This window comes from Elephas maximus, chromosome X (genome assembly GCF_024166365.1).
Source record: "Elephas maximus indicus isolate mEleMax1 chromosome X, mEleMax1 primary haplotype, whole genome shotgun sequence".
NCBI lineage: Eukaryota > Metazoa > Chordata > Mammalia > Proboscidea > Elephantidae > Elephas > Elephas maximus.
The window spans coordinates 7,207,129-8,341,060 of record NC_064846.1 but is presented as its reverse complement, the minus strand read 5'-3'; the positions used below and the strand labels follow the sequence as shown (position 1 = coordinate 8,341,060).

General features: G+C 41.8%; 1 protein-coding gene across 1 annotated transcript; it reads left to right on the top strand.

Moving 5' to 3' along the window:
* Nucleotides 1-298,045: 298,045 nt before the first annotated feature.
* Nucleotides 298,046-886,948, top strand: AFF2 (ALF transcription elongation factor 2). Its single transcript, XM_049871652.1, has 21 exons — nucleotides 298,046-298,315; nucleotides 472,549-472,669; nucleotides 488,504-489,364; nucleotides 642,349-642,393; nucleotides 688,120-688,206; nucleotides 695,688-695,724; nucleotides 696,035-696,068; nucleotides 749,435-749,531; nucleotides 775,012-775,049; nucleotides 827,792-827,951; nucleotides 830,789-831,802; nucleotides 832,685-832,806; nucleotides 843,603-843,825; nucleotides 853,255-853,544; nucleotides 854,114-854,177; nucleotides 865,841-865,977; nucleotides 871,883-871,954; nucleotides 872,474-872,567; nucleotides 875,265-875,317; nucleotides 880,242-880,432; nucleotides 885,737-886,948. The coding sequence occupies exons 1-21, from the start codon at nucleotides 298,269-298,271 to the stop codon at nucleotides 885,856-885,858; spliced, it is 3,909 nt and encodes a 1,302-aa protein (XP_049727609.1). The 5' UTR covers nucleotides 298,046-298,268; the 3' UTR covers nucleotides 885,859-886,948.
* Nucleotides 886,949-1,133,932: the final 246,984 nt, after the last annotated feature.

Here is a 1,133,932-nt window from a genome sequence, read left to right as displayed (position 1 = left end):
TTGGGCAGCATTTTGGATTGCTCCAGTTCTGTGTGGGCAGTTACATTGGGTGCTAAACAGGGTTGTACAGATTCAAAGGGGAAAAACAACTTGGGGGGTGGTACAGGCATTTCCTGCCCTCTAACTAAAATAATATAAAAGCACAGACACAGCATTAATAGGAAGCAGTAACAGATAAGCAGACGTAGGGAACAGTATACAATGCATAAATAACCTGCCAATAGATAAGAAAAAAGTAAAGAAATGAAACCTAAGGAGAAAAAAGAACAAATCCAGTGGTGGAGGCCCTGTCCATTAGTGGTAATTAAGATGGGCTCCTTTGCAGGAAGGAGTAGGGTATTTTGCTACTCAAAGTGTGGTCTGCAGACCAGGCACATGGACATCACATGGAGCCTGTTAGAAATGCAGAATCGCAGGCTCTGCCGCAGACCTTGTGAGTCCCCACCTGCACTTTTTACAGCTCGAAGATGATTTGTTTGCACATTAAACTTTGAGAGGCATGGGGGCAGAAGGATGATGTAAGGTCTCTCTCATGTTTGCTGCTCCATGTTTGTGTTTTTCTCTAGGAGGAAATTCCTTGCTTTGAGGGAAAAATATCCCTCTCGTGTGGTGAATTTGGAGCCCAACCTTGGGAAAAGCATGGAAACGCATTGCTGTCTCCTTCTCTGGTCCTGAAGGTTCCTGGGTGGCACAAATGATCTGCACTTGACTGCTAACCTAAAGGTTGATGGTTCAAACCCACCCAGTGAAACTAAAGAAGAAAGGCCTAACAATCTGTTTCCCTAAAGATCACAGCCAAGCAAACCCTATGGAGCAGTTCTACTCTGTAACACATGGGGTCTCCCTGAGTTGGAATGGACTCAGTGGCAACAGGTTTAGTTTGGTTTTATTTTTTCTCTGGTCCTGAGAGTGAAGAAAACCAAGCAACAGCTTGTTGTTGTTTTTGCTAGGTGCTGTTGAGTCGATTCCAACTCAGGGCGACTCCATGTGACAGAGTAGAACTGCCCCATAGGGTTTCCTAGACTGTTTTAATCTTTACAGGAGCAGATTGTCAGGTCTTTTCTCCTGCACAGTAGCTGAAAGGTTTGAACCAGACCTTTCGGTTAGCGGCCAGGTGCTAAACCATTACTCCACCAGAGCTCTTTTTAAGCAACAGCTAGGCCTATTCTATTTCCAAGACTCTACATGCTACTTGGAATAGGAACGCGAAGATCATCATTACCCTCATTCTCCACGGACATCGATGGGCAGCCTGCTCTGTGGAGGTGACAGTTCCTTGACTGTGACAGTTTTGCTCATTATTGAACAGTACTGAGAAACATCCCTAAATTGGCTTTCAACTTGGGGTAGGTGAGGAACTGCTGGGAGGAGGTAAGTGAAGTTGGTAGAGATTCATTCTGACAGGATAGGTATTAAGACTAAACACTTGTGTGATGGTGTGGGAGCCCAGAGCAATGGCTGTAATTGAAAGCCTGAATCTCCCTTTTGTAATACAAGTTGACAGTGAAGGCCCCATAGTTGACAGTATTTTAAAGTTGTTTTCAGCATATAGCAGGGCTTTCTCTTATGGTAAAGACCCCAATAGGAAGCATTTTGTTTTTATTCAGCACACTATCGACAAGCGGGATATTTCTGGCTTCTTCATCATGGAACTGAATAAAAATGCCAGCTGCATTGTTTGGGTTCTGAGGGTGGTAAGTGGTATATTTCAGCTACAAAAAAGAAAGAAAGAAAAAAGATGTACTGACAGCAAAAACAAAATTCAAGGAATAGCTACTCCCATGTGGTGAGAACAGAGCTGATTTTGTGTACACAGCCATTGTTACATGGAGAGAGCTCCTAAACAGTGTCTACAAATAACAGCTGAACTTTGAAAACTCAACAAAATAGTAAAGTTCATTGACAGTCTTGCTAAGTCTGTCACCCCCAGCTACTCAGCTGAGGTTGCAGTTACTGAAGAATACCTCATGGGACAAGGGTTTCTATATTGTGAAGAGCAGCAATATCATCCAGTGGGATTCCAGAAACACAGGGTGGGTGAAGTGAGTCCATTATTTCACACCTTCTAAAGAGCGGGGGCTTCTTTATAGGCCCACTCACCTTTGCCCATGGGTAGCAGATGGGGAGCAATGAGTCTTTTCTCAGTGCCCCATAAGTGACATTAATAGGAGCTGTAAGCAAGAAATAAGTATGAAAAATTAAAAATATGTAGGTTTTGTTTGCCCTGCACATTATTTGCTGTCTAATATTGTGCCATGACTTTTGTATCAAGCTCCATGTCCTTGTAAAAATGGTATGGGGGAGGCGTCTGATCTCCTCTAACTTCAACAGCCCAAAGCTGATTCCTATGAAGCAGAGGTCAGACATATCTTCTCTCTCCAATCTTTTCACCAATTCCTACACCAGCCGTCCCTCCACGACACTCTCTACTCCTTTGCTGGGTTTGATAATTCTTGCAATAGCCACACAGAACTCAAAGACAATACTCATGATTGTGGGGTTTATTAGGGAAGTACCAGGTTACAATTCAGGATCAGGAACAGCTCAGGATACAGTTCTTTGGTCCGGACAACTTGGCTGTACCCACAGGCAGGCCTCTCTCCTTGGCCCTTGCCTTCTTGGCCCTTGCTTCCTCAGGCCCCTCGGCCCTCTTAGGCTTCTTGGGCTGACCCAGTCTCTGCCCAGCTCGGGCAAGTATTACAAAGCTCTTTAGCTCCACTAATAAGTGTCCAGAGGAACTCCACTCTGCCAGTAACCGTCAGCCCTAAGGTGCTTAGCTCTCTAGCTCTATAGGTTGCCAAGCCTAGCTCTGCTGACAAGTGCTCAGAGGCACCGCACTCTGCCAGCAAGCCTGCTGCCCAAAGGCACTCAGCTCTCTTGCTCCATGGGCCATAGAGCCCACTGAGCAATCTCCTGCTGGTCTCCTGGTTCTGCTGCTGCCAGTTCTCTGTTGTGCTTGCCACTGCTTCTTGCTGTTTTGCGCCATCTCTGGTGTTACACCTCTCTCTCATCTCTGTCTCCTGGGTCTAGGAGGTTCTCAGTACAGGGACCCTGAGTTCAAAGTACATGTTCCGCTTCTGGCTCTTCTTTCTTGGTGGTAGTGAGGTCCCCCTTTCTGCCTCTGGGATGGCTCATTTTAAGGCAGCAGGATGGCAAAACTGACCAATCCCCTAGTTAGGGTTCCATATACTTTATTTGGTTCTACCCCCACAAGGGTGGCTTAGTGGTTAAGTGCTATGGCTGCTAACCAAAGGGGTTGGCAGTTTGAATCCACCGGGCGCTCCTTGGAAACTCTATGGGGCAGTTCTACTCTGTCCTATAGGGTCGCTATGAGTCAGAACCGACTCGACGGCATTGGGTTTGGTTTTTGGTTTTACCCCCACAAGGGGGTAGGAAGCATCAAAAGAAGATGGAAGTAATACACAGAGCCATTGTACCAAAAAGAATTGGTCAATGTTCAGCCATTTCAAGAGGTAGCATATGATCAGGAACCAATGGCACTGAAGGATCAGGTCCAAGCTGCACTGAAGACATTGGTGAAAAACAAGGCTGCACAAATTGACTGAATACCAATTGAGATGTTTCAACAAATGTATATAGTGCCAGACATTCTCAAATGAAGCATTGCATTGGGCAAATCTGCTGCAAAGGACCTCTTCAAAGTGTTGAAGAGCAAAGATGTCACCTTGAGGACTAAGGTGCTCCTAACCCAAGCCATGGTATTTTCAATCGCATCATACACATGCAAAAGCTGGACAATGAGGAAGGAAGACCAAAGAAGAATCGAAGCCTTTGAATTGTGGTGTTGATGAAGAATATTGAATATACCATGGACTGCCAAAAGGATGAACAAATCTGTCTTGGAAGAAGTACAGCCAGAATGTTCCTTAGAAGCAAGGATGACTAGACTGTGTCTTACACATTTTGGACATGTTGTCAGGAGAAATCAGTCCCTGGAGAAGGACATCATGCTTGGTAAACTACAGGACCAACAAAAAAGAGGAAGAACCTCAAAGAGACAGACTGACACAGTGGCTACAAGAATGGACTCAAGCATAACACCAGTTGTGGGCATGGCGCAGGACCGGGCAGTGTTTCATTCTGTTGTGCATAGGGTCACTATGAATCGGAACCAACTCAACGGCACCTAACAACAACAACACCATTCCCACAAGGGTGCCATGTACCTTATTTGCATTGTTAGCAAGCTGTCCAGTCCCCTTGATGAGCCACAAGCACCTTATTTGCATAGTCCCACCCAATCATTTGGTGGGAGTTACAAGAGCATGGTGAGAAAGGCCATATAAAAGCAATCCATCACACCACAGTCCTTGAATGGAAACAGCAAGTTACTTTGGATTTAATTGTTATAATTTATTGCTTTTTCTCCTTTCAGCTGCTGACTGTAAATTTTTGTTGAGAAACACAAAATTGCTTCCTGTTCTTTGACACATAAAGGGCTTTTCCCCCTAGTTATGCTCACAATTTTATGTTGAATGACCTTTGCATCTGTAGCTTGGTTTTATGATTTAAAAACTACTTTGCCTGACAGACAATTTTGGAAATGATTTTTTTTAACCTAATGCAAATACCTGTGCCCAAAGCATAATGTTGGTTCCTCTCTTTATATCGTCTGTTAGCCTTACCAGCATCATGCTGCCTACAAATCAATTCATTTTCTCTGGATGAGAAGTGCAAGTCCTGTGGAAGCTTCTACTTGAAAACATACCTTTGTCTCTACCAACTTTTATTTCTAACAGGGAATTCATGTAAAATCACAGTTGGAAAAGGAAAGCAGTCAGTTCCTTGTTTAGATAAATGGCTTGGTTCTGATCTATAACAAATTCAGTTTGAGTGGGGGAGAAGAATTTTTGTACTAATTATTGTGTGGTTGTATCTGAAACTTTAACCTTTTTCTCCTTTTCTGTTGTGTGGGAAGAAAAGTAAGAACCATACGTAAGGACCACCACATTGGTATATGTAGCCCCCACTGGCTTTTGATTGTGGAAACACAGGCCAAGGCCTGAGCATCTTGACTCAGTTGAACGGATGGAAAGCATGAAGACTCACCCTCATCAGCAGGTTAGAATTTGGCAACTTAAGTTTATGAGATTTAATATGCATATGAATAAATAATAAGGAGGAAAAAACTATTTATCTCCATCAAAGTTTAATTTTTTTTCTTTCACGAAAACGCAATAAAAGCAAAATTAAAAGAACGATTTTATTTCCTCATAAGTACTAATGAAGTAGGGCAAAATGGCCCTGGACTTGGAACTGTAGCTGGTAAATCCCATTTAAGGTTGTATCAGCCATAACCCTTCAGCGAGCCAATTTCCTGTTGTAATCCATGGGGGATTCACCCACTTCTGGAGGAGAAGGTCAAGTCCTGGAGAAACTTCTGCTTTAAATTCATTCACTTCTCTCCCCTTTTTTATGGCGCATAGATTACAATGATCAGTTATTTATTACAGCTAGAGCCATTTAAGAGAAAACAGACTGGCAGATGATAAAGAATGACCATTGTCCAACTGTGAAGTTAGCGAGGCTATCGCAAAGCCTGGCAAAAGCACAGTGATAACCTGTGTACAGACTCATGGGAGTTTTGCATTTGTTTCTTTGTATATTATACACCTACATGGGGAGGAAAATATGAAAATAAGGAGACAGAACAGACATTAAGGGGTTGAAAACATTTTCACAGCAGTATCTTGTCAGCTTTCCAGTCTCCCCTGGCCTCTCAAGATCCAAACGCTCACAGCTGGTGCCTATTTTGATGCCAAATGACTGGCATGGCTGAAATTGGAAGTCACCATGTCTCCCTGTATCAATTTAGTCTCCTCATTGCCTCATGTAAGTTTGGGTTTTAAGGAGGATTTTTTGTTTTGAGGCGTGGCCTTTTTGGGCTTAAGTGTAGGTCAGTGGATGTGTGGGTGAGAAGTAAAGCCAACTGAAAATCCTGCTACATGCCTGCCTTCAGTTGTCGACTAGGGATGTGCCAAAGCAATTGGCAGAAGTTCAGCCTCTTCCAAACAAGTGAAGCCTACCAATCCAGGAGCCAAGGGCGGCAAAGGAAATCTGCGCTTGCTTTCTCCCCAAATTGGCCCATTGGGTTTGGGTCACCCATCCTTAATAGGAATCATTTGCTGGGTGCTCATGACACCCACTGGAAAAGAGTAGGTCAGAATTAAGGTTCTTGAGAGACACTAGGAGAACAAGAGAGTAACTATGGCAATGTCCACAGAGTGGCTGAGGTATATGGGGACAAGAGTGGAGGTGTATCTGTCTGAGAAAAGATGTTCTGAGTGTCTGTACTTCATAGTTTGGATGGTGTGGATGGAAATGTAAAATGATTTAGAGGATTTCCAAATTGCATGTTCATGCATGTGTGTGTGTGAGTGTGCACACATGTGAAAGACATCAGTGTTTGTGTGTATCTCATCATGTACTTACGTACTTATGACATCACCTTTTGGAGAGAAATGTTTTTTGCAGCTATCTGATGGAGTTTGAAGGTTAAGTCCAGTCCAGTTTCTGAGTCTATCCATCTGAGTAGGGCCAAAAGATCCTTGGGGTTACTGGACTCTGGCATTAGTATCATTTCTGTTGACCTTGTGTCTTAGTCATCTGGTGCTGCCATAACAGAAATACCACAAGTGGATGGCTTCAACAAAGAGAAATTTATTCTTTCACTGTCTAATAGGCTACAACTCCAAATTCAGGGCGTCAGCTCCAGGTGAACCCTTTCTCTCTCTATTGGCTTTGGAGGAAGGTCCTTGTTATCAGTCTTCCCTTGATCTGGGAGCATCTCAACACAGGAACCTCAGGCCCAAAGGATGTGCTCTGTTCCCAGAGCTGCTTGCTTGGTGGTATGAGGTTCCCACTCTCTGCTAGCTTCCCTTTTCTTTTATCTCTTGAGAGATAAAAGGTGGTGCAGGCCACACCCCAGGGAAACTCCCTTTACATTGGATGAGGGATGTGACCTGGGTAAGGGTGGTGTTACAATCCCACCCTAATCCTCTTAATATAAAACTACAATCACAAAATGGAGGACAACTACATAATACTGGGAATCATGGCCTAACCAAGTTAATACATACATTTTGGGGGGGATGTAATTCCATCCATGACACCTTGAATCCAGTGCGTGTGGTGGTGTTCCATGTTTCTTCATGGGCTCATCAAATCTTAGCCTTCCTTCCCACTTCCATCATATTGGTTTAGTCTGTATGCTTGAGTTCACATTTTAGCTCTAAGTTCCCTATGGGACTGTGTTTTTAATGAATTCCTGTCCACTTGGCTGGGTTCTTATACCCAGATATTGACTCCTTCTTGCATGAAACCCTGCTTACTGAGCTCCTTTATTAAACATAGAACATTGGACTGCTTGTTGTTCTAACAAATACCCTACAGTTGGATCATTCTCTGTAATCCTGGTTGGACCTAGTGCAGGCTTCTTTCCTCCCCTCACCTGAACATGTTGAAGAAGTCCCAGAGATTTTTTTTGTAATATGATAATTAGCATTCAAGAGTTCATACTTTGCCAAGAAGAGAACATTTTTGGTTTAGAATACTTCGAAATGTCAAGGTAAATGAAAGTATTAAATAACTACTAATCTTAGTGTGTTTTAATAAAGTATAACCTAGTCAGTTGCAGTTACCTCCATGTTTTTAATAATTTATTTTATTGTTGTTCAGAATATACACATCAGAGCATACACCAATTCAACAGCCTCTACATGTACAAATCAGTGACACTGATGACATTCTTCAAGTTGTGCGACCATTCTCACCCTCCTTTTCTGAGTTGTTCCTCCCCCATTAACATAAACTCACTGCCTCCTAAGTTTCATATCTAGTGTTTCGAGTTGCTGTTGTCAATTTGATCCCATACAGATCCCACAGTGCTCAAAGCAGACATTCTTTACTAGTTAAGCTAAACTACTGTTTGATTTTAAGAAGGCTTCAGGGGATATTTTTGGCTTAAGGTTTAAAGATTATCTCATGGCAATTGTTTCAGGAGTTTACCCAGCCTTAATGGCTCCAGAAAATCTGGATTCCATGAGAACTTGAAATTTTGCTCTGCATTTTCCCCCTTTTCATCAGGGATTCTAATCACTAGTCTAATGATTACTATTCCTAGTTCTGAATCTGACTTGTCAATGACAGAAGATAGACCATTTATTAGCCAGTCCTCTTTTTAAATATGTTACATTAACTATTGCAATGTTTACAAGCAATATTTGTCAGAAATATGCAAACGTAAGGTATGCATTTTATTTAAATCTTATAATTAATGGAATAGAACCAGTAGGAAACATTGGTTTTATGTAAACCAAAATATAAGTTTTTAGGGCTATCTAAGATGGTATGCTTCAGAAATATACAGATCAGGGGACAGGATGGATAGGTAAAGGAGGAGTGGCTTAATTAAGATGAATTACTTTATTATAAGTTAGTACATTTCCCCATTATTTCTCTGTTTTTGAGGTCTTCATATTTATCAGTATATGAAACATAGTAATTTTATAAGCAAACCAAATTATACATAATACCTACTACCACTGCTAAACCAAGAAGGTAATTTTCATCTGCACATGGTACTAAACTTTGTATTATGTAATTTCCATTTTCCCCAGATTGTAACTTTTTGCCAATAATTGCCAAAACCTTACAGCAGGACTTAAATAGATTTTCTAAATACCCAGGAGAAGGGAAGAGGAGGGGCCCTACTTTTCAAGGCTGCCAGATTTGATTCCTTGATCTCTCCTTTGGCATAGACGAGAGGCTCAGAGCCCACTAACACATTCGGGCTGTCTGTGGAACATTTTGTATGCAGACCTTGCAATAAAACTCGTGCATTATCTATGCATAGTTTTGAATTTTTAATACATGTTGTTGATTAAGAGAAGCTAAAATTAAGATTAAGGAGCCCTGGTGGCACAACGGTTAAGTGCTTGACTGTTAACTGAAAGATTGGTGGTTCGAACCCACCCAGCTGCTCTGCAGGAGAAAGACCTGGTGACCTGCTTCTGTAAAGATTATAGCCAAGAAAACCCTATGGAACAGAGTTGGAATCGGTTTGACGACACCCAACAGTAACAACAACAAAATTCAGATTCAGAGAGGCTAAAATCACAAGCCAACACATGTCCCTGAATGTAGAATGATACATGCGAGGTCACTACTCCATGTACTGGGCTGGGCTCAATTAAATGTCAGGCCAGGCTTAGGTATGTTGTACAAGAACAAGGGAATCTGGAGTGCATTCCATTGTGATAAAATCATACTGTGGAAAGTTTCGTGCTGAGGCAAATTTGGGATATTTTTGTTTGCCTTTTACTTAGCAGAAGGAACCTAATCTGGCAATGCATGCTTGTAATGTTATTAGGATTATGGTTGTACCGTTAGCAAAGAAATTAAAATGTAAAGTTGAAACCCTTATGAAAAAGAAGATATATTTGGCCGTTTTGAAATTTCTAGAGTCCCTGGGTGGTACAGTTGATTAAGCGCTGGACTACTAACTGAAAGGTTAGAGGTTTGAGTCCACCCAGAGGCACCTTGGAAGAAAGACTTGTCAAACTGCTTCCAAAAAATCAGCCATTGAAAGCCCTATGGAGCACAGTTCTACTCTGACACACATGGGGTCACCGTGAGTCAGAGTCAACTGGATGGCAACTGGTTTGGTTTGGTTTTGATTTTTGAAATATCTGGGAGCTATCTGACAGGCTTTGAGGTATCTCACATATTTTTAAAAATGATATTGTCAGAACAAGATATTATATATGTATGTGTTTGTGTCCATGTATATATATATATGTGTGTGTGTGTGTGTTAAATGAATATAATTTTGCCACATGTTGTTGATGTTGTTAGGTGCCATCGAGTCGGTCCCAACTAATAGTAACCCTATGCGCGACAGAACGAAACACTGCCCTGTCCTGCGCCATCCTTACAATCGTTGTTATGCTTGAGCTCATTGTTGCAGCCACTGTGTCAATCCACCTCGTTGAGGGTCTTCCTCTTTTCCGCTGACCCTGTACTCTGCCAAGCATGATGTCCTTCTCCAGGGACTGATCCCTCCTGACAACATGTCCAAAGTATGTAAGACGCAGTCTCACCATCCTTGCTTCTAAGGAGCGTTCTGGTTGTACTTTTTCCAAGACTGATTGTTTGTTCTTTTGGCAGTCCATGGTACATTTGCCAACACCACAATTCAAAGGCATCAATTCTTCTTCCGTCTTCCTTATTCATTGTCCAGCTTTTGCATGCATATCAGGTGACTGAAAATACCATGGCTTGGGCCAGGTGCACCTTAGTCTTCAGGGTGACATCTTTGCTCTACAACACTTTGAAGAGGTCCTTTGCAGCAGATTTACCCAATGCAATGCATCTTTTGATTTCTTGACTGCTGCTTCCATGGCTGTTGATTGTGGATCCAAGTAAAATGAAATCCTTCAATCTTTTCTCCGTTTATCAGGATGTTGCTCATTGGTCCAGTTGTGAGGATTTTTGTTTTCTTTATGTGGAGGTGCAACCCAAACCAAAGGCTGTGGTCTTTGATCTTCATTAGTAAGTGCTTCAAGTCCTCTTCACTTTCAGCAGGCAAGGTTGTGTCATCTGTATAATGCAGGTTGTTAATGAGTCTTCCTCCAATCCTGATGTGCCATTCTTCATATAGTCAAGCTTCACATATTATATGCTCAGCATACAGATTGAACAGGTATGGTAAAATGAAAGAATCCCAACACACACCTTTCCGGATTTTAAACCATGCACTATCCCCTTGTTCTGTTTGAATGGCTGCCTCTTGATCTATGTACAGGCTCCTCATGAGCATGATTAAGTGTTCTGGAATTCCCATTACCCCCAACTGTCTGTCAGTTCACTGTACTGTTGGGACTTCCGTGTTGCTGTGGTGCTGGAAGCTGTGTCACTGGTATTCAAAATACCAGCAGGGTGACCCATGGCAGACAGGTTTCAGCTGGCCTTCCAGACTAAGACAGACTAGGAAGAAGGACTCAGTGGTCTACTTTTGAAAAGATTTAGCCAGTGAAACCTTATGAATAGCAGTGGAACATTTTGCCACATACTGAAGATTTAAAGTGGTTTAGAACCAATTCGTTGCTTAGCTCCAAATTTAGCATGTTCTGGTTAAGGGTTTCTAGCAGTTGTGAGATGTTGGTGCTTCTAGCCTCAGACTGAGGGTTTGACTCCCAGCTCTGCTCCCTACCAGCTGTATAACCTTTGTTAAGTTTCTTAATCTCTTTTTGCCTCAGTTTCTTATCTGTGAAAAACGGTGCCTTTAGAAACAACTAGCTGTGATTTTTATGAGAATGAAATGAATTAATGTGTATGAAGTCTTCAGAAGAATTCTTGGCACATCGGAAATAGTAATGAGCAGTCAAAACCAGACCAAACTGGTTGCCATTGTGCTCCATAGGGTTCTTGATGACCGAGTTTTTGAAAGTAGATCACCAGGTCTTTCTTCTAGGGTGCCTCTGGGTGCACTCCAACCACCAGCCTTTCAGTTGGTAGCCAAGCGAGGTAAATGTTTGCACCACCCTGGGATTCCTAATGAGTGGTAGCTATTATTATTATTACTACTTCGTGTTTAAGCTTCTGGATCGTTTTAGTTGAAGAATTTTCTGAGATTGTGAGTCAATTGAAAAAAAACCATAATCATTTGCAGATACTTATCTATAAAACCAAAAACCTGTTGCCATCCAGTCAATTCCAACTCACAATGACCCTTTAGGACAGAGCAGAACTGCCCCCATAGAGTTTCCAAGGAGTGCCTGGTGGATTCGAACTGCTGACCTTTGGTTAGCTCTCAACCACTGCGCCACCAGGGCTCCTTACTTACCTAAATGAATCATAATTTTCCTGATCCTAGGTAACCGAAGAAAGCCAAGAAATAAATTACACATTGAAGGAGATAATAGTGCAATTGACAGGCATGACCCCAGATTTCAAAACTTCGTGTTTATCAAGACAGTTTTATTCATCTCACGAATTGATTTGATAGTAAGTAAATGGTCATACATTTGAACTCATAAAAGAAACATGGACTAATGAAACCCTGCTTTCATCTGTTCTATAGGTTAAGATTCTGTGGAAGATTATGTTTGGAAAAACCAAAAAAAAAAAAGAACACACTGCTAAGAAAAGGTTTGAAGCTCACTAATCTAGAGAAAATAGTTTCTTTCACAGCAGCAATAACGACTTTGATAACATTATGTTTACAAAGTGCTGTGTTACCTAGGATAGCATCTGTTGTAACAGCCCAGTGAAATAGGTAGGGTGGCAATTATTCCATGAGTTGGAATCGACTCGACGGCAACGTCTTTGGTTTTCTTTGGTACGCTACCAATGAGGAAACAAAAGCTCAAATAGGCAACATGACTTATTCACAGTCACAAGGCTGTTGTGGCCCAAAGCCAGCATTCCAATTCAATTCTTGAGTCTGGGTTCTTTGCTAGACCTGCCTTGTAGCCAACTTGCCTAAATACGCCTGTTCTGAAGCCAGGAACCCTTTGTCCTGGGTGCTCCTGAGGCAGCACCCAGGCCTCCCTACCTTCTGACAGGAGTGAGATTCCTAGTGCACCCTGGGTTCCAGTCACCCAGCGCAGTGAACTGGGAGGTGCCACACTGGGCTTGAATGGTAGTTGTGAGCCTAAAACACAAAAGTTCAGTAGGCCTTTAGCTGTCTAATGAGGGTTCCTGTCATTTATCACCAGTAGAGAGCACTGTAAGATTAGAATTAATAGCTGTGGGTTTTGCATGAAGGAAGGATTGTTTGTATCATGACTGTCTTACAAAGGCAGAGTTAAAATGACTGATTTTAAGCAAGCATGACCTGCTCTTGTAATAGTGGATCATTTCCATCAGTTGACTCTTTAGAGAGCAGTCATTCAAAACTTGCATTTAAATGTAATAGCAATATTAAAAGAAGGGGACATTGCTTGCTCGCTGAAGTTGAGTTGCAAAAGGTAGAATTGGGAATCAGAACTTCGGCTTGTCTGCTTTCTCCTTGCACACCTTGCTTCTGAATACTGCTGGAGTCTTTGTGACACAGCGCGCCTCTTGCTCCCAGCCCTTGTGTTTCCTGTGGCACCCCATGCATGCCTAATGGGCTCAAGCATCATTTGCTAAGAAATATTATAAGACCTCATTCAGATCTCCTTTGCTTGGGATTTGTGGCTGCTGGGTTTTCTACAAACATTTTTCTGTTTGCAAATGTAAAATCGAGCTTCATTTCATAGGGAGCCTTCAGTGTATTCATATAGTTTAGAGACAGGCAGTAAATACAAATCAGTGCCCACCGTCGATGGGCTGAAGTATCGGCATTAGTCACAACCTGATTAGAGTATTTTACTTCTCTAAACACTCAGATATATCCCACGAGGACTTTCATGCTGTGGAAAGCTTTGAAATGGATCTGGCTTAAAGGTAGATGTATTTACACTTCATCTGTTTTCTATCATTTTTCTTACCATTTTGCCTGTTCTCCAAACTAGCTGTATTTAAACAAATTCTTCCCCCACAGCCATTTTCTTCTCTGATTCCACCCCACCGTGAAGGCTCAATGCGAAATTGGCGATAGCATGACTGATCATTTAGCTGACAGCATAATCATGAGTGCGGGCTAGAAACTTCGCTTCCCAATCCCGTCCGTCCGAGGAGAAGCTGGAACATCGAGGTATTCAAATATAAGCATCTCAAACAAAAGCTGAGGTAAACACGAGCGCTATAATGGTCGAATAAGTCTTGTCCCCCCCTGATAAATATGCTTCCGTCTTTAGTTTTATTTCAATATTCCGGTTTTCTTCTAAATAGGATACTTATTGTCAAAAGCCCTGTCCCTTGACCCCCTCCTCTATCACAGCGATAGAAAGAATGCCTCCCTTTTCCCGTTTGCCAAGACAGCCTGGGTGGGCTACTTCCTCTCGTTCCTAGGTTTCTTGCTTTCCTGAATGCGGGAAGGACATGTCTGTAGTCGCACTTGCATATTGGATGAGCCCCATTCAGAAAACAATCACAACCAGGTTTCTGTTTATACAGATGCCTTTAGGCTGACTAAGGAGTCCCTGGGTGGCACAAAGGGTTAAGTGATTAACTGATAACGGAAAGGTTGGCGACCGGAGTCCACCCAGAAGCACCTTGGAAAAAAGGCCTGGTGATCTACTCCTGAAAAATCAGCCATTGAAAAGCCTATGAAGTGCAGTTCTACTCTGACACACATGGGGTCACCATGAGTCAGAACTGACGTCACAGCAACTGGTAAGACTGACTTACTGTTACAGTCAGAAGTTAAGTAGCTAACCGTGAGGAGCTGAGGATTTCGAATTTTGAAGAGGAAGAGTGTGGAGAAGCTATGAAGATTGGGTCTTGAAGATTGGGTCCCCCCAAATGTAGGTTCTATCATTTTATCTCCCTAAAGTTGCTCTATCTACACTTCCCGCAGTACACTGAGCCACTCTACCCATTGTTGCTATTGAATGTGGATTCCATTTTATATATAACTAAGATTTTCATGGCCTCTTCCCAGAGGGCGTTCAACTTAAGGTGTTTTATTTTTATTTTGCCTTTCAGGTAAGGGTTGGTATTTGAAGGCTACTGCCAAACTTAATATACTGACAGTGACCACGTGCAGAAAATACAGGATACATTTACGTAGGAAATATTACTGTGAACATACCCGTATCAGACCACCACCCATGTGTCAGTTCATTGTACTGTGGCAGCTTGTGTATTACTAGGATGCTGGAAGCTATGCCACAGGTATTTCAAATACCAGCAGGGTTACCCATGCTGGACAGGTTTCAGCTGAGCTTCCAGACTAAGGCAGACTAGGAAGAAAAGCCTGGATATCTACTTCAGAAAATTAGCCAATGAAAAGCTGACATATCACAACAGGATACTGTCCTATGTAGTGCTGGAAGATGAGTCCCCTAGGTTGGAAGGCACTACACAATAGATGCAACAATGGAGTCAAACACACTAACAATCATGAGGATGGCGCGGGAACGGGCAACGTTCTGTTCTATTACCCCTACGGTTGCCATGAGTCAGAATCGACTCGAAGGCAGCTAACAACGTATACATCAGAAGAATGTCTAATGAAAATGTTTCAAAGCACTTGTGTGAGATATCAAACGAGACAATGGATTTGAGTGCCCGTTTTACAGTCTAGAATGCCAGTGCCGCAAGATAGTGTTTTCATAATTATCTTTTCAATCTCACACATTTTGAATTACTTGTGGCTGACGATGTTATGTATAGGTGAGTGTATCTGAAGTGAGGGTGCGCTGCAGAAGTTAACTGATAAACCGAGATGGAAAATACTAGGCACTCCCATTCGGCTTCGTGAAGAAAGAGGATAAGGAAGCCCGGCAAGTACCACGATAGGCTGTTAACAGCCCTTTATCATTCACCTTTCCTCTTGTTCAGTCTCTCATCAATTGCTTACCGTTTTTGTTTTACATTTGGCTTATTGTATCATTTTTATAGTTGAGCTTCTAAATAATAGATACCCATGCCAAAAAGCATATGAAGAGAAACTTATCAGAAGCTTCCACCATTGAGCAAAAACTGTCAGATTTGAGGTGTGGCTTGTTTCTTTTATGCAGTTTTGGCTCTCTGCAGCCCAGCCTTGTCCCCCAAGAACTTGTGGTTGCTGTTTTTCTCAGTATTTCCTTATTTCAGGTTCCAGTGATGCACATGTGTGGGGCTTTAAAAAATCCTTCTTTTGCCTTATCTTCTTAACATATGCCTTAAACTCCTAGTCTGCAGGAGCAATAGAGAGGACTTGCATCAACTCAAATTTTCTTTTTTTCCTTTCTTCTCTGGAAGGTCTTGTATTACATGGTAATAGAAAACTAGAAGGTTTGGAAGCAGAACATGACATATGGGCCTCCAGCCGGCATGAGACCCTCTCTATACAGTACATAGCATGGAATTTGGCATAACACACCTTGGACCAGGCCCAGTGGTATTCAGTTACTGCCAGTGCTAGAAACACTTTGGTGAATCAGAAACTCAGTACCACCAAGCAGTTCCATGGGCCTAACCCCAAGGATGGTGTAACAGTGGGGATTTAATGTATTATATGGAAAGGAAAATAGAGAGAAAAAAATACATATAGGAATGTAGAGAATGATCTTGTCTACCTCTACTCCCACCCAGTGGTGGGAAAGGCATCGTCTAGTCCTTCATATTTGTAGACTACTATTTATATTTGCTTCAATGGCTGGAGTCCCTGGGTGGAGCAAATGGTTAATGCACTCGACAGCTAACCAAAATGTTGGTGGGCTGAGTCCACTCAAAGGTGCCTCAGAAGAAAGGCCTGGCAATCTATTTCTGAAAAATCAGCCATCGAAAACCCTATGGAGCTGTTCTACTCTGACACATATGAGAGTGCCATGAGTGGGAGTCGACTCCAGGGCAACTCTCTTTTTTCAATGACTGTATGATTTTTGGAGCCCTGGTGGCACAGTGGTTAAGCGCTTGACTGCTAACCAAAAGGTCGGCCACTCAAATCCACCAGCTGCTCCCTGGAAACCCTATGGGGGCAGTTCTACTCTGTCCTATAGGGTCGGAATTGACTTTATCAGTCAGAATCGACTCAACGGCAATGGGTTTTTGTTTTTTAATTTTTAATATGATTTTCATTGCCCACTGAAAATTGACTTCAGAAAGACTTTGTTTCATCATTTCACTATCACAAGCAGGAGCCACACAGTTGATATTCAGTAAGTATTCAAGTATCCATGGTAGCAACGAATGAATGCACCTGTCAAGATGAAAACATGGATTTCCAAATTAGCTTCATTCTGTTGGCCTCTCATTTACCCTTGGTACATATAAAGAACTTCTTGCCTTTGAAAAATCAGTCTTATGCAATATTGTTACTGGTTCTCATTTTAAAATCTTTGATTCCTATATTAAATGAGAAAATGTATACCGAGTGCGTAGCACAGTTCTTAGTACATTGTAGGCAGGCACTGTTAAAATGAAAGCTTGTAAAAATAATACGACTCATGCTGGTAGGTTAATGCATTAAATAAAATGAGGGGAAAAAAAGGTCCCTGATTATGGCACCTAAAAACTATACTGTAAAAGAGGAATTGTAGGAATACAGATTCCCTTACACGATTGAGACAAATAGGTGAAACAGAAGAAAACCGGAGAAGAACAAGAAAGAAAAGAAGAATTGGTTCAACCTCTTTGCTGTTGTTGTTGTGCTTAGGTGACCAGTTATTAAAATTTCATCTCATTTTGGACAAAAATAAAATCATCCTTCATAATTTTTTTTGACATTTAAAAATTGTGGCAACATATAAATTGTGGCAAAATATGCATGTCATTTTAAAGTGAACAATTTAGTGGCATCTAGTACCTTCACCATGTTATGTGCCCATCACTGTTGTCTAGTTCCATATCCGTTAAGCAGTTGCTCCTCAGTTCCCCCTCTCCTAGTGCCTGACAACCACTAACCTCCATTCTGTCTCCATGGATTTGCCTGTTCTAGCCATTTCATATAAACAAATCATTTGTGTCTGGCTTCTTTGTACTATTTTCTCAAGGATCATCCACGTGGTAGCATATATCAGAACTTTGTTTTTTTATGGGTGAATAATATCTCATTGTATGGATATACCATATTTTATTTATCCATTCATCAGTTGGTGGACATTTGGATTCTTCCCACCTTTAGCAGTTGTGAATAATGTTGCTTTGAACATTGCTGTACAAGTTTTTTGTGAAAGTGTGTTTTCATTTCTCTTGGGTTTATACCTAGGAGTGGAATTGCACGGTCATATGGTGATTTTTTGTTTAGCTGATTGAGAAACCACCAAACTGTTTTCCACAGTGGCTGCACCGTTTTACATTCCCACCAGCAGTATATGAGGGCTCCAATTTCTCTACATCCTCACCAACACTTATTTTCCATTTTTTTATTATAGCCACCCTGTGTGGTATAATTCTTTCTTTTTTTTTCTAAATGTTCTCTTGTATACCTGCATCAGAAGTGTTCAGTATTGTACCAGGCACACATGAGTATGAGGCATACCGTTAGTGCCAGCTGAGGGCCAAATAGTGAAGGAACACTGGTTGGCTTTTGTGCTTCTACCCCCCTTTTAACAGGCCAACAAAGCTTCAGAAGTTCCCAGCATTAGCCAATGGGCATGTGTTTAGTTTTATTTATTTTATTTTTTGGGGGGGGGGTGGTAAGACAGAGAGCCGTAGTAGTTCAGCGGTAGAATTCTCACCTTCCATGCAGGAGACCTGGGGTTCAATTACCAGCCAATGTACCTCATAAGCAGCTACCACCGCCTGTCAGTGGAGGCTTGTGTGCTGCTACGACACTGAACAGGTTTCAGAGGAACGTCTAGACTAATATGGACTAGGAAGAAAGGCCTGGCAATCTACTTCTGAAAATCAGCCAGGGAAAATCCTATGGATCACAACAGCCCAATCTCATTGTGCATGGGGTTGCCATGAGTTGGGGCAATTCAATAGCCACTAACAACAGCAGATAGTAGGCTTGTCATGAGTGTCTCTCATAGACAGTGGTCATGACCTCACAGTCTGTCAACTGGTTAAATAAGCAATGCTCAGGATGAACAAGGTTCACATCATACAGCCTGTGAAAAGGCGGCTATCAGTCAAATGTCAGGAGAGCAGTCAGCTGTTCATTCAATGACAATTGGCCAAGGGCTTGCTTTGCACTGGGCAAGCCACTGCCAGTTGAATGTGTGCTGGATCCTGCCATCGAGGAGCTCATGTTAGAGTTGCTTTGACAGACAGCAGGGCTAGTGTTATGGGAATTCACATTAGCTCCTGATGGGGCAACTTTGTGACTAGTGGAGACTGCGTGCGATGGCTGGCTAGGCATACGGATACAGTCTGTGCTCCTGAGAAAAGCAAAATGAACTGAGCAATTCTTGCTGTAAACCTGTACCTCAGACACAAAGGCTTTGATCCCTCATTTCTCACCCATAGACCTGGCTGCCCAATACAGTTGCCACTAGCTACATGTGGCCTTTGAACACCTGAAATGTGGATGGTGCAACTGAGGAACTGAATTTTTTATTTTAATTAATTTTGACCGATTTACATTTAAAAAATGATAGTTATTCAGGTATTGGAAAATTTGAAGTATTTTTGGAAAAACTTGGGTATGGTATTTACATCGTCAGTGGTAAATGTTGTCAAAATTTAAATCTAGATAAAGTATTTTCGACGAACATTTACTGTCCAAATTGGGATGTGCTGCACATACCAGGTTTTGGACACTTAGTAGGAAGAAAGAATGTAAATTGTCTCCTTCATAATTTTTTTATATTGATTATATGTTGAAGTGATATTATTTTGGATATATTGTGTTACATAAAATATAATATTAAAATTAATTTCCCATTTCCTTTTGATTCCCTGGTTGGCAAAAATGGTTAACACACTTGACTGCTAACTGAAAGGTTGGTGGTTTGAGTCCATCCAAAGGCACCTTGGAAGAAAGGCCTGGTGATCCACTTTCAAACAATCAGGTATAGAAACCCCTAAGGAGCACAGTTGTACTCTGACCCACAGGGCGTCACCGTGACTTGGCATCAACTATAATGCAACTGGTTGGGTTTTTCGTTAGTTTGTTTTTCTTTTACTTTTTACAAATGTGGCTACGAGAAAATTTAAAATTACCTTTGTGACTTCTATTGTGTTTCTATTAGACGATACTGTTCAATCAGTTGCCTTTGAGTTGATTCTGACTCATGGTGACCCCATGTGTGTCAGAGTAGAACTGCGATTCACAGAGTTTCCAATGGCTGATTTTTCAGAAGTAGATCACCAGGCCTATCTTTCAAAGTGCCTGTGGGTGGACTTGACCATCCAACATTTTGGTTAGCAGCTGAGTGTTAACCATTTGTACCACCCATGGTCTTTATTCCAAACCCACTCGTGTTAAATAGGATTAGATAGCCCTTTGGAATCTCATCCTCTTTTGTCATAACTCCCAAGTATCACCTTACCAAGCTTCTCAAGGCTGATTTCAAGCAAAGCTACAAAGAAGTGAAATGACTTCTGAGGCCTTCTCACCACGTTGTTACAAAGTGCAGCATCTCCCTTTCAGTCCTTTTCAGTGCCCAGGCTCACTTATAAGTCCAGTGCACTCAACTCATGCTCCTCAGGCCTTGCTTGAGTGACAAAGCCATCTAGTAGAGCCATTCGCACTAAAATGATCTTCGTTTAGTGTGTTCTTCTTTTCAGGGATATTTTTTGCATTTTAAAATATGTTGTCTAGAGAGAGCAACGGTCAACTCAAAAGGGATGAATTTAGGGTGGGATTGTGTACACTTTTGGAAACCCTGGTGGCATAGTGGTTAAGTGCTATAGCTACTGACCAAAAGGTTGGCAGTTTGAATCCACCAGGCGCTCCTTGGAAACTCTCTGGGGCAGTTCTACTCTGTCCTGTAGGGTCTTTATGAGTCAGAATTGACTCGATGGCAACGGGTTTGATTTTTGGTTTTTTGATTTGTGGACGCTTTGGCCTCTAAACTTGAGAGGCCTACCGGGAGGTCTCTACCAGAAGGACCTTCCTGATCCTGTTTCCCAATTACATACAAAACAAAGAAAAACAAACAAGCCTCCCAGATTGTCTCCCTGTCCCCACCTTCTCCCTGTGGGTAAGTAGCCATTGATAGAAAAATGATCATCTCTTTTAGATGAATTTATCTAAGTATGATATTTATGGCCAATCAGAGGCAAGATTTGAAACGAATGTGCTTTAATGTATTTCTATGTTCTAGAAATGAGAATGACGAGCATTCCCCTTTTGTTAGACTGCCAGCTCTTCAACAAATCTCAGCAAAGCACAACCTGTTAGCATGAGGAATCCCAGGGAAGGTGATGGTGTATTTTGTACTCTTTGCAAGTAGATTTATGGTTGGAAGAACTGGAAGACCATCATAACTAGAGACCTACAGCATGGACCCTGTCTCCGTATTTTATTAGGGAATGCTCAGTGGGTGATTATGTTGTTGTTGTCGGTTGCCGTCAAGTCAACTCTGACTAATAGTGGCCTTACGTATAGCAGAAGGAAACATTTCCTGGTCCTGTACCATCATGCACAAGTGCTGGTATGTTTGAGCCCATTGTTGCAACCACTGTGTCAATCTATCTCATGGAGGGTTTCCCTCATTTTCACTCATCCTCCACTTTACCAAACATGATGGCTTTTTCTAGCAATGTGATCATAGATACAACAACATGGATATCGTTCCTCCCAACGTAAGCATGAAAGAGTAATCTGATTATGTTGGTGAATTTCTCTTAGGGAAAACTCTCTTTGAACAGAAGACCAAGCTTCTGCATTTTCTGTGAGGGTAGACAAAAAACGGAAGAATTTAGCTTTCTCTTCTTTGGGCTGAAATGGAGGGACCCCTTCTAACTGGAAAGAGAGGAAAACAGGCTTGGGACATTGCACCTATCAAGAATGCAAGACTGAGATTTTGGCATCCTCTCCAGAGTGTTTTTCTATCGCCCTGTTGCCAGTGGAGAACTTGAGACAGAATAGGGTTAAGCAGCTTTCCGGTGTTCCATAGTAAATTGGCAGTTGAATTGGGATCAGAATCTAGGTCTCCAGACCTTGGGGATTTCTCCATTAGCTCAGATCATGTACGGCTCAGCAGTTTCTTTCACAAGATCCTCATGACATGACACATGCCATCAGTCTTATTTTATAACAGATGTTCTGAGGGTGGAGCAGATGGGCTCTCCCTTCACCCTCCCAGCCCTTGACTCCAGAGAGTCAGATCATGTCGGAGATGGCACTCGCAGCCCTCTTTCCCCAGGGGTATACCACCCCTTCTGCTTGTCCCTTCTTGTGTGTTCATCTTTCCATGCTCAATAAAACACTCTTTTTACTGTTTCCTTTTGTTATGAGGCAATATACTTTCCCCTAAAGTCTTTTCTGTCAGTTGTGGTCTTGTTGTCCTTGCCCCTCTTGAATTTTTGTAGAAGACAGCATTGTCTGGTCAGTGGGGAGAACACTGGACTCTGAGATGGGAGGCTGAGTTCCACATTCCATCGTGGCTCTGGATGTAGTGGATGCCCTGTCACAAGTTGCTTTCCACCTTTGTGTCATGTACATTTGGGACTAACTCCGGTTCCCTGCATGACTTGGATGGACACCACTTGATGATCCACTGTCCTAGAGCACTAGGAAATTTAGAGAAAAAAGAACAAGGCTTCACCTACCAGTTCCATATGCTCCAGCGGCTGTTTCCACCATTGCTTACTCTCTGCAGCACCATTTTTGTTCTTGAATGTCAATCTTTCTACATTTTTCTTCTTGAATGTCTTGAAATGGCCTGCTGACTTCCATTTCATTTCTTCCTATCTAACCAGCGAACTTTTGTGTTTGTCTTGAGGCAGCCCATGTGAGGTGTGTATGTGTGTGTTTGCATGTGCACATGTGCACATGTGTGTTTGCATGCACGTGTATTTGTGCCCTTCTACTTTTACCCATTTCAGGAGATTGTGTTTAATGGCAAAACATTGGCTTTATAGTTAGAGATGCTTTTGACTCCCCATTTTGGCATTCATATGCTGTGTGACTCGGGGTAGGTCATTTATCCTCTAGGTCCTGTATAGACACTCAGGATATGGCTGGTATTGGGGAGGCACTGGAAGAACCAAGCTGTGTTGGGGAACCATGAAAGCCAAAGAGAGGAAAGAAGGTTCCTCACTGGTGAATCATTGTCTTCAGGAAGGAATTACTACCCACCCACCCCCACACCTGCCTGAAAGTGGGTACTCCTGAGTGGATTGAGCAGCCAGTTTACATGTGAATTTGTCCCATTCTGGAAAATCTTCTAAGAGAAACTTGTCAGCTTTTCTTTCGATACTGTAGACAAACTACCTCATTTACATTTTAATGCAACATAAATGGAGGGAGATAATGGCCATTTGCTTCTGACCACAGCCAGAGTCATTCACGTTTTTGGAATTTTGCTGTGTTATTACTAACAAAACAACCTGATAATTAATGCGGATGTACATTCCTATGTTGGACTGAGCTGATATAATCCAAATGAGAAAGGAGAATTATAAACGGAAGGATTGTCATTTTCCTGACGAATCTATCCCTAAGCCCTCCTGTGCCCCTTTGTCTCAATATATTGCAACACTTTTACCTGCAGCCAGTAACTGGCCTCATTTCTACCCTCTTCTGTCCTAACTTGGGATCCAGTTGCCTTTCACTCTCTGCTTATCTCTGAGGAAGTACGGAATGGAGGTGAAGAGTGCTGATTCTCCTTGGACATAACCTTGAAGTTGGACCCTAGAGGGTCCTAGGAATTTTCCAATTATTTATTCCAGTGTTAACATGTTTTATGATCTCCCTGGGCTCTTCTCTGATCACACTAACTCTGGTTAGGAGATTGGATTGAGTGACCTCTCATTAAGTGAATACCATTGCCCTTGGTTTCTTAATTTGGCCACTAGCCAGTATCTGTCCCTCTCTACCTTTGGGTCTGAAGTCTGTCACCTTTGGGTCTGAAGCCGATTCTTGGATTATTCCAAGTGAGAAAGCCTCATTTAAAACAATTTGAAGAGATCAATCAGTTTTAAAGACTTCATCTTATTTGGTCATTGCTTCATCTTCTTTCCAAAGTCTTTTTTTTTTTTTTAATCCTGGTGTAATGGCAGTGAACCTTTGTTGGAATGTTGTCCCTGCTGAATGTACAACCACCCAAAAATATAGTGATTTTTATATGATCCCAAAACTAGAGGAAATCTCATGAGGTCGTTGAACACAGTCCCTACTTTCAAGAGCTCTCCCTAAATTCTCCATGCTAGATGATGCTCACTAGGAGAGGAAGATTCTATAATATCATTTAATAGGCTAATCCAACAATGTCTGGACAGTTGTACAGCAGACTCCCCTAAGACCTTGCTTACGTATCTTTGTTGCATTGGGAATTATGTGCAGTTCTTGCTCTCCAAAGTTGAGATAACAGAACACCAGCCAATATTGTACTCACAGTGCCTCAGATGTGAGGACTGCGACATCTGTCACCAGAGTTGATTCAGTCACTCTGGCTGAGTGGGAGGCTGTCCTTTTCCTCCCTCACTGCGCTGGGCTCAGCTAAAGTGGACAACCTTCCTGGATACTTACAATGTTATGGTAATTGGTTGCAATGCCAAGCATCGGCCCGTGAGCTTGAGTTCACAAGAGCCTTATTATACTGCATTAGACTATGCAAGTAGTTTCAATTCTCATAAGCACCAGAAGGGCTGCGTAATGATGCGGTCCTGCTTCTGTTGCCTCCTGTGGAATGCATCTTATGTACAGTTTTCTAATGATGCTGCAGGGACTTGTTACTCCATTAGGTCCTTTGGCACCTTCTAATATTTTTACTGACTTAGGACATGCCTCAGTGCCCCCACAAAGAAGGGTTAGCATTGGTTTCCATGGGCTAGACTGCTCAATGGGTAAGTTAATACCCAGGTCAATTTCATTCTGGGTCTTTGTTAATTCCCATGACTTTCCAGTTCCTGTGTAAGTGTCACCACAAGGAGAGACTCGGGTAAGTCCTGCACATTACTGGGGGTGTAAAGGAAATAAAGAGGTGGTGGTTCCAACCTCGGCCTTGTATCATTGGGTCCATGCTTACTTCTGAAGCCTCTTGTCTCCTCCCTTTCTGCACTCTGGCCACGTAGGCCCTGTATGCACCAGGGTTCTTCCCATCGCAGGCTTTCCCCCCCTGTTGTTTTCCAGTTGCCCTGTTTTTGAAGCTCTTTCTCCTTATTATTCAGCAACCCCCTCATTGGCCTGGCTCCGCAGTCCCAAGTTAAAAGTCACCTCCTCAGGGGCACGAATGTTATGCTGGTTAAATATGATAAAATGCTGAGGTAAAGAAGTTTAGTGTATCTGCAAAGAGTCCCTCGGTGGCACAATTGGTTAAGTGTTCAACTACTAATCTAAATGTTGGTGGTTTGAATCCACAAAGAGGTGCCTTGGAAAAAAAGCCCTGTGGATCTGCTTCTGAAAGATCACAGCCATTGAAAACACTGTAGAGCACAGTTCTACTCTGCACACAGCTGGATCGCCATGAGTCAGAATAGACTCGATGCAACTGGTTTGGTTTTGGTTTTTCCCCAGCTATCTCTTGTTGAAAATTGTCATAGGCTGCATTCTCAATCCACGCTTACCGAGTCTTTCTGCAGCTGTTTTAGGCCCAGGTGTCTTCTGTCTCTACGCTCAGATATCCCAGCTTCTCTTTGAGTCTGCAAGTGCAGAGACTACCAGAATCTATTGGTAGATAAATGTTTGTTTTCAGTTATGAATGAGGTTATATCAGAGCATTTTAGCTGAAAACATGGAGTCATTAGTCAAGTGCTTTTTCAGCCTCAGCAGTGAATTGATGTGAAATTTGAACACGCTTCTTAGCTTCTTGACTTTTTAATTTCTGCTGCAAAATGATAATGCTTCTTGGTTTCTCACTGAAACCTCAGGGTGCCAAGTATTAACTAAAGAGAAATAGCAATAACTGGTACACTCTCAATTCATACTCTCTAAGTTTACTGTATCACTGAAGATGTTACCAACAAAAATAAACCCCACCCCCTCAGACACCCTTTTAGCTCGCTAATGAAGTCACTCCTGAGGTTCACCTTTCACCCAAAGATTAGACAGGCTCATAAAACAAAATGAGACTAAAGGGGCACACCAGCCCATGGCCAAGGACTAGAAGGCAGGAGGGGACAGGAAAGCTGGTAATAGGGAACCCAAGGTCGAGAAGGGAGAGTATTGACATGTCGTGACGTTGGTAACCAACATCACAAAATAATATGTGTACTAACTGTTTAATGAGAAGCTAGTTTGTTCTGTAAGCCTTCATCTAAAGTACAATAATAATTAAAATAAAATAAAATAAAATAAACCCTGGGCCTATGCCATGCTATCCACCATGGTGGATTCTTTGGAGAGCTGGGATGCTAGGGAGGGAACTGATGGAGACTCATTATAAAGTATTGCCTTTTCAGATGGAAAAAAGAGCTCTCCCTACTTCAGAATAACATCTTGCCTTTTAACACTGGGTAAGTTACTGATTTATGGAGTAGCTCTTGACAACATTGAGGCCTAAAATTCTCTTCACATCATGGTTACCAGCAGCCTGAACTTTTTCCCAACCCTAGTCTTAGGAACTTTGACTCCAAAGGACCATCTCATACTTCTCCAAAGAGAAACACATATTTCATGCTGTGCTGCCAGGACATTTTGAAATGAAATAGTATAATTTCAGATCACCTGTCTGGGAAAATATCCACTTGAGTAACAATCAAATCTTTCTAAATATATGGTCTTTCTTACTGAATTGAAATTTAGAACTGTCTTTTTTTTAGGGGGGGTGCTTGTGTCTGGGACCCTAAATGAATGATCTTTGTTCAAAACTGTCTCCATATTATCTTCCTTTGTCTCTCACCCCAAGCTAGTTGACTTCATGATGTAGTTTTCCCTGGTTTTTATATCTCAGTCCCTGAAGCCAAGAAGGTCCCTTGTACTATCTTAGATGTGGTAGATTGCCTTACTGTATCATGGGCTATTTTGCCAAAATAGGCTTCAATCCTATAGGAAGAAAAACAATTACTAATTGAAGGTCAGCATGTAAGCACTAAAGAGGAATGGGGAACTCTACATGACCACTACAAAACATAGAGCTGAGTGTTGGTCCGTCAGTAGAAAGAAGGCAAAAGTGTGATCCGTTGTCTGAGTTAAGCTAAGTAAGTTTGATCTGGTAACACTTAGGTTGGCAGATAGATGTCCCCCAACTAGGTGAAGCATGCTTCTCCACTGGAGAAACAACATTCTTTTTTTTTTTTTTTAGTTCTTATTGTGCTTTAAGTGAAAGTTTACAAATCAAGTCAGTCTCTCATACAAAAATTTATATACACCTTGCTATATGCTCCTAATTGCTCTCCCCCAATGAGACAGCACAGTCCTTCTCTCCACTGTCTATTTTTGTGTCCATTCAGACAGCTTCTGTCCCCCTCTGCCTTCTCATCTCCCCTCTAAATAGGAGCTGCCCACATAGTCTCATGTGTCTACCTGAGCCAAGAAGCTCACTCCCCACCACTATCATTTTCTGTCTTATAGTCCAGTCCAATCCCTGTCTGAAGAGTTGGCTTTGGGAATGGTTCCTGTCTTGGGCTAACAGAAGGTCTGGGGACCATGACCTCTGGGGTCCTTCTAGTCTCAGTCAGACCATTAAGTCTGGTCTTTTGACAAGAATTTGAGGTCTGCATCCCACTGCTCTCCTGCTCCCTCAGGGGTTCTCTGTTGTGTTCCCTGTCAGGGCAGTCATCAGTGGTAGCTGGGTACTATCTAGCTCTTCTGATCTCAGGCTTTATGTGGCCCTTTCTGTCTCTTGGGCTCATAATTACCTTGTGTCTTTGGTGTTCTTCATTCTCCTTTGCTCCAGGTGGGTTGAGACCAATTGATGCATCTTAGATGGCCGCTTGCTAGCGTTTAAGACCCCAGACGCCACTCTCCAAAGTGGGAAGCAGAATGTTTTGTTAATAAATTTTATTATGCCAATTGACTTAGATGTCCCCTGACACCATGGTCCCCAAACCCCTACCCCTGCTTTGCTGGCCTTTGAAGCATTCAGTTTATTCAGGAAACTTCTTTGCTTTTGGTTTAGTCCAGTTGTGCTGACCTCTCCTGTATTGTGTGTTGTCTTTCCCTTCACCTAAAATAGTTCTTATCTACTATCTAATTAACGAATGCCCCTCTCCCTCCCTCTCTCCCGCCTCTCGTAACCACAAAAGAATGTTTTCTTCTCAGTTTAAACTATTTCTCCAGTTCTTATAATAGTGGTTGCATACAATATTTGTTCTTTTGCAACTGGCTAATTTCACTCAGCATAATGCTTCCCAGATTCCTCCACGTTTTGAAATGTTTCACGGATTCACCATTGTTCTTTATCGATGTGTAGTATTCCATCATGGGAATATACCATAATTGATTTATGCATTCATCCGTCGATGGGCACCTTGGTTGCTTCCATCTTTTTGCTATTGTAAACAGTGCTGCAATGAACATGGGTGTGCATATATCTGCTTGTGTAAAGGCTATTTCTCTAGGATATATTCCAAGGAGTGGGATTGCTACATCATATGGTAGTTCTATTTCTAGCTTTTGGAAAAAAAAAATTTGGAGGAAGCACCAAATGGATTTCCAAAGTGGTTGTACCATTTGACATTCCCACCAGCAGTGTAGAAGTGTTCCAATCTCTCCACAGCCTCTCCAACATTTATTATTTTGTGTTTTTTGGGTTAATGCTAGTCTTGTTGGGGTGAGATGGAATCTCATTGTAGTTTTGATCTGCATTTCTCTAACAGCTAATGATCATGAGCATTTCCTCATGTATCTGTTAGCTGCCTGAATGTCTTCTTTAGTGAAGTGCCTTTTCATATCCCTTGCCCATTTTTAATGGAGTTATTTGTCTTTTTGTAGCTGAGTTTTTGCAGATTCATGTAGATTTTAGAGATTAGACGTTGATCGGAAATGTCATAGCTAAAAGCTTTTTCCCAATGTGTAGGTAACTTATTACTGTTTTGGTGAAGTCTGTGGATGAGCATAGGTGTTTGACTTTTAGGAGCTCCCACTTATTTAATTTCTCTTCTGGTGTTTGTGCATTAGAAACAATATTCTTTAGTGTTGAATCACTACTCTAGCTCCAGCATCCAGCACAGTGCCTGAAACATAGTAAACCAAACCAGTTGCCATTGACTCAGCCCGGACTCATGGCAACCCCATGTGTGTCAGAGTAAAACTGTACTCCATAAAGTTTTCAATGGCTGACTTTTTGGAAGTAGATTGCCAGGCCTTTCTTCTGAGGTGCCTCTGGGTAGACCTGAACCTCCAACTTTTTGGTTAGCAGTTGAGTGTGTTAACTGTTTGTACCACCCAGGGACTCCCTGGAACATAGTAAGCGTTCAATAAATACTCAAGGAATTAATGAACAAATCAGTCTTCAAATTTATTTGTAGCTCTGGCTGTGCCTTTAACTTCACTGTTGAAAGTTCTTTAGCACAAAAGAATTCCCTTTGTAGGAAGTTAGTGACTAAAATGTGTTGGTCTTTCAGTCAATGATTAAAAGTGATTAGCACATAGTAGGTGTTCAATAAATATTTTTTAATTGCAGCTTTTAATGAAGATTCTTATTGCTGCTCTACAACTTCTAAGGACTCCCCACCACCCCAAGGAAGAATCTAATGATATTACACCCAAAGGAAGAAAGTCTCTGAATGCATTTAGTAAACAGTATATTATGGATTGGATTGGCACTCCCACGTCAATGATAAAAAAATTGGGGTGCACATGCAAATTATGCAGAATTATATTTGGGTGCAGACCAGGGTATTGAAGAGTTGTGTATGTCTTAAATATTGCACGCTTTTAAAGAACTATCTATGTGCTCAAATTCACAACAGCAACTTGAAAGTTTAGATAGGAAGCTTAGTGGGCAGTGAGTTTATGTTAATGAGGGTTGAACAGTTTGGAAAAGGAGGGTGAGAATGGTCATAGAACTTGAAGAATGTAATCAATGTCACTAAATGGTACATGTAGAAACTGTTGAATTGGTATATGTATTGCTGTGTATATTTTCCCAACAGCAACAACAAAAATAAACTATTAAAAAAAAATAATAATTATGGTGGGCCAAAAGAAAAGAAGTGAATGGAGAAATGTTCTCTTTTGGAAGGAAATATTAACAGTATAAACAGCATTTTCAGCATAAGAGCCACAGCCTTCAAGGTGTTCTTTACATACATACCTCCTGGCCTCAACTTTTGTCCCCCACAGTCCACTCACCACACAGGGGCTAAAGTGATACTTTTAAAAATCGCAAGTCAGTCCCTTGCTCAGAACCCTCCACTGATTTCGTATTTCACTCAGAATAAGAGCCTAAGTGCTTACGATGGCCCTCAGAGCCCAGCATGTTCTGGCCCCTGCAACTTTGCTCCCCATGTCTGTATCCTTCTCCCCGTTAATCCCTCTGCTCCAGCCACAGACCTTCTTCCACTTCTCTGGCTACGCTGAGCTCATTCCCACCGGAGGGCCTTTGCACATGCCCACTAGACTGCAACTGCTGCCAGGGCACAGACTGATGTTTTCCTCACTGGGGTATATGTATCCTCAGGCACAGAGCTCAACAAATATTTGCTGAGCAAATGGGCTCATATTCTAGTATGATCCCTTGGGTTCACCCTTAGAAATGCCACTCAGTACATATCTTTCAGCTTTAACAGAGTGGTCAGCAAATCTAATTTCTCTGATAATTGATTAAATGTTTCCACCAGATCAAAAACTACTAGCCAGCAATGATTTATAACTTCTGAGCTAAAACCAAATGAAAGTGAACGTTCACTTAACTGACCTTGGATAATTTCATCCCTGTTTGTAAACTTGGATGGGACCCAGTAATTCCTTTTCAGTAGTCAATAAACCTGCTGCAGTGAGGTATAAACACATGAATGCAACAGAGTGATTGCTCTTATAAGCCAGTAGATAGCTGTGGATTTGGTGTTGGCTTATTTAGCAGGTTTTTGTTTTATTTTGTAACCTATGATTATGCTCATCTGTAACTATGAGAAAGAATCAATATGACATTGGATTGGTTTTGGATGGGATGAGGGGCGACTGGGGAAATAAGAAAAGGTCATACACAAATGCAGTTACTTCATGGGAAAGAACTACAAACAGGTAAATACAGGCTGACAAAGTGCAATTGAATCACTCCCGCATTCACTTGGTATTCGGTAGTATTTATAGCATAGCTTAACAAAACCCTTCTGAGGCCTAAGAAAATAGTCCCGTTGGACCATACACTAATGAGACAACGTCTGCCAGTTGAGGAGGACCAGTGTATTCTAAGGAATGGCAAGTTTATTGTAAACTAAAAATAACAAGAAGCATGGAGTGTTGGACAGACCTTGTTATCGCAAATGACAGTGGGTACTGTGCTTGGGTGCTTCCCGGCTTTTTCTTTAAAAAGAGTGAGGCTGTCATTGGGGATGTGGTCTTCCGGAGGAGGCAGTGTCTCTATTACTGTACATTTGCCGTCAGAGCCCTTCCTTTGTTCACCTCTGGATATGTCAGGTGTATTACTGCAATGCTTTACATCACAACTCATCGGTTTATTTCAGTTGTTGGCTCTTGATTAGTGTTAAAGGTGGAATTACAAACACTGGTTGGATATAAGATCATGACAATATCTTTAATTAATGGCTTGCCTTGGCAAACAGAAACACTGGACACTAGGAGAACTATATTATATGTTACTCTTCAGCTTACAGGGCTCTGTTAGACATTTTCCCAGAGAAACCAGTTCTATTTTTAGGCTTCATTTCTGTTTATTTGCATTTGGCCCTTAATAATTTCTCTCTCTCTCTCTCTCTCTATATATATGGAACCCTGGTGGTGCAGTGGTTAAGTGATACAGCTGCTAACCAAAAGGTTAGCAGTTCAAATCCAACAGCCACTCCTTGGAAACCCTGTGGGGCAGTTCCACTCGGTTCCATAGGGTACCCATAGTCGGAATCAACTTGACAGCAATGTATCTTTGTATGTATCTTTGAAACTGTAGCATACAGTGGGAAGATAATTCTGGAATCTAAAAGAATTTGAATCTTACTCCTTCACTTTTTAGGTAAGTTATTTAACTTTTTGAGCTTAATTCTATAAATCTTTAAAATGGAGAATGATATTATCTACAAGATAATATAGACAATCATATCCATATGATTGTTGTGAGGATTATATGAAGTGAGAATGAAATATTTCTTTATTATACAAAATGTTTTAAAAATCCGTTGCCATCGAGTTGATTCCGACTCATACCAACCCTATAGGACAGCTGTCCTATATAGGCTCTTGATAATTTTTGTTTTAATATATGATGTGCATGATATGGGTGATGTAACTTTTCTTATGTTTTTATACGTTCACATAAATACACAGACACACATGCCTCTCCTTTGTTTTCACCCTGCCTCTTCAAACTCAACTAACCCACCTACATGTGCCATCCTAAAACTGTGGAAAAGATTAGAAGAATCTAGAAATTCCAGCCATCATCTAGGTCATCATCATCCTGTTCACTCTCCATTTGATCTGGACCTGCCAGTCTTTGTTTTTCTCTTCTTCATTCCATACCCTGCCTCCAGACCCTTTTCAGGCTACCCTTTTTTGGCCTTGACACTCTTCCTTCTGGATCCTCTTAGACTTCCATGGATCAAGGCTTTCACATAGGTTCTAGGGTCTGTGGGTTCTCTTGGTTTTGGTATATCTGTTGCCTGGTCAAATCAGATACTGGGCATACAAATACACTGAATTCCTGGTATGAAAAAAATAAAAGGAATGGTACCGTACTAGTCTTCTATTGCTGTATAACAAATTACCACAAACTTACTGGCTTAAAGCAATGCTAATCCATCATCTAACAGCTTCTGTAGATCAGAAGTCCTTGCCTGCTTTACCGAGTTGTCTGCTCAGGGTCTCGCCAGGCTTAAGGTGTAAGCCAGGACTGCTTTCTCATCTGGAGGCTTGACTACGGAAGGATCCACTTCCAAGCTACCTCAGGTTGTTGGCACAATTAAGTTCTTGTGATTGTAGAATTCATGGCAACGTGCTTCTTCAATGGAGAGCGAGCGAGAGAGAAAGAGTCTCTGCTGTTCTGAGTCTCTGATGTTTCTGGGGAGACTTACACTTTCTTTTAAAGGGGTCACCTGATTAGGTCAGGCCCACCAGGATACTCTTCCTTTTGATTAATTCAGAATCAACTGATTAGGGGCCTTAATTACATCTGAAAAATCCCTTAACCTTTGTCATCTAAGGTAACAATCACAGAAGTGATATGCCATCACCATTGTCATATTTAGATACAGGCCCTACCCACACTCAGGAAGAGGAGATTATACAGTGGCACAGGTCATTGGGGATTATTTTAGAATTCTACCTACCACAGAGTACCAAATGCTATGTTATTGCTACTCTGTCCTACTTTGGGTAGAAAATTAGGAGCAAGGTTTTTTAGAATTTTAAGACACTATCATTGCATAAGGAGTCCTGATGGCACAATGGTTAAGTGCTCAGCTGCTAACAGAAAGGTCAGCGGTTCAAACCCACCAGTGACTCCGTGGGAGAAAGCTGTAGCAGTCTGCATCTATAAAGATTACAGTCTTGGAAACCCTATGGGACAGTTCTACTCTGTCCTATAGGGTCGCTATGAATCGGAATCAACTCGATGGCAACAGGTTTCTCATGGCATAAATACAAAGGGGGAGGAAAAACTCTCGAATGAATGTTTTGAGGAGAGATCATCCAAACTGTTGTGCTTGAAAATACAATGCAAGTCATAAGAAATAAATGGAGCAGTGCACATGATCAAATCTAAAAGGTTGGACCTCACATCTTGTTTTGGATCACAGTTTGCTTTGCAGCTCTCTGTTCTTCCTGGTCATCTCATTTTGTCATTTGGAATGGAGACAGTCTGCTTTAAAGGTAAACTCATGTTGTCATAAGTGTGCCTTACTGAAGCAAAAAGATGGACTCCTATGGGAAGTGAACAGATTTAAGCAGGCAGCCACAGTAAAGACATACTTTTGAAATGCCTTTTTGAATTTTCTGCTTTGAAGTCTAGATAAAAGGGACAGACCATATCTAGAGAGTCCACTGAACTTTGGCCGGGCATCTAGCAGGTGCCAAACCCCATGGAGCCTGGGCACGGAAGCCTCAAAGATGCACAAAAGAGACTTCCTATCTTGAGGAGCTCCCAGTTTACTGGGACATCTAGATACATGCTTAGGAGTATCAGGGCACGTGGGATCCCAGGCCTAGAAGTGGGTGGAGAGCACCCACTTCCGCTGCAAAGCTGAGCAAAGGTTTCTCAGCAGATGAGCCAGATCATGAAAGAAGCGTAGGTGCTTTCTTTGCACACAAGAAGGCTGGGACAGAAAGGACATTCTAGTAAAAGGGAACAGCATGTGCAAAGGAGTGAAGACCTAAGGGCCTTTGGGGGCAGTGTGAAGAAGTCAGTGGCGGGGGGGCACAGGACGAGCCTGGGGGGCGGAGAGCTGAGGTGAGAGAGCTCAATGCAGGCCACACATGGGAAGACATGGCCTACCGTGTGAGTGCTACTGGGGTTGAGCAACCTGATCAGACCAGATGATGATCTTACATGGTCGGCCACCAAAGGCTCCTGGAAGCCATATTGGCTCATGTAAATAGCATGGTGCAAGCAGTGCCAAAGAACCCTCTATGGAGAGCATGTGACACCTGGGGCTTTCTTCCCTAAAGCCAATCAGTGCAGACCTGTGAAGCTGCTAATGCTGCTTTTGTTCACCATCCGGTTTCAATGGAAATCATGCATATCCTCAATCCTGAATAACCAACATTGACACTTTTATAAAATTGGAGTGTATGGGAAATAAAAAAAGCATTTTGTTTTTCTTCATTTCATACCCAATGAAGACCAAAAAAAACAGTTATCTTTTTGAATTTATAATAGTCTTTCAGCATGAATGTGTCTGCTTTTATATTAATGTGAAATATATGAAATTGACGAACGGGGCTGAAAGAACAAGCAAGTCTTCTAAAAAAAAAAGTCTTCTAGGTGCCTCTTAATTCACACAAAGTGGTTTCAGTTACAAAGCCTACCGCAAGGGGCTCTGAGGGCCATGCTCGGAGTGTGTGACGCCTGGCTGGGTGTGTGTGGGTCCGAATGATGCTTACCCCATAACCTGTCATCCCCAGCCATGAGGAGGGGTTTGTACTGATCTGGCCAATTTTCTCTTCCTGTTGTGACCAAGAGCACCATTTGCCATATGGATTGCTGGGGTGAGTGGACAGTGCATGGCTATGACATACAACAGAGTGAAGTTAACTGACCCATGTGGGAATTGAGCTGATAGCATTCATAGAAGGTTTTCAGAATTGCATGTCATATAAACTATACAATTAAGCCAAAGGTTATATAAACAGATCCAACCCAATTGACTTTGCGGGGAAAAAGCAGTACTCATTCTGATTTCTAATCCTCATCAATTTTTTAGACAGATGCCTGGGGTTAGGGGTTAGTTTGAAAAGCCTTAGTTTGAAAATGACAAGACCCTTCTATGCAGTCCATGAAGGACTTCCGTCCTTATCACTTGCTAGTAAGAATATACTATTGGCCCTGGGCAGGCAGCTTTACATGTCAAGAGGTTGAGAGTAAAGGGCTGAATATCCTCTAAGTCAGAGTCTCCAAATCTCAAGATCCTCAGTGCGATTGACCTTGATCCCCAGCGCCTCTGCTGAAGAAAATACTGGCTTTAAAGAGCTCCTTGAATTTCTTGAAGCACGAAATTCCTCTCCAGGTTGAAAGTTCCTTTCCATTTCTGTGCTTCAAGTCCATGGAAGTATAAGGAGTATAGGAATCAAAGTTAAACATGCTGTCTCACATGAAGTTCAAGTTCCACGTTTTGCTACAAAAAAGAAGTCAAGCACCTACCAATGTGGCCTTGCAGTTACCTCAAGCATTTTCCTAGCCACACTCCTACGATGAGTGCTGATAAAACCGTCAGTACCGTTGTGAGGGTCTCTGTGGTGCCAGCCTCTACCCTTCTCCCTCCACCTTTTCCTCCTCCCTTCATCTTCTTCTTCCTCCCTCTTCTCATTCTCCTCCTCTGCCCAGCCCTGACATGCAGGGGTATGGACCGGAGTTGAAATTCACTTATTCTTCCATTTCTAGAAAGGTTTTTCCTCCTTTCCTTCTCTCCATTGTCTGAATCTAGCTCCGTTTTTACAGTCGGGCTCCCACCTGCTTTCAGCAGAATGTCCTTGGGATCTTCTGCTGGGGGAGCACGGATCTCTTGCCTTCTAGCTAGTACTTAGAGGCAGATGATGTAAACTGCGTGCGTGATAGATAGAGCTAGGAAAGGTGAGGCATGCCTTTTGGTTGAAAATGTTCATATCATGGAATAATTGGAAAACTTGAGAGGTGAATGCTTGTATCTCTCTCTCTAATATAAATATGCATATGTAATGTCTGGATCTATAATTTTAATAGCAAGTGGATGGGATGCGACTCCCCACTCCCCCAACTCCATACCTCATTTTGGAGCCGAGTCTCTTCACACTGCAGTATTCGTTTTGATAACCATGCGGAGACAGATGGCATTTTGTCCGCCTTCCAGAACAGAGGAATACTTTGCCGAGCTATAGCTGGTATAATGAGAAGCCGTGTAAGTTGAAGATGAGGTAAAACTGGAGCATCTGTCGGTCCTCGTGTGCCAGATTGGAGATGCGGCAGACAAACTAATATTTTCAACAAAAAGTTGAAGCGAGTATGGATTTGTGACCAAAATGATTGCATTTGCTAACAATGCCGTAGCAGATGTCCTAGAGTTCATGCTTGCTTTTTATTACTGCTCTGTGAGTGTTTTTGGAAGCGAGACCTACCGGCACAGCTTGTATGGAGCATGTTTGTTATAAAATTTTATTTTACAGAAAACAATGAGATGGAAAATTTGTAGCTAATCTGGTACTTTCCTACTCTATCATGTTTCTTTACTTATTATTTGGGGAAAGATTCTATTCTTGTTTGATTTATGGTGGAGCTTTCTAGCCTAATGAAAGACCATCATGATAATTGGAAGGAGAAAATGAAAACCTCGAGGTAATGTTCATTATCTAATATTCTGTTTTCAGTGAGGACCATGGGAAGCTGCACCTTAACCTATTCGGTGCCCTCCTTTTCATGCATTGTGTCTTAGGTTTTTTTTTTTTTGTTTTGTTACTCGAGGGTCCTTTTTTAAAGCCTTTCATTAGGATTGCTAATTAGAAAAGAAACAGGAGAAACACAGTTTGTCTGCTCGCATGGTTCTTTCATAGTTAGATTTATAGTGGACATTTCCTCAAGAAAACAATTGCATTAGATCTCGATGACTTCAGGCCTTTACATATGGTGATGAATGTGTTTCTAAGTGCACTTGGGCCTTTTTGGCCTCAGTGGTATGTAAGGCAATGCTAACGGGACTCACCCTGAACCAGCTTCCATGACGTGCACAGGAGATGAAGGACAATTACTCTGGGTTTCAGTGGAATGGGAAATAACAGTATAATCTGATTGCCTTATAACAGATTCCTTATTGGGAGAAGGCAATTATTTTCAAAGGTTGATGAATGTTAATAAAAGGTTACACGTGGTAGTCAAAATGTTATAGCATGGAGTTTAGAGATGAGAAGAGAGTCCAATTACATCCGAGACTATTTCCCGTTACAGGGGCTGTTAGGATCATTCCTGTGCCATATCTCGTAAGTGAATTGTCTTCAAGGACAAGTGTTCTTGTCTCCCTCCAACTCAAGGACTCTTGGGCAACATATGGTTTCGTTTCTGGCATTCCTCCTTCTGCTTTCCTTCAAGGTCCTAAATGATAAATGGGATTGTTCTATTTCCTAGCAGTTTGTTGTGTTGGAATCTTTGGGTTAAATGAAAAACAATAGCATAGTTTGGGGTTGGCCTGAATGGTTTGCTCAGCAGTTGTTTTGTTGAGTGCTAAACCACACTACCTGCAGATCTTAGTTTGAATCGAAAATGTTATGATATAGTAACACACAAGTGTGTTAAGATAGATATGCATGTAATTAAATGAACACGTCTATGCTGATAGAAGAAAAATAACCCATTCGTTTTTATTCCCATTGACTTAAGGCCAATCTTATCTTCCATCCTTATTTTGCCTGCTTTCTCAGTGCTTTCTTTTAATCTCAAAGAGGACCAACTAATGTTTTTAAAAGCAATGAATCTATTATCAATAATCATCAGATAAATCAAATGTTATGAATGACATATTCAAAATATTAGGTCTCTGGGACTTTTCAACTGTTGTAAACTTTGTTTTTTATTGACAATGCATTGAAGAAAAGTTTGATGTTGTTTTAACTGTCACGGTGCACAGAATTTCCTTTTGCTATCCTGGATCTGATCAGATGTCCTTGCTTACGAACCTTCCAAAGCCCGAGGAGAAATGTCCTTCTGAGCCCACTCTAGCTCCCACTGCTCTTCCACACCCCCATTCTCTCCCATACACCTGCACACTGAGCTTCCACTCTTGAAACCCAAGTCACACCCAGGTGTCCTCGGGCTTCCACACCTTTGGCACGTGCTACAGTCTCTGAGTCAAATGCCCTTTCTACCCCCTGCCCTCAAATTCCTCCTTTAATTGTCCCTATCAGACATGACACTCATATTCTGGCACTGAAATTCTTGAAATTACCAAATAACTATCCCATAAAAATAACTTGTATAAGCTATTCTACAAGCTCAGGGAGGAAATATGCCTATTTGTTGCCAGTTGTCTTTAAGTCAAATCTGACTTGTGGCGACCTTATAACAGAATGAAACATTGCCCTGTCCTGTGCCATCCTCACAATGATTGCCATGTTTGAGCCCATTGTTGCAGCCACTGTGCCAATCCGTCTTGTTTAGGGTCTTCTTCTTTTTCACTGACCCTCTACTTTACCATGCATGATGTCCTTCTCCAAGGTATGGTCCCTCCTGATAACATGTCCAAAGTACAGGAGACAAAGTCTTTTCAGCCTCACTTCTAAGGAGCGTTCTGGCTGTACTTCTTCCAAGACAGAGTTGTTCATTCTTCTGGCAACCCATGGCATATTCAATATTTTTCACCAACATCACAATTCAAATGTGTCATTTTTTTCTTCTGTCTTCCTTTTTCATTATCCAGCTTTCATATGCATATGTTGCTGTTCTTAGGTGCTGTCGAGTCTGTTCCAACTCATAGAAAACCTATGTACAACAGAACAAAATACTGCCTCATCCTGTGCCATTCTCACAATTGTTGTAATGCTTGAGCCCATCGTTGTGGCCACTGTGTCAGTCCATCTCAATGAGGGTCTTCCTTTCTTTCATTTACCCTCTACTTTACTGAGCATGATGTCCTTCTCCAGGGACTAGTCCCTCCTGATGACATGTCCAAAGTATGTGAGATGAAGTCTTGCCATCCTTGCCACTAAAGAGATTCTGGCTGTACTTCTTCCAAAAAGTACATTTTTTTTGGTTGCGGTTGTTCTTTGGGCAGTCCATGGTATATTTAGTTCATGGCATATTCAACATTCTTCGCCAACCCGGCAATTCAAAGGTGTCAATTCTTCTTTAACTTTCCTTATTCATTGTCCAGCTTTCACATGTATATTAGGTGACTGAATACACCATGGCTTAGGTAAGGCGCACCTTAGTCCTTAAGGTACCGTCTTTGTTTTTAACACTCTAAAGAGGTCTTTTGCAGCAGATTTGTCCAATACAATACATCATTCGATTTCCTGACTGCTGCTTCTGTGGGCGCTGATTGTGGACCCAAGTAAAATGAAATTCTTGACAACTTCAATCTTTTCTCCGTTAATCATGATGTTGCTTATTGGTCCAGTTGTGAGGATTTTTCTCTTCTTTATGTTGAGGTGTAATCCATACTGAAGGCGGTGATCTTTGACCTTCATCAGTAAGTGCTTCAAGTCCTCTTCACTTTCAGCAAGCAAGGTTGTGTCATCTGCATAACGCAGGTTGTTGATGAGTCTTCCTCCAATGCTGATGCCCTGTTCTTCTTCATATAGTCCAGCTTCTTGGATTATTTGCTCAGTATATAGATTGAATAGGTATGCTGAAAGGATACAACCATGACACACACCTTTCCTGATTTTAAACCAGGCAATATCCCCTTGTTCTGTCCAAACAACTGCGTCTTGGTCTAAGTACAGGTTCCTCAGGAGCACAATTAAGTGTTCTGGAATTCCCATTCTCTGCAATGCTATCCATAATTTGTTATGATCCACACAGCCGAATGCTTTGCATAGTCAATGAAATACAAAACAAACAAATGAAAGCTCCTTGCCATCGAATCGAATCCAACTTATGGCAACCCTATGGGACAGAGTAGAACTGCCCCATAGGGTTTCCAAGGAGCAGCTGGTGGAGTCAAACTGCCGATCTTTTTGTTCATAGCTGAACTCTTAACCACTGTGTCACCAGAGCTTCAGTGAAACACAAGTAAACACCTTTCTGGCATTCTCTGCTTTCAGTCAGGATCCATCTGACATCAGCAATGATATCCCTGGTTCCATGTCCTCTTCTTAATTCAGCTTGAATTTCTGAATTGAACAAACCATCAATTATGCAAGTTCAAGTTGAAACTGAAAGAAAATTAGAAGAAGTCCACAAGAGCCGGAGTATGACCTTGAATTTATCCCACCTGAATTTAGAGATCGTCTCAGGAATAGATTTGATACATTGAACACTAATGATTGGAGACCACATGAGTTGTGAAATGATATCAAGGACATCATACATGAAGAAAGCAAGAGGTCATTAAGAAGACAGAAAAGAAAGAAAAGACCAAAATGGATCTCAGAAGAGACTCTGAAACTTGTTCTTGGAAGTCGAGCAGCTAAAGCAAAAGGAAGAAATGAAGTAAAAGAATGGAACAGAAGATTTCAAAGGGTGACTCGAGAAGACAAAGTAAAGTATTATAATGACACGTGCAAAGAGCTGGAGATGGAAAACCAAAAGGGAAGAACACACTCGGCATTTCTCAAGCTGAAAGAACTGAAGAAAAAATTCAAGCCTCGGGTTGCAATAGTGAAGGATTCCATGGAGAAAATATTAAACGATGCAGGAAGCATCAAAAGAAGGTGGAAGGAATACACAGAGTCACTGTACCAAAAAAGAATTGGTCGATGTTCAATCATTTCAGGAGGTAGCATATGACCAAGAAACAATGGTACTGAAAGAAGAACTCCAAGCTGCAGTGAAGACATTGGCAAAAAACAAAGCTCCAGGAATTGATGGAATATCAATTGAGATGTTTCAACAAATGGATGCAGTGATGAGAGTGCTCACTCACTGATGCCAAAAAAATTGGAAGACAGCTGCCTGAGCAACCAACTGGAAGAGATCCATATTGATGCCTATTCCAAAGAAAAGTGATGCAACAGATTGCGGAAATTATGGAACATGCATGTGAAACAAACAAACAAAAAAAAACCTATTGCTGTAGAGTCAATTCCGACTTATAGCAACCCTATAGGCAGAGTCAAACTGCCCTATAGGGTTTCCAAGATTTCCTTTTGGTTGGCAGCCAAACTCTTAACCACTGTGCCACCAGGACTCCACATGCATATGAGGTGGTTGAAAATATCATGGCTTGGGTTAGGCACACATGAGTCATCAACTATCCCTCTCATTTTTTCCAGTAATTACTGAAACTCCCAACTGCTCATTAGTGGGAAATCCAGTATCTCCTCTTGACACCGTTTCCCAGAACCCCACCCCATTTGCAGGAACTCTAGGAGTTCCTACTGTTCAGAGAGAATGGGCATCCTGGCTTCTACACCTAATTAGAGGGAAAATTGGAAGCCAAGTTCACTCTTGCTATTGCCACACATGAATGCTTTTGAAAATTGGTAACATTCAATGGTTTCAAGACATTTCTCCTGCACTTCTTACAATGGAGGAAAGAAAAACATATGTTTAATCTCCGTGGGTCATCTCTCTATCCTTCAATTTCAAGAAAAGGAAATTCCTAATTACGAAATATTTGTACCTTTATAAAACCAAGCCAGTACATTTGTATACCAACTGCCATCGAGTCAATTCCGGCTCCTAGTGACCCTATAGGACGGAGTAGAGCTGCCTCATGTGGTTTCTAAGGCTGTAATCTTTACAGAAGCAGACTGCCACATCTTTCTCCCATGGAACAGCTGGTGGGTTCAAACCACCAACATTTTGGTTAGCAGCTGAGTGCCTAACCACTGCACAACCAGGGATCCTTACATTTGTATAACTCTTTCAAAATATATTCATATGATATTAGCAAAGCAGATGGAGTCATCTCATGTTATAAATGAAAAAATTGAGGCTTAGAGAAGTTAAGCATCATGCTTTAGGTTACAAAGTTATCTTTGACTCCGCCTCTCCTCCAGGTTTCTGCTTCTGCATTTTGTGTCTCATTTGTTCTCTCTAGCTTGTGCCTGGCTTCCATCTTCCCAGCGAAGCTTGAGCCTACACTATGTGCTCTCCCTGCTTGGAGCTACCTGAAAGGTGCATCCCATTGGCCAGCCCTGACCACTGGGCCCAGGAAAGAGGCAGAGAGGGAAGAATTTAGACAATTTTTAGACCAATGTCTATGACCGTTCATGCTGTTATCCAATAAGCATCATTTTTCTCTTTTGCCCAGTTTTACTCTAATTGGTTATCTTAGCCCAAGATACAAAAATGATTATAAACTGTTTTCCATTATATGGAAATGGGACTGTGCAACTAGGAGGTGCAGTGACTTTTCTATGTCCCTGTGGACAATTGCTGTGCTCTGGAACTCACCTTTAGAATGACTTTTGCCATCGTGCCACTTATTAAGTAAGTAAAATATGCTAGTTTAAAGTAAGAAATCAGAGGACAATTTGTGGGAGAAGTTGCATTCGAGATGGGAAGAGGGAAGGTTGTACTAAATGTATATTCTATCAGGGTCAACGTGCAGGCACCGTTTCTTATTATATAAACAAGTGACTTAGACACAAAGATGATCAGTGAAAACAAGTGCAGCCTCATTTCATCTTCTGATAATTTAATACTGTGCATAACAGTAAACTCAGATCCTGCAGTATTGCTTGTGCAAGATCAGGGCTGGCTTGGCAAATGGACAAAAGAAGGGTAAATTAAATTCAAGGCTGAAAGGCATTATTTGAATTTTTTTGGTCAAAATGAGTGTATTCACACAAAAAAAGTAACCTGAGGGAGTCAGAAAATTTGCACATCTGTGACTTGGCAAAACCAAATGGCTGTTCCCTCAAAGCAACTTAACTTGGAAAAGGCTCACTTAACAATAAGGCCAGGATGCTCCAAGGACACTGTAAAGGCTGGGGTGTTTCCCATAAAATGGGTAGCAGATCCCAGAGTTATGTACTAAGTTATGGCTGAGTCTTTTTCCTGCTGGAACAGTTGAGGTAACTATGCTAAATCCTATTTTTAATGATATGCTTTGTTAGTTTTCATTGAAACAAATTGGTCTGTTATATTTGAAACAAAGAAGTAAAAGGTGTTTTCAATAATAACAAAATATGTATTATGCAAATCTGTAGATTTGCATTTCAGAATACCAAATCATGTGAATCTAAACAATCTGTGCCAATCAATGGAGAACCATAGAGGGAAAATGGAAAAAAGGGGGAAAAATGATTGCAGACATATTTCCATGTCAAGAAAATGGACATTTTTTTTATGGGTCATATGGTAGTCCAATGTGTGGCTGTGTTCATCTGACCAGTCACCTGTTGCTGTGCATTTGGGTTTCTTCTAGTTTTTCACTATTATAGCGCTACGGTAAACAATCTTATGGCTTCTGTTCTGTGCGTATATTTTGTGATTGTTTCTTTAAGGTTGAACTTGTTCATCTTCGCTAATCTGCTAGGTGAGCAATGATATCTCATTGTGGTTTTCCTTTTTGATGTTTAAATTACTGAGGCTAAATATACTTTCACAAGTGCATTGCCATTTGCTTTGCTTTTTTTAGTTTATAAGATGTCCTTTGCCATTTTTTTCTGTCACAGCACTTTCTCTTTTGAACTTTTTGGTTGTAAGAGCTCATTGCATATTGGGAATATGGTCCTTTCTCTTATATATGGTTGAAAAATTTTCCCCCAGTTTGTCATATTTCTTGAAACTTTGAGGTAACATTTTACCATATGCAGACTTTTAACTTTTAGTTTTTGGATTTTTGAATTTTCCAGACTTTTAAATTATGGTTTTTGGTTCTTGTGACATGTTAGGCATTTCTCATCCCAAGGTTTTAAGAAAAGCTCAACCAAATTATCTTCTATAATGCCTATGGTATTGCTTTTTAGTCTTATATCTTTGATCTATTTGAACTGAATTCTGATATAGAGTCAGATAGAATTTCAACTAGTAATGTAGATTTGGATTTCATCCCCTGTACAAACTTTAGTGTTGATTAGGGTTGATGTTTTTTTTAAATCTTGATTTTTTTTTTTACCCAATTGCTATCCAGTTGACCAAATACCATTTATTAAATAAGAATTTATCTATTCCCAAATGATTTTCATCACACACTAAATTTCCACATATATTAGTTTCTATTTCTAAACTCCATTTAATGGAATACTAGGATTTCATTTAAGAGGCTATGTGCTGCCTAGAGGGAAAAGCGTGACTTTGAGACCAGACACACTCGAGCATGCTTAGATCATTTTGAGGAGAATTTACGTATTTTGAGCACCTACTATGTGCCGGTACTTTACATGAAGCTCTATCATCTCCAAGTTGTTTGACCTTTACTGAAGCAATGAACTTCTCTATCTTCACTCTGAAGTGTGGACTGTATAAATACACTTTAGGATTTTCATGAGCCTCAAATAAAATATTTTCCTTTGCAGAGTAGTGCAGGATATAAAACCATGCAAAGCGGTCTTAATCAATGGGAAAAATTATGATTGTTCCATGACCTTTAAAACTATTTGTCAAAGCATTATAAACTCCCTTACTGCCAGTTATAAATGTACAAGGAGGTAAAATAAAATTATAAAACTCATATTTATTTAAGTACACTACAATGTAAAACATTATAGACATTGAGAATTAAGTGTTTTAATTCTTCACAAATCAAAACATATCAAGAGTAGTTTGAACAGTGCTTGCTGCCACCTTGTTTTCTAACTTACAATATGGAATGAGCATCTTTTCTGTGCCTGAGCACATTGTCATACTCTTCTAAGTTTGGATCTGTTAGTAATATTTTATCCTTTGCATTTTCAGTGTTGTGAAATATATGAGAGAGTCCTTTTAATGTGAAGTTTTTTTTTTTGCCAGTGTCGTTTCTTCTGTGCCACCTTCATCCTTTTTGTCATAACAACTGTCTTCATTTACGTTGCTAAATTTGCCTTCGCCAAGTCCCTCTGACTGCGATTTAGAGTCTTTCAGATGGTGAAAGTGTTAACCTTCCCATGGTCAACTATTTCTTCTATAACTCTGTTTATGTTTGATTCAAATTTTACTTCCAGCTTTATCACTTTGTGTTTCTTTGCTTTGCTATCATTTTGGTTGGCCAATTCCCTTTTTTGGTTATCCATTTTTGTAAAATGTTCTGTATATTTATTCCTAGAACATAAGGAGGCAACACACTGTACACTTTGCTGTCTGTGCATGAACTGAAAAACAGGTGCTCAGCGACCAATCACCAGCAGACTTTACAAAAAGCGATGGAATTGGTCACTGACTGTGATCTGCATCGGTTATTTGCATAGTGATCCTGGTCTGAAGAGCTAGCAGTGAACTTTGTTCTTAATGCAATCACTCATAGTTAATATACTGCAATGACTAAAATTTGAACCGTGTTGTTGGGAGACGTGTTGTTTTACTAAACTGTAGTAACTGAAATTTGTGCAGTAATGGAACTGTGCAAAGTGAGGACTGTCTATAAAGTACAAAGTACAGTGCTTGACACATAGTAGGTGCTCATAAAAAGTAAAGCCTCTTATTACTTCTTTTCTCTTCAAATAGATCTAAAGAGGTCTACATAAATGCTAGCATTGATAATTGGGGTTAGTCATTGAGTTCATCCTTAGAGTAAATGACATGAAGTTGCGTTATTTGAGGCGGTCAACCACTTCCTACAAGATGTTGTGTGATTATACTGCCCACAACATACGTTCCATCTTTCATACTATGAATGATTGCTGCACCCTGGTGGCACAGTGGTTAAGCGCTTGGCTGCTAACCCAAAGGTCAGCAGCTCCACGGGAGAAAGATGTGCCACTCTGCTTCTGTAAAGATTTACAGCCTTGCAAACTCTACAGGGCAGCTCTACTCTCTCCTACAGAGTCGCTATGAGTCGGAATCAACTCAACAGCAATGAGTTTACTGCACCCTGAGTGCAGTTTTTTCCTCCAGCTACTCCTAACCTTCCTACTCCCTGTCTCATAATGTTTTCCCACCCCAGCTTGGGCCATTAGTAATACCTGTAATCTACTTTTCAGGATGATTTCTGTTACCCATCCCGATAGTTTTTGACATGACCCAAACCTTTATTGGGGCCCCTATCTAGCATTTCCAACTGTTATTTATAAATATGTGAGTTTTAAAATTAAATGTTCTCCCTCAAAACATTAAGTGTTCCCAGATCACACGCACATTGTTAATGGAACAGGGGTTTTCTCAATGGGAGCAGGGCCAGGTAGATGACCAAGCAAAAAAGTTCATTACTAGGGAGGATGCTTTGAAATAGTAAAATGATATTAGATTTGAATTATTCATTGGCTCTAGGGGACTAGGAAGTTGAATTTATGTGTGCCGTTCCGTCTTTTTGCTAGCCCCTTAGGACAGACACACCACTGCAGTGCCACTTCTTCCCCCATGGGTCTTCATTTCGTATGTGAAACCACTCAGAAATACCGATTGCAGGCATGTCAGTTCTAGGTCATAGCTTATCTTCCACAGAAAGGTAGTAGAGCACCCTTTTGTCATTATTTAGTGAGATGCCAGTTGCTGTTAAGTTAAACTTGTTAGAAACAATAGTAGTTCTCTGGCATGATGACTCTCATGACCATCTGTTAGGGTGGCACTGTGCCCACCCATAGGATGGTATGCCAGTTTCAACAGGGCACAGGTGCCAGCCAAACATAGGTTTAGAAGGATAGCCTGCAAGAACTCAGCAAGGAGATCCTCCAAGTGGTTAGTGATGCCAAATTAGACCCACATGCTTCATTACAAGGGCTCACATCTGTTGATGCTTGTGGGCATTATATTGTCAATTAAGGCTTTCTTTTTCTGTTTCTTTATTCATTCCGACTCTTGGACTGGAAATACAGAAAATCAGGAGCAAAACTAGTCCTTGGCCAGAAAAACAAGCAAGAGTTCCCATGTTGTCCCCTGATGTCTGTCGTCTGCATCCCCAAACTTTATTATAAATGATGTGGAAACTGCAAGACACCTGACACTAGCCCATGAGGCTCTCTGTTTTTTAAAGATAACATTTCTCAAACAACTAACCAATTCCATCCCTGACTATCAGCAACACTAGGAATTTATCTGCTGGAGCCAGAGGTTGTAATTCTAGGTAAGTGTGTGCCTTATGTATGATCTGTTATTTCTTTATGGAAGGATTATTTTCAACCAAGAATAAGACCACAACGGGTCATTCATTATCCACTGTTCTCTTTCAGGTCTGGGCTGCCATGTATGGCGTGACTCCAAAATAGTCTTATTACACCTTTGTGTGTTTCAAACTACATTACTGTTAGGTACATGAGGCGTGAGGGAAATACAGCTCTCCGTGCCATGTAGAAAGATAGAAAGAGCTTGAAATGTAGATCTTGGTAACTTAGGAGCATGGTCAGGGCTGGAGTGGGAGGGCTTTTCTGGCTGTACGATGGAGACTGTGGCAGTAGGTAAGAATCTGTCCTTTAACAGATGGAATTTCAAGGTCTCCATCAACTACTTTTCTCCCCTCCAAATGTTTGTGCAGCCAGATTGCAGATAAATTCATAAAACCAAAACCCAGTGCTGTCAAGTTGATTCCAACTCATAGCGACCCTATAGGACAGAGTAGAACTGCCCCCACAGAGTTTCCAAGGAGCGCCTGGCGGATTCGAACTGCCGACCCTTTGGTTAGCAGCTGTAGCACTTAACCACTTTGCCACCAGTGTTTCCAAATTCATAAAAAAATTAATGAAAAGAACCTAGAGGATTTTGGAATATAATCCTAACCTTTTGTGCTTGCTAGCTTGAAATGCCGTATTTGTCCTCCCCCACCATGTTGCCTTGCTACCTCTGTCAGAAGTAGAGATCAGGATTCGGCACACTATTTCATCCCAGTGTATTGTTTCCTCATGGCATTGAACCCTCCATCTATTCATCGTAATCATGGGGTAGATTAGAAGTAACCTAAGCAGGATACAGCTCACGGAGGCCCAGAAATTAGAGCATGGAAATAGCATGAAGGGATGTGGGTGGTGGGGGAGGAGGAAGAGACTAGACTGGCAATCACACAGGCTTTGGAGTCACGCAGACCTGGGTTTGAATCCCAGCTCTACAACTAGCTCTTATAACTACTAAAAAAACAAAAAAAAAACAACACTGCTATTGAGTTCATTCTGACTCATAGTGACCCTATAGGACAGAGTAGAACTCTCCCATAGGGTTTCCAAGGAGCACCTGGTGGATTTGAACTGCTGACCTTTTGGTTAGCAGCCATAGCATTAACCACTGTTCCACTAGGGCTCCCTATAACTACTACTAGCTCCTATTACCAATTGTGTGACCTTGAGCAAACCATTGAAACTCTCTGGTCCTTAGTTTCCTCATCTGTAAGATAAAGACAATAACCCTTCCGTATGTAATGTACCTGGCACATGGTGGCATTCAACATGTGGTAGTTATTATGGCTATTGTTATTATGGTATTCAGCCAAGGAAAGGAAGGGGTGGAGAAGGAGTGATTTTATGTTCTCAGCATAGAGCCTGAGAAAGGCCCACTGGGTGCTTCTTCAGAATGATTTGGGAAATCTGTTGTTGATTTCCTATTGCCTTCTTCAGAGTGTCCATCAGTCTCCCCTGGCCTTGCATCCCACCACAATGCCCCTCAGCATGCATGGCTATCTCCCTTCTCTGCAGAATTACCCTTCCTCTCGTTTGTGTTGTATTTTACACATAGAAATACATATATGTGTGTATGTATGTGTGCATGTGTGTGTATATATACAGTAAAACCTGCAAAAGCTAGAACTTGTGTAAGGTGGAAACCTGTCAGAAAAGGAAAACACAGATATTTTCCATTAACTGAGGGTGATAGAAAAGTGTTCAGACTGCACCCTTTCAAAGGTGGAAAACTTGCGAGACCCAGCAAAACAAGGCAATCTCGTTGAGTTCCGGCTCTCACAGATTTCACTGTATATGCAGGTATGCATACAGATATACAGATACGGATATGTCATCTTTATACTGGATATTAAGGAAACTGGGATGAATACACATGTACCCACCCCATAGCTTCAGAAGTAAAAATTACAAACACACCACTAAAGTTTCCTGTGTACCACTCCCGTTCCTATTGTGCCCCCTTTCTCCCCACAGGGGTATACAGTGCTCTGGATTTTCTTTTGATCACATCTCTTGCTTTCTGTTAAAATTTTATCACATAGTGTGAATCCTTAAACAATATATTGTTAATGCTGTTGAGCATTATATGAATGGTGTCATACTGCCTGTTTCTTTTTTCTTCTGCAAGTTGTTTTTTTCACTCAGGAGTATGTTTTTGTAATCCGTCCACGTCTATGCATATAGCTGCCATTCATCCACTCTCATTGATGTATAGTATCTCATGGAACGTAACAATTTGTTCATCTATTTTTCTTTTGATGGGTATTTGGATTGTTTCCCACCTTTTTTGCTACTAATGAGCATTCTTCAATGTATCTCTTAATGTACATAGGCAAGAGATTACTTGTACAGGCAGCGTCCTGATTATGAGTGCATTCCATTTCTAAGTCGCTTTTTAAAATTTCACATCAACAATCTTTGTCTTTGAACTGGAGCATTAACTTCATTTACATTTAATGTAATTGGTGACATGGTGGGTTCAAACCTACTTTTTTAAATATCTTCAATTAATCTTGAGTGTTTTATTTATTTTTCTTTACATTTATTGCTCGCTTTTGGAGTAATTACATGCGTTTTCATTTCACCCCTCCTTCATTATAACATGCGTACTTAATTTCTATTCGTTAAGTTTTAATACATATACTTAAATAATAATAATGAATAACTTTACCCTTCTCCTAGAGGGGACAGGAAACTTAGCACATTTTTACTCCTTCCCCCCCCATTACCTATTAATTAATTAGCACATTTTTATTCCATTTCCCCCTCCCTATTATCATCACATATTTTATTTCTATCTAGTTTTTTAAGGCAACAGTTTTGTACAATGATCATTTACATTTGCCCACACATTTACTAATCCTTTTTTTTTTAAAATCCTACTTGCATCTCAGACCTTTTATCTGCCATCACTTTCCTTCTGTATGAAGTATATCTTTTAGAATTTCGTCTAGCAAGGCTATGTTGGTGGCAAATTCTATTATTTTTATTTTAAAATCTCTTTATTTCCCCTTCATTCTTGAAATAGATTTGTTTTCTATGTATAGCATTTTTTTGTCTTTTTTCACGTTAAAGTTTCCATTCCACTGTTCTCTAGCTTCCCTCGTTGGTGTTGAGAAACCATCTGTTAGTCCGCCATTTCTTTGAAATTCTGTCTTTTTTCTCTAGCGTCTTTAAAGGTTTTCTCTTTTCCTATGATGTGTCTGGATATAAATTTATCTTTGTTTTTCCTACTTAGCAGTCCTTGTGCTTCTGGAAAATGTGGATTAGGTTTTTTAATCAGATTTAGAAAATTCTCAGCCATTATATTTCTTCAAATATTGCTTCTCTTCCATTCTCTCTAGCTTTTCCCTTTGGGACTCTGATTAGACTTACGTTAAACCTGCTCATACTATACTCCATATCTCTTAGTCTTTCTTTCATATTTGCAGTTCTTCAGTGCTCTATTCTGGATAATTTCTTCAGATTGATATTAGTTCACCAGTTCTGTCTTCAGCTATATTTAATCCATTACTTAAACCATTATCGAGATTTAATTTCAGTGGTTATATTTATTTTTATTTCTGGCTTTATTTTTAATTCTCAAATCTTTGTGTTCATTGTTGATAATCTCTTGTTTTCAGTTCACATTTCGTTTCTCTTATGTCCCTGAAGATCCAGTTTATTCCGCATTCTGTTTCTTATCAATAATACCTAAAATCCTTAAAGGTTTAAATTTGTTCTGTCTTATTTCTCCGTGTCTTGACCATGGTAACTTGTTTCCTTGTGTATTTGGTGATTATTGTTGTGTGCTTCTATTTGGCTAAACTGAATCTGTGAGACTCCTGTAGTCCTGGGTTAAGGATGCTTTATTCATAGATGATTTATTTGCTTTTGCTGGGCAACAGGGGTGCTACCATAATGGAATAACTTCTAGGAGTAACTGTAATTTAACTTCTAGGCTTCGTGTTTCCCAACCGTGCTGGCTGAATAAATTCAATTCCCAGTCCCTTCTAAGACAGATCTCTGGAAACAAATTCTCAGGGTGGGTGTGTGGTGGGGACTCCTACTGCTATTACTGTTATTATTAATTTCTTCCCATCTGGTGCTGTGGTGAAGAAAGGTTTCCTTGTGGGCTTGCTCTGATGGCTGACAGATTTTGTACCTGGCTTATCTTTCACTGATGATGTAGTGCTTTCAGGACGGCCAGATTTAAGTAGCAGGCCTCAGGTGCAGCTTCTACGTTTGCCTAGGCCCAAGGATTAGGATTTCATTTCCAGTTTCCAAACTCTAGGTTATTGGCATGAATATTTTCACCCTTGGCTGTCTTTGATTTTAAGTTTGCTGATTGCTCTGGTTTCAGCTTGCTCCTCCTCCTTCACCCTCCTTCTCCCCCTTCCCCCACTGTACTCAACTCCTCTACCTTCCACTTCAAATTTACCTTACTTTCTTGTGAGCTCAGCAATGAATTTTGAAGCAGATTGCTGTAATTTATCCATTTAGGTATTTTGAAGTAGGAGGGTTATTTAGAATATGTTGTTTACGATGTTGCTGGAACAAAAATTTTAGAATATTTTGTTCACAATGTTTCTCTTAATTTCTAAGTCACAAACTACAGTGCCTTTTTTCTTGTATGTCAACATCTCTTCTTGATCTTATCTCTGCCTATCAGTAAACCAGTCGCCATGGAGTTAATTCCAACTCATGGTGACCCCATGTATTTCCAGAGTACAACTGCACTCCATAGGGTTTTCATGGCTGTGACCTTTTGGAAGCAGATTGCCAGATTTTCTTCCAAGGCATCTCTGGGTGGATTCAAATCACCAAACTTCCGGTTAGTATCCGAGTGTTTTACTTTTTCTGCCACCAGGGCTGCCTACCTCCTCTCAAACCTGATCCTATCATCTCTCCCCTAATTCTATTTTTCATCTTCAACCTTTCTTCTTCCCTCTGTATCCAAATACCCTTGGGTCAAGAAAATCTTCCCATAGCCTTAGTGCCTCTCAGCCTGTAGGTTCTATTGCTCTAATTCCTTTACCTAATTAATTAAACAAGTATTATTTTTGGAAATTGTCCATGGACCAGGAACTATGCTGGGTTTTAGGTGGTGTTGAACAAGACGGTTAAGGTCCCTACCAAAACCGGAACTCAAACCTGACTCCAAAGTCTAGGATCTTTCCACTACAGCACACTTCATGTTTTAAGAATTGTCAAAGCTGTATACTAACTTAAGTAAAAAAAAAAAAAAAAAAAAGCCCTCCAGTTGATTCTGGCTCATAGCAACCCTATAGGACAGAGTAGAACTGCCCCATAGGGTTACCAAGGAGCAGCTGGTGGATTTGAACTGCCAACTTTTTGGTTAGCAGCTGAGCTCTTAACCACTGTTCCACCAGGGCTTCAACTTAAGTAGCAAACATTTAGTCAATAGAAGAAAGGCTGGGTGATCTACTTTGGAAAATCAGCCAATGAAAACCCTGTGGATCACAGTGGCCCAATAATTCACAACCAATCATGGTGATGGCACAGGACCAGGCAACATTTTGTTCCACTGTGCCTGGGATAACCATGAGTTAGGGGCCAACCCCTCATCGGCAGCTAACAACAAACTGTGTGCCAGATAATGTGCTGGGTGCTTTGACACAACCATAAAAAAAAGAAGGTGAAAGAAGATCCTCACAGGGGATTACAGTGAACAATTAAACAAAGGAGATGCCCAGGGTGCTATAATTGTCTGGAATGCGATCTAGTCTAGAGGAAGGGGGATGTCAGAAAAGGCTTCCCCAAGGAAGTAACAAACCCATTTCAAAAGTGGTCTACCTTCTCTGTTTGCTCTTCCTTCCCACTGGTTCTGCTTCTGTCTTGTTGCTAAAATACTATCTTAAGGATTATTAATGCCCCCAAATGACAAAATCCCATGGCTTTTTTCTACTCATCTTTCTAAACTTCCCTGTAGCAGATACCAACCCTACCCCTCTTTTGAAGCCTTGAAATATTTGGGTTTCTCTCTCACTTGAGATATAGGTAGTTGGCCAGTTCTATAGGATAGGCCTTTCTCTGCAGCATCTTTCGTATCCTCTTTTGTCTGTCGCAGGACACAGCCCTAGTTCAGGACCTCTTAAGCCCTTGACTAAATTATTGCAACACTCTTGGCCCAGGTTTTCCATTAGAATCACCTGAGGTGCTTTTAAAGCTGTTATTGCCCAGGGTTCACCCCAAGGTTTCTGATTCAGTGAGTCTGGTAGGGGGCTTTTGTGCATTAGCTTTTTTTTTAAAAAAAAAAAGCTCCCCAGGTCGTTTTAATAGGCAGCCAAGGTTGTGATCTATTGCTCTAATCTAGTGGTTCTCACACTTTAGAATGCAGCAGACCCCCCTGGAGGACTTGTTAAAAAAAGAGTGCTGGGCCTCACCTCCAGAGTTTCCAATTCACTAAGTCTGCAGCAGGCCTGAGAATTGGCATTTCTACCATGCTCCCAGGTGATGATGATGTTGCAGGTCCAGGGACCACTGCCCTAATTCTATAGCCACTGCTGAATTTTCCTAAATAGATCTCTTAATATCACTCCTTTGTTATAAAACCTTCAAGAGGTCTCTATTATCTATCAAAATAAGTACAAACCACTCATCACTGCCTTCAAGACTCTTTATAATCTGTTCCTAGATTCCCAATCCATCTCTATTTTCCATTGCTGTCCTTACGTACCAACAAAACGGGACTTCTGGCTCTTCTTTAAACAGACCCAGTACTCTCTTGCCTTCATATATCATATGTTTAGGCAAATAATGTGTGAATTCTATGTTTGTTTGCCAACCACGTCCTCCCCCCCGTGAGGTATTTTCATAATTGCTGCTATGCCAGTTTTTTGATATATGTTGCTGTAAAAAATTAGCATAGCATTGCTTATGGAAATACCTTGTGGGGGGAGGGTACATTTGGCAAACAAAGGTAGAAGTCGTGTATTATTTGCATAAAAATATGGTATTTGGTCATATTGTTTTCTAGCTGATACTCTTATTCTCAAGTGTTCACCTGTTGAAATTCCATTCTCCCTTGAAAGTTTATCTCATATACCTCCCTCTATGATATTTCTTTTACCCCTTTCCTCAATTCCCAACAGGGTTCGAACCAGTTCTTCCTGGTTTAGTCATGGCTGACGAAGTGAAACACGAATGGACACAAATTTTGAAAACGTGGGTGAACCAGAATGATACCTAGAATGGGAAAGATTACAGGTTGAAACCCTGCTAAAAACTTAAATATCCCTCTTAGAAAATAAGGGCAATGTGCATGTTGCATAGCAGCCAAACCTCTTGACTGTCAGAGTTGGAAACAGCAGTGCCCTGCTCAAAGATGGCAGCCAACCACACCATTTTGAATGTGTGTCGCTCTCCGCAGTCCTGGCAATAATCCAATCTCCTGAATCAGGCTCCTAAAAGGGCTCACTACGCCTCCTCTGAGTCCCCTATTCCAGGGCTTTGATTGTAATTTTTCCTGTTCTGGTTCACCCAAATTGTAAAAATTAGGGTCTGTTCCAATTTTGGTCCATCAGCCATGACTGAACTGGTCCAAACTGATTTGAAGCCCTGATTCCCAATACTCACTCACTCATTCCCTCAGTATCATGAATTTTCCTGTTCCCCAACTGGATCTCCCAAAGATCTTAGTAGTATGATGGAGTCTTCCCACCATGATTTGCTTCATATGATACTTATATTTCTTCACGTTTAACCCCACTAACCTGTCAAAGTAAAAACTGTAAGTGCTTTGAGGGCAAGGAATGCATTGTATTTATCTTTTAATCCCCTATAGCTTGGCTACTCAAGGTGTGGTCCGTGGCCCAGCGGCACTGACATCACATGGGTGTTCATTTAAAAAACAAAGAAAACCAGTTGTCATTGAGTTGACTCTGACTCATGGGAACCCCATATGTTTCAGAGTAGAACTATGCCCCGCCATGTTTTTGATGGGTTATTTTTCAGAAGTAGATCATTGGCTCCTTATTGTGAGGTGCCTCTCAGTGGACAGAAACCTACAACCTTTTGGTTAGTACCCCAACATTGAACTTTGCACCCCCCAGGGATACTGGGTGCTCATTAAGCATTGCTGTTGAGTCAATTCCAACTCATAGCAACCCAACAGGACAGGGTAGAACTGCACCATAAAGTTCCCAAGGCTGTTATCTTTATGGAAGCAGACAGCTACATCTTTCTCCCACAGAGCAGCTGGTGGGTTTGAACCTCTGACTTTTCAGTTACCAGCCAAGCACTTAACCGCTGTACCACCAGGACTCCTGGATGCTCATTAGGGATATAAAATCTCAGGCCCACTCCAGAACTATTGAATGGGAACCTTCCTTTAAAAGGTCTGCAGGGGATTCATGAGCAACTTCAAGTTCAAAAAGCATGGCTCTGCAGGACCTAGAACAGTGCTTGGTACACAGCGATTTGTTGACTTGATGACCTAGAATAGAAAGCACAGCAGAATAAATCAGTGTTTTCTACCACCTCTCTCAGGGATGCAGCTCATCAAATTGCTTCCTGCATCTCTTTGCAATAAACAACAGGATTCATTGAGTCAAGAGCACAGGATCAGGGGCACTGGGGAGATATCAGAGAAGTAGGAACTATTCTCTGGAGTAATTTGTAGTCTAACTTGGCACACTAGACGGGCTCACTGAGAGGATAATCTCAGTTTGGGGTGACTATAACAGCCTGGTTACAAATCCTTTCTGCGGAAGGGTGCAAAGCGTCCACCATCTGTGGGCCATAGCCCAATGAGGACTGCTCAGTTCCCTGAATGTTCCTGTCTCTCCTTACAGAGTTTTGGGCATCTCTCCTCTTGGAAAGCTTACCTTTTTATTCTGAATACTTAGAGAGAACTATTCATCAGGATGAGCACTGCCTGGTGCTGTTAGACACCCCAGCATAAGGACTGCTCTGAATTTGTACACGTCGACCCAGGGAATCAGGATTATCTGCCAGACATTTTATTGCCCATATTTGATGATACAATGTGTTTGGGTACATGGTCCATTCCTGGCTTTCACTGATAGGAATAAAATGATCACATAATCATTGTTTTTAAAACATTTATTTCAAACTTCATTCTGCAAAGGATTTGAGGGGGCTTACAACATTAACATATACATGGACCAGACTCAGGGAAAATATCAATCAAAATAAAGAAATTTAAAACTGTCCAAAGAATAACACTAATACATAGATTTGAAAAGACTAACAGAATTGATATAGTAGAATTTCAAATTTGGGTCTGAGCTTCCTGACAGCTAAAGTGAAAAGGGAGACATGATCAATTCAACCAGTGTTTTTTTTTTTGTTTGTTTGTTTTGTTTTTCAAACTTAAGTAATGAACAGTCTTTTTAAAGGAAAAGTAAATGACTACCAAACTCCTGTTGGCCTAAATTTTTTTTTATTATAATATTACCTGTTTATGCAAAAACAATAAAAGTGAGTACAAACTTCTCACGCTTATGTTGATATACAAATATCCGACTAAAAATAAAACAAGATACAAACAAAGCTACAAAATCAACGACATCCAAAACCATTCTATTAGTTTAATGGGCGGATGATAATGTTTTGCTGAAACTAAATCTTGAACCATAGGCCTAATGGAGGAAAGATCTATTTGCTTTATTTTTCACTTGTGATAGGCTTGATTTTTTTTTTTAATTTTGTTTTGCATGATGGACCATCATTTGGGTTGTCACTGTTATCATGGAACTGTGTTCCTCTTCTCCGTAGCTCTTCTCTATTGGTCTTTTCTAAATAGTTGTAAAATAGATGAAGGCAAAATGTGTGTGGAAATCTAAACCAAATATGAGACTTCAATAACAATTTGTGCTTGTTGACAGTATAGTCCTAGGAAAATACAGTCAGACTCTTCTGCAGCCAGGGGCATTTAGGGGAAAACTTAAGACATACTGAAATAATTGTGACTCACCTCAACAAAACAAGCGCTTGGAGGTTAGGCCTGTGGAAATCGTATTCCTTCATTCATTTAGGCATTCCTCTATCTCCTCATCCCTGTTATCGACAAAAAATGCATTAAGTACCCAATTAGTGGGGCTCCAGAGATGAATAAATGAGAACAGATAAGCTTCAAGTATTAGATATGTGGTTTTGTTATCAATATGGCCAGTTGGAATAGTGAAAAAATAAGCTAGGTAGTTTTTTGATGCACAAACAACTACAATTTAATGCATGAATTGATCTTTTTCCCCTGTTGAGATGCTTGGCCTTGTATAGTCACCAAAATAGCATTCATTGGGTTGCTGTTTTCATTTTTCCTTTTTAAGATGTCTCCCATAACTGTTTTCCCAATGTCATGGGTCTTTATCTCAATATTAGCAGAGATATTTCCAGCTTTCATTGCCTGACATCCCCAAGTGTCTTCAATTAACTCACGGAACGTTGTGACGGTTTTTACAATTTTCATGCTATAGAACTAATTTTCAATGGCTGTATTTCTTAAATAACCACACAACATTTTTTGAGAGAGGAGATAAGTAGGGCATCAAATAAAATAACAAGATAAGGCATTGTACTCCAAAAGGTCTCCAAATAACTCATGTTATCTTTTGAGAGTCAGCTCCCATCTGTGATTTTTCTAGGCACGCACACACACACACACACACACACACATGCACTTTCTCTCCGGGGTTAAAAAAAAAAAAAATCACAGCCTGACCCTGTCTGAAAACCATGAACATGTTACTCTAAATTCAATAATATTCCAGCTTTTGAAAAAAATAATAAGAGATCACTTCTTTGTTGTTAATCACTTGCCCTACTTAATTCATTCATTATACTCTGAAGCTCTGAGATTAAGCCCCCAGGCTGGAGAGCTTCATATGAATCCTTTCTTTTTTTATCTATTCCAAGTTAGATTAAGTCTAGGTCCTGTTTAATGAGGTGCCACTTGCTGGGTTTTCATGCAGAAAGAATTCCTCATCCTCAGTGGTATGTATCTACCAAATAAATTATCATTTTTTTTTTTTAATTTCTGACTACTGCTTCCTATAGGAAAGACTGTCATTATGAGCTCCCTGGGATCTGGGCAGCTGGATTGCTCTGATTTGGAATTTTTTTTTTCTTTCTTCAAAGCCTTATCTTGTTTTTCATTATATTTAAGGGGTGTGAGATTATGAAGCGATTTCCCGGCAGTGCTAAGTGCCATGCCATGAGGAACACGGGGAAAGATACTAAGGATGTAAGAGTCAAGTGATGGGGTTAGAGTTCTCCATGCTGCAGGCCATTTGTACCCGCTTTGTGATAATCCGCTTAAAAATGAGCAAGATGACATCATGTTTCTGCCCAGTCTCCAAAATGCATTGTATTGTAGTATGTGTGCATGTGCGTGTGTGTATGTGTGTGTGTGTGTGTTGGGGGGAGTTGCTTTTTCTTGTTTTGAATTTTTCATGCATGGTTGGACACACAGAGACAATAATTGGATTTCCCTTTAAGTGCTGCTCTTTCCTGAGCTTCCCAGTTCTGGACTCCAAATGCCGACATGGTAGTGTTCACAATGTGTGGACTACATTCTGTCAAAGACAGTTTTAACAAGGCTTAGCTGGAAGCCCTGGTGGTGCAGTGGTTAAGCACTCGGCTGCAAACTGAAAGGCCTTTGGTTCAAACCCACCAGCTGCTCCATGGCAGAAAGATGTGGTAGTCTGCTTCCATAAAGATTATAGCCCTGAAACCCCCACGGGGCTATTCTTCTCTGTCCTGTATGGTTGCTATGAGTCTGAATCAACTTCACGGCAACAGGTTTTGTTTTATGTGGTCCCGTCTGAGAGTTGTCATCCTGGCACTACTGAAGTGCTCACTGCTGCTGCTGAGATAACACCACTGCTTCCTCAGGGCCTGTTTGGCTAGCCTGGGACTCAGCATCCCCATAGTAAGGCTAGGAGATAGGGAGACAGGAAAAAGGATGCAGGAAAACATACAGAGCAAGAGGGTGGGAGGTGGAGGTAGAAGGCAGGAGAGGAGGTTCCTGTGGAAGGTGCTATGATGCCAGTAATGCTCACACTTTGCCCCCAGTGGCATCATTCCTGGGCTGTTCTAGACAATCTGGAGCTTCAAGACTGCTTATGGAGCAAAGTAGTGTGCTTGGTGAGAATCTACTAGTAATGAAGCTAGCATCTTGGGTGACATCATATGGGCCATTTGGCTTTGTATAGATAGAGGAAAGATACTTTCCATACACTCTTACTGCCACTGTTGTTGTTAGCTGTTGGCAAGTCAGCCCCTGCCTCATGGTGGCCGCATGTGTTACCGAGTAAAACTGCTCCATAGGCTTTTCTTGGCTGTAATCTTTATGGACACAGTTTGCCAGGCCTTTCTTCCACAGTGCCGCTAAATGGGTTTGAACCACCAAACTTTGGGTTAGCAACCAAGCACAAATGACTTGCACTAGCAGGCTCCTCCTTAGTGCCACTAGTCACCAATAAAGAAAACCATGACAGTGTAGATGGCAGAGTGCAGCCTACCACCCACCAACTGCAAATCAAATGCAGCAGCATGTTATATATGATTAAAACATTATTCTCACAAAAAAATAAATAAATTGTAAAATAACAGGTAGATTTTACCAGGCTTAATATTCTGCTTCTTTAGAGCTCTGTTCTAGCAGTGGCATTCTAGAACAGTACTTTGCATACTTTTTCATGTCATGGAACAATTAAAATGTGGTAATGTCTCCCCAGCCTCCTTGGGTAGCCTGTGAGGCTGTACGTGAAGAGACAGGCCTAGGGCTCCCATTGTCTAGGTCCCACCCAACTACCATGAGGGCTGAAGGGCTCAATACAAGGGTCCCCTTATAACCCACTAGTTGGGTAGGCTCTGTTCTAGAGCATTTCAACAACACCAGGTTCTACCACTTCATTTTGAAACCTCCTGAAGGAATTACCCTGCCATAAACATTTATCTATTTAACTTCCTGGGTATATATGCATGTGTGTGTGTGTGTGCGTGTGTGTGTGTGTGTCTGTTTTGGTGAATGCATGTTCATTTTTCTTTTAAATAGTTTCTATTTTAACCTTCTACTCCCAAAACCTAGTCATGAGGTTTATTGCTCCTAGGAAAAGGGCAAAACCTTCCCAAAACAAAGAGGTTGTTGATTAGCTTTAAGTCTCAAAATGGACTATTTTGATACCATAGAAATATCACTGTCTTGAAAGCCCAACTTTGTTGAGAGAGAGGATGATTTCCGAAGTCCTTTTAGCTCTAACTTAACATATCAGAAACTGGGCATAGCTGACTAGATCACGGAGGTTTATGATAGTCGTAAGAGAGAAGGAACTGGGGATATGAGAAAGGAAGGAGAAGTCCTGTTCCTTCTGGGCCTGGTGGGTAGGGAAAGCAGAGAGGAGAGTGAAGAACCGAGGTGCCAGGGTCTTTGTTTTCCTTTTCTTTTGGGACTCAGGTTAGAGTAAGGACATTACTTTAGAAGTATCCAGGCTGGTATGAAGGAGCCTGAGAATGCTGGGAGATAAGGGACAAGCTTCCGTCGCCATAGCCTGGGGAGGCTTCAGGCCACATCCAGCATCCTGCAGAACTAATAGCACAGCACTGGCCCAGGAAGGCAGCACTCATGCATCCCCATGGCCTGTATAAGCCGGAAGATTCACATACCTGGGCGAGGGGATGAAGAGATGCTGAGAATGCCTGGAGTTGGAACAAAATTGGCCTTGTGTATGGGGACTTTGGAAACCCTGGTGGCGTACTGGTTAAGTGCTACACCTGCTAACCAAAAGGTCAGCAGTTCGAATCCGCCAGGCGCTCCTTGGAAACCCTACGGGGCAGTTCTACTTTGCCTTATAGGGTCGCTATGAGTCGGAATTGATTCAACAGCAGCGGGATTGGTTTTTTTGGTTTTATGGGGACTTCAAGTCTGAAGAAAAATGGTTAAGACAAAGGACTCTAGTATTGGATATCAGCTTGTAACCCTGAAAGGCCATAGGGAATCCATAGTAGCTTAGATGTTACCAGTCCAGGGAGCAAAGTAGAGTACCTGCTCTTCTAGAGACACCAAGGACCCTTGGTTACTGCTACCACAAGCATGGCAGACAGACTTTAAGGTGGTCCCCCATGACCCACAAATCCTGGTGTTCACAACCTTGTGTAATCCCCTCCACTGAGTGTAGGCAGGACCTGTGTCTTGCCTCTAAACAATGGAATATGGCAAAGGTGATAGGTTATCATTTTCATGATTTCATTAGGTTATATGGCAAAAGTGATGGGATGTGACACCCATGATAATGTCGCATTGTATAAGACTCCATCTTTCTAGCAGACTCTCTCTAGAGTCTCCTACTCTCCATTGCTGGCTTGGAAGAAGCAAGCTGTCATGAATCCTACTGCTGCAAAAAAATGAATTCTGCCAATAATCTCAGTGATCTTGGAAGCAGATCCTTCCCCAGTTGAGCCTCCAGATGAGAATACAGTTCTGACCAACACCTTGATTTTGGCCTTGTGAAACCGTGAGCAGAGGACCCAGCTAAGCCATGCCCAGATTTCCTACCCACAGAAACTGTGGGATAGTAAATGTGTGCTGTTTTAAGCCACTAAAGTAGTGGTCATTTGTTACACAACATAGAAAACAAATACGCACAAGGTCACATAAGCCTTAGCCTCCTTATACCTGTACACTATCTTGAAGAAGAGGAGAGGAAGAGGAAGTCTGAAAAACGAGTGTTTACCCAAGAGAGACTGAGTTTAAAAAAAAAAAAAAAAAGACTGTCTAAATCAGAAGGGAGTGGATAGGGCTGAGTTTACGTGACTACAAAAAATATAGTTTTTCCTGATATCTGAGAAGGTGAGGGTGGGCAGTCTCATGAGGAAGTTTGGATAAACTACAGAGAAATAAGTATATCTGAGCCCAGGGGGAGTAAATTATTGACATTCACACACATGGACACAAATCCTTCAGCCACAGTATTATGGTTATCTTGGAATTTATGTATGAAGTAATTTGGGCAATTTCAATGCTTCTTGGACCCAGAGTGTTCATGTCTATGATGCTTCCTTACTGTAACCTGATGTTAAATTGAGATCAACTTGTGAACATCAAGGAGGATGAGATAGATTAAAGAACCTTTTAGCATCCAGTTTCTTTGAACACGTTCAATAAAAAGAATAAAGCCCAGTGTCTGTGGCTTTTGTTTGTGGGGTTGGAACTGCTCAGTATAATGATCCCTCATTTGGAAAATGTATCTTCATTTATAAGAAGCTTTAAGATATAGACCCATTGCCGTTGAGTCGATCCTGATGCATAGCGACCCTGTAGGACAGAGTAGAACTTTCCCATAGGGTTTTCAAGGCTGTAATCTTTATGGAAGCAGACTGCCACATCTTTCTCCTACAGAGTGGCTGGTGGGTTTCAACTGCTGTCCTTTCGGTTAGCAGCTGACTGCTTAACCACTGCACCACCAGGGCTCTTTTAAGATACACAGAGGGAGCATTAAAATGGCCTAGTTGATTAATTACACTTGGATGGAGTTCAGACTGGTTCATGGCAATGCGTCTGGGAAGCAGTGCCCAGTGACAGAGTTCAGCTGTCCTTCAGCAGCCATGTGGCTGGTGTTGACAGTGTGAAGAGAAGGCTTTGCCCTATGACAGGAAGCCAGCATAGATCACACACAGAGTCCAAGAGACTATTCACTTGGGGTTCAATGAGTGGACTCAGTTCTCCAAAAAGGGAGGCACTGATGGAATTGTTTTAAGTCTGGCAAGATGGAGGGTGGCACAGTGTCTGTGTTCCAACCAGCTCTACCAGAGCAAATCCTTCTAGAAGTAACACCCCCCATGACTTTTCAGCAGAGTTGGTGCCAGATTCTGTGCTTCTCTGACACCTTGCTCAGTGTGGGCAGGACCCAGTGTATTCCCATCATGTGTACCTGAGGACAGATTAGTCTGTAGACTCCAAAAGTGTTGATCCAGGATTCCAGTGAGTTCTGAGCTAAGGAAATGTTGCTGGGCCAGGAGAGGCTAGAAGGAAACAAAAGGCCTTATTGTTGTTTTCCCATGAATAGGGATGAGGATGGGTTGAAGGGATTCCTTCTTAGAGGGTGAAGTCTTGGCAGTGGCTACACAGGCATCTGGCAACTCCATGGGGTTGGCAAACTGTGGGTCCAACCCAGGCCTTTAAGTACTACAACACCTACAGAGCAAGGGTGGAGGGTAAATCAAAGCCACCGGGTAGCATTGTGAGGTTTTTCCTCCTTCCAGTTCATTTTTAGCCAAATTAAATAATCAACCGCAAAGTTGATTATCCTCAGTTATGCACAAATCACTAAGAAAGAAGGTATGAAGCACAATAGACATGGCTTGAGTGATGCCAATGTCCTCTAAAATAGTTCTTTGAAAGACAAAATGACCACTCTTGAGAGAGTGTGACGATACGGATTCGCTTCCTTTAACAAATGTAAAACTACCATGGATTGATTATATTTTTAAATGAAAAGGTGTAAGTTGGCGGAGGATGGGCATGGAGATAGGAGAAGGTGGAAGAAAGAAGTACTTATGTCCATATGTCTGTGTCCGTGTCTGTGTGTGTGTGAGTGTGTGTTTTCTTGAAACAGATATGGCAGTTTGGCTACCATCCCATCCATATATTATATTTCCGAGAGTTTCAGCAATCTGCTTTTTCAAAGCGAAGAGCAAATGCTTTGCATCGCTCTGTATCTGGTGGCAGTGTGCGGGAGGCCTGCTTCCTACCGGCTACTTGAGAGAAGAGAACAGTAAGATGTCAGTTCCATAGTGGGATGTTATCAAATATTTTGAACTGTAATCTTGTAATTACTATTAATGTTGCATTAAAAGATTATTTAATGAAGGAGATCATGCCGGGAACAAGCATTATAATGGCTCCAAGCAGCCTGCCTCCCACATACCTGGAAAAACTCCCTACTGTTGTGGAAAGTGAAGACGAGCCTGGTGTGCCAGTTCTAAACAATAGGCTTCACATTCGATTTGTTAAGACCTGTTGCTTTTGGCAGACACACTCACGCTCACATATACACACACTCAGACACACACACACACATACGCACCCTCAGAGACATGAATAAAAAATTGATACCAGTAGCTTAAGACAAGTTGGACTGAATTTTCTAGCTTCAATTGCAGTATTTGATCTGAGATGGTGGGAGAAAGACTTCAAGTGGAGCAACTCTGTGGAGTCTATTTTCAAGTGCACTTGATCTAGGAAAAAATTTCCTCTGCCTACTTCCCACTAATTTTTAGGCTTTCTTTTCTTTTAGAGCCAGGATTTCAGAGGTTTGTGCCTAATTCTGGAATGAAAGCTATGTCTGTGCAGGGAAATCGGGTGTCCGAGCTGGGGGATTACCTGATTTGCAAACTGTGTGGAGGTGCACAGAAATTGGTCCCGTTTGGTGCAAAATGACTTTTTAGGAGACATATGTGATTTGTGTGCTTCATAATTCCTGTTTGGGAAACTCACCTGAACATTCATTTCACCTGTGCAGGTTGAGAAACAGAATTCCTACAGAGCAAGCTGGGAGTTTGGTGGCTGTTAAACAAGCCTTCTGTAGCAGTCAGGGTTCTCCAGATAAATAGAACCAATAGGACGTGTGTGTGTGTGTGTGCGCGTGCGCGCACACGTGTGTATGTAAAGAGACCAGTTTTGAGGAATTGGCTTACGCCATCATGAAGACTGGCAAGTCCAAAATCCATAGGCAGGTGGGCAGGCTGTAAATTCTTCTGTGGGAAACCTCAGTTTTGCATGCAAGGCCTTACAGTTGATTGGCTGAGGCCTACCCACATCATTGAGGGTAATCTCCTCTACTTTACCTAATGTCAATTGATTGTACGTGTTAATAACATCTACAGAATACCTTCATAGCAACACCTACGTTATTATTTGATTAAATATTTGGGTATTATAGCCTAGCTAAGTTGAAACATAATCATTGCACCCTCCAAACACCAAGAACTCACCTGTAGTCACCAAGCACCAAGGAATAGGGACTATCCCTTATTGAATACATAATGTGTTCCAGGCACTATGCTCAATGCTATACACACATCTATCTAGTATAGGGTTTCTCAGCCTTGGTTGTATTGTCATTTGGGCTGGATAACTCTGTGCTGGGGGTTGTCCTGTGCACTGTAGGATGTTTAGCAATATCCTTGGCCTCTACCTACTAGATGCCAGTACCCCCCAAGCTTAGTTGTGGTGACCAAAACGTCCCCAAACATTTCCAAATGCCCTCTGGGGGGCAACATCATCCCTGGTTGAGAACCACTGCTCTAGTGTGATCCTCCAGTTCTGTATGGTAGGTACTATTATTATCCCCCGTTACACAGATGTGGAAACTGAAGCTGTAAGAGGTACTGACTCACCCAAGGTTGCACAGCCAACGCTCCTTCCCCTCTGCCAATGTCTCCAGTCTGTTGCTGTTAGGTGCCATCAAGTTGGTTCTGACTCATAGTGACCCTACATACAACAGAACAAAACACTGCCTGGTCCTATGCCATCCTTGTAATCATAGTTATGCTTGAACCCATTGTTGCATCCACTGTGTCAATCCAACTTACTGAGACTTTCCTCTTTTTTGCTGACCCTTTGCTTTACCAAGCAAGATGTCCTTCTCGAGAGACTGGTCCCTCCTGATAATACATCCAAAGTATATGACAAGAAGTGTCGCCATCCTTGCTTCCAAGGAGCATTCTGGTTGTACTTCTTCCAAGACAGATTTGTTCGTTGTTTTGGCAGTCCATGGTATACTCAATATTCTTCGCCAACACCATGATTCAAAAGTGTCAGTTCTTCTTCAGTCTTCCTTATTTGTTGTCCAGCTTTCACATGCATATGATGTGATTGAAAATACCATGGCTTGGGTCAGGCGCACCTTAGTCTTCAAGGTGACATCTTTGCTCTTCAACACTTTGAAGAGGTCCTTTGCAGTAGATTTGCCCAATGCAATGTGTCTTTTGATTTCTTGACTGCTGCTTCCATGGCTGTTGATTGTGGATCCAAGTAAAATGAAATCCTTGACAACTTCAATCTTTTCTCCATTTATCATGATGTTGCTCATTGGCCCAGTTTTGAGGATTTTTGTTTTCTTTATGTTGAGGTGCAGTCCATACTGAAGGCTGTGATCTTTGATCTTCATCAGTAAGTGCTTCAAGTCCTCTTCACTTTCAGCAAGCAAGGTTGTGTCATCTGCATAACACAGGTTGTTAATGTATCTTCCTCCAATCTTGATGTCCCATTCTTTTTCATATAGTCCAGCTTCTCGGATTATTTGCTCAGCATACAGATTGAATAGGTATGGTGAAAGAATACAACACTGACGCACACGTTTCCTGACTTTAAACCACTCAGTATCCCCTGTTAGGTAATGAGAACAGTAGAGTGGGCATGAGCATCAGCTTTGGGCCACCAGGCAAATGGGTCACGTCACATGTTGAGGCCTGACCCTCTGTCCAATGGAGTGGAACTACCAAGGTAAGGTGACTGTGGCTTTAAAGGGATAGCAGTATATTCATTCCATCCCAGGAATTATGGCTGGAAGCCTGATGACCTTCCCTGGGATCTTTTGCTTCATATTCAGCAGTGGCCATACTCATCATCACAGGAATGGAAGAAAGTTCAGATTTTGAGGATTACTTCCTTTCTAGAGCTAGGCCTCACTAACTTTCTGGATGTCTGTGATTCACCTAGAGCCAAATAGAAAGAAGTAAAATGGTAGGAGAGCTGGGTTCTAATCCTGTGTGACTTTGGGCAAGTCCCTGCCTCCCTCTGAGCCTCAGTTTGTCATGTATACAAGGAGAGGGTTAGACTTGATCGTCTCAAAAGGCCATTTCAGCTCTAAACCTCTTACAAGAGGGTTTAGCCAGTATTAACTGTGGCATGCACTACGTCCCCTTGGGACTCAGTGTTACTGATTTAATAGCTATGAATTGGGTGGATGGCTTGGGAAGGCTATAAACAGCGTTTAAGGAATACCCTCCTTCTGCAGAATTAAGAGGATCAAGGCACAGCAAAGTTCTGAGGGGAAATGCACGTAGAGGAAAATTCCTTGTCATTGCTTGTTTTTCCAGGTTTTAAAAACCACTACCGTTGACCTGGGGAAATGCCACCAATTTGGCATCATAAAAAGAGTATAAAGACTTTTGTTCACAGTACTATTGCTTTTATTAGGTTGCTGGGGGAGAGAACAGCAGAGCATTCCTTATTATATATCTTCAGGTCAGAATTTTATTGCTTTTGGCCAAAGGCCATTGCAAGACTTACAGAGCAAAGGGTAGATACAATGTGATTTTTAAAAGAAATTATAAACATCAAAACAAGAACAAAGTTACAGCAAGTTTCTGAGTGTAAGAATTGGCAACATTTTAGCATTGTTTTCAGAAAAGAATCATCAACCTCTGATGTTTTAACTAGACTCTACACAAGTTTATGTTTCAGTATTTGAAGAATCCAATGCAAATAGACCCTTGAGTTACATACCTGTAAAACACAATGAGTGGTTAACATAAAATCCCAAACTTTTGGGTTATTTCCAGAAAGAGAAGACTTTTTGCATAACCATGAGCTCCACCCATGTGGACAGGTTTCCCAGGATAGGAGATTCTGGTCCATCCTCCACATTAGCTGCACAGTTGAAACACCTAGGGAGCATTAGACAATACTGATATCTGGGCCTTACTACCTGAGATGGTGATTAAATTGGTCTGGGGTGTGGCCTGGGCATTGCAGTTCTTTTCAATTTCTCCGAGTGATTCTAATGAGCAGCCATCGTAATGAACCACACTATGAAGTCTTGATTCCTTTTCATTATTCCCCAACCACCTCGGAAATTATATGTGAAATCATAACAGTTCCAGCCATATAGTAAAGTACTCAGTCAGTGTGTGTTCAATCTCCACCTATAAGGAATATGCCTCCAGAAGAACCAGCCCATCAAAGGGAATGTTGATCAAAGATCTGTTCACACAGAGCCTCTTTTGCCTCACTTCTCACCTCAACATCAGTTCCATATATCCAGTTGCCAATGGACGCCCTCTTGCAGATGTATGGGGACCTCATATTTCATAAGTCTGGGCCTGGACTTGTGCTTTCCCCCCACCAAACCCTATTTGTCTTCCTCAGTTCTCTATCTAGGCAGTGAAAGACACCATCATCCAATCAGACTCATCTTCTGCCTCAAACCCCACATCCATTCAGCCAGAGCCTTTTTAATCCTACATTAGAAATATCTCTTTCATCTTCCTCCTCTCCCATCCTTTCTTCTCCATCATCACCATCACTGCTTTAATATAGACACCTTTCAACTCTTGTTAACAGAGTCCCAGGAAATCTCAACTCGGACTGTACGATAGAATAATACGGAGGAACTCTTTTAAAAAATCCTGATGTCTGAGATCATCTCCACACATTGGCTTCAAATGGACTGGGGTGGGGTTGGTACATACACATTCTTTTTAAAAGCTCACTGGTTTCTAATTCTCAGAATTGAGAATTTCTGGATTGTGTGAACTTCTCTTAATAGCCTCACTGCCTCTAAACATGTGCAATATGCTACCTGTTGACATAATGGCTCCCCATCATTTGTAGGATAAAGTCCAACTCCTTTGCAAGGCATTGCTGGTTCTTGAAGATCTGCCCCCAACCAACTCTTCTGCTCTATCCCTTACCATTTCACTTGTGAACTCTACTCCGTGGACTTGCATGCCACCACTGATCTTGCATTAATGGCTCTGTCTTCTTGGATCCCCAATGCATGTTTCTTAACCTTTGGTCTAGCACTGATTATATTGTAAAAAAAAAAAACAAAAAAACAAAAAAACCCAGTGCCGTCGAGTCGATTCCGACTCATAGCGACCCTATAGGACAGAGTAGAACTGCCCCATAGAGTTTCCAAGGAGTGCCTGGCGGATTTGAACTGCCGACCTTTTGGTCAGCAGCCGTAGCACTTAACCACTACGCCACCAGGGTTTCTGATCATATTGTAGAGTAATTAAAATTGCTTAAGTGTTTGTTTCTCCACCTCTCCCCACTCCCACTGGATTGTGACCTCTTTAACGACAGCAACCCTGTCATATTCATCTTATATCCCCAGTGCCTGGGTTACTGTTTTGTACATTGTAGAGATTCAACAAATTGGTTAAACTAATAGACCACTGCCAGCTTTTACCCTGTAAATCTAAGAGAATAAAATGAATTGGCACAACACACATTTTTTATAAAACTTGTTCTTCCTATTGTGAGGCTACAAGCAACATAAATTTGATACCTAGCTCTCAGGGGAAATGGCACTTTCGTTAGGGATTTCATTATGGTCCCACGAATAAGATTATGATGTGAGTCCAAAGTGGCCCAATTCGTGTTGCCACGGTGGTGGGGAGGTGATGGTAAATACGAGAGTGGCTTTAGGATACTAGTTTGTAATGCTTCCAAGTGTGCACTGTTTATTATCTCAGCCTCAGTCCTTTGTTCTGACGGAATTTGGGCCACCGAATTACACTATGGAAGAGTTTTAGAGGAAGATCAATTAAGTGGTCCCCTTTGGTGCAGTACAATTTCGGTCTGGTTCCTATGGCTTTAGTGACTGTGGCCTTTACTGTCTTAGTGTGTCATTTCCAGGAAAGTGCCTTGTCAAAATAAATACCCAGTGGCAATCAATTGACTGATAATATAGAGCCCATTTTCCCCCAAATTGCCAATTTCCCCCTTACCCCAATCATCAATCTTCTTTTTGGATAATTAATGTCGAAAGATGATTTCTTAAGTGAATCATACCATTTGGAGATACACACACACACTCACACACATGCACACACATAGGTAGGTAGATAGGTAGATAGATAGACAGATAGACAGACACAGACAGACAGACAGATAGACGGATCGATGGATCGATGGATCAATGGATGGATAGTTACTTTAAGGTCTAAGGTGTGCCTGACCCAAGCCATGGTCTTTTCAATCACCTCATAAGCATGTGAAAGCTGGACAATGAATAAGGAGAAGAATTGGTACCTTTGAATTATGGTGTTGGTGACGAATATTGAATATACCATGGACTTCCAGAAGAACGAAGAATGAACAAGTCTGTCTTGAAAGGCGTATAGCCAGAAAGCTTCTTAGAAGTGAGGATGGTAAGACTTCATCTCATGCACTTCAGACATGTTGTCAGAAGGGACCAGTCCCTGGAGAAGGACATCATGCTTGGTAAAGCAGAGGATCAGTAAAAAAGAGAAAGACTGTCAATGAGACGGATTGACACAGTGACTGCAACAATGGGCTCAAGCATATCAATGATCGTGAGGATGGCGCAGGACCAGGCAATGTTTTGTTCTGTTGCACATAGGGTGGCTATGAGTTGGAACTGACTCGATGGCACCTAACGACAACAATAAGAACAACAACAATACACACACACACATATATAATAGGCTCCTAAGTGGATATGTTTTACATATATTTACACCACGCCTTGTTTCACAAAGGAATTCAGGCAACTTATAAGAGGACAAATTACACACAAATTAAGGAAAAATTCCAGGGTTATAAAAGGTATAAGCTGTTATAAAATACTAGTAAACACAGAGACAGTGGTTTTTGGGGGCAGTTGAGGGAGGGAAAATACTGGTCAAGAAAGCTTTTGGAAATTTGGTGTTAGATTGTTATCCTAGATCTTATGGAATGAAAGTATGCTATACCATTTTAGAAAATATTTACTAACATGGAAAATTATTTGCTACTTTTTATTCCATATTTTATTGGTTTTTGCATTGAGAATGTCAAAAAGGATCATCAGCAGTATCCGTTCAGGGTTTTTCTAGGGCCCTATAGGGTCACTATTTTTTTTTTTATAGGGTCACTATTAGTCGGAATCGACTCGACGGCACTGGGTTTTTCTTTTTATCATCAAGTAACAAGTTGCAATACTACCCACTGCTACTTTGGGAGGACAGACCAGGGCCCAGAGCTACCTCAGTTTTTTAAAAATGATAGAAAATAGAAGGAAAATACATATAACCAAGGAGAAAAGATAAAAGCCACTGGGAATATCCAACGCAGTATATAAACTGAATAACAAAAGCAGGCCGAAGACTTAAAGTTTATTACGTGCACACAACAGCCATTCAGAATTCGTATGGGATAATGAAATACCCTGTAATTTGATTTCAAGATGAAGTATGCCATGAAGGTGAAGGTTGAATAGAAGCAGGGCTGAAATATGCCCTTGCTTCACCCCTTGGTCAAAGAACTGGAAATTCCTACCTTTGCTTCCTCATTGGTGCCACTGCGAACCTGCCGAAGCAGAACTAAGAGATGCCTGTCAGTGACGATGTGAGGCCATTTGGCCAGAGCTGATTTCTCCTGACAGAGCCAAAGGATGCAGTAAAATCCACAAATGCAGCAGAAAAGTCTTTAATAGGCTTTGTATACTTCGTTGTATAAGAAGACAAAGAGTTGTTTTATTGTGTATAAAATTCCATGTGCACTGAGCACAAGTCATGCTAAACTAAATACCTTGAACATCTAGTTAAAAAGAGTTTTAAAAGTCTGTTACCAGACTTTTAGATCAGGGGAATGTTATAGATGTAGTCTATCTGGTCTGCACAGTGTTTGAAATTTATTCATTCTACAAATATTTATTGAATAGCTATTAATTGTTACTCTGTGCCGGGCACTGTTCTAGGCATTGGGGGAACAGCAGTGTACAAAACAGGTAAAAATCTGTGTTCTCTTGGAGTTGACATTCTAGTGGGGAAGTGAGATAGCAACCAAATAAATACCTAATATAGTATGTCTGCTGCTTGGAAACTCTACGGGGCAGTTCTACTCCGTCCTATAGGGTCACTATGAGTCGGAATCGACTTGAGGGCACTGGGTTTTGGGCTGATGTTAAGTGCTGAGGGCTAGAGAATGTTCTGTGCGGGGGGGGGGGCTAGGGTCAGGTGGGGAATATTATTTAATATAGGGTGATCAGGGAAGTCCTCCCTAATAAGTGATAATAACTACTATTGCCATCTGTGAGCAGAACCTGAAGGAAGGGAGGAGGGATCAAGTCGTGTGGCTGTTTGGGGAAAGAGTGTCCCAGGTACAGGGAATGGAAATGAGAAGAGCAAAGGTCTTGAAGGGGGAGCAGAGTGCGCCAGGAGGAAAGTTACAGTAGAGGAGGACGGAGTGGTAGCAGGTGATGGGAGTAGGGGGCACATTGTGTGGTTCAGTGTAGTTCATGGTGAGGACTTTGGATTTTACTGTGAGCAGAATGGCATGCCATGGTCTCTTACGGTATCCTTGGACTGAAGATGGAGAAAGAAACACTGGATGGAAGTTCAGTTAAGAGAGTTCCTGACTGGTGGAGCCACTACATCCAAAGCAATGATTAATGGATCAATTCAAATTCGGAAGGAGGTCTCCAAGTAGCATGCCACACAGCTCTGCACTTGACGTACAGTCAGATTCAATGCTTTCCTTTGACTTGGGTGAATAATCGTGATTATATTAGTAATAGCTAGTACTTAAGTGGAAACTCTGGTAGCATAGTGGTTAAGTGCTACGGCTGCTAACCAAAGGGTTGGCAGGTTGAATCCGCCAGGTGCTCCTTGGAAACTCTATGGGGAAGTTCTACGCTGTCCTATAGGGTCGCTATGAGTTGGAATTGACTCGACAGCATTGGGTTTTTTTGGTAGTACTTAAGTAGCACTTGCTATGAGCCAAGCACAGTTCCAATTGCTTTACATATATTCACTCATTCTCACAACAGCTTCATGAGTAAGTATTATTATTATTATCACTTCCCAGATAAGGCAACAGAGGAAGAGAGGTGAAATAAAGTACCTAAGGAAAAAAAATTTTTTTTTTTTAAGGTCACAAGGCTAGCAAGATGGTGGGCTGATTCCAGAGACTGTCCTCTTAATCATCAGAAGACATGCTCACCAAATTTTCAGATGAAACAAAACTGGAGTAAGTGACAGTATGTTAGCTGGCAGAATCAAGGTTCCACATTGTTTTTATGAGCAAGGACAATGGCTCCAAACGAACAGAGATGGGTAAATGTGAACTCTGCATTGAGTTCATCAGCTATAGGGATCCAATTGTAAATAATGGGTGATTATCAGCGCTTGATGAAGTGTCTCTCTTAAAATACCTATAAAAATACTTGAGAGAAGAGAACTCACAATACAGAACATTAGGGCTGATGGCAAGCCTATTGCCAAAATCATGGGAGAATTTTCACCAACTGCAAAGTCATTGGCACTGGACTCGATAATACATTCTACAGTTCAGTCTGCACCATACAACTGGATAGAGAACTCGCCTTCCTGCTATCTCCTCACTGGTTCAGCAATGCGAGGTTGCCCTAGTGAAGAAACTGGGTCATTGTCCCTCTACCGCATGGCACACCTTTCTAATGTAGCTAAAATACTGTTTTCTCCTGAGCCCTTTTGTATAGCTCCTCTTAGTCCAGTTAACAAAAGGGCTGAAGGGAAAACAGTATGTAACTCCCCATAAATAACCGGACAGGAGGTGTGCATGTGTGTGTTGGTGGGTGGGGTGGTAAGTGCAAGTGGTAATTTGCATCCTGGGAAGAATGTTGTTGTTAGTTGGTATTAAGTCAGCTCCAATTCATGGTGACCTTATGTATAGCAGAACAAAATGTTGCCTGGTCCTGTGCCATCTTCACGATCATTGGTATGTTTGAGTTCATTGTTGTGGCTATTGTGTTGATTCATCTCATGCAGGGTTTCCCTCATTTTCGCTGGCTATCTACTTCACCAAACATGGTGTCCTTTTCTAGCAGCTGACCTTTCCTGATGGAAGTGAATGGAAGAAATGATGAAGTAAAAGAGCTGGGAAGAATAGGCTTCACTAATATACTATTCTAGGCCAGCGTCTTTAAAACTGTGGGCTGGGCTCATTATTGAGATGTGAAATAAATTTGGTTGTCACGTCCAACTTTTTAAAAAATAAAATCAGAAAAGAAGATATTGGAGTGCATCTCACGTAGTAAAGGTAGTATAGTTGTACAAAACTTGTATTCAGTGATGTGTGTGTGTGTCCTAGATCATAATGTAAAATGTCTTTCACGTGTGGGGTATGGTCAACAACTTTGAAAGCCACTGCTCTGGTAGTGGTGTGGGAAAAAGATAGGAAGAGGCCAGGTTGAGTAGACACAGGAGCCTGCTGTTGGTCTTGCACTTCATCTGTTCAGAATATCAGAGAGCCAGTGAGGGAAGAAGATCCCATTCAGGCCAGAGGAGTCACACCAGACCAGCATTGCTTAAACTGGAGGATGGTACTAAGACAAAGCCAGGAACAAAGTTCATCTGTTCATAGCTCTCAGACAACTAGAAAATAAAAAAGAATGTATAAATTAAATATAAACAAAATGGCAAAACCAATAAACTCAATAGATAACAGTGATGTGGTAGATGATTTTTGCTAACACTAAATATTTACTGGTGAGTTTAGTAGTTGTTGTTGCTGTGTGCTGTTGAGTCGATTCTGACTCACAGCAACCTTATAGGACAGAGTAGAACTGCCCCATAGGGTTTCCAAGGTGCAGCTGGTGGATTTGAAGTGCCGACCTTTTGGTTAGCAGCCTGAGCTCTTAACCACTTCGCTACCAGGGCTCCAAATACATATTTTGTGTTTTATATTCCAGTTGCAGACTTCCTTCCTTCCTTCCTTCCTTCCTTCCTTCCTTCCTTCCTTCCTTCCTTCCTTCCTTCCTTCCTTCCTTCCTTCCTTCCTTCCTTCCTTCCTTCCTTCCTTCCTTCCTTCCTTCCTTCCTTCCTTCCTTCCTTCCTTCCTTCCTTCCTTCCTTCCTTCCTTCCTTCCTTCCTTCCTTCCTTCCTTCCTTCCTTCCCTCCCTCCCTCCCTCCCTCCTTCCTTCCCCCTTCCTTCCCCCTTCCTTCCCCCCTTCCTTCCCCCCTTCCTTCCACCCTTCTTTTCCCCCTTCTTTCCCCCCTTCTTTCCGCCTCCGTTTTTTGCATAAGGAGCCCTGATGATGCAACAGTTAAGCCCTCAGCTGTTAAACAAAAGATTGGTGGTTTGAAGCTACCCAGCATCTCCTCGGAAGAAAGGCTGCTCCCATAAACAATACAGCTTAGAAAACCCTATGGGAGCAGTTGTACTGTCACATGGGGTCGCTATGAGTCAAAAATTGACTCGACGGCACCTAATGACAACAACAACATCATCATCATTGGGTCCTGGTCATTTATTATTGTTACTTTTCCTTTTTAACAGGGAACTAGATTTTAAGTAGCAGTCCCTAGGTGGTTCAAAGGGTTAAGTGCTCAACTACTAGCCGAAAGCGTGGTAGTTCAAACCCACTCAGAGGCGCCTGGGAAGATAGGGCTCATGATCTGCTTCTAAAAGATCATAGCCTTGAAAACCCTATGAAGCAGTTCTACTCTGCACACGTGGGGTTGCCATGAGTTGGAACTGACTCGAGAGCAATTAACAGCAACAGATTTTAGGTAATCATTGATTCATTTGATGAGAAATCAAATACAATATTCTTAAATATAATATTAAAATAATGAAAATAGCATTTAAAGAAAATTCACCTTGACATATTTAAACTACAGCTACTACAAGTTGGTAGTACCTACATTTGCAATGTGAGTTGGTCCCGCCCACTGTGCTGCAGGTTCTTTGGGACTCACTGTGCCCATAGGACCAAAGCCACATGGAGTCTCTGTCCTCCCACCCCTTTCCTCTCTTTGAATTACTCTGTTCTCTTGGTCCTCCATCACAGTATTTGGCTTTCACTTGGCACCAAAAGTCTTGTACAAAAATGCAGTTGTGAGTTCTGACAATATATACTAGTACTTTGCTATGAGGTGGCTACCCAGATGAAATGGATTCTTTTGGATTATCATTAAAATTAAAATACAAAATTAAATAAGGATTATGAAACTCCAGGACCCCTGAGAATTTGTCCCTTGACTCTAGTTCGAGAAACATTGAGTTATACAGTTCATATGTTTCTAATGAAAAGATGCTATTATTTCCTCAAGGGAAGCAAAGTATTTCATGATGGTGAGGGATTTATTAATTTATTTTTGTATGTGTGTGCATTAGGTGAAAGTTGACAGAGCAAATTAGTTTCCTTTTCACTAGTTTGTACATGAAGTGTTCCAAGCCCTTGGTTTCATTCCCCACAATGTGTCAGCACTCTCCCCATTTCCTCACTGGGTTCCCTGTTGCCTTTTGCCCTGATTTTCTACGACTTCCTGCCTTCCTATCTTTGCTTTTGGGCAGACATTGCCCTTTTGATCTCGTATAATTGATTGTAATAAGGAGTACATTCCTCTCAGGTGTTGCTTTTTTATCTTATGGGCTTGTCTGTTGTTTGGCTGGGAGGTGGTCTCCAGGAATGGCTTCTGTTCCAGGTCAGAAGGGTGTGTCTTAGGGCCATAGTCTCGGGGGTTCCTCCAGTCTATGTTAGATCATTAAGTCTGGCCTCTGTTGTGAATGTGATTTTTTGTTCTGCATTTTTTCCCGCTCTGTCCAGGACCCTCTGTTGTGATCCCAGTCAGAGCAGTTGGTAGTGATAGCTGGGCACTGTCTAGTTCTTCTGGCCTCGGGGTCGTGTAGGCTGTGGTTCACGTAGTCTATTCGTCCTTTGGGCTAATTGCTCCCTTGAGTCTTTGGTTTTCTTCACTTTCCTTTGCTCCGGACAGGAAGAAACCAAGAGTTGTATCTTAGATGGCTGCTCACAGGCTTTTAAGACCCTAGGTGCTACTCACCAAAGTAGGATGCAGAACACTGTCTTTATGAACTATGTTGTGCCAGTTGACATAGATGTTCCCCAAGTCTATGGTCCTTTGTCTTCTAGCCTAGGAACTTCATCTCACGAGGTGTTTGTTTATGTCTAAGAGGTTTCCCTGACTATAACCCTTGTGTGCTCTATATGAGCTGCACCTAAAGTCATGTATGTAGAAATATCCACCACTAAACCTGTATTTGCTGGTGGATGTGTTCCCTTACACCCTCCCACACCTCTTGGCGTATCTACCTACCTATTTATCGATTTGTAAATTATTGTTTGTTAATACTATAGTTGCAGCATTATATAAGCTATAGTTTCTATTTAGTTACTGTAAAAGAATAGTTGCCGTTTATTCTTGTGTTCCTCTCAGTGCCCTTTCTTGCCTTGATCATGTCATGCTGACTTCCCCCATATTATGTGTTGCCTTTGCCTTCCACAGTGAAGAATTTTAAAAGAAGTTTCCCCTGTGGTTCTCCTCAGTGTGCATAGCTTTCCCACAGCAAAAACAAGGCTAAATGTCATATAGCACGTTCTCATTGTATTACGAGCTCATCGAGAGTGACTTTGCATGGGGCAAAGGCAACATAGTTCAAGCAGATGCCATTTTGGTGCACTAGGCTTGGCTCCAGTAGAGAATGTGAAGAACCTAGAAAGGGGGCTGCTGAGTACAAGTCTTTCAGGGTGGCATCTGGTGTGACACTGTGTTTAAGAGCACAGGCTAAAAAAAGAAATAAACAAGGAAAGAAAGGGAAAAGGAAAGAAAGAGAAAGATAGATGCAGACTGCAGAGTCAAAAATCTGGATAAATATCCTGGCTCCACATCCTAGGATGGTCTCTGTCATTTTCTCATTAGCCTGAGACACTTAAAATATTTCTAATTGGCACCAGTGTGACTGTAAACACAAAAGCCAGCATGGGCGCTGAAATCACAAGGCAGTGCCCAGTTATAAGGTAGTCTAGTCATCCAGATGGCTTCTGAAATGCTTACAGCTGATATCAATTTTTTAAACCGCTCGATTGAAATTAAAACCCTGCCTTTCAAGCAATCTAATGGAACACACAGGACCCCGAGAATATGACAGTCGACCTTAGTTTAAGAAACAGTGCCCTAGATTAAGCTTGCAAGACCAAGGAAGTTGAGTGACATGGTCGAGCTGTAGCTGAAAGGGTTTAGCCAACCCCAAAATGAATAAAGAGTGGGCCAGGGGTGGTCCCAACACTTTGTGGAAAACTTGAGTCAGAAGAGATCTTGCTTTGTATGAGGATAAGATAGCTGACCAAAGAAACAATACAGGACCTAAGAAAACAATATATCGAAACAAGCCTGAGACAGAGTATGCATTACAGCCTGGCTTCTCACGCTGTCTTATGCATGCATTGGAATCACCTGGAGAGGCTGAAAACGTCCTGTGGCTGGGCCCCACCTCAGAGATTCTGATCAAATTGGTATGGAGTGTGGAGTCCCAGGGTGATGCAAATGGTTTCAAGTCCATTCAGGGGTGCCTTGGAAGAAAGGCCTAGCAATCTACTTCTGAAAAATCAGCCACTGAAAACCTGTGGAGCACAGTTCTACTCTGACACACGTGGGGTTGCCATGAGTTGGAATTGACTTGATGCCAGCTAGTAACTGGTATCTCAAACTTGGCTATGCATTTGAATCACTTCAAGAGACTTAAAAAGTACTGATGGCTGGGCCCCACCTCCAGAGATACAGATCCAGCTGGTATGGAGTGTGGCCTGGGCATCAGGATTTTTAAAAGCTCTCCAGGTTATTGTTAACGTGCAGCCAAGTTTGAGAAACTCTGCATTAGAAACAGCATCCAGAGGTGGGTGAAAAGAGAAGTGATGAAAGGTCTAGAAAACACGCCTTTTAAGTGGCAGCTGAAAAAAATTCAGGTTATTTAGCCCAGATAAAGAGGGGTGTGTGTGTGTCTGGTCCCTGTGTTCATGAATATTATGGCAGAGAGTAGACTAAGTCTGATTGTTGTAGAAGATAAAGGTAGGGCTGGAAGATGGAAGCTACAGATTAATCTGATTTAAGCTCTTCAGTTTAGCACAAGGAGACGCTCTCTGGCCCACTGGGTGGTTCAATAGAGGAAAGAGCCGCAGGAAGGCGTGGTGAACTCTCCATGATTCCGAGTTTGCACGCCAAGGCAGTGATGCTCTGCTGGCTAGGTTTCAGAGGGTTTTATGCAAAGGACAGGAGGTTGGCTTGGCTGACCTCTGAGGTCCTTTCTGAGGGGCAGGGATCTTGGTATCCCGGATTGAATCCCAGCGTCTTCCCTAACAATGTTGGACTGTGTATCTGGTAGTTTATTCTTCAAAAAAAGCTTTAGCAATGGGAGACTAGAGATAACCAAAAAAGACCTCATTATCTGACTAGGGTTTTAATTATATGATGACTTTCTTTCCTTTTAAATTTGAATAGTACATCATTTTTATGCAGTTGATTAAATAATAAACCTACCTTCTTACCCTTATTTGTGATTGCATTCATAAGCCATGAATAATTAGAAATAATATTTGAAACAAAGGCCTTCTGGGCTTATCTCATGAAAAAAATAATTAAACCGTAATGAAATTTCATAAGAATAATCAGCCCCACACTCCACCCCCAAAGACCACACACACGTACATACATACACATGCACAACATTATGTTAAACAAAACTAGGAGGATTGGGGTAGGTGTTTTGTTCTTCCCTGTGAGGCATGTGTCTGAGCACTATGCTGGATTCTCTTTATCCCTGTCAGATTCACCCTCAATTTGTGTTGACCAAGTGGCCACATGTCAGCCCTCTCAACAGAGGCAATGTAGGGAAGAGATAATGGGATGGGGGTCAGAGAGGACTGGGGTTGAGTCCTGGAGCTGCCACTCCTTAGCTGCTATGACCTCAGGTAAATTACTTATCCCCTCTGAATCATAGCAATGATAATACTGACCTCACAGGGCCGTGGCCATGATTATTCACACCTGTCAAGTGCCTAGTGCAGTGCTGGGCACATTTAAGAGCTCAATAACTGTATTGCTATGGGGCCCTGGTGGTGCAGTGGTTAAGAGCTATGGCTGCTAACCAAAAGGATAGCAGTTCAAATCTACCAGCTGCTCCTTGGAAACCGTATGTGGCAGTTTTACCCCGTCTTATGGGGTTGCTATGAGTTGGAATCGACTTGACAGCAATGGGTTTGGTTTGGGTGTTATTGCTATGGAGCCCTGGAGGCACAGTGCTTAAGTGCTACGGCCGGTAACAGAAAGGTCGGCAGTTTGAATCCACCGGGCACTCCTTGGAAACTCTATGGGGCAGTTCCACCCTGTCCTATAGGGTCGCTATGAGTCAGAATCAGCTCTACGGCAACAGGTTTTTGGTTTATTATTGCTGTACTGACAATATGATTTATATAATGGTTAAACACTTGGATACTAATGGAAAGGTTGGAGATTTGAGTCCACCCAAAGGCACCTCAGGAGAAAGGCCTGGCAATTCACTTCTGAAAAATGAGCCATTAAAAATCCTATGGAGTACGGTTCTACTGTGAAGCACATGGGGTCGCCATGAGTCAAAATCAACTCAATGGCAACTGGTTTTAACTCACAGGCAACTCTTAAGTATAAATGGGTAAGTGGGTAATACTGAATAAGCTGCGGCCCCTCCCTAAACAACGTGGGATACGCAGATGACACAACCTTGCTTGCTGAAAGTGAAAAGGACTATACAACTGGTAATCTGTACATGAAGATCCGGGTTCACAGTCCCTTATCTGCAATTCTGAAATCCAATACACACTGAAAACGACATTTAAAAAAAATTTCTTGCAAACTTGTTTGGTAGCAAAACTTGACCTAAACTGACTGTGAGGCTATTATGGTCTTAACTTACCTCATCTGAGTATTCATCTACTTCACTGCAGAGAAGTTACTGGCTTGATTATGGAGTGCTGCCCCAGACCCCAGTGGGTACATTACATCATATACAGTATACACATTGAATTACATTTCTGAGATCCAAACAATTCTGATTTCTGAAAGACACTGGGCTCCAGGAGTTTGGGATGAGGATTCATGGCCCTGTTGTTGGAAACATCCATACTGAAGTTACACGTGGATTAATGTAGCATTTGTGAGCTGGGCTAGTAAACTAGTTGATGAGTGGGTCATGGACTCATCAGTGGCTTTTGGAACAGAGCCCTCTGTAAGTTAGCCTCTACCTCTAATACCCTCTGTGATTGCGGGTGTTATTTGAAGAAGCTCCTGCTAGGATACAGGTTAAGGACAAGGAAACCTAACTGGAACAGCTGCAAACGATGCAATCTAATTTCCATAAATAAAGTTAAAATGAGACATTTGGGAAAGTTGGGAGTGTAGGTTTCATTCTCAGCTCCTTGAAGGACTTTTACATTTCCCTTTCTCTACGGCAGCGTGGGTCTCCGAGTAGAAGCAGCTCAGTGGTGTGCAGACAGAAGCAGCCACAAGGCCGTCCTTTAGCCTGGCAGCCACAGGTATCCCTCAACCAATCTACAACCAAGTTTTGGGGCCTCTCAAATCCTTCGCCTTGGACCAGGATAAGTTGCTGTTATAGGTTGCTACAACCCAACAGCTTCTACCTTAGAGGTGCACTTCTGCTTTGCAGCTTTAAGGGTGAGTATTGGGCTGACCCTTAAGGAAGTAGTGGAACTTTGGGTGAGTGCAGGTGGGCAGGGCGTGGAAGGAGAGGCAGTACGAAGGTGAAGACGGGCAGAAGCATCTCCCTGATGAGCCACCAATCCCCGAAAAACAACAGAATGAGGTATTTTCCACCGCAATTGGTCTTTCCACCCAAATATTGGTGTTATTTTGCTTTGGCTTTTCTCTTATTTCTCCCATGAGATTTGGTCCTTCTCACTCTGTGCTTCAGAGGACAGGATGGAGGAGACTTAATGATGTGGAGGAAAACGCAATAGAATCAGAGTGAAAATTGAATATGATTTCTTGTGGTGCCCAAACAAGAACCAATATTACCAAGTTCATTCTGCTACATTCTTTCTAACTTTATAAAGCATAAAAGGAGCTGACTTGTATTCAGTGCTGCCCACATGCCAGGCACACAGTTCTTGGCACTTAATTTATTTACTCCTAACGACAACCTGGAGTGTTGCAGCAGTGTTTTTTTTTTAACAGCTTTATTGAGATAAAATTTGCATACTATAAAATTCACCCATTTAAAGTGTACAATTCAATGGTTTTTAGCATATTCACATATATGTGCAACAATCACCACAACCAATTTTAGAACAGTTCATCACCCCAAACAGAAACTATGTGCCCAGTAAGCAATAACTTCGCATTCCCTCCAATCCCTCACTAGCCTAGGAAACTCTCGTTATTAGTTGCAGGGTGACCCATGATGGACAAGTTTCAACACAGCTTCCAGACTAAGATACAGACTAGGAAGAAAGGCCTGGAGATCTCCTTCCAAAAGTCAGCCAATGAAATCTTATGGGTCACAACAGAACACTGATACAGTGCAGGAAGATGAGCCCCCTAGGTTGGAAGGCTAACTCATAGCGACCTCACGTACGATAGAACAAAATGTTGCTTATTCCTGTGCCATCTTCCTGATCATTGGTATGCTCAAATCCATTGTTATGGTCATTGTGTAGTGCCTTCCAACCTAGGGGGCTCATCTTCCTGCACTGTATCAGTGTTCTGTTGTGACCCATAAGATTTCATTGGCTGACTTTTGGAAGGAGATCTCCAGGCCTTTCTTCCTAGTCTGTATCTTAGTCTGGAAGCTGTGTTGAAACTTGTCCATCATGGGTCACCCTGCTGGTATTTGAAATATCAGTGGCATAGCTTCCAGCATCATAGCAACATGTAAGCCACCACATTATAGTAAACTGACAAATGGGTGACTGTCTAGGCAACTAGTAATCTGTTTCTATGCATTTGCTTATTCTCGATATCTCACGTAAGTGGAATCATGTATTTTGTGACTGGCTTATTTCACTTAGCGTAATGTTTTCAAGGTTCATCCAGGTTGTAGCATGTATCAGTACTTCAATCCTTTTTATGGTTGAATAATATTCCATTGTATGGATATTTGGGTTAGTTCCACTTTTTGGCTATTATCCGTAGTGCTGCTATAATTCCTATACAGGTTTTTGTGTTAGCATAGGTTATTTCTTTTGGGTACAGACCTAGGAGTGGAAGATGCAGTATTTTTATTATCCCATTTTATAGGGGAGGGAACTGAAGCACTGAAGGCAGAAGGGGTGGAGCTGGGATTCAACCCAGGAAATATGGTGCTGGAGCCCACACTCCCTTCAAACACGAGGTTACCACAGAGGCAGCGCGTCGAGTGGCTGAGTATAGTGGTTTTAGAATCACACTGATGTGGATTCAAATCCTGGATGCCCCCACATAATTGCTGTGTGACCTTGGGCAAGTCATTAATCTCCAGGAGCCTCAGTTTCCTTTTTCTGTAAAATGGCAATGGCTTTACAGCTACATCAATGGGTTACCGTTATCAAAAGGACTAAAGGAAATATTACGTGTGAACTGCTGAGCACAGAGTTTGCCTGGATCACAGTGCTCAGTAGGTTTTGGCTATTATCATTATTAGCCTCTCCTGCACTACCTAGGACAGTGCTGATAAAGCCTAGCAGGAATTAATGTTAACAGTGACGTCTGTGGTACATGAGTTGTCATCCGGTGAGTGGCAGAGCCAACGGAGAGTAATATAAGTCATTGCGATAATCCCTGAACCTTTTGATGTACAGGGCACTATGCCAGGGACTCCAGAAATCTCCCTGAATCCTCACACTGGGCTGGAGGCTGAAGAGATGAGGAGGTTGGTTCAAGGTCACAGAGCTTGTAGGTGGTAATGCCAAGATTCGAACCCAGATCTGTTTGGGAGCAGAGCTTGTGTTTGTAATGAGCCCCTTTGCTTCCTCTAGGGAAAATGGGGTGTGCAGAAAGATGGCTCATTGGTATGGTATAAAGCTAATGACAAGATAATTTTCACTGCAATTATTCACTTGGTTTCCTCCTCTGGTCACCTTATTACAAAGAAATATGGCTGACACTTCCATTCCATGTACTATGATTTTGAGAGAAGGGGAGGGAAAGAAAAGGAATTCCTTTTTCTCAGACAATCAGGTTTATTCTTGCTCCCATAGAGCTCATAGTTTCACTTAACCAAGGAAAAAAAAAAAGAAAAATGCTAACCGTGAGCCAACTTAAGGAAGCAGCAACTGGGAGCTGCTAAGATACGTTTCTCTGAATTACCAAGTGTTATGTGTAAGGGGAAAATGGGTTTATTGAAATGCAAAAATATACAGTACATGTTATGCTAAAAAGTGCCTATGGTGTAATTTAAATTTAAGTATGCTACCAAAAAGAAAAAAATCAGAAGTGGGGTAGGCTCGCTTTTTCTAACTTACGATTGAGTCTACCCTTAATACTCTAATTACAGTGATTATGCAATCATTGTTTAAAGGGCTCAGGATTTTAATGTGCCTGATGTCATAACATAGTGCAGACCTTAGAAAACATGCTTGTGAATGAGACAAGGCCAAGAATTGTTGCAATTCAGGTGTGTGCAAGTTTCTTCATTTTATTAAGATGGCCTTGACAGAGACCATGGAAAATGATAATTTGTATCATCTGCTCAGTTGTTTTGGCATGCTCTGTTATGAACGTGAGCTTCACCAAGCCCTCAAGAAGAAGAGGATTTAAGGTTATTGTGTTTTCTTAGATGAGGGTCCAGAGACAGTCTCAGTGGATTCCAAGACTCTCAGAAAATAAAGGTGATGTTTATTTAGTACTTCCCTGTACCAGACACTGCGCTAGGCATTTCCACCTCATGTTAGCTCAATGAATCTTCTGATCAACTGTTTGCAGTCAGTATCATTAACTCTGGCTTTATAGATAAGGAAACGGTGACTCCAAGTACCCTTTGGAGAGACAGATACTGTCCTTTGGAACCCTGGGCAGCCTTCTTCCCACCACCCTCATTCCACGCTTGCTCCCTCCTCAACTGTTCCAGAATTCTCAGGTCTTGAACACACTTAGCTCTTTTTTAATTCCCCGTTTCACACCTGTGGTTTCCTCTGCCTGGAAGACTTTTCCTTTTCTCATCTTGCACAGATCCTTCCAGTCTCAGTTAAAATGACCCTTTCCAGAGAAATCTTCCCTGATTCCTCAGATGGGGTTAGGCCCATCCTCAATCTGCTTCCAGAAAAGCCCATATTCCATATTCCTTCCCACTCCTTTGAAGACTCATAATTATTCAAGTGTTTGGATGGTTCCTTGGTTAGTGGTTAGTTTCCCACTAGCCTTTAAACTCCAGCTGGGTGGGGGATTTTGTCTGCCTTTACTTCGCTATGTCTTCTGTACCTAGTTCACTGCCTGGCACATAGTAAAACCCAAAAAACCCACTGCTGTCGAGTGGATTCCAATTCATAGTGACCCTGTAGGACAGAGTAGATCTGCCCCATAGGGTTTTCAAAGCTGTAATCTTTATGGAAGCAGGCTGCCACATCTTTCTCCCACAGAGCAGCTGGTGGGTTCAAACCGTCAACCTTTCAGTTAGTAGCCAAGCACTTACCCGCTGCGCTACCAGGGCTTCTTAGACACACAGTCCCGTTGCCGTTGAGTCAATTCCGACTCATAGCAACCCTGTAGGACAGAGTAGAACTGCCCCAAGGGGTTTCCAAGGAGCAGTTGATAGATTCGAACTGCCAATCTCTTGGCTAGCAGCCAAGCTCTTAACCAGTGTGCCACTAGGCATGTAGTAGGTGCTCAATAAACATTAACTGATGAACTGTTTGAGAAGGAATCGCTAACTTGCCCATGACCACACAGCTGGCATCTGCAACCACCAGGAAGAGCAATTAGTGAATTCATGATTCACCCTTCTGTTTATACTCCAGCAAACAAGCTAATAGTTTAAGGATTAGGTTCTGCCTGACCAGAAATGTAAGCGTCAGTATTGGCTGAGTCAGGCTTTCTGCTAAGAGGCGTAAGGCATGAGAAATTGAAATCAAGTTTACTTTTTAAATGGTTACTCAAAGAAGATAGTTATAGTGGTTTAGAGCATGGCCTTTGGAGTCAGACTGTCTGGGTTGAATTGAAACCTGGCATTTACTTGATATCTAACCTTAGGCAAATTACCTCATTGTACCTCAGTTTGCTCATCTGTAAAACGGGGAGAGTAATAATAGTATCTATTCTCACAGGAGAGTTGTGAGAATAAAATGAGTTAATACGAGCAAAATGCCTAGAAACATGCCTGGCACATAGTAAGTGCTATATAAGAGTTTCCTATTATTGTTGTTTTATTATTATTATGACAAACCATATGATTGAAACAAATAATTAGCTTGGAGAATAAAACAGCTTAAAACTACTGGTGCTAGGCTTTTCTAGGGCTAAAATCAGGAGATGGCTGCTGATCACTCTCATGGTGACCAGCTAACCAGGGGTTGGACCTATTACCTGTTTTTGTATATAAAGTTTTATTGGAACACAGCCATGCTCATCTGTTTATATGTTGTCTACGGCTGCTTCCCACTACAACAGCAGAGTTGAATAGTTGTGACAGAGACTGCATGACCTTCAAAGCCTGAAATATTGCCATCCGGCCCTTTACTGAAGAAGTTTACCAACCCCTGTAGTAGGCCTATCCTCCAGCACTTGAGTCCCAACCTCACAGAAACAACAAAACAACTACCCAGGTTTCTGTTTAGAATCCTGAGAAGGGCGCCAGAGAGCTGAGTCAAGTCCTCAGTCTTCAACTGTCAAAAGGTCCTAATGTCCCTCAGTGCCTTTGCCTGCATCCATTGCTATAACCACATATTCATTTATTTAAAATATATTTTATGGAGCCCTCCTTATGTGCCAGTCACAAGATGGGGGGCAGAAACAAGATGGGAGGCAGAGACAAGATGGGGGCGGAGACAAGATGGAGGACAGAATGTGCAGACAAGATTGACCGTGGAGTTAGATGGAGGACAGAGCCAAGATGGAAGGTGGGTATAAAATGGAGGGCAGAGCCAAGGTGGAAGATAGAGGGTGGATACAAAATGGAAGGTGGACACAAGATGGAAGCTGGGTATATGATGAAGGGTGGATATAAGATGGAGCCCTAATGGCACAGTGGTTGAGTGCTCAGCTGGTAACCAAAAGGTCAGCAGTTTGAATCTACTAGCCATTCCTTGGAAACCCTATGAGGCAGTTCTAATCTGCCATACAGAGTCAGAATGGACTCAACAGCAATGGTTTTTTTTTTTTTTCTTTTTTGGGCAGTATAAGATGGAGGGTGGCGACAAGACGAAGGGTGGGTATTAGATGCAGGGTGGAGATACGAGACTGTTAGAAGATGTAGCGTGGAGACAAGAAGGAGGGTGGAAACAAGAAGGAGGGTGGAGAGAAGGAGAGGATATAATGTGGAGGATGCGTATAAGATAGAGGGTGGAGCCAAGGTGAAGGATAGAAAGTGGAGACAAGATGGAGAGTGGAAACAAGAAGGACGATGGAGACAAGATGGAGAGTAGAAACAAGATGGAGGATGGAGACAAGATGGGGGTGGAGACAAGACGGAGGGTGGAGACAAGACGGAGGGTGGAGACAAGACGGAGGGTGGAGACAAGACGGAGGGTGGAGACAAGACGGAGGGTGGAGACAAGACGGAGGGTGGAGACAAGACGGAGGGTTGTAAGAAGATGGAAGGTGGGTATAAAATGGAGGGCAGAGCCAAGGTGGAGTGTGGGCGTTAAACGGAGGGCAGTCACAAGATGGAGGGTAGAGTTAAGACGGGGGCGGGGGCGGGGGCGGGGGCGGGGGCGGGGGCGGGGGCGGGGGCGGGGGCGGGGGCGGGGGCGGGGGCGGGGGCGGGGGCGGGGGCGGGGGCGGGGGCGGGGGGGGCGGTCGGAGTTCGCTCTTTTGGTACACAGACCAATAGATCATCCAGTGCCACCTTGAGATGCCGTCTTTGGCTACATTATATTCCGCAGAAGTGATATTAAAGACCTCACTGTTTGTGAGACGCAAAACCACAATGTTCTTTGCCTGAGAACCCAGCTATTGTTCAGCCTTCCTTAGGCTGGGAGACCCCAGGTTGCCATGAGTCAGAACTGATTTGACAGCAGTGAATTTGGTTTTTTGGTTTACTCTGTGAGGGAGATTGGAGGGGAGCAATAGTGGGTTTGGGGAGAACAGGGGACTACAGGTGAGAGTCCTGGGGAGAAATGGTGGGGGACCTGGCTAATGTGTTGGTGGGAAAAAAAAATGTGTTGGTGGGGGAGGTGGTGAAACTCAAAGGGGGAAAGCAGCTGTGAAGATGCCATGGGAGAAGGGAAACCTATGAATGAAATTTTAGAAATGGGGCATCTGATACATTTATTTGATGCCAGAAAGGGCTGGCTGCAGACAAAAAGCAGGGAATCACGGTCCCAGAACAGAGGACTTCTGGTAATTATTGTTTCTCACTCGTGGTCTGTGCCTGTCAGAGCTCACAGGCAAGGGGCCGATCTTTGAACCCCACTTTCCCCTGAACTCTCCGGGAGCAGATGTGTTTCCAAATGTCAGTCCCGTCTGTACTGGGTAACAACCTTTTCCTCTTTGTGTTTTGTTTTTTGCAAAGCTGACCCCAGGACCTCGCTCCACGTCGTTTTCTAACCTCCTGCCCTGACCTCCCTGGGGCTGCCCCCTGGAGAGGCCCAGGAAGCCTCAGCTGGGCAGAGAGGCGCGTTTGATTAGAGGAAAGCCCAGCACAAAACACCTTCTCTTCCATCTGCGGCAAGGGGTATCCGCTCACTTGCAAGGAAGGACAATCAAGAAACCTCCCCTTTGTCCTTTGTTTGCAAAGGTAACTCAGTGACAGTGTTCTGTTCCCCTGAAAAGAGACTGCAGCCTGCCATCACTATATGTAATTCAAAGTGCAGTCTTTACAACCCTAATTCCCATCATAATCAAGTTGGATTTAAAGTGAGTGGACGTAGATGCGGCTTTGAACCCCCACCATATCAGAGCATGGTTCACAACTGGAGGAATCCCTGGGTGGTACAAATGGTTAAGCTTCTTGGAAGAAAGGCCTGGTGATCTACTTCTGAAAACTCAGCCATTGAAACTCCTGTGGAAGGCAGTCCTACTCCGAAACATATGGGGCCAGCGTGAGTCAGAATTGACTCGATGGCAACTGATGGTAGTCTGTGGGATGCTTTGGCTACGCACGTGCTGCTAATTTGTGTGGTGAGTTTTCAATGGTTGCTTTTTCACTGCCCCACCACATTCAGCATTTCTCTTGGCTTAAAGGCCCATCACCCCATTTTTATATTCCTAAACAGCCCAAAGCCTGAATTATTAGGTGGGAGAACCAGAATTTACTTTAGGGAATAGTTTGTTTATCCATTCACAGTCATCCTCCACCCGATTGCTGGAGGGACTGCTTTAGGTATACCCAGGCCAATAAGCCCCAGGTTTTAAGATGAGCTGTGTCAACAAAGACCTTTCTTCTTTCAAGGCAGATAAAGTGAACAGTTGATTCTCTCTGTTTGGGAATGTCTTTGAGAGAGCAGCTAAGAAACAAAATGCTATCATATTTGGATAAACATTAAAAATCCTAGAACACCTCTCCCAAGGGTGTTCCTTACACCTCCTGATTTTGTCTTTCCCCAGAGTGTTGAGCCGGGGACTTGAAATGGGTTGCTGGAGTCACCTGCAAGCAGCCTCTCCAGGGTAAATCTCGCCTCGGCCTCTTCAGCCAAACCAATTCCCTTATCCCATACCTGTATGTGGCAGTTGAGGTGATGAGGGAGGCCGGGCCATCTGGCAGGCTCGATGTAAAAGGGCTGCAACACCAGCACTGGGCAATAGCACCATGGCCATAGTTGCCACCAGCATCATCGAGAGGCTTTTGCACTTTTGGAAAGGCTTTCCCATGAACTGTGGCTTTCTTTCAAGGACCGTTCGAAGATGCTTCCTCCAAAATGGGATATCCAGGCTGCTTCTGCCTGCACCAAACCAAAAACCCAAACCCAGTGCCGTCGAGTCGATTCCAATTCAGCGGCCCTACAGGTCAGAGTAAAACTGCCCATAGAGTTTCCAAGGAGCGCCTGGTGGATTCGAACTGCCGACCCTTTAGTTAGCAGCCGTAGCACTTAACCACTACGCCACCAGGGTTTCCTCTGCCTGCACAGTTTTTTTAATAAATCTAATCTAATTTCATATTTCCTAAACCCACTAACCCCTGACTCTGAGAAAACTCTAGGAGCCCTGATTTCCCGCACTCCGGTGTTTGCTGCTCAGCAAACAAGATTGTTCTTGTGATTAGCCTTGAATTCCTTTTAGATTTATCTAAGTATCTGTGTCTCATTTGTTTGAATTTAGATGTGTCTCTCAGGAAGCAGATTTTCTTCTGCTTTATTCCTTTGGTTGTTGTCGTTGTTCCCGCGGTAAGCTTTACAGGAAGACATATCAATTGCAGGGCTATGTTCGTGTTGAATGGAATGAAAGCACAGAATACCATCATGCTCAGGCAGTCCATGATTTGAGCTTACACCTGCAGATTTCTTATAACCTTAATTGCGATCCTTTACGTGTTTCATCTTTTACCACTTTTCAGATGAAGTTGTCAACGCAGTTAAGACTTCCAGGGCCTTGACCATTGGAAAATCCCATTGCCCATCAAGAGACTGACAGATGACATCATTTACTTAAAGAGCAGGATGAGTGTTAGCTTTCCAGTCAATGTACTTACAATCCCCACTTGCCTTTTCACTGTTAATTTTAGGGATTATCTTAGTTAGCATTCTGCCAGTCTTCACTAGAGAAATAAATGTCCTTCATCAAAGAGGAAGCGTGCACTAAAGTAGAAACTGCTGGGGAGCTGTCAGGTTTCTAAGGACCAGGGAAACAAGAATTCAAATCCTTGCTAAAGCAAGGTGTTCTGATCTATTTGCCACAAAATCTCTCCTCACTGTTTCCTCTTAGCCCAATCTTGTTGTATATCCCCGAGCCGAATGCCTTATTGCTATATGTGCGGTTAAGAGTTACTTTACCTCAAGCTGTTTGGCCTTTGTCCCTGGCCTCTGTGAAATAACTCTTACAGGAGCTGGGCTACACTGGCCACACCTGAGGGTTCGTATTAATGAGTAGGAGCTAGTCTGGGAGTTCACTTGGTAACCAATAATGAGTGTGTGGATGGGCTCGATGATGCTTCCCAAGGGAGAGAATCCTGGATGGAGAGCTTCCCGGGGAACAGGGACAGATTAACCAGTAAGCAAGGTATGTGCACAATTCACATGGGTTTCACCATGTCTTTGATTTCACAGGTGAAATTGTGCACTACAGGTTAGTAAGTAAGCGTAAGTAAGCCCGTGCGTACCTTGCTTATTGGGTAATCTGTCCCAGCTGGGGAGGGATGTGCCCTCCACTTTGGGGACCTTTCCAAACCTCCCCTGAGTACCTCTTCATGTTGCTCCTCAATTCCTTCTGAGTTATATCCTGTTATCCCTGTCTGCTCATATCCTGTACTTCTGAGTTGTATCCGTTATCCTACTAAACCACATAACTAAGTATGGTCTGTGAGTTCTGTGTGACATTGCAGCAAATTACTGAAGTTCATAGAGAAATAGAGAAAGTGCCTTGGGGAAGGGAGCAGCTGGTGTCAGAAACAATGGAGAAGTTGGAAAGCAGAGATATACTTGATCTCTGCCTCCTAAGAACCAGCTTACTGATGATTCTTATTCACAAAATTATTCGCTTACTATGAGTAAGAAAAAAAAGTTGCCATTGAGTTGCCCCCGACTCATGGCGACCCCATGTGTGTCAGAGCGGAGCTGTGCTCCATAGGGTTTTCAGTGGCTGATTTTTGAGAAGCAGATTGCCAGGCCTTTCTGCTGAGGCACCTCTGGGTAGATTCAAATGGCCTATCTTTCGGTAAGTAGGTGAGCACTTAACTGTACACCACCCAAGGACTGCTATAAGAAATCCACTTTTTTAGTGAACATGTGCCCTGGCAGGGACGGAGGACCTGGCCTGACTATAGCTGTGGGGGACTCTGCAGGGCTGAGTTTAGTGGTAGGAGTGTGTCTTGCCCAGAGCATCTGGGACTGGAGAAATCAAGGAAATATGCAGCCTGTTGGAGGTAAGGGTGGCTGAGGTCAGTAACAGCAAAGAAGAGAGGAAACAGGCCATCACAAGAAGAGAGAGGTTTAGGTGTTACTGTGGAGACAGAGAAGAAGGGAGCTGGGGAGAGGAGGGTCAGAGGCCATGGGTTGAGGGCTAAGTGAGTGGGTGGGTGGGCCTGGGAAAATTTACTTGTGGTGGGGGTGGGGACTGTGACTTGCGTCTGGCTTTTTTATTTGCTTTCCTTGTCATGGGCATGGAAGAACCAATCACATTTCCAACCATGATCACTGACCCTGATCAACTGTATCCTAGACCGGGCAAGCACATGCCTTCCTCCAGTGGTGAGCCATCTTTTGTACATAGGGAGTCATTCTGGAAAATAAAAATATTTATGGCCTCATGTTTCTGTGTTTCCCTATTTACAATCAAAAGCTGCGTGAAGCCTCAAGGCAAAAATGCAAATGCTTACAATTTAGCTTACCTACTATATTCTACTTGGATCACAATCAACATCCATGGAAACAGCAGTCAAGAAATCAAACATATCGCATTGGGCAAATCTGCAAAAGGCCTCTTCAAAGAATAAAAACGTGAAGATGTCACTCTGAGGACTAAGGTGCACCTGACGCAAACCATAGTATTTTCAATCCCCTCATATGCGTGGGAAAGCTGGATGACGAATAAGGCAGACCGAAGAAGAATTGATGCATTTGAATTATGGTGTTGGTGAAGAATATAGAATATACCATGGACTGCCAGAAGAACAAACAAATCTGTCTTGGAAGAAGTGCAGTCAGAATGCTCCTTGCAAGTGAGAATGGCGAGACTTTGTTTCATGTACTTTGGACATGTTATCAAGAGAGACTAGTGCTTTGAGAAGGACATTGTGCTTGATCAGTGAAAAAGAGGAATACCCTCAACGAGATGGATTGATGCATGTGGCTGCAAGAATGGTCTCAGGCATAACGATTGTGAGGATGGTGCAGGACTGGGCAGTGTTTCGTTCTATCGTACATAGGGTGGCTATGACTCGGAACTGGCTCAATGGCACCTAACCACAACAACAGCATAGTTAGTTCGCTGTTCGCATGCAGGTGAGAATAGGTGGGAAACCGAATTTAATGTGAAATAGTAACAGTAGAGAAAATTGGGTGCAGGTTACACAGGAACTCTCTATACTTTCCTTGCAACTTTTCTGTAAATTTGAAACTGTTCTAAAAGAAAATGTTTATTTCAAAAAAACAAGAAAGGTTCTGGAGTCAGATTGACCTAGGGCTAGATCCTGGCTGTGCCACTTAGTAGCTCTGTGAACTTGGATAAGGCATCAATTCTCACTGGGCCTCCATTTCCTCATTCCTAACATGGAATACAAATAAAATCTACCTGAGAAGATTTTTGTGAGAAACGTCATGAGGCAGGTGGGATATCAAATATTAAGTATGTGATTGTGTTAGAAAGCACTCAATGAGTGACAGCCAACCAGCCAACCAACCAGTTTCTGTCCGGTCAATTCCAACTCGTGGCAACCCCATTTGTGTTACAGTAGAACTATGCTCCGTGAGGTTCTTAATGTCTGATTTTTTGGAAGTAGATCACCAGGGCTTGCTTTCAAGGTGCCTATGGGTGGGCTTGAACCTCCAGTTTTTTGGTTAGCAGCCAAACATGTTAACCATTTGCACCATGTAGGGGCTCCAATGTATAGCAATTTTGGTTAACAGTCATGTGGGCTTCCATTCCCCGCCAGGGAGGAAGGCTGGTGGGGTTCCTGGGGCAGGGCAGAAGAGATCAGTAAACCACAGAAAGGAGTCGGAGCTGGAAAAAGGGACAGCCAAGAGCACCTACCAGGAGCCAGAGTATGGAAGTAGGAAATGGAAATGCAATGGAGACCAGAATGGGAAGCACATGTCCAAGGATCCCTCAATCCAGAGGCTGAGCTCTTGTCCAAGTCTCACCTTTAGTTTCTCCCCATGGTACATGACACAGAAAAGCCAGTTGTGTTAGCGGATCACAGGCGGGGTGGGGCGAAGCCTGTGAGACCAGCTCCTTAAAGCAACACTGTCATTGTCTCAATTGGTATTTCCTCACCTGCTCCCTCTTTCATTATTCTTTGATCTTTTCGTCTGATTTAATCTTATGCCAGCCTTTCTAGCAGGATGAAAATAAACTCATGGCTTAAAGATTTGAAGATATGCTGCTTATCAATATTATTTGAAAGGAAGCGTCATTGACAATATATCATCCAGTTCCATCTTGGGCAATAGTAGCCAGGTTCTCAAAGTATATGGAGGCCAGACTCCAAATTTGCATGTACAGAGTTACTCTTGGAAAATGAGCTCTACCAGGCTCTGCTTCATTAATTTTGTGGTGCTTACTTCATTAAGTAATTTAGTTTTCACTCCATTAGTTTGCCCAGAATCTCTTTAACTTTTTCTATGCCAGGAGCAATTCTTCTTTCACATCTATATGCTGAAAATACATGCTTGTGCGTCCCCTCCCCCTTGGTCTCTTTCTTCTGCAGTCTCATATGTATACCACACTTGATTTTCCAACTTGCTAATTATCCATGGGAAATATTTGATCCCAGTGTTTGTTCTTAGTACTCCCAAGACAGTCTTCTGTCTGCCCCCACCCCAGGCTTTAGTTTTTGTGCTCAGGGGCAGAACCTAAAAGAAAAAAAAGCCCAAATCTGTTGCCCTTGAGTTGACTCTGACTCATAGTGACCCTATAGGACAGAGTGGAACTGCCCCAAAGGGTTTCCAGGGAGCGCCTGGTGGATTCAAACAGCCGACCTTTTGGTTAGCAGCCATAGCCCTTAACTACCGCACCACCAGGGCTCCAACCTAAATTGTTTCAGCTTTGAGATCAAGGTCAATATCCTTCAGTTAGAGGTTTCTGGGACCTTTGAATCTAGATATTGATCTCCTCCAAGAAAGGAATTATATTGCTCTTTTGAATTCATATTGTGCCTGTCCGTAATAATAATGACCTGTGCACCAGGCACTAAATACTAGCAGGGAAACCCCATCACAAAATTGAAGCTCAGTTTGTCATGGGGAATGGGAATCAGAAGGTGGAACTCCTTGAAGATGACAGTGCAGACTCTGAGCTTTTCTAGAAAATGTATGGTGCTGGATATAGCTAAAAGAAAATCAAAATAAGGCAAAGCTGGTTTTACAAATTTAGCTCTGCATACCTGTATGAACTCACCCTGTGGGACAATATGTAGTCACTCTATGGAAAACATGCTGGCGTTACAGCTCTCAGGGGATTCAAGTTTCCTAGGAGCATTACGGCACAGCAGGTGATGTTCTTTAAGCGCCCAGCAGAGGCATGGGGAAGCTCAAGCCCCTACTTTGGTGGGCCTTCATAATTTCGACTTGATTGTGTATTCTTTGTCAGCTTTTTTGAAAGGATGTTTTCTGGTGTTACCCACAGCTGAAATCAAATGTTCAACTTAGTGCAAGTTTTCCATAAAATACCATGTATTTTTTTTTATTAACTTTTATTGAGCTTCAAGTGAATGTTTACAAATCAAGTCAGACTGTCACATATAAGTTTATATACACCTTACTCCGTACTCCCACTTGCTCTCCCCCTAATGAGTCAGCCCTTCCAGTCTCTCCTTTCGTGACAATTTTGCCAGCTTCCAACTCTCTCTATCCTCCCATCCCCCCTCCAGACAGGAGATGCCAACACAGTCTCAAGTGTCCACCTGATATAATTAGCTCACTCTTCATCAGCATCTCTCTCCTACCCACTGTCCAGTACCTTCCATGTCTGATGAGTTGTCTTCGAGGATGGTTCCTGTCCTGTGCCAACAGAAGGTTTGGGGACCATGACCGCCGGGATTCCTCTAGTCTCAGTCAGACCATTAAGTATGGTCTTTTTGTGAGAATTTGGGGTCTGCATCCCACTGATCTCCTGCTCCCTCAGGGGTTCTCTGTTGTGCTCCCTGTCAAGGTAGTCATCGATTGTGGCCGGGCACCAACTAGTTCTTCTGGTCTCAGGATGATGTAGGTCTCTGGTTCATGTGGCCTTTCTATCTCTTGGGCTCATAGTTATCGTGTGACCTTGGTGTTCTTCATTCTCCTTTGATCCAGGTGGGTTGAGACCAATTGATGTATCTTTTTTTTTTTTTTTGCTTTGCTTTAATTTTTATTTATTTATTATTAACTTTTATTGAGCTTCAAGTGAACGTTTACAAATCAAGTCAGTCTGTCACATATAAGTTTACATACATCTTACTCCGTACTCCCACTTGCTCTCTCCCTAATGAGTCAGCCCACTTCCTCCTTCCAGTCTCTCCTTTCATGACAATTTTGCCAGTTTCTAACCCTTTCTACCCTCCCATCTCCCCTCCAGACAGGAGATGCCAACACAGTCTCAAGTGTCCACCTGATACAAGTAGCTCACTCTTCATCAGCATCTCTCTCCTACCCACTGTCCAGTACCTTCCATGTCTGATGAGTTGTCTTTGAGGATGGTTCCTGTCCTGTGCCAACAGAAGGTTTGGGGACCATGACTACCGGGATTCCTCTAGTCTCAGTCAGACCATTAAGTATGGTCTTTTTATGAGAATTTGGGGTCTGCATCCCACTGATGTCCTGCTCCCTCAGGGGTTCTCTGTTGTGCTCCCTGTCAGGGCAGTCATCGATTGTGGCCGGGCACCAACTAGTTCTTCTGGTCTCAGGATGATGTAGGTCTCTAAAATACCATGTATTTTAAGAGATTGCTACAGGAAGCCTCAAATATCAGACTGGGTGGACGATTCGAATGACCCAGCAGGGTCTTCCCCTTTGTGAAATAGCCCACTGTAATGTGTGTTCCTCAGTAGGGGTAGTGTCTTATTTTTTGAAACTCCCAATACGTAGGGGGTACTCAGTAAAATTTTGTAGACTAAGTGGAGCTATCGTACCGTGAAATTTGGTGCACGTTATATCCAAACCCAGACCCAGTGCCGTCGAGTCGATTCCGACTCATAGTGACCCTATAGGACAGAGTGGAACTGCCCCACAGAGTTTCCAATGAGCGCCTGGAAGATTTGAACTGCCGACCCTTTGGTTCGCAACCGTAGCACTTAACCACTACACCACCAGGGTTTCTGCATGTTGTATAGGTTGTAAAAATGTGGCTATTCAAAGGTTTAGGAGAATTTGAATCCTGGCTAAAGACAGAATAAAGGGAGAATAAGTAGCAACGTGATAAATTTCCTTCCTGGACAAGCGAGCAAGCCTGTGCCGAGGCCAGCCTCTCAGTCAGTGCTGGCCGCCGCATTTCCTAGGTAAGCTGGATAATCACAAGTCAGGCATTCATAAGAAAGTCAGGCTCGTCCCATTTTTCTTTGGTTTAAGACATTTCATAAGGCTGGAGTACCTAATTAAACAATGATTAGCTTTCAGACTAGAAATATATTCAGCAACACAGTGAATTAATTAAACACAACAAATTAATTTGATCCTTTTTTCCCTGCTGTGGCTAATATTTGACATTTGGTGCATGTGTTGTAAAATTATCAACTTCAAGTTGTTACACAAAATGAAAGGGCTGTTTTCCTTCTCTTTTTAACAATGTTTTTTTAAACAAATACACCAGAACTTTTCGCTCTAAATGAGCATTTTCTTTCTAATTGAGCATTATCTTTCAGCCTAGTTGCCTTCATAAAAAACATACTTATTCCAAATATGTCGCAATTGGTCAAACCATTTTTGAAGCTGTTCATTCATTCATTCATTCTTTGTTAAATGCCTGCTTTGTGCCAGCCACTCTGCTAGGTACTGGAGACAGTGGCGAACAAGGTCTGGCCTCTGACTTTGCACAGCTTTCTATCTATTTTCGTATAGCTGCTCCCAGAGACAGTTGCAGTCCACATAAGAAAACCAATCCCTTTACTTTGTTTCACATTTTATTTCTCTTGCAAAATACCATCCATTAGTCTGATGCTGACCTGATTCATTCTACGTTGACCTTAATTATTTTTAGCAAAATAAGCAAAGACCAAACAAGAGAAACTATCGCCTTAGTATCCTTGCCTCTGGCCACTAGCCTCCCTCCTCTGGATTGCCCTCACTGGTCTCCCTGCCCACACCTTTAACCTCTACCATGCAAAACCTTCAGAGGCTCCCCATTGCCTTAAAGCTAAAAAGCTACCTTTCCAGTCTTATTGCTTGCCCCCACCTTCTTCCTTTCATGCTTAGTGATCTAGACTGCCTCTTTACTGAGCTGATTCATTGTCTGCAGCCTTGCAGATCAGTGTCCTTTACACCTGAAAGACAGCTTGGCTAGGTCTAAATTCTTAGGTCACCAATATGCTCCATCAAAACCCTGATGACATCGCTCCTTTGTCTTTTGACTGTTGTTGGTAGCTGCCATCAAGTTGGCCCCTGATGCATGGTAACCCCATGTACAACAGGATCAGACCTTTGTGATCCATAAGGTTTTTTTCAATGGTTGATTTTCAGAAGTAGATCGCTAGGCCTTTCTTCCTAGTCAATCTTAGTCTGGAAGCTCTAGTGCAACCTGTTCAGCATCATAGCAATACATAAGCCTCCGCTGACAGATGGGTGGGGACTGCGCTGGAAGTGCATTGGCTGGGATCTGATCCCAAGTCTCCTGCATGAAAGGCGAGGCTTTTGATAATTTAAAAGAACAAAGCATGAATAATTCGATTTGAGTTTTTGTTTGTTTGCTGCTTGGTTGCTAACAAGATTCTTTTTATTAATAATTTACCAGGGTATATCTGAGTATATATTGATCTTTGGTCATTTTGTCTGCAACATGAAACATGGTGAGCTCCCCAATGTCCAATCTCAGAACTTTTTCCCGAACTGGAAACTTTCCTTCTATCATACTTTTGAAGATTGTTCCTAACCTATTTGCTCATTTACTTCTTCAGAAATACCTGGTAACGGTAGGTAGGATATATGACTTACCTTCCTTAATGATTATTTTTTTCCCTAATCTCCACCAAGCATTTTCTAGATGTTTTTCAATTTATTTCTTTGCTTTAAGTTTTTAGCATTTTGTGGTATCAAGACTATTTATTACTTCTGACTCATGTTTTCATCTTGACTCTTGTTTTTTGGTTAGGTTGTACCATGGGAGGCTGACATGGAGAATTGTATAAATTCCTAAATGAATTATGGAAAAAACTTGTTTCTTTATTTTCACTTTGGCTGCAGAAGAGTCTCTTTTTCTGGCCATTTAGTAGCTGTATTAACAGTGCTTCAGGAGCTGGGTTTTCTGGTGATCTCATTCATCTCTCTTCCTGGAAGACATATATATAAGCATAATAACATATATATATATAAACAAAAACAAATGCTGAATTTGGGGATTTTTTTAGCATATTTTAAAACCACCTGTAAGTACTTGATGCATTAGTTATAACCTGAATAAAATCGAAGAAACTAAACCCACTGTCATCGAGTAGATTCTAACGCATAGCAGCCCTATAGGACAGAGTAGAACTGCCCCATAGGGATTCCAAGGCTGTAATGTTCACGGAAGCAGGCTGCCATCTGCAGAGCAGGCTGATGAGTTAGACCACTGACCTTTTGGTTAGCAGACGAACACTTAATCACTGCACCACCAACGCTCCTCATAACCTGGATAGGACTCCCATATTCTATAATTATGTTGCTAGTCCTTCCAAATTTTAGCAATTTATGTTGATATTGCCTCTGGATATAAAATACTTAGCTAAAACTCATTTTTTTTTTCTTCTCCATGTCCTGGCATTTTCTTCTCTCTGTGAATGATGCTATTTTTACCATGCTTCTTAGCAAATTTCATATCTTAGGCAGTTTTGCTAATAGCCCAATTAAAACACTATGTAAAATGTTGATCATTTAATCTTATTTTTTCTCAAAGTGAAAATAACACTTTTGTTTTTCTTATCACAAAAGTAATGCATATTCATTGTATAAAACCCACTTGTTCTAAAAGAAATTCATAGAAGGGAGAAATGATATAAAATAGATGATGAGGGTTTGACTTGTATGGGGAAATTGATGGAACTAAGTTATATTGCCTGTGAAAGCAGTCGTTAGGCAGGTAGGCACTGTTTTTATTCATCTTACGAAATTGTTAGGATAATGTTCAAGCTCCTAGAATAAGGAGAAAAATCTTTTGCCCAAAAATTCTCAGAAACTGCTAGATACTTAGAAAATACAATTATGTAATGCTCAAGCATTGTCCATTAAAAAAATCAGATGCTATCCATGTTTCTAACTAACTGGGATGCGTGCATGTTTATGACAGAGGGAGCATCTAATGGGGTTGGACAGACTGGAGTTCCAGACTCCAAAATACAGGTGATGAATTGCAAATTCCTCCGCTTGATCCCTATGGGTTATGGTTTCTTCCTTAAAAGCTATATTCCAATGATATATAGTGGCTGGTAATAGCATCCAGCTCCAACCTTGGAAGTCCTTTTGGGACTTTGTAAAGCTTATGGTTTTTCTTTGTATCCTTTTTTTTTATTATTTTATTGTGCTTTAAGTGAACATTTACAAATCAAGTCAGTCTCTCATACAAAAATTTATATACACCTTGCTATATACTTCTAATTGCTTTCCCCCTAATGAGACAGCACACTAATTCCCTCCACTCTCTCTTTCCGTGTCCATTCCGCCAGATTCTGACCCCCTCTGCCAACTCATCTCCCCTCCAGACAGGAGATACCAACATACTCTTATGTGTCTAATTCATCCAAGAAGTTCATTCTTCACCAGCATCATTTTATATCGCATTGTCCAGTCCAATCCCTGTCTGAAGAGTAGGGTTTGAGAATGGTTCCTGTCATGGGCTAACAGAAGGTCTGCGGACCATGACCTCTGGGCTCCTTCTAGTCTCAGTCAGGCCATTAAGCCTGGTCTTTTTACGAGAATTTAAGGTCTGCATCCCACTGCTCTCCTGCTCCCTAAGGGGTTCACTGCTGTGTTCCCTGCCTGTCAGGGCAGTCATCAGTTACAGCTGGGCACCATCTAGTTCTTCTGGTCTCAGGCTGATGTATCTCTGGTTTATGTGGCCCTTTCTGTCTCTTAGGCTCATAATTACCTTGTGTCTTTGGTGTTCTTCATTCACCTTTGCTCCAAATAGGTTGAGACCAACTGATGCATCTTAGATGGCCACTTGCTAACGTTTAAGACCCCAGACACCACTCTCCAAAGTGGGATGCAGAATGTTTTCTTAATAGATTTTATTATGCCAATTGACGTAGACATCCCCTGAGACCATGGTCCCCAAACCCCTGCCCCTGCTACACTGGCCTTCAAAGCATTCAGTTTATTCAGGAAACTTCTTTGCTTTTGGTTTAGTCCAGTTGTGCTGACCTCTCCTGTATCGTGTGTTGTCTTTGCCTTCACCTAAAGTAGTTCTTATCTACTATCTAATTAGTGAAAACCCCTCTCCTTCCCTCCTTCCCTCCCTCCCTCCTCTCCTAACCATCAAAGAATATATTCTTCTCTGTTTAAACTATTTCTCGAGTTCTTATAATACTGGTCTTATACAATATTTGTCTCTTTGCAACTGACTAATTTCACTCAGCATAATGCCTTCCAGATTCCTCCATGTTATGAAATGATTCACGGTTTCATCGTTGTTCTTTATCGATGCATAGTATTCCATTGTGTGAATATACCATAATTTATTTATCCATTCATTCGTTCATGGGCATCTTGGTTTCTTCCATCTTTTTGCTATTGTAAACAGTGCTGCAGTGAACATGGGCGTGCATATATTTGTTCGTGTAAAGGCTCTTATTTCTCTAGGATATATTTCAAGGAATGGGATTTCTGGGTTGTATGGTAGTTCTATTTCTAGATTTTTAAGGAAGTGCCAAATCAGTTTCCAAAGTGGTTGTACCGTTTTCCATTCCCACCAGCACTGTATAAGTGTTCCAGTCCCTCTACAACCTCTTCAATATTTATTATCTTGTGTTTTTTGGATTAATGGCAGCCTTGTTGGGGTGAGATGAAATCTCATTGTAGTTTTGATCTGCATTTCTCTAATGGCTAATGATCATGAGCATTTCCTCATGTATCTGTTAGCTACCTGAATGTCTTCTTTAGTGAAGTGCCTGTTCATATCCTTTGCCCATTTTTTAATTGGGTTATTTGTCTGTTTGTTGTTGAGTTTTTGCAGTATCATGTAGATTTTAGAAATTAGACACTGATAGAAAATGTCATAACTGAAAAACTTTTTCCCAGTCTGTAGGTAATCTTTTCAATCTTTTGGTGAAGTCTTTGGATGAGCATAGGTGTTTGATTTTTAGGAGCTCCCAGTTATCTAGTTTCTTTTCTGGTGTTTTTGCATTGTTAGTAATGATTTGTATACTGTTTATGACATGTGTTAGGGCTCCTAACATTCCTATTTTTTATTCCATAATTTTTATAGTTTTATACTTTATATTTAGGTCTTTGATCCATTTTGAGTTAGTTTTTGTGCATGGTGTGAGGTATGGGTCTTGAAATTTCATTTTTTTGCAGGTGGATATCCAGTTATGCCAGCACCACTTGTTAAAAAGACTGTCTTTTACCCATTTAACTGATTTTGGGCCTTTGTCAAATATCAACTGCTCATATGTGGATGGATTAATGTCTGGATTCTCAATTCTGTTCCATTGGTCCATGTATCTGTTGTTGTATCAGTACCAGGCTGTTTTGACTGCTGTAGTGGTATAATAGGTTCTAAAATCAGGTACAGTGAGGCCTCACACTTTGTTCTTCTTTTTCAGTAATGCTTTACTTATCTGGCACCTCTTTCCCTTCCATATGACGTTGATGATTTGTTTCTCCATCTCATTAAAAAAATGTCATTGGAATTTGGATCGGAATTGCATTGTATCAATAGATCACTTTTGGTAGAATAGACATTTTTACAATGTTAAGTCTTCCTATCCGTGAGCAAGGTATGTTTTTCCACTTATGTAGGTCTCATTTGGTGTGTTGCTGAAGTGTTTTGTAGTTTTCTTTATATAAGTCTTTTACATCTCTGGTAAGATTCATTCCTAAGTATTTTATCTTCTTGGGGGCTACTGTAAATGGTATTGATTTGGTGATTTCCTCTTTGTTGTTCTTTTTGTCGGTGTAGAGGAATCCAACTGATTTTTGTATGTTTATCTTGTATCCTGATACTCTGCTGAACTCTTCTATCAGTTTTCTTGAGAATTCTTTAGGGATTTCCGTGTATAAGATGATGACATCTGCAAATAGAGATACTTTTACTTTTTCCTTGCCAATCTGGATGACCTTTATTTTTTTATCTAGCCTAATTGCTCTGGCTAGGACCTCCAGCACAATGTTGGATAAGAGCAGTGATAAAGAGCATCCTTGTCTTGTTCCCAATCTCAAGGGGAATGCTTTCAGGCTCTCTCCATTTAGGATGATGTTGGCTATTGGTTTGTATAAATGCCCTTTATTATGTTGAGGAATTTTCTTTCTATTCCTATTTTGCTGAGAGTTCTTATCATGAGTGGGTGTTGAACATTGTCAAATGCCTTTTCTGCATCAATTGATAAAATCATGTGATTCTTGTCTTTTATTTATATGATGTATTACATTATTTGTTTTTCTAATATTGAAGCATCCCTGCATACCTGGTATGAATCCCACTTGGTCATGGTGATTTACTTTTTTGATATGTTGTTGAATTCTATTGTGTAGAATTTTGTTGAGGATTTTTGCATCTATGTTCATGAGGGATATAGGTCTGTAATTTTCTTTTTTTGTGGTGTCCGACAGCATTGGGTTTTTACCTGATTTTTATGTTGGGTATGCTGGCTTCATAGAATGAGTTTGGGAGTATTCCGTCCTATTCTGTGCTCTGAAATACCTGTAGTAGTAACCGTGTTAACTCTTCTCTGAAAGCTTGGTAGAACTCTGCAGTGAAGCCATCTGGGCAAGGGCTTTTTTTTGTTGGGAGTTTTTCGATTACCTTTTCAATCTCTTCTTTTGTTATGGGTCTATTTACCTGTTCTACCTCTGTTTGTGTTAGTTTAGGTAGGTAGTGTGTTTCTAGGAATTCATCCATTTCTTCTAGGTTTTCAAATTTGTTTGAGTACAGTTTTCATAGTAATCTGATATGATTCTTTTAATTTCAGTTGGGTCTGTTGTAATATCGCCCATCTCATTTCTTATTCGGGTTATTTGCTTCCTCTCCTGTTTTTCTTTTGTCAGTTTTGGCCAGTGGTTTATCAATTTTGTTAATTTTTTCAAAGAACCAGCTTTTGGTCTTGTCAATTGTTTCAATTGTTTTTCTGTTTTCTGTTTCATTTAATTCTGCTCTAATTTTTGTTATTTGCTTTCTTCTGGTGCCTGACGGTTTCTTTTGTTGCTGTTTTTCTATTTGTTCAATTTGTAGGAATAATTTTTTTATTTTGACCCTTTCTTCTTTTCGTATGTGTGCATTTATTGATATAAATTGACCTCTGAGCACTGCTTTCACTGTGTCCCGAAGGTTCTGATAGGAAGTGTTTTCATTCTCATTGGATTCTATGAATTTCTTTATTCCACCTTTAATGTCTTCTATAGTCCAATCTTTTTTGAGCAGGGTATTGTTCAGTTTCCAAGTGTTTGATTTCTTTTCCTTGCTCTTCCTGTTATTGATTTCCACTTTTATGGCCTTATGGTCAGAGAAGGTGCTTTGTAATATTTCAGTGTTTTGGATTTTGCTAAGATTTGCTTTATGACCGAATATGTGGTCTATTCTAGAGAATGTTCCAGGTGCACTAGAAAAGAAAGCGTACTTGACTGCTGTTTGGTGGAGTGTTCAGTATATGTCTGTAAGGTCGAGTTGGTTGATTGTGGCATTTAGATCTTCCTTGTCTATGTTGAGCTTCTTTCTGGATGTCTTGTCCTTCACTGAAAGTGGTGTGTTAAAGTCTCCTATGATAACTGTGGAGCTGTCTATCCCACTTTTCAATGCTGTTAGAGATTTTTTTTTTATGTATCTTGCAACCCTGTCATTGGGTGCATAAATATTTAATATCGTTATATCCTCTTGGTATATTGTCCCTTTAGTCATTATATAGTGCCCTTCCTTATCCTTTGTGGTGGATTTAACTTTAAAGCCTATATTGTCCAAAATTAATATTGCCACTCCTGCTCCTTTTTGATTGTTGTTTGCTTGCTATGTTTTTTTCCGTCTTTTGAGTTCGTATCCTTTTCTTTTAAAAGAATAATTCCCATATTCTTCTCTGTTGTTGTTAGGTGCCATTGAGTCAGTTCCGACTCACTGCGACCCTATGTATGACAGAACGAAACACTACCCGGTCTTGTGCCATCTTCACAATCATTGCTATGTTTGAGACCATTGTTGTGGCCACTGTGTTAGTCCCTCTCTTTTTCCCTGACCCTCTACTAAGCATGTCCTTCTCCAGGGACAGGTCCCTCCTGATAACATGTCCAAAGTGAGACTGAGTTTGTCTTACTGTGGAGGCTTGCCTGTTACTGTGGTGCTGGAAGCTATGCTACCAATATTTCAAATACCAGCAGGGTGGCTCATGGTGGACAGGTTTCAGCAGAGCTTCCAGGTTAAGACAGACTAAGAAGGAGACCTGGCGATCTACTTCTAAAAAAGAAAGGCCTGTGAAAACCTCGTTAATATTCTTCTCTAAAGGACTGTTATTTGGAGCAGCAATTTGTTAGATAATTAAGCTCTTTCAGAAATAAATGTGTATGTATGCAGGTATAGATGTGAATGCAATTGTGAATATACATATATATATATAACAAGTATTTTCAAGAAAAACGCAAACTTCCTTTTGCGTAGTTAAATAATATCTTAGCACTAAATATCTTAGTGACTGATGAAACCATTCTGATTTTCATGTATATGGATATCTTAAGTTACCTGTTTATCTTAAGTTACCTGTTTATCCATCATTTTCAGAGAACATGTCATTCACCACGGCAAGGTTGTTTCTACATTCCTTCATTCCTTTACTCATCCATTCATTTATTGAGAACATATTATGTTTCAGGCACTGTACTAGCTTCTGGGGAAACAAAGGCAAAAAGGAGGGAAAGGACTGTGCTCTCTGCAAACTAAAAATACTCTAGTGGAGGTCATAGATAATTACAACACAATGTGATAAGTACAAGGACAGAGATGACTCCAGGGTGTCAGTGTAGCACATATTAGGGACAGCTAACTCAGAATGAGAGAGTAGAATGTAAAATGGATTTTTAACAAGAGCCATCATTTGGTGAATTTCTATCATGACAGAGGTTCCATGCTGAGTGCTGAGTATCCAAGGAGAACATGACCTCAAGGAACTCATGATTAAATTGATGAGAAGAGCATTTAGATGTTTAAGGAGTACTGAATAATGAATATAGGGCTGTTACAGGGTAGTAGAGGTCCCTGGGTGTGGAAGTGGTTTGTGCTCATCTACTAACCTAAAGGTTGGTGGTTCAAACCCACCCAGTGGCACCGCAGAAGAAAGGCCTGGTGATTTGATTCCATAAAAACTACAGCCAAGAAAACCCTATGGAGCAGTTCTATTCTGTAACGCATGGGTTGTCATAAGTCAGGATCAACTCAATGGCAAGAGGTTTGGTTTTGGATTTGGCGGGGTAGTAGTAGGAAATAAAGGTGAAGAGTAGTCTAGGGCCACATTGTAGACGGCCTTGAATGCTATGCTAAGAGTTCTTAGACTTTATTCAAAGTGTTGTGTAGTAGGGGCCATTGAAGGTTTTTGAGAAGGGATGAATGTTGATGTATAGCTTCACTGCTATAACATAAACTTGATGAGTCAAAGGACTGTGCCTCTCTGTTTATCACCGTTGGCCTAGAGCCTTGCACAGTACTTAGCACATAGTATATGCTCAATAAATATTTGCTGAGTAACTGCCTACATACAAAGCAGTATCTTTGGAAGATGTCTCTGGCTGTTGTTAATAGCATGTATTGGGCAAAAGACTAAAGCCAGGACAACCAGTTTGGCTGCTGTTGAGTGAGGTAATGAAGACCTGGACTACAGTGGGAGCATCGGGAATAGAATGAGGAAATGATTGCAAAGAAGAAATGGATAGTTCCTGATGACTGGATAGATTAATGGCCAAGGGGAATGGAGGAAACAAGGATTATTCTAAGATTTCTAGAGGATAACAGAAAAGTGCCATTGGCAGAAATGGGGAGTGGGGGATCTAGCAGGGAAGCTAATTTTGGGAGAAAGATTATAAGTATGGGCTTTAAATATGTGAAGACATAGTCCAGCGGTTTCCAAGTAATCTCCAGTACACTAGGTATGGAGATTACAGGCAACTTGTTTCATCTGTTCTCATGCCACACAGTGGCTGTGTCCAAGCCATGAGTGATAGGAGTGGCCCTAATGTCAGGGCCATAGCATTCTCTGGCAGAAAGACCACAGTATCCTTTCAAGATTGAAGCTTTTTGAATCTGGGGCAAACTAATCAATTGAATGAAATAGCAAATGACTCCCACAGCAGCTCTTAAGTTTAACAACAATAATAAATCATGCAGGATTTTGAAAAATACCTAGCTATTGAAATACTATCTTTTGAAATTCAGTACTGCAATTTCAAGGTCCAGGTCCATCAGCTAGCATAATGAGGAGGAAAAAAGCTAGGTATTTCCTTATTGAGTGCAGGCAGTAGAATGCTGTTTAAAAAACAGACAATAAAATAAAAAGACAATAGCAATTTGCTAAGCCAATATGTCATAACTTTGATGATGCAAAAAGTGAAGTGGAGTGTAGTGAATTTGAGGTCAACTTTTCAAACAAGTCATCAAGGGGAAAATAAGAAAAGTGCCAAAGAGCTAAATATGCATGAAGCTCCTATTGAAGTTTAATGGAAAAATGGGGCTCTTGTCAGCTAGCTGAGTACTTAATAACGTTAACACCACTACAAACAAGTTGTGGTTTATTGCTTCAATTTCCTACGTACCGGCAAGAGAATTAACAAGACTGATGCATTAAGATCTTAGATTTCAGTCAAATTAGGTGACTAAGAGGGTGATGAAAAAACACTTGTTCTCGAAGGGAACACAACTCTATCAGGAACTTGTTACATCCTGCATCAAGGTCATTGGCTGAGCTGCTGATTTAACAGTTACACTGAGAAGGAAACTCCTTAATCAGTCATTTTGGTACAAGAGAGATTATGTGCTGGGTGATTTGAAGTAATCATATGCAGAGGTAGGAAGTACAGGTATATCTCTGCATGTGTGTGTATGCATTCGGAGAGATGAATAAAATACAGTGCCTCTGTGAATAGCCCTGTTTCACTTAGGATGTAAGTTACTATCAAATAAGACTTGTTGAAGGTGAACACACTTTAGTTTTCCCTCAGATTTATATCGAGAATCTCCAAGCCATTAAATAACTTATCTGGAATCTCATGGTCAAATAGAAGCCTCCACCTTCAAGCTCTTTCTTGACCCCAGTATAAGTCACATCAGCCAATGACAATTGCCAGTGCTATCTTCAAGCATCTACCTTTTCTGGCTTGTAAACTGGACAGAGACAAGAGATCGGGCATTTACAAAATTGAGCGTACATATACATGGCCACTTTAGAAAAGGGTTGCTAGGGACAAAAAGGTAAAAAGAGTAGGCTGATTGATGAAGGGTTCAAGATGTTGTTGAGGAAGCACAGCAGAAACTTTTGCTTCTTAAGGGAGAAATATTCTTCTTGTCTACTCGAATCCACTGAAATTCACCTAGTAATAGTACATGGAGGCAAAAGACAAACTGACTGTCCCTGTCCAAATATTAAGTTTCTGCTATTAAGAAATGGGAAGGAGCCCTGGTGGCGCAGTAGTTAAGCACTCAGCTGCTAACCAAAAGGTTAACAGTTGGAACCTACCAGCTGCTCCATGGGAGAAAGATATAGCAGTCTCCTTTCATAAAGATGACAGCCTAGGAAATCTTATGGGGCAGTTCTACTATGTCCTAATAGGGTCGCTCTGACTCCAAATGGACTCGATGGCAACGGGTAATGGGTAGAAATGCAAGGCCTTCCTTGCTTTGCAAGTCGATATTTCCCCCCATAAGATTTACCTGGTTTGATTCTTCTGTTCGTGTAGAAGTTATGAATTCATCGGATCATAGATCGTTAAACCTTAAAGGCAAGTGGTTTAAGTATTTTGGCAGCAGAATTCTTTTAAAAACTAAAACTGTGTGAAAGCCCACTGGATCTATGGATGCAAACAGAGGTGCTTTGGTAAAAGTGAGGAAGGAAGCTGGACCCATCACCTGTGTCCCCAACTCTGCAGCAGCCATACCTACATCACCGTAGAGGGGCCCTAGAACAACAAGTGTATTTAGAAAACACACCAATTTCACAGATGATAAAACTAAGGCTCAGAGTAGTGAAATCACTTGGCCAAAGTCACACGACCAACAAGGCAGAGGTAGCATTTAGCACTAGAACCTAGGTCACCTAAGTTGGGCTAGAGTCGAGATGTAAATAGCCACTTGCTGGATGGTGAAAAGGTGGCTTAGCTCTTAGGGCATGGCAAACTATCAGTTTGTGGCAACTTGCAGAAATAATTAACACAAAGGGGAAAGTTGCTTGGATTTCCCTCCTATTAAATAGGGGGTTGAGAAATAAAAGGCAAAACAGCTTTTGTCTCGTGCTTGGTAGCTCTGAATTCTGTGGAGGAAAGGAAAAGTTTAGGCACAGTGGTTAGGAGGGCTTCTTACAGAATCATCGACTAGAATGCATCAAGTACAAAAGGGAGGTGTAATAATAGAAAAGTAGTTATACACCTAAGTCCTGAAATGTAGTATTATATCCATCCTAAGAGGTAATCACTCCTGTCATTACTAAGCTCTGCCATCGCTCATTCTAGCGTGATCAACGGCTGCACACTCAATCCCATCACAGGCGGATCTCGCTTCAGAACCCTGAACTCTTACGGCTCAGCTGGGGTTCAGCTGGAGGAGAGAAATCGCCACCCTGGCAGTTTTTCATTGACCTTTAGGTATTGGTTATGGGCCTCCTTAATTGAAATAAATGATTTTTTTCATTAGTGCTTTATGGAGCCATTTAAAATTATAATCTTTCCTGTCCGAGAATTAGTTTAATATGATCCACTATGATTACCTCTAATTGGATTTAATTTAGATTGAAATGTTTGAGCTCATATGATGGATAGGGCTCTGTTGCATTTTGTGTGTGTGTGTGTGTGTTCTCTGTCAATTTTCAAGAGATTGATTTTTCTTCCTATTGACTGCTGCAATCGTATGTTACTAAACCCTGGGCTAGCAAAACACCCGGAATGTTATTTTACTCCAAAGATAGTTTGTCCTTGTTGGAAGTTGTAGTTAAAGAACATGCAGTGTTCAAAAATTCTATCTTGTGAAGGAACAAAATAAAGGCCGACTATTTTCTTCTCTCCTGCCCCACACCCTCACCCCTGAGGATACATTGCAGTTTTCACAGCAAAGCGTATTTTTGCATCTATACAGCTCTATAATGCTCTTGAGGTGTGGTTTGGCATCCCTAGTGTGCATAGTGAAGAAACCTCTTTTAACAGGCCAAGTGATAAATGGCATAAACATTTAATTGGGGGAATAGTCTTGGAAAACATATTTCAGGGCACTTCACAATGGATTTGAAAGGCCTCCTGGTTGGGAAACAGCAGGGTGTGATGGTTGCCATCATGAGAGCCCACTCCTGGTACCTGGCAGCAGTGTTTGCTTTCTGCTTGCTTATATGTCCTGCTGAGTAGTTTTGGGCCTGTGTCTTGCTGCTTCCTTCCTCTATTAGGGCTATAAAATGACTTAGTTTTGCCATAATAAGGTGACTAAAACATTTTGGTGCTTTTCCAAGCACGTATTTTGAAAGCCGTTTCTGCGGTGACAGTGTGTCTTCAGAGCTCAGCGTCTCACTGGGGGCCTGGCGCATGCAGCTCACTAATGCACTGGCTTGGTTCCGTTTCTAACAGGATGTACCAGTTAAAAGCCTGCTCCCACCTCAGGCTTGTTGGGTCTAAAACCTTACTGGCTCAGAGGAGCCATATTTTAGTGATTAAGACTTCAGCTGGATTACCCCTGACTCGGCTGCTGTGGATGGACTTGGTTATCACAGGGTGCAGATTTTAGGCTTGCTATTGAAAACCACAGAGATGAGTTATCAAAACTGCTCCCTGTAAAAATGGAAGCATTGTGTACCGAGGAAACATATGCATAAAACTCAGGAAGGGAGGGGGGAGCAAATCTGGTTCCAAAACAAATGGGTATAATGCCCCTTGCCTGTGGTTTCTAGCCAATCTTTCCTAGCATTCTGGGAGCTAGAATTCACAGTCCTGGGAATCTATTAAAAGAAATTTCAGAATACTGTAAGATTGAAAAAGTAAGGAATTAGGGAGAAATAGTGCTACCTGTTTGGAACCAGACCATTTACTATTACTTCATTCACTGTGATTTTGCTCCATCTGGAAACATCTGGGAAATCCTGGTGGCATAGTGGTTAAGAGTTCAGCTGCTAACCAAAAGATTGGCAGTTCAAATCCACCAGGCACTCCTTGGAAACCCTATGGGGCAGTTCTACTCTGTCCTCTAGGCTCCCTGTGAGTTGGAATCGACTTGATGGCAATGGGCTTGATTTTCTTCTTTGGAAACATCTGAGCACAGGGGTAATGGAGAACTTGTCTTGACTGGAGAACAAGCAAGATGCTTATAACACAGCTGAGAAGATGGTCTTGAAAACCCAGAAGTGAGAGTTGGAAATTGGTAATTCTTCTTTATCCAACATAAGCTGATCCCCTTGGAAGAACTTAGCCTCAGGATGAGAGCTTGATTGTAACCAAAAACATAGTCAATTCCGACTCATAGCAATCCTATAGGACAGAGTAAAGCTGCCCCATAGTGTTCCCAAGTAGTGGCTGGTGGATTCAAACTGCTGAACTTTTGGTGAGCAGCCGAGCTCTTTCTAATTTATTATGGGATTGTGATCTCCTTGTTTAAGGATATACCAGAAACATCAAGGCAGATACTATTGTTGTCAAGAGGGGTAGGTGATCCCCATCCATTCTCAGGAGAAAGTCCAATTTTCATTTTCTTCTGTGAGATGAAGTATATATATAAAAAATTCAACATCTATCAAAGAACCTATGGAAGCTTCTGTTTAGTCTACAGCCAAGGGCAGGATTTAATGTAAAAGATAAAGATATATCTTTGGGGACTATATACTTTAGTAAAGCAGCCCCTGATTGGAATAAATGAGGGGGAAGCTGATGAGAATGGTATTTGAATAGTAAAGAGGAACTCATACAACAAATAAACAGTTTCCTGAATGATCAGGACACTTATTTGTTCATATAAATCCAAACCAGGCTGTGAGCCTCGGATTTCCAACTCTTCTGTATGTGAGATGTCCTATCACTTATTTCAGGGATCCCTGGTGGTACAGTGGTTAAGTGCTTTGCTGTTCAAACCCACCAGCCACTCCATGGAGGAAAGATGTGGCAACCTGCTCCTGTAAAGATTTATAGCCTTGGAAACCCTGTGGGACAGTTCTACTCTGCCCTATAGTGTCGCTATGAGTTGGAATCAACTGGATGACAATGGGTTTTTTTTCTTAGTCATTTATTTCAAGAACTTCCCATCCCAGCTCCATGTCTCTGAAATAAAAGTGGTGAATGACATACATTTGTTGTATTTATGATTAAAGTGAATGCAAATTATTTTCAGGGTGGGGGAATAGAATTTCATAATGCCGCTTAAGATAATTGGAGGCACTCTGAGGTGTCACAAAACCAATATTGGGAAACTGAACTAAATTTAACTTCCGTTAAATTTGGTTTAAAGGGTTGGTAACTTTCAAATTTGTAATAAGTATGTTTAGAAATCATGAGGGCAAACTTCCTTTGGGTTTTACCAGTTTCACCTTGTACCACAGCTCTTCCAACACAGTGGCCTTCTGCTTTGGGGTGGGGACTGAGAAATCCCATCAGGAACTTCAGATTCTTATCTATTCTTTTTGATGCAAAAGATGTCTCAGACTCAGAGAAATTTTATGGTCCAGATTTTTAAATACTAGAATCCATTTTAGCACTCACATTTGGAGATTGTGTGCATCTATATGGATGACACAAGAAGCAATCTGGGATTGTTGATTGTTAGTACAGCTAGCCAATGATAGCACAGCTGCTAACCCACCGTTTGTTTTTGGAGAGGGTGAAAAGAGGGTGGAAACAGCTAGTGGAGGTTGTTACTGTGTTTTCTTTGTTGTTGTTATTGTAGTTATTGTAAGTACTATAAAAATAATATATATACGAAAAATTATAATAACAGATTTAAAATAACAGTCTCCCCTCTTCCACTCTCAGAGAAGTTGCTTTTAACTATTTTTAATGATTCTAGTAGGTGGCACCGTAATGCTAAATAGTCTAGTGCTCCTTCTTGATTTGTCAATTTTTAGGTGGTGCCTATTGACTGTATTTTCTGTTGCTGATAGAAGAGAAATTTAGCAAACTACACTGTCTTGCATATCTCTTCTTCCCTCAACTTTTTGATTTTGTTAGGTATAATATTTTAAAATTCCTTCTGGTTACTTTATTTCCTAACTTTAAACAATATACTTCCAGTTCTATTTCTTGTTTTGCCAAAATTTTATACTATTTTTTACTAGCTACTTGGAAACTCCCCCACATGTCTGTCAGTTTGTTGTACTGTGGGGCTTGTGTGTTGCTGTGATGCTGGAAGCTATGCCACTGGTATTCAAATACCACCAGGGTCACCCATGGTGGACAGCTTTCAGCTGAGCTTCCAGACTAAGACAGACTAGGAAGAGGGACCCGGCAGTCTACTTCTGAAAAGCATTAGCCACTGAAAACCTTATGAATAGCAGCGGAATACTGTCTGATATAGTGCCGGAAGATGAGCCCCCCCAGGTTGGAAGGCACTCAAAAGACAACTGGGGAAGAGCTGCCTCTTCAAAGTAGAGTCGACCTTAATGACGTGGATGGAGTAAAGCTTTCGGGACCTTCATTTGCTGATGTGGCATGACTCAAAATGAGAAGAAACAGCTGCAAACATCCATTAATAATCAGAACATGGAATGTACAAAGTGTGAATCTAGGAAAATTGGAAATCATCAAAAATGAAATGGAATGCATAAACATTGATATCCTAGACATTAGTGAACTGAAACTGACTGGTGTTGGTCATTTTGAATCAGACAATTATATGGTCTACTATGCCGGGAATATCAACTTGAAGAGGAACGGTGTTGCATTCATTGACAAAAAGAACATTTCAAGATCTATCCTGAAGTACAGTGCTGTCAGTAATAGGATAATATCCATACGCCTACAAGGAAGACCAGTTAATATGATTACTAGTCAAATTTACCCACCAATCACTAAGGCCAAAGATGAAGAAATTGAAGATTTTTACCAACTTCTGCAGTCTGAAATTGATCAAACATGCAACTAGGATGTACTGATAATTACTGGTGATTGGAATGGGAAAGTTGGAAACGAAGAAGGATCGGTAGTTGGAAAATATGGCCTTGGCGATTGAAACGATGCCTGAGATCACATGATAGGATTTTCCAAGACCAACACCTTCTTCATTGCAGATACCTTTTTTCATCAACATAAACAGCCACTATATACATGGACCTCACCGGGTGGAATACAGAGGAATCAAATCAACTACATCTGTGGAAAGACACTATGGAAAAGCTCAATATCATCAGTCAGAACAAGACCAGAGGCCAACTGTGGATCAGGCCATCAGTTACTCATACCCAAGTTCAAGTTGAAACTGAAGAAAATTAGAACAAGTCCACGAGAGTCAAAGTACAACCTTGGGTACATCCCATGTGAATTTAGAGGCCATCTCAAGAATAGATTTGACACGTTGAACACTAATGACCAAAGACCAGACGAGTTGTAGCATGACATCAAGGACATCATACACGAAGAAAGCATGAGGTCATTAAAAAGACAGGAGAGAAAGAAAAGACCAAAACGATGTCAGAAGAGACTCTGAAGCTTGCCCTTGCATGTCGAGTATCTAAAGCAAAAGGAAAAAAATGAAGAAGTAAAAGAGCTGAACGGAAGATTTCAAAGGGCGGCTTGAAAAGACAAAGTAAAGTATTATGATGATATGTGCAAAGACTTGGACATAGAAAACCAAAAGAGAAGAACGTGCTCAACATTTCTGAAGCTGAAAGAACTGAGGAAAAAATTCAAGCCTCAAGTTTCAATATTGAAGGATTCTACGGGGAAAATATTAAATGACACAGGAAGCGTCAAAGAAAGATGGAAGGAATATACAGAGTTACTATACCAAAAAGAATTGATCGACATTCAACCATTTCAGGAGGTAACATATGATCAGAAACCGATGGTACTGAAGGAAGAAGTACAAGCTGCTCTGAAGGCATTGGCAAAAAACAAGGCTCCGGGAATTGACTGAATACCAAATAAGATGATTCAATAAACAGATGCAGTGCTGGAAGTGCTCACTCATCTATGCCAAGAAATTTGGAAGACAGCTACCTGGCCAACCTACTGGAAAAGATCCATGTTTATGCCTATTCCCAAGAAGGGTAATCAAACCAAATGCAAAAATTATGAAACAATATCATTAATATCACATGCAAGCAAAATTTTGCTGAAGATCATTCAAAAGCAGGTGCAACAGTAAATCGACAGGGAACTGTCAGAAATTCAAGACGGATTTAGAAGAGAGCGTGGAACCAGGGATATCACTGCTGATGTCAGATGGATCCTGATTGAAAGCACAGAATACCAGAAAGGTGTCTACCTGTGTTTTACTGACTATGCAAAAGCATCCGACTGTGTGGATCATAACAAATTATGGATAACATTGTGGAGAATGGGAATTCTAGAACACTTAATCATGCTTAGGAGGAATCTGTACATAGATCAAGAGGCAGTCGTTTGAACAGAACTAGGGGATACTAAAAAAAAAAATACTGCGTGGTTTAAAATCAGGAAAGGTGTGTGTCAGGATTGTATCCTTTCTCCATACCTATTCAGTCTGTATGCTGAGCAAATAATCTGGGAAGCTGAACTCTATGAAGAAGAACGGGGCATCAGGATTGGAGGAAGACTCATTAACAACCTGTGTTATGCAGATGACACAACCTTGCTTGCTGAAAGTGAAGAGGACTTGAAGCACTTACTGATGAAGATCAAAGACCACAGCCTTCAGTATGGATTGCACCTCAGCATAAAGAAAACAAAAATCCTCACAACTGGACCAATAAGGAATATCATGATAAACAGAGAGGAGACTGAGGTTGTCAAGGATTTATTTTACTTGGATCCACAAACACCCATGGAAGCTGCAGTCAAGAAATCAAATGACATACTTCATTGGGCAAATCTGCTGCAAAAGACCTCTTTAAAGTGTTAAAAAGCAAAGATGTCACTTTAAGGACTAAGGTGTGCCTGACCCAAGTCATGGTGTTTTCAATCACCTCATGTGCATGGGAAAGCTAGACAATGAATAAAGAAGACCGAAGAATTGAAAGGCTTTGAATTGTGGCGCTGGCGAAAAATTTTGAATATACCATGGCCTGCAAAAGAATGTACAAATATGTCCTGGAAGAAGTACAACCAGAATGCTTCTTACAAACAGGGATCCAAACCAAACCCAGTGCCATCGAGTCGATTCTGACTCACAGCAACCCTATAGGACAGAGTAGAACTGCCCCGTAGAGTTTGAAACAGGGATGGGGAGGCTATATCTCACATACTTTGGACGTGTTATTAGCAGGGACCAGTCCCTGGAGAAGGACATCATGCTTGGTAAAGTAGAGGGTCAGCAAAAAAGAGGAAGACCCTCAGAGAGATGGATCGACACAGTGGCTGCAACAATGGGTTCCAGCATAGCAACAATTGTGAGCATGGCACAGTACTGGGCAGTGTTTCATTCTGCTGGACATAGGGCTGCTATGAGTTGGAACCGACTCCACGGCACCTAACAACAACAACACAACAAGTTGTAAACTAAGGAAACTAGCACATCCACACTTACCTTCATTTCTTCTTCTCCCCCTTGGCCTCTGACTGTTGTCTCATATGTTATTACTTTTATGTTGTTATGGTTTATAACATTTACAATTTATTCTGTAAGTACTAAGTTCAACCATATGAAATTACCGTTTTGTAGGTCAAAAGTAGTCAAATATTATGAAATTTTATGTGGTTTGATCTAATTACATTTTCTGTACTTTTTCTTTAGATTGATTCTTAAAATGGGAAACAAAAAACAACCTTTGTAATATTAGATATATATATATATATATTATTCATGACAGAACAAAGTAGTATCATTGGGTCCATGGTTTTAAATACCATTTAATGACTCCCAAATATAAGTTCCAGCCTCTCCCCGGAAATGCAGACTCATATCTAACTACCTACTTACACACCTGTGTATGTCTAAGTGCCATCTTGAAGTTAACCTGTCCAAAACAGAACTCTTTATTTCTAGCCTACAAAAACATCGCCCCGTGTCTTTCTGGTAAAGGACACCACTACCAATCAATTGCTCAAGCTCCAAACCTGGGGGTCATCTCAGATTCCTATCTGACTTTCACCCCTACCCACACCCCTACACAGTATGATGTATTGCTTGCTCCTCCAAAATATATCCTGAATTTATCAATTCTAAACACCTTTAATACTCCCACCCTCATCCGAGCCACCATCATCGCTTATACTGTAGCGACAGTCACCTAACTGGTCTCCCTGTTTCTGTTCTTGTTTTCCTACGTGGACTTCGTTCTCCAGAGAGTAGCTGAGTGATCTTAAAGCGTGAATCAAGATTCTTCTGTCCCCTCCTACTCTACCCACTCCCATGCCCAGCTTAAAACCCTCCAATGATGTCCTGTTGTATTTAGAATAATTTTTTTTCTCATGGCCTGCAAGGCCCTACTTAATATAGCCCCTCACTCCCTCTCTGGCTGGCTCTTTTGTATCATTCAGGTCTCAGCTCAAATATCACCTCCTTGCCTGACCACCCAACCTCAAATAGTACACACAGCCCCGCTGCTAGTCACTTGGCCAGTTTTATTTTCTTCATAACACTTAGAACAAGCTGAAAATTTCTTGTTTACTTATTTGCTTGCTTATCTGCCTTCCACCATTTGAATGATAGCTTCAGAAGGACAGAATATCTTTCTGGTTTTGTTCAGTCCTATCACCTGACCACCTAGAATAGTATCTGCTGCTCAATAAGTATTTATTAACAAATCTAATTCATAGGAAAGCAAATGTAATCCTAGGTCATTAAGAGGCATCAAGATCCAATGGATTCTTCTTTATTATACTCTGTAAATTTTTCAAAAAATGCCACATTTTAGTTTGGTTCATATTTGAACCATAGTTTTTTTTTGTTTTATGAGGCTTTTTTTTTAAACCAGAGTTCTAATACCCTCCTTCCCTCCCTCCTTTCTTTCCTGTTTTCTTTCTTTCGTCCTTTCTTTCTCACAGAAGAGACATTTGCCTTCTTTTTGTCATAAAAAACCTCAGTTCTTACACATACAGTTGATGTGATATAATTTGTTTTCTTCTTGAATTTTCAAGCATCCTTCTAACTTCCTGTCTGGATTTGGACCAATTGCTTTCTATCATTCTGGGATACTTTTTCATTCTCGCTTTGGTTAGTTCTCCTGTTTCCTGGATCCCATGACTTTCTCTTTCTTGAATTTACCTTCTATTTTTCTAGCATACATTCTTGAATTTTTCTTTACCCTAAAAAATAAATGGAAATTAAAACCTCCGGGTCTTTATATAGGAAGCCTCAGCCTATAGATGGTATTTAAATTTATGATATTGGATTATCCCACCTAGGAAGTAAGTAGAGATAGAAGAGGAAGGACCAAGGACTAAGTCCTGGGTCATTTCAATATTTAGTGTTTGGAGATAAAGAACCAGCAAATGTGGGAAGAAGACTAAGAAGGAATGGCTAGTGATGGAGAAGAGAAACCACCATGAATTGAGGTAGCCTAGATGCCAAGTGATTTTCTCTTTATCCTTCGTGAACTGAAATTTCAACTGAGTCAGTATGGGTTATTTTTTTAAACTCCTGTTTGGCATTCGGGACCTTTTTTTTTTTTTTTTTAAAGTTTTATTGTGGTGAAGTATATATAACAAAACACTTGCCATTTCAACTATTTTTAAGTGCACAATTCAGTGACATTAATTATGTTCACCATGTTGTGCAAACATCACTGCTTCCAAATTTGTTCATCAACCTGAGGGCCCTTTTTATTTAAAGACTTCTGTCTTTCATCATCTACTGAAATTTTTCTACTATTATATCCTCTATTTCTTTCTCTTGGAAGAAGTACAGCCAGAATGCTCCCTAGAATCAAGGATGGTGAGACTTCATCTTACATATTTTGGATGTGTTATCAGGAGGGACCAGGCCCTGGAGAAGGATGTCACCCTTGGTAAAGTAGAGGGTCAGCGAAAAAGAGGAAGACCCTCAATGAGGTGGATTGACACAGTGGCTGCAACAATTGGCTCAAGCATAGCAACAATTGTGAGGGTGGTGCAGGACCAGCAGTGTTTCATTCTGTTGTACATGGGATTGCTATGAGTTGGAACCAACCTGATGGCACTTAACAACAACAATACTATTTCTTTCATTCTAGAATTCCTATTAGATCAGTGTTGGAACTTCTGGATCTATACTCCATATTTCTTTTCTTTTCTCTCCCTTGTATTTTCCATCTGTTGTATTAAGCTGTCAAATTTTTTTTATTTAGCCATTATATGTTTTTAATTCTGAATTTTTTTTTAAATTTCCAAACTCTTTCTTACTCTATAATTGCTTATTTTTCATTGGAGATTGTTCTTGACTTCTAGTCTATTTCCAGCATTATCTGTTTCCTCTGGGGTCAATTGTTTTGTTTATTTCTCTTTCATGCTATTGGTTTGCTCAAACATCTGGTGACCTTTGTTTGACCATTTATATTTATGAATGAAAAACTATATTGATTACTACCGTAGCAGACATGTGTTTCCTTTGCAGTTGTATGTATACATTTCTCCAACAGGCTTCTTTCTCTCTGGATTAGGAACATTTACTGTAGTTTCTGTGGAAGTGGATTCGTCCTGTCAATCAGCAGGCTTCTCTGTAGGGTGTCTTAGTGTGAAATACATAGGCTGGCTCAGGACTCTTCAATGTCAGTGCTAAAGTAAGGAGGTCTTTACTTTGGGGATAGAATATTTCAGACTTTATTCTTTGAAGGAGAAGATTTAGCATATTTCATTCCTTGGTGGAGATGTGTTTTCTTTTTTTTCCCCTTGGGATGAGGTCCATCATTACCCTACTGTGTGCCTTGCCTCTTCATCTAGCTGCACCACCCATACTATTGGTCTTCCACAGGCAAATATTCTACTCTATTTAGGAAACAGTTCTTGGAATTCCAGCTAGGAAAAAATATTGTAGCCAGTTACTGTGTATGCATGGGGAAGGTGGAGGGGACAATTGGCCCTGTTACCCAGTTACAGATCTCCAATGTGACCATCCTGATTTGTGCCCCACAGCCCATTTTTGCTCTTAGTACCTGCTGACCCTGAGCTTGGAGCCTCTCAGGAGCTCTGCCAAATAAACTATCACCTACCTCCCTTCAGCCTTCTCCCATATATAGTTTGAATGGCACCAGGGTGCTTGGTCCTAACTAATACACTATGCTGCTTCCCAATATATCTTTACTGTGGTTTGAATGGATCTTTGCAGACCAGGGAAGTCAACATGTGTCCTCAATCAGCCATTTGGAACCGGAAATCCTGAGGCTATTTTCCAACTTCAAACTCTAACTACAGTGCTTGCCAGTTTATTTAATTAATCAAATGTTTAGTGGATTAAATAGCTAGAGACCATACACTCTTTTCAACACACTGTCCTTAGCCTCCAGAAATGGATCCTACCACATGCTTTCCTTTGTTTCCTTTAGCTGGTGGATGGACATAGAGGCTAGGGCAGTAATGCTATGTAAAGCATTACTGGTCTGTGCTTTACATAGGGAGGATCCCTGGTGGCGCAGTGCTTAAAACTATCAGACTTAAACTGACCGAAACCACCAGCAGCTCTGTAGGAGAGAGATGTGGCAGTCTCCTTCTGTAAACATTTACAGCCTTGGAAACCCTATGGGGTCACTATGAGTCAGAATTGACTGTATGGCAGTGGGTTGGGTTTTTTAGGGCTTACAGAAAGTATTTCATTTAGTTTTCTTAACAGCCTTGTGAGGTGGATAACATGCACATTTTACAGGTAAGGAAACAGAGGCTGGAAGAATATAGGAACTAGCCCAGGGCCATATGCATTGTTAGTGTCAGATCTGGGGTTGGGTTCTAAGTCTATTTTACTTCAAATCTATACATTTACCATGACCCCAAGCTGCCTCCTGAGTCCTTTGCCATTGCCCTCTGCCATAGGGAAGAATTCTTGACAACTCAAGTGTAATCTTTGTAGGCATTCCAAATTAAAATTTTGATGTGGCATGTCTGAGAAGTGTTGCAGTTAGAGGTTTTAATTGGTGATTTTCTAGGTTTCTAAGTATTTTATGCGGGTCTTTGAACCGGTTCATTCAGGTTTGAACCCCTGCTGAGAATGTGCCTTTCTAACAAGTTCCCTGCTGAGAATTTGCATTTCCACCCCGGATATAAAATGAATCAGAATCTACAGTTTAACAAATCCCTGGGTAATTCTTATGTATAACTTCCTGGGAGCTTGTTAGAAAGGCACATTCTCAGCAGGAAACTTCTTAGAAATGCAAATTCTCAGCAGAGATTCAAATCAGAACAAAGGGGTTTGAAGCTCTGATTTTATGATCTTTTTTCATTGTATGTAAACACATGTTGCTTTTCAGATCTTATGAAAATTTTCTCAGTGGGGAGACGAATATCATGTGACCTATATTTCTATTTTAAGTTTAATTATACCCAGTAAAGATCCTGCTGGAGGCGGGCAGTTGCATTAGTAATTTTTGTTGTACATGGTTTGGGTTTACATCCTAGTCAGTTGCTCATTTTTTCCAATCAGGTAGCTTTGACAGAATAGAAGAACAGCTATCCGCAAGGAGGTTGACCATCTCTGCCCAGCTATAAACAGCTAAACCCTGCAGGCACCAGCTCAGCTGTGGAGCCAGGCCACACCAGGTAAGCAAAGATCTCAACAGATCAGGAGAAGTGTGCTGGAGGCCACCAAAACGCAGGCTGGCTGTAGCAGGATAGGCCCTCAAGCCAGGACCACAGGGGGCAGCTGGTCAGTCTTCCTCTTCATTTTGCAGCCCCATCTCCACTGACTGCTACCACACCACACTCAGCTCCACATGCTGGGACACATAGAAGACAGGACAGGCATTACAGTCACAACAGGGTCCACTCCTAGCTCCTGGAAAAAATGTGCTTTTGGGTTCTTGGGATGGTGCTTCTGGCTGTTTCATTAGTAACGTTCAACCACCGACCTTAAGCTCTGTGCCTCACTTTCCTACCCCACTTTCCCTCTCTGTAGCACATTTGCCCAGGTGGTTGGGGCCTGCAGAGCTTCTGCATGGTGCCCTTGTCTATATCTGGATCACCTTGTAATGAACACGCTCAACTGCCCACTCCTTGTCGTGGTCTGATACTTACTCTTGTGCCAGAGCACCGCAGGCCTGGTTCTGTTTAAGCCCATTGGACTTTTCCACAACAAATATTTATTCAGTTCATACTTCCTGCCAGGCACTACCCAGAGTCAAAGTCAGATCAGGTCTAGGGTGAGGTGGATGAGATACTCTCCCGGAACACAAAATTGAAGAGGATTTTTATCCCCCCAAAGAAAAACCGTCCATAATCAAGATAAACAGCATTTTAATGCAGTATTTTAAAAAATCAAAATTAATGCAAAAAAATCCATAATGATCACTATACCAAAGACAGGATTCAACGGGGCCAGAACTGGGGAGGAAGGAAGGGTCTGATCCTGTCCAAGTGTTTTCTAGGAATTTTAAACAAGGGCAAGAAAAATCCCCACAGTTTTCTGTTTTGCTTTGTAACACTTCAAATGAGAGAGGAGTCGAAAGGTGCTTTCAAAAGATTTTACATGTGAACCCTGGTGATACAATGGTTAACCGCTTGGCTGCTAACCAAACAGTGGGTGGTTTGAACCCACTAGCACCCTGCAGGAGAAAAGAGCTGGCATTCTGCTCCCATAAAGACACCAGCCTGGGAAACCCCATGGGGCAGTTCTACTCTATCTCATGGGGTCACTATGAGTTGTAATCGACTCGATGGCATACTGCAACAACAACATAAATGCAAACTGTGACCGTGTGACTCTCATCATTCATCTAAGGAATGACTGCCTGGTTGGATTGACATTTGAAACAAGTCTGCTCGCTTCAAATCACAAGGGATTTACTAATGTGACCGTTTTTCTCAGTAGCCATGCAGAAAACAATGAGATGGCTCACACAGGCCCAAAGTGTTACTTTAAGCAGCAAGAATGCAATCTGCTCTTGGGGAGCATTCGGTTCACCTTTCTGTCCCTTCTTTCTTTTCTTAATTACCATTTACTTGCAACACATACATAGAGGGGAGCACAGTGCCCAGCTCCCAGTTGCAGTCAGGGAGATGCCATTGACCATCCCATACTGAGAGCAGATAAGATGGCAATTGCGTTTTACAAGCAATTAGAGAAACTTATAGGTTTCCACACGCTCTTTGACTTGGCATCTTGGTAGAATCGAAAAGATTTTAATGTTAGTGCTGAAAGATGGTAAAAATCATGTCTTGTGATGTAGAAAATGGAAGCTTCTTCCAAAGCTGCATTAATGAACCTCTTTCCCTAAACTTCATTAAGCCAACTGTGGATGCCGTTCAGTTGCAGCCTGTCTCACAGTTATTAGAAAATGGTGTCAAAGCAGCAAGGATTTAAAATTTACAAGTTAGGACTTAGTGTTCAACTCAGGCCTTTGAACTACTCTGAAGATATCTTCTAATTTAATTCAAGGCATGTGCAAATTCAACGAGCTCCATGTCTCCTGTCTTGGGGTACATTGCAGGTAGTCTAGGAAGAGAAAAGAGACCTGAAGACATTCCGTTTGTATAAATACAGTGCGGTACAGGTGTCCCTGGCTCCTAGAGACGTTGGATTCCTGTGAATGAACAAACCATGGCAGGAATTTTCGCCAAGCCTAGAAAATGACAGAATAGACAATAAGGAAATAGAAAAAGATCTAAAGTTAATGGAAGGAAATTAAAATCAGCATTACATTGGGGAATGCGTTGCATGGAGTGTGTTTGGCGTAAAAGTACAAATAAAGCTCTTACCCTAAGTGAAGTGAAATCCCTGGATGGTGCAAATCGTTGATGTTCTTGGCTACTCACCGAAAGTTTGGCAACTCAAGTCCACTCAGAGATGCCTCCGAAGAAAAGCCTGTGATCTGCTTCTGAAAAATCAGCCACTGAAAACCCTATGGAGTGCAGTTCTACTCTGACACACATGATGTTGTCATGAGTCAGAATTAACTCGACAGCAATTGGTTGGTGCTTAACTGGGGTAGCTCAAGTCTGCAGAAGCATGACATTGCCTAGGAAAGTTAAGAAGATGCGGACAAGAGTCAATCATTTCACTTTACATCGATTCCAGTTTTAAGGAGGCCACTTCCAAAGGTGGTATTTTCTGTTTTTCTGCCCAAATATAGGAAAGAAATGAACATGCCAAATAGCCATTCAGACAATTCTATTTTGTACAGTGCTTTACAGTTGACAAAGCTGCTGACCTCCCGTTGTCTCATGTAATGCTCTGGGACAGAGGCCGAGTGGCAGGAGAGCAGCATGGTGAAGAGCGCACAGGCTCTGGCGTCAGCTAGGCAGGGGTTTGAGTTCCCTCTCTACCTCGTGCTAGCTCTGGGCCCTTGAGAAAAGCACCTGACCTGGCTGAACCTCCATTTCTTCACTTGTCCAAAGGGAAACAAAATACCTACCTTGTAAGGGTGGTTGAGAAGAGTGAAGCAGGGAAGGCGAGCAAGTGCCTGAGGCTGCCCCTGGCTCAGAGTAAGTCCCCAGCAAACATTAGCTGGTGTTGTTGTTAATACTCGAAGGACCCCTGTTACTTAGACATTACTCTTTTGGATGTACAGAGTAAAAAACCAAGACTCATAAAATGAAATGATAAGCCCAGGTAGTAGAGCAAGAGTTTTGAACTATATTCTTCTGACACAAACTCTAGAGCACATACCCCCACCATACCACAGTTGGTATAGTAAGCTGGTGTATTTGTTTTCTATGGCACTGGAACAAAATACCTTGAGAAGGGTGAGGTAGAGCGTGGCAGGAAGGAAGCTACACCCCCTCCCCCCCACTTACCAGCAGTGCCGGTCCTCCCATTGATTCTTGTGGATGTTTGGGATGTTGGCAATGGCAGAGCTTTGGGTGAAGGTCTATAGGGTTTTCTGTTCTTTCAAAGTAGACTGGGCACTGATCAAGTCTGGCAGTCACTGCTCTGGGAAATGAAAGTTGGAGCTTCAATAGAAGCACTCCTCGTTGACTGGGCACTAGCCAAATGCAGCTCCATGGCTGTCTGCAGAGATGACTTAGAGAAGCAGGTTCCACACGTGCTTGGGGAATATTATCTTGGATTGGTCAGGGCAATGACTGCTGTGGTGTCTGTAAAAGGAGCAAGCCTGAAATTCACCAGTATATCAGGGCTGTTGCCTTCAGAATGGCATCCTTGGGACTCAGTCTTTCACCAAGGTACTGAGGACCACAATGGACAAGGGGGTTAGTATGATGCAAATTGTGAGGCAGCTCCCAACAGGCAGCTCAAGTTGAACTCTCCAAGTTTATCTTGCTTACATTGAAGAGGATTTGTCCTAGGCTGCTTCAGTGTCAAGATAAGAGCCACAGTGGTATAAATCTTGATTAAGTTAGAGCAGAAAAAAGGAATAGACGGTTAAAGATCAGAAAGTGCCACTTGCAGAAGGACCAGACTTTTTAGCCCACACTAAACCTCTCCTCGCCTGCCCCCATACTCCACTCTCGTAGCATGGACCTGTTTGAGAGTCCTCCCTGAAGGTACCAGTTTCTGTTCCCAAACAGAAGCAAATTTCATAGTTTTCTAGCAGGTCCTTCATCACACTACATTTATATTCCCAAGTCAGGGGCATCACAAGGCCAGCTAAGAAATCTCTTTTTTTGATGCAGTTTTTCTATTACAAAGGTAATAAATATTCATTATAGAAAACTAGGAAAATATAGAAAAATTGAGGTAATTGGAGAAATCACATAATCTGACCTCTGAAAGTTGATTATTGATAGTTTTAGCATTTTCCTTTCAGTTATTTTTTATGCATAGTGATTTTTCTGTGCATACCTATATATGCATATGAATATATATCTATGTGTGTGTGTTGTGTCTATACACTATAAAAAACACATGCACATATATATATAATTAAGGATGTCTCCAATTTTGTACTCTGAGATTTTTTACTTGAAATTCTTTGTTCTCATCTTTTTTGATCCATCAGCTTCTGTGCCTAGAGCCCTGGTGGTGTAGTGGTTACGAGCTACAGTGTGCTATGGCTGCTTACCAAAACGTCAGCAGTTCGAATCCACCAGGCACTCCTTGGAAACCCTGTGGAGCAGTTCTACTCTGTCCTATAGGGTCGATATGAATTGGAATTGACTCGATGGCAGTGGGTTCATTTGTTGGTTGGTGGCATCAGCGCACACAGTCAACCACTTCCTCTTTCTTGAAACACTGAATTCCCTTGGATTCTCTGTCATCACTCTCTGAGTTTTCCTGTACTTCATTTCCCATTTGTCAACATAGCCTCCTTTACCTGACCACTAAATGTTGGAATTCCGCAGAACTACGGCCTGGCCCCTTTTCTGACTTTGCATTCGTGCTCTAGATGACTTTTCCATTGCCATGACTTCAAGTACCACTTAGATGCAAAAAGCTCCCAAATTTCTATCTATAGCCCAAGCCTCTTCTTTGGATCTAGGTTCGTTAGTCCAGCTGTCTACCTGACATCTCTACTAGAATGTTTCATGAACATCTCAAGCTCAATAGCTCAAGCTCAATACCTGCCTCCTCCAGTCTTGCCCATTTCAGCAAATGATACTATTCTTCATTCAGCTGCTCAATCCAAAATCTAAGGAGTCACCCTGATACCTTCCTTTCCCTTACCTCTCACATCCAATCTACCAACATGTCCCACCTATCCCACCCCATATCACATCTTGGATTCACCCACTTGTTTATATCTCCATTGCTATTCCATGGGCTTAGCCAGTATACTCTTTTACCTGGATATGACAACAGCCTCCTAATTCTTGCCCCCTTCCAACGCATTCTCTACACAGCATTCATAATCATCTTTTTAAAAGACAAATCATATTACATGATAAAAATTCTTAAATAGTTCCCCATTGACTGATTCAATGAATTACAATGGAATATTTTACACCTATAAAAATAGATGGGGAACGCAGTCATGCAATGAAATGGAAAAATCACCTAGAAAAATTAAGTGAAAAAAAATCAGTATATAGAGTAATATGTATAGTATGTAACTTTTGGCATAAGAAAAGGAAACAAAAGTAGAATATATATTTACATCTGCATAAATACTCTGAAATGATTCATAAAAAACTAGTTACCCGTGGATGGTAGGGGAAAATATGTGGTGGATAGGTACAAGGTGGGAGCAAGACTTGTCAGAGCAAATATTTTCATTCAGTTAATCAAAAATGCCCTGTATTCTTCTTTCTCAGGAACTTTGCATTTCCTTTCCTCTTGGCCTTGACTGTCATTTCTCCTGGTCTTCACATTGTCAACTCATTTTCATTCTGTATTCATTGCTGTTGAGTCAGTTCCAACGAATAGTGACCCTATAGGACAGAGTAGAAGTTCCCCATAGGGTTTCCAAGGTGCAGCTGGTAGACTTGAACTGCCAAACTTTTGGTTAGCAGCCAAGCTCTTACTCCACTGCACCACCAGGGCTCCAAAGTCTCTGTTAAAATGTCACCTCAGAGTTACCTTTTCTGGCCATTTCATCTTGGTAGGTTCACCCCACCCTGTCTCTTATTCTTAACCATTGCACCTTGGTTCCTTCCATCATAGTACTTCTTACCATTTGTTATTGTTTAGTTTAAATAGATTACTTATTTTGCTGCTTGCCAACTATTTCCTCCATAACAGAGTAAACTTCAGGAGGATAAGAACAATTTATATCTTACCACTGTACAACTAACCTCTACCCAGTGCTTGCTGCATAGTAGGTGCTCGATAAGTGTTTGCTGACAGTGTGTGACTGTGGATGCTTATGTCATAAGCATTTACCCACATAATCAGAAACTTTTCATAGTATCTTTGTAATAGTTGCACAATATTCCAACCAGAGGATATATCATGGTTAATGTAACCGTTTTCATATTATTTGATGTTTAAGTTGTCATTAAAATAATGTATAAAAGTGTGTTCAACCTCAACAATGTCAGCATGGCATATTATCATGTTTAAAATTTTTTGTTAATATGACAGGTTGGAAAATGGTTTCTTTGAAAATTTTAGTTTGTATTTCTTTGATTACTGATAAGGTGTTACATTTCCCCCCCATATTAGTCACTCGGAGTTCTTCTTTTATGGATTGTCCTTAACATCTTTGGAATTGTGCCCTTCTCCTTTACCAAAGCTGTTGTTTTAAATCAGAGTCTTAGCATTTCTAGCCTGGATTGCTTCAATACCCTCCCTATTGACCTTGGGTCTCCAGCCTTTCTACTCTCCAACATATCTTTTCTCCTGCAGCCAGAGTGTTTTTTTCTAAAGTGTGTATTTGCTCCCAGTATTGCTGGCTTACAACTCTTGGATCTCCATTGCCTAGAAGATAAAGAGTAAGTTCTGCCATGCTATGGTCCATAGATAAAACTTCAGTGGCTTCAGCTGAAAGTCTCACCCCCATTCAACATGCAAATACACATCATGTCTCTATGTCTGCTTCAGTTGTCTCTCTTTCTGGAATGCCTTTCCATCCCATCTCCTGTCCAGCTGGGGAACATCTACTCATCTTTCAAGACCGAGTCAAGGGTCACTTCTTCCGTGAAACTTGATTCCCCAGTCTTGGTAAAATCAACCACTACCTTCGTTGTATTCTACTTATACCTCGTTCAGACTTCTATCACAGCAACTATAACACTTGGTTGTGCTGTTCTTTCTTGTGTTTGTATCACTATAAATTTCAAGCAGAACTTTCCTTATAAGCTTGATGTTCCCTGGTACCTAACATGTTTCTTGTGAAATATAGTCTGTATCCAGTGAACGTTTTTGGAAAGCATTTTCCCCACTTACTTGTTAGAGTATTAGTATTACACTTATGGATTTGTGTGAATGATTTGTATGTTAAAGATAGTAATCCTTTTTAAAATTTATTATGAGTATTTTTATCAGTTTACAAATAGCCATTGAAGTTTGATTATTGGTTGGTTGAATGATTTTTTAATAGGAGTTTTTAATCTGTGTAAAGTCAAATTCACGAATGTTCAAAATGATTTCTTCCATTATTTTAAATTTAGAAATTCTGTTCCCATGAGAAAAAAGAGATCTGATAAATATTTATTTCTGTTTTCTTCTAGTTTTATGGTTTGATTTTTTAAACATTTAACTTAATAATTCATGTAGAATTTACTTCATAGTGTATAATAAGAATTTCATTCATTTTTCCATTAGAGAGTTAACCACTTGTCAATACCATTTATCAATAATTCATTTCTTCCCCTTTGAGATATGTCCTTTATCATATATTAGTTTTATATACATAGTAAGATCGGCATGGGGGATATGCATGATTTCATCAATTTATATGTCTATGTTTGTTCCAGTATCCTAGCAATTAATAGCTGTAGATTTATAACGTGTATTTTGAATGCAGTTGAGTATAAATAAAAATTTTAATATATGATAGAGCTAATTCCCCTTCATTACTCTTGTCTTTCAGAGTTGCCTATGCAATTATCTTCCATTTGTTTTTCCAACTGCATCTTAGAATTATTTTGTCAAGTCCCCAAAAGAATCCTGTTAGAATTCAACTAAAATTATAAATTATTTAAGAGAGAACTGATTTCTCTTTACCACAATCAGCTTTCTAATTCAGACACATGGTGTGTCTCCCTACGTATTCAAATCTTTTTTTTTTCTCATATCTCTCAGTGAAGTTTTATAGCTCTCTTATTGTCGGTCTCACATGGTTCTAATTAAGGCTACTCCTAGGCATTTTGGATTTCATTCAGAAAATTTCTCTGATGTGACTGAAAATGCCCATGAAGCCCACTGAAAAATCTAAACCAGGATATTGGGGCCCATATTTTCTTGGCCATGTGGTCTAATGGTAATTCAGGCCATATAATGTAGTGGTTAAGGGTGTGAGCTTTGGTGTCTAGACAGATCTGGTTCTGAATCCTGGTTCTGTCACATATTAGTTATGTGACCTTGGGCAGGTATAGTAACTCCCTGTCTCAGTCACCACATCTACAAAACAGAGATGCTAATAGCACCTCCTCTCTAGTGACTTGGTGAGGAATATGCAGGATAATGGAAGTAAAAGCCTAGACTGGTGCTTGGCACGTAATAAGTGCTAAAGAAATGTGAGTGATGTTGATGGTGCTGATGAAAGTGATAGTAATTGGACATAACAGAGAGAAATTGGAAACAGAACTCTCCTGAAAAGCTCGGATTGTCAAAAGCATAGCAAAGTGAACAAGAACAAAAAAAAGAAAGAAAGAAAATATCCAAAGGAGAATGAAAGAGGAAGAGGAAAGCAGACAAAGAAAAGGTGCTTATGGTAGGAGTTCCAAGGCTGGCTCTCCTGGTCTGAGGAGTATGGAGGAAGGCCGCCTTATTGTTGGCACCAGCTACAAGGTGGGGCAACCTCTGGAGACTGAGCAGAGGGGACAGGAAGCCAATGACATGCTGAGTAGAGTCCTTCTTCCCATGGCCACTTCTCTGTCTACCTACCTGAGGCCTGGGCCCAGGGCAGGGAGAGAAACTAACCTGGGAACCGCTGTGTTGGAGGGCTCTAGCCCTGGTGCCCCTGGGGGCCCCTGGAACCAAATTTTATACTTGCAGGAGATGCTTGTTCTGGTTGGTGTAGATCAAGAAGTGCAGCTGAATAACTCTTTGAGAGCAGCCATGAAGGGGAGGCCCTTGAAAAGAGATGGAAAGGCATCTAATAACCCAACCCCTTTAGCTAGAGGGGGATGGGTTTGGCTTATTATTATTAATCATAGCAAGTATTATTTGAGAATGTTGGTGGTATTTAACTGAAAGGCCAGGATCACTTCTTAAATATGGATGTGCATGGAATGGGGCGTTAGAGAGGATGGAAGGGAGGGAGAGAGGGAAAGAGAAGAGAGGGATTGGTACCTGTGTGTGAATGTGTACACAAATGTAAGCTCAACTGAGCCACAAGCATGGTTGAGTTTGAGTTTTAATCTGTAGGTGTCTACATGGTCAATTTCAAGGACAAAACCTTCCTTCTTCACTGTGCGTAACATTGTTTTAGGACAAATAGAACTAACACCCTTAATTTAACACAAAGTACACCGAAGAAGCTGAAGGGTGAGGAGCCCTATGAAGAGAATATGAGGAAATTGTCCTATTGCCTAGTGTTTCCTGCTCTAACTCCTTTATATGCCCAAGAATGTCCTCCAGGTGCAATTCAGCTTTTACAGTGGATCTTAGCCGAAAGGCTAAGAAACGATCTTCCATGAAGCTGTTAGATAAAAGGTCCATTATTAGAGAGGAATTCATGGGGATCATGGTATCCTATAACGTTTGTGTTGGAAAAGCCCTTTGGAACCAACTAAATTAAAGGCTTCATTTGTTAGATAGAGCCACTGAGGCCCAGAAGAGGAAAATGACTCACGTACAGTCATGTGGTGAGTTGATTGGTAAAGCCACAACTGAAATTCAGGTCTTCTGACTCACAGTGCCCTTTATTTCCACCATGACATAGGGTCTGCCTATTTGGTCTGCCTATTTTTGGAGTACCCCTTGGACATTGGTCTCTTGGCACTTACTTATCCTTTGCCCTGAGACCTTCCAGTGCGTGTAGGACATGTGTTATAAACCTACCAATTTAATCTTCCTTCTTTGGGGTTAGGGTGATGGGAAGGAAGTACAGCCCACATATGGAGTGGGACGGAATACTTTCCAGAAGCTAAATTGCCTTTAATCTTTTTTTCTTCCCTTTAGTGGTATTTCTGAAAAGGTTTAAAAAAATTTTTTAAAGCATTTTCATATCATAGCATGGCATATCTGAGTGGGGCCTTCTAGATGGTCTATGCCAGCTCCACTCCCTATCTGGGCTTCCCTCGGGATGTTGAGCACATCTCCGATGTTACTTATCTCACTGTGTGGTAATTAGTTGCATCTACAGCATCTACAGAACTACAGCATTCTCTGTCTCCACTTTAATTGTGATTTCCTCCAGGGTAAGGACTTTAGGACTAAGCCAGAGTCCCTATCCCCAGAACAGAGCAGGGACTCTGGAAATATCTATGGACTGAATGTGAGGAGCAGAGAGAGCATGAAGGGAAAAGCCCAGGTTGTAGTCTCTGGGCTTGTACATTTGCTTTGCTGCCTTGGGCCAGTCAGTGACCCCCTCTCAGCCTCAGTCTCCTCCTTTGGATAAGGTGGTAACATTAGTGCCACCGCCTCCCAGAGGAATGTGAGGATAAATGAGAGCATGATTACCGAAGCTCTTTGTGAACTGAAAAGGGCTATAGAAAAAGCAAGCATACGAGAATCATGGTTAACATTCACTGAATGCTCACTGTGGGCCAGAAGCACATTAAATCCACACAATAGCTCTATGAATAAAGGGTTATGCTACTGAGGTACAGAGAGGTTAGACAACTGGAGCAGGATCACACAGTTAGTAAGTGGTTATGATACTATAAACTAGAGAGAGGACAGAACTTGCTCTAGTGGCAAAGACGGGACTAAGACCTAAGTCCCTTGACTTCTGGTCCAGTGCCCTTTCCACTGAAGCAATCCTGGAGCATGGTTCTGCTGCTCTGAATATGTCCTTTCACCTGTGGGGAGGTACAGAATGTAGAAATGAAAAGTGCTCCTTAAAGCTGGAGGGCTGCAAATGGTGGGTCAGTTTTCAAAATGAGTCACTGAGGGGCCTGTGGGAAGCTCGAGCATTCCAGGTGGGCGGTGAAAGCCGATGAGCACAGACCAACTTGGGTGCAGGAACAAATGACACATTTCAATCTCTTCTTTGTTTCTACCCCTAACAATTGATATCTATATCCTATTTATTTTTAATGCCAACCTGATAAAAAGTTGTTTTAAAATGTGATATGATACAAAGGTAGCTTGGCCAGCAGTAAACACCCTTGTAATGCAATCTGACATTACTAATAAACAGCCAGTAGTGTGGAGTGTATTAACTGGCCTTTGTGTATGAAGCTACAACCTTTTTGCTGTTCCTGAAAACAACCTCCAATGCTCAGTGCTAACCCAGAGACCCTTTACACACCAAGTAGTAAGTCCACACTCTGCGTACATTTCTGGGCCAATTACTGTGTGTGTGTGCATGTGTGTGTGAGTGTGAGTGGTGAGGATAAAAGGAATGAGCCTTCAAATTATGTAATAATAAAATGATATTTATTACAGCACTAATAACGATAATGATGATAATAATAGCACTTACTGAGGCTTTCCAGTTTTCAAAGCCCACACATACTATTTTAAATAGCTATATTATTTTTCTGATCACATACATGGTTGCGCCTTTAATAAATCATCACACCTGTAGAAACATACAATATAGACAGTGGTCATCCTCATAACCCCACACTGCTGGAGGTAGCTGTCTCTGTTAGCTGTTTATTTCCTGCAGACCTTGTTCTCAGCACAGCACATAATATATTGTTGTTAGGTGCCATCCAGTCAGTTCCAACTCATAGCGACTCTATGCACAACAGAACGAAACACTGCCCAGTCCTGAGCCATCCTTACAATCGTTGTTATGCTTGAGCCCATTGTTGCAGCCACTGTGTCAATCCACCTTTTTGAGGGTCTTCCTCTTTTCCGCTGACCCTGTACTCTGCCAAGCATGATGTCCTTCTCCAGGGACTGATCCCTCCTGACAACATGTCCAAAGTATGTAAGACACAGTGTCGCCATCCTTGCTTCTAAGGAGCATTCTGGCCACATTTCCTCCAAGACAGATTTCTTTGTTCTTTTGGCAGTCCATGGTATATTCAATATTCTTCTCCAACACCACAATTCAAAGGCGTCAACTCTTCTTCGGTCTTCCATATTCATTGTCCAGCTTTCACATGCATAGGATGCGATTGAAAATACCATGGCTTGGGTCAGGCGCACCTTAGTCTTCAGGGTGACATTTTTGCTCTTCAACACTTTAAAGAGGTCCTTTGCAGCAGATTTGCCTAAAGAGCTGGAGATGGAAAACCAAAAGGGAAGAACACGCTTGGCGTTTCTCAAGCTGAAAGAACTGAAGAAAAAAATCAAGCCTCGAGTTGCAATAGTGAAGGATTCTATGGGGAAAATATTAAACAACGCAGGAAGCATCAAAAGAAGATGGAAGGAAAACACAGAGTCATTATACCAAAAAGAATTAGTCAATGTTCAACCATTTCAAGAGGTAGCATATGATCAGGAACTAATGGTACTGAAGGAAAAAGTCCAAGCTGCTCTGAAGGCATTGGTGAAAAACAAGTCTCCAGGAATTGATGGAATTTCAATTGAGATGTTTCAACAAACAGATGCAGCGCTGGAGCTGCTCACTAATCTGTGCCAAGAAATATGGAAGACAGCTTCCTGGCCAACTGACTGAAAGAGATCCGTATTTATGCCTATTCCCAAGAAAGGTGATCCAGCCGAATATGGAAATTATAGAACAATATTGTTAACATCACACACAAGCAAAATTTTGCTGAAGATCATTCAAAAATGGCTACAGCAGTATATTGACAGGGAACTGCCAGAAATTCAGGCTGGTTTCAGAAGAGGATGTGAAACCAGGGATATCGTTGCTGATGTCAGGTGGATCCTGGCTGAAAGCAGAGAATACCAGAAGGATGTTAGAAGGATGTTTACCTGTGTTTTATTGACTATGCAAAGGCATTCAGCTGTGAGGATCAAAACAAATTATGGATAACACTGCAAAGGATGGGAATTCCAGAACACTTAATTGTGCTCACGAGGAACCTGGACATAGGTAAAGTGCATATATATAGTCCGTTTATTTTCCAAAAAAAAAAAAGTTTTGCAAGATAAGTTTTACTTATCTTAATAGGTCTTATGGCTTTCCATCCCCATACCCTGAGCTCTATCTCAGTCTTTTTAATGGATACATGGTATTCCATTGAGCATACACTCCTTAATCCTTATAACAGGGGTCAACAAGTTACGGCTTTTCTTAGTCATCTAGTGCTACTCTAACAGAAATACTACAAGTGGATGATTTTAACAAAGAAAAATTTCTTCTCTCACAGTCTAATAGGCTAGAAGTCCAAATTCCAGGGTATCAGTTCCAGGGGAAGGCTTTTTCTCTTTGTTGGCTCTGGAGGAAGGTCCTTGTCATCAGTCTTCCCCTGGTCTAGGAGCTTCTCAGGCATAGGCACCCTGGATCTAAAGGACAGGCTCTGCTCCTGGTGCTGCTTTCTTGGTGATATGAGGTCCCCAACTGCTTGCTTCCCTTTCTATCTCTTGTAAGATAAAAGGTAGCACAGGCTACACTCCAGGGAAACTCCTTTTATATTGGATCAGGGATGTGACCTGGGTAAGGGTGTTAACAGCGCCACCCTGGTCCTTTTACCATAAAATTACAATCACAAAATGGAGGACAACCACACAATATTGGGAATCGTGGCCTAACCAAGTTGACACATATTTTTGGGGGACACAATTCTATCCATGACATGGCCCATCAACTAAATGCAGCCCACCACCTATTTTTGGAAATGAAGTTTTATTGGAACACAACCATGCCTATTTACTTCTGTATTGTCTATGGATGCTATTATACCACCAGCACAGAAGTGAGTAGTTGCGATGGAGGCCATGTGACCTGCAAAACTGAAAATACCTACTATCTGGTCCTTTACGGGAGAAGTTTGTTGACCCTGCCGTATAACAGTCACCTGAATTAGACGAGGCAAGTATTGCCTTATTTAGATACGTCTGTGTTTCTGTGTGCTCATGTATGTATGTGTCCCATATATCTCATGCTATATAAAAAAAAAAATTTTTTTTATATGGTATTCTTGTTCCTGAAATATCATGTGTCAATTAAATCATATTTTTTCAATGCCCTCAATTTGCTAATTGAAGAAGTATTATATCAAGTGGTTTGTCCAACTTAAGAGTCCTTCTGTAAAGTGAAAAAAAAATTCAGTTGCTCTTGAGTTGATTCTGATTGATAGTGACCTGATGTGAGTCAGACTAGAACTGCGCTCCATAAGGGTTTCTGTGGCTGATTTTTCGCATGTAGATCACCAAGCCTTTCTTCCAAGATGCCTGTGGGTGGATTCAAACTGCCAACCTTTGGTTAGCAGGTGAACACGTTAACCATTTGTACCACCTTGGGATTCTATAAAATGGATGGGCACCACCTAATTTATCTGTTTTGTACAGTATTTTGGCTAAAAGAAGCAGCCCTATTCATCTAAAACACATTTGCACACATCACACACATTCACACATGCACTCACATACACAGACACACACTCAGGGTCACATATTCACTCACACACATTCACACACTCATGCACTCACATACCCTCACACTCACACACGTGACATCATGTCAAGTGATGTAAAGTGACTGTGCCAGCATCGTTGGCTGACTTGCGGTGATGTTGAGTTTCTAGTTCATCTCGTTCCAGGAGGTGTTCCCAGATTTCACTTTGTACTGAAGGAAGGACAGGTTTAAGAAGAGGTTGGGACGTAAGGGGGTTCTGATGGGTCTACGAGCCTGAGGCTAGGGAACACATACAGTGGAGAGTACAGTGGGACAGAAGGCCAAGTTGGAGGTGGAATGCCCAGATACAGCGGGAGCAGGGGGAAAAGATCAGCCTGATGGAGAGGCCTGATCCCAGAACCAGTAGCTTGTTCTCTACATACTTCCTGAGCCTCAATTTTCTCATCCCTAGGGAATCTATCTGCACGCAGGAGCAGAATGGAGTGTTTAAGAGACTTCACTTGGGAGCAGAATCCCCCTGGAAATCTTGTAAAAAATGCAGATCTCAAGTCTGAAGGTTTGAAGAGGGGTCTGAGATTCTGCATTTCTAAGGAACTACCCGAGTCCTTGGGTGGTGCAAACTGATTAATGTGCTTGGCTGTTAGCCAAAAGGTCGGTGGTTCTAGTCTGTCCAGAGGTGCCTTGGAAGAAAGAACTGGTGATCAGCTTTTGAAAAATCAGCCATTGGGAACTTTATGGAACACAGTTCTTCTTTGACACACATGCGGTGTCCATGAGTTGCAGTCGACGTGAGGGCAAGTGGTTAAGGAGTTGTCAGGTGATGCCAGAGCTGCTTGTCCTGGGGCCACACTTTAAAGAGCAAAGCCTAGTGCCTCCCTATGGAGATATAGCTCTTCTCACTGTAAACGCTTCTCCTTGAGTTTAGAACACTGGCCATCAGGGTGTCTGTGCCTAGCTATGGGTCTCACAGAATTCAATTAAGTTAATCCTGTGCCTTGTCATCATTTTCACACATGTCGTTTGAATCAGTAATAAGTTGCCCCTGCTTTGCCAGTTAATTGCTTTTAGTGCTTATTATATTAATTTCTGTGATGCCAGTTTCATATTGTTAATTGTTACTTTTCTGAAAGATAATGTAGGCAATTTCTTTGGTTCTTTTGCTAACCATTCACTTAACAAACGTGTATTAAATGCCCACTACGGGCCAGGCACTGTCCTGGGCACTCAGGCTAGAACAATTAACAAAACAGACAGAAGTGCCTGTCCTCAGGGCACTTACACTCTGTTGGAGTGACAGGCAAGAAACAAATAAGCAAGAACACCGAACAGTGTGTCAGATGATAAGTTACAATAAAAAAAAAAAAAGTTACAATGGAGACAAGTAAATCCAGGCAGATAAATTAGGAGAGCTGGGGACGAGGAGGTGCTCTTTTCTGTAGGCTGACCAGGGAAGACCTCACAGATAAGGTGGAATTAGAGCCCCAAGGAAAACAAGAGAGCATGCCAGGTAGCTGTTTTGGGAACGAGCATCCTAGGCAGAGAGAGAAGCAAGTACAAAGGCCCTGGGGCAGGGACCTGCCTAGTCTGTTTGCAGAATAGCCAGGAGGTGAGTGTGAGAGAGAGGAGAGAAGTCATGGGGGGGCCATGCTGAGGAGGGCCTTAGAGAGCTTTGTAAGGACCTTCGGCTTTTACTTTTGTGAGATGGGTGCCATGGCAGGGTTTTAAGCAGAAGACTTTTTACAAGATCACTCTCAATTCTGTATTAAGAATAAAGGCAGGAGGTGGAGGTGGAGGGGATTAGCGATGGAACAAAGACACCAGTCAGGAAGCTGCAAATAGTTGCTTTACAGTATTTTATGACATAAGTAAGGATTTAACCACAGACAGGGTTACTGGGTTGAACTCTGTCCAAAGAATTGCCAATAAGGATATTAATTAAAAACAGCAAGCACTCACTGAGGACGTACTCTCTTCCAGGCACTCTGATGCCTCACATAGTGTGAGTTTGTTAGATCCTCACCGTAACCCTATCTAGGAGGTCAATGCCGTTTTCAGAGAAGGAAACTGAGGCTCAGAGAGGTTAAGCCACTTACTCAAGGTTACACAGCAAATAAAGGGCAGAATCAGGGTTTAAGCCCAGATCTCCAATTCCACAATGCTATCCTTCCTACCATGAACAGAAAAGGGTTACAGGTAAAGAAAAATGAAAACTACTCTCAATTCTGTAACTGAACTTATGTCACTTCTCTTTATTAAAAAATTATGTTATACCATGGCTTTATGACCCACTTTTATGATGCAGGGCTGCAAAATAACATGATGAGTACAACCCAGGCTGGGAAATTGGGTTCAGTTCATCAGATGCCTCCTCCGGCAAAGAAGAAATGGAGTCTGTTCTAAGCTGAGCAATCAGCTTTTCTAGGCTTTTCGAGACAAACTCATTTGTGTGCTTCTGTTTCTCTAGTTCAGGTAATTTCATCCACTTCTTTGTGAAAAGGAAATGGGCCAATCTCCGCCTCTAGACACTGCTGATTAGTGATGCTAGAGGCCATTCCATACGCTTGGCTGTGTCAGGCAACTCACCTCTAAAATGGCATTAAGGAAAAAAGGCAAACCAAGGCTTATGTTGCTGTTCAAGTCTGATATTAGAGTACTTTCACAGTGGCTCCTATGCTCATGGAATTTGCTGCTACTTTTTCAGGACTCTACAGTGTACCTGCTGCATCTTGGGAGTTCAACTTAGTGACCAGAAGGAATAGCTGCTGCTGTAATTTTTAAGATCCTACCAAGTTTGAAAGGCTGGGGTAACTTAACCAGGGAAAAGCTCTCTTATTTCTGGGTCCATCCAATCCAACGAGATTACTTTCCACCCCTTCCCTGCTTTCCTGAACATGTGTGCGTGCTTGTGTGTGTGTGTGTGTGCGTGTGTGTGCGTGTGCACGTGGGCATGTGTATGTGTGTATGCACAAACACACACACGCGCACACACACACACACACACACAGGAAAGGCTGCAAGCTGTCTTTATAGACTTTCTATTGCTTCAGAAGCCACTTCCTGGCCTGCGCTTTCATCTGAAATCTCGGTCTGACATCTCGGCCGTGAAGGCAGTTATTTCTGTTGGTCTCTGGTGAGAGATAGGCAACGTCCTGCCTCTGAAGCTTGGTTCCGTGGGTTGGGTCGCCATGCTGCCCTCCACCCCCACCCCAGTCTGCTCCTCACCCTACATCCAAAAAAGAAGGTGAAACTCTGCAGCACAGACTTAATGGTATCTTTCCGAAGACTGAAAATCCTCTCTATTTATTGCCAATGATTAGGGGTCCCCCAGATGCATGTGTATTTTCCTGCAAATGCTCAGAGGCACATGACTGGGCCTTAACCAAATAAAAGAGCTAAAGGTGTTCCCTCTGGGCCAAACCTGGAAGGCCTTTATCTTTAAGATAGCAAGCAAACCTTAGGGCTTTGCCTCTAACTGCCTTGTGACCACAGGCAAGTCCCTTCAGCTCTTGGAGCCTCGGTGTTCTTGTTTGCAAATGAGGGAAGTGGCACTTCCTTCATTTCCACTTGGTGTTGGCCCTCCTTGGCTCCAGTGTGGGTCCTCTGGTTTAGCGGTGAGTCAGCTTCACACCCTGCCTTAAGCACTGTCTTCAGATAACGGGGAAGGAGGAAGTGGCAGGTGAGAACAGAGGGCTGATGGGCCACATTCTGCCCGCTAACCCCATGGGAATTCTTGGGTGCACCCCAAGTCCTTTGACTATAACACAGGCTCCCCTGAGACCTTCTAGAACCACTGAGGGACCAGTATTTATGGAGAAGCATGCCTCAAGTAGCGTGACGGCAGCACCCCACAGGCAAAGCTGGGTGATCACTCTATAGAATGGGCATCTCAGGTAAAAGGATTCTGTATTGTTACTATGCTCATTTTTACAGATAAAGAAATTGAGACCCAGAAAGTTGAGGGGACTTGCTCACGGACACATAGTAACATTCTATACTGCTGGGCAGTGATTTCTACTTCATAAAAACATTTTACAATTCACAATCTTATCCAAGCCTTCCACCAGTTTGTGAGGTAGGCAGGGGAAATGTTACTATGCCCATTTTACAGATAAAGAAACCAAGACCCAGAGAGTTGAAGGAATTTCCTCTTGGATGCATAGAAACTTAGTCCCCGAGACAGGCTTTCCTCATCATAAACTCAGTGCTTTTATGGCTAGATATGTCTATAGATTTGAAATAGGAAGTGGTTTCTTTCCCTTCATAATGCATGTAGGAGCAATTATCAGAGCTGAAAATCTTCTCTGTCTACATGTGGTCCTTGATGATCTCATGACTTTAAATACCATCTACACACCAATTCCCAAATATATATCTTCATCCTGGTCTCTTGTGAACTCCAGACTCATCTATCCAACTGTCTACTAGCATCTCCACTGAAGCTGCTAGGAGACATTCCAAATTTGGCATGCCCATGACCCAAACTGAAATCCTGATCCCCCACTCCAGTCCTGAACTGGCTCCACTTCCAGTCTTTTCCATCGTAGTTAATGGCAACTCCAGTCTTCCAGGAGTCATCTTTGATACCTCTCCTTCTCTCACACCTACATCCAGCCCATCAGCAAGCCCCGTTGGCTCTACCTTCAAAATATAGTCCACAAGCTGACCATTTCATTACCTCTGTCTATCAGCCTGGTCTGAGCCGCCATCCTCTCTCACTGATATTGCTGCAATAACCTCCTATTAATCCCACTGCTTCCTGCTTCTGTCCTCCCTCCCTCTATACTTCAGAGGAAAAGTCATCACAGTTGCCTCTGAGGCTTTGCATGATCCAGCCACCCTATCACTTCTCAGATCTTCTCTCCTATTTCTCTCCCTTGGCTACACTGCCCACTGATCTGTCCCTGGAACATACCAGGTGTGATGGTTAATTTTTTGTGTCAGTTTGGCTAGGTTATGGCTCCCAGTTGTTTGGCCAAATACTAGTCTAGTTGCTATTATGGAGTAGTTACATGTCATTAAATCATTTGACCTCAAGTAAAGCAGATTACATTCCATAATGTAATAACCATTTTTTTAATGTAATAACCTTACATCTAATATAATCATCTTCCATAATGTGATCTAATGTATTATAACCAATTGGTCAGTTGAAGGCCTTAAGAGCAAAAACGAAGTTTCCCTAGAGTGTGTTCTGCCTTCACGCTAGGAATAGAAACATTGGCAGGACTCTCACCTTACTCTTTACATCACCTGATCTATGGACCTTAGAACACAAGCCAACAGGACTCTAGAGCCTGTTGCATGACCTGCAGATTTTGGATTTGCCAGCCCTCACAACTGTATGAGCCAATTCCTTGAAGTAAATCTCTCTTTCTCCCTCTTTCTCTCTCTCTCTGTGTATATATCTGTATCTGTGTGTGTGTATGTATCACTGGTTCTATTTCCCCAGAGAACCCTGACTAAGACACCAGGCATGATCCTCCCACAAGACCTTTGTCTTAGCTGGTCTCTCTGCCTGGAACAATTACACTATTCACCCACATGTCTTCATGGCTATCTCCTGCATCTCCTTTAATTCTTTGCTTACATCTTGCCTTCTCAGAGAGGTCCACAGCGATCACCCTATTTATAATGCAACCCATACCTCCCAGGCCCTTACTGTGCCCTATTTTTTCCTTAGTACTTATAACCTTCTAACATACTATAGAATTAACTTATTGTTTAGTTAATGTCTATCTCCCCTACCCCATTAATGTGTAAGATCCATGAGCAGAGATTTACTTAAAACAGTGTCTTCATAAGTGGGTGCTCAAGGCTTTTTGTTGGATGAATATTTGTTAAACGAAGAGAGTTGGACAGAGACAGTGGAAAAAGCCAGTGAATGTCAGGATGAGGAACTAAGGCGGCTAAGTCATGTTATTCATTTTTACACTTGCCCTGTTGCATTGTAATTTATGGGTTTGCACACCTAAGTGAATCAAGGTTAGGGTAATGATTAGGGACAGTGTTAGGGGTTGCCCCTCAAGGGCAGGGACCTTGTATGTTTCCTCTTTGAAACTCTAGCTTCTAGCATAGTTATTACGGCACAGTGAGCACTGGCGAAAACGTTTAGGGAGTACACGAAGGAGTGATGGATGATCCCATGAACACAAAGGGTCATTATTAACTAAATATCGAAATGGTGGTGAGAGAGGGAGTAAATAATCTTAATGAGGACAATAGTAAACTGCATGTCCTAAATATTTTACACATATTAACTCATTTAATTCTCATGTAGCCCTCTGAGGTATGTATGTATTATTATCCTCATTTCTCCAATGAGGAAACGGGAATGTTGTAAAGTTAAGTAGCTCGACCATGACCACGCAGCTAGTCAAGTTTATGGCTAGGATTTGAACCCAGGAAGTCTGATCCAGAATCTATGCTCTTAAGCCCCACGCTATACCAAATCTAGAATTACAGGTTATTATAGAAAATAATTTAGAGTATTTTCATATGCTGACCCTTGGATAGAAGATTAAAGAGAGGGTAAAACTATTAGAATTCAGTATTTTCTACTGTTTCTGATCCATTTATTGAACCAGACTTTTAGATTACCTTCTTGACTAGTGTTTGACAAGTCATAATATATTATTCCACTTGCTATTTTTTTAAACTCACTGTAATTTATAGGTTTGTATACCTAAGTGGGAAGCAGTGGTAGTTCAGTGGTAGAATTCTTGCCTTCCATGTGGGAGACAGGTTCGATTCCCAGCCAATGCATATTATGCGCAGTTCACTGCCCATCTGTCAGTAGAGGTTTGGTGTTGCTGTGACGTTGAACAGGTTTCAGCAGAGCTTCCAAGCTAAGGTGGGACCAGGAAGAAAGGCCTGGCACTCTACTATCAAAAATCAGCCAACAAAAACTCTATGGATCAGAATGGTGTGATCTGAAGTCATTCATGGGTATGGCACAGGACCAGGCAGTGTTTTGTTCTATTGTACATGGGACCTCCATGTGTTGGGGGTTGACTCCATGGCAGCTGACAATATACGTAAGTTAGTCAAGGTTAGGGTCATGATTAGGAATAAAGTTAGGGGTTGTTCTTCAAGTACAGAGACCTCATAGTCTTCATCTTTGAAATGCTAGCTTTTAGCATAGAGGAGGTACTGTTCAACTAGGGATGCAAAAATAAAAGACATTGCTTAATGTGTTCTACTGAAAATATTGTGGTGGGACCACGGATTGGGTTGACTTTGACCTAGGCTAGAAGACCATCTATCAAGGGACAGGAACAGAAAATATACAATCTTGGGAATTGCTTTGACACCCAAAGACTAAAACAGTGTGAAATTGCCCTCTAACAAGATAAGCAAATATTTATGCCAAGCAAGTGGACATTAATGTTGTTTTCATTTTTGTTGTTCTTTGAACATCCTGGGGAGGCAGGCTAAGAAAATTTATATACATCCTTTCAAGGCCTTTTAAAAACACATCACTATAATTAGAATGATGAAGAGACTTAGAACTGTTCGATGTTGTTATATTTAGATTGCATGATTTAATGTATAGGATTTTAAAGCTATGTTCCTATTATAGTGTTCCTTTCAGTTAGTAAGCACATTAAAAGTACGGTGAAAATTGACTCAATAAGATCACATTATACATACTCAGCTGCACGTCCCCATTGATAAAAGTACAATGAAGAGGGTCTGTTGTGGCTTTATGGGAATCTGTCTTGGTGGCTCATTTGAATAAGTGTATTCTTAGACAAATTAACACTTTGTTAGATATATAAAGACAACAGTAAACTAAAGGTCCGGTAGGTTGCAACCTAAGTATTCTGTTACAGTCTCTGTCTTTGCACCCATCTTTATTCCAATATAATTAAGTGATTCTGACATGGGGTGTTCTGTGCTTCAAGTTGGCAAATGAACATTATCCTTGGCTAGTAGTTCCCAAAACTTGCTCTCGTTTTGCTCTCCAAGGGAAGGCACTAGACCTATGCTCATATTCTGCTACCTTGGCAAATGTATTTCTGTGATGTATAGTCCCTGAAGAAGAGGTAGTCATCCAGGGGATTTTGGGGAGGGACAGTGGCATCGTTCAGTACCATTCTACAACCATTTACAGAATTCCTGCTCTGTGTCAGGCCCGGTGCTGGGTCCTGGGGACATAGAGATGAGGGAGTCACAGCGGTGGCCCAATTTGCAGCATTCCCTTTGACATTGACATAGTGCTTAATAGCTTTAGCATCCAATGGGAAGCTGATTTGTCACTGTGGAAGGAAAGCTTTTGTTTGCTTTCAGGAGGAAGGCATCATCAAGGTGTGCTGATTCGTTTGCCTGACATTTTCCCTTTTGCATTTTCACTAGGGAACAACGGCTTTCAGTGCACACATCAGACGGGTTGGCAGTTTGTAATGTGGGTGATTACAATTTTTCCGAAGAAATGTGGGGATGACAACAGCTGTAAATAAAGGCTTAACAATTCATAATTAATTTAGCTACAAACGTTAGTAATGTCACTTGTAAATATATCATTGACTTGGAAATGGAAACGACTTATTGAATTTTCTAGTTCATTCTCTATCAATGCAAAATTATCTCCTCCTGTATTTTCTTAATTGTTTAAGCCAATCAGTCATGTTTATTAATGACTTGATACATTACTAAATTAAGATTTGGGGCCCGCAGAGGGAAAATGTATACGTATATTCAAGCGTTAGAGTAGATTACATCCTTTAGAGGGGATTATGTTCCGGCCAATTCAGAAAAAAAGAAAGAAGACTTCAAATTTTAAGAGGTGATGTTGAGCTTAATGCAAATGCTAACAAGCAAATTATAGTTATTAATAGGCTTTACATCTGAGGAAAATGAAAATAATTAATATTTAGCCACACCCCATTGCAATATTTTTGTTCCTTTTAGTATTGTAACCATTTTGGGTACCGTGTACCTTGGGATTTTTCTAAAACATCCTGGAAGAAATGCAAAGATTGACTGTTTTAGCAGAAGATGACTCTTAATCCTAGTACCCCTGCTTTTTTCCAAGACACAGTTAAGTCCAGCTCTTTATCATGTTCTTACTGCTGTGAACCCCAACACCCTACATTATTACCAAGAAACACAATGCTGTAGTGTCCTTGTCACTAATATACTGTGTGTGTGTGTTTCTCTCTCCCATTTGAAGTTCTATTTTCCTATTTGACTACATTTCCCCCTTCTCAAACTGGTGCTCAAGGTAGAAAAATGACTTGTGAGCAAATTAAGCAACTGTTATTACAAACCTCTGAAGAACTAGGCCAACAACTATAGTCCCATGGGACAACTTAGCCAATTGGCGTAACATAGTTCATAAAGAAAATATTCTACACCCTCAGTTTGGTGAGTAGAGTCCGGGGTCTTAAAAGCTTACCAGTGGCCATCTAAGATACATCTATTGGTCTCTACTCATCTGGAGCAAAACAAAATGAAGGAAACGAAAGACAAGTAAGAAACTAGCCCACAGAACTAATAGCCCACATGAGCCTCTTCTACCTGAGACCAGAAAAACTAGATGGTGCCTGGCTACCACTACCAACCGCTCTGACCAAGGACACAACAGAAGGTCCTGGATAGAATGGGAGAAGAATGTAGAACGAAATTCAAATTCCTAAAAAAAGGCCAGACCTACTGGACTGATAGGGACTAGAGGAACCCCAGAGACTATCACCCTAAAATACCCTTTGAACTTGGAATTGAAACTGTTTGCCCTTTCAGCCAAATAATAGATTGGCTTATAAAATGAACAATATCACCTGTGAATAATGTGCTCCCATAAACAATCAACTATATGAGAACAGTCAACATTTACGTAAAAGCAAAGATGAGAAAGCAAGGAGGGGAAGGGAAGCTAGATCAATGGAAACAGAACAGAACAAACTGGAAATAGTGAGAATACTGACTCATTGTGAAAATTGTAACCAATGTCACGGAACAATTTGTATAAAAATTGTTAAATGGGAAAATAGGAACCCAATTTGCTGTGTAAACTTTCACCTAAAATACAATGAAATATTAAAAAAAAAAGGCTAGACCAACAAAGAAATGAATACAGAAGCAACAACTGAACTTAAGTACAATAGAAAAATAGAAAACAGGAATCGTGGCGCATGTAGTTTTAAAACATGGGATATTGTCTAATATCCCAAATCATTTGGCATTTATATATGGCTTTGTTTTCTCGAACTCTTTGAGCACAAAGAGCATTTTGATCATTACTCTGTAATTTAGTTTCAAGTTCTGCGTGAGATTTCAACATTATATCAAGACCTCCTTTACATTGGGGAACTGGACACTTAACGAAGGCTGCGCTTTCAACACCACTGACTCATGAGAAAATATGGAGGAGGCCAAGGACAATGCCAGTCTAACCAGCTGTACCTCCCAACTTCACTGGGATCAGTAGTTTAAAATCATATCTAGTTATTTATGTTCATTGCTTTGAACTATGACTAAGGAAGACGCAGTTTTTTTCCTTTCTTGAGTTTGGAGAATAGGAACTTCTTATCCTCGCATTCAGAGTCAGGACTACGAAATTTTTACTTAACTTCATTCATCTGACACCTGTATCTCTTTCCTTTCCTGCTAAAAATTCCAGTGACATGGAAGGGGTGTATGGGGTCCTGGAGGAGTTTATTAGAATGGGAGAGACTGGAGTCCATTTCAATGTTGATGGAAAAGAACCAGAGGAAATTCAAGACAAAGGAAAGAAAGGGATAATCAATAGTTTAAGATTCATGATGAAGTGGGAAGAGGGACACTTCATCCGTAGTATCACTAGACGGCAAGTAGGATTCTAGAATACTGTTTCAGGAATCATGTGACATCTTTGTCATTTGGATGTCCCCCTCCTCCCCCCGGATTCTGTGCGAATGTAGCCTTGCCCCTATGTTGCTTTTGTCATGACCATTTAACTCTTTAGTTACTATTGGTTTAAAGGTTTAGCAGCCACTTTTTTTGCCTCTGGACCTCGTAGGTGGTACCCTATTCTGGTTCTAATGCATTTAGCATCAAGGTGGGTCCTTTCTGAAATGCATGAAGTTCAGCAGTCTGGAGTTGGAGCCTCATTGTTGTGTAGGTTGAACATTCTATTAGGTGATGCTTCCTGGATATGTTAGTTTTGTAAACTTTTTCCTTTATTCCCTTTTCTGTAAGTTAAGGCTTGCAAGCATAATTATGGCTTTCCTGGGTGATAGTTAGGGAGCCCTAATGGGTTTGTTTTGGTTTTTCTGTGTCGTATTTGGAAAACTAGAGGTTCCCTGTGTAACCTAATAGAAAAGTGTCTGCAATAAATTATTTAGTTCTTATTGGCATATTGTCATGCCACTGATCAGTGGCTCGCCTTATTGGTGGCTTGTATTACCAGATCATATATCTCAAAATCCATATTACCAACCAAACATTTAAAAACACAGTCAGCAAGCGTGCATTCCAATACTGAAAACACATGCCATCAGGAAAATTTTTGGTAACAAAAGGTTTATGGCTTAAGATGGGTGTCATATGTTGGTTTCCTACTGCCCATGGCAGTGGCACACTTAGGGATAAAGCTGCTTGGATTGCTAGACCAATGTTCTTTTCCCACACCATGCTGTTGTTGAACACAGTGTTGTTTTTTTTTTTTTAATTATCTTCATTATTTTTTAATTGCTGATTACTGATTTTCTCTGCACTCAGTACATGCCGTCTAAAAGCTGGTTCTTGCATATGTAATCAATCTGAGGGACAGAGTCTTCCCTGCCCAGATGTCCAAAGCAGCCCTCTCCTCCCACTCTCCCTGTCCACATCCCTTCCACTACTCAGTTCTACTGTCTTCTAACACTTGTTACCATTTGAAATGATCTTGTTCAGTTGTTTACTTGTTTCGGATCTGATTCCTCCACCAGGCTTGGAGCCCCATAAGGATGTGAAATTTCTGTTCTGGTCACCACAATATCTCAAGGTCCTAGAACAGTGCCTGACACAAAATAGGCTTTGGATAAGGTCATACCAGGAGTCTGTAAGATTTTACTACTTGTCCTTTTTAGAAAGAATAGAATTTTTAATAACACCACTCTTTAAATGGAGTATTTATAATAGAGTGGTACATGTTTACTTACTCATTTTTTAATCAAATATTTGCTGAATTACCGCTGTGGGCCAAGCACTGGGCTAGGTGTTTAGAGTACAATAAAAATAAGACAAGGTCACTGCCTTCAAGGAGCTCATAGTCTACTAAGGTAGGAGCTATGTAAACAAATATGGAAACATGGGGCAAAAAATGCTATAATAGAAGTCTATATAAATCAGTGGTTCTCATCCCCAGCTTCACTGGAATCATGCAGGGAACTTTTGAAAATACCTGAAAAATGCCAAACACAAAGTGTCATATATTTTATTATTCTATTTATATGAAATGCCTGTAATAGGGAAATCTGTAGAGACAGAAAGTAGATTAGTGGTTGCCAGGGGCTTAGAGGGCAGAGGAATGGGGAGTGACAGTGCATGTGTGGTTTCTTTTTGAGATGATGAACATGTTCTGGAATTAGACAGTGGTGATGGTTTTATATATCCATGAAAATACTAAACACCATCAAATTGTACACTTTAAATGGGCGAATTGCATAGCATTCGAATTCTATCTCAATAAGGCAGTTACACACACACAAAAAAATGCGGATGCCTGGCTCCCATTCCTAGAGATTCTGGTTTCATTGGCCTGTGGCGTATCATGGGCATTGGAATTTTAGAAGCTTCTCTGGGGACTCTAACATGCAGCCCAGGGTGAGAATCATTGGCCTACATGCAGTGGTGGATCAGAGGAGGGAATGGTCAACCCTGCCCTGGTGGATGGGAGATGCTGTAGTTAGGGCTTGAATGATAAGCAGGTCACTTGACCTCTCAGAGGTGTTACTAAGACTTGACTCTAAATACAGGATAGAAAAAAAAAACAACAAATTTCAGCCACCTATCTTATTAAACACTAAGTTGCCTATGATCCCAAGCCATCCAAAATTTGATACATCCACTGCATTTTATCAACCCCCTTGCCAAATTTCAAAATGTTTACTACATCAGGGTCAGAGAACATATTTAATCAGAGTCTATATTGACTGCATAATGAGGAAGAATACAATCCCATATTCCATATATGAAGATAAGAAATCTCACCTGCTTGACCACCTAAAAGCCTTTTTGACAATGCTGCTGCTGAAACGGATTAATGCCTAGATATTGGCAAAGTCTTAGTACGTGGTATGACATAGAGGAACCTTGAACACATTATGCTGAGTGAAATAAGTCAGACCCAAAAGGTCAAATATTATATAGTCCTACTTATATGAAGGAGGGATCAGTCCCTGGAGAAGGACATCATGCTTGGCAGAGTACGGGGTCAGTGGAAAAGAGGAAGACCCTCAACAAGGTGGGCTGACACAGTGGCTGCAACAACGAGCTCAAGCATAACAACGATTGTAAGGATGGCTCAGGACCGGGCAGTGTTTTGTTCTGTCGTGCATAGGTCATTATGAGTTGGAACCGACTCGACGGCACCTAACAACAACAACAACTTATATGAAATATCTGAAATAGACAAATGCATAGAGACAGAAATAGCTTAGTGGTTACCAGGGATTGCGAGCTCACAGACTCAACCAGCAGTAGATCAACGCTTCCAAACCTCTGTGCCTATCAGCATGACCTGGATCCTTGTTCAAAACACAGATCCCTGGCCCTACCACTAGAAAATTGAGTTCAGCAGGCCGGTGGTGGGGCCCTGGAATCTGAATTTTTACATGGTCCCCAAACCAAACCTGTTGCCGTCCAGTCGATTCTGACTCACAGTGACCCTATAGGACAGAGTAGAACTGTCCCATAGGGTTTCCAAGGCTGTAATCTTTATGGAAGCAGACTGCCACATCTGTCTTGCACAGCAGCTGGTGCCTTCCAACCTTTCGGTTAGCAGCTCAGTGCTTAGCCACTGTACCACCAGGGCTCCTTTACCTGGTCCCACCCAGGTGCAAATGGTCCTCAGCTCACACTCTGAGAAATCCTGTGGTAGAGATGACCATGAGGAAATAATAGTACTAGTGACAAAATCTACAAAGTAGTATTTCATAAATATAAAACATTTTCATTACATTTTATTTTCTTTTTATGACCTTATGAGGTAGATGGGGCAGATGTTGTTTTTCCCATCTTACAAATGAGTACACTGAGGTTCTGAGACATTAAACAATTTGCCCAAAGCTGTACTATGGTAGGTAATAGAGTGAGGACTGAAACTCAATTCTTTCTTTTCTTAGATGGCCATTCTTTCTAGTAAACCAAGAAACACACACTGGAATAGTTTGGTAATATGGGGCCATTCAGTGTAAGGGTAAGTGGTCATGCAAACTTTAGTACTCTATGGGCAGTGTACAATAATCGATGCTCAGAAATGACCTAGCCTCATCAAGAAAACGGCCTTCAATGCAGTGTTACTCTATTACAGGATTACACTTTGAGGACAAAGACACGTCTGACCGAAGCCATATACATTTTCAATCACCTCATATGCATGTGAAAGCTGGACAATGAATACGGAAGACATAAGAAGAATTGATGCCTTTGAATTATGGTGTTGGTGAAGAATATTGAATATACCGTGGACTGTCAGAAGAATGAACAAGTCTGTCTTGGAGGAAATACAGCCAGAGTGTTCCTTGGAAGTGAGGATGGCAAGACTTCACCTCACATAATTTGGACATGTTATCAGGAAGGATCGGTCCCTGGAGAAGGACATCCTGTTTGATAAAGTGGAGGGTCAGCTAAAAAGAGGAAGACCCTCAATGAGATGGATTGACACAGTGGCTGCAACAATGGCCTCAAGCATAACAATGATTGTGAGGATGGTGCAGAACTGGGCAGTGTTTCGTTCTGTTGTCCGTAGGGTTGCTATGAGTCAGAACTGACTCAACGGCACCTAACAACAATAACAGCTGTTACAGTAGAAGACAATAGAATGTATTGTGGAAAGATTTTTTTTTTTTTTTTAGTTATAACATTTTAAAATTTAAGACACTTCAAGGGCTTACCTTTCTTTGCTTGGAGCTCTCATACAGAGTAAACCAGTGGATCATTTATTCATTTATTCAGTAAATATGTCACATAATTGAGGTATTACTAGTACAATATGACTACAATCTTGAATTTGTAACTCTTTGAAAATGTTTCTCAGTTTTGTACATATTATTTTATCCTCATAAGATTTTGTCATTATTATAAAGTATATCTACATATTATACAGCTTTATATTTTCATCTTTCCACATGCAAACTCAATAACAAGCCTATACCCAGTATTCAACAATTCCTTATTAAATCAGTTCTCTCTAGTACTCACTGTTTTCTTTTGCCTACTTCATTTACCACTATTTTTAGAATGTGAGTCACCCATTCAGATGTTCACCTTCTTTTGATACCCAGTTTTTCATTACTGATCTTCATACCTTCACTCTGTTTGAATGGGATCCCATAAGGTCTCTTTATGGATACTAACTGGCTCCTTAATTTTTCTCACAGAATATGAACTGAAAGGCTTGGTATGGAACATTTTGAGACTGTACCACCACATGAACTGGTGGGTTGGAGCTAGCCCCAATTACTTTCTTTTGCCTTCTTAAACTTGTAGCACGAAAACATGAACCTATCAAATAATTCTGTATTGACCACGTTCAGCTCTCCTTTCTTTGGTGGCAAGCTACCTCTGACCGTCAATCTCAAGGGTCATGGCAAAGGTCCCCATTGGCAGACCTACACCCTGTAAAGGGAACCATGCAATGAACAGGGAACTGGCTCCGGAACTTTCTAGATCAACCCTATAATTTCGTAATAACAAACTCCCAAATCCTCCAGATTTTCCCTTCCTTTTCTCTTGCCTTTACTCCTGTGGACTGATTTCTTTTAGCATTGTCTTCCCTTGCAAACAATAGTTAAGAATTGTGACTAGTCCATCTTCCACCTGTGCAACCTGTACAGACACTTCTTCACTTGAGTACCCATGTTTATAGCTTTATGCTCTGTTTCACCAATTTGGGCCCCTGCTTCTTAAGTCTACTCTTTGTATATCTGGAATCCATGCAGCCTTTCTTCTGCTGCTCTTGCCGATGTGATATAATACCTCAGCTGCAACTGGTGTGGTTGGCCCTGCCTGGGCTTGACCAAAGGAGCCCTCAACGTGGGCCAAAATGGAAAACTCCTAAGCCCTGTAGTATAGGTTAAAAAAAAAAAAAGGTGAAACTTGCCTCAGTGCTGGGACAGCAAGAATTTCAAAGATCCAGCACAGTCATTGGGCTGGGTGATGAGGCTTTCTGAATAGTGAAATTATTGGTGCTGCAGTGGTTAAGTGATATGGCTGCTAACCAAAAGGTCAGCAGTTCAAATCCACCACGTCTCCTTGGAAACCCTCTGAGGAAGTTCTACTCTCTCCTCTAGGGTTGCTATGAGTCAGAATCGACTGGACAGCAATGGATTTTTTTTTATATGTAGTAAAGGGGCCCTGGTGGCACAGTGGTTAAGAGCTTGGCTGCTAACCAAAAGGTTGGCAGTTTGAATCCACTCAGCCGCTCCTTGGAAACCATATGGGGCTGTTCTACTCTGTCCTATAGGGTTGCTATGAGTCAGAATCGACTCCATGGCAATGGGTTTTCTTTTTTTAGTGTGTAGTAAGAAGGAGCCCTGGTGGTGCAGTGGTTAAGTGCTTGGCTACTAACCAAAAGGTTGGCAGTTTGAACCCACCAGCTGCTCCACAGGAGAAAGATGTGGTAGTCTGCTTCCATAAAGATTACAGCCCCGGAACCTCTACGGGACAGTTCTACACTGTCTTATTGGGTTACTATGAGTTGTAATCCACTTGACAGCACTGGGGTTATGTATAGTAGGAGTTGTCTCTGGGTGCTGAGTGATGGGAATGTAAAAGAAAGCAAGCTCAAAGTTCTCAACTCTTCCAACCTGGTGGACATCTCTTTCTGCATGGAATGCCTATACTCCAGAACTCAGGGCATGCCTCTGAGAGATGCAAGGGAGGCTGGGGCAGCTGAGCCCATCCCTGCATGCTTATCTCATTTGATTCTTTGCACTACTAATTTGAGAATAAATCAAAGTAAAAGTGACCTTAAACCTAGACCAGACTTCATGGCTTGGTCTTGTGTAACTGTAATCAACTGCTCCTTTTCTATCTCCACTGATCTGTAGACCCTATCAGCATGTCTACAGTCCACACAGAGAGGAAGGGGCTCTGAGGGAATCTTTGCCTCCTTGGTTCACATTCATCTCCCGCCCCCCTTCCCCTGCCGTTTCTCTTGCCATGGAATGAAATCATTCATTCTTTCAAGAAACCTTTTTTTCAGCACCCACTATGTGCCAGGTACTGTCCTGGGCCCTGAGGATGAGCAGTAAACAAACAAGGCGAAAAACCTGCCCTCATGAAGCTATGGGAAACCCTGGTGGTGCTGTGGTTAAGAGCTTCGGCTGCTAGCCAAAAGGTTGGCAGTTCAAATCCACCAGGCGCTCCTTGGAAACCCTATGGGGCAGTTCTACTCTGTCCTTTAGGGTCACTGAGCTGGAATCGACTCAACGGCACTGGGTTTGGTGGATTATGAAGCTATGAGTGGAACATGGTCAGAAAAGGCAGGATCTTTCCTTTTTTGATCACATAGCACCTATTTTTAATGATCAGAGACTGAGTTTCCATTAATTAGGAGATCTTAGGAAACCCCTTACCAACAGTACCATCTATGGAAAGAGAGGCTTCAGATAGAGATGAGAACAGTTATCAGGGTTTCTCAACCTCAGCACTATTGCCATTTTGGGCCCAATGGTTCTTTGTTATGGGGGAACTGCCCTGTGCTTTGTAGGATGCCAGTAGCAAAAATCTGTCTTGACAGTCTGTCCTCCGTGATAAACTATCTTAGGTGAGAACTACTGAACTACAGAAATAAAGGATGCCATAGGTTATATACACATCTGAGGATGGAGGGTAAATGTTTCGCCCCTCTCCCTACATACATATCTCAGCTGAGGCCTCCAGTCCTCTGTGTGATGTGAGACAAGCATACCTCCTCTCCTGTGTGCCTTCCTCCCCTTGTTGACCACTGTGAAGAGCCTGAAATCCACGTCCTTTCATGCATAATACATGCCCTTCTTTGTATTCAGCCTTGTTTCTTACACTAAAATTACATCCTGTTTCTTTTCTCTCAGAGCCCCACAGGCTGTGTCTTGAGCTTCCTGTGTTCTTATATTATTTTGTATTACCTGTTCCGAGATGTGCTTTCCCCTGTTGGTGTGATTTTAATTAGTCCTTCCAGGCTTCCTTTAACCTCCCTCATCTTCCTTCCCTCCCGCACTGCTTCCCCTTGGTGAAGACTCTTACTTCTGCCCTTCTCTTTGCCTCTTCTTTCTGGAACTGGGCCCATCTCTACTGGCTTTGCTATTCCCCTTGTCTTTTGCCTTGTTCTCCATTAGCTTCTTGGAGGCCCCCATTCTCTACCTGCTCTACCTCCATCCCACTGTCCCCTTCTACGGAGCCTAACCAACCATCTCTTCTGAAGTAGAAAAGCTTCAGCCCTCCATTCCGGGCCCCATTGCTCTTTTCCTGGCCCTTCTGGTCCCCCCTCTGCCCCCGCCAGCTTCTTTCTTTGTTTCCATTCTGCTAATCTGAGCTTATATCAAACTCCTTTACATTCTGGGATTTTAGTTAACGACAAATATGTCCCTAGGGTTCATGCCAGTTGGATGAGTAATCAGAGTCCCAACACATGATCTCTGTGCAGCTTCTGAAACAGCTCCTCACACCAAATCCTCTCTTAGTGTAGAAGAGGTTTCTTATCTTCTCTCCTTCTCTAGCTTCTTCTCTGCCTGTAGCTCTTGTGGAGGCTAAGGAGAGGCACCATTATCTGCTTCCTTTTTACTTCCTTCTTCCTCTTTTCCATTCTTCTTTTTCTCTTCCCTCTACCCTACTTCCATTCTTCATATTTTTCGTTCTTTTCTTTCTGATTATCAAAGTCAGTTTAATCCTGTTGGATAAATCAAGCAGGTGGTGTTAGCTCCATTGAACAGATGAATAGATGAGGAACTGAGCCACAAAGAGGTTAAGTGACAATGTTCAGGCACATTACTGCCAGAGCCGAGATTAGAAGTGAAGGCCCCATCTCTTATCCTGTGTCTTTTTCACTGGTCTAAATCATATTAACTTCAAAAGGCACATCAGGAATAGCAGTAGTAGACATTACGAATTCTGTGAAATGCTGTGTTTCTATCTTTAGAAGAATTAGGTCCAATAATGGAGGAGGAATTCAGATGTGTTGCCTCTAATGAGCGTGTGGCGTGGTGTTCAACATCATTAGTCCTTTTTCTCCATATTTCTCGTTTGTTCTTATGTACTTAAGCAGGAAACAGTAACTACATATGTAGTTATAAGTACTCATATGTACTTAAATAGGAAACAGTAGCTACAAATTTATAGCACTTTAAATTTATAAAGTCCTTGTATAGCCATCATTTCATTTGAATCCTCAAAACCACCTTGCAAGGAGTATATCATTAACCCCATTATACAGATCATGAAACTGAGGCTCAGAAAGCTTTAACAGTTTAAGATACTCAGCTAAGAAATGGTAGAGCTGTGACTTAGAGCCTTTCCTTCCAATTCCAAAACTCATGCTCTTTCAATTTTAGCATTCCGGTTCACACATGAAGGGATTGCATTTCTGAAACCCATCTAACTCAGTTTATGAATGTTTATTAAGAATAGAAATGCATCAAATTTTCAAACAAGGTAAAGGCAAATCAGCAATATTATGTTTAGTCATTGATATGAAGTGAAGCTGCTTGCAAAATTCTAATTAATTACAAGTAATTGATCTTTTTCATAACTGGGCTTTGTGGGATCTTATTATCTTATAAATAGCACCAAAATAGAAGACTTAAGGTTTAGTAGAATAATAGAACAAGTTGATTTAGTCCCCAGTTGAGCACAGTGAACCCAGGCCTGCCTCTGGCTGCTCACTCACAGTGCCCTAGACAGGTTCTGGGGGACCAGATGGGGCTCTGGAGAGCTTCGTGTGAGCCTCTGGCATTTTCAGCATTGGGGGTTTGATCAGGATTTCTGTAATGAAGTTAGAAGCCAATCAGATCTGAGAGGAAATTATATAGCTCTTTGAAAACTCAAACCTTATTTCTATTAACCACTGGAATAGATTTCAGTACCAAGTCAAAACGCCAAATTCCTGAATCTGTGTGCGGGGAGATGTGGTTCCCTCTAACCCGGGGTCCCTAATCTTGGGTCCATGGATGGACTGTAGGGGGCATGTGAGTGCCCTGAAAGTCGGATGCCACACTGAGAGGATATGTGCATATGTGCGTGTTTCTGGATAGAGGTTTTCTAACTTTCATGAGTTTCACAAACGAAGCAGAGCTGCCTAGGAAAGGAGTGAGCCCACCCAGAGAGAATAGGGACAGAGGAAGGTCCCAAGCAAACCTAGGAAATCAACCAACTGGAAGATATCAGACCATGTCATAAAATGGTTTTCAAATCAGTGTCACATGAATCACAGATGATGTGACTGGATTTCATGATGGGGCGGGGGCGATGTGATTATTTGGCATGGGGCCTACGGATGCACCGTATGAGGTTCATGTCGTTCTAAGTTGCCACTGAGTCAGCTCTGACTCATGGCAACCTTGTATGTAATAGAACGAAATGTCGCCCAATTCTGCACTATCCTCAAAATCGTTGGTATACTTGAGCCCTTAGTTGCAGCTACCGTGTCAATCCATCTCATGGAGAGTTTCCCTGGTTTTTGCTGACCATTTACTTTACCAAATAGGATGTTTTTTTTTTCTAGTGATTGATCTTTCTTGATGATGTGTCCAAAGTAAGTGAGCCAAAGTCTCACCATCCTTACTTGTAAGGAGCATTCTGGTTGTATTGCTTCTAAGACTAATTTCTTTGTTTTTCTGGCAGTCCATGGTATATTCGATATTCTTCACCAATAATACTACAGTTCAAATTCATCAGTTCTTCTTTTTCATTGTCCAGCTTTCATATGCATATGAGGTGATTGAAAATAACATGGCTTGGGTCAGGCTCACCTTAGTCATCAAAGTGACAAAAAAAAAAACAAAACCCGCTGCCGTCAAGTCGATTCTGACTCATAGGGACCCTATAGGACAGAGTAGAACTGCCCCATAGGGTTTCCAAGGAGCTGCTGGTGGATTCAAACTGCTGACCTTTTGGTTAGCAGCCAAGTTGTTAACTACTGCGCCACCAGGGCTCCATCAAAGTGACATTTTTGCTTTTTAATGAGGTCCATAAACTTCCTGAAATTGGATTTGAAATTTTGAATGAACATATTTCTGGGGAGAGGAGTTGTAGTTGTCAAAAGACTCTTAGAGAGGGCCCTTGAAGCCCCCCATGGTTAAGAACCATTCATGAAGCTTTCAACTTCTGGCAATGACAGTGATTCAGATTCCTTCCTATGTCCTAATGTCATCTTTGTATAATCTCTTTTCCCTCTCTGTCTTTTTTTATTTGGCAAAGCAGTGTGCTAAATGCAGAATAATGCAGTCCGCTCTGAATATGTGGGAGTTAAAAGGGGTGATTCCTAGGGAATTAATCCAAGAAGACTCCCCAGAAGAGGCCCCTTTTGAAGTGAGGTCTAGTGGGTCTGCCCAGCACTTGAGACCTGAACTGGCTGCCACGCAGGAAGAAGGCTGTTTGGGCAGAGAGGCCATGGACAGGAATGCTGGGGCTGACCACATAACTCAGTATCAAGTTCACATAGAAGACAAGGGATTTCCCCTTTGATTGTGTAAGATACGATAAATAAGGAAGGCCATTGCCAGACGGAACACTTCATGGGCTATTTATCACTATAAAGCAGGCAAGAGGAATTTACTGACCTGGTGGGTTAATCAGAATTCTGAGCAACGGCTTCATTACATAATCCAATGCGCAAGATTTATACACCCCTGTCTTCATTAACAATATAAATATGTCTTTAAAACAACATCTTGGAATTGAATACAGAATCATAATAAGTTTCTTCCCTCGCTGAACTGGTAGGAATTAATTCTCACCTAGTTTTGTGGATGGCACTTAGCCTTCTGTGGTCCCCAGTATCAACCATGAGGCATGAGTCACTGGGCTATAGTTCACACCTTGGCAATGGTGGAAAATCTCCAAGAATAGACTGGATCTGTGACAGGACTACCTCAGAATAATCTGGAATTTCAATGGTGCTCTTGAGCGTCCCACTTCATTCCCAAGAAAAGCTGGAGGCTATTGCAGGTGGGCCCATATTTGTGTAACAGCCGTGCTTCTGTAAATCAGTATGTAAAATACACACACATGCACATATAAATGAAGTTTTCAGTTAGTATGATGTGGTCACTGTTGCGCAACAAGTGTCTGTAAAGTGAAACACCTTTTTGTAATGTGAATATCACCACTTATTTTTTAAGCACGGATTTTAGTGTACTGAATTTGCTTAAACTGAAACCTATCGATATGTGAACCCAGGGAAACACTAATTACTGTCTTTATGTGCTCAGGCTGATTGGGTCAATGTTTTTACTGGGTCTGTCTAATTCTTTTCAGTTGGGAGCATATGACCCTGTTATGTGAATAATAAAATTATTATTAAACTAATAAAAAATGAAAATTGAGCATACCAGAAAAGATTAGTATTATAATCAAATAAGACTTGCAACAAAAGTTACTGTGAGACATGTCCAATGATTTGTGTGGTAATTGGGCCAAAAGATTAAGTGGTTTCTGTAAATGGTTGTAATTAGCATGACTCCTGCAGGCCAATCAAACATTTCTAGGGACAATAGTTGTTAAAGAGCAGTGTTAAAGAAGACTGACCTATGGCCTCATCAAGAGCCCCTAGATCCATGACTCATGGAGACTCAAACCTTTCCTTCCTTCAGCTGGTTCATGCCCGTAGCCCAGCTCTCCAGGAGTTCCTGATGGACAGAGATTTATTGTGTCAGACCAAACCAGGTTCGTTGTACTTACCTTGGAGCAGTGGTTCCTCAGCTTGAGCATCAGCAGAATGCCCTGGAAGACTCGTTAAAACAGATTGTTGGGCCCCACTTCCACAGTTTCTGATTCAGTAGGTCTGGGGGAAGGGGAGAGATGGTAAATTTGCATTTTTAACAAGTTCACTGCTGATACTGCTCTTTGAGAACCAGTGGTTTAGAGGAAGGGTACTGCTGCTGGAGCCTCAGGTTACAAATGGCTAATCAAGAGAAGCCCAAGCAGTGACCGTATTTAACCTCCAGCATGGGGAGAGAATTGCATGTGGTGGTGGGTGATCTGTAGGGTCTGATGAAACCACTCACTGTTTCTCCCTACAGGGCCTTACTTGCATTCATTGAATCCTTTGTTTGTAAAAAAGTATTTACTCAGCCTTTGCTAGGAAAAAGCACCAAACTAGGTATTAGAGATACAAAGCTGAATCAGACATGAGTACTGCAGTTGAGAAGCTTCTAGTCTGTCTAGAGGGTATGATGAGACCTACACAACAAGGATGATCTAGGTGAACAATTCCAGGTACATACAGAGATGTAACTACTCATCCAATTACATTCCCCTGGTTCATCCAGCTCCCACTCTCCCCAGTCACTTAACACCTCTTGTCCCATTTTCAGTCCCAACCTGAAGACCTTCCTTTTTACTTCACTGAGAACACTGAAGCAATCAAAAGAGAACTTCTGCAAGATCTCACGACCACATTTTAACAGCTACCATTTATCTGGCCTTCTCTCCCGTCACACTTAGTGAACTGGCTCTGCTCTTGCCACTTGCCACTCCAATGGTGCCCCAAATCCCATCTCTTGCAGCTCTGGAACTTCTCTCCCGCAAGTCCCCCCTCTCTCACCTTCCTCCTCAGTTTTTCTCACACTACTGGATCTTTCCTATCAGCATAGAAACATGCTATAACATCTCTCATTGTCAGGGGCGGAATACCCAATAAGCAAGGTAAGCAGGGGCTTACTTGTGCTTGCTTACTAACATGTAGTGAGCAATTTCACATGGATTTCACTATCCCACATCAAAGTAAAACCCGTATGAAATTGTTCACTAAATTGTTCACTAAATTGTTCACCACAGATTAATAAATAAGCACAAGTCAGCCCATGCTTACCTTGTTTACTGAGTCATCTGCCCCTGTCAGGGACGGTAAATTTGAAAACAGGCTTCGATTCTGTAGGAAGGTGCTGTGGGATTGGGAAAGAGACAGATCCCAGCCATACTTAGAAGCAGAATCTTTGATGTGTTGAAAAAAATGTGAAATTGTTTGCTACAGATCAGTGAGTAAGCATAAGTAAGCTCATGCTTACCTTACTTACTGGATACTCCTCACCTGCCATCACTAAAAAACCTCCCCTTGACCCTACATCCTTCTTTAGCTACTGCCCATCGCTCTGCTCCCCTTTACTGCAAAAGCGCCCCAGAGAGTTATCTATACTTGTTCTCTCCACTTCTACCCCTCCCATTTGCCATCGAACCCACTGCAGTCAGGTCTTAATGCCCCAAAACTTCTCTTGTCAGGGCCACCGATGACTCCTGTGATGCCAAATCCAGTGGTGGTTGGCAGTCCTCATCGAGCAGCAGCATTTTGCACATTTGATCCCTTCCTCCTTCTTCAAACATGTTCTTCACTTGGCTTTCAGGGCACCACCCTCTTTGAGTTTTACTCTTCTCTTACTGGCCATTAACTTTTCAGTCTTTGTTCCTGATTCATCTTTCTGACCGCTAAACATCAGAGTGCCCCAGAACTTAGTCCTTGGCCATTTCCTCTTTTCTATTTATGTATACTTCCTAGGTGATCTCATCTGGCTCCCATAGCTTTAAGTACTTTGAATATACTGATGACTCCAAAGTTACTCTAATGAATGTGGTACTTCAGACTGTGATCAATGCTCTGAAGGAAAGATACTGTGAGACCACAGAGCAGGGATTCCTGTCCAAATCAAGAACCCAAATCCAAAACCACTGCCTTCGAGTCAGTTCCGACTCATAGCGACCCTATAGGACAGAACAGAACTGCCCCACAGGGTTTCCAAAGAGCGGCTGGTGGATTCGAACTGTCAACCTTTTGGTTAGCATCCATAGCTCTTAACCACTGCCCCACGAGGGCCCAGAATCTAGGAAAATTGGAAGCCGTAAAAATTAAATGGAATGTGTAAGATGAAATGGACTGGTATTGGCCATTTTGAATCAGACGATCATATGGTCTACTATGCCAGGAATGGCAAATTGAAGAAGAATGGCATTGCATTCATTGTCAAAAATAACATTTCAAGATCTATCCTGAAACTTTCACTTAAAGCACAATAAAAAGAAGAAAAAAAAAGCCTAAAAAAAAGATCTGTCTTAAACTAAAACGCTGTCAGTGATAGGATAATATCCATATGCCTACAAGGAAGACTAGTTAATATGACTATTATTCAAATTTACATGCCAACCACTAAAGCCAAAGATGGGGAAATTGAAGATTTTTACCAAGTTCTGCAGTCTGAAATTGATCAAACATGCAATCAAGATGCATTGATAATTATTGGTGATTGGAATTCAAAAGCTGGAAACAAATAAGAAAGATCAGTAGTTGGAAAATATAGCCTTGATGATAGAAACAACATTGGAGATCGCATGGTAGAATTTTGCAAGACTAATAACTTAGTCATTGCAGATACCTTTTTTCGAAAACATGAATGGCAATTATATACATGGATTTCATTGGATGGAAAACTTAGGACTCAAATAGACTACATCTGTGGAAAGAGATAATGGAAAGGCTCAATATCATCTGTCAGAACTAGGCCAGGGTACGACTGTGGAACAGACCATCAATTGCTAATATGCAAGTTCAAACTGAAGCTGAAGAAAATTAAAACAAGTCCACAAAAGACAAAATACTACCTTGAGTATATCCCGCCTGACTTTGGAGACAATCTCAAGGAGATTTGACCCATTGAACACTAATGACCAGAGGCCAGACAAGTTGTGGGATGACATCAAGGACATCATGCATAAAGAAAGCCGAAGATCATTAAAAAGACAGGGAAGAAAGAAAAGACCAAAATGGATGACAGAAGAGACTCTGAAACTTGTTCTTGAAGGTGGAGTAGCTAAAGCTAATGGAAGAAATGATGAAGTACAAGAGCTGAACAAGAGATTTCAACAGGCAACTCGAGAAGACAAAGTATTATAATGAAATATGCAAAGACCTGGAGATAGAAAACCAAAAAGGAAGAACACATCAGCATTTCTCAAGCTGAAAGAACTGAAGAAAAATTTCAAGCCTCGAGTTGCAATATAGAAGGATTCTATGGGCAAAAATACTGAACAATACAGGAAGCACCCAAAGAAGATGGAAGGAATACAGAGAGTCACTGTACCAAAAAGAATTGGTTGACATTCAGCCATTTCAGGAGGTAGGGTATGATCAAGAACCAATGGTATTGAAGGAAGAAGTCCAAGCTGGACTGAAGGCATTGGCAAAAAACAAGGCTGCTGGAATTGACAGAGTATCAATTAAGATGTTTCGAAAAACAGATGCAGTGCTGGAGGTGCTCACTCACCTATGCCAAGAAATTTGAAAGACAGCTACTTGGCCAACAGGCTGGAAGACAGCCATATTTATGCCCATTCCAAAGATAGATGATCCAACAGAATGTGGAAATTATCAAACAATATCATTAATATCACATGTAAGTAAAATTTTGCCAAAGATCATTCAAAAACAGTTGCAGCAGTACTTCGACAGGGAACTGCCAGAAATTCAAGCTGGATTTAGAAGAGGATGTGGAACCAGGGATATCATTGCTGGTGTCAGATGGATCCTGACTGAAAGCAGAGAATACCAGAAGGATGTTTACCTGTGTGTTATTGACTATGAAAAGGTATTCAACTGTGTGGATCATAAGAAATTATGGATAACATTGCAAATAATGGGAATTCCAGAACACTTGATCATGCTCTTGAGGAACCTGTACATAGACCAGGAGGCAGTTGTTCGGACAGAACAAGAGGATACTGATTGGTTTAAAGTCAGGAAAGGTGTGCGTCAGGGTTGTATTCTTTCATCATACCTATTCAGTCCGTGTGCTGAACAAATAATCTGAGAAGCTGGACTATATGAAGAAGAACAGGGCATCAGGATTGGAGGAAGATTCAGTAACAACCTGCATTATGTAGATGACACAACCTTGCTTGCTGAAAGCAAGGAGGACTTGAAGCACTTACTGATGAAGATCAAAGACTATAGCCTTCAGTATGGATTATACCTCAACACAAAGAAAACAAAAATCGTCACAAATGGACCACTAAGCAACATCATGATAAATGGAGAAAAGATTGACGTAGTCAAGGATTTCATTTTACTTGGATCCACGATCAACACCCATGGAAGCAGCAGTCAGGAAATCAAATGAGAAATTGCATCGGACAAATCTGCTACAAAAGATCTCTTTAAAAGTGTTGAAAAGCAAAGACTTTAAGGACTAAGGTGTGCCTGACCCGAGCGACAATATTTTCAGTCACCTCATATGTATATGAAAGCTGGACAATGAATAAAGAAGACTGAAGAAGAACTGATGGCTTTGATTTATGGTATTCGCAAAAAATATTGAATACACTGTAGACTACCAGAAGAATGAACAAGTCGGTCTTGGAAGAAATAAAGCCAGAATGCTTCTTGAAAGAGAGAATGGCGCGACTTAGTCTCATGTATTTTGGACATGTTATCAGGAGGGACCTAGAGAAGGACATCATGCTTGGTAAAGTAGAGCGCCAACGAAAAAAGAGGAAGACCCTCGACTAGATGGATTCACACAGCAGCTACAACAATGGGCTCAATCATAGCAAGGGTTGTGAGTGTAGCGCAGGACTGGGCAGTGTTTTGTTCTGTTGTATATAGGGTCGTTATGATTCGTAAACTGACTCGATGGCACCTAACAACAACATTGGTCTGTAATTTTCTTCCTTTTTCTTTTTCTATATCAGGTAGTTCCACTGCCTTTTCTTCTACCAGAAGGTGATCTGATTCTTTGTTTTGGTCACTTGCTGAACCATATTGTCCTGCTTTTTTATATGTTTTGATGTTGTCTGCTGTCTCGGAGACCTGAATGTATTATTTTCTTTATTCATTGTATGTTCATTTGTTTTCATCCTCCTCCTTTTGTTATGTCAGGGTAGGTGGGCCAGACATGTTTTGCTGCTTGCAACTCCATGGGCACAATAGCTCTCATCACCTTGTCTATGTGGGCAGGGTAGCAGCAGGTGGGGCAAGACTACTTCGCTGTACATTGGTTTGGCAAGGTGGCTAAGAGTTGATTGGGCAGGTGCTATCTGCCTCCTGATGTTGATCCAGTGGTATGGGAGTGATTACAGCCCTTCGCCAGATAGGCAGAGGTGTCAGACAGGGAGTGGTATAGGCTCGGTTCCCAGTGTTCAGCAGCTGGTTGAGTGGAAGGAGAGAAGAGGCAGTGCAGACCATTGCAAGATGGCAAGGGCTGGCAGGAAGCGGGGGTGGGGATGGTGTACAGGGCTAGGTGGGGGGAAGAAAGAAAAGAGAGAGGAAAAAAAAAGGTAGCCAATGAGTGGGGATGGGGCAGACCTCGGGGCCAGCTGGAAGGTTGGGGAGGTGGCTTTGGGGTTGGCGGAATGTATAAAGCAGCAGGCCAGTGGCTCTCCAGCTGCGGCAGTGTGGCATGGCCCAGCAGGAATGGGGTGAGGTGGTGTACAGGGCTAGGTGGGAGAAAAAAAGGGAAAAAAAAAAAAGAAAAAATGGTATGGCAGGAGCCAGTGGGTGAGGGCAGGTAGGGGTGGGGGTAGGACCCAGGGCAGTGGCAGGGTGGTATCTCCCTACATGTGGTGGTGCGGCATGGCCCTGTGGGAAGGAGTAGAGGTGGTGCGTGGGGCTAGATGAGAAGGAGAAAGAAAAGGAAGAAAGGGAAAAAGCTGCAGCAGGAGCCTGCAAGTGCAGTAGGGCAGACTTAGGCTGGCAGCAGGTCAGTGGCTCTCTAGCCAAGGTGGTACAGTGTGGCCCTGAGAGAAGGGGCAGAGGTGGGATATGGGGCTAGGTGGGAGGGAGAAAGAAAAGGAGGAAAAGGGAAAAATGGCATGGTGGGTGGGACTTGGGCTGGCAGCAGGCTGGTGGCTCTCTAGCTAAGGCAATGCAGCATGACCTGGTGGGAAGGAGTAGAGGTGGGGTTTGGGGTTCTGTGGGAGAGAGAAAGAAAAGTAAGAAAGGGAAAAAAAGTGAGGCAGCAGGAACTGGTGGGTGGGGGCGGAGGAGACACGGGATGGCGGTGGAACGGTAGTTCTCTACCTGAGGCAGTATGGCATGGCCCAGTTGGAAGAGGTAGAGGTGACATACGGGGCTAGGTGTGAGGGAGGAAGAAAAGGAAAAAAGGGAAAAGAAAAAAAAATGGCATGGTGGATGCTAGCAGGTGGGAGCGGGGTGGACCTGGGTAACAGTGGGCTGGTAGCTCTCTAGCAGAGTGGCGTGGTGTGTCCTGTGGGGAAGAGGTAAGGGTGGCGTATGGGGCTAGGTGGGACTGGGAACGAAAAAAATAGCACGACAGGAGCCAGTGGGTGGAGGTGGGGTTGACCTTGGGTTACGGCAGGCTGGTAGCTCTCTAGCCGAGTGGCCTGTGGGGAAGGGATGAGGATGACATACAAGGCTAGGTGGGAAGGAGAAAGAAAAGGAATAAAGGAAAAAATGGTACAGCAGGAGCTGGTAGGTAGGCATGGGGCCAATCTGGGGTGATCACAGGCCTGAAGCCCTCTGCTCAGGCAGGCAGTGTGGTGTGGCTTGTCAGGAAGGGGCAGGGGTGGCATACAGGGCAGAAAGGTAAGTGGTGGGAATGTGTGTTTCTCTGGTTACCAGGTGTTCTGTCTCCTATTGGGAGCTCTGTGAAGTTGCCTTCCCATACTCCCTGTCCGGGGTCATTGCTGACTCTGCTCTAAGATGACGATGCTGTGTCATGTTAGTTGGCGGGGGACCTCCACTTCGTATTTCTCCTCATTCTCTGTTTTCTTCTTCAATTTGGTGTTTCTCTAGTTCTTTATCCCTTCATTTGATGCTTAGGGTTCCGGGATTGACGTTTGTATCTGTTTTGCTTAGTTTTTTGGGTCTTTGCTGCAGAGGGACAGCATGATCGCATCTGTATTGGGTGCCGTGTTGGCTTTGCCTCAAAGATTCTCTTCTTTTAGGGGATATTTGAGAAGCTCCTTGGGAGCAAGGACCATGTACAAGTCACCTTGATATTTTCTACAGTTCCTAGAACACATAGTAGAACCACAATAAATAGTAATTGAATAAGAAATCATTTTTACTTATTTTTATTAGCTAAAGTCATTTTTTAAAGTCATAGTTTACATTAGGGTTTACTGTTTGTGTCGTACAGTTGTATGGGTTTTGACAAATGTGAAGTATCATTTATCTACCATTATAGTATCATGCAGAATGGTTTCACTGCCCTAAAAGTTCCCTGGGTTCCACCTGTTCGCCTGGACCCCTGGCAACCACTGATCTTTTTAGTGTCTGTAGTTTAGCCTTTTTCCAGAATGTCATATAGTTGGAGTCATATGGTATATAGCCTTTTCACATTGGCTTCTTTCACTTAGAAGTGTGTATCTGATGTTCCTCCATGTATTCTGTGGCTTGATAGCTCATTTCTTTTTTATCATAGAATAATACTCCATTGTATGGCTGTATCACAGTTTGTTCACCTATCGAAGGACATCTTGGTTGCTTCCAGTTTTTGGCAATTGTGATTAAAGCTTATATGCACATTCACGTGCAGGTTTTGATGTAAACATGTTTGTATACTTTTTTTTTAAAGCACTATTTTTTTAATGCAAAAATTGGGTCTTTCCCAGCTAAATTTTGACCACAGTCAGGAAGGTAATGGCTGATCCTCATCTAGAGGCTCAGAGAATAGTGCCACCTTCTATCTTCCCCAAAGGCTTTTGTGAAGCTAAGTCTTAAGTATGCTGAGTTCTTAGAAGAAAGGTATCATATATGTGCAAAGTATTATCATATATACACTAGGTACTTTTTTTAGCCAAGATGAATTTTAAGACCAAAATAGAGTTTTTTCAAGTACTAGTTAATAAATATAAATGAATATAATAAAACATATCTGCCTCACAGGAGAGTTGAAAGAGGTAATTGATGCTTGTAAAGTTCCTTGAAGTCTTAGAATGAAAGAGTCTAGAATTTGCAAGGTATGATTACCATCCTTTTTATAAATGTTATAATTAATATGCACAGATATTTTTCAATTGAAATGCTTGGCTGGGACTTGTTTAAAATGAAAAAAAAACTTTAAAATGAATATTTTGGGGGTAGCCTCTATTTCCTCTAGAATTCTGACTCAGGTGGGCACCAATTGAAATAGGCACTAGTCTGACCCTGGTACATTCTGCCACCTAAATTTAAAATTTTAGGCATCTGCCTTGCTTTTGTGGAAGGGAAAACTTAAATAACCTTGTGCTACCATCTACTCAGGCTTGAAAGAAATCAGGAGCCAAAGAAAAGGGAGGACAGATTTTCTTCTATGTCCAACTCCGTTACCTCAGATCGCTTGATGTTCTCTGTGACATTTGCTTTAAAAATTTTCTTCCAGCTTCATTAAACTGTCTTTGATACGTAGCAACTAAAAATTCCCCGTTGTCTAGATTTTCACATTCCCGACTGGTTGGGGTCAGAGCTGGAGGGAGTGGAGGGATAAGTGAGGGAGTGGGCCAGGATGCGAGTGGGCGGTGGGGAGGGGTGAGTGGTGCAGCAAGGCAAGGGAAGTGACCAGTGGTCTGTACACAGCAAAGACTTTTGGGAAACATAATTACATTCATCTGCGGTGAGAGTAGATACAATGAGTTCAGATGAAGAAAGAATGCCCCACTTAGGTACATACTGTTCAGGACGGAGAACAACATGCCTCTGTGCCTCCGCCCAGGCTCTCCTGGTCAGGGTGTACTAGGGAAACAACACTGAAATGGCTGGGGTTTTTTGTAGTTCAAAAACACTTGAATACTGTTCACTCTAAAAACCTTTTAACTTTGTTATCAACTTGAAATTTGTATAATAAAATGTTGGCGGGGTGGGGGGAGAGAAAAAAGAAATACCTCCTTACTCCTATTCTACTATCACCTCTCTTGCCTCAGGCATAAAACACGCAGAATCAGAACTCCCCAGATCTAATCACATTGTAAGTTACATGTTCTAGAATGTTCTCTGCCTTTCCAAAGTGAAATTAGGCATTTCTCCTCCACCACCTAAGGAGGTGACAATAAGGTTACCTGAGCTGAGCTATGGAAATAGGAAAGGTGGTGATGACAAACCCTTACACACAGACGTTAACACTCAAGTAGCCAGAAGTGGAGGTCCTGGGTGACACAAACGGTTTGCCCTCCGCTACTAACCTAAAGGTTGGCAGTTCAGACCCACCCAGTGGGGCCGTGGAAGAAAGCCCTGATGATCTGCTTCTGTAAAAGATAACAGCCAAGAAAACCCAATGCAGCAATTCTACTCTGTAACACATGGCGTCGCCATGAGTCAGAATCGCTTCAACAGCAACAGATTTTTTGTTTCTTTTTTTTTGGCCAGAGGTGACCTGAGGTTTTCTTCTTTGGAGGTGGCTGAAAGGGAGAGGAGACAAGGTGGGGAAGGGAGGGAACAGGTGACAGTAAAAAAAAAAAAGAGGTGGTCTTCAATTATGTCGTGTACCCAGGAGGTTCTTAAAAATGTGGGTTCACTGTTAAACCAGGGAACTAACCGAATCTACGAGGATTGTTGCAGTATTGGGGGTTATGTTTGCTGAACCGCAAACTGGGACACATACTCTGAGACTGCAACTGCCTGGAAAATCCAGGATGTGGGGGAGATCCCGGGCTCCCGTTCACGGCTCCCTCTGAACTCCTTACAGCGGAAGGCAAGCATTCCTGACCAAGTTCTAGGCAGGTTAGCCCTGAATCTCATTTATGTTAAGGGACAATTGGCATTTTGAATTGAAGTCCTGGGGCTGAAAGTACATGTGCATAATGTAAATATCTTAATTATCATTCATTACGCATCTTCGGAGGTACATTATTATACGTAATTATGCCTGTGCCTCTGATGAGGTATGGCTCTACCTACAGCAACCACATTTCCCAAATCCCAAACCGAGAAACATGGTCTGACAAGGAGATTGGATTTTTTTTTTTTTTAATTGGGACTGTCCTGGAAGAGCTCAGATGTCCCAGGCTGTATCTGTGCCCAGTGCCCGAGCACTGTTTTAACTAAATAAATACTCAGGGACTTTCAGCTAGACTGAAGTCCGATGGTCCCTAAAGTGGAGACCGACCAAGTGGGCCTGTTCTTCAGAGGGAAAAGGTCAGAAGGAGGTCATGACTGGGAGCCATTTGGTTGTGTATCTGTTGGAGCTGGAAGGAGGGAGGGAGGCTGGTAGCAGAAGCTTTAGGAACAAGAGAACGCAAGGGCTCCATTTGGCAGGGGCAGAGGGAGAGGGAGGGAAGGAGAAAGAGAAACCAGCATTAGTCCAGCTTGGGCTGGGGCTCGGGCCGGGGCCTACCGTCTGCAGGCATGCAGGCATACTGCTGATGCATCACAGGGTCTGCTGGGAAGGAACAGAACGAGCCCAAAGGAGAAATTTTCTAGACAGTGTGGTATTCCCAGAAGCCTTTCTACCCCTGGCTCCAGGTTCTCCACAGTGATATGAGCATCCATCTTGGGCCCTGAGTGTGAGGCTGTACAAGGAAGTACATGAAACAAGCTTGTGTGGGGATTCCTGATGATGATAGAGCTGATAGGGGTTTCCCTCCAGTACCCCGAAAGAGGGTCCCTGTATCAGGAAACTGCACCATCTTCACCTCCCACCCCCACACGCAAGGGCCGTATTCAGTTGTACTTTGCTAATTTTCATCTGTTCCTAGCAAACCTGCCTTCTCCTAAAATGAAATGGGACTCTTAACTTAACCAAGAGGCCACCGCCTTCGCCTCTTGACTATGCCCATTGTAGAGGTCTGGACTTGTTAGCAGAATCCCTGGGTGGTGCAAACAACTAAATACTCAGCTCCTAACCAAAAGGTTGGAGGTTCAAACCCACCCAGAGATGCTTGGAAGAAAGTCCTGGCAATTAACTTCCAGAAGATCACAACCAGTTCTACTCTGCACACAAGTGTTCGCCATAGGTCGAAATCGACTTCACGGCAACTGATTTGATTTGTGCGTCTCAGGCCAGGAACGCAAAGGCTGAGTGGGGAAATGCCCCTGGGATGTTGATGAGGAGGAAGACAACAGGGATGGCCACTGGTACCCCTCCTTGGCCCACCTGGATGTAGTCTGTGTCCCAGGGCTGCACTAGCTATTGGTCAGGCACTATCTCATTTCCTCCTCACATCCAACCTATGAGGTAGCTCCTATCATTACCTCCACTTCATAGACAAGGAAACAGAGTCTCAAAGAGTGGCAGGGCCAGAGGGAGACACCAGTTCTGCATGACTCAAAGCTGGTGCTCCTAATCACCCCCCAACCCCGGCCTCCTGTCTGCTTGCAGGATATAAACAAGTGATCCTGGACTTATTCATTAAATCCCAGGATGCTGAAAGGAAAGGACAACTCCATCCCAGCACACCTTGTACACATCCTGAGACTGGAAGGAGGCACTTAGAACAAATTAAAGGCAGTGGGACGCCTTGCCACAGGGAACAAACATACTACTTTAAGAAAAAATAGTGTCAAGTTGTAGAGCCTAAAAACTTTTGTTTGAGAAGGTCCCTAGATGCCTGAGCAGCCTGTAGGGTAGAAATGGGGTCCACAAGCCATTCTGAAAGCTAAACAAACGAAAATGCTCCCAACGCAACAGAGAACTTACATCTACTTAAGACTGCGCGAGCAGTCAAAGCCACAGGTACTCTGACTTGGGGCTAGGATTCTGTCAGCTTGGTGCATGTGGTAGCCTTGGTCATTGCACACTGACAAGAAACTGGTTTTGAGTTACTTGACCCTTTGATTAATTAAAAAAGGGGGAAGCATAATTGTTACTTCATAAATGCAGATGGTAACAAAAGTTATTCAAATAAATAAATGCACGTTGATGTGATGAAATACATCCAAATGTGTGGGCCCTGGTGAGGAAAACCTGAAAAAGTGTGCCCTTGGTGGCAGTTATTGGTTTAGATCATGTCATGAATGATGGCAAAGTCTAAGAATTTTTGAGCAAACCCTAACCTTTGCTGGAGGGAACTGCTAGTCTAGCTGTAGAATTCTCACCTCCCATGCAGGAGACTCGGGTTCGATTCCCAGCCAATGCAATTCATGCACAGCAACCACAGTGGTGGCTTGTGTGTTTCTATGATGCTAAACACGTTCCAGCAGAGCTTCCAGACCAAGACAGACTAGGAAGAAAGGCCTGTGATCTACTTCCAAACATCAGCCAATAAAAACCCTGTGGATCACAGTGGTCTAAATATGTAACCAATCATGGGGATGGCGTAGGACAAGGTAGCGTCTTTGTTCCACTGTGTATGGGATTACCATGAGTCAGGGCCAACTTGACGGCAGCTAACAACCACCTTTGGGGGCCTACTTCAAGGAGACCAGTGACCATGCTTATTCATGGTTTATCACTTGGGGCTACTGGGCTGCCTGGGTCACTGGAATGACCTATCTTATGTAAAAGCTCAGAATTAAAGAAATCTGTCATCTCGTACCACCAAGATAACTCCAAAAACCGGTAACATTCATAAATAGGACACACATGCACAATAAATCTATGGCTTGGGCAATATTCCTGCACCAAAATATATCACTCTTGCCTCTGAACCTACTTATTGTCATCTGCTGGATTTTGCTCCAATGCTGAGATCTATTGGGGGTAGAAATCCCAAGCATAGCAACAGTGTCCAAGCAGAAGCAGCAGTCAAATGTCCTTAACTAGCAGAGGAAAGTCCTGAGTGATGCAAATCAAGCTCAGAGCTGAATCAGAAGTGGGTGCAATTGTAGCAGGCAGGACTGGGGGCAGGAGTGGCACAGAGGAGCAGGCAGACTATGTCTTTTGGATTTTCTGTACAAGACCTATGAAAATGAAGTGCTTCCTGGCAGTCCAGTTGCATGCGCCTCAGTTAACTAGGAGAGAACCACTGGCAGAAAGCTTAGTGGCAGAAAATAGGGCCTGATTTTCCTTAGATTGCTTACCATATGCCAGAGAGTATTCTAAGCATACATTATAATCATTAAGTTTTATTAAGAGATAAATTTATGCAAATTTACTTATTCAAATTTATCCACCAACCACTAAGGCCAAAGATGAAGAAATAGAAGACTTTTACCAACTTCTGCAGTCTGAAAATTATCAGATATGTGATTGAGATGCATTGATAATTACTGGTGATTGGAATGTGAAAGTTGAGAACAAAAAGGATCAGTAGTTGGAAAATATGGACTTGATGATAGAAATGATGTCAGAGATCACATGACGGAATTTTGCAAGACTAATGATTTACTCATTGCAAATATCTTTTTTCTACAACATAAATGGAGACTATACACATGGACCTTTCCAGATGGAATACACAGGAATCAAATAAACTACATCTGTGGAAAGAAACAATGGAGAAGCTCAATATCCTCAGTTAGAACAAGGCCAGGGGCCAACTGTTGAAGAGATTATCAATTTCTCATATGCAAGTTTAAGTTGAACCTGAAGAAAATTAAAACAAGTCCACAAGAGCCAAAGTATAACCTTGAGTATATCACATCCTGAATTTAGAGATCATTTGAAGAATAGATTTGGCGCATTGAACACTAATAACTGAAGACCAGAGGAGTTGTGGGATGACATCAAGGACATTATACATGAAGAAAGCAAAAGGCCGTTAAAAAGATAGGAAGAAAAGAACAAAATGGATGTCAAAAGAGACTCTGAAAGTTGTTCTCGAGCATAGAGTAGCTAAAGCAAAAGCAAGAAATGATGAAGTAAAAGAGCTGAACAGAAGATTTCAAAGGGTGACTTAAGAAGACAAAGTAAAGTATTAAAACGAAATGTGCAAAGACCTGGAGTGAGAAAGAAAGAAAAGGAAGAACAGCTCAGCATTTCTCAAGCTGAAAGAACTGAAGAAAAAATTCAAGCCTTGAGGTGCAATATTAAAGGACTCTACGGGCAAAATCCCCCACGTGCCTGTCAGTTTGTCCTACTGTGGGGGCTTGAGTATTGCTGTGATGCTGGAAGCTATGCCACCTGTATTCAGATTCTAGCAGGGTCACCCATAGACGACACGTTTCAGCTGAGCTTCCAGACTAAGACAGACTAGGAAGGAGGACCCGGCGGTCTACTTCTGAAAAGAGTTAGCCAGCAAAAACCTTATGAATAGCAGTGGAACATTGTCTGACATAGGGCCGGAAGATGAGCCCCCCAGGTTGGAAGGCACTCAAGAGATGACTGGGGAAGAGCTGCCTCCTCAAAATAAGAGTCGACCTTAATGACGTGGATGGAGTTGAGCTTTCGAGAACTTCATTTGTTGATGTGGCACGACTCAAAATGAGAAGAAACAGCTGCAAACATCCATTAATAATCAGAACATGGAATGTATGAAGTACAAAAACCTAGTGCGAACCTAGGAAAATTGGAAATCATCAAAAATGAAATGGAATGCATAAACATCGATATCCTAGACATTAGTGAGCCGAAATGGACTGTTATTGGTCATTTTGAATCAGACAATCATATGGTCTACTATGCCGGAAATGACAACTTGAAAAGGAACGGTGTTGCATGCATTGACAAAAAGAACATTTCAAGATCTATCCTGAAGTACAACACTGTCAGTGATAGGATAATATCTATACGCCTACAAGGAAGATCAGTTAATACAACTATTACTTATATTTACGCACCAACGACTAGGGCCAAAGATGAAGAAATAGATTTTTATTAGCTGCTGTAGTCTGAAATTGATCGAACGTGTAATCAGGATGCATTGAGAATTACTGGTGATTGGAATGCAAAAGTTGGAAACAAAGAAGAAGGCACAGTAGTTGGAAAATATGGCCTTGGTGAAAGAAACAGTGCCGGAGATCGAATGATAGAATTTTGCAAGACCAACAACTTCTTCATTGCAGATACCTTCTTTCACCAACATAAACGGCGACTATACACATGGACCTCGCCAGATGGAACACACTGGAATCAAATTAACTACATCTGTGGAAAGAGATGATGGAAAAGCTCAATATCATCAGTCAGAACCTGCATCCGGTGTCCCAGCAGGTGCAGGTTCCCCCACAGCTTTGCTGCAGCAGCAGCAGGTAAGTCTGTAGCACTCGCATAGCCATCTGAAAGTCGATTCCTATGGCAACAAACAGAATCTGAAGCAGCTCCCACGCTGGGCAAAAGAACAATGGGAAGACAGCAACCCAGAAAGTGAAAATCAGACGAGAGGGAATTGCAAGGCCAGTCAGTTAAGCTCAGCTTGAGTGGCTAATGCTGATACCGGAATAAACTGCTGATGTTGATAATGGACCAGCTCTCTCCGTGATAGGGCTTGTTTACATCAGCGGAGAGGCAACTCTTGCTTTGTTGAAGCCTGTGTTTGTGACACCATTGAACAGTCAAAGAATCTACTCCTTCTCCACCAGGAGCTCCTCAGTGCCAAGCACCCAAAAAAAGCACTTCCTTTTGCTTTGCTCTTGGTTCTGGGCAAAAGAAAGGGGCTCCAAAAGGGGTCTGGAGGGCCAGAGGCTTGAGGTGGAATGGACGTGGAGGTAATTTCATCCAACCCTTCATTTCTCCAGTAGGGAAACTGAGACCTCAGAGGTGGCTGGCTGCAGGGCCCTCAGATGGAAACAGGAAGACCAGGAGTAGAACCTGGGTCTCCTGCCTCTCCTGCCCAAAGAACTGGCTGATATTTGGAATCTGAAATGCAGACGTCAACACATTCCTGTGTATTGCAGCTACATTCATTGAAAGAGCCTTACATTGGCAAGGGAGCTCAGGCAGGAATTTCCTTCCTTACTATTCATTTTTGCAAATCTTCAGTTTGTAGCCAAATATTTGGCTACCTTCCTTCTTAGGAAATAAAAAAAAAAAAGTCCTCTATACCTCAGTGTTCCCAAGAAATAGTTTAAACAATTAGGTTGTGAGCATTATCTTGTTTTATCTTTGTTCCAGCCATTATAATTTATATTCTGCTTGAAAGTAGTTAAAACTGCTCTTCAATGTGTTTTAAGAGAATGAGGTGTATCTGTTACAACTTTTTTTTATCTCTCATTTACTAATGAATTGCTAAACCCAACCACTGTGTAGCACGTTTTTAACCTTTTTAACTAACACTGTGTAAATCTGGCCATTGAAGTTACTAAACAACAATGTCATTTCTTCCAGGTTTGCCAGCTGATGAGGCACCCAAACAAAAAAACCTCCTAGAACTTGGATGGGGCAGTGGTGAGAGTGAGCTTTTCCCCTCATTAGCTTCTAGATATCTAAACCTGTTTGCACAGAGCTTGGCACTTTTATAATGTTTCCAGGTATAGTATGGCATCACCACTGCCAAGGGGTACAGTCGTACCCTATGTATTGTACTCTTGAGGAAATGTGGACCAAAAAGAGGTTAAATGTAATGGTTACAAACATGTGATTCGGAATCAGCCCAGAGTTCAAGCCCCAGTTCTACTACTTCCTAGTTTTGTGACCATGACTTCTGAGATTGTGACTTTAGAACAAATTAAAGGCAGTGGTACTCCGACTTATTAGGTGGCTGGGTGGTACAAACAGCTAAGCACTTGACCACTAGCCAGAAGCTTGGAGTTCAAACCCATTCAGATGTAACTCATAAGAAAGGACTGGTGATCTGCTTCTGAAAGATCGTAGCCAAGAAAAACCTGTGGAGCAGCTCTACTCTACACACGTGGGGTCACCATGAGTCATAATCACCTCAGCGGTAACTAACAACAATACTCCCTGTCATAGGGAACAAATGTTCTTTTTTTTTTTAACCTCAAAGTGTAGAGCCTGCAAAGATATTGGTTGGAGAAGGGTCTAATCAGCCCCTGGATACCTAAAAGAGAACCACCCAACTTCGCCATCCTCAGCTTTCTCCTTGAGAAAATGGGGAAACGATAGGCCCTGCCTCACAGTTGAAGGGGAAATGAGTGAACGCAGGCAGTGCTCAGCAGAGGTGTGCTCAATAAATGTTAGCAATTATTTCCTTGGGGGAGCCGGGGAAGTTTCTACCACTTATTCTCTATGATACAGGAAGAAACGTGAAATATTTATTTTGAAGCCACGAAGGATGTTAGATAAAAATACAGAAATGCCACTTGTTAGTGCTGACACACGCACTCTCTATGTTAAGCCTACTTAAAGTCAATTTCTCCATCAAAAATTCCGCTGTGAGAGAATTTTTTTCTCAGCCAAATGCCGTCCTGTTTTCAATGTAACTAGTATGTTTTATTATTGCTACATTATTTCCCACTGAAATATTTTTCCTCCCGAGCATGTGATGTCATTTATAGCTACTGGCACAAACATTTTTTCCATATTTTGTCAATTAAGCATGTCATAGCATTGAATATTTACAGTCTCGTATGGTTCACTGAACTACTTGGAGGGAAAAGGGAAATAATGACATGGGGAAGAAAATAAGAGATGATACTTTCAGCACCAAGGGTAGGTGGATTCCTACCCTGTTGATTGCATTAATGAATATAAAGCATAATTATGAGGCTTGTAATGAACATACTGATAACTTTGGTAAGCATTTCAAAGAACAAATTAATATTTAAATACTTAATATCTGGAACGCACACTTGCACTCATGCTTGCCAACTCTCTCATAGCAGACAAGCGTTGCCTTAGGAAGCAGATGGTACAACATGCTTGTGGAAGGTAAAAGAGCTTACAGCCAAAACCTAGGTGTGATGGTTCATTTTATGTGTCAACATGGTTAGGCCATGGTGCCCAGTTGTTTGTTCAAAAGCTAATCTAGGCATTGCTGTGAAGGTATTTTGCTGTGTGATTAACAATTACCATCAGTTGACCTTAAGCTAAGCAGATTATCCTCCATAATGTGGGTGGGCCTCATTCAATCACTTAAAGGCTTTAAGAGCCAAAAAACAAAACGAACAACAACAAAACCCTGAGGTTTCCCAGAGTTGAAAGATTTCACCTTAAGACTGTAACATAGATCTCCTCCCAGAGTTTCCAGCCTTTCACCTGCCCTATGGATTTTGGACTTGCCAGCTCCCACAATTACAGGAGCCAATTTCTTAAAAGACACTTCTCTCTCTCTCAGTCCCTCTCTCTCTATATATATACATGTATACACTCACACACACAAACATCGATATCCTAGGCATTAGTGAGCTGAAATGGACCAGTATTGGCCATTTTGAATTAGAGAATCATATAGTCTACTATGCTGGGGATGACAACTTGAAGAGGAATGGTGTTGCATTCATTGTGAAAAAGAACATTCCAAAATCTATCCTGAAATACAACGCTGTCAGTGATAGGATAATATCCATACGCCTACAAGGAAGACCAGTTAATACGACTCTCATTCAAATGTACACACCAGCCACTAGGGCCAAAGATGAAGAAATAGAAGATTTTTATTAGCTGCTGCAGTCTGAAATCGATCGAACATGCAATCAAGATGCATTGATAATTACTGGCGATTGGAATGCGAAAGTTGGAAACGAAGAAGGCTCAGTAGTTGGAAAATATGGCCTTGGTGAAAGAAACAATGCCGGAGATCGAATGATAGAATTTTGCAAGACCAACGACTTCTTCATTGCAAATACCTTCTTTCACCGACATAAATGGCAACTATACACATGGACCTCGCCAGATGGAACACACCGGAATCAAATTAACTACATCTGTGGAAAGAGATGATGGAAAAGCTCAATATCATCAGTCAGAACAAGGCCAGGGGCCGACTGTGGAACAGACCGTCAGTTGCTCATATGCCAGTTCAAGCTGAAACTGATGAAAATCAGAGCAAGTCCACAGGAGCCAAAATATGACCTTGAGTATATCCCGCCTGAATTTAGAGACCATCTCAAGAATAGATTTGACGCATTGAACACTAGTGACCGAAGACCAGACGAGTCGTGGAATGACATCAAGGACATCATCCATGAAGAAAGCAAGAGGTCACTGAAAAGACAGGAAAGAAAGAAAAGACCAAGATGGATGTCAGAGGAGACTCTGAAACTTGCTCTTGAGCGTTGAGCAGCTAAAGCAAAAGGAAGAATTGATGAAGTAAAAGAACTGAACAGAAGATTTCAGAGGGCCTCTCGAGAAGACAAAGTATTATAATGACATGTGCAAAGAGCTGGAGATGGAAAACCAAAAGGGAAGAACACGCTCAGCATTTCTCAAACTGAAACAACTGAAGAAAAAATTCAAGCCTCTAGTTCCAATAGTGAAGGATTCCATGAGGAAAATATTAAATGATGCAGGAAGCATCAAAAGAAGATGGAAGGAATACACAGAGTCATTACACCAAGAAGAATTAGTCGATATTCAACCATTTCAAGAGGTGGCATATGATCAGGAACTGATGGTACTGAAGGAAGAAGTCCAAGCTGCTCTGAAGGCACTGGCGAAAAACAAGGCTCCAGGAATTGATGGACTATCAATTGAGATGTTTCAACAAACAGATGCAGCGCTAGAGGTGCTCACTCCTCTATGCCAAGAAATATGGAAGACAGCTTCCTGGCCAACTGACTGAAAGAGATCCATATTTATGCCTATCCGCAAGAAAGGTGATCCAACCGAATGTGGAAATTATAGAACAATGTCATTAATATCACACACAAGCAAAATTTTGCTAAAGATCATTCAAAAATGGCTACAGCAGTATATTGACAGGGAACTGCCAGAAATTCAGGCTGGTTTCAGAAGAGGACATGGAACCAGGGATATCATTGCTGATGTCAGATGGATCCTGGCTGAAAGCAGATAATACCAGAAGGATGTTTACCTGTGTTTTATTGACTATGCAAAGGCATTCAACTGTGTGGATCATAACAAATTATGGATAACATTGGGAAGAATGGGAATTCAGGAACACTTAATTGTTTTTATTTTATTTTTTTTAATTGTGCTCATGAGGAACCTTACATAGATCAAGAGGCAGTTGTTCGGACAGAACAAGGGGGTACTGATTGTTTTAAAGTCAGGAAAGGTGTGCGTCAGGGTTGTATTCTTTCACCATACCTATTTAATCTGTATGCTGAACAAATAATACAAGAAGCTGGACTATATGAAGAAGAACAGGGCATCAGGATTGGAGGAAGACTCATTAACACCCTGCATTACGCAGATGACACAACCTTGCTTGCGGAAAGTGAAGAGGACTTGAAGCACTTACTGATGAAGATCAAAGACCACAGCCTTCAGTATGGATTACACCTCAACATAAAGAAAACAAAAATCCTCACAACTGGACCAATGAGCAACATCATGATAAACGGAGAAAAGATGGAAGTTGTGAAGGATTTCATTTTACTTGGATCCACAATCAACAGCCATGGAAGCAGCAGTCAAGAAATCAAAAGACACATTGCATTGGGCAAATCTGCTGCAAAGGACCTCTTCAAAGTGTTGAAGTGCAAAGATGTCACCCTGAGGACTAAGGTGCACCTGACCCAAGCCATGGTATTTTCAATCACATCATATGCATGTGAAAGCTGGACAATGAATAAGGAAGACTGAAGAAGAATTGACGCCTTTGAATTGTGGCATTGGTGAAGAATATTGAATATACCATGGACCGCCAAAAGAACAAACAAATCTGTCTTAGAAGAAGTACAACCAGAATGCTCCTTAGAAGGAAGGATGGGGGCACTGCGTCTTACATACTTTGGAAATGTTTTCAGGAAGGATCAGTCCCTGTAGAAGGACATCATGCTTGGCAGAGTACAGGGTCAGCGGAAAAGAGGAAGACCCTCGACGAGGTGGATTGACACAGTGGCTGCAACAACGAGCTCAAGCATAACAACGATTGTAAGGATGGCTCAGGACCGGGCGGTGTTTCGTTCTGTTGTACATAGGGTTGCTATGAGTCGGAATTGACTCGACGACACCTAACAACAGCAACAACACACACACACACGTGTATCATATATTGAAGCCATGAATAGACGTAGATGTAGATATCCTGTTGGTTCTGTTTCTCTAGAGAATTCTGACTAATACCCTCGGTAATACAGTGGCAAAGTCATTCATGTTGGTCAGACTGGTGTGGTAACATGAGTAAGACAGACATCCTTATTGGGGTAGAAGCGCCATCACAGATGCTTTGGTCCTTTCAGCTGAGGCAGAGAATTGTAGTACTTTCATATTTGTGTACCCTTCTATCTCTTTGATTCACTGAGTGAGGGGCAGAGCTGCTACACCACCCATCCAGAATGCTTGCCCCTTGGGTGACAGAAAAGCTGGTGTTTTCAAACAGGGATCAGGCATTAGACACCAGAGTACAGTCCGGAGGTCAGGAATCTAAGTGACAAGGCATAAAATAAGGGGAAAGGAAAGTGTCAGGAGCCAGGGCAGGCGTAAGAGCCCGAATCCTAAACTAGGTTAAGCTGAAGGTGTCAGTGGTCAAAGTGGCAAGAAGTGAACTTTAGCCAGAGGTCTCCCAGATTCTCCCTGCAGATTCAGGGACTAGTTCTGGGATGGGCAGTGTGGAGCTGGAAGAAACAGCAGAATATGGGGAAAAGATCACAGAGTCTCCAGTCACGATGCCTGGACTCACAATCCTCTGTTCAAGTTATTCTGGCAATTTATTGTTCTAGAATGTATTGGATATTTATTTACAGTGTGTCAGGTGCTGAACCAGGTGTTAGAGACACAAAGGAACCGTGGTCTAGAGGGAGAGGGAAGACTATAAAGAGAGAAACTACAGGAGAGAGAATTATGTTACAGCTATCAACAGTGTGTTGTAGGGACTTCCATGGAAGATAATGGTGGACTAGGTTATTCAGATAGGAGCAGTGGTGGTACAGTGGTTAAGCGCTCAGCTGGTAACCAAAATGTAGGTGGTTTGAACCCACCAGCCGCTCTGCGTGAGAAAGATGTGGCAGTCTGCTTCTGTAAAGATTACAGCCTTGGAAACCCTATGGGGGCAGTTCTACTCTGCCCTATAGGATTGCTATAGTCAGAATTGATTCCATGGCAACGGGTAAGGTTATTCAGAACAGCTCCCCTGATGAAAATGCAGAATGCTGGATGAGAAATATGTTTAAATGCCTCCAAAGCAGGAAAGAAGTAACAGGCTACTAGAGTACCACCAGGTCAAGATCTAAGGAGTCATGGCCTCATCTACCCTGAGACCAGAAGAACTAGATGGTACTTGGCTACCACTACTGGTTATTCTAATCAGGGCCACAATAGATAGATCCTGATAGAAAAGGAGAAAAATGTGGAGCAGAACCTCAAATTTCTAAAAAAAAAAACTAACAGTAACAACAACAACAACAAAAACCTACTGGGCTTGTAGAGACTGGAGGACTCCCTGAGACTGTTGCCCTGAGATAGTCTTCAAACTTTGAACCAAAACTAATCCCTGAGGTCACCTTGTAGCTAAATAATGAATTGGGCAAAAAATAATGAATATCACCCATAAGTACTAAAAAAATTGCTCCTCTAAAAAATCACCTATATGAGACCAAGTGGTCAACAATTACTTTAAAACACAGATGAGAATATAAGGGGGCAGGGAAACTAGATTAATAGAAATGGAAGAACCATGACAGAAATAATGAGAATGTTCATGCATTGTGAGGATTGTAAACAAAGTCACTGAACAACTTGTGCAAGAATTGTTGTATGGGAACCTAAATTGCTGTGTAAACCTTCACCAAAAACACAATAAAATATTACTAAATAAACAAATGAATAAAATAAAAATAAAATTAAGGGGAATGAGAACTGAGGTGTTTTGCCAATCTAGGAAAATTTGTCTTTTGGTTGTAACTTCACAGGGTTAGACAGGGCAGAAGTAAAAGCCCAAGGCCTGCCCTAGAAGAGAGACTTAAAAAGACTGTCCTCAAATTAAACTTGAACTCCGAAGGACTGTACTCTCATAGGGAGTAGGCCACAAAAGTTCTTCCCCCCAGGGCTGGACAAGAGCAACCTTGGCAGAAATAAAAGAAAAAAAAAAAAAAAAGGAAGGAAGGAAGAAAGAAACCTGTCCCTGAGAATTGTGGCCACGGGCCTGTCAGCACATGGGATTGTAGCCTGAGTTTGCATTGCCCATGGTGTCAAAGACATACCAAGCTATGTACTTAACTAAAGGTGGTCCTGGGCTGGTAATGCCCCCAAGCTCCTGGCAGATGCAAATACAAATCTTTCTGGAAGAAACCACCTTCATCTTCTGCCCAAAAAATGCCCACAAATAATTCTTGCAGGACAATGAGCAGTAGTACACTGCTATTTCAAATGAAAGAAAAATAGGGAAATATTTAAATGATACAACAAATTTGACCTAATAAACCAAAAACCAAGCCCAGTGCTGTCGAGTGGACTGCGACCCATAGCAACCCTATACGACAGAGTAGAACTGCCCCATAGAGTTTCCAAGGAGCGCCTGGCGGATTTGAACAGCCGACCCTTTGGTTAGCAGCCGTAGCACTTAACCGCTATACCACCAGGGTTCCCAATTTGACCTAATAGATACATATAAAGCATTAAAATCCACAATTATAGAATATATATTCTTTTCAAGCACATAATGAACATTTTAAAACTTTGACAACACTTAGGACCAAAAGAAAGTCTAAACATATTTCAAAGTATTGTAACCAGCTTACTGACCCCAATGCAATAAGTAGAAATCAATAAGAGAAATAGAACTAAAATAGCCCTATGTGTTTGGCCTTTATATTTTTTCATCACTTAACTTTAATCAAAGAGTGTAAACATTTAAAATCTGGTACAATCTTTACACTCTTTTGGAATTTTTTTATTTGTCCATTTTTTCCTTTGAGTTACAACATAGATACTGTAATGTGTAAAGTGTACTAATCTTTGACATTTGGCTTTTGGTTTTTTTATTTTTTAAAGTAATATATAATAAAATTGACTTTTTTTGGTGTTTAGTTTTATGAATTTGACTCCATGTATGGATTCATGTAACCACCATCCCTTCAAGAAACAGGATTGTTTCAACACCCCGTCCCAAAGCCCAGGCAGCCACTGGTTCATTCTCCATCACTATACTTATAGTTTTCTCTTTTATGAGAATGTCATAAAAATGGAGTCATATAGTATGCAGCCTTTCGAGATTGGCTTTTTTCACTTGGCCTGATTGTCTTGAGATCCATCTAAGTTGTTGTGTGTACCAATTCCTTTTTACTGTTGAGCAGTATTCCATGGTACGCACATACCACGGTTTGTTTAACCACTTACCAGTTGAAAGACATCTTGGTTTTACTTTCAGTTCGGGATGTTATGAATGGAGTTGCTATAAGCATTTCATATACAGGTTTTTGTGTGGATATGTTTTCATTTCTCTGGGGTAAATGCCCACAAATGCAATTGTTGGGTTGTTTTTGGTTAGCTGCACAGTCACCATAACAATTAACTCAAACGTATCAGTAATCATGAAGATGATGCAGGACTGGCAACGTTTGGGGCTGTTATACACAGGGCTGCCATGGGGCAGTCAGCTTGGGGGCAAACTAGCAACAACTAGTACCTGTTTTGTGTATGTATGGTTTTGTAAGAAACTGCTACACTGTTTTCCAGAATGGCTGTACCATTTTACATTCCCACCAGCAATGTATAAGTGATCCGGTTGTTCCACATCCTTACCAGCACTTAGTATTTTCAACATTTTTTAAAAAGCATTTTAAAGTAATACAGAAATTATTTTACAGATAGTACAAAAGCTTCCTGTATACCCCTCAGCCAGCTCCTGCTAATGTTAACATCTTATATAATTGTGGTACATTTATCGAAAATAAGAAATGAACATCAGTATAACACTCTAAACTACTAACCTCATTTGGATTTCAGCAGTTTTTCTACTAAGGGCCTTTTTCCATCACAGGATCCAATCCAGGGGACCATGTTGCATTTAGTAATCATGTCTTCTTGTTGTTGTTATGTGCCGTCAAGTCAATTCCAACTCACGGCCACCCCATGTGACAGAGTAGAACTGCCTCGTAGGGTTTTCTAGACTGTAATCCTTAACGAAATAAAATTGCCAGATCTTTCTCCCTCAGAGTTGATGAGTGACTTTGAACCACCAGCCTCTCAGTTAGCAGCCGAGTGCTTAACCACTGCACCATCAGGGCTCCTTCATGTCTCCTTAAACCAAACCAAACCCATTCCCGTCAAGTGGATTCCAACTCATAGAAACCCTATAGGACAGAGTAGAACTGCCCCATAGGGTTCCCAGGGAGTGGCAGATGAGTTCGAACTGCTGACCTTTTGGTTAGCAGACATAGCTCTTAACCTCTGCACCACCAGGGCTCCTTAGTCTCCTCCAATCTGTGATAGTTCCCCATTCTTTTCTTGTCCTATGTGACCTTGACAGTATGAAAAGTACTAGTCAGTTATTCTGTAGAATGTCTCTCAATGTGGGTTTCCCTGATGTTTGCTCATGATTAAACTGGGGTTATGGATATTTCATCATATGTGAGGAGGTGCATGATATCAACATGAGTTACCACTGGTGATATTGCCTGCCAGGTTTCTCCAGTGTAAAGCTACTATTTTTTCCTTTCCGTATTCTAGTCCTTAGATATCAGTCATTAACATCACAGAGGCAGGATTTACAAGACATAGGAAAATCACATCAGATGACAAAATTGTGGACGATCACACAATACTGGAAACCATGGCCTAGCCAAATTGAGACATATAGTTTTGGGGGGACACAATTCAACCCATGACAGTGACCCTATAGGACAGGGTAGAACTGCTGCGTTGGGCTTCTGAACTGTAATCTTTATGGATGCAGAGTGCCACATCTTTCTCCAGTGCAGCCGCTGGTGGGTTCAAATCACCAACTTTTTGGTTAGCAGCCTAGTACTTAACCACTGCACCACCAGGGCTCCTTGTTCCATCTCTATAGTTTTGCTTTCTTTTTCAAGAATGTCATATAAATAGAATCATACAATATGTAGCCATTCTATCTGGCTTCTTTCACTTAGCAAAATGCATTTAAGATTTATGTATGTTGTTGTGTGAATTAATAGCTCATTATATCATTGTACAGCTGAGCCACAGTTCATTCATCCATTCTCCTATTGATGGACATCTTGGTTGCTTCCAGTTTGGGGCAATTATGAATAAATCTGGTATAAGCATCTACATACAGGTTTTTCTGTGAACATGGTATGTCTTTTCATTTATTTACGTCTTTGATTCCTTTCATCAGCATTTTATAGTTTTCAGAATACAGATCCTATGTTTTGTTAAATTCATACCTAAGTATAAAAATGATCAGGGGATGGAGGTGGGGGTTGCAATTTCTAGTAGGGTAGTCAAAGTAAGATCCAGTGATAAGGTCATATTTGAGCAAAGACCTGAATGACAGGAAGGAGTTTGTCATAACGATATCTGAGAGAAGAGCATTCCCGGTAGAGGGAACAGCCAGTGTAAAAGCTCTAAGGCAGGAACATTCTAGGCATAGGAGTAGTCAGGAGGCTAGTTGACCGCGGTAAGGCAGATGAAGTACGAGTTGTAGGAGAGTCAGAGACAGAATGGAAGGGCAAGCCCTTAGAAGGCCTTGCAGATCCGGCCTTACCAGGACTTTGACTTTTGTCTTGAATGAAATGGGGAAGAACCTGTACAGAGGGGAGCCAAGATCTGACTTTGATTTAAGAGGATCTCTTTGGCCGCTGTGTTGAGAGTAGACTGTAAGGGCGCAAGGACAGAAGAACTGAGACCAGTTTCAGAGGCCATATTGTACTGGCTGGGTTCTGAACAATTGGTCCACTCAATAAGTAAGCATTGAACAATGGTGAAGGCTGTTGTGAAGGTCATCAGTAGATCCCACCTAAATGCAGGCAATGGTCTGAAATGTCCTAACTGTGAAACCAAATTCGGAAAAGAAAAACGCATTGCAAAGGCATGAGTAAACCATCTAATTACAAGTGTTAAAGCCTAGTTTGTATTCAGTTTAAAACACCGAAGGTGCAAACAGCAGTGTGCGGGAAGCCCAGGGTGCAATGGGACTCACCCTCTTTGTTTGGATGAATAGCAGAGTCTCTATTGTCTGCCATGGGACTCCGCAGGAATAGTTACTGGCACATCTACTAGCTTTGCAAAAGTTATCAGGACTCAGTGTTAGAAATTAGGCAGTCTGATTCAGCTGAAATCATACTGCACAGTAGGTGTACTCCTTGAGAAAACCAAAACTTGGATTACATGGAATAGGCCATGTTTGGTGAAGAAAAGCAGAATTCTATTTAGCTTTGTTTCTGCTAGTCAGCTGATGATATGTGATCTCAAATCACATTTGATGTGTGCATTCGTAAATGCTTGTCATGGGGCCTGATATAATTAAATGGGTTTTCAAGTGTTTTTCGAGGTACATTTCCCCTCCATCCTCAGAGCACTATGGCTGTTATATCGTAGATCCTCATTAGGCAAAGGCTTACAAATCTTCAGTGACTTCATAAGGATGGATTATAAAATTAAATCAGGGTTTTTAATATGGAAACTTATGAGCTGTAATTTTATTAGGGCATATTTTTCTTCTTCCTACTGCTCATATCTGCAAATAGCATATATTCTTTATATAATCCCAGTACTAGTTATAGGCTGTTTACTTATTTTAAAAAGTAATTTAGACTGGAATGGATAACTCTGCCTTAATGGATATAAAATGGATTGAAGTTATTCCTTTGATTAGTTAATAATTTGTGTGTGTGTGTGTGTGTTGGAATTACCCATAAGATGACGTGTAACCTAATGGAAGCCTTCTGAAATGATGTATGGATTTTCTAGGTTGTTATAGATTCACTGGGTAACAGCGTCTTAGAGGTAGAAGGATACTTAGCTGTTATCTAGTCCTATATCTTCCAGAAGAGGGAATTCTTTCTGTAGACTCCCTAAGAATTGGCCATCAAGCCTCTGCTTGGATAGCTTCATCAGTGAGGAGTTCACTACATTTTGGAATAACCCACTCTTAACAAATGTGTCTCCTTGGCACTTCGACCTACTGGTCCCACTGTGATAAATCAGAGTTAGTCCATTCCGCCTTCCACTTGGAAAAGAACCAAACCAGTTGCCTTTACATTGACTGACTCAAGGAGATCCTGTGTGTTTCAGTATAGAACTGTAATCCACAGGGTTTTCTATGGCTGATATTTTGGAAGTAGAGCACTAAGCCTTTCTTCTGAGGCACCCCTGGGCAGGTTCCAACTGCCAGCCTTTTTTTTTTGTTAGTAGATGAGCACTTAACCAGGGTCTCTGTCCTCTTCCACCTGAGAATCCTTCAAATACTTGAGGCCCTCCCCTTCCACTAAACTGGTAGCCTTCCTCTGGATGTGCATATGTTAAAGTTTCCTCCTCACTATTGACATCCTTGGAGCCCTGGTGGCACAGTGGTTAAGAGCTCAGCTGCTAACCAAAAGGTCACCAGTTTGAATCCACCAGCAGCTCCTTAGAAACCCTATGGGGCAGTTCTACTCTGTCCAATAGGGCTGTTTTGAGATATAATCTACTCGTCGGCAACGGGTTATTGACATCCTTGGCTTTGAATAGCAGACACTTTGGCATCTCGGCTGGACCTTTCCTGGAGGCTCCTTAGGTTTCTGTCTCAGAACTCCATTTGGCTTAATAAGAAAAAAAGTCCATACTGTTTCTGGGTCTGTGAAAGCTAGAAGGCGGGGAGGGAATTCAACAATCTGGAAGCCAGATTGGCTCAGCATCTCGCAGGAAGCCAAAGAATGCACATGCAGTCAAACCTTTGAGTCACCCTACAGAGCCCCTCGGCCAAGTATATTTGCTGGAATTTTCTCAAACCTCACCGCCCATTCTGTCTCCCCATACTGGAGCTTACTAATTGCTAGCAGTCATATTTGATAGTAGTTAATTAGACAACTAAATATCTGAGCCCACAAATATTTAGGCCAGGGTTACCTCAGACTTCTCAGGGGCTGAACTGGATCAATTAATCAACTATTTGATCTGCTCTTCAGTGACACACCATCAGGAACAAATGCTAATTTACTTGGATTGGGTTCATTAATAATGTCTAACTTTTATTTATTGTTTATTGTGTGCAAGAGAGTGTGTTTGGTATTAGGACATTTCATCCTCATGAAAACTTTATTAGGGAAGTATTATCATCCACGTTTTACAGATGGAAAAAAAGAAGGTTCAGAGAGGTCAAGTGACTTGTCCTGTGTCACACAGTGGAGATGGGATTCAAATCAAATTTTGTCTGACTGCCAAAGCCCAAGCTCTTGATGGTTACATTATTGTGTAATGATCTATGGAATGCAGCCCTAAACTGGCGACAACAGGCTTGGGGCCCATCATGCAAATCTGGAGGCCAAGGGCATGCTACACACAGTGAGGCTGGTGGTGGAGAGTTCTGGTGGGTCAGAGGCCATTCCAACAGAGTTGATGTCAGCTCACCGTGGAATATCTCTATACGTTCACCCTCACTGTCATTATCCAGGATCTGTTGGGGCCTTCTTTTCATTCCTCCTCCACTCTTGAATCTCATCCTACACACACACACACCCTACACACACACACACACACACACACACCCCATCTCCAAGGTGTCAAATATCAGATGGTACAAACAAAAAAAAAAATTTTTTTTTTGGTCCATCCTAATATGTGACTAAGCAAAGACTAGAGCACACATACACATGCCCTAGAACCTTCTTCTTCACTCTGGTGACAAGTTCTTATGTCATGGGAGACATACAGATGCATGCTTCTGCCTTTGCTATCTAACCTTGCTGAATGACAAAAACAGCAGGGGTTTCAGGTCAAGGAAACTCCAGGGCAAGCAGGTGGGGGAGATATGTTAGATCAGATATGACTTTGGAGACCTTCAGCCAATTGCAGCTCTGTGTTGGGCTAATTCTATAGTTGTGTGATGAAGACCATCAGTTAAGAATTTGAATATTGCACCCACTTTGCATAAGAATGTACCCTTAATATGCAGAGTGGGGGCAATGTTTCCATCTGAAGTAAAGCCACCTAGCAAGCTCCTTAACCAGGTCAATGAGGTTCTTTGGTTTCCTAACACAAAAACGTTACACTGAATAATAATGTTAGCTTCTTGGTAGCAGTAAAAGAGATAAGGGTGTATGTGTATGCATGTATGTGTGTGCATGCTAGTGTTACAGTAAACTTCAGGATAAGAAGATAACCAGATTACTGTGATAAAATTCTAGTCTCTGTTGACTGTAAACTGATATATTAAATAATGCTTTCCAATTTTCAGTTATAATGTCGGAAAGAGATAAACTCATTCTTTTATCAACAGCAGTACAGAACGTAAAACTATTGGAATAGCAATAAAAACTACTTGGCATTAATGAAGAAAGTACTTTTTAAAGGAAATAATAGGTGTTTGGACTCGATCACCAAAGTTCTGTTTCAGAGAGTTAAAGGTTATATTTGCAATTGACCCCCTGTGGAGAAGTGTCTTCAAGGATTTGGTCTCCTGATGTTCAAAGTGAACAGAGGGAGACGTGGAGATACGAGGGATGTAATGAAGCAGGAAAACCAAACACCAAACCCGTTGCCATTGGGCCAATTCTGACTCATAGTGACCCTATAGGACAGAGGAGAACAGCCCCAGAGGGTTTCCAAGGAACACCTGGTAGATTGAAACTGCTGACCTTTTGGTTAGCAGCCATTAACCACTGCGCCACCAGGGCTCCAAAGAAGCAGAGCAATATGAAAATGATAAATCAAGTGGAGCAGTTGTAATTAATTTAGCAAATAGCACATAATTTAGCTTGAATGTCCACTCTGCATAGTGGCTATCTACAGGCAGCTGATTATGAACGTGCAGTGGAACATAATTAAAACTTTACCCTAGTGTTCTTGAAAAATGGTAAAGTGCTCGTTTGGGGGTATCCATCCAGAATGGATTAGCATTAGTACTCCATTCTTATAACAGGCAGAAGAGGCAAATGTGTTATAAATAATACATGTTGTGCTGATGTGTAGTCAAGTCGATTTTGACTCATAGTGACCTTATAGGACAGAATAGAACTGCCACGTAGGGTTTCTAAGGCTGTAATCTTTACAGAAGCACACTGCCACATCTTTCTCCTGTAGAATGGTTGGTGGGTTTGAACTGCCAACCTTTCAGTTAGCAGCCAAGCACTTAACCACTGTACCACCAGGGCTCCTTAAAAATAATACATACATTCATATATACATACATATATATATATAGAGAGAGAGAGAGAGATATACATTTGGGCCCTGGTGGCACAGTGGTTAAGCAGTTGGCTGATAACCAAAAGGTTGGCAGCTCGAATCCACGAAGTGCTCCTTGGAAACCCTATGGGGAAGTTCTACTGTGTCCTATAGGGTGTTTATGAGTTGGAATTGACCCAACAGCGACAAGTTTGTTATGGGTTTTATATATTTTTTTTTATGTATGTGTGTGTATGTATGTATTTATATCCCCCTGTTCTGTCCGAACAACTGCCTCTTGATCTATGTAAAGGTTCCTCCTGACCACAATTAAGTGTTCTGGAATTCCCATTCTTTGCAATGTTATCCATAACTTGTTAGGATCCACACAGTCGAATGCCTTTGTATAGTCAATAAAACACAGGTAAACATCCTTCTGGTATTCTCTGCTTTCAGCCAGGATCCATCTGACATCAGCAATGATATCCCTGGTTCCGTGTCCTCTTGTGAAACTGGCCTGAATTTCTGGCAGTTCCATGTCCATATACTGCTGCAGCTGTTTTTAAATGATCTGCAGCAAAATTTTGCTTGCGTGTGGTATTAATGATATTGTTCTATAATTTCCACATTCGGTTGGCTCACCTTTCTTGGGAATAGGCATAAATATGGATCTGTTCCAGTCAGTTGGCCAGGAAGCTGTCTTCCATATTTCTTGGCATAGACAAGTGAGCACCTCCAGCACTGCATCCGTTTGTTCAAACATCTCAATTGATATTCCGTCAATTCCTGGAGCCTTGTTTTTTGCCAATGCCTTCAGAGCAACTTGGACTTCTTCCTTCAGTACCATTGGTTCCTGATCATATGCCACCTCTTGAAATGGTTGAACATCAACTAATTCTTTTTGGTATAATGACTCTGTGTATTCCTTCTATCTTCTTTTGATGCTTCCTGTGTCGTTTAAGTTTTCCCCATAGAATCCTTCACTATTGCAACTCGAGGCTTGAATTTTTTTCTTCAGTTCTTTCAGCTTGAGAAACACCGAGTGTGTTCTTCCCTTTTGATTTTCCATCTCCAGCTCTTTGCATATGTCATTATAATACTTTGCTTTGTCTTCTTGAGAGGCCCTTTGAAATCTTCCGTTCAGTTCTTTTACTTCATCAATTCTTCCTTTTGGTTTAGCTGCTTGATGTTCGAGAGCAAGTTTCGGAGTCTCCTCTGACATCCATCTTGGAGATATATATATATATATATATATATATGTATACACCCCCCCCAAAAAAACACACAGACAAAATCCGTTGTCGTTGAGTCAGTTCCAACTCATAGTGACCCTATAGGACAGAGTAGAACTGCCCTATAGGGTTTGCAAAGAGCTCCTAGTGGATTCAAACTGCCAATCTTTGGGTTAGCAGCTGTAGCGCTTAACCACCACACCACCAGGGTTTTTGTATATATATATATCTGGGTGGTTTATATATGTATACACACACATATACAATACATATAAAAATATATGTACATATACAGAATATATAAAAATATATACATATATGTATATACATTATATATTTATATTGGTATATATATTTAGTGGGGGACTACCTTTGTTCTATAAGGCAAGCAAAAACAATAATGTCCTACAAAAGCACTATATTTTTTGAAAATCTCTTCATTAAAGAAAGATTTCAACCAGCTGCACGTCAAGGGTAGTGTATGTGCAGGACAGACTTCAGAAATTTCAATGCAGAAGAGTCTCTGAGTGGTGCAGTTAAGTGCTAGGCTACTAACCAAAATGTTGGAGGTTCAAGTTCAGCCAGAGGTGCCTCAGAAGAAAGGCTTGGTAATCTGCTTCTGAAAAACAGCCATTGAAAACCCTATGAGGCACGGCACTTCTACTGTGACACACATGGAGTCACCATGAATCAGAATCTATTACGTGGCAACTGGTATAACTCTAAGAAGCCCTGTCTGTACCCACCACATCTGCTGCCCAATATACCCCTCAGGGTTAGGTGGGAAGGGTGGGTGGTATCTTCAGAGTGATCACAGACCCCTTCCCTGAGCTTCATCTGATCCACAGTTCTCATGTCACCATGGGATAAAGACATAGGCTCTAGAGTCAGACAGTCCAGGTTCAAATATCAGCCCCTATACTTGCTAACTGGCTCCACCCCTGAGTACCAATTTAACAGGCAAATTGGAGGGGCTGTTGCATTTTCTTTAGTCACGTTTCTTACAGGGAAGTCACTTGGTGAATTCCATGATTTGATGTCAAACTCACTGCTACTACCCTATTATATTTGGGACTCTTTATTTTTTATGTTTTCATCAAAAGCAAAAGAGACTTCTCGAAGCATGACATTCTTGTATTCACATCCCCCGGATGTCTAGCTCTCCACTGTGAACCGACTGCTCATCGTGAGGTCTGGCCGGTTGACCTTCACAGTCTTGTGGAAACCAGAATAAAAATGTTTTCTGGGAGCTCTTTTTTCTAAATATTATTTTTGACAAGTGCTGGATATTTTAACTGATCTTTGACTTAAACCCAGGCAGCCTTATCTTTTATGTCCTCCTTTGCTCTTGTGGATGGGGTAGGGCAATTATTCTGCAAAGAATGTCAAAACACAGCAAATGGTTTAGAATCACTCTGTTTATATCCCTTAGAGTAAGAGGGGAAAGGTCTTGGGAGAGAATTAATAATGCCCCATAGCTGCTTGCAAGGGACATCAAACAAATTGATAGTAATCTTGTTTTTACTGCAAGATAGACCTGAAATTCATAAAGAGGAACGAAAGCCACAGAGAAAGGCTGGGACCAAATGGAGAAGGCATTCTGTATGGGTCTGGGCTGTTCATTAGTGTAGGATGGGAATTCAGAGACAAGATAGGTGGTCAGGGGACTCATTGGAGAAATGTGTGGATGGATGAAATGAAGGTGTGGGAATCCATAGCCAGCAGCAGTAGAGATTTGCTTTTGTTCACACTGAGAAATTACTCCCACCAATTTTGAACCTCACTGGCTTCCATCTGCATCTCAAGGACTTTATCTCTTTCTTATCTCAGGTCACTGGGGTATCAATGGGACACATCGTCACTTCATGGCACCAACATGTGTAGCAGGAAAGAGGAAGTTGCCCTTCAATAAAATTAGAACATGCCAATATTTTCTCAGAATAAAATCCCAATTTTCATTTTTAATGTGTTCAGGTAAAGTTGCAGAAGATGCAGGGTCTGTTTGCTTCTCTTGGATCAGTAGGGGTCCTTGACTATTATTTCCAGGGCTTCATTGGAGCCCTTCTCCACCTCCTGGCCTCCCAAAGAACCCAATCTGTACCCAGGGAGCCATAGTTCACTTATAAAGTACCACATAAAAAGAAGGCTTGGCCTCAAGGGCAGAAAGTGAAGTGAATCTCCCTGCAGTTTGATGCAGAAATTTTAGGTAAGAAAATCGTTCTCATTTCCAACCAAAACTAGCACCTAGAGAGGGGCAGCAATTTCTGGGTAAGGCGTCAGTGTGTTCAGTGATAGAGCTCTCGCTTTCCGTGTAGGAGACCTGCGTTCGGTCCCCGGCCAGTGCACCTTATACACAGCCACCACCCGTCTGTCAGTGGAGGCGTGTGTGTTGCTATGATGCTAAACAGGTTTCAGTGGAGCTTCCAGACTGAGATGGACTAGGAAGAAAGGTCTGGCGATTTACTTCCAAAAGTCAGCCAATGAAAATCCTGTGCATCACAATAGCCTGAGCCTGTTGTGCATGGGGTCACCATGAGTCAGGGGCTGACTTTAGGGCAGCTAACAACAACAACAAGGCAGGGTGCCTGGGTTGCTTGACCTAGCTCCACCACTAACTCATGTGTGACCATGAGCAGGCGGGCCTCAGTTTTTCTATCACTAACACAAACAGGTTGAACCAACTGAAATCGAAGGACCTTTCTTGCTCTAAAGTCATAGTGCTTTCCACACACTATGCAGCTGGTGACCCAGCACAGCTTTGGGATCCATTCTATGCCTGGGCTCTTTCCCTCACTTCTATAGTACAAATTTCCCTTTTCTCCCAGCCTCAGCCCTTGGCCTTTCTCAGCATTTTGCTTTGCCTCTTTGTTTTTTTTCCTGACCCCTCTTCTTCCCTTTCCACTCACCTGTAGGGATGGTAAAGTCCCTATAAGGAGGCTTGATGGTACAGTGGTTAAGTGCTCAGCTGCTAACCAAAAGGTTGGTAGTTCGAACCCAACAGCTGCTCCCACAGGAGAAAGATATGGCCATCTGCTTCTGTAAAGATTGCAGTCTTGGGAATCTTATGGGGCAGTTCTACTCCGTCCTATGGGGTTGCTATGAGCCAGAGTTGATTGCAATGGGTAAGGTCCCTATGGGCTGTCTTCAATGTTCAGGTGGCATTTTGCTGTAACAAGGTTACTGATCTCTGTTCTTTAGACAGAGCAGACTTATTTTAAATCAAATTTTAGAAAATTTTCAGGAGGCTCTTAATATCACCCAGGGCCTCAGGGACAATCCCGAAGATCCTACAGTAACCCTGTTTTTAATCTGGTGCTCAGGGACCCATTCCCTGGCCTGCTGGCATCATGTCCGCACTCCCCCAATCTCATTGTTCCCCAGCCCAGGAATTTTCCCAGGGCTAGAAATAGGGTCTGCTTGTACAGCACCCTCCTCTGAAAATGAGATGCTCTGACGCCAAGAGGGTAGATGTTTCTTGGCCCAGAAGCGGCCACCTCGGGAGCCACTTGACATAGTCATGGTGGGCATTTCCACAGCTGGCACTCACAGCCTTTTGGGGGCCACTTACATGAACACCTTGTAATTCTCTCTTTCTCATGGAACAAATGGAACTCTGTCTTAGTTTCCTAGGGCTGCCATAATGAGGTGCCACAAAGTAGGTGACTTTAAAGAATAGAAGCTTATTTTCTCACAGCTCTGGAGGCTGGGAGTCTGAATTCAGGGTGTCAGCGTGAGCATGCTCTCTCTCTGTCAGCTTTAGAGGCAGATTCTTCCTTGTTTCTTTCCGCTACTGTTGGCCTTGGGCATTTCTTGGTGTTCCTTGGCTTGTAGGCAGGTCCTCACGTGCTGTCTTCCTCCTGAGTGCGATTCTGGTTCCACATCTGTCTTTTTGTAAGATGCCACTTGGGAGGGATTAGGATTAGGACCCACCCTACTCTGGAATGACTTCTTTTAAAGGATAACATCTGCAAAGAGAAACTCTATTTCCCCAAACAAGGTCACCTTCACAAGTGCAGGGATTAGGACTTCAACATATCTTTTTGGGAGACACAATTCCATCCATAGCAAGTTCTGATTTTGTTTTCATAATTTGCATAGCAGACTTTTGTAGCCTTTAATGTATTCAAAAATCACAAAATATCCCCTCCCCTCCAGCCTGGGACAAGGGGAATTTAATAAAAGTTAACTTCTATATGACATCAAGGACATCATACAAGAAGAAAGAGGTCATTAAAAAGAGAGGACAGAAAGAAAAGACCAAAATGGATGTCAGAGGAGACTCTGAAACTTGTTCTTGAACGCTGAGTAGGTAAAGCAAAAGGAAGAAATAATGAAGTAAAAAAGCTGAATAGAAGATTTCAAAGGGTGGCTCGAGAAGACAAAGTAAAGTATTATAATGAAATGTGCAAAGACCTGGAGTTAGAAAACCAAAAGCGAAGAACAAGCTTGGCACTTTTCAGGCTGAAATAACGGAAGAAAAAATTCAGGCCTCAAGTTGTGATAGTGAAGGATTCTATGGGCAAAATATTGAACGACACAGGAGCATCAGAAGAAGATGGAAGGAATACACAGAGTCACTGTGGCAAAAAGAATTGGCTGATGTTCAACCATTTCAGGAGGTAGCATATGATCAAGAACCAGTGGTACTGAAGGAAGAAGTCCAAGCTGCTTTGAAGGCATTGGCGAAAAACAAGGCTCCAGGAATTGATAGAATACCAATCGAGATGTTTCAACAAATGAATGCAGCACTGGAAGTGCTCACTCGTCTATGCCAAGAAATTTGGAAGACAGCTACTGGCCAACTGACTGGAAGAGATCCATATTGATGCCTATTCCCAAGAAAGGTGATCCAACCAAATGTGGAAATTATCAAACAGTATCATTAATATCACACACAATTAAAATTTTGCTGAAGATCATTCAAAAGCCATTGCAGCAGTACATCAGCAGGGAACTGCCAGAAATTCAAGCCAGATTCAGAAGAGGACAATTTAGAAGAGGATGTGGAACCAGGGATATCATTGCTGATGTCAGATGGACCCTGGTTGAAAGCAGAGAATGCCAGAAAGATGTTTACCTGTGTTTTATTGACTACGCAAAGGCATTCGACTGTGTGGATCATAACAAGTTATGGATAACATTGCAAAGAATGGGAATTCCAGAACACTTAATTGTGATCATGAGGAACCTGTACATAGACGAAGAGGCACTCATTTAAACAGAAGGGGATACTGCGTGGTTTAAAATCAGGAAAGGTGTGTGTCAGGGTTGTATCTTTTCACCATACTTATTCAGTCTGTATGCTGAGCAAATAATCTGAGAAGCCAGACTATATGAAGAAGAATGGGGCATCGAGATTGGAGGAAGACTCATTAACAACCTGCATTATACAAATGACACACAACCTTGCTTGCTAAAATTGAAGAGGGCTTGAAGCACTTACTGATGAAGATCAAAGACCAAAGCCTTCAGTATGGATTATACCTCAACATAAATCAAAAATCCTCACAGCTGGACCAGTAAGCAACATCATGATCAACAGAGAAAAGATTGAAGTTGTTAAGGATTTCGTTGTACTTGGATCCACAATCAACACCCATGGAAGCAACAGTCAAGAAATCAAAAGACACGTTGCATTGAGCAAATCTGCTGGAAAAGACCTCTTTAAAGTGTCAAAGAGCAAAGATGTCACCTTGAAGACTAAGGTGTGCCTGACCCAATCCATGGTATTTTCAATCCTTCATATGCATATGAAAGCTGGACAATGAATAAGGAAGACCAAGGAGAATTGATGCCTTTGAATTTTGGTGTTGGCAAAGAATGTTGAATATACCATGAACTTTCAAAAGAACATAGAAATCTGTCTTAGAAGGACAGCCAGAATGCTCCTTAGAAGCAAGGATGGCAAAACTACATCTCACATACTTTAGGCATGTTATTAGGAAGGTCCAGTCCCTGGAGAAGGACATCATGCTTCGTAAAGTGGAAGGTCAGCAAAAAAGAGGAAGATCCTTGATGATATGGATTGACACAGTGGCTGCAACAATGGGCTCAAGCATAACGACAATTGCAAGGATGGCGCAGGACCAGGCAGCATTTAGTTCTGTTGTACATAGGGTCGCTATGAATTGGAACCTAACTCGACAGCACCTAACAACAACAACAACAACCTCTATTTGCCAGCAACTCACTCCCTCCTCAAGGCAACTCCATGGGATAGACACTATTACCGTAACCCCTATTCTGCAGCTGAGGAAATTGATGTTAAAAGGAAGATATTATACAATTTGCCTAAGCATATGCAGCTAAGCAAGTGGTTGAGCTGGTGTCAAACCCACGTATCTGGGCAAAAGCAGGCGTCCTTAACTGGTAGCCATCCTCACATTTGCTTCCCCACAGTTCCACAACTAGTCACTGGTGGGTCTGGACCCAGAACCCTTGTCTGTCAAGGATCAGAGGTATATGTCCAGCCACCACGTCCTGCTGGGGCAATGGTGAGGCTGAGGAGGGCTCATACTGTGCCTTCTCTCTTGTGGTTCTGTTGTTATGATAACTGAAGTGAGGAGGGGGGATTCCCTAAACACAATCAACAGTTGTAGATTGTCAGGCTTTGGGGCATTACTTCATAAAAGAGAAATCCAAAACTAAACACATACCATGAGAATTATACAACTGCCAAGGTAAAATGCCAAGGTAATTGTGATACCTAAAATTTGGACTTGAAGCAGGAACTAATAAGGGGAAAAACCCTCAGAAAAATAGACTTTCAGCATTCATACAATAAACTATCTAATAAACTTGGCAATTGTCATAATATTTGGTTTCATTGAGAACACAGCCTGTTAGCAACAGGGAATAACTTAATCTGTTAATTAAATACAAAATTCCATTCTCATAAAAACATAATAATTAGCCATTTCTTACCTTAGAATATCTGCTTCAGCAAATACTAGAATTTCTCAAGACAGGAAATAAGGGGATTCTTATGTCTATGATGGTTACCATTGCTTTGCCACTGTAGATATGCAAGTTCAACACTCAGAAAACTCTTTTTTTTCCCCCTTCTAGACACTTCTCCTGCAATTAGGGTATACTACTACCTGGCGATGAATAAAGAAGAACTGACACGTTTGAATTGTGGTGTTGGAGAGGAAAATTGAATATACTATGGACTACCAAAAGAACTTGACAGCACTGGGTTTTTGTTTTTACCAAAAGAACAAACAAGTCTGTCTTGGAAGAAGTATAGCCAGAATGCTCCTTAGAAGCAAGGATTGCAAGACTGCATCTCACATACTTTGGACGTGTTGTCAGGAGGGACCAGTCCCTGGAGAAGGACATCGTGCTTGGTAAAGTAGAGGGTCAGTAAAAAAGAGGAAGACCGTCAACGAGATGGATTGACACAGTGGCTACAACAATGGGATCAAGCATAACAATTGTGAGGATGGCGCAGGACCGGGCAGTGTTTCCTTCTGTTGTATATATATAGGGTTGCTATGAGTAGGAACCGACTTGGCGGCACCTAACAGCAATAACAACAGTACCCAGAGACGATGGATGACTCGGTTAAATTCATGTTGCTTCAAACTACAAAAAATTCATGTATTGTAAGTGAGGACCCTGCTGTGAATTTCTACTGTTTTAACCCAACAAACTCCTCCCACTCCAAAAAAAAAAAACTAATTTTAACTCTTAAAGGAACAAAACAATTGACCATTAATTGGTAAGGTACATAGTGGGAAGGTAATTGTAGAGAACAAGACCGAAGAGACACACATTCCATGATGCGGACAATTACAAACATCTGTGCAGGTAGGAGAGTACAGTGGTTATGCACCCAAGGACCCAGACAGACCTGGCTCCACAGTTTGCTCTTTTTGTTTGTTGGGCTGAGGAACCATGGGCCAGTTAACGTCTTGAAGTTTCCTTCCCTTGTCTAAAGTTAATTACATGCACATGTCATAGAACCACTGTGAAGATTAAGAGAGATGCTATGAATGAGGGTCTTGGACTGCCCTGCTTCAGTCACTGAGCTACCTAGAGTTTTCCACAAGAGTCTGGCTCCCTCTCAACCCTCTCAGACCTTGTAGTCCCCTTCATTCTGCCAGAAACACACCCTACCATGCCCATCCATTTCTCCTGGCTCACTCCTAAGTGTCTTCTAGGTGTGCATTCAGACATGACCTTCCTTAAGAAGTCTTCCTTATTGTTAATTGTGTTAAGCGTGACAATGGCTTGGTGGTCATACTCAAAAAAATAGGTCCTCGTAGTTACAGTTGCATAGTACAGTATTTATAGGTTAAAATGACATGACGTCGGTGATTTGCTTTGAAATAGTTCAGGAAAAAATTAGAGGAAGGGAATAAATGAAACAAGGATGGCAAGATGTTGCTAACTGTTGAAGCTGAGAGATAGGTATCTGTGAAATTTGTTGCCTTCGAGTTGATATGAACTCCTGGCGACCCCATGTGTTATAGGGAACTGCTCCATAGAGTTTTCTTTTTTTTTTTTTTTAATCTTTATGGAAGCAGATTGCCAATCCTTTCTTTCATGGCTTTGCTGGGTGGGTTCAAACCGCCAACCTTTAGGTTAATGATCAGATGCAAACCATTTGAACCTTACTTTTGTGTATATTTGAAATATTCCATAAAAAAATAAACAAATCTTCCCTGACTCCCCACCCCGCAAGATGACTTAGATGCTTCTCCTATATACGTCTCACCATTAACTGCTATGCTAATTATCTGCTTCCTGGACAATCTCCACTGTGAGTCCATGAAGGTGAGGACAGGGACCTGGGTAGTATTTATTTGTGTATCACCATGCCTGGCACAAAATGTACAAATGTAAAAGGATCACTAGGAACAAATGACTTATTGAGCCGAATGTACATAATTGTTGGGAATGCCTCTTTCACATTTTGAAGCCTCTGAGGGGGAGGAGCTTGTTGTCAGAAACTGATCCTTCTCTCCTATTCCAGCCATGGGCTTTTTGGGCTAATTAAAGAGAAAAGCCATTGTAACACATCCCTTGCTAAGAATCTACAACTCTGCATCACTAAAAATTATCACTAGTTGTCTTTAATTAGAAGGAGGTGATTTTCCACTGGACTCAAAGAATGCAACAGCCACCTTCTCCCAAGAGTTTTTAGCTGCAACCTTGATTGAACAGATGTATACATAACGCTTCCTTAACAGCTTCCCACTATGGCTGGGCTTGTGAAAACATCATTTTCTAAATAAATATAAAGAAGCCTTTGAATATAGATTTAAGGCACGTTTATGACAACATTGGTGGTGCTGCCCCCAAGTCTCCCAAAAGTTCACTTGCCTGGTACTGTTATACTAACATTTGTTTAGAATGTATGGTATTTCTGAAGATCAAAATCCTAAACTGTCAAAACTCCATAGCACTAGTCTGACCATCTTTGAAGCACTGGGGCCTTTCCTCGTCAAGCAATTAGAAGTAAGATAGCCATTCATCCGACAAATATTTGTTACAGTCTCACCATGTGCATCAGGCCCTGTTCAGATGTGGGGAATCCAGCAGAGGACAAACCACACAAACATCCCTGCCTTCAGAGTTTGCATTTTAGATAGTCTTACTATTCCCGTTTTAATGACGCAAACAACCAGCATTGGGAGCTATCAGTGAGAGTTATCTGTTGATACACTCTTGTTGTGTTGTTAGGTGCTGTCAAGTCAGTTCTGACTCGTAGCGACCCTGTGCACCACAGAACGAAACACTGCCCGGTCCTGTGCCATACTCATAATCATCATTATGCTCGAACCCAGCGTTGCAGCTACTGTGTCAGTCCATCTGGTTGAGGGTCATCCTCTTTTTCGCTGACCCTCCACTTTATGAAGCATGATGTCCTTCTCCAGGGACTGGTTCTTCCTGATAACATGTCTAAAGTATGTGAGATGTAGTTTCGCCATCCTTGCTCCGATGGAGCATTCTGGCTGTACTTCTTCCGAGACACATTTGTTTTGTTTTTCTGGAAGTCCATGGTATATTCAATATTCTTAGTCAACACCATAATTTGAAGGCGTCAGTTCTTCTTTGGTCTTCCTTATTCATTGTCCAGCTTTCGTATGCATATGAAGCAATTAAAAATACCATGGATTGGGTCAGGCGCACCTTAGTCTTCAAGGTGACATCTTTGCTTTTCAACACTTTAAAGAGGTCTTTTGCAGCAGATTTGCCCAATGCAATGTGTCGTTTGATTTCTTGACTGTTGCTTCCATGGCTGTTGATTGTGGATCCAAGTAAAATTGAAATCCTTCACAACTTCAATCTTTTCTCCATTGATCATGATGTTGCTTATTGGTCCAGCTGTGAGGATTTCTTTTTTCACTATGTTGATACACTACACTGCTCCTTTCCCACCTGTTAGTCAAGATCTAGGAGTCCCTGGGTGGTACAAATGGTTAAGTGCTCGGCTACTAACCAAAATTTGACAGTTTGACCCTACCCAGAGGCACCTCAGAAGGAAGGCCTGGTGATCTGCTTCCGAAAGGTCACAGCCTTGAAACCCCTATGGGCTGCAGTTCTACTCTGACATACATGTGGTTGCCGTGAGTCAGAGTAGACTAGTGGTAGCTGGAAAGCCAAGGACCTTGCCTTAACCATCCTCCTCTCTCCCTCCTACATCATCAGTTTCCTCCTCTCTACTAGACCATAATCACCAACATACACACCCTGGTGTCGTAGTGGCTAAGAGCTTGGCTGCTAACCAAAAGTTTGACAGTTCAAATCCACCAGCCACTCCTTGAAAACCCTATGGGGCAGTTCTACTCTGTCCTATACAGTTGCTATGAGTTGGAACTGACTTGAAGGCACCTAACAACAACAACACGCATGCATAATTTCTCCCAATTAAAACAGAGATACTCTCAACTCCACATCTCCACATTCCTCTCTAGCTGCCATCCCATTTCTTTGCCCTTCCTGAAAGTTTCCTATACTCACTGTCTCTACCTTTTCTCCTCCTTAGTAGTCACTTTCTCTCCTCTCATTTTCTCTGGAACTTGTTCATATCAGGTATTTTCTTCCATCAGGATGGCGTTTGTCAAGGCCACCTATGACTACCACTGTGTTAAATCCAATGGTCAACTCCAAGTCCTTACCTTGTTTGACCTGTGAGAAGCAGTTGATTGGTAGATCAATTCTTTGTCTCTGAGACACCATACACTTCTGGGCTTCTTCTTCCCTTACTAGCCATTTCTTCTCAGTCTTCTTTGCTGGCTCCCACTCTTTTCCCCCAACCCTTTGTCTCTTCTCCATCTATATTCACCCCATGGTGCTGTCATCAAATCACATGGCTTTAAATACTAACCATATGCCAATGACTCCCAAATGGCTATCTCTGGTCCAGACATCTCTGAACTCTAGACTCATATATCCACGTGTCTACTTCACACCTCTTCTTTGGTGTCTGCTAGGCGTCTCACACTTCATTCACATAAGCCAAAATGACCTCTTGATCCTTCACCCCCCAAATGTGCTCCTTCAGAAGTGGTCTCCATCTCAGTAAATGGCAACTCCATCCTCCCATTTTCCGAGGCCAAAAAACCTTAACTCCTCTCTTTCTCTTACTCCACATCATGTCCTCTAGAAAATCCTGTAAGCTTTACCTTCAAAATATATCCAGAACTTGACCATTTCTCCCAACCTGTACTGCTCTCATCTTGGTCCAAGCCACCATCATCTCTTGCCTGAATTATTATTAATGCAAGAGCCTCTTAAATGGTCTCTCTGCCTCTAGCCTTGTCTTCTACAGTATTTCTCTTCATACCAGCCAGAATGATTCTGTTAAAATATAAGCCAGGTCATTTTGTTCCCTTCCTCAGAGCCCTACAGTGGCTTCCCATCTCCTCAGAGTAAAAGTCAAGTCCCTATAGTCACCTATAAGGCCCCCTATACTGGTTGTTCTTCTGCCTGAAATACTGTTTGAATTCACCCAGAGGTCTCTCAGAACCTGTCAATCTACTTCCGAAAGATCAGAGCTGTAGAAACTCTGTAGAGCACAGTTCTACTGTGACACACATGGGTCATCATGAGCCAGAATCAACTCAACAGCAACTGTTCCTGGTAGATATCTATATGGCTTACTCCTGCCACACCTTATAGTCTTTGCTCAAATGTCATCTTCTCAGTAAGACCTTTAAAATGACAGCCCTCCTGTCCCCCACGCTTCCTAATACCCCATTTCATTTTTATCCATAGTACTTATCATCATTTAACATATTATATATTTTACTTTCTTATTTGTTGTCCATACCCTTAACACTTAACACACACACACACACACGCACATACACTAGGAATGTAACCACCAAGAGAATCAGGAATTTTTGTCTGTTTAATTTATTGCTTAATCCCCTGTACATAGAACAATGCCGGGCACATGATAGGCACTCAGAAACTAGTTATTGATTGCTTGAATGAATGAACGAACACTTATCCTTGGCCAGGCACAGGACATACAACAATCAAGATATAATCCTCGCCCCAAGAAGCTCACAATATAGAGAGGAGAGATAAGATGTTAACAGAACTTGTATTCAGTATGTTAATTGCAATACTCAGAATTTATGCCAAGAGAGCTATGGGAACACATGGTAGATACTCAATAAATGCTTGTTAAATGTCGAATGAATGATTTCCAGTTAGGGCTATTAATAACAGCAGAAATATTTCTCTTGTGTCACCAACACCCTCCTAATGACTCTTGTCCTTTTCAGCTCCCTGGGGAAGGATATGAAGTAAAAGTGGTCCTGTTGATAGAACAGTGTCCAGCTCTACCCTGCAAAACCTAAAGCATTGATCTTCGTGACTTGTTAAAATCACAAAGCAAAAATAGAACTTAATTGAAGTAAAAGGCAAAACAATGCCACGATAAATAGTCCCCAAGAGAATTGCACCAAAACTTATTACTCTGGATTAAGATATTGGCGTAGTGGTTAAGTGCTACGGCTGCTAACCAAAAGGTCGGCAGTTCGAATCTGCCAGGTGCTCCTTGGAAACTCTATGGGGCAGTTCTACTCTGTCCTATAAAGTCACTATGAGTCGGAATCAACTCGACGGCACTGGGGTTTTTTTTATTAAGATTTCAATCACAAAGTCCTTTGAGTCAATATTTGCTGATTGTGTATTTCTTTTAGCCAAAGGTGAGTCTATTTGAGGAGAAAAGGGAAAATAACAAAAACATGAATTGCTGAAATGGAACCTTCCCCTGCTGCTAAAACTTTGCACTGAAGCTGTGTCTGACAACAAAGCAATAGATTGAAAAATGAAAAAAGTGAGTCAACCAATTGTTCTATCCACATGACACATATTCTTTGACTTCTTTCCCCACTGAATTGATATTGTGTACGTGTGGTTTGAAGGGTAGAAAATGGGACAGTGGAGAGTAAGGGTATTACAAGAGGCATTTGGTTTCCGATCCTTCTCTCTTTCCCATATCTTGCTTTTCCTGGGTGGCAGGGGGCTGGGGAGTCAGCATAAATTTTTCTACAGCTATCCCTAACATGGTTTACATATTGGGGTCCCAAATATCTGTTTTACCTTTTCTCACATCCAGCAAATGGCATACCTTGAATCTGCAATAGAAGCAGACAGAGTCATCACAGGGGCCACTGGTAGTTGGTATTGTATAATAGGTGGGCTCACTTAAGCAGAGGACAGAGGATGAGAAACGAATAGGGCCATGGCTGGACACTTGGGAACCCCTACATTGAAGGGGCCTGTGAGAGACAATGTTAGGGGAGTAGTCAGAGAATTTGGGAGAGTGGTCCATTACAGGAGTCAAGGGATGAAAGGGTTTACAATGGAACTCAGCAGTATCATGTGCCTCTGAGAGGACAAATAAGATGAGGTTGGAGGAGTGGCCATTGGATTGAGAAGCCATTCAAGACTTCTGTGAGAGCAGTGTCAGCGGTGTGATGGGAGCAGAACCAGACAACAGTCAGCTGAGGTAAGACTGGGTGTGGAGACAGGGGATACAAGGTGTCTAGGGAAATCTTTCAAGAAGGAGAAAGATAGGGTTAGAGTGAAAAGGTTAAAGGAGAGTGTCGTTTATTCACTAGAAGATGGGGGAGACTTAAGCCTTTTTATACTAACTGAGGGGAAGGAGCCAGTGGAGACAGACGAGTTGAGGATATGGGAGAGAGACTGGCTGCCTGATGGAGCAAGGTCCCTGTGGAGGTGATGGGAGCCAGAGAGAAGGTAAAGGGATACAGCCTAAATAGAAGGTGGGACTATGCCTCCCCTCAAATGGGAGGCAGAAGGAAGGGATGGCCAGGCAGATGGGGGTGTGGAGAGGACATTAAGGATATTTCCATCTATTAGCATTGTCTCTATGAGATTGAAAGCAAAGGCAATTCATAGAAGGATTAAGGCTGGCCACTTGAAAGAGCCCCATGTGGTTACCAGGAGCTGACTGACTTCCTTTCCTATAATACTTAATGAGGGAACAAAGACTGGTCTCAAGAGTCTTTAATTTTTATCTATTTCAATTGACTCCATTGGGCTCATATTTTTTGATCCTGTAACTCTTCACTCCAACCACTCACACTTGAATTTAAACTTTGAATTCCATTTGTGTAATTAATAAATATAATTGTAATGATAAAAATAACAGTAAATCCAGTGAGCACTCCAATTGTAATAATCTTTAAAGTACAGTGTCTGAGGCATCTAAAGTTCAGTACCTTAGAGAGTTAATTAAGTCAAGTTAATTGGAAAAGATCTAGTCTCCAGATAGGAAACATGGTTGATTATCTTGTTTATGCTTAAACAGTAACAGAGATCATTACAAGACATTTTAGAACATTATTGATTGATATGAAATTTCTTAATTAATTTTGATTGACAATATCTCTTGCTGCTTGATTTTTTCCTCCCTTTGGAATCTCAGCGCAATTGATCTATTCAAATTACGGTGATTTAGCAAATGGGTTTATTTGTAATAAATTCAGTTGTAACATACAAAAAACCCTGGCTTTTGGCATTTTATGAATTGCAACTCTGCAAACCAGCACTTTCACACATATGTGTAGCATGTGGCCAAGGGCAGACTAGGAAGATGGAAATTTCTGGGAGCAGTAGAAGTGCCAATCCACAGTTTGGAAAGGACCTTTCATCCCCCATTGATCTCCATCAGCTCCCATCCACTCCCAAGCCACTTCAAGTAAACATACACTCCAGGTAAAAACGATACGCTTGCTTGGCCAATGAAACTTCAAGCAAAGTCTTCTAACCCCTTTTTCCAACCACTTTGCAATCTTCAAGCCCCTGCTATGTAGAAATGCTGAAGCCACTGCTGGCAGCTCTGCTTAAGGCAGACATTTCTAACGAGATCTGGGACAGGTTGCCTTGTCACTGGGAGACTAAGCAAGAGAGAGCACCTGCTTGGGAGGCCATAGAGGGAAATTCTATGTTGGATAGGAGTTTAGACTAATATGATCTTCCAGGTATATTTAACTATAACCCGTTAACCCATTGACATCGAGTCAATTCTGACTCATAGCAACCCTATAGGACAGAGTAGAACTGTCCCATAGGGTTTCCAAGGAGCGGCTGGTAGATTTGAACTGCCAACCTTCTGTTTGGCAGCCAAAAGTTTAACCACTGTGTCACCAGGGCTCCATATTTAACTACAGAGTTTTTAATTCCAAGATCTCCAATAAGGTTGAACCCTCAAGAATTACCAAAGTGACCTGGAAATCATCCATGTTTTAATCCACCTACCTACCTACCTACCTACCCACCCACCCACCCTACCTACCCACCCTACATACCTACCTACTTACCATCTATCTATCGATCTCTCTATGTATCTATCTAGGTCCCTAGGTGGCGCAAATGATTTGCACTCCATTACTAACTTAAAGATTGACAGTTCGAACCCACCCAGCGGTGCTGTGAAAGAAAGGCTTGGCAATTTGCTTTCATAAAGATTGTTGTTACTGTGTTTGAGCCCACTGTTGCAGCCACTCTGTCAATCCATCTCATTGAGGGCCTTCCTCTTTTTCGCTGACCCTCTACTTTACCAAGCATGATGTCCTTCTTAAGGGACTGAGCCCTCCTGACAACACGTCCAAAGTATGGGAGACATATCTCGCCATCCTTGATTCCACAGAGCATTCTGGTTGTACCTCTTCTAAGACAGGTGTGTTCATTCTTTTGGCAGTCGGTATATTCAATATTCTGTGCCAACACCATAATTCAAAGGCATCAATTCTTATTTGGTTTTGCTTACTCATTGTCCAGCTTTCACATGTATATGAGGCAACTGAAAATACCATGGCTTGGATCAGGTGCACCTTAGTCCTCAAAGTGACATCTTTGCTTTTTAACACTTCTAAGAGGTCCTTTGCAGCAGATTTGTCCAACACAACACAAAGTTTGATTTCTTCACTGCTACTTCCAATAAGCAACATCATGATAAATGGACAAAATATTGAAGTTGCAAAGAATTTCGTTTTACTTGGATCCACAATCAACACCCAGGGAAGCAGCAGTCATAAACATTACAGCCTTAAAAAAAAACCCTAGGGAGCTGTTCTACTCTGTAACACATAGTGTTCCCATGAGTCGGGATCGAATTGCTGGCAAGAGGTTTGGGTTTTTGTTGTTGTTGGTATATATCTATCTGTCTCTGTATCTATCTGCCTGACAGTCTATCTCTACCTCTGTATCTATTTGTCTACCTATCTGTCCATCTGTCTATGTCTATATATCACTGAGATCTCAGTGGCATATTACAATTAAGATTCCTGGTCACCTAGACCCCTCTTTTTCCTTACTGATGTTGTTCTTGGGTGCCGTCGAGTCGGTTCTGACTCATAACGACCCTATGTACAACAGAACGAAACGCTGCCTGGTCCTGCGCGATCCTTACAATCATTGTTATGCTTGAGCTCATTGTTGCTGCCACTGTGTCAATCCACTTCGTTGACGGTCTTCCTCTTTTCCGCTGACCCTGTACTCTGCCAAGCATGATGTCCTTCTCCAGGGACTGATCCCTCCTGACAACATGTCCAAAGTATGTAAGATGTAGTCTCGCCATCCTTGCTTCTAAGGAGCTTTCTGGTTGTACTTCTAAGACAGATTTGTTCATTCTTTTGAGAGTCCATGGTATATTCAACATTCTTTGCCAACTCTACAATTCAAAGGCGTCGGTTCTTCTTCGGTTTTCCATATTCATTGTCCAGCTTTCACATGCATATAATGCGATTAAAAATACCAAGGCTTGGGTCAGGCGCACATTAGTCTTCAAGGTGACATCTTTGCTCTTCAACACTTTAGAGAGGTCCTTTGCAGCAGATTTCCCCAACGCACTGCTTCCATGGGTGTTGATTGTGGATCCAAGTAAAACAAAATCCTTGACAACTTCAATCTTTTCTCTGTTTATCATGATGTTGCTCATTGATCCAGCTGTGACGGTTTTTGTGTTATTTATGTTGAGATGCAAGCCATACTGAAGGCTGTGGTCTTTCATCTTCATCAGTAAGCACTTCAAGTCCTCTTCACTTTCAGCAAGCAAGGTTCTGTCATCTGCATGTTGCACGTTGTTAATGAGTCTTCCTCCAATCCTGATGCCCTGTTTTTCTTCATATAGTCCAGCTTCTCGGATTACTTGCTCAGCATACAGATTGAATAGGCATGGTGAAAGAATACAACTCTGACGCACCTTTCCTGACTTTAAACCGAACAGTATCCCCTTGTTCTGTCCAAACAACTGCCTCTTGATCTATGTAAAGGTTCCTCATGAGCACAGTTAAGTGTTCCTGAATTCCCATTCTTCCCAATGTTATCCATAGTTTGTTATGATCCACACAGTTGAATGCCTTTGCATAGTCGATAAAACACAGGTAAACATCCTTCTGGTATTATCTGCTTTCAGCCAGGATCCACTTGACATCAGCAATGATATCCCTGGTTCCACGTCCTCTTCTGAAACCGGCCTGAATTTCTGGCAGTTCCCTGTCGCTACACTGACAATAATGCATAAAGCAGCTGTGTTTAAAAGAAACCTTCAAATGTTCCCCACCTCACCACTGGCACAGCTGTACGGGAAACTGCTGTAAGTGTGCATGTTTTACGTTGGGACAGTATAATGAATTTTCCCCTAATACTTAAGCAATTAGCTAAGCGTTAGTTTTTACTTAGATTCTTTTCCTTGTTATAATTCTTTCTTACATGTTTATATCCCTTTAGAGTTTACAACATGCTTTGATGTATATCCTCTCACATTAACAAGTTCCCTGGCAGTTTCTCTGTGCCAGGCACTTTCCACACTCATTTAGCCCTCCCAGTAGCCCTAGGCAGCAGGGCCTGGGAATCTCGGTTTGTGGACCTCTCAGTTTCCGTGGGCTGTTGTAACACAAACACCACAAGTGGGTGGCTTACAAACACCACAAGTGGGTGGCTTTCAAGAACAGAAATCTGTGTTCTCATAGTTCTAGAGGCTAAAAGTCCTAATCAGGGTCTCAACCATGTTGATTCCTTCTGTGGGTCTCTCTCCTAGTTTCTGGTGGCTGCCATCAATCCTTGGCATTCCTTTGCTGCAGATGAATCTCCCTCTGTTGTCACACGGCATCTGCCTTGTGTGTCTGTCTCTCTGTGTCTGTGCTTCCCTTTATAAGGTGACTACTCAGAAGGGAATAGGTTTAGGACCCACCTACTCTGACCTGACCTCATGTTAACTGATAAGATCTTCAAAGAGGATCTTTCCAAACAAGGGCACATTTACGGGTACAGGGATTAGGACTTCAGCATATTTGGGGGTGGGACACAGTTTAATCTATAATAGTAGACAAGCAAACTGTTGCTCACCTCGGTGCCTCATGTATTCTCATGTAATTAGGAAGTTGAGCTGGGCTTCTAACTCTGGTCTGGCTGACCTGGAGGCCATGCTCTGTGGCATCTGAACCACACCTTCTCTTTCTGCCTGTTTTACCCCCACTTCTTAAAAACCTGTGGTCCCTTTTGGTTCAAAAGTTTTATTGCTAGTCATTATGGGGGGGTAGTCATACCCTACAAGAAAGAAGTGGTAAATAATGACAATGATAATACCGACAACCAAAAACCAAACGAAACCTGTGGCAGTCGAGTCAATTCTGACTCATAGAGACCCTTTGAGTTGGAATACCAACAACAGCCAGATAGTAATTGCTAGTGTTTATTGAGCTAAACTGATTGTATGCTTTAGATTTTAATCTGGGTCCTTTTGATTCCTTATCTCAGTGAATCCCCACATCATACTCATGTTGCACTTGAACCTTACTCAGTCCTGAGAAGTTGGCAGGGCTAATGTCGTTCTTCACTTTACAATAAGTCCACAAAACTCCGCCAGGCCTCCGTGTTAAGGAATTTGTCTCAGGCCACTCTGCTAGTGAGAGATAGGATGGACACTAGAATTTCAGGTCTTCTATCTTCCAGTTGAAAACCCTGGTGGTGTAATGATTAAGAGCTATGGCTGCTAACCAAAAGGTCAGCAGTTCGAATCCACCAGGTGCTCCTTGGAAACTGTATGGGATGGTTCTACTCTCTCTCATAGGGTCACTATGAGTTGGAATCAACTTGATGGCAATGGGTTTTGGTTTTGGTATCCTCCGGTCAGGTACTCTTATTCTCTCTACTACACCTCACAAACACTAGCACTTGGCCACTATGCACCCCAAATGATACTTTCCACATTTCTTTTATCATTTCGCTCCACCTCCTCACAGCAGATTCTCATACTGCAGTAAAATTAATGATTGTGTCCTTCTTTAGTGCTTCTCTATTCAAATTGCTTTATGCCCTGAGGATAGGCAAGTGATGGCCTCTCTGTGCATCTGTGTCTCTTTTTCATTTCATTTTATTCCTGACAACAAATAGAACTTCTAATGGGGATAGATAAGATTCTGACTCATTCAGCTGCAAGGCAAGAGTGACTCAGTGGGATGAATGTGTTCTCAGGGAAGTCTAGAGAAGTGATCTTAGGGAAGAAAAGAGCATGAACTAAGAAAACAATATCTCTCCCCAGAGTGAGTGACAGTGTTAACACCCCAGAGCATATAGTCCATTTCATCCAAAGTTCTGGAAGGCAGCTGTTTACTGTGATTCCCTTGTCTAAGAGGAAACATAGTCTAATGGCAAAAGCATAGGGAACAGGATAACTGGGTTCTATACCCAGCTCTACCACTTACTAGCTATGTGAACTTGGGCAGGTCACTTCCCTTCCCCTATGCCTAAGTCTCTTCATTTGTAAAAGGAGAATACTTAAATGAATAATTTCTTTTATAAGGATCAGCACAAAGCTGGTTCCTATGAGGCGAAGGTTGAAGATGTCCCAAACATCCACCTTTTCCAAATTGCTGTACCACTCCATCACCTCTAACACGAACTACTCCCTCTCCCCTCATACTCTCCCTCCCATCTTTGGGTTCCGTAATTTGCTGCAACATCTCACAGAACTCACAAACTCTGTCAAGGAAATGGCTCACATGGTTGTGGGGGCCGGCAAGTGCCAAATCCGTGAGTCAGGCGTAGGCTTCTCCCGACCCATATGGCTGCAGGGGCTGATGAACCCAAACTGGCAGTTCAGACCACAGGCTGCAGGCTCACGAGGTTGAGGAAGATGGCCAATCAAGTCAGATGATAGGCCACTGGTCCAAGGGACTACAAAGGCTGGCAAATCCCAGAATCAGCAAGTCAGACAGCAGGCCTTTGGCTCAAGTCCCAAGAATTAGAGGTTAGACGATCACAAATCTTTCAGATGCAGAGAGCGAGAGCCTCGCTAGGGCATCCACATATATAGCTTAGATGCAGGCCATACCCTACAGAAGGGCATTACTTTAGTAAGGGTGGAACTTGAGTCACCTCCTCCTGCAAGGCTGTGACCCAAGACACACCCCACACCAATCCTGCCTCATCAACATGTAGAGATAAGGATCCACAACACATAAAATGGAGGACAACCACATAGTACTGGGAATCATGACCTGACCAAGTTGACACATAACCTCAGCCTTCACAGGCTCCATGTACCTTATTTGCATAGCCCCAACCCAATCACTGTGTGAGTCCCAAAGGCCATGGCTAGAAGGGCCACATTAAGTAATTCATTGCACCGCAATGTTGCACTAATCATCTCTAAATGCCTTCCTGCTTCAAAAATAATGATAGCTAAGGTTTGTGGAGGGCCTTATGAACCGCTTCTATGACCCTCATCTCATTTTGTCATCATTTCATGCTGGTGAGATGGATATGTGTCCTTCCCCATCTTACAGAAGAAGGAGAGTCCAGGGCTCAAGAGATTAGGTGACTAGTCCAAGGTCATACAGCTAAAAATGATGAAGTTAGGAATCAAACTCATCTCGCTTTGATTCTGAACATCTTTTCACTATACCACATCAACATTTGTTTACTCTATATTTGTACAATTGTGCTAAACATTTCTTTGGATCTTATTGATTCATGTCACAATCCTAACAGTAGATTCAGCTGTGTGTCTAGATTTTCTTCTTCTAAATAGCTAATGACTGCCCTAATTTTCTGACTTTAAAGGTAAAGCAGATAATGCTATAATTTTGTAGGAGAATAACTTTTTAGATAGTGCCAATATGTTGTTGTTGTTAGGTGCCGTCGAGTCAGTTCCGACTCATAGCGACCCTATGCACAACAAAACGAAACACTGCCCGGTCCTGAGCCATCCTTACAATCGTTGCTATGCTTGAGCTCATTGTTGCAGCTACTGTGTCAGTCTACCTCGTTGAGGGTCTTCTTCTTTTCCTCTGACCCTGTACTCTGCCAAGCATGATGTCCTTCTCCAGGGACTGATCCCTCCTGACAACATGTCCAAAGTATGTAAGATGCAGTCTCGCCATCCTTGCTTCTAAGGAGCATCCTGGTTGTACTTCTTCTAAGACAGATTCGTTGTTTTTGGCAGTCCATGGTATAGTCAATATTCTTCGCCAACACCGCAATTCAAAGGCATCAATTCTTCTTTGGTCTTCCTTATTCATTGTCCAGCTTTCACATGCATACGATGTGATTGAAAATACCATGGCTTGGGTCAGGCACACCTTAATCTTCAAGGTGACATCTTTACTTTTCAACACGTTAAAGAGATTTTTTGCAGCAGATTTACCCAATGCAATGCGTCTTTTGATTTCTTGACTGCTGCTTCCGTGGCTGTTGATTGTGGATCCAAGTAAAATGAAATCCTTGACAACTTCAATTTTTTCTCCATTTATCATGATGTTGCTCATTGGTCCAGTTGTGAGGATTTTTGTTTCCTTTATGTTGAGGTGTAATCCATATTGACGGCTGGGGTCTTTGATCTTCATCAGTAAGTGCTTCAAGTCCTCTTCACTTTCCGCAAGCAAGGTTGTGTCATCTGCATAATGCGGGTTGTTACTGAGTCTTCCTCCAATCCTGATGCCCTGTTCTTCTTCATATAATCCAGCTTCTCAGATTATTTGTTCAGCATACGGACTAAATAAGTATGGTGAAAGAATACAACCCTGACGCACACATTTCCTGACTTTAAACCAATCAGTATCCCCTTGTTCTGTCCGAACAACTGCCTCTTGATCTATGTAAAGTTTCCTCATGAGCACAATGAAGTGTTCTGGAATTCCCATTCTTCACAGTGTTATCCATAGTTTGTTATGATCCACACAGTCGAATGCCTTTGCATAGTCAATAAATCCTTCTGGTATTCTCTGCTTTCAGCCAGGATCCATCTGACATCAACAATGATATCTTTGGTTCCACGTCCTCTTCTGAAACCAGCCTGAGTTTCTGGCAGTTCCCTGTCAATATACTGCTGCAGCCGTTTTTGAATGATCTTCAGCAAATTTTGCTTGTGTGTGATATTAATGATATTGTTTTATAATTTCCACATTCGGTTGGATCACCTTTCTTGGGAATAGGCATAAATATGGATCTCTTCCAGTCAGTTGGCCAGGAAGCTGTCTTCCATATGTCTTGGCACAGATGAGTGAGCAGCTCCAGGACTGCATCTGTTTGTTGAAACATCTCAATTGATAGTCCATAAATTCCTGGAACCTTGTTTTTCGCCAATGCCTTCAGAGCAGCTTGGTCTTCTTCCTTCAGTACCATTGGTTCCTGATCATATGCCACCTCTTGAAATGGTTGAACATCGACTAATTCTTTTTGGTGGAATGACTTTGTATTCCTTCCATCTTCTTTTGATGCTTTCTGTATTGTTTACTATTTTCCCCATAGAATCCTGCACTATTGCAACTTGAGGCTTGAATTCTTTCTTCAGTTCTTCCAGCTTGAGAAACGCCGAGCGTGTTCTTCCCTTTTGGTTTTCCATCTCCAGCTCTTTGCACATGTCGCTATAATACTTTGTCTTCTCGAGATTCTCTTTGAAATCTTCAGTTCTTTTACTTCATCAGTTCTTCCTTTTGCCAATATAGAAAGTAAATAATCTCCTGAATAGTTTATATTTACAAACATTTCCCTATATTTAGGGCTTAAGCTTGCTCAGAACCAAAATAAATCCCAAAAAGAATTCTTCCTCCTGCAAGGCCAGCCAAGAACTTATTTCTCACCCTCTCACAACCTCTGCTTTCCACACACAAGTCTGAGCTAGAGACTCTGACTGATCTGTGGTCAGTCAGCCACACCTGTGTCAGGGCCCTGGGGATGCACATCTGGCTAGGAAAACACCCAGATGGATGGCAGTCTGAGTTTCTGAAGGGTACTCCATCTTCTCAAAAGCAGGAAATGGATAAGCCATTCACTTTTGTTATTACTTGGTGGGAACTTTCAGGATCTATGGGTTCCAATGGTCCTGTTGCATTTAATTTAACAAACATGCACTGATCTAGAAGGCAAGCTCTGTGCTATATGTGGAAAAGAAGAAATATGAATAAAGACAGAGATGATTCTCAGCCGTAAGGAGTTTGGATCCTAGTGGGGAAGACAGGCACATCAGACATCTCCGCACAGGAAGGAGTAAGTAATTCATGAAAATATGAACCATGAATGGGCTAGGGAAGCCCACAGTACAGGATAAAATAAAAATGACTTGCAGGGTGGTAGGGGTGGATTTGATGATTAGGTGATCAAGGAAGGCTTCCTAGAGGAAGTGGCACTTGAGGTGTTACTTGAAGGAAGGGTATGATTGCAACAGATGGAGACTGGAAGAAGCAGTATCCCAGGCTGAAAGAACAGCATACCCAAAAGTCACAGAGGCATGGGTGTGTTTACTGAGATCTAGATTGAATTCCATGCTTTTTTTCTGTAGGCAGTAGGGAGGTGTTACAGGCTTTTGAGCTGGAGATAGATGTGATCTGTCTGGAGTTTAACAAAGAAAACTCATGTAGTGGTATGGATGGATGACTAGGGGAATGTGGGAAATACTATAAAAAGCGAGTGTAATTATGCAGTTATGAGATGAAAGTTAGTGACAATGGAAATGAAGACTTGAATGCACGTTTTGAGTGCCTTTACCCTCAAGAGGGAGAATGAGATCATTTGGATGTGGGGGTGATGGAAAAAGACACATCTAGGATGGCTTTCAGGTTTGGAGTTTTGGGAACTGAATCAGTGGCTCACTCCCGCTAAGAGTAATAATAATCATGATACAAAAACACCTAAATGACACTTGCTATGGGTCAGACCCTGTTCAAAGCGCCCTAGATATTGTTGTTGTTAGGTGCTGTCCAGTCAGTTTCAACTCATAGCGACTCTACATACAAGAGAATGAAATTACCGAGTCCTGCGCCATCCTCACAATGGTTGCCATACTTGAGTTCATTGTTGCAGCTACTGTGTCAGTCCGTCTCATGGAGGGCCTTCCTCTTTTTCACTGACCCTCTACTTTACCAAGTATGATTCCTTCTCCAGGGACTGATCCCTCCTGAAACATGTCCAAAGTATGTGAGACGTAGTCTTCCCATCCTTGCTTCTAAGGAGCATTCTGGTTGTACTTCTTCCAAGACAGATTTGTTTGTTCTTTTGGCAGTCCATGGTATAGTCAATATTCTTCACCAACAGCACAATTCAAAGGCGTCAACTCTTCTTCGGTCTTCCTTATTCATTGTCCAGCTTTCACATGCATATGATGTGATTGAAAATAGCATGGCTTGCGTCAGGCACACCTTAGTCTTCAGGGTGACATCTTTGCTCTTCAACACTTTGAAGAGGTCCTTTGCAGCAGATTTGCCCACTGCAATGCATCTTTTGATTTCTTGACTGCTGCTTCCATGGCTGTTGATTGTGGATCCAAGTAAAATGAAATCCTTGACAACTTCAATCTTTTCTCCGTTTATCATGATGTTGCTCATTGGTCTAGTTGTGAGGATCTTTATTTTCTTTATGTTGAGGTATAATCCATACTGAAAGCTGTGGTCTTTGATCTTCATCAGTAAGTGCTTCAAGTCCTTTTCACTTTTGGCAAGCAAGGTTGTGTCATCTGCATAACGCAGGTTGTTAATGAGTCTTCCTCCAATCCTGATGCCTTGTTCTTCATTAGTCCAGCTTCTCAGATTATTTGCTCAGCATACGGACTGAATAAGTATGGTGAAAGGATACAACACTGACATACACCTTTCCTGACTATAAATCACGCAGTATCCCCTTGTTCTGCTTGAACAGGTTTCCTCATGAGCACAATTAAGTGTTCCTGAATTCCCACTCTTTGCAATGTTATCTATAGTCTGTTACGATCCACACAGTCGAATGCCTTTGCATAGTCAATAAAACACAGATAAACATCCTTCTGGTATCCTCTGCCTTCAGCCAGAATCCATCTGATATCAGCAGTGATATCCTTGGTTCCGCTCCCTCTTCTGAATCCGACCTGAATTTCTGGCAGTTCCCTGTCAATATACTACCACAGCCACTTTTGAATGATCTTCAGCAAAATTTTGCTTGCATGTGATATTAATGATATTGTTCAATAATTTCCACATTCAGTTGGATCGCCTTTCTTGGGAATAGGCATCAATATGTATCTCTTCCAGTCGGTTGGCTCTACATAGTGTTCTACGTAGATTAACTCATTTCATCCTTACAACAACCTGTGTGAGGTACAGACTGTTATTATCCCCGCATTACACATGAAAAAACTGAGGTGCCACTAGAATATGAGTGTGCCTGTTACCACACAGCCTATACGCAAACATAATACCTCATAACTATTTTAATGTACATATTTTTATTGTTAGTAAGAAAAAATAGCTTCCCTGTGTTTATCGGCCATTTAAAATGTATACTACCTCTTGTTTGCTCATTTCCTCGTTGGGATTTTTTTTTCAATATTGGAAAACTATTTGCATATGAGAAATACTAGGCATTTATTAAAACCAAAACCAGACCTCTAGCTCGTGGCGACCCCATGTGTTACAGAGCACAACTGCTGAACAGGGTTTTCTTGGCTGTAATCTTTATGGAAGCAGATTGCCAGGCCTTTCTTCCATGGCCCTGTTGGATGGATTCGAACTGCCTATCTTTTGGTTAGTAGTGGAGAGCAAACCATTTGCACTACTGTCTGGTGCTGTGCTGCTTTCTTGGTGGTATGAGGCCCCCAATTCTCTGCTTGCTTCCCTTTCCTTTTTATCTCTTGAGAGATAAAAGGTGGTGCAGCCTACATCCAGGGAAATTCCCTTTACATTGGATCAGGGATGTGACCTTAGTAAGGGTGTTACAATCCCACCCTAATCCTCTTTAACATAAAATTAGAAGCACAAAATGGAAGACAACCACAGAGTACTGGGAATCATGGCCTAACTAAGTTAATACACACATTTTTTGGTGAACATAATCCAATCCATGGCAACCACCCAGGGATCTCTAGGCCTTTATTACATATATTAATTTATATTAGGTTGGATCACATGAAATTGCCAGTAATTAACCATTTTTGACCTGCAAAAATAGTAGTTTCATTTGGCTCAATCTAATGCATTCATTCCATTAGTCATAATAATAACTGATATCTATTTACTATTTAGTATGTGCAAGGCACTCTGTTTTATTTACATATATTATCTCATTTAATTCTTATAACTACTCTAGGAGGTATGTGCTCTAATCTCCATTTTACATATGAGCAATCTGAAGGACAGAGAGATTAGGTAGCTTGCTGAAGTTCACAGAGCTAGTTGGTAGGCAGGACTCAAACCTGGATCTGTTTGATTCAAAATTCTCTGGTCTTAATCTCTGCGCTATGCTGTCTTGCATGCTTATTCTTCTAGATAACTTTTTTTTTATTGTACTTCAAATGAAGGTTTACAGAACAAACTACTTTCTCATTAAGCAATTAGTACACGTATTGTTTTATGACATTGGTTAACAACCCCATGACATGTCAGCACTCTCCCTTCTCAACCTTGGGTTCCCTATTACCAGTTTTCCTGTCCCCTCCTGCCTTCTAGTCCTTGCCGCTGGGCTGGTGTGCCCATGTAGTCTCATTTTGTTTTGTACGCCTGTCTAATCTTTGGCTGACAGGAGTGACTTTATTACTGAGCGGAAAGGGTGTCTGGGGGCCATACTCTCAGGGTTTCTTCAGTCTCTGTCAGGCCAGCAAGTCTTTTTTTGTGTGTGTGTGAGTTAGAATTTTGTTCTACATTTTGCTCTAGCTCTGTCTGGGACCCTCTATTGTGATCCCTGAGAGCAGTCAGTAGCGGTAGCCTGGCACCATTTCGTTGTACCGGACTCAGTCTGGTGGAGGCCATGGTAGATGTGGTCCATTAGTCCTGTGGATTGATCTTTCCCTTGTATCTTTAGTTTTCTTCATTCTTCCTTGCTCCCGAAGGGGTGAGACCAGTGGAGTATCCTAGATGGCCATTCACAGGCTTTTAAGACCCCAGACGCTACTCACCAAAGTAGAATGTAGAACATACTTTTTATAAACCATGTTATGCCAGTTGAGCTAGATGTTCCCCGAGACCATGGTCCCCACAGCCCTCAGCCCAGCAGTTCCGTCCCTCAGGGAGTTTGGATGTGTCTACAGAGCTTTCACGACCTTGCCATGTACAAGTTGTCTTCTAGATAACTTTTGAGAAACAAGTTCCTCAAAAAAATCCTGGTGGAATTTTAATTGAGATAACATAAAATTTAATATCTTTACACCATGGAGTGTTTCTACTCAAGAGCAAAGTATGCCTCTCCATTGATTCAAGTAGTCTTCACTCTTTTAGCAGATCTTTATAGATTTATTCATAAGGATTACTCAAAATGATAATTCTAAAGCTTCATCACTACGGTTACCCTTTGGATTTTTATCTTTTGTGTTGCTCACATGGTTTTTTTCTTTGTGTACAGAAAAGCTATTGCTTTTGGTACATTAACTTTGTAGTTATCCGGGTTACTGAACTCTAAGTCTCTCTTGAATCTGTTCCCTCCTCTCCATCAGCAGACCTCCATCGTCTCTCATTGGGATGACCACAGCAGCTTTCTACCTGGTCTCCTTGCCCCTGGCTTGCACACTGCCATCATGTGATCTTTCCAAAGTCCGCACCTGCTCATGCTTCTTGCTTTAAACCCTAAGTTGAGCCCCAGTGCCTCAGGACACATTGATACCTCTTTGCAAGACATAGAAGTTTCTTCGTGGCCCACCCTCGTCCGCCTACCTTTGCAACTGTGTCTCTTGCTACTCACCCACCTGGTATTGTAGCCAGATCAACTATTAACATTTCTCCTAATGCAAAGTGAACACTCGTGCCCTTGCTTCCCTTCCTAACTCTACTTCTGCCTGGTGAACTGTCCTTCAGATCTCAGTTCCTCAGCTTTCCTTGGAAGCCTTCCTTAAGTGGCCTGGCAGCTTCAGCATGCCTTTCTCTGTGCTGCCACACTATAACGTTTATACTCTCCCATTGTTGCACTTAACCATGCACGATTGTAATTGTTTCTTGTTCCTCTGCATGGATTAATGGGTAAGGTGAACTTCCAAACTAGACAGACCTGGGTCCATATTCCCATGCACCACCAGCTGTCTGTATGACCTTGTTGTCATTGTTGTTAGCTGCCTTCAAGTTGGCCCTGATTCATACTGACCCCACGCACAGTGGAACAAAATGCTACCTGGTCTTGCACCATCCCCATAATTGGTTTCAGATAGCACCATTGTATTCCATAGGGATTTCACTGACTGATTTTTGGAGATAGATTGCCAGGCCTTTCTTCCCACTGTGTTTTAGTCTGGAAGCTCCACTGAAACCAATTCAGCATCATAGCAACATGCAAGCCTCCACTGACAGACGGGTGGTGGCTGGGCATGAGGTGCATCATCTGAGAATCCAACAAGGTCTCCTTGGAAAGGGTGTGCTATCCCTTGAGGATAACAATAAACACTTTACAGGGCAATTATGAGGATTAGTTAGGACGACATGTTCAAAGTTCATAGCCCAGTACCAGGCACACAGTAGATGCTCAGTATTTTTTTTAAGTCGACAGTGCAGAAGATGAGAAGAGGGTAGACTAACCAGATGGCATGGGCTTCAGGGGTAGAGGGGTTGCTAAGAAAGGTGCTGGGAAGTTACACTGGGAAGCTGGGAGGGACCAAACTTACCTTTTGGTCCTGAGGTGTGAGGGCTATGGGAAAGCAAGCAGCCTCCAAGGCAGAGTGTTGGTAGAAGATGACATTCTGAAGTAGAAGCAGGCTTCTGTTAAGGCGAGGGACGCTGCAGATGCATCGTTTAAGGTGTCCACTGGGCCGTGGTGTGAGGTACCTAGGAATCCTCAACCCTCCTCCCACAGAGACAAAGTTGACCCAACAGACGGAGGGCAAAAGTGAAGTCTATGGTAGTGAGTGTTAGCAGGAAGGCCAGGTGTGGAGAAATGCAGAGGCCAGTCAATGTTGGATGTGAAAGAGTTTTATTTCACTAGCTGCTCAGGGTTCTTTGACAGTCCAGGGACCTGAAACTGTCTGAGGATTTCTTCAGCATCTAGTAGAGAAAATGGTTCCCAAAGTCCTTCTTCATGCTGTAACTTTCCCTAGACCCTCTTTCTGATGATGTGTTTCCAACCCCAATGATTGACACTTCTCTAATCACGTTGGACTGCTTTCTCCTTGGAAAACTCTGTATGGTTTTGGTCATCAGGCAGCTGCTTTGCAGTGAGGCTGGGAAAACAGCTTCACTCTCTTCTGTTATGGTCTAGTGCCTTCATCTATCTTCCTGGGAAGGCCTTTTATGAGGATTTGGCGTGTATCTTAATTCTGGTGTCATAATGTCTGGAGCCAAGGCAGACCTGGATATGGTGGGGTGTTGATGATTTCCTGGCCAACGGTTTTCTTTTTGTTTGTGTAGCTTTACCATCTTGTTCTATGAATCTTTGCTCCATTAAGGGAAGAAATGAAAGAAAGAGAGAGAGAAGAGGAGGAGGACAAAAGGAAGATGAATAAGGAGGGAAGGATGAAGGAAGAGAGGAGGAGAGGATGAACAATTGACTGTGCCATTTTTTAAAAAGAGATCAACCAGTAAAAGTGTAGATGTTGGGGGCAGGTGGATCTGTAGGGCTGGTTATTTGATCTTTCCGAGCTCAGTTTCCTCATCTGTAAAATGAAGATGGTATCATTTCATGAGTATGAACAAACATATAAACAGATGTGGTTTTGTTTTTCTTCTTCATCTTGTTATAAAGAATTTTTTTTTTTTGAAAAGCAAAAACTACCCCAGAAGTTGTGTGGTTGGATGTTCAACTGATTCAGGACTCACCCAGACCTCGACTGGAGTCCTGCCTCGTGTGTGGTCAAGGAACTCACTTTGACTTTCTGAGCCTCGGTAGTGCAGGGAGTGCTAAACTTCTTACATTGAATTAAGGTCAATATGATGTGCACATGAAGTGCATCATGCAGTTTCTGCAATATAAGAGGCCCTCAATAATTGTTAGCTATTGTTATCATCATCATTGTTTTATGAAAGCTGACCGAGGTCAGGGTTGTGATTTTTGTAATATGTAGTAGACATGTTTGCTTTTCCAGTCTTGGTGTCAATATCGGAAACAAATATATATTAGATGCTTTTTTCTGTTCAGATGAGCATCTTGTTATTTCAGTTATTAATTAAATGTTGAATAGCCTTGAGTAATGGAAATAAAAGCTATGGAGTGATTTCAATTGTTACATTTAGTCATCATCTGTCAGGACATACAACATACTATATTTAGAAAGTCCCTTGAAGTTCTTTGTCCTCAAAGATATGACTCCTCTGAGCATCACAGGGAACAGGTAGAGTGTGCCACACACGTCATAAAGTGGTTGTTATCTATTTTTAGTCCCTACATTGAAGAGTTTTCTTTCTTCCCTTTTATATGTATATGTGTGATGACTGGGTTGTTGAAAGAAGCGAGCTCGAGGATGGAAATGGGCTAGGTCTCTTCCTCTTTGTTATTTAGAAAATGATTCAACTTTCCATTTTGTAAGTATCTTAGGGTCACCTTTAGTCATTATGACTCATTTTTCTGTTTTTGTATAGACCTGAAAACTGAAACATGTGGGATTTTCAATGTGTGTTTTCTTAATAGTAGAAATGACTAAAACTTAACTAAAAAAAAAAAATCAAAGGCCTTTGTATCTAAGTATATTGGTTTTTAGGGTGTCACTTAAAAACGGGGGAAAAAAAAACCTTTCCCTCTTTTATAAAAAAAAGTAGTAGCAATTCGCTCTCCTCTAATAATGCCAAGGGGGTGAAATAATTATTTCAGTTATTTTAAAAGATGGATGGGCTTAATTTTTCACATCCTGAATTGTTAACAAAAGAACAATAACAAGAAATATTTCAGTAGGCAGACATGCACACACACCTGGGACCAATTAAATATTTTTCCTTCTTCTTTATCAGAACACTAGGGCTCCTCTCTTCCATAGTAGACCTACATTCTCCAATTTTGAGTTTTTTTTAAATGCTATTTTAACAAACCAAATTCACTGATAATATTTGGGGATTTATTTAGATAAAAGAAATCACTAGTTCTAATTGTAGTAATAATACCTCATCACATTTCTATTGATTTTACAGATTTCAAATGGCTTGCATACACTGTTTCATTTGATCCTCACACTGAGTAACAGTCTTGTGAGGTAAACTGACCTGGTGGTATTACCAGATCAGGAGTATTTAGGATCATATGCTAGAAACAGAGCCAGGCTTAAGTCCAGGTCACCTGACTGCCTAACTGTTATAGATTGAACTGAGTCCTCCCAAAACATGTATTAAAGTCCTGACCATCTATATCTGTGGATTTGATCCTGTTTGGAAATAGAGTTTTTCTTTTGTTATGTCAATGAGGCCATACCAGTGTATGGTCGGTCCTAAACCTAATCACTTCTGAGTTCTAAAAAGAGTAAAATAGACACAGACATGCACACTGAGGAATCTTTTGTTACAGCAGCATTAGGAAACTAAGACACTAACCCAGTGCTCTCCTAACTGCACTGCTCTACTATTTGGGCACTCTTGTTTCCTTTCCACTCCTTTAAAATGGTGGGAGGAAACATGATTTTCTTTTTCTGGGGTGTAATTGGATAAATTACACTAAAAACCATGACATGTTACCAACACCAAGAATCAAAGGGCATATGTAGATACTGACAAAAATATCTTTAAGCAACGGCATGTTGTTTTGTGATTGGAATCTATACCACAAATGGCTGGTGGGTTGGCATCTTACGTGTACTTTCCAGGCATTCTGTTGTGGGCGGGCATATTTTCTCCCATAACTAATCCCTCTTCTGTTGAGGACTACCAACAACTCTTCATTCCTAGGGGGAAGGGAGACTACTAGAAGTTAGACATTTTTGGAAAATGTCTTCAGGTATTTGATTCTTTCGTAATATGGATCTGGATATTACAAGAGCTGGGATTGGATCCATGTTTACATGTGGTTCTTGGGGCTGGTTGATTCTGGAGGGCACTTACAGGGATTTTACAGTTAGAGAGGAACCATCAGAAGGCGTTTCCTTTTAATTAAAGCTGGAGTATAGATTTTTCTTTGGGAGATGGCCTGGATCAGTGCTTCGTAGGTCAAATCCCCATTACATTCATGATCACAGGACTTGCAGAAAGCTCCTGAATAAATAGTGGCATTGAATGTAATGAGCATTTATTGAGCACTTACTCCATGCAAAGCCCTTTACTGGATACTGTGGTGGACACAGAGAGGTGCCAAACATGGTCCTTACCCTCCAGGGGATCTCAGTCTAGTTGTTCAATTAAAATAATATTGATAACCTATGTGCCTGGCATTGTAAAGGCACCAGTGCTGTGAGGGAGGAGAAGGGGATGGAAGGGGAGGAGATGTAGGAGGATGGGGTAGCAGAAGAAGGAGGAGAAAACTTCACAGGAGGTGCTTGAAGTCTACTGGGGGGAGAGGCACCCAGATACTCTGCTTTTTCTCCTGTTACTGTGGAAGAACTGTGCAGTAGGCCCCATCCCCTCTCACTTAACTAAGGACTTGCTCTAAAAGCAGTCCCTGGGTGGTACAAATGGTTAACTGTGCCTGGTTACTAACTGAAAGGTTGGTGGTTTGAGGCCACTCAGAGGTGCTTAAAAGAAAAGCTTGGTGATCTACTTCCAAAAAATTCAGCCATTGAAAACCCTATGTAGCACAATTTTAATCTGACACACATGAAGTCCTCACGAGTCTGAGTCAACTCCACTGAGGTAAAGCTGCCTCCGGAGAGTGGCCCAGGGGAAGAATCTCTCTCTTGCACCTCTGAACATTGTTGTATCTTTAGGTGATACCTAAAATTGCTGCAGCATCTTGTTCCAAGTCTGAGGATGAAGTCATTCCTAAAGATGACAGAGTAGAGATGGAGATTACTTGGATGATATCGTTGAGCCATTGATGACCCAACTCTGGAGCCCACTTTACCTCTGGACTTCCTGTTATATTAAATCATAAATTACCTTATTCTTTAAACCATTTTGAGTTGGAGTTTTTACTACATGTAGCTGAAAGCATCCTGATTCCCTGTTTATTTCAAGAATGTATTATTCTCCCAAATTATTTTTTGAGTTTACTTGCTTTATCTTTATCTATCTTAATGTAAATTCTATAAGACTTTGTCTATCTTGTCCAATGCAGTAACTTTAAAACCAAAAACAGTGTCCAGCTCATAGCAGATACTCAATAAATATTTGTTGAGTTGGATGAATGAATGAGTGAATGAATGAAGTGAGGTTGGCAATGAGTCTTAGCTTTAATCACATTTTATACTCCCAGCTATGTGCCCTCACAGGAAGGAGCCAAATGTTCTTCTGGTATTTTTGTGATTGCAATGCTGAGCCACTGCCATCACAGACCTTTCTCTGCTCCACTCAGTGCCAGCGACCCACTGTTTCCATCCTGTCAACAAGGCCAGGATGCTCAGAGGACTACATGTGCAAGCCCAAAGGTTGCACTGTCCTGTCTCCATATGTGGTACTAATTTATGGGCTATCTAACAGTTAAAGAAGGTAGACCTCTTGGTGGGGAAAAGAAAAGAAACGTTTTCTTTGGAGAGTAACTTTTTGGCTACTAAGGATGCTTTGTTCCTCACATCCCATCTGTCACCATGTTCTGACATTTCCCCGAACAGAACATCATCTGCGTTTGCCCTCTTCTCTTTATTCCCTGAGTTGGCTCATTTCTGGAGTTATCTAATGTCCTCAGCACATTCAGAAATGTTCTCCAACAACCTATTCTCCATCTCTGGCCAGTTTCATCCTTAATTTCCCATGTCAATGATTGCTTTCTACCAAAGAGCTTTTAGTGGCTCCCTGGGGTACTGGGGGTTAAGGCTACATTTGTTTCCTCTCAGCTTAAAAAAAAAATGTGACTGGATACCCTGGAGATAATAATTGGGGACTTACAGTATCAGTGCTAGTCCCAAAACAAAACCAAATCCACTGCCGTCGAGTTGATTCTGACTCATAGCGACCCTATAGGACAGAGTAGAACTGCCCGATAGAGTTTCCAAGGAGCATCTGGCGGATTTGAACTGCCGACCTCTTGGTTAGCAGCCGTAGCACTTAACCACTATGCCACCAGGGTTTCCTCAGTGCTAGTACCAGTTTTTTTTTTTTTTTTTTAGTAACAGTAGCCAGTTCCTGCTAGAAGATTAGCAAAGCATAGGGTCACTCTGGAACTGGAGAATATCACCTAGTTATGGACCCAATTCATTCATTCATCATTATTTATTGAGCTCTTACTATGTGCCAGACACTGTGATCAAGGCTGGGGATAAAGAAAAGAATAAGACACAGTCCTTGCCCTTGAGGGGCTCACTGTCTAGTAGAGGAGACAGACACCTAAACTGATGTTTACAGCACAGTGTGAGGAGGATAAGCATTGGGTATTAAAAGTGCCCTTAGAAGGGCCATCTACCCCACTCATGGAGACTCAAGGAGGTGTACAGAGGAGGTAAATCCTATGGTACGCTCTCAAGGATTAGTGCAAATTTGCCAAGTTTTGGTAGTGTATTGATGGAGGGTGTTCCAGAAAGAGAGAACAGCATTTATAAAAGCCTAAAGGCAAAAAAGTACATGACACATTCAAGGAACTAAGAAAATCAGTGTGGCTGATTAAAGAGCTGTAAGAGTAGGGTTGGCAGAGTGGTATGAGATGAAGCAAGAGAGGTAAGAAGCAACAAAGTTAAATTTTACCTGAGCCCCTTGTTAAAGAAATCCCTAACTTTTTTGTGTATTACAGAGAAGGCTTACTACAGACAACTGACCAAGACTGACTTATCTCCCCAGTCTTTCTCTCTTCAAGTGCCCACCCTTAACTCCGTCTCTGCCTCCACAACTCCATCTCTCAGGATCCTTGTGGACTTATCATCCCAGTAGCCAATTCCCCCTAACTTCCTTTTAAAAGGCTTTCAGTTCTCCGCATCAGCAGAGTAGGAGCGGATCTCTCTCACCACAGCCATATTGCAGTACCACTTCCCTTCTTTCGCTTAGTCCTTTCCCCTCCCTTCCTTACAATCCTTTTTGAATAAAACTCAGCTTTGCCTCTTTTAACAGTTTGGTGCAATTTTTTTTCTTTGACAGAAGAAACCAGTGCATGAGGTATGTTTAATATATTAAAGGTATGTTCAAGAATTTAGACTTTGCCTCCAGAGAAGTGGGTAGGCATTGATGAGTTTTCATCAGAGAAATAGCATGGTCAGATTTGCATTTCAGAAATGTCACTATGGCTTCAGTATGGAAAATGGATTGGAGAGGATTCTAGAGTAGAGAACGCAGGTAGGAGGCTGGTGTAGTAGCTTAGATGAGAAATGACAGTGCTTTGGTCTAGGATGTTAATGGAGGACATGGACGACATTGAACATATGTGGAATATATTTTGGAGGCATAGTTTACGGGAATTGGTGACTAGTTATTTGCTGGGGAGCTGAAGGAGAGAAGTCCACATAAGGATGTGGGTAGGCAGGGATTTCTTAAACAAGAAACCTCATTAGCACCGTAAAACAGAAGATTCATAAAGTGGGCTTCATTAAAATTAAGAATTTCTGTTCATAAAAAAGATACCATTCCGAGAGTGAAAAGGCAAGCCACATACTAGAAGATGTTTACTTATACATATTGGACAAAGAAATAATATCTCAAATATATAAAGAAATGATGCACATCAAGAAAAAAAAAAAGGCAACCGAATTTAAAATCTGAGTAAAAGATTTGAATAGTCACTTTACGAAAGATTTCCAAATGGCCAATAGGTGTATGAAAAGGTGCTCAACGTCATTAGTTATTAAGGAAATTCATATTAAAACCACAATGAGATGCTATTACACACCTACCAAAATGGCTAAAACTGTAAATTGGTACAACCACTTTGGAAAACTGTGGTAACACCTACTAAAGCTAAATATATACGTATCCTGTGACTCAGTGGTTCCACTTCTGGGTAGATACATGAGATAAATGAGTAGTTATGTCTACCAAAAGACATGTATAAAAATGGTAATATCATTGTTATTCATAACAGCCCAAACTGGAAACAACCCAGATGTTCATCAGTGGTAGAATGGGTGAATAAATCCTGGCATATTCATACAATGGAATTCTACAGAGCAATAAAAAAAGAGCAGAGAACAAACTACGGACATAGACAATGACATGGATGAATCTCATAAATATAATGATGGTGAAAGACATAAAAGTACCTACAATATGATTCCATTTATGCAAGTAGGGAAAACTAGTTAATGGTGATAGAAACAGGGCTTTGAACTGGTTTGTTCTGGTTCAAACCATTGCTGAGTATTTGGATTTCTAACAAGTTACCTGCTGAGACTTTGCATTTTAACCCCAGATATACTGAATCATAATCTACATTTTAACAAGATCCCCAGTTGATTATTATGTATAACTTCCTGAAAACAAGTTAGAAATGCAAATTCTCAGCAGGGAACTTGTTAGAAAAGCAAATTCTCAGCTGGGGTTCAAAACAGAATGAACCATTCAAAGCCCTGGATAAAAGTCAGAATAGTGGTTATCTCTGGAAGCAAGTACTGACTGGGGAGGAGAACTAAGGAACCTTTTCGGGGCTAAGAATATTCCATATCTTGACCTGGGTAGGGGTAAGCTAGGGAGATATATATATATATATATAAAGAAAAATCCTCACAACTGGACCAAAAAGCAACATCACAATAAATGGAGAAAATATTGAAGCTGTCAAGGATTTCATTTTACTTGGATCCACAATTAACACCTGTGGAATCAAACAAAGTATTGCATTGGGCAAATCTGCTGCCAAAGACCTCTTTAAAATGTTAAAAAGTAAAGATGCTACTTTAAGATGTTTTCAATCACCTCATATGCATGTGAAAGTTAGACAATGAATAAGGAAGACAGAAAAAGAATTGATTCTTTTGAATTATGGTGTTGGCGAAGAATAGTGAATATACCATGGACTGCCAGAAGAACAAACATCTGTCTTGGAATAAGTACAGCCAGAATGCTCCTCAGAAGCAAGAATGGCAAGACTTCATCTCACATACTTTGGACATGTTATCATGTCCCTGAAGAAGGACATCATGCTTGGTAGAGTAGATAGTCAGCAAAAAAGAGGAAAACCCTCAACGAGATGGATTGATACAGTGGCTGCAACAATGAGCTCAAGCATAAAAACGATTGTGAGGATGGCGCAGGACCCAGCATTGTTTCATTCTGTTGCGCATAGGGTTGCTGTGAGTCGGAACTGACTCGACAGCACCTAACCACAAGCACTTTACCAAGCAAGATGTCCTTCTCCAGGGACTGATCCCTCCTGATAACATGGCCAAAGTATGTGAGACCTAATCTTGCCATGCTTGCTTCTAAGGAGCGTTCTGGTTGTACTTCTCCCAAGACAGATTTGTTTGTTCTTTTGGCAGTCCGTGGTATGTGCAGTATCCTTCACCAACAACAGAATTCAAACCTAACAACAAGTATATATATATATCCACAATAATAACCTGTCAAGTCGATTCCAACTCATAGTGATCCTCTAGGACAGAGTAGAACTGCCCCATAGGGTTTCCAAGGAGTGGCTGGTGAATTGGAACTGCCGACATTTTGGTTAGCAGCCATGGCTCTTAAATACTGCGCCACTAGGGTTTCCACAACATATATGTTGGGGTGGCTGTAAGCGTTGAAGGGAGAGGATGAGATCAAGTTTGGACATACTAAGTGCCTAAAAACACTTAGATATATTGGACTGAAGCTTGGGAGAGGGACCTAGACTGGCTTCTTCCACTAGTGCCTGTTTTCCATGCACAAGTCTATATTGTGGCCATAAAATAAGAGCATGGCGCCCATAAGATTCAGAATCATGAGTAATTAGTAGCCGTAATCTTTGCTTTTAGGAACCCTTTTACAAAAAATAGTGTGGGGTTTTAATGAACAAGATTGGTGAAAATTAGTTGATGAAGGGTTTTAAATGTTAATCTGAAGATTTGGGAATTGATTCAAGATGTAGTGAGAAGCCATTATGGGCTCTGAAGCCTGGGAGGAGTATACTCAAAATGCTGCTTAAAGCAGATTATTCTGGTAGCTGTGTGCAGCATGCCTTGGAGCAGGCCAAGGCTGGGAAAGGACAAACAGGAGGTCAGCTGCAGTCATCAGACTGAAGGTCATGAAGGCCTGGCCAGAGGACTGCCATTGGCAATGAAGTGGAGAAGACACATGGCTGAAAAACTGTAAGGAAAGAATCAACAGGACTTGTAGGCTGATGATGTAGGGATGTGATGGAGAGAGAAAAATAAAAAGTCTATCTCCAGTGGAAATGACACAAATTTGTTGCTGTTGTTAGGTGCCATTGTGTCCATTCTGAATCATAGTGACCCTATGCACAACAGAAGGAACACACTTCCGGGTCCTGCGCCACCCTCACCACCGTTGCTATGCTTGAGCCCATTGTTGCAGCCACTGTGTTAGTCCACCTCGTTGAGGGTCTTCCTCTTTTTCGTTGACCCTGTACTCTGCCAGGGACTGATCGCTCCTGACAACATGCACAAAGTATGTGAGACGCCTGACAACATGTCCAAAATATGTGAGATGCAGTCTCGCCATCCTTGCTTCCAAGGAGCATTCTGGTTGTACTCCTTCCAAGACAGACTTGTTCGTTCCTTTGGCAGTCTGTGGTATACTCAATATTCTTGGCCAACTCCACAATTCAAAGGCGTCAGTTCTTCTTCCGTCTTCCTTATTCGCTGTCCAGCTTTCACATGCATATGATGTGATTGAAAACACCATGGCTTGGGTCAGGCGCACCTTTGTCTTCAAGGCTTTTTAACACTTTAAAGAAGTCTTTTGCAGCAGATTTGCCCAATGTGATGCATCATTTAATTTATCGACTGCTGTTTCCATGGGCATTGATTGTGGATCCAAGTAAAATGAATTCCTTGGCAACCTCAGTCTCCTCTCCATTTGTCATGATGTTGCCTATTGGTCCACTTGTGAGGATTTTTGTTTTCTTTAGGTTGAGGTGTAATCCATACTGAAGGCTGTGGTCTTTGATCTTCATTAGTAAGTGCTTCAAGTCCTCTTCACTTTCAGCAAGCAAGGTTGTGTCACCTGCATAACGCAGGTTGTTAATGAGTCTTCCTCCAATCCTGATGCCTGGGTCTGATTCATATAGTCCATCTTCTCGGATTATTTGCTCATCATACAGATTGAATAGGTATGGTGAAAGGATACAACCCTGATGTACATGTTTCCTGACTTTAAACCAATCAGTATCCCCTTGTTCTGTTTGAACGACTGCCTCTTGATCCATGTACAGAGTCCTCATGAGCACGACTAACTGTTCCAGAATTCCCATTCTCCGCAATGTTATCCATAATTTGTTATGATCCACACAGTTGAATGGCTTAGCATAGTCAATAAAACACAGGTAAACATCCTTCTGGTATTCTCTGCTTTCAGCCAGGATTCATCTGACATCAGCAATAGTATCCCTGGTTCCATGTCCTCTTCTAAATCCAGCTTGAATTTCTGACAGTTCCCTGTTGATGTACTGCTGCAGCTACTTTTAAATGATCTTCAGCAAAATTTTGCTTGCATTTGATATTAATGATATTTTTCAATAATTTCCACATTCAGTTGGATCACGTTTCTTGGGAGTAGGCATATATATAGATCACTTCCAGTCATTTGGCCAGGTAGCTCTCTTGCAAATTTCTTGGCATAGATGAGTGAGCACTTCCAGTGCCGCATCCATTTGTTAAAACATCTCAGTTGGTATTCTGTCAATTCCCGGAGCCTTGTTTTTCACCGATGCCTTTTTTTTTTTTTTTCTTCAGTGCAGCCTGGACTTCTTCCTTCAGTACTTTCGGTTCCTAATCATATGTTACCTCCTGAAATGGTTGAACATTGACCAATTCTTTTTGGTATAGTGACTCTGTGTATTCCTTCCATCTTCTTTTGATGCTTCCTGTGTCATATAATATTTTCCCTGTAGAATCCTTCACTATTGCACCTTGAGGCTTGATTTTTTTCTTCAGTTCTTTCAGCTTGAGGAATGCTGAGCGTGTTCTTCCCTTTTTGTTTTCTATCTCCAGTTAATTGCACATGTCATCATAATACTTTACTTTGTCTTCTTGATCCACCTTTTAGCTCTTATACTTCATCATATTTTCCTTTAGGTACTGGATGTTCAAGAGCAAGTTTCAGAATCTCTTGTGACATCCATTTTGGTCTTTTCTTTCTCTCCTGTCTCTTTAACGACCTCTTGCTTTCTTGATGTATGATGTCCTTGATGTCATTCCACAACTCCTCTGATCTTTGGTCATTAGTGTTCAATGTGTGAAATCTATTCTTGAGATGGTCTCTAAATTCAGGTGGGATATACTCAAGGTTGTACTTTGGCTCTCGTGGCCTTGTTCTAATTTTCTTCAGTTTCAACTTGAACTTGCATGTGAGTAATTGATGGTTGGATCTGCAGTTGGCCCCTGGCCTTGTTCTGACTGATGATATTGAGTTTTCCATTGTCTCTTTCTACAGATGTAGAATTTGTAGACTTATTCAAACCAGCACTTGAACGTATTTCGTAATTACTAAGCGCATTTAAAGGGATAACGTGTGTAAAGTGGTTAGCACAATGCCTGACACATGCTAAGTATTCAATTAAGTTAGCTGCTATTTTTGTATCCTCAGCTGCTCACTGTTGGAGAAATTCATGCAACCACATGGGTTGGTTCCACTTTAAATTCATGGTTACCAACCTCAGGTGGGTCTTTGACACAGCTTCACTTGCTGTACCCACTGTTTCAAAAGTTTTCCACCCTTCTCCAGCACCTTGCCCCACTTCACTCCTTCACTCCCAGCAGATGACTTACCTTCTCACCTTACAAAGAAAATAGACACCACTAAAAAACAGTCTCCTTCAATAGTTGACCACCCAATCCGTGTGTTTGACTGCTTCCGCCCATCTTTTCCTCCTCACCTGCTGTTACTATGGAGGAATGTGCCATACTGAGGACCAGTACCTTGGAGAAAACCACCTCCTGCCTCCCTAAGAACTTTAGAAGACTTAGAGTCAACACACTTGTCTCTTTAACCTTTTCATCTATAGGGTAGAGGAAGTGAATGCAAGGGCTCTTACTTTCCTGGGTTCATATACTGGCTGTGTTGCTGACCAGCTGTGGGGACCTGGGCAAGCCTCTCTGTCATCATTTCCTCAACTGTGAAATGGGGACAATAAAATACCCAGTTTATAATGTTACTGCAAACATTCAATGAGATCACTCATGAAAAGTACTTAGCCAGTGCCTGTTAGCTGGTGATATTATCTATTATCCCTCAATTCTTTCCTTTAGCATTTAAGTACTCTGAAGTGTCTTTCATGTTTAGAGAAATCCCTTGTGGATCTCACATGCTCTTCCAATTTCTGTCACTCAGGTGTTCTTTCAGTTTCCTTGAACACACTGCAAACTCTCTCCTCCAGGCGTTGTTTGTGGCTCCAAGAATACGCTTTCCTCCATCTCTGTGCAAGTTAATTCCAGTAGGCAGTATAGCATAGTGGAGATGAGGTAGCTGCAGCTGCAGCTTGGTGAATTACCGAAATTTTTCATCTGTCTCAGTTTCTCCAAATGTACAATGAAGATAAATGGCTTCTGTGGGGATGAAAGATTGGAGGTTGGAGTCCACCCAGAGGTGCCTTGGAAGAAAGGCCTGGAGATCCATTTCTGAAAAATCAGCCATTGTAAACCCTATAGAGCACAGTTCTACTATGACACACATCGGGTCACCATGAGTCAAGGTCGATTCAATGGAAACTGGTTAAATGAGTGAGATCATGTAAAGCTCTGACACAGAGCAAGTGCCCAGTAAATAGGTGTCCTTATTATTCCTTCTTCTGGATCCAGTGTCGCTGTTCCGTCCTCAGAGAGGCTCTGTCTGAAGCTGGCTGCCCCGACCTGGTTAGGTCTCCCTGGTAGATGTGCCCAAGGCCCCCCCTACATGTCTTCATCTCTGTGATCACAACTGTAATTTTGCCTAACTCTGGAGTTAGTGCTCTGCTCGTCCCAGGGCACAGTTCTCTGGTAGTTAAACACAGTGTTTCAATATTATGTGTCACTAAATGAAGGAGTACATGCCCCACACACTGCTAAGCACAGTGTTTCACCCAGGTATCACTATAGTGAGTCATTCACACGCCTAGCTCTGCCAAACACAGTGTCAACATATGTCACTACAGGAAGTAGGACACACATCACACACTAGTGAACACAGTCTTTCAGTACATATCATTACACTAAGGAGGGTGGGTTTTACTGGGAAGGTGGGCATGCCCTGCACACCACTAAGCCTCGCACGGTGTTTCACACAGATGTCACTAGGGTGAGTTATTCAAGCACCTAGCTCTATTAAACACAGTGCCAACATGTCACTAGAGAGTGTATTACATGCACCGCAGAGCACAAAACATAGTGTTTCACACAGGTATCACTAGCATGCACCTAGCTCTGTTAAGTACAGAGCCTCAACATATATCATTCCACAGAGTAGTATACGAACGATACATTGCTAAGCAGGGTACCGCCCAGATAGTACCACACTTAGGAACAGACACCCCTAGGTCTGTGAAACACAGAATTTCAACACATATAATTAAACAAAAGAGTACATGCGCCGTGCACTGCTGAGCACAGTATTTCACACAGGGTTCAGTCTCCTCAATACTCACTTAGCTCTATTACACAGAGCATCCTTTTCTGGTGTATTTGTGATAGCAGGAGTGGGTCCGAGTCCATTCCTGAGGCAGGCACCTGGGCACTGTTTCTCTCTTGTTCCTTCTCGCGGGTCCCATCTCCACTTCATGTCCAAGCCCGCAATTCCCGTAGGGTCCTTTCCATAATCCAAAGCAGGAACACACACACAAAAGCTTTCACAGGACGCTAGTCTCCTTGTTGGTTCACTCCAGTACTTAGTAATGGTTTACTTGTCCTTGGGCTGGAGGCTGGTGTGCACGCAACCTCCAGAGAGTGCTCCACCACCGGATCTCCTCTGTGGGGGTCTTCACCCAACTATAGGGAGGGTACAGACCTACGCAGAGGGGCTAGATATGCTCTCAGAAGAATCCATCCCTTCCCTCCCCCAGGACCACAATGATTTCCCACAGTCCCTATCCCAAACCCAGGTCTAGTTTAGAATAACTCCTGGGATGGAGGGTGGGGGCTTCAGAAGGACCCCCAGAGTGGGCTTTGGCACTTCAGTTCAGGTCCCCTCTGAGTCTCCTGGCCACCAGAGTGAAGGGCTTGCTTACACGCCTCTTCCTTCCACGTGATCCGATGGATAATTATTGGAAAGAGATATGAACATATAGACAGACAGGGCTGTCTACATCCTGATCAAGGAAGAGAAACATTTCGTGACTCAATGCCATCAGCAAGGCTGACCCAGGATGGCACTGGAAGTGGCATTTTGCTCTATTATGCAGAGCTGCATCGGTTCCCCTTTGTTCATTTCAATGCTTTCAGACTGTGCCCAGGGGCCTGTAGATGCATAAGAAATGGGAGCCATTACAGGGCTGTTTACCTCTTAATGGCCACCACTTAGCTACACAAACACCTGGCAGAAGCTTTGAAATGCATGGATTTCCTTCCTTGTGCCTTATTTGAGCTTGGTCACTTCGCTGCTCAGGGTCCATCTTGAGGATGTAGTATCCTCTTGTCTAACCACCGGGGTAGGAGGTACTTACTGGTGGGACAGCAGGGGCCTACTCTGGAGGTTACCTTTATAAGATTACTTGAATGGTAACATCTTTCCTCGCACCTAGACAGAAGCTCCATGTTTGTCCCCTTAGTCTAGTGCCTGGACTATGTGTAGGTACTCAGTGACTACGTAGTCAATGAATGAATATTCTGGAAGTGTGCCCACATGTTTTTAGAGTTGATAAATGATGAAATAATTCAAAGAGCTGAAGTGGCAGGGCTGGGAGGGGGATGGGGGTGCAACGTGCGCAGACAGAACAGTCAGGGATCTAGGTATTAAGGGATGCTGGTTAGGAGGTGAGTTAGTGTAGCATTACTTTTGCCAGTTACCATTGGTCCAGGTGAGGAGGGCAAGTCTAGAGGCCCAGCACTCTAGACTTGAGCAACAGCACTGAGAAGTGGCAGCTTTCCCAGGGATCAGGCAGATGCCAGGAGAAACAGGTAAGTTCCCCAAGCCTAAGGCAGCACCCTGGTGCAAGAAAAGTCCTGGTGAACATAGAGGCTTGTTTCTGCGTATCAGAACCAAGGCTCAGGGCAGCTGGGTAGCAGAGGTCACCAGTTTACATGTCCAGAATCCGGATCCTAAGCACAAAAGTATGGGGTCTGAGTGGCAGGCCAGGGACTAGCAGCAAAATTTGAGTCAATATCATTTTAAGGTAGAGGGTGTGCATCCTTGCATCCTCGTTTAATCTACAGATTAATTGCCTTCAGAAGGAGAGGCTACTGACCAGCACAGAAAATATAGTTATCACCAGAGAGCTTTAAAAGAGTGAAAAAGGAAATTAGTTAATATTGTGAATGGTGATTAAACAACCAAGCTCAGACAATTTTATTTTAAGACCAATAGTTGGTCTATGTGCAAGAACTGGGCTCCAAGTGTTGGCAGGATGGAACCCCCAAATGGGCCCAGGAAACTCACTTGGCTATGGGAAAGTTTACAAAGGAAGGGCAGTGTGCAAGGCAGCTCCTGACACCACAATCTGATGGGATTCTGACCTCCTGGGCACAGTCCTTCATTCCCATTCATGTCCCTTTGCTTTTGCTCTTCTCTTTCCTTCCTGTTTCCGGTCAATTCCATTTTATTATTATTAAACAGGTAACATATGAGTACAGTTTTTTTTTTTTTAATGTAGGATTCTGACATTTCCAAGCTCAAGACCGGCATGTTTTCTAAGAAGTCTTTCTGACCCTGACCCCATTCTGATGTTTTAATCTGTGCCTTCTTGGAACTTCTCATTCTGGTTGTTTTTTTTTTGTGTGTGTGTGTCATTACCATGACCTCAATTACTACCACTTTGTAAACTTTGTAGAGTTTCATCTGTGCACATTGCAAGCTTTTCAAGGACAGAGCCTATTGCATTGGTAAATCTCATTGTCATTCATTGAAATCACCTGTTGAGTACTAGTTTGTACTACCTAACCAAACCCATTGCCTTTGAGTCCATTCTGACTCATAGCCACCCTACGGGACAGAGTAGAACTGCCCTATAGGGTTTCCAAGGCTGTAATCTTTATGGAAGCAGATTGCCATTTCTTTCTCCTCCTGAGGGGCTGGTGGGTTCAAACTGCTGACCTTTTGGTTAGCAGCCGAGTGCTTTAACCACTTAACCCTTAACCAGGGCTTCTTTGTCTGTACTGGGTGCTCATCTAATCTACAGATTAATTGCCTTTAGAAGGAGAAGCTACTGACCAGCACAGAAAATATAGTTATTGTAAGAGAGCTTTAAAAGAAAAAAAGAATGAAAGAAGAAAGTAGTTAATATTGTGAATGGTGATCAAGCAACCAAGCTCAGTCCAGTTTTAAGACTAATAGTTGGTCTAGCCAAACTGGTTTGGCCTTTTGCCAAATCTTTTTTGCACAGCCTCAGAATCAGCCTTCTGATACTTCTCCTACTGACAGGGAAGGTAGATGTTCTTGCTAAAGGTCATCAGCTTTGCAGGCTGCTGTGCTTTATTGCTCCTAACCTGGGAGAATTCCCTTTAACAGGTTCAATTTTCATAAAGTCTTTTCTGCTCTTCGGAGCAGCCATAATTTAATGCCCCCAATTAATTGAGGGAGAGAAAATTTCATACATAGTTAACTATGCCTTCAATCAGGTTTTGGTGCCCAGAAAATAAGTCCCCAATGGACATTTGCCCCTGCAAGTCACGCTGCACCGAGAAATTGGTGCCTGTGCGGAGATTGTTTCTCCTTCAAATGTTCGAGTTCAGCAACGGTAACAGTTGGCCGCGTGGAGAGTGTTTCCAAGAAAAAGGATGCTCAGTGCTTCTCTAGGGTATCCACCAGAGAAATGGAAGTGACTTTAACTTCCTCCAGGTAGATGAGTCAATGGTTATATTATCTACTCGCCAATCCATGTTAAATGAGTGAGGGTCCCCAAGAAGTTATACATTCTCTTCCAATTGATTGTTACCATGTGGTGGAAGCAGTGACTCAACCCAGTGGCTGACAGGACATCACCAATTATGGATTGTTCAGCTATGGCAGCCCACCTGATATACTCCTCTAAGCCCCTGGAAAGAAATATTTTTAAAAGGTCCTTATAGATTTCTGCCTGGGATGGACACTGTGGAAGACAGAGTCCTGGTTGGGAGTTAGGAGGTCGGGGCTCTGGGCCCAGGCACTGATTCCTGTGTGAACTTACACATGTCTCAGTCCCCAAATCTCGCCTGTTTCCCCCACTCCTGGACTCTGATCGCTGCCCCCATCACTGTACACTGCAACCGTGGAGCTACTCTGGCACTATTTACCCTCACCCATAGCCCCTAACTGGTCTTCCTTGTAGGCGTATGGGTATTATCCTATCAGTTACAGCGTTGTACTTCAGCATAGATCTTGAAACATTCTTTTTGACAATGAATGCAACACCATTCCTCTTCAAGTTGTCATTCCCAGCCTAGTAGACTATATGATTGTCTGATTCAAAATGGCCAATACCAGTCCATTTCAGCTCACTAATGCCTAGGATATCAAGGTTTATGCGTTCCATTTCATTTTTGACGATTTCCAAGTTTCCTAGATTCATACTCCGTACATTCCAGGTTCCGATTATTAATGGATGTCCGCAGCTGTTTCTTCTCATTTTGAGTCGCGCCACATCAGCAAATGAAGGTCTCGAAAGCTTTATTCCATGCACGTCATTAAGGTCAACTCTACTTTGAGGAGGGAGCTCTTCCCCGGTCATCTTTTGAGTGCCTTCCTACCTGGGGAGCTCATCTTCCAGCACTATATCAGACAGCGTTCCACTGCTATTCGTAAGGTTTTCACTGGCTAATGCTTTTCGCAAGTAGACTGCCGGGTCCTTCCTCCTAGTCTGTCTTAGTCTGGAAGCTCAGCTGAAACCTGTCCTCCATGGGTGACTGGTATCTGAATATCGGTGGTGTAGCTTCTAGCATCACAACAACATGCAAGCCCCCACAGTATGATAAACTGACAGACACTTGGGAAGACCGAAGAAGAATTGACACCTTTGAATTGTGGTGTTGGCGAAGAATATTGAATATACCATGGACTGCCAAAAGAACAAACAAATCTGCCTTGGAAGAAGTGCAGCCAGAATGCTCCTTAGAAGCAAGGATGGCGAGGCTGCATCTTACATACTTTGAACATGTTGTCAGGAGGAATCATTCCCTGGAGAAGGACATCATGCTTGGCAGAGTACAGAGTCAGTGGAAAAGAGGAAGACCCTCAACGAGGTGGATTGACACAGTGGCTGCAACAACGAGCTCAAGCATAACAACGATTGTAAGGATGGCTCAGAACTGGGCAGTGTTTTGTTCTGTTGTGCATTGAGTCGCGATGAGTCAGAACCGACTTGACGGCACCTAACAACAGCAACAACATAGCCCCTAAGGTCAAGCATCTGGGAAAGTTGAGCCTAAAGTGGCTTCAGGTTGATCATGCTTTGTGGCCTATTTCTTCAGTCACCAAGGGGTATAACCCAGGTGGCCCTTGCATGCTCTAGGTGCTCACTACTCAAAGTGTGGTCCTTGGAGGAGCAGCCAGCATCTCCTGGGAGTTTGTCAGAAATGAGGATCTTGAGCTTCAGCCCAGACCTGCTGAGTCAGAATCTGTATTTCAACAAGACCCCAGGTGAGTCACATGCTCATTAAAGCATGAGAAGCTTTGGTCTAGTTTATGCTTACCCTCTGCTCTGTACCTGCCTGGCTCTCTTGTGCTCTTCCTAATCCTTGAACTGTTCAGGCCAGAGAAGAATGTTCCTGCTACTTAAGGGTCTTTGAGAGCTTTGGAAAAAGAAAGCTGCTTTCTTATTTTGTCATGTTTAATGCCAAAACTGCAATAAGAAGATATGATGTTGTTAATAACTCATACAACTCAACGACTAAAATACGACCCAATTAAAAAATGGAAAAGGATCTCCAAAGAAGGTATACAAATGGCCAACAAACACATGAAAAGATGCTCAACATCAGTAGTCATTAGGGAAATGTGCATCGAAACCACAACGAGATACCACTTTATACCCACTAGGATGGCTGTAATAAAAATAAACGCCTTGTCATTGAGTCGATTCCGACTCATAGCAACCCTATAGGACAGAGTAGAACTGCCTCATAGGGTTTCCAAGGAGTGGCTGGTGGATTCAAACTGTCTACATTTTTTCAGTTAGCAGCTGAGCTCTTACCCACTGCGCCACCAGGGCTTTTAATAAAAATAAGGGGGGAGGGATAAATTTCAGCAAGGAGGTGGAGAAATCAGAACCTTCATCCATTGCTGGTGGGAATGTAAAGTACATCCGCTGTGGAAAACAGTTTGGTGGTTCCTCAAAAAGTTAAACCTAAAAATTACCATATGACCCAGCAATTTCACTCCTAGGTATATACCCAGAAGAAGTGAAGGCAAGAATTCAAAGAGAAACCTGTATACCAATGCTCATTGCAGCACTGTTCACAATAGTCAAAAGGTGGAAACACCCAAATGTCTACCAACTTATGAGTGGATAAATAAAATGTACCGTTGGTGTAGTGGTTAAGTGCTACAGCTGCTAACGAAAAGGTTGGCAGTTCAAATACACCAGGCATTCCTTAGGCAACTCTATGGAGCAGTTCTACTCTGTCCTATAGGGTCACTATGAGTTGGAATCAACTCGATGGCAATGACTTTGTGTGTGTGTGTGTGTTTTTTTTTTCCGTGCAATGGAACATTTTTCAGCAAGAAAAGGGAATAAAGCTCTGATACATGTTACAATATAGATGAACCTTGGGAACATTATGGTGAGTGAAAGAAGCCAGACACAAAAGGCCACATACTGTATGATCCCACTTATATAAAATGGCCAGAACGGCAAATCTATGAAGCCAGGAAGCAGATTAGTGGTTGCTGGTTGCTGGGAGAAGGAAGGAATGGGGTGTGACTGCTTAATGGGTATGGGGTTTCCTTTAGGAGTGATGAAAAACTGGAACTAGAGAATGATGATGGTTCCACAAAGTTGTAAATGTTCTAAATGCCACTGAATTGTACACTTAAAAAACAAACAAACCAAAATCAAGATTCATAGGAATTGTTTGCTAAAAATATGGATTCCAGTTGCCTCTTTTGTAAATCTGGTGAGCACAAGGTCAGGAGTGGGGCCTTTATTTTTAACAAGTGGTCAAGAAAATTTGGTGGTCAGACCAGTTTAGAAAACATTGCTCTAATGGCTTTTGCTAAGGACTCTTCCACATCTCTACTACTTGACTCCTTCGCTGTTCACATTACTCACTTGTGTGTTCATGTGGCAAGCACTATGTACATGAATAAATGTCCCAGACACCCCCCTGGGGAGGCAAAGAGGGCTAGCCTAGACAGCCCTTGCCCTAGTGGAATTTACACCTAGTGCTTTGGGTATGGAGGAGCCTTTGTGGCAGAGTGGGTTAAGTACTTGGCTGCTGAATGAAAAGGTGAGTGGTTCGAACTCACCACCTGCTCCACGGGAGGAAGATGTGGCAGTTTGCTTCTATGAACGTTTACAGCCTTGGAAACCCTATGGGGGCAGTTCTACTCTGTCCTCTAGGTCACTATGAGTTGGAATCGACTCAACAGCAATGCGTTTGTTTGTTTTGCTTTGAGTATAGGTAATGCTTCGGAATGCCTTTTAAATTTTAATCCACATTGTGTCATACAACCAAATAAAATACTCTAAAGAGATGGCCTGGGACTTCTACAAAGTAAAATCTTTTTGAGAAGGAAAAGGGGCATCAGGATATCAAAGTGTGGCTTCTAACCAAATTACCCTCCTTAGGTCTAATCTGGCAGGGCCCACGACCAGCTTCACCACTCCTTTGGGTTAAATTAGTAACCAAGAGACTTGATGGTCTTCGGGAGTGTAATAACATGGAAGACTGTATGCTGAAACCTCACTTATGAGGCAGCTCTAGTCCACGGCAACACAGAAGTTTACATGCATGGCGACTGAGGAGACAGCCTTCCTAACTCAGCAGCAGGAGGGGCCTCACAGCAGATGCCTCTCTTGGCACTCAGATAGTGCTTCTCACACTATCACTCACTGTCACAAAGCCTTGAAATTTCTGAGATTGGCCCTGAAAAAAGAACTGAAACCACTATATAATGGTGCGATTGAAATTTCCAAATTGCCAAGCTAATTAATACTTAAGGTTTGGAGACAAATTGTGTGAAAGGATGCTGATGTTTTGGGATGTAATTTAAAAAAAGAAGAGAGAGGAAAAAAAAGAGAGAATATTCTCAATCAATAGTAAAAACCAGAAAAAAATTTTTTTTCCATCAAGTCAATTCTGAGTCTGAGCGCTACAGAATAGAGCTGTGCTCCTTAAGGTTTGCCATGGCTGTGACCTTTTGGAAGTAGATCATCAGGTCTTGCTTGTGAGGCACCTCCGGGTAAACTTGAACTGCCAACCTTTTAGTTAGTAGCCCTTTGACAGAAGGAACATACTGGTAACTCTGCTAGGTGGGGGCCTGCCAGAGTGCATGGACCAGACGCAGCAGGGCTTCCAGGGGGCGAGGAGAGCCAACGGCCCTGCGCTGTGACTGTGACTGTGTGCAGGAGAGACAGGTACATTTTCAGTGCAAGGGGATTTTGACCAGGCCAAGCATCTGTGGAAAGCTGGAGGCATCCACGTAAGTCTGGACCTGGGTATGTCTCTATTTGCCTTTCCTGGAACATAGTGTGCCAAGGAAGTAGACTTGCTGCTTTCCACTGAGGACTCCTGGCTTCTCTTCATCACTTCTCACCACCCTTTTTGCCATTTAGTTGCTGTAAATATCCTAGGAGGTATTGTTTGTGGGGGATTTAATAAATATTTCAAGCTAAATTTGGTGGGTGGAGGATTGTAACAAGTTGGCCTTGGTTAAGGGGCAGGGAAGCTTCTCTTTTTTTTTTTTAAGGTAAAGGCTGCCCTGACTCTTAGAACCCTATGAAGTAAGAGCACCTGTTTTCCTCCTTAGAGGAAATGCTTTTAAAAATCAAAACCTCACCTTGATTCCTAAGAGGTCGCAGGTTCTTGGATGGTTGTGAAATAAGCATTGTTTTTAGGACAGAAATGTGCCTGCTAAAAATCACAGAATAAAAAGGCACCTCTCTGACTACTGAATACTTGGGTGTGGGCTGTTATATGTGACAAGCTAGAATCCAAGGACAGGGGTCTCTACTCCCTCTTCCCTTTTGGGCTGTAGGATATAACAGTGTTGGGAAGTTTGCTGGGTGTATTATACCTGCCACCATCAAGGGGACAATGCGTGTCCTGGGTGTAGCCAACACCTGAGAGCTAACCTCAAAGGTGACTTAGAATTTAGATTGATTAATATTAGTTTAGATTTTATGTTATAGAATCCTTGATTTTCTAGAACTGGGAAAATTAAAGATGGACAAACCCCATGATGCTTTATTCCTGGAGTTGAATGTTTATATAGGTCCTTTAAATCTAGTTTAAGTTCATTAAGCACTGCTTGTGTGTACATTATTTTTTCCTCTTTAGAATGTAAAATTGGAAGAACTGGTAATACAGCCATGAGATATTGTAAGTAATCTAGTGATGAGAAAAACAGAGACATATTGCTTATTTCTCACTTTCTTCTCGTGTTACTGAATGCCCTTCCCTCCTCTAGTTGTTTCCTCGTGATTTTGTGCCACAGTTTAACACCACACATGTCCTAATTCCGCGAGATGGTTTGCCGAGTATCTCTAGGCACAGAGAACAGAGCTGAAATGACAGGTATCTTTAGGCGTGGTTAACTCCTGACCAGCCGGGCACAGAGATGTGGCAAAGCGGCAGAGGACACGGGCTTTGGAGGGAGTGGAAGATACCCGCTGAGCACCTGCTCTTTGTCACTTAGGCCCAGTGTGAACTTGGACTCTGGTTTCCTCATCTGTAAAATGAGCTCCCAGGTTCTTAGATGGTTGTGAAATAAATGCTGTTTTTAGGATAGATAGAAATGTGATTGCTAAAAATCGCAATAAAAAGGCACCTCTCTGACTACTGAATACTTGGGCGGTGGGCTGTTATACGTGACAAGCTAGGATTTAAGGTCAAGGGGTCTCTCTTCCCTCCTCTCTTTTGGGCTGTAGGATATCCCAGTATAATGGGAACAACAGCTACCACTTCCAATAAGCAAAGGATTGGTCTGAGTCCTCACACACACACACATATACACACACACACACACATATTTGTGTGTGTGTGTGTGTGTGTATATATATATATACACACACATATATATATGAACTCCTTTAATCATCAAAACAACCCTAGTAACCCATAATTACTGTTCTTATTCCCATTCTATAGGGGGAAGAAACAGAAACACAAAGAAATTAAGTAACTTGCTCAAGTTCACAAGTTATTTAATCTCCCTGAGCCTTAGTTTCCGCATCTGTAAAATGGGAGTAAGAGCTACCAGTTAATACGTGCTCCAAATTATTCTGAGTTTTTTACATACATGAGTTCCTTTAATCATCAAAACAACCCTCTGCCATAGTTGTCGTTATTGTTATTATTTCCATTTTATAGGGGAAGAAACAGAAGCACAAAGAAGTTGAGTAACTTGCCCAAGTTAAATAGTTATTTAATCTCCCCGAGCCTCTGATTCCTTACCTGTAAAATGTGATAATGATAGTACTGGATTTATAAGATCATCATGAAGATAAAATAGGTTAAAGAGGTAAATGCATTTATAACAATTCTTGCAATGGTATAAACTCTCTAGATTTTGGTTTTATTATTTTTAAGGCAATTGTCACTTTCTGAAATCATCTTATGTATGTGTTTACTTGTTTGTTTTTAGTCTCTCTCACTAGGCTATGAGTCCCGTGAGACCAGGGTCTCTGTCTGACTTCTTCCCTGCTATAACAATGGCTGTATATAGAAAGTAGTAAATAATTATTTTATGAATGAATGCATGACTGAGTTAATGACTTCTACAATTATCTGTCAAGGAAAATGAAAAATTTGCCACATTTCCATTTATTTCCTTCAAGATAACTAGTTCCCACAGAGCAGTGACTTAGTTTGCTACAAATTTAATGGCCCTACATTCTCCAAAGGAAACTTCCCTACTTTTTAACAAAACTGAAACAACATGGTCTCCATTTCCGATTGTACTTGACTAAACCACGTATTAATCTAATATATAGACTGGTACAAACGTAAATTTGTAGTTTAATATTATCTGAATCACAGCTGAGACTGCTCTAGATTGGGACCATGAGTCGAGATTACCTTCTTGGGCAGGGGAAGAGGTTAGGAGCATGGAAGAATGGTTAGAGATTGGTTTATATTTGGGACACAGTCATATTGGGTATATGAGTCCAAAAGGGAAAGCAAAATTAGGAGATCAACTCATGACAAGAAAGGCCAGGGAGTTTGGCCCAGGCACCAAGATTTGGGGAATATGTCTGACTAAGGAGGGACTGGGCAGCTGATTGGTGAGGACCAAGCAGTTTACTGGCAATTAGGGGCAGACATGCAGTTGCTGGTATGAACTGGAGTACCAACCAGAGGATATGTCACTTCAATACTCAAAACCCTCCAGCTTCTTCCATCGCACTCAGAGTAATATCCAAAATCCTCAACAGGTCTTGGGCAGTGTTTCCCTAACTATCCTGATGATGAGTCACCCAGAGTTTTTGTTAAAAGCTTTCAGTATCAAGCTAGAAGACAACACTTCCCCCTACCCCATATTGTTGTCTTTTTCTACCAATCCTTGGGTCATTTTCCATAGTTTTTTTTTTTCTTCCTCTTCTTTTTGATAATTTTTGCTCCTGGCTCACTGTCAGTTTCTCCAATACTATTCCTAGCTTTAATTATTAATAATTTCATTACCAATGTAGATTATTCTTCTATCTCTTCTCCAGCGACCCTGTTCTCCATCCCATTGGTCTGTCACTCTCATGGCCATACCCTAGCTCTTGTCATTGCAAAGCCTACAACCTCAGTTTCATGCCTCCTATTCTCTCTAAGCACCTCCTATCTTCCCAGCTCACTCGCTCTAGTATCCCATCTCCAACAATCCTTTGACCTTAGTAGACCCTGCTATACATTTATCATACCAACTTTTCACTGTCTCTTGCCATCGGGATATCCTGTTTTCCTCAATTCCATGGCTAAAGATTATAATTGCTTTCTGCTTATGTCCTCAACCCTTTTGTTCTCCTCTCACTTTACTTAGCACAACCACAACCTTAATTAAATCCAACTCTCTACCTACTCTTCACCTGTACCTGTGCAGCCATGCATGACTGGAAAAAAACAAAAACCACACAACTATGCTGGCTGGTCTCATTTACATTTATGACCATGAACCTCAAGTGGACCCTTAATGTTATCAGCAATTATACAACATCTTCTGGATCCAAATACTCACCCCCCACTCTCCCAGATGACTATTTCACACCTTCTCACTTGTCAAGCTTCCAACTCCTCCTCTTGATTTTCATTTTCAGTTGATAAACATGCTTCCGATTCACTGAGAAAATGGAAGCAATCAAAACAGTTTCCTCAGACTCCGCCACCACATCTACCCACAGATCAGCATCTGTACGCATGTACTCTGTCTTCCCTCCTGTTAAACTGATGAACTGTTTGTGCTAACTATAGTGGTCAATTCTTAGTTTTCATCTCACTGGACCTAGCAACAGCTTTTTGACACAGCTGACCATTCCCTCCTTCTGGAGCCACATTCTTCACTTAACAGTCAGGACACTGCAAACTCTTAACTTTCCTTCTACATCACTGGCTGCTCCTTCTCAACTTCCTTTGATGGTTCCTTCTCACTTCACCAATCTCTAAACATTAGAGATGCACAGATTCCATCCTTGGACCTCTGCTCTATCTACACTCATTTCCTTGGCGATCTCATCCAGTCTCATGGCTTTAGATACCATCTACATGCTGACAACTCCCAAGTTTATGTATCCAACTCAGACTTGAATAAACAGTCTAACACTCAACATCACCACTTGAACATCTAAAAGACATCTCAAACTTAGCATATCCAAACATGAAGACCTATTTTTTACCCACTCACCACCTGTTGCCTTCTCCATCTTATCAATGGTTACTCCATCTTTCCAGTTCCCAAAACCCTGGAGTGATCCTTGACTCTTTTCACACTACACACCCAGAATCTGGCCAATTCAACCACCTCCACTGCTACCACTCTAGTTTAACTGCCATTAACTCTCACCTGGATTACTCAAAAGCCTCTTGGATCTGTGGGTTTATATTTTCAATTCAATTTAGAAAATTTTTGGCTATTATTTTTTTTTTCCTGTACTTAACTGCCCCCTCTCCTTTGGAGACTCCAATTAGAATGCAAACCACCCATGTCCTCAGCACTATCAATTCCACTTATGAGGTTTTTTTCCCCCCTTAGCATGTATCAATATCTAATGTACAATATCATTTTTTTAATTTAGGATAGTTATTGTCTGTCTTCCCCTATTAGAATGTAAGCCCCATTGAGACAGAATTTATTGTGTTTTATTTTCATATATGTATCCCTAGTGTCTACAACAGTGCCTTCCATGTAGTAGATATTCAGACTATTGGATCAGAACTTCCAGTGTAAAATCTGGTCATTTGTGTATTTAACATGGGCCCAAGGTGTCACTGCCTTATATCAGGGAAGTTGGAGGAGCTCTGGCCTAATAAAACCATATACTACCTGGCCTATCCTTATCTCCCTGACCTAATGTTCTCTACTCTCTGCACTGCTCATATTGCTCTACCACACTGGTCTTTTTGTGGTTCTTGTAACATGCCAAAAATCTTCCAATCCCAGGACCTTTGCACTCGCTATTCCCCCTGCCTGGAATGCTCTTTGTATGACTTGCTCCCTCAATTTATTCAGGATAATGCTCAGATGTAACCCCCTCTGGAAGGTGTTTCCTTTCCCTCCCCCCCCTTCATTCTCAATCACCTTACCTTGCTTTATTGTTCTTCATAACATGTGTTACTACCTGGAATTAAGAGATACGTTTATTTCGTCTGTCAAGGCTACAATGTAATGGTAATAATAGCTAATGCTTACTACCTGCCAGCCACTATTATAAGTACTTTGCATGTAATAATTATTTCAGTCTTCTCAACAACCCCAAAATAGGTACTGCCACCATACTCATTGTATAGATATGGAAAACTGAGAGGTTAAATAGCTAGCTCAAAGCCGCACCACTAGTAAGTAGCAGAGCCTAGGAAACCTGACCCCTGAGTTTGCCTCTTCTTAGGCACCCTGAAAATAAGGATTTTTGTCTGTTTTCTTTGTCATTGTATCTCCATGGCTTGTAACAGTGCTGGATGCATAGTAGATGCTAAATAAATAATAGTCCTTTCGGCTTAAGCCCAGATTCTAGAGAATTGTCGTTGTTGTTGTTAGGTGCCATCAAGTCAATTCCAACTCATAGCCACCCTATGTACAACAGAACGAAACACTGCCCGGCCCTGAGCCATCCTCACAATTGTTGTTATGTTTGAGCTCATTGTTGCAACCACTGTGTCAGTCCATCTCCTTGAGGGTCTTCCTCTTTTCCGCTGACCCTGTACCTTACCAAGCATACGTCCTTCTCCAGGGACTGATCCCTCCTCACAACATGTCCAAAGTATGTAAGATGCAGTCTCCCCATCCTTGCTTCTAGGAGCATGCTGATTGTACTTCTTCTGAGACAGATCTGTTCGTTCTTTTGTCAGTCCATGGTATATTCAATGTTCTTCGCCAACACCACAATTCAAAGGTGTCAGTTCTTCTTCAGTCTTCTTTATTCATTGTCCAGCTTTCACGTGCATATGATGCGATTGAAAATACCATGGCTTGGGTCAGACGCACCTTAGGCTTCAAGGTGACATCTTTACTTGTCAACACTTTACAGAGGTTTTTTTTGGAGTAGATTTGCCCAACGCGATATGTCATTTGATTTCTTGACTGCTACTTCCATGGGCATTGATTGTGGATACAAATAAGATGAAATCCTTGACAATTTCAATTTTTTAATTTTTTTTTCCATTTATCATGATGTTTCTTATTGGTCCTATTGGTCCCGTTGTGAGGATTTTTGTTTTCTTTATGTTGGGGTGTAATCCATACTGAAGGCTGTGGTCTTTGATCTTCATCAGTAAGTGCTTCAAATCCTCTTCACTTTCAGCAAGCAAGGTTGTATCATCTGAATAACGCAGGTTGTTAATAAGTCTTCCTCCAGTCCTGATGCCGTATTCTTCTTCATATAGTCCAGCTTCTCGGATTATTTGCTCAGCATACAGATTGAATAGGTATGGTGAAAGGATACAACCCTCAAACACAACTTCCCTGACTTTAATCCACTCAGTATCCTCTTGTTCTATTTGTACATTGCCTCTTGGTCCATGTACAGGTTCCTCATGAGCACAGTTAAATGTTCCAGAGTTCCCATTCTTTGCAACGTTATCCATACTTTGTTATGATCCGCACAGTTGAGTGCCTTTCATAGTCAATAGAGAATTAGGATACCAATATTGGAGTCGGTCTCAGGGGCAGGACATGGCAGGATACAGATATAGAGATTAATTTATATACCATGTAGTCCACTGGTTTTCAAACTCTGTTTTTTTTTTTTTTTTTTAGTGGTTGAATGCCTTTGTCCCAAAAAAAAAAATCTCCTGTGGAAACCTGCTATAGCAAGCATGCCACACGGGGGCTGCTCTGGTGGGAGTGGACTGTGTCAACCCTGAGCACTCACTGCCCTCAGGGGACTTCTGACCAAATTGCAGTGCCTCACTTTGCAGAAGAGACATTTGAGTCTATAAAGCAGCTCAAACACACTCTACATCCTCTGTGTGCCCAGCAGTAGACTTGGTCTCAGCTCAGAGAAGAGGGCTGAATCTCAGCTCAGAAATCAGGGGCTCCAGCTGGAAGCCTAGAGGCCTCGAGGGCAGGGGACCAGGCTGGGCCTTCAAGCAAGGAAGTTAGAAAGGTGCCCGTCACAACCACACTTAGGTGTGCCTGGGGAGGCTCGACCTCATCGCTATCAGGATGATGACCCAAGCTGCTGCTGCCTTCTCAGTCTTAATAACTCAGCACTTTCAATGAAAAGGTTGAGGCTGAGTTCGAGTGAGACAAAGCCCTGCAGTTAAAGTTCTCTGATTGTATAGATTTCTCTTGCCTTCCTTCTAAAGCACAGAAACTGTTGAAAACACTATAAATCACTCCCAAGTGCCTCCGTTCAAATATTATTTCAGTATGCAAATTATAGTCATAAAGCATAATGAAGAACATTTGAATATCAAGTACAAAAGTCACCAGATAAATATAAAATAGGAGTCAATGAATGTGGTCAATGTTTTATTTTATAAATGCAATTTGCCTCCTAAGCCTATAAAGAGCTTCTGGCCAATATCTGGAGGGGCCATTTGAATTCCATGGCCAGGAATTTCATGGCCGTAATTATGAAAGTGGCAAGAAAATATATATATGTATATTTTATATATCTTCTTGCCACTTATGTATGTATGTATATATATATATATATATAGTTTTCTAGATTTCCTCACCCCACCCCAATTTGAAGCAGGTAGTCTGGGGCTCGGTGATTCCTTGCCTCAGGGATGTTTACAGGTTGGAAATCAGAAACCTGACCTGGGATCACCTTGCTGGAAGGACTAAGAAGAACTCAGAAGGGAATAGCTGCAAGAGGCATGCAAGCAAGCTGAATGTTAGGCTGTCTTGGTAGTCATGGAGCCCTGGTGGTGCAGTGGTTAAACACTTGGCTGCTAACCAAGAGGTAGGTGGTTTGAACCCACCAGCTGCTCCATGGGAGAAAGATGTGACAGTCTGCTTCCATAAGGATTTACAGCCTTGGAAACCCTATGGGGCAGTTCTATTCTACCCTAAAGAGTTGCTATGAGTCGGAATAGACTCGAAGGCAGTGGGTTTGGTTTTTGGTTTTGGTTTGGTAAAGTCACAGAGCCATAGTTCTGTAGGGCTCGTGGGGACTGGGCAATATGTGTTCCAGGAAGTACCAGTGTCATGACCTGGAGTTCTCTTCAGTGCTTTGGTGTTACCTAAATCCCCAGGATTTTGGTATAATCTTAGATGTAACATCCCCAAGAATCACTGAGGTTGAATAGCCTACTCTTCCAGGTGGATGGGATCTCAAATGGGGGCAATTGTGGTTCAGTGGTAGAGTTCTTGCCTTCCATGAGGGAGACTCAGGTTCCATTTGCAGCCAATGCACCTTGTGTGCAGTCACCAGCCATCTGTCAGTTGAGACTTGTGTGTTGCTGTCATACTGAACAGATTTCAGCAGAGCGTCCAGACTAAGATGGACTAGGAAAAAAGGCCTGGAGATCTACTTCTAAAAATCAGCCAGTGATAACCCTGTGGATCACAACGGTCTGATCTGGTGCAAGAACAGGAAGTGTTTTGCTTTGTTGTGCATGAAGTCAGCATGAGTGGGGGGCCAACTTGACGGCAGCTAACATCAACAACAGGATATCACATGTGAAATTCAAATGGTTTAAGAAGTATATAAAAATACCATCTAGGTTTCCAGTGGCAGTATCTGGGGAAGGGGTTACTGGTGCCACGTCCAGCCACGAAGTTGGCAAGAAGAAATGTCTGAAACAGCCCAGGAAGCAGGCCAAGGAAATGATCAAGGAAGATCAGGCTTTCAAGTAGAAACAAAAAGAGGAGCAGAAGAAACTCAAGGAGCTAAAAGCTAAGTAAGGTGTCAAGAAAGGGCTTCCTGGCCACAGGTGAAATGAAGAAATCTGGCAAAAAGTAAGCTATTCTTTGTGACTAAGGTAATAGTGACCCTTGATTCCATGCCTGTTTAAACATCAAGATTCGCTGCTATAACGTCTGTTGCCGCCTAGAGCTAGAATGAAGTGCTGTCTTGAAGTCTGTCATACATTTAAGAATAATCTTCTGTAAAAAGAAGAAACAGCCTTACAATGGTTCATTTTCCCTTGAGTTCTTCTCACTCAGCCATTCCAATATTTGCTGTGAGGTCAGAGTAAACCCCATCTAGAATCCTTCCTGAGTCTGCTCTTCAGTCTTTGTTATACTCCAAATTCTGTACCACCTGGAATTAAACCAACTCATTTGGAGAAAAAAAAAATCTTTCTTGTATGCAAACAACCCAAACCAGTATCCAGTCCCAAGCATAATGGAAAAAGTCCTTCTTTCTTAGCTCCATTCTTTGCTTTTCTTCCCTTCTTTCACTTTTTCAGTTACATCATGAGGATTAATAAAGTCCAATGTCTCAGAGTTCTGAATAAAAAGGAGAAAGAAGATGAGAGAAGCAGGTCTCAGACTGAGGAGCACCAGCATTTAAAGGTTGGGTGAGGTAAAGGCATGAGATCACCTGGCGAGTTTCATGTTCACCATGTCCTAAGACTAGATACAAGATATATTGACATATTAGTTCCTTGCTAGAGGTCAGGAGTTTCTCCTGTCATTTTGTAGGGAACTCCAACCCACTCCGACCCCACCAACATTCTTAGAAGCTTTAACTCTGGTGATAGACATACCATGCATTAGTCAGAATGACCACTTCTGATATGTCTCAGGAGATAGTACTCTTCCATGATTTAAGAGTAAAAGGAGCAACAAAAACAAGCTGGGTCTCAGTTTTCTCACCTATGAAATGGAGAGAGTTTGGGCCCTCATTGTCTTTTTTCTCTGATGTATCTAAAATGTATCATAATGAGTATTTTTAGTAAGGATTGCCACTTAAACACATGTCATTTTCAAGTAATGCAGATCATGTTTGTTAGGGGAGGACTGGACAATGCCAAGTGCCTGCACCCTCATTTCCCTGCCTCAGAGTTTTCCTCCAACCCACCCACTATGTCGCCACAACAATATTTCTAAAAATACAAATGTAATCAAGTCATTCCCCTAATTAAAAGTGTTGTGAGTCACCAATGCCTTCAGAAAAAAAAAAGTCCCCTGCCATGATCAAGGCAGCAAGATATCAGAAGAAACCAGGGCCTTTGAGATCAGACAAACATGGCTGTTAACTTGCTTTATGGACTTAGGCAAGTTATTGCACCTTTCTGATCTTTAGTTTGTACATCTATAAAATATGGATAATAGTTCCTAACTTATAGGGCAACAGTTATCACTCTTTAGTGTGCATTAGAATCCCCTGGACAGTTTGTTAAAACAGAGTATTGGGCCCCACCCCCAGAGCTTCTGAGTTAGTAGGTCTGGGGATGGGCTCAAGAATCTGAATTTCTAACATGTTCCCAAACCCACCACCATGGAGTCCTTTCTGACTCACAGAGACCCTGTAAGACAGAGTAGAACTGCCCCATAGGGTTTTCAAGGCTGTAAATCTTTATGGAAGCAGACAACCACACTTGTCTCCTGTGGAGTGCCTGGTGGGTTCAAACCACTGAACTTTTGGTTAGCAGCCGAGCGCTTTAACCACTGCATCACCAGGATTTTATTTTACTTGGATCCACAATCAATGCCCATAAACACTGTGGATAAGTCAAGAAATCAAAGCGACATATTGCATTGGGCAAATCTGCTGGAAAAGACCTCTTTCAAGTATTAAAAAGCAAAGATATTATCTTAAGGACCGAGATATGCCTGTCCCACCAAAAAAAAAAAAAAAAAAAAACCTGTTGTGGCTGAGTGGATTCTGACTCACAGTGACCCTATAGGGCAAAGTAGAACTGCCCTATAGGGTTTCAAGGAGCAGCTGGTGGATTCAAAATGCTGACCTTTTGGTTAGCAGCTGGACTCCTAAGCACTGTGCCACCAGGGCCCCATGGTATTTTGAATTGCCTCATAGGCATGTGGAGCCCTGGTAGCACAGTGGTTAAGAGCTCAGCTGCTAACCAAAAAGTCAGCAGTTCGAATCCACCAGCTACTCTTTGAAAACCCTATAGGGCAGTTGTACTCTGTCCTATAGGGTCGCTATGAGGCAATGGGATGGGTCATATGCATGTGAAATCTGGACAATGAATAAGGAAGACCAAAGAAGAATTGTGGTGTTGGCAAAGAATATTGAATATACCATGGACTACCAGAAGAACAAACAAATCCATCTTGGAGGAAGTACAACCAGAATGCTCCTTAGAAGCAAGGATGGCAAGACTTTGTCTCACATACTTTGGACATGTTATCAGGAGGGATCAGTCCCTGGAGAAGGACATCATGCTTGGTAAAGTAGAGGGTCAGCGAAAAAGAGGAAGACACTCAATGAGATGGACTGACACAGTGGCTGCAACATTGGGCTCAAACACAGCAATGATTGTGAGGATGGTCCAGAACTGGGAAGTATTTTGTTTCATTGTACATAGAGTCACTACGTGTCAGAACTGACTCAATGACACCTAACAACAAGTTCTCAGAGGATACTGATGCTGCTGGTCCCAGGGCCACACTTGGAGAACCACTGTTATAGGGCATTGTGAGGACTAGAGATGATGCATGTCAACAGCCTCCCTGCTATGCCCCTGAATAAATGGAAGTTGCTGGTCTTGCTTCCATGTCCCTCCACTGCTTGGTCTCTACTTCTCCAGGTTCATTGCCCTCCACCAGGCTGCACACATCCTATGTGTCAACCCCAGCAAACCAATCTCTTTTCCCTGAACCTTCTGTGCAGCTCTTGCCCTGAGGGCCTTTGCCTGTGCTTCTCTTTCTTTCTAGAATGTCCCTGCCCCTCCTGCCACCCACAGCACATCTCAGAACTGCCTTCTCTTCAAGCCAGCTCAAATGCCCAGGAATTTTCTCATTGGCCAGTGGAACAGGAATGAGAGGCAGAGTTTCCAGAAACAGAAGTGAGAGAGTTTGTCACATTCAAAGAACTATAACATCACACTCTGGCTGGGCCACATGAGGCGGCGCTGATGTTGAACAGCAGCTAAGGCTGAAGATGTATACTAAACCCAGATCGCAAAGGGCCTTATAGCCCACATTAGAAGTCTGGGCTTTCCCCAAGAGCACAGCAGGAACAACTGAAAGATTTTAAATGGGAGAGTTACATGGATATCTTCTTGTTTTTGGCTATGGTATGGGGATGGAGGAGAGGCGGCATGACTAGAGGCAGGGGGGGCATATTCTAGATGAGCTATGATGGATATACCTGTCAGAGCTCCTTTGTATCCTTTTTTATATCCCAGCTTTTAATCCATGGGTGGAAGGATGGAGTTAATTATTAATGGTGATGTCATTAATAGCTGAAAGAGAATTCCCATGGTTTTACAGAACCCCAGATACTTGTAGCTCCCAATTTAACAACCCTACTCTCAAATTAATTTCAGACGAATAGTTTGATGAGTGAACACAACTGCCTCTGCAGAAGACAAGTCAAAAGTGACCTGCCCTTGAAAAGACGTTCACCGACTCTTTGAGTTAATGAGTGACCAAGAATGTTGTCACTTGTGGCTTTGATAGGGAAAGAACATAATCTATGTGTTTCAGTTTTCTTAATTAAAAAAATTGAAAACCAAAGCCTATTTACCTACAGAGTGCTTCAGAATCCCGAACGGGTCTGTCGCATACATTCAAATCACAGTGTGGGAAAAGGCACACACACGAGGGTATGGCCCAGTCATGGGGCTGCTCCTCCCTGAGGGAAGGCTCCGGTCTCTGAAGAATGGCTGCATCCTCTTCCTGCCATGTTGTTGACTGTTAACACCTGGCCTCTCTGTGCCAGAAGAAGAAACTTTATTAAAATATTTTGGCACTTCTGCTTTTAGGAGAACTAGGAAGCCATGAAGCATGAAAACAGGGCACAAAAATGAAACACAGCCTGAGGATGGTTATGAAATTTTTTCAAACCCCCCAAAAGTTTCACTTCAGTTTGCATTTAGGTTTTGGTGGGAGTCTACAGGATTTCCTTCACTTAAACCAGTGGATCCATGTCTGTTTTCTGACTACCTACTTCTTGGTGAAATTGACCTCCCTGCCAGCCTCCTCCAAGAAGACTTAGGCAATTCTGCCAAGATCAGGCAGTGGAAACTTCTAGATGCAGATCGACCTTTCCTACCCACTGTCGCTGTCCTAAAAAGGTGAAATGTGAATGTTGACTCATATACTTCTGAGCAAATGCTCTGTGAGCTGAACCAACACTGGGAGATCACGACTGTATCCTAAAAAGAACCTCAGGCAAAAGTCAGTTTGTCTCATAATATGGTTATTTATTGTGTTGGGTGTTTGTGTTTTCCCCACTAGCACAAAAGCCTCTGTAAGGAAGAATTCTGATTAACCTTTTCTGCTCTTCTCTTCCCACCTCTCTTTGCCCAACAAACACACAGTGCCTCACAGGTCTTCAGAAAATGAATTGAAACAGAAAGTGTCTTATACTCATGTTTGTGAGACTGAACTGTGCTGGCCTTTCACAATGGACCAACCTGCATTTGGTAGCAAGTGGAAGGCAATGCACTAAGGGCTGGTTGGGCAGCTCACCCTTCTGGTGGGCTAACACTGAAGCTCCAGGAAGACTTCCCAAAGCACAGACCTTGAGGCCAGCCCAGTCAGGAGGCTTCCAAAGAGCAAAATCATACCTTTTTCCTCTAAAATTTTCTTTTCATTTAATTGGCAAAAAAAATCCGGAGTTACTATTTTTCTTTCTTCGGACAATGAGAAACACAGCAGTCGTGCTGTCCATTTATAAATGTATTGCCAATGAAATGTCCTGATGCTGAATTGTTGTACCTTTTGTGCATTCCTGAATCCCATTTATGAAGTCGATTCATCTAAAAAACAAGTTGCCCCTGCCACTCCTTCATTCCTGTTGAACTGACAGGTGACACATGAGTTCCTGGACACATCCACGGAAGACCTGGAAACATAGAATGTTCCAGGGTTGTCAATGATGCTGGGAAACCATTCTGCCACAGCCAGTGGGGACCAGCAAAAGAAGCCATGGATACTGCCATTCTGGTAAGCTGCTGGCAGCTGAAATGCACACTGCATTCTGTTGTCCTCTCCATTTCTAAGAAAGAAGTTATAATTATGAAAGGGCAAACCACAACAACATTTGGACGCAGAGATAACTGTATCTTCGATGAGAATCCATGCTGTCTGAAAGGGGCTGGGAGCCTGGGTAGATGAAGAGGTCCTAGAGATTTCCATTCAACAACACGTTCAGAAGTTTGAGCTTGACATATCCCTGGAAAGGCAGCATGAGTCATTTTAATCTTCTCCATTTATTTTTGCTCTGGATACCAGAGGCTACTTGTAAAAACTAACACAGCAACAGATATCTGAATCCAAAGGCTGAGAAATTGTCTACCTACCAGCTGCCGTGGAGTCGATTCCCACTCCTAGCGACCCTGTAGGACAGGGTAGAACTGCCCCATAGAGTTTCCAAGGACCGCCTGGTGGATTCGAACTGCTGACCCTTTGGTTAGCAGCCATAGCACTTAACCACTACGCCACCAGAGTTTCCAATTGCCCACCTAGGTCTGAGCTAATGGTTCCTATTCAGACTGGGTCTCTTTCATATGATCATTTATCCAAGCAGGCTGTCTTCCAGCCTGGCTCTATGACTTGCTGATGGCTTTGTTTCTGAGGCACTTAGTCCTCTGGCAACTGGCAGATGCCCAGTCTTTTGGCTAAATCGGTGGCCTTCTCCATGTGGAGGCATATCTAGGGAAAGTAGCGCCTATGGGAAACACTGAAATTGCACCCCTGCAGAGGCATGATGAGTGCCCAGGGACAATCTCTAAGTTGTTCCCTCCATAATTGCAAGATGAATACTGGTTGATAGCTGCTAAGCATCAACAGAAATTCCTTCCCTCCTCTTGTCTCAGTCAAGCGCCTTCCAGATTTGCGGCGCCTCAGAATATTCCACACCTCATCTGGTGCCCTCTTGGACTTGTACCCAGGGGCAAGTGCCCCCTCCACCCTTCTCGCTACACCTCTGCACCCTTATCCAAATTTCTGACACCCATCTTTTAGATCACTGTACCATAGTATCAGCTCAAAAACACAAGACAAGCTTGTTAATCTTTCACTTAACACATTATGGCACTACATGAAAATTACAACAGCACCTTCCTTGCTTTCACTGATGGAAACTGGTCTATGATGTACTCAAAGTCATTTTTTTTTTAGTTTCTTCTCTTTCTACACTCAGCAGAGCAAGATCACACAGTCTGCCTTGACCCATGGAGGCTCTCAAATACAAAAGTATTGGCTTTAACTCGCTGAATGATCTCTCACAGCTGGCAATGAAACCGTGATGGTTGATAGAAAATGCTTGGTGGAGGCCGCCACCTCCACCCTACCCTTCAAGTGGCACCCAAGCCATGTGCGGTACCTGCCATGCCTTAGATCCACCTCTGTTTCCATGGTATCCTTGACCTTTTCCATTAGATAACTAGTGTTACTGGAATGTTTGGTGCTTTTACGCAAACAAGTATCTACAAACTACCCCATGGAGTCTCCCTTGAACTCTAATGCTGACTTACTATCTTGCTTCTCTGTCACTTTTCACATTTGCTGGGTGGCCATTATACTACCACTGATGCCATTTTATTCATCTCCTCTCCACCTTTGCTTCTCCACCTTTGCTTCTCCACATGTAGTTATCCTCCTTACTGTCCTTGCACTTATTTGGAGTCCTGGCCTATGACAGTTAATGGACATGTAGGGGTTGGATAGCCCCTGAATGGCCCAGAAACATCCAGGCTGTCCTTTACAATTGGAACATTTAAGTTATCATTCAAACAAAACAAAGCAAGCAAACAAAAAACTAGATATGGTCATGTTAATACAAGAACATAATCATAAGCAGGATTTTCCAAATTTCTAGAGAAAATCGATTCTGCCTGCTTCTGATGCATCTAAAATATTCAAGTAGATGTAGATCATGTTTGTTAGAGGAGAAATGAAGTGGAATTGGACCACAGCATTTCCTGAATCCAGACAACCGAAATCTGCTCAAAAGTGTAAAAAACTAGGTGACACAAATGTATTCCCTCTTGAAAGGCTTTTGCTGTATAATTTCTGTGTGGGAGAAAAAAAAAAAGGATAGATGACAGTTAATAGGTTTTTTTTTTTTTGTAAATGGAAACAGCATTCAGAGTATGCCTGGGGAGAAATTGTCTATGGTGATCATATTTCTGAATAAAAACAGGATTTCCTTTGTGGTTTAATTCAGTGAGCAATAATGGGAAAACATTATGTACTCAGAAACACTCCTTTTTAATATGTGATCCTTTGGACAGAGTGGACTGAAGTTCACTTTTGTCTAGCAAATTTCTTCATAATTTTTTAGATAATCCTTGTCACTGCCATTCCTTTGACCATTATCCTTAACTTTGTCTTATTAGGCCCCCATTCTTCTTAATCCTGTTCTGCTTGTCATCACCCCAGATAACCCCTCCTTCAAGAAGTTCATTTGTGGCTCATGTCCTGATCTTTATCTCAAAGCAGAAACTCCATAAACTACCTTGGTAATAATCCTTTCCATATGTAGAATGCTTTTCACTTTATAAAGATGTTCATCTTTTTACTGATCTTCACAAGAGGTTATTTTTCTTCCCATTTTACAGATGCAAATATTGAAGTTCAGTGGGGTAGCCATTAATGCTGTTCACCAAATATTTCTGCTTCTGGCCCTTCCCACACTCATGATATGATGTCTTTTCCTGGGCTCTTCATGGGTGGGTGGAGACAGATGACTAGTACCAGTGAGTGGTTAGTAGAAGTGATAAGCATCAATTCGGGGTTAAACATTTGATTTTCAGTGTGATACCCTCCTGAGTTCTCTTTTCCCTCTGCCACAGTAACTGGCAATGCTCATGACAGTGGCTGCTAAGTGACTGCAATGGGCGTGGAGCAAGAGCGATTGAGATTTGGGGGTTGTAAATTAATGTCGTCATCCCAACTGCTACACTCAGTCAGAAATATAACCTGGACTCTACTGAAAGCCTCCTCATCCATCCCATTTTCCACAACACTGGTGTTTCCCAAAATGTCTTCCAGTGAACAGAGTTAAACAGATTTCTGTGCACTGGTTTGCCCAAGCCTCTAAAGGCTAAGGTACACTGTGAATCTCGAGGAGGCAGATGGATTATGCGAGAGTTTCCAAATTTATTTGACCAGAAAAACAATTATTTATTCATTTGCATAAGAACTTGTGGAATTAGCATTCCACAGAACACACTTTCAGAAACGTTGTACTAGACCCCTGGGCTTCTGTTCATGTACATTTTTTCATCTTCCTGGAGTCAAGAGCTTGGGCTACAGATATGGTTGGAGAAGTTAGGTGGAGGTCTAAAAGGAGATCTGGGTTAGATTAAAAATCACTTACCAGCAAGATCAGCCTTGGGGAATATCAAAAAGAGCAAGAACAGGACAAACTGTGAGCACAAGCCCAGTACCTGCAGTGAAAAGGGAGAGAAGGAGAGTAGCTTCAAGAAAGGTACACACAGTGAACAGTCAAAGAGCCTCCAAAGGATGAGTTTGGTGGAAGAACCCATAGGTGAGGCAGAATGCCTATCAGGTGGTGTGTGTGGGAAGGACAAGGCCAGAGACTTAGCCTTAAAACGGCTAACATAACAATTATGGAAACACACAGTTAGAGAGCTTACTAAGTGCTAGATACTTTGATAAACACTTTACACATTTTGTCACTTAATCCTGTAGGAATTATTAATATCCCATTTCACAGACAAGGAACTTAACCAGGGTAAGCTACACAAACATTGAGAGAGCAAGTCAGTAGGAGCCTTAAATGCATATTTGTAAGTGAAAAAACCACCTTGGCTTGGGTTAGGCCCACCTTAGTCTTCAATGGTGTTTTCAATTGCTTCATATGCATGCGAAAGCTGGATGATGAATAAGGAAGATTGAAGAAGAATTGATGCCTTTAAATTGTGGTGTTGGTGAAGAATATTGCATATACCATGGGCTGCCAAAAGAACAAACAAATCTGTCTTAGAAGAAGTACAACCATAACGCTCCTTAGCAGCAAGGATGGCAAGATTAGGTCTCACATACTTTGGACATGTTATCAGGAAGGATCAGTTCCTGGAGAAGGACATCATGCTTGGTAAAGAAGTTGTTGTTGTTAGGTGCTGTCGAGTCAGTTCCGACTCATAGCGACCCTATGCACAACAGAACGAAACACTGCCCGGTCCTGCACCATCCTTACAATCATTGTTATGCTTGAGCTCATTGTTGCAGCCACTGTGTCAGTCCACCTTGTTGACGGTCTTCCTCTTTTCCGCTGACCCTGTACTCTGCCAAGCATGATGTCCTTCTCCAGGGACTGATCCCTCCTGACAACATGTCCAAAGTATGTGAGACACAGTGTCGCCATCCTTGCTTCTAAGGAGCGTTCTGGCCACATTTCCTCCAAGACAGATTTCTTTGTTCTTTTGGCAGTCCATGGTATATTCAATATTCTTCTCCGACACCACAATTCAAAGGCGTCAACTCTTCTTTGGTCCTCCTTATTCATTGTCCAGCTTTCACATGCATATGATGTGATTGAAAATACCATGGCTTGGGTCAGGCGCACCTTTAGTCTTCAGGGTGATATCTTTGCCGTTCAACACTTTGAAGAGGTCCTTTGCAGCGGATTTGCCCAATGCAACGTGTCTTTTGATTTCTTGACTGCTGCTTCCATGGCTGTTGATTGTGGATCCAAGTAAAATGAAATCCTTGACGACTTCCATCTTTTCTCCGTTTATCATGATGTTGCTCATTGGTTCAGTTGTGAGGATTTTTGTTTTCTTTATGTTGAGGTGTAATCCATACTGAAGGCTGTCGATTTGATCTTCATTAGTAAGTGCTTCAAATCCTCTTCACTTTCAGCAAGCAAGGTTGTGTCATCTGCATAATGCAGGTTGTTAATGAGTCTTCCTCCAATCCTGATGCCCCATCCTTCTTCATATAGTCCAGCTTCTCATATTATTTGCTCAGCATACAGATTGAATAGGTGTGGTGAAAGAAAACAACCCTGACGCACACCTTTCCTGACTTTAAACCAATCACTATCCCCTTGTCCTGTCCGAACAACTGCCTCACAAGCACAGTGAAGTGTCCTGGAATTCCCATTCTTTGCAATGTTATCCATAATTTGTTACGATTCATGCAGTGGAATGCCTTTGCATAGTCAATAAAACACAGGTAAACATCCTTCTGGTATTCCCTGCTTTCAGCCAGGATCCATCTGACATCAGCAATGATATCCCTGGTTCCACGTCCTCTTCTGAAACCGGCCTGAATTTTTGGTAGTTCTCTGTCGATATACTGCTGCAGCCGTTTTTGAATGATCTTCAGCAAAATTTTACTTGCGTGTGATATTAACGATATTGTTTGATAATTTCAGCATTCAGTTGGATCAGCTTTCTTGGGAACAGGAATAAATATGGATCTCTTCCAGTTGGTTGGCCAGGTAGCTGTCTTCCAAATTTCTTGGCATAGACGAGTGAGCAGTACAGGGTCAGCAAAAAAGAGGAAGAGCCTCAATGGGATGGACTGACACAGTGGTTGCAACAATGGGCTCATACATAACAAGGATTGTGAAGATGGCGCAGGACCAGGCAGTGTTTCATTCTATTGTACATAGGGTCGCTATGAGTTGAAACTGACTCAACAGCACCTAATATAATAACAACGACAGCAAAAAAGAAAAACAGTCTTAAAAAGCTACATACAGTATGAGTCCAGCTATATGACACTCTGGAAAAGGCAAAACTATAAGAGACAGTGAAAAAAATCAGTGGTTGCCAGAGGCTCAGAGGGGAGGAGGGAAGGGCGATAGGTGGTGCACAGGGCATTTTTAGTGCAGTGAAACTCTTCTGTATGATATTGTAATTATAGATACATGACATTATGTATTTGTCAAAACCTACAGGACTGTACAACACAATGAATGAACCCTATTATTAACTATGTGCTTCAGCTAATAATAATGTATCAATATTGGTTTATCAACTGTAACAATGTAACACACGAATACCAGGTGTTCAAATTAGGAGAAGCAGTGTGCAAGGGGGAGAGAGCATATATGGGAACACTCTGTACTTCCTGCACATTCTTTCTGTCAACTTAAAGCTGCTCTAAAAAATAAGGTATGTTTAAAAAATCAAAAAGAGAACAAATCAGTGTTTGCATTCTTATCAGTTTGTTTAAACACCATATTTTTAGCCACTGTGCACTACTGCCTCCCCATAGTGCCTGAAGCCCAGTTCTTACTAAAGATACTTGCCGCTACCTTGGCTTTTCTCTTTACTGGCCTAATTAGTGGAATTCAAGTGTATTAGCAAGGGAGAATTTAGAGCAGCAGACCTACAGGCTGTAATACAGGAGATGTTCACGTTTGGGTAACACGTTGTTCTATCTCTTTTCTCAAAAGTCAGTTTTATAGATAAATTGCCTCTCAAAATGGCAACAGGTAGTCAATAAAAATACTTTCAGAACACCTTGATGAATAGATTCACTTTCTAATTGAGGATGACATTGTTTTGATCTCAAGAGGAAACTCCGCAGTGTGGTTGATGAGAGAAACAGAAACTGGTCGCAGTCTGATCTCTAGTCTACGGATGGTTTTTGGTCATTTGTTGCTGGAACTATCCACTTTAAATTGCTAGGCCTCTAAAAGGAGGTTGTTGTTATTAGTTGCCACTGAGTCAATTCTGACTCATGGTGACCCCACATGGACAGAGTAGAACAGGATTTTCAAGGCTGTGGTCTTTTGAAAACAGATTGCCAGGCCTGTCTTCTGAGGTGCTTCTGGGTGGATCCGAACCACCCAGCAGTCAGTTACTAGTTGAACACTGCTATAAGGTTGGATTTGGATCATTTCCCTTCTCTCCCCTACATTTAGTTTCTGTGATTAGGTCCTTAGAGATGAAGACATGTGTAATAAACTCTAAAACTAAAGGGCCTCTGATTCATCTAGTATCACTAAGTAGAGATGACTCAGTGTATTGATTATCTCGAGTGGCTGCTGACAATTTTCCCTTTCACTAGGAGTCATCCAGATCCAGAGTTAGTGGTGAGAAACCATCTTAGACTTTTTGATGCTCAGACTTTGTTTGCTGTGGTTTGGTAAGCTTTTTTTTTTTTTTTTTTGGTTGTCTATACAGGGCTTAAAACCAAACTATAAACAAAGGCATTGATTGATTCAGTGAGCTGAATCACATGGTGTTTAATTATGAACTACTTGGAGATGTTAAAAATGCATGCCATTTGGTATTCGTGGTGGTACTGGTTTAGAAGTCATTAAGAAACAGCATGCCTAGCTTAGATAATTAATATTTGGCTTGAAAAATAAAAACATTACAATTATGAACAGCATCACCCATGGTCAGTTATCTACCAAATTCTTCAAGTAAATTCCCCAATCCAAATGGATTTAATATGAAATGAGTCATTCATTCATTCATCCAACACGCCTTTGTTATTATTAACTACTATCGACCTGATGGCAATGGGTTTGGTTCTGGTTTTGGTACTGGGTGCCAGGAATAGTCAAGAATATAGAGATGAACAAGTCTTTTCCCTGTCCTCAAAGATCTTATAATCTAGTAGAGATGTTAGTACCTCTGCACAGAAAACATCCTTGGCTACAAGCCATATTAGAAACTGAGTGGTGCAAATAAAGTATGAAAGTAATTCAAGGAAGAGATAGCTTCCTTTCAGCTAGGGAATGAGGGAAAGCTTCACAGAATATCTAGAATTTTGAGAAACAATAATAGACAGGGAAGGCATGATCAAAATCTAAAAGGCATGAAATATCAGGTACATTCAGCAACTGAAACAAATATATTGTAACAACTACCAATGCATGTTATAAGTGCCTTTCAAACTCTATTCTTCATGTGAATCACCTGAGGATCTTGTTAAAATGCAGATTCTGTTTTGGTAGGTCTAGGGTGGGGTATGAGTTTCTGCATGTCTAACAAGCTCCCAGGTGATGCCCATACCATGGGTCCACAGAACACATTTTGAGTAGCAAGATTGTATGGCACTGGACTAGGAGTCAAAGACCAATGTCAACAATGAAGGCTACAGGATTTTATAAGAAGGTGAGGTCAGTGAGCACTGGGGTGATTGGAGAAAGTTTCTTAGAAGAAGTAAAACTAGAACAAGGTTGTGAAAGAGTAGAGGGCTCAGTCAAACATGTTGCAGGTGGCAGAGATTCTAGGTAGGTAAAATATGGTGAAGAAATGTACAGAGGTAGGAAAGTATATGATACATGTAAGCAACAATGAAACAGACCAGCCTGTCTAGAGTGAAGGCTCTGGGGAAGGGATTAGTGAGCTATGATGCTAAAAGCAAAAGCTTATGGCCAGATCATGAAGGGCCTTGATAGTCAGACTAAGTTGCTTGGGCATCATCTTGCATGCAGGCTTGGCATCATGGGGGTACAAATTGAAAAGTCAGTAAAAAACATGGAAGTATCACCCCCTCCCTAAGCCAAGTACCCACAGTGCTAGGCCTGCCTCAAGGGAGCAATTTTCTACTTTGTACAGAGCTGCCATATAGGCGCTTGACAAGGAAGGCTGGGAAAGTGAGTGTCTGGCTTATGTTGGCTTCTACAGAGGATATATTTACTGATGTTTAGATATACTACAAACCAGAAGGAAACATCCAGAGCCAGTTAGACCAAAAGGACTGGAGGTTAGGAGAAAGGTCTGGCTGAAGACTGAAGTTTGGAAGGTAATCATCAATGCCTTGGGGGATGATAAAATTGCCCAGGAAGAAGTCTAGAGCAGAGGTTCTCAACATTTTCTGCGGGGTCATGGTCTTTGAAATTCGATGAAAGTAGTAGACCCTTTCACGCAAATGAATGCACTGATGTACATATAAACATAACTTGGCATAAACTTGTAGAGGTTTTCTGGAACTCTCTGAAGCTTGTCCATTTGTCCCTAAGTTTAGAAACACTGATTCTAAAGAAGAAACGAAAAGAAGTAGAAGTACAAAGCCTTGGAAGAGGAAGCGGCAAAGAAAAACAAGGAATCCTCAGTGAGGTAAGAGGAGAACCTAAGTATTTCAGCACAGGATCGCCTGAGCCAAGGGAAAAGAGAATTTCTGGAAGGAGAAAGAGTACATCAGCATTATCAAAGGCTGCACTTAGGTCAAGGGGGGAAGAACACATTGAATCTGGTAATATCAAGATTGATGTGCAAGAGAGAAAATTCTGTGGTGCGTTGGGCATATAAATCCCACTAAGAGAACTAAGGAGTAAGTAGGCAATGAGGAAGCAGAGTTTGGAGAGAAAGAAGAATTTTTTAAAAAGTAATGGTGCCAAAGATAGGTAAGGTGGAGAGGAATTCTAGGATGAACAGGAAGAAAGTTGAGGAAGGTCATGTTGGTAAATTAGATTGTGAGGTTGTCTATGGGGGGGGGTGCTGTACAGTTGGCAGCTTGAGAAAATGTTGGAATTGCTGTTGTGAATATAGGGAGTCCATGAGAAATGAAATCAAGATCTACAATTAATAAAAAAAATTGATATAATATTGGTGACAAAATATGTGTGCTTTTGAGGTGATAGTACTTCTCTGTGCCAAGTGTTACCCAAGGATTGACCATCTATACCTGACATGGTCAATCACAGGGCTAAATTTCTGGGACAAATTGCTGTGCACATCTGCTGAAAACTGTCATCTTCTCATTATGTTACTGTAAGCTTGTTTCCTGTAAACAACTTTCCAAGGGTGGTTACTTAGCCCATCAAGCCATATTCTTCCCGTGGAAAGGCAGTGCTATCCATAGAGCCGACCCATTGGAGAGGCAGCCCTTCGACAATGAAATAATTTAAATACTACATCTATTGTACCTAATTTACCTAATTGAAATTACTATACACGCATGCATATGGGGTACAATTTCATATTAAAATTTGAATGCAAATCATAGGTACCAGAGAGCCAGTAAGCAGGAATTTAGAATATGCAGTGGCTATTGGCATACGATCCGGTGTAATAAGAGTCCAGATGGGAGCATACTGAATGCAGGCGGACTTCGGTTTCCTTTGCTCCCTGGCTAAAGGTAGAAAGGTTCTGACGGGGGAGTCACATGGATCAGGAGGGATAGAGACTGATCCAGGGTAACACGATGAGCACCAAATACATTTTGCAGACCAAATATAGGTTCGTTGTACCTGCCAAGATCCTGAATGGGTTTGTAAAGTTTAAAAAAAAAAAAAAAACTGTCTCCAGTGCAGACAGCCCCCAAATCATCCCTTTCACTTCTGTGAGCTCTGCTGTATGGCTCCCAGCAAGATAACATGCATACAGCACCTAGCACAGGGCCGAGTGCACACAGTAGGTGCTCAGGAAGGGCGGGACCCCTTTCTCCTCCATAATTGGTGATTGCAGGGAGGAAGTGCTGCTGTTTTGATAGCAATCTGCTGAATCCAGGCTTAGCAATTAAGGTTTCTAGCCTCAGTAAAACTTAAATTTCATTTTAATTCATAAATAGTGAGATTTTTGAGACTCCGCATGAATTTTCTCGACATTTGTCCACATTACAAAAATGCAACACCAGATGACACATTTTGGCACTGAATTTCATCTCCATTTGAGAGACAGAGAATTGTAATGGGGAGTTGGCAGAGGTGTATATCTGCATTTCTTGCTGGTTGTAGCATTCTCTTCCCCTTTGAAGCTTGAAAAGTCATTGCTTCTCCTAAACTGCGAAAAAATGGCCAGACTCTCCAAGATGCCAATGTTTTACCATCTTCAACTCAGCCAGAACCTAAGACCACACTAATTAGTCATCTATGGCATTCTAACAAAATAACCAAGCTATTAAAAAAAGTTGCTGTCGAGTTGACTCGAACTCGTGTGTCGGAGAAGAACCATGTTCCATAGGCTTTTCAATGACTGCTTTTTCAGAAGTAGATCACCAGGCCTTCCTTCCCAGGTGCCTCTGGGTGGACTTGAACCACCAATCGTTTGGTTAGCAGCCAAGTGCTTAAGCATTTGCACCACCTGGGGACTCTTAACCCAGCTATGAAAACAAACAAACAAAACAAAACAAAAAACAAACTCATTGCCATTGAGTTGATTCTGGCTCAAAAAGACCCTATAGGACAGAGTAGAACTGCCTCATAGAATTTCCAAGGAGTGGCTGGTGGATTCTAACTGCTGACCTTTTAGTTAGCAGGTGAGATCGTAACCACCATGCCACCAGGGCTCCAACCAAACTATAAAAAAAAAAAAAATTTTTTTTTATACACCTGGAAAAATAGGGTGGCATTCCATCAATCACTCAGCTATTAACAGGCAGGTATGTACAACACTGTATCCATCAAAAAATATTTGCTAAATACCTGATTGCCTTTCTAGGGTTATTCTAAGGAGAAGGACATAGAACCGCATCCTTCAAAGAAAAGGTCATGCATGGAACCTTGGAGGTCACAAAATGCCACCCAATTTCAATGGAGCCTACATACAGAAACACACTCAGCAACATGTGGCTGTCCAGTCAAACAGATGATGGGTACAATTTCCTCAGTTCCCATCTTCCCTCTTCTTTGGTGTCTAAAATCAATCAACCACTATGTATTTTTTGTTTGTTTTTTTTTTTAATTAACTTTTATTGTGCTTTAAGTGAAAGTTTACAAATCACGTCAGTGTCTCATGCAAAAATTTATATACACCTTGCTGTATACTCCTAATTGCTCTCCCCATAATGAGACAGCACACTCCTTCTCTCCGCCCTGTATTCCCGGTGTCCATTCAGCCAGCTCCTGTCTTCCTCTGCCCTCTCATCTCCCCTCCAGACAGGAGATGCCCACATAGTCTCATGTGTCTACTTGATCCAAGAAGCTCACTCCTCACCAGTATCATTTTCTATCCCATAATCCAGTCTAATCCCTGTCTGAAGAGTTGGCTTTGGGAATGGTTCCTGTCTTGGGCTAACAGAAGGTCTGGGGGCCATGACCACCAGGGTCCTTCTAGTGTCAGTCAGACCATTAAGTCTGGGCTTTTTAGGAGAATTTGGGGTCTGCATCCCACTGCTTTCCTGCTCCCTCAGGGGTTCTCTGTTGTGTTCCCTGTCAGGGCAGCCATCTGTTGTGGCTGGTCACCATCTAATCAACCACTATATTTTGAGGGCCTACTATGTGCAGAGCCTCATGCTTATATCTGTGGTCATCTACCCAACTGGCTGGACTCAGGAGGACCACACTATGACCTTTGCTACAATGTACCCCCTTTCAGCAGGATTGCCTCTGTCTCTGATGAAGCATCAAGGGGTGGCAATTGGGACATGTGTTTAGTGTTTTCTTTGATTGAAAGACAAACATATAAGGAAGCGGAATCTTGCCATGAAAAAACCCAATATTCATGTTAAAACATTCCATGTGGAGTTGAGTGACTTTTTGTGGAGTAAGTTTCTGTTCCGAGGGTAAACTCCATGATAGAGCATTCGAAGACGGGGATGGGAACTAATATTCCAGGAGCTTCTCCTCTACCTCTGCTTTGAATGATGTGGCCGAATGATGATTTTGAGATATTATCTTCTCTCCCCCACCCCAAGGTACACGTAGTTTACTGTACCCCTATCTTTCTCCTTCATTGCCACAGGGAAAGGATGCTGCCATTGAAATGAAACGGAAATGAGAGTCAAATTCTTGGCTTCTGAAGTTCAAGTGCAGAGGTCTAAGAGGTCTAGGCTTGGAACCAGCTGGAATCATGCCCTCGTCACCCACTCACTGGATAAATACTCTCTGAGAGGGAGTGTAGTATTACGATCAGAGTACGACCTTTGGAGGAAGACCATATATGTTCAAATCCTAAATCCATCGTATATCAGCTGTGTGACTTCGGACAAGTCCCTTAACCTCTCTGTGCCTCAGTTGCTCCATATTCAAAATTGTTTTTTTACTTCATTGAGTTATTCTGAGGGTTAAGTTTACAAATTCTTTAGAACAGTGTCTGGCATGAAGTAACAGCGATCGCCATATAAATGTTAGGTGCCCATGGATGGTGCAACCGGTTAACTTGCTCGAATGTGAATGGAAAGTTTAGAGATTCAAGTCCATCCAGAGTTGCCTCAGAAGAAAAGCCTGGTGATCTTCTTCTGAAAAGCCAGCCCTTAAAACCTCTGTGGAGCACAGTTTTACTTCTGACATACATGGTGTCACCACGAGAGGGAGTCAACTGGACCAAAAAAAAAAAAAAAAAACTGGACAGCAACTGTTTTTATTTAATTTTTTTAATATAAATATTTGTTGTTGTTGTTAGTGGTAGAGGGGTTAATGGGCAGATTAGAGGGTTAGCAAAAGGGTATGTCCTTGAGAAGCAGCAGACAGCTCCAGCTCTGAGGTGGGGGAGGGTAAGATTATGGGAATCGCAGGAAGGCTCTGGAGTTTCGAGAACACATGTGGTTTGTACAGCACTTTGCAGGCAGCAGACTGGGCAGTAGTGAGCTTCATAGAGGTTCCCCCTGCTCCGAGCCCAGAATGGCTCGGGAGCACTTGACTAGAAATGCAGGGGACGTCCCTCTGCTGAAGGTGCCAAGAGAACCTCCCAGTCTGGCTCATCCCAGAGTGGCAAAGAAGAGCAGTTGGTTGGGTTCCCATGCACCTGAGGTGGGGTTGAGAGAGAGCTAGGGTGGGTGGGAACCCCCAAGCAGGGAGTAGCAACTTGCATGAGTGCCAACATGGGAAGAAGGTGTTATGTCTGCTGATGACCAGATGTACTTCACCCTGGAGCCCCAAGAAGGCAGGGAGGGAGCCCCTGAACTGACTCATAAGAAGTATCTGCCACATAGCAAAACGGGAACCAAAAAAAAAGGAATGAAGTTGAGTTATAGAAAAATCAGTCACACACTTTGCATATCTGTGTTTAAGGCCTGTGATTTACACCTGGTACACATGTTGAGTTCTTTTAATCACGACAAAACTCTGCAGTAGTTATTATCGTCCTCGCTTTATAGATGAGGAATGGGAAGCAGAGGGACGTTAAGTAACTTACCCAAGGTTGCAAGGCTTGGAAGTGGCCAAGCTAGAATTCCAACCAGGTCTCTGGGTCCAAAGACCACACTTGGTCTTCCCATTCTGGCACCCTGCTTTGGGAGAGTTTGGAAGGACTGTGCAGGTCTAGATTCCAATAAATCAGGGCTCAGCTGGTCTTAGGAGTCCCTGGATGGCACAGATGGTTAAGCACTCAGGTGCTAACCAAAAAGTTGACTGCAACCCCCCCAGAGGCAACTCAGAAGAAAGGCCTGGTGATCTTCCAGAAGATCACAGCTGTGAAAACCCTATGGAGCAGTTCTACTCTTCACATGTGGGGTCGCCATGAGTCAGAATCGACGCCATGGCAGCTGGGTTTGTTTTGTTTGTAAGTCGGTCTTAGTCAAATGATGTAAAGCATTGTGTGTATCTTCTGCTGCACCTCCTCCTCCGCCCAGACCTTGAACAGCCCCATTCAGTGGGAACCACCCAGCCGGGGCAATCACCTCAGGCCTGCTAGCCTTTCAAAGCTGACCTGGCAGTTTTCCCAGAGCAAAACAAGGCCAGGTCATTTCATTGCCAGGAAAGAAGCTAGATAACACTCATTCTAGCGATTTTCACATGGTGTTATTTCTTTCTGTATGAAATAAATATGTTAGGCATCAGACCATCAGTGACACGAAATCTCCAAGAACATCTTGGATACTGTTTTTGAAAGAAGGCTTAATCCAAAGATTGGTGTGTCATTGGAACAAAGATACCTTAAACCCTTAAGCCTGGAATTGTTTTGGCAGCTAAGCCCTGTGCCTCCATCTGATTCAAACAGACAGTTCCTTTAATTGATTTATATCTTTATAGGCTCTTTGGCCACACCTCTGACTCACCTTTAAGGTTGTGCCTTCTTGGCTATCGGTTTATACTGGCAATCTTATATTTTAAAGCAAATACAAATGATAGCTCAAAATGTGAATTAAAAGAGCTCCCAAATTGGACAGAAAAAGCTTCAAACGAATGCACTGATCTGGAAACAAAGGAAATACCAGTTGCAACATCCAACGTGATAATTAGAGGCTGTGCTAAAATGGCACCCCGGAGTGGCAGGGCAAGCATTGGAAAGCACGGCTGCATTGCTTGGTATTGAAAAGGCCCCTGGTAGAGAGCCATTATCCGAGTCAAGTTTAAGTTTACCTTATTTTCATCAAGCTTTATACAGCTCTCTAAGCCACAGAATTTAAACACTTTGTAGAAGCACACATAATACAACATGGTGTGCTTTTATTTATAAAAATCTACCCTACTTATCTGAAGAATAATGAATCTTATTTCCTTTCTATGTTTGGAATTCTGGCTGGAGCTTATTTTAATCTTCACTGACTTACCTTTAAACAGTATCTCATTTGAATGCTTTCATTTCCTAATGCTAATATTACAGCTTTCGTTGGCGCTTTAGGTTTCACTTCGCTTCTTAGTAGAGTATGTCATTTTTTAGGTATAAATGACCATAGGTAAAATAATGCAATGGGGTTTGGATTCACAGACCAATGTGTGTGTGTGTGTTTTCTGTAGATGATAAGCCTGTCCCCGCAGGGATGGCAGCCCACAACCGAGCAGGCCTAGTTCTCTCCTCCTGAGCACAGCATCATAGAGGCAACTTCTGATTATCTACCTATGCATCATCCTCTTTATGAATTGTAAGTTTTCAATGAATTATGAATTGTAACGCCTCTCCCAACCCCATTCAACATTATCCCAGACCGTCTCCCTCCATAGACTGGAATTGTTCACATTCTCATTTGCTGGGAATCCGGACTACTGTCGAAAATGTAAAACACAGGAAAGTAGGCTACATCAGAAGACAAGATGGTCTAAGCTAAGACACAGTACATTGCCAACGCCAGATAGAGATGGCGGTGACTTTGGACTTCTTGGATGTCTTGAGTTATCTGGACTGCAATTCCCTTCCACTGTTATGGGTTATCAAGGGTTGGCTGCAATTTCTATTTGATATTGAATCATGTACGTATGAGCAGACTTAAGCCAACAAGCATGTATATCTGCCATATGGAGCTGTTAAAGAAATTACCCAATGTTGGTGAAAGAGGGAAAATCAGAGGCCTAGCTTGCTGGAGCAGTAGAAATAATGTCAAGATGAAAGACCACAGGATAGCAAAGCTGACCTCCATTTTCTTATTTTTCCCATGCTACTCATTGTTCTGACTGTTCTTTGAAATAAAAATGACGGTCAGATATAGAGATTTGGGTGAATGTATTAAAAGTTGCATCCTAGAGGGCAAAGCAAGAGAAAAATCAAATGCATTTTCTCTTTTTTTTAAATAATGAAGTGAACCTGTATATTTCAGAAAAATATGCATACGAAGGTGTTACGTGCTGTCTAACAAATTTTTTAGATCTTAAAAGGATTTTTTTAGAACTAAAAGTCGTGGTATATAAAGTTATACAGACTTAAAATGCAACAGGGGCATATGTTCATCCTAGAGAACTTAGAGAAAGTAAGCTAAACTTTGGTTAGATTGATTTTGCTTTTTCACTCAGGGGCTATTTTGACAGTTCATAAAAAAGCATTCTCAGTAAATAATTTTGTATTATTGGAGGAGGATGAAGAAAGAAGTCTAGCAATGGAGTTTGTTTATTCCCATCTAGGTTTCATATGACTTTTGATGACTACATGAGTGAAATAGCAGAAGTTTTCGTATTATCTGTTGATCTTTTCTTTTATAGGTAAATAGCATTGTGATTGTACTGTTGGTCAATCAGCTCTTGCTTTTGATCATGCTCTAGATGAACTGTCCAGTTTATGTCAAACTGGAAAAGAGTAGAAGCCAGCACAGGAATGACAAAATGTCTTCTTTACTGACAGAAACAGTGGGCCAAGACATTTGATGTTGGGTTCATTCCTTTGAAATATTGTTCACAGGTGGGCCCCAGGTTTGAGACATCAGATTTATTTAGTACATCAGGACAAGTAAACCAGTCAGAAGCACATCATTGCAGAAACTTGAACCACAGGTGGTCCAGCAAACAGCCAGAAAAACTGGAAAGAGAAGTGCATGAAGATTCAGGAAACCTTGAGCCAAGTCCTTCCTCTTTAACTAAAAAGCCAGGGGACTTTGGAAAAGTCACTTCTCTACTCTGAGCCCGTGTTTTTAATCTATAAAATAAGAACAATAATGTATCTCCTGTTTTCTGGGAGGATCAAAGGAAAGAAGTTTGCAAACTATAAAATGCCAGAGAATTGTACTGGATTCTTATTATTGACAAAGGATATTTCTATTCTCCTAAAAGAACAAAGGAACTGTTGGTTGTTCATCTTTATGTCATGTATAATATGTGATTTCTTGTTGTTTAGTAACTATAGAATGTTTACATTCTACTAGGATGCCAGCTGGCAGAGTTTACAGTGAAGTCAAAACAGATAAATAAGAAGATGGATCATATCAGAAGGAATAGTGGGAGGATGCTTAGTGTTATATGTTATATAATATAAATAAATAAATAAATATGTTATATAATATAAATGGTTATACCTAAATCAATTTCTATACCTATTTTTTTCAGTTAGGAATTTATGAAAAGTGGTTTGGTTTCTCTGAGCTTCTAAATGCTATTTGGATGCACTGTTGCTCCCCAATCCAAATACCCTAGTTTTGAAAGCCTGTAAGCCATTAATAGCCTTCACAATTCAGTGCCGAGAAAGTGCAGAGTGTGCTCTAGGTATTATCAGTTGGTGACACTCAGGAAGGAACCAACTCATTTTCTGTACTCATTTTTTTCTCACTGACACAATGTCACAGTGACATTCTCAGTCTCTTAATCACTCAGGTCAGACAATGTCACTGTCTCTAAGCACTGAGCAAGCAGCAGAGCCTTCCAGTTATATAGGCTGTGCTTTTACATGCAAACTCTCCATGTTGCCATTGGACACACCACACTATCTTTCCAACCACCCACTCACATGGGTATAACTTTGTACCCCCTCCTTAAGTCACATTAGGTATAAGTACAACAGAATGGTCAAAATGAGCAAAACTATGAAACACCGTATCTTGGTTATAGTGAGTAGTCTTAAAGTGTTAGTGACAATTGTTATTTAGGAATCATTTGGTGGCGTAGTGGTTAAGTGCTACAGCTGCTAACCAAAGGGTCGGCAGTTTGAATCTGCCAGGCGTTCCTTGGAAACTCTATGGGGCAGTTCTGCTCTGTCCTATAGGGTTGCTATGAGTTGGAATCCACTTGACGGCACTGGTTTTCCTTTGGGTTTAGGAATCATTTGGACTGGAGGTAGCCTTGGTTGGTATCTTTTCTACAACAGTTAGTGGCAACTATTTTGGAACCTTTAACAAATACTGTTGTTTGGCAAATCCAACAGTCATCTCCAACTCCCTCCTCTGTTAAATCCGTATCCTGCCTGTAATTGCTGGACAGCCAGTTATTTATACCTAGATGTAACTCTGTGACCTAACTCTGGACAATGAGACATAAGGGAAAGTCTACTGGGAGGCTTGGGGGAATCCTTTTGGTTTCTCACTAACAGGGGCACATGTGGCTCCCCCTTTTCTTTCTTGTTGCTAAAATGGAGACATAATGTCATAAGCTAGAGCAACCTTCTTCTGGCCATGAGGTGAAAACACCCTACACCATCCTATGTTGTTGTTAGGTGCTGTCGAGTTGGTTCTCACCCATAGTGACCCTATGCACAACAGAACGAAACACTGCCTGGTCCTGCGCCATCCTTACAATTGTTGTTACGCTTGAGCTCATTGTTGCAGCCACTGTGTCAGTCCATCTCCTTGAGGGTCTTCCTCTTTTCCGCTGACCCTGTACTCTGCCAAGCATGACGTCCTTCTCCAGGGACTGATCCCTCCTGACAACATGTCCAAAGTATGTAAGACACAGTCACCCCATCCTTGCTTCTAAGAAGCATTCTGGTTGTACTTCTTCCAAGACAGATTTGTTCATTCTTTTGATGGTCCATGGTATATTCAATATTCTTCGCGAACACCACAATTCAAAGGCGTCAAATCTTCTTTGGTCTTCCTTATTCATTGTCCAGCTTTCACATGCATATGATGTGATTGAAAATACCATGGCTTGGGTCAGGCGCACCTTAGTCTTCAGGGTGACATCTTTGCTCTTCAACACTTTGAAGAGGTCCTTTTCAGCAGATTTACCCAGTGCAGTACGTCTTTTGATTTCGTCACTGCTGCTTCCATGGGTGTTGATTGCGGATCCAAGTAAAATGAAATCCTTGACAATTTCAAACTTTTCTCCATTTATCATGATGTTCCTTATTGGTCCAGTTGTGAGGATTTTTGTTTTCTTTATGTTGAGGTACAGTCCATACTGAAGGCATCTCCAGCTCTTTGCACGTCTTTGATCTTCATCAGTAAGTGCTTCAAGTCCTTTTCACTTTCAGCAAGCAAGGTTGTGTCATCTGCATAATGCAGGTTGTTAATGAGTCTTCCTCCAATCCTGATGCCCCGTTCTTCTTCATATAATCCAGCTTCTCGGATTATTTGCTCAGCATACACATTGAATAGGTATGGTGAAAGGATTCAACCCTGACTCACACCTTTCCTAACTTTAAACCAATCAGTATCCCCTAGTACTGTCCGAACAACCGCCTCTTGATCTATGGAAAGGTTCCCACGAGCACAATTAAGTGTTCTGGAATTCCCATTCTTCCCAATGTTATCCATAGTTTGTTATGATCCACACAGTTGAATGCCTTTGCATAGTCTATAAAACACAGGTAAACATCCTTCTGGTATTCTCTGCTTTCAGCCAGGATCCATCTGACATCAGCAATGATATCCCTGGTTGCACATCCTCTTCTGAAATCGGCCTGAATTTCTGAGAGTTCCCTGTCAGTATACTGCTGCCACTGTTTTTGAATGATCTTCAGCAAAATTTTCCTTGCGCGTGATGTTAATGATATTGTTCTATAATTTCCACATTCAGTTGGATTACCTTTCTTGGGAATAGGCATCAGTATGGATCTCTTCCAGTCAGTTGGTCAGGAAGCTGTCTTCCATATTTCTTGGCACAGACGAGTGAGCACCTCCTGCGCTGCATCTGTTTTTTTGAAACATCTCAATTGATATTCCATCAATTCCTGGAGCCTTGTTTTCTGCCAGTGCCTTCCGAGCAGCTTGGACTTCTTCCTTCAGTACCATCGGTTCCTGATCATATGCTACCTCTTGAAATGGTTGAACGTTGACTAATTCTTTTTGGTATAATGACTCTGTGTATTCCTTCTATCTTCTTTTGATGCTTCCTGCGTTGTTTAATATTTTCCCCATAGAATTCTTCACTATTGCAACTCAAGGCTTGAATTTTTTCTTCAGTTCTTTCAGCTTGAGAAATGCCAAGCGTGTTCTTCCCTTTTGGTTTTCCATCTCCAGCTCTTTGCACATGTCATTATAATAATTTGTCTTCTTGAGCCGCCCTTTGAAATCTTCTGTTCAGTTCTTTTACTTCATCAATTCTTCCTTTTGCTTTAGCTGCTCAACGCTCAAGAGCAAATTTCAGAGTCTCGTCTCACATTCATCTTGGTCTTTTCTTTCTTTCCTGTCTTTTCAGTGACCTCTTGCATTCTTCATGGATGATGTCCTTGATGTCATGCCACAACTCGTCTGATCTTCGGTCACTAGTGTTTAATGCATCAAATCTGTTCTTGAGATGGTGTCTAAATTCAGGTGGGATATACTCAAGGTCATATTTTGGCTCTCATGGACTTGCTCTGATTTTCTTCAGTTTCAGCTTGGACTTGCATATGAGCAATTGATGGTCCGTTCCACAGCTGGCCCCTGGCCTTGTTCTGATTGATGACATTGAGCTTTTCCATTGTCTCTTTCCACAGATATAGTCAGTTTGATTTCTGTGTGTTCCATCTGGCGAGGTCCATGTGTATAAAAAAAAAAAAAAAATAGTCACCATTTATGTTGGTTAAAGAAGGTATTTGCAATGAAGAAGTCGTTGGTCTTGCAAAATTTTATCATTCGATCTCTGGCATTGTTTCTATCACCAAGGCCATATTTTCCAACTACTGCTCCTTCTTCTTTGTTTCCAACTTTCGCATTCCAATTACCAGTAATTATCAATGCATCTTGATTGCGTGTTCGATCAATTTCAGACTGCAGCAGCTGATAAAAATCTTCTATTTTTTCATCTTTGGTCCTAGTGGTTGGTGTGTAAATTTGAATAACAGTTGTATTAACTCTTCTTCTTTGTAGGTGTATGGATATTATCCTATCACTGACACTGTTGTAATTTAGGATATATCTTGAAATGTTCTTTTTGATGATGAATGCAACACCATTCTTCTTCAAGTTGTCATTCCCAGCATAGTAGACTGTATGATTGTCTGATTCAAAATGGCCAACACCAGTCCATTTCAGCTCAGTAATGCCTAAGATATTGGTCTTTATGTGTTCCATTTCATTTTTGATGGTTTCCAGTTTTCCTAGATTCATACTTCATACATTCCAGGTTCTTATTATTAATGCATGTTTGCAGCTGTTTATTCTCATTTTTAGTTGGGCTACATCAGCAAAGAAGGTCCCGAAAGCTTTACTCCATCCACGTCACTAAGGTCGACCCTACTTTGAGGAGACAGCTCTTCTCCAGTCATTTTTTGAGTGCCTTCCAACCTGGGGGGCTCATCTTCCAGCACTATATCAGATAATGTTCTGCTGCTATTCATAAGGTTTTCACTGGCTAATGCTTTTCAGAAGTAGACTGCCAGGTCCTCCTTCTTCTTACTCTGTCTTAGTCTGGAAGCTCAGCTGAAACCTGTCCTCCGTGGGTGACTGTGCTGGTACCTGAATACCAGTGGCATAGCTTCCAGCATCACAGCAACATGCAAGCCCCCACAGTATGACAAACTGACAGACATGTGGGGGACCCCATCCTATAACTACCAGAAAAAGAGAGAAAAATAAAGGAAGTTGAAAACTTTAACTGTAGCAGAGTAGAGGGATGGCAAAAGCCTGAATTATTGAGAACATTGTTGAGCTATTGGCCCAGCTATGAGACTGCCTTGCTTCCCACCTTATTTTAAGTTTACAGTAAATATTCTTGTATTTTCAGACAATATTTTTCAGACATTAGTTACTTGCAGTCAAAAGCACTCCCAAAGAATATAAAACACAAACCTATGTGACAGTTTCAGGAAGGTAAAGAGCAATTTTCAGCATAAATTTTCATTAATTTTACCCCTTGGATTGCCAAAGAAGCTTCATCAGTGTATTTTGGAAAGGTCTCACAGCAAAATTTTTCCATGAAATCTCAGTTTTTTATCCAAGATTTGAATTGTTCATTGACAAGAGGCAGTTGTCCCCCCCCCAATTCAATTTCTTATATACTTTATTCTCCACTGAATTATGGCAACCTTGCTGTTGTTTATTACTTTCCACAAAAAGTAATAAAGTTATTATTTTCCAAGTTGGAAGGAAAAAAATCCTTAAATTTCTTCTTTAAAAATAAACATAAACAGACAGCAGGTAGCTGATAAATATGGCGGCAGCATAAATACCTGCCTCCCAATATATCCTACCAAAATGATACAAAAAAAATGGGAGGAACAAGTGAATCTACACGAAAACCATATCCTCAAAATAACACCAGTTCCCAGAAGATGATCTCTTACACTCCTGGCCCATGCCTGCCCTTCTGTAAGCCTCTGTGACAAGCCACAGCAGACAAGGAAAAACTTCAAGGAAGACAGAGCAAGGAAGCTAGCAAAAGGTGTGAGATTTATTTTAAATTTGCTGCCAGAAAGACTAAGTCCACTCTAACTCTGAAAATACTAGAAAAATGTATCTAGGCAAATCAGAGCATGAACTACAAGGAGGGAACTTCAAATTATGCATGATTTAAAAGGGCAAGCTTCTTTTAAACAGGCAGGCATGATTTAAGAGAAGCAGTCTTCAAAACAGGTAGCTTTTTTTTGGATGGGGGAGATAAAAGACAAGAAGGAAGGGCAAAGTGTCCTTTGGCAATTGGATAGTGAAGAGGAATAGAGGAAAAGGAGGAAGGTTTAGGGTCCTGTAAGACAAAAGAGAATCACAAAATCTAAGAACTTCCAACCCCATCAGCACCAAAGAGAGCTATTAGGCAAAATCAGAAAATAAAATATCATACATACACACTGAGGATAATCCCCTCCTCCCCCAAAAAGAAATAAAACAAAACCTGACGTATATAAAAAAAAAACAACTGTAAGTCAATACACCAAATAGAATTAGATAAAAGCAAACAAGCTCTTAAAGCTATAAAAACCTACCTTGAATCAGAAAACAAAAGCAAAAATTAGAAATGAACATTATAGGGGGAGAAATAAAAGGAGAGCTGAATGAACTCTGAAGAGGAATTTATCTCATAAAAGAAAAATAAATTACAGGGCCTAAAGGAGGCATGGAAACCCTGGTGTCGTAGTGGTTAAGAGCTATGGCTGCTTACCAATAGGTCAGCAGTTGGAATCCACCAGGTGTTCCTTGGGAAACCCTATGGGGCAGTTCTACTCTGTCCTATAGGGTTGCTATGAGTCGGAATCAACTCAACAGCGGTGGGGGAAAAAATGGAAAGGAGGCATAATGGTTTGGAATGAAAATTTAATAAGGAGTGTTGAAAGAAGGCAGAAGAAAAAACGAGAATAAAAATGGCATAAAAAAATAAAAGGGTCAGAGAGAAGGTAGTAGAAATGGAAGAGAGGCAAAGAAGCAATAATGTTTGTATTCTTAAAGTCTCTGAGGAAGAAAAACAAAACACTGAATCAGATCTAATATTTAAAACTATACTCCAAGAAAACTTTCAAGAAATAGGAAAAGACCTGAATCTATGAATCCACCCGAGAATACCTAGGAAAATAAGCCCAGAATGATCAACTCCAAGACATGACCTGGTAAAACAACTAGATTACAAAAGTAAAAATAAAATCTTTAAGGCCTCCAGGCAAATGATCAATTGACTTACAAAATAATTAGACTGGCGTAGATTTTTAAAAAAACCAACACACAAAGCAGGGCAACAATGCAGCAGAAAAAAAAACAAAACAAAAAAATTCAATGAAAGAGGACGAACCAAGGATTATTTATCCATTCAAAACTTACAATTTTGTTATGTTCTATTCTTATTTTCATTCAGTTCAAAATAGTTTTAAAATTTTTCCTGAGACTGCCTTTTTTTGACCTATATGTTGTTTAGAAGTGTACTGTTGATATTCCAAATACTTGGGTTTTTTTTTTCAGCTATTATTGATTTCTGTTTTAATACCATTATACACCAAGAACATACTTTTATGATTTATATTCTTTTAAATGTGTTAAGATTTGTGGTCTATCATGGTGAATGATCCATGTATGCTTGAAAAGAATGTACATTCTGCTTTTGCTAAGTGGAGGGTTCCATAAATATCAATTAAGTAAATTTGGTTGATAGCATTGTTCAGATCATCTATATGTTTATTGCTTTTCTGCCTACTTGTATCAATTACTGGGACAGGAGTGTTGCATCTCGCACTATAATTGTGGATTTCTCTATTTTTCCTTTCAAATTGATCAGTATTTTTGCCTCATTTATCTTGAAGCTCTGTTGTTAGGTGCATACATATTTAAGAGTGTTACATCTTTTTGAGAAATTGACCCTTTATCATTTGTAATGCCCTTTTTACCCCTGATGATATCCCTTTTTCTGAAGCCTACTTTGTCTGAAATTAATATAGCTTCCTTTTTGTTAGAATATGCAGGGTTATAGTTCTCCATCTTTTTACTTTTAACCTATCCATTTATTTGTATTTAAAGTGCATTTCCTGTAGACATAAGGATGCATTTTAGTGCTAAAAGCCACAATCCACAATGAAGATCTATCACTTCTGAATATCTATGCACCAAATAAGACAGCAACTATTTTTATGAATCAAAAACTACAGGAGCTGATACAAATAACAAGAGAGATTAATGAACCACTCTCAGTACAAAACAGATCCAAAAAATAAGCAAGGCGATAGGAGATCTAAACAATATAATGAGTAGGATAGATTTCACGGATATATATTGGCCCCCTTATAATAGGAAATAATTCTTCTCGACCAACCACGGCACAGGCATGAAACTGATCCATACTGTTAGAGACAGAAAGGAATGGACTAGAGAATAGAATAAGAGTAGATCTAATTAATAAATCAAAATTAAGTTTTTTCCCTTGAAAATTATCATCATAGTGAAACCACTAAGTAACTTAATAAAGAAAAAAAAAGAAGAAAGTAAAACTACAGAAAACAAGAAATGACAAGAGGGAAGAAATTTAAATAAAACCTAAGAGACTATTTTGCAGACCTCTACGTAAATATATTCAAAAACTTAGATGAAATGGACAACTTCTTATAAAAATCCAGATCACCAAAATTGAGCCCATCTGGTTTAGAAAGCTTAAGCAGACCAATTTCCATAGTAAGACTAGAGAAAGCTTTATAAGCTTTAAGAAGTTACTCCCAAAAAACAAAACAAGTAAAAAAATAAATAAATAAAATAAAACACCAGGCCCAGATGGTTTCACAGGGGAATGCTATCAAATCTTCAAATACCAGATTGTCCCAAAGCTCATTAAATTATTCCTGAACATTGAAAAGGAGAGAAAACTTCCTAACTCCTTTTGTGAAGGAAGTATAGCATGGATACTTAAATCAGTTGAAACAATACTAAGAAGTTAAACCACAGAACATATCAATCATGAATATCAATGCAAAAAAAATACTAAATAAAATATTAGAAACAGAACCCAATACCATGTTAAGAAAATAATACACTATGACCATGTGAGATTTATCCCAGGCATATAAGGTTGGTTCGATGATAGGACATCCATTAATATCACACACTATATTAACAGATCTAAGGAAAGAATCATATGGTTTTCTCCACAGGTGCTGATAAAAACCCCTGACAAAATTCAATACCCATTCATGATAAAATTACTGAAGAAAATAGTAACTGAGGGATACTTCGTTAACATGATTATGTACATATGAATGTGTATGGATATATAAATATATATACATTCCTAACCCTGAAGCCAGTTTTTTATTTATGTGGAATCACTAGAGACTTTTCCACTAAGATCAGGAACAATAGAAAGATGCCCACTATTTCCACTATCCGACATTGTATGAGAAGTATTAGTCAAAGCAATTGTTGTTATGCGCTGTCAAGTTGGTTCCAAATCATAGCGACCTTATGCACGGCAGACTGAAACGCTGTCCGGTCCTGTGCCATCCTCACAATCATTGCTATGCAGCCACTGTGTCAATCTATCTCATTGAGGGTCTTCCTTTTTTTTGCTGACCCTCTAATTTACCAAGCATGCCGTCCTTCTCCAGGGACTGGTTTTTCCTGATAACATGCCCAAAATATGGGAGCAGTCTTGCCATCCTTGCTTCTAAGTTGCATTCTGGCTGTACTTCTTCCAAGACAGATCTGTTCATTCTTCTGGCAGTCCATTCAATATTCTTTGCCAACACTGTAATTCAAAGGCGTCAGTTTTTCTTTGGTGTTCCTTATTCATTGTCCAGGTTTTGCATGCATATGAGGCGATTGAAAATACCATGGCTTAGGTCAGGCACCCCTTAATCCTCAAAGTGACATCTTTGCCTTTTAACACTTTAAAGATTTTCCTAATTTGCAGCAGACTTACCCAGTGCAATATGTCATTTGATTTCCTGACTGCTGCTTCCATGGGCGTTGATCGTGGATGAAGGTAAAATGAAATCCTTGACAATGTCAATCTTTTCTCCATTTATCATCATGTTGTTTATTGGTCCAGTTGTGAGGATTTTTGTTTTCTTTCTGTTGAGGTTTAATCCATACGGAAGGCTGTGGTCTTTGATCTTCATCAGGAATTGCTTCAAGTCCTCTTCACTTTCAGCAAGCAAGGTTGTGTCATCTGCATAATGCAGGTTGTTAATGAGTCTTCCTCCAATCCTGATGCCCCGTTCTTCTTCATATAGTCCAGCTTCTCGTATTATTTGTTCAGCATACAGATTAAATAGGTATGGTGAAAGAATACAACCCCGATGCACACCTTTCCTGACTTTAAACCAATCAGTATCCCCTTGTTCTGACCGAACAACTGCCTCTTGATGTATGTAAATATTCGTCATGAGCACAGTTAAGTGTTCTGGAATTCCCATTCATAGCAATGTTATCCATAATTTCTTATGATCCATGCAGTCAAATGCCTTTGTATAGTCAATAAAACACAGGTAAACATCTTTCTGATATTCTCTGCTTTCAGCCAAGGTCCATCTGACATCAGCAAATGATATCCCTGGTTCCAGGTCCTTTTCTGAATTGTCATCTTCTGAATCTGGCTTGAATTTCTGGCAGTTCTCTGTTGATGTACTGCTGCAAATGCTTTTAAATGATCTTCAGCAGATTTTTACTTGCCTGTGATACTAATGTAGTTAGACAAGCAAAATCAAATAGAAGCACTAAAATGGGAAAGAAGTAAAACTATACTTGAAAATGGTAAGACAGTATACCTGACAAACCCCAGATGATCAATAATAAAACTAACTCAAGCAATAAAATAGCTCACTAAAGTATCAGGATTAAATTATACTCAAAATTCAGTAGCTTACATATATGGAAACAATAGACAGAGGACATAATGGTAAAGAAAATCCAAGTTACAGTAGAAACACAGACAATTTGATTTGATACTTAGGAATACATTTAATAGGAAATATGCAAAACCTCTATGAGGATAATCTTAGAACATTCCTGAAAGACAGGAAAGTAGACTTTAGCAAATGGAAAGCTATCCACTGTCTTAGATATGGTGACTTCACACCTTGAAGATGAAATTCGGAGAATAGAAAGACATAACTAAATGCTATGTGGAATCCTGGAACAGGAAAAGGGCAATAGGAGGAAAGTGGTAAAATTTGATTAATTTCTATGGTTTAGTTACTGGTATTGTATCAATATTTCTTGGTTTGAATCATTTTAGCATGGTTATGTAATATGCTAATATTAGGGGAAGTTTGGTGAAGGGTATATGTCAACTGCCTGTACTATTTTTGCAACTGTTCTGTATGTCTAAAATTATTTTTTAAATAAAAAGTTTTAAAAAAGAAGAAGAAAAAAAGCAAAAAACAGCTGCCCTACTGAAGGTACCACTCTAATGGGAAAAACAGAAAATACAGAATAAACGTTGTCATAAAAAGTAAAAAATAAATAAGTGAGCCTAACGCCCCAGAAAATATAGTGAAAACCTGGGGTAATGCACAGCCTTAAGCCTTCTCTAGGGTAAACTTAAATGTCTTCGCCTTCATAGATTCTGTGTGTGGACCTGAGCTACTGCAGTGGTTCTCCTATGAATCCTTGCTGAGTTTTTAATGTTAATATGAAATATAGAGCCCTAAACAGTTTGAACTGGAGTCCTGGTTATGAGCTCGGCTGCTAACCAAAAGGTCAGCAGTTTAAATCCACCAGCTGCTTCTTTGAAACCCTATGGGGCAGTTCTACTCTGTCCTATAAGGTTGCTATGAGTTGGAATTGACCTGATGGCAACAGGTTAAACAATTTGAATTAGGTGTAACAAGGACATTGTCCTTGGCTTCCCCCACCCCTTAGAATTCCTTTTGATGGAATTGTCTCTGAAATAGGTTGTCCTCTCCATCTCTTCCCAGGAATGTGTCTCACTGAGATTTCTACTCTTTTACATCTCTTAGAGAAGAGAAGGCAGTGGGGATAAGACCTGGCCTTTGCTTCTGAGAAGACCCTAGCCCAATCAGAGCACAGAATTGACCATTTTTAATATTAAATTTTATTTTATTTTTTTTTAATTAAAAAGGTAACACAAGAGCATTATTTTACAAAAATTGGAAAGTGCAACAAAGTGGAGAGGAAAACAAATCACGCCAATCTCACATCCCAGCCCTCCCACTAGAGACAACTGCTATTAACTTTTTGGTGTATTTGCTTCCAGTCCTCTTCCTGTGCATCTGTTTTATGTAATCCAGGGTCATACTATTTATGTAATTGTGTATCATAGATTTTCCCTTCAAAACAAAGGATTTTTCTTTCAGGTTATCACAAACCTTTTGTGTTATGGATTGAATTGTGTGCCCCAAAAAGATATATTGAAGTTCTAACCCCTGGTAATTGTGAACGTGACTGTGTTTGGCAATAGGATCTTTGTTTGAGAGTATTATTAGTTAACATGAGATCACACCAGAGTAGGGTGGGTCTGAATCCCATCCAAGTAGTGTCTTATAAAAGAGGAGTAGAGACACGGAGAGTTAGACAGAAGAAAGATAGCGATATGACTACACAAGCAAAGGGAAGCCAAGGAACACCAAGGTTTGCCTGAAACTGCTAGAAGCTAGGAGAGAGGCATGGAACTGTTTCTCTCTCAGAGCCCTCAGAAGGAGTCAATATGGCTTACACCCTGATTTGGACTTCTAGCCTCCAGAACTATGAGATAATAAATTTCCATTCTTTAAAGACATCTACTTTGTGGTATTTTTTATGGTGGCCTGAAGAAATGAAAACACTTTCATAAATACAACTATAATGACTGTGTATTTCTCCATGTGCCTATTGGCACAATACCATCGCCACCCCTGTTTTTGGATATTTCAGTTGGAAAACTGGCTCCTTAAGGAGGACGCCAACTATTGGTAAGCTTTATGGAGAGACAGTGTAATGGAGAGGAATGAGCACTGGGCTTGTAGCAGGAGACTTGGGTTCAAATTTTGGCTCTGTTCCTTATAAAGCTTTAAATTTTATTCTACTTTTTTTTTCTGAGCATTTTTGTCCTCTGCCAAATGCCATAACTGATCCATTATCCTCAAGCTTCCTCCCAGCTCTAATATTCTATAAGAATTTGATCTTCTTTTAGGTTTTCAGCAATTTCCAAAATATTGTATGTTGATATATTAATATTAATATATACATGTTGCTGTATTGATGTTCATATAGGTTGTGCTTATATATAGTTCAAAACACAAACAAATGCTACCTACATAGCTTTTGTTTTGCCAGTAGACACACTCACTGGCACCTGGGAACTCTTAAAAAAAAAAAGCAAGGTTCTATAGATTATCACTGTTATTATAGAAACCCCCTGTTTATATATCACAATAACCTGGGTACTCTTAACCTCATTGATTGTTTGCTGGTTGAAGTTCTGCTTATGATCTAAAAGGAATGCTGGGCCCTTTACTGATGAACTTATTGTGAGAAGTTTGTTCCTTATTTTATGGTTTTCCTACAAGTCTCATGAAGATTATGAACTTCTTGTCCCTATAAACTTCCTTGATGCTTGTCTAGACTTAGAAATTTTTAATCGTAAACAAAATTCTTGCAGAAAGGTTCTATCACCTTTGTTTCTGTGAAATTCTAGAAAGAAGATGGATGGAAATATGCATTTTTCCTCTACAGATAAGATCTGTACACTTTGGTGAGTGCTATGCAGGGGTTCCAAACGGCTACTTGGAGGCCTATTAACAGGAGTGAATGAATCTGAAAAAAACACTCTCTTACAGTAACGTGCTTTTGGTTGAAGGCAAATACTCTAACCAAAATTGTGTCATGTGAAAATGGAAGGAAAAATACCAGGTAACACATCCGTTCTTCACTAGCTCTTGAATATGAGATCAAAAAATTTTCATCCACACCACATTGCCTCTGATACATTGGAGGGTGGTAAGCAAAAGCTTTGCCTGCCTCGGAGATAGAATATGGTTGACATTTGGCGTAGGCTAAACATTTGCCCAAATACAATCCAGCAAATCAGAATGCGGAGGGAAGAATCTTATCCTAACAGAAACTGGAGGGCTTTGGAGAAACAGAAGGCTACATGTAGGCCCTACACTGGCAGGATTTTCATAGCCCACATACGCTATGTAAATTACACCATGTTGGAGAAGAAATGCATTATTAATGAGGTTAATGGAAAACAAAAGTACAACCAGAGCATTCCTCCCCAGAGCCAGTGGTCTTATTTTTGGTTTTATTCTTTTGTTGAGGACTGCTTTGGCACCTTAAACTCAATAGAGCCAGTATCATTCATTTCAGGAAGGCCCACTTTAAATAAGGTGAATTGCATATATTTCCTAAGTTAAGCTTACCATTTTCTTCTTTCAAGCAGTAATGGGAAGAAGCATCTACATAAGAGTTAGGACCTTTTTCCAGATTAATTAACACTTTTGATGACTATTGATTAGAGATTAATCTTCAAAAGGTATTAACCCCTAACAACACTCTTACAGACTCTTAGATGGAAATATGCCTTTTTCTCCTACAGATAAGATTTTCCTGAATTAATAAGTCAAATAACGGGAAGTATTTTATGACATTGCAACTCAAAATGGTGCAAGATGCAATGGCTGAAGATTTAAGGACTGTGTGATTTCAGTATTCAGCTGACATTGGGAAATGATCTGGTTATGGTTCTGACCCTGATAGAGACAGCCGTATGACCTTGGTGAGCAACTTAGGCCTCTGCTGGACTAGAGATAGCTAGCCCAGGACCAGGAGATGTTTCCTTCTGTAATATATAAGGCTGCTGTGAGTAGGAGCCAACTGAATATCACCTAACAACAACTGGGCTAGAGATGATCTATAAAGTCCCTGAGAATGATCTACCAGGATATATATTGTATTCTATGGTGTATAAAACAAAATGCTAGCAGAAAAAAAGCCTATCTTGGGTATCATCTGGATAAATTTAAGTAATAAAATGGCATGATCTAATAAGTAGGGTTACAAAATATGGCCAGTTGACATCAGAAAATGTCACTGAGGCTCCAGTGTGACATCTTCAAGTGCAGCTTGGTGAGGGATACAGCCCTCTTACCAGCTGTAGTCTCTTGGAGGACTGCAGAAGAACTTTGGACTGGAGTACACCTTTAAATTGGATCTCTCATAGCAAACTAGACCATTGGATGTAGATGGGCAGGCACATGGTAGGTCATTGGCAGTGGATCCAGAGGCATCTAACTCCTTGAGGCACTTGCAGGGTCAGGGAATAAAGAGCCTAAGTGGGGCCATTGAGTAAGTGTGGGAAGACCTTCCACAGCTGCATAACTGCTACTGTCTAGGCCGACTCCACATCTCTTCGTGGTCATCCTGCCTTGGTTAAATTGCTGTGAAAAGGAGGAAGGAACAACTACCAAGTGGCAGGGCAGCACAGTCTCTTTCAAGCAGGAAGGGGGCAATTCCCAGGTGGTCAGGTCATTGGGCAGAAAGTACGAGATGCAAAAGGCCTCTGTCCTCCCTCCCCACCATGGAACACCACGGTCTAATTGTACCTCTGATGATCATCCTTGAGCTGGAGCTTCAAAGCTTTCTATAATAATTCAGAGCCTGAGGGCCTTAGCAAAACATTCCACTTTCTGAAAATAGAAATAAGAAGCGAAATGTTTACTTTATACAGTTGTTTCATTTCTAATGATATCACTATTAATTTGATTGTTGGCAACGTATTGGAAAAATAAAGGTTTCACATGATGCTAAGAACCAGGAAACTTTAAACAAAGTCAATTTAAAAACCTTTCAATGTTTCGATATGAAAATCAGTGAACTGAACTCCCTCCCCAAAGTGATTGCTAAGTTAAAAAAAAAAAGTTTGTTATTTACCTCCCAGGTACTTAATAAGTGTTATTTAAAAAGCATCAAAACTTGTAACTTATTAACCAGGCATTGGAGCCCATGGCACGTATGCACTTTGGTGGGGGGTGGGGAGCACACAACTAAATAGAGAAAATAATAGCTAAGAAAAACCCTATAAACGTAGCTAGTGCACTTAGCACTGCCGATCTCACCTGATGGAGAAACTTCTAAGACACCAGCTCTAGGGATAATGAGAGCGTGCATTTACACGGGGCCTTTTACCCTTTACAAAGCACTTTCACATACATTAGGTTTCTTCACTGGCCACTGGGAAAATGCTTGCCTTCCCTCTGGAATGCAGCCCTTGAATCCTTTGGCATGGGCTCTGGGAAGACTCTTGGCAGCCACACAGCTGAATGGGTTTCTAAGAGCAGCCCATGGCCGGGGCTCTGAGCTCCAGAAAGTAGCTTTCTCAATCACCGGATCAGAAGTGGAGACAATTGATCTGAACAATGGAGACAGCCATTCACTTTACCTTCTTCATCATTATCAATTACGAATCTGCCTTTGGCCATGGACTGGGGATTGTATAAAGGGGTTTTAAATCAGGGACCCATAGAATGTCAGAGCTGGAGTATTTCCAACCCCAAAGAAAAAATTTTTTTTTTTTTTTTTATTTACAGACAAAGCAATGGAGCCCTCAAGAAGTTAGGACAGAGGGCCATGGATTTGCAGTTCTGTAGCAGCACAGTCTTATTGTACAGATGAGAATTCCCCACCGGTGCCTTACAGTCCACCACCATGAGCTCCCCTATGGTCTGCTAGGGAGGTTTCTTAGCCCTAGATCTCTAATCTCCAGAAAAAGACACATCTGAGTCTCCTTGAATGATGAAGCAAGAATTGCTCCACCATATTCTTGCTTCCTGTTGCCTATCAGACTGACTTTCTTTAATAGAAGGGCATGGCTCTGCCAACTGCCTTCCCCCAATTGAGCTACAGTTGAGATCGGGGAAATTGCACCATGAAAATTTTTTTTAATCCAACAGTTAACTGATGCCACTGCAGCCCCAAACCCCCAGGGTGCTAAAGTGTATGAGGGTGGTCCTGGGACTGTAACTGGTAAGGTGGTAAGTAGAAAGAGCACTGGGCTTGGTGCCTGGATGATTGTGCCCCAGCCTCAGCTGTCCCACCATGTGACTTGGGAAAGTCACTCAACCTCGCTTTTCCTCAACTGTCAGGTGGAGATGATGCTCCCAACCTTGTTTACCTCCCAGGGCAACAGTGAGATGAAGCCCTTGGTGAATGCAAGATGGAAGCAGTATTGCAGCATGTATTAGTGCAGCAAACAGACTTGGGGACAAAGCCTGGCTGTGGCACTGATGAGCACTGTGACTTGGGGCAAGTACTCAGCCTTTTCTAGCCTTGGTTTCCTTCTGCAAAAAAAGGGATAATAATGGTACGTATCTCAGAGATTCATGGTAAGGAGTAAACGAAATAAGATTTTAAGGCTCTTAGCACACAGTGTGAGATGTAATAAGGGCTCAATCAATGTTATCTGTTTTTATTATTATGCTAAACATGGAGTCACTGGGTGGTACAAACAGGCTGGCTACTAACAGAGATTGTTGGTTCAAATCCACCTAGAGGTGCCTCAAAAGAAAGGCATGGTGATCTGCTTCCGAAAAATCAGCCATTGAAAACCAAATGGAGCCCAGTTCTACTCTGGCACATGCAGGGTCACCAGGAGTCAGAATTAACTGGAGGGCAACTGACTGGTGTTTGAAGTACCATATAAAATAAAAATATCATCACCTTTCAAGTACCATAAACCTAATTAACCAGATGATTGGCATAAGGTTATATGGTGTTTAATATTTAGGACCCAGTTGGAACCCACAGGCAGGTTAAGCACTCAGTTAAAAAAAAACAAACCAAAACCAAACCCAGTGCCATTGAGTCGATTCCCACTCATAGCGACCCTATCGGACAGAATAGAGCTGCCCCCATAGAGTTTCCAAGGAACGCCTGGTGGATTCGAACTGCGGACCCTTTGGCTAGCAGCCGTAGCACTTAGCCACTACTCCACCAGGGCTTCCAAGCACTCAGTTACTAACCAAAATATTGGCAGTTTGAATGCACCGGCCACTCCTTGGGAGAAAGATGTGACAGTCTGCTTCCATAAATCTTATATACAGCCTTGGAAACCCTAGGAAGCCCTAGTGGCCTAGTGGTTAAGTGCTACAGCTGCTAACCAAAGGGTCAGAAGTTCGAATCTGCCAGGTGCTCCTTGGAAACTCTGTGGGCATTTCTACTCTGTCCTATAGGGTCACTATGAGTCGGAATCCACTCAGCACCACTGGGTTTGTTTGGTTTTTTTTTTTTTGGAAACCCTATGGGGTAGTTCTATAGGGTTGCTATGAGTTAGAGTCAACTTGACGGCAATGTTTTTTTTTTTTAAGTGCCATAAACCTAATCAACTAGTTGATTGACATAAGGTTATATGGTGTTTGATATTTAGGACCCAGTTGGAACCCAGAGACAGCGATTTGGGAAGATCTGTGAAATGGAATCATTTTCTACAATAACCACAAAACCCAAGGATAGGGACTTTCAATCACTGGGGTCCAAAGTACAAAGTGAGAGAGCCAGGAGTTGTGGGAAAAAAAAATGACACGTGTCTATTCACAAGGCTCATGCTAGGTTCAGATAATTGTCCTAGGCTTCACAAACAGATCCTGACCTGATTTGAAATCAGCTCCTCAGATTCCTAGCTTATGCTGCGAACCTTCGCAGAGGTTGGCTGGAGAGGCTCCAATAGGGACCACTACTTGTCAGACACTGTGTGAAGCTTTGCTGACACAGACCCAGCCTCTGCCCTCAGGAGGCTTACAGTTTCTGGGGCCACCTACCATGATACAAGTAAGTACAGATATTCTGAGATTAGGAAAGATGGAAATGCTCCTTCGATAAGGATTGTTCCATATATGTAGCCCACGTGTGGAGACTGCCCCAAGTTCAGAGAGTCACCTTGGCCCATTCCAAACTCATGGCAGTACCAGGCTGCTCTGCCAGAGGAGGACTCATGTTGATGGAAGTGAGTGTCTTCCAATGGAGCCCATGGACTTTTCTCCACCAGCAGCTGAGCTGGAACCACTATCACAACTTCCTCCTAGAAAGGAAGTTAGCCTGACTACACGCCAGGTCAGAAACCAATGCTTACTATTTAAAGTGGATATCTGAGGGGTGATACAGGATGACACATGTATCACACATCATCAGTGTGTCCATTTCCTGGAACCAATGTGCAGAGTGAAACTTATTGAAATTAATCTTACTTTTAGACACTACCAGAACCTTCGTGGCAATACCTTTACAACGACTATAAGAATGGAGGATTTCAAATTCTTCAAAATGAAGATTGGAGACTGCAAATTAAACTCCTTTGAAGTAATTCCTGTCCATGGGTGGCACAAATAGTTAAGCACTCAACTACTAGCTAAACGGTTAGTGGTTCCAACCCACCCAGAGGCACCTCAGAAGACAGGTCTGGTGATCTGCTGCTGAAAATTCACAGCCTTGGAAACCCTGTGGAGCAGTTCAACTCTGCACACAAGGGGTGGCGAAGAGGGGGCAACCAAAAACAATGAAAGTAATTCAAGTCAAAAACCTCACTTTAGAAAATCTGAGAATCAACATTTCTATAAACTCAAGCATATTTAAAAAAAAATGAAAGACTTCTAGTTTCACCTTGATAGATTGAGTCATGAGTCTCAGTTTTGTCTCTGTCTTGTCTGGAAAAGTGGCTTTCCCTTGGAGAAGTGAAAATCCTAGTAGGTCCTTTTGGGTTGGGGTTTTGCGAATGGGGGAGACTGGTGAGGGTCAAAAGAGGGACAGTCAGAAAGAATGGGAGAAGCCAACAGAGAAAGGAAGGTCAAAGGGCAAGAAGACCAAGTTTGCTGTTTCTCAAATATTGGGTGAGGTGGGGGAGGGAGGAGAGCCCTGCCAGGTCAGCCAAAGCCAGGACAACAGGCTGGCCCAGAGGGGCCTTCCACCTTAGCTAAACCACCCAGAGAGTGGGAATGGAGGGAAGCAACCGGACCTCAAGGGGCTAGGTGGCCAAACTGCCAGGATGCCAAGGGCAGTCTGCTCTGTCTCCAGATCGTCTTCCTCCTTCCTCTTCCTACTGCCTTCCCTGCAAACTGCTTTAGTTGCCCCCTGCCAGCTTTGGGAGCAGGACACTTGGCTTGAGCACAGCGTGCCTGCCCACATATCTGAATGTTCACTGAAGAGTGCCCAGGCTCCTGCACCCATCAGAGTTAGGGATGCACTGGAGGACGAGGGAGGAAGGTCACCCGGATCAGAGAAGGCAGAGTTCCTGCCCTGTCCAGTAGCTGATCCTCAGACCAGGAGTGAGTGTGCTAGGCCTGGCCTCTTCCCTGCTGGTTCCCTGCTGGCGGAGGGTGGCCACTGGGAGATGGGTGCCTCCTCCACCCTACCCAGCCTGTCCAGTCGGTTTTGAGCTCCTGAAGAGAAAGCCCCTGCCCCTCTCTGGAAGCAGCAGCCTGCACCACTTGTCTCTTCTCTCCTTCCCGCAGGCACTTCTGTTCCGAGTGCTGCCTCTTGCTGGCTCCTTCTGCTTCTGTTAGGTCCTCCTGCTGACTGGGAAGAAAGTGTACCAGTGGGGCCATGGGGGTCTGCAACTCTTAAAGGAGCAGCATGATTTCTGCTGGAATTTTGTTTACCTAGCATATTATTTTTGTCTTTCCCTGATCAATAGGATCTCCTGAGAAAAGTGAAGCAAGATACAAAGTGACCCTACTCACCGTTTAAATGTTAATTGTTGATGTGCTGATTTGCCTCTAAGGATTTTCAAGCAGACCAAGCGCTAACTAACCCTGGCGACAATCAGTGTTAGCAATCAAATCCAACTCCAGGAACATTTACTGAGGGTGGAAAGGTTGGGGGCATGGATCTGAGTAAGGCAGTTTCTGTCATCTTAAGGGTGTACAGTCTAGCAGTGAAGACTGGGACTCCACCAATAAACAGGGCACAGAGAGCATTTGATATCCTCAGCACCATTTTGCCTTGGTCATCACGTCTCTGACCAGAGGGAGCTAACAAGTAGCCAAATGGACAAGCCAATTGGAAATGGAGCCTTCCCTCAGTTGTCCATTGGTTGATTGTCAGTCAATCAAACCATATTTGTTGAGGACTTGGCCTTATGCAAAATCGATAAAGGGTTGAACAAATCCCAGTGCATGCTGGAGTTCCAGGTCTTAGTACCTTGTTTCTATCTTAGTGATGTATTTTTTTCCATACAAAGTGAAACAGACTAAATCTTGGGCCCCTTTAAAGCCCACATTCTGAGTCTGGAGTTGCAGCACCTTCTTTGGGGTCCAGCCCTGGATGTGTTTCCTAGGTTCTAGGTTCTAATCTGGGTTCCCCTGTACAGGAATTGTCAGATCTCCAGCAAATTACCCAGTCTCTGTGCCTCGGTTTCTTCGGGGAGGGGAAGGGGGGCATTTAAAGGAAAACTATGTGGGTGAATTTGAGAATATGAACTAAAATTCAAGAAGCATATTCCCATAGAAGGAGAAGGCCAGAGAGACAGGAGCCGGGGGCCTCTGGGTCAAGTCTGTCATTTTACCAACGGGGAAACTGAGGCCCACAAAAGTGAATGGCTCAGAGTCACACAGCCACTGACGGTTATAACTGACCCCCTGCCGTGTCAGTGCTGCCCACTCTGCTCTAGGATTTCAGTAATGCATCCCCATTATTCCGGATGAATCCTGAAATGAAGAAGGCAAACCAGATGTCTGTGACCCCAGCGCACTCTTGCTCCTGAACCGCCCGAAACGGATATCCGGGCCCTTCGGATGCCCCTTTCTGGACAGCAGCGGCAGGGAAGCTTTTCCCTGCAGGGCAGTGGCTAAGGGGACCCACAGCTTCCTGGAACAGAATCAATGCTGAATTCAGGGAAGGAGGAGGCTCCGTTAAGTTAGGCACCTGGAGAGAGGCAGATTCTCCAGCCAAAAGGGCGACAGGCAGCCTAAGGAGCACACATTGAATGGTCTTCCCATTTCTCAGAGGAGGAAAGTACGGAGGCTGCTGCCTAAGGCACGTTGTGGCTGTGCAAGGAAGGTGACATTGGATCTCAGTTTCCCAGTGTTTTAATCCCGAACCCAAGGAGCTCACACGGGCGGTCTTCGTGCCTGCACTGGCAGCCCGCTGTAGCCAGCGCCGCCAACTTGCGGGCCTACTGAGTGCGGGCGCGCCCGGGGCGGCACTGCGGCAAGCCTGGGCGGCCCGAGGCGGGCACGCGGCGCGCGGGGACGGTGAAGGTGACCGCTGCCTCCTCCCTGGGCCCGCTGGCTCTGCGCTGCGGGCCCAAGGGATGCTCGGGCCGCAAAAGTTTGCTCGGGTGCTTGGGCCCCGAAGAATGTCCCCGGGCGGGGCTTTGCGCCGGGCAGCGGGGGGCTGCCATCCCCGCCCCGTGCACTTTATGTCCTGTCTTCTGGTTCCAAACAATAACTCCCCAGTGGTGGGGTGCAGGGTTCAGAGGGGGGTCCCCTTCCCGCAGCCCGCGTGCCTGCTCCGCAAGCCCCCGCCGGCCTCCCCGCAGCTGCCCCTGGGTCCGGCGCCCGGGCTGGGTGCCCGGCTGGGCGGCCGGTGCCACCAGCTGATTGTGACAGAGGGGGTCCCGGGCTGCGCGGGTGGGCGGGCCGAGCCCCTGCCAGATCCGGGGATGATAACGTGCCAGCTCCATGTCGCGGCTTCGGGCTGCCCAGGCTCCGCCCCCGTGAGTGTGTAAGTGTGTGATGCTGCCGCGGCCGCTGCCGCCTGTGCAGCCGCCGCCGCCGCCGCCGCCGCCGCCGCCGCCGCCGCCGCCCGGGCAGCTGCGCCGCTGCCCCGTTCCCTGCCGCCCGCCGCGCCGAGCCCGAGCCCGCCAGGCGGCCGGCCCGGGCGGCTGAGCCCGCAGTGCGTGTGGCTGCCGCGCCGGGCGCTGGAGCCGCAGAGCGAGCCCCCGCGAAGGTCCAGCACCGTCCGCCCGCCCGCGCCGCCCAGAGCGGAGCAGCCGGCCCGCGGGCGCCCGCCGATGCGGCCCGGGCGCTGGTAGGCGGCAGGAGGGCCGAAGCCGGAGTCGCGCAGCCGCTGCGCCAGGCACGCCGCACCGCCGCGATGGATCTATTCGACTTTTTCCGGGACTGGGACTTGGAGCAGCAGTGGTAGGTGGGATTTGTGCATTCCCGGGCGCCGCGCTCCCCGGCGGGCTCGGGCTGGCCGCCTTTGTTACGCAGAGCCGGGCTGTCGGGGGACGCCTGAACGTCCTCCCGCTCGCTCCCGGCCACCTTGGCTCGGTCGCGGAGACCCTCCGTCGGGGCCGGGCGGGGAGGGAGGGCGCGGGTCCCGAGAGCGTCGCTGCCCCTCCGAGTCCGAATAGTTGCGTTTTGCCCAAATGGCATTCCAAACCGCCCGACCGGGCCTGGGGTGCTTCCCGAGCGGCTTGCCGAGGCTGCCCGCCCCAGGGGCCCCAACTTTCCCAGAGCCCAGACAGTGATGACATGCGGGCCCCCCGCTGGCTCTGGTCCGCCCCCCCTCCGCCACCACCTCCATCCCCGCGCCGCGCGTCACGCACCTTCCCTCTACCGGTTCAGCCCAAGTGTCCCCACTCGGGCGCGCGGCGCGGCTCTGGGGCCACCGCGCGGGGACCCGGTTCAGGCCGAGCTCGGCGCTCGCCTTGCCAGGCGGAGGGTGTTTGAAGTTGGCCCCCCAAAGTCGGACGTAAAGGCACATTGAATTCTCGGCTGGACCCTTGTCCACTCCCACTGGGAGGCAGCCGTAGGTTTGTGTCAGGACCACGCAGCCCGGATGCAAAGGTTTAGTCAGCTCCTGTAAAAATACCGTGAACTTGTCGCCAAGCGATTTTTGAAAGATGGTGCAGAGGTGACTGGGAAGCTGGGAAGTTGTTACTCTCGGCGTGCTGTATGTGCGCGCGGGCATAAATACTGATATACATGTCTATTAACTTTTTAAAAACTTCACCTTCTACTACAAACGTCGCAATTGTTTATTTGTCATAACCTTTTAAGGTATCAATATTTTCCACTGCCTTTTTTTTTTTTTTAGATGCAGGGATGGCGCGGCGGTGGCGACTTAGAATTGCACTCTTGGTTAGTGCCTTTTTAAATGTAGTTAAGGTAATCTACAGTACTGACCAATAGTGCGAAATCTTTTGCAATGTTAAACTACTAGCGGCCGTTGCCTATGAATGCTGTATATTTTTACAAGGATTTCCTTTGTTTATCTGATATTTTAGGCAAGTTCCTTCTTTTAAAAAAGGGTCATACGCTTAGCCAATAGCTTCATTATGCCAGTCATGACTTCTTTAGCCGCAAATCCAAGATAATGAGAACTTAAATACATTTTATTTTACAGCCATTCCAGGTAAATCCTTTGAAACCACAAATTACTCTGTATCAATATGAATCTGTAAGACAGTTTTGATCCCAGGCAGGGTTTTATCAGCTCTGCCAAAAAACGTCGCGTTTTTAAAAAATAACCAAGATGTTGTTACTTAAAGGTAACAATCACAATGAGATTACTGTTCAGTTAAATATTATGCTTTTGCGCACAGCCTTTGCTTCTCTGTTTTGCCGACAATTGAAAACCACAGCGTTACGATTTGCATACAATTTTCCTAATATATGGTGTGGGTAACATCATTAATTTAACAAACATTGTTATAGCTGATTTCGTGGGTGTAGTTCAAGTGTTAAACATATACCAAGGTATTAGGCTTTTAAAAAAAGCATGTTTATTACATTATTTGCATTTCAGTGTAATCTTAGGCACATGTCGTTGCATATTTAAAGCAGGTGGGCTCTTGTAGGTTTCATTTATTTTTTCACAAAGGTGCACCCCCACCTCCCTTTTAGAGGCAACCTTTTTTTTTTTTTTTTTAGGGAAAAGGCCAACCTTTTTTTTCCTCCTCCAGATCCCTAGCTATGCCACATCATTTAAGAAGCATGTAGACCTGGATACTCTGTAAATATTACGTGAATAAGGATGAATTAGTATAACACATCTGCATAAAGAAGCTAGCCTTTTCCCTCTGTGCACATGCTCCAGGAAAATTTCTCCTTCTTATCGTGATGGCCAAGCTTCCTTATACATCTGTGTTTATAAACCTTTGCAATGCCGTTGTGCTCCTGTGTTGTGTACACCCCCACAGAGGAAAGGGACAGAAATGTGACATTAGCAGATGAACTAAAAAACTTGACATTGTCTCAAATGGAAATCTGTACCTTTCCAAACTCTCTTTACACATCCAGAGCCTGCCAGTTTCATGTTCATTACGTGTTACTTTCCCCTCCTTGGGAGTAGCTGCTTAGAGTGATGGCACCCTCTCCCTCCCCAGGAGGAAAAGGCACCAGCAAAGTTAAGGATCTCATTTACAGTGGACTATTTTTACCATTCACTTGTGGAGCAGAAAGCTATGAGCTATCGCCACTGCAACCCGAGATGTCTGACAATCAACAGATGAGGGCGACTTAAAAACAAACTCATTTTCCTAGAAAATGATGGATAAAGCCTTTCCCCACACAGGCATATGTGTTATTTGTAAACACTTGACTATAGTAAACAAGAAGTGTGTGCTCATTTATAAACACACACAGATGAACCCACGCGGAGAGTGTGAGGTATACATGACGCTGCAGCGTGCATGTATGTGCGGGGCATGGGGGGGGGGCTTGCATGCTTAAGAGAACATATCACTGGATTCCACAAACTGCCAGAATATCTTTATGGGTCATGTTCTGGACTCCATTAAAGGGCCAAAGCTCAAGTTCTTTAAGATTCCTGGCTGAATTGAGCAATGCTCACCTGAGTTTGAATTTAATATGAACCATTCTGTGACAGGCAAGGAAGGCACAGATGTCTGTGTGCACCCAAGACACCACTTGCTCTTACAAAAAAGACAGATCATGAAAACGAAATCAGCCTGCATCTCTTAAATCATTCCATAGGCTTGCCCCTGATAACCAAGTAATGAACTCGGGAGGTGTCTGATGATCACGTGGCTAGATTTGGACTTGTTTACCAGCAATGGGGATGCCGGGGGAATACAAACAAATTCCAGGGGCCTCCAAGGTGTGCAGCCGTTCAGTCTAGCAAGCACCCTCTTTCAGTATTGATGAGGAATTGCTTTGTGGCAGGTGTTGTGAGGGGATGTACTCAGCATCTTTTTATTATTAAAAGAACGAAGGACAGAGACAATACAGAAACGGACGTATTCTTAAACAAATAAAATTAACAGAACACCACCAACGTTAGGCAAATCCAAATGTGAAAAAGCCTGGTGTAAATTGTAGTGACGCGAAGGCCGGCATCCGTGGTTTGTAGTTTTTATGTGCTGTCGCACAAGTAGCCTAATTAGAGGCGAGATTGCAAACGGGCAGTCAGACAGGAAGAGACTTCAACTCGGTAAACCGTTATATAAATAGAAAGTTCAAAGGTCCATGTGGGGCTGTCCAGGCTGAGAGGGGGCCATGTGCCGGCCAGGCTTCTCCCTGTCGGGTGCAGGCAATCCCCGGGGCCTGCCCCAGCGGCCCCCACTTTCCCCAGTTTTCCTCGACCTTGGGGGGCCAGGGAAGGCCTGCTTTCCAGACAAAAGTGAAGTGTTTCCCACGCACTGCAGCAGCCCCGCCGCCCCCTGCTGCCTGCGCGCACAGGTCTGCGGAGACCTTGTTAGCTGCAATCCTCTGGAAGCACAGACCCCACTGTTTATGGATGGGAAGGTGTGGGAGGGAGAGGGAAGGCAAGCTTCGCCACCCTGGGGCTACTAGGACCGAGGGGGAGCCCAAAGGGGAGCACATCCTGTTTTGGCGAGGACCCACAGCTTCCCAAGGTTTCTCCTTCTCTAGCTCTATCCATTAATCTTTTCCCTTCTGCCCCTGTTTGTCATCCTTAGAAGGAGGGCCATCTCTGGTCCGGCTTCTTTGCTAGTACAATGGGCATTCTCCAATGTGCTTGAGCGTTCATTCAGCAAACCATCTTGGGTTGAGTTTCTCAAGGGCATGTACGTAGGACGAGGAGCGATTTAAGATGTTGAAATTGGCTAGTGGTAAGTTCCCCTCTAAACCCCTCTCCAATGCCCCCCAAAGAATGCAGCCTATCTCAGTCAATCTTAAAAGGCAAGGAAGAAAATGATCTCATGTTAGAAATCAATTTAATGATACATGAATTGTTTTGCTAATGATTCAGTCAAGCATTTAACAACTTTAAAATATACAAATCAAGATTGAAAATGACTGCCTCAAAAATGAATCTGTCATTATAGACGTAAACAAGATTCCAAACATTTAAGCATTTTGTAGATGGATAAAAATTATATTGTATTTAAACATGCTAATTATTGTTGAATAGAAATAGCTTTAACGTGCTGAACCTTTTTTAGCATGCCTATTATTATTTTTACCTGACTATTTCATGCATTGCAGAATTTGCGCATGTTTAGTATTATTTCAAAAACCTAAAAGTTCTATAAAATGGACATCTTTGGAACAATCTAGAAGCTGGAGCCCTATGAGCTTTTAGCTGTAGGTCATACCTCAGAGAGGGAAGCCATCATATACTTGATTAGTCTGCCGTGTAGACAAAACAGTGGCTCCATTTTTTCCTTTTAATTTTGTCTTTCTTTTTGTGATTGTTGTGGGATCAAGAAAAGAGGTTTTAAAAACTTCTGTTTGCTGATACATGGAAAGCAGTGTATGGCTGATTAAAGAACTCAACACTACAATTTAGAGAAACCTTTTCTGTGTGTGTGTGTGTGTGTTTCTCCTATAGGTAGGAATCACCATCATCATTACCACTATTATTTGAGTATTTTACTCTGTGCCCCAAGCTATGGGCTAAATGCTTTAAATACTCAATCTCACTTAATCCTTCAAACGGCTTTATTAGAGAGGAACTGTGACCATCCCTCTTTTACAGAGGAAGTAACAAAACCGCACAACTACTCAGTGAGGCAATCCCGGCTTCAGCCTTGATGGAGCTGACCCCAGAGCCTGCATCATTAACAACTGACATCCCGTCCCAGCCTCTCCAGCACGCAGAAGGTTTTCCCATATGTCCTCTCATCTGATCATTGTCAGTTGGAAAGCGCAGGTGTTATTCCCATTTTAAAGGTGAGGAAACTCAGTCCTAGAGGTTGTGTGACCCACCTAAGTTCACACATCCTGCTCCAAGTGGAACCAGGTAAAAAGGGCACATCTTCCAACCATCAACCATGTGCCTGCCCACAAAACCTCACTGCCTATTATTTATTATTACCGTGAGGGCCCCGGTACTTAGTTCGCACTTGACCAAAGGAATTGGATTGTGTCTATCATACTTTTGTAAAAATTATCTGTGGAATTACCATGTAATTGACCAGCCATGGAACTATTTTTTTTCCTTTTAATTAAAAAAAAAAAAAAACATTGTGTGTGCTGATACAATCTCTTAGCCCCTCTTTTGGGGATGCCTCTTTAATGGAAATGCGTGAATGGCAAATTGTATGTACAAAGAGGCAAAATTCAAGTCCTTGAAAACTACCCATTTAAATTAGTTTCCCTTAGTTTTGAAAGTGTGATGCTTGAAAATCCAGGAGACCAGGGTGTATTTGTCTGGTTGATTCAGAGCCTCAGAGCACGGGGTAGGAGATGGAGGACTTTTCTTTCCAAAGCTTTGTAGTTCACCCTACCTGTTATTTGGTTTGATCCTCCCAACAGGGTGGGGACGGGGTGGGGGCGTGCTGCCAGGACTAGTATTGTTAGATCTGTTTTGTAGATGAGAGAGCTGGGTTCTGAAAGGTTAAGTGACTTGCCTGAGTTAGCACAGTAAGCGGATGGTCCTAGGTTCTGTGTTTGTTGCTCTTTTCGCTGTTTCACCACTGTTGCCTTAAGGTACTTACGTTTAACTATGCATGCGCGCTAGGTGGTGCGTCACCTTCTCACACCACCTAGCGCCATGCCTTTCCCATGCAGGTGCTCAACAAACATCTGTTGCTTGATGTTCAAGCCACACTCAGTGCAAAGACTGTTCCATACAAATGCATGTACCTTTCCAACAGAGTTGCTTAGTAAATCCTGGTGATAATACTGGCCCTCTGCTTGTCTGATAGCGCTTTAATTCGTTTCAAGTCTCTTAGTCTGATCTCTTTTGCAGAAAATTATGAGAGTTTCTGTGATTTCTAAGATGTGTGCAGAGTGGAAAAGGCTAACAGGAAAGAATAACTTTCCAGGCACAGGAGTTAACGGACTGGGATTGGGTCTCAGTCTGGACGGAGAACATTCAAGAAGAATGTGTGACAAAAATCTGAAGAAGGATTGAGTGGTTGGAGGGTTGGGATTCCTCCAGCTTTCCTTGGGTTTCAGCCTTTACGACTTGTATTTCATCATGAGAAGGCTGTTTTTCTACTTAACTGTAGCAGATCCACACCATAAATTCTCATGACGGTTAAACAAAGGTCCAGCACTGGGTTCCTCTAATGCAAAACTTTTATGTTGCACTTTAATGAAATTTTATATGCATGTTCAAAGCAAGGCACACTTTACACTGTGAAGAGAGTGATGCACTGAATTGTTGAGTTTATTTTAAAGTAAATCTTTTCGATGACCTTAGCTGCTAACATCTACCTACTTACTGAGCTGAGAAAAATTATCTGAGAGCTTCAAGAAAATGGCATGATTTAAGCAGAGCTGACAATAGCTCTACAGCTAGAATCTGATTTTGATTATGGATTGCTTGGTTTATGGAATGCTATTTTTTTATATACCTGTACATTTCACTTCATTTGAAAAAGAAAATCAGCAAGTCATTTAAAGTAATCTTTGATTTGATTCTTCAATAGACATGTGCTGGTCTGTAAAGGTATAAAAGTCACAAATTGGGAAATAAGCGAGGGAAACAGGCTGTGTTTTCATTACAAACTCAATGTCACTCATCTGATTATTTTTTCACTGTTCCTTTTGCTGGGAAAAAGAAATAAAAGAAAAAACATATTACTTCCATCCTATGAAGAAGGGTTTGTTTTGTTAGATTTCCTTCCAAGCAACAGTTCTCGGCATTGTCCTACTGTCTTCAGTGAAAAAGAGATCCCAGCAGCAGATACTGGTTCTCTTGGTGACCTTTATTAAAGCACATACCTGGAGTCAGAATTTTGTGTTTTGTAGCCAATGGAAATAACATCGACATGGTTTCTTTCTATATTGATAAAAAAATTAAAAAATACTCTACATACCTTGTAATGGTGCTGAAGTTACAGTCTCAGGCTTCACACTCATTGGAAGAAGAATTTTCCTAGGAGTCTGATGTCTTCTGGGTACTTTGGGTCTCCAGTAGTGTTCGAAGTATAGTTTGATGTGTCATGAGGTCAGTTTAACTTCCAGTCTGTGGCCATATGTACATGACAACCTCACTACCTGTTTAACAATGAAAAATTCACTCAGACAATAGGCTTTACTTCCCCCTCCAGGATGTCAGTCAACTAATTTGTTGTTTTCTTTTTTTTAAATAAATTAATTTTCTAAAGGGGCTGATTGTTCTCATGCTAGGTCGGCACAGCCACAGTAACTGAATTAAATGCAAGGGTGGTGGATGTTTTGATGTAGTGCCACGGAATCATGGAGAGGGCTCATCAATTAGCTGTTATATATTTGCTGGCAAAATGTTTGGCTCTGGTGTGTGGACATTAATTAATTCCTAGAGCCTAGTGATTCAAGACGGAGAGCCCTTGAGCATCATCTGGTCCAACCCCCTATTGTACAGATGAGAAAATCAAGGCCCAGGATGGGAAAATGACTCGCCCAGGATATACAGTTAATAATTGACAAAGCTAGATATGGAACCCTTGTGCCCAGATTTCTAGTTCAGTGTTTATTGGTTCTGTCAAGAACTAGTTTTATTGCATTCCTACTCTGTGCCCAAGGTCCCTGCATAGTGCAGTTAAGCGCTCAACTGCTAATCAAAACGTTGGCGGTTTGAATGTACCCCGAGGCTCCTCAGAAGAAAGGCGTGGTGATCTGCTTCTGTAAAGATTACAGCCAAGAAAACCCTAGGGAGCAGTTCTACTCTGAAACACATGGGGTCACTATGAACGCGATGGGTTTGGTTTTTGGTTTGGTTTACTCTCTGCCCGGTACTTGGCTAGTCTATCACGTTAAAGGGGAGGTGAAAAGAATGTAAAGATCACCTCTGATCTCGAGAACTTGACATTGGAATGTAGAACTAGATTTGGGGAAATAGTGTGACGTGGACAGTAAATACAGTAGGAATTCTGGGAGGGAGAAAGAATGGGAGCTAGAGTGGGCAGAGCAGTCCTCATCGGTGTCCAGGAAACTCTTTTAGTACCATTAGCATAGTCCAGAGTGAATGAGAAAGCCAGAAACTTGGTTTGTTTAGAAGACCAGGAGCTTCCACCATTCAGTACTGAGCAACTGATTTTGGACCCTGAGTTATCTGGTTTGACAGTCGTTCAAGATCATGCTACTTGCCAAAGCCATGTTTCGCTCTGTGAATGGAGTATTCTCATTAACACTGACCACCATTTGCTGGGGGACAACTACAGAGCTCTTGGCAAGTATTTTGAGCTACAGAAATATTTATGCAAATGTTCTTCAAAGAAATACCAAATGAAAATTTGTTTTCCTGAAACAAATGTTTGTAAACTGGCGCAATTGCTGGCAAAATAGATATTTTTCAAAAGATGCATATACTCTAGCTCTTGAAATGTACCCAAATATATTGTTCCTTTTGTTCTTTCTCCTCTTAAAATATATATATATATAATTAACTCTTTTGTTTGGAAAGTATGTACCGATATTTTACCTGCTATACTTTTTTTCCCCTAAAAATTTAGTGTGGATACTGGTGCCATCTGATTGGTGTTTACATCTGTGTTTATGATTAGTGTGTCTGGTTATCTCATCCTTCAGATCTCAGCTCTACCACAGGGAAGCCTCTAGCTTCAATCCTCCCACTTCCCTTGCTCCCCAAATACATATACCCCCGCCCAGGCAGGTTAGAGGCCCTCCTCTGGGCTCCCACACTGCCCTGAGCATACTTCTACCGGGGCTTGACCATGCTTCTTTGCTTCTCTGTCTCCTCCATGTGCCTGAGTTGTACTGAGGGATGAGAATTTGTTTTTTATTTCTGTATAGCGCCTTGCCGGAATAAGAGCCTTTGTTGGTTTTCAGGGCTGCCGTAACAAAATGCCACAAATTGGGTGGCTTATAAGATGAGAAATTTATTGTTTCACAGTTCTGGAGATTAGGGGTCCAAATTCAGGGTATCAGCAGAGCCAAGCTCTCTCTGAAGGCTCTAGTAAAAAATCATCCTTGTCTCTCTTTCAGTTTGGGGTAGTCCTGAGCATTTATTGACATTCCTTGGCTTGTGGGGGCATCTTCACATGGCCTTCTCCCCTCTGTGTGTCTCTTTTCCTCTTTTATAGGACAGCACTCAGATGGGATTAGGACCCAGCCTACTTCAGTATGACCTCATGTTAACTGATAACATTTTCAAATATCCTCTTTCCAAACAGGAAGCCCTGGTGGTGTAGTGGTTAAGTGCTACAGCTGCTAACCAGAACGTCAGCAGTTTGGATCCACCAGGAGCTCCTTGGAAACTCTATGGGGCAGTTCTACTCCGACCTATAGGGTTGCTATGAGTTGGAATCGACTTGGTGGCAGTGGTTTTCTTTTTTTTTTTCTTTCCAAACAAGGACGCATTCACAAGTATGGAGGGTGAGGACCTCACCGTATCTTTTTGGAGGACATTACTGAATTTAAAACAGAACTTAATGCAGCCAGTTCAGAGTACAGCATCATGCATTTGTTCATTCACTCCAGCATTATACTAGGTAAGAAAACATAATAACAATAGTAATGATAATAACAGTAAAAAGAACAATTAAAGCTAACATTTCCTACCTGACTGACTCCTTGTATTTATCTGATTTCCTTATTTTACAGAACAGGACACTGGGGCAGAGGGGTTCAGCAATCATCCAAGGTCACAAGGTAGTACGTTGTAAAGCTGGAGTTGATGCTCAGGCCATGTGAATCTTTAGCTACTCTGCTACTCCATGATGATACCCTGGAGTAGATGCCATGACACTGGCCAGCACTGCATGCAATCAGCTGAGGCTTTTGCCACACATCATTCATATTTCTCAACAATCACTGGGTTTAAATTCATAACCAAATATGCTGTCTAACTAAGCAGATATCTATTCCAACAAGATACACACACTTCCTCGTCTCTGCTGGTTTACACACTAGATTCTGTGCTGGGGAGCAAGGCGCATCATCTGTCAACTTGGACTTAATTCAAACTTGACAAGAAAGGGAACTCGTGAGGGTGGAGATTTTTGTTGGGTCTATGCACTGCTGCATCCCCAGTAGTTGGAACAGGTGCCTGACACATAGTAGGTACTCAACAACGTTTTGTTGAATAACCCTTTCAGGACTTGGTTAGCTTTGAATTTTTTGTTAATACCATGTGTTTTCTCTAATGGAAGGCATGCTAATTAAAGTACCAATTCAGAATTTTTGTTATGATTTATGGATTTTGCTACACATTGTCTGGGATCCCATGTGTCCCAGCAGACCCTGGATGTCGTAAATCCTGCTGATGTGAGTCAATGATAAAATCATTTATTTTTTTAATAACTTTATTTCTCAAAAATCTGCAAAACATGAGGGCACCTGGAAATGGCTACACATACATTTTATTCTAGTCTCCTTCTTCTTAGCCTTCTTTATTATTTTTCATAAAACTTTTCAAAACATGGTACAGTGCATTCTTCCTTACTGCTAAAGCAGTACTTACAGCTCAAATAAATAAAGTCAAGGGATTTTTTTAATCTCAGGAAAACTACCACCACAATGCATTCTTCATTACTGCAAAAGCAGTATTGAACAGGCAGAATAAATAAAATGAAAGGAATTTGTATCTCAAGAAAATTGCCACTACTATGTATTCTTCATTATAACAAAAGCAGTACTAACAGCTAAAAAGCAGAAACAGCTGCCCTGGAGTACTGCAGAGCTGCTGACAGCTGTGCAGTCCACCTGCTACATGTGGAAGCAATGATTGGGCCCTAAGATTGAATGCAGGTTAAGAATAACTTATAGGCATTCCAATCTCTTGAAAAGTACCACTGCAGTGCATTATGCCTTATTGGAAAGGCATTATTTACTGTTTAGAAGCTAGAATAGCAGGGAGCCAGTGACACCTGGAAACAATGAATGGTGGCAGGGAGAAAATGGCAACTATGACTGAATGAAGACTGGGAATAGCTTATTCTTGTGTTAAGTACATTCCCACGGTAACATAGTAACTGGGAAATATAGTGAGGAGGCTTATCTCACAGAAATAAAGGCTAACCTGTCAAAAGTTTAGAAAATTTGACTAATGAACCACGTCTACCACAGCCTCCACCAGACAGAGTCCAGTACAACTAGATGGTGCCCAGCTACCACCACTGACTACTCTGACAGGGATCACAATAGGGGGTCCCAGACAGAACTGGAGAAAAATGTAGAACAAAATTCTAACTCACAAAAAAAGACCAGACTTACTGGCCTGACAGAGACTAGAGAAGTCCTGAGAGTATGGACCGCAGACACCCTTTCAGCTCAGTAATGAGGTCACTCCTGAGGTTCACTCTTCAGCCAAAGATTGAACAGACCCAGGGAACAAAACAAGACTAAAAGGGCACACAAGCCCTGGGGCAGGGATTGGAAGGTGGTAGGGAACAGGAAAGCTGGTAATAGGGAATCCAGGGTTGAGAAGGGAGAGTCTTGACATGTTGTGGGGTTGTTAACCAATGTCATTAGAAGAATGTGTGTACTAACTGTTTGATGAGAAACTAGTTTGTTCTGTAAACCTTCATCTAAAGTACAATAAAAAAAAGGAAAAAAAAAGTTTAGAAAATTCACACATCCAGGAGGCATCATCTAAGGCAATGCCCAATCTACACAAAAATGAGGCTTTAGCTCAGTGTTCTTGAGTTTCACACATTTCAAAGGGCTCCCACCTTGAGGCTAAATGTGTTAAAACTGAGCTGCCGCCTTCTCAAAGAACTCCAGAGGCATACGAGTTGTTGGGATACCATTTGTCCCACTAATCATGAAAGGGATAAATAGATGAATTAATGTACAATAATCTGCTTAATGCTTTGTATTACCAAATTTGTGATGCGGTAGCTCAAAGGTGCAAGAATGAGGTATTAGAGAAGAACTAAAATCAGAATGGTAGGATAGGTAGGTACAGGTTGGTGTGTCGTCCTGTGGTCCCTAGATGCTTTCCTGAAAAGGCATGTTATCACAATTTTATAAATTAAATGTTCCATACATGCAACTGACTCGCCAGGAGTACTGTGGTGAATTCTTTGTTGATGTAAGTAATCTCTCCTCAGCAGCCCTTATCTGATTTGTGGTTTTAGATTTTTATACCCAGTATTTTCTTTTTGCAAAATGTATGTACAACAGTGGAGCCCTGGTGGTACAGCGGTTAAGAGCTCAGCTGCTAACCAAAAGGTTGGCAATTCGAATCCGCTAGCCACTCCTTGGCAAACCCTATGGGGCAGTTCTACTCTGTCCTGTAGGGTCACTATGAATTACAATTGACTTGACTGCAAATGAGTTTATCTACAATAATGCAGTAAGGGCAATTCTACAGGCTTAAAAAAATGCTCTTACCTTGTTACCGTCACTAGAGTGTAGATGGGGGGAAAACATGCCTTCCACATTGGCTGAGGATTTTCCTCCTCACTTTTATAGCATTGTCTCCTTGGTTCTTGGAGCCAGATGCTTTTACACTTTTATAGCATTGTCTCCTCAGAGCCAGATGCTTTTTTTTTTTTTTTTTTAATAGTTCCCGCTTTGGAGGCTAACCTAGGATTTGGGTTTTCCTAACATGTATTTTTAGGCTGAACACATTTTCTATTTATGTCTCTGGAGGATTCAGATTACTATTTCATCCCAAAGATGTGCAGAAAAGTTTCCATATGTGTTGATCTTCGAGAACCCTGAAAGATGGTTCATGAGTAGGGGTAGCATAACTGGTGCTTGCTGCGCGTTACGACACATGATTTACACACATCGCCGCATTGAACGACAAGCCTCAAAGACAGGTGGTTGTACTGCCATTTTACAAACAAGAAAGCTGAGTATCAAAGAGCTATATAGTAGCTTCCCCAAGGTCACACAAATTCATAAACGGTAGGGCCTAGTTCCAGCTCGGGTCTTCTGGTCCCAAAGCCTGCGCTTCTCCCACTGCAAAGTCCTGGGATTCGAAAATCAACTGGTAACTGAGGTTGCTGGGCAACATCGAGGTATTAAAAATCATCTTGAAAAAACAAAACAAAAAACGTAAGCTTCTTTTACTGTTTGGCAGTGCAAAATTAAAGGTGACGTGACGCAGGTCAAGAAGTTAGAAAGAAAAAGTGATAGAGAAATCTAGAACATCCAAGTGGAGACAAAACTCTCAGTTAAATTAGCGAGATATTAACATAATACTATAGAAGAGGGAGGAGCCTTGGTGGTGCAGTGGTTAAGTGCTTGGCTGCTAACAGAAAGGTCACCAGTTCCACAACTCGGGCGCAAGATGTGGCAGTCTGCTTCCTTAAAGATTTACAGCCTTGGAAACCCGATGGGGCAGTTCTATTCTGTCCTATAGTGTCACTATGAGTTGGAATTGACTTATGGCAACAGGTAGGAGAGACAGTAGGTACTTATGAGTCTTTAATAAATTCGGTCTCATAATCAGAAATGAAACATATCTGAGTATTAATTAAAAATCCAGGAGAAGTCCAAGAGCCACAATGGACCTTTTTAAAAAAAATCTATTAAATATTCACCATATTCCATTTCATACAATTAGACATTTTGATCACTCAGTTTTGGATTCCAAAATAATTTAAACTTCAACAGTGCACGTGTATTCAGACTGCATGTGGTAGAAGTTCCCATCAAGAGTGATGAAGACCATTATCGCTGGATTCTAACGAACACCTTACCCAGAAATTACAATAAAATGCCAGTGCACACTCTAATGCCACTGAAAAATGATACCAATGGCGCACTTCTACTGCACAGGCTTTTGTAAACAATTGCAGTTAGTCATGTATCTTGTGCAAAAAATAGACATTTGATAAACCTATCCAAAAGGCTTGAAAAGTTAAGGTGAATTCTAAATGTAGATTAGTAGCAAATGATGACAGGCGAGCCGGCATTACCTCAGTTGATTAATTTCTACGGATACTGGTCAATGATTTTAACCAACAGCTATGCATAGTAGAATCCTAATGGGACCTGTCTGTTAAAATTACATAAAGTAGGGCCCTTGATTTATTTCATAGTTTCTCAAAGCTCAATTTTAACTTCATACAAATAATGCATTAGTCACCCGGGATAAATGGCACCTTGAATAAAGTCGTGATTCTTTGGCCTGCTTCTCATAATCTGGTTTAGTAAATGATTACATCTCCCTTTGTGGTTTAGTCTTATCATAAATGCTTGTGGGTAGAGTGGGGTCTTCACATCTCCTGTTTCGTATCTCAGGAGATGAGACTGGTCCATACAGCCCTTTCCCTGCCTCTGGGTTTCTGGGGTGTGCAACGAAGACTCTCTGGTTCGGGTGTAGTATTGAGAACTTCCACGTCTATAGTGAGGCTGACCGAAGGGTTTAAAAACATTGCTACTCTCAGTATATGATTACCTGAAAGATCTTATTTCTGGGATTGGGTAAGTTTTCAAGTCTTGAATATGTATTACTATAAGATACATTTAGTTGAACAATACTACCATCACCAAAATTCACTAAAACAAGTTAAAATATGGAGGATCACAGAGCTTTGCCTAGGTGCCCACTCTAGCCCACCATCTCTGCTCATGTCCTCACCCTTGACCCTGTCCTCGTGTGTGTGTGTGTGTGTGTGTGTCTTTTTTATGATAACTTCTGCTGCAGAGGAGTTACATCTCTCTGAAGCTTACAGTGTCACCAAACCAAAGCAGTTGACACAGAGTTGATTTCGACTCCTGGCAGCCTCATGTGTTGCAGGGTAGATGCTCTCCGCAGGGTTTTCAAGGCTGTGACCTTTTCGAAGCAGATCGTCAGCTCTTTTTTCCCAGGAGCCTCTGGGTGGGTTTGAACTGCCAACCTTTCAGTTAGTAGTAGAGTGCTTAACCGTTTGCGTCACCCACTCACACCAAATGCAATTTCAGTGCCAAGGCCTGACTAACCTTACGTTCTGCTCACCGTTATTTTTCTCTTTTGTTAAGTTCATTGCCTTGATGGAGAATGGAAAGGGGTGTTTGCCCAACTGAAAAACTTTGAAATCTGTTAAGCCTACAATTGCATACCAAAATTAGAAGGGGGGGGGAGGTTTTCAATTCGTGACTGACTGGCAATATGTGGGTTTATATTTTTAAGATGTAAGAAACACGATTAGTAGAAAGTTTACAGAACTTCTTGGACATCAAACAACTCTTTAAAAACTAAGGTAAATGATGAAGTATGGGGTATGTTTCCTTAAACTGAACATAATCATAAAAACCCAAGGAAAAGTAATATATTGGGCAAAATTTATGAGTTTGGGGAGGGAGGAGTTTGCAAAGCTTGACAACCCCCAGTGTATCTGGCGTGGCACATTCCTGTTTGTAATGAGAACCTTATGGGGTGCTGGGCCTCGGTGTTCTTAGGCAGGGCCTCCTCCCCAGGAGTATCATAAATGATATGCAAGTCAGAGACTTCATGGCTCATGGCATTTCTCAGGGATGTTGTACTTAAGCTGCCCCCACCCAGCTTCAGGGGCAGAAGTCGGGAAGAGGGCCTGCTCATAAATCTTCATTGAGTTTTAATTAATTTATTTCTTGTTGCTGGTCGCAGACATTAGAAAGAGGAAGATGTCCTGAATGAACATGCCTATATGACTTCACAGAAATGGTCTAGGTTCTTGAGGTTAATGTGACTTTCATTTTTTCATTTTTATTTTTGGTAGACACACATTCATTAAACAATAGCAAGGAGCACAAAACCACTGAGATGTAAATAGCAGTAATGAAAAGCTGAATAGACAGAGACAAAAAGTAAGAAAAATGTGCAATGTCAAAGTTAGGGCTATTTCTCCAGGTGTTTCTTATGTCTCATCGTGACTTTCCTTTCCTTTTATTCCTCACAGGCTGTGAAAATGTGGAATTGATCCGCAATCTCCCTTGTGAATTTGGGCCTTACGTTACAGGATGTGCGAGCACCATTTAACTAATTTCTCCTAAAGGCTGTTTGTGCATATTATGAGGGAAATATCTGGAATGCTGTAGTGAATGAGCAGCCTACACTGAATGACTGAGGAGACTGGAGAAAAGGAAACATTTTTTTTTAAGGAAAAATAAGCAAATTTTACCTTTCCTAAATTTGTTTGGGAAGGATAGTAGATAAATTGGTCTGTTTTCGTCACTGGGGAAAAAAAAAAAGAAAGAAAGAAAAGGAAATAAGATATTCAGGGGAGAGCGCCTTTAATATCTTGCGAGCTGTTTCAGTGAGCTCCAAATTTCAGGTCTAAAAATGTTGTGGCTAATGTAGATTGATGACCTTTGCATTTAAAAGATTCAAGGAGACATCTAGAATTTAAATTGGGGAATTATTAGACCTTAATTTTCAACTAAATGGAAAGATACTGACAATTCTAGTGGTTGGCAAATTAAACCCCTCTTGTTTATATTTATGGTGTTTGATGGTCAGACTGAATTTTCATAAACAGACAATGGATGATCAAGCCTTCTTAGCTTCACTACTGAGACCTCGTAGCTCTCTGTTACGTATGAAGGGGAGAATTACGGCTCTTCGTGAGCCACATCTTTTTTCAAAATGATAATCTCCTATTTAAAAACTGCAATGTAAAAATCATAAAAGCTGTAAAAATATAAAAAGCGTTATGATCAATTTTCATGAATCCATATTAGCTGATTTTAGTGGTCTGCAGGCAAAATAATAAAGGTAGATATGGCTCAATCCTCGTGAAATGCAAGCTCATAAAGAGGAGAGGAGAAGCTCCGTCTGGTTCTCAGCAACATTTGCTCCTGTCCCAGCAGGTGCACAAAATCTTAGCACCTGAGACCTGGAAAGGCCCTTAAGGAATCAGAACTAGGTCAACCCCTTGTTAAGGCTGAAGCCCCTTCCTCAGTCCTCCCACCAGTGATTACCCCTTAAAACGAGAACAAACTACTTCTCAAAGGCAGCTCATTTCTTCCTATTTGGACAGCTCTGATACGAATTACATGGTATGTGCAGGAAAGAGGCTTTTCTAGAGCTTCCAGCCCTTGTTAGTACTTCTACCCTAGGAGGTCACATAGAATAATTGTGATCCCGCCAGTCTATGACAGCCCTTCTCAAATTAGAGGGCAGCCTTCTTGTGCTCACCATCCTCTCACTTCTCAGGGCAAAGCCTTCCCAGCACGTGGGTAATGGCCTAGGGAGACTCAAGGCTAGCCCTGTCTAGGTATGCAGGTGGGAGATGGCTGTGCTGAGAGGGCTCCATCCCCCTTACAAACTTCTTCAGGAGAAGCAAATTCTCAAGAGCCCTTTCCTCAGGGAAAAACCCGGATATCTTCTTCTTGAATTGTCACAATAAGGGAACTCATAAGTGTCAAAAGACTAACAGTAGCTTTTCTGAAAGGAATCAAATAATTTAATGTTGAGCCCTGATGCCAACCAGGAAACTGCACATCTCTCTCGCCATTACCATATCAGGTAGCAGACATGTTTATTATTTCTATTATTAAGATAGTGGAAAATGAGGCCCAGAGAGGCTGAGTCACACACTCGAGATCACACTGGTAGGTTGTAGCAGAGCTAGGATTTGAACCCTGGCATTATAATACTACACTGTGATAGTGCTCCTCAGAGACAAGTCTCGAGATGTTGCTTCACACTGACCACCTCTGAGCCAACTACTGCTGTATTTTTATGCAAATGACACATACCTTTGACGTATGTTTGCCAACTGTGCCCCTCCCCATGAGGTATTTTCATGAGTGCACTATGCTAATTTTTTTACAGCAACATGTTAAAAAAATATTGGCATAGTGGGCATTTATGAAAATACCTCACGGGGGGGTGGGCATGGTTGGCAAATAGATGTACAAGGCATATGCTATTTGCGTAAAAATACTGTACTTTGATGTGATGAAAAGTGACTCTTCCTCTAGCTGTGACTAGGGCTTCATCCTGCAAGGTGAAAATTGGGTATGAGTACCATTCTACTCTGACTGTACACCCCGGAGTAGTCACACTCTCCTTGCAGTCTGCATGGGAAATTGGCTTTGTGATGGGTGAAACCCTAAGAGTTGTGTCCCCTGAAGAGGGGAATGGACATCCTCCATTCATTCATTCGTTCATCAAATACATTGTGGGCATCTACCATGGCCCAGACACTGGGGATATCATGGGGAGCATGGCATAGATGGCCCCTGGATTCAGACTATTAAATGCTTAAAGTAGGATGAAAGTTAGGCAAAAGTTCAATGTTTCTCTAAGGCGCCTAAGGGCATATCTTAAGAGCCTTCTGGTTGCAGGGATCACAGCACTCTTTAAGATACCCCTTGCCCGCCCAGTCTTACCGCAGCCCACCCTTCGGTACTGCTGCCCCAATTGATTCATGCTGGAGCTTTATGTGAGGGAGATCAGCCTGAGAAAGAGGATTGATCAGAGCCACAGCAGACCAGTTCCAAAGATGCTTTTCTGAAAGGGCTTGAGTCATCAATCATATCTTGGCACAGGGCACCTGGCTTTTTTTGTGGCTGACCCAATCCTGCCTTGAAAAATTTTTTCAATGTCTATTACTCATTATTTCCACTTGTTGCATAGGGAGGGATTTTAAGTCAAAATCTAGCCCCTGTGACATTGCACTGCACCATCATATTGTTGATTACTAAAAAAACCTTTCAGTCAGTAGTAAACAAACCATTTCCTATACTACAGTATCAGTGAATCCAACTGCATAGTACAAACTTTTTTTTTTGCCAAAGGGACAGTAAATTAGAAAAGAATTTGTCACTCATCATTGTCACAGCTATTAATGGAGCATCTTAAGATGAAGAGTTTCTTGCTACCAAATGCTTTTTATAAGTATTTAGTATAGAATCAAGACTAGAGACCAGTGTTGACCAGGAGGAACAGTTATGGATATGTGTGCATCCAGGCCATTAAGGAGACTTCAGATGCCATTTTGCTCTGGCCTGGTCTTGGCATTGGAGTATGGATTTTGTTAACAAGACCAAACAGAGCCAGCTGTTTGTTTGTTTGTTTGTTTTTTCCCGGAGAGCCACCTTGACTATTGGTGTGGGTGACAGCTGACAGCCTTTGTGCTGAGAAGCTTAGTGTATTTAATTGGGCAATGGTCTGTTACATGTGCAATGCTTCATTGACATGGTCTGTCTCTTCTATAAGAGAAGTTAAACATGACCACGGGTCATTTACTGACTGTCAGGCGAGACCTTTATAAACCAATGTCCTCTATGATCTGCACTGAGCAATGACCACCCTTCTGACTGAGCTTTGATAGGGAGAAGAGGGGAGGGCGTGTGGCTGGTCACTTTCCACTTGAGTGGAGGTTGCCTTGTAGGGTTCAAGGTAGAAGAGTATGTATATCTTGTGCTTAAGCAAAGGCTGGGTGACCCATATCAGGACTGTTGTAGAGGGGATTCTGGCATTAGATAAAACGTGAGCTAGATGACCTTTGAGGTTATATCAACTAGTTTTTATGAGGCTTTAAAATCTCATAGGAGAAAAACAGCAGTATAGGCCATTGGCTGTGAACCCCAAGACTTGAAGTTGTCCAAAAAGGATGCTCAAATCAGTTCTCGTTAAGTTCACTCTAACTTGTAGAAATACATGGCTTATAATATTTTCCCTGAGTAGTGAGGGAAGAGAATACGAGGAAGATTATTGCAACATAACAGACAACAAACAATGAAAAGGTCAACACAACTCCAAACTCCAAAGATTTTTTTAAAAATTAAAAGGATTGGGCACCACATATATATAGCCTTTTTTCACTTTTTGGCTCATTTGTAAGCTCAACAAATGGAACCTATTAATTACTATGGCCTCCTATTGGCATTTTAATGGCACCTTGTATAAATGGCAGTGAAAACCAGTTGCCTCTCTCCCAAACCTCCCCACTCTTGCATTCCTGAGTGAGTGCAGGGACCTTACTCCATTGGGTTATTGACATGCTTGTTACAGAAGTCAGTTTACTAGTCTCTGGATCAGGAGCGAGATGTTAACATTCTCACAATGGAGAATGTATAGTTATCTCCCTCTTATCTCCTCGCTTTCTTTGTGTTTTCACAATAAAACCTAAGCATCTTATTCTGTGTTCATAACATCATTGAATACATATTACAGTCTTCAAACATCTTCTTAGTGAAATCACTTGTAGCAATTTCTAGTTCAGTTTGGTTTGTAGTAAATGTCTCCCACCCATGTAGACATGAGAACAATAAAAAGCTGAGGAAAACTACAAATAAATGAATAAAAACAGAAAAAGGAGACCTTAAAAATTCAGAGAAGAATTTTGAACTGTTCCTTGTGCTCACGAATGGGGGGACATATGTATATATATGGTTTTAGTTAATGGCATTAGAACTGGGCCATACTAAGATATATATATATATATACATACACACACACACATACTATAGTATATAAATATGTAAATATATATTGTAAATTTATAAGTATTAAATAGATAGATAAAAAAAAATAAAACACATCACTATGGAGTCGATTCCGACTCACAGTGACCCTATAGGACAGAGTAGAACTGCCCCAGAGGGTCTCTGAGGAGCAGCTGATGAATTTGAAATGCTGGTCTTTTTGTTTAACAGCCCAGCTCTTAACCACTGCGCCACCAGGGCTCCAGATAGTTAGACACTGTGAATTCTAGGCATTTGTGCCATATGAACTCTGAAGGTATATACACCAGGGCCGCCACCACCCCATTTACAAACAACCTTTCTTACTCTCTTAGTCTGGTTGAGGGGTGTTTTGTCTAAACAAATTATGCCACTATTTTTGTTTTCAGCATTCTTTTTCTTTTTTGAATAAAATAATCAATGCCAGCTTCCCTGAACACTTGTGTATTTAGAAGCCAAAAAAAAAAAAAAATCATATAATACCAGCTTACGTCTGAAATACTTCAAAGAGGGAACTTTAACTATTTGACATTTAAAACACTTATAAAATCCCTTAATGTCCAGGATGGACACACCCCACTGCACTGTGGGTCTGCTGCTTGTCTAGAACTATTTTCAAAGACTTCGGATTCAGCGAAACCCTAAATGCCTATTGCCCTGAGCCCTTTTTCCCTCTTTAATTTTGCGACCCCTGTGTATTTGGAAGGAAATGCAGTCCATATGTTTCCGATTCATTTACACTTAACTCATCAAAATGTTGTTTGGTGAGAGCCATTTGATGTTCCAGAAGCTTTTGTGCATTTTTGAAATAAGGCTTTGAGAACCATCCTCTGTACCCCTACTCCCACGCCCTGTAAGAATATGTCGTATTTTGCCAAGAGTGAACAAATGGAAATGCCCAACGGTTGAGTTGGGTTCTTAATTCCTTCATCCTTGTGTGCCAGGGAGCTCCAGGTGGCGGCCCGGCCCCCACATTTCTGCACTGGGCTACTGGACTCAGCAGGTCACTCTACTCTTCTGGTTCTTCTTAACGTTGGGTCAACTAGCTTTTGGATGCACAGAATGAATTTTCAAATACATTGGAACTGAACAGAGAATTGACTCCCCATAGCCAGAACTTTCGTTGAACTCCACAGAAGAAAGACATTTGTCCTAATTTGTCATCTGAAATAAAATGTCTTAAGGTGGAAATAACGCCCGTGCCTCAGCTACGGTGCATCTTTTACTTTAGACATTAAAGTTTTTTTTTTTAATTTTAAATACTTCACCTACAGTTACTTCTCTCTTTTTTTTCCCCTGTCTAATAAAGAATCTGATACAAAATAATCAGAAACAGTTTCGACCCATCTTTTTGATTGTTGCTGGTGGCTCTGGCCTTTTTCCTAAAGTAATTTGTTTATGGGTCCAATTACAAAGCCCTCGGACATCCTCATTCTATAATGACCCAAACAGTGCCCCTGAGAAGAAGTCTTTGTGCGGAAGTCAAACAGTTTAGTGGAGCGTAAAGACAGCCTGCATGGGTAGGGCCAGTGCAGTCATTTATCAAGTGGGCGACCTCCTATGCGCTTAAGATGAACTTTGAATACAAGCTGCCCTAAATCTGCTTCCTCAGCACAGGATTTTGGCTTGAGAGTGAAGCAAGGCTTCAGGGTCCCAGGTATTTTTATGTGTGAGTACATCACCAGGCAGATCCAAGGGGAGCCTCAGATGATGTCACTGTCACCATTCCTGTACCCTGTGACAATGCAGAGGACAGGCTAGTTGTCACAAACCTAATACAGCCTCTAGTAATTATTCCAACTTAAGGTAAATTCAGGTATAACTCACAATAGTTTGACAGCCTGGGGCGGGGGGAGCATTTTGCCTCGCTCTTGCTAAAAAATTCTCTTAGGAGATCATTTTAGTTATCAAGAATACATTTTTTATGTAGAACAAAATTCTAACTGAAAAAAAAATAAGTAAATAAAATAGATTTACTGGCCTGACAGAGACTGGAGAAACCCTGAGAGTATGGCCCCCGGACACCCTACTATCTCAGCAATGAAGTCACTCCTGAGGTTCACCCTTCATCCAAAGATTAGACAGGCCCATAAAACAAAATGAGACTAAAGAGGCACACCAGCCCAGGGGCAAGGACTAGAAGGCAGGAGGGGAAAGGAAAGCTGGTAATAGGGAACCCGAGGTAGAGAAAGGAGAATGTTGACATGCCATTGTTAAACAATGTCATAAAACAGTACATGTACTAACTGTTTAATAAGAAGTTAGTTTGTTCTGTAAATCATCTAAAGTATGATAATAAAAAAAAGAATACATTTTTTTCTATCTCAAAATTTAAGAAGACATTAGAACCAAATTATATTTCATAATTGTGGCTTTTTGTATACATCCAGGGATTTCTGTATTTAGAGATAACACCAGTCCTTGGCTTTGTCCTGATGTGATAGCTGAGGGCTAACTCACCACCTCGGGTCTCAGTTGGGGTCACATGGAATTGTACTTGAATATTTCACATCAGATTTGACCTGATCATAAGCTTTTATTTGTGTAGCATGTGGATTCAGGATAAACAAGGAAAAAGAACAAGAAGTAAACGAGTCGCGCCTGGGACCTGCTTGCACCAAGGCGGGAATGGCATTGCAGCGGTGGAATACTGCTCCGTCCCCCCCACCCGCCGCCGTTGCCAGTTCAGGGCAAGAAACAGGGGCTGGGGGAACACTTTAAATGAGACCTCAGCTAGACTGTCAGTGTCTGTCCCAGGGTCTCCAGCGAGCCTGGACCCTTCTCACCTATACCCATAGCTGCCCTCACGGGCTCCATGGGCTCCAGCTTGCTTTGGGCTCCTCCAGTCTCTTCCATTTTTGTTTTACTAAAGCATGCCCTGAAAAAGCTCTGATGCAAAATAGGCAAACTGTGGCTGTTGGTTGCCGGCCACCTGTCCCGATGACAAGAGGAAACACGGGTTGCCCCTCTCGGACCTAAAGTCTTCACTTCTTCCCCAAGGATTGCAGGTGCGCGGCGCACTATATTTAACTCTGTGGGCTGACACTGAGGCCGTCGAGAGGGCTTGTGACTGCATTCGTGTGGTGTGGGATGATCAGCTGTCATCACCGGTCTGTCTGTTGATGGGGACAATGTCACATTACGTACATTTGAGTATTCATTTTGTATTAAGAAGTGAAATTGGGCTTTTTGGACACGCTCCCTTTTTTTTCTGGAAATAAACATGCATTATGTCTACAAAGCAACAGAAAAATAAAATCTTTGAAGAGAGGCTTCAGTTCCTTCCTGTTTGGGGAACATGCTGCAGGAACCTTTTCAGTTTCAAGTTCACTATTTTACTATTTGTTCTAGGGGTACGTGGAGTGAGAGTTAAACTCGAACTGCACATCCGCTCTTTCAAAAGAAAGCCTATAATTGTTGGTACAGTTGCTTATAAAAAAACGAAAACCCGTTGCCGTCGAGCTGATTCTCACTCATAGTGACCCTTATAGGACAGAGTAGAACTGCCGCATGGGGTTTCCAAGGAGTGCCTGGTGGATTTGAACTGCCGACCCTTTGCTTAGCAGCCTGAGCTCTTAACCACTGTGCCACCAGGACTCATAAAATTGTACAATTGCTTATAATTGTTGTGTGTTTGAACTGGCTTAGGCTGGGCAGGAGTTGTATCACTAGCCCTGTCCCAGTTTTTACAGAAAGCAATGACAACAACAAACCCCCCAAACCTATTTTATTAAGATATTCCTATCTTGTTGATATTGTCGTATTTATATTTCCATTTCTTGCAACAGAAGCTTTCTGGCGCATACTAGAAATCATCCCAGTACCCTGGTATAAAGAAGTGTACCATCTGATCACACACACACACAAGCATGCACACACTAATAGAAGGATAAACTGAGGCACAGAGAAATCCTGAGGCTAAATTTTGTGCCAGTGATATCCTTGAGAACATATCCCGGAAACGGAAATTCACCGGCAGTGACAGAAACACTGGCTCCCGCACAGCTCTGTGGAATGCAGGCTGACGTATACGCACACACATCTTCATTAAGATGCAAGCGAGATAGTATTGTAACTGTTAATGTAAATACCTATCTCTTTTCAACGTTACTAACCAAGGGAGCAAAATGAGGGCAATCGATCTAGGTTCTGTGCGTGATGAAAATTTTTTCTTTTCATTTTGAAGTGAAAACGTTAAGTCAGTTGCCTAGTTTCCTTTGGAGTTGTAGCTGTGACATTATAAAACATACACATGCGCACATACCCCATTCATGTAATTAAACCGATTCATCAAACATATTGTTGCGAAATCTTGGAAACGTGTGGGGCAGAGGATTAATTAACTCAGAAGCACGTCAACTCTAAAAAGTTTGTCAGTCTATTTTCATTATACATATGCTCCTCCGTATATGATTTGTGACAGCTTAGGGACAGATGGCCGAGTGATTTACAACTCTGACTTCAATTACATACCGTGTAGTTCAAGCGAAAATAGCTTTCTTGCAGCACAGATAGAGATGTTAGCAACCATTTATAAGAAGTGTTTTGAAATTAGGATCAAAGTCTAGGCCTACTTGGTTTGATTTCATGCAAAAAAATTTTTTTTGCGATGCCTGTTCATAAAATAATCTCCAAATATTAGTCTGTGTTCCCTGGCACATTTTGAACTGTGAAAGTTTGAAAGTGAATTAAAACTGCTTTTCTTTTCTTTTCGTGTAGTTCATAGTAGATATTTCAGCACTGCCACCACTTCAGAAATCCTTGGTCCTAGTTCCCCCAGATTGAGAAAGAAATGACACACTCTTCAGGGTAATCACTTGGGCAGGGATGAGGAGACTGATAAAGGAGAGAGAATTCTTTTCTGTGTCTTAACTCGTAAAGGCATCCCACCCTTATATTTTCAAAGCGGCTCTTAGCTGTTAGGCTGTGTGAATCAAATTCAGTGCTTGGGACACCACAGGAGATTTTCTGCTTCTTGCCATTTAACCTCATTGCTAGTACTTCAGCGCTGACGGGCAACTTCTGTTGATGTCTATGTGTGTCTATGTGTGTGTTGTGTAAGGTGGTTTGTTAAGAATCAGCTGCGTGCCTCCTGCAGCCTATAACCTAGTCTTTTAATGTGAGGGGGGAGGGTAAAAATACATACATGCCCCTAGAGAGAAGAGGAGGGAGTGGATTTTTTTTTTGCCTTTCCATTTTTTAATTTGCCCATTCTAAATACTGTTCCACAAGGATTTATATGACTTTACACTTTCCAGAAAATATTCTATTTTTGTAGGCTAATGGTTCAGTTTACTTTTCATTTCTTCATTGCCTTTCAGATAAGTACTTCCCCAGGAACTTAGTATTAAAATTTGCCGTTCCAAATGTACCATATGAAATTCCCAAAGGAAATTATTTTTAAAGTGTCAGTCTCACTTAGGAATTTGGCTACAGAGTTGAGTTCTTTTCCTAGCACAACCCCCTTCCCCAATTTAAAACATTTTCATAAATATATAACGGAGCTAAAAAAGGATCACTGAATACTTGATTTCCATTAATATTTAGTCATGTAGAATTTTCTACATTATACTATCTTACCAGGAGTGTCAAAACAAAGCCCAAATTGACTAATTTATGACAATCTAGGAAGCCAGGTGTAAAGAGCACTTTTCCATTTTCAGGGCTTTTTTCATACATAGACTCAAAGCCATTTTCTGTCTGAGCTGCTGGTGCCTTCCACAGAGCAGGTGGCAGGTAGCATGCATGTCCTGGGACACTAAGCCTGCCTTCCTCTTTATTTAGGGTTGTAACTGCCACACCACCATTTGGAGTTACGACTTACAAATTAGTCTACTTTGCTGACAACTATTGTGGGCGGCTCCCTCTCTTTAGTGTGATTCTATAGGAACGGGATTTCAAAAACTAGGTCAGTTGAATTTTCTAGTATTTTGGGGATGTAAATTAACCATACAAAAAGCTTCGCCTGCAGGTGCAGTTGTTGTTGTCAGGAGCCTTTGAGTCAGTTCCGAAACATATAGTGACCCTATGTACAACAGAACAAAACAGTGCCACCCAGGTCCTGCACCATCCTCACAATCATTGCTGTATTTGAGCCAATTGTTGCAGCCACTGTGTCAGTCCATCTTGTTGAGGGTCGTCTTCTTTTTCGCTGACCCTCTACTTTACCAAGCACGATGTCCTTCTGCAGGGACTGGTCCCTCCTGATAACATGTCCAAAGTATGAAAGATGCAGTCTCACCAACCTCGCTTCTAAGGAGCATTCTGGCTCTACTTCTTCCAAGACAGATTTGTTCATTCTTCCGGCAGTCCATGGTATATTCAGTATTCTTCACCAACACCGTAAGTCAAAGGCATCAATTCTTCTTTGGTCGTCCTTATTGATTGACCGGCATTCCCATGCATATGAGGCGACTGAAAACGCCGTGGCTTTGGTCAGGTGCACCCTAGTCTTCAAGGTGATGGCTTTGCTTTTCAACACTTTAAAGAGGTCCTTTGCAGCACATTTGCCCAATGCAATGCATCCTTTGATTTCTTGACTGCTGCTTCCATGGGGGTTGGTTGTGGATCCAAGTAAAATGGTATCTTGGACAACTTCAATCTTTTCTCTGTGTATCATGATGCTGCTTTTTGGCCCCGTTGTGAAGATTTTGTTTTCTTTACGTTGAGGTGTAATCCATACTGAAGGCTGTGGTCTTTGATCTTCATCAGTAAGTGCTTCAAGACCTCTTCACTTTCAGCAAGCAAGGTTGTGTCATCTGCATATTGCAGGTTGTTAAAGAGTCTTCCTCCAATCCTGATGCCCCGTTCTTCTTCATATACTCCAGCTTCTCGGATTATTTGTTCAGCATACAGATTAAACAGGTATGGTGAAATAATACAACCCTGACGCACACCTTTCCTGACTTTAAACCAATCAGTATCCCCTTATTCTGTCTGAACAACTGCCTCTTGATCTATGTAAAGGTTCCTCATGAGCACAATTAAGTGTTCTAGAATTCCCATTCTTCGCAGTGTTATCCATAGTTTGTTCTGATCCACACAGTCGAATGCCTTTGCATAGTCTATAAAACACAGGTAAACGTCCTTCTGGTATTCTCTGCTTTCAGCCAGGATCCATCTGACATCAGCAATGATATCCCTGGTTCCACGTCCTCTTCTGAAACCGGCCTGAATTTCTGGTATTTCCCTGTCGGCATACTGCTGCAGCCGTTTTTGAATGATCTTCAGCAAAATTTTGCTTGCGTGTGATTTTAACAATATTGTTCTATAATTTCCACATCTGGTTGGATCACCTTTCTTGGGAATAGGGATAATTATGGATCTCTTCCAGTCAGTTGGCCAGGAAGGTGTCTTCCCTATTTCTTGGCATAGATGAGTGAGCACCTCCAGCGCTGCATCTGTTTGTCGAAACATCTCAATTGATATTCCATGAATTCCTGGAGCCTTGTTTTTCACCAATGCCTTCAGAGCAGCTTGGACTTCTTCCTTCAGTACCATCAGTTGTAATTGCAGCTTGTTAAAAATGAGAAACAGAGATGTCAGAATTCTTTTGGCAAAAAATACTTCTGGTAATATTTTTCTGGTATATTGACCCTGCTAACTGTATAAAAAAAACACAGGTATAAAATTTCATTTGTTTGTGTGCGTGCGTTCTTGTACACAGAGTCACTGTTTTGCTTTCTGTATGATAACTTTCCTTTTTTTTCCTTTCTGTAACCAAGCATAAGACATTAAAAGAGCTTTGACATAACATTTAAAATCCAAACTCCAGCCAATGTCAGTATTATATAGCTAATACTGACTTTAATCAAAAAGGTCTGGGTAATGTTAAAGCTTATAAGAACAAACAAAGTTGCAATACTTATCACTGAATTACTACTATACAAGTATGTCTGTGTGTAAATTTGAATTTAAATTTACACACCATCCACTAATGCTAAAAATGAAGACATTGAAGTTTTTACCTACTTCTACAGTCCGAAATTGATCAAACATGGAATCAAGATGCATTGATAATTACTGGTGGTTGGAATGCGAAAGTTGGAAACAAAGAAGAAGGATCGGTAGTTGGAAAATATGGCCTTGATGATAGAAAAGATGCAAGAGATTTTGTAATAGAATTTTGCAAGACGACTCATTCATTGGAGATAGCTTTTTTTTTTTTTTAACAACATAAACAGTGACTATACATGTGGACTTTAATAAGATGGATTGACACAGCAGCTGCAATGATGGGCTCAAGCATAGCAACCATTGTGAGGGTGGTGCAGGACCAGGCAGTATTTTGTCCTCCTACCTGAATTTAGAGACCATCCTAAGAACAGATTTGGTGCATTGAAGACTAATGACTGAAGAACAGGCGAGTTGTGGGATGATATCAAGGAAACAACACAAAGAAAGCAAAAGGTCATTAAAAATATGGAAAAAAGGCCAAAATGGATGTCAGAAAAGACTCTGAAACTTGCTCTTGAACGTAGATTAACTAAAGCGAGAGGAAGAAATGATGAAGTAAAAGAGCTGGATAGAAGATTTCAAATGTGGCTTGAGAAGACAAAGTAACATAATGAAATGTGCAAAGACCTGGAGTTAGAAAACCTAAAGGAAAGAACATGGTAGGCATTTCTCAAGCTGAAAGAACTGAAGAAAAAATTCAGGCCTCGAGTTGCAATACTGAAGAATTCTATGGACAAAAAAATTGAATGACGCAAGGAGCATCAAAAGAAGATGGAAAGAATACAGAGTCACTGTACCAAAAAAGAATTGGTCGATGTCCAGCCATTTCAGGAGGTAGCATATGATCAGGAACTGATGGTACTGAAGGAAAAAGTCCAAGCTGCAGTGAAGTCACTGGCAAAAAACAAGGCCCCAGGATTTGACAGAAAACTAATTGAGATGTTTCAATGAATGAATGCAGTGCTGGAAGTGCTCACTTTTCTATGCCAAGAAATTTGGAAGACAGCTACCTGGTCAACCAACTGGAAGAGATCCATATTTGTGCCCATTCTGAAGAAAGGTGATCCAACAGGTTGTGGAGATTATTGAACAATATCATTAATGTCACACACAAGTAAAATTTTGCTGAAGATCATTCCCAAGTGGCTACAGCAGTACATCGACAGGAAACTGCCAGAAATTCAAGCCGGACTCAGAGGAGGACCTGGAACGAGGGATATCATTGTTGATGTCAGATGGATCCTGGCTGAAAGCAAAGAATACCAGAAAGATGTGTACCTGTGTTTTGTTGACTATGCAAAGGCATTCGACTGTGTGGATGGTAACAAATTATGGATAATATTATAAAGAATGGGAATTTCAGAACACTTAATTGTGCTCATGAAGAACATGTACATAGGCCAAGAGGCAGTCGTTGGAACAGAACAAGAGGATGCTGTGTGGTTTCAAGTCAGGAAAGGTGTGCGTCAGGGCTGTATCATTTCACCATAGTTATTCAGTCTGTATGCTGAGCATATAATCTGAGAAGCTGGACTACATGAAGAAGAATGGGGCATCAGGATTGGAGGAAGACTTATTAACAACCTGCGATATGCAGATGACACAACCTTGCCTACTGAAAATGAAGAGGGCTTGAAGCACTTACTGATGAAAATCAAAGACCGCAGCCTTCAGTATGGATTACACCTCCTCAATGTATAGAGAACAAAAATCCTCAGAACTGGACCAATGATGAACATCATGATAAACAGAGAAAAGATTGAAGTTGTCAAGGATTTCACTTTACTTGGATCTACAATCAACACTCATGGAAGCAGCAGTCGAGAAGTCAAATGACGTATTACATTGGGCAAAACTGTGGCAAAAGACCTCTTTAAAGTGTTAAAAAGCATAGATTTCTCTTTGAGTACTAAGGTGCATATTACCCAAGCCATGGTATTTTCAATTGCTCCATATGCATGCAAACAGTGTATAATGAATAAGAAAGACTCAAGAAGAATGATGCCTTTGACTTACGGTGTTGGCGAAGAATACTGAATATACCATGGACTGCCAGAAGAACGAGCAAATCTGTATTGGAGGAAGAGCGGCCAGAATGCTCCTTAGAGGCAAGGATGGCGAGACTGCGTCTTACATGCTTTGGACATGTTATCAGGAGGGACCAGTCCCTGCAGAAGGACATCATGCTTGGTAAAGTAGAGGGTCAGTGGAAAAGAGAAAGACCGTCAACAAGATGGATTGACACAGTGGCTGCAACAATGGGCTCAAACATATCAACGATTGTGAGGATGGTGCATTGCTGGGTAGATTTTTGTTTCATTGTACATAGGGTTGCTTTAAATTGGAAACCACTCGATGGCATCTAACAGCATAACAACAACAACAACAAGAACAGCAAAGTATATGGATGATAATCTCAGCCCAGTGAATGAACTAACTCTCCGTAGATAATGGTGCCATTAGTCCCATTTTGACATCTAGTTTGTTTATGTTTTATATAAATAGTTTATATTAAAATAATCAGACTGAAAGAATCATTAATGTACGTTAGGCTGTAGGCTACAGATTTCAACACTTTCTACTATAGATATAACTATAAAGAGAGGGATATTAAATGCAGTAAGTTTACACTTAAGTGATTTCATAGTATCATTAAAAGGGAATACATCAGAACCATCATTGTAAAGATTTTAAACATTGAAAAAATCATCAATTGAAATGTAAAATCTACAGAGAAAAAAGCAGGAGAAATATCCTGTATGATTTAACCACTTTGGAGGTGAATTAAGGAAACAATAACACTTCATTTCATATATAATTTATCTCATGATGGGAAGCCAGTGTTATGGGCTAAGATGGCCTACAAGAAGTCTGGAAGGTATGCATGCTGTGAGGGCTCAGAACTTCCACAGAGCAGCAGATCTTGATTGCAAAGTCCAGGACTTCCACAACTCTCAAATAGCCACGGTCCACGAGTCACAACTCAGAGATTCACATCCTTAGATCCAATGAAATCTCCAGATGGTTCAAAGAACCATCTCAGTTTTGACTGAATAAAATGATTTTCAGGTCATTTATTTGCAGAAATGGAATAGAAAATATGGACAAAAAGTTGGTATTCTACTGTAAGAGAGAGCTATTTTCCCCTCCTCCTTTTTGAAAAAGGAATGAATGATTATTAATGTTCAAGGAGTTACAATCTACGACTATCATTTTTTATACTAAATTAAAAAAAAATTGTTTTTGAGATAATTGTAGATTCATATGCAATTGTGAGAAACAGTACAGAGAGCACCTGTGTGCCCTTATCCAGTTTTCCCCAATGGTAATACCTTACTACACTTTGTACGGTAACCCAACCTCATTCTTTATTTTGGTCCTCAGATTGGTCTGGACCTGACCAGTGGGAGCACCGTCAAGCTGGTTGCTGCGTCCTTTTGTTTTTTGAGTACTTTCTTAATTCCTGGTACAACAAGATACTCCAGGCTCGTACTGCACTTTATTTGCCTTGGCCTTGAAGTCAGCCATTTTACTTAGGACCTTTGGTTCCTTTTATTGGAAAATGGTGTTTAGAAAACAAGATCTGGGGACTAGGTATACTTGTTATTACTGAGGTGCCATTGTTTCTAGGACATCTCAACAGACAGAGCCAGGAAATACACACACACACACACACACACACACACACACCTGTATCTATATCTACCCATCTGTACATATATTAAGATACTATGAGGTTCTACTGATACCACTAATTCCAATCAAACACCACAGTCCATTCTTCTTTTCTTGCCAGTAATCCCCTTTTCCAAAACTGAGAAACCTGGCTCTCATCATCCACAATATACCTACTTATTTGCTCCATCCCAACTTGGTAACCCACACCACTGTGAAAAAAGTGATTTCAGGCAAGCATTATCAATGGATTCTAAAACTAGTGGGGAAAAATTTGAGGAATAGTGAGATATTTATATAATTCCAAAGTAGCTCCACACAAAACATTCATTCATTGCAAAGGGAAAAAAAAGTAATTTTTCAGTGGATGAACTTGGTGGACATGACCTTAACCAAGTGAACAAAGTTAATATCACCAGGATTGGAACAGGTTGACATCATGTGCCTCCTGATAAGAAGTACTGAGAAGGACACACTGTGACTTCTGTGTTATGACTGCCAAAAATGTACATCCTGAATCGAATTCTGAAGAAATATCAGACCATAAACCCAAATAGAGGAAAAAAGCATCTACAAATTGCCTTGTTTGTCTCAAAAATGCCAAGGTCATGAAAAATAGAGAACCGAAGAACTGTTCCAGGTTAAAGGAGACTAAAGTGACATGACAGGAGTCCTAGTGACGCAAAGGTTAAGTGGCCAGCCGCTAACTGAAAGGTCGGTGGTTTGGACCCATCTAGCACCGCCCCCGGGAGAAGACCTGGTGATCTGCTCCCTTAAAGATTACAGTCTGGAAAGTCCTATGGGGAAGTTCTACTCTGTCACACGGGGTTGCTATGCATCGGAATTGATTCGATGGCACACAACCACCACAACAAAGAGACATGACGACCAAATGCAACGCATGAACCTAGATTGGATCCTGGATCTTGTTTTTCTTTTCCTTCCTTTGGCTATAAAGGACATTATTGAAATGATTGGCACAATGTAAATAGTGTCGGTGGATTAGATAATAGTACAGTATCAACATGAATTTCCTGATTTTGGTAATTGTGTTGTGGTTATGCAAGAGGATGTTCTTGTTTTTAGGAACTACACACTGAAGTATTTTGAGGTACAGGGGCATCATGTCTGCAGTGTACGATGGGTGAAGGGTACATGGGCTTATGTGTATAATATTCTTGCAGCATTTTTGTAAGTTTGACATTTTTTCAAAAATAAAAATGTTTACAAAAAGAGATGGGAGCATTGTTGTCCCCTCTCTGTTCTGCTCTTTTACCTCTTTCATTTTCTGGAACAGTAATCAGGCCCCTTCGAAGCCACCTGAGCCATCTTGCCTGCTCGCCCTTACTGATGAGCCCGCCCCTAACAGTCCATTTCTCTGGCTGACTTCACCTCCTCCCAGCTGCAAGAAAGGAATTGAGGAACAGTAGGCATTGCCCCTTCCCTTGCCTTTCTTTACCAGCTCTCCAGTGACCATTTGCCTCTAGATGGCCACAGACAGTGATGCTGCTGCTGCAAACCGTGGGCGGTGTCCTGTAATTGCAGATTTCAACTTCCTTGATGTACCCAAAGTAGCCTAAGGCAAGTAACAATTTGTGCCAGGAGAAGAGCAAAGATTATTGTTGGAATTCACTTTGCTCCTTCAATTTACCTTCCAGAAAAGGAAGAAGAGTAAGAGGGCCCAATAAAAACTTGAGGGATATACTGGTTTGTTAATTTGGTATTTGCCCTTACAGGTATGTTGTTGTTAGTAGCCATTGAGTCAGCTCCGACTCATGGCGACTGCATGTACAACAGAATGAAACATTGCCTGGTCCTGTGCCATCTTCACTAGTGTTGTGGCCACTGTGTGCCTTCCAACCTAGGAGGCTCATCTTTGCATCACTGGCCCTCTACTTCACCAAACACGATGCCCTCCTCTACTGATTGATCCCTCCTGATGACATGTTCGAAGCAAGTGAGTCAGACAATGTTCTGTTGTGATCCATAGGGTTTTCACTGGCTGATTTTTGGAAGTAGATCGCCAGGCCTTTCTTCCTAGTCTGTCTTAGTCTGGAAGCTTCACTGACACCAGTCCACCAGGGGTGACCCTGCTGGTATTTGAAATACCGGTGGCATAGCTTTCAGCATCATAGCAACACGCAAGCCACCACAGTATGACAAACCAACAGATGTGGGGGAAATATTTCTATGTTCACCTGTCTTTAGGCTTGAGGTGCACAGATCTGTGAGAGAAATCCTCATGATGTTCTTGATATCCAGCCCTAGATCTGAGACAAACTCCTGGCCACATGGTCTTTTGTATAATGGCAAGGGTTATAGGACCATGCATGTCAATTCACCATGCAACCCACCAAAGCCACCCCTGGGCCATGACTGTCTATCCACCACCCCAACCCGCCAAAGCCACACCTGGGATAACAGGAATTTTCTTATCAGTTAAGGAGGCGAACAAAATGTCCTGGACACTACACTGGTGCTCTCCATGAGCATCCTTAAAACTCAAACCAAACTTGTTGCCATCAAGTCGATTCCAACTCATAGAGACCCTACAGAGTAGAGTAGAACTGCCTTGGAGAGTTTCCAAGGAATGTATGGTGGATTCCGACTGCTGGCCTTTTGGTTAGCAGCCGTAGCTCTTAACCACTATGCCACCAGGGTTTCCATGAGCATCCTTATTTAAAATTATATTGATAAAAATAAGATAGAGAAGGCTAAAAAATAGGTCTATGTGTGTAAATTTTGAAGTTTAATGAAATTTGACATGTGGAATCTGGGACAAAATTTTTATCAATATAATTTTCAGTTATGACTTTCAACTTTATGACCACAAACAGAAAACTGAAGAAGATCCTGAAGAAAAATCTTTAAACTAATTTGTCAGCATTCTACCCTATTTTTCACATCAATCTTTTGAATGGTATTTATATGGATGTGTTCAAATATCTAAAAAGAATGGTTTTTAACAGAGGTCACTTGTATTCAGCATGCTAAAATTGAAGCAAATTTCATACCCAAAAGTGTTATTTTTTGAATGATAATGGCATTCATGTGGATTTTTTAATACACTGGATTAAGTGAGTTAGGGACAGATGGTTTCTTTTAGAAGTATTCATTACTTTAAACTGTTATAACTGCTTAGACAAAAATTAATGAAAGGAATCCAAAACATAATTGGAAAGGCACTGCCCTCCCTAGTTACCAAAGCCTTCCTGGTCCAGATGATTCCCATAACATCCTGCCCAGCACCAGTCTGTGGCACCCGCTATTGGACAGAGAGGAAGTTCTCCGCCTTGGCCAATGGGAGAAGGGAGGAGCTGTGGGGAGCCATGGGTGGCGGGGCAGGGTTTGGGGGGGCGGGGCCATGTGTGTTGTGGTGCTGGGCCCTCCTCCAGAGTGCAGCAGGGCTGGGCCATTCTGCCCACCTGGGGGGGAGGTTTGCTAGCCAGCCCTGCCCACCCCAGGCCTGAGCAGGGGAGTGACACTATGAGTTACCGCACTGGGTGACACCAACCCTAGTGATGCCGCTCGTTTGTAATGATGACACTCTACTACTTACTGCTCTGGGCCTCAGCTTCTTAAGGAGAACCAGAGGATCTCTCAAGCACCTTTACTATGTCTATGAAATGGGGTTTTTATGCACAAACGCGAGATATAAACACAGACACAGCAACCGGCTAATCAGTAAATGAGTAGATGGTGCCTTTGTTGACATGTCTGTTCTCAACCCAATCATTTGTTTGTTTAACTGATGGTTGTTAACATATCAAACCCAAGCTTGAAAAAAATGATAAATTGGGTGTGTGTTTATTCTCTTGTCTCTGATTTGAAACGATTTTTTACCAGCAACCTTTTGACGTGCTTGGATCCTTCGATGAGGTTGGAGTAAATGAGTGATGGGGAGGATAGGGGTGTCAGGACACTGTTCCAAACCAGTGGTCCCATCACATGGCAACTTGCTTTGAAGTTTCTGGCACATCACAATCTTGTTCCCCAACCAAAGAATGAGGCCTTTTTACTGACTATGACCAGGTGGTTGCAATGATGATTAAAACAGAACTGGAACTTTTTCCTTTACCTCTGTTGTTGGAAATGAGGTGACATAAGTGGCTTTCTTGATTTGGCTGAAATGATGAGGAAGCAACAAGGTGGGTGCTGTTATTATAGTTATTCTCAGGTCATCTGCAGTCAGGTTTGCTGCTCTTCTCAGTTGAACCGATGCTAGCTACTATCATCATCATCATGATTCTTAGATAATCATGTGCCTGGCACATAATAGGTGCTCAATAAATATTAGCATTATTATTATTTAAAATTATTAGTACATCGTTCAGATGCCTGGGAATCTCCCATTAGGTTGAGCTGAAAACATCTTCCAGGGTAGATGATTTGGCAAATGTTGCTGGGGGTGATTTTGTGGACTATTCATAGCTCCAGTATGTTTCTTCCACCCCCATGCTTTCTCTTTCCATATGAATTAACCTTATGTATTGAGATCCTCTTACTCTGATTGCAGTCATTGTAAATGAGCTCTTCTTTTTAGCCTGTTGGGCTGCCTGCAATGGCTATTATAGGTAAGCTGCAATACCCCATGTTACCAGCAGGGGCTGCCGACTAACACATGTTTCAGCATCAAAATTTTTAAGACTGAAAGTTTCAAATTCAGGAAAACAAATCAGTGCCATAGTTATTAAGTGAGTAAATTAGAAACTGTGTAAATAAATTGGCCTACAACGTGTATTGCCTATATGCGTGGTACTCTGACTATTCCTGTGAGAGAATTTTCAAGTAGCCTGGTAGCGTATAGCAGCCTGTTACCGTGACTATTCTTGTGAGAGAATTTTTAAAGCTTAAAACCTCCTGTTCTTGTCAGTTCAGTTACTGAGCAAATGCTTGAGTGCCTGCTGTTTACAGGGTATTCATTTGAGAGTGCTGTGGGGACTGATGATAAGGAAAAAGGGAAAACAAACATTAACTTTGCCCTGGTTTTTTTCTTTTTCTGTAGGCACACACACAGAGGAAAACTGGTCAAGGAATTGTTTTAATGACAATTCATTCAGAAAAAATGGAAAGATACTCCAGAAAGGTTAAAACAAATGAACCTTAAAAACTGAGTAAAAATCTGAGCATAACATTCAAATGCACTTTGGGATAAGATGGGGTGAATCCAGCTGCCACAATTACCCCCATCCTGCATCTGAAATAGCCTTTACTAAGCACTGTATTTGCAGGGAAAACTGAGTAGTCATCATCAACGAAGAAGGCCGTTAAACTTAGTACTGATCCAAATAACATGAAATCTCATGTCCCAGAATCCTGGATGTCTCCTACTATAACTTCCATGTAACAGTGATACACAAGCCACATTTTTTTCCAGCCTTCTCTTTTCCTTGTACCTTAGATAGAACGTATAATATGTGTTAGCATGGGTAAGCATCTTCAGGAAAGCTATCCTAAGTTCCATTAGCCCAAGGGGAATGTAAATATGTATTCATTTGTGCATGACTATTTGCTGTAAGTAGGGGGAAGAGCATAGAACCTCTCTGAGCCTCAGCCTTCAGGCTTTTTGTCTCTATAATGGGGTTCTTATGAGAGTCCAAGGGTGTAACATAGGTGACAGCACCTAGACACTATTTAAAAAAAAAGCCAGTGCCGTCGAGTCGATTCTGACTCATAGTGACCCTATAGAACAGAGTAGAACTGCCCCATAGAGTTTCCAAGGAGCACCTGGCGGATTCGAACTACTGACCCTTTGGTTAGCATCTGTAGCACTGGACAACTATGCCCCCCGGGGTTTCCGGACACTAATTAGCAACATAGAAACGGGGGCGGGGAGTGGGAAGGGTTGGAGCTTTTCCAAACATTGGTAGGTATTATATTTGAAAGTGTTACGGCTATAGCGCATCTGTTCTGCCTATAGAGTAAATTGGAAATATTTGTGATTTTCATTACCAGAGATCAGGTATGCGTTTGCTTTAAAAGCTACACAACTCAGCTTGGACTTCCTTGACTTTTTAAAAATTTTTTGTAATGGTCATGTACGCATGTGGGAAGAATAAAAATTTACAAAAGATCAGGCATTGCACTTTTTGAAAACCAAAAATATTGGGCCGGGTGTCCGTCTTTCTTACTTGTTCGAATGTTGTTAACACTCTTTAATGGTGATTTTTCATCCATTCATCACCATTACCAGAAAGCACATGATGGAAATCTAGCTTTAATGGCACAGCAAAGGCAGAACACACAAATTGACATTTGTATGTTTTCTTGATTCCCATTTCGTGCAAAGCTAACTTAAGATGCCAGTGACTCACGAAACATATTGTTTAAACATGTTCAGATTGCTAACAGACCCTACTGTTATGCCTTTTAGATTCCAATAAACCATATGAAAATGCTAATTATTGAGTCGACATTAATTTGTATAAATTATGCAAATTGAGTAGCAATTAAGCACTACTGTGGTTGAGGTGGATTCCGTGCTATTTTTTAACTTAATGTTGGACTGACATAGACTGTTCACTACAATAAATTGTTTTATTGTTGAGTGTTCACAAAGCAATTGCTGATGGTAATTGGTTGTAGATGACACTGTAGTGCGTATCAGTAAGATTTATTTAACCATATGCACTGCAACCAGAACGCACACAGGAACACGGTCAACGAATGGCAGTTCCTGCCCAAAAAATAGAGCTTCTGTCCATTAAAATAGCCATTCTCTATTAAATATATTTTAGGAAGATAGTAAGAAGCCAATAAGATAAATGGAAAGCACTTGGAGACATGTAAGTAAAGAACATTTGAAGGAAGTAGGTTTTAGCAAGAAGCCAAGGTGTTTTATTCAGTCCTGAGAGCAGAATACCAGGAAGTAATTGTAATTTTAGTTGCATTCTCGGAAGTGGATGAGAATTCAGCCCTGATTTGGTCAAACCAGTTGTGCGTACCTCTGCTAGGTCATACCGTGGTTTTCCCTGAATCACTTCGACTTACGCAGATATCTCAACCAGGTAATAGGTGGATGCGTTTGTGTGCACGGGTTTGTGTGTGTGTTTCACATTGGGTGGGAAACCATCTTATCAAACACTGGCTAAACTATTAAGTGGCAGCATCGTAGGGGCAGCTCAGCCAGGTCGCAGTGGGGTTTTGCTCATAGAGGGCTCACTCTGGAGCAGCCCGTCTTCCCTCATTGCTCTGGAAAACAGCATCTGCAATCGTGCTCTTCCGTTGCTGGTCAGAACCCAAGGCCAACTCAAGGTCTGTCTCCGGTTCTGGGTTTTTCAGATGCAAAGGTTAAGAATATTGACACAATAATCACGAAATCTGTCTCTTTCACGGGAAATCCAGCAACAGAGTCAACGCTGAAACACGGCCTTACGGTGACGAGCGGGTGGTGTCAGCCTTTGCTCATCTATTTCACTGAGGTTTCTCTGATTGGCCATGTATATGGGGAACCTAGATTTATATAGCAAGTTGATTTGCCTGAGAGTTCAACCCAAATGAAGAGGATACATTATGGAATTTCCACTAGAGTCATATTTATGCCATTATTCTAATAAGAACTCTAGTAAGACAAATCTAGAAATTGATTAGTTTTACTGGCTTCATAAATGTGTTTGCTGTCATCTCCAAACTATTTCTCATGTGCCTTGGCTTAAAATATATCAACACGCTGAAAAATTTGAAGAGTAAGTCATTTTCAGTACTTGTTACTGACTATCTTAGTAATGAATCATAAATTTCCTAAAGGACTTTTTCAGATAACACCTTATGGTTGGAAGCGCTGCTCACTTAGTTGTAACCCCCATTGTTACTTTGGCCGCATTTTCTCTTTTCCTGGCAAATCCATTGGGGAAAATGAGGTTTTAAAGCAAGGTTTGAACTTTGAAACTTGAATTCACACTAACTGACTAAAAGGTCGGTTAAAACCAAAAGGATTCAAATCGATTTCAACATCCAGCCAAAGACGAGAAGCTGGGAACATGAATAAAAAAACGTGTTGGAACGCTCAGCTTGAACCAGGATGGCGGGGTGCAATAGCAGGCCAGCACTGACCCAAGAAACCAGAGACTCTGCTAGAACCAGCTTTATGGCTTTCTTACCTTGGTTATTCAAACTCTTCCTGCCTCGGTGTACTCATCTGTGGCTACTGTGTAGATCAATGGATACACTGTTATGGATTGGATTGTGTCCCCCCAAAATATATGCTGAAGTCCAAATTCCTGGTTCCTGTTTAGAAAGAGTCTTTGAAGATGTTATTAGTTAACGTGAGGTCAGATTGGGATGGAATCCCTGGATGGTACAATTGTTTAAGCGCTGGAAGTGTTGACCGTGTGGTCGCCATGAGTCGGAATTGACTCCATGGCAGCTGATTTGGTTCTTTCGGTTAATGTGGTCCACTGCCATTCTTTTCTCTCCTCATGCTTAGGGTTGACAGATAGAATAGAGGACATCTGCTTAAACTTGATTCCCAGTTATTTTCTCAGCAGCTGAGAATTTTGGGAATTGTAGTCTCAGTGTGTGACTCCGAGATAAACATTACCATATCTGCACTTTTGTTTAAAACAGGTTAATAGAAAAAAAAAAAATCTTTACGCATCTCAGTGAGCAGTGAAATCTGAATCTATAGCTTGCAATTGAGACTATTTTTTTTCCCCCAAAGCCTTTGAGTGCTGTTGCTCAGTTTGGTGTAAACAATTTATTGTTAAAGTCCTGGAATATTTGCATTTTAATTAAAGAAAATTTTAATTAAATTTGAAACTTTGCTCAGAAAAGGCAAGTTCGGGCAGTGAGTGCACTTCCATGGGAAGGCACCTATTTGGAGACAACTTATGGTTTGGGAATTCTGTGTTTGGTGCCATTTAAATTGCAAAATGGCATATGCGTCTTTCTTGCAAACTTATTTGTGTCTCCCATCTATGTTTGGAAACCCTGGTGGCATAGTGGTTAAGTACCAAGAGGTCAGCAGTTCAAATCGGCCAGGCGATCCTTGGAAACTCTATGGGGCAGTTCTACTCTGTCCTATACGGTCACCATGAGCCGGAATTTACTTGATGGCACTGCGTTTTTGGTTTGGGTTCCCAGCTATGTTTAGGGACCCTCCTCTGGAACAACAGTGGGTGGCCGCCTCTGGAAGGACTTTAGACTGGGTAGGTGTGGACATGTTTTGGACAGAGATGGAATCCCTGGTGGCACAATCGTTACATGTTTGGCTATTAACCAAAAGGTTGGTGGTTTGAGTCCACCCAGAGGTGCCTTGAAAAAAAGGCCTGGCAATCTGCTTCCAAAAGGTCACAGCCATTAAAACCCTACAGAGCACAGTTCTACTCTGCACACGTGGGGTCACTATGAGTCAGAATCGATTTGATTACAACTGGTTGGGTGGAGATAACAAATCAAATTTTCTTGGGTGGTGGGGGAGAGGTCAGTTAGTCAAAAGGGAAATTATCGTGGTAGAAATATTTTAAGGCATTTATGTCCACCTCAACTGTGAGAAGTAACTTTGACGGCACTGAAACTAAAGGGTCCGCTAAATCACATCTTAGTGTCGTGCTGTTGGTGGTTGATCAGTGCTGACCTTCAGGCGTGCACCCAGCCCCGGCTGTGCAGTGAGCAGGCCACACTGAGGCCTAGGTTCTGCCACGTAAGAGCAAGGCGACCGTGGGCAGGCCATAGAATAAAGAATGTAGGGCTAACATCTCTCTGGATCTCAGTTTCCCCAGCTGTAAAGTGGAAACGATAACCCCTGCCCTTTCAACTCCACAGAGCTTTTGTGATGCTCAAATGATATCCTGTGGCTAGATATCCTTGCAAACAAAAGCGTCATTAATGTGCCCTATTGTTTTTTAAAAGATTACGGCAAGGTCAATGATCGAATTTCATGTGACGTACAGCAAAACAGTGAATCATGTAAGCGTTAGAGGAAGTTCTTCATATTGTCAAAATACAAAGCAGACTTCTTGATCTGCCGTGGTTCTTAAGGTAACAGTGAGTAAACCCTGTTAGCGTTTGGGACTTATTTCCCCCAATTTGAATGTATGATAGTGATACATTGGCTTTACCTTGTTTTTGTTAGTTGCCGTCGAGTCGATTCTGACTTGTGGCGTCCCCGTGTGTGTCAGGGTAGAACTGTGCTCCACAGGGTTTTCATGGCTGAGTTTTCAAAAGCAGATCACCAGGCTTGGCTTCTGAGGCGCTTCTGGGTGGGTTTGAACTGCCAGCGTTTCAGCTAGTAGGTGAGTGCTTAGCCGTTTGCACTACCCAGGGACTCCTAGAATACAGTGAAAGATGATGTGTATGAGTTAAAAAAAAAAAAAAAAGATAATCACAGAATTGAAAAGTCTTCTTATTGCTGAAAGCAAGTTCAATTGACATGAGAACAGATGTCAAGGAAGAGGTTTGGTGAACTTGGGATAAATTCCAGCAAAGACATCGCTTAGGTAAGAGGTCCATATCAATAGCCACAAACATTTCCCTGAGCACCTTCTACGTACTGAGAACTAGGTTACACAGAGATCAAAGATGAGGCTTTTAAAGATTATTTACACGGTCCAGGTTTAAGCTGATGGGAGCCTGGTCTTTGATGGTAGCTGTGGGAATGGAAAGGAAAGGAAAGGAGGAGAAACTTAATTTCTAAATTTCAATTTTTCTGAGGTGTTCTTCTTTTCTAGCTAATGCTTATAATTGGAGCCCCTGGACCCTGTCTCACGCTCTCAGGAAAACACTGCAGAGCTTCGGCTCTTGTTTCTGTCCAGGAGCTTTTACTGAAGTCCATTCGCTGCCCATTCCCTGGTGGCATTTGTTGCTTTTCCTCCTGACTGCGTATCTCGCTGCTTCAGAAAGAGCTCTGCTTCATTTGGGAAGTCAAGATACTGAGGGTGCTCCTTTGTCCCTTCCTCCTGAAAGGAAGAGCTGAGAGAGGGTAAAAAGGCCGTGGCATAGGGTGAATCCGAAATGGCTCCATCGGTAGCATCAAGAGTCAATCCATTCTCTCATTTAATGGTAGGAAATGAGGCATTTTCTGGGAGGCAAGTTCTGATAGCTGCGTCCTTGGGCCCACAAAGGACAGGTGGAAGGATGTGGTTTGTAATGAAGCAAGTTTAGAAAGTGACCAGATGTAGGCCCTTCTTCCCTTCTCCCAAAGGTGGCTTCGGTTGTCGTTAGCCCAACCTCCCATCTAGTATCAAAATCTCTTATGTAGAAACACTGATGGATATTTGCCTAGATCCAAGAAAATCTACCATTCTTAATCTGGTAAGTGTGTATCAAGGAATGAAATCATACAGATATGATGGGACAGGTGTTGGGTTCTTGCCATGTGTAAGGCATTACACCTGATATAGGCTGAATGCCGGGCGCCACCTGCAGAGCCTCCCCTTCAGTGAGTTGGGACAGGTCTGATAAGCTGCCTTTCTAACAAGCGTCCAGTTTTTGAATTCTGACTGTGTGAAAGGCCTTGTGGTAAGAGTTTTGCATGCCTTATCTTCTTGAGTCCTGACAATGACCTTATTAAGTGAAGACCATTTCCATTTTATAGATGAGAAAACTGAGGCTCAGGGAGATGACTCAAGTGGCACAACTAAGTGGTCAACTCCAGATCTGAACCTGTGTGTGGCTAAATTTGCAGCCCTGTGACACCTTTTTTTGTGCTATGCCCTGTCCTTTAATAGCTACTCCGATATTACCCTCCTCTGAAGACATTAATTTGCTCTTTAAAGCTGTCAGCCCTGCTGTCAGTCTTGTTCTTTGCTGATCCTTCTCCAAATTGTCTTCGGGTTGGGTAGGCAGAATAGGTATGGCTAGATACAAATAAACAGGCAGGCTCAGCTAACCAGAATTTTTTTTTTCACTCCTCCAATCACCATGTGATGGATTGTAGAGTTGTCATTTTTTTTTTCTTAAACTGCAGGCCACCTTTAAATTTACCTTGTCTTATTTTTTTTTTTTTTTGAGAGTTATGCGAAGACAGATAATTTATTAGGCTCTCAGTTTCCTCATCTTTAAACTGGGGAGAATAATACCATTACACAGGCAAATCATAATGCGTGGCATAGGGTACATATTCAATAAACCAACCGCTGATGAGTCGATTTCGACTCATAGCAATCCTATAGGCTAAAGTAGACCTGTCCCATAGGGCTTCTGAGGCTGTAATCTTTACAGAACCCTGGTGGCGCAGTGGTTAAGAGCTATGGCTGCTAACCAAAAGGTGGGTAGTTTGAATCTACCAGGTGCTCCTTGGAAACCCTATGGGGCAGTTCTGCTCTGTCCTGTGGGGTCACTATGAGTTGGAATCGACTTGACAGCAACAGGTTTGGTTTTGGTATTATTTTTATTATGAATTTTATGAAAACCAACACAGTAAAAGAGATCCACAAAAATTCCCTCTCTCCCTCTCGTTCACTCTCCGTCTTGCTTTCTACCCTCTCCCCTGCCACGATTCTCTAAGATTGAAACCCTAGCGAGGTTACAGTTTTGGAGTCCCTGAGTCGTGCAGACAGTTAATGAGCTCGGCTGCTAACAGAACGTTTGACAGTTAGAGTCCGCCCAGAGGCGCCTCGGGAGAAAGGCCTGATGATCTACTTCGGAGAAATCAGCCATTGAAAACCCTGTGGAACACAGTCCCACTCTGACACATACGGGCTTGCCATGAGTCAGAATCAGCCTGATGGCAACGGGATCTTTTAGGTTACAGTTTGTGCACATATACCTTTAGGTTAGTAGCTTCCACACTTGCCCTCACTGTTTCAAAGTGGAGTGCCGTTTGCTTCCCATGAAAGACAAACGGCGCATGTCATTTTGAGAGTTTAGGTGTTAAGAGTATGTCTGTCTTCCTGGCTTAGAAGGACATGATCTAAGTTGCTAGGTATAAAACTTCATTTCTTTCCTCTCAGCTCTAAGCACCAGCTTGTTTTAATTAGAAGTAACTATTTTTTTTGTAAGGCAGCTGCCGAAAGTATATGCGCTTTCATTAATCTGGGGTTACTCAAGAGAATGGCAAAGTACTTTATGTATTCCATTGGCTAATAAAGAGTAATGTTAAATATAAACAGTATTTCAAGAGAAGGACTACAATGAAATACCCAAAGCCTGACCATGTCCAGCTGGTTCATATTTACGATGCCAGAAGGAGGGAGCAAGGAAGCCCTACAAATGCACACCTTCTGCATTCTTAGAATTAAAGGGACAGATCGTTATCTAAAATGAGCCGCTTGCCAGAAGGGGGGAAACATAAGAATACTAGCAGGAATAAAGACTGTCGCTGACCAGCTAAAGATTGACTCCCCCCCCCCATCTTTTCTGTATCTGAAAACAAAATTCCATTAAATTGCATTATAAAATAGGACCAAAATATAGCAAAAAAAAAAAAAAAAAAAGCTGATATCATCACAGATGCTAAGTTTTCACTCCCCACAACAAAGATTATTCTTTAGTATCACACACATCAACCCAGTTTACCCACCCCTGCCCCCCGGCCCCAAGCAGACACCACTTCCTGGGAGTAAATGAAGCCTTTTTGGTAGCTGCTCTCCCAGTTGGTCTCAGGCCACTAGGGTCCCATTCAGTTAGTGATTGCTTCAACATACTCAGTGGCTCCCTAGTGGCCCCAAATGAATGAATCCAGCTTCTAAAAAAACCCCAAACTTCCGGCAGTACCATGTGCTGGAGGAGAATCTGCTTCATCAAAAGCCATGCAAAATGCGTGGGATGCTTCTGACACTTCCAGAATCTGGCTACCTCCTGTGTAAAGTGGTAAAGCAGCCATACTCGGCGCCTTGGTTAGTGAAAATCATTGACATCCTTGATCAACGCCAAGCTGCCCTCTCACTGCTAGTCTCCTCCTCCATAGCCAAGACGGAACAAACAAACAAACAAACAAAAAAACCTACAAATTTTAAGGCCTTCCAGCTACACCAGATGCTTCACAAAAAGAACTCAGTCATTCGAACAGCCCAATTTTATGAAGTGACATTTTAGATTATGATATGACATTGCTGATTTGACATGATTGTGCTAATTGTGAGAAAATATGCTACTTTGATCAAACTAGAATGAAAGAAATAAAAGACATTGAGGCTCAACTTGTAATAACACAGTGCAGCTCATCCGCCCAGCTCTTTGATTGTTGCTATACTTATCTATTCAGCACGGCATGTACAATACAGTTAACGTGCCATTACAAGTAGCCTGTTGCACGCGTATTGTTAAAAGGAAGTTAACATACAAGCTTTCATCGGAATTCTTCACGTAATTCCGATTCCTAGCGCTGACTGGCATGAGACAGGGAGCTGGATTGTATTTAACTGGTTTTATTGTGACGTGACTATGATGGATGTGACAAGGGCCCCTATTATTCGCTGGGGAGTGTGGCCGTTAATGAAGCCATTAGCTGAGCTAAGGCAAGTGAAGAAAATAGGGAAATTACCATTATTCTGAAGCCATTAAGTTGTAATCCGCCACTTTCTCTCCTTACTCAAAAAGGCATCTTCTTTTTAAGGCCTCCCTGACTGTCCTTTAAAGATTCATTAATTCATTAACTTTCCAAGGAGATGGGGGTGGATGGCGTAGTTGAAATTTTAATCAGCACAGCATATCATATTGTTAATATCATGCTGGTGTCTGTGTTCATTGCTGGGCCACATCAGGTTAATTTTAAACAAGCTGCATTGTAGCAAATGTTATTCTGTTTGACGCGAAACAAAAAGAGCTTGCATTTGGAGAGGACTTTAGAGTTCACAAAGCTCTTTTATGTTTAGTAGGTACGCGGGGCAGGGACTGTGTACTCCTGTTTTACAGATGAGTGAACTGAGGCTTAGTGAGACCAAATAACCTGAGGGATGATGGCCCCCTGGCTATTAGATGGGCCAAGGTGGATTTCACGCTTAAATTCTATCAGGCCTTTGTGTTATGAATTGCGCTTCTCCAATTGATGGACAACCTGGTGGTGTAGTGGTTAAGAGCTATGGCTGCTAACCAAAAGGCTGGCAGTTCGAATCCGCCGGCTGCTCCTTGGAGACCCTGTGGGACAGTTCTACTCTGTCCTGTAGGATCGCTGTGAGTTGGAGTCGACCTGATGGCAGAGGGCTTATTTTTCTTTCTTTTTTTTTTTTTTTCAGATTGACAGTCTTTGCTGGAAAAGTGAAACTAACATCTGTTTAGCACAAACCTTTTGAAAATGAATGAGTTGTGTTGCCTTCTGTACTAAGTATATGCCAACATTTTAAAATATCTGTTTCGTTCTAGCTAACCAGGGCTTTACATACTTTGTTCAGTATTGGCAGGGTGCTAGTGCTGGCTGGGTTGCCTATAGGTGCTACTTCTACACTGATTTGAAGGAAAGCCTCTCTGCATGAGTCATGTATAGCGTCTGCAACACCAGGAAACATGCCCTTTGGTGGTTTCACTAGACTAAAAAACTTGCAGCTCGGTCAAGTTGAGTGAAATCTACTCCCTGGCATGCAAAGCGTTCTTAAAGACACAGGCCTTGGTCCTATAGCCCTTAAGAAGTCAACATTTCCCAAGCAATGGTTAGGACACTTTCTCCCATATAAGGCATGTGAGTCCAGTTGCAAGCGTTGTCATACCAGGCTTGATTATACCAAGGAAATTTGCCACTCCAGATGCCCACTCTTTTAGCATCCACTGGTGAACGTTGCTTGCAGAAATTATGACTGTGGTGTTCCGATGGTGATTTTCTACTTCCCTTATTTCTTACACATTTATTAATTGGAATTATCCTGTAAATTCACTGATCATCGTACATCTCTTAATGGATACATCTTCAAACCCATTTGTGTAGGTATGTTGCCTACAGAATTGTTACTACACCTGTCAAGGTCCAAGTGGATAAAGAATACAAGTTCAAATCTCCTAAACCAGGCCACTGTTCCTTAGATCCCCATCAAGACAGCGAGGGGATCCACAGAGCCCCACCAAGTCTTGGCCGGTTGCTGGTAGATCACTCTGCTGGCATCCATCTGTGGGCATGTGAGGGACGGAAACTGAAACCAAGACTATTTCACATCATATTTTCATGAATATCTCTAGGTGGGCTAGAGTCCAGCCCAGAACAGAGACTCAGTACGTATTTGTGAAAGAAATGGGCAGAAAGGAAAGAAACGCTGGCTGAGAGTTCATTCAATAGTCTGTGATCTTTCAGTCTTTTGCCTGGGCCAGCCCTACCTTCTTCACAAGTGAGTCCACTCGTGGAAACAGACATTGTACTCGAATCATGGGATGGATCTCCAGGGAGCTGTAATTAGATCTGTCTCCAGTTTCTCCCGGGGCAGACCAAGACCAGGCTACCTGGCCTTGGCCGTTTCTGAGTGACCTGGTGAATGGTTTCATGAACCTTTCCCGATAACTTCATACTGTGCATGATGGCAGAGCTACGACTAGAATCTAACCAAAAAAAACCAAAACAAAAAAACAAACTCATTGCCATCGAGTTGATTTTGACTCATAACGACCCTATAGGACAGAGTAGAACTGCCCCGTGAGGTTTTCAAGGTTGTAAACCTTCATGGAAGGAGACTGCCGCATCTCTCTCCTACAGAGTGGCTAGTTGTTTCAAATCACTGATCTTTCAATTAGCAACCTAGTGCTTAGCCACTTCGTCACCAAGGCTCCTTGGACTAGAATCTAGTTCTCCTAAATTCTAGATCCTTGCTGCTCAAAGTGGGGTCCTTGGACCATCAGTATCACTTGGGAACTTGTTAGAAATGCAGGCACTCAAGTCTCAGCCCAGACTTTTCTGAATCAGAATCTGCATTGTAACAAGACACCCAAGTGATTGTTATGTGTATTAAAGCCTGAGAAGTATTGCTGTAGAGTGCGCATTGCTGATAAAGTTTGACACTTGTTGAAATACGAATATTATATTGAATGCATAAAGATGATGTCTTTTCGCTTTACTTTTTGCAAAAAGAGGAAGGAAACTGATTTCAATGGAGCCCCTACTCCGTGCCAGTAGCTGAATGTGCTTAGCAGGTCATAGGTATGTTTTCTCAGCCTTCGCAACCACCCCATGGGATAAGCATCTATTTCCCCATTTTACAGACAAGGAAACTGAGGCTTAAAATTATACGGTAACTTGTCCAAGGCCAAATGGAAATTATCAAATTCCCAAGCCTTCCCACAACAGCAAACTGTAGGAGGGGGCCGAGAGAGGAGATAATGGTGGATACGGCATTGCCTAGTTCTTCAGGGGACATCGCTAGTGGAAATTTTTCATTATTGTTATTTAGTAGCCCTAGTTATTAGAGTAATAGATGACATGTTATCAGGAGGGACCAGCCACCAGTCCCTCCTGATAACATGTCATTATGCTTGGTAGAGGGTCAGCGAAAAAGAGGAAGACCCTCAACGAGATGGATTGACACAGTGGCTGCAACGGTGGGCTCAAACACACCTACTGTTGTGAAGATGGCACAGGACCGAGCAATATTTTGTCAATGTTTTGTCACTACGAGTCCAAGCTGACTTGATGGCACCTGTTAACGGATTGAATTGTGTCCCCCAAAATATGAGTCAACATGGCTAGGCCATGATGCGAACTATTGTGTGGTTGTCCACCATTCTGTGATCTGATGTGATTACCCTATGTGTTGTAAATCTTAACCTCTATGATGTTAATGAGGCAGGATTCGAGGCAGTTGTTATGTTAATGAGGCAGGACTCAATCTACAGGATTAGGTTGTAACTCTAGTCGATCTCTTTTGAGATGTAAAAGAGAGAAGTGAGCAGAGAAGAGAGGAACAGCAGCAGACCACCAAGTAAGAAGAGCCAAAAGCAGAGCTTGTCCTTTGGACCTAGGGTCTCTGTGCTGAGAAGCACTTAGACCAAGGGAAGATTGATGTCAAGGACCTTCCCTTCGAGCTGACAGAGAAAGCTTTCCCCTGGAGCTTACACCCTGAATTTGGGCTTCTAACCTCCTAAACTGTGAGAGAATAAATTTCTGATGTTAAAGCCATCCACTTGTGGGATTTCTGTTATAGCAGCACAAGATGATAACTAAGACAGCACCTGACAACACAACAATTATTAGGGTGATAATGGTTTTTTTGTGGTAAATATATATATAAACAGAATTTGCAAATGCAACCATTTTTACATGTATAATTCAGTGACACAGATTACATTCTTTATGTCGTGCAACCATGAGGGTGAGAGTTTTTATGGTGGCTTTCAGCATCTCCTGCCTGTTAAACATGCACAGATTCCTATCTGGTGAAAAGTACCATTGTGCTGTAAAGGTGTTCGAAGTGTAGCTGCTTTTGTGGAATGCTCAATTGTCTACACATCTTACTCTCCCCGTTTTATGAACAGGGTTAAAGTAGGTGACCAAGTCCTTCACTGCCACCATCCGTACTGCTTATTTATGTTTGTCCCTCCATGCTCCGTGAAAACAGAAGTCACAACATCTAATTACCTCCCCTGGGAGGGAGCTAGACAGATAGACAACATAGGAAAGGTCAGCTTAGTTTAAGCCGGTAATTTGCCACAGTCTGCGATGAGGTGGTCACTTTCTGAAATGGAGTGAGTGCTCATTGAACAAGGAACTGAGCCAGACAGCAGGGGAGGCACCTCCCCCAGCCATCCATTGACATCAAGTGTTGTGTTTTATTTCATGGTCTGCCCAAATTCATTTTTCCTGAACAGAATACTTACCAGGTTAACATATAAACTAACTCTTTCCAAGTTAAAATAATTTTGAGATTTGCTGTTCCGGTTACTCACATGAGTCCTTCCCTCTGTGCTCATGTGTGTTTCCAAGAAGTGTTCCAGCTGGGGAATAATTTGGTGCCCTAAGAAAGCAAGAGTCAGAAAAAAAAAGGAAGACCCTCAACGAGGTGGATTGACACAGTGGCTGCAACAATGGGCTCAAGCATGGCAACGATTGTAAGGATGGCGCAGGACCGGGCAGTGTTTTGTTCTGTTGTGCATAGGGTCGCTATGAGTCGGAACCGACTTGAGGACACCTAACAACAGTGAAGCAAACAGGTTTAGATACTCCCTTTTTTTTTTTTTTTTCGTTTTTTGGTTTCTTCCATAAGGACCAACTGAAAACCCTCGTGGTGTGTGTCTGTGTGCACACACACATGCATGAGCCTGCACTTGTGTCTTGGTTTGTCTTTGTTTTAGGGCAAATTTTCCTATGTGTTTATTATTAATGAGCTTAATACCTTCTCCCTCGTTACACAGGGCAATTCTGCACGAACAAGTTCTGGTCTTTTTCTATGTTATTTGGGGTCTTTGTCAACGGCCATACTGTCAGGTGCATGAGTTCGAAAGAAGGCACGCTCTGGAAAAGCTTTTAGTGTGAAAAGGCATGGGCCTCTGAGTGCACTGAGCTCAGTCCACGTGGGTGGCAAGTCCAGCCACTGGCAGACTCTGTGGTCCTATGTGCAACCGCCACAGTCATTAGTCATTTTCGGGGGGGGGGGGGAATACTTCGAGACTATGTAAACATCCTTTTTCTCCTTAAAGTCACACCCACTAATTTTAGCATACACTAGTGAATGTTGCCTGTAGAAATTATGGCTGTGGTGTCCTAATGGTGATTTTCAATTTCCCTTATTCCTTATACATTGATCAACTGGAATTCCTCTATAAAGAAGAGCTATCCCTACTCCCCCCTTTATTTAATCAACCGTTGATTCAGAACTAGAACACACGGATATTTATTTATTGATTTATTTCATCCTATGGATGATACTTCAATGCTATTGTGATTTGTTTTGTTGTCCAAGTTGCTCCAGCCTTGGCCATTCATTTTAGGTCAAGAAACAGGCTAGAGAGGGGCGTGCCCTGCCCAAGATCATGCGGAGACTTGGGGAGCAGAGCCAGGAGTAGAACACAGACCATTTTTAGACAGTGCAGTGCTGTCTCCATTATATTGTGTGACTTCATGAAGTGTTGTGAAAAATGTCTACACAAACCCTCTCACCCTGCTTTGATTTTTCTTGCTCTGTTGATTAAAACACTTTTGATTACATTTAATTATTGGACTCAGGGGGAACTTTGGGACGTTGCCCTGATGTGTTAGTGAGCCTTTGTCAGATACGCAGGACTTCATTGCTATGATGCACTGTAGATTAAGATTTAAAATAAAATGGGTGCATCTTGTATCCCTTTTAAGTGGTTACCCCACAATAAGGCAGCATAGCAGGGTGGACATGTACCCCTATTTGCCTGAGCCAGTCCCAGTTTATACCTGTTTTTCAAGTATAATTGTCGCTAGCACCCTATTTCACCCTCCAAGAATGTGTGAATTTGGATGATCACTGTTATGGTCACCCTAAGATATTGGTTTTCAAACTTTTGCAGTGCATCAGAACCTCCTGTAAAAAACCAAACCCATTGCTGTTGAGTTGATTCTGACTCATAGAGAACCTGTAGAACTGCCTCCTAGGGTTCCCAAGGCTGTAATCGTTACAGAGACAGACTGCCGCTTCTTTCTCCCACAGAGCAGCTGGTGGATTTGAATCTCAGACCTTTTGCTTAACAGCCAAGTGCTTAACCACTGGGCAACCAGGGGTCCTTGAATCTCCTGTATGGCTTGTTAAAACCCAAACTGCTGGGCCCTACCCCCAGAGTTTCTGATTCAGTAGGTCTGGAGTTGGGCCTGAGAATGTACATTTCTAACAAGCTCTAAGGTGATGCTGATGCTGCCTTTGGGGGTTCCACTTTGAGAACCGCTGCCCTAAGCCTAGGACAAACACTGATTGGTGCATGGATGAATAAATGGGTGAGTGAATGATACATGAATGAATTTATTAGGAGCCCGCTATGTGCCATGAGGAAACCCTGGTGGCATAGTGGTTAAAAGCTACAGCTGCTAACCAAAAGGTCGGCAGTTCGAATCTACCAGGTACTGCTTGGAAACCCTATGGGGCAATTCTACTCTGTCCTATAGGGTCACTATGAGTCAGAATTGACTTGGCAGAAATGGGCTTGGTGTTTTGTGTTTATGTGCCATGTACTGTGCTACTTGGTGGGAGTAAGGTTCAGTCTAGTGGGAGGAGCTAGGCAGTTAAGCCGTTAAAAAGTGATGAGGCACTGTAATAAGGGCAGTGTGACAGGGTAAATACAGTGTACTTAGGTAGACGTGGGGGCCTCCCAAGTCTGGGACCCTGGACCCTGAGGACAAAGTTATATTGAGGTTTCAGTGCCTTATTAAATCATTTTCTTCCTAGTTGATCCTACAAGTATAGCAATAATTCAACTAATTGGACACCAATCCACTGAGAATCTAAATTATCTTTTTTTCTAATTTTAACTTTTATTTAAATATAAGGTGTAAGGAAACAATTGCTATTAGCTTCTCCCTAATCCCAGGATGGATACACAGTAGTCGTCTTAATTCTAAATACAACAGGTCCTCAATAAATAGTTGGTAGAATGAATTGAATTGAATGCAGTTATGTCATAGACTTAGGTCAGATTCATTCCATTCTTCTATCCATTTGCATCTGCAGAACTGAGCAGTGTTCAAAATAATAAGCTTGTATCCCTACAAGATCCAGAATGATTAAAGTACTATTACTGCACTTATTAAGGTGGTAAGGTTGGTACATTTTCAAAGGAATTTCAGCAGGAAGAGAGAATAAAAGGTTTTCAGTGAACCCTTTAATTAACCAGAAAGCGTAGCTGAGGGTATTTGTTGCTTTTATATAGTGATGGAGGTATTCGTTTTATGTATACTTTTTATAACACCATTACAAAAAGTAGTCCATAGGTGCACCACTCCAGCCATGTACCTTTGGCAGTAACAGTTTAATCTTCAAACCCTGTTCTCAATAGGATTTAAAATTGCATTGGAATCTGCTATTGAACATGGCCCATGCTTATTCTTGTACAACCTGGTTTGTGGACACACCAAGAGGAGTTGAAGCAGATGCTATGGTTGTTGGGTGTGTAGGATCTTGCTTAGGATTAAAAATACAGATCTGTTTTCTCTATTTGACTTGACTTCTAACCATGCATGCAATGTTGAACAAGATTTACCAACAGATACTATCTGCAGCATGCTCTATTTTTTTTTTTTTTTTTTTAGTTAAAATGCAAACAAAAATCGTGAGACTGATCATCTATACCCAGGGACATACTGTGCGATTCGTGTGTTGATTAACATCGAGAAACTTTTCAGGTGTGGGTGTTATCAATGTTTGTTAATAGTGTCTAATCTTTTATACCATGGCATGCTGCCATGGGGTAGATTTATTTTTTAAAAATCTTCGCTTTTCTCATCTAGTAAATTATGTTTATAGAGAAGTAGTTAGGGACAGAAAGGCAAGATAGTAGTAATAGCACTGCTAATTATATTGCTGTACATAAAAAGTGACATCAGTATTATCAAGTACCATTAATAGTCCGAAATGGTGTCAGATGCAGCAACCTTTGATTTGAATATAGCTTATAAATCATGCTAAAGCTTTTGCCCTCCTACAGATTTACAATTTTATATAGGCTGTCTACTTTTTGTTTAAGGAGAAACAGAACCTCCAGGGGAGCTAGCAGACCCCCTTTGTAACAGTGGCTTTCGGGATAGACTTGGTATCTGCCCTCCTAGATGGTCTGAGGGGGTGATCTTTTTATCTGATATGCTCAGGGCGTAAACTGACATTGTTCCATGTCCCTTCATATGAAGAAGACACACACACACACACACAAACTCCAAACAACAATGACAATGACAAAAATCTTAGAAACCTTTCCTTTTGCTTTTTCTTGATATAAGCCAATGCCCAATGATGGAATCTCCAACTTCTAGGTGGCTGCCATATGCTTTCCACTATTTCTTCCCATCGTAACAGAGGAATGCATGTGAAGAAAATAATGCAAGAACTGAATTGGAGCCTGATTTATACCATTGTATTTTTCATCATGCTGTGTTGCCATGTTGTTGTTTCTCTGTTGTTTCATTACTTTTTTTTTTACTGCTTCCATAGTATACTCTACCACTCGTCTGTCAGTTTGCCGTGCTGTGGGGGCTTCTGTGTTGCTGTGATGCCGGAAGCTATGCCACGGGTACTCAAATACCACCAGGGTCACCCATGGAGGACAGGTTTCAGCTGAGCTTCCAGACTAAGACAGACTAGGAAGAAGGACACAGCACTCTACTTCTGAAAAGCATTAGCCAGTGAAAACCTTATGAATAGCAGCGGGACATTGTCTGATATAGTGCTAGAAGATGAGCCCCCCAGGTTGGAAGGCACTCAAAAGATGGCTGGGGAAGAGCTGCCTCCTCAATGATGTCAGGATGTTGCAGGACTGGGTAGGATGTCGAAGGACCTGCGCCATCTTGGCACAGGACCGGGGAGTGTTTCGTTCTGTTGTACATAGGGTCGCCGTGAGTCAGAACTGACTCCATGGCAACCGACAACAACTTAGTATTCTAAATACAAGTTTTTTTCCTCTCTGTCTTGGGTGAGATGATCCCTTGGCTGGGTACCATATAAGTATGCTTCTACTCGTATCATCAATAATATGCCAAGTCCTGAGGACGTGTGCGTAGTTTTCCTTCTCTGCAGACCAGATACGTTTAGAGGCCTGGTGGGAAGAGTGCTTAGATGCCCAACACTGCTTCAAATTTGCTGTGGTCGGGTGCAAAGAGATATTATCACTTTAGCGCAGATTGAGAACCAGTAGTTGTTTGTGTGTTACCAGGCATGTGTTTATTGAGCAGCTACCGAATGCAAGGGGGTGTGGGAGATAAACATGTGATTAAGACATGAACCTAGCTCCCAAGGAGTTTACAGCCTTGTTGGGGAGAGAATATATGCCCACAAATGCCACAAAGAGTAGATGAGTTATAGAGGGGAGTGCAGATGGGAATTTGCAGAAAGGACTGCTCCCTCCTAGTGGTGAGGGGGTCAAGGGTGACCTTGAGATAGGTTTTGTATACAAGAAGATGAGAAAGAACAGTCTGAGAGGAGGATACAGGGGGGAAACAAAGTAGAAGAAATGAAGCATGTCCAGGGAACTGTGTGCAGATTGGTTTGGCTGGTGGCATGGCAGGGAATATAGCAGATAGCCATGAAGTCAGAGGTCTTTGGCTGGCTGCAAGACAGGCAATAGCAGGAAGGAAGGGTATGACATTGCATCGTGGCCACACTGTGGGGGACCTTGGCTGTGTGGGCAGTAATGGCGAGTGTGTTCTGCAAACACTGGGGAGCCACTGAAAGTGTTTGAGCAGGGAGTGAGGTTAGTAGAGTTGAGCTCTAGGATGATTAAGCTGGTGTCCTCGATCAGAGGGATTGGGGACCAGAAGTCCAGTTAGGAGATCAGTTAGAAAAAAAGCAATGGTTTTGCAGCCCACCAAACCTATAAACACAGGCCATTGGAATATCTTTGTGTTTTGGGGATGAGCAATCTCCCCTCAATTATACAGATTTAGTGAGGTAAATTATCTAGAATAGGAATCTGTGTGTTTGCTTGGGCTCCGTCTCTGGGATTCACCCTAATTGAGTAGCTCTCACACTAAGTGACCACATGCCGAGCAGGGCATTGCAATACAATGTGAGCAGTTTGACTCTGCCATCCCCCCACTGCAGGCCCATCTCACCTCGGCCCTTGTTGGGGTTTCAGATGTGACCTGGGAACCAGCATATATGCTGAGTGTGATTCTGATACAGATGGTCTGGTGGTCACACTTTGAGAGATGCTGTGACTGACCTCTGTGAGGGTGAAGACGTGTGTCTGTCTCTGTCCACAAGTGACCTGCCTACCAGATAGGCAGGAGAAATCTGGAAATGCATGAATGGGCCAGAGCTCCTACTGTGGGCCCCCTACTGTGCTTGGCGTTGTATGTACCTTCTCTCATTTCATCCTCACAAAATTTCCATCAGGAAGGGAATGCTTTTACCCTCACCTTACAGTCAGACATAGGAATGTTATCCAGGAGCAGAGCTTCCAGTAAGGATGTGGGCCCACCCTAGTCCAGTAAAACTTCATGTTAACTGATAACATCTACAAAAACCCTATTTCCAGACAAGGTCACATTCACAGGCACCAGGGGTTAGGACTTTAACAGATCTTTTGGGGACATACAACTCAAACTGTCCCAGTGCCCTCTGCCCAGTGGGTTTCATCAATAGACATTCTGTGGTGGGGTTATTGATGAAAATATTTGACCCACCCCAACTACTACTTCCTAGTGTTTTATCATGCACAGGGATGCCATTGTTTGCATTTTGGAACTGTCTGCAACTGAAATGTCCATCCGTGTATAAAAGGATACAGCCAAATAAAGCAGCTGTTTTCCATTTCCTTGAAAACATCTGTTCTAGTCTTCCGGTGTAGACATCCCCATAAGGTGGGAATGCATTTAATGGTTAGAATGGATTCTGACCAATTGGCTGATGGAATTAAGAGAAAGATGGAAATCTAATCTTTCACATATGTGTGTCTTAATATATGCTGGCTGGATAAATCTCATATCATTTTGTAAAGACTCAAAATATGGTCTATCATGCAAATAAGTGTACTAGTATAAGGTGCTTGGTTTTTATGGGTTTTTTTTACTTCTACTTAATTAAAAATTAAGGATCATATAGTGGCTATCTGCTTTGTCCTCACATTATACTGACAAACCATTCTAACTAAGCAAATGGAAGTGCGATTTGCTTCCAAAGATGTCCTGAGAAATCGTTTTTACAAGCTTGAGAGTGGGCGGTGTCAATTATTTTGTATCTCCTTACTGGGCAATAGCAGAGGCTCAACAAATACTCATCAAATAAGTGAATGAGCCTTTACTGAAAAACTCATTTAATTGGCTAGCAAGTAAATTCTTAGCACATATTTGTGGACTGGATGCATGGATGGAGGAATGGACAGACAAGCCACTAAGAAATTCTCCAATATAGCTAAGGTGATTTTCTCATGTTACAGATAAAATCAATTTCTTCTTATTCCATTTGCACAGCATACGGGAGTCCCTCAACTAGTCGCTATCCCTCCTATAGTTGAAGAAACTTCCTAATTCTTCCCTTAGTCCGCTCTTCCTCTGACCGCATTTACCTTTCCTCGTAGGTTCCTCTTTGCAGGTCTGGAAGAATCTCTCTGGCTCTCTTATCCCTGAGTGCATCATAATCCTCCCTCTGTTGTGGAGCCCAGGCCTCAATATGCCAAAGTGAGATTTACAGAGGGATTAGTGAGCATTTTGTATCTAAACCTGAATGATGACAATCACAGACTTCATTAGCGGATAAAGAAAACTGCAAGATAATAGGGGTTTTGTTGGATTTGTGGTAGTTTTTTTGCAAAAGCTTGGCTTTAAAGTCTTGTTTGACCACTCTTTGCTCTTCCTTTCCCCAGTTACTTTTTCTAGAACTCACAGTTGTCATTGCCTCCATTTAATTCTATGGCTTAAAGATGGTCCTTTAGCTAGAAAATATTGATTTGCTATTGTATATCCCCCAATGGATTGCCTCTTAGCTCCAAGACTGGATTTTTATTGAATGAGACGTTGACAGAATTCAGATTTAGTCAGGTGAAGTATGTCAGGGTCAGTAAAATGCTAAAGATTGAAAACAAATGGAATATTAACCCAAGAAATTTTGTAAAAAGAAGTTTTTTTTTTTTTTTTTTCAGGAATCGGGACCTTTATGGTGCACCTTCATAGGAGATAATGATTTAAACGCACAAGTCTCCTTGGAGAGGCAGGGCACGGATAGAGTTCCATGGATTTGTTTATACAGGTTAAGTCATAACAGAAAATGAAAATAGTCCCATTTTCAACAGTAGGAGAAGAATTACATCAAGTTTGGTGTATCCATATTCTGCATGATAATTACTTTTTTGAAGTTTCCAAGATTTTTTTTTTATAATGACACTGTGTTACTTCTATACATGCTCCCACAATAAGAAAAAACAGGATACAAAACAATATACCCAGTCTGACTCCCATTTTGTCAAGCAAAAAATCATAGATGTGTAAAAAAAAAGTAGAAGGAATACCAAAATGTGTTAATGAAGATTATCAATTAATGGTGAGATATGGGCCATGTTCATTTTTTCCTTTATTTTCCTCTGTATTTTGTAAGTTTACTCTAAAGACTATGTAGAGGTAAATCAGGGTTTTTCAATCTTGGCACTCTAACATTTGGGATAGGATAAATCTTTGTTGTAGGGGGCTGTTCCACCATCATTGTTACAATCAAAAATGTCTCCAGGCTTTGCCTAATGTCAACTGGCAGGCAAAACTGGCCCCCGCTGAGAACCAGTAACATAAGTTAAGCAGATATTTCTTTAAAAAAGAAATCTTCAGGCCATACAAAACTAGAGCTAAGAGTTAAATAACCAGCAAAGGTAAGCAACGACATGGTTTACTCCACTGCTCTGTTCTTTCCCCAATCCCAGTAGAATGCAAGCTTGAGATAATGGTCTGATGGGAGGTTTCCAGCATTTTCAGGTGACAAATGCTTGCTAAGCCACCAACCCTCTCCTTATTAGAGAAATAGAGGATAGACAGCAACGTGGGCATAGAGAATTTTTATAGATTCAGGCACACAGTTAGCACTTAATGTATGTTAATGAATCAATAAACAAGTTTCTCACCAAATTAGGAATGGGTTTACAGTCCTCCTCCTCTTCAAACTCCCAGGTGATCAGAGGTGCAAAAATAAAAGAAAAAAAAAGGGGGCGGGGTGGGGGAGAGGCAAAAATTGTGGTACTCTCTGCCTGTAATCTTTGCAAGTGCAACTTTATATGTTGTTCTGGAGACCCTCTGTATTGCAAAAGTCCCGTTCAAGGAGCAGGCCTTCTCTCTCTTGGAAAATCTCTGTGGAATAAAGGATTAACTTAGTTGACTTGGCATGTTCAAACCCTGCAAATTCTCAAAAAAAAAAAAAAAAAAAAGACTGATCCTTGATCAGGTCCTGGGAAATCACCTCTAAAATCAAAATGCGTTGCTATCGAGTTGATTCTAACTCATAATGACCCTATAGGATGGAGTAGAATTGCCCCATAGGGTTTCCTAGGCACAGCAGTTAAGAGCTCAGCTGCTAACCAAAAGGTTGGCAGTTCAAATCCACCAGCCGCTCCTTGGAAACCCTATGGGGCAATTCTACTTTGCCCTATAGGGTCACTATGAGTCAGGATCGACTTGATGGCAAAAGGTTTAGTTTGGTTTTAATCTTTATGGGAGCATATCTCCAGGTCTTTCTCCCATGGAGCGGCTGGTGGGTTAGAACTGCTGACCTTTTTGTTAGCAGCCGAGCCTTTAACCACTGTGCTACCAGGACTCCTTAGATCACTCTAACCCTTGGAATGCCCTGCCTAATAAAAGTATCTTTGTATACCTGGGGCCTTGGGCGACTCTGGATAGTTAAATATGCTCAGAATGTGATTTATGGTGGGGCCTGGGGCCAGGTTGTATCAGTTTGATCTCTGGAGAGGCTGGACACTGAGTAGCTAAGGTCAGCCACGTGGGTGTTTGGTGCCTACGTGACTAACCCCAATAAAAGCCTTGGACACCAAGTCTTAGATAAGCTCCCTGATTGGCAACACTTTGTACATATTGTCACACATCATTGCTGGCAGAATTGAGCACTGTCTGCATGACTTCACCAGATCTCTCCCGAACTCTTGCCTATGCACCATTTTCCTTTGCTGATTTTAATATGTATGCTTTTGCTGTAATAAACTGTAACTGTGAGTGTAACAGTGTTTGTGAGTTCTATAAGCCATTTTAGCAAATAATAGTACTTGAGAGTGGTCTTGGGGACACCCAACAAAGCTACATATCCTCTAGGGCCCAGAGAGTGAAGGGAACTTTACAGGGTTGAAATTTGGTGTGGAGGCTCAGAATCCATGCATTTCCCAGTGTGCACCAGCTCTGATTTGATGGAGGGCCTGGATTGGCTGTTTGGCCCTCTTGAAGGCAGTGCATTCACAGTCCCCTTGAGAGCTGGAGCCCATGCACCTGACTGTGGCGGGTTACTCTGCAGACCAGGGGCTCTATATGCCCAGGGAGGTTCATGGTCAATACCCTGTTGCTTTGAAGTCAGATAGGTGGTATATTTGCCAGCGTTTCCCCTTTGCTAAGTAAGACTGCAAAGGGGCAGACTCTAATTGCCGTTAGTTCTCAATGTGTTCTGAGCAGTGTTCCTGAACGACCTGCTACGCTTGATGGTGTGCTCACTTCGCTGTTTTGTTTTTTGAGTAGAGGGACTGCATTTAATATTACAGTGCGAGTCTTGGCTTCACAGTGCAGATGCCTTTACATGAATGAAAAAGTCAAATCTTGGAGAATAAAAGGCTTTCAATTTTTCTCCAGCATGTTTCGTTCAAAGCCTGTTTGCCTCTAGATATGGAAATTGGGGACATCCTTTACTTACTGCCTCTGTAGTGATAACTGCTCCTAAGTCAGTTAGGGCTCCGGCTCCATTCTGAGTATTTGTCGCGTTGTGGGGGATGAAGCAAAATGATAGGAAATGAGAGTTCTAACCTCCAATAGAAGGAGTCCTTGTGCCTAGTGGTTAAGTGGTTGGCTGTTAACTGAAAGGTTGGTGGTTCAAACCCACCAGCTGCTCCTCAGGAGAAAGATGTGGCAGTCTTCTTCCGTAACGATTGCAGTCTAGGAAACCTTATGGGGCAGTTCTACTCTGTCCTACAGAGTCACTATGAGTAGGAATCAACTCAACTGCAACAGGTTAACCTCCAATGGTTTGGTCCTGGTGGTGAGAAAGGGGATTGCACCTAAGACCTGACATTTAATGGGGATTTTAAAAATACTGAGGGTGTGTTTCCCCTCTATATCAGAACTTGTGATTTGAGGATAAAAGAAGAGGGGACTCTTCTGTGGCCCTCTCTTAAATGGATATCAAAAAGTGCTCAGACTGGGTGATTAGGGGCTCTCCCCAGGCTTCCACTCTCCAGTTACACTGAATTCTGGATGCCTGCAGAGAGGCCAACAAGTTCTCCCGGGACATGGTCTGAAGACCTGAACTTTCCCCTGAGCCTCAGTCTGTGCCCTCAGCCCATTCTTTATTATTTGTTCATTTCCTCCTCACCTCCTGCTCCCTACTTGCTTCCTTCCACAAATCTTATTGAGCACTTGCCAAGTGCAGGGTACTTTACAGAGTACAGGCAAGATCATGACAATGACATTGTCCTGGTCTTGTAACAGCTCACAACCCAGTTGGAGAAGACACTTCCAAACACCATTTCGGTATCATTGGGAAGGACTATGACACAGCCCTATGGTTAGAGGAAGCTTCTGGAAGAAGATGCCTAACTGTTGTACCATGGTTAGGACTTCACCACGCAACGGAGGGACCAGTGGAACAAACGGTGACTAAGAATGTATAGAGCATGGATTTTCAGTCAGACAGATGCCAGCTCTACCATTTACAGGCTGTGTGACTTTGGGGCAATTGCTTAACCTCTCTGAGCCTCTTTTCCATAGTCTGTAAAACAGGGTAATGATGCCTACCTACTACTGCTGTCAAAAAGTGTAAAAAATAAAAAAGCATATTAAAAATATTAAGATTGTGTTGTACTGACTGGGTCATTCATTCATTCATTCAACAAATGAACAAAACACATTGAACAAAACACCACATGCCAAGTGCAAGTTGAAAGTGTAAGTTGAAACTGAAGAAAATTAGAACAAGTCCACGAGAGCCAAAGTATGACCTTGAGTATATTCCCCCTGAATTTAGAAACCATCTCAAGAATAGATTTGACACCTTGAACGCTAATGACCAATGACCAGATGAGTTGTGGAATGACATCAAGGACAACATACATGAAGAAAGCAAGAGGTCATCGAAAAGACAGGAGAGACAGAAAAGACTTAAATGGATGTCAGGAGAGACTCTGAAACTTGCTCTTGAACATCCAGTAGCTAAAGCAAAAGGAAAACATGATGCAGTAAAAGAACTGAACAGAAGATTTCAAAGGGTGGCTCGAGAAGACAAAGTAAAGTATTATGATGACACGTGCAAAAACCTGGAGACAGAAAACAAAAAGGGAGAACACATTCAGCATTTCTCCAGCTGACAGAACTGAAGAAAAAATTCAAACCTCGAATTGCAATAGTGAAGGATTCTATGGGGAAAATATTAAACTACGCAGGAAGCATCAATAGAAGATGGAAGGAATATACAGAGTCACTACACCAAAAAGAATTGGTCAATGTGCAACCGTCTCAAGAGGTAGCATACGATCAGGAACTGATGGTACTGAAGGAAGAAGTCCAAGCTGCACTGAAGGCATTGGCAAAAAACAAGGTTCCAGACATTGACAGAATATCAATTGAGATGTTTCAACAAATGGATGCAGGCAGCACTGGAAGTTCTCATTCATGTATGTCAAGAAATTTGGAAGAAAGCTATCAGGCCAACTGACTAGAAGAGATTCAGATTTATGCCTATTCCCAAGAAAGGTGATCCAACCGAATGTGGAAATTATCAAACAATATAATTAGTATCGCAGGCAGGTAAAATTATGCTGAAGATCATTCAAAATTGGCTGCAGCAGTATGTCGACAGGGAACTGCCAGAAATTCAAGGCACATTCAGAAGAGGACATGGAACCAAGGATATCATTACTAATGTCACATGGGTCTTGGTTGAAAGCAGAGAATACCAGAAGGATGTTACCAGTGCTTTATTGACTATGCAAAGGCATTCGACTGTGTGGATCATAACAAACTATGGATAACACTGCGAAGAATGGGAATTCCCGAACACTTCATTGTGCTCGTGAGGAACCTGTACATGGATCAAGAGGAAGTAGTTTGAACAGAACAAGGGGATACTATGTGGTTTAAAATCAGAAAAGGTGTGCATCAAATTTGTATTCTTTCACTATACTTATTCAAACTGTATGCTGAACAAATAATCTGAGAGGCTGGAGTATATGAAGAAGAATGTAGCATCAGGATTGGAGGAAGACTCCTTAACAACCTGCATTATGCAGATGACACAACCTGGCTTGCTGAAAGTGAAGAGGACTTGAAGCACTTACTGATGAAGATCAAAGCCTACGGTCTTCAGTATGGATTACACCTCAACATAAAGAAAACAAAAATCCTGACAACTGGACCAATAAGCCACATCATGATAAACAGAGAAAAGAGTGAAGTTGCCAAGAATTTCATTTTGTTTGAATCCACAATCAACACCCATGGAAGCAGCAGTCAAGAAATCGAAGACACATTGCATTGGGCAAATCTGCCCCAAAAGATCTCTTTTAAAGTGTTAGAAAGCAAACATGTCACCTTGAGGACTAAGGTGCACCTGACCCAAGCCATGGTGTTTTCAGTCGCCTCATATGCATGAGAAAGCTGGACAATGAATAAAGAAAACAGAAGAAGAATTGATGCCTTTGAATTGTGGCGTTGGTGAAGAATATTGAATATCCCATGGACTGCCAAAAGAATGAACAAATCTGTCTTGGAAGAAGTACAACCAGAATGCTCCTTAGAAGCAAGGATGGTGAGACTGTGTCTTACATACCTTGGACATGTTGTCAGGAGGGTTCAGTTCCTGGAGAAGGACATCATACCTGGTAAAGTGGAAAGTCATCAAAAAACAGGAAGACCCTAAATGAGATGGATTGACACACTGGCTGCAACGAAGGGCTTCAACATAACAACAATTGTGAGAATGATGCAGGACCAGGCAGTGTCTCATTCTGTTGTACATAGGGTCACTATGAGTCGAAACTGACTTGACAGCACCTAACAACAACAACCACATGCCAGGCACTGTGTGAGTTCCTGAGGACACAGAAGCAAATGAGTAGACATGGTCTGTGTCCTCCTAAAGCTTGACATCTGTGTGATGGGTTCAATTAACAGCCATGAGGAGGGACAGAGATGAGAAAGGCCATGGTGTGTTTGGGGAAGAATGAGAAGTTTGTATCATTTACCTGTACCTGGTGGGAGAGGAAATTGGGAGTTAGTAGGGAGAGCTAAGACTGGAGGAGTAGGACTGGGCCCCCTGACAGTGCCATTCATGCTGAAAACATTCTAAAAATCTTAACTATTTGTAGTAATATTTGGAATTACTCCAGTATTGAAATCAAACCACAGTAAACTGTTCTCTTATGGGGATAATGGGACTGTGGCATTATCTGAATCTTCCACCCCTGCTCCTGTCCTAAGTGCTTGTTCAGGGCTGCCCCGATTTAGGTCCTTGTTGACTTACTGAATGCATGGCCCCCGACACGAGGCCTGGCAGAGAATGGATGTTGAAGAGATAGGTAGTGAATGGCTGGATTGACCTCCATGAGCATAAGCATGGCTCTTTCCAGGACTCTTTTCTAAGTCATCCCCTGTAGAGGAGAGGCATCTTTCTGCCCAACAGAAGGAGTCCTGACCTAGAAGTTATGGCATCTCTGCCCTATTTCTGCCATTCATTTGCTTTGGGGGCTTGAGCAATTTCATTGAACTCCTCTTGGCCTGTTGCAAAATAAAATGAGTTTCGATTCTGTACCTCTGGGGTCTCTTCCCTGTTTCCCATTCCATGATCGTCTGGCTCCTAGGGTTCATTTCCTCTGCTTTCCTGGCCCGTGACACCCACAAATTATATGAGCTGTTTACCAGTTTATAGTTCGTGGAACTGAATTCACACCAATTAAAAAGAGATTACATTGACCAGAGTTTTGGTGGCAATGTGTGATTCTATTGTTGCTAGAAGGGGTAGTGCAGGAGCAGAAAAGATTATGGTCTCTGTTGGAACTTATGTTTGGTTCTTTGTTCCTTTCTCTGTCTTATCATCGTCTATCCATGGACTACTTGATCGTTGTGCATGATAAAGAAGAAGAATTAACCCTCATCTGACCTTTACTTAAAAGGTGAATCTTAGTAAAGTATCTTAGTATTGCAATTAAGTGCAAACGGTTGAAGTCCACCCAGAGGTTCCTTGAAAGAAAGTCCTGCCCACCTACTACCAGAAGATCAGCCACTGAAAACACTGTGGAGCACAATTCTACTCTGACACACATGGGATTGGCATTAGTTGGGGTCAGCTTGATGGCAACTGGTTTTAATATTGTCCTAGAGTAATTCTATGTTGGGACCTGATAAGGTGGTCTATACCTCCTATTTGATCTATAACACATTCTGCTTCATGATTGGATCACCAGGCTTAACGTGGTCAAGGCACGTCCCTCAGCAATACTGGCATTTCTTTCTCTGGACAGTTACTGAAGAAGGCCACAGTGTTGGGGAGAAGGGGATAAAGAACTCAGGAGCTAGAAAGCTGACAGCGAATAACTGTAGCCCATACAAAACCGAAGTCACCATAAGACATCTTTCTGCACATGGCAGGAGTCTGCATTTTCAGCCCCAGAATATTCATTCAGTTTTTATGCATCGAATTATGCACATACCAATAACGCTCGAATTTATGAATGCTTGCTATTAGCTTGTGTTTAAATGAGTTCCTTCCAGAAGAAATCTGCCTTCTGTTCTGGGGAAATGAGTAGACCTCATGAGGTGAATTTCCCTACAACTGATTTCCAACCTGGAGTTTACAGGGTGTAATTTCGATATTGCAATAGTGGTTTATGACCATGTAAAGTGTAGGAGTGTAGGTAGGAGGCTACATGGATGTCCTTGTGAATGACTGGAAGCCAGAGGGTGGAGGGGGAGATCCAGCGGTGGGGATTTCAGCTTAGTTTCACATCTCTACCCTAAGGCATTAAAAAAAAAAAGGCATTAGATGCTGCTAATTCTTCAAAAGCCAAAGATTTGTTTTACAGAAGAAATTCTGATTTGATCAAGATATTGCTTCCAGACCTAATGTTCCTTTAGCAAAGCATTCCTACATCCATGATTGGAAAGAAACTGCATGTTATCTAAGCAGAACAAGCCGCATGATCTGGAACTATTCTACAGAAGTAACATTTAGTGTAATTACAGTACATTTAGATTAATTACAGTGCTGGTTCCGGGCGCCACCACACTTAAGGTCGTATCAGCGTTTTTGTTATTAACCCTGTCTGGGACAAGTTTATCCTTTGCATATTTTTCCTCTAGAAAGTATTTGAATTCTGTATAGGGCTGGATCAACACTGAATGGTCTTTCCACTTCTAGGGTAACTTTAGAAAGATATTATTTCAGGGAGAGTTTTTGGTTTTTTTATTCTTTGTAAGATTGCTGTTTCTGTGTAGAATCTCAAAACAAGCAGAGATTAATTTTCATAACCTGGAAATGGTCGTCATGTTGAGTTAGGCAATCTACTCGGTCCAAATGACCTAGCATTCCTTTCATTGGCTTTCTCATGTTGACCAGAAAGTAAAAAGTGGCTGAATTTTAACTGCTTTCTTCCAATGGTGCTGCCAGACAAAGCTGGTAGTATTTTGTAATTTTGTCTGTGTGCGTGGCCTTTGGAATTTGTGGCTCATTCTTTTTGAATATCATTATATAAAAAAAATCATTATAGGCCTCCAATTTTCATCTTTTAAAGGCAGTGTTGATCCTTTTTTTTTTTTTTAAAACAACCAAACGTAATATGGAGCCCAATTTGGGTCACACTGGCCTGAGTTCAAGTCCTGACTCAGCCTTTTACTAGCTGTGTGCTTAGTAAACTTGGATGTGGTGAAAAAGAGGCTAAGGGGGTTGGTGAATGCACATTTTACTAAAACGTGAGCTGGGATGCTAAAATACTGAGCTTCATTTTCATGCTCGGTTCATAACGGTAGCGGAAGGTGATTCTCTCAGAGGAGTTTCAAACTAAGTTGAGCAATGCCTGTCTCCTTGAAAGCTGTGCATACTTCCCTCACAGCTCGCCTTTGAAGGAGCCGGCCTTCATTTGAATGTCAAATGTCTGATAGTTTGTTGTATGAGGAGTCTCATTATTTTATAGTTCTCCTTCTAAGATTTTTTTTATTGTTGTCAAAATATGTATAAGACAACATTTTCCAATTCAAGATTTTTAACGCATACGCTTTAGCGACACTAATTGCATTAATCTGTTGTGCAGCCATCACCAATATCTGTTGTAATTTAAGTTTTTGCTTGACTGTGATGGCACAAGGAATTGGTATGACTTGCCACATGTGTTAAGAACATGTCCTAAAATATATCTTTACACAAATGAATATCAGCAGTCTGAAAATATAATTTGTTAATTATAATAGCTAGCCTCTCATTGCTTGCTTCCCTTGTCCAGGCTTTAACTCATTTATCCGTGCTTTTTCGAGACCCTTAAACATTTAACCTTCCAAATGGTGTCAATTATGTTCACAAAGAGGTGAAGTGACTTGCCCAAGGCACACAGCTAGGAAACAGGAGAGCTGGGATTTGAACGCAAGCAGTCTGACTCAGTTCATACCAAAAGATGCTTTAGTACAATTGATAAACACGTGTATCGTGGGTAGAGCCACAACTTTCCCCTAACAGTCTGTACAATTTCTTGGTGGACTGAGACAAAAAGGGGGACTATCCAGCCAATTTTTACAAAGCAAATTATAGTAAATGAACAAAAGAATCCGGGCAAAAGCAGTGAATTTTTCAAACCGTCACTTGGTTTTATTTGTCTTCTTCCTTTCTATTTTGCAAGATTTGGAAACGACTCGATGGCACTAGTTTTTTTTTTTTTTTTTAGGTTGTATTTTACCTTTTCCTGGTAGAGTTGTGCAGGCGAGTGGCTCTTATCAGGAACAAATGATGCCATAAATCGGAACTAAAATCAATGAGGTTATGAGCTTTAAGAGTGAGGTGCAGCTTTGTGGGCCTAACTGTTTTCCCTGCTTAACGTGCTGCACCTTTGAAGCCAGAAGCCAGAGGCTTGGGTGGTGTTCCACACACAGTTCTCTCCTTTACGGGACTACATATGGCTTCCCCGTCACAGAGCTGGATTCCCAATACCCATCTTCCCCTTTTAAACAAGAGGAATATTTAGAAGAAATCATCGAACGCACATATGCTTGCATGTCTGCCTCCAAACATGTAAGAAAAGAAACGGAAAAGGATGTGCCAAACAAAACCACCTCTCGATAATAACACTGTAATGTAAAAATTATAGCCTGGAATTCTTGGAAAGCTCTATCCCACCCCTCACCCCCCGGAGAGACTGGCACCATCTCTTTATCTTTACTCAGCTAAAGGGAACTTACTTCCCAGTGCCAAATGTATTAATTTAGTAAAAGGGAGAAAAACTAGCAATGACTGCCATTCAGCTTTCTGATGATTGTGTATGGCCATTTTCTGAAGTACTGGCTTCCCTGAGATGAAATCCATTAACAAACACCACGAATCCTCGGCACTGGCTATGGTGCCAGGGAGACGGCTCTCCAATGTTGAGTGCTTCATATTCGATTCTCAGATCCTGGTGCCTCAGTGTACTGAAGAATGGAAGGGAAATAGGGGTAACCACTGAGGTTTCTACTCCAAGGAAACATGTTGAACCCTGTAAGTTTTTTTTTTTTTGGTGGGTGAAGTTACTTTGGCAGTTTAAGTTGGTCTGTTCTAGTTGACTCGGTGGGAAAATGGACTTACTTTCTAGTCCCTCATCACACAGGCTGCTTGGCTTAGGGAAGGACCTCAACTAGGGTGAGGAGAGTGAGACACGTTCACCTGGGGTGCAAAATTTCAGGCGGTGCCCCCAAATTCAGATATTGAGATAAATAATGTGTTAATGCAATATTTGTAAAAAAAAAAACATGAAAATTAATGCAAGAGGTCCATGTTGACAAAAAATCCAAATTTCAGATAAAGACAGAAATCAGTAGTAATGCTGTTCTAAGCCGTATTGGACCCTAAGACAAAAGGGAAAAATTACTGCATTCATTTTGATTTTTTAAAACAGTACATTAAGATATTATTTATTTTGATGACTGAGTTTTTTGGCAACTCCCCCCGCCCTGCTGTCCCTCAAAGTCCAACTCTAATGCCATTTCTCTAGAGTTTTCCCTGATTTCCCCCTTACTCCTGCCCCCATCTCTCCACCCCTTTCTCAGTCGGTGTATTTCACCTCTGAGCACCTTTCCCTTCTGCATGGACCTTTGTGGGCATATTTGGGGAGAATAGTCCCTTACAACAATCGTCATGATACACTGTAATGATTTTTTTGAAGTATTTGACTCTTTCAGAAGACTAGGGCTTCCCTGAGGATAAAGACCATGCCTTATGCTCTTTGTATCCACAGTGCCAGCCAGGTACTCAATAAGTATTTGCTGGTTGTAAAAACACATACACACAAAAATTAGTGCATGAATGAGTTAAATGAATAAATGAAAGTAGCTTTTAAGGCTTTTAGTACTTTATTAGTGGGTTGACATTTTCAACAATTATTTCTGAATATAATAACGTGGGTCAATTTTGACCCTTTATGTGGGAAATGGAACTCAGATGGAGAGAACTGGTCTGAGAGAATTATCCATTATGATGATCGAGCAGGGATTCATGTTTGTTTAATAGGTAATAATAGAGTCCACTCCATGAACCTCTCCCAGTACCAATTTCATTTTATTGTGATAAAAAAAACCATAGGAATGATTCAACCCATGTAGCAAAGCCTGAGAACAGAGAAGGCATTTTGCCAAATGTTAGCTTTTTGGTTGATGCTTCAGTAAGCCCTACATGCTTTCTTCTTAACCAGGGCTCTGCTGGAGAATCAAGGGGTGAATGGGGACTAAAGGGGTAGGGTGGGGGCGAGGATGGCAGTTTTCCAAGATGCCAGTCGATATCTGTCTTCTCCCCCCTCCTCTCCCCTCCAGGAGGAGAGTCTCTAGGGGGTGATTGCACTGGTCCTAGAAGGGACACATGGAATACATCAGAGCCCATAGGAATCTAGCCCAGGGGCTGTGTGTGGTCAAGCTATTTGGGCGACAGCATGACTTTTTTAAAAAAAGCTACATTGTCTTATGTACAGTTTTATGACAATGGCTCAGTGGTGATTTGTCATTAATTGAAATGGTTCATCCTAGGATGAAAACTTTTTTACTAAAACGAAAAAAAACAGAGTAAGGCAAGCTGTACAATATTCATGAACACTTTGAATCAGAAATGTAAAAGTCAATATGGAAAATGGCCCCGTGCATGTGCAGCTCTTACGATTAGGATTCAGGGCCTTTGAGTTCTAATCCTAGCTGTGGGACACTGAGAAATTGTTGAACTTACTTATGGGAAAATAGGTAGGTCCATCCTGATTCATCAGTCACAGGTATTGTAAGGGATACTTCATTCAGAGGACTACCAAGGCCACCCCTCCTTGTAAAAATACTGGAAAAATGCAGAATTATAGCAGTCTCTCTTGGCATTAAGTTAAATATAGAAGTTAACCCCTTAAGATGTTCTTAATACAGGTCTCATCCAAGTAACCATATCACTGTGGCAGTCTTCAAGAAATCAAATAATAAAAGAAAAAATAAGTAGAATATATATTGCTAATTAAAGTGGTGAGTTTTCCCCCCATCATTATGTGTTTTAGTAATTTAAGACAACAGAGTACAGCCAGCAAATGATGGCTTGGCTCCATCTACCTGATGTCAAATGACTGATCTGATGGATTTCTTTTTTTAACCACATTTCATCAATTGACAGGCTGCCTTGGCATTGTGCGGACATAGCCTGTGCTGTCCTGGGAGCTGTGTATTGATTTAGTGTTAAGAAGCCATGACTGAGTAGTGAGCAGAAAGTCATGCACCATTAGAATACAAGCCCAGGGAAAGAACAGAGGCTCATAAGTACAGGCACTGCTGCCCAGAGTCTTGGCAAGTAGCTCAGTAAAGCAGCCCCTTTAGTATCTCCCTTTGGCTGCTTATCTTCTGCAAGCAACTCACAAATAAGACTCCAAACCTCACTCATCACCACAGGCACAAGCCACCAACGGGCCTTAGTTCTGTCCTTTTCTTAAGGAGTCAAGAAAACAATCTGTCTAACTGCACTTCCTTCCCTGCCCCAAGCTCTATGGCAACCAAGGATACAGAGATGATGGTCAACTCAATAATTCAAAAAAAAAAAAAAAAAGCCTGAAAACAGCTGCATTCAGGCTGAAGGTGACTTTATCCATTATTTCCAAAAATAATAGATAGATTCACCTTTCCTCTTCTTCCTCTTTTCCTTCCTTCCCTTCTTTCCCCTCCCTCCCTTCTTCTCTCCTTTCCCTCCCTTCCTCACCTCCTGCCAGGGACCTGCTGTACTCCAGGTGCTGAGGACCTGATGGGGAACTTGGTGCCTGTTTTCACAGAGCTTACATTCCAGTGGGGTGGACATACATCAAATTGTCAACAAAGTAGAAACAGTCCGATTTCAGATTGCAGTGAGTGCTTTGAAGAAAGTCAAACCGGATGACGTAATGCAGTTACAGAAGTGGAGGGGGCTGGCTTTAGCCCTGGTGGTCTGAGAAGGCCTCCCTGAGACAGTCCCATTTGAGCTGAGACCTGAATGATGAGGAGAAGCAGGTCGAGTGAGGAGCTCAGGGAAGCATTTCAAGGAGATGGAAGCATAATTACAAAAGGCCCTGAGGCAGGGACATGCTGGGCTTGTTCACAGAACAAAACCAGCCTTGTTAAGGAGGGTAGCGTTACAGAGGATGAGGTCAGCAAGGTAGGCAAGGGCTGGATCTGTGGGTACCTCAGAGTCCCTGGTAAGCAATTTGAATTTCATTCTACCTGAAATGGGAAGCTATTGGAGGGCTTTAAGCAGGGAAAAAACCTGATCTGATTTGCATTTTAAGAGGGAACATTAGCCGCAGTGTGGAAAACAAACCGTAAGGAGGATGGGAAGAAAGCAGGGAAGGCCAGCTGGGAGGCTGTTGCAGGGGTGCAGGCGACAGAGATGATGGTGGTATGGACCAGGACAGTGGCAGTAGGATGGAGAAGAGTGAATGGAGGCAGGAGGTGTTTTGGAGGGGGAGTCAACAGGAGTTGCTGGTGGATGTGGGTGTGGGGGGGAGGGGTGGTGAGGGTGGGTAGTGGTGCCATTTACTATGGTTTATGTTTATGGAGTCCCTAGGTGGAGCAAATGGTTAGAGAATTAGGCTGCTAACAGAAAGGTTGGTGGTTCAAGTCCACCCAGAGGTGCCTTGGAAGAAAGGCCTGGTGATCTACTTCTGAAATATCAGCCATTGAAAATCTTGTGGAACACAGTTCTCCTCTGACACACATGGGGTCACCAGGAGTCAGATCGACTCCACGGCAACTGATGGCCACTGGTTTATGTTTATGTAACTAGAGAGTTTGTTCAGATGGATTTTCTAAAACAAAGGACTCTGCCACGGAATGATGGAAATTTTATCTCCGGTGTTGTTGTTGTTAGGTGCCACTGAGTTGGTTCTGACACATAGCAACCCTATATACAACAGAAGGAAACACTGCCCGGTCCTTCACCACCCTCACAATCATTGCTATGCTTGAGCCCATATTTCCAGTAACCCAAAAAAACCAAACCCAGTGCCGTCGAGTCGATTCCGACTCATAGCAACCCTAGAGTTTCCAAGGAGTGCCTGGCAGATTCGAACTGCCGACCTTTTGGTTCGCAGCCATAGCACTTAACCACTACGGCACCGGGGTTTCCATTTCCAGTAAGGGGGGGGTGAAAAACGAAAAACACTTTGCAGTTCTCAAATGATGGCTTTTTATTCTTCTTCCCTCACACCCACTTGTATGGTTTCAAAAGTCTTAGAACTGAATTTAGCCTGGGCCATCTTCCTGAGGAAACTGTGAGCTACTTGAGGGTAGACAGGGCGCTGTATCTTAGTGTTCTTGATGTTTCTATTGTCCATGCCAATGTCTGGCCCATGGCAGGTGTTTGGTAAATGCGTGTTGAAAGGAAGGAAGGAAAGAAAAACAACTGACCACCCCGGAACTGGCCTGCCACTTATTTCCAGTGATGATCCTAACAACGCAGGGGTTATGAAAAGGGAAATAAAATAAGGGAATCTCTGAAACGTGGGAAGAAAGCCTCAATATACCCAGAAGGGAAAAACAGGTCAGAGCAGAACAGACATGCTGTTAAGTCCTTTCTCCCTTACTTTGTAAAGAGTCAATAAATCTGTACTGGCACTTACCCACCTCTCTGGCGGAACCAGCCTGTGGGGGACTAGATTTCAACTCCAGTTTATAGTTTGAATTCAATCCTAGATACATTTAAAACATATATTTTATTCGTGTTGAACACACTTCGGATGACAGATATACTATCATTAGGCCAAATTCAGTAACTAATAAAGAAATTATTAAGAAAGGAAAGTCCAAAATGCCGTTGTAATTATAGAGGAGCTGACTCATTCATTTGATGCAAGAGAGGCAATGGACTGTCTGAAAGAAAATCTATTTTCCTCCAAAGCATTTGATGGTTCCTTCTTGATTAGAGCAAAAAGCATCAGTATTTCTCAGCATGCCGTTTGGGAGCCATGTTGACTTAGCCTCACCCGCCCTTTCTCACCCCAACTTCTGCTCTGCCTTTTTACGCCATCCTCCCTTCTCAATTCCTTACTCTTCATCCCTCTGTTCCTCTTCTGTAGCTTTCCTCATTCTCTTCCAGTGGTCAGGAAGGTGTCCTCCTCGCCTTGTCTACCTCCAAATAGCCTAATTACCCTTCAATGCTCAGCTCAAATGCCACCTCCTCCAAGCAACCTTCCTGGATTTCTTCAAATGGAATTTATACTTTCCTCTCTGTTTCCTCTACTTTGTGTTAGGCTCACTTTTTATGGCTGTCTCCCTCAACTACAGTGTATCTTATCTTCCACAGTCCTTAGATAGTCCATTCCCCACAGTAACGCACAATACGGATTTAGCGAATGACTGTGTAATTGTAACTATATCACGATCCTTTTTCTTGCCCCTTTCTCTCTGTGTTAGAAGGTGAATATGTGAAAAAATTGGCAGCTCTCTAACCTGTTCTTTACAGCAGGTCAAAACAAATGAAAGCCCTGATACATTACGTGGCATTGAAATTCAGAGGAAAGTGCAAGACTGCTCCTTGTGGGTGGAATCATGGGCAAGACTGAGGAAAACCATGCTCATGACGGGGCCCTTAGTTTCAACCCAGGAACTGGCAATGCTGGGCTTTGTGACTACAACCTACGATTGCACCATAGTATATAGTTGGATAGTTGAATATTTCTCTGTGCTTGGGGGAGCATTATGTAATTTATTTCTTATTTCTATATCTATATCCATCTGTCTATATCTAAACAAGTTCTATCTCCCTGTATTTTATTTTCATGGATTGTAAAAAGCTCATGGATTTCAAGCACTTCACTCCATATTCCCCAAAGGCATCAGCAGCAAAAATTTATGAATATTTTTATTAGAGGCGATTTGGTTTTTGTTCCTAGGAAATAGAGCTAGAAAAATCATAAGGTCATTAGCCATACTTGTTGTAAATGCATGGTCATTTGAATAGGTTTGTTTTAGCTTTTAGGTTGTCTGCTGTCTTTAGCTCTTCCCATTTCTAAATCAATAATGATAAAAATAAATATCATATTTATTAGCTTTTTTCATCCTAAGGTCTTTAACAGACCTCAGGGGTGCAAGTATAATGTAGTGATCCATATGCTTGCACATAGGTTTATGGCCCTTGGAGCATTACTTGATTACAATTATTTGTATTTCATTGAAATTGCCCACAATAAACAGAGGAATTGGGTTCAAAGTCACTGGAAAAATACAAGTAGAAACCTTTGCTGACCTAGATAACATGTATTTGAAGATGGCATGTTAACACAGAACCTCCATATTTTTAAACTCTTAAATAGGTCTTTATTCCTATTTTCTGTTCCTTCTGAAAAGTATTTATTGCATAACACATATGTGTCGGGTTCAGAGCTCAACACTGGGGATACAAGGATCATCACAGTTGTTAGAGGTGTGTGTGTGTGTGTGTGTGCATCCATCCATCCATTCATTACCGTCGAGTCCAACTCATAGCGACCTCAAAGGACAGAGTAGAGCTGCCTCATAGGGTTTCCAAAGAGTGCCTGATGGATTTGAACTGCCGACCTTTTGCTTAGCAGCCAAGCTCTCAACCACTGTGCCACCAGGGTTTCTATACACACACACACACACGTAAACACATATATATGTGTGTGTGTACTATAGAGAGAAAAATCCCAAAAAACCAGTGCTGTCGAGTTGATTCCGACTCATAGCGACGCTATGGGACAGAGTAGAACTGCCCCATAGAGTTTCCAAGGAGCGCCTAGCAGATTTGAACTGCCGACCCTTCGGTTAGCAGCTAGTGGCATTTAACCACTACGCCACCAGGGTTTCCATAGAGAGAGAGAAGGTTTTTCAGTTTCCTGTGGCAGCTGTAACAAATTACCACGAACAAGGTGGCTTAAAACAGAAATTTATTCACTCACAGCTCTGGAGGCTGGGAGTCCAAAGTCAGGGCATCGACAAGGCCATGCTTCCTCCGAAGTCTCTAAGGGAGGAGCCTTCGTTGTCTCTCCCAGCTTCTGGTAGCCCCAGGCATTCCTTGGCTTGCAGATGTGCCTGTGTCTATGTGTCCCTTCTCATTTATAAGGACACCATTCATATTGGATTAGGACCCACTCTACTCCAGTGGGAGCTCATCTTAACTTGATTACATCTGCAAAGACCTTATTTCCAAGCAAGGTCACGTTCACAGGTACTGGGGGTGAAGATTTCAACAGATCTTTTTGGAGACCACAATTCAACCCATAACAGTTGGTTAGAAGTATATATAGGTTAGAAGTATACTGTCAGATGTGTGTGCTTTACTGGCCTTCACTTACTGAATATTCACTTTTTGCTAAACACAGTGCCAAATACTTTACATGCTTTATCTCATGTAATAATTGCAACAACTCTTTGAGTTATTATTATTCCCATTTTGTAGATAAGAAAACCAAGACTCAGAAATACGTAATTTCCCCAAGTTCAGTCAGGATTCAAATCCCAGTGTGTCTGACTTCAAAGCTCATGCTCTTTACCACTATATGTTTGTAAGTGTCTCTAGTTTAAGCAGATGCCAACTTTTTCCCATAAGCTCAGATTTGAAATGATCAAACTGTATTTGGTTGAAGTAGAAGAAAAAAGTAGGAAAATTCTTGTTTGAATAGCAAAACTGCTTAGTTACGAATGCCAAGGATCTATTTCTTTTATCCTATGCATGCTTTGGTGATCTTAGGTGTCAGTCAGGTTCTAGACTCTGGCTCTAGGTCTATATTTGATTCACAGCAATGAAATATAGCATTCCAATGACTGTAACATCCTCTCACCCCTAACTGAAGATCACCTCATGGGTGAATTACTTTATGGTTTGGTCCTTTAGAACTCTCAGTAACTACGAAAGAATTCCAGGCTTCCGATGTGTTAAAAGGAACAGATGAGCCACCAAGAAAGCCTGTGAGGCCTCATCCTTAAGGAGCTTCGTAGAGAAAGAACTATTTGTCTTGGAGAGGTGAGCCATTCACCTCTCAAGACCTCTGGCAATTCTGTGATTTTCTAAAACATGCACATGTTTCAAGTTGCTTCCACCTTAAGCTGAACAGTACTTTTCAGCTCGTTATAAGCAAAGTATCAGCAAAACACCAAGGGACTCTCTGACCCCCTTTACTAGATTCGACTTCCTGTTAGGCACTGGGTGAGTCGGAAACGACTCGATGGCACTAGTTTTTTTTTTTTTTTACTCCTACTTCAGAGCATTTCTTACTATTGTAGTTCATTAATTATTTGTGGAATTATTTGTTTAATGCCTGTCTCCCGTGCTAGATTATGAACCTTGGGTGGACAAGAACCGTGTCTGTCCTTAGCACGGTACCTGCAGCACGTAACCCAGTGACTGACAGAGAGTAGGCAGTCAATAAATATTTATCAATGGAAGAATGAGTGAATGGAATCTCATAGGCTAGACATATAGCATATTTAGTCTTGATTTATGCTACAGAGATTTTTAAGTCCAGCCCTAGATCAATATATCTTTCATGACCTAACAGCTTTGCGGGTTGTATGTGACGGAGAGCAAGTCTGTTTGCTTGGTAATTACAAGAAGGGAGATACAATATTTACTAGCCTTAGCCACTCCTGAGCAAATGTGGTCCCTGGAGGAGGGCACATGATTATCAAGCAGGGAAACCCAGCCATTATCTCAAAGCAAAGCCACACAGGCATCAAGGCCGTGACTCACGTTCCTGTGGTCAGGAGCTCTGGAGTTTTCAAGGATAATCCACAGTGACACTGATGAGACAGTTCATTTAAATACTGTAACTGCCCAAGTCTTCCAAAGTGGAAATGGTCAGCTCGTAGTTGCGTGCATACCTTGTTGACCCCTTTTAGCAATTCTGATGTGCCATTGTTTCAAGTATTTCCTCTAAAATACTTGAGTCCCAGGAGAGATGAAGGGACCATGGCGGCTGAATGCACAGAAGGTTTGATTTCTGAAAACGAAGCTCACAGTTGCCTTTACTCAGCCCCTTGTGCTTTGATCAGTTAAATGATGCTCTAAATGGAGGACTGTGATGGCAAAAACTCAATGTTTTATACAGTGCAAGGAAAAAGCTTTAGGGGGAAATTTTAGCAAGAGAACAGATCCTTTCTTGTTTCTATAGAAACCAGTAGTGATCAGGAAGAGCGAGGCGTCTTTCAAGTGTACATGTTAGTAAGGCCGGCTCAGCAGTCTCTGCTCACTGGAGGCCTAGTGTGAAAGACTCACGAGCTGGGAGAGTGCCTCCATCCTTGTCCCTTTGATCTCCTTGGGGCTGGGGACATCTGCCTGGCATTCCTGGTTCCTCCTGGACTGAGTAAGGCCACAGTCTGCGGCCACTCAGCATCACAGAGCCAGAAAGGGTCTTAACAAAAACCTCCTGCTGAAAGAGGAAGAAAAAGATAAATGTAAGGAAAGCCCTAATATCAGATGTCAATAGGCCTTTAAATGTGCTCCTTGCCATTGAACAGTAACCCCTGATTGTGCCCTGACCAGATCATGAAACACTGCCCAAAGCAAGCATTTGTGCCATTGGATGGCAGGACAATTGGTTGCCCTTCCGCTTTGCCTACTTCCATAATTTTTTTTTTAATAATGTCTTCTTTTTAGTTTCATTTCTAGTGCTGTCACATTCCTGACAAGTGACTGTTGGGCAAACCTTGAAATCAAATTCCAAGGCAAATACTTTTCTAAAGCCTAATCAATACTACAGCTTTAAAATGATTTCTCTAGTCTTTACACGGAGCTTAAGCAAAATGTAATGACAGGATGAAGTAGGCACGTTTTGCTTCAACCTGACATGTCCCAGAAGGTAAGAGGAATATCTAGTAACTGACTGAAGAGTTTTCCCTTTGCTTGACATTTACTTCGTATGTAAACAATCTAGTATATTGGCATGTCAATGTATTAGTTGGTGGTGGTCCAAAACATGATGTGAATTTCGATAGTATTTCTTTCTGCTCACAAATGCACACACTTGATCAACAAGGGAACATTTATTGCAGTCTTGCCTCACAGTTGGCAGAGCAGAATGAATCATTTTGAAAAATATACTTCCTCAGATCTAAAATATATCACAAAAAACACAAGATATAAGAGGAGTGGAGTAGGAAATACCAGTAACATATTTAATAGCCTAGAGGTTATAAACATGGGATGGCCACGAGTCAACATTGACTCTATGGCGCCTGATAATAACAACAAGCTTATAAACACTGTAGCTTCTCATTAAGAAAACCCTGGGCCACATGTGCAAGAGTACAGTTGGTGAGCAAGTATTGAAACCTGGCTCATTTCCATGAAGCTCTACTCCTTTAGAAGCAGCAGTTGTCATGTGGAAGGGTATGAGGTGGCCTCTTACTAGCTCTGTGCCCTTGAATAAGTCACTTTTCCTGTCTGAACTTTAGCTTCCTCATCTGTAAAATGGTAATGAATAATGATGGTGATGATAATGACGCTTCTCTCTCAGGCTGCTGTGATATTTACATAAGAGAATACTAGAAAACTGTACACATGGGGGTGCATACCGTGTGTCATATTCCTTTCCCCTTTCTCTAAAAGTAACCATGCTATTACTAAGCATTTCCTTTTTACCAAGTTTTTGGAAGTCATCTTTCTGGTCGTAAATGAGAACTAAAATTTTGCTAAAATATACTTTGGCAGAAAGGTAAACAGATTTTCCTAAATGAGAAATAACATGGAATGAGAAATACTCCACATTTTCTTGACATATTTTATTTCAGCCTCTTTTCCCCTGAGAGTAAGTTGGAGTGAAGGAACTATCAAGTCCTTCTATTAATTTTTAAGATAAAGAAGCCTTAAGACTTGCTATGACAGACTCAAAGCTTTTCTGGGTCACTGAGGAGAACTGAGTGCGTGTTTGGCCTCTGGGGCTGAAGTCACTGTATCAGCCCTATCTGAGGTTAGTATTTGGAAGCTCTTTCTATTCATGAATGTGTCTTGGTTGCCTAGCACAGGACCTGGCACACAGTAAAGGCTCAATAAACATTTGTTGCATGAATATATAAAAATATTTTGAAAGAAAATTAAAATCGTAATGCCTACAAAATAAATAATTCGCAATATGTTTGTTTTGAGGATTTTTTGTCTCTCAGCCAGCCATGTGTATCACCCATCAACTCACATGAGATGTAAGAAAAGGGAGTAGCTGTAAGGAAAAGGGAAAGAACCATTGTCTCCATTTCACTGGTCTGATAGATTTTCACTGATATCCAATATCTCCTACTGACAGGCTACCTGAATTAATTTTCTTTGTATCTGACTGAATCTTGACTAGATCAGGATACGGACCATTCACAATTTCTACCAACCCTAAGTGTCCAGCAGATGTTTGTGGTAATCTGTAATCTCCAAACGGTCATTGTCATCACCAGCAAACCTGTTTGGAACCCCACCAGCTCCAGAGCATCACACTGTCTATGTAGTTATAGACCTTCAATATGTGACGGATTGAATCTCCTATTATCCCATGAGATAGCCTCATTACTTGCATAGAATGAATTGGAGCGGGGAGGCAGTTGTACTTTCTTCACTGGTTTCCTGGCTTATTTAGCTCACAAACTCATCCATTTGACCCAAATAACCATTACTCTTCCTTTATTACCCACCACACACACAGTCAGACCAAGACTTGAGGCCTCACAGTATTTAGTAAGTAGGAATGCACACATTCAGAAGAGCAATATGGAATGTATACTGTATATCGTTGCTTTTCATTTCTAAGATGGTGCTACTGACAGTGCTGAGTATCTGGGTGTGAAGATGTGACTGGGAGCGTCAAGGTAGGACGAGACGCCCGTTCTACCTGAGTCACACAAAGTCCTCCCCTTTGCATATTGCTTGGAGCTGTTATCCCAAAAGTTTGTTATTTGAAGCTCTGCCTCTAAGACTTTTGGTCTAGATGAAGCCTTAGCTCAATCAAACAGCCCCCTTCTTTGGAGTTGTTTGCTGGGAATGTCTGTGGGCTACATAATTGTTGCGCAGGCTGCACTGTTAGGCCACCTGACTTGAGGCCGTGCTACCGTTGATCCTTAAAGACACCTCTTCTGCCCTCCTGCCTGAGAGTCCCATATCTGATTAGGTACTGCAGCATTGCTTACCAACGATTCTGGAACTTGGATTTGTTGTACACTCAGCCCGACTGCCCTCTACCTTGCCCCCCCACCCCATTGCAGTTAACCTAGGTTGGTAAGTTTAATTGGATCTGATAGATATCAAGAAAATTTAAACTTTTGAGCCAATTTTAAGCGGGAGACCAGATGGCAAAACTGTTTTGGAGTGTAAAGTAAAAGACAGTATTGATTAAAGAGAGGAATTCTACAAGCCTTGCAGCTAAACTGTATCCCTGTGGGAAAAGCTGCTACCCAAATCCTGGTAGCCAAATAATGCCATTAAAAAAAAAAAACAAAAACACTGACTTCAGTGGTTCAAAAGCAGGTATTGACAATGCAGCATTATAGTTTTAAAGCCACTAAAAGCTTTTTGGGAAGTTTGAGGAGGCTCATTGTCCTAAGGGCAGATGGATACCTGATAAAGTATTTATGGTTCAATCTAATTAAGAATCAGCACAGGGTCAGAGGGCCAGTGGTAGGAGGACTAATATATCTAGGTTCATCTATGTATAGGAAACACTTTCTAGAAATTATGAAAAAAATAAATAAGATTGTTCAGCCTGAGGCACTAGCAATTATTTTGATTAAAAATTAATAGGGAACAACAACCCACACACACACAAAAAGAATTCATAAGGGGCTTCAAAGGACACCATCAAGAAAATGAAAAAACTACCCACAGAATGAGAAAACAGATTTGAAAATCATATATCTGATAAGGGACTTGTATCCAGAGTATATAAAGAATGGTTGTGACTCAATAATAAAAGAGAAATAACTCAATTAAAAAATGGGCAAAGGATTTGAATAGACATTTCTCCAAAGAATATATACACGTGGCCAATTAGCACATGAAAAAATGTTCAACATCATTAGTCATTAGAGAAATCCAAATCAGCCACAATGAGATAATATTTCATACTCCGTAGAATGGCTATTATTTAAATAAAAAAAGAAAAGGAAAATAACAAGTGTTGATGAGGACAAGTAGAAATTGGAGCCGTTGTACACTGCTGGTGGCAATGTAAAATGGTGTGGCTGCTGTGGAAAAAAGCTTGGTTGTTCCTCAAAAAGTTAAACATAGATTTACCCTATGACTCAGCAATTCTGCTCCTAGGTATACATGCAAAATACTTGAAAACAGGGACTCAGACAGATACTTGTACATCCGTGTTCATTGCAGCATTCTTCATAATAGCTAAAAGGTGGAAGCGACCCAAGTGTTCATCCATAGATGAATGGATTAACAATGGGATATAGCCCATACAATGGAATATTACCCAGTGCCCTGCGAGTCGATTCCGACTCGTAGCGACCCTATAGGACAGAGTAGAACTGCCCCATAGAGTTTCCAAGGAGCGCCTGGCGTATTCGAACTGCCGACCCTTTCGTTAGCACCCGTAGCACTTAACCACCATGCCACCAGGGTTTCCAATGGAATATCGTTCAGTCATTAAAAAAGGGATGGATTTCTGATATATGCTGCAATGTGGCTGAACCTTAAACACATTATGTTCAGTGAAAGAAAGAAAACATTTGACACAGAAGGTCAAAGATTATATAATTATATTTATATGAAATGTCCACAATAGGCAAATCCATAAAGACAGAAAGTAGATAAGTGGTTGCCAGGGGCTGGGAGGAGGGGAGAATAGAGAATGATCACTAATGGGTATGGACTTTCTTTTTGGGACTCTGAAAATGTTCTGGAGTTAAAAAAAAAAAAAAGGAGTTAGATAGTAGTAATGGTTGCACATCTCTGTGAATATACAAGAAACACTGAATTGCACACTTTGAGTATCCGAATTGTATCTCAATTAAAAACCAAAACAAAATAACCTCAACAGTAACTGGAGCTGTCGTCTACAACTTAGACCACCACCAACAGAAATTCCCAAGAGTGGTATTTTGTCACTGGCTTTATCTAGAGTTACTGCTGCATGGTGATGATAAATAACAGTCAGACTTTAAAAAACGATAGGGAAATTACATGGACACATGTTCATCACCACCCTAGTTTTGTAAGAATTACCTGGCTTACAGGAAGGGCTGCGCAGGGAGTTTCAGCGTTGGCCAGCGAGCAGTGACAGTCGGCACTCAGTAACTGGCTGGCTTTCTAGTTGGAAGAGGAGCCATTCACCTCTCCTTCAGGCCTCTGGGAAACCCTGGTGGCGTCGTGGTTAAAAGCTATGGCTGGTAACCAAAAAGGTCGGCAGTTCGGATCCACCATCTCCTTCTTAGAAATTGTATGGGGCAGTTCTACTCTGTCCTGTAGGGTTCCTGGGAGGCGGAATTGACTCGATGGGAACGGTTTTTTTTTGGTTTCAGGGCTCTGGGACCCTGATCCCTAGCACCTCCACTAGAGGGAGAGCAAGGGAGATAGAGAAGACTTGCAGTGAACTTGACCAGTTAACAGCCTGGGGGAAACACTATATGGAATGGGTAGGAAGCTGGAGTTCTAGGCTAACATAGTTGCTTGGTTTTGTGTGTGTATGTGTGTGTGTGTGTGTGATTTTGTGTGTGTTATTGATACTCACCTTGTGCTCTTTAAAATGGCAATAATGACAAAATTTTTGTGCTCAAGACTAGTGTGGGAAAGACATTAAAATTAGTATCTGTTTTCTTCAAACGGTAGGGTTATTTTGAATTACTTGGTAAAAAAGCATATGGGAGGATTGTTAACTTTGAACTGTAAAAAAAAAATTTTTTTTTTTGAGCTGAGCACCTGTTAAAACCCGACAGCAAACACTGAAGGTTACCATTTCTGCAACATGGGCACCTTTAGAGTTTCATGCACTCCTGGAAACAATCTTGAGTTAAATAATTTAGAGATTTGCAATTTTTTCCTTTGGAAAGTGAAGTCAAAAAGCTGAATAAAGAAGATATTTTATATATTCGAGAAGAAAGAAAAATCATAATTTAACAATAGGATTAGCATTAGCTGTCATTTTCTCATCTGACATTTAAAACTAAGAAGGTGTGGTAAATTTTCATTTCTAAGACTCGAAACTGAAAAACTTAGAGCTGAGTTTTCCTGCCCTTGACATTGTGTACTCTGTCTTGATAAGGAGGAGACAAAAGATATGGCTACTGTCCTTTAAGAGGATAAATATAGAAGTTATATCAGAGGGATGGAAGAGATTTAACACAATCTACATTTCCCACAGCAACATCAGAGTTTATGATGACCTGAATCATCAAAAGGAAGAATAAATAGCATTTAGTAAAGATTAAGTAACAACTGAGTTTTACTGTTGTCTAAGTCCTGAAAATTGGTAACTCGTGTCTGTGACGTACTGATGGTTCATGAAAATATTCAGTTATCTGCAACACCTCATTCATTCTAAGTAATATACAGTCAGTTCTCACCAATCCATGAGCAGATAATTTGAAAGGTAGATTACTTCCACCCCTCCTCCCTGCCCTGGGGACAAAGGGGAGTGGGCCTTAGTGAAAGGAGCTGACTAAATGGGCCTGTAAGTGTTGGTGCTGACAAAGTGAAAATTAGAGGCTTTTCCATGGCGATTCATGGCCCCTTGTAGACAGTGACACAACAAAGCTCTGGGTCTGGTTGGTTTGATCCCAGTCAGTGACCTGGAGAGCTCTCTCGATAACAGGAGCACACAGATTTTGTTGGGTAGCACAGCAACTGGCTTCTTCTTTGGGTCAGATAGTTCAGGGAAGGGGATGTGACTGTGGATGGTATGTCTTGGGGCAGGGGATGGTGGGCTGAATTTGTGATGCTTGTTCCTTGCCTGTGGGCTTCATGAAGATGGCGGAACAATCTGGTGCAAGGTGACTTTGGCCTTAGCCCTTTATCCGCCTGCTAATGGCTACAAGGAAACCCTGGTGGCGTAGTGGTTAAGTGCTACGGCTGCTAACCAAAGGGTTGGCAGTTCAAATCTGCCAGGCGCTCCTTGGAAACTCTATGGGGCAGTCCTACTCTGTCCTATAGGGTCGCTATGAGTCGGAATTGACTCGACAGCACTGGGTTTTTCTGGGAACAGCCACAAAAAGGGACGTTAACGTGCCAACAATGTTGACGATGGTGCAGAACCTGTTTTGTTCTGTTGTGCATAAGTCTACCATGAGTTGGAGCCAGCTTGATAGTAAGTAACAACAACAACAATATCCAATAATAACAAGTACCATTCACTGGGTATTGGGCCAAGCCTTTTATATACCTTGTCATTTAACCCTCAGGAAAAAGCCAAGAGGTTCAAATTATTATTTCCATTTTAGAGATGAGGAAATTGAGAGTTGAGAAGTTCGTATGAAAGGTATCATTACCTGCCTCTGTTGGGATAGTGTGTGGATTACATGAATATATACCTAATGCTGGTGAAGTGGAGTATGTGTGTGTGTGTGTGCGTGTGCATGTCACTGAGCACCATGCCTAGGAGACGAGACATCTTCAGTAAATGAGACTGTACTTCTTTTGTCCCACACAACACTGAGTGTTTTGCCAGTGCCTAGCAGGTTCAATGCATAGTGGCTGAATTAAATTAAAATCTTACTAAACAGATTTTGCAAGTTGGCTTTCCCTCCGTAATTAGCTTTCTGACAATTTGAGTGGTAATTGGTTGATGAAAAGAATAATTAATAATAAAGGTTGTTTATTTGTGGGGTGAGAATTTATCACAGTTTCTACTCCTTTCTGTCAGCATTTAATTCACAAAAAGACTCATATGTTAACGATAGAGAAATTATATTACTAAATATTGAACAGTAATTAGAATACACGATATGTTTCCCCTTTAATTAGCAAATAGACTTCATTATGTTTCAGGTAATTGTTACATATCATTTGATTTTATTTCTTTATCATTTGTGGCAGGTGATTACATTTCCACAGGGTGTAATTTTTTATCACATTATTTTGAAATTTGATTGCAAGATTATGCAGTACAGAATTCAGTGTATTCAAATCACTCTGAATTCTCTCACGGTCTTCGCTTCTGGGAAATTTGCACTTCTTTCTTCCTCCCTGAGTGTATGATAAGTAAGAATTCCATATTAGTGAAGCCCGATGATGGCATAAATCTCCCTAAATGCCAAAGATCAGAGACCTTGTGTCCAGTCACAATAGCCATCTCCTTGAATATCAGTTTTTTACTGATACATGTTTGCGAGAGCTGTGTGTATGCACTTCTCTGACACCTGACAGAGCTCAGAAGCATGTAGTCATTGCTGCCAGCTTTCCTCACCCCTGTCTTTGAGTAATTGGGCTGATCATGCCCCTCACTGCTGTGTTATAGGATCAACACTGAGAGTTTAGCTATGACAGGAAATCAGTAGCAGTGTCCCTGTTGCCTGAGCACAGACAGACCTCCCTGCCTTGGCTTTGATGATGTTATTTGTGATGAAGGTGAGAACATAGGCTGCACATATTATGGTTACTGCGGCATTCAGGGATCAGCAGATATGGCAACCAGATGCCTGGTCACAATTTACCTTATTAACTTGATTGTCTGATTTACGACAAGTCCTGCAATGCCTACATGGCAGCCTCTGCGGGGAAAAGTATCCCCTGATTAGCCCTAGTCTATGCAAGGCAGCCCACTTAGTTTCACATAAGATCCTATGAGGGGAATGAGAAGAGGCTACAATTACAACCTTACAAAAATGGTTAAGATATTAAACAGGAAGCAGAATTCTTGCATTCCCTCATTTCTTTTTGTTCCGAGGAGTTGAAATAATATTGCTTAATGCTATCAGGACGCTGTCAGTACTTCAAGGGAATAACTTCCCTATTTAGATTTGGTCATGCAGTCTGTTTAACAGCTTTTCCCTTTATAATGGCATGTTGCGTTTCCCAGCATTCCTTAGGGCATGCCGGGAGAATGGCATGGACCTCTTGAATAATTAATATGGTTTTCAGAGCAGTAGTCATGGAAACCCAAGCAGTGTCACATATTTGGATTATAAGAATTAGGCACATTTTGAATATTACATTTAACTAAAAGAGGTGACTATCCCCCAAAGACAAAAGCATTTTTCCCAGCTCCCCCAGCTCAGTGAAATGAATGTGTATGTGTGTGAAACTAACCCATGCTTTATAATAAAAATCTTTGTACATTTTTTGTGTTTGAATTGCTTAGTTGGTTTCTTTTGCTCTATATTTGGATGCTCTGTTTAATTGACATGTTTTTGCATGCAGGCTTCTGGTTTTATACTTTATCTTGTGCTGAGCATGGTCATAGGCTGTTTTTTTTATTAAAGAGAAAGTGTACAACTTAATTTACAATAGAATAACATGCATTACTCACTGTCTTGAGTATCTCTAAGGTATCATAGCCTTTCTGTTGCTGCTCCAAACCTCTGATGATGTCAGGATGTAGGATTTTTAATAGTGTTAGACAACTGCTATGTATGGAGAAGACTAAAGTGTTGCCACGAAGTTTCTAGACCTGCTCTGTTAGACCAGCTGTGTGGCTCTTTTATGTGTCTCAGAAAGAGTCCCTTCAGAATCAATATCATCATTACCTTGGATGGATGTGTGTGTGTGTGTGTGTGTGTGTGTGTTAAGAAGTCAACCAGGCAATAGCGAAAAGCTATCATGCAGTCTTCAGTAATAGTGTACGTGTAAAGAATAAGAATAAATGGAAGTTATTTATAGAGTGTAAACCCTCTGGTTTCATAAACCATGTTATGCTGTTATTTGCTCAGGTTTGTCCCAGCGACAACTGCGGTGTGTGAGACTCCGCAGCCTCTGTTTTTCTAAACTGACAAAGGAAGTGATTAGCAAGGCCCTTAACAAACAGTGGAGGAGGAAAAAGGAGAAAGAAAAGCAGGACCTATTTTTGTTACTTCTTCTCCCTCTCGTTTTCCACCTGCTTTTTAAAATTGACTTTCTCACCAAAAAAAGAAAAAAAAAAAGTGCCACCTTATGGAAGCCCGCACATGTTTTGGCTGTTTTGTCACGCACTCCCCTTTGCCAAGCGCCACTGGGTAGGTAGTGGGGTCCTTGGAGCCTCTTATCCTCCCTTGGACCTTTCTTTTCAGGGAATAGGCTCAGCAGGAGCAGCCTGTCTCTGTCTAAACGCCTTGACAGCAACACCACGGTGTCTCACTTGCGTTACGTTCCACCTACTTTTCACCTCTCAAAAGTAGGCACATTCTGAATATTACATTTAACCAAAAGAGGTGGCTATCCCCCAAAGACAAAAGCATTTTTCCCAGCTCCCCCAGCTCAGTGACCTGAATCTCTGCGTGTGTGAAACTAACCCGTGTTTTCTAATAAAATTCTTTTTATATTTTTATGTTGGAATTGGCTTAATCGAGGCTGTGCTTGTGCTGTAATTAGGATTCTGCCTGCATTGCTGGCCCGGCTTCCATCCATCTGTTGATAAGTTGCAGCTTCTTGGCGATTCTTTTTGGAATTACCAGGCAAACGCTGGACCAGTGGTTTCAAAGGATGCTCCAGCAAAAGCACAAAATTATCTCTGCAGCCCCTCAGTTGTCGTACTCATTACCTTACCGTTTTTATTTAGTCGGGTGCAACCCTTGCTTAGCTCTTGGCCTTTAATGCTTTATATGGATTGAGCTGGTCAGAAAATTCCAAACACCTGTAATTCGAGGTGCCCTTTCTTATATCCTTTTGCTAGTGGTTTTAGGTTTGGGAAATTTACAGTCTGGTGTGTGGAAGTATGCCTGCTGGTCGGGGCTTGTTGACTTAATCTCATATGTCCTTGCTTTATCCCTAAGGCAGTTTCTTTGACATCCCCCCAGCCTTTTCCTTCCTTGGTTGTTTCTTAAGGACCAAGATGTCATTTTCAGTGGCCTTCTAGTGTCCATACACTGTTCCAGGAGGGTTTGCTGTGTCCAGTGTTTTCTCTGCCAGCTCTCTGCTGCCCCTTCCTCCTGCCCATTTTGCCTAGTTCCCTGTGGCTGGAACCCTGCCTCCATCTCCCTCTTCCCCATCACTTTTCCTAGCTTGTTCCTGCTCATCTTTGAAGACTCCCCTTGAGTGCTGCCGTCTCTTCCCCTTTCATGGTATCCACCCCTCCCAGGCTGAATGAAATGCCCCATGTCTAGACGGTGCCATAGTGCTGAACAGGTTAGAGTGTCCAAGGGATCTGCTTTCATGTTTGTTCCCGACCTCCTCCCCCCAACCCCGCAGACTGTGAAGTTCTTGCCAGCAAAGACCCTGTCTTATTTCTTTTTCTATTCCAGACCTTTGTACAGTACCCAGCACATAGTAACTGCCCAATAAATGCTCCTGGCTCTTTTGATTCCATTTCGAACTCTTTGTAAAAATTGCCAAGACACTTCTTCTGGTTACCTTGAATTATTTTCACTACCTAGAGATGTGATCTATGCGGGGGGGGGGGGAATGCCATGTGATGCTCAGAGCCACTCTGTACCTATTACCTAGCTAATGTCCTATGGGACAAAGATATCTGAATACAGCCTGTGAAAAGTATCGATTTAACAAATTTAATTCTTTCAAATATCTTACTTCAGGATGCTCATCCATTCAAGAAAAAAAATTGTGGGTGGCATCCAGTGACATAAATGTTCAACTCTGGCCTCCTAGGCAAATGGTTTTGAAAGGGACCCCTCCCCCGTCACGACTGTCGCTTTAAATTAATGGAATGCAAAAGTATCCCCTGTAGAGGGGCTTCAGGGCTTGCTGGAAAGGGCGCCTTTTCCCAGAGGCTGGGCCAGTGCCTTCGCCTAGTTGCAGCAGTGGTGTCTAGGCTGAGCTGGTGACACTTCCGCCCTGCGAGTTTTTAGCATGCCAGCTGAACCGTTTGGAATCCTCCAAGAGAAGGGCTCTTGTAAACATATAGAAAATGGCGTCTCTGATTAGGAATGGCAAGCACTCTCAGGGTGCTCCAGCAGCAGACAAAATCAACCAGTAATTTGAAATAGAAGTGTTTTTGTTGTGACAATTAAGCACCATTGTTAGTTTCCATATGCTAAACTGAAAACCCAAGTAGGCCTGTAATTGATGGCTGCAGTGGCTGAATATAGCTGTGGTATTTGTTACCAGATTGTCTCCAATATATTTTGTCCGTAAATAACATTGGAGTAGTGCACACATCTATACGGAGCTAAATTTCACCTGAGATGCACATGCACAATTTTCTCTGAGTTCAGTGCTAGGCCAAGCACAATTTAGTTCAGTCAATAACAGGCTTTTATCAGCAGCATGTATATCATGGCTACATGTGTTTTGAAAAAGAAAGTGATCTTTGTCATTTGCCATAGTAAAAAAGAGAGTTGGCTTTAGTAATATATTTAAATGATACTGTTAGTCATTTGGAAACCCTGGTGACGTAGTGGTTAAGCACTACAGCTGCTAACCAAAAGGTTGGCAGTTTGAATCCACCAGGCGCTCCTTGGAAACTCTATGGGGCAGTTCTACTCTGTCCTACAGGGACACTATGAGTCGGAATGGACTTGGTGGAAACAGGTTTTTTTTTTTTTTTTTTTAGTCATTTGGTACTCTGGTGGTGCAAGTGGTTAAGAGTTCAGCTGCTCAGCAGTTCGAATCCATAAGTCGGTCCTTGGAAACCCTATGGGGCAATTCTACTTTGTCCGATAGGGTCGATATGACTCTGAACCGACTCGACGGCAACGGGATTGGTTTTTTGTTTTTTAGTCATTTATGCCCCCAATAGAAATGCTCTTTCACGTTTGCTTATTAGATATAATGGTATAGAGTCTTTTGATGCACAAAAATCTAAATGAAAACTGGACTAAATAACATTAAAGCGTAATCACCACATGCAGCACGTGGAAACCAAGTGAAAAGGATTTTCTGTTTTGTGACTGTGCCGGGAGAGCCTTCAGTTTGCAGGTGGCCGAATAAACAGGATAAAATACGGAGATTTCCTCAGGGTCCGAATTGGGCGGTGCTCTCGATGGCGTGGGGAAGTGGCTGAATTCGACCTGGGAGTCTTGGGTGCGCTGGGAGTGAAAGGGGAGGATGGACAGCATTTCTCTTACAGTCATATTAAACTCATTCCCTTTGGGTTCTGCATAGCTATTATCTTCTTTAGGGATAACATGTGGCCTTTTACCTTTTCTAGCACCAGGCTAGATCATAGCTACCTCCTCTGCTGCCAAGTTGGTTTGAGCTCAGAGACTGCAAACTGAGCTGAACAGGCTTTGCTGCTTTTAACCAAGTTGCCTCTATGGAACTAGCACTTCTAGTTTCTTCTACAAGAAGTGCTACGTTTGCCTGGATACACTGGCCCGTTCATATCCAAGGCCTTCTTGCCCAGGGCCTCCTATTGGTCAGATGGCTGTAGCTGCCTATGACTCAGGGAGGCCTGGCTTATCAAGTTCAACTCAGCTTCTAGAAGTCTCAGGGGGCTTATCCCTGGAGCCAGCCCACCCATCTTCTATGAAAGAACTCCGAAATAAAAAATCTCTGGCTCACTTTTTTAAGGTAAAAATAGTTAAAATAACATGAAAACTACTTATCTCCCTATTGTTTAAATGATGGTTTAATTCAAACCGAATTGTAGAAAGGGCAAAAAAAGAAAAAGATTTTTATAAAGGAAGCTATTTGAAGTTAGTCACTTTGTTTACGGAACAAGCTCAGAACTACTATATATATATTTTAAAACTCAAGTCAGTGGTTGCAATTAAACAATGTTACTTTTTAACGTAAACATCAAGAAAGATCAACTTTATATTAATATTAAAACTAAGTTTTTTCCTTTTAGCTCTTTATTTTGATATACTTTCAGACATACAGAAAAGTTGCAAGAATAGTGCAAAGATTTCCCATATACCCCTCACCCAGATTCCCCAAATGTTAACATTTTACCACACTGGCTTTCTCCTCCTCTCTCTCTCCGTTTATATTTGTATATGCTTACATTTTTTATATATAGTTTTTTTTTCCTGAATCATCTGAGAATAAGTTGGAGACATGATACTACTTTACCCCTAAATACTTAAATGTTTATTTTCAAAAAAAACAAAGGTATTCTGTTGTATAAAAACAGAATGTTAACAAAAACCAGGAAATTGACCTTGGTACAATGGTATTATCTAATCCAGAAGTCTTATGCAGATTTTCCCAAGTATCCCAATAATATCCTTTATGTTGTTGTTGTTAGGCGCTGTCCAGTTGGTTTTGACTCAGAGCAACCCTATGTACAATGGAACAAAACACTGCCGGGTCCTGCAGTGTCCTTTATAGCAATAGACAATTCAGGATCATGTGGTACATTTGGTCATCAAGTCTCTTTAGTCTCCTTTAATGTGGAACAATTCCTTAGTCTGTCTTTGTGTTTCATGACTTTGGCATATTAAAAACACAAAAGAAATGATTGTGGAAAAATATATGTAGCAAAAAAATTTGCCGTGACCTTGGCATTTTTGAAGAGTCACAGGTCAGTTACTTTGCAGAATGTCCCTTATCATGGATTTGGCTGATGTTTCCTCATGATTAGATGCAGGTGATATACTTGTGGCAGAAACTCCTCAGATCACTTGGTTAAGGGAGTGTCTTCCAAGTTTCTACAACGTAAAGCTACTGTTTTTCCTTTTGTAATTAATAAGTATCTCGTGGGGAAATGCTTTGAGACTATGTAAATTATCCTGCCCCTCATCGAAGTTTCACCCACAACCCAATTAAAGAATGGCCAAAGGATCTGAATCTACATTTCTCCAAAAGATATACAAATGGCCAACAAGCATGTGAAAAGATGCTCAGCGTCACAAGTCATTAGAGAAATGAGAATCAACACCACAACGAACTACCACTTCAAACCCACTAAAAAAAAAAAAAAACCCAAATCCGCTGCCGTCAAGTCAATTCCGACTCACAGCGACCCTATAAGACAAAGTAGAACTGCCCTATAGAGTTCCCAAGGAGCGCCTGGTGGATTTGAACTGCCCACCTTTTGGCGAGCAGCCGTAGCTCTTAACCACTACACCACCAGGGTTTCCTCACACCCACTAGGATGGCCATAATCAAAAAGATAGACGATGACAACTGTTTCTGAGAAAGTGGAGATTAAGGAATCCTCATACATTGTTGGTTAACCCCTTGCTGTCAAGTCAATTCTGGTGGTAGGAACGTGAAATGGTGCACCTGCTGTGGAGAACAGTTTGGCAGTTCCTCAGTAAGTTAAATATGGAGTTACCATTTGATCTAGCAATTCCACTCCTAGGTATGTACCCAAAAGAAATGAAACATATGTTCACACACAAACTTGTATGTAAATGTGCATCGCAGCATTAATCATAATAGTAAAAAAGTGGAAACAACCCAAATGCCTATTTACTGATTAATGAGTAGATAAAATGTGCTATATGCATAAAATGGAATAGTATTCATCTATGAAAAGGAATGAAGTACGTGCTACAACATGGATGAACCTTGAAAACATTATGCTAAGAGAAAGAAGCCGTTAACAAAGGGCCATATACTGTACAATTCCATTTGTATGAAACATTCAGAATAAGCAAATCCATAGAGACAGAAAGTAGATTAGTGGTTGCCAGGGACTAGGGGGAGGGCAGAATGGAAAGTCACTGCTAATGGATACAGGGTTTCTTTTTAGGGTGATGAAAATGTTCTGGAATTGGACAGCGGCGATGATTGCACAACTTTGTACACCTTAAATGGTGAATTATATGGTATGTGAATTAGATCTCAGTAAATTTGTAACTGAAACAGAAAAAGTTGCGCCCACTAGTTTTAACATCTGTTTATGATTTATTGATGATACCATAGGAGCCCTGGTCGGTGCAGAGGTTAAGTGCTTGACTACTAGCCAAAATGTCAGCCATTCAAACCCACCAGCCGCTCCGCGGAAAAAGATGTGGCAGTCTGCTCCCATAAAGATTACAGCCTTGGAAACCCTATGGAGCAGTTCTACTCTGTCCTGTGGGGCCCATGGCCATGGGTTTGGTTTTTTTGGATGATTCCATTGAGTCGATTATTATTATGGTAGTGCCAAATGGTGATTTTTTTAGTTACATCATTTCTTCAACATTTATGCTGATTTTCTTTCTTTAATCAGTGTGGATTTTTACTTTATTCATTAGATTATCACCCTTTTCTATCATTATGTGCAGTAAAACCTTCAAAAGCCAGAACCTGTGTAAGGTGGAAACCTGTCAGAGAAGGAAACCTCAAATATTTTCCACTAACAGAGAGCAAGAGAAAAGTGGTAAGACTGCACCCTGTCAAAGGTGGAAAACTTGAGAGGCCTGGAAAAACAAGACAGTCCTCTCAAGTTCCAGCTCTCACAGGTTTCACTGTATTTTGATGCTAAAATTGCTCCTCGGCTAGTGAGCATCCCATTAAGGCGGTTCCTTTTGGAATGCTCTCATCATTCAAGTCTTTCCTTACTGTCTGTATAAAAAATATTACCGTATCATCTTGTGCTTTCCCTCTTCTAGCCTTGGAATCAGCTATTTTCCCAGGAATCCTTTTAAAGGAAAACGGCATTTAAAAACCAAAATCTGGGCACTAAGTGTGCTTATTGCCACTGAGGTGTCATTGGCTCTAAGCCTCCTTAGCAGAAAGATTTGGAAAACAGATTATATACATACATATGTACATACACACACATATACATGTACCTATTACATTTCTGGAAACCCAGGTGGCGTAGTGCTTAAGAGCTACGACTGCTAACCAAAGGGTCAGCAGTTCGAATCCACCAGGAGCTCCTTGGAAACTCTATGGGGCAGTTCTACCCTGTCCCACAGGGTTGCTATGAGTCGGAATCGACTCAACAGCACTGGGTTTGGTTTTTGGTTTTGGTATTATATTTCTATATCTGTCTGTCATATAGTAGACTTCAATGGTACTGATGTTTATTAAAAACATGAGGTTGCGCCCATACCTCCAATTTCCATCCAACACCACAGAGTTTAGCCTATCCTTTCCCCCTTCCGTAGTTATACCTGGTTTCTGTGACATTGATAAAGCAGACTCCCGTTATTCACCGTATATTTACGTATTTGCTCAGGTCTAGAAAACACAGAAAGTAGTTTCAGAATTACTAACCCATGACGCTATGAAAAGAAGACTGCTAACTGGAGTACTTAGTGGTGCAAATGGTTAGACACTTGGCTGCTAACCAAAAGGTTGACTGTTCAAACCCACCCATAGGCTCTGTGGGAGAAAGACCTGGCAATCTGCATCTGTAAAGAATACAGCCAATAAAACGCTATAGGGTAGTTCTACTCCGTTCCTTACATGGAGTCACTGTGAGTCGAAAATAACTTGACGGCACTCAAAAACAGCAACACAACTGCAGTACAAAGTTTGTTTAGAGTTCTTTTTGTCTTTAGCCTAAGAGTATATAGTCCAAAGGCTGTTCAAAAATTGCCTGGGTTAGTTCTCTGCTCCTCTGCTGTCAATGTAGTTAAGTTACTCATTTGAAATATGGTTCAGTTCATTTGTTTCTGTGTGTATTCTTTTGGGGGGGGGGGTCTTGTTCCCCATCTTTATTTATTTTCTCTTTTGAAATCATCATGAAACATTATTATGGTTGGTGTAGTGGTTAAGTGCTACGGCTGCTAACCAAAAGGTCGGCAGTTTGAATCCACCAGGCACTCCTTGGAAACTCTATGGGGCAGTTCTACTCTGTCTTATAGGGTTGCTATGAGTTGGAATCGACTCAATGGCAGTGGGCTTGGTTTTGGGTTTGGTAAAAGTCAGAACTTGTTCATTGAACAATATATCCTGGATCTCACTCCACATCAGTTCATAGAGGTTGTCTTAGTCATCTAGTGCTGCTATAACAGAAATACCACAAGTGGATGACTTTAACAAAGGGAAATAGATTCTTTCACAGTCTAGTAGGTTACAAGTCCAAATTCAGGGCATCAGCTCCAGAGAAAGGCTTTCTCCCTCTGTCAGCTCTGGAGGAAGATCCTTGTCCCCAGTCTTCCCATAGTCAAGGAGCTTCTCGGTGAAGGAACCCTGTGTCCAAAGGATTCGCTCTGCTCCTGGTGCTGCTTCCTTGGTGGTATGAGGTCCCCACCTCTCTGCTTGCTTCCCTTTCCTTTTATCTCTTGAGAGATAAAAGGTGGTGCAGGCCACAGCCAGCCTAGGGAAAACTCCCTTTACATTGGATCAGGGAGGTGACCTGACTAAGGGTGGTGTTACAATCCCACCCTAATCCTCCTTAACGTAAAATTACAATCACAAAATGGAGGACAACCATACAATACTGGGAATCATGGCCTAACCAAGTTGATATACACATTTTTGGAGGGACATAATTAAATCCATGACAGAGGTCTTCCCTATTTTAAACCTTCTTTAATTAATTGTCCAGTAAAGGAATCTCAAAGGATTTATTGCTTTTTTATGAGAATAAAGCCACTTTATTTTTTACTTTGTGGCTTATCTTCAAGTGCTGGGATGGGATCGGGGGCATTTTTTTTTTAATGGTGGCAGAAAAAATAAAGGGAATATTAGCATCCAAGAAAGAAAACTATGAAAATGGCTGATGGAATAATTGAATAATCAAGGAAGGGATGTAACAAACAGAATTTTATTATGTCTGCTTACCAGCTGTGAAAGTGAGAAGCCAAGGTCAGCCTGACCTAGTTATTTGTCCCTGAGGTTACATTGAATCATCACTTTTTTACTGAGTACCTGCTTTGTGCCAAGTGCGATTTAGGACATAAAAGAAACGTGAGCCGCAGCCCTTGACCTTAAAAAGCATTAGATCTAATTGGAGAAAGAAGACAAACATGAACAAAAATAAAACCAAGTCTTTCAGAGCTCAAGAAAATAGAGGAGCAGTTCCAGGATATTAGATAATTTGACAAGTGGAGTGTGCCAACTTCCAAGGAGGTAAGGGCTGCTCGGAGAGTTCGAGAAGAGCTCTGATGACTAGCCTGGTTGGAGGATGTCTTTGGGATGAGTTGGGATTTGCGATGGTTTTGGAGAGCACATGAGTAGGAGAAGGGAAGGGGAAACCATCTCAGGAAGTGGACCAGCTAGTAGGTATGAGTGAGAGACAGTATATCCCAGTGATTTTGAGGCAAGCCCCAGAGCAAGACTGCCTAAATTTCACTACTGGCTCTTCCACTTATTAGCTGTGCAACTGGGGTTGTCATGGATTGAATTGTGTCCCCCCCCCTCAAAATATCTGTCAACTTGGCTGGGTCATGATTTCTAGTATTGTATGATTGCCTACCATTTTATCATCTGATGTGATTTCCCTGTGTGTTGTAAATCCTATCACTACGATGTAATAAGATGGATTGGCGGCAGTTATATTGATGAGATCTACAAGATTAGATAGTGTCTTAAGCCAATCTCTTTTAAGGTATAAAAAAGCTCCTCCCTTGGACCTGGGGTTCCTGCGCTGAGATGCTCCCAGACCAAGGGAAGATTGAGGACAAGGACTTTCCCCCAGAGCTGACAGAAAGAGAAAGCCTCCCCCTGGAGCTGGCGCCCTGAATTTGGACTTTTAATCTACTAGACTGTGAGAGAATAAACTTCTGTTTGTTGAAGTCATCCACTTGTGGTATTTCTGTTATAGCAGCACTAGATGACTGAGATAGGGATCAAGTTACTTAACCCTCCAGGTGTCAGTTACCTTCATCTATAAAATGGGGTAATGCTGGATAGTATCTGCTGCATTGCGATTTTGTGAAGCTTAACCAAGATAATTCGTGTAATATTTAGCACAGCATCTGCCACATAGTACATCCTGAGTCAATATTAGCTATGTGTTGTGAAAAGCACAAAGGTAGGAAAGCATGGGATATAATTTGAGAAGAGTCCATAAATCAGTCTGATTGGATTGGAATGTTCCAGATGGGCCAAGTAGGGTAAAACCTAAAATATATGCTGAGACTCCATTGGGGAGGGCACAGTAGCATAACTAACACTTATGTGGGACTTACTGTGTGCTAGGCACTGTTCCAGGTGGTATACATATAAAAAATTAATCCATTAATTCCTCTCACCAACCCTGTGAGGTAGGTATTACTGCTATTCCCAATTTATAGATCAGGGAAATTGAGGCACAGAAACAGTAAGTAATTTTCCCAAGGTCACAGAACTTTTAAGTGGAGGGATCCTGGATGCCAGACCAAGGAGTATTAATTTTGTTCTGTAGGTAAGGGGGAGCTATTGGTGATTTTTAACCGTATGTATAGGTGGGAGGGGGGTTATTTATAGGAACTTGCTTGAGGCAAGTAATTGCTCAACCAGCCTGTGCAATCATGTACACAGAGGTGGAGAGCAAAAGTGAAAGTGAGAGAGAGACAGAGAGATAGAGTGAGAGATACAATACAAGGCCAAGCAAATGAATAATGACTCCTGAACACCTTTTAAGATATGTAATGGATGTTAATGTGTTGTTGGAACTCAGCACAACTGTGTCTACACCAAGAGCTGAGTGTTGGTAGGCATGCATCAGATGAAGAATATGATTTTAGAATTTCTTTTCCGAGTTGGGGAAATATGATTTTCTTTGAAAAGGATTTCGGAACTTGTTTGCTGGAGATTCGTGAAGACTGAATGTGAAGTGGCATAACAACTCTTTTATGTTTAAAATAAGTACTAGCTCAGCAAACACACGGCTGTTAGTAATTACTTTTGAATGATAAGGTTTTATGGACTCGTGGGAAAAATTCCATTTCTTCATTTCCAGGAGACATTAATGGTGGAAGTGGTGGAAATAGTGGCGGCAGCATTGAAATTAGTTGAAGATAATCTCAGCCATGCCACAATGGACATACTTTTTAGGCTTTTAGTGTTTGAAGAGATTAATATGCCGCATGTGTTCATTTTAGGTGACATTAGCTATTTTCCGCTTTCATAAGTATGCATTATTACAAGAAGATAATACTCAAATTGCTGAACTAGAGTGGTGGTAAGTGTTTTGGTAAATCTATGGAAGCACTTCTGAATCTGAGCTCTGTCAGTCTGCGAAGTAAGCAAATATATGCCCTGTTCATCTTTCCATTGCAGTTTAAATATTTGAAACAAAGTATTCTCCCATGTTTGGAGAATGGGACAGATATTGGACTAATAATGGGAGCTCTTCTGAATACTCGTATGTGTTTTATTGGTGAGCAAAGCACTTTCTTATAATCTATATTATCATAGGCATCAATGGAATATTTACATCATGGAATCACAGACTTTTAGAGCTAGAAGGAATTTTAGAAATGATTTGGCCTGCCTTCTTCATGTGCCACAACAGAGGGTGAGGCTTAGAGAGGGTCAATTACTTGCTCAAGGTCATGGACCTTGTGCAGTCTTCCTACCTTCCTCCCTCTCTTTTTCCTTCCTGCCCTCCCTTCCTCCGTTATTCTCTTCCTCCTTCCCTGTCTTCTTCCCTCCCTCCCTCCATCCAAGGTCCCTGGGTGGTACAAACAGTTTGCTCTGAAATACTAACCTAAGGGTTGACGATTTGAACCCACCAAGCTCTGCTGCAGAAGACCTGGTGATCTGCTACCGTAAAGATTGCAGGCAAAAAACCCCTATGGAACACAGTTCTACTCTGTAACACATGGCGTCACCATAAGTCAGAATGATTCAACAGCAATGGGTTTGAATTTTTTGGTCCCTTCACCCTTATTTCCTTCCTTCCTTCCTTCCTTCCTTCCTTCCTTCCTTCCTTCCTTCCTTCCTTCCTTCCTTCCTTCCTTCCTTCCTTCCTTCCTTCCTTCCTTCCTTCCTTCCTTCCTCCCTCCCTCCCTCCCTCCCTCCCTCCCTCCCTCCCTCCCTCCCTCCCTCCCTCCCTCCCTCCCTCCGTCCCTCCCTCGCAACAAACATTGGGCACCTTCTAGGTGCTGGGCCCCATTCTTAGCACTAGGAAGCCAGCAGCGAACAAAGTAGAAATGCCACCCCTTCCTTCCGCCTTAAAACCCCAGTCCAGTCCTCTTAATGACTATTATGCTACTCCGTTACCCTGCTGGGGATTCCCTGGCTAAGACAATCGAGAAGGGGAGATAGTTTCTACCTTCGACAAAAACAGTTGTAACATTACGCAGCCAGCATTTTGCATATTTTACGGGGATATGAACAGGGAGGGCTGTAAGTCTCACTTCGATCCGAACAGTGTTCCCAGAGCCCGAGATGACTGAGCGCTGCGAACCTGGATGGCCGGCGGGCAGCTGCCTCTGCCCGCATCGCTCATGACGGAAAAGCACGCGTTTCAGTGTATGAATATTTTCGTGAGCGAAGTGCCTGTGAATAGCTTCAGAATTTTGTAATATGCAGCATGAAATATGTCATAAATTACATAATTGGGAAAAAAGGGGCTAATATGGAGCTCAGAGCCCTGGTGGCCCAGTAGTTAAGAGCTATGGCTGCTAACCAAAAGGTTGGCAGTACGAATCCACCAGCTTCTCTTTGGAAGCTCCATGGGGCAGCTCTGCTCTGTCCTATAGGGTTGCTATGAGTTGGAGTGGACTCAACAGCAATGTTTTTTTTTTTTTAATGTGCTCTGGTGTTAAGTGCTTGGCTGCTAACCGAAAGGTTGGCGGGTTCAAGCCACCTAGTGGCTCCACAGGAGAAAGACCTGACGATCTATTGCCATAAATATGGCAGCCTAGGAAACCCTATGGGGTAGTTCTACTCTGTCGTATGGGGCTGCTATGAGGCAAAAATTGACCTAATGGTACCCAACAATAACAACAAGGGGCTAATAACTCATCAAAAGAGTATATCAATGCATAACTGCTTGAGTGTTAATGTTGTGTCTTGAAAAAAGCCTATAGTGAAAGTTTAAGTTGAGCCCTGAAAGGGAGCCATCATACTAAAGTTTCCTTTACTAAAGCCAAGAGACTGTAAGGTGAAAAGTGACTGAACTCAGTTGCGTAGTCTGTCTCTAAAAACCTTTGCAAGTGGCACAGATAGAATTCAGTTATATGCACTCCTATTGAAAAAACTAATTTACTGATTGAGGGAATCAGTCGTGTGCATTTAGAGGTCCTCTCACTCTTTCTCTGGTGTTGGTCCGTTTCTGTGTGTGTTCCTGTCTCGTAATTTCCTGGATACCCTGCATGTACTCTGCACATAGTAGGCATTTAATGCAGGCTTGTTGCATTAGTTGATTTTACATGGTTGCTGCTTCCCCCAAAAGGCAGCTCCCAGAGTCCCTTTTCAGGGAGCAGCAACGTGCTTTCCTAATGGCGAGTTCATGAGTTGGGAGAACGGCTCTTTCGATGCCGTTGATGGGTTTTCAACAGAAGGAAAATGACCTGCTCCATTACCCTCTCCAGCACGAGTTCTTATGCAGCACATGTACTTAGCGTAGCTTTCCGAGCTAATGAAATGTCAGTGTTAATCTAGAATCGGCCATATTTGTTCATGTGCGTTAAATGTAGACATTTCTAATACACTTATGTGAGTCTGCCAGAGTCCCTCTTTGAAATGATGGTGTGTCAATTGGGCTGTTGCTTTAATGGTTTCATTCACAAACCTGGCAGAGCCCAGCGCTGAGCAGCAGGCAGGGCAAACCTCACAGTTGTCACCTTCTCAGGTCACCTCCTTGTTAGCCTTGCCGATCTTTCAAGTTGCCACTTTGCACCAAAAGATCCAACCAGAGGAAAAAATATTTATGCAGGTCAGAGAAAGGATTGACCTAGGAATTCTGGATTCCAGTAAAGATCACGTTGAGCTGGTGGAATTGTTCGGTGATTCAACCTGCAGAAATGATCATGTGAAACTTTTTATCCAGACCAATTATTTCCTGTTCCCATTCTTTACAAAATCAGGATGTAAACAGATTAGCATGCTTTCCTACGCTGTGAAAAGGGTGTTAAGTAAAAAAGCAGAGATATCAAAGCAGCCTGCAATTGATACCAGCTTAACAGAGCAGGCTTGTGTTCGTTCGTTTAGTCATCTGCCCTCTTCTTCCTCTTTTCTGTAACCATCTGCCTGGATTGTTGGGGAGAGCTGACACGTGGCAAGATTACAGGGAGTCACAGGAACTCCGGTCTACCTTGCGGTGGCAGTGAGGCAGCATTAGAAGCCGGAGGAGTACGGCACCACTCAGATTGCAGGTCTCCTCGCTTACCCGGAAGATCAGACGAGCCACTGCTTGTCACTGAGTGACAGATACTGAAACCATGACCTCCAGGGCACTTGGCCAGTTTGGCGCTGAATGAGGTTGGCGTGCACGGCAGGGGAGTTGGAATAGTGCCCCAGTCCCACCTAGCGCCGCAGGTCTCTCGGTGCAGTGACAAGACAATCAACTTGACAGACTTTGAGAACTTCCCTCTTGCAACTTAATGGGGGGTGGGGAGCAGGGACACAGAGACAGAGAAGGGCATTTAACTGGGATAATGTGACTTTTTCAATTTGCTGTCACTGATGCCATGGATGTTAATTCTGGCAGGGTTCATTTAAGGAATTAAAGAGCTACTCCGAACAGCCTGTACCTTTCACAGTGTGATAAAGAGTAGGCTTGGGCATGAGAACATTTCTTCATTTATATCCACCCCCCAAAAACTACTGCATGCAGCATTCTGAGCAGGAACCCTCCACTTCCCAGGACACTGCAGGAAGCCAGGGAGGTAGGATTCAGAGTAGAGGAACTGTGCTACGTCTACGATTTTGGGAAAATACTGCAGCGCTGGCCTGGGAATCGCTCGGCTGGTGACATTTGGGAGGAAGAATGTAGTAATTTGAGATCTGGCTTTCCCTGCATCATTCCATGCAGGTCCACTGCATCGGGGTTCTTGGGGCTGCTCTGTAACCCCTGCAGTGGCAAACAGGCAGGTATGCAGAAGCCCCGTGATTATTTCCCATTTAATATGTCACCCAAGTGGCTCTAGGGTATGCGTTTCTTTCTCAGGGAAATTTCGCCAACTCCTGACAAACTAGGCGCTCTACCACCAGCCTAATCTATTATACTAAATAGCAATCTTGTTACCCCAAATACATTGCAGAAAGTAAACTGCGAAAAAATACCAATAAGAATAGTGCAGCTGTAAGGCAGATGGTGGAGAAAAAATTCAAGTCTTCCCATACAATAGTGCTTCATTTATATGAGTGTAACCTGGAAGGGCCACATTTGGGAGGAAACCCACTTAGAAATGGAAGTAGGTACAACAGTGAAGTGCCGCAGCAGTATCACCTGTCAGCACAACTAAAGCCATATTGTTCAGTGGGTTAAGCGCTGAGACGGTCACTAGGCAGCTCTCAGTGTTGAGAACTTGTTCCAGAACACGCGTATAGTTTTCCCTTAATAAAGGCATCTGCTAATCATTACCGCAAAACGCCCATTTGGAAAGACATCAAAATCTACTACCTTCCACAGAGAGCGAGCTGGCAGTGTGAACAGAGAGCTATTGGATTTGCTGGCTGTCTGAGAAGTAACGACAGCCATTGGCTATCAGAAAAAAAAGTAGGAAGAAAATCCATCAATATGCAGTTAGCCCACCCCTCCTTTCTAAAGATCATCTTGCTCTAGGGGACGTAGAGCAAAAACCCCCTCCAATCTTCTGCCTTGGCATTCTGTTGACCATCTTTCCTTTCCAGTGAAGTGAGCCCTTACCTAGGCTTTGCTTCTAGTGATCCACTAAGCTCTTCGCATATTCATGCCCTCGGCATGCCTTTGAAGTCCCTGGGTGGTGCAAACTGTGAATGCATTCGGTTGCTAACCAAAAGGTTGGAGGTTCGAGTCCACCTGCAGGTGCCTTGGAGGAAAGGCCTGGCAATATACTTCCAAAAAAACACTATGGAGCACAGTTCTACTCTGACACACATGGGATTGCCACAACGCAACAACAACTAATTTGGTGGTTTTTTTTGTTGTTTTTGTTGTTGATTTTCTGTCTTAAAAAATTCTGGAGTCCCCCAGACATCAGTGGTTCTCCATGAAATGTATCCTCTCCTCCTTAGATTCTCTGTTAGAAGTCAGGCTACACCTGGCATTGCCTACTTCTAGGCCCCAGGGTGTCACCAGGTTTGGGAATGCTCTCAGTGGCACCCTATGGCTCTCCGGAAATACCTACATACGCTTCTAGAAGAATCAAAGAGGCATGAGGGCAAGATACGGTGGAGTCCAGGAGTTGATAAGATCCAAAATAAGGAATTTCCTCTTTATTCATATTTTTGTTTCTTAGGAAATGTTTCCTACCCCAAGATCCAGTGAAATGGGTGCTTTTCATTATGATTTCATAGGGGCATAAGTAGGATGAGGCAATTCTGGTTCAGTAGTAGAATTCTCACTTTCCGTGCTGGAGACCCAGGCTCAACTCTTGCCCAATGCACCTCAAGCATAGCCACTACCCATCTGTCAGTGGAGGCTGGTATGCTGCTACAATGCTGAACAGGCATCAGCAGAACTTTCAGACTAGGAAGAAAGGCCTGGCGATCTACTTTGAAAAGTCACCCAGTGAAAACCCTACGCATCACAATAGTCTGCTCTGCAACTAATCATGGTGATGGTGCAAGACTGGGCAGCACTTCATTCCATTTTGCATGGACTCGCCATGTGTCGGGGACTGACTCAACAGCAGCTAACAACAACAACAACAAAACATAGGCAGGAGGAGAGGTCATATATGCAGCATGACGGAGCACAGCTGCAGAACTTCTGTGTTCACTCCTGTGATTTTGTGATTTTTCCATTCAGAAACTGCTTGTACATGCCAACGCAATGGGTTTGCCGTAGATAACTCCTGTCTCTAATTTCCCTTAGATACCTGAGTTGTTTGTTGTCATTTCTCTGTGAATTAGTCTTGTTACCCGCTGGGTGTTTACTGGCATATCAACATAAACTATGAACTTTGATGCTTATTGAAACATTAATAATTTGTATCCAAAGTGTTTGGCATGATTTTCACTCCTCTTGGGCTTATTGTTCTTGCTGTGCTGCTGTCGCTGGTAGTGTCATCAAAAGATAATATCGGACCTCAGGTTCATCCACAGACATGAGTCACTGGAGGCAGGGGGGACACAGGCATTCATAATTAGCTTATGTCCCATTTCTTGGGCAGTGCTTGAACTGACAGAACATGTGACTATGTATGGCAGGTTGGTGACAAGTCAAGTCCCCTTGCTCAACTCTAGGGCAGGGAGTTCTGGAGCTCTGGAGGCAGAAGACCTGGGTTCCAGGCCCAGCCCTGCTACTGACTAACTCTGGGTCTTTAGCCAAGTCAACTTGCAAGAGCCTCAGTTTCCCACTTCCTCCTTCTGGAATAGAGGTAGCGATCATCTCTGCCCTGCTTCTGGCACCACAGATCAAATGAAACACTGTGCAAGTGCTTTAAACACAAAAACCGGCCACGCACACGCCAGCTATTCTTGTGGTTTATATATTGTATCCATTTGTATCTAATGATGGCTTGCAGCCACGATCGACTCTATCAAGGCGTGGCCTGCATTTATTACATCATTAACAAAGAAATTTTCTTTTCGGAGAGGGCCAAGAGTCCTTTTTTTTTTTTTACACTCATTTTATGTGCTCATGAGCATTTGTCAAATGAAGGGGAACACTTTTTTAAAAACCTCTTTCCTCTCTGACACCTGTTTCGAAGCACAGACAGATCATTTCTGATCAGAGCAAGAATCCTCACAGTTTGCAACTGGATTTTTTTTTTTTTTTCATCGAAAACGCAGCCCGTTCACCACTTGTTCCTGTCTTGGGCAGATGCGAACACTGCCACATTTCCTCATTAGCCGCACCTAAGACGGACTCCCGTGTCACAGCTGATGGAACCTTTATGAGCCTTTTAGCCAAATGACTGCCGTTTGCCTGGTTATGGCAGATCTGAGGGCTCCCGGCATCTCTCTTTATTCCCTGTCTAACGCCATCAGCCGAGCAGCTGCCACGCACCCATGATCAGGCTGATTATGAAAATGCTCAGGAGCCTGACGAAGCCAATTGTCTTTTATCTGAAGAGGCCAGTAGATACCAGCTTGCAGTTCTGTGAAAGGCAGGTTTCCCGCCGGGCCTGGCAGGCAGGTGAGAATCACCCAAGCTGAGGCCACAGGACCTAGGGGTGAGCTGTGCAAATTCCCATTGCTTTGATAGTGAAGAAGCTCCACGAAGGCACGATTTGGTCCCTTTTTGCCATTTCCCCATTTCCCCCTTAGGAGATCCTTTTGGCCCTTTCATTTTGGTTTCGTGTCCTAGACAAGTTCATTATTCTCTAGATCACGGCAAGAAAGCTTGCCAAACCCAAGGTCGGCCAATACAGAATACAGTTTTTTGTAAATGCCCTTTTTCAAATGAAGATGAACAGTTGTTTCTGGAGCACATAAAATTGCAGCTGTACCTTGACGAAGTTCCCCTGAATCTGCGATGATAGCATTCATTTTGTTACCAAAGATAAAAATGGTCTGGACGGGCCCTCTGGACCATGAGGTTCTCTGATTCCATGGTTGCTACTAACCTGCCCGACTATGTAGCAGTCTGAAAGTGAGGACCTGGCCTACTCCTGGGAGTCAGTTGCTTGGGGTTAGGGGCTGTGGCATGTGGCCTCTGAAGAGAGCACAGCTAAGTACCTCGCAGTCAGCTCTGTGACTTTGACCTCAGGAGCTTTCACTTCCAACTGAGCTCTGGCAGGATGACCTGGCCCTCATAGCTCTGTGACTGAGCTCCCTTAGTGCTTCTTCTCCTCTCGTCTTTTCAGTCACCCAAAAGTCTCCACGTGGCCTTTCTCTCTTTGCCCCTTTGCTCAGCCTCCCTTTGTGTCAGTTCTGGCTTGGAAACCCAGAAGCCTGTTTTAAATAATTTAGTGCAGAACCTCGGCTTGCCCAACAGTGTTTGAAAGAGATTACTCTGCAGACTCAGCAGGGGAGCCCAAGCCCACCACCCAGAATGACCTCCCTGTGTATTCAGGAAATCTTGGCGAGACTGTGGCTAGAACTTGACATGCTCTTTTCTAGTCATTTCTGACAAGCTTTTAATTGTTTAAGCCAGCAAGTTCCTGTGGTAGTCAAACAAGTGAGTGGAGTGAGCAATTGTCGATATTTGTTTAACAGTTTTTATAAATACTGGATCAGGATTGCTTTTCTAGTTACAGACAAGCGGGTTCCAGAACACAGGCTGAATAAAAGCCTGGTGGTAGGAAAAATGGAGTCCCTGGGCGTGCAAACAGTTAAGTACTCAGCTACTCACTGAAAGGTTGGTGCCTTGAGTTCACCCAGAGGGGCCTCAGGGGAAAGCCTTGGCAGTCTGCTTCCGAAAGATCACAGCCACTGAAAGGTCTGTGGACTGCATTTCTACCCTGAAACACATGGAGTCACCATAAGTCAGAATCAAATCAATGGCAACTGGTTTGGTTGTTATTATTATTATTGGCAGATAAAATACACAGCTCAAGGCCACTTGGGAACTAAAGAGGAAGCTAGGTAAAGAGCATAGGTTGGCAACCCTGGCTTTACATTAGAATCATCTGGGGACCTTTGAAAACATATCTGTACCCAGAATCCACACTTCAGCAGTTAAGTCGGAATCTCTGGGGAAGACCCTGGCATGGGTATATTTCCCAAACTCCTAGATAATTCAAGTGTACAGCCAGGTAGGAGAGCCACTAGTGTGCTGGAAACACATGCAGTTTTTAGTTGAAGAAGAGGTTTGAGCCCTATTTCTGAGACCTTGGACAAGCCATTTAACCTTTGAATCTCAGGATCCTCATCTGCAGAATGGAGCTCGTAGCAATGGCTACTGCTTACCAAGCGCTTCCTGTGCACCAACCACACGGCATGTAGGTGCTTAGGAAGCACTTGATAAATAGTAGCTATTACTGTGAACTAGGGAGTGTAGTTCTACTCTGAAACACACAGGGTCGCCATGAGTCAGAATCGACCTAATGGCAACTGGTTTTGGCCCTAAGTACCAGCCACTGTGCTGAGTGCACGATCTTATTTAGTTTTCACGAAAACCTCAGAAGGTTAGAGGACTTGGTTATAGCCACTTTACAGGTGAGGAAATGGAGGCTCGGAGAGTTTTGGTAGTTTCTCTATTGTCATTGTTAGGTGCCATCAAGCCTATTTCAACTCATGGTGACCCCATATGAAAGACCAGTACTACCGCATAGGGTTTTCTAGGCTGTGATCTTTGCAGGAGTGGACCCTCAGGTTTTTCTCGTGCAGAGCCACTGGGTGGGTTCAAACCACCAACCTTCCAGTTAGCAGCTGAGCACTTTGCGCCACCAGGGCTTCTTGGATAATTTGTCTTGCTGTTGTTAGGTACCATCAAGTCGGTTCCGACTCATAGCGACCCTATGCACAACAGAACGAAACACTGCCCGGTCCTGCACCATCCTTACAATCATTGTTATGCTTGAGCCCATTGTTGCAGCCACTGTGTCAATCCATCTCATTGAGGGTCTTCCTCTTTTCCGCTAACCCTGTATTTTGCCAAGCATGATGTCCTTCTCCAGGGACTGATTCCTCCTGATAATATGTCCAAAGCATGTAAGACGTAGTCTTGCCATCCTTGCTTCTAAGGAGCATTCTGGCTGTACTTCTTCTAAGACAGATTTGTTTGTTCTTTTGGCAGTCCATTGTATATTCAATATTCTTTGCCAACACTACAATTCAAAGGCGTCAATTCTTCTTAGGTCTTCCTTATTCATTGCCTAGCTTTCACATGCACATGAGGCTATAGAAAATACCATGGCTTGGGTAAGGCACACCTTAGTCCTTAAGGTGCCATCTTTGTCTTTCCACATTTGAAAGAGGTCTTTTGTGGTCCATTTGCCCAATGGAGTGTGTCTAGGGCCATACAAATAATCAGTGTGGAACCAGGGCTATCAGGCAGGTCAGGTTGACTCCAGAGTCCAAGTTCTTAACCATTATCATAGAAAATAAGCCTGATCACCACAACAATAATTTGTTCACAGGGATATGGAATAAATGAATTAATGTGTGTTTAAATGCTTGGTAAGCTATACATGCATATGCCCATGGAAGTTGTTTAGTCATCATCAGAGTAGTGAGAATAGGCTGGGATTTCAGTTGATGAACTGTCAACCTCACTGAGGAGCTGCAGACATGCCGGCAGAAGTGAGTGGGACGTGGCTGAGTGTTCATGGACTCCGTGCCTCGGTTAGAATTACAAGGCAGCACTTTAGAACACTGTGCCTGGGCCAGTCAGGACTTATGCCGATCTGGAATCAATTCAGAAATACATCTGGGACACCCTCCTCAAGACCTCCTTTTACCTTATGTTTATGTCTGCTGAATTTCAGGGTCTTTCTCACTTTACAGAGTTAACTATGTAGTATCAAGCACATAAGTGATGTTCCCTGCCCCCCCCCCACAAAAAAAGCGAGCAATGGTTGTCATATATGAATAAGCGACTGTGAGTTTCTTTCAATGGTGGATTCACCACATGCGTCTAATTTTACTCTCTTCCCAAACCATACCGAAACTACAATAAAGCAATTTTTAAAAGGAATAAACCCAAAAGAGCTGGGAGCATGGGAAGGGAAATAATAAAATTTGGGAAACTGGAAAGCAGTGGGACAAATAGTAACTGATGCCACTCCTGAAGTCCACCTTTCAGCCAAAGATTAGACAGGCCTATAAAACAAACAATAACACCTGTGGGGAACATGCGTGGTTCAATCAAGTATACGCAAGACCAGATGGACAACACCCGCCCAAAGCAAAGACAAAAAGGCAAGAAGGGACAGGAAAACTGGATGAATGGACATGGGGAGCTCAGGGTGGAAAGGGAAAGGGAGAGAGTGCTGACACATTGCGGGGATTGTAACCAGTGTCACAAAACAGTCTGCATACATTTCTGAGTGACAAACTAATTTTCTCTGTAAACTTTCACTTAAACCAAAAATCAAACCCATTGCCGTCGAGTCAATTCTGACTCATAGCGACCCTATAGGACAGAGTAGAACTGCCCCATAGAGTTTCTAAAGAGCGGCTGGTAGATTTGAACTGCTGGCCTTTTGGTTAGCAGCTGTAGCTCTTAACCACTGTGCCACCAGGGTTTCCTTCACTTAAAGCACAATTAAAAAAAAAAAGTAGTAACTGATTTGGTAGATCTAAATATCCAAATCCTAAACCAGTAGCAGGAAAAGCTGAGAATCAATCCAATTCCCACTGCCAAATCCTTGAAAGGCCCAGGGATTAGGGGTACTAGGTATCCCGGGAAGTAGGAGTGAAGAGTCTAAAATAGGGGGGTGGTTGAAAGCTGTATAACAAGAAGCTCCATCCCCAATCCTCTCCTTCACTCTTCCACTCCTCCATCTCCCACCCCCGAAGAAAACAGGTGGTTAAGAGGTAATTCCTAAAGCTGGAAAATCAAGAAATAGCAATACAATTATGTTATTTACAGAAAACCTAAATCCACTGTCCTGCATTTACTCCCATGCACGGTGACCGCAGGTGTTTTTTAGCTGTAATCTTTACAGAAGCAGTTTGTCAGGCCTTTCTTCCACAGCACTGCTAGGTGGGTTTGAACCACCAACCCTACCTTAAGTTAGTAAAAAAAAAAAAGTTAGTAGTCGAGTGCAAATCACTTGTACCACTCAGGGGCCCACTGTTTGGAGAAATGGTGGTACATGCCCAATGAATGAACTTAAAAAAAAAAAAAGCTGCAGGCAGTTGCCTCTTGGGAAGGGAAGAAGAAATAGGGGTGGAGTGCAGAGCTGGGGACAGCTGGTTGTCTCAGCAAACCTCTGAGAACCAGTTGGCTCTTTAATCCATCATGTGCATGCACACATTTGATAAAACTCCAGGATTTTAAAGGTCTGCTCCCTTTTGAAAATATAATGAAAAATGCCCTGAGATAGAAAATGAACATGAATATGAACAAAGTAATAATGGAAATTCCCAGTCAGCAAGTGATGGTTACAAAAAAAAAAAAAGTTTACCACCACAGCAGCAGGGCCTTCATCAACCTTTATTTCTGAAGGGGAAACAACCTAATGACAAGGATACAGACTACAGTGCATCTTGAGGGACAAGAAACCCACCACCACCTCCACAGCTTCCCTGAAAAAACAAAAACCCTTGCCATCAAGTCAATTCCAACTCACAGTGACCCTATAGGACAGAGTAGAACTTCCCCGTAGGGTTTCCAAGGAGCGGCTGGTAGATTCAAACTGGCAGTCTTGGTTAGGAGCCAGGCTCTTAAACCACTGCGCCACCAGGGCTCCACCGCTTCCTTTAATAGGGAACAATGCCTCCTACGTGACCACTTGTACATTGGTGCGGCTGCCTAGCCGAGAGGCCAGACAAGCTGCACAAAGACCCCCTTCATCTAGCCAGGTCTCTCCCCTTAATTGCTTGCAAATCCAAGAAGGCTAACCCAAATACTTGAGATACAGACTGTAAAAAGCATAAAGAGGACTCTGCTTCCTCTAGGAATCAGTTTTTTCCTGGAATTTTGCACTAGCAACACCCTTTAGTATTTCAGATCTCCCAATTAGGCTGAATACCAATATGCCCAACGCTGGGGCAGATCCTTAGCCCCGGTTAGCAAGGTTTAATGAAAGCCTAGGGCTCAGGGCTCAGAGCACAGGAGAATTATATTAGCAGATATTTGTAGCTACTTACACAATTGATGCAACTAAATAGTTTAATGAGGAGAATATTAGAAATATTTGCTAATGCTCTTGTCTCCTTTTGTATTTCTGCCTAATAAAAACTGTGGAGTTGATTGCTATGTGTTGACTAATTCCTCGGGGAATGCCATACACCTTGTAACAATAAAAAGTCCCGGACAAACTCCCAGCACTACTAAGGAAGGGCCAATGGACATTGGTATGTTACCACTTCCTGTCTGTGGGTCATCAGGCAGCAACCATCTGGTTACTGTAGCCATTTTCTGGAGAGAAAGGGTTAGTAATATCCGACGGGGCAGATGAGGGTGACTGAATTAGGCGATTTTCTAGTGGGGAGCTCCAGTTAGTTGATTTAAAATGGTTAGTGCCTCAGTGGAGCTTACCAGGGACCTCTACTTGCCGGGAGTTATAATAAAGAGGAAAGCTTTTAAGCTGAAACATGCTTAATAGTGTTGCAGATCTCAAGTCCTGCTGTTTTGGTGTGTGTTGCCCTAGGAAATGCCCTGGGAGGGGGTGGGGAGGCAGAGGTGGGCCAAGAAGAGAGTGCTGGAATCTCAAAGAGCAGAGTGAGCTGGCCAGGGATTTTCTTTCTCTGCACCAGGTAAAATCGGCCCAGGAGCCCTTCCTCGTGTGTTGTTCTGTGGCATTATTAAGCGAACACATTTTGCATGGCCCACCTGCTAGTGTAACTAATTAACAGCCATTCTCATTAATTACATTGATCAGGATCATAAAATAATTTCAGATTGCTGAACACGATCAGCAGGAGTAAAATGGTTTCCCTTTAATCCCTTAATGATTTTTTCATGATTAATCAAACTAAATATATGCACTTATTTGATCCACTTTTCTCATCTTAGAACTGCAACTCAGGGCAATTATAGTGGACATAAAGTTGATGCAAACAGAACTACATTTCATGCAGTAGCTAATTAAGCAATAAGGCACAATAAGGTGAGGGTATATGATTATCATGAGATAATCACCCCCCTGCAGAGTCACAAAGCGAAAGGTACAGTTGAGTACCTCTGCCCCCACAGGGCTGTGATTACCTTCAGATAACCACACAGCCCGCCGGCACCTTATTACTAATCGGAAACCCTTTCCATTTTTGCCAGAATAAATTCAGGAAAAATGACTTTGATCACAGGAAATGGTCCACTATAGTATAAAGTTTTCATTTATTAATAGTGACAACATTAACGTGTGTTTTAGGAGGTCAACTCATCAGTCATGCTGTTCTCACATCATCTGTGGGTGCTGGGGGTATTTAAAATGTATCATTTACTCTTTGGAGACCTCATACTCATTGGAGAGTGCATACATTTGCTGGTTGGGGTGTGAAATGTAAGGTTGAAATGCTCATTCTGCCAATAATTATTGTTTTGATCTAATAGGAAAGTCATTGCATTTAAGGCACTGGGAATTCTTTGAAAGAAATCATGAAAGCACAGTAGCGTAACTCATTTCCAAAGTCTAAAAATGGAAAACATGACTTGTTCTGGGTTTCAGCCATGATCTGCCTCTCAGATCAATTCCAGCTCAGAAACCTTGACTCCACCCTACAGCTTGGCAATGGGAACCTGAGGCCATTTAGGCAAGAAGGATGGTTCTGGCTCTCTCTAGGACATGGTTCTTCTCCCTTTCTTCAAAAAGGACAAGGAATGAAAAATTAAAAACAAAAGCAAAGCAAAACTACTAATATCCTTCTGGTGCCCAGGCCAGCTGGCAGGGTGTGATGGACCTGCCCCCTAGGGCACCACTGCCCCATGACATTAGTGTTCTGTCCTCACTTGCACACCTTGTTGTATGGGGACTGGAATTCACCCAACCAGCACACCAAGTGGCCTCTACACTTAGGAGCAATGATGGGGTCAGAGAAGGGGTCTCACACACACACACACACACACACACACACACACAAAAGCAAAATAAACAAAGACCCACTAGTACCACCAGCAACTTCTAAACACAAAAGCGTAGACTAATACCTAATGGTTGACAAGCTTGTCTTCTCCCAGGGTGCCTGGCGGAGTGGGATTTGCACTCAATGTCCAGAATGATTTCATTCTTATTAACTATAGAGATACCTTGTAAGCTTTAATTGTGTTGATCAATGAAACTTCCTTTTTTATTATTAAACATTGCCATGTTTATCTGAGAATTGTAGTGTTGGTGAACAATATTGGATATACCATGAACTGCCAGAAGAACAAAAGAATCTATCTCAGAAGAAACACAACCAGAATGCTCCTTAGAGTTGAGGATGGCTAGACTTCATCTCACATACGGAGGATCAGCCCTTGGAGAAAGACATCATGCTTGGTAATGTGGAGGGTCAGCAAAAAAGAGGAAGACCGTCAATGAGATGGATTGACAGAGTAGCTGCAACAATGGGTTCAAACATACCAACGATCATGAAGATGGTGCAGGAACAAGCAATATTTCATTCTGTTATACATAAAGTCGCCATGAGTTGGAGCCAACTTGATGGCAACTATCAACAACATACTTAGAATGACCAGATTTATTTTATTTTACGTTTTCCCTTCTTTTGGCTAAAATAATGATGATGGTTTCTGAGATGTTTTTAACATGTTTTTCTAATTTAATAACACAGAACTTCAGTAGTTGCTTTTTTAAGATGTCCATTCAAATTTATCCAGGTTTATTTCAGAAAGAAAGAGGATGCCTGGTTTAACATGTGTGGGCTTCCTGAAGGAAATGAAGCCGTGTACTTACTGTGACCCTGTGAAATGAAGATAAATTGTGTCCTATGCAGGATACATTACTGACTTTATGACATGCATAAATTGACAGTTGAGTGCATCTCTTCCATAAAAGCATCCTTCGATTTCTCGTATTGTGTTTTTAATGTAACTTTGTTAACAGTGTGATGCGTTTAAAATTATGTAGGTAAAACAACTGGACACCAGACATCGGTTTTTTCTGTCAACTATCAGCAAGCGCTGGCTTTGAAAACAATCTCACTTAAATCTTGCTAGATATTCAAGCCCTTGCCATTGCTTGATCAAGTCAAGCCATTTGGCTTGTTGTTACCACGAGTGAATTAACCAGTAAGCAAGGTAGCACAGGCTTGTTTACTTACTAATCTGTAGTGAAAAATTTTACATGGGTTTGATTAAAAAAATAGGTGAATTGTGCACTATAGATTAGTAGGTAAACTCAAGTAACCCCACGCGTACCTTGCTTATTGGGTAATCTCTCCCTGGATGCCACTCGGCTTGGCATGTGGTTCTCTACCACATCAAAACACTTTTTGGTCAGGGTTAGGAATGAGCAAGGCTATATTGAAAAACAAAATAGGCACAAGAGGTAGGTAATTGGTATGATCTTGAAACATTGGTTTCATACCAAGTGTATTAGTTTCCCCAGCTTATCTCAGGTTCACAGCAGTGTGCAGGCTTACATTATGTATTACCAAGAGGAAATGTCCGTTATTAACTTAAGTAGCATAGGTGGGAATGTAAAAGGGCTTTTAAAGTGCCAAACGCTGAAAAAGGAAATTAAATGTAGTTATTTATGATGGAGCTTTAGAAATGCTCAGATTTGTTCTTGGGAGACCTGGCATTTAGATTTTAAATTGCATTCTCTCTTAAAACTTGCACAATTCATGTAAAAATAATAATAAAGGTGTCTTCCCCTACGGTCATCTAAGTGTGCATCTGTGTATTTGGCTAAGGATTTTTTTTTTTCTCTCAGAAGCAATCAACCGTCAAAACTTCAGTCTGCACTGATATGTAAAACTTCATTGTGTCTGATGTGTTGAAATAATGACAGGTAAAACTTAATTGACAAATGAAGGTCATTTGAAAAGCTCTATCAGCTGGAAAGGAACTCTTGTGGTGCAGTGATTAAGTGCTCAGCTGCTAACCGAAAGGCTGCTGTTGGAACCCACCAGCTGCTGTGGGGGAGAAAGGTGTAGCAGTCTGCTCCCGTAAAGATTACGGCCTCGGAAACCCTGTGGGGCGGTTCTGCTCTGTCCTACGGGGCCACTGTAAGCCAGACTCAAGGGCAGTGGGCCTGGCTTTGGTTTACCAGGTGGGATTAACTCCTGGTTTTAATCCCTGGGATTCGTCAACATGTAGTGGAGATTGTATACAAGATTCTTCGCACGTGTAAACACTACAGGTGTTTTGATCCTTCAGGCTAGCAGTCATGATGAATCCTGTACGGAATTTAGCAACACACTAAGAAAGCCCACATGGTATCAACGAAGCTCCATTTACGAATTGCTCATTGGCCCTAACAAGTAGGGGATGGCTTGGCTAGACAGATGGGAAGGGCTGCTTTAAGAAGGGATCAGAAAAGGCATTGCTCCTTGGCGGCCTAAATCCACTAATCTGATGTTATTATTAGCGATAAGGAGCAGTGGCCAGAAGAAAATCTCATCCTCTGCAAATGGCATTTAAATAGGACTCTGATATTTTCCAGGCAAGTCGACAGGCTTTAGTCAAATAGTGAGCACTTTATTTGTAAATGCAGGAGGGAAAGAAAAGCCTCAGTTCAGCAGTTCTTAGGATGTCGGCTTACCGGTATTGATTAATCGTTCAGTAGTGGCAGCCGCCTCTTTATTAAGCGTGCAGCTCGCCATACCAAAGATATCAGGTGTAGGAAATGTTTGTTGACAATTCACCTTTTTTCATGAGGGGCAGAGCTGATTCCTACATGTCCCTGGAAATTCATGTCCTTCCCTCTCCAGATGCCCACCACCCTAGAACTCCTTGCCAACCCCAAAAGAGTTAGTTACTAGGGTGAGTCGCCACCAAACAGATCATGACTGCACAATAAAGAGCAACAGCGACAACAACAACAAAAACTGGACAAATCTCTTTTTTTCGTCATTGTTATGCCCATGGGAAGATCTTGCTACTGAAGTACTAATTGTAATTATAGTTGTAGAACAGATACTGCTAATGAATCATATTCTCAGAATCGTGAAGCTACTCCTTGCTTTGGGAACGAGGCACCTGAAGAAGCTGAATGAACTCTTTGAAACCACTAGGGGTACTATTGAGCAAGTCTTCTACTTCACATTTTCCAATTATACCCCACCGAGGGGAAAGAGTTTCTGAAGTCTTCTAAAATATCTCACAGTCAGAGGGTAGTTTACACTTAAGGAGAGCCTGGCATATATGTAAATCTCCAATGGGTTTATGTCAAATGGACCTTTAAGAAACAAAAATCCAATACAAAGCTTTCTAACCCTTTCCTATCCTTCAAGATCAATTTTAAATTTGTCTTCCTTCAGGATCCCCAGTTCTTTAAACTCCCTTAAGCATTTACTTTCTGGGGCCCTGAATTGGCATTCAGCATAAATTACATGCACATATATTACAGGCATCTTTTTTTTTCTCCCCAACTAGAGAGTAAGAACTTCTTAAGGCAACAACCTCAGTATTTCAAGTCTACATATTCTGAGTTTTTAAGAACAGTTCATTTAAAAAAATTTTATCTAAGTCCCACAAACCGTCAAAATGCCCTAAAACTTTCAATATCTCAGTACCTCAATGACAAATTCTAGATGCCTCTTACAGCAAACAGCAATAAAAATGTTTTGTCAAACTGTATTTCCCCAGTATTGGTACAGAAAATATCATCAATACATTGTTCATTCCTCATTCAGTAAATTTCTATTGGGTAACTACTATGTGCTGCTGTATGTTCTAGGTACTTGGGACACAGTGAATAGCAGGAAAGAACAAAAACTGAAAACAGCTATGAATGAAATAGCACTGATTAACATGACAGGGAAAGATAGGGTGAAATTACAAGGTGCTCAGAGAAGGACCTTCAGAGGAGGTAACATTTGAACAGAGACTGAAGGAAGAGCCAGAAGAGAATTCCATGATAAATGTACAGAAAATGGAAAGGCTCTGAGGTGTGAATGAGCTTGGCAAATCTGAAGAAGACGAAGGAGACCAGCAGTCTCAAAACCCCAATGAAGCAGTTCTACTCTGCACACATGGGGTTGCCATGAGTTGGAATCAACTCAATGGCAACCAACAACAACGACACAGTTGCAAGAAGAGAGTAATTCAGTTTGAGTGCGGCGTGAAATGGTGTTAGGAAAAAAAGAAGTACAGACAGATATTGTAGGGCCTTGCAGGCCACGGTGAGGAGTTAAATTACATTCTGAGTGCAGTGGGAAGCTGTTAGAAAACTTAAGACAGGCAGTGGCAAGATTTGATTTATGTTTTATTAATAAAAATTTGCTCTGGCAACTGTGTAGAGAATGGATTGGAGGAGGTAATAGTGGAAGGGAGGAGACCAGTTGGGAGGTTGTTATGGCAGCTGTCCAGGTAACAGTTGATGCTGGCTTGGACCAGAGTCATGGAAATGAAGACAGAGAGAAAGGGAATACATTTTGGTGGTAGACAGATGAAACTCATGGGATTGAGTGAAAAAGAGGATTCAAGAAGATGACTTGAGTATTCAGAGTTTTTTTTTTTTAATGGAAACTGTGAGCCCTATAAAATGCCTAGCACAGTGCATCATAAATAGCAAGTGCTCAGTAGATAGTTATAAAGGAGCACTAGGAGACAAACAACTTTGTAGCTTTGCATAAGTTTTTATTAATTAACTGCTGGGACCACCCAAATGTGAAATTTCTGATTAGATATTAAAGGTCAAATTGGGAATTCCAGTTAGTTGAAGACAATGTCAGCAGCATAGCTGGCTGTCTTGAAAGATCTTCTCCACAAACTAGAAGAAATAGCAATATAGAAAAAAAAATTCTACACAAAACCAAACACCCAACATAATATGAAGATGGAAAATGTCAGAAGTGTGAAATCCCTGTGAGTAAAAAAGGGAAAAATCAGCAAATCTCAGCACATGGTCTCCTGCTTTGGCCTCACCCCTACTGGAATGCAACGTTTTTCAGTGAGCAAAAGCAAATGGACAAAAACTTCAAAAACAGCTGATGAATGCAGAATTCCATATGTTCTTGTATGTTGAAAATTGACTTTTTTCTATAGCTAGATAGTTGAATAACAGACTGGCCAGATATAAAAAAATCCTTGGTTCACACTCTTTCATGAGTTTTTTTTTTTTTAATGGGATTCCATTGTTGCCTTGCTTTTCATGTTGATTTTGAAAAGTCATATGTCAATCTAATTCTTTTGCCTTTGTAAATTATTTGATTTTTTTTGTTGGAGATCTCGAGGATTTTATCTTTATCTTAGAAATCAAGGTATAAGATATGCCTTGAAGCTGATCATTCTGGGATAATTTCCTCAGATATGTGGTGACCCCCTTCAGTGGGTTGATTTGGGTCTTTTTCTTATTTCTGGAAAGTTTTCTTGTACTATAATTTAAAATATTAGCTCTATTCCAGTGTTTATTTTTTTCATCTCCAGAGATTACTGCAGGGATGAATATTGTTTCTTCTTTGCCTGTCTTCCATTTCCACTACTTTCTCTCTGATCTTTTTTTTTCTCTGTCATTTTAATTTTCTTGGTTGTTTTTCTACCTTTCGTCCATATTGCTTATTAAATTTTCATTTGAATTTATTCTCTCTTGTAATTTATTTTTTAAATAATTTTGTATTTCTCATTTCTTTCCTGAGTTTCATCAACTTACTTTTCTTTCTTCTTTTCATTTTTGTATGCATTTCTAATTTTAGTTTTTCTATTTATGATTCAAGATGGTTTTTTATATCTTTACTTTTTCGTCAAATATTTTATTGTGGTTTTGGCAAAAGTTTACACAGCAAATTAGGTTCCAATTTAAAAATTTCTATACATATTGTTCAGTGACACTGGTTACATTTTCCACATTGTGTCAACATTCTCATTTCTGTTTTAGTTGTTATGTTTACATTAATCTAGCTTCCCTGCTCCCCTCCTCCAACCTTCTCATCTTTGCTTTAGGGTAAATGTTGACCATTTGGTCTCATATAGATGATTTTTTTTAAAGGAGCATAATACTCATGAGTGAAGTTTTCATATCTATAAATGTCTTTTTGAGAATATTCTTTTTGAGTATATTTAAATCTGTTTAGAGTATTGGCTTACAGTATTTTTGTGCTTTGTGACTATTTTTCAGGATGGAGGTTATCCTCAATTGATACATGTAAAATTTCATTTCCTGTACAATGGCATATATACAAAAATTGATCATATATTAGGTCACAAAGAGAACATTAATTATTTTCATAAAGTAGAAATACTACAAATAACATTCTCTAATCACAATATGGAAACCCTGGTGGCATAGTAGTTAAGTGCTATGGCTGCTAACCAAAGGGTTGGCAGTTCGAATCCACCGGGCGCTCCTTGGAAACTCTATGGGGGCAGTTCTACTCTGTCCTGTAGGGTCGCTATGAGTCAGAATCAACTCGACGGCACTGGATTTTTTTTTTCTGGGTTTTAATCACAATATAATAAAACAAGAAATTGACACAGTAAAAAATAGAAAGTCATTTTTGTGTGGAAATTTAAAAACTTCTAGGAACCAACTCAATGGCACCTAACAACAACAACAACAACATCAAACAACTCCTGGGTAAAAGGGGAAATATAAACTGAAATTCAAGATTTAAAAAATAGCAATGAAAACACTATATATAAGAATCTATGGAATGCATTTAAAGCAGTGATTAGAGGAAAAGTCATTGCACTGAACACTTTAATCAGTAGACAATAAAAGAATGAAAGTAAAGGGGAAAAAAACTCCAGATCAAAAGAACTAGAAAAATGACAACGAAGTAAGCCAAAAGAAAGTATAAGGGAGAAAATAATAAAGATAAAAATGGAAAATAATGAGACAAAGAATAGAAAAAGAGTGGATCTAATTAATGAATCAAAGTTTTGTGGTTTTATTTATTTATATTTTCTATTTTGAAAATAGATAAATTAACAAAGAAAAAATAAGGAGAAGGTAAAAGTATAAAAATAAGATATGTCAAGGGGGAAATACTCCTCAGAAAAAATGAAGTAAAACACACACACACACACACACACACACACACACAAGACTACTTTTTAGACAGTTTATGCATACAAACTTGAAAACCTAGAAAAAAGTCTGTAATTTCCTAGGAAAATACAGATTACAATTGCATGGCATCATAGACACCCACAGTGCCAATCAATGGAGATTGCTTATTAATGGGTTGGTACAATGGCATGTAAACTAGTTTTCCCCAGATTTAGGTCTGAGTTAGTGAGAGGGAAATAAACAACTTGTTCCCTTTTTTAAGCATTAACTCTTTGAGGTCGCTTGGCTTTGTTTCTGGGATTACACAGCTCTAAAGAATTGGCTGCCTGTGCCAAGTGACATGTTTAGGGTCATGGGCATCAGGACATAAGGCACTAGTACTGAGATCCTACTATGTGCTGCAAACCTCAAGATGAGGAAACAGAATCTGAGAGAGGCAAAGTAACTGGCCCCCATGCCACTCAGCTTTTTAAGCAGCTATTTATTAGGTGGACCTTTCATGTACATCTTCTGGATTCCAAAACTCAGGTTCTGTGCCTTTTCCCAAGTGGTCTCTATAACAGAGGTACAAAATCATTTGAAGACTTGGCCTGTCCAGACTAGAGGGCAATGCATAGCATCACACAGCATCACACAGCCAGTGAGATGCAGACTCTGTACAAGTCTTGAAGAAATCCACTGTACATCGTGGATACACGACCTACTGCAAACTGTTTCTTTCGTCAACTGAAGATGTGCATCAATTAGTTTATGATATGGGAACTTGATTCTGTATTTAAATGAAATAAAGTTATTTAATAATAAATTAATGTATAAAAATATAAAGAACCAAATGTCTTTTTAAAATGGTTCTAAAAACCTGTCTGGTTTCTTTTCTCTTAGAATGACTACATGTTGTTGTCGTTGTGTGCTGTTGAGTTGATTCCGACTTATAATGAGCCTATATGACAGAGTAGAACTAACTGCCTCATGTGGGTTCTTAGGCTGTCGTCTTCATGGGAGCAGATCATCAGGTCCTTCTCCTGAGGAGCCGCCAGGTAAGTTCAAACCACTGACTTTTTGGTTAAGTGCTCAGCTGCAGTTTGAACCCATCCAGTGGCTCCTTGGACTAACTATATAGATGCTAGTAATGTGCCCTTGGTTAAGTGCTCAGCTGCTAACCAAAAGGTTTGCAGTTCGAACCCACTAGCCACTCCATGGGAGAAAATAACTGGTGACCTGCTCCCATAAAGATTACAGCCTGGGAAACCCTATGGGGCAGTTCTACTCTCTCCTATACAGTCACTATGAGTCAGAATCGACTGGACGGCACCCAACAACAATAATGCACCCTTGCTCTCTCACAAGACCTAGAAGAGGGTTTGGACTGAAAATGTTTCCTACTTTCCACGTGCAGTTTTTCAATAGGAATAATAAAATCAGCCTTGTGAGAAGTTAGTGGTTCCTTACCATTTGCAGAATCCCTGTGAAAGGGAATATTCAATATACTCTGTAAAGAGGAGATTGTATTATGCACACCGAAAGTCAACATACAGCTATAGTCTAGCCTTGTTGTCTTTACTGAGATCAGGGTGCGATATGACCCATGAGAGCAGAGGGCCCTGTCGGCACTGACCTCTCTCTCTGATACTTGATTAGAAAAGTTGACAACAGACCTGTGGCCAGCTATTGGATTATACAGCCCTAGCGAGGCTTATTCCGGGATTCACAGGCCTGGTTTTGACATGCCCAGGGTGTCAATGAATTTTTCCAGATGGTGTTATGAAGGTATCAAAAGGTTCTCAAAGCAAATTAATATTTTAATTGGCTTAAAAAAAAAAAAGAAATATACACCATGCAGTACCTCTAGGAAAGAATGGGAAGGGTGTTGTGCAAGCCGTGATGTTGCGTCTTCAGAAACAGTGAGATATTCTAGCTTCCTGGTGCCTTTTGGGTAGTTGCCTGGCTCTGGATGAGGCCCAAGGCACTCTTTTTGGTAGGAGTTTTGGTGAACTATTGTCAATTGTTCTGCAGACATCTCTGAAATCTGCATCTTATATTCTTGTCCTGAAATTCAATCCTGCACTGTAATAGCATATGTGTCTAAAGGTGCTTTTAACAGCAGGAATGTTCCGTGCCAGCTAGAAAGTCTTTGAGCCAAATCCTGCCTTCAGTGTGCGCTTTTGTTTTCATTAAAGAAGACTGGCAACTGAGCCTGCAGAGCTGAGGGTAAAATTTGAATCCTGTTGTAGGAAATCAGAGCATTAGGAGCTATGATATTGAATTTCACTTTTCCCCATGCTGACATTGGCTTTCCGCTGGAACATCACCAAGTAGTGAGAGGGAGTTCGGATGCGTGAATTTTTTTTTCTTTTTCTCCACTAACCAAAATCCAGAGACACAAATCCAGGGCTTAGGGGGCCTCATATAGATTTGTGATATTCCTGAGGGTCTGTGGGCTCTTAATCACTTTCATATTTTATTTATAAAGCAAATGTTCCATAACATTGAAACAGTAAATGGTTTATACTCAGCCAAGTGCACTGTATAATTTTCTAAAATCTCTGATTAATTTAATATGGGTGATTTTCATTCTTTGATATGTGGCCTTGGTGTAATTTATAACAAGCTATAAATATTTGAAATACCGTGGCAATGTGGTTTGGAGGAATAGTATTAACACCTGCCTTATATGCTTTATTTTTTTTTATATGCTAGTTATGTTATAGTAAGCTCTGAATGTACATGGGTGTGCGTCTGGAATATTATTTGATCTGTGTTCCATCTGAATCTGTGTATGCCATGACTGGCTGGATTATAAGGGGTTCTCACTATTTGCTTAGCCTTTGATCCAAAACCAAGTCTACATTTGGGGAGTTTTACAGCAGCATTCTTTCTGTTCTGTGCTTTTTAATTCCTTGTAGAAGCGAAACCACCAAGGTTCTTCCCTTGCTAAATCTTCCTCTTCTTGCCTGCACACCTTTCCCAATCAGGAGAGAAATAACAAGGTTCCTGTCCAAGCTGGCACCCTGAGACACTGTTGTGGATTGAATTGCATTCCCCAAAATATATGTTGTCATCCAAACACCTGTACCTGTAAATATGACCCTGTTTGGAAATAAGGATTTTCTTCTGTTATGTTAACAAGGGCATATTGGAGGAGGGTGGGTCCTAAACCTAATCCCTTCTGAGCAATATCTTATAAAAGGAGAATAGGTGCAGACATGCACACAGAGGAAAGACAGATGCCATATGGAGATACATCTACAAGCAGCTAAGGAATGCCCAGGGCTACTGACAAAGATAGACCCTCCCTTGCTGCTGATGCCCTGATTTGGACTTCTAGCCTCTAGAAATGTGAGGCAATGAATTCCTGTCTTTATAGGCCACTCGCTTATAGACTTTTTGTTACAGCAGCCCTAGCGCACTAAGACAGACTCGGGCACAGGATACAGCCCTGGCTAGGCTATGTACATCCCGTTATGGTGTTGGTCAGCCAGACCACCCTGGGAGCTACAAGATGAGGATTGTCAGTCACTGAATTTGATCCTTCCTTACCGCCACTGCAAGGCAGGTGCAAAGGCAGCCTCTAGCCGAGGAAGTGAGACTTCTTCCTGACACCAGTGTCCTGCCCTTGACCGTTCCCATATCCAGTTTGTCCTAATGAAGGGAATGAACAGGTGAAGATTTTTGCTTTTCTCTCCCAGCCATACAAACACGTGGGTGTAGTGGAATAAATACTGTGTCTTTGGAGTCTGACAGTTCCAGGGGCGGATTAACCAGTAAGTAAGGTACACAGAGGCTTACAGTAACCAAGGTAATTGTGTTTACTTACTAATCTGTAGTGCACAATTTCACGAGTTTCACTGCATCTTTGATGTGGTGAAAAACAGGTGAAATTGTGCACTGTAGTAAGTAAGCCCGTGGGTACCTTGCTTGTTCGGTAATCTATCCCTGGCACAGATCTGATACCTCTCCTGGCTTTACTACTTACTAGCTGAGTAATCTGAACCTCACTGAGCATCAATTTCCTTATCTGTAAACTAGGCATGACAACAGTACCTACCTCATAGGATTGTCGTAAGGATTAGAAATTATGCACACATATATAATGGGTCCATTATTATTATTACTGTCATTCTTTTTCCTATTGGTAATAATCCTAGAGTAAATAATTTGTTATTGCCATTTTCGGAAAAGGAAACTGAAGAACAGGTGGTAAAATGGTCTGTTTGTTGATCATTTGGCCACTTAAGTTAGTGGACAATCTAGGATCAGAATCTAGGATCCTGACTTCTGTTGTTGTTGTTGTCGTTAGGTGCCATCAGATCAGTTCCAACTCATAGCAACCCTATGTAAAACAGAACAAAACACTGTTTGGTCCTGTGCGATCCTTACAATTGTTATGTTTGAGCCCAATGTTGCAGCCAATGTGTCAGTCCATCTCGTTGATTCCTCTTTCACTGACAAGCATGACATCCTTCTCCAGGGACTGGTCCCTCCTGATAAGATGTCCAAGGCATGTGAGACAAAGTCATGCCATCCTCACTACTAAGGAGTATTCTGGCTGTACTTCTTCCAAGACAGACTTGTTCGTTCTTGCGGCATATTCAACAGTCTTCACCAACAGCATAATTCGAAGGCGTCAATTTTTATTCAGTCTTCCTTATTCATTGTCCAGCTTTCGCATGCATGTTAGGCAATTGAAAATACTGTGGCTTGGATCAGGTGCACCTTAGTCTTCAAGGTGACATCTTTGCTTTTCAATGCTTTAAAGACATCCTTTGCAGCAGATTTGCCCAATGCAATGCATCTTTTGATTTCTTGACTGCTGCTTCCATGGGTGTTGATTGTGGATCTAAGTAAAATGAAATCCTTGACAACTGCAATCTTTTCTCCGTTTATCATGACGTTACTCATCAGTCCAGTTGTGAGGATTTTTATTTTCTTTATGTTGAGGTGCAATCCATACTGAAAGCTGAGGTATTTGATCTTCATTAGTAAGTGCTTCAAGTCCTCTTCACTTTCAGCAAGCAAGGTTGTGTCCTCTGCATAGCGCAAATTGTTAATGAGCCTTCCTTCAATCCTGATGCCCTGTTCTTCTTCATATAGTCCAGCTTCTCAGATTATTTGCTCACATACAGATTGAATAAGTATCGTGAAAGGATACAATGGCGACCCACACCTTTTCCGACTTTAAACCATGCAGTATCTGCTTGTTTGGTTTGAAGGACTGCCTCTTGATCTACGTACAGGTCCCTCATGACCACAGTTAAGTCTTTTGGAATTTCCATTCTTTGCAATGTTATCCATAATTTGTTATGATCCACACAGTCGAATGCCTTTGTGTAGTCAGTAAAGCACAGGTAAGCATCTTTCTGGTGTTTTCTGCTTTCAGCCAAGATCCATCTGACATCAGCAATGATATCCCTGATTCCACATCTTCTTCTGAGCCCTCTTCTGAATCCGGCTTAAGTTTCTGGCAGTTACCTGTCCGTGTACTGCTGCAACCAGTTTTGAATGATCTTTAGCAAAATTTTACTTGCTTGTGGCCTGACTCATAGTCCAAGGTTTATCCTACCACATCATGATATTCTTGGCCTTCTCAGTATCACGTATCAGATTATGTCTAGGTTTTTATGTGTTTTCTCTCAAAACAAAACAGAAAAAAAAGGGCCTTATACATCATCCACATGAGTTTGGGCAGAGCAAATTGTACTGTTTTTTCTTTCCCCTCTCATTTTGAGGTGTGTAACTGTAGGGGACACACAGTGAGCTTCTATCACGGGTGATAAAAACCATTTGAGAACAGTTAATGGTGATGGATGAACAACATAATGAACATATTTAGTGTCACTGAACTACGTGTGAAGGTTATTGAAATGGCAAATAGTCTGTTAGGTATATGTTTACCACACACACACACATACACAAAGGTGGGTAGCCGGTTTGATTTTATTCTACAGGATTAGTGATTTCTGGAGTCAGCAGGAGATCTATTCCCCCAAGTGAACTTCTGCCACTTCAGCTGCATTCCTAGTGAGTAACTTGTCTGGAAAGGCTTGGAGACTGATGCCGGCCGACATGCCGGGCTGTCGCTACAACCTGGCATCTGGGAAATGGCGTTGGGCAATCTCCACGCAGTGACAGTGGGCTCAACTGGCAGTGTCATCCCTCCCACAGTCTGATGTATTAGTTAAGTATTATAATAAAATATATAATTTTCATATATTTTAGTTTTCCATATGAAGCAATAAGCTCCGCTTAAAAGGCAATTCGGGGAGCTTGTTAAATGGAAAATAAAGCTAAGAAGGAAACAACACTTTGAATGAATTCTATTAGTGAGCATTGAAAGCAGTCACTTATTAAAATAATGTGTAATTCTTGATCCTCAGCCCAGTGTTTTTCAAAGAATTTTCTGTCTTCCTAGCGTCCCCAGTGGGAACAGAGAGAGCAGGCCCGTTTATGATCTATGTAATGTGACTTTGGTCAGGCAGAAAGCTGGATTAGATTCCACTTGGTACTTCTTTTGTGAATGTGTGCCTTTGAGCGTGAACAGTCAGGGTCAAGTGCACTGGGAGGTAGAGGAAGGCCCTGGGTATAATATTTTCCAAGGCTCATTCTTGTGACAGAGTTTTCTAATTTACGAAAATTGACAATAACCGGTGCTCTGAGAACACCGTGATTTGGAAAATGCCAATCCTAGTCAGTTTTGGAAGGTGCTTTCTTGGGAGAAGCTAGCTTGGTGCCTGCTAATTCTTGATGTTTCTCAGTGTCCTGCTGTCCTGTCTGCCGTCTGTCAAAATTAAACACTAAATTCAGGTAGTAAGGGCTAGTGGTTACAGTAATATATCTGTGAAAATGAGATCCATTTGTATGTCTGTGTATGTGTGTGAGTGAGTGTGTGTGTATAGAGAGAGGGCACAAGTGTGGGTGGGCGCAGTTAAGCGTGTGACTGCTAGTCAGAAAGTTGGTGGTTCGAACCCACCCAAAGGAGCCTCAGAAGAAAGGCCTGGTGATTTGCTTCCAAAAGGTCACCAGCTTGAAAATCCTCTGCAGCAGTTGTACTGGGCACCCTCGGGGTAGCCGTGTGTCAGAATTGACTTGACAGTGACTAACAACAGCTACATACATATATTGTGTTGGTTTCCTGTCGCCGTGGTGACAAATGACTACAAATGCAGTGACTTAACAGAACACATATTTATGACCTTACAACTATGAGCATCGGAAGTCTGACAAGGGGTGTCAGGGCTCTGTTCCTTCTGGAGGCTCTAGGAAAGAATGTTTCCTTTTCTCTTCCAGCTTCTGGAGGCTGCTTTGCTTTCCTTGGCTGTCGATCCTTCCTCCATCTTCATCTCTCTGTCCTTCTGACCCATCCGCCTCCATTATCCATCTCCTTCTCTCTGACTCTGAGCCTCTTGCCTCCCTTGTATAAGGACCCTTGTGATGACATTGGCCCACCTGGGTGACCCAGGTTCATCTCCCCATTTCAATATCTTTAAATTCATCATGTCTATGATTTCTGCTTTGCCACGTAAGGTAACATATTCACAGGCTGCAGGAATTAGGACAGGGCAATTTTTTGGAGTCCATCATTCAGCCTAGCGCACACATGATTAACCCTCTTGTGCCTCAGTTTCTTCATCTATAAAGAATAAGCTATCTTCCCATTCCTGATAATATTTCAAGTCCTTGAGGGTTAGTGAAATAATTTTCCTGAAAGTACTTTAAACACCTTGGGGGGTAGTTCCTGTATGAATACAGAGTGATTAACAACGATAATGCTAGTTAAATCTGAAACATGAAACCCAGAAGTAAAATTTCTTACCTCACCTTATTTTATTGCCCGACCTTTCATTTATTATTTAATACCTCCCACCACTGTCTCCCACTGCCCAAATGCAATTGTAATTTTTCATTTTTAGTCACCTGCCCTTTAATCCATTCTGTGTGCCATTCCCAGCTTGACTCAAAGCACTCCCTGGCCCGGGTAACTTCTTCCCTCAGCCCTTTGATAAGGTCTAAACTTCTCAGGCTGGACTTCACTGTCCTCCATGACACCCCGCAACCCCAGCACTGCTTTCCCAAACTCATCCTCCTTTTCTTCCCTAAGCTTGCTCTTTCTTCAGAGAGGCTGGAGCACTCACTGTCCCCTGAGTGGGCTGGGCACACTCCTATCCTTGAGCCTTATATGGTCTCCATTCTCAGACCCCTTTCTTAATCCCCCCCCATCTGTCTAGGCTCCAGTTTCAACTCTTCCTCTGTGAGGCCCTCAAGGATTTTCCCTTCTCTGAGCCCGCCAGCAGTTATAATCTGTACCACTCATTTGGCCATTCTGATAGGGTGTCTAATTTGCTCAATTATCTTTCCATGACAATAGGCTTTATTTCTCCAACTAAAATGTAATCTTGGGGATTGGGGGCCATACCTTTCACACTGGCGGGCCCGCTACTCAGCACTTAGCACCCAGTAAGCCTTAAATACGTATTTCTAGATAACAGTGCTTGGGAATAGGGATTAGCTTTGCAGGGCTTTTGTTCTGGGATTTATTTTTCTGTGCCACTAATCAGGCACTTTATGCCATTCAAATATATTGACATTTAATTCCTTCGCTTACACATGGAAGCACCCTCCCCCCACCACCGAAATTATGTGCTGGGCCATGTGTATGACTGTGAAGCTATATGGAAGTTTATCCACGTAAGGGTACCTTTGAGGGTGCTGACAGTCGGGGCTTTTCCTCAGCTTCAGCCTCTATGTCTGAGCAGACCCAGTTAGGAAGAGTTCTCATCTATGGTTGTTGTCCTGCCTGCTTAACGTGTTTGAACCCTCTGTCAACTAAGCCCTCCCTCCTTGTGTGCTGTATTCGTAAGGCACTGTTTTTGTGACTTCTTCCAAAGAGGCCTCAAATCCAACGGCATAAACTATTGTGCCAAAGCTATTGAATACACACGGCTTTCCCAATAGGATACTTTCCACCTGATGCTGTTGCCAAACTGAAAGCACGTGAGGCCGTATTAGCAAACAAAGGCGCTTTTAAAAACAGACCTTCTGTATATGGGAAAAACATTTCTAGAGGCTTCCAAAGTAAAAAGGAGACATGAGAGTTGGACCTATCCTAGGTTTGTGACTTGTTTAAGACCCTGGAATTGTGAGTTGGCTGTTCTCCTTGTTAGTCCTTGCTGAGGCTAGCCATTTTGCAGAAGGCAAACGTCTGATTAGTAAGAGAAGATAACCAATGTGCTGCTATGTATGAGCCTATTGGTGGAAATTCCCAAGTGGTTGAGACACTGGAAAATGTGGCCTTCGTGAAGTCACTCTTTGGTACTTTTTTTCCCTCTTTAATTGGCCCTTGAAAAGGAGGGGAAAGAAAAGGGGAGGTGGTCAGTCTTCCAGAGAAGTTACAAAATAATCACTGTTTTTTTTTTTTTTTTTTTTTTTTTGGTCCAAGCCGCCTTTTGAGGCTATAATAATGATCACATCTCAGGTTGTAAGATGGTCTTTCACTCCGGTCTCTAAATTGGAGAGGCTGTTTCCAGGAGGCTCAGTGGCAACCATTAGGATCATTTTTTCAGCTTCATTATGGCCTGCCTCCATTTTCCATTTTTTTTTAATATATCAGGCCATAGAAACCAGAAGTGTGAATTTGGCCTTTCATTTATCATTGCAGTTCCCCACTTATCGTTGAATCCCGAATATGGAAGGCTCAAGTGGCCTATTGTGCTGGCAATTAGCCAATTGCAGGTGCAAAATCTTGAAGGCATCCCTTGGGAGGCCTTGGTGGGAATGGCTTTAAGAAATGAATCCCTCATTACACACTGTGATGCAGGATTTGTGAGGGGATGGGTGGCAAGAATATAAAATAGAAACAGATGCTGTCCCAGGAAAGAATTGCCCAAGCTAGTGAAAATGAATATGAAATTGCTTTGTCTAAGGGTTGACCTGATTTGACTAGGCAAAGGAGACGCTTCACCTGAAGTCCTTTACAATATAAATACCCAGGGAACAGCGTGGGATGGAGACATTTAGAGGTGGACGGCAGCTTTGCTCTCTGCTTAGGAGAGTTCGGTAGTGGTGTGGCCTTCCACACCTCTCCACCCCATTCAAATCAAGGCCAAATGTTTGGGCTTGCAATTTAAGCCCCAGCACAATTTGGCCCCAGCTTTGTCACCCAGCACACTCCCTCTTGAACCCTGTGCTCTAGTCTCCTGCTTTTACCCAAGGTGTTCCCTCTCTTTGAATGGCTTTCCCTGCATTATATAACTTATCTGTCAAGATTCATCTCCTCAGATCCTCATCTCTTCTGAGAAATTTTTCCAGATCTTTGTAGGCAGAGGAAAAATCTTTGTCTACCACGTTCCTGCAGCACTTCGTAGTTCTTTTTGTACTTCTGTCAGTTTGTCTTTCTGTAGTGGCTTGCATGTTACTGTGATGCTGGAAGCTATGCCATTGGTATTTCAAATGACAGCAGGGTCACCTATGGTGAACAGATTTCAGCAGAGCTTCCAGATTAAGACAGACTAGGAAGAAAGGCGTGGCAATCTGCTTCTGAAAATTAGCCCATGAAAACCCAATGGATCAAAACAGAGCATTGTCCTATATAGTGCTGGAAGGTGAGCCCCCTAGGTTGGAAGGCACTATGCAATATCTGCAACAATGGACTCAAACACACTAACAATCACGAAGATGGTGCAGGACCGGGCAATGTTTCGTTCTGTCATCCATGGGGCTGCCAGGAGTCAGAGCTGACGCAATAATAACTAACAACAATGTCTTGCTCATTTGTGTATTCCTATAAATCCTAGCCCAGTGCATTGCCACCAATTCATTCAATTAATAACAACCATATATCCATTTCAGGAAAAACTTGGCATGAGAAAAACAGAGCAGCTCATTAACGACTTAATAGAGAGACTAGGGGGCCATCAGAGACAGAGAGCTGAATTGTTGGGATAAACCATCAATTGGCAATAATTGGAAATGAAGACAAACCATTTTTAAAATGATAGTCAATGGGGAAGTGGGAGTTGACTGATGATAGTTTAATTTCTCTGCATCTTTGCAGGAACACAGCGTCCCGCACAGTGGAATGCAAACCTACGAGCTGTATTTTATTTGCCTTTAGACCGCTATCCCTTTCTGAACTTCCTGGCGTTCTTTTAGAATAGATGGAAAACTGAATTTTCCTTTTGAGTGAGAGTAGTGTCTGTTAATACCATCTATGAATCTAATGCTAGGGACCAAGTTAAAGAAATGAGACGCGATACCGGAAAGACCAAACTTCAGAGTCAGCAGGATCAAAAAGGTTGTAGCAGGCCACTTCTCACACATCTTCTGTTTTCATCCAGTTCTTTCATAAGCAAAGAGAAAGGAAAATTATGTTTTCCTGAAAGAATGATCCTATGCAAGAGAGAGGGAAAAACAAGCATTTGTTCCTTTACATGATACCCACTTTCTTTCTTCATTCCCAAAACGAGAGCCCATTTCTATAGGATATTGTACTTTCTGCTCAGCTCTAAAACTGTCAGCAACTTTGAGTATCGGCAGCACGTTTCTATGGCCTCTGCCACCTAGCACAATTCTAGGCTGCCTATGCCTCCTGCCGTTTCCATGTTCAGGGAATTCAAGCCCATTTTGTTGATGTTAGTTGCCCTTGAATTGGCCCCTAACTCATGGCCACCCCATGTACAATGGAAGGAAATGCTGCCCGGTCCTGTACCATCTCCATGATTGCTTATGAGCTGGACTGCTGTGATCCATAAGGTTTTCACTGGCCAACTTTCAGAAGTAGATCGCCAGGCCTTTCTTGCTAGTCCATCTTAGTCTGGGAGCTCCGCTGAAACCTGTTCAGCGTCATAGCAACACGCAAGCTTCCACTAGCAGATGGGTGATGGCTGAGCAGGAGGGGTGTTGGCTGGGAATTAAACCAGGGTCTCCTGCATGGAAGGTGGGAATTCTACCACTGAACGACCACTGCCCCCAGAGCCCATTTTAGCCATAGCCAAGTTAAAACAGTAAGTACTCAGCAAACAGAACACAAAACGCAACAGTGCACTCGGAAGCTCAGGACAAAGTCCCCTTAGCTGGCACACTGCTGTGGAGTCTCTTCCACCCTGGCTGCCTTGAAGGTCCTGCACACAGGAGGTGTGTGACAAGCTGGGAAGTGGACTTCACCTTGGCAGCGGCATGCGGGTTGCTTTCAAGTTTAGAGATGGAGATATCAAACCGTTCTTGTGGCTCTGCATCATAATCCCTAAAAGAAAACGACTGTATGTGAAATTAAAATGAATCATCACAGATTTTTCCCATCTTTTCTATTTGTGCCTTTAGGGGGCCTTTAAGGACTAGAAGGCAGAATATTATGAAAGGAGATATATTTATTCTACTCATGAGAAAGCGCGATGCTCTTGGCTTCGCCGCCTGTGAATCATCATGTCTTTCCTCCCTTGAAGGATAAATATGGCATTCATTCCAACCCATTTAGACCATTATTCTTTTGTATATGAAATAGGCCCAATTAAGACATTCTTGTGTTAATTTCTGCATTCTATGTATGGCTAGAAAGAGTTTAAAAATATCCATCGCAGCAAATGTCTCAAAATGCTCTGCGCATACTGAGCATTCCGCCCTTGCCCCCCTCCCCAGCCCCAAGGCAATAATTCACCCAATCATGCAGATTTGCGATTTTGTGTTTTCCACTTACCTACATTAAGGCTCTGTCTATGCACAATCCAATTTTTAGATGAAAACATGTATTTGTAAATATCTGGGGTTTTGACTAAAATTTCCAATGTTCATCCAGATGGCTGGCATTGTAGAGACCCAGACTAAGAGTCTACTTTCTGCCTGTGTTAACTCCTTCCTGGTTACCCAAGTGCACCAATAGAAAGTGACATGCTTCCCGTGTTCCTTCTTTCTCTCACTCTGCCTCTGCCTCCCTGGCCCTCTCCTACCCATGAGGGAGGCTGGATCCTCTCACATTCCCAGGTGTCTAACTGAAATTCCATTCTGCATCTTCCACCAGGCTCATTAATTCACTAGACAAACCACCTTGGGCCAAGTTAGGAGTCCTGGGCTCTAATCCTACTTCCACCACTTACTAGCCGTGTGGTATTGGGAAACTCATTTAACTTCTCTGGGGATCTGGCTTCTTTAACTGTTAGAAACAAATGGAGCCCAGGGAAGAGTTTGGAGACTGTAATCACCGAGACTCCCTTGCAGCTCCAAGTTCTGTGAATTCCCTTAGCCGCACCCTGTATCTGAAAGTTAGTTGTTGGTGAGTGTTACTGTGCTGGTGTGCCTTTTGCTATCAGTTAGCACCCTCTGAGGCTATTTTAGTGTCTTGTGGGTAAATTGGTAGAAGATACAAAAATTTAAAACTTGGTGTTTTAAATCTTAAGATAAAATGAGAACCTTTTCAAATTATTTTGCATATTGACATGATTGGCAGTCACCTTTACCTTTACTCCTCGAAAAATCTTCCCTGGGTACACTTTTTCCATAAAATCAGCAAGTAGGAACCTCATACGAAATGTCTCTCCCCAAGATGCCATAATACTTGGTGACTAGAAAGATTAGCTGCCGAAGGAGCTACAACAAACTTCCTCTGAATTATGACGTAAAGCCTTGCATTTCAAAATGTTACTTTCCATTGAAAGGTATCTTACAGCAGGAGAGAACATGATAAATCTTTCAACAGAAGTGACATCTCCTGCGACTCTCTCTCTCTCTCTCGATATATATATACAATATATATCGAGAGAGAGAGATAGAAACCTTACATTATTAAAAGAAGCTGGAAGTTATTATTTATAGCCTGAATTCTGTTTCTCCTGTAACTAACTCTTATAAAAATTCTAAATGTCTGTTTGGGTCATTAAACAATACTCATTCTCCTATCCAGGGGACAATTGAAGCTTATAGCCTTTGAGATTGAATGAATCTAATTAAAAAATTATGCCATTTACGAATCTTTTCCTGTATGAGGACATCAGCAGAAATTGGTACAAGGTAGATTCTACAAGAAAGCCTCATTGCAGCAGTGTCTCAGTTCTCTAGTGCTGCTATAACAGAAATATCACAAGTGGATGACTTTAACAAACAGAAATTTATTTTCTCAAAGTTTACCCAGAAACCCAGTGCCATCAAGTCGATCCTGACTCATAGCGAGCCTATAGGACAGAGTAGAACTGCCCCATAGAGTTTCCAAGGAGAGCCTGGCAGATTCAAACTGCTGACCCTTTGGTTAGCAGCCGTAGCACTTAACCACTACGCCGCTAGGGTTTCCTTCTCAAAGTTTAGGAGGCTAGAAGTCTGAATTCAGGCTCTAGGGGAACACTCTCTGTATTGGCTCTGGAGGAAGGTCCTTGTCTCTTTAGTTTCTGATTCCTGTTTCCTTAGAGAGATCTCCATGTGGCTTGGCATCTCTCTTACCCCATCTCTGCTTCTTCTTCCTTGCTTGTTTAATCTCTTTTATGTCTCAAAAAAGATTGACTCAAGACTCACCCTACGCTAATCCTGTCTCATTAACATAACAAAGACTACCAATTCCCAAATGGGATTATAACCACAGGTATGGAGGTTAGGATTTACAATACGTATTTTGAGGGGACACAATTCAATCCATAACAATAGGTATAAAACCAAAACCAAACTTGTTGCCATTGGGTCTATTCCAACTCATAGCGACCCTGCAGGCAGAGTAGAGCTGCCCCATAGAGTTTCCAAGGACTGCCTAGTGGATTTGAACCACCGACCTTCTGGTTAGCAGCCATAGCTCTTAACCACTACGCCATATAGTTTTCTTGATGAAAAAGGCAAATTGATTAAATAAATGGACTCTACTCTTTGAAGAAGTGGGTGAGTTCTAAACAGGGAGAAATTTCTAGCCAAAATGAATTTCCATTGAGCAAGACTTTTAAAATTGAAACTGTTTGTTACTCCTTGTGTCCTGCCTCTGACCCTAGCTAGACCAGCTGTCTGACCATCATCAGAGCAAAAGGAGTATCCATGCCATTGAGTGAGGTTAGGGACCAACCCTAACCTACTTTGTTAGGAGTCCAAACTATGTTTAAATAGAAACGCCCAAGGACTCCTGGGAAATTCAGATGAGCCTTTTTTTTTTTTTACCTGTATCTTCCTCAGCTTCTTATATCCCATTTTCCTTCATCGTAGTCTGTTGTTATTCCTCTTTAAAATTCCTCAAGCTGGGAGTTTTAGAGGATTCCACTAAAAGCCCTGCACACAATCCCTCAAGCTTTGACAAAGACCCCATAATTTGTCCTGTCATGGAGTTTGTGCTGACCTCTTATATCCTGGGGTTGGAACTTTTTTGCAAATAGCTCGGGTACTAATGTCAACAAAGCAGAACTGGGATGGTGGGTGCTGTGTAGGAATGCCATCTTGCTGTTGAAGTAGAACTGGAACTAGGACTTTTGACCAGATACCAATACGGCTGAACCCTGAGGTTGCATTATGTAAGTGAAATCCCCTAACGTCCCCCTTCAACTTGTTGTCCCAGATAGCTCCAGTGTCTTTGATGAACATACTCTTCAGCAGGTCTGTTAACAAATAAATTGAAAGAAAAATGAGTTTTAGCTTTTATTTCTGCTGCTAATCTTCTAAAAGCTGGTAGGATGGCTCGAAGATGGAAGATTGGCAGAAGAGGGAGTGCTGCATTCATCTAAGCCTTCTCTGTCTTGATACAGCAACATATTCTACATGTGGTCTGTAACCGGCCGCATGGGGAAGATGCATCGCATTCTGTGTATGTCAGCTTCCAGTTGCCCAAGCCTCACAGAGAAGCCAAGGGGAAGACACATACTTAAATGTATAGCATCGATTTTTTGCCAGCTTGCCTCTGTGGGAGAACTTTCACAGGGGTAATCTTGGTGCCCTCTATTTCACATTTTGGCCTTTCTGAGTTCTGTGTTATCTCCCAGGACATTTTTGTTTCCTCTAGCAATTTTGCCAAGGAGCTCATAATTGGGATTATTGTCTTTACACACCATTTTCCTCGAAGTGATTAGAAGGACATCATTTGGAAGAGTGACAGTAATTACCACCTTGTGCTTAGTTAGGAGGACTAAGTCATGGGCACATCACTAAAGTAAGTGTGTGTGTAGATGTAGGTAACATTTTCAAACCCTGAAATCAATCTGGGCAGAGCTGTCACCAAGAAGGGTGTCAAAGCCATCTGTTTTTCCTGGGGAATAGTGACTTGAGACATTGTTTTGTAAAGTGAGGCTTGTCCCTCATTCCTACTCAGTAGTCTTGCAGGCATTTTTCTTAGAAAATCCATACTTCATGGTTTGTGGCTGAGAAGTGTGGAGAGAATGAGCGAGGTGGCAGGAGAGCTGGGTTTGTAATAAAGATCTTTTCATTTGTCCAAGAACTCTTTTCCTTCGTACTATTCTCTGTTCATGACATAGACCTTAGAACTCCCCAAAGAGATAAGGTCAGATTCTTGAAACAACAGTGTTAATTTATTATAAATAAATAGCTGAATTTTATCTCAGTGGACTCACTTCTGAATCACTCATCATGCCCACGAATCCATATCCTCTTCTTATGGTGATTTTTTGTTGTTGTAACTTTGTGTGGCCTTACTCTGGAAGATACATCTGGATTGGAAGAACTGGCTTCTAGTCTTGCTGAGGCACTGATCATGCTTTGTGATTCTGACCAAGCCAATTTACACATCTCTGCTGATCTGGTTCTAAAAGGACAGCCATGAAAACCCTACAGGGCAGTTCTACTCTGAAACACATGGGGTCACCACGAGTTGGAATCAACTCCACTGCAACTGGGTTAGTTTTTTTGTAGCATCTCTTAGCCACTCCTCCCCTACTGGGGCTTTTTTTTTTTCCCCCTCTAGGAAGTTCCAGGACTCTCTTGCTCCCATAGGAAATACAGTGCCTGTTTAACGTCCAAACTGTAGCCAACTGTAGTAACCACCCATTTCATGAAAGCTTTTATCTGAGCTGCCAACTTGTACCATAAAAGATGGATTGGCATTTTCCAACTCTTCTCGTTTCTGATCTGCCCTCTGTTGGTGATATCAATGAGTATTGAAATAGAGTGCTTGCACAGCGCACATAATAGCCCTCTCGGAGAGGAAAATAATAATAGAAAGCACTCTCAAGAGAGAGCCGTCCAAGGCAGTAAAAGCTTATGACCGAAGCAAGTGTATGAGTTCAGATGAGGAGATCACAGGGAGCTGTTCAGGTCTGGCTGCTTCAAGACTTTAACATAGATATCCTGTTGGCATTTCCAGCCTGTTGCCTGCCATAGGTTTTTCTGAATAATGGTGCCTGTGATCAGAGCAGAAGCTGTCTTGTTGGGCCAGGGTGGGAACTACTGGCTAATCAGAAGTCAGTTAAAGTAGGAAATTATTTAAAGAAATGATAATATGCGTGACATTTTAACATAAAATGTATAAAATACATATTCATTCACTGATTTACGGTGGTCTTTTTTGGAGTATTGGGTAGCTGATTAGAGTTTCTTGCATAAACCGTAGACTTTCTTGCATAAACCATACCCATAATCCATTTCCAGTTTAGTTTCTTTAAAGTGGAACAAGAGCTTAACATTACTTGGGAAACAATCTCAGTTCCAAGTCTTTTTGACTTTTACAATTTTTTTTAAAGCAATGCTTGACAGTTGTCTACCCGCTCCTAAATTGATAGCAAATTTTTAGTGCTACAGCTTAATCAAGTTCCCCCAAACATTCAGCTCAGTTTTTACAGAAACAGTAGCTCTATTTTCCCACTCGTATTTAATCAGTTTATGTAATATTTGTTGTGATTATGTAATTATAGGAACAACTACAATTGGCATAAACAAGTTTGGGAGCAAGTACAACTTCCTTGTGGTAAACATACAACTCACCTAACGAGAACAGAAGTGTCCAGGCAGTCTATAGAGAGGAGCCTGTTACCTGTGGATGTTTAGCCTTTTTTGAATATCATGCACTAAGGTCATCCATTCATTTGTTCAGTGTATTTATTAACACCTGCTATGTGAGTCAGAATCGACTCGACAGCAGCGGGTTTGGTTTTTGATTAAGTGCCAGGTACTCTGCTAAGTAGTAGCTGCATCAAGCTAGGACAACACCAGATCCACAGTCCCAGATGTAAACATCTCCTCTTTCAGCTCCTTTGGAAAACCTCTGACTCTTTTAACCTAAGGTGTCATAGTTCAGCCAACACGTATCCCCTTGAAAGCCTACAGGGAGGGGGGAAGGCCTGCAATATGCTGGCAGGTTTATAATCAGAGAGTGAATTTAGGAGAGCAATTTGAAAAATGCCACACATTTAATTTAATTCTAAGTTGTTTCTAAACCAGTAGCTCTAGATACTGCAAGCTAGTGATAAATAAAGTGGCGCAGGCTTTTTTATTTTTATTTTTTTAAGGGCCAAGTCGTTAAAATTTCTGATTTAGTGAGCAATTTTGAAGCGTTGAGTAATGCATCTCCTAAAAGTTCAGCTTTTTGGAATCAGCAGAGTTTTTGCAGTCTGCAGCCCCTCCCCCTCACCACCCCTAAACTTGTCACCAGGCACTCTTCATTTTGGAGGTCTCTCCTTTACCACCGAGTTTTTTTCATCTCATACTCACGAAACTCTAACAAGCTAGTTCTAAATGTATTTGGTGCTAACATTACTTTAAAAAAATGACTTTCTCGGAACGTGTCAGTACGGAAGTTGCTGCCCCATTTTAAAGTAATGCGGCCATATTTTCAGCGTTATTTTACCGGTCTGTTCTGTTGCCTGTGCAGATCACATTTAATTTGCTTATCAGAAAAAGATAAGTTTCAACTGATTTTTACATTTCCCCCCTTTACATAGGTGTATTTTTTAGAACAGTAATAACCCAGAAGCAAACTTAAACTCGATTGTTTAAAATAAATATAATTAGTAGTCATTTTGCTTTGCATTTGTTTTTTCCTAGACATCAATAGTGTTTATAATAACAAAGTAATATTCACAGTTACTTTCAGTATAAGAAAATTCGGTACTACCCAAAGACACATTCAGGGGCACCCAAAATCCAGATGGAAACTAAAAATTTCTGTCTGATGTCCAATTTTTCCACATATGACACCAATCCTTTTTATATTTGGGAATATCTGTATCTTAACATTGTATTCAAACACGTTGACGTTGCCTCAGAACAATTACCCAAGGGCATCTTAAATTTATTTTGTACTTAGCCTATACAGCAAAATCCAAGTGAACAGGAGAAAACCACTCCCAACATTTGACTCTGGGATTATGAGCGCCATTTTCTCCATTGTTTTCACCCTTTGCATGCTAATCAGATGACATGCTCCTTGTGGTGTTTCTATCTCTGCAGGCTTCTGTGCAATTACCTGGTGTCTAGGAGGGACCTGTCACTCTTCACTGACTTCATCCTAATAATTCGCTCCCTTTGCATGCTTTGCTTGTCCACAGGGATGGACTACTCCAAAGGAAAAAAAAAAGGGGGCAGAAACAAAAAACCAGTTGCTACTGAGTCAGTTCCAACTCATGGTGACTCCATGTGTGTCAGAACAGAACCCTGCTCCGTAGCTGCTCCATAGGGTTTTCAATGACTGATTTGTCAAGCACAGCACCCGGCTTTTCTTCCACAGCATCTCTGGGTGGACTATGAACCTCCGATGCTTTGGGTAGTAGCCCAGCGCTTAACCATTTATATCACCCAGGGACCTCTACTCCAAAAAAAGGAGACCTAACTTGAGGCTGTAAACCCACAGCTGCATCCTGTTAGCTGGGAACACGGATCTCTGTGCTCGCAGTGGCATGAGGTCTTCCAGAGGGATGAGACTTACGTGTCTGCTGCAGATTTAGCACGCTGCCTTGTCCTGAGACTGAAGTGACTTGTGGACCTGTTATCTTGTCAGTGACAGATAAGCGCTTACTGGTGGTTGCTTTTGACCCCCTCCCCACAACGAAAAGGTCCACGGAGCACTAGGAAACTTCAAAGAACAGGAGCGTGGTCATCCTTTGCAGCCTGAAAGAACCATGTACCTTAATCAACCTTGTTATCAGTCACATCTTGCCTTCCGCTAATGGAAGACACTTCATTTAGTGATCTAGCACGGCCTGTTCCTTCCTCCTCTGGTTTGGACATCAAAGACTTTAGATTCAAGTTGCCTTTCTTCCATTTCTCTAGTCTTATTAATGTGTGGTTAAAAAAAAAAAAAAGAACTTTCTCTCCTCCGCTGGAAAAAATGTCTTTGTTCTGAAAGATAGAGGAACCTTCTGGCTTAGAAGGAGAAGGTAAAATGCATTAGTTCAATTTAAGCACCAAAGACGGTTATCACTGATGACCTGCTTAAGCAGGGCATATCATGGGGATTAATGAAGGACTCAGGGGAGCTGATGACCCACAGCAAAACCAAAGGGCCATTAACCCTCATCAGTCATTTCATTCCCAGGAAAACCCATTCGGAGGTAATTATTGCCATTATAACCTGGAAAAAAACATAGGTGCATGAATTATTGTAATGAGCTCTGATTGTTTTATTTTATAATGTTAGCCCATGAAAAAAGGAAATGGATTTTCAAAATGTGAGTTTCCCTTTCTAATTTCCAAGGAAATTCCCTTTTGGAAAAATTGGTGGTCCCAAGACAAGCCCGCTGGTTTTGAGGGCTCCCTTCACCATTGTCTATTCAGTTCAGAATCCCAGACATGGTGGATGACATCAAGTTGAATTGTTTCAGCACATTGTTTCTATAGAATTGACACTTTGCAGGTTATTTGTGCTCAGGGGAGGAGTGAGGAATAGTAAGCCAGCCAGGCCTTCTTCTTCATTCCGGCCCACGCCCAAGTCACTGCCCTGCTGTCTAGCTGGCGTAGGCTTAGGTCTCTTCTTCCCTCCCTCCCTCCCCACATCACTCATCAATATTGAGTCAGCATCTACTATGCTTTAGGTGCTGTGGTTCATCGGGGGACATGACATGGGTGCATAACTGATAGAAAGGAGGCTAAAAAACCAGCTGCCATAGAGTCGACCCTGATTCATGGTGACGCTATGTGTGTCAGAGTAGAACTGTGCTCCACAGGGTTTTCAATGGCTAATCTTTTGCAAGTAGATCACCAGGCTTTCTTCCAAGGTGCCTCTGGGTGGGCTCAAACCTCCAGCCTTTTGATTAGCGGCAGAGTGCATTAACCGTTTGCAGCACCCAGAGACTCTTAGGCACTATGATTTCTGAGGTAGGAGAGTGTATGAGTTTCTTGTGGCTGCCATAACAAATTACCATAGACTTGGTGGCCTAAAACAACAGAAATTTATCGTCTTACGGTTTCAGAAGTCCAAAACCAAGGTACCGGCAGGCAGGGTCATGCTCACTCTGAGGGCTCCAGGAGAGGATCGTCTCTTGCCTTTTCCCAGCCTCTGGTGGCCCCAGGCATTCCTTGGCTGTGGCTGCATCACTACAGTCTCTGCATCCTTTTACACAGCACCTTCCCCTCCGGGTGTCTTCTCCCCTTCTCTCCTCTTACAAGTACGCTCATCGTTGGATTTAGAGCCCACCTGAATTCACAATCATCTCATTTTGAGATCCTCAATTTAATTACACCTGCAAAGACCCTTTTTCCAAATAAGGCCACATTCACAGATTCCAGGTAGACATATCTTGAGGGAGGGGGCACCATCTAACCCACTAAAACCCCTTGCTGTCGAGTCAATTTCAACTCATAGCGATCCTAGAGGAGAGAGTAGAACTAACCGCCCCATAGGGTTTCCAAGGAGCAGCTGGTGGATTCAAACTGCTGACCCTTTTGGTTAGCAGCCGTAGCTCTTAACCATTGCGCCACCAGGGCTCCTCCAACCCACTGCAGGGAGCAAATTCCAGGCGGCAGCATCAGAGAAGGTTTAATGGAGGAGGTAGACTTTCCATTCAGACATGTAGAAGAAGAGGCTTTCCAGCTGGAGAGAAGAGCAAGTGAGTGGAGACAGCACATTGGAGGCCCTGGACGGGGAAGGCTTGGATGAGAACCAGCTTGCCTGGGTGCAGGGTACAGAGAACAAAGAAATGAGAGACAAGTCTAGTAAGACAAACTGGGGCCAGATCATAACAGCATATATGGAAAACATTTTTTAAACTTTAAGTCACTACATAAATGTTGCTATTGTCAGGTCTCTATTACCACCCAGAGAGCTTGAACTGTATTATTATTACTATTAATAACCTCCATTAATTAAGCACTTAATATGCCATTTTTAAAAGTTGTCATAAAATTTGGTCCTCACAATGATCCTGCAAGTTAAAGAAATTATTATTAATCTGTTTTAAAGATGAGGAAACTGAAGTTCAGAGAAGTTAAATGACTTGCTCAAGGTCCCACAGTGAGACACTCACAGAGCTGAGATTTGAACTCAGGTTGACCTGCCTCTTCATCACTACATCCTACAATACTGCCTTTTTCAGTGAAAGCTTTTGAATAGGAGGCAGAATTCTCAGAACTGTATTTCCTAAAAATTAGTTTGGCTGCATTGTATGCGATGGATGAATTGAAGGGGGTTGGCCTGGGAGAGATTGAGCACCGTGAAATCAGGAAGGGGGCTGTGGGAATACTTACAAGAGAAAGGTTATGAAGACTTGAGTTAGGGCAGTAGCAGTAGGAACTGAGCGGAACGATTGGATTGTGAAGGACAAATGGCCTAGAAGCTTGTATATGTCTTAAATGGAGAGAGTGGGATGGGCAAGAGCAGAAAGAAAGGCAAAGATGAGGCCCAAATGTCAAGCCTGGGTGACTGGGAGTTTGGTGAAATTGACTAAGGAAATGAGCAACACAAGAGGAGGAGCAGTATGGGAGAAAGTCGTTATGACATGAATTTTGAGATACTGGAAGACCAGGTGGAAATGACACTCAAACAGGTGAGATTTCTGGATTTGTGTTCACGGACTGGAGATTTTGGAGTCTTTTACTTAACAGCATTATTATTCAAGGCCCCAAGATTGACTGAAATGGCCAAGGGAAAATATGTGGTGCTGGAGAGAGAGCAAACACAAATAGAGCCTAGGTGGATACTATGTATTAAAGTGTATCCCCCCAAATGGGTGTCGGAATCCTAATTCCTATACCTGTGGATGTAATATTATTTGGAAATAAGGTTTCCTTTCTTATGTTAATGAGTTATACTAGTGTAGGGTAGATACTAAAACTAATCACTTCTGAGTTATAAAAAGACCAGATCAAACACACACACACACACACATACACACATACACACACAAAGGGATCATCTACATGCCAAGGAATCAAGGAACGCCCAGGATACCAACAAGGAAGGAATCAACACGGCCGAGATCCTGATTTGGACTTCTAGCCTCCTGAACTGTGAGAAAATAAATTTCTGTTCTTTAAAGCCACCTACTTGTGGTATTTGTGTTATAGCAGCACTAGATAACTAAGAAAGGAACTTCCTCATTAGGGGATGGGAGGAGAAAAAGGTGTCAGGAAAATAGACAGGAATGGGGAGGTCAAAGCAGCTGGAGGCAGAGCTGGTCAGCTCTGTGTTCCTGAAGCCAGGTAAGAGCATGCCAGGAAAGCAGGGCTGATCAACAGTGTTCAGTACTGTGGATGAATCTAAGGGGATGAGAACCGAGGAGAGGATGTGAACTACTTTTAAAATCTTTGCTTGAGAGAACCATGATTAGAAAGGTCATTTAGTTGCTCTAAACCATCCTGCTTTTGTTGGCCATTTAGAAAAGATATTTGCATAGTGGCTTACTTCCTGTGGTTCATAACTTTGGGCTTGGCACAATGGAAAGATTCATGGGCTGTGAATGCATGGCCTCTTTAGAGTCAAAGTGCTCACATCCATGTTCAGACACTGGAGCAAGGGAAGGTAGCTATGAGATGTGCCCTTAGGAATATAGTCGCAAAGCTTACAGTAATAAGATGCTAACTGCCGTAAAGGTATAGTGGCAGTTTCTTCAAGATGTCACCATTTTCTCTGGGTTGATATCAGAGCTGCACTGCAGTGGGAAGTGAAATTCTGCCTTGGCAGATGAACTGTGGTGGTCTCTAGCAGGCACCTGTTGGTATGCGAAGATAGCAGTTTTACTTGAACTTTTTTGACATGTTGGCTGGTATTGCCCATAAGAATGAGCATTTGCAGTATATGGATTTATAATTTTTTATGACTATTATAGTCCTATCAGATATAGTGAAATAAAATATGCATTTCCAAAATATATCCCATTTTAATAGAATTAGCTAGGGGCAATAGAAAACTCTTACAGTATTAATTGGCCTCCAGTAAATTACAAGAATGTGACAAGAGTTAGTGGTTGTTGTTGTATGTGTTTGGCGGGGGGTGAGGGGGTTGGAGGAATAGGAAGAAGACACTGATGACTTCTTTGGGCCTTAGTTCCCTCATCTGTAAAATGAGTAGGACTGGGTGACCTCTGACATTATCTTCAACTGTAAATATTATGTGCTTCAAATACTGTGACTAGAACAGTAATAACCAAAACCAAACCCATTGTCACTGAGTCAATTCTGACTCATAGCAACCCTATAGGACAGAGTAGAACTGCCCCATAGAGTTTCCAAGGAATGCCTGGTGGATTTGAACTGCCGACCTTTTGGTAAGCAGCCATAACTCTTAACCACACCACCACCAGGGTTTCCAAGAACAGTGATAGGCAGGTCTAAAAGTTTGAGAGAAAGCATTGTATGCTTTCAAGTGGCAAATTGTTAGTTTACTTTAATGAATCAAAAATTTAAAAAGTCAAATATTGGATTAATTGCATCATTAATCGGTTCCATTGGCTGGTTGAAACAAATTGTTTATTAAATTAATTTCCAGTTGGTAATATGTAAGTTTGTAATTTAATTAAAATCCCATTGTATATATCTTTTTAAGACAAAAGGCACATTGATGTAAAGTTTGATGACTGAAGCATAGAAAATGGCAAGGGATCAGCTCAGTTGCCAAGAATGATCCCTGACCAGGCTCTTTGCAGAGGGAGAGCGGTGAGAGGGGCCCAGGAGAGGACCCTCCTGAAATTGTGGGAAAGCTTTTTATGGAATGTGAGCTCCGTTACACACTGACACAAGTAAATCTGGCTCACACTACTCTGTGCATGATGACACTGAAGCAGAAGAGGCTGATGACTTCAACTCGAGTTGTGGGACATCCTTGTGCTAGAGGAGCCCTTTCTAGACTGCAACAAAGCAATCTTTTACTCCTCAAGTCCATTCTGAGGGAGCTGGTGCACAGAAAGCCCCATAAGCCCTTAAGTCAGTTCTGACTCTCGGTGACCCCATGTGTTTCAGAGTAGAACCGCTCCACAGGATTTTCAATGGCTCTAATCTAATGGAGGAGCCCTGGTTGCACAGTGGTTAAGAGCTCAGCTGCTAATCAAAAGGTTGGCAGTTCACATCCACCAGCCCCTCCTTGGAAACCCCATGGGGCAATTCTACTCTTTCCTATTGGGTTGTTATTAGTTGGGATCGACTTGACAGCAGCTGGTTTGGTTTTGGTTTAACCTTACAGAAATAGATCACCAGGTCTTTTTTCCAAGATGCCTCTGCTTGGATTCAAACCACCAACCTTTTGGTGAGCAGCCGAGTGTAAACCGTTTGCACCAGCCAGGGACCTAGAAAGCCCCATAGTGCATACAATATTGGAATTGAGAAGCCATCCCAAGGTTACCAGGCTGTGCTCACACTTCCCACAAGAAGCTCCTGAGAACTCTTATTCAGCCCCTCTAGTGACCGGCACTGGGTTGGGTAGTGACCGGGAGCTCACTGTCTTCTGCCTCAGCCTGTGAGTGCCAAGTTTGCTTTCCTTTGGGTGACCAAACTCTCCTCCTCTGTAGCTTTCCCTACAGCAGACTCCCTCTTCCCCCAAACTGCCCTTCAGAGATGGAAAGACAGCCCATATGTGCATATGTGCCTGAGTCTTCTCTTTTTTAAGGGTAGATATGCCCAGCTGTTTCAACCAGTGTCCACAGGCTGGGGTTTGGAGTGGTCTGCCTTCCTTGAAGCTGAACTCATTCCATTTTGCCTACTTCTTCAGAGAGCACAGGACCCCACAGAGAATCCCTCTGGGGGTCGTCTTACGAGGGCCTCCCAGGTCAGGCTCTCCAATTAGACTTACTTTCCTTAAGAGCCCTTGTTTAGGCCTGTGAGGTTCCCTGATGAGAGAGGAGGTTTTCTACTAGAAGACCCACTAGGTAGCCATTTGCCATAGGCATTAAGTCCCTCACTGGGCTTAGAAATACACAGGAGACCACACTAGGGTGATTTGGTTTTGATTTTCTGGGTAAATGAGGGTAGCAGTAATTGGGCAGATACAACAAATGCATTTGCATTCGCCTTTGTAATGTACTTGTAGGGGCTTTGGGGAAACAATTGTCTTCTTTGTTTTCCTCAAAGCATCCCTCATCTTTGAGAGTTGACTAGCTGCTGGCTCCAACAGTGTTTCCCTGGTGGGGGACAGCTGGTCCTCTCCACCCCCACCAGGTCTAGGCCACAGTGGTGGTGTTGACTGCCATCATCAGCCCTGACTCACGATGACCCCTTGTACAACAGAACAAAACGTGGGCTGGTCCTCATGATCGTTTGTGTACTAGAGTCCATTGTTGAAGGCACTGTGTGTGTATTTTTTTTTAAATATCATCCTATATCTTTTTCTTTTGTGCTTTATGTGAAGGTTTACAGAGCAAATTAGTTTCCTGTTCAATAGTTTATATGCAAATTGTTCTGTGATGTTGGTTGCAATGCCCGCAATGTGTAAGCACTCTCTTCTTTACCACCCTGAGTTCTCCATTTCCATTCATCCAGTTTTCCTGCCCCTTTCTGCCTTCTCAGCTTTGCTTTGGGGCTTATGTTGGCCCTTTTGGTCTCATACAGATGATTGTTTAAAGAAGCACTTTCCTCATGGGTGTTATTGTTTATTTTATAGGTCTGTCCATTATTTGGACGCCTTATGGGGCAGTTCTACTCTGTACTATAGGATCGCTATGAGTCAGAATTGACTCAACAGCAATGGGTGGGTCCATTATTTGGCTGAAAGGTGATCTCTGGGAATGGCTTCGGTTCCAAGTTAGAAGGGTGTCTAAGGGCCATAGTCTTGAGGGTTCCTCCAGTCTCTCTTGGACCAGTAAATCTGGTCTTTTTTTATGAATTTGAATTTTGTTCTACTTTTTTTTTTCCACTTTAACCAAGACCTTCTGTTGTGATACTGGTCAAAGCCTTAGGTAGTGGTTGCTGGGTACCATCTAGTTCTTCTGGTCTCATGGTACTGGAGGCTGTAGTTCCTATGATCCATTAGTTCTTTGGACTAATTGTTTCCTTGAGTCTTTGGTTTTCTTCACTCTCTCTTGCCCTGGACAGAAAGAGACCAAGAGTTGTATCTTAGATGGCCGCTCACCAGCTTTTAAGACCCCAGACACTATTCACCAAAGTAGGATGTAGAATGTTGTCTTTATGAATTATGTTATGCCAATTGACCTAGATGTCCCCTGAGACTATGGTCCTTAGCCTTCAGTCCCAGTAACGCAGTCCCTCAAGGTGTCTGGTTATGTCTAGGATGTTTCCATGATTGTGCCCTCTGTGTGCTCTTTTATATATATGAATATGCATGATGCACATCCAAATATGTATGTAAAATATCCACAGCTGGACCTATATATGCACATGGACGTACTCCCATATGCCCTCCCACCCCATTCAGCATCCATATCTACCTATGTATCCACTCATAAATTGTTGTTTGTTATTACTGTTGTTGCAGGATTGTATACATTATAGTATTTACTGTCATTATCTTTTATTCTTGCCTACCTCTCAGTGTCTTCCCTTGCCTTGGTTGTGTTGTGCTGACTTCTCCCATATTGTGTACTGTGTTTCCCTTCACCAAAGTTAACACATGTCTACTCCCCACTTAGTGATTTTCTCTCCCTTCCCCACCCATCCATGGTAATCATCAAAAAGTGTTTCTTTCTGTGTGTAAACCTTTTCTTGGCTGTTCATAATAGTGGTCTCATACAATATTTGTCGTTTTGTGATTGACTTATTTCACTCAGTATAATGTCCTCCAGATTCATCCATATTGTGAGATGTCTCACGGTTTCATCATTGTTATTTCTTTTTTAATTTTTATTGTGCTTTAAGTGAAAGTTTACAAATCAAGTCAGTCTCTCACACAAAAACTCATATACACCTTGCTACATACTCCCAATTACTCTCCCCTTAATGAGACAGCCCACTCTCTCCCTCCACTCTCTCTTTTTGTGTCCATTTCGTCAGCTTCTAACCCCCTCAACCCTCTCATCTCCCCTCCAGGCAGGAGATGCCAAAATAGTCTCAAGTGTCCACCTAATCCAAGAAGCTCACTCCTCACCAGCATCCCTCTCCAACCCATGGTCCCTGAAGAGTTGGCTTCGGGAATGGTTTCTGTCCTGGGGCAACAGAAGGTCTGGGGGCCATGACCACCGGGGTCCTTCTAGTGTCAGTCAGACCATTAAGTCTGGTCTTTTTATGAGAATTTGGGGTCTGCAACCCACTGCTCTCCTGCTCCTTCAGGGGTTCTCTGTTGTGTTCCCTGCCAGGGCAGTCATCAGTAGTAGCCGGGCACCGTCTTATTCTTCTGGTCTCAGGCTGATGTAGTCTCTGGTTTATGTGTCCCTTTCTGTCTCTTGGGCTCGTAATTACCTTGTGTTCTTCATTCTTCTTTGCTCCAGGTGGGTTGAGACCAATTGATGCATGTTAGATGGCCGCTTGCTAGTGTTTAAGATCCCGGATGCCACTCTCCCAAGTGGGATGCAGAATGTTTTCTTAATAGATTTTATTATGCCAATTGACTTACATGTCCCCTGAAACCATTCATCATTATTCTTTAATGTTGCAGAGTATTCCATTTTGTGTAAGTACCACAGTTTGTTTATATATTCATCCGTCGATGGGCAGCTAGGTTGTTTCCATCTTTTTGCTATTGTGAATAATGCTGAAATGAACATGGGTATCCATATGTCTATTCTTGTCACAGATTTTATTTCCCTAGGATATATACCTGGGATTGGGATTGCTGGATCATATGGTATTTCTATTTCTAGTTTTCAAAGAAGTGCTCTCTTGGTTGTCTAGTGCTGCTATAAGAGAAATACCACAAGTAGATGGCTTGAACAAAGAGAAATTTATTCTCTCACAGTCTAGGAGGCTAGAAGTTTGAATTCAGTGTGCTCATTCCAGGGCAAGGCTTTCCCTTCTCGTCTCTGGAGGAAGGTCCTTGTCATCAATCTTCCCCTGGACTAGGAGCTTCTCCGTGCAAGAACCCCAGATCCAAAGGACGTGCTCTTCTCCTGGGCATTGCCTTCTTGGTGATATGAGGTCCCCATGTCTCTCTGCTCACTTCTGTCTTTTATATCTCAATAGAGATTGGCTCAAGACACAATCCAATCTTGTAGATTGGGTCCTGCCTCATTAACATAGCTGCCGCCTATTCCACCTCATTAACATCACAGAGATAGGCTTTACAACACATAAGAAAATCACATCAGATGAGAAAATAGTGGACAATCACAAGGCTGGGAATCATGGCCTAGCCAAGTTGACACACATTGTGTGTGTGTGGGGGGGACACAACTCAATCCATGATAAGCCCCATATCATTTTCCATAGTGGTTGTACCATTTTACATTTCCATCAGCAGTGTATAAGAGTTCCAATCTCCCCAAAACCATGCCAGTGTTTGTTGTTGCCACTGTGTATTTTGATTGCCTTCCAACCTAGGGTGCTCATCTTCTAGCATGATATTGGACAATACTCTGTTTTGCTCCATAGTGTTTTCATTGGCTGATTTTCATAAGTAGATCACCAGGCCTTTCTTTCCTAGTCTATTTAGTCTATAAGCTGCACTGAAACCTGTTCACCATTATAGCAACATGAAAGCCTCCACTGATGGATGTAGCTACACTTGAGATGCATTGGCTGGAATCAAACCTCGATCTGCTGCATGGAAGGTGAGAATTCTACCACTGAACCACCCATGTCACTGTAGGTCAAAATGTAGAGGTAGGGAAAAACTCTTTTGGCCACTTCCCTCCACCTCGGACATTCCCACTGGTTCATGGAGCCTGGGAATGGATTTTGCAGACATGTGACCTCTCCTGCCCCTGTTGTGATCATCTCTGTCCTCAGTCAGCCTGCCCTCCCTCAGCCTGCCCTCCCTCAGCCTGCCCTCCCTCAGCCTGCCCTCCTGTCTCTTTTTTCACTCAAGTTTTTGGGCAGAGCGACAAGGATAGATTTGCCCTTGTTCATCTTCACTGGGCTTTTCTCATCACTGCTTAACAACTCACTGGTCCAGCCTTACGTCTTCTTCACATCAGCCATTCCAGAGCTTTCCTCTCTCTGTGATCCCAGCTCTTCCTCTCTTACCTGACCCCGAGCAGATGAACTCATTGTCTATTTCACTAAGGCCATGTGACTGCCTTTCTCTGCACCTGTCCCAGTGCTGACTGCTTCAGGTCTCTCTGGATCTTCAGCTCCTATCTCCTCGCTTTCTAGCCCACGGGAAGAATTATCCTGCTGCCTTCCCAAACTGACCCCTCAATCTGTACTTGACCAGTGTCCTTGGAGCCCCAGAGGTAGTTGTTCTCCACTTTCTGTTAGTGCTCAGGGTTCCAGAGGCTTATGTTTGCCTGAAAACTGACCACCAGAGAAGCTACACCCTAACAACTTTGCTGCCTTGAAGGAAATAAATTCCTTCTCAATCTAAGCGTGTAGTGAGGTTATATTGATAAACTGTTTCTGAATGAACCCATGAAAGAAAGAGATTTGCATGAGATTGCTTTAAGAAAATTCACAGAGGAAAACATATAGATGGCTGTCAAGTTCACACATATAAGACGAGGCAAGGCCAAGGCCAAAACCTGGCTGATTGCACTGGTGAAAATATGGGAGGCACTTTTAGATTTAGATAGTGCCTTAGTTTCCTTGAGCTGCTGTAACAAAATGCCAGAAAGTTAGATAGCTTAAAACAATAGGAATTTATTGTCTCACAATTCTGGAGGCTAGAAGTGCAAAATCAGGGTGTCTGCAGGGCCATGCTTTTTCTGAAGGCTCTAGGGGAGGATCTTTCCTTGTGCCTTCCAGCTTCTGGTAGCCCCAGGCATTCCTTGGCTGATAGACACATCTTCACATGGCTGTCATCCCTCTGTGTCTCTTCTCCCCTTTTATAAGGGCACTGCTTAGATGGGATCAAGACCCACCCTAGTCTGGCATATCCTCGTATTAACTGATTATATTATCAAAACCCTATTTCCAATCAAGGTCACATCACAGGTACCAGGGGTTAGGACTTTAACATATCCTTTTGGGGGACACAATTCAATAGATAGCAGTTTATTGCTATGAGTTGGAATCGACTTGATGGCAACGGGTTTGGTTTTTGGTTTATACATTGGGAAGAATAAGCCCGAGGTGCCAGCTCTCCACAGTCCTTGTCCCCTACACCAAGATAGGATGGCAGTGAAACAAAAGGGGCCAGGTGACTGCAGAGTGAGTTGTGGGACATCTGTTGCTGAGGCACTTGTTCTAGACTTCAGCTAAGTGATGTTATAGTCTACAGCTATATTCAGAGGGCAGCGAGACAGAAAGCTCCATACCTCATCAGAACCTATGAAGCAATGAGAACTGTCTTGTGGCTGCCTCCCCGCTCCTCACAGGCCTCCCAGCCTCTCACGTTCCGGAGGATGACAAGGCCTTCCACCAACGCCCAGATTAGTTGCAGGTCAAAGCTTTGTTTACAGGGATACAAGGCAGTCCACCGGGGTGCCGTGGTAGACCTGCACCCTCACATGGTCAGGGACCAGATAAGGCACTGATAAATAATGTTGTCTCTTAGTGGCTGTTTAAAGGCCCTCATCTGTGAGATGAAGGACCCCATTGAAATGCAGCTGTCATTTGTGGTTTCACTGGCCTATGAACCCAGGAGTGAGAGGCCTGAAACGAATTTCTATTTAACTTAAATGCTCACTTAATAATCAAATACATATCTTCATGTTTAATACTTAAGCAGAATTTCATTAAACATTTGTTTGACGTTAAGCCAAATTTCAAAGTGAATTGGAACTGGCTTGCATTTCTTAAATTGGTCTTTCTTTGAAAATAATGAAAAAGTGTTAGAGTCTTGGCCGAATTCCAATGAATGTGACTCAACTTGTTAAAGTTAAATTTTAATATTTACACATTCCATAGTATAATATTTATGCTAGGCGACAGATTGAGAGTGTTGCATTCAAAAGAGGGTACACTTTGACTTGGAAGTACAGTACGGTAGTCATTAAACCTGGCGAATTGGGGTTATCTAATACTGAGGCTGGGGCCACCTCAGCCAAAGATTTTGACATACGAACACTGCTGAGCGTGCCATTCTAACATGTATATGAGTGTTAGATTCCATGGCAGTGTGCCTTGTAAACTGGCTGTGCATTGATTTCACTGTTATTGAGATCCTTAGGAGAAAGCTGGCACATACACAGTGGCCATCTACTAATGTGGATGAGAATGAAGTCAGTGAGTTTGTCAGCGACCTGGCCTGAGCGCGCCCGGAGCTGGGCTGTCAGAGGGTGGGATGAAAGGGACAAGCTTACAATTGGGAAAGATAGAGAAAGTGACCAAAAGTGAATGCAGTCATAGAATCCCAGCATGGCAGAACTGGAAAGGACCGTGGACACTATTCAGTACAAACTTCTTTACATGTGAGGAAACTGAGGGCCAATGGGTTCGATGATTAGCTCAAGTTCACTATCACTAGTTGGTGATAGGGCTGAGATGGAAACCCAGGTCTCCAGTCGGCTATCTACCACCCAAAGATGGAAACTCACATGTGCTTACCTGAGGTTTAACAATTCAGAGATATATACATAAATAATAGGGAGACTCCTGGGTCTAACATCCCTCATTTCCCTGGGAATGATGCTGTCCAGGGCATTCAAAAGACAGTTGGATGATAGTTCAGTTCCTTTCAAAATCCTCGTAGTAGGAGCTCCAGGAGTGCTATGAAAAATTAGGTGTGAATACAATCCAGTGTAGTATCTAGTACTCAGGTCTGGGACCTAGAGGGCAAGGGGTTCCACACAACACTCTCTCTCACCCTGTCTCACCCCAAGTACAAATGGGTCAGGCCAACCTGTGAGGTCATGAGTGCCCTGTGGCTGAACTTGCCATTTGTCTGAAACAGCATTTTCCGTATTGAGTAGAGGGCAGTTTAACTAGATCACTCACTTCTGTGGTCTCTTCCACTCTGAGATACTCTAATATAAATTTGTCTCATCATTGTGTTGTAGGTGTATGCACACCCTCCCCAAGCTCCATTAGAATTCTCAGCACCCTAATATTCAGCCATATCATCAGTTTATTTGCCTCAAATTGTGCCTACAAGACAATATTGAAACAACCAGTTAAAAAGTAGAGTGTTCTGTCAATCAGTTGGCCATTTAGTCTCCACATCCTTCTTTATTTAATAACTCGCTCTGCCTTGTGCCAAACCATGGGTTTTCCTTGGAGGCCTTCCAAGTTCCTTCTCTCCCAAACTAATCCCACACAGTCTGGAATATGACAGCCTTTCACATCGAGTGGGTTGCTTGCAGACTCTAAGTAGTGTTTAGTGTTTAGTGATTCATGAGCATTTTAAAGGAAACCTCCCAAGCTCATTTTATCTGGGCAACCTCCTGTTTTGAAACCACAGGAGTAGAGGAATGTTCTTTTCACTTCCTCTTTCACCTTCCTTTTCTTTCACAACAAAAAGTGGGCACTGAGTAGGGGTCAGGAAACCCGAAGGGGAGCACAGCGAAAAGTGCACTAAATTAAGAGTCAGGAGACCTGGGCTCCAGTCCAAGTCATGTCACTGAGCAGGTGTATGACATTGGGCCACCCACTTCCTCTCTCAGTACTTGATCTTCCCCATCATGTAGAATGAGGGCTTTGATCTGAATGCCCTCTAGAGACCCTTTGATTGAAGATTCCTTTCATGCTCAATTTTCTCCAGTTTTCATGCTCCTGGTTTGAACTACAATCAAGTGTTTTGCAGGTGTGCCGTGCCTTCCAGGATGATTTTGCTCCTGTGGGAAGATGTATTGTCATCTCTATTGCTGTAATGTCATAGAATCATCTGATTAATCAATACCATTGATGGGTTAATGTGTCGGGTGTTATAAATGAGTAACCACAGATTTTATATTACTGTAATAAGTAAACACAACTAGTCCATCTTTGACTGTTGTGCTGGATGAAAACGAAAGAGGGCAAGCGTGGTCCCACTTACCTTGAGCAATTGAACATCTAGTAATTTGAAGTAATTTAAATGCCTTCTGTCAGTCTCTTAGGCTACTTGCTTATGGATAGAAAATATATTTCCAGGGTCACTTTTGGATAGTTATTTTTGTTTGGTTTTACTGAGTGGTAATATCTTCCATCTCTCTATAAGTGGGACCCTTTCTCTCTTATCTCTCTCTCAAACACCAAGTGTCTCTTCTTTTCTCTTAAGAATAGCAAAGATAGTCATAAATAATACTTCCAAGGCAATTTACCTTTGGCAGAACGTTCTCCCATACATTGGCTGATGTGAGTGTCACAGCAATCCCTGGAGATACTTGTAGCCAGGAAAAGGTGAGCCTTGGTGAGCTGAAGTGGCTCTCACCAGCATTCAGTGCCAGAGCAGGTGTGAATGATATAGGCCTTCAGACTTAGCCCTGCCTCACCCACTGGGCTCTCACCCAGTGTGAGATGCTTCTTGGAAGAGGCATTCGGAAGTTTTAAGAATTCATCCCATACATTCATTCATGTCAGCTAGGAATCGTGAAGCTGTATTGTCACTGAACAGTTTTAGGCACTGGGAGGACAAAAGTGAATAAACTGTGATACTGGTGGTAGGCGGAATGACGCGCCCCTCCACAGATGTCCACATTTTAATCCCCAATAGCTGTGATGTGTTACCTTCCAATGCGAAAAGGCTTTGCATATGTGATTCAGTCAAGGATCTTGAGGTTATCCTGGATTATCCAGCGGGCCCAGTGTCATCACAAGGGGCCTTATAAGTAAAAGAGGAGGGCAGGAGAGGCAGAGCCAGAGAAGGAGATGTGAGACAGAAGCAGAGGTCAGAGAGAGAAAGAAAGAAAGAGGGAGAGATTTGAAGAGACTACACAGCTGGCCTTGAAGATGGAGAAAGGGGCAATAAGCCAAGGAATGCAGGCGGCCTCTAGAAGCTGGAAAAGGTCAGGGAAAGGACTCTCCCCTAGAGCCTGTAGAAGCAGTGTAGCCCTGCCGACACCTTGATTTTAGCCCAGTGAGACCCATTTAGGATTGCTGACCTACAGGACTGTAAGAGCATAAGTTTGTGTTGTTTCATTGTTAGTCGCCATTAGGCCCTCTCTGACTCACGGCGACCGTGTATATAACATGAATGAAACGTTGCGAGATCCTGCACTGTCTTCGTCGTTGCTATGTCTGAGTCCATTGTTGCGGCTATTGTGTCAGTCCCTCTCACTGAGGGCTTTGCTGACCCTCTGCTTTACCAGGCATGATGTTTGTGGTAGTGTGTTACAGAAGCAATAGGAAACAAATGCAGTGCCAGTCTCAAGGAGCTCACAGTCTATTTGCAATAAAGGCAAATGAAGCGTCCCATGAGAGTGAGACGAGTGATGGTGAGGAAGACAAAATCCTTGCTGTTGAGAAAAGGTGAGCAGGGTGCTGGAGAGTGTACAAGAGGGCCTCTGAACCCAGCCTGAGTAGAAGGTGGGGGCTCAGGCAAGCTTTCCTCAAAAAGGTAACGAAGAAATCACATCACAAATATTTGGGCACTGCAGATACAACAACTCGGGCATAATTTTTCTATGTGTCACTATGCTCAGGGGTGGGCACTCCAGCAGGAAACAAATAGCCTGAGGACTCCATCCGTTTGGAGGAGTGGGGTACAGAGCAGTAGAGGGCTCACTGTTGTTGAGGAATCTATATCCTGGCCCCGCACCAAGCGGGCAGCTATTCACATCTGTGTGGAGCCTACATACATGCACTGTACGAGTGTGCATATATATATAACTCTCTCAAGATCCATCTACTGAAACACAGCACATGTATCAGCATAATCTTCAACATCCATTAACTTAGGGACACACTGTGGAATTTGAAACAGCTGAAGCTTGAAGTTGATCATCTCCTTTCTTTCCAGTTTGTGTTAGAGCATACATTACGATGAATGGAAGCAATTACAGGCGGCTTCAATGACAGCGCCATCATTTATTGGAGTATAATTCCTCCAGCCAATCAGTGCTCTAAGTAACGATAAACTATATTAGACCCCCAGTATAGCTCGAGCATGTTGGGGGCTATGGATCAATGGGGATCTGATACTTAAAAAGCGTCAGCATTCAGTTCTTGTTGAATCTTTAATTAACAAAGGAAACCAAAGGAATCATAGTAAATTGTTCATGTGACTCCATTCTTGTCGTCAAGCCCACGGCGTGCTGAGGAAGGCGAGTGGAAAGGGTGGCAGAGTGCGGGCCTGTGCTCTCTCACGCTGGGGTGCTCGTCAATGCACGAACGCATCTATCCCAGCCTTCGAGTGGTGTGTTGCTGAGACAAAACGGTTCGTCCTACCAGGCTGCTGATTCATCTGGCTCTACCAGGATGTGTTCATCAAAGAGTGCTTTATATTAAAAGGCACAGTTTCATTTCTGCTACAGATTGGCTGGCAATTTTCCAAGAAAATATCAGTAAACTGAGAAGGAGTTCTAAGAGTAATATGTGAAATGTATGCGAAACAGGTAGGGGAAAAAAATACGGCTGGTGGCTTATACTAATCAAAATTCTCCCCAGCTATTACAAGCACCTTGGAAGGAAAACAGGCATAAAAGGCTGCGAAACTGCAAAGGGTTTAGATTTAAAGACACAGTTATTGGTAGATTAAATGCCACTCTATTATTTATTCTCTTTTGTCCCTGTACCTGAAAAATGCCATCATCTCATAAAATGAAATTTACATTATGCCTGGAATAGTGCCTAGGGTCTCTTGCTAGTTCAGAGAAGGGCATGCACAGGCACCCACAAGCCTGAGCAGTGTTTGTAATGCTCATTACAAATATTAGGGACCACGATGTTCAGCAACTACTTAGCATAATTTTGTTTCACTAGTTTACTATGCACCAGTGGTACTCAATTGCGTTTTAGCATTAATGTGCTCATAATATACAGTGCAGTGGCTCCATATGGTGCATTGGGTGGGAGCATATTAAACATATTATACAAACAGAGCTCGACACCTCACACATTATTGATCGACAACGCGCCAATTAGACAATACAGCAGTCGTGAAAACAAACATTGGCATATGTGCCCAGGGTCTGAATGAAAACGGGATTGAGGGGACAAATGAGAATAGAGAAGGGAGATAATAAAACAGGACCACACAGGTCAAAGAACGTTACACTCATTCCAAAGGTACAATGTCTTTTATTGTCCGGTAGTATAGCACTGAATCCGGTATTGTTTCAGCTAAGTAGACCTAGAAAAATCTCTCCTTCTAGACCAGTGCTGCCCAGAAGAAATATAAAGTGAGCCGCAAATGCAAGCCACACGTGGTGAGCCCATGCACAGTACAATGTAGCATTGCCTGGTCCTGACCATCCCCGTGATTGGTTGCAGATCAGACCGTTGTGATCCATAGGGCTTTCATTGGCTGATTTGCAAAAAAGTAGATCACCAGGCCTTTTTTCATAGTCTGTCTTAGCCTGGGAGCTGCACTGAAACCTGTTCAGCATCATAGCGACACGCAAGCTTCCACTGCCAGTTGGGTGGCGTCTGTGCTTGAGGTGCATCGACCAGGAATCAAACCTGGGCCTTGTGCGTGGAAGGCGAGAATTCTGCTACTGAACCACCAGTGCCCCCCAAATTTTCTAGTAGCCACATTTAAAAAAATAAATAAATAGGCAGAATTAACTTTAATAATGATTTTTATTTAGCCGAATGTATGCAGAATATATTAACATTCAATATATGTAAAATAAATGAGATATTTAATATTATTTTTCATACTATGTCTTTGAGATCCAGTATGTATTTTACCCTTACAGCACATCTTAACTTGGACTGGCTACTTTTCATGTGCTCAGTTTAGCTGCTGTTGCTGTTGTTGTTAGGTGCCGTCGGGTCAGTTCCGACTCACAGCAACCATGTGCACAACAGAATGAAAAACTGTCCGGTCCTGCGCCATCCTCACAATCGTTGTTATGCTTGAGGCTGCTGTTGCAGCCACTGTGTCAGTCCATCTCTTTGAGGGTCTTCCTCTTTTCCGCTGTCCCTGTACTTTACCAAGCATGATGTCCTTCTCCAGGGACTGGTCCCTCCTGATAACATGTCCAAAGTATGTGAGACGTAATCTCGCCATCCTTGCTTCTAAGGAGCGTTCTGGTCGTACTTCTTTCAAAACAGATTTGTTCATTCTTTTGGCAGTTCATGGTAGATTGGACAATTTAGTTAGCTAGTGGCCACCGTATTGGACAGCACAGTTTCAGATAATTACATTACAATTTTATCTTTTTCTCCTCCTTTATTTTGTACTCCTTTGGAAAGGTGATTTTTTTTTTTTTTAAGGAGGCAATGTGGGTGAAGTTGAATGTGTTAACTACAGAGACTGAGGCAGAGAGGCCCAGTGACTTGCCCAAGGTCACATATTCGGAATCATTCATTCTCCGAGGTCTTTTCACTAACGGTCTCCTCCTCCCAAAAGTCCTTCTCCTATGTGTTTTCTAAAAATGCACAATCATGGAATATTAGCTAATCCATTTATAAAGATGCGTCCATTAAGGACTATTCTGAAAAAAACCTTAATACCCTTTTGCTCTAGCTCTTAGTAACTCTTCCCATGAACCAGAAGAATAGAATTAGAAGGCATTTTGCAATCAGAACACACTGCATTTGGACTCAGAAAATCTGCATTCGTCTTCTGATTCTGCATCTCATTAGGTGAGCCACAGTGGGCATTAGGCCGTCAGCCCTTCTGGGCCTCGGTGTCCTCATCTGTGAAATGGGAGGCTACAGTGCCTGCCCTGCCTGTTTCTCATGGTTGTTATAAGTCCCCCATAAGCTCATATTTGTGCAAGTGCTTTGTGAAGTGAAAAGTACCACGCAAATGTAAGGGATCTGTTGCTTTTCCAAAAAGTAAGAAATCTTTAAAATCCTGGCATGCACCAGTTTCTTTCATTTCTTTATTTTGTAATGCCACTGATAATGCACTCACCTTCAAAATATGAGACCATTACAGAGAGCCCCTAATTATGCCACCCCCCCCCTTAGCCAATGACTGCTAGTTTGCTTTATGCAGATGTTCTCTCAAGGTGAGAACATCTGCATTAAGGCCTGGTACTAGATATGAATGAGGCGAGCGTTCAGGACAGCTGGTGAGCTCAGGTTAGCAGAGGCCGGTCCCGTCCACAACAGAGCACATTTTATACCAATGCTGGGCCTCCTGTGCTGCCACACGGTAATGTGCTTGTTGTGTATGTGTGTGTGTGTGTGTGTGTGTGTATGCGCACGTGCGTGCTGTGCTGGAAACCAAGAGTGGATCACGCTCTGGTGGGTAAATCCATTGGTTCCACACTAGATGCAAAGGATAAGCCTGACTCTTCTATTAAGGCAACCATTCTCTTCCCACGATCTGGAAAAACCTAGCCCTTACTTTTTTCTGATTAATTGACAGGAGTGTTGCCTGTTCAGCCTACTGCGGCAATATTTGGTGCAGAGAATTCCCCCTGTATTCAGTGAGGACCACAGAGGGCAAGAAAAATCGGCTACAAAACACCCTTGTTGTTGTTCGGTGCCCTCGAGTCGGTTCTGACTCATAGCGACCCTGTGTACCACAGAAGGAAACGCTGCCCTGTCGTGGCCATCCTCACAATCCTTGCTGTACTTGAGCCCATTGTTGCAGCCACTGTGTCCTAAACACCTTTAGGATGCCTTAAGTAGTAATAATAATAACGATTATGATAATGGTAGAAATAGGAGCTGCCATTTGGTCAGCAATAGTAAGTTACTTTTTCCTTTGAATTATTAAATATTAAAATATCGAATTGCAAGGCATTGTCCTTTTTTATTCACTGCGCTCCAGAAGCAAAGGGAAAGTGACAGCAGGGTTTTGATCACAATAGCAAGCATACCTAGAGTAAGCATTGTTAACCAAATTACAATCACCGATGTCATTTACATGTGTCATGTTTCCAGAGATGAACGTGTTGTTTTAATTCGCTTTTTAAACATCCACCACAGGGTCTCCAAGCATTTAAATAAAACAAACAGTTCAAGAGAACAGAAGGAAACTCTGAATTGTTGGTCACCACTTGCTTGCAAGCCTTGCTGACAGCAGCCCTTTGCTGAAGAGAAAATTGCACAAATTGCCAGTTATTATCATTTTTAATAAATAAGGCTCCTCTCCTCTCCCTCCCTCCCTCTGGCTTCTATGCGATTGTGTTCAACAAGCATATTTTCAGTGGGACCATTTCTATTACAGAGTGATTGAGCCCTGATTTACACATCAATTACCCACCTTCATGGAGATTCTCATGCCCCCCTAGCTGACATCAATGAAGCGTAACAGCGTAAACGCTTTATTTCATACCAGTTTTGGATAACTGAGACTGATAGCTAATCATATGGAAAGACAAGGTGCTAAGACATAGGAAACAATAAATGTGTCCCTTTGAAATCTCATCTATTCTTTATGAGCTCACCGTTCACATGCTTATCTCAGTCATCCATTTCTTTTGGAAGGCTCTTTCTCCCACTTGGTATCACAAGTGAAATTAGGGGTTCACCCTTGAACACAAGCATTTGCAAAGACCAAATTCTCATTTTCTAGCTTCCCCAGAGAGCAGAAGATATGACGGTTTTCCCACCAGCATTGTAGACCCATTTCGCGGAACAGCCCACGGACACTCGGTGGGGCTGAGTTTGGCTGCATCTTTCATCTCTTGTTCACTCGTGGGACCATCTTTAGTGTCACTTGGTTAGTGTCTCCTGCGTTATGCTTATCTTTGAATGTCTTTGCCTCTCCTTCTGAGTTGTGAATTTTTTGTAATTGAATTTTAGATGAAAGTTTACAGAACAAACTGGTTTCTCATCAAACAGTTGGTACACACATTGTTGTGTGGCATTGGTTAACAACCCCACGACATGTCAACGCCCTCCCTTCTCGACCCTGGGTTCCCTATTACCAGTTTTCCTGTTCCCTCCTGCCTTCCAGTCCCTGCCCCAGGGCTGGTGTACCCCCTTAGTCTTGTTCCATGAGCCTGTTCAATCTTTGGCTGAAGGGTGAACCTCAGGAGTGGCCTCATTACTGAGCTGAAAGTGTGTCCAGGGGCCATACACTCAGGGTTTCTCCAGTCTCTGTCAGGCCAGCAAGTCTGGTCTTTCTTTTTTGAATTGGAATTTTGTTCTACATTTTTCTCCAGCTGTGTCCGGGATCCTCTATCATGATCCCTGTCAGAGCAGTCAGTGGTGGTATGGGCTGTGAATTTCTTGAAGCTTCGTACTGTGTTTTATTTTATTCCAAGCACCAAAGATGGTGTCTAGCGTGACGTAGGCATCCAGTAGCTGTTTGTTGATTAACTAGACAAATTAATTAATATATTAATTAAGATATTTGTCATTGAACTTGGGCAGAAAAAATATGTTTGCCTGTCATTTGTTTATTCATTCAGTCAAAAAATATTTATTGAGAGCCGAACAGTGAGCTTGGCACTTTTCCAGAGAAATGGGAAGCAGAAATGCGTTATTCCTCTCCGGTGACAGTTTCATTTAACACCCACCGTTTTCTCAGGCAGAGCAGGCGAAGGGGAGAGAAGGATGAGCAGGAAGCCAAAGGAGAGCTGTGCTGGCATAGAAGAGGTAGGACTGGATGACGTGGAAGGTGAAGTAGAAACGATCATTCCTAAGGTCCAGGCTTTCCTGCACTCGCCATGAAGAGGCCCAGAGTCTCCATTTTGAACTGGCTCAGAAATGCAATCTGGGGGCTTCCCTGGGTCAAGTCAGGCACCTGGTCAGGGCAAGAGGGAGAAGTGTGACCCAGGGCAGAGCCACGATAGGTCCAAGCGAGAAAACAAACCAGGAGCCATGACAACTGGCAGAGGCTGGCAAAGCAGCCCGTACCCAGCTCTGCACTATGGTCCTGATTTCAGGCTCCCAGCTGTTTGCTCAGGTCAGAGCTCTGTGGGGGTGAGTGGGCCCCCGGAGAGAGGCAGCGGCCAAGACAGGAAGCCTTTAGGGGGTGTAATTTTCCCGGGTAAAAATTAGTAAGTACATGTGGATCAAAGGGTTTCGTGAGACATGAAAATAGTCAGCTGAAAATTGTCCATTATAAGCCTCTTGTGAAGGCCATTAATTTCCTTAGTTTCAAAGTAATTAAGAATACCATTTCTGAGAAAATATGGTTTTAAATTAAGTAGTTATTGCAATTGCCTTGCTTATTGCTAACTGAAAATAAAACACCTTTTAAAAATGCCATTTATGAGAAGCCGGAAGGTTATATTAAAATTTTGACTTGGGAAAGAATTCCTGACATTTAATGGGCATAGAGAGGAAATCCTTCGGGCAGCTTCTTCTCAATTCAAAAGGCAGAGTTGTCCTGTGTAGCTTGGCTATAGAAGCAACAGGTATGGGCTGCAGAAGTGGCTCATGGGATGGAGTCGGGACACGTTGGGGCTGGGCAAGAAGTCATCAGAAGTGGAGGACTAAGGTAAGCCTTGGGCAGCGGAGCAGGGCCTCATGCCTGCCTCACCAGGGCAGGCTGGCCAGGGAAGGCCACGGGGAAGCAGGCCAAAGCCTGGAGGTGGAGAAGGAGGAGGAGAAAGCTAACTCCTAATTTGCACCATTTGTTGTTGTTGTTAGTCTCTGTGGAGTCGGCTCTGACTCATGGCAACTCCGTATGTAACAGAATAAAACGTTGCCTGGTCCTGCACTATCTTCAGGATTGTTGGCGTGTCTGAGTCCCTTGTTATGGCTATTGTGTCAGTCCATTCCATTGAGGGTTTCCCTCATTTTCATTGGCCCTCTACTTTACCAGACTGAAGATATAAGTGAGCCTAAATCTTGCCATCCTTGCTTCTAAGGACCTGCAGCATAGATTCCACAAACTAGCCCCACCACAAGCCAGAATTCAAACCACAAAGTACTTTTGAGCTATCACAAGCACTCAAAGCTTGTCACCACCTCCTCTCCCATGGACCTATGAAACCATTTATAATCATGGACATCATACTTCTATTTCCTTGAAAGCAGATCAAGATTTAGAACTAGCAGCTCTTTAAAGCTCAGCACGTGTCAACTCTGCTCAATTTAAGGAGAAAATAAAATAAGTTCAAGTTGGCACTAAAGACTACATGAAGAAACACTGGAAGAATAAACAAGAAAGTAATTAAAATTGTTACCTGGAAGTGGCAAAGGCGGACAGGTTGATGCTGACGAGACTGGGAGTGAGGCGTGTTATATTATTTTGATTTTTATATAGTCTTAATTTGTGAAGCTATTTAAGAGTCATAAATATACAAATAAATACGTGCAGTGTAGTCACTATCAGATTGCATATTATCTTGGTTTGTGGCATCCATTCAAGGCCCCAACTAGTTTTCCGAAAGCTGCTGAGCCATTCAATTGTTCACAGTGCTTTTGGCTAGGCCACATTGTGTGCCAGGTGCTTGTCATGCAGTGCTTTGTGTTACCAATGGATTAAGGAGTCGTAAGGAGTGACAGTGAAGGCTCATTTGTCATGACTGGGTCAGAACTGAAGTTATTTTTTAAGATTTTCTATAAAAATGGAAATCAGACATTTAACGTACGAAAATGTTACAAGAGCTGAAAAGAAACTCAAGGATGCTTAGATATCTATTGTGTAATGGAGTCTTCTTGGCGTGGGGTCTGGAAGGGGAGGGGGAGGATGCTTGTCATGACGTTGAGGAGGTGAAGGCAGGGTTGCGTAGTTGTAGAAGTATTCCTACCACTTTCTGAGCCTTGAAGAGGAGGGAAGTTATACTTGCTGAGGAAACAGACTCCCTCTCAAGCAGACAGGGACATTGAAGCATGTCTCTTAGCCATCGGTCATATTGTGTGAGGACAAAAGGATTGCATTTCACTGGAGAGACTACCTTTAAAGTACAATTTGAACAGGCTTCTGGAAAGGCGTTGTTATGCTGAGTGCTACTGCAGACAGAAGGAAACCTTTGGGTTGCCAGAGTCATGGTCATTCTCTATAAAAGTGGCATTTCCATTAAGGTGAAATCGTCAAAAACAGGGGACTTTAGTGCCTTCTTACAATATTGTTGATAATCAATATCCATTGAGTGTTTACCTGTGCTTGCTTGCTGTTCTGAGAAGAATTCTACACCATGTTCCAAGAGCCTCTTAGAAGCTGAGATATTCTTCAGGAAATTCCTATTTTAGACATATCCTGTGAATCAGTTGGACCATGCCTGTTGTGTGAGTGGAGCTTAAATGTGCAGATATGCCTCTGTGAATGCCTTTCTCTCTGTGAGGAATCTATACCTACTGTTGTTGTTGTTGTTGTTGTTGTTGTTGTTGTCAGGTGCCGTCGAGTCGGTTCCGACTGATAGCGACCCTATGCACAACAGAACGAAACACTGCCCGGTCCTGCGCCATCCTTACAATCGTTGTTATGCTTGAGCTCATTGTTGCAGCCACTGTGTCAGTCCACCTTGTTGAGGGTCTTCCTCTTTTCCGCTGGCCCTGTACTCTGCCAAGCATGATGTCCTTCTCCAGGGGCTGATCCCTCCTGACAACATGTCCAAAGTAAGAGTCATTATACCAAAAAGAATTAGTTGATATTCAGGCATTTCAAGAGGTGGCATATGATCAGGAACTGATGGTACTGAAGGAAGAAGTCCAGCCTGCTCTGAAGGCATTGGAGAAAAACAAGGCTCCAGGAATTGATGGAATATCAATTGAGATGTTTCAACAAACAGATACAACGCTGGAGGTGCTCACTCATCTATGTCAAGAAATACGGAAGACAGCTTCCTGGCCAACTGACTGGAAGAGATCCATATTGATGCCTATTCCCAAGAAAGGTGATCCAACCGAATGTGGAAATTATAGAACAATATCATTAATATCTATACCTACTAGCATCTTCTTTTTGGCTAAGAGGGCAGCCTCTGGATTCTGGCAGCCTCAGTAGTTGTCCTACTTGCATCACTTACTAGTTGTGTGTTGCCTGGCCAGTTATTCTCCCCGTGTCTCCTGTGTCTCAGTTCCTTCATCTGCAAAATGAGGATGATACTACCTCATCAGAGTTTTTGTGAGGTTTAACACTCATTAGTGCCTAGCAGAGTGTTTGGCATGGAGCAAGTAATCAACAGATAGGAGCTATCATTGTTGTTATTTTGCCTGATAAGTCTATTCTTATAATAGCTGCTTGTCACCTTTAATGCCTTTCTGCTGATGAATAGTAGCAATGTTAATATCCGTATAGTAGAATAAGTCAGTTCCCTAAAGGGTCCTGGTCCTTGATTTACTTTCCTGTAATAAGGAGTTAAATGAAGTGATTGCTAATGGATCTGGTTTTCCTTTTAGGGTGATGAAAACATTCTGGAAGTAGATCGTGGTGATGGTTGCACAACTCTGTGCATATACTAAATACCACGGGTTCACTGGACTAGGAATCGGGAGAGTGGCGTCCTAGGTTTAGCTCTCAGGCTGTGAGAGTTGGCACAATATTCTGAGCCTCAGTTTTCTCATCTTTAAAAGGAGATAATAATCCATGTCTTGCAAACCTACTCGGACATTGCTAAGGACCAAAGGAGTTACGGTACAGCAGAGCTTTGTGTGAAGGTAAATCATGATCAAGGTGCCCAGGATCTCACCCATTAAATGTAAGCAGCCATTAGGAGTTTACAAAAGCCTTTCTCATTCACAATCACACCAACCAGGTAGGGGAAGAGGTTATTTTACAAATGAGGAAACTGAGGCTCAGAAAGGTAAAGTGATTTATTAATGATTGAGCAACTGGTTAAGTGAAAGAATTAGAGCCCCATCCCAGGTCATCTGAAACTGGTTCCCATCATTTCTGGCCACATCCTGAAATTCTCTGGAGCTCTGCATCTGGCAACAACAGGACTTGTTTCTTTGATTGGTGTCGGGTTAGGTTTTTGCTTAAGTTTTTTTTTTTTTTTTTAACTATTCCCGGTTGTATTAAATGATCTTTGCAGCTTGAGTATTTGTTACTTTTACAAATATCACAACATCATTTTGGGAGTTTGGTGAGTTAGTCAAAATTCTAAAGGCTAGTCTTTAGAAAAGAACCTACATCTTCCCCACAATATCTGCACTTGACATTGCTTATTTACTTTCAGGTAGGTTCATTGTATAAGTGCCTTAGAAGCCACGGACATTTCTCATAAGGAGTAAAAAGTCCAATGAGATGCATAGAGAACACCAATTAAATCATTATAAACTGACAAGATGAGCCCTACCATTGAGCATGGTATAAAGGGACCATAATATAAATACAATGGAATATTATTCATATATAAAAAGGAATGAAGTTCTGATACATGCTACAACATGGATGAACTTTGAAAACATTATGTTAAGTAAAAAAGCCATCAAGAAAGACCACAAATTGTATGATTTCATTTATGTGAAATGTCTAGACTAGGCAAATCTATAGACACAAAATATACAGTAGTGGTTACCAGAGCCTGGGGGGAAGAAGGAAAGTGACTGCTTATGGATACAGGGTTTCCTTTTGGGGTGATGAAAATGTCCTGGAATTAGATAATGGTGATGGTTGCACAACTTTGTACACATTAAATGGGTGAATTGTATGGTATGTGAATTAGATCTCAATAAAGTTGTTCAAAAGAGAGAGAGGACCAGAAGAGAAGGGAAGCAGGTGAGACAACCAGGGTGGTGGTGGGGAGGGGGGCGCAGTTCTTGGAGCATCTGCCCGACACCACAGGAGGATGATATGACAAGGTTTCTGGATGCACTGAATCTTTGGTTCCATTTTCGTAAGAGGAGGACATGCAGTATCTACAGCGATGGCAATGGGTACAGTGGAATATTAAGCCTGTTTCCCACCAAAACAAAACAACAACAAAAAAACCAAACACGTTGCCCTCGAATCTATTCCGACTCATACCGACCCTGTAGGGCAGAGTTGAACGGCCCCATAGGGTTTCCAAGGCTGTAATCTTTAATCAAATTTGTCTTGGAAGAAGTACAGCCAAAATGCTCCTTGGGAATGAAGATGGCAAGACTTCATCTCACATGCTTTCGACATGGTATCAGAAGGGATCAGTCCCTGGGGAAGGACATCATGTTTGGTAGAGGGTCAGTGAAAAAGAGGAAGACCCTCAATGAGATGGATTGACACAAGGGCTGCAACAATGGGCTCAAACATAACAACAATTGTGAGGATGGCACAGGACCTGGCAGTGTTCTGCTGTATATAGGGTCGCTATGAGTCAGAACTGACTTGATGGCACCTAACCCAACAACACAACCCTTATGGTAGGAGACTGCTGCATTTTTCTCCCATGGAGCCGCTGATGGGTTTGAACTGCTCACCTTTCAGTTAGCAGCCGAGCACTTAACCACTGTACCACCAGGGCTTCTTTAGGGCTTCTGGAAATACTGGCATACACATCTTTGTAAAAAGTGCACATTTAATGGAACTATGAGAATAAGCACTTGTCCATTTCCCTAAAACCTAAAAAAATTGGAATGGCCAGATGGGTAGCTGACAGATGTCTAGAGTAAATATCTTGTGTGTTTTCTCTCCTTTTTCATTCCCATCTTGATTGTTTTTCATGAGAGCACGTGTTTGTGGAGAGAGAGTCCATTTGCTGGAGAGAGTGGCTGTATACAGAGTTTTCAGTGAGTCATGGTGGCACCTCCATAAGTAGGACTCCTGTGTTTGGCTCCCTGTATGTGTCAAATAATTATGGCCTGTTTTTAGCTTTTTTTTTTTTTTAGAGCTTTGTGTTTAGCATTTTACATATAGGTGCTCATAGATATTAGAGAAAATAAGTATAGAATCTGCAGATGAGCTTGAAGGTATTGAATAGCAGAGATTTTCTTCTTTAACCGATAGAAGCTCTGTGGAGACGAGAATAAGTGTCAAATTCAAAATTGGACGTGATATTGAAAAAAATGACATTTGGGCCTCTGGAACATGTAATAAGTATAAATATCTACAAATGATATAGAAGGCAGAAATTCATTCCGGAGAACCACAAGGAGTGAGTTATGGCTTATGTTTGTCCCTGGGGTGGCTTAAATATGTATTTTTTATGCTTTTACAAAGATATCGGCCGTAATGAAGGTGTTTTAGTACCAGTTGGACTAGATAACAAGAGCGACTGAATTATTTACTTCCTGTATAGCATTCATATAGCAAATTTTCTACTGGTTGGCTGTATTTTTAAACAAACTTGTTGTTTTAAAATATCAGGTTTTCTTAATGTTTCCCCAAGTAGCTTTGTAAGATAACCAACGCTAGGTAGAATAAACAATGATTATTAAACGTCATTAAATATATAAACCAAATAGACTTAAACTGGCTTTTCCTCCCTCTCCAGCCTCTTCTCACAGATGCAGTTAGTTTTTACAACCCCTCTAGGTCTGTACATTTTAGTATAAGGGAACTAATGGTTTTTCTATACTTGAGTTCAAATTAAATTCCTAAATTTTTTTCCCTACTGGCGATTGCTAATAAAATACAATCCTAAGGAAAGTTGTCCAGTGGAGTGCAGTGGGGACTAATGTTTTTTCTGGACTGCAATGGAAATATGGGAGGCAGAAAGGGCAAGCCAGGAGTATTGGGCAAACCTACTTTCCGCACCCTAGGCTTGCCACAAACCTACCACGGGGCCCTTACCTTTCTGAGTTCAATTTCCTCATCTGTAACATGAGGGAACGAGAACTAGAGGATTGCTAAAGTGTCTCTGCTCCAAAAGACTACCCTGCCACTCAGCCCTACTGGGAGCTAATGAAAGCCACATAATTGAACTTTCTCCATCTCAGTGAATTTATGTGTGCCCTGGGTTTTCTTGTCCCATGAATGAACCTGTGGCTTCTAATAATGACACTGGGAGTTACCTGTGTACAAGATCAGGTTTAAGGATGAGGATTGGAGCGTGTCTCAAAGGAGAAGATGAGACGAAGAAATTCCTTAAAGAAGGAAGGCTGACTATAATTTATGGAGATACAGGTTCAAGTCTCCCTTTACTAGTACCTTGGTGAAGGCTGGGGGCAGCTCCTGTTACCTGTCTGGGCTCGAGCTTTCCCCTCGGTAAAATAGGTCAGTTGCTTCATAATTGCAGTTTCTTTGTTTATGGAGGCTAGGGAAATGCACAGGTGAGCAAAGTCACAGCTCATATGAAGATCTCACGGTAGAACCTTCCCACCACCCCACCTCGCATCAGAGGGAGGAACAGAGTAGTTAAATGGGACTTCTTCCTTCTGTCCTTTTCCTGCCAACAAAATAAAATCCCCAAATAAACTTATTGCCATTGAGTTGATTGCGACTCACAGGGACCCTATAGGACAGAGTAATACTGCAGCACAGAGTTTCCTAGGCTATAACCTTTACAGAAGCAGATCGCGACATCTTTCTCATGGAGAGACTGGTGGGTTCGAACCACTGACCTTCGGTTAGCAGCCAGGTGCTTTAACCAGGGATTTTTGTTAGCAAAATAGGAATTAAAAAAAAAAGTCTGTAGAGAGAAAAACCAAAGGCCTAAGATTAATTAGGAGTAGATTTGGTTTTAAGTGCTCAGTAGTTTTGATATCACCATAATACAACATTTTTGATTTTATCAGCGAGGAAAAAAAAAAAAAGCTGTAGGAACATCCTAATTTGCTAAGAGTGGCAAATCCTTGAGTGGAGCTTTCTTGATCAACTTCCCAGGATGCAGGTGGATTTTCATGCCGATAGGACCAATTCATCCTGGCCTCGTCAGCCTGAACACACTTTCATTGTCGCACCCAATAATAGGATGACTAACTCAGATTTCTGGCTTGAACATTTCCCTACGGTTCCCTAACCCTCTTCCTTTCCCTTTGGAAAACCAGCCTGGGAGTGTAAAGCTACATCAAATCATCAGGGGACAGACATCGGCTTGCCTGTGCCCTCAGCAGGGCTCAGGGGTTCAAACACGACCTGCCTGAATCAGAAGAACTTTAATTGAGTAGATAAAGAGGTCCTCGTAATTATAAACTGCAGTAGGTATAACAAGAGGCTAAATACATAGCTGTGGTTTTAATTAGCTGGTGCTTCAAATTAGTAATTTTGGTTTCAGTCAGAAATCAGTGATGTTCTACACTGTGAAAGCTTCATCACCAAGTAGTTCATTCCTCATTATACCTCGCCGTGTGAAGCTTTCAATACCACACCATGCTGAGCGCAAAGGGAAAAAGTTGGAGGGATTTGGTTGCCTTCCAAGAGCAGTGGCACTCGGTGGAGATTAAATTCGCTCTCGCCGGAGATATGAGAATTAACCGTTCTTTGTTATTTGTGTTAAAAAATATACCAGGCAGCTTTGCTTGCAACAGACAACACCAATGTGCGTGCTCAATCTGCTATTCAGATGTTCGCCTGGAATTTAGTAGCTAATGAACTGAAGCATGATCCCCCTAACACATCAACCCAGGGTCGAAAACACCAGAAGAGCCCTTTCCACTGGCCTTTTGAAGGGTTGTCATGCATGTTGAAGCAGGTTTCCTTTTCTTGTCCTGCTCCCTTTTTTTTTTTTTCCCCCGTCAGGGTTTTAATTATATCTTTCCCTCAGAGGAGAAGGCAGGTAGTTTGCAAAGCCAAGAGACCAAAGTCCTTCAGTTCTCTTCATGGGAGAATTAAATGTGATCTATGGGCCTGTCATCTGCGGTTGTCAGGTGCATGGAACGAACAGAGCTGGGAAACTGCCATCTTGCTCCTCACACTACTCAGAAGCCTGAGACTCTGGCTCTTGCTTGCATGAGGCAAAGGAATTAAGCGCCCTTCTTTGCAGCAGACAGACTCTCTTCCCCCAGCTGCAGTGAATACTGCTTTAACTTGTTACCCTGTTCCCACTCCTGATACACTGTCTTAAATGTTGACAAGTTGGTGGTCTTGGATTACACCCGACTTGATGCGGTGTTGAGGTACAAACTCGTGCTCCACACTTTGGGGATGGAAGATGATGTCACTCTGCCTGGTTGATTCCACATCCCCCTCTAGCATATGACGACAACAGTTTGAGGTCTGATTGCAACTGTTTGTGAATGCAAAGGTGAAATGATGCTAGAAAAGGTTATACCTAAGTATGGCATCTGAGACTACAAGCGATAGGCCGGCTTCCAGTGCCAGAACTTTGCAGATGGGGGCCCAGATGTGGGGCCTGGGCTTCGGGTAGGCCTCCAGGGTTTTCTTCCCCCCCTTCCCCAGACAGTGATAACATTGGCTGAGCATACTCAAAAGTGGCCCACTGAGCTCCTATGTGTCTGGCATCAGTCCTACTATGAAAGTGTAACATGTACTTAAACATCTTGTGAATGTTGCCATTATTTTAAAAAGGAGAAATGAAGTGTTGTTTATCTAGAAGATGAGGCTATCAAAGTCACTTTGAAGTTGACAGTTCAAGGATTCCTGTGGAGAAAGGTGGATGATTGAGTGTGGCGGCATCTTGCACTCCATGGATATTGATACCTAGTTAAGTGGCATGGATATTTTATGCGTTCAGCTCTTATTTTGTAAATTAAAGTGATGGTGCTCATGAGCACAAACTCGGCTACCAATGATAGGCATTATGGTTTAGGATGCATTACAAACTCATGACTGTACTTTTATATTGGTGTATCTCTTGTAATTCCTTCAGCTCTTATGTTCATTTGCATGTCAATTATCTAATTAAGTCTTAACAGGGTAGTATTAACATGGGGGAGAAACCAACATTTATACATCACCTGCTAGGTATTTTACATACGTTTATGTCACTTAAATTTGCCCAGTATATATATACTCAGTTTGGGCAAGATTAAACTTAAAAGCAGGGGGAAAAAAGCAACAAACAAAATAAAACACACTACCCTAAGAATTATAGATGCCGGTTTAATTTGCGCAGCCTTACACTATGACAAAATAATGGTTTTCCTCATAAGGAAGTGTTCAATTCTATAAAATCCAATGGCCCAGAATTTATCGGAAAAACGTTTGGAAGTTTGTCTACCGATCCTCCAATGGGAAAGCCTGAAATGCCAGGAGGGAGGGAGAGTTTTCCTGTGTTTCTGAAATATTTGTGAACTCAGGACATTCAAGGCTTGTCACAACTCTTTTCCTTGTTAATGTTGGTTGTTCAAGCCAGACCCCTTCCTTTGTAAAGAGTTTACCAAAAAAGGCCGGTCAGATTTGACTTAAATCATGGGAAAACCAAAACAACGACAACAAAAAAAACAAAAGGAAAGGGGGCGATTAAGGAATTTGTTTGTGTGGAATTTCAAACACCTCCTTCAAGTCTCCTGTGAATTCGGTTAAAGCAGGCAAACCCCGACTGCGCTCAGGACAAAATTCCAGTTTATCTGCAGCTCCACACTTGAATCATTCCCTGTCCTTAGGACTCGGACATCTGCGAATTCTGAGCCCTGAACTAAGGTTACAGGCTTTGCCACTGTCTAGGGTGTGTAATGGGCTGCAGTAACCAAGGAAAGGCAAGGGAAGAGGATCCTGCCTTACTTAAGGGGCACGGGTACAACTGCTGATAAGCAAGTCTCTATTTTCTTCTTTAGTCAGGATGGTAAATCCAGTGAGACTAAAGAGAAGGATTTTTGCTCTCCATGCAGTATTTATGAACTTGGGTACTGTGGCTCCTTCCATTTTTGGTTCGTACTGATAACCAGAACCCGAACCAAACCAGTTGCTGCGGAGCCAGCTCTGACCCCAGGCGAGCCCGTGTGTGTCAGGGTAGAGCTGTGCTGCACAGGGTTTGCAATGAGGACTGATTTGTTGGAAGTAGATCGCCAGACCTTTCTTCCAGGGTGCCTCTGGGTGGGTTTGATCCACCAACTTCTTGGATAGTGGTTGAGTGCTTAATGATTTGCACCACCCAGGGACTCCTTATTGATAACAAGGGAGAGCTAAATGACTTCGACGACTAATTAATCTTTTTCTTCTTTTGTCTTTTTCTTTTCTTGTCAGTCACTATGAACAAGACCGTAGTGCACTTAAAAAAAGGGAATGGGAGCGAAGGAATCAAGAAGTCCAGGAAGAAGAAGATCTCTTTTCTTCAGGCTTTGATCTTTTTGGGGAGCCCTACAAGGTAGCTGAATATGTATGTCATTTACCTTTCCGGAAAATGGTTGCTTGTTACAGTTTTCAACTCTCTAATCAACATTTAATCTATTTTGAAAGCACCCAAATCATTTTGGGGAGAATATATTTCACAAATGAAATAGAAGCGTACACTGAGTTGGGGACAATTGCAAGTTTCTGAGGAAGTCTTCGAGAGCCCATTTCCATCTTCTTTGGGGAGCGCAGTAAGAGAGTTGAAAGTGACTTGTAAGACTTCTGTCTCCAAGGAACTCTTTACTGTCCTACACTTCCTCCAGCCAGGAATGCCCCCTTTGCTCTTGCCACTGCTTTAGCAGCTGGAAGCCTCTGAAGACTTCATCAGAATGTCCGTGGAGATGTCTCTTTCTCCTCCCAATCAGTGTCATCCCTTGGAAAACCACTGCTTTTCTTTCCCGTTTTAGCTTGTTAACAGCTGTTTGTCGGTTTGAGTGCTCTTTGAAAATCACCATTCTAGGAGCAAGGAAGAAGCCAATCATTTTTCCTGGCAGTTACGAATCATGGGGTAGGAGATTGCCTCAACCAGAGGGGGTAGCATAGTAGTGAGGTCGATTTTTGAGTGCTTTTCTGGCTAGTGTGTGGCTCCAAGTAGCCCTGGTGACACAGTGGTTAAACGCTTGGCTGCTAACTGAAAGGTCAGCAGTTTGAACCCACCAGCCGCTCCGCAGGAGAAAGATGTGACAGTTTGCTTCCATAAAGAGTACAGTTTTGGAAACCCTATGGGGCAGTTCCACTCTGTCCTTAGGGGTCGTTGGGAGTCAGCATCTACTCCATGGCAATGAGTTTGGTTTTTGTTATGTGTGGCTCCAATAATGATCATACTGATATGTCTGCAAGTATCTATTTTCCACTCCTGTTGTACAAGGACTGCCTCTGAACTTTTCTATTTGAAGTAGGGGCTAGGGGTGACCAGGGAGAGATTATGAGAGAAGGATCTTATTGAACTGCTGGCAGCTGGTTGGTTTTTATTGAAATGGAATATATAGCATTGTAATTTCCTGTAATGGAACAAAAGCGATTTAAGAAATAAAACAACAATAGAGAAAATTTCTATTCAAGAGTTGTGATTTCAGAATACCTTTTAGGGGATAGTGACTTCTAGGAAGGGAGAGTTCTGAAAGAGAACAGCATAGGCCCCAATACTATTTCACAGTAAAGAGTGAGCTGTTTGAATTGGTGGTTAGTGGGACTGGAATCTTGCTTGCCATGTTCAGAACAAGTAAACAGCTCTTGATTGAGGCACTTGGGTACTTTCCAAGTTTGGTACATCAGACAAAGGTGTTGCACTTAGGTCACCTAACCTGCTAGTTTTCAATCTGTCAGCAATAGTATAATCTTTAAAAAAAATTTTTTTCGTATCTAAACCAATTTGGGAGGAGGCCTGGTGGTAGAGTGTTTAGGTGCTCGGCTGCTAACTGAAAGGTCAGCTGTTTGAACACCCGCACCTCAGCAGAAAGATGTGGCAGTATGCGTCCGTAAAGATTCCCAGCCATGAAAACCTTATGGAGCGGTTCTACTCTGTCCTACAGGGTCGCTGTGATTTGGAATTGACTCTGCAGCAGTGTGTGTGTGTGTTTAAATCTCAACTGAAGTAATTTATATGCTCCTTTTGAATGTATGTCTTCAGATACCTGATTAGTTGGTCAAGCATACTGAAGGCCCACTATGTGCCAGTCACCGCCTTAGACCCTGACTGGGTGCACAAAAGGGAGGAAGTCCTAGTCCCTGCCTTCAAGAAATCTGTGGTCCAGTGGCAGAAATGCCCATGCCTGAGTGAGGGGATGACTCATGGTACTGCTGCAGAGTTAGGCACAGGAAGGATTGGTGAAGGCTTTGTACTTATGGCAAAGTATTTGGATGTGGTCCTGCATAAGAGAAGTCATTGCCGAGTTTTTACATCAGGGCATGGCCAGAACAGATGTACGTTTTAGAAGGATGATGCTGGGCAGTGTGGAGAGTGGGTTGGAAGGAGAGGAAACTAGAGGCAGATAAAGAAGCTGTTGGTCGCTAAGGGAGTTCATGGCTAAAGGGAGTTCATGGCCGGAAGGATTTAAGGAAGACTAAGAAGAAGGACCCAGGGGATCTACTTCTGAAAAGATTTAGCCAGTGAAAACTTTATGAATAGCAGTGGAACATTGTCTGATATAGTGCCAGAAGACAAGCCCCTCAGGTTGGAAGGCACTCAAAAGATGACTGGGGAAGAGCTGCCTCCTCAAAGTAGAGTCGACCTTTATGACGTGGATGGAGTCAAGCTTCCAGGACCTTCATTTGCTGATGTGGCGTGACTCAAAATGAGAAGAAACAGCTGCAAGCATCCATTAATAATCAGAACCTGGAATGTATGAAGTATGAATCTAGAAAAACTGGAAATCATCAGAAATGAAATGGAACTCATAAGGATCGATATCCTAGGTGTTAGTGAGCTAAAATGGACTGGTACTGGTCATTTTGAATCAGACAGTCCTATGGTCTACTCTGCCAGGAATGACAACTTGAAGAGGAATGGTGTCAAATCCATTGTCAAAAAGAACATTTCAAGATCTATCCTGAAGTACAACGCTGTCAATGATAGGATACTATCCATACACCTACAAGGAAGACCGTTTAATATGACTATTGTTCGAATTTATGCACCAACCACCAAGGCTACAGATGAAACTGATCGAACTGATTGAACATTCAATCAATATGTTTTGATAATTACTGGTGACTGGAATGCAAAAGCTGGAAACAAAGAAGAATGATCAGTAGTCGGAAAATATGGCCTTGGTGATTGAAACAATGTGGGAGATCACATGATAGAATTTTGAAAGACCAATGACTTCTTCATTGCAAATACCTTTTTTCACCAACATAAACGGTGTCCATACAGTGGACCTCACCAGATGGAATACACAGGAATCAAATCGACTACGTCTATAGAAAAAGACGATGGAAAAGCTCAATATCATCAGTCAGAAGAAGGCCAGGGGCCGACTGCGGATCATACCATCAATTGCTTATATGCGAGTTCAAGTTGAAACTGAAGAAAGTTAGAACGAATCCACGGGAGCCAAAGTACGACATTTAGTGTATCCCACCTGGATTTAGAGACCATCTCAAGGATAGGTTTGACATGCTGAACACTAGTGACTGAAGACCAGATGAGTTGTGGAATGACATCAAGGACATTGTACCTGAAGAAAGCAAGAGGTCATTAAAAAGACAGGAGAGAAAGAAAAGACCTAACTGGACATCAGAAGAAACTCTGAAACTTGCTCTTGAATATCGAGTAGCTAAAGCAAAAGGAAAAAATGAAGTAAAAGAGCTGAACAGAAGACTTCAAAGGGTGGCTTGAGAAGACAAAGTAAAGTATTATGATGATATGTGCAAAGACCTGGGGATAGAAAGCAAAGGGGAAGAACATGCTCAGCATTTCTCAAGCTGAAAGAACTGAAAAAAAAATTCAAACCTCGAGTTACAATACTGACGGATTCTAAAGGGAAAATATTAAATGATGCAGGAAGCATCAAAAGAAAATGGTAGGAATACACAGAGTCATTATACAAAAAAGAATTGGTCGACATTCGACCATTTCAGGAGGTAACATATGATCAGGAACTGACAATACCAAAGGAGAAGTCCAAGCTGCTCTGAAGACACTGGAGGAAAAGAAAGCTCGAGGAATTGACGGAATACCAATTGGGATGTTTCAACAAATGAATGTAGTGCTGGAAATGCTCACTCGTCTGTGCCAAGACATTTGGAAGACAGCTACCTGGCCAACTGACTGGAAGATACCCATATTTATGCATAGTCCCAAGAAAGGTGATCCAGCAGAATGCAGAAATTATCAAACAATATCATTAATATGAAAAGCAAGCAAAATTTTGCTGAAGATCATTCAAAAGTGGTTGCAGCACTGTATCAACAGGGAACTTCCAGAAATTCAAGCCGGATTTAGAAGAGGACATAGAACCAAGGATATCATTGCTGATGTCAGATGGATCCTGGTTGAAAGCAGAGAATACCAGAAAGATGTTTGCCTGTATTATATTGAGAATGCTAAAGCATTCGACTGTGTGGATCATAACAAATTATCAGTAACATTGAGGAGAACGGGAAGTCCAGAACACTTAATTGTGCTCATTAGAATCTGTACAGGGATCAAGAGGCAGTCTTCCAAACAGAGCAAGGAGATACTATATGGTTTAAAGTCAGGAAAGGTGTGCGTCAAGGTTGTATCCTTTCACCACACATATTCAATCTCTATGCTGAGCAAATAATCTGAGAAGCTGCACTGTATGAAGACGAATGAGGCATCAGAATTGGAGGAAGACTCATTAACAACCTGTGTTATGCAGATGACACAACCTTCCTTGCTGAAAGTGAAGAGGACTTGAAGCAGTTACTGATGAAGATCAAAGACAACAGCCTTCAGTATGGATTACACCTCAACATAAAGACAACAGAAATCCTCACAACTGGACCAATGAGCAACATCATGATAAACGGAGAAAAAATTGAGGCTGTCAAGGATTTCATTTTACTTGCATCCACAACCAACACCCATGGAAGCAGCAGTCAAGAAATCAAAAGACACATTGCATTGGGCAAACTGGCTGTATGGGATGTCTTTGAAATGTTAAAAAGCAAGAAGTCGCTTTAAGGATTAAGGTGCACCTGACCCAAGCCATGGTGTTCTCAATCGCATGATATGCAAGTGAAAGCTGGACAATGAATAAGGAAGACCAAAGAATTGATGCCTTTGAACTGTGGCGTTGGCAAGGAATATTGAATATATCATGGACTGCCACAAGAACGAACAAATCTATACTGGAAGAAGCTCAACCAGAATGCTCCTTGGAAGCAAGGATGTCGAGACTGCATCTCACATACATTAGACATGTTGTCAGGAGGGATCAGTCCCTGGAGAAGGACATCATTCTTGGCAAAGTAGAGGGTCAGCAAAAAAGAGGAAGACTCTTGACGAGATGGATTGACACAGTGGCTACAACAATGGGCTCAAGTATAGCAAGAATTGTGAGGATGGCACAGGACAGGGCAGTGTTTCGTTCTGTTGTGCATAGGGCCCTACGGGTTGGAACCAACCCGATGGCACCTAACGACAACAACAACAGGTAAGTTGAGATGATGGGACTCGGTATCTGATTGGATATGGGGAGGGTGGGATAGGAATGCCTCCCAAGTTTTTGTCTTGAGAGGCTGGTGGTATCATTAAAGGGTTTACAGAAGGAGAACAGAGTTGGTGTGTAGTTAAAACAATTTATTCAGTTTTGAGCATGTTGGGTTTGAGATGCCAGTGGGATATCAAGGCACTGATATTTGGATCTGGAGCTCATGAGAGTGATCGAGAGAGAGATCTAGGTGCTATCATTATGTAGGTGGCAGTGGAAGCTGGGAGAGGGAATAAGATTACAGTCAGAGTAAGAAGCGGGACAATGCAAGAATCCTGGGGAGTAGCAATATTTAAGTGGTGAAGGAGGAGATCAGGAAAGGAAACTAAAAAGGAGTGATCAGAGAGGTGGCGTGAGAACTAGGAGAGAATAACTTAACAGAAACCAAGGGAACAAAGAGTTTTATGGAGGAGAAATGTGTTAGTTACATGTGCAAGTGAGGTCAGGAAAGGTAAGTATTGTAGTGTGGCTGTCGGAATTGGCAGGTGACCTTAGAAAGAGCTGTTTTATTTGATGATCACAGTGGTGATTGCGGGGAACCAGGCTGACACAGAGAGTAATTGGAAAGCGGTAAAGTAAGGAAAGAGAGGCAATGAATGTAGACCTAATCTTTCTGGGTGGAAGGAGGAGGGAAAAAAGAAAAGTTAGGAAATAAATGAAGAAAGGTTTTTCTTTTTAGGTAAGAGAAACTTGAACATGTTTGGAGGTTGATGGGAAGGAACCAATGTCAAAAGAGAAGGAAAGGAGAGAAAGAAGAAATAGGAGAGAGAGGTGATAATAAGTAGAAGCCCCAGGAGATGAGAAAATACAAAATCATGTGAAGAGTGATTAGCCATGTGGAGGAAGATGGGAATGGAACGTTAAGATGAGTACAAAGAGGAGAATGGAAGGGAGATTTGAGGGCAGGGTGAGAAGAGTGGACTCCATCTTGTTTTTGTTTTTCAGAAAATAGGAAGAGATGTCCAAGGGTAATAGGATCCTTTTGCCTTTTAGAAGTGAAAGAGGAACAACCAGATTAGTTTTACATTTTACCTTTGGATAGGTTAGAATAATGAGATTTACTCAAAGGGATTGTTCTTAAAATTCAATATCCACTCCTTCCTCAGCAATATTAGTAGGTGCGGCATCTTTACTTTATTCCCCCTTTATAATTTTACGTCATGGTGAATTAATGGTCTTGTGCCTTTAAGGTAAATACCATCTCTTGTTAACAAGACCTGTCATATAGATGCAAATTTATTTTTAAATGTTAGTGTATTTTCAAGTTGGCAGTTGAAAATAAAAACCTATTATCAACATTGTCTGAAGTTTTAAAAAGCCATCTGTCTTGATATTACAAAAGTACATCGAGTAGGGACACAGATGGGAACATTCAGTCCAGTGCAGGGCCAGGTCTGCTGTGTAATTAGTAGCCTAATGTCTTTGTGCTTCCTGGTGGGGAAAGGCCTTTGTTCTTGGGTCAAGACTATGAAGGAAAGGGTACAGTTAGTGACGTAGTAATTATTTTTCTTTTACCCTTGCTTAAATTTTTTTTTTTTTGATGGCCAGTTGTCATCTTGTGCTGTGTCTATGTTCGGGATTCCCTGGGAGATCACTGGAGATTATGCCTCCTTCCTCCCCATATTAGGATCCTAGAACTGATGTGTACCTCCAAAGGCTTACCAGACCAGGATTGGTATGGACACCCTTGGAGTATCTGGACATTCCAGTGGCCACGGAAGTTCTAGAGCTGGCTCATGGTCTACTGGTAGAGACCGGGGTACCCCTCAACTCTTCCCTAGGGTTGGACTAAGGATGCTTATCAAATTAAAGATCAAAATTCCTGGTGGTGAATCAGGGTTTGCAGAAAATTTCTTGCTATTCTAAAGCCTAAAACATGACCTGATCATGTGGCCAGTAGTGTCATTGTTTTGTAAATTAGCATGAGCACCAATCTTTAGGATTCTAATCCCACTGCCCTTTCCTGGCAGAAAGGAGAAATGGCGATCTCTCATGTCCCTGGCTGATTTTCTTTCTTTTCTTGGCATCTCTTCTACCACTCCCGGAGTGGAATGAATGTTGACCACTCTCAGATTCGGTTGTTGGTGGGAAGATTTCTGTGGAACTGCTGTTGTAGCTTATAACTTTCAAATCTGAGTTCGTGCTATGCTACTGAGAAGGATATCTTAGAAAGTGCTTGAAAAATCTGAAATCTTTTGACCTATCTAGAGTCTTGTGGAAAGATTGGGTGGGATGAGGAACTGGCATATACCAAATGCCTACTGTGTGCCAGACACTGTGTGAAGGCTTTTATGCATGTGCTCATTTAGTCCTTCCAACAACTTTATGGAGTATGCATTTTCCTGGTGTTTGCCATGAGGAATTTGAGGCTCAGCGAGGTGAGGTGGCTTGTTTGCAGCTTCACATCCTAGTAAGTGGTGAATGTAGACATTGAACCCAGTTCTGTGTGATTCCCTATCTGTAACAGGAAGCTGTTTATCCTCTAACAGAAAGTTGGAAGACTTGATAAGCTTACCTGGTATGTGACTTTGGGGAAGAAACTTCATTTCTCTGAAGTGAAAAATAAAAAGTAATAATAATCATAATAAACATTTGGTAGCTCTTCGCAGCTCATCAAGAATGAGGAAACTGAGGCACAGAGAGGTTAAGTGGCTTACCCAGGGTCATTAGGGCTGGGGTGGACAGAGGACAGATTGAGGCCAGAGCTGCTCGGCTGACTCACATGGCTGTTGTAAGGAACAAATGAAACAACCAGAGAGACCTTGCTTTGAAATCTGGGAAGTGCTACACAAATTCAAGTTATTATTATAATTAGATTAAAGAAAGAACTGACAATTTCCAGTTGAGGGATTAACTGTAAAAAATATTAGAATTGGGGAAAAAACAAACAACTAGATCACATATTTTAGCTACAATAAGATAAAAGGAAAAAATGAACCTCAAAACTTAAATTATTTTGCTACTTTTATTAAAAAGATATACTATGGTACCCTAGCCTGCTAGGAAATTAGTCTTGCAATGAAATTACACTACTGATTTGTAGATAGCATTAGAAGAAAACTGAGGGAAGCTCGCATTTCCTGAAGTAATGAGAGGCAAAAAAGCTAAAATGAAGGGGTGCTCTTAGTCATGAGCCACAAACCAGATATGTAATTTATGCCTGAAAATACTGGGAAAATGCATTTCCTTGATGATAGAGAAATTGTGATTACTTAGAAAATAACAGCTACAGAGGTTACATTTAAGGAACCAACCGATTATCTAGAACGGGAAGTAAAGATTCGACCAAACTGAAGAAAGCCTATAATTGATTGAAATGGCTAAATTTCATTTTTGCCATGTTTATAATGTTCAACCAAGATTGCCAAGAATACCTTGCTCCATAATAGGATTACTGAGGCTCTGGAGGATAAAAAAGACCATTTTGTGTCCATCAGAAGTTGCTATGGTGTATAAAGAGAGTACATTGTGTAGGTGTGTGTAAATGTATTTTAGGTCTCATTGGAGTTTCTATCCAGTGTATCTCATATCTGTATCTTGAGAAATTTAAAAATTGGTTGATGGTTACCCACCTCCAGTGATGGGAAGGCAGTGATTTACTCTGGCAACCTGGACTGGACTGTTAATTATCTGGGGATTGTTGAATGGTGGACTTTTTGAGGCTGTGTGTCCTCCGTGACTAATCCTGCCTCCTGAGCGTTTTGAATTTGCCGGTATTCATTTTACGAAGGACCATGGTAAGTCCTACTTGTAGCTGCAGCAACCACATCTGTTATGCAAAGCCTATGGATCTTCCTTCAATCAGCAGCAAATAAAGTGTCACCAGTGAACTCAACCTTGAACTGTATGCTATGCAGTTCCTGTCACAAGTCTCTCTGAGACAGTTGTTCTATGAGGAAGTTAGTCTAAGAGAAATGACATCCCTCCACCCTTACAGGTCATCACAGCTCCACCCCTAATGTCACGCACACAAAAGCTACACACCTGGATTTTATTAGCGTAGCCCACTCACTTCACACGCAGGCATGCCTTGACCGAGTTACACTTGCAATGTAATGCTTTAGCTTTTTGGTCATCATAAGGAAAAGCCATGGGAAGAACAACTTTGCATCTTCTATAAAATCGGTGCTGAAAAAATTGCTCATTTTTTTTTGCACAAAGGTCCTTGTAAATGAACCAATGGGAGGAATTCCTTTTCTAATTGTAGTATCAGGCAACCATTTGTCTCATGTAATGAATTAGGATATGCCTCCTTCCATCAGATAAAGAGAATTCTGCAACTTAAGAGCTTTTCCTTTTTACCTTAGCTACCAGGAAGCTCAAACATCATAGTAACCAAGTTAGCTTAATTTTTACATTTGTACTTTTAACTCTAAGCTATTACAAATCCATATATATATATATATATACACACATACACCCACACATACATATGTATATACATATATATATATACATACACACACACGCAGGATGTGAATTATAATTTGGTTCTGTTCAATTCAGCAACTAATTATTCAGTACCTAATATACATTAGACATGGTGCTAAGTTTTGGGGCTATAAAGATGAATAAAAAAGATAGCCAGTGCCCTTTAAGAGCTCACAGTCTTATGCAGAGAAAAATAAATCATAACTGTAATATAAACTAAAACACATGTGCCTGTCAGTTTGTCGTACTGTGGGGGCTTGTGTGTTGCTGTGATGCTGGAAGCTGCGCCACCGGTATTCAGAGATCAGCAGGGTCACTCATGGTGGACAGGTTTCGGCTGAGCTTCTAGACTAAGACAGACTAGGAAGAAGGACCCGGCAGTCTACTTCTGAAAAGAATTAGCCAGTGAAAACCTTATGAATAGCAGTGGAACATTGTCTCATATAGTGCTGGAAGATGAGCCCCCCAGGTTGGAAGGCACTCAAAAGACAACTGGGGAAGAGCTGCCTCTTCAAAGTAGAAACCACCGTGATGATGTGGATGGAGTCAAGCCTTCGGGACCTTCGTTTGCTGATTTATCATGACTCAAAATGTGAAGAAACAGCTGCAAACACCCATTAATGACTGGACTGTGAAATGTATGAAGTACGAATCTAGGAAGACTGGAAATAATCAAAAATGAAATGGAACACATGAACATTGATATTTTAGGCATTAATGAGCTGAAATGGACTGGTATTGGCCATTTTGAATCAGACAATTATATGGTTTACTATGCTGGCAGTGACATCATGAAGAGGAATGGCTTTGAATTCATCGTCAAAAAGAATATTTTAAGATCTATCCTGAAGTACAACACTGTCAGTGATGGAATAATATCCATATGCCTACAAGTTAGACCAGTTAATACGACTACTACTCAAATTTACGCACCAACCACTAAGGCCAAAGATGAAGAAATTGAAGATTTCTATCAGCTGCTGAAGTCTGAAATTGATCAAGCATGCAATCAGGATGCATTGATAATTACTGGAGATTGGAATGCAAAAGTTGGAAACAAAGAAGAAGAACTGGTACTTGGAAAATATGGCCTTGGTGATAGAAACAGTGCCGGAGATTGCATGATTGAATTTTGCAAGACGGATGACTTCCTCACTGCAAACACCTTTTTTTAACAACATAAACGGTGACTATACACGCGGACCTCGCCAGATGGAATACACAGGAATCAAGTCAACTATATCTGTGGAAAGAGACAATGGAAAAGCTCAGCATCATCAGTCAGAACAAGGCCAGGGGCCAACTGGTGATCACACCATCGATTGCTCATATGCAAGTTCAAGCTGAAACTGAAGAAAATTAGAACAAGTCCACAAGAGCCAAAGCACGACCTTGAGTATATCCCGCCTGAATTTAGAGACCGTCTCAAGAATAGATTTGGTGCGTTGAACACTTATGACCAAAGGACATCATACATGAAGAAAGCAAGAGGTCATTAAAAAGACGGGAGAGAAAGAAAAGACATAAATGGATGTCAGAAGAATATCTGAACCTTGCTCTTGAGCACTGAGTAGCTAAAGCAAAAGGAAAAAATAATGAGGTAAAAGAGCTGAACAGAAGATTTCAAAGGTCAGCTCGAGAAAACAAAGTATTGTAATGATATGTGCAAAGAGCTAGAGATAAAAACCAAAAGGGAAGAACATGCTCAGCATTTCTCAAGCCGAAAGAACTGAAGAAAAAAATTCTAGCTTCAAGTTGCAATAGTGAAGGATTCTATGGGGAAAACGGTAAACAGCTCAGGAAACATCAAAAGAAGACGAAAGGGATACACAGAGTTATTATACCAAAAAGAATTGTGTTGATGTTCAACCCTTTCAAGAGGTAGCATATGATCACGAACCGATGGTACTGAAGGAAGAAGTCCAAGCTGCGCTGAAGGCATTGGTGAAAAACAAGGCTCCAGGAATTGAGATGTTTCAACAAACGGATGCAGTGCTGGAAGCACTCATTCATCTGTGCCAAGAAATTTGGAAGACAGCTTCCTGGCCAACCGACTGAAAGAGATCCATATTTATGCCTATTCCCAAGAAGGGAGATCCAACCGAATGCAGAAATTATTGAACAATATCGTTAATATCACCCGCAAGCAAAGTTTTGCTGAAGATCATTGAAAAGTGGCTGCAGCAGTGTATCGTCAGAGAACTGCCAGAGATTCAAGCCAGATTCAGAAGACAATGTGGAACCGGGGATATCACTGCTGATGTCAGATGGATCCTGGCTGAAAGCAGAGAATAGCAGAAGGATGTTTACCTGTGTTTTATTGACTGTGCAAAGGCATTCGACTGTGTGGATCATAACAAATTATGGATAACATTGGGAAGAATGGGAATTCCAGAACACTTAATTGTGCTCATGAGGAACCTGTACATAGATCAAGAGGCAGTTGTTCAGATAGAACAAGGGGTTACTGAGTGGTTTAAAGTCAGCAAAGGTGTGCATCAGGGTCATATCCTTTCACCATACCTATTCAGTCTGTATGCTGAGCAAATAATCTGAGAAGCTGGACTATTTGAAGAAGAACGGGACATCAGGATTAGAGGAAGACTCATTAACAACTTGTGTTATGCAGATGACACAACCTTGCTTGCTGAAAGTAAAGAGGACTTGAGGCACTTACTGATGAAGATCAAAGACCACAGCCTTCAGTATGGATTGCACCTCGACATAAAGAAAAGAAAAATCCTGGGCCAATAGGCAACATCATGATAAACAGAGAAAAGATTGAAGTTGTCAACGATTTCATTTGACTTGGAACCACAATCAACACCCATGGAAGCAGCAGTCAAGAAATCAAAGGACACATTGCATTGGGCAAATCTGCTGCAAAGGACTTTAAAGTGTTGAAAAGCAAAGATATCACCTTGAAGACTAAGGCGCGCCTGACCCAAGCCATGGTATTTTCAATGGCATCATGTGCATGTGAAAGCTGGACAATGAATAAGGAAGACCAAAGGAGAATTGATGCCTTTGAATTGTGGTGTTGGCAAAGAATATTGAATATACCATGGACTGCAAGAAGAACGAACAAATCTGCCTTGGAAGTACAACCAGAATGCTCCTCGGAAGCAAGGATGTCGAGACTGCATCTCACATACATTGGACGTGTTATCATGAGGGACCAGTCCTTGGAGAAGGAAATCATGCTTGGTAAAGTACAGGGTCAGGGAAAAAGAGGAAGATGCTCAATGAGGTAGATTGACACAGTGGCTGCAACATGGGCTCAAGCATAACAACCATTGTGACGATCGCACAGGACAGGGCGGTGTTTCGTTCTGTGGTATATAGGGTCACTCTGAGTCAGATCTCAGTTGACAAAACCTAACAGCAACAACAACATAGTAGAAGGTGGATTTTCTAGAATTTTTCAGAAAACTTTCAATTTACCACTTTATTCATGTAGACAGAGTTGTAGACATTGGCCCGTTTATAAATTCTCCTAATTTTAAGCATATTTTAAAGCCTAGAGGTGGAAAAAAAAATCTAAGCATGCGTCAGAAGCTCAGCTCATTATAACGGTAAACATACGTGTAGAACCATTAACACCTAACCCAAGTTCCGTCCAGTGAGGATAACATAAACATGTCCGTTGTGTTTACTTCTGGAACAGGAACAGGACTGTGGCTAGCTTGCTTGTAAGCAAATGGGCCTGGAGGCCTTGAGCTCTGAGGAAGTTGGCTGGAGAGAGCACAAGCTAGATAGCAAGACGATGGTGTTTCAAATGGGACGTGAAATGGTGCTGTTTCCCCCCTTCAAGGCCAGAACCTTGAAGATAGGCAGATATCAGGATTCATGAGGCAGGCATCTGGCCAATGGGGCAAACTGTTTGAGGGGCCAGAACCCCCCTCCCTGCAAGTATATAAAGCTTGCGTCAAGTTCCTGCTGGGCCCTGCCACAATAGACTCTCCTTGTTTTAAATTTAAGGATTGAACAGAGAGACTGGCTTTGGCTGCTACCCAAATGGTTCATTGTGCAACTCAGCTGCAGGCACCTGCTATGTACAATGAGTTTATTCTTGACTTAGCTAAAAATGTGAATTCTGTCATTAAAAATGACAAACCTAGGGATTTTTCGGGAATACAAGTGATTTCTCCCCATCCATATCTGTTTTTTTTTTGTATATCTGTTACATATGTCTTTCATATGCGCTCCTGAAAACAGAGTGATTATTCAGCTGAGGATTATAAGGAATGTTAATTGTTTAATCATGGTTTCAACACCAGGGTTGCATATGATATATATAAGATATTCTTGCGAATAAGCAAACTAAAACTGACACATATTTATTTGATTTCTAACATCCCCCACCCTCACAAAATCTCTTGAGTGTGTGTTTAGCATACTTTTCCTTACTCTTTGAAACGCGTGTTTCTCTCATAACTGCCTTTATTTCTTTGGAGTCTCTTATATGATTTAACACAGGGTGTCAGTTGAATACTTTATACAGTATACGGAGATGATGGTAATCATCAGGCCAGGGTTTCCAGTTTGATTCCGTCTGATTGTTCCTTCTTAGTACCCTTTTCTGCTTCTTCTTCTCCCAGCCTCTTAAACGTTGGTGTTCCCCCAGGGTTCCTCCCTGAGCCTGATCTTCTCATTCTACGTTTTCTTTCCCTGGGTGATTCCATCCATTTCTAGCACTTCACCCTCCATCCATCTGTACACTGATCACACCTCCATCTTCCTATACAGAGAACAGCACACAGCCACACAACTGAAGCTTAGATACCAGACTGGAACCAATATACTTCCTGTGTACACCAGGAGACTAGGCTGTGTTGACTAGGCTATGAGAAACATTAGCTGTTACACATCTGTCTTCCTTGGAGAATATCCGAGTAGGGAGGTAGTTACCCCCTGCTGTGCACGGGGAGCGTGCCTATGGTTCCTAGACATGGAGACCACTTAGGGCGGGTGTCTTCCCCACCCATTGGCCCTGCCGCCAGGTGGCTCCTTCGGTACCAGTAGCCTCCTTTCATTCCAACATCTTGGGTCAGGATAGTGCAGCCGAGGCACAAAGAAGTCCTTTACCCTTCTGAATTCAGCAACCTGTTTTGGTAACATCTTTGGCGTGTAAAGTGAATAATAAAACTCACCGTCAAAGATGAAACACTGAGCTGTCATCAGAGTCATTTCCAAGTATACAGCTACCCACCATTTTTCTAGTTCTGAAAGCTGTGCTCTGTATATTGTAAAACTCAGGCAGGAGCTCAGTTCTTTTAAAAACACTCATGGCCGTTTTAATAGGATTAGTATATCCTACAGGGACTGGGGAAGCTGTTATGTTCATTGTACACAGAATAATTTTGTTGTCTCTAAATCTACACATTAGGCCAATATCACTTTGAAAATATGACTTCGTCTTTGTTTACTTAAGCAACAGCTTAAATTCTTGAATAAATTTTTCTAAATCACGGCAAAGACACAAGAGAGCTTGAGTCACTGTTGATGAACAGTTGCACCGTTTCAAAGTAAACGAGTATGAATCACCAATATGCAAACGCAATTGCCCCCAGAATATGTAGGCAGACACCAGCAATTTATACGGTTCTTTGATTAAAAGGAATTAGATTCACTTTAGTCGTAAGTTAGCTCAATTAGATGTTGTTTAATTCCATGCCTTTTCTAAACTTAATGTAGCCATGATAGTACAATTTAATTGACTTTCTTATTCGACGGGCTAAGCCTTTTGCATGGTAGAATGTCGTTCCAAGGGCTGATGCGTCAAGAACATATATAAGTTGAACATTTCATTATAATTTAATGATCAGTAAGCAAACATTATTAATCATGGTGTAGAATGTAACAATTCAGCTCACCTGACATCAAATAAGTTATTTCACTAATAAAATTCATAAGCAACATGATTTAAAATGGTCTCCCAATGAACATGTTTAAGGACAGGCCAGGGAGCATGCAAACACTAATCATACCAGCTCATTCCAAAGAGGCTCTTTCAATAGCATTTTTGATATTTTTTTCCTTACCGAGCACAGAGTATGAAATTCTATGACAGTATGGCAATTTTAAAGAACGCTATATGGTAGTCTACTTAAGGCATCTGTTTGAAACATTAACATTAGGAAACACAAACCTATTCATTGTCTCTCCTCCCACCCCCATCTTTTTTGTTATTTTAGACAAACAAAGGTGATGCACTTGCCAACCGAGTCCAGAACACGCTGGGAAACTATGACGAAATGAAGGATTTGCTAACTAACCATTCTAATCAGAACCATCTAGTGGGAATCCCAAAGAATTCCGTGCCCCAGACTCCCATCAACAAAAACGAACCAAGCTTTTTTCCAGAACAAAAGAACCGAATGATCCCACCTCACCAGGATAATACCCAGCCCTCAGCACCAATGCCCCCACCTTCTGTCGTGATACTGAATTCAACTCTAATACACAGCAACAGAAAATCTAAGCCCGACTGGTCACGAGATAGTCCTAACTCCACCGCTATACCAGCAAGCCAGGCGAGTAACCAGCCAAACAAGATTCAAACTTCTACACAGGACCAGCCCCAAGCCAGACTGGAAGATTTTTTTGTGTACCCAGCTGAACAGCCCCAGATGGCAGCAGTTGAAGAGTCAAACCCATCTGCAAAGGAAGACAGCAACCCCAAATCCAATGGAGAGGAAGCTTTCAAAGAAATCTTTCAATCCAACTCACCAGGAGAATCTGAATTTACAGTGCAAGCGCCTGGGTCTCCCCTAGTTGCCTCATCTTTATTAGCTCCCAGCAGTGGCCTTTCAGTTCAAAACTTCCCACCAGGGCTTTACTGCAAACCAAGCATGGGGCAGCAAAAGCCAACCGCTTATGTAAGACCCATGGATGGCCAGGACCAGGCACCAGACATCTCGCCGACACTGAAGCCTTCAATCGAATTCGAGAACAGCTTTGGAAATCTGTCATTCGGATCACTCTTGGATGGAAAGCCCAGTTCAGCCAGTACAAAGACTAAACTGCCAAAGTTCACGATTCTTCAAACAAGTGAAGTAAGTACTTTTTAAAGTTTTGTTTTGCTTCTTCTTCTTTTTTTTTGTTCATTGTTTTAGCCACTCTAATCAAGTACTCACAAGCAGCTTATTTACCTTACTGAGCCCTATATGAGACTCTTCAAGGTCAGTGTCTGATTCTTGATCCTCTGTCACTATGACATGACTGATTAACACTCAGCAAATACAGTGAAATCTCAATAATGTGGAATGAACACAAGGTCAGTCTGAGTGAATGAAAAATTGGAGTTATAAAAAAAAGTTTCAGAAAATGCATTTTTAGTAATATCCCATACAAATTAATACCATTTTAGATTCTAATCTGTGATAAGTAGTATGAGGTTCATGAAAAGACTGAGTGATCGTTGGCCTTCATTAGCCAATGGCGTATCATACACATACAACACAGAAGTTCCTTAAAGTTCAAGAGTGTACAAGTGTGATTTGCTGGAGCCAGAAGTGGAAGGCATTCTTTACGAATCTTAGTTTCTTGAGTACTTGCAGGGATATCCCTTGGCAAGATCTTACGTTATCTTCTGTAGTCCTCAGTCTTCCCTTCTGCATCACCTTCTTCCACAGGTACCTACATAGCCCTCTTATAACTTACCCTGACCCCTTCTGTCAAAACAAAAGGCATTTCGATCAACCAAAATCCCACTGGGTTTTGAATGACTAAATGCCCTCCCCATCTCAGGAATCATTGCCTTGTAAAAGAGAAGCCCAGAGGGACCAAAGCTCTCCCAAAGGAATGAATTGCTAATGATTGGATTCTGGGCCTCGTGGCCCCTGGGTGGGGCGCATGTATGGGCCTACCCCTCAGATACCACCATGTAAGCAACTGCCTACTGCACTTCAAGCTCTCGATTGGAAGAAGCCACTGCCTTTAGATTGGATTCCTGTTAATGGTTGACTAAAGGCTTGGAAAGACGCAGAGGAAGAAAGTAGGTTGAAATTCTTGCTCAGTAGGAGCTTGAATTGTTGCAGACTCAAAGTTAGTGGTGTCTGAATTAGAGAAGTCTGACCATGTGTGCCCTCTGGCGCTTCTCCCTTTATTTAAACTCGGCAGATGCGATGGTTTCAGAAGACAGTGGGAACTCGAAGGGAAGACTGGGGCTGTTGATTGTTTTTTCTGAACATACTTTTTTAAACATCGTTTCATTTTCTGAGGCAATTTTACTTTTTGTATCATTATTCATCAAGTCTTGTCAAGCTTCCTTCCTAAGTATCTCTCAAGTCTGTCACTTCTCCACCTTCACTGCCTTAGAACCGACGGGGAGCCTCTCTCGGATGGACTGCTGTGACAGCCCTTCCTCACTGGTCTCCCTCCCTCTAGTCCACCCCTCTCCCAAATCATCCTCCATACAGGCAGATCTGACCATGTCACTCCCTGCTTTTAAGCCTTCTGTGCCTTTTCACCACTACTAGGGAAAAGTCTAAATATCTCCATCCAGCATACGAGGCTCTTCCCTCTCTGGTCTCATACTCCCTTTCTGGCTTCGTATGTCACCACTTCTTCATACCCAGATTCAGTCTCAGCCACATGGAACCGCCTGTTGGGTCTCCATCGTGCCATACTTTGTCATGCTTCCTTGCTTTTGTGCCTGCTGTCCCATCAGCCTAGAATGTCTTTCCCTGCCTTCCCTTGTCTTCCTGGTGAAGTCCTGTTTCTCCTTCCAGTCTACTCAGCTGTCACTTTGCGAAGGCTTGCCTGAGTCCACCAGGCTTAATTATCAGCTGCTACCTCTGGGCTCCTCTGGTGCTCTGTAGATGACTTGACTGGCAGCTATTTTGTTGTGTTGTAGGTGTTTGTTTACATGTCTGTCTTCTCCACTAGACTGTGCGCTCCTTGAGGGCAAGGACCATACCTTATTCTTTTCTGTATTTCAAGCACCTAGCAAATGTCTGGCACATAGTAGATACTCAATAAATATTTATTGAACAAATGAGTTTCAAAAATGGTTACTTGATTACATTTTCTAACCACGATGTTAACCAAATAACACAAACAACAGGAAATGATGACGGATAGAAAATCCATCCTCAATTATCTTTCTTTCCTAGCACTCTGCCTGTATCTTTTCCTGCTCTCCTACTGCACAGTCATTGAGAAATCCTCCTTTCAACTGGATGACTTAATGCAGGGGGTTCATACTTAAAAACCAAGACACCTGCAGTGAAAGCAGAGGACTCTTTGTCATGGGAGGCTGGGATGTCATTCTTGTCCCTTCTCTTTCCCTGGGATCAGCTGTCGTTGCCTCTCAGGATTGCTCTGCAAATAGCACTGCCCCACAAAGCCGTCTGCCAGCCTGTTTCCCTACCTTGCTAGTGGAGTGACAGGTCACAGCCCCAGTGAGATCCACTCCCTTGTAGTCCTCTCTCGTACATTCACAAAATGGCTGACCCAGATTCAGAGATGACTTCATGCTTTGGCTTGGTGCTCCAGCACACCAGCGAGAGGTACACTTTTAGAGGGTCTGAGCTGTCATCAACTCTGGAGGTGATTATCCAAGGAGCAGCTTATGTGAACGCAGCCTTTGGTGACAGTGCAAATAGACATTGATGGAGCCTTGCTTGAAAAATGAAAAATGGGTCAGGTGTAATAAAGTCAGGATAGGAAATCAGTGAAGAAACTATTTCCTTTAAAGTGTAGGTCTCAAGGAAGGATTTGAAAGAGGGGTAGAGGAAGCTTAAGGCCCTCGAGTCAGGGGCATATGCAGGCTTCAAAGGTTGTGCGGAAACCAAAAATAGAAGGAGAGGAAATGGGAGGTTAGACAGCCCAACGGAGAGCTTAGAAGGGTGTCAACAAACATTCGGACATAAATATAGATGGGGTGGAGCATGATGAAGATAACAACCTAATGGAATTTATGTGGCTAAAACTCTGAACAAGTCTGATAATTCACCCTATTAAATCTTGATGCAATTTTCAAAAGCACTTAGCATTAGAATTCAGTACCAGTTCTTGGCGCCAGGAGTTCCAAGCATTGGGTTCTGGGTCCTTAGGCAGTGTGACCATCTTCTATGAGTGGAAGCATTACTTTGAGTTATTATCAAAAAGATTTATCCTAAGAGCAATCACAGTATTTCTGTGAGCATTCCCAGCTCTTTTCCTGGCTCTAGTGACAGAGGCAGACATATGTGTTAGTGAAGTGCATCTCGGAGAGGGGGGGAAGGGGCGGCCGAGCAATGGCCAGGAATCAGACAGCATTCTCAGATATACAAATAAGCACGTAAGATTATACTAGTGAATTGCGCTGTCACACAAGCCACTATTGTGGTGTGATGTATATATATGTGCACACACTCATGTCTATATGTGTAAGCGTGTGTGTATAGTGAAAGATTTTACTTATTTCTTATCCTTGAAACATTTCCTGGAATCTTAGCATTGCCTTATCAATAATAAGGAGACTTCAAGTCTAACCAACTTTATTGCAAGAGGCCAGCTTTACGACTGAGGCTTTTTATTTAAACAAATAATTTGTTTGCTTCAAAACGCAATATTGCAGAATTTATTAACATTCTAGCAACAAAAAAAGGACTAATGGGTTCTACAGTTGAGCTTAGAAGAATTTCTGGGAACTGCATTTATAAACAGTAAAAGACGTATTTATACCAAGTAGAATCAGAAATGAATGTGTTAATAAATGGAGCTTTATACACGATTACATGCACAAAGATAAACAGATGTTTTTGTTTATTCTTACCTTAGGATACAAATCTGCTGGTGTAGATAGCCTCGCATTTTGGTGCAATCTGTTATTAGAATTGTTCGGCAAGTAAATAATCACATGCAAGTGAAAGAATCAATGACTTGTGTTAAGTGTCTCCATGCTAAGTCAATAAGCTTTTAAAAGAACAATACTAATGTGTGGAGTATCGTTGCCTTAAAGGGCCATTTGCTTTAGATGTTGCTCTTGACTGTCATCTAAGGCTATCTGAGGCTCCCATTGACTTGAAACTAGGAGCCCCCTGGAAAAGTTTAATGGAACCCATAGGAATGATGGGATTTGGCTTTAGCTTATTTTAGTCGTTAGCTTTATCAACTAGCTGAAAAATTATTGCTCACATTTGTGACTGTGCCAGTTTTGTTTTATATCCTATGCAGTGAACACTGTGGGTATAATTGGCTTTATTTATTATGGAGTAGATTTTTTAGATCGTAAGCTCAGGTCTCTTGGGCAAGAACTGCAGAGAATGCTGGGAACTCACTGTTTGTGTTCCGCAGTTGCACAGAAATGACACAGGCAGTTCCTTCAAAAAACAGAGGACCATCCAGCTACTGTGTGCAACCCACGCTGAGCATTTTTCACTTGATGTATATCACAAGTTTATTTATGTATTTTTGTCCATTCTTATAGAAATAAAATAGTATTTAGCCCAAGGCTGTCAGTAGCCTAGTTTCAACACCACCGGGGACGAGCTGAGACACCTCTGGGATTCCTCACCCTTTCAGCAGAGACCTCTTGTTCCATAGATGTGTAGGGTCTAGAAGACTTTGCACCTCTGCCAGTCCAGCACCTGGTGTTAGTATGTTTGCTTTTTAACTAATTCTTCCAACTGCTTGGTCTGTTTGGCATTCTATCCATTTTCTACACCATACCTCTACATCTTCCCCCTCATCCTAAGCTAAATTAAGCGACCCCAACTGAGCGTCTGAATACAAAGGGAACGGCGAGCAAGACTTGCCTTGTTTTGGTGCAGTGTCAGAGATGCTAGGGGAGGGTTAAGTTTGCCAAAGTTCAAGGATTAGGACAAGTGTTCTGGGGGAGGGGAGACAGGGCATTCCTCGCAATAGCAGAGCTGATTTACTAGCTATTGACACACAGGGAGAATCGAGGAAAGTTTCACAAAGATAGAACTTGAGATAGGTTTTGAATGTGACCTGGAAGATTGCTTGCGGTTACAGTAGGTCCAGAGGGATCTGTACGGCCGTTCGTGTGTGTGCGTATTGGTGAAGAATGGAGAGAATGACATGTACAAAAAAAGGGAGGTGAGGAAGTACAAGGTAGACTCTGAGGACAGGCCAGTTTGTCTGAAGGCGAGGACTCGTAGGGCCAAAGTGAGACAGGGCTTGAGAGCTTTTGGGGGGCCAGATTGTCAAGTGTCTTGAATGCGTTCAGGCAATGTGGCAGCCAGAATGTGATGCTGAACCTGAAACCTCACCTTCCCTATGGCTTCATGGGAAACCTAGGAACGCTCTTGAGCCAGTTGCTGTCACCAATTCAAGCGGTAATTTCTGAGCTCCTGAGTTTGTTCTCTACTTCCTTATAAGAAAGTGTATCTCATTTTTTGCCCAGTAGACATCAGCTCTTCCTCAGCATGCTTTCCCAAGGCTCTTTCTAAAGCAGTGCTGAGCAGTTATTCTAAGCCATGCTCTCCTTCCCTGGGAAGCTCTGGCCTTCATTCCTTTCCCTCTCCATTTTCTCGTTAGCACTAGCCAACATCAGAATAGATCTTAACTTTGGGTTAGTAAAGAAGATAGCAAGTGCCTGGTCTGTGTTGTTTTAATTTTTTTCCCTCATTTCTTCAAGTGCTCTATTTTCTCAAATATATATATATTTTTTCTTTTCTAAGGCTGTGTGCAACAATTCTAATCACCAGCATCCTGAAACAATGTGAGAAATTTCAGCATTCCATTTTTAAATGTATCAGAGCATATATATATATATATATGTTTTTTATGTATATATATATAAACCTGTTGCCATCGAGTCAATCCTGACTCATAGCAACCCCATAGAATGGAGTAGAACTGCCCCATAGGGTTTCCAAGGAGCACCTGGTGGATTTGAACTGCTGACCTTTTGGTTAGCAGCTGTAACTCTTAACCACTGTACCACCAGTATATATAATTCACGTATATAGTCCGTATATATAGTGCATCTGTGTCAGAGTTCTGTGCTCTTAAATTCCTTGTATGTTTTAAAAAATTTGCCTGAAAAGAAGCCAAAATATTGATGCATTCTCATTTTGTAAGGAAAAAAACTTCAATTTTTATATATACATACAAATTTATCATTTTTAATAATAATACAATTTAAAATATCACTGTTTATTAATAATTTTAGTGATTGGTCACACTACAGCTGAGAGTAAACCTTTACTTAAGGGAACGTATTACATGTTGCAGCCCATAGTCTGGGCACAGAGTACTGAGATGGGAGTTCTACTTCCGGCCTGGACTTGCGTTGTGATCTTCAGGCAGGGATTTTACCCCCGTAGGCTTCTTCTCGGAGTCCCTGGGTGGTGTACACAGTTAACGTGCTCAGCTGCTAACCTAAAGGTTGGTGGTTCGAGTCCACCCAGAGGCACCTTAGAAGAAAGGCCTGGCGATTGACTTCTGAAAAATCAGCCATCGAAAACCCTATGAAGTGCAGTTGTATTCTGACACAAAAGGGGGCACCATTAGTTGGAGTCCACTCGATGGCAGGTGGTGGTGGGCTTCCCGCCCGAGGAGATTAGACTAGCTCGTTGGCGAGGTTTCCTCCAGGTCTAAATCTCTGAGGGCGTGGTTCACCTTTGTGATTACACCCAAAGCCACCTTGTCTGTAAAGTAACCGCAGTCGGTATCTCCCAGGCCCATACCCCTCCAAGGGCAGCTGCTTTAGAACAGCCTGGAAGACTCCAAAGCCCGCCTACACGCCTTTCACCACCATCCTTCAGGACAGTTCGGGAATTTTTAAGACTGGGTAAATATGCACAAACGAGAATTGGATCTTTCTTAGGGATTGCATTCCAACTCAACCTCGGGTATCACTACATTTAAGCCTCATTTTTTTCAAAATATAACAGCTCTGTGCTGCGTTTCGCCAGAAAGCACCAAGCTGTGGCTTCAGGAAGTGGCCTCCTGATCCTTTTGTCACCACCCACTGAAACAGTGAAAGATGGAGAACTGGTATTTTCACGTTACTTCTAGGAAAATATTTTGACAAATTCAGCCCGCAGTAAAGGGATAAGCTTTTGTTATGTGTGTTCCGAATCATCCTGTTATCACTGGATGTATGGATTAGCTTAGTACTTTCTGAGCCAGTCATAAAAATAAATGAATAAACAAGACTGCTCCCATTCTGCATTAAAAAGAAAGAAAAATTGACAGGTAAATAACCGTATTGATTCAACACAAATAGTAAATGCAAAGGGCCTTGGAGATGAGTCATAAAACTCTTTGGGGTGTTGTAAGTCTGTTTAGCATTTTTTAATTTATGTGAAAGCGAACAATCTTTAACTATCTTTTAACAAATGTGCTATGCTATGCTTACCAGGGAGAGTTTAAAGTACAGGCGGTGATAATAAAGCCCTACTGCTTTTGTACTTCACAGTTTACAAAGTGCTTTCACATACTGTATCTTATTTTGACCCTAACAGGGCCTGGGGTTTTCATCATTTCCTTTTTACAGATGCAGGAACTCCGTCTCCCAGCAGCTAGATTCACCTCCCTAACGCCCCACGGCCCGTAAGAGGCTGTGCCAGAACGGGAACTCAGGTGTGCGATGCGCTTTCCGTGACGGCCCGGGCACATGGCCCGCTACTGTATATGTGTGGGTTAATTTTCTAAGTCCCTTCTCTACTGGCACACAAGGGACAAGGGAATAATGAGCTGAATCCAGCTTAAGTTGAAATTCCCTTGCTGGGTTTATATTTCAAAAAGTCCGAGGCCAAACATACCAAAAGCACAGTTTTTCTTGCGGTCTTACAGGTTACAGTCATGTGTTTCTCATTTACAAATATGGTGAGAAGTCGTGTTTTTGCAATATTCCTAAATAAGTAACATATGACACAACTTGTTAGAGGACCTTTTCTTAAAGGTTCATAAAGTTTCTGCATTTTTGTCTGTTTGGTGGGATGACTTTAGCAGAATGCTCAGACGACACAGCTAAAACCTGGATTTCTGCAGCTGAAACACAGCCACCCTCAAGAGAAACCTTAGAGGTGAATTAAAGAGCTCAGTAAAAAAGGTGGGGGCAAATAATTGCTTTAGGAAGAGTACAACTTCTTGCAAGTATCTGAAGCCCCCAAAACAGATTAATTCAACAAACTGTTAAGGGCCATCAAATAGCAAGAACAGTTAGCAACGAGCAGGCAGGCTCCCTGGCTTTTAATTCATGGTACTAAATGAGGGGACCGTGCTGTTCCTCAGCAAGAGTGCAAATGACCCATAGACTGCCGGCTTCAGAATGGCTGTGAGAATAAGTGAATGAAATTGCTGTAAAAGGGTTTGGAAAAGTTTAACAAGACTCTGGAAAGGGAAGGTATATTAGTTTCTTAGGTCTGCCCTAACAAAGTACCACAAACGGAGTGGCTTTAAAACAACAGAAATTTATTCTCTTACAGTTCTAGAGGCTAGGAAACGGAAATCAAGGTGTTGCCAAGACGACGCTTCCTCTGTAGGCTCTAAAAAAAAAAAGGCTCTAGGGCAGGATCTTTTCCATTTTATTTTTTTTTTTCTCTCCTAGCTTCTTGTAGCTTCTGGAAGTCTTTGGCATTCCTTGGCTTGCAGCTGCATCACTTCAATTTCTACCTTCGTCTTCACATGGCCATCTCCCCTGTGTGTCTCTGTGTCTTCATGTAGGCCACCAGTCGCTGCATTTAGAGCCTACCCTAATCTTGTATGACCTCATCTTAACTCAAGTACACCTGCAAAGCCCTTATTTTCAAATAAGGTCATGATCTGAGGCTTCTGGTGGACATGGATTTGGGGGGACACTGTTCAACCCACGACAGGAGTGATATTTCTTCACACTTTCCAGAGTAGCGTGGAAGGAGGCCAGGCAGCATCCCATTGTGAAAGTCCAAGCCAGTGCCTAGGAGGGAGGTAGACTTCCCCATCTCACCATTGACTTCAGGTTTACTCAGCAATGGTTCTGAGCCAAATTCTCTTTAAGCTTTTCAGCTTGACTGTGCCTATGCCCAAGATAATTGCTGTGGAGAAACTGTTTAAATATAATTGTGGAAAGCTGAGTTTTAAAAATCTTTTAGCACCGTATGTATAAAGTCTCTTTCCAGTTAAATGAAAGAGAAAAGGAACTTGTCAGTGCAGTTAACTTGATTATGGACTAGAGCAGGGATGAGTAAACGTTTTCTGTGAAGTAAATATGTTAATCTTTGTGGGCCATATAGTCTCTGTTGCAAGTACTCAGCTGTGCTGTTGTTGCGTGGAAGCATCCAGAGATAATATGTAAATGAACGGCTGTGGCTGCATGCCAATGAAACTTTATTTGTGGTTATTGAACCTTGAATTTCATGTGTCATGAAATATTATTCCTCTTTTGATTTCTTCTAATGATTTTAAAATGTAAAAAAAAAAAACATTCTTAGCTTGCAAGCTGTACAAAATCAGGCAGTGGGCTGGATTAGGCCAACAAAATCTAGTTTGCTGACCCTTGGGTTAGCTCTAGACAAAACTTCAGACACCAGAAAGCAAGATGGCCTTGAGTAGACAGGGGAAGAAGGTCTGCCTTGCAGCTAGTGGAGAGTAGAATTCTAGAGTCAGGAGAGGTGTCCGTAGTCCAGATGAGCTAGTCAGTGGAATAGAGGCTCCCCCAGGCCTACAGACTAGGTAGATGTGAATGCTCTGTACTCAGGACTGTACATACTTTTCAGCACCACAGCAAATCACACCTCCCATTCAGGAGGATCTTTTTCCTAAGCATCATGGAGTGAAGGTCAGTTTGCCTTCTGCTTTCTTGGAATTGGAGTGGAGGGCAAGGAACCATTGTGTATGCCCAAGTTTGGGTTTAGAATCATAAGATGCAAGGAGGTAATCTTAGAGATAACTCCTAAAATGAAGCCAGCCTGTCATTTTACTCTAGGAAGAAGAGAGGCCTAGGCCAAACCCAATTTGGATACTTGAATCCCTTATAGATCTTAGAGAACTAATGTGTCTTTTTGATTTGAGTATCTCCTTCATGACCATTGGGATGTATGGTTGCCCACCAACATTTTCGTCCTCTCAAGTTTGTTGGGAAATTGTTTTCCCACTGATAGTGCTTGCTGCTGAAAGGTAGGGGCCTTTATGACAGTCTGAACCTGAAAAAAACGGGCGTATGCCACAAATTACAGTTTTTACAGGGTACCTTTGTAAAAAAAAAAAAATTTTTTTTGTTTTTGTATGAGGTATGTGCATTGGTAGGAAAAATAGAAATTTTGAAAATTTTATTTTGGGACACATATATCCCAGTGGGCTCTGGGAGTAGTCTGGGGGTAGAATTTAGTAGGAGAATGTTTGTCGCTCTGAACTCTAAGGGTAGTCTTTTGGGAGCAGGGAAGAAAAAAAAATCTGTATACCTACGAAAAATTCAGGCACACTGAATGATTCAGCATGCTCCCATTCATGAAAACACATGGTATCAACAAAAAATTCAAAGCAGAAAATAATTGGGTCTTGAAAGGGGTGTAGGGAGGTAGGAATTCCTAAGATTGTAGGAATGACAAGGTCTCTGGCCTAACCTAAGATTTTGGGTTAAATGGAGTGGCAGGGCTGATGGTGTGTGGCATTCACTATAAGATCTTCATACATGGTGTATACGGGTATTTGTTCATGTGTGTGCATGCACACATGGCCCAGGTGTGCATGTGCCTCTTTGGGGGCCCTGAGAAATCCTGTGGACTTCTGGGGAAGAGGGCTAGAGACGGATGGCTTTTTTGGTGCTTTACAAAGCTTTTGCCCAGCTTCCAGGGCAATACTTAAGTTCTGAGGTGACGTAGAATGAAGGATAGGAGAAAGTATTTAGTTAAGACTTTAAAGAGGAGGTGAGTTTGAACTAAGGCGTAAAAGAGACAAAATACATAGGCCGTTGGCAAAAAGGGGGTTGGGTCTTAGCCAGATGAAGTAGATCACATAAAACTTTGGAAGTTGGTGGGGTTTCAAGAGCCATGCTTCCCATGATATAAAGATATCATGGAAGTTCACTGCTTAAAGTATGTGTCTCAGAAAAATGTTGCAATTTCATTAAATATGTCAGTATTGGGAGAAGTACCTGCCATCTTGTCCAGTTTCAGGGGTTACCATTCACAGAGAGTGCAATGTGATTGATGGCTCTTGGAGGTGGTCTTAAAGAGATGGCTCTGGGTGTAGAGCAAACCCATTCTTTGACCTTCCTCTGCCCGTCAGGATCTCCTGTCCATCTAGGTCTTGAAGCAGACTTACTTGGGGGAGAAGTGGCTGGCTTCCTTTGGAACATCCAGAAATACCCTCCCCAGGAACCTGCTGGAGGTATGGACCCTGAGTGGGGTCTCACCAAATGTTCTTTCCCACGTAGTAACCAAACTGTCTTTTTGCAGCTCTGTTTTATTAACTTGAACAAACGTGGCCTTCAGATCCTTGGGAAGATCTAACTTCCCTTCCTAGGCAAGATTGATGGGGTAAAAAGGCCCATGCCGGAGACTTCAGTCTGAATCCACAATCCACCTATAATAAATCTGGAAGTATGTGATCTTGTTGAAAACTAGAGGGCAACATTTGGCCCAAGGACAAATATGAAAAAAAGAAAACTAGTGTAACATTTTGAGTTTTTCACGTGGAGTCTGATATTATGAAATGTGATGCTTTAAATCTGAAAATGTCGTAGCATGCATTATTGGAAACATTTGTTATAAAAGCATACCTACCAAAACCCGTATCTTCTTTTATCCGATCATTTTACCCACTATGTGCCAGGTACTATGCTAGGAACTAGAAAAATGAGATGATGAAGACATGTTGTCTTGTCTTCAGTAGCTTAAGTCAGAAGACATGGATTTAAAAAAAAACCAGAAAATCGCAGTGAAATACAATAGAAAGTTGTTCAGTATTTTGTGGGAGAAGAGAGAGAGAACACCTAAGAATGTCTGAGGAGTTTGGGAAAGTGTCTTCAAGGAGGTAACTTTCGTGTTGGCCCTTGAAGTATAATTGGAAGCGTTCTAGGTGAAGAAGTGGGAGTATGGGCATCTCCAGCAATGGAAACCTACGTTGAGTAGTAAATGGGCCTGATGAGTCCCGGGATTTTCGAGACACCAAAGAATCAGCTGTGTTCGGGCAGTTACAGGAGGAGATTGGTTGGGAAGATGGCAGTCTTAGTGTCAGCCCTAGGTGAGGGGGAGTCTTTTAATGATATACACAGGGGCATGGCACATGATATTTTAGAAGAGTCATGCTGGAAGAAGGGTTGGCAGGGAAATAGGGGGAAAGGAATAGCAGGCATGATAGGGTTGGTGAGATTTAAGGCAGAAAGATCATTGAGCAGGCTGCAGAAATATTTCAGGCCAGAAATGCTAGCAAGTTGAACAAGGGCTGTTTTTAAGATACACTTTTAAGGTTGATTCAATGGGACTCGGTGATTGTTAGATGGGCCATTGACAGGAAGCCAACAGAGAAGAATTTGAAATGACTCAGGTTTCTAGCTTGGGCAAGCAGTGGATGGTGACACCATTACCCAAGATTCCTTTCTGTGACACTCAAATCTTCATAAAGCAGGTAAGTTTCTTCTTTCATCTCTTTTATTGGGATGTTGTCATTATAGGCTTTGAATGTCATGATATTTGACTAATGTTTTTACCGTGTTTCTTGTGTAAAGCTATGTACAAAAAGTCATAATCATTTTCTTACACATCAATGAAGAATTTATTTCCTATAAATGGCCTTGTAGGTTTAAAAAAGTTTACCACTTAAAAATTAACTTTTACTTCAGGAATATTTTATAGTACTTTAGAGAACATGGAAAAACATGCCAAATATTTTCTTAGAAGTCACAGAAATGGAAATTACAATGTTCTGTAAGTTGTGAAGTGTATAAAATTGTGTTTTGTATTTGGTGATTTTTTGGAGTCGAACACATTTCCAGCTAAATTTCTCTTGACATGATAGCTGTGGACTTTGGTAGGATCTTTTCTGATTTTTTACTCCTTTAGGCTGAAGCAGTCTGCACAGGGGGTATGCTTACAAAGGAGAGTTAGGGCCATATTCCATTCCCTACCACCCTTCATCTACCCCCTGCAATGTAATCTTTAAAAAAAAATTATTGTGGTAAAATATACATTACAAAACATTGCTATTTCAACTATTTTTGTGTGTACAATTCAGTGACATTATTTATGTTCACCATGCTGTGCAGCCATCCTCACTATTTCCAAATGTTTTTCATTACCCTTAGTAGAAACTCAGTAACCCTTTAGCAATAGGCCTCAATCCCCGCCTCTTTGTAGCCCCTGGGAACCACTAAAAACTTTTGTCTCTATACATTTGCCTATTATAGATATTTCATATAAGTGGGGTCATACAATGTGTTTTTTTCTTTTTTCAGTGTGTGTGTCTGACTTATTTCACTCAGCGTAATGTTTTCAAGGTTCATGCATGTTGTAGCATATATCAGGACTTCATTTCTCTTTATGGCTGAGTAATATTCGATTATATGGATATACCACATGTTGTTTATCCATCATCTGTTGATGGATACTTGGGTTCTTTTCTATCTTCCGTCTATTGTGAAAAGCACTGCAAAGAACGTTGGTGTACACGTATCTGTTTGAACCCCTGCTTTCAAGTTTTTGGGCTGTATACCTAGGAGTGGAATCGCTGGGTCATATGGTAATTCTGTGTTTCACTTTTTGAGGAATCCTCTTCATCTATTCTGGGCATTTCATATGAATGGAATCACACAATATGTGCTCTTTTGTATTTGACTTATATCACTCAGCATAATGCTTTCAAGGCTCATCCCTGTCACAGCATGTACCAAAACTTCATTTCTCTTCATGACTGAATAACGTTCTGTCGTATGTGTATACCACATTTAGTTTATCCATTCATCTGTTGATGGGCATTTGGATTGTGTCCACCTTTTGGCTCTTGTGAATAATGCTCCTGCAGTGTAATCTTGGAGGAGCGCTGGTAGCACAGTGGTTAACCACTCAGCCGTTAACTGAAAGGTCAGCAGGAGAAAGATGTGGCAATCTGCTTCTGTAAAGATTTACAGCCTAAGAAACTCTATGGGACGGTTCTACTCTGTCCTACAGGGCTGCTATGAGTTAGAATTGACTCAAGGGCAATGGGTTAGTGTAATCTTGAGGGAGAAATTGTGTCCATTTATTTGGGTGGGATTGGTGTATTCTGAATGACTGTCTATATGAATTGTTAGGTCAAAAATTGTCCAGTTCAGCTCCCTTGCCTTTGTTTGGTGAACCCAGTCATTGCCTTTTAGTTAAGGTCAGCGGATTTCTGGTAATGGAAGCAGCATAGGAGAAAGGAGTGAAATTGAGTTGACTACATTTTTCGTACTCCATAGTTCCTAAGATTGCAATGATGTGTTTTTCAAAAAGGAAAATAAGTCATAAGGCATTTACTTGATTCTGTTTATGCACACCTCCTCTGTTCTCACCTCTTTGAAATTCTCTCTGTAGCTCCTCTATATTTGTGCATTTTGAAATGATTGTGAGCACAGAGACTTTGAGAGCTGAGAACCCCACTTGTTCTGCAGTTGAGAACACAGAAGCCCTGGGAGAGGGATCTCACCAAAAGCCCCGCCACAGCCAGTGCCAGAGCTGAGTCTCCAGCTCGCGACTTGTAACCCAGGGCAGTAAGTTAAAAAAAAAAATCAGCATCTTCTATATAAGGAGCCCTGGTGACACAGTGGTTAAGCACTCACTCGGCTGCTAACTGGAAAGTTAAAAGTTTGAACTGACCAGTTGCTCCATGGGAGAAAGATGTGGCAGTCTGCTTTTGTAAAGATTACAGCCTTGGAAACCCTACGGGGCAGTTCTTCTCTGCCCCATAGAGGTGCTATGAGTCTATGAGTCTCTATGAGTGAACCAACTCTACAGCAATGGCTTTTACCTTGTATGTAATGATCAGCTTATATTCCATTAACACACATGATTTGAAAATGCATCGTGCTGCAAAAACAGAGTCATTATTTTCTTTGCAGGAGGGAAGGGTGGCAGTGAGACCATGGCAATGGTAGTGGTACAATTTATAGAGACTCTCAGTGCTGGAAGGGACCTGCAGAGCCATACCAGTCCAGCTGGCATAATAGAAACATATTACCCTGCTATTAGGCCACACATTCCTCACCCAGGAAAGGGACAGTCCTTCAAGGCCACAGGTGAAACCTTCATCGGAGAGCACTTTCATCAAAAATAATAACATGGAACTTGGCCACTTTCCACGACTCACAGATACAGACCAAAGTTCCTTCGTTGGCACACTCTAGCAAACGTAATAGCCACATGGAGAAATAACATCTAATGTCTATATTTTGACTTATGTAGGAAAGGACATCCCTCCCACGTAAATATGTTCATTTCACCTTTTGCAAGGAAAAGAAAGGAAACTGTAGCTTTAGTCTGTTATCGAATCTTCCTGAAATTAGCATTTACAGTTTGGGAAGATTGAAAGATTTAATGCCAATGCCTTCTTCAAAAAAAAAAAAAAAAAAAAGGGCTATTTGCTTCAGCACTGGTTCAACTCTTAAATAGAATTAGTCAAAATCCATGTAAAAAATTTCCATGTGTTAAACAGCAATGCTTTGGAACATTAAAATACATATTGGGTTGGGAATAACTTACTGAAGAAATATCAAATTTAATTTGTGGGTTTTAATTGCTGCATAATTCATTATGTGATTTGCATAGGTAGGCATAAATATGTTTCTTTCCAAACCATATAATCGTATAATAAAACAACCAAAAACTGTGCTTGATCACTGCTGAATAAAGATTACTGTTAAATTTTTTACACGGCAATCTGATAGTAAAGTCAAAGTGGTGCAGAAAAGAGAAAAGCCTTCACTAATAGCAGTTTAAAAATTACTTCTTCATAAATCAAGACGATATAGTACTTGGAGCTAGAAATAACAGTGCTGTGCTTCCTGTTTTGAATAAACCATTATGCATATTTGTCTTTGCATTCCTATTTAATCTGTATAGCATTATTTATTCCAATAATTAGCGTTAACTTTCTTGGCAGTAGGCGATATAATTACCTTTAAAATTTAAATGGGATAAAAATGTCTGGAGAACATGATTTAGGAAAACTCTTAATATTCATTTTCAATTTCCTCTTTAATTATGCATTTATGTAGTATTTGAACACGGAATTTTGAAGAACTGAAGGCCACTGACAGAATTACTTCCCAGATGAATGGCCTTGGTTTCTCAGTTGGTTGGGTAACATCCTGAATGGCTAAGACATTAAGTGTTGCCAAAGGGAAGTTCCACTGCCCACTCGAGTTGCCAGTCTAAATGCATTTTGGTTAGAACAGCCCATGCCACTTTTCTTAATTCTGATTCTCCTTATAAAAAATAACTTTCCATCATTATGCCTGTCCCCCTCCCTTCCTAAGTATGTAAAATCCCAAGGTTATAGGTCACTGACCTTCAAGCTTTGACCGGCCATTCACTAGCCCAAGAAGCAATTACTATTTCTAAATTCTGAGTACCATTTATGTGACTTTTCATTTCAAACATTTGTGCAGGTGATTATTTTCTTAAATATATAAGTTGATGAGAAACTAGGTTATAAGCTTAATAAAACCTATACTTCTGCATAAGCATCCTCGTCCCGAAGAAAACCAGTATTTCTAAAGATGACAGGAATAAAACTAGCTTGTCCTGAGCCATTATGAAGAATAATAGCAATCTCAAGATAAGGTTGGTACGTATTCGCTCATTTATTATGTATTCAGCACATCTACATGCATAATGTAGTTTTCGTCTTTTGAGGGAATTGGAAAATCTTAGAAGAAGAGATGACTGGCACAGAGTAGGTGTTCATGAAATATGTCCTGAACAAATGAATGAACCCTCTGAAGAACTGAAGAGTCCATAGCATAACTGAAGCAATTAGGTGATATCATAGTTACCTGTCGCTGATGCCATCAAGTCGATTACAACTCATGGTGGTCCCGCATGTGCAGAGTAGAACTGCTCCATGGTGTTTTCACTATGTTCTGTGACCTTTCAGCAGCAGATCGCTGAGATGCCTCCGGGTGGGTTCAAACCTCCAACCTTTTGGCTAGTAGACGATCACTTAACCATTTTCATCACCCAGGGACTCTTTAGTTACCTAGCGATGCAATAACAAAAAATACCACAAGTGGGTGGATTTAAAGAGTTGAACTTCATTTGCTTGCAGCCCTGGAGGCTAAAAATCCAAATCGAGGTCTCAGCCCTGTCGATTCCTCCTGTGAGCCGCTCTCCTAGTTCTAGTGTCTATTGGCAATCCCTGACATTCCTTTGCCTGTATTTGGGTTCTCACGTGGCATCTGTCTTCCTTCTGTGTGTGTGTCTCTGTGTCTATTCTGCTCTTTTTATGAGACGTCTCTCAACAGTGATTAGGTTTAGAGCCCATTCTACTCTGATATGCCCTCATTAACGTAATGAACCAAACCAAACCCAGTGCCATCGAGTCAATTCCGACTCATAGCGACCCTATAGGACAGGGTAGAACTGCCCCATAGAGTTTCCAAGGAGTGCCTGGCGGATTCGAACTGCCGACCCTTTGGTTAGCGGCCGTAGCACTTAACCACTACGCCACCAGGGTTTCCAATGTAATGAAAGAAAACCCTTATTTCCAAACAGGGTCATATTTACTGGTACAGTGGTTAAGACTTCCGCATTTCATTTTGGGGTACACATTTCAAACTATAACAATGATAGTCACAAGAAAGTGTGTATGAAGTAGTGTGACAACAAGGTATAAGGCTATCGCATGTGCGGGCCTTTCTGGAAAATAAGGGCGCTGAGATTGGACAATGAACAAGTATAGGACATGGGGCGAAGTGAGACTTCTAAGTGAGGGGAAGGAGCTGAGCAAAGACCAAGAGTGGGAATCATCAAGGTTTTGATTGGTAACAACCAGTCACTAAATCAACCTAGTTTGCCCTTTCTCAAGCATCTATCACATGTGTGCTGTGCTATAGCTTTAAGGGAGACAAAGTTGGATGAGACTGTGCCCTGCCTTCAAGAAGCTTACATCTAATAGGGTAACTAAGATGTGTACACAAAGAACAACAAAGCAAGGGAAAATATCAGAGTTGCAGGAGAGTTGCGGAGTGCTATGTGGAAGCGTGGAGGAGGGAGAGGCGCATGTAGACTGAGTGGGTCTAGGATGGCTCTAGAGAAGTGTTGCTATCTGCCTTAGGCCCTAGGAAGTAATGTGATGAAATCATAGTCGTTCATAATCTTTCGGTCCTTAGAGCTTTTTGAGAAGCTGATGAAATCTCTAGCACCTCTGCACTAGTAAGGAAGGGGCACACTGGGCAAATCCCACCTCTATTGCTAACTGCGTGGTAAGGATCAGCATGAATCCAATTCCCACCTGGAAATGGATCCAGTCCTCACCCTCCCACATCTTTGTCCTCATTGCCAGCTGCCCAAGTGGCATACCCTCCAACCTCCAGCCCCCCAGAGCTGGATTGGAGCTCACTAAGTTAGAAGGGCTCCCTCCGTCCTAATTTGGCTGCCCATGCAGCCCTTCTCTGATTCTGACCACCCCGAGCCATGTTGGAACACACAGTTTGGAAGGATTTTGTCCTTCAGGTCAACTGCCCACTCAGCCTTCCTCTGACCTAGCCATCCTGAGCTAAGTCAGAGCACACAAGCTAGAAGGACTTTGCCCTTCACACTGCCAAATAGGCAGATACCAGCCCCTGCTGGCTCTCACTGGCCCTGTGGATTCCTTAATTGTTTGGAACAAATCATAGAATTCACAGAGAATATCTACACTTACAATTATCCATTTATTATAACCAGAAAGGGTACAAATGAAGAGCTGCACATGGAAAGATTTGGGAGAGGTCCAGGCATGAAGCTTTCATTGTTCCCAGGGCTGTGCCACCCTCCCTAAAGCACATTCTCTTGCCAATTCAGGAAGCCCTGAACTTCCGTGTTCAAAGCCTTTTATTGGCTTCATTACATAGTAATGATTGGGACTTCATTGCGTAGTCACGATCAATGGAATCATTGACTATATATGATTGAATTATGAACCCCTCCCTTCCTGAGGTTAGCTGACCAGGCGGGGTTTGTGTAGCCCCACTCATTTGCACACGTTCTCAGGTGTTGTCTGGAGGAAGTTTTACATAATAAATGCACCTCCACTTCTAGGGAATTTCAAGGGCTATTGTTCAGGAGCCAAAGATCAAAGCCAAATTGAATTCTTTGTATCACACACCCTCTCCAGAAAAATAAATAAATGGACATACTCAAACAATTTTGCACACAATTTCTTAGGTTTCCTGAAGATGACCCATGGACCCTCCAGGGAGTCCACACCTAAAGTTGAAACCTTTGAGGTAGTGTGGAACACACCAGCTTTGAAAGGAGCAGAGTCTTATTCAAATTGCAAGCCTGTCACCTCTAACTATGTGACTTGGGCAAGTTTGTTAAACTCTCAGAGTCTCAGTTGCCTCATCTATAAAACAAGTATAACAATTCAGAGGATTTGGGCATAAAATGAGTTAACAGAAAACACACAAACACGTTGCCAGGTGCTAAACATGCTACTTTTCACAAGACCAAGTGGCTGGATATGTTTCATTGAAAACAGGGATATTAGCCACATAGCTAGGTTATTTTATTGGATGCTGTCATTACTCCATTCTGTCTCACCATCCAACAACTTGTTGATGTTTTAAAATAACCCTAAATAATGCAAATCAGAATGAGCATACAGGGTCAAATTAACAGAAATATAATCTCATGCTGGATTTGAGGGTGGAGATTTCCCAGGATAAGCAAATCAGAAAATGAGTCTAAACGTTCCGTTTTGATGTTGTTGGTCATAGTGTGCTAAAAGGTGTGTGTGTGCGCATGCATGTGTGCATGTGTGTGTGAATAATAGAATGTTAAAATGGCACTTTAGTGGTCCCTTTGTTTCACACACCTGCTCATGAGGGCCTTGTGCTTTCACACGCCTCATATAATTGCAACCATCTTTGTGTATTTCCCCATGGTTTGCTGTGATTTGTTGATGGATGCCTCAAGATATCACCAGGAGCATGCATACTCACACACAGAAGCACATACACACATATACACACGAAAGCATATAGAACAACAGAACAAAAGCAGCATGTGACAAATGCATACAGTAGTTGTACAAACTTACAATGAGGCTTTGCAAACGTGATATTTAGTGAAGAACTAAAAGGAGGGTAGTGATGAATAGTTAGGTTTAAAATCAAAAGTTACTCAGCTAGTCATTTACAGGTGACTCAAGTTGGCTTTGTATACTGTGAACGTGTTGATTGCAGTGCTTAGAAGTATGTAATCCTAATTTTTTAAAAGCTGGCAGAATAAATACTCATTACACACAAAAGCCCTTCCATTCAGCTTTTCATGGCTTTGCAGTTATTTTCTCCAAGATAAAATGAGTAATTATGTGAAAGTACTTTTAGCACACGCACCATGTGGGCTAAGCTTGTTCCTAACATCTGTAGTCCTCTGAATGAAAGTGCCAAAGGCCCCCTGCCACCATAGGCCACAGAAAAGTGTCATGTGAACCTGAGTCTCACAGGTTACCTGGCAAAGAAAGGACTGCCAGACCGCCTACTCCTGAGAAAGAGGCAAAATGCATGAACTAGAGAACAGCTACTAAGCCTTGTCTGAGACTAGGTATCAAGTAGGTATTTCATACATGTGTGATGGATGGTTGCATGGATGGAGGGATGATGATGGACAAGTGAATGATGAATGGTGGATGGATGTTGTTAGGTGCCATTGAGATGGTTCCGACTCCTAACTACCCTGTGCACAAGAGAATGAAACACTGCCCGGTTCTGCACCATCCTCACAATTGTTGCTATGCTTGAGCCCATTGTCGCAGCCACTGTATCAATCCATCTCCATGAGGGTCTTCCTCTTTTTCGTTGATCCTCTATTTTACCAAGTGTGGTGTCCTTCTCCAGGGACTGATCCCTCCTGATAACATGTCCAGAGTATCTGAGACAGAGACTCTTGCCATCCTCGCTTCTAAGGAGCACTCTGGTTGTACTTCTTCCAGGACAGATTTGTTCATTCTTTTGGCAGCCCATGGTATATGCGAGATCTTTTGCCAGCAGCACAATTCAAAGGCATCAGTTCTTCTTTGGTCTTCCTTATTCATTGTCCAGCTTTCATATGCGTATGATGTGATTGAAAATAACATGGCTTTGGTTAGGCACACCTTAGTTTTCAAGGTGACATCTTTGCTCTTCAACACTTTAAAGAAGTCCTTTGCAGCAGATTTACCCAGTGCAATGCGTCTTTTGATTTCTTGACTGCTGCATCCATGGCTGTTGATCGTGGACCCAAATAAAATGAAATCCTTGACAACTTCAGTCTTCTCCGTTTATCATGATGTTGCTCATTGGTCCAGTTGTGAGGATTTTTGTTTCCTTTATGTTCGGGTGCAATCCATACTGAAGGCTGTGGTCTTTGATCTTCATCAGTAAGTGCTTCAAGTCCCCTTCACTTTCAGCAAGCAAGGTTATGTCATCTGCATAACGCAGGTTGTTAATGAGTCTTCCTCCAATCCTGATGCCCCGTTCTTCTTCATATAGTCCAGCTTCTCAGATTATTTGCTCAGCATACAGATCGAATAGGTATGGTGGAAGAATACAACCCTGATGCACACCTTTCCTCACTTTAAACCAATCAGTATCCCCTTGTTCTGTTCGAACAACTGCCTCTTGATCTATGTAAAGGTTCCTCATGAGCACAATGAAGTGTTCTGGAATTCCCATTCTTCGCAGTGTTATCCATAGTTTGTTATGATCCACACAGTCGAATGCCTTTGCATAGTCAATAAAACACAGGTAAACATCCTTCTGGTATTCTCTGCTTTCAGCCAGGATCCATCTGACATCAGCAATGATATCCCTGGTTCCACGTTCTCTTCTGAAACCGGTCTGAATTTCTGGCAGTTCCCTGTCGATATACTGCTGCAGCCACTTTTGAATGACCTTCAGCAAAATTTTACTTGCATGTGATATTAATGAATATTGTTTGATAATTTCCACATTTGATTGAATCAGCTTTCTTAGGAATAGACATAAAGATGGATCTCTTCCAGTCGGTTCGCCAGGTAGCTGTCTTCCAAATTTCTTGGCATAGATGAGTGAGTGCTTTCAACATTGCATCCATTTGTTGAAACATCTCCATTGGTATTCCGTCAATTCCTGGAGCCTTGTTTTTCGCCAGTGCCTTCAGTGCAGCTTGGACTTCTTCCTTCAGTACCACCAGTTCCTGATCATATGCTACCTCCTGAGGTAGATGGACGGATAGTGGCATTTCAAGCAAACCAAATAATTTTAGTCTGTAGATCGGAGTCCTGCTGGCGTAGTGGTTAAGAGCTACAGGTTCTAACCAAAAGGTCAGCAGTTTCAATCCACCAGCCGCTCCTTGGAAACAGCATGGGGCAGTTCTGCTCTGTCCCGTTGGGTAGTTCTGAGTCGAAATTGACTCAATGGCAATGGGTTACATAACAGATCATCAAAGCGTGCTTAATCACTTACATGATTTGTTTAACAAATAGTTCATGCCCTATATTTTAATCACAAACATATAAAATGATCCTAACCTGCATCATTTGGATGTTATTTATTTTTTTGCTCTACTGAGAAATTTCAAAAAGTTGATGATTTGGATTGGTAGTCATTTCTAAGCCTTAGCTCTCTGGTAAAATACATTAGAGGTGCTCAGGGTAGAGTAGACGTTATTATTCTGATTGTTGGTATCATAATTAGAAGGTCAGATAGGCCTGGAGGGTCAGGAATGACAGTGGCTATATGTTTTGTCCTACCATACCCTTGCCCGAGGTCAAGAGAGTGGAGAGATCCAAAGAGAAGTTTATCATCCTCCAGCTGAACTAAGTTGTGGTCTTGGGTCTTCTTGTATTGGTCATATGTACATTGGGCAAGTCGCATCTACTGTCTGAGCCAAAGATTTCTCAGCCGTATGAAAGGGAGAGTAATCCCATATTTACCTTCCTTACGAGGCTGTGTGAAAATCTACTGAGGATATGGATGTACAAGTGCTGTGTAAACTCTAAAGTGCTTTGTAGGTGCAAGACAAGGGCTTCCTACATCTTTAATAAAAAAAAAAAAAAGCTTCCCAAATCCTTTTATTTGTCCAATTGGAATTACATATTGTTCTTTTCAATAACTGTGGTTGTGAGCATGAATGTATCAGTTTATCCAGTTCTCAATGATGGAATCAATAGACATTTGAAGTTAAAGTATCCTGTTTTGAGCTCTAGCTTTGGATGTTGATAAACTCCGAGAGTAGCCCGTGCTGAGCTCTTCTGTGCTGCTTTGCTTTCCTGTGGGCCTGCAGTAGTGCTGCGTTATTGCTATGGTAATTTCACTCATGTGCATCCCATATGTGGATTTTAGGTGGGAGATATGTCTTTTTTTAATTAAAAAAATGTAATAAACGCTGTATTTTTTAGAACAGTTTTAAGTTTACACAAAAATTTGCACAGAAAATAGAGTTCTTATATGTCCCCTCTCCTCCTTGCATCAGTGTGACGCATTTGTTACAATTGGTGAACCTATATTGATACAGGGTCACTATGAGTGGGAATTGACTGGACTCGGAATTGATTCGAGGGCAATGGGTTTGGTTTGGGGTTTAAATGGATACATTACTGTTAACTAAAGTCCATAGTTTTACATTGGCATTCACTGTGTTGTACAGTTTTATAAGTTTTGAAAGATATGTCTTTTTTAAGCATAGAGTGTACATTCAAGGCATATGTCTCCCCTCTCTATTAATAAGTCGTAACTGCAGTTTTTGTTTGTGAGCTTTCCAAACTTGGTTAGCCATCATTCTACTCAACTTTTCTGTGACAAAACACCAGCCCGGAATTCCTGGTCAGTGTTTAGACAAGCTCTGTATGAGCGGCCAGGGACTTTTAGTTGGCTTGTTGCTGCTCAGAAGACCACGTTTCATGGATCACTGACTTTGGTTGACTTAGGAGACTTGTGGAACTATTTTGAGCATTTCTTTTACTAAGCAACGTTACCCAACAGAAATTTGCTTTCTGTTGATTTTTCCTCATGGAAATAAATTTGTATCTGATATACATTAATTTCACTCATATCTAATTTCCCCGAAGTTCCCCAGTGTTAGAGCCTGTGCAAACATTTGGAATGAAGATAAGCTTATGTGCAATCTAGAGCTGAAAGGCATTGCCATGGAAGAGGGAGCTACGGAGCTAGGGCTACTTTTAGTAAGAGTAGGACCACTACTGTTATAAAATAATTAATGGATATAATTGGCCCTTAATAATCGTAAGGCTGTTGAATTAGAGTCAGCCCTTAAAATTCTGACTGCCTTGAATTCAGCAGTGTCCAGCAGATTTAAGTTTAAAGGAAGCTCCTCGTTGGCCTTTGAGTTTATACCTTCAGCTTCAAATTCAGCATATTCATGGAATGTTATGATTGACAAAGGAATCCCCTGTAAATACATCATTAGTGAGACAGAGTTCAATTTCCTATCCTGGGCCCTCTATTCAGAGCACAAATTCCTGTAAGCACTCAAAATAGCACTTAGGCACTTAGAACAAATATATACCTGGCCACCGACACAACGATTTGATTTTCTAAATGCTGGAGCAGCACTCCTAAGTTTGAAAATGAGCCTCAGTAAGCACATATCAATTTACAGAATAAGTGCCCCACTAGCTAAGTTGAGAAATGCAATTGTAATTATTTGGTGCAGCTCATTGCAGCTGCACATTGTTGTACAATAAACTCAAAAGGGAAATGTCTTCATTTTGCCCAACAGTGCCAACTTTTAACCTTGGGTTTGTTATAACCTGCTTTTCCATGGACATTATCTGTATTACATGTGTTTAGAAACCAAAGCACTTCTTAGGCTCCAACTGCTAAGTGGAAATAAATGTGTACGTGTTGGAAAGCCTTTCTAGTGTGCAAGGAGAGAGCACTGCGTTTCTGATTGAAGTAGCATAATTTAGAGCGGCATTCCTGGGTAGAAATTTCCTACCAAAGACATTTCTGTAGGTGCTTACGCTCAAATTAAGTGTGCTAACAACGATGGGGAAGAGTGAGGGGAGGGGAGATGGAAGGACAGCGACCAGTGGCCAAAAGTCATTTCAGTATTAGCTTTGCCTATTGGCTGGTTCTTGCATTTTTTCAACAAAACCAGGAATATTTTCAACCTAGTGAGTTAGGGCCGTCCCATGGCAGGTATTATTGGAGGGGGCCAAGGGAATATATCGGCTCATCTACTGCATTTGTATGTAGATTTTAAGATTTCATCCACAACTAGCACTATTAGCAAAAACAGTGGCTTCATTTTCCTATGTGTTTGAATTTTATCTTTTTTAATGTAGAATGAGGCATTCAGAAATATGAATACCTAAATGAAAGGCCCAAACTCTAGAATGGGCAAATAAAATGTCATTGGAGAAATAGCTGTTCTTTTATATAATGACTAACCACAATTCTGGCAGGAATACTATTGTAGATACGTGCCATTTCAGAACTAATGTCCATGTATGTGTAAGGGTTCTGGAATCTAGTGCTCAAATTGGCAAATCTTTCCCTTTTTCTGAACAGCTCCCTTCCCAGTCCTCTACTAAAATATCACTCTATCTTCATTTTTGTATTATAGCTCTGTTCAACCATTTTGTAAACATTCCAAAATTTGATACAAAATATGTCCAGGTGAAAAACTTTAATTCTCTCTCTCTTCTGTCTCTCTCTCTCTCTCACACACACACACACACACACACACACACACATTTCATTTCATTTTCTTTTCAGTTGATTTGAAGCCAAAAGACCTGTGAATTTTTCAACGTCAGGAATTACCGACATGAAATTCCGTAGTATATTAGCAGTAGAAATTTTCAAGTCTGCGGTTTTTAGCAAAATTTCAGCAAATCAATGAAAATGAATAAAAATGATAACAATACACTGGGTTTGCGCAACGGTTTCTATTTTGACAAACTCCTGACAATTTCATGTATATTTGAAGCAGTCCAGAAATTGAGGAATGCAGTGAAGTTATTATCTTATATTCCATGTGATTAACAGAAGTCCCAGGAAGAGCACTTTGCTGCAGTTTACACCAACACTGCCTCAGTGACGCTCTGTCTTTGCTCTTCGTTCCTTCAAAGTCGGCCAATCGCCACACGCTGACTGAGCACCTACTCTGTGCTAAGTGTTGACAGAGTGACCGGATGAGTTTTTATCCTGAGCAAGGTACTCTTTAAAGCCAGAGGGGTCACAAAATTGGACAACAGGCATGGTGTGGTACTTTCCTGAGTAAAACTGCAACTGTGATTTCTGTGGGTACTGGGGATACAAAGATATCAAAACAAATCCCAGTCTTCAAGGAGCTCACAGAATAAAGGGAGGGATAGACACACAAATAATTACAGAATAGCCTGAGAAATCTGAGAGACAGGTCAGGGCAGGTCACTGACATGCTGGTCAATGTTTAACGACCGTCTCTTAAAAAAAAAAAAAAAGAGAGACAGAGAGATTTACCAATGCCCAGTGTAAATACTTTCACCATGGCCCATTTTAAACTTCTGGCATGCTGTCACTGAAGACAGAACTGGGAAGGAATGTGCACAGTTCTTCTGGCCAGCAGGCACGAGCTGAAGGGAGTCAGTCAGTGCAAGCTTGCTCCAGCAAATCACTGGTATGGGCTGTTACGGGACTGTAAGGCAGAGCCACCTCATGCAGAGTGGGGTGGGGCGGGGCTGCCTAGGCTCCTCAAGTCTCACATGGGTGCAGTGAAAAGACTGTGGCCTTTGGTGTCTAAATGAACTGCCTTCAGATCCCGCCTGACCCCACTTACTAGCTGAGAGGCCTTTGGCAAGTGACTTAGCCCCTCTGAGCCTCAGTTTCTTCATCTGGGGATGCTAATAACACACACAGGAAGTGGCACGTGTATAGTGTCTAACAGTGCTTAGGACACAGTTGTTGTTGTTTTTAGTTGAGTTGACTCTGACTTATGGAGACCCTGTGTGCAACAGAATGAAAAGTTGCCAACCCTGCACCATCTTCACCATCATTGGTATGTTTGAGTACATTGTTGTGGCTATTGTGTGGTACCTTCCAACAGAGGGGACTCATCTTCCAGCGCTATATCAGACAATGTTCCTTTATGCTCCATAGGGTTTTCATTGGCTAAGTTTTGGAAATTGCCAGGCCTTTCTCCCTAGCCTGTCTTAGTCTGGAAGCTTAACTGAAACTTGTCCACTATAGGTGGCACTACTGGTATTTGAAATACCGGTGGCATCACTTTGAGCACCATAGTGACCTGCAAGTCACCACACTATGGCAAACTGACAGATAGGAGGTGGTAGGTCACGGTGGGCCCTTTAAAATATGTTCGTTTCTTCCTCTTCCCTGGAAGTGCTCCCACCTCTGGAATCCTGTACTCTTTTGTCCAGTATTAACGTCACTTACCAAGTGCTGCTTTTTATTGCAGTCCTTGCTGTGCATGTCCTCTTCTAATGCTGGTTAGACCATAATTTATGGAGGAGGATCTGGGTCTATGCCTTATTTATTTTTGTATGTACTGTGATGCCACTAAGTAATTAAATAGCTATTGATTGAACACCCTCATTTAGCAAACAAAAGTATTTTTTAACAAGATGAGTATTAGTATATAAAACCAAACCCGTTGCCGTCGATTCTGACGCATAGTGACCCTATAAAGCATACCTGCATCAAATGAATAAATAAGAATTTGTGGAGCTTAAAGATTTGATGTGGTTTCTAAAGAATCTCAATGCTTAACCAATAGCTTATGAGCTGGGGAATTTACCTCACTACATTCAGGTGTGAGAATCATCAGTTTTGTTTTTATAGTCATTCATTGACATTTTTGTTGGAACTGGGTGAGAGTAACTATAAGAAATCTTTATATCACAGAGTATCCATTTTTTAAAAACAGAACAAATGATCAGGTTTTAATTTCAACTATTTTTTTTTAATCCCTGTAAAGAGCCTGTTTTAAGACCTATAATTTTGTCTGTCTTCAATTGTGTTTAAATTTTTTAGATGTTTAAAAAATAACTTACAGAGATTACAGAAATCCAAAGTTTTCTCATAGAGGTAGCCTTGTTTCTTTATTTTTAATTAAAGTCAATTAGGTGCTTATCAATGTGTTGTTTTGGTAGTGGCAGAAAATTTAGTAGTACCTTTTTTTCATGCTAGGAAAAAGATGTTGAAAGGCATATTTTCAAATGTCATTTAGTGTTGATGAGATTTTGAGTTTTCTACATTTTTAGTTTGCTCATTCGGATGATGTTGGTACTTAGATGAGAGCTCATTATCTTAAGGCTTTGATTTCCCTTCTGCTTGATCCTGCTGTGAAACCAGGAGTGTGTTTCTGTCGCCTCCTGGTGTCTTCCTGTACAATCTTGTTTTCCCTGTGGCGCATCCAAGGGTGTGCAGAAGTATGCCAACTTATTTGATAGACATCGATGTTTAAACACTTCAGGTTGTTCAAGAAAACCAACTGGGTAAAGATTTTGATAGGAAGAAAGGCCTGGCGACCTACTTCCAAAAATCAGGCAATAAAAACCTTATGGATCACAGTGGTCTGATTCCCAATCAGTCACGGAGATGGTGTAGAACCAGTCAGTGTTTCGTTCCATCGTGCATGGGGTAGCCATGAGCCGGGGGCTGACTTGATGGCAGTCAACAACAACAACAAAGAATTTAGTCACGTATGATGAATCTTTCATCCCCTTTCCTCTTTTCTCCTTTCTCCTTCCCTGGCTCTCCCTCCCTTCCTTCTATACTGGATACCTACTATTTGCTAGATATCCAATTTGTAGTATGCAGCTGCCTACTAGGTATCTCTACTCATAGTCACCTGAAACTCAACATAACACTGAACACACCACCACACCTTTTAGATTCATTTAACTTGAGGGCACCACTATTGGTCTCAGAAACCTGGAATCACCTAAGATCTTTCCTGTTCTATAGTCCACCAATCATGTCTGTCTTATTTTTCTCATTTACTTTGAAACCGTTCACTTAGCTCCACCCCTCTGGCCATCATCTTACACCAGGTAAGCATCATGTCTCACCTGATTTCTGCACTTGGTTTCCTGGTCTCTAGTCTTACCCCTCCTGCTCCTATTGTACCTTCTTCACGTGGCAACCCGGCTGATCTTTCGGTGACTCCCGTTGCCTGAGGATAAAGGCCAAACCTTTGGGAAGCCCCATTTTAGCCTTGCCCTTGGGACACGAGCAGCTTCTTTTCTCAGCTTTCCCCCACACACGACCTTCCAGCCATATGAAATGCACCAACATTCTCTCACCTTCAGGTCTCATCTTACTCTTCATATTCTTTGGAAAGCCTTCCCAAGCCATGTGGGGTTCTCACAGCGACCTAGAGGAATGTCATGGGGTCCTCGGGTTTTACATGTGTGCTCACCAAGACCACTGTTGGCAGTGAGTTTTCCTTTTTTGAGTTTGTTGATTCAATTGGCCTGATTATTCTAGCAGTGATGTTGATAGGCTGTTCTGGATGTCCTTTGGAAATGTTGGCTGTACCGTCAGTTTTTGAGGGGTTTTCCTTTTGTCAGTACTCAAAGCTATTTTAAGTATTTAACATGTGTCCATGACTGCCATGGGAGAAAAATGTGGCAGTCTGCTTCTGTAAAGATTTATAGCCTTGGAAGCCCTAGGGAGAAGTTCCACTCTGCCCTAGAGGGTCGCTATGAGTCAGAATCGACTCAACGACAGTGGGTGGGTCCATGACCCAAATGACGAAATCTAACCACTTACTTTAAAAATGCAAGCATATTTTAAAAACTTTACCCTAAGTTTCTCTGAGTTGACTTGCTACCATAAGGAAAATGTGGCTTCTCAGCAAGGATTTAGCTGGCCTTGATACATTTGTCACCTTATAGATGAATGGAGCCCATCAGTTATTTGTTCATCCAGAAGCATATAAATCGTCAATAGCCTATTCTCTCCCTGGCGAGTTTGATTGACTGGCATTGCTCACAGTCTCAGGTGTGCCTTGGGTACACAAATTCCAGACCCATGTGCAACTGAAACAGGAAATTCAAATGCCACTAAAAGACTTGGGTTTTCTCAGCCAGACCTGCCAGCTCATCTAATGGAAGGCCTGTTTGAAGACATAGGGACCTGATGTCAGCAGACCCCAGACTGCTTGGACCATGGGAGAGGAAGTGTCTAAGGTCCTAGACCTTCCACAGGTAAGGTGCTGCTTGCCTGCCCTTTAGTTGGGTAATGTCCCTAGAAGGCAAAAAAAAACAACAAAATGCAGACTTGTGATTTTGTTCTTATGGACTATTATCTAACGAAACCTTCTTTGATTAGTTGACGAGCAGTGGAAATATATTCTAGGCCTAGCACTCTAGATTATGAAATTTATGAAATGTAGACTTTAAAATGTAAATACACATTTCCTACTTTCATTAATTTGTCCAAAAAATGTTTATTTTATATCTATGTACCTTGTTTCGTGCTAGGTGCTGTCCCTGACGTCAAGAAAATCGTAGTCTAGAGGGGAGACGCGTGATTACAATATAAGTGCAATGAATGAGAAATGAGCAGGGAGGCACTAACTTAGAAGAAGTAATTCCGACTAAGACACCCCGAAAGGCTTCCCAGAGGATGTGTGAGAGGAACTAAATCATGAATGATGACTTGGGATTGGCCAGGGGAAGCCAAATAGGGGGAAAGAATTTCGACCTAAGGCAAAGTATGCACAAAGGCTAGGAGTCTTTGTTTCCTAGTGCTGCCATAACAAAAATTACTACAAACGGGTGGCTTTAAAAAACAGGAATTTATTGTCTCACACTTCTGGAGGCTAGACTTCCAAATCAGGCCATCATCTCTAGAAACGGTCCTTCCTTGTTGGTAGCCACAGGAGCTCCTTGGCATTCCTTGACGTCTGTCTTTTCCCTATGTGTGTCTCTGTGTCTATTCTGCCCTTTTTATAAAAAGTGATTAGTTTTAGAACCTTTGGAGCCCTGGTGGTGCAGTGGTTAAGAGCCCAGGCTGCTAACCAAAAGGTTGGCAGTACAAATCTACCAGCCGCTCCTTGGAAATCCTATGGGGCGGCTCTACTCTGTCCTATAGGATCGCCGAGTGGGAATCGACTTGACGGCAACGGGTTTGGTTTTTTTGGTTTGCCTACTCTGATGTGACTTAATTAACATAACAAAAGAAAAACCCTATTTCCAAACAGGGCCATATTTACAGGTACAGGAGTTAGGAGTTCAACACTTACTTTTGGGGGTAGGGGGGCACAGTTCAGTCCATAACACTCGGGAATATGGAAGACGGTGGTGGTGAGTGGATCCTCTGTAGTTTGACATGGCTGTAGCACTGTCTGTGCTGGGGAAAGTGGTAAGCAATGAGATTGAGCATTTTGTGTCATGATTAGTAGATTACACTTTCATTCTCTAAGTCAGAGTTGGCAAACAGTGATGTCAGACATCACTAATTAATTGCAGCACTCATCCCCATTGAGCCTTAACGAGGTCTCAGAATCTATCTCAACACAGTCATTTCAGGCGGCCATTACCAATCAACTGGAGTTGACCTAAGTCCCAGCTGTAGGCAATGGCAATTATTAATGAATAAAAGTAAGTCAGAAGCATTTATTTTACCTAAAAACAGTTTATGTTAGGATTAGTAGTCTGAAACTTTCGTTTGCAAAATGTTCTCCCTTGCCTGATTTATAGATGTGATAGAAACATTCTTCGGAAGAACTGGAATTAGATCAGATCCAACAATTTGGGTTTACAAGAGTTTCTTGAAAAAAGGAAAAGATAAAACTGTCTCCACATGTTGGTCTGAATTTATAAGGTTCTTAAAGTTCCAAAAAATGTTCATATAATATCATCATATCATGGCCATTAGAAACTTGACCTAAAATTCAGCATTGGAAATTTCCAGAGAATGATTCATCTTAGTGTTTTAGCTCTTAAATGAAGGGATAAGTGATTTTTCTCTCAAATTCAAACAAACAAAAATCTCTAAGATTACCTTCGCTTTGAATAAGGTAAACGTTTAGAACGTGGAAGGTGCCCTGGTGGCACAGTGGTTAAGTACTGGACTGCTAACCAAAAGGTCAGCATTTCAAACCCGCCAGCCACCCCGAGGGAGAAAGATGTGGAGGTCTGCTTCCATAAAGATTACAGCCTTAGAAACCGTATAGGGCAGTTCTTCATCCTATAGTGTCTCTAGAGTTGAAATCAGCTGGACGGTTTAGAATATTTAGAACATGGTGTATTGGTCAGCATTATAGAGGGGTATCACAAGGCCCATGGGCTGCACGTGGTATTGTAAAACTTAACCTATGTGCTGTTTTAATACTCTTGGTATTGTTCAGAAAAGAAGAAGTTGCTGTCGAGAAGGGAAATTCAACTTGAATGATCACTCTTGCTTTTTGTGAATTTTGTCCAATTTTTAAGAATTTCATATTATTAATTTATGACAACATAAAGTTAGACTCTGAGATAGAACATTGTATGTGGGAAGTTTCTTGGGGAATGCTTTTAGGGTCAATACTTGTGAAGTAGTGAAGCTGCTGAAATAACCCTTCAGAGATGTCTTGAATTGAGGCTTTAATTAAATTAAAGCTCCTGCATCAACCAGTTATTGGATGTGGGCTCTCCCCAGGAAGCAGCATGATCTTGGACAAGGGGCTATCTTAGCTGAGGGCAATTCCTGGAAAGGTGACTTAGTTGAGCGCAGTCAGCAGCTGGAGGAATGAGTGCTTTGGTTCTGAAGGGCTGCAGGGATCTAGGGCCCTTGGACACTACACGGACTTGTGCATCTACACAAATATGCATATCCCTTGGTTCTGATAGAAACTAGACAGCTTTCTGCATTCGGATATTGTAATCTTCAATGGAACTCTGCCTTTTACTTTCATTTTGAATGAGTGACAAGGGGAGGGAGAGTTGAATTTGATGTAAATTCATACCAGATTGGGTATGCATATCTCTTGGATCTGATGGAAACTGGCCTTTACATTGATGGTGACTCATTGAAAAATGTTTAGCTTATGACTTTCCATGCATATTTTTAGTTTCTCCACCATTTCTCTCTGCAGTGGCCTGATATATTCGTCTTTTCCTCGTGTCTTATTCCGTTGATTCAACCTGATGCTTGTTTCTGGCCTTCTCGACCGAGCTGCTTGGGGAAAGGCCGTCATTTCCTGTATATCGATACATTTACCTTGTTTAGTGTATACATCAGAACCAAAGCCCACCCAGTCTTGCCTATGCAAGGGAAAGAGCCTGTTGGATTGATAGTCCAGAAAGAATCCATTGTTTCAACTCAAATGCCAGTCTCTTGCCTCACCTGGCAATAAGTTGTCATTTGGTATACACTTGCATCATATTCAACTCCCCCTTCCATTGCCATGCCTTCAAAATGAAAGTAAAAGTCAGAGTCTCGTTTAAGGGGCTAGAAAACCGTGCAGTTGACTAGGAGCAGCGTATTGCCAGGTGGAGGATGGCAGAGGGAAGAGTGGTGTTCATAAAGTTCCAAAGCCACCCTTGAGCAACATTTCTGAGTATTTTCAATCTATAACTTCAAAGAAAACATTGGCTTTGTTGGACCCAATCAACTGGGCTTTGTTTGAATGTTTTGATGCTCTAACTCCAGAGAGATACATGCACAGAAGCATTTTGCATCCATATTGCAATTGTCATGTAATTATCATGAATGGGTTTAGGAAAATTACTTGATTAACCGTTTGTAGTAAGGGCTTTGTGAATATATGTTTCATTTTTAAAATTGAAAATAGAATATCTGTTTTGAGCTATGAATGGAGTGTCATAAAGCACATAATTAATCACTCTCCAGCCTGTCCACCAGTTACCATTTGTGTGGACTAGGTTTTACTTCTGGCTTCATTTCAGATTCACAAATATTTATTGAGTTCCTAGTAAGTACAAAGCAGTATTTGTATGGTAGGCCCCAGCTGGTGACAGGTAGGGAAGCTGTGTGTTTGGGTGGTGCTGATACCTGGTCATGATTGAATCTGTGCCATTGGAGACAGTGCCCCAACTGTGTCTGAGATGATGACACTCTCATGCATGTGTTGTAGAATTTGAAGGCAGGCCTGATGAATAACAATACCATCTGACGGCAAATAATCAATGCAGGAAATTTGGGCCACAGCAGCTTGCTTGCTCTTTACACTGTCATGGTTGATTGGTTATTCTCATCACCCTTTGTTTAAAATCATTTCAGAATTAATTGGCGTTCATTAACGCAAGTCTTTGCAGTGGAATTGCAGAAACAGTCATTAATGTAGCTAATAAACATAAAAAAGAAAAAAAGGTCCTATTGCTGGGTCCCTACAGGCTGTTAACTAACATTTTGAATAAGAATACATAAACATAAATTAAACATTTTTCAAACCACTAAGAATGTGGGAATTTCACGTGGTGGTCTGTAACAAGGCTTTGAACTAATTTGTTCGTTTTTACAAAGTGTACTCTAGAGAAAGCAGTTCTGGTTACGCGTCGTCATCTGCAGTGATTTTGGAGAAGGCGTGGCATGGCTGGAGGTGAGCAGAACCACCAGCCAATGCCTCCTTCCTACCTAAGAGTGAAGCGCATAAGACAAGGGCCAGGTCGAACTTCAGGGCGTTATGTGATCACTTAGGAGATCCCTAAGGTCAGAACCACAATGAGTTTTAGAAAAAGTGCTGTTACACAAAACAAAGAAAGAAACGAACAAATCTCTTTTTAAGAACTGATGCTATTTTGACCGGACACGTCAGTTTCGGCACGTCGGTTATAATGCTGAACAACCTTCAACTGCGTCCCGTGAGAGCAAACTCCACCAAGCTCTCTACATTATTTTAGAATGTTGGAATGAGGCTGACCTCTGATTTAGTCTCAGGGCCAGGACCTGGGGCTTGGGAATATTTTCGACTGAGCTTGGAACCTGAATCTCTGTTTATCTTCATATGCACAGCCCTGATTAACTCCAATAGGTGCACCATTCTAGAAGAATCCATCAATATTCCCCATTTTTCTTCTGTGACATCATCATACATTTTCAATTATCCAAATGGAAAATTTTAAATAGAGTTTCAAAAATTCACTTTACCTGTAAGATAAGCAATAACATGCGAGAAGAACGTGCTCCTTAGAACAATCAATTATACAAGACCAGAAAGGGAACATTCGCCCAAAAGCTAAGATGAGAAGGCAGGCAGGAAGGGATGAAAAATCAGGATGAAAGGAAACGGGAAGCCTAGGACAGAAATGGGGAGAATGCTGACACATTGTGGGGAATGGAACCAATGTTATGGAGCAATTTATATACGAACTATTGAACGGGAAGCTAATTTTCTCTGTAAAGTTTAACCTAATGCACAGTTAAAAATTAAAAAAAAAAAATCACTTTACTGTCCCAAGGATATTTGTGACATATGGCAAATGTGTTTTTTTTTGTTTTTTTTTGTTTTTGAGGACAGGGCAAGGAGTGGGGGTGGGGGAAACTTTTGCTATAACACTGAGAATACTGGAAGCTCCCTTAGCTCCACTCGGTTGAGAATTTGCAAGATTACCCGACACTGTCGAGGACCTGTGGGAAATCTGCTGGCTGTTGCCCCTGACACCGACTGATGATGGTCAGAGGCAGCTCTCAGGTACAGCCACGCTTCTGCTCCCACCAGTTGAATTGTATGAGTACCAGAAGTTAGCTATGTTTGTTCCCGACCACGTTAATGCAAGTTTTACTTATTGTAATTATGTCAGTTAATTCCATACTGGATAAACCAAGGAAAAATGAGTGCAAAAGAAGGGAAATAGTTTCTCCTATGAAATGAAGTTGAATGCTTTGGAAAAATGCAGTTGTATTGGGTTCCTATTGTGCTGTAACAAATTACCCCAAACTTCGTGGTTTAAAACAAGCCAAATGTATTCTCTTATATTCTGGAGGTCAAAGGTCTAAAATGGATCACGCAGGGATAAAATCAAGGTGTAGGCAGGGCTGCGTTTCTTCTTGAGGCTCTATTGAAGAATTTGTTCCTTGCCTTTTCCAGCTTCTAGAGGCCACCTGCATTCCTTGACTATGGCCCCTTCATCCATCTTCAAAGCCAGCAGTGTAGCGTCTTCAAACCCCTATGGCCTCTGCTTCTGTTGTCACACTGCCTTCTCTGACTCTGACCCTCCTGCCTCCCTCTTAAAAGAACCCTTGTGATGACATTGAACCCACCTGGATAATCCAGGATAATCCCCCATCTCAAGATCCTTAACTGAGTCACATCTGCCAAGTCCGTTTTGCCATGTAAAGTGACATACTCACAGCTTCCGGGGATTAGGATATGGACATCTTTTGGGGGGCCATTATTCCATCTACCATAGTCCACCCTCTGGCTCTCAAATGTTCATGTCCATTTCCACATGTAAAATACATTCACTCAATCCCAATATCCTCCAGAGTCTCAATTCATTAAATCAGTAAAGTTGAGTTGATTAAAAAATGTTATGCCAATACGTGTTGTTAGACAACTATTAAAGATTGAGGGAAAAAACGTTATAAGAATCTAAAAGATTCTGCCCTCAGATTGCTTCTCAGGTGTCTTTAAGTTCAGGTCCATTTTCAATAATCTCAAATAAGCAGTTCTAGAGGATGTATTGTAGGTGTGGCTTAGGTGCAAACTATGTGATGGAAATCCCGTCAGCTGTCTGTACTCAAAGGCCCTGGCTTTCAGTTAAAAGACTGGTGAATGAATTTACATTTTTATGAGTAAGGTTAGTACTAATTTTTTTCTTTGACTTTTTTTTTTATCGTGCTCTAAGTGAAAGTTTGGAAACCCTGGTGGCGTAGTGGTTAAGTGCTACAGCTGCTAACCAAAAGGTCGGCAGTTCGAATCTGCCAGGCACTCCTTGGAAACTCTATGGGGCAGTTCTACTCTGTCCTATAGGGTCGCTATGAGTCGGAATCGACTCGGAGGCAGTGGGTTTTTGGTAAGTGAAAGTTTACAATTCAAGTCGGTTTCTCATACAAAAACTTATACACACATTGTTATGTGACCCTAACTGTTCTCCCTCTAATGAGACAGCACACTCCCTCCCTCCACTCTCTATTTTCGTGTCCATTCTGCTGGCTTCTGATCCCCTCTGCCCTCTCATCTCTCCTCCAGACAAGAGCTGACCACATAGTGGTCATAGGGTCAGGTGGACCTCAAGTGTCCACCTGATCCAAGAAGCTCACCCCTCACCAGCATCCCTCTCCAACCCATTGTCCAGTCCAATCCCTGTCTGAAGAGTTGGCTTTGGGAATGGTTCTTGTCCTGGGCCAACAGAAGGTCTGGGGGCCATGAGCACCGGGGTCTTTCCAGTCTCAGTCAGACCATTAAGTCTGGTCTTATGAGAATTTGGGGTCTGCATCCCACTGCTCTCCTGCTTCCTCAGGGGTTCTCTGTTGTGTTCCCTGTTAGGGCAGTCATCGGTTGTAACTGGGCACCATCTAGTTCTTCTGGTCTCAGGATGATGTAGTCTCTGGTTCATGTGGCCCCTTGTGTCTCTTGGGCTTGTAATTGCCTTGTGTCCTTCGTGTTCTTCATTCTCCTTTGATCCAGGTGGGTTGAGACCAATTGATGCATCTTAGATGGCCGCTTGCTAGCGTTTAAGACCCCGGATGCCACTCTCCAAAGTGATATGCAGAATGTTTTCTTAATAGATTTTATTATGCCAATTCACCTAGATGTCCCCTGTAACCATGGTCCCCAGGCCCTTGCCCCTGCTACGGTGTCCCTCAAAGTGTTTAGTTGTTGAAGTCAATACAATTTTTAACGTACCAAATGTTGCAATACCCCATTTAAACTAAATCCTTAGATTCAATGACCCACTAAGGGCTGTACTCAAGCCCAGTTGAGAGAAGTCCCCTCTAACTGTGGAGTATCATCATTCTAGGCTGAGGGTTACTATTCCAAGTGAATAATCGAAGTCAGGCGTTATAGGTTTTGTCTTCATGTCCTGCCATTACATAGTCTATAGCAGCCAGATCGGGCTACTCACTGACCCCCACACTGCTCAGGCACATTTCTTGCTTTATGCCATTGTTCATACCATTTTCCATTGCTTAAAGTGCCCTCTTCTCTCCTCATTTGTTATGTCTCTCTCCTCTCTCTCCAACAGGAGGCATTATCTTTCCTCTAGTTCCCTTTATAAAAAGGACCCAATTCAGGCAAATTTATAAATCTGAACTTTGGCAACTTGATGACTAGTCTTCATGTCTGGTTCATACCTAAGTAGCTTAAATCATTTGGTCCACAAGGATCTGAAGGGGGTGTTATATATGTAGTGCAACACAGGGCTCCTCAATGATTTCGGTACATCTAGAAGTGACATGACTACAACTGGTGTGTAAGTACATGTTGTAGTTTTAGCCTTGAAAAATGTTTTGTTAACGTATTTGAACATAAAACACCAGGACAGATAATTTATAATGGGATGTTGATACTCTTTTAATAAATGCCAGATCGCCTCGGAAGTTCAAATGCTGACTGCGTTGCAACAGAACATAATTTTATTATGGCAACAATCATACGCGTGTGTGTCTAGAGTATACATGTAATTGCAGGCACCCTAGCACAGGGGATTTAATATTTTAACCCTTAACTATTTCTAAAGTCCGTCCTGATGTGATAAAGAAAAACTGTGTTAACCTTTGATAATTAGAATATAAAACCAGGAAGACTAAAAATTGTTCGTCTAACTTTTGTTTATTGACTAGAACATCCAAATAGCTTTAGGCATCACAAAACAATAAAAAAATGTGGCTTCCTATTGGGTCTTTGATCCATTTTAATTTATTTTTGATGCTGTATGCAGTTTCTGAATATCTTTTGTAGCTTGTAATAAAATAGCCGCAGTGCAATTTTGCATGTATGTCAAGCGACGCGTGACCTGCTATGCAAATTTAATACCAAGGTGCCAAAGCTGAATTCATAATGTTTCCCAGCTACAGAGCTGTTTAAGGCAGTTTAGAAATCAATGAATATGTAATATGAAGGTTATAAGACCTAAATAAAAACCCTATTTATCTACTATGAAAAAGTATTTATACACAGAATACTTAGCACAAGCAGAAAACGGACAGAGTTTCCAATTATACGGTTTGCATAAACAAATGTTAAACTGCGTGCTCGGAATAGATAATAATGCAGCCGGTCTCTGAGCATTGTGCTTTCAACTTTGAAAATATTTACAGGTGTGTTCCCTTCTTAGGATATAAATAAAATAAAATGCGCAGTGGAAGCCGATGGACCTCCTCAAATCCGAGAATTTCCTCTACATTTTATGTATGAGCCTAGATTCTATACTTCATGTAAGACTGAAGTTATTGAATAGCAGGGTAAGTAGGTAGGTGTTTTATGAAGTCTTGCACTTTATTTTGCAATAAGAGAGCTCAGAGGACGGCAATCGATGAGAGCGAGGAGATCTTTTCCCCAGGTTAGTTTAGGACGTGTACTATTATATGGGTCTAAACTTTCCATATACTATTATTCGAATATAATGCTACTGTCTCTGTTAGAACATAATTCTAGTAAACATGTCAGGAGTTCGCTGGCTAGTCCTCGTGTAGTGGCTGGCGACACTGTGGGCTGAGATGGATGGGAGAGAACAGGGCTTGATGGATGGGAATCAATCCTAGCTTTTTATCTGGGGAAAAATATATTTCTACTTCTCCCCAGAGAGGGAAAGTAAATGAGTGTGTTTGTGGATATGCAGTGTGTGAGTGCAAATGCATATGTGGGCATGCGCGCGCGCACACACACACACACACACGCTCAGTCTGCCCTGTTTTATGACATCCCTGCCAGTCAGATTCCAGACACATTTATATCCTTTGGCTTAGAGTAAGCTGCTACAATAATGACTAACAGTGTGTAGAGCAGTCAAGGAAAATGTAGGGGCGGGATTTGACAAAACCCTCTCTAGTGCCATCTGGGTGAGGCTGATACTTGGAAGAGCTTGGGATACACCTATCTTGAGGCCAAGTGCTATCATAGCAAAGTCAGAAGAAGGTCCAGGGGACAGGGAAGGTCACGGCTCTTGGTAGATAATGATGAACTCTCACACACTGGGTCTGTGTTGAAGAAAGGCAGGGAAAGAAAATCAGCTTCTAGAAATTTAGCCCAGTTAAAGCCACCATTTGTCCTTAGCCAAGCTGCCGGAATAGACGCCACAGCTAGCAAATCAGAGGATCCCTGCCTTCGCATTTTCAATTACCATATGCTCCCTTTGGAAAGCAATATCCTCACTAAGAGTACTTAAAAATCAGTCATTATAAGGATGGCAAAATAAAAACCAACTATATCCAATGCGATCTCCAGATTCTAATATCAAATTGTATTGATGCAGGTCTTTGTCACTGTATTTTCTGTTCAAGCTTAAGCACACAATAATTTATGCATTTCACCTGAAGGATACATATTGCTTTCTAAATGAGATGTGATGTCAGGCACTGTTCATCTTATTTAACAAATGGGGAAGCTGTCGGGGTAAGTGATGTGATCCTCAAAAGATCGGTGACACATTTGGGTTGCAAAGCCTGGTGAAATGGAGATTTGGTGATTATCTGGGTCATTTCATTGATGAAGACAGCCAAACCAGATCATTCAGACAAAAAAGTAATCTACCTTGGCCACTTGTATCGAACAGAGGAACTGGAAAATTGCCAAATCTCGACTTCCTGGTACACTGTTCAATCCAGCCTTCTCTGCAACAGGGGCAGGCCAAACAGGCTGACTCCCAGGGCAGGCTCGCGTTCTACTTAGCTTAATTAAACGTGCCAGGCACCTGAAGTGAGGGAGTTACCCAAGGGAGCGTTTGAGCCCTATATTGATCCAAAGGAGAGGTAGTGGGGAGGTGCCATTCTCATTGCTCCCTTTGTCCCTAAACAAGCCTAGGTCTTGCCACTTAGGTCCCCCAGCCTCCTCCACGCCCCACTGTGAAACCTTCCTAATAGTCTATTCTGTCCTTGGCCTTTTTGGCTGATGCTTCTAGGAAGAAGACGCTAATAACGGGTCTTCCGGAGTGTAACTGCAAAAAAAGCATTTAACAATTTTTGTTGTTGGTGTTTAGAAAGAACATCTGTGGACTCAATTATTTTTCCAGATTCTAATTTACTGCTGTGCAAACAACAGGCCAAATTATATTATCTGTATTTAGCCCTACTGTGTTGCTGTACTCCTGAGGATTTAATTGGCAAGCAAATGTCCTGTCAAAATGCTCTCTGTGGCTGGAAATCTTTCTAGCTCTTTGAGATTGCAAGGCTCAAAATTAACTAGAATTCCCCAAATCAAATTTCAGTTTGTCATTTAGGGCCTTTGTCCTTTGTGAGGGCCTTTCTTTGGTAGGTATGATGATGGAGGAGGAGTGTGTGTGTGTGTGTGTGTGTGTTTTGTACCCATGTGCACATGTGCCCGCACCATTATGGTAAATTGCTTTGGTGGATTCCAGTCAGCTGTGCAAAAATCTGTAATGCTGGCAGGAGCAATTATATCATGTCCATAATATGGAGATAGACCTCCTAGGTTTAGAAAAGAGTGGATTTTGAATGGGCAGACAAAATTGTGTTCTAAATGACGTGCTGGCAAACATTTTGATGAGCGTAAGCTTACGTGGAGAAAATGTTTCGACTCGTTTCTCAAATGCCTGGTCCAACGTTCACCAGTTGTGGCATTGAACATATTTTTTTTTTTTTCATGAGCCTTTAAAAATTGTACAGGCTCTCCATCTGTTCTGATAGCCATTCCTTCACAGGTAAGAAAAATGTGTTCATCATTCTATAATTTATTGCCATGAGAAATGACAAAACTTCAAGGGAATTTATATGAAGCCCAAATGATGAAAGCTAATCCGAGGAGGCACTGCATTTAAAGTATAACCCATTGATCATTTGAAACGTTTCCCCCATGACTTTGGATTTTCAAAAATAGCAACAAAGTTTAGGAATTATAATTGAACTCTTTTCCTGGAGGATTTTTCTGGAGTCGCTTTGGGATGTAGTTTTCAGTGCATCTTTTGGAAGCTCCTTGTGATACACTCACATTCTCATTTTTAACTCTGAAGTACAATTTACTTAGCAGTTAAATTGATTTTGTTTGTGGTTATGTGTCTTTACATTAGACTGACTTACTGTGATAATTGCCATCCTTACCATGACCAACCCATGAAATTTATCATCTGTCTTTCTTATTTATGTAAAACTCCATTTATAATCATCAAACCCAATTAGCAAGTAAAAAGTTTTAGAAGAACATCCTCGACCTCTAAGCGTTTTGACCCTGTATTTACTGAAAAAGGCAAACTCTGAGCATGAGCCATACAGATATTTTGACATGTATATGTTTAGGTTTACCGTGCCATCATTATGAATTCATTTGCTTTTACTGGAAAAACACTTAGTAGGATGGATTCATTTGGTATCCACGTGGATGTCACATGTTCTTTTATACATGTTCTAGTAGAATTTTATTTCAATTCCACTTTAATTTAAAATTGGTTAATCGACTCTATCATAACTACAGTTCATTTTTTAAAATCCAAACCTCCTAACTAAATTCTTGATGTGGCTTGGAAATAGGAAATTTTCTTTGGTCCCTGTCAGAAATATTGAGTAATGGCAGCTCCATCTGAACCGTCTCCATTGTCGATAGCTGCTCTTGGTGGGATGCAAAGGTGGAAATGGTGTTAAAGTCACATTGGTGAAGAAAATCAAACACACACCATTTCCAAGCAAGTTTTTCTTCTCTTGATTTTTTTTGTCTGTAAAAATGCCGTCATTGCAATCCCTCATTTGTTCTTTCTTTTTATTTTTTTTTCAAACACTGTATCTCTTCCCTCACTTCTTCAGTGGGGACAGAGGTGGTTCCTTTCACCAGATGAATGAACATTTAGCACTGGCAGGAGAGTCACGTGAAAGGATGCTTTGTCATTCCCTAGTAGGGTGCTCCTGTGACCACACTTAAGCAAAACCTAAACGGCAGAATTCCCTAACATTGCTGGCCAAACCCATATGATGATTGATGAATCTTCATAGGACCTTTTAAACACAAGTGGCTTCATATCAGGTTATAGTGGAAAGGGCAGACAGTTGCATCAAAGCTTTGGAGTGTTGAGAAACAATAACATAAGGTCATAATTTTAGCTTGTTTGTAGAGCTACAGTGAACTGTTTGCCCGAGATTTGATCTCGGGTAAACAAGCCCCTCTAGACTTACTTGGAAAAGCTAGCAAACTCACTGAAGCTCTTGGCCTATTATGTTCAGAATGAAAAGCAAGGCTGAAAGCTGCCAATATTTATATGCAGTATTTGATTCAGTTGTTTTATCTTATAGTAAAACCAGTCAGGGGGAGACAAAGACTTTGAGGGGCCAGAACAGATACAAGCACATAGAAAAGTATTGAAACGCTTAACGTCAAGGCATTTAGACCTCTTTATAAAAGGTTGGCAATTCAAACCCATTCAGTGGCTCCTTGGGGGAAAGACCTGGCAATCACCTTTCATAAAGATCAAAGCCAAGAAAACCCTATAGGGCAGTTCTACTCTGTAACACATGGGGTTGCCATGAGTCTGAATCCACTCAACAGCAAAGGGTTTGATTTTTTTTTTTTAATCTTACTGTCAGCATTTCCTGTTACCTCCACCAATTCAGTACTTTCCAGTGTCAATGTTTCCCGTACAATTTCCTAGTTCAGGAGTGAGTTACACACAAAAGCTTTTTTTTTTTTTTCTCATATCACACGACCATGGAAACAAAGTAATGTCAAATCTGGACCAGGATCTCTCAGATTACGTTGGGTCTTTTTCTTGACCATCACCAAACATGAACTGTCCCTCCTATTCATAAACAGAGAACACATTTCATGCCAAATGATTCCTTTAAAATTATTTTGGTTTTCCATATTGTGCCTATTGGCATATCCCCAGGAAAATTATTCTCATGACTTACATGCAGCTTCCAAGGCACATTCAACTTAGACATGAAAAAAAGTGCAAAGACCTGGAGTTAGAAAACCAAAAGGGAAGTACATGCTGGCATTTCTTAAGCTGAAAGAAATGATGAAAAAATTCAAGACTCAAGTTGCAATAGTGAAGAATCCTATGGGGAAAATACCCAACGACTCTGGAAGCACCAAACAATGGCACCTGACAATAACAACAACAAATTCAAGATGGGTCTCAGGTTTCGAAATTTAGTTTTTGTTTAATAGCTAAACAAAAGGTTCGAAGAGCAAAGAATCATTAATTTTGCTAAGGAGCTCTAGGAACACTAAAAACGCCTTCCAGAAGAAGGAGCAGTTGACCTCAAAGGATGAGTAGGATCGTGAAAGGAAAATTATTCCAACCAAAGCAAATCCATGACCAAAGGTATTTGATCCACACAAGGACCCTTAAACTAGGATGGTTTGAGGGTACTTCCCTTGCTTTGTAATCACTAATCCAGTGGGACAGGCAGCATGTCAATGTTGGTTATAAGTAATAGAATTTAAGAGAGTTAACTGTATGGTTTTCAGCCTTCTTCTCTCCTTTCCCTCTGCCATCTACGTTGATGATGCCCAAGTCGTATCTTCTCTTGGCACTCAAATTTCCAATTATGTATTGTATTTTTACCTGATACATGAAACATACCTAAAAACCCAGCTATTTTATTCTTAAATTTTTCACTTATGAAATGAGATATAATTACAAATGGACCCTTATAAAAGTCAGAACTCCCATGTGTCTGTAAGTTTGTTGTACTGTGGGGACTTGTGTGTTACCGTGATGCTGGAAGCTATGCCACTGGTAATCAGATACCACCAGGGTCACCCATGGAGGACAGGTTTCAGCTGAGCTTCCAGACTAAGACAGACTACGAAGAAGGACCTGGCAGTCTACTTCTGAAAAGCATTAGCCAGTGATAACCTTATGAATAGCAGCAAAACATTCTCTGAGATAGTGCTGGAAGATGAACCCCTCAGGTTGGAAAGTACTCAAAGGACGACTTGGGAAGAGCTGCCTCCTCAAAGTAGAGTCCACCTTAAAGACATGGACGGAGTCAAGCTTTCAGGACCTTCATCTGCTGAGGTAGCACAACTCAAAATGAGAAGAAACAGCTGCAAACGTCTGTTAATAATCAGGACATGGAATGTACAAAGTATGAATCTAGGAAAATTGGAAATCATGAAAAATTAAAATGGACTGCATAAACATCCTAAGCAGTAGTGTGCTGAAATGGACAGGTATTGGCAATTTTGATTCAGGCAATCATATGGTCTACTATGCTGGGAATGAGAACTTGAAGAGGAATGGGGTCGCATTCATCATCAGAAAGAATATTTCAAGATCTATCCTGAAGTGCAATGCTGTCAGTGATAGGATAATATCTACAGGCCTACAAGGAAGAACAGTTAATACGACTATTATTCAAATTTACCCACCAACCACTAAGGCTAAAGGTGAAGAACTTGAAGATTTTTACCAACTTCTGCAGTCTGAGATTAATCAAACATGCAAGCAGGATGCGCTGATAATTACTGGAGATTGGAATGTGAAAGTTGGAAACAAAGAAGAAGGATTGGTAGTTGGAAAATATGGCCTTGATGATACAAATGATGCCAGAGAAGGCATGATAGAATTTTTCAAGACCAATAACTTCTTCATTGAAAATATCTTTTTTCAACAACACAAATGGAGACTATACACATGGATCTGGCCAGATGGAATGCACAGGAACCAAGTTGACTACATCTGGAAAGAGACAATGGAAAAGCTCAATGCCATCAATCAGAACAAGGCCAGGGCTCACTGAGGAACGGACAATCACTTGCTCATATGCAAGTTCAAATTGAAACTAAAGCAAATTAGAACAAGTCCACAAGAGCCAAAGTATGACCTTGAGTATATCCCACCTGAGTTTAGAGACCATCTCAAGAATAGATTTGACACGCTGAACTCTAATGGCTGAAGATCAGATGAGTTGTGGAATGGCATCAAGGAATTGTACATGAAGAAAGCAAGAAGTCATTAAAAAAACAGAAAAGACCAAAATGGATGTCAGAAGAGACTCTGAAAGTTGCTCTTGAGTGCCAGGTAGGTGAAGCGAAAGGAAGAAATGATGAAGTAAAAGAACAGAAGATTTCACAGGGCTGCTCGAGAAGACAAAGTAAAGTATTATAAAAGAGCTGGAGATGGAAAACCAAAAAGGAAGAACGTACTCGGCGCTTCTCAAGCTGAAAGAACTGGAGAGAAAATTCAAGCCTTGAGTTGCAATAGTGAAGGATTCCATGGGGAAAATATTAAATGATGCAGGAAGCATCAAAAGAAGATGGAAGGAATACACAGAGTCACTACACCAAAAAGAATTAGTCGATATTCAGCCATTTCAAGAGGTGGCATATGATCAGGAACCGATGGCACTGAAGGAAGAAGTCCAAGCTGCTCTGAAGGCATTAGCGAAAAACAAGGGTCCAGGAACTGATGGGATATCAATTGAGATGTTTCAACAAACAGATGCAGTGCTGGAAGTGCTCATTCATCTCTGCCAAGAAATTTGGAAGACAGCTACCTGGCCAACCGACTGGAAGAGATTTGTGCCTATTCCCAAGAAAGGTGATCCAACCAAATGTGGAAATTATTCAACAATATCATTAATATCACATGCAAGCAAAATTTTGCTGAAGATCATTCAAAAGTGGCTGCAGCAGTGAATCAACAGGGAACTGCCAGAAATTCAAGCCAAAATCAGAGGAGAATGTAGAACCAGGGATATCATAGCTGATGTCAGATGGATCCTAGCTGAAAGCAGAGAATACGGAAAAGATGTTTACTTGTGTTTTATTGACTATGCAAAGGCATTTGACTGTGTGGATCATAAAAAATTATGGATGACATTGTGAGGAATGGGAATCCCGGAACACTTAATTGTGCTCATGAGGAACCTTTACATCAGTGAAGAGGCAGTTGTTCGGACAGAACAAGGGGATACTGATTGGTTTAAAATCAGGAAAGGTGTGTGTCAGGGTTATATTCTTTCACCATACCTATTCAATCTGTATGCTGAACAAATAACCCAAGAGGCTGGACTATATGAAGAAGAACAGGGCATCAGGATTGGAGAAAGACTCATTAACAACCTGCATTATGCAGATGACACAACCTTGCTTGCTGAAAGTGAAGAGGACTTGAAGCATTTACTGATGAAGATCAAAGTCCACACAGCCTTCAGTATGGATTACATCTCAACATAAAAAAAAAAAAATCCTCACAACTGGACCAATAAGCAACATCATGATAAATGGAGAAAAGATCAAAGTTGCCAAGGATTTCGCTTTACTTGGATCCACAATCAACACCCATGAAAGCAGCAGTCCAGAAATCAAAAGACTCATTGCACTGGGCAAATCTACTGTAAAAGACCTCTTTCAAGTGATAAAAAGCAAAGATGTCATCTTGAAGACTAAGGTGCACCCTGGTGTTTTCAGTCACCTCATACGCATGGGAAAGCTGGACAATGAGCAAGGAAGACCAAAGAAGAATTGACGCTTTTGAATTGTCTTGCTGAAGAATGTTGAATATACTATGTACTGCCAAAAGAATGAACAAATCTGTCTTTGAATTAGTACAAATAGAATACTCCTTGGAAGCAAGGATACTTTGGACGTGTTATCAGGAGGAATCAGTCCCTGGAGAAGGACATTATGCTTGGTCAAGTAGAGGGTCAGTGAAAAAGAGGAAGACCCTCAGTGAGATGGGTTGACACAGTAGCTGGGAGGATGACGCAGGACCGGGCAGTGTTGCAGGACCGGGCAGTGTTTCAGGACCGGGCAGTGTTTCGTTCTGTTGTGCATAGGGTCCCTATGAGTTGGAATCATCTGGACGGCACTTAACAACAACAACAAAAGTCAGAAAGACGTAAATCTATCTTCTCTTATAACATCCGTTTTTGCTTCTGTTTTTGTCTGCTGGGAAAATACCATCTGTGTGGGTACCCAGGCTCAAACCCTACGTCTAACATACAATTGTGTATCACCTGTCAATTTACCATGGTGGCTTCTCACACAGCTACCCTCTTGTCCATTCTCCAGCTCGGGCTCTCCTCATCTCTTGCCTGTACTGCCGCAACATCCTGTCTGACTGGTGGTCCTGCTCGCAATCTCTACTTTCTCTTCCATCTGATCCATTTTCCATATTACTTAATTGATTTGGTTTTTCAAAAATGCACTTCTCATCACATATTTCTCTGCTCAAAACCCTGGTTGGCATTGTGTTTCCCAAAGATTGAAGTCCAGAGTCCTCAAAATCCTCAGCCACAGGCCCATCTCCCATGGCTTCTCTGTGGCACCATCCACCACATGAGCTTTGTGCTCCAGCCATCCTACTGTAGGATAGCCAATAGAAAGAAGTAATGATGTTTCTTGAAAGCACCTTAATTCTGGCATGTCGTTGTTGGCAGCTGATGAGTCAGTCCCCAAGTCATGGTGATCCCACGCACAACAGAATGATATGCTCTGTGGTCCTGTGCCATTCCCATGATTGGTTAGAGCTCAGATTTTTATGATCCATAGGGTTTTCATTGATTGACCAATTTTTGGAAGATTGCCAGTCTTTTCTTCCTAGTCTGTCTTAGTCTGGAAGCTCCACTGAAACCTGTTCAGCATCATAGCGACACACAAGCCTCCACTGACGGATGGTGCTATCGAATGAGACGCATTGATCGAGAATCAAACCCCGGGTCTTCCACACAGGAGGCTAGAGCTTTACCACCGAACCACCATTGCTCTGTTTTTTAAGGCTTAGAAAAAACAAAATGGGGGCGCTCATTTAAAAAGAATATGGCTTCCTGTGTTCATGTTTCTGCTTTATAGATCATTCGTAAGGCTTTATTCCATAGTCCATGAATGAAACTCACTTTGGAGTGCAGTGGAGGAAAATCATCAGCCAATTCAAACAGTAACTGTCTACAAACGTGTCCTCCGATCTATGCATAAAACATGAGATTCTTTTTGTAGGATAGATGGCACTCTGTTAGCCTGTCTGGTTTTAGAGCCAAGCTGCTACTTGCAGTAAGTAGTCTGTCATCTCCTTGAAAGCAGGGATTTTTCTCTTGTTGTCCCTTGTGTCCTCCACAGAACCTAGAAGAGCCACTTGCATCCACAGTACCAGCTTTGGAGCCATTTGCTGGCTTGAATTGTTTTAGTTTTATTCAGAAAGTTGTGATCTGTTCTGGCTTTTAATTCCCTTTTAGTTTCCTAATGATAGCTCAGCTTTGCTAATGGAAAAAAAAAACTTAGAGTGTTAGAAGAATCTCGGAGTGGAATGTGAGTGTACAGAGAGAGAATCTAATATGTCTCTTTGAGGAGTTGAAATGGCTCTGCTTGCTGTATTTGTACAAAAGTATCTTTTATTAAAGTTTTATCTATTCATTGTAGTGACTAGAATCTGTGTATTGGAATCATTAACATATTAATCTGTTCTAGTTCTCCAGAATAGAATCTCTTTGGCACTTTCGTGTTTGGAAATTATATCACATAATTAAGCATATTTAGGGCTTTATAAAGAAAAGAGTATAGCATTACAGAATTCAAAATCATGGATTTTCTTCCTTTTTTGTCGTTTGGAAGAAGGAACGTGATTTATGTTTATTGGGGAACTTTATGTGGCAAAAAGTATGCTAGGTTTTTGGGTATATATCATTTCATTGAAGTTTGGTGATTCATTGCAGCGGATGTAATCATCCCCATTTTAATAATGTCAAAACTGAGGCTGCAAGGGATTAAAATATCTGACCCAAGGTCACAGAATGAAGGATTTAGACCCAAATCTGTCCGGTTTCCAAACTGCTGTTTCTTCAAACTACAGTGTATCCATTCAAGTGGACTGTGGTCTGTGGCAGCCCCTACTGCGCATCAGCTGTGCAATAGGTTTTGTGTGAGGGTTTTCGTTTTCATCCAGTGTCGCCGTTAGAACCTTGCGATGGCTGTCATTTATTCTAACAATAGCTGAAACATAAAGAGATGCAGAAAGGATGGTCAATAAAAATTTTAATAACAGTAATAGTGCCAGGGGGTGGGATTTCAAATGATTGAAAATATAAAATAGACACGTAAAATATAAAAAAAACCACGTTGTCAGAATTACTCTGCAGTCCCCAAATCTTCCAAGCCCTGTTAACTTATAAGTGCCATTATTGACTTAACCCAAACCATTGTTAAAACCAGAAACCAAACCAGCCGCCCTCCAGTAGGTTCTGACTCATAGTGACCCCTTGTGTTGCAGAGTGGAACTGTGCTTCAGGAGGCTTTCAAGGCTGTAACCATGTGCGCCACCCACGGACTCCTTATCTTCATGTGATGATTAAAGTACGTCGTTCTGGCTCTCGTCCATGCAAATTTACAAACGAGCTCATGTGTAATATTTTAAAATTCTTTTTTTTTTCTTCTTAAAGATGTAATTACCAGAATATTCTGGAATAATGAGTGGACTTGCATTAAAAAGAAAAAAGCACCCGACATTTACAATTTCTATATTTCAGGGTTTTTTTTTTTTTAAATGCATGTCCACTCATTGTTCCAGAATGTTCCGGTAATTAGATCTTATTTAAAAAATAAAGGACAATGCAAACGTCGAAATATTACAGATGAGCTCGTGAGCTCACTTGTAAATTTGCACAGACTAGAGCCTGAATCCTGTACTTTAACTACCACATAGAGATATTTGTAACATCCTGTAAAGTTATGTCATGGAATAAAAAGGAATCAAATGGAAGATTTCAGCTGCCCCATGTCACCCCATTAGAGACGACGACTCAAATGCACCATTGTAGTCTAAGTGAAAAGTGAGTTTTACAAGCAACAGCTTTCACCTCCTATTCTGTGAGGAGCCGAACTCAGATGGCGCCTCATAAGCAACAAATAAATCTCCAGCGGGTTAACTCTTTGCTTTTCTTCCAGTCAAGTGCAAATATCACAGCTACTTTGGACTGAAAAAGCCTGGCGATGTGGTACTATGATGCAAAATGGACCACTTCAGATCAAGATGTCGGGGGCCAACTGTTTTTTTGGTCTTGGCAAATTTAACTGATTAAAATTTGATTTAAGTCCACTGACTTGGCCAAATGTGGAGGAATCGCTTACCTGTTTCCCTGACCTTTAACTCAAAAGGGAAGAAATAGTATTAGAATGAAAACAAAGACTACTTTCAAAACATATTTTATATGTCCTTGGCACCTAGAACAGTGGCTGACACTGAATGAATAAAAAAAAAATTTTTTTTTGAATAGTAGGCACTTAATAAATGTTTACTGAATGTGTGAGTTAATGGCTTTAATATGAGCACCCATCAAGGAGAAAACACAGTATATTCATTACCATCTCTGCAAAATTACAATTATATCTGTCTCTAAGAGTTGGTATACGGATACCAAAAGAAAAAAAACAAAACAAAACAAACCCAGTGCCGTTGAGTCGATTCCGACTCATAGCAACCCTATAGGATAGAGTAGAACTGCCCCATAGAGTTTCCAAGGAGTGCCTGGCGGATTCGAACTGCTGACCCTTATGGTTAGCAGCCGTAGCACTGAACCACTACGCCACCAGGGTTTCCATAGCACATTGTAATTACTCCATAAATATCAGATGGAGTATAGAGTATGTAGTAGGAAGAATGGCTTCTTACAGCGACTTTGCTGTTGAGATACACACACACAGACACACACACACAGAAACAGGCAGTGTGGTATAGTAGAACCGGTAACACACTTGTGGCCAGAACTGGATTCTGATACTTATTCCACAATTTGCATGTTTTCTGACCTCAAGAATGTATCCTTACCTGTCTTGCTTCAGTTATCTTGCCTGTAAAATGGGACTTACAGTACTTGAACAGCTTGCAGGCAAGGTTTTAAGACAAGTGATCACTATAGGGCCCTTCTGAGATACCTAATGGCCATGAGTCAATAATAAGCCTAATATAAATTGACACTACATTTATGATCTATAAATACTGTATCTAAAAATCGTCATATACGGTGATGGTCTGCCATTGTAGAATAGTCGTAGACTATTTGAAGTGGAAGGATCCCTCACTCCATAGATTTGGAAATGAGACCCAGTTAAATTAAGTAAATTGCCCAAGGTCAGCCACGGTTTCCAAGGAAAGATTCCAGATTAGAAATTAGCTGTTTAACTGGTGATGAGCTTGATCAAGTTATTTTCATTGCATCATTGACTTGGATTAAAAAACAGCATAAGAGAACTGATGACAAATAAGGCCCTTAAACATATACAGTGATAAAATGGATCTCTTTCAAAATGGGTAATTCCCTGTACCATTCCTCTCTGCCTTCCTCGATAGCAGTGTCCATCCATCATGTAGGCAATATAGATCTGAGAGCAACATTTATAACTTTCCTATGATTCTGCTCCATCGCTCTGCTTGGACAAATGGAAACATTTAAATTCTTAGGATTTTATAAATAATACAGCATTGTGAAAAATAAAATACCTCTTGATTTTTTTTTGAAAATTGTGCAGGGATAGTGCTTTATTTCCACATAAATAATTTGCATGTAAGTTTTATGTTTTTCAGTTTTTTTCGATTAAATTCAATGTAAACAATAGTTTTATTTGTTATCAGTATATACTATAGCCCTTGGAGGTAAATGTCACAGTTCTGCATCTGTGAAATCTTACCAGTTCCTCAGGAGGGGATGAGGCAGCAGGTGCAGGTCCGTCACTTGTGTGACCTGTACTTAATCTCTATCTTGAAAATAATCACCGAGTGTGTTCATTTTAGTTCATAATACCCACTGCCATTTTTCTCTGATGTTACATTATTAGTTGTTGTTGTTCGTTAGGAGCTGTCAGGTTGGTTCCGACTCCTAGTGACCCCATGCACAACAGAACGAAACACTTCCCAGGCCTGCACCATGCTTCCAATTATTGTTATGCTCGAGCCCATTATTGCAGCCGCTGTGTCAGTCCATCTCGTTGAGGGTCTTCCTCTTTTTCGCTGACCCTCTACCTTTACCAAGCCTGATGTCCTTCTCCAGGGACTAATCTCTCCTGATAACATGTCCAAAGTATGTGAGACGTAGTCTCACCATCCTTGCCTCCAATTATTTGGAAACTTTTTTCCGTAAGGAATTATACCTGGTCAAATTACTAGCATAAACATGTGTTTAAATATGCCAGCCACGGTTAAATATAATCATTAAGATGCTTCATCTGCCAAGTTTAGAAAGCAAAATAAAAAAAAAAAACACTGAGTAAACAAGTGATCCATTGCTTGACTAGATCGTAGTTAAACAAAAATGTCTAAGAGATAACATAGTCTTCAATTTGTATCTAGGAAAAAAATCACCTTGTAAAATGGAGAAACTGCCATTTTCCTTACCCAGTGACTCATCATGTATTTCTAAATTCTGATAAGAATTGTTACAAGTCTCTTCTGTAGCATTATTTGAAAATCTACATTATTATATATGACAAACCATGTCAAAATAATTCTGTGAGAGACTAGTCTGGGTTAAGGGGAATCATATTTGATGTTACTAATTTTCACATTATTTCACCCATAAAAATTCTTCTAGCAGCAAAAATTTTATTACACTGTATTTCAGAGTCTCTAATTTATTCATGGGATAAATGTTTCATATAATGAATTTCCAAGTAAATGTATTCTGAAATTCATGCATAACCATGGTTGCTGTAAAATCTTAAAAATTTGGTTAAAATTGAGGCCTCTCTCCATTCCCCTTGGAAAGTTTAGAGGGGAACCTGGAAGATTTTATGCTAATGAAGACAATATTGTTCAGCTTTCCTTTTTATCCAATATATCCCTTTTATTGAGTTCAAGCCATTATCGCAATTAATAACTATAAATGGAAGCACTTCAACAATTGTATTGAGGCGCTACTACTGCTAAAGGGTAGCATATGCTACGCCTATTTGTGTCTCTTAACACAAGCCTCCTGATAAAGGGATGCTTCCTATATTGTCCTCTGAATGTGACATTTAGTCTTTGTGTCTCTCCTACTCACCTCATTCCCTACCCTCCCCCCCCACACACACACATCCACACCCTTGGGTGTTTTGTGGTGGTGCTTGTTGTTGCTCAACTCCATGTTGAACTAGAGTCTGTGAGCATTGGTAAGAAGCATCTCCCTACTGCAATCCGGATAAAATAAGCAGACAGGAATCAAACTCCTGGTTCCAAGCATTCAATCACAACTACCTCCCTCCTCACCTAGAAGAATGGGCTCAGGTTGCTTCACCAGGGACTTGACTGTTTGTTCAACTCTCAGATGTAACCATAGGATTTGGAAGTAAAGTATATACATTAAGACCATGAATTCTTGTGACTTGGGAATATTGCTCTATACCAAACCCTTGGGATTATATTTAAGGATTAAATGCATTAAAAAAAAAAAAACAATTTTCAAAGCACAAAACTATATTTGAAAAGTTTTCAGATAGAATTTCATATTTTAAAAAATCTGGAATTCACTCTCTTCAAGACAGTGAAGGAAGCTATTCTTTTGTCTTTTTTATTGTACTTCAGTTGAAGGTTTACAGAACTAATTTCTCATCAAACAGTTAGTACACACGTTGTTGTATGACATTGGTTAACAACCCCACGACATGTCAGCACTCTCCCTTCTCAACCCTGGGTTCCCTATTACCAGCTTTCCTGTTCCCTCCTACTTTCCAGTCGCAGCCCCAGGGCTGGTGCACCCTTTTAGTCTTGTTTTGTTCCATGGGCCTGTTCAATCTTTCCCTGAAGGATGAACCTCAGGAGTGGCCTCACTACTGAGCTGAAAGGGTGTCCTCTGGACATACTCTCAGGGTTTCTCCAGTCTCTGTCAGGCCAGCAAGTCTGGTCATTCTTTTTGAGTTAGAATTTTGTTCTACATTTTTCTCCAGCTCTGTCCGGGACCCTCTATTGTGATCCCTGTCAGAGCAGTCAGTGGTGGGAGCCAGGCACCACCTAGTTGTACTGGACGCAGAATGGTAGAGGCTGTGGTAGATGTGGTCCATTAGTCCTTTGGACTAATCTTTCCCTTTAGTTTTCTTTATTGTGTTCCTTGCTCCCGAAGGGGTGAGACTAGTGGAGTATCCTAGATGGCCACTCTCAGGCTTTTAAGACCCGAGATGCTACTCACCAAAGTAGAATGTAGAACATTTTCTTTAGAAACTTTGCTATGCTAATTGAGCTAGATATTCCTTGAGATCACAGTCCCCACAGCCCTCAGCCCAGCAATTCCATCCCTCAGGGAGTTTGGATGTGTTCATGGAGCTACCATGCCCTTGCCTTGTCCAGGTTGTGCTGGCTGCTCTAGTACTGTGTACTGCCTTACCCTTCACCAAAGTTTCCACTTATCTATTTTCTGTTAAGTGTTTTTCCATTCCCACCCCTCCCCTCCTTTGTAACCATCAAAGATTGCTTCTTTTTGTACGTAAACCTTTTCATGAGTATTTACAGCAGTAGCCTTGTACAATATTTGCCCTTTTTTGGTTGACTTATTTCACTCAGCATAATGCCCTCCAGATTCACCTGTGTTATGAGATGCTTCACAGATTCATCGTTGTTCTTCAGTGTTGCGTAATACTCCATTGTGTGTATGTACCACAGTTTGTTTATCCTTTCATCTGTTGTTGGGCATCTAGGTTGTTTCCATCTTTTTGCTATTGTGAACAATGCTGCAATGAATATGCGTGTGCATGTGTCTATCTGTGCGACGATTCTTATTTCTCTAGGATATATTCCTAGGAGTGGGATTGCTGAAGCATATGGTATTTCTATTTCTAGCTTTCTAAGGAAGCGCCATATCATTTTCCAAAATGGTTGTATCATTTTGCATTCCCACCAGCAGTGCATAAGAGTTCCAATCTCCCTGCAGCCTCTCCAACGTTTGTTATTTCCTGTTTTATTGATTCGTACCAGTAATGCTGGAGTGAGATGGTATCTCATTGTGCTTTTGATTTGCATTTCTCTCATGGCTAGAGATCATGAGCATTTCTTCATGTGTCTGTTGGCAGCTCGAATGTCTTCTTTGGTGGAGTGTCTGTTCATTTCCTTTGCCTATTTTTTAATTGGATTATTTGTCTTTTTGCTGTACAGGTGTTGAATTTTCTTATAGATTTTAGAGATTAGACCTCTGTCTGATTTATAATAGCCAAATATTTTTTCCTGGTCTGTAGAGTCTCTTACTGTTTTGGTAAAGTCTTTTGGTGAGCATAATGTTTAATTTTTAGAAGATCCCAGTTATCTAGCTTATCCTCCAGAGCTTGTGTGCTGTTGGTTGTGGTTTGTATCCTGCTAACGCCATGTATTAGGGCCTCTAGCACTGATCCTATTTTTTCTTCTATGAACTTCATGATTTTTGGCTTTATATTTAGGTCTTTGATCCATTTTGAGTTAGTTTTTGTATATGGTGTGAGGTATGGGTCCTGTTTCATTTTTTTTTAATAGATGGACATTCAGTTTTGCCAGCACCGTTTGTTAAAAAGACTGTCTTTTCCCCATTTGATGGACTTTGGGCCCCTGTCGAAGATTCAGGTGACCATAAGTGGATGGATTTACATCTGGGTTCTCAGTTCTGTTCCATTGGTCAATGTATCTGTCATTGTACCAGTACCAAGCTGTTTTGACTACTGTAGCTGTATAGTAGGTGCTGAGGTCAGGTAGTACGAGCCCTCCTACTTTATTCTTCTGAAGGAAGCTATTTTTCCTCAGGACAAGGACAGCACAAGCCTTAAAAGATCACAGACTCTTTGGTTCCTTTCCTGAAAGACGAGCAATGGTCAGAATAGAATAGGTAGCCCACTTCCCTCAATTAAAATAATAGAAAAGAAAAATCAGTTATTGAGGCACAGCATTTGCTGAGTACAATCAGAAATGCCATATCCAATGATACATTGCACTTGAAGAGAGGAGCTGTTATGCATTCACGTTCATTTGTTCAACAATATTTACTGAGTACCTACAATGTGCCCATCACTCTTCTAGGCACTAAAGACACAACAATGAATAAAACAAGCCAAATTTCTGCCCTCGTGAACCTTACATTCCAAGTAGGGGTTGTGTCTTGGGGGGAGGGGGCAGAAAATAAACAAAATGAGTGTATGAAATATAGAATTATTGGGTGATGATAAGGGCTGTGGAAAACACTATGGGATGTGGTTGAGGTGGGCTCAATTAAAAAAAAATAGTGGTTAGGAAAGGCCCCACTGAGAAGATGCTATTTGAGCAAAGACTTGAAGGATGTGAGGAAGCAAACCATGGGACTATGTGTGGGAAGAATATTCCAGAGGGGGAAAGAGCAGTTGCAAAGGTATGTCTGAGAAACATGAAGCAGGCCAATGAGGCTGGAGCAGGGCAAGCATGGTGGAGGGTGGCAGGAGATGAGGCAGGGAGATGAGGATTGGCCCTGGAATGGGTAGAGAGTAGGTCACAGAGCATCTTGTAGGCTACTTGTAAAGTCTCTGGATTTTACTCCAAGTAAGATGGAGAGCCACTGGAGGGTTTTGAGCAACGTGAGCTTCTCACTGGTGTGAGGTGTTGGGGAGGATTATTTTTTATTCCTTTCCCTAGAAATTATATCTTAAATTTTGGTAACAGGATTTTATAAAACCCATGTAACCTGGGGCTAGCACCTAGGTGGTGGTGGGGTGGGGGGAGGTTGCTCTTACAGTGAAGGATGTGTGGTTTGCCCTAATCTCAAACAATCAGCAATAGATTTCAAAAGAAATACCTCCAGTATGGAGTTGCCAGTGCACCAGCACACACAGTCTTTTGTCAATAAATTATGTTCTCCAAATGCTAGCGGTCAGCCTAATTATAGTCATCTCAACCATGCCCTGTCTCCACTGGCTCAAATAAACTTGAAAAGCCTGCCCAGTTATTGACTCCAAGTCCAAAAATCAATGTGTGGTGGTCATTTCTCAAGCAGAAGAGGTTGAGAAGAACTCAGGAAGAGGAATGAAAAACTTGCCTCCTCAGAAATGCAGGGAGATGGACACATGCAATCTGAGGGGGGCATATTTCCTAGTAGCATGTCTGTAGGGGCCTTATTTGGGTAAATGAGTTAATCTTAGTCTGTTCAAGAAGTTCTAAGAGCTCTTTTGGAGTGCGAGAATACAAAGAAGTGGATCTTTGGATGATCAGATGCATAGAAGCATGTTTTAAACAACTACAACGTAATTGATATATGCTGCCATCAGTTGTGACCCAGGTAATAGTGCAGCTAAAACAATTTCAAGTGGGTCAAGACATCCCTGGAGTACTTGCTGCAGTGATATAAAAATCTCCCGGCAATGTGTCTTAAGTCCTATAAATCATGTTAGACTTAATGAAACCTTCTGCGAGCGCATTCCATTTCTATGATGCATTTAACTGCAGTTGTTGACATGTATCTGGATTGAAGAAATATGTAAACTTTTGATTAATTGATTTGGTATGAGGAAGATAAAATAGATGGACCCCTCATTTTTTAAAGTAAGATTCAGGAAATGTGTCTTTATGTATAATTGGTCCCTGGTTATTTAGAAGATGATCCCTTAGACCTTGTTCTCCATGGCAGGCTAATATTTGCATTTCTACTTTGTGGGTTTAGTTTATGATTCTTATACTTAAGAGAGAAAACTGAAAGTGAAGGCTGAACTAGGGTATGGTTATCATGTTTATTTTTGGTGCTTTGCCACAACTGCGTTTGATTTAAAAATAACACTAGTTCAGTTCATTTCTGATTGATTCAGTGCCTTCTCTGTGCAACACTGTGGATATCATGTGGCATGTTCAAAGTGAACTTGTATACACCATGGCTGTAACATATCCAGGTTACTGAGAACTAAATTTCATTTCAGTTGCATGTTTATGTTCTCCTTCTCTCCACCAGAATGTCAGCTCCAGGAGAGCCGGATTCTTTTCTGTGTTGTTCACTCCTGTATCCTCAGCATCTAGAAAAGTTCTTGGCACACAGTAGGTGCTTAATAATATTTGCTGAAAGAATGAATGAATGAGTGCAAGAACATACATATACTGAGTACGTACTGTGTACTGGGGTGTGAGACAAGTAAGTCTTCGTTCCTGCCCTCAAGTAGTTCGAAGCTTTAATGGGGTGAGGAAGGAGGCAGGAGACAGAGACAGGAATCAGCAACAAAGATAAAGTAAAGAGCAGAGTGAGAGTGCAGACAGTGACAGTGTCCACCAGGGGAAACCTCACTGTGGTGATGGCCATTCCGAGTCATGTAAGGACCTTGAGTGGTGGCGACAGTGGAGAAGGACAGTCTAGGCTGGAAGAATAACAGGGATAGGAGTTCTAAGATGGGAAAGGACATGCTATGTTTGCAGATCAGCAGATGATCTAGGTTACTTATCAAGTGATTTATAAAAATGGATTGCAGTTAGCATGCTCTTCTAGCACCTTCCATGTAGCTGAAATCAGTTTCTGATTATTCACATTAGCAAAGGGGAACAAGTTTAGTAGGTAATCCACCAAGAAAGACTAAGATCATTATGTATGCACACACAGATGTGTGCGTGCGTGTGCACACAAATAATGCACTGGCTGCTTCAAAGCATAGCCTTTGTGTGGCGGTGCCAGGCTCGGCCTGTTCTAATGGTGAGGAGCCACCATTCATCTGTCAAGTCTGTTAGACCATGGTGGCTTACACGTAGCTACTATGCTGGAAGCTATGCCACTAGTATCTCAAATACCAGCAGAGTCACCCATGGTGGACAGGTTTCAGTGGAGCTTCCAGAGCAAGACAGACTAGGAAGAAAGGCTTGGAGACCTACTTCCAAAAATTAGTCAATGAAAATCCTATTGGTCACAATAGAATATTGTCCAATATGCTACTGGAAGATAAGCCCCCTATGTTGGGAGGCACTACACAATAATCCCAATGATGAAATCAAACATACTAATGGTCATGGAGATGGCACAGGACTGGGCAACATTTTGTTCTGCTTTACATAAGAGCTCCATGAGTCAGAGACAACTTGAAGGTAACTAACAACAACAACAATGGTGGGGAACAGATCATACAGAAGGGTCTTTCACGTATTTCAACAGGGTCTGTAGGTGGCTGAGGATGACAGGGGTCATGTGAGCACTTATTTCCAAAGAGAATCTGTGAGGTTTGAATCATGGTCAGTAGCAGTCCACATATTGACTATGGGATCCCAGTGCATGAGGCCACTGGTTGATAGCCTAGGCATGAAATTGTGTCAACAGCTCTCTAGGGAACGAGATTTAAAATGTGGCCACATCTCTTCTTCAAGGACTCTTCCTCTAGGTAGATACCCTAGTATTGTCTGGGTCTTACCACTGATGTTGTCTGTGGACCACTTTCATCTTAGACATTCCACGTCCATTTTAGCATGTTGCCTGAACTGTGAAAATCTTTTGCAGTGTGCGTCTTTTGATTACAATGCTCTGTTAGCTTTTTTTGGCTTTTGTGGGTTCTTTCCCTTATGGAAGGCAGGATGAGAATGGGAGAGGAGGCACAGGATCCTTTCGCTGTATTTATAGTGTTATCTTTCAAAAAGAAATTGAAGCGAATGTGGCAACATATTAAGAATTGATAAAACTGGTTGGTTGGTACAATGGTGTTCATTACATAATTCCCGATACTTTTTTGAGTATTTTAAAAGTTTCACAGCATTAAAAAGCTAAGGGAAAAAGATTTTTTAAAGAGTTCGTTCTGTATAACAAGAGAAAAACCATGTAAAAGACACCAGAAAAGCGCAGCAAGAGGAAAGCAAGGGCAGTACATAAACCGGACACCACAGCAGACACCTGGCTACAAGCAGCTTGGCCGACAGCGTCATGGTCTCCTAGGCGATGTGGGGACTTAATGCTTTACATTTTCCCTTCTGTCCCCTCCCTCTAGCGCAGCCCCTGCTAACCACTAACAAACTTCTGTCTCTATGCATTTGCCTAGTCTAGATATTTCACGCAACTAGGGTGTCTGGGAGGGTCAAACCTTTTGTGTCTGACTTATTTCACTCGGCATAATGTTTTCAAGGTTCATCTGTGTAGTGGCATGTATCAGAACTTCATTTCTCTTTATGGCTGGGTGATATTCCATTGTGTGTATACACCGCATTGTGTGTATCCTTCCATCTGTTGAAGGACACAGGTTGTTCCCACCTTTTGTCTGTTGTGAATAGTGCTGCAGTGAACACTGGTGTGCAAGTATCTGTTGGAGTCCTTGCTTTCAATTCTCTTGGGTATATACTGAGGAATGGAATTGTTTTGTTACCTTTTAATACACCCTCGCGTCTCTAAACTAATGTCACTGACAGCAGAGCCTTCGAGGTTGAATCTTACAGTCTCCCTCTTCCCATCTTACAGCTGGGGCAATTGGGGCTCAGGGAGAAGGAAAACAAAAGCGAGATCAGAAAGCAGCGGCCTCGGCTGTGTTGTTCATTGCATCGTTGCTTATTTTTAATGCTGCCGCAATCGTATCTAAGCATGATGTGTCTGTGACGGATACATAGCCTTTCTCAACTCCAAACCCCAAATAGTTGAGGGCAATCGCAGATGCCCGGGATGAGGTGATGGGCAGCCCTGGCAAGCACAAGGTCAGAGTTCAGGTGCGACCTCTTGACAGCCTGGTCTTCTTGGGGTCCACAAAGTTCTTGCAGTCTTCTTCTCTGATTTCCCCACAAGCAAAGATGATGCCATACTTTTTAAGATTACGTTTATCACATAGGGAATACGGGAATACGTTATTCTTAAACACACACACTACAGGTAAGCTTTGGATGCCCTTTTACTTCTACCTGATGTCCAGTCCCTTCTGCTTCCGTAGGTAAAAACTTCTATGTTGTCTTCCAGACCTTTCTGTTTGTGTATGTGCGTGTGTGTTTCCCTAAGCAAAACTCTATGGCATTATTTTGTACAGGTGTGTTTTTACAGAAATGGTCTTACAGGTATATTTTGTTCTAGCAATTTGTTTTTTTCACTTAACTATATGTTGTGGCGATCTGTCCATGTTAGCTCTAACTCGGTCCTTTGAACAGCTGCACAGAATTTCATGCTATTGTACTACTCTGTGTGTTGGGTCATTCCCGTAGTGATGGACAGTTAAGTTGCTTGCAGCGTTTCGGCTGTTAGAGACAGTGCTTCAATGAACACACTTCTAAACCTCTCCTAGTGCCCCCAGGAAAATGTCTAAAAGGGGGACTTCTGACCCTACAACTTAATTTTAAACAAATTTCTTCCGACTGAAGAGTCCCAGCCAGTCTTAGATTGTTTTTTTTTTTTTTTTTTTGTCTCTAGATTTGCTGCTCCCAACCCTGCATACGTTTTTCCATGGTGTCCAGGGTGGCAGGCCAGTTTCTGAGATTGCTGTGTTAGTGGCTCTGCTACAGTTCTTTCTGGTATTGGGACTGCATGCAAGAGAGGGTTTCTAAATGCAGGCAGCCCCCGCTCTCAGACATTTTGCCTATGGATGCCCTTATATAGAAACAGGCACTTGCTACTGGTCCTCCATTCCCTCACCTGTCAGCATCTCCTGCTTCCTTTGTCCGCTCACAAATATACCTTGATCTTCTCCTGTGTGCCAGGTACTGCTTTAGATTCTTGGATTCATCAAGGAAAAAACTGTGTCCCCCAAAAATGTGTGTCAACTTGGCTAGGCCATAATTCCCAGAATTGTGTGCTTGTTCACCATTTTGGTATCTGACAGGATTTTCCTATGTATTATAAATCCAACCTCTGTGATGTTAATGAGGCAGAATTAGAGGCAGATATGTTAATGAAGCAGGACTCAATCTACAAGATTAGTTTGTATCATGAGTCAATCTCTTTTGAGATATAAAAGAGGGAAGCAAGCAGGTGGCTTGGGATTGGGGGGACCTCCTACCACCAAGAATGAAGCACCAGGAAGGGAGTATGTCCTTTGGGCCCAAGGTCCCTGTGCTGAGAAGCTCCTAGACCAGGGGTAGATTGATGACAAGGACCTTCCACCAGAGCAGACAGAAAGAGAAAGCCTTTCCCTGGAGCTGGCACCCTGAATTTGGACTTCTAGCCTCTTAGACTGTGAGAGAATAAATTTCTCTTCATTAAAGCCATCCAATTTGGGTATTTCTGTGATAGCAGCTCTTGGTAACTGAGATACCCGATGTGCTCAGAGGACATGAAGGAGCCAGTTTGGCTGGAACGGAGTGAAAAAAAGGCTGACTGGAACACAAATACCACAACTGGTTAGCTTTAAAGACAAGTTCTGCAGTTCTCACAGTTCTGGAGGCCAGAAGTCTAAATTGGGGTCTCAGTCATGCTGATTCCTTCCTTATCAGTAGCCCTGGGCGTTCCTTGGTTCCTTGGCTTGTAGACGATCGTAACATGGCATATGCCTAGGTATGTGTGTCTGTGTGTGTGTGTCTGTGTCTCATGTGCTTTTTTTTTTTGTAACTCAGAAGTGATTAGATTTAGAACCCACCTTACTCAAGTATGATCCAAACAAAACACATGCACAGGTATAGAGGTTAGGATTCCAACACCTAGTTGGGGGGCAGGGCAGGGAACACAATTTAATCCATAATGGGGCCCAATGTCTTTGCCTTCCTCCTCTATCTGCTGCTTTAGAGACTATTGGCCCCAACTTGCTCTTACTTCTTACTTGTTCAAGGCTGGCAGAGGTGTCCTACCAGCAGTGGTGAGCAAAAGCAGAAGGGAGGAGGATTAAAGAAATCTCTCTGGATACCCCCAAGTCCCAGAAATTAACCATATCATATCATTTTTCTTTGGCTATGGGATTCCTTTAAATGATACATCCCCTTAGTTCTTTACACTTACCTTTGTAGCATCACAGTAGAAATGTTAATATTTCCCAACTGTTTAAAAGGCATGTAATTTTAGCGCATGCCTGTGTCAGAATAAATTAAATCAGACAGACAGACAAGCAATAGAAAAACGGAATTCATTCTGAGAGAGATCATATCTCTCTGTCCTCTGATGGTTTTAAAGAGAATGCAATCATGGCCAATCATCCACTGTTGTATTCTCAGGTCTCCTCTGAGCCTATAAAATGGATCTAGGGTCATTGTCACCTATACGTAAATACCTACAGAATTAAGTGGAATGATATTGTGAACTGGGATGAGCAGTGGGCCTAGAAACAGAAAGGTGGGTTTGAGGCCCAGCCCTTGTATTTATCATTGGTGCAACACAGGCAAGGATTTAGCATCAGAGCTTCAGGTTCTTCATCTTCAAGATAAGGATGAGAATTTTTTTTTTTTTACCTGTCTCACAGGGTCATGGTGAGGCTTATGTGACTCAATGATGTGAAAATGGTCTGCAAAGTATAGTCTGTTTATATAAGTGGAAAGAGTTATTACCAGTCATCAAATATAAAAACTATCATTCAGAAAACCTAAAAATTTCTATCATTTTCCTATGTATTGTAATAACTATTTGTGTTACATGTTTATTATGTTTTTACAGATGTATGTATTATATGATGGCACATGTGTGGGAACTCAGAGCCCCTTGAGAACAGGCAAATATGTCTTATTCATCTCTATATCTCCAGAATAAGGAGGCCTGGGGTCACGGTGGTTAAGCATTTGGCTACTAAGCAGAAGGCCAGCAATTCAAACCCACTGGCCACTCCATGGGAGAAAAATGTGGCAGTCTGCTTCTCTAAAGATTACAGCCTTAGAAACATTATGGGGCAGTTCTACTCTCTCCTATAGGGTTGCTATGAGTCAGAATTGACTCGACAGCAATGACCTTTTTTAAATACCCTCAGAACCTAGTACAGTGAGTGATATACACACAACAGGACTCAGGCTTAGTTGAGTGACTCAGTGAATGAACCAACTGTAGTTTTGACTCTCATTAAGTAATTGACCACAGGCAATGTGTTACTATACGACTACTATTCAAATTTATACACCAACCACTAATGCCAAAGATGAAGAAACTGAAGATTTTTACCAACTTCTGCAGTCTGAAATTGTTCAAACATGCAATCAAATGCATTGATAATTACTGGTAATTGGAATGTGGAAGTTGGAAACAAAGAAGGATCCCATAAATCCGTTGCTGTCGAGAGGATTCTGTAGTTGGAAAATGTGGCCTTGGTGATAGAAACAACACTGGAGATCTCATGATAGAATTTTGCAAGATCAACAACTTCTTCATTGGAAATACCTTTTTTCAACAACGTGAACCTTGGCTATACATGTGAATCTTGCTGGATGGAATACAAAGGAATCAAATCGACCACATCTCTGGAAAGAGACGATGGAGAAGCTCAGTATCATCGGTCAGAACGGGCCAGGGAGGGGTCACCTGAAGAACAGATTATCAATTGCTCATAGGCAAGTTCAAGTTGAAGCCAAAGAAAATTAATCCACGAGAGCCTAAGTACAACCTTGGGTATATCCCACCTGAATTTGGAGACCGTCTCAGGAATAGATCTGACACACTGAGCACTAATGACTGAAGACCACACGAGGTGTGGGGTGACATCAAGGACATCATACCTGAGGAAAGCAAAAACTGATTAAAAAGACAGGAAAGAAAGAAAAGACCAAAATGGATTTCAGAAGAGACTCTGAAACTTGCTCTTCTATAGCTAAAGCAAACAGAAGAAATGATGAAGTAGAAGACCTAAACAAGAGATTTCAAAGGGCAGCTCAAGAAGACAAAGTAAAGTATTATAATGAAATATAACCTGGAGTTAGAAAACCAAAAGGGAAGAATATGCTTGGCATTTCTCAAGTTGAAAGAAGTAAAGAAAAATTTCAAGCCTCAAGTTGCAATACCAAAGGATCCTATGGTTGAAATATTGAATGATCAGGAAGCACCAAAAGAAGGTGGAAGGAAAACACAGAGTCAGTGTGCCAAAAAGAATTGGTCAAATTCAACCATTTCAGGAGGTAGCATATGATCAAGAACCGATGGCACTGAAGGAAGAAGCCCAAGTTGCACTGAAGGCATTGGTGAAAAACAAGGCTTCAAGAATTCCAATTGAGATGTCTCAACAAACAAATATAGCGGTGGATGTGCTCACTGAAATTTGGCAGACAGCTACCTGACCAACCAACTGTAAGAGACTCATATAGGTACCCATTCCAAAGAAAGGTGATCCAACAAAATGTGGAACTTATCAAACAATATCATTAATATCACGTGCAAGTAAAATTTTGCTGAAAATCATTCAAAACCAGTTGCAACAGTACATCAACAGGGAACTGCCATAAATTCAAGCTGGATTCAGAAGAAGATATGGAACAAGGGATATCATTGCTGATGTCAGATGGATCTTGGCTAAAAGTAGAAAATATCAGAAAGAAGTTTACCTGTGTTTTATTGACTATGCAAAGGCGTTCAACTGTGTGGATCATAAAAAATTGTGGATAACATTGCGAAGAATGGGAATTCTGGAACACTTAGTTGTGCTCATGACGAACCTGTACATAGATCAAGAGGCAGTTGTTTGGACAGAACAAGGGGATACTAAGTGGTTTAAAGTCAGGAAAGCTGTGCATCAGGGTTGTATCCTTTCACCATACCAATTTAATCTGTATGCTGAGCAAATAATCCAAGAAGCTGAACTATATGAAGAAGAACGGGGCATCAGGATTGGAGGAAGACTCATTAACAACCTGCGTTATGCAGATGACACAACCTTGTATGCTGAAAGCGAAAAGGACTTGAAGCACTTACTGATGAAGATCAAAGACCACAGCGTTCAGTATGGGTTACACATTAAGATAAAACAAAAATCTTCACAACTGGACCAATGAGCAACATCATGATAAATGGAGAAAAGATTGAAGTTGTCAAGAATTTCATCTTACTTGGAATCACAATCAACAGCCATGGAAGCAGCAGTCAAGAAATCAAAAGACACATTGCATTGGGCAAATCTGCTGCAGAAGACTTCTTTAAAGTATTAAAAAGTAAAGATGTCACTTTGAGGACTAAGGTGTGCCTGACCCAAGCCATGGCATTTCAATCGCCTTATATGCATGTGAAAGCTGAACAATGAACACTCAAGATCGAAAAAAGGTTGATGCCTTTGAATTGTGGTGTTGGTGAAGAATATCGAATGTACCATGGAATGCCAGAAGAACGAACAAATCTGTATTGGAAGAAGCACAGCCAGAATGCTCCTTAGAAGTGAGGATTCTGAGACTGTCTCTCATACATTGGACATGTTATCAAGAGGGACCAGTCCCTGGAGATGGACATCATGCTTGGTAAAGTAGAGGGTCAGCAAAAAAGAGGAAAACCCTCAATGAGATGGACTGACACAGTAGCTGCAACAAGGGCTTAAACAAAGCAATGATTGTGAGGATGGCGAAGGACCAAGCAGTGATCATTCTGTTGTACGTAGGGTCACTATGAGTCGGAACCAACTCGATGGCACCTAACAACACAACAACTATGTTATTTAGAATTCGACTTCTCAGGTGTCCAAGAATGAATGGAGCAAGCTATTCCTGAAGGTTTGATGTGATGTCACAACTCGCTTCTTTGTTATTACCTAGAATGAAGAACGTGGTGAGTTCTTCACAGGACCCATGAGGTTAGGCAGCTTGGAGCACAATGTTGAGTTTTAGTTGTGGCGACCCAGAAACAAATCACAGTGACCCATTTGTCTGTCCCATATGGAAGAGTAGCTTCACGCTCTGTTGGTCCAAGCAGTTCTGAAGGTGGCTACAAGCATCCTGATCTTTCTTCATGAGAAGGTAGGCAGTAGGAGTAGGCCGTCAAAGGTTTGTGATTAACCCATGCCTTGAGAAGTAGTTTTCTCCCTCTTCATGCTTGAAACAATGTCTTTCATCATAGTGGTGTGTTTCTTGTGGCTTAAGGGTACCCAACTCGCTGATTTAAATTCAGTTCCTTGTGAGTAAAAATTTGTGGATTCCATGCTCACTAAGCAAGGAAATCGAGACAAGCACTAGTTAAATGTCTTGAGATGGTAAGAATGCTTCCTCACTGGCCATCCCTTATGGAACTAAGAAACAACAGGACATAATGGATTAAATCTGAGATCCTCAAGTTCTAGCAGTGGATGGAAAGAAATACAATGTAATTCTGAGCCTTCACTGCAGGATCATGTCCCTTTTCTCATCTGTCAAACAAGAGAAATAATCTTTACCTCACCAAGCAGCTGGGATCAAAACAAAAACAAAGTACAAAACCAAAACAAACCATTTATTTGTTATTTAAGTCCTCAGGTGTCCAAGAATGGATGGAGCAAGTTATCAACATGGGGTGAGGTTGAAGTGTGGCACAATTAGCATCTTTATTACCACTAAGATTTATTACTGTCTAAGTAGCAGCAGCAGTGCTCCTTGGGTGGTGCAAATGGTTAGCATACTTGGCTGCTAACCAAGAGGTTAGATGTTTGTGTCCACCCAGAGGCACCTCAGAGGAAAGGCTTGGCGATCTATTTCTGAAAAATCAGACATTGAAAACCCTATGGAACACAGTTCTATTCTGATACATATGGGGTTGCCATGAGTCAGAGTCGATTGGACAGCAACTGTGTTTATTTTTTTTTAATTACAACCACAAAAAAATAGCATATGGAGGGGCCTAGCAGAGTGCCTGACACATAGTAGATGTTACTGAATGGTAAGAAATCCAGATGAGTCCGAAGGATGCTTAACACTGGCTATGCTGAGCGCTACAGGTAACATTCATTTTGCAGTTAGATCACTGAGACCCTGGCCTCCATTTGCGCTCCCTTTTCCCTTCGCCCTCCTCCCTCATATTCTTCCAGGGTTCTCTTGAATCTTTTTCTCTAAAGGTTCTCTTCAACTTCCACTTTTCCTCCTCCCGTGCCTGTGCCTTGGCTCCCCAGAGAGATCCCTGTGCACAGTACGCCCCAACCACAGTAATCCTCCAAGCTGAAGCGGCCGCTGAGTTCTGCTTTGAAGGAAATTTACTTTTTTCTTTTTGGTGGAGTTTTTGCTAGACACCTTATGGAAATGTAGCTCTAGTGCCCTGGGAATCTTTAAAGAGACCACACACCCACTGTTCATCATCTCCCTCCCTCCTTCAGTCTTTTCCTACCTCCCTTCTTCCCTTTCTTCCTTCCTTCTACTTTCCTCCCCTCTTCCTCCCTCTCTTAGTTCCTTCCTTTCCTCTTCTTCTCTTCCTCCTCTTCCCCATGTTCCTTTCTTTTATTTCCTTCTTTCATCCTTCCCTCATTCTTTCTTCCTCCCTCCCTCCCTCCCTCCCTTCCTCTCTCTTACTCCTTCTGCTTCTCCCTACCTTTCATCAATCATCTAGCCATAAAAAAAATTTACATATATTTAATCTTTTCCTATAAATTCATTCAGGCAATTCTTTTTTGATTTTTCCCCTTTGGGCTTTAAGTATCTATGGTAGATGCTCCATAAATGTTTATTATGGGTAACAATGATAACAGTGGTAGAAAGAGCAACACAGGCGCTATTTCTCAGTGCCTTTTATCTCATGTACCAAATTAAATATTAATGTTGCCATCAATTACTCCCCAAAAGATGGTGGGAGCATATTTGTTAGTAATATTTTGATAATAACTATATAAACAGATATTTGTCATGCTATTCTGACTCCTACATCTTCATTCACAGAAGAACATTTTATTTACATTGTCAAGTAAGAGGGTGGCAATTTAAGTGAGACTTGCAATTTATCACTTGCTTCGCTTTCCAAGGCAAGTCCTGGGAGTTGTATTTTTTTTTTTTTTTGTGAAATAAATCTGGGATCATTCCTTTGAAATGCATGGTTTTTAGTATGCTCAGGAGGAAAAAAATATCTATGTCTATAGCGCCTCCCCTATACTCCAAGATACTTCCTCTGTCTCAGGAAGCTGAGTCGATTCCAGACTACCAGGGTTTACAGCATGCCTAACTGCCTCTTTACATTATAGGCTTAAAACCTTTGCAGGGAGAATTCATCTCACTTGGTGGAGGGCAACATTCTTCTGAGTGTATACTTCACAACCAACGGAAAGTGTTCCACAATGTGAGGGAAATTTTACACACAGGAAGTAACATAAAACAGAACAAAATTGGACAAGGTTAAAGCAAATTTGGTGGGAGCAGTTATTATTATTGTCCCATGAGATGGTGTATTAGTTTCGTAGGGCTGCCTTAACAAATTTCACAAACTAGATGGTTTAGAAGAAGAGGAATTTATTGTCTCACAGTTCTGGAGGCTGAGAGGCTGAGATCAAGGTGTCAGCCTTGTTGATTCCTTCTGAGTCTCTGAGAGAGAATCTGTTCCATGCCTTTCTCCTACCTTCTGGTAGCCCCAGGCATTACTTGGCTTGCAGCCACATCTTCACCTGGCCGTCCATCCTCTGTGTGGCTCTGTGCGTCTCTTCTCTTTTATAATATAAGCATACCACTCCGATGGGGTTAGGGATCACCCTACTCCAGTATGACTGCATGTTAACTGACAGCATCTTCAAAGAACCTATTTATAAACAGGGTCACATTCACAGATACAGGGTTTAGGACTTCAATGTAGGTTTTGGGGGGACACAACTCAATTAATAACAGATGTATTGTCTCTGTCAGTCAAGCAAGTGTTAATTGCGGTCCCACTATATGTGAGCAAGACCGAAGCCCGTAAGACCTTCTAGACTTCCTACATCCTCCCATCTTCACGTGCTCCTCTTTGGTCAATCACTATGTCCTGCCAAAGTCATCTCTCCTCCACCCTTACTTCCTGGAATATGGCAATGACTTCTTTCTAATTTGTTTCTCTGCCTCCAGTCTCATCTCACTAATCGATCCCCCATACCTCTGCAAATCTGAGCAGGTCAGTCCTCCATGGAAAACTCCCTCGGTTCTCCAACACCTGTAAGATAAAAATCATATACCTTAGTTTAACACCAAGACCTAAACTAGTATAGCACCAACTCCTTAGTTTATCACCAACCCCTTCACTACTGGCTGCCAGTTCACCATATGAACCCTTCATTCTTGTCACACTTGTAGCACCTCAACTCCCCATGCCATGTCCTGCCTCCCTGCCCCTCTGAGGAATGCCTTACCACCGTTTCCCCTTTCACTATCTTGCTAACTCTTTCTCAAACTTCAAAACTCAAGTATCACCCTCTCCAGGAAGCCTTCCTTGATGCCTTTTCTGGTCTGAGACAGAGGCTCATTCTCCTCACCCTCTATGAATACAGAGCTATATTCAGTCCTCTACCCTATTATGCACCACAGTGTACTGCAATCCCTGACAAACTTGGTTTCCACTCCACCATATAGTGAGCTCTTAGACAAAGGCCTGAGTCTTGTGCCTTTCTATAGCTCTGTTATGAATTGAATTGTGTCCCCAAAAGTTATGTTAACATCCTAACCCCCAGACCTTTAATATGATCCTTTTAGAAATAGGGTTTTCTTTCATTATGTTAATGAGGCCATTCTGGAATAGGGTGGGTCCTAAACCTAATCCCTTCTGAGTGGTATCTTATAAAGGGGGCACAGACACAGGGACAGACACTTTGGGGGAGATACCATATGACAACAGAGATAGATAATCTATAAATAACAAAGGAATGCCAAGGATTGCCAGCCTAGGAGAAAGGCCTACAGAAGGAATTAACACAGGTGACACCCTTATTCAGACTTCTAGCCTCCAAAACTGTGAGAAAATAAATTTCTGTTCTTTAAATTCACTCATTTGTGATATTTGTGTTATGGCAGCCCAAGGAAACTAAGACATGCCCCCATGCCTGGTGCTGGGCCTTGTCCAGGGAAGGAGGCCAGGAATTCATGGGATTGAGCGTGGAAAGGCAGCCAGCAGGCCAACCTAATGACTTGTCAGTTACGCCTGATATGCCTGAACCCCCTAATGTCTTCTGGCAAAAATGCAGGTAGAAATATCTCCTGACCACCTACAAACACTGTGATGAGGGAGGAATTAAATGAAACTGAGAGATAAGGTGAGAAAGTTTCTAATTATACAGCTCACGGGCCCCTGCATTTGGCAGGGATGATACGCAGTGCTCACTCTTTCTCCATTTTCATTCACCATTTCTTAAATTATGATTATTGAGAACACATTAGGCACAAGATGGAGAGTGGAGAAAAAAAAAAAAGAACTTCGGTAGACAATCACCTTGTAAACATATTGTGATGGGGCAGCTATTAAACAGGAACGTTCAGTACCGACTGCAGCTCAGGCGAGTTTAGCCAAGCAAATCAATGCAAGTTAATCTTTCAGTGTCAGCTGGCTGAGTTTGGGCCTAGTGATGAATGCCTTGACTGGAAAGATGAAATGCTGGAATGCCAGCCAGTGCTCTGACAGCTACAGATGGTGCCAATTACTGCCAGTGGAGCCTGTCCTGCTGGGAGCCCAAGATGTCTGATTTGTGGCCACAGGAAAATGAAAAAGAGGCATTCCAGCTGGGCCTGTCACCTGTCCTTTGTTGTTCTGGAACCAAAATTGTATTCAGGTGTGAAAATCTTCTATTTTATTTTTTTGGTGGTGGGAGATGCTGAATGTGAGGAGGGGGCGCTGTGACTTGGGTTCATTATTCAGCCATGCCAATTGCCAAACATTTTCCTGAGACGCAGGGAGTAAGTCACTACCAAGGTTGGCCATTTCTTCCCACCCCATTCCTAGCAAACAAAAGACTAAATCTAAATCATCCTAGAATATGGACAAAGGCCAATTAAACCATCCCAAAGGCTCTGGATTTCCATGGGACTCTGCACACACAAACATCATCTAGTGTATTGTTTGAGGAGGGTGCTCTTGCTAGAAGGATCTCTGTGCTTCTCTCCTGTGGCAGACTACAGAGCCAGACACTTCCCATGTTTAGGGCATGGCAACAAATGAGCCCAGAGTACAGATTGGGGGTCTAAGGTCAAAGACTCACTAGTTTGCTGCTACCCTCAGACTTTGAACACATCCAAGAATGATACCTTGACATAAATTTCATCATCATTATAGGACTAACAATGAAAATTAAAAAGAAAATAATAATGACAACAATAATGTCTGCAACCATTGTCATTTATTGAGTTTTCTATGGACCAGGTATTAGGCTAGGCATTTTAGCTCTACAATCCTTCATCTTTCCAACAATCTTGCCTGATGGATATTATTACTCCCATATTGCTAATGAAAGGGTTGAGTAACAGAGAGATTGAATGGCTTGCCCAATGCTACAAAGTTACAGAGTAACAGCACCTAGATTTGAACTACTTCTCCAAATCTTAAAAACGGGTGTGGCTAAGAAAAGACTATTAGTTTCTGTACCATGTAGCGCAAGAGTGAGGAGCTCAACAAATGCCGGTAGGAGTAGTACAGATACGAACACTAGTTAGTCGGAGCGAGATAGCTGTGGGAAGCAGAGAAGCAACAGCGATGGTAGCAGTTAATATAACATTTGTATTGTTAACAAAATTTTATTTCCAATAGGTATCCACTAAATGTCATCATTCTGGCCCTAGATAAATGGTTAGATATTGGTTACCACTGGGGTAGTGGTGATAACAACAGCAGGTGAAGAGAGAATGAGCTAGTACCCAGTAGCTCAAGTTAGGATGAGATGTCAGCCAACTCCAGTTGCTGAGCCTTGAGGTAGCATTGGACTCTCCTAGGATAGCTGAGGAAGCCACTCTAGCCGTGCCTACTGATATTTCCATTAGTCCCTGGAGAACCTCTCAGAGGCAGGTGAGGAGTGGAGAAGCCAGTCCCAAAGCCCCACCCTGGGAAGCCTGCAGCAGTGTCACCCCTGTGTGATGTGGACTGCTCCCCCACACCAGTTCAGCTCTGTCCACCCAGATGTCATTCTTCTTCTATTGTGGTTCTGCAGGAGATAGAGTGGCTGTGGGTGTCTATTTGAGTGCTCTCCTTAAGATCTGGGGGGTACAACCCTGGCTCTGGAAGATTGGATACTCCAGTGGAAGACCACCCACCCTACAATAACACATGGAGCAAAAACAGACTCCAGTGACTCCTGGGAAGGCTTCAAAGACTTAGCACAGCATCTTGAGAGGATCTGTTCCAACTTCATGAGCAGGCAGAGATGGAGCTCAAGTCCTAAGAAAATGTGGCTCCCTAAGAAATGGCTGGTGTTTTTAGAGCATTTTCACTTTTCTGACATGATGTTTCTCTTTGATAAACTTTTGGCACATTTCTCTCATTTCCTATTGTCTTCTTTCCTACATTTGTTTCTTACTCAACACAAATCATCATTTATTGCACTTCTACATCTCTTTCTGCCTTGGTGATATTTAATGGAATTATTCTAGACATCTGTGATCTCTAATTGATTTTTCCCCCCAAAAGACAATTGTTTATAAGAACTTGAGAGACTCAGAATTATTTTACTTGCAATACTTGAAATTCTTGTAGACAAAATATCTGGGCCACTTTAGTTTGCCTCCCAGCCTTTGCAAGAGGCCAGGTGTCTTCCAGACAATGTTAAAGAATTAGCAGCAAATCAGAAGGATTTTCTACTTTTGGAAGAATTTTATAATACAGTTTCCCACAGAGCTACAGACCCGTTGTCTTCAGTAATGCCCACATGGGAGTTGTTTTGGGGATTCCCATTGCTGAGTGATTTGCTAGAAGAACTCGTAGGACTCATACTCATGGCTAAGATTTATTACAGAGAGCCACAGCAAGGATATACAGCTGGATCAGTAAGAGAAAAGATTCATCAGGAGGCGCCTGGAGGAATCCACACGAAGGCTATTTTCTCTCCATCCCATGAGGGGTCACACTAGCAGTCAAAATGCAGCGACAAGCAGGAAGTGTGTCTGCCCAAGGAAGCCCAGTTGAAACTTAGTGCACCAGGTTTTTATTGGGGGCTGGTCATGTAGATACTCTCTGCTTAGCAACTGCCAAAATTCCAGACTTCTAGAAGGAAAGGAGGTGTTTGGTGCCCCAGCCAACAAAACAACCTTATCAATTAGGGAAAGTTTTATTTTAGTGTAGGGAACTGTTTACCAGCCAAGTTTCCAGGCACCAGCCAAGGACCAACATTGCAAGCAGGCCTTTTTAAGAAGTTAACACCGACCTGCTGTGTTAACTCTTTTCTACAGAATATTGGTCTTTAGCCAAGTCACCTTTGTAGCAAAATTCTTACAAGTAGGACTGCACATGACAGGGTGAGACGAACCTGCAGTATTAGCCTCAGTCGTGTGTTTTAGAGGTCCTGGACTTAGCCAGTTAAAACAAACCCCATTAACCACAAAGGTCTGTCTTAGAAAGCCAGGTGACTTTCTCCTTAAGTTTAGGTATTAACCATTTGTTTTAACCTGGTCTGGGATATCAATTCAGGCACAGTGCATCCTTCCTTGCCTGGTAGGTTGGAGTTGACCTGAAAGCCTTCCAGGGCTGATGCAGTGTCATGAGAGTTGGGGTACACACACAAGAAGTTCAATCTCAGAGGGCACATGTGGTACCCCTAAAAACGAGTTTACAATTATTAGGGCATTCTGGGCAGTACAGGTTAACAGGCTCCTCCCAGTATGGCCTCCTACCGTGAAGACCCCCAAAAGAGGATGTAGCAAAATCAAGTACTAAAGGTAGAAGCAATGCTTTTACAGTAAGATTTAGATGTTTATCTGTTTATAGCAAACGAATAATGCCCTAGTGATTGATCCTATTTCAGCATAATAAAGTGGAGATTTGCTTCTTTCTTTTTGGAATTATCTGGCTGGAGTTACCTAATTGCTAATGACTAGTAAATTGGAATGGAGAAAGAAGCTTTTTTTTTTTTTCCCTCATTTGATTAAATCCAACTTATAGGAACTCAAATTCAAACACAAATTCCTATCAGGCTCTGATTATCAAATATTAGGATCCATTCAACAAAAGAAATACAGCAGTAGACAAATGGCCCTGTAAAAATGACCCTCTAACATGTGGGAAGCAAGTCAGAGGTTTCAGACAAGCCTTTGCTTGCCAGTTGTGTACATTATATTTCCACCATATGACTGTGGAGAATTGGCAGTTTCTGCTCCGAATGACTATGAATGCTAAATTGCAGTCTCTTAAATGGGAAATTGGCTTTTACATTACAACATTTGGAAATGAAGATAAATGGAGAGAGCAAAAAAGAGATCAATAATAACCCAGCACTTTACAGTTTACCAAACATTGCCCCATTGATTCTCACAACTGTTCTCTGACGTTGCCGTTTTCATTCCCATTTGACAGGTGAAAAACTGGGTCCTGGGATATGCTTAAAATCACTCAGAGCAAAGAAATAGCAAAGGACGAACGTAAACACAGATATTCTGATTCCCAACTCTATACTTTTTCCACCCTTATCACAGGCTATCTTTGGAACCCTCAGTCTCTCACCTTTCTCCAGGATGGAAATAACTTATGTTAGAGAAAACCGAGCTGGGGGTTTGCAAGCATCCTTGGTGCAAACGGTTTGCAGTCGACCACTAATCGAAAGGTTGATGGTTCAAACCCACCCAGAGGCTCTGCAGAAGAAAATCCTAGCCATCTGCTTCTGTAAAAATTAAAGCCAAGAAAACTCTGAAGCAGTGTTACTCAGTCACACATGGGGTTGCCATGAGTCAGAATCAATTCGACAGCAACTGTTTCTTTGGTTGGTTGGTTGGTTGGTTGGTTGGTTGGTTGGTTGGTTGGTTGGTTGGTTGGTTGGTTGGGTTGGTTGGGTTGGTTGGTTGGTTGGTTGGTTGGTTGGTTGGTTGGTTGGTTGGTTGGTTGGTTGGTTGGTTGGTTGGTTGGTTGGTTGGTTGGTTGAAAATGCTTCTCAATTTTTTGATTTAAGGATCAACAGACTTACTATGAAAAGGAGTTTACTTTTTAATATTTTTGATCATTGCTGGTATTGGTATCTCTGTTAGGTGAGGGCTATAGTAGAGCCACTGGAGCAGGGAAAAAGTTGCTGGACACAAACCTGGAATGACTTACCAAACAAAACTCAGAAAGAGTAACCAGCTTTGTTTGAAGACGTAACTCTGGATTTCTGATGGGCTGGAGAAGCTTTTGGCTGGTGAGCACTCCTGTCAGAGAGATGCCAGCCTAAAAAGGTTCTTTTGTTTGTTTGTCTTACCAGTGAAAACAGTACTGCTAAGGCAGAGAAAGAATACATTAGGGCCCTGCCGGTTGGTGAACACGTTTGCAGTGAAATCTTTAAATTCCCTCTCTGACTCATTTGACTGTGCATAACTAGCTAAGGATGAAAGAGGCATGCAATTCTCGTTCCAAGCAAAGTTGCTCTCACAGCAGCATCAGGTTCACCGTCCATTTCCCTTTGTCTTCAGCTAGTTAACAACAAATATCTAGGCTTTAGCCTTTCCCGGGACTGGCTTCTGGTTGAAGGAACCTCTGCTGTCTCCTGAACCCATTTTCATTTCCTGCCAGCAAGAAGAGAGGGGATAAAACTAGTGGGATCCAGAGGCCATAGGCCCCAAGTGGACAGTTTTCTGTGGAGCTGGAGTGGAGGATAGGCAGATTTATGTAACATTAAACCCAGACGGGTACTTACCCACTTTGCTGTGGAGCGGCATGTCTGGGACTTGGCACAAATTAGTGTGTTTGTGTTTCATTTCACTTGGCCCTTGGCCAGCAGGGATACTCTATTTTCATTTTGAAATTTCACTTGGCAGATCCTTAAAAGTCACTGGAGAACTTTTCCTGAGTAATAAAAAAGCAATTTTTATTGAAAAGTAATTTTTTTTCAGATGAATATGCCAGCTGTTTGAAAATGCTCTGGTCACGTTCAAGCATATTTTAATAGTGTGCTTTACAAATCCAGCAGATCCAATTGTGAAATACTTTTTGACAGGAACTCATAAGCACCTTATTCCAAAGTTCCTGGAAGCCTAGTTCCATGCAGTTCTAAAAATCTGATAAATGAAAAAAATAGCCACTAGTGGATGAAGTCAGTTATTTAAGGAATGGGCAAATATTGGAGAATTTGCTACACAACTTACAGATTTATTTTTCCCCCTTAGGAGTTAAAGCAGACAAAATTAATGAATATTGTATTCACTGAGCGGTTTTAAGGTTGTAGAAGGAAGTAGAACCCGATGACTTGGGAAGGTTTGGGTCGTTCTGCGTGTACTTGGTTCTGTGTTTCATTACCGGGGACACCTCTGTGCCTCTGGCTGTACCCACACACGTGGGTGTTGGGTGTTTCCTGTGTTCTAGAGTTTGCACTAGCCACTGGGATGTGTATGAAACACTTAGATGATTTTGACATTGACTTTGTCAGCCAGGATTTTACAGCCTCATAGGGGTGGATCAGAAGAGGGGAGAAAACGGAAATGTAAGAAAAGACAGAATGATGTAAGTGTAAAATAGAGATTGAAGGAGTATCTTGGGGAAGCACAGAGCCTAGTGTATGTTCTAACTCAAGGGATCAAGGAAGAGCATGACGGAAGAGGTTGCGGAGTAGGGTTCACTATTTTTCCCCATCAATGAACTGGTGAGAATAATCAACTATTAGTTTGTCTTGACCACTCATGCAGCTGCCTGCCCATGTGCTGTAGGTTATGTTAAGCACATTCGATTATGGGTGGGTGAAGTGGTCTTTTTTTAATTCATTAAAATATTTGTGGCAACACCTGTGTCTCTAGCATTGTCCCCATAGGTACTAAATACTGTAGGATTTTTCTGCCTTACCGTCTTTAAAGTCCAGTGTACTTTCCTTTCTTTGCTGCACTTAGTCAGGCATCCATCTACTTGCTAAATACAGGCATGGTCCCTTTGTGCTCATGCTCTGAGGTGAGAGAGGCTCAGGAGGCTTGTCCATGATCCCTGATACGAAGGGAACGAGAAAGTGGTTGTTATGAAAAAAAAAAAATTAAAACACTACAGATGAGCAAAACTACATAGTTTATACAAGTGAAAGCCAAACTTGCTAGAACCCCACGGGATTTGTGTTTTTCTGCTTGTAGGTTTTCTTTTTTTCGTTTGGAGTGCTGCCATTGAGTTAACATATCAGTAGATGCACAGGCCACCAGTGGATATAATTAATGCTTGGAAATTGTTGCTTTCAGTCTCACCAAGCACGGAAGAATGTCTCAATTTGACAGTGGGCCTGACCAAATGCTAATTTGTTTTGGGAGACAAAACTAGCCAGTTCTGTAGCTATGTGAGAATGCTCTGTAATCTAACTGAAGGAGACCAAAAGCTACCCAGCTATTTCCTTGTGGTGGCCTCTGTTTGAACAATAGTGCCATTCTCAGCAAGACATTTAAATATCCTTGCTTGGCATCACCTTATGTAAATACAGCGGGTGTGGGACCAAAAGCCTGGGGACTGAACGAGTGTGCCTCAGCGGTCTGTCCACTTTTCAGGCCACATTAGGCTCATAGGTGAGGCCAGTGGAGAAGGGTTTGCTCTGAATTATCTCTGCCTTTTGTTTTCAGTTGTCTGTAGCTTCCTTCCCTGTGATAGGCACTGCTCTGCCTCTCCCCGCCGCCCCCCCGCCTTTGTACTGATGCCTGCCTGTATTTTCTTTTCTTTCTTCCTTTTATTGTGGTGCAAATATATACACTAAAACATTCGCTAGCACAACAACGTCCACATTTACAATCCAATGACATTGACCACATTTTTCATGTTGTGCCACCATTATCACTATCCTTTTCTAAAACCTTCCACCACCATTAACATAAACTCAAGGCCTCCCAAACCTAAATTCCCCCTTTCCACTTCCTTTCCACCCCAGGTACCCATTAATAATCTTTTTTTCCTATGTATTTGCTAATTTCATATAAGTGAGATCATACTGTATTTGTCCTTTTGTGGTTGACTTATTTCAGTCAGCATAGTGTTTTCTAGGCTTATCATGTTGGGCGTCCATCAAAACTTCATTTCTCTTTACGGCTGTGGAATATCCGTGCTTCGGCCCTTAAACTTTAGCTCTTGTCTGATTCCAGCTCAGGAGTTTGGCCCAAATTAGGGGGAAGTTGGTGAGGTGGGGGCAGAGGAGACTACATAGGAGCTAGTATTGTAGCCCCACTGAGGTGTAGAATGGTCACTGACCTGCCTAAAACTCTGCAGGAAGTGTGAAACCAGAATTCAAGTCCAAGGCCATGTAGATTCCACAACCTTGTGCTCTTTTCACTGCACCACATTGACTCACACTCCGTCTTTCCTTACCCATTCTTTTGGTTGGCTTAGGCTAACCAGTGTCTTAATTTTGAAGATGTTCACTGTAAAAAATCTTAGAAATTAACAAGTTAAAAAAATTTTTGCCTCAGTATTTACCAGTAAGAGGCCCCCTTCCCTACTTTGTCCACCAAATAATAAAAAACCCATTGCTTTTGATTTGATTCCAACTCATAGCAACCCTATAGGATAGAGTAGAACTGCCACCATAGGGTTTCCAAGGCTGTGATCTTTACTGAAGCAGACTGCTACATCTTTTTCCTGAGGAGCTGCTGGTGGATTCAAACTGCTGTCCTTTCAGTTAGCAGCTGAGTGTTTAACCACTGCGCCTGCCACAAGGACTCCTTCCACCAAATAATAAACCCCCCCAAAAAAATCAAACCCGTTGTTGTCAAGTCAATTAATGAAATCCAACGTCTATTAAAATAGTTCATTGTAAACCTGGTTTTCCATAAGCTTTGTGCATTTGTATTTTGTGTGCCTTCAACCAATTCAAATACATGCACAGAAACGTGTGAGAACCAGAAGAACTCTCGAAGATCTTCTAGCATGTTTGACAGATGAGTAAACTTAGACACAGAGGAGACTCTTTTTTCTTCCAAAGTCACACAGCAAGCAAGTAGCAGCACTAGAACCTGACCCTGAAGCAAATGTCATCATGTAGCTAAAGCTTTAAAGTAGATGACCCAAACTCGTTAGGCAAAGGTTCAGATAAGAACAGAATCCTGGGTTTTACCGTGGTTTGACAGATATGGATGTACATGTGGCTCGCGTGGGAATCACATACATCTTAGGCTTCAGAGCAAGAGACGGCATGTTATCTTTGATGTTAGAAAAACCAAACCAACCAACCAACCAGTTGCCATGCAGCCAACCCCGACTCAGGGCCACCTCATGTGTATCAGAGTAGAAAAACCAAACGCCCAGTAAAATAATTACTCATCCAAGAATGGGTTCAAAAGTATTATCTCAGATTTTCCGATGCACGGTTCTGTTTGAGGGTCTGTGTATATTTATACACCTACCCACCCTTTCTTTGATTATTCTCTCTTTCAATCCACTTTTGACTTTTTGGAATTTGAACATAGTCTGTGTTTTTTGTTTTGTTTTGGTTTGCTTTTTTTTTTTTTTTTTAAAGGCACATTAAGACTCTGTTGGAGGTGGAGCACTATGGCTGAAGATAGTTTTGAATTTTTAGATGGATCAAAGAATTAGTACATATTAGAATATTAAAATTTGTTTTTCCATTATCTCTACTTTATTCCTGTTTATTTAAAGAAATGAATGCAATTCCTTTCAGATGTTTTATTGAAAAGTAAGTGACCAGTGCAAATAAATTTCTACCAGTGCACGTTGGTTAAAATCAAGATAATAAATCCGTATATTTCAGTCTATTAAATTCAAGCCCTCTGCTATCAAGCTTTTATAGATTGAAATGCAAATTAATATTCAGCAGTATTTACTAGATAGCTTACTGCAACAAATCTGTTACTAGTTCCTAGATGCAAACTCTACTTGATCTTCCATATGTCCCTGAAACTTGAAATTATTCAAATTTGGTAGAATGGTGAAAGAGAAAGTGGAAATTTTGATGCAGTTGTTCCATTTTCTCTGAGTTTATAGGAGGTGTTATAAATTACCTGTTTACAGTTCAAAGGGTATAATAAAAAGTCTGACATTAATGAAAGTATGTCATTTTCAGCTTGTTGCAGGTGATAGCATGTTATAGTGGAGTAATTACTACATTGGTGTTAGAATCCATTGGATTTCTGTTTTCCGTCTATAAAATAAAAGAATGGAACTGAATGCTATTGAAGGTCCCTAAAATTCCACCATTATGTGGCTAATGAACTCTCATCTACTTTGCAGGTAGGGAAATTAAGAACTCTATTTTCTGTAAAAAAAACTTTGAGTAGAGTACTATTTTACCACACCAATAGGATGACCAGTTCCTGACTACCAGTGGGCCATGTTCTCTGCTCCTAGATTTCCTGTCCCCTTCATGAACGCATATCACTCCATCTTCCTGCCATCACTCAAGAGGTCTGTATGTGCTCTGTAGATTTCTTTTCTTGACATCAGAAATTTTATTTGGATTCTGTTCTAGCCTGTATTTTCTTTGTTTATCCAAAACTACTTCTAATCTTACTTTTCACTTGTTTTTTGTGATTTGCTATGTTTGTTTTAGTGTGGGTTTTTTTTAGTGTTTCTTGGCAGAGGTAAGTCATATACTGTACATCTGTTTATAGCTCTGTTTCTAGCCACCTCTTCCTGCCAAGCATTCAGATTCACTTTCTCTCTCTAATTCTGACCTTAAAACTTCCATTGTTATTCAGCCTACAGTTGAATTTGCCCTTAAAGATTTTGTGATACTATTAATTTTTTTATTACTTTGTGGGCCTGATATAAAAACAAATGGGCTTACATTGTAATGATCTTACACAATGAACTGTTGCATGAATGAAGTGTTTCAGAGAGTAACAATATTTATCTAGAGGTGCTATTCCGTTTTGAGTAGTGGAAATAGGTTGGTATCCTTAAATAGTGAATATAGACGGAAGTGAATATTATGCAGATCGAACTTTATATATACATACTTTTCAATGAATACTGTGAAAAGCAGATGCCAAGTGTTTGAATATACCAAAAGAACCCCTCTGGAGAAATGCATCTGAACCACTGGTGGAGATGTTGTTCTTCGTGCCTTGTTAAGCAGTAAAATCTAACATCCAGTAATGAGTGTTTGAACTCTGGCTGAGGGGTAGATGTGTTTGTGAGAGTGCGTGTGTACGTGTATGTATCATGGTGGGGGTGGGTGCACATGATATGTTTCCTCTTTTCTTCCTCTTTCTGCTCTTATCCACATCTACTTACCCAACAACAAAGAACATTGACTTAGAAAGTACACAGGTAGAAAAAAGGTGAGAGCACCAATATGATCTATAATATCTATAAAAAGGACTCTGTTTCGGGATCATAGTAGGGTATACTAGTTATTCACTGTAAAATAAAGTTCTTATGGGCTTCTATCTCAAGTAGATTTTTAAGTGATTATGGGTTGTGACATATTGGCAAAAACTGGAGAAAACTGCCAATAATAGACTGGATTTCTTTTAAAAGGCTTTTTAAAGAGGGATAAAAGCATAAATAAATGTGTATATATGAGATCTATAGAAAGAGATGTGTGAATGTGTGAATACATATTTTTTCCACTATGCTGTGGTTTCTGTATAGAAACAGCCTGAGGAAACTTATGTTTAATTTTTACATTTTACGTGTCTAAAGAAAGAGATAAGTAAGGATAAGAACCCAAGAAAATTACCTTTACGCTGTTCAAACTGCTGCCATCCACCTCACTGGATTCAATGCTTGCACCAGTCCTGTGAGGGAGGAGCCCTCTTGAGGACGAGGGTCCTTAAGTAGCAGTCAGCCTCGGATTACACAGTCAGTATGTGGTGAGGTGGAGTCCCCGGGTGGTACAGACAGTTAATGCCCTCAGCTGCTAAGCGAAAGTTGGAGGTTTGAGTCCACTCAGAGGCACTTCAGAAGAAAGGCCTGACTGAAATGTCAGCTATCAAAAACCCTTTGGAGCACAGTTCTACTTTGTACACATGGGTCGCCATGAGCTGGAATCAAGTTGACAGCAACTTTTTTTTTTTTTTAATTATCAAGGCTGGGCTCAAACATGACTCATAGCTAAGTATTCTGTCTTCTTTTCTTAATAAAATTGTATTATTCTCTAGCCGTACATCTAGTTAAGAGCCTTGCATGTTTTAAAAGTCCATAGAATCAAACAAAGTTAAGTGATAATATCTTCTCCCAGAAATTTTGACTGTTACCATGTTGGCTTATTTCCTTCCAGATTCATGTATGTGGATCTAGAAGACAAGTATTGAGATTATCATTGCAGTCAGAGTTTTGCACTTTGCTTTTTTTTTTTTCTTAATGTAATATCGTAAGCATTTTCCCAGGACATTGGATAGTCTTCCAAATTATAATTTTAAACTCTCAGTGCTCCTTTGCCTAGCTTCAGCTGCCCCTCTTCAAGGAGTTCATCCATCACTGGAAAGACGGCACGTGTTGATGGTCTAAGAGCACTCTAGTACTCGGCGATGCTATTGCTGTAGGGAGGTGTCACATTAGAGTTTTGTTTTTGTTGTTTTGTTTTCTTTTGGCATCAGGTCCACTGAAAGGAGGCATGGATAGAAAGGCCTCTGTGGCTGTCAGGCTTTCAATATGACCTTGCTTTCATTTTTTTTTAATTTTTATTGTGCTTTAAGTGAAAGTTTCCAAATCAAGTCAGTCTCTCACACAAAAACCCATATACACCTTGCTACACACTCACAGTTACTCTCCCCCTAATGAGACAGCCTGCTCTCTCCCTCCACTCTCTCTTTTCGTGTCCATTTCACCAGGTTCTAACCCCCTCCACCCTCTCATCTCCCCTCCAGGCAGGAGATGCCAACATAGTCTTGAAACCATGGAGGCAAGAAGGCAAAGGGATGACTTATATAAAAAATTGAACGAAAAAAACTGCCAGCCAAGAATCGTGTATCCTGCAAAACTTTCTCTCAAATATGAAGGTGAAATTAGGACGTTTCCAGATAAACAGAAGTTTAGGGAATTTGTAAAAACCAAACCAAAGCTACAAGAAATACTAAAGGGAGTTCTCTGGTTAGAAAATCGATAATGTCAGGTTATTAACCCAAGACTAGAACACTGGGCGGAGCAATCAGAAGTCAACCCAGACAGGGAAATCAAATAAATAAATCAAGATAAAAAAATGCTTTCATTTTTATCCCTACACTTGGTGTGACTGTCTCTCTAATTTCCTGTCACTGATGAGGGGAGGATTCAATGAAGATTCAGGACCCCTTAATATGTAGGACTTCAGCTGAGGAAATAGAGGATTGGTGAGGGTTTCCCAACTTGTCTCCACACTGGCCCGGTTCACACTTTCCGCAGGTGAACCCGCTGGTGGTGGGTCATCGCTCTCATAGATGCGCCAACTGGCTGCCATCGCTCTGACTCCAGCTCGTGGCAACCCCGCGTGTATCAGAGCAGAACTGTGCCCCGCAGGCTTTTCAATGGCTGAGTTTTTGGAAGTAGATCATCAGGACTTTCTTCCAAGGCACCTCCGGGTGGACTCGAACTCCAGCCTTTCAGTGAGCAGTGAAGTGCATTAGCCGTTTGTAGTGCCCGGGGATTCGGCCCTCGTAAATGTCCTTCTGGAACTGAACTGGCCATCAGCACCTTGAGGCTTAAGCTTTGCTTTGGTTCTAATTGCTGTGTGACAGATGCTGGGTCGGTCACACGGCTGTGGCTTCATCTCTTAAAATGTGCAGGTTGGACTAGCTCATCTCCTAGTTCCTACAAGTTCTCAAATTGTTACCTGTCTATCACATTCTGTTCAATGAAGGAATGACCATACCTGAGTCCTGTAACGACGCCCAACAGGTGGGAATGAGGAAGTGGAAGCCATTTTCTAAGGTCCATTAACCACTTCCCCTATACCCTCCGCCTCAGAATTTCTTTTAGAAGCCAAGTGCTTCTTGCAAAACAATATTTTGATGAGTGAATTTAAAATAGATTAGCAACATATGGACTCTATTTTACTTGAAATGTCCATTGGTTTAAAAACGAAACAAACAGAAAGAGACTCTGGCAAATGTTTAAAAAGATACTTTGGAACATAACCCAGACTTCCTGTACCTGTGTCTTTATATGAATGCAATGATTACTGTTCCCATCTCTTTAGATCCTGAGGCCTGTGGTACCTATCATGTCAATTAAAGAAATAGTAGCCAAAGCTAAAAGAGGAAGTATCAGTAAAAATGGCTATTTTATTAGTAGTTCGTGATGGCAGAGTAGGCAGGCAAGGAGCAATCGTCTTCTCTGTACATCTATTTTTAATTAATCTTGAATCCGTGACAGGCTTTTCATTGAAAATTCTGTTTTCCTGCTTTGGGTATCGACCATTGTTTGAAAGATATTACTTAGTTTTCTCCCAACTACAGCCTAACCTTTTCTCTCTCAAGCCTTTTAAAAATGAATATTTCATAGCATCATTTGCCTGCCTTTATGCCCAGAGTGTTTTGGAAGAGTACGAAAAGGGAAGACAGGCCGAATCCCTCCTCTTAACTGCTATTGCATTAATCAGAGTGTTGCTTTTTTCTAAAGGGATCAATGCTGTTTATCTGTTGGAGCACGTTAAACCCCTGCCAAAAGGATTTTGGCAGTGTTCTCCCTTTCAGGAAGGAGTTACCACAACCATACCAATAAGCATAGGAAGAGGTTAAAAGCGATTTATTGGTTCACGCATTCGTTCATTCATTCTACATTTCCTGCTGCTTTCTGTCTTGTGGAAGAAAAGGACAAGTAAATGACCAGTGGCAGTGTCATGCTCTGTAACAGAGGGATGACCAGGGTGCTGTGGGAACGATGCAGGCACCCTTAGCCTATACGCAAAAATACAAATTCTTTTCACTTAAAGACTATGTGGAAGTCACACACTTTGAACCTCTACCCCAAGACACGTAACCAGGAAGCACCAAGTTGAAGATTTTTGGATTTCCATTTGCCTTTCAAAGCTAAGGGTCACTTCCCAAATCATTTTGCCTGAACTTACTTTGGTGTTTACAGGTTTCATTTGTTCTTGTCTTTTTTTTTTTTCCCTGTTATTCTCATTAACCACAAATACTTTAATATGATGCTAAACTGAGCTATATTAGATCAGCTAGAAATCTTTTCAGGCTTTCAAAGCAGAGGCATTACATATTCAAAACAGGACCTAATGTTTCAGAGCTTCATATTCTACTATAATTATATGGTTCAATGCAAGTGATTATATCTCTTCTTCAGGAACGCGCTGAAAAGTTTTGGTTTGCTGGGTCCCTCATAATTTACTGCCTAGGTATAATAGGCCAGTCTTGTGGAAAAAAAGATGATAAATGATGCTGGCTAGGATTCATAGATTTATTAAATTTCTATCAAACAGTGCAACAAAAAAAAAATCTGCTTAAGTTAGAAATGGGCTCAAATTTTTTAATCAAAATTCATGAGTCCTGATGCTTGGTTCAGTAGGTCCAAGGAAGGCTTGAATTGAAGACTGATTAAAGAAAATAAAAGGCTTATTTGAAGTAATTTTTCAATGACGGCTTTTAATTGGATGTTAAATCAAATTCTTATCTGCCTTTCTGCAGATAGCGCATTATATAAAATACAGTTAGCAGCACTACCACTGTAACAGATACACTGAATAACAATTGACTTCTTACTTTACACTGAGAGGGGAGAAGGGCTGCAGTTGTCAGCCTGTCAGAAATTAAGTATGTAAATGAATGCCTAAGTGTATATGAATATGAGTTACAAGAGGCTTGGAGGGCTATGGGGCGGGGGGAGCAGATACTCAGGTTTATCTTTCCCCTTCGAGGTTAACAAGTGCTGTGTGACCTTGACAGATCGTGGGCGGCCATGGGTGCCTGTGTGCCCACGTGTGTGCATTTTGCCACTGAGCTTTGGCTGGGAGCTTAAATACTCCCGAAGAGCAAATACCGGCCGCATTCTCTAATGTCCCTTTCTGCCATCCATGAATGTCAGCCCGGAAAAGCAATTTCATTAGCATTTCCTCATTTTCCAATATAAGCAGTTAGTGCGGTGCTAATAATGGCCCTTATCCATCCTTTGCAGAAGGTTGAAGGTGCACCGTGCGTACAGGGGAGGGGATGCCCTCAGCCAGGCCTCCGTGGTGGCTGCCTTAACTGGGGGGGTTGGTGAGCACCCTGCTTAGCAAGTGGGAGCGCTCACGGCCCTGTCTGGGAACAAGGCAGGGCATTCTGTGAAAGCCCTTATGGAACAAACGCCCCTTTCACAGCTGACCGAGATGACAGTGGTTTGCAAGAGTTAATGGCACTTTCAGAAGTGCTGAGTTAACTCCCAGGATGGAGCTTACGGCTTGAGGGAATGGAGCTTGCATAGACGGGTTTCTCATATACATTTTTAATGGTAGATCTTTAGCAGACAGCTCATTAATTTCACTATTCTTTATTGCCAAGAATAATATCCTTTAGGCTTGGGAAAAGTTTCTTCCATTTTTGTTCTTATTTTCGGAGGAACTGTAAAAGCAGTGCTTTGTAGAATTTTAAAAGGGGAAGCCTTAGTACATAGCTCAGATGCAAATACCTCTTCATTTCTCTGCTACCCTGTATAGAATTGCATCTGTATTGTTTTCTGTGTTTGAAATTGCATGCAATGTGATCATTTTGCTGATTGAAAATTACCCACCCTAGTGAAATTTATGTTGCTTTACCAGATAGTATGTTTTCATTGCATATTTTCTTGACCCTTTTTAGAGTAGACTTCAGTTGAATTGCCAAATTCTAAATTTCATTCATAATAATACCTGCAAGTGCTATCTACTGAGGGCCTACTTTGGGCCAGCTTGTCAGCTGCTATCGAGTTGGTGGCCGACATGTGATGCGTGCCCCATGCAGAACAGAATGAAACGCTGCTGGTCTCTGGGATTAGTAGGGAATCGAACCTGTGCATGAAGTGCATAGGCCGGGAAGCGAACCCGGGTCTCCCCCATGCAAGTGGAGAATTCTACCGCTGAGCCACCACTGCCCTTGAGCCAGGGAGGCACATTATACAGGTGAGTGCTAGAGGGCCTGAAGCTAGAAGTGGTCAAGCTGGCAGCAGCATCCCAGTTGGATTGCCCCCAGACCCCAAGTGCTATACCACAATGCAGCATGCTTTTCTCCCTCTAATCCTGTGACAGGAAGCTGACATGGAACCCATTTTACAGACAAGCAAACTGAGGTTCAGGAAGGTTAAACAATGAAGAACATGGCGATTTAGAGGCTGATGTGGAGTTTGAGTCAAGGCCATTCCGTCACCTCCCATCACCCACCACCTCCTTCCCTCTTTGCACTGCAGGCTCTCTCCACCAAGGTGCTGAATGTGTGCACCTTTCCCATTCGTGCAGAGCCTCCTACGCGGTGATTCTTTCTCCACCCTTCCTTCTTTTAAAAACTCTTTCCAGCCATTGTATTCTGTTAGTTTTCATCCACCTCCCTGACTCTCATGTGCTGTCTCTTCCTTCCCATCCTCTATCTCAGGGCTTTGACCTTGTCACCTCTCAGCCATCTGCGTGATCCCTTCCCACAGCTTCCGTTCTCTAAGCCAGGCATTTCTACCTGTGCCATCTCTCCCAGACTCCCCTCTTACATTTCTAGCTTTCTGCTACTTGTGCCAGATTTGGAATTAAATCCCGATTCTGCAAATTACTTGCTGTGAAGCCTTGGGAAAGCCAATGAACCTTCCGAAACCTCCATTTTTCTCGTTTGTAGACTGGGAATAATACTAACACTAATATTAACACTAACAATAATACTAGTACCAATAATAGCGCCTCGCAGGGCTGTCGCAAGGATTAACCATGAGACTGAGGTAAAGGACTGAGCACAGTGCTGGGCACATAATAAGTGCTCAGCAAATAGCTGCTGCTGTTATTACTAAGAGCACTCACTGTCGGGTTACGTATCACAAACTTGCCTTGCACTGCCATTCTTAATGACGCTATTTTGTCTTCCCAAGAGACCAGGGACTCCTTGAAGCTCCAGATAGCTGTGTATCCGTCCCACCTCCATAAGTAAGCCTACCCCTGACTCCTCTATTGGTGGAAAGCTTTTATAGTCATTTCTTTTCATTCTATAGAGAATGACAATTTATGCAGCTTTCCAAATTCTCCAGCGTTTACAGACTATAATAGAAACCACCACCTAAAGGTACCATGTTTACAACAGAGAGCTAATAATTCTGTGCTAAAAACGTTGCCTAATTTTTAAGGAAAGATCCAGTTTCCGTAGAGAATTACTAGTCTCACCAACATTTGAGGCGAGGTTACTGGCTTGGTCTGTCCACATTTGTAACCAGTTCATGACGCTGGATGTGGACAGGGGAAAAGAAAAGAAAAAAGATCTAGCTAGTTTATTAGCTTCACTCCGGTGTAGGTGAGAGCTAGATCATTCCCGCTATGCCATGGTGGTACTTTCCAAATAAGGGAGTTGCCTTAGGAATGAGGGAGATGTGCTATTTCCAGAGCCTTCTGGGATTCCCAGATTTGTACAGCAGTTCTGCACAAATCAAAGATGACCTACTGATTGTGGCCAAGAGCACGTGGCCAGACAGCCTTTCCCACCCGAGAGAGCACATGTGACGTGCAGGCTCTGGTATGCAGGGCTGGTGCTCTGTGTCATCGTGTGTGTGCACCAGTGGATTCAGGGAGGGTAGTTTCTCAGGACAGGACCCACCTTGTCTTAGGAGGGTCAAAGGCAGGTACTTAAAAATTCGTGGTGTGTACACCCCTCACCATTTCTTAACTAGGCCTCTTGGATTCTGCCTAATCTGCCTGCTTTCCCTAACATGGTAGGTTTGTGGGTAGTGCACATGGTTTGTGTTCCTCTACTAGCCTAAAGGTTAGCAGTTTGAACCCACCCAGAAGCACCACAGAAAAATGACCTAGCAATCTGCTGCTGTAAAAATTACAGCCGTGAAAGCGCCATGGAGCAGTTCTACTGTGTAACACATGGGGTTGCCCTGAGTCGGAACCAACACAATGGCAACGGGTTTTTAACAGGTTTACCTGGCATCACTTGTTTGTTCATTCTTCCTGCCTTTGCGTGTGCTATTCCCTCTGCTGGGAGTGCCCCCCCGACTCATAGCGTCTTCACCTTCCAAAGGCAATAAAGCAAGCAAGTTACTGTATGAACCTTGTTTTACGTGCTGTCAAGTCAAATCCAACTCACAGCGACCCCATGTGACAGAGTAGAACTGCCCCGTAGGGTTTTCTAGACTGTAATCTTTATGGCAGCAGACCACTAGGCCTTTCTCCCACAGAGCCACAGAGTGGATTGGAACTGCCAACCTTTTGGTTAGCAGCCTAGAGCTTAGCCGTTTCCGCCAAAAGGGCTCTGGTTCTTTAATGCACTGCTAGGCTGTTCACCTGCCTCTCCCTGTATGGCAGCCCCTCAGAATCATGTCTTCAGTGGAGGATGATCTCTATTAATGTTGGAGGAAGGAAAGAAGGGAGGGAGGGAGTGGGGGGGAGGAGGAGGAGAAGGGAGGGAGGGAGGGAGGGAGGGAGGGAGGGAGGGAGGAAGGAAGGAAGGAAGGAAGGAAGGAAGGAAGGAAAAGCGGGAGAAAGGGAGAGGAAAAGGGTGGGCAATTTAGTCAAACCACTGGGGAAATCAAACAACTCATTAATAACCCAACTATGGAGTTTGCACATCTAGTTTTATTCCTGAAAAGCATCCCAATTAAAAAAAATTGGACTTCGAGTGAGAGAATGTCATGGTCACATTAGTATTGAACGAGCCACAGCACGTCCCTGATTTAATTATGTTATGTGAAAATCTAAGTAGTGATGTAAGAACATATCCCTTTTGGGGCATTTGCTGTTTTTTAATTTAACCTTTGTGGCAGCTGAAACCATCTCCTCAATAAAGCCGTATTATCTGCTGAAGACCCTAATGAACGTTGGCAGCAATTCATGCTTTTCTTTTAACTGCATGGAAGAAAAATAGTATATTACTTGCAGAGATATGTTTCTAATTATAGCTTTTGCATTATACTGTTTTAATTGTCTTCTTAAATGCAGTATTTGGCATTCTGCCAAGAACTTCTCAATGCTTTCTTCATTGAGCAGAGGATTTTTAGACATCGGCTACGTTTCTTAAAAGTGTACTTTTTATCCATGTTAAAAGGCACTCTTTGCTACTAGAGTCATGGAACAGCTTGTACTTCTCCTTTCCCGGACACGTTACCCCCGCCCCCCCATGAATGTGGAGGCCAAGGTAGGGAGAGCTTAAGCAGCCATTTATAAAGCTCACTTCTCCCTTTTAAGCTCCAAGACCTTGGGGGATGTTGTGATGATATAGCTGTTTGTTTGTTGGGGTGGAAATAGGATTAAATGAAATGAAACCATACCGGAATCACTCAACTCCACATTTTTATAGTATGCATAATCTGCTTTTTTTTTTTTCCTGGAAATCATGAAAGATGTTCTTTATTTCTTGTTTTACCAAAATAGCTGCCCTTGGGTGTTGATAATGCTAGTTTAAATTCTTCAGAAGAATCTGTGAATTGTAACTGCTCTGATAGTTTTGCGGCTATTTTTAAGTTTGTGTTTTTGCTCTGAAAATTACACACCGCAGGGTAAACATTAAGTGCAATTGTATATCACTGGAGGAAACTTTTGAGGCCATAACATAAATGGACTACTTAGGGAGCCTCCTGACAATATGGCCCCACTGATTTTGTAACATATACGTCTGGCCTTACATGCTTCGGTCCATCTTCATTTATCTCGTTAAACTTAATTCTGACACGTTTTTCACATAGTCACGTTTCTGATTTCTTCGGCTGGCCGAAAAGAAAACAAACCAAATCCGACTGACAACGTGACCCTATAAGACAGAGTAGAACTGCCACACAGGGTTTCCAACATTGAAATCTTTACATAAAGCAGACTGCCACATCTTTCTCCCTAGCAATCAGCTGGTGGGTTCAAATCGCCAACCTTTCCGTTAACAGCTGAGTGCTTAACTAACCAATGCGCCACCAGGGCTCCTTCTTTGGTTAGCAAGACATCAATATTGGACCCTTTCAAGGACAGTAATGTTGTCTCTGTTTGAGTCTCCTGACATGTACCCTGCATTTTACCGAGTGGCAGATAAGGGCAGCTTGTCATTGTTGATTGTGATGAGGACAAGGTGTTGACACTGAGATCCTATCCAGTATACTGAACTGAAAACCGGAATCTTCATTTCCCATAGGTCACTGACAGAAGGTAGAACCTGTTCTTTCAGCCCTTGTCGTTTCAGCTGAGCTCTAAACTCCATGGAAGCCACTGCTCCCTTGCCTGCCACATAGCCTTCCAAATGTCTCTCCTACCCTTTCTGAACAAACCATCATCTCCCAATCTTAGGACGTGTGTCTAGCTAACATGTACATGCTACGTACCCCAGAAACACCCCACATTTAAGCAAACTGTGTTTTTGAAAATGAATATCATAAGTGGGCGGCTTTGTTTCTGATCAAGGTCTCCGCCTCCAGTAAATCACAGCTATGACCAAGAGTTGAGCGAGAAAGCTGAAAGCACAACTCTAAGCCTCCAAAATCACTAAACGTAGTCAAACTATGTTCTGCACCCCATAAAAGGGCACTGAAATACAATACCCAGCCAAAAAAAAAATACAATACACAGTGATTATACAAGAGACCGAAATTATGCTACATATGATAAGTAACACACACAACAAAGCAACCCTACTCTATAACTTAATTAATACTCATAAGGAAATCCTGGGGGCATACTGGTTAAGAGCTACAGCTGCTAACCAAAGGGTCAGCAGTTTGAATCACCAGGCCTCCTTGGAAACCCTGTGGGGCAGTTCTACTCTGTCATTTAGGGTCACTATGAGTCCCAATCGACTCGACAGCAAAGGATTTGGTTTTTGGTTTTCACTGTAATAAACGTTAATTCCACATTTAATTACCAATCATGTTGTCTTGGCTTCTTAGAATGCTAAAGAACTTTGGGGGATTGATTTGGATTTCTACATTGCTTGAAAGTCTTTTTCTAGTGGGAAACATGAGCTGGTATCTGTTTTTCCCTCTCAATACATTTCACTGTAACAAGGATAAGCAGGACCATGCCCTTGACCTTAGAACTACACTCATGTGTTTGTCCATTCTTCAGAAACAGCCATTGCAGTGGCTAAACACCTGGAGGCCTGACAAGGAATTTCATTATAAAAGTCTGGTAATTGGAAACATCTTGATCCTCTTACTTTCTCAGGTTTGTACCACTCCCTTAACCTCCCTCCCCCCCCCCCCCATCCCATCAGGTATCTCTGAAGAGGACAAGAAATCACAGAATGTCAAATGATTGTGGTGGTGGAAGGAAGTATGAAAAGGGGGTGAAGATTTCCTATTTCTTTGCCTTGAGGATCCAAGGGCTATTTATGGGCTGCTTTCTATGGATCTTTTTTCTATGGATCTAAACATCTGACCTTTCTTAATCCCAGCTAATGGAATGAGTCCCTTTCACCTCTTGCTCCTGCTTTGCTCCTCCCTCACTGCCCCTCCCAGCACCAGCAGGATGGAATCCTGTTACACAATCCATTCAGTCTTTAGCTATTGTAATTAGACATTGTGGAAGGAACAATGAGACATTGTTAAAGTGTGGTGTGTAAGGTGCTGAAAAGTGGCAACTTTTGGTGATTAGCTGCAATTCCCTCCTTTCCTTTAAGGAATGTAAGAGGAAGAAGATGTAACCCCTACGCCAGAAGCTCAAAATCTACTAGAAGGGCTTGAGGGAAATGTACAAACAGTTAAAATGAAATAAGCAAATAACAAGGCTCTCCGCGATGCTGTAGCATCGCTATGGGTTGTGGCTACTTCGGTGAAGGCGTGAACATGCAGATTGCGCTCCCTTTCTCAGAGCTGGGGTTTGTTGTGTTGGTTTTAGTGGTGATTACGTTTTTTGTAATTATCATGCAGATTTTAGTTCAGGGGATAGATTAATATTTGAAACTTCCTGATTGCTTCCGAGCGCTGCATCAGGTTATCATCTTACACGTGCTCACACCAGAAGCTCACGTAGTCAGTCAATTCTTTCCATATTATATATAGTCCTATATAGATCATGACTGAAACTGCTTTTGTCACTCTTGTCTTCCAAATCATTGTGACTCAGGCTGTTCAGTGCTTTGTCTGTGCTTAATTATGATATTCCGTTACAGAAAAATGTTTCCGTTTTTCCAATCTCCCTTAATCAGAGCCTTTGCTCTGACCTCCTACCTCTGGATCATGTTGTATTTGCTCCTCCACAAAACAGCAGAGTTGTCCCTGTTCAGGTTACACTAAATCACAAACTGATGAGTGGCGGCAGGTTCTGCAGCAAGTTGGAATGGCATGTTGTTTGAGTTTTGCCTCTATGGGCCAAATTCCAACAGGAGAAAAAAAAAGATAGGCAAGGTCACTACATATGTCCAGAGAGTCTGCAGTGACAATATCCTATGCAGGCAAGGGAAATATATAGAATTTTCTAACAAAACCCAAAATACTCAAACATCATTCAAACTGTCATACAGCAAAATATCCAGCGATATATCTCCACCAGTCTGTCTGCAAGCCTGTCTACCAAGCCATCTTATGGGATGCTACCTAAATTTTGCTTGGAACACGCTGAAAGAACTTCCCTGAGGCATGCTGTTGGTCACCTCAGCCCTTTGCTCCTTCAAGGATACCAGTGAAGCTTAACACCTGAAGTTGAAACATTGTCTAGTTTTAATGTTTACTGTTAATGATGGTTATTTATAAGCTTCATGGGCTGGGCTTGAGCCTGCAAACTATTAAAAGAGAGCAGGCGTGTACCGGTGATGAGCAGCATAAGATAGGGGGTTACAATATAATAGGCTTTAGAATACAGCAGCCTGCATTTACATCTGGCTCCTGTCTCGTACTAGTTGAGGGCAAGATATTTAAGCTCCCTGAGTCTCATTTTCATTATCTGTAAAATGGGGATACTAAGAGCACCTACGAGACAAAGAAAACGGAAGATCGAAGAATTGATGGATTTGAATAGTGGTGTTGCCAAAGAATATTGAATATACCACAGACTGCCAAAAACAAACAAATCAGTTTTAGAAGAAACACAACCAGAATGTTGCTTAGAAGCAAGTATGGCGAGACTCTGGTTTGCTTATTTTGGACACATCAACAGAGAAGACCAAATGCTGGAAAAGGACATTATGGTTGGTAAAGTAGAGAGTCAGTGAAGACGAGGGAGACCTTCAACAAGATGGATTGACACAGTGGCTGCAACAACGATTGTGAGGATGGCGAAGGACCAGGCAGTGTTTTGTTCTGTTGTGCATAGGGTCGCTATGAGTCACAACTGACTCGACGGCACCTAGCAACAACAACAAAGTTTCCTAATCTTTTCAGTGCCCATGGAAGCAGCATTGGGAAAATCTGCTGCAAAAGACCTCTTTAATGTGTTGAAAAGCAAAGATGTCACCTTGAGGACTAAGGTGGGCCTGACCCAAGCCGTGGTGCTTTCAACTGACTCATATGCATGTGAAAGGTGGACAATGAATAAGGAAGACCAAAGAAGAAACAAAACCAGAATGCTCCTTAGAAGCAAGGATGGCAAGACTTTGGTTCGCTTATTTTGGACACATCATCGGAAAAGACCAATTGCTAGAAAAGGACGTTATGGTTGGTAAAGTAGAGGGTCAGTGAAAACAAGGGAAACTCTCAAGGAGATGGGTTGACACAATAACAGAAACAATGGACTCAAACATACCAACAATCATGAAGGTGCGGGACCAGGCAACGTTTCATTGTGTTATACAGAAGGTCACCTGGAGTTGGAGCCAACTCAGTAGCACCTAACAACAATAACAGACCCTCTTTACTGGTGAAGTATGAGAATTCTGAGTGTTATACTTTTGAGATGCAAACATTTCACTGCATAGTGGTTATTCGTGTTCTTTATAATCCGTAAATAATCAACTTATGTATTTGAAGTATCAAAAGAACAGTTCAAGAATTGACTTATTTCCCTCTGTTATCTTGATATTGGTAAATTTGCATCTTAATTTACCATGTCCGAACAGTATAGAAATCTGTCCAGGCATGATGACCAAAAATATAGTATTAAATTTTACAAATAAAATCAACGAGACAGATGTCGTACAGTGAAAAGCTCCTCACTCTCTGGACGATCAGATTTAGATGGTGCAGACGGAATAGCGTGAGGACTCATGTGGAAGCTTAGCCCAGTGTGTGCTTGGAAGTTATGTTGTCGGCAACCAGCACATATTAAGCTGAGACACATAAATGGAATGAGTGCATGATAAGCAGCTGAATCTTGATTTCTCAAGCCATTACATTTGGCCTTTTGACTGCTGATCAGGGTAAAAAAAAAAAAAATCAGGGTCGGACTTCAGAAATATCAGGGAACAATTACACGAACCAGCACGCAAGCATATGGAGTCCAACAAAGGGGTCAGAAGGCCTGGATTCTTGTCCTCCAAAGTATAAGGAGGTCAAATTTTAAAAGCATATCCAATTTAATTTGATTCTGATAATTTTCAGAAATTTTCAGTTCTATAATGACCCTGCAACAGAGTATAACTTTCTGGCTGTGGCCATTAGTACAGCAATGTTCCTTTCGGTGTAGCACAGCAGTCTGCAAACTACGGCCTTGAGCCAAATCCAGCCCACCACTACCTGCTTTTGTAAATAAAGTTTTATTGGAACACAATCATGTCCATTCATGCACATGTTATACAGGACTGCTTTTGTGATAAAAGGGCAGAGCTGAGTAGTTGCAACAGAGATTGTATGGCCCACAAAGCTGAAAATATATACTATCTAGCCCTTTATCAGAAAAATGTGCTGACCGTTGTTCTACAGGAACAAGAAAAAAAGTTTTTTCTCATATATGTGTGTGTATGTGTATAAATTTTAGAGCATTTTACATACGTATTAGTTAGAAAATATTAGTGATTACTATACCATGCTTTGAGCACAGTAATTGGTTCCCAGTAGGTGCCCAAAAAATGATTTATTAACATTAAAAATAGGCTGCATCAAAAAAACCTAAATAAGATTTTTTCAAAGTGTCATTGGCCAGCAAGAATTATTATACTGCAACTGAGGAGGGTCAGGCTTGTTCATTTTTGGTAAAACGAGAACTGACCCTGATCTTTACCCTATATTCAAATTGAACACAATCGTTCATAAGACTCAAAAATCCTCGAAAATCATTTTTTTCTTTCTCGCTCTTGCTTTTGTTCTTATTCTTTACAAATCATTTTAAAATTTAAACCCTCATGCATCTCTGTACTTTATAAGCTAGGAAGGAAACCAATAATATCAAGAAAACCAGTGTCTATTATCACAATAACTATGGCGTTGTCAAAACATGTAGTGTCCTGAATGTTACCCAGAGCTCATCTGACTAGATGTATACATTTAGATGAGATCAGGGGACATTGGTAACTATCGAAGTAAGCCCTTTTAGGTTTGGCCAATTACTATTGAAAAGTGCATATTTGCATTATTTAAGATGAATTACGTAGGGCAAAAAAGGAGCCCTGGTGGCATAATAGTTAAGTGCTCAGCTGCTAACCGGAAGGTCGAAGGTTCAAACCCACCAGCTGCTCCGTGGGAGAAAGATGTGGCAGTCTGCTTCCATAAAGATGTATAGCCTTGGAAACCCTATGGGACAGTTCTACTCTGTCCTATGAGGTCACTGTGAGGGCGCACACACAGACACACGCACACACACACACACAACACGGGGCAAAGCCTCATGCAGAGCCTTCTGGTTGACCCCAGTGTATTTGAGCAAAGGGCCACATGGATAGGGGCAGAATGCCAGAAGCAGAGCAAGGGGATCTTGAAAATAATGTATAGAACAAGACTTTCCCAGGCCAAATGTAAACCCAGGTACTTTCAGGGAATGATTTCACTGTCAACTTAAATGGCAAGTTCTATAAAACAGCATGATTCTTACAACATAGGGAAGACACCCCTTAAATATTTAATGGCTCTTTCTGTGCTTTTGCTTTTTTGTTTTTGGGGGCAATTCCTTGGCAGACATTTCCAATAGCGTGTTTTAATAAAAGTAATAGAAATTGGTTGCGGAAAATTGGGAAACTACAGAAATGTGTTAAGAACAGAATGAAAATTGCCCCTAATCTCACCCATCAGCAGTCACTGCTTTTGACATCTCAGTGACACCTACTGATCTCTCCGTGTGGCTCTCTCTCTCCCAGAACAGATTTCTACTTTGTGTCTAGTTCTACGTTCTGCTTTTCTAGTTTAACATGATTTTATGAGCATCCTCCCTTATCATTAATTCTTAAAACTTGCTTTTAAGGCCTCATACTGTAATATCCTGGAACATGAATACACCTTGTTTGATTTAACCATTCCTCCTTTGTTGACCATTTAGACTGTTGCCAGTCTTTTGCTCCCGTAAATAGAACTGCAATGAACAGCACTGTGCATGAATCATTTCATAGATGTTTGGCTTTTTACCCTTAGGGAAAAAAAAATCCCAGAAGTAGGATTATTGGATCAGAGAGTTTGAACATTTTTAAGGTGATCGATGCGTGTTGCCGGAACTTTCTTCCAGAAAGGCAGCGCCAAACGCCAGCAGGGTGAGAGAGTGCTGCATCTCCTTTTGACAGCACTAAGTAGCACTGCTTTTAAAGTTGTGCCATTTTGAAAGTTCAAATGTGTCATTTTGAAATGTTTGTTATACAATGTTTCCCTTACCTCTCTGTTGGCTGTCACGGAGGCTTCTGGAGATGGCATCAAACGTAAGGTTAATTCTTTGCCAGTTAGGAGGCTTTTGTAAGGAAGATGTCTCAAAAGCAAGTTCATCATTTTATTCTTTCTGCCAGGAGCTGGTGCCCAGACCACGTTTCAGCCCCTGGTGCCAGAGGAAGAGATTATGTCCTAGGTAGAAAGACTAACCGCCCTGTTTTGCCCCGGTCTGATGGGCTTCCCAGGATGTGAGAATGTCGATGTTAAAACTCGGCAGTCCCGGGCACACCAGGGGAGTTAGTCAGTCTATTTTCCTAGGTATCACCTGGGCATAGGACTTGAATACTGGAACAGTCAGACAATGGATCTGGAATCTGAGGGAGTCATTACAAAAAGTGATGTTTCTGTGAAAAATGCATTCCTTTGGTTCACATGATCCTGGAAGATATTTATAAAATTCTAAACTCTTCCACTGTTGGAGCCCCAAGCAAGTTTTGGTACTGCACTTAATTATTTGCATGACTTTATGCGTTCTGGAGAAGATTTTATTTCATTTGAACTATGGGGCAACCACATTTAAACCCAAACCAGACAAAATGAAGGGTTTTGTTCTCTAAGAAATTTTGTGAAATGAGCGCAGGGATTGTTACTGAGATAAGAAGGTATGAATGCAGCGTGACAATGAGGACACAACGTGTTCAGAGAAGCAAAGTGGTTCTGAAAGTGACATTTTCTGACATAGTTCTCAAGTGACATCATTGGAACCACAGAATGCACTGTGCACTCAAGCAGTGTTGATTCCAAATCACAGTAGGGGAAACAGGGGGTGGAGAAATTTTTCATTATGTTTTCAGCGTGGAAGGATCATTATGTTCTCCTAGGCATAGTGTTGTTAATGGAAGTGTGTCTGATCCTCCCTCTATCCATCAGAAATAGATTCAAATAGCTTCAGGACATGGATCCCATGTCTCACTTCACTTCCCCTATGTACAATGATTATGAGAATGCCTGAATTGTGTCTGAGAAAATCCCACGCCAAGTCAGCTTGGGATGAGAAATCAGTGTCCCACTAAGTGAATCCAGTAATTTCATCAAATGCTGAGGCACATTGTGAAAGAAACTGGGAAGTAACTGACTAACGGCAGTTGGAAGTGCCCGGTATTTATTAAAGAGGTTCTTGTACCTCTTTTGCTCTGAGCACAGGTAGACAGGTAAAAAAAGATTCACCTGAAAGAGCTTATTCACTTTTCTAGAAAAAAAACATATCTGCCCAAAGGACATTTTAACCCTTTTCTTACTAATAAGTAATGTTTTAAAGTGGAAAACAAAACATTGAAACCAAGTCATTTGTTGTTTGCTTGGACATCATGCTTGGCAAAGTATAGGGACAGGGAAAAAGAAGAAGACCCTCAATGACATGAATTGACACAGTGGCTGCAACAATGGGCTCAAACACAGCAAGGATTGTGAAGAGGGCGCAGGACTGGGCAGTGTTTCGGTCTGTTGTGCATAGGGTCGCTATGAGTCGGGACTGACTCAATGGCACCTAACAACAACGACAATGTACCATAGTTGGAATTTTCGTCAGGTTAGGAAAGTCATTCACTCCCAAGCTAAGATCTACTCTGCCAGGTTGGATAACCCAGCTGTAAACCCACACCAGGATTTGGAATGGAAACACCGACACACCCCTTCAAGTCCGTGAAAGAGCATGGACAGGAGCTGCATGAAAAGCCTGAGTGGAATTTTCTGTGGCCCCTTTCAAAGGACTGTCATCCCTGCCTCTACTACCTGATTACAGAAAGCAGGGGAAAGGACGAGTAAGAGATGGGACCTTTCTTCCTTCTTATCTGACAGAATTCACAGAAATTGTCTCGGCTTTTCAACAGTATCTCTCTCAGGGCCTCTCAGGAAGAAAGCTGGCCTTCAGGCAATAGCACAAGTTTAGAGGGAAAGTAGGGTGCTTTTAAGAAATGTGATGCTAACAGCGTGCTCACAACCGGACCAACTCAATGAATGACAAGAGAATGAACGGGCAAGCTGTTAGTGTCATTGAGAAGAAAGGAATCACTGAAAATAGATTGAAAAGTTTCCATGTGTAAAGAAGAAAAAATACTGTGAAATGTAGATGTGCATGCCTGGAGTTATATCCTTCATCTTCGTGAACACTTAAACCATTTTCAAAGACTGCACTGTGGAAGTTGTTAGGTGCCATCAAGTCAGTTCCGACTTACAGTGACCCTGTGTACAACAGAACGAGTCACCGCCTGGTCCTGCGCCGTACCCACAATCGTTGATATGCTTAAGTTTTGGGTTTTTTTTATTGTTACAGCCACTGTGTCAATCCATCTTGTTGAGGGTCTTCCTCTTTCACTGACCCTCTCCTTTACCAAGCATAATGTCCTTCTCCAGGGACTGGTCCCTCCTGACAACACATCCAAAGTATGTGAGATGCAGTCTTGCCATCCTCTCTTCTGAAGTGTTCTGGCTGTACTTCTTCAAATACAGAATTGTTTGTTCTTCTGACAATCCATGGTACATTCAATATTCTTCAACAACACTGTAACTCAAAGGTGTCAATTCTTCTTCAGTCTTCCTTATTCATTATCCAGCCTTCCCATGCATATGAGGCGACTGAAAACACCATGGTTTGGGTCAGGTGCACCTTAGTCCTTAAAGTGACATCTTTGCTTTTCGACACTTTAAAGAGGTCTTTTGCAGCAGATTTGTCCAATGAAATACATCTTTTGATTTCTTGACTTCTGCTTCCATGAGCATTGATTATCGATCCAAGTAAAATGAAATCCTTGGCAACTTCAATCTTCTCTCCATTATTCATGATGTCACTTACTGGCCCAGTTGTGAGGATTTTCATTTTCTTTCTGTTGAGGTGTAATCCATACTGAAGGCTGTGGAGCTTCAACATCTTTCGATTTCAGCAAGCAGGGTTGTGTCATGTGCATATTGAAGGTTGTTCATGAGTCCTCCACCAATCCGGATGCCACGTTCTTCTTCATATAGTCTAGCTTCTCCGATTATTTGCTCAGCATGGTGTTGTTGTTGTTAGGTGCTATCGAGTTGGCTCTGACTCTTAGTGACCCTATGTACAACAGAACAAAACACTGCCCGGTCCTGCACTGTCCTCATAATCGTTGTTGTGCTTGAGCCCATCGTTGCAGCCGCTGTGTCAGTCCATCTCGTTGAGGGTCTTCCTCTCTTTTGCGGACCCTCTGCTTTACCAAGTATGATGTTCTTCTCCAGGGACTGGTCCCTCCTAATAACATGTCCAAAATACGTGAGATGGAGTCTCGCCATCCTTGCTTCTAAGGAGTATTCTGGCTGTACTTCTTCCAAGACAGATTTGTTCATTCTTCTGGAAGTCCAGGGTACATTCACTATTCTTTGCCAGCACCATAATTCGAATGCATCAGCTCTTCTACAGTCTTCCTTATTAATTATCCAGCTTTCACAAGCATATGAGGCTATTCAAAACTATTCAGTATACAGATCAAATAAGTATGGTGAAAGGATACAATCCTTTCCTGATTTTAAACAACAGAGTATCCCCTTGTTCTGTCCGAACAACTGCCTCTTGATCTATGTACAGATTCCTCATGAGCACAATTAAATGTTCTGGAATTCCCATTCTCAGCAATGTCACCCATAATTTGTTATGATCCGCACAGTTGAATGCCTTTGCTTAGTCAGTAAACACAGGTAAACATCTTTCTGGCATTCTCTTCTTTCAGCCAAGATCCATCTGACATCAGCGATCATATCCCTGGTTCCATGTTCTCTTCTGAATTTGGCCTGCATTTCTGGTAGTTCTTTGTCGATGTACTGCTGCAACTGTTTTTGAATGATGTTCAGCAAAATTTTACTTGTCTGTGATATTAATGATATTGTTTGATAGTTTCTACATTCTGTTGGATCACCTTTCTTTGGAATGGGCACAAATATGGATCTCTTCTTGATGGTTGGCGAGGTCTCCAAATTTCTTGTTATAGACAAGTGAGCACTTCCAGCGTTGCATCAGTTTGTTGAAATATCTCAATTCCTGGAGCTTTGTCTTTCATCAATGCCTTCAGTGCAGCTTGGACTTCTTCTTTCAATACCATCAGCTCTTGATCATATGCTACCTCCTGAAATGGTTGAATGTTGACCAATTTTTTTTTTTTGGTACAGTTACTCTGTGCATTCCTTCCACCTTCTTTTGATGCTTCCTGCATCATTCAGTGTTTCTCCTGTAGAATCCTTCAATATTGCAACTTGAGGCTTGAATTTTTTCCTTGGTTTTTCCAACCTGAGAAATGTTGAGCATGTTCTTCCCTTTTGATTTTCTAGCTCCAGGTCTTTGCACATTTCATTATAATCCTTTACTTTGTCTTCTGAAGTTGCCCTTTGAAATCTTCCGTCCAACTCTTTAAGTGATCATTTCTTCCTTTCACGTTAGCTACTCAGTGTTCAAGAGCAAGCTTCAGAGTCTCTTCTGACATCCATTTTGGTCTTTCTTTCCTGTCTTGTTGATGACCTTTTTCTTTCATGTGTGATGTCCTTGATAGCATCCCACAACTCGTCTGGTCTTCTTATTGAAGAGTTTGTCAGTATAGCAAATAGTGTATGTAGCTATTATTAAAATATGAAGTCATTTCTTCAGAATATAAATACATGGAACTTTAAAATGTTTCTATATCAGCCTGACATTCAAGCCTACAATTATAGAACATAAACACCTCTTTTTGTCAATAGAAGATATGAATGCAACTCTTTTGCTTTGAACTGTTTTCTCGCCACCTCACTTGCCTGTGTGACCTTAGAAGCAAAATGTGAAGCCTAGTCTTTCATTTAAGAAGATTGTGTGCGTTCTGGCTTCAGTCTGCTTATATGTAAAATGAGATTTATATCACCCTGTTACTGCATGGATTTGTTGTGACAGTTAAGGGTGACATTGTGTTGGTTGGACAAGTGTACAACACAAGTGTATGTAGTCGTACTTCTGACCACAGTTGAAATGTTTGGATATTTAGAATCTTTTAGAGTTATTACTACATATTAAAAATTATTTTGAAGTGTTATTTGATATTTAACAGACAAAGCAGATTGAGGAAAAATTTATTATAGTTATGGGTTAGCCCTGTGTGTATATATGTGTTGCAGAGTAGAACTGTGCTCCATAGGGTTTTCATGGCGATGACTTTTTGAAAGCAAATCACCAGGCCTTTCTTCCAAGGTGCCTCTGGGTGAGTTCTTACTGCCAACCTTTCAATTAGTAGTTGAGCTTGTTAAGTGCGCCACCCAGGGACTCTAACTGTATACATCAGGGGACATATAAAAACACAAAATTGTAAAGATTCCTTGAAGGTGGATGATTGGGATGGGATACCAGTCAACCATCCTTCAAAATCAAGGCCCAAAGCTGTCCATTATTTTACTGATTGATGGCAGCATTCACAATCCAGTCTGCCACTATTTTCTATTCATTTCAAGCCCTGATTTTAGATCAACTCTCCATGACTAACTAGCCCTTTAAACTGCAGGTTCATTCATTGATTTATTCAACAAATGTTTACGGGGCCTCAACTGTATGCCAGGCGCTGTGCCAGGTACTGGGAATATAGCAGTGAACACAGCAGATACAGTTCCTATCTTCATGGAGTGTCAGCAAAGGCTGTGTCTCTTTAGTTGTGGTTGCCCTGATGCCTAGCATAGCACCTATTGCATAATAAACCCTCAGTGGTGTTTGTTGAGTGGGTGACAAATGATTTAATGAATCAGTACACGACTGAGAAAGTGAGAGATACAGTTCTCTGAAAGTTTAGAATTGGTTAGCTCCAAGCACTGTCCTCTGCCAATAATGCCTTATGAACCTCACTGCACTTGTTACAATATCAGGGTGCTGCTTAGGCTTGATCCATTGCATCATCGAGTGTCCCATCATGAAGACCCAGAGGAGCAAGTTTCCTCAGATCTCCATAGGAGGAAAAGGGCTCTTCCTTAGCTTCTAGTTGGCTCGTTCTCATTTTGTGTACACTCTGCATCTCATGAGAAATCCAGGAGCCCCTCTTAGCTCTGGCTGCTAGGAAGCTCAGCACCTCCTTTGTGATCCCAGATTTTTTGTAGAATATCTGCATTTTTGTCAAAAGCATATGTGCTTACCTAATCTTGGCCTTATCCCATCATCCTTATTTCGTTCATTTCTTATGTCGTAGTATTTTGTTTATCTCCACAACTGCCTCACATGTACTTTGTGATGGAATGACGTTAAACTTGTAAAATATAAAAGTACACATGCCATGAGGTCATTGATGTTCATGGCCCAGGCTGAAGAGGCTTTTTCTGGATAACTTACTTCTTGAACTCCACGTGTGCTTTACTGAATCACTTTGTATTTATTTTCAAATAAATGTAGCGTGGCCCTTATTGAAACAGCAAATACTGATTTAAAATATTTTTTATTATTGAGCATCTCAAAGCATTTTATAGACTAAAGCCATGTTGACTTGACCATACTGTTCTGGCCAAATCTTTTTCCAGTACTTGGCATTATGATGGGCACTCAAAACAATACTTGCTGAATTGAATTTTACTGCACATTTTACCTCCTGGACTTTTCCAGGGGCGTCAAAATCAAAACACAAAGTCTTGACCTTTGAGATGTGTATCGAGCATGTTTATTGAGTATCATACCACAGATTGGCTTTCAACAATGGGCCCTGGGACCAGTATTTATTTTATGATGCCACATTCCTAACACTGTCTACTTCGAATGAACAAGAAGAGATTACTACAAGGTTGATTTGTTAATTTCTACTTCTTTTTCAGTTGATTCTTTTTATGATCTGGCAGGGTAGGAAATTAGTAAGAGGAACTGAGGATGAATGCAGGAATGCTCAAGTTCTGAGCCTCCGGAAAGACAGCTTTGATTCCCAACTGATTCATTTTTATTTTTTCCCATTGCCTTTATAGTGGTGCCAGTTGGAAGCACAGCTTGCAAGGTGTCACCCAATAAAGGAATTTGCTCAGGGAAAAAAACTAGCAAGGCTAATGTTTTCCTGGGAGCAGAGGGAGTAATTAGAGCAATAACTTTCAGAGACTTCATTTCAGAAAAGTTCATGCTTTAATATTCAAATAATAATTACATTAATTTGTAGATTAGTCAGCTGAAATATTAAATCCTTTGGCACAGGCTTAATGAAAATTGTCATAATTGTGCCAAAAAGAAATCTTATGGTTGCCTTTTAAATACTAAAGACATTCCCCATTGTTGTGATAAAATACAGATGTGGCTTAGAAAGAAACTTGCATAGTGAGCAGAAATAGAATATATAATTAGAACAAAGAGGGCTTAAATCAAATTAATCTTCATCTGACAGGAACAGTTACATTTATATCATTGAGTGCAAAGTCATAGCCAAAATTGAAATTAGAAATAATTATGATAAGAGAGGACACTTACGCTGACTTTTCTCATGCATAATTGGAAAGCATACAAAATGCGATGCTTATTCTAATTAGAGTTAGCATTAAAAGATGCCAGTTTTGATGAATTCTGGGTTTTGCCATAAAATAAGTTGCTTAAACAATTAACTATGGACGTGCAAATTTGCTTGCCTGTTTGTTCAAGATCAAAGACAGGAAGTGAGTTTAGAAATACAACTTAAATCGTACCAATGATATGAATGATGTTCGTTTCTTTTGTCAATGTCATATTGTAATCATGTTGGCTTTTGTATTGTTTGTTTCTGTTCCTGGGTTTTCTTGTTGTTGTTGTTGTTTTACTGAGAATGTGATGTTGCTCTTAAACTCTGCCATTTGTTTCCTTCTGAAAAATGCCTCTCTTTTTGCACGTGGACCTACACATACACACGTGCCTTATAAAAACGCAGGATCCAGTTGTGCACTTGCAGGCACAAAAGGAGTGTAGCAGCTTCCCAATATGCGGATGTCAAAAGACCTTCTGGTACAGCCTGTCATTTCACCTGAGAGTTCACATTTGCTATTTCTGAATAGTGATACTCAAAGGGAAGATTGGCTTCCCATTGACAGATCTTTTTGAAATATTTGCTCCTGAATTCCTTACTAGAAACTATCTCTTTCACTGGGTGATATTACTGGCGATCCTGGCTGTTGATAGAGGCAGGGTAAGATGTTGCCCAGCATTCTGGGGATTCTAATGGGCCCCCAGAATCTCTGTGTGGTGCAAACGGTTAATACAGTTGGTTGCTAACCAAAGGCTTAGAGGTTCAAGTCCAACCAGAGGCACCTCAGAAGAAAGGCTTGGTGATCTACTTCCCAAAGATCACAGCCATTGAAAACCCTATGGAGCACAGTTCTGCTCTGACACACATGGGGTCACCGTGAGACGGAAGCCACTTGACAGCAACCGGGTCTGGGAATGGGGCCTCAGAAGCCATTGTCGTATGGTACACCCTTCCCCATTCTGTCTTCGCTTTTCTTGGTCTCTTCTCTCATTTGTCTTCTCTTATTCTTCCTTTTTCTTTCTTCCAAAGGGAAGCTTTCAATCTTTTCCACAGCAGCAGTGGGTCTAGCTGCTTAAATCTCCAGGAACCCTTGAGGGTAATTTCATTCTTATCCATTAAATTCATGCTACCGTATCATGATGCACAAAAGAGATGGACTCAGACCCGCCAGTGGAAACTCAATTCAAAGTTCTTTACTTTTTGATGACTCGGAAAGTGTTGTATCTCTGCATAAACAAAGTGTACCTTGTTGCTTTCTGAAAAGAGATGAGTTGGGGTGTATACAACCCCTTTTTGTAGAGTACACAATTTCTGTTTAGGGTAACATTGAATGCCTAACCATCCAGGGCCCTTTAAAACCTCGTAGAGGATTACTGAGTGAGGTCGTAGACTTCCTTCCTAAGCAGGTTTTTATAAGCAGGGAGGATTCTGATCTGTCAAGGATTATTTAGGGCAACGCTGACTGAGGTTTCTCTAATTCTATGATCCTGATCATTGTCAGCCTTATTCTTGGCTTAGTGTTCTCTCAGAATTCCCCAGTGGTCAGAAATGCCAAAAGAAGTACTCAAGCGTGGATTCTCACTTGAATCTGGGTAGCAGTTATCTTTCTTTGGTCTTTTTATTTTATTTTATTTTGGTTTCGGGTTGTGTTTTTGCTCGCTTTGGTTTTGGTCCAAGGGCAAAGGAGAAAGTGACTAGTTTCTGACTCTAAGGGACACAGTAATATGATATTTGAAAATGCTACCTGAATATGGAGCCCTGATGGCACAATGGTTAAGAGCTTGGCTGCCAACCAAAAGGTTGGCAGTTTGAATCTACCAACTGCTCCTTGGAAACCCTATGGGGGCAGTTCTGCTCTGTCCTACACGGTCACTAAGAGTTGGAATGGACTCTACAGCAATGGTTTATCTGAATATACCTTCTCAGATGGCTGTGTTGTACAGGAGGTAAGATTGTTGCCAACATGGATTTTAGAAAGGATTCATTTATTGTACATTGTAGTTGTTGTTGTTAGGTGCCGTCAAGTCGATTCCAACTCATAGCGACTCTATGCACAACAGAACGAAACACTGCCCGGTCCTGCGCCATCCTTACAATCGTTGTTATGCCTGAGCCCATTGTTGCAGCCACTGTGTCAGTCCACCTTGTTGAGGGTCTTCCTCTTTTCCGCTGACCCTGTACTTTGCCAAGGATGATGTCCTTCTCCAGAGACTGATCCCTCCTGACAACATGTCCAAAGTATGTAAGACACAGTCTCGCCATCCTTGCTTCTAAGGAGCATTCTGGTTGTATTCTTGTTGTCTTCTTCCAAGACAGATTTATTCGTTCTTCTGGCACTCCATGGTATATCCAATATTCTTTGCCAACACCAGAATTCAAAGGCGTCAATTCTTTGGTCTTCCTTATTCATTGTCCAGCTTTCACATACATATGATGCGATTGAAAATACCATGGCTTGGGGCAGGCGCACCTTAGGTTTCAAGGTGACATCTTTGCTCTTCAACACTTTAAAGAGGTCCTTTGCAGCAGATTTGCCCAATGCAATGCGTCTTTTGATTTCTTGACTGCTGCTTCCATGGCTGTTGATTGTGGATCCAAGTAAAATGAAATCCTTGACAACTTCAATCTTTTCTCCATTTATACATTGTAGTAAAGGAGGGCAATTTGAAGGGAAAGAGGATTTTCAATGGCAAAACAATGACGATAATTTATATAAGATCTAATAAACCAAAATCAAACCCATTGCCATCGAGTTGATTCCAACTCATGGCGACCCTATAGGACAGAGTGGAACTGCCCCATAGAGTTTCCAAGGAGTGCCTGGTGGATTTGAACTGCTGACCCTTTGGTTAGCAGCTGTAGCGCTTAACCACTGTGCCACCAGGGTTTCCATAAGATCCAATAGGTATTATTAATATGGTTAGACGATATAGGTGAAATGATTGCAGTCAATCAAAAGATATATACTCTTCATTCGTGAATTCCATATCTATAAATTTACCTACTTGCTATAATTTGTTTGTAACCCCAAAATTAATACTCACAGAACTTCTGTAGTCATTCACAGACATGCTCAGAGTGGCAAAAAGCTGAAGTCATCCAACACGCACATTCCCAGCTGAGGCTGAACAAGCCAACACTCTGCCTTCTTCTTTCAGCTCTCATACTGTAAATAAGTATCCTTTTCACAGTCTATTTAGTGCCAGGTTTTTTGCATTTTTGTGTTTTTTGTTGGTGATTTTATTGTGTAAAATAGCCCCCAAGCATAGTGCCGAAGTGCAAGAAGGCTGTGATGTACCTTACGGAGAAAATATGTGTGTTGGCTAAGCTTCGTTCAGGCATGAGTTATAGTGCTGTTGGCCTTGAGTTCAGTGTCAATGAATCAACAGTATACATTAAATAAGATGTCTTTAAACAGAAGCACACATAGAACAAGATTCTGTATTGATCGGTTGAGGAAAATGTTGTGACCAGAGGCTTGCGGGAACATAACCCAGTATTTCTCCTAGGAACAATGGTTCAGTATTTGCTAAATCCATGTTTGTGGTGACTGTATAGAACATAACTACAACAAATAATGTGAATCGATTGTAGTGGTGAACACTATACATTAATAACTTCTTAAATAATAAGACTTTATGTGAGAAAATGACATCATGGAAGAGGGCATGATTGTGATGGAACAAGTGGCATCAAAGTCACCATCCCAGGAAGATTGTTGTTTTTAAGAAGCAAGCAAAACACCTCCAGATCAACTCAGAAGAGAGTGATCAGTTCAGAGGTTTAGACAGATAGGCTGACTCACCTCTACCTGATGGCAGAACTTCTCGAGGAGTTTGCCCCGAAGGCCTCCAGCAACCTCAAGTTCAGTCCTAGGAGAGAAGAGAATTCCGGAGCCTGTGATTTTGTAATATCCTTGTAACCGCATGCTGAACAAACTAATTTGCTAAGAACTTAAAAGGGCTGACAAACAAATTACAGCCATCTTGATAAAAAAAAAATAGAGGGTGATTATTGGCATTACCAACGCAGTTGGTTATTCTTAATGAAACAAGACAGCTTTGTTTTCACAACTTGGCTTGTAATGTAGGTGAAGGATATTTAATGCCTTTTTAATGAGCAATATTATGCAGTTGTATAGCATTTTACATTTGCAGATATCATGGAAGTCAATTTTATTTCTTTTTCCTTCAAATACTTATAGGAAGTGGGTCAGGATAATGATGCCCATTGTATAGAGAGAAGAATTTGTAAAGTGTGACTCCAATGTCATGCAATTTGACGATGTAATCGAAACTTCTTCATCCCAATGAGCAGGGTCCCTGGAAGGCTAGGTATAAATGCCGCTGACTGTTGCCTCTTCCTAGTCCATACACCTCCTCTGGGATGTGCCTTCTGCTTGGAATATGTGACAGTTCCCACTTTCTCTGCCTGGTGAACTCTTATTCATCCCACTAGAGCCTACTCGAACTCTGGTCTCTCCTCTGAAGTTTGCTCAGGCCTTTCCCCACCCAGCCCCAGCAGTTAGTTCCCATCTTCCCTGATGCTGATCCCTCTGGCCTACAGCTGGTAAAGTTTCCATCACTCTGACAAGAGCAATCACATCACACATGCATCTGGACTAGACTGATGTCTCTGCATCTGGGATGTGCATTCCTGTTACCTGAAACTGTCCTTTCTTTTGGAGAACCGGGAGCCGAGATTCAGAGGCCTTCATTAAATGCAGTTCACACTTCCTCAAGTGCACTTTCAGGCTCTCAGAGGTGAAAGCCTGCTGTTACCATCCCTGCTGCTCTTGCTGGATCTTTGGGGGCTTTCTTTCAAACTGGACCAAAAATGTGTGCATGTGCATGTGTGTGCCCGTCACGCACATGTGCAAGTCAATGTGGTTTATAGGACCTTTCCATTTGAGAAGACTAATGGCTTACGCTAGACTTTCCATAGACCTCCCATCAAGAAGAAATTCAAAAGCAAAATTGTGTTCTAGGTCAGAGTCTAGGACTCCCTGACCAAAATGCCGTTGCTGTGACAGAAAGTTACAGGGATAGGTTTGTGTTCATTGTTTTTGTTGTTTATTGTACAACTAACTGGCCTTTAAGTGGCATATGGTTCCTCCTGGCCAGCAGTGTTTTCTGTGCCTTAAATGATAGCACAGTCATGGACTTAGGAATTGGATCTTGTCATCATCCCACTTCTTTTTTATCCCAACCTTTCTCACATAAGCCCTATATCCAGCCCTTTGAAGTAGGTGTGAATCTGTCCTGTTTACAGATGAGAAAGTTGAGGTTGAGAGAGGCCAAGGAGCTTGGCACGTGGCCAGCTGGAACATGTCCACCTGTTGCACTGAGTCTTTTCAGCACTTCCAACATAATGGAGCGGGGACCCTGCTGGAAGGAAACTTGGTAGATGAGAAACCATATTACAAAATAGATAAATGAGGACTTTTTATTATAAAAATGCTTACTTTAAAATGGTGCAGCTGTTGTAGAGAACAGTCTGGCGTTCCTCAAAAAGTTAAACACAGAGTTAACATATGACTCAGCAATTCCAGTTCTAGGTATACACCCAAAAGAAATGAAAGCAAGGACTCCAACAGATACTTGCACACCAGTGTTCACTGCAGCACTATTCACAACAGACAAAAGGTGGGAACAACCTGTGTCCTTCAACAGATGGAAGGATACACACAATGCGGTGTATACACACAATGGAATATCACCCAGCCATAAAGAGAAATGAAGTTCTGATACATGCCACTACACAGATGAACCTTGAAAACATTATGCCGAGTGAAATAAGTCAGACACAAAAGGTTTGACCCTCCCAGACACCCTAGTTGCGTGAAATATCTAGACTAGGCAAATGCATAGAGACAGAATTTTGTTAGTGGTTAGCAGGGGCTGCGCTAGAGGGAGGGGACAGAAGGGAAAACGTAAAGCATTAAGTCCCCACATCGCCTAGGAGACCATGACGCTGTCGGCCAAGCTGCTTGTAGCCAGGTGTCTGCTGTGGTGTCCGGTTTACGTACTGCCCTTGCTTTCCTCTTGCTGCGCTTTTCTGGTGTCTTTACATTGCTTTTCTCTTGTTATATAGAACGAACCCTTTAAAAATCAGCAACCTGGATCCCAATAAATGATGAACAGAGAGATACCCAGCGATCCCATTCCTAGGTATATACCCAAAAGAACTGAACGCAGGTGTGTAAACAAAACTCGTGCACCGATGTTCATAGCAGCACTATCCACAATAGCCAAAAGGTGGAAACAACGCAAGTGTCCACCAACACATCAATGGATTAACAAAATGTGGTACATACCTACAGTGGAACATTACTCAGTCATAAAGAGAAACGAAGTCCTGATACATGCTACAACATCAAAGAACCTGGAAAACATTATGCTGAGTGAAATTTTGGATACAAAAGGACAAATCCTATACAATGCCACTTATATGAAATATGTAGAAGAGGCAAATGCATAGAGACAAAAGTTTATTAGTGGTTTCAGGGGCTGGGGGAGTGGGGAGTTAGTGCTTAGGTGGCACTAAGTTTCCGCTAAGGGTGACTGAAAAATTTGGAAACAAATGTAGAGCCATTTCTTAGTGCACAGGGGACTACAACATTGGTCCTGCCCCTTCTTCCTGAACTTGGCTCCTGTTTTCCTCTGGGGGCTTTAGTCTCAGTGGGAATCCAGAACAGACCTACAGCACGTTTTGGTAGCAAGCCAGAATTCTTGAAGGAATGTGGAAAATGCTCCTCAGACTTAGTATTCTAATTGAACAGATCCCAAATCCAGACGCCCTCTCATTGCCCTGATAATAAACTTTGGGCTGGGTCCCAGGAAAGTTCTCCAGCAATCTAGCTGTCCAAATGGGAGGTGACATACAAAGGAGTGTTGTTGTTGTTAAGTGCCGTCGAGTCAGTTCCGACTCATAGTGACCCTGTGCACAACAGAATGAAACCCTGACCTGTCCTGAACCAACCTCACAATCATTGTTATGCTTGACCTCGTTGTTGCAGCCACTGTGTCAATCCACCTCATTGAGGTCTTCCTCTTTTCCGCTGACCCTGTACTCTGCCAAACATAATGTCCTTCTCCAGGGACTGATCCATCCTGACAACATGTCCAAAGTATGTAAGACCCAGTCTCGCCATCCTTGCCTCTAAGGAGCATTCTGGCCGCACTTCTTCCAGGAGAGATTTGTTGATTCTTTTGGCAGTCCACGGTATATTCAATGTTCTTTGCCAACACCACAATTCAAAGGCGTTGACTCTTCTTTGGTCTTCCTTATTCATGGTCCAGCTTTCACATGCATTTGATGTGATTGAAAATACCATGGCTTGGGTCAGGTGCACCTTAGTCTTCAGGGTGACATCTTTGCTCTTCAACACTTTGAAGAGGTCCTTTGCAGCAGATTTGCCCAATGCAATGTGTCTTTTGATTTCTTGACTGCTGCTTCCTTGGCTGTTGATTGTGGATCCAAGTAAAATGAAATCCTTGACAACTTCAATCTTTTCTCCGTTTATCATGATGTTGCTCATTGGTCCAGTTGTGAGGATTTTTGTTTTCCTTATGTTGAGGTGCAATCCATACTGAAGGCTGTGGTCTTTGGTCTTCATTAGTAAGTGCTTCAAATCCTCTTCACTTTCAGCCAGCAAGGTTGTGCATCTGCGTAACGCAGGTTGTTAAAGAGTCTTCCCCCAATCCCGATGCCCCGTTATTCTTCATATAGTCCAGCTTCTCGGATTATTTGCTCAGCATACAGATTAAATAGGTATGGTGGAAAAATACAACCCTGATGCATACCTTTCCTGACTTTAAACCAATCACCATCCCCTTGTTCTGTCTGAACAACTGCCTCTTGATCTATGTAAAGGTTCCTCATGAGCACAGTTAAGTGTTCTGGAATTCCCATTCTTCGCGATGTTCTCCATAGTTTGTTGTGATCCACACAGTCGAATGCCTTTGCATAGTCAATAAAACACCGGTAAACATCCTTCTGGTATTCTCTGCTTTCAGCCAGGATCCACCTGACATCAGCAATGATATCCCTGGTTCCACGTCCTCTTCTGAAAGCGGCCTGAATTTCTGGCAGTTCCCTGTTGATATACTGCTGCAGCTGTTTTTGAATGATCTTCAGCAAAATTTTGCTTGTACGTGATATTAATGATACTGTTCTATAATTTCCACATTTGGTTGGATCATCTTTCTTGGGAATAGGCATAAATATGGATCTCTTCCAGTCAGTTGGCCAGGAAGCTGTCTTCCATATTTCCTGGCATAGACGAGTGAGCACGTCCAGCGCTGCATCTGTTTGTTGAAACATCTCAGTTGATATTCCATCAATTCCTGGAGCCTTGTTTTTTGCCAATGCCTTCAGTGCAGCTTGGACTTCTTCCTTCACTACCATTGGTTCCTGATCACATGCCACCTCTTGAAATGGTTGAATATCAACTAACTCTTTTTGGTGTAATAACTCTGTGTATTCCTTCCATCTTCTTTTGATACTTCCTGCGTCATTTAATATTTTCCCCATGGAATCCTTCACTATTGCAACTCGAGGCTTGAATTTTTTCTTCAGTTCTTTCAGCTTGAGAAACGCCGAGCGTGTTCTTCCCTTTTGGTTTTCCATCTCCAGCTCTTTGCACATGTCATTATAATACTTTGTCTTCTCGAGAGGCCCTTTGAAATCTTCTGTTCAGTTCTTTTACTTCATCAATTCTTCCTTTTGCTTTAGCTGTTCGACTCTCAAGAGCAAGTTTCAGAGTCTCCTCTGACATCCACCTTTTTTTTTTCTTTCCTGTCTTTTCAGTGACCTCTTGCTTTCTTCATGGATGATGTCCTTGATGTCATTCCACAACTCGTCTGGTCTTTGGTCACTAGTGTTCAATGCGTCAAATCTATTCTTGAGATGGTGTCTAAATTCAGGTGGGATATGCTCAAGGTCATATTTTGGCTCTCGTGGACTTGCTCTGATTTTCATCAGTTTCAGCTTGAACTTGCATATGAGCAATTGATGGTCTGTTCCACAGTCGGCCCCTGGCCTTGTTCTGACTGATGATATTGAGCTTTTCCATCATCTCTTTCCACAGATGTAGTCGATTTGATTTCTGTGTGTTCCATCTGGCGAGGTCCACGTGTATAGTTGCCATTTATGTTGGTGAAAGAAGGTATTTGCAATGAAGAAGTCGTTGGTCTTGCAAAATTCTATCATTTGATCTCTGGCATTGTTTCTATCACCAAGGCCATATTTTCCAACTACTGATCCTTCTTCTTTGTTTCCAATTTTCGCATTCCAATCGCCAGTAATCATCAATGCATCTTGATTGTGTGTTCGATCAATTTCAGACTGCAGCAGCTGATAAAAATATTCTGTTTCTTCATCTTTGGCCCTAGTGGTTGGTGCATACATTTGAATAATAGTCATATTAACTGGTCTTCCTTGTAGGCATATGGATATTGTCCTATCACTGACAGTGTTGTACTTCAGGAGAGATCTTGAAATGTTCTTTTTGACGATGAATGCAACACCATTCCTCTTGGAGTTGTCATCCCCAGCACAGTGGACTATGTGATCGTCTGATTCAAAATGGCCAATACCAGTCCATTTCAGCTCACTAATGCCTAGGATATCGATATTTATGCGTTCCGTTTCATTTCTGATGATTTCCAATTTTCCTAGATTCATACTTCATACATTCCACGTTCCAATTATTAATGGATGTTTGTAGCTGTTTCTTCTCATTTTGAGCCGTGCCACATCAGCGAACGAAGGTCCCGAGAGCCTTACTCCATCTGCGTCATTAAGGCCGACTCTACTTTGAGGAGGCAGCTCTTCCCCAGTCATCTTTTGAGTGCCTTCCAACCTGGGGGGGGCTCATCTTCCAGCACTATATCAGACAATGTTCCACTGCTATTCATAAGGTTTTGTCTGGCTAATGCTTTTCAGAAGTAGACTGCTGGGTCCTTCTTCCTAGTATGTCTTAGTCTGGAAGTTCAGCTGAAACCTGTCGTCCGTGGGTGACCCTGCTGGTATCTGAATACCAGTGGCATAGGTTGCAGCATCACAGCAACACACAAGCCCCCACAGTACGACAAACTGGCAGACGTGGGGGTACAAAGGAGTATATTTCCCAAACAAGTAAAAATGGCTCTGGTGCTTTGTTTTGCTTTGTTGTCCTGTACTTTCGTGGGGAATGCGTGCCTTCTTCACAAATCCAGCTACCAGCAAAATCGTATGGGCCAATTCAAAGCCTTTCCAGATTATTCTGTCATCTTACGCACCTTTGTGTACTGTGCTAGACTGCAGTCGTGAGTGATTGCGGGGGGGATTGGAGAGTGCAGGAATTACTCATGATTGCACTGGGCCCTGTCTGTATGCCGTGTGCAGATTAGGAGGGAAAAATCATGCTGGTGGCACGATAGGCTCAACAATAACCGTGGTTCAAGGTAGAAACTTATAACAGATTAACTGTAGCCAGGTTATTAGAAAAGGCTTCAGGAGCATGAGATAATGTCTGAGCTGAACTCAGAAATACCAGTGGGATTTGTAACGGTGGAGTTAGAGGGTAATATGGTTTCAGGGTGGGGGCAAATATAATAAAGATGTGGAGGAATGGGGTGGAAATTCATGCAGATTTAAAGCACATAATCAGCGATATTGCAAGGTTGTTCATGATCCATAGAGAAATGGAAGGGGTTGGCATGGCTCCTATAGTCTGAAAAGGCCTCATAAAAGTCTTGGATAGAACACTGAAGAGCCTCAATGGAGAAAGCCTCTCACTCCTCCATGAAAATCATAAAACACATTTTGTATATAGATATTTTCTTGACCTGCTTATAATGACTTTTCGGTTGCACATCTAAATTATTTGCAGTTTATTACAGTATAAATGAATTTCACTGCAAGTGTATTTGTACAGAAAAAACATAACATTGCAGGCCTGAAACTGTAATCTTTACAAGGGTCTGCTTACAAGGTTGGCCCTTAGCTGGCCTCTGGGAACTTGGCTTTGAACAGATTCTCCAAGTGATAAAGGTGGCTCACTGTGGCTAGGCTGTTGGCACTTGGTAGGTGCCAGACAGCGGGTGCCTATGTGACCAGCACCAATGAAGACCCTTGGTGCTAATCTCTAATGGGCAGAAACATCACACATATGACTGTATTTTCTCTACTGGAGAAGAGTATGCTCTGTGTGGCCCCTCACAGAATGAGGAGAACATAAGGAGTCCTGCACTTGGATCCTCCAGACTCTGCCTGTGCCCTTTCCCTTATGATCCTCTCACGGTACTAAACCTTAGCCATGAGTCTAACAGTATGTTGATTTCCATGAGTCCTTCTAGCAAATCTGTGAATGTGTGGATGGCTTTATGGACTTCCCCAGACAGTACTAAAGTGTAAAGAGGACTAATAAGTTTCTTTGCATCATCTAAGAGAAGAAGGTACCAGTTTTCAAAGGCAGGATGTCCAATTACAGAAGGGTCTGATGCATTTTCTCCTTCTAACCGCTTTCTCCTTCTCTTTTCCATCTGTAATTGCAAGAAGATGGCCCCTGATTTCCTTATTGTACTTCCTGGTAATGAACATCGCTCCAATCCATTGAATTCCCAGAATAGAAACCACCTTTTAGCCTTGCCACCATCTTGTCTGTGTTTTGATTGGCAATAATCCAACTAAAGATAGTAGTAAATATTTTTTTCCTTCTCTCACACCAGGTGGATCCTCAGTCAATCTGATTGCTAACTCATTTACTCTCTCCCTGTAACAGGTGTTGCATTTGGAGATGGAAATCAATGTTACAAAGTATTAATAGGAGGAGAACTTACAGGAAAATGAACACACATGATGCCCTACTTTAATATGAGGAGACCTGGTGGTGCAATGGTTAAGGGCTCAGCTGCTAACTGAAAGGTCAGATGTTCGAACCCACCAGCCACTCCATGGGAGAAAGATCGGCAGTCTGCTTCCATAAAGATTACAGCCTTGGAAACCCTATAGGGCAGTTCTACTCTGTTCTATAGGGTCCTTATGAATCGAAATTGACTTGGGTCAATAGGGTCACTGTGAGTCGGAATCAACTCCATGGCTGCGGGTTATTTTTTTAATTTAATACAGCATGCTTCTGGTCTGTTGTTATGTGGAGTTTTGTCAGTAGATTTTGAAGAACATGCTTTTAAGGAGGAAATGCATCGTGTGCAGTGCAGACATGCATTCCAGGTAGCCAGGAGTAGTGAAGGTAGGAAGACAGGACCCCAATCTGGAATGAAAGGACAGATCCAAAGTTTACTTACAAAAGACACCTGCAGAATTCATGGAAAACTGGATGTAGGCAGGAGACTGCTGGCCCTACAAATGCGTTTTTTGACCCATAATAGGTTACAGCCTGGGTTAATAGGTCACATTTCACTGCCTTTATGGGTATCCTTACATCTTCTTTTCAGGGTAATTATCTCTACACACATCTGATGTGGCAATGTAATTGACTCTTGCTTTTGTACAGTTATAAGTTAATGAACCAGACTGGTTTTTTTTTTTAGACTAAATCACTCCTGTTTTGTTTTTGAAATGAAATAGAAATGTATTAGAAGGCGATGTTGGATACATTAGAAATTCTCAGATGGCTGACAACTTTGATTTCTCAGACTTTATGCGTCACAGTGGTTAGCCATGAAGAAAGGATTATAGAAGCCTCTGAAAGCAGCCTGGATGTTTGAAATTCAGAGTCCAAAAGAAGAGAATTGCAAAATGATGTTTTTGATGAGTTTAACGTAGGCTGTATAAAGCACTGTGTGATTATTTTAAAAGGGTAGTTTACATTTTCAAGGGTTTTCACCCAAGCCCCCTATGAATTTCAGGTATAATATTTGGTTACTTTAGATTTTCAGTTAAAAATCTTCCCAAAAGTCTGTCTGAGATGTAATCCTTTTGCCCTCTGATTAAAGCCATGTTTTCTTTATAAGAATGATTTCTTTATAAGAATTTCCAAATAATTAGAAGTAGTGAGGAAAGCAATTGTAACTGAGAAGCCTTCCTTGTGTATTCATTTTATATTGTCACAGAATCACAGTCTTTTGGAATCAAAGCTAACAAAAGATTAAAAAAAAAAACAACCCTTGCCATCGAGTCCATTCTGACTCATAGCAACCCTATAGGACAGAGTAGAACTACCCCATATAGTTTCCAAGGAGTACCTAGTGGATTCAAACTGCTGACCTTTTGGTTAGTAGCCATAGCTCTTAACCACTATGCCACCAGGGTTTCCTAACAAAAGACAGGAAGTTAAAATATAATAATAATCATTTATCCATTGGTCAAAAAGCTATGGACTATATGGTACAATCTCTTTTCTGTTACAAACAAAATGCATGCATTAGGTTAAAAACATATATAATAGAAGACCATACATGAACCATTAACATTAGTAATTTCTGGGTATAGGTGCCATAGATTTTTATTTCTGGTTCCCTGTGTTTTGTAAATTTTATATAAATGCCATGCATTTCTTTTGCTATAAAAGAAAAGAAAACTATGTGTATCTTTAAAAAGAAGTAATTAGTGTGAGGAGCTGTGAAAGTAATAGTGGACTCTACATGTGAGTGTGCTTACTTTTGTCTTTCAAATCTTCATGAGGAGAAAGTAACCCTCTGAGGACGGATGTTTTCAGCGCTTATTAACTAGCCCCTCAGAACCCAGTTGAGGGTCAGGGCAATTTCACAAGCCCTTGTGAAGAGATTAGCCTCCTGAGTAGTAAATGAGATTCATCCTGGAAATATGCAAAATTGGGAAGAGAATTAATCAGAATGACAAATTCAAATGATGAGTATGGTATAGAAATGTAAAGCTGCTATGTGCCAGGGGTGGGGGCGAACATTGTTTAAAAAAAATTGTCAAAGGCTTGGTAAAATGGGCTTTCATTTCAGGAGCTCTTAAAGCAGGGAGATTGGGTGGTGGAAAACAGGACAGAAAGTAGTTCCCCTCTTTGTGTCAGTTGGAAACCATCTAGGGAAGTATGTTTGCTCTGCAGGGCCCCTCAATATTAGAAAACAGAGAAGGGGAGGCCCTGGATACACAGGAAACTGGGCCTCTCACAGAAAATCGAAGTTGTTAGAAGTTGTTCATTTACCAAGGTCCAGGATATGAGAGCTGTGTGACTACCATGCTTCAATAAGTTATTTCACATGGACAGTCCTGGGCTTTTGGGAGAAAGCCTCCATTTCAGAGTTTCTGCTCTAAATGACGATTTGGGGGGTCCATCTTGAGTTACTGAAAATCCAGCTAACACCACTTACTGGTCAAAAATGGTGAGTCAGGGTGACTGCCTATATCCTATCATCTTTTTTAACTCGCTTAACTTTATTGGTTTATGTCCCAACTTTTCCCCAAAATTTATGAAGTCAGCCAAATTGTTAAAGTGAATATTAGCTAAGACAATTCAAATGATGGTTAAAATTATAAAAAAATATTTAGAGGTAGAAGGAAGAGACATACCAGGAACCTTACATACAATCACTATCCACAACTGAGCACTTAATGTAGCTCTGATAATTACATTTTTAGCATGAGATAGATATCAGACCCTCCTTGTAGGAACACAGGTTGACATGGAAGAAAACAAGCATCTGGGAAGATTTTTGTCTACCACCCCATTGACCCATACCATTTTCCAGTGCTTAAGTACAAGCACTTTAACAATCTTATCTCTTCCTCCACGGTTCCCTCTTCCTTCACACTTTGGTAACTTCACATCCTACATTCCTCCCTTATCCATCAGCTTTTCTTGAATTTCTCCCCAGATATAAATAACTTGGCTAACAGTGCTATTGCAATGCAGTTGTCCACTTCTTCAAAAAAAAAAAAAAAAAGGAAAAAAACCTAAGATCAATGAGTACAGTTCTTCCAATATCTCTGCGCCTTCTCCCTCGTATTTATGGGAACATGTTGGCTTTGCTTGGGGGGAATGTTTGTTCGGGCTCGGACTAGTAGGTTGGGATTACAGTTCATAACTAAGTGGACAGGCTGCTCTCCACAGAGCAATTGCCCAGTGCTGTTTTCTGTTCTTAGGCCAAATGGCAGAAAAAAATAATGATCAGAGAGAGTTTCATCGTATAATGAAATTTTGTGGCCTTTTGAGTGATCAGAAAGAATGAGGTGGACTTTATCGGACTGCAACCTACAGAATAATTTTTATGGACTGTAGTTCAGCTCTTTTGCTTGATTCATTGTACTTATGCACAATCAACACATCCTTATTTTGAGATTATTCATGCAAATAGATATGCCATTAGTGAAAAGCTCTACAGCATAGTGTATCCCTCTTTGTTCAGTTAGACATGGTTGATATCAGGGGATGCATTTGTTAAAAAAAATTGATTAGGTAGCCAGGAAAATATCCAATTCTTTTGCTTCACAAATTCTTGCAAAGTGTACCTGTACTATACGTTCTGTGTAATATGCATGTCGTATTCTGGTATCTGAAAATAGCTTATAAAATTAAAACTATTGAAACTGACAAGCTGTGCTAGCATGGCACGTTGCCTTCCTCAGTAGTACATGTTTAAAAATGCTGTATAAATGCCAGCCTTTATTACTATCACTTATTCAGGAGCCTTATCACATTGGCTCTATGAGGTACATATTGGTAGCCCCATTTTCCAGCCGAGCAAAGTGAGGGCCAAGGTTGGATTCATTTCCTGTGGCTGCCCTAGTAAATTATGACCAACTGGGTGGCTTAAGGAGCCCTGATTGTGCCGTGGTTAAGGCACTTGACTGCTAACCGAAAGTTCTGCAGTTTGAAACCACCAGTGGTTCCAGGGGAGAAAGATGGGGCAGCCTGCTTCCATAGAGATTTACAGCCTTGGAAACCCCATGGGGTCTCTATGGGTTGGAATTGACTAGATGGCAGTGGGTTTGGTTTTAGTTTTGAGTACCTTAAAACAACAGAAATTTATTCTCTCACAGTTCTGGAGGCTAGAAGTTTGAAATCAAGGTGACAGCAGGGCCATCCCCCACCCCTACCCCTGGAAGCTCTAGGGAAGGAGACTTCCTTGCCAATCCCAGCCCCCGGTAGCTCCCAGCATTCCCTGGCTGTGGCTGCGTCACTCCAATCTCTGCCTCTGTCTTCACATGGCCTTGTCTTCCGTGTATCTGTGTGTCTTTTCCTCTCTGTGTCTGTCCCAGAACTCCGTCTGACTCTCTTATAAGGATACATGTGATGGCATTGAGGGCGCACATGGATAATCCAGGATAATCTCCCCATCTTGAGATCCTTAATTTAATCATATCTGCCAAGTGTCTTTTGCCATGTCAGGTAACACATTCACAGGTTCTGGGGATTTGGACATGGACACCTTTTGGGGAGCTGCAAAGGCAGAATAGAGACCAACTAGAATCTAGTGTCTTCGTACCAAAGCCTATGTTCTTTCTCTTATTTCTGCTCTAGAATAAATGTAGAGATCACCCATTGTTACCCCTACCTTTTACAGATTAAGAAACAGAGTCCCTGAGAGGAGAAGTGTTTTGGCAGTATTGTTAAGAAATCATAACACGTAGAAAAACAAAACAGATCCACAATTAGCAGGCTGTTGTTGTTGTTAGGTGCTATGGAGTTCATTCTAACTCATAGCCACCCTGTGTACAACAGAATGAAACCCTGCCTGGTCCTGCACCATCCTCACAATTGTCGTTATGCTTGAGCCCATTGTTGCAGCCACTGTGTCATTCCACCTTGTTGAGGGTCTTCATCTTTTCCGATGACCCCCTACTTTACCAAGCAAGATGTCCTTCTCCAGGGACTGATCCCTCCTGATAACATGTCTGAAGTATGTGAGACATAGTCTTGCCATCCTTGCTTCTAAGGAGCATTCCGGTTGTACTTCTTCCAAGACAGATCTGTTCCTTCTTTTGGCAGTCCATGGGATATTCAATATTCTTTACCAACACTATAACTCAATGACATCGATTCTTCTCTGGTCTTCCTTATTCATTCTCCAGCTTTCACATGCATATATGATGTGATTGAAAATACCATGGCTTGGGTCAGGCTTACCTTTAGTCTTCAAGATGACATCTTTGTTTTTAACGCTTTGAAGACGTCCTTTGCAGCAGACTTGCCCACTGCAATGCATCTTTTGATTTCTTGACTACTGCTTCCATGGCTGTTGATTGTGGATCCAAGTAAAATGAAATCCTTGACAATTTCAATTATTTCCCCATTTATCATGATATTACTTATTGGTCCAGTTGTGAGGATTTTTTTTCTTTATGCTGTGATTAGTAGACTAGGATGTTATTTTATGACTTCTCTATCAGGAAATAAGGATTTTGCTTGGAAAATTGCATTTTAAAGACTTAAAGATTATTTAGACTAATCTAAGCTAAAAAGAATATTTCATTATGCATTTAGTGAGCTTATTATCCATAATATGTTTAGCATAAAATTTATTAGTGACATGCCCTTTAATTTAGCCTGTCTAATTGGTGCTAATTTAGTTACATTACATTAAATTACCCCATTTAATGTAGATATACGTGGGTCAAGAAATATATTCCGACAAGTTAGGTAATTTTTCATGGGGCTGAACAGTAGAAACTGGCATTGAGGTGGCTGAAAAATGAACTCTAAAATGATAGTTTTCCTGAGTTCTTATTATAAAGGCAGGCAAAGCTTCTCTTCCCTTTATTTTCCCAGTCTGTAAAAATGAGCCAACGTACAAATTAGGAAAAGAGAATTGACGTTTGTAAGTGTACCACAGTCTTTACAGATAATCCGTGTTCCAGCATTCAGTTCTTATTTCTTATGAAGTAAGTGCTTCATTTCTTATGAAGTAAGTAAGGAGTAGGTAACATTAGAAAAAAAATCATTTTCCATCTTTGTTCTTTATGTCTCCCTATTTGAATTTTATTGGTTAGAGGACAGAAGTATGAAGTTATTGACATTTTTCATTTTCCCCCTCAGTGGTATGAAGAAAAACCAAGTGACTTAAGAAAACACGTACACACAAACACAAAACTAAGAAAACTTCACTCAAACCCTCCCGGTAGTGCATGGCAGTTAAAACAAAGGATGAAGAAGAGCCGGCTCAGGCCGCAGGTTGCGTCACCCCGCCCCATGCTTTGCCTGGCCATTTTCTCTGGTCTCTATTGTTATGGTATAGTAGACATCACCCATAGATGACTGAACAGATGCCGCAACATGACCAGGGCTTGTCCCAGGCCCTAATAACCATCCCAAGATGTGACTTTCTTAGCTTGTCTCTCAGAAGGAAGGATTGTCTTGGTCTTTGGGAGATCCCCATGAATTCTAACTAGTGAATTCTACCCATCGGTGGCTTTTTCTTCTGTTTTCTTTCAGAGAGCTAAAAAACTGGGGCAGAGTTGCTGAAATATAGACATAGTTGACAAAGACTTCTCGAAGCTCCTCTTAAAAGGGGCTGAGAGATCATAGGTAAACCCAATGCTAGATGCTGCAGGCCTTTATGAATTGAGTCGTGACCACACAGTGGTGGCAGCAGCGGCTCTGGGTCTCTCCACATATTTCTGGAATAGTCTAGGCTCCTCAACTTTCTTGAGTAATGGGAGCAAATGAACCAGAGCCCAATTGGTTTTGCTGTCATGCATGTCAGAAGCACAGGCCTTGAGCAAATGTCCTTTTCAGTGGCTGAAGAGACACTTAATTAGCCCTGGGGGTGATAGGTATGCAGAGTGCACAGAGGAGAACTTCCCAGAGAACTAGGAAGGCGTACAGCTATTGGTGTCAACATTTCATAGTGCTGGCACTCCTGGGTTTGCCCCACACACTGAGGTAAGTTGTAGGTAGCACCTAGTCACCGCCACTGCCTTTCTGTGTCTCTTCCTTGCAAGAGACAGTTGAGGTGATATCTTTGTTCAGTCACTCTTGCTGAGCTCTTGGATTGCTGGACACAAGACTCCAGAGAGAAGGGCTTAGTGAGGAAAAGCTGAGAGAGGGAGCAACTCTTCAGCAGCATTTTGAAGGAGAGGCAAGAGCAGGTTGGGAAGGACACTCCAGACTCAGAAGGCCCAGGGAGAGCGTACAGGCCAGCAGCACTCTGACTACCTCCATGAGATGAAGTGCTCCCCATACCTAATGCTAGAGTGCTTACGGATAGATAGTGCTCGCTGACTACCGTGCCTTCTAATAATAAAATTAATTTGACCATTTGGAACAAAATTTCGTAATGGGCCTCATCCAAGCCTCTAAATATGCATATTCCACTTTGGAACTGTACATAATTGCTCAATTGCACCTGCAAATCATGTTGTTAGCTCACTAATTATTCAAATAGTGGGGGCAATTCCACCATTGTGTGTGTAATTGTGTTAATTGTTAACGCAGTTAGGTACAGGTGCACCGTGACTAATTACACATGCAGAAGCTGCTCCCGCACAGCCCACTGCCTCCACGCACAGACCGCCCCTCTCCGAGACAGACATAAGTGGGTGACACACACAAAGCCACAGGCCATCAGTGGGGGGCCATCTGGCGTGCCTTTCACTTGGGAGCCGCCTAAGCATTTGGGAAACAATCACGTCTTTGACTGAATTCAGCTGTTTTTGCTTTTGCTTCTCTCCTGAAGCCTGCGTCCTCCTCAACTCCCTCCCCCCCTTCAAACCCGCAGAGAGTCATGGGATATGCACATGTGCGTGCACAGACTAGTTTGGGGGCCTGGTCTCTCCCCATCTTTTCCCTGATGAGCCCCTTACCTGGTAAGATTAGCTTTTAGTCAGGGATATTACTCTCTTTTCCTGTCACCCATATGGTTTCAGGAATCTCATTTATCTGAACCCAATATCAGGATATTTATGCCACTTCCAGGGTAAGATGCAGCCTGGGAGGTGAAATTTAGGTGATCGCTGGAACATTCCGATGGTTTATGTCGATGAGACCAAAATAGGGACTGCCAGCACATTCGCACTTCACCTTCTCTCTCCTTGCTTCCTCCAGATCAGCCAGGTCTCACCTGAGGGCCTGGTGCGACGTGCTGGTAACAGCTCTCCTGGCTCCAATACAAATCTGATAGATGCTGAAGTCTGCTGTGTCTGTGGGTCAGAGGCCGGCAGCATAGCACATGCAGTGGAAGATATATTGTAGCTATGCCCTTCATTTTTCAAGATAGACCTAATTTCAAATATCCTCCCCAGTCATCCCCATAAACCAGCAGTTCTTATAACCTTTGATGGATCACAGGGTATTTTGAAATGTTGCTCAAAATGATGGAACTGTTTACCAGAAAATGCACATCGGCATGTGCATGCATGGGCGTGCCAAGTGCGCGTGCACACACACACACAAACACAATTTTGCATACGGTTTCAGACCTCCTGAAGCTGATTCGTGCATCCCAGGTTATGAACCCTTCCATAAATGCTCGATGTTTTAGCATATAGCTCCCCTGGTGACATGATGGTTAAGAGCTTGGCTGCTAACCAAAAGATTGTCAGTTTGAATCCACCAGCTGCTCCTTGGAAACCCTATGGGGCAGTTCTACCCTGTCCTATAGGGTTGCTATGAATGAGAATCAACTCTATGGCAATGGGTTTGGTCAGATTTTTGGTACATAGAAGAGGTTTAATTGAGTAAAAAACATTATATGAAGGAAGTCCAATTTTAGGTATATAGGTAAGAATGAAAAAAAAAGTTGGTAAGAATTACAAGGCAAATATATTTAAGTCACACACAAAAAACTCTAAGATGATAAATTCTACTTTTTTGTTTGGAAAGATATGGTCAACCTAGCTATAGGTTTTTGGTATTGTCATGACCATCTCTTGGTTTCGTAACACAGTTGGTAAATTTAAAAATGAGTATTTACAGCCAAGTACACATTTAATGACCTGGAGTGTGTGTGCTCGGGAAAGGAGGGGAGAGGGGAAGAGTTAGAGGGTGGTTCAGTGTAGACATTTATGGACTTGGGTAGCCATACACTCTCCTGGGCACAGGATGTAGGACTTCCACATTGCACCTCAGGCCCTTCGAGCAATCAACATGTATTTATAGTTTTGACTTTGTACTCACCAGCCTAGCTCTAAGGATCAGGCTCTCTCAGAAGAATCTAGAAAGAAGGCAGGTCAGCTGTAAAAAAATGAGTTACCACTGGCTTGTAAGCCCATGCCAAAAGAAAACCAGGCCACGCTTCAGAGAAATCAGACTGTGAGTAATATGAGGGAAACATTTTAGGGAGCGCTGAGGTGAGGGGCAAGGAAACCCACCCTGGCCTGGAGTTGGTCTAGGAGAGGAGATACATTCTACCTAGCGCTGGGGGGACAGAATCGATTTGCTTCGTACTCAAGCCTGGGGCTCTGCAAGGTGCCCATTGGAACATGGGGATAATGCTAGAACTCACGGCACAGGATTATTGAGGATTACCGTATTTTTATACAAATAACACGTCTTCTACATGCCCTTCCTCCATTTTCGTGAGCATGCTATGCTGATTTTTTTTAACAGCAACATGTATAATAAATTGCCTTATAAAAATACCTCACAGGGGGCGGCGGCAGTTGGCAAACGTAGAAAGCACGCATTATTTGTGTAAAAATACAGTAAATGAGATAATCTTCGTGGGCATTTAGCGTAGTGCCCAACATGTATTAAACACTTAGTAAATGTGGCCATAATTTGTATCATTATTGTTATAGCCGTTGTTGTTTCTATTGTTATGATTTTACTCCATGACTATGGGAAATTAACCCCACAGTGCTGTTGCCTCCTTCCTCCCCTGGCTATTAACTCTGCCCCTTTTGCCATTGAACGTCATTTGCACCTTCCTTTTGCCATTTTCTATAGTCAGCCTCATAGCACAGGCATTCATGGGCTTGTCATACCCCACCAGCTAGGCTGTGTGGCCCTTAACAATGTGTCTTTGAAGCCCCTCCAGCATCTTCAAGAGCACTGCACCAACTACCGTAGAAGAGGCAATGGGCTGGATATAGTGGAGGCCAGCAGGCCTGAGTTCCGATCTTCTCTTTGCCTGTGGGCCACTTTTCCAGTCAGTCTGATTCCTACTTTGATGGGAATTGGGAGCATTAGAGTTCATATATATGCAAAGTCCCTGCACATATTAGGTGCTGAATAAAGCCATGAGTTGGAATCAGCTTTATGGCAACTGGTCTATTATTCAAAAGGTTTACAGAGTGAATGATTGGAAATGTGTGGAGAGATTATTGAAACCTGGTCACCTGGTCACAACAGTTGGTCAGTATTAGATTTTTAACTTCTTTGTCAGTTGGTCTCTTTGTCACTTTGTTCCATGGTTTTATACCCAGTCCATGTGTATTGAAAAGGAATTCAGGCAATGGTTTAGAACAGTGTGAAAAGTTAGTCAGCTTCCTGAGCTATTTTTGAACAATGATCGACAATGTGGCTGTGTGTGTGTGTGTGTTTGTGTTGTGCAGTCCAAGTTGCAAGTTGCTTCCTTGAGGTTTGATATTTAATTTGTGGATAGGCAAAGTCAGTTTGATTAACACTTCTAACTGAAGCATGTCTATTAAATTTCAGAAATGTGTGTCATTGTGTAAGAAAAACAACGCTCAATAACAACGACGTATCACCCAATAACAACAATGCATGGAAGATCCACCCCACAACTTTCAGTAGTTAGGAAGCAGAAAACAGCCACTTGTCCAGAGAGGAAGAAAATGGAAGTTCCCATTGACATTGCTCCTTCCCAGCGTCTCTCTTCGTTAGTACAGGGCCGTCAGAATCAAACCCCAATTTCTCTTGCCTGCTTGTCTCAAGATCGCAACAATGGCTTAATGTGCATTATTTGCTATTTGGCTGAAATAGATTGGAAAATCAGTAACACCAAAAAGCCAACCTCATAATCACCGAGTTTTAACACTGTGTCAATCGCTGTGAATCCCAGAGATACAGATGCGTGTAGTTGTCATGCTGAAGGTGATTAAAAGATGTTGAATCTCTAATCGCTACAATGAAAGAGATTGTCATCGATAAAGAGACTCTGGAGCTGGGGAGTTGTATTGATCGGATCAGAGGAATTTGCAAACTCTCTTTTTCAGTTATCTCGTGCTTCTAGAACTATAGTAGACACATTGAAAGATATAGTAGCACTTTTTTTTTTTTTTGGAAGAGGGTCCATATTTTAGTTAAGAGTACTTTATTCATTTGCAGCTTCCAGGTTCTAATATGAGCCTTTTTAGTGGATGGCTAAATTGTCATTGGGGTTATCTAAACTTTGAAGTCCAGCTCCCTACTAAGCACAGCTTTGGTGAGTTTGGTAGCACATTGTAAACGGGTTGGATATCAGGGAAAAATCATTTGGGGGAGGTCGGGGGAGTTAGAGACTGTTTCTCTTTCTTCAGAATTCTCCCCAGGCTGCAATCACATTCATAGTCACTCTAAAGCAGTTCAAAATTGTGAGTAAAAATGCATACGAAAAAGCCTAATGCAATCAAAACGACGCATGTACGGCTGCCCCTCCATTAAGTGTTCAGTTCACAGCAGCTTTATAGAGCTGCGTATTGAGAACTGTGACTGTGTGAATCCTCATTCACATCCAGCTTGGGTGACCGTAGGTCAAAGGGGCCATTGCTATTTATCTTGGGGGCCTAAAACAACATTCTCCAGTCAGACTCGACCCACCTTCCCACTGCCCGGGCCCTGTTCTCACCACCCTCTTCTTTATGCTTGGGTGGTCATATTTGGAAATTTCTCCAGGACCAGCCTGTCATGCAGTCACGTTTCTCATCACATCTGAAGGATGCTGTGCTTTGCATGGTAATGAGGCCCTCTTTGTTTCAGCTGCTGCATTGCTCTCAGTAACTCCCATCCGCCCTGCAGTCTGCGGGCTAGTGCTGGGTGGTAGCACTGTGGAGGCCTCTCAGAGTAAACAACTCGCTCTTGCTTGGTTGGGTTTTTAAAAAGTGATTTAAATCTGTTTCAGGTTTTAAGTTGTTATGTTGACTTTTTTTTTTTTTTAACACACTGAAACAATTTATGAGCGTTGTTTGTGAGCCTTGCTTGTGTGGCAGGTGTACATTTGCCCTGATTATTGTGCCCGTGTATACAACTTCCCGTATATTTACCAAAGAGGCTGAACTAAGTTAGTGACGCCCACCTGAGTATGTTCTAGAGAGAGAAATTACACTCCTGGAAGACATTCATTTCTTTATGAATTTTAGCAGCCACGATAGTGTTTTTCCCAGCAGAACTGCTGAAGAACATTATTTCTGTCTTCTCGTGAAATGGCAGTGATTTGGTTTTAAATTGCTTTAAAGTGTATTCTAAGAACATGTTGCCTCTACAGAGTGCAGGCTGTCAATTGTATAAAACTTGTGCCCATGCCTTGTCTCTGGCAATTAGGAATCTAGTCCTGTCATCCTTGTCTGTTGTTAATTGCCGTAGAGTCAATTCTGACTCATGGCCTGGATGGTGCAAATGGTTAGTCACTGGACTACAGCCTGAAAGGTTGGTGGTTCGAACCCACCCAGAGGTGCCTTGGAAGACAGGCCTGGCATTCTACATCCTTGGAAACCCTATGGAGCTGTTCTACTCTGCACACATGAGACCACCAAGATCCTTATCTAGACCCTAGAAGATCAAGGGGGACTGGATGCAGTAAAAGGGTGGTGGCATTGAGATTTCTATGGTCCCGTTTGTTTTCCCACTCAATGATCATACTACCATTCCAGCAGAATCTGTGCCCCCTCCCACCTCTCATGTGTGGAAAGATACTGGCTATGGCTAAAAATAATGATTTCACCATAAAACTTCACGACGTCTAAGAATTGTACTTAAACAACCCCCCCCAAAAAACTTATAGTCTCATATTATACGAGGTAAGAATGAACTACAGAGAGAACCTACCCCAGACCTCAGAGAGCAGAGGTGACTAGCCTAAGACACACATGAAGCTTAATGAACAATGGAGTCCAGCTACCAAAACAAATACGGAGAGATGGTTAAATGTTGTGTTTTAAGGCTACCAAAAGTTGCCTTAACAAAATGAAGAACATCTGCCAGCCAGCCCTTACCAAATATTCAGAATGAAATTGCAACATGCCCTCCTTAAAGGAATCATCACTTCTGGATGAGTATAAAATTGCTTACCATCAGTCTTGATTGATTATTGCTCAAATCAATTCATTTGATCATCAGGCACGGTCTTATATTTTTGGCAGCTCTTGAAAATCTGGGGTACCTGCTCTCAAAACCTCTGCATTTCACTGGTGAAGGAACTCAGAGAGATCTGGAGAGAGGACTAGAACCAGGGTCTTGTGACCTTGGCTGCAGGGTTCTTTCCTGTGGGCTACTCCTCTTGTATGAAACCATACGTTTTTAAAATGCCTTCCCTAGAGGTGGTAGAATTGGGCAGGTCCATTATAACATGTATTCATTGTTCAACCTAGACCTCTGAAAAAAAAGAGCTGGAAATACAAGTCTATTGCTTTGTTGAATTGCCCACACAATCAAACTGGTTGTCAAAATGTCAGCTTGGCTATGCTCAAGGTTGAAGGAGCCTCCTAAATGGACCACAAGGTCTATGTACTTTGAAGGCTCTGGGAGATAATAATATTGGGAAAAGCAGGTTGCCTCTGATGAGAGCCAAACAGAACAAACCAACCACTAGTGACTCCATTAGAGGGAACTCATGAGAAATACAGCCTTTGGAAAATTAATCAAACCAGCAACCAAACTGTTGCCATGGAGTTGATTCCAACTTACAGCAACCCTATAAGACAGAGTAGAACTGCCCCATAAGGTTTCCAAGGAACAGATGGTGGATTCGAACTGCCAACCTTTTGGTTAGCAGCCGAGCTTTTAACCACTGTGCCACCAGGAAAATTAGGCTTTGAAATTCCATAAAGGGGAGCCATTTTGCCATTAGATTGCCAATTGTGGGCCAATATATATTTATTCCCTACACACTCTCACGTATACATTTCATATTTGCAGGGAGAAACACTAAACTTCCCAATACAGAAATCCACAGTGGGTCCATGAAATCTTTTAAAACTTTCACTCCTGAATTGTCTTTATTCAACAGCCTCAACATAATCTTGCCTTCTGCTTTGATTTAATTTGCTACACGCAAAGAAAAATGGCACCAAATCGTCTCATGGCCATTTCATCAGTTTCTCTTTCAGATCTTACAAAAACGCCCACTGAGCTCCACATTATACTTTGTATAGATTAATTTGAAGTGATCATATTGGTCATAGTGATTGCGAATGCAAATAAATAGTCAAGATATCATGTTTATCCTACACAGTCCGGTATATATAACCCAATACTCATTTAGAACAACGGGAAAGTTGGGCTCACTGAATTGCAACTTGTGTTTTCATATTGCTATGATTATGTTATATTGGTATAACAAAGGAGTTTTGCAAAGTGAAAGTAATAATATAACACAAGTCATATTTCTAATAGTGGCTTACCACCACGCATCTGTCAGTTTGTCCTACTGTGGGTGGCTTGTGCGTTGCTGTGATACTGGAAGCTATGCCCTGGTATTTCTAATACCAGCAGGGTCACCCCTGGTGGACAGGTTTCAGCAGAGCTTCCAAACTAATACAGACTAGGAAGAAAGGCCTGGTGATCTACTTCTGAGAATTAGCCAGTGAAAACCCTATGGATCACAACAAAATTTGTCTGATATAACTCTGGAAGATGAGCCCCCTAGGTTGGAAGGCACTCCAAATACACAGTGACCACAACAATGAATTCGTGTGTGTATGTGTGTGTGTGTGTGTGTGTGTGTGTGTGTGTGTGTGAGATGTATTTATATTTGTACTACTTTTTGATAACAATGTAATTGGGAGGTAGTCTTCTTATACAAGGGTTAAGAACATGGTATGAAGTCCTATAGATAGGGTTTTGTGCTTTGACTTCATCACATATTAACTGTGTGACCTTGGGCAAGTTACTTACCTTCTCTGAGCTGCCTTTCCTCATCTTGAAGATTAAGAGAAAGCATTTGCCTGGCACAATGTAAGTACTCAACAAGCATTCCCATGAATAATAGCTATTTTAATTGTCATTTTAACACTAAAACAAGAGCAACACAAAGAGCTTCCATTGTTTTTCACTTTACCTTTCACCAAAATCAATGTCCTGTGAAGCAATAATTATGTACAGCACTCTGCGTGCCTTGGGGGCAGCTGCCACCAAGTGCTCAGTCTGGAATCTAAAGCATAGAGGGTTGGAGGTCAGTATTCGGCCGTGGTTTGGGTGATGGAATAAACTAGGATACCTAGTTAGGGAGCCCCACTGAAACAGCATTTGCTCTTTGGTGTGGCCCTTTCGCTTAAGGGTTAGATGTTAAGGTTGCGTTTTCACTATTGAGTAGACCTGGAAAAGAAGAGGAGGAGGCAGGCAGTTTGCTTTTAGAAAGACAACTCAGAGTAGCCAACTTCCCTGTTGAAATGAACGCCATTCGAAAGGCGGCATGGGGGGATTATTTACAGGAGTGGAGCATTTGCAGTTGCTCAAATGGACCTCTCTCCAAAAATTAACAAGTACTATTATTCTGTGCACTTAAAGCGTAATGTACAAAACGGCCTCATTCATCTAACCTTCTCTTCTCAACACTTCCAATTTGCAATGATTATATTACCTAGTCTCCTTGCTTTGATTGACTCAGTTTAGACCGAACACGATGCCATGAAAGCCAAGGCAATGACGGTGACCCCTTCTGCACCAGCTAATCTCACTGTGCTCTATGGGCAAAGGCTCTAGGGTATAGCTCTAGGCATTTGCCTGATTACACCTGGCTGGAGGCAAAGCTTGGTTGTGACTTCCTGGTGATCCAGCCTTGGGTGGGGAGAGGTGGAGTGAAGTGAGAAAGGGCACAGTCTACACTGCTGGGTGACTGGCGAGTGAGCACATCAAAAAGATGCCAGACTTTGCCTCCTTTTTCTGTCTTCTGTTCTTGCTTCACACAGATTTCTCTAACTTCTTTTCGTCACAGTCTTAGCCATCACCATGTCATCATACTACCTCAAACATTTTGCAAAGATGCTTTATTTGGATAGTGTTTTCAGGAGTAAGGTGGAGCACAGCTCCCCCACCTGCTCCTTCTCAACAGAACACAGAGGAGACTGTGTAGACGGATCTGTTAGATCATATGTTCACTTTTTGTATCACTCCTATCACTTAGTAAGGAAACAGTGGAAGAAGCTCAATTACAGCTTCTTGAATTGCTTAATTGAACTGAAGCAAATGGAATTGTGAAGTACTGAGTCCCCTGTCACATAAGTCATGGAAGCAGTGGTTGCATAACATGATGAGAAGAACCTGCCTTTTTCACTCAGATGGACTTCAGTTTAGTCTCAGATCTTCCATTCACATGGATGTGTGACCTTGGGAAAATCATTTCACCTCTTTGGACTGCACTCCCCTCATCTTTAAGATGACTTGGAAGTTGAAAAGTTAGTTTGTAGTAAAATCATACTTGACCTTTCTCTGTCAAGAGCTATCCATGATCCATGAGAGTTATTTCACTTATTGCCTGGTCCTTCTCCATGTCCTCCAGCAGAGTTGGCAGATCTCATTCAGAGCTTTGATGCTTTGATTCAAAGGCCTCCACCATATCTGGAATGGCTGGCTTCCAGGAGCAGTCCTTTTTCAAAGTACCCATCTAACTGTAAGTAACCAGAGGTTATAAAGATGGAAGGGTTGTCCCAGACAGCTGCATTTGGCTGTTGCCCCATTCCTTGAATAGATCAAGAAAAAAGGAAGGATAGGTCGTATTAAATGAGCAAATGTCTTCCTTCGTTCTAACCTTGTCATGACACCAGTAAGCTCATTTCACCACCAATTCATGACTCAAAATCAGATTGGCTGTGGATGTCAGTGGGAGGACAGTTTGCAGGGCATATTTGGACTACAGATGAGCCCATAGGAATTTCCTTCGATGAGATGTAAAATGGCCAAGAAACAAGAGATAAAGGCAGACTCAGGACTGGAGTGTTGCAGCGCTGACCTTCAGTGCTTACCCTGAGTCCTCAATGCTTGGCAACCTTGGAGGCCTGGCTAGAGGAAAGGGTTGGTCTACTAGTGACAATATAAAGTCCTCTTCTAGGTACAGACCGAGTTGTAATTGTATAGGTGACGGTCCTACAAGATGCTTTCCTTCCTCTCTCAAGTTTTCAGCATGCAGTTTGGTAGGTCACTTTAAGATTATCAGTGTTTTGCCTTTTATGTTGATAGTCAGTTTGGAATTTGTGATAACGTTATTAGCTCTAAAGCAGAGATAAGTAGCTACTCATATTAGGGAGAAGCCTTCATTACAGTTCAAGTTCTAGGCTCCTGAATTGGTATGGCTTTGGTGGGAATTCTGTAGGTAAATCTACATTTACAGACCAGCAGCAGGAAATAGTGAAAAAAAAAAAAAAAAAACACTGGATTTGGGGGGCCAAAAATCCAGAGTCTAGTCTTCACCACTAAACCATAAAAAGAAAAAAAAACATTGCAATCAAGTCAATTCTTACTCACGGCAATCCCCTGTGTTACAGAGTGGAACTGCTCCGCAGGGTTGTTGTTGTTGTCGTTGGCTGTAATCTTTATAGAAGCAGATCACTAGGACTTTCTTCCATGGAGCTGCTGGGTGGGTTCAAACCACCAATCTTTAGGTTAGTAGCTGAGAGCAGAACATTTGCGCCACCCTGGGACCATCTTCACCACTAACTAACCCTAAAACCTCAAACAAAACACGGAACCATGTGAGGCCTCAGTATTTTGGCTCTAAAATGATACTCGTTCTATCTCCGTTGCCTTTATCACAGAGGTGTTCAGAGGAAGAAATGATACTAGGGAAAGAGGTGGAGAGGATGTGAAACCCCTTGGTAACCCATCAAAGACTCTAAATTTCCAAGGCATTATTTATATTAGCTGTGGTCTTTGTAGCTGTCACGGTAGGAGATATTCTTAATATCACCTTCATAGGAATGCTCTCAGTCTCTTGTTTTCATGTGCTACTACGGTGCTGTTCTTAGAGTTTTGAATTAAGGGGCTGATACATTCACATTAAGAATTTAGGAGACCTCACATGGGATTACATTATCATTCACAGAGCTGAGAAAGTGAGAATCTTGAAAATGCTAATTGAAAAGCTTATCATTACATAATAGATGTTAGATGCTGCTTAAAAACTTTCCAATATCCTGATAAGGTGGCATGCTTTCCTTTTGAGCATGGATGGTAAAACAAAGGCAAGGCATTTAGAAATTAATGAAACATGTTTGTTGTAAGTACACCTAAGTGCCAGGTGAGGTCATTTCAATGATGAGTGTGATCATAAGGAATTTTTACTTACAGTATGTCCTCTGCCCAAAGCCTACTGAGTACCCAACTAAATGCACACTAAGTATTACCAATTGCCTCATTTAAATTACTGTATTATTTAATACATAAAAAGTTCCTTTTCTTTATGATAGTCCATTTGAATGAAGACCCTAAAACTATTTCTAAGGCTCTTCAAATAACACTTTACAGTATAATCTATATTTATCTTGTGTTGGGAGCATTTATAGATTCCAGCTATATGTCTTTGCCACAAAACTTGTTTTTCGTGCTCATGGCATCAGTGAGGATAAATAGAAGCTGTGGTGTCTGTGAAGACTAGTAGAGGGAAGTTCCCAATATCCTAATATATCAGTGTTTCTTCATGTCTGTTTCTGATGGGGTCCAGCAGCAGGTCAACATCCTTAGGTAAAGATCGGCTTCCTAAGAGTGAGCAGCAGTCATTGAAAGGAAAGTAATGAGAGCTAGGGTCTGCTGATCTCTTCCACAAGAAGCAATTCTTGCTGCCAACATTTAGAAACCAGTAGAAGTGGTCTCCGTTGGAAACCAGGTTTTGACTTACTGCCCTGGGCTGCCAAAAGTATTGCGGTAGAAAATGTGAAAGTAAGTTGAACTTTGAATTATAATTTCAATGACTGTCTAGTGAAATGGATTCATGTTCTGGCACTGCACCTTTGAGGCTTTGGGTTGATTCGCGTAAGATAAAAATCTGTCTGGTCTGACAGTTGAAAAGGTCGCAAGCACACTTGATGTCTGGTGGTCTCAGTACAATCCCAAATCTTGATTAAAAAGGAAGATTTAGGAACTATTACAGGTTTTTTCAAAATAATCTTTTCAAACAGTCATTTCAACATGTTTCAGCTTCAAGTTTATTAACTTAGCCAAGTAGAGATTATATTTTCCCTGCCATTTTGCAGTGACCTCTAACTCAACCAGAAGCTCTCACATGACTGAGGCCCTTTGGCTTTTGGACTGCTTATCTTTGAAAATGACGTCTAATTGTGATTGGGGTCTCCCTGGTATTAAAAATTGCACTGCCCACATTTTAATGCTGCCACTGTAATTCTAAAGCATGTTTCCTGTTTCCATTATGGGAATACTTGTTGGAATGTCTTGACATTTTTACTTCTGTAGATCGTGCGGTCTCTGTACCTATGAAATATGTCACTTTGAATTTTAAATTGGAGACTCATCTATTAATTAGAGATCAGCTGGGCGAACACAAGTTGAAGCTTTGAGATTAATTTGCTTCGGACCACAGATTGATAGATTTGTTTTAATGAACAGAGACCAGATTCTAGGTCAAACACCTTCATTTTGCATTTGGAGAAACTGTGACTTGCCCAAGGTCATACAGTTTGTCAGTGAACCAACAGAGTTTCAAAATGGTTCAAGAACGTTAATTAAGACAGATCTCATGAAACCCTAAAGGCATCCTGTAGGCGGGGCAGAGTGCTGTCTGCTGGTGTCCAGCATGCTCAGAGAGCCTTTAGTTCCATATCAGATTAGTCCACCACATTTTGTATTCGTATCAATTACATTTGACTATGCCAAAATTAAAATGCTCTCAGGAAACATCATGCCTTCTTTCCAAAATGCTGTAGTCACTGCCCATCTTGTCTTCTTCGAAGCCAGGATCAAATCTCGCTTCCTTGCTTGACCACCCAAAACCATGAGCAGTTTTCTCTGATTTCCTATTACATTCATTGGCAGAGCCATTCATCTGGCTCTTAAAGTACAGTCAGCACCCAGTCTGGATTTTTCTAGGCTAGCCCTGATTTAAAATAAAAATTTTCATTCTCCCCATAACTAGATATTCTGGAAGTTCCCATGGTGAGCCAACTAAATCATGTCACCCAAACTGCTTCGAAGACCCACTCAAAGAAAAATCCTTTGCTGTGTGCCTGATTCAGGGTTCAGAAGTTACATGCTAATTTACACTGTCATTACTCATTTGTCTACCCATCTAGAGTATAGCCACACTGTGGACGCATTGTTTAGCAGCTAATGAATTTCCCATAATGCTTACTTAGTTCAGTGTTTCCTGCTTAGTGGGGATGCAACGTATATTTTATTTTGGGGATTATTTCCTTAACATACACAGATTTTCCAAATGCCAACTTTGGGGGTACCTCGACACGTTGATTCTGGTCAGGAGTAGAGTATGGTGCTTTAACTAGGGGTTTAATGCATTTGTCTTGGTAATGTGTTGTGCTTATACCCCTGTCGCGTGTCTGTCTATCCTGCATACTTCTACAACTAAGAAATGATCAGTCTCTGATCTTCATATGAATGTGAGGCAATCTCAGACCATTGGTACCATGCATATGGTGTCCACATTAATTGACGCTCAGTCAGGCACCATAAACTGTGGGACACCACGCATCACTCCCTTTTTGGTCTTCAGTGTATAATGCAATGGGCTCGAGATGCTCCATAGAGCAGGCGCACACTTCATGCCACTGACCTTTTCTTTATGACATGCACTGTGTCAAGGGTCTGTGCTTTGCAGAGTGATTTTCTGGGAAAGTGCCATGCCCTCCCATGAGCCAAGAGTTTCAGAGTGTCCCATAAACACTGGGCAAATGGTGCCTTGGGGCCATCTCTCAAACTAACTGGAGGTACTAAGTAAGGCCCAGGGGAAGTTTAAAAAAACAGGAACTTCTTGAATTTGTTCTATTGATTTTTCTGCCAAAAAAAAAAAAGTGTAACAAATAAGCGTTTTCAAATGAAGGCATCAGAATAAACTCCAATTCTACAGAGTGATTTCCCGGACACATATGCAGGTATATTTTGGGGAAGGCTGGAGGTAGCAGGGAAACCCTGGTGGCGTAGTGGCTAAGTGCTACAGCCGCTAACCAAGAGGTCGGCAGTTCAAATCCGCCAGGCACTCCTTGGAAACTCTATGGGGCAGTTCTACTCTGTCCTATAGGGTCGCTATGAGTCGGAATCCACGGCAGTGGGTTTGGTTTTTTTTTTTTTTTTTGGTTTGGCGGTAGCAGGAGACAGGTAACAAAGCCAGGTCACTAACAAAGCCAGTAAGGAAAGGGCCGGGTTGTGAATCATTATTTATAACTGAACAGAATGGTAATTTCACAACTCTCACTTTTCAAATATGATACCATATTCATGGTAATCAAACTATTACTCAGTGTTTATGTATCAGGAGACCAATCTAGAGATTGATGACCTCAAAATGGAGGTTGTCTTTCAATTCATTTGAAATGCAAACTGAGTGGAAAATCTATAGCTACTGTGGCATTTTTTTTTTTAAAGCAAAATCAGGCACCTACATTGACCTCCTATTTACATTTCTTTGAGAAGGAAAAAAAAATCACATAAAAGCTATCAAGAAACACATTTCACAGCAGGCAAATTAATTGGTTTTACAGTATTTGAATGGAGGGTTTGTCAAATAAAACATGCCGTGACAGTTAATAGTGTCATTTAGAGCCAGAAAATTATTGGCTTATTTGTTATTGGATAAAAGGAAGGCAAACATTTTGTATTAGGAAGTTTTAATGTGTTTAAAATCCTCATTAGGGATTAATGGACATGCTTGCTTAGCATAGCGCCTCATTAATTTGAGGCTAAACAGTTACTTCTGTGTTTCCATCTCAGTGTTGTTTCTTAACATTTTTCCCCTTCTCTTTAATTAGATCTTGCATTTGAGTTTGGGCTCTACACCATTGGAGACGTAGAATTAATTAATGAGATTTATAAATCTAATGGAAGGGAGTTATTCTTAGCTATGGTTTCATTTTCGTGAGCAGTTAAATCACGTGCAAGCGGGCTCAGATCTAAGAGATTTCAGAAGTAGAGGGAAAAAAAGTGAACTTCTCTAAATATATTTAGCAGTGTCACTTGGCATTAATAGATAAAAGTGTTTTAATTAGAGTGATAAATAACAGGGGCGCTGGCAAGGATTCGGTTCCCGTGCGCACGGCTGGTTCTTCGGGATCACAACTGTCAGTGGTAACTCTCCGCAGAACCGCAGTGTCTTCCACTGGCAATTAAGACAACCCCAGGTGCCGGGTTTAGAGAGTCAATACGGCGCCAAGGTCCTTAGAGGTTAGTCTCCAAGTGGAGCCACTTTCTATCCAGTGTGTTCTGTTGTCACGTTTTTACTGAGGGCATGTGTGGATCCAATTTATAAAGTCTCTTCCACTTACATTGCGTTAAGGAAAATACAGCTAGGAAAAAAAAAGTCAAACCGAAATCTGGGTTTTTCGTTTGAACACAGACATTTAAATCATTAGCTATATATTTAGAAGAAGAATGTAGTCGTTTCTTTAGGGTGAGGGATGATGAATGTCAAGGAACTACCTTTCTTTTCTAAAAGACGGTCAAAACAAGAGCCAAAGATACATATTGAAAAGGTTCTTTTGTAAATGGGGTTACACTGCTTAATTTAAGACCCTATATAATGTGCCTGTGGAAACGTCTTCAGAAGCTACCAGAAAAACTTGAACGCCGACTTTGGTTTTTTCAATGAGGAAGCTCCTTGTTTCTTGAGAGAAACCATAAGTGCTTTGAAGAACTTGTCAATCTCTAATGTATTTTAATAGATGATCGTATCTTAAAATGTTTCATGCTGACAATCACATCATAAATTTATAAAATGCTTGCTTAAATACAAAATATTTAAAATATTAAAAACTAGCTCTTCTTTAAACAAGTTGAAGATGTCTTCCAATGCTATATAGGAATTATCTTTCTCTGGAGGTGATAGGTTAGTCGAGTTCTCCGTGCTCCCCCACAAAGTTGAGTTCATTTCGCCCCAGAGAGGAGATCATCGAGCCTTAGGGGCATATTTGGCCCTGGGCTTCATTTCTTCTGGCCTTCTGGGTAATATTACAGGAGTCACCACTGTAGGATCCCAGAAAATCATTGCTCCTACTGCTGGGCTCTCTGCTTTTTCCATTCAGAATGAAGACCCTTATAGATTAGAGTAGTTGAAGAACTGTGAACTGTGGTTAATTAGCTAATCAGTTTGAAAGTGCGGAAGGAAAGAGTGAAGAACAAAGTGTGACCACCATCTAAATCATCAGAGCTACTTGGCCCCAACTCTCCTCTTTCCCCCTGCCTTCTTCTTTCTTTATCTCCCCCTTGCCCTGTGTATATGTCTCCTTCTGTGTTTCATGCTGTAGCTCTTTCTCCCTCTTCCTTCAACATTGGCAGCTAGTTCCGTTGTACTTCGCTAGCAAACCCATGCTCCTGTTCTCCAAGACAACTCTTTCGCACCTTACCTTTCTGCTCAAATTTCCAATACCTGCCTCCCATTCTCGGCTAATCACTTTGCCGCATACTTCATGGAGAAAAATAGACACAATCAGACAAGACTACCTCATCTTTTCATCTTTAATTGCTCCAGCCCCACTGCTTAGGTACCCAAGCACTCCTCCTTCCCTCCTGTTACAACGGAAGAAGTATCCAGAAGTGTCCCGGCTCTGATTTCAGGCCAACCTCTCCAATTGTGTCCTGATCTGCTCTCTTCCTCTCGAGGACTTTGCTTTTACAATTATCTACTTTCTCTTCTGCTTTCTGCTACATTTCTCCCCCCTCTACTGAGTTATTCCCATTGGTGTATAAGTATGGCTTAGCATCATCCCTCTTCAAAAAAAAAAAAAGAAAAAACCTTGGCCCCACGTTGCCGCAACCTGTCACCCCATTTCTCTGCTCCCTTTCACAGTAAAATCCCTCAAAAGAATTGCTGCTATTACTCTATCCATTTCAGCCCCTCCAACTGTCTCTTCAACAGGTTCCAATCAGGTTTGTATCCCCACCATGTCACTGAAACAGCTCTGACCGAGGTTGTCAATGACCGAGACCTTGCCAAAGCCAATGGCCCATCCTGCCTCCTTGTCTTGTGCAATGGCCACTTTCTCCTTGAAGCTGCTGTAGGCTTCCCGAACGCCGTGCACACCAGATTTTCCTCCTCTCCGTCCACGTCCCCAGCTACACCGAAAAGCTTTGGTTTGCCTTCAGAATAGGTGGCATGTGATAGACAGTATGCTGCATTATGCGGGATGCAGATTCCTGGGACATGCCTTCTCTCTTGAGTAGACGGTCTTTTGGTTCAGTTTCATTTTAGGATTACTATTTATAGATGAGGCCTAAAGTACATGTATGCTACATATGGTATACTCTTCCTTATTATGTTTCTATTGGTGAGTACAAAAATTGGTTTGTATTTTGCATGCGTTAAAAAAAAAAACAAACATTAGCCGGGGAAGAGATAATGTACCTGGAATTTGCACTGAGCATCAGTAATCCATGCAGAAAATAAATTATATGTAGGAGATAGAGGGAGCCCCGGTGATACAGTGGTTAAGCACTGTAGCTGCTAACCAAAAGGTCAGCAGTTTGAACCTACCAGCTGTTCCTTAGAAACCCTGTGGGGCAGTTCTACTCTGTCCTGTAGGGTCACTATGAGTCAGAATAGTCTCGACAGCAGTGGGTTTGGTTTTTGGTTGGTTTTAGGAGATAGATAACTGAACTTAAAAGTGGACTACTATGGAGAATGAACTATGTAAAATAGAAGTGAATAAAAATACAAAATGAGTAAAACCATAGAATTCAAGATACTTGAGACATCATGTCTCCTGGTGACCAGTCCAAGGTGGAAGTGATGTTGTTATTTTTTTTTTAATAACTTTTATTAAGCTTCAAGTGAACGTTTACAAATCCAATCAGTCTGTCACATATAAGTTTACATACATCTCACTCCCTACTCCCACTTGCTCTCCCCCTCTTGAGTCAGCCCTTTCAGTCTCTCCTTTCTTGACAATTTTGCCGGCTTCCCTCTCTCTCTATCCTCCCATCCCCCCTCCAGACAAGAGTTGCCAACACAATCTCAAGTGTCCACCTGATATAATTAGCTCACTCTTCATCAGCGTCTCTCTCCCACCCGCTGACCAGTCCCTTTCATGTCTGATGAGTTGTCTTCAGGGATGGTTCCTGTCCTGTGTCAACTGAAGGTCTGGGGAGCATGGCTGCCGGGATTCCTCCAGTCTCAGTCAGACCATTAAGTTTGGTCTTTTTATGAGAATTTGGGGTCTGTATCCCACTGATCTCCTGCTCCCTCAGGGGTCCTCTGCTGTGCTCCCTGTCAGGGCAGTCATCGATTGTGGCCGGGCACCAACTAGTTCTTCTGGTCTCAGGATGATGTAGGTCTCTGGTTCATGTGGCCCTTTCTGTCTCTTGGGCTCTTAGTTGTCGTGAGATGTTGTTATTTTGTTGCAAAATGGTAACTATAAGGACAATTGTGTGTACGTGCATGAGTGTGTTTGAATGTGTGCATGGAGTTAGCATATGTATGTGTCTGTGTGAGTGTGCGTTTGTATGTGTGAGTGTGTGTGTGATTGTGCATGTTTGAGGTTGGCATAATTTGCTAATTGTCCTATATCCTTTATTCAAAGATTATGCCCTTTCTACCTTTTGGGTGTTATACTGTTCTTTCTTTTATGAAATAATAGTGAGAGTGGCTGTTTTCCTAATGTCCCTTCTTGACAAAATAAAAAGGTGGCAATTTTATATGCATCCCCTATTATTATTATTATTATTATTATTTTCCTGTTATGTGAAATACAAAACACTGAGAGCTTGCAATATATCCCCATGCCCTTGGTGTATTAAGTTGCAGCGTGAGGAAGTGACTTGTCCCAAGTCACACAGCTAGTTAGTGGTAGAGCTTGGACCTGGAACTTCTCTTTCCTATCTCCCAATATGTGTTTCTTTGCACTACTTTACAAAGTCATAGTTACCTGAAAATGAGATCGCTGCTTTGCAATTGTATAGTTGCTCTATGTTACAAGAGTTTGCTATGATGATAGAGTGCTCATGAGCACACGACATTTCTAACATTTACTCTAACTGACGGAAGTCAAAAATGAACTTCACTTCTTGATATGTCTTTTCTATATGCTTCCATCATGCGGGCTAGCCTTGTAACTTAGATCATGCACGGTGGCGTGGCCATGGATAGAGTTCGTAAATGGCCTTCCTTTACTCCAGTGTGTACATCTGTATTTTTACAGTCTCTTTTAAAAGAAGAGACTATGGGCCTGCACACAAGACAGCCCTTAGGATTAATGGAAGTGCAGGAAGTAGGAATTTCGTGGCATCAAGACTTTGATCCTAAATGGTCCTTGGTTGCAGTGCTAGGACTTAGACAGGACAGACATGGGTATCCCCCGGCCCTGAGGAATTTGACGCATACCTAGGAATTTCAAATGGAAGGTCCCATGGCCAGCAGACACGTGAAGGAGAGCACAGGCAGGAAAGGGCAAGCAAGTATTGGGACAGAGTTGGTGAGACTGGCTTGGGGAGGTAGGAAAACAGCTTGAGCCTGAGATGCCAAGATAGGAATCTAGGCGAGAAGCCTTGAGAAGGTATGAGTAGGATGTCTGGCCTTGGAGGCCTGTCCTGCAGAGACCGCATGGCCCAGGCATGAGTTTGGGCACTGGCAGCAGCAGCCGCGGCAGCAGTAGCCACAGTGACCTCACTGTCTGGCCCAGGTGACTGACCAGAGGCAGGACCTCCTTGGGGGAATGCTGGTCAGGCAGCCAGGCCCTTCCAGACAGTTCTTGGTTTCTTATAGTAATATCTCCAGATGTGTATCTTGGTTTTCTTTAAGACTCCTAACCCCCCTGTTTATGGCTCACTCTTCTATTAAAAAAAAAAAAAAATAGAAACTAGTTATTAGACCAAATAAATGAACAGTGAGCTAATGGCTATTCAGAGCCTGCTGAATGAAGTGCTCTTCACTGGAAATTCCATCTGCCATTAGGTACTCTCCGCTGACTATGGGCCTTTCTGCGTCTGCATTCTGCCATCGCCATACCTAATGTAATCAGTGAAGAGATGTCCTCCTAATGAAGCACTGTGCCTCCCCCTCCCCTCCCCTCCCCTCCCCCAGCCCCTTCTCTCTGCCTGTTGTATTACCCCTCATGTCCCATTTCCAGCCTCCTTTGTCACCTTCAGTGAGAGCCAGCAGATGGAGCAGCAGCCTGAGACTCCTGACACACTGGGCCCCTGAATAGGATTTAATAATTGGTGGTATTCACAAGAAGTCACGGGGGCCAGTTTACGAGGCAGTGCGACTATCACAGCAGTGGTCCCCAGGCCTTAGAGGAAACTTAAACTAAAAGGTGCTAATGGAGAATGACCTTCTACTAGCCTCTAAGACTTAACATGCACCCACTACTGGGCTAGGGAACTTTATGTACCTCACTCCATTTCAACCTCCCAGCAGTCCTGCAAGTGACTATTTTTATTCCGCTTATATGAAAAACAGAGGCTCAGAGAAATTCAAGTTACTTGCCCAAGATCACAAAGCAAATTATCAGAGCTGGGATTTAAATCCAAGTCTGTCAAGCTTCAAAGGCCATGCTTTTTTCACTACCCGTCAGTGCCCCCAGAAAATAAATTATCCCATTTATTTGCTCAAAGAAGTAATAGTTGATTGCTACCTCTTTCCTTTTCAATTTTCTTTCCATGTAAGATTCTTTACAAAGGATCTTTTTCTGTACTTATAAAATGGCATGTGTTGCATTCCTTTGATGGCAATGTTCTACTTTTTGTTCGTCCTTTCTTAGAGAGAATGGTGAATATTAGCTTGTTTTACGTGGGGTATTTTGACCATGTAACTTCCTTAAAAATTGGCCAGAAGCAGTTATTTGAAAGTAAACAACTCTGTGAACACCAAGGACTTTGGCTACATTAAAATGAAATTGGAAGATGAGTTGGCAGTACCATGTAACTGTTGTGAAATCTTTTTTTTTTTTTGTGATTGTTGTTGTTTTGATTAAAGTTATATTACCTGAGGACTTCTGTCTGCAGCTTATGTAATATTAACTGCTCCCATTTAATCATAGACTCATGAATACAAACTAGACTAGGGACAGGTTAAGGTGAGGCAGTGAGGCGGGAAGCAAGGGACAGAAGAATCCTAATGTGAACTGGGTTTGTAGTTTTCCAAATTCAGTTTTGAAAACTGGGACTCCCTGGACGGGGAGGTATGGGGATCCCAAAACACATGCCAATCGGAACTGCAGAGGCTGCTGTCCCCTGATTTTACAAGTGACTAATGGTGGTTTTTTTTTTTTTTTTTTTTTTTAATGGTGGAGATTAAAACATTTAAAAAGATTGAAAGCTCACCTGGTAGTCCGACAGCATAACCTGACTTTTCATTTGATTAGTAACGCTTTGTCAGGGAGCTGTGGCCCATAAATCAGTCATTTGGTAAACGCGGCAATTTGTTCATGAAAGTGCAAACGGAGTCCGTTTGGAAGCTGCCGTCACTGTTAGTTATGGATAGTGTTTAGAAGGGTGTTTGGTCTTGGTGGTGTATGTGACTCAGTGTGCACTCGTTAGAGGAATCCACGCTTTCACTGGCAATTAAACTTGTATTTTGAAGTTTTGCTTTGAAAGATCTTTGTCACAATAGAACATCTAGAATAGTGGGTTTTGATCACCAGGTATTGTGGGGCATCTTCGAGATGATTTTAGGGGGAAAAAAAATGACCTCTTTCCCTTCGAAACCCCTTAAATAATAATGTACTCAGAGGCATGCTTTGAGCTCCTCTGGGTTAACCATGTGATGATGACTATTCTTTTAATGTTTTACATTAATCTTCATGTTTTCTATTAGTGCTAGCTGCTGTTTATGTTTCCCAATGCCACAATCAGGGTATTTTTGATATCTTGCATTACCCTAATCGCCAAGAAGTATGCTCCAAACTGATTAATTTCAGGATGATTAAAACATCCTATGCAATTCGTTTATTGTTGCTGCAGTTAATTGAATATTTGATGCTTTAGAGGTACCCCGAGTCTTTCCTAAGATGTGGATTTGTCACCAGGCAGATGATCTGTGCGTGGTCTCTCAGTGGCTACATGGGGTGGCAGCCCTGCACTTTCACATGCAGAGGGGGTAGGCACTTGGGAGGGTTTGCCGTCCACTCACCACCTGCCCGACGTGCACCTCCTCCCTCCCTGGCCTGCAGAGAGGACCACATCCGTGCCCGGCACAAGAGGGTCCTGGGGGCCAGGAGTGAGAGTCCGGGCTCCCGGGGCGGCATGCAGCCTGCTCTCTGCTCCAGGAGGAGGGGGCGGCGAGGGGGAATGCAAAAGGACTCTGCTGCTCTGAGTGGCTAACTTGTGCTTTGTGGACTATCTGAATACTCAACAGTGGATTTAAAGGGAGGAGAAGGTGGCTTAGGCAGTAAGCAGCGGCTTGGCAACTCCACGGGTAGCAGTTCTAATCCTGGTGTCACCACTAGTTCTCTTCAGTGGCACACCTGTCTGAGTGACTGCTCCAGAATTCCTGCGATAGTTGTGTGGGGGAGAGAGAAAACGAGAGAGCCAGAGAGAGAGAGAGCAACTGGACCAGATTGGGGGCTGAGCCCCAGGCACAGATCAGCTTTCTTCTAGTGTGCACACAGCACAGTGACCCCCTGCGCACTCTGCAGGGGGCTCAGGGACCAAAGTGGCTGCTGGCAGCCCCGCCACTACGCGGCCATGTCAAACCTGTGGCCTCTCACTCCCATATGGGGTGAGGAATATGGTGGAGAACTCGGCGGCTGGGAGCTACTGTCTGACTTGGCTCTGTCCGGGAACCCGGTAGGTACCTTTGCTTGGCCGCTCCAGCAGCCCCCTGCTTGGCATTGCCGTGTGTCTCCTGTGTAAGTGTTGTCTGTCCACTTTGCAGAGAGCCTTGAAGGCAGAGACTATGTTGTCTTCAGTGTCTTTCAGCCTTCCCCCTTGGCACCATCCCGAGCACAGTGTGAGCTCAGTCAGGATTTGTTGTCTAAAGAAGTAAATGGAGACCTGCTGAATAGGCGGGCAGATGAATGAGGGCGATCCTGTTACCCTTGTCATGACTACCTCACAGTGTGGGTCCCAGTGGGCCTCTTATTGTTTGGTGTCTCGTCCCCTCCAGACAGTTCACCCTGAGAAGAGGCCAAGTCTCATAGTAATTTGTCTCACCAGCCCCCCTCCGCATGCCTAGCACTGTCCTAGGCACTTAGGAAATGCTTGCTGGCTAATTAAAAAGCACTTGCATTTGTGGCTCAAGTGTAGTTGTCTTGAGATGGAAACAGCTGTAGGGCAAGGTTAGATGAATTCAAGGGGCTAGTGACTGTACGATAATATTGGATTCCAGTATTTTCTTTAAGAAAAAAAAAATCTGAAGGCTGGGTGTGGATAGATATTTATTTGACTGCCCTTGTCTGTACAGTCTGTCCCACTCTGGAATGTTTCCAACTTCAGATTTGCCGCGAAGCCCCAGAGTCCACGACTTTTCCTGTTTTGACAGCATTCCCCCCCCCATAGGGAAATGGATGTTTATAATTCCAGGTGTGGAGATGATATTTGCAGTTGACAAGAGTGAGTCAGATTTTGCCTTGAAAAGATGAGAAGTCTGAACTTAATAATAATAGCAGTGAGGAGAACAACCAGCGAGAGGTAATAACCTGACTCATTGTTTGGGGCTTTGCAGGTTACAAAGCACGCTCACACCACTTCTCTCGTTTAATGCGCTCAGAAACCCTGTGAGACTGGAAAGGGACAGCCATTATTATTATGATGATTGCTTATTCTACAGTTGGGAAAACCGGAGCTCAGAGGGGTACAAGGGTCTGTCGCCAAGTGATAGGGCCAGGACTCACACCCAGCTCCTTTGGTTCATAGGCTGTGTCTACTTACTGCTGACACGTTGTCCTGTTTCATTTCAAACTCACAAAACTCACATTGATGCCTTTGTGTGGGAAAAAGGGAACAAAGACCTTTTCTTGAGACTGGGCCATAGGCAGCCCCCACAATATAATGCAATAATGATGTTGAAAATTCACGCCTTTCTTACCACCATTTTAATCTTTGTCTGGGGGAAGGAGTTTGTTACAAATTCAGGAATTGTCTTGTAAAAATCAGTTGCTAGAGTACTGAGCAATGGAATGAGATTTTGCTTGCAGTTAAGAATAATCAGTTGAGGTCTATAATCCCGGAATATGTTAGACCAGCATCTCTCGGTGTATGTTCTACAAACACTCATTCCATAAAGTAGCAATAGTCGTCAACTAACCCAGCCCAGTGCCGTCGAGTCGATTCCGACTCATAGTTGTCAATTAGAGGGGAAAAAAACCAAAACAATAAAACCCAGGAATTCAATGGTCAAGAAAGTTTTCCAAGTGCTACATTGAACTCATTAGACAGGCATCTCCAAGCCTTTCATTTACACTGTGGATCCTTAAGACTGGGATGTGGAGTGCATAATTTCCCAAACTTATCTGGGCACAGAACCTTTTCTTTTCTCCTGGCAAACCTGTTAGCATGTTGCAGAACTAGGGGGCAGTCTCCTTTGTAGCCCTTACCACAGCTGTGGTTGTGTATTATGTGATTCTTCATATTCACCTTCCCTTCATGCCTGCAAACTGCACAAGGCAGGAGGCTCTCTCTTCTTTTTGTATCTCTGCCTAGCACATGCCTGGTGGCCCAGTCCCTGGCCCTCAAAAAATATTCGTGAATGCATAAATGAACTGTAATAGGCCAAACCACCTGTAGTTCCCTGTCTAAAATCTGTACTTAAGGTCCTTTACAATGAAAAAAAAAATTATTTTTTTTTATGATGTGTACCGGAAACTCTAGTGGCGTAGTGGCTAAGAGCTACAGCTGCTCACCAAAAGGTCAGCAGTTCAAATCCACCAGGCGCTCCTTGAAAACTGTATGGAGCAGTTCTACTCTGTCCTATAGGGTCGCTGTGAGTCGAAATTGACTCAATGGCATTGGGTTTGGTTTTGGTTTTTCATAATGTGTACCCAGATGACTTTTTCATACTTCAACTGTTTCTTCTACCCAGTATTAGAGTATTATAGATATTGAAAGGGTGACTGTATCATTTATCGTCCAAACTGGGACATCGTTGAGGGTGGAAGGAGACACCTCAGGATAACAAGTGTAAACTGGGACTGACCTGGTTAGCCCAGGATGGATGACACCCTCAATATTCGTGACCTGGTCTCAGCCCAACTCCCCCACTTGGGATTCGATGCTCCTTGGAGCAGTAACTTCCCTTACATATAGAAGGTATTCAATAAATGTTGGTTGGAATGAGTGTTTGTACAATGGTGACTTTAATGCTGATTTAGGGTATGCTGGTGATTCTAGTCTGTGTTTTTTGAAATTGAGGAAAATTGGAGCCATAGTCTGTTCTCCATTTCCTCAAATGTGGTTGAGCTCATACTGCACTTGCAGAACAACTAGGGGACATGACTTAATTGTCCTTGCAAGAGGTGTGGGATATAGAGAGCCTGTGACAGTGCTCCCTTCCAGGGCTGACCTTTCACCTCCCAAGGCAGTTAATTAAAGAGACCAACTGTTCTACTTATCAGACCTGAAAGGACATGAAATGATCAGATTGCAATCCTGGGGAGGTGAAGTTGTGATGGGGAGAGTTAAGAATGCTTGAGAGAATGCCTATAACCTACACAGGTGACATGGTGGCTGGCAGACCTTTCTCCAGTTGGTTGTCCCACTTCCAAGTCCCTCACCATGCATTGCCTTGTAGCTAGGTTTCTTATTTTGGTATTTGGCTTCTTCCTACCACTGACTATGGAGGAAAAGGACCATGTGCCTGACACGGAGTAAGTCCTCAGCACATTTCTACTAGTTGATTGATTGGGACGGTGTCACACTGGGAGAGACGGCTTATGGGAATTACTTGTGTATGTCCGAGATTCTAAGTGTCATGGCAAGAATGCACTTTGCACGGGAGTTTAGCCTTAGTGTTTTGGATAAGAATTGTAGGCATTTGGTTGGACACCCAAGCTAAAACTCAATTTAATCATAGGAATATTTTGTGTAGGGCTCGTCGTTTTTTTTTTTAGAATTTTATTGTGCTAAAATATGTATAACAAAAATTTGCCAGTTTAACCACTTTTAAGTGTACAGTTCAGTGACATTAATTACATTTACCATGTTGTGCTGCCATCGCCACTGTTTCTAAAAGTTTTTCATCACCCCAAACAGCAACTCAGTACCCCTTAAGCAATACCTCCCCACTCCCTCAGGCCCTGGTAATAAGCATTTGTCTCTCTGCCTTTGCCTATTCTGAATATTTCATATAAGTGGGATCATACAATATTTGTCCTTTCATGACTGACTTATTTCTTAGCATAATGTTTTCAAGGTTCATCCGTGTCATAACACGTATCAGAACTCCGTTCGTCTCTATGGCTGAATACGACTCTGCCGCATGTATATACCACATTTTGTTTATCCATTCATGGACACTTGGATTGTTTTCACCTTTTGGTTGTTGTGAATAATGCTGTACTGAATACTGGTGGGTAGACATCTGTTTGTGTTCCTGCTTTCAAGTCTTTTGGGTATATAGATATAGGCCTCATTTTATAAAACTCTAAGTTTATGAATAATATACTAAAATATTCCAGAAGGTCAAAAGGGCCTTAGCAATCACAAAATCAAACTCCCTCTTTGGATAGATGAGCAAAGAAAGCCAGGTGCGGGGAGGGGGTGGGCAGGGAGGGCTCAGGTCTCACGGCAAATCAGTGACAGGCAAGTCCCTTTCTTTCTTCACCTTGCACTATGGTCCTACTGCTTCATTCAAGTGAAACAAAATTGACTGTTTGCTTCTAATTATTGCTTTGCATTTAACAGGAAAAAAAATTGATAGCTAGATTGTCTTTATTTGCATTTTTTTTTCCTGTACAGTAAACAATTATACAGTCAACTTCTCTGAGAATAACTAGGAGATTGTGTTTAATTGGTTTTGTTTTGTTTTGTTTTTAGGTAAGCCTTCCCAGTGATCCGAGCTGTGTTGAGGAAATCTTGCGGGTGAGCTTAAACCTTTATTTCTGTGCCTTTTAATAATGAAGCGATGTACCTGCTTAAGCTGTTCCAAGTAATTACTGTTCTGTTTCCAAGAGGCTCGTGATGGGGAATCCTAGCGTCCCACTTCAAGACCCTTCTGCTTCTATCACCTGTGTCATTTCTCACCTGTGCTTTCCCCAACCTCTACCCAAGCTGGTCTTCTGCTGATCTTACTAAGCTTTTCTCCCATTCCTTCAGGTCTTACTTTTGAGTCTTGGACAGAGAACTCACCACTTCCTTTAGGAAACTGATTCCTTACTCAAGCCTTGTGAGTTACCTTAAATCTTGGCCTCCCTGTTTTCTGGGATCTCAAGTCAAGCTCACGGCTGAGTCCTTCTGCATTGTTGATGGAACATAGCTATGGAGACTGTGGCCTACAATGAGGGGATGTTGTGGGAAATGTTACTAATGGGAATGAATTTATGCATGGGAATGGAGTGGCATGGAGGCCAAAACAAAGTCGAAAAAGACTGCTAGAACATATCCCAAAGTAAACAATTAAACCACAATGAAAAACCAAAGCAAAGCCCTCTCCCCTCTGCCCCACTCAAAAATAAGAGTATCCATTCTATCTGGCTATTGACATCATAAGGCAATATGAGTTACCAAGAATAGGAGTCGAGAGATGTGAGTTCCAGTCATGGCTCTACCATTTGTCACCTCTGTGACTTCGGGCAGGTGACTTCATCTTTCTGAATCTCCCTTTCTCGTCTCTAATAGAGGACAACAATACCAGCCCTAATTCGCTTATAAGCTGCCAGGCTGTGCATAAATGCTCATTATTAGAATAAAGATCATCAGTGTAGCCCTGAGAAAACCATGCAGACTTTCAGTGTGGACAAGAAACTATCCATGTATCAAGAAAAATCCTGTTGACACCTCCCACCGCCACCCCTACTCCCTCTTGGGCCTGCCCTGGCTAAGTGCCTTCTTAAACCTGTCGCCAACAAGCTGATGACAACTCATGGTGACCCCATGTGTGTCAGTGTAGAACCACAGGGTTTTCAACGGCTCTGACCTTCCGGAAGTAGATCACCAGGTCTTTCTTCCAAGACGCCTCTCTGGGGATTCCAACAGCCAACCTTTTGGTTTGTAGCCAAGTGCTTAACCATTTGCACAACCTGGGGACTCGTAAGTGCCTTCTTAAAAAGAAAGAAAAAATTGCCATCAAGTCAATTCTGACTCATAGTAACTATATAGGACAGAGTAGAACTACCCCCATAGGGTTTCCAAGGCTGTAAATCTTTACGGAAGCGGACTGCCATATCTTTCTTACACATGGCTGGTGGGTTCGAATTGCCAACCTTTTCAGTTAACAGCCCAGCACATAACCACCACATCACCAGGCTCCTTAAGTGCCTTCTTAGCAGCCCAATATTCAGAAGCAAGCCCTGTGAAAATGCAGCCCAAGGAATAAGAACAGAAAGCTTTTTCACATCTAGTTGTCTCCTCACCTGATTTCCCCTGCTGTGTATATTCATGTCCCTGTTTCAGCCCCAAAACCGTTCTGTCGGCTATTGACCAGATGAGTCATATCATGGTGATCAGAGGTGAGACTCTATGGCTATTTGTATAAGAGCCCACCAGCCCCTCGGTTGTCTCTCCCCAGGGCCCAAGGGCAGGGATGGAGGAGGGGTTGCTGTGGTGAAATCCACAAGTGTGATGCACCCTGGGGACCCAGCCACCTGCTCCTTCCCACTGGGAGGGGATAGGTAATACGCACCAAATCTTCGTTAGTCAACTACCTTCCTTAATGATAGGCAACGTTGAAAAAGATGTCTTACTCTGGTCTAGACCATACCCTTATTTTCCTCTATTCTTCCCTGAGCCACAAGCATAAATGGCTTCAGTGGTCTTTTCTGAAATTCCAAAGGAATGCTGGAATCATCCGAAAAACCACCACCTAATTTGTCCCAATTGGAATTCTTTCCTTCAGAGCAGCCCAGCCCCGTGCCTAGGTGGCTCGCAAGGTGACTAAGCGAGGGAAACAGGGCAAACACCTGTTGGAGGCCAGCAACTCCAGTCTGCCTGAGGAGCCACTAGAGAGACAACAGAATGTCACTTCAACAGCGAAAGAAAAGGAACCATTTGCCTCAATAAGCTTGTAAAAGATGGCACCCTTTTGAGAAAGTCGCAAAAGTCCTTCTGTTGCTCTTGAAAGAGAAATCTAGTGGAACATATTTTTTTTTCTCTTTCTTTTCTTCTGAAGGACTATGGATTGTATAGAATTCTTTTTGCGACCACACCATTAAGGAGTGGGCTTTCCTTTACTGAAGAATTAAATGTTTCATTCCCCATGCTTAGAACAGAAATAAGCCTTCTGAGGTTGGTGTCCAAGATTTTATGGCTAATGCTTACATTTTAATAGTCCACATTACATGTCACAACAGAGGGCCCCTTCCGGGACTTTTTTGGTACCACACGCTCCTGTTCGTCTTTGTCCTGGGACCTTGGAGCCCACCGTAAACTGCTTTGGGGCTTCGCTCCCCATCTGCCTCCTTCTTGGGGTGCAAGTCCCTTTTCTCTGCATCTCCACTTTTCTCTGACCCACTCAGTGCTTTTCGAACTAAGCAAAGTCAAATCAACATCCTTTGCACACCCAGCTCGGAGCAGAGATGTGCAGAAGCGGGGGGGGGGGAGGGTAGGAAGAGCAGGCTTCTGGCTTCTTGTGTGATTCCATCACTTCCCACTCGCGTGGCTTTACAGCCTCTTCGTCTGGAAAAACAAACAAAGAAACTACAACAAGCCAACAAAGATCAACAGTTGCTGTGAGTTCGATTGTGATTCCTGGAGACCCCACGTGTGCCATCGTAGAACTGGGAAGGCAGGGGCTGATTATTCACCCACCCCCACCACCACCCACCACCTCCGGTGCAGGAAGCTGGACACTGGACACGTTGTTTGCATATGTAACATGGCAATTTCAGTCTGCTTGCTCCCCAACTTTCCCACCACACCGGCCCCCCTCTTTTTCCCTCTACTGCAGCAGCCAAATGCATACAAACCCACTTCATCTCACACTGGGACAGCCTTGGCTACCCAAGTACAACACAGCACAGCCAACCTCTCCCCACTAGCAGCCCCCCAGTCTCCCAGGCACTGGAAATGCTTTTGCCTAATGCATTTTTTAATGCATTTTATGTTGACCCCTCTTCTCAAAACGGTGTTCAAATTCACACCAGTTGACTTTCTTTTAAAGAGCCTCTCACCGTTTCTCCGCCAACTTCTACTTCTCTTTCTTTGTTCTCCTGTTCTCACAGTAGATTGTAACCTACCTTGCCTGGACTTCCAGCATTTTCTTCTTGCCTGCATGCCCTTGCAGGTGCAGTCACATGACAAGTGGATTAGACCTGGTACGGCAACCTTATTTTGCTATAGCAAATAACTGCTTCTCAAAGTGTTTGAGCCTCGTCATCTTATTTTGACCATAGGAATTAGGTCAGAATTTTGAGTCCCACTTTACAGATCAGGAAATCGAGGCCCAGAGAGGTAAAATGGCATGCAAGTAGGGGTGGGGCCAGTCTCTAGCAGAATTAGAAGCCGGTCTTGTTTCTAAACCCAGTGATCTTTGCACTGCACCCAGCTGTCTATCACCTATCACAAACCTACAGTGAGAATCCCTGGATTAAAATAAAGTTCTTGCCCTAGGCAGAAGCTGACTTATTTCTATCAACTTTAGCTAAGAATACCAACACACCAACATAATTTGAGATCTTGAGATTTAATTCTTTTCTCCTGCCATTCTTTAATATGTGCAAATCTCATTTCAAAAGGTACTTTTGACTGACAGCAATGACAAAAAATAATGACTACTAATAAAGGAAATGATAATGATAACGTGCCACTTAATGTATGCCAGGCACAGTATGTTACCATGTTATGGCATGTAATCTTCACAATAACCATAAAGGATTATACCAGTGGCTGCATATCACAGGAGGGGAACATGTGAAAGCCAGGGAGGTTAAGTGACTTGCCCCAGAGTCCCATGGGTCCCACAGATCTGTGTCTAGAAAGCCAAGGATCTTAACCATCATGCCGTCCGCTCCTCCTGTTCCTGTTGGTTAATCTGGATCCAACCTTACTTAACAGGCTCCAGGCCAAGCTATGATTCACATTATAACAGCATTAACCAATAAGTTATTTCAGCTTCTGTCGTTTCCTTAATGTTTACGGATTCAATTATGTCAAAATAATTCCAAGTTGTTTTTCAAACAAACCAGAATTCACCAGCCTACAACACCTTGCCACCAAACTGCCCTCCCCCCACTGAACAGGCTGCATCAGCTCAAATGTCTTTGTTACTTGTCAAGTATATTATCGTTTAATATACATTTTACAAATTCGAAATGTGAAGGCAACAGGCTTCACAGTGCCTCCGCCAGCAGGCCGTTTACTCTTTAGAGTCTAGCTACCCTCGAGTGCAAACAGAAATGAAAAGTAATAACAACGCGGGCCCCAGTGATGGCATTTTGCAGTTACAATTCATCTATCATGTGAGGGATTCCTAGGCTGCTCATATGTAATAATATGGGCACCAGCAGCCGCTTCTTGTCTGAGCTCCATGGGGTTTTATGGGTCCTAGAGTAATCATTTCTGGAAGAGTTAAGCCAAGGAAAGCAGCATGCACGAAATGCTACTAGCTAAGAATGGATGTTCAATGATTATTTGCTCTCTACTGGTATGATTGATTTGTTCCTACTAAGAATTTACTTTAAAATATCAACAAACTATCAATTAAATCCTTTCTAAAGTCGAAAATGCAGATACAGCGTTTCTCGTAGAGTTGATGCTGAACAGATTGTGTTTCCTAGCAAAGTACCTTCGGTGGTTGATAATTTCATAGTCAAACATCTGTAAGTGTAATTCACTGTTTATGAGGGATGGTGAATGTGCTAGCTAAGATTTAGAGAACTTGATTTGATAAACGGTACCTTTTTACACATTTCGCCCTGCCATATGGATCAGGCTGGTAAACACCTACGTGGGTACCTCTCTTTGATTACAGCATGGTCTGTGTTTACAGCATTCTAAATTATGGCAATTCTACTTATTAGGTTTGTGTTGTAGTTTACAATTTTAACGTGGAAAGAACTTACCAAATAATTACAGGACTGCCAGGTACTGTGCTTGCTATTTTTTACTTCTAAAGGGGAAACAATGAAAAAGCTCATTTTATGAGATGAGGAAAAAAAAAAAAAGATCAGGAAACACAATTGGTCAGACAATTATCTTTGAAAGTAAATTTGATTATATTATCATAGCTATTCAGCATAATCAAGCACCTTTCAGTAGAATTTCTCTTATAAATTTAACCAATAATTAGGCAACCGATTTTATATCCTGTCAAATTAATGTATAAATAATGCTCAAATTGGAATCATGCAAACGAATTTCTATACAGCTCTCTTAAATACTACCCCTTTCTGGAATGTTTCAAAAAGCATCTCCCCTATTTTAGGTTGGACTTTTAAAATGACAGTGTCTTGAAATAGAAATATAGTGCTCCATCTAAGAAAGACAACAACTGCTAAATATAATTTACACTATAATTAATGTTAACACTGATGAAGTCAAATAAATGAACTGACTAATGACCATACCCTCTGCTATTCTGATGACTAGCTTTTACCTGACGACTTTGGGAAATATGCAAATTTGTCAGCAGGTGAAAATGCCCTTGACTCGGTAAATTACGTGGAGTATTACCTTTTCTCAAGCTAATTCGAAGCACTAATGGACTTAATATGTAGCATGCATATGTGGGGTGAACTATTCATGGAACCAAATTAGCCCATAAGCGATATTACCCATTATTTGCCTCCCAGTAATCATTTCCTCTTTTCTGAAACACAAACCAACCCAGAAGAAAGATGCTAAATATAATTATAACAACTATTATGTGAACAATGTAGGTAAGCCATCCAGTGTATTTTCAAATGCACTTAGAGCCTGTCAAGCAGTTTAAATATTTTCATGTGGAATCTGGGGGTTTGCAGCTAGTGTATGATGTGAATTTTAAGTGATTATACAGATGTCATTGGGAAAGTGAGTAGCGTGAGTAATGAGGTGACTGGCCCAGTGAATCATGGGAACCTGTCAAACCTGGGGACATGTCAGGGAAGAGATGATGTCAAATACCAGTAACTTAGCAACCCAACACTTAGCTGTCCAGGGACTGAGCAAGAGTAAAAAAAAGTAGCCCCTTTAAAATAGCCAAGTAAATATATGACTCCCTATATATCTTAGGTGTGCTATAAAAATAACTCTGTTTTCTGTCAACCTGTTTCTTTTTGTGAATATGGTGATTTATTATTTTCTATTGAATTGAATGAAAGCAGGTGAGAATTTAAGCCACGTGTAGAATTTATACCCGCTTTCTGTATCTTGGGCGTACAGAGAAGGTAATGAAACAATGTATTGGTTTGCCAAAAAGCATTCTAGGCTTATCTGAAAGAAGTGATAGCTTCCAACTGATTTGTTGTTTGAGGACCAGCCTTTTTGTCCTGGCTGCGCTAGTGGGATTGCGTTGGGGAAAAAAGAAGTGAGGCAGGGAGGTTAACCATTCCACTTGCTTCTATGTAAAGGCAAAGCTGGTGTCTCTGGAAAATTCATCCAGAAAGTGCCCTCTTAAGAATCAATTTGGTAGGCATCTTCTAGTATTAAAATGAAAGAATAAAGCAAGGCTCGCCTCTTTTCTTAGATTTCACCAAAAAGCATTAAGGAGAATGAGGTAAAGAGATATAAATTTCAGGCACAATCTAACAAGACGTTCATAAGCCTGAATCACAATCTATCCTGTTAAGGTCGAACAGTGAAGAAGCAGAGAAATGATTCCCATGGTCATGGATCTTGGGCACAGCTGACAAAGCACTGACACTCAGAATATGTGGCACACCTTGAAAAGTAAAAACATTATTGGGATAACGGGAATGGGTGGGCAGGTTGGTGATGGGAGCTTCCAAGGACCAAGTTTGGAACGTACCTTGAGGAGCAGAATTTAATGCGAAATTGCATAAACAGCCCATATTTGTGGAAAGCACTTTGTTGGTGGGAAAGGGTGAAGGAGTGAGGTGCTGCGTTGTGAGTAGTCTGCAGGGCTAATCTGTTACTAAGAAAGAAGGCCAAAAGAACTCACTCAGTGACATACTCCATATTGTGAAGAGAACTTCTTCTAGTCTGGAATTCAGCCACAGGCCCCACTGCTCCAAAATCATCCTGCTAATAATCAAGGAAGAACTCTCGTCACTAAATATTAGTAATAATAATAAAAAAGGAATCACCACAAGATCCATGCTAAAAGACTTAAAAAAGGCATATAAAGAAAATCTAGCAGAAAACATTGTTGCTGTGGACAAATTAAAAGTATGATCCACAGGGTGGCATGAGTTAAAAAAAGAATGAAGCAACTGCACTTAACAAAACAAGGGCAAAAGCAGTGATACAAGAGCTTAAGAATGCTATAGGAAAAAAAATTAAAAACTCGATACATCAAGAGCTGCAAATAAATGAAGTAGTGAATCCATTAACAACAATAAAATAGATAATTTGTTAGCTAACCTCACCAAGGAAAAAGTACGGATACACACAAGAAATAATAAAGAGAAAATAACCTAAGATACATGGAAAAGTAAAAGAATCATGAGTGACGATTTGCTCAACTCTGTACAAGTAAAGGTAAGAATCTAGACGAGATAGATGATTTGTCTATTGAAATATAATTTACTGAAACTGACTCCAGAAGAGACAGAAAATATGAACCTACCTTTCACCATTGAAGAAACGGACTTGCATGCTCTCTACCCTTTCCAAAAGCATCAGTCCTGGGTGGTTTCACAGGGGAACTCAACCAAACCATTGAGAAATAATGCAGCTTAACTATTAGAACACAGAGCAAGAAGATGAATTTGCAAAATATTTTCTAGAAGAGCAAAATTAGGATATAATATTGATACCGAAATCTCAACAAAAATAGCACACGTAAAAGAAAATTATGGAATAATATCACTTATGAATATTGATGCAAAGTTCCTAAATGAAATACTAACAGAGAGAATTGAGCAGCACATTAAAGGAGGTGCACATGACCAAGTGGATTTTATGTCAGACAGGTAAAGCTGGTTCAGTATTAAGAAGTCCATTATTATGACGTCTTTAATGAATAGAATAAAAAAGAAAAACTACATGATCATCTTTATTGATGCTGAAGGACACTTGACAAAACTTGGCAAAATTCCACACCCATTCTTGCTAAAATAGAAATAGATGGAAATATCCTTAAAGTGATAAAATATATCTATCTCAACCCAAAAGCTAGTATAACATTCCATGGATAGACTCTAGAAGCATTCTTATTACAATCAAGAAAAAGACTAGGTGTTCTTTATCACCACTATTAACATTGTGCTGGGGGTTAAAAAAACTTTTTTTGAGGGGGGAGGTTAGGCAAGGCAGTTAGACAAAGTAAAGACATAAGAGACGTTAAAATGGGAAAGAATGTGTAAAATGATCATTATTTGTAGAATTTTTTTTTCTTAGAAACTTCAAGAGAATTAGCCAAAAAAACATGATTACAAACAATAAAGCAGTTCAGCAAAGTTGCAGTGTACAAAGTAAATATATAGAAATAAATAGCCTTTATATGTAAAAAGAAACAACTAGAAGATATAATGGACAAAAGGACTCCATTTATACCTAATGGATTAATTTAACAAGAAATTTGCCAGAGCTGTATGAACAAACTATAAGTCACTATGAAAGACACCAAAAAAATTTAAAACAAATGGAAAGACATACCATTCTTGGACAGGAAGACAACATCACAAGCGTTTCTATTCTCCCTAAATTAATCTTGGATCCTTACCTCACACTATACAACAAATTATTTCCAGGTGTATCAAAGATTTAAAAAAAAAAGTACTTAAAGTAAATATGAAAAAAATGTATAAATTGTTCATTTTCAGGCCAAGTCACCTGATAAGCTGGCAGGTGCGGGAGACAGTCAGGGAGAAGTTCAAAGGTCTGAGAAGATTGAGGGTTTTGAAGTAGTCATTGAAAGGGGGAGAGAGTGCTGACTAAAGAAATATAGTAGGATTATGGGTCAATGGAAACCCTGGTGGCGTAGTGGTTAAGTGCTGTAGCTGCTAACCAAAGGGATGGCAGTTTGAACCCACCAGGCACTCCTTGGAAACTCTATGGGGCGGTTCTACTCTGTCCTATAGGGCCGCTATGAGTCGGAATCGACTCAATGGCACTGGGTTTGGTTTTTTTTTTTTTTTTTTATGGGTCATTGTCAAGGGTCCAGGTGATAGCGGACACATTACATTTATAGAGGTCCGAACTATAGATTGGAGTCCCTGGGTGGCTCAAACGGTTAAGTGGTTGACTACTAACCAAAAGGTTGGCAGTTCAAACTCACCTAGAGGCACTTCAGAAGAAAGGCCTGGTGATCTGCTTCCAAAAGGTCACAGCTTTGAAAACCCTGTGGAGTACAGTTCTATTCTGCACACATGAGATCGCTGTGCGTTGGAATTAACCCGATGGCAACCGGTTTTCTTTTGTTTTTTAAGCCGTAGATTGTGGAATTTTCTCCAGTAGTGCTTAGCTCATTGCCCAGAAGCCACTGATATGTCAAGGGCAGCCTGGAGGGAAGGAGGCCTCAAAGAAGTCAAATAAATTGCTCCAAATCACATAATCATGCAGCTACTAAGTAGTCGAAACAAGATTTGAACTCAGGTTGGATTGAATCCAAAGTATGTGCTACTTATTCATACCAGTTATGTACCACTTTTTATGTGCCTGGCACTGTCCTAAGCACTTCATATTTAGTATCTTATATAATCATCAAATCAAAACCAGGGAGCAGGTACTATTATCATCCCCATGTTAAACAGGTGATGAAACCGAAACACTTTGAGGTTAAGTGACTTTCCGAGTTCAACAGCTAACCAATGCCAGAGCCAGTATCTAAACCCAAGCAGTTTGGCTCCAGAGTTCAAGTTTTTAGCCATTATGCACTCTGTGTTTCACTATGAGGGTATGGGTTTGAAGGAGTCAGTTTTAAGTGATTTCTACAGCGCTCAATCTCTGACCCAGAGGATGATATCATTGAAGCTGGGAGAGTTTGCTAATAATACCACATGTAAGAATCAGGAAAAGAGCTTACCTAAGGGGCCAACTCTAATCAAATTAAGTTTCCTTGGAGTATAACTATATGGTCATACACTTGAGTTCAGCAATGTTTAGAAACTAGACAAGAAAAAGTTTATCAGAACCATATATTGCTGCAAAAAATTGTAATAATAGAAGACAAGCATCTAGAGCAGGAGTCAGCAGCCATTTTCTGTAAAGGGACAGACAATAAATACATTTCGCTTTGCAGGCCTTGTGGTCTCTGTTGCAGCTCTGCTGTTGTTGTATGACAGCAGCCATAGACAATATGTAAACGAATGGTTGTGACTGTTTCAATAAAACTTTATTTACTAAAAAGGCAGTGGGCCGTGTTAGGCCTGTGGGTTGTAGTTTGCTGTCCCCTGATCTAGGAACATCTAGAACTAAGAAGGAGATAGGACTCCTCTACTCTGTGCTGCTAGGACCACACTTGGCATACGGTGTTTATTTCTGGCCAATGCACTTTTTTTTTAATAATTTTTATTGTGCTTTAAGTGAAAGGTTACAAATCAACTCAGTCTCTCACACAAAAACCCATATACACCTTGCTGTACACTCCCAATTACTCTCCCCCTAATGTGAGACTTTTTAATGTGAGACTAGTTTTTTTTTTTTTTTTTTTAATGAGACAGCCTACTCTCTCCCTCCACTCTCTCTTTTCGTGTCCATTTCGCCAGCTTCTAACCCCCTCCACCCTCTCATCTCCCCTCCAGGCAGGAGATGCCAACATAATCTCAAGTGTCCACCTGATCCAAGAAGCTCACTCCTCACCAGCATCCCTCTCCAACCCATTGTCCAGTCTAATCCATGTCTGAAGAGTTGGCTTCGGGAATGGTTCCTGTCCTGGGGCAACAGAAGGTCTGGGGGCCATGACCACCGGGGTCCTTCTAGTCTCAGTCAGACCATTAAGTCTGGTCTTATGAAATTTCGGGTCTGCATCCCACTGCTCTCCTGCTCCCTCAGGGGTTCTCTGTTGTGTTCCCTGTCAGGGCAGCCATCGGTTGTAGCCAGGCACCATCTAGTTCTTCTGGTCTCAGGATGATGTAGTCTCTGGTTCATGTGGCCCTTTCTGTCTCTTGGGCTTATAATTACCTTGTGTCCTTGGTGTTCTTCATTCTCCTTCGCTCCAGGTGGGTTGAGACCAATTGATGCATCTTAGATGGCTGCTTGCTAGTGTTTAAGACCCCAGACGGCAAATGCACTTTTTTATTACATTCAGTAAAATTTATTTTTTTTAGTTGTACAGTCCTATGAGTTTTAACTGAGACAGATTCCTGTAATTACCACCTGTAAGAGGATATCATGCTTGGTAAAATACAGAGTCAGCAAAGGAGAGGAAGACCCTTGAGGAGATGGATTGACACAGTGGCTGCAACAGTGGGCTCAAGCATAACAATGGTCGTGAGGATGACACAGGGCTGGGCAGTGTTTCATTCTGTTGTACATACAGTCGCGATGAGTCGGAACTGGCTAGATGGCACCTAACAATAACAACAACATATACCTAGGAATAGGATTGCTAAGTCGTGTGGTTAGTGTATGTCTAACCTTATAAGAAAGTGCTAAACCGTTCTCCAGAGTGGCTTTCACACCAGCAATGTATGAAAAACCCAGTTGCTCAGCATCCTCATTAGCACTTGGTCTCGCTGCTCTTTTTTGTCTTAGCCATTCTAATAGGTGTGTAGTGGTATCTCAATTTGCTTTTAAGTTGCATTTCCCAAGTGACCAATGGTATTAAACATCTTTTCTTGTGCTTAATTCTCATCCATAGATCTTCTTTGGTGAAGTGTCTCTTCAAATGTTTTGCCCATTTTTAAAATTGGGCTGTTACCTTGTGCTGATTTTTGAGAGTTCTTTATATATTCTGGATACAAGTTCTTTATCGGATATGTAATTTGAAAATATTTTCTTCCCAGCTTTGGCTTGTCTTTTTATTCTCTTGATAGTTTTGTTCTCAGAGAAAAAGTTCTTAATTTTTGTGAAGTCCAATTGATTTTTTTTTTATATTAAGATTGTGATTTAGATGTCAAGTCTAAAAACTTGTTGCCTAACGCAAGGTCATGAAAAATTTCTTCCATGTTTCCTAGGAGTTTTAAATTTTGCATTGAGGTCTTTGATCCATTTTGAACTGACTTTTGTACAAAACGTGAGTATAGGTTGAGCTTCACTTTGCTTATTATGTTCCAGCACTATTTGTTGAAAAGACTATGCTTTCTTTATTGAATTGCTTTTGAATCTTTGTCAGAAATCACTTGACCACATTTATTTAGGTTGCCCACCACATGTTGAGAGAGACATTGAGAGCCTGTAAACCTGCTTTGGAGAAATCCATGCTATGGGAAAAATCCAAACTACTAGAAGAACTATATGAACCAAGTTATTCATTACAGCATTATTTATAATAGTAAAAAAGGCTACTAAATATCAAACTATAATTCAACCCTGCTTTATAAACTCAGACTAATAATCAGCCGATAAAAGATGACTCTCCGAGTGATATACCAACATGGAAAAACAATGTTAGGTGAAATATCCAAAATATAAGATTTTATGTACTTAATTATTATAACTATATATAAATATGAATAAAAATAGACTAAAGGAAAATACTCTTAAGCCACAGTTTTTGTTTCGTTAGGGTGATAGGACTATGGTTGAGTCTTTTTTAAATTTCTAAAATTTTATAATTTACATTACATTTTTACTGTACTTTAGATGGAGGTTTATAGAACAAACTAGTTTCTCATTAAACAGCTAGTACATATATTGTTTTATGACATTGGTTAAAAGCCCCACAACATGTCAACACTCTCCTTGACCTCGGGTTCCCTTTTACCAGCTTTCCTGTCCCCTCCTGCCTTCTAGTCCTTGCCCCTGGGCTGGTGTGCCTCTTTAGTCTCGTTTTGTTTTATGGGCCTGTCTAATCTTTGGCTGAAGGGTAAACTTCAGGAGTGACTTCATTACTGAGCTAAAAGGGTGTCCAGGGGCCATACTCTCGGGGTTTCTCCAGTCTCTGTCAGGCCAGTAAGTCTAGTCTTTTTTGTGTGTTAGAATTTTGTTCTACATTTTTCTCCAGCTCTGTCCAGGACCCTCTATTGTGATCCCTGTCAGAGCAGTCACTGCTGGTAGCTGCGCACCATCTAGTTGTACTGGACTCAGTCTGGTGGAGGCCGTGGTATATGTGGTCCATTAGTCCTTTGGACTAATTTTTTGCCTTGTATCTTTAGTCTTCTTCATTCTCCCTTGCTCCAGAAGGGGTGAGACCAGGGGTGTATCTTAGATGGCTCCTCACAGGCTTTAAAGACCCCAGACACTACTCACCACAGTAGAATGTAGGACATTTTCCTTATAAACTATGTTATGCCAATTGAGCTAGATGTTCCCTGAGACCATGGTCCCCACAGCCCTCAGCCCAGCAATTCGGTCCCTCAAGGAGTTTGGATGTGTCTGTGGAGCTACAATGGCCTTGCCTTGTACAAGTTATGCTGGCTTCCCCAGCATTGTGTACTGTCTTACCACTCATCAAAGCTACCACTTATCTATTGTCTACTTAGTGTTTTTCCATCCCCACCCCTCCCCTCCCTCGTAACCATCAAAGATCGTTTCTTTTTCTGCGTAAATCTTTTCATGAGCTTTTACAGCAGTGGTCTCATACAATATTTGTCCTTTTGTGATTGACTTATTTCACTCAGCATAATGTCCTCCAGATTCATCCATGTTAGGAGATGCTTCACAGATTCATCATTGTTCTTTATCTTTGCATGTGTATGTACCATAGTTTGTTTATCCTTTCATCTGTTAATGGACATCTAGGTTGTTTCCATCTTTTTGTTTTTGTGAACAGTGCTGCAATGAACATGGGTGTACATATGTCTATTCTTGTGACAACTTTTATTTTTCTAGGATATATTCCTAGGAGTGGGATTGCTGGATCATATGATATTTCTGGCTTTCTAAGGGAAAGCCATATCGTTTTCCAAAATGGTAGTGTCATTTTGCATTCCCACCAGCAGTGCGTGAGAGTTCTGTTCTCCCTGCAGCCTCTCCAACTTTTGTTATTGCTAGTATTTTTTTTTTTATTCCTGCCAGTAATGCCGGGGTGAGATGGTATCTCATTGTGGTTTTGATTTGCATTTCTTTTTTTTTTAATGGCTGTGATTGCGAGCATTTCCTCACGTATCTGTTGGCAGCTTTAATGTCTTCTTTGGTGAAGTGTCTGTTCATTTCCTTTGCCCATTTTTTAATTGGATTATTTGTCTTTTTGTTGTAGAGGTGTTGGATTTTCCTGTAGATTTTAGAGATTAGACTTTTGTCAGATTTGTAATAGCCAAAAGTTTTTTCCCAGTCTGTAGGTTCTCTTTTTACTCTTTGGATGAAATCTTTTGATGAACGTAAGTGTTTAATTTTTAGAAGATTCCAGTTATTTAGCTCATCTTCTGGAGTTTGTGTGTTGCTGGTTATGGTTTGTAACCTGTTAATGCCGTGTTTTAGGACCTCTAGTATTGATCCTATTTTTTCTTCTATGAATTTTAATGGGTTTTGGCTTTATATTTAGGTCTTTGATCCATTTTGAATTAGATTTTGTGTATAATGTGAGGTATGCATCCTGTTTTATTTCTTTGTAGATGGACATCCAGTTTTCCCAGCAGCATTTGTTAAAAAGACTGTCTTTTTTCCCATTTGATGGGCTTTGGGCCCTTTTCAAAGATCAGATGCCCATAGGTGGATGGATTTACATCTGGGCCCTCAATTCTGTTCCATTGGTCAATGTGTCTGTCGTTGTACCAGTATCTGGCTGTTTTGACTACCAAAGCTGTATAGTAGATTCTGAGGTTAGGTAGTGTGAGTCCTCCTACTTTATTCTTCTTCTTCAACAGTGCTTTACTTATCCAGGGCTTCTTCCCTTTCCATATAAAGTTAAGGATTAGTTTTTCCATGTTTTTAAAGAATGTTGTTGATATTTGAATCAGGATTGCATTGTATTCGTAAATTGCTTCAGGTAGAATTGTCATTTTCACAATGTTGAGTCTACCTGTCCATGAGCATGGCATGTTTTTCCATTTATGTAGATCTCTTTTGGTTTCTTGATGTAGTGTTTTGTAGTTTTCTTTCTATAATAGGTCTTTTATATCCCTGGTTAGATTTATTCCCCAGTATTTTTATTTTATTTATTTTTTTAGGGGCTGTTATAAATGGTACTGTTCTCCTGATTTCCTTCCTTTTCACCATTCTCTTTATTGGTGTATAGGAATCCAACTGATTTTTGTATGTTTATCTTGTTTCCTGCCACTCTGCTGACTCTTTCTTTTAGTTCCAGTAGTTTTCTCGTGTAGTCTTTTGAGTTTTTTTTTTTTATGTATACTATCATGTCATCTTCACACAGGACAGTTTTAATTCTTCATTACCAATTTGGATGCCCTTTATTTCTTTTTCTTGCCTTATTGCCCTAGTGGGACTTCCAGCACAGTGTTAAATAGGAGCGGTGATAAAGGGCATCCTTGTCTTGTTCCTGTTTTCAAGGGGAATGTTTTCAGCCTCTCTCCATTAAGAATGATATTGGCTGTTGGTTTTGCAAGACCCACAACTTAACCCATTGCTGCCAAGTCGATTCCGACTCATAGTGACCCTATAGGACAAAGTAGAACTGCCCCACATGGTTTCCAAGGAGCACCTAGTGGATTCGAAAGGCTGACATTTTGCTTAGCAGTCATAGCTCTTAACCATATGCCATCAGGATTTTGGTTTTGTGTAGATGCCCTTTATTATGTTGAGAAATTTCCCTTCTATACCTGTTTTACTGAAAGTTTTTTTTATGAGGAATATCTGTCGGACTTTGTTGAATGCCTTTTCTGCATCAATTGAGATGATTGTGTGATTCTTTTATTTATGTGGTGGATTACATTGATTGATTTTCTAATGTTGAACCATCCTTGCATACCTGGTATGAATTCTACTTGGTCGTGGTGTGTTATTTTTTTGATATGATGCAGAGTTCTTTTGGCTAGAATTTTGTTGAGAATTTTTGCATCTATATTCATGAAAGATATTGGTCTGTAATTTCCTTTTCTTATGGTGTCTTTGGCTGGTTTTGGTATCAGGGTTATGCTGGCTTCATAGAATGGATTTGGAAGTATTGCTTCCTTTTCTGTGTTCTGAAATAGTTTGAGTACTACTGGTGTAAGCTCTTCTCTGAATGTTTGGTAGAATTCTCGAGTGAAGCCATCTGGGCCAGTGCTCCTTTTTTTTTTTTGTTGGGAGTTTTTTTTTTTTTTAATTGCCTTTCCAATCTCTTGGTATGGGTCTGTTCAGAATTTCAGCATCATTTTGTGTTAGTTTGGATAGGTAGTGTGTTTCTAGAAATTTGTCCATTTCTTCTAGGTTTTCAAATTTGTTGGAGTATAGTTTTTCATAGTACTCTGTTAGGACCTTTTTATTTCAGTTGGGTCTGTTGTAATGTCCCCCATTTCATTTCTTACTTAGGTTATTTACGTCCTCTCCTGTTTTTCTTTTGTCAGTTTGGCCAGGGGTTTGTCAATTTTGTTGATCCTTTCAAAGAACCAACTTTTGGTTTTGTCGAATCTATTGTTTTTCTCTTCTCTGTTTCATTTATTTCTGCTCTGATCTTTATTATTTCCTTTCTTCTGGTGTCTGTGGGCTTCTTTTGCTCTTCTCTTTCTATTTGTTTGAGTTGTGTACCTAATTTTTTGACTTTGTCCCTTTCTTCTTTTTTGATGAGAGCATCTATTGCTATAAATCGACCTCTAAGCGCTGCCTTTGCTGTGTCCCAAAGGTTTTCGTATAAGGTGTTTTCATTCTTTTTTGATTCTGGGAATTTTTTGATTCCATCTCTGATTTCTTCTGTTAACCAACCAGTGGTTTTTAAGCAGGGCATTATTGAGTTTCCATATAACTGATTTTTTTTTTCCTTTCTCTTCCTGTCGTTAATTTTTACCTTGATGGAGTTGTGGTTAGAGAAGTTACTTTGTATTATCTTAATGTTTTGGTTTTTTTTTGAAGGTTGCTCTGTTGCCTAAGATGTGGTCTATTCTGAAGAACATTTCATGTGCATTGGAAGAGTAAGTGTACTTTGCTGCTGTCAGGTGGAGTGTTCTATATATGTCTATGAGGTTGAGTTGACTGATTGTGGCCTTTAGCTTTTTTGTATCTTTGTTGAGTTTCTTTCCAGGTGTTCTGTCCTTTACTGAGAGTGTATTGAAGTTCCCTTCTATTATTGTGGAGCTGTCTATCTCACTTTTCAATGCTGTTAATTGTTTTATGTATTTTGGAGCCCTGTCATTGGGTGCGTAGATATTTGTTATGGTTTTGTCTTCATGATGGATCATCCCTTTAATCATTATGTAATGCCCTTCTTTGTCTTTTATGGTGGTTTTGTTTTAAAGTCTATTTTATCTGAGATTAGTATTGCTACTCCTGCTCTTTTTTGGTAGCTGTTTGCTTGCCATTTTTTTTCATCCTTTGATTTTTAATAAATTTATATCTTTGTTTCTAAGGTGTGTCTCTTATAGACAGCATATTGATGAATCCTGTTTTTTTTTTTTTTTTTTTAATCCATTCTGTCACTCTCTGTCTCTTTATGGGTGCATTCAGGCTGTTTAGATTCAGTGTAATTATTGGTAGGTGTGAGTTTATTGCTGTCATTTTGTAGTGCTTTTTTTTTGTGGTGCTGACATTTTCTTTCTTCCTTTTGTCAATTTTTTTCATTTGTTTTCATAGATTTGGTGTTTACTGAGAGTTTATGCTTTTCTTCTTTATTTTGATGAGTAGGTTTGTTAATTTTCTTTGTGGTTACCTTGAAATTAACCCTTATCTATCTTTCTAGGTTTGAACCAGTCTATTATTACTTGGTATTGCCTTGCCTTTCTCTCCATTAGAAAGTTATATACCTACACGGTTTATTCCATCTTTTATTGTTTTGAAATTGTTGTCATTTACAGATTTACCTCTCTGGTTCCCTGTTGTAATTCTTTTGGTTTTGCATAGTCCTTGAAAGTTCATTTCCTAAGTTGGTACCTGGGCTGGGACTATCTTGCATCCTAGATTCAGGCTGTGGTCTGATGTTGTTTGTTCTCAGACTGAAGGACTCCCTTTAATAATTCTTGTAAGTTTGGTTTGGTTTTTACATATTCCTTAATTTCTATTTATTTGGAAATGTCCCAATTTCAGTGTCATGTTTGAAAAGAGCTTTGCAGGGTATATTGTTCTTGGTTGGCAATTTTTTCTTTCAAGGTTTTATACATGTCATCCTATTGCCTTCTTGCCTGCATGGTTTCTGCCAAATAATCAGAGCTTAGTCTTATTGTTTCCCCTCTGTAGTGACTTTTCATTTTTCTTGAGCTGCTCTCAAGATTCTTTCTTTGTCTTTGGTTTTAGCAAATATGATCATGGTATGTCTTGGTGTTATTCATTTGGGGTTTGTCCTATATGGGGTTCACTGAGCTTCTTGGATGGTCAGCTTTTCATCTTTCATGATATTAGGGGAGTTTTCTGCCAGCAATTCTTCAGTGATCCTCTCTGTGTTTTCCATTTTCTTCCCCTTTTCTGGAACTCTGATCACTCACAAATCTTTGCTTTTGATTGTATCCCACATCATTCTCAGGGTTTCTGCATTTTTCTTCATTCCTTTTTCTGATTTTTCCTCAGAGTTGTAGCCAAGTGTTTTTTTTTTTTTCTGATTTTTCCTGAGAGTTGTATCCAAGTGTATGTCTTCAGTTTCATTGATCCTGTCTTCCATTGTTTCAAACCTCCTCCTCAGCCCTCCTATGACACTGTCCATTTCTGAAATCTTGCTGTTTATCTTTTGGATTTCTAATTGGTTTTGTATGATTTCCAGTTGTGAATTTATTTTGGCATTTTGTTTCTGTATTATTTTCCTGAATTCTTCCATTTTTTTGTCTGTTTTCCATGAATTTGTCTGCCTTTTCCATGAATTTATCCATTTTTTCCTCATTTTTGAGTGCTTTTTGCTTCAACTCTTGGATAGCTCTGAATATTAGAGATTTGAATTCTATCAGGTAGTTCTAGTGACTTTCCATGTACTGGAAAGTCATCTGGTGTTTTATTTTGAATGCCTACTGGAACCATTGTTTCCCTTTTCTTTCCCACATGTTTTGATATTGTCTGCTGTCTTTGGGACATTAGGTAGTTATTTTCTTCGTTTATTAATTGTAGATTTGTTTGTTTCATCCTGCTTTTTTGTTTTATTTGGTTATGTCTGAGCAAGCAGGCTGTGCGTTCTTTGTCTGCTCATCTGTGGGCATTATACTTTTCACCTCCTTGTCCAATGGGCAGGGCCAGTTGCTCAGCTATGGTGCAGCAATGCAGATTTAGTTGAAGGGGAGGGCCTGGGCTGGATTGTTTGTGGCACATGCTAGTGCCAACAGGGCGGGCTGGGAATCCGTGCAGGGTAGTTTCTGGTAGGCTGTGCCTGTGCTGCTCAGGAGTGTGATGTTCAGTGCCAACAGGGCAGGCTGGGAATCAGTGCAGGGTAGTTTCTGGTAGGCTGTGCCTGTGCTGCTCAGGAGTGTGATGTTCAGTGCATGGTGCAGGTAGGTAGGAAAGAGGGAGAGGTTGTGATGTGTGGAGCTAAGATGGGTATGGGAAAGAAGAGAGAGAGGAGAGAAAACAGGGGCCAAAAAAAAGAGTGCTAAGGGAGGCTTCCATTGAATTGGAGAGACGAGAAGCCAAGGAATGGAGAAAAACAAAAAGGGAAAAGAAAATAAATAAAAAGAAAAAAAAGCCCCCAGTAATCCCACCAGTGTGTCTTTGAAGACCAGAGAAGTGGCTCCTAGGCCACACAGTACAGCCTGGCTAGAAGGGGTAGAAATGTCACACAGCACCAGGTATTCAGGAAATAGGAAAAGAAAGTAAGTATAAAGAAACAAGAAAGTGAGAAATGAAGAAAGACAAAAGGAAAAAAATAAAGAAATGCCCCTAGTTATCCCACCGGCATGGCTGTGAGACCAGGGAAATGGCTCCCAAGCTGTGCAGTATGGCCTGGCTAGAAGAGACTCCCAAGCCGTGAAAAGAACACAAACAAACACAACAAAACAAAGCAGAACAGAACAAAACAAAACACACACAAAATAAGGCCCCTGGGATCCTACCAGTGTGGCAGTGCAGACTGGGGAGGCAGTTCCCCAGCTGAGCCACTCTTCACAGCCCTTCAAGAAGAAGGAAAGATGACACATGGAGCCAGGCATTCGAGAGAAAGGAGGGGGAGGTGTTGAAAGGCAGGGAAGAAACCAAAAGAAGCAGAAAAAATTAACATCAGCAACAAACAAATGGCACTGATGGAGCTGGCCAGTGTGGGTGGTGCCTCCCAGCCAAGAGACTGTGGCTGGTAGGAAGTGAGGGAGGCTGAGCAGGGGGAAGAAATGTGGGGGGTGGGAAAGTGTATATCTCTGGTTAGAGCTCTATCTCTTGCTGGGAGCTCCGTGAAGCTGCTTTCCTGTACTCCCTGTCCTCCGATCTCCGAGGTGGGTGGGGCAAATCCAAGCAGCATGGACTCTGTACTTCCCAGCCAGGCAAGCGACCCGCAGCCACCTAGGAAGTGACAGAGGTGAAGCAGGGGGGAGCAGGATGTGGCTGGGAAGGCGTATATTGCTGGTTACCAGGTACTTTGTCTCCTGCTGGGAGGTCCGTGAAGCTGTTTTCCTGCACTCCCTGTCCACTGATGTCCTACAGGAATCCAAAATGGCAGATCCCTGCTGTGTTACCTGATAGGGGACCTCCACACCTATCTGTCCTCGCTCTCTGTTCTCTGTTTCTTATTCCATTTGATGCTTGGCTGAGTTCTTTATGTCTTCATTTGACTCTTAGGATTTCATGATTGACTTCTGTCTCTGTTTTACTTAGTTTTTCATATCTTTGCTGTGGAGGGACGGCATGGTGCTTCTGTCTATAGTGTGTGTTGGCTCCTCTCCTCAATTTACATTACTTTTATAAAAAAATTGAAAAGGGATATTTCTGAACTGAAGGGCATTTAACAAAGAGTAACAGGATAAGTGAGTGGCTTCAAAATCAGAATGGCTGAAGGGTAGGCCACGCTTAACAGAAGAAAATCTGACTAGAAGAGGGAACAAACTGGCTGGCTATGGGACTACTGTATGGAAGCAAGGCTCAAGGCTGGATTTAGGCTAAGCCCATTACAACCCCACTGCTGCCTAGTAGATTCTGACTCATAGTGACTTCATAGAGTTTCCAAGGCTGTAAATTTCTACAGAAACCGATTGCCACATCTTTCTCCCACGGAGCCACTGGTGGTTTCGAACCACCGACCTTTCTGTTAGCAGTTGATCACTTTAACCACTATGCCACCAGGGCTTCCTAGGAGGCTTCAAATGGTAGGCCCTCACCTTTGAAGGGAAGTTGCATGGGGATAGTTATTAGAGCAATAAAAGGAAGGATGTTCTAGGGAGGCAGCATGGTTAAGAAAGGAGAGCCTGGCTCTTGTCACTTGCTGAATGCTCTTGGGTAACTTACTCTTTCTGGATCTCATATATAAAATTGGGATAATACAGCCTAATTTTCACGTTTATTGGGAATATTAAATGAAACGATGCATGTGAAGCCCCTATAATAGCACCTGGAGCTATTGCAAATATTACATCCTTCCTCTCTCCCCTTTTCTAACTGATGGAACTGTCCCAGGATAAAAAGGAGGTGAGATTTCTGTCACTGAAAGTATTCAAGCAGAGATACTGTGTTTGGCCAGTGCCTGGAGAAGAAAGTCCTAAATTCTTATAGTCAAAGCCCCTTCCTTTATGCCATCGCTTGTGCCTGCCTCATCTCTTGCCACTTCTCCAACCCATGTGCCCTTTTCCCAGCCTCAACAGACTTCTCTCCCTACCCAGACATGCCATCTCCTTCTCTGCCTCTCTGTGTTGTCTCTTCCTTCTGTCTGGGACACCATCCACTCCTATCTTTGCTTGGTAACCTCCTCTTCAGACCATATAAGAGCCAACAGAGAAGTTACTTTTTCTTTGAATCCCTAAGGCCTTCCAAACTAGACTAATCTCTCCTTCCTCTGCATCCCCTTATCACTTTGCATATAGGTGTCATGTGTGTATGTGTGTTTGTGTGTGTGTGTGTGTGTGTTGGGGGTGAGGGGTTGCCTCTCATGGCAAATTGTGAGGTCCAGTAGGGCAGGATCTCTGTTGAATTCATCTCTCTGTCCCTTTGGCCTAGCCCAGAAGCTGGCATTGACTGGGTGCACCATGTTTGTTGAATTAATTAAATTTGTAGAAATAATTGAGGCAGCAGAGGAATAGTGAGGAAAAATGACCTCGTAGTGTTATTTCCACCCCAAGGGACTGTAATAATTTGATTTTCCAAGAAGATATTGTAAGGTATTAAGCAGATAACAGTGTTTAGTGAGTAGAATAGTTATACAAATATTAGACATTATAATGACTCAATTTCTTAGTTCTCCAAATGGTATATTTAGCACCACTTTTTGTGCTAAACTTTTCCATTGCCAATTATTATTTAATACCATTTCTCTAGCCCATTTTTAATATTGCTTCTCAAAGTACAATAATGTTGGCATTATTGCTTTAAACAAGGCAATGACTAAAGGGGGGGCATATGCTACTAGAACTGGAGGGGAGATTTGAATCACGAAAGAGATTAAAGAGGCTGCTTTGGTCCCATTCAGTGTGCTTATTATCATTGCAGCCACAAGAAAGGAGCTTCTGTGAGATGTATTCTTTCCTCCAGAGTGAGTTTTCCAGACCTTTTTGTGGCTGAGAACCTATATATTTTTCCTGTGAAACACTTTCAGCCTTGCAGCAAAAGTTGTGTCAAACCAGAACATTCCACAAGTCCTCCATTCGTGGGATGAGGACACTAACACAGACTCACCCCGCTCTCCCCTGGCAACATTTTAAATAGAAATTACAGAATCATAAAAAAGACAGGAGAGAAATTTAAGGCATAAACCAGGCTTGGTAAATAGATTCAAGATGTCCATATGGCTTCACACAAGTTCCTTTCCCTCTGTTCAGTAGGAGTGGCAATATCTTCATCCCCAGGCTCTGGGGATGAGAGGGTACATGAGACCCTCAAAGGGCCCTTTTCCGAGATACGGTGCCATAGAAAACCAGGACTTAATTCATATACACGTCCTCCCTCCCTTTCCTACTGTGCTCCAACTTTCCCATCTCTTGAGACATCCACCTAAGGTGCACCATTAAAGGAAGGACTACAAGTATCACTTGGACAACTCCAGTGACTTTAGGTGACCTGTTCCTTCACAGGGGAAGTTGATCACATACACTTTGATGCAGTACAATTTCAGGGCCCTAGAGTTGGATTATTAACCTTAAAATGAACTGAGTCCTGTGAAAAAACATTCACTGGGATGTGTTCTGTTGACGAGGCATGTTCGACACAGCTAGGCCTCTCCTTAGAGGCGAACTTATTTTCTTTGAGCTGCCATTAGGTTGTGTGACACACACACACACACACACACACACCACACACCCATTGCAATGACTTGAGAACGTGGCATGACTAAGGGCAGTGGTATCAAACCATTTATAAAGTACCTCCATACCCACCCACATATGATCCGTATTCAGAAGGATAAGGAAGCCTGGGTTGCTGCTGCCTGTTCTGCATTTCTCCCTTTTCAAGAACCCATCCTCATGGAGCATGCTGGAAGGAGCACTGAGTGGACACCTGGGTGGAGGTCTTTGATCTGCCACATACTAGTTGTATGCCTTCATGTCAGGGGTTGCTCTTCTCTGAGACTCAGTTATCTGATCTGTGAAGTGAGAACAAGAAAAAACACTTCACTGGGTTCTTGGGTAAATTAACTGTGATAACACAGATGAACCATTCAGTTCATCTGAATCCCCAGATACGTGGCAAGCTCCTATTGGATTGTTACTGTGGCTTTTATTATTGTCGTTCAGCAATTTCAAATATTTTCAACATGTGACTTTGAATTCCATGGGTCAAAACTTCATGGACTCCCAATCTGGTTTAGCCAAAGAGTTTAAACTGCCTCCACAATTTTTTTTTAATTTAAATATGTAAACACTTTTCATGCCTTTAATACAGCAGTCCCTGGGTGGTGTATAATGCTTAAGCGCTCAACTACTAGATGAAAGGTTGGTGGTTCAAACCCACCCAGAGGAGCCTCGAGAGACAGGCCTGCCAATCTCTTTCTGAAAGATCACTGCCTAGAAAAGCTCTGTAGAGCAATTCTATGGTGTACACATGGGGTCACCATGAGTTCAAAACTGGCTCGACAACAAAAGCCCTTTGCATGTCTTTAACATAGTGCTTTTTTCTTTTTGACCACTCCACGGTTCCTAAGGCACTTTGCAGCTTTTAAAATTGTCCCGTTTGCTTAATTAGCCCAGAGACCCTGCCATGTTGATTCTTGTCAGCTGTGTAGCAGCCTCTGTGGGTAGCTTGCAAATTCCTGGTCAGGACTTTTTTTTTTTTTCTTAAATAATTTTCCACATTGCTTTCCTTCTTGAAAGCAAATGAAGGAGAGACTAGACGAGCAGGAGCCAGTGGAGGGGGGAACACCACACTGTTGCGTGAAGAAGAAAGATGTGGCTAGAGCCCAGTATTAAACCACTGCTTGACAACTGGCTCTCCAACAAGAGATACAAATTGATTACAAACAACAGTCTGAATCCCAGTCACAAGAAAGACAGGTTTCCATGTGGGGAGCCAGCAGTTTCCACGTGCCATTTATTTACCTGCATCCTCGTGTTCCATTTGCCCACGAGCGCCTCTCCAGAAAAGGTTCGACATTGTTGCCTTGGAATCTTCTCTTTGGTGCTTTACTAAATTTATATTCGGGAATAAAAGTATTGATCTGGTTAACCCAAGAGATGGTACAGGCTGGAAACAGGTCAGGTTTAAAGAGGATTTAGATACATCGTGGGTAATGGATTCCCAAAGGGTTATCAGGGAAGCTTTGGGGGGAGTTAGAATGTACCCCTTTCTCATGCAGAGCAAACGCCTTGGAGTACGGGTCCTCAAAGATGCCAGTGGGAAATGATTAAAGAAATTCTTTTTGATAATAGGCCTCAAGAGGGGTTGTTCCCTTTTTATTAAATGACTGGGTGCTGAAATGAAAGAATCAAGAATCAGAGTAAATCTCCATTCCACAAATACTTGGTATTTAGTATCTTGTCTTCGAAATAACGGTTCCAAAGACATAATTGTATCTGCAGCGACTCTGGGCTGCTCTTTGGCAAGTGGCTGCTTTCACCCAGGCTGAAAGGGACCTGCTTTCCTGATTTTTAACACAGGATTGAAGCTTTGTTGCATGCCAACATGGCACACCACCTGGCCCCTAGAGTGTCCCTATTGAGTGTAGAACGTTCTCTTTCTCCAACAGTCAGACATTTCTTTTAGAAAAAGATAGGGCTCTCGCTTGTGCTTCTTCACCACTCGTAACACGGAATACAAGAAGCGATTTGTTTCCCATTATCTGGAGTAATTGCAGAGAAAAGCGAAAGTGGGGAGAGGAGTGACTGGCCAGCCACTCAGGAATACTCAGCCTACTAGGGACCTGGAATATCTGGAGGGGAGCTTTCTAAAGCAGTTTCGCTGGGGCTTGGTAGTGATTTTGATGTTAAATTTATGCTACTGCAAAGAGTTTGGCACTTTTGTAGGTTTATTTTTTCTTTTATTTGGGAGAGGGGTGCTTGAAGGACCTGTTGTTCACTAGTTAGACTGACATCTCATGATAGATGTCTTAGATAATTTCATGTGAATGGGACAGACCCGTTCTCTTTCATCCCTCTGGCACTGGGATTCCAAGATTGAAATAGCTGTTTGCAGAGGAAAGACAATTCTATGCAAATCATATTGAATGGAGTCTCTGCTGTATTAGTGGCCTGATGCCTTATTTCTACTGAGCTCAGAAATAATGAGAGCGCAAACCTACAGCCACGTTGTTCACTGGAGGCCTGTTTCCGTGAAAATAGATATTACTTCTTTTTTTTTCCCCAGCAATTGAGTCTTTGTTCCTTCTATCAGCAGTTGTCATGAACTCCTCGTTACCATTTTTCTTAATGTGATAAGTGTAAACTACAAGAAAGCTATCACGTCTGAAAAGCTACAGCAGCTCTGAGAAATGGGATACAAACGCCTTGTGCAGTTCTTTGAAAAGGCTCAGACTAGGGACTATGAGAAATGTATCCTTCTACCTCCCTTTGCCTAGAGTTGTCATTCTTCAGTGCCTTTCCCTGGTAACGTAAGCTGGCTTTCAAAGGACTACTATGGTACTGCTTCGACACTGTGTGTCTCTCCAGCAAAGTCAGGTCAACTAATCCCTTTGGCAATATCTGGAACATGATAACAAATTCCATGTTGCGCTTTAAAAACAAACAAACAAACAAAAACTAACTCGGACAGGTTTATTTTAGGTCTACTTCGATGACAACTAATAATTGTCATTATTCCACACTCATTCCAATATGAATATTCTGGCTACCTAGAGGGTCCCTGGGTGGTACAAATGGCTGTGTTCAACTGCTAGCCAAAAGGTTGGTGGTTTGAACCCACCCAGAGGCACCTTGGAAGACAGACCTGGCGATCTGCTTCCAAAAGGTCACAGCCTTGAAAACCCTGTGGAGCAGTTCTACTCTGCACACATGGGGTTGCCATGAGTGGGAATTAACTCCACAGCAACTGGCTTGGTTTCATTTAGCTACCTAGAGGGTGGGGGAACCTTGTGCCTGGCCCTGGCCCTGGGCCGTCTTCTGGCTCCTGGATGCCTTGCATAGGGTTGTTGTTGTTGTGTGCCATCGAGTTGATTCTGACTCATAGTGACCCTACAGGACAGAGTAGAACTGCCCCATAGGGTTTCCTAGGCTATAATCTTTATGGGAGCAGATCTCCAGGTTTTTTCTCCTACTGAGATGCTGGTGGATTTGAACCACCAACTTTTCGGTTAGCAGCCAAATACTTAACCATCGTGCCCCCAGGGCTCCTTTTGCAGAGGGTCAACACTAAATGCTTTTTGAATGAATAAAATTGAATGTAGATCATTAAACATGGTGCTGGGGGAGAAACCAGTGAAGGTATGTGAGTTTTATCAAATTGGCTTGGCTGAGCTGGAGCTAAATGAGCAAACTGGAGGGTAACCATAGAGAAGTATCTCATGCTATGAGGATATAGGATAGTATTGCGTCCTGTAAAGTGATTCTGGGGGAAAAAAAACATGGTTGTACTATTATGAAAGCCTGGGGAATTGTTTCAAGCCAGTATATTTTAACTGCTGGTCATTTGGATGTAGTTGATGGCAAAATAATTTGAAGCAGAAGAGCTAGAAACTCATCAGTAAAGCTGAAAATCACTTTTGAAAAGAGCAACAGTGCTCTAGGGTCAGCATTAGCTTACAGATGGAGGAAACAGCAAGTTCACGAACTAGAAAGGTAAGAAGTGGCCATGGAGAAAACTCAGGATTCTCAGATGCCTGGCTTGGACCATGGACCAGGCCCTCTACGCAGGTTTCCTTTTTACTTCTGATCTTTGCAAAATTGGTAGCGTGACCATAACCAAAGAAGGCAATTCAGTCTAACATTTCCTAGCAGGGCAGCTGGTCCTCTGTTCTATTTGACTCAACCTAATTCTATCAAAGGTCTTGATAAGGACTAAAATTTACAAGGCAATCATCTGTTGGAAGAATCAACACCCAGTTAGAAGAGCTGTGGCCTCAAGTTGCTGTTGAGGAGAAGTTGGGTAGAACTCAATAGTCTGGTTCAATTTGGCCCAGTATATTGAATGTTTATGGTGTTCTGCCCCCACTGTTGCCTTCAGAGGTGTTTCTTTGTGGTATCTGAGTGTAGAGTACCTGAGAAGTAACTGGTCCAAAAGAAGTTGCATGGATAGGCCCTGCACATGACCATACCAATCACCATTATATTCAGTGGGTGAAATGGAATTGATTGTATCTGGCAATGGCAAGAAGATGGCTTGATTAAGTATCTGAATGAATGAGCACACGGTAACGCTGCGGAGTATTGATCATCCCGCTTCACATTCCTAAATTTGAATCAGGCTCTTTTTCAGTGGAACTCTGGTTTGGGGGCTGCCAGGGTGAAGCCAGCAAATATGAGCTGGACTTTTTGTACATACAGTCCTTCGACCAATGGAGAAAATTTCCAGACTCCCATAAACAACCGCCAGCACTAAATAGTTTGAATAAAGCAGTCAATCACTTATTTGAAGAAATATTGCCAGGGTTTTTATACCATGTCAATGAAATTAGAACTTAGTGTTAGAAGCTTTTAAAAGATTGTCTTTTTTTTTTTTTTCTGGTGGATTGCATTTTGTGTTGGCCCATTGTTATGCCATGGTTGGGAAGTTATGTTTAATGTGACTGTAATAGTACAACCACGTTTTTTTTTCCCCCACCCCAGGATCACATTACAGGACGCAATACTATCCTATATCCTCATAGCGTGAGATATTTCTCTATGGTTACCCTCCAATTTGCTCATTTAGCTTCAGCTCAGCCAAGCCAATTTGATAAAACTCACATACCTTCACTGGTTTCTCCCCCAGCACCATGCTTAATGATCTACATTCAATTTTGTTCATTCAAAAAGCATTTATTTAGTGTTGACCCTCTGCAAAAGGAGCCCTGGGGGCACAATGGTTAAGTATTTGGCTGCTAACTGAAAAGTCAGTGGTTCAAGCCTACCAGCAGCTCAGTAGGAGAGAAAACCTGGAGATCTGCTCCCATTTTATACTCCTTCCCTACCAGCACTTGCATGGAAACTAGTGAGGCAATCTCAGAGGACTGTCTTAAGAGCATTCCAAAGAGAAGACTCTTCATTCGATTACATGGAACAGGGATTGGACCACTGGAGAAGCTTGGCAGGAGTGGTTAGTGATAAAGCCCAGGAAATCCAATGGTTCCACTGTTGGTGGGCCTTCCAAAAGCTGAGTGAACAATCAGACAAATCAGACTCTCACTGTGAGACTGCAGTCTGCCCCCTCCACACCAACCCTTGAGCGAATGATGAATTTCATGAGCCAATTTGGTCAGCCATGTTTATATGCCATGCCAGAATAAAACGTTCAGGATTCAGTTTTGCATCTTCTCATATATATTATTGACTTTGCGGAGATTAAAAATATGATCGTATTAGTACAGTTGGTCCGTGTCATCCTCACCCTTATAGAAATCCCTTTTATGGTATCCTAGATGGCCGCTAGTTGGCTGGTTGGTTGGTTGATAGATGGGGGTCATCCTGCCTTCAAATATGGGGCTCTCACTGCCTTCTAAGGCAATAGGCTTCACGGTTGGATAACTCACATGATTGGAAAGTCTTTCTTAGTTTGAGTTAATATTGGTCCCCTGGTAAATTCTAGCCATAGCGTTACTCCTAAACATTTGGCCCACGGAGCAGGTTCCTTCAGGTACTTGAAGATGCCCCTCACACCTCCCCTTTGTCTCCCTTTTCTGTGGATGAAACTTTGCCTGGTCCTTTATGTGACAAGCTTTCAAAGCTCTTACCATTCTCGTAGCCATCCCTCAGAGAGATTGCAGCCTTCCAACGCCCCGACTGAAGCAGGGCATCCCAGATGGCTCACTTTGTTTCAGACGTGGTCTGTCCCATACGGTGCCAGCAGCACTATCAGCTTCCACATCTGGGCATCATATACTGTCACCTAAATTGGCATTGGTTCTTTTGGCTGCAACACCCCCTCTAACTTAATTGGGAGTCAACTAAACTCCTTGGGTTTTTACCCAATGAATTATAGTTAGCCAGATGGGCTTTCCAATTCTGCAATTGTAAAGTTGGTTTGTGGAACATAATCTCAGTTTTCATTTATTCCTGCTAAAATTCTTCTTATTGGCTTCCAGCCCATGTTGCAAGATCTTTTTGAATTTTGATTAATCACAGCTTAGCAACACCTGTAATTCTGATAAGCAGACATTCTATGTGTTCCTTTAAGTTATTGGTTGAATGAGATAGTCTTTTTTTAAACGAAGTTTTTCTTTTTCAACAGAAGAGTCCTATACAAAATATTATTATTATTATTATTATTATTATTATTATTATTATCGGAGTCCCTGAGTAGTATAAACGGTTAACACAGTAGACTGATAACCAGAAGGTTGGTGCTTTGAGTCTACCCAGAGCTGTCCTGGAAGAAAGGCCTGGCGATCTGCTACTGAAAAATCAGCCGCTGCCAACCTTGCAGAGTACAGCTCTGCATTAACACACACGGGGTCACCGTGAGTTGGAGTTGACTTGGGAGCAACTGGCTACCATTACTATTTACTTATTTATTTATATTATTGTTAAACTGGTAAACAGGAAAGGACTAATGACAGGGCCCTATGGCGTGCTTCTGGAGACTGCTTTCTAAGTGAGCCTCATTCACACGGCAATTTGGGTAAGCCTATTCACCTGGCTGTACATCCACTGCGTGCTTTCGCTGTTGTGTGCTGTCGAGTTGACTCTGACTCACAGCAGCCCCAGGTGACAGAGCAGAACTGCCCCATGGGATTTCCTGTCTGTAATCTTTATGGGAGCAGATCACCAGGTCTTTCTTCCACAGAGCCTTTGGGTGGGTTTGAACCGCCAACCTTTCGGTTAGCAGTGAGCACCTAATCGTTCTGCCACCACTACATCTCCATCCTTAGCTGCCAGAGTTTATATGTGAGGTTTGGCAGACGTCCTGCAGAAACCAAGATGCCCTGTGTCCACAGCATTTTCCCAGTCTACCAACTAGGATCTCATTTCTCAAATGGAATCCGTGTTCTAAACTGCGTAGACTGCCCTCCGTGGACAGCACACTCTGCGTGGACATTTTCAGGGTAGGACTTCCTTTCCCTGGGAGACACTGAAGAGGTCTGTCCTGAGCGGGTCCAAGGTGAGGGGCAGGGAGAGACTAGCAGCTGTTTGCAGCACACAGAGTCCTTCCATAAGGCACTTCACATGGAACAGCCAAGCCCTCTGACACGGGCTGAACGGTTAGCTCCTGCACTCCTGTCCTCCAGGGTCAGCCTAAGGAAGACCTGCTTCGAGAAACAGCAGGCCTGAGGGCTGCACAGCAGTGGCTGTGTCCAGAACTTGAGGCCGCTCACAAATGCCTGCTTAGCTCCCTCCTAGGCCGTCCCAGAGCCCACCCCAGTGCCTGGTGCTCCTGTCCTATTTAATAGCCCCTGATGTAGCAGGTAACAGCTGAGAACTGGCCTGCCTGCCTCTCCTAACAGTGGGGCCAGAGCTTTCCGCAGGACAGCAAGCAGTTGAGAAGGAGTGCAGCCTGGGGGTGATTAGGCGGCTGCTGTTCTGAGCCCCCAAAGCCCTTGTCCCTTATTCCCAGGCAGCCTGATGCCCATCTCCACCCCTGGCCCCTCAGAGCACTGTTGGGGCCCATACATACGGAGGCTCTAAATCGTTTACTCGAACAAATTAGGCTCTCAGGTGATTAGGCCCCTCCTGTACAGGCGTTTTTCGTCTGGAGGAGGTAGGAAGGCTCTTTAGCTAAAGCAGCAGACTCACATTGGCGGGATGCGTGGCTTCAATGTTTTCAGGTTTCAATCCATTTGGGGGAAAGGAGTATACTGGGGTTCCTGCATTCATAGGCCGTGGAGGCTTAGAAGGCCGCCCAGTGCATAGATTTGCATTCCCATTCGGGAAGACATTCCCTGGAAGAAAGAGAAAAGGTAAGAGCACCCTTCCCGCCCAAGGAAGTCAGAAACCAGGGTCAATTATCACGATGACTTGGGAGTCTTTTAAGTCTCAGGAAGATAAGCTTCATCCAGATTTTGTGGATTTATTCTCCTTCTATTCAAGCACATTTTTATTTAGAGACCTCTCAGATGTTCCCATTTATTATTCTTCCTCCTAGGAATTTGCAAATACTTCCCAAATGGCATCTATTATGTTCTCGAAGGGGAAAGGTGCACAGAACCTCTATCAAGTCATCCTGAGCCCCCCGCAGAGCCTAAGTGGCCTGTTGGCTCAGCAGGCTGCACAGGCTGATAAGGGCAAAGCTGTGACTGGCTGTGCAGCTAGTGGCAATGAGCTTTGTACACACACAGCCCTCTACCGTTTCCAAAGCCCTTGTACGCTCATTAGCTTGTTTCTCCCTGTGGCAGGCCTGTGAGGTAAGCAGAACAGGTAGAATCAAAGAGTAACAGCATTGACGGCTGGAAGAACTCCTAGTAGCCATCCAAGCCAAAGGCCATGTATTACAGATGGAAAATTGAGGCTCAGAGAGGGCAAGCAATTTGGCCAGGACCACACAGGTAGCTTTTGGCAGAGTTCTAGGGATCTTTTGGAGATCCCTCTGGCTATAACAATAACAACAACAATAATAATGAAACAGGTGAAATACCACCAACATTGTCATGCATTAAGATGGTCATTTGTGAAAAAATCGCTATAATCATCTTCTGAGATTGAAATTCTTGAGGCAAAGGAACCAAATATTATCTTTAACCTAAACATGTATTGTTTTAACATCTACTATGTACTCGGTGGAAACCCTGGTGGCATAGTGGTTAAAAGCTATGGGTGCTAACCAAAAGGTCAGCAGTTTGAATCCACCAGCTGCTCCTTGGAAACCCTATGGGGCAGTTCTACCCTGTCCTATAGGGTCGTTATGAGTCAGAATCAACTTGGCAGCAATGGGTTTGTTTTTGTTTTGTTTTGTTTTTTGGTGCTAAGTATAGTAGCCCTAGTGATGCAATGGTTAAGCACTCAGCTACTAACCAAAAGGTCAATGGTTTAAACTCACCAACCATTCTGAGGGAGAAAGATGTGGGAATCTGCTTCCATAAAGATTTATAGCCTTGGTACCACCAATGACAGGGAACACAACAGAGAGTCCTGGACAGGGCAGGAGAAAAATGTAGAACAGAATTCAAATTCACGTAAAAAGACCAGACTTAATGGTCTGACAGAGACTGGAGGAATTCCCAGAACTATGGACCCTGGACGCTCTGTTAACCCAGAACTGAAACCATTCCCAAAGCCCATTCTTGAGACAAAGGTTAGACAGGCCTATAAAACAAAAACATTATACACGTGAGAAACGTGCTTCTTAGTTCAATCAGATATACAAGACCAATGGGTAGCTCCTGTCCAAAAGCAGGATGAGAAGGCAGGAAGGGACAGGAACTGGTCAAACGGACACAAGGAACCTGGGGTGGAAAAGGGAAGCGTGCTGTCACATTGTGAGGATTGCAACCAATGTCACAAAACAGTATGTGTATAAATTTTTGTATGAGAAATTAACTTGAGCTATAAATTTTCACCTAAAGCACACACACACACACACAAAAGATTTACAGCCTTAAAAACCCTACAGGGCAGTTCTACTCTGTCCTATAGGGTCACTACAAGTCGGAATCAACTCGATGGCAATGGATTTGGTTTGGTCTTGGCATGCACTAGGTATAGTGTTAGCCTCTAAAAGGAATACATGCGCACACACACACACAGTTTCATTTTTTTGTTAGCTGAGAAGCGATGCTTGGTATTGAGTACAGGTACTTAGCACTGGAGCCTGTTGGAAAAGTCTTGCTACGTTTAGAGCAGGTGCTCATTCCTGCCTGACAACCTGGAGAAGGACTAGTGCATTTGGGTAAGGGCACTCGGGCGTTCTTCTCTTGGGGATAGCAAGAACAAAAAAATGGATGAATTTACTCTTGATATGAATGAACAGTATAAGAATGGGGAATCTACTGTGAGATTTCCACACTTTCTAATGCATTTGGAGAAGTGGAATCGCTTGCCCCAGAGTTCCTTGCTAAGATATCCTGTCAGAAAATGATATTCCTTTCAACTGCATCTTCCCTGCCTTAATCCAAAGCATCAGTGGTATCATGGAGTCAGTTTGCTGTTTCATGAAATCTCACATTGCCAAATACAGAGAATCAGATGTAATTGAAAATGCAGAAGTATCTACAAGCCCATGTGGATTGGCCCGCAGAGTGGTACATGATGGTGGTAATTTAACATAACCATGTTTGGCCACAGAGTAAATACAGAAGATACGGAGTTGAAGGTATGCCTTTAAGATGTTATTTCATTTTCCCAGGTGTCTGAACCACTTTTTCATAAACTGAGGCACACCTCTAAAACCGGTGGTGAAAGGGGATATAACTACACCTGCTATAGGAAACCCTGGTGGCGTGGTGGTTAAGGGCTACGGCTGCTAACCAAAGGGTTGGCAGTTTGAATCTGCCAGGCGCTCCTTGGAAACTCTATGGGACAGTTCTACTCTGCCCTATAGGGTTGCTATGAGTCGGAATTGACTCAACGGCACTGGGTTTGGTTTGGTTTTCTACCTAATCAAGGCATATCTCCTAGTTGCTGAAAAGTGACAATGCTCCTTTCCCAGTATCTTACTCAAGGTTCTGTAGAGAAAAAGAACCAGTGAGATCAGCTGCAAAAGACCTTTTTAAAAATGTCACTTTGATGACTAAGTTGTACCTGACTCTGGCCATGGTCTTTTCAATCGTCTCATATGCATGTGAAAGCTGGGCATTGAATAAGGAAGACCAAAGAAGAATTGACATCTTTGAATTGTGGTGTTGGTGAAGAATATTGAATATACCATGGACTGCCAGAAGAATAAACAAACGTGTCTTGGAAGAAGTACAGCCAGAATGCTCCTTAGAAGCGAGGTTGGCAAGACTTCCTCTCACATACTTTGGACATGTTATTGGGAGGGACCAGTCCCTGGAGAAGGGCATTATGCTCGGTACAGTAGAAGGTCAGCGAAAAAGAGGAAAACCTTCAAGGAGATGGATTGACACAGTGGCTGTAACAATGGGCTCAAGCAAAACAACAATCATGACGATGGTATAGGACAGGCGATGTTTCATTCTGTCATACAGAAGGTCGCCATGAGTCAGAGCCAACTGGATGGCAATTTACAACAAAAATTTCTCTCTCTGAGAGAAAGAGAGAGGGAGATTTACTTTAAGGAATTGACTCACACGATTGTAGGGGGGCTGGCAAATCTATAATCTGTAGGTCAGGCAACAGGCTGTAGACTCCTACAGACTTGTGTCCCAAAATCCATAGGTCAGGTGATGAAAGGAGTGAAGAGTAAGAGTGGTCTAGAAAAAAAAGCCTATTTATAATCTGGAAGCAGAAGACTCCCTAGGAAACCGTCCTTTTTCCTTTTGAGGCCTTCGACTGATTGATTGAGGCCCGCCGACATTATGGAGGGTAACCTGTCTTACTTAAGGCCAACTGATTTAATCACATGTAACTACTTCATAACAGCAAGTAGACTAGTGATTGATCAAACAACTGGATACCAGAGCCAAGCCAAATTGACACATAAAATTGACCATCACACTCAGGCTGGGGCTTACTGGCCCTTGGTTCACTCCAGCTACATATGAGCTGAATCTTTTACATTGACGGGGAGCACTAAATTTTAGAGGCCCTTGACTGAAAATAAAATGGCTCATTTAAAGTCAGGATCCAAACCCCACCCTAGACTCTAGCTGTCACTACTGAAGCAGTTGACCTTTGTAGCAGAAGCTAGACCTGCTTACTAAGTTGTTTTTCTCTGTGATCAGCCCAGGGCTGGCACAGATTGTCCCTGGGGATATTAATGCAAATGGTTATCAAACCCTTAGTAGAAGACGTCCTCAGGAAATGTTCTGCCTTAAGTGAGTTATTTTATTCTAACAATCAGTTCCCAGGATACCTGCCTTGTAGGCATCCTGTGACTACAGAGACCGCCCCCAGGAAGATATGTTCGTACATGGAATGTATTCCTCTGAGTAATCACATGTGAAAGTCTTATGATCAGGCCTGGTCATCATTACAACATCAATCGTATCCTTCAATGTTTTGTTTTTGTCAACCAATCCCATCTTGCCAAGTGTGACTTGGTAACCAGTGGTATCCAAAGTGCTGCTTTTCAATGTTCTGTTACCTCATTGTCCACCAGTAAGATTACTGTGGGTTGTACCTCCTGATTTCGCCTTATAACTGGAGCTCTGTCACGGCCCCACCTTGGATTCGTTGGTTTCACTTCGGCGGAGCCCAGGTTTCCCCGTTCGAATGATTTCTATACTTCCAATAAACGTCTTTATTTTACTTTAAGCAAACTTGCGGTGTTTCCTCTGTGACAAAATGATCTAATTTTGGAGAAGACCAGCCTTAATCAGGAACTTCCGTCCAAATCATTAAGTATTTTAATAAAGAGATCCCTGAGTATTTTTAAGACATGAGCAATTGAAATGCAGCTTTAAACTGTTGTCACTTTGTTACTTTAAACTGTTGTCACTTTGGAGCCGGTTGTGATGAATACCTCAGTAGCATTTGTCATGAACGCCATCAACTGGCTACAAATGCACAACCCAAAACACTTGGAAATAGTGTCTTCAGTAAGTCAAGCATCGCTTCTAAATCTCGTACGCATTTTTAATGTACTTACCGACTCCTTTTCAAATAGCGCAATGGGAAATCCAACCTATGTCAGTGCTTGTCTGAATCAGACTTACAAATTCTGCACCGGCGCTGCTGCCGCTGTGAATGGACCTGTGAAGTGTCTCCGTGCGTTATAGCTCCTCATACATCAAAGGCTCTTTTTGAACTGGGCACTTATACAAGGACAAAAAGAAAAACAAAACAAACAAAAACAAAAACCCACATGTTTTAGTGCTACCTGAGAGTTCTTATTAATATTACCTTTGAAATGACTAATTACATTGCCCATAAAGATTGAAAAAAAGTATTGTGTAACTTCCTCATTAAAAAAGGACTTTCAGGAGGGCGGAGCCAAGATGGCGGACTAGGCAGACGCTACCTCGGATCCCTCTTACAACAAAGACACGGAAAAACAAGTGAATCGATCACATACATAACAATCTACGAACCCTGAACAACAAACACAGATTTAGAGACGGAGAACGAACTAATACGGGGAAGCAGCGATTGTTTCCAGAGCCTGGAGCCAGCGTACCAGTCAGGTACGGCACAAGCACAGAGACCTGCTCCACCCCCCTGAACTAACCCCGGGAGGGGGACCAGCTGGTTCCACGGGCGGCGTGGGACGCAGCCGGTAGGAGAAGTCCCCGGGAGGCAGTGACTGATCTTGGAGCAGAAAGAGCAGCATCCGAGCCGGGGAACCGTCCCGCAGGGATTAGGACTGCACGCAGCGGATTTTCTGGAAAAACTAGTTTCCCAGTGATGGCTCGGAGACAACAATCCATATCAAACCACTTAAAGAAGCAGACCGGGACAGCTTCTCCAACCCCCCAAACAAAAGAATCAAAATCTTTCCCAAATGAAGATACAATTTTGGAATTATCAGATACAGAATATAAAAAACTAATTTACAGAATGCTTAATGATATCACAAATGAAATTAGGATATCTGCAGAAAAAGCCAAGGAACACACTGATAAAACTGTTGAAGAACTCAAAAAGATTATTCAAGAACATACTGGAAAAATTAATAAGTTGCAAGAATCCATAGAGAGACAACATGTAGAAATCCAAAAGATTAACAATAAAATAACAGAATTAGACAACGTAATAGGAAGTCAGAGGAGCAGACTCGAGCAATTAGAATGCAGACTGGGACATCTGGAGGACCAGGGAATTAACACCAACATAGCTGAAAAAAAATCAGATAAAAGAATTAAAAAAAATGAAGAAACCCTAAGAATTATGTGGGACTCTATCAAGAAGGATAACCTGCGGGTGATTGGAGTCCCAGAACAGGGAGGGGGGACAGAAAACACAGAGAAAATAGTTGAAGAACTTCTGACAGAAAACTTCCCTGACATCATGAAAGACGAAAGGATATCTATCCAAGATGCTCATCGAACCCCATTTAAGATTGATCCAAAAAGAAAAACACCAAGACATATTATCATCAAACTCACCAAAACCAAAGATAAACAGAAAATTTTAAAAGCAGCCAGGGAGAAAAGAAAGGTTTCCTTCAAGGGAGAATCAATAAGAATATGTTCTGACTACTCAGCAGAAACCATGCAGGCAAGAAGGGAATGGGACGACATATACAGAACACTGAAGGAGAAAAACTGCCAGCCAAGGATCATATATCCAGCAAAACTCTCTCTGAAATATGAAGGCGAAATTAAGATATTTACAGACAAACACAAGTTTAGAGAATTTGCAAAAACCAAACCAAACCTACAAGAAATACTAAAGGATATTGTTTGGTCAGAGAACCAATAATATCAGATATCAGCACAACACAAGGTCACAAAACAGAACGTCCTGATATCAACTCAAATAGGGAAATCACAAAAACAAACAAATTAAGATTAATTAAAAAAAAAAAAAATACACATAACAGGGAATCATGGAAGTCAATAGGTAAAAGATCACAATAATCAAAAAGAGGGACTAAATACAGGAGGCATTGAACTGCCATATGGAGAGTGATACAAGGCGATATAGAACAATACAAGTTAGGTTTTTACTTAGAAAAATAGGGGTATATAATGAGGTAACCACAAAAAGGTATAACAACTCTATAACTCAAGACAAAAACCAAGAAAAACGTAACGACTCAACTAACATAAAGTCAAACACTATGAAAATGAGGATCTCACAATTTACTAAGAAAAACGCCTCAGCACAAAAAAGTATGTGGAAAAATGAAATTGTCAACAACACACATAAAAAGGCATCAAAATGACAGCACTAAAAACTTATTTATCTATAATTACCCTGAATGTAAATGGACTAAATGCACCAATAAAGAGACAGAGAGTCACAGACTGGATAAAGAAACACGATCCATCTATATGCTGCCTACAAGAGACACACCTTAGACTTAGAGACTCAAACAAACTAAAACTCAAAGGATGGAAAAAAGTATATCAAGCAAACAATAAGCAAAAAAGAAGAGGAGTAGCAATATTAATTTCTGACAAAATAGACTTTAGACTTAAATCCACCACAAAGGATAAAGAAGGACACTATATAATGATAAAAGGGACAATTGATCAGGAAGACATAACCATATTAAATATTTACGCACCCAATGACAGGGCTGCAAGATACATAAATCAAATTTTAACAGAACTGAAAAGCGAGATAGATACCTCCACAATTATAGTAGGAGACTTCAACACACCACTTTCGGAGAAGGACAGGACATCCAGCAAGAAGCTCAACAGAGACACGGAAGATCTAATTACAACAATCAACCAACTTGACCTCATTGACTTATACAGAACTCTCCACCCAACTGCTGCAAAATATACTTTTTTTTCCAGCGCACATGGAACATTCTCTAGAATAGACCACATATTAGGACATAAAACAAACCTTTGCAGAGTCCAAAACATCGAAATATTACAAAGCATCTTCTCAGATCACAAGGCAATAAAACTAGAGATCAATAACAGAAAAACGAGGGAAAAGAAATCAAATACTTGGAAAATGAACAATACCCTCCTGAAAAAAGACTGGGTTATAGAAGACATCAAGGAGGGAATAAGGAAATTCATAGAAAGCAACGAGAATGAAAATACTTCCTATCAAAACCTCTGGGACACAGCAAAAGCAGTGCTCAGAGGCCAATTTATATCAATAAATGCACACATACAAAAAGAAGAAAGAGCCAAAATCAGAGAACTGTCCCTACAACTTGAACAAATAGAAAGTGAGCAACAAAAGAATCCATCAGGCACCAGAAGAAAACAAATAATAAAAATTAGAGCTGAACTAAATGAATTAGAGAACAGAAAAACAATTGAAAGAATTAACAAAGCCAAAAGCTGGTTCTTTGAAAAAATTAACAAAATTGATAAACCATTGGCTAGACTGACTAAAGAAATACAGGAAAGGAAACAAATAACCCGAATAAGAAATGAGAAGGACCACATCACAACAGAACCAAATGAAATTAAAAGAATCATTTCAGATTATTATGAAAAATTGTACTCTAACAAATTTGAAAACCTAGAAGAAATGGATGAATTCCTGGAAAAACACTACCTACCTAAACTAACACATTCAGAAGTAGAACAACTAAATAGACCCATAACAAAAAAAGAGATTGAAACGGTAATCAAAAAACTCCCAACAAAAAAAAGTCCTGGCCCGGACGGCTTCACTGCAGAGTTCTACCAAATTTTCAGAGAAGAGTTAACACCACTACTACTAAAGGTATTCCAAAGCATAGAAAATGACGGAATACTACCCAACTCATTCTATGAAGCCACCATCTCCCTGATACCAAAACCAGGTAAAGACATTACAAAAAAAGAAAATTATAGACCTATATCCCTCATGAACATTGATGCAAAAATCCTCAACAAAATTCTAGCCAATAGAATCCAACAACACATCAAAAAAATAATTCACCCTGATCAAGTGGGATTTATACCAGGTATGCAAGGCTGGTTTAATATCAGAAAAACCATTAATGTAATCCATCACATAAATAAAACAAAAGACAAAAACCACATGATCTTATCAATTGATGCAGAAAAGGCATTTGACAAAGTCCAACACCCATTCATGATAAAAACTCTTACCAAAATAGGAATTGAAGGAAAATTCCTCAACATAATAAAGGGCATCTATGCAAAGCCAACAGCCAATGTCACTCTAAATGGAGAGAACCTGAAAGCATTTCCCTTGAGAACGGGAACCAGACAAGGATGCCCTTTATCACCGCTCTTATTCAACATCGTGTTGGAAGTCTTAGCCAGGGCAATCAGGCTAGACAAAGAAATAAAAGGTATCCGGATTGGCAAGGAAGAAGTAAAGTTATCACTATTTGCAGATGACATGATTATATACACAGAAAACCCTAAGGAATCCTCCAGAAAACTACTGAAACTAATAGAAGAGTTTGGCAGAGTCTCAGGTTATAAAATAAACATACAAAAATCACTTGGATTCCTCTACATCAACAAAAAGAACACCGAAGAGGAAATCACCAAATCAATACCATTCACAATAGCCCCCAAGAAGATAAGATACTTAGGAATAAATCTTACCAAGGATGTAAAAGACCTATACAAAGAAAACTACAAAGCTCTACTACAAGAAATTCAAAAGGACATACTTAAGTGGAAAAACATACCTTGCTCATGGATAGGAAGACTTAACATAGTAAAAATGTCTATTCTACCAAAAGCCATCTATACATTTAACGCACTTCCGATCCAAATTCCAATGTCATATTTTAAGGGGATAGAGAAACAAATCACCAATTTCATATGGAACGGAAAGAAGCCCCGGATAAGCAAAGCACTACTGAAAAAGAAGAAGAAAGTGGGAGGCCTCACCTTACCTGACTTCAGAAACTATTATACAGCCACAGTAGTCAAAACAGCCTGGTATTGGTACAACAACAGACACATAGACCAATGGAACAGAATTGAGAACCCAGACATAGATCCATCCACGTATGAGCAGCTGATATTTGACAAAGGACCAGTGTCAATTAACTGGGGAAAAGATAGCCTTTTTAACAAATGGTGCTGGCATAACTGGATATCCATTTGCAAAAAAATGAAACAGGACCCATACCTCACACCATGCACAAAAACTAACTCCAAGTGGATCAAAGACCTAAACATAAAGACTAAAACGATAAAGATCATGGAAGAAAAAATTGGGACAACCCTAGGAGCCCTAATACAAGGTATAAACAGAATACAAAACATTACCAAAAATGATGAAGAGAAACCCGATAACTGGGAGCTCCTAAAAATCAAACACCTATGCTCATCTAAAGACTTCACCAAAAGAGTAAAAAGACCACCTACAGATTGGGAAAGAATTTTCAGCTATGACATCTCCGACCAGCGCCTGATCTCTAAAATCTACATGATTCTGTCAAAACTCAACCACAAAAAGACAAACAACCCAATCAAGAAGTGGGCAAAGGATATGAACACACATTTCACTAAAGAAGATATTCAGGCAGCCAACAGATACATGAGAAAATGCTCTCGATCATTAGCCATTAGAGAAATGCAAATTAAAACTACGATGAGATTCCATCTCACACCAGCAAGGCTGGCATTAATCCAAAAAACACAAAATAATAAATGTTGGAGAGGCTGCGGAGAGATTGGAACTCTCATACACTGCTGGTGGGAATGTAAAATGGTACAACCACTTTGGAAATCTATCTGGCGTTATCTTAAACAGTTAGAAATAGAACTACCATACAACCCAGAAATTCCACTCCTAGGAATATACCCTAGAGATACAAGAGCCTTCATACAAACAGATATATGCACACCCATGTTTATTGCAGCTCTGTTTACAATAGCAAAAAGTTGGAAGCAACCAAGGTGTCCATCAACGGATGAATGGGTAAATAAATTGTGGTATATTCACACAATGGAATACTACGCATCGATAAAGAACAGTGACGAATCTCTGAAACATTTCATAACATGGAGGAACCTGGAAGGCATTATGCTGAGCGAAATTAGTCAGAGGCAAAAGGACAAATATTGTATAAGACCACTATTATAAGATCTTGAGAAATAGTAAACCTGAGAAGAACACATACTTTTGTGGTTACGAGGGGGGGAGGGAGGGAGGGTGGGAGAGGGTTTTTTATTGATTAATCAGTAGATAAGAACTGCTTTAGGTGAAGGGAAAGACAACACTCAATACATGGAAGGTCAGCTCAATTGGACTGGACCAAAAGCAAAGAAGTTTCCGGGATAAAATGAATGCTTCAAAGGTCAGCGGAGCAAGCGCGGGGGTCTGGGGAACATGGTTTGCGGGGACTTCTAAGTCAATTGGCAAAATAATTCTATTATGAAATCATTCTGCATCCCACTTCGAAATGTGGCGTCTGGGGTCTTAAATGCTAACAAGCAGCCATCTAAGATGCAGCAATTGGTCTCAACCCACCTGGAGCAAAGGAAAATGAAGAACACCAAGCCCACATGACAACTAAGAGCCCAAGAGACAGAAAGGGCCACATGAACCAGAGACCTACATCATCCTGAGACCAGAAGAACTAGTTGGTGCCCGGCCACAATCGATGACTGCCCTGACAGGGAGCTCAGCAGAGGACCCCTGAGGGAGCAGGAGATCAGTGGGATGCAGACCCCAAATTCTCATAACAAGACCAAACTTAATGGTCTGACTGAGACTGGAGGAATCCCGGCGGCCATGCTCCCCAGACCTTCAGCTGACACAGGACAGGAACCATCCCCGAAGACAACTCATCAGAAATGAAAGGGACTGGTCAGCGGGTGGGAGAGAGATGCTGATGAAGAGTGAGCTAATTATATCAGGTGGACACTTGAGATTGTGTTGGCAACTCTTGCCTGGAGGGGGGATGGGAGGATAGAGAGAGAGGGAAGCCGGCAAAATTGTCAAGAAAGGAGAGACTGAAAGGGCTGACTCAAGAGGGGGAGAGTAAGTGGGAGTAGGGAGTGAGATGTATGTAAACTTATATGTGACAGACTGATTGGATTTGTAAACGTTCACTTGAAGCTTAATAAAAGTTATTATAAAAAAAAAAAAAAAAAAAAAAAAAAACAACCTTGTTTTTAGGATATATGCATTAAATAGAGATTAAGAAACAATGCATCTGCAATTTAATCTCAAGTGCTTCAGAAAAAATTAGCTCTATATGTGCGTGTGTGTGTGTGTTTGCAAGTGTGTACACACATATATAGTGCACGAAAAGAGAGAGAGAAAATGATAATACAAATGTGTAAAATGTTAACATTTGTGTAATGTGGATGAAAAGTATACATGGATTCTTTGTACTATCTTTGCAATTTTTTAAGACTAAAATTATTCCAAAATAAAACATTTTAAAAAGAAAAAAAAAAAAAAGGACTTTCATAAACTTTGACCCCCTGCCCCCTCCCCAAAAGAAAAAAAAATTTTTTTGCAAAGCCCCCCTTTATTTCCATCATTACATCAATCGGGATGTTCAATGCATATCTACCGATGCGTTTGATGAGTCCAACCCATGCTGGCACCCTTCTGCTTCACAAAATTTGTCATCTCTTTGTTGCTGGGATTTTGAGCATGTGACGTAATTATTCTTGCCCTTAGGGTAAAGCATGTTGGTCCTGTGCCCTGAGACTCCAGCAAGATTTGAACAGCACCTCTTTGCAAACTGGGTCTTTGAAAGAGCGGGGAAGGTGCCCTGCTGATAACAGGAGAGTTGGGAGTCTGAGGGGCTTTTCCTACTCTGAGACTTGAGCTTGCAAATCCCTGCGTGTCTAGCTGGGCAGGACAGAGCTACCCACCACATAGGAACCTTCTGTGTAAGTGAGAAAGAATAGCCTCAGCTGCCTCCTCTTTGCATGGAAAACACCACTGCATGTGCCTGATCAGGTCACTAACTATCAGGCGACATTAAGAGAAGAGGCGTATCAGAGTATCCAGAACAAAGGCGGTGACAGTGCTCCCTCCGCCTCAGCGGGCAGATCATAGCTGGAACAGGACAGTATGAGTGAGAAGAGCTCCAGGCAATCAGGAGCCCCTTCAGGAACATCGGAGCCAGTGACAGAATGCAGAGCTCCAGCATTCGAAGAAAAGGTGAAGGTTCCCCATTAATGAATGAACAAGCTGAGAATGCCACAGCCTGGAAAAGAGATGATACCTGGGACAAGCATTCTCTCTTCCAACTGCTGAAGGCTCGTCATATGGGAGAAGGAGGAAATGTGTTCTGTGCAGGGAGAATAGCCTGAGGAAGCTGCCTCAGGATGACACAGGCTACTTCAAGCAGTAGTGAGCTCCCTGTCACTGACATTGTGCAAGCAGATGCTGGAGGGGCCTTTGTAGTTAGGCTTCAAGTATGTATGTGAGGGAGGAAATAGACTAAGTTACTTTTAGTTCCCTTAAAAAGAGTAAGCCAATTAAGTCAATAAGTATTTTTAAAGGGACATACTATGGATGATGCACTGAGGAGCCCTGGTAGCACGGTGGTTAAAGCACTCAGCTGGGAACTGAAAGTTTGGCAATTTGAACCCACCAGCCACTCCACAGGAGAAAGATGTGGCAGTCCGCTTCCGTAAAAATTACAGCCTTGGAAACCCTATGGGGCCGTTCCACTCTGTCCTACAGGGCTGCTATGTGTTGGAGTCAGCTTCACGGCAATGGGTTTGTTTGTTTTTGGATATGGAGGCAGTAAAGGACTCCCTGGGTGGAGCAAATGATTAAGTGGTAGAAGTCTCACCTTACGTGCGGGAGACCTGAGTTCAATTTCCAACCAGTGCACGTCGTGCACAGCCATCACCCATCTGTCAGTGGCGGCTTGTATGCTGGCTATGATGTTCAGCAGGTTTCAGTGGGGCTTCCAGACTAAGACAAACTACTTCCTAAAACCAGCCCATGAAAACCCTACGGATCACAACAGTCTGATCCACAACCGAGGGTGGGGACGGCCCAGGGCTGGGCGGCATTTCACTCCCATTGTGCATGAGGTCTCCAGGAGTTGGGGCCCCAACTCTACAGAAGCTAACAACAGATGTTTAGTGGCAACAAACAGTTTGACTTTCTAAATGTCCCAAAATTAAGTTGCTTTGTTTTTCCTCACCAGGAGATGACCCATTCCTGGCCTCCTCCTCTCACTGCCATGCATACTCCTGGAAACTCTGAGCAGAACACCTTTTCCATCCCAGGACAGGTCAGTTACCTTGCTTCCTCCACTTTCCCTTATCTTAATGATATGAATTTTCCAATTGGATTCTTCAAAATAAAAATGGCCCTATAGGACAGAGCAGAACTGCCCTATAGGGTTTACAAGGAGAACCTGGTGGATTCAAACTGCTGACCTTTTGTTTAGCGGCCTTAGCACTTAACCACTGTACCACCCGGGCTCACAGTACCCTAAAATCTAGACTCTCCCTTGCCCCCAGGATGGTAATAGAAATATGATTTTTTTTATTGAAAGAGAGTATTTAAGAGAATATGCACATAGATTCTGGCATGTGTATCTTACTACCTGGAGCTCCTCCCACTGTCCACGTCACTGTGCCCAGAGTGGCCGAATCAAAGAGAGGAGTGAACACGGCCGTGGGGAAATACCAAGCAGATGATGCGACAACAACATCCAGGATGTTTTTAATTTAAAAACAAAATAGTCTTTTCACTCTGATGTATCTGGTTTCATTTCGTGTTATCACTTTCCAGTGATATATAAGCACACAGGTCTTAACACACCAATTCATCACATTAGCAGAACTTTTTCTTCTGTCAAATGTTTAACGTAAGTTTTCCTTACCTGTTCCCAGTAGGAATTTTTCTCATTATCATTTAAAAAAATGTCTAAATAGATATAGCTATTCTAATAACACACTTTAAAAGAAAAAAAAGTCTTCCTTTTTCCATCCATCCATCAGTCCATCCATCCATCCTTACATCCATCCATTTGTTCAGAAACTCTTTACTAAGGACACAAACCCAGCTGCCATGAGATCAATCCTGAATCACGGTAACCCCACGTGTGTCAGAGTAGAACTCTGCGCTATAGGGTTTCCAATGGTTGATTTTTAAGAAGTAGATCTCCAGGCCTCTCTTCTCACCTCTGGGTGGGCTTGAACCTCCAACTTTTCAGTCAGCAGCCAAGTTCGTTAACATTTTGTACCACCCAGGAACTCCTACCGAGGACATAATCCAATCCAAACCGCACTCATTACTGCCAAGTTATTTATGGTGACCCCATGTGTTAAAGAGTAAAACTGCTCCCTAGGGTTTTCTTGGCTGTAATCTTTACAGAAGCAGATCACCAGGCCTTTCTTCCACAGTGCTGCTGGGTGGGTTTGAGCTGCCAACCTTTAGGTTAGGAGTTGAGTGCAAACCATTTGCACCACTCAGGGACCGAGGACATGCAATGGGTTTAAAGTTAGAGGTAAAGAAAAGCCCTCTGTGTTATGAGACAAACCACAAAGCAATGTAGTAGGTGTCTGCACAGGGAATAAACAGGCTCAGAAAAGTAGCCAGCACTGCTATGAGAAGTTGAGGAAAGTGCTCCTGGAGGTGGCAACATTTGGAGGATGGTGAGGGCTCCAGCCAGTTTAAAAGGGCCCAAAGGAAGAGCACCCAGGCAGAAGAACAGCACCGAGAGGTGAGGGGTCTGGTGTGATGCAGCCTGGTATGAAGTCCTGAGTAGCTGGATCAGAGTTCATATGACGGGGAGTGGAGAGAGATGAACCCCCAGGAGTTAGGCCAACTCGGCGAAAGGCCTTAAATGTAGCCCAAGAAGTTTGGACTTTATTTGTAGAAGCAGAGACCCAATCGGTCTTTGTTATTGTTGTTAGCTGCTGTCCTGTCAGCTCTGACTCATGGTAAGACCATGCACAATACAACAAAATGTTGCCCAGTCCTGCACCATTTTCACAATCACTGATATGCTTGAGTTCACTGTTGTGGTCACTGTGTATTTTGAGTGCCTTTCGACTTTGGGGGCTAATCTTCCAGCATGACATCAAACAACATGGTGCTGTGATCCAAAGGATTTTGACCGACTAATTACCAAAACTAGATCACCAGGCCTTTCTTCCTAGCCTGTCCTAGTCTGGAAGCTCTGCTGAAACCTGTCCACCAGGAGTGACCCTGCTGGTATTGGAAATACCGGTGGCATGGCTTCCAGCATCACAGCAACATGCAAGCCCCCGCAGTACGACAGACTGACACACAGGTGGTGGCTTTAGTTTTTAGGATCATGATTTTGACAATCACATTGGCCTAAACTGTGTTTAATTTTCCCCTCTCACCTTTGAAAGGGGCTGGAACTAAGTGAGCAATGACTCTCCCTAGCCCCGTATGTTCACTGTCCCCTTCCTGGGCTGCCCTGGGCAGGGTATCTTCTCCCTAGCTCCACCAAAAACAATGATCCTTCCATTTAAGACATTATACATTGATCGCAGTGTTTTCAGCTACGTTAAACAATTTGGAGATAATTTGTGCAAGTCGCAATTTTGACATTTGCAAGTATATACAATAGAACTGGTTGTTAAATGGGCTTTTGTAGTAAGTGCACAATTTAGAATCAGGCATAATTTTCATTTTCTGCCAATTATCTATGCTACCAACAACCCCATGATAAAGGTAGAAGCAAATGGAAGAAAATGGTGAAACCAGGATGGCTCTATGCCCACTCTTTTGTTTCATTTGATTCCTGCCAAAATGTTGGTTTGGAAAAATAAGGGAATATTTGAAATAACAATAATAATATCAGGAACACTTAATATACCAAACCAAACAAAACCCATTGCCTTTGAGTCAATTTTTGACTCATAATGACCCTATCAGACACAGTAGAACTACCTCATAGGGTTTCCAAGGCTGTAAATCTTTACAGAAGCAGACTGCCACATCTTTCTCCCGTGAAGCCACTGGTGGGTTTGAACCACCGACTTTTTGGTTAGCAGCCAGACATGTAATCACTGTGCCACCAAGCCTCTTAAACCCTTAATACATTGTAAATAATTCAGATAATCCAAGAAACCGTACTATAGTGTCATCCTAACAATTATCCTAACATCATAACACATTATAGGTAACATTGCAAATAATGGGAATTCCAGAACACTTAATTATGGTCATGAGGAACCTGTACATAGATCAAGAGGCAGTTGTTCGAACAGAACAAGGGGATACTGCATGATTTAAAGTCAGGAAAGGTGTGCATCAGGGTCGTATCTTTTCACCATACTTATTCAATCCGTATGCTGAGCAAATAATCCGAGAAGCTGAACTATATGAAGACGAATGAGGCACCAGGATTGGAGGAAGACTCATTAACAGCCTGCGTTATGCAGATGATGACACAACCTTGCTTGCTGAAAGTTAAGAGGACTTGAAGCACTTCCTGACGAAGATCAAAGACTACAGCCTTCAGTATGGATTACACCTCAACATAAAGGAAACCCAAATCCTCACAGCTGGACCATTAAGACACAGCATCATCAACGAGAAAAGATTGAAGTTGTCAAGGATTTCATTTTTCTTGGATCCTCAATCAACGCCCATGGAAGCAACAGCCAGGAAATCAAACAACGTATTTTGCATTGAGTACATCTGCTGCAAAAGACCTCTTTCAAGAGTTAAAAATCAAAGATGTGACTTTGAGGACTAAAGTGCGCCTGACCCAAGCCATGGTATTTTCAATTGCCTCATACACATGGGAAAACTGGACAATGAATAAGGAGGACTGAAGAAGAATTGATGCCTTTGACTTATGGTGTTGGCAAAGGATATTGAATATACCACGGACTGCCAGAAGAACGAACAAATCTGTTTTGGAAGAAGTACAGCCAGAATGCTCCTTAGAAGCACGGATGATGAGACTACATCTCATGTACTTTGGACATGTTATTAGGAGAGACCAGTCCCTGGAAAAGGACATCATGCTTCATAAGGTAAAGTGTCATCGCAGAAGAGGAAGACCCTCAATGAGATGGATTGACACAGTGACTGCAACCACAGGCTCAAACATAGCAACAATTGTGAGGATGGTGCACGACCAGGCGGTGTTGCATTCTGTTGTACATAAAGCCGCTAAGAGTCAGAACCGGCTTGATGGCACCTAACAACAACACGGCAATTCAATCCTTAGTACGACCTGATGAGACTGGTAATTTTATTACCCCTGATTTACAGAGGAGAAAAGTGAGCGCAGAGTAGTTAAGTATCGTGGTCAGGATCACCCAGCTAACAAATCAGGGAACCAGCATTCGGATCCAGGCATTCTGATGCCAGGGGTCATACTCTCCTTTAGTGTGTTTTTTGATTACACAGATTTGTATGTATCTGAGTTCAAATTGTACCTTCCAAAATATGACTCTATCCAGTAAATATGTGTAACCAAAGTGATTGCCCTAGCCTCGGTGGTGGCACCAGAACTGGGTGACATCACGCTCTCAGAAAATGTCGGCCTCTTATCTCCAGCACAGCACTTGCAGGATGGAAAGAGTGCTGTCTTAGGAGCTGGGAACCTGGCTGCTTTTCGTCCTGGTTTGCCATTTGCTGGCTGTGTGTTCCCGTTCAAGCTCCTCTGAGCCTCAGTTTCCCCATAAGAGACAGGGGATGGTGTGGACTCTATGATTCCAATGGATTTTTCAGTTCGGACACTATGATTCTGTAATCTTATAAAAATAAATACAGTTGAATGTTCTCCACTCACTGAAGTTTGTTTACGCACCCCAAGTTGAAAATGCCTTGTTTTCTCGTAGAAAATTGGAAAGCCTCACAAGGAAGGTAGTCCCTACCAAGCAGAATCCAGGTTGCTAATAATGCCCTCAGGGCAAGTCCAGTAAAGCTTCCATGGAGGTAGCCATTCTCTAAAAGAGAGGGTGGCAAATGAGCTGGAGGGTTTTTGCATTTTTTAAATGATTAAAAAACTCAGAAGAAAAATAAATTTTCATGACATTTCATACTTCCTGAAATTTATATGAAATTCAAATCTCAGTGTCTATGAATAAAGCTTTATGGGCACACTGTCAGTCCCATTTGTTAACTTATTATAGGATATAAAATTGCATGTACGGCACATCTGTGAAAGAAATGCGCAGATCAAAGGCAGGTAGTTTTTAAAAATCTGTATGCGCATTGACAATTATTGCATGAAGGATTTTTTTTTTAACACAGATTTATAGATTTATGACTAAATCATTTCCAGTCAGGGTTTGGTATATATGTAAAGTAGTTTTGGTGATAATCAAATGTACTTCATTTGTTTGAACTTCAGGTTTTTCGTTTTGTTTTATTTTTAAGTCTTATCCAGCTTAACGCTAAAAACTGCACCAAGGATACACAACACCAATTACTGGACTTCATTAACTAACATCACCTTCCAATTTGTACCATGCATTGCCACCCTGCTGCCCAGCTGCCCTGAAACAAGGGATCTGTTGGCTCCAAAGTCCAGAATACTTGGATGAAGGTTATAAAACCAGTCCAGGTTTTGGGAACAGTACATAACTTACTGCTTTTTTTTCATTCTCCAATCAGATACTTGGTTAGATTGACTTTGGAACTTGTCATTTAATTTCTTAAGAGTATACTTGCCCAAACATGAACTACACATTTGTAATGAAATTCCACTAAAAAAATAAGTAGAAATACTTTTATATAAAAACCCACTAAAAAAAAAAATAGATATACCAAAAACCAAACCCAGTGCCGTTGATTCCAACTCATAGCGACCCTATAGGACTGGGTAGAACTGCCCCATAGAGTTTCCAAGGAGCACTTGGCAGATTTGAACTGCTGACCCTTTGATGAGCAGCCGTAGCACTTAACCACTACGCCACCAGGGTTTCCAGTTAAGTAGATACCAATGATTGATGCCTCATTTATTGGGAAATGAAGTGTTCTGGATTACTGAAATTTTTGGATAACCGACGGTTAGCCTTCCATGGGAACCACGTCATAGAAAGCATTTTGACATGAAATTAATATTTTCCAGACTTGTTGTGAAGATCATACTGAACATACTTTAGTCTTTCTTGATAACTTCGACGTTAATTTGAGCATCAGTTATTGTATGAGGCTGTAATATTATACTATGCAGTAGTTGTGCCCTTGGGGCTATCAGGATGGGTAGGAATGCTTCCTTCTGTAATAAATGACCACAGGCTCTTGTGCTTTTCAAGTTCTGAATTTGCTGTGTAATTTTCTGTCGAGTCCTGTGCTGTTGGTTTCCACGTCTCAATGTTCCTAGTGGCTGGCCCCCTAGGAGTGCTTCCCATTTCCTGCCATTTGTGATTTGCTCAGAGGTGGAAGTCCAATGGCCAAGACTGTGGGAAGCTTTTATCAAAAGTCAATTCTGAATGTGAATGGGGAAGCCTTTGAGCTGCAAACTGCATGGGCTTTGTGACAGCTCTTTAGCTGAGAGGCTTAGCCCCCTGCTGAGTTTATGGTGGTTTTTCTGGAGAGCTGAGCTTGCCAGAAGACAAATCTCTTGGATCACAGAATCATGCTAAATAGATCGAAAAGTTCATTTTTGATTAAAGCACACTGTTAGCATGCTTGCTGAGTACTTTTAAAGATAAATTATGTTGTGAGCCCATTTTTACTCAATAGGGTGGTAAGATTAGGTTTAATGAGTAGATCCCTTGCAGCAGTGATTGATGTAACCACTTCTTGTATTTACTTGAATTAATTGTCCCCAGTTTGGGAACGCATGCTTTGCAGTCGATACTAACTGGTTCTTCCAGGCACACTGTGCTTTGTGTGTAGCGTAGGTCACTGTAGTGCTTCCGCCTGCAAGTTGGGTCACTCCCAGCAAAACTGCTCTGTGCAAATCCAGATTAATCCAAAGAGTGAATGATTTCTGTGTGGGGTGATTTTCAAGTCAAATTAAAAAAGAAAAAAAATCCTTTGCTGTGGAGTTGATTCCGACTCATGACAACCCTGAGTGTTTGAGTAGAACTGCATTCCCCAGGGTTTTCGATGGCTGTGATCTTATGGAAGTAGATCACCAGGCCTTTCTTCTGTGGTGCCTCTGGGTAGATTCAAACCTCTAACCTTTCAGTTAGTAGTTGAGCTCAAACTATTTGTTCCATCCAGGGACCTAAATCCCTTTAAATAATGCACTCCACTAGTATGTTTCAAATTACGTCCCATACCTCCAAAACCTGTAACGAAGTTTTAAGAACACTTCTCTTGGGCAAAATGAGGTACATCTATTTTCATATGTGTCCTAGTTATAAGGTAGAAATTCAGAGTTATTTCATTTAAAGAGAACAAATGAGCAACTCTATTAATTATGGTCTTGTTTACACTACTTACAAAAACTACAATCACTTGTTTGTTTGAACCAAGGCCCTTAGAGGCACCATTGCCTAGCTAAGTGAGAAATTATACACTCGGATTTCACACATGCAGGTCATTTGTTCCCAGGTTGCACACATTTCCAAATAGACGCCAGTCTTACTTATATTCTGATAAAATGGCAGTTATGATCATGTTGCAGCAGGTTTGAAGAGCAAATGTTTACCCATCAAGTAGAGCTACAGACAGGAGTTTAATTAATGGGTTTGCTGACAGTGGTGTCCTGTTGGCACCATTAATCAAGTTAGATCTTCAGCAATAACAGATAGACCTTTTGTTCCCCTTTGTATCACATAACTAATTTTATATTATATGTGTTCTTTCTTATAGGAATCCCAGCATCTGACCCCAGGATTCACCTTACAAAGTAGGTGTTTTTTTAATCCTTCTTAGTCCAAATAACCATGTCTTCTCCTCCCTCACTTTTTCCTCTTTCCTACCAAATAGCATTAAAACATGAAATAGCAACTACAACCACAAAATCAAGTTGTGATACACCTAATTAGTTCCTTCTTCTTCTTTTTTTTTTTGGAGGGGGGTGGTCATCTGTTATCCATGGCAGGATGCTATGAAGCAGTATAGTTGGAAGAGCCACTTGTGGGGATACCAATTAATTCAGAAACATCTTTTGATATTTGAAAACATGTATAGTAAGTGTTTGTGTCTTGCCTTTTCAGAGTGGAGTGACCCAACCAGCAAAGCTTCTACGAAGTCAGTATCATTCAAGTCGTGAGTACTTGGAGCTTTCAATCAGGGCTCTGGGGTGGGGGGGGGTTATTTGGCAAGGAAACAGAGTTTCAGTGCTGACCAAATCTTGTTCTTCTCACTCGTGCTTCTTGAAAATATCAGCCTTCACTCATAGTAATATGGAGCTCGGTTAGGGGGGAGAATGATTTCCCGCAATAGACAGGTAACAGTAAAAATGAATAAGAACACCTTGTGGCCTCTAAAGGGTGTAGACACAGGCTGAGTCACTACCAGCGATACGAAAACAACTGCTGAAGCAGCAATTTCAATGAGAAAAATCTCAACTGGGTTGTTGCTTCAGCCACCACTGACAGGGACATGTCTAAGCAGCCACGATTGGACATGAAATGTTGAGTGAGTTGTTATGCGCAGTCAGCCCAAGACCTGGATATTTGCAGGTCATTCAGCAACTGTACATTAAAGACAAACAAGGGCATCCGGGAAGAGATGGAATAAGAGATTACATGGCGCAAGGTTGGAGTTCAGGAACCAGGGCCCTGCAATCCACTCAGCACTGTCTTCATTTTTTTTATTAATGTTAACTGAAGGTGGGGTGTAGAGAAACCAATTTCCTCAGATTAACTATTGTGGATTTTGTAATTTCCATTTGTTCAAGAGTGTATCAAGGGAGTCTTTCTCTCAGAACTTCTTTCCTTCCTGATAATAGAAAATGGAAGTCGACTTTGCTGTGTGAGTAATAGGCACACACTTCAAAATTTTCAAAATGAAATAATTTATGACATTCAAGTGGCCTAATGGCACACTTGAAGTGAATTGCTCACCTTTTGGAAGATCATGAATAATTGCATAAAACAACTGGGAATGATTCCCAAATAGAGGCTCTGAGAAAGTCAGTGGCATTTCTATGTTCTTGGTTCATTGCAGTAGTAAAGCACCAAAGCCCTGACCCCATCACTACACCTCTTATTTGGTTGTCTGGACTGATCTGTGCCTTCTAATTCAAAGTTCAATTTCAATAACCAAGAATCCTCAATTTAAAGAAATGAGAAAAAAATAAGGGGAATAAAAAAAACATAACTCTGATTTAAGGACCAAATTATATGGAAACACAGAAATCAAAATCATTTCTGATGTTTTCCATCTCAGCTGTTCCATTAATCACAGTTCAAATTGCACTTCCCCTTGCCATCCTAGCAAACAATAGATCTTACCCTCCCTACCTCCACTCCTACCCTGCCACCCCCATGAAAAAGTCAATAAAATTCACACACACACACACACACACACACACACACACGAGCCTTTAGGAAATCAACACGTCTTTCCAAACATGACAAAATGTGCAAATGTTATTTTTCCATTGTAAAATGGTCTTACTCCTAAAGCAAGAGTATTAGGCTCCCACTGTGAAATATGCTGATTTCCATAGTTACCATAAAATGCAATAACTCAATAGTTTGCAACTAACAGAAATAAGGTTGTCAATTAAGGTTTATAGTTAGAGGCAGCATTTGCAGAGAGCAGCACTGGGTAGCATGTGGTATCAAGTGAATTCAACAGGACTAAAGTTCTCTAAAGGGAGCTTGCGTAAAACGAGAGAACACTGAGCTCAAATTTATGAATGAGCTGCTCTCTCTTTGGCTGTTTGATGTAAAGTTCAAGCTCTGTCCATCAGACTTCAGATGGAATAAGTACCCTTCTTAGGACAGGAGATGGATTTTACACAGAACTGATCAGAGTTGTAATGGTTATTTTTATTTTGAGCTTCCAAATTATTATCAGCTCAGCCATTACTATCAGCCTCCCATATTTCACTAGAGTGTGTTGGTTAAGCAGATTTTAGGATTTTCCATTTGGCAAGGTAATCCTCCAGGTGACTGAGAACATTTGGAGTGTACAGACTGACGGTGCCTGGAACCTGGAGGGAAAGAGCCCCTGAGTCAGCCCTGCGCCAGGAGGGACGCCCACCCAAGGCCAGCTAATGTCCTAGGCCTGCTCCCACCACTCATTGCAGGAGAAAGAGATTAGAGTCTTGTAAAACAGAATCCCGTAATTACTGGGATACTTTATAGGTTTCCTCAACTTGGCCCATTTTCCCTGGTTGATGAAACACAGATCTTCTATTTGAGTCTGGATTGTTTATAAGAACTCACACATGGGTACCAGGTCTGAAAACACTGGTCAGACATGTGCCTGAGTGCAGACTTGGAATGAGCCAGGCCCCCTCTTTGTTCTTGACAGTTTGTTGTTCTCTCTAGGCCTGGCCCCAGCAATACGATTGGCCTTTTCGAGAACTGGGTCTTTCCTCACCCAGTATACTCCATTGACATAGAGTGCTTTTTAAGAGGTGTTTATCCACGGGGTGACACTCTGTCCCCTCCAGCTGAAACCCTGACTGCCCAAGAGGCAAGAGCACTGAACTTGGGGAGTTTGGGGCCTGAATTTGAGTCTCTGCTCCAGGGCAGCTGTGGGGAAAGCCTTGACCTTGGATTCCAAAGATGAGAGTTTAAATCATGAGAGGGTGTGGTTATTTTAAAATATACAGACAGAGCCCCTTAGGGCTTGTCAGAATTCAAATGCAAACAGTTGTACTCTTTAGCAATTAAAACCAACAACATAAAAGTATGTTTGACTTTAAAGCTTAATAACTTCTAGAAGAAAGAAAACCCAGAGGTTTTTGTTTCCCTCAGCCTCTATAGGTCTGAGTTTTGTTATAGTCTTGGAACAGTACTCACCCTGGTCTTCTAAATCCTAAGCAGAGAGCAGGGTATGGGCTTGAGAAGATCAAATTGTATTTCACAGGGCTGTAGGGTTGTACTGTTGTACATATGCCTGTCCTGTCTCTAAAAGGCCCATTTATTTCAATGACAAGAGTCAGGGATTGGGACATACCATACACTGTTACACTCTAGATTTTTTTTTTTTAAGAGAGAACAAAGTTTGTCAGTGGTTACTAGGGGTAGGAGGGAGGGGAAAGATGGAAAGGCGGAATTTGATGGAAATATCAAATAGATTAAGGGTAGGTTTGCACAGCTGATTATTGTAATTACTGTCAATAAGTTGTATGCCTATAAAAAGTTGAATTGACAAAAGTTGTGTGCTAGATATATTTAAAAGAATAAAAAAAAAGAGTCACTGCTGAGGCTTCTTAAATATCATGGGATTTGGTTTCTTGGTTTGGAGGTTTAGGATCATGGTTTCATGGGACATCCCAGTTAATTGGCCTAATAACATGTTTAGTGCTCCTGTTCTGCCTCCTACTTCGTTGCATAGTGCCTGGGGTCTTAAAAGTTTAGGAGGGGCCATCCAAGGCACAGCAGTTGATCTCTATTTGCCTGAAGGAACAGAGCAAGGAGGAGAATCAGGCATAGAAGGAGGACATGGAATGTGTTGGTAATTGCCTCCATGAACAACTGCCTCCTTTGCCTTGAGACCAGAAGAACTGGATGGTGCCCAGCTACTTTAGTGAACATTTTGATCAAAGACTCTGTAGAAGAATTCTGATCAAAAGGGGGAAATTCAGAACAGAATTTCAAATTCTTATGGACTCCAGACTTCCTGGAGCCATGAAGGTTGGATGAACCCCTGAAACTATTGCCCTGAGAGAATCTTTAAACCTTTGTCAAAGAGTAAAACCTCTGAGTCTGTCAAAGTGAAAGCAAAGAGTTTTATTGAGGGAGAAACAGTTCGTGAACTGGCAACATTGAGTCTGAGAACCCAGTGTTCCAATGGGCAAGTGGGCAGGGAGGATTTTATAGCAAAAAATCAGAGAAGGGTATGTAGTGCAGGGTAAAAGCTGATCTTTGTAACATAAAAACATTTCCTGAGAACATCTTGAACAAACAAGTTTCAGCAGGGGCTTCACAATCTTGAGCAAGCATAACCGCATTCACACCTGGAAGATTTACACAGTACTATGGAAAGTTACAGAGGTAAAAGTCTACTTTCTTAAAGCAGAAGCAAAACTTATAATCAACATGGAGTTTGACTCAGACCTAAGCATAGCCATCTTTTCATGTCAAGCACTTCGAAATTTAGATCACTTTCACATATCCCCCCCTTTGATCATGAATCTCTATGTAAAAGATTCCTTGATCACTATTAAATATCTTCACCTTGCTCTTCTAGGAAATTTATCTTCAGGGTGAGTAGATATTTAGGGCTGTATTAGAGATTTTGACCACTCGCAAAGGAGTAACTCTTCTTCTGCAAGGGCTTCAGTTGATCTGAGTTTTTTTTTTTTTTTTGGTCATAGCAAACCTTTAAGACCCTAGATACTACCTTAAAAAGGATGGCTGGGCACCATTTTAAGATTTTTGTGCTCTTATTTTTTGTGATAAGTGGAGAGCAGGGCCACATTAGGAGGGAGAACTTGACATTCAAAGAGGACTGGGACTAAGGAGAGAAGTCAAACTTATCTGAGAAATTAGTTTCTTCTAAATACATAATTCTTTGCATAGCTGTGTGGAACTTTGAGCAAATGTTAGACAAACATTTCACAAAGCATTTAATTAATCTAATAATGACTATAACAAGTATTAAAAACATCAACCTTGTTTATAGTATTGAGCGAAACCAAGAACCTATGCTGTTTGGAAGCCAACTAAAGATGTCTAGACAAAATTACTAAGAAATAAGACCACAATAGTGGAATATTGCCAATAACATAAGAATAGCTACAATTATAAAATAAAGTTTAAAAAGTTCAGCAGCCTTGTTTCATGATCTTGGAATCAGTCGTCTACTTCTGATGTCATCTATTTCTGGCCACAAGGGCTTTTTTTTTTTTTAATGTTACTTTTAAGTCTTTAGAGGGTTGACACGTCTAGAATTGATGGTTGCTCTGAGTCCAAATAGACTTGACCAACAACAGGTTTGGTTTTTTGGTTTTCTAAATATACATATTCTTTTGGGGCAATGTTAGGAAGACTTTGGCATTTCAGTTTTCGGTCATCAAAGGGAGCCCTGGTGATGCAGTGGTTAAGAACTGGGGCTGCTAATCCACCAGCCACTCCTTGGAAACCCTGGGGGGGGCGTTCTACTCTGTCCTATAGACTCGCTATGAGTGAGAATGGACTCTACGGCAATGGGTTTGGTTTTTTGGTCATCAAAGGCTTCTTTACCCACGGCCCAGAAGAAACTGGAGAGAAGCAGAAAGCACAAAGAATGCTCTATGGTATGGGCTGACTTCCCGTAAAGACTCGGGGATGTGGGAACATATCTTCTAGGTCCTGTTTCTGACACCATTTTAGCAGGATGAGAAAAGGGTGGCTGACTTCCTCCAGGACCGACTTTATGTTGTATACGTGCTGCTCCTGCTTCAGGAGGATGACATCAAGGATGCTCATCACCTTGAGCGTGAAGAAGCACTTGGCAGTCTTTTCCTGGACCAGGTGCACCTGCCCGAACATTCCTGTGCCTGTGGTGGAAAACATGTTGAAGTCCTGCAGCCAGTAGACAGGCACCTCAGGGTGTGGCGTCCCATCGGGGGTCCCCCCAGCCTTCTTGTCATCACGGCCCCTGGGGCTGGTGCCTGCCGCAGCTACTTCGGCCAGCCGGGTGCCTCCATGGGGTCCAGGCTTCCTGGGGACACAGCCTCGGGGGGCGGTGTAGTTGTGGCAGCCCCTAGATTCTTAATGACGCCATTTTGAAAGGAGCAATGGAAGAGAAAACTGAAACCAAAGCCAAAGAACTTACATTTTCTCTGTTGAGTCAGATTACTTCATTTAGCATAGCAACGATTGTAAGGATGGCACAGGACCAGGCGGTGTTTCATTCTGTTCTACATAGGGTCACTATGAGTCTGAACTGATTGGATAGCACCTAACAACAACAACAACAAAAATTGATGATAATGTCTTATCGATTAAGGAGAGTACAGTGGCTTTACGAAAATGCATGACTTTGGTGGTCTGTTGTGAGCCATCCTAAGTAAGAACAGATAAGGCATATTCAGTTTGCCCTGAGAAGGATTTGTGTACAAGATCCATGAACGCAGAGGTACGCATTCATTCAGCCCTTGACCTCAGTTAATTCTGTGAGTACCTTTGAGAAGATGGCAGCTCCAAATATCCAGTTCCTTTGTTACCATTGGTTGTTAGCAGTTGGACTCTGCCCAGTTGGAAACCATTCAGACTTCCTTTTATTCAAGCAGCTCCTGTATCTTAAGCCATGTTATCAAGAATACCTGGATTGTTTCCATAAAAGCCAAATATAAAGGTTGATGTAGCCATAATGCTCTTATTTCTTTGCCGTAAAACTAGTTCCTTCACTTATAGTATTGGTTACAGGTTTGAAAAGATCCCGCCACAGACCCAAGGAGGTGATGAAAGGTGTGAAGGAAACAGATTAGTGGTGACCAGCCTCAGTGTATCTGTGGATGGTGGGTATCCCCACAATACGAACAAGTCCTTAAGTATAGTACTAGTTAGGAGGAAAGGACGTTATACACGCAACAGGAGTGGAGAAGCCTCACATAATACTCACTGTGCTACTGAGCACGTATCCCAGGCAAGGTGCCAGGCCCCGTGCCAGGTGCTTTTGCATACATTACCCTATTAAGCTCACCAGCCAACCTGGAATAGTTTCAAATTATCCCCACTTTACAGGTGAGAAAATTGAGGTTAGTGTAACAAAGGCTAGAATACATTTCCTCCCCATGAAGTGTCCACAGTCCAATGGAAGGTAAACCTACTGAGCACCCTTATCTTGAATGAACATTTTGGCTACAGGCACACAGAAAGGCCTCTAAGTCACACTGTTCCTTGGTGGGAAAGCTTGGATGCAGCCTAGGTCTGCGTGGTTCCAAAGCTGCCTCTCTGCCACCACGGGATCTGATGGATCCAGGGATACGGTACACCAAATTCAGCCTTTTGTCTCTGGACACAACCTTCAAGTGGTTTTGTAGAGCTGCGGTTAGTGGAAAGGAGTCCCAATGCAAAGCTGGGCAAAAATGGCCTTATCTAACTAACATAACACATTTCTAAACTTTAAGTGGTATGAAGATTTCATTATCATAGGAAATAGAAAGATTATTAGAATGTTTCCAGATTGCTGCAACTGATACAAACATTACGTTGTTTCTGAGAAGAATTTAGAAATGCTTGTTTTGAAAAAACAAAACATAAATAAAAGCTTTCACATTTTGCATTCATTACAGCCCTGAGCACCCATCTACCAAAACGTTTCTTTTCAGAATTTCATTTGCAAACTGTTGTGCCTTATTGCAGAGAAATAACCTCAGATAGGCTTTTGCCTAAAATCATCTCTAGCAAATCAAGTGCATAGAGTCTCCCCTTAAGTAGGTGTTTGGTCTGCTACTTAGATGTAATTTCCGTAGAAAAATGACTGTGTAACGTGACAAAAAAAAAAAAAAGACTTATTCTCTTAATCAGATTAATTCTTAATCAGGATACACAATTTGGTACTTGGAGTTTGGAAATACTGCTAATCAGTTTAAGGCTTCCAAAAGGCCAAACTGAACTCTCTCCATAAACTGGTAATCTCGGGGACTTCCACTAGTTACGGCCATTCCGGTTTTTAAACTGAGAAGTAGCCAACTCTTGGTCTGAGCCTGTCTTGTACACCTTGCATTTCAAGGCTCGCCAACCTTTCCGCAGGACTTAATGTATTTTTGGAAGTTCTCCACTGCATCAGGGACAGCCACCTGGGAGTAGAAAACAAAATTTGGCAGCCTGTTCAAGCTGTGAATTAAAGGTAATTCACAGTTTGAAATGAATCAGCATGAAGTCCTTAAGAAGAGTAATCAGACATCAAGAGGATGTTACGGTGAGGATCGTATATTGGCTCGTGTGACAACAAGCAATATTGGTGTGTGGGATGTTCACATCCAAGAGCTTTGATGCTGCTGGTGCTTGACAGGTGCCATGACTGAAAACTGGGCTCCTTCAGTGTAGCAGTGCATTTCCACTCGAAACACTCTAGTTGAAAACATAAATGTTTTTGCTCAGCCAGCATAACAAAGATCTGATCTGATCTTTGTGCTGTTGTTCATGGCCTAATCTATGGTAAGATTTATATGTTCCAGGTGGATTTTGAGGCACCTCTGTTATTGGAGTCCCTGGGTGGTGGTGCAAACAACTAAGTGCTGGGCTACTAACTGAAAAATTAGAGGTTCGAGTTTACCCAGAGGCACCTCAGAAGAAAGGCCTGGCAACCTACTTCCTAAAATACAGCCCTATGAAGTGCAGTTCTTCTCTGACACATGTGGGACCACCATGTGTTGGAATCAACTCAAAGGCAACAGGTTTGGTTTTGGTTGGTCTGTAGTTGTAACAAAATGTTTTTCTCTCTCTGTCTCTCTCAAGGGAAATGTGGGTATCTCTTCTCCTTTTCTACCTGATTTGCATCCATATCTAGAGTCATTCAATCATTCATTCATTCAGGCTTTCATGCCTTTCAACGTATATGGATCAAGCACCTATTACGCCAGATGCCGGGGAAACTCTGGACGAAACATCACACATCCCTCCCACAGGGAGCTCACAGTCCAGTGAAGGTTAGACCTGCGCTGACAACAGCACTAGCACGACTAACTCCGATTTCTGGCCTGCTTGCTATGTGCCAGGCACTTCCCACGCACTTGTTCTCTTTGCAACAAGCCGGTGGGGGTCACCATCACTGACTTTTACAGAGGCAGAAACCAAAGCTGAGAGACATTGAGCAAGCTGCCCACAGTGCCACTGCAGCAAGTGGCGGAGCCAGAACAGAATGGATCCCAGAGCACGTGCTCTTAACCTTCGCTAAAGCCATCCCCTGGGTACTTTGTGGAGGGCCCTACTGATCTGAATTCAGGTATGACCTTGCCCAGGCATTAAGCCAAAGTGGACCGTCTTAGTTTCCTAGGGCTGCTGTAACAAAGGACCACAGATGGGATGGATTATGAGAACAGAAATTTATCATCTCACAGTTCTGGAGACTGGGAGTCTGAGCTCAGGGTGTCGGCCATGTTGATTCCTTCTGAGACTCCAAGGGAGAACCTGCTCCATGCCTCTCTCCTAGCTTCTGGAGTCTCCAAGTGGTCATTGGCTTGTAGCTGCAGCGTCACATGACCATCTTCTCCTTGTCTGTGTGTATCTTCTCTTTTGTAGGACACCACTCAGAAGGGATTAGGACCCAACCTACTCTGGTATAACCTCGTTTAATTTGATCGATATCTTCAAAGACCCTATTTCCAAACAAGGTCACCTTCACAGGGACAGAGGTTAGAACTCCATCAAATCTTTTGGGGGGATACGATTCAATCCATAAATGGATTAACCCCAATACAGGACAAAATGGTACCTTTTTTTTTTTTTACCATTTAGGTTTAGATCAGATGTGATTTTGTATATGAATACGATCATTGGGTTGTCTTTGATAGACTGCATCTGCTGACGTGGCCACTATGTACACAAGTGTAGGCCCATCCTTGGCCTTAGTCTTGCACCCAGATTGCCTCACCAGGCCTGGTAGAGGGTCCATTCAGTGAGGCTGACAGATCTGTGCCTGTAAAGACTTACATCCCCTTGCAAAAATCCATATAAGGTTCATTGCCGTGACCCATGGTGGGAACAACATCCCTCTCCAGAAAGCTCCATTTTGCCATGTTAAAGTGAAAAGGAGAGAACTGATATTTGGGTCTGTTTGGTTGAGAGGTTCGTCCATCATCTTTCGTGTTTACTGACTTGTTTGATAATTGGAAAGTCACTTTATATCCTGATGGTGGAATAATTTTTTAAAATATTCCCATCTGCTATCAAACAGTGGCACATTTCCAGGTTCTTCTCGGTGCTTTGAACAGTAACTGGGAGTGAGGCAAAGAATGCTGGTGGAAGGCACCGAAGATGATAGGCAGGGGAGCTGAGTTAAAAGTCACTTCAGTTCTATAATTGAATGTAATGTTGTAATCACACACCCCCCCCCCCACACACACCCATGCATACTGTATCCTGGAATGTCAGGCCCCTCTCGTGGCGTCTGATCTAATGAGATGTGCTTGTGTATGTGTGCATGCACACGTGTGCACACGCGTACACATACACTTTTTCACTTACTATATTGCAAAATGCTGAAACCTGGGATACTTTTCATGTGCATAGTCATTTATTGTTTTACAGCACTTTCATACAATGAGTGAGTCTCTTTGAGTGCCCCAGTAGTCCTGTTAGCTAGCCAGATGAAAAGAAAAAAGGCATAGGGAGGGCAAGACATTTGCCCAACATCACCCAGCTAGGGCGTGGTGGAACTGGGTCTAGAAGTCAGGACTCCATTGCCATTCGAGCATACTATCTTGTCCCCAGATTCCCCAGATGGCTGCAGGGCTAGAACTTATCAATCAGAGCCCTGCCAAGCCTTCCAGGCCCGGGTGAAGAAAATGTAGCAGCAGTGTAGATAAGGCCCATGGATTGTTCTAGAAATTAAAAAGCAACAAAAAACAACTGAGACTGGAGTAGACGAGAAGTAATATCCAGCCTGCTTCTAAACTATTCATTTTGTTTTTGCATCCAATCGAAAGTCTCACAAGCAGCCGGATCCGTTGCCACAATTACGTTATCAGGAGCGTTATGTTTAAATGGTCTGCTCTTGACACCTCAGAGCTGCTAAAAGCCCTTTCATTTTATCGAGAATGGGAAGCAATGTTGGTAGAATACCAAAGATGTGTGCACAATTACAGCTGTAAAAGCAGTTCAAAAATCTGACATATGCTTTTCTTTGTGGTTCATCCATCCACTTAAACAATGAGGACAAAAAATGGCGAAGGTCTTAAAGTTATGATTGACATTTCCAAATATGCTGCCGAGATTGGGACAGAGAGGGTGGAGCAGGGCGAGATGGGGTGAGGGTAGGCCTTCTAAAAACCACATGAACACAATTTATTTTCTTTACTGCCCAAGATCTACAAATACAGCCCTTTAGTACACTGTCTTGTCATTGATGAAGGTCCTAGGACACCTGGGACTGTGCAAGGGAGAGAAAGGGTTCCAGAGAGGGATGGAGGGTAATTATATACAGTGGAGCCAACCTACAACCCTACCAGCTCCATTGCCTAATTTCAGAAGTTTTCTCATTTCTGGAGCCCTAGTGGCATGGCTGCTAACCAAAAGGTTGGCAGTTTGAATCCACCAGCCATTCCTTGGGGAAATTCTAGTCTGTCCTTATAGGGTCACTGTGAGTCAGAATCGATTCAACGGCAATGGGTTTCGTGTTTTTTTGTTTTCCTCATTTCTGCATTAGATGCCCTACTTTTTTTTAAAATCCAAGGTAGATACCTCAATATTGTAACTACGTATTTCCAAGAGAGAATCTAAAAAAAATAAATAAATAAGCTTCTAATTCTCATAATATCTAGAAATTGTACAAACGGTCATTCCAAGTTTTTTCAAAATCATTTTCGTGTATCATACAATACAGAAAGGAAGCAAATTAACTGTATGCCAGCAATGTGCTGGAGTAATTAAGCCACCACTTCTAGGCACCTACTATATGCCAAGCTCTGGGGCAAACACTTCACAAACATCTGCCCATTTCATCCTTACAGCAACCCTATGAGATGGATATCATCATCATCATCATCATCTCCAGGGTTGTCCTTTCCAGGGCTCAGGGAGGGTCCCTATATCTGTATCAGTATCAGTCAGCATTCTCCAGAGAAACAGAACACAGTAGTGTGTGTGTGGAGAGAGAGAGAGAGATTTTGAGGAATTGGCTCACATAATTATGGGGGCTGACAAGTCCAAAATTCATGAAGTAGGCAGGCTGGAAATTCCAGCAGGATATCTGTGTTACAACTTTGAGACAAAATTTCTTCTTCTTCTGGAACGTCAGCGTCTGCTCTTAAGGTCTTCAACTGACTGGATGAGGCCCATCCACATTATCAAGGGTCATCTACTTCAAGTCAACTGATTGTAGATGTCAAGCACATCTATGAAATACCACAGTAACACCTAGACTAGTGTTCGACCAGACAGCTGGACATCAGAGCTTCGCCAAGTTGACACATAAGACTAACCATCACAGTGCCTAACAAACACCCATGGCCACAGAGTCAGTGGTCAAGCTATTTTATGGTGAAGGAAATTTCATCTCAGAGCAGTTAAATGTCTTGCTCAAAGGAGCCGGAATTTGACTTAAGGATGCTTTTTTTTTTAATTTTTATTGTGCTTTAAGAGAAAGTTTAAAAATAAAGTTAGTCTCTCATACAAAAATTTATATACATCTTGCAGTATACTCCTAGTTGTTCTCACCCTAATGAGACAGCACACTACTTCCCTCCACTCTCTTTTCGTGTCCATTCAACCAGCTTCTGACCCCCTCTGCCCTCTCATCTCCCCTCCAGACAGGAGATGCCCACATAGTCTCATGTGTCTACTTGATCCAAGAAGCTCATTCTTGACCAGTATCATTTTCTATCCCATTGTCCAGTCCAATCCCTGTCTGGAGAGTTGGCTTTGGGAATGGTTCCTATCTTGGGCTAGCAGAAGGTCTGGGGACCATGACCTCTGGGTTCCTTCCAGTCTCAGTCGGACCATTAAGTCTGGTCTTTTTACAAGAATTTGGTGTCTGCATCCCACTGCTCTCCTGCTCCCTCAGGGGTTCTCTGTTGTGTTCCCTGTCAGGGCAGTCATCTGTTGTAGCTGGGCACCATCTAGTTCTTCTGGTCTCAGGCTGATGGAGTCTCTGGTTTATGTGGCCCTTTCTATCTCTTGGGCTCATAATTACCTTGTGTCTTTGGTGTTCTTCATTCTTCTTTGCTCCAGGGGGGTTGAGACCTATTGATGCATCTTAGATGGCCACTTGCTAGCATTTAAGACCCTAGACTCCACTCTCCAAAGTGGGATGCAGAATTGTTTCTTAATAGATTTTATTATGCCAATTGACTTAGATGCCCCCTGAAACCATGGTCCCCAGACCCCCGCCCCTGCTACTCTGGCCTTCGAAGCATTCAGTTTATTCAGGAAACTTCTTTGCTTTGAGTTTAGTCCAATTATGCTGACCTCTCCTTCATTATGTGTTGTCTTTCCCTTCACCTAAAATAGTTCTTGTCTACTGTCTGATTAGTGAGAACCTCTCTCCCTCCTCCCCACTTAACCATCAAAGAATATTTTCTTCTCTGTTTAAACTATTTCTCAAGTTCTTATAACAGTGGTCTTATATGATATTTGTCCTTTTGCAACTGACTAACTTCACTCAGCATAATGCCTTCCATATTCCTGCATATTATGAAATGATTCACAGTTTCATCATTGTTCTTTATCGATGCGTAGTATTCCATTGTGTGAATATACCATAATTTATTTATCCATTCATCTGTTGATGGGCACCTTGGTTACTTCCATCTTTTTGCTATTGTAAACAGTGCTGCAGTGAACATGGGGTGTGCATGTATCTGTTCCTGTAAAGGCTCTCGTTTCTCTAGGATATATTCAAAGGAATGGGATTGCTGGATGGCATGGTAGTTCTATTTCCAGCTTTTTAAGGAAGCACCAAATTGATTTCCAAAGTGGCTGTACGATTTTACATTCCTACCAGCAATGTATAAGTGTTCCAGACTCTCCAAATCCTCTCCAACATTTATTATTTTGCATTTTTTGGATTAATGCCAGCCTTGTTGGATTGATATGGAGTCTCATTGTAGTTTTGATTTGCATTTCTCTAATGGCTAATGATCCTGAGCATTTCCTCATGTATCTGGAAGCCACCTGAATGTCTTCTTTAGTGAAATGCCTGTTTGTATCTTTTGCCCATTTTTTTAATTGGGTTATTTGTCTTTTTGTAACTGAGGTTTTGCAGTATCATGCAGATGTTAGATATCAGACACTGATCTGAACTGTCATAGCTAAAAAAATTTTTCTGGTCTGTAGGTAATCATTTTACTCTTTTGGTGAAGTTTTTGGATGAGCACAAGTGTTTGATTTTTAGGAGCTCCCAGTCATCTAGTTTGTCTTCTGCATTGTTGGTAATGTTTTGTATACTGTTATGCCATGTATTAGGACTCCTAACCTTGTCACTATTTTTTCTTCCATGATCTTTATCATTTTAGATTTTATATTTAGGTCTTTGATCCGTTTTGAGTGAATTTTTGTGCACGGTTTGAGGTATGGGTCTTGTTTCATTTTTTTGCAGATGGATATCCAGTTATGCCAGCACCGTTTGTTAAAAAGACTGTTTTTTCCCCCATTTAACTGACTTTGGGCCTTTGTCAAATATCAGCTGCTCATATGTGGATGGATTTATGTCTGGGTTCTCAATTCTGCTCCATTGGTCTATGTGCCTGTTGTTGTACCACTACAGGCTGTTTTGACTACTGTGGCAGTATTGTAGGTTCTAAAATCAGATAGAGTGAGGTCCCCCACTTCGTTCTTCTTTTTTGGTAATACTTTACTTATCCGGGGCCTCTTTCCCTCCCGTATGAAGTTGGTGATTTATTTCTCCATCTCATTAAAAAATGTGCCTAGAATTTGGATCGGAATTGTATCTATGGATTGCTTTTGGTAGAATAGACATTTTTATAATGTTAAGTCTTCCTATCCATGAGCAAGGTATGTTTTTCCACTTATGAGTCGGAACTGACTCGACGGCACCGGGTTTGGTTATTTTGGTTCAGGTCTCTTTTGGTTTCTTGCAGTTTTCTTTGTATAGGTCTTTTACATCTCTTGTAAGGTTTATTCCTAAGTATTTTATATTCTTGGGGGCTACTGTAATGATATTGATTTGGTAATTTCCTTTTCAATGTTCTTTTTGTTGATGTAGAGAAATCCAACTGATTTTTGTATGTTTATCTTGTACCCTGATACTCTGCTGAACTCTTCTGTTAGTTTCAGTAGTTTTCTTGAGGATTCTTTAGGGTTTTCTGTGTATAAGATCATGTCATCTGCAAATAGAGATACTTTTACTTCTTCCTTACCAATCTGGATGCCCTTTATTTCTTTATCTAGCCTAATTGCTCTGGCTAGGACCTCCAGCACAATGTTAAATAAGAGTGGTGATAAATGGCATCCTTGTCAGTTTCCTGATCTCAAGGGGAATGCTTTCAGGCTCTCTCCATTTAGGATGATGTTGGCTGTTGGCTTTGTAGAAATGCCCTTTATCATGTTGAGGATTTTTCCTTCTATTCCTATTTTGCTGAGAGTTTTTATCATGAATGGGTGTTGAACTTTGACAAATACCTTTTCTGCATCAATTGATAGAGTCATGTGATTCTTGTCTTTTGTTTTATTTATGTGATGGATTACATTAATTGTTTTTCTAATGTTGAACCATCCCTGCATACCTGGTATGAATCCCACTTGGTCATGGTGAATTATTTTTTTGATATGTTGTTGAATCCTATTTTTTGTTGAGGATTTTTGCATCTAAGTTCATGAGGGATATAGGTCTGTAATTTTCTTTTTTAGTGGTGTCTTTACCTGGTGTTGGTATCAAGGATATGCTGGCTTCATAAAATGAGTTTGGAAGTATTCTGTCATTTTCTATGCTCTGAAATACCTTTAGTAGTAGTGGTGTTAACTCTTCTCTGAAAGTTTGGTAGAACTCTGCAGTGAAGCCCTCCAGGCCAGGGCTTTTTTTTGTTGCGAATTTTTTGATTACCTTTTCAATCTCTTCTTTTTTTATGGGTCTATTTAGTTGTTCCACCTCTGTTTGTGTTAGTTTAGGTAGGTAGTGTGTTTCTAGGAATTGATCCATTTCTTCTAGGTTTTCAAATTTGTTAGAGTACAATTTTTTGTAGTAATCTGATATGATCTTTTAATTTCAGTTGGGTCTGTTGTAGTATAGCCCATCTCATTTCTTATTCAGGTTATTTGCTCCCTCTCCTGTTTTTCTTTTGTCAGTTTGGCCAATAGTTTATCAATTTTGTTAAACTTTTTGAAGAACCAGGTTTTGGTCTTGTTGTTTCAATTGTTTTTCTGTTTTCTATTTCATTTAGTTCTTTGCTTTCTTCTGGTGCCTGAGGGTTTGATTTGTTGCTCTCTTTCTATTTGTTCAAGTTGTAGGGATAATTCTTTGATTTTGGCCCTTTCTTCTTTTTGGACGTGTGCATTTATTGATATAAATTCACCTCTGAGCAGTGCTTTCGCTACGTCCCAAAGGTTCTGATAGGAAGTGTTTTCATTCTCACTGGATTCTATGAATTTCTTTATTTCATCCTTAATGCCTTCTATAATCCAATTGTTTTAGAGCAAAGTGTTGTTCAGTTTTCGTATGTCTGATTTCTTTTCCCTGCTTTTTCTGTTATTGATTTCTACTTTTATGGCCTTATGGTCAGAGAAGACGCTTTGTAATATTTCGATGTTTTGAATTCTGCTAAGGCTTGCTTTATGACCTAATATGTGGTCTATTCTAGAGAATGTTCCATGTGTACTGGAAAAGAAAGTATACTTGCATGCTTTTGGGTGGAGTGTTCTGTATATGTCTATGAGGTCAAATTGGTTGATTGTGGCATTTAGATCTTCCGTGTTTTTACTGAGGTTCTTTCTGGATGTCCTGTCTGTCCTTCACCGAAAGTGGTGTGTAGACGTCTCCTACTGTAATTGTGGTGCCGTCTATCTCACTTTTCAATGCTGTTAGATTTTGTTTTATGTATCTTGCAGCCCTGTCATTGGGTGCATAAATATTTAATATGGTTATATCTTCCTGGTCAATTGTCCCTTTAATCATTATGTAGTGTCCTTCTTTATCCTTTGTGGTGGATTTAACTTTAAAGTCTATTTTGTCAGAAATTAATATTGCCACTCCTGCTCTTTTTTGATTGTTGTTTGCTTGATATATCTTTTTCCATCCTTTGAGTTTTAGTTTGTTTGTGTCTCTAAGTCTAAGGTGTGTCTCTTGTAGGCAGCAAATAGATGGATTGTGTTTTTTTTTTTTTATCCATTCTGCCGCTCTCTGTCTCTTTATTGGTGCATTTAGTCCATTTACATTCAGTGTAATTATAGATAGGTATGAGTTTAGTGCTGTCATTTTGATGTCTTTTTTTGTGCATGTTGTTGGCAGTTTCTTTTTCCCACTTAATTTTTTGTGCCAAGTAGTTTATCTTTATATATTGTCTTTTCCTCTTATTTGTTGTTGATTTTGTTTCTGCTGAGTCTCTATTTTTTTCTTGTATTCTATTTTGATGAGTAGGGTTGTTAGTCTCCTTTGTGGTCTCCTTAATTTTTACCCCTATTTTTCTATGTATAAATGTATCTTTTATTTCTTTGTGTTGCCTTGTCTTCCTCTCCATATGAAAGATCTATGACTACATTTCTTGGTCCCTCTTCATTGTTTTAATGTTGTCTTATTTTACATAATGACATCGCTGTTTACATGTTTCGAGCATTTTTTAATCTTGATTTATTTTTGTGATTTGCCAGTCTGAGTTGACATCTGATTGCTCTGTCCAGTGTTCTAGTCTTGGGTTGATATGTGATATTATTGATTTTCTTACCAAAGAACTCCCTTTAGTATTTCTTGTAGTTTTGGCTTGGTTTTGACAAATTCCCTAAACTTTTGTTTATCTGGAAATGTCCTAATTTCACCTTCATATTTGAGAGACAGTTTTGCTGCATATGTGATTCTTGGCTGGCAATTTTTTTTTTGTTCAATGCTTTATATAAGTCATCCCTTTGCCTTCTTGCCTACATGGTTTCTGCTGAGTAGACTGAGCTTACTCTTATTGGCTCTCCTTTGTAGGGGACTTTTTGTTTAACCCTAGCTGCTCTTAAAATTCTCTTTATCTTTGGTTTTGTCAAGTTTGATTGTAATATGTCTTGGTAACTTTCTTTTAAGATCTACCTTATGTGGAGTTTGATGAGCATCTTGGATAGATATCTTCTCTCTTTCTGTATATCAGGGAAGTTTTCTGCCAACAAATTGTCAACAATTCTCTCCGCATTTTCTGTTGTCCCTCCCTGTTCTGGTACTCCAATCACTTATTTCCCTTGATAGCATCCCACATGATTTTTAAGGTTTCTTCATTTTTTTGAATTCTCCTGTTTGATTTTTCTTCCAATATATTGGTGCCAAGTACTTTATCTTCAGTCTCACCAATTCTGCCTTCCACTTGCTCAACTCTGCTCCTCTGACTTTCTACTGAGTTATCTAATTCTGTAATTTTATTGTTAATCTTCTGAATTTCTGATTGCTATCTGTCTATGGATTTTTCCAGCTTATTAAACTTTTCATTATGTTTCTGAATAATCTTTCCAATTTCTTCAATTGCTTTATCTGTGTGTTCTTTGGCTTGTTCTGTGTATTGCCTCTTTTCCTTCCTGAGGTATTGAAGGGTTCTGTATATTAATCTTTTGTATTCTGCATCTGGTAATTCCAGGAAGGCACTTTCATCTAGAAGATCCCTGGATTCTTTGTTTTGAGAGCCTGTTGAGGTGATCATAGTCTGTTTCTTTATGTGACTTGATATTGACTGTTGTCTCTGTGCCATCTATAGGTTATTGTATTAGCTTCTTTTATGTTTGCTTACTGTATCCTAGTTTATTGCTTTGCTTTTTTTTGTTTCTATATGCCCAAATGGGTTGCTTGAGTGAGCTAGCTTGATTATTTTTGCATTTGAAGCTGTAATATCCTGTCACCAGATGGCTAGAGCTGTTACCAAGTATATGAGCCTAGGAGTCATTTCAGCTTTCTTGTACGAATTCAGCTCAGGTGTCCAGGTAGCTGATCATCAAGTGTGTGGTACAGGCTCTGTCCTACAGTCTTAGGGGGCAGGGGTGATTGGTGTAGTTACCGGTGTCTGGTTGTAGCAGGGGGTCACACTCTGAACAAGGCAGGGGGCTGACAACCATCCCCCAAGTGTCTGTGAGGAAAGTGCAACCCAGTTCCCTAAAGTGTGGAGTTGGGTGGGTTCTACAGATGGACCATGGGCACCCAACGCTTTTGGTTGTAAGGACTGCAAGGTACCCCTTATCCTTAAACCCCTGTTGCAGGTGGCTGGGTGAGCTGAGTGGAGACATCAATCTTTAGGCCCCTGATGTGGGTAGGTGAGGACCCTATTTAACAGGCAAAGGTGTGTCAAATATCAGACACCCACCTTTTCACCATACAGCTAAAACAGTTGCAGTCTGCCAACAAGGGCCTATTCTCCTGAAATAGGCCCACACAGGTCCATGCAGGCAGGAAGGTATTCAAAGTCCACAGACCATTTATGCCCAGATAGGAACCGCTTCTTTTCTGACCTCCCCCACTTAGTGGAGCTGGCAAATTATCTTCTCCCCCAGTTGTGAATTTATTCCTACTCCAAGGTTGGGAGCTTGGCTCCGGGTGCTCAGCACGGCCTATCTCAGGCCTAAGGAAATCAACAGCCACCGAAGCCAGCTTGGGGGGCTGGGGGCACATTAAAATATCCACAAGTACTTAGCTTTTGTCGAGAGCGCCGTTCTTCTCTGGTTCCAGAGGTGTGAGCAGGCATGCAGCTGGCTTCTTCTCCCTGAGGCAACTGTGGCCGAACGCTACCACCAGCCTGCCGCAGCCACTCCTGGGAATGGTGCTTGAGGGATCCTGGGGGTTCAGGTCTGGTAACTCCTCTCCACTTTTGAACTGTCTCTCCCTCCTCTTGCTGCTCAGTCTGTTTTCTAACTTTTCCTTTGATGTTCAGGGCTCCCAGCTTGTCATAAATATAATTGTTTCACTTATTTTTTCGGGTCTTTGTTGTAAGAAGGATCACAGGAAGTGTCTGGCTTTTCTGCCATCTTGGCCCCACACCTAACTTAAGGATTCTTGCATTGCAAATCTCAAGCTTTTTCTTAAATGTTCCCAACTTGTATAAGGTTTCAGCTGAACCATTATTAACTTAGACATAGAGGCAAATGACACTGATAACAATCATACTTTCCAGTTTTATACCTTTTCCATTTTCACATGTATTATTATATTTGTTACCTTTGCACTTTACTCAATCTTGGGAGCCAGGAGGGAGGGGAAAGAGCCATCATTAGCCTAGAAAGATCACAGCTGTGTGGCCACCATATCTGGGTGGCTCAAATCCCAGCTCTCTCACTTTCTGTCATGTGACTCAATGAAATCACTTGGTACTTTTCTAGGCCTTTGTTCCCTCACATACAAAATGGAGATGATGTTACTTGGGCTTCTCACTCAATTGTGTTGGTATCAGATGAGGTCAGGAATGTGCATCGCAGGGAACTATTTGCATTAAATCTCATCCCGTGTCAGAAGTGAGGAAACTCAAGCTCAGATGGCTTACATGAGTTGCCCAGGATCACATAGCTGGTAGGATTGCCAAGGCTCAGTCTGAAGCTCCTTGACTCCTAGTTGTGTACTTTTTTCACTACCATCGTCATTACTTCTCAAAAGTGTTGTGTCACTGTAGCTTGAATCAAAGGATCAACTTCCAAAACCATCAGAGAGCAATACACCTGAAATCAATAGTTCTGTGGGCCACCTCTCTGCTAGTTAGCAATCCCCAGCATGTTTCCGGGTGTTTTACCATGTGGAAAAGAGTGAGTAGATGTTCCCTCACATACTCACTCATGAACTCAGACTCAAGGAATCATTCTTGCATTTAGTGAGTGTTTGAGCACTTGAGTATTTTTTTAATGTACCATGGACTGCTAGAAGAACGAACAAATCTGTCTTGGAAGAAGTACAGCCAGAACGCTCCTTAGAAGCAAGGATGGCGAGACTGCGTCTTGCATACTTTGCACATGTTGTCAGGAGGGATCAGTCTCTGGAGAAGGACATCATGCTTGTCAAAGTAGAGGGTCAGCAGAAAAGAGGAAGACCCTCAATGAGATGGATTGACACAGTGGTGCAACAATGGGCTAAAGCATGGCAACAATTTTGAGGATGGCACAGGACCGGGCAGTGTTTCTTTCAGTTGTACATAGGAATGGTATGAATTGGAACTGGCTCGACAGCACCTAACAACAACAGGAATATTTAAGGACTTTAAAAAATCTCAACTGTTTTTATTGGTATGTTCACTGAGTGATGGTGAGCCATTGTCTTTATCCATTGTCTCTCAGTGACAAACTTTGCCTTATGTAAAAGGTATAACAAATATAACTATGAGTGGATCAAATCCTAAAATAGGTGTTGTTGTTATTATCGTTGTCTTGTGCCGTCAAGTCTTTGGACCCATGGAAACCCCATGTGTTGCAGCACATGATCTTTACAGAAGCAGATCACCAGGCCTTTCTTCCACAGTGCTGCTGGATGGGCTCCAATTGCCAAACTTTTGGTTACCAGCTGAGTGCAAACTGTGCCTAAAATTGCTGATGGGGGTTATAGTAAAGGAAATACAGCTTATATAATTGTCTGTCCTTCGAAATATAAAATCTATTTAGAGCTGAAAAAAATCACATACTTATTCCCAACTCACTGTATTAGAGACTAGAAGTGGAAGTTAGGTCCACCCTTTATCTTCGTGGTTTTTGGGGGTGATTTTTATTCTGAGATTGACAAGGAACTGAAAACAGTGACCTACCTTGACCTTTACTACTGGCTTAAAATTCCGAGTTGCTGCCATAGTAACCATACCTTGAAAGTTAGATCCTGACAGAGTCAGTAAGAAATTTAAAAGTGCACTGCTGCCATGAACTTTGAAGAAAGATTTCTTACAATTGTCAGCGACAGCTTCTTAATTGAAATAATCTGCCTTTCCAGCTGCTAGAAAGAGCATGTATGTGAGGGGCAGGTGGGGGAGGGGAGGCAAGAAGATGAGCTCTTGATGGATTTTTTTTAACTTAAGAAAATTGCTGTGGTTCAAAAGAAGGCTGTTTTCTGTATAAAATTTAATTCAACTTCAGCTCAATTTATACTATTAAAAACAAAAACTGTGATAATCAGGGTGGCAGGAAGTCAAGATGACCCATAAAACCGTGAAGACACTCAGAAAAGATACTGTTGGAGATTGATCCCAGAGAAACCTCAGTGGCCCTGGGGTCCAAATGACAGCCACTTTCAAGTCACATAAGAGACTTTCCGATCAAGATGGCAAGCAGTTGCTGAAATCATGTGATGCCCCCACAGCTGGGGAAATGACACAAGCCATATAGGGGATCTTTTTTTCTGGAAGATGGGGGATTAAGACGTTTGAGATTTCAGGGGTTCTCCTGTGTTTCTCTGTCAAGACAAGCACATTAGGGTGTGTCTGTGATTCCGTAACAGGATTTTGTTGATATGCTCATGTTCTTGTTGTTGTTAGGTGCTCCTAACAGGATTTTAATGTGTGTTTCACATGCCATTTCAATGTAACACACTGACAATATTTTTTTTGAACTCTCTGAAAGGAGCAGTTTTACATTGGAAGTGGTGGTCTATCTCTGAGAAAGTTGGCACACTCTTTCACACATAAGAGATTTCAAAGAGTAAAGATAGTAAAGGTAGTTGGTGGGGAGGGATGTTGAGCAACAGGAACTCTCATCCCCCAGTGATGCGAGAGCATATAGAGGGATACAAAAACCAGGAACAGTTACCATTGAGTCTAACTCTTGGCAACCTCATGTGTGTGTCAGACTAGAACTGTGTTCTATAGGGTTGTCTATGGCTGATTTTTCAGACATAGATTGCCAGGCCTTTCTTCTGAGGCACCACTGGATGGACTCAAACTGTCAACCTTTTGGTTAGCAGCAAAACACTTAACCACTTATGCCACCCAGGAACTCCATTGAGGGACAGCTCGGTCGAAAGACTTGAAGTGGGATTGCCTTTCACCTCACTTGAGGGCGTCGTTGGTCAGTCCATGGTGGAGGAGACTGGGATAGTGATGACTGAATTGTGATGTTCCCCTAAATAGGAGGAATGCCCATGAAAGACAAACAAACAAACACCCCTAGTCTTCCAGCTGTGAGGACTATAGAAACACTGGTTGCAGTCCCTTTGGCTGTAAAGGTTTACGAGTCTGTGAGCTCCGTGGGCAACTGGGACAGGACATGGTACACTGTAAATAAGCAGGAAATTTTATTGAGTGAACAGTGGGTAATGAAAGAAAGATCTAGAAGGTGTGAATTATTCTGAATTAATATTAATATTTTGACATAGTTTTTTCCTTTATATTCCTCAGTCCATATTTAAAAAAGTAGTATCATAAGAAGAAATATAAAGGGGTGCGTGTGTGTGTGTGTGTGTGTGTGTGTCTGAGTACAGTTTAACTATGTAAAGCAATATCGTGTAAAGATTGAAGTGGAAGGTTCTGGAGCCAGATTTCCAGGGGTCAAATCTCAGTTCCACCATTTTTTTAGGCATGTGGTCTTGGGCAACATACATGACTCTCTATTACTCAGTTTTCTCATCTATAAATTGGGGACTGGAATAGCAATTACTAACAACTGAAGTACTTATCACAGTGTATGGTACATAGGAAATTCTCAAAAGACTTAACTTGTTACTATTTATGCTTATAATTAGTACCATCATTATTACTGGGTGCTTTGTGCTACACCCCAGTCCTCAGCAACTTGAGAAACTGCCTTTCACTGCAGTCCCTGACTTGTCCCAGAGGCCCCCCCATTACACCAAGGCCTTTCCAGAGTTAGCAAATCTGGTCTACACTGAATATTTCCTCTGCTGACCCACCTTCACCAGCCCCTAAGGACAAAAGTGAAGAACAGCTAAAATGTTTGAAGTGCATTCACTTCTGGTGCTAGGCCCATTCTCTTTATTTTTGGAGCTTATTATGGGATCTCATCACAGCCACAATTGTACCTTTATTTGTCTGATTATTTTAAAACAAGAGATGCTAGGACTTATTAAGTGCCAGGCACTGTACTGAGGGTTTTACATGTATTGTTGTTACTGCTGTTGTTTGGTGCCATCTAGTAAGTTCCAGCTCATAGCGACCCTATGTACAACAGAACAGAACACTGCCCAGTCCTGCACAGTCCTCACAGTTGTTGCCATGCTTGAGCCCATTGTGGCAGCCACTGTGTCAGTCCACCTCATTGAGAGTCTTCCTCTTTTCCGCTGACCCTGTACTCTGCCAAGCATGATGTCCTTCTCCAGGGACTGATCCCCCCTGACAACATCTCCAAAGTATGTAAGACGCAGACTCGCCATCCTGGCCTCTAAGGAGCATTCTGGTCGCACTTCTTCCAAGACAGATTTGTTCGTTCTTCTGGCAGTCCATGGTATATTCAATATTCTTCGCCAACACCACAAGTCAAAGGCGTCAATTCTTGTTCGGTCTCCCTTATTCATTGTCCAGCTTTCACATGCATATGATGCGATTGAAAACACCATGGCTTGGGTCAGGTGCACCCTAGTCTTCAAGGTGACATCTTTGCTCTTCAACAGTTTAAAGAGGTCCTTTGCAGAAGATTTACCCAAGGCAATGTGCCTTTTGATTTCTTGACTGCTGCTTCCTTGGGTGTTGATTGTGAATCCAAGTAAAAGGAAATCCTTGACAACTTCAATCTTTTCCCCATTTATCATGATGTTGCTCATCAGTCCAGTTGTGAGAATTTTTGCTTTCCTTCTTCGTAGTCTGTCTTAGTCTGGAAGCTCAGGGGAAACCTGTCCACCATAGGTGACCTGCTGCTATCTGAATACTAGTGGCATAGCCCCCAGCATCACAGCAACACGTTAAGCCCCCACGGTATGACAAACTGACAGACACGTGGGGTTACGTGTATTAGCAAATTTAATATTTACAATCCAGTGAGATGTAGGCACTACTATTACATGCATTTTACATATGAGGAAACTGAGTCTCATGAATTGAAGCTAAGTTCTCACAGCAAGAACAGTAGATTCATAACTTGAACCTATGTCTGGTTGACTCTAGCAAGAGATCCTTAACTTTGGGCTTCCTGCCTGCCCATGAAACCTTCAATCCAGGAATCCACCTGGAATCTGCCTGGATTAGGAGTCCATCCTTCGTTGTCTTCTATTACCTATGACATTTCCTCATAGGTAATAGAAGGAGCACATGAACTTGACCAAAGATGTTCTTTTATAAAATCATACGGGAACGATTTTCTGGGTCATACTTGTTGAATATTTGGTTCATATATATGTGAATAACTACCTTTGAAATATTACAACAAGTGTGTTGGCCATTTTCTAAACAAGCCAAACAGTGTCCTTTTCTGCATTCCCATTTGTTTGCACACGTAAGGGAAGTCATCTGAATGAGAGAATATATGACTCGGATTTCATGGACTCACGCCTGCCGTTCCGTGAAATAAACACTCTATTCTCTTGCCTGGGTAACCACTCCTGATGCTGCAGATTCGCTCTTGTTTCCTGGGTCTGAAAAGACACTTCAGACTCTGCCTTTAATTATGATCAGGCTCAACTGTGAATCCCCAGAGAAATAAGCTTGTTTTGGCTGGGAGGGAAGGTAAAATCACATTTAAAGGGTTTCAAAAATAAGAATGAACTCTCAGAAGACACACTATTGTAGAACACGCTATGTATCAAAATATATAAGCATGTAGTTTTAACAGTGACTTAGTAAACACATTGCTGAGTGAACTATGCAAAATAATCCACTGAGGTACTATTTCCCCTACTCCTTAAAAGCACTCGGTTAAAAGAGTATTGTCATAAAGTAGATATGCACCGTTTAAAAATATTTGTGTGGGTTTTTTTTTAGAGAATATTTCTTTAAGCCCCTGTAGACTGTTCTTTTTGCCTTCCTTTGCTAGAAAAAAAAGTATGTTGTAAGTACAAGTTAAATAGTAGATTGAGGGTCTAAAATAGTGTTAGAAAATAAAATATCAGGCAAAGAAATGTCTGAAGCCATTTGATTCTGAAGAGGCCATACATTAATTTTATTAAGTGGAGTCAAATTAGATCCAATGAAATCTTTCCGATATCTTACATGATTTAACATTTGACCTCCATTGTATTTACTATAAACCATAGGCCCCTCAGTTATAAGGGCCTGAAACTATAGGTGAAATAAGCATGTTAGTGTAAGTAAAGGACTCCCCATGCCCTGGAAAGTTCTCTTTCTCTGCACAATATGAATTATCCTGTTTAAGAGCCCACCTCTGTGAGAGAGCAACTGTCTCAGAGACCATTATTCACATAAAGTTTTCTGCTAAATGTCTAGAAGCCCCGTTCAAAAATTATAGAATAATAGTAAGTATTACTATGCATACCTCCCTTTTTTTGCTTTTCTAAAACTTGTAGATCTAAACTAAAATAACTTGATTTTTTAGATCAAGTTTTACTGCAAGTTTGCTATCTTTCAATTCCAGGTAAAGCACTTTGATGTGATATGAATGAAGAGAGGAGAGATAGGATGAAATAGTTTATCATGCACATTAGAGCATTTCAAAATGTTTCCAATTTAAAACCATTAAATATTTCCCCCAATTTGAACCAGTCATGTAGAACTCTTATCTTGGTTTAATTCCAATAGTGTCAATGGTGCGTATATGGAAAGGTGTCCAAGCAACATTTCTCATAAATAGAATTTCAGTAGCCCCTCCTTTTAAAAAGAAGGCAAGGGATATAGCAGGTGAATTATAACATCCTCTCAGAAAAAAAAAAAGTTGAAAATACACATCCCACATGCCCACTCGATTACAGTCTAGTTTGGCTGTAGTTCTAAGCATTCTCTAGTCTAGTTATGACCATTATCATGGAATAGTATAACTCACAGTTGACCCTGGGAGAGAAAAAGAAAAGCCATATATAGGTGTTTTCCCACTTGAAGAAAATCTATCACAAAAATTCTAGCATATATTTCCAAACAGATAAAAAGGTAATTTTTCATCCTTAAAAAGAATCCTTCACTCTGAAAATGATTCACGGCAGGTTTCCTTTAAATAGTAAGCTCATCTCACGCATTTACAATATGATTTGATTTTCAAAACATCAAATTTACATGTGCTTTCCAGAACAAATCTGTTGTGCAAAGTGATGGTTACTTGTATAGCATAAAAAGGCAAAAAAAAAAAATTTTTTTTTAAATTGGAGTTCATGGTTTATGGAGTTACTTCATCATTAATATTAATTATTAATAGGCCAGCAGCTTTTGCTAACACAAGTAGCAATGGAGATGCCACTGGCTGCCTCAGAGGTAGTTCCATAATGCTCATTCATAACTAGCGAAATGCAGGATTTCAGCAGCAGCCAACCAAAAGCAGCCTTGTTCTTTCCTCAACGGAACTTAATCCTTCAGTCCCTTCTTTCCCCTTAAGTTTGTCTGGTTCATGGACACATTCCATGAGCTGAAGCTCTAACAATACATTAGTCGGAAAATTAGAGAATTTTCATGACCAACATTGGCAACAGAATGCAGCCCCTGGCGTGCAGAGCAGGCACCACCGCAGGAAATGGACAGACCAGTAACTGGCTGCGGGGCAGAGTACCTCTTGGACCACAAATCTAGAAGGAGCCCTGGCAGCCCGAGTGCAGCGGCTACTTGGAATCATCATTTAGAATAGAGCCAAATGGCACTGAGAAGGGAGCCAGGACCCAGCTTTGTGCCCGCATTCAAGATCTGTGCCCCCAGGAACTATAAGCACATCTTAAATGCAGGACACACGTGGCTCCACTTTTACTGTAATGTTTGAAATAAGGTGCTGGTTGGTTTTGCTTTTTAAAACAAAACCCATAAAAAACAAACCCACTGCCATCAAGTGGATTCTGACTCATAACAACCCTATAGGACAGAGTAGAACTGCCCCCATAGAGTTTCCAAGGAGTGCCTGGTGGATTCGAACTGCCGACCTCTTGGTTAGCAGCCATAGGTAGCACTTAGCCACTACGCCACCACGGTTTCCTTTTAAAACAAACGTGTTTAATTTTTGTTAGGAAGAGGATCAAACCTCCCACAGACATTTGCAACAACACAGAGATTGGTGTTATATGGAGTCTCTATTCTTCTAAGAAGCCTTCTTTAGGAAACTTGTCTTTCTGCATGAAAATACACAGCACCTTGGAATAAAGGGAAGCATTTAAAGCCCTCACCCCAGTAACTAATGGCTGCAACAATGGGCTCAAACATACCAAGGATTGTGAGGATGACACAGGACTGGGCAACATTTTCTTCTATTACACGTAAGGTCACTGTGAGTCTGAGCCAACTCAACAGCAACTAACGATAACAACACCCCAATAGTTTGATTAAACACATTTTTGAACTTCCATATCAAATTTCAGCTCAAATAGTTGTAAAGCAAATGTCTTTCTGAGCTGATTATACAGGGTTAACCCTGGGTCCTTTATTTATAGAACACTCATTTAGACTTTTTCTTAATGCAGTTGCCTCAGATAATTTCCAAGAACAAATTGATTTTCTTAACTTTACAAAGAAAAGATCCATCTCTATGTTCATCTGTGGCCACTAGGCAGGTCGGCAGGAAAGTCACGTAATTGTCATTGGGAGATAATTTCCAGGATTTGAGTATATTGACTCTCATCTCCTAATTGGAAATCATGTCTGCATTGTTCCCTTTCAAAACTTCCTTATTATCATCAAACAACTTTCCTTAGAAGCTTTTGCCCAAGTGGTCTTATTTATGCCGTGCAAATGATGGGGAGATTTGAAGCAAATAAAATCGGGGGGAAAGAAGTAACTTCGTTTTTGCATCAATTATGTGAACAAGTAAGGCAGAGTTATCTGAGACAAGAAGTATCTAGTTCTCCATTTCCTAAGTGCCTTATCATAAAACATCACTATGAAATCCAAACCAAAACCAAACCCACTGACATCGAGTCGATTCCGACTCATAGCGACCCTATAGGGCAGAGTAGAACTGCCCCATAGAGTTTCCAAGGAGTGCCTGGTGGATAGTTACCATGAAACATTAATTAGTATTCAGTAAAAAAACAAAAACAAAACTAAAGTCTTTTCACTGTAGGAATTCTTTGAGCCTTTAATATGCTAATGTTCACTGTGTGTCTACAAGAAAAAAAGGGGTGTAGAATATGAACTGTTTGCCAAACTGATCTGACCATAGGTTTTTTCCCCACCAGAATACCTACCAACATTGTGTGGAAAAATTGGGGCCATTCCGATCTAGAGCGCTGCATCATTATAGTGTTCTCTGTGCAGATGCAGACTCGGCTTCAATACCTCCCCGGAGTCTAGATAAAAAAGACGCCACTCTCATTCCACCTTCCCTCCAGCTACCTCACCAGATGAGAAAGTACATTTTCAATCAAACGTCCCTCCTAGGGAGCTTAGTGAAACTACAATTTGTGTTCAAAAAATCATGGTGGCTCTATTTTTGTAATCCTAATATGGAGGGTGTTCTGAAATCCCCACAACTTTCACTCCTAATATGGAGGGTGTTCTGAAATCCCCACAACTTTCACCTGGAACATTTCTTTTGCAAGTAGCCTTTTGTCTGTTTTTCTCAGACAACCTACAACTGTAAGTGGTCCCCTGGGTGGTTGACTCACAGCCTCTCCCCTCACTGTGAGGAGAAAAGCTGGCAAATGGAGAAAGAAACACTGCAGACTCACTGAACATTCTTGGAAGATAATTTGCTGCCATATTTTATAAAACCAGGGACTGGATGTGCTTAAGAGCTTTTTATTAGATAGTGCCGAGAGAGATAATAGTCCTATTATCCTAGTGACTTTTGAGACCATTCTGAATGCTGGTATTATTGAAAATGCAGTCATGAAGTCAACTCTCAAATCTAAGCATGTGGTTTGTTCACTTCAAACTATGTCTTCCCCAGCTGGCTTGCTGCTGCCATTCAGCCCAGCTCTAGGTGTCATGCTGTGCCCTCTAGGAATGAGAATGTGTTTATGGAATGGAAACTAGAGCAATGTTCAACTTAGAAGTAATAAGATAGGTGGTTTTTAATTGCGGAGAGGGAGTGCATCACAAACAATCCAGAGCCCAGAGACTGTCCCATTTCCCTTTGGCTTTCTGTGTGCTGCCCAGCTCTGTCAGCCCCGGTAACGCCGAGCTGTTGTATTCCCTCCTAAACAGCCCCATCACACTTCCAAGGAGGCTGAGAATGTGTCCTTTAGTGAAGCACTTTCTGGATAAGGGATCTGTGATAAGAGGAGCGCTTACTATGTAGCTACACTGGCAGGAACCGAGATGTCTATTCTTGTGATCGACACACTTAAAACAAAGATGTTTCCCTGTACACAGTTCTCCATTTAATTATCATTTTAATGACTTTATTTACCTAACCATGAGTTTTGCACACGTTTTACAATAATGAATATAGTATACAAGCAATTTATAATTGTGTCTTATCTCATTCACATCTGAGGCTTGATAGTCGTTAATTAGTTGTTTGCATATAAAAGGACCCCAAATATTGATGGGAAGGAGAGACCAGTTCTGGTTAGTTAGTTGGCTCTTTCTTCGTTCACCAGTTAGTTATTGTTCTTTGTGTTTATTCTGGTTGTATACTTAATATTATTAATATGCATCTTACTAATACTTTTAGAGAGAGAGATGGCTCAGTGATTGCCCTCGAAAAATATTCTAACAGTTAGTCACCTTATAATATAATAATATATGTAATATGGAGAAGCGTAAGTATTGACGTTTTTATTTCTGAGATAAACTTTTTATCTTCTCATTAATCATTATCACTACTTATTTTATGCACACATGTCAGGGACACATTTTTGTAAATACATATTTCTCAGCAAACTGGGAGGGTTAAATTAAGAAACTCGGCAATAGAAAAATGATCCACACACAAAAAAGATATAAATGTAAAATGTTGAGAGACTGCTAAGAAAGTACAGTTGGTAAGATCGTACCCGCCTCATGGCTGAAAGTTGCTGAAGAAAGGCGACCGACAGTAGTACACCCGGTCTGATAAAACTCACTGACCATAAGGCAAGCCCTACTTTGTGTCATCTTGATTACACAGACTGGGAAGTAGCTCTATAACTGCATTTAGTGTTCACAAAAGAAGCCCTGGTAGTGCAGTGTTTAAGCGCTCAGCTGCTAACCAAAAGGTCAGCGGTTCAATCCCACCAGCTGCTCCTCAGGAGAAAGATGTGGCAGTCAGCTTCCGCAAATATTGCAGCTTTGGAAACCCTATGGGGCCGTTCTACCCTGCCCTATAGGGTCTCTGTGAGTTGGAATTGACTCCATGGCAATGGGTTTGGTTTTTTTTTTTTTTCTTTTTGGTTTCAGTGTTCACAAATTCTGGCTGACTAACTATTCACTGAGGCTTGGGATCTCAGTTAGAAATATTGTCCAGACAATAGAGACAGTTACTTTTTTAAGGACAATAAAAAGGACAAAAGTAAACTGCCAGGGGGTGTTTCAAGTCTAACCAAGTTACTATAGAATCAACTCCGACTCCTGGCAATTCCATGTGTGTCAGAGTAGAACTGTGTTCCTTAGGGTTTTCAATGGCTGAGTTTTTGGAAGTAGATCACCAGGCCTTTCTTCCAAGGAACCGCTGGGTGGAGTTGAACTTCCAACTTTTTGGTTAGCAGCTAAGTGTGTTAACCATTTGCACCACCCAGGGACTCCATTCCAAGTCTAAACCCATGGTTATTCTTTGAGGAAACACCAAGAAGAAATACAGATGCCCAGCTTCTCTTGTAATGTTTGAGTCATCATATTGTAGGGATGCTGCTCACTGTGCATGGAACATTTTCTTGCTGCCCTTCTATTTTTCTGTGTCCACAGGAGAAAGGAGGTAGGGTGGGAATGATGCTGGAAATCCATGTGGCAATGTGAGAAGGAATATGTTTTTTCATCCACAAGGAAGTAGAAATTAGATTCTTAGAAGTCAGAAGATTCTTGTTTGCCATAAAGTTCTGCCAGCAAATCAATCCCAGATAGACCTGATCTTGGGTCGAAAGTCCTAAATTTTCTTTCTTTTCACTGAAACTGCGTTCCGCTGGAAACCAAGAGAAAAATACATTGACCAGTATCATACAAGGGCTCAAAGATGCACCAGTGCCACACCACCTGTCCTTTGTTGAGGTCCAGTGCGCTCAGAGCAAGTCTTCATCATTTGGTTGCATGGCTGATGAGGGATACTTAACTCAAATAGCAGCTGGCAGAACACTGATTGAATTTGACCTTGCCTGTTTGCCTACCTTGAAAGCCCAGAGTAGCTTCTAAACAGGTAACTGCTGCAGTTTTTCAAAAGAATGTCCAACTTCAACTGGTTGGAGATCCAATCAATGACTTCAGATCAGCCGAAAGGAGAGAAAGGCTTCCCTGCATTTGAGAATCAGGAGGCCATGGCCAATATAGACAAGTGAGTTTCCTCTGGGGATGTGAACAGTGCTACTTGAGATGAAGCCCAGTATCAGCTTTCTCCAAAATTTCACAGACGCAATGGTGTAAAAGTACTTTTCGTGAACAGACAGCTCTGATATTTCTATCTCAACGTCCTAGACACAAGTATAGATTTATGCAAATTAATTTGGCACGGTACAGTAAATTGCTGCTGTGTGATGTATTTTAAAATTACTTCCTAGCTCCAGCTAATAAAAAAAAAAAATGGCTAGACTCAAATAAAACAGAAAAATGGGTTTATATAGATTGTTTTATAAATCAGATAAAGCTTTATGTTACCTGCCATTGGAAGTGGATGCGTTTTTGCAAGCAACGTTTAAGGGTTGTTCATTAATAGGTTCATTTCCAGCAAGAGTAAAACAAAATAGAAACAAGTCCATTGAATTTAGCCACCATTAACTACCATTAACTGTAATTTTTCCTGACAAGCCCTCTCTCATCTGATGATGGGTGAAACACTGGGAAAAGTCGACTGAAAAATTGCATAAAAAGCTAATGAAATATGCCCTTTTATTTTAAGTATGCCCAGTTCAGACATTTAAAATAGACCAATTTATAATGTGTTAGTAGCCAGAACTTCATCTTGATTTAAATACATTTTCCTACTTCTGGTGAGGCTCTAACACACCCTGAGAAGACTCATGACATTTCACTGGGCGAGGCTAGTCACAAATTGAATAACGTGAAATAACTTTATTAGAGAGCTGAAGAAAATGATATGGCAGTAATGCATTTAACAATAAATTGGATAGTCCGCTAAAGATCAATGCGTGTGTTTGTTTACTTTGAAAGGGAAAGGACAAAGTCTTCCTAATGAAGTCCAGGGAAACACTCGAATTGAAGGAATCAGCCCAATAAAACGAACAGCATTCCTAGGCTGCAGTGAATTCTGGAAATAGCCCACGTACTTTTCAGAAGGAAGAAATAGACTAGGTACTGTCTGATAACATGCCATTTTAAAGCTGCCCTGCAATGAATGGAAGTCCTCTCGTGGCCACACAGAATAAAACAAGCTGCTGATCGCCAGGGTCTTGTCCTGTCCCAAACATTGATTGAAAGGGCACTTTATAAAGGGAGAAAGAAACAGCCGGGGGCACCCTCATTTGCATCACCAAGGACTAATGATGGAGGTGCTTTTATGGACCCACTGTGTACACAGAATAGGTTCAATTAGAAAGGAGCCATTTTATACTGGCCTTTACCTCACAAGGATTAAAAAAAAAAAAAAGACAATACCAATGCGATTTATCTGGGTAGCAATACATTACTTTAAAAAATAAAGCAGGGTGCAGAATCTAGGGTAAGCAAGAATTGTGGGACTCCCGCGGTTTTGTCTTTGCTGAGTTTAGACTCTTTTTAAAGCCGCTTCTCTCAGCCGGGACTCCAGCGCACTAGCCTTAGACCTCCCACAGGCTTATCTTTGTCACAATAAGGTAAATATGAATCATTACTAGAGCGGGCAAGAATGTTGTAGCTGAGCCTGCTTAGGGAGAGCAGGATTCAGAACTTCTGCTAAGTTCAAAATCAAGCCCGGTTAGCAGAGACCAAAATGAATCGCTGTCTGATATTTTTGGCCTTGATAAAATGAGTGGAGGTTTGAGTTCAATGCCTATGGACAGATGTTCTGCAGACAAAAAATGCGGCTCTTAATTGGCACTAATTAGCACCCTCGTTGGCAGGGAGGGATTGACAAGGTTATTTCTTTGGCGCTCCCCCTGCCAACTCCCAGAGCTGTCCTGCCAGGACAAGGCGAGGGTAATGTAGGTAAACTTGTGCTCTTAGCCTTCAAGGAGTCTTTGTGCCCCCAAACAAAGAAAGGCTTCACACTTCTAAGCTGTCAACTCAGTGAGATGCTTTGCGTAGAATATACGTTGCCTTTTATTTTTAATTAAATAAAGTGTGATTAGTAGGAAATAATCAATACAGTAGAGTGATTTTACAGGCGGTTGTTTTTTGTTGATGTGTTTGTCCCTGCTTAAAGAGGCAGGAGCGAAAAAAAAAAAAAAGGAGAAGAAGTTGTATTAAGGAAGAGAAAAAACAATCTCAGCACATTCTAGTTGTTAACACCGGGACAGGACATAGAGGATCTTTTGTACTGGCGCTCGTCCCTGCAACCCTGCAAACTGCGCAGTACATCATTTCAATGCTCTGCTTATAATCACTTCCATTTGTGAAATAGGAAAATACCACCAGCCCCACAAGAGAGCTAATGTCTGCAAAGAACCTGAATGCCGGAGTGGGGGGGGGGTAAGATACCAAATCCAAAGCAAGCCAGATGCCATGGAGTCAGTTCAACTCATGGGGACCCTCTGTGTGTCACAATAGAACTGTGCTCCACAGAGTTTTCAGTGGCTGAATTTTTAGAAGTAGATCTGCAGGCCTTTCTTCTGAGGCACCTTGGCATGGGCTTGAACCTCTAACCTTTCAGTTAGCAGCCCTGCACGTTAACTATTTGCACCACCCAGGGTATCGCTGAAATGAGTGGTGGTGGGGAGTTACTATGTGATAAAGAAGGAGCCTGTGGCTGCATTCTAATAAATATTAAGCCAAACTATGCGGAAATGTGTTTAAAGTTTCTGCAAATGTCCCTCACTCTATAATTGCAAGCTTGGGAATTATGCAAAAGTAGTTATTTTTGCATTTATTCAATTTAGTGCTAATAAGGGACTCAAAGAATGGATTAAAGTTGTTTTTAGTAACAGGACAGATTTTCACATGCTGAAGCATGATGGCGTCAATTTCGGAAGAGCTACAGAGGGTCTTAAATCTATCTAGATGAGACCCATATTTTCTCCCAGACGGACCAAGGGATCCCCCAAAATAAATAGACCCAAAGAATTCCCATCAACAAGGCCCACTGGTGTGAGAAATCACACGTGGAGTTGGGGCAGTCCTAGGTCAGTTCCCTAAGAGCAGATGCTGATATAAACATTCTTGGGAAAGTGCTTTAAAGAAGGAGAACCCCTTAAAGAAGTGAGGAGAGCAGTGTAGGGAGAAAGAAGAGACCCCAGCAAGGTGGTGGTCTTGCCTGGAACCTGGCTTCAGGCTGAGCCCACGGGGAGCCCCGCACCACAGTGTTGGCCCACCTTGAGGTAGGGGGACCAGCGTTTTGTACCCTTGTTAGCCAGTCATCAGAGAGGGGCTTCCAGGTGGAGTGGGGGGTCCCAAGCAAAGTGGTTCTTTTTCTACCAAGGGCAACTCCTTGGAGAAGGACCCACAGCAGCTGGGGCAGGTGCACCATCCTGGTGAAAGGGTTCTGAGAAGGGCACCTATAGCCTCCTCTCTAGGGACAAGGTGCCCTGAGGTTCCTGAACAACTTTCAGAAGACCAAGATGTTTATTGAGCAGAATGAAATCCATCTTTCAATAACAAAATGAAAATATATTTTAATGATTAGTGACAGTAGGCACATATATGAGCTCAACACTATGTTTTTTAAGGTGAGCAATCCTATTTTAAGTACAACAAGACAACCAGATGTTAAATTTGGCTTCTTGTGTGTTCATAAAACCAAAAAAACCAAACCTGTTACCGTCGTGTCAATACCAACTCCTGGCTACCCCATGTATGTCAGTGTAGAACTGTGCTCCATAGGTCTTTCTTCCAAGGCATCTCTGGGTGGATTTGAATCACCAACCTTTCTATCAGCAGGCAAACGCTTAGCCGTTTGCACCACCCAAGGACTCCAAACATGCTACTGACATACCCCTAGGTGTTTTTTTTCTTTTCCCCAAGTAATTAGATGGTGAGGCAAGTGTATGAAAGTATAGCTATTAGGGATATGAACGCAAGCCTCCTGAAACCCCATGTCTGGGTGAACTGGAGGCTGAAATAAAGCCCATTTCCCCACCCGGCCTTTTGTGAATGGTTTTAGTGACACTAACAGCCTTTGTTGTTTGTGCGCCCTCACCTGCAGTGGTGATCAATTGCTCCTTCCTGCCCCAACCCAGACAGGCGGTGTTCAGGGGCCTGAATCGTGCCCTGGGAAGGCCACCCTTTTTCCTCACCTTCTCAGAACAGCCTGGATTTAGAAAGCAGATTCAGTGGGCATCTGCAAGCATTCGTTTCCAGCTAGCATTGTTACTGCAAACACCAAGTGAAGAAAAGCCTGCACAATCACTACTTGGGAAATTGATAAAGTAATGCGAAGCACCAACAGATTTACTTTTTTCTGTGGAGACAAAATGTTTGGAGGAGGCAGCCTCTGCATTCTTGGTGAGCGTCTGTGCTCTGTCGATTTTCCCAGCGTCCTTAACCAAGCCGGACTTCCTACCGGCTGGTTTGCCTGCTAGTTCGTTCTCTGGCTGTGTGGTGGGACTTGATGCCAAGAGAGCCCGCTGGAGACCAAGAGACGGATCAGGCTGTTGTCCCACATTCTCTCTCCACTAAATCACAGTTTTCTTTCGAGGGAAGGTGGCTATTGTGAAGCTGTCAAACTGAGGCAAGTTAAATGGGCTGAAGTGAAGGCTCCTATTAACAATAGCAGCTATCTCTGTCAGATGCAAGCTCTGCAGACAGTGACAAGGCAATTTGGCCCTGATAGGTGGGCGATTAAAAATAACAAAAGGCAAGAAGAATGAGAGGGGAAAAAACCCTATGACTCCCTGGTCTGAAAATTAAGGGGGCAACCAGACATGCCACGTTGGGAAATTGCCAGCAGTTCAGGTGGCCTTCATAATCTCCAGGAGAGCCACCCCAGGGACAAGAAGTACCCCTGGCTATTTCTTGGCCGAGTCAAGGAACGGACGGTGAGCAATGGGGGACATGGCAGCCAGGTCTGTGTCAAGTTCAAGGCAGCTAGAAGAGCTCTTAGCGCTGTTAATAATTGGAAACAGAGGGATACTGGCGGTGGCAGTGAGGAGGATGCTCCTTGCTCGACAAGGAGCAGCATGGACATTTTTACAGTGTCATAGCTAAGATTGTGAAGGTTAGATGATAGGCAACCAGAAAAGGATTAGAGGGAAATTATCTCTCAGCTCAAGGGAACCCCAATTTAAATTGGATCTGTGATCTAATATTTACATTACCTTAGGAGCTGCACGCCAGTGCTGCGCCTTGATAGGAGCCAGACCCCCTAATCTCATGTGTCAGGGGCTGGAAATCGATCGCCATGTCCCCATGTCCCAGGCCCAGTGAACCCTCTGCAGTCCAGGGCAGCCTGCACACCAGACCAGTGAGAACACACACCTTTTCCCTACCCTGAAATCCTCCTCCCTAAAGAGATTCTGAGTCCCATTTTATCTGTGCTTAAATGCATTGCCATAGAAAGCCATCAGTCTGGTACCAAAGCCGCATCCTCACCCTAGCATTTCCTTTAACAGCTAATGTGAACCTCCTTCCATTAGCCTGACGTCCAATTAGAGCAACTCATCTAAATTGTCAGCCACAGTAACCCCGTGCCTGCCTGTGGGTTCTATCGGGTGGGTGGGCAGGAACAGGTGATGTGTACTGGGGAGAGGCTGCCTCTGTCTGGACAGATGCTGCTCTTAAGAGCCTCTGGTTTGGAGATGATGGAGTCAGGGAGGGGCGGAGCAGGCTTTGCTGGCAGGTTCTCGGCTTGGTCCTCTCCCCATCCAGACAGCTGTCTCTTTATGGGCTGCTTTGTCTCTCCTGGAAAAGACAAAGCCCTTTTCCCTGGGCGAGGCTTCTGCTGGCTGTATCAATTGCAGTTGTAAAGTAGAAAAAAAGGGAGGGAGAAGGGGATTATGTGGAAGAAAGAGCTCATTTTCTTGCAGTGTTTTTCTCCTTAGATGTGAGCAGGAATGCATCTGGGACTTTCTGGCAACGCTTGTCAGGCAGGGCAGTCAGCGCAGTGGATAGGGGCACAGGCTTTGGCATCAGGCAGGCTGGTTGTCAGCGCAGCTTCCTCCCACCCCTGAAAAAAAAAGTAACAGCTTTATTGAGATATAATTCACATACCATAAAATTCACCTTTGGAAGGGTACGTTGCAATGGTTTTAGTACATTCATAGAATTGTGCCACCGTCACCACAGTCAGTTTTGAAACATTTTCATCACCCCTGCAAGAAAGCCCGTGCCCATTATCAGTCGCTCCTCATCTCCCCTCCCACAGCCCCGAGCCACCACCAATCTGTTTTCTGTCTCTACAGATTTGCCTTTTCTCGATATTTAACACGAATGGAATCATACAATATGTGTCCTTTTGTGTCTGACTTATTAGACCCAGCATCAGGCTTTTAAGGTTCATCCATGTCATAGTATGTATCAGCACTTCATTCCTTTTCATGGCTGAGTAGTATTCCATTGTATGGGTGGACCACCTTGTGTTTATCCGTTCATCTGTTGATGGACAATTGAGTTGCTTCCACCTTTTGTCTATTGTGAATAATGCTGCTGTGAACATTGCTGTGCAAGTATTTGTTTGAGTCCCTGCTTTCAAGTCTTCTCGTTATATAGCTAGGATTGGAATTGCTGGGTCATGTGGTAGTTCTGTGTTTAACATTTTGAGGAACTACCAAACTGTTTCCATAGTGGCTGCACTGTTTTACATTCCCACCAGCAATGCGCAAGTGTTCCAATTTCTCTGTATCCTCACCGACACATGTTATTGTCTATCGTTTTGATAATGACCATCCTAGTGGTAGCGACATGGTATCACATTGTGGTATTGATTTGCATTTTCCTAATGACTAATAGGAGCCCTGATGGTGCAGTGGTTAAGAGCTATGGCTGCTAACCAAAACGTCGGCAGTTCAAATCCACCAGCTGCTCCTTGGAAATTTTATGCGGAAGTTCTACTCTGTCCAATAGGATTGCTAGGAGTCAGAATCGACTCGGCGGCAATGAGTTTGGGGTTTTTTTTTTTTTTGGTTGATGACTAATGGGGTTGAGCATCTTTTCATGTGGTTATTGACCATTTATATATCTTCACTGGAGAAATGTCTAATCAAGTCCTTTGCCCATTCTTTATGTGGGTTACCTGTCCTTTTATTGTTGAGTTTCCGGGGGTCTTTATATATTCTGAACATTAGACCCTTATCGATATATGAACTGCAAATATTTTCTCCCATTTTGTGAATTTTCTTCTTGGCTTTTCTAAGCCTTTCTGTTTTCTTCACCTGAAAACAGAAAAAATAAAAGTACAGCCTCCCAGATTAACTTGGGAAGGTCCATGAAGTGATCTATTAGAGCACTTATATAAGTAATGGGACCACAGTAAGCTGACCTCACTAAGGACTGGTTGTTATTATTATCAGGAGTCCTTGGGCGGTGCAAACAGTTAAGTGCTCAACTATTAGCCAAAAGGTTGGCAGTTCAAACACACCCAGAGGCACCTTGGAAAGCAGGCCTATCAATCTACTTCCAAAAGGTCATAGCCTTGAAAACACCATAGAGCAGTTCTACTCTGCACTCACGGGGTTGCCATGAGTCAGGATCGACTCGACAGCAATCAACAAAACAACTAACTCAGATTCATTAAGGTGTAAACCCGCATGTCCTAGCTACACAACTGACAGATGGGACGTGAAAGGTTGAAACCAAGCCCAAACCAAACTCCTTGCCATCGAGTTGATTCCAACTCATAAAGACCCTATAGGACAGAGTAGAACTGCCCCGTAGGGTTTCCAAGGCTATAAATCTTTACGGAAGCCGACTGCCACATCCTTCTCCCATGGAGCGGCTGGTGGGTTCAAACCGCTGACCTTTCAGTTAGCAGCTGAGTGCTTAACCACTGCACCACCAGGGTTCCTTGAAAGGTTGAAAGTGCTTTGATTTTACTAATGTCTTATTCCCAGATGACTGAAGCTATTTTATTTGTGGTGATTACATTTTTATTCTGAATAGATGCTATAGTTCTAGATATTAGCTGATGACTATTGGCCAGTCTTGCAATCTGCCACTCTCCATATATCTGTATTTTTTCGCTTTCTATGTTTCTCTTTCTATCTAGACAGCTAGTTACCCATCTATCGAGAACGTGAGTCTATGAATAACAGAATAGAAATAGCCTAGTTCTGGGATGAGTATTCGGAATTGGCACCTTCTTACCTGAAGCCAAATCTTTCAAGAATAGATTTCCAATTTCATAGGATTTTCACCTACAATATGTAAAACCTGCTCTGATGGTTCTCTCTTGTCACTTAATCTGTTTGACACCAGAGACCTGGTGAGTTCCTCTGAGGTGATTCTTTTAAGGCTGCTCCTGAAAGCATTGATATAAGAACCTGGCTAAAGTGGTTTCTAATATTAGTAATAGTAAAAGTAGTAGCATTTATGAAGCACTCAGCAGCAGACCCTATTCAGGTATAATTTCAGTCACTCTTCACAACAACCCTGCAAAGTGGATACCAGCATCCTCATTTTAGAGGCGAAAAACTGAGGCTCTGAGAAGTCAACGTTTGCCTGGATTTGCACAGCTAGTAAATGCCAGACCCCGGACTGGAACCCCAGTTCATCCAACTCCTAAGTCTTTGATCTTCCCTTTACATCGTGTCACCTCTTATGAGAGTGGATGTAAATGAGCCCTTGATCGTTAGGCAGCCAGGTGATTTCAGTGTTTCAGAATTAGAAAGCGAGTCCCTTCTAATCCACTGATAAAGGTTATTAAAATAGCAATTTAGATCCGTATGTCACTTATCGACAGTAGGCCCTCCCCTGTCTGGAGAATCCCTCTCTCAGAAGTCACCTGGTCCCAGCCTTTTTTAGGACTCAAGAGCCGTGCTAAGATGATGCTCTTACATGTGCTCAGCAGGGTCACAGGGCATAAGAAACACCCAAGGTGTGTGTTGTGAGCCGTGGGGAATTGACTTGCACTAAGCTGAAGTTTGAAGAGAGATGGCCAAAATGAGTCAACATGGCTGGCTTTCCACATCGGTGTGATTGTGCCATGTGCTATAATATATAGTGTAAACAAGTTTTCTGCAGAAGCTAAATATATCATGCAACTCATTTAGCATGCACAGAAGGAGCCGTTAAATTATTTCAGTCCCATTACTCAAAATGCTCAGAAAATTCCTCTGTGTTAGAGCCAGTGTAGAACTGGCTCGGCAGCCAAGTGCATCAGCATCAGTGTTGAATTCTCGGGGGAAATGTATGCCTCATACTGTTGCTTAGGGAAAATATATGCCCAGACATCGTGGAGCCCCTTCGAAAACAATTCTCATTTTGTTAAAACAATAGAATCACATTTTCAATCAGACTACCCAGCATCTCTGCCTTTCTAAAGCTTGCCGACAGACGTGGATGTTGATAAAATGCTGTGTATTTTTAAAGGAGTCGTAATTTATGAAATGTGGAGGTGGAAACTGAGGCTTTTCGTGTCACATTCTCAGTGCGTCTTTACCTACACGGGAAGAATTGCTTGCGGAAACCATATGTGATGCCTCACGGCTGTTTAAGTTGGACTCATTATTGCAACAAATGGTGTTATTGGATGATACTAGTCTGTTTGTATTCCCTCTAGCCAACGAATCAACATTAATACCGATTTTTAAAAACACTTGAAGCACAGTCCTGTATGGTTCCATTTTCATTTCAAAGTATATGCTTAAAAATTGATCTAACCCTCCTATCTATTAAAGCATACCCTTAGTTAAAAATTTTTTTTTTTTTTAGTTTGGCAGTTGTGCCTCCCATATCCTTCTTTACCTAGTCTTCGAAGAGTTGTGATCAGAAGCACGGATGAAATTTGATCGAGTGTATTTTTGGCATCTATTGAGATAATCATACGGTTTTTAACGTTTTTACTTGATGATTATACCAATGATTACACTAATAGATTTCTCAGTATTAAACTGCCTTTGCACTCCTGGAATCCGGTAGATTAATATTTTATGATATATAGATCAGTTTAATTTTATGCAAATTTGAATTGTCAAGATTTGAAAAAGTCAATATAATAATATTGTATCGACTCTCTTTGTACTAAAAAAATTGATCTACCTCTGTTTCTGGCATGCAAAGCTATTTGTGGCAAAAGTACCGTTCTTGCCTTCCCTCAATTTCTGCTTTAACAGGAGAACACGTATCTCTAGTTTTCCTCGTTTCAATAAAACACCGCTGGATGTTATCATGGATTGAATTGTGTCCCCCAAAAATATCTGTCAACTTGGCTAGGTCATGATTCCCAGTATTGTATGATTGTATACCATTTTGTCATCTGATGGGATTTCCCTGTGCGTTGTAAATCCTATCGCTATGATGTAATGAGATGGATTAGCGGCAGTTATGCTGATGGAATCTACAAGATTAGATAGTGTTTTAAGCCAATCTCTTTTGAGATATAAAAGTGAGAAGCCAGCAGGGAGACAGGGGGACCTCATACCACCAAGAAAGCAGTGCCGGAAGCAAAGCGCATCATTTGGACCTGAGTTTCCTGTGCTGAGATGCTCCCAGACCAAGGGAAGACTGATGACAAGGACCTTTCTCCAGAGCCGACAGAGAGAGAAAGCCTTCCCCTGGAGCCAGTGCCCTGAATTTGGACTTGTAGCCTACTGGACTGTGAGAGAATAAACTTTTCTCTGTTAAAGCCATCTACTTGCAGTATTTCCATTATAGCAGCACCAGATGACTAAGAAAGATGTGTTCTGGATAATCTAGACTTAACTATCTTGAGCCAATAAATCATAAGAGATGATAAAGATTGGGAACTTCTTATGTGGTAGGAACTTGAAGTTGGCTATCTCATTTAACAATCAGCAATCTTGTAAGGGGGTGCTATTATGATCCCCATTTCACAGATGAGAATGCTGAGGCACACAGAAATTGAAGGAATTTGGTCTAAGGTGACACAGCAAGTGAGGATTTAGATCTGGGCCCATCTGATTACACAGAAGTTTCCACCCCTCAACTGAGCCCTTCTCTGTGCTCAGTAGCCACAGGCAGCTCCGTTGGCGTTGGAGAGGAAAGCCACTGGTCTCTGAGGACTCCGAATGTTGACTCGAAGGGGTGGTGCCTGATGAACTATAGCTAGTGTAGCTCACATGCGTCTCTCCTACCAGAGAAACAGGTCTACTGGCTCTTGTTCAGCTTGTGGTAATGACACTTCTCCCACCTTTGCTTGAGGTGAAATGCGGTCAGCATGTTTTACCTGAGACATTAGTAAATGAACCTGTTCAGTATGGGACCGGGATCTGAAAGCAGGCCGCGTGAGGAGCAGTTATAAACTGACTGGGATGTCATGGTGGTGTAGGGGGTCAGCTCTGCCATGGCACCATGGAGACTCTGCAGATAGCCAAATGGGCCAAAGCTTGGACCACATATCTGAGTCTTGGTGGAACACCTTGTGATTCGCTCAGAACACAAGAGGATTGGAGGATGGCGAGGTGTCTTTCAAGACCATCTCCCACCCACCTCTCTATCTCCTCTAGCAGGCTATCACAAGACAGTTTCCCATTGCTTCAGGGGTTCTGATAAGGTGTGGGGCTCTCTGTCCCACCCCCCTCAGCATAGAGCTGCAGACTATAAAACCACCTTGCTGAAGTCTAGAATGAGCTCCTCGGCAACAGGTGTCCCACAACTCACTCTACACTCACTCGGCCCCCTTTTTTTCAGGTTTTTTTTTTTTTTTAAATGTGTGGGACAGCTGGCCCCTCTGGCTATTCCCTCTTTCTTTCTGAATCTAAAAGTAGATTCCTGTGTATTTTGCTAGTTGAATCAATCAGGCCTGGGGCTTGGCCTTGCCCTTCACCTTGCCCTTGTATGGGCATGCTTGATAGGTGGTATTCATGCTCACCTGCTGGAAATGCTTCCAGGGGTCCTGGGCTGCATGTGCCCGAGAAGGTCTTCTCAGCTCTAGGATTCTATAGGGTTGAAATACTGTCAATATGGGTTATAAGACAATCTATCTCCTTCTACCCTAAAGGAGAGTGTGCGGAATCATTTTGATGCAGCAGAAAGAGCTGAGCATATAAATCAGGTGGAATTTTCATATAAACAACTGAGCAACATTGCTGTCAACATTTTAGTTGGACCTAAATTGTCAGGTTTGAATATTTTGCTTAAACAATCTGAAATAAAATGTGAATTCTTTATGTATCAGCATAAAGGAAACCCTGTCTGCTGTGTCAATTCAGGTGAACAGCATTTCTTGACAACCTTTCTCTCGAAATGGGTTTGAGAAACAGTTTAAAGCCCTCCAAGCTAAAGAGTTCTGTTATCGGCAGCTGGGAATTTGCAATGCCTCCTCAGGTATAACTAAGAGCTGGTGCCTGCCCCCATTGAGTTTAGTGCCAGGCACAATGGCCATCAGCAGGCGTGAGTTGTAGTGCACTTAGCAGCAACTTAATTCTTCAGTTGTTTTGAAGAGTTTCCTTAGATGGAGATTAATGGACCAGTTTGATAAAGGAATTCTTTACCTAATCCTTTAACAATTAGGGACTGATGTGGAGAGATGAGTAATGAAGTACCCTCTGTGATTGGGAGGTATCTTCTCTCGAATCAGCTGTGCTTGCTCTAAGAAGCTGAGGGAAGGCTGAGAAGGACAACCCCAAAATGAAGGCTTCTTGGCAGGAAACGTGTCTTTCCTTAACAATCAGGAATGAAGCTAACAAAGTCTGTCTCCAAAGAGAAAGGTTGAGTGCTAGAGAAACTCCTTCTTCCTGGTAGCAAATGTCCTAGTGTACGTATCTGCGCCTGGGGAGAGTGAACGAAGAGACATTCATCAATCTAGAGAGGCAGCCCAGTTGGTGGGGGGTGGGAGGGTGGTGGTGGTGCGTGTGCACATTTTGGAGTTAAGCAGGATTGGTGATATAAACGCCGTGCCGTCAGAGTGACAAAAGAAGACCTTGGATGTCAACATCATCAGTGTCCAAATGCAGTGTGTTCTAATTCTGAAATGGCTCCAGAATCTGCTCCCTTCTCTTTCCCATCCTCACAGTCCGTGTCCTAGCCCAAGTCACCACCCTCTGTTACCTGGACTACTATGGCAATGATGGCGTGACTAGTCTCCTTGCTGTCTCCTACTTCCAATAAATCTATATTCCAATAAATCTCTGTTGCTGCCAGAGAACTCTACTGCTGACTCTCCATGCCCCACACACCTCTGCTTCAAAACAGTGGTTTCCCATTGCACTTTAGAAAAAGATGTGGTCCAATCTCGTCCCAAACTACCCCTAGGCTCATCTTTTTTCACTTGCACCTACACATAGTATACTCCAGCCACACCAAGCATCCCATTCTGCCCTCAAAGACTCCAGTCTTTTACGACCTCTGTTCTGCCTTGGCTGCTTGTTCCCTTCTTTCTCCTCGAGACCCTGCTTGAATGTCACTGCATCCATGTAGCCTTCCTCAGACTCTCCAAGTGGACATAGATGTTCCTTCTTTTTGCCCTCTGTGCGTGCCTCCACCATTGAACCTACCACATGGCATTGCCGTGATTTACGAATGCAGCCATTGCCCTTGCTAAACTGCAAGTTTGTTAGGGGAAGGGACCGTGACTCACTCATATTTTTTCCCCAGGGCCAAGCACAGTCACAGTCCTGGCAAATAATAATGATAGTAATAGTAATTGTCAAGTGCTTGCCAACCATTATACACACATAATCTCATTTAATTCTCACACTAACCCTCTGAAATAGGTACTCTTATTACCCCCATTTTGCAGATGAGAAGACTAAAGCTAGGATAAGTTGAGGAGTTTGTCAAAGTCCACATCCAGTAAGTCGTAGAACTGAGATTCAAAGTCAGCCTAGCCCAACTCCAAAGCCTATGCTCTTAACTGCTGCAGTATTTTCTAACCTACAAATACCAGGCCCAGTAAATGGTTTTCAGTGAACCGCTATTACTCTACTTGGATGACTTCCCATATCGTCTGGTATGCCTCAAAGGGAATTCTTTCAAGATGCCTTGTATGGCCCTACTGGATAGAGGAACATCAACTATCAAGATGCATGCTTGGAATTGTTTTTAAGACAAGAGATTCTCTTTTCCCCTTTGGGGACCAGGTTGCTCTACTGGGTCTTCTCTGGGGAAATCCACTCTTAGATGCTTCCACACACACAACCCCTAAAAAATGATACCATAGTGTTTTGGGTTGTGTGACATATTCTTGAAAACCATCTGAATTCTATTAGGCAGTTTGTCATTTGCATGATAACTTGAGTTCCGACGTTGAGAGAAAATTGCGTCAACCAAAGAAATGAACCAAGAAAATGCAAAACAAATGCAAAATAATGACCATAGAGCAGAAAATAGGTATTGTGCTGAATTTATGTGATCAATTCCAAGGCAGGCCAAGCTTGAAGAGCTGGCAGTTTGATACAAGTCAATAGTCGTATACATCAAGGCTCACACTATTAACTTTGGCTTGTACATGCAATATAGATATAAATCCATATGTACCACATATACACCTAGCAAAGGTATAGTTTCTTTTTTCTGATACTGCTTTCTATGTACTCAGCACTCTGGCCAAGCAGACATTCAGGATTTCTTGAATCTCTGAGGTAAATATTATTTTTATTCCCATTGCACGGAGAAGTAAACTGAGGTTCAAAGAAATTAAATATGCAATTGCAATATCCATGATGCCACAGTTACCTACATAGGTAGCATGAGGACACTTGACTAGATACATTGTTTTCAAAATATATTCCTCCAATCCCTGGGGCTCTCCAGAGCTCCCCCCCCACCCTCTGCAAACTGGCTGTGACCAAAGAAGCTCTGCCTTATTTTGTTTTATATTTGGGGTACTTTGTAAGATTTCATTTAACATGGGAAAGGATTCTTGAGCTAAAAGATTCTTGAAAAACATTGACCTAGAGGAATGGTTGGCAGATTTTTTTCTGTAAAACACCAGATAGTAAATATTTTAGGCTTTTTAGCCCTACAGTCTCTGTTGCAACTACTCAATTCAGCCATTGTAGCATGAAAACAGCCACAGGCAATTCTGTAAACAAATAGGAATGGCTATGTTCCAACAAAACTTTATTTCTAGACGATGAAATTTAAATTTCACATAATTTTCACGTGTCACAAAATATTATTCTTCCTTTAGTTTTTTTCTTTTAGCCATTTAAAAATGTAAAAACCATTCTCAACTCAAGCAGAAGGAGGGCTGGATTTGGACTGAGGGCCTCAGTTTGCCAACCTGTAGATTAAGATGATTCCGAAGAGAACTCTCAGTTCTCAAGCTAGGGAACTGAAATAACCTTGCTATTCTTTCTAGCTGCTGTCCAGTTGCCCCCTGACTCGTGATGACCCCATGTACAACAGGATTGGACTATTGTACTCCATAGCGTTTCCATTGGCTAATTTTCAGAAGAAGATTGCAAGGCTTTCGTCCCAGTCCATCTTAGTTTGGAAGCTCCATTGAAACCTACTGAGCATCCTGGCAACACCCAAGCCTCCACTAATAGACGGGTGGTGGCTGCACATGAGGTGCATTGGCTGGGAATCAAACCCAGGCCTCCCACATGGAAGGCGAGAATTTTACCACTGAACCACCACTGCCCTCTAAAGTAGCCTTATGAGGTGCCTATTTTCTGAAAGCCCTAGAAGCCCACCAGCTAGAGTAGACACTCCTTTCCGTGGTCTGCATGCCTATGGCAGGAAGCACAAAGGAGTTTAAGCCCAGGCTGCGGGCTCAGTGTATGGCATGAGCCAGAGGGCTCCACCAGATAGATCTTGGAGATGTATCCCTGGTGGCGTAGTGGTTAAGTGCTACGGTTGCTAACCAATGGGTCAGCAGTTCAAATCCACCGGGCGCTCCTTGGAAACTCTATGGGGCAGTTCTACTCTGTCCTATAGGGTCGCTATGAGTCGGAATCGACTCGACAGCACTGGTTTTTTTTTTTTTTATGTATATAGATCTTCCAAGTGGTTTCATGACCACAGCCCTCATACCAGGTCTTTCCAGCATCCCCAATGGGCTGGTCACTGAATCCAAACGAAACTTTTAACTGAAAACCTTGTGAAAATTCAGTAGAGCTCCTCCTGACAAAAAGCCCGAGCACCTTTGCCTCTGGGAAACCAAATGACTGCTCTGAAAATATCACCGCCTTGTCCTTATTGTCTGCCTTCCTACCACCAAATGAGTCAATGCTGCACAGACTACAAAACCGCAGATAGGAAAATACATAATTCCCTGAGTAGTTCTAAACCAGTCATGTTTCTCTCCTCCCAGCTTACTTTTTGAAAAGGAAGTGCCAAGTGAGAAGTCAATAGGGCTAAGTTAGGATTAGAGAAGAGGGACCACAGTATGACTACCTCATGAGAAAGTCTCATGCATCCCCTGGACTCTCATGGGCTGCCCAGCCCAGCTGTGCAATTCATTTGGAGCCATCAGAAACTTACTCTGATTGCGATCAGCTCTGGGTGCAGAGGAATACAATGATAATTAAAGCTAGTGCCCAGAAAATGCCTACACAGTTGGGTCAGAGGATATCGCTGCTCATTTTTGTTGAGAGTCTACAATCTGAATGAAGCAGCTTCCTCCTCCTCTGCACGATGGAGGTTGGAAGCACCGGCTCTATCTCCAACACCATTCTAAGTCCAGTCTCCCCAGCGTGCACTGTAGAGAACGAGGCTCAGGCCAACAGGTAGAATCTACAGGAAAGCACACAACAGCTCCTAGCTGTTCAAGCTTCCTAACACTTAACGTTATCAAACGATAGAAGGATGTTCCCTGCTACCCATCACACGAAGGCGAAGGTGCTATGGCCATATGTTGGGGATTGCTGCAGATAGCTCTACTGGGCGACACGTTGAGATAGATGTTACTTACAGTTTTTATAGCTGGACTAAGGAGCAAAGCCCTTTAGAAAATCCTGTGCTTGGACTCAGGTCTGTCTGGCCTTCAAGCCCTTGCTCTTAGCCCATGCTGCCTCTACTAAAGGGTTCTTTCCTATAGAAACTCCTTTAATAATGTGTCAAGCCCTCACGGTTTTGGTTTATTCAAAATCACCTAAGCATTCCACTATGTCAAACGGCAAGATTGATGGAGAGTGTTGTTAGTTGCTGTTGAGTCCTCTCTGACTCCTAGGTGACCCCATGTACAACGGAACAGAACATTGCCCAGTCTTGTACCGTCTTCACGATTGTTGGTATGCTCCAGTCCGTTGGCCACTATGCATTTTCAGTGCCTTCCAACCTAGGGGCCTCATCTCCCAGCACTATAACAGATGAGCTCTGCTGTAACCTGTCCACCCTGCAGGTATTTGAAATACTGTGGCGGCGTAGGTTCCAGCATCATAGCAACACGCAAGCCCCTATAGTATGACAAACTGACAGACGGGTGGTGGTTTATGGAGAGTAGTCTTATGACTCCATACTGTCCTAGAATGTCCCAATGAGAAGGGCTCTCTGAAGCTACGAGGTTCAGTTTGAGGCCCAGGGGCTTAGGGAAGGAGAAGATCCTGCGTACAGCTCTCCCTCCTTTCCACAATGCCTCCTCAGTCCTCTTTTTGTTCATTCCATCTCATCTCTCTAATTTCCTCATTTGACCTTTTATAGATCGTCTCCTCAGGGCAAGGGCTTTGTGTTTTGATGCAGTTTTGTGGACTCTTCTTCTTAAGACTGTAGACATTATAAGTCACAAACATCAAAATGGAGTTTTTGCACAGACACTGTGAACTATTAGACCCTGAACAAACAGCTGAAACACTAAGCAGGTTTACATCTTTGTTCTTTTCCATTTAAGTGAAAAGTTGAAGAGCGATAGTTTGCTGATTTTTATTTATTTATTTTAAGATAACACACATAGTCATACATTTCCATGAGCACGGTTTTTCCATGCTTTGGGATAGCCAGTGCACGATGAATTGGTCTATGGAATTATAACCTCATGAAAGGAGATTGGCATTTTTCTGCTGAGACAACCTTAACTGCAAGAGGTGTGAATGGGGCTGCTATAATAATTAAATCTAAAATCTTTCATAATCCTGTGCCTTCCCTAGAGTAGTGTTCAGCATTAACTATGGATGAAAACGCAAGCAAGTACATGTATATTCAATAATAAAGCTTAATAGGTCAGGGAAGGAGTGGAATGAAATGAATGCCTAACACCTCCAGAGGTAACTAATGGTAGTTTGCTTTCCTAGTTACTTCCTTGACTTGTGTTTACCAAGACTTGAACATGTGCCTCAAACTGTCCTTTATTAGCAATCAAATCCATCCCAAGCTTGTTGCCTGGGGGGATGTTGAATGTCAGTTGCTATGTAGATTGACGGCACGTTTCTAGAATTGATCATTGAAGGGCATTTTACTTCCATGTTGAAATCATATAGAATTGACTGCAGAGCAGAATGACCGCTGGGTGCTGAACTCCACACTCTGACTCTGGATAAGCTAGTTCTACCACTTCCAGATCCAGCTCGTCGCCCTTTGCCTTAAGATGTAGCAAGAGGCTTCTTGAGCAATCCTGGCTTACCTCTAGAGGGCTCAGCAAATGCAAATGAGAGCAGCAGGGGGCTTGCCAAGACTTCTGCTTGTGATTTATTTGTTAATAATATTAATGGCCTGCATTATTTCTAACTGAGATGATACACTTCTGATACTAATAATGCTGCCTTGCATGAAGGCAGGGCTTTCATAAAGCACGTTCGTATCCATCAGTTCATGTTAACCTCACTACCACCACCACCCTGTTTAAAAAAAAAAAAGTTGCTGCTATTGTCACCTCTGACTCATGGCTACCCCATGTGTGTCAGAGCAGAACTGTGCTCCATAGGGTTTTCATCGACTGATTTTTCAGCAGTAGATCGCCACGCCTATCTGCCTAGGTGCCTCTGGGTGAACTTGAACCTCCAACCTTTAGGTTAGCAGGGGAGCACTTAACCATTTGCACCACCCAGGGGCTCCACTACTCTGAGAGGGACCTTAATTATTATCCCATTTAACAGATGAAGGACACAAATGAGGCTTAAAGAGGACCACTGGCTTACTTGAGATAGCAGAGTTTATGAATAGGTGAATCCAATTCTTTTGACTCCATTTTAATGTTTTGTGGTTTTTATCATTGTTGCTGTTGGTTTTATTATACTATCTTTTATAAGTTATACCTTCCAGAAAAATGTTATATACTCTCAAGTTCTAGCTGGAGCTAGTGATCTGGGTTCCAAGTTTGCCTCCATGTTTTCCTAGCTATGTGATTGTGAATAAGTTCCTTAACCTCTCTAAGCCTCAGAGGTCCCATCTGCAAAACAGGGTTGATAACCACACCTCCTTCATAGGGTCATTGTGAAGACCAGATTGCACGCTGCTGGTCAAATATCTAGCACCTTCCTTGACACAGAGAACGGGCCCTCTAAGTGTTAGGAAATGATGTATCATTTATTTTGCTGAACACTTCAATGTGAATTAACAGACAGACATTTCCTACATAGAAATATGCATATGCATATGGAAAAGGAAGCTGTTTCATAACAAACATAGGTAGTTTTTAAACCTGTGAGTTCTATTGAGCTTACAAGAATGACACAGTCTTCACTGACCATGATGTGTTATAAAGAATTATGTGTTCAGAGTCATGAGCCTGCAACTGCAAAAGAAATGCCAAGATGCATTTTTCTCTCCTTCTCGAAGATCTTCTGAACATCCATTCATCTCTTGAAGGGGAGTCATAAATCCTACAAATTTAGTTTCTCTAAAACCAGCTCCAACAGCTGTCCTTCCCACCAGTCATGCTTCAAGTCAGGCTCTGGTTTTCAGACCACAGTGAACAAATCTGGCTTTCTGTGGCTGAGCATCAAAGTGGGGAGCTATGTTTTCTTTGGAGCCCTGGTGGCACAGTGGTTAAGAGCTAGGCTGCTAACAAAAAGGTTGGCAGTTTGAATCGTATTGGACAACCACACTGACTCTCTTCCTAACGTTGAATACGACCTTTAAAATGACATTGCCCCCTGTTTATCAAATCCGCTGCCTTTCCCCTCCTGGCTTCCTTTCATGGGGGAGAGGCATGGTACAGTGACAGTTTGAAGACTGGCTGTGGCTAACTAGCTGTGCGGTCTCAAGCAAAGCATTTCACCTCTCTGAACCTTTCCATGTCTGCAAAATGAGGGTGGTAGAGTGTATCATCTCTGGGAGGCTGCTGTGAAAAACACAGAGAGGTGAATAAGTTGTGGCCCCCCTGCCCACATAGATCTTAGGGACTGGTGGCTGAGAGAGACTCATACAAAAGCCACCTCTGTGGGAAGCAGCCATAAACAAGGATCTGGGGGAGGGGGTGAGGGATAGAGGTAAGGGTTCTAGAAAGCTTTTGTGGAGGAGGCGGCATCTGACTGAGCTGTGGAAGAAAAGTGGTGGTGATGAGGAAGAGAATTCCAGCCTGGGACTGAAGTCTGAGACTGACCCTAGAAGCAGGGGAAAGCAGATCATTCCGAGGAATGGCAATTGACCCAGAGAGGATGGGCACACCCCTACTTGGAGCCAGGGGAAAAGGTCTCCAGTTGTACTTGATTCATAAAAATAGAAACGCCAATTGGTCTTTAAAGGCTTTGCAACTGGAATTTTAAGCTACTAAGTCACTCTTCCTGCTGTAGCTCTAACTTGGAGAGAGGGGGTGGCACTGGAATTAATATTCTTAGAGAAACAAAAGGCTCTGTCTGCTTGATAAACAATTTTGAAAGTGCCAGTTCATCACCAAGATTCAGACCACTCGTATTTCTCAGTTACCTTGGCTTAGGAGACGAAGACTTCTTATCCGTATCACGGGCTTACATCTCTTGGATCAAATTTTACATGAAGAGATAGGTCATATATCAAAGGTTAATGACTGTCCATTTCTCACCCAGATATTTTGTGGCCACTGAGCTGCCCAGCAGCAGAGGGCACTGAAAGGCAGTGGCCATTCACTTAGCCTGTTGCCGGTCACCCAGAGAGCCCCAGCAGACTCTGACAACAGCCTCTAGAGCTAGGGGTGGACTCATGCCCTTGTTCTTTCATGGGAGGCTCAGAGCATTTTGTCCTGGAGAGATCCAATGCCACATCGCACCTACGTGGTGATTGATCAGTACATTTACTGCACTTTCAGTAGTAAAAATATATAGACTCCAGGTATCTCTCGAGACACTGAAATAGTCCTTTTTTCCCCCCCTTGATTTAAGGGAAGGTGGAGGGGAAAGATGTGTGTGGAGCACGACATAAATACAAGAGCTCAAATATCTAATTAGCTGAAAGAATCTTGGTTCCCTCTGCAGCTTTGACAGAATTGTAGCTGTCAGATTGTAGCTCCAATATTTTATCCTCGTTCCAAGATGGATCTGAGGAGGATTTAGAAAAGACACTTTCTAACTCAAATGGCACTCTGATTCTTTTGTAGGATGCTCGAGGACGACCTGAAGCTGAGCAGTGATGAAGATGACCTTGAACCTGTGAAGACCTTGACCACTCAGTGCACTGCCACTGAGCTCTACCAGGTGGGAAGGGCTTAGGGTCTGGTTTGCGGCCTAATGGGAGGGAGTGAGAGGAGCTGGAATGGTTTTGACATCTACGAGCCTGCCCCACTGCTTCATCTCCAGGCTTCAGAAAGGGGGAAAAGCAGCAAGGATAGGCATAGTGTTCTGGAACAGGTTGAATCCGCTCACATTTTCTTTAAAGCTACAGTAGAGAGATTCTGAGCTATTTAAAACTGCTTTCACCTCTCCCTCCCCTCCCTACTTCCCACACACAAATATTAGTGGCCAATAAACAAGAGAAATTGGCTTTCCTTCTCATGAACTAAGTATCATCTTGAGTGAGGCGTAAACTTCCTTTCATGACTCAAATGTGAGGCTTAGAGCCCCAAATCATGGATTCAGGTGTAAATGTACCTGCTGCATTCACCTTTCCCAGATGCACCCCTTTAGGACCCAGCTGGGAACCAATAACCCAGCATCTTCCAGCTTACAGGAGCATTCAGGCAAAAGGCATTTGGCAAAAACTTGTTGCTGCCTCCCCCTTCTTTCCATTCTGCGTTACAAACATTTACAGTCCTTAGCACCAAAGAAAATGACAGGAATGTGTGTTTTCAGCATTTCTGATGAGACTGGAGTTCTCGATTTGAAAAGGCCAAGTAGCATTTACTAACCGTGAGGATAGCCGTGGAGTGTAGTGATGTCAATGACACGTGTGCATTTTCTTCGGGAGAGAGACCTGGCTCATATGGTGAGCTCGCAACTTCCAAACAAAGAGAAGGGATTGTTATGGATAGAATCATAATGGATTGAATTGTGTCCCCCCAAATGAATATTGAAGTCCTGGCCTCTGTACTTTTGGATGTGATTCTACTTGGAAATAAGGGTTTTCTTTTGTTCTGTTGATGAGGTCATACTAGTGTAGGGTGGGTCCTAAACCTAATCACCTCTGAGTTATAAAAAGACCTGAATAGACACAGACACACACAGAGGAATACAGATACCATGTGAAGACAGACATACACGGATGGCAGATGTATCTAAAAGCCCAGGAATGCCAAGGATTGCTGGCAGCTAGTAGAAGGTGAAATAGACAAGGAAAGACCTCCCCCCTACAGCCACACCCTGATTTCGACTTCTAGGAAGGACCTCCCCCTACAGCCAGCTCCTGAACTGTGATAAAATAAAGGCCTGTTCTTTAAAGCCACCCCCTTGTGGTATTTGTGTTACAGCAGCACTAAGAAACTAAGACAACGGTTACCCCTCTTTTTTAAGCCAATACCTGATCAAGTTCTTCCTCCAGTGAAATCTGCAAAGTCCCCAAACTGAAAAGAGGCTGCTTTCAGGGACATTCCTATACTGGTATTTCAAGAAAGACTGCAAATAACAGGATTCCACACTCACTCAATATTTTGTGAGATGCCTGCAAAGAAAAGCTTAAGAAAAACAGTCAAGGCGCACCTCCTCCATTCTCATCTACAACTGTTTACCACACTACAATTCCTACCACTTGGTGTGGTTTTAAAATCCATTCCACCTCCAATTTTGTGGCCAAAACTTTCCTCTCCTTTATGTACCCTGATTTTTTTTACTTGCGTGTTTAATGTTATGTAAATATTGCACCTCTGCAACTTTGACGCTTTATCAAGAACAAGCACAGGGTGCCTGTGGAGTATGGTATGCTGGCCTAAGCCAATTCACAACTGCTTCACAGGGGCTTGCTGAATTTACTGAATGCAAGCAGCCCCCCTCTTACTTGAGTCATAGGCTTTATATCAAATGTAAAATGCACACTTAATTTCCAAGGGCTCTAACATTCCTGCTATCTGCATTTAGTACACCAATGACAAGACCATCTTATTTGTAAAAAAAAAAAAAAAAAGAAAGAAAGAAAATCCTAGATCATTATTTGACAGATGCAGCATTGCTTTTTAATGGAAATGTTTAAAGCAGTGATCAACAATAAGTAAAACCATGGATTTCCTCTCAATTGATTCCAATGAGTACAATCTGTTTGTTAGCTTATGCACTTGTCATTTTCTCTGTTTACCTTAAAAAGTGGCACTGAGTCTGCCGGGCCCAATCACCTGGATTTTAGGATGTATATGATGACTGTATGTAAGTGCTGAGGCTCTCGGAGAATCAGGGTTGGTGAGTTGGCACCTATCTACTGGCCTTAGACCAGTCATGACTTTCTCAACAGGGCTTAAGTTCTCACACTTTGAAGAAAAGGTTGGGGTAGGGGGTAAGATAAGGCAAGCAAAGCCCCTGGGTGGTGCAAAATTTAACATGCTCAGCTGCTAACCAAAAGGTTGGCAGTTCAGTCCATCCAGAGGCACCCGGAGGGAATGACCAGGCAATCTATTTCTGAAAGGTCAGCCATTGAAAACCCTGTGGAGCATAGTTCTACCCTGACACACATGGGGTCACCATGAGTCAGAATCGACTCGATGGCTACTGGTATAAGGTAAGGCAAACTGGCTCCAAATATAATATGGTTCTATTCCCTCAGCTTCTAACTGGGACTGTTATTGTTGTTGTAGTGTGCCATCGAATCAATTCTGACTCATGGCGACCCTATAGGACAAATTAGAACTGCCGCATAAGGTTTCCTAGGCTGCAATCTTTACGGAAGGACCCTTGGTGGTGCAGTGGTTAAGAGCTTGGCTGCTAACCTAAAGGTCAGCAGTTTGAACCCGCCAGCTGCACCGTGGGAAAAAGATGTGGCAGTCTGCTTCCGTAAAGATTACAGGCTTGGAAACTCTATGGGGCAGTTCTACTCTGGCCCATAGGATCTCTATGAGTCAGAATCAACTCAGCTGCAATGGGTTTGGTTTTGGATTTTTACTCTTTATGAACAGATTACCAGGTCTTTTCTCCTGTGGAGCCGCTGGTGGGTTTGAACTACCGACCTTTCTGTTAGCAGCTGAGCACTTAACCATTGTGCCACAAGGGCTCCTTGGAACAGTCATACCTCCAGCTTATTCCCCTTAGCTGGGTCTGGGAATTGGGAAGTTGGCACAAGGTTATAAACATCTGCAGATGCACCCTCCTTATAGAGTTTGAGTACTAGTTCAAAGCCTGGAAAGCTAAAGACCAGAAGAGAGTGCTTTCGCATATAGGAAGCAGCAGTAGCAGCAATGTTTAGTAAGCTCTGGCTTTACGAGGCCTAACATTCTTTTTCAAAGATGTCTGGTTAGAATCATTTTCTTTTATCTCTAAGACCAAAAACCTACTGTCGTTGGGTCGATTCCCACTTACAGTGACCCTATAGGACAGAGTGGAACTGCCCCATAGGGTTTCCAAGGCTGCAATCTTTATGGAAGCAGGCTGCCACATCATTTTCCCATGGAGCGGCTGGTGGGTTTAAACCACCAACCTTTGTGTTAGCAGCTGAGCGCTTAACCACTGTACCACTACGGCTCTTTTTATTTATCTCCAGTTGTGGTGAAATTCATATAATATAAAATTCTCCCTTTCAACCGTTTTAAAGCACCTTCACAAAGATGTACAACGATCACCTCTGTCTAGTTCCGGAACTTCTCATCACCTCAAAAGGTAGCTACAGACCCATTTAAGCAGTCACTTCCTAGACCTTGGCAACTACTAATCTGCTTCTGTCTCTATGAATTTTCCCATTCTGGGTATTTCAAAAATATGGAATCAGAGAATATATGTGGTCTTCTACAACTGGCGTCTTACACTCAGCATCATGTTTTCAAGGTTCATCCATGTTGTAGCAAGTATCAGGACTTCATTTCTCTTTATTACCGAGTACCATTCCACTATGGATGTACCACATTGTAATAACTGCTTGGGGCCAGTGTCTGACCTCCTTCAACCCCACAAGGGGGAAGGAGATCCAAGATCAACAGGGCAAGGCTGATTCCCATGAGGTGGAGGCCACACAAGCCTCCTCTCTCCGCCATCTTTACTAATTCTGACACCAACCGTCCCTCCCGCAGCAATCTCTACTTCTCTGTTAGGTTTAGTACTTCACTGCAGTAAACCTAGTGGCCACACAGAATTCACAGACCATACTCACAATTAAGGGGTTTATTAGGGAAGTAACAGTTACAATTCAGGCTCAGAAACAGTCAGAATACAGCTCTTCCATCAGGACAGCCTCTTCCCAACCATGCTTGCAGGCATACCTCTCCCTGGCCCTAGGCCTCTCCCCAAAGGCATTCAGCTTTCTCCGTCTGTTGTCCAGGAAGCCCACTGCGCCGTCTCCTGCTGCCAGGTCTCTGCTGCCGGATCGCTCATGCAACCGCTTCTCACTGTCTTCAGGATTACAGCTTTCTCTCTCTCTCTCTCTCTCTCTCCCCTATTCTCTCTGTCAGTCTCTCCTGCTTCCAGGAGCTTCTCAGCACAGGGATCCTGGGTCCAAAGGACACGCTGTCCTCTCCTGGCTGTTCTTCCTTGGTGGCTGTAGGATCCTCCTCTCTGCTCTGGAATTGGCTCTCTTTTAAGGCAAAATTGACCAATACCCTTGATGGGCCACAATTACCCTATCACACAGTCCCACCCAGTCACCTGGGTGGGAGCTACAAGACCATGGCTAAAAAGGCCACACAAAAGTAATTAATTGCACCGCATACATGTTGTCTATCCATTCATCCATTGATGGACACTTGCGTTGTTTCCATCTTTTGGCTATTACGAGTAATGTTGCAATGAACATTGGCGTACAAGGATTTGCTGGAGTCCCTGCTTTCAGCTCTTTCGGGTATGTACCTAGAAGCGGAACTGCTGGGTCATATGATAGTTCTATGTTTAGCCCATTAAGGAACTTCCAAAATCATTTTTTTAAGGTGAGATGACATGTGCTGTGTAGATAATATGGTTCTATTCTCTCAGCTTCTACCTGAGCCAGCCGTTCCTCCAGCAACATCAGGAGGAGAATTACTGAGAGCTCCCATTTGTGGAGCCACTCTTTCTCTGTGTCAGGCTCTGTGTTATGCATTCTGTCTCATTTGAACCTCTCAGCAAACCTGTGAGGTAGGTTTAGGCCTCCCATGCCAGCAACAGAATTGTAGAATCTTTCTATTCGTGGCAGGGCGATTTGGGGAAAAACATACAAACAAATATATTGATCCCTTAAATGATGTGCCCAGGGAGCCAAACCACACTGTTGGTTTGAGCAAATGTTATGGTTAAAAACTTTCTTAGAACCCACCAGCTGCATTCATTCAGACATAACCTTGTTGCTGTTGTTCGGCCATCGAGTCAGTTCCAACTCAAAGAGACCCTGTGTACAACAGAACGAAATACTGCCCGGTTCTTGAGCCATCCTTACAATCATTGCTATGCTCGAGGGCATTGTTGCAGCCACCATATAAATCCATCTCCTTGAGGATTTTCCTCTTTCCCACTGACCCTCTACTTTACCAAGCATGAAGGCCTTCTCCAGGGACTTGTCCCGCCTGATAACATGTCCAAAGTATGTCGTTCTGGTTGTATTTCTTCCAAGACAGATTTGTCTGTTCTTTTGGAGGTCCATAATATATTCAATATTCTTCACCAACACCACAATTCAAAGGCATCAGTTCTTCTTCAGTCTTCCTTATTCATTGTCCAGCTTTCACATGCCTATGATGTGATTGAAAATACCATGGCTTAGGTCAGGCACACCTTAGCCTTCAAGGTGACATCTTTGCTTTTCAGCACATTAAAGAGGTCTTTTGCAGCAGGTTTACCCAATGCAACATGTCTTTTGATTGCTTGACTGCTGCTTCCATGGGTGTTGATTGTGGATCCAAGTAGAATGAAATCCTTGACAACTTCAATCTTTTCTCCGTTTGTCATGATGTTGCTTATTGGTCCAGCTGTGAGGATTTTTGGTTTTTTTTTTTATGTTGAGGTATAATCCATACTGAAGGCTGTGGTCTTTGATCTTCATCAGTAAGTCCTTCAAGTCCTCTTCACTTTCAGCAAGCAAAGTTGTGTCATCTGCATAATACAGGTTGTTAATGAGTCTTCCTCCAATTCTGATGCCCTGTTCTTCTTCGTAGAGTCCAGCTTCTCGGATTATTTGCTCTGCATACAGATTGAATAGGTATGGTGAAAGGATACAACCCTGATGCACACCTTTCCTGACTTTAAACCAATCACTATCCCCTTGTTCTGTCTGAACAACTGCCTCTTGATCCATGTACAGGTTCCTCATGAGCACAAGTAAGTGTTCTGGAATTCCCATTCTTCGCAGTGTTATCCATAATTTGCTATGATCCACACAGTCGAATGCCTTTGCATAGTCAATAAAACACAGGCAAACATCTTTCTTGTATTCTCTACTTGCAACCAGGATCCATGTGACATCAGCAATGATATCCCTGGTTCCATGTCATCTTCTGAATCCTGCCTGAATTTCTGGCAGTTCCCTGTCGGTATACTGCTGCAGCCAATTTTGAATGATCTTCAGCAAAATTTTGCTTGCACATGATATTAATGATATTGTTTGATAATTTCCACATTCTGCTGGATCAGCACTCTTGGGAATAGGCGGTAAATACGGATCTCTTCCAGTCAGTTGGCCAGGAAGCTGTCTTCCATATTTCTTAGCATAGATGAGTGAGCACCTCCAGCGCTGCATCTGTTTGTTGAAACATCCCAATTGATAGTCCATCAATTCCTGGAGCTTTGTTTTTCGCCAATGCCTTCAGGGAAGCTTGGACTACTTCCTTCAGTACCATCGGTTCCTGCTCACATGCTACCTCCTGAAAAGGTTGAACATCGACTAATTCTTTTTGGTATAATGACTGTGCGTATTCCTTCCATCTTCTTTTGATGCTTCCTGTGTCGTTTAATATTTTCCCCATGGGATCTTTTACTATTGCAACTGGACCCTTGAATTTTTTCTTCAGTTCTTTCAGCTTGAGAAACGCCGAGTGTGTTCTTCCCTTTTGGTTTTCCGTCTCCAGCTCTTTGCACGTGTCATTATAATACTTTACTTTGTCTTCTCAAGTCACCCTTTGAAATCTTCTGTTCAGTTCTTTTACTTCATTTCTTCCTTTTGCTTTAGCTGCTTGACGCTCAAGAGCAAGTTTCAGAGTCTCCTCTGACATAAATCTTGGTCTTTTCTTTCTTTCCTGTCTTTTCAATGACCTCTTGCTTTCTTCATGTATGTTGTCCTTGATGTCATTCCACAACTGGCCTGGTCTTCGGTCATTAGGGTTCAATGCGTCATAAACCTTAGTCCACTAAAAAAAGCCATCCACTTTCTAGAGACTTCCCCAAATCATCTCATCTATAATCATTGCACCCAGACTCACCAGAGGAAACGCAAATTGTCCAGGTTTAGTGAGTGTGCACAGAATCTTTTCGAAAAAGCTCCTAAGACCTTGTGCCCTGGTTTGGAACATCAAAAATCTCAAGAGGATACATTTCAAATGCATGTATGGAAATGAAATGCGGGATCAGGGTGTTGTTTGTATTCTAATTTGACATTTCAGCCTCAAGTCTCTTATAAATCAGAACAGCCTTGCCTTTCCCCAGCCCATCACCACCACCTTCCACGGAAGAATTAGCCATGCTGACCAGGCCTGTAGATTAGGAGCACAAACATCAGCAGAGCAATTAGGATAGGATGTGTTGAAATGCTAAGCATTATTCCTTCAGATGGGGAAATGCAGCGTGAGGCCGGAAGGGGAGAATTATAACGTACAAACTAGAGACACCAAATGGTTAACCATGGGGGCTCAGTGTTATAAGAAAACATTTTTATCAAAAGATTTTACCTTCTAATCACTCTTGAAATCAGAGCTACACAATCACATATGCACATTGTTTCAATGAAGACAGGGTACTAATTGGACCCTGGACATGTTTGTTCAAAGTCTGTGGATTCTCTCTCTATCCGCCACTGCATTTTGCTTTCTCGGTTGGAACTGTTGAGGGAGCAGGCAGATCTAAATTGGATTCTGAGATGGAACAGCAGGTGAGAGCACAGGTGTGTAGTTGGACAGGCATGGGTTTGAACTTGAGCTCTGCCACTTGCAAGCTGGATGACCTTGGGCAAAAGACTAAAGTGGCAACACTAGCACCAACCTCATTGGGTTGCACTGAGGATTCAATGATTAAGTGAATGATTACAGGAAAAAGCACTTGAGACTATGCTTAGCATATACTAACTGCTCATCACTTTGAGAGATCATTATCATCTTGTCATTAGCTGCCAACACATGGCAACCCCTTGCACAAGAAAACAAAATTCTGTTTGGTCCTGTGCCATCCTCATGATTGGTTGTAGGTCGGACCATTGTGATCCACATGGTTTTCATAAGGTGGTACTTAATTTTTTGTGCAATCTGTACTTTCTTCCACAGTGCCACAGGGTGGGTTTGAACCACTAAACTTTAGGTTAGTAGCTGATTGCAAAACACTTGTACTGCCCACGAACCATAGGATTTTCAAAGGTTGATTTTCAGAAGTAGGTCACCAGGCCTTTCTTTCTTGTCTGTCTTAGTCTGGAAGGTCTACTAAAACCTGTCCACCATGGGTGACTCTACTGGTATTTGAAATACCAGTGGCATAGCTTCCGGCATCATAGCAACATGCAACTGACAGACAGGTTGTGGGTTGCACATGAGATGCATTGGCAGAAAATCAAACCCGGGTCTACCACTGAGTCAGCATTGCCCAATACTAATAATAGTAGTGCTCACTCATCTAATAGAAGTGCTCACACATCTATGCAAAGAAACTTGGAAGACAGCTACCTGGCCAACCGACTGGAAGAGATCCGTATTTATGCCTACTCCCAAGAAAGGTGATCCAACTGAATGTGGAAATTGTCAAACAATATCATTAATATCACATGCAAGCAAAATTTTGCTGAAGATCATTCAAAAGCGGCTGCAGCAGTGAATCAACAGGGAACTGCCAGAAATTCAAGTCAGATTCAGAAGAGAATGTGGAACCAGAAGTATGATTGGTGATGTCAGGTGGATCCTGGCTGAAGGTAGAGAATACCAGAAGGATGTTTACCTGTGTTTTATTGACTATGCAAAGGCATTCGACTATGTGGATCACAACAAATTATGAAAAACATTGCCAAGAACGGGAATTGCAAAACACTTAACTGTGCTCATGAGGAACATGTATATAGATCAAGAGGCAGTTGTTCGGACAGAACAAGGGGATACTGATTGTTTTAAAGCCAGGAAAGGTGTGCATCAGGGTTGTATCCTTTCACCATACCTATTCAACCTGTATGCTGAGCAAATAATACAAGAAGCTGGACTATATGAAGAAGAACGGGGCATCAGGATTAGAGCAAGACTCATTAACAGCCTGTATTATGCAGATGACACAACCTTGCTTGCTGAAAGTGAAGAGGACTTGAAGCACTTACTGATGAAGATCAAAGACCACAGCCTTCGGTATGGATTACACCTCAACATAAAGAAAACAAAAATCCTCACAACTGGACCAATAGGCCACATCATTGTAAACAGAGAAAAGATTGAAGTTGTTAAGGATTCCATTTTCCTTGGATCCACAATCAATGCCCATGGAAATAGCAGTCAAGAAATCAAAAGACGCATTGCATTGGGCAAACCTGCTGCAAAAGACCTCATTAAGGTATTGAAAAGCAAAGATGTCACCTTGAAGACTAAGGTGCGCTTGACCCAAGCCTTGGTATATTTAGTCTCCTTACATGCATACAAAGCGTGGACAATGAATAAGAAAGAGTGAACAAGAATTGACACCTTTGAATTGTGGTGTTGGTGAAGAATATTGGATATACCACAGACTGCCGAAAGAACGAAAAAATCTGTCTTGGAAGAAGTATAGCCAGAATACACCTTAGAAGCAAGGATGATGAGACTATGTCTCACATGCTTTGGACATGTTACCTGGAGAGCTCAGTCCCTGGAGAAGGACATCATGCTTGCTAAAGTAGAGGGTCAGCAGAAAGGAGTAAGACCCTCAACGAGATGGATTGACACAATGGCTGCAACAAGGGGCTCAAGCATAACGGCCATTGTAAGGATGGCGCAGGACCGGGTAGTGTTTAGTTCTGTTGTGTGTAGGGTCGCTATGAGTTGGAACTGACTCGACAGCACCTAACAACATCAACAATAATAATTTAAACAGCCTCATGTTCTTTGAGATACTAGATGCTGGATGGTTTCCCTTTTCTTGTAAGGAATGAGATGCTAAGGAGAGCTGAGAAAAATAGCCAGTTTGTGGCAAACCTAACGCAGAGGTCTGCCTTCTGGTCCTCACGTTGATTAGCTGTGTGTGCCTGGCCATCAGGAAGTGTCAATGTAGTCATTAAAAGCATGACTTTTGAAACCAAAGAGCCTGCCTGGGCTTGAATCCCACCTCTGTCACACACTAGCTATGCGACATTGGGCCAGTCACTCAACATCTCTAAGTTTCAAGTCTAGTCTCTCACCAATGAACTAGGATAAACCAGTTTTCCCTAACTTGTAGCAGTGTTGTGCGGATCAAATAGTGTACAAGAAAATGCTTTGAAAACTATAAGCACCACAAAAATAGATGGTTGTTCTTCCTTGTGGCACTTTTACATATTAGCTGGAGGCCTCCTCTTTTGGGCACGTAGGTAAATAGGTGACATTTGGCCTTGGCATCTATTAGGCATCTGCTAGGAACTAGAATCAGTATCCTAACTGGCCCCTCAAGGCATCCATTGGATATGAACAAGCTTTCCTCCCTTCAGAACCCTGGCAACTTTTAAACCAGGGGTCCCAGGAAGAAACTCTGTATTGCCAATGGCTCTGCACCAAGTCCTCCAGGAAAATGTCATCAATTGCATGTCTGTCAGAGTCTTTCTTTAAAGGATGGATATAGGTGGAGAATTGGGCCATGTCTTTTGATTGCAGTTCTTACCTTTTCTGATCTCTCCCCCCGCCCTGTAGTGGCCTGTGGAAAGGTGTAAACGATCTGCTGGGGCTCTGCCTTCACCTTGGTTCTCTCTCAGGAGCCCCCACTGAGTGGGGCAGAAATCACCACTGTCGCTGACGTTGGACGCTGGAGTGCTCCGTAACGGTGTTTGCACCGGTGCGGCGCTTGTGCTTACCCCTCTGCCGTGCTACCGTTGCTGTGGAGTCCGTTCTGACTCACGGTGGTCTCCTGTGTGTCACAATAAAACTGTGCTCCATGGTGTTCTCAATGGCTAGGATTTTTTGGAAGTAGATCACCAGGCCTTTCTTCCAAGGTGCCTCTGTGTGGGCTTGAACCTCCATCGTTTCCATTAGCAGCCCAATGCATTGACCTTTTGCACCACCCAGGGACTCCTACATTCTCCAATAAAACCAGTTAGTGTCGATTCTGACTCATGGCAGCCCCCTGTGTATCGGAGTAGAACTGTGTGCCACCGGATTTCCAATGGCCATGTTCTTTTGGAAGTACATCACCAGGCCTTTCTTCTACGTGCACGTCTGGATGGGCTCAAACCTCAAACCTTTCTGTTAACAGCCTAGCCCTTTAACTACTTGCTGCGCCCAGGGGCTCCATTTTGTACTGAGCATGTGCCTAAACACATGTGTTCTGATATGTTCCTCTTTTTTTAAGTTGGATGTCACCAACATGGTTGGGATTTGGGGGCTACATGATGTTAGTTACCCAGTTGACTGCATTTGTACTTTTCAGCTGCCACGTTTGGTGTAGAGCCCAACCCTGGCCTTCCACACTCATCACTTATTGAATTGCCATTTTTAAGCCAGTCACCTGGCAGGCGGTGGTGCTGTAATGGGTTCGCTGGGGTTTGGTAGGAAGCAGCGTGGTCCACTTGGACAGGCATCTCGACAGTGAGTATGGGTTGTGTTCTCTGCATGCCCCACCTCATAGCATGAAGCGCTTTGGTTTTCCTCTCGGTCAAATTTTTCTTCTTAATGTTTCTCAGGACTAACGGCACCCCTGAAAATGAGGGGTTAAACCTGGAATCAATTTTCATTTACAGCTGAGAAGCAGTTATTGATGCTGTGCTTACAGTTCAATAAAAGATCTAAAGATATAGACCTTGTGCCTCTCTTTCAATATAAGCAGCCTAATCAGTCTCAAATGTTTTTTTAACAAAGAAATTGTATTGACAGGTTTATTAAAATCGCCGTCTTTAAAGTTTTAAGTTATCCACCATTTGACCTATTCCAAAGGCTTCTAGAATGTGTAGTGGCCAAACTCCAGGGTTCCCTCCCACACAGATTCATAGAGCCAGGTAAACATCAGCTTCATGTTTCATCGAATGATACCATGGTGTTTGATTTACAGAGAACAGAGCGTGCTGGCTGTTAGCCTCCTGTGGTAGGGTGGCCTGCAATGCCAGGGTGAGGAATCAGGATTTGATTCTGATCTGACCGTGGCGCTCTCATGCCTCAGTAATCTCAGATTGGCATTAGAAGCAGCAGGCTTTAGAAGCGGAAAGGCCATCAAAGCAATAGATTTTGTTCCAAATTGCCTTGAGGGTCTTTTAATATTAATACCATCTTGTTATTAATGTGACTTAGACTGAAACCTTAGACCACTTAATTCCGCCTAGTGAGAAGTTCGGAAATGGGCAATATGACTGGCAGTGTTTAATTGGTAACCAGGTGCAGCTAAAGAAGTCTAGATAAAGCGTGCAATGGTTTGTTGGTGCTTTAAAGGCAGCACAGAACAATTCAAATTGCTTTGAGCACAAAGGCATGGTAATAAGTCGTGGCTTGGTCCGTGATTGTAAGTAGCTCCAGCGTACCCAAATTTTATTCAACCCGATCTTCTTCCTTTTTCTGCCTAAGAAATGCTTTGGTACCCTTTGAAAGGTGTACTTAATCCAAAGCACATTACCGGAGATGTGTGGATGTTTTCAACCAGAGGCGTGTCGGTGCTAGTAGCAGAGCTACACCTTGAGCATACAAACATTTTCAGGAAAAAAACCATCTTCTTTGCTCTTCCCCAGCACTTCAGAATTTTGTTATGGTCAGCAGATCTCTAATTCCCTCTCACACAAAGCAGCTTGCATTTAAACCCGGGTCTGGATTTGGATTTTTTTACTTGATCCAGTTTGGGGGGTTTGGTTTTGGCTTTTGTGTTTTGTTCTTGTTGGGCAGACAGGCTGGCTAGCCTGTGATCTGATAACTGCACGTGAAATGAATTCCTTGGTAGCAGTAAATCGGAACATTCTGGCAGCTTTGGGATGGGCTCCTTCCACCTGTGATACACGTTGAACTTTCACGAAAGCGTAGTAGCCCAGTGAAATTAAAGCCTGCTCTTCTGTTGAAAGTTTGTTAATGAAAAAGATGCAAGAAATGTTACTCCCGCTACCAGCTGGCTCTTTTGAAGTTGTTCTACTATAGTGAATGCATGAGTTGTGACAACAGATACTCTTCCCTGCTGTAATCATGCCTATTTTGTAGCCGCAGTCCTCCCTCATCATGCTGAACAAGTTGTTACCTCCCCAAGGTTTCTCGACGTTTCCCTTTACTTTGTTATCAGCAGCGAGGCTGGGGAAGGCCTCTTTGGTTATGACATCAATAGGGCACACACAGCACGAGAGGTCAGCCTGTCAGAGCTATAGAAACGGCAGATGGATTAGGATGAAACCAGGTGCAAAATAACTTTGATAGAGTCTTTTAACGTAAACAGTTTATCTGTGACTGCCTCTCATTGAAATCTCCGGCAAAATGCTAAGAGTTTGGGCCATGAAAGCTGCAGAACATAGCTGAATAAAATCTGGGCATTGTCATACTCAAACTATTGAGCAATTAGGGAATGAGAGGCTATTTTAATTTATTCATTAAAGACAGGAAAGTAAATAGGATAACATACAAGGTTAATGGCATAACATTGGCCTTCATATTCCCAAGATTGTGTTTCCCATTTGGCTGTATTAGCATAGAGACTAGATTAATAAGAAACTGCTTAGGGCTTGTATGACGGCATTTTTAATATGCTTGAGGCGAGCCTGTGACTGTTTAGAAACCTGCGTGAGGAATTTCTCCATTGTAATTAGGTCTCCTACTTTTAGTGCCAAATATTTTGACTTGTAATATCCGTATAATAGAATGCCTTGAGCACACCGAGATGCACAGCAGCGCAGTGCTCTCACATGCTGTGCTTGCCACAGCTAATTACCAAATACTGGAATGTCCACTCCATTGTATGAATGATCTATCCATGGGCACTTCAAGTGCAAAGCCAATGACCGTTTTGCTACCTTAGCATGTTGCTCACAATGACCTTAAGTTAGACCCCTGCTAGGGTGTGCTGCTCGCTCCCAGACCCAGATGGAAACAAAAATGAGTAAGCTCTGTTATTTCAGACTAGATGGTGCTCCTGGGTTATGGGGTGACCACGCCCTTTCAGTCTGCGTGGAGCATGCAGCAGGTACGTGGCTGCAAAGCGGGCGGTGGTGGGGGTAGAGCAGCCGCCCCTGGGAAGCTGGAATCATGAAGTACAGATTCGAAAGGAAGTACCAGAAAGAAGAGGTATCACCATGCTGCCCTTGTCACTGTCCCTGCACTGGAAGAAGTGTCTAGACAGTGTTGGTCCTCTCTTCACTCTCACTCCACTCCCTGTTTAGTCGAAACCAAACCCATTCCTGTTGAGTTGATTCTGACTCATGGTGACTCACGTCCTTCATGATAGAACTGTGCTTTATAGGGTTTTCAGTGGCTATAATCTAACAGAAGCAGATTGCCAGGCCTTTCTTCTGTGGGACTGTTGGGTGGATTTGAATCACCAACCTTTCAGTTAGTAGCTGAGTGCAAACCACTTGTGCCACCCAGAGACCTCGGTTTAGTCCAGGCAGGTTCTTTCTCTCAGGCCCCTTCATTACCCCATTTTGAGTCCTAATCCATGGTTGGAGCCTGGAGGTCCTGTCTTGGTGTCATTAATAACTCGTTATTGTTAGCTGCCATGAAGTCAACTCCGCCTCATGGTGACCTTATGTACAATAGAATGAAATGTTGCCCAGTCCTGCATCATCCTCATGATCACCAGCATGTTCGAGTCCATCATTTAGGCTATTGTGACAGTCCATCTCGCTGAGGGTATCTCTCACACTGGCTGACACTCTACTTCACCAAACACGATGCCCTCGTCTAGTGATAGAGCCCTCCTGATGACATGTCCAAAGCAAGGGAATCAGACAATGTTCTGTTGCTTTCATTGGCTGTTTTTCCAAATAGATTACCAGGCCTTTCTTCCTAGTCTCTTTTAGTCTAGAAACTTTGCTGAAACCTCTCCCAGTGGCATAGCTTCCAGCATCACAGGAACACACAAACCATCACAGTATGACAAACTGACAGATGGGTTGTGGCATTAATAAGTAAGCCCTGGGAAATGTACCATGTGTGTGTCTGAGTTTACTGCAAGTTTCCAAGTCTTGAGTTTAATCAGAGTTCTAGAATATACTTAGAGTGATGTGAACATCTCCAGTAAAAAGCTGTGTAATAAAACCCTTTGCCAAAATGAAAATGCAAGATTTTGAAATTTATATGCTGGCTTTGAAAATTTTACTGGGGCTTTGGTGTGAGGCCCAAGCAAACTTTACTCTGCCCTCCAAATGTCCACCATCTGCAGGCTGCAAACCCCAAGGACATTGTCTGAGGTCCTGAATGGAAGGCAGATTCTGTCTTACTATTAAGCAACTGTATTTATCTTTTCTATTTACTGAGAGCAAAGAGCATAAGCATAGTTAAGTCTACAAGACAACTGTCCAAATTCGAGAGTGGTTACCAATCCAAGATGAACCATTCAAAATACCAGTGGATAGGCAGATAAAAAAGCAGACCTTTTCAAAGTGTGTGTTGTTGTTTTTGACTCATAGCGACCCCATGTACAACAGAACAAAACACTGCCCCGTCCTGCGCCATCCTTACAATCATTGCTATGCTTGAGCTCATTGTTGCAGCCACTGTGTCAATCCACCTCGTTGAGGGTCTTCCTCGTTTCCGCTGACCCTGTACTTTACCAAGCATGATGTCCTTCTCCAGGGACTGATCCTTCTAACAACACATCCAAAGTATGTAAGACACAGTCTCGCCATCCTTGCTTCTAAGGAGCATCCCGGTCGTACTTCTTCTAAGACAGATTTGTTCGTTGTTTCGGCAGTCCGTGGTATATTCAATATTCTTCGCCAACACCATAATTCGAAGGGGCCAATTCTTCTTTGGTCTTCTTCATTCATTGCCCAGTGTGTAAGGGCACATAATCCATTTTTCACAGAGTATCTCAGAGGAAAATTTGGAACATTAGACTAAAAAATTTATGTAGTTGTTCAAATTTGTTCCTTGCTAATGAAGATGGACTCAGGTTCCATATTTAGCCCTGAAACAAATATATCTTGTGTGTACTGTGTGTGTATATGAAATTAAATACCCGTACAGTATGTGTGTGTATTACACAAAGGCATTAAAATATGGAACACTGGTGCTTAAAATGACCATGGAGGATCTTTCCTCCAGCTGCTGAATTTGCCAGTAGGAACACTGAGGTACTGAGAAGTCCGTTGTACGTGGATAAAGGCGGGTATAGCCCCCTGAACCAGAAGATAAACCAAAAAACAAACCAAACCCACTGCCATCTGGTCTATTTCGACTCATAGCAACCCCATAGGGTTTTTGAGGCTGTAAATCTCTACGGAAGCAGACTGCCACATCTGTCTCCCATGGAGCTGCTGTTGGTTTCGAACCACTGACCTTTCAGTTAGCAGTTGATCACTTTAACCACTGTACCACCAGGACCCAGAAGATAACATGTTCTAAAAGGACAAAGAAGTCCCTGGGTGGTGCGAATGGTTACACCCTTGGCTGCTAACCGGAAGTTTGGAGGTTCAAGTCTATCCAGAGGCACCTTGGAAGCAAGTCCTGGCAATCTACTTCTGAAAACCCAGCTATTGAAAACCCTGTGGAGTATAGTTCTACTCTGACACACATGGGGTCGCCATGAGTTGGAATCAACTCCATGACAACTGGTAAGGAGACCTAAAGCGTTGGACCCATTTAGATGCTAACGATAAAGATGTATCAGCGGAATTTGCTCCTGATTAAGTTTGGGAATCCCTACATCACTGAGTGCCTACTATGTGCTAAGAAGACTCTTCCCAATTTTCTGGTTATACATGGTAGGGAGAGAGCCCCTATTAGCTATTGACTGTCTCCCACCACAGGACACTTGTCACTCCGTGAGGTTCCCCCCGCCTTCCCCTAGCATCAGGAGCAAGAGGGCTCACATAGGCTGCGGAAAAGAAAATTGAGTTTTCGAATCCCCAAACCTGGAAGAACAAAGTGACCAAGTGCCACTTACATTGACCCTTCTAGTGGGAAGTCAATACTGCGATGCTCTGCCTGGTACCTCCATATTCCCTTCACTTTGAGAGAGAGTGGTTGTTGCTGACAAATGATCCTTGTGGGTGAAACATGCTTCCTCACCAAAGCCTGTACATTTGTCATTAAGTTACAATAAACCAAAACTAGTTATTGAGGAAATTGTCAGTTGACAAATGGTTCTTCCTAAAAGGTTTTCTATCCAGCAAAATAGCCGTCCTGAAGGGAGCAAGCCTAAATGTGATGCATGTACTTCCAGATCCTGTTATCATGTCATCTTTGGGCCAGACACTTGAAAATCCCTTACTGTTGCCATGTTAGTGAAACATACATGCAGAGACAAGTAGAACCTGCTATGAGATGGCTGTTCAACTGGCAGGGTCTTCCGCGGCAGAGTGAGTGAAGTTGTGATGTAATTCAGTGGGCAGTGAGGAGCCATGAAGGAGTCTGAGAAAGAGAGTGGCATGATCAGAGTGAAGCCTTATGAAGATTTATCTTGCAACAGAGCATCAAAGGGGAAAGACTAGGGAGACTAGTGGACCAGTGAGAAGGCGGTGGCAATAATCTACAGGAGAGGCAGTAGTTACAGGGGGAGTGAGGAAGGTACAGGTAGCTACAAGCCTTGTGGCAGAGAGCAGGATGGGCAATTCACCTTGTTAATGCCACTTCGACTCCTCTTCGGGACGTGAGACAAACAACCTCATGTTCAATTGCAGAGTGGATCTAGATGTACATGGGCCTGGAACTCCACTCTTCCTCCAGAGATCCTTCAGTACTCTTTCATACCCAGGGCACAGTCCTCAGGCATCTTGGACTCTGCAATTGTCCCTGAGTCATTTAGCTAGTCAATATTTATTGAGTGACTATTAGGTGCAAGATGAAACACCTTCCACCTGGAACACTTTTCCCTCAGTCTCTACCTGTTAAAATTCTATTCTCGCCCCCAGTATATCTAAACCAATAACCAGTTCTCGTGGAGCCAATTCTAACTCATGGTGATCCCACGTGAGTCAAAGTAGAACTGCACTCCACAGGATTCTCGATGGCTGACTTTTTGGAAGTAGATCATCAGGCCTTTCTTTCGAGGTGCCACTAGATGTATTAGAACCACCAACCTTTCAGTCAGTAGCCAAATGAGTTAGCTGTGTGCACCACCCAGGGACCCATTATGTCTGGCATAGGCCTATTGCGTATCAATCCATAGGAAAAAAAGAATTAAATTAAAATGTGGGAAACCCAGTGCTCTAAGGGTAGGGAACATGTTTTGCTTCCTACAGGTTCGAGGTTCGAATACAAGATGTTTCCACATCCCCTTAGAGGCACCTATCCAGAAGGTTAAAAATAATGAGTGGTGTTTTCCTAAAGGTTGCAGCACCTTGATGTGAAGTCAGGAATTCAGGCAGGCAGCCAGGTGGTGTGAAATGTCGAGTGACGTTTTCTCCTCTTAATCTGCCGTCCTGGCTGTGTGTGCATGCTGCCGGCTGAAACCCCAGCCTGTAAGGATACAGTGCCTCTTGCTGTTTTAGTCACCCCTGTGAAATCTATTTAAATGCTGTAATTAAGCAATTCATTTTTATATTTCGGCAAGCGCTCTCAGTATATGTCTCTTTAATTGATTTAACCAACTCTGTAGCTATTGATTTTAGACCATCTGAATACCCTAATGATGAGTTCCTTGTTTAATAGAGGAGATTCTCTTTGAACTTAGGCAATCGATGCAATCTAGCAATATACACCACTAGGTTAGGGCATAGCTGGGTCTCAAAGAACAGCACAAAAAGGCAAAACCAAATAAACAGACCAAAAAGCCCAATGCCATCAATTATTCTTCTGTCTTGCTTCCATAATGCCTACCATTCAGTTATTTGAAATTATCTGGATGATTGACTTTTCGCTTTTGATCAAGAAATGTATTACATAGACCCAGCTTGAGTGTATCGGCTAGTAGAAATCCAGGGGAAGGTATATACGCAGGCAGTGTAAAGGCCATGCTAATAGAATCACATGCTATGCTTGACTGGCAGCATTATTATTGATTAAAGACAAAAGCAGTACCTGCATATGTAGCCTTGTGAAATGAGTCCAGCGCCTACAATATCCCCAGGCCATCTGAGTGCTCACTGTAAGCACTTCAACACACAGGAAGGTATTACATTGACTTTGGTTTCTGTGAACTCGGTGGGGAGGGGAGTGGCAGCAGTGTTGATGGTGATAATGTTTGAAGTCTGGGTATAACAGAGGGTGTGCTTCTTAAAACCCCAAACAGATTCTCTAAATTTTCTATATAGTTAGCGCACATGTCAACTGGACTAGAATAGAAGTTAATGACATATAGTCACCAGGACAGAAATATCTTACCAAAGAATTTTGCACAGGTTTTATCATTATGCAGAAGATGGCTAGCACGTTTCTGGAGTGCCTCACAGGGAACATTTTCTCCCTACAGGAATTATGTATTAGGTATGTTGTGGAGGATAGGACTCACTAACAGAGCCTTCCTTTCTCTTGCTCTTTCCCTTCTCTTTCCCTCCTTCCTTCCTTCCTTCCTTCCTTTTCTTTTCCCCTCCCCTTTCTCCATCCCTCCTCTTTCCTTTCCTTCTCTCCTCCCTTTCTTTACTGTTTGTTCCTTTTCCTTTCTCTCATTTTTTAGGTGATAGCTCTACATGCTTAAGCTTCATGTAATTAAGTATGGTCCCCAAGTCACTTCAGCTTCGGTGCAGCACAAGAATTCTGTATGTGCCAGAAAGACAAGGTTCTTCTTATGTTTAGGAAGACAGACTTAATGAGTGAGCAACTATGAGCATGTCCTTAGCCACATCATCCCTCCTGAGGAAACAAATTCTCTGCTTAGCAGGATACCACGAACAGTACGATACTGGTAATGAGAGAGGAATCAGCTCATGCACACCCCTTGGAATGAGAGAAGTGCCTTTTCCCTGGGCATATAATTTCTCAAGATGCCCCATCATGGAGGAGGCTCACCTAGAATAAGACCCCCAGGGCCTCGCCAACCTCAGGGTCAAATGTTAGTGACAAAGGGAGGAGGCTTCCCTGTGGAGTGAGGCATGGAGCAGCGACTGCTAAGAGGGGAGTAACCTGGGAGATAGGGATGAGTCCTAGGTGTTTTTGGAGTGTGTGTGTGTGTGTGTGTGTGTGTGTGTGTGTTATGAGTGTACACACGTGCATTTGTGTCCCCCCCACCGCTACCTCGGTGTCCCACCCTCTCTACCACCAACCCCAGGAGGATTCGGGGAAGAGGCCCTATGTGAACGTTGAGGAGCCTCTCTCCTGCTGGGTTAGGCCTGTGGGCAGAATCTAAATACACCAAAACCAAAAAACCAAACCCACTGCTGTCAAGTTGATTCTGACTCATAGCAACCCTATCAGACAGTGTAGAACTACCCCATAGGGTTTCCAAGGAGCGCATGGTGGATTCCAACTGCCAAGCTTTTGGTTAGCAGCCATAGCTCTTAACCACTACACCACCTAGAATTTTCCAGACAGCAGCCTCCCTTGGCCACAGAACTACTTACTCCCGACTTGGAGAGAGGAACAGAGTGACTGCTACTTCTACCACCCTCATAAAATGACTGTAACCTGCTCATTGCTCAGTAAGCCCATAAACAAAGAATGCAGCAACACCTGTGTGGACAGAAGTCACACTCAAGATGCACTGTGCTCACCCTGCGGTTTCCAGGGCCCTGTCTTGGATATTGGCTACTCACAGCTGCACTGGAGGTAGACAGGGCACAGTGATCATCTTCGTTTTTTAAGTGCGGAGCTGAGGCACTGAGGATTTAGCCACCTTGCCAGTGTAGTAAGGATAGAAAGTGGTAAAGCTGTGATGGAAACCCTGGTGGTGTCGCGGTTAAGAGCTATGGCTCCTAACCAAAAGGTCAGCAGTTCAAATCCGCCAGGCGCTCCTTGGAAACCCTGTGGGGCAGTTCTACTCTGTCCTATAGGGTCGCTAGGAGTTGGAATCGACTCGATGGCAATGGGTTTGTAAAGCTGGGATGAAACCAGTTGCCCTGGAGTTGGTTCCAACTCATGGCGACCCTGTGTGTGTCAGAGTAGAACTATGCTCCATAGGGTTTTCGTGGCTGATTTTTTAGAAGAAGATCTGCAGGCCTTTCTCCCAGGGAGCCTCTGGGTGGACTTGAACCTCTAACCTTTCAATTAGCAGCCAAGTGCATTAACTGTTTGTGCCACCCAGGGATGCCTAAGCTGGGACTAGAACCCAGGTTTTCAGATTTCTAGCACAACACTCTCCGCTGTAGCCCACTGCCTCTTCTTACACCATAAAAGCTATTGAAGTATATCCTTTAACATTTCAGTTTCTCTTGCCATCCTTCCTTATTCTAAAGCTTCCTCAATGGCAAGATAAGTAGCATGTTAGGGAAATGTGGCACAAAATAAGGAGGATATAGGTTTTCAAAAAACACAGAGAAATTAGAAAATAAAGCAGCATAACCGTTAACTAACTAGCCTCCATTTCCCAGTTAGTTTCAATTACTTTCACATATGTTCTTAAACTCAAAATTAGCTAGATCATGATATGTAACCCTCTTATATTGCTTGCCGCATTGCACCATGTCATCTCATTTCAATTTCCCTCCTTTCCCAGCATGCCTCACATGCTGGCACATGTACCCAGCACTTGGGATTGTCTCAACTCCCATCATGTCAAAAGATGAATTTCCTCTTTGTATGTTTTGTAGAATCATTCTCATACCTTACAGGCATATGTAATTTGCACCCAAAAATAATTCACTGAAAAACATTTCTTCCAAATCCAGTAATGTAATCATTCCTCATAGCATGCCTAAAACAGAGTCTAACTACAGCGAAAGCGACACACCCAAATGGTGACCTGTGTCTCCCATCTGGCGGAGACTCCCTGTGACCATTTAGTTCAGAAATCACAGGTGACGCACACACAGGAGGATAGCATGAACACATGTGACTAGACCTCTTGGGACACCATGATGCTCCCCAGTTAATTTCCAAAGAGAAGGGAACTGCTCTATGGAGACATTTCCAGTCAATAGCAAGCAACGCAGAAAAAAAAAAATTACTGTGAATAGATTTATTTTCCTGTTATGGTCTAAAAAGACATACATTTCAAAGAAACTGGCTTCAGAGTGATTCTGGTCCTTCTGATCAGAGAAGAATGACTAGGTCTAATTGACAGTCCTGAAGCACCGAAAAGCGAAGATATTTTCAAATCCATGTCTCTGAAGCAAAGCTAGGCTAAACAGTGTCACTTTAATGTCTCCCCTCCTGTGTCTTCTGCCAATGGCCTACTCATATAGCCCATCCAGCGGGCTTTGGAAGGGACTGGAAACCACTTGGACACAGTGTCCATTACTTTATGATAACCCAAGTCTTCTAGAACAGACTCGTTGGGATTCTAAGAGATTGAAAAAGGTCAATTCATGTCATCTGCACAGTAACATGTCTCCATCCATGTCGTAGTCATCTAGTGCTGCCATAATACAGATACCACAAGTGGATGCCTTTAACAAAGAAAAGTTTATTCTCTCACAGTCTAGCAGGTTAAAAGTCCAAATTCAGGGCCTCTGCTCCAGGGGAAGTCTTTCTCTCTCTGCCGGCTCTGGAAGAAGGTCCTTGTCATCAGTCTTCCCTTGGTCTGGGAGCATCTCAGTGCAGGAACCTCGGGTCTAAAGGACGTGCTCTGCTCCTGGCACTGCTTTCTTGGTGGTATGAGGTCCCTTGTCTCTCTGCTCACTTCTTTCTTCTATACCTCAAAGAGATTGGCTTAAGACACTATCTAATCTTATAGACCTCATCAGTATAACTGCTGCTAATCCATCTCATTTCATCATAGTGATAGGATTTACAACACACAGGGAAAGCCCATCAGAAGGTAAAATGGTAGACAATCATGCAAGGGAATCACGATCTAGCCAAGCTGACAGATATTTTTGGAGGACGCAATTCAACCCATGGCAATCCACTACCTATCTGTTCCAAAGCAGCCAGAGTTGGGGGAGCAAAGGTAGTTACAAGGGCTGCCTGAGTTTCCTGTGGCTACCATAACAAAGTACTGTACCACAAAGTGGGTGGCAGAAAATGCCAGAAATTTATCATCTCACAGTTCTGGAGGCTAGAAGTCCAGAACTTGTAGTATGTCAGCAGGGCCATTATCTCTCCAAAGGTCCTGGGGGAAGATCCTGTTTTGTCTCTCTTGGCTTTTGGTGGACCCAGGCATTTCCTTGGCTTGTGGCAGTGGTTGCATGGCCATCTTCCCTCTGTGCCTCTTCTCTTTTATATAAGGACACCACTGAGATGGTCTTGGGACACACCCTACTCCATCATGACATCATGTTAACCTAACTGATAACATCGTCAATATCCCTATTTCCAAACAAAGTCACATTCTCAGAACGTCGACATTTTGCGGGGGTGGGGGGGGGTGGGGTGGGGAGGACACGGTTCAATCCGTAACAAGGGCAGGTGTGTGTATATGTGTGTGCAGACTGGGTACCACCACTATAGTAAAGGTTGAAGTCTAGCCTCCCCTCCTTGTATCTGCCGCTTCCTTTGTTCATTAACTTGGCAGAATCCACACTGTGATCAGTGCCAGCACCTCCTACATGGCCCGTACTGGGACAGGCTTCCACCTCCTTGATACATGTGAGAGATAATTGGGCAAGCAAGACACTTATTTCTTGCTTTATCATTTTAGCCTGTTACCTCATTCCCGAGCTTTCTTACCATCCTAGCACTTGCCAAAATTCAACCTCAAGCACAGATGGTAAGAAAATGATTTTTGCCTACAGAGCCAAAGAAAGCACCCAAATATTAATGGGTATTTATCTAACAACAGAACCTGAGACTTCATAAACCAGAAGGACTTGGATTTCCAACTCTAACGTCTAAACTTGGGAAGCGATTCATTTATTTTAAAAAAGAAAAAAAGGAAAAGTTTGTTTGGAAGTACACTGAGTTGTCGTTAGGCGTCAAAGGGTTCAGTGTGTTTATTCATTGGTCACCTGCAATGTCAAGTCCAATGTTAGATTATATGTTGTCCCTGTTACAAGCTGTTGCTTCTGCATTCTAATTGACAGCAGTATTCTGTGCTTCTCCTTAGCCTTCCCCCACCTCCAGGATTCACGAATATAAAGGTGCCCAAATAGATACTTTTCAAAGGCTCTGAACAACCCTGAGGTTGTCAGACTGGTGCTTCAACACTCTCTGTATTAAATGTGATTTCTAGAGCCTGAAAAAGTCTAGGAAATACAAGTTTGGTTCTGATTACATAATTATGCTACAGAAGTATGAAAAAAAAATCATCACTAAAACCCTCCAGGTGCTTAAACAGTTTGATAGACTGTAGCCATTCTGCCATCAGCGCCCCCAGCTGTGTTGCTTAGCAACATTTTAATTCCAGAAGAATCGAAGGAGATGAAATCCCTGTGGAGAGGGAAACAGAAATAAGAGGGCTGTTGACAGATGATCTGCGTTGTTTCTTCTAATATACTGTGAAGATCACGAGCTCTTTTCATGAATGATAAATGGACTGAACACAGATCAATGGGTTCAGCAATAAACTGGAACCAGGCTCCCTGGCTAAGGCAATGCACAGGCTGAGAGGCCCAGAGAGTTCCTCATTTCAATGATTTGGTGTGTTTTCTTAAAGGCTTCACAGGAGGAAATTGATCTGAGCATTTGGTCAGCCCTTGCCCTTTTGTGGTGTGGGCTAAAAACAATGATTTTGGAAATGGACACTTTGGCCTTTCTATCCCTGTGCAGGACCGGCCAGGTGTCAATAGTGATGTTAGGAGGAGTGGTGCCCTACCACCAAACTAGAAGTCCAGGATATGCCTGTGGCTGCTCCTTCCACAGCTGCCTGCCCACTCTGCCATTACAACCCTATCAGGCCCACACACGGGTAAGATAAGGCCAGGGGAGGAGGCCCAAGCTGCATTCCTAAGAGCTGGGCTCCTGCTGAACTTCCCAAGCAGCCCTGATGAAGCCTGCTGGCTGTGAAGGCTGCACGTGGACAGGTAACCACATTCCCTGGGAGAGGAAAATTGCTTTCTGAGCCTCCGCTCTGCTTATCTCCAGCAGCCTGCTTTGCTTAGCTCCTCGTGTTTCTGAAGAACATTTTACATGGCTTATTGTTCTCGTAACTAGTAGCCAAGATTATGCCTGCTAATGTTGTCTAATTGCATTTTTTCTTCTTCTTCTTCTTCTGTTTACAGGCTGTTGAAAAGGCAAAGCCTAAGAATAATCCTATAAAGTAAGTTTATTTTTTTTTATTAGTTGGAAATTTTAATTTTAATTGACTCCATGCATGCATGCAAAATAAAAAGATCATAATAATAAGGTCATAAAAGAGACCTTGGGTTTTGAGTTCATCTCTGTTCATGGTTAAAAGAGAAATAAAACAAAAACAAGCCAAAAAGCCCCTCCAATGAACAGGGACCAGCTTTGATTTGTCCCTGTGTCCCTGGTGAGGAAGTGCCCCAAGTTGTGCCCAGTTTACATAAATTAATATGCACCACCCATGAATAGCTGCCAAATACTATTATAATCATATTCAATGCATAGTACTTCAAGCCTTTGGATTTTGCACATGCTGAAAAGATTACATTTTAATTGCAAACCTTGGGCCTATGACAGAGACGTAAATGGCTAAAAGTGTGCCAAGTGATTTCTAGCCACGTGGGAGGTTTGGCACCTCAGCATCAAGGCCTTGCGACTCTGTTAATGAAGAGCAAAATATATTTTACTAAAAGTTTTTCTAGCTAACAGAGAGCTATTTCCAAGGCATTTTATGGAACACCATTAAATTATAAACAAGCTGCACACCACTCTTTTAAATATAGACATCTTGTCTCTTCCAGACGGGAGGCTTTCAAATTAAGAAGGATGTCTGTCTTGTCATTTGAGTTGGTGGCATCTGATTGTAGCATTATCATGCATACGAGTCCCGTCAGCCCTGTGGCAAGGGAGGAACTGCTCCAGTTGCCAGGTTTTTACAGGTCTAACCGAAAAGTCGGCAGTTCGAACTCACCAGCCGCCCTACGGGAGAAGGATGTGGTGGTCTACTTCCGTAAAGATTACAGCCGTGGAAACTCTGTGGAGCAGTTCTACTCTGTCCTGTAGAGTCGCTATGAGTTGGAATCCACTAAACGGTGACGGGAGGAACTATGTTAGTTCATGGCAACCGACTTCCATTTGAGTTAGTACCAAATACAGACATGGGGGAACGCGTTGATTTTTAATAGTTTCTGAGAGAACGTGTCAGCTAATGCCAATGGCAAGACGGTTGTTTGTGCTTTGTAAAAGAATTAACTTTGCCAGAACACCAGGGTAGTGTTCAACATGGCATTAAATCCAAGCCCTAGTTCCCTTTTCAAAAAGTTTTGGGGTGTTTTCTTTTGAAAATTTAATTTTTCTTAGGCCACAGAATATTCCTATCAGGCTTCTGTGGGCCTCTGGGGATGTAGGTACTGTAGTAGACCTATGGAAGTGTTAACTAGCTGATTTTTTTGTGCTATGGTTCGGTTGGCGTTGAAATCTTCTCTGTAGCCTGATTAATTTTACGTCTGCCCTGAAGGCTTCTCTCTTGTGAGCCTATGGCCGGCAGCTCTGTGGATTAGAGGATGGTGTTAATGAGGCCAAGCCTGGCTTCAGTCCCTGGGTGGGCCATTAGTGACCTTTCACACAGTCCGAGGTCACCGCTCCCTCCAGTCAGCCTGTGTGCAGATGTGTGTCCCAGGTCACAGTGGGTGGGACAAGGGCCCTCAGCAGTGCAGACATCTCCACATTTAAGCCCTCTGATAGGAAGTGAGCCCCCAGCACCACCTTTGTGTGCATAGGACAGCTCACTGCCCTAAATTGTACTGTAATGGCCTGGAAGCTAGACGAGTTTTCTCTTTGCTCCTTGTGACGATTCAACCCTGCAAATAATTATATTTTTTATGAGCTCTTGTTATTTTCCAGTACCGACTCTAATGCCTAGAAATTGAAGGAATAATATAAAGACAAATCAGGAAAACCAGAAGGTCCAAAGACTTAGAAATAGAATATGGAGCTTTTTATTTTCAAATATATTTGGAAATCTGCTTGGTAATAAACCTAAGTCACGTCCAACTGGTCGGTGCTTGGGATTGTCTTCTAATGAAATAAGATATTATGCTCCACATGGGTTTGGATGTCCTGATGCCTTTGGGCTCATGTGTAAAACTCGTTTGCCCAGCCACAGCCATACAGACACTTTAAGGAACAGACACTCCAGAGCTTGGCTCAATTACAGTGACTGACAGCGGAACAAAATCGGATTTTTTTGAAGTTGGATATATAATGGTCCTTTTGCGCTTTCTGATGTCTGCTGGAGAATTTCAGTTACGCAGAGTGCATAGAGTAAGGATTCAATACGTGTTTTCCAAATGAATGAACAAGTAAACAAATTGGACACATCCCAGGAAACAATCCTTCCAGAACCTGGCCTGGAGGCTTTAATAAGGCTGGTGACTGCACCAGAGCCAGGGGGACACTCTAGTGAGGGTCACCATCAGCTCAAAAGGATGAGTGTGTTACATAACTGACCCAGACACCCAGTTTCTCTTATCCTTGACTCACGCCACATTTAAAATGTTGCCCCATTTCTCTGGTCTGTTCTGTTCGCTTTGCTTGTGACCGGTTACTGGTTCGATCTTCTGGGCAAGAGTTAACATGGGATTGGCTTTTTGAGCAAACAATGAAAATGTGTACAGCCTCGCTAGAAAAAGAGAGGTTGGGTGGCATCATTTATAACTGAAGTTTGAACACAGATTGGTGAAGATGAGCATCCATGTGATTTGATGCAATGGCTGGTGCAGAGGTTGGGAAAGTCCAACCCACAGGCCAAATCCAACCATTTTTAAATAGTTGAAAAAACTCAAAAGAAGAATAATATTCTGTGACATGTGAAAATTGTATGACATTCAAATTTCAGTGTCCATAAATAAAGTTTTATTGGAACACAGTCATGCTCATTCATTTACATATTGTCTGGGGTTGCTTTTGTGCTATAATGGCAGTGCTGAGCTGTTAAACCAGAGATCCGGTGGACTGCAAAGCCGGAAATATTCACTACCTGGCCTCTTAGAGAAAAAGTTTGCTGACCTCTGCTATAGTTGTGTTCAGGCCCTTCTGGGTTGCTGTGCTCTCTGAGTCTCACTCAGCACAAAGAGGCTCACTCTTAATTCACTCCTTTTGAGACTCATTATGGATATAAAATCCATTGATAGGAAAGTGGCCCTTCAGAAACCTCTTGACCCCTGCTCTGTAGTTGTAGCAGCAACAGCAAACACATATCTAAAACCTTGTGCTGGTCTTCCAAGTTGTGTGTAGCAAAGGGTATATGTATTTGCTAAAATTCTGTTCCTTTGCAAGATCTAACTAAGGCTGAGTCACCTTTCATTTGGGGTGACGGTAAATGAGTCACAATGCCCGTTCAGTTTGTCTGTTTTCCTCTCTAAAGTTTCGCCTGCCTCTCCCCTTTTCTCAACCACTTGTTCAATTTACTTTTAATACCTTCATGGTTGTAAGCTTCTTTCATCACCGTAGGGAGACTGTGACCCATGTTACTTACACTCCATATAAAGAAGAAATTACATCTATGCTTAGTGGATATAAGGACATAATGTACCTGGATACACTAGTGATTTCACCCTGAAACATTAAATATTATAGCTGAGGGTAAGAATCAAAATGGAAAGGTCTTAAGGTCAGTGGTCAGGACAAGAGATGCCTGCTGTAGTCCTCAGTATAGAGGAACCATGTTGGTATCAAAGCTTGATCGGGATATTAAGACTCTGGCTCGTTAACCCATCAAAGAGACTTCCCCTTGTATGTTAATGGGCCACAGCCACCATCTCCAAGCTCTCCTTGTGACAACAAGGCCCTAGAGAGGTACAGATTTCTCCTACCATATGTGACTTATCACATACATTTTTAAAAAAACACATTTCTGTTATTAAGACATATGTGATAGTACACTTCCGCAAATGTGAATTGCTTTTGGCTAAAAGCCATGCACTAATAAGTTGACTTGAATCTAACTGAGGTTGACATCTGTTACCAAAAGAGAGAGGGGGGGGGGAAAGAGAGACAGCCAGTACAATTGCCAAGCGTAAAATTCTTCCTTGCTTTTTCACTTTGACAAGGCGATTGTTGTCTTTCACAGACTAGGATCAGGATCCACTCTGCTTCGGAAATTACAGCTTTATTTAGGAACTGATCCATCTCATAGATACCGTAGTTTCATTATTGAAAAATAACAAATAGCCCCAAAGATTGCCCTGACCGCGATGTTGGTACATTATTCAGTTAGTCATCTGATGAATATTTATGGAAGATCTACAGCATTCCGGGAACTGTGATAGATGCTGAGGGAATTAAAAATAAACCTGACATAGGTCTTACCCTCGAGGAGTTTAGAGTCCACTAGGAGAGATAGAATCAGTTTGTAAATAACTGTATATAAGATAGGGAGAGAGATGTTTGTTAAGTGGGAGCAGATGAAGTCTGAGGGAAGCTCAAAGGAGAGAAAGTGCTCTAGCCAGGACTATCGGGGAAGGTGGGGGCGGAGGAGGCATTTGCGCCTGGACTTTCAGGACTGTTGATTTGAAGCACCGGTGCCAAGGTGGCAGGGGGAGTCAAGGAGCCCAGGCTGCCTGGCCTTGTGCAGGCAGCGAAAGATCACATTGGAAACCAGGGCAGAGAATCCAAGGTGATTTAGGGCCCTCAGGGTTAAACCAGAGGAAGGAGATTGCCTTGGTAGAGTCAAACAGCACTGAGTTAGTTGTTGTTGTTGTTAGGTGCCTTCAAGTCAGTTCTGACTCACAGCGACCCTATGTACAACAGAATGAAACACTGCCTGGTTCTGCACCATCCTTACAATCGTTCTTATGCTGGAGCCCATTGTTGCAGCCACTGTGTCAGTCCACCTCGTTGAGAGTCTTCCTCTCTTCCACTGACCATGTACTTTGCAAAGCATGAAGTTCTTCTCCAGGGACTGATCCCTCCTGACAACATGTCCAAAGTATGTAAGCCACAGTCTCGCCATCCTTGCTTCTGAGCATTCTGGTTGTACTTCTTCCAAGACAGATTTATTCGTTCTTCTGGCCGTCCATGGTATATTCAATATTCTTCACCAACACCACAATTCAAAGGCATCAATTCTCCTTCGGTCTTCCTTACTCATTGTCCAGCTTTCACATGCATATGATACAATTGAAAATACCATGGCTTGGGTCAGGTGCACCTTAGTCTTTAGGGTGACATCTTTGCTCTTCAACACTTTGAAGAGGTCCTTTGCAGCAGATTTGCCCAATGCAATGCATCTTTTGATTACTTGACTGCTGCTTCTATGGGTATTGATAGTGGATCCATGTAAAATGAAATCCTTGACAACTTCACTCTTTTCTCCATTTATCATGATGTTGCTTATTAGTCCAGTTGTGAGGATTTTTGTTTTCTTTATGTTGAGGTGCAATCCATACTGAGAGGTGTGGTCTTTGATCTTCATTAGTAAGTGCTTCAAGTCCTCTTCACTTTCAGCAAGCAAGATTGTGTCATCTGCATAACGCAGATTGTTAATGATCAAAGACCAGACGAGTTGTGGAATGACCTCAAGGACATCATCCATGAAGAAAGAAAGAAGTACTGAAAAGACAGAAAAGAAGGAAAAGACCAAGGTGGATGTCAGAGGAGACTCTGAAACTTGCTCTTGAGCGTCGAGCAGCTAAAGCAAAAGGAAGAATTGATGCAGTAAAAGAACTGAACAGAAGATTTCAAAGGGTGGCTCGAGAAGATACAGCAAAGTATTATAATGACATGTGCAAAGAGCTGGAGATGGAAACCCAAAAGGGAAGAACACACTCGGCGTTTCTCAAGCCAAAAGAAATGAAGAAAAAATTCAAGCCTTGAGTTGCAATAGTGAAGGATTCCATGGGGAAAATATTAAACAACACAGGAAGCATCAAAAGAAGATGGAAGGAATACACAGAGTCATTATACAAAAAAGAATTAGTCAATATTCAACCATTTCAAAAGGTGGCATATGATCAGGAACCGATGGTACTGAGGTCCGAGCCACACTGAAGGCATTGGCGAAAAACAAGGCTCCAACTTGGTACTGAATGTAAATCACCAATCAATCCCCTCATTATTAAGCATAAACCAAGAGTCAGTAGACCTGGGTTTTAATCCTGTGTCTGCCACTAGCTTGTGATATGGAATTGGACACACCCCTAGCTTGCTACAAGCCTCAGTGACATGGTTTATCTGCTTCTTCTACCTCTTCAAGAAAGCCAGAGCTTGCAGGCCTGTTTTATACTTAGGCTTATTTTAGGAAAACAATTGATTGGTTAAGGTTTGATATAGATGCATGCATGTACATGCATTATAAACAGTGCATACATTATACATATATGCTTCTCTACACACACGCATGCACACACAAAGCCTTTCCCCATCATTTCTGCCCTGCATATAGTGCCAAGAAGCCACATCATTAGAGTGTTAAAGACAGCTGTTAGATAGAACATATATATGGCTCCAGGGACGTTGGATAGAGTTTAAATGGCCCCTCATGACCAAAGATAATTGTATAGTTTGAGTCTGTATCTCTTGTGATCCTCTTGGATGCATGCACCTCCCGGCCATATGGAAAGTCAGTGGAGACATCAGCATTCATGCCAAAGGAGAAGTCAGTAGATCACCAGCCTTTCTTCTGAGGCACCTCTGGGTAGGCACGAACTGCCACCCTTTCAATTAGCAGCCAAGCATCTTAACCATTGGCACCACCCAGGGACTCCACTTTGAGGAATCAATGCCTATTTAATAACATGCCCAGTCACTAACAAGAGTATTCAATGTAAGCACATTATTTTAAAAGTCAACTGGAAATCCCCCACATCTGAAATGATAAAATGGCTCATGTGTCTCTTTTACGTTGTCATTACTAAATTATTGTTATGAATTGGGAATGTCCTGAGGCACAGTGACCAAGGAGGGTAAGAGACATGTAGGAGTAGATCCCTTGGAATGAGATACGTGGAGCCCAGATGTGCCCAGTAACCCTCACAAGGCAGGGGGCAAGATGCCTGGCCCACTCCCTTTGTGAGGCATCCAGACCCGTGAGCTCCATTCACAGCCTTCTCTCTCTACCCTGATCTGGCCATTTTAAGAGCAGCTTATGGACAACATAAAGAGTACATAATAAACTGTACTCTTTATGTTGTCCAGATAACTACAACTGGATGCAGAAGGTTCCTCACAACTAATGAAACTTCCACAAGTTTCTGGACATTCTCCTTTTCATCTGGAGTTGGAGCTGCATACTGTAGGCAGTCTTAGATGAGACAGCTGAGACCCAGAGAACACGACTGCCCAGAACCCCAAGCTTCCAGAAGGCCTTTGCACTTTGCACCACTGCCTCAGCTCTGTCCCCTCTCAGCACACACGTGTCCACTCTCAGTACCTCTTAGTATGTTGCTGGAGGTTTTTTAAGTCTTAACTTTATGTAGCAGTTTATTTGCTTAGAATGTAGACTCAAATGTGTAAAAATTTAATGAATCAGCAAGTATGCAGGCACTTTAACAATTATGCCAACATCAATTATATTAACTTTATACCCATAAGAATTTCTTCAAAACTTCAAGGTGGTGCAAACAGTTAAGCACTCAGTTGCTAACTGAAAGGTTGGTGGCTCCAGTCCACCCAGAAGCACCTTGAAACAAAAGTCGACAATTAAGGTGCTCAGCTGCTAACCTAAAGGTTGGTAGTTCAAGTCCACCCAGAGGTGCCTCAGAAGAAAGGCCTAGCGATTTGCCTGTGAAAACTCTGTGGAACACAGCTCCGCTCGGACCCACGTGGAGTCACCTCTCCGTGAGTGGGACTCAACTCCATGACAACTGTTTTTTTGTTTGTTTGTTTTGTTTTTATCTTTCCAAAAGCTTTATGGGAACCTTTTCTCTTTGGCTCTCAAATTAACACAACCATGCAGATGAAATGGAAAGCACCTATTTCCTGCTAATGCTGAGGGAAACAGAAGGCATCTATTGGTGATGCTGAGGGACCCCAAGCAAGTCAGCAAGTGTCAAATCAAATCATTTTAAAGGAAATTGTTTTTTAAACCACATGCATAAAACTACCTCTTTATCCATATTGTTACTTGCTTACTCTGTGCTTATTGGCACAAGCTGCTTACACAAGAACAGACAATTGTTTGACTTCTTTACACGAGGCAGCTCAATTTTTGATACACAAAAATTATACTTAAAATTTTATTTTAATATTTCCATTTGGTGATCTTTCCAAAAACTGTTGACAACTCAGAATCACATAGCTGGCATTCAAGAAATTCAAGCCAACCATGAACATTTGTTCTTTTAACAAACATAGATTGTGCACCTACTGTGTGCCAGGCTGGGTGAGTCTAGTAGGGAAACAGACACATCATTACACTGCAGAATAGATGGGTTCTAATCCTCACCTACCATGCAGGAGACCCAGGTTCAATCCCCGGCCAATGCACCTCGTGCACAGCCACCACCCGCCTGTCAGTGGAGGCTTGCATGTCGTTATGATGCCAAACAGGTTTCAGTGGAGCTCCCAGACTAAGACAGACTAGGAAGAAAGGCCTGGTGATTTACTTCTAACAATCAGCCAGTGGAAACCCTATTGATCACAATGGTCCATCCCTGTTGGGCATGGGGTTGCCGTGAGTCAGGGGCCAGCTAGGTAGCAGCTAACCTCACCTCCACCAAGAGCAACGTGATCGAAGTATGGGCAGCATCCGGTGTGGCACAGATGAGGGAGCAAAGGACTTCTCGAAGCGGGCTCCCTCTGTCTCAGCAGGAGGCCCTGGTGAACATGCGGAGTAAGATCATTCCAGAGAGCAGAAGAGCACTGGCAAAAGGCACTGGGAGAGGAAAGCAGATGCTGGGCTGTGACCAATGTCTGGTAGTTAGAGGCAGTAACAGGAAATCCTCCAGGTGTTCATTGCAGGAGAGAAACGACAGGAAGGAGTAGTTGTGCGTGACATGGACAAAGGTAGGAAAATACTGAAAAGGCTTCTTTTATTCTAGAAAGTTAAATTGGGGTGTCATAAAGTACCCAGCTTTAAACTGTTTGCAAAGAAATGTTGTTGGGTGCTGTCGAGTGGATTCTGACTCACAGTGACCCCATGTGACAGAGTAGAGCTGCCCCATAGGGTTTCCTGGGCTGTCATCTTTACGGGAGCAGGTCACCAGGACTTTCTCTCATGGAGCCGCTAAGCGGGTTCGAACTGCCGACCTTTCGGTTAGCACTCAAGCGCTTAACCGTTGCACCACCAGGGCTCCTTTGCGAAGAAATAGACATACCCAATCCTCTCTCATTATATCTGGTTGATCCTCCTCAGCGAACTTTTATGTAAATTTCAGCTCCCGTAGCACTCCTCTAAGCAGCCCTGTGCCTTCATCGACTGGGATTGTTTCTTACATATTTTTTCTAAATTTTCCTTTCCTACAGTTCCTTTCACATTACTCATACATCTCAGCTACACCAAGATATAGTACTTTAGACATGACACATAACACTATTATTCTAGCTTCATTTTCTGAATTCATTCCACTGACATAAAAATTCTTTCTGAATGTATTTTTATCAACCCAAAACATAAGCACAGTAGGGCTATTTTTATTTCTAGGGAAGTGATACATGGTAACGACATGCAGGTCCAAGCAGTAAATCATTGCTCCATCGACCGCAGAGTGTGTTCCAAGTCGGGAACTGGGGTAATAAGTTATTATTTAGCTGACTACTAGTTGCAGGGGGCACAGGAGGGAGGGAACGGAAAACTATAGAAATAACTCACTTTGGCCAGGGTATAAAATGGGAAACAAATAGTTTCTGCTTTATTATATAAAGCTTTTGCCTAAACCAACAGTAGTTATCTAGAAAGCCAACATTAAAAAAAAAAAAAAAAAGGTAAGTCAATCTTCCGCAGGAAAACGTTTCCATTTGTAGAATTTACAGCATGGAGGTAGATGACATGTCATTATAATCCAGTTTTTATATGCATGTATCTTTATATACCTTATACATCAATATATCCCGTTGCCTCATGGTAATTTAACTGTAAGAATTGTTGCCGGTGACAGGGCAGGCAGAGGCAGCCATAACTAGAGACGTTCTCAAGTCTGCTCAATGGCCATTTCTCTGCTCCCACCCAGCCCTTATGACGTTTACTGTCTTCCACCTCCCTCCAGCACCGTATGCTCACAAGTGGATTCCTGGTAGTTGGGGAAAACATTTCTGAAAACCATTTTGGTTTTTCGATGATTTGTTGAGCAGTTTCAGGGAGTGTCTGTGACTATATACCTTCATGGAAGCCTGATGGGGGAAGCCCAGGGCAGCCAAAGGGCTCATTCATACTCACCGCCTCTGCATTATCAAGCACTGAAACGTGGGTCGCCAGGAATCTGCTAATAATGGCATCTACACATAGAAACACACCTTAGCCATCTTTCTCCCGCTAACTGGAGTTGTATGTTACTTCCAATGCTGGCTAGGTTAAAGTTTAACTTGACTCAAACCATGATGAAAGGGTTTGATAAGCAAATTAGATATGTTAGCAAGCTATCTTTCAAGATATGTGTATATGTTTATATACACTCTCTACACGTATATATGTGTACTCATGTGTAATTCGAACCCCACCTGTGTCCAAAAAGATTTGACATGATTGAAGCAATATGGTAGAGGAGGGTGTTTAAAGAACACAGGAGAACCTGCAGTTTCTCAACACTGCAGAAACGTCTGTTTACATATGTGATATTACAAGAAAATGCTGCATGTATTTTCAAATCAACACCCAAATGAGGGCTGCCCCCAAATGACAGAGCAGGGCACAGCTGGGCCCTTCCTGCAGTGATGATGTTATGGTGCAAAGCTTGTTGGGAGCTCCTCTCGGAGAGTACCACCAAACTGTGTATGAGGTTCTTCTGCTGGTCTATAGTGATAGGTGGCGAACCCTTGACTGTGGGTTTAAATTTTGAAAAATAGTCCAAGACAGTGGCTCAGAGTGATGGCTGTTGAAAAAGTGGCCAATCGAGGCAAGTGGTGGGGTCTTGTTTTAAAACAACAGTGATTTTCTTATGTGGATGTTGACTGCCCTGAAGGAGAATTTTCCAAATGCACTGAGCAAGAACAACAGCGTTGGACCACCACTCTGCACAAAACAGCAACCTCTCCAATATGCACACTCCCAATCTCCTCTACCTTCCTTTATTTTTCCCTTAAGGAATTATTATCATACCGGATCTATCTATGTCTATTTATCTGTGCGTCTAGCTTTGGAGTGTCACTGCCCACAGGAATGTAACGTCCATGCAAGTGAGAAATTTGTTTTATTCACGCTGTAACCTTAACATCTCAAACCCAGCATACAGTAGGTACTCAATAATACTTGTTAAATGAGTGAATGGATGAGTGCGGTCATCTAAGGATACAACTGTTAAGTTCCACCATCACCAAAGGTGTGAGTTTAGTCTTAGAGTACATCTGATCTTGCACTGCCCTTGGACAATTAATTGCTGAACTCATTCTTAGCCCTCGTGTGTGTTACTGACTTTTCCTGGAAAAGAACCAAGCTTTCTTTTAAAATAGTCTCCATTCCTGATTGGTTTTACTCTGAGGCATTATAAACAATTAGGTTTACGGTCTTTACAGAGCTAGAATTTTACCCAACAGATGATTCTTCTGGTCTATACCCACCTTCCTACTCAGGATATGTTCCCACTATTGATTTTGAATGGATGGCACAGCAGTAAAAACGTCAGCCTTTCTCTGGGCGGGGGGTATGCACAAACGGTTGCACTTGACGTTATTAGGCATTTTTCAAAGATGACAGAAGGCAAATTTTGTCACTAGGCAAGGAAACAAAAAGGTCATTAAGTTAATAGGTAACAACACATGCTATATTTCCTACTTTTGAAAGGCCGTCTTGATGCTCAGAATTTAGCAGACTGAGACCCACGGCAGCCAATGCCGAAACACGCACACCTGCTCTCTCCTTCAGGGTCGGGGAGTCTGAGGTGTGTTGGTGTCCCTGTTCTCCTCCCTACCACAGGTGCTTAGGAGAGCATGAAGAAGCCTCCAGTGGTTTTCCCCATTGGCCAATAGTCCCAGAAGCTGGATGGTTCCAAAGTGGATGGTTCTAAGGGAGATGACCTTTAAGAAAGGCTTTACACACAGTCACAGAAATTTCTAGCCAGAAGGGTCCAGGCAATAACTCTACAGAGCAATAAAGCCAAACTGGTGATTTTGTTCGTTTCTTTTGTTTTTGTTTTCATGTTCTTCCCATGAATATGTGTGTAATTAAATCCTTTGGTCACATTTCAGTGATAGTGATTTAAAAAAAAAAAAAACCCTCAACATTGATGTGTACCAAGGAAACTAAAACACAGGACCATGGTTCAGGAAATAATACTGCTACAAGGTTAATTTTACCTCACACAGCATTTCCTAGAATTGAATTGCCTGGTGTCCTCCCTCGGGGATTGCTACTATGCTAGCGATAATCGAGACTGATTTTATTGGAAAATCACCTCTGGATGGGGAACATTCTCCAGGGGGAGCTTTGTGTGGGGCCAGACTGGTTTCCGCAGCCAGTGGCACACTGTCCAGGCCAGCGCTGTTGGAGTTCCCAATCTTTCTGTTCACTCAGGCAGCACAGTCATTAGCAACCCTTCGGGCAAGATAGACACACTAGACATATTAGGGAAATTTACTTGGAATTGTTCGGGGGACTTGTTGGCTAGCAGGTCAGTAATCAAGTTGTAGCGTCTAACATGTACATTTAATATTTGACTTGTAGTGGCAGGACTCACTGTAGTTTTTACTTCAAGTGCTTACCATAAAACTCTTTTGCATAATGATCTGGGACTCTGGAAGATGCAGAATGGAAGACAGGGCAGAGGGGAGAGGATGGTGATGCTGAGTAGCACCACTTTCATACTACCCTTGGAGGCTTGCCTCATCCATCAATTATTTCCTGCTTGTTGGCCTTTTAATTATTAAAAAGAATCTAGAGTTATCTTGACAGCACAGTGCAGCAGAACTAACTAGAAGACCCAAATTCAGAAATGTACCCTAGCTCCCAAACTCCACCAAGCAGAAACTAAGAATATTATAAACAGAATACATTGAAACTCTAGAAGGGAGAAAAGAGGAGAGGAAACTGAGAAGCCACCCATCAGGAGGCTCTGGTGACCTTGGAATGACATTGACTCTGGAGGCTAGAGGAAAGGTACTCAAAAGCTGATTCGATTCGTGAAGTTGGAACAGTTGGGGAGAAAAACCAGGAGGCGAGTTTTATGAACAAGAGAAGGAAACTAGAGCAGAGCAAACGCTCATCAAATTCCATACTACAGCTAGCCCTTGAGCTTCTCAGGCCAAATCTATGATAGGAAGCAGGGAGAAGATGTCCCTGTCGGGTTCTTGTTAAAGGTCTCTGCACTTAGGCCACCCCTCAGAGCACAAGAAAACTTGATCAGAGATGTTACGCCAGTGCCTACTTCCGGGTTTATAATTATTCCCACAGCAAGTATAAAAGCCAAAATGCCTACCTATACTGACTAGTGGGTACTGTTCCTTTATGAATTCTGTGCCCAGATAATTACTGTTATTTACTTGAACCAAGAGAAGGAAAGAAAAATAATTCCCAGGTTACAGTAGTCACACAAAGCTTTTTAACGACACATAAAAGTGGCATATGGCTTAATCCCTGGGTTTCCAGCAATCAAGAAGCAACCTTCTGCAATATCACTGGAGTCTGTTCCCAGTGGGCATAACAGAGATGATTAGATATATTGAGTTCTTTGTGTGAAATAAAGCAGAATCTCATAGACATTGGTGTGAGCGTCCTCTCACTTCATTTCAATTTTCAATAACCAATGTCATCACATGTAACAGTTTCTTCATAATGAAACTTCATGTTGAATTGGATTTGTCCTTCAAGTGAAAGCATATTGTGAAGCCTTCTGACATATGATCCTTGAAATAATTTTTATGGATGCAAAAATCATATATATATATGTGTGTGTGTGTATACATACACACATATATGCACACAAATATACAAACATATATATTAAATATATTACATAAATATATATACAAACATATATACGCACACAAATAAAAGTCCCAGATTCCCCAAAACAAGAGTAATACACAGCAAATGAATAATAAAAATAAAATTGCTGTATTGGAAAAACAAAGCTATCATTCTGCCTTTGTTATTTGACAGGCCTGGGGAAAGACGTGCTCTGGTTAATCAAAATAATTTGGTTAAAGGAGCAATATAGAGAGCAGCTATTGTATGTAAACAGTGTAGAAAGCAATGTAAAAAAAAAAAGAAAGAAAACAGTTGCCATCCAATGAACTCTGACACGTGGAGACAGAACAATTTTCAAGGAATTAAAGTACAATGAATAACCTTAAAGAAAGAGGCCATGCATAATTTAATCCTTCTTTGATGATTCTAGAAAACCACAGAAGGCTATCACTGTGACCATTCTCTTTATGCCGTTTGCACAGAAATCCTGATTGCTCAAAAGTTGTAGGTGCTTGGATAAAATCATGCTCAGTTTCATAGGCACCCGACATGCCGTTCCAACCCTTTCCTACATGGGAAAGTTTAGGAAACACTGGTCTAGGGACTTGGGTGTTGCACATTCGTAGTCAATTTTTTTTTTAAGATTAAAATTCTTCAAAGCAAGGTAAGGTACTGAGATAGCAGGAGTGTGAAGATTATGATTCTCTCTTCCTTCAGCCAGCCTGTCTGGTAAGCTAGGTCAACATTCCCCAAAGTGTGGTCCATGGATAGTGTTTTGAAGGATATTATTAGGTGTCTTGCAGGAGACAAAACTAACGTGTGTGTGTGTGTGTGTGTGTGTTTGGTGGAGAGTAGTCAAATAAGTATGGCAAATGCTAAAGGTTAATGAAGTTTTCCTTTAAGCTGAATTTTGAGCCCTTGATGTCCTAATGTACATTGTGCAACCCTGAGAGGCAGTATGTAGTACATAGCAGTACTTCCCAAACTTATTTGACTCCAGAAGTCTTTTGTCCGTGGAATATCAGAATTTACTTTGAGACATGTTGGGATAAGTACAACTGGGTTGCAATAGTCACGTCAATACATCAGTGGGTTAAGCAAAGTAATTCTCACGTGAGACTACCCACTGAGCCCAGAAAGCAAAAGTTGCTTTAGCCAGCATGCTGTTGGTATATGGAGCCACTAGGGCACAACCTGGAAGGTTCACCAGCCCATCATAGGGATAGTGATAGGGAGCCGTTAAAGAAACAGTCTGAATCAGCTGGACGGTGGTCCTGGGCAGTTAGTGTACAAGCCACAGCCTCACTGTAAGCAGGTAAAGTGAACTAGAAAATTGGAAGGTTATGATCCAATGAATTAGATGAATATGGATACCCACATTGGCTAGGTCAGGATCCTCTGTAATGCCCATCCCACTGTTAAAACTATCTCCATTATAGGAATATAAAGGGGAGTTTTTCAGGTGATTACACATTTTTAAAATAGCTTTTTTGAAATATTGGAAACCCTGGTGGCATAGTGGTTAAGTGCTACAGCTGCTAACCAAAGGGTTGGCTGTTCGAATCCGCCAGGCGCTCCTTGGAAACCCTGTGGGGCAGTTCTACTCTGTCCTATAGGGTCGCTATGAGTCGGAATCAACTCAACGGCACTGGGTTTGGTTTGGTTTGGTTTCTATTGAAATATCATTCACATACTATACAATTTACTCATTTAAAATGAACAATTCATTGGTATTTATAGAATTCACAAAGTTGTGCAACGATCACCACTATCTAATTCCAGAACATTTTGATCATCCTCAGAGGAGACCATTAGCAGTCACTCCCTATTCCTTCCTTCTCTCATTCCTAGGAAATCTTTAACCTACTTTCTGTCTCTATGAATTTACCTCTTTTGGACATTTCATACGAATGGAGTCACAATATGGAGTCTTTTGTGTCTGGCTCATTTCGCTTAGCATAATATTTTCAACATCCATCTGTAGATTAGCATGAATCAATACTTCCTTCTTTTTCATGACTGAATAATATTCCATTTTATGGAGAGACCACATTTTGTTTATTTATCATCTGTTGATGGGCACTTGGGTTGTTTCTGTGAAAAGACTATCACTTCCTCCATTCAATGGTCTGAGAACATTTGTCGCAAATCAGTTGGCCATAAATATGAGGATTTATTTCTGAACTCCCAATTCTATTTCCTTGATCTATATGTCTATCCTTATGCCACTACCACACTGTCTTGATTAGTGTAGTTTTGTTGTAGGTTTTAAAATCTGAAGTGTGTATCCTCCGTCTTTGTTCTTTCTATCAAGATAGTTTTGCCTATTCTGGGTCCCAATACACAGTTGTTGTTGTTTTTTTTTTGTCACTTTGTGTAGACAATGGCTTTTGGTTTAAAAGGTAACCATTGACTAGGTATTTTGTAATTGTATATTGACACAAAGATGAAAGAATCAGTCCAATACAGAAGTGGATATTTTCTAATTCTGAATCCAAGAGCCCTGAGAGAGTGGGATTGGGCATCAGGCCTCAAATCTGTTCAATAGTATATGAAATAGGATACAATCAAGGACCTCTGCAAACCTGTGTGTTCACACTCATGAGTCACCACGATGTGGATTTCTCTTATGACCTTTCTAGAAGCTGCAGTTCCCCATAGCTTCCATTCTGGTTAGGAACCACTAACTGACTGTAACCACGGAATGTCACCAGGAAAAAAAAAAAAAAGGCTTCCCTTTTCTGTATTCCAAAATGTATAGTCAGGAAGAATTTGATAACATTTTATTTATATTGGGAGACACTTGAAACAAAAGTAAATTATAACTTGATATGTTCTGATGCTTAAAATAAAAAATTACTACATGGATCCTCTTCAAATGCGTGCAACATCTTGTGTGTTGGTTTTTAGTAAGCTGATACTAAGTATGCATGGCATTCTTCAATTCTTTAAACTATTCATACTTCTTGTACAACGGGGGTGGTGTGGCTATCAGATCACCTAGCTGAGGCTTTCCAAACCATGTTTTACCTCTTGGCAGTTTCCTGTAATTTTGTGAAATATTTTAATATGACAAAGTCACTTCAATTACACAGTCATTATAAGTTTTGCCAAGGTTGAGTATGGATCGTTTTGTGTTCATTAGAGCACAAAATTAGAATTTTCATTGCTGCAACTGTAAACACTGTTGGCTCAAATGAGTCAAGCAGTTTCTCATAAAATCTTGGATAACCTATAATTGGTATTTCCCCTGTTCTCCAGCATATTTTAATTTTTTGAAACTACTTTCTGTTTTCCCCTCCCTTGGTACATTTCTGTTGGTCTGGAAGTTGAATAAGCGATTTTCTTCCAAATGAATGGCATTGCACACAGGGCATGAACTAGTGGGCAGAGAGAGCACCATCCACAGAGTCAGGAGAACAAGAATAAATTATTTCTTTCATTTTCTCAGCTTTAGTTGGCCCAAAGTCTAGCAATTAGACCTGAGTAAGTCTGGGAAAGCCATCTGGCACACCTACATCTGTTCTCACGTTTGCCAGTCAGGATTTATCAAAAATCAGTGGCTCAAAACCATGAAGCTCTTAGGAGGTGCTAATTTGTGGCTAAAGAATAATTCAAATGCCGCACCATTCGGTCCTCATGGAGTATGGTTTTGAGAATTCAGTGAATCTATTTCATCTTGCTCTCTGCCTCTTGCTTTCTTAAATTCTCAAGAAAAAAACGGAAAGCAGTTCATTTCTAAGGACCTTCTTTTGTTCTTAGAGATACTGGAATGGCTTTGCCAAGGGGTTTTAGATACCTCTATGCTACTTAATAATGGACACTCATACATCCCAGCTCTCCTCCCACTTGTTAGGACATTCTCAGCAAAACGCCAACACTTAATTCTATTTCCCAATATATAGTCCCTTTTCTTCAATCCTTTGCCCATTGCTCGAAGTCAGTCACTGAGAAAGAACCCCTCCCATCCCTCTCCTTCTTCGCCAGCAATGGGGCGATGGCATTCATTATTCATCACAGTGCTTCCTCTTTGGCAAAGTACATGCTGTTGCTTCAAACTCAGAACAGCCCATTGGCTTGTAGGGGCCTAACAGCCACGGCGTGAGGAACAAGTTTATTATGGGAAGCACATGACTCTGCCAGACTTCAAACCTGAAGTGAGCAACTGGCTGGTCCTCTACTGGCATAAATGTACTCTGGCCAGTTCCATGCTCATTTTTACACAGGTACCCCTATAAATTACCTAGGCATTTCTACGATAATACAACAAAGGATGCCATTTCCATACCCACACCTATGGAGAGCTTAGGCCGCCAAACCAAATTTGCAATAGGTGGAATCTATACCCCGATGGCCCATATGCAGTAGGCTAGTTATAGTTTGATACAGTTAAATTGCTTTTATCAGACTTTGTAGGTTTCGGGATAAAGCTGGCTTACTTTTGAACCTCATACGTTTGACATAAGGGCTTTTCCCCTGAAATGCCAAAAGCACCTTGTTAAAAGGTGGTTTCTTTAATCAAGTCATCCTTTAATATTGCCTCTAAGATCAGCTTTGTGATGTGAGGTCCAAGTGTATGAATATTAAACCCTACTACCATTTGCTGGAATTCGGTAACAGAAACATATGAAGCTACATCTAGCTCAGTAGTAAGTAAAAGGAACGCATGTCTGATAGATAAAATATGGGCAAGTGTTAAAATTGTAATGTGTGTTATCAGAATTGAACAAGGTTCCACAGACACAGCACAGGGAATTGAAAAATACTTCAACTCCTAAGAAAACACACGACTGTTTGCTTTGTAGGATGTAGAATCTTTGCCTGGAAGGTTTTATTCTCTGTGAGGGAATCCACAGCGTACCAAATACTCCCTCCCACAGGATCCCAAATCGCTTTCTAAATCCAACCAAAGGCTTATCTGATTGCACGTATTTATCAGGCTGTGGACTATCTAAACCCTAGAAGGAAAGGGACTGTTTGTGTGCATTCGTTGCAGAAAAAGGAAGTTACTGGTATTTCGTTGGGGCTGTTTATCTTTTGTGAAGAAGTAGAACATGTCAAAATAGAACCCCAGCTTAGATTTGGGCAGTGGCCAGCAGATGAACAGAGCCTCATCATGTTCGGATGAGGGCAGTGGTGGTTCAGTGGTAGGATTCTCACCTTCCGTGCGGGAGACTCAGGTTTGCTTCCCAGCCGATGCACCTCACGCAGAGCCACCACTCGTCCGTCAGTGGAAGCACACATGTTGCTGTGATGTTAAACAGGTTTCAGTGGAGCTTCCAGATTAATACAGGCTCGGAAGAAAGGCCTGGCAATCTGCTTATGAAAATCAGCCAACGAAAATCCTATGGGTCACAACGGTCCAATCAGTAACCGATCACGAGGATGGTACAGGACTGGGTGGTGTTTCATGGCAGCTAACAACAACAACAATTATGTTTAAGACTTCAGCTCTATTGACAGAAATAACGACATTAGAAATGACCACCTGATTTTATATTTTTCTATAAAAAGTGGATTAAATCTCAGCTAGCTTTATGTAGTTTGAATGAGCCTCAACTCCTCTTACAATGGAAAGACAACTATGGGAACTCAAAAATATAAAACTCTTTTACTGTATGCACTTTAATTTGTCTCAAGGACGTAATTAATGACCAAAGATAGTGATTAAACTTAGCAGCTAACGAAAAGAGCATAGTGAGGCTCGTAGAAATTCCATGACTTCATATATGCTTTTTAGCAAATATCAGTTTTCTGTCACTGAAATCAAATCTGTTTAGCTTGAGGATTGTTCCCTGCCTCCCATGCCTTCCATCTAGAAGAACAATGCGTGATTTTATGGGATTATGAAAATGAAGATAACTGAAAAGCTAGTACCTCTCCCAAGGAAAGCATTCTGCATGGTTGGATGCACTTCTACGGAAATGTGTTAAGGCTTTCTCTTCTCTCTCTATGTTGTAAGGGGAGCCAAGACAAGGAAGCCAAGACCCGCCCACAGGGGGATTAAAGTTTAGTTGTGGAGAGAAGGTTCAGATACACAGATGCTTCCAGTTCCAGATAAATGCCAACCCAAGTGTGATACAGAATAATTAACAAATGTTAGAATCAGGCCCTAAATCCCCACAAATCCTGCTGGTTCCAACAAGCTTTGGGTAATGTGGCTTTACACTGCTACTGTTGAGCTCTGATATCTGTGCTTTTCATCTATCCCAGATTTTGCCAGAAAGTTCTTCGTAGGCTGAATATCAGCAAACAACCTAGCCAAGATCTACCCAATAAGTAAATGCATATAACAAGACACTTGCACACACATCAAAATCTAACCATTTCATAAATAAGAGTGATTAAAAAGTAGATCCACATATTAGATCAAATTATTTTAATGATTTGCTTTGAAGAACAGCTGTCTATTTGCATCCATCCCCTCCTGAATTAAATGAAGGGAGGAATTGCATCATCTCTAAGGCCCCACACAGCTCTAACCCTGTCTAATCTATGACTCCTTATCTGCTAACCTGTAGCTTCCTGTCAGTGAACAGCCATAGGAACAAATTTGAGAATATCCAGTTGTTTCATCCCAAATTTTAAAGAAACTATTTTTTTTCATAATGTTACAATGTTATCTTCTCCATGTTTAGACAAAACTGAAAAAATAATTTGAACTTTTTCATGAACTTATCAAGAGTCAGTGCCTAGCACACAGTAGCCATTAATTTTTTAAAATGAATGAATTCAAGAAAAATTGAAGGTAACTTCAGCTTTTAGGATAGCATTTCCATAGTGTGTTGCATGCGCATTTGTCCATAGAATTGTTAATAAGTTAGCAGTTGGGGTGTTCGTAATGGGTACTCCATAGCAGAATTCTGGCTGCTGGCTTGAGCCTGGGTGAGCCCCAGGCCCCTCTCCATTGCTTTCCAAGAATGCAGATTACAAGAAGCATAGTCTGCAGTAGTGAGGAGCACAGGCGCTATTATCTGGGTTCAAATCCCAGCTCTGCCACTTCCCCACTGGGTAGCCTTGGGCACACTACTTCATCTCTGTCTGCCTCCCTTGCCTCATCTGTAAAATGGGGATAATGATAGAAATTAAAGGATTAATATATGTAAGCACTTGGAATAGTTAGCCAAATAAAAGTTTGCTGTCATGTTCGACCCTGTAATGGAAAACCTGTTAGCTTGGATTCACTGGCAAGAGCTGCGGACCTGGGGTCAGAAGACCTAGATTTAAAATCTGGCCAGCTTTGTGGCCTTGGGAAATTCTCTTAAATTTTCCCAGCCTTGGGTTCCTTATTTCTAAAATGGAACAATACCTCCCCTGACCACTGCGAGGATTAAAAGAAAATTAAATGAGATTCTATATGCTTGAAAATGCCTGCCATATGGTAAGTGCTGGGTCAACATCTGCCGAGTCTGCTGCATCCAGGTCCTTAGAGCAATTGCCACAAAATTGAGCCACATTCACCTGGCCTGGTAATTTTGGTATTTTCCTAGCCTTGGCTTGAAGCTGTACTCTTTCTACATATATTATACATTAGGTATCGGGTAGGTCCAGAGGAGGGGAAGCATCGAGGCTGTTCTGAAGTTCCATTTTAGTTTTAAGCTTGCTAAGTCATAAAGGCCAGCGCCAGTTCTCCTTACCAAAAGGGGCCCACTAGGCACTGCATCCCACGCCTGGCTCCATGCCAGCGAGCCGGGCTTTTTACCCATTTAAAGTTTGACAGGTTGGGACCGTTTAGGCCACAAGACCTCTAATTATTTGCTTTACTGGATAAAACTGCGTCGCATGGGGGTTCTGCGAGAGCGCCAGCTATCCTGAGAGAAACTTTGGAGGGAACTAGCTTGTAGTTTGATTAGTCTTTCGCCCCTATACCCAGGACGGACAACTGATTTGCACGTCAGGACCGCTATGGACCTCCACCAGAGTTTCCTCTGGCTTCGCCCTGCTCAGGCGTAGTTCACCATCTTTTGGGTCCTAAGTGAAGAAATTCAATAAAGTGCGGGTAAACGGCGGGAGTAACTATGACTCTCTTAAGGTAGTCAAATGCCTTGTCATCTAATTAGTGACGCGTATGAATGGATGAAGGAGATTCCCACTGTTACTACCTACTATCCAGCAAAACCACAGCCAAGGGAACAGGCTTGACGGAATCAGTGGGGAAAGAACACCCTGTTGAGCTTGACGCTAGTCTGGCACAGTGAAGAGACATGAGGGGTGTAGAATAAGTGGGAGGACCCCGGCACCCCTTCGTCCCCGCAAGGGGGCGGGGTGGGGTCCGCAGGCCTTGTGGGGCACCGGTGAAATACCATTTTTTGGAAACCCTGGTGGCCTAGTGGTTAAGTGCGAATCCACCAGGCGCTCCTTGGAAACTCTGTGGGGCAGTTCTACTCTGTCCTACAGGATCACTATGAGTCGGAATCGACTGGACGGCAACAGGTTAACAGGTATGTCATAAAAGAAAACAACAAGGTATGTGTTGGTGTCTTTTTTCAAAAAGCAGCCTAGCCACATCAAAGCCTGGCAATTCTATTTTCTCAATCTCTCCTGAGATGAGTAGGGTGCATGAGTGGGAACATTCTTCCACTCTGCATCACACTGGTTGCATGAGCTCCCTCCTACAAATGTTGGCAGACTGATGGTTTAATTCAGGAGGGAGACCCCCAAGTCATATCACCTTTCCTATGGAAGGCAGAGTGAGAAGTCATTAAAGTTCAGACAAGCCGCTCTTGTTGAGAATCTGTGGAGAATCAGTCTCCTTGCAGAGCTGAGATGGAAGTAGCCATGAGTGCCATGGTTTCTACATGAAGACATAGTGTATGGAGAACACAGAATGGAATTTATAGCTCATAATTATGGAGAATATGCAGTAGAGTCAGTTTTCCTGTCCACAGTAACCTGTTCCCTCCCACATCAGAGCCTTGCCAAATTGTGATGATCTCCTTGCCATTTTCCCAGTGATTGAACCTTGTGCACCACTTCAATCCATATTTGCTGATTTTTGTTGGTCAAATGGAAGTTTATTGGTGGGTCTCTTTGGGTGGTCTCTTCGAACAAATGCCTCAGTGTCACATGGCAGCCTAGTTCACGCATTCTTCCTCGATGCCCTGCTTCCCAGAGATTTTAAGATCCTCCAACCCTGAGACCTAAGGCCTCACTTTCTCTAGTGATTGTGTTTGAGTTTCTTTATGAATTCTACTCATCAGTTTACCTTTCAGTCCTCCTTGAATAATGTTAGGATTTTTGTAATGGTATGCCTGGGACTTCCACTTTTCAATTTATCCAGAGAACTAATAGATTCTGGAAGGAAGAAAAATTGGGACCTTGAGCATGGACATTTATTAATAACTACTAATGCTTTGGCTAGAGAATTCTTTAGAGGGAGGGAGTGTGACAGAGGCAGGAAATATATCTTGGCAGAAACCAGACCAATAAGTTTCACAATTTTCCTATTTAAACAAATAACACAGTTACCACAAATCATTGTACCCTTTCTAATTTCTTCTCTCCCCTTTTATCTTGTTTTCTCTTTCCTTTATTCTCTATGCCTGCCTCCCTCTCTTTTTCCTGGTTCCTCACAGTCTCTCTTCTCCTTTCTCTGTGCTTACATTCTCATGCCCATCTCATCAGGGCTGAAACACAGCCTCCTTCTCATTAGACTGTTGTCTGTAGAATGAAAACAAAGACAACAGGAGGCTGGACTGGAAGTAAAGGGTCTCCAACAAGTCTATTCCTGTAGGTTATTCTTTTGAGCACTAAATAACAATTTCATTGCAGTCAAAGAGATACTTTACATTCCAGTAGCAGCCAAATGTCAACTTCTCTCATGGAAGGCCATGAAAAAACCTGATAATTAAAGCACTGCCAAACTCCCAACTTTAATAGCCTCAACAATTGATGTCATACTGTTATACCTATTCGCTATTGAATTATACTTCATTCGAACTGAACAATATTGGGGAAGGAATTACTAAGTTGACCAAACTGTCATTTTTCAGATAGTATTTCCATGTGCTGAGTTTATGAAATGAATGCAAAGATGATTAGGGATTTTCCTTGTATTCCTGAACATACAAATGCTATCCAACATTTCCTCAATGAAAGCTGTGGCTCTGTTTTTCATAAGTTTCCCATTCTGTTCATATATGACACAGTATCTTAAATATAAACCTATCATCAGGTTTAGCAAATCAATACCATAAGAGTGTGAAATGGTCCCCAGAACTCTCCACAAGGGCATTTCACAGTAAAAAGCAATTGAAAAAGAAGCTGCAATGGAATATCTTATGAGATAGCCATTTAGATCACAAAGGGGCCATAAAAGTCACAAGCAGTTTGTGTGAAGCAAGGTTCATAATATAACCATACAGGACTTGCAGGGAAGAAAGAGGAAAATTGCAAACCAATTTGTGGTTATAGCTTTTTCTGTCACTTCTATTGGGATTTAAAACTTGTAAAAAGTAGAAACTTATGCCAGCTTACATTATTTAGAGAGGCTGTGATAACTATAATCATGCCAACCAAACAAACACCAATTATTTGAAGTCAATAAAGTTTTTATTAACTTCAAAGCAATTAGTGCTTTCTGGGTTCATCCAGCCACAGACCAGGAAGGTGTCACCCAACACTATTTGTCAGCAACAAATTTGGGAGTCATCCCAAGATCTTTCATTTACACCTTTCAAAATATTCTTGCAAATGAAAGATGAGTAGTTTTCAAATAGAGTAGATGAATGCCAGAGTAGATGACCTGCTTCAGAGTGCCCACAAAGCCTCCAAGATGGCACCAGGAGCCATGCCTTCCTTGGTATTTCATGCAATCAGACAACCTGCCCCATTCATCGTTTCAGGCTCTGAAGACCCAGCAGTAATAAGTGGTGCCTATTTTTTTTTTATACTGAGGGCCAGAAACCCTGGTGGCCTAGTGGTTAAGTGCTACAGCTGCTAACCAAAGGGTCGGCAATTCGAATCCACCAGGTGCTCCTTGAAAACTCTATAGGGCAGTTCTACCCTGTCCTATAGGGTCGCTATGAATCGGAATCAACTCGACGGCACTGGGTTTGGTATACTGAGGGCCACCACCTGTCTGTCAGTTTGTCATACTATGGTAGCTTCTGTATTGCTGTGATGTGGAAGCTATGCCAACGTTATTTCAAAAACCAGGAGGATCACCCATGATGAACAGGTTTAAGTGGAGCTTCCACACCAAGACAGACTAAGAAGAAAGGCCTAGTTATCTTAAAAAAAAAAAAATTTTTTTTTCTAGTTCCTAAAATTAGTCAGTGAAAACCCTGTGAATCACAACAGAACATTGACTCACTTCCTTTGGACAAATCATAAGGCGGGATCACTTGCTGGAGAAGAACATCATGTTTTATGAAATAGAGGGCCAGCAAGCATGAGAAAGACCCTTGGTGAGATGGATTGGCACAGTGGCCAAAACAATAGACTCGAACATGCCAGTGATATGAGGCAGGACAGGACGATGTTTTGTTACGTTGTACATAAAGTCACCATGAGTTGGAGTCAACTCAAAGGAAGCTATCTATCATCTATCTATCTATCCATCCATCCTGAGGGCCTGCTGGGCACCACACATTCTATATGCATCATCTCTAATCAGTTCAACAAGTCTGCCAGGCCTGATTCCCTCTTTTCACAGATAAGGAAACTGAGGCTCAGAAAGGTTCATTAGCAGTAGTTGAGATTGGAAACTAGGGTTGTTTGGTTCCTCCATTTCGGCTCTTGCCATGACACCAGGGTCCTCCTCCACTTGATGAGTCAGTTGATGGCCAGAAACACATACCACATTCATTTTTCTACTTGGGTCAACCTTGACATTACCAAATTGAGATTTAATCTTTATGTTCTCCCAGACTGGAGACAGGATCTGACAGATCTCCTGGCTATGTGCAATTCTTCATTTCTTGTACTAGCTGTAAATTAATCTCTCCAAACAGTCAGAAAACTAATTAAGTTACAATTGCAAGTCTTTTAGCATGAATCTTTATGATTCACTGTTGATTACAAGCTAATGCACAGCCAGTCTACCCAGGTCTTTTATTCCATTGCAGCAATAAAAGCAGTTTCTGGTTTCCCTTCAGTTAACATTTCTCTTTAAAGAGCAGCACCCCATTAATGAAGATATATGAAATGAAATTCCATCTCTGCTGTACTCAATCTAACTTCTTCAAACAAATGAAAAGTAATACTGCCTCTTTTAATATCATTAGAAAACCTGACATCTCATAATTATCTTTAGGATGTAGCATAGCTGAGGCAAGAGTCCTAGTATTTTCACACCACTGGTGAGTCCCTGAAGTACTTTCTTCAAACGGCAAAACAGATTCCCTTGGGTGCCCTTGTCATCCGTGGTGGTTGGCCACCAAGGGCCTTCACCTGAAGTAGCTTTCCTGAGACCACAGACAAAAAGTTCTGTTTCTGTGTTTTACAAAAATCCTGCCTGAAGGGTGCTCTCTGCAGATGGTTCGCTAGCCTTAGCTGAGCTGGAGACCAGCCCAGAACCTGGGACCCAAGGTGTGTTGAGCCCCATCTCTCATTTACAAAACTAAAGATGAAACCCAGATTTTTAGACAGTCCAAAAGAGTTCAGGAAGTCCCCAGGGCTCACAGCCAACTTCTGTTAGACCCTACAAAATGTGCCATGCCCAAGTGCATGGAAGTTGGTGGACATCCACCTGGAACACTCAAGTTGTGTCCTTGAATTACCTAGTTTCCTCCATGGATAAAGTTTTTTCATTGGTAAAATTGATATCCTTTCACCATACTCATTCAATCTGTACGTGGAGCAAATAATCTGAGAAGCTGGACTATATGAAGAAGAATGTGGCATCAGGAGTAGAGGAAGAGTCATTGACAACCTTCCATATATAGATGATACAACCTTGCTTGCTGAAAGCAAAGAGGGCCCGAAGCACTTACTGATGAAGATCAAAGACTACAGCCTTCAGAATGGATTACACCTCATCATAAAAACAACAAAATTCCTCACAACTGGACCAATAAGCAACATCATGATAAACAGAGAAAAGATTGAGGTTGTAAAGAATTTCATTTTACTTGGATCCATAATCAACACCCATGGAAACAGCAGTCAAGAAATCAAAAGATGCGTTCCATTGGGCAAATCTATTGCTGAAAACCTCTTTAAAGTTTTAAAAAGCAAAGATGTCACTTTGAGGACCAAAGTGTCCCTAACCCAAGCCATGGTATTTTCAGTCACCTCATATGCGTGCAAAACCTGGACACTGAATAAAACCGAAAAAGAATTGATGCCTTTGAATTATGGTGTTGAGGAAGACTATTGAACATTCCATGGACTGCCAAAAAAAGGAGTAACTCTGTCTTGGAAGAAGTACAGCCAGGGTGCTCCTTGGAATCAAGGATGGCCAGAGTATACCTCACATACTTTGGACACGTTATCAGGAGGGACTAGTCCCTAGGAGAAGGATATCATGCTTGGTAAGTAGAGGCTCAGCAGTAAAGAGGAAGGTCTTCATTGAGATGGGTTGACACGGTGGCTGTGACAGTGGGCTCAAACATAGCAATGATCATGAGGATGGCGAAGGACTGGGCACTGTTTCATTGTGTTGTACATGGGGTTCCCATGCGTTGGAACTGACTTGACAGCACCTAACAACAACAACAAGGATAATAATTTTGCAGTAGTTCCCCCGCAGGGTTGCCTGAAGGAACAAAAGAGAGAATGCTCTTCATCGAAATTATGTGTAAATTATAAGAAGCTCTAAACAAATATGAAATTATTTTCACCATCCATTGGCCAAAGGGGGGACTCACACATCAAGCCCCAATACGCCCTGGTCTGCAGTAGACATTAGAGAGCATCCTACGAATCTGGAAACCTTCCACCCTGAACCTCATCAGCTTCCCTCAGCGAAGGAGTTGCTGTTGTTCTTAGCTGCCGTGGAGTCAGCCCCCCAACTTATGGACATCCCATGTACAGTAGACCAAAACGCTGCCCAGCCCTGTGCCATCCCCGTGATCAGTTGTGGACGGGGTCATTGTGATCCACAGGCTTTCACTGGCTGATTTTCAGAGGTAGATTTCCAGGCCTTTCTTTCTAACCCATCTTAGTCTGGAAGCTCCAAAGAAACCCGTTCAGCATCATAGCAACACACAAGACTCCAGTGACAGACAGGCGGTTGTTGTGCAAGAGGCACGTTGGCTGGGAACGCAAGAATTCTACCATTGAACTGCCAACGCCCACTCGGCAAAGGAATGACAAAAGCAAAAGTGGAAGCCCTGTTGGGGGCTGGAGTTGTGTGGGGCATGTGCCATTTCTATGCCGGATTGGAACTACTCGGCAGCTAGCAAGAGCGTTCTGTGCCCCCAAGCCAGCCTGGGCTGTTGTGACCTATATGGGGTCCAGTGTCCTGGCTTTCCCTCCCCAGCCTGGAAACCAGTGCTTGCTTCAAATAGCCAGGGCCAGTTAGTAGCGGTGCCTTGCTCGCAAGTCACCACGTCTCCAAGTGCTCTGTCCTACACCTCCATTTACCACTGGCATTTGAACCTTCCAATTGAACTGGTCCCAAGTCAAGTACATATGCCACAAAGAAAGCAAGGGCTCCTTTGTGGAACTGAAAAAACGCCCATCATCTCGCTAATCAGTTACCTGCAGCTGATGGGAGTTTAAATGACACAGGGCTCCCGGTCCCATGGCCGTGAAGGCAGGGCTATTTCAGCAGCCTGCTGCTGGCCGACTTCAGATAGGGAGTCTTGGGATGAGTGATATTTTTGCAAGCTGCAGATGCCTCTGAATAATGGCAATTCATTTCATCAGACTGCATCCATTTTACAAGTGGTTGTGCTAAGATGGGCATTTAAGAATTTGCATGCAAGCCATGTTTGTGATTTGCATTCTCAACACTGAGCGATTTCACAATATCTGCCTATTGCCTCGCATTGATATTTGAAATAATATCCCTGCTTCTTAGAGTAAAAAAAAAAAAAGTGAAGGTTATAATAGCCATTACACCCCATTTATCAGAGTAGGGCAGTTATAAATAGTATTTATCCAATTAATGGGTAACCTTGGTCATTATATAAACACAAATCACACCAAGCCAGCGTCTCCCAATTTGCACGTCTTGTGCCATTTTTATCATCTATAATGACTGATGTTGTTAAAAATAAATTTACTTGTCAGAAAGACAAAGGCAAATTATCTTTTTTTTTCCTCCCTTGCAAGTGTTAATAAGGTAAAAGCTGCAGTGCCCATTTTTTTCCTGCTCCAAGGACTGTATCACACTTGGAGTAGAGATGGGGTTCTCTTTCTGAAAATGTACTCCTAAGTCCTGTCAAATGTCCGCTAGGTGCTAGTGCTACAACAGGCAACAAAAAAGATCAAAAGCCGTGCCCCAGTGGAGTTGATATTCTATTTGGTGGAGACAGAAAATAGACAACACAAATACATACATGATGAAATGTATTGGAAGGTGATTAGTGTTACAGGGAGAATAAAGCAGGGCAGAGTGCTAGAGAGGGGTAGGGGCGTCGATGCAGTTTTAAATAGGGTAGGCAGCAAAGGCCTCACTGAGAGCTGGCATTTGGACAAAGACCTAAAGGAAGTGAGCCATGTAGAGATCTAGGGGAAGGCATTCCAACAAGCCAAACAGCATGTGCAAAGGCCCTGAGAAAGGAGTGTATCTGGTGTGCCCTAGAAACAATAAAGAACGTAGCCTATCTGCAGCAGAGGTGAGAGTGTTGGGAGAGGAGGACAGCACTTTCCCTGGGAATCAGATTGTACAAGAACTGGTAGACCATTGTAAGGACTTTGGCTTTTACTCAGAGTGAGTCAGGAGCCACTGGAGGGTTGCGAGCAGAGAAGGGATACGATCTGACTTATGTCATGAAAGGATGACACTATGACTCTGCTATACATAAGGTCACCATGAGTCAGAGCTGACTTGATGGCAACCAACAACAATAAATGGCTATTGAGAAAAGACTATGAGGAGGCAAGGGTAGAAGTAGGGAGAACAGGAAGGAGGCTATTGCCATAACCCAGGTGAGAAGGAGGGTGGTGAGGAGTGGTTGGTTTTAGGATATATTTTGAAGGGAGAGCAGATAAGATTTGCCAATGAGTTGACTTAATGGGGGTATGAAAGAAATAGAGAAGTAAGAACGAGTCCAAGATTTTCAGCCTGAGCACTTGGAAAGATGCTATTAACTGCATGATTTGTTATAATTAGTTTTAACAAGTAGTGTGATAACAATGAGTCTGTATGGAATTATTTGAATAATTTTTTTTTCTAATACATGGACTGGGAGAGTGTTAGCTGCTTGTTGTCTTCCTTACACCAGCGTTGAAAGGAAGATGTCCAAAATACGTAGGGTCGCTTCTCCCCACACTGACCGAAGGTCCCCCTCCCCACCCTGCCCTTCCCTCCTGGCCGTTCCTTTGATGTGCCTCCATAAATCCAGGCTGCATTTACATGCCTCAAACCAGTGGCTCTCAAACTCAGACATACACCAGAATCACCTATGGAGCTGCTAAAAATATAGATGTCAGGTCATTGTCCCAGATCTCTGGAATCAGACTCTCGGCTTTAAGCATAGACACACATACACACCCATGCACACCAAGTCCTTAGTGTGATATTTTTAGATCATTGGATCAGTCAAATATTTAGTTCGTGGCTGATCACTAGCCAGCTTTCAAAATAAAATAGCTGGTTGTTTTTATGGAAAAAGATCTTCTGTACTCATCAGCTCTGGTCCACCACCAATGCAAAATGGCCACAGCCAACTTACCAAGATGAGGGTTTAGGAGATTGATTGACTCACTTGTGTAACCCTGAGTTCACCGAGCATATTGCTGATTTACCTCAGTTTCCTAATCTGACAATTTAGTAAATCCCCAAGGCCCTCTACTGCCATATGATTCCATGGGTATTTATGAAGCCATAAACCTAAAACAATGGTGATGGATATTTTATTTAAATTATGTCTCGAAATTAATTAATCCCAAGCCAATTCGAGGAGCTCTGGTGGTGCAGTGATTAAGAGCTTGGCTGCTAACCAAGAGGTCGGCAGTTCGAATCCACCAGATGTCCCTTGGAAACTCTATGGGGCAGTTCTACGCTGTCCTATAGGGTCACTATGAGTCGGAATGGACTCAACAGCAACGGGTTACAGTTTGGTAAGTCAATTCAACATAGCATAGGAGTAAAAGATCACAGCCTTTTAGGGAAGTTGCTTAATCCATTTAAACCTCAGTTTCCTCTCCTATAAAATGAAGATAATAACATTATGTGTACCATAGGGCTGTTGTGTGGATTAAGTGATATTTCATCAAAAGTTGTTAGCACGAAATAATAATAATAATTTTTAAAAGTGGTTAGCATAATATCTGACGTACAACATGAACCTAATAAACAGTAGCTGTCATCATCACCGTCGTTATCGCTGTTAGCTGAAGAATAATTAGTAAATGTACATTTCCAATCGTCATTGTGGAAGGTTGCAAATAATTTTATGAAGACATATTTATAAAGATTTTAGGACTTGTTCTCCAATGCATCAGCCTGAAAATAAACATATGGATGAATGTCATGGATTGAATTGTGTCCCCCCAAAATGTGTGTCAACTTGGTTAGGCCATGATTCCCAGTATTGTGTGGTTATCCTCCATTTTGTGATTGTAATTTTATGTTGAAGAGGATTAGGGTAGAATTGTAACACCCTTGCTCAGGTCACATCCTTGATCCAATGTAAGGGGGTTTCCCTGGGGCATGGCCTGCACCACCTTTTATCTTCTCAAACAGGAGATAAAAGGAAAAGGAAGCAAGCAGAGAGTTGGGAACCTCATATTACCAAGAAAGAAGCACCAGGAGCAGGGCGCATCCTTTGGACCCAGGGTTACTGCACGGACAAGCTCCTAGTCCAGGGGAAGATTGATGACAAGGGCCTTCCCCCAGAGCCGACAGAGAGAGAAAGGCTTCCCCTGGAGCTGACACCCTGAATTTGGACTTGTAGCCTACTAGATTGTGAGAGAATAAATTTCTGTTTGTTAAAGCCATCCTCTTGTGGTATTTCTGTTATAGCAGCACTAGATGACTGAGACAATGGGCTATTGTTGGGGCTGGAAGAGATAAGAACTTTTCCAAGCAGGTTTAGGCAAAACTAATACACAGACAAACGAAACATAATTGGATGATTTCTTCCTAGCTGTGTACTGACTGTGAGACCTTGGGCAAGTCACAGCCCACATTAAAACAAAAAAAAGAACTTGATAAATGAAATACTAATAGTAGTGCCATTAGTACTTATAATGCGGATGCTAATGGTGGTAAGAGAATCATGTTGGATAAAAGAAGATTTATATCCATTATATCCTGATAACTTGCTTAGGTCTTACATTTAGGCACCAAACTCAGAAAACGGAAACAGGGCCTATCTTGAAATTAAATTTATATCAAACTTTATAAGCTGCAGGTTCCTGAGAAGTGTCTTAGTTACCCAGTGCTGCTGTAACAAGAATACCACAAGTGGATGGCTTTAACAAACAAAAATTTTATTCTCTCACAGTCTAGGAGGCTAGAAGTCTGGATTCAGGGTACCAGCTCCAGGGGAAAGCTCTCTCTCTCTGTCGGTTCTGGAAGAAAGTTCTTGTCTGTTTTCAGCTTCTGTTCCTTGGTTCCTTGGCAATCGTGTGGCATGGATCTTCCCCTCTGTGCTTGCTTGTTTAACCTGATTTTCTACACCTTGAAAGAGACTGACTACCAAAAGGTCAACAATTACTTAAAAATAAAGATGAGAATGTAAGGGGACAGGGAAACTAGATTAATGGGAACGGAACAACCAGAATGGAAATAATGAGAATGTTCACACATTGTGAAGAATGTAACCAATATCACTGAACAACTTGTGTAGAAATTGTTGAATGGGAACCTAAACTGCTGTGTCATCTTTCACCGAAAACACAATAAAATATTATTTTTAGAAAAGAGAGAGAGAGAGAAAGAGTTTGACTTAAGACACACCTTGCACTAATACGGCGTCATTAACAAAGAAAACCCATTTCCCAATGGGATTGTAACTGCAGGTATAGGGGTTAGGATTTACAGCACATATTTTCAGGGAACACGATTCAATCTATAACAAGAGGTTAACAAAAACTTAGATCTTTTGTCATTTGCAACCAAATGTATTTTTTTTTTTTTTTAGGAATCAGTCTCAGTCTTGTACAACTTCAAGGTATTTTATCTTCCTACTGTCCTCCGCTATCTTGGTAGCTCATTTTCAGAGGTAATGCTGTTGGTGCTCTTGACTCTGGTAGGCACGTTAAGTCTATGTTACGGTACCCCGGACCTTCCCAAAGTTCTCAGCAACATCCTACCCCCTCCCCCAACCTCTGTGATCTCAGGTTTCATGTGAAATTGCCTCTTTCCAGAGACTGGAAGGAAGATGAGGACTTTGACTAAGCCCAGATCCCTGACTCTGCCCTGCCGTGTAATCAGAAGGTTGCCTGCATTTTGAGTATTTCACAATAATTGCCACGTTTTCAATAAAAATGATAAAAAAGCAGATATAAAGGCAAATATCAAGACTCCTGGCTGACAAAAACAAAATTCAGAGAGAAATATGAACACAGCAACTTACTTCAGCAATAGAGTATTTTTTATACTACAGCTTTTTTTTTCATTTTGTAAAATCATGACTTTCTAGTAAATGACATCCCAGAAGATATTTATCAAAGCAAGAAAGCACCTCGCATGCACTTTAATATTTTGCCTTTTCCTCTGACTTTTTTTTTTTTTTTTTTGCCTACAGATCTAATTCCATTAAACATGTACTTTTTTTTTTTTTTGGCTGGAAGTCTTCTTCATGTATCTTTCAGATAAATCTTAAAAGTACATAAGGTCTGTAGGGCAGCTTTTTTAAAGTGCAAATGAGAAACACAGTAGAATATTGTCTATGAGAGTTTCCAAATTATTTATATTCCTGCAGAGCTTTACCTTGCACTTTCAGTGATAAGGGAAAAGGTAAGATTCCAATCTGCCTTTTGTGGAGCGCTGTCAAGCCATGTCAATCATATTTTGGCTTTTATTGACTTCGTGAGGCATTGTCATGATTGTAACTTTGCCTGATGGACAAGGTAAGTAGAAATGTAACAAAGTGTCACGTTAGCACTGCAGCGGGTAGTATTTCATTGAGCCTTTGCAAACGGACATGGGTTGACTACTCATCATCACCATTAGACTTCTCTTGGGCTACAAAAAAAAGGGTTTGCTAAATTGGAAGAATTACATTCCAGGTTATATAACCACTGTGGGCGAATTGGGATGTTTCCTAGTAGACCTTTCAAGCTACAACCTTGCATCCGTAATTTCTCTGGTTGATTTTATCAGTCTGTACATCTTCAGCTTTTTCCCCTGCATAACTATGAAAGCAAACTTCTACCATGAAGATTCACAAAGAAACAATTTTGGAATATCACCTTTTGTGGTTAGTCCCTGTGCTTGGGGGGAGCTGCAGCTGAGGGGACCCAGAGCTTAAGGTGAGGGGTAGGGGTAATCAAGATTTGTTGCCTGTTATGCAATGAAACTACTGCTTCATTACGATATATTTTCTAGGTGTTATCTTTATAACAGGTAAGACTTTCCAGTAAAACAAAAGAAAATGCAAAGTCATTGAATAATTAAAGCTAGTCAGAGCACTGAGAAGCTATTGCCTGGCTAGAAGCTTCACGTTAATGTGTGACATTCTTCAAAAGCTCCCACCACCGCAGTGCGGGGCAACTCAGGTGATGGCTGCTGGCTAGGCCTGTAGCACCGTGGGGTAGCGGAGGAGGCGGCAGTTAAAAGTAGTTTTTCCTTTGTATTCTGAAAACCAGAAACAGGTACCTGTGATTGTAAGGTTCTTTGCTTCCAGATGACCCGTCTAAAGGCAATGGGACTAGACATTAGAAAGACACATGTGAGAACCCAGAGGAAAGGGTGAATGGAAGAAAAAAGAAAAACTCCTCATCCTAAACGCAAATAAACCCTATTCCCTGTCCCCCTTTGACAAATGGCCTGTCAAAGAAATCTTTCCATGGGCAGAGTGTCAAAGCTCTGTGTTTTCCCTGCCTGAGCCTTTAGGCTTTATGCCTTCTCGTGCCATTGGCTAACCACAGTAGCTTTCCAGAACACCTTTCCCTGTACTCAAAGGCAGGGATGTGGTGGAGTTACTTACTGCATGGTGGACGAGATGGTGAAGATGAAGGGAGAGTGCAAAATATGTTGCTTTTGCAAAATTGTCATTGAAAGGATAGCCAGAACCTAAACGATACTGTTTTGGCTTCAAAAGGGTAAGCAGGTGTCTTCAAAGTCCCAAATGAGCTGTGTACAAGCTTGTACAAACAAGCGCAGAATCAGGCCTGTTTGTTATTCACACAAACAGAGTCTAAGCCATCTGAATTCCACAGTTCCCAGAATTCAGATGGCGCACAATGGTCCATAATGAGCAGCACCTGTGCTTACCTCAATTACCAGACAGTTCTGAACAACGGCAGAAAGGCCTTACTAGAGTTTTTTTTTCAATAATAGATTTAGTTATGTCTTTCATAATTGGATTCAAAAGCTCAAAATTTCATTTTGCAACTTGTTCATAAAATTTGTATGAAAAAGTCTGGCATTTACTCAAAAGAAATAGTCTATGAAGAAAAAATTGCAAAACAGCCAACCGCTGGTAACTGAGCAGCCAAATTATAGTCCAAGCACTTGGCAAATACACCATCTTTTTATTATTTCAGTAATTGAATTTCTGTTAAAGCATGGAGTATAATTTAACATGAGGAATTTATTTATAATACAATAGTGTTTCAGTAATAAATGCATTATTATTGTCACTTTTAATGGAGTCTTCTGTACTCCCTCTGAGACTGTGTGGCAGACTTTGAGACAGCCACTGCACCAGTGTTGTTTGTAGACAATTGAATTAATTGGAGACAGGGTCATTAACTCGACCTGAATACCTCTGATTGCTTCTGTAAATAAGGTTAGAGAGCAAATGGCTAATCTTCATTGTCATTATAGATTCCTTTTCCATTTTCACACTGCCTTGTATATTAAGATCATTTTGCTAAACAGCTTTTCAGACTCTCCTCATATTTACAGTATTGTCTTGCGTGGCACATAACCATAATTGTATTAGACTTATATTACATTCCCCATATCTTTATAAAACACGATACTAGAAGAGAACCTATGTTGAATCACAACTCATAAAAACCATCAGACCAATAAATGAATAAACCACAGTGTATAAACTATCGTATTAAAGGGAAGTAAAACCACAGAGCAAAAGTTGCTTGGGTCTCCTCCTGCAGATCCGTGTACGACTGAGCAGCACGGTTAACACAGGACAGGCTCCCAAAGATGTACTCTCTAAAGAAAGAGCACAGCAAGGGAGGCACGGATTGCAGTCTCTCTCTGTTTTAGTTGATGCCATGTGCCCTTTCTTGCCCGTCTATACCAACGTTAATAACATGCACATTACAGAAGCTTGGGTTCTTTCTCCCTGTTCATTTTCGAATGGAAATAACTAAGAACTATTTGAAATATACATATTTAGAACTTTTAAATATTTGGCTTGTATTGTTATTTTTCATAGCGTTACCCTGTTATCGGCATGCAGGATGGTTAGAAGGTGTTTGAGACAACAAAACAAACCAAAACAAACTGCTCTCTTTATAATGACTTAAATAATTCAAAAAGAATATATACTGGAAACATCAAAACTAAAGAGCCATGTTGAATAATGAAACTTTTACAAGATCCCAGTAAGAGAGAAAGGAGGAGAGGAAGGGAGAAGAAGAGGAAGATGACCCAGAAGGAGGAGAAAAAGAGGAAAGGAAAGAATAATTCTGTGATTTGTTTTTTGTTTTGACAAGATAGAAAAATGACAGAAAATATCAGAGGCCGCATATATTAGAAGAATAGTTCAATTCTACATAAATCGTAAGTCCTACACCAGGAATGTATCGCTGTCCTGCCACCAACTGTAAGCCTGTCAGTTTTCACAAGTTCTATGGATGACTGAAAGGAAAGAGGTGACATTTCCCTTGAATATTTAATGAGTCATGTCCAACAGATGGAAAAATAACCACCTTTGTAATTCTTTCAGACAGTACTCATAACACTAATCTTTGAATACAGGATGAGAAGTTGAGTAACATTCGAGTCTCATACACGTGAATGTACATGTGTGCATGGTACTAAAACATGGTTAGAACCCAAATGGGGGTTAACATAAACACTGACCAGCAAAAATATCATCTTTATTAAATGAGTAGTGCCCAACATATGCTACAGGATCACCATCTCTAGCCTTAGCCAGCTAATAGCAACATTATTTTTAAATGAATACTCTGCACCTCACTTGAAGGATGGCACTCCTCCCCATATTGCTTTACATCTTAGCCAACCATCTTAATCGATGCTGAAATTATCTTACTTCTCTTGGTATTAGCCATGTTGAATGTTAACACATATATGTACACACACGTATACACTCACATGCACACATTCACACACACACACGCACACACGCACATCCTCTCTCATTCGAACACCTTGACTTTAGGCATATAGGTGTCTGAAATATAATTATAGCCAAAGGGAGCATTTTGACATATGAACCTTCTGGAAAACATTTCTCCACCACCAAGTTTCCAGCTGGCAGGGTAACGGTACCTGGGTCTTGTCATTATTGAAGTTGTAGCAGTGTGGGACTCATGTAGCAGGCAATGTACTCCACCAAACAGCGCTGGAGTTTGAGCTATTGACACCATCAGGCTAGAAACATAGTCACATCTCACTAAAAGTGCTCCTAAAAGTGTACACCTCACATGGTTTGCCAAGCGAGCATATTTTTGTTGTTGTTGTTTTGGACATTTAAAGCCCCCATCACCACCACCAAGTCGTGAAAGCTTTGTCTGCACTATAATCCCTCAACATGCATTTGTTTGGGTTTAGCCGGTGGGGGCCCTGTGTAATTGTAATTTGCTATTAGTGTACTAAAAGGGCATAGGAGATAACCCACAGGACGTACATTACCATGTATCTGATGAAGGAATTGACCACAAATGTAACTTGCTTAACCCTAGAAGGTATTTGAACTGCCTGACTTCTTATTTTTTTTTCTTTTTATTCTCAATTCTGCCTTCTTTGGAATTGCAAAATTTCCCATATTCCTCTGCAGCTTAATGACAAAACGAAACACCCTGGTTTTATTTCCACTAGCCCATTAGTCAGTATTACAGGTTGTGCTATTTCTTGGATAAATACCTAAGTTTCTTTCCAATTTTTCTAGGTCAGCTTTTAAGTGACTCTGTGTTCAGTGTTCATATGTAACACAAGAATTGCCACTCCTGTTGCTATTGATCTAGATTTCAAGTCTAAGCCCTTGCAAGATAGGCTGCCTCTGCTTAGCTGCCTCATTACAGTGGCCATGATCACACTTTTCCTCTTGATGTCAAAGGCGAGTTGGATGCATGATCAAACAAGCTCTTCAAATATGTGGAAAGAGTGTGGTCCCCTCTTCTTCTCTCATTTGCACTTGACCTCCTTTAATTTAGCATTGATGAGAGGGGAAGCTATTAGCTGGAAGGCAAGATTTAAAGTCAGATACTGTTACCAGATTAAGGAGCCAGTATTTTTTATTTTTATTTTTATTTTTTTACTATCATTCAAAATAACAGACGTAGGAAATTCTGTTTGAAATAGCTGGGCTTTTTGACTTAGAGGGCTTCTGTATAGAAGATTTAAGGTGTTAGCTTTAAATATGACACTGATAGTCTAAGGCAAAGAATGGGAGTGAATTCTTGTAGAAACTGTCGGTTTTTTCTGCCTGTTTATTAATGGTCGTTGTGATTTATAGTAAATGCTGGGGAGGATTTTCAGGCCCATTTATCATAGGAAGGGAACACCTTCTTGTTCTTAATGTATGTCATAATTAGCAATGCATGTGGGCTAGGAGATTTATTTCTGTCTTTTGTGAAAGCCCTTCAACCTCATATTTAATTCCAAATTTATTGAATATTTTTTCTTCCATGAGGAAATTAATTATGCCACGGGAAAAAAATCATCAACTAGAAAGGGAGTTAATATCAGGCACACTGTAGGCTGAGCTGGTTAATGGATCAAAATGATGTGACGCGAGCAGCTCACGTCGCGCGCAAATCAGAATTGTTGAATCGTTATTTTAATTTAAAAAGGAAGGTCTGTTTGTATGTAGTACTCATTTTCAGTAAGAGCCATGCCATTTATTTCTCATGTTTATGCATGTATGCACACTTTGGGACTCATAGATGGCTGTTGCTGTAAATACCAATCACATTAAAAATATCCATCCAAGTGAGTTGCGTCTTGTCAGTGGAACTGAAGCTGAAGAGTCTGGCTGGTGATGGGCCAGCATCCACAGAATCGGTTGAAAGGGTACAAATCCATCACCAGGCAGCCTGTTGGCCTAATTATTTTCACTAACTTAACTTCTGCTTCAGGATGCTTTGGTATTGAGTAGTAGCCTGTCCTAAGTGTTGACTTCTGTTGAGAGTCAGCAATACATAAACGTTTCATAGTTAAATATTGTTCTTTACCAGTTGGCTTTGTTTGCACTGCCTGTCTATTCATAACAAGGCCGTTGGGAGTTTTTCTTTTCTTTTTTTTTTTTCATAACAAGACAATTAAATACCAGTTATCATTCTAATCGCTGTGTAATACATAAAATGACTGTACAATCTGTCTCCTTCCCTCAAGGAGCATACAATTTAGCTGTACAAGTGAAGAGCACAATGAAATAATTCAAAAGTAATTAAGTGATTAATGGTGATCTCATTGGTGAAAAGAAATCAGAACAGGTGTCTGAGAATTAAAGTCATTAGAAAAGACCTCAGGTTGTTTAAGTTTGAGCTTAAAAGATAAAGATTTAACCAAGAAATTTGTTATTGTCGTTGGGTGCCGTAAAGTCGGTCCTGACTCACAGTGACCGTATGTACAACAGAACAAAACACTGCCCTGTCCTGAGCCGTCCTCACAATCACTGTTATGCCTGAGCCCACTGTTGCAGCCACTGTGTCAATCCATCTCCTTGAGGATCTTCCTCTTTTCTGCTGACCTTCTACTTTACCAAGCGTGATGTCCTTCTCCAGGGACTGGTCCCTCTGATAACATGTTCGAAGTATATGAGATGAAGTTTTCACGGGCTAATTTTTTCAGAAACAGATCACCAATTCCTTCTTCCTAGTCTGTCTTAGTCCGGAGGCTCAGCTGAAACTGTCCGCTGTGGAGGACCCTGCTGCTATTTGAAATACCAGTGGCATCCCTTCCAGCTTCACAGCAACACGCAAGCCACCACAGTGTGACCAACTGACAGACATGTGGGGAACCAAGCAGAAGAGATGTGAAAAGTGTCACTCTGGACAGGGCAAAAGGTCCCTGGGTGGTGCAAACAGTTTGCACTCAGCTATTAACCTAAAGGTTGGTAGTTTGAACCCACTCGCCTGTGCCTTGGAAGAAGGCCCTGGCAATCTACTTCCCTAAGATTACAGCCACCGAAAACTCTGGGGAGCTCAGTTCTACTCTGCAGCGTGTGGGGCTGCCACGAGTCCGAATCAACTCAATGGCAGCTGGTTAGAGAGGACAAACAGGATCGGCAAAAGCATGGAGGCAGTGTGGGAGCAGGGAGGGGACAAAAATGAGAGGCATGTTGGGAATAGTGAGGCATAAAACCGACACTGGGTAGGGTGGTGACGGATATAGCTCTTTGAAAATCTTATAGAGAGGAGTGCATCTAACTGGTGGAAAGTCATGGTGAATTCTGAAACCAAGACATCACCTGATATAGCATATTGTCACAGGGACCAAGTAAGTACAAAAGAAGTGAAAGCTTTTAGTTCAACAGGGAAAGAGTTCAAGAAGAGTTAGGAAAGAACATCCACTTTTGCAATGGGGAGTGGGCAGGACAGGGAGTGGTGGTGGCAATTAAGAAAGCAGTTTCCTTTATACTCAAGAGTCCCAAATCTGAGCCTGAAGACGTTTCTGTTGGTGAGGAGTTGGGACAGCAAGTGTTGATCACACATTTAGGAAGTTTTATGATGGAGGACAGTCTGCAACTTGTTGCTGATTAGGAACCCGAGGCCCGATCCCACCCAAATGGGCTGTCTGGGCAGCATCTACTCCTCATGGCAGTGTCCTGTGTTACTGCCCCTCTCTTGTGTTAGGGTTGTCGTTGTTAACTGCCTTTGGGTCAGCCTCCAACCCATGGCCATCCCATGCACAACGGAATGAAACACTGCCCAGTCCTGCAGCATTCCCATGATCAGCTAGGGATTGGATCATTGTTATCACAGGATTTTCATTGGCTCATTTTTGGAAGTAGATCACCAGGCTTTCTCCCTAGTCCATCTTAGTCCGGAAGTTCTACTGAAATCTGTTCAGCATCATAGCAGCATACAAGCCTCCACTGGCCAACCGGCGGTGGCTGTGCATGAGGTGCCTGGGTCTCCCACATGGGAGGCATGCTGGGTTTAGACACAGCAATTTTGCAAGTTGCCATTTTTACCATTCACTTAGGGTTTGAATGCTCATGTTTACAATATAACCCAGACATGATTATGAAGTAAGACACATTCGGTGAGGACACAGCATGGGCTTGATTTTAGAAATGGTTCATGTGACCTCGAATGAGCCAAATGCAACAAACTTTTCCTTGCAGAAGGGGTTGAGGACCTTGCATGTTTCCAACACCAAATTCTTGCAGCCTGTCTCATTAGGTCACTTGAATAAAATGCTTGAGATTAATTCTTGGTTCGTGTTGCCTTTTGATATGATTAAAAGGGTGGATTTGTGGTTGATCCCTTTTCATTTCCTCCAACTAGACTTGGTATTTGGGAAATGGTCACGGGAGCGTAGTGAAACTCCCCCGCAGATCCAGCCACGTGACCTTGGCTAAGAGGTCCTGGAGCCTTCTCAGTAAAATGGGAAGGACGCACTTACAATTGCTTTTGGACTTGTTGATCGACAGTGATGACATCCTTTTGAGACCACAGGGTCATAGGGCAGTGGGAAGGTTAAGTACCTCCCTGCAGGCATAGGAGGCATCTGGGGACAGTTCTCCCTGAGATCGATAGAGCAGACTTCTTTATGGCTTTACTCGAGGGTGTCTTAAGCGCACCAAGCTTTTCATGGAGTGTGTGGTTGATAAAGCCTCTGGCCTTTGAAGCTTACTGTCTAAATCAAGAGTGTGTGTGATACACCAGGTAACAGATCAGACATTAAGGGGACCAGACGATAGTGATAAGGAGATTGGTGTGGAAAGCATCACAGAAGAAATGTAGGCAAAGGAGGCTAGAAAAGGGATGGGCACTTCCCTCAGTCAAGAGACAGGCCTAACTTTTAAGCATTGTGCTCTTTTAAGAAGTATCTCTATGGGATCAAACTGAAAATAGCAACTTGAAAGGTTAGATAGGAAGCTTGGAGGAACAATTTGGAAAAGAAGGGTAAAAATAGTTGCATAACTCAAAGAATATAATCAGTGGCACTGAATTGTACACATAGAAATTGTTGAATCGGTGTATGTTATACTGCATGTATTTGCAATAATAATAATAAAATAAACTATTTTAAAAAAAAGGCAGGCCTAAGCATGATGGACAAAGGGGAAGAAGATGTCAGGCAGGGAGGAGGCAGAGGCTCCTGCTGAGCATCTCGGCACCCATCTCCAGGACCCACTAGCCAAATGGCCTGCCAAGGCCTAATTTGTCCCCCCCAGGAAATTCAGCCTATGGCTGCCTTGCCTCCCCTAATGGGCAACTGGGCCCTATCTCCAGACTAGCTCTAGAAACGCAGCAGGGAGATTCCTGAATGGAAGCAGCTTCTGGGTACAAGTCACCCAGTCAAAGTCCATGCCCTACTCTACTGAGGATTTGGAACTGATGTAATTCTTTATTGGAAGACTTTGACCTTGTTATAGACTCCTGGCAGCCGGCACTCTCTGGGTTCATTAAAAATGTGAGCTGCCAATCATTCATGCTCCATGTTGGTGTCATTCTGGCCCCTGAGAGTCAGTGCTCACACACTTGCTTGCCCTCCTTCTCTCCCTTGCTCCCCCCGCCTTTTTTTTAATGGACTTTAAAGGGAAAAGGTAGGAAAATATTTGGATGAGTATGATTTTTTCCCACCTGTTCAGCTGTTTGGTTGAAACAGCTCCATCTGATGGCAGAAAAGTCAGCATGGCTTTTAATTATTTCCAGAAAAAATCTTGCTTTATCCTCCCATATGCAAATTGTGATGTTCTCAAGACACGATGGCCTGTTAGACAGTACTGATGAGCCTTGGAAACCCTAGTGGCTAAGAGCCATAGCTGCTAACCAAAAGGTTGGCAGTTCAAATCCACCAGGCACCCCTATAGGGTTGCTATGAGTCAGAATCGACTCGACAGCAGTGGGTTTGGTTTTTTTTGTTGTTGTTTTTTTTTTTTTTTTTTGATGAGCCTTACTGGGGACATGCCTGCCTCCCTCCATAGTGCCACCTTACTGTGTATTGGTATGCAGCTGACTCCAGATGCCCCCCATTTTTCTTTCTTTGAAACTTGTTGAGGTTTGTACCGTAATATCCTTTTCAACTTGATATTGTTTGGTACTACATCTCCAGATTCTGAACTATAAAATGGAGGTAATTATCATTTCTAATTCCCAGAGTGATTGTGAGGATACAGCGAAAAAACTGCAGGTAAGTGCTTAGCCCAGTTATTGGCACACTGTGAACACTCAATAAATGGCAGCTAAGACTGTCATTCCACCAGCAGTCTGTTAGTCCGTCATGCTGTGGTGGCTTGTGTGTTGCTATGATGCTGGAGGCTATGCCACTGGAATTTCAAATACCAGCAAGGCCATCCATGGTGGACAAGTTTCAGTGGAAGTTTCAGACTAAGACAGACTAGGAAGAAAGGCTTGGCAATCTACTTCCAAAAGTTGGCCAGTGTAAACCCCATGGATCACAACAAAACACTGTCCAATATAGTGCTAGAAGATGAGCCCCCTTGGTTGGAAGGCTCTCAACAATGGACTCAAGCATACCAGTGATTGTGAAGATGGCACAAGACTGGGAGAAATTTCATTCTGTCGTACACGGGGTCACCATGAGCTGTAGATGGCTACATGGCAACTAACAACAACAAAGACTGTCACTACCATTATGAATTATGCTCTGGGCCCAAGTTGGAGCCATTTATGCAGTCTGTTTCCACCCTGACCCTTGGCTGGGACAGTGGCAAGCCACCATTGACCCTTGCTAATGACCCATAGCACACATTCGGAGGAAAGAAATATGCGTTTGGTCAACCACTGGTGCAGGCAGGTGGCCTCCTGAAAGTTGTAAGTGGAAGCCCATGCTCAGCCTAAGGAAACTGATAAAAACTCTTGAGGAATGGTTTAACTTGACTGTATCAGACCAAAAAGACAAGTCTCTGGAGAAGGACATCATGCTCGGTAGAGTGGAGGGTCATCGAAAGAGAGGAAGACCCTCAACGAGATGATTTGACACAGTGGCTACAAGATGGGCTCAAGCATAACAACGATTGTGAGGATGGTACAGGACCAAGCAGTGTCTCATTCTGTTGTACATATGGTCTCTATGAGTTGGAACCAACTCGAAGGCCCCTAACAACAACAGACCAAAAATGACCTAAGGCACTTCACTTACTGTTGCCAAAGGAGGACAGGATAATTATGTAAAAATACTATCCACAATTAATCTCAAAACTGTGTGTTAGCCTTTAGTTTCAAATCCGTAGCTCACCAATTCTTTTTGTCCTAATAGCTTACATCTGAATGGCCCATGTAGGTTTTAGCCTTGCTACTCTCAGTGTGTTCCAAGCAGGGCTTCAGGCCAGTTCCACTCCAGATATACTGAATCAGAATCTACATTTTAACAGGATCTTATGTATGACTTCCTGAAAACGTGTTAGAAATGCAAATTCTCCTCAGGGAACTTGTTGGAAGTGCAAATTCTCAGCAAGGGTTCCAACCCAAACAAACCAGTTGGAAGCCCCGGTTCCAGGGACTAGGACCAGGAGGATCTGCATCACTTGGGATCTCGTTAGAAATGCAGAATTTGGGTCCCACCCCAGTTGTTGCCATCGAGTCAGTCCTAACTCATGATGACTCCACGTGTGTCAGGGTAAAACTTTGCTCTATAGGATTTCCAGTGGCCGATTTTTCAGAAGTAGATTGCTAGGTCTTTGTTCTGAGACACCTCTAGGTGGACTGGACCCTCCAACCTTTCAATTAGCACCCTAACATGGTTACTTTTGCACCACCCGTGGACTCCAGGCCTCATTCCAGACCTACCTAATTAGAATCTGCATTTTATCAAGGTCCCCCAAAAAGTGATTCAAATGCTCATTCGAGTTTGAGAAGCCCTGGCTAATGGAATTCTCTCACTTAAATTACCCCATTTAATCCTCTTAAAAATCCACGAGATGTGTAATCATCCCCATTTTTCAGATGAGGAAACTGAGACCCTTATGTTAGGAGCCCAGGGTAAGGTCACACAATTATTAAGTATCCAAACTGACTCAAAAGCAGGTCAGCTGACTTCCAATCTCATGCTCTTTCCACTGTCCTAAAACTGTCTCTTTAAAACCAGTAGGGGAAAAAAAATGTCGCTATTTAGATATGTGAAATAGTCTAAAAAAGGGAGGCAGGGCCCAGGCAGGAAGAGAAGGAACCAAGGGCCTCTGTCCGGTCCACCCACAAAAAAGGGCCTAACAAGCCCTGAATGATGGTGAGTCAAATGGAATTATGAGACGCCATCACCAAATCATTCGGCACCATTGCCTCAGAAAGAAAGGAGGTGTCGGGAAAGTTAGGAGAAAGAGGCACTAACATCTGGTAATAAAAAACAAACAAAAAAATGCAAGAACTTAGTCATTTCCAGCTTCTCTTCCCGAGTGGGCTTACATTTTTGGACTTCTCTGAAGGGAAACTGAATTTTACAAACAAAAGAAAACGTGTTCAGGTATAAGCAGCTATACCCAGAATTTTAATTATTTGGGTCTTGTATTAGATTTCTCTTGCTGCCACAACAAATTACTACAAATTTAGTGGCTTAAATACAAATTTAAACAACACAAATTTATTATCTTATAGTTAACAGAGATCAGAAGTTTGACATGGCTCTCACTGGACTAAAACTAAGGGGTCGGCAGAGCTGTGTTCCTTTCTAGAGGCTCTAGGGGAGAATCTGTTTTCTGGCCATGTGCGTGTTGGCAGAATTCAATTCCTTGTGGTTGTAGGACCAGTGAGCTCCCATTTTCTTTCTGGCTGTAAACTGAGGGCCATTCCCACTTTCAGAGGCTGCCACGCTCCTTGGTTCATGACCCCCTTCCTCCATCTTCCAAGTCAACCACAGTGGATCTAGTCCTTCTCACAGTGCATCACTGACTTCTCCCTCCCTCTGGCACTGTTAAGGACCCCTGTGATGACATCGGGCAAACCAGATAATCAAGGATAATCTCCCCATCTCAAGACCCTAAACTTGGTCACATGTGCAAAGCTCCTTTTGCCTTGTAAAAGGACATGTTCACAGGTTCCAGGAATTAGAATGTGGTAGTCTTTGGTGTGTGTGGGGAGGAGTCATTATTCTGCCAACCACAGACCGCTTCATTCAGTCGGGGCTCTAGACAATGTCATATATGGTAGATAAATAGTCCATGAACGTGTTGATAGGTGTAGTTCTCCATATAACTCTTTGCAAGTAAATCGAGCCGACGCCATTTTAAACCCCAGGATCAGACAGCAGGACAAATACCCAGTGTATACATGTTGGACAAAGATTACCTCCTCAACGCTATCCTGACTATGCTTCAGGTCACATCTGGACAGTGACTGTCCACCTGTCAATAGTATCAGAGCATTAGCACAGAATGTACTTGTTTCTGAGCTACTTGTAATCATATGGGGATAGGAAGTATTTTACTTTCAAACTGTGGCCAGGGGCCATCCCAGGGAAGAGGGCGAGCTGCTGGGGATGCTAGCCTCCTGCCCTCTACCCCACCCCTTGTTTCTACCAGAGCAACTCTGCTTGTATCTTTTCTATATCATGCTTATGCATACACTTTCTGTTGGACGAGTGGGCTAAATGGTTTTTTTATGGGAGGAAAGAAAAGATTTCAAAAAAGCCAACTCGGACAAAAATGCATTTTTCCCACCCCTTGGCTGGGATAGGTTCAGGTTCAGAGTGTCTGCCTCTAGTGGCCTAGTGTGGTGAGGCAGATGTGTTGTTCCACTTCTGTAATCCAGAGTTGACTGAAGAAAACCAAGGGAGGAAGAGAGGTAAGTTCACCTGTGGTTGTTGATACCTTTGCCCTTGGGCCATCACTTTACGGCTTAATGATGAAATCAAATAGGAAACCATTTCAAATTATCTGGTAGACAAACATTTGATCCCTATAAAACTCGAAAAAGGTCACGTGGATGAAATTCATCCAAGTCTAAATTAAAGGGGAGGATTTAATACAGAACTCTTCCGTCAAACACCCCATGTGTGCCACATGTCTTTGGCAAGTTCTAGGCCAATGTCAATATCATGTGTACTCGTCAAAGCCTCTCCTTGTACGGTTCCCACTAGAAAGCTCTTACCCATTGTGGAACCTTTGCTTTTTGATACCCACACAGCTTGATTGAGCAGAATGGCCAATTCATCATCCCTAGGTATCTCCTGAGGAAGGACTTACAGTTAAATGAGGTTTATAGTCAGACCATGCTGATGCAGACGTTTTGCTTGCTGGAGACTGTTAATCTGAATGAGTGAAAAGTCTGGTTTTTAAAATAATCCAAGAGCAATGTCATTTTAATCCTCCAAGGTTCATATAATAGCTCTAACTGTGACTCACATACTGTCGTCAAGAGCAAATCATATCAAACCTATCCTCAGGGACATACTGGATAGTGCGAATGACTCCTTACATATTTTCTCTAAGGTTGATCAACAGTCTCCATTAAAATTTACTTCATAAGAATTATAATCTTTGAGTTGCAAGATCGTCCTACCTCATTTCAGACCCACAATAGGAATCCCTCTACCACAGTCTATATAGCTAGCTATCTGGTCACCTAAGATTGGGGCGCTCACTGTCCTACAACATAAAACCAAAAAAAAAAACCAAACCCGTCGCCGTCGAGTCAATTCCGACTCTTAGTGACCGTATAGGATGGAGTAGAACTGCTCCATAGGGGTTCCAGGGAGTGGCTGGTGGGTTCAAACTGCTGAACTTTTGGTAAGCAGCCCGATGCTTAACCGCTGCACCACCAGCCCTTCAACATAGTGCATTCTTTCCGTGGCCAGCTCTAGGTTTTTCAAAGTTCTTCCTGATGTTAAGTTGAAATCTTCCTGTCTGTATCTCCAACTCTTTGGTCCTAGTTTTACGTTTGAAGCTGCTCAGAGGAAGCTCACTCTCTCTTCCACAGGAGAGACCTTCAGATTTTTTTGAAAGTTATCATCATGTGAGTCACCCACCCACCTTAAGTCTTCTCCAGACAAAGTAGTTACAGTTCCTTCAATATGGCTCCCAGATTTTTCATCTTATTTGCAACCACCAATTAACTATGGAATCACAGATTGATCCCTCTATTTCGGAAGAGGCCTAACCAATATACATATCAAGAGATTCTCATTTCTAGGGACTAGGATACCTGGGCTACCTCTTAAAACCCACCCTTTCCCCCTGGTACTGTCAAGTCTTCCACACCAGGGCCATCCTTGTCTCCCAAGCTTCTCTCCAACTGGTCTGTGCTTTGATCCCCTTCCCCAGCCTTGGATCCCTCTGCTAGGATTATTGACTTGCTAAGCCAAGTTCTTTGCTCTCAGTCCAGCTTGTATCCATGAACACCTAATGAATGGGGTTAGAATTAAAATGAGGCCTCGTTCCATTCAGTAAAGGCAGCTCACCCTGGTATGAGTGCACTAGCAAGATCTGATCTTTGAAAAAGGCGAGCAGTTGACTTTGAACTTACTATAAACCTGTTTTTTATAAACCTGGGTCCTTTGAAAAGTTAGGGATGAAGTCATAGATTACATTCTTAATATTTACAAATTATAGAGTGGATGGTTTGATATATTAAGTGTAGGTGATTTTTAGTATCACAGATTATCTTTGTTATAACCACTAACATTCTTTTTAAAAGCAACTTTTTAAAATATGAGAGTAAATGATGTGGGAAATAATTTTAATACAGTCTTGGTGAATGAATAATGTGCAAATTGCACGTTAGTCCTTCATCTCCTAGGCAAAATCAAGTGTTGCATGAGCTAGCTTCACTCATAGCCGCTTTAGTGTACATTTTGGAAATAAATTAGTGATGTATGAAAATAAATGTAGCAGAAGTGAGAATTTAACTACATGGGCAGCAAACATTTCAATGAAGAACTGAAGGTAAAATATTGTAAAGACTTGCTAACTTGAAAGTTCCACAGTGCAACCTAATGTGTCCATCAACAGATGAATGGAAAACAAAATATGGTACAAACATCCAAGGGAGTATTACTTCGCCATAAAGAGAAATGAATTTCTAATACCTGCTTTGACATGCATGGACCTTGAAAACGTTATGCTGATGAAATAGGTCAGTCACAAAAGGAAAAATATTGTATGATCCCACTTACATGAAATATCTCAAATAGGCAAATGCCTAGAGACAAAAGTTTATTAGTGCCTACCAGGGACTAAGGGAAGGGGGAAATAGGGATATATTGCTTAAGGCATACTGAGTTTCTGTTTGTTGTTGTTATGTTAGGCGCTGTCGAGTGCTTTCCAACTCAGCAGCCCTATGTACAACAGAACAAAACACTGCCTGATCCTGTGCCATCCTTACAATCCTTGTTATGCTTGAGCCCATCCTTGCAGCCACTGTATCAGTCCATCTCGTTGAGGGTCTCCCTCTTTTTTGCTGTCCCTCTGCTTTACCAAGCATGATGTCCTTCTCCAGGGACTGATCCCTCCTGACAACATGCCCAAAATAGGTGAGACAAAGTCTCACCATCCTTGCTTCTAATGAGCATTCTGGCTGTACTTCTTCCAAGACGGACCTGTTCGTTCTTCTGGCAGTACACGTATATTCAATATTTGTCACCAGCACCACAACTCAAAGGCATCAATTCTTCGGTCTTCCTTATTCATTGCCCAGCTTTCGCATGCATATAAACCGATTGAAAACACCGTGGCTTGCTTCAGGCACACCTCAGTCTTCAAGGTGACATCTTTGCTTTTTAACACTTTAAAGATTTGCCCAATTTGCAGCAGACTTACCCAATGCAATGAGTCATTTGATTTCTTGACTGCTGCTTCCGTGGCTGTTGATTGTGGATCCAAGTAAAATGAAATCCTTCACAACTTCAATTTTTTCTCCATTTATCATGATGTTGCTCATTGGTCTAGTTGTGAGGATTTTTGTTTTCTTTATGTTGAAGTGCAATCCGTACTGAAGGCTGTGGTCTTTGATCTTCATTAGTAAGTGCTTCAAGTCCTCTTCACTTTCAGCAAGCCAGGTTGTGTCATCTGCATAACGCAGGTTGTTAATGAGTCTTCCTCCAATCCTGATGCGCCATTCTTCCTCATACACTCCAGCTTCTCGGATTATTTGCTCAGATCGAATAGGTATGGTGAAAGGATACAACCCTGATGCACACTTTTGCTGACTTTAAACCATTCAATATCCCCTTGTTCTGACCGAACAACTGCCTCTTGATCTATGTACAAGTTCGTTATGAACAGAATGAAGTGTTCTGGAATTCCCATTCTTCACAATGTCTTTCATAATTTGTTATGATGTTAAGATAATTGTTAGGATGACATTATGAGCCAGTAATTAATGCACAGATGTGAAGGAAAACTAGGACATGGCCTGTTCACTTGAAGATCATAAACATGGGTACAAAAATCACTCTTATCCCTCAATCCAACACCTTCTTCTCAGTATTGCAGATGCTCTGTGTTGTATTTGAAACTTTACTGGGGGTAATTGAACCCAAATTAGCACAGGCTCTGGATTAGTCCCACGTTGATATATTCCCTCAATCTTTACTTAATTACTAACTTCAAAAGCAATTGTTTAGATTTAGAGGATGCTTTGCATAAATATGGAGCCATTAGTGAAGTTGAAAAGAGATTTGCAAAAGAATGCAGGGAAATAAGAACACTGAGTTGCAGATCACCTCCCCTCTAGCATTGCTCTCTCTCTCTCTCTCACCTGTGCACGCGCGCGCACGTGTTCCCAAGGGATGCCACCCCCTATTACTTCTCCTGTGCTTCCCCTAATGCCTTGGTTTATTTGGCAAAAGGGTGTACCTGCAGATAGCATTTACTTGGCAGATAGCATTGTAGAATGTGCTTCCACTATAAGAAAGAAAATGTCTACCTGGAAGGCTAAAGGGAAAGTCAAGGAATGGAAAGAGTCTCTGCCCTGGGTAGTGGCTAACATGGGGCCCAGGCTGCCTTTAAAGCAATCCCTTTCCTGAGCATGGCCCCATCTCCATGGCCAGGAACCGTAATGTTGGAGAAGAGGCTTGGGTGACGGCATGGGTTGGAGAGGTGGAGTCTTTGGGGTGCAGGCAAGGAGCAAAGGTCTGTGCTTCCAGAACCTTTGGCGGGGGGGATTCCTTGGGGTCCCTCTTTCTCATGTTTAGAGGTGGGAATATAGAACTAGGTGGCTTACAGAGTCAGGCGTGGGACTGTGAGGGGGAGAGCAAAGCATGGAGCTGGAGGTCTGGGAGGCAGCAAGGCTCAGTGCAGTCAGGCTGTGAGGTGTGCCCCTAGCCCACCCCTCACCCCAAGCCAAGCTTGTCTCCCAAATGGGAAATAGGCTGAAGAGACAAAGGGAAATAAGAAACCCCCCAAAAGTTTAGAGCCCTATTTCTGAGAAACCGAAGCAAACAGTCCAAAGGACAGAAAGGAGACGGCATACCCCAGCATGGCAAGAGTGGCTGAGGGCGATTTTTATGGGACACAAGGAGCAAATGACTTGGTAAGGAGACGTGTTGATTATCAATGAAGGCAAATTAGCAAATGGTGTCCACTTTCAAATGTCTTGCCTGCTCAGGTCTACAAATTTAAAACCAAACATTACAGATGGCCAGTCCCTTATGATTTTACCTCCTGATAAGAGTTTTTAAAAGAGCTTACAAAAATTACGACAGAGAGGGGCATCTTCTCATTCCCTCATTCATACCCCCAACAAACAGCAAGCGAGACCCAACCTTAGTCATGTCGGGGCTGGGCCCTGGGCATGCGGCAGTGCTTGTGCTCTGCACAGCAGCCACCCTTTGGGGGAGCTGGGAGACCATGGTTCTAATTAGCTCTCTGACTATCTGGGAGACAGAGGCAAGCCCCACCTGCTCACTGGGCCTCAGTTTCCTCTGATCAAATGAGGGCTTGACCTCACCCTTTCTTAGTGATAGATGGTGACAGAAAACAAAAGTTCATCTTAATAAAACTGGAAAAACAAAATGGGAGTGTTTTGAATCAAAAGCTCTGCTTCCGTGTGTGCATTTTGAAGACAAGCAACCTTGGCTGAAAGTTTCCGCATGGAGTGAGGGAGGCCAGGCTTTCCTGAGAAGATAGGCAGTGTGATGGAACCCAGGGAACACTGACTTGGCCACACTCAGACCTGGCTCTGATCTAACCTTTGATATTGGGCAGGTCACGGGGGCTCCTGAGCCTCATGTTCCCCATTTGTTCCATGGGGACAGTGCTGCCCACCTGCCTGGCTCGCGGATCACAGGTCCTTAGTGAGCATGTACTGACTGGGCTGTTCTCCATCTGGTTTGAGACCGAATGAGGCACTGAATGATGTGGTTTTTCTTTCAGCCTACTGGTGGCCGCATCCCAGCCCCCACCCACAGTGCAAACCAATGGAGGATCTGGAAGTTCCAGTGACTCAGAGAGCAGCTCCGAGTCGGACTCAGACACTGAAAGCAGCACCACTGACAGCGAATCGAATGAGGCCCCTCGCGTGGCCACTCCAGAGGTGGGTAGAGCCCCAGTCATGATTTGTGTGTCCCTGAGTCAGCAGCTCTCCCTTAGTCATCTAGTGCTGCTGTAACAGACGTGCAAGTGGGTGGCTTTAAAACACAGACATTTAGTTCATTTATGTTTCACAGTTCAGAAGGCTTGAGGTCCAAATTCATGGTGCTGGCTCTACGGGAAGCCTCTCTCTCTCTCAGTGGGCTCTAGGGAAAGGCCTTGTCTCCTTCAGATTCTGTAGCTCCAGCATTCCTTGGCTCCTCGGCAACCTTCGTGTGGCATCTGTCTGCCCTCACTTATGCTTGCTTGTCTCTGCGTCTAGCTGCTTTTTTTATAACTCAGAAGTGATTAGGTTTAGGACACAGCCTACACTGGTATGGCATCATTAAAAAAAATTTAACATAACATGAAATTGCATTATGGAAGGGCATTACATTATATTACATTACGTTACATCTACAGGTATAGGGGTTAAGATTCCCGCACATATTTTGGGAGGACACAATTCAACCCATAACAACCCCCAACACACAACACACATACAAGTACACTTTCAGCACAATATTTAGCTCTTTAGATTCAGAAAAGTCTTCAGGTATTCGATAGCTTTTTTTTTTCTTTCTCCTAACGTACATACATTTCTTGTTATTTGACTTTGGCCAATTCACTTAGCTACTCTGAACCACAAGCTTCCTTACGTGTAAAACTGGAATAATCATAACTGTGCTAGCAACGTCTGTTTTGAAAGAACCAGTGGAGCCAGCCCAAACCCACTTCTGGCCCTGGAGCAGCCACTCATTAAGTTGAAGCATTGAATTGCCACTTGGCACATAAGACTCAAGAGGTGTGGCTTTCCTTAAAGGTAAAATGTGATGATTGAGAGGTCACGTGTTTTTATTTTCAATTTGCGTCCTTCAAATGTGTTTCGTGATACTTCATGAAGACATTTAATTCAGCCCTTATAAAATACCAGTATCGTAATTGTGAAGGTAAGAATTTGCTTTTCCCCTCCCATCCTCTTTGAGCCTGTACCTGCTACAGCAAGCAATCCTCCATGGCTCTTCACATGCTGATTTTTCAATAATCAGGAAAAAAAAATAGAAGGTGTAGTAGTAATATAACTACTATTACTAATAACCAAACTAGTTTTCCCCTACTGATGATGACCCCATGTGTGGCGGAGTAGAACTGAGCTACATTGGGTTTTCAGTGGCTGATTTTTCAGAAGTAGATTGCTAGGCTTTTCTTTTGTGGTACCTCTGGATGGACTCAAACTGCTAACCTTTTGGTTAGCAGCCAAGTACACTCTTCATTTATACCAGCCAGAGACTCACTATTAATAATAACTAACACTTACCGAACAGAAGCCATGAGCCGGGCACGGTGTGAAGCTCTTTACTTGCATTTTCTCAACCCTGGTCCTTCTGGGGCCCTCCTCCATTTCAAGGAGGAGGGACTCAAACGGCACAGCACTGGTGGCAATGTCTACCCAGTTCTCAGGCTTTGACCAGCTCAGGGCACCTGAAGGCAAAAGGAAAAGGCAGGGGACAACAGCACATTGCCACAACCATCAGCCCCCACCGCCAGTGTCTCTAAGACACCCACTGACCTGTCGTTTTCCCCATCGCACAGGAGATGACCAGGCATTAAGTAAATGCCTAGTAATTTGAGTTTGTTTTCATCACGTGGTGTTTTTATCCATGGTCTTTACAGTCTTTCTGCTTTTCTAGTAGTTAGGAAAACAGTGTCTGCCTAGTAGAATTTCTCATTTGAGAAGGGCCTGAGTTAGGCCCTTCTTGACCTGACTTGTCCTCATAACAACCCTATGAGGTACTTGCTATTATCATTCCATTTTACAGATGAGAGAATAAGGCTCGGAGAGGTTAAAAAAAGAACTTCTTGCATGATCTCACAAGTAGACAGTGGTAGAGCCAGGACTGAAACCCAGGTCAGTGCATTACCAGAGCTGACATTCTGAATCCCGGGGCTATACTGCCCACAGTGGCAGCTGGTACAATTTCCTTGCCTCTTACCTGCCATTGTCCCGTGCAACTTGGAATCACAGCTGCTCGAGTGTTTTTAATTCTGTCACCCTCTATGGGCTGGTGCCATAAGCCTCAGCTGATGGCTTTCAAAAGATCAGTTCTAATAAAAATGATGATTCTTTTAGTTCAACTGGCAAAATTTTGAGTTGGAAACCAAGGACCTGAATCGTACGTGACATTCCCATGGTTAACAGCAGACACTAGTGTCTGTCTGCATGTCCCCATAAATTGGTTATTGCCCAGACACCAAGGGAAGTGCAAGATTTTTTTTTCCCCCTGGAAGTCAAATCTTTTCATCCTTCAGTAAAAATACAAAGGGCCTGCTCTGTTTGCAGTGAATTACAGTGTCATACAAGAGGCCCTGGCACTTTGGCAGATGGAAAGCCTTTCCTTTTGAGTTACATTTGAGGCACACTTACATTTCCTTTCAGTATTAGAGATCATTACTTCTGCCTCCTGGTGAGAGGTTGAGTAATGAGTCCCCACAAAGGATTTTGGGAACAGGTTTCCTTGCCAGGTCCCCTTGCCCACCCTCTAGAATAATTCTCTCCTTCCAGGCCAGAGCAGAGAATATTTTCAGAGGAGGAGTGGAAATTAGTTTGAATAAGTAGGCTGGGTTTGGTTTATGGAGTTTCTGGCAATCTAGGTAATTTGATTGATGTGGTGTGTATGTGTATGTGTGTGTGAATGATCACTTAACACCCAAAGCTTTTATTAGCAAACAGTCGGGGTCCTGAGAATTTTATATTCTTCCCAAATGTAAAATTAATTTTTGCTGCTGTTTCTCAATCTGCAGCCTGAGCCACCCTCCACCAACAAGTGGCAGCTGGATAAATGGCTTAACAAAGTGACTTCCCAGAACAAGTCATTTATTTGTGGCCAAAATGAAACACCCATGGAGACCATTTCTCTGCCTCCTCCAATCATCCAGCCAGTGGAAGTCCAGATCAAGGTGAAGACAAACCCCAGCCAGATCCTGGCTGAACCCAAAGAAAGGCCTCTCCTCAGTCTCTTTCGGGACAAAGCCCGTCCACGGCCCACCCAGAAAACTCCAGAAACAAAGGCCTTGAAGCATAAATTGTCAACAACTGTTGAGACAGCCTCTCAAAGGACAATTGGGAAAAAGCAGCCCAAAAAGGTAGAGAAGAACACCAGTGTTGACGACTTTACCTGGTCCAAACCAAATATTACCAGCAGCACTCCCAAAGAAAAAGAAAGTGTGGAACTTCCTGACCCACCCAGAGGCCGCAACAAAGCCACTGCCCACAAACCAGTCCCAAGGAAAGAACCCAGGCCTAACATGCCCTTGGCTGCCGAGAAGAAGAAGTACAGAGGGCCTGGCAAGATGGTGCCCAAGTCCCGGGAATTCATTGAAACAGATTCGTCTACATCTGATTCCAACACAGATCAGGAAGAGACCTTGCAGATCAAAGTCCTGCCTCCTTGCATTGTCCCTGGGGGAAACATTGCCAAATCCAAGGAGGCCTGTGGTGCCAGCCTGACCCTCAGCACCTTAATCAACAGCAGCATCAACAACAACAACAACTTAACCGTCACTAACGAGGAGCCAACTTTTTCACCCCTGCCTGTCCTGCATACTGAGCTGCTGTCCCCTCTACGAGATCATGAGAATCTGAAAAATCTCTGGGTGAAGATTGACCTTGACTTACTCTCTAGAGTACCTGGCCACAATTCATTCCAAGCTGTGCCCGCCAAGCCGGACCACAAGGAGACTGCCTCAAAACCGAAGCGTCAGACTGCTGCCCCAGCCGTGGAAAAACCTGCCCCTAAGGGCAAACGTAAGCACAAGGTAAGCTGTCCCAAGAGGCCTGCCAAGTGATCCTGAGCAGTGGCTGTCTGTTGGCTTGCTTGGTCTTGAGTCTCATTTTCAAGGAGGCCAATGGCAGTGGATTGCAGGCTTTGGTGAAAGCAACAATGCCTTCTGTGGAAAATGCACGCTTTCACATGACCAGGGAGGAACTGCTAGGACTGCTCACGGTTTGGCAACCAATGGCGTGAGCCTCCAGTAAGGCCCGTAAGGGATTATGACGTGTAGGAAAGAAGATTACGAGGAAAGACCACTTCCCCAGTGTCTTAGTTACCTGGTGCTGCTGTATCAGAAAAACTGCTTTAAAGGATAGAAATCTAGTTCGGGTCATTCTTTGTGATGACAAAGTTTCAACTAATGGTAGAAGCATACCTTCAGAACCAGCCCATGAAAAGGTCCCAAGGCGTGCCTTGCACGTGTTAATTTCCTTGCATGTCGTTGATTGTGTAAGTAACTTTTAGTCACCCACAGTCCCCATGCTGCTTTGACAGGATGTATGCCAAGAGTTGCAATGTTAGTTCCAAACTACTAATTTGTGGTGCTATTGTTGATGGGGAGAAGTGTCTGCCAATTATAGATTCTTGTTACTATTGTTATGAGATTCCTGTGCCACTGAATCTTTAATCAGAGGTTTACATGGCAGCTCAGCTCTCTCAAATGCCAACTTCTCAGTAGGACGAGGCAAGGTGAGGCTGATTGTTTCTCTATCGAATCAAACGTGTTTGTTTTACTTCCCCACCCAATCTAGAAATTAAATTAGGAGCAAACTATCTACCGTGATGATATTTTTTAAATGTATGAAACATGGTTATCTGAATGTACTAAGTATTTCAGGCTCTGTGTATCTTTTTGTTCCTGTTAAAGCCAACAGAAGTTGCAGAGAAAATTCCTGAGAAGAAGCAACGCCTGGAGGAGGTCACGACCATCTGCCTGCTCCCACCTTGCATCTCACCAGCCCCACCCCACAAGCCTCCGAACACTAGAGAGTGAGTTTGCCCTATCTGCATATGATGGCTTGGTTGTTCAGACTCATAAGAGATCCTAATCGAAACCACCAGGGGAATCCTGGCCCAGAGGAATGTTAGGTGAAAACAGGAGTTTCTCAGTCCAGGCTGGACAGCTGTACCCAGTCTAACAAGGTGGAATAAGTGTGCAATACAGGCCACCAGATTGGGATGGCAACATGAACTTTTTAGCAACATTTCTCTACTCCAACTCAGACTGATCACAGAAATCAGTCCAAACAAATTTTTAGCACTAAGGGAAGCGAGGAAGTAAATGAATTAAAAAAGGGAAGCATCAAGAGGCACCTCTCACTTTACCAGATCACCTGCTTCTGGAGAACTTTCAGTTCCAATGGTGATTAAACACTTGCCCTGGAAAAAGCAACTCCTGGGTCTTAACAGGATGACCAGCTGCTTCCTCTCTGGTGTCCTTACTTAACATTAATATGAAGCTTGAGGGCCGTGAGCTATCTCTTGAACTCTGTGGAGGTCAGGAAGACATGTTTGGTGAGGTCAGAGAGATGAGGGTCTGGGAGTGGCCCTCTGCTTGGGATAGTTCTGTGTTTGGGAAAGCAGCTGGGATGGACATGTTAAGTCTAGCCAGCTGGTACCTCTTCTCCCTGCTCCCTCTCAGTGGAAGGTGCCAGAGTCAGACAGCAGGCTGCCTTGTCTCCCCCTCATTCAGACTGTACCAGGCTTCCCCTGAGAAGTCCTACCCTCTGTTTATACCAAGCGTTTTGACCACATTCTTCTGTCTTATAAACATAATGTAACTAACAATCATGTCAGCTGCTTTAACCATTCCATCTGGGTAATTATTGCCATAAATTCATGTAAAATTAGAGATTACTTCCATCAAAGACCAGTTTTGGAGCCTATTAACAGCCCAGAGCAGAGAGGCAATCTGGCTAACTGCTGCTAACAATTGATTTCACAGATTACTGTTTAACATCAGTGATACGGCATCAATCTGCCACAGATAAGATGTCGGAAATAAGTTATCAGCTTACATTTGCCTGAATCCTTGCTGTTTTGAGATAAAAGGTAGGAAGAGGCCAATTACCACTGGCCTTGCTCTCTATACTCAGGAGACTTGGGCCTGGGCTGCCCCCTCCCTGATGATCCATAGCTATTTGTGAGGTACACTTGTATCACCTGGTAGAACTTGGCTCTGAAACATCCAATCACATGGTTGGAATTCTCAGAACTAGAAACCCTTCCAGTGGAGCAAGCCAATGCCCTTCACCTCAGGGTGATTCCGGCATACGGGTAAACATGCTTCTACCCATGGGCAAACATGGTCATTCTGGGACTGTCCTTCATTCCAAGGAGGAAAGACTCAAATGGCAGAGCCATGATAGCAATAGCTGTCTGGTTACCAGGCTTTGACTGGTTCAGGGCACCTGAAGGCATAAAGAAAAGGCAGAGAACCAGCAATTCCACTCCTAGGTATATACCCCAAAGACTTGAAAGCAGCAACACAAACACACACACACATATACCAATATTCATTGCAGTACTGTTCACAATAGCCAGAAAGTGGAAACAACTCAAGTTCCATCAACTGATGAGCGGAGAAGCAAAATGTCATCTATACATACAATGGAATATTATTCAGCCATAAAGAAAATGGAATTCTGATACATACTACAACATAGGTGAACCTTGAAAACATGCTGAGTGAAATAAGTCAGTCACAAAAGGGACAAATATTGTGTAATTCCACTTATAGGACATATCTAGACAAGCAAACGTATAGAGACCAAACTTTATTAATGGGTACCAGGAGTTGAGGGAGGAGAACTGCTTAACTGGCACTGAGTTTCTGTTTTGGGGGATGGAAAACTTTGGCAGTAGATCATGGTGATGGTTGTACAACATGGGGAATATAATTACAGCCACTGAATTGTACTTAAAAAAAGCTAAAATGGCAAATTTTTTGTATATATTTTACCACAATTTTTTTTTAATTTTCATTGTGCTTTAAGTTAAAGTTTAAAAATAAAGTCAGTCTCTCATACAAAAATTTATATACTCCTAATGGCTCTCCCCCTAATGAGACAGGACACTCCTCTCCACCCTCTATTTTTGCGTCCATTCGGCCAGCTTCTGAACCCCTCTGCCCTCTCATCTCCCATTCAGACAGGAGATGCCAACATAGTCTCATCTGTCTACTTGATCCAAGACGCTCACTCCTTACCAGTGTCATTTTCTATCCCATCACCCAGTCCAATCCCTGTCTGGAGAGTTGGCTTTGGGAATGGTTCCCGTCCTGAGCTAACAGAAGGTCTGGGAACCATGACCGCTGGGGTCCTTCTAGTTTAAGTCAGACCATTAAGTCTGGTCTTTTTATGAGAATTTGGGGTCTGCATCCCACTGCTCTCCTGCTCCCTTAGGGGTTCTCTGTTGCGGTCAGGGCAGTCAACGGTTGTAGCCAGGCACCATCTAGTTCTTCTGGTCTCAGGCTGATGTAGTCTCTGATTTATGTGGCCCTTTCTGTCTCTTGGGCTCACAGTTACATTGTGTCTTTGGTGTTCTTCATTCTCCTTTCCTCCAGGTGGGTTGAGACCAACTGATGCATCTTAGATGGCCACTTGCTAGCTTCGAAGACCGCAGATTGCCACTCTCCAAAGTGGGATGCAGGATGATTTCTTAAAAAAAAACTTTTTTTTTTTTTTATTGACTTAGATGTCCCCTGAAACCGTGGTCCCCAAACCCCTGCCCCTGCTACGCTGGCCTTTGAAGTGTTCAATTTATTCAGGAAACTTCTTTGCTTTTGGTTTAGTCCAGTTGTGCTGACCTCTCCTGTATTGTGTGTTGTCTTTCCCTTCACCTAAAGTAGTGGAAACCCCTCTCCCTCACTCCCTCCCTCCCACCTCTCATAACCATCAAAGAATATTTTCTTCTTTGTTTAAACTATTTCTTGAGTTCTTATAATTGTGGTCTCATGCAATATTTGTCCTTTTGCCACTGACTAATTTCACTGAGCATAATGCCTTCCAGATTCCTCCATGTTATCAAATGGTTCACAGTTTCATTGTTCTTTATAGATGCGTAGTATTCCATTGTGTGAATATACCATAGTTTATTTTTCGGTTCATCCCATGATGGGCACCTTGGTTGCTTCCGTCTTTTTGCTATTGTAAACAGTGCTTCAGTGAACATGGGTGTGCATATATCTGTTCGTGTAAAGGCTCTTATTTCTCTAGGATATATTCCAAGGAGTGGGATAGCTGGATCGTATGGTAGTTCTATTTCTAGCTTTTTAAGGAAGCGCCAAATCGATTTCCAAAGAGGTTGTACCATTTTACATTCCCACCAGCAGTGTGTAAGTGTTCCAATCTCTCCACAGCCTCTCCAACATTTATTATTTTGTATTTTTAGGATTAATGCCAGCCTTGTTGGAGTGAGATGGAATCTCACTGTAGTTTTGATTTGCATTTCTCTAATGGCTGATGATCATGAGGATTTCCTCGTGTATCTGCTAGCTACCTGAATGTCTTCTTTAGTGAAGTGCCTGTTCATCTCTTTTGCCCATTTTTTCATTGGGTTATTTGTCTGTTTGTTGTTGAGTTTTTGCAGTATCATGTAGATTTTAGAGATCAGGTGCTGATCAGAAATGTCATAGCTAAAAACTTTTTCCCAGTCTGTAGGTAATGTTTTTACTCTTTTGGTGAAGTTTTTGGATGAGCATAGGTGTTTGATTTTTAGGAGCTTCCTTCCAGTTACCTAGTTTCTCTTCTGCATTGTTGGTAATGTTTTCCATACTGTTTGTGACATGTATTAGGGCTCCTAGCATTTTCCCTATTTTTCCTTCCATGATCTTTTTCGTTTTAGATTTTATATTTAAGTCTTTAATCCATCCTGAGTTCGTTTTTGTGCATGGTGTGAGGTATGTGTCTTCTTTCATTTTTTTGCAGATGGATATCTAGTTATGCCAGCACCATTTGTTAAAGAGACTGTCTTTACCCCGTTTAACTGACTTTGGGCCTTTGTCAAATATCAGCTGCTCATATGTGGATGGATTTATTTCTGGATTCTCAATTCTGTTCCATTGGTCCATGTATCTGTTGTTGTACTGGTACCAGGCTGTTTTGACTACTGTGACAGTATAATAGGTTCTAAAATCAGATAGAGTGAGGCCTCCCACTTTATTCTTCTTTTTTGGTAATGCTTTACTTAACCGAGGCCTCTTTCCTTTCCATATGAAGTTGGCGATTTGTTTCTCCATCTCATTAAAGAATGTCGTTGGGATTTGGATCGGAATTGCATTGTATCCATAGATCGATTTTGGTAGAATAAACATTTGTACAATGTTAACTCTTCCTATCCATGAGCAAGGTATGTTTTTCCACTTATGTAGGTCTCTTTTGGTTCCTTGCAGTAGTGTCAAGGAGTTTTCTTTGTATAAGTCTTTTACAACTCTGGTAAGATTTATTCCTAAGTATTTTATATTCTTGGGGGCTAGTGTAAATGATATTGATTTGGTGATTTCCTCTTTGAAGTTATCTTTGTTAGTGTAGAGGAATCCAACCGATTTTTGTATGTTTATATTTTATCCTGATACTCTGCTGAACTCTTCTACTACTTTCAGTAGTTTTCTTGAGGCTTCTTTAGGTTTTCTGTGTATAAGATCATGTCATCTGCAAATGGAGATACTTTTACTTCTTCCTTGCCAATCTGAATGCCCTTTATTTCTTTGTCTAGCCTAATTGCTCTGGCTAGGACCTCCAGCACAATGTTGAATAAGAGCGGTGATAAAGGGCATCCTTGTCTGGTTCCCGATTTCAATGGGAATGTTTTCAGGCTCTCTCCATTTAGGATGATGTTGGCTGTTGGCTTTGTAGAAATGCCCTTTATTATGTTGAGGAATTTTCCTTCTATTCCTATTTTGCTGAGAGTTTTTATCATGAATGGGTTTTGAATTTTGTCAAATGCCTTTCTGCATTAATTGATAAAATCATGTGATTCTTGTCTTTTGTTTTATTTATATGATGGATTACACTAATTGTTTTTCTAATGTTGACTCATCCATTCATACCTGGTATGAGACCCACTTTGTCATGGTGAATTATTTTTTTGATATGTTGTTGAATTCTATTGGCTAGAATTTTGTTGAGGATTTTTGCATCTAAGTTCATAAGGGATAAAAAAAAAATGTATCTTGCAGCCCTGTCATTGGGTTCATAAATATTTAATATGGTTATATCCTCCTGGTATATTACCCCTTTAATCATTATATAGTGTCCTTCCTTATCCTTTGTGGTGAATTTAACTTTAAAGTCTATTTTGTCAGAAATTAATATTACCACTCCAGCTCTTTTTTTTGATTATTGTTTGCGTGATATATTTTTTTCCATCCTTTGAGTTTTAGTTTATTTGTGTCCCTAAGTCTAAGGTATGGCTCTTGTAGGCAACATATAGACGGATCATGTTTTTTTTTATCCATTCTGCCACTCTCTGTCTCTTTTTTGGTGCATTTAGTCTATTTACATTCAGCGTAATTATGGATGGGTATGAATTTAGTGCTGTCATTTTGATGTTTTTTTTCCTGTGTTTTTGACAGTTTCTTTTTCCCACTCAATTTTTTTTGTGCTGAGTAGTTTATATATTGTCTTTTCCTCTTATTTGTTGTTGTTGATTGTTTTTCTGCTGAGTCTCTATTTTTTTCTTGCATTTTTTTTTTATGTGTAAGATGTTTAGTTTCCTTTGTGGTTACCTTAATATCTAGCCCTATTTTTCTATGTTTAAACTTAACTTTTGTTTCTTTATATCGCCTTGCCTTCCTCTCCATATGAAAGATCTATGACTACATTTCTTAGTTCCTGTTTATTGTTTTAATGTTGTCTTCTTTTACATGATAACATCGCTGTTTCCCTGTTTTGAATTTTTTTTATCTTGATTTATTTTTGTGATTTCCCTACCTGGGTTGACATCTGATTGTTCTGTCCAGTTGTCTAGTCTTGGGTTGATACCTGATATTATTGATTTTCTAACCAAAGAAATCCCTTTAGTATTTCTTGTAGTTTTGGTTTGGTTTTTACAAATTCCCTAAACTTCTGTTTATCAGGAAAAGTCCTAATTTCACCTTCATATTGGAGAGACAATTTTGCTGTATTTATGATTCTTGGCTGGCAATTTTCTTTTCCTTCAATGCCTTATATAAGGTATCCCTTTTCCTTCTTGCCTGCATGGTTTTTGCTGAGCAGTCCGAGCTTATTCTTAGTGACTCTCCTTTGTAGGTGACTTTTCGTTTATCCCTAGCTGTTTTTAAAAGTCTCTCTTTATCTTTGGTTTTGGCAACTTTGATTATAATATGTCTTGGTGACTCACTTTTAACATCTACCTTATGTGGAGTTCGATAAGCATCTTGGATAGATATCTTCTCATCTTTCATGATATCAGGGAAGTTTTCTGCCAACAAATCTTCAACAATTCTCTCTGTATTTTCTGTTATCCCTCCGTGTTCTGGTACTCCAATCAATCATTCATAGGTTATTTCTCTTGGTATAGTCTCACATGATTCTAAAGGTTTCCTGATTTTTTTTAATTCTTTTATCTGATTTTTCTTCAAATATATTGGTGCCAAGTGGTTTATATTCAAGCTAACCAATTCTGCCTTCCACTTGTTCATTTCTGCTCCTCTGACTTTCTATTGAGTTGTCTAATTCTGTGATTTTATTGTTAGTCTTCTGAATTTCTGATTGCTGTCTCTCTATGGTTTCTTGCAGCTTATCAAATTTTTCATTATGTTCTTGAAGAACCTTGTTCATTTCTTCAAGTGCGTTATCTGTGTGTTCCTTGGCTTGTGCTATGTATTGCCTGATATCCTTCCTGATGTCTTGAGGGGTTCTGTATATTATTCTTTTTTATTCTGTATCCAGTAATTCCAGGAAGGCACTTTCATCTAGAAGATCCCTCGATTCTTTGTTTTGAGAGATTGTTGGAGTGATCCTGGTCTGTTTCTTTATGTGACTTGATATTGACTGTTGTCTCTGAGCCATCTATGTTATTATATCAGTTTATTTTATGTTTGCTTACTGTATCCTAGCTTCTTGCTTTGTTTTGTTTTGGTATGCCCCAATAGGCTGCTTGAGTGAGCTAGCTAGATTATTTTCACCTTGCAAGCTCTGACATCCTGTCACCAGATGGCTAGAGCTGTTATCAGGTATATCAGTCTAGGAGTCCATTTGCTTTTCTTGTATGGCTTCCTCTCAGGTGTCCAGGTCATCAGGTGTGTGGTACAGGCTCTTTCCTACAGTCTTAGAAGGGCAGGAGTGATTGGTGTAGGTACGAGTATCTGGTTGCAGCAGGGGTCACACTCTGAACAAGGCAGGGGACTGAGAATCATCCCCCAAGTTTCTCTGAGGAAAGCACATCCCTCTTCCCTAAAGCCTACAGGTAGGTGTGTTCTGCAGACAGACCATGGGCACCCAATGCTTTTGGTTGCAAGGAGTGGGAGGTACCAGTTATCCTTGAACCTTTGTCGTGGGAGGCTGGGTGACCTGAGTGGAGCCACCAGTCCTTAGGCCCCTGATATGGGTAGGTGAGGACCCTGTTTAATAGGCAAAGTGGTGTCAAACATCAAACACCCACCTCTCCACCGCACAGCTGAAACAGTTGCAGTCTGCCAACAAGGGCCTATTCTCCCGAAATGTGTTCAAAGTCTACAGACCGTTTATGCCTGGACAGGAGCCGCTTCTGTCTGGAGCTCCCCAGGTTAGCAGAGCTGGCAAATTATCTTTTCCAGTTGCAAATTTATTCCTTCTCCAAGGCCAGGAGAATGGCTCCCAGTGCTCAACAGGGCCTATCACAGGCCCAGGGAAATCAACAGCCTCTGAAGCTGGATTGGGGGTGGGGGGATATGGTAAAATATACGCAAGTACTGAGCTTTTGCCAAGAGCACTGTTCCTTCTGTGGTTCTGGAGGTGTGAGTTGGTTGTGTAGCTGGCTTCCTCTCCTTGAGGAAAGCGCAACTGAATGCTACTACCAGCCTGCCACAGCCGCTCCCAGGAATGGTTCCTGAGGGATCCCAGCGATTCAGGTCCGGCAACTCCTCTCCACTTCTAAACCATCTCTCCCTCCCCCTGGCGCTCAGTCCATTTTCTAACTTTGCCTTTGACTTTCAGGGCTCCTAGCTTGTCATAAATATAATTGTTTTACTTGTTTTTTCAGGTCTTTGTTGTAAGAGGGATTGCCGGAAGCATCTGGCTATTCTGCCATGTTGGCCCCGCCTCTCGAATTTTTTTTAAATTAAAAGAATCATCAAACTGAAAAAATAAAAGGAAAAGTTAGGGATAGCAGGGCATTAGCCCCCACGACCATTAGCCCCCACTGCCAGTGTCCCTAAGATACCCATTGACCTGCCACTTGCCCCATCCCATGGAAGACAGATGACCAGGCATTAAGTAAATGTCTAGTAATATGAGTTTGTTTTCATAAAATGGTGTTTCTATCCATGGTCTTTAGTCTTTCTTTTTCTAGTAGGAAACCAATGTCTACCTAGTAGCATTTCTCATTTGAGAAGGGCCTGAATCAGATTCTTACTCTCATCAAACAAATCCAAGTCTGTGGAAAATACCTGGAATTGAGGGAGAACAAAGAAAGGACTGGCCTCTCAAGAGTCTTCTCCTGGGAACCCTCTTCTCAAGCTTTGCCTGTCCCTTTGTCCCTCATTGACCCTTCAAACCAAACCCTTGGAATTTTCTAGAAGACAGCATTCACTTTTCTAAATGAATATTCTAAATCCAGCAAAGAATGACTCATGAAAGTATAACAGCAGAGTTCTCCATCATCCAACAGAAGGATCCTGCTGAGTCCCTCCCTGTCCTTCTCTGGAGCTTGAACCATCAGCAGGGCCTCTTAAGGATTGCGGGGATAGTGATCCCTCCCCTTTTCTTGTTTCCTGGCCTCCTCTGGCCTGTCATGTGAGGTAAACAAAGAAGCAAAACTCTTCTTATATTGGGAAGCCATAACAGAGATAGAGGAATCTCTAGAAAATGCTTCCTGGGTGTCTTTCCCCAAGTAAGTCATTGAAAGCCACCAAAAAAGTCATCAAAAGTTCCAGGTTACATCCAGGCAGATGGATAGGTGCCAGGTCACTGGCTCCCACTGCACAGAATGTACTGACTCCCCACTGGTCAGTTTGGTGGCCTTGCATTATGGTAGTGGCCAACGGCAAATCAAGTGCCTCTTAGAAGCAGCTCTTCCCCTGGCAGCCACTACTACCTTCTCAGGTAGCTCAATTGTAGGTGAGTGGCCACAACTAAGGAACAATTTGCTTTTTATAGATGCCCAGCAATGCTTGTCTTCTCTTTATATAAATCCCCAAAGATCTGATGACTCTGTAATGATAATAGGTAATGTGATCTGATGTTTGTGGAGCTGCCTTACGGACAAGAATCTTAATCGTTCTGTTCACTATCATTTTAATTAGGCCTCATGACTCTCTTAAAATGGTTCTGTGTGTCAAAGCAATTTTAAAAATCCATTGACAAGTATTTTAAGATTAATTCTAACCAATTAAGGTAATAGCAGAAACAGTTAAGGTTTCTTTCTTTAAATTTTGCTGCATGACAACAATTGACATAGGGCCACATTTATGAAATAAAATGTGGCGAAGATGACAAATATTATTACAATTGGCAAATTTGTGCAACACAGGGGAAGTGGAACAAGGAGACAGTATTGACTTCTACCAGTTGAGGAAATCAGACCACTTGAATGCTTGTTCATCTTTGATTTGTTGCTTTGAGATATTGTAAATCTATATTTCTAGACACTGACTGAAATTGACCAAGAGGAAAACATAAATTCTTGTTGACTTAATTTACTATTGAAAATCGTAGTCAATAATCGTGAAAAGTAAATGGCTGCATAGTGCAATATTAGTTGTCCCAGAAAAGATTAAAATTCAAGTAATCTTCATTGATTAGACTAAGACAGTAACTAAAATGAAAATCCATGACCCAATTACCATGTTAAGCAGCTAGCGTTAAGGTTTTAGTTGTTCTTTTTTCTGTTTTATTTCCAGTCTCAGTGTATTTGATGGTGCCCATTTAAAGGGCAGATAAATCAGTTCAAAAGCACAGGAGTACTTTCAGGATTGCAGCTGTTTAGTGTCAATATGACAAAAGAATATTTTTTTAATGGAGTTTTATAAAGTGGAGTACATCAGTACTTCAATAAAGGTCAGTGGCTTATTATGCCTTGGCATTGGGGTAGAACAATTTGTGCGCACAATTTGCAGTGTGTTACAGGAGTATTTAGTGTGCTACGCATTTCTAAATAATTTATAAGCATAGTATATCTTAAGAGAATATCCTTCCTCTAATTGTTTATTGTAGCATTTATGGAGTGATTGAGCAGTTAAATTCTAGGACAAAATAAGTAGGAACCATCCTGGAAAATGATGGGATTAAAGTCTGCATTTTATTTTCCATAAAAATCTAATTAGCAGTATTCTTGAAAGGTTGCAAATATCAGTGTACTGTACTCCATTAGACGTTCGCATTTATCATGGAGTTCTGCTTCAAAGACGTGTTCATTTTTGGTTACATGCATGCATATCTATAATCTCTATAGGTCTATATCTATATAAAAAAAATAGCCATGCCTATATCTATATATCTATATGCATTTTTATATATACCCTTTATCATAGGTAAAGGACCACCAACTGAAATGTTACTTTAGCTGAAAATACCAGCATCATGGGGGAAAAATCAGAATAACTAGAGGCAAGGCTTTATGACACCCTACGCTTTCTGTTTCCTCAGAAATAATTCATCCAGGAGAGCAAACAGAAAGAAAGAAGAAAAGCTGTTCCCTCCTCCACTTTCCCCACTGCCAGAGGATCCCCCACGCCGCAGAAATGTCAGTGGCAATAATGGTCTCTTCAGCCACGAAAAAATCATGCCTGTGACTGGACAGGTCACCTCAACCAAACCTAAGAGAAGCGAAGGCAAATTCTGTGCGACTTTCAAAGGGATATCTGTGAATGTAAGTGTCTGAGGAGAAATAGCATAAGTGTCCAAGGAGAAACAAGTTAAGTCTGCTCATCTTGACCAGACGGAGATGTTGCAGGGGGAAGGAAGGGAGAGGGAGAGAGAAAATACAGGTGTGTGCGTATGCAAATACACAAACTCTCCATTATTTCAAATCTCAATTATCCCAACTGAGGATGAACTTTTCATTGCAGGTTAATTCCCCACCCCATCTTGCTTCCCCAGTCAGACTGCAGGGGCAGAGACCCAAGGCTTTAGAGAGCCTTCAGTCCAATCCCTTCCTGTCTTGGGGCTAGAGGGGAGACATTTCCGTAATACTGACCAGCTGGCACTGGTTCCCTATGATAGGACTGAGAAACCAGTGTCTGTTCTTTGGCCATTCCTTATTTCTACTGATCCTTTGAAATCTGGAAGATTCTGTGATATAATGTTTGACCTAACCTGGAAGTTAGGAGACTTGTGGTATAGTTCCAGCACCACAACAGATTACCTCTAAAACATCCCTGAGTCTATAAAATGAGTGGATTTGACTAGATGATCTTGTAGATTCTAGATGGCTTCTTCCAGCTCCAAAAGAGTTTTCAATTTGGTGCTCTCAGAGTCATCTCTGGTCCGTTTAGGCAGAAGTCCTGTTTGTTCGCTCAGTGGATGGGTGAGTGTGAACAGAGGACATGTTTATGTAACTTATATAATCATGGCGGAATCAAGCTATTCAGTCAGATGTGCCAGGAATAACATCAGCACTATGTGCATGGTAGACATGGTGTGTCAAGGTTCTTGCCACAGATTTGGGCCATAGAGACAAGTGGAACTGATTTGGCCTTGACCCAACGTTTGGCCTGGGACAGTCTGGCTCTGGCCTTCAAAACACGGAACTAGCTTAGCAGTTTCAGATGGCTTTGATTATTTTATGTGTTAATAAAATGGTTGAATAAAATCTATGATGATCTTTAAAATATTTCCTCCATATCCATCATAACAATTTTCAGATGTGCAGCCTCTCCACACGTTTATCTAAGTGAGCTCTTGGTGGTCAGAATTGTTTGATAATCAGAAGGTCCAGGATCAAACGGAAAAGATTGATGTTCATGGATTCAAGAAATATTCACATTTGGCTTTTATTTTTTAAAGTGACCCTTCTGACAAGGGCAGGCCTGCATGTACACGTGCACGCATGCAGCCAACACTGAAAGCACTGGACTAGGGGGCAGGGTGAGTGGTAGAGGGGTATCATAAATCAGAGATGGCTCTGGTGCTCAGAGAGCTCTCAGTCTAAGGGGGGATTGAGACACGTGCCCAAAGAACTAGAATTTAAAATATTTGGTGATCAGTGTTGTAGGGAAGGCACAGAGATAAGCCTCTGAATGGCCCACAGGCGTTGACAAACACAGATTTCCTTGGAGATGAGGCTGGGCCTTAATGGATGAATAAGGTTTAGAAACGAAACCAGGAAACCGGTTGCTATGGAGTCAACTCCGACTCATGGTGACCCCATGTGTGTCAGAGTAGAACTCTGCTCCACAGAGTTTTCAATGACCAATCTTTTGGAAGTAGATCACCAGGCCTTTCTTCTGAGGTGCCTCTGAATGGACTCGGACCACCAACCTTTCGGTTAGTAGTGAAGTGTTTAACTGTTTGTGCCACCCAGGAACTCCTTTAGAAATGAAGGGAAGGCTTTTTCAAACATAAGATAATGAAAGTAAAGCAGAGGGCATGTTTAGTTTGGTTGAAGGAGAGGCCCCTTGAAGGGAGCACTGGAAGATGAGGCCAAAAGGTGAAGTGAGGTCAGGGAGGGCCTTGAATGCCAGAAATAGTTCAGACTTTATTTTGCATTAGGGTGCAGAGCAGTAAACATGCTTGGAGCTTTGTTTAGGAAGCTCGTGCTGGCAAGCAGCAGATCGAGGGGGGATTGGAGAAGTTATCCTCAAGGTTGGGAGACCAGGAGCCGGGAGCAGGCCAGAAGGCTATTTGATAGTCTCAGAAGTCATGCAAATGCATAGAGACCAAAGTTTATTCGGGGTTATCAGGGGTGGGTGGGTGGGGACAGTCATTGCTTAAGGGGACGTAGTTTATGTTAAAGATGAAAGAAAATTTGGAAATGGATAGTGGTGATGGTTGCACAACATACTGAACTTAATCAATGTCACTGCACGAAAGGTTTGGGCAAATGTTTTGTTATGTATATTTTTTACCACAATAAAAAAAGCCATGAGGACCTGAACTTTGAGGCTGAGGAGGAAGAGAGGGTAGGTTTGAGAGATCTAGGGGAGGTAAAATCAACAGAACTTGGTAAGTAGTTGGATAAAGGTAGTGGAGTGGAAGAAAATAAATGGAATAGAGCAGTGGTTTTCAGAAAAAAAAACCACTTTAGGTCACAAAGCAAGTCTTGATAAATTTAAAAAGATTGAAATCATACAAAGTATTTTCTCTGACCACAACGGAACTCCTTTAGAAATGAAGGGAAGGCTTCATTTCTAAATGAAATCAATAACTGGAAAAAACATGGAAATTAAACAAGACACTATTAAACAACCAATGGGTCAAGGAAGAAATAAAAAAAGAAATCACAAATTTCTTAGAGTCAAATGAAAATGAAAGCACAACATACCAAAACTTGTGGGATGCAGCAAAGGCAGTACTCAGAGGGAAGCTTACAGCAATAAACCCCTACATAAAAAAAAGAAGATTTTGAATTAACAGCCTAACTCAACAACTCCAGGAACTAGAAAGAGAAGAGCAAACTAAGCTTAAACCTAACAGAAGAAAGGAAATAACAAAGATCAGAGCAGAAAGAAATAAAATTGGAAACAGAAAAATGGCAGAGAGAGTCAATAAAACCAGAAGTTGGTTTTTTGAGGAAAAGATCAATAAAATTGATAAACCTTTAGCTAGACTGACAAAGAAAAGATGTGAATAACCAAAATAAAAAGTGAAAGAGGGAATATGACAACCGACCTGATAGAAATAAAGAGAAATTATGACAGAATATTATAAACAGCTCGATGGCAACAAACTGGGTAACCTAGATGAAATGGACAAATTCTTAGATGCACACAACCTACTCAAACTGACTCAAAAGGAAATAGAAAATCTCAACAGACCCATAACAAATGAAGAGATTGAATCAGTGATCAAAAACCTCCCAACAAAAAAAGAGTCCTGGACCAGATGACTTCACTGGGGAATTCTGCCAAACATTTAGAGAAGAATTGACACCAATACTGTTTAAACTCTTCCAAAAGATAGAGAAGGAAGGAATACCTCCTAATTTATTCTATGAAGCGAACATAACCCTGATACCCAAACCAGACAAAGACACCACGAGAAAAAGAAAACTACAGGCCAATATCTCTTAAGATTTAAAAAAAAAAAAAACACATTGCTATTGAGTCGATTCTGACTCATAGTGACCCTATAGGCAAAAATCCTCATCAAAATGCTAGCGAAAAGAATCCAACGGTATATTGGAAGAGTCCTACACCATGACAAAGTGGGATTTATTCCAGGAATGCAGGGATGGTTCAACATTAGAAAATCAATCAATGTAGTACACCACATCAGTAGAACAAAGGAAAAGAACCACATGATCATCTCTATGTGTAAAAATGGCATGGTGGCAGTGTCAGACCTGCTCTTCTAACTTCACAAGGGGAAGGAGAGACAATCATTATCAGCACCAGCAGCCCAAAACAGATCGTTATGAAGTGGAAGCTAAACATATCTTCTCTCTCCAACCTTTTTACTAATTCTGACACCAGCTGCCTCTCCCAGAGCACTCTCTACTTCTTTGTGGGGTTCGATAACTCATTGCAACGGCCATACAGAACTCACAGACAATACTCAAGATTATAGGGTTTATTAAGGAAGTAACAAGTTGCAACTCAGGATACAGTTCTTTGATCAGGACAGCCTCTTCTCAGCCATGCCCACAGGCAGGCCTCTCTCTGGTCCTCAGTCCCTCAGCCTCTTGGTCCCTCAGCCCCTTGGCCTGGCTTCTTCCCTGCTCAAGAAAGTGTTTCAAAGCTCTTTAGATCCACTGATAAGTGCCCAGTGGCACTCCATTCCACCAGCAAGCCTCCTGCCCGAATTTGCTCAACTCTTTCTCTCTGTGGGCCAGGAAGCCTACTCCACTGTCTCCTGACTCTGGTGCCACCGTTTCTCTGCCACTGCTTCTCACTATCTCTCACCATCTCTGGTTTTAAAGCTTGCTCGCTCTCTATCTTTCTGTCTTCTGGGACTAGGAGGTTCTCAGTGCGGGAACCCTGGGTCCAAAGAACATGCTCCACTCCTAGCTCTTCTTTCTTGGTGGTAATGAGGTTCCCTCTTTCCACCTCTGGGATGGCTTAGTTTAAGCCCAGTGGGACAGCAAAATTAACCAATCCCCTTGTTAGGGTTCCATACATTTTATTTGCACGGTCCCAAGCTGTCCAATCCCCTTGGTGGACCATAAGCATCTTATTTGCATACTCCATTCCAATCTCTTAGTGACAGTTACAAGACCGTGGCGAGAAAGGCCATATAAAACCAATCCATCGCACCACACTAAAGATGCAGAAAAAGCGTTTGATAAAATCCAATACCCTTTCTTTATGAAAACCCTAAAGAATATTGGAATAGAAGGGGAATTCCTCAACATCATTCAGGGCATATATGAAAAGCCTACAGCCAACATTACACTTAATGGAGAAAGACTGAGAGGTCTTCCTTTGAAATCAGGAACAAGACAAGGGTGCCCGCTCTTACCACTTCTGTTCAATATTGTATTAGAAGTCCTAGCCAGAGCAATTAAACAAAAGAAAGAAATAAAAGATACCCAGATTGGAAAGCAAGAAGTAAAATTATCTCTATTTATGGATAATATGATCCTATATATAGAAAACCATGAAGAGCCCACAAGAAAACTTCTAGAGCTAATAGAGGAATTTAGCAAAGTTCCAGGGTACTAGGTCAACAAACAAAAATCGGTTGGGTTTCTATACACCAGCAATGAGAAATCTGAAGTGGAAATTAGAGAAACAACTCCATTTACAATAGTATCTAAAACAATAAAATACCTAGGAATAAATCTAGCTGGGGTGTGAAGGACTTACATGATGAAAGCTGTAAAACACTGCTGAAAGAGATTAAAGAAGACTTAAATAAATGGAAAGATGTCCCATGTTCTTGGATTGAAAGACTCAATATTGTTAAGATGTCTATATTACCCAAAGCGATCTATAGATTCAATGCTAACCCCGATCAAAATTCCAACAGCCATCTTTACAGAGATAGAAAAAACAGCCCTCAACTTTTTATGGAATGGCAAGAGGCCCGGAATAGCTAAAACAATGTTGAAAGAGAATAACAAAATAGGAGGACTCACACTTCCTGATTTTAAAACATACGATACAGCTATTGCTGAACCTCTACTTTACCAAGAAAATGACGTTCTCGTCCAGGGACTGGTCCCTCTTGATAACATGTTCGAAGTACCCGAGACGCAATCTCTCCCTCCATCCTTGCTTCTAAGGAACATTCTGGCTGCACTTCCGAGACAGATTTGTTTTTTCTTCTGGCAGTCCATTGTATATTTGATATTCTTCACCAACACCGTAATTCAAAGGCATCAGTCCTTCTTTGGTCTTCCTTATTCATTGGCCAGATTTCACATGCATATGAGGCAATTGAAAATACCATGGCTTGGATCAGGTGCACCTTAGTCCTCAAAGTGACATCTTTGTTTTTTAACACTTTAAAGAGGTCTTTTGGAGAAGATTTGCCCAATGCACTATGTCATTTGATTTCTTGACTGTTGCTTCCATGAGTGTTGATTTTGGATCCAAGTAAAATGAAACACTTGATGACTTCAATCTTTTCTCCTTTTGTCATGATGTTTATTGATTCAGTTGTGGGGATTTTTGTATGTTGAGCTGCTATTCATAAGGTTTTCATTGGCCAATTTTCAAAGAAGGAGATTGTCAGGTCCTTCTTCCTAGTCTGTCTTAGTCTGGAAGCTCCACTGAAACTTGTCTACCATGGGTGACCCTGCTGGCATTTGAAATACCGGTGGCATAACTGCCAACATCACAGCAGCACACAAGCCACCACAGTGCGACAAACTACCATATGACCCAGCAATTCCAATCCTAGGTATGTACCCCAAAGACTTGAAAACAGAGACTCAAAAAGAGACTTGCACACCAATGTTCATGGCAGTACTATTTACAATAGCCAAAAGGTGGAAACAACCTAAATGCCCATCAACAGGTGAATGGATAAACAAAATGTGGTACATACATACAATGGAATACTACTCAGCCAGTAGGAGAAATGAAGTTTTGATACATGCTACAGTATGGATGGATCTTGAAGACATAACGCTGAGTGAAATAAGCCAATCACAAAAGGACAAATATTGTATGACCTCACTTATATAAAAAGATAAGAAAAGACAAATGTATAGAGACCAAAGTTTATTAGTGGTTACCGAGGCGGAAGGGAAGGGGAAAGAGGGGTGGTTAACGGTGTTGGAAAAATTGCATTGATTCAGGATAGGGTTGCACAGGCAATTATTGTAATTGCAGTAAATAAATTGTACACCTATAAAAAGTTGAGTTAGCAAAAGTTGTGCAATAGATATATTTACAACAGTGACAAAAACAGAGTAGCTGCTGAGGCTGCTCATGTACAACTAAACACCTCACGGGATTTGGTTCCTTGATTTGGAGGTTTAGGGTCATGGTTTCATGGGACATCCCAGTTAATTGGCCTAATAACGTGTTTAGTGCTTCTGTTCTACCTCCTGGTTCATTGTATAGTGCCTGGGATCGTAAAAGCATGCAAGTGGCCATCCAAGGCAAAACAATTGGTCCCTATTCACCTGGAGCAACAGAGGAAGGAGAGTCGGAAATAGGAGTATATGGACTGCATCACGTTTGTCAGTTTGTTGACCTGCGGTGGCTTGGGTATTGCTATGATACTGGAAGCTTTGCCACTGGTAAAGGACTTAAGTGTGCTTGACCCAAGCCGTGATATTTTCATTTGCCTCATATGCATGTGAAAGCTGGACAGCAAAAATATTGAATATACCATGGACTGCCAGAAGAACGAACAAGTCTGTCTTGGAAGAAATACATTCAGAGTGCCCCTTGGAAGCAAGAATGGCGAGACTTCATCTCACGTACTTTGGACATGTTATCAGGAGAGACCAGTCCCTGGAGAAGGACATCATGCTTGGTGAAATAGAGGGTTATCGAAAAAGAGGAAGACCCTCAGTGAGATGAGTTGACACAGTGGCTGCAACAATGGGCTCGAACTTAACAATTGTGAGGATGGCGCAGGACCAGCAGTGTTTTGTTCTGTTGTATATAGGGTCACTATGAGTCAGAACCAACTCAATGGTACCTAACAACAACAACATGGAATCTGTGGCTAATTGCCTCCATGAACAACTGCCTCCTTTGCCATGAGACCAGAAATGAATGGTGCCCAGCTATCAATACTGAACATTTTAATCAAAGATTCCACAGAATAATTTTGATCAAAAGGGGGAAAATAACAGAACAGAATTTCAAATTCTCATGGACTCTAGACTTTGTGGAGCCAGGGAGAGTGGCTCAACTCCTGAAACTATTGTCCTAAGATAATCTTTAATCCTTAAACCAAAAATGTCCCCTGAAATCATCTTAAAACCGAGCAATGATTTAGCTTTAACTAATAAAAAATATTTGCCTCGAGCATTGTGCTCTTTTAAGAACTATCTATTTGGGATCAAATTGACAACAGCAACTGGAAAGATTAGATAGGAACCTTAGGGGGCAGTGAGTTTTTGTTAATGAGGGAGGAACATCTGAGAAAAGGAGGGTGAGAATGATTGCACAACTTGAAGGATGTAACCAATGTCACTAAACTGTACTTGTAGAAAATGTTGAATTAGTGTATGTTTTGCTGTGTATATTCTCAAAAACAACAACAACAAAATAAATAAAATTTAGAAGGAAAAAAAAAACACTTTGGGAGCATCACCATTTTTTGAAATGCAATAATTTACAGAACTTTAATGTATAAAGGAGATTAAATCAGAACAGCTCAGATGTAAGCCAAGGATAGGGGGCTCCCATGCCCCTGGCCCCAGGGACTACCACAGTACCCTGGAGCCCTGCAAAACCAACTTGAAAGCTACTCACTGGTGTGGAGAAATTCAGCCTGGTGACAGAAGACCATTGTCTTGCCATTAACAGATATAGAGGACGGTCTGGGTCCAGTTAGCTATTTGGTTTTAGAGACATTTGAGGTGCTAATTAATGGATCATCTAGGCAGAACTTTCTAGAGGTTGTCACTGCAGGTGTGGAGCTTAGGAGAGAGGGTAAGTCTGAGGTTTCCATTTGTGAGTTATCTTCATTTGGCTGAAGATGTGCCAACACATACAGGATTGGTAAATCTTGTCAAGAACTAAGAATGTTGAAGAAAGAACCTTGAGGGATGCCAGCCTTAGAGAGATACCAACTTATGAGAGCAGAGTGAGGAAAGGCACCATGGAAAGCGTAGTTGGAGATAGAGCAGCCAGGAGAGTCCCACAGATACCAAGGGCAGGGGGGGTTGCCAGGTGGGGAGGGCAGGGCCTGCCGTGGGAACATGGCAGGTGGTCCTGTGACACAACACTATCACAGGAACAGAATTACGCATCTTACCTCCTGTTTTCTCCACTGGGTCCCAGCCTCTCTATGACAATGACAGTGCAAAGGGAGACCCTTTTGATTTTTGACCTGGTTGAGATGAGGCTTCACTGTCGCAAGATTTTAAAATGAGGAGGCACACTTATACGGTATTCATTTTGCCAGAAATTGGTCAAGTATCTCATATGAACAAAAGGGCTTCTTCAGCCTCCAGCCCAGGGTGCTGACTATTGCAGGACAATGCTTGGTTTGCTGGTATTTTACTGGACTGAATCTGATATTTTGCAGAGCGACCAGTGGATTCTATTTACCCTAGAGATAGTTTGGGGGCTGGTTTCCCTATCAAAAATGTTCACATCCGGGTCAGACTCTATTCAATCTATCTCTATTTCTCTCTCTCTCTCTGTCTTGTCTCTCCCTGTCTCCATCCTCCTCTTTCTTCCTCTCTCTGTCCTCCCCTCCCTTTCCCTCCTCTCCCCCGTCACTTTTCCTACTGTATTTGGACCTTTGCAGATAGCTTTCCTAATGGCATGATGGGGCCATGTAATCACAGCGTCTGATTAGCTCAGTTTTTGGTGTCATCCTAAAACAAAAGCTGGTGATTCACAGAGCCCCCACAATATGTCAGGGCCACCTCTTTCTCCTCAAGCCGTGTGCATTGTTTTCTTTCCTCCTGCCTTGTTTCCAGTGTGCTTGACATTCAGAGAATTTATGAAAAGATATTCTATAGAGCTGGACCTAATGGAAGCTATTTGTCCCTTTTTCCCAGGAGGGAGACACTCCAAAAAAGGCAGCCTCTGCCACCATCACTGTCACCAACGCTGCTATTGCCACTGCCACTGTAACTGCTACTGCCATTGTCACTGCCACTGTTACGGCCACCACCACAGCCACGGCCACCACCACAACCACTACCACCACCATTTCTACCATCACCTCTACCATCACTACTGGCCTCATGGATAGCAGTCACCTGGAGATGACGTCCTGGGCAGCCCTGCCCCTTCTGTCCAGCAGCAGCACCAATGTTCGGAGACCCAAGCTCACTTTTGATGACTCGTATGTTGTCCCCAGATTCTCATGGACACAAATTGGGACAGTGAATGGGGGGTGGAGGCCGTATGGCATTTCTAGTTCCATGTGCGTGTCGCCTAGAATCAGACTTGAGCACCAGCTCCTATAACATTAAATATATACCCTACCTACCCCACCCCACCCCCATACACGTATCTCTGTCCCCACCAAGACATGGCTTCAGCCCACGTTTAGTTGTGGAGCTTTGTTGCTGTTTCCAAAGGCAGGTGCTTAATTCCAGGTAACTTTGTCCTCCTTTCTTATTTGTGTTCTCAGATACAAACGTGTGCCAACTAATAGTTGGACAACTGTAATGGTGGGGGGTGGAAGATGGGGTTATTTATCCTAAAAAGCCATTATGCACTTCAGATTGCATTTACTGGATTATTTCAAGGTTGGTTATAAACTGAATGACAGCATTCACTGCCTTTTTCAAGGCATTGTATAGGAATAGATTTGTAGCAAAAAAATTTTGTTTTGACTCTTCAGTCTTTTAATCAAAAGATGAAAAGCATCAATGCTGGTTTCTGAAAGAGTGTGTTTTGTTTGTTTAGGGTCCACAATGCTGATTATTACATGCAGGAAGCTAAGAAGCTGAAGCACAAAGCTGATGCCTTGGTAGGTTCCCTTCCTCTTATGGCTTTGCTCCCATTAAGGTATTGTGCTTTGAAAGAAAACAAAGAAGGCACTTTACAAACCAGTCCAACATTCAGAACCACAGCCCCAGCCTGCTCTGCAGCCTATTGCTGCTCCTGACAAAGGAAGATTGGCGCTAATTAGGTCCAAAGTTACTTATTTTCCCACTGTTCCTCCCCTTGCCCCAACTTCAGAACCAAAATGGCATATACCATTATCTTTAAAGTGGATTGAAAGTGACTTCTGACACTCCTCCTGGAGTGAGGGAGCTCTAATTGGGTTCTGCAAACCAGCACTGGTTCAGAGAAGAAGGTTGTTGAGAGCTGGTTAACTGGCCTCAAAAATTGGCTTTAGGAAACTCAGACCTGTACCAAGACCTCAGCTCCTTGTATTGATTGCATGTTTCCAGAGCGAGGCCCACAGTCAGGCTGGGACCCCGAGCAGAAAAAAGAAGTGCTGCCATGCAGGTTTCCCAAGACACTTTGCCCAGCTGCCTCCAAGTGTTTTAACCACCTAGGCCAGCGCATCGGGTGTTTGACTTGACTGATCCTCCTAACAGTGGGCCTCAACCCTGACTACACATTACAATTACTTGGGGACCATTAGAAAGACCCCGATGCCCAGGTCATGCCCCTAGCAAGTGAAATCAGAATTTATGGGATTGGGACCCAGGCATGGGTGTTAAAGCTCCCCAGGTGATTCCAATGTGCAGCCAAGATTGAGAACGACTAGCAGAAAGAATGTTCTGAATTCAGGCTCCTCACCTTTGACTAAACCCCAACACAATTAGAGGTGTCAGTTTAAGTCATTGTGTTAAAAAAAAACTTGGAAAAAGCATCCCCCATCAAGCATTGCCACCAGGACATAGCTGCCTTGTGGCATTTGATGCAACAGTCTTTGCACTTGGACTAGTGTGAGACCAACAGCAGCTGCCCACGGCCCTTGCCTCTGCTGCTTCCCTACTGTCTGTCATCCCCCCTGTGATCCCAACTGCCCTGCTATTGTCAGCACCCAACCCTTCTATGGTGTGAATTTTCCCGTGGAAACAATCATCTCCTGCTCCTGCACACAAAAATGGCAAGGCAGACTAGGTGCCAGCTCCCAGAGGTGCTGGGAAGACTGTGCCTGTGACTGTTGTATGAGTGGTGAGACATTTGAAAGGCATTGGGTGGCAGTACTGCTGACTGAAAGACCAAAGCTTTTCTCTAAAAGTCCTCCACTTCACAGCCCTTCAGAAGGGCTCTGGAGTTTGCCCAGTGTCAAAATCAGAGCGAGGGAGCACATAGATGTTCCTTTGGCCAGATGTTCCATGAGCTGATGGAGATTGGGATGTCCATCTGAGGCTATGTAGGTGAAATGTTTGAGGAAGTGAGAAAATCACAGATACATACATGGGATCAAGAATCAGCATCACTGTCTACTTTCCAGGGTTGTGTTTATGTGTCCCGCAAAATCACTCTTGGTATAATCCATTTAGAACATGCATGCTCAGTGGGGGAGATACCACCCTCATGGGGGCAAAACTTGGTTCTTGGGAGGAGGCCGAAAAAAATCTCAGACATTAAAACGGCTTATGACACTCCAGTGGGCCAGAGTGCATAAAGAGATACTTAATGTGTGTTTGGTATTAAAATGTCATGGGTTTAGGTGGAAAAAAAATGTCTAAAAATGTTCCAGGGGGGTGATTAGGAATGAAAAGTTGAAAAACACTCATTTAGAGGAATGACTTTTTTGCTTGGCCTGTCTACACCAGAGCTGGACACATCCTTGTATGGTGGTAGTTCAACCACCTCTTTTTATGGGTACTGTTAAAAACAATCAAAACAGGGGAGGTGGAGACAAGATGGCGGAACAGACAGATGCTTCCGGAGAGCCCTCTCACAACAAAGACCTGAAAAAAACAAGTGAAATGAGTATATTTATGACAAGATAGGAGCCCTGAACGTCAAAGGCAAGCTTAGAAAACTAACTGAGGGGCAAGGGGAGGAAGAGATGGTTCAGAAGCAGAGAGGCGTTACCAGACCTGAATCACAGGGGAGCCCTCAGGTGCCACTCCCAGGAGCGGAAGCAGTGGGCTGGTACTAGCATTCGACCACAGTTTCCTCAGGTAGAAGCGGCCAGCCACACAGCCTACTCACACCTCTGGAACCAGAGAAGAATGGCGCTCTCGGCAAAAGCTAAGCACTTGCTTATATTTATACTGCACCTCCCCCAAGCCGACTTCAGCAGCTGATTTCCCTGGGACTGAAATAGGCCCTGTTGAATGCCTAGAGCCATCCTCCCAGCCTTGGAGAAGGAATAAATTTGCAACTGGGGGAAAAGATAATTGGCCAGCTCCACTAACCGGGGGAGCACAGGACAGAGGCGGCTCCTGTCCAGGCGTAAATGATCCATGGACTTTGAGTACCTTTGCCCTCTACAAGGACCTGTGTGGGCCTCTTGCAGGAGTATAGGCCCTTGGTGGCAGACTCCTGTGTGGTGGAGAGGTGGGTGTTTGGTGTTTGACATTGATTTGCCTATTAAACAGGGTCCTCATCTACCCATATCAGGGGCATAAGGACAGGTGACTCCACTCAGGTCACCCAGCCACCCGGAACAGGGGTCTAAGGATAACTGGTACTTCCCAGTCCTTACAACCAAAAACATTGGATGCCCATGGTCCACCTGCAGAGCCCACCAACCTGTATACTCTAGGGAACAGGGACATGCTTTCCTCAGAGAAACTTGGGGGATGATTTTCAGCCCCCTGCCTTGTTCAGAGCGTGACCCCCTGCTGCAACCAGATACCGGTACCTACACCAATCACTCCTGCCCCTCTAAGACTGTAGGACAGAGCCTGTACCACACAATTGATGATGAACTACCTAGACACCTGAGCTGAATTCATACAAGAAAAGTGAATGGACTCCTAGACTGATATACCTGATAACAGCTCTAGCCATCTGGTGACAGGACGTCAGAGCTCCAAAGGCAAAAACAATCAAGCTAGCTCACTCAAGCTACCCCTTTGGGTGTATCAAAGCAAAACAAAACAAACCAAGAAGCTACGACACAGTAAGCAAACATAAAAGAAATTAATACAGTAACTAATAGATGGCTGGGAGACAACAGTCAATATCAAGTCACATAAGGAAACAGACCATGATTGTCTCAACAAGCTCTCAAAACAAAGAATCAAGGGATCTTCTAGATGAAAGTGCCTTCCTGGAATTACCAGAGGAAGAATACAAAAGATTAATATACAGAACCCTTCAAGGCGTCAGGAAGGAGATCAGGCAATACACAGAACAAGCCAAGAAGCACACAGATAAAATAGTTGAAGAAATTAAAAAGGTTATTCAAGAACATAATGAACAATTTAATAAGCTGCAAGAATCCATAGAGAGAAATTAGAAACTCAGAAGATTAACAATAAAAATACAGAATTAGACAACTCAATAGAAAGTCAGAGGAGCAGAATGGAACAAATGGAAGGCAGAATTGGTAAGCCTCAATATAAAGCACTTGGCACCAATATATTTGAAGAAAAATCAGATAAAAGAATTTAAAAAAATGAAGAAAACTTAAGAATCATGTGGGACTCTATCAAGAGAAATAACCTATGAGTGACTGGAGTAACAGAACACGGAGGGATAACAGAAATTACAGAGAGAATTGTTGAAGATTTGTTGGCAGAAAACTTCCCTGATATCGTGAAAGATGAGAAGATATCTATCCAAGATGCTTATTGAACTCCACATAAGGTAGATTTTAAAAGAAAGTCACCAAGACATATTATAACCAAACTTGCCAAAACCAAAGATAAAGAGAGAATTTTAAGAGAAGCTAGGGATAAACGAAAAGTCACCTACAAAACAGAGTCACTAAGAATAAGGTCGGACTACTCGGCAGAAACCATGCAGGCAAGAAGGCAATGGGATGACTTAATTTTAAAAAATGGAAGGAAAAAAAATTGCCATCCAGGAATCTTATATACAGCAAAACTGTCTCTTAAATATGAAAGTGAAATTAGGACATTTCCAGATAAACAGAAGTTTAGGGAATTCGTAAAAACTTGAACAAAACTATAAGAAATACTAAAGGCAGTTCTTTGGTTAGAAAATCAATACTATCAGGTTATCAACCCAAGACTAGAACACTGGACAGAGCAATCAGAAGTCAACCCAGACAGGGAAATCACAAAAATAAATCAGCACAAAAAACACTCAAAACAGGGAAACAGCAATGTTATTACGTAAAAGAAGACAACAGTAAAACAATAAACAGGGACTAAGAAATGTGGGCATAGAACTTCCATATGGACAGGAAGACAAGATGACACGAAGAAATAAAAGTTAGGTTTAAATTTAGAAAATCAGGGGAAAATAATAAGGTAACCACAAAGGAGACCAATTATCCTACATATCAAAATAAAATACAAGAAAAAATAGAGACTCAGCAGAAACAAAATCAACAACAATGAATATGAGGAAAGGATAATATATAAAGATAATCTACACAGCACATAAAATTAAGTGGGAAAAAAAAACTGTCAACAACACCCAAAAAAAGACATCAAAATAATAGCACTAAATTCATACCTATCCATAACTACACTGAATGTAAATGGACTAAATGCACCTATAAAGAGACGGAGAGTGGCAGAATGGATTAAAAAACATGATCTGGCTATATGCTGCCGACAAGAGACACACCTTAGACTTAGAGACACAAACAAACTAAAACTCAAAGGATGGAAAAATATGTATCAAGCAAACAACAATAAAAAAAAAAGCAGGAGTGGCAATATTAAGTTCTGACAAAATAGACTTTCAAGTTAAATCCATCATAAAGGATAAGGAAGGACACTATATAATGATTAAGGGGACAATATACCAAGAAGATATAACCATATTAAATATTTCTGTACCCAATGACAGGGCTGCAAGATACATAAAGCAAACTCTATCAGCATTGAAAGGTGAGATAGACAGCTCCACAGCAATAGTACGAGACTTCAACACACCACTTTCGGAGTAGGACAGGACATCCAGAAAGACACTCAATAAAGGCACGGATGATCTAAATGCCACAGTCAACCAACGTGACCTCATAGACATATACAGAACACTCCACCCAACAGCAGGCAAGTAGACTTTCTTTTCTAGTGCACACGGAACATTCTCTAGAATAGACCTACATATTAGGTCATAAAGCAAGCCTTCGCAGAATCCAAAACATTGAAATATTACAAAGCATCTTCTCTGACCATAAGACCATAAAAGTGGAAACCAAAAACAGAAAAAGCAGGGAAAAGAAATCAAACACTTGGAAACTGAACAATATCCTGCTCAAAAAAAGACTGGATTATAGAAGACATTAAGGATGCAATAAAGAGCTTCATAGAATCCAATGAGAATGAAAACACTTCCTATCAGAACTTTTGGGACACAGTGAAAGCAGTGCTCAGAGATTAATTTATATCAATAAATGCACACATACAAAAAGAAGAAAGGGCCAAAATCAAGGAATTATTCCTACAACTTGAACAAATAGAAAGAGAACAACGAAAGAAACCCTCAGGCACCAGAAGAAAACAAATAATAAAAATTAGAGCAGAACTAAATGAAATAGAAAACAGAAAAACAATTGAAAGAGTTAACAAGACCAAAAGCTGGCTCTTTGAAAAAATCAACAAAAATTGATAAACCATTGGCCAAACTGACAAAAGAAAAACAGGAGAGGAAGCAAATAACCTGAATAAGAAATGAGATGGGCGATATCACAACAGACCCAACTGAAATTAAAAGAATCATATCAGATTACTATGAAAAATTGTACTTCAACAAATTCGAAAACCTAGAAGAAATGGATGAATTCCTAGAAACACACTACCTACCTAAACTAACACAAACAGAGGTAGAACAACTAAATAGACCCCTAACAAAAGAAGAGATTGAAAAGGTAATCAAAAAACTCCCAACAAAAATAAGCCCTGGCCCAGACGGCTTTACTGCAGAGTTCTACCAAACTTTCAGAGAAGAGTTAACACCACTACTACTAAAGGTATTTCAGGGCATAGAAAAGGACAGAATACTCCCAAACTCATTCTATGAAGTCAGCATATCCCTGATACCAAAACCAGGTAAAACCCAAAACCCACTGCCACAAAAAAAGAAAATTACAGACTTATATCCCTCATGAACTTAGATACAAAAATCCTCAACAAAATTCTAGCCAATAGAATTCAACAACATATCAAAAAAAATAAATAATTCATCATGACCAAGTGGGATTCATACGAGGTATGCAGGGATGGTTCAACATTAGAAAAACAATCAATGTAATTCATCCCATAAATAAAACAAAAGACCAGAACCACATGATTTTATCAATTGATGCAGAAAGGCATTTGACAAAGTTCAACACACATTCATGATAAAAACTCTCAGCAAAATAAGAATAGAAGGAAAATTCCTCAACATAATAAAGGACATATATACAAAGCCAATAGCCAATATCATCTTAAATGGAGAGAGACTGAAAGCATTCCCCTTGAGATCCAGAACCAGCCAAGGATGCCCTTTATCACCACTCTTATTCAACATTGTGCTGGAGGTCCTAGCCAGAGAAATTAGGCTAGATGGAGAATAAAAGAGATCCAGATCGGCAAGGAAGAAGTAAACGCTTCTCTATTTGCAGATGACATGATCTTATACACAGAAAACCCTAAGGAACCCTCAAGAAAACTACTGAAACTAATAGAAGAGTTCAGCAGAGTATCAGGATACCAGATAAACATACAAAAATCAGTTGGATTCCTCTACACCAGGAAAAAAGAACATCGAGGAGGAAATCACCAAATCAATACCATTTACGGTAGCCCCCAAGAAGATAAAATACTTAGGAGAAAATCTAACCAGAGATGTAAAAGACTTATACAAAGAACCTACAAAACACTTTTGCAAGGAACCAAAAGAGACGTACATAAGTGGAAAACATACCTTGCTCATGGATAGGAAGAGTTACCATTATAAAAATGTCTATTCTACCAAAAGTGATCTATAGATTTAATGCAATTCCGATCCAAATTCCAATGACATTTTTTAATGAGATGGAGAAACAAATCACCAACTCTATATGGAAGGGCAAGAGGCTTCCCTTTAAGTAAAGCATTACTGAAAAAGAGGAACAAAGTGGGAGGCCTCAGTTTACCTGATTTTAGAACCTATTATACTGCCACAGTAGTCAAAACAGCCTGGTACTGGTACAACAGCAGATACATAGACCAATGGAACAGAATTGAGAATCCAGACATAAATCCATCCACATATGAGCACTTGATATTTGACAAAGGCCCCAAATCAGTTAAATGGGGGAAAAGACAGTCTTTTTAACAAATGGTGCTGGCATAACTGGATATCCATCTGCAAAAAAATGAAACAAGACCCATCCCTCACACCATGCACAAAAACGAGCCCAAAATGGATCAAAGACCTAAATATAAAATCTAATACGATAAAGATCATGGAAGAAAAAATAGGGACAACATTAGGATCCCTAATACATGGCATTAACAGTATACAAAAGATTACTAACAATGCAGATAGAAAAACTAAATTACTGGGAGCTCCTCAAAATCAAACACCTATGCTCGTTCAAAGACTTCACCAAAAGAATAAACAGATTACCTATAGTATAGCAAAGAGTTTTTAGCTATGAGCTAACGATCAGCATCTGATCTCTAAAATCTACACGATACTGCAAAAACTCAACTACAAAAAGACAATAAACCCAATGAAAACATGGGCAAAAAAGATGAACAGACACTTCACTAAAGAAGACATTCAGGTAGCTAACAGATACATGAGGAAATGTTCACAATCATTAGCCATTAGAGAAATGGAAATCAAGACTGCAATGAGATTCCATCTCACTCCAACAAGGCTGGCATTAATCCAAAAAACACAAAACAATAAACATTGGAGAGGCTGTGGAGAGATTGGAACACTTATACACTGCTGGTAGGAGTGTAAAATGGTACAACCACGTTGGAAATCAATTTGGCGCTTCCTTAAAAAGCTAGAAATAGAACTACCATATGATCCAGCAATCCCACTCCTTGGAATATATCCTAGAGAAATAAGAGCCTTTACATGAACACCCATGCACACCCATGTTCATTGCAGCACTGTTTACAATAGCAACAAGATGGAAGCAACCAAGGTGCCCATCAATGGATGAATGGATAAATAAATTGTGGTATATTCACACAATGGAGTATTACTCATTGATAAAGACTAGTGATGAATCCGTGAAACATCTCATAACATGGAGGAATCTGGAAGCCATTACGCTCAGTGAAATTAGTCAGTTGCAAAAGGACAAATATTGCATGAGACCACTATTATAAGAACTCAAGAAATAGTTTAAACAGAGAAGAAAATATTCATTGATGGTTATGAGAGGTGGGAGGGAGGGAGGGTGGGAGAGGGGTGTTCACTAATTAGATAGTAGATAAGAACTTCTTTAGGTGAAGGGAGAGACAACACACGATACAGGTGAGGTCAGCACAACTGGACTAAACCAAAAGCAAAAATATTTCCTGAAAAAACTGAATGTTTCAAAGGCCAGCGTAGCAGGTGTGGGGGTTTGGGGGGCATGGTTTCAGGGGCTATCTAAGTCAATTGGCGTAATAGAATCTATTAAGAAAACATTCTGCATCCCACTTTGGAGAGTGGCATCTGGGGTCTTCAGTGCTAGCAAGGGGGCATCTAAGATGCATCAATTGGTCTCAACCCACCTGGAGCAAAGGAGAATGAAGAACACCAAGGACACAAGGTAATTATGAGCCCAGGAGACAGAAAGGGCCCCATAAACCAGAGGCTACATCTGTCTGCGACCAGAAGAACTAGATGGTGCCCGGCTACAACCAATGACTGCCCTGACAGGGAACACAGCTGAGAGCCCCTGAGGGAGCAGGAGAGCAGTGGGATGCAGACCCCAAATTCTCATAAAAAGAACAGACTTAATGGTTTGATTGAGACAAGAAGGACCCTGGTTGTCTATGGCCCCCAGACCTTCTGGTAGCCCAGGACAGGAACCATTCCCAAAGACAACTCTTCAGACACGGATTGGAGTGGTCAATGGGATGGAGAGGGCTGCTGCTGAGTAGTGAGCTTTTTGGAACAGGTCGACACTGGAGACTATGTTGGCATCTCCTGCCTGGAGGGGAGATGAGAGGGTACGGGGGGTTAGAAGCTGGTGAAATGGACGTGAAAAGAGAGTGAAGGGAGGGAGTGGACTGTCTCAATGGGGGAGAGCAACTGGGAGTATGTAGCAAGGTGTATATAAGTTTTTGTGTGAGAGACTGACTTAATTTTTAAACTTTCACTTAAAGCACAGTAAAAATGTTTAATAAAAATCAAAAGACAAATAATTAAAGCATATAGGGTTTATTCAAGCAGTTATTCTGTATGCATACAGGTAGGCCATTTTGTTAAAAAAAAAAAGGTTCAAAGGGGGTGAGTTACAATAAGGCTTGTAAGGAGAAGAAGAGGAAACCGAGTAAAAATTAACCATTGGTAAGAGTCCGGCTGCTAACAAAAGGTTGATAATTCACATCCACCAGCTGCTCTTTGAAAACCCTGTGGGGCAGCTCTACCCTGTGCTATGGAGTCATTATGAGTCAGAATCGACTCGACAGCAATGGGTTTGGTTTTTTCAGTCTCGACATGCTTGATTGAATCATGGCCCACTTTCTGAGATCAGCTGACATCAGGTTACTAGGTGGTTTCTGTGGTTCCCATTCATTTGCACAACTCCTCAGGTGTAGTCTAGAGGTTTTAAAATAATAAAGGTGGGGAATTCCAAGGGTTATCTCTCAGGAATCAAGGGAAATGACCTCAAGTTAGATTCTTTGCACAAGATAAACTTTAAATGGATTTATGATTATCACAGTTGTCTTAGAGGGGGTTTTCGATTTTGTGATTACCACCTCTCCACAATATATCTTTTTATCTGTTCTTGGGTGCATTTCACATTGTTCAGGGACTTTTGTGAATGTTCCTATACACGCAGGAATCTGTCAACTCCTATTCCTCAGTTTCTCTCTTTTAACAGTGAAAAAATTGAGACTCAGAGAGGAGGAGTGACTTGGCATTAACTGGCAACATGGCCCTGTCAATTTCTCTCTTCAGAGTTCAGTTTCCCTTTTTAGAAAAGGAGGGGTTTAGGTTAGATGATCTTTAAAGATCCTTCCAGCTATGGGGTAATGAACGAAAAATCTCCTCCAAAAATCAGGATGTAAAGATTAGTTTCCGAATGGGAGAACCAGTCAAAGCATGATGGACCTAAGAAAATGATCGTAGGAGGCAAGAGAGAAAGGAGATCATTTCATTTGCATACACACAGAGGTTTTCAGGAAATCACTTTGAACTGAGCAGACAGCGGTATTTTCCCACAGCAGCTTACAGAAAGGAAATCACAGATTTCCTGCAGTACATAAAAGCTGAAGAACATTTATTGTAAAGAGAGTCATTACAACAAAAGATTGTGCAAGACCCGTAAGTCATCATTTTATAGTTGCACTTAATCCTTTGCTAGAGACAACTACTCTGCCATTTTCAGAATTGAAGCCTTCACAGTTGCATAAAAAATATTTTGATAAAAGGTATACAAGAAAATTAAAATAGCTAAATCTGCATTATATTGGCTCTTTTGCATAAAACGCCATATTAGTGGAGTTCTTACATCCAGCTATCAAAAATTGAAAATGTTAAATACTGTTATAAAATACTCCCTATAAAAGTGTCATATATAATATTCATTACACATAAAAAAGAAATCAGTATGTCTAAGTCAGTTCAATCATGACCATTATCAGGGCTAAAACGTTTTGCAATAAAATTTTACTAAACTAAAATATTTAGTGGCGCTATATTTTTTGGCTTTTCGACATACTATCTCAGACCATCATTTACAGTGAAAGTGATGTGATCATTGTCAACAGTCATGGGATAGCTTCACATTTTTCATGACAATAGCATCAATTTGTTACTCTTCTCCTGGAGGCAGGGCTGATGTGCTCACAGAGTTCGGAAGCCAAGACTGAGGCTTATAAAAATCAGAGCTTAATTGCAAGCTCTGTCTGTAGGCAACCACAGCGACTACTCAGGTTAGTAAACTTAATGGATAGAAACTTGTCAAGGCAGTGATTTGGATTCTAGTCCACCAAAATGGTACTGATAACAACAGCAACAGTAATACCACAAAGCATTCCCGATACCTTGACTGTGTTTTTCTCTTCTCAGCCAGTCTCCCTGTCAGAACCAAAGAACCTTAAATCAGTTACTTCATTGTTACTACAAATTCATCCATTGTCATCCCCCTATATTAGAGTTTCTCAACCTTGGCACTACTGACATTTGGGCCAGATCATTCTTTCTTGTGGGGCTGTCCTGTCTGTGCATTGTAGGATGGTTAGTATCATCTTTGGCCTCCACTCACTAGATGCCGTAGCCCCTCCCCTCCAGCGGTGGCGACCAGAATATCTCCAGACATTGCCAAATGTTCCTGGGGAGCAAACCATCTCTCTGTTGAGAACCACTCCTCTATAAGGAGGAGAAGAGGTAGTATGATGCTGACAAGTCATCTTCCTCTTTCAGTTTGAGAAATTCGGCAAGGCCGTCAATTACGCTGATGCAGCCCTCTCCTTCACCGAATGCGGCAACGCGATGGAGCGCGATCCCCTGGAAGCGAAGTCTCCGTACACCATGTACTCCGAGACTGTGGAACTGCTCAGGTTGCTGGCCTTTCTGCAGTCATCTTCCTAAGCTCCTTTCAGTCATAATTAGAACCTGCTATGTTTTAAAAAATATCATTTCAACATATTAATGATTTGTCCAAGGCATCTTTTTCTTAGGAGTCATCGTAATTAGTTCTTGCCATTTTATTAATGTCCTGGAAAATTTATAATTGACGGACACTGCTTTTATAAATTATCCCCTTCAGAGGTTATAATGTGAGTGTTATAATTTGCAATATTCATAAAATTAAAATTGAAAACCGAGTGGGTGGAAGCGAAGTGTAGTAATTTCACCGTTTGGCACTGACACTTGTCTTTTCAAAGGTGCAGTTTTATAATTCAAAAAAAAAAAAGTGGTGCTTTCAGGATTTCTATTATAAGCCATGTTTTCTAAGAATTTCTTTCTCGGTTATTAAAAAAGGAGGGGGCACTGTTCCAACTCGAAGGCGGCGTTTAAGGCCACAGGTGGGGAGTTGACTTTCCATGTATCTGGAATTTGAGGGAACAGGCCAGGGGAGGGGTGCAGGGATAGAGATGAGAGGATGAGAATAGGAGAGGGTATATTAGCTGTGCAGCTTAGTGATTTCATTTACATTTTAAATGACATTTTCTGGACTGTTGGTCTTGGTGGAGAATTTGTAGGTAATCAAAAATTCCTGGAAGAGGGAGAAGGGGAAGGAGAAGAAGAGATAATATCCATTCTTGTGTTTCCCAGTAATCTGCAGAGATTTGTAAAGTCATTTAATCCACCTCTAAATAGTTGCTAAGTGCCATCTTCCGCTGGGTGGACAAAATCACTGCTTTTGATTGAGTGAGCAGTTCTTTACGTAAAAGCCCCTTATGGCCTCCTCACCTTCTGGCTCTGTCAATCAATAATGCCAGGTCTGCTTTATACTCTATTGCTTGTACCCGCGTAAACTGTTATGAATCTGGACCTACTAATACTGAAACCTTCAGACAGACATTGGGCAAATTTAGCATACTGTTATTTTTAGGAAAATAATGCGAGACCTCCACGCTCATTTGCCAACCATGCCCTCCCCCCTTGAGGTATTTTCACAAGCGCTGCTATGGCATAGTAGTGCTTACGAGAAAATATCTCCGGGGGGGAGGGTGCAATTGGCAAGCAAAGGCACACGTTATTTGCATAAAAATATGGTACGTATTTTCCAAAAAAATCAAAAGAACAGGAATTACTAAATAAATGAATAAATATTTTCACATAGGATCAGAAGATTCAGTTAAATCCACAAAAGGAGGGAAGTGACAAGGGAAACCCCAGCTTGGCTTCCAGGCCGGTCACCTATCTTTCACTTAGCACTGCTCTGAGAAGTGGGCCCCAGAGAAGAGTGCACGGCCTTTCTCCCCAACTTCCCGCATTTGCTCTGGAAGCTTCCACCACCATTCTGCATCTCCTAAGGCAAGATTGATTGTTCGGTGTCTATTCAAACTGACCTGCAATTTTCAAAGGTGAAAATGAAAGATAAAATTCTGGCAAAAATTTTAAGCGTTCAAAACTGAGGGGAGACATAAGTGAAGAAGCATGGAGAAAATTCATCCTCTCTAATCATCCAAAAAATGCAAAGTTAAGGAAAGCATTTCTAAATTAAGAAGAAAATTTTAAAATGTGACTGCCCAGTGTGAGCAAAAAAAAAAAAAAAAAAAAAAGCATGGTGTGAACTAGGGCTCTCCTAAGCTGCTGATAGGGGTATAAACTGATCATTGTAATATGAGGGCAGTTTGGCATTGTGTAGGAAAAGTATATCTTTTGATCTGTTAATTCAGCTTCTAGAAATGTGAATTTCCTCTACTGGAGGAAATAATTGAAAATGTAGAACAAGCTATCTGTTCGGTATCCACTTTGGCATTATATATAATAGAAAATAATTAAAAGTGAATCAATAATAGAAGAGTAATTCATTATATCATAGTACATTCAACAGAATCCTTTGCAGCCATTGAAAAGTGACAGTTATGAAGACTATGCAAGCCCAAGAAGATGGAAGGAATACACAGAGTCATTATACCAAAAAGAATTAGTTGATGTTCAACCATTTCAAGAGGTAGCATGTGATCAGGAACCGATAGTACTGAAGGAAGAAGTCCAAGCTGCTCTGAAGGCATTGGCAAAAAACAAGGCTCCAGGAATTGATGGAATATCAATTGAGATGTTTCAACAAACAGATGCAGCACTGGAGGCGCTCACTCGTCTATGCCAAGAAATATGGAAGACAGCTTCCTGGCCAACTGACTGGAAGACATCTATATTTATGCCTATTCCCAAGAAAGGTGATCCAAGCAAATGCAGAAATTATAGAACAATATCATTAATATCACACACGAGCAAAATTTTGCTGAAGATCATTCAAAAACAGCTGCAGCAGTATATCGAGAAGGAACTGCCAGAAATTCAGGCCGGTTTCAGAAGAGGACGTGGAACCAGGGATATCATTGCTGATGTCAGATGGATCCTGGCTGAAAGCAGAGAATACCAGAAGGATGTTTACCTGTGTTTTATTGACTATGCCAAGGCATTCGACTGTGTGGATCAGAACAAACTATGGATAACACTGCGAAGAATGGGAATTCCAGAACACTTAATTGTGCTCGTGAGGAACCTTTACATAGATCAAGGGGCAGTTGTTCGGACAGAACAAGGGGATACTGACTGGTTTAAAGCCAGGAAAGGTGTGCATCAGGGTTGTATTCTTTCACCATACCTATTTAATCTGTATGCTGAGCAAATAATCCGAGAAGCTGGAGTACATGAAGAAGAACGGGGCATCAGGATTGGAGGGAGACTCGTTAACAACCTGCGTTATGCAGATGACACAACCTTGCTTGCTGAAAGTGAAGAGGACTTGAAGCACTTACTAATGAAGATCAAAGACCACAGCCTTCAGTATGGATTGTACCTCAAAATAAAGAAAACAAAAATCCTCACAACTAGACCAATGAGCAACATCATGATAAACAGAGAAAAGATTGAAATCGTCAAGGGTTTCATTTTACTTGGATCCACAATCAAGAGCCATGGAAGCAGCAGTCAAGAAATCAAAAGACGCATTGCATTGGGCAAATCTGCTGCAAAGGACCTCTTTAAAGTGTTGAAGAGCAAAGATGTGACCTTGAAGACTAAGGTGCGCCTGACCCCCCAGAAAAAAGCCATGGTATTTTCAGTCATGTCATATGCATGTGAAAGCTGGATGATGAATAAGGAAGACCGAAGAAGAATTGATGCCTTTGAGTCGTGGTGTTGGCGAAGAATATCGAATATACCATGGACTGCCAAAAGAATGAACAAATCTGTCTTGGAAGAAGTCTGGCCAGAATGCTCCTTAGAGGCAAGGATGGTGAGACTTCGTCTTATATACTTTGGACATGTTGTCAGGAGGGATCAGTCCCCGGAGAAGGACATCATGCTTTGTAGAGTACAGGGTCAGCGGAAAAGAGGAAGACCCTCAACAAGGAGGATTGACACAGTGGCTGCAACAGTGAGCTCAAGCATAACAACGATTGTGAGGATGGCTCAGGACCAGGCAGTGTTTTGTTCTGTTGTGCACATGCTTGCTATGAGTCGGAACCGACTTGACAACACCTAACAACAACAACGACATGCAACCCCATGGCAATGTTTATGATATAATGTTAAAGTGAAAGAGAGCTGCAGAGTTATATGCAATTATGGCCTTGAGAAACCTGTGTATACATCTGAACCAAACTGGAGGGCAAATGAGATCCTAGGTGTCATAACCAAAAAGCCAAATCCATTGCTGATGAGTCAGTTCTGACTCATGGTGACCCAATGTGTTACAGAGTAGAACTGCTCCATCAGGTTTTCTTGGCTGTAATCTTTATGAAATTCTTGGCTGAAATCTTTATTGCCAGGCCTTTCTTTCGTGGAGCCATTGCAAGTTTATGGATGTTTTCCCTCTCCCTATTTTTTTCTATCTCATTAATTTTATTTAATGAAAATATATACTCTTAAGAATATAAAAGCAAGAAACCAAATTTCATTTTATAAGAAAAATGCAATTAGGAAATCATTTATTTCTATTAGAAAACTTGTTTTCCCTTAATTGTCTACAGAAAAACTTCTTTTTTTTCTAAGCATGATTTTCTTTTCATTATATGACATTTTCCTCCCCACATGCGGGTACATCAGTGAAATTTGGTAAAGGTCAAAAGACAATTTATGGACACTCACATTAAAGTCAGTATTTTTAAACTTTTAGTTTTGAGGTAATGGTGGATTCGCATGCAGTTGTAGGGAATAATCCAGAGGGATCCCCGTATACCCTTCACCCAGTCTCCCGCAATGGTACCACCTTACTTAACTCTAGTACATCACAACCAGGATACTGACATGGAGACAATCCACCGACACATTTAGATTGCCACAGCTTCACATGCACTTGTGTGTGTCCTCTCTCTCTAATTTTTATTTTATTTTTTGTTTTAAATTTTCTGTAAAGTGTGTATAATTCTTTTTAACGAGAGAAATTTCAGTTGGGAATAAAATGAGTGAAAGCCACTAGGTCTTCTGGTCCATTTAAGCAATGGAAGCTGTACTATCAAGTCCCTGTGAATGTGGCTGCAATTAGAGGATGACTATAATAGGGGCATAGTTTTTAGTAGTGCAATATCATATTGAAGAGTTTTATTGCTCTCTGCCAGACAGAGTGCTGGCAACAGAGAGAGTGCCCCGTTTTCTTCGTTCAAGTAATTGTAGTTCCTTAGAGCCTTGGGAATACGCAATAGAAATGTATTTGTGAAAACAAGTGGGCCATCACAATGACTTGACATTTTAGCGATCCAGCTGTCAAAGAAAGTTAGATTTATTACATAATAAAAATCCCTTTGCTTAGTATTGCAACAACAGAAGGGACTCACATTAAGGACACAGGTCCTTTTGTTTGAAAATGTTCATGCAATAGTGCCGGAGCCCTACGGAGGAGAGCAGAGCTGAGGGAAGCTGAGGAGACCCAGTCTTGGGTGGAGAGCCCTGGGGACTTCTGGGGGAGGTGCCACTGAAAGTGAAGAGGCCGCAGTGCCAGCCCAACGTCCTCGTGGCTCTCCATCGCCTTCTGTAAATGAGAGGGAGCCTAGGCTGCCAGCACGGTTTCAACTTCCTTATGCAACACTGAACCCCATTACTTATTCTACCGCAAGTACCTGTGAAATTGCATTAAAGCTCAGACAATGATTTTATGCAATGAATTGATTTTAAAGAGCCTAAACGCCCAGAAAGGAATGTGCTCGGTTAGAAGGAAAAAAATGGAAAATACTCAACCTTTTATCACCCCAGTGTGGAACAGTAACAATTAAAGATAATGGAAAGACAAAATATACAAGCACATAAATTAAGGGTGCATAAACCTTAAAGGGCTGTGAAATCGACCTTTCTTTTAAGAAAACAAAACTGCTTTCTATAGGAATATACTCAAAGCCTGAGCCATTAGAACAGACCTTTTAACTGGGTAATTGAGGTCTCCCCATGCTCATGTCAGGCATAGTTGTATATTATTTACCTCATCTGTCATAAACTGAACTGAAACTGACATTTTTGTCCACCTCTCACTGAAAACCAATAATGCTGTTTAGCTAGAGTATTCTAGAAACAGTATTTTGCAAGCATTTATATACACTCACAAAATAATAATCCCACAGCATTGTCCCGGGACTGAATTCCTCATGTCACCTAAATCTTATTGCAGCACAGTCTTGATCATTATTTTGTATGTTTTCATGAAAGCATATTTTTGTCCACGTGCTGTTAGTCAATCTTCCCACTCATAGAAAATTTGGGGCTGACTCACTCAGGTGATCAGAATGCAAATGACTTTGGGAATTTCCGAAGGATAATACAAATTCCCACTTAGCTTTTGCTTTCTCTTCAAAGGTACGCAATGAGGCTGAAGAACTTTGCCAGCCCCTTGGCTTCAGATGGGGACAAAAAGCTAGCAGTATTATGGTGAGTCCCATGGAGGCCTTGAGGAAATAGCTGAAATGTGGCAGAAGGATTTGAAAATTCCAACTCAATTTAAGCTGCTTACTGCAGATCAGTATTTGTGTCTTCCGTTAAACCAGTAAAGCATAACTAATTTGGAAACCCTGGTGGCGTAGTGATTAAGTGCTACGTCTCCTAACCAAAAGGTTGGCATTTTGAATCCACCAGGCACTCCTTGGATACCCTATGGGGCAGTTCTGCTCTGTCCTATAGGGTCACTATGAATCAGAAGCCACTCAGTGGCAATGAGTTTAGTGGGTTTCTTCAGTCTTCAACTAAATATGTAACCCTTCTAATTTAGACCCTTCTCAAGATGGGATTGTAATGTTTCCCCTTCCCTGTTCAAATTTTTTTAGATATGTATGTTCCTCAAAGTATCTCATCTTAGGAGAGTCACTGCAAAATATGTATCAGCATTTTTTGGGTACAGTTTATGTTTCATTAAGCACTGGCATTAACATAATCCCTTCCTCATCACCGCAGCTACCGCTGTTTATCACTGCTCTACTTGAGAATGTTCAAACTGAAGAAGGACCATGCTATGAAGTACTCCAGATCACTGATGGAGTATTTTAAGGTAATCCTTATTTTGTGGAATTGAGAGGTAGAGGGTGAATAAAGTCACTAATGAGAAGTGGTAGACATGTTACAAAACGTTAATTGACCAAGTGCATAGAGACCGAAGCTTATCAGTGGTGCCCACGGGCAAGTGGGAGGGGAAATGAGTTAGTACTTAAGAGGCACTGAGTTTCTGTTAAGAGTGATGGGAAAATTTGGAAATGGATAATGGTGATGGTTGCATAACATGGTGAATGAAATTAATGTCTCTGAATTGTACACATAAAAATGGTTGAAATGGCAAAGGCATTTTACCAAAATTAAAAAAAAAAGCCAATTGACAAAGGTAACGTTGTTGCTGTCAAATGCTTAACCTGCCTCATCGTGGCAAGCCATGGCTTTCCCACCTCTCCTTCAGGACTCAGCAGAGAGCTTACTTGTTCAATTTGGTTTCCTGGGAGAGGTGGTGCAATAGCGAGATCCCCTGATTATTTTTCAAACTGACCAATCAGCCCAAGGCAGCTTCCCGGCTGTAGTCAGGGGACTCTGCCTTTTGTCCCACCCTGCTGGTGGACCCCACAGGGGTTTTGTGGCTGTGGGTGTTTAATAAGAGCCACCCCAGGACTCTCTCAGCAGCAAGAGAGGTCACTGCGGCCACCATGGATCTCTGGGAGAATATCTACACCCCCGGAAGCCCTTTGGCCATGGGGATTCTTGGGGTGCAGTGATTGTACTTTATGACAACTGATTGCCTTGGTCACCAAAATCAATCCATCAATCAGTGAATCAATCAATCCATCATCTATCAACTGGAGTTTTTTTTTTTTATGCCAAAAAAGATAGTTCAACCACAAAATGCAACGCCAAAATGTGGGGATGAGCCCGGATAAAAATTGCAAGCCACAGCCTGGTGCTAGGCCTGGTGGCTTGAGGGTTCATGGGAATTCTGCTGCTTTTGCCCCCTAACACTGGCTGTGACTCAGACCCGGGGAGGCTCGATGCTGTTTCTGTTGGGCAGGTCTCAAAAGAAAGGACTTTTTTTCCCAAAATGCGTGAGACCTTTTGGCTAAATTGCACCAAAGCAGTTGTTTGAAATGGATTAAATCATGACTTTCCATCAAACATCTGCACCCAGGAGTGGTGGTGGCAAACAGCTGTATGAGGACACTGTGACTAGGTCTGGCAAAAATCGCAAGCTCCCCAGCTATTATGTAAAAAAAAAAAAAAGAAGGTGGCCATAAAGTCATAAAGCAATGCTTCTGTGGGCCAGGGGAGGTCAAATACAACAGCTGCCCCTCTCTTCACATGTTTGCGCCCCACTTCCGCTCTAGCAAGGTGGTTCTCAAACTCGAGGGTGCATCAGAATCCCCTGGAGGGCTCATGAAAACACAGAAGACTGGGCCCCACCCCAGAGTGTCTGAGTCTGTAAGTCTGGGCTGGGGCCTGAGAATTTGCATTTCTAACAAGTCCTCAGGTGTCACTGAGGCTGCCGGTCTTGTGATCACACCGGAGAGCCACTGCTGCAGCCTCTGTCCTCCTCAGCCTGTCCTGCATAGCTTTCAGAGCATTGCAAAATGCCATACAAGTGTTACGTCACTCACTCATCTGGTAGCACTTGGAGTTGCTTGCAGGTTCCATCCCGGGGTCTGCACAACACAGCTCTGTTCCCCAAGAGAAGTGTAACATTCTCACTTGACTCCTCCTGAACACCAGGGCTTGCAAAGCGGGCTGAGCTGGAACACAAGAAGCAGGGGAAGAGGCATAAACTGGGCCATGACTGCCAAGAGACGGGCCCGAGTCAGGCTCGGTGGCACAGGTGTGGCGACCCAGCCTGGTGAGGCCGTTATAACTAGCCGATCACTGTCCTGTTATAGCGGTGCTGAGAGTCAGGTTGCCTTCTGCTCTGAAAGTGTGACCACAGAGATGCAAGAGGCCCAAGTCCATCAGAGGAAAGAAGAGTTAGAATTCCGTTGCTGCATCGCTACAACAGGACAGTAACCAGCCGTAATCAGTGAGGATTCACCCATACAAACGAACAAAATCTGCTCCTGGGTCCTGGCACATCCCTGAGATATAGAAATTTCAGTCCCCGTCCCCCCATTCCAGGAACGAAAAACCCATCGCCATTGAGTCAATTCCAGCTCATAGCAACCCTACAAGACAGAGTAGGACTGCCCCGAGGGTTTCTAAGGCTGTAAATCTTTATGGAAGCAGACTGCCACATCTTTCTCCCACAGAGAAACTGGTGGGTTTGAACCACCAATATTTATAATTAGCAGCTGAGTGCTTTGATCACTGTGCCACTAGGGCTCCTTCCATCCCAAGGAAAAAGTTTGCAACTAGAACTAAAGGTGAAAAGCTTTCCTGTGCTCTGAAGAGCTTGTTTTGCAGAATAAATTTCAGATGAGGATAATTAAACCACTTCTTGGAGAACCGAGTCTGATTTCACTGGGCCTTTTCCTAGATAAGATCTTTCATCAAGTGACTTTCATGGTCCTGATTGGAGCCCACTCATTATCCTAACCAGCTATTTTCCTCAAGTGTGCGTCGGGGCGTGCTGACGCACACATCAATCCCAGCGCTGCGGACGGAACAGGAGGCCTCCCGAAATGCTGCAATCAATATTAATGTGCTCGAAATCACACTTCCATCTGTTTCTGAATTAATAAAACGCAAAATAGATGTCCTTATTTCCCTCTCTCTCTCTCTCTTTTAGCAAAATGCTTCAAAAGTCGCTCAGATACCATCTCCATGGGTAGGCAATGGAAAGTAAGTATCTTATGAAAATTGCTTTTTCATGAAAATGAGTAACTGAATGAACCACAAATATTTGCATTGATAACTCAGGAGTGAAGGTCATCTTTTGTGCATGCAAAATTCCAGGCAGGTTTCAGCTCATGGCCAGACAGAAAAGTTAAAAAATGATGTGATAACAAATTCTTCAACTATTTGATCTTTAAGCCAAATTATGGCCATGAAAAGATCTGTTAATGAGATGGCAAGCACCATGCCATTTGAGGGAGGCCGAGTCAAGTTAACCTCCACTGCACTGAGTTTTCAATGATTCACTCGGTATAATGAAAGACCAATGAAATATTCATTGATATATGGTAAGTGCTGTTTAATAAAACCTAAGGCATAATAGTTCTGAAGATGTGAAAGCACTTAGTCAGCCAATTATCTGAGCCTTCACCATGATTTTTTATATTAATACTAAAATAGCCTGACCTAAAATATAAAAGCATCTACTCTGATGTGGCTCTGTGCTTGGGGAGCTAGGAAGGGCCTAGCAGTCATAGTGTGGGAGTCAGGAAGCCCGGTGACCCAGTCCTGAGGCCGCCCTCAGCACACAGGGGCAGCGAAGAGGGCCCCTTCCTCTCTGTGGGTTGGTTTCCCTGGCTTTTTTTTTTTTTTTTTAGTGGGAAAGAGCTGGATCCAATGTGCTCTGAGGCCCATCTGAATAGATGGCTCTCTTGCAAGGAGGATTTGAACCCCAGTTCTGTCTCCGCCAAAAGCTGCCTATGTGCCTTTGCTCACCTTGTTGAGTATCCGTCCCCCTCCCCACCCCAATGACTCCAATACAGCCCTGCCAACCCAGGCCCACTCCCCAGAGGAAGAGGGAAGGGAAGCAGGATGACGGTGGAAATAGCCTTTCAAAAAGAGCCTGTTTTCTAACTCTGAGCTGCTTTTTCAATGTGTCATCATTTCAAAATCCTTGCATCGCTGATCCAAACACTTTCTTCAAGAGTGAAACAGTCGCCATTGCCACTTTATAAACTTCTACAAATAACACTCCAGAAGCGGTGGGACAACGGACCCTGCTTTGGGATCATAAAAACATTCAGAGTGCGGGAACAGGGCCGTTAAAAACTGGCGTATTAACTCAACTCTTGTATTGAAAGGAAGCACCGCTTAAATTGTTGAATTGGGTCTTACTCTTATATTGATGAACAAAAGGGAAAGAGTGATTCTCTTGGAAAGTTCAGAAAATAAAAATAACCATTGAAAGGCCCCGAGAAAGCTATTTTCTCTGAGCACAGAGTAAAGGAAAGCCAAGGCCAGGTAAGCACCCATTAAAGGCTTGAGGGAAGTTTGTGTCTTTTTTAACTCTGAAACAAAAGAACTCAAACACATCTGAAAGCTTGTGAAGTCACATTAAAAACCTCCTGTACTGATTTTTAAAGCAGCTTCTGTGTGAAGAAAGCCTACTCCCTTTGGTAGGTCATAGAGCTTTTGAATGAGGCAACTCAAAACAGTCTCCTCGGGGTTACATCCCGTTCATTCAGGAAACACTTCTGGCGCCTCTCCTCCGCGCCAGGCCCCCGACGAGGTGCTGGGGACTCCGAGCTGAATAAGACGCAGTCCCTGAACGCCAGAAGCACGCAGCCCAGTGGAGGAGACAGGTAGGAACTCAGTGCCCTGGCAGCCCCAGAGAAAGAGGACTCCATCTCCCAGGGTGGTCAGGGAAGTCTTCTGGCTCAGTGCCCCCAGGGATGAGGGTGGCTGGCCCCACACAGGGCCTCTCACGGTGCCTCCCAGGAGCTGCATCCCCTCCTCAGCTGGCTGGCCATTGGAAGTCAGTGGCACAGAGGCAGCCATGGTGGCCCTCACCATGGCTGAGGGCTCTGCAGGAGAGTGTACTGAAAGAGCAGCAGAGGGCTGGGGCAGAGCTTCAGGAACCAGCATCAGCGGGGGTGGGGTGAAGAAGCGGGCCTGGCTAAGAAGCAGTTGGAAGAAGAAGTCAGCTCGCTTTAGAGTAGAAATCAGCAAACTGTAAGGGGCTATGTAGTAAGTATTTTGGGCTTTCTGAACCAAGAGGCAAGAGCGAGGCATTATGTAGGTACTTAGATGTATTAGAAGGAGCCCTGGTGGAGCAGTGATTAAGTGTTCAGCTGCTAACTAAAAGGTCTGCGTTTTGAACCCACCAGCCACTCCTCAGGAGAAAGATATGGCAGTTGGCTTCCATAAAGATTACAGCCTTGGAAACCCTTTGGCGCAGTTCTACTCCATCCTAAAGGGTCGCTATGAGTTAGAAATCAGAAATGACTCGACAGCAATGGGTTTGGTTTGAGTTTAGACGTATTAGGTTTTCCAGAGAAACAAAACCAATAGGATGGAGATAGATAACCAAAACCAAACCTGTTGTCGTGGAGTCGATTCTGACTTACGGCAACCCCACGTGTTACAGAATAGAACAGCTCCATAGGGTTCTGTTGGCTGTAATCTTTATGGAAGCAGACTGCCAGGCCTTTGTTCTGTGGCACCACTGGGTAGGTTCAAACCACCAACCTTTATGTTAGTAGTCAAGCACAAGCCATTTGCACTACATACACTGCTTATAGTGAGAAAGGTAGTGACCCAAGCAAACCCATGCCCAAGCTCTCCCAAAGTCTGGCCTCCACTACTGATTGTAGAAAAGAAAGAGAGAGGGGAGGAAAGATGGCAGGGAGGAAAGAGATGGGATAGGATGGGGAAGGTTAGAGAAGGGAAGGGAAGAAGAAAGAAGGGAATAACAGGAGTGAGGCTGGAAGCAAAGGAAAATGGATTTCACTATAGCCCCTCAATAGAGATTTTCAAGATATAAAAGGTAAATAGAGGTAATTCGTTTTCCCTTGTGACTTCTGGACATGATCGGAAATCATTGAATCCAACCTTTTCTTTTAGTAGAGGAAAGTCAGGCCCAGTGAGGGGAAGGGATGGAACCAGGGCTTCTAGAATCCCAGTACTTCTTTCACAGCACCCCACAGTCCTGCTTTCAACACGAGTGGCACTTGACTTCTTGGTAGTTCTCTCTAGAGATTACAAAGGAGAACGTATTCCTTTCTTGCCATTGACATTTAAGAGCCCATGACCACCACTAGGGGAAAAGACTAGAAAATAGCATTTGTCACAGGCCACAACAACAACAAAAAATCCAGCATTCACTGCTGTTTTGTCATTAACTAACCCTTCTGTGCCTGGGCTCCTTAGCTTGGACATCTCCCCACCCCACCACTGCCTTGAGAAGAAATCATTCCAGCAATAAATAATGCAATATCTCAGGCTACAGGAGGCACATCTTCACACCCTCACACACCAGACAAGTGCAGAGCAGGAGTGAGGGGCACGCAGCCGAGTCTGAGCACAGATCTAATTTCCCCCTCAGACCAGAAGATAGTAGAAGATTTCAGAAGATTGACTCTGTTTGCAGAAATGGGCCAAATCTCTCCTGTGAATGTAGGTCTACCGTGTGACTTGTAGGGAGAGCATATCATTTGTAATTGTGCCCAGATCTAGGCAGCATCATTTGGCGTTCCAGTACATTGTGATTGCAGCTCCCCGGAATCATATGTGCACTGCCTACGGTGAGCAGGGTCTGAGGAACACAGCCACACCTGAACCCTAGAGTTGCCGACAACAGCAACTGGGAGAGCGGGCAGTGAGCCAGGTCCCATGGTAATGTTCTGCAGTATGTTTGGAGGAGTGAGGAGAAGGTTCCTTCAAACGTGCAGGCTCACAGAGTCTCAAACATAGCTTTCCCCCATCTCTTTTACTCCCTCATCATAAAGTGGTGTGTTTCCCTGGGCAGTCATTCAGAGTGTGACTGAAGAAAGACAGTGAGGCCAAGGGACACAAAGACCTTGCCCACATGCACAGGAAGCCACCCGTGCTTTCAAGACTGTCCCTGGGCCAGTCTGCAGCAGGCTGACCTAAGCCCAGGCTCTGGAGGAAAGATGACCTCCATGCTATGTGCAGCCAGCAGGTGACTCCTTGTTGCTGAGGCTAAAGGAGGAAACGGAAATCTATGTCCAAACATTAGTACTGCCTGAAGCTGGAAGTCTGAAGGCTTCTCTTGATAAACCAGAGTACAGTTAACCATCCATCTCTGCAGCGTGTCTGACAGAATCCTAAAGAGAGATTCTGAATCCTACTTGTTCCAGCTTCCCTAATACTGCTCCTTGGGGACTTTGCTGATTGTAGTGACTGCATTTGGAGCACACTGTCATTGTGGTTTCCACAAAATACATTGATAATAGACCAAGATTGCACATCTAGTGTTTTCTAACTTCCAGTTGCCACTCTGGTAGCAGGTAGAGCTAGTTCTGAGCTGTTTCTTTCTCTGAAACACTGCAACATTTGTTCTAGATATTTAAAGTAAGAGCTGCATTTTGGGGCAGAATTCATACCAGAGAAAGAGTCACCAAAGTCATGCTGGTATTTCCAACAAAAGCATCAGTGTGCTTGGATCCGTTGATGGTTGTCGCTGGCGAGTCAACTCCGACTCATGGTGACCCCATGTGTGTCAGAGTAGAACTGTGCTCCATAGGGTTTTCAATTGCTGGTTATTTGAAAGTAGATCACCAGGCCTTTCTTCCAAGGAAAAGAGAAGGGGGTCTCACTTTACAGCTCGGCACTAGAGCTCTGTGTAGTTGGTCAGATGAGGCAGGTATGGGGTGGTAATCAGCTCTCTCTGGGGCCTCTGGAGAAAGCTGTTGTGTTGACAGAAGCTCTAGGATGTCCCCCTTCAAGAAGAGTTGGTGGAATATGGGAACAAGCCTCACTCCACTAGGGCTTCATGTATGTGCACCATGCTAACCCTTATTCTGGCAAATGTATTCTACTGAGATCCCAGCAGTATGACGAGGGAGGCCTAGAGCCCAGCCGTCACTCTTCCCTGCCAGTCTAACAAGGCCCATCTCTTTCCATTCCCCAGGAACACTCCTTCCCCGGTGTCTCTCAACAATGTCTCTCCCATCAACACAATGGGAAACTGTAACAACGGCCCAGTCACCATTCCCCAGCGTATTCACCACATGGCTGCCAGCCACGTCAACATCACTAGCAACGTGTTAAGAGGCTATGAACACTGGGACATGGCCGACAAACTGACAAGAGAAAACAAAGGTATGCTTACCCGCTCTACCCATCGCTCTCAGACCACGATGGATTCAGTTGTGTTTTGAGGAACTTGACTTTTGATGGTGGCCTTGTCTTTCTGTCTCTCTGATTGCCAGGCTTAGATGAGAGAAGAGGGGGTTAGTTCTGGGCTGACACAGTGACCCATTTTTGCTGAGAGAGTGAAAGAGCTGGGATTTTGTTCTCCTGTAGAGCTCAAGCTAATCTGACTGGTGATGTATTGGTAGACAACTATTTCAGAATTCCACTCAAAGATGAAGATCAACACTGAGAAACAGAGGCAAAGGAACGAAGAAGGATTTGTAAATTAATTAAGATCTTGTTAGCTTTTGTTACCAACTTTATTTATTTTGAGAACTGAGGTTGAACCAGGCCTCTATCTTCATTATAATAATCAGCTCCAGTGAGTACATGATGGTGTGGCTTGCATCAGGAAGCAAGGGCCAAAGCTCAGCTAGTATTTCTCACTCTGACAGCTGGGATAAAGGATTAGGGCCCTGTTCATGGCAGCATGCGAAGTTTACTACAGAAGAAACGCAGAGAGGGCCCTGCTTCCCCAGACAGTGAGTCTGGGGTCTTGAGTGACTCATGTCACCATCTGTGGCCCTAGCTGCCACTTAGGCTCACAAGGAAGCCTCACTGTCCCAAGGAAGGTGGGCAGAGAGATAAACCGTACTTTTGCCCTGGCCATTCATTTGGCATGGCTAATCCTGGCTCACAGGTCACAGGCTACCCCACTTCATTCAAGGTTGGGGCAAATGTAGGCCTTTCAGCATCAAACTACAAAGAGGTGACCCCAGCAGTTAAGAGCAGTGGAAATGTCTGGCCAGGGACAGGGAAGCATTAGCATCCTTTACAGTCCAGGGACTATAGGGCAGGTGTCAGATCCTAAGAAGTCATAGGCTTTCCAGGAATCAGGTTGGAGCTGCAGGCCCTGTAGATGAAGGTGGACATTCCCATGAGTTTGTTCAAGGGGGCCTTCCAGAGCCTCCTGGCCCAGTTCATCTCCAAGCTCTGGAGTCCTCGAAGCCCAGGCAGCTCTCCTGTCCTTCCCACTCAGGCCCCAGGGCCTCAGCCTCTTTCCCTTCTCTCCTCAAAGCTGCCACTTTGTGATCCAGGGGTTCTCTCCCAGGCCTGATTATGGAATGGGGCACAGTCTTACCAGCCCTCCTCCTTGCTACCCAGCACAGGCCTTTCACACATGAAAAATTTTACTGCTGACCATGCGGGGGAACAGTCCAAATGGAGAAGGAAGAGCACAGATTTTGAAGCCTGATCATTTAAGTTCAAACCCTTCCTGGGTCATGCACTAGCAGGGCGATCTTAAGCAAGTTACTTAAACTCTCTGAGCCACCTCCTAGCTCCCTCCGATCTGTATAGTGGATGTAATGATGATATGAAACCTACCCAGAAAAATTATAGAGATGGGTTGAATGAAATAATACACGGAAAGCACCTAGCATAAAATATTGGGTGCAAGGTAGAAACCCTACAAATGTTTGTTCTCTGTCCTCACCCCCATATTATTATATATCTTTATATAACTCAGGAGTTCCTGGGTGGTATAAATGATTAAGGCACTCGGCTGCTAACTGAAAGGTTGGAGGTTCGAGTCCACCCAGAGGTACATCAGAGGAAAGACCTGGCAATCTACTTCCAAAAACTCAGCCATTGAAAACCCTGTGGAGCACAGTTCTACTCTGACACACGTGGGGTCACCAGGAGTCCAGGGTGGCTCAACAACAAATGGTTAACTGGTTATATAACTCAAGGATTCGGTGCTATCAAAGCACTTTCCATACTTTGAGACTTTGACTCTCAATCCAGCTATAAAGTTACCTGACTTCTGAGGTTATTTGTGTGTATTGGTTACATCTGTTTGTGCGGCAATTTCAGTAATCATAGACAGCGCTTTGAAACACCAGCCATACGCCAGGCACTGCACTGTTTCCTTTATCGTTTATTGTCTCATTTATCCCTATTTTATAGATGAGGAAACAAGAGGCTCAGTGAAGGTTAGGAAACTCACCTACAATATCATAGCTCTTGATGTTGGAAACAGGAATTGAATCTAGATCTGATTCCAGAATCTGAACTCTTAACCATTAGGCTACATTTCCCATCTGGAGAGTAAGGTTGATAGATAATGGGTCCTCAGGAACATTCAGTGAGATTATGCCATTAGTTACCTGAGTAATGGGCAAGTCTTAACTTGTCTACTTTTCTAGGTTTCTGGAAATCCAGAGAAAATAGGCGCAGAGAACCAGGCCCATCCAAGGGTTCTGGAATTTCAAGTGAAGACACAAAGAAAGCATCTTAAGACTTGCCAAGCTTGTCTGCCTCTACCCTTTGCTACTTTATATTTTGTTGGTAACTGGAGGGCAGTTCAATATTTATGGATTTCTTTCATAATTGCATCCATTTTCAAAATCTGTTCAAGTCATTCTTTCTAAATTAGCTGCAGAATTTTCAAGAGCAATGTGGTGGCTGTGCCGATGTTAGGATGAGATGGCGCTAATCTTGTCATTAGCACAGTGTGTCAATATTGAATATTGAATCAAAACAACTCTGGCATTCCACCAGAGGGGAGAAAATATGTCCTGCTAATGCTGTCATTGGGCTTTTCTCTGGACTGGGGAGAGGACCTAGCTTGGAATCTTCTGGGTGCAGCCTTGAGTTTCACATGCCTGTCCTTTCTGATCTGCTTAGATTTGGGGATTTTCTCCACATCTGTCTTGTCCATATAGAAATGGACAACTAGAAGCTTCCTTTCTGATTGGCACTCTGCCTTCTACTGGAGACAACCTTGTACCTGAACCTTTCCCACTCCATTATGCCTTGAAGATGGGTGAGGTTAGCCCCCGCAGTGGTAGCCCCTGCACCCCCCCCCATGCCTGCCCACCTACAGAGCCGCAGATGGCATATTGCAGAAGGTTCTGGTGCTCGAAATGGGCCAGTCAGGCTGATGATGCCCTCTGGTCTTTGATGTAGAAGCCCCATACTCTACCTCCCCAGCTGCTTACACTGCTCACTTGAAACTATTATTAAGATGGTGACCTGGGTATCTAGTTGAGAATGCTGCAGAGAGCTTTGTACAGAATACTCAGGGGACATCCTGGCTCAAGTAAGGCTTCCATTCATTCAAGAATGACTAGGCCCTTTAACATTTTCCCTCATATTGTATTGCATAAGAAAATATATTAGATGCCAAAAACAGTTTACTCCTTTATCAGCAGAAATTATTTTTATTGCATAGTACAGATTAAAAAGTATCCCATAATCAAATGAAGTTGATACCTAGAGAACAGACCCATATTTTATACATAACATGAGAATAAATGCAGTGTTTAATGAAATACTATCTACTGAGCAATCAAGCACATGTAACCCGGGCGTGGAAATTGCTTTCCAAGGCAGAAGAGCATCCTCACCACTGCAGGACAGCCTCCAGTTTCCCCCACCCGGCTTCTTCACCCCCAGCCAGCACAGGCGTGATTTCCTCATGGCTGAGGTGGCCTCCTCCATCGGAAGCAAATAAAGAGGATGCCACAGAGCCCTTGACTGGAGTCAAGTTGAATCCAAGGTCAACATAATGCCAAACAAATCCATTCAAGTGTGAAAATGGGGCACCCAGCTAGTTTTTAGATGTCCCTTAGTTTTTCCCACATATTCACACGCCCTCCCCCAGAAAGCAGACACTTTAAAAATCCAAGCACATTGGTTAGTAGGGTAGCCTCAGCACTGCCCCTTCCCCATCCGGACATTCTTACCATCCATGTCGTGGGGAGCAGGGGAAGTGGTTATGGGGCAGGTACTTACAGGTCATTCTCTGTCCCTAATGTAATTGGTAATAAAAGCTTACCAAATCAAATTTCTCCTAGATGTTTATTTGAACCAGGATGCTGCTGCCCAGGTTCACTGGCTTTGTCTACATCATACCAAGAAAAATAGATAAACTCAGTTCATTACTCAAAAGGAAAAGAGAATATTTTCAATCCAGTAACACATAGAATGACAAACAGCTTTATATATACACATATATATTTATTTATACATACTTATCTATTTATACTGAACAAGAAGAGGACTTGAAGCACTTACTAATGAAGATCAAAGACTACAACCTTCAGTATGGATTACACCTTAACATAAAGAAACCAAAAATCCTCCTAAGTGGACCACTAAGCAACATCATGATAAATGGAGAAAATATCGAAGTTGTCAAGGATTTCATTTTACTTGGATCCACAATCAACACCTATGGAAGCAGCAGTCAAGAAATCAAACGACGATATTGCATTGGGCAAGTCTGCTACAAAAGACCTCTTTAAGGTGTTAAAAAGCCAAGATGTCACTTTGAGGACTAAGGTGTGCCTGACCCAAGCCATGATGTTTTCAATCACCTGATATGCATGAGAAACCAGGACAACTAATAAGGAAGACTGAAGAAGAATTGATGCCTTTGAATTATGGTGTTGATGAAGAATACTGAATATACATGGACTGTCAGAAGAATGAACAAATCTGTCTTGGAAGAAGTATGGCCGGAACGCTCCGTAGAAGGGAGGATGGCATGGCAAGACTTCATCTCAAGTACTTTGGACATAGTATTAGGGGAGACCGGTCCCTGGAGAAGGATATCATGCTTAGTAAAGTAGAGGGGTCAGCGAAAAAGAAGACCCTCAACGAAATAGATTGACACAGTGGCTGCAACAGTGGGCTCAAACAAAGCAGCGATTGTAAGGTTGACACAGGACCAGGCAGTGTTCTGTTCCGTTGTGCACAGGGTCATTCTGAGTTGGAACTGACCTGATGGCACCTAACAACAACAACACCCATTTATACACACATAAATATTTATTTATACACACATATCATAAACCTCCACAGGATTATAATGTACTTTTGGAGTCTGCTGAGAAAATATACACTGATAAAAGAATTTAAAAAAAACAAAAACCCACTATGATTTAAGTAACAGATTTAAATGAATTTGTGTTTTATTAATCACAATAATACCTACGAGTATTTTTCATGCTGTTGAGTTTTGGCAGCTAAGTGTAGATTAAAATAACAGTACTTGATATGCATACGGAATTTTGGTCCCCTAGTAGGCAACTCTACAAATGTTTGTTGAATGAGTGAATGAATGAATGAATGAACGAATGAGCAAATGAATAATTTTCCCAGTGCCCACGTGGTTGTGGGGTTTCCCGAAGGCCACTTGGCAATCTGGAGCATATTTCTGTGATCTCATTCAAAGGCCTGACCGAGGTCTGCTCTGATTTTCAGAATTCTTTGGCGACCTGGACACGTTGATGGGGCCTCTGACCCAGCACAGCAGCATGACCAATCTTGTTCGCTACGTTCGCCAGGGACTGTGTTGGCTGCGCATCGATGCCCACTTGTTGTAGTGGGTACTCCCCATCTCTCGCATCACCACCCATCACTCTACCTCTACCAGTGCCCCGACGGTTGCTGGTGGAACTCCACTCATTTGGGAAAGTTCTCTTTAATTATGTTTATTTTTATGCTTCTTTTGATATCTGTGAAAAACAGAAGTCATTGTATGTGGACACTACAACTTGAGAGCAGTGTATGTTTTATTACCTAGTCATTTTTCAGTATTTTATATGCATTCTTCAGATCCCACCATCTTTTTGTGCTTTATGGAATGACACAGTCCCTACAGTATAGTTTGAAGTCCACACTACCCAAAACAAAGAATGGAAAACACTTATGATGATAACAAATTCCTGAGAAATGAAATAAGATGTCTTACACATCTGTGAGATCTTAGACACAAAGGACCTGCAAAGATTCAAATTTTAGCCAAAGCTTGTCCCCAAACTATACCTTTATGTCCAGAGAAGAACGTATTTCAGAATTCGTTGTTAAACTTTTGCACTTCCCACAGACTCAATCTTCAGGTGAGAATTTCCATTGTCAAAACCCAGTGGCTAGATGTTGTAGCAACATCATAAAATCAAGGGTGTTAAGAAAGTAAATGAGCATAGCAATGCCACTCTTAAAAAGATGCTATGCCATGCAACCAAGGCCTCCTTTGTTACCATTCCTTCCTGACCGCCCGTTTTTTAAATTTTAATGATGAGAAAGACTGACACCATTGATTTTGACAACTCTAAGGCAACAGCTGGCATATACAGTTTTGAATTCCATGATTTGAAGCGTAAATCCTCACCTGGGATTCTCTTTGTGCAAAGCTCTCCTTTTGAGGAGCATTTGGGTGGATGCTCACCCTAGTAGCCAAAATGCTACACTCTAGTCTCAGAGATGGAAGAGAGGAGAGGTCTGGAAAATGCCCAATAAGGAATTCACACCTCTGCCTTCTTTGTAGTCAGTGGGTGGGTCCACAATGAATAGGATTTATTCATTTTATTTTGCTCAAATCTATGGAAACAAAAGTCAGGTTATCACTACCTAGAAATAATAGTATACAATTTGTTTCTTAGTAGCTTTAAAATCTAGACTTCCCCAATTTTTGTTCAGATTTCCTATTTTTTACAAGGGTTTCTTTTTTCTTTCCTTTACCTTTTTTTTTTTTTTTGGATCATTAGTTTTTGACTGAAATACAATCACTGATTCTATTAAAGTCTCTATTAGCATGAAACGATTCCATGAAAATTCCAAAGAAAACTCTAAACTCTTTAAGTAGTAGCTAGACTTTTTTAAAAAAATGAATCTTGGGGTTGTGCTTCACCCTGGGGTGCTTTCAGAAAGCCCTGAAGATTGTGAACAGTTCACCTAATTTGGAGACATTTCCCCATCAGTTGTGACTATTTCCACCCCTTATGACCCTCTACCTTCATTCGATGTCCCTAAACATCACAATGTAAATACCATCTTTGGTGTTCCAGCTCACCAGAAGAATCCCCCACGTGCAGTAAACACTATCCTGATGTCAGTTAATTGTAATTACCTGCTAGTGTATAATTCCACATAGCCCTTAATCTGCTGAGTTCTTGAATTCTGTTCACTGAGTTATGACCAGATAAATAATAGATACATGCACATGAAAGATGCAAACTTGTATGATTTTTAAAGCAAGTCATGCAGGTCTGCGATAGGAACAGCAAGTGGTCACCTTGCACTCTCGTTGTCAAGGTTAGATAGTGCCCCAACTGCAAAAGAGCCAGACTTGAGCTCTACTCTTGCCGTCTTTGAGCTTAAGACCCTTTGTTGTAGAAGTCGTATTCCAATGGCCGAAGCCATGTTGTTGGGATGGCTGATGGGACCATCCCAGCAGCTGAACCCAGCACTTTTTAGGCTCCCACTGTGGTTGAGCTTTACTTTTGCAACCTCGACAACAACACTCACATGCACACACATGCAAACACAGAACTTAAATCCAAGAGAATCCTGTCTGAGCCTCTTAAGTGAGGAAAACAATAATATGAAAGACTATTAACACCCAAGTCGTTTATTCCACATCGGTGGGTGTCACATATCAAAATTAAGCTGATCGCTTTGCAGTGACTCAAATTCTCTGTTTTCCACGGCTTGTCAGGTCGAGTCCCTGGCTTCTGTATATTGAAGCCCACTGGCCTAACTTGTAAGTCCAACCTAGACCAGGATCCTAGACTATCATGGATTTAGGAGTAGAATCTTCTTGAAATTCAATCTCCAGAAACTAGACATTAGAGTGCTAAGAGCAGTTTCCCTGGGAAACAAGCGTATTACCTTGTGGATAAAAGACTTGTAGCTCTAGTTTAGTTTCAGGGAGTTGTTACACCTACTTTACATACAACAGGGAGGCAGCAAGTCACACTGCTGCCCAATGTCACCCCTGGTGGCTGAGTGTAAGGTGTGTGCCCAGTCAGCAGGAGGATAATCAAATCTGACAGTTGAGCTCAGGATCACCAGCTGATTATTTGGTAGACCCACTTTAAAAGCAGCTTAGAAACCAATTAAATATGGAGGATGAATTAGCGTCCTCTCCCTGAGGTGGAGATGTCTTTCGGGTTCGTGATGAAGGATTGTTGCTGCTTTCCAGGCACTCTATTCGTCACATTGTAAATGGTGATGCATGTCATAGATATGCAGCTCTTCGAGGGATGGAGGTATTTTGTCAAGTAAATCTCGTCAGTGTACCAGTTTGTGGGAGGGATATGACACATGTGGAGGGCAGGGCCAGATCCTGCCTCCGGAGTAAGTCCCTTCGCCCCTCCCCAGACCTTGATGGAGGCTTGGTGAGACACGTGGAAATAAGCATAGGCAGTTTTTTTTTAGTAGGGTAAGGGGCAGAGTAATGGGCAGCATCATCCAAGCAAGAACACGGAAAGATGTCAGCCCTGCAGCGTGGCCCAGGGAGGGCCACCACTATGCCTTCATTTATCACCCAAGCTCCAACCGCAGAGAGTTTGACAAGTTTGTGTTATGATGTTGGCTTGGCTTTGTATTTTTAATTCCCTTTGGGTTTTTTAGTGGTTTTGTCATTTTACTGTCTGAGTTTGGTAGGTAGAATTAATTTGAAAAGAGTTTACTAGTGTGGTCCTCAGGGTAGAATTTAGCCGTAAGCATGTTGTTAGCCAGCCTGTAGACTGTTAATTACTTAATAATCTCATTGGGAAAATACTAGTAGCTTTATATTTGGATAACATAATTGGAAAGGCAGATTAGCTGCTGCTACTTTTGAAAGACTTGAGGTTGGGATGCCTTTTCTCCATGTAATGAAATAAAAAGATCCAAATCTTCATAAGCAAGTTGCTGAATTAGAAACCATTGGCTAAAGTGTGTTTTGTTGAGTTTGCAAATGGATGGATTGTTATTTGGATATGATATCACTAAGCGCCTTGGATTCAGTCTGCGTTGGAAAGATACTTGTTCCATAGTTCTTTCCAGAAGCTTTCTAATTCTGGTTTTGTTTTACCAAATTTGCATCCCAGAGTTTGAAGTTGGAGTTTGAAGTTGGAAAGCATTTTTGAAGGCAGGATTGATTTAGCTTTGAGGGTGAAACCCCACGTACTTCTCAACAGACATGATCAAGTTCATCTGCCTGAGTTGGCAGGTGGGAGAACCAAACTGGATCACTGGGTAGGACTACTCAGTAAGGCAGTGACCTGCTTGCTTAGAGAAGCATCGTTATCCCCATTGAGAAAACGTGTAGCAAGAGGACACAGCTACACAATAACAAATGAATGGGTCGATTCAGTGCCCCCAAATTCAATTCTGGGGGGGAAGATGTTGGGCCAGTTGTCAGTGCTCTGTCACTCGGCTGGCAGACTAAATTCGTTGTCGTCGTTGTTGTTATTGTTGTTTCTCATTTCCACTTGCACAGCCTTATTCTCATAATTAAACTCTGATTCATTTTCACTTTGGTGTTAGCAAACTCCAGCAATGGAAATGGCATCTGTGTATTGATAATCAGCATTCACCCTGGCAGGAGGCTAATCAGAGGCTGATCTCAGACATTCATCCTCTCATCGGATATTTTCCGGAAAAGAAAAAGCATTAATTCCCTTTCCATTCTTCTCCTCACAAATCTGGAAGCCCTCTTTACCAAGAGCATCACATTGTTCTCTGTAATCTATCAACTAAAAGAAAATTGCATTGTGGGGAGGGCCGTGGGTGGGGTGAGGGTCAGGGGGGTGGAGGGTGGGGAAGGCCCTCCAGGCCAGACTGCAGTTCTTGCCTCTTTCTACTTCCGATGTGAGATGGTACAAGAATCATTTAGAGGGCTCACGTTGGGTTAGGGGACACGGAACTGCTTTTCAGATCCATGATCAATCTTCATTCTTCTACCAGATTGGAGCTTTGCTGTTTCATTAACTGTGCAGTGTAGACTAATGGTGTTTAATAAAAGTCATTCAAAATTTCAAACTCTTTTGCCAGTGACCTCAATTTTGTTGGCTCTTTGATTTCTACCAGACTTTAGTAGGGAAGAGGGAAACAAAGGAAGCCTGCTACTAGGCTCCTGGCAGGACACACAGTGCAAACCCAGGCTCACCTGCCTACCAGCCTGAGCTGGTGAGCAGCAGCCTGCAGACCAGCTGCGAGATGCCTGAAGAATGCCCCAGTGGATGGTTTCAACTGGGGAAAGCTTGCTTCTCCTGGGGAACTCACTTTTCTCCAACCTCTGCAGTGAAAAGCCAGCTGCCATATCCAGAGCTTAAAGAATTTCAGGTGCTTTACCTATTTGCTTTTGACCTGCATCATTCATGAGGCTGCCAAGTCTCTAAGAATAGAGCCCAGTGGGGTGGCATTGGGTAGCCCGATGCTTCCCAGAAGTTCATGCCCTTCTGTGGCTCTGCAGTTCTTATGAAGCCGGAAAGAGGCGTCCCTGGGCAGGAAGTAAACCCCCAAAGAGGCTGACTTGGTGCCGTATTGCCCCTTCTCACCCAGGCTGGAGCTAGTTTCTTTGACTCTGTTCAGAGCTCAGCCTGGGATGCAACCAGTGGTGTGCTGGTAAATGTTTAGCAACCAGCTCTCTGAAAACAAAAGCGCCTGATTTGTAGCATTTGCCAGTTTCGGGTTTGGGCCAGTTTCCATGGTGTAAATACTCCCCACCATGGCTGATTTCAAGCTACCATCTGTGATAGCACTGAACTAGGAATTAGGAAGAGATCTGCTCTTGTGAGCCCGGGCAAGCTAGCTCCGACACGCTACTGGCTGCGGCCAGTCAGAGAGGGTTCAGGTTTAACATACACTTTCACGTTGACACACACACAGTCAATTACTAAAACTATTCATCAATTTTCTATATGAATCTTCTATGTGTATAGATAGTTTATGAGGCCCTCAAGGCATGCGCTGCCCTGGAGGCCTGGGTTTTAAGAAGGAGATGGTTAAAGAGTGGGAAGCCCTCTTGAGCTGAAAGGACAGATGGATCAGTGGCCGTGGTGTGGCCATCTGCACATCTCCCAGGTAAAATAGAAATGATAAGTGCTTAGAAAACCCTGATGATTGGTTTAAAATAAGCGGATGTGAGTGTTGTTTCTTTTTATTATTTCCAAGTGGTATTTCTAATTTTTAAGTGGAACCTGGATAAATTATTTACTATTGTTTCCTCTAATGGTAGGCTTTTTGTAGTTAGGAAACATTAGGGCCTCTATAGGGGACAGCACAATCTGAAATTTAGCAAGTGTTGTTTTCTCAAAATATGGAAACTCCGTAATTCTTCCATTTCCCCATTGTTGTTCATAAGATTTTTACTTTAGCGATTAGGGGTCCAAGTTAATCATTAACATGTGTTTTTAGTTAAAAGTATCTACTTACTGTCCTAGCTCTGAATTTAAACCAGAATCTCTCCTATATGGATTATGTGATTAATATTCAGAACTGATCATCCAAACCAAAATAATTCCCTCTTCCACCCAATAGGAAGAAAACTAAGGTCACTAACAACAAAGCTTAAGCTGCAGTTTATTTTTCTGTGAGAATGAGGTTTTCACTAAATACACACACACACACACCCCATTTTTTATTAAACCTCCTCATCATAAACCATTCTGGTTGTAGAATAGAAAGTCTCAGAGGACTCCTGGTCCTGTGCCTCTTCTGTGGTTAATAACAGGTTTGTATCTGGAAGGGCTGAAGAACTTGCCCTACAATCCTAGCTTTCTTGCATGGCCAAGCCTGTGTCCATGGTTTAATGCTAGCCCTGGAGGAGATTCATGTCCTGCTCTTTCTTCCTGGACTTTCTCTCTTTAGCCTATGTGATTCATTCTGGAGCTAGCACAATATCAGGGTTTAGGGGGTGTCTTCTCTCTGCTTGTGGTATTCTTGCAACTTTTGTTCTTCCTGGAAAACACCCACTTCTGAATCTGGTTTCCTTGACACTCACATAGGGACCCTGAGTTCCCCTGGCAATAGACTGGTTTATTTGGATAGTTGTCGTTGTTGTTAGGTGCCATCAAGTCGGTTCCAACTCATAGCGACCCTACATACAACAGATGAAACACTACCCAGTCCTGCGCCACCCTCACAAATGTTGCTATGTTTGAGCCCATTGTTGCAGCCACTGTGTCAGTCCATCTCGTTGAGGGTCTTCCTCTCTTTTGTAGACCCTCTACCTTAGCAAGCATGATGTCCTTCTCCAGGGACTGGCCCCTCCTGGTAAAATGTGGATATAGAGAGCTAAAGAAGGTGCTTAACATCATCCTGTGCATTCCCGATTTCAAGACCGTCTTCCCTAATCAATCATATTCACCCACAGATACTGCAAATGAGATTGATTCTGTCTCAAGACAACTTTTCAAATCATTTTCTTCCTGGATGATTCTACTCTCTGGGTATTTTCAGAAGAGAAATATCTGAGATGAAATTCCTCACATTTATTGAATTCTACAAATTGTTGTTTTGATTCTTATTTTCATCAGGGTAGCGCTTCTGAAGATTGTTTGATGTAGTGTTATCTTCAGATAAAATGAATATGTCAAAAGGGAGCCCAGTAGACACTCCGTGCTCAGAAACAGTCTGGGGATCAGAAGATACTGAAACTTCTCCCCTTTGTGCATTGGGTTTGTTGAGTGACATATCCTTAGGGTCCTCCAAAGAAGAAATTGGCTTCTTTTCTGTTCCTAGTGGTGGCGGTGGCTGTGGTGGTTGTCGTTAGTGGTTTCTCTCTCTCTATTCCCTGCTTGTGTTCTTTCTCTGGCTCTGGCTTTTGCTTCCCTGCTTGTGTTCTTTTTCTCTCTAAACAAATGAATAGCTGAATTAATTGTGAGCTTCTGAATTGTACTTGTTCATGCTTTTAAAACATAACAGATTAATAAAAAATAGATGTGTCCTCATTTAAAACATGCCACCTGGAAAAGCATGTGGTATTACGAAACCATGCCGTTACACTAACTGCATTATTACATGGCAGTATAAATATGAGTCTGTAGAATCCATTTGTCCCATTGTATAACTTCGTGGAACAGTGTTTTGACCTTTTGAACCAAATTTCAGAGCAAGTGGAGTGATTGCAGGCAGTGTTGATATCAGAATTTATCAATGAACTTTAGTCGGAGGCCTGGCAGTGGCAGACATCTTCAGACGTCGCTGCAACCATTAGAAATATGAACAACAGTTCTCTGTTCAAGAAATCTCCCAGAATGCTTCAGTCAAGATTCTCTTTAAGTTCATCCTTTCCCTCCCCACCCCCCTTCTCTTTTTCCTTTTTTATTCTCCTGGGGAGGGGGAGGGATGCTGCTGTTGACAGAAGAAATATTTTGATTGCAATGGTGTGTTTTTCTCTCCTCTCTCTCTTCCTCTCTCTCTCTTTCTCTCATTAAAATATTGAACTCTGGAGTCTTTGGTAAATCTGCATTAGACTAGGCTGTAGACCAAAAATAAAACCTAAGCAAACACTGGTGGGTTTCCAAAGAGAAACACCCCAGTTTCATTGGGCCCTTCCATACCCATGCTAACAAACGGCAGGAAAGGCAGGTAGTTTTTGCAGAGGGGCACTTTTAAAATGTCCTCTGAGACCTAATGCAGTTTAGCAAATGACTCCACCTGTTGGTCTAGTTAAAACCTTGACTGAGATTTGCAAAATACCCTTGGGAGTTGCCAGGGGTGTCTGCTGCCTGGTCTACAGTGTGTGTGTGTGTGTGTGTTTGCTTTGTATCTAAAAGGCACATTCACAAGAGTCTTGTGTGCTCATTTGAAGTATTTCCTAACATTCCCATTAGCCTGTACATAAGAACCAGAAAGATAATTCCACCATGTTGTAAATGAGGATGTGACTCTATAATCTGTCTTCTGTTCTTGAAAAGAAGACGACATTTTCATGCGTATTTTAACCAGAAACTGTATATTTAAGTGTCATGGAAAATATTTATTGAATAACTGGGATACAAATGGGAATTTAATTGTCATCATCTGCTTTGTGTGGGGGGTGCCCGCCAACACCATGTCGCTGGATCATTGTGGTAAGCCATAACTGAGCAAATAGAACACGTTGTGCGTGGCGTTGTGTGTGTGTGTGTGTGTGTGTGTATGTGCACACACGCACACACTTGTGCACACGTTTGCATGTGTGACATCTTTGGCTTGCTGTCCCTCATGGGATTTTAGCTTTCCCTTCTAGAAAAAACATTTTTTTATAGTTCAGGAGGCCATGGCTACATTATTACATGAAGGCAGTGATTTAAAATGGGAACTCCTTTCCTCTTGGAAGGTTTTGTCATAATATTACGGCTCAACCACATGGTTTCCACTGCCCTATGTGAAGGAAGAGGCTCTGCTCAAATCCAACTGAGTTGCCAAGCGAAAGCTGTAGGTCAAGATGCATGGGAGGGCAGATGGAGTACTACAGTAATGTCTGAGCTGAGTTGAGCTCTTTGGGTTGGAGTGAGCTGGCCCCAGGCTACAGAGGCAGCTCAGCTCCCTGGGCCAATGTCCGACCTGGGCTCCCTCCAAGGAAGAAAGGAGCAGAACCATCAGAAAAAGCCTGGCCTGGCTCCTTCCTGAGGTCCTTCCCCCAGTGACACCACACTGATGGCATCCCAGGGGGCCATCACAATGAGTTGATAGTTCCTCAAGTCCCCCCTCTGTTTTAACAGAATCCAGTTCGTCTTTTTCCTTGGGTGCACATTTCCAATTTTCATTCTCATTGCAGATTCACCAATCATTGTTCTCAACACGCATGCTAGTCTCATCAGATTTTTAGTAAGTTCAGATGTTCTGTATAGACCAGAGTAACTGTTCTAATATCAAGCAATTGATGAAATGTTATCTAGTTTTAAAAAAAAAAAGTGATTTCATGCGCTTTCTATGTATAAATCGGTATCAGCCTGTGTTGCTTTGCATTTCAAATGTGTGGCGCACAAGCGTTTTGTTGGTGCTTTGTTCTCAGTACAGTAACTCTATGTACAAACATTTAAATGTAGTTTTGTTGTTTTCCAACACGATGTCTCTGTAAAAACGATATTGGCTGAGCTGGTGCATTGGTTTCTCTCATAGAGGCATTAACTATACTGCCAATTCATTGAATTATTTAAAACCGCAAAATAAAATTTTTATGAAAATCTTGTTGTAGACATGGAGATTATTCTGCTTACAGACTTTCCCAGCCATAAGTACCTTCTTACCACCTCTTTTGCATTATAATACATAGTCAGCACTCCCACTGACTTCTACAGCTTTAAAACTGAGGACCACACAGAAAATAACTCTCACAAAGCCAATTCATTTTGGAAGAGAGACCCTTTGACCATCATTCAAAGCCCATTCAAAAGGAAATTATAAAATGTTTAGTTATCTGGACTCCAAGTACACAGCACAAGAAAAGCTTGCAAAGTGTAAGGCTGTGACTGTAGCAGTTACTGAGAGAAGAGTCAGAAGAAGTTACAAAACTAGACTGAAACAGTAAAAGCACAGCTGACTGTGGCCTTTTACCCCAGGAGCAGGTAGCCACTAGCCTGGAAGGACAACATAAGCAATAATTGTAAGTCACAATAATGATTTAAAGTCATCAGGAAAAGGTTAAATTATCTTAGGTACACTTTTTTAAGGCACCCTGGAAGTGCAATGGTTAAGGTCTTGGCTGCTAACCCAAAGATCTGTGCTTTGAACCTGCCAGCAGCTCCGAGGGAGAAAAGACATGGCAATCTGCTTTCGAAAAAATTACACCTGGGAAATCCTAGGGGGCAGTTCTACCCTGTCATGTGGTGCCCACTGTGAGCCAGAATTGACTGGACAGCAAACACCACCACTGCCGCATTCTTTGTACTAAGGCAGAAAAGCCTGAATATTTTAGAAATACTTCCTTGAAAATATGTTCCAGACAGTAACAGAGCAAGTGTCAGATATTTAGAAAATTCGCTTGTATGCAGCGTCATCTTTGGCCATGAGAAGTGAGCGAGAAATTGCAATGTGAAGGCTCTGCACAACACAAAGCTCCTGTCAGTGAGCCCAACGTTAACAAGCAGCGTGGTGGAATTTCCCGTGAACAAATGAACTACACTTGGGTTGGCCAGATATTGTGACACTCCATAATCATAGTCCAAGTCTGAGCACTAACGTGGCTAAGATGGATGGTTGTACTACCATCACTAAAAATTCCAAATCCTTTCCAAAATTTGAAGCCCGCAACATCCATAAATACGAACATTTTTCTTAAGGGGTAATGAAGAAATATTTGATCTGAGCAAATAGTTTAGATGGGTCGTATTTTTTTTTCTCAAGTGACCATGTTGTTTTCTATTTCTCTTAAAAAACAGATTTCAGAAATTATGATCGTGCCTAGGTAAAATACACATGCATGCAAATCAGGCCTGGGAAGAAATAAGCAGAATGGTGTTTTCAAAAATTAGAGTGCTGGTATGATGCTGATTGATCAGTTCATGGAGCACTTACACTGTGCCAAGCACTGTGCTAGCACTTTCTAACACGTTAACTTATGAGTTAATTGTCATAACGGGGGCAGTGGCGGTCCACCGGTAGAATTCTCACGTTCCACGCAGAAGACCCGGCTTCCGTTTCTGGCCGACGCACCTCATGGGCAGCCTCCACCGCCCATCTCTCAGGAGAGGCTTGTGTGTTGCTGTGATAATGAACAGATTTCAGTGGGGCATCCAGACTAAGACAGACTAGGAAGAAAGGCCTGGTGATCTACTTCCAAAAAAGCAGCCAGAGAAAACCCTACGGGTCACAACGGCCTAATCTACAACCACTCACTGGAGTGATGCAGGAGCAGGCAGTGCTTTGTTCCACTGTGTGTGGGGTCACCATGAGAGGGAAGCCAATTTGATGGCAGCTACCAACAAAAACGATCCTCGTAATAGCCCTATAAGGTAAGTACCATTACGTTCCTGTTGTAGATATGAGGAAAATAAGGCACAAAGAGGTTAACAGCTTCCCTAAGGTCACACAGCTTCTCACTGCTTATGAATAATGCCACTGGTGCTGTAGCATCATTTCATTTTAAAAACAAAAGTAAAGAAGGGTCTTAAGCCCTTCTCAGTCCTTCCAGGGGTCTATAAAGACCAGCCTTCCAGAAAACGTCTCTTTCCAGGAAGACTGAGATCAGGCCACAGAAGGAGTCAGCAACTCAGGAAAGGTTTGGTAAAACGGGCCCCTTATGCTTGGAAGTGACAAATAGAAGAAGACATTGTGCTACATTCATGGCTGGTCCCTTGGGCTGGGGTGATGGTCAGGCCTTGGATCGGTAAAGCTGTAACATCAGCTCACTTTGAAGATGGCCCCAGCCTTGAGCTTGACTCCTGCTCCTTGTCTCTGAGATGCAGAACATTTCAGGGAAGTGAGTGCCCTGGGCTTTCGGGCAAGATTTGAGAGTAAGCTCTGGCTGCCTGACTTAATCAGGGAGCTTAACCTTTCTGTGTCCCACACAGTGGCGTCACTAGGGGGTTGCGGAGGGAGGGTGCAGACCACACCCGCTGACACAGTCACAGGTGTGACATCAAAATGACTGTCTATAAAATTTTTGTACAGTACGGCAGCAGAAATCTATTATTTTTAATAAAAATACCCCGTAGTTAGTTATAACAACAAAAACATTTTTCATAAGACCACCTTACATATATAGATATGCCTACAAGGCTAAAACTCTCTGCTAATTTACTTTTTGAATCTTCTAATGCCCTCTGGTCAGAGCTGCCGTTATTATTACCCGATTACAATGACACTTCAAATCATGTGGTTTCACGCGCATGTACTACAAGCATGCGCTGTCGTTTTCGTTGCTTCTGGTGTTTTTATAGTCCATGATTTTGTCAAATTTTCTGGTGTTTTAGCTACCATATTGTAGTAATTAGCATGGGGGGATGACACCATGAGTTACCGAACTGGGTGACAACAACCTTAGTGATGCCACTGGCCCCACGTTTTTCCTCTATAAAGTGGAGTTGATACTATCCACTTTTCCCCCTGCCTGCTATGCAGAGATGAGCATAGTGGCATATGGACTTCCGTTTCTTACCCTACATTCCCTCTTGGCCACTCTGATGATTTTGTTTCCCCAAACATTTTCCCCTGACACTCCGTCATGATCAAGGCTGACAGTCTTAATCCTCTGAGAGTATAAGAGTAGTAAGGTTAACTTTAAGACTGTATTCCTCACAGGGGACATGCCACAAGTGGGTAGACAGTGGCAGTGTGGATCATACAAAAGGCTCAGAGGACACTGAGCTTCATGCTCTGGGGGGAGAAAATGTTTTCCTTTGTGAGTTTCTCCAGGAAACACATTTTGGGCTTGGGGGGATATTTTGTCATCCCCCCCCCCATTTTTAGAAATGGAAATAAAAACTTAAAATTTTTAGCTGTGATATAACAGTTACTTGCTGGAAGTCCCTGGCTGGTGCAAATGGTTAATACAGTCAGCTGCTAACCAAAGGTTGGAAGTTTGAGTCCATCCAGATGTGTCTCGGAAGAAAGACCTCAGAAATCAGCCATTGAAAACCCAATGGAGCACAGTTCTACTTTGACACACATGGAGTCGCCATGAGTGGGAATTGGCTCAATGGCAACTGGTGGATTGGTATATAATTTGCTAAGGGGGATTTTGCCCATCAGTTTCAGGTATAACATTTGAAGTTGACACACGTTCTTAGGGCCTTTCACAATTGAGATTAGCCATGCGCAGGCTATGAGCTGGCTGCCTATTAGAACTGACAGCCACACAAACTAGTGTGTGAGTTCAGGAGGGAAATGGGAGGGGAGCAGGAAATGACCTTCTAGCCCTGTCTTTTTAGCCCTGTGACTCTCAACCCTGGGGAAATACTATGGGACCCTTTAAAAATGCAAATGCCCAGGCCTCACTCGATAGATCTGTATCGGGGCCTCTGACATCAGTATCTTCTAGAGCCCCTTGTTGATCCAATGTGAAGCTAGACAGAAGAACAAGTAGTCTAGGCTGTAGCTGCGAGGACTCACCTTGTCAAAGAAAGAACTCCCAGGTACTCGTTCATCCTACCCACCTGCCTGGGGCTTGGGGGGAGGGATTTTGAGAGTAAAGAGGGGAAAAGAGAGAATGGTGCTAGGCTCTGGGTGGCACAAACGCTAGGCTACTAACCAAAAGGTTGCAAGTTCAAACCCACCCAGAAGTGCCTTGGAAGAAAGGCCTGGCAATCTGCTTCTGAAAGGTCACAGCCTTGAAAACCCCTTGGAGCACAGTTCTATTCTGATACACATGAGGTCGTCATGAGGATTCAACTAGACGCAACTCATTAAGCATTCTAGAGAAAACGTCTGTCCCACAGGAATCCAAACTCAGAGCATTCTTCTCCCAGGAAGGGATTTCCTGTCAGGTGTTTGTAACTCCCCAGGAGTCCAAAACACGATTCACTTGAACATATTCTCATTTCCCAAATACAACAGGCCCTCCAGCAGGCCGGAAAAGTGAGGGAAAGCCCAAGAGGAGACACACATATCTCAGTCAGCACTCTCTTGGGCATGGCTGGACCTCAGTGGAGACTAATGGCAGCCATCTGAGATTCTCCCAGTATCCCTGACTCTGAGGGCACGGCAATCTGGAGATGATCCAGGGATAGGAAGGAAGGTTTTTTCACAGAGTTTCATTTAGATAAGCCCCTCCCCAAGCCTTTGTTGGGCCCGAGCATTTGCAGGACAGAAAACTGCAGACTAAGCAGAGGGGAGTAAAGATTCCTGAGGGTCTTCTGGGCACCAAAAGGGCTCTAAAGGGTTGCTGACAAGGGGCAGGGGCAGGGCCAGGCTCCATTTGAGGTCCCCTGCTGGCTGCCCCCAAGCATCCTGAACACCCCCTAAGCTGACAAAGTCTTAGCCCATACTCACAAGCAAGGCCCGTGGTAGCCAGCAAGCACACCCTAAAGCAAAGCCCTCATGGGCAGGGGGCCTATTGGCTGTATCCCCAGCCCACTCACTCCAGCCAGCTGAGTACTTGGTGGCCTCTACCTTGGCTCTGGCTTAGGGTGCAGCTCATTTCCCACACTCCTGTACAGATCACCTCAACCTCGACTGCACACCTGGATCACCTGGTGAGCTTTAAAATTTACTAGGTCCTAGGGCCTGCAAATGCCAGAGATCGCATGATACAATTTTGCAAGATTAATAATTTCTTCATTGCAAATACTTTTTTTTTTTTTACCAGCATAAACAGCAACTATACACATGGACCTCGCCAGGTAGAATACATGAGAATCAAATGGACTACATCTGTGTGTGCAAAGAGACAATGAAAAAGCTCAATATCATCAGTCAGAACAAGGCCAGGGGCCGACTGTGGAACAAACCATCAACTGCTCATATGCAAGTTCGAGTTGAAACTGAAGAAAATCAGAGCAAGTCCACAAGAGCCAAAGTATGACCTTGAATATATCCCACCTGAATTTAGAGACCATCTCAAGAATAGATTTGACATGTTGAACACTAATGACCAAAGACCAGATGAGTTGTGGAATGACATCAAGGAGATCATCCATGAAGAAAGCAAGAGGTCACTGAAAAGACAGGAAAGAAAAAAAAGACCAAGGTGGATGTCAAAGGAGACTCTGAAACTTGCTCTCGAACGTTCAGCAGGTAAAGCAAAAGGAAGAAATGATGAAGTAAAAGAGCTGAACAGAAGATTTCAAAGGGCCTCTCGAGAAGACAAAGAAAAGTATTATAATGGACATGTGCAAAGAGCTGGAGATAGAAAACCAAAAGGGAAGAACACACTCAGCATTTCTCAAACTGAAAGAACTAAAAAAATTCAAGCCTCTAGTTGCAACATGTTGTCAGAAGGGATCAGTCCCTGGAGAAGGACATCATGCTTGGCAGAGTACAGGGTCAGCGGAAAAGAGGAAGACCCTCAAGGAGGTGGATTGACACAGTGGCTGCAACAATGAGCTCAAGCATAACAACGATTGTAAGGATGGCGCAGGACAGGGCAGTGTTTCGTTCTGTTGTGCATAGGATTGCTATGAGTCGGAATCGACTCGATGGCACCTTACAACAACAACAACAGTTGCAATAGTGAAGGATTCTATGGGCAAAATCCTATACAACGCAGGAAGCATCAAAAGAAGGTGGAAGGAATACGCAGAGTCACTGGACAAAAAAAAAAAAACTGGTTAACGTTAAATCGTTCCAGGAGGGAGCATATGATCAGGAACCAATGGTACTGAAGGAAGAAGTCCAAGCTGCACTGAAGACATTGGCTAAAAACAAGGCTCCAGGAACTGACAGAATACCAATTGAGAGGTTTCAACAAACGGATCCAGGTCTTTGCACGTGTCATTAAAATACTTTGCCTTCTCAAGCTGCCCTTTGAAATCTGTCCACCTCTTTTACTTCATCACTTCTTCTGTTCGCTTTAGCTACTCACTGCTCTAAAGTAAGTTTCAGAGTCTCTTCTGACATCATTCTTGGTCTTTTCTTTCTTTCCTGTCTTTTTAATGACCTCTTGCTTTCTTTAAGTATGATGTCCTTGATGTCATTCCGCAACTCATTTGGTCTTTGCTCATTAGTTTCAAAGTGTAAAATACATTCTTGAGATGGTCTCTAAATTCAGGTGGATTATACTCAGGTCGTACTTTGGCTCTCGTAGACTTGTTCTAATTTTCTTCAGCTTCAACTTGAACCTGCATATGAGCAATTGATGGTCTGTTCCGCAGCTGGCCCCTGGCCTTGTTTTGACTGATGCTATTTAACTTTTCCACAGATGTAGTCAATTTTATTCTTGTATATTCCATTTGGCTAGGTCCATGTGTATCCAAATGCAAAAAAAAAAAAAAAAAAAAGAAAACCCTTGTTGTCGATTCGATTCCGACTCATAGTGATTCTATAAGACAGAGTAGAACTCCCCATAGACTTTCCAAGGAGCACCTGGTGGATTTGAACTGCCAACCTTTTAGTTAGCAGCCATAGCACTTAACCACTATGCCACCAGGGTTTCCATGGGTATAGTCGTCATTTATGTTGGTGAAAAAGGTATTTGCAATGAAGAAGTCGTTGGTCTTGCAAAATTCAATCATGTGATCTCCAGCATCGTTTCTATCGCCAAAGCCATATTTTCCAACTACCGATCCTTCTTTGTTTCCAACTTTCACATTCCAATCTCCAGTAATTATCAATGCATCTTGATTGCATGTTTGATCAATTTCAGACTGCAGAAGTTGGTAAAAATCTTGAGTTTCTTCATCTTTGGCCTTCAGAGGTTGGTGTATAAATTTGAATAATAGCTATATTAACTGGTCTTCCTTGTAGGTGCATGGATATTATCCTATCACTGACAGCATTTTACTTCATGATAGATCTTGAAATGTTCTTTCTGAGGATGAATGCAACACCATTTCTCTTCAAGTTGTCATTCCCGGCATAGTACACCATATGATTGTCTGATTCAAAATGGCCAATACCAGTGCATTTCAGCCTACTAATGCCTAGGATATCGATGTTTATAAGTTCCATTTCATTTTTGATCAATTCCAATTTTCCTAGATTCATACTTTGTACAATCTAGGTTCTGATTATTAATGGATGTTTGCAGCTGTTTCTTCTCATTTTGAGTCATGCCACATCAGCAAATGAAGGTTGTAAAAGCTTTACTCCATCCATGTCATTAAAGTCGACTCTACTTTGAGGACACAGCTCCTCCCCAGTAGTCCTTTGAGTGCCTCCCAACCTAAAGGGTTCATCTTCTGGCAATATATCAAACAACCTTCTGCTGCAATTCATAAGGTTTTCTTTTATTGGCTAATTTTTTTTCAGAAGTAGACTGCCAGGCTCTTCTTCCTAGTCTGTCTTCATCTGTACGCTCAGCTGAAAACTGTCCACCATGGGCAACCCTGCTGATATTTGAATACCAGTGCCATAGCTTCCAGCATCACAGCAACAGGCAAGCCCTCACAGTATGACAAACTGACAGACACGTGAGGATCAACAAAAATACTCATCCACAAAATAGTTATAATCTTTACTAACCCAACTGTACAGTGCAAATTGTACCACCACCCATTTGTCAGTTTGTCGTACTGTGGTGGCTTGAGTGTCACTGTGATGCTGGAAGCTATGCCACTGGTATTTCAAGTACCAGAAGGATCACCAGTGGTGGACAGGCTTTAGCAAAGATACCAGGCTAAGACAGACTAGGAAGAAAGGCCTAGCCATCTATTTTCAAAAATAAAAATCTTATGGATCACAGGATAATTCACTTGCTTTGGACATGTCATCGGGGGGGATCAATCTCTGGAGTAGGGTATCACGTTTGGTAAAGTAGAGAGACAGAGAAGATGAGGGAGACCCTCAGTGAGAGGGTTTGGGATAATGACTGTAAAGATGGACTCAAGCATGCCAGCAATTATGTGTATGATGCAGGACCAGGCAACATCTCATTCTGTTTGTACATAAGGTCGCCAGTTGTCAGAGTCAACTAGATTGCAGCTGTCTATCTTTATGCATTAAGACACATTTTGTTTTCCCCTTAAAGCAAAAACTTTTACTGGGGCAAAGAGGAGGCTTAGGCTTGCATCTGAGCTCTGCATTGACTTCCTGGTGATTGTCCCTTTTCTGGACTTCAGTGTCCCATTGGTACAATAAGAGTGGGAACGGATTTGCTTGATGGCCATTGGGAACAAGGATCGGCCATCCCTGACAGAGGGACTAATATGAGGCCTAGGCAGGTTCTTTATGACGTTAGTGATAGAAATGATGTGGGAGATCAAGTGACAGCATTTTGCAAGACCAACGACTTCTTCATTGCACACACCTTTTCTCAACAACGGAAACAGTAACTATACACTTAAACCTCACTAGATGGAATACTCAGGAACCAAATTAACTACATCTGTGGAAAGGGTTGATAGATAAACTCAATATCATCAGTCAGAACAAGGCCAGGAACTGACTGCAGAACAGACCATAAATTGCTCATATGCAAGCTCAAGTTGAAGCTGAAGAAAGTTAAAACAAGTCCGTGAAAGCCAAAATATGACCTTGGTCTATCTCACCTGAATTTGGAGACCATTTAAAGAATAGATTTAACATGCTGAACACTAATGACCGAAGATCAGATCAGTCGAGGATGCTATTGAGGACATCATACATGAAGAAACCAAGAGGTCATTAAAAAGAGGGAAGAAAGAAAAGACCAAAATGGATGTCAGAAGAGACTCTGGAAAGAACTATTTTAGGCAAAGGGAAAGACAACACTCAATACAGGAGAGGTCAGCACAACTGGGGTAAACCAAAAGCAAAGAAGTTTCCTGAATAAACTGAATGCTTCAAAGGCCAGAGTAGCACGGGCGGGGGTCTGGGGACCACGGTTTCAGGGAACATCTAAGTCAATTGGCATAATAAAATCTATTAAGAAAACATTCTGCAACCCACTTTGGTGAGTGGCGTCTGGGGTCTTAAACGCTAGCAAGCGGCCATCTAAGATGCATCAATTGGTCTCAACCCACCTGGAGCAAAGGAGAATGAAGAACACCAAAGATACAAGGTAATTATCAGCCCAAGAGACAGAAAGGGCCACATAAATCAGAGGCTACAACAGCCTGAAACCAGAAGAACTAGATGGTGCTCGGCTACAACCAATGGCTGCCCTGACAGGGAACACAACAGAGAATCCCTGATGGAGCAGGAAAGCAGTGAGATGCAGACCTCAAATTCTTGTAAAAAGACCAGACTTAATGGTCTGACTGAGTCTAGAATGACCCCAGAGGTCGTGGCCCTCAAGACAGGAACCATTCCCAAAGCCAACTCTTCAGACAGGGATTGGACTGGACTATAAGATAGAAAATGATACGAGTGAGGAGTGAGCTTCTTGGCTCAAGTAGACGCATGAGACTACGTGGGCAGCTCATGTCTAGAGGGGAGATGAGAAGACAGAGGGGGACGAAACCTGGCTGAATAGACACGGGGGATACAGGGTGGAGAGGAGGAGTGTGCTGTCTCATTAGGGAGAGAGAAACTAGGAGTACATAGCAAGGTGTATGTAAATATTTGTATGAGAGACTGACTTGATTTGTAAACCTTCACTTAAAGAGCAATTAAAAAAAAGATTTTTTTAAAGAAAAAAATGATCATTTTAATGCCGAAAATCCATCTGATAACTTTTAACATCCATTCTTAATATTAAAAACATAACAATAAACTTAAAATAGAAAGCTTTTTCTTAACAAGTTAAGTAAGATCTGCATTGGAAGAATTCTGATTAAAAGGCGGAAAATGTGAAACAGAATTTCATATTCTCCTGGAATTCAGACTAGATTCTGGCACCATGCAAGCTGGACGGACCCCCAAAACTATTGCCCTGAGATAATCTTTGAATCTTAAACCACAATCCAAAAATATTCCCTTAGGTCTTCTTTAAACCAAACAAGAGTTTAGCTTAATTAGTAAAGAATGTCTGCCTTGAACACTTTTAAAAAGCTATCTATATGGGGTCAAATTGACAACAACAACTAGAAAAGTAGATAGGAAGTTTAGGCGGTAGTGAGTTTGTTAATGGAGGAGCGAAAACTCAGAAAAGGAGAGTGAGAATGGTTGCACAACTTGAATAACATAATCAATGTCACCGAATCATACATGTAGAAGTTGTTGAATTGGTGTATGTTCTGCTGTGTATGTTTTCAACAACTACAAAATAATAAAATAAATTATTTTTTAAAGAAAAAGAAAAGAGGAGACTCTGAAACTTCCCCTTAAACATAGAGCAGCTAAAGTGAATGGAAGAAATGAGGAAGTAAAAGAGCTGAACAGGAGATTTCAAAGCGTAGCTAGAGAAGACAAAGTAAAATATTATAATGAAACGTGCAAAGACCTGGAGTTAGAAAACCAAACTGTACCAAAAAGAATTGGTCAACCCTCAATCATTTCAGGAGGTAGGATGTGATCAAGTAGTGATGGTACTGAAGGAAGAAGCCCAAACTGCACTGAAGGCATTGGCGAAAAACAAGGCTCCAAGAATTGAGGGAATACCAATTGAGATGTTTCAATAAATGGATGCAGCACTGGAAGAGTTCACTTGTTTATGCCGACAAATTTGGAAGACAGCTACCTGACCAACTGACAGGAAGGGATCCATATTTGTGCCCATTCTAAAGAAAGGTGATCCAACAGAATGCAGAAATTATCAAACAATATCACAGGCAAGTAAAATTTTGCTGAAGATCATTCAAAAATGGTTGCAGCAGTGCTTGACAGGAAACTGCCAGAAAGTCAAGCCAGATTCAGAAGAGGATATGAAAAGAGGGATATCATTGCAGATGTCAGATGGATCTTGGCTGAAAGCAGAGAATACCAGAAAGACGATTGATTACCTGTGTTTCATTGACTATGCAAAGGCATTTGACTGTGTGGATCATAACAAATTTTGGACAACATCGTGAAGAAGGGGGATTCCAGAACACTTAATTGTGCTCATGAGGAACCTGTACATAGACCAAGAGACAGTCATTCAAACAGAACAAGGGGATACTCTGTGGTTTAAAATCAGGAAAGCTGTGTTTCAGAGTCATGTTCTTTCACCATTCTTATTCAATCTATATGCTGAACAAATAATTCAAGAGGCTGAACTACATGAAGAAGAACGCAGCATCAGGAATGGAGGAAGACTCATGAACAACCTGCGATATGCAGATGACACAACCTTGCTTGCTGGAAGTGAAAAGGGCTTGAAGCACTTGCTGATGAAATCAAAGACCACAGCCTTCAATATGGATTAGCCCCCAACATAAAATAAAAATCCCTTCACCTTTGCCATGCTGTTGTTGTTATTATTAGGTGTCATAGAATTGGTCCTGAGTCATAACGACCTTGTGTACAACAGAAGGAAACACTGCCCAGTCCTGAGTCATTCTCACAATCAATGCTATGCTTAAGCCCACTGTCACAGCCACTGTGTCAATCCATCTCATTGAGGATCTTCCTTTGCCATAATGCAGCTTAATCATGAAATTGACATCCATCCCATTTACTAGGGTGTCCACACTTAAGGGTGTATAGGGCTAGTACCCCAGAGACTGGGAATCTTGCAGGCTGTCTTAGAATTCTGCCTACCATATGCCTCTTGGACACGAGAAGACTTCACCTCCTGTGGCATGTGCTTTTCTCACTCCCCTGTGTTTGCCTAGCCGACTCTTACCCCTCCATGGTTCCTGGAACAGTGGGTCTAGAGTTTCTTGAGCTATGACTCTGCCCCCAACATAGTTCTCTGCTTCCTGCCTCAGTTTCTTTTACCAGGAAATTACCAAAGCAACCCTTATTCCTGTGCTGCTTAGGGAAACATAACAAATTAATGAATTAATTGTGTTAAACAGATTAGTCAAATGAAAGGTGCTATAGAAATGCAAATTATTATTATTTTGGAATCTTGTGGTTGTCATTGCAAAGTTTGCACTTAGTTATTAGACACTTTGCCTTCGCCATCTATCAGCCTCCAGTTCAATAATCAAATCCACTGCCATCAAGTTGATTCCAACTCATAGCAAGCCTGTAGGACTGAGTAGAACTACCGCATAGGGTTTCCAAGGCTTTAATCTTTATGGAAGCAGACTGCCACACCTTTCTCCTCTGGAGCAGCTGGTGGGTCCAAACCGCCAAACTTTAGGTTAGCAGACAAGTGCTTTAACCATTGTGCCACCAGGGCTCATTAGTTCAGTAACAATGCTTGTATTTTGCTTCAAACCATTAATTTGAAAATAACCACCTTGGTGTTGCTGATGTGCTGACGGGGAATTATCTGCCCTGGGAACTTGCCAGCAAGAATTATAAAAAGGGATTTGCATTAGCTGAAGCTCAAAGAGGAAAACCAATCGGAAAGCAAGAGGAGCATATTCCCACTGTTCGTCTCTCTTACCCGGCAGGGATGGCAGAAGGGCTGTGGTGCTGTCTCCCAGCATCTTCCACATCGCCAAGGGGGCCCCAGTGTCACGAGGGGCAAGGTGCTGGCCAAAGATTCTCTCCTTTTGACTACAGCGAACGCTGGTGGTGGCACAGTGGTGAAGAGCTCGGCTGCTAACCAAAAGGTCAGCAGTTTGAATCTACCAGCCGCTCTTCAGAAACTCTATAGGGGCAGTTCTACTCTGTCCTACAGGGTCGCTATGAGTCAGAATTGTCTTAACAGCAACAGGTTTAGTGTTTGGTTTTTTGGAAGCTGCCCCAAGATGACCCAGGAGTCTGCCAAGGCAACCAGGACTTAGAACTGGTTCTGCCTACTTCAGTCATGGCTGAAGAGGCAAAACCGGAACAGATCCAATTTTCCAAAATTCAAGTGAACCAGAATGATAACTGGAATGGGAAAAATTGCTGGTCAAAACCCTGCTAGAAACCTGATCTCCCTCTTAGAAAACTATGGCTGCGTATGAGTTGCATAGCAACCAAATCTCTTGCCCATCAGATTTTGAGTAGTCAGAAACAGTGTTGCCCCGCTCAAAGATGGCAGCCTACCGCACCTCTCTGTGTGTCACTTTTCACAGTCCCCCCAATAATCCAATCTCACACATCAAGCTCCTGAAAAGGCTCACTATGCCTCTTCCAAGTCTTCCATTCCAGGGCTTCAAATCATGATTTTTCATGTTCTGGTTATCATTGTAGATCACCCAAATTAAAAAAATTCGAGTCTCTTCTGGTTTCACTTCATTGGCCATTAATGAACTAGTCAGAACCAGTTTGAAGCCTTGGGGGCAAATTCCCTCCCTGGTCCCTCCTTCTCAGGCTCTTCTGAAAGACCTGAGCACTGATCCCCAGGCAGCATAGGCTCTCCAAGGAGCCAAGCCTTGACCCCCAAACCACACTCTCCTGTCTCTGCCCACTTCCACCCTGTCCCCTGGAACTGTGCAGACCTTCTCTGTTGTCCCTTCAGGAAGCCCCACCCATCACCAGTCCCAGATAGTTAGTCTTCCTGAGTCATTCCAGGAAGCATTCCCCAAGGTCCTTGCAGCCTCTGCCTCAGGGCCACTGAGAGATCCAACTGGCTGAGAAGAGGCCCCACAGCAAGAGAGTGGCTGAGTGGGTGGGATGGAAAAGGAAAGTAGGGCTTGGCCTAGAGAGACCCAATCCTGAGCCCTCACATCTGGCTAGGGCCATGACTCTCGCATGCCACTCACTCTGTTGACAAAGAGCTGGCTCCCAGTTGGTCCAAACTTTTGGGGTAGTCCAGCCCTCCACCAGCTGCAACACATCCCCATGCAGCCATTGGCCACAGGGTTGTGCAGCTCGGCAGCAGTCCTCCCAGGGACAGGGTGACTGGGGCAAGCCAAGGCTGGACATGTCCTCCTCAGTCCTGAGCTGGCAAACGATTCTCAGTGCTTTCCCTTGAGGGGTCTGAAGGGATTTCTGCCCTGGGTCAGTCACCTCGCCTCATTCCTTCATTCAGTAAATACTCATCATGTGCACAGGATGAGGTCCTGGGATCCAACGGGAGTGAAACACAAAACCAGACGCTCGCCTGCCCTCATGGAGCATATGGTCCAGCAGGAGAGAGAGCTCGTCAGTAGACCGTCACATAAATACGTATGAAACCGTAACTGAGGTGAAGGCTGAGAAGAAAAATCACCTGGTGCTGTAAGAGAACGTATGGAGGGGTGAGGCAAGTCAAGGAAGGCTTCACTGGGGATGTGCCCACTGAGCGGAAATCTGAAGGCTCAGTGAGTCTCAAGCAGGGCATCAAACTGATTATTTTTAGCTCGACCCCCTGTTGAGAATTTGCACTGTGACCCTAGATATACTGAATCAGAATCTACATTTTAACAAGATCCTAGGTGATTCATATATATATATATAGAGAGAGAGAGAGAGAGGTATAAAAGCGTATAGCACTGAAGAACTTCTCAATAATAAGTACTACTATTACTAACTGAGGATCTTACCCTCTACCCCACCCCCAGATACTCACATGGGGAATAGTTTCTGGAAATAGAGAATGGCAGGCAGACCATAACCCTAAGAGGAATCTTCCTTAGCCTAGTAAGCAGACTACAGGTGGTGTAGCATGACCAGGCAGGTCAGGCAAGCTGCCCCCAGAGGAGAAAGCACCTCCTGCAGGGCAAAGGTCAGTGTGATGAGGCCTGAGTGGTCAAGGGGCGGAGGCAGGGCTGGGTTCCAGGGAGCTAGATGGCCTCCCTGCTTTTCCCAGGGACAGTAATTTATGACCTGGCAAACCCTGATTTCGTTGTAGTGGCAACATAGTGTTTGTTAGCATAATCATTTCTCAGAAAGAATGTCAATAAAGGCTAGGGAGTGAAATACAAAACCTCCCACCACCCCAACTGCTAAATAATTTCTGGAATGAGTTGTCAGGAACCTTTTATTTACTGATTTCGTGCATTTCATTTGTTTCTGGCACGGGGCCAACCTTCCTGACAGGGAAGATTTATTGATTTCATTGCCCAGGGTAACCATGCAATAAAATCATCGCAAAGATAAATTGTCATGGCACTGTGCAGCATTGAGGTAATTTTTCAAATGCTACGGCTATATTTCTGCAGGTTACAGGTGCGAAATTTGCTTAAAGCAGGGATGTCTCATTATTGCCGCTCAAGAATATCGGGGGCCAGCTCTTTGGTGGAAAGTCTGGAGAGAGAGCGAGAAAGAGAATGAAAGAGAAGAAGAGAGAGAGGGAGACAGAGAGAACACAACCCTTCTTTCCGGAAAGAAATGATAGTTCCTTAATTGGTTCATATATTCAATGCCCAGGAGAAAGTGGGGCTTCACTTTAATTAGGAGTGGGCTTGGAGGTTATTTACAGTGTTGGAGGAATCATTTGTTTCCAGCTGTGAGACGCTTTGTACCACAGGAGCCACACGCGGTAGATGATTGCCATTTGTGACATTCGAGGTTATTGCTTCTTTAGATCTTTTTATTTACCCTGTTAAAGTGCTCATTATGGTTTGAACACTGGGTAAATGAAAAACTCTGATTAACTCCGAGGTTCATGGTAACATTTCAGGAAGTCAGAAATAGCATAAACTTTTAACAATGTGAAATCTTTTCTTGTCTCTCTTGATTTATTTTACAGTGTTTTTGCTTTGAGTGCAGGTTTCAGATGGTGCTGTTTAATAGCTTATTAAACTTGCAGCCGAGCAGGTTTGCTGTTTGGATAAAATTTTATTTTTGCTCAGGTGTAAACTTTTGGACCAGGTCAAAATTTTTTTCCACACTCATTGAATTCCAGCGGCCAGGAGGCGGCTAACTTGCTCAGACGGCTCTGTGAGATGCAGGGCCCAGCAGGAGCTGAACCAGTTGCCCTGGGAACCTTATCCCTGTCCATTGCTGGAAGGAGAGACAGATGAAACTGGATGAGGACCCAAGAACCATGTGCTGTATTTGAAGCCCAGCTCCAGCCCCCTCATTCCTCAGATTGGGAAGCTGAGTCTCAGGGAGTTCAGAGCTGAGCCAGGTCTAGAAGCAGGTCTCCTGACGCCCAGTTTTGATCTTCCCATTTTTCTACTATCTCTGCTGCTCCTTCACATTGCTCACTGACCTACAGGCCGACTGGGCATCGCCCTGGGCGACTAAGCACCTCTCTCTGCACTGCAGTTTTTCTGTTTACAAATGAAGGGGGTTGGAGTAGATTCTCAGCCAGCTCTGATGGGCTGCGACTCCGGGCATGCGCAGTCTCACTACACGGCCAGCACCAATACACCTGGGCCATCCTCCGCCTGAGCTGTTGCCGTTGTTAGCTGCTGTGGGATTGATCCCCAACTCATGGCAACCCCGGAAAGAGATGCTGCCCAGTTCTGTGCCATCCCCATGATCAGCTGTGGACCAGACCATTGTGATTCATAGGGTTTTTGCTGGCCGATTTTTGGAAGTGATCACTAGGCCTTTCTTCCTAGTCTTTCTTAGTCTGGAAGCTCCACGGAAACCTATTCAACGTCATAGCAACAGACAAGCCTCCAATGACACACAGGTGGTAGCTGTGCATGAGGTACATTGGTTAGACATCATGAATCCAACATCCAAGGGAACAGATTTCTTCATCCACTCTTTTACGGCTATGTGTCCTCTTCCAATGGAGTGGGCTTTGGATAGTTCATAGGCTGTGCTTTGCAGAGGGACGGCAAAGTGAAATAGGATTGTGATTGAAGAGGCAGCAATGGAAATTTGCATGAAGATGAAGCGGAGAGCCCAGCTGACCGTGCACAGTGGTTGCCCTGCTGTGGCCAATGGCCGATTGGAAACTGATCCAGGGAAGGGGTATCCCCGTCAATGTTTCTGGGGTTCAGAGCCAGGGCAGGTTTCTAGGCCTGGAGTCTGTGCATGTGTGCACATTCATTCATCCCTCACGTATTTATGAAGAGTCTATTATATCTGGGTCTTATGCAGGAGGACTGCTACCTACCTGTCAGTTTGTCATACTGTGGTGGCTTGTGTGTTGCTGTGACGCTGGCAGCTACGCCATTGGTATTTCAAATACCAGCAGGGTCACCAATGGTGGACGGGTTTCAGCTGAGCTTCCAGACTAAGACAGAGTAGGAAGAAAAGCCAGGCAATCTACTTCTGAAAATTAGCCAATGAAAACCCTATAAATCACAATAGAACATCGTCTGACTGACTTGCACATCATTCGCAGGGATTGATCACTGGAGGAGGGCATCAAGTGGGTGAAGGTGAGAGCCAGCAAGGGTCAGGGAGACCATCGGTGGAATGGATTAGCACAATAGCCACAACAATGGACACAAATATGCTGGTGATCATGAGGATGACTGAGGACTGGGTAACGTTTTATCCTATTGTACATCAAGTCCCCCTGAGTTGGAGTCGACTCAATGGTCGCTAACAACAATGACGACATGCAGGAGGAGAGAGTGTGAAGAATGAGGGCCTCCATCAGCATTGAGGAGGCCAGATCCATACCTGGCTCAGGTGGCCTGACTGGCACGTGCTTAGCAAATGCTAAGGTTCAGAGATCTCCATCATTGCGCGATAGCAACAGCCTCCTCTCTCTTCTCTCTGCCTCCTTTCTCACCACCTGAAATATACTCTGTCCACACAGCAGCCGGAGAAATCTGTCTAGCATGCAAATCTGATCATGCCATTTCCCCCACTGAAAATCCTTACAAGACTCCCCACCACCCCAGGAAAAAGCCCAGAAGCCTTAACACAACTTAACAAGGTCTGGATAGCCTAGTCCCTGTCTAACTCTCTAGCTGTTCTCTCCTTTCTCATCCAACCAATTACCAACTCCTCTAGAGCTTCAGGGAATGGTTCAGCAATCATCCCAAGTGCTCAAATTAAATACACACATACATACACGTGCAAAAGCCCGTTGCCATCGCGTCCGTTCTGACTCATAGCGACCCTATAGGACAGAGTAGAACTGCCCCATAGAGTTTCCAAGAAGTGCCTGGTGGATTCCAACTGCCGACCTTTTGGTTAGAAGTTGTAGCACTTAACCACTGCGCCACCAGGGCAAGGTATCCTTAATTTTTGCCTTTCCGTACTCATTCACATCCAATCTATCAAGAAGTCTTGTCAAGTCTACGGAGCCTCCATCATCTCTCACCTGCGCATAGAGACGGTGGAGGTGGAAGAGAAGTCTCACTGAAAAGGAAAGCTGTTTGACCATGGCTAACCCTCAGGTTCCCAAATACATATGACAATGGCTTTTGTTAAACAACTACTAACACATTATTTTAGTAACTATTTATCGTGTGTCTTCTTTGTACCAACAATTGTTTTAGGTGTTGAGACTTCATCAGTGAGAACAGACCGGTCTAGCAGATGAGGGCAGAGGGCTGACCAATGGATTTGTTAACATGGTGGTCATTCAGTCACTTTTTTTGCAGGGACAAAAGCCTGATTTGAGTAGGTTCAAGAGAGCATGGGGGGGGAAGAAAGGAGAGAGAGTGCATTCAGACAACTCTTCTGAGGCACTGTTCTATAAAGAGGAGCACAGAAGTTGAGTTGTTGCTGAAGGAAGTCTGGAAATAAGGGAGGATTGCTGAATGGGAGATAGAAGTGACCCAGTAAAGAGGGAAAACTGATGTGAGAGAGAGGAGAGAGTTGTTGGGCGATGTCCCTGAGTAGGCAGGAGAGGTGAGAATTTGGTGAAAAAGTGGAGTGTTGGCCCCAGAGAGGAGCACAGCCAGTTCATCCGTTCTGACAGAAGGTAAGACAACACATAAGTCAGAGAAAGAAATTTCCCAGTGTTCCAAAAACATTGTCCAGAAAGTGCTACCCAGAAAATAAATGGCCACTTCAGGAAACTCCTTGTTCCAGCTCAGTCTCTCACTATATCTGTCTGTCCCTCCTCCACACACTCATAGACCCTCCTCTTCAGCCATACCCAACTACTGTCCATTAGCCCCAAAATGCCTTGTGTCTTTCTTTGCCCACACTGTTCTCTTTACCTGAAATGCTTATCTCCCCATGTTTACCTGGCAAAATCAGATTCTTTTTGTGTCTTTTATCACCTTCTTCTGGCAATTAGCACAAGGCCTTTTGTAGGATCGGTGCTCTGAATGTGGCTTTTAACTTGCCTTGGTCTACCTTTTCCTGTTCCTGGTTAATGCTTCACTTCCCAGAACTGAATCATTGCCCCTATCTTTCAAAGGAGAAAACTAAGCCTCCCCAGGAGGTTACCCAGGTCCACAGACTGCATTGTCCCAGTTGAATACAACATGATATCTTAAGGTCTTCGGCCATGTGAAGCCCCAAATCTTCCTCGGACAAAGCCCTGTATGAGGCATGGGAAGCTCGAAGTTGCTCTGCTCCCTCCCCTCCATAAATCCTGGGAGTGAGGGCCCAGCCAAGGCCAGTACATCTGAATCTCTTGTCCTTTCCACTCATTCCTGGGCTACTACAAAGGGGCACATGGAAGTAATCAAGGTCCTTCCCAAACAAATAAGACAATGGCCAATAAAGGCTAGTTCATGCCGGTAGAAGGGCTTAGGGAGTGCTGAAGGGCAAAGTAGAAAGTTGCTCCTCAGTGAGGATTTCTGGAAGAGCTTGTTAGGACCCAGTTAGCCCAGGATGAGGGGTGGAACAGTGAAGGTCTCCCTCATATGGAAGACGTTAAGATTATGAAGCAGGAAGTTCGTAGTGGGGAGGATATTAAAAGCACACGCTTGTGCTAATTTGGAAACAGTCTATTTGAAGAATGTGCAGGAATGGGGTGGGTCTGGCCATGCTGTCTGGTGTAGAAAGCTGGGGGCATCTTGCTGAATAGATCAAATTCCTATGGGTGTCAGTTAGACTTCTGCTATGGCTTCATCAAACAGTGCCCCCAATTTCAAATCACCAAAATATTTATGGTTTCTCATTAGCATTTTAAAGCCTACGGGGACGTTCATGTCTCTCTAATGGGAAAATTCCCATTGTCTGGGGTGCCAGGCTTCCAGCCTGGCAGAACTGCTAAGGACTCCTTCATTGTCTTGACCTGTGAGCACCTGGGTGGAAGGAATGATACAGTTCCTCAGCTTGCCTGTGTAGGAGGTTTACCAACATAGTTGGACTGGTGCACACTACAACGGCCATTCCAGAGTAACATGGTGCCTGCAAATGCAGGCCAGAGAGGATCAAAAAAAAAAAAAAAAACCATGCTGGGTGCAGTGGAAAGCCCTTTATGTTGCTGAGTTGGCCCTGCACATAGGCATGGGTCCATGCAGAGTGCTAGTTTGCTGTCACCTTTGGGAGGCTGGTTGGTTTGATGGTAGCAGTCAGAACAATGCACATTTCCCATGGAATCAGATCTTAGTTATGGAGCCAAGCAAAACCCACCATTCCAGGTTTCTTCTTTCTGTAGCCATCCTTCCAGCTTATCCATGTCTCAGCCTGACTAACAGGATTAGCCTGAGTGAAGTCAAGGGCATATGCATGACAGCTAAGCCCACAGAACAAGGAAACCCTTTTGAAGGAACTGCCCTGTGTCTTCAGAAACGAGTCCATAGTTCATTTCCATGCAGGCCTGGCTTCATGTTGAATTGGACTGTTCTGCCTGACTTCTCAGCCCCCATCTTCCCAGAAGCTACCCAGTGCCTCATCTATTCATGCCTTCATGAGCTAAACAGTCACTGGACACTTACTATATGCCAGGCCCATGCTAGACGTGGAGGATAAGAAAGCAAATGCAAAAGGTTCTCCTCCTCAAGGGGAGACAGACGAGAGGCCCCACACAAAGCCTGTGCTAAGACACGTGTAGTGTGAATGCGGACATAGACACATGGCCTAATCCTTCCTCTACATCAGTAGACTGAAGATTTTTAGTCTTGGGATCCTTCAAAACTCTTAAATATTATTGAGGACCCAAATAGCATGTGTTTATCTGGGTTATGTCTATTGCTATTTATCAGTTTACCATATGTATTAGTCAGGGGTCTACAGAGAAACAGAACCAATTAGTTAGATAGATAGAAGATACATAGATAGAAAAAAGAAAGAAAGATGACAGGTAGATAGACAGATGATAGATACATAGATGATAGATAGATAGATAGATAGATAGATAGATAGATAGATAGATAGATGATAGATAGATAGATAGATAGATAGATAGATAGATAGATAGATAGATAGATAGATAGATAGATAGATAGATAGATAGATAGATAGATAGATAGATAGATGATAGGTAGGTAGGTAGATAGATTAGATAGAGAGACAGACAGACAGATAGATAATAAATAGGTAGGTATGTACGTCTATATATACATCTCTATTCATCGATCGATTGATAGATAGACAGATTTAGAGAGATAAATCAATTTTAAGGAATTGGCTCATGTGATTGATGGGACTGGCAAGTACAAAATCTGTAGGCCAGGTAGGCTGGAAACTCAGGCAGGATGCCTATGTTACAGTCTTTAGGCAGAATCCTTCTCCATCGAGTAACCTCAGTTTTTGCTCTTAAGGCCTTCAGCTGATTAGAGCAGGCCCACCCACATAGTAGAGAGTAATCTGCATTACTTAAAGTCAACTGAATTAAATGTTGTGCACTTGTAAATACCTTTAGAGCAACATCTAGATTAGTTTTTTTTTTTTGTACTTTAGATGAAGGTTTACAGAATAAACTAGTGTCTCATTAAATAGTATACTTATGACATTGGTTATCAACTCCACGACTAGTCAACACTCTCCCTTCTTGACCTTGGGTTCCCTATTACCAGCTTTCCTGTCCCTTCCTACCTTCTAGTCTTTGACCCTGGGCTGGTGTGCCCCCTTAGTCTCATTTTGTTTTATGGGCCTGTCTAATCTTTGCCTGAAGGGTGAACCTCAGGAGTGACTTCATTACTGAGTTAAAAGGGTGTCTGGGGGCCATATTATCAAGCTTTCTCTAGTCTGTCAGGCCACTAAGTCTGGTATTTTGTGTGTGTGTGTGTGTGCATTAGAATTTTGTTCTACATTTTTCTCTAGCTCTGTCAGGGACCCTCTACTGTGATCCCTATCAGAGCAGTCAGTGGTGGTAGCTGGGCACCATCTAGTTGTGCTGGGCTCAGTCTGGTGGAGGCCGTAGTAGATGTAGTCCATTAATCTTTCCCTTGTATCTTTAGTTTCCTTCATTCTCCCTTGCTCTCAATGGGGTGACACCACTAGAGTATCTTAAATGGCCGCTCACAAGCTTTTTAAGACCCCAGATGCTACTCACCAAAGTAGAATGCAGAACATTTTCTTTATAAATTGTGTTATGCCAATTGAGCTAGATGTTCCCCAAGACCATGGTCCCCACAGACCTCAGCGCAGTAATTTGGGTTTTTTTTTGGGGGGGGTTAGGGAGTTTGGATGTGTCTGTGGAACTTCCATGACCTTGCCTTGTACAAGTTGTGCTGGCTTCTCCAGTACTGTCTTAGTCTTCACCAAAGTTACCACCTATCTGTTGTCTATTTAGTGTTTTTCCATCACCACCTCTCCCCTCCCTTGTAACCATCAAAGATTGTTTCTTTTTGTGTGTAAACCTTTTCACGAGTTTTTATAGTAGAAGTCTCGTACAATGTCTGTCCTGTTGGGACTGACTTATTTCACTCAGCATAATGCCTTCCAGATTCATCCATGTTGTGAGATGTTTCACAGATTTATCACTGTAGATTAGTTTTTGACCAAACTGAGCACCATAGCCTAGCCAAGTGGGCACATAAAATCAACCACCACATCATATTAGAAATTAAAACTGGGAATGTTAAAAAAAATAATGTATTAATTTGTTTTAAAATTAAAATAATAAACCTAGTACATGTTAACATAAGTAACATTTTTTATTAAAAATAATTACATTTTCCGAAACAAAAACAATTTAGTGAGAAGAGTCTCATTGTTTTACATTTTTGAAAATTTTTAATATCTGGCTTAATGAAAGATAGCTGGATACTCATTTCGTTCCACATTAAATCTTTTTCGATATATTCTTTAAGTTGGAGTATATGAAGAAAATTCAGTCTCATATAGACATATAGTTGGAAAAAAGGAGAATTTCAATAGTCTTTTCAGATAATCATTGTCCTACTCTGGGTTCTCCAGAGAAGCAAAACCAGTAAAGTGAGTAAATATATAGAGAGATTTATATCAAAGAAATGGCTCACGTGATTGTACAGAATGGAACGTTCCAAGTCTGTGAGTCAGGATAGAGGACTCTCCTGATTCACGTTGCCTCAGGGACTGGCAAATCCAACGTCAGCAGGTCAGGCAGAAGGGTTCTTGCTCACAGGCTACTAAGATCTATGAATCCCAAGATTGGCAGGCAAGACAGCACGTAAGCTGCTAGCGCAAGTCCCAAGGACCAGAGGTCAGATGAACAGGAGCCAGCTGCAGGATCCAGAGCAAGCAAAAGCCCAAGAGCCTTGCCAGAGAGTCCACTTATATTTGATGTAGTCCACATTCCCAAGGAAACTCCCTTTCAACAAATTGGCTACTCATAGCAGATTCCATCATGGAGGTGATCACATTACATCAAATCTCATCATGGAAATTGTCTTAGTTATCTAGTGCTGCTATAACAGAAATACCACAAGTAGATGACTTTAACAAACAGAAGTTTATTCTACCACAGTCTAGTAAGCAAGAAGTCCAAATTCAGGGCACCAGCTCCAGGGGAAGGCTTTCTCTCTCTGTCAGCTCTGGAAGAAGGTCCTTGTCACCTATCTTCCCCCAGTCTTGGAGCTTCTCTGTGCAGGGATCCCAAGTTCGAAGGATGCGCTCTGCTCCTGACACTACTTTCTTGGTGGTATGAGGTCACCACATTTCTCTGCTCACTTCTCTCTTTTATATCTCGGAAGAGATTGGCCCAAGACACAATCTAATCTTGTAGATTGCGTCCTGCCTCATTAACATAACTGCCTCTAATCCCACCTCATAACATCACAGAGGTCAGATTTACAACACATAGGAAAATCACATCAGATGACAAAATGGTGGACAATCACACAATACTGGGAATCATGGCCTAGCCAAGTTGACACGTATTTTGGGGGGACACAATTCAGTCCTTGATAGAAGTGATTACATCATTATACAGCTGCCGAACTACATCATAACTGCCAAACCACTGAAAATCATGGCCCAGCCAAGTTGACACACACACCTTAAAGATCACAATTGTGAACATTTTTCTTTGATACTATACCAAAAACTCAATGAGAAGTATTTTTAAAGATTAGTTACAGTGTGGATCTAAAACTCTGTCAGTGAAGTTTTATACTCTGTAATATTAAAATCGATTGGTCTCTCTTGCACTTTTAGTGGATCTCTTACCCATCCATGGCTTCATAGCACTGTGCATTGGCCATTTGGAAAATAGTGGTGTCTTGAATTACGTCAATCTTCCAAATGATGTCACATTTCATTATACAGTACCCAAAAGTCACATTTCTTAATATCATCACCTATCTAATGGGAAAAGTCTTTACACATTTGGAAGTTGTCAAGCTCACAGTGGCAGATCTAAGTTTTCCAAAATCCTGTTTTTCTTGAAAGCTCAAATTTTATCATTGGTGCTACGGATTGAATTGTGTCTCCCCAAAATGTGTGTCAAATTGGCTAGGCCACGATTCCCTGTATTGTGTGATTGTCCACCATTTTGTCATCTGATGTGATTATCCTATGTGTTGTAAATCCTAACCTCTATGATGTCAATGAGGCAGGATTAGAGTCAATTATGTTAATGAGGCAGGACTCAATCTACAAGATCAGGTTGTGCCTTGGGTCAATCTCTTTTAAGATATAAAAGAAAGAAACAAGCAGAGAGACAGGGCAGAACTCATACCACCAAGAAAGTAGTGCCAGGAGTGGAGCACATCCTTTGAACCCGGGGTCCTTGCTGGAAGAAGCTCCTAGACGAAGGGAAGATTGATGACAAGGACCTTCCTCCAGAGCAGACAGAGAAAGCCTTCCCAAGGACCTGGTGTCCTGAATTTGGACTTGTGGCTTCCTAGACTGTGAGAGAATAAACTTCTGTCTTTTAAAGCTATTCACTTGTGGTATTTCTGTTACAGCAGCACCAGACAACTAAGACAATTGGAAACAAATTACTGTCAGTTGTTTTCCTTGATGTGACAAACTCATTTTGTTCATTTTTTTTTCAGAATAACCAGTTTTTCCATCCCTCATTCTTTCAAGTCAAAATGGATGGAGTTAGACGAAAAAATTCAGCCAGTTCAGTCTACAGCTCAGTCACGCACGCACTTTTCTTTGAGTCAACCATTGTACTATGTATGGTGTGTAAGAGAAATCCTCTAAACATATTTTCCATTTTGTCACACAGGTGATTAAAATAATGTGTACTCAAGGGTTGAGGTTTAATAAAATTAATAAGTTTTCTACTTTGTCAAGGGAATTCTTTCATGAAACCGGCATTTTTTTTCTTTTTAACAGCAAGTGGGTGGCAGTGACGAGTGCAAAGATGACTGGTGTAGTTTGGTGGCACAACCCTCCTTCGTGCTCAGGTGCCAGCGGTGGTACTCAGCATTGCTTTGTACCAGCAGTGCAAATGTGAACATCGTGGAAAAAAGTACATAATGAAAATAGTTTTGACCTCGCAGACTCCCCAAAAACATCTCAGGACCTCTAGAGGTCTATGAACCACACTTTTAGAATTGCTGTTCTGTCTTATTTTTCATGCTGTCTCCCTGCTCAAAACTCATTATCCTCAGGATAGAGTCTAAGCCCCTTAAATGGGCTTACTAGGCCCTCCAGGGTCTGGGACCTGTGTCATTGTGCCTGCCTCCACACATAGAAGCCCTCAGGCCTGCAGACTTCGTGAGGACGGGAAAGTGTTCATTGCTGTATCTCTGTCACCTGGTACACCTAGGCCCTCATTTAGAATTTGCTGGATGGATGCATGGATGGATGGATGGATGGATGGATGGATGGATGGATGGATGGATGGATGGATGGATGGATGGATGGATGGATGGATGGATGGATGGATGGATGGATGGATGGATGGATGGATGGATGGATGGATGAACTGGCTTCAGAGCAGAGGTGAATCAAGGGTGCTGTGAAAGGTTCACCAAGAGGTGGGTCACTCAGATCCCTGTCTCCTTTTCCCAGCTTTCTGGTTTATGGAAGAGTGATGCTTCCAACAGGAGCCAAGGCTATATTTGCGGAGCGCCCTCTGCAGGCATGTTCGAAGAGGTCCTAAAAGCTCTCACTAAATGGGTCTTGGTGGGAAAAATGAAAAGTACTCTTCTTTGGAAGGCTATGTCATTGCTCATTGTAAGCTCTCGATGCCGCCGGCCTAATGAGGTCTGATCCTCAGAGGGGAAGGTGTCAGGACGCCCTTCAGGGAGAGAAAGCCATGCTTAGAGGCAGGCTGGAGTAAGTTACAATGGCTCACAGCAGCAGTGGCCTTTCTAAGCTAGGTGACAGAGAGCGTTAGACATGAGAGCCATATTTGAAAACAAATCCCGCATTTGAAAGGTAGCTAAGGGAGATCACAGAAGAAGTAGAGAGACAGCAAACCACAGGGGTATTTTCTCCTGTCCGGAACTGCATGTGAACATGTTCTGCAATGGCAACCATTGGGGAGCGCACAGCATCACCTCGGCTCTGGTCTAAGACCTTTCTATCTGGTCACTGGCCTAGTCTGGCCAGTAGTAAGAGCTACATTGAATGAATGAGTGAATAAATGAATGAATACTGAGACTTGTATAACCCAAAGAGCACATCTTGCAGCCTCGGCACCTAACACCATGCTGGCCACATGGTAGGGACGTAAGAAATGCTCATGAAAGGAGAGAAGAGAGGGGAAAATGGAGAGAAGGAGTTGAGGGGAAGCACAACTCAGACTTCGGAGTTATTCAACTGGTAATTCTATTTAAACCGCATGACCCGCACACTTCCCAGTCTGATGCTATCATTATACTCTTTATACTGGCTACCTCCTGTGTGTCAAGGTCACAGGGATTGGGGCAATTACAGTGGGCCTTTTTTGAAGTAGAGTTGTTTGATTACTAAATACGGCCAAATTTCGTGTACTTCTGGCACATAGTAAAAAAAAAAAAAAAACCCTGTGCCATCGAGTCAATTCCGACTCACAGCAACCCTATAGGACAGAGTAGAACTGTAATGGCACATAGTAAGTCCTCAATAAATACTAGCTGTTGTTGTTTTATTATTTTTACTATTGTTATCCCCAAAGCAGGAAAAGATCTGGCCAAGGTCCTGCAGGGATTGGAGAATCACAGATGAAACTTTCATTCCTGATCCTTTCTCCGCCCAGATTCTTCTTACCAAGCACATACTGAGCTCCCGCTATGGGGCAGGATGAAGACCAGCCGTCCTTGCCCTGAGTATTCACAATGTTATGACTTTTGGGTCAGGACTCCCATTGCAAGGAAAGGAGTCCCTGGTTGGTGCAAAGAGTTAACATGCTCAGCTGCTAACTGAAAGGTTGGAGTTTCGAGTCCACCCAGAAGAACCTCAGAAGAAAGGCCCGGCAATCTACTTCTGCAATATCAGCCATTGAAAACCCTGTGGAGCACAGTTCTACTCTGACACACACGAACTCGAAACGAATCAGAATCGACTCGATGGCAACTGATATTTGTTACAGAACCAAGTGTTATCCAAAAAATACAGCCCAAGCTGGCATGAGGCTTACATTCAAGATGGGCATGATACAGTGCTAAAGCTCTCCAAATGTGTCTTCCAGCTTTCTGATTACTGACAATCTTGTCAAGGTCGACATAGCTTGTGAATCAATGGGACTTCAGCAGGTGAAGATACCAAATGCCTGGAAGTCTCAGCTCAGGAAAGAAGAATTATCAAGAGGAATGGGTCTGTGTTTTTAGCATTTTGCATTTCTAGCTGCACTCCACAAAACTGACTCTTTCCTTCTAGCTTCTAACAACTGAGTCTGAGCGCTTCGTAAAAATCTGTCAAAGTCATGGAGCCATTGTAGAAATAAGGATCTAGAGCAATGGTGGTTACCTCCAGGGCCAAAGAAATATATAGGGATATGTGTTGTGGCTGATTTTTGCTCCCTAAATTTATTAATGGATATTATCCTATCACTGACATCGTTGTACCTCAGGATAGATCTTGAAACATTCTTTTTGACGATGAATGCAACACCATTCCTCTTCAAGTTGTCATTCCCAGCATAGTAGACTACATGATTGTCTGATTCAAAATGGCCAATACCAGTCCATTTCAGCTCACTAATGCCTAGGATATTGATGTTCATGCGTTCCATTTCATTTCTGAAGATTTCCAGTTTTCCTAGATTCATACTTCATACATTTCAGGTTCTGATTATTAGTGGATGTTTGCAGCTGTTTCTTCTCATTTTGAGTCTTGCCACATCAGTAAATGAAGGTCCTGAAAGCTTGACTCCATCCACGTCATTATGACAGACTCTACTTTGAGGAGGCAGCTCTTCCCCAGTTGTCTTTTGAGTGCCTTCCAACCTGGAGGGCTCATCTTCCAGCACTGTATCATACAATGTTCCACTGCTATTTGTAAGGTTTTCACTGGCTAATGCTTTTCAGAAGTAGACTGCCAGGTCCTTCTTCCTGGTCTGTCTTAGTCTGGGAGATCAGCTGAAACCTGTCCTCCATGGGTGACGCTGCTGGTATCTGAATACCGGTGGCATAGCTTCCAGCATCACAGCAACACACAAGCCCCCACAGTACGGCAAACTGAAAGAAAGTTTCAAGATCTATCCTGAAGTACAATGCTGTCAGTGATAGGATAATACCCATACGCCTACAAGGAAGACCAGTTAATATGACAATTATTCAAATTTGCGCACCAACCACTAGGGCCAAAGATAAAGAAATAGAAGATTTTTATCAGCTGCTACAGTCTGAAATTGATTGAACACACAATCAAGATTCATTGATAATTACTGGCGATTGGAATGCAAAAGTTGGAAACAAAGAAGAGGGATCGGTAGTTGGAAAATCTGGCCTTGGTGATAGAAACAATGCCAGAGACAGAATTTTGCAAGACCAACGACTTCTTCATTGCAAATACCTTCTCTCACCAACATAAACGGCAACAATACACATGGACCTCGCCAGATGGAACACACAGAAATCAAATTGACTACATCTGTGGAAAGAGACGATGGAAAAGCTCAATATCATCAGTCAGAACAAGGCCAGGGGCCGACAGTAGAACAGACCATCAATTGCTCATATGCAAGTTCAAGCTGAAACTGAAGAAAATCAGAGCAAGTCCATGAGAGCGAAAATATGACCTTGAGTATATCCCACCTGAATTTACAGACCATCTCAAGAATAGATTTGACACATTGAACACTAGTGACCACAGACCAGACGAGTTGTGGAATGACATCAAGGACATCATCCATGAAGAAAGCAAGAGGTCACTGAAAAGACAGGAAAGAAAGAAAAGACCAAGATGGATTCAGAGGAGACTCTGAAACTTGCTCTTGAGCGTTGAGCAGCTAAAGCAAAAGGAAGACTAGATGAAGTAAAAGAACTGAACAGAAGATTTCAAAGGGCCTCTTGAGAAGACAAAGTATTATAATGACATGTGCAAAGAGCTGGAGATGGAAAACCAAAAGGGAACACGTTCAGCTTTTCAAAAGCTGAAATAACTGAAGAAAAAATTCAAGGCACGAGTTGCAGTAGTGAAGGATTCCATGGGGAAAATATTAAACGACGCAGGAAGCATCAAAAGAAGATGGAAGGAATACACAGAATCATTATACCAAAAAGAATTAGTCGATATCCAACCATTTCGAGAGGTGGCATGTGATCAGGAACCGATGGTACTGAAGGAAGAAGTCCAAGCTGCTCTGAAGGCATTGGCGAAAAACAAGGCTCCAGGAATTGATGGAATATCAATTGAGATGTTTCAACAAACAGATGCAGTGCTGGAAGTGCTCACTTGTCTATGCCAAGAAATATGGAAGACAGCTTCCTGGCCAACTGGCTGGAAGAGATCCATATTTATGCCTATTCCCAAGAAAGGTGATCCAACCGAATGTGGAAATTTTAGAACAATATCAGTAATATCACAAGCAAGCAAAATTTTGCTGAAGATCATTCAAAAACAACTGCAGCAGTATGTAGACAGGGAACTGCCAGAAATTCAGGCCGGTTTCAGAAGAGGACGTGGAACCAGGGGTATCATTGCTGATGTCAGATGGATCCTGGCTGAAAGCAGAGAATACTAGAAGGATGTTTACCTGTGTTTTATTGACTATGCAAAGGCATTCGACTGTGTGGATCAGAACAAACTATGGATAACACTGCAAAGAATGGGAATTCCAGAACACTTAATTGTGCTCATGAGGAACCTTTACGTAGATCAAGAGGCAGTTGTTCGGACAGAACAAGGGGATACTGATTGGTTTAAAGTCAGGAAAGGTGTGTGTCAGGGTTGTATTCTTTCACCATACCTGTTTAATCTGTATACTGAGCAAATAATCTGAGAAGCTGAACTATATGAAGAAGAACGGGGCATCAGGATTGGAGGAAGACTCATTAAAAACCTGTGTTATGCAGATGACACAACCTTGCTTGCTGAAAGTGAAAAGGACTTGAAGCACTTACTAATGAAGATCAAAGACCACAGCCTTCAGTATGGATTGCACCTCAGCATAAAGAAAACAAAAATCCTCACAACTGGACCAATGAGCAACATCATGACAGACGGAGAAAAGACGGAAGTTGTCAAGGATTTCATTTTATTTGGATCCACAATCAAGAGCCATGGAAGCAGCAGTCAAGAAATCAAAAGATGCATTGCACTGGGTAAATCTGCTGCAAAGGACCTCTTTAAAGTGTTGAAGAGCAAAGATGTCACCCTGAGGACTAATGTGCGCCTGACCCAAGCCATGGTATTTTCAATCATATCATATGCCTGTGAAAGCTGGACAATGAATAAGGAAGACCAAAGAAGAGTTGACGTCTTTGAATTGTGGCATTGGCGAAGAATATGGAATATACCACGGACTGCCAAAAGAGTGAACAAACCTGTCTTGGAAGAAGTGTGGCCAGAATGCTCCTTAGAGGCAAGGATGGCGATTCTGCATCTTACATACTTCGGACATGTTGTCAGGAGGGATGAGTCCCTGGAGAAGGACATCATGCTTGGCAGAGTACAGGGTCAGTGGAAAAGAGGAAGACCCTCAAAGAGGTGGATTGACACAGTGGCTGCAACAATGAGCTCAAGCATAACAACGATTGTAAGGATGGCACAGGACTGGGCAGCGTTTCGTTCCGTTGTGTATAGGGTCGCTATGAGTTGGAGACGACTCGACGGCACCTAACAACAACAACAAATTTATTAACAAAGCTTTGATTGACTGCATGATTTTCTGGCCCTTCCAACTCTCCGTTTTTCTGTGAAATACAGCATCTAGAATACTAATAATGGATGATATTGATTTAATGGGGGATTGTCATGAGGGACAGATTTTTATGAGATGTAACAGTACTTATTTGAAACATATTGACATTTTTAGTGGTCGACAGCATACATACTGAGCAGCTTCCAGATTTACAGGCTTGTAATAGAAAGAAGGCAATGAAGATCATTAAGAATCCTAAGTTAAATGGAGAATTTTTAAAAACTGTAAAGATTTAGTCAGAAAGTAGCTATCAAGAAGGCCCCAGATATTAACTCTGGGGTTTCCAGCCACAGGAATCATGCTTTAGAAACAATGAAAAAGACAGTTCATTTTTTTTAGTACAGGAACTCATCCCAGTAGGAAATTTCCTGGATTTACTCCAACCCTGAGAGTTTTCACCAAGTGTGATCTCTTCTTTTGTGGTTATCCAGCTATCAGAGCATAAGCCTGGCTAAGCGATGGAGTTATATGAGCAAGACACAGAGAGAGAGACGGCGCAAAAAAGCAACACCTTTATCGTCAACTGGGCTGTCAGCTCGCAAATATATCACTAGTCCCTTAAGGACTAGAACATTGTCAGCTACTGATCTTTGTACATCCCTCCAAGCAATCACACAGTAAGTCTAACACAATGATGGACACATAGTAGGAATCAAAGGTCACTCATTCATTGCTTCATTCATTCATTCAACTCCGTTCTGGTTCCCTGGGTGGCACAAACACTATCTCACCGCTCCAGGCTCACAAAGCCACTCAGACTCTTCCTTTCAGGCACACACCAAAAAGTCATCTGGGAATTCTGGCTTCATGTAAACTCTTAATTCTTATATCATTTTATGTCACATAAGATAATTCTGTACCCTGGATTTCCAAACCACAGAAAACAGTGCCAAGTCCTCTCAGGGAATGGCTCCAGGGCCCCTTGGCAGGCCTTAATCTTGGTTCCCTCCCAAAGATAGGCAATCACCTACTTTCTGAAAGGTTGGCAGTTCGAATCTACCCACAGGCACCTTGGAAGACAGGCCTAGAGATCTGCTTCTGAAAGGTCACTGCCTTGAAAACCCTGTGGAGCAGTTCTACTCTGCACAGGTGGGGTCACCACAAGTCAGAATTGACTTATCGGCAACTAACAACAACAATTCTGTGCAGGGCCCCAGCGATGCAGAGAGAGATGAACAAGGAGTGAACCTAAGCTTCCAATCCTCAGGAAAGCAGGGGAGACATCCATATAGATGACCACAATCTACCGTAGCTCGATCAGGGCCTAGCACAGAATTGTTGTTAGTTGCTACCCCATGTGTGCAGAGTAGAATTGCACTCCCTAAAAGTTTCAGTGCCTGATTTTTTGGAAGTAGATCACCAGGCCTTTCTCTGGAAGCAAGCCTAGGTGAACTCAAACCTTTTGGTTAGCAGCCGAGCACATTAACCGTTTGTACCACCCGGGACTCTGGGGCCCGGACTAGGCCGCCCCTAACATCTTTCAAATGACAGGCTCAAAATCTCCTGAAGACTTGACCTTAAACTTTTAACACTTCATGCTTAGAAGATTTGCTCCTGCAGCCAGGGCTTCAGAAGGATCTGTTCCTATTATTTACCCCTGACGTGTCTCCAGTACCCATAGGGGAAAATAGTCTCCGCATTGCTGCACATTCAGGCCTCCCCTTCCTTCACGCAAATGGCTAATTGCCTTGGAATCCCAGAGGCAGCACAAGGCAGAGGGAGAGGGAGAGTAAAAGAAAATGGCTTTAAATGGGCTAAATATACCTATGAAGGAAAAAAAGAAAAGAAAAGCAGTTTTTTTCTACAAGGCAAATGTATCAATTAAACCTTTCGGTTGGGGAGATCTTACTTACGCTCTCGGCATTAGTCTGGGATATATATTATGGAACTCTATTTACTCCTCTAATTAATATAAATGAGTGGTTACCACAGCAATTATTGCACTATATGATGCACCTAAAATTCTGGCTGTGCTTAGAGCTAGGGTCAACATTTTCAATCACTCTTGACTCATCATGAATCAAATGTCCCTTTCTTGACAGTCCAGCGCAAGAAGGTTGAGCCTTTATTAGTAATGATGAAATGTAGAATTAATGTAGCACATTTTATCTTCAGAGGGCTTTAACTATATAACTACCTAAACTCTATAGTCTCCTTTCTTGAGCATCTCTTTCCCATATTTGCGAGGGAACCCAGATTAAGGCCTGCTAAGGGGCTCTGGAGCCGTTCCCTGAGAGGGCTTGGCACTGTTTTCTGTGGTTTGGAAATCCAAGGTACAGAATTACCTTATTTGTCATAAAATGATGTAAGAATTAAGAGTTTACACCAAACTAGAACTCCCAGGTGTCTTTTTGGTTTGTGCCTGAGAGGAAGAGTATGAATGCCTCTGAGAGGAAGAGTTTGAGTGCCTCTGAGAGCCTGGAGTGGTAAGGTGGAGTGATGGGTAGGGTGGAGGCTGGGGGAGGGGGCAAGAATGGCCTGGAAGACAGCTGGGGGCTTGGGGGTGAGGGGGGTGGATACCCAGCTCGCCTCCCTGCTATGCCCACCTCTCAGCACCTTTTCTGTGGCAGATCCATCCTGGGGCCCCTGTAGTCCATACAGTGTTGACCACAGCACGAAGGCTGGCACGTCCCCTTATGAGGTAGGTCACATACCAGTTATATGTCCTTATGCAAATTATTTACCTTCTATGTGCCTGTGGTGGCACAGCGGTTATAAGCCGTGGCTGCAAACCAAAAGGTTGGCAGTTTGAATTCACCAGCTGCTCCTTGGAAACCCTGTGGAGCAGTTCTACCCTGTCCTATCGAGTCACTATATGCCAAACTCGACTCGACAGCAACAGATTTTCTATGTGCCTCAGTTTTCTCATCTATAAAATGGGGCAATATTAGATTGAGCTACATGAAATTGCCATTCTGTAGGTCAAAAATGGTCCAATATTGGCAATTTCATATGATTCAACTTAATATTATCTTTTTCATAGGAGTTCTGGGAAGCGTCAATGATATAACACAGGAAAAGTATTGAGCAAAGTGCTTAGCTAAATAATAAGCACTTAAGGAATGTTGTTATATAAAAAAAAACAAACCTGCTGTCATCAAGTTGATTCCAACTCATAGCGACCCAGTGCCCCATGGAGTTTCCAAGGAGTGCCTGGCGGATTAGAACTGCCAACCTTTTGGTTAGCAGCTGTAGCTCTTAGCCACTACGCCACCAGGGCTTCTTTCCAATGTTGCTAGAGCCAACTTTTGTTAGTAGTAACGATCTTGTTATTATTACACTAAGTGGCTTCTTTTTAAGGAGCCTAGTGGCGTATTTGGTTAAGCACTTGGCAGCTAACCAAAAGGTTAGTGGTTTGAACCTACCCAGCAACTCCCCAGAAGTAAGATGTGGCGATCAGCTTCCGTAAAGATTATAGACTAGAAAACCCTATGGGGCAGTTCTACTCTGTCACGTGGGGTCACTATCGGACAAGAATATCTTTAAGGAAACTGGGGTTCCTAGAAGTTTGTGATACAGCCCAGACGAGACAGATCTGAGATGGGAACCCAGGCTTTCACTACGGAAGTTGAATTGCTTTTCTTCCACGGACAGTTCAGAGAAAGCACTGGGCTCTTCCCAGCCTGGTCTGGCCTTGACCTAGCAAGGGTGTCCTTACCTGCATCCCTGACAGTTCTCTGTGGCTAACTCAGAGCTTGCAATCCACCCGCCTTTACTACTGAACCTCCAGGCGCCTGCTAGCATTGTTGTTTCCTCGCCTCTAAAAAATGAGAGAAATTTCTCCCGTCTGAAAATGGAGTGCACTTGCATGCATTGAGGGTGGGAAGGCAGCTCTCCAGAAAGGTATTGTCTAAAAAGTATGACTATTTTCCTGTATTTAGAGCCAGTTTTCCAAGGACAGACACATATCAAGATTTGTCCTCTCTGACGGCTTCCTTCTTGGAGGACTCATCAGGATTATAACTGCAATTGATTTCTTTTTATTAGCTGAGGATGAACTGAAAAAGGGTAAAGGTTCATTCTGGATAAATCTTCAGAAGTTCGGAAAGCTCCCAAGACTCCCGCTGAACTTTCTTAATCTCTCTGCAGCTTTGCACTCTGTGTAATTATCCGTATTTGTGAAGGGTAAACTGCTCTTGCCTTCTTCATCTCTGTCACTTCAGATTGCCTGCTGCTCCCAGAAGCACTACAGCATTGCTGCTCTTTCTCCCAAGCCCATTCAAGGTCAGCTCTTCCCGGGGGGTCCCGGGCCTCACAAGTGGATTTCCTTCAAATCAGAGAGCCACGGGTCAGAGCCAGTGGGAAGAAAGCCTAGAAATTAGGAATGTTTAAGAAATAAAAGGCCCTTTGAAAATGAATGTGTTATTAAATCTCCCTGGTAAGATCTTAGGAGTGGTCACCATTTATTTATTTCTGTTACTCACAGAAGAGCGAACAACATCTTTGCCACTTTCATGTCCAAGAATTTCCTCACAAACTCGTCCTGGCTGTCTTGCTGAAGAATTGTAAGATGTGTTTTGTAACCCTGGCTCAGTTCTAAAGACAATGCCTTCTCACCCAACAAGCAAGAGAAGGTAAAATGACTGAAATATTTCATGTCAAATTCTATCCTTGCACACGAGGCAGTCACCAGGAGTCGGGGAGCTCACTGCACCATTTGGGAGTCAGGAGCCCTGGGTCTCTGCTCTGGCTCTGCACATACGCCCAGGGACACCTGGCACCAGCTATTCCCCTTTCAGGCTCTCAATTTCCCATCTGGAAAAAGAGGGTTTGGATGAGGTCTCTAAGGAGCCCTTCAGTTTCAACATCCTACTTAAATAATTTTAATGACAACAATAGTTTCAATAACTTAATCCTGATACCACCCATTATTAAGAATCTATTATGTGAAATGACACGAAACTGCCAGAAGTTCAAGCCAGATTCAGAAGAGGACATGGAATGAAGGATATCACTGCTGATGTCAGATGGAACTTGGCCAAAAGCACAGAATACCAGAAAGATGTTTATCTGTATACTGTCAACTATGCAAAGACATCTGACTGTGTGGATCATAACAAATTGTAGATGTATATGAGAACAATGATAAAGGAAGAGAGAAGAAGAATTGATACATTCAAACTGTGGTGCTGGCAAAGAATATTGGATATACTGTGGACTGCCAGAAGAATGAACAAATCAGGCTTGGGGAAGGTACAGCCAGAATGCTCCTTAGAAGCAAGGATGGCAAGACTTCGGCTCACTTACCTTGGACATGTCATCAGGAAAGGTCAGTCACTAGAAGAGAACATCACGTTTTGTAAAGTAGATGGTCATCAAAAATGAGGGAAGCCCTCAACGTGTGGATACCCAACAGCTGCAACAATGGACTCAAATATTCCAACAATCATGAAAATGGCACAGGGGCAGGCAATGCTTCCTTCCATTATACATAAAGTTGCTGTGATTACAACTAACTACAACATGTGAAGTGCCACTTAGTAACTGTGCGAATTTCGGGCAAGTTTCTTAAGCTCTTTGCAAAAAATGGGGATAAGAATAGAACTCACCTACTTATTTTTACCCCTAGGGTTGTTGTGAGAATTAAATGTTAATCCATATATAACCCTATGTACCTTGCATGTAGCAAGACCTCAAGAAATATTACCTGTGATTATTATTACATGCCAGACATTAGGCTAGGTATTTTATGTAAATTCTAACAGTCTAGGCCCTTGTCCTAATGCCAAAATCACTGATTGAATTAGCTAAACTGATGGTGGGAATAGGGCAGTTCTACTTTGTCCTATAGGGTGGCTACAAGTCAGAACTGACTCAACATCAATGGGTTTGGTTTCCGGTTTGGATTTGGTGGAGGATACAGGCTGCATGGTGACAGAGGGGTTACAGAATCAGTGGAAAAGGAGGTACTTCAATTACATGTAAAAAACCACTTAAGAAAAACAGAATTTTTTTTAGCAAAGTGTCTTTAACATCTTTATTATTTAGTCTATGCTCAAAGATAAATATCCATGTGGCCTTAGGGAGTTCTCACAATAATTCTGCAAGCCCAAACCACCAAGGTCCATGTGTCCCAGCTGGGAACAACTGACCAAGATAATGTCAACTGACCTTCCCTCTCTAGTCTTTTGGAGGGCCTGGGACAGGCATGGTCGAAAAGAAAGCATATGCGAGTGAGTCCTAGGCCTCATCCCAGCTCTGCTAGTCTCAAGCCATGCACCGGGGAGCAAATTGTCTCCTCTCTCTGAATCTTGGTTTTTCCCTGGCTAGAAAATGAAGAGGATAGCCAGATGGTTTTACAGGCCAGTCCTACTACCAAAAGGTCAAATAGCTCCAAATGAAATTCTCTCCACAAACTTGTATTGATGGCTCTGACTAAAAAAAGTACCACCTACCTTCCTTGCCAAAATAAAGCTCATATCTTTTAAGGCTGACAATTCAGACTCTTCAAGTGTCAAGTTTGACTCTCCAAGCTGTATCTTATACTCTGACCTGAAACCAAAAAGCCCCCTTGATCATATGATCTGCTCACTGATTCCTGATGTGGCCCACACACTGGCCTCATTGAGCATGGAGAGAGGGCATAGCGAGGGGATAGGAGAGGAGTCCCACCCTGTTATCCATCATTCTGGCCAGAGTGTGGACATAAGATCCTTCCCTTTACTGTTGTTGTTAGGTGCCATCAAGTTGGTTCCGACTCATAAGAACCCTATGTACCACAGAAGGAACACTTCCCAGTTCTGTGCCACGCTCACAACTGATGTTATCCTTGAGCCCATTGTTGCAGCCTCTGTGTCAATCCATCACATTGAGGGTCTTCCTCTTTTCCGCTGACCCTGTACTCTGCCAAACATGATGTCCTTCTCCAGAGACTGATCCCTCCTGACAACATGTCCAAAGTATGTAAGACGCAGTCTCACCATCCTTGCTTCTAAGAAGCATTCTGGTTGTTCTTCCAAGACAGATTTGTTCGTTCTTTTGGCAGACCATGGTGTATTCAATATTCTTCACCAACACAATTCAAAGGTGTCAATTCTTCTTCGGTCTTCTTATTCGTTGTCCAGCTTTCACATGCATAGGATGCGACTGAAAATACCATGGCTTGGGTCAGGTGCACCTTAGTCGTCAAGGTGACATCTTTGCTTTTCAACACTTTGAAGAGGTCCTTTGCAGCAGATTTGCCCAATGCAATGCATCTTCTGATTTCTTGACTGCTGCTTCCATGGCTGTTGATTGTGGATCCAAGTAAAATGAAATCCTTGACACCTTCAACCTTTTCTCCGTTTATCATGATGTTGCTTATTGGTCCAGTTGTGAAGGTTTATGTGTTGTTTATGTTGAGGTGTAATCCATACTGAAGGCTCTGTGGCCTTTGATCTTCATTAGTAAGTGCTTCAAGTCCTCTTCACTTTCAGCAAGGAAGGTAGTGTCATCTGCATAACGCAGGTCGTTAATGAGTTTTCCCCTCCTCTAATCCTGATGCCCTGTTCTTCTTCATACAGTCCAGCTTCTTGGCTTATTTGCTCAGCATACAGATTGAATAGGTATGGTGAAAGGATACAACCCTGATGCACACCTTTCCTGACTTTAAACCAATCAGTATCCCCTTGTTCTGTCCAAACAGCTGCCTCTTGATCCATGTACAGGTTCCTCATGAGCACAACTAAGTGTTCTGAAATTTCCATTCTTTGCAATGTTATCCATAATTTGTTATGATCCACACAGTCAAATGCCTTTGCATAGTCAATCAAACACACGTAAACATCCTTATGGTATTCTTGCTTTCAGCCAGGATCCATCTGACATCAGTCATGATATCCCTGGTTCCACATCCTCTTCTGAATCTGGCCTGAATGTCTGGTAGTTCCCTGTAGATATACTGCTGCAAATGCTTTTGAATGATCTTCAGCAAAATTTTGCTTGCATATATTATTAATGATGTTGTTTGATAATTTCCACATTCTGCTGGATCACCTTTCTTGGGAATAGGCATAAATATGGGTCTCTTCCAGTCGGTTGGCCCAGAAGCTGTTTTCCAAATTTCTTGGCATAGATGAATGAGTACTTCCAGCACTGCATCCATTTGTTGAAACATCTCAACGGTATTCCGTCAGTTCCTGGGGCCTTGTTTTTCACCGATGCCTTCAGTGCAGCTTGGACTTCCTCCTTCCGTACCATCAGTTCCTGATCGTATTCTACCTCTTGAAATGGTTGAACATCGACCAATTCTTTTTGGTATAATGACTCTGTGTATTCCTTCCATATTCTTTTGATGCTTCCTGCGTCATTTAATATTTGCCCCCATGGAATCCTTCACTATTGCAACTCGAGGCTTGAATTTTTTCCCCATGTATTGTAAATCCTACCTCTATGATATTAATGAGGCAGAATTAGGGACAGTTATGTTAATAAGGTAGGACTCAATCTACAGGATTAGATTCTGTCTTAAGTCAATCTCTTTTGAAATATAAAAGAGAAATGAGCATAGAGATGGGGTCGGGGAAGGTTGGGAGGGGGAACCTCATACCACCAAGAAACAAGAGCCAGGAGAATAGCACGTCCTTTTGACCTGGTGTCCCTGATCTGCAAAGCTCCTTGACTAGAAAGATTGATGACAAAGACCTTCACCCAGAGCTGACAGAAAGAGAAAGCTGTCCCCTGGAGTTGGCGCCCTGAATTCAGACATCTAGCCTCCTAGACTGTGAGAGAGTAAACTTCTGTTTGTTAAAGCAATTCACTTGTGGTATTTCTGTTATAACAGCATTAGACGACTAAGACAATATGTAAAATGCATGATGGCTCAGCTGCTAACCAAAGGTTGGCAATTTGAATCCACCAGCCGTTCCTTGGAAACCCTATGGGGCAGTTCTTCTCTGTCCTATAGGGTCACTATGAGTCAGAATTAACTCGATGGCAATGGGTTTGGTTTTTTTTTTTTTTTTTTAAGTGCTTAGAACAGTGTCTGGGACATAGAAGGAAAGGAGAGAAGTTTCACCCAAGTTTGGTGAACAAGCATTTTGTGCCATTGATCAGCGGGGACAAGCAGTTCTCTTAACCATTTATGAGGCAAGGAATAGGGATGTGAAGTGTCTATGTTTGGCCTTGTCATAGGTCAACCTGGGGGCATCTGTGAGTCTTATCTAAGACATATGGGAAGGGTTGTTCTTTGCAGTAAGTCATTTTCCAGAGCACAGAGGGTTGGGGGATTTCTTAACCTTCGCTGTTTTCCAAGATCACAAGGCTCAGTTAAAATTCAACATTGTCAGTGTAAAGACTCAAACAAGCAACTACAAAGTCCTTGTTCTAAGGCAAGCACGCCAAGGTTCTCAGAATGCAGTATTCCTGTGTGTACAGAATGTATATTGCTCCTCCTTGCTTTGGTGAAATTGTATAAGGTAGGGCACATTTGCTATGTAAAGTACATATGAGCTTATGTCAGAGTAAAGACAGAATTTTAAATTACATAAATGTAAACCACAGTATTTGGGCTGTAATCCTGACCAAATACAAAGCTATAATTTTGAAGTGATGCCCACAGTCTTGCTGACTCCTGACAGGTCTTCGTTGACAGTGATGCTACCTCAATTCCTAAGCATGACATAAAATGGCATCCAGATGCACCTGGAATCCACAAATGAATCCCACTCTGCCCGTTTTTCTGTTTCTAAAAGCCTTTTCCTCTATTAGTGCGTTATTAGCAACAGAACCCACCAACTGCTTAATTGGGAAGAGAGAGCCACAGCATAATGATCGATGTGTTCAATCACCATAACACTATTTATTCTGTGAGGGATAAAGATCATCAGAGTCTGGTAACAAGCCCCAAGCATGGAAGTTATTGTATTCTCATGTAAATGGAAAAGACAAATCTAAACCTGTGCAACAAAAGCCTGTGAAAGGCAAAGAAAGGCCCCATGGAGTGAAGACAGGGATCCCCAGCGCTTGACTACAACAAGCCTTGTTCCCCACCAGGGCCTGGTCAATGGTTTTTGGGATGAATGGGCCCCCAGTGAGGTTTTAGCAGCACCCAGGAGAGGCAGGCTCCAACCCTGCCCATAGACCAGTCTATGAGTCTCACTGGGGTGGGGTCCTGAGAGAACTTCTGACTAAGCTACTATTCTGAGGAAGTGCTTAGTTGCATCGGGGAGGACAGCAATGTGCAGTTTTTGAGAGCACACTTCTGGAGTCTGATAGCCCTGGATTCGAATGCCAGTTCTTCCACGTACTAGGAGTATGATATTGGAAAATTCATTTTCCTATTTGAACTTCAACTTCCTCATCTATAAAATGGGAAGGATAAGAGTACTGAGCTCAGGAACAGAATTTCTGGAGCCATAGAGTTTGGATGAACTTCTGAAACTATTGCTCTGAGATAATCTTTAAACCTTAAATGAAAAATATGCTCTTAAATCTTCTTAAAACCAAGTAATAGTTTAGCTTAACTAGTAGAGAATGTCTGCCTTGAGCACTGTGCTCTTTTAAGATCTATCTATATGGGATCAAACCTGCAACAGAGCAACTAGAAAGATTAGATAGGAAACTTACGGGGCAGGGAGTTTATATTAATGGGGGAGGAACAACTTGGGAAAGGAGGGTGAGAATGGTTGCACAACGTGAAGAATATAACCAATGTCGCTGAACTGTACACGTAGAAATTGTTGAATTGGTGTATGTTCTGCTGTGTGTATTCTGAACTACAGCAACAAAAATAACAAATTATTTTTTAAAATAGTATTAAGCTTATAGAGATGTTGCAAGGATTGAGAGAATGCATGTAAAACACTTAGCATACATAGTACCTGGAATTCAGTAAGTCCTTAATACATTATGGAGACCCGGTGGTACAGAGGTTAAGAGCTTGGCTGCTAACCAAAAGGTCAGCAGCTCAAATCCACGAGCTGCTCCTAGGAAACTCTATGGGACAATTCTACTCTGTCCTATAGGGTCACTATGAGTCAGAATTGACTTGATAGCTCTGTTTTTTTAAATACATTATTGATATTGCTATTATAATTTTAATACGGTACTCAAAAAGAGGAGTGTTCAGCTACCTTCCAGAAGTATTTCTGTAGCTTAGATTTCCTGGGCCAGAGAAAAATAAGCTTCTTCAGTAGTTGTTACCGCTGGTAATGGGTCAGTCAGTCAACAAGTAGCTCCTGAGGACTCAAGCGGAGGTAGCCCAGTATTACTCAGGAACCCTGCTAATCTGCCCTTTCATCTTCCTGTTAGCCATACTGCTCTTCACATAGTAAAAAAAAAAAAAAAAAAGTAGACCTCAATAAATGTGGCTGAAAGGAGATGTCAGAGCAAACACTGTCATGACCCAGTCTGGTAATTTCTACTGTATCACTGAACCCTCAAACATCACATGTCCCCACCCCGCCACAGCATTTGCCAATAGTAGAAAGGCTTGAAAGCCAAGGTCTTCTTCCTCAAGTAAGAGCAGGTGTTTATCAGCCTTGAATGGCCTGACCACCAAAAAGGGAACCTGCTAGGGCCTAGTCCCTCCTCAGGAATTACCCAGTTTCCTCATAACAGTCAACAGTTGTTTGAGAGCTCATGAAGTTAGGAATTTGGCAACCAGCACATCTGCGGGCTAACACAGGCTCCCAGCTGCGCCTGAAATCAACCAGGTCTTAATTATTCCTAATAATCTTCAGTAGCATCTGTCATTCCTAGAACATTTGCCATGTGCCAGGCAATATTACATGTATTGACTTATTTAATACTTGCAATAACCCTAGGAAGTAGACGTTTAAAGAGGTCAAGCCTTCCAGCTACTCCTCTAGGCCTCAACTGAAATGAGCTCCTGTAACTGCTTAGTCCCTGTCTTAGACATCTAGTGCTGCTGTAACAGAAATACCACAAGTGGATGGCTTTAACAAAGAGGCATTTATTTTCTCACAGTCTAGTAAGCTACAGGTCCAAATTCTGGACTTCAGCTCCAGGGGAAGGCTTTCTCTCTCTGTCGGCTCTAGAGGAAGTTCCTTGTCATCAATCTCCCCCTGGTTGAGAGACTTCTCAGGCGCAGGGATCCCAGGTCCAAAGGACGCGCTCTGCTCCTAGTGCTGCTTTCTTGGTGGTATGAGGTCATCAACTCTCTGCTGGCTTCCCTTTCATCTGTTGTAAGATAAAAGGTGGTGCAGACCACGCCCCAGGGAAACTCATTTTACAATGGACCAGGGATGTGACCCGACCAAGGGTGTTACATTCCACCCTAACCCTCTTCAACATAATCCAATCTTGCCTCATTAACCATAGGCAAGGATTAGGATTTACAATATATACGAAAATTATATCAATCGCAAAATGGAGGACAATCACACAATACTGGGAATTATAGCCTAACCAAGTTGACATATATTTTGGAGGGACACAGTTCAATCCATGACAGTCCTCCAAAGGGCCAAATAACCCAGATAGAGGTGATGCTGATGGGGAGCCATCTTCCCTATGCAAACTAGCTACTCTCTGCCTGTGAACTCAGGGCAGTCAAGGTTATGAAAATGACCTGAAGCCCCAGCACCTGGCACACTTCCCAGCATATAATACTCAGTATGTATGGGGTAGGTGAATGAATGAATGAACTAATGAAGCATATGAATTCCTTTTTTAAGCAAACACTTATGCTAAATAAACCAACAGCTAAATGAACAAATAAGACCAAGTAGGTAAGAGGAGACTTTTCACATCTACTTTGCAAGGCCCAGAACCCAAGACCCAGGGAAATCATTCTATGGCTTCCTAACCCTCCACTGTGGCCCAGAAATGGCCCAGTAATGAATGCTGGGGACTCAGGGTCAGAGGTGGGCAACGCTTAGGGCAGTGGGTATTTTATATACGGAACAGGACAGGTGGAAGTCCCCTCTGGCCCCTGAAGCCAGAAGAGGCCCCTGTCCGCTCTTGTCTACCCCTGAGCTATCGAACACAAAGTTTGGAGATGCCTGCTGGCCTCCAGGGCCTTGCATCTGTCCAGAAACCTCGTGAGCGCCTGACTTAGTGCTCTTTCCCAGGAAAGCGCCTTCCCGGGAAGCCGGGGCCAGCCCTGAGTGATTTGCTTCAGAGGATCTGGGCCACGCAGATTTGTCATCCTTAATCCAGCACTTTAGTCGGATCCCTGGGAAAAGAGCTTTGAGTCCTGGTTTCAGTAAACATCTTCTCTCTAATCTGTAGCTATTTATCAAATATGAATGCTATTTTTGAAATGAGTAACTCATTTCCCTGGAGTTTTTGTTCCAAAAATAATTGGAAGTGACAATACAAAGACTTACACGTGGAGTTGAATCACCATAAAATAAATATAAAGTTGGAACTGCCCTTGGAGGCATGCTGTCTTGTGCAGCCTCCTCTCGGGAAGGCTCGGCACTTCCACAGGCAGCTCCGAGTTCCAGTATTGATTAGCGTTTGGATTCTTGTTACATATTAGATTAGGATGGCTCTGCGAATAGAGAATGAATAGTCCAATCACATGCACAAACATCGTAGGAAAGCGCTTCTAACATGCAATTTTCTTAAAGGAAGTCTAATTTGAGCAAAATTTGAGAAAATGACAGAGTCTGTTAAACCCACGTTCCAGGTGACTCCTTGTATTTGTACTCTGTCCTTTTCAGAATAGAAGCCCTGGTGGTGCAGTGGTAAAGTGTTTGGCTGCTAACTGAAAGGTTAGTGGTTTGAACCCACCAGCCGCTCCTGGGAGAAAGATAACAGCAGTCTGCTTCCATTAAGTATTACAGCCTTGCGAGCTCTATGGGGCGGTTCTACTCTGTCCTTTAGGGTCGCTGTGAGTTGGTTTTGGTTTTCTTTTTGGAATGAGGCCAAAGATCACATTAGCCAACTTGGTGTGTAATCAAGGAGCCCTGGTGGTACAGTGGTTAAGCGCTCAGCTGCTAACCTTAAGGTCTGAGGTTGGAACCCACCAGCCACACCCTGGGAGAAAGATGTGGCAGTCTGCTTCCATAAAGATTACAGCCTTGGAAATCCTATGGGGCAGTTCTACTTTGTCCTATAGGGTCGCTATGAGTCACAGTCCACTCGACAGCAATAACTTTTTAGGTTTGGCATGTAAGAATTTAAGTGTGTGTGTGCACACGTGTGTGTCTGAGTGTGTATGTATACATCAACCACTTTGAGCAGCAATTTGAAACTAAGGCATTAGAAGACATTCTAAAGAAGGATAAACAATGGATGTTATGAGACCATTCTTTAAGCCATTCAAACTCTAAAATTGGTGTTTAAAAGGGGTTTCAAGCTCAAATATTCTGAGTCTAGCCAAAAACATCTGGCATCACACTCTTACTCCCACTTCCTCTTCCTCTCCAGATCTCTCTGAATTTTCCTTTCTTGTTCATGTAAGTGTACCTGCCTAAGAAGCTGCATGGGCCAGTGCACCTTGGAAAGCCACAGTGGTTCGGATGCTCCAGTGCCAAACAACCAACTGGATGTGGCCAGTTTATTCAGACCACTTCTTTGGCCTTGCCCCAATCACAAAATCCTGGTTGCTACTGAGCTCCACTTTACTCATCCTAGATTTTATTTCTACTAGTTAGAGAGGCACAGACCACATCCCTCTCTATCACCATTTTTGTCCTCTAGCAGAGAAAAGAAACTTTCCAACCAGGTACTTGCTAATCAATAGCTGAGCTTTTATTGCTTTTCTATTGCTGCTGAAACAAATGACCACAAACTTAGCAGCTTAAACAACATAAATTTATTCTCTTACAGTTCTGTAGGTCAGAAGTCTGACATTGTCTCACTTGGCTAAAATCGAGATGTCGGCTGAAGAAAAGTCATTTCCTTGCACTTTTCAGCTTCTGGAAGCCACCTACATACCCTGGCTTGTGGTCCCTTCTTCCATCTTCAAAGCTAGCAAACTTGCATTTCTCTGGCCCTGCTTCCATCAACACATCTCTTTCTGACCACAGCCAAGAAAGGTTCCTGACTTTTAAAGACTCGTTTTTATTAGAGTGCAGCCACCCAGATAGTCCAGGTTAATTTCCTTATCTCAGGGTGCTTAACCTTAATCATATCTGCAAAGTCCCTTTATACATGTAAGGTACAAAATTTAGAGGTTCCCAGATTTAGGACATAGATATCTTGTGGGGGAGGGCATAATTCTACCTGCCACAGAGCTCCACCATTTTGTTGTTGTTGTTGTTCTTGGAGATAGTAGTGATGCTAGGAGAACCTCCCTACTCCGATTACATCTGAAAAGAACAATAGGGTGAACTCAATCCAAGAAATGTGATGATGGGCCTCTACTGTTTTGACCATACTTGTTGTTACTGAGATGCTCAGTGTCCAAGGCTGCATGGTCTACCAGCAAGGCAAGATGCTCATGCAGTCAGTCTTGATGGTCTACTGCACTCTGGTCTTTTGGCGTTTGGGATCCAGGACACAACCTGGCTATTTAACAGTGCTCCCTTCCTGATAGAAAGCTTGGTGGCATATTGGTTAAGTGCTACAGCTACTAACCAAAAGGTCAGCAGTTCAAATCCACCAGGTGCTCCTTGGAAGCTCTATGGGACAGTTCTACCCTCTCCTTTAGGGTTGCTATGAGTGGAATCGACTCGACAGCAACGGGCTGGGATCTTCCTGACATGAAAAATTATTTCTGCCCATATGGACATTTTCAACTTGGGTAAAATTATATTTTTAAAGTTGTCTGCTGTTCACATAGATAGAAAAAGTGTGTATATTTAACATAAAAACCACATTTTCTCCTGCCAAATTAGCATATAACATCCTTTTGCCTTTACTTCATAAACGCTCTTTCCATTTAAATGCCTGCTAAATAGCAATGTAATTGTACAGAGTGAAGGGAACACAAAATTCAGCTGAGATGTCATGATCACCTTTTAAGTCAAATTACTTGGCTTTCATTGAATCATGATTCCAAGGCAGTTAAAACAAATGTAGGTGGCTTATGTTGAGCAGGAGAGCGGCTGCATTTTCAGCACAGGGAAGTAATGTATTTGCACCCCACAAAAGTTGTTGAAGTAAGGAAATATTCCTTAATACAAATTGGCAGGGGCAGAAAGGCAGTAATTCCCAGTTAGATTCAGTGTGGGAGTTGATAGAGGCAGTGCAAGTCACATAGACAAATCCAGGCTGCCAAGTCCAGAGGATTGCTGATGTCGTCTACATTTGGTCAGTTCAGAATGCAAAGTAAGCCTAAAAAAAATAACCAATGGTCATTGATTCTGACTCCTGGCAACCTATGTGTCAGAGTAGAACTGTGCTCCATAGGGTTTTCAATGGCTGATTTTCAGTAGCAGATCTCTAGACCTTTCTTCTGAGGTGCCTCTGGATGAGCTCAAACTGTCAACCTTTTGGCTACAGACAAGCGTGTTAACCATTTGCATCACCCAGGGATGCAAAATAAAAAATTTAAACCCCTTTTCCCCTTCATTTTCTGGGTAATTCAGGAAAACACTGACTCATTTGCCTGGATAATTACAGGCCTGTAGGCCTGGCTGCAGGCTGTCTACAAAAATGCCAAGAAAATCATCTGAAAAGTGAAAAATATCAGACAATCAACTGGTAGCTTTGTCTAACAACTGGTTTAACTGCTTTCCTTCCTTCTCTTTTGAACTGAGGAGGAAAAGTTAATGGGCTTGAAGCCTCTGCTATTTTACACAGCTCACTCTCCCATTCCCCCAGTGACTCCACAGCGTTCAGCTCAGACACAACACCTGTTCCTGCCTGCATTCCTATTTCACTGAGAAAATGGAGTCTAAGAGGTATAAATTCCCCTCATCTTTCTGTCCTCTGCCTATAATGCTAGAGTATCTTCCTCTGAGCCCACTCTTCATTCTTCCCTTTTGTTAGTTGTGTGACCTTGTGCAAGCCACTCTCAAGCCTCTGTTTGCTCATCTGTCAAATACGCAGATTTTGAAGGTGCAAAAAAAATTTTTTTTCTTTTATAGGAAGTGAGACTCTCTATGAGTCAGAATTGACTCAAAGGCAACAGGTTTGTTTTTTTTTTAATAGGAAGTGTGAGCAAGGGTGATGATGATGAAAATGTGATACTTATGACTCTGCTGAGTCTCCTGAGGAAAGGAGGAAGAAGATAATGCTGACATTGGGGAGTCACCTGCCTTGGAAAATCTCTGCTTGCATCTTTCTCCATGCCTTCTCCTCCCATCTCATCTCAACTCCTCGGATGGATAGATAGACTAATTGATTGATTTAGGAAATAATATTGGAGTCATTATTCCCTGTCCTTGAGCATAAAGAATGTGACCCAGCTGGAGCTGGGCTCACAAAGACACATCAGCTGGGCCCTGAGATACAAAGACAACAGCTAGGACAATCTTGGAAAATATCTTTTAGGGAACATTTCACATAAACCATTCAAACAGAACACAAAAGAGTTTTGACTCTTATATTTTCCTATTAGCATTTAGTGAATGGAAAATTTGTTGGACCAATGAAGACCCTCCTGAGTGTCGTTACCAAAACCTGTACCAATGATTGTAAGAAAGACAATTCAAAATGTAGGATCAGTGTTTCTAGTCAGTCTGTGAAAAGGTGAAGATTTCAATGGTTTTGCCCATTTGGAATGTTAATATATATCATGGCTCTGTAATGTTCCTCAGACTCCAGCAGACATGGTTCTTGAAGCATGCTTGTCCATTTTCCCACTTTTGTTTACTCTGTAATATTTCCTTGGGCTCAGGTAAACATGGCTGTGGCAGCATGCTTGTCCATTTTCCCATTATTGCCTATCCTGTAATATTTCCTTGGACTCGGGCAGACATGGCTGTAACAGCATGCTTGTTCATTTTCCTACCTTTGCCTCTTTGAACAGATGCTGAATAAAACTTTCTTTTTGCTTTACTAAATTTTTGATGTTTTCACCCTACAACAATACATATATATAACTTCATACATATATATATATATAATTTTTTTTTACCTGACTACCCGGTCAACCACTGGAAGAGATCCATATTTATGCCTATTCCAAAGAAAGGTTATCCAACTGAATGCGGAAATTATTGAGCAACATCATTAATGTCACATGCAAGTAAAATTTTGCTGAAGATCATTCAAAGGCAGCTGCAGCAGTACATTGACAAGGAACTGCCAGAAATTCAAGCCAGATTCAGAAGAGGATGTGGAATCAGGGTTATCATTGCTGAAGTCAGATAGATCCTGGCTGAAAGCTGAGAATACCAGAAAGATGCTTACCTGTGTTTTACTGATAATGCTAAGGCATTTGACTGTGTGAATCATACCAAATTATGGAAAACATATGAAGAATGAGAATTCCAGAAAACTTAATTGTGCTTATAGGAACCTGTACATAGATCAAGAGGCAGTAGTTAGAACAGAACAAGGGAATACTGTGTGGTTTAAAGTCAGGAAAAGTGTGTGCCAGGGCTGTATCCTTTCACCATACCTATTCAATCTGTATGTTGAGCAAATAATCCGAGAAGCTGGACTATATGAAGATGAATGGGACATGAGGATTGGAGGAAGGCTCATTAACAACCTGAGTTATGCAGATGATACAACCTTCCTTGCTGAAAGTGAAGATGAATTCAAGCACTTACTGATGAAAATAGAAGACCACAGCCTCCAGTATGGATTACACCTCAACATAAAGAAAACAAGAGGCAGGGCCAAGATGGCAGAGTAGTCAGACACTTCTGGTGAACACTCTTACAAAAAAAAAAAAAAGACAAGTGAAACAATTATACGTATAACAAGCTAGGAGCCCTGAACATCAAAGGAAAACAGACCGAGTGGCAGGGGGAGGGAGAGACGGTTCAGAAGCAGAGAGGAACCGCTGGACCTGAATTGCCAGGAACCCTCAGGTACCATTCCCGGGAACAACTACTGTGGGCTGGTGGTAGCCTTGGCAGTAGTTTCCTCAGGGAGAAACAGCCAGCCGCACGGCCTACTCACATCTTCAGAACCAGAGAAGAACAGAGCTCTTGGCAAAAGCTAAGTACTTGGGTATATTCTACCATGTCCCCAGCCCCTAAGCTGGCTTCAGTGGCTGTCGATTTCCCTGGATCTGACAAAGGTCCTGCTGCACACCCTGAAACATTCTCTCGGCGTTGGAGAAGAAATAAATTCACAACTGGGAAACAATAATCTGCCAGCTCCACTAAACTGGGGAGCTCAGGACAGAAACGGCTCCTGTCCATGCATAAACAGTCTGTGGACTTTGAATACCTCCCCAACCTGCACGGACCTGTGTGGGCCTATTTCAGGAGAATAGACCCTTGTTGGCAGACTGCAATTGTTTCAGTTGTGCAGTGAAGAGGTGGGTGTTTGATGTTTGACACCACTTTGCCTATTAAATAGGGTCCTCACCTATCCACATCAGGGGCCTAAGGACTGGTGGCTCCACTCAGGTCACTCAGCCACCCATGACAGGGGTCCAAGGATGACTGGTACCTCCCAGTCCTCACAACCAAAAGCATTGCGTGTCCATGGTCCATTTGCAGAACCCACCCACCCGTGCACTCTAGGGAATAAGGACACACGTTCCTCAGACACTCGGGAGATTGTTGTCAACCCCTGCCTTGTTCAGAGCATGACCCCCTGCTGCAACCAGATAGTGGTACCTACACCAATCACCCCTGCCCCTCCAAGACTGTAGGACAGAGCCTGTACCACACACTCGATGCCCAAATGCCTCGACACATCAGCTGAATGCATACAAGAAAGGTGAATGGACACCTAGGCTCATATACCTGATCACAGCTTTAGCCAACTGGAGACAGGACGTTACAGCCTCCAAGGTGAAAATAATCAAGCTAGCTCACTCAAGCAACCTATCTGGGCATATCAAAAAAAAAAAAAAAAAAAAACCAAAGCAAGAAGCTAGGATACACTAAGCAAACATAAAATAAACTAATACAATAACTTATAGATAGCTCAGAGACAATAGTCAATATCAAATCACATAAAACAGCAGACCATAATCACTTCAACAACCTCTCAAAACAAAGAATCAATGGATCTTCTGGATGAAGGTGTATTCCCGGAATTACCACATACAGAAAACAAAAGATTAATATACATAACTCTTCAAGACATCAGGAACGAGATCAGGAAGGAGATCAGGCAATACACAGAACAAGCCAAGGAACACACAGATAAAGCAGTTGAAGAAATTAAAAAGGTTATTCAAGAACATAATGAAAAATTTAATAAGAAGCAAAAATCCATAGAGAGACAGCAATCAGAAATTCAGAAGATCAACAATAAAATTACAGAATTAGACAACTCAATAGAAAGTCAGGGGAGCAGAACTGAGCAAGCGGAAGGCAGAATTGGTGAGATTGAAGATAAAGCACTTGGAACCAATATATTTGAAGAAAAATCAGAAAAAAGAATTTTAAAAAATGAAGACACCATAAGAATCATGTGGGACTTTACCGAGAGAAATAACCTATGAGTAATTGGAGTAGCAGAACAGGGAGAGATAACAGAAAATACAGAGAGAATTGTTGAAGATTTGTTGGCAGAAAACTTCCCTGATATGTGAAAGATGAGAAGATATCTATCCAAGATGCTCATCAAACTGCACATAAGGTAGATCTTAAAAGAAAGTCACCAAGGTATATTATAATAAAACTTGCCAAAACCAAAGATAAAGAGAGAATTTTAAGAGCAGCTAGGGATAAATGAAAAGTCACCTACAAAGGAGAGTCAATAAGAACAAGCTCTGACTACTCAACAGAAACCATGCAAGCAAGAAGGCAGTGGGAAGAACTATATAATGCATTGAAGAAAAAAAATTGCCAGCCAAGAATCATAAATCCAGCAAAACTGTTTCCCAAATATGAAGGAGAAACTAGGACATTTCTAGATAAACAGAAGTTTAGGGAATTCTTAAAAACCAAACCAAAACTACAAAAAATACTAAATAGAGCTCTCTCATTAGAAAAAAATAATATCAGATATCAACCCAAGACTAGAACACAGGACAGAACAATCAGATGTCAACCCAGACAGGGAATTCAAAAAAATAAGTCAATATAAAAAAAAACACTCAAAACAGGGAAACAGCGATGTCATTATGTAAAGGAAGACAACATTAAAACAATAAAAAGGGACTAAGAATTTTTTTTTTTTTTTAAGAAATGTAGTCATAGATCTTTGATATGGAGAGGAAGACAAGGCAATATAAAAAAATAAATGTTAGGTTTAAACATAGAAAAATAGGGGTAAATATTAAGATAACCACAAAGGAGACTAACAATCCTGCTTATCAAAATAAAATACAAGAAAAAAAATAGAGACTCAGCAGAAAAAAAATCAACAACAACGAATAAGAGGAAAAGACAACATATAAACATAAACTACTCAGCACAAAAAATTAAGTGGGGAAAAGACACTCTCAATAACATACAAAAAAAGACATCAAAATGACAGCACTAAACTGGTATCGAATCATAATTACACTGAATGTAAATGGCCTAAATGCACCAATAAAGAGAAGGAGAGTGGCAGAAAGGATAAAAAAAAAAAAAGATCCGTCTATACGCTGCCTACAAGAGACACACTTCAGACTTAGAGACACAAACAAACTAAAACTCAAAGGATGGAAAAAATATATCAAGGAAACAACAATTAAAAAAGAGCAGGAGTGGCAATATTGATTTCCAACAAAATAGGCTTTAAAGTTAAATCCACCACAAAAAATAAGGAAGGACACTATATAATGATTAAAGGGACAATATACCAGGAGGATATAACCTTATTAAATACTTATGAACCCAGTGACACAGCTGCAAGATACAGAAAACAAACTCTAACAGCATTAAAAAGTGAGATAGACAGCTCCACAATTAAAGTAGACTTCGACACATCACTTTCAGTGAGGGACAGAACATCCAGAAAGAAGCTCAATAAAGACATGGAAGATCTAAATGCCGCAATTAACCAACTTGACCTCACAGACATATACAGAACACTCCACCCAAAAGCAGCCAAGTATACTATCTTTTCAAGTGCACATGGAACATTCTCAAGAATAGGCCACATATTAGGTCATAAAGCAAGCCTTCACAGAATCCAAAACATTGAAATATTACAAAGCATCTTCTCTGACCATAAGGCCAAAAAACTGGAAATCAATAACAGAAAAAGCAGGGAAGAGAAGTCAAACACTTTGAAACTGAACAATACTCTGATCAAAAAAGACTGGGTTATAGAAGACATTAAGGATGGAATAAAGAGCTTCATAGAATCCAATGAGAATGAAAACACTTCCTATCAGAACCTTTGGGACACTGCAAAAACAGTGCTCAGAGGTCAATTTATATCAATAAATGCACACACCCAAAAAGAAGAAAGGGCCAAAATCAAGGAATTATCCCTACAACTTGAACAAATAGAAATAGAGCAACAAAAGAAACCATCAGGCACCAGAAAAAAGCAAATAATAGAAATTAGGGCAGAATTAAATGAAATAGAGAACAGAAAAACAATTGAAAGAGTTAACAAGACCAAAACCTGATTCTTTGAAACTATTTAGAAAATTGGTAAACCATTGCCCAAACTGAAAACAGAACAGGAGAGGAAGGAAATAACCCAAATAAGAAATGAGGTGGGCGATATTACAACAGACCCAACTGAAATTAAAAGAATCATATCATATTACTATGAAAAATTGTACTCTAGCAAATTTGAAAACCTAGAAGAAATGCGTGAAGTCCTAGAAACACACTACCTACCTAAACTAACACAAACAGAGATAGAACTAATACACCCATAACAAAAGAAGAGATTGAGAAGGTAATCAAAAAATTCCCAACAAGAAAAAAAATCCCTGGCCCAGATGACTTCACTGCAGAGTTCTAACAAACTTTCAGAGAAGAGTTAACACCAATACTAAAGGTATTTCAGAGCATAGAAAAGGATGGAACACTCCCAAACTCATTCTATGAAGCCACCATATCCCTGATACCAAAACCAGGTAAAGACACCACAAAAAAAGAAAATTACAGACCTATATCCCTCATGAACTTAGGAGCAAAAATCCTCAACAAAATTCTAGCCAATAGAATTCAAAAACATTTCAAAAAAAAAATTCACCATGACCAAGTGGGATTCATACCAGGTATGCAGGGAGGGTTCAACATTAGAAAAACAATTAATGTAATCCATCACATAAATAAAACAAAAGACAAGAAAGATATGATCTTATCAATTGATGCAGAAAGTTTAACACACATTCATGATAAAAACTCTCAACAGAATAGGAAAAGAGGAAAAATTCCTCAACATAATAAAGGACATTTATACAAAGCCAAGAGCCAACATCATCCTAAATGGAGACAATCTGAAAGCATTCCCCCTGAGATCAGGAACCAAAAATGCCCCATATCACCACTCTTATTCAGCATTGTGCTGGTGGTCCTAGCCAGAGCAATTAGGCTAGGTAAAGAAATAAAGGGCATCCAGATTGGTAAGGAAGAAGTAAAATATCTCTATTTGCAGATGACATGATCTTATACACAGAAAACCCTAAAAAATCCTCAAGAAACCTACTGAAACTAATAGAAGAGTTCAGCAGAGTATCAGGATACAAGATAAACATACAAATATCAGTTGGATTCCTCAACACCAACAAAAAGCACATTGAAGAGGAAATCACCAAATCAATACCATTTACAGTAGCCCCCAAGAAGATAAAATACTTAGGAAAAAATCTTACCAGAGATGTAAAAGATGAAAAGAAACTACAAGACACTACTGCAAGAAACCAAGAGAGACCTACATGAGTGGAAAACCATACCTTGCTCATGGATAGGAAGACTTAACATTGTAAAAATGTCTATTCTACCAAAAGCTATCTATAGATACAATGCAAATCTGATCCAATGACATTTTTTAATGAGATGGAGAAACAAATCACCAACTTCATATGGAAGAGAAAGAGGCCCCAGAGAAGTAAAGCACTACTGAAAAAGAAGAACAAATTGGGAGGCCTCACTCTACCTGATTTTAGAACCTATTATACTGCCACAGTAGTCAAAACAGCCTGGTACTGGTACAACAACGGGTACATAGACCAATAGAACAGAATTGAAAATCCAGACTTGAATCCATCAGCAGTTAATATTTGACAAAAGCCCCAAAACAGTTAAATGGGGAAAAGGCAGTCTTTTTAACAAATGTTGCTGGCATAACTGGATGTCCACCAGCAAAAAAAAAAACAAGACCCATACCTCATTCCATGCACAAAAATGAGCTCAGGATGGATCAAAGACCTAAATATAAAATCTAAAACGTTGAAGATCATGGAAGAAAAAATAGGGACAATGTTAGAAGCCCTAATACATGGCATAAACAGTATACAAAACATTGCTAACAATGCAGAAGAAAAGGTAGATAACAGGGAGCGCCTAAAAATCAAAAACCTATGCTCGTCTAAAGACTTCACCAAAAGAGTAAAAAGATTACCTACTGACTGGGAAAAAGTTTTTAGCTATGACATTTCTGATCAGCGCCTGATCTCTAAAATCTACATGATACTGCAAAAACTCAACTACAGAAAGACAAATAATCCGGTTAAAAAATGGGCAAAAGATATGAACGGGCACTTCATTAAAGAAGATATTCAGGCAGCTAACAGATACATGAGGAAATGCTCACGATCATTAGCCATTAGAGAAATGCAAATCAAAACTACAATGAGATTCCATCTCACTCCAACAATGCTGGCATTAATCCAAAAAACAGAAAATAATAAATGTTGGAGAGGCTGTAGAGAGACTGGAACACATATACACTGCTGGTGGGAATGTAAAATGGTACAACTACTTTGGAAATCGATTTGGTGATTCCTTAAAAAAAAATTTTTGTGTGTGTGTTTCCTTAAAAAGCTAGAACTAGAACTACCTTATGATCCAGCAATCCCACTCCTCAGAATATATCCTAGAGAAATAAGAGCCTTTACACGAACAGATATATGCACACCCATGTTCACTGCAGCACTGTTTACAATAGCAAAAAGAGGGAAGCAACCAAGGTGCCCATCAACGACGAATGGATAAATAAATTATGGTATATTCACACAATGGAATACTATGCATTGATAAAGAACAGTGAGGAATCTGTGGAACATTTCATAACATGGAGGAACCTGGAAGGCATTATGCTGAGCGAAATTAGTCAGTTGCAAAAGGACAAATACTGTATAAGACCACTATTATAAAACCTGGAGAAATAGTTTAAACAGAGGAGAAAATATTCCTTGATGGTTACGAGTCAGGGGGAGGGAGGGTGGGAGAGGGGTATTCAGTAATTAGATAGTAGATAAGAACTAATTTAGTTGATGGGAAAGACAAGACACAATACAGGGGAGGGCAGCACAACTGGAATAAACCAGAAGCAAAGAAGTTTCCTGAATAAACCGAATGCTTTAAAGGCCAGTGTAGCAGGGGTGGGGGTCTGGGGACCATGGTTTCAGGGGACATCTAAGTCAATTGGCATAATAAAATCTATTAAGAAAACATTGTGCATCCCACTTTGGAGAGTGGCATCTGGAGTCTTTAACACTAGGAAGGGGCCATCTAAGATGCATCATTTGGTCTCAACCCACCTGGATCAAAGGAGAATGAAGAACACCAAGGACACAAGGTAATTATGAGCCCAAAGGACAGAAAGGGCCACATAAACCAGAGACTACATCAGGCTGAGACCAGAAGAACTAGATGGTTCCCGGCTACAACCGATGACTGCCCTGACAGGGAACACAACGGAGAACCCCTGAGGGAGCAGGAGAACAGTGGGATGCAGACCTCAAATTCTGGTAAAATGACCAGACTTAATGGTCTGATTGAGACTCGAAGGACCCCAGAGGTCATGGTCCATAGACCTTCTCTTGGCCCAAGACAGGAACCATTCCCAAAGCCAACTCTTCAGACAGGGATTGGACTGGGCTATGGGATAGAAAATGATACTGGTGAAGAGTGATCCTCTTGGATCAAGTAGACACGTGAGACTATGTTGGCAGCTCCTGTCTGGAGAAGAGATGAGGAGGTAGAGGGGGGTCAGAAGCTGGCCAAATGGACTCAAAAATAGACAGTGGCGGGAAGGAGTGTGCTGTCTCATTAGAGGGAGAGCAACTAGGAGTATATAACCCAAACCAAAACCACTGCTGAGTATATAGCAAGGTGTATATAAATTTTTGTATGAGAGACTGACTTGATTTGTAAACTTTCACTTAAAGCGCAATAAAAATTTTAAAAAAAGAAAACAAAAATCCTCACAACTTGACCAATAATCAACATCATGATAAACAGAGAAAAGATTGAAGGTTACTTGGATCCACAATCAAAGCCCATGGAAGCGGCAGTCAAGAAATGAAACACTATAGCTTGGGTCAGGGGCACCTTAGTCTTCAAGGTGACATCTTTGCTTTTTAACACTTTAAAGAGGTCTTTTGCAGCAGATTTGCCCAATGTGCCTGACCCAAGCCATGATGTTTTCAAAGGCGTCATATGCACATGAAAGCTAGGCAATGAATAAGGAAGACTGGAGAAAAATTGATTTCTTTGAAATGTGATGTTGGCGAATAATATTGAATATACCACAGACTGCCAAAAGAATGAACAAATCTGCCTTGGAAGAAGTACAAGCAGAATGCTCCTTAGAAGTGAGGATGGCGAGACTTCATCTCATGTACTTTGGACATGCTATCAGGAGGGACCAGCCCCTGAAGAAGCACATCATGCCAGGTAAAGTAGAGGGTTAGTGAAAAAGTGGAAGACCCTTAAGGAGATGGATTGACACAGTGGCTGCAACAATGGGCTCAAGTATAACAACGATTGTGAGGAGAGCGCAGGATTGGGCAGTGTTTCGTCCTGTTGTACACAGTGTTGCTATGAGTCAGAACCTACTCCAGGGCACCTAATAAGAACAACAACAATTTGCCGTTTATCCCGTTAAGTGTATTTGTCATCACAAACGCTGCAGTTTTCAACTGTATAAATATGGCTTGCATCTTTTTGTCTCTATATAACTGTACATATAGAATACATTTATAATAATTATTTCAATGTCCTTGTCTGTTAATTCTAAAACCTGTGTCAGTTCAGGGTTGGTTTCTATTTCTCAAGGTAGTTTTAATTTGCTTTTTCCTTACCTGAGTGAGGCTAAACATTTTTTATATGGTTAAAGGTTAGTTTTAGTGAAAGGTTGTGAATTGTCTGTTGATGTCTTTTTTGCAGTTTTCTATCAGGTTTGAGCTCTTTGTCTCAAAAAAATTTTTAAATAATTTTTATTGTGGTAAATTTATATGTAACAAAACATTTGTTATTTCAACAATCCTCACATGTACAGTTCAGTGACATTAATTACATTCATTATGTTGTGCAGCCATCACCACTATCTGTTTCCAAATGTTTCCACCACCCTTAACAGAAGCTCAGTGCCCCAAAGCAATGACTCCCTTTTTTCTCCTCCCTCCCGCTTCACCTCTGGTAACCACTAGACTCTTTTTGTCTCTATGCATTTGTCTATTCTAGATATTTCATGTAAGTGGGATCAAACAATATTTGTACTTCTGTGACTGACCTATTTCAGTCAGCATAATGTTTTCGAAGGTTCCTTCATGTTGTAGCATGTACCAGGACTTTATTTCTCTTCATTGTTGTATAATATTCCATTCTATGTACCATGCCCTACAATTTTTATGAGTCTTTACATATTGGAGACATTGGCTCTCTACCAGATATCTAAGTTACAGATCTTTACCCCAGTTTGTCAGTTGTCTTTTGATTTTCTACGGGTGTTTTGCTCTGCCTTTTGGATTTTAAGCAGTATAATGCATCCTGGGTGAACGCCAGAAAGCAAGGGCTCTGTAGGAAAAGCTGGGAAGAGGCAGGTGTGTGAGAAAGGAGGGAGGTGGGGCCTGCAGGGTTGGGAGCCAGACTGGCAGGTCCACAAAAGACCATGTGCCCAGGTGAGGGCCTCAGGCTGCCTGAATCCATTAGGAACATAGAGCCTGTGGCTAAGTCCATCACCCTTTCCTTCCGGAGTCATAAAGCAGAATGAGAGACCCTCTACCTAGGGACCAATGTGGACAGGATTTGGCCACCCAGTGTCTCATCCATGAAGCTGGAATCTTGTTATAGCCAGAGCCAACTTCATGGCAGGTGACCTGTCCAGTTGCACAGGGCCCCGCACCTCAAAGAGGTTTCACATGCCTGGTTTCGCACTCTGCTGTCACAGGCCTGAAATCTGTAACAATTTCTGAACGAGGGGCCCCATATTTTCATTTTACACTTGGTCCCACATATTGTCATTGGTTTTAGCCCACCCTCCAGTCTCTGGAATCAGGATTTCTTCGGTGAGCCCTAGGCCTCTCAGTAGGAAGTTCCACTGCTGTCCTGCTTTCCAGCTGCAACCAATTCTGTGACCCTCTCATTCTATCTCACATGGGAAAGACAAGAAGGCATAGAGCACTCAATGAAGACAGCAGGCCCAACCCAGCAGGTCCCAGATACAGCATGCATGCACAACCAGGACACCAGCTGCTGGGCCTCATGTCTGCATCTGGAAAACTCATATGGAACGCGTTCTTTCACTGGCCAATTGAACGCATACCTTGAAACCCAGGGTAGGCCTGCAAGTGGGCCACAGAGGCTGCCAGTTGGAATGGAATCCTTAAATCCTCTTGACTTCTAAGTTATGAGACGAGACCATGACATGCTGGAGCCTTGTGGTGCCCTCTGCTTCTGAAGCAGAAGAAAGGGGCTGACAAAGCCTTGGTTGGCTGTCAGGACATCAAAAGGCCCTCATGACCTTTTATAACTGAAAAGGATTTAGCCACATCTGGATGAGATTTTACTTCAAGCACTCACAGACTCTAACAGGAGAAAAGAGGATGGGCAAAATAGGCGGGTATGATTCCAAAAGCAGCAGAGGGCATGGGAGATGCCAGATGAAACCTCACTGCCCTTGCCCATGCAGCATTCTCTTCACACTAAATGTAAGTACACACTAAAGAGACTTTGTCCTGTGGAAACCCTGTTTCTCGCCATCTATTCCAACAGCCATGGAGATTGCAAATGCTGCTGGTTCACGTGGACCAGAGGAGGGCACATTCAGGACACCAACAGCAGCTCATTTCAACCCCACCTTTTCTAACTTGTCAGCTGAACAAAAGAGCTCTTGCCTGCCAGGTAGAGCTCAAGACACATCATTTACTTCTTCCATCCTCACTCCGAGTTGAAAATGACCCAACTACAGACAAGAGCATTTCATACTTGTCAGGAATTGAACCTGGAGGAGCTCCTTTCTATACACCTTCTTCCAAGGGTGAGGGTAAGTGTGATGGTTCAATGTCCTAAGTGGCTTGTGGCACCACAGCTCCAAATCATTTCAGTATTTTCCTGTCCACTTACACTTTGGTGGTTTTTTAAATGGGTTGAGCAAGAGCTGCAATTTGGAGGGGGATGGATTTTATCCCCTGTGAGTACTTAGAGTTGAAGCATGATCACAACTGGGCCTGGCAGTGGTGGGCTAGGTGCTGTGGCAAGCATGTCATTCTGCCCTGTGAGAGTTCTCTTTCACCTATGACATATAGTCAGAGAGACTCACTCACAGGGAACAAAGAACTAAGCGTACTTTGTTAAAGGAGTACCAGCTGACTCATCATGCAAAGAGATGGAAGAGCTCACTTTGGGGGTGCTTTAACCCTTTAGGCTTGTAGGTTACCAAGTTTGTGAGCCACTAATATTTCCATTTCTCAGGAACAGGAGCAAACTCAGTACATTGAAAAAACAGCGATCATTGAGATAGGCTCACGCCACCCTTCTCTGATTGGTGAGGCCAGTCCCCATAAGTGCAGGACTCTCTGGAGTGCAACAGATTCTAATCAGGAGTTAAGTGAACATATTTCCTCTTAACAAACAAATCTGCTTCAAAAGAAGAAATCAGAAAATTCCCTTCCACAGACAAAGCCTCCAAATCACGTGGTACGTTCTCACTGGTGCTTCGCCTCCCTTGCCTCTAAGGCTCCTGCTCCGCTCCAGCGATGTACAACACATGGATCGACCCTTCATTTGCAGAGTCATCAACAGTAGCTGTGAGTGGCTAGCTGGGGGGGGGGGGGCAGGGGGCAGCTTATGTTGGGCCCGAATGATGCTCCCAACCCAGAATAGTTGGAAAGTCTAGGGGACCCAGAGCCAGACTGGGCGCAGATCCCGCTACCCTGCCACCTTCACCCCTTTTTCATCATTTGTTGGAATATACACCTCCTCCTTTCAGGTGAAACAGACAAGATCACATGTCTAGCAGCACCTTGAAAGGTCACTTGAATTACCCATGACTTTTCAAACACAGCTCAAGCACAACATGGGCTCTGATGGACCATGATGAGAGGTGCTAACCAGAGAGAAGACTGGGAACGAAGTGCTGAGACAGGGCCTTGGGCCTCCCAGGTCATCTATTCTGCCCAAGCTCTGGGGCCAGCAGCTCTCGGGACACCTAATTCCATTAGCTGGAATTGCCAATGATTGCTGAGGTGGGGCCCAGCCTTTCAGAGCCAGAACAGCACACTTGACTGAGCTCCTTCATCTGCCATTCATGACCATGTCCCCTGGTGCACGTACTCAGCCACTCACCCAGCACATTTGCACACCTTCTATGTGCCAGATACTGTGCTGGGCCCAGAGAGAGTGGCAGAGAAGGGTGGCCAGAGGGGCACAAGAAAAGCTCAGTTAGCCAGGGCTCTAAACTGGTGGTTCACAAACTGTAAAACCATGGATATTTGAGAGGCTTTGGAGTTAAAGTAGAGGGTTCAACATGCAAAGCAGACATCAACCCTAGACTGCATAAATAGTACAGGGGCTCTATAGAGGTAATGTGGCATCATGGGCAAGAACAAGGGCCCTGGAGCTAGACTTCCTGGGTTCAAATCCCATTTCTGACACTTGGGAAGGTTCCTTCACTTTGCCATGCCTCTGTTTCATCTATATCATGGGATAAATAATAGTATGAACCTAAGAGTTAGTGTATGTGAAGGATATAAGTCTTTGATCATTATTACATTCATGCCACAATATTTCAAATGTTTGTAAGTGCTGTTATAATAATTGAAATATGAATTTATTTTAAAATGTAACTGAACCTAAAGTAGCTGGTTGTCATTCTGCATTTTCTGAACCTACTGATGCCCAAAAGTACAACCCCTGTCATATGAGGCATTATGATTTATTTGGATGTCCAAAATGAAGACTGCCAGGCCTCCTGATGCCACTGCCCGATGACACTGGTACTTCTCCAGCCATTTCTCCAGATGGACAGAGCCTGAGATTGGGGACTGGGTGGGACCAGGTTCTTGTCCCAGCTCCATTCCTGTTATTCAAGAAACGTTTATTAAGAACCTAATTATACTCAGCTCAAAGTGAGACACCACCTCTTAGCTGTGAAACCTACAAAAAACCACTTTTCCTGCCTAAATCTTATTTTCTTCATCTGTAAAATGGACATCTAACTCCCATGCTGTTTTGGAATTAGATGAGTGACATATAGAACCATCTAGCGCACTGCTTGGCACAGAGAACATGCTCAATACATGTCCATTTTCTTTCAAAGCCTTAAATGGCAAAAGAGAAATGGCTGTACTACCTTCCTGGTCCCCTACATTATGAGAAGTTACATATGGTTCCGTGGTGGTCACAAGAGGTGAAATGTCTTCTGCCCTCTTCAAACAGAGAATGGGGATGGGATAAAAATGAGATCCCATAAAGCAGATTGTAGCCAGGAGCTGCTGCTTCCCTTGGTGGGAAAGATTCCAGCACGCAGGCACCGGTAGAAAGTGAGACTTTAGACTGGAAATGCTCAGTGGCTCAGAGTTTAATCAGATTGAGTGTCAACATTTAGTTATGGATATGGCTCCTAAAAGGGCTCTAATCTATAGCAATATCCTTTAGATACACATGCGGGCTCCCAAGGCCAAAGGGAGGAAGAACAGGGCTCTAAGTGCTAGAATGAAGTATGAGGGCTGAATGGAGGCCGACCAGGAACATCAACTAACCTCAGACACAGAACCCATTTGTAACCTTATCCCTATGGTACCCTTGGCATTCCAGTGTATGCATAAAGAACGCTGCGGTAGTGATGACAAATCTCTACCACATCAGGAATCAGGGTGACATGTGCTTTGAGCTTCCCAGAAGATGGTCACTTATCCCCCAAACTGGCACTGGGGATACAAGAGTAAGCCAAGTGGACAAAGACTCTGTCTTCACAGAACTTAACATCTAGTAGAGGAAACAGATAACAAACACATAAACATGTAATAAGATATTGGGGTGATAAACACTATGAAGCAAAACAAATCAGAGGGAGGGGTCTGTGAGTGACACGGCAAGTGAGACTGGGGGTTGAGGTGCTATTTTAAGATAGACTGGTGAAGGAAAGTGCCTCTGAGGAGGCGACTTTTGAGCACAGGGGTAAAGGTAGTAGGGGAGAAAGCCTGCAAAGAGCTGGGGAAAGTGTTCCAGTCAAATACCAAAACAAGTGCAGAGACCTGGAGGCATAAATGAGCCTGGTGAGTTCAGAAAGAGCAAGAAGAACAGCATCGAGGTTATAAGAAAAAAGATAGGAGAAGTCAGAAAAGTAGCCAAGATAGGACCACTCTTCACCACTTCCATTGCTACCATCTTAGTCTAAGCCACCATCACCTATTGCCTGGATTCCTGTCATTGTCTCTTAACTCGTATCCCAGCTTCTGCCCTTGATCTCCTTCAGGCTATTCTAGTGGTTCCCAAAGTTTGTTGCACATTAGAATCACCTGGGAAACTTTTAACATGCCCCGTGCCTATGTTGCACTCCATGCTAATTAAATCAGAATACAGGGGTTGGGAGCCAGGCATCAGTATTGTTTAAATATCTCCAAGTGATTCCAATGTGCAGCAAAGTTTGGGAATCACTGGTCTAGTGGCAATACTGCAGCCAGAGTTATCCTGATAAAACAAGTCTGACCATGCATCACTCCTGTGCTTGCAACCCTCCAATGGCTACCCATTGCACTTAGAATGAAATACAACTCTTTCCTATGACCTGCAAGACCCTGCATGACTTGGATCCTGTTCATCTCCTCATTGTTACCCGGGTGTGTTCCTCCCCTAGCTCACTATGCTTCAACAACTAGTCTTTCTAGTCCTCAAACATGCTGAACTTTTCCCTGTCTGGGAGCTCTGGTCCCTCTAATTGGAACACTCTTCCTGTAGACATGTTGAAGTGCTAGCTCCTTCTTGCTATTCAGGCATCAGCCCTATTCATCTCCCAGAGAGGCCTTCCCTGACTCTTATAACTAACTTTATAGACACACACACACACACACTGATGGTTGCTGTGATGCCATTCAAATTCCCCTTCAGGACTGAAGAACTTATTTCCCAGCTGCTGGGAATGCTGTCACCATTTGACTTGCCTGGAAAGACCATACCTCCCCAGGTGTAGCCTGAATCAAATGACTGGTCATTGGTGACGCTTAAAAACAAAGCCACCGGAGGTGGGGCCAAGATGGCTGACTAGGTAGAAGCTACCTCGGATCCCTCTTGCAACAAAGACTCAGAAAAACAAGTGAATCAATCATATACATGACAATCTACGAACCCTGACCATCAAACACAGATCTAAAGAGTTGACCTGAGTGACAGAGACTCAGCCAGCACAAGCAGGCAGGACACTGACGCAGCTAAAAAGAGAATGAGCAACCACGGGGAAGCAGCAATTGTTTTCGGAGCCTGGAGCCAGCGTCCCAGTCAGAAAACCTTGGCACCGGGCTTTGGACTGGGCGCAGGAGAGCTGAGCACAGCTTCCTGAGACAGCACAAACACGGGAGGCAGCCCTAGCCCCAGAAGTGAGCTCGGGGGAAGCCCAGCCAGTGCACAGAGGCAGCGCAGTGACACGGCTGACAGGAGGAGAAGTCACCGGGAGGCAGCAACTGGTTTTAGAGCCCGGAGTGTGGAGTCCCAGCTGGGGAACCTTGGCACTGGGCTTTGGACTAGGAACGGAGCAACTGACCACGGCTTCTGAGACAGCACAAGCACAGGACGTGGGCCTGAACCTTGGGGGGCAACCTCGTCCCAGCGAACTCACACAGGCTACATGCCCCTCGGGAATCTCAGATAAAACAGTCATAACCAAGCAAGATAAGTAACTTTGTCTATATTCCTGGGTGCTACTCTCTCCTATCTATCTGATCCCTCCTCTCCACTTCCCAGGAGGCTTCATTAACATTGGAATTTCCTGGGCCAGAGAGTGAAGTGCTCTGCGGTTTTTTTGTTTGTTTTGTTTTTGTCTTTTCCTAATCCATTCTCCTGGCCTGAGAGAAGCAGCTACAAAAAACCCAGGGACCAAAAATCCTTCCCTGACTTCCCGAAATTGGACTAAAAATACAGAACCAGCTCCAGCCAAGCATATGAGAGCCACAGTCTTGAGCTTTCATCCCTACAGGGAACAAGGTGGCTATTATAATGCAAAGGCAATCTGATAGTGATCTGACTGTAATTGTTTTAGCGGATTACTGGAAAGACAAGTTTCCCAGGTCTGATATCTCTACCTATTAAACAGAGCCCTCACTGACCCACAACAGGGAAAGGAGGGCTGAAGCTCCACCCAAACGACCTAGCCTCCCGCCATAGGGATCTGAGGATAGAGACATCTACCAGTCTTTAAAGGTACATGCGTTGGGTGCCTAAGGTACAGCTGCAGAGCCCACCCACCAAAGTGCTTTAGGAATAGAGACACACCTACCTCACTGGCACTGGGGGGAAGGCTGTCAGCATCCTGCCCCCCCTGGAGTGTGAAACCCTGCTGCTACTAGAATCTGGTGCACACAACTATCACCACTACTCCTCTAAGTGAATAGGTGACAGTCTACACCACACACTTGGAAACCACAAATCAGATTCCACTCAAGAATAGTGAATAGGCCCTTAGGCTTATATATCTGGTAACAACCCAAACCAGCTGGTAATAGGACATAAGTGATTCAAAGGCTACAAAAATCGAGACAGCACAATCTAGTAGCCCATCTACGTATATTGAAAGAAAACAAAACAAGATAAGACTCAGTGAGCAAATACAAAATAAACCATTATAATATCTTATAGATGGCTAGGAGACAGCAGTCGATATCAAACCACATAAAGAAGCAGACCATGATTGCTTCTACAACTCCCCAAATTAAAGAATCAAAATATTTCCCCAATGAAGATACAATCCTAGAATTGCCAGATGCAGAATATAAAAAACTAATTTTCAGAATGCTTCAAGACATCAGGGATGACCTCAGAAATGAAATAAGGCAATCTACACAAAAAGCCAAGGAACACACTGATAAAGCAGTTGAAGAAATCAAAAAGATTATTCAAGAACATAGTGGAAAAATTAATAAGTTGCAAGAATCCACAGAGAGATAGCATTCAGAAATCCAAAAGATTAACAGTAAAATGACAGAATTAGACAGCTCAGTACGAAGTCAGAGGAGCAGAACCAAGGAACTGGAATGTGGGGCGGGGGGGGGAGATGGAGGATAAAGCAATTGACACCAATATAAATAGCTAAAAAAAAATCAGATAAAAGAATTAAAAAAAAATATGAAGAAACCCTAAGAATCATGTGGGACTCTATCAAGAAGAATAACTTGTGTGTGATTGGAGTCCCAGAACAGGGAGGGATAACAGAAAATACAGAGACAATAGGTGAAGATCTATTGGCAGAAAACTTCCCTGACATCATGAAAGACAAAAGGATATCTACCTAAGACGCTCATCAAACCCCATATAAGATTGATCCAAAAAGAAAATCACCAAGACATATTATCATCAAACTTGCCAAAACCAAAGATAAAGAGAACATTTTAAAAGCAGCCAGGGGTAAAAGAAAGGTCTCCTACAAAGGAGAATCAATAAGAATAAGTTCAGACTACTCAGCAGAAACCATGCGGTCAAGAAGGCAATGGGATGACATATACAGAGCACTGAAGGAGAAAAACTGCCAGCCAAGGATCATTTATCCAGAAAAACTCTCTCTCAAATATGAAGGTGAAATTAAAACATTGACAGATAAACACAAGCTTAGAGAATTTGCAAAAACCAAACCAAAGCTATAAGAAATACTGAAGGAAATTGGTCAGAAAATCAATAATATCAGATACCAGCACAAGGTCACAGAACAGAACATCCTGATATCAGCTCAAATAGGGAAATCACAAAAACAAATTAAGATTAATTTTAAAAAGAAAAAAATGCTCAAAACAGGGAATCATTGAAGTCATTATGTAAAAGAGCACAATAATCAAAAAGAGGGACTAAATACAGGAGGCATAGAACTGCCATATGGAGAGGAAAACAAGGGGATATAGGACGATACAAGTTAGGTTTTTACTTAGAAAAATAGGGGTAAATATTAAGGTAACCACAAAGAGGTCTAACAATTCCATAACTCAAAATAAAAACCAAGAAAACCATAACAACTCAGTAAACGTTAATTCAACTACTATGAAAATGAGGAACACAAAATTTACAAAGAAAAACGTCTCAGCACAAAAAAGTAAGTGGAAAAATGAAATTGTCAACAACACACACAAAAAGGCATCAAAACAACAGCACTAAATACATAAAAAAAACATACTTATCTATAATTATGCTGAATGTAAATGGACTAAATGCACCAAGAAAGAGACAGAGAGTCTCAGACTGGATAAAGAAACACAATCCGTCCATATGCTGCCTACAAGAGACACACCTTAGACTTAGAGACACAAACAAAATAAAACTCAAAGGATGGAAAAAATATATTGAGCAGACAACAAGCAAAAAAGAGCAGGAGTAGCAATATTACTTTCTGACAAAATAGACTTTAAAGTTAAATCCACCACAAAGGATAAAGAAGGACACTACATAATGATTAAAGGGACAATTGACCAGGAAGATATAACCATATTAAATACTTATGCACCCAATGACAGGGCTGCAAAATACATAAAAGAAACTCTATCAGCATTGAAAAGTGAGATAAACACCTCCACAATTATAGTAGGAGACTTCAACACACCACTTTCGGAGGACAGGACATCCAGTAAGAAGCTCAAGAGAGACACGGAAGACCTAATTGCTACAATCAACCAACTTGACCTCATAGACTTATACAGAACACTCCACCCAACGGCTGCAAAGTACACTTTTTTTTCTAGTGCACATGGGACATTCTCTAGAATAGATCACATATTAGGTCATAAAACAAACCTTTACAGAATCCAAAACATCGAAATATTAGAAAGCATCTTCTCAGACCACAAGGCCATAAAAGTGGAAATCAATAACAGAAAAATCAGGAAAAGAAATCAAATACTTGGAAAATGAACAATACCCTGCTCAAAAAAGACTGGGTTATAGAAGACATTAAGGAGGGAATAAAGAAATTCATAGAATGCAACGAGAATGAAAACACTTCCTGTCAAAACCTCTGGGACACAGCAAAAGCAGTGCTCAGAGGTCAATTCATATCGATAAATGCACACATACATAAAGAAGAAAGAGCCAAAATCAGAGAACTGTCCCTACAACTTGAACAAATAGAAAGTGAGCAACAAAAGAATCCATCAGGCATCAGAAGAAAACAAATAATAAAAATTAGAGCTGAACTAAATGAATTAGAGAACTGGAAAACAATTGAAAGAATTAACAAAGCTAAAAGCTGGTTCTTTGAAAAAATTTAAAAACTTGATAAACCATTGGCCAGACTGACTAAAGAAATACAGGAAAGGAAACAAATAACCCGAATAAGAAACGAGATGGGCCATAACACAACAGACCCAATTGAAATTAAAAGAATCATATCAGATTATCACGAAAAATTGTACTCTAACAAATTTGCAAACCTAGAAGAAATGGATGATTTCCTAGAAAAACAATTCCTACCTAAACTAACACAATCAGAAGTAGAACAACTAAATAGACCCATAAAAAAAAAAAGAGATTGAAACCGTAATCAAAAAACTCTCAACAAAAAAAAAAGCCCTGGCCCAGACGGCTTCACTGCAGAGTTCTACCAAACTTTCAGAGAAGAGTTAACACCACTACTACTAAAGGTATTTCAAAGCTTAGAAAATGATGGAATACTACCTAACTCATTCTATGAAGCCACCATCTCCCTGATACCAAAAGCAGGCAAAGACACTACAAAAAAGAAAATTACATAGCTATATCCCTCATGAACATAGATGCAAAACTCCTCAACCAAATTCTAGCCAATAGAATTCAACAACATATCAAAAAAATAATCCACCACGACCAAGTGGGATTTATACCAGGTATGCAAGGCTGGTTTAATATTAGAAAAACCATTAATGTAATCCACCATATAAATAAAACAAAAGACAAAAACCACATGATCTTACCAATTGATGCCGAAAAGGCATTTGACAAAGTCCAACACCCATTCATGATAAAAACTCTCAGCAAAATAGGAATTGAAGGAAAATTCCTCAACATAATAAAGGGCATCTTTTTTATACAAAGCCAACAGGCAACATGATTCTAAATGGAGAGAGCCTGAAAGTGTTTCCCTTGAGAACGGGAACCAGACAAGGATGCCCTTAATCACTACTCTTATTGAACATTGTGCTAAAGGTCCTAGCCAGAGCAATTAGGCTAGACAAAGAAATAATGGGCATCCGGATTGGCAAGGAAGAAGTAAAATTATCTCTATTTGCAGATGACATGATCTTATACACTGAAAACCCTAAGGAATCCTCCAGAAAACTATTGAAACTAATAGAAGAGTTCGGCAGAGTCTCAGGTTACAAGATAAACATACAAAAATCAGTTGGATTCCTCTACCTCAACAAAAAGAACATCGAAGAGGAAATCACCAAATCAATACCATTCACAGTAGCCCCCAAGAAGATAAAATACTTAGGAATAAACCTTACCAAAGATGTAAAAGACCTATACAAAGAAAACTACGAAGTACTAGTGCAAGAAACTAAAAGGGACCTACATAAATGGAAAAACATACCTTGCTCATGGATAGGAAGAATTAACATAGTGAAAATGTCTATTCTACCAAAAGCCATCTATACATACAATGAACTTCCGATCCAAATTCCAATGACATTTTTAATGTGATGGAGAAGCAAATCACCAACTTCATATGGAAGGGAAAGAAGCCCCAGATAAGTAAAGCATTACTGAAAAAGAAGAAGAAAGTGGGAGGCCTTGCTCTACCTGATTTCAGAACCTATTATACAGCCACAGTAGTCAAAACAGCCTGGTACTGGTACAACAACAGGCACACAGACCAGTGGAACAGAATTGAGAACTCAGATATAAATCCAACCACATATGAGCAGCTAATATTTGACAAAGGCCCAGTGTCAGTTAATTGGGGAAAAGATAGTCTTTTTAACAAATGGTGCTGGCATAACTGGATATCCAACTGCAAAAAAATGAAACGACCTATACCTCACACCATGCACAAAAACTAACTCCAAGTGGATCAAAGACCTAAACATAAAGACTAAAACGATAAAGATCATGGAAGAAAAAATAGGGACAAAGTTAGGAGCCCTAATACAAGGCATAAACAGAATACAAAACATTACTAAAAATGACAAAGAGAAACCAGATAACTGGGAGCTCCTAAAAATCAAACACCTATGCTCATCTAAAGACTTCTCCAAAAGAGTAAAAAGACCACCTACAGACTGGGAAAGAATTTTCAGCTATGACATCTCCGACCAGCGCCTGATCTCTAAAATCTATATGATTCTGTTAAAACTCAACCACAAAAAGACAAACAACCCAATCAAAAAGTGGGCAAAGGAGATGAACACACACTTCTCTGAAGAAGATATTCAGGCAGCTAACAGATACATGAGAAAATGCTCTCAATCATTAGCCATTAGAGAAATGCAAATTAAAACTACGATGAGATTCCATCTCACTCCAACAAGGGTGGCATTAATCCAAAAAACAAAATAATAAATGTTGGAGAAGCTGTGGAGAGATTGGAACTCTTATACACTGCTGGTGGGAATGTAAAATGGTTCAACCACTTTGGAAATCTATCTGGCATTTTCTTAAAAAGTTAGAACTACCATACAACCCAGAAATCCCACTCCTCGGAATATACCCTAGAGAAATAAGAGCCTTTACACGAACAGATATATGCACACCCATGTTTATTGCAGCTCTGTTTATAATAGCAAAAAGCTGGAAGCAACCAAGGTGTCCATCAACAGATGAATGGTTAAATAAATTATGGAACATTCACACAGTGGAATACCACGCATCGATAAAGAACAGTGACGAATCTGTGAAACACTTCATAACATGGAGGAACCTGAAAGGCATTATGATGAGTGAAATTAGTCAGATGCAAAAGGGCAAATATTGTATAAGACCACTATTATAAGATCTTGAGAAATAGTATAAACTGAGAAGAACACACACTTTTGTGGTTTCTAGACGGGGGGAGGGAAGGAGGGTGGGAGAGGGTTATTTACTGATTAGCTAGTAGATAAGAACTACTTTAGGTGAAGGGAAGGACAATACTCAATACAGGGAAGGTCAGCTCAACTGGAGTGGACCAAAAGCAAAGAAGTTTCCAGGATAAACTGAATGCTTTGAAGGTCAGCGGAGCAAGGGCGGGGGTTTGGGGACTATGGCTTAAGGGGACTTCTAAGTCAATTGACAAAATAAATTCTATTATAAAAACATTCTGCATCCCACTTTGAAATGTGGCATCTGGGGTCTTAAATGGTAACAAGCGGCCATCTAAGAGGCATCAATTGGTCTCAACCCACCTGGATCAAAGGAGAATGAAGAACACCAAGGTCACATGATAACTATGAGCCCAAGAGACAGAAAGGGCCACGTGAACTAGAGACAGCATCCTGAGACCAGAAGAACTAGATGGTGCCCGGCCACAACTGATGACTGCCCTGACAGGGAGCACAACAGAGAACCCCTGAGGGAGCAGGAGAACAGTGCGATACAGACCCCAAATTCTCATAAAAAGACCAGACTTAACGGTCTGACTGAGACTAGGAGAATCCCGGCGGTCATGGTCCCCAAACCTTCTGTTGGCCCAGGACAGGAACCATTCCCGAAGACAGCTCATCAGACATGGAAGGGTCTGGACAATGGGTTGGAGAGAGATCCTGATGAAGAATGAGCTACTTGTATCAGGTGGACACTTGAGACCGTGTTGCTATCTCCTGTCTGGAGGGGAGATGGGAGGGTAGAGAGTGTTAGAAACTGGCAAAATGGTCAAGAAAGGAGAGACTGGAAGGAGGGAGCGGGCTGACTCATTAGGGGGAGAGTAAATGGGAATATGTAGTAAGGTGTATATAAGCTTATATGTGACAGACTGACTTGATTTGTAAACTTTCACTTAAAGCACAATAAAAATTATTAAAAAAAAAAACAGCCATCTCATTGCAATACGGGACAATTTTGAAAGTCCTTCCCAGCCTCAACACTCTGCCAAGGTTTGCCTGAAGCCTTCCTTTGCTGAGAATACATCACAGCTCAACTTCTCCCTCTCTCCAGTCCTGCTTCCTGCCCTTCCACAGTTGTTGATCCCAAGAGCATTCTCTAACAATAGTCTGCATAGTAACCTCCATCTCAGAATCTGCTTCCAGGATAAGTCAAGCTGTATAGGTCAATGACAGAAGTAGCATGAGAAAGCAAACTCTAAGATGGCATTCTGGAGCTGATCACCTGCCAGACAGCTGGCCCCAAGGACCCTGTCACTGGAGATAGGTGGAGCATGGATAGCCCCTGGCAAAAGGTAACAATTCAATGGTTAAAACTTTTACCTGTGGGGAACTGGACTGAACTGGGATCATATACTTGTGGAAGGAAATTCACTAGCAAGAGTGGATTTGGGTGGCCTTTGCTATGCATGATTGATGCTTTGGAAAAAAATAACAAAAAACAATAATGATTTTTACAGATTAAATTGTGTCCCTCTAAAATATGTGTTGTAAATTCTAATTCCTATACTTTGGATGTAATCCCATTTGTTATGTTAATGAGGCCATGTCTGTGTAGGGTGAGTTTCAAAGCAATCACTTTTGAGATATAAAAAAGAGCAGATTAGGCACTAAAACAAGGAAGCACAGATGGGGGAAGGTAGATGCCAAGCACATGAAGATCATCAAGGAACTGAGGAACAGAAGCGGAAAAGAAAAAGAACTTCCTCCAGAGCCAACAGAGAGAAAGCATTCCCCTAGAGCTGGTGCCCTGAATTCAGATTTCTAGCCTCCTAACTGTGAGAGAATTAATTTGTTTGTTAAAGCCACACATTTGTGGTATTTCTGTTATAGCAGCACTAGTGATGAATCAGCAATTAAATACTAAGTGTGAAAACCAGAGGGCTTCCTTGGTAGAATGTAAAAAGGTTCTAATCTCTTATATCCTGATTGCAGAGAAAGCTGATTCCCAGGCTGAGGAATTAATCATAAGAGTAGCAGAGCTCTAAAGAAGCTTAAACTCTTAACTACAGGTCTGTTACCCCAAGGTAAGAGTCAAGATTGGGAAAGAATCATGGCATGGGGACACCTGGATTGACGTACCTCAAAATTTCGAGATCTTAGATATGCCAAGGAAACCCTGGAGGCTTGATGGTTAAGAGTTCAGTTGCTAACCAAAAGGTCAGCAGTTCAAATCCACCAGGCACTCCTTGGAAACCCTATGGGGCAGTTCTACTCTGTCCTATAGGGTCGCTGTGAGTCAGAATCGACTTGATGGCAACAGGTTTGGATTTTTTTGGTTTCGATTCCCCCTGAATCTTCCTGTCTTAGGCTGGGTTCTCTAAAGAAGCAAAACCAATGAAGATTATATATATATATATATATATATATATATATATATATATATATATATATATATACCCAGCACCCAGTGCCGTCGAGTCGATTCCATATATATATATATATATATATATATATATATATATATATACACACCAAAACAAACAAACAAACCTGTGGCTGTTGAGTAGATTTTGACTCATAGCAACCCTATAGGACAGAGTAAAACTGCCTTATAGAGTTTCCAAGGAGCAGCTGGTGGATTTGAACTGCCAAACTTTTGGTTAGCAGTTGAACTCTTAACCACAGTGCCGCCAGGGTATATATACACATAGAGAGAGAGAGTTATCTCAAGGAAATGGTTCATGCAGTTGTAGAGGCTGACAAGCCCCCAAGTCCTTGTCAGGTGTCAGACTGGAGGCTTCTCCTGACTCATGCAGCTGCAGGGGCTAACGAACTCAAGAGCTCAGATGGCAGGCCACTGACTCACAGGCTGCAGAGGCTGATGAATCCCGAGATTGGCAGGCAATATGGCAGACCTCTGAATCAAGTCCCAAGAACTGAAGGTCAATGATGATGGGCCAGATGCAGGATCCAGAGCAAGCAAGCGAACTTTGCCTGAATGCCCATATGTATATTCAACACAGGCCACATGCCCAAGGAAACTCCCCTTACAACTGATTGGCTGATCACAACAGATTACATCATGAAGGATGATTACATCATTATACAACTACCAAATTACATTATTACATAACTTCCAAGGTTCATCATTACATAACTGCCAAACTACACCATTACATAACTTTCAAACCACTGAGAATCATGGCTCAGCCAAGTTGACACACAACCTTAACCACCATACTTCTACATCAGCAGAAGTGGCCCACCCTTTCTATGAAGTGTTCTCTCCTTTCCTGAGGATAATGCAGAGGCCACTTTCCTGAAAGCAACATGTTTAGAGACCAATAGCTAGGGTTAAGTCACAATAGAATGTGGTTGTGGGGGTGGATTCTGGGCCTGTGTGATGGTTAAGATTGTGTGTCAGCTTGGCTGGGCTATGATTCTCAGTGTTTATATGTGATCACCTCCATGATGGGATCTGCTGTGAGTAGCCAAACAGTTGAAAGGGAGTTTCCTTGGGTGTGTAGTCTGCATCTGAATATAAGTGGACATTCTGGCTTTTGTCTGCTCTGGATCCTGCAGCTGCCTCCTTTTCATCTGACCTCCGGTTCTTGGGACTTGAGCTAGCAGCTTATCTGCAGATTTTGGGATTTGTCAATGTTCACAGCCTGTGAGCAAGAGCCCTGATCTCCGACCTGCTGATCTTGGATACACCAGCCCCTGCAGCTATGAGAATCAGGAGAAGCTTCTATCTTGATCCATGGACTTTGGACATACCCACCTCTACAATCGCGTGAGCTGTTGCCTTGATATAAATCTCTCTGTACATATATGTATACCCTTTACTGGTTTTGCTTCTCTAAAGAGCCCAGCCTAAGACAGCCTACTAAGGGAGGAAAGGGACGTGAACTCAAAGGAACATCAGAACTTAGCAAGAACCAGCAGGAGCCAGGGGAGTATGTGTGGGACTGAATTCTGAGGGTGCTGGAGCAAGCTGGATTCAGAACATAAAACTGGATAAAAGATATTAATGATATGGGAGGGCTCACTAGAGATATTGAATTTAACACCCTGACAAGGACCCTGAAAGACTATACAAAAATGCCACTTAGAAGTACAGAAAAAGCAATGGCCCACACTGTGCAAGGTAGAAATGCCAGAATTGAGTCAGACAGTAGAAAATGGGATTAAAAAATTCCCAGAAGTGAACATGCTAGAGTAACTATGCTATGTAAGTCTGGAATCCCTATCAGATGTTCTACAGGGGGGCCATCCTCCAAGGCCACCAGGAATGCAGTAGTGAGAAAGGCACCAGCATCACTAAGGTCAGTGCTGATCGCCATGTAGGACAGAGTGGATGGTAGGATAGGTGGTCGTTGAGTTGGGTTTACTGAGAGCAATGGGCATAATAACAATACAGGCCATTTGGTAATATTTGCCAGAAGCTGTTGTTGTTAGATGCCTTCAAGTCAGTTCCAACTCATAGCAACCTTATGTACAAAGAACAAAACACTGCCTGGTCCTGTGCCATCCTTACAATTGTTGCTATGCTTGAGCACTTCATTGCAGGCACTGTATCAATCCACCTCATTGAGGGTCTCCCTCTCTTTCACCCTCTCTCCACTTTACCGAGCATGATGTCCTTCTCCAGGGACTGGTCCCTCCTGATAACATGTCCAAAGTACATGAGACAAAGTCTTGCCATCCTTGCTTGTAAGCAGAATTCTGGCTATGCTTATTCCAAGACAGACTTGTTTGTTCTTCTGGCAGTCCATCATATATTCAATATTCTTCACCAGCATCGTAATTAAAAGGCATCAATTCTTCTTCGGTCTTCCTTATTCATTGCCCAGCTTTCACATTCACGTGAGGCAATTGGAAATACCATGGCTGGGGTCAGGTGTACCTTAGTCCTCAAGGTGACATCTTTGTTTTTTAACACTTGAAAGAGGTCTTTTGCAGTAGATTTGCCAATGCAATGCCTCATTTAATTTCTTGACTGCTACTTTCATGGGTGTTGATTGTGGATCCAAGTAAAATGAAATCCTTGACAACTTCAATCTTTTCTCTGTTTATCATGGTGTGACTTATTGGTCCAGTTGTGAGGATTTTTGTTTTCTTTATGTTCAGGTATAATCTATAGCAAAGGCTGTACTCTTTGATCTTCATCAGTAAGTGCTGCAAGTCCTCTTCACTTTCAGCAGGCAAGGTTGTGTCATCTTCATATCACAGGTTGTTAATGAGTCTTCCTCCAATTCTGATGCTGTGATTCACTTCATATAGTCCAGCTTCTCAGATTATTTGCTCAGCATACAGATTGAATAAGTATGATGAAAGGATACAACCCTGACGCACACCTTTCCTGATTTTGAACCACACAGTATTCCCTTGTTCTGTTTGAACAACTGCCTCTTGGTCTATGTACAGGCTGCACATGAGCACAATTAAGCATTCTGGAATTCCCATTCTTCGAAATGTTACCTGTAATTTGTTATGACCAACATAGTCGAATACCTTTGCGTAGTCAATAAAACACAGGTAAATATCTTTCTGGTATTCTCTGCTTTCAGCCAAGATCCATCTGACATCAGAAATTATATCCCTGGTTCAATATTCTCTTCTGAATTCAGCATTACTTTCCGGCATTTCCTCGTCAATGTACTGCTGCAATCACTTTTGAATAACCTTCAATAAAATTTTACTTGCTTATGACATTAAGGATATTGTTCAATAATTTCCACATTCTGTTGGATCACCTTTCTTGAAAATGGGCACAAACATGGATCTCTTCAAGTCGGCTGGCCAGGTAGCTGTGTTCCAAATTTCTTGGCATAGAGAAACGAATGCTTCCAGCACTGCATCCATTTGTTGAAACATCTCAGTTGGTATTCGGTTAATTCCTGGAGTCTTATTTTTCGAAAATGCCACCTGTTCAGCTTGGGCTCCTTCTTTCATTGCCATTGGTTATTGATCATATGCTACCTCCTGAAATGTTTGAATGTTGACCAGTTCTTTTTGGTACAGTGACTCTGTCTACTCCTTCCATTTTCTTTTGATGCTTCTTTTGTTGTTCAATATTTTGCCCAAAGAATCCTTCAATACTGCAACTTGAGGCTTGAATTTTTTTCTTCACTTCTCTTAGCTTGAGAAATGTCAAGTGAGTTCTTCCCTTTTGGCTTTCTAACTCCAGGTCTTTGCACATTTCATTATAATATTTTATTTTGTCTTCTCAAGCTGCCCTTTGAGATCTTCAGTTCAGCTCTTTAACTTTATCATTTCTTCCATTCACTTCAGCTGCTCTATGTTCAAGAGCAAGTTTCAGAGTCTCTTCTGGCATCCATTTTGGCCTTTTCTTTCCTGTTTTTTTTTTAATGACTTTTGTTTTCTTCTTGTGTGATGTCCTTGATGTCATCTCACAACCCATCTGGCCTTCAGTCATTATTGTTCAACATGTCAAATCTATCCTTGAAATGGTTTCCAAATTCAGGTGGGATATAATCAAGGTCGTATTTTGGCTCTTGAAGCTAGATGGGTGCAATTACTGTAATGAGTGACAATGTCAGAGTCACAGCCAGGAGGGCCTGACCCATAAAGAGTTATTGAGGTGGTTCACAGAACACAGCATGCCTAGGGACAAGATAGATGGGTGGCTAACAAAGGTAGTACTCAACCTATACAATCAGAAGAAATCAGAGGTGGGCAAGCAAGAGGTTGTGGGCAGTCACATCAACAAATGCTCACAATCTCTTGCCCAATTGACAGACCTGGAACTCACTGAATGAAGGAGAGGCCAGGTCCCTAGGAGGAAGGCCCGTGCAGCACTATGGCAAGTATATATGGTAATGATTTCTCTGGGCTTTCTCCAAAAGGACAAACCACCATTTACTTGGGTAAAAGTATACATGCAAATGGGAAATATTCAAACATTTCACAGAATCTAAGTTTCTATTGATAGTTGCCTTGAAACATTGTTGTGACTGCCTGTTAGAGTAGGGGCATGTGGAGACAAGGTAACAAATGCACTCCTGGCCCAAGTCTGGCTCATAACAAGTCCACTGGATCCAAAGACTCACCCAGTGGTTGTTTCCTCAGTCTCCAAGTACGTAGTTGAAAAAGATTTGCTTGCTAATTGGCACAAGTCCTATATTAGCTACTTGGCCTGTGGTGTACTATGTATCACAGTAGAGAAGGCCATATGGAAGCCTCTTGTACCAGTTGCGCTATGACAAACTCAAGTAGGAGACTCATAACAAAGGCTTCTAGGGTCCTAGGATAAGGCCATGCCATACACTTTTTGTAAAACAGCTCCTGGCATGCTACTGGGCTCTGGCCCTGACAGTGAGTCAGCAAGTGATCATGCAGCCAGATCTTTGCCTAAATTGGGTTCTTTCACACCCACCAAGTAATAAGGTAAGGTGGGCTCAGCAGCAATCCATTCTAAGACTCCCTACATAAGAGCACTGAGGGAAAAAGCCAAACTATTCACAGATAGGCTGGCTCAATATGTGGGTATAAGCTGAAAATAGACCACTCAAGGGTGACCTTGAAAGACAATAGTGAGAGTAAATTCTGTCAATGGGCAGAGCTTTGGGTGGTGCACTTACTCATTCCACTTTATGTGGGGAAAAAATAGGCAAAGATAGGATATATAAGGACTTATGGGAGTTGCAAATGGCTTGAATTGTTGGTCAGAGGCCTATAAGGAAAAAGGTGTTAAGACAAGGGACAATGATGTCCGGATTATGGGTGAACTCATAAGAATGGGCATGATGGTGAAATCTTGGTATATTGCATGTAAAAGCCCACAAGAGAACATCTGCTATGGAAGAGGCATGAAACCACAAGGTACACAAAATGATTGGGCCAAATGATGGCAGTGCCACCCCAGTGCTGGCACAATGCTGTTGTTTTTGTTGTTAGGTGCTGTTGAGTTGGTTCTGACTTATAGCTACCCCATGCACCACATAACGAAACACTGCCGGGTCCTTGCCATGCTCACAATCATTGTTATGCTTGAACCCATTGTTGCAGCCACTGTGTCAATCCATCTCATTGAGGGTCTCCCTCTTTTCTGCTGACCCTGTACCTTACCAAGCATGATGTCCTTCTCCAGGGACTGATCCCTCCTGATAACATACCCAAAGTTTGTAAGATGAAATCTCACCATCCTTGTTTCTAAGGAGCATTCTGGCTGTACTTTTTCCAAGACGGATTTGTTCATTCTTTTGGCAGTCCATGGTATATTCAATATTCTTCACCAACACCACAATTCAAAGGGGTCAATTCTTCTTCGGTCTCCCTTATTCATTGTCCAGCTTTCACATGCATAAGATGCGATTGAAAATGCCATGGCTTGGGTCAGGCGCACCTTAGTCTTCAAGGTGACATCTTTGTTTTTCAACACTTGAAAGAGGTCTTTTGCAGCAGATTTGCCTAATGCAATGCATCTTTTGATTTCTTGACTCCTGCTTCCATGGCTGTTGATTGTGGATCCAAGTAAAATGAAATCCTTGACAACTTCAATTTTTTCTCAGTTTATCATGATGTTGCTTATTGTTCCAGTTGTGAGGATTTTTGTTTTCTTTATGTTGAGATGTTATCCATACTGAAGGCTGTGGTCTTTGATCTTCATTCGTTAAGTGCTTCAAGTCCTCTTCAATTTCAGCAAGCAAGGTTGTCTCATCTGCATAGCGCAGATTGTTCCTGGGTCTTCCTCCAATCCTGATGCCCTGTTCTTCTTCATATAGTCCAGCTTCTTGGACTATTTGCTCAGTATACAGATTGAATAGGTATGGTGAAAGGATACAACACTGACACACAACTTTCCTGACAATAGAATGTGAAAATAGCAGCCAAATGGCAGAGGTGGCAGCTATGCATGGTCACACTGGCATGGGCTCCCTCTCACCAAGACTCATCTACTTATTGCCACAGCAGAATACTCAACCAGACAGCAACAGAGACCAAAGCTGAGTCCTTGATATGGCATCATTCCTCAAGTATACCCAACAACGATGTTGGAAATGGTGGAGCTAGGATTTAAACTGAGTTCTCTCTGACTCCAAAAGGTGTCCCTAAACACCTCCTTGTACTTCATTTAGCAGATGTGGCCATATTCCATACTACATGACCCTCATCCCCCACTGCTAATTGGAGTGGCGGGCACATGTTCCAAGGGCAGAGAATCTGTAGGCTAGCCAGTGTCCAACACAATTCCTCATGCCTGAAACATCAAATATTTGTTAAATAGACAAATGAATGGCCAGTTGACTATTAGTTGACCTTGCATCAAATTTCTGCCTGGTGGGATGGTGGTAATTAGCCTAACTAACATAATGATCCCCCACGTGTCTGTCAGTTTGTTGTACTGTGGGGACTTATGCTTTTGTTGCTATGATGCTGGAAGCTATGCCACCAGTATTCAGATAACAGCAGTTTCACACATGGAGGGCAGGTTTCAGCTGAGCTTCCAGACTAAGACAGACTAGGAAGAAGGACCCGGCAGTCTATTTCTGAAAAGAATTAGCCAGTGAAAACCTCATGAATAGCAGCAGAACATTGTCTGATATAGATCCAGAAGATGAGCTCCCCCAGGTTGGAAGGCACTCAAAAGACAACTAAGGAAGAGCTGCCTCCTCAAAGCAGAGTTGACCTTATTGAAGTCGATGGAGTAAACCTTTCGGAACCTTCATTTGCTGATGTGGCATGACTCAAAATGAGAAGAAACAGCTGCAAACATCCACTAATAATCAGAACACAAAATGTACTAAGTATGAACCTCGGAAAATTGGAAATCATCAAAAATGAAATGGAACGCATAAACATCGATATCCTAGGCATTAGTGAGCTGAAATGGACTGGCATTGGCCATTTTGAATCGGTCAATAGTATAGCCTACTATGCCGGGAATTACAACTTGAAGAGGAATGGTGTTGCATTCACCTTCAAAAAGAACATTTCAAGAATCTATCCTGAAGTATAACACTGTCAGTAATAGAATAATATCCATATGTCTACAAGGAAGAACAGTTAATACGACTGTAGTTCAAATTTACTCACTAACAACTAATGCCAAAGATGAAGAAATTGAAGATTTTTACCAACTTCTGCAGTCTGAAATGACCAAACATGCAATCAAGATGCATTGAAAATTGCTGGTGGTTGGAATTTGAAAGTTGGTAACAAAGAAGAAGGATCGGTAGTTGGAAAATATGGCCTTGGTGATAGAAACAATGCCGGAGACCAAATGATAGAATTTTGCAAGACCAATGACTTCTTCCTTGCAAATACATTTTTTTTCACCAACATAAACAGTGACTATACATGTGGACCTCGCCAGATGAAACACTCAGGAATGAAATCGACTATATCTGTGGACAGAGACCATGGAAAAGCTCAATATCATCAGTCAGAACAAGGCCAGGGGCCGACTGTGGAACAGACCATCAATTGCTCATACGCAAGTTCAGGCTGAACCTGAGGAAAATTAGAGCAAGTCCACGAAAGCCAAAATACAACCCTGAGTATATCCCACCTGAATTTAGAGACCATCTCAAGAATAGACTTGATGTGTTGAACACTAATAACCGAAGACCAGACAAGTTGCGGAATGACATCAAGGACATCATCCATGAAGAAAGCAAGAGGTCATTGAAAAGACAGGAAAGAAAGAAAACACCAAGATGGATGTCAGATGGACCAAGATGGATGTCAGATGACACTCTGAAACTTCCTCTTGAACGTCGAGCAGTTAAAGCAAAACGAAGAAATGATGAAGTAAAGGAACTGAACAGAAGATTTCAAAGGGACCCTCGAGAAGACAAAGTATTATAATGGCATGTGCGAAGAGCTGGAGACAGAAAACTGAAAGGGAAGAACACGCCTGGCATTTCTCAAGCCGAAAGAACTGAAGAAAAATTTCAAGCCTGGAGTTGCAATAGTGAAGGATTCTATGGGGAAAACATTAAACAACGCCAGAAGCATCAAAAGAAGACAGAAGGGATACACAGAGTCATTATACCAAAAACAATTAGTCAACATTCACCCATTTGAAGAGGTAACATATGATCAGGAACCGATGGCACTGAAGTCCAAGCTGCACTGAAGGTACTGGTGAAAAACAAGCCTCCAGGAATTGACAGAACACCAAGTGAGATGTTTCAGCAAACAGATGCAGCTCTGGAAGTGCTCACTAGTCTATGCCAAGAAATATGGCAAACGGCTTCTTGGCCAGCCGACTGGAAGAGATCCATATTTATGCCTATTTCCAAGAAAGGTGATCTAACCCAATGTGGAAATTATCAAACAATATCATTAATATCACACGCAAGCAGAAGTTTGCTGAAGGTCATTCAAAAGTGGCTACAGCAGTGTATCAACAGGGAACTGCCAGAAATTCAGGCCAGTTTCAGAAGAGGAAGTGGAACCAGGGATATCATTGCTGATATCAGATGGATCCTGGCTGAAAGCAGAGAATACCATAAGGATGTTTACCTGTGTTTTATTGATTATGCAAAGACATTCAACTGTGTGGATCATAACAAGTTATGGATAACATTTCGAAGAATGGGAATTCCAGAACACTTACTTGTGCTCAAGTGGAACCTGTACATAGATCAAGAAGCAGTTGTTCAGACAGAACAAGGGGATACTGAGTGTTTTAAAGTCAGGAAAGGTGTGCATCAGGGTTGTATCCTTTCACCAGACCTATTCAATCTGTATGCTGAGCAAATAATCTGAGAAGCTGGACTATATGAAGAAGAACAGGGCATCAGGATTGGAGGAAGACTCATTAACAACCTGGGTTATGCAGAGAACACAACCTTGCTTGCTGAAAGTGAAGAGGACTTGAAGCACTTACGAATGAAGATCAAAGACCACAGCATTCAATATGGGTTACGCCTGAACATAAAGAAACCAAAAATTCCTCACAGCTGGACCGATAAGCAACACCATGATAAACGGAGAAAAGACTGAAGTTGTCAAGGATGTCATTTTACTTGGACCCACAATCAACAGCCATGGAAACAGCAGTCAAGAAATCAAAGGATGCATTGTATTGGGCAAATCTGCTGCAAAAGACCTCTTTAAAGTGTTGAAAAGCAAAGATGTCACCTTGACGACTAAGGTGCGCCTGACCCAAGCCATGGTATATGCATGCCAAAGCTGGAGAATGAATAAGGAAGACCAAAGAAGAATTGACGCCTTTGAATTTTGGTGTTGGCAAAGAATATTGAATATACCGCAGACTGCCCAAAAAACAAACAAATCTGTCTTGGAAGAAGTACAACCAGAACGCTCCTTAGAAGCAAGGATGGTGAGACTGCATCTTACATACTTTGGACATATTGTCAGTAGGGGTCAGTCCCTGGAGAAGGACATCACGCTTGGTAAAGTACAGGGTCAGCAGAAAAGAGGAAGACCCTCAACAAGGTAGATTGACACAGTGGCTGCCAACAACGGGCTCAAGCATAACAACGATTGTAAGGATGATGCAGGACCGGGCAGCGTTTTGTTCTGTTGTGCATGGGTCACTATGATTCGGAACAGACTCAACGGCAGCTAACAAGAACACCATAATGATCTGTCTTATGAGTTTTTTAATTTGGGGAAAAAAAGAATTGAATTAGTTGTTAGTGGGAAAAGAAAAGAAAGACATAAAAAAAAAAAACCTGTCTGAGAGAATGAGGTCTTTCTGATGGGCTCCACTTGCTTTGCCAGGCAGCTCTCCTAGACAGGTTCTAAGATGATTCCATGCTAGCTCTCTCACACTTAACCACGAGAAATACTCACAATCCTTTGCCTTAATTAAGAATAGAACTATTGACATCCAATAAAGCCGTCTCTCCTTGGTTCCACCATCAAAAGAGTTAGCTAACTTAACTCTCACCCTTTAGAATTTTCAGATAGCAGAAAGCTGCGAAGCTATTTTGCTCCCTAAACCTTCAGAGGGCAAATTATTAGGCTCTTCAAGTGCCTGCATTGAAGCCTCATATCTCATAACATCTGCGCTTTGGAAGAGAGGATGGTACTGAAAGCAGAGCTCTCTGCAAAGAAACTCTCCTTCATGATCACTATCTCCCTAACTTGTTATCTCTTTCATGTGTATGAGAGGTTTAAGTGTCCTACAACTGGTTTCATGCCCCCTGTCATAAATCGTGCATATAGTCTCACACATTCTTTGCAATGTAATTCGAATTTTCTCAATTCTTTAAGCAAAATTTATATTTTAACATCTTATTACAGTGTGGTCATCCTTAACTGTTGACTGTACCAACTACAAAGGTAGAATTACTTAGCAGATGCTATCAACAGTTTTCTCAAGCCACTTTCAGACCCTCAAAGAAAACAAGAGTTGACTCAGTAAACAATACAATTTCCAAATTATGATCTGGGCATGAGTCTTGAAAAAAATGATAAAAGCAACTGATAACACATTTTGAAAATTCAGAGCAAAACTTTACTGACTCTAGAAAACATGCTTGCATATTATTAGAACATAAAAAAAAACCCAAACCCAGTGCTGTCGAGTCGATTCCAGCTCATAGCAACCCTATAGGACAGGGTAGAACTGCCCCATAGAGTTTCCAAGGATCGACTGGCGGATTCAAACTGCTGACCCTTTGGTTAGCAGCTGTAGCATAGGAAGCCTAAATTTGTGGGAAATAAGGATGAATGAGTTCAGGGTACAAGGTGGATTCTGAACACATTGGTGATGAAGATCTGTTATTGAACGCAGGAAGGGTGGGCCCTTGTCTGGCACGCTCAGACCTGCCAATAATGCAGACACTGGCCTTTCGAGAAAAAGAAAGTAACTTTATTTGCAATGCGCAGAGCAAGGAGCCAGTAGGAAGTTCCCCAAATCAGACTCCCTGAATGGTGGGGAAGCAGGGCTTTTGGGGTAGCAAGATGGTGGCTGCATATGCTCACAGCAGGGGTGGGGGTTCTCCATGCAGGTGCACCAGGAGGGGAAAGTCCTAGAAAGAATATGTAGGGAGGATGTTGTTGGCAAGTAATTTACAACCCCCCCTTGAGTTATAGCAATTCCTTAATCTTAAGGGATGAAGGTTGATGACTCATGTGGCTACTTCCTGCTGACATGGGAAAAAGTTAGAGACTGAGTATGCAGAATTCTCTAGCATCTTTTGTTTTTGTTGTTTAAGATCTGGTGGGGGCAGGAGGAAAGAGATCCCCGCACCTTGGAGCCTTTTTGAAACAAATTGGATTAAACACTTTAACAGGCAAGGTAGGATTAGACATAGCAGGAAGATAAAAACCAGTGGCATCACCAGGGGCCAAAGTCAGCTGAAACGGGGGAAGAAGGACATAATCCAATCTCACCAACAGGTTGTTCCTCCGAATTCTGTTACAGGCCTTGGTCTGGTCCAGTTGGCCCCTTGGTCAAATACCTGTAAATTTAGCTAAATCTCATGAGAGCTATTGACCCATACACAGCAGGAGATGCCAGCTATTGCACAGACTCCTCCCTCCTTAGCTAAAGTATAGTCTAGAACCAAGCAGTGGTCTAGTACTACAACAACCAGAGAGTTTAATTACTGTTGTTGAGCTTCTATGGCTCTCCTAGTAGCTCATGATAGAAGGTGGATGGTGTCAGAGAGTTTAAGCACAGCATCCTATAAAGCAGCTAATTGTGGGGAAAAGGTTAGGGTTCTTAAAACAAACCATCCTGTCCCAGTTTCTGTGATGGGGTTATATCTTGTTCCCTTAAATCCCAGGTTTTCATCAGTATCATCTGCAGCTCTTCTTCACTGACTGTGTGTCTTGAGAGGTGGAGGTTTTATAAGTGCAGAGAGGTTATCAGAGGTCACAGGGGTCATGAGGTAAGCAACAACTCCTATCATACAAGTGCCTATTGATTCTTTTGGGTTTAGGTGTAGATAAGTTAGGTTCCTGTGATACCAGGTGCTAGGGGAGGTAATTTTTTTTTTATAAGTTAGGTTCCTGTGATACCAGGTGCTAGGGGAGGTAAAATTACCACATAGAAAATAGATTCCCTGGGGGGCACAAACAGAACCACCCCCTGCAGAGCAGTTAGGGAGGTGGGCAGTATTGAACCACATTGAGAATTTGGTTGGCCCAAAGGTGGAAACTTGGTGGCCTCTATTGCAACCTGGATAGACACCAAGTTCAGCCATTGAGGAAAAGTGTCTCCAAGTACTGAGGTAATATCCAAAATCTACAAACTTGGTCCTGTTAAAAGAGGCAGTTTCAGGGATGACTGTAGTCCACCATGCCAAGTCAAGTACTTTGAAACATGGCACGGTTCCTCACAAGTCTTTTTTAATGGAAAGTACTCTTACTTCTAAGGGGTCAAAGGTACTGCTCCTTTTTGGCTCCAGCATTAGAGAGACCTAGGAAGAGTTGGGGATAGGGTTTCCCCAGGGAACTTTCAAATTGGCAGAGTGGGTGGGGAATGGATGGCTGATCCAACAATTATTCAGATTACCTCCCTGGGAAACTGAACTGGAAAGCTTGATGAATCAGTTTTCTTCCCACTTAGCTTGGGTATAAGTGAAAGGTTGAAGTAGCTCAAGTGAAAACAATAGCACCCCAACAAAGTTCATATTGTTTAATTTTAGCACATTGGCAAATAGGTGGTGACCTCAGCAGGGACAATACAAGAGAAGATACAGATAAAGAGAATCAACAGGGCACATGCGACAAGGACACCTAGGACTTCTACAGTCTGCAAAGGTGGAAACATGGAATAAAAGAATGTTACTTATCTATCTTTTTGAAGAGTAGTTTCAAGTCCTCTAGTGGCTGGCACTAGTGGCTGGCACTCCCTCTCTGGCTCAGGAGATTGGTTATCTTTGTAGTCCCACAAATGGACCACACTCTGGTGACCAGTGTCAGTAGGTGAGGCCTTCAAAGGCTCATCTGGATCGAGGTGTGCTCGCTTCACTCTGGTATGGTGAATCCAAGGCTTTATTCCAGCTATCTGCACCAAGGAATGGGTGCCTCATAGTGGCTGGTTCACTTGGGCTGGAGCTGGCTGGTGGGGTGGTGGATGTCCCACCTTTTTACAAGAATCTGGTCCCCCAGTGCAAAAGGATGAAGAGGAATATCTGTGGGAAAGAACAGATGACTAGAAGCACACTATATGAGGTATCATATAGTGACCTAAGATACCTGGAAACACTGAGTTCTTGGATTACCTTAGGATCATCTGAAGCACTGAGCCCCCATGCCACCTTAAGGAAAGGTCTCCCATTTAACATTTCAAAGGGGCTTAATTGGAACTTGCTTCTAGGGGCCACCTGGACTCTCAACAGGGTGATCAGCAATAGTTTGATCTAGGGCAAGTTGGTTTCTTGGCAGAGCTTGGCCAATGTCTTTTTCAAAGCGTGGTTCAATCTTTTCTGTCTTTCCAGTTGACTGAGGTCTCCAGGAGGCATGTAGCCTCCACCTAATTCCTAAATGTCCCCAAACCTTTTGGGTAACTTTGAATATAAATGCTCCTCCATTATCACTCTGAATTGAATAAGGTAAACCAAATCCAGGAATAAGTTCATCAAGAAGAGCTTTGCTTACCTCTGATGCCTTTTCCATCCAGCAAGAGAAAGCTTCTACACATCTGGTAAAAGTGTCTACAAATACAAAGAGATATTTAAAAACCCCTGTAGCTATTAGCATAACAGTGAAGTCTACTTACCAGTTTTCTCCGGGTCCAGTTCCACAGGCTTGTACCCAGGCATAGGAAGTGGTGGACCTGTTTTCAGATTGTTTTTCACACAGGTGGCACGTTGTTGCACTACTTTCTGAATAGTTCTTTGCATATTAGGCCCTTTAATCATTTTGGTCAGCCATTGGAATATAGCATCTCAGCCAAAGTGTGTACTTATGAGCTGCCTTTATCATGGATGCGTCAGGTGTCCCGGCACTAGCACCTGCCCCTAAGAATTATAAAGCCATCCATCTTTCAAGAACCACGGGTCATTTACCAAGAAACCCCATTCATCAGCCCTGTTTGTATCACATTCAGTGTTATGGGTTTGTTGGCAGATGGAGTTCAGGAATCTTTGCCTCAGTTGCTTGTTTGGCCACCTGATCCACAAGCTGATTTCCTTTAATTATGTGAGACTCTCCCTTCTCGTGCCTGGGGCAATGCATGACTGCCACTTCAGTTGGTAGGATGACGGCTTCTAGGAGGGCTAAGATTTCCTCCACATGTTTTATTTCCTTTTTACCTGAAGTTAGAAGTCCGGTTTCTTTTCAAATGGCTCCGTGGGCATGAAGTACTGAAAAGGGTAACCTGGAATCTGTATATATACTGACTTGTTGGTTGGAGCTCAGTTGGAAGGCCTGTATCAAAGCAATGAGTTGTACCTTTTGAACAGAGGTTCCAGGGAGCAGTGCCTCACCTTCTTTGGTCTCATGAAGGGTGACTACAACATAGCCAGCTTTTCGGACTCCATGTCCCACAAAGCTGCTTTCAGCTGTGAACATCTCTAAATCAGGGTTAACGAGAAGCTGGTCAGACAAGTCAGATCTGCTGGAATACGCCTCTTCAATTACCAGGACACAGTCATGTTCAAGGTTCTCATCCTCTGATTAGGGTAGCAGGGTTGTGGGATTCAGGGTGGAGACAGCCTTCAGTATCACAGCAGGATTGTTGAGTAGGATAGCTTGGTACTTGCTGAGTTGCCCCGCCGTTAACCACAGACCACCTCTCTGTTCAAACAAGGGAATCACATAGTCGGAGGTTAGGACCATGGTAGGTTGGCCAAGAATGAACTTCTTGGCTTCTGTCAGGAGTTCACAAGTAGCTGCAACTGCCTGAAGGCAGGTGGGCCAGCCCTGGGCCTTAGGCTCTGGTTGTTTGGAGAAGTTGCAACCAGTTGTTTCCATGGCTCTAGAGTCTGAGTAAGTACCCCCAGGGCAACTCCTTGTCTCTTGTGAGTGTAGAGCTCAAAAGGTTTCTTGAGGTCTGGCAACCCTAGGGCGGGGGCAGACATCAACTTGTCTTTGATTTGTTGAAAAGCTGTCTGACATTTTGGTGTCCATACCAAGGGTTCTGAATTGCTCCCTTGGACAGCGTGGTATAAGGGTTTGGCAATGAGTCCAAAATTAGGGATCCGGATTCTACAAAACCTTGCCATTGCTAAGGACCCTTTGCAACTGTCTCTTAGTGGTTGGGGAAACCACCCAGACAATTCCTTCTTTTCTGCCAGGTAACAGCTCTCTTTTTCCTTGTGATATTTTGAACCCTAGGTATTTTACTTTAGGGGTGGAGATTCAGGCCTTTTTCTGTGAGATCTTGTACCCCTGGTCTCCCAGAAAGTTCAGTATCGTAACTGTACTTTTGTCAGGGAGTTCCTTGGTGGGACTGGCAATCAGAATGTCATCTACATGCTGCAGTACTGTGCTCTTTTAGAGGTGCAAGTCCTGGAGGTCTCTGGCTAGTACCTCCCCAAAGAGAGTGGAGCTATTTTTGAGCCCCTGAGGTAAAACTCCAGCAGTATTGAGTCTTAGTTCCTGAGGTGGGATCCTCCCACTCAAAGGCAAGTGTCTCTTGGGACTTTTCCTCCAGAGGGACACAATAAAAGGCATTCTTTAAGTCTAAAACTGTAACCCCCCTGGAAGGACTGTCAGTAAAGGGTATAGATTGGGTACCACTAAGTGAAGGACCTCTGTTATCTGATTCACTGCCTGTAGGTCCTGCACAAATCTATACTCCTTAGTGCCTGGCTTTACTATGGGCAGAATAAGGGTGTTGTAAGCGGATTTGCAGGGATAAATAAGCCCATATGCCAAGGTTTTGATTAGAGGCTACAAGCCCAGTTTAGCCTCTTGCTTCAAAAGGTACTGCTTGAGGTGTGGGACTGAGTGGTTTGGTTTAAGCCTTACCTGGACAGAGGTCACAGTCTTTGCTTTACCAGGAATTCCACTGGCCCAAACCTGGGGATTAACTTGGTCCTGGAGGTGCTGGGGTAGGAGTAGAGACTCTCTAGGGACAGCCAGCTGCAAAACGGCCAACTGTAGAGTACAGGCCTCATCCAGTTCCACTCCTACCTGGAGATGTTGTGCTAAAAAGGTAACGAGCATTTAGCTTGGTTAATACATCTCTCCCCAAAAGGGTAATGGGACATTCAGGCACATACAAGAAGTTGTGAGTCAATTCCGTACCTCTGACTTGACAGTCCATACGTTGAAGGAGTGGTTTACTGGCAGGTTTTCCAGACACCCCAGTAACAGTCGTTTCTTTTAGAAAGGGAGTCTTTTTAAGGTGTTTAAAACTGAGTAGGTCACGCCCATGTCCACCAAAAATTCAGTAAGTTGTCTGCCCACAGCTATTGTAACCTGGGGCTCCTTGTGGGAGATGAGGATTGGTTGAGCATGCTGTTGGGAAGCCTCTGGGTCCCGTCAGCCTGAGTCTTTGGCTGACAGTGGGAGCTGTGTTGTAGGTTTTTTCTTAGGTTCTTGCTCAGGTTGGGCCGGCTGTGAGGGGCACTCCCATTTCCAGTGGCCTTCTTGTTTGTAGTAGGTGCAGTGTCAGGGGCCTAGCTTTTGGGGGGCTTGGTTTGGCCACCCACCCTTCTGGGGCCCATGGGGACTTACCTCACTGATTATTCTAGGCAAGGCTTGTCTGGGTTAGTGAGTTACCTTTGAGAGCCATTGCCAGGAATGCAGCTTGTTGTTTCATCTTCTGATTTCCTTCTCCTGCTGTACCTGGTCTAGACTATTGAAGACCTTGAAGGCAATCTCAACAGATTATGAAGTACTCATTCCCAAACTTCCTTCTAACTTTTGAGGTTTTTGTCTGATGTAAGGGGCACTGCAGCTGATGAAAGTCGTATTTATTAACCTAGTGTTCTCTGGGTCCTCAGGGTTTATATAAGAAAACTGTTGGTAGGCCTTTTACACCCATTCTAGGAAACTGGAGGCATTTTGGGGGGGGCCTTGCTGCACACCCCGAACTTTTCTAAGGCTCTTTTGTTTTGGGGCCTGTCATGGATTGAATTTTGTCCCCCCCAAAAATGTGTGTATCAACTTGGTTAGGCCATGATTCCCAGTATTGTGTGGTTGTCCTCCATTATGTGATTGTAATTTTGTGTTAAGAGGATTAGGGTGGGATTATAACACCCTTACCAGGTCACATCCCTGATCCAATGTAAAGGGAGTTTGCCTGCACCACCTTTTATCTCTTAAGAGATAAAAGGAAAGGGAAGCAAGCAGAGAGTTGGGGACCTCATGTCACCAAGAAAGCAGTGCTGGGACCAGAGCTCGTCCTTTGGACCTGAGATTCCTGCACTGAGATGCTCCCACCAAGGGAAGATGGATGACAAGGACCTTCCTCCAGAGCCGACAGAGAGAGAAAGCCTTCCTCTTGAGGTGACGCCCAGAATTTGGACTTCTAGCCTACTAGACTGTAAGAAAACAAATTTCTCTTTGTTAAAGCCACCCACTTGTGGTATTTCTGTTATAGCAGCACTAGATGACTAAGACAGGGCCCCTTGTTGCAAACCTACTATTAGACAGTTTTGGTAATTTTCTAGCTGCCCTGCACTTAGCTAGTCATTCGGGTACCAGTTTGGATCAATGGCAGATACAGCTTGGGCAGCTGGGAGCCTAATATTGTTCTGAGGGTTGAGATTGTTTAGCCTGTCAGCCTCGTGGTGTGCTTTTTCTAAGACCATCATCCGTTTTTCTGGAGTTAAAAGACTATTTAGGAGTGACTGACAATCAGCCCAATTAGGACGATATGTACAAAAATGGACACAAATAGAGCTTCAGTGTATTTTGGGTCATCTCTACATACTGGGAGATTGTTCTTCCAATTGTATAGGTCAGAGGTGCAGAACATTATGTGGACCCAGACAAAATCTCTGGGCTGGTCATTGTGATCCAGCCCAGCAGGCATGTTGCTTATTGATCCAGTTGTGAGAATTTTTGTTTTCTTTATGTTGAGGTATAATCCATACCTAAGGCTGTGGTCTTTGATCTTCATCAGTAAGTGCTTCAAATCCTCTTCACTTACAGAAAGCACAGGTGGTTAATGAGTCTTTCTCCAATCCTGATGCCCCGTTCTTCTTCATATAGTCCAGCTTCTCAGATTGTTTGCTCAGCATACAGATTGAATAAGTATTGTGAAAGAATACAACTCTGACTCACATCTTTCCTGACTTTAAACCAATCAGTATCCTCTTGTTCTGTCCAAACAACTGTCTCTTGATCTATGTACAGGTTCCTCATGAGCACAATTAAGTGTTCTGGAATTCCCATTCTTCTCAATGTTATCCATAATTTGTTATGATCCACACTGTCGAATGCCTTTGCATAATCAACAAAACACAGGCAAACATCTTTCGGGGGTTCTCTGCTATCAGCCAGGATCCATCTGACATTGGCAATGATATCCCTGGTTCCACGTCCTCTTCTAAATCTGTTCTGAATTTCTGGCAGTTCCCTGTCGATATACTGCTGCAGCTGCTTTTGAATGATCTTCAGCAAAAATTTGCTTGCATATAATATTAATGATATTGTTTGATAGTTTCCACATTCTGCTGGATCACCTTTCTTGGGAATAGGCATAAATATGGATCTCTTCCACTTGGTTGGCCAGGTAGCTGTCTTCCAAATTTCTTGGCATAGGTGAGTGAGCACTTCCAGGGCTGTATCCATTTGTTGAAACATCCCAAAGATACTCCGTCAATTCCTGGACCCTTGTTTTCACCAATGCCTTCAGTGCAACTTGGACTACTTCCTTCAGTACCATCGATTCCTGATCATATGCTACCTTTTGATATGATTGAACATTGACAAATTCTTTTTGGTATAATTATTCTGTGTATTCCTTCCATCTTCTTTTGATGCTTCCTGAGTCGTGTAATATTTTCCCCATAGAATCCTTCACCATTGAAACTCGAGGCTTGAATTTTTTCTTCAGTTCTTTCAGCTTGAGAAATGCCGAGCGTGTTCTTCCTTTTTGGTTTTCTGTCTCGAGCTCTTTGCACGTGTCATTATAATACTTTACTTTGTCTTCTCGAGCCACCCTTTCTTTTACTTCATCATTTCTTCCTTTTGCTTTAGCTGCTCAGTGTGCAAGAGCATGTTTCAGAGTCTCTCCTGACATCCATATTGGTCTTTTCTTTTTTTCCTGTCTTTTTAATGACCTCTTGCTTTCTTCATGTATGATGCCCTTGATATCATTCCGTAACTCGTCTGATCTACTGTCATCAGTGTTCAATGCATCAAATCTATTCTTGAGAAGTTCTCTAAATTCAGGTGGGATATACTCAAGGTCGTATTCTGGCTCTTGTGGATTTGTTTTCATTTTCTTCAGCTTCAACTTGAACTTGCATATGAGCAATTGATGGTCTGTTCCACAGTCAGCCCCGGCCTTGTTCTGACGGATGATATTGAGCTCTTCTATCGTCTCTGTCCACAGATATAGTTGATTTGATTCTTGTGTATTCCGTCTGGCGAGGTCCACATTTATAGTCACTGTTTATGTTGGTGAAAAAAGGTATTTGCAGTGAAGAAGTTGTTGGTCTTGCAAAATTCAATCATTTGACCTCTGGAATTATTGCTATCACCAAGGCCATATTTTCCTTCTTTGTTTCCAACTTTCACATCCCAATCACCGGTAATTACCAATGAATCCTGATTTCATGTTTGATCAATTTCAGACTGCAGAAGCTGGTAAAAATCTTCAGTTTCTTCATCTTTGGCCTTAGTGGTTGGTACATAAATTTGAATAATAGTCGCATTAACTGGTCTTCCTTGTAGGCGTATGGATATTATCCAATCACTGACAACATTGTACTTCAGGATAGATCTTGAAATGTTCTTTTTGACAATGAATGCAACACCATTCCTCTTCAAGTTGTTATTCCCGGCACAGTAGCCCATATGATTGTCTGATTCAAAATGGCCAATACCAATCCATTTCAGTTCACTAATGCCTAGGATATCAATGTTTATGCATTCCATTTCATTTTTGATGATTTCTGTTTTTCCTAGATTCATATTTTGTACAATCCACGTTCTGATTATTAATGGATGTTTGCAGCTCTTTCTTCTTATTTTGAGTCATGCCACATCAGCAAATGAAGGTCCCAAAAGCTTGACTCCACCCACATCATTAAGGTTGACTCTACTTTGAGGAGGCAGCTCTTCCCCAGTCGTCTTTTGAGTGCCTTCCAACCTGGGGAGCTCATCTTCCCGCACTATATCAGACAATGTTCTGTTGCTATTCACAAGGTTTTCACTGGCTAATTCTTTTTAGAAGTAGACTGACAGGTCCTTCTTCCTAGTCTGTCTTAGTCTGGAAGCTCATCTGAAACCTGTCCACCATGGGTGACTCTGCTGGTATCTGAATACTGGTGGCATAGCTTCCAGCATCACAGCAACACACAAGCCCCCATAGTACAACAAACTGACAGACACGTGGGGAAGAATACATTAGAGATTTTTAAAAATAAACATTGGGTAGGGAACTATATTCTAAGCAAGATACTAAAGCATAAACCATAAAGGTGATGATTAATAAATATGACTATGTTAGAACCAAGAAGCCTTTCCCATCAAAGTAATCTATGGCGAGAATATATGCATATTTATTGGAATGTTATTCTTTATGCCTTCGATGTCTTTGACATATTTCACAAATATCATTTTGTATTTACTCATATTTAATTTAAAATTTAAATAAATAAGCAGATTCCAAAAACACAATGAGTTGTGATTTTTCATACATCAGGTTGATAAACATTAAAAGAGTAATGATAGAGTATACTTGAGAAATATGACAAGGATGAAGAGGTGTCAACTGGTAAAACCTGTGTGTAAGGCATCTTGGCAGTATCTATCAAAATTCAAAATTCGCATATAATTTGATCTAGTTTTTCTATTTCAAGGAATTATCCCTACAGGTATATACTCACACATGTGAGAAAAAACATATGTACATGGATGTTGTATCACTGTAATAGCAAGAAACTGGTCACAACTTAAATACCAATCAGTAGGGGCATACAATGAAATCATACGAAACTCTTACAAAAAATTGTGTGTAGTGATATGGAAAGATCTCAAAGATACATTGTTAACTAAAATAAAGCAAAAACGTAAAACCGTATGTTTGTTATGTTCCTATTCGTGTATGTTAAAATATTATATGCACTGTACATTTATATGTTTATATATGCATTGAAGATTACTGGAATAATACACAAAAAGGTGATAGAAACATTTGGCTCTGAGGAGGCCAGCCAAGGAACTGGGAAACTACAGTGGGAGATTTACTTTTAATTGCATAATTTATTTTACTGCTTTAATTTTTTAATATATAAATGTATACCATTTATAATAAAAATTATTTGAGCTATGAAGAAAAATTATCTTGCATGCATAACCCAGGTTTTTTTTAATAATATTTTATTGTGTTTTTGGTGAAAGTTTACACAGAATATTAGGTTTCCCTTTAACAATTTCTATACATATTGTTCAGTGGCATTGGTTACATTTTTCACATTGTGTCAACATTCTCATTATTTCTGTTCTGGTATGACCCAGTTTCTAGATTAAACTGACTAGCATATACTAAGCGTTCAAGAGATATTTTGAGAAGAGAGGAAAAGGTCCACAATAACTATCAAGTCATCCTCAGTTGGAGTGTTGTTCTGTGTAATGCTATGTGTAAAATAAGATCTATGGGCACACTGTGGTCCCAGGTCAATTTCAAATTTCTAACAGATGCATGTAGAAAATGTTCAGTCTTTGGGTGCATTATTTCTTTCCGTTTTTGAATTAGCAGTTTCCATATATATCCTTGATTTTCTTATTATATATATTAAAAAAAAGTTTCCTTTCAACTTTTGGGAAACATTTGATATCTTGCTATAACATTTACTAAAAGGCAAGGAGCTTATTTTTCTCCCTATTCATCTCATAATTTCTTCCATTTATTTTATTTCATTGTTTTTATATGAAAGTATTTAATTTACCATAGAAAAGTTAGAATCTCTACTAGAATCTTTTTCATGAAGCTTTCTGATTTTGTGTTTTGAAATATTTTATTTTATTCATTTTATTTTAACCATGAAATCAATTTTGAGATGTTTAATAGAAACTAAATGACTAAAACAGATACATATTCAACATTTCAACATTTTTTTCTCAAAAAGTTAAATTTGGTTTCCCATACCCTGTGACTGGGAATTGCTGTAAAAATTGAATGAATTGGCTCCAGCATTTTCACAGTTCTCACCAGGAAGTATGAATAAGAAAGCATAGTTGCTTCATGCATTGCTAAAATGAAGCATGTAAACACAGACAGACTAAGAGAACTGCTTAAGGATCCCTTTGAGCAAGATGACATAAATTAGAAGAAAAAAAAAAAAAAACAGACAGACCCAGGTGGGAAACTCCACTCTTAAGAACAAGGTGAGATAGCTGCTTCCCAAACAGAGACCTCAGATGGACCCAGAGCAGAGATGCTGATAGCTTTAGGCCCCTCCAAAAGCAGCAATTGCAGAAAATTGGAAAAGGATATTCAATCTGCATGGGAGTATAAAAACTACAGTGGCCTCACAATGAAACTGTCATACACACACACACACACACACACATCTAAACATATCTTTGTCAGTAAAGTCAACCCTAAAAAATATGAAGGAAAGTTCCGTGGAAAATGAATGACACCTCAGAGAATTTGATTTTTCTGGATGACGGACTAAGTTATTCATACCAACCCTCCCACAGAAAACAACTAAAATTATGGATAACAAATATTTTTATCTCTTCACAAGATTTTTGAAGATATAACAGAGTAAGGAATTACAAGGTCAAAATCTAAGGGGAAAATAGAGATATACAGAAACAACTTCTGCTAAAGGCATTTGGCAATCTTGTCTAACTTTGGTTTAGGTTTTGTGAGGATGCCATATAACAGAAAAATCTTTTCAGTTTAAGCTGGGGCTTGAAAAGGCTGCATCCCCAGTGTAAAGATGAACCAAGTGTAAACCCACCCCTCCATCTCCAGATGGCTGCAAGAAAGTTGCCTTAGTACTGAGGGTGGGAGACCACCTCTGAGAAACTGTAGTCACAAACTAATATTCAAAAAGATTTGAGGCCTCAATTTCCAAGATCTGTCTCATTCAAAACACTACAAGTGGTGAATTTCAATTAAAATTGTTCCAGACTGATGATGCTCCAAGTGCTTGGCAGAAGCAAATGCAACTCCTCTCTTGAAAAAAGCATGACCATCACAGACTTTGAAAAATCTCTATAAGTAAACATCTAAAGAATAAGGACCAGGACACAACTAAAAAACACATTAATTAACTAAATGCATAAAGAAACAAGGCATAATGAGAAAGAAACAATGGTAAAAATAGACAATAGGTATAGACCTGCAAAGACTTCAGACACTGGGATTAGGTAACAAGATTATGAAGCAATGATGCTTTCTATGTTTAAAGAAAGAAGATACAAGTTTGAAAATACCTTCAGAGAATAGAAAACTATTTTAAAAAAGACATACCAAACATGAAAAAAGACCAAATAGAACTAAAAATGAAGTGAAATGACCAATTTAAAACCAAAACCTCATTGGACAGACCTAATAAATCAAAGGACATCAAACATGAAGAAAGCAAGAGGTGGTTAAACAGACAGGAAAGAAATAAAAGACTAAAACAGATGTCAGAAGGGACTCTGAAACTTGCTCTTGAACATAAACTAGCTAAAACAAACAGAAGAAATGATGATGTAAAAGAGCTGAACAGAAGATTTCAAAGGAAAGCTCGAGAAAACTAAAGTATTAGAATGAAATGTGTAAAGACCTGGAGTTAGAAAACCAAAAGGAGAGAACATGCCCGGTAGTTCTCAAGCTGAAAGAAGTGAAGAAAAAATTCAAGCCTTGCGTGCAATACTGAAGGATTCCATGGGCAAAATACTGAATGATGCAGGAAGCATCAAAAAAAGATGGAAGGAACCCACAGAATCATTATATCAAAAAGAATTGGTTGATGTTCAGTGATTTCAGGAGGTAGCATATGATCAAGAACCGATGGCACTGAAGGAAGAAGTCCAAGCTGCACTGAAGACATTGGCAAAAAACAAGGCTCCAGGAACTGACAGAATACCAACTGAGATGTTTCAATAAACGGATGCAGCACTGGAAATACTGACTTGTCTATACCAAGAGATTTGGAAGACAGCTACCTGGCCAACAGACTGAAAGAGATCCATATTTAAGCCTATTCCACAGAAAAGTGATCCAACAGAATGCAGAAATTATTGAACAAGATCAATATCACAGAAAAGTAAAATTTTGCTGAGGATCATTCAAAAGAAATTTGCAGCAGTGCATCAACAGGGAACTGCCAGAAAATCAAGTTGGAGTCAAAAGAGGATGTGAAACGAGGGATATCATTGCAGATGTCAGATGGGTCTTGGCTGAAAGTAGAGAATGCCAGAAAGATGGCTACCTGTGTTTTATTGACTATGCAAAGGCATTCGATTGTGTGGGTCATAACAAATTATGGATAACATTGCAAAGAATGGGAATTCAGAACACTTAATTGTGCTCATGAGGAACCTGTACTTAGATAAAGAGGCAGTCTTTCCAAAAGAACAAAGGGATACTGTGTGGTTTAAAGTCTGGAAAGGTGTGTGTCAGGGTTGTATCCTTTCATCATACTTGTTCAATCTGTATGCTGAGCAAATAATCTGAGAAGCTGGACTATATTAAGAAGAACGGGGCATCAGGATTTGAGAAAGACTCCTTAACAACCTATGTTATGTAGACGATGCAACCTTGCTTGCTGAAAGTGAAGAGGATTTGAAGCACTTACTGATGAAGATCAAAGACTACAGCCTTCATTATGGATTATACCTGAATATAAAGAAAACAAATACCCTCACAACTGGACCAACAACCAAAATCATGATAAACAGAGAAAATATTGAAGTTGTCAATGATTTCATTTTACTTGGATCCACAATCAGCACCCAAGGAAGCAGTGGTCAAGAAATCAAACAACGTATTTCATTGGGCAAATGTGCTGCAAGAGACCTCTTTAAAGTGTTAAAAAGCAAAGATGTCACCTTGAAGACTAAGATGCACCTGACCCAAGCCATGGTGTTTTCAATTGCCCCGTATGCATGCCAAAGTTGGACAATGAATAAGGAAGACTGAAGAATTGATGTCTTTGAATTATGGTGTTAGTGAAGAATATTGAATAGACCGTGGACTGCCAGAAGAAGGAACAAACCTGTACTGGAAGAAGTACAGCCAGAATGTTCCTTAGGAACAAGGGTGGGGAGACTTCATCTCACATATTTTGGATATGTTATCAGGAGGAATCAGTCCCTGGAGAAGGACTTCATGCTTGGTAAAGTAGAGGGTCAGTAAAGAAGAGGAAGACCTCCAACAAGATGGATTGACACAGTGGCTACAACAATGGGCTCAAACATAACGATTGTGAGGATGGTGCAGGACCAGGCAGTGTTTAGTTCTACTGTGCATAGGGTCACTATGAGTCGGAACCAACCGAATGGTACCTAACAACAACAACAATAATTAAACACAGCTGCATAAATAATTAGTAAATGGAAAGATAGGTCAGTAAATAGTATCTAGAAACAACACTGAGAGAATATGGAAAATACAGAAGAGTCGGTAAAAGACATGGAGGCTAGCATATTGATATTAGCATATAAAACCCAGGGAAATATACAAAAAGTGCATTGTGATCAGGTTGGGTTTATAACAGCTCAAAATTGGTTTAACAATAGAAAATTAATTTATGTAAGTCATTATTAACAGATTACAGAGGAGAAACATTGCATGATTTTATCAATAGATGAAGAAAAAGTGTTTGATGAAATTTGACATATATTTATGATGAAACAAAAAAAATCTCTAAAACTCCCTTTGAACTGATAGGCTACTCACAGCAGATCCCATCATGGAGATGATCACATCACATAAAATCTCATCGAGGAAGTAATCACATCATCTCACGTCTGCCAAACTACACCATAACTGCCAAACCACTGAGAATCATGGCTCGGCCAAGTAGACGCACAACCGTAACAATCACAGTAGCCAACTAAAGATATTAAAAAGGAATTAAAAAGTCATAGGGTGTATAGAATGTACCTAAACAGCCTTTGACGATACTTAAGATAAGGTTTCTAATATAGAAACGCTCTCTACAGACAATATACAAAAGCAATAAGGCAGCAAGTTGTAGCTAATATAAAATAAAACTATCATGGGGTTAATGGAACACAATTATTAACAGAAAAATAACTCATATACTCAGAATGAATAAGCATAAAAGTGACTCAAGCTCTAATCAAGTTATGTAAATTCACACGATACTGTTAACAACAATTAAGGAATTTTTCTGATAAGGGAATAATGCAACCTAAATGTAATTCTACAATCATAATACAGGTCAACATAAGTGAAGGTAGTAATTAATCTAAAATCACCATTCTATAAATCCTAGTTGATAAAATAAGGCAACCTTAAAAGTTAGATGTATTAGACAAAGAGCAACTACTTTAAAGGTTACCATATAAAATGTTCTATCATGGGAGTAGGCCTACCTGGTGAATAACAAATAAAATAAACAAAAAAAAAAGCAAAGATTATAAAGTGCTGTCTTAGGCTGGGTTCTCTAGAGAAGCAAAACCAGTAAAGTGTATAAATATATAGAGAGATTTATATCAAGGAAACAGTTCACGCGATTGTAGAAGTTGAAACGTCCCAAGTCCGTGGATCAGAATAGAGGCCTCTCCCAATTCACGCAGCTGCAGAAGCTGGCGAACCCAAGATCAGCAGGTCAGAGAGCAGGGATCCCACTCACAGGCTGTGAATGTCGAGGAATTCCACGATCACAGGCAAGACCACAAGGTTTCTCCTGATTCACGTAGCTGCAGGGGCTGATGGACCCAAGATCGGCACGTAAACTGCTAGCTCAAGTCCCAAGAACCGGAGGTCAGACAAGAGGCAGCTGCTGGATCCAGAACAAGCAAAAAAACCTTGCCAAAGCGATCAGGAAGGAAGTAGGTGGAGGAGGGGTGAAAGATGAAGGCTGAGGGGACTGTGAGCCGTGACAGAACCTGCTCCCGCTGGTACCACACAACAGATTCCATCATGTGGGTGATCACATATCAAATTTCAACAGGGAACTGATCACAACATTATGCAACTGCCAAAACACTGAGAATCATGGCCCAGCCAAGGTGACACACAATCTTAATCATCACAAGCACAGTCCAAAAATCTTAGCAGCCTACATGGAATCTTGTTCTGTGGTCTCTGGCAGAGCTGTCTGCTTCTATCACTGTCATCTGCTTCTGACCACCAGGGCAGGTAAATTTAAATTTGAGTCCCTTATTTGACTGGACAGTCTAAATGGGAGCCATAGTCTTCTTTAACTGGAAAAGATGTATCCAGGTCTGAGCTTCCTATAATTTAGCAGCACAAAGATTAGCAAGGAGAACTACATATGGTCTTTTCTAATGAGGCTCAAGGGAGTCTTTTAGCTGATGTTTTCTCTAATATACATGGTCCTCTGGAACAATATTTGGCAAATTTTGAGATTTTGGTTTCCAGTTGTCAAAGGCATGTTTAACCTGTGAAAACATTCCTTAGGATATTGGATTAAGGATTGACAATATTTAATAATATTAGAATCAGTATAAGCAACATAAGGGAGGCCCATTTGGTTATGAAGAAATACTTCTCTCATCATAGTTATTTCAGTATTCATTTCTTGGAATCTGTGCCATTTTCTGAATATATTACAGTCAGAATTTTGACATGAGGCATAACATCTTTTAATTTATAGGATATTATGTAACCAACATAAAGCTATTTGTTACTGAAAAAGCAGATTCTTACATTACAAAAGGAAAGAGGGAAAAGAAAAATGGCTTCTTATATACAGAATTAGAACACTGAACATCAGCAATATTTTCATCAAAACCTTATGGTAATTTTGTTAGTTTACTTGGTCCCATGTAGCTAATCTTGGTTCCATGCTATTCTGGATCAGCAGCGACTTGAAAAACAATTGTCAGCTTGTACACAAGAGTTTTAAAAATCTTCATTTAGTCCAATTGTATCCATGTTTGAAATATTATAGTCCTTTTTACACTATGAGTTGTAATCGACTCAACAGCAACAAGTTATGGGTTTTAGTTTTATTAGTTTGATACAGTCTATTTCTGTTGTGTTTTCAATGAATTAGCAAGGTGAAATTTATCTGTGAATGACAGTCTTAAAAATGGCTGTGGTTAACTTATAATAATAATAATTGAAAAATATGAAAAGACCTGATAGCAATTAACTACAAAAGTAATGCAAAGTCAAATAAAAACTTTAAATGAGAATATCTCCAAACATAATAATCAACTTCATTTCTGAAAAGCTTCAGATATAATATATAATAATCTTGAAACATAGTACTATATGGTGGTGTTGTTAGGTGCCGTCAAGTTGGTTCTGACTCATAATGACCCTATGTACAACAGAATGGAACACTGCCCAGTCCTGCACCATACTTGCAATCGTTGCTATGTTTGAGGCCATTGTTGCAGCCACTGTGTCAATCCATCTCATCAAAGATCTTCCTCTTTTTTGCTAATCCTCTACCTTAATAAGCATGATGTCCTTCTCCAGGGACTGGTCCCTCCTGATCACATGTCAAAGTAGGTGAGATGAAGTCTCACCATCTGGCTTCCAAGCAGCACTCTGGCTGTACTTCCAAGACAGACTTGTTCATTCTTCTGGGCAGTCCATAGTATATTCAATATTCTTTGTCAACACCATAGTTATAAGGTGTCAATTCTTCTTCAGTCTTCCTTATTCATTGTTCACCTTTGCCATGCATATGAGGGAATTGAAAATATCATAGCTTGGGTTAGGCGCACTTTAGTCCTCAAAGTGTCATCTATGCTCTTCAACACTTTAAAGAGGTCTTTTGCAGCAGATTTGTCCAATGCAATATGTCATTTGATTTCTTGACTGCTGTTTCCATAGGCGTTGATTGTGAATCCAAGTAAAATGAAATCCTTGACAACTTCAATATTTTCTCCATTTATCATGATGTTGTTTATTGGTCCAGTTGTGAAGACTTTTGTTTTCTTTATGTTGAGGTATAATCCACAATGAAGGCTTAGTCTTTGATCTTCATCAGTAAGTGGTTCAAGTCCTCTCTGCTTTCAGCAAACAAGGCTGTGTCACCTGCATATCACAGGTTGTTAATGAGTCTTCGTCCAATGCTGATGCCACATTCTTCTTCAGGTAGTCCAGCTTCTCTGGTTATTTGTTCAACATACACTGTATAGTTAGGATATATTAAGCTAAACATTTGAATGGTAATGTCTTAGGCTGGGTTCTCTAGAGAAGCAAAATCAGTAAAGAGTATAAATATGTATATAGTTTCTTAGTCATCTAGTGCTGCTATAACAGAAATACCACAAGTGGATTGCTTTAACAAAGAAAAGTTTACTATCGCACAATCCAGTACACTAGAAGTCCAAATTCAGGGTACCGGCTCCAGGGAAAGGCTTTCTCTGTCTATCAGCTCTGGAGTAAGGCCTTTGTCATCAGTCTTCCCTTGGTCTGGGAGCATCTCAGTGCAGGAACCTCAGGTTCAACAGACATTCTCTGCTCCCAGCACTGCTTTCATGGTGGTATGAGGTTCCCCTGTCTCTCTGCTGGCTTCTCTCTTTTATATTTTAAGAGAGATTGGCTTAAGACACAATCAAAGCTTGAAGATCTCATCAATATAACTGCCACTAATCCATCTCCCTACATCATAGCGATAGGATTTACAACATATAGGGAAATCACATCAGATGACAAAATGGTAGACAATCATATGAAACTGGGAATCATGACCTAGCCAAGTTGACAGATATTTTGGGGGGGCAACAATTCAATCCATGACATATAGAGAGAGAGGTTTATATCAAAGAAACAGCTCATGGGATTGTAGAGCCTGGAACATCCCAAGTCCATGTATCAGGATAGAAGCTTCTCCTGATTCATGTAGCTGCAGGGGCTGGCAAATTCAAGATCAGCAGGTCAGAGAGCAGGGCTCTTGATCACAGGCTGTGAAGATCGAAGAATTCCAAAATCAGCAGGTAAGCTGCCAGCTCAAGTCCCAAGAACCAGAGGTCAGACGAACAGCAGGCAGCTTCAGGATCCAGAGGGGGCAAAAGCCAGAACGTCCACTTATATTCGGATGCAGGCTACATGCCCAAGGAAACTTGCTTTCAATTGATTGGCTACTCGCAACAGATCCCATCATGGAGGTGATCACATATAAACACTGAGAATCATGGCCCAGCCAAGCTGATGCACAATCTTAACCCTCACAGTCCACCTTTTGTCAACTTGGCACCTGTACACATCTCCCCAAACGATACATAATCTCTGAATAAACACAATTACAAAGTCATACTTGAGTCTAACGTGATACAACTAACACGCATACAATTGAAAATGAACTAGCCCCATTTACAACTTATATTTCATAAGTGAAGAAAACAAAAATATTGATGCACACATACAAAGCAGAAATAGTCATAACAATTACAGTCCTCTTTTCTGCAACTGGTCATGTGGTCATAACTGGTATTTAGGACTACCTTCTTCCACCACCCATTCCGTATTCCCTTTGCCCTCAACAAGCACCTCAGCTGGTCGTGGTTCTTTGCCTTGTGGAGTGACCCAAACCTTCATTCCTGAAGGGTCTGGGCCATTAACAGTCATGTCGGAATTGGGTTGCTGTAAGTTTCCATTGACTTTAATCACAGGGCATGGTAGTACTAAGAGACGCCCTAAGGGAACTCCTGCATTCCGGACATACTCTTTACCTCCATTATGTAATATCAATCCAATTTCCTCTTGGTAATCAGGATCAGTCACACCAGCCAGTATGGTAACTCCTTTCTTTGCCTGTTGGTCCAGAGGCATAAGGAGCCAAAATGGCCATGTGGTAATCTTAGCTTCCAGTTCAATGGAATCAGTGTTGTGTTGAAACCAAGACCTCTAGACCTGCAGAGCATGACATCACAGGGACAGGAAGAAAAAATCTTGTGAGTGGGTCACTAGGGGTAATAGCAAGTGGTGCCACTCCCCTTTCCACCTCTTGATCCCTGGATCCGTGAATCCTGGCTATGAGAGAAACGGTACTATATACTGAATGCTGGTTTAGAGCATATACAGCCTCCTGGAGAACATTTTCCCAAACCTGCAAAGTATTGCCACCTAGCTGGCACCATAATGGAGTCTTTAGGAAGCCATTCCATTGTTCTATAAAGCCAGCTGCTTCACGATGATGGGAACATGGTAAGACCAGTGAATTCCATTAGCATGGACCTACTGCCACACTTCATTTGCCATGAATTGAGTCCCTTGATCAGAGGCAATGCTGTACGGGATACCATTATAGTGGATAAGGCATCCTGTAAGTCCATGGATGGTGATTTTAGCAGAAGCATGGCGTGCAGGGAAGGCAAATCCATATCCAGAGTGTCTATTCCAGTAAGGAAAAAATGCTGCCCTTTCCATGATGGAAATGGTTCAATGTAATCAGCTTGCCACCAGGTAGCTGGCCGATCACCTTGAAGGATGGTGCTGTATCAGGGATTCAGTGTTGGTCTCTTCTGCTGGCAGATTAGTCACTCAGCAGTGGCCATAGCCAAGTCAGCCTTGGTGAGTGGAAGTCCATGTTGCTGGGCCCATGCATAACCTCCATCCCTGCCACCATGGCCACTTCGTTCATGAGCCATTGAGCATGACAAGAGTGCTGGGGAAAGAGGACGACTGATTTCCACAGAATGTATCATCCTATTCACGTGATTGTTAAAATCCTCCTCTGCTGAGGTCACGCTTTGGTAAGCATTCACATGAGACACAAGTATCTTTACTTCTTTGGACCATTCAGAGAGGCCTATCTACATACCACCTCCCCATAATTCCTTATCTCTGATTTTCCAGTAATGTTCTTTCCAAGTCCCTGACCATCCAGTCAAACCATTGGCCACAGCCCATGAATCAGTATACAATTCTACATCTGGCCATTTCTCCCAAGCAAAGTGAACAACCAGGTGTACTGTTGGAAGTTCTGCCAATTGGGAGGATTTCCCTTCACCACTGTGGTTCAGGGATGTTCCAGAAAGGGGCTGTAGTGCTGCTGCTGTCCATTTTTGAGTGGTGCCTGCATTATCACACAGAACTGTCTGTAAACCAGGCACAAGTTTTTTCTTCCTCAGTCAGCTGATCATAAGGAACTCCCCATGAGACCATAGGTGCAGACTGGGATATGGTAGGTAATGTGACCGGAATAGAGACCATGGAATTTGGGCCGCTTCCTCATGCAACTTACTTGTGACTTCAGGTCCTGCTCAGGCCCAATCTTGTATATACCTCTTCCATTTAATGACGGAGTACTGCTGTGCACGTCCAACTTTATGGCTCTGTGGGTCAGACAACACCCAGTTCATGATGGGCAGCTTAGGCTGCATAGTGACTTGGTGTACCATGGTTAAGCATTCAGTCTCTACTAAGGCCCAGTAACAAGCCAAAAGCTGTTTCTCAAAAGGAGAGTAGTTATCTGCAGAGAATGGCAGGGCTTTGCTCCAAAATCCTAAGGGTCTGAACTGTGATTCACCAATAGCAGCCTGCCAAAGACTCCAAACAGCATCCCTATCTGCAACTGCCACTTCAAGGACTATTGGATCAGCTGGATCATATGGCCTGAGTGGCAGAGCAGCTTGCATGGCAGCCAGAACCTGTTGCAGAGCCTTCTCTTGTTCTGGGCCCCACTCAAAACTAGTAGCTTTTTGAGTCACTAGATAAACAGGCCAGAGAGAAGCACAACCAAAATGAGGAATATGTTGCCTCCAAAATCGAAAGAGGCCTACTAGGGATTGTGCCTCCGTTTTAGTTGTGGGAGGAACCAGATGCAATAACTTTTCCCTCACTGTAGATGGAATATCCCAACGTGCCCCACGCCACTGAACCCCATTAAATTTCACTGAGGTGGAAGGTGCCTGAATTTTTGTGGGATTAATTTCCCACCTTCTAGCACGCAAATGTTTTAACAATAAATCCAGAAGCACTGACACTTCTTCCTTACAAGGTCCAATCAGCATAATGGCATCAATGTAATGGACAGTGTGATGTCTTGTGAAAGGAAAAAGTGATCAAGGTCCCTGTGGACTAAATTATGACATATGGCTGGAGAGTTGATGTAGCTTTGAGGTAGGCAACTGAATGTGTATTGTTGGCCTTGCTAGCTGAAGGCAATCTGATTCTGATGGTCCTTCAAAACAGGTATGGAGAAAAAGGGCATTAGTCGTATCAGTAGCTGCATACCAGGTACCACGAGATGTATTAATTTGCTCAAGCAATGAAACTACATCTGGAACAGCAGCCTGCAATTGGAGTCACCACCTGGTTAAGTTTTTGATAAATCTACTGTCATTCTCCAAGATCCATCTGTTTTTTTTGCACAGGGCAAATAGGTGAGTTGAATGGGGATGTGGTAGAAATCACTACTTCTGCATTCTTCAGGTCCTTGATGGTGGCAGTAATCTCTGCAATCCCTCCAGGAATGCAGTATTGCTTTTGGTTTACTATTTTCCTAGGTACGGGCAGTTCTAATGGCTTCCCCTTGGCTTTTCCTACCATAATAGCCCTTACTCCATTTGTTAGGGATCCGTTGTGGAGGTTCTGACAGTTGCTGAGCGTATCTATTCCACTTATGCATTCTGGAACTGGGAAATCACTACAGGATGGGTTTGGGGACACACTGAAGCTACTGTGAGATGGACATGAGGCAAGACTCCATTAATAACCTGACCTCCATATGCCCCTACTCTGGCTTGTGGGCCACAGTGATGTTTTGGGTTTTCTGGAATTAGTGTCATTTCAGAGCCAGTAACCAGTAATCCCCAAAATGTCTGATTATTTCCTTTTCCCCAATGAACAGTCACTCTTGAAAAAGGCCATAGATCCCTTTGGCGAAGGCTGGGAGAAAGATTAACAGTATAAATTTTTGGCAGTGTATTGAAGTCCTTCCTCAAGGGGACTCAGTCTCCCCTTCGTTCAAGGGGTTGTGGGTCTTTAAACTCACTCAAGTCTGGGAATTGATTGAAGGACTGTAACTCTCTGTTCTGGTGATTTGAGTTTTACTGCTGTTCACCTGACCTAGAATTTATCAGTTTGTACAGATCAAGTAAATATTTAATAGATTGCCTATCTGTTTCACTCCTAAGGACACCATGACTAAGTAGCCAATACCATAAGTCCATACAAGTCAGACTATTCGGATTACTGGTTTGAATCCATTGTCCATTACTGTAACCATGCCCACCTTGTCTTTGTCAATTGAGGGCCACCACTTGGCCCCTACCACCAAGGGGCCCAATCAGCACCATTGTAATTAGGTGTCTTAATTCAGTTAGGACAGTTCCCATTGTCAAATCTGATTTACATAAGAAAGCAATCACAGCAGCCTTCAAGGATGCTGGAGCTCCCTTCACAAATTCGTTCCTTACTGTTGTGGTAAAAGATGTGTCCTCTGAGCATTCCACGTGTGTGTCTGTGGGTCTAACCTGGTAAATCCACTCTAGCATGTCAATTTCCCTAACGTTTCAGATTCCTTCTCCTACAGTATACCAAAGCAGGTCTGGTAATTTAACTCGATTTAGTGTAGGCTGCCTGTAATCCATGCTTCAGTAACCCAACCAAATAAACTATAAGATCCTTTCCTGACTTCTCAAGCTGAAACATTGAATGAAGAATCTGTGCTCAGTGATCCCATATCAATAAACTCAGACCGATCCATCTTTATGTTCCTTGCACTATTATCTCACATCTTAATAGCAATAGCTATTACCACACATATTCCCCCAGGTTTCTGTTTGTACATATTGGAATAGTCAAGCAGTTCTTTTGGAGACTAGCGTACTTCCTCCTGGGTCACACTTGTACTTCACCTTTTGGGGCTCGCTGGGATTTAAGTCTAGTTATAGGTCTTTTTTTTATATATATATAGGTCTAGAAGCCAGAATTGGTAGTGTGGAATGGTTTTGAGAACATTCAGCATTGTCTTCTAAAGCATCTGCCTCAGGTGATGCCCCAGGCAATGACTCAGACAAGGGCTCTTTAGAGGCAGCTGGGCTAGGGCTAATCTCATTAGATGGGAGTGGAGGGGCTATTGGTTTTTCTGTGCAGGGTGGTGTAGCAGACAAACATGAAGTAATTTCTTCAGGTGTGAGTGGTTCTTTTGGCAGGAGTGATTCAATGGAATTTAGGGGCTCAGTGTCTCCAGCTTCCTGATTATCGACCCATATGTCCCCATCTCAAGTTTCAGTATCCCATTTCTTCCCAGTTAATATCCTCACTTTAACTTTGGACACCTCTTGAGGTTGGCAATTGAGCTGGAGTTGTAATTCAGCTGCTCTTACGATAAGACTCTGGGTTTGGTTTTTGGCAATATAAGCTCTGTTATTACAAGAAATAAGGCTTTCTTTCAAAGTTTGAGGTCATTTATGTGGCACTTGAGTTTTGACTCTGTAGCCCTTAGCACATATCTTTCTTTTACCAGTTTGTCTAGTGAAAGAAGGACTGATCCATCATCTTCCTTATACTTCTTATTATGACAGAATTGTAGAAAGGTATTAGAAACCCTGGTGGCATAGTGGTTAAGTGTTACAGCTGTTAACCAAGCGGTTGGCAGTTTAAATCCTCCAGGTGCTCCTTGGAAATTCTATGGGGCAGTTCTACTCTGTCTTATAGGGTCACTATGAGTCAGGATAGACTCGACGGCAGTGGGTTTGGTTTTGGTTTTATCATGTATGCAATCACCCAGAGCCTCGCCTTTCATCGATACATGATCTTTTGGTAGTGATATTTTACGTATTTGAATTGCCCTCTCACGCCATGGATTAGCAGTGCCCTCTTTACTACTGGGAGCAGAGTCATCAACATCTTTAAGACTAACCAGATTTGAGAACCAATTTAGAAAACTCATTCTTACAATTTTGTTTCTCTAGAAAAACTCTCAAGACCAAATGTCTTAGGTTGGGTTCTCTAGAGAAGGAAAACCAGTAAAGTGTATAAATATATGTATATACATAGAGAGACAGAGAGAGAGAGTCATATTAAGGAAACAGCTAAGGCAATTGTAGAGCCTGGAATGTCCTAAGTCTGTGGATCACTATAGAGGCTTCTCCTGATTCACATAGCCACGGGGCTGGTAAACTCAAAATTGGCAGGTCAGAGAGTAGGGCTCTTGCTCACAGGCTCTGAAGATTGACGAATCTCAAGATCGGCTGGTAAGCTGCTATCTGAAGTCCCAAGAACCAGAGGTCAGATGAACAGGAAGTAGCTGCAGGATCCAGAGAGGGCAAAAGCCAGAATTTCTACTTATATTCAGATGCAGGCTACATGCTCAAGGAAACTGCCTTTCAACTGATTGATTGGCTACCCACAGCAGATTCCGTCATGGGGGTGATCACATAGAAATACTGGGAATCATGGCCCAGCCAAGTTGACACACAATCTTAACCATCACAGGTAAAAAATAAACTTTATGGATAAATGCTATAAATTTTCTAATTAAAATCGCTGGCTTTGATTGTGCTAGATTTAAAAGAAACAAAGTTGTGACCAAGTTAGCAATTGAAGCAATAAAATTATTACTTGATATCATGCTCTTGTTTAATATTAGGGCAAATATTAATGACATATACACTTTAACTCAAAGAAGACTTGGTACTTTTCGTGATTCAGCTACATGTTTTATCTAATTAATTTATAACACATTAAATAAAACTTTTCAGCATCTTTCTCTTTATGAAACAAAAACAAATCTTTTCTGGATCTCCATGAAGTTTCAGTGTTGCCAGGAGTTTATTATAGATCACTGAGAAATAATATTTAAATTACTTAATCAAATCAAAACCAAAGATTTTAAAGGTAAAAACCTTAGTTTTTGCAAAATCATGCAGTTATGTTTTAACTTAGGAATCTTATTCTAATGAGAGACCAAACCCTTGTCTTTAAGGCAGATTACAGAAAAAATGAGTTAAGTCTTCAACCTTGTAATCAAATAAAATTTTGCTATTTTAACAATGAGAAACCCAATTCATTGCTTTATATGTTACTTAATATTAAAATTTCATAAATTAATCTATTAAATTTTAGCCAGACAAATAAGAACTTTGATTACATAGAATAAATCTGCCCTTTTAATAAACTGTTTAAACTTTGTCTTTTGTTCAACCTTTTAAGTGGCAATAATGAATATTGTTATTATCACACCTATATATATATCTTTTCTCTGCGGCATAAAAAGAGTACAAAATTGTATATTAGCACAACTTAACATTTTTAACATAAGTTATTTAAAGGTCTTGGAAATTACCCCTTTTTTATAAAACATTTTATATAATACCTAGCTTAAGTTACTTAAAAGGTTTTGTTTGTCATTCTGCATCCCACTTTGAAGTGTGGAGTCTGGCGTCTTAAATGCTAACAAGCGGCCATCTAAGATGCATCAATTGGTCTCAACCCACCTGGATCAAAGGAGAATGAAGAACACCAAGGTCACATGATAACTATGAGCCCAAGAGACAGAAAGGGCCACGTGAACTAGAGACTTACATCATCCTGAGACCAGAAGAACTAGATGGTGCCCGGCCACAACCGATGACTGCCCTGACAGGGAACACAACAGAGAGCCCCTGAGGGAGCAGGAGAACAGTGGGATGCAGACCCCAAATTCTCATAAAAAGACCAGACTTAATGGTCTGACTGAGACTAGGAGAATCCTGGCGATCATGGTCCCCAAACCTTCTGTTGGCCCAGGACAGGAACCATTCCTGAAGATAACTCATCAAACATGGATTGGACTGGACAATGGGTTGGAGAGAGATGCTGATGAGGGGTGAGCTACTTGTATCAGGTGGACACTTGAGACTATGTTGGCATCTCCTGTCTGGAGGGGAGATGGGAGGGAAGAGGGGGTTAGAAACTGGCAAAATGGTCATGAAAGGAGAGACTGGAAGGAGGGAGCGGGCTGACTCATTAGGGGGAGAGTAAGTGGGAGTATGTAGTAAGGTGTCTATAAGTTTATATGTGAGAGACTGACTTGACTTGTAAACTTTCACTTAAAGCACAATAAAAATTATTTTAAAAAAAAGTTTTGTTTTTAAGACTGACATATTAGAGAACCTAAAAAATCTTTGTGAGAACAAATTCACCTTTATTAATTTTTGGAAATATTTAGACTATTAAATTTATATAGATGCTTATTTATTATTAAACCAATTATATTACATTCTTTGAAGAAACATTGAAATCTACTTTAACAATACCACCTGCAGGTAGAATATTATCACATTTTTATAACCTTATCTTCTACTTTATAGGATCCTTTAAAGAAGCCTTTTAGAATAATTTGTCTCTTTTTAAATTATTGTTATACCCATTAAAATAAACAATATATACTTTTGGTGCACTTTTCAGATATATCAAATTATATTACAGTTTCTTGAGTAATTACCAAAAAGCCCAGGCACCAAAAACAATTTCTCTTGGAAGAGAAAAGATAGTCTTATGAAAAAGAGAAACTACCAGCCATGTCCTTTAATTTGATAAAAGATAAAAACTCAAACATTAGGGGCAAGTTCTTAAAAAACATGAAACAGGAAAATGATATAAATTTACTGTTCTGTATACATACTTTTTTTTATACATACCATACAACATGAGCAACTTAGTTTTTTAGCATACTGATTTCTGTTTAATTCAGAAGCCCAGGATTCTAACTTAACCGTGACATTGGTGATAGAAATAACATCAAAGATCACATGATAGAATTTTGCAAGGTCAACAACTTAAACAACATAAACGGCAACTACACACGTGGATGTCACCAAATGGAATACACAAGAATCAAATCGACTACATCTGTGGAAATAGACAATACAAAAGCTCAATATAATCAGTCAGAACAAGATCAGGGGCAAACTGCAGAACAGACCATCAATTTCTCACGTGCAAGTTCAAGCTGAAGCTGAAGAAAACTAGAACAAGTCCACAAGACCCAAAATACGACCTTCAGTATATCCAGCCAGAATTTGGAGACCATCTCAAGAATAGATTTGATGCATTAAACACTAATGAACAAAGACCAGGCTTGTGGAATGACATCAAGGACATCATACATGAAGAAAGCAAAAGGTCACTAAGAAGAGAGAAAAAGAAAAATAGACCAAAATGGATGTCATAAGAGACTCTGAAACTTGCCCTTGAATGTAGAGTGCCTAAAGTGAAAGGAAGAAATGAGGAAAAAGAGCTAACAGAAGATTTCAAAGCGTGACTCAAGAAGACAAAGTAAAGTATTATAATGACATGTGCAAAGACATGGAGTTAGAAAACCAAAAGGGAAGGACATGGTCAGCATTTGTCAAGCTGAAAGGACTGAAGAAAAAATTCAAGCCTCAAGTTGCAATTTTGAATGTTTTTATGGGCAAAATATGGAATATCTCAGGTAGCATCAAAATAAGATGGGAGGAATACACAGAGTCACTGTATCAAAAATGATTGGCTGACATTCAACCATTTAAGGAGGTAGCATATGATCAAGAACTGATGGTGTGAAGGGAGAAGTCCAAGCTGCACTGAGAGCATTGGGGAAAAATACAGTCAAAGAATTGATAGAATGCCAACTGAGATGTTTCTACAAACAGATGCAGCACTGGAGGTTCTCACTAGTCTATGCCAAGAAATTTGGAAGACAGCTACCTGGTCAACCAACTGGAAGAGATTTATATTTGTGCCCATTCCAAAGAAAGGTGATCCATCAGAATGCAGAAATTATAGATTAATATCACACACAAGTAAAATTTTGCTGAAGAAAATTCAAAAACATTTTCAAGTAGTATATCAACAGGGAACTGCCAGAAAGTCAAGCTGGATTCAGAATAGGATGTGGAATGAGGGATATTATTGTTATTGTCAGAAGGATCCTGGCTGAAAGCAGAGAATACCAGAAGGATGTTTGCCTGTGTTTTATTGACTATGCAAAGGCATTCAACTGTGTGGATCATAACAAATTATAGATAACATTGCAAAGAATAGGAACCCCAGAACACTTAATTGTGCTCATGAGGAACCTGTACATAGATCAAGAGGCAGTCTTTCCAAAAGAACAAAGGGATACTGTGTGGTTTAAAGTCTGGAAAGGTGTGTGTCAGGGTTGTATCCTTTCACCATACTTGTTCAATCTGTATGCTGAGCAAATAATCTGAGAAGCTGGACTATATTAAGAAGAACGGGGCATCAGGATTTGAGAAAGACTCCTTAACAACCTATGTTATGTAGACGATGCAACCTTGCTTGCTGAAAGTGAAGAGGATTTGAAGCACTTACTGATGAAGATCAGAGACCACAGACTTCAGTATGGATTATACCTCAACATAAAGAAAACAAAAATCCTCACAACTAGACCAATAAGCAACATCACAATAAACGGAGAAAATACTGAAGTTGTCAAAGATTTCATATTGCTTGAATCTGCAATCAACTCCTATGGAAGCAGCAGTCAAGAAATCAAATGATGTATTACATTGTGCAAATCTGCTGCAAAAAAAAAAAAAAAAACCAAACTCACTGCTGTCGAGCCGATTCGGACGCATAGCAACCCTATAGGACAGAGTAGAACTGCCCCATAGAGTTTCCAAGGAGCGCCTGGCAGATTTGAACTGCTGACCTCTTGGTTAGCAGCCGTAGCATGTAACCACTATGCCACGAGCATTTCCTCTGCTGCGGAAGACCTCTTTAAAGTGTTAAAAATCAAAGATGTCACTTTGAGGACTAAGGTGTCCCTGACCTAGGCTGTGGTATTCTAAATTGCCTCATATGCATGCAAAAGCTGGACAATGAATAAGGACAAAGTAGAATTGAAGCATTTGAGTTTGAATTATGGTGTTGGCGAAGAATAGTGAATACAACTAGATTGCCAGAAGAATAAACATGTGTGTCTTGGAAGATATACAACCAGTGTTCCTTTGAAGCAAGGATGGCCAGACTTCATTTCAAGTGCTTTGGACATGTTACCAGTGGGGACCAATCCCTGGAGAAGGATATCTTGCTTGGGAAGTTAGAGGGTCAATGAAAAAGAGGAAGACCCTCAATGAGACGTATGGACACTGTGGCTGCAACAAGGGACTCAAACACAGTAATGATTGTGAGGATCATGCAGGACCAGGCAATGTTTCGTTCTGTTATTTATAGGTTCACTATGAGTTGGAACCAGCTCGCCGGCACCTAACAAGAACAAGATTCTAATTTACTGCATTGAAGGAAATTTGTTTAAGCCAAATTTCTCTTAGGAAGCTCATGCCACCATTCAAATTGGCACTCCCCATCTTACTAAGTAACATGTAAAAAACATACAGAAAATCAGGATGTGCACTATGTCAACAGACACAATTCTTCCCATGTGTACCGAACCTGAAAGTGGGCTGATTAAGTAACCTTGTCACATTTAAAACAACAGTAGAGGCTCAAATCTTGGTTAAGGAGGAGCTCTCAAAACATCCAGACCGTAAACAAAGATGAAAGACCAAAAGCTCAAACAGCGAGTTAGAAATAAGCAAACAGAAAAAAGAAAAATGAGCATGAACACACTTAACAAGAACACTCAAACTGAAGTTAAAACCACAAAACTCTAACAAACTCGTCCAGCCACGAATGGGAAAGCGAAAGTGGAGAGCGGCTTCAATAAATCCCAAAGAATGACGTTGAAATGTTCTGGGTTCAATTTTGGGAGCACTCACCCCTGGACAGGTCCCAAGGGTTCTGAGAAAGTGAGTGAGGGCACAAGGGGCCCCCTTGTCAGCACCTGACTCCAATTTCTCAGCTTCTCAGGTCCTCCAGGGAGAGAGGTCTCCAAATCCTGCCGACTACGACAAATGTTGTAGTGAAAAGACTCTCCTACTATTAAAGTAAAATCAAAGAGATTTATTGAAGCCAATATATATATATATATCACTCAAATGAGGGAACCATGAAAAGTTCAGGGTCTGAAGCTCTTGGATTCCAAAGGGAAGGGTACAAATTAGTTATAGTTATACTGCCATATGAGGAACTACAAACGTAATATTCTGATTGATTCACAGTGATTGAGGTCAGTCAAGGCAGGCCAAGGCAAAGTGTGACCTTTAGCATTATTAGCTATGTTAATACAACTAACATGCATTGATTGGCTAAAACACATAATTACCAGATGTGTGTTTGTGGAAGAGGTCTCATGACCAGTCACAAAAAATGGCAAGACACTACTGTTGGGAACAGGTTGTTAAACATTACATCACCCAGAGCATAATATTTCTTGGAAAAATCTAACACAGAGAGTTTTCTATAAGGTTTGGTTACTGATTCACAGTCTTAGCTTAACCACAAAGCCTTAATAATAGGGTTGGTTCCTAAGCAACAGGATTTGAATCTGTGTGAAAAGTTAAACACTGAGCTTTTAGTGTTAGTTCAGCCATTTTATTTTAGGTCAGAAGCCTCTTTTGATTTTATATCCCTTTATCACAGGCTAGTTACAATGAGATTTTAGGGAAAGGAGGAAATAGAGTGGAAAATTAACTGTTGGATGATATTTTTGTTGTTGTTGTTAGTTGCAATTGAGTTGATTCCAACTCATGATGACCCCATGTGTGCACAATAGAACTGCTCAAAGTGTTTTCGAGGCTGCACCATTTTAAGACAGGGAGCAAAGGTCCTGAGATCGGAGGGTACCCATTTGAGAAATAGCAAAGAGACTGGTGTGGTTAGAGGAGAAGCAAGTAAAGGAGAAATAGACTATCCTATCAGGGAGGTAATACGAGGTTGAGTGTGGAACCTAGAGACTTAGTAAACAGAGAACAGAGGGGCACCCAAATCTGCAAAGTAACAGAAATGGGCCAGGGTGCAGAAACAAAGCCATTCGCTAGAACAATGGGACAGGGTATCTAAAAATAGCCCACAAAATTCTTTAAAGTTGCCTTTCAGAAACAGCTGGAGAAAACCAGGCCCAGGGACATGCGCAGAACATCCACCTGTGACCGCTGTGTGACCTTCCACCAGGTGCAGTGAGGCGCTAGAGCCCCAGCTGGGGAATCGAACCCAGGGAGTGGGAGACTGCGTAGGTGCAACACCCCATAATAAGTCCTGCTACGAATCCCAGAGGTCTCCAGGACAGGAGCCATCTTGGGAAGCTGCTGCGTGCGCACCTTAGTTAACACATCCCCGACTGTGTCTATGAATAAACATGAATTTTTTCCCTCCCAAGAACTTTTAAAAATTCAGGCCTGTCTTTTGTTCTGTGAGATGAGGGTATGCGTTGCTCTAGGCCCTCCTCGTCTCCGCTTGCAAGCCTCTTCAATAAAGCTTTGCTCGTGTAGAAAACCACGTGCCTTACCTGCTCATTCTTGCCCAGTGAGAGACAAGAACCTTATTCCGGTAACAATTTCAGAAGCAAATCTCCATACCTGTCTTCCAAGGCACCTGTGGGTAGGTTTGAACCATCAGCCTTTTGGCTAGTAGTCCAGCACTTAACAGTTTGCACAACTCAGGGACTCCTGGCTAGTCTTCACATGATGAATTAAATCATGCCCCCCTTTTCTGAGATCAGTTTGATCAGGTAACTAGGTGGCCTCTGGCCTGGCCAGGCCCCCAGTCATTTGCACAAATCCTCAGGTGTAGTCAGGCAGTTTTAAAATAATAAAGGCACCTGAACTGCTCAGGAAATTCTAAAGTTTTGAAATTCTCTCTCAGGAAACAAAGGGAATCACCGAAAGTTACATTTTTTGCAAAGATAAACTTTAAACAAATTCATGGTTACCAGATGTCGTGTCCAAAAAGAAGATTGCTCAATTTAAAAATGACTGGGTCTCCACCATGTCTCCTTTGTTTCTACTTATCTATTTCAAGTGCACTCCACATTGGTCAGTGAAATTTCCTATGCATTCAGAGGCATCTGACAATCTGGGCCTAAGTTTCTTTATTATTAACAACATGTATTAAAAAACTTCATCCACACAACAAAGCAATAAGAAACTAATATTATACCCATTTACAGATGAGGAAATTGAGGCACAGAGGCTTAAACAATCTGATCAAAGTCAGAATGTCACTCTTAAGTCATCAAGATTAAATGAACTTATATTCACTCTTTTAAGAAGGCAGGAAAACATGTAACATAGAAAGATTTCCATCGAAAAGAGTTAAAATCAAAAGCATTCTTGACCTGAAGTCTGTCAACTTCAGTTCTCTGAAAATCTCCCTGAGATGGTACAGCAGCGCTCTGCAGCTTCCCTCAAGAGGCATTCCCTGGCCTATGAAGACTCCATCCTTCCTCCTTCAACCCCTGCCTTCCAGGAAACCCTGGTGGTGTAGTGCTTAAGTGCTAAGGCTCCTAACGAAAAGCTAGGCACAGGCCAAACCCACCAGGCGCTCCTTGGAAACCCTACGGTGCAATTCTACTCTGTCCTATAGGGTTGCTATGAGTCACACTTGACTTGACTGCAACTGGCTTAGTTTTCTGGTTTTCTGCTCCAGAATCCTTGCGGACATGGCAGCCCACCCAGCCTGTGATCTCTTCCTAGGGTGGCAAGATAAAATACAGGACTCCAGGTAAATTTGAATTTCAGATAAACAACAGGTATTTTGTAGTATAGTTCTGTCCCAAATATAGCATGGGGCTTTCTTATATAAACAAGTATTTGTTGTTTATCTGAAAGCCAACTATAACTGGGCACCCAGTATTTTTATTTTTTAAATCTGGTCACCCTTTTCCTTCCAGCCCTCTTCTGCAGAAGCCCCTGGACCTCCCACAGCTCCTCTCTTTGATTCCCCCAGGACGTTCCACTCTTATACCCCACAAGTAGGAAGGAAGGAGTGGACCGGGGAGTCCAGCCTCCAGCTGCCAGAGGCTAGAAAGGGCTGGGGAATTGCTCCAGGCATCCACAATTAGCAAGGGAGCATATTTTCCCAGAGAAACAAGGATCTTAATGGTCGCTGGCTCTCCGGTGCTATGGGCCCTATAGCCCAGCTATATTCTGAGTTAAATAGGCTTTTGTGGACCGGCCTGGGAACCTTCTCACCATTTGTAACATTGTTTCAATGGGAAAAATGCTTCTCAAGTTCCAAACAACTGACTTACAAACCAACTTTTGGAACAAAACCCACTGGTAAGTTGGGGAAGGCCTGCAGGCTCTCCCTTAGTCATTCAAAGGCCCGTGACTTCACTCGGAGATGTTAGCAACATTTGGGCCTGCTTAGCATACCAAAGGGAGGCCACTGGGCTTGCCAAGGGAAACTTTAATAAGCAAACAGAGCAGATGGACAGATCCATAATAGACACACTGACTTTGCCTTTGATTGGCTACAGCGGCCAGCATTTACATTGAACGAGTTCCCTTCATCAAACACATGCCTTATCTGGACAGGCAGGACACTCATCCAGCTAAGCAGGTGGCTATTAAGGAGATGGCAGGGACTCAGCATCTAACTGTACAGTTACTCGCACCCTCGCACAGACCCCTGCACGCTAGAGGAAAGGCAAGCGAAGTTTTTGCCTGCGTTGTCTACTGCCTTCAATGTTTTATTGGTTTGTTCACCTTGATGAACACAGAGCAGTTACGCAGCTTTCATCTGCCACTTTGAAAGGCATATGGAAAAATCTGCTTTCAAGAATAAAATGTTAATTCCAAAAAAATACTTCAAGGCTTTCTGAGAGGCAGTCTCCCAGATTGCTAAAATTCCTTGCAGCGTTGCAGCATTTGCATAACAAAGGTAAAAGGATGGTTACTTCAGAGACTAAAGCAGGAGGAAGAAAATGCGTAGCAATACCTCAGTTCTCATTAATTATTTTTGGAAATGAAATGTAACACCAGGAGCTATAGGATGCCAAAGTAGAAGAAGTACATGTATCATGATATATTTTAAACCCCTTGCAGAATACAATAATAAGAAATTATTACACTACTGATCTTTTAGGAGCAGTGTAGCCACCTGTTCAATTCTTTATTAATCACCAATTTTCTTCTGCCTTAACACTGCACAGCAAAGATTATTAAAGGGAAGAAGACAAAACTCGAAGTACTGTGAAATAATTTATGTCATATAGCAAAACTATATTAAAATACATCACTTTAATTAAGACTTTCACTAGTAGAGAAAGTCATATTTTTAGGTCTGGTTTATAGCAACATATAATTTGACTTAAAAGAATAGCAATGCATATTAGTAATTATTAATGTTGATATTATTAATTTGCTCTAAAATTAGCCATAAGCGATTCTTTTTTCTGCTCTGAGCAGCAATCACTCTCATAAAAGCTTGTTTACCAGGGAGCTTGGAGGGAGGCATTCTGCCAGGGCTGTAAGCACCACAGGGAAGGTCCCAAATTTCTCACATGGGAGGGTGGAGCAGTGCGCTGCCAGTGTGGGAAAGCTTTGTTAAAGTACAGAAATTGAGGCCTAAATTGACAGATTCCTCTGAGTGCATAGAAAATTCACAGAGGTCACCGACTGACCGTTGTGGAATGTACCCCAAAACAGATAAAAAGGACTAATGAGGAGACACATTGACCACGAGGTGTCACAGATTACCCTTTGTGACAAAGATACTTGTTACCCATAAATTAGCTCAGAGTTTATCTAATGCAAAGAATTTAACTTTAGGTAAGTCCCCTTGCTTTCCAAGAGATAATCCTTACAATTCCCAGAATCCGTGACTTAACTTTATTATTTTAAAACCTCTGGAATACACTTGAAGGTTTGTGCAAATTATTGGGGGCTGCCAAACCGCAGAGACCACCAAGTAACCTGATCTCAGAAAGAGGGGCATGAGTCCATCAATGGTGTTAAGACTAGCCAATGGTTCATTTTTTTCTCTATTTCCTCCTTTCTCCCTTAAAAACCTCATTGTGCTAACTGCCCGGCATTGAGCATTCCTGATTTTCTGAAACAGAGAGGTCTCCCTCTGTGAATACAGATTAACTGCTAGGATAAATCCTATATACTTTAATTTATGTTTTGATTAATTTTTAACAGCTTGATCCCCGTGTCCTAATCAGCTGAGGGCTGGAGCCTGCCCGTGACAGATAGGAGGAGAAGCCTTTGGAGAGACTGCATAGGGATAGCAACAAATGCCAGTTTAAGGACACTGAGAGTCAGACAGACCTCTGTTCAGGTTCCGAGAGTGGCATTTTCTTAATCATGTGACCATGGGAAAGACACTTAATCTCCCTCAGCCTCAAGTACATTGTGGAAAAGTTATTAAAAACAAAATCTGCTTCCAACCCAGAAACCCTATCCACAAAAATAAAAGAGAAAGAAAAGTTTTATTCTGGAATAAACTCTAAACCAGAACGTGATGCCTCATAAGAGATCCACTAAAGGAGATTGCAGACAGAAAGGAATCTGACCCTACTGGATACAGTCCATTAGATTCATGTTTTCAAGACAAAATTGCTAATTTTCTTACATTTCTATGACAGGACACCTGAAGTTATGCTAATCTCCCTCCAGGAAATTAGAAGGTAGGGGTATGATCTTCCTTGATGGTTACATTTCAAATGAGATGGCTCCCAGTCCTTGAGGAAACATCCTTTTTACATGCTTTTCAAAGAAACAGAGAAAGAATTTACAATACCAAGTTATCCAAAGTGATTGTGAAAGAGCAGGGAGGAGGGGTGACTCTTATTTTCAACAGAGAGAATTGAAACGTCTTATTTTCTATTTGTACTTGTCCTTTAAATAATTTTTTTGAGGGGCAGAATCTTTCCAAACCTTATTAAAAATTTCCCAATGGTCCTGGTTATTGTTATAAAAAATTTTGAATTTCGAAACTGTTTACTAACAAACAAAAGCAATTAACAAGATCATTTATGCTGGCAATAATTATCACATATGCACTAAATTGTTTAGTAGGTTGAATTGTGATAACTCTAGCTGTCATTGCCTATTCACAAACTTGATCTCTATTTCATTATTAAAATTAATATACAGCAAAATGGACTTTTTGGGGGCATATATGTGCTAGCAAACCTCTAAAACTGAGGCATTTGGCATAATAAAATGGCTGACATGAGGTCTGAATCAAAACTCAATTTTGTTACAAACTCCTGCCTTTGCATTCCTGAGAATGCAACCTTGGCCTCTTTCCATTCATATGCATTTGGGCTTGGGCCTCTGGGTGTGTGGGACCAGAAGACCCTAGCCCCCTATGAAGCATCTCGTTTTACTGGCCTGGCTCTTGCCCCACACCACTCTTAAGTAAATAAGGGTAGGGGTCAGGAATGCAGTTTAGCAGCTCTTAGTAAGAAAGGGTGAAGGTCAGGAATGTGATTGTAGGAGAAAAATTTACTCAAGATGTTCCAGGAAGAAGGTGGTTGAGAGTAGAGTTGCTGATGACAAAGTACCTACCTTGTGACCGTGTGACCATAAGGCACTCCCCTTCCGCATCTTTACTGTAAAAGCACACCTCTCCCTCCATGCTTCAGAGCACTTGGTAGATTCCTCTCTGCCCTGTGTTTCCCCAATTTGTGAATTGTATTACCCGCAATAAATCTCTTTGCTTTTACTTTAACAGTGTGCATTCTTACACTTTGACATTTCTTTAACCAGTCTGGCCAATAGTTTATCAATTTTGTTAATTTTTTCAAAGAACCAGCTTTTGGCTTTGTTAATTCTTTCAATTGTTTTTTCTGTTCTCTAATTCATTTAATTCTGCTCTAATTTTTATTATTTGTTTTCTTCTGGTGCCTGATGGATTCTTTTGTTACTTGCTTTCTATTTGTTCAAGTTGTAGGGACAGTTCTCTGATTTTGGCTCTTTCTTCTTTATGTATGTGTGCATTTATCAATATAAATTGACCTCTGAGCACTGCTTTTGCTGTGTCCTAGAGGTTTTGATAGGAAGTGTTTTCAGTCTCGTTGCATTCTATGAATTTCTTTACTCTTTGACATTTCTTGGTGTCAGAAGTGGGATTTCAATGATGCATTGCCTTCAGCAGCCCCAAGTACATCAAGGACTTTGACTTCTGGAGCCAGTGGAGCCACTTGGGCTTGCCACCTTCTCAGAATCTTGGGAGTTGTCCCAGGTAAATAGCCTCTCAAATCCAAGTTCTGCTCCAGGCATTGATGCTCTTTGAGATTCCTTGTTGGACTCTTTTATTTTCAGTGTACATTCTAAATTTTTTGAAGAGTTCATTGCCAGACTAAGTCTGGTAGGGCTGTTACTGCAGTACTCCCAGGATTGTTAACACTCTAGTTTGACTTTGGGAGGACCAAAGATTTCAGCCCATTAAAATTGAACTCACTCTTTGCTTTCTTTTGAGAACTCATTTCAGGTCTAAGTGCACCATTAGGTTTCGGTGTGCATTCAGGTTTCAGTAGCAAGTGTGAATTCACTGTTTTGGTAGAATGGAGAATGCTAGTACTAAGGATTCAGCAGGGCTTATATGAACAGACACTTCAGTCCTCTTACCTGCCTGTTTTTAGAACACTGGCATGCTTTTACTAAAGACAGTTTAAAAAATGAGTGGTCACTATGGGGCTCTTTGGAGCTGGATAAATTAGTTTTTCCACACAGTAAATTGGAAAAGCAAGGGTCCTGAATTCAGCAACCATTTTGGAACCCCTATTTTGAGTTGTATTTGGAAGCCTCCAAAGGTCATCAAGAAAGTAAAACTGCCTGTATGTAGGATAGCATTTCTAAGATGACCAAAAAACTAAAGGAATTCCAATGTTAGGTGCCATCCCCTATTTCTCCTACCCCCATTCCTTCTGCCCCTTCACAAGCTGACTCTATATCCTTCTCTACCTTCTTACTCCTCTACTAAAATACCCTTTCTGAACTCTCTTTCTACCCCAAGGAACCTGCTTAAAAAACAGCTAGAGAAATTAGTTACTGACGTGGTCTCAGAAATTACTTTTAAAATAAGATACCCGGAGGAAACTAACAAACCTCCACAGGTTTCCTTTACTCTTTGGTCTAAAGCAAAATGCCATGTAATTATAAAAGAATTTCCTAACCCTCATTAAGAACCTCAAAAGTTCACCCAGGAATTTAGAATTCCGATGGAAACATAAAAACCTGGTTCACCAGACCTCTATCAATTAATAAACATGCTAATAGGACCAGAAGAGGTTTTGAGATGGATGGAAAAGACTATCTGGAAATATTTAGAAAGGACATTATCTGTAAAAAGTCAATGCCTTCAGCACAGAACTAACCCATAGATTCTATCCCCAAAGTTTTTATCCCCCCCATCAGGAAAATAGATTGGGCCAAAGTCCAAGGTTGTAAACAAGAAAAGGATGATAATGTTCATAATTATAAGAGCCACTTGAGCAAACTTTTTGCTGAACATCCAAGTTTAAATCTAACAGAGCTTGGAGCTGAAACAGTTTTCAACTCCATATTCCTAAATGGATTTCACCCTGAGTTATCTGAGCTAACCAAATGCCACAGACTGTACTGGGAAGCTATTCCCAACCCTGCTAGGAATTTTATTTGACTCTGGGAGGACAAAGTTTCATCCTATTCTTAACATCCTTGATAAATGAGCCTGGGTTTTGCCTACCTGGATACTAATTTGGGGCTCATGTTCAGAAACACTATAAGCTGAATATACTAGAAGTAATTTGGAATTTCACTGATCACTTTGGGAAAATGAACTCCCATTGATTCTATCTCCCCACCCCCTTTCCACTTTGGGAAAATGAGCTCCCATTTGTGTTGTCTTTTCTTTCCCCTTTGGAGAACTTTTGTTCGATGCTCAGGATTGCTGGAGGGTCTGAGACCCCTTCATCAGAGGCTCTGAGAAGTTAATAGGTTTTATCTAGCACTGTTTTTCTTTTGAACTGAGTTGATCTTACCAAAGAATTGCTGTATAATTTTAAGAAACTAGGTTATTTATGTTATGTAGTATTGTATAAGGCTGGTCTTTGAGCTGGCCTCACAGACTGATGAGTTTATGTGGTTTTCTGTCTCATTTTGCTCTGAGAGTTTGCCTCTGGTCTAGAGAATAATGTCTGAGTTTCTGTCCTGTGTAAAGTTGAAGGCCATGACTGGTGTTTCTCATAAGACTGTGTAAAATATCAGTTCTTTTCCCCTCCAAGAAAAAATTGCATCTTGTGCCTGTCTTATGATCTGGGTTTTTTGTAGTTACTCTTAAAAATTTTGATATAAATTGGTCTATTTGAAAAGTGCACTAAAAAAAGAGGATGGATTGTTTATTTTTGATATAACAAGGCCATAAAAAGATAAAAATTATTCTAAATTGCTTCTCTAAAGGATTCTATAAAGCATGCAAGAGATAGGGTTATGAAAATGTAATAATTTACGACGGCACTGGGTTGGGTAGATGGTATTATTAAATTAGAATTGGCTTAATGATAAATAAACACTTATACAATTTAATAGTCCAAATATTTACAGGATTGTTATGTTTTGTAGAATGTCAATCTTAAAAGCAAAACCTTTCTAAGTAACTTAAGGTAGATATTATGTGAAATATATTTTATTTAAGGAAAAGGGGTAATTTTGTCTTAATGGGAAAAAGGAAGCATAAGACAAGCCTAGAGGGGAAAAATGACTAGCCAAGAGTTGATGGATTCATTTATAAAATTGCTAAAGAGTTTTGGTATTTACTGGGTAAATAAAAGGTTGTGATAAAGAGAAGGCAAAACTGCATACCAAGAAAATAGTAAAAGGAAAAGAATTTGGATGCCTTTTGTCTTTTGAAATACCTAGACCAATGTAAACTAATTCTTGTCTTTGACCATCAGCCGCAAGATAGGGAGGGCAGGGCAGGATCAAGCCCAGCTTTTGATGCTACGCCACTCCGGGGAAGTATTTTAGGGAACCGCTCCAAATAGATAAGGACCTTTTAAGATAAAAGAAAGTGAGAAAAATTATGTTTCATTATTAATCAGAAATTGGGTGGATCCCCATCATAAGAGAACTGTAAAGAAGTTTTCGCTATTGTAGAGGAATCCTAAGAAGCCAAAAGATAGAAATCACAATGAGATACAACTGAAATGGCCTGGGGAAATGTTTCCACACCTAGCCAGAGAATTAGCATTTGTGCAGACTAAAAGCTACTAAAACATTTCTGACCCTTACCCTTATTTACTTAAGAGTGGCTTGTTAACTGGCCACTAGATGACTAAGACACCCACCCCTACTAAAAGCTACTAAAACATTTCTGACCCTTACCCTTATTTACTTAAGAGTGCTTTATTAACTGGCCAGGCCAGTTAAACAAGATGATTGATAGGGAGCTAGGGTCTTCTGGTCCCACCCAGCCAGAGGCCCAAGGCCATATGCATATGAATGGAAAGAAGCCAAGGTTACATTCTCAAGAATGCAGAAACAGGAGCTTGTAACAAAATGTAGTTTTGATTCAGACCTTATGTCAGCCATCCTATTATGCCAAGTGCCTTGGTTTTAGAAGTTCTCTAGTATATTCCCCCTTTTTGTTCAAGCCTCCACTAGGGAATGCTGAACACCCACGATGGAGTTACCTTTCATCTACAAGAACTTCTTGGGTACATCGCAAGTCCAAGTATTGAGAATACCAGACCTTAAGGTCATTGAGCTAATTTTCTTTTTCACCTTGCCATACTGATATGCCTCCTCTTCAGGGCGAGTCGAGTTTTGTCAGAGTCAGTGCTGCAAAGAAGGCTGAATTTGGAGGAACAACTTGGCAATCAAAAATGCTAACTCAAGGTGTTACTTCAGTTACTCAGATTCTCCTACGAATTTGGTTTCTTCTAAATACATGGTTCTTTGCGTAGTGAGGGGAGTTGTAGTGGAGTTACATGTATTAGATGAACATTTTATAATACTTTTGATAAGATCTATAATGATTACAAAATCAAAAAACCCAAACCCATTGTTGTCAAGTCAATTCTGGCTCATAGCGACCCTATAGGACAGAGTAGAAATCCCCCATAAAGTTTCCAAGGAGCAGCTGGTGAATTCAAACCACTGACCATTTTGTTAGCAGCCAAGTTCTTAACCACTGTGCCATCAGGGCTCTATAATGATTAACAATGAGTAAAATAATCGGTCTAGTTTTTAATGTAGAACACACCTAAGAACCAATGCCATTAGGTAACCAGCAAAAAGGAAGGTTACTTCCCCAGATGTATTAATCCATCAGCACCAAGAGGTATTGGCAATAGCATAAACCTTTCCTTGTTGGGCTAATAAAAAGTCCAGAGCTATTATTTTATCAAGGACTACGTTAATGAGGGACTCTAAAGATTTTTGTTGAGCTGCCATACTATCAGCTTCCGAATATACTCTAGTAATTAGTTATCTTGGCTTAAGAAATATTTGTCCAAAACCTAGGGGGTTTCAAGTAAGAGATTAGGAAATCATTTTGGTAATTGGGATCAGAAGAGTCCCAAGCAGCTTCAGAGCATTTCTCTATTCTTCTGATTAGGGTTAAATTAAACCATGTCTTTTTTTTTTTTTTCACTTGATCCTGGGCCAATAATCCAGGGAGATGCCATAGTCTAATTTGTATGCTATTAAAAGTACTAGAAAAATATTTTATACCACATAAGCACAATTAATAACATAACAATAGCAACAATTACAAAGCAAAGTTCACAAAATTCAGCAAGATTCATGGAGCCTTGTTCTTTGATCTTGGGATCAGCTGTCTACCTCAGATGTCATCTGCTTCTGGCTGCTTGGGTGTTTTAAAGTGAATTTTTGTTCTCTAGAGGATTGACTAGTCCATAGAGTTGTCTTAGCCCCTTTTAGCTGTGATGAATGAATCCAAGGTTTGAATCTTTTTAATCTGGATCTGGAGATTCCAACTTTTTGTCATTAAAGGATTCTTTAATGTGTGAAAAACACTCATGGGATATTTTGTAGTCAGTAGTGTTATTAGTTACTGCAATAGCTGATTCTTAAATTAAAAAGGGAAAGAAAAATAAAACATTGAACATCAGCAATATTCCCATAAAAACTTTATACTAATTCTATTAGTTTACTCAGTCCTATGTAGTTAATTTTGGTTCTGTGCAGTTCTGGATCAGGAGCAGTCTGAAAACCCTGTCTACATAAGAGTTCTAGAAACCTTGATTTAGTCCAATAATATCCATGTTTGAAATGTTACTGTCATGGATTGAATTATGTCACCCCAAAATGTGTGTATCAGTTTGGCTGGGCCATGATTTCCAGTACTGTGTGATTTTCCTATATATGGTAAATCCTGCCTCTATGATGTTAATGAGGGAGGATAGGCGGCAGTTGTGTTAGTGAGGCAGGACTCAATCTACAAGATTGCATTGTGTCTTGAGGCAATCTCTTTTGAAATATAAAAGAGAGAAGTGAGCAGACAGACAGGGGGACCTCATCCACCATGAAAGCAGTGCCGGGAGCAGAGCGTGTCCTTTGAAACTGGGGTCCTTGTGCGGAGAAGCTCCTAGTCCAGGAAACATTAATGAGAAGGCTGACAAAGAGAGAAAGCCTTCCCCTGGAGCTGACACCCTGAATTTGGGCTTTTAGGGCTACTTTAATGTGAAGCTATAAACGTCTCTGTTAAAGCCTTCCGCTTGTGGTATTTCTGTTATAGCAGCACTAGATGATTAAGACAGTTAGAGTCCTCTTCATAAATTTGATATAGTCCATTTTTGTTGAAATATTTTGGCCAAGTGTTTTCAGTGAATCAGTAAAGAACTTACCTGCAGATGACAAAACTTCACATGACTAATTTATAGTAGTACTAATACTTCTTAAAAGTGAAAGACTTGATGGGAATTAACTACATGAGTGGTGCAAAGCCAAATAAAGTCAACAGAAAAAGAAAATTTAGACAAAAATATTTCTAAACATAATGGTTAACCTTATTTTCAAAGAGCTTCAGATATAATGTAATAATCTTGGGACATAATACCATATAGTCAGGATATATCAAGAATATACCAAGATTATTAAGTCTCTAAACATCTGAATAGTAATAGAAAACTCCATGGGTAAACGATGTGAAATTCCTGGTTAGAACTATTGACTTTGATGATGTTAGATTCAAATAAATAACATTGCATCCAAGTTAGCAATTAAAAAATAATAAAATTATGTCATAATAGTGTACTTTTGCTGTCTAATACCAGGCAAAAACCCAAGAGGAAACACTAACACAAATTTTTAACCCAAAGAAAATTTGGCATTTCTCTTGATTTGAAGATGTGTTTCATGTAACTCATAACACATCCAATAAATCTTTTTCTTTTAGCAGTTTTTCCTTTATATAGTGGTACAAATCTTTTATGGAGTTTCCACAAAGTTTCACAGTTGTCAGGAGCTTATCACAGTTTACTGAGAAACAATGCTTAAGTTATTCAACCAAACTTCTTAAAGGTAAAAACCTTAGCTTTTCTTAACAATGAGGTTTGATTTTCTACTCAGAAATTTATTCTAAGGAGACGTTGAACTCTTGCCTTCAAGGTAGATTGTGCAAAGAACAAATTAACTTTCCAACCCATAAATCAAAGAAATTTTTGTTATTTTAACAGCGAGAAACCCAATTATTTGTTTTATACACAACCCAATTATTTGTTTTATACACTAGGTAAATATTAGAGCTCCTAAAAATCTCATAAATTAACCCATCAAACTTTAGCCAGACAGATAAAAATTTGACTATATCAAGTAAATTCCTTTCTAAACATTGTCTTTGTTGAATATCTCTTATAGTGGAAAAAAAATGGCAGGAAATGGTTTAAGCCAGGAAAGGTGAGTGTTGGGGTTGTATCATTTCACCATACTTATTCAATCTGTTTGCTGAGCAAATACTCTGAGAAGCTCTAATATATGAAGTAGGAGGCAGCATCAGGATTGGAGAAAGACTCATTAACAACCTGTGCTATGCAGATGACACAACCTTGCTTGCTGGAAGCAAAGAGGACTCAAAGCACTTGCTGCTGAAGATCAAAGACTATAGCCTTCAGTATGGATTGCACCTCAACATAAAGAAAACAAAACAAAAATCCTCGCAACTGGACCAATAAGCAACATCATGATAAATAGAGAAAATACTGAAGTTGTCAAGGATTTCATTTTACTTGGATCCACAATCAATGACCACGGAATTTGCAGTCAAGAAATTAAACGACATATTGCATTGGGCAAATCTGCTGCAAAAGACTTCTTTAAAGTGTTAAAAAGCAAAAATGCCAATTTGTGGACTAAGATGGGCCTGACCCAAGCCATGGTATTTTAAATCACATCATATGCATGCGAAAGTTGGACAATGAATAAGGAAGACCAAAGAAGAACTGATGCCTTTGAGTTATGATGTTGTCGAAGAATATTGAATATATCTTGGACTGCCTAAGAACAAACAAATCTGTCTTGGAAGAAATATAACTAGAATGATCCTTAGAAGCAAGGATGGCAAGACTTCATCTCACATACTTTGGACATGTTATCAGGAGGGATCAGTCTCTAGAGAAGGACACCATGCTTGGCAAAGTAGAGGATCAATGAAAAAAAGGAAGACCCTCAATGAGATGGATTGACACAGTGGCTGCAACAATGGGCTTAAGAATAACAATGATCGTGAGGATGGCACAGGACTGGGCAGTGTTTCATTTTGTTGTACATAAGGTCACTATGAATAGGAAACGGCTCTACGGCACCTAACAACAACAATAATATCCTTTCTCTGTGGCATAAAAAAGCAAAAGTATATAAACTTTAAATTATAATGAATATCTATTAATTTAATATCCTAAAGATATTGGAAATTATTTTAAGGCTATGTACCATAAAACATAATTACTATTGAAATAAAGTTTGTTTTCAACCAAACTTTTATTATTTCCCATATTCTCCCCCATCTAACTGTAGCCCTTTAAGATCTCATCAACTGGTTTTGGAAATCACAACGTCTCTGCTTAGCTTTTACTAGCTCTTATCTTGAGAGATAAAAGGTGGTGCAGGCCACACCCTAGGGAAACTCCCTTTATATTGGATCAGGGAGGTGGCTTGAGTAAGGGAAGTGTTACAACCACACCCTAATCCTCTTAACATAAAATTACAATCACAAATTGGAGGACAACTACACAATCCTGGGAATCATGGCCTAACCAAGTTGACCCATATTTTTGGGGGGACACAATTCAATCCATGACACTTACTATGTCCCAGCTTCTTTTGTTTCATTTTGATATGCCCAAATAGGCTGCTTGTGTGAGCTAGTTTGATTATTGGCACCTTTGAAGCCCTAACGCCCTGTTACCAGGTGGTTAGAGCTGTTACTATGTATGTGAGCCCAGGAGTCTGTTTACATTTCTTGTATGGATTCAGCTTAGGTGTCCAGATAGTCAGTCACCAAGTGTGTGGGGCAGGCTCTTACCTACAGTCCTAGATGGGCAGGGTTGTTTGGTGTAGGCACAGGTATCTGGCTGCAGTAGGGGGTCATGTGCTGAACAAGACAGGGGGCTGACGGCTGCCCCTGAGTGTCTGGGAGGAAAACATGTCCCTGTACCCTATAGTGTGTAGGTGGGTGGGTTTTGTAGCTGGACTATGGGCAGCCAGTGCTGTTGGCTTAAAGACTGGGAGGCATCAATTATTCTTGGACCCCTGTTGCAGGTGGCATGGTGGCATGGGTGGAGCCACCAGTCTTCAGGCCCCTGATGTGGGTAGGTAAGGACCCTGCTTAATGGGCAGAGCAGTGTCAAATGTCACAGACCTGCCACTCCATCATATAGCTGATACAGTGAAGTTAGACTTCAGGTATATACCCTTTTCTACTGTGCTGAGGGCCTATGTTGTTGAAATGGGCCCACACAGATCTATGAAAAGGTGAAAGGCATTTAAAGTCTGAGGAGCTATGCCTGCCCTGAGTTCCCGGCTTAGGGGAGCTGGCAGATTATTTTTCCCACTGTTTCTTAATTTGTTCCCTCTCCCAGGCCAGGAGAATGTCTCAGAGTGCAGGACAGGTCCTACTTCCGGCCCAGGGGAAGCAGCAATTGGTAATTGCTGAAGCCAGCCAGGGACCCGGTACAGAGCGGGGAGAGAGAAGGGAGAGAAGTTCTTCCCAAATGGGGTGTTTTTTGATCCGAATGGTAGGTTAGATGTGTGTACTTATTTTTTGCCAATTGACAGCCGCTTCTCACTGGTTTTGGAGGGTTGAGCAGACTCTTTGCCGCTCAGTCTCTCCCGATGTGGAAAACGCTTCCTGAACTCCACTGCTTGGCTCACTGCGCTTGTCAGTCGACCTGGCCTGCAGGTTCCCGGTTCCTGCTGGGTCTGGTCTGGCAACGCCTCACTGCTTCTGAACCGTCTCTCCCTCCCCCACCACTCAGTCTGATTCCTCAACTTTGCCTTTGATGCTCAAGGCTCCTGGATTGTCATATGTAATTTATTCACTTGTTTTTTCGGGTCTTTCTTGTAAGAGGGACCACTGGAAGTGTCTGACTACTCTGCCGTCTTGGCCCCGTCCCTCACTGGTCTTGTGTTCATTTGCCATCTGCATATACTCACTGGTGATATGTCTGTTCAAGTATTTTGCCCAGTTTTTAAAAAATTGAGTTGTTTGTTTCCTTAATGTTGAATCTGGAGAGTTCCCATACATTTTGTGAATACAAGTCCTTTGTTGGATGTGTGGTTTGCAAATATTTTCTCCCAGTCTGTAGCTTCCTTTTCATTTTCTTGACAGCTTGACAGTGTCTTTGGCAAAGCAAAAATGTTTAATTTTGATGATCTGATTTATCAGTTTTTTCTTTTATGGATCATGTTTTTGGTGCCACGTCTAACTCCTTGACTAACTCCAGGTCACAAAGAAATCCTTCTACATACATTTTTTTTCTCAAAGTTTTGTTCTTTGAAATTTTACATTTAGATCTATGACACATTTGCAGTTAATTTCTGTATAAAGTATGAAGTTCATGTCAAAGCTTATTGTCTTGTCTGATAAAAATAATCAAAGCACGAAGAAATTAAATTATATATGGTTTAGTCATACGGTTAATCAGTATGCATACAGGAAGACCATTTTATTTCTAAAATAACTCAGATGGTTCAATGCAGACTAGTTACAATGAGGCTTTTAAGGAGAAGAGGAGGAAATAAAACAGAAAATTAACAATTGCCTAATCTTAATGTAATTGATTGAACCATGTCCCCCCCTTACCGAGATGAGCTGGCATCAGGTTACTAGGTGGTTAGTCTCTCGCCTGGGTGAGCGGGAGGTGCAGCATTTATTCGCACAAATCTTTAGGCGTAGCCCAGATGTTAAAAAACAAAACAAAACACTGTAACCAAGTTGATCCTGACTCATAACGACCCTATAGGACAGAGTAGAAGTGACTCTGTAAATCTTTATGGAAGCAGATTGCCACATCTTTTTCCCATGGATCATCTGGTGGGTTTGAACTATTATTACTCTTTCAGTTAGCAGCTAAGCACTTTAACCACTTCACCACCAGAGCTCCTATAGGAGTCGCTATGAGTCGGAATTGACTCAACAACAATGAGTTTGGTGTTTTGGCTTTACTCTGTTCCATTGATCTATGGGTCTATCCCTTGGCCAATACCACACTGTCTTGATGACTGCATCTTTATAGTAAGTTAAAAAAATTAGGTAGTATGAGTCTTCTAAACCTATTATTCCTTTTCAAAATTGTTTTGACTATTCTAGTTTCTTTGCTTTTCCATATAAACTTTTTAATCAGTGTGTCTAAATCTATTTAAAAAATCCTTCTGGTATTTTGACTGGAATTGCCATGAAGTCTGTAGATCAATCTGGGGATAATTAACATCTTTACTATGCCGAGTCTTCCAATCCATGAACACAGCATACCTCTCTATTTGATTAAGTCGTCTTTAATTTTATTTTAGTCATATTTTTGTAATTTCAGTGTACAGGTTTTGTACATGCTTTGTTAGATTATACCAAAGTATTTAATTTCTTAAGGTAACATAAGTGGTGTATATATGTGTGCATGTGGATGTATTTCCACAATGTGTGTGTCACTTTGTTCAGTTGTGGTGGATCACGTGTTGCTGTAACACTGGAAGCTTTGCCACCAGTTTTTCAAATAACAGCAGGATCACCCATGGTGGATAGGTTTCAGCTGAGCTTCTAGACTAAGACAAACTATGAAGAAGGGCCTGGCAGTCTACTTCTGAAAAAATTGGCCAGTGAACCTGATAAATAACAGTGGAACATTGTCTGATATAGTGCCAGAAGATGAGCCCCTCATAGGAAGGCACTGAAAATATGAGTGAGGAAGAGCTGCCTCCTCAAAGTGGAGTCAAACTTAAAGACGTGGATGAAGACAAGCTTTCAGGACCTAGATTTGCTGATGTGGCATGACTCAAATGAGAAGAAACAACTACAAACATCTATTAATAATCAAAACCTGGAATGTATGAAGTATGAATCTAGGAAATTTAGAAGTCATCAAAAATAAAACGTAAAACATAAACTTGGATATCCTGAGCATTAGTGAGCTGAAATGGACTGGTACTGGCCATTTTGAATCAGAAAATCACATGGTCTAATATGCTGGGCCTTACAAAGTGAAGAGGAATAAAGCTGTATTCATCATCAAAAAGAACATTTCAAGGCAGAGCCAAGATGGTGGAATAGACAGACGCTTCCGGAGAGCCCTCTTTACAACAAAGACCCGAAAAAACAAGTGAAACGAGTATATTTTTGACAAGCTGGGAGCCCTGAGCATCAAAGGCAAGCTTAGACAACAAACTGAGGGGCAGGAGGAGGAAAAGACCATTCAGAAGCAGAGAGGAGTTATCGGACCTCAATCACGGGGAGCCCTCAGGCACCATTCCTGGAGCAGCGGCAGCGGGCTGGTACCAGCGTTTGGCCACAGTTTTCTCAGAGAGAAGCAGCCAGCCACACAGCCCATTCATGCCTCTGGAACCTGAGGAGAAAGGCACTCTCGGCAAAAGCTAAGTACTTGCATATATTTCACAGCGCCCCCGCCCCCGCAAGTCGGCTTCAGCGGTTGAATCCCCAGTCCTGAGATAGACCCTGGTGAGCCCCTAGAGCCATCCTCCTGGCCTTGGGGAAGGAAAAAAATTTGCAATTGGGGGGAAAAGATAATTTGCTAGCTCCATTAACCAGGGGAGCTCAGGACAGAAGCGGCTCCTATCCAGGCATAAACCATCCGTGGACTTGAGCACCTTTCCCTTCTGCATGGACCTGTGTGGGCCTATTTCGGGAGAATAGTCCCTTGTTGACAAACTCCAACCATTTCAGCTGTGCAGTGAAGAGGTGGGTATTTGATGTTTGACATTGCTTTGTCTATTGAACAAGGTCCTCACCTACCTAAATCAGGGACCTAAGGACTGGGCGCTCCACTCAGGTCACCCAGACACCTATGACAAGGGTCCAAAGATAACTAATACCTCCCAGTCCATACAACCAAAAACTTTGGGTGCCCATGGTCCCTCTGCAGAACCCACCCACCTGCACATGTGGGGGATGATTCTCAGCCCCCTGCCTTGTTCAGAGTGTGACCCCTTGTTGCAGTCAGATACCAGTATATACGCCAGTCACCCCTGCCCCTCTAAGACTGTAGAACAGAGCCTGTACCACACACTTGATGATCAGCCACCTGGAAACTTGAGCAGAATTCATACAAGAAAACTGAATGGACTCCTACACTGATATACTTGATAACACCTCTAGCCAGCTGGGGACAGGACACAGAGCTCCAAAGGTGAAAATAATCAAGCTAGCTCACTCAAGCAACCCATAGGAGTATACCAAAACAAAACAAAGCACGCAGCTACAACACAGTAAGCAAGCATAAACTAATACAATAACTTACAGATGGCTCGGAGACAACAGTCAATCTCAATTCACACAAAGAAACAGACCATGATCATCTCAATAGGCTCTCAAAACAAAGAATCCAGGGATCTTCTAGATGAAAGTGCATTCCTGGAATTACTAGATGCAGAATTCAAAAGTTTAATATACAGAACCCTTCAAGACATCAGGAAGGAAATGAGGCAATACGCAGAATAAGCCAAGGCACACACAGATAAAGCAACTGAAGAAATTAGAAAGATTATTCAGGAATATAATGAAAAGTTTAATAAGCTGGAAAAATCCATAGACAGACATCAATCAGAAATTCAGAAGATTAACAATAAAGTTACAGAATTAGACAAATCAATAGAAAGTCAGAGGAGCAGAATTGAGCAAGTACAAGCTAGAATTTCTGAACTGGAACATAAATCACTTGGCACCAATACATTTGAAGAAAAATCAGAAAAAAAGAATTTTAAAAAATGAAGAAACCTTAAGAATCATGTGGGACTCTATCAAGAGAAATAACCTATGAGTGGTTGAAGTACCAGAACAGGGAGGGATAACAGAAAATACAGAGAGAATTGTGAAAGATGAGAAGATATCCATCCAAGATGCTCATCAAACTCCACATAAGGTGGATGTTAAAAGAAAGTCACCAAGACATATTGTAATCAAACTTGCCAAAACCAAAGATAAAGAGAGAATTTTAAGAGCAGCTAGGGATCAATGAAATGTCACCTACAAAGGAGAACCAATAAGAATAAGCTTGGACTACTTGGCAGAAACCATGCAGGCAAGAAGGCAATGGGATGACTTATTTAAAAAATTGAATGAAAAAAATTGCCTGCCAAAAATCCTATATCCATCAAAACTGTCTCTTAAATATGAAGGTGAAATTAAGATATTTCCAGGTAAACACAAGTTGAGGGAATTTGTAAAAACCAAACTAAAACTACAAGAAATACTAAAGGGAGTTCTTTGGTTAGAAAATCAATAATATCAGGTATCAACCCAAGACTAGAACACTGGGCAGAGCAACCAGAAGTCAACCCAGACAGGGAAATGCAAAAAAACAAAGCAAAATTAAAAAAAAAAAGCCCAAAACAGGGTAACAGCAAAGTTATTATATAAAAGAAGACAACATTAAAATAATAAAGAGTGACTAAGAAACGTAATCATACACCTTCCATATACAGAGGAAAATACGGTGATACAAAGAAATAAGTTAGTTTTAAATTTAGAAAAATAGGGGTAAATAATAAGGTAACCACAAAGGAGACAAACTATCCTACTCATCAAAATAAAATATGACAGAAAAATACAGACTCAGCAGACAGAAACAAAATCAACAACAACAAATATGAGGAAAGGACAATATATAAAGAAAATCTACTCAGCACATAAAATCAAGTGGGAAAAAGAAACTGTCAAAAACACACGAAGAAGACATCAAAATGATTGCACTAAATTCATACCTATCCGTAATTACCCTGAAAGTAAATGGATTAACGCACCAATAAAGAGACAGAGAGTGGCAGAATGGATTAAATAAGATCCATCTATATGCTGCCTACAAGAGACACACCTTAGACTTAGAGACACAAACAAACTAAAACTCAAAGGATGGTAAAAAATATATCAAGCAAACAACAATCAAAAAAGAGCAGGAGTGACAATATTAATTTCTGACAAAATAGACATTAAAGTTAAATCCATCATAAAGGATAAGGAAGGACACTATGTAATGATTAAAGGGACAATATACCAAGAAGATATAACCATATTAAATACTTATGCACCCAATGACAGGGCTGCAAGATACATAAAACAAACTCTATCAGCATTGAAAGGTGAGATAGACAGCTCCACAGCAATAGTACAAGACTTCAACACACCACTTTCGGAGTAGGACAGGACATCCAGAAAGACACTCAATAAAGGCACGGATGATCTAAATGCCAGTCAACCAACGTGACCTCATAGACATATACAGAACACTCCACCCAACAGCAGCCAAGTAAGTATCCTTTCTTTTCTAGTGCACATGGAACATTCTCTAGAATAGACCACATATTAGGTCATAAAGCAAGCCTTCACAGAATCCAAAACACTGAAATATTACAAAGCATCTTCTCTGACCATAAGACCATAAAAGTGGAAACCAAAAACAGAAAAAGCAGGGAAAAGAAATCAAACACTTGGAAACTGAACAATACCCTGCTCAAAAAAGACTGGATTATAGGAGACATTAAAATGGAAAAAAGGAATTCAGAGAATCCTATGAGAATGAAAACACTTCCTATCAGATTCTTTGGGACACAGCAAAAGCGGTGCTCAGAGGTCAATTTAGATCAATAAATGCACACATCCAAAAAGAAGAAAGGGCCAAAATCAAAGAATTATCCCTATAACTTGAATAGAAAGAGAGCAACAAAAGAAACCCTCAGGCACTAGAAGAAAACAAATAATAAAAATTAGAGCTGAACTAAATGAAATAGAAAACAGAAAAATAATTGAAAGAATTAACAAGACCAAAAGCTGTTTTTTTGAAAAAATCAACAAAATTGATAAACCACTGGCCAAACTGACAACAGAAAAACAGGAGAGGAAGCAAATAACCCGAATAAGAAATGAGATGGGTGATATTATAACAGACCCAACTGAAATAAAAAGAATCATATCAGATTACTATGAAAAACTACTCAAACAAATTTGAAAACCTAGAAGAAATGGATGAATTCCTAGAAACACACTACATACCTAAACTAACACAAATAGAGGCAGAACAACTAAATAGACCCATAAGAAGAGATTGAAAAGGTAATCAAAAAACACTGAAAATGGTACAATCGATTTGGAAATTGATTTGGCACTTCCTTAAAAAGCTAGAAATAGAACTACCATACAAGAAATAGAACTACCATATGATCCAGCAATCCCACTCCTTGGAATATATCCTAGAGAAATAAGAGCCTTTACACGAACAGATATATGCACAACCATGTTTATTGCAGCACTGTTTACAATAGCAAAAAGATGGAAGCAACCAAGTGCCCATCAATGATGAATGGATAGATAAATTATAGTATATTCACACAATGGAATACTATGCATTGATGAAGAATAGTGAGGAATCTGGGAAACATTTCATAACATGGAGGAACCTGGAAGGCATTATGCTGAGTGAAATTAGTCAGTGGTGAAAGGACAAATATTTTATTAGACCACAATTACAAGAACTTGAGAAATAGTTTAAACTGAGAAGAAAACATTCTTTTGTGGTTACGAGAGGGGGGAGGGAGGGAGGGCGGGAGAAGGGTATTCACTAATTAGATAGTAGATAAGAACTACTTTAGGTGAAGCGAAAGACAGCACACAGTGTAGGGGTGGTCAACACAATTGGACTAAACCAAAAGCAAAGAATTTTCCTGAATAAACTGAATGCTTCGAAGGCCAGCGTAGCAGGGGAAGGTGTCTAGGGACCATGGTTTCAGGGCACATCTAAGTCAGTTGGCGTAATAAAATCTATTAAGAAAACATTCTGCATCCAACTTTGAAGAGTGGCGTCTGGGGTCTTAAACGCTAGCAAGCGGCCATCTAAGATGCATCAATTGGTCTCAACGCACCTGGATCAAAGGATGATGAAGAACACCAAGGACACAAGGTAATTACGAACCCAAGAGACAGAAAGGGCCACATGAACCAGCGACTACATCATCCTGAGACCAGAAGAACTAGATGGTTCCCGGCTACAACCAATGACTGCCCTGACAGGGAACACAACAGAGAATCCCTGAGGGAGCAGAAGAGCAGTGCGATGCAGACCACAAATTCTCATAAGGCCAGACTTAATGGTCTGACTGAGACTAGAAGGACCCCTGTGGTCATGGCCTCCAGACCTTCTGTTGGCCCAGGACAGGAACCATTCCCGAAGCCAACTCTTCAGACATGGATTGGAGTGGACAATGGGTTGGAGAGGGATGCTGGTGAGGAGTGAGCTTCTTGGATCAGGTGGACACTTGAGACTATGCTGGCATCTCCTGCCTGAAGGGGAGATGAGAGGGTGGAGGGGGTTAGAAGCTGGCGAAAAGGACAAGAAAAGAGAGAGTGGAGGGAGAGAGCGGGCTGTCTCATCAGGGGGAGAGTAATTGGGAGTGTGTAGCAAGGTGTATATGGGTTTTTGTGTGAGAGACTTACTTGATTTGTAAACTTTCACTTAAAGCACAATAAAAATTATTTAAAAAAAAAAGAAAAAAAAACCTCTGGGACACAGCAAAAGCAGTGCTCAGAGGTCAATTTATATCGATAAATGCACACATACATAAAGAAGAAAGAGCCAAAATCAGAGAAGTGTCCCTGTAACTTGAACAAAAAGAAAATGAGCAACAAAAGAATCCATCAGGCACCAGAAGAAAACAAATAATAAAAATTAGAGCTGAATTAAATAAATTAGAGAAAAGAACAACAATTGAAAGAATTAACAAAGCCAAAAGCTGGTTCTTTGAAAAAATTAACAAAATTTATAAACCATTGGCCAGACTGACTAAAGAAATGCAGGGGAAAAAAAAAGAAATACAGGAAAGGAAACAAATAACCCAAATAAGAAATGAGACGGGCCATGTCACAACAGACCCAACTGAAATTAAAAGAATCATATCAGATTACTATGAAAAATTGTACTCTAACAATTATGAAAATCTAGAAGAAATGGATGAATTCCTAGAAACATACTACCTACCTAAACTAACAGAAACAGGTAGAACAACTAAATAGACCCATAACAAAAAAAGAGATTGAAAAGGTAATCAAAAAACTCCCAAAAAAGAAGCCCTGGCCTGAATGGCTTCACTGCAGAATTCTACAAAAATTTCCTAGAAGAGTTAACACCACCATTGCTAAACGTGTTTCAGAGCATAGAAAAGGACGAATACTCCCAAACTCATTCTATGAAGCCACCATATCCCTGATACCAAAACCAGGTAAAGCCACCACAAAAAAAGAAAATTACAGACCTATATCCCTCATGAACTTAGATACAAAAATTCTCAATATAATTCTGCCCAATAGAATTCAACAACATATCAAAAAAAATGATTCACCATGACCATGTGGGATTCATACCAGGTATGCAGGAATGGTACAACATTAGAAAAACAATTAATGTAATCCATCACATAAATAAAACAAAAGACAAGAATCGCATGATTTTATCAATTGATGCAGAAAAGGCATTTGACAAAGTTCAACACTCATTCATGATAAAAACTCAGCAAAATAGGAATAGAAGGAAAATTCCTCAATGTAATAAATGGCATTTATACAAGGCAAACAACCAACATCACCCTAAATGGAGAGAGCCTGAAAGCACTTCCCTTGAGAATGGGAACCAGACAAGGATGCCCTTAATCACCGCTCTTATTCAATATTGTGCTGGAGGTCCTAGCCAGATCATTTAGGCTAGACAAAGAAATAAAGGGCATCCGGATTGGCAAGGAGGAAGTAAAATTATCTCTATTTGCAGACAACATGATCTTATACACAGAAAACCCTAAGGAATCCTCCAGAAAACTACTGAAACTAATAGAAGAGTTCAGCAGAGTATCAGGATACAGGATATACATACAAAAATCAGTTGGATTCCTCTACCTCAACAAAAAGAACATCGAAGAGGAAATCACCAAATCAATACCATTCACAGTAGACCCCAAGAAGATAAAATACTTAGGAATAAATCTTACCAAAGATGTAAAAGACCTATACAAAGAAAACCACAAGGTACTACTGCAAGAAACTAAAAGGGACCTACGTAAGTGGAAAAACATACCTTGCTCCTGGATAAGAAGACTTAACATTGTAAAAAAGTCTATTCTACCAAAAGCCATCTATACATACAATGCACTTCTGATCCAAATTCCAATGACATTTTTTAATGTGGTAGAGAAAAAAATCACCAACTTCATTTGGAAGGGAAAGAAGCCCCAGATAAGTGAAGTATTACTGAAAAAGAAGAACAAAGTGGGAGGCGTCGCTCTACCTAATTTTAGAATATATTATACAGCCACAGTAGTCAAAACAGCCTGGTACTGGTACAACAACAGACACATAGACCAATGGAACAGAATTGAGAACCCAGGTATAAATCCATCCACATACGAGCAGCTGATATTTGACAAAGGCCCAATGTCAGTTAATTGGGGAAAAGATAGTCTTTTTAACAAATGGTGCTGGCATTACTGGATATCCATCTGCAAAAAAATGAAACGACCTATACCTCACACCATGCACAAAAACTAACTCCAAGTGGATCAAAGACTTAAACATAAAGACTAAATCGACAAAGATTATGGAAGAAAAAATAGGGACAAAGTTAGGAGCCCTAATACAAGGCATAAACAGAATACAAAACATTACCAAAAATGACGAAGAGAAACCAGATAACTGGGAGCTCCTAAAAATCAAACACCTATGCTCATCTAAAGACTTCACCAAAAGATTAAACAGACCACCTACAGACTGGGAAAAAATTTCCAGCTACGACATCTCTGATCAGTGCCTGATCTCTAAAATCTACATGATTCTGCTAAAACAACACAAAAAGACAAACAACCAAATTAAAAACTGGGCAAAGGATATGAACGCCCACTTCAGTAAAGAAGACATTCAGGTGGCTAACAGATACATGAGGACATGCTCTTGATCATTAGCCATTAGAGAAATGCAAGTTAAAACTACAATGAGGTTCCATCCCACTCCAACGAGGCTGGCATTAATCCAAAAAAACACAAAATAATAAATGTTGGAGAGGCTGCGGAGAGATTGGAACACTTATACACTGATGGTGGGAATGTAAAATCATACAACCACTTTGGAAATCGATTTGGCATTTCCTTAAAAAGCTAGAAATAGAACTACCATACGACTCAGCAACCCCACTCCTCGGAATATGTCCTAGAGAAATAAGAGCCTTTACATGAACAGATATATGCACACCCATGTTTATTGCAACACTGTTTACAATAGCAAAAAGATGGAAGCAACTAAGGTGTCCATTGACGGGTGAATGGATAAATAAATTATGGTATATTCACACAGTAGAATACTACACATTGATAAAGAACAGTGACAAATCTGTGAAACATTTCATAACATGGAGGAACCTGGAAGGCATTAGCTGAGTGAAATTAGTCAGTGGTGAAAGGACAAATATTGTATTAGACCACTATTATAAGAACTTGAGAAATAGTTTAAACTGAGAAGAACACATTCTTTTGTGGTTATGAGAGGGGGGAGGGAGGAAGGATGGGAGAGGGTTTTTTACTGATTAGATAGTAGATAAGAACTACTTTAGGTGAAGGGAAGGACAACACTCAATACAGGGGAGGTCAGCACAACTGGAATAAACCAAAAGCAAGGATGTTTCCTGAATAAACTGAGTGTTTTGCAGGTCAGCAAAGCAGGGGCAGGGGTTTGGGGACTATGGCTTCAGGGGACATCAAAGTCAATTGGTGAAATAAAATCTATTAAGAAAACATTCGGCATCTCACTTTGAAGTGTGGCATCTGGGGTCTTAAACGCTAGCAAGCGGCCATCTAAGATGTATCAATTGGTCTCAACGCACCTGGATCAAAGGAGAATGAAGAACACCAAGGACATAGGCGATTACAAGCCCAAGAGACAGAAAGGGCCACATGAACCAGAGACTACATCATCCTGAGACCAGAAGAACTAGATGGTGCCTGGCTACAACCAATGAGCACAACAGACAACCCCTGAGGGAGCAGGAGAACAGTGGGTTGCAGGCCCCAAATTCTCATAAAAAGACCAGACTTAACAGTCTGACTGAAACTAGAAGGACCCCAGCAGTCATGGTCCCCAAACCTTCTGTTGCCCCAGGACAGGAACCATTCCCGAAGCCATCTTGTCAGACATGGATTGGACTGGACAATGGGTTAGAGAGAGATGCTGATGAGGAGTGAGCTACTTGCATCAGGTGGACACTTGAGACTATGTTGGCATCTCCTGTCTGGAGGGGAGATGGGAGGGTAGAGAGTGTTAGAAACTGGCAAAAGGGTCACGAAGTGGGGAGCAGGCTGACTCGTTAGGGGGAGGGTAAATGGGAGTATGTAGTAAGGTGTATATAAGTATATATGTGAGAGACTGACTTGATTTGTAAACTTTCACTTAAAGCACAATAAAAATTATTTAAAAAAAAATGTCATCCCATTGCCTTCTTGCCTGCATGGTTTCTGCCCAGTAGTCCCAGTTTATTCTTATTGGCTCTCCTTTGTAGGTAACTTTTCGTTTATCCCTAAAAACGTAGCTGCTCTTTGGTTTCGGCAAGTTTGATTTTAATGTGTCTTGGTGCCTTTTTTTTAACATCTACCTTATGTGGAGTTTGATGAGCACCTTGGATAGATATCTTCTCATCTTTCATGATATCGGGGAAGTTTTCCGCCAACAAATCTTCAATAATTCTCTCTGTATTTTCTGTTATCCCTCTCTGTTCTGGTACTCCAATCACTCATGGGTTATGTCTCTTGATAGAGTCCCACATGATTCTTAAGGTCTCTTCATTTTTTTTTAATTTTTTTATATTATTTTTCTTCAAATATGTTAATGCCAAGTGATTTGTCTTCAAGTTCAGAAATTCTGGCTTCTACTTGCTCAATTCTGCTCCTCTGACTTTCTATTGAGCTGTCTACTTCTGTAATTTTATTGTTAATCTTCTGAATTTCTGATTGATGTCTGTCTATGGATTTTTCCAGCTTATTAAATTTTTCATTATGTTCCTGAATAATCTTTCTAATTTCTTCAATTGATTTATTTGTGTGTTCCTTGGCTTGTTCTGCATATTGCCTCATTTACTTCCTGATGTCTTAAAAGGGTTCTGTGCATTAATCTTTTCTATTCTGCCTCTGGTAATTCCAGGAATGCACTTTCATCTAGAAGATACCTGGATTCTTTGTTTTGAGAGCTTGTTGAGGTGATCATGGTCTGTTTCTTTATATGACTTGATATTGGCTGTTGTCTCTGAGCCATCTATCAGTTATTCTGTTAGTTTATGCTTGCTTACTGTGTCATAGATTCTTGCTTTGTTTTGATATGCCCAAACAGGTTGCTTGAGTGAGTTAGTTTGATTTTTTTCACCTTTGGAGCTCTGACGTCCTGTCCCCAGATGGCTAGAGCTATTATTAGGCATATCAGTCTAGGAGTCCATTCACTTTTCTTGTACGAATTCAGCTCAGGTCTCCACGTAGCTGATCATCAAGTGTGTGGTACAGGCTCTGTCCTACAGTCTTAGAGGGGCAGGGGCAATTGGTGTATGTACCGGTATTTGATTGCAGGAGGGGGTCACGCTCTGAACAAGGCAGTGGGCTGAGAACCGACCCCCAAGTGTCTCTGAGGAAAGTGCTTCCCTGTTCCCTGGAGTGTGCTGGTGGTTGGGTTCTGCAGATGGACCACCGGCACACAAAGCTTTTAGTTGTTAGGACTGGGAGGTACCAGTTATCCTTGGACCCCTGTCGTGGGTGGATGGGTAACCTGAGTGGAGCTCCCAGTCCTTAGGTCCCTAATGCGGGTAGGTGAGGACCTTTTTTAATAGGCAAAGCAATGTCAAACATCAAACACCCACCTCTCCATCGCACAGCTGAAATTGCTGGAGTCTGCCATCAAGGGCCTATTCTCCCGAAATAGGCCCACACAGGTCCATGCAGAAGGGAAAGTTGCTCAAACTCCACTGACTGTTTTTGTCTGGACGGGAGCCGCTTCTGTCCTGAGCTCCCCCGGTTAGTGGAGCTGGAAAATTATCCTTTCCCCCAAATGCAAATTTTTTTCCCTCTCCAAGGCCGGGAGAATGGCTCTAGGTGCTCAATAGGGCCTTTCTCAGGTCCAGGGAACTCAGCCGCTGAAGCTGGCTTGAGGGTGGGGGGCACAGTAAAATACACCCAAGTACTTAGCTTTTCCCCCACGTGTCTGACAGTTTGTTGTAATGTGGGGGCTTGTGTGTTGCTGTGATGCTGGAAGCTATGCCACCGGTATTCAGATACCAGCAGGGTCACCCATGGAGGACAGGTTTCAGCTGAGCGTCCAGACTAAGACAGACTAGGAAGAAGGACCCGGCAGTCTACTTCTGAAAAGCATTAGCCAGTGAAAACCTTATGAATAGTAGCAGAACATTATCTGATATAGTGCTGGAAGATGAGTCACCCAGGTTGGAAGGCACTCAAAAGACGACTGGGGAAGAGCTGCCTCCTCAAAGTAGAGTCCAGCTTAATGACGTGGATGGAGTAAAGCTTTCGGGACCTTCATTTGCTGATGTGGCATGACTCAAAATGAGAAGAAAGAGCTGCAAACATCCATTAATAATCGGAATGTAGGAAGTATGAATCTAGGAAAATTGGAAATCGTCAAAAATGAAATGGAATGCAAAAACATCAATATCCTAGGCATTAGTGAGCTGAAATGGGCTAGTATTGGCCATTTAGAATTGGACAATCATATAGTATACTATGCTGGGAATGACAACTTGAAGAGGAATGGTGTTGCATTCATCGTCAAAAAGAACATTTTAAGATCTATCCTGAAGTACAACGTTGTCAATGATAGGATAATATAGATACGCCTACAAGGAAGACCAGTTAATAAAAAAACAGTTAATACGACTATTATTCAAATATATGCACCAATCACTAGGGCCAAAGATGAAGAAATAGAAGATTTTTATCAGCTGCTACAGTCTGAAATTGATTGAACATGCAATCAAGATACATTGATAATTACTGGTGATTGGAATGCAAAAGTTGGAAACAGAGAAGAAGGATTAGTAGTTGGAAAATATGGCCTTGGTGATAGAAACAATGCTAGAGATCGAATGATAGAATTTTGCAAGACCAACGACTTCTTCATTGCAAATACCTTCTCTCACCAACATAAACGGTGACTATACACATGGACCTTGCTAGATGGAACACACAGAAATCAAATAGACTACATCTGTGGAAAGAGACGATGGAAAAGCTCAATATCATCAGTCAGAACAAGGCCAGGGGCCAACTGTGGAACAGACCATCAATTGCTCATATGCAAGTTCAACCTGAAACTGAAGAAAATCAGAGCAAGTCCACGAGAGCCAAAATATGACCTTGAGTATATCCCACCTGAATTTAGAGACCATCTCAAGAATACATATGACACATTGAACCCTAGTGACCGCAGACCAGACGAGTTGTGGAATGACATCAAGGACATCATCCATGAAGAAAGCAAGAGGTCACTGAAAAGATAGGAAAGAAAGAAAAGACCAAGATGGATGTCAGAGGAGACTCTGAAACTTGCTCTTGAGCATCGAGCAGCTAAAGCAAAAGGAAGAATTGATGAATTTAAAGAACTAAACAGAAGATTTCAAAGGGCGTCTCGAGAAGACAAAGCAAACTATTATAATGACATGTGCAAAGACCTGGAGATGGAAAACCAAAAGGGAAGAACACTCTCTGCGTTTCTCAAGCTGAAAGAACTGAAGAAAAAATTCAAGCCTCGAGTTGCAATAGTGAAGGTTTCCATGGGGAAAATATTAAATGACGCAGGAAGCATCAAAAGAAGATGGAAGGAATACACAGAGTCATTACACCAAAAAGAATTAGTCGATATTCAACCATTTCAAGAGGTGGCATATGATCAGGAACCGATGGTACTGAAGGAAGAAGTCCAAGCTGCTCTGAAGGCATTGGCAAAAAAACAAGGCTCCAGGAATTGATGGAGTATTAATTAAGATGTTTCAACAAACAGAAGCAGCGCTGGAGGTGCTCACTCGTCTATGCCAAGAAATATGGAAGACAGCTTCCTGGCCAACTGACTGGAAGAGATCCATATTTATGCCTATTCCCAAGAAAGGTGATCCAACCGAATGTGGAAATTATAGAACAATATCATTAATATCACACAGAAGCAAAATTTTGCTGAAGATCACTCAAAAACGGCTGCAGCAGTATATCGACAAGGAACTGCCAGAAATTCAGACTGGTTTCAGAAGAGGATGTGCAACCAGGGATATCATTGCTGATGTCAGATGGATCCTGGCTGAAAGCAGGGACTACCAGAAGGATGTTTACCTGTGTTTTATTGACTATGCAAAGGCATTTGACTGTGTGGATCACAACAAACTATGGATAACACTGCGAAGAATGGGAATTCCAGAACACTTAATTGTGCTCATGAGGAACCTTTACATGGATCAAGGGGCGGTTGTTCGGACAGAACAAGGGGGTACTGATTGGTTTAATGTCAGGAAAGATGTGCATCAGGGTTGCATTCTTTCACCATACCTATTTAATCTGTATGCTGAACAAATAATATGAGAAGCTGGACTATATGAAGAAGAACGGGGCATCAGGATTGGAGGAAGACTCATTAATAACCTGCGTTATGCAGATGACACAACCTTGCTTGCTGAAAGTGAAGAGAACTTGAAGCACTTACTTATGAATATCAAAGACCACAGCCTTCAGTATGGATTACACCTCAACATAAAGAAAACAAAAGTCCTCACAACTGGACCAATGAGCAGCATCATGATAAACGGAGAAAAGATGGAAGTTGTCAAGGATTTCATTTTACTTGGATCCACAATCAACAGCCATGGAAGCAGCAGTCAAGAAATCAAAAGACACATTGTATTGGGCAAATCTGCTGCAAAGGACCTCTTCAAAGTGTTGAAGAACAAAGATGTCACCCTGAAGACTAAGGTGCACCTGACCCAAGCCATGGTATTTTCAATCATGTCATATGCATGTGAAAGCTGGACAATGAATAAGGAAGACTGAAGAGTTGTCGCCTTTGAATTGTGGTGTTGGCGAAGAATATTGAATATACCATGGACTGCCAAAAGAACGAACAAATCTGTCTTAGAAGAAGTCTGGCCAGAATGCTCCTCAGAGGCAAGGATGGCGAGACTGCGTCTTACATACTTTGGACATGTTGTCAGGAGGGATCAGTCCCTGGAGAAGGACATCATGCTTGGTAGAGTACAGGGTCATTGGAAAAGAGGAAGACCCTCAACAAGGTGGATTGACACAGTGGCTGCAACAATGAGCTCAAGCATAACAACGATTGTAAGGATGACGCAGGACTGGGCAGTGTTTCTTTCTGTTGTGCACAGGGTCATTATGAGTCGGAATCCACTCAAGGGCACCTAACAAGAACAACACTTAGCTTTTACCGAGAGCGCTGTTCTTCTCAGGTTCCGGAGGTGTGAGTAGGCCTTGTGGCAGGGTGCTTCTCCCTGAGGAAACTGCTGCTGAATGCTAGTACCAGCTCACCGCTACTGCTCTGGGAATGCTTCCTGAGGGCTCCCCACGATTCAGGTCTGGTAACTCCTCTCTGCTTCTGAACGGCCTCTCCCTCCCGCTGCCCCTCAATTCGTTTTCTAAGCTTGCATTTGAAGCTCGGGGCTCCCAGCTTGTCACAAATGTACTCGTTTCACTTGTTTTTTTTTTTGGTCTTTGTTGTAAAGAGGGCTAGCTGGAAGCGTCTGTCTATTCCGCCATCTTGGCTTCTCCTCCCCTACTGTGTTCTTTTTTTTTTAATAATTTTTATTGAGCTTTAAGTGAAAGTTTACAAATCAAGTCAGTCAGTCACATATAAGCTTATATACACCTTACTCCATACTCCCATTCACTCTCTGCCTAATGAGTAACCCCGCTCCCTTCCTCCAGTCTCTCCTTTTGTGACCGTTTTGTCAGTTTCTAACCCTCTCTACCCTCCCATCTCCCCTCCACACAGGAGATGCCAACACAGTCTCAAGTGTCCACCTGATACAAGTAGCTCACTCTTCATCAGCATCTCTCTCCAGCCCATTATCCAGTCTCTTCCATGTCTGATTAGTAGTCTTTGGGAATAGTTCCTGTCCTGGGCCAAAAGAAGGTTTGGGGACCATGACCGCCGGGATTCTTCTAGTCTCAGTGAGACCATTAACTCTGGTCTTTTTATGAGAATTTGGGGTCTGCATCCCACTGTTCTCCTGCTCCCTCAGGAGTTCTCTGTTGTGTTCCCTGTCAGGGCAGTCATCGGTTGTGGCCTGGCACCATCTAGTTCTTCTGGTCTCAGGATGATGTAAGTCTCTAGTTCATGTGGCCCTTTCTGTATCTTGGGCTCATAATTACCTTATGACCTTGGTGTTCTTCATTTTCCTTTGATCCAGATGGGTTGAGACCAATTGATGCATCTTAGATGGCCACTTTTTAGCATTTAAGACCCCAGACGCCACACTTCAAAGTGGCATGCAGAATGTTTTCATAATAGAGTTTATTATGCCAATTGACTTAGAAGTCCCCTTAAGCCATAGTCCCCAAAACCCCGCCCTTGGTCCGCTGACCTTCGAAGCATTCAGTTTATCCTGGAAACTTCTCTGCTTTTGGTCCAGTCCAATTGCGCTGACCTTCCCTGTATTGAATATTGTCCTTCGCTTCTCCTAAAGTAGTTCTCATCTACTAACTAATCATTAAATAACCCTCTCCCACCCTCCTTCCCTCCCCCCTCTCTTAACCACAAAAGAATGTGTTCTCAGTTTATGCTATTTCTCAAGATCTTATAATAGTGGTCTTATAAAGTATTTGTCCTTTTGCATCTGATTAATTTCACTCAGCATAAAGCCTTCCAGGTTCCTCCATGTTATGAAATGTTTCACAGATTCGTCACTGTTCTTTATCGATGCATAGTATTCCATCGTGTGAATGTACCATAATTTATTTAACCATTCATCTGTTGATGGACACCTTGGTTGCTTCCACCTTTTTGCTATTGTAAACAGTGCTGCAATAAACATGGGTGTGCATATATCTGTTCTTGTAAAGGCTCTTATTAATCCAGGGTATATTCCGAGGAGTGGGATTTCTGGGTTGTATGGTAGTCCTATTTCTAACTTTTTAAGAAAATGCAAGATAGATTTCCAAAGTGGTTGTACCATTTTACATTCCCACCAGCAGTGTATAGAGTTCCAATATCTCCGCATCCCCTCCAACATTTATTATTTTGTGTTTTTTGAATTAATGCCAGCCTTGTTGGAGTGAGATGGAATCTCATCGTGGTTTCAATTTGCATTTCTCTAATGGCTAATGATCGAGAGCATTTTCTCATATGTCTGTTAGCTGCCTGAATATCTTCTTTAGTGAAGTGCGTGTTCATCTCCTTTGCCCACTTTTTGATTGGGTTGTTTGTCTTTTTGTGGTTGAGTTTTAACAGATTCATATAGATTTTAGAGATCAGGCACTGGTCCGAGATGTCATAGCTGAAAATTTTTTCCCGATCTGTAGGTTGTCTGTTTAATCTTTTGGTGAAGTCTTTAGATGAGCATAGGTGTTTGATTTTTAGGAGCTCCCAGTTATCTGGTTTCTCTTCGTCATTTTTGGTAATGTTTTGTATTCTTTTTATGCCTTGTATTAGGGCTCCTAATGTTGTCCCTATTTTTTTCTTCCATGATCTTTATAATTTTAGTCTTTATGTTTAGGTCTTTGATCCACTTGGAGTTAGTTTTTGTGCATGGTGTGAGGTATGGGTCGTTTCATTTTTTTTGCAAATGGATATCCAATAATGCCAGCACCATTTGTTAAAAAGACTATCTTTTCCCCAATTAACTGACACTGGGCCTTTGTCAAATATCAGCTGCTCATATGTGGATGGATTTATACCTGGGTTCTCAATTCTGTTCCATTGGTCTATGTGCCTGTTGTTGTACCAGTACCAGGCTGTTTTGACTACTGTGGCTGTATAATATGTTCTAAAATCAGGTAGAGTGAGGCCTCCCACTTTCTTCTTCTTTTTCAGTAATGCTTTACATATCTGGGGCTTCTTTCCCTTCCATATGAAGTTGGTGATTTGTTTCTCCATCACATTAAAAAATGTCATTGGAATTTGGATCGGAAGTGCATTGTATGTATAGATGGCTTTTGGTAGAATAGACATTTTTACAATGTTAAGTCTTCCTATCCATGAGCAAAGTATATTTTTCCACTTATGTAGGTCCCTTTTAGTTTCTTGCACTAGTACTTCGTAGTTTTCTTTGTATAGGTCTTTTACATCTCTGGGAAGATTTATTCCTAAGTATTTTATCTTCTTGGGGTCTACTGTGAATGGTATTGATTTGGTGATTTCCTCTTCGATGTTCTTTTTGTTGAGGTAGAGGAATCCAACTGATTTTTGTATTTTCGTCTTGTAACCTGAGACTTTGCCGAACTCTTCTATTAGTTTCAGTAGTTTTCTGGAGGATTCCTTAGGGTTTTCAGTGTATAAGATCATGTCATCTGCAAATAGAGATAATTTTACTTCTTCCTTGCCAATCCGGATGCCCTTTATTTCTTTGTCTAGCCTAATTGGTCTGGCTAGGACCTCTAGCACAATGTTGAATAAGAGCAGTGATAAAGGGCATCCTTGTCTGGTTCCTGTTCTCAAGGGAAATGTTTTCAGGCTCTGTCCACTTAGAATGATGTTGGCTGTTGGCTTTGTATAAAAAGATGCCCTTTATTATGTTGAGGAATTTTCCTTCAATTCCTATTTTGCTGAGAGTTTTTATCATGAATGGGTGTTGGACTTTGTCAAATGCCTTTTCGGCATCAATTGGTAAGATCATGTGGTTTTTGTCTTTTGTTTTATTTATATGGTGGATTACATTAATGGTTTTTCTAATATTAAACCAACCTTGCATACGTGGTATAAATCCCACTTGGTCGTGGTGGATTTTTTTTTTTGATGTGTTGTTGAATTCTATTGGCTAGAATTTTGTTGAGGATTTTTGCATCTATGTTCATGAGGGATACAGGTCTGTAATTTTCCTTTTTGAGCTGTCTTTGCCTGCTTTTGGTATCAGGGATATGGTGGCTTCATAGAATGAGTTAGGCAGTATTCCATCATTTTCTATGCTTTGAAATACCTTTAGTAGTAGTGGTGTTAACTCTTCTCTGAAAGTTTGGTAGAATTCTGCAGGGAAGCTGTCCGGGCCAGGGCTTTTTTTTTGTTGGGAGTTTTCTGATTACCTTTTCAATCTCTTTTTTTTTTTTTATGGGTCTATTTAGTTGTTTTACTTCTGATTGTGTTAGTTTAGGTAGGAATTGTTTTTCTAGGAATTCATCCATTTCTTCTAGGTTTGCAAATTTGTTAGAGTACAATTTTTTGTAATAATCTGATATGATTCTTTTAATTTCAGTTTGGTCTGTTGTGATATGGCCCATCTCGTCTCTTATTCAGGTTATTTGTTTCTTTTCCTGTAGTTCTTTTCTCAGTCTGGCCAATGGTTTATCAATTTTGCTAATTTTTTCAAAGAACCAGCTTTTGGCTTTGTTAACTCTTTCAATTGTTTTTCTTTTCTCTAATTCATTTAGTTCAGCTCTAATTTTTATTATTTGTTTTCTTCTGATGCCTGATGGATTCTTTTGCTGCTCACTTTCTATTTGTTCAAGTTGTAGGGACAGTTCTCTGATTTTGGCTCTTTCTTCTTTATGTATGTGTGCATTTATCGATATAAATTGACCTCTGAGCACTGCTTTTGCTGTGTCCCAGAGGTTTTGACAGGAAGTGTTTTCATTCTCGTTGCATTCTATGAATTTCTTTATTGCCTCCTTAATGTCTTCTATAACCCAGTCTTTTTTGAGCAGGGTATTGTTCAGTTTCCAAGTATTTGATTTCTTTTCCCTGATTTTTCTGTTATTGATTTCCACTTTTATGGCCTTGTGGTCTGAGAAGATGCTTTCTAATATTTCGATGTTTTGGATTCTGCAAAGGTTTGTTTTATGACCTAATATGCGATCTATTCTAGAGAATGTTCCATGTGCACTAGAAAAAAAAGTGTACTTTGCAGCCGTTGGGTGGAGTGTTCTGTATAAGTCTATGAGGTCAAGTTGGTTGATTGTAGCAATTAGGTCTTCCGTGTCTCTATTGAGCTTCTTACTGGAAGTCCTATCCTTCTCCGAAAGTGGTGTGTTGAAGTCTTCTACTATAATTGTGGAGGCGTCTATCTCACTTTTCAGTTCTGTTGAAGTTTGCTTTATGTATCTTGCAGCCCTGTTATTGGGTGCATAAATATTTAACATGGTTATATCTTCCTGGTCAATTGTCCCTTTAATCATTATGTAGTGTCCTTCTTTATCCTTTGTGGTGAATTTAACTTTGAAGTCTATTTTGTCAGAAAGTAATATTGCTACTCCTGCTCTTTTTTGCTTGTTGTCTGCTCGATATATTTTTTCCATCCTTTGAGTTTTATTTTGTTTGTGTCTCTAAGTCTAAGGTGTGTCTCTTGTAGGCAGCATATAGATGGATTGTTTTTCTTTATCCAGTCTGAGACTCTCTGTCTCTTTCTTGGTGCATTTAGTCCATTTACGTTTAGTGTAATTATAGATAAGAATGTGATTAGTGCTGTCATTTTGATGCCTTTTTGTGTGGGTTGTTGACAATTTCATTTTTCCACTTACTTTTTTGTGCTGAGAGGTTTTTCTTTGTAAATTGTGTGTTCCTCATTTTCATAGTAGTCGAATTTATGTTTGCTGAGTCGTTATGTTTTTCTTGGTTTTTATTTTGAGTTATGGAATTGTTAGACCTCTTTGTGGTTATCTTAATATTTGCCCCTATTTTTCTAAGTAAAAACCTAACTTGTATCGTCCTATATCGCCTTGTTTTCCTCTGCATATGGCAGTTCTATGCCTCCTGTATTTAGTCGCTCTTTTTGATTATTGTGCTCTTTTACATAATGACTTCAATGATTCCCTGTTTTGAGCATTTTTTTCTTTTTAAAATTAATCTTAATTTGTTTCTCTTATTTCCTTATTTGAGTTGATATAAGGATGTTCTGCTCCATGACCTTGTGTTGTGTTGTTATCTGATGTTATTGATTTTCTGACCAAACAATTTTCTTTAGTATTTCTTGTAGCTTTGTTTTGGTTTTTGCAAATTCTCTAAGCTTGTGTTTATCTGTCAATGTTTTAATTTCGCCTTCTTATTTGAGAGAGATTTTTGCTGGATAAATGATCCTTGGCTGGCAGTTTTTCTCCTTCAGTGCTCTATATATGTCATCCCATTGCCTTCTTGACTGCATGGTTTCTGCTGAGTAGTCTGAACTTATTGATTCTCCTTTGTAGGAGACCTTTCTTTTATCCCTGGCTGCTTTTAAAATGTTCTCTTTATCTTTGGTTTTGGCAAGTTTGATGATAATATGTCTTGGTGATTTTCTTTTTGGATCAATCTTATATGGGGTTTGATGAGCGTCTTAGGTAGATATCCTTTTGTCTTTCATGATGTCAGGGAAGTTTTCTGCCAATAGATCTTCACCTATTCTCTCTGTATTTTCTGTTATCCCTCCCTGTTCTGGAACTCCAATCACACGCAAGTTATTCTTCTTGATAGAGTCCCACATGATTCTTAGGGTTTCTTCATTTTTTTTTAATTCTTTTATCTGATTTTTTTTAGCTATTTATATTGGTGTCAATTGCCTTATCCTCCATCTCCCCCCCCCACCCCACATTCCAATTCCTTGGTTCTGCTCCTCTGACTTCGTACTGAGTTGTCTAATTCTGTCATTTTACTGTTAGTCTTTTCGATTTCTGAATGCTGTCTCTCTATGGATTCTTGCAGCTTATTAATTTTTCCACTATGTTCTTGAATAATCTTTTTGATTTCTTCAACTGCTTTATCAGTGTGTTCCTTGGCTTTTTCTGTAGATTGCCTTATTTCATTTTTGAGGTCATCCCTGATGTCTTGAAGCATTCTGAAAATTAGTTTTTTATATTCTGCATCTGGCAATTCCAGGATTGTATCTTCATTTGGGAAAGATTTTGATTCATTAATTTGGGGAGTTGTAGCAATCATGGTCTGCTTCTTTATGTGGTTTGATATCGACTGTTGTCTCCGAGCCATCTGTAAGATATTGTAATGATTTATTTTATATTTTCTCACCGAGTCTTATCTTGTTTTGTTTTGTTTCAATATATGTAGATGGGCTACTAGATTGTGCTGTCTTGATTGTTGTAGGCTTTGAATCACTTATGACCTCTTAGAAGCTGGTTTGTGCCGTTACCAGAAATATAAGCCTAAGAGTCCATTCACTATTCTTGAGTAGAATCTGATTTTGGGTCACCAAGTGTGTGGGATAGACTGTCACCTATTCACTTAGAGGAGCAGTGGTGATAGTTGTGTGCACCAGATTCTAGTAGCAGCAGGGGGTCACATTCCGGGGGGGCAGGATGTTGACAGGCTTCCCCCAAGTGTCAGTGAGGTAGGTGTGTCTCTATTCCTAAAGCACTTTGGTGGATGGGCTCTGCAGCTGTACCTTAGGCACTCAATGCATGTACCTTTAAAGACTGGTAGATGTCACTATCCTCAGACACCTATGGCAGGAGGTTAGGTGGTTTGGGTGGAGCTTCAGCCCTCAGTTCCCCATTGTGGGTCAGTGAGGGCTCTGTTTAATAGGTAGAGATATAAGACCTGGGAAACTAGTCTTTCTAGTAATCCGCTAAAACAATTACAGTCAGATCACTATCAGAATTGCCTTTGCATTATAATAGCCACCTTGTTCCCTGTAGGGATGAAAGCCCAAGACTGTGGATCACAAATGCTTGGCTGGAGCTGGTTCTGTATTTTAGTCCAATTTCGGGAAGTCAGGGAAGGATTCTTGGCCCCTGGGTTTTTTGTAGCTGCTTCTCTCAGAGCAGGAGAATGGATTAGGAAAAGACAAAACCAACAAACAACCAAAAAAAAACCACAGAGCACTTCACTCTCTGGCCCAGGAAATTCCAAAGTTAATGAAGCTGCCTGGGAAGGGGAGGGGAGGGATCAGATAAATGGGAGAGGGTAGCACCCAGGAATATAGACAAAGTTACTGATCTTGCTTGGGATGACTGTTTTATCTGAGATTCCCGAGGGGCGTGTCGATTGTGTGCGCTGGCTGGGTAGAGATTGCCCCCGAGGGTCAGGCCCACGTCCTGTGCTTGTGCTGTCTCAGAAGCTGCAGTTAGTTGCTACGCTCCCAGTCCAAAGCCCAGCATCAAGTTTCCCCGGCTGGGACGCCGCACTCCTGTCTCCAAAACCAGCCGCTGCCTCCCGGTGACTTCTCCTCCTGTCAGCCGCGTCGCTGCGCTGCCTGCGTGCACTGGCTGAGCTTCCCCCGGGTCACTTCAGGGGGCTAGGGCTGCACTCCGTGTTTGCACCGTCTCAGGATGCCATGCTCAGCTCTCCTGCGTCCAGTCCAAAGCCAGGCGCCAAGGTTTTCTGACTGGAACGCTGGCTCCAGGCTCCGAAAACAGTCTGTTTCCCCTTGGTTGTTCATTCTCTCGTTAGCCCCGTCAGTGTGCAGCCTGCTTTCGCTGGCTGAGTCTCTATGGAGGGTACCACAGGGCGCTAGGGGTTAGGGCTGTGTCCCGTGCCTGCCCCACCTCAGCAAGCCGCAATCAGCCCCGCCACTTGGCACCAGGGAACTGCGGGGGCTCAAGGTTGTGGGGTGGGTCGCGGGTTCCAGAAGCAGTCACTGGTTCAGGGCGCGGCTTTTCGCTCACCTGTCACTCAGGTCAACTCTTTAGATCTGTGTTTTATGGTCAGGGTTTGTAGATTGTCATGTATGTGATCGATTCACTTGTTTTTCTGAGTCTTTGTTGCAAGAGGGATCCAAGGTAGCGTCTGCCTAGTCAGCCATCTTGGCCCCCTCCTCCCCCTACTGTGTTTTTGATCATATATATTTGACTGCCTTTTTTAATTTGTTGCTCTAGGAATTAGAAGATATGTATTTAACTTTCTACCACCTTCTTAGGATTGATATATTACTACCTGAAAGGAGTATAGACATCTTACCACTATATTGGTACCTTTACCCTCCCTCACTTTTTTGATGCAGCCATGTTGTGTATTACTTCTTCAAACATTAAAACCCAATAAGACAATGGTATAACTTTTGCTTTCAACTCTCAAACACATATTGAGAACTTAAGCTGAGAAGAATTAATTACCCAGATATTTACCATTTCTGTTTTTATTCTTTCATTCTTACTGTTCCAAATTTCCTTCTGGTATCATATTCTCCCGGGTGAAGAACTTCCTTTAGAAAACCCTTTAGAGCTATTATATTGTCAATAGATTCCCTTAGTTTTCCTTCATCTGAGAATATCTTGTTTTGCATTCTTTCCTGAAGGATATTTCCAGTGGATATAGATTTTAGGACTGATCTCTCTTTTCCTTTAGCACTTTAAAAATCCTCTGCACCTTCGTTCTGGCCTAGATGGTTTTGATGAATGTCAAGCATTCCCTCAGCACAGCATGGTGGCAGCTGGTAGGTTGGTTTGTCACACTTCTGTAGATCCACTGATAAGGATACAAGAAACCCAAATGGAGTTGACCAGTTTATTGCTTACACAGATAGCATAAACAAGATCAGCATGGTTTCAACTCTCTGAATCCCTAGTCCTGCAGGATAATGTCAGACAGGAGAGGCCAGATGATTGATGACATGAGCAATGGGCCATGCTGTCACAGAAGGGCCAATTCTAGACTGCAGCTAAGCAGTTTTAGAGCTTGCATCTCTACCCCAAGTGGAGGTGGCAAGGTAGAGTGTCTTATGCTTCATCAGAAAGAGGGAGGTGGATGAGAAACTGGCTCATAGTGGCCTCCTGCAAGATAGAGAGGCAAGTGAGAAACAGCTTTGTCGTGGCTCCTGACAAAATTGCCTATCTTGTCAGTTTTTGAGAGAGTCACAAGGTATTCCATCGAACTTAGGTGAGACTGTGGTTTAGCATTGCATATGTGGCCTATGTGGATATGTGCAAGATGGCCAGGAGGCCATGGTGGAGCTGTTCCACTACAATGAAAAATCCACAGTCATTCACATAAATTTACCATATTAGTAATATGTTGTGGTTTTCTGGCTGTGTTCATGATTTTTTTTTTTAATCTTTAGTTTTCAGCAGCTTGATTATGATGTATCTCGGCATGGATTTCTTTGGGTTTAACCTGTTTGAGTTTTGCTGAACTTCTTGGATTCTTAGTTTACGTATTTTGCTAAATATGGGAATTTTCACTCATTATTTCTTCACAAATTTTCCGAATTACACTCTTTCTCCTTCCTCTCTGGGACTCCAGACAGGGGAGAAAGTGTTCCCTTTCTAGAGTTTTAGGTATCTGGGGGCCTGTTGCCATCACTGTTGTAGCCACTGTGGTGGGTTGCCTGAGAGCTGGGGTGAAAGAGAATAGGGAAAAGAAAAAAAGTAAAATGAGGAATTTCCCCTACTCTCCCTGATGTTGGAAGTCAGCTGGCCTGCTTCTAGAGCCAGAACTAGAAGGTTTCTCCTGGAAGCCTCTCTGCGCATACTCTGGGTTTCGCATGCCTTGGGTCGAGGACTGGGAAGACCGAGAGAATAAATGAGAAACTTACCACCAATTTGGTGGTTCTTCAAATTTTGGTCTCCGTCTTCAATCTGTGTGCCACTGTTTACTTTTCCAAGTCTTCAAACAGCTGCCTCATGAATTCTGTCTACATTGGATAGCTGCAATTAGTAGAAGAGACGGCATAGAGTGTGGTTACTGTACCTTACCCAAAACTGGAACTCCCTCAGCCTCAATTTTGCCACCTGAGGACACAATTTTACTATTCCAGGGAGATTAAATTGTATACATATAAATTTATTGTTTGTCTCAGGAACTTCCTGAAAGTTTGTTTATTTGAACAAAAGACAACTCAACTAACCCTCATCATGGTAATGGCCTGCTTCTCAAAACCCTCACCTCCCTGTGTTCACTAATTCCAAATTATTAAAATATCACAAACTGTATCCAGTCTTAATCATGTTCCAGCATTGAATGATCCACCTTAAATAAGAGCCCCAAAACCTTATAAAGAGCTCACTCTTGACCTCCCCTTTCCTAGACATTACCAAAGCTCTGCCAGAGTATTTGTGTCCCTTACAGCATTAAGAAATAAATTTGACTTTGTGTGATCAACATATTGTTGTTGTTGTTAGGTGCTGTTGAGTCATAGTGACCCCATGCAAAACAAAACAAAACAAAACACTTCCCAGTCCTGTGCCATCATCACAATTGTTGCTATGCTTGAGCCCATTGTTGCAGCCACTGTGTCAATCCATCTCGTTGAGGGTCTTCTTCGTTTTTGCTGACCCTCTACCTTACCAAGAATGATGTCATTCTCTGGGGCCTAATCCCTCCTGATAACATGTCCAAAGTATGTGAGATTCAGTCTTGCCATCTTTGCTTCTAAGTAGCATTCTGGTTGTACTTCTTTGAAGACAGATTTGTTTGTTCTTTTGGCAGTCCGTGGTATATTCAATACTCTTCTCCAACACCTCAACTCAAAGGAACCAATTCTTCTTCAGTCTTCCTTATTCATTGTCCAACTTTCCCATGTATATGAGGTGATTGAAAACACCATGGCTTGGGTCAGGCGCACCTTAGTCTTCAGGGTGACATCTTTGCTCTTCAACACTTTTGAAGAGGTCCTTTGCAGCAGATTTACCCAATGCAATGTGTCTTTTGATTTCTTGACTGCTGCTTCCATGGCTGTTGATTGTGGATCCAAGTAAAATGAAATCCTTCACAACTTCAATCTTTTCTCCATTTATCATGATGTTGTTCATTGGTCCAGTTGTGAGGATTTTTGTTTTCTTTATGTTGAGGTACAATCCATACTGAAGGCTGTGGTCTTTGATCTTCATTAATAAGTGCTTCAGGTCCTCTTCACTTTCAGCAAGTAAGGTTGTGTCATCTGCATAATGCAGGTTGTTAGTGAGTCTCCCTCCAATCTTGATGTCCTGTCCTTCTTCATATAGTCCAGCTTCTCATATTATTTGCTCAGCATACAGATTGAATTAAAAAAAAAAAGGTATGGTGAAAGAATACAGCCCTAATGCACATCTTTCCTGACTTTAAACCACACAGTATCCCCTTGTTCTGTAGAAACAACTGCTTCTTGATCTATGTACAAGTTCCTCTTGGGCACAATTAAGTGTTCTGGAATTCCCATTCTTCGTAATGTTATCCATAATTTGTTATGATCCACACAGTCAAATGCCTTTGCATAGTCAATAAAACACAGGTAAGCATCTTTCTGGTATTGTCTTCTTTCAGCCAGGATTCATCTGACATCAGCCATGATATCCCTAGTTCCACGTCCTCTTCTAAATCCAGCTTGAATTTGTGGCAGTTCCCTGCTGATATACAGCTGCAGTCTCTTTTGAATGATATTCAGCAAAATTTTGCTTGTGTGTGATAATAATGATTTTATTCTATAATTTCTGCATTCAGTTGGATCACTTTTCTTGGGAATAGGCATAAATATGGATCTCTTCCAGTCAGTTGGCCAGTTAGCTGTCTTCCAAATTTCTTGGCATAGATGAGCAAGCACTTCCAGTGCTGCATCTGTTTGTTGAAACATCTCAATTGGTATTCTGTCAATTCCTAGAGCCTTGTTTTACGCCAATGCCTTCAGTGCAGCTTGGACCTCTTCCTTCAGTACCATCAGCTTCTGATCATATGTTACCTCCCGAAATGTTCGAATGTCGACCAATTCTTTTTGCTATAGTGACTGTGTATTCTTTCCATCTTCTTTTGATGCTTCCTGTGTTGTTTAATATTTTCCCTGTACAGTACTTCAGTATTGCAACTGGAGGCTTCAATATTTTCTTCAGTTCTTGCAGCTTGATAAATGCTGAGCGTGTTCTTCCCTTTTGGTTTTCCATCTTCAGGTCTTTGCACATGTCATCATAATACTTTACTTTGTCTTCTCGAGCCACCCTTTGAATTCTGTTCAGCTCTTTTACTTCATCGTTTTTTCCTTACTCATGGTAACTCCATGTGTGTCAAAGTAGAATTATGGTTTGTTAAAAATAAAATTTTCACAATACAGGCAGTCCCAGGCTTCTGAATGAGATCCATTCCTACCTGTGCCTTTAAGTCAAAGTTGTAAGTTGGTAACAGGTGCAGCAAAGCGGTTAAGCGTTACAGCTGTTCGAATCCACCAGGGGCTCCTTGGAAACTCTATGGGGCATTTCTACTCTGTCCTATAGGGTCGATAGGAGTCTGAATTGACTTGATGGCAATGGGCTTGTTTTTTTTGTTTGTTTGTTTGTTTGTTTCATTTTTTTGTTTTAGTGCAAGAAAAGGCTCAAAAGCTTTTCAGTGATTTAAAAGCTGTGTGTGCAGCAAGTCAAGGTGACTGTAATGAAGAATTTGTTTAGAGTAGGGGTTGGTTCAATCATTCAGTATGGGGGCAAATTTACATAACATTAAAGGGCAAGTATGAGTTGTCCTGAAGTCGGAAGTTTGTCACGTAGGTACCGCCTGTATTAAATTTGTGTATGAACTCATAAGCTGTATTTTACAGCTCACGAACCAGTTTTACAGTTCATGGTCTGAAAGGAAGACAAGAGTTCCTAAGCACAGTGTTGGTGGAAAAGCTTTTGTAACAGCAGACGGTCCTGAATGGCTGGCTTAGGTTTCCTTTTCCGGGAAAATCAATTGATCGACTTGGATTTTGGCTCCTGGGAAAGCTAGGCATTTATGTGAAATGGCAACTTGGTTCCAGGTTGCTGACACGGGATTCAGCAAGGAAACAACCCCATTTTGGGCCTAGCTGAGTCGGGCTGTCGGCTCCGTAGTTTTCCACAGCTGATTTTTAGAAAGTACACAGCCAGAACTTTCTTCTGAGGCACCTCTGCTTGGACTCAAACTGCTCATCTTTTAGTTAGTAGACAAATGGATTCACCATTTCTACCGCTTAGAGACAAGCTCTCAGATACCCACCTGTTCCCTTTTTCCTGAAACCAATGTTCCCTGTTTTTATGTCTGTAAATCCATTCCCCGTTTTGGAGAGTCCAAAAAAAATCCAAACTCAGTGCAGTCGAGTCGATTCCGACTCCTAGCGACCCTACAGGACAGAGTAGAACTGCCCCATAGAGTTTCCAAGGAGCGCCTGGTGGATTCGAACCGCCAACCCTTTGGTTAGCAGCCGTAGCTCTTAACCACTACGCCACCAGGGTTCCCGTTTTGTAGAGTAGGGAACCATAATTATTGGAAGCTTGGATTGTAAATGTCACACACCAGCATGTTAAGGTAGGTATGTGTGTAATTAAATAAATGTGTCTGAGCTAAAAAAAAGACAACCAATTCAACCTTATTTCTTTTTATTCATAGGCAATCTTGCTTGTCTGTTTTCCTTAATTTTGCCTAATTTCTTAGAGGCTCTTTCTTCCCCCTTTTTGTTTTTTAAAGGGGACTGATGTTGGTGGTTTTTAATTATCATGTAAATATCATGTTATGCATGTGTGATCAAGATGTGAGACATTGTGATTTTTAAATCTGTGTCTAAAACTTTGCGCTGCATTTTAGAAATATTTGGTGGTATTTTAACTGCCATGTTGCAGAGTTCCTTCTCACAGGCTTCTTTTCACTCTGTCTACATCTCCATCCCTGCTCCACCATCCGCTCAACTCCCCTTTCTATTTCCCACCTTATGTCTCTCCCTCTCTAATTACCCCTATCAGAAGGGACTCACACATACTCACCCTGAGATTTGATTCTGGTAAAATATACAGGACGAACAAATCTGCCTTGGAAGAAGTATAGCCAGAACGCTCCTTAGAAGCAAGGATGGTGAGACTATGTCTCATATACCTTGGACATGTTATCAGGAGGGACCAGTCCCTGGAGAAGAACATCATGCATGGTAAAGTAGAAGGTGAGTGAAGAATAGGAAGACCCTCAACGAGATGGATTGACACAGTGGCTGCAACAATGGGCTCAAGCACAGCAGGACGGGGCAATGTTTTGTTCTGTTGTACACAGGGTCACTATGTGTCAGAATTGACTTGACAGGACCTAATAACGATAACAACAACAGTGTTCAGAGATAAAGCTATGTATACTAGAATTTTGCTTGAGGGAAACTCACAGTGAGGAAAGGATTTGTGTAATTCTCTATTTTTCTTTGGGGACTCTATTTATCTCTGTTCTCTGAGCTTCTTATCAAACAAACTCAAGGGGACCTCCTGTATGATATTTGCATTTCCTGTTTGCAAATCACTTTGATATTATTTGATGCTCACAAGGACCCCTTGAGACAGGGAGTATCATTACCCTTCTTGAACAGATTGGGACACCGAGGCTCACCTAGAAAGGGTGCCTACTGCACTATGTGCAAAGCTGGGCAGCTTGCCCATAATTATTTTTTTTATTTACCCATTCATTGATTCATTCAACAAATACATACCTTCTGCACTCTTACGATGTTCCAGGTTCTGTGCTAGGTGATGAGCCCTGCTGCTGGGTTGCTTCCAGACTCTTGAAGCAGACAGGTGAGATACTGTTCTTTAGAATTTGGATAACAAATTGTTTTGTATAATCAATCCTTTTTTTTTTTTTTTTTTTGAAGATCAAGCCTAGGCATATTTTGGCCCAGCTCAAGCTGAATTATAAATTAATGAAAGGAGGTAGAAACAGCACTGAATTGGGACTTAGGAGGTATTATACCACACCTGACTCAGCCTTCAACTCCAAATTTGACCTTAGACAACTCCTCTCTGGGCCTGTTTCTCCACCTGTAAAGAGAGGTGTTAGACTAGGGGTACTGGTAGCTCTAAGAATCTGCCTGTAAGGATTCATATTAATTGGCTCTTAATATCCCTTCATGACACAAGTGGTTTGTGCTCATCTACTAACCTAAAGGTTGGCAGTTGCAAACCCACCCAGAAGGGCTGCAGAAGAAAGACCTGGCAATCTGTGTCCTTAAAGATTCCAAACAAAACCCATTCCTTTTAAGTCAAGGCAACCCCATGTGTTACAACCAAGAAAACCCTGTGGAGTAGTTCTCCTCTGTAACATATAGGGTTGTCATGAGCTGGAATCGACTCAGTGGCAATGGATTTGTTTTTGGTTTGTTTGTTTACTGTCTATTCAAAAATATACTAGATTATGACTGTCAGTGGGGCCACATTCCCTAACACAGGGGTGTGTGAGAATCTCACAGTGCGGGGGATTTGAAAAAGCACTTTTAATATCGTGTTGTTGTTGTTGGCTGCCATCGAGTTGATTCTGACTCATAGAGAGCTTATGTGTTACAGAGTAGAACTGCCCCTATAGAATTTTCTTGGCTGTAATCGTTCTGGGAGCAGATTGCCAGGTATTTCTTCCATAGCAACACTGAGTGGGTTTAAACTCCCAACCTTTCTTTTAGCAGCCGAGTACTTAACTGTTGCCCACCAGGGCTCCTTCTAATATTATAATTGTATATTCTAAAAGGCAAAAAAAAAAATCTATTGTCTTGGTATTGCAAACTTCAGAATGCAAACTTGATGTAGTCTTCTGGACTGGTAAGGACAGAGACAATAAACACGATTTCATAATTGATATTTTTATGGGGGTAGGCAGATGGGAGGAGCAGCAGAAGGTCTGCTTTGCACTAGGAAATCCCTGGTGAGTTGTGTGCTGGGTGTCACTACCCTGCTCTCTCCTTCAGGTACCTGCCTGTTGCAAGGGCGCAGTCGGGGCAGCCCCTCTGCCACAGTGCTGCAACAGCACCTCTCCCTGATTGAATTACAGATTGATGACTGCCTGCTCCATGCCAAGTGGCTGATGACTTACCAACCATTCACCTTGTTTCACTGCCTTCCTTTCTAGACAATTTCATTGGGGGTTTGATCTCCATGTTGGGCTTTTCCATTTTGGGTCCCCCACCTTGTTGCTGGCAGCCCCTGTGCCCTTGTTGCCCAACCTGCTCTCTAGTTCATTGATCATTTCATTTCCCTGTCTCTTTACATCACCACTCACTCTCAATGCCTTTTGGCTTTGCTTCAGCTATTATCACTTCAGTGGACACTCTCGCTCCCCAGCCTCACCCACAGCTTTTGTCTCTCTGCCATTTATGCATCCATGTCTTTCTGTCATACTCTTGCAGCTTGCTAGACCTGAAGCATCGATTTTCCCCCTTTTTGCCTGAGAAAACAGTCACTAGCTCAATGATGGTGCTTTTCAAGCCTCCCCTACTGGAAACCCACAAATGATCATTGATCAAGGACTTTCATTAAGTGCATCATTAGGCAAACACTATCTTTTAACACACCCGAAATTTGTCTTTCCCAGAAGAAGGGAGCAGGAGAGAAGACCCGAGAGAGCCTGTTGTGAAGTTCTTCTGGTGAATGCTGATGAAGAACCGCCTTCATCTCAGTGGGGCTTGCTCTCTTTGTGAAGCTAGCACGTCACTGCCAGTGACACCAATCCCTTTCTTAGGGATTAACACCAGCCATGCAGGAGACAGCCAGGGCTCCCAGGGTGTTGAATCTGAAGAATACCCCCCATGGCTTTCCTTGCCCCCTTCAACATAAAATACAGACACTTGGAGTTGAAAGTCTCCTGAACGCTAGCAAAGCTCTGTTGGACAAAGCCACTCGCCATGCCCTGCTGAACTCTGAACGCTTCCAGAAATGCTACTCGAGCCACCTTCCAAACCTCCGTCTCGGTGGCACCCCTTTGAAAAGCCATTGTTTTTATTTCAACTGCTAGATGTGGGCACTGACTGCTCATTTACCCCCTTTGAAGCCCAGCAAAAGGGGAAACTGGAGGGAGGGAAAAAGCACCTGAGAAAAGCCGCCCAAGAGCAAGCATTCAAACACCTACAGCCTGCATGCGTTAAAAAAAAAAAAGCAAATCAGGGAACCCAGTGGGGGTCACTGGCGTGTGTTCCTTCTTCCTACAACCCCAGCAGGAGTTGCTCTGCTCAGACCAACTTTTGAAATGGAAAGGAGAAAAAAGAAAGGGGAACGATGAACAGAGAAAAAAAGCCATGGCCTGATGAGGACTTTACTTCCAAGCTAAGCCTTTCCTGCCTCATTAATACACTTCGGGAGTGGATGAAAGTACTTGGCATCCAAAGCAGGTAGTAACGGCTCATCAAGAGATACCATGTCAGCTTCCTAATGTCTTATCAAAGGTTTATTGAAGAATACAGGCATCTTGCTCCTCTCACCAGTTTTAAAGAGTTACATGAAGATAAATGAAATGCCCCTTTCCTTCATATGTTCTTTTCCCCAACCATTTCTGACAATATCTTTCATGTATAAATCAGACTTCTCTGAGAGCATTTGTCTGGGTCTATCCTATTAAAAATGGGACCAAGACAAGGCCAGAGGTCTGCACCAGTGCGTTATGGCCATTTAAAGATGCAGAAACATGTTCTCAGCATATTAAACCCCAGAGAGTGGTGGACTGTGGCGCATGCTATAACATTATTAGTGGTGTTGGAGCTTAGGGTTTGTAGAGTGGAAATATGTTATTGGAACTCCATGTACATGGGGAGAAAAGACCTGGCAATCTGCTCCTGTGAAGATTACAGCCTAGAAAAGCCTATGGAGCAAGTTCTACTCTCACACAGTGTTGTTAAGAGTCAAAAATCAACTTGATGGTACCGAACAACAACATCCCCACTAGGAAGTCGCTGGGTTAATATACTCACCTGCTAATTCAAAGGTTGGAGGTTCATGTCCACCCAGAGGTGCCTCAAAAGAAAGCCTGATGATCTACTTTGGAAAAATCAGCCGCTGAGAACTCTACGGTGCACCCTTCCAGTCTGGCACACATGGGGTTGTCATGAGTCGGAATCGAGTCTACGGCAACTGGCTTGGTTAGATGGTGCAGCATAAATCCGAACTGAAGCCACACGGACTGCTGAAGGCGGCCACCGGGATGACCCTCATCGGCTACAGAGAGCCTGCTATCGGGGCGACCTGTCTCTTTACTGTTTATTGAAACCATCTAAGATGTTTGATTGAGTAGTGAATGCCGAGTTCAATTTGGAAGTTGATGCTGCACTAGAACAACTAGTTTGTGTATTTTATTTAGCAAGCAATTATCCTGATTAATCGGCAAGGAAAAAAGTTTTCGTTCTGCTTCACAGACAAACATTGTTATTTGAGGACTGGATTTTCAGGGGACACCTGCAAAAACAACATAGTGACCCTACACACGTGGACTTGTTTGACATCTTGAGATTACCTCCCTTTGTATTAACAGGCCTCTCCCCGACCCTAGAAAGTCCTCCTTACTACACCTGTAACCAAAAAAAAAAAAAAAAAACCCACTGCCGTTGAGTTGATCCCAACTCATAGCGACCCTATAGGACAGAGTACAACTGCCCCCTAGAGTTTCCAAGGAGCACCTGGTGAATTCAAACTGCCAACCTTTTAGTTAGCAGCCTGTAAGTGACCGTTATTGCTACTTGGGTTTTAACCTTCATCAATAGCAGCTGCTGCAAGAGGCCAAGTTTTGTGGCAGCGCTCACCAACAGAGACAAGACCTGTTCTACAAACATCCCTGAAGATCAGACTGCAGATGCCCGAGTTCATTCTACCTGCTTCATCAAATAATTGACATGTTCCTGGGCAAGCAGGCCCAGTCTTGGCTCTGCCACTTACAATTAGTTAGGACTGCAGGCAGACACTGAACAGAGACCCACAGCAGTTTCCATGGGGAAGGCTATGGGACAAAGAACACAGAGGGCCCAGGGCTATGATGCGTAAACTGAAAACAAGTAGGGTGTTGTGTTCAGAATGTCCCTCTCAAACCACTCCTGTGAGTTGCTCAGATCTTGTTCTGGCCATCCTTCTTTTGTTGTATTGTTTATGATGATTTGAGAAACAGGTTGCTATTTCTGTTCTTCTGAAGAACACTTAGAAGCAGGTGGAAATTGATTCAAACCCATTTTGAAAATTGATGCCCAATAATAGTGGTTTTCATGATCCTCTGCTGCTGTTGTTGTTAGTTGCTGTCAAGTTAACTCCAACTCATGGAGATCTTATGTTCAACAGAACAAAACATTGCCCAGTCTTGTGCTACCTTCATGATCATTGGTATACTCAAATCCATTGCTGTGGGCACTGTGTATTTTAGTGTCTCCCGACCCAGGGGGCTCGTCTTCCAGCACTATATCAGACAATGTTCTGTTGTGATCCATAAAGTTTCATTGACTAATTTTCAAAAGTAGATCACCAGGCCCTTCTTCCTAGTCCATCTTTGCCTGGAAGCTCCACTGAAACCTGTCCACCATAAATGGCCCCAGTGGTACTTGAAATACTGGTGGCATAGCTTCCAGCATCACAGCAACACAGAAGCCACCACAGTGCCACCAACTGACAGATGAGTGGTGAGATCCTCTGCTCGAACCCTACAAAAAAAAAAAAAAAGCCCAGGTAACTCCTTGCCCTCGGAAGAAAGGAAAGATGTGTCCTTTGCTTTCTGCACTTCCTTGTTGAGATGTCTGACTGTTTACCCATCCAATCCCATCTTATCTTTGGGCTCATCCAACTCGGATACTCCTGCAGGAACCAAATCCTATCTTGCCATACTACTTACAGTCCTTACTCCACTGGGCTGGACACTCTGCTTGGACTTCCCAGCCAGGGCAGCTCAGAGGCTTCTCTTCACAAAACTCTATATTCCTACCAAACCACTGCTCTTCACAGAGACAAGATACAGCCTATGCTTCTCCCCTACCAGAAGCTTTCCCAGACTCACCAATGTAGCCTTGATCCCTCGTAGGGCTGCGATAAGAAAATAGCACAAGTGGGTGGTTTTAGAGAACAGAAATTCATTGTCTCACAGTTCAGAGGGCTAGAAGTCCAAATTCAGGGTGTGGCTGTAGGGTGAGGTCCTTCCTTGTTCCTTTCAGCTCCTAGAACTCCAGCGATCCTTGGAGTTCCTGGGATTATATATGCATCTGTCTCCATCGTCTGTCTTCCACTTCTCCCTGTGTGTGTCTCTGTGTCCACATGCTCTCTAAAACTCAGAAGGGATTAGGTTTAGGACAAACCCTACACCAGTATGCTTGCTTCCCTTTCCTTTCATCTCTTGTAAGATAAAAGGTGATGCAGGCCACATCCCAGGGAAACTCCCTTTACATTGGATCAGGGATGTGACCTTAGTAAAATTGTTACAATCCCACCCTAATCCTCTTTAACATAAAATTACAATCACAAAATGTAGGATAACCACACAATACTGAGAACCCTGGCCCAGCCAAACTAATACACACACTTTGGGGCAGGTATAATTCAATCCATGACAAGGTGCTTCCTCTTTTTCGCTGACACTCTACTTTACAAAGCATGATGTCCTTCTCCGGGGACAGGTCCCTCCTGATAACATGTCCAAAGCAAATGAGATGAAGCCTCACCATCCTTGCTTCCAAGCATTCTGACTGTACTTCTTCCAAGACAGATTTGTTTGTTCTTTTGGCAGGACATGGTATATTCAATATTCCTCACCAACACCATAATTAAAAGGCATCAACTCTTCTTCAATCTTCCTAATTCATTATCCAGGTTTCATATGCATATGATGCAATTGAAAATACTATGGCTTGGGTCAGGCGCACCTTATCCTTCAAGGTGACATCTTTACTTTTCAACACTTTAAAGAGGTCCTTTGCAGCAGGTTTGCCCAATGCAATGTGTTGTTTGATTTCTTGACTGCTGCTTCCATGGGCATTGATTGTGAACCCAAGTAAAATGAAATCCTTGACAACTTCAATCTTTTCTCTGTTTATCATGGTATTGCTTACTGGTATAATTGAGAGAATTTTTGTTTTCTTTGTTGTGAAGGCTGTAGTCTTGGATCTTCATCAGTAAGCACTTCAAGTACTCTTCACTTTTAGCAGGCAAGGTTGTGTTATGTGCATATCCCAGGTTGTTAATGAGTCTTCTTCCAATCCTGATGCCCTGTTCTTCTCCATATAGTCAAGCTTCTAGGATTATTTGCTTAACATACAGTTTGAATAAATATGGTGAAAGGATACAGCCCTGACACACACCTTTCCTGATTTTAAACCACACAGTATCCCCTTGTTTTGTTGGAATAACTGCCTTTTTGTCTGTGAACAGGTTGTGCTTGAGCACAATTAAATGTTCTGGAATTCTCAGTCTTTGCAAAATTATCCATGATTTGTTATGATCCACACAGTCGAATGCTTTGCATAGTCAATAAAACACAGGTAAATATCTTTCTGGTATTCTCTGCTTTCAGCCAAGATCCATCTGACATCAGCAATGATATCCCTCATTCCAAATCCTCTTCTGAATCCAGCTTCACTTTCTGGCAGTTCCCTGTCAATGTACTGCTGCAACCATTTTTCAATTATCTTCAGCAAAACTTTACTTGGGTATGATTGTAATGATATTGTTCGATAATTTCCACACTCTGTTGGATCACCTTTCTTTGCAATAGGTGCAAATATGAATCTCTTCCAGTCAATTGGCCAGCTAGCCGTCTTCCAAATTTCTTGCCATAGACAAGTAAGCACCTACAGTGCTGAGTCCGTTTGTTGAAACATCTCAATTGGTATTCCATCAATTTCTGGAGTCTTTTTTTTTTAATTTTTATTGTGCTAAGTGAAAGTTTACAAATCAAGTCAGTCTCTCACACAAAAACTTATATACACCTTGCTACATATTCCCAATTTCTCCCCCACCCACCGCAATGAGACAGCACACTCCTTCCCTCCACTCTCTCTTTTCGTGTAAATTTCACCACCTTCTAATCCCTTCTACCCTCTTATCTCCCCTCCAGGAAGGAGGTGCCAACATAGTCTCAAGTGTCCACCTGATCCAAGAAGCTTACTCCTCACCAGCATTCCTCTCCGTCCCTTTGTCCAGTCCAATCCATGTCTGAAGAGTTGGCTTTGGGAATGGTTCCTGTCCTGGGCCAACAGAAGGTCTGGGGCCATAACCACTGGGGTTCTTCTAGTCTCAGTCAGACCATTAAGTCTCGTCTTTTTATGAGAATTTGGGATTTGCATCCCATTGCTCTCCTGCTCCCTCAGGGGTTCACTGTTGTGTTCCCTGTCAGGACAGTCATCAGTTGTGGCTGGGCACCATCTAGTTCTTCTAGTATCAGGCTGATATAGTCTCTGGTTTATGTGACCCTTTCTGTCACCTGGGCTCGTAACTACCTTGTGTCCTTGGTGTTCTTCATTCTCCTTAGATCCAGGTGGGTTGAGACCAAATGATGCATCTTAGATGGCCGCTTGCTAGCATTGAAGACCCAGAAGCCACTCTCCAAAGTGGGATGCAGAATGTTTTCTGAATAGATTTTACTATGCCAATTCACTTAGATGTCTCCTGAAACCATGGTCCCCAAAACCCCCGCCCCTGCAATGCTGGCCTCCAAAGCATTCAGTTGGTTCAGGAAACTTCTTTGCTTTTGGTTTAGTCCAGTTGTGCTGACCTCCCCTGTACTGAGTGTTGTCCTTCCCTTCACCTAAAGTAGCTCTTATCTACTATCTAATTAGTGAATGCCCCCCTCCCACTCTCCCTCCCTCCCCCCTCTCGTAACCATAAAAGAATATTTTCTTCTCTGTTTAAACTATTTCTCGAGTTCTTACAATAGTGGTCTTATACAATATTTGTCCTTTGGCAACTGACTAATTTCACTCAGCACAATGCCTTCCAGATTCCTCCATGTTATGAAATCTTTCACAGATTCATCACTGTTCTTTATCGATGCGTAGTATTCCATTGTGTGAATATAACGTAATTTATTTACCCATTCATCCGTTGGTGGGTACCTTGGTTGCTTCCACCTTTTTGCTATTGTAAACAGTGCTTCAATAAACATGGGTGTGCATATATCTGTTCGTGTAAAGGCTCTTATTTCTCTAGGATATATTCCAAGGAGTGGGATTTCTGAGTTGTATGGTAGTTCTATCTCTAACTTTTTAAGAAAACTCCAGATAGATTTCCAAAGTGGTTGTACCACTTTACATTCCCACCAGCAGTGTATAAGAGTCCCAGTCTCTCTGCAGCCTCCTCAAGATTTATTATTTTGTGTTTTTTGGATTGATGCCAGCCTTGCTAGAGTGAGATGAAATCTCATGGTAGTTTTGATTTCCATTTCTCTAATGGCTAATGATCATGAGCATTTCTTCATGTATCTGTTAGCTACCTGAATGTCTTTAGTAAAGTGTCTGTTCATATCTTTGGCCCATTTTTTAATTGGGCTATTTGTCTTTTTGTAGTTGAGTTTTTGCAGTGTCATGTAGATTTTAGAGATCAGGTGCTGACTGGAAATGTCATAGCTAAAAACTTTTTCCCAGTCTATAGGTAATCTTTTCACTCTTTTGGTGAAGTCTTTGGATGAGCATAGGTGTTTAATTTTTAGGAGCTCCCAGTTATCTACTTTTTCTTCTGCATTGTTAGTAATGTTTTGTATACTGTTTATGCCATGTATTAGGGTCCCGAGTGTCATCCCTATTTTTTCTTCCATGATATTTATCGTTTTAGATTTTATATTTAGGGCTTTGATCCATTTTGAGCTCATTTTTGTGCATGGTGTGAGTTATGGGTCTTGTTTCATTTTTTTGCAGATGGATATCCAGTTGTGCCAGCACCACTCATTAAAAAGACTGTCCTTTCCCCATTTAACTGCTTTGGGGCCTTTGTCAAATATCATCTACTCGTATGTGGATGGATTTATGTCTGGATTCTCAATTCTGTTCCATTGGTCTATGTATCTGTTGTTGTACCAGTACCAGCCTGTTTTGACTACTGTGGTGGTATAATAGGTTCTAAAATCAGGTAGAGTGAGGCCTCCTAATTTGTTCTTTTTTAGTAATGCGTTACTTGTCCAGGGACTCTTTCCCTACCATATGAAGTTGGTGATTTGTTTCTCCATCTCATAAAGAATGTCGGTGGAATTAGGATCAGAATTGCATTGTATCTATAGATCCTTTTTGGTAGAACAGACATTTTATAATATTAAGCCTTCCTATCCGTGAGCAAGGTATGTTTTTCCACTTATTTAGGTCTCTTTTGGTTTCTTGCAGAAGTGTTTTGTAGTTTTCTTTGTATAAGTTTCTTACATCTCTGGTAAGATTTATTCTTAAGTATTTCATTTTCTTGGGGGCTACTGTAAACGGTATTGATTTGATGGTTTCCACTTTGATGTTCTTTTTGTTGGTTTAGAGGAATCCAACTGATTTTTGTATGTTTGTCTTGTATCCTGATACTCTGCTGAACTCTTCTATTAGTTTCAGTAGTTTCCTTGAGGATTCCTCAGGGTTTTCTGTGTATAAGATTATGTCATCTACAAAAAAAGATACTTTGACTTCTTCCTTGCCAATCTGGATGCCCTTTATTTCTTTATCTAGCCTGATTGCTCTGGCTAGGACTTCCAGCACAGTGTTGAATAAGAGTGAAAATAAAGGGCATCCTTGTCTGATTCCCATTCTCAAGGGGAATGCTTTCAGGCTCTCTCTATTTAAGATGATGTTGGCTGTTGGCTCTGTATAAATGTCTTTTATTATGTTGAGGAATTTTCCTTCTATGCCTATTTTGCTGAGAGTTTTTATCATGAGTGGGTGTTGAACTTTGTCAAATGCCTTTTCTGTATCAATTGATAAAATCTTGTGATTCTTGTCTTTTGTTTTATTTATATGATGGATTACATTAATTGTTTTTCTAATGTTGAACCATCCCTGCATATCTGGTATGAATCCCACTTGGTCATGGTGAATTATATTTTGGTATATTTTTTAATTCTATTGGCTAGAATTTTGTTGAGGATTTTTGCATCTAAATTCATGAGGGATATAGGTCTGTAATTTTCTTTTTGTGTGGTGTCTTTACCTGGTTTTGGTATCAGGGATATGGTGGCTTCATAGAATGACTTTGGTAGTATTCTTCCCTTTTCTATGCTCTGAAATACCTTTAGTAGTAGCGGTGTTAACTCTTCTCTGAAAGTTTGGTAGAACTCTGCAGTAAAGCCGTCCGGGTCAGGGCTTTTTTTGTTGGGAGTTTTTTTAATTACCTTTTCAATCTCTTCTTTTGTTATGGGTCTGTTTAGTTGTTCTACCTCTGTTTGTGTTAGTTTAGGTAGGTAGTGTGTTTCTAGGAATTCATCCATTTCTTCCAGGTTTTCAAATTCGTTAGACCACAATTTTCATAGTAATCTGATATGATTCTTTTAATTTCAGTTGGGTCTATTGTAATATTGCCCATCTCATTTCTTATTCAGGTTATTTGCTTCCTCTCCTGTTTTTTCTTTTGTCAGTTTGGCCAATGGTTTATCAATTTTGTTGATTTTTTCAAAGAACCAGCTTTTGGTCTTTTTAATTCTTTCAATTGTTTTTCTGTTTTCTATTTCATTTAGTTCAGCTCTAATTTTTATTATTTGTTTTCTTCCTGTGCCTGAGGGTTTCTTTTGTTGCTCTCTTTCTATTTGTTCCAGTTATAGGGATAATTCTTTGATTTTGGCCCTTTCTTCTTTTTGGATGTGTGCATTTGTTGATATAAACTGACCTCTGAGCACTGCTTTTACTATGTCCCAAAGGTTTTCATTCTCATTGGATTCTATGAATTTCTTTATTCCATCCTTAATGTCTTCTATAATCCAGTCGTTTTTGAGCAGGGTATTGTTCAGTTTCCAAGTTTGATTTCTTTTCCCTGCTTTTCCTGTTATTGATTTCCACTTTTATGGCCTTATGGTCAGAGAAGATGCTTTGTAATATTTCAATGTTTTGAATTCTGCTAAGGCTTGCTTTATGACCTAATCTGTGCTCTATTCTGGGGAATGCTCCTTGTGCAGTAGAGAAGAAAGTCTACTTGCTTGCTGTTTGGTGGAGTGTTCTGTGTGTGTCTATGAGGCCAAGTTGGTTGATTGTGGCACTTAGATCTTCCGTATCTTTATTGAGCTTCTTTCTGGATGTCCTGTCCTTCACCGAAAGTGGTGTGTTGAAGTCTCCTACTATTATTGTGGAGCTGCCTATCTCACTTTCCAATGCTGATGGAGTTTGTTTTATGTATCTTGCACCCCTGTCATTAGGTGCATAAATATTTAATATGGTTATATTTTCTTGGTAAATTTTTTTCATTTTTTATTTTCTTGGTATATTGTCCCTTTAATCATTATATAGTGTCCTTCCTCATACTTTATTATTGATATAAATTTAAAGTCTGTTTTGTCAGAAATTTATATTGCCACTCCTGCCCTTTTTTGATTGTTGTTTGGTTGATATATTTTTTCCATCCTTTGAGTTTTTAGTTAGTTAGTCTAAGGTGTGTCTCTTGTAGGCAGCATATAGACAGATCGTGTTTTTTAATCCATTCTGCCACTCTCTGTCTCTTTATTGGTGCAGTTAGTCTATTTACATTCAGCGTAATTACAGATAGGTATGAATTTAGTGTTATCATTTTGATGTCTTTTTTTATGTTGTTGACAGTTTCTTTTTCCCACATAATTCTATGTGCTGAATAGATTATCTTTACATATTGTCCTTTCCTCATATTCGTTGTTGTTGATTTTATTTCTGCTGAGCCTTTTTTTTTTCTTGTATTTTATTTTGATGCGTAGGATAGTTTGTCTCCTTTGTGGTTAATTTATCATTTACCCCTATTTTTCTAAATTTAAACCTAACTTTTATTCTTTGTATTGCCTTGTTTTCCTCTTCATATGGAAGATCTATGACTACATTTCTTAGTCCCTCTTTATTGTCTTAATGTTGTCTTCTTTTTTATAATAACATCGCTGTTTCCCTGTTTTGGGGGGTTTTTAATCTTGATTTATTTTTGTAATTTCCCTGTCTGGGTTGACTTCTGATTGCTCTGCCCAGTGTACCAGTCTTGGGTTGATACCTGATATTATTCATTTTCTAACCAAAGAACTCCCTTTAGTATTTCTTGTAGTTTTGGTTTGTTTTTTATGAATTCCCTAAACTTCTGTTTATCCGTAAATGCCCTAATTCTACCTTCATAATTGAGAGACAGCTTTGCTGGATATATGATTCTTGGCTGCCAATTTTTTTCCTTCAATTTTTTATATAAGTCATCCCATTGCCTTCTTGCCTGCATGGTTTCTGATGAGTAGTCCGAGCTTATTCTTATTGACTCTTCTTTGTAGGTGACTTTTCGTTTATTCCTAGCTGCTCTTAAAATTCTTTATCTTTGGTTTTGGCAAGTTTGATTATAATATGTCTTGGTGACTTTCTTTTAAAATCTACCTTATGTGGAGTTCGATGAGCATCTTGGATAGATATCTTCTCATATTTCACGATATCAGGGAAGTTTTCTGCCAGCAAATCTTCAACAATTCTCTCTGTATTTTCTGTTATCCCTCCCTGTCCTGGTACTCCAATCACTCATAGGTTATTTCTCTTGATAGAATCCACATGATTCTTAAGGTTTCTTCATTTTTTTAAATTCTTTTACCTGATTTTTCTTCAAATATATTAGTGCCAAGTGATTTATCTTTGGGTTCCGAAATTCTAGCTTCTACTTGCTCAATTCTGCTCCTCTGACTTTCTACTGAGTTGTCTATTTCTGTAATTTTATTGTTAATCTTCTGAATTTCTGATTGCTGCCTGTCTATGGATTTTTCCAGCTTATTAAAGTTTTCATTATGTTCCTGAATAATCTTTCCAATTTCTTCAATTGCTTTATCTGTGTGTTCCTTGGCTTGTTCTGCATATTGTCTCATTTCCCTCCTGACGTCTTGAAGGGTTCTGTATATTAAACTTTTGTATTGTACATCTGGTAATTCCAGGAATGCACTTTCATCTAGAAGATCCCTGGATTCTTTGTTCTGAGAGCCTGTTGAGGTGATCATGGTCTATTTCTGTATGTGACCTGATATTGACTGTTGTCTCTGAGCCATCTATAAGTTATTGTATTAGTTTATGCTTGCTTACTGTGTCATAGCTTCTAGCTTTGTTTTGTTTTGATATGCCCAAATGGGTTGCTTGAGTGAGCTAGCTTGATTATTTTCACCTCAGGAACTCTGACGTTCTGTCTCCAGATGGCTAGATCTGTTATCAGGTATATCAGTGAAGGAGTCCATTCATTTTTCTTGTATGTATTCAGCTCAGGAGTCCAGGCAGCTGATCATCAAGTGTGTGGTACAGGCCCTGTCCTACAATCTTTGAGGGGCAGGGGTGATTGGTGTAGGTACCAGTATCTTGTTGCAGCAATGGGTCACACTCTGAACAAGACAGGAGGCTGAGAATCACCCCCCACATGTCTCTGAGGAAAGTGTGTCCCTGTTCCCTAGAGTGTACAGGTGGGTGGGTTCTGCAGACGGAACATGGGCACTCAATGTTTGTGGTTGTAAGGACTTGGAGGTACCAATTATCCTTGGACCCTTTTCGCAGGTGGCTGGGTGACCTGAGTGGAGCCACCAGTCCTTAGGCCCCTGATGTGGTAAGTGAGAACCATGTTTAATAGGCAAAGCGATGTTAACATCAAACACCCACCTCTCCACCGCACAGCTGAAACAGTTGGAGTCTGACAGCAAGGGCCTATTGTCCTGAAATAGGCTCACACAGGTCCATGCAGAGGGGAGAGGTACTCAAAGTCCATGGACCGTTTATGCCTGGACAGGAGCCGTTTCTGTCCTGAGCTCCCCTGGTTAGTGGAGCTGGCAAATTTTCTTTTCCCCCAATTGCAAATTTATTCCTCCTCCAAGGCCATGAGGATGGCTCTAGGCACTCAACAGGGCCTATCTCAGGCCCAGGGAAATCAGCCAATGAATCCTGCATGTGGGGAGGGGCAGGCGGTTAAATATACCCAAGTACTTAGCTTTTGCCAAAAGTGCCGTTCTTCTCTGGTTCCAGAGTAGGCTGAGTGGCTGGCTTCTTCTCCCTGAGGAAATTGCAGCCGAACACTAGTATCAACGGGCCACCGCCACTCCCGGGAATGGTGCCTTAGGGCTCCCCGCTATTTAGTTCCGGTAACTCCTCTCGTCTTCTTTACCGTCTCTTCCTCTCCCTGACAGTCAGTTCATTTTCCAAGCTTGCCTTTGATGTTCAGGGCTCCTAGCTTGTCTGAAATACATTTGTTTCACTTGTTTTTTCAGTTCTTTGTTGTAAGAGGGCTCGTCAGAAGCGTCTGTCTATTCTGCCATCTTGGCTCCGCCTCCCCTGGAGCAGGGCTTTTTGCCAATGCCTTTTTTCTTCAGTGCAGCTTGGAACTCTTCAGTACCGTGAGTTCTTGATTATATGCTACTTCCTAAAACGGATGAACATAGACAAATTATTTTTGGTCCAGTGATTGTGTACTCCTTCCATCTTCTTTTGATGTTTCCTGTGATGTTGAATATTTTTCCCATAAAATCCTGTTGCAACTCGAGGCTTGAATTTTTTTGTTCAAGAACTTCTTTCAGCTTGAGAAATGCTGAACATGTTCTTCCCTTTTGTTTTTCTAACTGCAGGCCTTTTTGTACTTCACTATGTGTATAACACTTTATCTTCTTGAGGAGCCCTTTGAAATCTTCTGTTCAGCTCTTTTACTTCATCATTTTTTCCACTCGCTGTAGCTGTTCTACGTTCAAGAGCAAATTTCAGAGTCTCTTCTGACATCCATTTTGGTTTTTCTTTCTTTCCTGTCTTTTCAACCTCTTGCTTTCTTCACGAATGATGTCCTGGATGTCATCCCACAGCTTGTCTGGTCTTCTGTCATTAGTGTTCAATGCATCAAATCTATTCTTGAGATGGTCTCTAAATTCAGGTGAGATATACTCAAGGTCATACTCTGACTCTCATGGACTTGTTTTAATTTACTTCAGCTTCAACTTGAACTTGCATATGAGCAATTGATGGTCTATCCCATGGTCAGCCCCTGTCCTTGTTCTGACTGATGATATTCAGCTTTTCCATTGTCTCTTTCCACAGGTGTAGTCAATTTGATCCCTGTGTATTCCATCTGGTGAAGTCCATGTATATAGTTGCCGTTTATGTCGGTGAAAAAAAAGGTATTTGTAGTGAATAAGTCATTGGTCTTGTCTAATTCCATCATGAAATCCCCATTGGAATACCAAGACTGTATTTTTCAACTACTGATCCTTCTTTGTTTCCAACTTTTGGATTCCAATCACCAGTATTTATCAGTGTATCTCGATTGCATGTTTGATCAATTTCAGACTGCAGAAGTTGGTAAAAATCTTCAATTCTTCAATTTCTTCATCTTTGTCATTAGTGTTTGGTACGTAAATTTGAACAATAATCATATTATCTGGTTTTCCTTGTAGGTATATGGATATTATTCAATCACTAACAGCGTTGAGCTTCAGGATAGATCTTGAAATGTTCTTTTTTACCATGAATGTGGCTCCACTCCTCTTCAAGTTGTCGTTCCCGGCATAGTAGGCCATATGATTGTTCGATTCAAAACGGCCAATAACAGTCCATTTCAGCTCACTAATGCCTAGGATATTGGTCTTTACGCATTCCATTTCATTTTTGACAATTTCCAATTTTCCTAGATTCGTACTTCCTGCATTCCCAGTTCCAATTATTAGTGTATGTTTGCAGCTGTTTCTTCTCATTTTGAGTCATGCCACATCAGCAAATTAAGGTCCCAAAAAGCTTTATTCCATCCACATCGTTAAGGTCAATTCTACTTTCAGTAGGCAGCTCTTCCCCAGTTGTATTTTGGGTGCCTTCCATCCTGTGGGGATCATCTTCTGGCACTATATCAGACAACGTTCTGCCAATATTCGTAAGGTTTTCTCTTGCCATTTTCTCTAGAAGTAGATTGCCACATCCTTCTTCCTAGTCTGTCTCAGTCTGGAAGCTCCACTGAAACCTGTTTACCATGGGTGACCCTGCTGGTATTTGGAAAATACTAGTGGCATAGCTTCCAGTGTTAGAGCTACATGCAAGTCATAGTATGTCAAACTGACAGAGGAATGCTCATCTCCCTAGGCTCCCATTACTCTTTGTATAAACCTAATAGCACTTTTCCTTTGTACCTTAGATTATAATTTTAAAACAGAATTTCTTTAATAACTTTTCCTAAAAACAGTTTAACTTATCAAGAGAAAGCAAGTCCATCATAATTAACTGCAAATTCTTTTGCAAGAGCTTTCAAATTGGTAAAGATGTCATTAGTTGGATCACACGGCCCTCATTATTTGATCATATGTGACAATGATTCAACTGTCATTAAGTAGAAATTAAACTGATGTGTTCTAACAATGTGATCTTTATTTTATCATGTATTTTAGTATGTATTGATGGCACTCTAATGAGGACTGTAGGCAGCAGAGTTGCCACAGATTAGAAATCATTTTTTCCCTAATGCCAAGTATCAAGGGTCAATTGACATTTTCATCTTTAGATGTGATTTTCAGGTGCAACTGCCTAAAGAATGTGAATGTGAAATATTGTGAAGTATTGGATTTTGAAAGACAAGTCACCAAAACCTTGTCACCTTTTGAGATAAAAAATGTTCTGTTGCTTTCTTTAGGGTTGGACATAAAAAAAAAAAAGCTATGTGCAGAATTGTTTTGCTTTGAGGGAGTTACTTTTGTTTTGTATTAATTAAAGTGGATTTATTTTCAGAAAAGAAAAGCTTCTCTGGACAATTTCTGAGAGAAGCTCTGTGAATGAAGCGTGCCCATTCAGCAATCAGTTTGCCCTTTCACATTGAGCCACTACTGATGACAATGGTTCCATAAACCAAGTAGCCAAGAGCCTCCTGACAGTATGAAGAGATGGAGAATGTACCTATGACCCTTCCCCACAAGGTCTCTGTTTCAGAAACTCTCTCACCAAAGTTGGGGGAGAAGCCTGTTTGAGGTCCCTGAACTGTGTTCTACCCATTTTTGTCACTTAACACCTTATCAAGCCAAGGCATTTAGAGAACATTAAAATTAATGTCCAAGAGCATTAAATGTAAGTGAACATATCCGGGAGATTTAATTACTCTGTCTAATCAACCTCAAGTCCTTAAAAGCTAAACAAGCAGTCTGTGAGAGGAGTTACACCCAAAAGGTCAAAGGGCGCCAACTCCTCTAACACCAGATCATAAGCTTCCAAACAAGGGCCAGTCAGAAGTGACAGACCCCAGCCGTGATGATGTATGGAGACCTTCTTGGGTGACCTGAGGTGGTAACCCACGAAGTAATGACTCATCAGTGAGGAAGAAACAGTGGAGAGGGATCAGGAAAACAGTCATCGGGTTATGACACGGAATGCATGTCTAGAAACAAGTGTCAATTTCAGCCAGACGGACTTCTTTGCCTTGAAAAATTGGATCAACACAAATGAATGGAGTTCTGAAAGTTCAAAAGGTTTCCTTTGGAGGAAAAAAAAGAAAAGATTGCTTCCCTAAAATCAAGCAATCACTTAGAAGGCATACAATGCTATTACTTCCAAATGTCTCTCATTACCACACAGAATATTTTTGTCTTGGATTTATGGCAGTTTGAGTTTGTTTTCCCTCAAACCTTTCTTTATCCAAAGAACTCCTTTTAATTTGGAACTTGGAAAAAATAAATTCCCCACAGACATTCACAGGCAGCTGCTACCTAGTGTTTCAAATTCTACTTCCAAATGGGATTCAAGTTTTGCTCATTTTCAACCTGCATCCTTTTGTTCTGTATAGCAGAAGCATGCATTTTTAGTCCCATCACCTTTTGTACTTCTCTTGTTAAGACTTCTAGCCCCTATAAAAGAAATTCACATTTGGAATGTAGATTATTAAAAGTCAGAAACGAGAACAGATTTCCATCCTCAGGAAAGCACACAGCCACCCTGAAGTCACCGGGCACGGTGGGCACAGGAGACCATAGCCTAAGTTGGCAAGCAAATGTATTTATTGTACCTTCATCTTAGCCACCTGGATTGAGCAGGCAAACTCACGTAGAAATTCACTTATCTCACCAAAACCCTAAGGCTTGTTTCATCTTGGAAAATGTTCATGTGCTTTCCAGATGCTGACAATATGAGGCAGTAACCATGATGTCTGCTGTGCAAGGGGGATGGGAAGGGTATCCCTCAGAAAATGTCTCACCGCAGTGGTTTTTGCCATGGCAGTGAGCGCTGCATGGAAGCAGTCTTTGTGTTGGTTGGAGGGGTTTTAAAATGCAAAGTTTGCAGAGTGAAGATGATAACACAGAATGGCCCTAGACAATCCACTGTGCAACTGCCTTCTGCTGAAATTAAAGGATCTTAAGGGACATGTTGTAGCCCTGGTGGCACAGTGGTTAAGAGCTCAGCTGCTAACCAAGAGGTTGGCCATTCGAATCCACCAGCCACTCCTTGGGAACCCTGTGGGGAAGTTCTACTCTGTCCTCTAGGGTCGCCATGAGTCTGAATCAACTGGACAGCACACATCAACTATAAGGAGTGAACATAGGTTCAAGCCAGTTTGAGCTAGCTCTGTTTTTAAGGGTATTAGAAATATCCAACTGTCTTTTTCTTTTTTAGGGAGGGAAGGTTATTGTAGTTTCATTATACTTAGGATCTGAGACTTTGAAAATATTCCTAGGGTTCAGTTCCATCTTCGGGGTGAGGGGGTGGGGATGGGAGATCTAATTCAATCCTGTTTTCAAGTAGAGAAACCCAATCTCACATACACAGATCTTAATATGGGAGACCTTTGCTGTTCGAGGTGGGCTCTCCAATTTCAATCCTTTTTAAAGGGAAAACCTGGACTCAATCCATCTAAGTGAAGGACAGATTTTTTAGTTTACTTAAGGCTCAAAGCGGGTGAGGGAAGCCCTCTTAGATACATCTCTTTGGTTACAAATCTATTTTAATCTTTTCCAGGCAAGACACATTTCCTTTCCCAGCTTCCAATCTATAAATAGCAGTGTGCACAGGAACTGCCCTTTCCAGATCATTAAAGCATAAAGTTAGTTGTTCCTCTATCAGAGAGGGACCAAGATGTCACCCTTATTTTTAGGATCCAGTCCTCCTCCACCACTGCCACCAACAGACTGTGCTAATTGCTAATGGCTGTTTGTCCTTGAACAGGACCACCTGATTTGTACGCAGGATGGTTCACTGCTCCTTAGAGCATGTGTTACTCCAATTCTCAGGAGTTAACATCCAGACAGAAGGGAACCTTACAAAAGGCAACGGAAAAATGAACTATGGGAAAATCAGCAGGCAGCAAAGGAAAATCTAAATTGCATTCCATAGATATATGTATACTTGGCTGAAATATGGCAAAATGGAGCCAAAAAGGGAATGTTTTTAATCTAAACACTGCATCAATCGATTTGTTACTATTATACGTCACTCATTATAAATAGGGTTAAGCTATGAATACAACCTTGGAAACATGACCACAGCCAAAAATGAATCCATAGGCGATTGGCTGCTGTGTTCAAGGCCTTGTGTCTGTCAGGGAGGAAAGAGAAGGCCCCTTTAGGGAGGGGAGAGAGCTGTTACATCATTTGTGAATTGATCCTGCTCATTTTATGAGGTGTGTGGCAGAGTTAAAGAATAGTTTATGCACAAATGTGTGGTCTATAACTCAATAGATAGAGGGAGTCATATCATTTCTAAAGGACAGTACAGGATTGATTAAAATGACTACTTCCCTACTAATAATATTAACTTCAGAAATTGTTTCCATCCATTACAGATTTTTATGAGGAGGATTGATAGCCAGATCTACATAATACTTCATGCAAGACACCTTTTTGGGTGGCAACATTGTATTGGGCCAGAGCGCGTTGGTCCAGATCTGACTCAGTGCCTTCACTTCATGGGCTTGGCTGATAAAAACCTACAAACCATATCCCAAATGACTCTGGAACCAATTTACAGGGCTCCAGGTAAAGACTTTAAGACATTATCAGAGGAGGTGGAGAAAAGGCCACCAAAAAAGATGCAACATGGAAGCAGTGTATCATAGTGGTTCAGCAGGTGGACCTTGAAATTCAACTGCCAATATGCACACAGGAGAGTGCTTCAAGCTCACAAGCAATAGATACAAGCAAATGGAGGGGCTCCAGGATAAGTGTCAGGGCAATTAATTGAGGAACTGTTTCTATTAAAAGTTGCAGAAAATGAGATGACGAAGAGGGGGGAAAAAGTTAAGAATTATAGGAATTCTAGGTAGTGGAAGAGTAGAGAAGTCAGGGTATTTACTCCTTGGGTTTCCTCGTCAGGCCATAAGTTGGAAATGGCTGCATTTCTCTACAAAAGCCACAAATCCAGTCAGGCAGCCTGCTCTTACAACTACAGCTGCAGCAATCTCCAGATTCCAGGAACCATTCCCTGCCCTTGCTCCTTCAAGCCTAGGAGTGGTAATGGCATCCAGCTGTTGCTAACCCCTGGGTCCCTACCATCCATTGTTCATTCTCTTCAGCCTATCCAAACCTTTGTGAATACTCCATCCAATAAACTTGCCCAGTTACCCCATCTGTTTTTTCAGGGACCCTGACTGATACACTCATTCTATTTCCTGCCTGGAACACAGATGTGTTAGCTGGATCACCAACAGCCATTTTAGATAATGAGGCAAATTAGAAAATGGGACAGCAGGCTAAGGATAGTAGGATAGAGGAAAGGTACCTGGGTCCTTGATGATTTCATGTAGACACTAGATTAGCTCAGGACTACCCACTTCCAGACTTCCGTTATAAGAAAAAACCCCAGTGCCGTCGAGTAAATTCCGACTCATAGCTTATGAGAGAGAGCTAATTCCTAACTTATTTAAGGGACTCTTTTGTGTTTTTTTTGTGTGTGCTTTAATGAAAGTTTACAAATCAAGTCAGCCTCTCATACAAAAATTTATATACACCTTGCTATAAAAAAAATCATTTTTTATATACTCCTAATCGCTCTCCCCCTAATGAGACAGCACATTCCTTCTCTCCACCCTGTATCGCCGTGTCCATTCAGCCAGCTTCTGTCCCCCTCGGTCTTCACAACTCCCCTCCAAACAGGAGCTGCCCACGTAGTTTCATGTGTCTACTTGAGCCAAGAAGCTCACTCCTCACCAGTGTCATTTTCTACCTTATAGCCCAGTCCAAGCCCTGTCTGAAGACTTAGCTTTGGGAGTGGGCTAACAGAAGGTCTGGGGACCATGGCCTCCGGGGTCCCTCTAGTCTCAGTCAGATCATTAAGTCTGGTCTTTCTACGAGAATTTGAGGCCTGCATCCCACTGCTCTCCTGCTCCATCTGGGATTCTTTGTTGTGTTCTCTGTCAGGGCAGTCATCGGTTGTAGCAGGCACCATCTAGTCCTTCTGGCCTCAGGCTGATGTAGTCTCAGATACGTGTGGTCCTTTCTGTCTCTTGGGCTCATAATTACCTTGTGCCTTTGGTGTTCTTCATTCTCCTTTGCTCCAGGTGGGTTGAGACCTATTGATGCATCTTAGATCACCACTTGCTAGCATTTAAAACCCCAGATGCCTACCACCAAAGTGGGATGCAGAATGTTTTCTTAATAGGTTTTATCATGCCAATTGACCTAGATGTCCCCTGAAACCATGGTCCCCAAACCCCTGCCCCTGCTACTCTGGCCTTCAAAGTGTTCGGTTTATTCAGGAAACTGCTTTTGGTTTAGTCCAATTGTGTTGACCTCTCCTGTATTCTGTGTTGTCTTTCCCTTCACCTGAAATCACCCTTGTCTACTATCTAATTAGTGAATACCTCTCTCCCACAATCCCTCCCCACTCTCGTAACCATCAAAGAATGTTTTCTTCTCTGTTTAAACTATTTCTTGAGTTCTTATAATAGTGGTCTTATGCAATATTTGTCCTTTTGCAACTGACTAATTTCACTCAGTATAATGCCCTCCAGACTCCTCCATGTTATGAAATATTTCACAGATTCATCATTGTGCTTTATTGATGTGTAGTATTCCATTGTGTGAATATACCATAATTTATTTATCCGTTCATCCGTAGATGGACACCTTGGTTGCTTCCATCTTTTTGCAATTGTAAACAGTGCTGCAGTGAACACGGGTGTGCATATATCTGTTGGTGTAAAGGCTCTTATTTCTCTAGGATATATTCCAAGGAGTGGGATTGCTGGATTGTATGACAGTTCTATTTCTAGCCTTTTAAGGAAGCGCCAAATTGATTTCCAAAGTGGTTGTACCATTTTACATTCCCACCAGCAGTGTATAAGTGTGCCAGTCTCTCCACAACTTCTCCAACATTTATTAATTTCTGTTTTTTGGATTAATGCCACCCTTTTTGGAAAGAGATGAAATCTCATTATAGTTTAGATTTGCATTTCTTTAATGGCTAATGATCTAGAACATTTCCTCATGTATCTGTTAGCTACCTGAATGTCTTCTTTGGTGAAGTGCCTGTTTATATCTTTTGCCCATTTCTTAATTGGGTTACTTGGTTTTTTGTTGTTGAGTTTTTGCAGTATCATGTAGATTTTAGAGATCAGTCGCTGATCAGAAATGTCATAGCTAAAAACTTTTTCCTGGTCTGTAGGTAATCTTTTTACTGTTCTGGTGAAGCCTTTGGATGAGCATAGGTGTTTGATTTTTAAATGCTCCCAGTTATCTAGTTTCTTTCCTGGTGTTTGTGCATTGTTAGTAATGTTTCATATACTGTTTATGCCATGTATTAGGGCTCCTAGAGTTGTCCCTATTTTTTCTTCCATGATCTTTATCATTTCAGATTATGTATTTAGGTCTTTGATCCATTTTGAGTTGGTTTTTGTGCATGGTGTGAGGTATGGGTCTTGTTTCAATTTTTTGCAGATGGATATCCAGTTATGCCAGCACCATTTGTTAAACAGACTATCTTTTCCCCATTTAACTGCTTTAGGGCCTTTGTCAAATATCAGCTGCTCATATGTGGATGGATTTATGTCTGGATTCTCAATTCTGTTCCATTGGTCCATGTATGTGTTGTTTTACCAGTACCAGGCTCTTTTGACTACTGTGGCGGTATAATAGGTTCTAAAATCAGGTACAGTGAGGCCTCCCACTTTGTTCTTCTTTTTCAGTAATGTTTTACTTGTCCAGGGCCTCTTTCCCTTCCACATGAAGTTGGTGATTTGTCTCTCCATATCATTAAAAAATGTCATTGGAATTTGGATTGGAATTGCATTGTATCTGTAGATAGGTTTTGGTAGAATAGACATTTTTACAATGTTGAGTCTTCTTATCCATAAGCAAGGTATGCTTTTCCACTTATGTAGGTCTCTTTTGGTTTCTTGCAATAGTGTCTTGTAGTTTCCTTTGTATAGGTATTTTATGCCTCTGGTTAGATTTATTCCTAAGTATTTTATCTTCTTGGGGGCTATGGTAAATGGTATTGATTTGGCGATTTCTTCTTCTACGTTCTCTTTGCTGGTGTAGAGGAATCGAACTGATTTTTGTATCCTGATAGTCTGCTCAACTCTTCTATTAGCTTCAGTAGTTTTCTGGAAGATTCTTTATGGTTTTCTGTGTATAAGATCATGTCTTCTGCAAATAGAGATACTTTTACTTCTTCCTTACCAATCTGGATGGCCTTTATTTCTTTTTCGAGCCTAATTGTGCTGGCTAGGACCTTTAGCACAATGTTGAATAAGAGTGGTGATAGAGGGCATCCTTGTCTGGTTCCCATTCTCAAGGGGAATACTTTCAGACTCTCTCTGTTTAGGATGATGTTAGCTGTTGGCTTTGTATAAATGCCCTTTATTATGTTGAGGAATTTTCCTTCTATTCTTATTTTGCTGAGAGTTTTTATCATGAAAGGGGGTTGGATTTTGTCAAATGCCTTTTCTGCAACAATTGCTAAGATCATGTGGTTCTTGTCTTTTGTTTTATTTATATGATGGATAACATTGATTGTTCTTCTAATGTTAAACCATCATTGCATACCTAGTATGAATCCCACTTGGTCATGGTGAATTATTTTTTTGATATGTTGTTAAATTCTATTAGCCAGAATTTTGTTGAGGATTTTTGCATCTATGTTCATTAGGGATATAGGTCTGTAATTTTCTTTTTTTGTGGTGTCTTTACCTGGTTTTGGTATCAGGGATATGCTGGCTTCATAGAATGAATTTGGGAGAATTCCATCCTTTTCTATGCTCTGAAATACCTTTAGTAGTAGTAGTGTTAACTCTTCTCTGAAAGTTTGGTGGAACTCTTCAGTGGAGCCTTCTGAGCTAGGGCTTTTTTTGTTGGGAGTTTTTTTTTTTTTATTACTTTTTCAATCTCTTCTTTTGTTATGCGTTTACTTAGTTGTTGTACCTCTGTTTGTGTTAGTTTAGGTAGGTAGCATGTTTGTAGAAATTCTTCCATTTTTTCTAGGTTTTCAAATTTGTTAGAGTCCCATTTTTTGTAGTAATCTGATATGATTCTCTTATTTTCAGTTGTGCCTGTTGTGATATCACCCATTTCATATCTTATTTACTTCTTCTCCTGTTTTTCTTTTGTCAGCTTGGCCACTGGGTTATCAATTTTGTTAACTTTTTCAAAGCACCAGCCTTTGGTCTTGTTTTCCTGTTTTCTATTTCATTTAGCTTTGCTCTAATTTTTATTATTTCCTTTCTTCTAGTGCCTGAAGCTTTCTTTTGTTGCTCTCTTTCTATTTGTTTAAGTCATAGGGACAATTCTTTGATTTTGGCCTTTTCTTCTTTTCTATGTGTGCATTTATTGATATAAATTGACCTCTGAGCACTGCTTTAGTTGTGCCCCAAATGTTCTGATAGGAAGTGTTTTCATTCTCATTGGATTCTGTGAATTTCTTTATTCTCTCCTTAATTTCTCCTATAACCTAGTCATTTTTGAGCAGGGTATTGTTCAGTTTCCCAGTGTTTGACTTCTTTTCCCTGTTTTTTCTGTTATTGATTTCTACTTTTATGGCCTTATGGTCAGAGAATATGCTTTGTAATATTTCAATGTTTTGGATTCTGTTAAGGCTTGTTAAGTGACTCATATTTATCACTGGCATACAAAAGTAGTTCCTTGGTTTCTTTCCAGAAATACATCTGTTTACAAATAAAAAGAGTTAATAAACATTGACTATAAGAAGTTTTTACAAATCAATATGAAAAATACAAATAACCCAATGGAAAAATGAGTTAAAGATATGCACAACTAGTTTATAGAAAAATAAAGTGGCGTATAAACACATGATATCTCAACTTTAGTAGTAGCTGACAAGAACATAAAAATTATTGCATATTTATACAGCATAATAGTATGCTGCCTTCACAAAGAAATGAGATAGATCTGTATGTCCAGAAATTAAAAGATGCCATAGACTGAGAAGTGTGTGTGTGTGTGTGTGTGTGTCTTAAGTCCAGGACATCTGGTTATACATGACAAAATGAACTCATGCATCTATTCTTATTCCCTGCCAAAACTTTTCTAACATGACAATAAAGAAATAACAAAGAAAAATAAAAGAAATAACAAAGAAAAATAAAAGAAATAACAGAAGTATAAATTCACAGACAAAGAAAGAGAGGAGAGGATGACAGCAAACAAGACGAGTCAATACAATTTTGAAAACTGGTAAACTGAAACCTAAGCCTGGAAGGGGAAAAGCTAATAAAAAGAAAGCTGATTTATATTGCAGACCCCCAGAAACACACAGGAATTGGAGGCAACAGGAAAAGGGCTAGAAAGGAAGATGAATTGAATGTTTTTATCAGGAGCAGTCAGACGCCCAAATCTTGTGCCTAACCCCACATAGCCAGGTGACTACCCCACTCCCACCAGAGCAGAACATGTGAAGGGAATGAACCAGAGAAGTACGGACTGGAAGACACCAGGAAGAAGTGAGTGCAGGTGCAGCAACTTATCGAAAACAGGGAGATTAAATGAAAGTCATTCTACTGAACAGAGAAACACCCAGCCCTTCCCTTAACTCCTGCAACATTCCCATCACCCCTCCTGATGCATACCTAGGAGCTTATAGATTTCCTTTCTCAAGAAACTGGTGGACCCAAGGAAAAACCCATAAAAATACTAATATTTGAGGATTACCCAATGAAAAAGCCAGGTATCCATTTGACCTATTTGTTGTGGAGCCTCGGTCGACAGAAGGCACATGGAGTTTTCAATCAATTTTCTGTGCTTGCTCTTAGATATGAATGGAAACCTAAGAATTATCTTCATTTGAGGAAAGATCGAGACCAAAATAAACAAAAAAAAATAAATATGGAGCAACAGATAAAACGTGGAAAACAGAAGAAATGTTAAAATATGTATGCACACATACATACATTTAAAGAGAACTTGGAGATAAAAATATGATAGCAGAAATAAAAATATGATAGAAATTTTTAAGATATAGTTTAGTACACTTCCCAGAAAGTAAAACAAAAAGACAAAGAAAAAATCAGAGAGACAAGATAAGAAATTAAACTATCAATCTAGGAAGCACAGAATACAAATAAGTCCCGGAAGCAGAAAACAAACAATAATGGAGGGGGAAAATTATCAAAACAATAATTCAAGTCTGACAATTGTTTGTCATAAAAGCTTTTAGTAAATAAGAACAGAAGGGAATTTCTTAACCTGAAAAAGACACTTTACAAATAAAACCTAGAGACACATATAGTTATGATGAAATGCTGAAAACATTCCATTTCAGATTAGAAAGAATAGAAAATCAATACTTTCATACAATACTGTTATGGAGATCCTTCCCAGCAAGCAGGAAAAGAAAAGGAAATAAAAGGTATTATGCATGGAAATGTTCCAGAAGATGAGCCCCTCATGTTGGAAGCACTCAAAAGTCTTTGAGGACTGCCTCCTCAAAATAGAGTTGACCTTAATGACATGGATAGAGTCAAGCTTTCAGGAACTTCATTTGCTGATATGGCACAACTCAAAATGAGAAGAAACAGCTGCAAACATCCATTAATAATAGGGGACTTGGGATGTGTTGTTGTTGGGTGCCGTCGAGTAGGTTCCAACTCATAGAGACCCTATGCACAACAGAAAGAAACACTGCTCAGTTCTGTGCCATCCTTACAATCATTCTTATGCTTGAGCCCACTGTTGCAGTCACTGTGTCAATCCATCTCATTGAGGGTCTTCCTCTTTTTCGCTGACCTTCTACTTTGCCAAGCATGATGTCCTTCTCCAGGGACTGATCCCTCCTGACAACATGTCCAAAGTATGTAAGACACGGTCTCACCATCCTTGCTTCTAAGGAGCATTCAGGTTGTAATTTTTCCAAAACAGATTTGTTCATTCTTTGTCCATGGTATATTCAATATTCTTCGCCAACACCACAATTCAAAGGCATCAATTCTTCTTCAGTCTTTCTTATTCATTGTCCAGCTTTCACGTGTATATGATGCAGTTGAAAATACCATGGCTTGGGTCAGGTGCACCTTAGTCCTCAAGGTGATATCTTTGCTTTTCAACACTTTAAAGAGGTTCTTTGCAGCAGAATTGCCCAATGCAATGCATCTTTTGATTTCTTGACTGCTGCTTCCATGGCTGTTGATTGTGGATCTAAGTAAAATGAAATCCTTGACAACTTCAATCTTTTCTCTGTTTATCGTGATGCTGCTCATTGGTCCAGTTGTGAGGATTTTTGTTTTCTTTATGTTGAGGTACAATCCATACTGAAGGCTGTGGTCTTTGATCTTCATTAGTGAGTGCTTCAAGTCCTCTGCACTTTTAGGAAGCAAGGTTGTGTCATCTGCATAACACAGGTTGTTAATGAGTCTTCCTCCAATCCTGATGCTCCGTTCTTCTTCATATAGTCCAACTTCTTGGATTATTTGCTCAGCATACAGATTAAATAGGTATGGTGAAAGAATACAACCCTGACGCACACCTTTCCTGACTTTAAACCAATCAGTGTCCCCCTGTTCTGTCCGAACAACTGCCTCTTGATCTATGTAAAGGTTCCTCAAGAGCACAATTAAGTGTTCTGGAATTCCCATTCTTCGCAATGTTATCCATAATTTGTTATGATCCACACAGTCAAATGCCTTTGCATAGTCAATAAGACACAGGTAAACATCTTTCTGGTATTCCCTGTTTTCAGCCAGAATTCATCTGACATCAGCAGTGATATCTCTGGTTCGACATCCTCTTCTGAAAGCAGCCTGAATTTCTGGAAGTTCCCTGTCGATATATTGCTGCAGCCATTTTAGAATGACCTTCCGCAAAATTTTGTTTGGGTGTGATGTTACTGATATTGTTCTACAACTTCCACATTCAGTTGGATCACCTTTCTTGGGAATAGGCTCTGAGGGAGTAAAGACCTGGTGATCTACTCCCGTAAAGATTATAGCCTAAAAAACCCTATAGGGTAGTTCTACTCTGTTCTATAAATTTGCTATGAGTTGGAATTGACTGAACAGTACACAACAGCAACAATACCTGAAAAGGTTAGCTTGCTCATCTGATAATCGAAAGATTGAAGGTTCAGGTCTTTTTTCCGAGCCACCTGCTATAAAGCACAGTTCTACTCAGACATACGTGGGGTTGCCATGAGTCGGACTGAATGCAACAATAATTTCTTTTTAATAGTTGGAATGGAAGAAACATAGTTGCCACTATTTGCAGATGGTATGATTATCTAAAATCCTCACAACCGGACCAATAAGCAACATCATGATAAATGGAGAAAAAATTGAAGTTGTCAAAGATTTCATTTTACTTGGATCCATAACCAACACTCGTGGAAGCAGCAGTCAAGGTATCAAAAGACTCATTTCTTTGGGCAAATCTGCTGCAAAAGACCTCTTTAAAGTGTTGAAAAGCAAAGATGTCACCTTGAAGACTAAGGTGCGCCTAACCCAAGCCATGGTATTTTCAAGTGCATCCTATGTATGTGAAAGCTGGACAACGAATAAGGAAGATTGAAGAAGAATTGATGGCTTTAAATTATGGTGTTGGTGAAGAATATTGAATATACCATGTATAATGGATTGAACTGTGTCCCTCCAAAATATGTGTCAGCCTAGGTAGGCCATGTGTGGTTGTCCTCCATTTTGTGATTTTCCTGAGTGTTACAAATCATAATCTCTGCCTGTGGTTAAAAGGATTAGGGTGGGATATAACACCCTTGCTCAGGCCACATCCCTGATCCAATGTAAGGGGATTTTCCCTGGGGTGTGGCCTGCACCACCTTTTATCTCTAAGGAGATAAAAGGAAAGGGAAGGAAGCAGAGAGTTGGGGACCTCATACCACCAAGAAAGCAGTGCCAGGAGCAGAGCACATCCTTTGGACACGGGGTCCCTGCACCTGAGAAGCTCCTTGACCAGGGGAAGGTTGAGGACAAGGACTGTCCTCCAGAGCTGACAGAGAGAGAAAGCCTTCCCCCTGGAGCCGACGCCCTGAATTTGGACCTGCAACCTGCTAGACTGTGAGAAAACAAATTTCTCTTTGTTAAAGCCATCCACTTGTGGTATTTCTGTTATAGCAGCACGAGATAACTAAGACACCATGGTTTGCCAAAAGAAGGAACAAATGTCTTGGAAGAAGTACAACCAGGATGCTCCTTATAAGCAAGGATGGCAAGACTATGTCTTACACACTTTGGACATGTTATCAGGAGGGATTAGTCCTTGGAGAAGGATGTCATGCTTGGTAAAGAACAGGGTCAGCGAAAAAGGAGACCCTCAATGAGATGGATTGACACAGTGGCTGTAACAATGGGCTCAAACATAACAATGATTGTGAACATGGCACAGAGCTGGGCAATGTTTGGTTCTGTAGTACATAGTGTCACTGTGAGTTGGAACGAATTGGACAGCACCTAACAACAACAACACAATTATCTATGTAAAAATCACAAAATAATCTACAGAGAATTTATTAGATCAGTAAGACAGTCTATCAAGGTTGCTGTATACAAATCCATAGAGAACAGTCAATTGAGTTTCCATATAGAAAGAACCAGTTATAATCTATAATTTTTAAATATTCCTTTTATAATAGTAATAAACAAAAAATATATAAAGTATGTAGGACTCAATCCAACACAAGAAATGTAATTCTTTTTTTTTTTTTTTTTTGAGGAAGTTCCCTTCTAGTCCTCGTTTGTTAAATTGTGAGCATGTTCAATGTTTTCATCATGACAAGATGTTGGATTTCGTCATATGCTTTTTCTACATCTATTGAGATAATCATGTTTTCTCCCTTTATTCTGTTAATATGGTGTATTACATTGATTGACTTTTGAATGTTAAATCAATCTTGCATTCAGGGAATAAATCTCACTTGATCATGGTGTATAATCTTTTTTACTTGTTGCTGGACTAATTTTGCTAGTATTGTGTTGAAGATTTTTGCATCTTTACTCATAAGGGATATTGGTATATAGTTTTCTTGTGATGTTTTTGTCAGGCTTTGGTATCTGGGTAACTCTGACCTGGTGGAATTCTATATTTTGGAAGCGTTTATGAAGGAACGGTATTAATTTTTTAAATGTTTAGTAGAATGCAGCAGTGAAGCCATTGGAGCCTGGGCTTTTCTTTGTGGTAAGTTTTAAAATTACTACTTCAATCTCTGTACTTGTTTTAGGTCTATTCAGATTATCTATTTCTTCTTGAGTTAGTTTCAGTAGTCTGTGTATTTATAAGAATTTTTTTCCATTTCATCAAGGTTATCTAATTTTTGGCATACAAATGTTGATAGTATTCTTTAGAACCTTTTTTATTTGGGTAAAGTCAGTAGTATTATTCCTTATTTAATTTATTGTTTTTTGATTTTATTTAATTTTTATTGTACTTTAGATGAAGGGAAACCCTGATGGCGTAGTAGTTAAGTGCTACAGCTGCTAACCTAAAGGTCAGCAGTTCAAATCCACCAGGTGTTCCTTGGAAACCCTATGGGGCAGTTCTACTCTGTCCTATAGGGTCACTATGAGTTGGAATTGGATCAACAGCAATAGGTTTAGATGAAGGTTTACAGAGCAAACTAGTTTCTCTATAATTATTTTAGGAATAAAATTACAAAAGTTTATTGAAAGTCAGTAAAGAAGACCCAACTAAATGGAGAAATAGGCCATGTGTTTGATGAGAAGTCTCAATATTTTAAATATGTTGGTTCTGCCCAAATTGATTTTTAGAGGCAGTGCAATTCACACAACTTGAAAAAATGATTTAAAAGAAATTTATGGAAGACCAAATAACTAAGAATAATCAAGGTACCCTTGAAAGTAAGTGAAATAGCCCTATTATATGCCAAGACTCACTATAAAAGTAGAATAATTAAGATAGAGAGGTGTCTTAGTTATCTAGTGCTGCTATAACAGAAATAGTGGTTGGCTTTCAGGAACAGAAACTTATTTTCTCACAATTTAGGAGGCTAGAAGTCTGATTTTAGGGCACTGGCTCTGGGGGTGAAAATTCTTGTCTCAGCTTCTCTTCCCAGCCATGCTTGAAGTTCACAGGCTTGTAGACTGGTCTGCCTCCATCATCTTCAGATCGTGTCGGTCTTCCCCTTGGGTCTGCTTTCTTCTGTGCCTAATCTTCTCTTTTTATATCTGAAAAGTGAATGGGTTTAAGACACAACTGACACAGATATGGCCTCATTAACATAACAAAGAAAACCCTGTTCCCAAATGGGATTGCATCCATAGGTGTAACAGGTAGGATTCTAATACATATTTTGGGCATCATAATTCAATCCATAACAAGTGGTAACTGCATAGAAATAAACAAATGGACCAATGAAACAGAAGAGAGAGCTCCACATATATATGGAAACTTGATTTATGAGAGCAGTGGCATTGCAGAGCTATGGGGAAATAATACACTTAAAAAAAATTGGCTGGGCTAACTGAACTATTCCAATCAATATGGAAAAGAAATAGAAGTTGGATCTCTACACTACATCATACACAAAATTTCAGGTGAATTAAAAACTTTAAAGGTAAAAGGAAAACCAAAGCTTTTTCAGAAGGAACTACAGAAGAATATTTTTATCATCCAAAGGCAGGGGCAAATAGCACCATGTATAAGGGAAAAGACTGATGAATTCAACTATATTATAATTAAAATTTTCTGCTCACCAAAAGATATCATAAAGAGAATGAAAAGTATAATAATATCTCTGCAATATACTGATAAGAGATTAGTATCTAAAATATGTAAAGAATTCCTATAAACCAATAAGAAAATGACCACTCAACTTTTAAAAATGGACAAAAGGCACAAACAAGCCTTTCACAGAAGAAAAAAAGATGGCTACTCGAACTCAAAGGCAACTAACAACAATAGCAACATGTCATGCCTATCCTGGGCCTCAGCTTGATGGAGGAAATAACAAGAATGGGGCTTCCATACAGAATCAGTTCTACTGTTTCCTCTCCAAACTCTCACCCAGCTCTTCCTGCCCAGAGAGGTTTTGCCTCCACTCTTTCTGTATCAGGGCAAAATCTGATTCACAGGCAAGAATTAACTTCCTTTGTTTTTCTAATTTAGCTGTGAGCTTCTTTTCCCCAAAGCTGTAGAGTCCATTTGGGTGGGGAAAGGTGATGTGCCAAACAAAGGAATTGTAAAAAACCACCCAGTGCCTTCAAGTCGGTTCCAACTCTTAGAGACCCTATAGGACAGAGTAGAACTGCCCCATAGAGTTTCCAAGGAGCGCCTGGCAGATTCAAACTGCCAACCCTTTGGTTAGGAGCCGTAGCACTTAACCACTATGCCACCAGGGTTTCCAAAGGAATTGTAGGGATAGAAAATATGTGAAATGAGATTATTTCACATATTGCCCCCCCACCCCCGCTGTGTCCAATAATATGTCATCAGCTCCCATCTCCTACAAGTGAAGAGAATCAGCAAGTGTTGGGAAAGAGTCCAATTCTTGGAGATCAAACCACTGTGTTTTTAAGAAATCTTCCACACAAAACATCGTGCCAGCTTAACCATGAAGTGGTCAGTTCAGACTCTTCCAGATAAAGAACCTATCACTGAAATGCCCCCTCTTGAACAAGTCTTTTGAAATCAGAATGGTCTTTCCTGGCATTGTTTCAGTGTCTTGAGAAAATCTCACCCTTTGTTGCAAAAACATATGTAGCACCTTGTTCTTTGACAGCCAGTGTATTTCAGTGTCAAAAGCAGAATCTTGGAGTCCCTGCCTCATTCTTCTCACAGCAGCCTGAAAGGCAGTGCAATCAGAGGCTGTATTTGGATTAGATTCCCTACCTTCTCCATTTCTTTCAACACTGACTCAAGAGCAGGAGCCCAGTTGTTGACCATCAGTTGTTCTCCATGAACAAATCGGTGGATGCTTGGGCATTTGGGCACAACCTCTCATCTGTGTTTGACAACCGCCTTCCTTGCTGTAGACCTTGCAGATTCTTTATCAGGACTAATCCAGATGCAGTTTTCCCCGGTTTAAATCATGGCTCACAAAATAATCAATAACTGAATGAAGGAAAAACAAAAACAAAAACACCTGTACTCTGGGTTTTCAGTGATAAACAGAACAATAATAAAAGTAATTGAATGCAACAGCTATACATACCCCACACACATGCCAAGAGCCGGTTTATACTCTATACATTAGTGGTTTTGTTTAACTATGGTGTGAATTGTCTGCTTTCATGCACACCTGCTAGTGATTGCTCTTCCTTTTGTTTGTCATTGATGCTTTGTAACATCCAACAATGTCATTTAACACCTTTTTCTTCTTTCTCTTTGAGCAGAATATTTGTTATTAAATTTGCAGCTGCTTTTTTTTATTACAATCTTCTTGGCAATCATGCAGCTTATAGCTGTATTATTAGTCAGAGTATGTGTTTGGCTGCAGGAAACAGAGACCAAAATTAACAGAGATTTCAAAAGACTAAAAGCTTACTTCAATCTCATGTAACAGTCTGGAGATGGAAGGTCCAGGATTGGCATGGAGGCTCTACTCCAGGAAGCCATCCAGTGACCTAGGCTCCTTCTAGCACATTAATCTGCCATCTCTCCTATGGTCCAAGATGGCTCATCACTTCCATATCCCAGGCAGCAGATGGAGGAAGGAGAGAAGAACACTCATGCATCTTTCCTTTAAGGGTACACCCCAGAAGTTGTACACATTCCTTCCCCTCACACCCCATTAGCTAGAAATCAATCACATAGCTGCAAAAGAAGCTGGAAAATTGAGTTTTCATTCTGAGTGTCCATGTGCCCAACTAAAATGTCAGCATTTCTCTTTCTGCAAAAAGAGGGGAGAACAGGTCTGGGTGACCTCTGGCAGCCACTGTCATATCCTGATTTTACTAAAAGGAACAAATCCTTGAATAATGTCCAGTAGTTTGGGCCTGTTCTTTGCTTTCAGTGACAAAAAGAAAGTCATTAATTTACTATTGGAAAACGTTCTTTTGAACTTGCGTTGGAAATATTTAGAAGCTTATATATAATGTTTAAAGCTTGAATGACTTTATGCAACCATTTAACAAAGGTTTTTGTTTGTTGGTTTGTTTGTTTCTTTTTAACACGTGATACACTGGGGACTAAGGATAAATATCGTACCAGTCCCCCCACCCAACAAAAAGACCTCAAACTTCAGTTAATCATCATCACATTTCCTACTCACATCTTCCTTCCTTCCTTCTTCCTTCCTTCCTTCCTTCCTTCCTTCCTTCCTTCCTTCCTTCCTTCCTTCCTTCCTTCCTTCCTTCCTTCCTTCCTTCCTTCCTTCCTTCCTTCCTTCCTTCCTTCCTTCCTTCCTTCCTTCCTTCCTTCCTTCCTTCCTCCTTCCTTCCTCCCTCCCTCCCTCCCTCCCTTCCTTCCTTCCCTCCCTCCCTCCCTCCCTCCCTCCCTCCTTCCTTCTTTTTCCTTCCTTCCCTCCCTCCTTTCTTACCTTCTCTTGTTCCTTCTTTCCTCCCCCTTCCTCTCTTCCTTCCTTCTTTCCTCTCTTCCTCCCTCCCCCTTCCTTCCTTCATTCCCTTTTTTGGCTATTTATGTGAAATCACCACAATCACACATTCACTCATCCTAGAACATACACATACACAGTCTATATTCATACTTGAGTCCTGCTCACTACTTAAATTTACAACATTATTCCAACTTGAAAAATTTATATTACTATTTTCATGAGTACTTTTATAGCTCATGGGAGCATTTTGAGCCATTGATCTATTTTTTTACCTGAGGATATAATCAAGCACTATAAATAACAAGAACAACAAAAAATATAACACCCACAAACAATAGCCTACAATGACCTCATAAGAGGCTCTCATATACTCAGAGGATATAGCTCACCCTCAGAAAATTACCTCAGGAAGCCTCCAGTGCAGATCCAAGGACAGACAGAAATAATGTGCTTCTTCTACTTTGCTAACCAGGCCTAACCTTGTGTCTTGGTTTCCTATTGCAGCCATAACAAAAGTACCAAAAATGGGTGGCTTTAAAGAACAGAAAGTTATTGTCTCAAAATTCTGGAGGCTAGAAATACAAATTCAGGGCTTTGACTCTAGGGGAAAGTCCTTCTTTGACTCTTTTAGGCTCTAGTAGCTGCTGGTAATCTTGGTGCTCTTTCACTGCCTATAGATGCATCTGCCTCCATTGTCACGTGCTGTCTGTGCTCCCCTGTGTGTGTCTTTTGGTGCCTATACTCCCCTTTATAAGGCACTATTCAGAAGTGATTAGGTTTAGGACCCACTCTATTCCTGTATGACCTCATTAGCAACAAAAGAAAACCCTATTTCCAAACAAGATCACATTCATAGGTACAGGGATTAGGACTTGACCATGTCTTTGGGCGGACACAATTCAATCCATACCGCCTGGGCAGGTTGGAACAAGTTGTGACCATTTCTTTCAAACTGGCTATGTTAAGTAGTTTCCAAAGTTGGTCTTACTGCCTCTGTTCATTGAGCTATTTCCAATAACATGAGTCCAATGTGGTTCTTAACCTTTGGGAGGTTTTCATGAAAACTAGGGAGATTCTCTTGAGAAGAAATGCACATATACCTTCACACAATTTTTCAAGCAATTTCAAGGCATTCACAGGCCTGTCTTCCCACACTGAAACCAGAGCACAGACCAGCAGGCTATGAGCCTCGGAATTAAGACCGTTCCATTCCCTTTACCAGTAGATTGGCTTCCAAACAACACTGACTATATGATCATGGGGAAGATTTCTTAATTTCTCTTCCCTTCTCTATCATTTACTATTGTAAAAGCAGCAAATAGACAGGGCAAATAATGTTGTTATAAGTGTTGTTTTAAGACTAAATTGAATAACATACCTAAAAGGCCTAGCCTGGTGCCTCGCATGTAATAGGAGTTCACTAACCAGTAGTTTCTTCCTTCTGAGCCCTTTCCCAAAGGTGGAAAACCTGACTAGCTAACCACTCAAGCCCTGACCCCAAGTCTGCTCCCAGCAAGGCTCTGGTTCCCTGCTGGCACTGGGGAGGAAGCCAACACCATATTGCAACCCCAGCCTTCGTATTCTTGCTAACTTATCAAAGAGAGGTTTCAAAGTGTGGCGCTTCTACTATGCATTCAAAACAATACTCACCAATACATTCCCAATTGTTGTTGTTAGGTGTCATCGACCAGTTCTGACTCATAATGACCTTATGTACAACAGAACGAAACACTGCCCAGTCCTGCGCCATCTCCATGATTGTTGTTATGCTTGAGCCCATTGTTGCAGCTACTGTGTCAATCCATCTCGTTGATAGTCTACCTCTTTTTAGATGACCCTCTATTTTACCAGCATGATGTCCCTCTTCAGGGACTTATTCCTCCTGATAACATGTCCAAGGTAAGTAAAACAAAGTCTCACCATCCTTGCTTCTAAGAAGCATTACAGTTGTACTTCTTCCAAGACAGATGTTCTCAATAGCAACCACAAAAACAGTAGACTCTGTCTTAAAATGCTTCGTTTGCAGAAATATGAAGGTCACCTTTTTGGAACATTAATTTCTCCCCTGACTACATCATCATGCATAGTTTTCTTCTGTGTAGGAGTGCAAGTGCCTGTCAAGCTTATTAGACATCAGCTGATAAATGAATTTGACTCCAAAACATGTGATAACACACTGGTACGGTAGATCAAAGAGTATATGGCTTAGAGACCAACGATGTGTAATTCATCCCAGAAAGCGTTTAGAGGGACCCAGATCCAGGGCAGTGACTCAGCTTTCAAATCAAGCACATTGGCCAGAAAAAGGGGAGGCTCCAGTAGAAGTATCCTCAGTGATAAATTACATGTACACTTTGAGAATCAGGGTGGCAAGGGGTACACATTTTCTCAGGCTGGCTGACTGGCATGGCACTCTGAGACAGACATACTCACAGATTAGGGATTGTCTGCTCTGTATTCTGTACTCTGACACTGGGGCATAAAACAGGACCAGGGATACAGATGGAGTGCATTCAAACAGGACTCTACAAAAAGGAGACCTTAAGACAGACTCTGGTCTTCCCCGTGGGTCCCGGAGCCTGATCTCTGAGGAACCCTATCCGGGGACTTCCAGGCCTGTGGGTGTGGGTCACGGTCTGCTGAGGCATTGTCCTTTATTGTAATTGCAACTAGTGAGGGCGTTGCTTTACAGGTGATTATGTGGGCTTCCCTACAGCTTCACTATTTAGGAAGTAGCTCATAACTCTAGGAGATTCTGCCTTCTTCCTGAATATACAAGTCTAGGCATGAGGGCTGTCCTCTGTCAGCGGCACCAAAGAAAACTGCCACAGCAAAAGACAGTTTCCATTCAGCTAACATCCACTGATGCCCCCTGGAGGTTAGGCCCTGGAGTAGAGGTGGGTATTGGAGGGATGGGCTCCCTTCACAGAATTTACAGTCTCATGGAGGCAACAGCCATAAAAACAAGTTCAAAAGCCAACCGAAAACCCAAACCCATTGCTGTTAAGGTGATTCTGACTGATAGCAACCCTATAGGACAGAGTAGAACTGCCCATAGGGTTTCCAAGGCTGCATCTTTACGGAAGCAGACTGCCACATCTCTCTCCCATGAAGTGGCTGGAGGGTTCAAACCACTGACCTTTTGGTTAGCAGCTGAGCACTCAACCACTGTGCTACCAGGGCTCCTCAAAAGCCAAAGGCATTTCTAAATCAGATGAAAACGTATGTCCACGTGCATACGAATGTTCATAGCAGCTTTATTCATAATTGCCCAAAACTGAATGCAACCAAGATGTCCTTCAATAGGTGAATGAATGAATAAACTGTGGTACAATGGAGTATTGGAGCCCTGGTGGCACAGTGGTTAAGAGCTACAGCTGCTAACCAAAAGGTCGGCAGTTCAAATCCACCAGCTGCTCCTTGGAAACCTTATGGGGAAGTTCTACTCTGTCCTTTAGGGTTGCTATGAGTCAGAATCGACTCAATGGCAATGGGTTTGGTTTTGGCTTAGAACGGAGTATTATTCAGCAATAAAAAGAAATGAGCTACCAAGCCATTGATACCAAGCCAGTGTGAAAAGGCTACATACTGGATTGATTCCAACTCTATAACATTCTGGAAAAGGCAAGACTACAGAGGCAGTGAGAAGGTCACTGTCAGGCTCTCAGGGGAAAGAGGAGAGATAAATAGGTGGTACACAGGGCGTTTTAGGGGAGTTAAACTATTCCACATGAAACTATAATGGTGGACACGACATTAACATTAAACATTTGTTAAAACTGCCTGTACAACACAAGACTGAACCCTCATGTAAACTACAGATTTTAGTTAATAATAATGTATGAACGTTGACTCATCAATTGTAACAAATGTACCATAGGAATGCAAGATGTTAATAATAGGAGAAACCACACATGCGCAGGGGAGAGAGGGGGTATATGGGAACTCCGTACTTTCTGCACTTTTCTGTAATTTATAATAGTTAAAAAAAAAAAAAAGGCAAAGGTAAGGGAGACAGGAAAGTCTCCAGAAAGCAAATGGGACACTGTTCAACCAAAAAGCCCCAAAAGAAAATGTCTTCAATTCCAGGAAGAAAAAAAAAATCAGTCTTTCTTATGCCATTCTTTTATTTGAAAAATTTCCATGGCTCCCCACAACTTAGAGAAAAAAAAATTCAAAGGCCAATTGTTACTCTCTATAAGCTGGCCCCACTCAACCTTGTAACCTTATCTACTTTAGCCAAGTCTTCTCCCTGCCTCCAGGTTTTCTCACTTCTGTGCTCTTTTCTCTGCTTTGTGGGGCTTTTAAAAATCCTTTTCTGTAATGTATATTTTATTAAAAACAAAATACAAGCTAGTCATAATAAGTGAAACCATCCAAAGATGCCTAAGGAAAATGTTTATAATGGCCCCTTAGCATGTCCCATCCCCTTTGTTTTAGGTCGTCAGTGTAAAGAGCCTGGGTCTTTACCTCCACGCCTTTCCCCAGGCTAATACAAACATATATCCCTCTGTTTTGAAGACTGGCCCCATCTCTCCTCCTTCCAGTCGTCACATATTCTAAACCTACCCATCTGTCCTCAAAAGCCATCTTCTAGTTCTTCAAGAAGTCTTCCTAGCTTCTCTCTCCAGGTGAAAGGTCTCTCCCACTTTCCCCCTCAAACTACAATGATAACAATAGCTACTACCCATGTTTATTAAGTATCTTCTATGTACCTGCTCTGAGAGCTGTATATGCCTCACCTATTGTAATCCTCACAACAATAAGTAGGCATTCTCTTATCCCTGTTTTATAAATAAGGAACCTGAGGCTCAGATAGATGAAAAATCTTGCCCACGGCTCCCCACCTAATAAAGAGTGGAGCTGAACTTGAACCCAGGTCTGTGTGTTCCAAAGACTGTGCCTTTCATACTCCACTCTACTGCTGTGTGGGCAGATTACACATCTCCCCTTCCGAGCTGAAGCTGTCTGAGAAAAGGGTACGGTCACCCAAATCATCCACCATGATGGTCACATATTGTGGGTGTTCAGAAACTTTTGGGGAGTGCTTCATAAAAAGACTGCAGAGTAAAGGATCAGAAAACATGTATGGCAGAAGTAGTTTTTCTGTGCTCAAGAACTAAGATTTTACCCAAAAGATGAGAGAAAAAAACAAATCCCTCCAGGAGTTAGGGACGCGAAGTCCAGGGCTATACATTCTGACAGCTGTTCTGTGTAGCCCAGGGGACATTGTGTAGTTCCACTGGTGTTTTTGTTCCTTGAGAGTGTCTCAGGGTTTATGCTCAAGTGATTTTAGGGTGGGGGTTATCCCAGAGTTGATTTTAGCAGCAATAAATCATGGTCTGGTTAAAGGCCTGCTTGTTCTTTGTCTGTCTTACTCAGTACACCAGTTCAGTTTTGGTTAAGACTGTGTGACTGTGTTCCAGAATTAGAAACCGTCAAAGGTTAATGTTCTCAGCTCCTCACCAACAACTGTTGGTCCATTTGAAGATGGTTAAATCAGCCCCATCCTAACATGAAAAAAAGTCCACAGCAGAGACCTATTCAAATTCCAGCTAATTTTCTCATATTTTCCTGTGCAGCATCCAGGCTGAATAGTCAAGTTCTAAAAAAGAAAAGAGAATGCTTCGTAGCATTAGTAAACATCTAGAAAGGTTGTAAGACTTTTATTAAAGTAATGGTCATCTCACTTTTCTTTAGAGTAAAGGGATAGGCGGCTGCAGGGAGATAACAACAACAATGCCTGTAAACATGCTTCACGGGACAGAAGTCGGAACTGCCCTACGTGAGAGGTAACATCATCATCGCCCCCATTTCAGAAAAGGAAATATATTTGATTAAAATTCAAACTGCACGGGTTAAAAAACATGACACAGAATTTTCAAGAATACATTTAAAAATAAAATGCATTCCTATTTATAGGCATAAACCATCTGTCTAGCCTGGGAATAGTTGGGACTGGCACTTATAACTGGGACTGCAATGTAATATCTAATACTTATGGAGTGTTACTATCCGCCAGTCACTGTTCTGTTTTATGAATGTTATCTCATTTAATCCCCACATCAACCCCCTAAAATATACACTGCTACTGTTACTACTAAGGCCGCCTGGGTGGTGCAGATGGTTACGTGCTCGGCTACTAACCAAAGGGTTGGCGATTCAAGTTCACCCCGAGGTGCTTCAGAATAAAGGCCTGGCAATCTACTTCTGAAAGGTTACAACCACTGAAACCTTACGGAACACAGTTCTATTCCGACGCATGTGGGGTTGTTGTTGTTGTTCGGTGCCTTCCAGTAGGCTCCGACTCATAGCAACCCTATGCACAACAGAACGAAACACTGCTGGGTCCTGCGCCATCCCCACAATCGCCATTATGCTTGAGCTCATTGTTGCAGCCACTGTGTCAATCTACCTCGTTGAGGGTCTTTCTCTTTTTCGCTGACCCTGTACTTTGCCAAGCATGATGTCCTTCTCCAGGGAATGATCCCTCCCGACAACATGTCCAAAGTATGAAAGATGCAGTCTCGCCATCCTTGTTTCTAAGGAGCATTCTGGTTGTACTTCTTCTAAGACAGATTTGTTCGTTCTTTTGGCAGTCCATGGGATATTCAATATTCTTTGTCAACACCACAATTCAAAGGCTTCAATTCTTCTTTGGTCTTCCTTATTCATCGTCCAGCTTTCACATGCATATGATGCAATTGAAAACACCATGGGTTGGGTCTGGTACACCTTAGTCTTCAGGGTGACATCTTTGCTCTTCAACACTTTGAAGAGGTCCTTTACAGCAGACTTGCCCAATGCAATGCGTCTTTTGATTTCTTGACTGCTGCTTCCATGGCTGTTGATTGTGGATTCAAGTAAAATGAAATCCTTGACAACTTCAATCTTTTCTCCGTTTATCATGATGTTGCTCATTGGTCCCGTTGTGAGGATTTTTGTTTTCTTTATGTTGAGGTGTAATCCATACTGAAGGCTGTGGTCTTTGATCTTCATTAGTAAGTGCTTCAGGTCCTCTTCACTTTCAGCAAGCAAGGTTGTGTCATCTGCATAACGCAGGTTGTTAATGAGTTTTCCTCCAATCCTGATGCCCCATTCTTCTTCATATAGTCCAGCTTCTCAGATTATTTGCTCAGCATACAGACTGAATAGGTATGGTGAAAGGATACAACCCTGACGCACACCTTTCCTGACTTTAAACCAATCAGTATCCCCTTGTTCTGTCCAAACAACTGCCTCTTGATCTATGTAAAGATTCCTCAGGAGCACAATTAAGTGTTCGGGAATTCCCATTCTTCACAGTATTATCCATAATTTGTTATGACCCGCATAACATGTGGGGTTACCATGAGTCAAAATTGACTTGACGGTAACTGGGTTTTTTTGTTTTGTTTTACTACTACTACTATTACTACTGTTAATCTATATTTGATACATGAGGAAACTGTGCCAGAACAAAGATAACTAAGCTATCAAAGATCAATACGACTCGTAAGTGGTAGAGCAGCATTTTGAACTCAAGCATTCTGACTCCCGAGCCAAAATTTTAACTTGTACTTTATCTTCTGCCTGACAGTAGAGAATTTGATATTTCTTTTTATTCAACTCTATGATCATGTGACTAATTATATAGCAAGCATCCTCACATCTACCTCATTCCAAATAAAAAGATCAATACTAAAGATCAAAGGCTTTTTCAGTAAATGGACCCTGATCAAGTGGATATCAAAGTGGAAAAAAAAAATTTGTCTAAACCCGACTTCACACCAAACACAAAAATTAATTACAAAAAAATAGCTTTGAAGTCTTCTTAAAACTCAACAATAGTCTAGCTTAACTAGTAAAGAATGTCTGCCTTGAGCATTATGCTCTTTTAAGATCCATATGCGATAAAATCGACAACAGCAACTTGAAAGATTAGGTAGGAACCTTTAAGGGCAGTGAGGTTATGTCAATGGAGGAGGAACAACTCAGAAAAGGAGGGTGAGAATGGTTGTACAACTCGAAGAATGTAATCAATGTCACTGAATTGTACACGTAGAAATGGTTGAATTGGTGCATGTTTTCTTGCATATATTTGCGACAACAGCAACAAACTAAACATTTTTTAAAAAGTCAGTTACAGATAAATTGCAGATTTTAATGTGAAAGGTAAAAAAATAAAGATTTGACACAAAAATGAAACACCCTTTTGGCCTCCTTCCTTCTCCCTCTTCTTTCATAGGGTCCAGACCTGCATTGCGGTCTGAAGGCTTTTTCTGTTTAGTCCTGCTCTCTCTTCATCCTTATAGGCATCCCCAAAATACATCCTTTGCACATCTAATTCCGTCTTAGCAGCTGCTTCTTGGAGGAACCAAATGGACACAATCCCTTTGGAAAATAGCTTGGCATTACCTGGTAAAGTTGAACATGTTCTGTGATCCAGCAATTACACTGCTAAGTATATTCCCTAGAAAACTTGTACCCATGAGATATGCACAAGGATGTTCATAGCAGCATCGCACCAAACTGCCAAAAACTGAGAACAGTCTAATTGTTGATCAGTGATGGAATGGGTAAATGAATTGTGGTCTATTTATACAAGGGTTACTCTGAAGCCAGAACTACTGCATAGGACTATGTATGGCACAACTCCAAGGAAGGGGATGTTCACATAGACCAAGGATAAACTACGGTTAGATGCATCAACATGGAAAATCTCAAAAAGACTAAGTGAAAGAAGCAAGTAACAGAAAATTCCCTAGAGTGTGATTTCATTTAAAGTTCAAAACCAGGTAAAACTAAACAACACATTATTCAGGGATGCATGTGTAAGCACAAAAACCAAAAAGAGGAGGAAAGGAGCAATCAATACAAAAATCCAGGACAGAGATCACCACTGGGATGGGAAATGAAGGGGCTGACTAAGGGCAGGACACAGGGGGCTTCTAAATTACTGGTAATGTTCTATTTCATAAAGTAAATGGTGAGTTCTTTTGATTAATCATTATTGCTATTCTATTGTGTGTATGATATATTTCAGCATATTTTTAAAGAGGATGGGAACCCCAGGTCAAGGCAATTTAAAGAAATCTTTGTGCTAATTCCTTTTAATAATCAACGCTAACAACTTTCAGCATATGCTTTGCTAGGCTGATTTGCTAAACTTGATTCGGGGAAAGAACAACCAGCAGTCACTAATGATGATTTCCATATTTCTCCACTCCACACCCGGTGAACATGTTCATGTTCTCTGGAGAGCCGAGATCGCCACAACAGATCAAACAGGTGTGCTGCCTGATGCTTCCCTTGGGTACTAATTAGTCATGCAGCAAGAGAGATACAATAAAGCGTCCCGAAATGACCAAAGGTAAAAAAAAAAAAAAAGTAGCAAGTGCTTCCCTTCCAGAGCCAGAGACTTTGAGGAGGTAGGTTTGTGAGGCAGCTTCCTCCTAAGACACTTCTGGCAGAAACTACCCCTCCCATCATTTCTGCACAGAGTGTGTGTGGCCTGAATCTCTCTTTAGCCAACCATTGGACCTTGTTGTTGTTAGTTGTTGTCAAGATGCCGGAGTTTCATCTCAAGCTCTTTAACATCCCCACAACTCTGGAGTGAAGATGCTCTGGGAAGTCTTCCTTCAGGGGGTGGGAATGCCTCCACCATTGAGTGAGAACCATCCAGAGCGATCTTGCAAAGCCGGAAGGTGGGGTTTCAAGTACTCAGAGGGTTCCGAATTCTGCAGTCACTGACTGTCCTGCCAACTCTATTCCCCCAAATATAATGCCAAGAAGATTATTACAGAATTATCTCATCAAAATATAAGAAAATAAAATGCTGTTTCATCAAATCTAATTTTTTTAATCTAGCATAATCTTATGAAGCAGATACTTATTGTCCCCATTTTACAGATGAGAAAACTGAAGCACAAGAGGGGAAGTGGCCCATCAAAGGGCACCCAGCTTATAAGTGGCATAGATCTTCTGGCATCGGATCCCAGAGCTCAGTCACAGGTTCTTTCCTCCCTAGCACACTACTTGACACATTCTGTGAATCCTGTGGCCCAAGTTTCACTTACTCATTCCCTCCTTTCCATTTCCAGTGGCACTTGTTTCCCTAGATCAGTCTCTCAATACTTTTTGACTTGACTATTGCAAGAGCCTTTTACAGGTCACCCTGACCCCTATCTCTGGCCTCTTCTGTTCATTCATCATATTGCCCAATGGCTTCCTCCTTTATGTAGCCTCCGAGTCCCCCAGCCTGCATTACTTCCTGCGAGCTCCCATTGCATTTTGCTTGAACCACGTTTGAGCATCTAGTTCACTTAGCTTTTTATATAGCACAACTATCTCCCCAATTATACTACACATAGAATATTCTAGTTAATACAAATTCACTTTTGGCCTTTATAGCAACAGTGTTAGTTTTACTTGCAGTACATGTGATTCATGATTTACTCCTATTGGCAATAATTAAAAGAAACTAGAGATATGGAAAAGAAAAGAGGTAAAGAGGAAAACAAAGACAGAGTTGAGAGCCTCACAATGAACTCTTGGGATAAAGAAAAGAAGCTAAGGAAAGGTTAACCAAGGCCAAGATCAGTAGACTTAGCCTTGTTCTTACCCCAGGCACAGGCAAGGCCAGCCAAGGCTGTGTATGAGGGTGGAGGTGTGGGAAATACTTCCACCACTGTGGAGAGTAGGGAAAATAAATGTTGCCCAAAGGGTTTCCCATCTCAAACATCCCAGTTACTCTGTGACTCGGATATAAGTGTTAGAGACGATCCAGAAGTGGGAGACTCCACAGCCCTAAATCAACCTGGAGAGGCCCTGAACATGATTCATGACCTCAGTTCCCTTAACTTCTTTTCTCCCATGAGGTAAGAGTCTTCAGATATGAAGAATTTTGTGTAAATAAACAGTAGCTACAATCAAAAATCTTCACAACTGGACCAATAAGCAACATCATGATAAAGGGAGAAAAGTTTGAAGTTGTCGAGGATTTCATTTTACTTGGATCCACAATCAACACCCACGGAAGCAGCAGTCAAGAAATCAAAAGACACATTGCATTGGGCAAATCTGCTGCGAAAGACCTCTTTGAAAAGCAAAGGTGTCACCTTGAAGGCTAAGGTGCGCCTGACCCAAGCCATGGTGTTTTCAATCACCTCATATGCACGTGAAAGCTGGACGATGAATAAGGAAGACCAGAGAAGAATTGATGCCTTTGAATTATGGTGTTGGTGAAGATTATTGAATATACCGTGGACTGCCAGAGGAAGCAACAAATCTGTCTTGGAAGAAGTAAAACCAGGATGCTCCTTAGAAGCAAGGATACTTTGGACATGTTGTCAGATCAGTCCCTGGAGAAGTATACCATGCTTGGTAAAGTAGAGGGCCAGTGAAAAAGAGAAAGATCCTCAACAAGATGGATTGACACGTTGGCTGCAACAATGGGCTCTAGCATAACGAAGATTGTGAGGATGGCAAAGGACCAGGCAGTGTTTTGTTCTGTTGTACATAGGGTTGCTATGAGTCAGAATTGACTCGATAGAACCTAAGAACAACAACAGTGTATTTAACATTTACTGTGTGCCAAGCACTAGGCAAATGCTTTGTGTATATTATCTAATTAGTCCTCATCACAAGGGCTACTGTGCACTCTCTGAACACTTCCTTGGGTCTGTTGGTTTGTTACCCAGACTACTTGAGTCTGTTAACTTGGGCTAGTAAAAGGCAAACAGATGCATTTAATGAGACACTATGTATAAGAACGATGACTACCATGTATTGAATGCCAGGTCCCACAATAAGTACTTTGCAGGCAGCAATTTATTCAATCCTCACACTGCAAGATGAGGTAGTGTCAAACAGTATCATCTCTGTGCTTTTTAAGAGATGAGGAATTGGAGGCCTAGTGAGATTAGATGACTTGCCCAAAGACACACAGTGAGAAAGTTGCAGAATTGGGGTCCGCCTGAGGGACAATCTGAGCCCCAGCCTGTGTGTTTAGCACACAGTGGCCACCCCGCACAGTGGCCGGCAGTCAAGGAGAAGCTAAAGAACCAGGTGATCTGAGAGCATTCAGCATAGGGACAGAAAAGGCTATGATGCTGAGTCCAGTAGGAAAAGGTTACCTTTACTATTGGACACTTTTCAAATTAATACATAAATCATTTTAGAATAAACCCGTTGTCATCCAGTCAATTCTGACTCATAGTGACCCTGTAGGACAGAGTAGAACTGCCCCATAGGGTTTCCAAGGAGTGTCTGGTGGATTCGAACTGCTGACCCTTTGGTTAGCAGATGTAGCTCTTAACCACTATGCCACTAGGGTTTCCCGTTTTAGAATTGTGTACATTAAAATATCTATTTTATAAATATTTTATATATAATATACAGTTTTTTAGTTTGAAAAAGGAAAATATTCAGTTGTCAAAGAAAACTGCTTTAAGAGGTGCTTTCTAGCCTAGCTCTGTCACTACCTTCCCATATAACCTGGAACAAGTCACATGGCTAGGGAGTGGTGAGCATGGATTTGAACCCAAGGCTTCTCATCCCAATGGCTCCTTACAACCAGAGGCCAAGTAGGATTCAACTTTGCAACTCCCATGGCACAGCGCAGCATGGGGCCTGGCACTTAATAAGTCCTTGTTGGAAAGAAATGTAGATATTCCAAAGTTGGAATTAGTCACTCATAGGACTTTGGTGGCCCAGCTGTTGAAGTATTTTCATAGCTGTAGCGGTGTTGGGGAGCCAGGAGATGGTGGAGCCCTCACAGCTATGGAAGTAGAACAAATCCTGAGGGAAAGGAAGAAAATAGAGGGGCAGAGACCCTGGGAGAGAGGACCACAGGCCTGGTGGGAGAACACATTCCAACTCCCTAAACTGACCAATGTGTCTACAAAGGGGGCATCTGAAAAAGAATAGGAATCACTACATGTTCTTGCATCTTTCTTGTTTTATAGGGAAGGGATTCCCTGTCAATCACTACAGGGAAATAGATGCAGGGTGGGTGGCAGAGGGGAACAGGGTAGGGATGTGTACAAGAAATATTCAATATGGGTAAAAACCAAAGTTCACAAAATGGTTTCATAGCCGTGGTTGCTGGGTTATACTCACTGTCTTCCTTGCTAAAAGGATCTCCCTGGTCTCCCTTTTTTCCGTTCTTTTTTTTTTTTAATTTATCATTTATAATTATTACCATACCAATAATATTATAACATTAATAGATATCAAAAGCAAGATAATTTACTTGTGATTCCACCACTAAATGAATTGTATTAGTCAAGGTTCTCCAGAGAAAAAGAATCAACAGGAAAGATAGAGAGATAGACAGACAGACAGATAGATGTTGTTCTTGTTGTTAGGTGTTATCGAGTCAGTTCCAACTCATAGCAATCCTATGTACAAAAGAACAAAACACTGCCCAGTCCAGCGCCATGCCCACAATCGTTGTTATGCTTGAGCCCATTGTTGCAGCCACCATTTCAATCCATCTCATTGAGAGTCTCACTGTTTTTCTCTGACCCTCTACTTTACCAAGCATGATGGCCTTCTCCTGGAACTGATCCCTCTTGATAACATATCCAGAATGCTTCTAAGAAGCATTCTGGTTGTACTTCTTCCAAGACAGATTTGTTCATTCTTTTGGCAGTCCACGGTATATTCAATATTCTTCACCTATACCACAATTAAAAGGCGTCAATTCTTCTTTGGTCTTCCTTATTCATTGTCCAGCTTTCACATGCATATGAGGCGACTGAAAGCACCATGACTTGGGTCAGGCACACCTTAGTCTTCAAGGTGACATCTTTGCTTTTTAACACTTATAAAGAGTTCTTTTGCAGCAGATTTGCCTAATGCAATTTGTCATTTGGTTTCTTGACTGCTGCTTCCATGGGCATTGATTGTGGATCCAAGTAAAATGGAATCTTTTACAACTTCAGTCTTTTCTCCCTTTATCATGATGTTGCTTATTGGTCCAATTACCTCTAAGGCCTTAGATGAAGAACTTGAAGATTTTTACCAATTTTTGCAGTCTGAAATTGATTAACATGCAATCAGGATGCATTGATAATTACTGGCAATTGGAATGAGAAAGTTGGAAACAAAAGAGAAGGATCGGTAGTTTGAAAATATGGCCTTGGTGATAGAAACGACGCCAGAGAAAGAATGATAGGATTTTGCAAGACCAACGACTTCTTCATTGCAAATACCTTTTTTCAACAACATAAACGGCGACTATACACGTGGACCTCGCCAGATAGAATATACAGAAATCAAATCGACTACATCTGTGGAAAGAGACGATGGAAAAGCTCAATATCATCAGTTAGAACAAGGCCAGGGGCTGACTGTGGAACGACCATCGATTGCTCATATGCAAGTTAAAGTTGAAGCTGAAGAAAATTAGAACAAGTCCATGAGAGCCAGAGTATGACCTTGAGTATATCCCACCTGAATTTAGAGACCATCTCAAGATAGACAGATACTGATTAATTTTAAGGAATTGTCTCACACAATTGTGGGGGCCAGCAAGTCCAAAATTTATAGGCCAGGCAGGCTGGGAATTCAGGCAGGATATCTATGTTACAGTATGGAGGCAGAATTCTTCTCCCTTTGGGAAAGCTCAGTTTTTGCTCTTAAGATCTTTAACTAATTGGATAAGGCCCACCCACATTATGGATATTAATCAGCTTTACTTAAAGTCAACTGATTTAAATGTTAATCACATATAAATACCTTCACGGCAACATCTAGACTAGTGTTTGACCAAACAGCTGGGCACCACAGCCTAGCCAAGTTGACATATAAAACTAACCATCACATGATTCGAACAGTATCTCATAGTTGAAAGACAATCAGGTTTTGAGTCCTGCTTCTGCCACTCCCTAGTGATGTGGTCTGCAGCTGCTCAGCTTCACTGAGCTTCACTTGTGCTCATCTGCAGAAAGAGCATGATAATAGTGCCAACCTCCCAGGGTTGTTGTATTAAATGAAATAATGTACAGAAAACTACCTCATAACTGTAATTTACTGGTTTTTTTTTTTTCTGGTTATAGTTATGTTTGTGTTTTATATTCTCTTCCAGTTTTTATCCACAAACCTATAGACCTTTCCTAGCTAAGACTTGTGGGTACCCAGTTCATAGCTTACCCCTTGCTTTTACCATCGGCATGCTTGCCTGTTGCTACATTGTTAAAGGTTGTGTGCCATCTTAAGTGGATGTGCCAAGATGCATCGAACCATTTCCCCGCTCTTGAGTGGTCTATTTCCAAAGCTTTGTTGTATAGATAACAGCAATAAGCATCTTTTTTTTTTATAATGGTTTGTATTTTCTTGAACATCAATGGGAAACTTTAAACTCAAGGTCTACAATGGCTGAAGAAGTTCTTCTGAGAGCATAAATGGCCAGTCAGTCTTGCTGCCAGGAAGGCTTTCGTGAGCCAGAGTAAGCCCACCACAAAGGCAGCGCCTAAGGACCCATAAATTGTGCTCTGTGCCCCTGCAAAGACAGGAAACAAAGACAGAGAGGGGCCTGGGCAGTGATTTTTTAATGTAACTGCAGGAATTGCTATGCATATTGCTGGGAGCACTTATTTAGAGATTGGAATAGATGTAAACACAACTTTCAAGCACCACAAGCCAAAGTCCTTGCCCAAAGAGGTTACAATTCACAATGGCCTAATTGGATGTGGGAACAAAGGGCAAAGTGGTAGGGCTGACAGTCACAATGAGTCTGGAGATGGAATTGGCGCCATCAGTGGCTTTGCCAGGAGGCAGGTCTGAGGCAGGCCAGAGTCACAAGAGGAGTCAGAGGGAAAAGAGGGTGGAGCCAGGGGCCACCCAGGGGAAGGAAAGACAGAGAATGAAGTCAGTGAGGTTAAGCAAGAGGAATCAGAATTCAACACAGGGGACGAAGCCTTTTCAAAGCCACTTCATTAGGAAAGGCCAGGAGAAATGGAGGGAAATGACCCCTCCTCCTAATGGCAAGAATACCAGGTGGTGGCTGGATTCAAGAACAGGAAGTATGCCCAGGGTATACAGGTGCCAACCAGCTTATAAAACCAGGGAGCATTCAGACAGGGCTTGGTTTCTTCCACTGTGACACATGGAAGAGATGATGGGTGTAGAAGCAATCATGGGCCAATCTGACGGTGTCACCTCCCTACTTAGAATCCTTCAAAGGTTCCCTGTTCCTCATAGGACAAAGTCTGACTTCACACCATGGTTTAAAAGGCCTTGACTGTTCTGGCTTCCGCCAAACTCATGTCTTCCCACCACCCCGTGGGATGGTTCTGACTCAGAACTCATCTTCTCAGTTCCTTGGATGAGTCATGTCTTCAAGCTTTCTTACATGATGTCCCCTCTCTGCTTGCAATGCTCTCCCTTCCCACCTTCTTCACCTGCTAATTCCTACTCATCTTTTAAGTCTCAATTTAATTTTTTTTCCCCAGGAAGCAAAGGTTTCATGAGAGAGGCTGATTTCGGGCCAAACGTCTGATATACACTGGCCTGGTACAGGCCAATCACATGGAAGGGATGCAGTATAGGCATAGGTGGTAGGTACCAAATGGGTGCAGTTATCAGGGTAGAGGACAGGAAGACAGGTTAGGATTCCAGCTCCTACTTTGCCTCTAACTTGCTGTGCAACCTTGGGCAAGTCCCATCTCTCCTCTAGGCCTCAGTTTCCCCTGCTAAACATTTTTCATTCTAATGCTCTGTGGTTTGATGGAGTCCATATTTAACTTTTGGGGGATGGCTTTTGTGCAAATGAGAAACAAAGGGCCCCTTCTGATGGACACTTTACTTCCATTAGTTGTGAAATTGATCTAAGAACTGCACAAATCTTTGAGGTCTACTAAGTGAAAGGTGGTGTGATGCACAACCCACACAATTGTCTGATGGTCCCAGAGCCACGCAGTACTCATGTCAGAAAATAGGGACTGGGAAGGAAATCAGTCTGGCCCAGTGAGGCATATCTTACTGGACCAGGACCAATGAGGTAGAATGTGGCTTTTGAGATGAGCAAAGTAGATTATGAGGAACCTGTCATTAAGCAAGACCCAGAGTGGATCCCATCAATGAGGTGACGGTAGTGGACCTGAAGCCCTCTCTTCTTCATGGGCTAAGCAAAACTCTCCAAGCATGACCCTAGCCAGAGATGACACATGGATACTCGAGTGCCCAATAGCTACACATGGTAGAAAAGGGATGCCTTTCTGAAATGTCCCCTTTGTGGGACAAAGACAAGTACTTGAGAGGGTCCTCTCAAGCAAGAGCTTCTCAAAGAGATTTTGAAGGGGCCCTGCACTGTGAAGACCATCTCAGACACCTCAGACACCCAGATACAGAGAGCAGGAGTGGATTTGGCACAAAAGTTTCCTGAATATTTTAAAGGACTGGTGTTTTCTCCACTATGAAGGAAACCCTCACAGCATACGATGAGTACATTTATCCAAGGCTGACTTATTTACCAGCAACTAAAACATGAAATTAGCTGCTCCCTAAAGGCAATTTTGCCCTTCTCTGCCTGGCGCTTTAATAAATCACCCCAATCAAGGGGGTCGGCAGGCATGGGGGGAAGGCACCACATTTGTTTTTCATATTCTCACATTCTGCATGAACAATCGTTTTCCATTTAGAGTCTGTGATGATCCCCTTGAGACCGTCTGCATGATCCTGTGATTTCTTGTTTCTGGGGGACTGGAGCTGTGTTTGCCTTGGCAGACTATAACAGGAAACTTTCTTTTACTTTTTTTCCTCAAAATGTAAAGTCCTGGGAATGTTTTAGAAACAGGCCACTGACCAAGACAATGTTTCCACTGTAAGGGAACATAGCAGGGATGGTTCTCTAGAGCATAATCCTTCTCCTTACCCAGCCCCATTTTTTAAGAGCCCGAAAGAGACTATATTTGATTGGTCATATTTCCATCAATTCCCCTGCTGCTGTGAGAAATGTGAGCATGCATGAAACACACTGCTCTTGTGTTGACAACCCAGGAGCTCCATAAGATGCCATTTTTCCACTAAGCAGTAAACCCACATGCTGGTAGGAGAAAGAAGGACTTAGTCAGCATGGAGCTGGTCCTGGCTTATGCCCTGGACTGTGACAGTCGTGCTAAGTCCAGAGGGGACTTCCTCTTGGGTTGAGGGGATGGGGGAGGACCTACAAGGTGTGGGGCTTAGGGACCCATCTATGAAGACAGACAGTGGACAATCTGGCCCAGGGTTCCCAAGAGTGGCTGCATATTCCTTGCAACCAACCCGCTCTCATTCAAAGGGGGCACTTGAAATCACAGGTACCTTCTGAGACGTTACAGAGCCAAAGATGACATAGAAACAAAAGTGCCATACACCTTTCAGGTCCTCAGCCTTCCTTGGGTCCTCTTCTTAAGTAGGCATTGCATCAGTTAATCCAAAATTCCTTATTAGGTATTTGTATTTTCTTAGACTTTTACATGATTTTTTTCACAAATAAGTGCCCCAGATGTCAGGATCTGGAAATGAGTTATCATAATCTTAGAGAGCATGCTTTTTCATTTTTAAAAACAATCATTATATCTTTTGCACATCCTTTGATAACAATTTCATGAACCAGTTCACCACTTCTCACATTCGATAGCTATTTGCACTCATTATCTGAGAAAGTAAGTGATTAGAAAGCTCAAAATTTCATTCTCTGATTCCAAGGTTGTAGAATATTTAACAGTGAGGTGGCTAACCCTAATTTTTGCTTTTTAAAAAAGATTATCATATGACCCAGCAATTCCACTCCTTGGTATATACCCAGAAGAATTGAAAACCGGCGTTCAAGCAAATACTTAGATACACATGCTCATGGCTGCACTACGTACAATAGCCAACAGGTGGAGACAACCCAAATGTCCATCAATAGATGGATGGATAAGCACAATGTGGTATGTACACACAACAGAATATTGCTCTGCCATAAAAAGGAATGAAGTTCAGATACATGCTACAACATGGATAGACCTTGAAAACATGCTGAGTGAAAGAAGTCAGACACAAAAGGACAGATATTATATGATATCTCTTACACGAAATATTTAGAATAGGCAAATGCATAGCGACCAAAGTTTATTAGTGATTGTCAGGGGCTGGAAGATAGGAGAAATAGGGAGTGACTGTTAATGATTAACAGGTTACCATTTGGGCTGATGAAAAAGTTCTACAACTAGATAGTGGTGGTGGGTGTGCAATATTGTGAATGTACTGAATGCCACTGAATAGTGCACCTTAAAGTGGTTAAAATGGCAAATTACACACTATGTGCATTTTGCCACAATTAAAACATGTCAAAAATGATTTTAATGGAAATGAAGGGGATAAAATTGGCTTTGGCATTTTACCGTGAAGTTAAGAAATTGAAGACAAGTGTCTGAGTGTCCATTTTAGCTTGAGCTCAAAGAGAGAGCCAGGTGAGTCCTTGGTCATCTGAGCCTCCACTGCTGTGAGAGGAAGCTGTCAACACAGGCGTGTGGTGCTGATTGGAGCCAATGTGTGGTGCTTAGGGCCTAGCACGGGGCAGGCTTTCAGAAAGAGGATCTCGCCAGAATCTGAGGAGGCTGACCAAGAGGACTCTGGGCAGTGGTGCCCAAGAGCTTCAGCTGAGCCTCTGGAGTGTGGCACAGCTCACCATCTTCCAGAGCTGGGACCCATGGGGGCATGTGACTAGATACAAGGGAAGAGAAATTGCCCTCTGAGAGTGGGCCTACATTTAGAGCTGTTTGTTCAAAAACCCTGCCCTTACCCAGAGGCAGCCTTATTCATGACCTCTGAAGGAGTTATTTGAGGCAACAGATGGGACATCATTGTCTGACAACTGCATGGCCATTTTTGAAGGGCCTACTATGAGCTGCTATGTGGGAACTGGTATATATCATCAAGCCTTCTCAAGCCCTTTATAGAACCAACTGAGAAACAAACAAAAAAAAAAAAAACCATTGTCTGATGATGCCTCACATTAACTCTATGAAGTAGATGCTACGATTGTTCCCATTTTATGAGTAAGGAAACTAAGGCTGAGACAGGTAAAGTAATTGCCCAAGATCACACTGTCACACTTGGTAGCTAGAAAATCTGCACTTCTAACCCACCACTGTGGAATGCCAGCTTCCATGATCTTTCCTATAATTCACTTTTCCCAGAATAGGATGACTGAATGTTCTCAATGGTGGCATAGAATCCTAGAGATATCACAACTGGATGGAACCTCAAGAGATCATCTAATCCACCCACCTTTCTTCACAAATGGGGAAGTTGAAGTTTAAATTGGGACAGTGATTTGACCAAGGTCACAGAGAAAATGATTGGCAGAGCTGGAACAAGAATTTGCTGGCCCAGAAGGGAGCCTCCCTTGGAAACCACCTATTCAGCAGTGGGAGATGGGGAGCTAGCAGCTGGGGCTCCTACCACCTGGCCCAGGGCTTCTCCTCCTCTAGCAGGGTGTCTGACCCATGGACTGTAAACCTGGACGGAAAAAAAAACGCTCCACTAGTATTTCCACCAACTTCTAAGAACAAGTTAGAATTCCCCCAAATTAATGAATGCAGATGAATGTAGGCAATTAGTTTTAGTGGTACCTGTAATAACGTTAGTATTAGTGGTACTTGTAACTTGCTAACAAGAGAAATGGGAGATATTTCCAAATCATATTAGAGTTGTTGCAGATCTCTTAAAATGTCATTTATACTCACAACTTCAAAATTACGGTAGTTGTTCATAACTCCTTGATAAACAAGTACACCAGTGACTACTATCACAAATTTGTTTTGAAAAATATTTTATAATGCTTACAAACATTTTATCAGTTTCCTTTGTAACCCCATGTATTTTTATTTTCTGTATTTAAAAACTTTTCTGATAAGGGGCCCATAGAATTCACCAGACCACCCAGGGGTCCTGGGCACAATACAGTTAAGATTTCTGCCCCATAGTAAACACTGCTCTCACCCCAGGTGCAACTAACATCCAACAGGAAATAGTTGGGCACAAATCCAGCACCACTAGTGGTACAATTCAGAGATAGTGTGGAAGAGCAGGCCACTCTTGGGCTTGGTCCAAGGAGGGAGCAGCAGCAGTGCTGAAAAAATTGAGATCATATCATCAGTCAACCTGGAACCTCAGCCCAAAACCTAGCCCTTTCCCTTAGTAACCCCACAAGCTGCTTGATCTGCTTGGTTGCAATGCCACTGGCATATCTAGGTCAGGTTCCACTCCTCAGTAGGCAAGGATCAAGCAAGCTCTGGTTCTTCATTCTGACAAATGATTGTCCCTGGATTCCTGCAAAGAACATGACAACAAAATAACTTGTCAAGTGCACATCGATCCATACCCCGCCAAGCCTTTCCATCAGTGCTGGCCTTTGGGGGAGAATGGAAGAAATGCCCCTATGTCTGGATACCTGAAGAACTTTCCACTGTCTACTCCTGCCTCCTTCCTTCCTCTGTGCTGAGTCTATGCACATGGAAAGGAGTCATTGGGAGAGGAGAGGGGCATTTGCCTGGCATGAACTTATGACTGCGAAAAATGTGCATTCTGTCTGATTCCTACACATCTTCAGTGACTTATCTTTAATCCAAGAAATGGTGCTTTGTTCATGAGTTAGTTCAACAGATGGTTTGTGATTTCTCTGTGTGCAGTTGTACCAGTATCTGTGTTTGTATACACCATTTTCCCATCTGGACAGAGAACACTACAATTTTCATATGGAAGAAGTGCCCATAGGGTGAGGGTATAGCAACTGTCCCCATAAAGTGAGAGGAGTGGCCCTCGGAACAGCATTTCACAGTTTATACAGCATCATGATGTTTCACAAACATCATCTCATTTCATGGCCATGACTCTCTGGGAGGTAGTATTAGTTTCATTTGAGAGGGACAAGGAAACAAGATCATGTGCCTTCCCCAAGTTCATACAAGCAGCCCGAAGCAGAGCTAGGACTTAAACTTAAGTCTTCTCTCATCAAGGCTGTTCATATCACCCAACAGGTCCAGTTTATTTGGAATCTTAAGAGAGTGCTAGATGAGAGGACAGCAGCAACAGGCCTGTCTCAAAAATGGATGACATTCTTCCAAATCCCAAAATATATGTCTAACAGCATGCCCAAAGGTAGACCTAGAAATCAGCTCTTCCCACAACTGGGTTTCAACTTTACTCCCTTCCCCTCTCCCAACTGAACACAGATGGAGGACCCTAGTAAGACAATGAAGGCACTCCTGGGGGACAAGGAGAGATTGTTCCCCAGCTACAAACCCTTTTGGAGGGCCAGAGACCTGGCTGTTTCTCCTTTGAGCCCATCTCCACCAACTAGCAACAGAGTGCACATTCCCATTCCAAGACTTCTGAGGCACAATCTCTGAGGAACTGAGAGGCAAAGTCAGTGGGGCAGGGATCTAAAAAATTTCCACTTGGAAGGTCAGAAAATGAGCAAAGGGTCCCTGCCAAACTTTCTCTCTGGAAGTAACAGTGGTTCCCATGGCAGTCCAATTTTGGAGGTGTCCAGAATACACCTGTAAATATTCAGCTGTTAGCACAATTATGGGAGTTAGCTGATCATCTGTTATTTGGGGAAACAACCGCCTAATCACATCCCTAACTGAGTATTTGCAGATGTGTTCAATGTAGTCAAGGTATTTGAATGTATTTCAAACAGGGCTTCAAACTGGTTCATTTCAGTTTGAACCCCTGCTGAGAATTTGCATTTACACCCCAGATATACTAAGTCAGAATCTACATTTTAACGAGATCCCCAAGTGATTCCTATGTATAATAAATTTTGAGAACCACTGCTCTACTAGTGGTTCTTAGAATTGGTCCGTAACCAGCAGCATTAGCATCTCCTGGGAACTTGTTAGAAATGCAAATTCCCATCAGGGGTTTGAACCCAAAGGAACTGGTTCAAAGCCCTGATTGCAAAAGAGAAGGCCACTCAGAGCCATGACCAAGGGCCTTGGTGTCACACTACCAAGTCCTGATACAGCAACCAAGGGGCAACCTGCAAGACGAAAGCTTTCCTCCAGACCAGCCATCCTGGTAAGGACAGGGAGGGAGAGAGAGAGGGACAAAAAGAGAGAAAGTCATGCTCTCTTCCCACCACTGGAACTAGGCTTCTAGAGTGGTCAACCTCAACCAGGCTCACTGAGAGAAAAGAGGCTCCAAGGTACCAGCTGGGAAGGAGAGAGGGCAGCTGACTCCCTGTAGCCTCAGACCTGGCATCCATCCCATGTGAAGTTCAGTCTGGTCCTCCAGAGCAGGGCTTCAAACCAGTTCAAACTGGTTTGGTCACGGCTGACGAAGTGAAACCAGAACAGACCTGAATTTATACAATTAGGGTGAACCGAAATGATAACCAGAACAGCAAAAATTATGGGTCGAAGCCCTGGAATGGAAGACTCAGAAGAGGTGTAGGGAGCCCTATCAGGAGCCTGACGCATGAGACTGGATTATTGGTGGGACTGTGGAGAGCAACACACATTCAAAGTGGTGCAGTTAGCCACCATCTTTGAGCAGGGCACTGCTGTTTCTGACTCTACTCAAAATCCTATGGGCAAGAGATTTAGTTGCTATGCAACACATATGCTGCCCTTGTTTGCTAAGAGGGAGATTAGGTTTCTGGCAAGGCTTTGAACCATAATTTTTCCTGTTTCAGTCATCATTCCGGTTCAACCAAATTGTAAAAATTTGAGTTTGTTCCCGGTTTCACTTCCTCAGCCATGACTGAACCGGGAAGAACCACTTCAAAGCCCTGCTCCCGAGCAACCTGCCATCCTTAACCATACACTACACTGATTGAACTGGGACCAGGACTCCTAGTGGGCCAGCTCTGAATTGCCAGAGCTGCCCACAGAGCTGCCTGTGAGCAAGTGAGTTTAAAAAATGATGGCAAATCCCAAGGTTTGGCCCGAACAATCTCCTCTTTTCATGTATAGTCACCAAAGGGATTGGGGAAGGGTTTCACTTGTCCAGGCCTCTTGGTACCATGATCAAATCCACTTGTTGGTCAGACAGCTGCTGCCTGTTCAACCTGACAAATCAGAGGATTGAGAAATGCCAGAGCTCAAAGAGCGCGTGAACACCGGAGGCCTGCCACTCCTTTATTTTACAGATGAGGCCAGAGTGGTCGGTTGAGAGAAGAGGCTTGTCTGAGGTCACACAGACAGTGAGGTGTGGAACTGAGACCAGAATCCAGGCCTGCTGGGGCAGGGACAGGACACTACCTGCTCGCCAATTGTTGTTTAATATGAAATTTGCAAAGATGACCCTTTAGGTAAATGATAAGTGTGACAGATCCATGACAGAGCCAAGACATGTCTCTTCTGCTGTCCGCCCCCTCCCAAACCTGTCCTGAGGAGCCTGAGCCTGCACCTCAAATATCTGATTACTACCTGGAAGATGGAATTCCCTGTACCTGTGTTGTCTCAGTGGTGTAAAGAGTTAAGCGCTCAACTGCTAACCAAAAGGCTGGTGGTTTAACCCCGCCCAAAGGAACCTTGGAAGACAGGCCTGGTGATCTTCTGAGAAGTCAGTGATCGAAAACCCTATGGAGCACAGTTCTACTCTGACACACATGATGTCACCATGAGTCAGAGTGTACTCGACAGAAACAGGTTTGGTTTCTTTGGGATTTGTATTGTCCCAATGATTCCCTTAATTTAATGACACTGGAAATATGCATTAAGTCATGATGGCCGTAGATGGCAAAGTCTCGTGGCAGGCAAAGCCATAAAAATCCAGAACAACCTTCCCTGGGTGTAAATATAAAACCCCTCTGGGAACATATCTAGAGGAAGAGTGTTTCTATAACACTGAGTTAAAATCCAAATTATATTATTTGAAGCTCTACAAGCATGGACTAATAAATAATGCATAAAATAAAACAGCACTTTATGAGGAAGACTCCTATATTTCAAGCATTTTCCTGCTCTTAAATTCATTATTTAATATGGACACTTTTGGCCACAAAATTTCTAGAGTTTATTCAATATCTTTTATGTGCTTTACAAGGTCATTAGAGAATTTATTTGCTCTTTCCCTTACAGATTGGAAGGTGGGCAGTGATATATGAGGTTTTACATTTTATTTATTCACCAAACTGTTCCAGATGTGATCCCATCATTTATCCACTGACACATCAAGCCTGCTGTGTGCCCTGCACACTGACCTCCTCCCCACGTCCGCTTTCGTGCTCTTAAAGTTATAGCCCAGCTCGCTTCGATGGGAAGACAAGAGAATTGCTATTTGGGGAGAGGTGGTGGCAGGAGGGAGGCGATCGAACTTCAGTAATAAAAAATTTAATTGCTCGGCTACAATTTGAAAACGATATCCAGGTGGAAAAGTGGCCCAAGATCATTCCCTCCCAACCATTGCTTCCTACTTGCCCTCCAAACAGGGCCGCATGCCTGGGCTTTGGAATGTGCAGGATCTGAATAAACGGACTAGAGCAGGTACTAAATCATTCCTGCCTTTCTCCCAGTGATTTGTCACTGTAATAAGCATTCTGAGGGTGATAGACCTTTTATTACTACACACTGTTAAGCAGGAAGGAGGCTGCAATGTATTCCTGGCATTCTTTAGGCAAAATAATTACCCCATGCAGACATTTTTTTTAATATTGACTTAACAGAAAGAGTTATATTTAAACCCAAGTGCTTATTTAGTGCAAAATATGAAACATTGTTATGTTTGTGCTGGAGAGGATAATGGTGACTCATTCCATGACACCATAGTCCCTGAGATGCCGTCTACACTTTCCCAACCACCTCTCTACTAATTTTTTTGGTGGGGGCAAAGAGAGGAAGAGGGGTTCTCATTTGAAGAGCGCCTACATAAGGCTAGCTCTACATATACTATATATAAATACTGACAAAAAAAAACCCGTTGCTACAGAGCTGGGCCCAGTTCATGGTGACCCCATATGTTACAGAGTAGAACTGCTCCATAAGGTTTTCTTGGCTGTGATCTTTACAGAAGCAGATCACCAGGACTTTCTTCCACAGTGCCACTGGGAAGGTTCAAACCACCAGTTAGTAGTCAAGTGCAAACTGTGTCACCCAGAAACCTATAAACACTGATACTACCATTTAATATTTGAAGAGAGTTTTATAACTTGCCAAACAATTTCATATATATTATCCCGTTGGATCCCCACAACAACACTGTGAAGCTTTCAGGGCTGAGGTTATTAGCCCTTTTTCCAGAGGCGATTGAGGCTCAGAGAGGCTGATGTGGGGATGCAAAAAGTATACAGAACTGGCACTGTAACTAACCAGTAAATTGGCTGCCGTCGAGTTGATTCCAACTTATGGCAACCTCATGTGTGTCAGAGTAGAACTTGCTCCATAGGATTTTCAACAGCTGTGATCTTTTGGAAGTAGATTGCCAGGCCTTTCTTCCAAGGCACCTCTGGGTAGACTTGAACCTCCAACCTTTCTTCTAGCAGCCAAGTGCATTAACCTTTTGCACCATCCAGGGACTCCTACACTGTAGCTAAGGTTGCCAAATTTAGAAAGAAAAACAAAAGTATATTTCGTGGGACTCATACTAAAAAAATTCCTCATTGTTTATCTGAAACCCAAATTTAACTGGGCATCCTATATTTTATCTGTCACTCCTAAATGGAGTAAGACTCCAAAATGAGCAGTCCTAAACCCTCCACCTCCAAGGAGCCCTGATGGCACAATAGTTAAGTGCTTGGCTGCTAACCTAAAGGTCGGTAGTTGGAAACCACCAGCCACTCTGGAGAAAAGACCTGGCAATCTGCTCCCATAAAGATTACAGCCTAGGAAACCCTTTGGGGCAGTTCTACTCTGTCCTATAGGGTCGCTATGAGTTAGAATCACCTGGATGGCACACAACAATAAGTCTACCTACCCCCCACCAAAAAAGAAAGCTATGAGTTTGGTTAGTGTCCTGGTTATCTTGTTTTTGTTAGGTGCCGTCGAATCAGTTCCAACTCACAGCAACCCTATGTACAACAGAACGAAGACCTTCCCGGTCCTGCGCCATCCTCACAATAGTTGTTAGGCTTGAACCCATTGTTGCAGCCACTGTGTCATTCCATCTTATTGAGGGTGTTCTTCTGTTTTGCTGACCCTCTACTTTACCAAGCATGATGCCCTTCTCCAGGGACTGATCGATCCCTCCTGATAACATGTCCAAAGTATGGGAGGCATAGTCTTGCCATCTTTGCTTCTAAGGAGGATTCTGGCTGTACTTCCTCCAAGACAAATTTGTTCATTCTTCTGACAGTCCATGGTATATTCAATATTATTCGCCAACACGACAATTCGAAGGAGTCAGTTCTTCCTGCTCTTCCTTTTTCATTGTCAGGCTTTCGCATGCATGTGAGGTGATTGAAAACACAGTGGCTTGGGTCTGGCACACCTTAGTCTTAAAGGTGATTTTTTTTTTAATTTTTGTTGTGTTTTAAGTGAAAGTTTACAAATCAAGTCAGTCTCTCACACAAAAACTTGTATACACCTTGCTACATACTCCCAATTACTCTCCCACTAATGAGACAGCCTGCTCCCTCCCTCCACTCTCAATTTTCACGTCCATTTCGCCAGCCTCTAACCACCTCCACCCTCTCATCTCCCATCCAGGCAGGAGATGCCAACAGTCTCAAGTGTCCACCTGATCCAAGAAGCTCACTCCTCACCAGCATCCCTCTCCAACCCATTGTCCAGTCCAATACATGTCTGAAGAGTTGACTTCAGGAATGGTTCCTGTCCTGGGCCAACAGAAGGTCTGGGGGCCATGACCACAGGGGTCCTTCTAGTCTCAGTTAGACCATTAAGTCTAGTCTTTTTATGAGAATTTGGGTCCATTGCTCTCCTGCTCCCTCAGGGGTTCTCTGTTGTGTTCCCTGTCAGGGTAGTCATCGGTTGTAGCCGGGCACCATCCAGTTCTTCTGGTCTCAGGCTGATGTAGTTTCTGGTTTATGTGGCCCTTTCTGTCTCTTGGGCTCATAATCACCTTGTGTCTTTGGTGTTCTTCATTCTCCTTTAATCCAGGTGGGTTGAGACCAATTGATGCATCTTAGATGGCCACTTGCTAGCATTTAAGACCCCAGATGCCTCTCTCCAAGGTGGGATGCAGAATGTTTTCTTAATAGGTTTTACTATGCCAATTGACTTAGATGTCCCCTGAAACCACGGTCCCCAAAACCCCGCCCCTGCTACGCTGGCCTTCAAAGCATTCAGCTTATTCCAGAAACTTCTTTCCTTTTTGTTTAGTCCAGTTCTGCTGACTTCACCTACATTGTGTGTTGTCTTTCCCATCACCTAAAGTAGTTCTTATCTACTATCTAATTAGTGAATGCCCCTCTCTTCCCCTCCTCGTAACCATCAAAGAATATTTTCTTTTCTGTTTAAAAACTACTTCTCCAGTACTTATAATAGTGGTCTTATACAATATTTGTCCTTTCCCAACTGACTAATTTCACTCAGCATAATGCCTTCCAGAGTCCTCCATGTTATGAAATGTTTCACAGATTCATCGCTGTTCTCTATCGATGAGTAGTATTTCCATTGTGTGAATATACCATAATTTATTTACCCATTCATCCATCGATAGGCACCTTGGTTGTTTCCATCTTTTTGCTACTGTAAACAGTACTGCAATGAACATGGGTGTGCACATATCTGTTCCTGTAAAGACTCTTATTTCACTAGGATATATTCCAAGGAGTGGGATTATTGGATCATATGGTAGTTCTATTTCCAGCTTTTTAAGGAAGCGCCAAATTGATTTCCAAAGTGGTTGTACCATTTTACATTCCCACCAGCAGTGTAGAAGTGTTCCAGTCTCTCCACAGCCTCTCCAACATTTATTGTTTTGTGTTTTTTGGATTAATGCCAGCCTTGTTGGAGTGAGATGGAATCTCGTTGTAGTTTTGATTTGCATTTCTCTAATGGCTAATGATCATGAGCTTTTCCTCATGCATCTGTTAGCTACGTGAATGTCTTCTTTAGTGAAATGTCTGTTCATATCTTTTGCCCATTTTTTAATTGGGCTATTTGTCTTTTTGTAGTTGAGTTTTTGCAGTATCATGTATATTTTAGAGATCAGGCACTGATCAGAAATGTCATAGCTAAAAACTTTTTTCCAGTCTGTAGGTAATCTTTTTAGTCTTTTGGTGAGGTCTGTGGATGACCATAGGTGTTTGATTTTTAGGAGCTCCCAGTTATCTAGTTTTTCTTCTGCATTATAAGTAATGATTTGTATACTGTTTATGTTTCAGCTGAGCTTCCAGACTAAGACAGACTAGGAAGAAGGACCCGGCAGTCTACTTCTGAAAAGTATTAGCCAGTGAAAACCTTATGAATAGCAGCGGAACACTGTCTGATATAATGCTGGAAGATGAGCCCCCCAGGTTGGAAGGCACTCAAAAGATGACTGGGGAAGAGCTGCCTCCTCAAAGTAGAGTCGACCTTAATGACGTGGATGGAGTAAAGCTTTCGGAACCTTCATTTGCTGATGTGGCACCACTCAAAATGAGAAGAAACAGCTGTAAACATCCATTAACAATCAGAGCCTGGAATGTACAAAGTATGAATCTAGGAAAATTGGAAATCGTCAAAAATGAAGTGGAATGCATAAACATCGATATCCTAGGCATTAGTGAGCTGAAATGGACTGGTATTGGCCATTTTGAATTGGACAATCATACAGTCTACTATGCTGGGAATGACAACTTGAAGAGGAATGGTGTTGCATTCATCGTCAAAAAGAACATTTCAAAATCTATCCTGAAGTACAACGCTGTCAGTGATATGATAATATCCATACGGATGGCACTGTTAGTTAATTTTTGTTTACAAGGAAGGCCAGTTAATACGACTATTATTCAAATTTACACACCAACCACTAGGGCCAAAGATGAAGAAATAGAAGATTTTTATCACCTGCTACAGTCTGAAATTCATCAAACATGCAATCAAGATGCATTGATAATTACTGGCGATTGGAATGCAAAAGTTGGAAACAAAGAAGAAGGATCAGTAGTTGGAAAATATGCCCTTGGGGACAGAAACAATGCTGGAGATCGAATGATAGAATTTTGAAAGACCAACGACTTCTTCATTGCAAATACCTTCTTTCACCAACATAAACGGCGACTATACACATGGACTTGCCAGATGGAACACACGGAAATCAAATTGACTACATCTGTGGAAAGAGACGATGGAAAAGCTCAATATCATCACTCAGAACAAGGCCAGGGGCCAACAGTGGAACAGACCATCAATTGCTCATATGCAAGTTCAAGCTGAACCTGAAGAAAATCACAGCAAGTCCACGAGAGCCCAAATATGACCTTGAGTATATCCCACCTGAATTTAGAGACCATCTCAAGAACAGATCTGACACATTGAACACTAGTGACCGCAGACCAGACGAGTTGTGGAATGACATCAAGGACATCATCCATGAAGAAAGCAAGAGGTCACTGAAAAGACAGGAAAGAAAGAAAAGACCAAGATGGATGTCAGAGGAGACGCTGAAACTTGCTCTGGAGCGTTGAGCAGCTTAAGGCAAAAGGAAGAATTGATGAAGTAAAAGAACTGGACAGAAGATTTCGAAGGGCCTCTTGAGAAGACAAAGTATTATAATGACTTGTGCAGAGATGGAAAACCAAAAGGGAAGAACATGCTCAGTATTTCTCAAGCTGAAAGAACTGAAGAAAAAATTCAAGCCTTGAGTTGCAATAGTGAAGGATTTCATGGGGAAAACATTAAATGACACAGGAAGCATCAAAAGAAGATGGAAGGAATACACAGAGTCATTATACAAAAAAGAATTAGTCAATATTCAAAAATTTCAAGAGGTGGCATATGATCAGGAACCAATGGTACTGAAGGAAGAAGTCCAAGCTGCTCTGAAGGCATTGGCAAAAAACAAGGCTCCAGGAATTGATGGAGTACTAATTGAGATGTTTCAACCAACAGATGCAGCACTGGAGGTGCTCACTTATCTATGCCAAGAAATATGGAAGACAGCTTCCTGGCCAACTGACTGGAAGAGATCCATATTTATGCCTATTCCCAAGAAAGGTGATCCAACCAAATGTGGAAATTATAGAACAATATCGTTAATATCACACGCAAGCAAAATTTTGCTGAAGATCATTCAGAAACGGCTACAGCAGTATACCAACAGGGAACTGCCAGAAATTCAGGCTGGTTTCAGAAGAGGACGTGGAACCAGGGATATCATTTCTGATATCAGATGTATCCTGGCTGAAAGCAGAGAATACCAGAAGGACCTTTACCTGTGTTTTATTGACTATGCAAAGGCATTCGACTGTGTGGATTTTAACAAGTTGTGGATAACATTGGGAAGAATGAGAATTCCAGAACACTTAATTGTGCTCATAGTGCTCATGTGCTCATGTAACCTTTACATGGATCAAGAGGCAGTTGTTCGGACAGAACAAGGGGACACTGATTGGTTTAAAGTCAGGAAAGGTGTGCGCCAGAGTTCTATTTTTTCACCATACCTATTTAATCTGTATGCTGAACAAATAATACAAGAAGCTGGACTATATGAAGAAGAACGGGGCATCAGGATTGGAGGAAGACTCATTAACAACCTGCGTTATGCAGATGACACAACCTTGCTTGCTGAAAGTGCAGAGGACTTGAAGCACTTACTAATGAAGATCAAAGACCACAGCCTTCAGTATGGATTGTACCTCAACATAAAACAAAAATCCTCACAACTGGACCATTGAGCAACATCATAATAAAAGGAGAAAAGATTGAAGTTGTCAAGGATTTCATTTTACTTGGATCCACAATCAACAGCCATGGAAGCAGCAGTCAAGAAATCAAAAGATGCATTGCGTTGGGCAAATCTGCTGCAAAGGACCTCTTCAAAGTGCTGAAGAGCAAAGATGTCACCCTGAAGACTAAGGTGCGCCTGACCCAAGCCATGGTATTTTCAATCGCATAATATGCATGTGAAAGCTGGACAATGAATAAGGAAGACCGAGGAAGAGTTGATGCCTTTGAATTGTGGTGTTGGAGAAGAATATTGAATATACCATGGACTGCCAAAAGAACGAACAAATCTGTCTCTGAAGAAGTGCGGCCAGAATGCTCCTTAGAGGCAAGGATGGCGAGACTGCATCTTACATACTTTGGACATGTTGTCAGGAGGGATGAGTCCCTGGAGAAGGACATCATGCGTGGTAGAGTACAGGGCCAGCGGAAAAGAGGAAGACTCTCAACAAGGTGGATTGACACAGTGGCTGCAACAATGAGCTCAAGCATAACAACGATTGTAAGGATGGCGCAGGACCGGGCAGTGTTTCATTCTGTTGTGCATAGGGTCGCTATGAGTCGGAACCGACTCGACGGCACCTAACAACAATGTTGTCCCTATTTTTTCTTCCATGATCTTTACCATTTTAGATTTTATACTTAGGTCTTTGATCCATTTTGTGCTCGTTTTTGAGCATGGAGTGAGGTATGGGTCTTGTTTCATTTTTTTTTTTGTAGATGGATATCCAGTTATGCCAGCACCATTTGTTAAAACAACTGTCTTTTCCCCATTTAACTGTTTTGGGGCCTTTGTCAAATATCAAGTGCTCATATGTGGATGGATTAATGTCTGGATTCTCAATTCTGTTCTTTTGGCCTATGTACCCGTTGTTGTACCAGTACCAGGCTGTTCTGACTACTGTGGCGGTATAATAGGTTCTAAAATCAGGTAGAGTAAGGCCTCCCACTTTGTTCTTCTTTCTCAGTAGTGCTTTGCTTATCCGTGGCCTCTTTCCCTTCCATATGAAGTTGGTGATTTATTTCTCAATCTCATTAAAGAATTTCATTGGAATTCAGATTTGAATTGCATTAAATCTATAGGTCGCTTTTGGCAGAATAGACACTTTTATAATGTTAAGTCTTCCTATCCATGAGCAAGGTATGTTTCCCCACTTATGTAGGTCTCTTTTGCTTTCTTGCAGAAGTGTTTTGTAGTTTTCTTTGTATAAGTCTTTTACATCTCTGGTAAGATTTATTCATAAGTATTTTATCTTCTTGGGGGCTACTGTAAATGGTATTGATTTGGTGGTTTCCACTTTGATGTTTTTTTTGTTGGTTTAGAGGAATGCAACTGATTTTTGTATGTTTGTCTTGTATCCCGATACTCTGCTGAACTCTTCTATTAGTTTCAGTAGTTTTCTTGAGGATTCCTTAGGGTTTTCTGTGTATAAGATCATGTCATGTGCGAATAGAGATGCTTTTACTTCTTCCTTGCCAATCCGGATGCCCTTTATTTCTTTTTCTAGCCTAATTGCTCTGGCTAGGACCTCCAGCACAATGTTGAATAAGGGCGGTGATAAAGGGCATCCTTGTCTGGTTCGCATTCTCAAGGGGAATGCTTTCAGACTCTCTCCATTTAGAGTGATGTTGGCTGTTGGCTTTGTAACAATGCCCTTTATCATGTTGAGGAATTTTCCTTCTGTGCCTATTTTGCTAAGAGTTTTTATCATGAATGGGTATTGAACTTGTCAAATGCCTTTTCTGTATGAATTGATAAAATCATGTGATTCTTGCTGTTTGTTTTATTTATGTGGTGGATTACATTAATTGTTTTTCTAATGTTGGACCATCCCTGCATACCTGGTATGAATCCCACTTGGTCATGGTGGATTATTTTTTTGATATGTTGTTGAATTCTCCTGGCTAGAATTTTGTTGAGGAGTTTTGCATCTAAGTTCATGAGGGATATAGGTCTATAATTTTGGTTTTTTGTGGTGTCTTTCCCTGGTTTTGGTATCAGGGATAAGGTGGCTTCATAGAATGAGTTTGGGAGTATTCTGTCCTTTGGTATGCTCTGAAGTACCTTTAGTAGTAGTGGTGTTAACTCTTCTCTGAAAGTTTGGTAGAACTCTGCAGTGAAGCCATCCGGACCAGGGCTTTTTTGTTGTTGTTGCTGTGAGTTTTTTTTTTTTTTATTACCTTTTCAACCTTTTCTTTTGTTATGGGTCTATTTAGCTGTTCTGCCTCTGTTTGTGTTAGTTTAGGTAGGTAGTGTGTTTCTAGGAATTCATCCATTTTTTCTAGGTTTTCTAATTTGTTAGACTACAATTTTTCATAGTAATCTGATACAATTCTTTTAATTTCAGTTGGGTCTGTTGCAATATCACCCATCTCATTTCTTATTTGGGTTATTTGCTTCCTTTCCTGTTTTTCTTTTGTCAGTTTGGCCAATGGTTTATCAATTTTGTTGATTTTTTCAAATAACTAGCTTTTGGTGTTGTTAATTCTTCCAATTGTTTTCCTGTTTTCTATTTCATTTAGTTCAGCTCTAATTTTTATTATTTGTTTTCTTCTGGTGCCTGAGGGTTTCTTTTGTTGCTCTGTTTCTATTTGTTCAAGATGTAGGGATAATTCTTTGATTTTGGCCGTTTCTTCTTTTTGGATGTGTGCATATATTGATATAAATTGACCTCTGAGCACTGCTTTCGCTGTGTCCCAAAGGTTCTGATAGGAAGTGTTTTCATTCTCATTGGATTCTATGAATTTCTTTATTCCATCCTTAATGTCTTCTATAATCCAGTCTTTTTGAGCAGGGTATTGTTCAGTTTCCAAGTGTTTGATTTCTTTTCCCTGCTTTTCCTGTTATTGATTTCCACTTTTATGGCCTTATGGTCAGAGAAGATGCTTTATAATATTTCAGTGTTTTGGATTCTGCTAAGGCTTGCTGTATGACCTAATCTGTGCTCTATTCTGGAGAATGTTCCTTGTGCACTAGAAAAGAAAGTCCACTTGCTTGCTGTTGGGTGGAGTGTTCTGTATATGTCTATGAGGTCAAGTTGGTTGATTGTGGCATTTAGATCTTCTGTGTCTTTTTTGAGCTTCTTTCTGGGTGCCCTGTCCTTCACTGAACGTGGTGTGTTGAAGTCTCCTACTTATTGTGGAGCTGTCTATCTCACTTTTCAATGCTGATAGAGTTTGCTTTATGCATCTTGCAGCCCTGTCATTTGGAGCATAAATATTTAATATGGTTATATCTTCTTGGTGTATTATCCCTTTAATCATTATATAGGGTCCTTCCTTATCCTTTCTGATGGATTTAACTTTAACGTCTATTTTGTCAGAAATTAATATTGCCACTCCTGCTCTTTTTTGATTGCTTTTTGCTTGATATATTTTTTCCCATCTTTCGAGTTTTAGTTTGTTTGTGTCTTTAAGTCTAAGGTGTGTCTCTTGTCGGCAGCGCATAGATGGATCTTGTTTTTTAATCCATTCTGCCACTCTCTGTCTCTTTATTGGTGCATTTAGGCCATTTATATTCAATGTAATTATGGATAGGTATGAATTTAGTGGTATCATTTTGATGTCTTTGTTTGTGTCTTGTTGACAGTTTCTTTTTCCCACTTAATTTTATGTGCTGAGTAGATTATCTTTATATATTGTCCTTTCCTCATATTCATCGTTGTTGATTTTGTTTTTACTGAGTCTCTATTTTTTTCTTGTGTTTTATTTAGATGAGTAGGATAGTTTGTCTCCTTTGTAGTTACCTTATTATTTACCCCTATTTTTAAAAATTTAAACCTGACTTTTATTTCTGTGTATCGCCATAACTTCCTCTTCGTATGGAAGGTCTATGATTACCTTTCTCAGTCCCTCTTTATTGTTTTAATGTTGTCTTCTTTTATATAATAGCATCACTGTTACCCTGTTTTGAGCTTTTTTTTTTTTTAACCTTGCTTTGTTTTTTTGATTTCTCTGTCTGGGTTGACTTTTGATTGTTCTGCCCAGTGTTCTAGTCTTGGGTTGATACCTAATATTATTGATTTTCTAACCATAGAACTCCCTTTAGTATTTCCTGTAGTTTTGGTTCGGTTTTTAAGAATTCCCTAAACTTCTATTTATCTGGAAATGTCCTAATCTCACCTTCATATTTAAGAGACAGTTTTGCTGGATATATGATTCTTGGCTGGCAATTTTTTTCCTTCAATTTTTTAAATAAGTCATTCCATTGCCTTCTTGCCTGCATGGTTTCTGCCGAGTAGTCCGAGCTTATTCTTATTGGTTCTCCTTTGTAGGTGACTTTTCATTGATCCCTAGCTGCTCTTAAAATTCTCTCTTTATCTTTGGTTTTGGCAAGTTTGATTATAATGTCTTGGTGACTTTCTTTTAACATGTACCTTATGTGGAGTTCGATGAGCATCCTGGATAGATATCTTCTCATCTTTCACGATATCAGGGAAGTTTTCTGCCAACAAATCTTCAACAATTCTCTCTGTATTTTCTGTTATCCCTCCCTGTTCTGGTACGCCAATCACTTGCAGGTTATTTCTCTTGATAGAATCCCACATGATTCTTAAGTTTTCTCCATTTTTTAAAATTCATTTATCTGATTTTTCTTCAAATATATTAGTGCCAAGTGATTTATCTTCAAGTTCAGAAATTCTGACTTCTACTTGCTCAATTCTGCTCCTCTGACTTTTATTGAGTTATTTACTTCTGTAATTTTATTGTTAATCTCCTGAATTTCTGATTGATGTCTGTCTATGGATTTTTCCAGCTTATTAAAGTTTTCATTATGTTCCTGAATAATATTTCTAATTTCTTCAATTGTTTTATCTGTGTGTTCCTTGGCTTGCTCTGCTTATTGCCTCATTTCCATCCAGACGTTTTGAAGGGTTCTGTATATTAAACTTTTGTATTCTGCCTCTGGTAATTCCAGGAATGCACTTTCATCTAGAAGATCCCTGGATTCTTTGTTTTGAGAGCTTATTGAGGTGATCATGGTCTGTTTCTTTATGTGACTTGATATTGACTGTTGTCTCCGAGCCATCTATAACTTATTGTAAATTGTTTATATTTGCTTATTGTGTCTTACCTTCTTGCTTTGTTTTGTTTTGATATGCCCAAATGGGTTGCTTGAGTGAGCTAGCTTGATTATTTTTGCCTTTGGAGCTCTGACCTCCTGTCCCCAGATGGCTAGAGCTATTATTAAGTATATCAGTCTAGAAGCCCATTCACTTTTCTTGTATGAATTCAGCTCAGGTGTCCAGGTAGCTGATCATCAAGTATGTGGTACAGGCTCTGTCCTACAGTCTTAGAGGGGCAGGGGTGATTGGTGTAGTTACCGATATCTTTTTGCAGCAGGGGGTCATGCTCTGAACAAGGCAGGGGGTTGAGAACCGACCCCCAATGGTCTCTGAGGACAGCGTGTCCCTGTTTCCTAGAGCATGCAAGTAGGTGGGTTCTGCAGACAGAACATGGGCACCCAGTGTTTTTGGTTGTAAGGACTGGGAGGTACCAGTTATCCTTAGACCCCTGTAACGGGTGGATGGGTTACCTAAGTGGAGCTACCAGTCATTAGGCCCCTGACATGGGTAGGTGAGGACCGAGCTTAATAGGCAAAGCAATGTCAAACATCAAACACCCACCTCTCCACCACACAGCTGAAATGGTTGGAGTCTGCCAACAAGGGCCTATTCTCCTGAAATAGGCCCACATAGGTCCATGCAGAGGGGAAAGGTGCTCAAAGTCCATAGACCATTTATGCCTGGAGAGGAGCCGCTTTTCTCCTCAGCTCCCCCAGTTAGTGGAGCTGGCAAATTATCTTTTCCCCCAAATGCAAATTTTTTCCTTTTCCAAGGCCAGGAGGATTGCTCTAGGTGCTCAACAGGGCCTATATCAGGCCCAGGGAAATCAGCCACTGAAGCTGGCTTGGGGGTGGGTGAGTGCAGTAAAATATACGCAAGTACTTAGCTTTTGCCAAGAGCGCCTTTCTTCTCAGTTTCCGGATGTGTGAGTAGGCTGTGTAGCTGACTGCTTCTCCATGAGGAAACTGCAGCCAAATGCTAGTACTAGCCCGCTGCCGCTGCTCTAGGAATGGTACCTGAGGGCTCCCCGCGATTCAGGTCCGGTAACTCCTCTCTGCTTCTGAACCATCTCTTCCTCTCCCTGCCCCTCTGTTGATTTTCTAAGCTTGCCTTTGATGCTCAGGGCTCCTAGTTTGTCATAAATATACTTGTTTCACTTGTTTTTTGGGTCTTTGTTGTAAAGAGG

Bases quoted from the DNA above. Each gene is read 5' to 3' on its own strand.
- AFF2 (XM_049871652.1), top strand. From the start codon at position 298,269: ATGGATCTATTCGACTTTTTCCGGGACTGGGACTTGGAGCAGCAGTG. The intron at 843,826-853,254 runs GTAAGTGTCTGA...CCTTTTTCCCAG, and splicing joins TCAAAGGGATATCTGTGAAT to GAGGGAGACACTCCAAAAAA. The intron at 865,978-871,882 runs GTTGCTGGCCTT...TTCTCTTCAAAG, and splicing joins GAGACTGTGGAACTGCTCAG to GTACGCAATGAGGCTGAAGA.